Source organism: Ambystoma mexicanum, chromosome 6p (assembly GCF_040938575.1).
Source record: "Ambystoma mexicanum isolate Mex_15411 chromosome 6p, UKY_AmexF1_1, whole genome shotgun sequence".
NCBI lineage: Eukaryota > Metazoa > Chordata > Amphibia > Caudata > Ambystomatidae > Ambystoma > Ambystoma mexicanum.
Window position 1 is genome coordinate 1,128,443,527 of NC_090935.1, and position 1,153,433 is coordinate 1,129,596,959.

A 1,153,433-nucleotide genomic window follows, 5' to 3' on the forward strand; every position below is an offset into this window, starting at 1 on the left:
GAGCAAATTATTGAAAGTGTTCAACAGTTTTTGTTTACGTTCTCGGCTTATAGTGATACTCATTAAAGATATTTAGTTCCATGGCGGAGGAACATTGGGATATGTAATTTGATATCCACTTCGTACCATAGTAGAGACATAGGGCCTCATCACGAGGTTGGAGGTATCTGGGCACATATACCGCTGAGTGGTATTTGTATTAACGCTGTGAGTTGAGGAAAAAGACAATGCTCCATCACGTTGGCGGGCACGTGCACACGGACCTGGTGTTAACGCAAATAGCGTCCGGTGTTAACAGTGGCTGCGAACCCGAAAACTCAGCATACATTGCGTTACCGTTGGCATACCATGCTATTAGCGCACGCTGTGAGCGCGCGCTCGTAGCGCCGCAGGAAATGTGTCATCGCTGGAATGGGAGACAAAGCAGCGGCCATTTTGGAAATCACAATCCGCCCAAAACACAGTCCTGGAAGCCATCCACACCTGAAAACCCAGGAAAATGTCTCAGCAGCGTGTCAAGAGCAAGTCTGCCCTGGACAGGGTGTGGAAACCCAAGTTTTCCGACTCTGAACTGGCAATACTGGTGGAGGAGGTAATTTCCCACCAGCATAAGCTCTAGGGCCCACAACAAAAAAAGACAGGCTCACAGCGGCGCACCCAGATCTGAACATCCATCAGACAGAAGGTGATAGAGGTGGGCCGTGTCCCAGGGATGGAGAGGACTGCTGCAAGTGCTTCAATGACATGTGGGTCCATGTCCGGGGCCTTCTGGCCCAGCACAGGAGTGAGTCCATGGTGACTGGCGGAGGGCCACCACCACCACTGGAGCTGACACCATGGGAGGAGCAGTGCACCACCCTCCTTTACATGACTTCCATTGAGGGAGTGGGAGGAGCTGAGGCAGGCACTGGCACCCAGGAGGTTGCAGGTGAGTCAGCCCCCCCTTGCAAATAGCACTGTGACTAGTCCACTAGTCCATTCCCGATGTGAATGCCCGATATCCGGGCACTGTGAGTCGGTGCAGTGCGTGTGACGGACCACAGCCACCCACAACTGGACCCTTGTACCAGTTCACCCAAGCGATTCTAGGTATCCAGACTAGCCAGTAGTGCATCCAATGGACAAATGGAAGCACCATGGCACACACATCCATGGCATGGGCACAGCAACATCAGATGTGAGTGTGTATTACCAACAACCTCTCACTGACAGCGGCATGCCAGCAGTGCATTCACATCAGACACATGAAAATGCCATCCCAACAAGTCAGAACTGTGCCCCCCCCACCGTAGAATGCCCCAGCAATACCAACATTGTGCATACTAAACAGGTTATGCCCAAGCATGATTGATACTGTCCTCTCCCCCCTGTAAACCATGAAATGTATGAAACTAATTTTAGGTGCCCTATCCTCACACCATACCCTATGTACCCTACAGGCACGCATGCATCATCAGAGGGCAACGTGGATGACGAGGACGTAGGCCGTTCCCGGAGTCCGCCCAGACACGAAGGGCCCGGCACGATCCACCAAGGCAGAGGACACACCCCACCCCAATGCACCAGGGGCTCACCAGCTCAATGGCCCCAAGCCATCGGGGACTCACCAGCTCAATGGCCCAAGCCACCAGGGGCTCACCAGCTCAATGGCCCCAAGCCACCAGGGCCTCACCAGCTCAACGGCCCCAAGCCACCAGGGGCTCACAGGATGTAGAGGTTGCTCCCAGTGCATGCCGCCGTCCCGCACACACACCAGTGGCGGATGAGGGCACACCCTCATATGGGTCACCTGCTGACAGCCCCTCCATCCACGGCAGCCCCACCAGACAGACCACCACGACAAGCAACAACACCCCCTCTACCCCACGTAGACCTGCCAGGCAGAGCAGCCCAACACATAACATAGGCACAGCTCCGGGCAAAGCAGTCATGGCACACCTGGACGTGAATTAGGCATGCCAGATGCAGATCGAGGGCATGGCCATCCAACACAACCACCACATCAAGGCCATCAGCAGTGGAATTCAGGGGCAGCAAAGTGGTGGAGCGATTTACTGCAGCTCCTACAGGGTTTGGGCAGAGACTCTGCAAACTTTGCGAGGTGCAATCTGCGCATGCAGAACATATGCGTAAGGCCAACAACCTCCTCTGCCAGCAGCTGCAGTTGGCTGCACCGCTGCCATCAACCTCAACAACCCCCCACTGAGGGGTCCCTACAGGGTTCACCCAGGCATCGCTCCCTGCGGCATTCCCAATGGCGCTCACCTGAAGGAGGAGGTCGTGGAAAGTGACAACGTCCTTCCTAGATGGACAATGCACTGCTGGCCTGAGGGGCAGGCACATGGACCCATATGCACTGTTTTGGGGAAGGTGGAGTGTGTGCTGGGGAGTTTGAGGAGGGAGAGGGGAAGTTGTGCTGGGGAGTTCGTGGGGTAGGGGGGAATGTGTGCTGGGGAGTTGGTGAAGGGAGGGGGTTTGTTCCACACTAATTAAAGCCTGATGAAACTTGACAGAAAGCTTGGACATTCATGATTGTGTTCAAGTGCTGTTTATTTGGCAAGTGATCTTCGTGACATGTACCCATCCACCAAATCAAATGAAATTGCCAATCAACGCCTGTCTGACCAACCTTCCCTCCCTCCCCCATCCCTGTGTGCATTAGCCCTGGCAACGGGCACATGGTCATCGGCACTCCCATCCCATGCCTGTTGCACATCAGCATGAGGGGGTAGTGGCACGTGCTTACGGCAGCAGATGCTGTGCAGCTTAGCACATGTGAATACAATTTTTGCAACTTTATCAGGCACATACATCTGTGCCCCCCCGGTACAGTCTAGGCACCGGAAACATGCCTTCAACAAACCAAATGTCCTTTCCACACATATGTGGGTACGACTGTGGGCATTGTTATATGCCAGCTCTGCAGGATTTTGTAGATTCCACCCAGGGGCCATCAGCCATGTGAGCTGTGGGTATCCAGAATCACCTGCAGGGGATGAATTGTGTACATTAGGCCTAGGTTGCTTCACTGGGTGTGCAAGGGGTAACGCATCAATCCACTATGCACATCTATTTGTGCAACAGGTACATGCAATGTCTTTGGCAGATTGGTATACATCCCTCATCTTTAGGGAAATGCATTATATGACCCCTACATGCAGCCAGTGTCATTGAGTTAGGTGGTCTGTGGCCAGTTACATTTGCACGCACTTAGTGTTAATGGACTTGCAGTAGTGGATGCTGAACTATGTGTATCTATAGGTGTGGACCACTCATGCTGAACAAGTACTGTGATGTTACCACTTGTTTGATCATGGTGTTTTCATGTGCCCGAGGTGTGCTCTGCAATGTGCATCATGTCTCTTGTAGCAAACTTTCAACATCCACCACCCCCTGGATTTGATCGGCACATTGGTGCATCCTTTACTTTAGGATGAGGCTCCTGTCATGTCTGCCTGTTCACGGACAATGTCTATTTGTAACGGGTTGTGGGTGTCTCTGTGGCTGGTTTGGCGTTAGCTACATGGCACATTATTTTGATTTTTTGCATGCATGTAAATGGTCATTCAGGGGTCACTCTCTCAGGGATGTTCATGGTTGTGTATTTTCCAGATCATCTACAGTGGTTTTGTGTATGGGTTTTGCATTGATCTTACTTAGCATTCCTGTGTGGTGCCCTGGGTGAGGTTGCTCTTGGGTGTCAGGGTGAGAAGCAGCACTGCATCACAGACAAGCTGCATTGTGGTTGTTGTGTTTCCATAAGTAATGGTGAATTCACAAGTGTGTGCCCATCACCTTCTGTTGGTTCAGTTGTGGTGGCCGTGTCCAGGTGTCCTTGTGTGCCAAACATACATTGAACTGTTGCTGTGATGGTGCTGGCTGTGTCTACTGGTGACATGCAAGGATTCCTGTGGGTCTGCCTCACCCCCTACATTCTGTGTACTTTGGCATGTATTTCAGGCAGAGTTTGCACTCACCCACTATCCATGTGCGTTGGCCTCTGTGCCTCTCCATGTAGGCTGGCAGTGTGCTTTTGCGCAGCATCATGGAGTTGTGGGTGGATCCTGGGTAGCGAGCGCAGTAGTGGGTGATAGTCAGGTCTGGGCTACAGGTCATCTGCACAGTGATCAAATGGAAATGCTTCCGATTCCCGTAGGCTGCCTCATTGTCCCAGGGTGCTACCAGTGCAACATGTGTGCAGTCTAGGGCTGCAATCGCGTTCGGGACTTGGGCAATGGCATAGAACTGTGCCTTGACTTCGTTAACCTGTGCCTGGGTGGTGGGCAATGCTATGTGTTCATTCACATGGCGCAGCAGTGCATCAAGCACCTGGTCCAGCACCGCACTGAATGTGGCTGGGCCATACAATGCATCATGGCAACTGTGTGTTGGAAGCTGCCAGTTCCAAGGTATTGTAGGAATGACACAAGCTTCACGAGTGGGGGCACAGCGGTGATGATGGCACTCTGGTTAGCTATGTCACCTTGGATTGTGTCCAGCAACTGGCTGATGGTGGACCTGTCCAGCCTGTACTCAGATACCAACTGACCATCGGTCCGGGCTGAGGGTGTTGGCCTGACGTTGGGGATGGCTGGCTGCCTTGCTTGGCCTGGACTCACCCTTATTCCCCCCACTACTCCCTGTCCCCCAAGCTGGTTGTCAGGCCTCTGTAGCTCCTGGCACAGCATGTAGAGATCCCCATCAAGGCTCCCTGCTCCAAATGGCAACATGGTGTTGGGAAGGGTGTGTGGGTCATGGGTGGGTCTTTTGTAGGCCTCTTGTATGCATTGTTTCCAACTGGGACTTTATTGCTGTCTCCTCCCTGCTCCTAATTGCAGCATGTAGTTGGGAAGGGTGTGTGGGGCATGGGTTGGTCTTTTGTAGGCCTCTTGGGTGCATTGTTTAAACTACAGGCATTGTTACTCTCACAAGTGCTCCAGCATTTGGCCGGGGATATTTTCCGGCACTAGGAGCTCCAATGCTGTACTTGTGATATGTCTCTAATAGTCCGTTGGGTTGACAGCGCTATTACAGCCGGCGCTATTACAGCTGGCTGCAATAGCGCCCGACTGGAATTGCGCCAGCTGGATCGCAGTTGTGATACGGCGGAGCGGTATTGCCGGTGCTAACACCCTTACTGCCGGATTTAAGGGCCACCTCCCAACTCGTGATGAGGCCCTTAATATTAAATGGTAATACACCGGCTGTTTCTGAGTACCTGTTGAAAGCCTGCGGCAGGAACATGCCAATGGGTAACATGGATTCTCAGCGAGTATTACCAGAGCCAATTGTTCTTTAGATAAAGATTTTGATTGTCAAATGATATGTAATGAGCTTTTAATGGATACACAATGGCTGAATATTTAAGGTTTTGCTTCTTTTATTTCTACTACGCTTTTATGACAGTTTCTGCAATAAAGCAATATGGACTGACTTACTGACACAGCACGCACAGAGGTGCAGCAGCACCAACAGATCCTTCCAGAAGAAGTGTGCTCTAACAACTAGACAGCTGGAGTAGGAACAACAGGGTTTTTCAGGAGATTCTTAAATGGAAAGCGGGAATGAATAACAGAAAACTAAGATGCTGCAAAAACTGCAAAGGCCATCCCTTTTGGAAAGCAAGGACAATCTCCCTGCTGATCACGGGACTGCCCAAATGGCCTATTAATTGTTAGCAAAGGACACCCACCTTATGTCGCAGTATAATTCAGCAGACAAGCAAGAAGTGAACTAATCAAGGCAGCTGGATCAAGACAGATATTCAAAAGTGCAAAAAAGTAAACCAACTCTTAAAAGTGTGCGGGTGAAAGATGATGATCTGTTGAATTCTGATGATAACAAGAAATTCCTCAGAGACCATATTGTCACAAAGCTCAATCGCTAATGTAAAGAGGCAATAAAAACCGTAGGGGCCATCTTACAGAAACTTTGCATTGGTGCAAGTGCAATTAGCACTAGGTCAAAAATTGCCCTTGTGCAAAAATCCACTTCTTTCAGAAGAGTTTTGCACCAGGGCAAATTCACCCTAGTTCACAGACTAAGGCAAACATTGCACTGGTGACATTGAGTGCCCTAGTGGTCTCCAAGTCCAGGCCTCAGAAGCCCTGTCAATCACACCCGGCTCTCAGGAAAACCAATGACTGCCCTTTAGACTCTTTGGGGCTGATTCATGGAAGTGTTTTATAATGGCGCGAAACCATAGGAAAACGCTCCATGAATCAGGCCCTTTGGCCCTCATTCACAGAGCGTTTTCCAATATGGTTTTGTCATTATAAAAAGTTTCTGTGAATTAGGCCCTTTGTATTACAATGTCACCTGCGTCCTGATGCTCAAACCTGGACGCCCATAAATTAGAATCTTCTGTTGAGGTAATAACTGTGATGCTGGAAATGCATCGGAGGGACAGGCCCTCCTTATCCTTGTCCTTTACTGCTTTTTATTGTGAGTTCTGTCGTGTTTTCAACGCAGGAGTTCATGTGGGACTCCTGGCGGTGCAGCTCTCTCTTTTGGTTTGGTGAACAGACCCATGGGATACCCTTATGGCATTCATGGGTAGGGGTGCAACGCTGTGCCCCTAGTGTATGTTTTTGGGCACCTGTGTGTGACCCACAGAGTAGGCTACGGGCTGGTGGCAGCTATGTGATGAATTGACTGGTGCCCTGAGCGTCCTCCATTTGGGGATGCCCAGGCCCTGTCATTGGAATTGGTAGATTCCTGATGGATACAAAATGGCCCCCATGGCCTCTTGCCTTCCATCGCCTGTTACCTTGATCTTCCTGAAGTCCCGGGAAGCCCTGACTCTGTCCCTTCCCCCTGACTGGCTGTTTGGTGGAAGTTCCATATATGGTAGTGTGGGGAAGTGCCGACCAGACTGGCTGGAGCTTCTCAACGACCATATGTTGTGGGTACGCCTGTGGGTGGGACCTGGGTGAATGGAGTGTGTGACGAATACGCATTCTATATTGTGGGTGTCTAGTATCTGGTGGTTGACACAATGACTGAGATAGCCATGCCCGAAACCGGTATGAAAGCAGTGTGGAGTGTTGAATGGCTCGGTACTTGTCCCAATACACATAACTTGTTGTGAGTGTCTGGAGAGGAGTGAATGGCCTGAATGCACTATGCACCTGATTGGTTGCCTGCCTGCATGAATGCCCTTAGTAGTGATTGGATGCTTAAGTGTGACCCAGCGGAATGAATGGGAGATCAACAGTATATCTGGGGACCTCTCACTGCTAGGAATCGTGTTCAGAAGTGTTCAGAGCTGAAGTCCAAGCTACGAAGAGTAACTGGAGTGAAACTGACGCTTGACCTTGAAGCCCTGCTGGAAGAGAAGAATTGCTGTTGCTCTCCTGTGGAATTGCTGTGTCTCCAATGACTGACCCAGAGAGGACCTGGTAAGGCACCCTCTTCCCGAGCTACGAGGGGCTATCGTGCACCAGCAGATCTTTGCCAAAGCTCCCTGGTAGACAGACCTTCGACAGGCTGCCGACCGGATACAGGGACTGCTGCGGAACTCCAAGGAGAAGCGCCCGGGCTGTTGTCCGCCACCGTTGACGACCACGGTCGCCGGCTGGAGCCGCCATGCTCCCGTTTGCCTAAGAACTTTCGAATCCAAGGACGCTCTCGTCCGCATCGTCGCTGCTGTATCCCGCTGGAGAAGGCCTGACCGTTGACGCGCCGAGGTGCATCCACCGGTGGGTTTCCCGCCATCCAAAGACCACAGAGACGCCGACGACTCAATGCCCTTGCTGGGCCACAGTTCTTCAAACTCTTTGCGGTCCAGAACTATCGACACTGAGGTGCCCCGCACGCCTCTTTCTTGCAGGACGTTTACACTTCCCCATCAACGAGCACCGCTAGGAGCGACGCAGCCACTTCAACGTCGCAGCTCGACCTGTTCTCCGTCGGATGTTCGATGACCCGTGACTCCTGCTTGAAAGGGAGTACACTCAAGAAGGGCCGCCGATTCCTCGACGAGGAGCGCTACAACGCCAAGGTACTTTGGGGTTGCAGAACTATTGGAAAGTCTAGTGGGAACAATATATGGACTGGGCTTGTGATACATCTCTGCTTTACAGGTTGCCCAGGTGGGGGGATCTCCACACAGAACTGTGTTTAGTGGTACGGAGCCAGCATTCTGCCAATTGTTCAACCATCCTGCTTTCCTTCCTCTCTCTACTGCTGGTTTCCTCTTTATTGATCTGTGTGACATTATGACCGTATAGTTGATGCACTTTAATGAGATCTAATAATCGTTGTGGTACCACTTTAGAACTGTATATATTTACCATTGTTGATTTTCAGAGCACAAAGTGTGTTATCGTGATATTGTATATCACCTTTGAATATTAATTATATAAAGACTGTGTTTTAACCGATACAGTGTGCGGACATTCCTTTGTGGGTGCTTGGGGACTACACTGTACTTAAGAACCAGCCTGCATCACCTCCTGAGAAGCTAGGCCTTGATTGCTCTACCACGCACCAATAATAGAGAATCTTGGCTGGGGTCCTCTGTGCCTCTCCTCTACCATATAGAGAGAGGAAGTACAGACACCCCCCACCGGCGTCTCTACAATAACAAGCCCCAAACTAATAGAAAAGGGCCCCTTCTGTGCCGTGGTTAAATTAGGAGAGCTGTTCGATGCAAAAAGTCATGCTTTTGTCCTGATGCCTTCCCTTGGCAGCCTTTCGATTTTAAATAGAGCTGTCATTTTGCACTATTGGTGGCACAAGAAATACAAACTATTGCATTCTAAAGAAATAGACAGCTGTGACAGACTCGACATGATCAAAGCCATAATATGCAAATAAAAGTGTAAACAGAATGTCATTGTGCCGCTGACAGCTTATTTTAGGTGCCTGCCTCCTAAAGCATTTATGTACAAGCACAACTTACCTCTACAAGTGACCCCTTGTAACATTCTGCTTAGAAACCATAGACTTCGGGCACAATTACCTAGAATATTTGATCCACTTATTAGATACGAGATGCCCTCTAACCCCAAAGGAAAGTATCTCACAAACACCTTCCAAAGTCCAGCCCCATCACTAACAGTAGCAACAAGAAATCCCACAAAACAAAAATAGGACTTACACCCGCTCAGCTGTACCAGACAGTACCACCACACCTCCTATAGATAAGCCCTCACCTAACCTTAAAGAAGCACTAATAAATGCAAGATCTTTAGTCGCTCATGCCACAGAAATAGCCGAAGTCATCTTAACAGAAGACTACGACTTCTTCGCTGTCACAGAATCTTGGCTTCACGAAGCAGCAGGCCCTGCGCTAACCTAAGCCGTACTAAACGACTACACCATCCTTAGAGCTGTTCGAGGTGCAGCTCGAGGCGGTGGACTAGCTATCATTGCCAAAGCTAACCTTTGTATGAGAAAATCACCCTCGCCTAATATCAAATCATTTGAAGTTATGTCAATTAAAATGCCCACAGCCAATTCGCAAACTTTGAATATCCACCTTATATACAGACCCCCCAGCCCTATCAATACATTTATTGAAGACCTTTCCACGATTCTATCGGAAAACTTAAAGGATACATCCCAAACCTTATTGCTAGGAGACCTCAACATAGGCTTTAACGATACTAACGACGAACACGCCACTGCAGCATACAACATCCTGACAGAACTCGGTTTCACCCAGAGAGTGAACCAACCTACCCATAACAAAGGGAGAACTCTTGATTGGGTTACAGAGCACAATTGTAATGTCTCCATCACCTCCATCTCACCCCAAATCTGGAAAGACCACCACCTGATATCTTTTACACTAGTAACTAAAAGACCCACCTTACAGTCACCTTTGGCCCCTCCACACTTACTAGAAATAAGAAAAATATCACTACAGACAAACTGCTACCATGTATCTTGCCTACCCTCAACTCCCTACCCGACAACATGGATCCTAGCCTCCTAGTTGAAGAATATAACAAAGTTATGAACAGAACTCTTGATGCTATTGCCCCTCAAAAACACAGAAATAGTAAACCTAAAAGCCACTTGAACAACTGGTTTACTCCTCACTTAAAAAACTTAAGACTAGACAAAAGGAAATGCAAAACTTCCTGGAAACTTCATCCCACCAAGGAAAACAAATCAAAGCTAATCAAAATTTCATCCCAATACAAGAAAGACATCTTCTTGGCTAAACAAGAAACTTATAACAACAGAATTGCACAAGCAAATTCTAGTATGAAGGAGCCCTTCACTATTTTAAAATAACTAGACACTCTTATCATATCCCTAGACAACTGTGTCAAAGACAAAACATGGTGTGCTGATATCTAGCATGCACTAGCCAACAAAGTATCCAACCTTCAGAATAAAATATCACTAAAGAAAGCGTCACTAACTTCTTCTATACCATCTAACAAAACGGCACCGCCTAAAATCAAACATGTCACCCAATTTCACTTCTCCAAAGTCTCTATCTTAGAGGTTGAGAAAGTTATATTGGGTCTCAAACCATCCAACTGCAAGGGTGATCAATGCCCAGCTCAACTTATCAAGGATTCTGCTATGGATCTAGCACCCTTCATTACCAAGCTTATTAATGCCTCTTTTACATCTGGCACGTTACCTAGCAACCTTAAGGAATCCTGGGTATTCCCACTCCTTAAGAAGCAAACGTTAGACCCCTCTATTCCGACAAACAACAGGCCAATTACCACTGTGCCATTCCTGTTGAAAATTTTAGACAAGGTTGCATACATCCAAATCCAGAACTTCCTAGAACTTAACCAACTATTAGGCTCCTGTCAATCTGGTTTCCGATCATTACATGGCACAGAAACAGCACTCATTGATCTGCCCAAATAGACAAATTAAGAGACAATGGTAAACTTGCATTACTCCTCCTCCTTGACCTGTCGGCCGCTTTCTATTTAGTGGACCATAATGTCTTATGTAGCCACTTGGACTCAGCTGCCCATTTCTCCAGCGAGGCAATAGCGTGGATACAATCATTCCTCAGTGACCGAACCATGAGGGTTTTCTCGCCTTCTGCAGCTGCGGATCCCATCCCCATTACCTGCAGGGTGCCCCAGGGTTCTTGTGTCTCTCAAACCCTGTATAATATCTTCACCAAGCCCCTGTTTGATGATTTGGACCATCTGGGTATCACCTACACTAATTATGCAGACGATACCCAGATCCTCCTACCACTTATTGGAGACTACAGCACAGATTTAGCATTGGTGAATAGAATATACAGTATCGTTCAGGCTTGGATGGCCATGCATGGCCTCTGTTTGAATGATGACAAAACAGAACTTCTCATCCTTGGATATGCATCTCTTCTCACTAGACTTGGCACGGAATACTCATCGTTCATCATCAATGTGAATCTTATTAAGGTTGCCAAGGAAGTAAAAACTTTAGGTTTTTACTTAGATTCTACCCTAACATTCACTAAACAGATAAACACTCTAGCCTCCTATACAGCATACACATGCAAACTGATTAGAGCCGGTAAACAATTCCTTTCCTCCAACAGCTGTATGATCCTAGCCAGAGCCCTATTTATTTCCACATTAGATTATTGCAATGCCTTATACATTGGAGCCAACAAACATATTATTAATGAAATACAGATACTCCAAAACAACGCCCTTAGAGCTGCACTCAGTATTTCTAGGAAAGAACATATTTCTGAGACTAGAAGGAAGTACAAGTGGCTTTCCACACATGAGAAAATCAAACTAAAAACACCATCCATTATCCATAAATTCCTAAACATAAATAATAAATAAAGCACACGATAACTAACAGAAAGATTTTCTAGAAAATCATCTACTAGTCCCACGAGACTAGTGCATTCCAATTGCCTACAGGTGCCTTGTTTTAAACTATCCACTATTGGGGGTACCAGCTTCCCAGTCAAAGCAGCTCAACTGTGGAACTCACTACCCACAACACTCAGAATGGACCAAACCTTTACTAAATTTAGGCAAAATCTGATTTTTTGTCTCTTAGAGAATGAGGATAAATAAAATTGCAGAACCTGACCATACCTCTGAATAATTGTACATCTTGCTATATATAGACTGTCTGTATTTATTTACCATTGCTTACTGTATGTACATATATTGCATATTTGCTAGATTAGATGTTTTTTCTGATACTTTTGTAACCAATGTAACCTGTGCACCAAGTTGTATGACTTCCTAATGCCTGCGCCCTTATAACATCGGGTCTGGCGCGCTCAATAAATAAATAATAAACAAACAAACAAAACAAACAGTGTTGGCTCTTGTCTTCGACACCAGCTTTCTCTCGGCAGGTTTCTGTTGTATTGTGTGTTCTCATTCCTTCCCACAGTGCAATGTCTTCAAGCAATTGAAGTTCAGCTTGGGATTTAAAACGGACCTTTCCAGCTTTCAGTAATACAAGTTGCTTTGGCGTGTAGGATTCTCCGTCCTAATATATGGTTATTTTGGATAAGGGTCAGCTTTGGGCTCTTTCCCTTGTAGAAGCTGCATACATACATTGAGACGGTCCACTGGTGAGTCAGTTCACTCTGTGCTTTCACTAGTAACAGTTCTGGGCTGTAAGTCTATTTCCCAGCATGCTGTCTTGGGACAAATCACAATTCAAGCTGCTCTCAGGTTTACTTCTCTTTCCCATGATGCAGTGGTTGTTAGTATAGTCTGGGCTTTATGGCTTTCTACTCCAGCATACATTGGTTTAGGCTATCAACTGTTCTGGCTTTGCCCCTTCTTGGCACTCAGCGTTTTGGACAAATCACAATCCAGTCTGCTGTGGTCTTTTAGAATGCTTAATCCCTCTCACTAACGTGAGAGGGGGTTAAAATTCTATTAAAGACAGGAGGTGAGTATCATGCATATCTTCTTTACTTCTGACAACCACAGCAGCAGAGAAAAAACATTTGCAAACAAAAAAGTTTGAACCACAAAACTTAAATAAGTTTAAAGTTAGTGTATGTGGAACTCCCCAATCCAACATGGACGACAGGTCATGCCCTGTAGATGTCCAATGAGCAGTGACCCACACCCATAAAAGTCCCTTACTCAACTCCTCTTTCTGCAGCTGTCTTGCATTAGACGCCCACTGCAAAGATCTTCGGCGTGGCACAGAGAAAAGGATCCAAACGAAAAGTGAAGGAATCTCCATCTTCCCACAACATGAACTACGACGATATCCTTCTGACCACATTAATCCACCCTGGAGCTGTAAGAACAACAAACAAAAAAGGGTGGGATAATACTCGCCTCCTGTCTTTAATAGAATCTAAACCCCCTCTTACATTAGAGAGGGGGATTAATCTTTCTATGACACGACAGGAGGCTTCATATTATGCAAGTTCAAATCCCTTGCATCACATTAATCTCAACATAAACAATATTCCTGCTATTAACATATTTTGAAAGTTATCTCTAGACAAATCAGCTGCTTTTCGAAATGTTTCCCACACTACCCACAGGAAAAATGGCTTAGAAGCCATGGCACCCCAAACGGAGAAAACCAAAGGAGGATATATACCTTTCAGCCTTCCGCATAACTCCCTTAACCCATCTTGCTAAAGTGGCAGGGAACACCAGTATGGGGTTCTCTATAGGAAATCAGCAGCTGAGAGGTATTAGGAAGGAGTAAATCTCTACTTCAATTAAAAACATTCCAAACACTAAATCACACATATCTTATAATCCTCCGGAAAGGTTTGAGAAGAAAATGGAGCAATGAAACACTTAGTTCTCCTAGAATATAGAACGTGACCCCCTGAGGGGTAAACATTTGTTGCCCTCATCCAATGATCTGATATCACAACCCATCAACAGAAACAAGGCATAAACAGCATATCTAACCTGGAAAACACAGTTGTTGCAAAGACAAACCTTCCCTAGAAGGCCAGTCTCGGAACAGTTTGAAAACTATATGAACATCTCATAAAATAAAATGTTCAGCCGTAGGTGGAACCTTGATGCTAATTAAACTGAGGACCCCATGCACCAAGAAGTGCCTACCCACTAACTCACATTTAACCAAACATTCCCCGCTGAAATTACAGATCTAAACCCATTTATAGCCGTGTAAGCCTTATCGTCTCTGCAATTTCACCAGAAAACTAACCACCACCAGTAAAGGGGTATGAATGGGATGGAAGTGATGAGCCACCTGAGCTAACCCAACGGCTACATGCTGAAGAAAAAAAAAAACAGACTTGGAAGAGGCTGCCCAGAAGTCCTTGATGACACATATAGAGTCCTCATAAAGCCCCTGGAAGCCCCAGGAAGAGCTGAAAAACCTCCAAGCCATAAGGGAGAAGAGACCCAGAAGGACTGCATGTGGGGGAACTGTGTCGGGTCTGACTGAAGCCTTGGGTGGAGAGGAAAAGATGAGGAGAACCCATTGCCAATCCAGAAGGTGCTGGGAACCATACTTGGGAGGGCCAAAACAGAGGGTTACTAAAAAACCAGTGTTGGCACCTGTCGGCACACTTTGACTAGTACTCTGGCAATCATGGCAAATGGAGGAAAGCATACAAAAAAGGGGGCCCCGGGAGGGAGGAACACGATCCAACCTGGAAAAAGTTTCAGATGCTAGCACATTGAGATCCGGTCTCTACTTGTAAAACCGTGGAACCTGGCAGATGGGTCTCAAGGTAAAGATATGCACTTAATCAGACCGCAAAGAGCCAAGATCTTAGCTAACAAAGCCCTGTCCAACATCCTGACGCTCCAGTCAAGGAGGTGACTGGAGTTCCAACCCACAACAGCCATGCTAACCCCCTGATAATATTCTGTTTTCAACACAATGCCCAGATCTAGACGGAAATTCAAGGATACGCTTGTTAGGACTGCTAGGGCCTAGGACCTGGTTTCCCCCAATGATTGATCCATCCAATCACCGATACATTGTCTATCCAGAGGACGAAACAGCCAATCTCCTGAACCTTGAGAAGGCTCATGACCATAAAAGAGCCTGCCAAAAGCTCCAGACAAATAATAATTTGCAGAAGCTATTAATCGATCCACTTTCCATTATGGAAATCTGACCTATCTTGGCCCCCATCCCTCTCTGTTGGCCTTTTGACTTCAGAATGACACCCGGAGAGGGACTCAAAATTGCACTACCCTATCAGGCATCCCTGTACCTGAGCCACCAATGGAGCTCTAACCTACCCTCTGTGACTACAGCTAAAAGACAGACACCTACAAAGATGTTTTAGTCATGGGGCGTTGCAGTGCCCTGAAATGGGCCGGGAAGATAGCTTGGAAGGGGGCTGACAACACCCCACAACCTTGGCTAACTGCCTGAGGGCGACCCTCCCTTTCCTGAGGAGAAGATGGATTCCCTTCTTAACTTGGAGAGCCTGCCATCCGGAAGGAGAAACAATCAGAGCTTAAATTTATATTGAAGGCCAGAAACTCAAAATATTCCGTAAAGTACCATATGTACTTCTTGACATTAATAACAAACCCCCAATGTTTGTAGAAGGGACAGAGTTCACTCCAGATGAGTCAGAAAAATCTGGGAGCCCTGAGCTAACAGAAATACGTCATCTAAGTAATTTAATATGCGGATCCCTTTGGATCTAAGGTGATCCACTACCGGCTTCATCCCCTTGGTGAAGCACCAGGGCAGACAAAAGGACTCACGGACAGGAGGCAAAACTGCCAATTGCGAGACCCCCATAGAACTGAAGAAAAAAAGATCCTAGTGGGGAGGAAGACAGGGACCACCAGGTACATTGAGAAAACTGAGAGACTGTGAAGGACATTGGGACCACTGCCCTTTTTGAAAAAAGGAGGTCTCAGGACTCTGCATCCATTAAACCCTGTTTGACCTTGTCGAACACTGGGGAAATAAACCATAAACCCAAGGAAGTTGAACAGGGGGGAAAAGGGTCGGGGGGGGCGAAGGGGAAGACACAATTCAATTAGAAAAAATCCCTTCCCTGTCTGCAACACCCAGGGATCTGAGGACGTAACCTCCCCTTAGGCAATAATTGTGTGCAGACCGTAAAATATGTACTTGTACCCTGCATGTTGTTGCTGTTGGCCCCATGCTCTACTTGTTGAGCTATTGGAATACCTCCTCCTGGGGAGATGAGTCACCAACAAACTGCCTTGGGCCGTAGGGCCCACCTCCTTTTCTGCCATGTCTGCCAGCTTGTAATCAAGTCGCATGAGGAGGAACCTACACCCCTCATTAGAGATGGAGGTATTGGCTTTGCCGAGCAGGCACTGTTCTTTAAAACAGGCCTCACAAGACCTTTACGTCATTCGGGGTATAAGACAGGGCTTCCTCTTCTGGTAGTTCAACATTTTGGGCCAGCGGACCCTCTCGCAACTTGCACTGACAGTTTCTCCAGACCTTATGTAAATTATAGTATGGCCTGGTCTATTTCTGGAGCGAGGGCCATCTTATCTGGACCCAACAGCCAAGGGTATTCAAAACGCAATTTGCTTCTGTCCGGTTTAGGCAAGGGGTGTCTGACCCAATGATTCAAGAAGGATGATATTGCATCCGAGGGGTGTCAATCAGTGGACCTAGCGCTGGATAGATCTAGGTCAAAGAAAAGGAATCCCACTAACAGTAAGGCCCAGGTCCTTAGGGAGAGAAAAGAGAACCAGGGTCTAACTTTCTCCTGCACCTTTGGAGGTGAGCCAGAGAACTCTGAACTATCTGTAAATGAAAGAAAGTGACTGTAGAGGCAGTAGCGGGAGCTACTTCACTAATAGGCAACATACTGGGACTGTAGGGAACCCTGCCCCCAACGCTTTTGACTCTTTCCCAGAGAAGACATGAGTAGGGGAAGTGAATGGACTGAGTTGTCCTCGAACATGCCTAGTGCATTACGGGGAACTTGAACTGAAATGGAAGAAAAAACTTCCAGGGAAGGGTGAAAATCAGGGATTTAATTATGGCTAAAGCATAACTGAGGACAGTCAATAACACATTTATATATAAAAAAACGCGACCACCCCGGTGTGTGGAGCTCCCTTGGAAGGATGTACAACTGAGTTTGGCCCTGCCGATATTCAAACCTGCCTCAACAGGCTTTCCACAGATGTCAAAGCGAGTTCTCTACTCTCTGTGCTATGTAATCAGTTTCCCCTGAGCCACAGAGCACTACTAGGCAGGAAGACTGTCCTGTAGGTCTGTTAACCACTTTTTCTCCCGACATTTCCCTTTTATTAGAAGTCCTAACCTGAGTGCTAGCATTCAGAGCACATGACGGCAAACTCCAGAAAAAAATGTAAACATATATACCAAGTAGATGTATACATTTTATATGAGTAGTATATGAAATAAGTATATATATATATATATATTTATATATATATATATATACTGCTGAGCAGGCAAGGGTTAATAAAATCATAACATGGTCTCATTATTAGCCGAAACACAGACACACCGAGCAGGCGAAGTATGCAGCTGCTACCCTAGCAGTATGTGGCAGTAAGCAACATACGAGAAAGTATCTTCCACATTTTTCCTTAGGCAAGCCTGAAGCCGAGCAGGCCATTTAATACACCCACCATGGGCAGGCAGTTTCATGAGAAAATATTAGAAAATAATTAAGAAAAAAAAATGTGGAAAAATATTAAGAAACATCCCCACGTGACCAGGAAGGGGGGAGAAAAAACCCTGTGAATGCCGGGCCTGAAGCAAAAGCTTACACACGGGCCCGAGCGCGAGGAGGAATGCGGGCAAAACTTGCACAACGTGCGGGTGGGCCAAGGAAAGAGGGAGGAAACCCTTCGAGCGTTGGGCCTGAAGCAAAGCTTAAACACATGCGCGAGCAGGAAAGCGGGCAAAAATCGCTGCAAGTACAAACAATAAACACACAGCAAGGGCGGTCCCAGTAAAGAGGGAGGCCCCCACGAGCGAGCGCCGGGCCTGAAGCAAAAATTTACAAGCAGGCCCGACGCAAGCAGGAACACAGCAAAAATTGCTGTGCATATAGAAATACAAATACTAAGGGCCTCATTAGGACCCAGGCGGTAAGGGGTTTACGGCGGCGTAAACAGCGCCGACCCTTACCGCCTGATTCCGAGGTCCCTTAGCGCCATCGAGGATTTAACACCTGCTTTTAGCAGGTGTTAAAATCCATGGTGCTAAGGGACCATGTTGTTAATTACGCCACCGTAATTTACGGTGGCGTAATTAACGCCTTCCCCACTCCCATTATGCCCTATGGGGCAAAAATGGGAATGGGGAAGGGTAAATGGGTTAATGGGGACTTACCGCCCCGCCAACCTCGGAATGGGGCGGTAAGTCCGCCAACCACCATGGCGTAAACGTAGTTTACGCCATGGCGGTAAAGGTACGGCCCAGGCGGTAACTTACCGCCTGGGTCGTAATGAGGCCCTAAGAGGGGCTCGCACACGCCGAGCCTGAAGCTGATGCTTCTGACAGGCTTGCGTGCGTCAAGCCTTAAACTCAAATGAACCGCAAAATGAAGCGGCGGACATTCCACAGTTACAAACACAAAATAAACGTAATAGAAAATTCCTAGAGTGACTACTGTTGGCCTCTGGTGCAGGCCCCAAGTCAAACGCTGCACGTACACATGAATAAACAGGAGCCGGGCACAGGTCCAACCTTCCCTTTATTTCTCCAACTCCAAACTGAACCCTTTTCCCTCGCCTCGCCTCTCCCCTTCCTCCCTCCTCCCGCTCCCTCCACCCCTAGCGTGCTCTTCTTTCCTTAAAGGGCCAGCTGCTCTATTCACCCACAACATCTCCGCTGTGCTTAACAAGGAAGTCTGTGGTCTACATTTGCTTGATGATCCTCTGGGGTCTTCGCAGAGTCCTTTGAGGTATGCCTGGGGATTCCTGTGTCTCTCCGACTGTCTCGGTTGGCGGGCTCCCGGCTTATACACACTTTGGCTCTTCTGTCGATGCGTCTGGTGATTCTGAGTCCTCTAAGTACAGTTTTCTAAGGAACAACGTGTTTCGTGTTATGTCGCCAAGCTCTCCTGTGGCCGTCACCATGGGCCCCTTGATGCTGGTGATCACTCGTGGTTCTGGACTGTAGCGAGTGTCAGTTTTCTTGAGTTGTCTCTGCTGTACGAGGAGGGTCTGTCCTACTTCAAGCTGTTGTTCCTTTGCTTTCCTCTTCTTGTCGGCCCACTCTTTCGCTTGTCTTTTTTTCTCTGCGTCTCGCTCCCGTATGGCCACGTCCTGCTCCGGGGTGTAGTCATCCCATTGGGGTATGCGGGTTCGGGGTTTGTACTTCATCATAAATTCTGCTGGCGTGTGGCCCGTCGCGTCTTGCGGAGTGTTTCTATAGCTCCTGAGCATGTGATGGATCGCCTGTTGGTGTGGCGGTTGGTCTAGGAGGGCCTTTTGTCTTGTCAGTTTGATGGTGGCTATAACTCGTTACACCATCCCATTGGCTTGGGGCCATAGCAGGGTGATCTTCTGGTGGTGGAAGCCTAAGTGGTCCGCTAGTTTTTTTAATTCACACCCCCTGAAACGGGGGTCCATTGTCTGTCTTTACTGTGGCAGGTATGCCCATTCGCTGAACAGTTCGTCTATTATTGGTGCTACTTCGTAGAATGACGTTGACAGTTCTTGTTTGATGAATGGGAAGCATGAGTACTCATCAATCGCCAGGAGTAGGTGTCCTCCTTCTTCGAGGGGCCCGTAGAAGTCTATTGCAACTCTTTACCATGGTCGCTCGGGTAGTGGCGTCGATTGTATTGGGCTCGGGCTTGTTTTCTTTGCCGCTTTCTGGCAGGGCTCACAGTGGGCTAGGATATCTTCTACTATTATGTCCATGTAGGGGAAACATATGTGATTTCTTAGGATTTTCTTGGTGTTTTCAATTCCTCTGTGTCCTTCATGAGCTATGGCCACTAGTTTCCTCCAGAGGTCTTTTGGAGCTACTAGTCGGCTGCCTCTCAGAAGTATTCCTTGTTCTGTGGCCACTAGTTCTGTTTGTATTTTGGCTACGTTTGCTGGGTCTTTCTTGTCAACTTCCCTCCCTCTGGTACCTTTCCCGTGTAGATGTTTCCACTTGTTCTTGCTAGTGAGGTCCATTGCTGCCTTGATGGTGGGGTCAGCCCTGCTTCTGGCCACAAACTCCTCTGTCGAGATGGTGGGGGGCATGGCGTTGGTGGATAGATGAGCGATGTATTCCTCCGCTTCACAGATCGGTGAGTTATCAGTGTTGGCAGTAGTGACAAGTAGTTGGCAGGGTTGGCATCTGCACCCGGTTTATGTATGATGGTGTAGTCATATTCTTGGAGTCTTATGCCCCACCTCTCAATCCGGGGGGGGCATCTTCATCTTGGGGTTCCCGAACATAGATAGCAATGCTTGGTGGTCCGTGACCAATGTGAAGCCTCTGCCGATTACAAAGTGATGGAATTTTTCACAGGCCCATACTGCTGCCAGGCTCTCCCGTTCTGCCTGTGAGTAGGCTTTTTCAGTGGGGGACAGGGCCCTGCTAGCATATGCGATGACTGCATGTCGGGTGCTGTCCTCCGGGTTGGTTTGAGCTAGGATGGCACCGAGGCCCACTGGGCTAGCGTCGACGGTGATGATGGTGTCCCATCTTGGGTTAAAGTAGGCCAGTTGTCGGTGATTGGCCAGACTTTTTTTGATCTCCTGGAAGGCTGCTTGGCATTGTGCATTCCATATGAAAGCTGAGCCTTTCTTTAGTAGGGCCCTGAGGGAGTCAGTGGTGGTGGTGTAGTTTGGGAGGTATCAGGCGCAGTACCCAGCCATCTCTAGGAATGATCTCAGTTCGGCAATGTTCGTGGGGACATGGAGGTTGGTGATGGCTTTAATCTTTTCTGTGTCAGCCATAATGCCCCTTTCTGAGAAAATGTGCCCAAACAATCGCAGGCTGGTTTTATTGATGTCACACTTGGGTCCGTTGAGTGTTAGGCCAGTGTTGTGTAGGATTTTGCATATGGTGAGGAGCACCTTGTCGTGTTGTTCCTGAGATTTCCCAAATATGAGGATGAGGCGCTGTAGTTCAAGGCGTTGACTTCTGGTTATATTAGTTTCCGTATGGTCATATTAGTTTCCTTATGGTCTCTTGGAAGATCTCAGCCGCCGAGGATATTCCGAAATTGGACCGTTTATATCAGAATAACCCTCCATGGGTAACAAAAGTGGTTATTGGTCTGGAGGCCCGGGTCTATGACGAGCTGGTGGTATCCCTGGTTTTGATCCAATTTGGAAAAGTGGGTGGCCTGATTTAGTCTGACAAGCATATGCTCTATGCTCGGTCCCGGGTGCCTCTCCCTCTGTATGGCTGTGTTGGGGATGCACATATAGAGGCACAGGCGCGGTTGCCCGTTGTCTTTGGGGACGACAACGAGGGGGGATACCCAGGCTATGGGTCCGTTAACCTTATCGATGATGTTGTTTTGTAGAAGGAGTTGCAGTTCTCTGGTCACCTGGGCCTGGAGGTGAAAGCCAACTTTGCATGGATGTTGGGGGACAGGGGTGATCGTTAGGTCAATGTGTAGCTTAATGACTGAGTCCTTGAGCATTCCTACATCTTCGAATAGCTTGGGGAAGCAGGCTTTGAGGGTCGCCAGGAGGATGGGTCGATGGGTCATCGATTCTACTTCCTGCCTGTCCGGTGGGTATCCTTTTATTACCTCTGTTGGATCGTAGTCAAGGTTGATGAGTGCCAGGGCTCTGGCGTCCGGTAGCTGAGGAGGTATTGCCCAACTGACAGGCTCTGTATGACATGTATGGCCGTTGGTACCATGATACCTCTGTGGGACAGGTCGCAGAGCAACTGACCTTTGGATGTTAGTGACAGTGATACACCCCATTGAAAGATGTGCATGTGTGATTTGTGTAGGGGGTAGAGGGCTGCTATTGTGTGGTGTAGCTCTTCATTCATCACATTGACGGTGGCCCCTGTGTCAACGACGAACTGGTTCTGCGTTTCTCCCATTTGCACTGTTACTCTGGGGGCTGGCATGTTGTCCACGGATGCACTGAGGAGTCTGACATATTCTTTGTCATAGCGGTCTTGTAGGTACAGTGGGTATTCGTCCACTGCAATTAGTGTTCTTGGTGGTGAGTTATTGTAGGGGTCGTAGTTCGATGTGGTGGCAGTCACGTTCCCCTCTTGTTCGTGGGATGCCGCATGCCCTCTGGCATAGGCATTGTCGTCAGCGGCAGTTTGCTGCTTGAAGTGGTGTTGGTATTCCTATAGTTTGTGTGGCTTCCTGTCGGGTTAAATGTGGAGGCTCCCTAGTGCTCTGACTGTATTGGGCAAGGGGTGGGCACCGTCGGGCAGGTCATTCCTATTTCAAAGGGTCATCGGTCGTATGGTTCCCTCGACTGTTCTGGGTGTCGTCCAGTGTCTTGTGTTGGAGGTTTTCGAAACGATCCAGCTTCCGGGAGCTTCTCCTTGCACATGGCCTGGAAGTGGTTTTCTTGGCCGCAACGCATGCATCTTTGGCCAATTGCAGGGCATGGCCCTCTGTGGGGGTATTCAACCCGCATTGGTAGCATTGTTTGTCGCTCTGGGGCCGTTGTTGTGGGCTTCTGAAGGTTTGCCTTCCTTGAGGGCCAGGGTATCTTGGGTACGGTGTCAGGGCTGCAATTGTGTCTGTTTTTTTAGGGTTCTCGATGGCTGCGGCTTGGATGTCTACTCGTTCATATACCTTTGCCAAGTCGAGGATCTCTTGGAAGGAGAGTGGTTTCTTCAGAAGGTGCTTTCTAAATAGTGATGAAATGCATCCTTTTATTATCCGTAAGCATATCGATTCGTCATTGTTGAAATTGGCAAAGTCACATTTCAGAATTTTCCTTTGGAGGCGGATGACGAACTCGCCAATGGATTTGTGGGCTAGCTGGGTGCATTGGTTGAAGGCATAGCGCTCGTAGTCTCTGCTAGGGGTCACCACTAGTTTGCCATTGACGACGGCAAGGAGGCACTGATATGTGATTCTTTCTTGTGCTGATATTGTCCTTATTATGTTCTTTATCTCCTTTCCTGCCACGTTCATGAATATGTTGATTTTTTTATTGGGTGGGTCTTGGTTCCCTATGGCACCTACAAAGTCCTCAAATTCTTCAACCCATTCCTCCCACCTTTGTCCTTGGTCGTGGTGTGGGTTGAGGGTAAATGGGTTGGGGCATCTCATGAGACTGGCGTGAGATGTGGGACCCATGTTGGCTTTGAGTAGTGCACCTGCATCAGTGGCTGCTTGCGCCTGGTCAGTCATCGTTCCTCAATTTGCGGTTTTCTGCGGGTGTGGTGAGCATGCGCGGGCTGCCACTCTTCTCTTGTGGTGATCCTGGTCTGTTTTACTCTTGGCGTGATGATCCGTTGGTTCGGGGCGAGTGACGTATGTTTACGCTTGACCTCCACTCTGTTGGGGTTGTTGGCGGTATTCAAGGCGGGTCACGTTCTGGTGTTGCCCTTTGTTTAGTGGTGGCAGTTCTGGGCCGGCTCAGGAGTTTTTACCACATGTTCTGTGGGTACTGCTTTCAGTCGTGGGGCACTGAGGTCTAGCTGCGTGGCTTGATCGGTGATGAGGCTGTACTGCCAGTACTCTCTAATCTTTCATTTTCCTTTGTGTAATTTTCTTATTGTTTTTCTCTTGTGTAGGCACTCGCACAAGTGTTCTAGAAAGAAACGCAGGATGTTTGCAGGCGGTGTCCTTGAGTGGCATTCGTCAGCGCGCAGCAGTGAGGGAGGGCAGGGCCGCTTACCGTCACCTGTTTCTCCCCTCTAGTGGGCTGCCACGGTCTTTCCCAGCTTCTCCTTTCCTTTCCCGGCTTCTGGTCTCACATGGCGTCTCCTACTGCTCTTCCGGACTATCTGCGCTGTGGCGTAGGCTCCTCCTCTCTTCTGGGTTTCCTCGGCGGCGTTCTCCTTGTTCGCGGGCTTCCTTGTTATGACACGGCTGCCTCGCAGGGTTGGGTAGCGGGTCTCCTCTCTGTCGCGGCAGCAGGACACTCGACGTGTTCTGCTGGGTGTCTTCTACGCGATCTACTGCTGGGTTCACTGCTGCTGCGGCCCTACTCTCTGCTGCAGGGTATGAAACCCAACTCTGCTGCAGGAGGTGTAACCTGCTCCTTTTCTCCACTGCTTCTCACCTAGCCCACCCTGCAGCACGCCGTGAGTGCGGCGGCCTCGTCGAACACCAATATAATACATGCTACAATGCTCATTAACTGACTACTGGCTAACAGCAAGACACAACTGAAAGGAGTGACTTAGCTTGTGGTGTCAGCAGCAAAGAAAGAGGAGTTGAAGTTGGAGTAAGGGACTTTTATGGGGGTGGGTCACTGCTCATTGGACATATACAGGGCATGACCTGTCCTCCATGTTGGATTGGGGCGTTCCCCATACACTAACTTTAAACTTGTTTAAGTTTTGAGGATCAAACTTTTTTTGTTTGTAAAAGTGTTTACTTTGCTGCTGTGGTTGTCAGAAGTAAAGAAGATATGCATAATGGTTAATTCCCCTCTCTAACATGAGAGGGGGTTTAGATTCTATTAAAGACAGGAGGGGAGTATTATGCATTACAATCTTTACTTCTGAACCACAGAAGCAAAGAAAAAACTTTTACAAACAAAAAAATGTAAATAACAGAACTAAATAAGTTCACAGTCAATGTAAGGGCAGCTCCCCAATCCAACATGGACAACAGGTCATGCCCTGCAAGTGACCAATGGGCAGGGACCCTCCTCTATATATGTCCTTTACTTTAATCTCAACTCCTCTTTCTGCAGCTGTCTTGCACTAGACGTCCACTGCAATGATCCAACTGCGAAGCGCGGAGAAAAGGGATCCAGAAACCCTGGAGGGATCTGAAAATCTCTGCAACCAGACATTACAATGAACTCTTCTGGGTAGGATCTTTCACCCGAAAGCTGAAACAACATGAAACAGAACTGGGTGGGTGGGTGGAATAAAACAGAAAACAGAGTGGGTGGGTGGGTGGTATAATACTCGCCTCCTGTCTTTAATAGAATTTAAACCCCCTCTCACGTCAGTGAGGGGGATTAACCATTCTATGGCATGACAGGAGGCTTCATATTATGCAAGTTTAAAGCCCTTGCATCAAATTAACCCCAACATGATCAATACACTTATGACAAACTACAAATACTCTAAAGATAATTCCCTCAACAAATCAGCTGCTTGATAATTTCTTCTCTCCCCTAGAAGAACATCCTAAATACCATAGCACCTTTAACTGAAGAACCAATAATAGATGGAGGAAACCATACGCTTACCCCTTCTGGCAATAAAGAAAAGTGCCCCCCCCCCACTCCCCCAGGGAGAAAACATTAAACTTTCCATATCCAATGGCCTGATACCGGAAAAAAAAACATCTTAAGAGGAAAGAAAAAACAACATGGATAACTTGGAAAACAGTTGTAGCACAGAATCCATCATTAGAAAGACAAAAATGCACTAATAAAATACGATGTAAACGTCCCCTATAAGAAAACACCTAGCTCAGGTGGGACCACAATGCCAATGGACTTGAAGGTCCTGCGCACCAAGCACTGCCTATCCACTGTTTTCACCCTGAATGACACCAAGTCTCGTTGAGATAGTGGCAGTTAAATGCAATCATTGACATGTAATGTTACCCTTTCTAAACAAACTCCAATAGAAACTACCTATCTCTATTATAAGGGAGAAACAGAAGTGAAAAATTGAGCCACACATCTACTAACCCAGCAAATGCAAGCTGAAAGGAACCCTGACTTGTTACTGGCTGCCCTGAAGTCCTTGATGACACGGATAGAGTACTTCGAAAACCCACGGAAGCCCCAGGAATAGATGAAAAATGCTCTAATAAATAAGAGAGAAATCCCTCAAGTACCGCTCAAAAGAGAAAAAACTGTCGGGACAGAGATAGCTCACTTGTGGAGAGGGACGATACAAGTAAAATCCACCATAAATTCCTATATGGCCGGGAACCACCCCCGAGAAGGCCAACGCTAGCTTTGTCGTCTGCTTGCGCAGCTGAACTCGTAACTCTTGCTATCATGTCAAAGGAGAAAAAACACACCAAAAGGAACTGACCAATCCCAGAGGAAACAATCTGAAGGCAGTGCACTGGGGTCCACATTCTAACTGTAGAGTCGGGGAAACTAAGCATATAAGGCACAAGGGAAAAAGACCACTAAATCAGAACCCAAAAGTACAAGATCTTGGCCAAGAAAGAGCGCTGTCTATCATTATGTTGTTCCTGCTGGTATCTGACTCCAGAAATACATCCGGAGAGGGAACTGTAAAAATAGCCGTGCCGTTCCAGGCCTTATTGAGGCTGAGCCACTGAAGGAGCTCCAAGATGACCTCAGGGAAGAGAAACCTAACTGTGAAAAAGACAGAATCTCGCGAAGATGTTTGGAACAATGACACGGATGGAACTGATTATCTACCCATCCAAGCTAACTGAGGGAAACCTCCCTTTCAAGGGGGCAAGATGGATTACTTCCTTACGAAGGAGAGTCTGTCATCCGAAAGGATAAAGATGCAGAGCTTTAATCTCTTGTATTTATAACCAAAAACAACCCCATGGGGCTCATTACGACCCAGGCGGTAAGGGGTTAACGGCGCCGTAAAAGGTGGCAGCGCCATTAACCCCTTACCGCCTAATTACGAGGTCCCTTTGCGGGTCCCCACCTTAACGGCTGGTTTTACCAGCCATTAAGGAAGGAACCAGCAAAGGGACTTTCGAGGTAATTACGGTACCGCAATTTGCGGTACCGTAATTACCACCTTCCCCATTCCCATTGAGCTCTATGGGGGCAAAAATAGGAATGGGGAAGGGCCAATGGTGAATGGGGAATTACCGCCCCACCAACCTTGGAATGGGGAGGTAATTCTACCATCCACCATGGCGCAATCGGTAAAATACCGGCATCAACCATGGCGCTAATAGCGCCATGGTTAACGCCTGGGTCGTAATGACCCCTCATGATTGTAGAAGGGACACCGCTAACTGCCATAAAAGAAAAAATATTATCCGAAACTCCTTGGAACTGAGGTGAGTTATCATTAGCTTCATTAACTTGGTGAAGCACCAGGGCTGATGGTAAAGGCTAGTGCAAAAAGGAGGGACATTGTTAAGTGCGAGCCCATCAGTGGAACTGAAGAGGAAACTCCTGATGAGGAGGAAAAACAGGAACCACCTGGCAGTCATCCTTGAAGTATAACTTGATCATACAATCCGCTGGGAGAAGGTAGCCAATTAGTATAATAAACCCTCCCATTTTAGAGACGTAACAAAAAGATGTTAGAATTTGCAAGTCAATTATTGGGTAAAAGCCCTCCCCCACACCCTCATGTGGCGGGAGCACAGTTATCGCGTTCACAAGTGAGAAAACATGAAGGACGCTGGTACCACCGTCCCTTCAAAAAATGAGGGCACTGACCTCCACACTATAAAATTATGCTTGCCTTACCAAACCCCTGGAATTTGAGGTGAACGCCCCCAAGAAAAACCTGGCCAGCACATGAGACATTACAGGAGGTACTCTAGGTCTAGCAGGACCCCTGTCGGCACTACTCTCCAATGGACCCCAAAAATTGTGTTCAAGCCCCTCAAGCAGAGGAGCAATTGTGTGCACCTCTTGATGCGCCTTGTTGAGGATGGGTAGAATGCTGGGAAAAAACAGCCAAAGGAGCAGGCTCTATTCCCTTGAGGGGCAAAGATCTTAATGAAAGCAACCTTGTCTAATGACCAATTGGGATGAAGTGACATGGGAAAGGACTTACACCATTCTGTAAAAATGAAGGCGTTTAGTGATGCAGAGCAGGCAAACCTAGAGTCCAGCCCCTCAGGACTCGCACATCGACCGGCAAAGGTAGTACCAAGGTCTGGGTGACCTGACCCAACACATTCTATAACTTGCCTTGACAATTCCTCAAGGCCTTATCCACCCGCTTTATTGGGGCCTGTCCCATTTATTAGGGACCAAAAGGATACCATGAAGAGGTCGATTCCTGGAAGAGGGACACCCTTATAAAGAAAAGATGATGAATAATGTTACCCCCCTTTTTTTGTGGAGGAAAATGGGAGATGTAAGTTTATCCTGCTCCTTTTCGGAGGCAAAAAAACCACAACCACTGAGTTATCAATAGAAGAAACAGGAACTGCGGAAACATATATCAGATGCAAGAAGGGATAGACAGTGACTGCCGGTATTACTCCGAGTCGCCTTTCTGACCCCTTACCATGGGGGCTGGGGAGGCGAGTGAGGAGGAACGGACTGAGTTGTCCTGTAACATGATTGAACATGCTAATGTACCTAAAGGGAGCTTGATCTGGAAAGAAGAAAATCCTAATTGGAAAGTCTGTTTTGTATGCCCCTAAGGCTAAGACTAAGACTAGTGAGGAAAATAAGGATTGACCAAACAGTGTCCAATGAAGACTGACTGCGGTACCAATGGCTAGTATCCTAGCTCTCACTTTTATCAGAAGGAAAAAACTTTTATCATTTACACTTAATATACAACCACAAACCTAGCAGGTAAGGGTTAATGTTCCCCAACACGGCTCATATTCTCGCCGTAACAGAGGAAACATAGGAAAAAACATACTGCGCAAGTGCACATCTAAGCTGCTCACCCTAGCAGGGTGTGGCACTCAGCAGCACACAAGGTGATAAACTTGCACTATAATTCAGGCAAAGCCTGAAGTAGAGCAGGTCGTGGTATGCCTATAGCAAGACGAACCAGCTGTGCCGATAATCTTCCAGAAAAAAAAATGCCATAATGATATAAATACATTTATTATCTTCTTAAAACAAGCTTAATACCCATACGATTTGGGTTTCTAAGCGCGGGTACAGCATTTGCACCCCTGTTGTACTATGTGGTCTTGCTTCCAAGACCTAATGTTGCCCTTACAACCCCCCCCCCCCACTGTGTGCGAAACCCGAAGCAAAGCTTCTGAAAGCTTGCACCTGGGGCAGGGGTGGGCGGTACACCTGAACCATAAACACATTAATACATTGAAATAACATAAATAAATTAATATAAACTAATAATATTGAGAGGCTCCATGGATAATTCAAACTCAAGACCTTGTGATATCGGGCCCAGCTCCCTAACCACTTCCTAAAATCCATTAAAAATAAATTATATATATATATGTAAATATGCCCCCTCCCCAAAGCGCGTCACTGATAATGAGGGAAACCAAGCTAAAACAAACAAACGCGTGAGTAGCGTGCAATAAATTCACTCTGTATCCAGTACAAAATTACAGTGACGTGCTTCGGGCCTGAAGCCTAGCTTCTTAACAGGCCGCACGTGTCACTGATAATAAGGGAAACCAAGCGTAAACAAACATGTGAGCAGCATGCAAGAATTTACTTTTGTACCAATTTAAACTGCACTGATGCTCTACGGACCTGAAGCCAAGCTTTTTAACAGGTTGTGTGTGTCACTGATAAGGGAACAAAACAAAAAAGAACATGCTGGGCTGAGTGTTCTAACATGGGCCTGCTATTCGCAGTAAACAAACAAACAATACCCGCCCGCTATCGCATGAAGCGAGGGTTTCAAAGGCACGGCGCGTGCAGCGGGCATCTGAGAGGAACAGAAGCTCTGAGGCAACAGCACGGGTGCGTTTAAACAACTAAAGACTGCCTGACAAAATATATGTGTTGACAAACTGTTATTAAAAATAGTACACTTTCACACAAGAGGACGCTAGGCTAAGCGAACGTTCCACAAGAGAAAGTAACACAATGAAACAAAATAGCAAAGGCAAACAGTATGAAAGGACTAGAAGGAGTGACTTAGCTGTGGGATCAGCAACAAAGAAAGAGGAGTTGGGATTAAAGTAAAGGACCTATGTAGAGGAGGGTCCCTGCCCATTGGTCACCTGCAGGGCATGACCTGTCCTCCATGTTGGATTGGTGAGCTCCCCTTACATTGACTGTGAACTGTATTTAGTTCTGTTATTTAAACTTTTTTGTTTGTAAAAGTTTTTTTCTTTGCTGCTGTGGTTCAGAGGTAAAGATTGTAATGCATAATATGAAGCCTCCTGTAATGCCATAGAATGTGAAGCGTCCTGTTGTGTCATAAAATTCCCATTCCCAGCAAGCAGTAATTATAAGCAAATGGCAGTCCTAGACTTGAAGAGTCACATTCCCACCCAGCATGCAGTGGGTAAGACAACAACCGTTCCATTAGCTTCCAACATTCAGTATTTTGACAGTTTATTATTTCTTTCAGGGTTCTGCCCACAACTTTCTACCTTCTTTATAGTCTATATCTTTCTGGAATTTCATCATAGTCTCACGAGGCAGCTTTCCCTCTTGACCATTAGAGATCTTCTTTACAACTGGCTCATCATGCATTGTTTTTATCTTCACATCTGTGGGTGTCTCGCTCTCAGTCCCCACTGGAGCTGCACCTGTTGTTTCAGACTTCTCTTTCGACTTTGTGCTCACATTCACAGGCTTGTCCATCCAGTTTCGCGTAATGGTGGGGTTTACTCATCTTGTTCTCCCCTTGGCTTTCTCTGCCCCCATTTTTGGTGCCGATAGGTATCTCACCTTCAGCGTATTCAACTCCTGCCTGGTATGGCAGTGGACAATGTCAGCGTCCACATTACATTTTTTCACAAGTTTAGAATCAGGCCCTCAGTGTTTGACATGAATCATGCTCTCTGCCACGCCCAAAACCTTCACTTCCTGGCACTTCCTGAGCTGGCAGCTCTCAATCTAATGGTGTGTTGACGAGGAGAGGAAATTACTGACGGGCCCATTGGTCAGTACTCACCCTCGAAAACTAGTAATGCATGATAGCTGCACCATGTGAGGACAAAGTGCAGGATTCACATACTCAGGCAAGCTTCAATAATCAGGACTCAGTAAATTGGCAAAGGGAAGGCCGTTTAATGATACATACATCAGCAGATGGAAATCAGCAGCATCACCAACACCTGCCTCACCCCGACTTCCTCGAACTTTAGTCAAACAGCCTCTTTTATGGGCAAAATCCGTCATCATTGACGTCTAATTCTACAAAAAATCATCATGCACTACATTTGGTTGGGAAAGGTAACTTAAGTATAGGTGCTATATCTGTATATGGAAATAACGCAAGTGGATTGGATAATTCTTATTGGGTGGGCGTCTACGCCCTTCCCTCTACAACACACGTGATTGAAGTCACTATAAGTACGACGTCTCATTGGTTACAGTGTATATAGGACCCTAGATTACAGGGTCCCTTGTGATTGGGCAAGTTACACCCCTAAACATAAATCTCCATTTTAATTAGCAGCATGCAGAGTAGACACCCAGGTGCCTAGTGTCCCAAGATTCACCCTTCCTCCCTTCCATCAACCAGTGTTTTAGGGCTATGTGTCAATTAGTTGGCTGGGTGTGGTCTCGGATCTGTAGTCTCTTATCAGGAAAAGTTATGGCATCCTCTAGTTCTGGATGACATCAGGCGGTGGTACATCTTCGCGCCTGTCTGGTCACGTGCTGGTCCACCGTGAATCTGCTTCAGTTTCCAACCTTTTGTGCATTTAATTCTGTGTGCGCTTGGCCACCTGCATGGGCCTCTCTTATCTTAACCTTCACGGGCGGGCTGGTATTCTCTGTAGTTGGAGTCTTATGAGCTCATGCTCACCTCCCCTTCTCTGGTTGACCTCGATCTCCCCGGCATAAGCCTTTCTTTGTTAAGTTTCGATTCCGCTCCTTCTCTGGTCTTTGCTGGGTTTCTAAACTCGGCCTGTCAGGCCTTTGGCCGCCTGGGTACATTTCTGCTTTCACAAAATGGAGTCGCACATGTACATTGTGCAGTATTGAGGTAGATATATGGTTGCCGCTTGCTGCTCTACTTCTTCTACTAAGCATTGCAAGCAGTATTGATTTCTTAGCATCTTGCATTTCAAGCTTATTTACACACATTCAACAGGGCGGTTGCTTCCATCTTGTCTTATGGCACCATTCTCTTACCTTTTAACAGTGTCTCTCCCCTGCATCCTTTATCATTATCCTTGCAGTTACTAGTACTGGCATTCATACTTTCAGTAGCCAATTCTGTTTGTTCTCGGGGCTGCTCGGGCCCTTGGTTTATTTTCATTGGCCTTCCATTAAGGCTTTAGGGGTCTACTCGTGGACCGTGTGCAGGTATTCCTCATTTCGTATCAGTGGCTGGTATGGCTGTCTGATAGGGTATCGTGCTGCCCAGGGTTGTCGCGTTATGGCTGCTTCAACCGGTATTGATATCCTTACGTACAAGGGGCAGAGTCCCAGTGCGGCTCTCTGTTGGTTCATTTGCTCCTCATACGTCACGTACCCCGGCGAGTACCTTACTGGCAACTCGCAATGGGGGGAAGGGTTGCAGGTCATATCTGGGACCTCCTCTACACTCCCCCCTCTGGTCGGTTCATCAACCACTCCTACTTCCTCCTTTATATTCAGTTTCTTTGGTTCCTCAGATTCTTGCTCATCGTCTCTTGGGTTTACACAAGAAGGCGTGAAAGTATGCAATTTTGGTGTCCATATCTTTAACACCCTTTTCAAGCTTCCTGCTGTTCTCACATGCTCATCTTTGTTCCAGGTCATCAACTGGCATTGTCCATTTGGACTGCAGTAAATCCATTTGCCTTTGTACCTTCTTCGTTTCTTGGGATAAGTGAATTTAGTTCCTTCTTGTGCAAATTCACTGGCCTTCACAAAGTCCTTTATCTCCTCATCTGTCAGGTCTCTGGGCTTCCAGCCTGGCTCGACATCGACCATAATTTTCATCCCAATGGTCTTCTTTGCTGTTTTCTGGCACTGTGTGATCATTATCTTGATAACACAGACTTCTAGCAGCACCATTGCTAGCAAAGCTCCCAGAAACTTGAATATATCTGCCATCCATTGTGGGACCCATGAGAATAGGTTCCCAAACCAGCTGTCGTTGTCCACTTCATCTGTCTCATCGGTCATCGGCTTTTTAGGGTTGTTAACATGTCTATGGCCTCTGTGAGGGTTCCATTTTCTTCGTTGTGTGATGGTATAAATGTGCAACATGATTCTCCAATTTTTGCGCAAACACCTCCATCCATTGTGGTGATAATGTCAAGCACACATCTGTTCTGGAGGGTCATCAGTCTGACTGCTCTCAGTTCTTCCTTGATTGCGTTGAACCCTTTTATGGTGGTATTGATGGTCTGCAGTAACTCCCATCTCGTATCTGCAACCACTTGGTATTTGCACCAACCTGGATGTGCTGCAAAAGTATTGTTGTAAATACGGATGAAGTTAGGCTAAAGAGCATGTGTTCATAGGGAATGGCATAAAATGCGACCTCTGATTTGGCGGTGAAGTAATTCTCTCTCTTTATCCTTGACATCAGTTCCACAGACCTCCTTTTCCTCAGTTGAGCGTCTGCTTTCGGGAAACTGTCCAAATTCAGTTAATTTTTTGGGATCACTAGTGCAGGAACGTGGACGTTTACCAGTGTGCATATGCCCCCCCAGTTCCTCGGTAGTCTTATGTAGGCTTTGGATCCACATGCCCAATAGTGGTCCATCAGGACTGCGGTCCCTTGTGACATCCCTGGGGCTTCGTATATTTGCCCACAGTTTTGATTCTCCCCCATTTTCCTCGTGCCATTACTTCTAAAGCACAGTTTCGGGTTTTCCAGCGGTACTATTTGCACGTAACTGCTTTACCAATTTTGGCCAGATTGGTTTACACAGTCTTTGCGAGTTTTCTATGGCTTCTTGTCAGGCTCCAAGGACCATCCAAACTCGGCAGATTACAACTCCTTCTTCCCAACCATCGGGGGAAACAACTGATCCCCATATCTGCATTTGGCCTCAGTTCTTCCATATTTGTGCTTCTTCTGTCATTTTCCCTTGGACGTTCAGTCTTGAGTTTATTTCCCACCTTATTCCTGATCCTTTGACGTCTGGGTTCTCATATCTAATCACATGATTCTTGGTGTGTGCCCTGTTTCTTGTCTTGATGTCCTGGACATATCCGTCTTCATCAGGGTAGTCCTTTTCGTTGGCCCATATCAACGAGGCGTCTCTCCCCATGAATTGTCCTCTGGTGTTACACATTGCCACATGTGACATGCAGTGTGCTATGGGGACATCTATTTCCACAGCCACAAAGATTTTGGACTTGCCCATGCTGTATGGCAGGAGTGCACAGACGAAACATTCTCCTTCTGATTGTCTTCGTCCAACTTCCTTCATGTGCTGGTACCATATGTTGTTTCCAAGATGGGCCATGCTGTCCGAGTAATCGTTTAACTCGTTATCGGTTTCATATGGACTTCTCTTGATCCTTAGCGTTTTTCTGTGGTTGGCTATCACTATGTCTCTGAATGCGTCTGTAGTGCTCTTTCGTTCCGGCAGACTCTCGGGTGTTATCCTTGGAGGGGCAGGTTTCAGTTCCTGCCCTGAAGTAATAGGGGGAGGTTTTGCGCTTCTTTTCCTTCCCTTCTGCATTCTTTTGTAGACCTCCTTCCACCGCATGTGGTTTATCATCCTTCCAACAGGTGGCTGTGTCGTAAACTCGGTAGTCACTTCTGGCGTCGGAGCTGGCATGCTCGCTATCACAGTTGTGGTGGTTGTCTTGCTCAGCTCCTCATGTAGCTTCTTTGCTCTAAGTATGAGTGGAAATACATACTCAACTAACGCATGTGTTTTCTCAGTGAGTTCTTTCGTTGCTTCCTCTGTTCTATTGAGTGATTTTGCTATTTCACTTCGATTCGGTTTCTCACATTGCTCCCTGCTTTCTGGAGCTGCTTGTTCCACAGGTGATTTCTCTCTTTCAGTTGGTTTGGCCTGCGGTTTCGTAGCCATTGACACTTGCTCTTGTTTGTGTGCACTCACTGTATGGGTGCGTGCCATGGACAGTGCTATGTTATCATTCATTCCGTGCTGACCCTGTCTCCAGCCTTTCTTACCATTCATTACTTCAAGTGTATACATATTACTGCTAATTACATTCAACTGTAAATCGTTTGCTTTATCATCAGTTTTTCTTAGAACAGAGATGACAATATAAGGTCTGAGTGCTTTTGTGGGCCCCAGATGTTCATTACCTGGTGGATGCACAGACATTGGGACGCTTCGTGCACCAATAATAAAAAATGCAGTTCTAATAGTTAACGATAAAAATACTAGAATAATCACAATGCATATACATATGACGGCCTTGAAAGACAGCTTGTAGCATCTCCTTCCAGGGAACCGTGGGCGCCCTTCCACTGGAGGCACGACTAAGTTACTGTTTTGGGCCCTCATTTCAAATACGTCCACAGTCAATAGTTTATTTTTCTTCTTATTCTGTTTTCGTCGTTCAAAGTTCAGTAACCACTAAAGTGACAAGTGCAGTTCAATGTCCCCCCTCTTACGAGGGATGATGATGATATTCTCTGAGTATGGAGTACAGTTCCTTTGCTAGACTATGGAAAAAGGTTAGACTATCGTTTTCAACACTTCATAATTATCCTGCATTTGTATGGCCAGCGTATTCCCAGGGCACTCTTCCAACTCGCCTTGGCCCTGGGAACATACAGGACCTTGTTTGCCGTGACACCATGAAAGGAAGGATTCGCTACAAATCACGCAAAATAACATTTTGAAAAAATAAAAATAAAAATAGAAGTGAACATATGAGAAGGTAGGAAAAAATAAGAAAAAGGTTGAAAAAAGTAAACACGGCAGTGAAGTTCGTGTCTCTGTTCCTTTCACTTGGTCTTTCGAGGTCAAGTTGATGAACAGTCTCTTTTACCCCCATTTACTCCACTGCGGAACGATGATGCAAAAATAGGAAAAAAAAGAAAAATAGGAAAAGAAGTTCAAGATGTCTTTGTCCTTGTTTCCGCCCCTTCGGTCCGTTCTAAGTTGGAAGCATGAAGAACTGTGTCTTTGTTTCCTTGCTCTGTCCCCGCTGGGGGATGATGGAACGTTTTATCTTGGATCTCCCCCTTCTAAGGCTCTTCTTAGAAGTGGATGTCCATAATTGCTTCTTAGTTGTGATGCAATAGCCCTCAGGAGCCGATTCAATTGGGCATTTTTTGCTGGATCATTAAGAAAAGTGGGCACATCAATGTTGTGGGGTCTGCCCACTAGTTCTGGAAAGTTTTCAATGAGATGAAAGAAAACGCGAAATGCATACCGACTCTCTTCGGGTGTTAATGACATTTGCTCTGACTCTTTGGCTCTTAGGTCACAGGCCTTTCATGCAGTGTGATCAGTCTTTGCCTCCTCGATCTGTCCCTCGCCGAATAGTCTCATAGGAATCTCCTTAGGAATTCTTGCTGGAAGTTGGACAGATCCACTTGGAGCATAATGCCATGGAGAAGAGTCTTCATGTGTGGGAAATTGACTGGATCTCTAAGGAAGGTAGCAACATCGACATCAGCAGGCCTTCCCACCATTTCCGGATAGTCTGTGACTAGCCTGATCAGGACGTTGTGGGCTAGCTGTGTGTCTGCAGGGGACAGGGACATTTGCTTTGTTTTGCTGGGCCCCGATCACAAGTTTTTTTGTTGTCGTGAACAGGTCTTGCACTTTCCTGCTGCGTGGTCTGCTACCATATTGTTCAGTTTACTCCATATTTGATTCAGGATGTGATTATTTCAGGGATCTCTGATGAAAGTCAGGGTATCTGTGGTTCTCCCGACAAGTTCTGGGCACTCCTTAATGATTCAAAAGAATAAAATGTAGGTAACTTCGTCAATAACTGCTTGAGGCGGGAGCATTAGTCTTTTGTTCACTGTGCTCGGGCAACTCAGCGAAGACCTCTGCGATGACAGTCAGTAGTTGCCTGATTACCTTCTTATTTTCTGGATCTTGAATATATTCTGTGACACTTGTTTCTCTCCCTATGAGTGGCGGATAGGACAGTACAACTAGCTGAAAATAGGTGAGCACATCCCACTTGAGATTTCTGCTGGGGTGAACCATATGTCTGTGAACAGAGTCTTGATACTGGATGCTTCAGGATACTAGTTTTAGTTTACAAGAGTGTCCTGTTTTTACAGTTTATCAGAGTCTGAGAGTTCGTGTTCAATGCTTTGTGGCTCAACGTGATCAAGCTATCAGTGTCACTGCAGGTTCAGAGTATGCAACTTTTTCCTTTAGCCTGCGAGTTCAGCTGCACTTTGCGTTCATTTGAAGGTCTTGTACCTCATTCAGTGTCTGGAGGAGAAGTTCAGTGTACAGCCACAGTTTTCACAGCGAGTTCCTTAGTTTATGTTTTCTGCTTGTGCGTCCTTCTTCCTCGCCATAGACCTTGTCTGCACGTGTTGCAGTCCTTCCCCGTTGTCTGGGGATTTCCCGGCAGTAGATGCAGTAGGAGTGCTCTCTCCTATAAAAGGTTTTATGTCGTTCAAGAAGATCCAAGCTCTTCTGCTCACAAGCTTGACAGCGGACGGGGTGCAGTCCTCTACGATGAAGGGGCCGTTAAACCTCTGCTCATCCCATTTCTTTCTCGCAAAGTTTCTTACCAGAACTCTGTCTCCAGGGAAGACAAGAGGTGTGCCAAGGCTGAGAGCTGCGCCTGTATCAGCACTATCTGCAGTGGTTCGTGCTGTCCCCTTTCCGCTGTCACTGTAGCTGGCCTGTAATGATAGTGGCACTGGATGTGAGACAGTCCAGCTAAGCTTTCATCTCTTCTCCTAGAACCCCCCTAGTTGTCTGGGCATCATACCTAGCTCTGTCTCGGGGGGTAAGGGAAGTCCTAATCCTTCTCCAAGTAACTATTTTGTGCGGCGTGAGATGATGGTCGGAGCCTGGTTGGTTCCGAATCGCATACAATGCCAGTGGTAGGCAGTGCATCCATCCCTTTCTTATGTGAGATTCAACTTGGCTATCCTCTACTTAAGCAAGCCATTGATTAGCTCACATATCCCATTTCCCTCTGGATGATACGCTGACGAGAACTTGTGCTTTATACCAAGCAACAAGCTAATCTGTTTGAACACTGCGTTCACGAAATGAGGTCCATTGTCTGATCTCATAACCTCACACACCCCCATCTAGGGAAGACCTCCCTCACCAGGAATTTAGCAGCACAGACGTCATCGGGGTGTGTACAGGGACCTGCTTCCACCCATCTGGAGAAGGGACACATCACCACAATTAAATACCTGTACCCATTACACACCTGAATCACATCGACATAATCGATATGCAGGTGCAGGAAAGGTCCACTTGGTCTGGGGATGACTCCACTCACTACTTTTAATGTGTGCCCAGAGGTGAATTGTTGGCAGACAATGCAATTTACCATAAAGAATGCAACATGCTCTGCTAAATTCGGTGTAAACCAGTCTTCGCCAAGCGTTGCGGCAAGACTTTCTCTTGTCATGTGAATGGGGTAATGAAGCTGTTCTAACGCTACTTTTAGAAGGGCGACAGGAATTACTGGTTTACCAGTGCTGTCATGCCTCCACAATTCGTCTGAGGGGTTTAAAGAACACCCTCGACGCTTCCACAGATCTTTCTCCTCCTGAGGTGCCTCCCCCTGGGGCTCCATTAACTGAGACTGCCCCATAGCACTATAGGCTTCTGGAGTGGCTCGCGCTACCATCATACGTTCATGGGTACGTGCCAAATCCATGATTGTTTCAATTTTGATTGCCATGCTCTTGGCTTCCGTGTCCGCTTCATGATTTCCACGTGACACAAAATCTGTCCCTTTGGTATGAGCGGCGCATTTTATGAACGCTGTGCCCACTGGGAGCTGTAGTGCTTTTATCAGCCTGTCCAGCAAGGCCGCGTACTGCACTGGCGTGCCGTCTGCTCGGAGGTAGCCCCTCCTTTTCCAGCGTGCCAGTCCTGCGTGCACTGTTGACCTTACATAGCAGAGGCAGAGTCACTGTACACTGTTACTTCCTGGTCCGTGTGATTCTCAATGGCGAGTATCAATGCCACTAGTTCTGCAGCCTGTGCCGAATAGTGGGATGGTATTCGTGCACTGACAAGTACTTGGAATTCTCCATTCGCCATGTGTTTGATCACGGCCACGCCTGTATACCTTTGCCCGTCACCTTGGACAATTCTTGATGACCCGTCAATAAAGACGATCTCTCCACTTGGCAGGGCATTTTCTTTGACCCTGGGGATCTCATCATAGTATTCTTCGTAGTTCACACAGTCATGCACAGGTTCTCCCTCTGTGACTGGCTCAGCAATAAACATAGCAGGGTTCACCGTTTTGCATTGCACTATTTTGATCGATGGATTGGAGATAATCACCTCGTAGGCTGATGCTCTCTGAGAAGTCAGCGTACCCCTTGGCTTCTCTAGTATGGCGAATAATGAGTACTCAACATATAATGTCATGGAGCGCCCCATCACAATGGATGACGCCTTCTTAATGGCGAACGTGGCGGCAGCTAAATTTTGTTCATGCGCGAAGTGGCCTTTCATAACCGGGTCCAAACTTCCACTGTAATATGCTAGGGGTTTATATCTCAGTGAGGTTCGCTGCGCGAGTACTGCCGTCATAAAATCGCCATCAGTATGAGAAAACAGATAGAATTCCTCAGCATAATTATGAATCCCGAGGACTGGGGCCTTACAAATTGCCCCCTTGAGTTCTGTAAACCCTTTCTCCATTGCTTCATTCCATTCAATTTCTTCTCTCGTCGCCTGGGCCTTTTTAAGGGCCTGCAACAAGGGCTTGGTATACGAGCTGTAGTCAAAGATCCATGCTCTGACATAGTTGCACAGGCCTAGGAAACTTTGCATTTGCTTTGCTGTGCACGGTTTGGCTGTGCTCATGATAGCCTCAGCCCTTTCTGGGGTTACCTTTTTCCCCTCATGTGAGATCAGTTGCCCTATGTACAGCACCTCCTGTTGGCAGTATTGCAACTTGTCCTTGTCCACTTTGTACTCCTTCTCAGCCAATATAGTCAATAGCTGCGTCGTGTCGGCATTGCTCTTCAGTGATCATGCAGATTAGAATCTCATCTACATACTGCAAAACAACACTGTCCACTGCAATATTGCTTAGGTCCATTTGCAGGACTCTGTTGAAAATAGATGGAGACTCGTAATACCCCTGTGGCAGCCTCGTACTTTTCAGGCGCATTTGTCTGAAAGTAAATGATGTCAGGTCTTGTGAGTCGCGGTGTAATGGAATAGAGAAGAATGCATTCTTCAAATCGATCACCGTGAAGTATTTCGCTTCAGTGGGTATATTGCACAAAATTGTGGATGGATTAGGGACTAGAGGGAAGTCGGCTTCGACTATGTCGTTCAATGCTCGTAAATCCTGGATTAAACGCCAGGACCCTCCCTTAGATTTCTTGACAGGGTAAATCACTGTGTTGCATGGTGATTCTGACGTCACCAGGATGCCCTGCTCCATCATGGCACTGATTGTCTTTGCGATCCCTTAATCTGCTTCCCTGGACATGGGATACTGTCGTGCCCGTGGCATAATTGCTCCTGGTTTCAATTTAAGTTTTACTTCTCCAGCCCCCCTCAGGAGACCCACATCATAGGGCCCTGTAGTCCATACCTTGGCTGGCACTAGGGCCATATCGTCATTGAAATATTCCAGGTGTACCAGTGCTAACATCATCCTCTGCGGCACCTCCCGCTTGATCATTTTGACCCAAAATATGAGACTCACTTCCACCCGTGTCTCTTCTAGGTCAGGGTGTTCTTCGAACAGACTGTCATCGATGACGGCAGTCACTCGATACCCTTCTTCAATGGCGACAATCGCACACCAAGGTCTGCCCTCGTCATCACATCCTTCAACTAATACTACCTTTCCTCGCACCGCGGCAGATTGTATCATTAGAGGAAATACTTGTCCCTCCTCTTCATGCATGGGTATTCTTGGCCTGAATAGAAACTCATCTGGGGTTCTCATAGTTTTGTCTGCAAGGCCTGGCAGTCCCGCCATAAGCACTCGCATGCCACATGCGAACACTTCTAGTTACAGTGGTATAGCTCTCATGGCTGCACGTCCAGAATATGCTCTGATCATTTCGCATACGTTTGAATAATGCATTCCTGGAGTGGAGCATATTATGCCCTCCTCAGTGAATGAGATGGTCATATTCAACTTTGTCATCAAGTCCCGACCCATGATATTCACGGGGGACTGATGAGAATACAATAAAGGTACATTCATGTCGCATTCTCTCACTGAGACTGGGAGTGCATCAGTAAAGGGAACTCTGCTATGAGCTCCAGTAAAACTCTGTGTATCTATGGCCTCGCCGGACAAGGAGAACCTTCCTTCATGTATGCACGAGCACATTGCACCCGTGTCAACTAAAAAGAAATATTCTTTCCCCCCTATGGTGACATTTACCCTAGGCTCCCTGTTAGGGTCTGGTGTCACTGATAGGATAGAGCACATCAGAGTTCCCTGTGAGCCGTCCTATTTTATAAATAGGTTCGGTCCACTGTATACCTGTGGGTTTCCCCCACCGGAATTAGTGCCCTGATCCACTTGCGGCAGTGTCTGCTGGGGCTGTGCCTGCGGTACATTCCCCATGTTCTGTGGCTGGAACATTTGCTGTGCACCTTGCTGCAAGCCAACCGCCTGCTGCTGCACGGTATAGTTTTGTGCACTGCCCTGTTGTGGGGTAGCAGGTTGATTCACCATGCCTGTCCCCAACCCTTGGTTGATCTGCCACATGCTTTGGCTTCTGCACATGCGCGCCATGTGTCCTGTTACTCCACACAACCAACACACTGGCGGCGGTTGGACCATCTGTCCATCTAGCATAGTCGGACTGGCCATCGGTGCGTTCGGATATCGTTTTGAACATTCTGTAAACCTCCTTAGTTACCTCTAAAACCTCCCTGATTGCTCTGCCATCCTCTTCCTCCAAATCCCCTTCCTCTCGGGTAATATCCTGCGTTACCCTGATTGTTTTGTGGCGGGTGAGAGGCACGTTGTGCACTCGATTCAGCTGGACTTGTTAGCATGGCTCCCTCGAGAGCATACTTTGAGAGCTTCCTTTGCACTAGCTTCGCCTCCTCTCCCTTACGCGTTGCCTCTTTCTTCCGATTCTTTTCTTGCAACAGTCTAGAGTAATGGGCAATCATCAACTGGATTTCGTCCCACAGTTTAGCTTCTATTCCTACCAATTTTTTTAGCTGTTTTTGCACCGGTTCTGGTAACCCTTGCCACAATATATGATATAATACAGGGATAGATTTCGTGCAAGACTCATGCGTTTTGAGCACCCACGCGTCTTGAAAATGCTGGATATAAAGCAAAGGATCCTCTGACTCCTTCATTTTTCAAGTCATTATAGCTCCCATATCAGATGTGACTGGATATAGCGTACGCAGCGGTTTCCACACTGCTGCTCTGCAGTTGTTAAATGGCGCCCCGTCATGAGAGGTGTTAGTTATGGTTACCCTGAGGTATCCTGCCGTTTTCCACATGCCGTCTGCTCTTTCATGTATAGCAATTAGAAGACCCTTGATGTCACCTATGGCTAGAGTGACACCCCCCGTCATTTTCTCTAGATCATGTATCCACTTTCTGGCTCCCGAGGTCAGCATTGGAAGCTTATTTTTTAGATTCTCTCGGTCCATGTGTGGCCATGGAATATATTGCGGCCTTGCTCCCCCCTTTTCTAACAGTGGGAATTGGAATGCGCAATCCTCCTTTTCCTTTTCTATGCCTCCTCGGTCTCTTGCCTGGGCGGTATTCCCGCCTTGCCTTCTACCTGGCAATGCCCTTAGCCTATCTGTATAGGCAGGTACCGACGCCCCCCTCTGACCGTGGGGTGTCTCTTCATGTCGGCTGGACTGTCCAGCGGACTTCGGTGTTCTATCCATGGACCCGCTAGCATCTGACCATCGTATCTCTCGGTTCCCTGGGAGTCACTTTTCGCACCGCCTCCCTTCATCATACGCCACTTCCCCATCAGAGTCTGATTCCGAGTACTCCCAATTTACACAACTTCTCGCATCATTGTCATTCTGCCCAACTTCTAGTCTATCTAGGGAACGTCCCCTACTCCCACTACTTTGGGTGACATCCTCAGTGTCATATAGCTGAGTGCTCTCTAAGCACTCATCTTCCCTTCCCTCTTGGGAGATTCGTTCCAGTCCCATCTCATCGTATATTTTATCAATTGCTTCCCCGATGCCTCTGGTGTCGAAGTCATCATCAATAACTGTCCCGCTTGTACCTGGCACCGCATTGCGTGCAGGGAAGAACTCTTCTATGTCTTCCCAGTCTACAACAGGATTGGGTTTTTTCACTTCCCGTTGTAAGAATTCTAAATCTTGCGCCCTTTGCCTGCATTTACGTTCTGCTTCCTCATCCATTTCTCTTTGCTTCTTCGCTTCCTTTCTAGCCTTATCAACTTCCCTCATCCGTTCATCTCTACGTTCCTTTGTCCTTCTACTTTCCTCGTCTTCTCACTTTTTTACCTTTCTTTCGTGCACTCTCTTCTCTTCCTCTGACCTTAGCATATTCTGCCTGTACTTTTCATAGGCTGCATATTGCGTGCGACTGAGCGGTATACCTTGCTCTTCGCAATATGGTTGTTCTCGCCTCAACCTATCCTTCTTTCTTGCCCTCTTGTTTCTTATGTCCACTTCTTTTTCCCTTTCCTTTTTTTGCACCTCATCAGACCATTCACTCGGCCTTGCACCATCACTTCCTTTTCTATCTAACTTCAACAGTATCTGCCCTCCCATCCATTCGTCCTTTGTAAATGTTAACTCATCGGTTCCTTTCTGCTTCTTTCCCTCTCTCTCTTTATCGAGAGGTGCACTCGTTTGTGCCTGGTCCTTCCTTTCCTCACCTCGCCCTCTTTTCCCCATGGGACTGTGGAGGCCGAGCCAATTTCCTGTTCCTTCTCTTTCGTCTCGTTACTGCTACACGCAGGTGACTCATATGCAGGGTTGCTATAACCTGTGGCTGCCTTAAGCTCTCTTAGTGGGTAAAGACCCTCCGACTTACTTCCCTCAACAACTGGTTCCAGCGGGGCAGGTGGCGCGGTAGGCGTCTCACCCCCCTCCGTACATACATTTAATATCCAGTCTGCGGGGGGTTCTTCTTCTTTTACTTGTTCAAACATTTTCCAAAGCTTGAGAACAGCAAGGCGTTTTTCAAGCTTCTTCCCACTATATGTGGCATGTAGGAAGGTGGTCATGTGCTGTAAAACAGCCTTTGGCAATGACCCATTTTGGGGCCACAGCATAAACATTTTATTTGCGGTGCCCTTAACCCACTCCTCGCTATATTTCTTCAATTTTGTTGCGTGCTTTGGCAACTGGTTTCACAAATGTGCAAGTGGGGTAACTTTTTCCATTCTTAAATTTGTCATCAACAATGTTCATACAGTTTTTTAACTTTACACTATTATGAGCAAGCACCACATACGTGAGCTCCAATCCAATTTATTCCGCAAAATTTAATACCAACAGTTTTTCTCAAAACACATCAATTCAGTGGCGATTCCCTCTCATTTACAGAATCGCGTAAAGCAAAAATACATTGCCATCAATTAATGACACAATAATTCCACATTCAGCATACACAGGACATATAGGACAGACGCTTGACAGACTAGATGGACACCAGCTGGTCATACGTATACCTGCCTTCTAATTATTACCCCGTCATCGGATTTGAACGAACCCATTCTTACGTCTTTGAACGTAAGCGTAGCCTAATGTTCCCCCTCTGTGGGCTCTGGGTTCACGTTCCTTCTGACCACTCTTTAAAGCGCAGGAACAAGGTGAATTTTAAAGTTTTCTCTCGGGTGCCCCCATCCCCCCACCCCAGTATTCCTTACATTTTATTTCTCGGGTACCCCCCCCCCCGGTATTCCTTACAGTTTTTTTTCTCGGGTGCCCCCCCCTGGTATTCCTTACAGTTTTTTTTTCTCGGGTGCCCCCCCCGGTATTCCTTACAGTTTTTGTTCTCGGGTGCCCCCCCAGTATTTTTCCCAATTACTTCAGGTGCCCGGGTCTTTACCCTCTATATCTCTACAGTCTTTCCTACTTTTAACTGTATTAATCTTCTCCACCACCCTCCGTTACCTTTCCCCTTCTTACTCTAAGTCCTTTAAGACATTTGCCAAGGTGTTACGCTCACCTGATTCCCACGGGGGCGTCGATCTGTACTGGCCCGCTGTTGCTTCCACCAGAGTAACACGTAGAGCCGAGATGACAGACTGGACAGACCCACTTAGCTTTGTTTGTTGTGCTCGTACGAATATCTTTCTGCAATGGAGAAAGGGAATTAACCTCCCGTAATCTGAGCGTTGACCCGCCTTCCCACTCCCCTTGTCTGCCCACAGAACACTCCTGAAGTCCCCTCTTAATCTCACCTGAAGATTTGGAAAGATGAGTTCTCCATCCTGCATCGAGCGCAGGGGCGCGTAGACGACCAGTTACTGCACTGTCGTGGAGGAATTGGTGAGTTCCAGTATTGACTCTAAAGTCCAATTGTTCGTAAGAGTTCAAAAGTCTGATCTTCACTCTGCCAGATTCCTTGCAGGTTGCAGATTTAAACCACTAGAAGAGTTCCAAGTGGCAATTGGTAAGATCCTGGTAAGTCTATTGTGGTTCTCCCCTTTGGGGCCGGGGTACAGGGATGATGCAGAATTAACTGCGCTGACCCGAAATGAGGTGAGTACCCCCCTGTGGTAAATCAGGTAAGTCTTTGGGGTTAGGTTGTATTGTCCTTGTTTTCCCGTTAGGGGCCGGGGTGCGGCGGTGATGCAGAATTGACTGCGCCGACCCGAGATGAGGTGAGTACCCCCCTGTGGTAATCAGGTAAGTCTTTGGGGGTGGTTTGTATTGCCCTTGCTCACCTATTTGTTCGTGTCTCCCCCAGGTGTTGAAGAATGGCCTGGAGATGCTGGGTTCGCGATGGAGTAAAGGAATGCAGCCCCGGATGGTGAGTTCAGCGCGGCGCTGCGAGGTGCGTGGCAATGCACCTGTGAAGGCTTCTCTCTTCCAGATCGACGATGTGCTGGATCAAGGATTCAAGTAAGGTTTTTGTTCTGACCTCTTCTCCTTCTCCTTTTCTTGTTCCAGGTGTTCCAGGGCTGAAGCGGGCGTGGCTGAAGACTGGAGCTGCTGAAGACACGGTGAGCGTTACGCTGCAGCAAGCAGAATAACGCGAAGCACATGTGGCTGTCCGGGTGTGGCTTAAATAGCCTTGGAAGAAGTCCCAGGTAAGTATTCTTCCACAGCCCCACCCGAGAGGAAAGGAGTCCCTGAGGTAAAATAGTCCCTCTAAGCCTCATTTGGCTTGTGGCTTCGTGCAGCATGGTCTGCATCAGGTAGGTATGCAGCATGGTCTGCATCAGGTAAGTTTTCTGTAATGAGCCTGGCGCCCATGGTGCCAGGACTGACTTTATTCTTATGAGCCTGGCGCCACAGGCGCCAGGACTGTAGCCAAATAGCCCCTAACTGGGGTTTTTGGGCATGCTTCAAGTGGCATGATGCCTGCTTCCGGGGTTGCTGGGCCTGGTCTGGCTTTCCGGGGGCAGGCATCGTGACAGCACTCCCCCTCAAGGCCCCTCCTAAAGCTGTTCTCCCTCTCGGCCTTGGTTTGTCTGGAAATTCTTGGTGGAACCTTTTCACTAATTGAGGTGCATGCACATGGTCACTAGGCTCCCAAGATCTTTCTTGTGGACCATAACCTTTCCAATCAATGAGATAGAAGAGTTTTGATCTCACCCTTTTAGAGTCCAAGATATTCATGACTTCAAATTCGGGTTCCCCGTCTACGAGGATAGGTTCTGGTGGGGTGGTTAGCCTAGTTCCTGGTTGCACAGGCTTCAAAAGAGACACGTGAAAAACAGGATGAACACGCATATGACCAGGCAGGTCCAACTTGACGGCCACTGGGTTAATTATAGCCTTAATAGAATAAGGTCCCAAATATCTGGGGTTAAAAGTCTGTGTTCCCTTGAGTGGTAAGTACTTGGTGGCTAACCATACTTGGTCCCCTACTTGGTATTGCGGTGCTTCACTCCTGTGTTGATCAGCATCCTTCTTGTATTTATCCTTAGCCTTTTGTAAATGTGCAGTCGCCTCTTTAAAGGCTTGTGTGATAACAGCGTGGAGATGGTCCACCGCGGGCATCTCTAAATGCTGGGGAGAATCTAAGTCTGAGGTTCGAGGATGGTGACCATATATGGTAAAAAAAAGGGCTTTGTTTAGTTCCTGAGTGTACAGAATTATTGTATGCATACTCGGTGATCCAAAGAATGTCTTTCCAATCCCCCTCAGATTGATGTAGCATACAACGTAGGTATTGCTCAAGAGTCTGATTGGTTCTCTCTGTTTGACCGTCGGTCTGGGGATGGTGGCTGGTTGAAAGCCTAACATCAATTTGTGCCAGCTGGCAGCACTTCCTCCAAAAATGTGAAATAAATTGACTTCCCCGGTCCGAAATTAACACGGAAGGAAAGCCATGTAGGCAGACAACATTTTCAAGGAACTCCTTGGCCAGGATTGAAGCTGAAGGTATTCCTTTTAAAGGAATGAAATGGGCCATTTTAGAAAAAAGATCTACAATAACTAGAATGGTGTTATAACCATTGCACGGGGGTAAATCCGTGATAAAGTCTAATGACAAGGGATGCCAAGGAGTAGGTGGTATGTCTAACGGTTGTAATAATCCAGCAGGTTTTTTCTTTTCCCCTTTATTTTGAGCACAAATGCCACAAGACATGACAAACAACTTGACATCTTTTCGCCAGGTGGGCCACCAAAACTGTTTCTTGATTTTGGCTTCAGTTTTTGCAATGCCAGGATGCCCTTCAATCGAGGTGTCATGGTAATGAGAAATGACAAGTTTCTGTAGTTCCTCTAGTGGCAGAAATAGCCGGCCTTGGTAATAAGGTAGATTGTTGGTGACAGAATACTCTGGACCTTTCCTTGCCCAGCCCTGTAAGGCATCGGAATCAATGAGTTGATGGACCTTTTCTTGAATGTCCTCCAGAGAGTGTATGGATGTCAGACCAAGGATCCTCTGTTCGGGAATTATGGGTACAGGTTCTAAAGCTCTTTCTGTTTCTCCCATTCCTATTCGGGACAGGGCGTCAGCTTTTCCATTTTTACAACCTGGTCGATAGGTTATTACAAAATCAAACTCGGCGAAGAACAATGCCCAACGGAGTTGGCGTGAAGATTGGGCCTTGGCTACCTTTAGGTATTGTAAGTTGCGGTGATCAGTGATGACCGTAATGGTATGCCTGGCGTCCAGCAGATAGTGCCGCCAAGCTTTGAAGGCGGACTTGATGGCCAACAGCTCCTTGTCGGTTATAGCATAATTTAATTCGGGAGCCGAAAACTTTCTTGACCAAAACGCCACTGGGTGCAGCTGGTTCGTTTCGGGATCCTTTTGGGAGAGCACTGCTCCCATAGCTGAACTGGATACATCTGTTTCCACTATGTAGGGAAGCTCTGGGCGCGGGTGTCGTAATACAGGAGCGGACGTGAATTTCTTTTTTAAATCTTGGAAGGCGTTCTCGGCTTCTTCTTTCCATGTAAAGCGTTTATTCTTTCGCAATAGTGTTGTAATGGGATGTACAATGTGTGAGAAGATAAACCTGCGGTAGAAATTGGCAAAGCCGAGCATGCTTTGAACCCCTTTGACTGAGCTTGGCCAAGGCCAATTAAGAATTGCGTCCACCTTACGTGTATCCATCCGGATTTCTTTCGGGGTCGGAATAAATCCAAGAAACTCTACTTCCGTAGTGTGAAAGATGCACTTTTCCAGTTTAGCATATAATTTATACTGGCGTAACTTTTGTAGGACTGCTCGGACGTGCTTTACATGATCGGATTCTGATAGGGAGTATACTAAGATATCATCGATGTAAACGACTACAAAAACATCGATGAGCTCTCGGAAGACATCGTTCATGAAGAACTGGAAGGCTGCTGGTGCGTTACACAGTCCGAAAGGCATCACCTGGTACTCAAATAATCCGTACTTGGTGCGAAAAGCAGTCTTCCATTCGTCACCCTCTTTGACGCGTACCAGATCATATGCCCCCCGAAGGTCTAGTTTTGTGTATATACAAGCGTTCTTTACCTGGTCTAGTAGTTCAGGGATCAAAATAGGTATCGATTCTTGATAGTTATCTGATTCAGCCCGCGGTAGTCAATGCATGTTCTAAGGTCGCCTTCCTTTTTTGGCACGAAGAACAAAGCGGAAGATGCAGGGGACTTGGACGGGCGGATGAAGCAATTAGCAAGATACTGGTCTAGGTACTGGCGCAAGTGGAGATTTTCATGTTCCGTGAGGGCATAGATTCTGCTGCAAGGTGGTTGTGCTCCTGGTATGAGATCTATTTGACAATCATACGATCTGTGCGGTGGTAAGGTGTTTGCCTGCTCCTTTTGAAAGACATCCTGAAAGTCTTGGTATTCAGCAGGTAATTGTATGGCAGCTGGGATTATTGGGGCCAGTACTGAATTTAGAGTTCTCTTTGGGTAACAGGTTTTAGCACATTCTGGGAAGGTTAGTCTCTTCTCTCGCCAATCAATACAGGGATTGTGTTTTCCAACCAAGGGATTCCCAGTATCAGTTGAAACTGTGGAGCCTTGATTAAATCAAACACCATAACCTCTCGGTGTCCATCCTGACCCAGCAATGTCATCTCTGCAGCGGAATGAGTTACGGGCCCAGAGGCAATTTCAGTTCCATCAACAGTGGTGACGACATCGGCAGTGGTCTTTCGGGTGAGAGGTAGATTCATCCTGGAAGCCAATCCGTAGTCCAAATAGTTTCCTATGGCTCCACTAGCTACGTACGCCTTTACCGCGTGCATGCGTGATGGCTGCTCTGGATCTATAACCATGGGTATGGTGAAATGCGAGGTCAGAGTGTCCTTCTTTAAGCTCGGCAAGCTGACCTCTACGCTTGCCGGGCGTGATCGTTTCCTGAGTCAGGTTTCAAGTGGTTTTCGTCTGCTGCTCCTATAGTTTTCTTGGGTGGTTTTACAGGGCAGTTCCAAAGGAAATGACCATTAGCTCCGCAAATATAGACATATATGCTGTTGCCGTCTTCTTTCCCTTTCCTTCTGGGTTAAGGGTCCTCTAACCCCCCCGATTTGCATGGGTTCTGAGGCATCTACCCCCCTTAGAGGTTACGTAGGTTTTAACCAAGACCCTGTTTTCAAACTTGGTTCGATCAGCCTTTCTGGTTTGAAGTCTGTGATCTAACTGGACCACAAAATCTATATATTCAGCACAGTCTAGAGGCGGGTTCATGACTTGGGCTAAAACATCCTTGAGTTCTCCCCGAAGCCCTCAATGGAATAATGTAATTCGCTTGGCTTCAGGCCATTCGGGTTCCACAACTAATCTATTGAAAGTTGCAATGTAAGATAAAAGATCCTGATTACCTTGCCGTAAGGATAAAAGTTTGTTATCCAAAGCCTGTCCTTGGGAATGTCGGGTGAACAGTCTTTCCATGCTAGTTCGAAAACCTTGGAAATCTCGAAGAATCGGATCATCCTGATTTACTAGCGGAATGGACAAGTCTGCTGCACTGCCGCTGAGATATGACAGTACAAAAGCTACCTTGGCTTGATCGTTTGGGAAAGCTCCAGGTCTACATAAAAAGTGTAAGCGACATTGATTCATGAATATAGCAAACCTTTTTGGGTCTCCGGCAAAGCGTTCAGGCGGAGCCCAGGGAACGGCTCCAGGAAGGTTTATCTGCACCGGGTTACTCGGTGGCACCGGAGCTGGGCTGGCCCCGAGTCCAGGTAGAGGTGTTTGTCCAGCCTGGCTTTGTAATAGCTGTCTGGCCAAATCATCAGTTCGTTCTTTTCATACTATCAATTCCCTCCTGAGGGCATTGGTTTCCTGGCGGGCGGAATGCACTTCGGCCCTTAGTTCCCCTAATAATTGGGCCAACTGATCGGTTTCCGAGGTCTCCATGACGCCCAGGTGGGTATTTGTGGGTAGGCTTCGCGTTCTGTTACGCTCACCTGATTCCCACGGGGGCGTCGATCTGGACTGGCCCGCTGTTGCTTCCACCAGAGTAACACGTAGAGCCGAGATGACAGACTGGACAGACCAACTTAGCTTCGTTTGTTGGGCTCGTACGAATATCTTTCTGCAATGGAGAAAGGGAATTAACCTCCCGTAATCTGAGCGTTGACCCGCCTTCCCACTCCCCTTGTCTGCCCACAGAACACTCCTGAAGTCCCCTCTTAATCTCACCTGAAGATTTGGAAAGATGAGTTCTCCATCCTGCGTCGAGCGCAGGGGCGCGTAGACGACCAGTTACTGCACTGTCGTGGAGGAATTGGTGAGTTCCAGTATTGACTCTAAAGTCCAATTGTTCGTAAGAGTTCAAAAGTCTGATCTTCACTCTGCCAGATTCCTTGCAGGTTGCAGATTTAAACCACTAGAAGAGTTCCAAGTGGCAATTGGTAAGATCCTGGTAAGTCTATTGTGGTTCTCCCCTTTGGGGCCGGGGTACAGCGATGATGCAGAATTAACTGCGCCGACCCGAAATGAGGTGAGTACCCCCCGTGGTAAATCAGGTAAGTCTTTGGGGTTAGGTTGTATTGTCCTTGTTTTCCCCTTAGGGGCCGCGGTGCGGCGGAGATGCAGAATTGACTGCGCCGACCCGAGATGAGGTGAGTACCCCCCTGTGGTAATCAGGTAAGTCTTTGGGGGTGGTTTGTATTGCCCTTGCTCACCTATTTGTTCTTGTCTCCCCCAGGTGTTGAAGAATGGCCTGGAGATGCTGGGTTCGCGATGGAGTAAAGGAATGCAGCCCTGGATGGTGAGTTCAGCGCGGCGCTGCGAGGTGCGTGGCAATGCACCTGTGAAGGCTTCTCTCTTCAAGATCGACGATGTGCTGGATCAAGGATTCAGGTAAGGGTTTTGTTCTGACCTCTTCTCCTTCTCCTTTTCTTGTTCCAGGTGTTCCAGGGCTGAAGCGGGCGTGGCTGAAGACTGGAGCTGCTGAAGACACGGTGAGCGTTACGCTGCAGCAAGCAGAATAACACGAAGCACGTGTGGCTGTCCGTGTGTGGCTTAAATAGCCTTGGAAGAAGTCCCAGGTAAGTATTCTTCCACAGCCCCACCCGAGAGGAAAGGAGTCCCTGAGGTAAAATAGTCCCTCTAAGACTCATTTGGATTGTGGCTTCGTGCAGCATGGTCTGCATCAGGTAGGTATGCAGCATGGTCTGCATCAGGTAAGTTTTCTGTAATGAGCCTGGCGCCCATGGCGCCAGGACTGACTTTATTCTTATGAGCCTGGCGCCATAGGCGCCAGGACTGTAGCCAAATAGCCCCTAACTGGGGTTTTTGGGCATGCTTCAAGTGGCATGATGCCTGCTTCCGGGGTTGCTGGGCCTGGTCTGGCTTTCCGGGGCAGGCATCGTGACACAAGGTAACGAGTTTCGTTGTTTTCACTCACCGATCGCCTCTTTTCCTCTCTGGAACTTCAGGATCACCGCCCCTTCCTCTTCCTGCTTTTATGGTTTTCGTCCGATCCGCTGCCTGTGGGAATGAGAAGGGTTATGCTTGGAAAGGCGGGTTCCTTCAGACCTACTGCATATTTTTGGGAATAATTACACTATCATTGTCCATGGGGAGCTTCTCAGCCTACTCAGCCGGAATAGAGAAAGGACTCGTGATGTAACCGAAGGCCCAGAGTTACTTCGTGCCGTCGGTCTAAAGGTGTCTTATACTATATCAATCGATAATCTATAATCGATGGCCGAAACCATCCGCAAGCTACCAAGTGTTGACGAGGAGAGGAAATTACTGACGGGCTCATTGGTCAGTACTCACCCTCGAAAACTAGTAATGCCTGATAGCTGCACCATGTGAGGACAGAGTGCAGGATTCACATACTCCGGCAAGCTTCAATAATGAGGACTTAGTAAATTGGTAAAGGGAAGTCCGTTTAATGATACATACATCAGCAGATGGAAATCAGCAGCATCACAAACACCTGCCTCACCCCGACTTCCTCGAACTTTAGTCAAACAGCCTCTTTTATGGGCAAAATCCATCATCATTGACGTCTAATTCTACAAAAAATCATGATGCAATACAATTGGTTGGGAAAGGTAACTTAAGTATAGGTGCTATATCTGTATATGGAAATAACGCAAGTGGATTGGATAATTCTTATCGGGTGGGCGTCTACGCCCTTCCCTCTACAACACATGTGATTGACGTCATAAAATCAACTGCACCAGCCACGGACATAGTCATAGCAAGTTGAAACGGTATGCATGTTGTCCACAACACAATCAAAAAATCCCTTACCACTTACACATAACCCACAGCAAATAATGATGAAAACACAAGTAAGAAGGCAAGGTCCAAAAAGCAACCAGGAACAAATACATGTGAGCACTGCAGATGGATTGGCCACAACATTCCCTGACAAAAATCATGTACCCAATATACATCTACATCAAAATAGTCATATGAACTGAGAAAATAGCAAGCTCACTTCAGGAAAGATACACATCTCACCTCACATTTTTTCCCTTGCGTGTCTGCACCAGCTGTACCCAGAAATAAATCCATGATCCACTCTGAAGGTCTCCAAACCAGCTGACACTGAGGAGGAGTTGCGTGCAGGCATCCCACAGCACTGTTCCCTTTAATATTAGCAACAATCTGCCCTTGCAGAATGCCTCAGTTCTGAAAAACAACACAAGGTCGCAGCATGTAACACACCCACGCACCCAATGACACCACACCCTGTTGTTCCCCTGAATGACATGCAACAACTGCAAGCAGTGAGTTGCCAGCCTACCATAACCATGTCACACCCGCACCCATGCAGCTCGACAAGCTCACCTCAAGCCAATGCAATTTACAAAACCCCACACAGTGACACCATCACCACCCACAACATCTCCACTGTCTGCCCCCATGAGTGGCATGCTGTGAAGGACCAGGTTCCAATTAACCTTTCTCCCGGCGAGGGGTAATTTTAATACATCACATCAGGATGTAGTTAGAATGACACTGAGAAAACTCTCGTAGAGGTTGGAAACCCAGGATCCCCTTGTAAACCCTCCCAATGCCATGACTTGGCATCTCCTGATTAACGTGGCATCAGGTCAGTGTAGGAAACACTCGCAGGGGAGCCGATGATGGAATGTCCAAGACGACGGTAGGTGAAATCCCCAGCAATTGTAGTGAAGACTGGATCTGGCATAAGGCTGTTGGGTAAACAGGCAGCAGTCAAAGAGGAAAGAAGGGGGCGGAGGCTAAAGGTAGAAAAGAGACAAGCAGACAAGCAAAAGGAATGATAAACGGAGGGCAAGGATACTGGCACACAAAAGGGAGCAGGAACCAGGCAAGAGGAAGGCAAGGCAGAGCCCAGAGGGACTGGACTGAACGGGCACCAATGAGCATGGAACTGAAGGAAGCGTTGAGATGCACTGAGCAGCTGGCTACAGGTGTCAAATTAGCTGCTGGGCTACGGTGCATGGTATACATTGCATTGTATCTGGGGGTGGGACATCCTCCCTGTTGCGGTCGGACAAACATGGCAGCTCCCACATGTCCTGCCATGCTGTGCTGGGTGTGGAGTAGACTGGGGACTGCAACCCCATACAGAGCCAAAGCACCAGGAGTGGACTGCCAGCGTGGGTAGGCCCGCCATGAAAAGTAGCTATGTTCTTTGATAATTGAGCAAGCCTTACATAGAAGATGTCCAAAAGTTTTAGTTGAGAGGAAAATGTACATGACTAGAAAATTATTGTATGCTATGGTGTAAAACAGAATTCATTAACACAATTATTTTGAATAAAAACGAAAAGAATGGGTAATGAATAGACCCACTCCAAAAAGTGTCTAAAATGTCACTATTGTTGTTGTGAAGACCATTTGAAAAAAGCTGACAATAAATGCCATATACTGTTAAATGAGTAACACACAAATTGGGGTTTTGGAATCAGATTACTAGGACACATTTTGTTATATCACTCCCACGCCTTGCACCTGCTCACTGTTGATAAGTGTACTTGCAGCCTCTTCAGTTGAGGTTAGCTGCTCCCCCTCGGCTGGCCCCCCTCCAGTGGCCTGTGCAGAGGCCAGTTTGTCACTAAGCTTCTGTTTGGTCCTTCGCGTGAGATCATTTATCCGCTTCTGAACCTGTTCAGCAGTGCGCCTCTCAACACTACATGCGTTGATGAGTCCTGTGACAAGCTGCCAATGTGCCAATCGGTGTGCTGCAATATGGGTACTGCCCACAACCTGGTATATCTCATGACAGTGATCCATCACATAGTCTACGAGGATCTGAAGCACCTCATCAGTGAAGCGTTTCATCATCTGCGGCCGAACTTCCTGAGCCGTGTCTTGGGGTGGAGCTCCTTCCTGCCCTATGTAGGGTGTCCCCTCTTGGACCTATAGGCCCTAGGTGGTGCTGGTACACCTGTCTGCCATCCGACCATGTCCACATACAGGTGCCAGGTCGTGGGAGCTGAGGCACACCACGTCCTCCTTGTGCTGGGGCACATTTGTCCTCACTACCTGCCAGTCTTCTCCCTTTGCCTTTTTGAGGCCTTACCACTCAAAGTGCAGGACAAATGGATGAATGGAATGCACAGCAATATATTGTTCTGGGCAAAATGAGGAAGGCAAGAGTCTATGTGATGTACTACGTATATGCGTTGTCGAGCAAGGCTTCAATGCAACTCAAAAGCAAAAATATGCGGTACGCGATATGCAGAGACACTCCAATCAAAAATCCTGTTTGCAATATCTGGAACGATTTTAAAAATGAAACAAAAGCAGTACGCAATAAGCAGCGGCACCCCCAGAGCCAAAAATTGCATGCACGATATCCGGATAGCATCTGAAAGGAAAAAAAAGCATGCGTGATACGCAGAGACACCATGAAATAGAAATATTGCATACGCGATAAACCACAGGCCTCAAAATGGAAAGAAATACAGGGACGTATGCACAGAGGAATCCCCCAAAAAGAAAAATGCAGCACACATTATTTGAAGGAAATGGCTTGCGTATAACCCCCAAATGAATGTCTACAAAACTCTTCCATCTTTGTATCTTCTTGTGCACAACCAATGATGCGTGTTGTTCCTTGTGCTGGTAAAATAGCTCAGCGTGTTGAGCACTCGTTGCTGCAATCTGGGTGTGATCTGCCGGTCGCAGTTTCGAATCTCGGCAAGGCCAACTCAGCCTCTTATCCTTCTGAGTTTGATAAATGAGTACCAATTTCTGTTGGGTGATATTGTATGTAAATATGTGCTCTGTAAAGCGCTTTTGATTAAGGCGCTATATAAATAACAGATCATTATCATTATCATTAAATATCACTGTCATTGCTGTGTACTGTGTAAGCCGTGTCGGCCTGCTGCATGCAGCGTATAGCACATAATTTACGAGCTAAGGGCCTTTACTTTATATTTAGCTGCCTCAGATTCGAGACACGACAACACCCCTTCTCCTGTCTCGAGTGCCATTTCTGCTGCCTCCTCCTGGCCTGTACTGCCTCCCACCTTGCCATTTGCTGCTGCCTCCCGAGAGTGAGTGAGTGCCTGCTGCCCACCTGCATTGTGTTGGAGTGTCTGCTAACCCACAATTGCCTGTGCTACTGGGTCTGTCCCTGTGACCATCTCATCAGCGGTCTTGGACTCACGCCTCGCCATTACACCACCACTGCTCCACAGCCCATTTCCAGGACCCAGTCTGCCCACCCACACCTGCCTCAGGGGTTGCCATGTCTGGCACATCCTCATTACTGAGTGGCACCCCCATAGCGGCGAGGCAGAGGGCTGCCAACTTCACTGCCAATACCGATGGCATCCTGGTGGATGGGGTCCTGGAGAATTATGATGCCCTCTTCAACCCAGCAACGAAGCTGTGGAAGGAAGGATGCAAACAGATCTATGTTACCATCACAGCTGCCATCAATATGGAGGGGGTGGCAGACCGTTGCCCGAAGACGGTGCATAAGCAATGGGAGGACCTCAAGACTCGGACCCACTTCAAGGCTCTAACAGCCCTCAATTTCAGGATCACTGTGGAAGTGCACCATGTGGGCTGCTTCAAGTTTTCATCAGCTAATATGCAGGTTCTGTAGAGGTTCTACCCAGAGCTCCAACCCCAGATCTGTGAGTGGCAACGATGTCCGGATGCTGCTGGTGAGTAGCCATGTGTTACGCTCACCTGGTCTCTGCAGAGGCATTGGGGCATGGTTGCAGTCCTCCCGGGGGTGAGGTCGCTCGGGTCCGGCTTCTTCCTCTGCACTTATGTTGGGACTGGTGCTAATAGGTGATGCTGCTCGGGACTGCTCTTGTTGATTAGTTTTGGCGAGCACTCTGTCCTGCTGCTTCTGGCAGGGGCACTTGTATGATCTGGACCGAGTTCCTTCACTGGTCCCTTGCGTGTGGTAGTCCAGTCTTGCTGCGACTAAGCCACTATACTTCAGTGAAGTGTTCCTGTTTACCTTTGTCTTTCCTCGTCTGTTTTTGTTGCATTGTAAAGTTCATTGTCTTGTATTGCTGTGCGTTCCACTTTTGATGTTTGCTCTTTTGCTTTCTTCCCTTGCAGTTGATGTTGCCGGCCCGGCAGAAGCTGTGGAGCTCGAGGCGGCAGCCGGAGGGAATGAGGAACGAAGCTGCAGCGGTACAGTAGCTGGTAAGTTGTTAACTAGGGGGCGCGCAGGGTTCAAATGCAGCACGGCCCTAGGTCGGATGTTCTAACCTTGTCTTTCTTCTTCTTCACAGGGTCCGAGTTCGTGGATGCGGAGTGCGGTGCTGCAGTGTCGGGATCAAGATCACTGGATGTCAGGAGATGAGTCTTTAGATGAAGCGATGAAGCACTGGTTTCCTGGAGGCGAGTATGCAGGAGAACCCCTGGTTTCAAAGGTAAGTAAGCTGGTCTAAGAGGCGGTGAGCGTCACGTTGCACGTGAGTGCACAGTAACGCGAAGCACCGGCCTTAAGGATGGAGCAGCTTATATAGCTGAGCTTCTGAAGCCACGCCCACCAGGTTCAGCCTGCCTGCCACACCTGATGAGTCAGCACATGAAGACCAGGTCTAGGGAGCCACACCCAGTGAGTCAGCACATGAGGATGTTCTCTGGAATAAAGGCTCCTGCACTGAAATATAGGGCCTCATTACACTGTAGGCGGTGAGCCATGGCGCTATTAGCGCCATGGCTCATGCCGGCAAAATACTGGCACCGCCTTGGCGGAAAGGGGATTTACCGCCCCATTCCAAGGTTGGAGGGGCGGTAAATCTCCCTTCCGCCATTGCCCTTCCCCATTCCCATTTCTGCCCCATAGGGCTCTATGGGAATGGGGAAGGCGCTAATTACGGCACCGCAATTTTGCGGTGCCGTAATTAGCTCCGAGGTCCCTTAGCGGGTTGGATTTTAACGCCTGCAAAGAGCAGGCGCTAAATCCCCCAACCCGCAAAGGGACCTTGTAGTAAGGCGGTAGGGATTTACCGGTACTGGTATTTTACCGGTACCAGTAAATCCCTACCGCCATCCGTGCAATGAGGCCCAAAGTGTTCCTGCTCACATCTCTATATGAGCCTGGCGCCAAAGGCACCAGGACTGAGTCCAGTCAGGGCCCCTGTGTTTATGGGTCCCAAAGGGACATAAGTGAGTTAAGTGACCCATTGCCCCCATCACTCAATGGTGTGGTTTTTGTGTTCTGGGGCCTGTGGCCATGACACCATGTGATGCACTGCTCCACCATGCATGTGTGTTGTGCATGCGCATGAATTATTGCAGTTACTCCCTTCTGTATGCAGCATGTGTGTTTCAGCGATCCACAGCGGCATGCAGCCCCCAGACAATGCTCACCATGTGTGATGTCAGACATCTGATGATTGGACATGTGCTGGTATGTGCAGTGTTCATAGTTGGTGATCTGTGCCACTGGTGCACATGCAATGTCAGTTGATGGTAACACGTGCTTGGACACTAAGGATGCCAGATTACAATGTTGTGCCCATTTGAGGGGCATGCATGAAGAACTAATTATAGTGTGGTACATTTCAAAGTGTAGCCATTCGCTCTAAACATCTCGAGGTGACACTTGTGTATAGATGTCAGTGATTGTCATATTGGTTCATTGACCTTTCATGGACATGGCTGTGATCTGTCATCCCACTGCATCAGTAGTGTGAGTTGATGTGTGATCATGCCATGTGTATGTGCTTGGGGCTACTCGCTTGTACCTCTGCAATTTGTGCATGTATGTGTGGCATGCTTACAGGTCAGGCTGTCAAGGAGGCATATTGCTTCATGTAATTGTGTGGACATATGCCCAAACAGGTGTTTGCATGGCCATGCTGTACATAGTACATTCATGAGTGTCTACTGAGATCCGGTATTCAACTGGGTGTCTTGCCACCAATGTGTTCCCAGCAGTACCCCAGTACATCGGTGCTTCCATACATTCTGTGGTTGGCCAACCTACCAGTTGACTCCCTGCCCACCCCTGTGCCATGATTCTGTGGCAACGCAGCAGGTTACAGTTGAGTCATTTTGGCATTGCTATTGTGTCATGCCATGTTTCTTGCAATGTGTTTGTGGACCGCCGTCTATGTGTTGTGTTGACATGTGAATGTGTCATGACTGTGACTCACCATTGACCCTACACTTGTGTGTCAGTTTTAATGGGAATTGCATGAGTGTGTGTGTGTGTGGGTGTGTGTGGGGGGGGCTGTTGCTGGTTGACCTATGGTGACTTTATGTTACTGTAAATGTTCTGTATGCCCCACATGCTTTGACATTGTTGACTGATGTCAATTTTCTTTGTCTGCTTTCCCACAGTTGGTGCTGTTGGCGAAGAGTGCGGAAGCAGTGCTGTGGAGCTTGGAAGCAGTGCTGTGGAGCTTGGAAGCAGAGACTGGGCCTCCAGACCAAGTTAAAGACCCCAGCCACTCCCCCGTGACACCTCCTCTTTGCAGAGCGAGGTGGCTGAGGGAGCGCCTGGACCATCAGGTGTTGCTGCTGGGGGTAAGTGTCAGGAAGTGAAGCTTTCACATATGAAGCAAGATCGAACATAAAAGCCTTGTCTGTCGAGTTCATTATTAAAATCATAGCCTCTGCACAGTTAGCCACCTTATTCTTTAAAAGTGTGATCTTAACCATTTTCTTCTTGGTCCAATATTTTCTTTACACACCACCAGAACATGCAATAGATTCCCGTTCATTCCCATCCCACATAGACATTTCCTGTCAATGCATAGCCATGGGGTGCTAGAGCGCACCGTTTGAACATTTAACCTTATCATTAGGATGATTCTCCTGAACTCATGCGGATTCACCTTTGTGATAAAGTTTCAGGGTATCCTTATATTGCAGCTCACCCTATACAGTTTCATTGTCAATAGCTTTGACAGATGCCCCTGCGTATTCTCCCATTCCTCCCTCTCAGCACATTCTGCAACCAGGCTTCTCCTTTGCCCTTTGGATAAAATGTGCAAGTGATTTATGTCCACTAGTTCACTAATTTCCATTTCTCTATCACAGCAGTCCCCTCTATGAGCCATGAGAATTTACCTTTTACGGGACAGTTTACCATTTACAGAAATGCGTTATTTACGGTGGGATTAGTAGTGGTCGCCACTATGTATTTGTATAGTCAAGCTCATTTTCAAAATGTCGTGAGACAAGTAGGTCGGACCAACACTCTGATCCAACCGATGTCGACCGGTTTCAGAAGGGAAACTTATTTGCCGCTTTCTTCAGGACAATAGATTGTGCTCTATAAGGACACTCAACTTCAACATAAAAAGACAGTCATATATTTCGGCAACCTTCCAATTTCTTTGTCTGGCGTGGGCATCTTCCACATTTCTGGGACATCTCGTCAGTACATCCACTCCCTATAAGGGAAATACACAAATCAGGCACCTGGAGTGTCCATGACTACTAATCTCTATGGATAAATGCCATGAATATTTCTTACCGGATTGCGTGGCCTTTTGAACTTATCCGGTCTCTTTTTGCATGTTGGTAGGGATCTTGAATACCTATTGATTGAATGGCCAAAGGTCAGTTTCTATCTCCTTCTTGATCATTCTATTGGTCTTATTTTGATAATCTGGTTGTACAAGATATTGCCAGGACACTTACCCTACTTGCTCGGCTTCAGTTGCCTTGCTGTATGGTGAGGTTAAGTATACTTTTTAAAGTATTAGACCTTCTCCTGTGGTCACAGGACTGTTCCTGCAACAATGAGGTATTTTGAGTTGGAGTGCATTTACCAAGTAACAGAGACTGGCAGTTTATGCTTGGTGTTGCAACGTTGGATTACAGTTTTTTTGTTTTTTGTGTGCCTTCTACTCCGGAATTTCTAGAATACATGGCCATTGATTATTCGCATACTGCACACTTTTTACTATGGACTGGGACTATGCAACTGATTGATTGTTACTTGCTGCTTCTTACTGTGATTAGTTCGTTCTTGCAGCTAAGGCACACAGGATATTACCGCTGGTGTGTGCCTAACTCCTATTCCCAACTCTTTATATGGCCGCGTAAAGCATTGCGGTTCCCACATAGCCATACTATATTGTTGTTTCTTGGTAAATGCACTCCAACTCAAAATACCTCATTGTTGCAGGTACAGTCCCGTGAACACAGGAGAAGGACTGATACTTTAAAAAGTATACTTAACCTCACCATACATCAAGGCAACTGAAGCTGAGCAAGTAGGGTATGTGTCTTGGCAATATCTTGTACAACCAGATTATCACAATAAGACCAATAGAATGACCAAGAAGGAGATAGAAACTGACCTTTGGCCATTCAATCAATAGGTATTCAAGATCCCTACCAACACGCAAAAAGAGACCGGATTTATGCCTAATTTCAAAAGGCCACGCAATCCGGTAAGAAATATTCATGGCATTTATCCATAGAGAATAGTAGTCATGGACACTCCAGGTTCCTGATTTGTGTATTTTCCCTTATAGGGAGTGGATGTACTGACGAGATATTCTAGCAATGTGGAAGATGCCCACGCCAGCCAAAGAAATTGGAAGATAGCTGAAATATATGACTGTCTTTTTATGTTGAAGTTGAGTGTCCTTATAGGGCACGATCTATAGTCCTGAAGAAAGCGGCAAATTTGTTTCTCCGCTGAAACCGGTCGACATCGGTTGGATCAGGGTGTTGGTCCGACCTACTTGTCTCACAACATTTTGAAAATGAGCTTGACTATAGGACATGTTTTACAAACATAGCGGAAATAGGACCACCGAATGATGGACCGTCTATGACATTTTAGATAAGTCGCACTGAGGGACAGCAACGCTATTAAAATATGATTGTTGACTGCCAAACAGTGCACATTTTTTAGAATTAGGAAAGTAGTGAGTTAGGATAGGGCGAGCTTTCTCTACTGTCCCCTCACCTAGACAGGCGATGCACCAGCGCCCTACCAGGGACAAGCACTCTAAGGGAAAGAGAGATTCTCTTTATAGGGACTTGTAATCAATTGTAGGGACTGAAGCGATAGGTTTAAATATTTCATATTTGACATAATTGAATCTGCTCATAATGTGTTAATAAATGTGGGGGAGGAGACAGAATCAGAAAACCCTTGTGACTTTATTTGTATTGAAATGCCATGCTGGGAACCTCCAGCTCGCCACGTAGTGCGTCCCCAGGTGTTGCTGCGGAGAGCCCTGTCACTTTCCTCAGATAAACATTCTGCACCACCTACAATTTTGCCCACGTTCAGTATACCCAGAACTTGCTTCTGTATACTGTAGCCATGTTTGTTTTGAGGTTCAACACTTCTAGGCATTTGTCCAGCCTTTTCTCCGAAACAGATATTAAAACCTTTGGAGCCCCTTTAAGCTTGCTTCCATCTGCTTGGTTGCCTGATTTACATGTACAGTCCATTGGCCGTCCTTTTCAAAGGCTATCCCGCGGTATCTATATGATGGCACCTCCTCTATTCTTTCCTGATTAATACTCCACTTGCCCTGTCGTTTGCCTCTGCCAAAAGATACAATTTTTGTTTTGGACAGGTTCAGTGACAGTTTAGGATTTTTAAAGAACTGCTCTGCATACTGTAGACTCTGCTGCAGACCCTCCTCTGTGAGGTCTATCAGCGCAGTGCTGGCAGCATAGAGCAGCACACTGTAATACACTCTGTTTAGTTTCACAGGCATAACTTTAGCAGATGACTTGTGCAGATAAAAAGCAAATAGGAAAAGGGTGAATAAAAGGGGGACCAGAGGACATCCCTGTCAAAATCCCTTGTTTGTAGCAATATCCCTTGAATAATTGTTCTGTCCCACACACCGAATTGCTACTGATGTATTGCCATAAACCAGCTGTATCATCTGTAACAGGCCCCCCGGGACCCCTAATGTGGCCAATTTCTCCCAAAAGATATTTCCATCGACTACGAGGAAAGCTTTGGCCAAATCGAGGAATGGTACATATACATTTCCCCCTCTTACCCTTGTATATTTTTCTATGATAGCATAAACCACAAAGCATTGGTCCAATGCCGAATAGCCTTTCCTGATTCTCGCTTGGTTGTCTGACATTTTCCCCTGCTCTGTTGCCCACTCTAATAAGCGAGCTGCCAGGCACGCTGTAAAAATACCTGGGGATTTACAAATTTTAACGAAATGTTTATCGCCAGATTGCTAAAGAAGGGAGAATGCTTCCATTGGAATGATACAGCAAAAAAAGGCCTTTCAAGAGCTTAAAGAAAATTTCACCAGGGCACCCATCTTAAGGCTACCGGATCAGAACCGGCCTTTTAAATTGGAGACAGATGCCTCCAGCTCAGCAATAGGTGCTGTTCTGAAAACAAACATTTGAAGACGGCTATGAACATCCGATAGCCTACTTGTCCAAAACCTTATCAACCTCTGAAGTGAATTACACGGTTTTGGAGAAAGAGCTGTTGGCAATTAAAAGAGCTTGTAAGGAATTCTGACATCTGTTATTGGGATCCAAGTACCAGATCACAGTAAAAACAGACCACCACAATCTAAAGTCTTACAACAGTACGAATGTCAAGACAGCCATCAGGCCCGATGGGCTTCTTTACTTTCACACTTTGACATTTCTTTCACCTTTTTACCAGGAGTTAACAATCAGGTAGCAGATGCATTATCCAGAACAGATCAGGAAAATGGGAAAATGTGCTTCCAAGACCGACTGTTTCCCAAAGCATCTTTTGTGTTTGTAGTTACTACATTTCCACAGCGAGTTCACCAAGAGACCTGTGCTGAAAAGGATTTGGTACAAGGAGTAATGGAGAATCATGGACTGAAGGAAGATCAAGGCCTTCAGTTCCATAATCAGAAGGTATACATACCTATCACATGCTTACAAATGGATATATGTGCCATGATGCAACAACTGCGGGACATCGTGGAGTACGTGTCACAATAGACAACATTTCAAGACACTTTTGGTGGCCCACCCTTTATAAGGATGTTCAGGTTACGTTTCGGCTGGTGTTATGTGCCAACAAAACGGGACACCTCGAAGATTGCCAATGGGTCATTAGTACAGATAACCTTACCAAATCAACCATGGCAACACATTAGTACTGATTTCATCATTTACTTACCTATATCAGATAATCAAATCACTATTATGGTCACGATACACTCTCTAGCTAAATTGGCTCATTTTATAGCGTTGCCACAAGTGCCATCTGCCTTACAAATGGCCTTTCTGCAAACCATCTTCCGCATTAATGGGTTACCAGCCATGCTATTGTGTGATCGAGGGCCACATTACACTTCAGCCTTCTGGAAACAACTGTGCAAGACAATGGGTATTCAAAGAGCTCTGCCCTCAGGATATCATCCTCAGTCAAATGGATAAACCAAACAGTTAAATCAATCTTTAGAGCAGTACTTATGCTGCTTCATTTCTGCATCTCAATATAATTGGACTGAGCTACTACCTGACGCAGAATTTGTCCATAACAACTTAATGCATACAGCCATTGGCGTAAGCCATTTCTACTGTTCTTATAGTTTACATGCTTCCAGTGTTCCCATGAAGACCCCTCCCTCTTCCAAGATTCCTTTGGTTGATGAACTTATAGACAAAGTACAAGCAGGTCATACAGCAGCAATACGTGCGCTTACCGAATCTAGAGCTATCAGCAAAACAAACGCAGACAAGAGACATTTAAAGGCACCATCTTTTGTGATTGGAGATCTCGTCTGGCTTTCATCACGCTTTTTGTCAAAACATCTAGTGCCTTCAAAATTGTCTTTCTGTTTTTTTGGACCTTTTAGGGTTGCACAAAACATAGGTTCGGTGGCCTATACATTATTGCTACCTAAAACGTGGTCTAGGATCCATACTGTGTAAATGTATCGCAATTAAAGCAAAATATACTTTTTTATTTAAACGAGTCAAAGATAGCCTCCATCAGCTGATACCACTGCAGGACCGGAATACGAATTTGAGGCTATATGTGACTCCAGATATTTCAGAGGAAACTTACACTATCTACTGAACTGGATAGACTATGGTGCCTCAGACCGTATTGGGGAACCAGCTTCCATAGCCCATGCTCCAGAAATCCCACAGAACCCATCTGTGGAAACCAGGCCCTTTGCCCCCACGGGGGAGACATACTTTTAGGAAAAGAGGTAACAATTGGTCTGTCTGGCACAATTGGAGAAAGAGACATACTCGTGGTGTATACTTTCCTTCAAAATGGCACTATGTGCATCTGAGAAAGCAAGTCAGAATAAGCTTTCTAGCGTATTCCAAAATGGCGACTGGAAGAAAAGGAATTCGAACGGGACTCACCGGTGTCATTAACAACATAAAAAGCTTCCAGGAGGTAAGCTCCTTGCATCACTTCTTTTTTGCAAAGCATTGACGCTGTTTCTCTTTTCATTCTTCCGTGTCACTGCGCATTGCTCTGCCTTGTCTTTCCTTTCCTTCTTGTTACCTTTATCCTGGTTCAATTCTGTTATTTCCTACTTGCCTTGCTGCCTTCTGCTGTTGCCCCCTTCACACGGCATTTTCGAGACTCCAGAATTCTGCTTTCATTCTTTATCGCATCCTGGTTCTATATTTCCATTTCATCGCAGCTTGCCCAGCATTCTATGCTTACCTGCCTGCTGCTCATTTTAGGTTCTTTGCTGGACTGCTTCCTTTACTTTTTTAAAGACCAATAGGAGTACCACATCCAGAAATTGGATCTACACCATCATACTCCAGAGAAGGTTTTTTTCACCCCAGAGGATTTTTCCCTTGGGCTCAGCCCATTGAGCATACACGACCCTGTTTCCATCAAGGCGGGCAATGCTCATTGGGGCTTTGTCTCATTTTCTACATCACCTCAAATAATTGAGACCGAAGAACAACAGATCTTACGCCTGCTACCACAAATAGGTCTGTCCTTGCTAATTATAACAAATGGAGGTGGAGGAGAAGGCCATTGCAGGCCACCCCATGGGGTCAGATGGGGGTGTCGAGGAGGGTGTTCATGCTGCAACCCTGTACCAGGGACATGATGCTGTTCAGGCCCCCATGGAGGTTCCTGTACAAAATCCTGTCCCTGGGCTATCTGCTGTAGCAATGCCCACCTTCCGGGATGCCTCCACTCAGACCAGCATCCCCATGCCAGCCGATGTGTCTGTCCAGGATCTTGTGCTACCCTTGTTGGCTGGTCTCACAATGCCTACCACAGTCATAAATGATGAAGTACAGGCTACTCAAAGTCAGCTTGTATTTCATCACAATGAGCTGTGCCTACTGTGAGAAACCAAAGGGTGTCTCAACCGCTAATGCCTGGGGACTTGTCATCCAGGTGGCCAGGACACGGCCATCGCTTTTGGATTCAGTTCCTGGGGGTGGACCAGTGCAGGAGGATCACTTGGGTGAGGGTTTTTGGGGAGTGGGGGTGAGACAGACGGTAGCGAGACGTGGTATTCCTGCCTTTCCCGCACCTATGATCCCTCCTATTACATAGGATTCTCCGGTGTCCCAACTCACCTCACCCCCCTTTCCACACAAACACTGGGCTGAGGAAGAGGATGAATGAGAGTAATAATGCTAACTCTTGCACATTGCATTGGACATGTCCCGCTAATTGGGTCAGGCAAAGTCAGGCACTTGACTCTAAGTGCATGCATCTGATACCAATGAGCTCTCCTCACACAGATAAAAGGCAGAACATAGAGGCACACTCTGAGCAAAGTGGAACAAGAGTAAGAGCAGAACCTCTGGGGCGAAGGCGAACCTACTGGAGCAGAGCAACAGACCAAGGGACGAGAGCCACGGGTGGAGAATCCCAGGAGTTCCTTGTAGGAGGTTGTGGCCTTCAAAAGGCAGCAAAAGATGCGTGGAGAAGGCTGAATCCCAAACAAGAAGGCTGCATTGCGTTTTAAGGATGTCAGCGACCCTCCTGGTTGAAAGGCAGAGTTGGGGAGGCGAGATCAAGCCTCTGGTACTAACCTTGACTCATAAACTGAAAGACAGTAAAGACCAGAAAGAAACGCACACAGCCAGGGAGTTGGCAAGCGACGTGAGAGATCGGTGTGTGCTAAAGAAAGATTGAAGTTGCAACATAATATCGCACAATTGAAGGCTGCATGCATGTGGATGAGATGCAAAGAAAGGCAGACCTGCGAATGAACCATGAAGTAACGATAGCTCCAAGTTAGCGATACTGAGTAACGGAGTGGTCTGGCGAAAGGAAGTAGCCCACTCGAAAGTCTCTGTGAAAGGTGAAAAGTTTGCAGCGATAAAGTGGATGAACTGTAAAAGCCAGGTGATTTGAATAGACCCTGAGAAAAGGGGAGAGTAAAAAGATGAACGTTAAACTTTGGTGCATAATACAGTGAACTACCCAGACCAGGAAGCACTGGGGCCAAGAGCATGGGAATGTGAGTTGAAAGTTGTAGGTCTGTAGAAAAAAACCCACACATATTTGAACGTTTTCGACATCAGGAAACGCTCTGGGCACAACTGAGGTATAATAAGTGAGGGGAATGGAACCCCTAAAGGAAATTAATTAAGCTTGGAGAAGGTAACCCATGCAAGTGTTTTGTTTTGCTGTAAGAGGTCCGAGACTGACTGAGGTAGACCGACATGAACATTTGTGTTGAGAGATCCAAGCCTGATTGAGGGAGACCAATGTGAACTTTTGCTTGGAGAGGTCTGAGCCCGATTGAGGGAGACCGATGTGAACATTTGTTTTAAACGGTCCGAGCCTGACCAAGGGAGACCGATGTGAACCTTTGCTTTAAGAGGTCTGAGCCCGACAGAGGGGGACCAACGTGAATTTTTGGTGAACTGTGTTTTGGAAATTGTAAAGTAAGACTTTAACGTGGAAGACCAGGCGGGCCTCGATCCACGTTTTGAACTGTCTTTGCATTAAGAGCCTGAGCCAGAGTCTGTTATCTTGCCTACAAGGACTGCCTTACTCTGTGCTGTCCAACGTGGGGTGGAGAGCTGACTCAGCCACATTTATTCTTTATATATGAACACTGACTTTCCTTTGCATGCATATTCTCCTTTTCACACTTTTTGTACAAGATATAGGGCAGGCATTAGGTTTTTGTTATTATAGGCCATTTTGTTTTGACGGACTCAACTAGGTCTGTTTTATTCATTATTTGATGGTCAAGACTACTCCCATCTTTGTTATAGGGCAACGTAGGAGTTTCTCCAACCCCATTGAAACGTCAATAAAGGTTTTACAAATTGTACCTTTTGTGTCAGTCTCATACTTGTGATACTAAGCCTCCTTTACACTACTCATGGCCATGCTGGCAACAGCACTGTTCTCGGGTGGGTTCTGTGGGCTGTTCATTCTAGTGACCCCCTCCTCCACTTCATCCTCTGTGCACCAGTCATCCTCCAGGGTCCCTTCCGGGCTATATTCCAGCACGGTCCCCTGTGCACCAGCCCCACCACTGCCACCCTGTATGGTTGAGCATACATCCCGGCCCGAGATGGGAGTCCCTTCTACATCAGATGAGGTGGTCACTGTGCCTACCAAAGCACCAACACAGACACAGGCAGTGAATGGTCAGCAGGGACCTCAGGGCAGTGCAGGTGCCATACGCCCCCGATGAGTCATCAGGTCGCAGGGCGTACCTACAAACCTTGCACTCTGCATGGCAGCAGCAGATGACAACCATAAGAAGGCAGAGCGTGACAGGAGTTCCCAGGCATGTGGCACCATTGAGGCAGGATGACCAGAGGGGGGGGCCATGCAAGCTTTACCGTCCGTGTATCAGAGGTACCAGAGGCAGCTGGTGTCACAGACGCAGCATGCAAGGTAGGCAGCAGTGATGGTGGCCAGGGCTGAGGTGGTGCTGTAGCGAGCAAGGAGGAGGGCTGCCATCCTAGGGGCTACTTGCAGGTCGGAAGAGGAGGCAGAGCAGCAGATGGCAGCCATCCTGCAAGCCCTCCAGGCAACAACGGAGGCCAGTCTCAGGGAGGAGGGTATTGCTCGTGACTCTGCCCTGTTCAAGGCTTTGTCTGGGATAGGAGAGGACTAGCCTGCTGCCTGTGTAAATAGTTCTTTGGATTAGGTTTCATTTTTCACTTTTACTTTTTATTTCCCTGGACTATTTTGACATTCCTTCCGTTTTATTGTGTATATAGTTCCATTTTATTACAGGTTTTACATCAGTTCATTCCACGCTTCGTGCATTCTTTTTGTCTGTCCACAAATTTGAATTTTTAATGTCATCCCAGTGCATCTGTTTATTGTCGGTCATGTGTATTGTGGCCTCACTGTGTGTGTCATGTTGAAGCTGTGATGTTTGCTGGGGGGCAGGGGGGGGGTGCACATGTGCCAGACATGTTGGAGTGTGGCCATCAGACAGCTTGAGGGTGCACTGAATGATTTTCAGATTCCATTCCTTGTGCAGGAGCACTGCGTGTTTGGCGTTAGTGTGTTTGTGTTGTTGGAGTGAAGGCTTCACTTGTGTGTCTGATAGTGTACATACAGGTATGGTTGTGGTGATGTGTGGATGCCTTATGATGGTTTTTGTAGTCTCTCATTGGGGATGAATTGCCACCTGTTCATGTGTATTGTCACATGTTCCACATGTTTTCATTGTGTGTTGTATCTTGTGACATCTGTATTGCCCCTGCACATTTGCTCCTGGAGGTGGAGTTTATTTTGCAGTGATTTCATTTCAGCTTCCATTGTTGGTTAGATGTTCCCTTGGCACATGCTAGGGATTGTGTATGTGCCCACCCTCCATTCACTGTTGTGTGTATTTGGCATTGTGGGTGCTGCAGTGAGAAGTGGCGGCCTGGACACATCACATGTGCATTTGATTTTTGATTGCTATGTCACTCACATGTCATGGTCAGCCACATACACAAAGCAGTTACACACTAGCTGCTCGCATGTCATGCACCACCTATGCCACTGGAATGCAGATGAGTCCCATGTTTGCTGTTTCAGTGCGGCGGCACACATTTCCTGTCTCACTGAGTCATACACTCTCTGACTGGCTTCCCAACACCCATAGCAGGCCTTTCATGTTGTTGTTCGTGACAGGGACTTTGCCACCTCTACCACCCTGGCTACTTTTCCACAGGCTGAAATGCACCCAGTCATTCCTTGTGGATCTGCACAATTTATGATTCTGTGTAGTTCTGTCCTCAACAGACATCCACTTGCAGTGCTTTGAGGCCGTTGCAATGGCACATGGGCACTATGCATATGACACTTTGCCTCGCATTTCCATGTCATATGTACATTGTGGGGGCAAAGTGTAGGTGGTGCAACATTGTGCTGTCTTGTTGAGGTGCTGCAGATTTGGGTATACCAGGGAGAGACAGGAGATACTCCAGTGCTGGATTCAACAACAATTGTACCAATTGATTGTGTTGGTGGAGGATATGAGGCAGGAATACTTCATGGTGGAGGCAGACAGTTATGGTAAGTTGCAGCTCCACATTGGACTGGTAGGGTGGCAGACTGTCATGGGGTTACCTGGGGTAGTGGTGGAGGTCAGGGGTGTGTGGGTAGGGTATGTATTGTCAGGGGGCTGTCTGGGGTTGTGGCAGAGGTAAAGGGGCTGTGGTGGGGTGTGTACAGTCAGGGGGCTGACTGGCATAGCAGTGGAGGTCAGGAGGGCTGGTGGGTGGTGACAGGAAATGGGGGCTTCCTGAGGGTAGCGGCGAAGGTCAGGAGGGTGTGGGGTGAGGCGTGGACTGTGAGGGGGCTGACTGGGGTGGTGGCAGAGGTGAGGGGGGCTGGTGGGTGGTGTCAGGACTTGAGGGGGCTGGTATGACTTAGGGGTATAGGCCAGCAGTTTGGGTGCAACTGGAGTAGGGGTGGCGGTCCACAGTGTTGCCGTGGTGCAACCTTAATTTATGGGGAGAAGATGCACGCAGTTTCCCAGGGGTGCAGCCTTCACATCTGGGGGGCCGCGCACGCAGTTTCCCCAGGGGTGCAGTTGTGATTTACAGGGGATTGTGCGCAGTTTCGCTGGGGTACAGCCTTGACTTATAGGGGACTGCCCGCAGTTTCGCTGGGATGCAGCCTTGACTTATGGGGGACCCTGCACATAGTTTACCTGGAGTGCAGCCGTGACTTAGAGGGACGGTGCACAGCTTTGCTGGGGTGCTGGATGGTTGGGCAAAGGTAGACACGAAGGTAGGCGCAAAGGTTGTTCTTAGCAATGGCTTTTGTTTTCGTGGGGGCCTGTTGTGGGCGTACCAGGCACAACTTGGTTTTCTTTGTGCATCGGGTTACTTTGCGCTCTGGAATCCATGAATATGCAGAACGTGCAAAGATACTTTTGCACGCAAGTGGGCGCAGAATTGTTTTACACGCAAAGTACTTTTGCGGGGCCTTTACGCTTTTTCTATAAATCGGGCCCTTTTTATTTAAACAAATTTTTAAAAATAAATAAGGTTAGTTTACTCCATGTGGTATTTCCATTTGGTAATCTACTCGTAATGAGAGCCAATGTGAGGTTAAATTGGATAGAATCAGCTAATACGTCAGTCAGCCTGCATTGAAAGGATGTGGCAGCTCTCAGAATCAAACTGAAATTATCCATAATTGGACAGCTAGGTGATATGTTGTTGTTAAATTACAGGTTCGAGCAATGAAAAGTGACAACAAAACCCCTTTCCGCCTAATTAAGTACTGCGTTTGTTACATTCAGGGCCGGTTTGAAAATTACTTGGCTAGATTTATTTATATAATCATAATAATAAGAGTAATAATAATAATAATGTGTTCTTAGTGTCCTTCTGCTATTTCTGTTGGTCTCACTGTGCAAGCCTCTGCAAGAGACGAGGAGTTGGTAGTGGGATAGTGTGGTAGAGGCAAATAGGAAATCTGTTGCGCTGGGGGGTGCAGGTTGGAAGTAGAGTTCTTGTGTGTCAGTGTGCTTCTCTGGAATTGGCATAGTTGTTTGGGAGTGTGTTATCCCGAGGGAAGATTCCAAGGACTGAAAAGTGTGAGGAGTGTGTAGGCTAATGTGGAGGAGTGTAAAAGAGCTGACGAGAAGAAGAGCATAAGTCATGATTGTCTAACTGTGTTTGTTGGCTAGACCTGTGAGTGAGTTGTAAGGTGGTAGGGTGTGTTTTTAGAGTGTGGTTGGTTAATTGGTGTAGACATATGGGTATTGCTACCAGATATCACAGACCATCCCTGCAAAGCCAAAAATACAGATTTCTAACAGCCCCATTACCCTACTTATATATGTGGGGGGATGGGTTAAGTTAATAACAAATGCGAGAGGTATGGGGGGGACTGGAGGGGTCTCCCCTGCATATGTATGCAGAGAAATAGAGTAAAAGAAGAAAATAAATCGTCATTTTTGGCTGCACAGTAATGGATTCAATATCTTCACATAGATCCGACATATGGAGTAGGTTGATGGGAGGGGTGGATGAAGAGGAAAAGATGGGATGGTATCCGGGGTAGGATGTGCCAGCCAATGAGGCACGTAGGCGGCTTGTTGGATGTTTTTGGTGGTAATTGCTAGGATCCTTATGGGGTTCTATGTTCAGTTAGTTGGTGGGATTTAGGGAGTAATCTCAGTGGTTTCTGCATCTAGAGGAATTTGTTTGGTAGAAGGAAGATGGAACTAACTTGTCTAGTGATCAGATGATTCCTAATTTTTATCTCATGGGGGAATTAGTTGATGAGCCATGTTTTAGCTGCTTTCTGAAGGTTAGGTGGTCATCTTCTGTATGATGGTGTCTGGATATGGAATTCCAGGGATTGGATCTAGGATGGAAGAAGTAGAGCTTCCATGTAGTTCCCAGTTGAAGGTTGGCACAGTTACTAGTTTGTTGTTTATCTTAATGTTTTCAGAAGTATGTAGTGAGAGAATGTTCTCGTGGTGGATTCTGGGCCTTTTCCATAGCAGGTTTAATGAAGTATGCATAGGTTTTTGAAGTGAATCATTTTTTTATGACTGGGAGCCAATGCAGTGTGTGAAATGCTGGCTTGTCCTTATGTGTCTTTCCAGCCTAAGTAATACTCTGGCTGCCGGGTTTTGAACTCTTTGTAGTCTGTTGGGTAAATAATCTGGTAGTCCGAGGTAGAGACTGTTGACATAATCAAATTTGAACGTACCAAGGAGATGACTGCTAGGGTCCTGTGTGTGAAGGTCGGGTAGGGTGTAATGCAATGTAAGTTGCGGAGGTGGAATAAGAGGTCCCTTATGATGGCTTTGATCTGTGGTTCGAGTGTGAGGTTGCTGTCTTTTGTGACTCCTAGATTTCCTACAGTAGGTGAAAGAAGTGGTCAAGGCCCCATTGCTTCCAGCCAGAGAATCAGTGCACAATTTGATGTGTAATGCCAGTGACCATAACATCTGCTTAGGATGGGGTGAGCAACTTGTGTTGCATGGGCCCAGAGGCCTGTGGTGCAAGGGACCTCACCTGATATGGATAACCATAATTAATGCTGAAAGGACTCCCCCCCAATGTAAATCTCTACCATGCACATAAGTCCTGTTTAAAGCAAGAAACGACAAAGGCAATAGTTTTGGCTTGAGGTATTAGATAGGCGTTTGCTAGGTACTTCCATCAGATGCCCAGCTAATTACTCATGGCCACGTAGTACCATTATATCAGTTCCTAAAAATGCATACCCAATACTTACACAAAAGCCCAAACTGTTGGCTTTGCCAATGCTTGTTTTCACTCCCAATGGAAGTGGCAGAGGGAATAAGCACACCCAGGAACCAGGCGACAATGACTGATGATACCGGAGCTAGCAGACCAGCTAGAACGCCTCCCCCGCTCTCCTTCAATGACAACCCCATCCTGACTCCTGTAGCTGCATGATGCAGATAATTAAGGCAAGGCTAACGGAAAAGGAAAGGAGGACTACTAAGGTCTCCTTTTTCTCAGCCGCATTGGTATCCCCCTTTCAGTCTCCTGCACGGCACAGGAAGGAAAGCTGGGAAAGCAGAAGCCATGCTCTCAAACGCCAGAAGGTATAATCCACTTATCGGCCTCTACACGTGCGGCACGGTCATGGCTCCCGCTCCCTCCTTGCAGGTGTACTCTGTTGGATGGATTATACCAACAGCATAGCTGTGAATATCGGGCAGAGGGACTATTCCTTAACCATCTTGGCACCCAACATCTACTTCCAGGTGCCTGTTGCTTACCAAGACATCCCTCCTACCACATCCCGCATAGACATCTTAGATGAACCATTTCAAGTTTGTGTGGTTTCCTGTTATCATATGTCAGTCCTTTTGGCCTCGCGCAATCCAAAAGATAAAACGCATCATGAGAAGAAACTAGATGCAACACCAATTATAAAAACATAAATGAAACAAAATCGCATGTCAGCAAATCAGAAGAACGGAAGGAGCATGAGGTTGCGTGTGAAAGAATGCTTTGGGTGACACCTCTATTCAAAGGGCCTACATGGAGCTGTGATTCCTGGTCTAAGGAAAATGTTTTATATCCAGTCCACCTACTTCTTTACTAAAATGTCGCCCTCACAATTACGACGGCCGAAAATGCCGACTTTTATTTTTTGACCCCGCCTTACACCACGTATATATGTTGGGGGTATAGAATATAATATTAATATGTGGGGGGCCGCGGGGGTTCTCCCCCCCCGCCCCCGCCTATATATGTGGTGTGAAGGGGTTAAAAAAGAAAGTCGGCATTTTCGACCTTTGCAATAATCACATAGATCCTTTCTTTATTGCCAATCAACTAGTGCTGTTTTGCAATATTTCCTCTGCTAATAGCCCTAATGGGGTTACCCAGGTGGAGCGAGGTATCCATCTCCCCCCAGGAGATATTTGGGTGATAGCTATATTCCGCCCTCGTGATGGTGGACAGAAGGGTTATTGTGGCCATCTTTGAAGGTTCTGACACAAACTGTTTTCCTGTGCCCTGTCTAGGAGAGCTTATCTATGGATCTCACTGTATAGGATGGGCCTGGGCAGACTGACCGACGCTTAGGCCAGATGAAGCAGCCCAGAGCTGTCTGTGCAGCGCTTAGAGAGGGCAATGCCTCAACCTGAGCAGCAAGAATTTGAGAGATGTCTCAAACAAGAGCCAATGGGGTGAAAAGGGAGGGTCTTGGAAAGCCCCAAGCAGAGAGAATGGACGGGGGATAGAGATTGGACTGCCAGGGCCCACCATCAGCAGAGAGCGTCTGAGATAGCCCACACAGCGATGGTGCGGAGCGAGGTGCTGGGCGCCCCTGCATTCCTGGATATGGCTAGAAAGGCAGGGTTTGTTATTTGGTGCTTGATGATGCAAGTGAGGGCAATGACGAAGTGGGATGGGAAGAAAGGGGTTGCAGGGAATGGTAGGCACTGGAGGATGGGAAGAGCCTGAAAGAAGGGGAAATAAGGAAAGTGAAGGAGTAGCCACACAGAAAGGAGAAAAAGGAATTGGAAACTGAGGTGTGGCTATAGTGGCGGACACTTACAAATGATAAGTGTGCAATGTGGAAAAAGCGCAGGAGAGGTAGGGGCAAAGTGGGGAGCGGTAAATGCTAACAATATGATGGAGGCTGGCTTCTGATATAGCAGGAGCCTTGTGCAGACATTGAGAGGAGGGATGGCAGACAGGGCAGGGGAGAGGAGGAGCTGAACGGTGGAAAGGAAGGAGGAGCATCGGCCACTGAGTGAGGGGTGGGAGGGGTGGTTGATGCAGCATGGTAGAGAACAATGGGGCTGCGTAGGCAGGGAAGGAAAAGGGGGCAGTTGGTGAGAGAAGAACAAGTTACTCTCTTACCTGGTAACGATCTTTCGATGGGATGGTTCGACAACATATTCCATATCTATGATAGTAATCACCACAGCTGTGCTGCTTCGGAAAATCTTTCGGCGTCTGCGTCCTGCGTCGATGGTGTCGATACGCCGCCCTCGAGGACCTCCTCTAAGGGCTGACGTCACTGGATGTTATAAGTAGTACGCACGACGCCCGTAGCCTCAGTTGTAGTTTTTTCCCAGAACATGTGGCACCAGTCTTCTGCCAGTCTGACCACACAAAGCCTTGCGGAAACGTAAGCTGCAATCGCATAAGAAATTCTGTAGCGGGAAAGGCAGGGAGGGAGCGATAAGGAATACGTCGTCGGACCATCCCATCGAAAGAACATTACCAGATAAGAGAGTAACTTGTTCTTCGAGGGGATTGGGTCCTCCGACGTATTCCATATCTATGACAGACTCCCAAAGCAGTACCAATGCAAGAAGGTGGGAAAAGAATTTAGAATACAGGAATTTAGAATGCCCAATCAAATTGCAGAGCAAAGGACCGCCTTGCCAAAGGCCAGATCCTGCCCACGGAAGGAATCGAGCGAGTAGTGACGTACAAAAGTATGGACCGAAGCCCAGGTGGCTGCATCACAGATGTTACGAATAGGAACACCCCTCTGTAGGTCAGTAGAGGCAGCCATACCCCTGGTAGAATGGGCCCGTAAGCCGACTGGTGGGTCCTTACCCGCAAAGCGGTAACATTCAGAAATTGGCAGAATAATCCAGCGAGACAAAGTCTGCTTAGTCCCAGCTTGTCCCAAACGCTTTCCAGCGTAACCAATGAAGAGTTGATCATCCACTCTGACCCGGGACATGCGTGAAATATAAAAGCTTAAAGCTCTCCTAGGATCGAGCCTATGGAGCCTCTCCTCTTCCTTACCAGGATGCAGAGGAGGATAAAATGCCGGAAGAATAACCTTCTGGCCTAAATGAAATTCCGAAACCACCTTCGGAAGAAAGGAAGGACGAACTCTAAGGACAACCCTGTCCTTATGAAACACAGTGAATGGTGGTTTAACTGAAAATGCCTGTAACTCACTCACTCTGTGAGCGGAAGTAACCGCAACCAAAAACACAGTTTTAAGGTTTAACAGTCTCAAAGGACAAGAATGCAAAGGCTCAAAGGGAGCACCCATTAGAAACTTGAGAACAAGGTTCAGATCCCAACCGGCACCTGGAAAGGTGACGGAGAGAACACATTAGTGAGCCCTTTCAGAAACTGAGAAATTAAAGGGATTTTAAAATAAGAACACTCCTCAGATGAGCGCTTAAATATAGACAGCGCCGCCAGGTACCCTTTGATGGTACCCACTTGCAGGCCCCTGTGGGCCAAAGAAAGCAAAAAAGACAGAACCATAGGAATGTCATATGAAAAAGGATCCACATTCTTAACCCTGCACCAGTCGCAGAACTTTCTCCAACGGCAACGGTACAGGGACTTTGTTGCGGGTCTCCTGGCCGAAAGCAACACCTCCATCACGTCTTCAGGGAGGTCCCAATCCTTATACCTTTCAGAAACCAAGCGTGAAGGTTGAAGGATCTGACCTCTGGATGGAGAACCTGACCCCCCTCCCTTGAGAGCAGATCGTCTCGGTAGGGAAGACGACGTGGGGGGCAGATGGACAAGTCCAGAAGGTCCGGGAACCACGTACTCCGGGCACATGCTGGAGCAATGAGGATCATCCGGGAACCGAACCTCTGTAACCTCCGCAGCACTTGTGGAATAACGGGACTGGAGGAAATGCGTACAGCAGTGGGAATGACCACTCCACCACAAACACGTTTCCTAAGGCTCCTCTTGAAGGAAATTCCTGCGAGCAGAACCTTTCGCACTTCCGGTTGACACTGGAGGCGAAGAGATCCACTTGAGGGGTCCCCCAAAGGGCGAAGAACTCCTGGAGAATCTCCTGAGCCAGCTCCCACTCGTGAGAGATCGTGCTCTGCCTGCTCAGAGTGTCTGCCGTCTCGTTTTCGTCTCTGGCCAGATGAACTGCCGAGATCGAAATTTCCTGCTGGATGGCCCAGAACCAGAGCTGCATCGCCTCCCTGCACAGAGGGAGTGACCCTGCCCCCCCTGAGGTAGTGCATGGCCACTGTGTTGTCCGTCAGAATCAGGACATTCTTTCCTCGCACAGTCGGCAGAAATGCCTTCAGGGCAAGCCTGACAGCCCACAGCTCCAACAGATTGATATGGAGTCTGGACTCCGACGGAGACCAACGACCGCTGACTGTCAACTCGTTGGCATGAGCTCCCCATCCCGTGAGGGATGCGTCCGTCACGATCGTCACCTCTGGCCAGGGTAGCCAAAATGGAGCCCCCTTCATCAGATTGCCTTCGACGGCCCACCACAGAAGGTCCTGGGTGACCGAGGGCGGCACTTGAACGGGGTCCGACATCCTGCCGGAGGACTGAGACCACTGGAGCTTGAGTGCCCATTGCAAAGACCTCATCCGCAACCTGGCCTTTGACACCAGAATAATGCAGGATGCCATGAGGCCGAGCAACCTCAATAACTCGAACGCAGGGAGACTCTGGGCATGTTGGAACTTGTGCACCATCTGCTGAATGTGATGAACCCTCACCTGGGGAGGAAAACACTGCCCCAGGGACGTGTCGAGCACTACTCCGATGTACTGGAGCCTCTGAGTTGGCGTCAAGTGGGACTTCTTTAAGTTGAGGGAGTGTTACGCTCACCTGGTTCCCACAGGGGCGTCGATCTGACCCGGACAGCTGCGGTCTCCACCAACGTGATGCGTAGTGAAGAGATGACAGTCTGGACTGGCCCGCCTAATCTTGACTGCTGGACTCGTAGAAGTATTCTCCTGCAAGTGGAGAAAGGGATTTAGCTACCCGTGGACTTTAGTGATGGCCCCCCAACAGTTCTTGTTCTCCCCACTAATCACCTCCGATATCCCCTCTTGGTAACCTCACCTTATGTTTTTAAATGATGAGCTCTCCATCCTGCATGGCATGCAGGGGCGCGTAGATACCAGTCACTTCACTGGGTTGAAGGTACTGGAGGAGTTCCGGAGGAATATTGACTCCAGTGTCTATAAAGTTCAAAGAGTTCAATATGTCCGATGTTCACTCTTGTTCCATTCCCTCGTTAGGTTGCAGCTGGGTCCAAAAGAATATTGCCTGGAGGCAGCTGATGGCGTTCAGGTAAGAGTCTGTATTACCAAACACTGTCCGGTAAAAGTTGCATGAGTTTAACTTGCTGTTTTCTCTCCCTTTATAGGTGCGGCATAGGAAGATGCAGCGAATTAAAGGATAATACCTCCGGTGGTAAAGCAGGTAAGCCTATGGTGGCAAAGAGATTGTCTTTGTCGGTTTTCTCGGCTCACCTTGTTATTCCTTTAGTTTTCCCCACAGGTGCTGGGTTTTGACGAAGAAAATGATGGAGATAGCGCCGAGTCGAAAGATGCGGTGGACTGGTGAGTATAATGCGGCGCTGCTGCTGGCGAAGCGACGTGTGCTGAAATAATGTCCTTTCCAGGCTCGGAGATGTGCTGGGTCTGGAATCAGGTAAGGAATCAAATAATGTCCGTGATCGAACCTCTTCTCCATTCTTTTCCTTTTGTCTAAGAGCTCCGGATTCGAGGTGGGCGTGGCAGAAGACTGGATGCTGACTTGCAGACACGCTGCTGGATGCTGCTGGATGCAGAATAACGCAAAGCATGGGCTGCTGTTCGGGCGTGGTTTAAATAGCATGCAAAGTAGTCCCAGGTAAGAAGTTCCCCAGAACCACACCCGAGTAAAAAATAGTCCCTGTAATAAAATAGTCCCATCCAGGCCTCATGCTGGCTTGGACTCATTTGCAGCATGGTCTGCATAAGGTAAGTAAAGTCTATGAGCCTGGCACCATATGATGAGCCTGGCGCCTAAGGCGCCAGGACTGAATCCAAACAGCCCCCAGCCGGGGCTGTTGGGGTTTTAATGAGTATCTGGATGCCTGCTCCCATGGCTGATCGACTCGATCCGGATGCCCGGGGGTAGGCATCATGACAGGGAGAAGCCCAGCCTGTGGAGGGAGTGGCAGGTGACGGACAGATGATCCAGGACGGTGTGCAGTCAAAAAGTCGAAACAATAAAGTCGAATGTCAAAAATGTCGAAAAATAAATGTCGAAAAAAAAAGTCAAATGTTTTATTTTTTTATTTATATTTATTTTTTGGGTTTAGTAAGTAAAAAAAGGGGTAAAAGAAAAAAAATACAAAAAAGTGGGGCTGGGGGGAACCCCCAATTTCGAAAAAAAAGTAATAAAAAAGAAATTCTACTTTTTTGTTTTTGACATTCTTTTTTCTATATTTTGACTTTTGACATTATTGCTTTCGATTTAATGACTATAAACCATCCAGGACTTGCTCAGGAGAGCGCGCCCTGATCAACCAATCTTCCAGGTAGGGGTAGACGTGAATCCCCCTTTTCCTGAGATATGCTGCCACCACTACCATGAGCTTGGTGAAGACCCTCGGGGCACAGGTCAATCCGAATGGCAGGACCCGAAACTGAAAGTGCGAGTCGCCAACCTCGAACCTCAGGTACTTCTTGTGCTTTGGATGGATCGGCACATGAAAATAAGCGTCCTTGAGGTCGAGAGACACCAACCAGTCCTGAAGTTGAAGGGCCTGGAGGACTTAGAGAGTAACCATCTTGAACTTGTCCTTCCTGAGGAGTTTGTTAAAACCGCGCAAGTCCATGATGGGTCTCAATCCCCCCGTCTTTCTTCGAAAACAAAAAATAAGGGGAATACCATCCCTTGTTCCTCTCCGCTACAGGCACCAGTTCTATGGCGCCTTTCTCCAGCAGGGATTGAATTTCCTGCGCAAGGAGCGGATCCAGACTCTTCAAAGAGAGATTCCCTGGTGGATTGTCGTGAGGCCTCTGCCGGAAAGGAAGACAGTAGCCGTGGGCTATGATCTCCAGAACCCACACATCTGAAGTAATGGCACGCCACTCTACAAGATGCTGAGCCAGCCTTCCCCCAACCAGTGAAGTTTCTTCTTGCGCTCCCGCAAGGCTTTGGACGTAAGCAACTGGCAGTCTACACAATCATCCGTGTCATGGGCCTCCCGAGGCACCAGAGGCAGGCGTCGTGCGAGTCCGTCACCGACATCTTGGACCTGCAGTCCCCGCACTTCTTGAAGCCCGGACGCGGGGTGGAAGAAGAGGTAGACATCTTGAAGACTTAAACTTCACAAACAAACAGGTTCGAAGAACCGAATGAACAGAAACTCCAAAGAGTCGAGGCGCGCTGAGATCTCCGAAGCGAACACGTTCGCGGAAAAAACGGAACTGAGGCTACGGGCGTCGTGCGTCCTACTTATAACATCCAGTGACGTCAGCCATTGGAGGAGGTCCTTGAGGGCGGCGTATCGATGTCATCAACGCAGGACACAGACACCAAAAGATTTTCCGAAGCAGCACAGCTGTGGTGATTACTGTCATAGATATGGAATATGTCGGAGGACCTAATCCCCTAGAAAAGGGGAGCAGAAGGGTGCAGAGTGATGAGACAAGGTTGTGCAGGAAGGGAGAGCCAAGGAAATGGGCGGAGCAGGCAAATGGGCAAAGCAATGGCGAGGAGCGATCAGGAGTTCCGAGCTTGCATGTGGGAGGATGCACGTGTGTTAGGGGTTCAGGGACGTCATTTGGGGGTCGACATGGGTTGCAACTGTGACCCCTGAGGTCTCCCTTGCTTCCCCTTAAAAGAAAAATATTTTTTTAAAAAATGTTTTAATGGCCCTCTAGGTTGTGACCAGCAGCATGTGGCTTTGTTTCTGGAGTGGCTGGCTTTCTTGTTCAGGCCTCTTAAAAAAGCAGGGGTTTCCACAAGTGTAACACTTTGAACAGTTACCCTAAATAAGAAAGAATAGGAATAACTAATAGTCTTTCTGGAATTCTATTCAATAATTGCTAGACTCATTCAAGGTTTATTTTAGCACACTTCAGAGGGTGCATCACTGATTTATTCTGATTTAGTCTGTTCTTAAACACCTCAAATTCACAATGCAGACAAAACTATATGTATTTTGCTTTTCGCAAGCTGCAGTTATAGCATGTTTTTTTCTGCCCTTGTCTCTGTTACGATCATCACAAGACTTTCCATTTCGGTGTCCTCGGTCACTTTACAAAATCCTTGTGCCTAAAAGCTTGTGTACAGTGTAGAAATGTTTGACCATATCACATCCAGTGGCCCTTGATTTAATTGTGCCACAATTGATGCTTTTTTTAATGTGTCTATCTTTCCTATTTCCTTGGCAATGCTGTTCAGGATGTTTGTTTGCATGTATGAGGTAACGAGTGCCCACAGTACAGGATGCCATGTGAGTGCGCTGCTTTCCCTGCGCTACTCTAAATTCTTTAATGCACACTTGTTGAACCCTTGCAATGATATGTATTTTGCCAACCTATGAAGGCTGAAAAGTAGATCCATGCAGGCTTGACATGTAGCCAACTTTGCATCAGACCTGCAGATGAACTGGCCTACTGTTAAATCTCAGTTACCAGTTTATTGCTATCCATTACAGACTAAGTTACTTTCTAACTTTGAGAACAATCAGACATGTAATTGCTCATTTGACTATAGCCGGTAAGATAGCTATATCTGGTGAGATAGCTCAGTGGGTTGTGCGCTCACTGTGGCGGGGGGGGTAGGTGGGGGATGGTGTGTGTGTGTGTGGTCTTCAGGTTGCATGTTCAAATGCTGGCTAGTCCAACTCAGCCTTTCATCCTTCCGAGGTCTATAAGTGAGTTCCAGCACAGGTTGGGTGATATTGTATGTATATTGTTTCTATATAAAGCACTTAAGCGGAAGTGCTTTATAATAACACATCATTATCATTTGACCTTAGACGTCTACTTGCATTCACAATAATTTGGTAGTATGGAACTATACACACTGATATTAACGATACATATGGTGATTCATTCTTGTATGAAATGTATATCACAATACAGTGATATTGTAACCATATTTATCGCAGTGTACTTAGGAACATTGCTATGTGATGCCACTTCCTGTTTTGTCAAGGGGTGAAAGGTTGGGTTCCATTGCTTCCCATGATGTCACTTCATGGTGGGATCAAATGACATCACTTCCTGTGATATCATCAGAGGTCAAGGGTTGTGTGATGTCACTTCCACTACCTTTGGTATTTTGGTGAAATGACGACCCTGTCGGGGTGAGTGGAATATGGACTTCTTGTTGCAGTGGATGGCTCCTATTGTTCTGGTGCCAGTTGCACATAGAAGTGGGTTTCAGCTTCCATACCAGCCCTTACTCAGGCTTCCTACCCAGGAGGGGATGAGGACAGGTTTTAGAGGGAAACATGTAATGGTCTGCTGATCTTTCAGCAAGATGACTTGTTTTAGAGCAGCATGCAACTTTAGGCACAAGTGCAGAAGATGTGGTGCCAGTACCGAGTCATTCGGTGCTGTTCATTGGCAGACAGCGCCGTGGCTCAATTTCCTGGCGAGGGAAAGTGGGCACCAGAGGGGTGGTTGGCAAGGGCATCTATGCCAATTAAGGTGTCAGTCCCTGAGGAATGGTCGGGGCACTACACACAGCGTGGGGAGGCAGTGTTGTGACCTGACGGATTTCAAAGAGGTTTTAAGTTGGGGTACAAGGGTCCTAGTGGCAACATGGGCACTAAGGAGATGGCAGAGGTGATTACTCAGAAGTTGGAGAAGGAACTGGTGAAGGGCAGGGCAGGATAGCTAAACCCACTAGTGCACACGATTAAGTCCACATTTGCAATGTTGCCTAAGACACAGAAGGGTCCTCCGAGAATGATTTGATCCCAGAGTGGAAGTGTATGGAAGTGTTAACCGAGCAATTCCCCTGGTCAGGAAGTGCAGAAAGGGGGGATTGATGGCCAAAGGTGACACCCAGACATCCGTTTGATTGTTGGGGATACATTCCCACAGACGTTTGGCTGTTAGGGATTCCATTTCAAGGGAGCATGTTTGTGGACAAAGTGGTACACGTGGGATGACCCACAAAACTTGCCCTTTTTGAGCATTTTAGCATGTTCCTTCTAGATTCCCACAGGGTCTTGTACTGTTCGGATGACTTTCTATTCATAGTCTAATGATGTGGGGGAATGCTGTTTTTTTCGAGGTGTTTGGGCAGTTGATGGAGAGCTGGGGGTACTGGTGGTCCCAGCTAAGAGATTGAGCGCTCTTGAGTTGGTTGACAAATTGTTGGTGCTGTGTTTACGCTCCAGCTACAGACACGCGCTGCTGGAATGTGCGAGTGGCAGGGCGCATCACTGGACATGTAGGCGTGCAGTGAATGAGAAGAGAAGGGGGCACATGGTGGACTTCATAGTGTGGTTCGTGGGCAAAGGCCTGTGACTGACCTTGATTGCAGAGAGCCTCCTATCACAAGTGGTTCTGAATATCTGTGCAAAGGGGGTTCAGCAGTTTATGGTTATTGTACTTCCATAGTGCCTTAGGCCCTACAGAAAAGGGGCGCAGGCGGATGATGCAGGGTTGGGTAAGAGAGGGAGGGAGACCAGGTGGGCTGAGGCAGCTGATGACGGGGGAAGTGCTGCTTAGACTGGTGGTGGAGGTGGTGTGTTCGTCGGGGGAAAGGTCGTTATTTACAACCTGCTTTTTGTTGTGATATAGTTTTGCCGACTCCACTCTCCAGCTTGCGCACCCACACCCCCCCCTGTTAGCTCCTCACTCCTTTTTCATCTGCACCCCTCACTGTGTTCTTTCCCCTATGATTGCAAAGCGCTCCGTTGCTTCCCTAAAATTCCCATAGAAATGTGCACCCTGAGAAGGTACAGAAGTCACTTGATTAGCCATGTCCTGGTTGATTGGATAATCCTATTATTAGCATAGATGGTGCATGCATGTAATAGCATTTAGCATGTAATGGCATCATTGCCTGAAGTCTTTTATTTTGTAGCGCGTAGAAGGGTGCTTTGCAGTCCTTCAGAAAGGCCTTAAGAAGCTTCATAGTAAGCACTAGTAATGCAGAGGCATCTCTGTAAAATGAGTTATCTTTCATTCAACCATTTACATAGCTCATAGAAGATAGTTAAGTGTAAGAAGGCACTATACAGTCTGAAATACATACATATACATATATCAAGAATATAGTTATTAGTGTTTACCAAGGACTCCTATATTAAAATGGAGGATGATTATGTGCACTGCTGCCATTACAAACGCGGGCCTAGTTCAGGGCACGCAGTAGAAAGTTCCACACACAGGGAATAGCGAGTGCCCTTGGCCCAGAAACAGAGAGATGACGCCACCATCCAGACATGTGACAAGACATTTATAGAAACAGAAGAACAGAACTCATGTTTATCCATCGGCTGGTTTCGAGCCATTTGTTATTAAATCCTTGGATTTTGAAATTATGTTTAACTTTACGGACACCTTACACGCAAAGCCATTATGGATATTGTGTGGAGTTTAAGATTTTTGTTTGTTTATGAAATCCCAAAACCACTCAGAAGGTGGTGTGCAGCAGAAAGCAGTGTTAGGCAAGAATGGGGTCTTTCCATTGGCCTTGTTGATCATTACATTGAGTCTATATTCTGGAGATTCTCAAACCTTCCATAATAGGGACCCTATTGACACCTTCTTGGTTTGTTTTTAAAATTGGGTTTATAGTTTTGAGGATCTGGAACCATCACCCATAGGAGCCCAGGCTATTAAATCCTATATGTAGTCCCTGTTAACAATAGCAAGGGGCTGGCCCTGGCTGGCATGGCCTCACACAGGGCTGGTGCTGACGCTTGCCGCTGGACACAGAGATGATTGGGGTCCTGTTGAGATCCATGGGGGTCCTAATGGAATGGTTTGATTACCCTAGAATGCTTGAAGCCACATGCTTTCTTTATTTTCGGGTTCCTACATTATGAAATAGGTTGGCACTGTTTCTATCACAGTAAGAGCTTTGAATGTGGGACTTCGTTTTCCATGAACCTCTGATTTGTGATTTGTTTTAGCTTCCCTTTGCATTGTCCACAAGGCCTTCTGTGGCCTGGGACCCACATATCTCCAGCTTTCTCTTCTGAAGTATCTTCCTACTCGAGCTCTTCGCTCCTCCACCTCCCAACTCCTTGAGGGTCTCTGTTACCTCTTTTGAGGAAGATGGCATACCAAAATCTTTTGAAATGCTTTGAATTTGGTCCATGCAAGTATCCAAATGGTAAAGGCAGGTGTTTTGAAGTTAGAGGTTACAGGTTGTTATCTAAGTGTTGAATTGATTCTTGCCCGAAATGGGGGCTGGTAACATGTGAAGCCCACCAGAACTAGCAAATCTGTGAAATGTTGAAACATGAGAATGACTTGTTTTTAGTGAGAAAATACGGAGGACTGTTGATGATTTCTGATGTAAATAAAAGCTGTATTCTTTCTACACAGTGGCTGGTTAACAGTCTTCTCCTCAGGGGGCAATGCATTAGCGCAAGAGTCCCATGTTTGGTCTATCCACAGTAATACATGGCTGTCAAATGTCTGAATTCTTTTGTCCTCTCTCTGCAAGCATTAGGAAGAACCAATGAAACACGTGCTTTGGCTGTCAATCGAGTAGACTAAAGACTGTAGTACTGTTCAGTGATGCCTGCCGACTACGGGCCTGACAAACATTTTTTTTTACAGAGTAGTGTTGCCTGCTAAGTCTGTGCTCGAGCTGACAGAAGCTTATCCACAGTTCACATTTTTGTTGTTGTACACACTTGTTTATTTGGCGCAATACCATTAACAAGGAATATCATACAATACAATTCATCAATATACAATAAGAAGTATCTAAAAGACGATGAAACATGACATACACAAGGGCATTAATATAAAATACACACAATAGACTAAAAACATGAGTCTAAAGGGAATCTCTGTTTCAAATACACTTAGCTGTTGAGATGGCATCAGCCAGTACATAATCATTAAGGGATACCATGCTGAAACAACACGTTGCGCGTTCTCGCAGCCCGGGACCAAGATACATTAGTAAAACTCAATGGAAGCTGAAGCATTGATGAGGATTTACATTAAGAAACTTAAGAGCGCTTTGTGTTGTTTGGTTGACCAGGGCCACAGATGCGCCATTGTCTCAGCAGTCAAGCCTGGTGTATACATTTGGGTATCAATACATTAGCGGGTTGCCCCACACGACGGTGATAAGCCCTCCTACCAAGTGGGGATATACTCAATATTTAATCAAAAAGAAGGGACGTGAACATATTTATTTAACACAACATGTTTGCCCTCAGCAATCTGAAACCCGATCACACAGTCTATCTAACCAAATGCAAGCTGCGTCACGTAAAATAAATGTCATGTGTCCAGTATTAAAATATCATATTTAATTCATTTGCTAAACAGCACAAATATCAAAAAACATTCACTAAAAAATGCATTACATCACATACAAAATACAAAATATACAATGTTATAAAAGTGGTAATTATTCCACACATATTCAAATTATACACTCATTTAAACATTCTAAACAGTAGCTAATTCAATTGTTCTTATTTCCTACTGTGTGTAACAACTTAGCCCTGAATTAAATATGATATTTTAATACTGGACACATGACATTTATTGTACGTGACGCAGCTTGCATTTGGTTAGATAGACTGTGTGATCAGGTTTCAGATTGCTGAGGGCAAACATGTTGTGTTAAATAAATATGTTCACGTATACATTTGGGTACCATAGAAAGAACTGCCGGGTCCTGGGTCCGTCTAAGGAGGATCATTGCCTCTATGATGGTCTGGACACAATCCACCTCAAGATTGGCTTCAGGTAGAGAGATCTTAAAGCTCTCAGATTCACACAAAAAAATAGAAAATGACATATTGTTTCCTGGCTGGAGCTACATAAGGGGCAATTTGGCAAATATCCGTTACTTCTCTGCTCCATGATTTGGTGAAGGATGCCAATCTTAGCGTGCCCATCCTGAAGTCGAGGTACAGGGCATGTGCTTACAGTGGCTCAAGAAAATCAAGATACATCTCGAAACCGAGTTCTGGCTTATTCTCATGGTAACTTGGGCCTAGCTTCAAATTCTGACACCAAGCCCCCATATTTTTCCTGTTGGATAGTATTGCGGCTTTTTTAACTCTGCTTGGCAGCTCCCTTATTAATTGTCGCTGGGTGCACCCAGAGATTTTTCTCGTTCCATTCAAACGGGACTTTCCACGCATGCTTAGCCCAAGGTAAAGCTGGCCCTCCATCCAAGTTGATCAAATGCACCAAGGCATCATGATATATTTAAAGACCTGGCGTGTACCACATCCTAGCCAGTACAAGACCGGTTTTAATAAGAGTTCATCACCAATGGGGCACAGATCGACCTCCATATAGATGAGTGCATTTGGGGTCCCAGCAAGTGACATAAATATGCTCTTTGGGAATTTATTTTCCACTTTGTCTAGGCCATGGGCGTTAACGTAGACCCACATTTCTACCCCATAGGAGGCAGATGTGAACGCCTGTTTTCTGTACTGTTCCATTGTCTGGGAGATAGCGCCTCGACCGTGACGATTCACATTTTTTAGGGGGCTCCAGGGAGCAGACGTTCACATGGGGCAAAGCCCTTGCCGCCGGCAGCCCTTCAGATGCTAGATTCACCTTACCAACTGGGAAGGTGCAAGACACCTCTCCACGCTGTGGCTGGTCATTGGAGCATTCTGGGTTTCTGAGCTAGAGGAGCTGGGGACATTTTATGGAAGGATTTTAGGCTGATTGGGAGAGGGCTGAACATGTTCACCGTACCCCTCAACTCACAGGTTTTGGTGGATGTCACCTGCCATCGGTTTACCCACCTGCCAGGCTCTCACATGGCCCTACACTTCAATGGGCGCTCACCCACCAAAACTAAAATCTGGTGTTTTCACCCACTGTGGGGGCACAAAGAGCTGAGAGATATGTTTTCACCTGATAGTCCTAAGGGATGAAAGTGGAGGGGTGTATGGGTATTGATGAGAGGCCTGAGGAGGTGAGATGAGGCTCAGTGAGGGTATCTGAGCATTGGGAAAGGGTGGGAGTAAGAGTGGAGGAGCATCTTTGTAGATATGAAGGGGTGCCAAGCTTTCAGGTCTTGGCAGTGCTAGGGAAGGGATTGAAGGTGCTGTGGGATGGATGCATTATTTTCAGACTGTGGTGGCATTGGAGAGGAGAAGACTGCATGCAGGAAAAAGAGTTAATTGTAAAGTTAAAGGCATTGGCAGATGGCAGTCTGAAACATAAAAGCTACAAAAACACGTTGTGATGGGCTGGAGGGGAAGATGGAGTGGTTTCTAATGATAGGTTTTTATTTTTTTAGATGACAGATGAGCGGGGTGTTGACATCCGACACATGATTTGTGGAGATCCTTTGGTGACGTGGGTGGGACAGCAGGTGGATCAGAGCTTGTATGGGGTGCAGATGCATCTGAGCTATCAGGCGGTGGTAGTTAGATGGTTAGAGGGTTGGGGCCCTGATGTGGGACCAGCTGCTGCCAATCCTAGTGGAAATGATAGCGGGTCATAGGGAGGCAACAATAACTGTGATTCATTTCGGGGGGAGGTATGTGGTCAAGGATCTGAATGAAGTGTAAGTTAAAATGATTTAGAGAGTTATGATGGCGATGAGGAGGACTGGCCAATTAAACAGTTGTATTGGACTGTGTTGCTGCCCCCAGTGGATTTGGCATGGGACAGCAAGCCATATGGCATAGGAAGATCAAGGAGGAAGTTTGATAGGGAGATTTGGGGAGTCTGCTGGGTTTATGGGGTGGGGCTGGTGAAACATCCAGAAATTAAATATGAGGTTATCCCAGTTTGTTGGGAGGACAGGGTGCAAGTGTGTATTTCTTTGATGTGAAATTAATATTCCATTTTGGAGATGAGGCGTGGGCAGTGGGGCTTTGCAGTGAAGCTAAACAAAGAAGGAGTGGTAGGGCAGGAAGAATACCCCTGGGCAGGGCTTTTTTGAGAGCCGATTGCAAAGGATTTTTTGTAAATAGTTGCAGCTAAGCGCTTTGGGGGGGTAGGGTTTTCGCAGCGCTCTGGTTAAGACGGGATTGGTCATTTCCATTTGGATGGATGAGCTGTCTGAGTGGGACAGCGGTGAGAGGTAGAGAAGTCGTGGGGAGGGATCCGTCAGGTTATTTCTTGGAATGGCCGGTGCAAGAAAAGCGCCTGGAGGGGAGGGGTACATGCTGGGCAATGGGATGTTTCAGCAACATTGGACGTTGACTGGGGGAGGATTGCAGGAGGGAGGAAGTAGGAAAAGTTACATATGGTTTATGTTAGCATTTCTATAGATTTAGCCTGTACATCAGTTTGAGCCTGGATAGCAGTGCCGCCTTATATGCTCAGCTCTGGCACTTATTTCTTTTAGCCTCTGCACTTATTGTCTCAGTCTCACTTTAATTATGAATCGGTGATAGTGAGTGCATCCATCAAGCACAATGATGCGAGCTGCAGTGTAACCCCAAATATGTCGACACTGTGGGGAGCAGCTATGGGTGGTGGCAGCAGTGGTGGGGAACTGCCCTCCCGCAGTGTCACAGGAGTGCTAGAACATATTTGGGCCCTGACACTTATTTGTTTTACAAATTAAGCACTGCCCCTCACGTTAAAGTAACTTTTTTTAAACGTTTTTTATTTGCTTTAATTCGGTGCAAATCGTTAGCAAAAGTTATCCAAAATACAGCCATATCCAGCTTCTCAATTTGCCTTCCATAAAGACAGAAACGAAATAAGAAAGAGAGAGAGGGGGAACACGTTATTTCAAACCCATAGGACATTTTCTCTAAATTAGACTCTCATGGCTGCAGGCAGTGTAGCTCAGTGGCAACATACTTGTCTTGTAAAACAGATGACACAGAGCAACACAGCTTCAAATCCTGGGTCTGTGTTTAGAAACCTCTTTGGTACTAAGCGTGTAATAAAAAAACAATTATAATTCCTGAATGACACTGCTCCCAACACCAAAGGCACCTTTTCCCCTCTCAAAGGAAGGGCCCACCAGTCCTGAGGTGCTAACGATTTTACCTCCCTCAACAAACGCCCACAATGCCTGGTTCTCATGTTAGTCAACCCCAAGAAGGTGCTTTAAGGTTTCCACTGTGCCCTCTCCCTTCAAAATGGACATTGTTTATCTTTCTGTGCAATTACTGTTGTTCTTGAAGCAATTGATTCTTTAGTTAGTAACAAGTTTAGTCTGATCCTCCGAAATTGGTCTCTAACGTTTACTCGTGAATTTGACCAAGTAGCTGGGTATTTCGCCCAAGGCCCTGCCCTCTTGGTTCAGATGGTAAAACAGCTCACTAAGGGTAGAAATCCAGTCATGCTCCCACAACTCGATTTTCACCCTGCACGGGTTGGATTTAAAGTCCTCCTCTGTGGTTCCAAACTCCTGCAACTAAAGTAACAGTAAGTATGTTCATCCTCATCAGCCACAATGTGTATTTTCCTGTTTATCCTGCACAGGCGGCCACTTTCATATTTGCTTCCTCAAACATCTGGTGCCAGTGGCTGAAGCAAAGGCCACGGTGAAGAGTTTCCTAAGACTTCTGCCCATAGCCCCAAAGCCCATCCCCCACTTTTCTTTGTTGAGAAAAAATTCCTTTCAACATAAGGGTGCATTTCAGATCATGCTGAATAAACACCTTTCTTTCCTCCTGAATATTAACTTTCCGTAAAAAGGCTGCTGCTCAAATGTACTCATAGCAATGTCTTTTAAGGCAAAGGATTGTAATTACCTCATTCCTATTGTCCTCTCTTTGATGATATTTATGTTGTTCTGTGCTTTGCCTTTCTATTCACATGCATGAGTAGCTATTTCCAAAAACTGTTTCTCTGTGCCGGAACATGCCTTCATGACTTCTTCCTGAAATCCTATGATGTATGTATATGTATATGTTGTATGCTTGTTTATTTGCGTCCTTAAGTCTCCAGCCCAGTGGTGCGCATTATAAGTAGAAAGTAAAGTAAAGGATGTCCCTTTAAGGAATTGTAGCATCGTTTCCCAAATTGTCACCCAGACAGTGCTTACAAAGGCATCTCTGCCTTTTAGGACGTGGGCATTCTCCTCCATTCCTAGAAAAAAAACGTGCTGCTATTGCATGGAACAATTATTCTTGAGCTCCATCAATATGCTTCCTCGTTTTACTTGTGAATCCAAATAAAGCATCAGCCGCAGCTTCAGCCATCTCCATTTTCTTCAGGATATGTTTCTGCCAAGACAGTGTTTGATACCCAGCTATTCAAATGTGTTCACTTGTTCCAGGCTCATCTTCCATGTAGCATTTTTGGCGCCTTGTTTTCTTACTCTTTCAAGCACATTGAACATTCAAGCAAGATTGTTCAATGATTTATTTTGATTTTATTCTCTGAACAGCGTGTGCTCGTTTCTTCCAGGAGGTGCCGTAGAGCTGCTCCTAATGTAGCAGTGACAACTGCACTGTCGGAAGGCAGCAGTAAAAGAACAGCGATTGACAAATTTCCAGTAAATCTTCACCAATGCAAGAAGATCACAATCCCCAAAAGCAAGTATTGCACACGGGAAGGCCATTCCTTCCCTTTCCACTAAATGATGTAGAGGGCACAAGCTCGGGGACGTCTCAATTTTAGGAAGAACGTAAAAACCTATGTCTTCACTTTGTAATCTCCAACTCTGAATATCAAACTTTTATGCTCCACTAAGCGTAGTCTAGTGTCAAAAGTATGAAGCATTCTTTCAAGCATCCTGCCCTCTCCTGCTCCTACCACTTCCCTCTCCACTGATCTGCCAGGCCAGCCTCTCTGTCAGACCAGAACTAATCAAGTCCTCCTTAACGCCATCGTACACTATGCAAATGACCATTAACATCCCTTAAGAACGGTGCATGTCGACACTCTGCGCCTGGACTTTGGCCGGTGAGTGGATCATCTTGCAGCACAGGTGGTGCCTATGGACTGGAGAATTTGAAGCTCAGTCGCTGCACTGCTGGACTCCTTATAACCCTTGTGCTGCCCTGTTGCAAGTCTGCCTGGCTCCCATTGCTACTGGGACCTTTTTGTTTCATCCACAGGGTTGTGTTCTCCTTTTCATAACCATCAATGGCCTCCCTGTCTCATTTGTATTCATGGGGTCTGCCCCTAGCATCTCCTGGCCATTTCTGGTAGAAGGACATGTATGGCTTGCTTTATGAACATTTCGTTTTGGGTCATGTCAATTTTGTATATTTGCTTTGATTTCATTTTGGAAAGTTTACTGGATTATCTTTACCGTTCACCTTTATCAGATTTGTTGTTTTTCTATTTCAGCCTCCTTTCTCGACTCAGTTTGAATGTTGCCTCCTTGCCTGTCAATATGTACAATCTCATCAACTATATTAATGGTGTAAAGCGCTAAAGAAGTGCAATAAACTAGATAAAATAATTAAATTAGCTAACTCCCATAATAGGCCAGTAGCTGGCAATATGAGACTGCACTTGTCATAGGATAGCATCACCTAGATATGGGAAGATGTCTCTAGCAAATGACCTTGCATGTTGGTCTTTACCTTGCATGAGGGGGTAGAGCATATGCTTATGAGGCTGTACATTGCACCTTATGTCAGCATCTGGGATTATGTAATGGTATGGTGACTTCTGGTTTTATGAGGATATACCTGGCATAGAAAGGCAGTACATGGGCATGCAATTCATGCAAAGCATATAATAGTAGATTCTGGTCCTACAGTGGTATAGTGGGACATTTGAGGCTGTATTAGCAGTGCGAGGGGTCTTTCTCTGGGATTCTGGATGCAGCCCCAGCATGTAGCAGCTTCGCCCCTGACAGATCATGTCAACAACGAGTTAATAAATGGTTGATAACTAAAATGGCCTTTTCTCTGACTGTGGTGAATTGCCACCTGGCATGGGTGTGAAAGCCATGGCTTTTTTGATTTTAATAAATAATAAAATGATGAGGGGTAATACCACCTCTGAAAGGGAAATCTGCTGATCAGATTCCCCTTTCATAAGCTCCAGGCCAAAGGCATATTGTGTACGTGTGCCCTGCTGCAGCAGTACTCTGATTTACAGCACCTGCTCTACCAGTAGCACAGAACAGGTTGAGGTCACAAGTGCCCTATTGACAGAGGCAGTGACAGCCAAGTTTCTTCAGCGCAGGGTCTGTATTTAAGAAATGCACCCCTGTTTTTAAAACTGCATAACTCTGAGGCTCTTGTCTTGGTGGCATGGCAAAAGGTTATTATAAGCCATCCCCGAGTTAAGGTGTGGTAGCCAGCATCTCTCAGAATTATCCCAGCCACATTAAGTTGATTTCACACATGTGTCAACCCTGTGGGCCCAGTTCAGCTGTGGAAGGGCTTTGTGTATTAATTCCAGACAAGGCTCTCCCTGCCCACTGACAGGACTGTAGCCAGGTGGATTGCCTCTCTTTGTTCCTTTGTAAGGGCAGGTAACACCCTTCCCCAGGGACAGGCACTCCACAGGAAGACGGCATTGGAACAGAAATTAAAGGTCACACCCATTCAGAAAGGGCTAGGCCTCACACCAGGCTGCTGCATTTCTAAAGGCCTTGGATTCTATTGATCCAACAGAGTACTGCTGCCTTGCATTTCTCAAGTCATTGTTCGAAGCACCCGTTTCTTCAGTGATGCACCCGTAAGTCGATTGACCTGACCCTGGTGTCTTCCGAACTGTGACCTCCGAGTCTATGCACCGAATAGACTTCCCTGCGCATACTGGTACCAGCTCACCGCCGTCGAACCTCAACCGCAGCCACCTTCCATTTCACCCCGAATCAACACCAGCTTGCCTCTGAACCACCATGACTGCTGCATCTTCGAACTGAAGAGAACCAGCGACCTGAGATGCCTGGTTTGACGCTGTCGAACCACCAGGACCTTTACAAAAGCATTATTTGTTAGTATCTGCCCCACAGTCCATCCTTGGGCCCTGGAGACTAGATAGGTCATTGTAATTGCTTTTGCAACATGAAGAATATATTGTTTGATCATTGTGGTCTTTATTGCCTTTTCCCCCCTGTCCTCATTACCTAGAGTGCTGCATCTTTTCTTTCTCTGCATATTCTGTGTTCTTTCTACAGGGGTGGGTTTTTACAGTGTTTTGTAGTCCATGGTGAGTTTGATTAAAGTATATATTTTTATAGAACCTTGATAGGATATTCCTTTATTTTGGACTGCTATACTTCACTGCTTGGGTTGCTACTGAACCAAATTCACACCCCTGTGGAGAGTGTAGCCTTCCGTCGGCGCACGTTACCGCAAAAGGCATAGGAGGTATATCTCTTGACTGGGCCTGATTTACCTTTATGATTGTGTTTATTTATTGTTTTATTGTTTGCTTGTCAGGCGATTATACAATAAGAATGTACTGTTTCAAAGTGCCCGCAGGGCAGGGAGGGAGGGGGGGTGGGAAATACATTACAACACAATATTTAAGATCAGAGGGGGGAAAAGGGAGGGTGAACAAACCTACTATGCCTTCATAAAGTGCAAGTGCTGAAAGGAAGAGGGAAGAGGGGTAAGTGCTGGGGAGTCCAAGCCTGTGGATGAGCCATGGACAAAGTGCTAGAAAGTTGAGAGTTAGTTACACGGTCTGGGCCGCAGGAGGTGCAAGTGCAAGTCTATAGAGCGGGGGTGTGCAGATGCAAAGTTCTGTGGAAAGGTAGGAGCTGTGAAGAATTGGTGTGGAAGGTCAAGGCCCCAAAGGTGCATAAGGGCCAAGGACACTGATTCAGCAACTGTGGGATTAGCAGAGGAGAGAAGGAGGAAAAGAGGACAGTCTTAAGGAGCTTCTGGAATTTGAGAAGGTCCTGCTCAGGGGGCATGGCGAGAGGGAGGCTATTCCAAAGGAGGGAGCCCGCAGAGGAAAGTGAGCGACCGCCTGCCCTCTGTTTAGCAAAACACTTTACACACAAAGGGCCTCATTACAAGGTTGGCGGTAAGGCAAAAACTTGGCATTGGCAGTTGGTATCGTTTACCGCTCCGGTGTATTCTGACCCGGCAACCCGGTATTAGCGGCACCCTAAATAACGATGCCGCTAATAGCGGCATGGGCGCGTACACGCGCACCTTCGGGGAGAAAATTCCGGCATGCCGGTAATAGGGGGACATCCCAACCCACGCGGACATGCAAATACCGGCATCGCGAAGCCGGTAATCACGGGCTGCACGATGCCGGCCATACAGGCATCACGGACCACCCGCAAACAGCAATCAGGAAACAAGCCAACTGCCACAGGTGCACACAATCCCCACAGGTGGAGGCAATGGAGGCTGGGCCAGTATAAAATGAGCACACCCACACACCACACCCCTTCCAACACCAAAATGCCACTGCTAGCTGTTGCAATCATGGCGCTGGAGGACATGCCAATACTGCTACAACTACAGCAACAACACCAACCACAACAACAACTACAGCAGCAACAATAGGCAGCACAGAGGAGAGGCAGGAGGAGGAGGAGGGTGAGACAGGCCCAGCAAATACCACCAGCGCAGCCAGCAGTGCCTCATAGGCAGCCACCAATCCCTCCCACCAGACCCAGCCCATTCACCATAACCCCTGAGCAGATCCACACCCTGTACCGGTTGGACCGGGACACCATCACCACCATAGTGGACATGATACACAACGACATAGGCAGCCTCATAGAAATACGCACTGCCATCCCCCCGCTACTAAAGGTGGTGTCCGTGCTCCACTCCCTGGCCACAGGCACCTATCAACACACAGTGGGGCAGCTGCATTGCATTTCCCAACCACTTTTTTCACGCATGTTGAACCAAGTGCTGGATGCCCTCCTGAAGCACGCAAGCACCCACATATTCCTACCACGGACTGGCCAGGAGATAGCCGACACCAAAGTAGGCTTCCATGCACTGGCAGGCATGCCCAATTGTGTTGGTGCCCTGGACTGCACCCATGTTGAATTGGTAGTCCCCCATCCCATAGAGGCGGTGTACTGCAATCGCAAGCAATACCACTCCATCAATGTGCAGATGGCATGTGACTCCAGCAAGATCATCACACATTGCTGCGCCCGATATCCCGGATCAACACATGATGCCATGGTACTGCCAACTCCACCCTACCCCGTCACATGGAGCTACATGCTGGACCACGTGCCTGGCTGCTTGGTGATTTGCACAACTGGGCCATGGCAGTGTTCTGGGGTACTGATGTGTAGGGATGCATACTCCACCTGTTTGGGAAAGGGGTGGGGGGATGCATACCCCACCTGGGTGGCAATCGTCAGTGATTGGAGAATGCATGCAGAGCTAAACACTCCAGACCTGAACCTCACAAACGGAACATGACACATCACTGGCACAAATTAAACAAATAATGCATATCGATGACAACAAGTAAGAGGCACAACCAGGCCACCATGGTGATGGCAAGCAATGCATGACTGTACAGGATGGCAACTGGGCCAATGTGGCTAGTGTGACCATGCATAGAACTAACTGCTTGAATGGGAGGCTAAACGTTGTCGTACTACCACAGTACATCCGCCTCAGCATGCATGATTACACCCTGCATCATTTATTGAACGCCACCCAGACTACCACACTCATAACAGTTTAGAATGCATCTAGGTGACAATTTTGCATACGTACAGGGACATGTGCATGTCCACACCAAATTGATGCCGCCATGACTGTGCTTCCTGAAGGTGCCAGCTCAGAGTGACACACACCTATTTGTATTTGCTTGCAGGTGACGGAGGATATCCCTTGAGGCCGTGGCAACTTACCCCTGGGCGGAACCCGCAGAACAGCCATGAAGAGGAGTGCATTCGTGTGCACACCCGCACCCGTGTTGTGATAGAGCAGACCTTTGGCCTGTTGAAGGTGTGTTTCCGCTGCCTAAGCAGGTCTGGTGGGGCACGCCTATATAGGCCTGAGAAGGTGGCAAAGATCACCATGGCCTGTGTTATGCTGCACAACATGTGCGTCCGGAAAAATGTACCACTGCCACCTGACATTGACATGCATGCCCTGGGTGAGGATGATGAGGATGGAGACGGAGGTGAAGTAGCCCCCCTGCTGGTACATGATGCATGGGATGGCCATGCAGTACTCCAAGCACAGATTCACGAATACTCCTGAACCACAGGGACTATGAAAAACATGTGTCAGTCAGACACTGGGCCAATGTGGACATGCACGCAGGGAATGTTGGGAGTTGGGCACTGAACACCGTAACACATTAAATGGATGCACACGAAAATAACAATGTCCAGCCGTGGATTGTTCTTATCACAACGTGTGTATTATTTACAATAGCAAAAATGTGCCCACTCCCCCCACCCTAACCCCATCGACAAACTCCAAAACCCCCCAACCAACACCAATACCCCCAATAGACTCCACAAGATGCACCCCTTCACCCCCAACCTTGTGTCCCACTCCCATTGTCCGCCCACACTACTTCCGGGACTTCTTCCTGTCCGGAGGCGGCATTTCAGTGTGCCTTGCAATCCTATGTGTCTGGCGCACTGGGCTGGTGGGGACAGATGAAGCTGGTGTGGAGGTATTAGGTGAGTCGCTGGCAGGTTCCACACCTCCTGCAAGCCGTGGCCGCTGCATATGGAGCAGCATTGAAGTCAGCATCTGTGTCACCGCCCCCAGGCAGTCGCTCATTAGCCGAGCCGATGCATTAACAGCGGCTGGGTTGGCTGCGATGGCCGCTGTGGTCCCCGCAATTGCTGTGGCAATACCCCACCTGGTTTCCTCCCCGTCCGCTACGTACTGGCGGAGTAGGTCTAACATGGCCTCCTGTCGGGCCTCCACCTTCGACAATCGTGTCTCAAGGGTTATGGAGCGGGCTGGAGTGGTGAGTTGTGCAGTCACGTGGACGGCATTTTCGGGACTGTACTCATCAGAGGTGGGTAGGTCACAGTCACAGAGGCAGGGATCAGCTTCACTGCAGGTGGGCGACTGCAGGTGTTGGGGCGAGGGGGTGGGCACGGGGCTCGGGGTGGCCAGGTATGTCACCTCAGTGTCTCCCTCAGGCGCCACACTGGCATCAAGTTCTTCCCCAGTGGAGGCGGGTGCTTCCAGGGACTCCCCTTCGACAGGTGTGGGTGTGGCCTGCTGGGTCAGTAGTGTGTCAGGCACACTGGCAGCAGGTGTTGCTGGCTGTGTCCCAGCTCGCACAGTGGCAGTGGCAGTGGCTGTGCCTGCTTGCCTCCAGCGGAGGTGGTGGTGGTGGTGGTAGCCCTCTTCTTAGGGTGTGAGGTGGATGCCCTCGCGGTGGTCTCCTGGGTTGCTTCTTCCTCATTGGTGCCTGGGGGGTAGAAGAGATGCAGGGCATCAGTGATGGTGTGACATGGCAGAGGCATACGATGGTGCTGTTCATTATTAATTTGATCATGCATTCATGTCTTACAGGTGTGTTATGCTCACCTGGCTCCCACAGGGACGTCGATCTGAACTGGACAGCTTCGGTCTCCACCAATGTGACGCGTAGTGCCGAGATGACAGACTGGACTGGCCCACCTAGCTTCGTTTGCTTGGCCCGTAGGAGTATTCTTCTGCAAATGGAGAAAGGGAATTAACCACCCGTGGAGTTGAGTGTTAATCCCCACCCCCGCTGTTCTCCCCACTGATCACCTTTAATGTCCCCTCTTATAGTCTCACCTGATGGTTTGGAAAGAGGAGCTCTTCATCCTGCATTGAGCACAGGGACACATAGATAACCAATTGCTTCACTGGTTTGAAGGAATTGGCGAGTTCCAGAACAATATTGACTCTGAGATTTCTGGCGAGACGCCGTAAGTATATAGTTCGTAAGAGTTCAAATGTCTGACTTTCACTCTTGTCCGATTCCTTGCAGGTTGCAGCTTGACCCTAGCGAAGAGTTCCTCGTGGTGTCAAACTGGATATTAAATTATGCCTCCTAGTGTAAACGATTGTATGTATATTGGCCTACACCAAGTCGCATAAAACTGTACGCGAATAACTCTCTACGGCAATGTCTTGACCGTAGAAATTGATGTAAGTCGCCATCTTGAATCAAACCGCCATTTTAGGTTCTCTTGCTGTTTAAAAGTCACCCTGAACATCAAAATGGTGGACAATGCCATTCCGAACAGAACCTGGTCGGCATGACCTCCGTACAGCTAATGTATAACTTGCCTGCAGGCCACTTGTTAGAGTCGTGAACTGAGACCTTGTCCTTCTGTTGACCTGCATGTAAATGGATTACCTGTATCAACGGAACTGATCGATGCACATACAAATGAATAAATTAGAGTTGACCTGGCAGAGACCCTAGACCTGTTACACATTCATGGAATGGTTAACCCGTGAAGGGGTTGGACAACAGGCTGGAGAAATGTATAAAAGCCTGACTGTCCCAATGTACAGTCTCTCACTGAATACATTGAACCCCGATGAAGTTCGTTGTGTTGTACTGAGGGCCGATAGCTATCTGACCTGTCATTTGACTGTCATTTCTTGACCTTAAAATAAAGTACTTTGTATGTTCCTTTGTAACCGGTGTTTGGTGTGTTTCCTTTGGGTTCCCCGGCCTCATTTTATTTTTTCTCTTTTCACAGTTGGCGCCCGAATAGGGACCCTCAAGATTGATGCCGGAACATTGAAGGTTGATGCATACTATCGGAGCAGGATCGGACGGTGTGATACTACGGGCCCGACTGAACGAGATGCAACACCTCTACAGCGCTGCACGATCCGATCCCTGGACGATAGCCGTGCGGTCTGAGATGGCATCTTGACGAGGGTCCACTTTTGAGGCGGGCAGATTTGCCGAAATCACCAAACACAAGGTAAAATTTGTTAGGTAAGTTCTTTGATAAACGTACGGTCCTCCTTAGGTTTGGTCAGGTGAGTCGTGACCCGACTCTTAATTTAACCCTGACAATTTGAATTTGGCGCATTGTATCTGCAGACACAATTATTGACCACGTAACACCAAGTTTTTGAGAAATGCCTGGGAAATTGTCTAGCTGCTTTAGGGCTTTTTTCCGTAGCGATCGATAATCTTTGGAATTTAGCCACCCGGCACCACAGGAGGGGTCGCCGGCGTTTACTATGTATTGTAAACATGGCATTGGAAGTGTAGTATTTAATGATATTTGGCACAGACAAACCAGACATGCCTCCGAACTTCAGTGGCCAATCAATGGTAGTTTTGAGATCCCTTGTATTGAATACAATGAGAGTCGGTCTTGTTAAAGAAAAAGGCCAGACCTGCGGCATTTGATGTTCTGCAGAATTGGAAAAAAGAAGCGTTGCAGCAGCTTAAGACTAGGGAAAAACATGCGCGCCGTTTCTCACTCGGTATTCAGAAAATCTATCCTTCTGAAGACCTTCATGTTTCTGACGAGTTTCTCGACAAATTGTTAAATGAGTGAAGGCCTGGTGCCTCTGCACCACCTCCGTATGATCTTCTTCCTGTTGCTTTGCCTCTTCCTGCTGTTATTCCTGCTCTCCCTGCTCAACCTGTTGTTCCTATTATTCCGGCTGTTGTTCCTCCGCCTGCTCTACTACCTCTTCCCATTGCACCAGTAATAACACCTCCATTGAATCTGCCTGCACCTCCACTTCCGAGTGGTTCTGTACCGACTACAGTCGATCGGGGTGCGGGGTCGAAGGTTGTTACTCGTAATACTGTCCCTACAGATAAAAAGCGGGATTTGTTTGCATGGGCTAAGCATTGTATGGAGAGAGATGATCGAGCTAATGTTTTTGCCACACTGTCTAATATGGATAATTTTCCTGAAAAAAAGTTTTTATTGAAGGCTTAGGGATTCATTTGTGTGTAATGTGGGGTAAATTAAATAATGTGGATCTCCCACAACGGCTGAGGGATCTGAATATTTTAGCACTATCCAGAGATACTGTGGAGAAAGTACATGAGCATGTCGAGAGGTTGTTTGAGTAAAGGAGAGATTTGGAGAAGTTACGGAATGAGGATGATGAAGAAGAGAGTATGTGTGTACAGAAACAATTTCTTCCGTGTCGTAAATGGGCATCTGAGGAAGGACAAATTTGTACAAAAGATGCGATTAGATGGATTTTGGATTTATCGATAACTCTGGTTGAGGTATATGACACATATAGTCAATATACGCTAGAAATGCAAAGGAAGGTGATTCAGGTAATGGTAGAGTACCTGCAGGATGAATGTGTGAGGAAAAAGGTTATTTGTCCCACACAGTTACTAGGTATTTATAAGAGAGCTTTTTCACTTGACACTTCTTTGACTGCCTTAGCGCTCGGCTTAGTAAGCGTTCAGAGTTGCCTATATCTCAGTTGCCTATGAGAGAGGTGCCTCCGACATTTGTCCCAAAAGTTGAGATTGCCGCTAATGCTGCAGCAGGTATAGCTGCTGTGGACATTCCTGCACACTATGTATCACAGTTTGTTCACGTCCCATTTTTGCGACAAGAAGTGAACACTATTAGGCAATCTGTTCCCGACATTAGGAAAAATCCGTCAGGATTCTATAAAGAGATAGAGTCCGTCTTGCAGTCCTCAGTGTTCACCCTAGGCGATATTGACTTGTTATTTCCTGTACTCCTGCCCGTAGATTTGTGGAAGCAGGTTAGAACAATAGATGATGCACCTGGGTTGGGAGATACGTGGGCTAATATAACTAGGCTTGACGGGGAAAGGCCAGCTGGTGAGAGACTGCCTCAGGTGATACTCACTTTGCCTGACAGAATCATTGCAAAATTAAAAACTATAGTTCCCGAAAAAAGAATTATTTGGGACAAGCTTACGGCCTGTGTCCAAGGAAAATCTGAGGGTGCCACTGAGTTCTTTAATCGGTTTGAACAAGTATTCTCGGACTTCAGTGGACAGGATTTAGGCACAGAATCTGGGAAAAGGTTATTTGTGGACAAATTTGTGTGTGGATTGCTGCCTGACATCCAGTCACAGATTATGTCTTCCGAGAGCGCTTGGCAGGCAAATTCCCAATCAGAAGTACTGCACATGGCTCAGTACTACGAGAACCGTGTCAATAATGAAAAAGATAGAGTAGAAAAGAGAAAAGGAGACTTAAAGACTAAAGTATTGTTACAACAAATTGTTAGAGGCCCCAGAGGGGGTAGTTCGCAGATTAGAGGTCAGTATGTTCCACAAGGGAATGTGCCCTTGGGTCCTGTGAACATTAACCAGTGTGCCTATTGTTGCCAGGAGGGTCATTAGCATGCACAATGCCCTGTCCTTCGACAGAGGTTGAATAACACATTTGGGAGTATGGGTAGATGACCCAGAGGTCGCTCCGGGGTGGGGGGACCTGGTAGAGGTCAGTTTTCACAGGATCCTCAGCAACCTTTTTCACAGGACAATCAGACTTCGAGTGTGGATACTAGAAACATATTCGATCACCCTTCTGCTGCTTACCTCTCTGAGGAGCTTCCTTCTGATGATATTTTGTTTTGTTAGGATTGCCCGAAGCAAGGTTTGGAACCTACACCTATTCCCGTTAGTCAGAAAGGTCCCTACGTTGAAATGGTAGTGAGAAATAGGAAACATCAGTTCTTGATAGACACTGGAGCTCAAAAGTGCTCCATATCATTCTCGGGTTCCAAACATTCCACTGTCAGGGCAAACCAATGTATCCGTAGGGTTTTCTGGCACACCAGTCATTTGTCCAGTTTCTTCGCCGGCACCTATTTCTTTGGGTCCCTTTACGGACTATTATCCCTTTCTTTTGTCTTCGAATTGTGGAGAGAATTTGTTGGGGTTGAATCTGTTGAAGGAATTAAATGCGGTAATTTATTGTTCACCTGATGGAGTGCGTTTGATGATTTCACCACAGCAGTTTTCTGTTTCACAATTCTTGACTAGACCTTTGCCACCAGAATTTAGTAATGTCCCAGAGTGTTTGTGGGCGGCTGACGACAATGATGTCGGTGTTCTACAGATTGAGCCTGTTAGAATAGTCTTGAAACATGGTATTAAGCTGCCACGTATTCCGCAGTATAAGATCTCGGTTGAAGGTGAGCGAGCTTTGAAGAGCATTGTTTCCGATTTTGTGCATCGTGGGGTGATTGAGGAGATTACGGGAAGTTTGTGCAATAGTCCGACCCTACCCGTGTACAAAAAAGGCGATAATGCTATTCCGTTTCGTTTTATAATTGATTTGCGTGCCATCAATAGAGTTGTCGCTCCACAATTTCCAATTGTGCCTGATGTGACGACAATATTAACTATGATTCCAGCTACGGCTACTTACTTCAGTGTTGTGGACCTGAAGAATGCTTTCTTCAGTATTCCTATACACAAGGACAGTAGATATTTGTTCGCGTTCACCTTAGGGGGACGCTCGTTCACATTTACTCGTGCACCTCAAGGTTACACCGAGAGTCCTAGCATTTACAGTAGGGCCTTGAAAGAACAGCTTGATAGTCTTGAATTACCCCCTACTTGTACGCTGCTTCAGTACGTTGACGACTTGCTTTTAGCAGCAGATTCTGAGAGCTCTTGTAAAGAGGGCACGGTGGTATTGTTGCTCATCCATCTAGTTAAGCATGGTCACAAAGCTTTGCTTAAAAAGTTTCAATATTGTTGCCAGGAGGTTGCCTATTTAGGCTACCTCCTGTCAAAGGAGGGAAGAAGATTGACACCTGAAAGAATAAAACACATTTCTGGCATGTCTGTCCCAAGTACACAGAAGGAAGTCAGAGCCTTAATAGGTATGGCCTCTTACTGTAGGGTATGGATCCCGAACTTTTCACTAGTGATAAAACGGATGTTGGCTTTGACAAAGAAGGGCATTTCTTCGCCATTGCCATGGAAATCGGAACATCAACAATCATTTGAGCTTCTCAAGACTGCATTATGCTCTGCACCGGTTTTGGGTACACCAAATTATAGCAAGGCATTTGTGTTGTTTGTGCATGAATGTGATGGATGTACTTTGGCTGTATTATTGCAGAAACATGGAGGGAAGAATAGGCCGTGCGGCTACTACTCTTCCGCCCTTGATTCTGTCGCATGCGCTTTGCCAAGATGTTTGCGAGCTGTCGCTGCTGCTGCCGCGCCCTTGATCCTGTCGCATGCACTTTGCCAAGATGTTTGCGAGCTGTCGCTGCTGCTGCCGCGTCTGTAAAACAGACTGAGGGAATGGTCCTAGGCCATGATCTAACCCTAATGGTGCCTCACTCTGTAGATGTTCTATTGAACAAAACCCAAACATAACACCTCACTTCTGCACAATTGACGAGATATGAGCTAATTTTATTTGCTCCCCACATACAAATTAGGAGGTGTTGTGTTCTTAATCCGGCTGAACTCCTACCTTTCCCGCAAAATACTGTTTGCGGTGATGATGAGTCACATGACTGCCTGTATACTACTGAACAAGAAACGAAGGGCAGAATTGATCTTAAGGACACTCCTTTGGATAATGCGCAAGGGGAGCTATTTTGTGATGGCTCCTGTTTCAAACTTATGGATGGTACATCCACAGCTGCTTATGCAGTCACTACATTGAGCACGGTTGTAGAGACCAAGCGAATTACACATAACTCTGCGCAGGCCGCAGAGATTATAGCATTAACCCGAGCTTGTGAGCTTTCCGAAGGGCTAACAGTGAATATATATACTGACAGTCAGTATGCCTTTGGGGTGGCTCACAACTTTGCGAGACTTTGGTCAGAAAGAGGGTTTATAACTTCACATGGGACCAAGATTCGACATGGCCCCCTGATAGTACAATTGCTCTCGGCGCTCGCGTTCCCTAGTCAGTTAGCGATCATGAAATGCGCAGCGCATCGCAAGATCACAGACGATGTAGGAAAAGGGAATGCTTTCGCTGATCAGATAGCCAGACAAACTGCCACAGATCTTCGCACGGAAATGTATGCTCTAAGAGAAACTAGGGATGTCTATGTAATGGACGAGGATATTGGGTCTGTGCGGGATATCCAAGCTGATGCCACAATGGAAGAATCTAAGAAATGGGCTGAAGGCTTGGGGAAATTAGATGATGACGGGTGTTGGGTGGACACAGTTGAAGGCAAATGGTTACTTCCTAATGCCTACATAGTCATGATGGTTACTATGGCACACGGTCCCACACATGTGTGTGCTCAACAGATTACGAAAATGTTAGAGAAAGTCTGGGTAAATGATAAGATTTTGAAAATTGCTCAGCATTATGTTCAAAATTGCATGATTTGCCTACAGCACAATGTGGGGGTGGGGACGGTAACTCCAAGGGGTAGCTTTGTTCCTTCTGTTCCGTTTGAGGTGATACATTTTGATTTTATTGAGATGGAGCGGTGCAATAGTTTAAAATATGTCCTTGTGGTCATTTGCGCCTTCAGTAAATGGGTTGGTTGAGGCTTTCCCCGTCAAAGACGCTACGGCCATGACCACTGCAAAAAGTATGATAAAAGAGTACTTCCCGCGGTTTGGGTTGCCAAGAGTCATCTGGTCGGACAATGGTCCACATTTTGTTGCTGCTGTAATTTTACAGATATGTACGGCACTACATATTGATAAGTGATTTCATTCGGCTAGACATCCTCAAAGTGCCGGGTTGGTGGAGAGACATAACGGTATCCTAAAGAACAAACTCGCTAAGACGTGTGCTGGTACCAAGCTAAAATGGCCGGACGCCTTACCGATCGTGTTATTAGCCATGCGCACTACCCCTCAAACTAAGACTGGGTTCTCTCCATTTGAGGTGGTGATGGGGAGACCTGCCAATATTTGGGGTCTTCCGAAACCTAAAGCACTGAGAAACATTGAGAATGTATTGCTTTCAGACTACTGTAACCAGTTGACTAAAAATCTGTATTTAATTTATCATCAGGTACGATCAGCTTTACCTGTACGTTTTGAAGGCCCAGGACACAAGATTCGGCCTGGAAGCTGGGTCCTGGTGAGAGCATACGAACGGTCCTCTTGCCTCCCGCCTCGCTGGTAGGGACCATTTCAGGTTTTGTTGGTCACCCAAACGACAGTGCGGGTGGCTAGAAAGAAGAACTGGATACACGCGACGCATGTCAAGAAACTTCCTCACCCGACTCTGCACGTTACAGAAGAAACATAACCCCTCGCTAACGCTGCAATCGATGATCCTGAAGCAGCAAATAGCACTGTGAGTGAATCAGAGAATCTCTCTGAGCCCGTGGGGCTTGGGTAACCGTCCATTTTGTCTCCACACTCTTTGGAAAAGTCATTGCCGGAAACCATTGCTTCGAATTCTGCAACTTCCGTTGCCTCCGATATGTTGCTTCCCTCAGGGAGTGACGTTACCTTATTTCCGGATCAAACAGTACTGGGAACCACCAGATATAATCTTCGACAGAGAAAATAAACCTACAGCATGGTTCGACTGTGCATTCGAAAGAAGGAAAGAATGGTCAAGGGCTTGCCTTTTTGCCCAAATTTGAGAAAGGGGGTTCTGACGGCTAGGGTTGGGGAAGGACTAAGAAGCCGCGCGACCGGGTGGTCGCCAGCAACGAACACTGGGGTTTCCATCCGAAGACTGCGATGCCTGCCACCACTACTGACCGTATTGGACTTGTAAATAAGGGGGTGACCAACTTGAACAATGTGCCTGGGCCCCGAAAACGTATTGCTGTGTTTTGATGTTAATAATTGGGATTTTTATAGTACCTGCTTTAGGATTCTGGTACGTCGAGGAGATTTATCCTCTAGAACCTCTTTTGCCAACTGAAATTGCACCTACTGTTTTTACTCCTTCTGTACACCTGCATACTCTGTCACCTAGGGACTCTCAGCATAGACAGAAGTATCACAATAATATTATGATGTTAATCATGAATTCAACGCATGCCATTTTTAACAAAACCAATTGTTGGGTCTGTTCACATTTACCGCAACATGGGGATAAGGGGCTAGGTTGGTATATTCATCCCTTACCTTTCACGACTGCTTGTTATGCCTCTCTCAGAGCACTGTTCTTTGGCCGATGGAATGATAGCATCTCGGGGAACTTCGATGGAACTAATTTGAATGATTTTGAGAAACGTGTTCTGACTCCCCTGGGATGCTCGCTTTTCGCAAATAGGAGCAAACTCAACGTTGCTTCAATTAGGCCTTCTGATAGACTATCCCGTCCTTTCCAATCTTTAGTTTCCTTTAAAATGGCTCTGATAGGCAATAAGGATGCCGTGCCTCCTTCTTACTCTGTTAACCATAGCACCAATTCAGTTTCTTTCTGCATACAGAGGAATGGTACCCGGTCAATGGGAGATTTTAAAGTCTGTGCCAACGTTACAAATTTGACTGGGGAAGACAGACCTTTGTATGTGGGCGAACCTGTCTATTTCGTTTGCGGTAATTTAGCATTTCCATGGTTACCCAGGGATTGGCAGGGAACCTGTTATTTAGGGATCCTGTTACCTGGGGTATTCATAGCAAGTACTTTAGAAGTTTCGAAGGCTCGTCCACGACGGGACGAGAATGGTGATACCCCCGCACAAGTGATGGGAGATATAGCGAAATCAGTTGTGCCATTTTGGGGGCAGATAGCAAATTCTGAAGACATCAGGAGACTAGCGAGAGTACTGGAGAGAACCATCAACCGGACCACAGATATACTCTATAACATGACATTAGAGCAGAAAGCGATAAGATTAGTAGAACTCCAGAACCGGATGGCATTAGATGTCTTTCTGGCTGAACGTGGAGTATGTAAATTAGTGGGGTCCACTTGCTGGGTTTTCGTACCAGACTCCTCCCCAACCATTTTCAAAGCAATTCAGAATCTGCACGTCCTCATCTCAGAAGTGCATGTTCATGAGGGGAACTGGAATCTTAGTGCTTGGTTTTGGGATTTCTTGCCATCTTGGGGTTGGAAGGTACTTTCAGTCTTGTTGATCATTTTGGGAGTTCTGCTATTTCTTTGTTGTTGTATCCAATGTCTGCCTAGTATATGTTCGATGCTAGGGGGATGTTGTGCTCAGGCGATAGGTATGATAGGACACAAAGTATATGCCCCGGATAAAACTTCCAAAGAGTATGTGTTAAAAGAGATTTTAGTGAACGACCTGATGGCCATAGATATCTCTGACAGCGATTCAGGGTGTATGGATGATGACGTATGGAGTTACTTGCAAGGAGATCAGAAGTAGTCTTATCACTTGGCATAGGCCAAAAGGAGGGTTTGTCAAACTGGATATTAAATTATGCCTCCTAGTGAAAACGATTGTATGTATATTGGCCTACGCCAAGTCGCATAAAACTGTACGCGAATAACTCTCTACAGCAAGGTCTTGACCTTAGAAATTGATGTAAGTCGCCATCTTGAATCAAACCACCATTTTAGGTTCTCTTGCTGTTTAAAAGTCACCGTGAACATCAAAATGGTGGACGATGCCATTCCGAACAGAACCTGGTCGGCATGACCTCCGTACAGCTAACGTATAACTTGCCTGCAGGCCACTTGTTAGGGTCGTGAACTGATACCTTGTCCTTCTGTTGACCTGCATGTAAATGGATTACCTGTATCAATGGAACTGATCTATGCACATACAAATGAATAAATTAGAGTTGACCTGGCAGAGACCCTAGACCTGTTACACATTCATAGAATGGTTAACCCGTGAAGGGGTTGGACAACAGGCTCGAGAAATGTATAAAAGCCTGAATGTCCCAATGTACAGTCTCTCACTGAATACATCGAACCCGTTGAAGTTTGTTGTGTTGTACTGAGGGCTGATAGCTATCTGACCTGTCATTTGACTTTGTCATTTCTTGACCTTAAAATAAAGTACTTGTATGTTCCTTTGTAACCGGTGTTTGGTGTGTTTCCTTTGGGTTCCCCGGCCTCATATTATTTTTTCTCTTTTCACAGTGGCAACCGTTAACATTCAGTTAAGGATTTGTATTCCCCAACACAGTTCGATAAAATAATGTCAGTATGTAACCTGTTGCTTTCTCCCTTATTCAGGTGCTGAGAGAAATTATGAAGTTTCGGGGAACAATGCCACCCGGCAGTAAAATTAGGTAAGTCCATTGTGGTGAGAAGGATTCCCCTTGCTTGTCCCTTTGTTTCACCTTGCTGTCCTTTTGTTCCCCTTAGGGGCCGGGGTACGGCGAAGATGCGGTGGAGGCTGCGCCGACCCATGAAGAGGAATAGTCCCCCCCGGCGGTAAAATCAGGTAAGTCTATGGGGGGTAACTAATATTGCCTCTGTTTATTCCCTTGGCTCACCTTGCTGTTCTTGTGTTCCCCTTAGGTGCCGGAGTGCGGCGGGAACATGCAGAAGGATGCGGTGGATAGTGAAGATGCTGTGAAGGCCGGTGAGTTCAGTGCGGCACTGCAGCAGGCGAGGCGATGCGCATAAAATAACTTCTTTCTTCCAGCTCAAAGGCACGGTGGATTGGGAATTCAGGTAAGGATCAAAGGTATTGCTCTTGTTCTAACCTTTTCTCCTTCTTTCTCCCTTTTTCTAGGAGCTCCAGACTCGAAGTGGGCGTGGCAGAAGACTGGATGCAGACTTGCAGGCACGGTGAGCGTTCCGCTGCTGGATGCAGAATAACGCGAAGCGTGTGCTGCTCTTCGGGCGTGGTTTAAATAGCCTCCAAAGTAGTCCCAGGTAAGTATTCCTACCCGACCCCACCCGAGTAAAAAAATAGTCCCTAGGTAAAGTAGTCCCTTCCAAGCCTCTTTTGGCTTGGAGCTCTTGCAGCATGGTCTGCATCAGGTAGGTTTGCAGCATGGTCTGCATCAGGTAAGTTTTAATCTATGAGCCTGGCGCCTATGGCACCAGGACTGACTCTCCATATGAGCCTGGCGCCATAGACGCCAGGACTGCACCCAAATAGCCCCTAGCAGGGGTTATTAGGCTTGCTTGGAATAACTTGATGCCTGCTTCCGTGGTTGCTGGATTTGGTCCGGATCCCCGGGTGTAGGCATCATGACAGGTGTGTCACGCAGGGTATTCAGAGGGGGCATGTTCGCATTCACTGCATGGCATGTGGCATGCCGTTGATATGGGGTTTGTGTGTTGGGTTACATGGGCACGGTCCTGGTATGTTGGCCGTGTGTAGGTTTTGGGATTGGCACTCAGCATGCATTTCTGTGTGGCAGGGTTTGGGCCGCAATCTTGACTTGGATATGTTGATGTGGGTGTAGGGACATGCATTGCCTTGTCTAGTCTCACATCCACGTCACTAGTGCTAAGTCATGTTTTCCCCTACAGGGATGTGCAGGGTCACTCACCTCTGTCTGTGGATGATGCTGCACCCATCTCCATCTCTCATAATCCCTCTATTGACTCAGGATCAATAAAAGTGCTGGCAGTCTCCTCCCAGGGCATCATCTTAGCAGGTGAATGTGGACCCTGACCTGTCTCCATGGCCGCCCTCCTGTTGCTCGATAGGATGTTTCGCACCCTCAAGCGGAGGTCGTCCCACCTCTTGCGGCAGTCTCGCACGGTGCGTGGGGTGGTCCCCACGGCCGACACCTTCCGGGCAACCTCCTGCTAGATTTCCTTAATCCTCATCTGGGCTTCTCGCTTCATATCATTGCTTTTCTTTATGGCTGCATGTGCAGCCAGAGTGTCAGCAAGCATATTGATCTCAGCGTCTGGAAAACGCTTCTTCCACTGCCGGGTGGTCGTCTTCCGGGTGGTCCTGGACATCCTCAGGGTTTTCCAACACAGCACGACACGAAAAGACTGGTGGTTAGGGAGGATGGCAATGGATTGTGTTTTTAAAGATGGCCGCCGGCCCATTTCCCGTTCCTGCGCGATGACGTAATTTCTGGGTCTGGTTTTGCGAACCCGGTATTAACATGGTGGTATTACCTGGCCGGTATTTAGGGGTTGCTCTGAGGCGGTGCCGGTATCGGCGGATCCCGTGATGTCGCTATTGGGGGGTTGGAGGGCCTTTAGCGGCATGTCGGTATTACCATTACCGGCATGGGGGTTCGTGCGTGCTTGCGCACTTGTAAATGCCCGCTATTAGCGGGCTTTTACGAGCACAAACCCGCTCTTACCGGCATGCCGGTAATGAACCCGTTTTTACCGGGCTACTCGTAATGAGGCCCAAAGAGTTGGTACCAGAGGAGCGAAGTGGTCTAGAGAGAGAGAGTATTTAGTGAGGTAAAATTGAAGATAGTGTGGTCCCCAGGCCCAGACAGCCTTGTGGATGATGCAGACAGATTTGAATTTAATCCATGCAGCAACTGGGAGTCAGTGAAGACGTTTTAGTGCTGGAGAGACGTGGTCCCTGGGCTTAAGGTTTTTGCTTAAAGGCTTAAGGTGTTGGCTCTTGGTTTGTAGAAGTGCGAGTGCTGAGAGTGTGTTTTAGCCCCTACTCATCCTTATACTGCTGCAGGGCAGAAGCCAATACGTCACACTGATTTAGTAACTTTTGTTTGTTGCTCTACTTGCATGCATTGTAATGTTTGATGGGAGACACATGTCATGTCATGCCACTTCCTATGATGTCATAGAGAGATGGTTCGTAGGTCAGTCATTTGGTGCAATTTTTCTACAACATAGCAGCTGGGTGGGGGTGACATATTGGGCCTCATTACACGGTAGGCGGTAAGGGTTTGCCGGTACCGGTATTTTACCGGTACCGGTAAATCCTTACCGCCTTACTACGAGGTCCCTTTGCGGGTTGGGGAATTTAACGCCTGCTTTTTGCAGGCGTTAAAAACCAACCCGCAAAGGGACCAGTGGAGCTAATTACGGTACCGCAATTTGCGGTACCGTAATTAGCGCCTTCCCCATTCCCATAGAGCCCTATGGGGCAAAAATGGGAATGGGGAAGGGCAATGGTGGAAGGGGGAATTACCGCCCCGCCAACCTTGGAATGGGGCGGTAATTCCCCTTTCCACCAAGGCGGTGCCAGTATTTTACCGGCATGAACCATGGCGCTAATAGCGCCATGGTTCACCGCCTTCCGTGTAATGAGGCCCATTTCCTGCCAATTCTCAAATGGCAAGGCGGGATTCGCTTCTAAGCTTCAAAATTAAGTAGAACATATATTTGTTTCTCGACTGATAATTCGAAATAAAAATGTAGAACTCTATAATTAGTTCCCAGATCAGCAATACCATGTACTTGAACAAAGCTGTTACTTGGGCATGTTTTCACTAGACCAGTGTAAGGAAAGGTCGGGCGACTACAACCAGGTAATCATGCTGAGTTCGCGGGTCAGAGGTCACCATCTATCATATGATTTGCTGCTGTGTTCATTTTGCAATCACATGAGAGGAGTTTGATTTTTGTCTACAGTTCGATTAGGAGAGAGTTACCCTGACCTAAATAATGTGTCTTTGGGCACCTTGAAGATGTAATTGAAAATTGATTTTTGGAGCCCATGTAAATCACGTTCATTATTTGGTGCCCACATAAATATCGTTGAAAACTGGCGGGAAAAATACCACATAGATAATTGGATACTAGATAGCTTGCGCTTTCTGTCCTTGGAGACGCTCCCATTCCTGTCACAAGGCGACAAAAGATGAGGCTGTTTTGGTTTTATGTCTAAATCAACATCCGTTGAACATTCATATTGTTGGCTTCTCCCCTCCTGCCAGTGTTCGGAGCCCTTGCTTTCGTGTTGGCCTGTGGACTGATGTGACACTTGTGGATTGTGCCACGATCTGCCCCCTTTACGTTTCATTTAGTGGCTGCTTTTTATCTATAGCTTATTCTGCGACATTTAGATAATAAACAAATTCAATTAAATAGTTTGTGTTACCTCGTTAGATTCTTAACATGCATAATACATTATAATCACATTTTTTTTTTTTTAATTCACTTTTTTATTTAAAAGGTTACGTGTCGCTAGATTCACGCCTTATTTTTGGCTAACGATGATGCATACATAATGCAAAATAACAGCTGCGTCAAACTAGAAAAGTGGTTTTATGTCGTCATTGGAAAAGCAACCCTTTTTAAATTGGCATACCTTTGTGTCACATCGTTTTTGTAAACAGATATTTCTTTTTACGTTTTAATTCTTTTTCAAAAAAATGATTGCAGCCTGTCCGCTTTTTAGCTGTAATTCCAGTTTTAAATAGTTTGGATAAGACTTGGCAGAACTCTGTGACTCCATCCATAATGACGAGTTTGGCAGGCCATACAAGTTGGTAACGGGTCGCCGCTTGAGCCCCAGAGAAGACCACCAAACTCCTAATGATGATTATCAATACACTGACAAGAAATCTGGGGTACCAAAGGCATGAAAAAATGGCTCACCCTGAACGTTTGTCTTCACACAGAAATACAGCATATAGACACCATGAAAATGGCCATATTATACATGTAATCATCATTACTCTTGCTCCTTCCGAATCGTCAGTCTTTCCTGGTTGAAGGTGACAGATCCCTAGCATATGCTTATATTCTGAACTTTGACCCTAACCTCTTACTGGCTACTGGCACTGCAAGGACCCTTTGTACACCCAGGAACCTGCCCACAGGTTTGGAAGACATCTTCAGTACCCTGGTTGAATGTGACAGAACTTTCATTTTAAAGTAATTTTGTGCCACATCCTGCATTCCAAAGGGATCCTGCGCACCATCTTAGGACCCTGCCTCAAAAAAAATCCCTCAAGCCCTTAAACAGAGGACCCTGCCTACAAGTCTGGAAGCCATCTTGAGCACTCTGATTCACTCCCAGCGGGTTATATGAAACACTCTGCTTCCCTTGTTATTGATTCTCCCTTGGGCATGCAGTCTGTGCTTCTTTAGCTAAGGGCCAAAAGTAGTGAAGGGCTGGAAAGGTCCTTGGGCCAGAGCCACTGATGATGGTATGACTTTGCTGTGCTTGCCTGCTGCCTGACTCTTGCCTACATGTATAGGGATACGACCCAGTGACTCTCAATTTACAGCAAAGCTGCTCTTACCTCAATGAACCAAGGAACATCTCCATTGGGCATGTTAAATTTATTTTGGCTGCCTACAGTCTCATTTGGACCACCATAGAACTTACCCATCTACCCTCTCCCACTTGGGCTGCATCCTTCCTTCCCTGTCTTCACTTGCCTATTTCTTCTATCCTCCATCACGCATCCTTACTTTGCACCATTCCTCCCTGTACTTACTCTTCTCTTCCCATTAACTCATAGCCCTTCAATCACAACTCAGTCTAACCTCTACCTCACTTTCCCCTCTCGTCATCTCCCTTCTCTCCCCCTGCACCTGTACATCCAAATCCTGACACTCCTGCTCTCCCAGAATTTTCAATCTCGACTATCCCCCTCGCCTATCGCACAACACCTGCACCTCTCCCCCACCTCCTACAACTCCTACTATCTCTCGCTCTCTCTTAGAATGCACTCTTACTCTGTAATAAGTCTTCCTGTATAATAAACCGCTTAGACTCTTATCACCCTCAACCTTCATTTCTTGCTGTCACAGAAACCTGAATCTCCCCTCATGGTTCTGCTAGACTAGCGGGTCGCCACACTGACTCAGCTACATGTCCCCGCTCTCGCTGACCTGTTGGGAAGGGTGGTGGAGTGGGGTCCCTTATAGATAAGGACATCACCACTGCTCACCCCTCACCCTCGAGATTACCTCGTGCTGTTTTGAATATGCGACTATTGGACTCCGCCCTCCTACAACTCTCACACTTCAGGCTTTCTATTCACCATCTGGTCCTCTCGACTCCTTTGCTGACCTCAACCTTCTTCTTCAGTCACTTTTCACTGAAATCCCCATTGTCATGCTAGGGACTTTAACCATTTTGTAACTTTTGTTTCGCCTCCCACCTTTAAAGCCTTTGAACTTTGCAAGGCGCTCCAGGCCAGCGCTGAAAGAAATGTGCATAAATAAACATAAGTCTGAACAGAGAATTTGTCCATATTTGCCAAGTGGCCTTAGGCCAGTCCGGTCTTCCTAGCCACTAGCACATTGCATGGTGGGACTTGTAGTTTCCCATTTTCCAATGTGAATGTGGGTTTACAAGCCAGACCGGTTGTCCAAAAGGACAGGGCTGACTGAAGAATTCTCATATGGCATGGGGCCAGCTATTACCATTCCTCAGTATGGCCCAGCAGAAAAGATGGGGAGCCTGGTTTTTGGTACAGAATATGTTTGTTACAATTCATGAATACATGAGGCTGGTGGGTCATCCTGTCATGTAATCTTTACCCCTCGTCTCCCTGCCCCAGGCAGGCCTGTGGCCTTGTATGTGATCATACATCAGCAGATCTGCTTGTACAGAGCAACAGATCTGAATTTCAATGTTCTTATTTTATTTGTTTTAACATGTGCTCTGGTCAATGTGTGCCCGTTCTGTAAACGATGCAATGATTCTCGACTCAGATGAAAATGGTTTGGCAATGATCTCATATTATTGAATATGATCTCATATTGGTGTTGGAATGTGCAGAAAGGGGTTATTCATGAGCTGATGTTGGAGTTCTCAGTATCTGATCATGGAGTGCAATACATACTTATGGTGGTGGGGGGGGGAGGTTCATGGGATGACTGTTAGGAAATTATGCGCTCATTTGGGAGGAGGGAAGGACGGGCAAGAGGTGATGCTACTGAGGCCAAGTACTAGTAGTTGATGGGGTGGTATGAAAAACAAATAGCTCATTTTCATCAGGGGCGGAACGCTAATGGAAGGTCATACGCCCGATTATTCATTCATTTGTATGCCGAAGAGAAGGGGCGAAACACAACTTTCGTTTCCGCAGCCCCCTCCCTTCCTCTTTGCCATGCAAATGGCCCAGCTTTTGCCCCAACAAGCATTTTCGTGCAGGCGCAAATGCCAGAGATGCCTCCGACATTATGCACCAGCATGCCATCCATGATTGCATAGGCAGTCAGCGTTTACAATTAAACACGGTCCACCATGCGCGCCATGGAGTGTGAATGGAGGTGTTGATAAAAGGGTTACTGTGTTACACCTGCGTTTTGTGCCCTCATTCACACTCCGGGTAAATCAAAAAAATGTGCCCCATAGAGTTCACCTGTTCTACGCCACAATATCTTCTTGTGAGACAGCCAAGAGTGCATGTGAACAAGATCTGCGTTTCAAGCTCCAGCCAATGATCTCTTCTTTTAAGACAGGTAAGAGTTTATCTGGACAGGGTTGGTGTATGCAAGGTAAAGCGCCATCCTCAGGACACAAAGAGGATTTAGATGGACCCTGTATATAGTTAAACCAATATTGGAACTATGTTAGTTTTCTAAAGAAAAACCGAGACACTTTGTTGTCAAATACAAAAAAGGAAAGGAAAGGCTCGGAAATTGGCAAGGATTGGGGTTTAGAACAGACGGTTTTCATTCAATGGTGTCTGGCCTTAAAGAATCAGTATTGTATGCCTACAGTGTAAAATAGGGTTTTTAAGTACATACTCAAAAAACCTATTTCACCCAGTATTCTTTTCTAGGTTGCCCTATATACTTACATCATCAAAAAATGACCAAGGGAGACCAATGCTGCCATGAAGCACAGGTAACGTAACAGAAAGAAATTAGCACATGTTATGGGATCAGATGCCTCCTTTCCTGGGGGTGCTAGAGGCCTCCTTTGAGTGGAGGTGTCTGGCTGTACTTACCGGTCTGAAACAACATAGCACAGCCATTTAGGCAGTGTTCACGGATGGGAGACGTGGTGGGAGGTGGAAGCGATTGATTCCTCTGCGGTACCCCTAATATATTGCCTTAATATATAACGAGACCCTTGATCTTCTTGAGGCAGCCTGCCGTACACTGGCCTAGTTGTGAGCTGACTCACGCTAAGTTTAAGGTTAATGACAACCTCAATTATAATTTTCTTATTCTCGATCGACCTGCTCAACCTATACCTGATTTTGAAAATCATTTACAAACCTTACTGTCTGACTTGCTGAAACATTACTCCTGCATGCTATTGCTAAGTGACTATTTTGGGCCTAATGACCCTACTGACAAATGTGCTCTCTCTCTTCACTCCATGCTTAATGCCAATGGCTTTCTTCTAAAAACCCTTGTCACCATTCAGAGAGAGGGCAACACACTGGACTGGGTCATTACTCGGAACATGTCCATTACTAACCCTTCTACTACCCCTTGTCCTTGGTCGGATCACTTCTTTGTAGACTTTGACATCTATACTCCAACACATTGTGTTCAGCCTCGTCTTCCCAATAAAATCATAACTTTTCACAACCTTAAGAGTCATTCAAGAGGCTTCTGCCTATGAGATTCAACCTAAACTTAATCACATGAATGATTCTTCCACTGTCTCTGACCCAGCTGTTACCACTACTATTGATTTTCTCACACTCCAGTCAAATTGAAATCCGTTAAACAAAACATCAATAAAAGCACATGGCTCTCTGATAATATTATTACTATGCGCAAGGAAAAAGGGATTGCAGAGAGATGTTGGCGTAACAACCATTCCCCTGAAAATAAATCCCACTACTCGATGGCTACAGTGCGTTATATAAATGTGATTATTGAGGCTGAAAAAGCTGCCTCTGACATACGCATTAACTCTGCCAAATATGACACCAAAGAGCTCTTTTCCATCCTCAAAGAACTTGAGTGAAATATAATATCAGGATAAATACATTGTTAAGGATAATGCCTGGTGCCAGAAGATTCAAAATGCCATGATGGCCAAATTACAGACACATCTTAACATTCAAAACACTCTTTAATAATAATAAGTTAGCATTTATATAGTGCTATGAACCCTCAGATATCTAAGCGCTGCTTATTATTACCCACAGTGTGGTGCCGGGATTCGAACCTGGTTAGCAGGCTCTGCACAGATGCCAAAGCGGGCGCTCTACTCGGTGTGCTATTGAACCGGCTGAATCTTTACTGAATCTCTTCACTCGATCCTTTGCAGGTTTGACAAGGTGTTATAGCCATGTCACAGAAAACACTAGCAGAGAATTGATTAATAACTTCAAGCCCATAGCATGGAAGGGAGACATCTGACCTTCATCTATTATTAAATCCGGCATTGACTCCTTAATACCCCATTATCACCAGGATTATTAATGCCTCCTTTGATGCAGCTTCTGGCGTAACAACCATTCCCCTGAAAATAAACCAGCGTAACCAGTGATCTTAAACAGGCTTGGATTACTCCTCTTTTCAATAAAGAATCTCTTGATCCATCAATTCCTTCCAACTATAGAACCATTACCTGTGTTCCTTTTATGTTTAAGATTCTTGATAGGGTAGCATGCTTGCAGGTTCAGCATTTTCTGGAAACTCATAATATCCCGAGCACTAGGCAATACAGCTTTTGAGCATGCCATGGTACAGAAACTGCCTTGAGTGATCTTAAAGCTAACATCTCCAACATCATTGATCATGGTCACACTGCACTCCTCATGCTATTGGACTTATCGGCCGCTTTTGACCTGGTGGACCAATCCATCTTGGCCAATCGCCTCTGATGCTGTTGCTAATTTTGCATCATCTTTTTCTGTCTGGGTCAATTTGTTTTTATATAAAAGGCAAGCCAGAGTCTTTGATGATGATGCTGCTGCACTGCCTACCCTGTTTGCATGTGGCCTCCCTCAGGGCTCTTGTTTCGCCCCCACCCTTTACACCATTTATACTTAGCCTTTGTTTGACCTTCGTAACAATATGGGGTGAGGTACACAAACTATGCTGATGATGCCCAGATACTGTTACAACTTTCTGGGGTTTACAACAAACATTCTCTGGCTATTAATCAGGTCTATTCCTGCATTCAGGGTTGGATGTCTAACAACTCCTGTTCATTGCTTTTTCTTGGTATTAATCAACATATCAAGACGGTAGACGCCCACTATTGCTCTTTTTCAATCTCTGGCTGCATTATCAAAGAAGCTGACAAAGTTAAGACACTGGGATTCATCCTGGACTCTGAACTATATCCGACTCCTCAACTCATCCAGCTTATATTCTCTGGTGCATATTATGTCAGATTACTAAAACACATCAGACCTTTCCTTTCCGACACAAACTGTTGTCTCTTAGCCAGGGCCATGTTTGGTTCTAAATTGGATTATTGTAATGGCCTTTTTGTGGGTACTTCACAAGCCAACCTTCATACAATGCAAGGTGTCCAGAACAGCTCAGTACATATTATTTGTAACCTTGCTTATCTGGATTATATCACCTCTACCAGGCAGTCTTTTGTTAGGAAAGATTTCGTAATTGTAGGTAATTTTCCTTCCATGTGGCAACCCCTAAACTTTTTGCTGTTGTTTTACACCTTGATCTCGACTTTGCCAGAGAAGTGCAGCCTTCTGCCACACTCCTCTGGGCTTTCGCTCCTTTCTTACGGGGAAACTGACATGCCCTTAAGACAGTCAGTACCGGGAAACGCTGTTTTCCGTAGTTTCTTTTATCATGTTGCAGCTTTCGTGCAACATGACACAAGAGGGCACTGTAAGCTAAGTTACAGCCCTCTTGGGTCTCTAGCCTTCTACAGGCCCTAGATACTCGTTTAGGATTGTAACTGATCGGTGCAAGTGGTTCACGGACGGGAATGGTGGCAGCGATCGTTTCTTGTGTTTTGAGATCCTTTTGGCGTTCTAAGCGCGTTTCTCGCGCTTAACCCAAAATGGTGGCCTGGCTCCCAAAATGGCCAGACCACGAGGCTCCTTTGTCCAAATCGCTGACCGTCTTGCTCCCTTCACCTTCCCCAGGTCGAGCCGACCCGGGGCCTTCCTTATTTGGGCATGTACTTTCCCGCGAAACACGGATGCTTTCGCGGGCTTCTACATGTCTTGTGTGTGCCTCCAGGATGTGGGCTGGGATGTCTGGTCCCAATACACATCCTGGGTGCCAGAGAGTCTAGGGTGGTGTGAATGTCTGGGACCACCGTGGTCCGTGATTGGTCCACGAATGGTGTGAGTGTTGATGAGCGGGTCTCCCATTGGGTCCCCTCCGTTTTGGCGCGAAGGGAACCGTGGATAAGAGGGGGCTGGAAACACCACTACCAGGTCGATCTCCTGAGTTCTCACGAACAAAGGAATACAGGAGCCAAGTATCCTGCAACCAAGAGGCTGAACCGAGGAATCGCTGGTGACCCGCTGAAGGACTGCTCCTCTGCACTGCTGTCGCCTTGTGAAACCCTTTTCACCTTTGATCGAACCAGAAGGCCTGTACTGGTACTTTGACCCTTGGAATAGCGGGAACAGCTATTCTCGGCATCTTCACCATTTCCTGCTAGTAAGCCTTCGGAAGCGTCTCTGGGCCATCCAGCAGACTGACCAGCCTACACAGGAGTCTTGCTCTGTAACCGCCGCCAGGTTGTGTAGTATTTCGAGTCCTTGTCACTCTCACACGCTTCGTACACTTGGCGTTCCCAGGTCTGAAGTGAGTAGTGTACATTTGGCTCAGATACACACAGCCGCTCCGTTGCCCTGCTGTGGTAACAAACTGTGCGGGTTGCTTCGATTGGGACGTCTTTTACTCAACTCTGCTGCTGCAGACTCAACGCGACGACGAGACGCTCCCTGCTCTTCTGAACCTGCCAGCTACTGAAATTGATGCGGAGAAGCATGGGTCTGCTTGCATCGGGGACCGGTGAGTAGCATAGCTAGGAACTGGTCGCCCTCCTGCAGGAGCCCATAGCTTTTCCCCGCTGTGTTAAAACAGCACCCTTTTCCGTACTCGCGCTCTGCTTCTGCCCACAGTGGAGGCTGCGCTTGAGTCGCAGAATTTGTTGTTCTTCATTTGTGCACTAAACTGAACTGCCTGATTTCCCTCGAAGAGACTCCCCTTTTGCCCGTTGGCACCAGCGTGTGCAGGTACTTTTGAGCACAAGGCTCCACTCTTCGCAGGGCCCGGACTTCCTTTTAGTTAGGTGCCTCTGAAGGCGGACTGGGTCTAAGCATTATTTCGCACTGCCTGTTTTCCTTCCCTTTTAGGTGGACTACACATTTCGTGCATCTAACGCTTGAGACTTGTATTTGTATATATATTGTATTGGTATGGTATGTGTTGGTTTACTAGAGTTGTATTGTGATTTCTCGCTAAGGTCATTGTTTTAAAGGCCTTGGAATAAATGTGTATATATTTTTCATATAACACCTGTTTGGAGTAGTTTGTAAGTGTCCTTGCTTTGTGTGCTCATTGCGGGCTTTCAGTCACCCTCACCCCTCTTGAGACCTAGTCTTGACCGCCGCGATCGCTACCTTGATTGGTCTGGCTCGTCCAGAGGTTACCCTGTTCCAAGTAATTAGGTTGGCCTTCTGAACTTCTGCGCCACCAGGACAGAGTTCAGAAATCCGTCTTAACATCTTTACATTGGCTTCCAGTCCACACAGGAGTTAAACATATGATTATAATGTTGACACGTTAGTGCCGTCAAGGCTCTGGCCCTATCTATCTTGCCAGTCGCCTCAAATGCTTCATTCCGAGGAGATGTCTTTGTTCCAAGGACTCCTATCAGCTGGATGTCGGTCCCTTCAAGTGGTAGTGTACTGGCAATCCATGTTTTACTTTGCTGCTGCAACTCCCTGGAACAGTGTGCCCTTCTCCCTTCGTTTTTTACCTTCTACTTCATGCTTCAAAAAAGCCCTTAAGACTTATTTGTTTGCTCCTGGCTAGATTCCTCATGACCTCCTGGTCTGACTTTTATTGATGAACCTTTTGTTGTGTGAAGATTCTCCTCCTGTTCTTTTTTCCACTTCTCTTTAGCGCTCTGAGGCCTATGGGCGTGTGGTGCTTTACAAATAATAAAAAATAAACAAATACGTAACCCCTGGCTGAATCAAGACCTGAACTGCGAGGGTTACCATCTTCGGAGTAAAACACAGACACGGGACACCGTACATTATTGATGTCGTACCTAAAGAGTGCATTTGTGACCCTCTTGCTGGCAACTCCACCTTTGTCTTCATTTATATATGAAATGTGAGCAATTTGTCTTCATTTCATGGCTCAGGGCAATGGACTTGTTTTTATGGCATTGATTGTTCCTTCTGCAGCAGAGGGACTCTTGGAATCCCCTGGCCTGTGGATGGATAGAATGGTCACCTCCCAGGTGACCTACTTGGAGCTGGCCATGACAACCATTGATGAAGGCCGGTTGAAGAAAAAAGAGAAAAAAAAAAAAAAAAAGAAAATGAGAACGGTCCATCCCATTTGTGCCTGCCACCTCAGGTTGCTTCTCAGGCCTGTTTTGGTAGAAATACGGGTACAGCCTTTTAATGGGTCCAATTTCGTTTCACCCATTGGCCCTCATTACAACTCAGGCGTTAAGGGTTAACGCCACCGTTAACCCTTAACGCCTGATTCCCACCTTAATGCCTGCTTTTTGCAGGCGTTAAGTTCCATGGTGCTAAGGCACCTTGGTGCTAATTACGGCACCGTAATTTACGGTGCCGTAATTAGCGCCTTCCCCACTCCCATTATGCCCTATGGGGCAAAAATGGGAATGGGGGAAGGGAAAATGGGAAATGGGGATTTACCGCCCCACTCACCTTGTAATGGGGCGGTAAATCCGCCATCCACCATGGTGTAAACGTAGTTTACACCATGGTGGTAAAGTTGGTGCACTTAGCACCTCAGTTGTAATGAGGGCCATTGTCTTTATTATGCTCCAGATTCTTGCATCAGAGTTCTGAATCAACAAGTTTAGTGTGTATATACAATTACTTAGACCGTATGTGTTGGGTTACACTTTGACATTTCTATATAAGTTCTTTGTTCACTCCTTAGTTTTTCCTTTTCCTAACTCAATTAGTTAGTTTTCACTTCTTTATTTTGTTCTTTTCCTAACTCAAATGGTTAGTTTATTGCCCTCTATTGCCCTTGACACGCGTTTCCCCTTCTTATATTGTCAGACGGTTCATCAGGAGGGGTGCAACTTCATTTTGGTAGAACTTGTACCTGGAAAAGTATGTTTGTTGAATAATTAATTCTTACAGTAAATACTTCATATAAATGAATGATTTGTAGTTCATCTCTATTTTACTCCAGAGTTATGAGTTTTGGTAAAGATTTGTGTCAAATTTGTGTACAATGTCAAGTGAGTACCCATATGCAAACTATGGACAGTGCAGCAAGAGATGTTGTACTGAAATATTTTTTACAAATGTTGCTGTCATGTTTGTTGAATCCATTTGTTGCGACCATTACTCATTCATTTCTTTCTTCTTCCTTTTGAATTCGGTTTTTCTGTATTTTTACGCACTCTAATGTCCTTGCGGCATTTCAGGCCTGTGGTGTCAGGCCCCATGACCCTCATCACAGGCAGGAAAAGCCCAGCTGCATGGTTTCCCAGGTGCACCTCTAGCCAGACCTGGTTTTCCCATTGCATGCTGTAACTTGTAGACATATATGTGCAATGGGAAAACAAAATGACAAGTCCCAGCATGCAACTGTAAACATCTGGAGTGGGTCCAGGTGCCACACATGGAACTAAGAAACTTGGAAGTGATGGAAGTGGTTTTTGGAGGTGAAGGGGGAAAGTGAGGTTGAACCGTAGCTTCAGTTCTGTACTACTGACTGCAGAAACCTCGGGGTCGCTACAGAATTATGAGTGCACTGCTACTAGGGTGGCAAACTCGGGGGAAACATGCAGATTTTCCAAAATACCACATGCAGTTTTAAAGAAAATCTGTATGTGCATTGTTTATACTCCTAAAAGTATCCAGTGGGAACAGAGTAACTACAGTAGTGAACTATAAAACTACTGTATCTGTAATGCACAGCTGGATCAGTAATTACCCTTTCGTGCATTAATTTGGAAGCGGGGTGTGAAGGTGGGCGTGAAGGTGGGCATCTACCTTTTCACCGTATCTAGGGGTCTGGCACATTTTTTCCCTCATGTGCAGAAATGGGCGGGTGAACATTTTTTTTAATGTAGTCAGGAGGCTTTTATATTGTTTCACCTCCCCAAAAATGCTATTCTTGTTTAGGAAGTAATTGATTTTATGATTGGGAAGTATTAACAATATGCCGTATTCTCTGGAAATTAATTTTAGGGTAAAAACCTGCACTTTATAATCTGTTGAGTGGTCAAAATAGGGTGTATTTGAAATATCGCCAGTTTTCACAATCACCACCAGACTCATAATGAGGGTGCCTGTGTCCCATACAGGCAGAGCACTCACCTTTCACTCCTTATACTGTGTCCCATACAGGCAGGCTCACTCACTTTCACTCCTTATCCCCAGCGACCTTCCCTGTGTCCCATAGAGGCAGAGCCCACTCACCTTTCACTCCTTATCCCCAGCGACCTTCCCTGTGTCCCATAGAGGCAGAGCCCACTCACCTTTCACTCCTTATCCCCAGCGACCTTCCCTGTGTCCCATAGAGGCAGAGCCCACTCACCTTTCACTCCTTATCCCCAGCGACCTTCCCTGTGTCCCATAGAGGCAGAGCTCACTCACCTTTCACTCCTTATCCCCAGCGGCCTTGGGACATTTTCCAGTTTGCTGCCTTCTTTGAGAGGCTGTTTGGGTTTGTTAGAATCATCCACATGTCAATGTGCCCGACATGTAACTAAGCTTTCTCCAGCCCTACCATGCACTCCCTAGTCTCCATTATGCTGCACGGAGAGAGCTCTCGCAGCGTTCACTCATCCTCACCTCTAATTCCCCTCATTGCACAATCACACGCACTGCACTCTGGTCTGGAATTCAGTCCACAATGTGTCAGGCAATGATTCCTATGTGCTTGTCCTATATTGCATTCATTTAAGGAATACAGGGTAAAATTCTGGCGAATCCGTCGATCTATTTTCCTATTTTAAGTCAAAGATTGCTGCACCCCTAACTATTTAGGATATATTAGTTGAGCAGTTTTAAAACTTTGCAAATACTTCAGGTTAGATATTAAGCCTCATTTTTTTCAACATTCGTGTCCTGCCATTGCATTTCACAGTTCTATACCTCTCAAGTTCAAAGACTGTAGCACTAAGCCCCCCCCACCTCCAAGAAATGCCCTTAGATATTGCACAATTAGCCTCCCACACACCTGGCATTTACCTCCCACGTGAATGACTCATCCTGTACAAGCAATTCATTCAGTGATTAACATTTCAGCGTTGCTTGCTGTGGTCCCCTTGTGATGCTTTGGCTAAAACATAATTCCTTAGCAAATCCCTTCACAGGCCATTAACCATAGTCATTAAGTGTCACACTGCATAAAAAGCAAGAGCTAAGATCAATAAAATCATCCAGAAGCAATGACTACAGCGCAATGTGCTAATGGCACCAATGGGAGGGGCTTGGCGAGGCATTTTAAGCAGGTCATGTACATCTTACTTTCCTCCTAAGTTCTTCCACTTCTTTCTACTGATAGAAAATAGGCTGTTTAAATTCCCTAGGCACCAAAAAAGTTACATTTTCGTGGGTGCGGATTTAAGCCAGGAAAGACAAAGGGGGGTGGGGTAGGGGGTACAGGGGGGGGGGTGATCTCCAGGTAAATAACATTGATGGACCACTTATTGTCACACATGTAAACAATCCCATCCATTCTTTTTTTATTTATTTTGACAATGGGTGTGAATCAACACGAACACGTGTTATCACGAAGTATCGCCAACCAGGCCCCTAGCTACCTTACCAACAGGTTCTCATCCCACACGGCTACGAGACCACTCAGAAGCGCCCAATCTAACTGCCTCATCAACCCGCGCTTCAACCTCCAAAGATCAGGAGGCCGCAGCTTCCCTGTCCTGGCAGCCAAGCTGTGGAATGCCCTACCCAACCCACTCAGAGCTGAACCCTCCTTCCCAGCCTTTAAGCGCAAAGCCAAAGACTGGCTGTCCACCCACGACTCTGCATGACACTGACTATCATCTACCCATAGAAGTGTAGTCCTTCTGTATCAGATCTTCTACCTATGACCATGTAACTCTGTTCCATATCCTTCCTTGCAGATTGATGTACATCCTCTTAACATTCCCATTCTGGTTATGTACTGTCTATATCCTGTATATTAATGTAATTACCTCTGCCTGTAACTCAATGTAAATTCTCTTGCCTGTAACTTAATGTAAATACTTTTGTCTGTAACCAAGTAATGTGCCCGGTTGCCCTCGGGCCTGGTGCTCTATACAAATAAACAAAATACAAATACAAACATTTGGGATAACCAGGATATCCGCACCCATTACCAAAACATACTGCAAATATCACTTGCCATGTCCGTGCCGGGGGAGATGTACTCACATGGATCCTATGGAATCCGCCTGCTCTTTGCAGGTGCTAAAACATGCTGACTTCATTGGAATCCAAAGCAATGCTGCCTGCATTAAAATCAGGCGCAGGCAAAGTTGCTGTCAGATTTGTGAGGTGTAGTGGATGTTGGCAGCAGAATCGGTAATTATGTATGCTTTGTATGCATTGCGCCTATGCAAGGGAGAGTTTAAATTGAGCCTGAATGTCATGGACATCGAGAGCCAACGGATCGTCCGGCAAGATGTGCACACCTGGTAAAACTACATGGGCATTATATCTCTGTGCACTGGAAAATCAATGGTAGTGCCTGCGATTTGGGAATCCGTGTTTGTTGACAATGGTCTAGATTTAGTACTCTGATTTCATCACTTTCTTTTGCTGTGTATTTTTGTAGGCTTACTCACCCCTCAAGGTGGAGCAGGGCCCTACCTTTTTGAAGGGGGACAGCACAAAGAATTGTAGAAATGTTTCAAATACATTTATATACCTCACATCCCTCAAGGAAAGCAAATCTATGATGAAAATCTATTCTTGCTAGAAGGAGTAGCAAAGGTTTCTATGGGCCATGCCCAGAATTATACCACAAACCGGCTGTTTTTCAGTCATAAAGGTATGTGAATAGTATTCCTCCTTTGTCTCTATAATGGTAGCACCGGCTCAGGATGTCAGGCGGTACTCTAGTGAGTCTACAGCTGATGCCTCCAAACAATATTCTCAAGCTCAGTAAGTATCAAAATAAAAATTGCAAGAGAGGTTCTATAAAAAATATGCACGTCACTCAAAAATAGTCAAACACATTGAAAACCCAACCCTACAAGAAGGAAAATACATAGTGAAGAGTGTCTCTTTTTTCTCTCTATACATATTTTTTTGTTCACGGTTAAGTGACGTAATTGCCTTTCCTTGTCACTTATGGCGCTAGTAATGTGGGTTTTACCTCATGTATTGCCTGTCTTCTGAGCAGCTGAAGGCCTCAATCTTGCATCCCAGGGCAAAGATCTATGCTCGTCCTGCACCTCCCTTTAGCCTCCCGATCCCTCCTCCCTCCTCCCTTCATCCATGGTTGACAGTTTGAATTGACAAACTTCCATCGTACCATGTCTTTAATAACAAAAAAAACAAGCTCTTAGCGTCCTGGAAATCATGGCAGGGAGCGAACAGCTATAACCCCCTCCCCCTTGGTGGGGTGGGGTGCCAGGACCTTCATTAAGGCCTTCAGTTCTCTCAGGCCTGTAACTTGGGCCACAACCCAGGTAATGTTCCCTAGTTCAGGGTTTATGGATGGGCTCAGAGTTAAGGTGGCGTAACCTCCAACACATGCCCGATCTCAAGTTATTTTTCATTAAACCATCACCTTAACACCACTTCAATTAAAGGTTTTTCCTTGAATTTCAAGGGTTTTGTTCCATTGAACTGTTTCAACCTAACTCACGCTTAACTAAAGTTTTTTCACTGAATTTCAATGGTTCTGTTATGTTCTATCACACCACCTATAGTACTTATGTTTTTCTTTTCACATGATCACAGATGTCATTCAATATTATCAGTATGTTCCTAAATTTTGCAGCATGGGATTTTCCCCTATTATATATTCATTGCTTATGGCCACTTTGCGCTAATGATGAACCTGAATTAGAAAGCGTGCAATATTTTGTGTTTCAGCATACCTTCAAAACTGTTTTTGCGACCGATCTGTATGTTATTGCAACATTTTACAGAGACAATCTACAGCAAATTTACATGAAATAACTGCTGGAAATTTATGCAAGAACCCTTGTTGCGGAATTCTGTTCTTGAGAGAATAGTTCTCATAGAAACGCAAATTGTTTTTGTTCTTGTGAAAAGATGAAAAGGCCATAATAAAATAAAATTCTTCCCCAATCCCTGTTCCAACTTTAAGTATGCACAACTCCTTCATTTTTCTTCTCTCCCCATGCCCCTGAACAAAGTTCACCCGGTCCCTGTCTTAATATTTTTCCTTCCTTTCTTTACGTGATGTACTTCAATTCCCTAGGGAATTACCTGCAGTTATACCGCAAAGATTTTGCGAAAAGATGAAGTATTGGACTGAAAAAGTAATGCGTCCCGCAGGCTCCTTTGCTGGTGCAACCTGCTGGCAAACTTCTCACACTTGGAGTTTGTCACTGTCGCAAACAGATCTATCTGGGACCTGCCCCACTCAGCAAACAGGCAGTCCACTTGATCCTGACGAAGCTCCCACTTAGGGCAGGAGCGCAATTCCCTGGTGAGCGAGTCTGCAATGGTGTGCTTGACTCCCGCCAGGTGAAGAGGGATGAGGAACATCCCCTGTCCAACGGCCCAGCGCCACAAGTCCTGCGCCACCTTGGAGAGCACCGGGGATCGAGTGCCCCCTTGTTTCTTGATGTAAAACATGGTGGTGGTGTTGTCCGTGAAGATTCTTACCACCTTGCCTTTCAGGGACAGGAGGAACAACCTGAGGGCCCAGAACACTGCTCGAAGCTCCAGGATGTTGATATGAAGATCCTTCACCTCTGACAACCACAGACCTCTGGCGTGCTGACGTCCAGTGTGCACTCCCCATCCCTCCAGGGAGCCATCCACAGAGACCGTCTCCTGGTATGGCGGGCTCTGGAATTCTGTGCCTTGGGCGATGTTGGAGCGACTGCCCAACCATATTAACGTTCTCCGGAACTTGTTGTTGAGCGTAATCTGGTCTGTGAAGCTTCCGGACACCTGTATCCAGTGGGCGTCCAGGAATTCCTGGAGGGGCCGCATCTGCAACCTGCAGAACCCGAAGGGGTAATTACATCATGCCCAGCAACGACTTGATGGCTCGCACCGTGGCCGGCCTCATCGATGACAGCTGCTGCACCTTCCCCAGAATGGCCATCTTCTCCGAGGCAGACGTCAGGCAAGACACAGGGCCTCATTACGACCCTGGCGGAGAACCATGGTGCAATTTGCACCATGGTCCATGGCGCTAAGCTGCCAACTCCGCCATGGTGGTTGGCGGACTTACCGCCCCATGCCGACCTTGGCGGGACGGTAAGTCCCCAATCCCCATTTTACCCTTCCCCTTTCCCATTCTTGCCCCATAGGGTATAATGGGAGTGGGGAAGGCGTTAATTACGCCACCGTAAATTACGGTGGCGTAATTAACAACAAGGTCCCTTAGCGCCATGGATTTTACCGCCTGCAAAAAGCAGGCGTAAAAATCACCATGGCGCTACGGGAACTCGTAGTCAGGCGGAAAACCCTCTCCGCCAGGGTCGTAATGAGGGCCACAGTATTTAGCCTGGTGCCTAGTAACAGAGCGTTCTGCAATGGTGTCAAGCAGGACTTTGGATAGTTCACAGCGAATCCCAGGTTCGTTAGTAGCTGGACGGTCGTCTGTGTCTCCTTGGGCCAGCTCCTGCGAGTGGGCGTAAGTAAGCCAGTCGTCCAGGTATGGGTATACGTGTATGCCCTGTAGGCATAGATGGGCCAGCACTGGTGCCAGGCACTTCGTGAACACTATGGGTCAACTTCAAGCAGAAACTGGTAGTGCTGTCCCTGCAATACAAAGCATTGAAATTTACAGTGTTTCCTGTAAATGGGGAAGTGGAAGCAGGTCCAGTAACATCAAGAAGTATCCTTTTTCCATCTGGCCGAGTATGTGTTGCAACATGACCATCCTGAATTTTGGGGACTTGAGGTATTTGTTCAGACGTCGTAGGTCTAGAATGGTCCTCTAGCCCCCTGACTTCTTTCTGACCAAAAAGTATCTGGAATAGTTAGACTCTGGACCCCCGGAGTCACTGGGGAAATAGCTCTATCACCCCTTTTCACAGCATAAACCATACTTCCTCCAGGAGCTGAGGGATGTGTTGCTCCTGACGGGCCACCAGAGGGATCCGCGGACACCAGCCCTGAAACTCCAGGGTATGCCCTTAGGCAAGAGCGTCCAGCTCCCATCGTCCATGGACAAGATCTCCATGGCATGGGCCACGGCCTGGGAGGGCTGTTCTGGAGCCTCTGTGCCCTGCCCCCTTTCTTCCCACCTGAGGGCTGGAACCAGATCCTGAGATGGTTTTCCCTTTTCTGGAGGGCCAGCAGACTTAGCCAAAAGTCACTGCAGTGGATTTGCGCCTCGGTGGCAGGGATAACCTCTGCGCAGTGCGGGCTACCTTCACATGGTCAGCCCCATTAGCCGTTGTGAGGGCAGCTGCCACTTGCTCTATCGTTGACAAAGTCTTATCATGCGCGTTCTCAATGGCACTGGGCTAGTAAGATCGATTTTGTCCTCTGTTGTTCCCTTCCCATGCATCGTCGCACTCTGAAACACTTGTGTATGAGCGTGATATAAATCAAATATATCATATATCCTGTGCCAATTGGGCATTCTTAGGTAGTCTGGCCTTCTTCACCCCTGTTCGCAGCTTGTCGGGCCCCTCCCACAGTTTAGCCGGGTTGGATGATTTCCTTCTCGAGGAGGAGCTCGTTTGCCGACTGGCAATGGAGGCGGAGGGTGATGTTGATCATGCCCTGCCCACCTTGGGACCCCCTTCCACAGCGAACCCGGTGGATCCGGGCTAGCGGTTATTGGCCTTGTTTTGGGCCCCCCATGGATGAGGCACCCTGAAAGGACTTAGAAGACCGCTCCTGGGACCGGCCGGTTCTGGGTGAGGCATGACCCTGCTAGGAGCACGGGGCAGAGGCCTTGGCGTTCAGCCACGCTGCCAGTCTACTGTGCCTATCCCCTCATCGTCTTTTTGGAGAATCCGAGGTATATCTCTCACTCCACTTCCTTGCGGTCCGGATGCAGGCAGTAGAGGCATTGCAGGTGCTTGTCCTCAACAATCACATTTTGTAGCCCGCATTTGCTGCAGGGCTTGAAGCAGGATCTTCCTTCCTTCCTTCTCCTCCGTCATGGTTGGAGGGCGCAAAGTAGGCCCAGGGGCTTTCTGGAATCTGTGACGATCTTCGCCCTTCAGGGGTGCAGAATTCACCGTCAACGGATCCCTGCAGATGGAGAAGAGAGCTCACGGGCTATTTCGAAACAAAATTAGAACCCTTTTACGTCGAAAACACGAACAAACATAGAAGTAGCTTGCAGAGCAAACCAGAGGACTCCCCACACTGAAGCATGCTGTAAAAATTGGAAGAAGGCTGCGAGAGGAGGGGCTTTGAAAGAGGACTGTCATTAGATGGGGGCAGTATGACCAGAGGACAGTGATTGGTTTAAAGGAGAGATACAGTTTGTAAGTGAAAGTGAAACACTTCTTTCTTTTACTGAGGATTCCCAGCCTGACGGGGAATATTCACGAGCATGTGAATCCATGCCAGACCCCATGCTGGAGAATTTGTATTACTTCCTCATTAAACTCTGGCATTGCTGAAGGGAGCCTGTAAATCAGGACAATATTCAAGCAACAATTAGGAGAGGGAGCCATCTTGGGAAGCAGTATTTCACTATCCTGACAAGAGGCTGGGGAGGAGAATAGTCCTAAGTGGTTTCTGTAAATGAGGTCTACCACGCCTCCTGTTCCCAACTCTATTTTTACAAAGGATGGAGTACTCCGAAGGAACGGCTAGGTTGATGGCTGGGCGGCTGGCCTCCCTAATCAAAGTTTCAGTGAGACACAGCGTCAAGATATTCCTCAACAATCATGTTGTGGACGTTACTGGCATGGTTTTTCAGCGATCTTGTGTTAAGAAACACCAGTTTGTAAGTGGGACCTAACATATCCACAGGTGAAGAATTATTACCAGTCTGTGGTAATTACGCCCTCCTCTGGTTGTCTACCCGTTTGTAGCAGCCAATTTTCTGAAATCTGAAGTAGGTAGCCCTTTGGATATGCTGGAAATTTATGCAAATTAATGACTTACGGGATATGTGTAATATTGTATTTTTGTGGTTGTGTAAGTTTGGTCTTCAAACCATGTGCATAAAATAAAAAAAAAACATTTAAAAAGATCTCTGCAGAAAGTTAGGAAAGAGTTGTCACATCTTGTATGATTAGGGTCCTAAAGGCATTCCAGCTAATTTCATTCCTACATGTATGTGTGTCTGAACATATGTAAACTACTTGTTATTGTGTTCAACAAGTTGCACACACAGTTTGCCAGTGTGCTCAGATTTGAAAATTGACATTAAGTTCAAAACGCATGGGGCTGTGCCTGCAAAGTTGTTGATCTGTGCTTTGTTTTTTTAGAAACAAAATTTTCTGGGGCCTCAATACCTTCAACTCTCTCTTCCTAAATATCTTCCTTCTCGAGCTCTTCGCTCATCCGCCTCCAACTCCCTCAGGATCAGTCGCTTCTCCAAGCAACAAGCTGGTGGTAGATCTTTCTTCGGCTGGGGCCTACCTCTGGAACAGCCTCCCTGCCTCTCTGAAAATTGAGGAGAACCATCTCTGGTTCCAGAAGCACCTCAAGACCTTCCTCTTTGCTTCTGCTTTCTCTCTGCCTCTCCCCTGCTCAACTCCTGGCTGAAACTGCACTGGTCACCTGGCTACCCTCTGTTCTCGGGCCCAGGTCCCCTCCCTGCCAGTTGCACACATGCACTGCCCCCCTGTCAACCCTTGCACTCTGCGGTTGTTTCTGTATCCCTACAGCCCCCTACCAGCACTTGACACCCGATGTCTGCACTTTCCCTTGCCACCATCTGGCTGCACCTCTTATTGATTGTTCTTATTTATTTTATTTATTTACTGTTTATCCTATGTACTGCACTTCCGCTTCCTCCTCCTCCCCCTCGCACTTTTCCCCTTCCCCCCTCTCCTGAACTTGCGCAAGCTCAATGTCACTTGGCCTAGTAAGATCGTTGTCTCAGTCTTCCCTCTGTTTCCCTCCCTTGCCTCGTTGTGCCTTGAAACACTTGTGTATAGGCGCGTTATAAATGCCATATCATATCACTAAACCAACCAATAGCAAAATGTGCAGAATAAAAGCTATGAACATATTGGAAAAACAAGTGGCAATGGATAAAGGAATGGCCAATACCATTACAGTGAAACCTTTTAAGCTTCAACTAGTCCTTGACTCAGCTACGACAGAAAGACAAATAAAGGTAGTCTAATCGAAGAGGAAAACTAAGGGGGTTTAATGTGAACCACAAGTTCCCCATGTGTCCAATTAAAAACACCCAAAACACTTTGGGGGGGTGTAAACCCTGGCAGAAAGTTGTGTAGAGAGTTGCTGGATACTCTATCTAGCTCATGTAACCTTTCCAACATTTTGAGATGACCGCCCACCGAAACTAGTTACCTTAAAAATATCAGCTCTTGTTTCTCTGCCAATGGCTATGTCAACAGGATCGAATCACATCAATGAGCAGCTACTTATTTTGATAACATTAACAACAGAGCCATCAACTGCACCAAATGCATCTCCTATTGTCATGGAAACACTTGCCATACAGCAAGTTTGCACAGAATCCTGGCTGTAGGCAGAACATCTCTGCCCATAAATAGAACAAGAACACGTCTAGTACCCAAGTGAGACACCAGAAAGGTGCCCGATAGCTTTTTGAGCACAAATGTATACACACCAGCTGTTCCACCTGGAATGCTGGATCTTCACCCACCAGTGATGGCCCCTCTGGTGGTTGTGCTGACTGGGGTGCCAGAATTGTAAACAAAGCTGAAGGAAGACGGTAGTGTTAATCAATAAAGTGACAGTGGATTACAACCAGAATAGCTGGGCCTCCAATAAAACCAAAAACTATAATTATGGCAAGCCGTGTGTCTGGGTGAGTCTGACACCAAATGAGATGCAAGGGAACTGCTTTGTCACCCTATAATTCAAGTGGTTGGTTACCTAAACCCAATTTGTCCTTCCCCATGTACAATATGGATATATTATTTTCTGACTCATGGAATTTTATCCTCGCAATCTCGTAATATAAATAGCTAAAGTGTAGGTGTTCCTACTGCCCACCATCATGGCACACCATTCAGACGAATGCCATTAGTGAACCCAGTAAAGTTACAAATTGTTTTTAAGTTCTGAACATTTCATCGGACTTAGATTGCCTCAATAAAGGAGGAGAGACTGCAAAAGGACAATACAATTGATGGAATTAAGCAGTCTCATATATAAGACTGCAGTCTTGTAGGACCAGCTACACTAACCTTAGGACACTGAATGTCTCGTCCTATGGAATGAGTGTTATTAGCTGTCTGGGGAGGTTGTGCAGCTAGCCAAGCTAATCTAGAGCAAATAACTTTGGCAACACAGATCCCATGAATTCACCGTATATGGCAAACTCAAAGGTGGAGTCATTACACAGAGGTTCCAGAATTTCTGCTCAGAAGATTCCATATGGGGCAGAGATGGCAGGACTCCTGACTGGCTTTGTTAAGAAGCAGCAGCATCTATTCCAATATATTTACCAGAGCAGAGTCAATCTGCTTCAGGGATTAAAAACTGTTACTTCGCCAATTTTTCCAAATTCTTATCAGTTTTAGCTATTAGTTGGCAATGAAAATACTGCCTAAAGGCCAAAACCTGTCATAGAAAGTAAAGATAGTAGTGCGATACGAGGCGAGCCAAAACTTGTGGGTGTTGTTTGGTTACTTACCTAGACATTCACCGCCCCTCACTGTGCTAGTCCCTTTGGCCATTACGACCAACTACCTGGCCACTCCCCACTGTGAGAAACCTGAAGGTGTCTCATCCACTAGTCCCCCGGGATCTGTCATCCAGGTGGCCAGGATACGGCCATCGCTTTTGGATCAGGTTCCTGGGGGTGGACCAGTGCGGGAGGATCACCTGGGTGAGGGGTCTTGGGGAGTGGGTTAACCGGATGTTGAGATGCAGTATCCCCTTCCCTGTAACAACTTTACCCCCATCCTACCAGGTAGGATACTTAGGAACACAACTGCCCTCCCTTTCACAACACAAACATTTTCTCACAGACAGCTCGGTATGAGAGAAAACGGACTAACATCTGAGCCGTATACCGGACATGTCCCAAAACAATGGTCAGGAAAGGTCAGTCAATTATTGAACATCACGCACACCTAACTTACATTACACTTCCCCACACGGATAAAAGACAGAGCAAAAGAGCACACACTGAGCAAGGAAAAGCACACAGGGAAACTGCAGTTCAAAGATGATAGTTTAACACAAGGAGATAGATGTCAAAACAGAAGGGGATTGCGAGGAGAGAAGTGCTCTTGACCTTTTTGACAAGGAACCATTACTTTCACGAAAACTCAAGAATTGTAACGCTCACCTGATTCCCGTAGAGGCGCCGGTCTTGACTGGGCGTATACCGTATCTTCAAAGGTGATGTGTAACACACGGCTGGCTCTTTGGGCTGGACCACTGTGCACTGTATGTCTGACTCGAAGGGTAAGATGTCTGCAGATAGAAAATATGGGATTAAGGAACTGGGTTATTGAATGTCTCTCTCTTCTTCCCTTTCTCTTCTCCTGTAGAACCCCAAAGGTTAACGCTCTCACCTTAGGTAAGTGAACGCTGTGCTCTCCATCTGCCTCGGGGCAGGGTGCTGTAACCAGTTTCTTCACTGGATAAGGGGAGCAGGCCTCTTGACTTCAGAGGACTGCTGTCCATCGTTTACTGCACGAACGGTAAGTTTCGAGTAATTCTAATGTCTTTAAAGTCTTTAGTAATGATGTCTCTTGTTTTGCAGGGTTCCGGCGATGGCGGATGACGGGCTGAAGTGAGTTGAAGATGGAGCCCGTGTGATGAATAGGAGCGCCTGGAAGCACGTAAGTAAGCGCTTGTTGCCTGCTTCACGATGCGCTCTAACTGTCTTTTTATTTTGCAGGTACAAGTTCGGAGCGGCTGCAGGGTGCCGAAATACCCACTGGGTTAGATGTGGAAAGGAGTAATGGCAAGTTCCCCAATGTCTTTAAACGCACCTTGTTTTGTCTTTCAGATGCAGCGCCGAAGGCCTCCGGAGCGTGCGAAGAGTTGGTAAGCTTTTGTCTTTCAGATGCCGGAATGCAGTGTGAAGACCTCCGGAGCGCACAAAGAGTAGGTAAAGCCTTTGTCTTTCAGATGCCGGAATGCAGCGCGAGGCGTTGGTGACAGCCGATGGACCAGGTAAGTGAAGAGCTGTCACTGAAGACCGTAATGCTAACCTGTTCTTTCTTGTCTTTATAGGTGTTGCTGAAGACTGGATTCAGGATGGTAAGCCTTTTTCCTTAGGCCCAGGATCAGATGCAGAAGACACGATGAGCGTTCTGCTGCAGAGGATGCAGAATAACGCAAAGCAAGATTCATCCATCGGATGTGGTTTAAATAGCCTCCTGTAGTGCTTAGGTGTCTCCTTCCACAGCCACGCCTAGGTAAGAAAAGAGTTCCTGCTTTCCAGAAGAGTTCCAGTGTTCTGAATCTAGGGAGTGGCTCCTGCCCCACCCAACAGGAAAAGTAGTTCCAAACAGAAGAGGATCAGAGGCTCAACTGGCAGGCAAGTAAGCAGCATGGTCTGCTGCAGGTAAGTCCACCCAAGCATTATGAGCCCGGCGCTTCCAGCGCTGGGACTGGGCATATTTATGAGCCTGGTGCCACTGGCGCCAGGACTGGGTCCAAAAGGTCCCAATTGGGACTGGTTGGCACTCGGAACCTGGGTTATGGATCTGCTTCCAAGGGAGTTGGGAAAACCCTGACCTTTTGGAAGCAGAGATCATGAAAGTACCCCCCCTCAAGGCCCCTCCCAAACCGGGCTTCTCCGGGGGTTTTGGCTTGTCAGGAAATGTTCGGTGAAATCTTTTGATTAGGCGAGGAGCGTGGACATATTCAGCAGATTCCCAGGATCTCTCTTGGGGGCCGTAGCCTTTCCAGTCAATTAGGTAAAATAGTTTAGATTTGGAGATCTTGGAGTCCAGAATGCTTTTGACTTCAAACTCGAGTTCTCCATCAACTAGGATAGGTTTTGGAGATTTAGTTAGTCGGGTTTGAGGTTGCACGGGTTTTAATAGAGAGACGTGGAAGACCGGATGTATCTTCATGTGCGGGGGCAAGTCCAACTTGACCGCTACTGGGTTTACTATGGTAGTGATGGAATAGGGACCAAGGTATCTTGGGCTGAATGTGCATGGCCCTTTTAGAGGTAGATATTTGGTGGATAACCAGACTTGATCCCCTACTTGATATTGAGGGGCTTCCTTCCGATGTTGATCTGCTCCTTTCTTGTATTGTTCTTTAGCCCTTTGAAGGTGAGAAACAGCTTCCTTAAAGGCTTGGGTGATTGTAGAATGCAGGTAGTCTACTGCTGGTGTTTCAAGATCTTGGAGGGGATCCAACTCCGAGGTTCGAGGGTGACTGCCGTACAAAAGAAAAAACGGGGTTTTCCCAGTTCCCGAATGGACAGAGTTATTGTAGGCATATTCGGCTATCCAAAGGATGTCTTTCCAAGTTTTTTCAGTTTGTTGCAGCATGCAGCGTAAATACTGTTCCAGAGTTTGATTGGTCCTCTCGGTTTGTCCGTCGGTCTGAGGGTGGTGACTGGTCGATAGTCTCACATCAATTTGAGCCGACCGACAGCAACTTCGCCAAAAATGAGAAATAAATTGACTACCTCGATCCGAAATTAGAACCAAAGGAAAACCGTGCAGTCGGACGATGTTTTCGAGAAATTCTCGGGCCAGAGTTTCTGCTGTTGGCAAGCCTTTGAGCGGAATGAAATGCGCCATCTTGGAGAATAAGTCCACGATTACTAGAATCGTATTGTATCCGGAGCATGGAGGTAGATCGGTGATGAAGTCCATAGAAAGCGTATGCCAAGGGCGAGGTGGGATGTCAATAGGGCGTAAGAGGCCTGCTGGTCTTTCCTTTTGACTCTTGTTTTGGGCGCATACTCCACAGGACATTATAAAGTCTCCGATATCTTTTTTCCAAGACGGCCACCAGAAGTAGCGCTTGATCTTTTCTGAGGTCTTGGCCATACCGGGATGTCCTTCCATTAAAGAATCGTGATAACAAGAGATTACTTTTTTCTGTAAATCTGTGCTGGGTAGGTATAATCGTTCTTGGAAATACAATAAGTTGTCCTTTACTGCAAAGTCCTTTCCCTGCAGATGCCAATTCTGTATGTCTGCTGGAGTTACAAGTTGCCTGGCTTTATCCTTAACTTCCTCTATGGATTCTGTGGCGATTACACCCAGAATTCTTTGTTTGGGAATGATTGGTACAGGTTTAGGGTTGATCAAGTGTTCTTCCACTCCCATCCGAGAAAGGGCATCAGCTTTACCGTTCTTTGTACCAGGTCGATAGGTAATTATGAAGTCAAACTCGGCAAAGAATAATGTCCAACGGAGTTGTCTAGAGGATTGGGCTTTTGCGGTTTTCAAATATTGCAGGTTTCGGTGATCCGTAATCACAGTAACGGTGTGTCGGGCCCCCAGCAGATAATGCCGCCAAGCCTTTAAGGCAGACTTGATAGCCAGAAGTTCCTTGTCAGTAATCGTGTAATTGATTTCAGGAGGCAAGAATTTGCGGGACCAAAATGCCACGGGATGCAACTGATTGGTTACCGGGTCCTTTTGTGATAGAACTGCCCCCATGGCAAGGCTTGAAGCATCAGTTTCCACGATGTAGGGGAGTTCGGGACGAGGGTGTTTTAAGATTGGTGCAGAGATAAATTTAGTCTTCAAATCCTGGAAAGCTTGTTCCGCCTCGGTAGACCATTCAAAACGTTTGTTTTTCTTTAACAAGGCAGTGATGGGCTGGACTATTCGAGAGAATTCGGGGATAAACCTGCGGTAAAAGTTAGCGAAGCCTAACATGCTTTGCCCACCTTTTACGGAGGATGGTGATGGCCATTTGAGAACTGCATCAACCTTCTTTGAATCCATACGCACTCCGCCAGGTGATTATATGAATCCCAAGAATTCAACTTCAGTCACGTTGAAAACACATTTTTCCAACTTAGCGAAAAGTTTGTGTTGACGCAATCTTTCGAGGACCATTTTCACGTGTTTCCGATGTTCAGATTCCGATGAAGAATAAACGAGGATGTCGTCAATGTAAACAACAACACACACATCTATGAGCTCTCTGAGGACATCGTTCATAAAATATTGAAAGGCGGCCGGGGCATTGCAAAGTCCGAAGGGCATGACCTGATATTCAAATAGCCCATACTTGGTGCGGAAGGCCGTCTTCCATTCATCGCCCTCTTTTACTCGTACCAAGTGGTAAGCTCCTCTAAGATCCAGCTTTGTATATATGCATGCTTTTCTGACTTGGTCCAGGAGTTCAGGGATCAAAGGTAACGGATATCTATTCTTAACGGTGATCTGGTTCAGGGAGCGATAATCTATACAAGTTCTAAGGTCTCCTTCCTTTTTTGGAACGAAGAACAAAGCTGAAGAAGCAGGGGACTTGGAAGGACGAATAAACCCATTTGCCAGGTATTGATCCAGGTATTGTCGAAGGTGAAAGTTCTCAGGCTCGGTGAGGGCATACATTCTACTACAAGGAGGAGTAGATCCAGGTATCAGGTCTATCTGGCAATCATAAGACCTATGAGGAGGTAGAGAGTTAGCCTGATCCTTCCGGAAAACATCTTGGTATTCTAGGTATTCGGGAGGTAACTGGGGAGTCTCTGAAGAAATTGCTGCCAGTGCAACACCAGGTGGAGGGTGACAAGTAGACACACATTCTGGAAACTAGACCGTTCTTGCTCACCAATCGATCAGAGGATTGTGTTTCTCTAACCAAGGTATTCCTAGAATAATCTGAAACTGAGGGGCCTTGATCACATCGAACACGATCTTCTCATGGTGTCCATCTTCACTTACTAGTGTCACCTCTTGAGTGGTATGTGTTACTGGCCCGGAGGCTATCTCCGTACCATCCACCGTAGTAATGACGTCCTTTACAGCCTTGGGACAAAGAGTTAGATTCATCCTCAAAACCATTTCATGATCCACATAATTGCCGATGGCACCGCTGTCGACGTAAGCTTCAATTGCATGTAATCGATCTGGATTATCAGGGCTAATGAGGACCATAGGTATCACGAAATGCGAGGTCACGGAACTGGTTTTCACGCTCGGGAGGAGGACCTCTATTCTTGTCGGGCGAGGTCGTTTCCCTGCTCAGAGTTTGTAACTTTGGTAACTGCAGCTCCTACTGCCTTCTTGGCAGGTTTCACCGGACAGTCTCGAAGAAAGTGCCCTGAGTTTCCGCAATAGAGGCATAATTGCAACTGTTTTCTCCTTTCCCGCTCCTTTTGTGTTAGAGGACCTTTCGGACCCCCTATTTGCATGGGTTCCCCGGCGTCTACTCCTTTGGAAGGAGTTGGCGGTTTGGAAAATACTCGAGCATCAAACTTGGAACGATCGGCCTTCCTGTTCTGCAGTCTGTGATCTATTTGAACGACTAAGTCTATATAGTCCGAACAATCTTGTGGGGGATACACTACTTGGGCTAACACATCTCTGAGCTCTCCACGTAGACCTCTATAAAACAGTGTAATCCTTTTGTCCTCAGGCCATTGAGTTTCCACTATCAGTCTGTTGAAAGACGCAATATAAGCCAAAAGGTCTTGATTACCTTGTCGCAACGAAAGAAGCTCATTGTCCAAGGCCTGCCCCTGTGAATGTCTTGCGAACAGTTTTTCCATACTGAGCTGAAAAGCTTGAAAATCATGGAGGACCGGATCATTTTGATTTACTAGAGGGATCGACCAGTCTGCCGCATTGCCACTAAGGTACGAAAGCACGAAAGCTACTTTAGCTTGATCAGTTGGAAAGGCTGCTGGCCGGCATAAGAAATGCAACCGGCACTGATTGATAAATACTGCAAACCTCTTTGGGTCACCAGAAAATCGTTTGGGCGGAGCCAGAGGTACATTCCCAGGTAGGTTGATCTGCACTGGATTCATAGAGGATGTAGAAGGAAGATTTCCCCCAGATGCGGGTAACTGGGTCTGTCCGGCTTGTGACTGTAGCAATTGTCTAGCGAGATCATCTGTTCGCTCCTTGGAAATAATCAGTTCCCTTCTTAGAGCGTTCGTTTCCTGACGGGCTGCATGCACTTCTGCCCTTAGTTCCCCAAGTAACTGGGCTAGCTGGTCGGTATCCGAGGTTTCCATAGCGCCTGGACGGGAGTTTTGTGGTCGGCTTTGCGTTCTGTAACGCTCACCTGATTCCCGTAGAGGCGCCGGTCTTGACTGGGCGTATACCGTATCTTCAAAGGTGATGTGTAACACACGGCTGGCTCTTTGGGCTGGACCTCTGTGCACTGTATGTCTGACTCAAAGGGTAAGATGTCTGCAGATAGAAAATATGGGATTAAGGAACTGGGTTATTGAATGTCTCTCTTCTTCCCTTTCTCTTCTCCTGTAGAACCCCAAAGGTTAACGCTCTCACCTTAGGTAAGTGAACGCTGTGCTCTCCATCTGCCTCGGGGCAGGGTGCTGTAACCAGTTTCTTCACTGGATAAGGGGAGCAGGCCTCTTGACTTCAGAGGACTGCTGTCCGTCGTTTACTGCACGAACGGTAAGTTTCGAGTAATTCTAATGTCTTTAAAGTCTTTAGTAATGATGTCTCTTGTTTTGCAGGGTTCCGGCGATGGCGGATGACGGGCTGAAGTGAGTTGAAGATGGAGCCCGTGTGATGAATAGAAGCGCCTGGAAGCACGTAAGTAAGCGCTTGTTGCCTGCTTCACGATGCGCTCTAACTGTCTTTTTATTTTGCAGGTACAAGTTCGGAGCGGCTGCAGGGTGCCGGAATACCCACTGGGTTAGATGTGGAAAGGAGTAATGGCACGTGAGTATTAAAGTTCCCCAATGTCTTTAAACGCACCTTGTTTTGTCTTTCAGATGCGGGATGCAGCGCCGAAGGCCTCCGGAGCGTGCGAAGAGTTGGTAAGCTTTTGTCTTTCAGATGCCGGAATGCAGTGTGAAGACCTCCGGAGCGCACGAAGAGTAGGTAAGCCTTTGTCTTTCAGATGCCGGAATGCAGCGCGAGGCGTCGGTGACAGCCGATGGACCAGGTAAGTGAAGAGCTGTCACTGAAGACCGTAATGCTAACCTGTTCTTTCTTGTCTTTATAGGTGTTGCTGAAGACTGGATTCAGGATGGTAAGCCTTTTTCCTTAGGCCCAGGATCAGATGCAGAAGACACGATGAGCGTTCTGCTGCAGAGGATGCAGAATAACGCAAAGCAAGATTCATCCATCGGGTGTGGTTTAAATAGCCTCCTGTAGTGCTTAGGTGTCTCCTTCCACAGCCACGCCTAGGTAAGAAAAGAGTTCCTGCTTTCCAGAAGAGTTCCAGTGTTCTGAATCTAGGGAGTGGCTCCTGCCCCACCCAACAGGAAAAGTAGTTCCAAACAGAAGAGGATCAGAGGCTCAACTGGCAGGCAAGTAAGCAGCATGGTCTGCTGCAGGTAAGTCCACCCAAGCATTATGAGCCCGGCACTTCCAGCGCTGGGACTGGGCATATTTATGAGCCTGGTGCCACTGGCGCCAGGACTGGGTCCAAAAGGTCCCAATTGGGACTGGTTGGCACTCGGAACCTGGGTTATGGATCTGCTTCCAAGGGAGTTGGGAAAACCCTGACCTTTTGGAAGCAGAGATCATGACAAGAATAGAAAGCGCGGCCAGCTACGAGACGATGCAGACGTGAAGCTGCACCGCTCCGCGAGCCGCCACATAATCCTGAAACATCCTGCCTGATTTCGACAAGATGGAGCAAGAATAAGCAAACGTACGGAATGCGGATGATCTGTTCTATATCCTGGTGAATTTGGGGGACAAGACGCATATGTGAGGAGGAGAAACATCGACTGTGGTTTGAGGCCACGTTTTGAAATGGCTGCTGTAACCAAAATGGCCGCCGTGTATCTCCTGGGCCCAGGCCGGGCCACACAGTGAGTTGCAACCACCCCCCGCGGGGTGCGAGAGGACGGCGCTGAAACCGGTGACTCGTACCTGACTGCAATTTGATTTTCCGCCCCTCCGCACGCATTGTCAAGTGTGGGGCGGAACGTGTTGACAACCAGTGACCGCTGTCGGAGACCGCGAGCCAGCACAGCCTGCTGCGCAGACGAGGGAGACTCACCACAGCATACCGTTGGAGACGCCCCCATTAGAAGGTGAGGAGACGCGTCTTTGTTGCACTAGCGGGCAAAGAGGAAGAATCAGCAGTTGCGTCGCACCCGGTGTGCGCCGAGCCAACCAGCCCCGTAGATTGCAAACGCCCGGAGAGACCAGCGGCTCCCTACCGGACCTTGGGAGAATACAGAGCGTGCCTGTGGTGGACGCAGTGGGGAGCAGGAGAGGGGTGAGCAGTGTAACAGCTGCAGATGTCGGAGCAGACTGCGGCTCCAGCCATAACACGTACACAGCGGCACAGAGCGGACTGTGGCTCCAGCCATAACACGTTCACAGCGGCGCTCTCTGCCGGATCGTACTTCCCCCGAGCCCAGTGCAAGGCGCGTCCGTAACGCGGAGCGGTTGCCTACTAACTATATAAAATAACCGTTTCATGCACCGCTACCTTGTCAATATTGCAAGCGGCAGAGTCAGTCACTCAACCAACAAAACTGGGCAGGCGCGAGGACATACCCCAGTGCGAACATTGCCCACACCAACAGCCCGTCAATAGAAGCAAAGAGGGGAAGATGAAACTAGCATAAATCTGCCCTGGTTGGCCAGGCAAAACAACCCTGTGTTACCCCGCAAAGCGTGCTACCCTAGCCTTTGGAAACGCAAGCAGCCCCGCAGCCCACATAAATAACGTGCCTGCCCTCCACAGGGTCACAAATTGCAGTACATGGAACACAGACATCGCATGACCGCCCTGTGAAGCTGCCAGACATCACCTGAGATCATCTGTACTCTGGTGCAACTGTGCGATCGAATCAAGAGGTGAACTTGTGGCCACAACGCACCTCACTAAACTACTGCAGTGACTTCGGGACGCATCGGAGAGAATGGGGAAAGATAAAACCAAGAAACTCCCCACACAGAGCAGAATGGAGCAATATACAATCCCTCCAACACAGGTCCCCGACTCCCATCCAGTCACCCTGGAAGATGGGCAACCTGATAACGCCATCTGTCTGAGGGATGTCATGGCCGCCAATGCGGATTCCCGCACGTCAATGGAGCAGAAAATGGATGGTATAAGCCTGGATGTGTCCCTCCTCAGACATGATCTCCAAAAGCTGACGGCGCGTACCGGCGAAGCCGAACAGCACATCTCGACTACAGAAGACGAGTACGCGACATGCAACATCAGCTCAGAAGCGTCACATCGAAACTCAAACTGCTGGAAAACCGAATTGAAGATGGAGAGGGCCGCTCAAGACGCAATACCTGAGAAAGCCGATGGTGCCTGCATGGAGCTCTTCCTTGAACAATGGCTAACAGACTTATATGACCTGAGCTCCTTCTCCAAGTTTTTCTCTATAGAGCGGGCACATAGAGTACCCACAGGTAGACCGGCACCAGGGGTGCCACCACGCACAGTAATTGCGAGATTCTTAAATTACAGGGACCGAGACGCTCTACTGCAACTGGCACGGACCAAAGGCCCGATCACCTTTAACGGCTCAAAAATTGCCTTCTTTCCGGACTACACGAGAGAGGTGCAGAAAGCGAGGCAGTCTTTCCACCAACTTAAAAAGCACCTGCAAACATTGGGGGTCAAATATGGCCTACTTTTCCCGGCACAGCTTAAGATTTATTACAAAGGCACATCAGTCCACTTCAATGATGCGAAGGAAGCATGGCACTGGGCGGAACAACATATAGAGGGAGACTGGTCAAATCCCAGAGCCAGCAGGGGAAGAAACAGACCACCCCCCGGCCAACAACATGCACCCCGATTGCCCCCCGAACAAGACCTACCGGAGGACAGCGATCGATAACCCCCGACACCACTCCTGGCGACGCCTAGCATTATGCCAGTGAGTACACAATGAACTACCCTAACATAAATCACAAACCGTACCTGCTGATATGAATCGATACACTTTCCAAGTTGCGGCCGCGGGGACGACTCGCAGCCGCACGCTAGAGGGGCCCCACTCTCCCCCCCCCCAATAGACACATCAGAGAGTAGTTTTAGCGGTGCTAACCCCTGATCGTACACCGCCAGGGACTAGCACATGTACACAAATTGAGTTTACTGCATGTAAGGTGTCCAGTTGACACCTGTGGTTTTTCAGGTTCGGGCGACCGATGCTTCTAGTTGGGAGGAGTATGGGATGGGGGGGTAGCGGGTTTGTTAAGTTTAATTAAACATGGGACATGTCAGACACGAAGCACATCAGGGCCAGTCAGGACGATCATAACTCATGGGCACAAGCTCGCGAGACGCGCTGCGTCATTAGCAGCACACATCTCCACTTCTATAAGCAGACATGGCATCACACAATACCACTAACGCCCTCAGAAAACTCCGGCTCATGACGTGGAATGTCAATGGCCTCGGCAACGCAGTCAAGCGGCGCCTGGTTCGGCAATTCCTCAACAGACAGGCACCAGACATAGTGCTTCTGACTGAGACCCATCTTGCGGGCACGGAATGCACCCTGTTCAAACGCGCGAACTATAAGTTGACACTCCACTCAGGTTTTACAATGGGATCAAGGGGAGTCATGGTCCTGATACATAAAAACCTCCCTTTCCAACTTAACAGTGTCCCAGGGCACTGGTGGCAGATACGTATATGCGACGGGCACGCTATGGGACCAATCTATTGCATTGTTAGCCATCTACGCACCACCAACCCTACTAGACCCACTGCTCACAGATATTGCCCCGCTGATCACAAACGACACCTCTAACCTTATGGTACTGGGTGGAGACTTCAACGAAGTCATGAATGTAACTTTAGACCGTTCACACTTACGCAACAGGAATCCCAACGCATCTACCCGACTCGCCACATTCACCAATGCATTGGGTCTATGCGACACATGGAGAGAACTCCACCCAGACACTAAGGAATACTCTTTCCATTCAGGGGTACATGCTTCCCTATCTAGGCTGGACTATTTTTTTGTCCCGGCCTCTGACTTACACAGGGTACAAGAAATAGACCTGCTTCCTAGGGGCATATCTGACCACTCCCTGCTAGAATTGAAAATTACAACATCCACGCCGCTTCCCCCGCCGAGCTGGTGACTAAATAACTACTACTTGGGTGACCCCGAGCTAGTGGATAAACTCCAGGAGAGCACCAACTCCTACTTTGAGCTTAATACACAGTCTGCTTCAAACCCTGAGACACTGTGGGAGGCCTACAAGTCAGTGCTAAGGGGCGAGCTAATATCATGGACTGCAAAAAAAAGAAAGCATCTTAGCAAGATACTTGAAGCAGAACAGCAAGTGAAGCAGGCAGAGGAAAAGCACATAAGCGAAGACACACCGGACACAAATCGCACACTGCAATGCGAGCGAGAATCTATGAAACGGGAGACAAAGCCGGGAAGATGCTGGCATGGCTGGAAAGGAAGGAGCAGGGGCGTAGCCATGTCTGGCGGCTGGAAACAGGAGAGCAAAATACCCGCGTAACGGACCAGGACATAACAAGGCTTCGCGGAGTACTACGCTGAACTCTATAGGGAACCCAAATGGACGCCACAATCATGGAGGAAATCGTCATCCCTACCTTAAATGCGGTGCAACAGGAACTACTGGAGAGAGACATCACGGAGGACGAGATCCTAAGTGCCATATCCGGTCTCCAAACTGGTAAATCCCCAGGTCCCAATGGCTTCCCGATCGAGCTATGGCGGAAGGTGGGGACCAATGTGATCGCCCCACACCTGTTACGGATGTACCAATATGCACGTGAAAAGGGCATTCTCTCACCTGACCTGCGAGAAGCAACGATAATAGCAATACCCAAACCGGACAAACCCCCTGAAACCTGCAGTTCATACAGGCCTATTTCACTTATCAACAGTGAAACAAAGATACTGGCAAAAATACTAGCAGACCGCCTTCAACAGGTCATCCCCCTCTCTGATCCACCCGGACCAGTGTGGCTTCATGCCACAGAGATCAACACGCATGAACCTTTACAGACTATATTCAGCCCTGGAAAGAGCCGACAGCATACAAGACCCCCTAGCCTTACTAGCAATTGACTTTGAAAAGGCCTTCGACTCAGTGAGATGGGAGGCTATCTGGGACATAATGCACCGTATGGGTTTCAGCAGGAGCTTCATGAGCTGGGTACGCCTACTATACAACTGTCCAATTGCCAGAACCAGGATCAATGGATGGCAATCAGATCCCTTTGGGCTGGGGAGAGGGACGAGGCAGGGCTGCCCACTGTCAGCCATGATTTTTGCGATCGCAATCGAACCCCTGGCAATTCTCCTGAGAAACACACCAACCTGGGAAGGCTTTCGCTGGTCAGCAACCTGGGAGGACAGAGTATCGCTCTATGCTGATGACTTGCTCATCTCTCTGAAGGACCCAGCCAATTCCTGCCCCAGAGTCACGAGCATACTGGAACAATATGGGACATTCAGCGGCCTACGAGTGAACTGGGCCAAATCCATCCTATTCCCCATAGGGGGTGTACCGGCAGCTAGTCTAATGAACGGCCCCTACCAGATCGAAACTGAGCAGTTCAAATACCTTGGGATACGCACCAACTTGCAGACTATACATCGCTGAACCTTGCCCCCCTTGTAAAAAGATTTGCAGAAGATACCCGCAACTGGATCTCTTTGCCATTGACACTGTTGGGTAGAGCTGCACTATTCAAAATGATTGCCCTCCCCAAATTCTTGTACATCCTGCAAAACGCCCCTCTATACATCCCACAGCAAGAATTTTATAAGCTCGACTGCATCCTCCGAAAGCTGCTATGGGGAGGAGCACACCCGCGGATTGCTCTCTCCACTCTCCAGAGGTCCATATGGGAAGGAGGGATTGGACTGCCCAGGCTGCAATCATACTACTGAGCCAGCCAGTTGACGGTGGTCAATGACATGTTGCATGGGGATGGGACACTTCCGCACATCAAAGCAATTTACCCCCACAACACAACAGCACCATTAGAACATCTCTACGGAAGCCTGGGTCGTACACCGAAACCAGATATGGCGACGCATATTGTGAGAATATGGAAAGAGGCACACCGACACCTAGGATGGGATGGGAAACTGACACTGGCCCAACCCCTATGGAACAACTGCCATCTTCCTGAAATACAAAAGTTACCTAGATGGCCCGAATGGGTCCAACGAGGAATCACCACCATTGGGGCTGTGCTGCGGGAAGACAAACTGGTACCTTTTGAAACATTGCACGAGGAATTCTCCCACCCAGCCATAGAAAGATACCACTACACGCAACTGCAACATGCGTGGAGCACCCACCAACAGAACATAAGAGACATACCGGAAAGCTCCCCCCTTGAGCGCAATATAGTATCGGACTAGGTGGAACGGAAGGTCACCTCCACCATGTACAATGTGATTACATCCTTTGAGACACCAGAACTAACCAGCCTGAAGACCAAATGGGAACGGGACGTGGGATGGCTCCAGTCGGAGGACTGGGTGGAGGCCCTGATGTACCCGCGCAAGGTAACCATTTCTTCAAGACTGGTTCAACTGAAGATCCTGCACCGCATCTACTACCAGAGAGTGGCCCTTTTCCGATGGGGGAAGACGACAGACGCATGATGCCTACGCTGCAAGCGCGAGGAAGGCACATTCTTCCATATACTATGGGAATGCAGTAATATCCAACAACTCTGGCGGAAATGCTGTGACAAACTGTCCAGCGTTATAGGCAAGACAATAGAAAGATGCCCAAAACATCTCCTTCTGGGGATCTCCAATGAAACCGATCTGTCTCGGCATGAAAAGATACTCTGCTCCACCGCAATGGCTGTGCTCAGGCGGAACATAGCACAACTGTGGGGCGTGGAACGCACTCCGGACTATGACCAATGGGTCACGGATGTAGACATTTGCGCTGAAATTGAACATCGGGTGTATGCTGCGAGGGGCTGCTCACAAAAAGCAAACAAAATATGGAGCCGCTGGGAAGACGCCAGCTAGAAGTCGGGTGTGACACGGCAGATGCTGAGTCTGGGGAGGGCTGCATGACGCCGAATGAAGCGAGCCAGGAATGTATTGACTGTGCCACGAGTAACTCCTGTTTTGGCAAAGTCTGACGGACCATTGGACGGTAGTCCCTTATATTAAGGGTTTTTTTTCTTTTTTTCTTCTCTGTTGTTTTTAGTTCTCCATCTCCTTCTCTCTCCTTTTCCTTACCCACTCCTGAAAATGTTGATTTTACGAATGCCCCCTTGCTCCCAGCCCTGATATACAGAGAGATGAATGCACTGTTATGTTGTTTTCTTATGTTTCAAAATCAATAAAATCTTTGATAAAAAGTAAATTAAAAAAAGAATAGAAAGCGCAAGACCAGGAAAACAAGCTGAAAAATCCTGCATTGTGTGTCAGAGGTACCCAGGCCCTCCTGCGTTGATAGACAAGGTGGGGAGAATCGCCTGCTGCTGTGGTACTGTCCTTGGCTCCCATAACAAAGCAGCTTCAGTGAAATCAACAAAGCCGGTGGGTTGCAGAGACCGATACCAGACCGGTCTGTGTTGAAGCTAAGGTTGCAAGCAGCAACATTGTATGGTGAGCGCTGAAGCAAACAGTGTATGAAACGCATGTGATAACCAATGCGAGTAAAATTTAACAGTGATTGAACTTTCAAACCAAGATAGGATACCTTTGACAGAGTGGTCCGGCACCGCGTGCATGCTCATTCAAAGGCCTCTGTAAGGTATCCAACTGAGCGGTGGCAAAAGCGAAAGACTGGCAAAGGATTGTGAATCGAAGTAGTCCTGCAACGGGTCTAGCAAAATCTTGTGCACAATCGAAAGTCTTCGATGTTGATAGAGGAAAGAAAGTTGATGACGAAGTAGATAAAGTTGGTCCGAGCCCAAACGAGGGAGATTAACTGAAAGCTTTGGGTTAAAGCAAGTTTGTGTTAAAGTAAAGTAAAATTGATCTGAGCCCGGCAGAGGGAGACAGACTGAACATTGTGTTGAAACGAATCCAAGCTCGGCTGAGGGGGGGATCTGGGATAAACCGTGAATCACCCGAGAAATTGTATATACGAAAATCCTACAAGCATTGTGTTAAGGGGGATCTGAACCCGGCTGAGGGGGATTCGAGGTGAATAGTGAATCACCTGAGAAATTGAGTATGTGTGAAATCCTTAGAGGAAAGGAACTTGTTTGTCACATCAGGCCCTCTGAAAGAACAGACTTTGGGCCTCATTACGAGTTTGGCGGCAGCCATGCCCTTAATAAGGGCATGACTGCCTCCAAACTCGGGTCTGGGTTCCCTGAATGGGGGAAATACCAGGCCATTCCAACTTTGGAGGGCCTGTATTTCCTCCTTCAGGGAACCCGGACCTTCCCCATTCCCATTCGAGCCCTCATAAGGCTCAATGGGAATGGGGAGGGAGCTAATAACGGGCCCCTTGTTAGCTACGCGGGACCCGCAATGGACGTCTGGTCTGACCAGACGTCCAGAGCGGGTCCCGCGAGGGGACCTCATAATAAGGCGGAATGGGATTAACCGCGCCTGCACCATTACCGGCGCCGTTAAACCCATTCCGCCTGCCTCGTAATGAGGCCCTTTGAAAGACAAAGAGACTTGGGCACAGAAGGCACTGATGCTACTGTTTGAACTACACTCTCATGTGGAAGAAGCCAGAGACTGTGCCAAGCGCAAGTGTGCTGCCTTGTCCCGTGCTAAAAACATGGGGAAGGGAGGCCAACAGCCTGAATATCCTGACAATTTCTTGGACCCTTCTTTCTTTTACATAACATTGTTTCCCACACTTTTTGTATTTAGAGGTAAGGATTAGCAATAGGTTTATTAGTATAGGCCCTTTTATTTTGACAAGACACCACTAGGACTGTGTTATTATTTGATGGTCGAAGCTTGCTCCCATCTATACATTTAGAATTAGATAGGTGTTTTTCAAACCCTTTTTGAAGTTCAATAAACACCCTTGAACTGTGGTCACTTGTGTGTCTTACTGTTGATACCATGCCTCCCTTACACCACCCAGCACCACCCAATGAGTTAGCTCTATCAAGCAATAACATCAAACTTAATGAAGGGACTAACGCTGTTATTTCAAGGCAACCGTCTGAGTGTTAATGTTATGTTATTTTATAGGCCCCCAACAGAAGCCCCTTTCAAATGAATGGCAGGCCTTTAAACACAAACAAAAAACAGCCTGGCTTTTGCTTTTGTTTTTCAAGTAAAGTTAAAGAGCCATGTGGAAAGGGGCCTACCTGCCATTACCGATGGACAAGCAGCAGTTTAATTTACAAAATAAGGAGGAATCAATGATCCCTGTGACATGGAAAACAGGATTTTTAAACATTGAAAGCAAAAACAGCCTGCACATGTGTGTGCACATAAAACTGCCTTAAAAAGCAAAATTGGAAAATAAATATCACTGCTCACAGAAAAATGTGAGGAAAAGAAAACATGCTGTGTGGGTTGACAAAAGCAATGTATATTATGTTTCACCTACCAAACTCCAGTGACATTTGAAGAGCCACTTTGTCTTCAGGGAAAACCTGTTTCTGGCTGTAGTCAAAACTTTAGAAAGGAAATCTCCCACTTCCAGCCTGGATTTCACAACTCCCATCTAATGACCCCCGTAATAAAATGTGCTGCTGGGGGGTTTTGAAAGCCCAGTGTTCTCCAGACTTGCTGGCTCTGGAAGCAGGGACTTCAATGAAATTCACCCTTGGCTGAAGCACGACTAATATGTGAGAAAATGGGGGCACTCACTTCAAAGAACAAACTACCATCTTCAAAGAGACTCTAAAAAAAAAAAAACCCTGGTCCCAGGCTGGCCCACGGAGACAGATGACTAGGCTGGGTGAAACAGACCTCCAGTTTGCTAAACATGGAACATTCACAATTAAGTTAAAAGGACTGATAATTTGGGCTTTTTTCGCAGCAACCATACTGTGGATTGATTTTATTTTGGTACAATTGTTTATGTAATAGCCTGGCGATTGAGGATATAAAATGTATCTACCTGTGACTCTGGGAACTGTGATGGCCAGTTAGACTAGGTTTCTGGCTGATCTGAACATGTTCCAAATGTGAGAGTTGGTGAAAAGGTGGAAAATGAAATTAGGGATATGCTTAATAACATCCATCTTCATAACTGTTGTACTTTTTATGGAAATGACAGAAGTATGCCACATGGCCGTGCTACATCGTACGAATTTGGCGGTCGGCTTATCTGATTCTCCATGATTAGCTAAATCAGAAAATATTTTTAGATTGGCAGTTGCTAGTAAAATTATGAAGTTGTGATACACAACTATTTTTTGTCAAAAAAGTTGAAAGGATAACAAAGGTTGATGACAAATGGAAATAGACATATGTTGCTCCAAACCCCTAAACCATTCCTGATTTGGGGGCTAGGTTGGGAGTAGAGAGGAGTAACTGTCCAATCCTAGTGGAAGGGATTATTGCAGGGTACTTCCCAGAGATTGTATTTTGGTGCTGTCATTTCTGCTATATAAGGGGGACTGCACTAGGACAGAGAACAGACACAAACACCGGGTGAAAGAAAAAGAAGACAGGAAGGCTGCTGAAACTTGCCATCTGACAGCTGTAAGGAGACACCAGACGAGATTGCTAAGAGTGCATCTGGTTGGAGCTGTCCATTTCTAGGAAGGCCTCAAAGCTGATTGGGTCCTGTGGTGAAGAGCTGGAGGCCATCTTTGAGAGTGGAGTGACCAGACCCCTGCCCTATCTTTCCAGAGTGTCCTGAGATGCAGCTAGCTTTCCTGAAACCTTAAACAAAGGCTTGCTATATAAGTAGAACTAAGCCCTGGAAAACCAAAAGGTGGGGGATGTCTGCTTGCCCAGAATCCTTTCCCTTTATAGTGGGTGGGGGGCAAAACTGTGTAGAACCTCAGCCTATATAACCAAAAATATTAATTTAATTAATTCCCCATTTCGCAGAACACTACTGGGTGAATTTTGTTAAAATTCGAAATTAACAAATCTCACTTCCCAGTGTGCGCTGAAAACTATAGCCTATAATTTAATTGGGTAATCCTTGTTGTCCAGCTGGCCCTGACTTCTAAAAGGAAGAGGGTGTCTTTGTTCTTAAATCAGTCTAACCTTTTTATCCCGCTTCCCCAACACAGGCCTATCAGTAAGGGGGGTGGAGGGGGCGTAATTCCAAAAATCCCCAACGCATTCACATTTTTCTATCTGACTTACCAACAAAGACCAAAGCAGGGGGGAGGGGGGTGTGATAAACCAAGTGATAAATCATCCTGTGTTTATTTTAAACCAAATGTTTGGGGTGAAATTATATTATTTTGTGAAGTGAGATTTACAGAAAGTGAAGAATTGTGTCTGTTCTTTTTAACTCACTTGTGTGATTTGTTTATGCTGAGCGAAGTTGATATGCCACGCATAAAGTGAGTGATATTTTGTGCTAATTTTCTATTACTGTTAATTTAAATAAATACCAATATATTTCCCGTACAACGGCCTGGTTCTTGGCTCATTGTTCGCTCAGGGAAGAAAGACCCAAGAGGCAGGATATGTGTCTGAGATAGGGCTAAAAAAGAATCTGTTAAAGTTTGTTGAATAACCACTTGATTGGGGAGGGAAGGGACTATCGGTTTGAGAAGCCACCCTCAACACAAAGTGTGGGGCTTGTGGCCGGGATTTAGCTTCTTATTCCTGACCCATGACAAGTACATTGTGACAGTAATCATTTTGATGCAATTGCATCACGGTGGAGGGAAAGTCATCTTTGTTTTGTTAAAGTGCTGCAAGGACTTGACTCCTGAGTTCCAAAGAGGTTATAGGTAGAACATTGAATGTGAAAGAATTTATTTGAGCAAGGAAATCAAGCTGGAACAGAGTGAGTTTGCCCCTGCATAAATAAAGTTTTATTAAAGTGCAAAACTTCAATGGTGAAAATGACTACTGTACAAATTGGGGAAGCCAGGGAGCACCTACTTACTAAATTATTTCTCAAAGGAAAATGGGTTGAGGATGATGCAGGAAACTGGCAAACCAGAATTTTGTGGGAGGTTACCTCAGCAAGCAATATTTGGGTTGAAGCTGGGCTATTGCACCAAGCACGCAAGTAATTTTATATGACCGCAACTACTTGTGATGAACAAATACAAATGGCTCAGCTAACTGCTCAGTTATATTTTCCTTTGTTCTTAGTAGAAGAGCGTTGGCAGACTAGTGAGTCTAGTAGGATGAATCAGGCTGGAGACCTGTCTCAGGCCCAGGATCTTGTTCAACTACTCAAAGCGGAGTTACAAACACTGCAGCAAGAGAGTGCAGAGCGTGAAACAGTTTTTTGCACTGAAAATGCATGAGTACACTGCAAGACAAGCTAAATGACTAGGATGTACATAGTTGGACATTCCGCATTCCAATCAGAAATAAAACAATTGAAAACTGAAAATAGACTGATCAGATATATCAGCAGGTAGGTGCTCTGAAACAGAGGAAGCAGCTAATTCAGGAAAAAGACGTCTAGAATCAGGATAACAGCGTCCTATAACAGAGGATAAATCAGTTGGAAATGGAGGTAGAAAGGGGACAGTCAGGTTCTCAGGAACTGGCCAGAATTAGAGAAGAAAGGAACAAGATTTTAGAGCGAGTGAGGCAAATAGAATCTAAACTATTAAAGGTAGCAAAATGAAGGGATGAACAAGAGAAAGATTAGTCTCCTGGAGGAAAAGCTTACAAGGCTCACAGACAGAATTAATCACTTCAGCAGGAGGTGCAGCAAACAAAGGATTGGTTGGTAGCTCAGAGCAGGGTAACTGATTAATGAGGCGTAAGTGTCAGAATTGAAAAGCAAGTTTTCTGACTACCAAAAGCAAATAAATAGAGAGACACAGGGGAGCGAGCCTCACCAAGGAAATCAAAAATTATAAACTGGACCTGAGGCACCCTGACCAATCAGGGTATGGGACAAGGCCCACTGATCAAGGCGAGGCTCTCTTCCCAACAGGGGCCCCATGCCACTCATTTATATCCTCTCATGCACAACGGGTAACTGACCTCATGCATGCCACCTATCCTGAACAGGGAGACATGAGGGAGTTGGACTTACCCAGGCCTAAGTCCAACTGATCAGGAAGGCCAGTCCCTTTCTGATATTGATGAGTATTCATCTCTTCCACACAGAAGGGAAAGTGGCCGGACCAGTGTCCTGGGAAGTAAGGAATAATACGGTAAGTACTTCAGACCATGAAAGCTCTTATGAAGAGAAAGTCAGGGAGTTATATTGGCTGAAGATGCGACTACAAAGAGACCACCTTGCCCACTACGCTGGAGGAGAAAAGCCTGGCCCAAAGCCTAGCAAGGGCATTCTAAAAACCTCTGTATATTCAGGGGGAGGGGGCAATTCCCCAGAATCCCTTGCAGGAGGGATGAGGAAACTGGATTCTATCCTGGGCCTGAAAGGAACTCCAGGAGCGTGACCCTGAGAGTTCATTTTGGTCAAGGTGAGAGGAGTCCAGACCCAGTGGTTCTGGGAGATACTCAGTCTCAGAGATAGGGAGCGCCTAGAAGACAGGCAAGGGTGTTCTACTAGCAGCTCCGAGTCAGAAGGTGAATGAACACAGATGCATAGGAAGAAAAGACAGCGAAGCAGAGTAAGGGTTTTGTGAACAACCCAATAAATCAAACCAAGGCCATAAAGAGCTTCCTTACCCCATACCACAATAATGACAAGTATTCAGTATGGGAGCACCTGGAACTTTATGAGCTGATGGCATCATTCCAGATCAGGAATGATGTGAATTGTATAGCATTTGCAAATGGACGTTCTCACCAGAGTACTCCAGTTTCTTTGCAGGACCATCATAAATGATGGCCATACTGAAAAAATGTCCACCCATAGGAACAAGAGGCCCGTAAGGCTGCATATAACTTGCAGTGTGGGGAAGATCAGACACAAAGGGAGTTTGTGCAGGAGTTAAAGCAGGCATTTGCTCACACTTCCCTGCGGGTGAAAACCAAGAGTAGGACGTTCATAAGTACATATTTCCATGCTCTCCCCAAATACATGATGACTCAGTTGATGCATGACTTTCATGAGCATAGGACCCTGGATTGGGTGATTGAACAGGCCACCGGGATTTAGGAGATCCAAAAGCCTGCTTAGAGCAAAAATACTATCAAAACCCCCAATCCATCTAACACCCGTGCTGATGCAAAGGTGGCAAAGGTAAAAACTACCCCTCCATTGGATATGGAAATGGCAGGGCCTAAAAGTAACCCTCCTGCCGACAAGCAAAATGGGAAGCAGAAGGGACCCCCCAACCCGGCCCAATCGAATGGTAGTCGGGTGGGGGCCCAGAACAATGATCCCTGTGTCCCTGCCACCTACTTAATTCCTAGGTACAAGGGTACTAAACCAATCCTGGGGTATGTATACTCTTCCCCCGGTCCAAGGGGTGCGGGGGACTAATCAGGTAAGTACTGCCCCAGGAAACTTACCTCCAAACTTCCCTTGAGAGAGAAGTATTACTCCACCTCCCAATCTGAACTTTTTTCCCAGATAGCCCACAAACTAGAACTTCCAAAACAATCCTCTCTCCCCGGTTCTAGGACACTAGATCCCTGAACCCGGGAGAGGGGAGATTCAGGATGGAAAATTATGGGGGGGAATTTTCAGTACCCAAGCTACTCCGGGAGAAAGGACAGTTACTCCTTTCAGGAGCAACAGAGATATGACTCGAGACCTTCCTACCACCCAGACATGGTCTTGCAACTGGAGCGACAGGTCCAGCAACTGACCAATGATCTGGGGCACATGCTGAGGGCTCGGCCCAACTCTCAACCTAACCCTGCTTCCCAGAATTCCCCAACACCCAGGTCTGATGCCCCATGGGGGAAATGACAGAAGAAAACCTCTGACAAACTACAGGTTCCAGAGGAGGGAGCCTGGGGGAAGGGGAGATGTCAAGCCCTTGAGGAAGCTTCCTTTCTCACCCAAACAAAACCCCTAAAAACCTCACAACCTGAAAGTCTTCCACCCCCAAAATGTTAGAACCCAAAGAGCAAAGGGTAGGTAGGAGAGGCCAAAGCACCCACTTTGTGGATGAAATCCGCATTATCCCCTATGAAAGAAGAATCCCTAGAAGATTCAGGTAAGCAGACCTCTTTAAAAAAATGGGGGATCCCTCGCAAAGAAAAATGGGTCCCAAAAGACCCTGAGTGGGACAGGGAAAGTATGAAACTGACCCAGAACCTGAAACCATTCAACCCCAAACATGTGAGCCACACAGAAGTGGAACAGAGGGGGTGTCCTTTCTCCAAACATGTTCTGAGAGCTGTTGCCAGGTAACTGGGGACAGCCAAGGAGCTGGGGAAAAGGAGGATGCCTCAACTCCCATTGCCAGTTGCAACGTTTTTTTTTTTACAGATTCCCGAACTCCAACACAGAAAACTGCTCAAGATCACAGTGTCAGAGTTCAATATTAAGAAAATGACCGCCGCGTTGTCAAATAACACACTTTCTTTGGACCTTGGAGGAGAAAGAATGCTGATTTTATGCACCGGTTAAGGTGCAAGGTCAGTCTGAATTAACAGCTCTGGTGGACACTGGATCCCAAGCTACCCTCCTGTTAAAAAGGGCCTTTGAGCAACTAAACTCCGCACAGGGGGAGGACCATCAAATTCCACTCACACCACTTCCCGGACAACTCCAAAATTTAGACGGGAATGATATTTCCGTCGAAGGGAATGCAGATCTGGACGTAAAAATTGGACAGCACCGGCTGAAATATCCAGGGATCATTGTGACTCCAGAGGACACACCTTGTTTACTGGGGGACGATCTCCTGAGGAGGTTATCTCCTCTGATTTACTGTTTAAACAAGGCCCTCTGGACTCAGAGTAACTACCCCATCAAATTAAAAAATTAGTTCCAATTATGTAAGCCTGAATGGTACCGGTCACGTAATTTATCAACGTTCTGTGAATAACCACCAAGTCCCAGATATCACTGTCATCTCTCTAGGAGAACAAACTGGTGATCACCCTTTCTCCATTCTTGAAAATTAACCTTTCTCCCAGTTTTAAGTGGCAATCCACACTGGAAGGGAACACCCTCAAATTTTACACCAGTCCAAAATCAGACGAAACCTTGAGTCCCGTGAAACCAGACAAGGAAAAATCTGCTCAAAGTCTGATGGCCATTCAGAAAAAAGGGGGAGCAGTTTTTCCCCCATTCAGTTCAATGAGGGGAGGAACCAGTGCTCGTCAGAGTATGCCTGAATTATGGAAGGTGCTTCATCAGCGAACAGTTATTCCGGAAACTCCCAAAGATCAGACCATTATCACATTTAAATTGTTTGACAAATGGGAAGCAGGTCTGGAAACCCCAAATTCCAAACACCCCTGCCTAGAAGGTGCATTCTAAAGATTGCCATTGGCAACAAAAGCATAGAACATAATTGTTGGGTTGTGAGAGATGTCCCTTCTGCCTTTTATCTGGGAAGTGACATCCTCAACCGATTCACAATCAATTTGGACCTAATTAATAATAAAACTTGGTCCCGACTGGGGAGTAGCCCCATGGGCTTTGACAACATTGAAAAAGCATTCCAGTCAGCTCAATTGATACCTTACGCGGTTGAAGTTCAAGTGCGAGAGGAAGTTACCATCCCAGGACAGGTGCAACAATTTATTTTTCCCCTAAAAATTAAGCGAGGACAGATCCTCAAACATCAGGACGCATATATAAATCTAAATTCCCATCTCCAACAGGCTTATATTTAAATCCAACACCTCCAGTAGACCTAGAAGAACACCATTCGAATATTGGTGGATAACAGTGACCCTTGTAGTATCACGTTGGGTGCAGACACCTTTATTGGAATGGCGGTTGATGCCCAACATTATTCTATTGATTTAGGTAATGAAATCATGGGGCCAATCACAAATGACTGCTTCGACAGCAACGGTATTCCTCCAGAGAAGATTTTTACTAGGCATGGGGGGGATTTTCCTGGTGTACTTTTCTTGCCTCTACGGTGTGGAAGAGGTGACCTGTGACATTAGGAGGGAGGAGTTAGTGTTCAGAGTCAAGGACCACTAACTCGAATACTGTGTCCACGTCAATACCATCAAAAGAGATCTCTCCACACAACTGGAGGAGATCGCTGACATTTCCAAAGCCGAGGTCTTCCCAGGTTTCAGGCAGATGGTTGAGGAAAGAATCAATCTGGCTGATGCCTGCGAGACCGAGGAACAAAGACAAAATCTAAAACATGTCTTCCTGGAATTCCAAGATATCTTTTCAGTGGCCTCATGACTGGATGCACGTCCATTCATTCAACCACCATTCCCACGGACCCCGAGATGGCTCAAGTATTTGTGAAACAATACCGGTTATCACTCGCATCCATGGAGTCACACAGAGATTAAGAATTTAGAATCCGGTGGGATCATTCGTCCAATCTACAGTACCTTCAACAACCCGGTACTGGGGATCCTCAAACCAAATGGCCAATGGAGACTATGTGCAGACCTGAGGGAGTTGAACAAACGGATGCGCAAGTCAAAATGGCCACTTCCCTACATCGATCAGGGACTGGCCCAGATCCAAGGCTCAAAAGTGTACACCGCCATTGACCTGACCAACGGTTACTGGACAGTAACCGTGAGTATGGAAAACCAGTTCAAGCTTACCTTTACCGTCGGCGTGCAGCAGTACACGCAGACCCGAACCCCCTTTGGATACATAAACTACGGCAATGAGTACATCTTCCTACATAAGGCCATGCCCAATTTGGGCAAAAAGGAAAACCTGGACTATGTGGATGATGTTTTGATAAAGAACTGAACTGTGGAGGAACACAGCAGAAATCTGCTATGTTCTTACCCAGTTGCAGAAGGCTGGAGCAAAACTGCCTTTTGAGAAGGCACAGTAGTGTAAGACTTGAGTGAACTTCTTGGGGCTCCAGATCACACCTGAGGGTCTTAATCCCCAGGCGAAGGTGGAATCCTTATTAAAATGAAGACCCCATCACTCTGCGAGAATTAAGAAGCATTCTTGGACTTACTAATTATAGTCGAAAGTTAATTGAAGACTACGCAGAGGTCACTCGACCCTTGGTCCATACATTAAAGGCTGGCATCAAGTGGGATTGGGGTCCAGAACAATCCGAGGCAGTTAAACAACTGAAAAGAAACTTTTGCCAGGCTCCTTGTTTGGCCTAACCGATAAAGAACAAGGAGTTCTTCTTGGAGATGGTGTTCACAGATACTTGCCTAACAGCGCAATTCTACCAAAAGCATGACAAGGTCAAAAACTACATCTCCTATGCGAGCAAGACTTTGCCCTCTGTGGAGGAAAAATTCAATGACTGTGAGAAGGCACTCCTGGCAACGGTGTGGGTGGAAAGAAATGACTGCCCATTCATACAGGGGGAGCACCTCATTGTCGAGACTCCCCACCAACCCTTGAAGTATCTACAAAGTGACAGAATCCAGGCGGGGAACGTTAGTAATTCCAGAATTACTTCCTGCATCCCATCCATGCAAGGCTTTCCTGTGGAGGTCTGATCTGGCCAAAACAAGAAGAGCCCCCTAGCGCAAGGGTCGGCAGACTTGCATGATTGTGCTTAAGAAAACTGCCTCTAGGACGAAAGTCTAATGACCAACAACAACTTGGAGGCGTACTCATCTTCCCCACACAAGGTCTATGAAGACGAACTATGTCAGGGGATACCCACAGTTTGTGGATGGGTGCTCCTACCATGTTGATAGCAACGGGGAAAAGAACTGGTGGCTGGCATTGGGAATGCCTGGGTGAATGATACCCCGGAACGCTTTGCTAGTTATAAAATAGGACCTCAAAGTAGTCAGGTTGCAGAGTTGATGGATGTTTATCAAGCCATCCTCACTGCAGTGCACCACCAACTCAATGAACTGGTCATAATCACCGACTCGGATTATATGGATTATATTGTTTCCAGTCTTGGCCAGACACTTGGCAGGCGCTAGATGTCTGCGCTTTGGGGTTTAGGCCTCTTCTAGATGCTGTCTGTAAAGATGTGCTTGTAATGTGGGTTCTGTTCTGTCCTGTGAGCCCTGTTGTGATTAGAATGCAGTGGTCGCGAGACAGACAGCGACCATTGAAGAAAGATGAAAAGTTGCATTGGGCTCCGGCAGGCCTGTATAATTAAAACCTTCAAACTTACCCATCGTCTCCATCAAAGTCATTTCACTGTCCGTTTGGTTTAGCCTGAGTGATGTGCAATAGTCCAGGGTGGTGTGTTGGACGTCTGCTTACATTCACAGTAATTTGGTAAAATGGGTCTATACTCCTTGAAATGAACACTACTTATGGTGATCCATTCTTGTATGAAATGTGCCTCATTACAGTGATATCGTAACCATAGTTATGTTACTGTACTGAGGAACAATGCTATGTGATGCCACTTCCTTTTTTGACAAGGGTTGAAAGGTCGTGTGCCATCACTTCCTGTGATGCCACTTGGGGGCTAGGCCAAATGACACCACTTCCAGGGGCCAAGGGTTGTGTGACGTCAATTCTGCTATCCCTGGCATTTTACTGAAATGGCGTACCTGTGGTGCTGGAAGGGATAATATAAAAGAAATTCCCCTGCTGGACAACCCTTAAAAGCAAACTTTTGGCTCGAGTTCAGGCAAGGCTCACCCTCTTCCATTCTAGCCATATTGAGGAAGAGAGTCCAAGGGAGGGAAGGATGTTGACCCAAAGCCCTGAACCAATACCATAGTCTGTGTTCCTAGAAGCTCAGACACATGTTGTAGGGGACCAGCAGCCTTATTTTTCTAATGGCCCTAAACGAAAGACCCAAAGAACTTCCATATGACTGGGGTTAGCCAGAGTCACCAATAAAGATTTAGCTGGCATGGTGAAGAGTTGCAAGAACAGCCGGAGCCCCAAGTTAATCTGACTCCAATAAAGTCAATCTTGTAAGATTTCTCAGGTTTGGGATAGTCCAACAGGTGCAGCTTTTCATTGTTAACACCAATCTCTTCCTGTATGCACTTAACCCTGAATCACTGAGCAGCAGGTCTGCCACAAGTGCCAAATATTCCATGTGGCAAACCAAATGCGACATTTCCAGCCACATCATTTGTTCACCATTAAAATGGGCTAACCCCCTGTACGCTCCCCACCTTACCTGCAGTAAGCCAGTCTGCAGATCATGTTACAATACACCTGCCATATCATTTTGAGTGTGATCGGGCAACTGTGTACGCTTATGGATGTGCGCCTTCACAGTGCCCAAGCCAGTGCAACAAGTGAATTAATTTCCCCACACCACTTGGCTACCAGGGGACACATCGATAGTATTAAACAATGCCTGAGCATCTGCATTTTCAATATCCAACAGAACTCCCAGCAGCTCACATCCAGTGCACAAGTAAACTGGTGCATCCATAGCCACAGAGGGCCTTCAAGTGCCTACTTCCGGTGACAGCCTAGTTTGTTTGGTGCTCTTTTGGAGGGGAGGATCAGAGATGCGGCTGCAGTAAAATACAGAGGCTCTCTTGGTAGTGCCATATAAAAAAATGGACTGGGGGAAGATTACCAGAGCAAAACGGAGACAGCAATTTAACTTTGGCCAAGCCTAATGGTTAAATGTTGCTTACACAGCTCTTCAAGGTCCAGTGCCCACCCATCTAAAGACCTCATCGAATCCTTTTACAGAATATAGAATCCATCATAGCCACTACACAGACATAACTAGATATAACGGACTTTAAACACCTTAAAACGCAGTCAACATGTAAAATGTGAATTGCTTTCCTGCATGCAGGCAATATCAAATAGTGTGACCTTAACTAGGACCATCTTCTGCCTTTCATGTTAAGTCCATTCACACTCAAAACTAACTATTGTCCGGAAGATTCCTAGTTAAATAAACCCATTCACTTTTCCACAAAAAGCTCATCCGCCCATGAACTGCCGGGCTTCTTTGACATGGCACTGAGACACATGCAAGCCCCAACAAGGCAAGACTCCTGTACACTACTCCATTTATATGAAATTGCAGAACATCCAGCACACCATGAGAACACTTCGGATAAGGCAGAACAGCATGTAACAATCGGTCAATGAGGTACTCTATGTCCCGTCCCCTTGCCTCCATTTGGTTTGGTTTATTTGTATGGCGCACCCGACCCAAGGGTATCTGGGCGCCTTTACATGGCGAGTGAGTTATAGGAATACTTTCAGCTTAGTTACAGCATGTACATAGAATGGAATGATAGTAATGTACAAAAATGTAAGGTAGAAAAATGCAGTAAACATATATAAGAGGCGACAGGAGACTTCATAAGGAACTTGTGGATCGATAAGATAGAGGGAAGTCAGTTTCTAGTGTGTTCCACTGAATGCAAGACTATGGCTGGCCATCGGTGTCACTGTTGAGCCAATTTATAACATTACGTCTGAATATATAGAAGGGTTGGTCTGCTCCCATTGTGGGCAGGGCATTCCAGGCTTGGGCTGCCATGACAGGGAAGCTGGTTACCCCCTGCCTTTTTTTAGCTTGAATCTGGGTACCACAAGTTGTGCCGAGTTGAGGGTCCTGGTAGGGTAGGTCAAGGTGTGTTTGTTAATTCTCTCAGAAAGGTGAGTATGGGCTGCGTGGTTAATACATTTGTGCATTAAGGATAAGGTTTTGAGCGCGATTTTCTCTTTAGTGTGGAGCCATTTGGTCTGTCTTCTGAGATGTGAAATTTGCTCTCTTGGATATACCGAGAGCGTCTCTTAAGGCATGATTTTGTAGGGTTTGGATTTTTCTGATGAGGTATTTGTTGGCCCCTAGATGGAGAGCATCACAATAATCCAGTTTGGATAGGATAAGTGCTCTCGCTAGGGTAGTGTAACTTACTCTCAATAAACAAGTCAGTTCCCTGGCCTCCACCACAGCTTACACATGTAAGCTGATCAGAGCATGCAGACCTTTGTGGGAGGGGAGGGTAGAGTCTAAAAAGAAATCCAGGGTTTTTACCACTTTCGCCACATTGATGGAATTGCCATCTATGTTGAAGGTGGTATATTTCTAGTCAAGTTTGTTGAGGTTGGATTTTGATTCCAGTATTAGCAGCTCGGTCTTATTCAGACAGAGGCCATGTGTGGCCATCCATGCCTGAATGATGAGGTATGTTTTATTCACCAAAGCCAAATCCCGGTCATATTCGCCCGACAGGGGTATGAGGATCTGGGTGTCATCTGCATAGTTAGTGTAGGTGACACCCAGATCTAGGTCAAACAGTTTTATTTATTGGATTTATAGAGCGCACTACAGCCCACAGGCAACAAGGCGCTATGAGGGATGTAAGGAGGCTTGATTCAGGGTTACAAGAATGCAGCCCAACAGGGTATTGCTCGGTACAAGTTGTTTTGTTGCATATAAAGAGGTACATAGAGGGTTCAGAAATGCTGCCCAACAGGAATAGCTTGATACAAGTTACCTAGATGCATAAACAGAGATACATACATGTGGTAAAAGTACACTTTCAAACAAAGCTTAGTTTTGATGGCTTTCCGGAAGACTGCATGAGAGTCAATCAACCTAACCTGGGACGGGAGTGTGTTCCAAAATGTGGCGGCCATAGTTGGGAAGCTGGTACCACCCGCACGCACCCTGTGGGTTAGATGAACAGTGATTCTGTTAGAATAAGCCACTCTAGAAGGTCTAGATGCCGTGTGTCTGGCAATCCTTTGAGCTAGATAAGGATAAGCCAAGCCGTGGAGACATTTGTGCGTCAAGGCAAGGGTTTTGAAAACAATCCTTTCCTTGACGGGGAGCCAGTGTACCTGCCTTCTGACCTCAGAGATATGGTCCCTTCGCGAAATGCCAGTTGCGGCCCACAAGGCGTTGTTCTGAGCAAGTTAAATTTTGACCAGATTCTTGCAGGAGGTCCCTACAAAGAGGGCATTACAGTAGTCCAACCGTGACCCAATTATAGCCCTAGGTATGGTAAGGCAATTCTGTTGGGAGAGGAAGGTCTGGCTGCATTAAGCAGTTTGGAGTGATAAGCTGAGGAGGATGCTATAGCATTGACCCGTCTATCCATGGTCAGGTTGGGTTCAAGATACACACCCAGCGTCTTGACGTGAGACAGCGATGGGGATGTTATCAACGGTGAAGGAGCAGTACTGCTTATCCAGTTTACCCAGGGTGGACGGGGAACCAATTAGCAGAAGTTCGGTTTTCTCACTGTTGAGGCATAACTAGTTTTCTGCCATCCAGGATTGGATCGTTGAGTAAATGGAATTGAGGGTGTTCAGGTCAGATAAATAATCACCCAAGAGGGGGGTGAGCACCTGAGTGCCATCTGCATAGTTTGTGTATGAGATGCCCAGGGCATCCAAGATTTTGAAAAGAGGCTTCGTGAAGAGGTTGTAGAGTGGGAGCTATGCATGACCCCTGTGGGACCCCACATTTAATGAGACTAGGGTTAGCACATGAAGATTCAGAGAAAACCTTCATCACTCTTTTCTGTAGGAATGATGTTATCCATTCACAGGCCCTGTGGGAGAAGTTGGCTGCAGAGGAGAGATGGCAGATGATGGCAGAGGGTCTAGTGATCCACCAGATCAAAGGCAGCAGAAAGGTCTAAGGAGGAGGAGTGCAGGTTTGCCTGCGTCTGAGGTCATCCATTTGATTTTTTAGGACAAGCAGAGCCATTTCAGTGCCTTATCGTGGCCGGAACCTGCACTGCCATAGACCAAGAAGATGGCCGTCTTCACGGAATTTTTGGACTTGCAAGTAGGCTGCTTTGTCCAGGATTTTCAGCAGAAAAGGAACAGTGGTAATGGGCTTGTAGTTCCCTGGGACCGATGGGTCAAGGGAGGTTTTTCTTTTTTTAGAAGCGGTCAGACCCACGCTTCCTGGAGTCCAGTTGGGACATGGCCAGACGAAAGACGAATTAATGAAGGCAACGATGAATGGGGCAAGGGAGGAGGCAGTCTTTCATGACCTGAGCCGGGCAGGCGTCCCCTTTACAGTGAGACGGTTCAATGGATTTCAGGAAGGCAATGACTTAGAGTTCACTCATATCCTTGAATTCAAACACCAGGGATTGGCTGGGATGGGTTACTGGGGCGGTGGTATTGTGACTATTGGCCAGTAAATTGGACAGGGCCTTTTGGTGGGCTAAGATTTTGGTGTGCAAGGTTCCAGTTTGTCAAGCATGACAACTTGAGTTACCAGGAGGCAGGGGGATAGATTCTCCTTAGTGAGCATACGTGAGCTTCGAGAATGCAGCAGGGAGAGGGAAAGACTTTGGAGGCCCCTTGGAGGTAATGTCAAATTTGATGCAACAGACCAAGGAATGAGAGAATTCTGAGACCAGGAGGGAACAATTGTGATGGGCTACCCAGTAGAGCGTGCAACCTTTAATGTGGGTAGGCTTAGAGATGGCTTAAGTAAACCCTAGGGTTGCTAAGGCTTTTTGCAGGGTGGAGGCATTGGCATCATTGGGGTCATTAAGCCCTAGGTTGAGGTCACCCAAGAGCATGACTTTGGAAAATCATCTGAGGTTATCGTGGATAAGGGACTCATGGAAGTCGGTGGAGGGGCCTGGCGAGCGGTAGACAACATGGGAGGCAATAGTACAATTCGAGGAGAGCTTCAGTTTGAGTAAGAGTTAGTCAGAGTTCTGACCCAATTCCCCTTGGATCCTTATGGCGAGCGTGTCCTTGGTGATGACAGCTACTCCACCGCCCCTTTGACCTGTCCGGTCTTGCCTAAATATGGTGTAGCCACATGGGATGGAAAGGGCAGGGCCAGAGGTCTCATTTAGCCAGGTCTCGCAGAGAAAGAGTAAATCAAGATTGTCCTTGATGGTAAGGTCATGCACACCCAGGGTGTGTGCTGGTAAGGAGTAGGAGTTGACCAAAGCACATTTAAGTGAGACATCCGAGACGGGAGATGGGGTGGCAGAGAGAGGGTGCACATGGGGTCAGGACCAGTGGCCCTAGTTTGGAGGAAGGCCTGGCTGACAGCAGGAGTCGCAGCTGTATTACTGCATGACAGGAATGGTGAGTGGTCAGCAGGCATGACTACAGGGCTAGTAACATCACAAGGCAGTAGTGGTAAATAGGCTGCAGGCATAGATACAGTGCTAGTGGCATCAGAGAATGTGGCAATAGCCAACTGGCTACAGTAAACATAGTAGGCCCTTCAAACTGTAGTGATATTTTCATTGGCACACACCTAATGGCAAGATGGGCAATGGGCTGGTGCTTGAAGACCCGATTGCAAGGAACTGTTAGTCTGTGCAGGCAAAGTACGAGTCTGGGCACATGCGCCCTCATGTGGCGGCGACTCAGTGGCTTTGTGAATAGATTATATAGAGTGGGGGGAAACAGGAGCCTTGTGGAACCACAGATTATAGGGATGGGGTCGGCAGCTGCAAGAGGTGAGAAAACTCGCAGGGTCCCGTTAAGGAAGGATTTAATCCATATGATGGCACTATGTGAGAAGTGCGTTGCTGATGCCAGATGGTTACAGAGGACTTGGTGGCCCACCGGATTGAATGCGGCCAAAAGGTCAAGGAGTAATAATCGGGCTGCTTTTCCTTTGTCCTTCAGTTCGTCGATCTGTGCTTTTAAATCTATTAGCGCTGTCTCAGTACCATGTCGTGGGTCTGAAGCCCGATTGTCTGGTTCCAATTAGGTGATTGGACTCCAAATATTCCTGAATTTGTAAGTAGGCCACTTTGTTGAGGATTTTCAACAAAAAAGGCACAGTGGTAATAGGCCTGTAGTTGGTAGGGCTTGAGGGATCTAGGGTCTGTTTTTTCATCAGGGGTCAGACCCAAAATTTTTAAGTTACCAGGGTCAGTGTTAGAAATAAATGAATTGATCAGTTTAGTTATGAAGGGTGAGGGGTATCTAGCCGCGTCTTTGATGATCTGGGCCGGACAACTGTCTCCTTGGCAGTTAGATAGTTTAAGCAATAGAATAACTTTTTCAACCTCAGATTGAAACTTGAGAACATTTGAACTGGTTGGAGGGTGTATTGGTGGCTACTTTTGTAGTGCTGGGTTTGTCTATACTGGGTAGAGTGGCTTTATCAGCAATTTTGCTTTGGAGTAGTGATATTTTCTTCTGTAAGGCATTCTGTATGGTAGTGCACCAGGGTTTGTCCTTAAGGCAATCATCAGTGGGATGGGAGCTTCCAGTTCCTGGAGAATGATAAATAATTCCCTAGTGCTTGAACTGGCTTTATTAATCCTCTCATAGGACTCTTGTTTGGCGCAGATGATTTCTTGTTTGTAGTTGGATGCTAGGTTAATCAGGTTAGATTTGTTTTCGTCCGTAGGGCTGATTTCCATAGGGTCTCAAGCTTTTTTTTCTTTCCTCAAAGTTTTTAGATGGGGCGTAAACCATGAATTCAAATGGGCTTTTGGTTTACTTTTCTGTTATCTTCAACGGGGCAATAGTATCAAGAGCTTTTGTCATTGCATCATAGGCCTTTATTAAGATGTCTGGGCTGGTTGAGTTAGGCAGCGAGTCAAGGGTCTGTACAATAAGCAGAATGATCTTATCTGTGATGTTCTTTTTATTCCTAGAGGAGAGGGATAGTGCAATAGGAGTGACCCTAGGTTTAGGAGTGGTGGTTGGCATGGTAAATGAAACCAGATAATGTCTGTCCAGGTTAGAGGCAAGACCGATGCGATTACATTACATGGTATTTATATAGCACACTGTGGACCCAAAGGCATGAAGGCGCAGGCAGACAGATATGACACAAAACAGCATGGGATGATAAATAACTTACAAAGCTGGTTAGAGTGCCTGTATACCAGTTAGACCTGGCGAGAGGGAAGGTTTGCCTGCTATTGCAATACCCACTAGAGCAGAACTCCTGTGAAGATCAGTGTTTTGAGATCTTTCTTAAACATTTCCAGACACTTATGTCTGTGCATGTGATCTGGAAGTTGGTTCCACAAGCTAGGCGCTTTAAAAGCAAAGGCACCGTTCTCTGCCTGATCTAGGTTGCTCCAAAAGATTGAGATCCCAACCTTAGAAGTCCGTTATTTTCCTTATCTTTAACGTAGCATTGGATATATGAAGGCATCAACTGCATTCTACATTTAAAGGTCATTACCAGCGTCCAAAACTTAATTCTAGATTCCACAGGAAGCCAATGAAGCGATCGCCTAGCCTCGGATACATGCTCACGCCTTGTGAGCACCACTACCACTCTCACGGCCCAGTTCTGAACCACTTAGTCTATGCAAGACCCGCTTGCTGGTGCCCAGCAGAAGTCTACAACAGTAATCCACTTGGCTCCTATAATCGCTCTCGCGATGGTCTCTGCACTTTTCTGTGATATGAGTGACCGCAGGTGAGACAGTTTAACATAGTAAACTGAGAAAGACAACCAAAGTTACATGTGCCTTCATGCTAAGCGACTGATCGAGAGTAACTCCCAATATGTATGTTTTTGGGAACAGTTTATGTCGCCCTCAAGCTTGAAAGAGCAATAGGAAGGGTTTAAGGCCTTCAGAGCATAAGGGGCTACCTATGATCATTAGCTCTGTCTTGCTCCTGTTTAATGCGAGATGATTATCCAACATCCATTTTTCGATCAAGCTAAAGATCCTGTTAACTTTGATTTTATCCTGTTCATGGCAACCTGTTTGAGGCACTACACATTGGGTGTCTGCGTAATTTGAAAAGACAACCCCCTCCTGTACTAGCATAAAAAGGAAAGGTGCCATGAAGAGATTGTAAATGCATGGTGAGGTGCTTGCCCCCTGTGGGACTCCATAAAGTACTGACATTGGGTCAGCTATGTCCGAAAATACACTGCTAATTCTTTGTTCCAGGAAGGAGGAAATCCAAGAAGCTGCACAATCCGAAAAATAAGCGACTTCCTTGAGCCTTATATTCAAAATAGAAGGATCTATTAAGTCGAAGGCCGCGGATTGGTCTAATGAGATGATTAGTGAGAGCCTACAATTGTCCATCTGTGTTAACAGCCTAGACTGAAGTTCTAGAAGGGAGGTCTCAGTACCAAATAGTTTTCTGAAGCCTGATTGGTGTGAATGCAAGATGGTGGCTTGGTTCAGGTGATCTGCAATTTGTTGATATGCTACCCAATCCAGTATTTTTAAAAAGGAATGGAGTATTCGAGATCGAAAATTCAGTGTATTATCTCTTGCTAGTCAGTTTTTTTTAAACATTTTTTATAATTGGGGTAACCAGTTTGTTTCAAGACCTTTGGTACTTTCACCTCAAGAAGTGATGCTTTAAAAGTACAGACTGCTTTGACTATTGGAGAACAAGTCTTGATTATCGTTGATGAACAAGCATCCCCTCTACAATGAGATGGTTTCATCTGTTCAATAGTTTTTTTCTAACGCCAATTCACTTATTGAGTGAAAGTTAAAGATAGGGATGTTGCAGTTTTTTTTAAAGTTTGTGGGATAGACGGTAGCAAGAGATGCCGAGTTCTGCTTTTTTTCAAGCATTGTTGTTCGAATATTATGCAGTTTATTTTGGAGTCCGTCTTCAATAAGTTGACTCCACTCCTTGTCAGACTCAGCAAGCCCTAATGGAGCCAGAGTGTTTTCCTGTTCCTTTAATATTTAAATAGTTCTTTGGTGTCAGATTCAGCCTTAGTTATGCGAGTACTATGAACATTTCTTTTCGCCAACAGAATGGCATTTTTATAGACATTGACTCTTTTCTTACATATAGCCAATAACTGGTTTAATATCACGTTTCCATACAGCTTTAATGGATACAGATTTAAGTTCTCAGCTCTTCAGAGAACCAGCTCTTTATTAGTGTCATCTTTAAGTGGCCTTTGCAGTTTTATTGGGGCTAATTTGTCTGAATTACTTGTCAGATTAATTGTTAAGGCTGTGGCCATTTCTTGGACAGTTCCTTTTCTGGATAAAAATCCAATGCATCACCAATCAGTGGCTCAATATTGGCAGCTGTTATGTGCTTTAGATTACGGGACACTTCCTGGTAGATGGTTCTTTTTAGTTGGAAAAGGTAATATAATAGAAATGTTTATAAAGAAATGGTACGACTATGGTGTGATGGTGGTGATAATTATGATCAGCAACCCAGTCAAGGGTTCTCCCTTTATTGCGAGTGGTTTGGGTCACTGTTTGTGAGCCCTTGTTCTGTTAGTATATGGCCAATGCTTGGAGATGGTTAGGATCATTGAATCCTAAATTGAAATTTCCAAGGGGTAGAATTTGAGAGGTTTTGTATTCTCGAAAAGTAGGGCAGAGAGGTCATCTTCAAATAAGTCGATGGGACCTGGCAGTCTGTAAATAAGATGGATGGTAAGGGTGTCCTTGTCAGTGACCAGGAGTTTAGCACTAAGTAGTTAACTTGAGCTAGAGGTGGGGAGGGTATAATTCTCATGGCTAGGGTGGATTTAGCAATGAGAGCGATCCAACCGCCTCAGAGTTAGTTCTATCTGCTCTAATGATTTCATAGTTGTCTGGCATAGCTATAAGGAGGGAGGGGCCAGCGGCAGCATGTAGCCAAGATTCAGTTATAGCAAGGAAGTCTTAGTCCTCACCAGTGAGTAGATCTGCTATTTGTTAGGTGTGCTATTAGGGATCTAGCATCAATTAATGCGCCTTTCAAATTAGGGCGTTTAATAGTTAACTGAAGGTTTTTGAAGAAGTTTTATTGTGGGTGGTAGCTGTGAGACTAGTGGGTGACGTAGCATGGCATGATTTGGGTGAGGTGATAGGAATGGTGGATTTTTTTGTTGAGGATGGAGTCTTCATGGTGACATTGCTGTTGGTGCGGGTATGGTTGTATTGGGTGGACGCAGTAGGTATTCCGTGGAGTTTGGATAATCTGGCTCAGAGTCTAAGATTTCTGGCTGGGAGTGCACATGGAAGATTGGTTCAGGAAGTCGGGCGGTGGGTGAAGAGGATAGGATACAGGCTAGGTTTAAGGGCCATATTAGTGACGTTATCCATTTGTAAAATAGCCAACTGTGGAGTATGCAAGAGTTGGGAGGTAAGGCCAGGGCAGCTAACTATAAGTTTGGGGTGCAACTTATTAGGAGTTGCAAGAGGGGTGTGGCTATCTGTCTGAGAATCAATATACAACAAAACTATGCAGTGCATGGGCTAGTTAATTTCTGCTCGCTCCTCATTTTTGTGGGCATCACCTCCCCCTGCCCCCCAAAATTGGGACAGTACCAGAACCTTTGGCAGTGAAAAATTGAGCTTCCCCTTTAAATTTAGTCCAGTGTGGTGGCACGGGCTTAGGAACACCCCCCCCCCTCAAGATCCCACCCTCCGACACCACCTCAGTCCCTTTGTCCGGCAGCTAGGCGTGGAGACGAACTTTCTGCATGCGCCCCATTAGTTTTATTTATCAATCTTCTTCACACCGCCTTCTTAGGTGCCTGTGCGTCCTGCAAACGTGTGTTCCTGGCCTCGGACCACCATGGGCTCGGTCTTGAGTGCCTGGGGCCAGACCACCACTAGAAATCTGTGGCTTGCAGCGTGCTCGGTCACCAGGCATTGAATAAATTGCCACGTTGGAGGGAGAGCTTCCACGATTCTCCAGGTCATCTTAAAGACTATCTACAGGATCCCATGTCAAGCCAAGGCAGGCCCTTTGTTTAGTAAGGCTCCTCAGCGCAGACTCCTTCCCAGGGGTCTCCATGGGTAAGGGTACGTTGGATTCTGGTTCTGAAAGTCCTGAGGCTGCCAAGGCTACCGGCTTCCAAGCTGAGGGGCCGGGCGCCACCGGGTGGCCCACCTAGTCAGCCCCAGGGAGCAAAGAATCGTGTTCTACCTCCAAGAATCAGTCTCGAGCATGATCGAGCAAGACTACCAGCTCTGTTGTTGAGGGCGCACAGCCTGAGCCACCGAGGTCGTGAGTCAGGGCATTTTGACTACCGGCCTGCAGGCCAATGACTCCAGGCCTACCAGAGCCATCTGAGGTCAACGCCTCAGTTTCAGGTGAGGGCCAAGGCGTGGCCTCCCATGTTTGAGCCAGCACAGGGCCTTCATGCTCAGGGAGTGGCGCAAGCCTCAAAGTTGGCAGTTAAGGACATGGCAGAGCCTGCTAGACCGGGGGCCGTCTTGTATTTGGATCAGGGCTTAGCCGGTCCCTCACCCATTGAGCGGGCCATGCAAGAAGGTTCTAGTGCCCCTTCCCTCGGGAAGCAGCAGTGGTCTTCACAGGTGGTTGGTCTCCACAGGGATACATCAACCCATTGCAGCCTTACTGCTATATGCATCTGGTGCTTTGATCAGGAATGGAGACAACGCTGCTGAGGGCCGGCACTCCTCAAGATCCGGTGCTTGCGAGGATCGCTTCTGTGAGCGCTTCCTCCTCATCCATTCCCCACAGAGGACTGGGCTCCTCAAAAGTATGGTCAAGGAGCTGATCCTGCAGGGCGTGCCTCCTAGATGTTCACCTTTGTGCCCTCTGCCGGTTCGTCAGGTGCTGCCGGTGCAGTCACCAGTTCCTCCTCCAGTCCAGGCCCTACTGGTTATCCAGACACCACCTCCTGTACCACCAACGCCTCCCCCGCGGCAGCCATTGGATCATCTTTGTGTACAGATCAAGGGGGGACCCGCTGGCTCCCCTGTCCAAGAATCCAGACTACTCCATTGGGGGGGGAGGGGCCAATGACAACAAACCGTCAGCATCTGTAAAGGCCCTTCATGTCGACAGGTCACCCAGTGACCACAGGACGAAGCAGAGGCCTTTGTGCATTTTTTCCACTCCGGCTTCAGACACCAAGAAGCAGTGACATCAGTGTCTGGGAACACAGCTTGCTTGTAGGGGGCTGGCTGGCTCTTTCAGGACAGCTGTAAGCATTGTTTCAAGAGTCCTTGGATCCCTTCTATAGTCACCACAGGCTTCAGTCTTACTCTTCCTTTTACTCCAAGTCAGATCGGGTTCCCAGCCCTTTTACGGGAGACCCTTTCTCTTGTTGATGCAGGCAGTGGAACCAGTTCCTCAGACAGGGACTCCGGCTTCCACACCAGGATTTTTGTGGTACCCAAGAACCAGGGTGGCCTGAGGGTAGTCCTGGACCTGTGATTTCACAACCTGTCTTTAGCGCTCTAAAGCTTCAAGAGGATTACTCCCACGCACAGAGTATGTGCGCATGGGACGGGATGTGTTCCCTAGACCTCAAGTATGCGTACCTTCATGTCCCATTCTACCAGCCGCATTAGACATTTCTGCAGTTCACGATTAGGTTGTACCTCTTCCAGTAGAAGGTGCTGCATTACAGCAGCAATTCAGCCCGTGTGTTCAGGAAGCTGATTAATGCAGTGGCTGGTCATCTCCGTCTGGAGGGCCACCACCTATACCCTTATCTGGACTGGCTGGTCAGGGCTAGCTTGTCCAAGGCAGCAGTGTGCTTCTGCCCGATGTTCACCAGCTGTACTTTTCCCTCAACCAAAAGTGCCAGCCGTCTCCAGCATCTGGTCTTCCTTGGAGTGCACTGGGACACAGTGTTGCAGCAGGTGCTCCCCACGTCGGAGTGCATCCTTTGCCCTACTCAAGGAGAATGTGCACTTTCAGACCAACTCTACCACCTCAGCATGGTGGTTCCAGCACCTCCTGGGGCCGATGGCATCTTGCATGCTCATGGTGCAGCACGGCCACCTCAGGAACAGGCCTCCAGCTCCACCTGATGGCCGATTGGGACTAGGGGTGCCATGGTATTAGTTTTATGACGGTACGATAACCACCTTGCCAAATGACGATATATCATGGTTATCGCGGTATAGCAGGTGGAGTTAACTAATCTTAAATATTTTCTAAAAGGTCATAAATTGTGATTGATCAAACAAAACCAGGCACCCAGGGCCAGAATTGGGCTTTTCAACATACTTTCCACTGAAATGCCACCCCTTGCTTCCACCAAACACGTGTGAAGAGGGGGACCCTGCTGCGACTGGCAAAGCAAACTGAATAGCTTTTCTTAAGTGGTAATTTAGGCTTTTAGCTCCCCCACTGGCTACTGGTGAATATGAACATGTCGCCATCTTGATAACCTGCATGCCACAGATCAATGGAGGCTGATGGTAGTATACGCTTGTGCACATACACACACTTTACATTACAGCCTTTAGTTTACCTGCAGGCCAAAAGGTGTTCAGTAACCATGGACATGTTACCCTTTGGTATGGCATCAGGGAATACCCACAGAGCTGAGTGAATTTCACAGTGTGACTTATATGTAAATTCAATGATGAACCAGGGAAATCCCCCATTGTCATGTTTAGCAAACATTATCCATTATAAATATATAAACCCCAAAGCCGCCATCCCAAAGTAAACCCTTTTCCTTCTTGGCACTTTATTTATTCTTCCTATTGCTAACATATTGATTTTATGTCAGGCATGTGTGGTTTATGGAATGGCATTAAAAACTGCTCCAACTGAAACTACTTGGCAAACGGCACATCGAACAGTGCAAGACCAAGACTGCGCAGCACTTGCTTACTGCAGCCTTTTCAAATCAGATTGAAAAGCACACTTAGGGTATAAACTGCATACCGATATAAAAAATGTGACGGTTATTATTGTTCAATTAAGTGGTTCACGGTATCTTTAAGGTATACTGTTGCATCCCTAATTGGGACCAGGAGACAGGGTCTCAGACAAGATCCCACTAGCCCGGTGTAACGCTCACCTGATTCCCGTAGAGGCGCCGGTCTTGACTGGGCGTATACCGTATCTTCAAAGGTGACGTGTAACACGGCTGGCTCTTTGGGCTGGACCTCTGTGCACTGTATGTTTGACTCGAAGGGTAAGATGTCTTAGGTAAGTGAACGCCGTGCTCTCCATCTGCCTCGGGGCAGGGTGCTGTAACCAGTTTCTTCACTGGATAAGGGGAGCAGGCCTCTTGACTTCAGAGGACTGCTGTCCGTCGTTTACTGCACGAACGGTAAGTTTCGAGTAATTCTAATGTCTTTAAAGTCTTTAGTAATGATGTCTCTTGTTTTGCAGGGTTCCGGCGATGGTGGATGACGGGCTGAAGTGAGTTGAAGATGGAGCCCGTGTGATGAATAGAAGCGCCTGGAAGCACGTAAGTAAGCGCTTGTTGCCTGCTTCACGATGCGCTCTGTCTTTTTATTTTGCAGGTACAAGTTCGGAGCGGCTGCAGGGTGCCGGAATACCCACTGGGTTAGATGTGGAAAGGAGTAATGGCACGTGAGTATTAAAGTTCCCCAATGTCTTTAAACGCACCTTGTTTTGTCTTTCAGATGCGGGATGCAGCGCCGAAGGCCTCCGGAGCGTGCGAAGAGTTGGTAAGCTTTTGTCTTTCAGATGCCGGAATGCAGTGTGAAGACCTCCGGAGCGCACGAAGAGTAAGTAAGCCTTTGTCTTTCAGAATGCAGCGCGAGGCGTTGGTGACAGCCGATGGCCCTGGTAAGTGAAGAGCTGTCACTGAAGACTGTAATGCTAACCTGTTCTTTCTTGTCTTTATAGGTGTTGCTGAAGACTGGATTCAGGATGGTAAGCCTTTTTCCTTAGGCCCAGGATCAGATGCAGAAGACACAATGAGCGTTCTGCTGCAGAGGATGCAGAATAACGCAAAGCAAGATTCATCCATCGGGTGTGGTTTAAATAGCCTCCTGTAGTGCTTAGGTGTCTCCTTCCACAGCCACGCCTAGGTAAGAAAAGAGTTCCTGCTTTCCAGAAGAGTTCCAGTGTTCTGAACCTAGGGAGTGGCTCCTGCCCCACCCAACAGGAAAAGTAGTTCCAAACAGAAGAGGATCAGAGGCTCAACTGGCAGGCAAGTAAGCAGCATGGTCTGCTGCAGGTAAGTCCACCCAAGCATTATGAGCCCGGCGCTTCCAGCGCTGGGACTGGGCATATTAATGAGCCTGGTGCCACTGGCGCCAGGACTGGGTCCAAAAGGTCCCAATTGGGACTGGTTGGCACTCGGAACCTGGGTTATGAATCTGCTTCCAAGGGAGTTGGGAAAACCCTGACCTTTTGGAAGCAGAGATCATGACACCCGGCTCCTCCTGCATCTTCATTGGTGGGTGATTGACCGCAATGTGGCAGTGGGAGCCCCCTTTACTTTGCCTAAGCCAACTCTGGTGGGGACGAGGGATTACTCCTTCAGGCTGGGGCTACTGTAGGACTACTCCATTCATGGCGCATGGTCCAGGGCAGAGACCCTTCTACATATCAATCTGTTCGATCTCAGAGCAGTGGGCCTGCAGTGCAAGGCTTTTCTGCCGCTCATCATGGACACAGTGGTTCTGGTCAGGACCGACAATTCCACTACAATGTTTTACCTGAACAAGCAGGGTGGCACCCATTCTCTCCTCCTGTGCATGGAGGCAATCTGGGAATGGGCCCTTACGGAAGGGATTTGGATTTCATCGGTCCACCTCCCGGGGACAGCAATGTTGAAGCAGACCAGCTCAGCTGCTTGGGGGTCAACACCTACGACTGGTAGTTAAACTCCTTGTTGCCCCTCTTCCAGAGTTGGGGTTCCCTGATCTGGACTTCTTGGCATCTCCTCTGAATTCCAAGTGCCCCCGGCCGTCTCCGGGGGATGTGTTGCAGTTCTGCTGGCCCAGCTGCAGGTGCTATGCGTTTCCTCCTCCACCGTTGCTCCAGCTGCCCCACCACAAGATCCCTGCACCTGTGGGCTGCAGCTTCATCCTGATGTCCCCACACTGGCAGTCGAGGGCTTGGTTCTCGGATCCACTGCAGTAGTGCTCAGTGACGGTCCACCTTTCGATCCCCAGCAGGGGCTTCCTGACCCAGCAGGGTGGGGCACCCAAACTTTTTTCAACGGCCACCCCGGTGGTGAAGGGCCACCTCAAAGTATGCATGCCTCCACCGGTCTGGGTTCTTGCAGCCTTGCAGCACACGCCTTTTGAGCCAATGGCCTCGATGGACCTCAGGCTGGTGACACTAATGTGTTGCTGGTAGCACTCAGGTCAGCGAGCTGCAGGGCCAGTCATCATGCAAGCCCTTCACTACCTTTTACAGTGACAAGGTCATCTTGCACACTCATTCCAAATTCTTGCCCAAGGTGGTCACTCCATTCCATCTGAAACAGGAAGTCTACCAGTGTTCTTCCCGACCCCACAGTCGGACAACGAAAGGGCTTTGCATTCCTTAGACCTTGAGGGTCCTCAAGTTCTACACCTCGGACAATCTTTCAGGAAGTCTGAGGCATTGTTCGTCACATTTGGGGGCACATCTCCCAGCAACCAGGGTTCCAAAGCTTCTTTCACCCCAGTGGAAGGTCCAGACCATTTGAGGCATTAAACCGCCATGGGCAAACCGGTTCCCGAGGCGATTCATGCCCATGCGGTCAGAGCCAAGGCCACACCCGTTGCATTTTGGAGACATGCTTCCTGGGAGGGCAGCAGGGCAGCTACTTGGGCCACTCAGTGTCCGTTCTGTAAGCACCGTTTCTTGGATACCAGCTCCAGGTGAGAAAATTCTGAATAAACCTTTTTGCTTCATCTTAGATGCAAGGCGGGTTGTCACAGCTCCACCCTTTGGTCTTGTTCAGTGGAATCACCCACAAGGATGAAGGAAAGTGGACTGGACGTATGAGTAATTAAATTTACTCTCTGTAGTGACTAGAGTACTCGTAGTCCTTAGTCTCCTTTCCTCCATACGTCCCACCCACCTTCCCCGCTTGTATGCCCCGCTTGTATGCCAGGGGCTTAAGTATTCAGTATAGCCTGGTATTAAAGCATCTGGTGTGTTAAAAGGGAACTGAGATAAGGTGACTCTGGTGAGGCGACAGAGGGTGGGGCATTGATGGGCGTTCCCACGCCAAGGCCGCACGCTGAACTAAATTTAAAGGGGGAAGCGCAATCTTTCACTGCCAAAGGTTCTGAACCATGCCCATGTTGAGGGACGCTCACAAGGATGTTGGAAAGGGGACCAAAGACGGAGTACTCTAGTCACTAGAGCGAGTAACTTTAATGTATTAAACACCCAAGCCATCTCAAACAAAATAGCTCAACCTCCATCCTGCTTCACCATGTGTAGCCTGTGGCCCAGATACTAGGGGCTATGTGCCTGTCCCCCAAGGGAGCACCTAGAAAGAAACAGCAGGGCAATAGAAGTACTTTATTAAAGTGTATGGTTTTATTTATTTGTGTGTTCTCAATGTGTTTGGCTTTGGATGAAACCACCCAGCCCACTATGGGACTGGATGCACTGTAGAGAAAAGAATGGAAAACAAAGGAATAGAACTCCCATGCCCAAGAATGGGCTGGACAGGGGAGAAGAACCCGAGGGGATTGAAAAAAAGCGAGTTAGGAAAAAGTTAGAAAAGAACAGGAAGAAAGAAAAGAGCAGAAAAGTAGAAAGACATGCCTGGGGCTGCTGCGGTGACCAGTCCCCCAGGCATCTGGGCGCAGTGGGAATGTGTGGAACCCCCTGAAGAGTGGGCCAGGGGGGCGCTTATACCAGGGACAGCTCTGCCACCCTGGGGCTGTGGAGGTGGTCAGAGAACAGCACACCCAGAAGATTGAAAAGAACTGTGGGCGCAGCAGTGATTGTGGGTGCCCCCGCTCCAACAGGGCCACCCAGAAGAATGAAAGGCTGCAGTGATGGCAGGCAGACCACTGGTGCAGAGAGCCACCCACAAAACCAGCAGAGCGCAGGTGGCCCCATACGGTGGCCAGGGCCACTGAAGCAAGGGGCCAGGCCCCCCCAGCTAGCCCTCAGTGTGGCAGGGTTAGCACAGACGGCCCTTCAAAAACCAGTTTAGGGGGTGACTGACTGCCAAAACCCCTCCCCATTGTGACACTGTATATAGTGCTATGTATTGTGTATGTCAATGTATATATGTATTTATGTTAAAGCATTGTTAAGTGGGGTAACAATGGGTTATATAGAAAGGGACCGTTATGTACAATTTAAAGTTAGTTTGGATGGTAAATATACATATAAACATTAAAGGGGGTAGAGGGGTGGCACCCTGGCGCTTGAGTTAACTGGATAGTGTGGTTCCCTGAGGCCATCTAGCAAGATGGGACCACCCACAGAGGCCATCCTCTGGCCTCACACTCATGTGGGTGGTGCCAGAGTGCGAGTAAGGGGTACATTGCATCATACTCACCCCTAGGGTTCACGAGACCGCGCCAAGAAGAGTGTGCCGATTTAGCAGGTCCCCATTTAGTTTGTGCTCATACCAGGGGAATCCTAGGGAAGGGTATTTAAAAGTATAAGTGTATCCTAAGAGGGGTCCTTGTTGGGATCCCTGTAAAATTCACTCTGGTATCGGTCCATTAGTTATCCAAGAACGCAGTGCATAGCCCATCTTCTGTTAACAGCAATTTTATTCAGCAGTTGTAGCACCCCTCCTTACCCAGCGTGCTGGGGCATCATTCATGGGAACTGCCCCTGCTCCGGGGAAGGGAAGAGAACAACCTTGCATGGATCAGGGTTGGGAAACTGGACTACACCTTGAGTTTTAGAAAAGCAGCCCCTGCAGCAGTCGGACAAACATGAAGGCAAAATGATCTCAAACCGGATTTGCATAGATAAATGAAATGCCATTTGGCACCTAGGGACTGCAGATTGGGTACACATTCAAGCTCCCAATAGTTGCTAGCTTCGAGATGTCTCAAGTATGAAAAGTTGCCAGTGTCAAGTTCTTCCTCAGTGGGATCTGCAGGTCGTCTTAAATAGTTTGAAAATTGATCAAGACTGGTTCTTCAATTTTTTCAGCATCGGGGTGGGTGGGGCATGGGGGTGCAGGTTAGACCACATGATGCAGTCAGTTGCAGTTTTACACTATGGTCAATGACAGCTGCACAACGAAATAGTCTGCACAGCACTTTTTCCTCTGGTATGGCAAGTGGGACCAAAAGCCACGGCAATAACCTGAGCCCAAGGAATTCCCATAAAAGTGCAACAACCAAAGCTTCCTCTGGGGAATAAAAGCGCGATTTGTGGTCCATGGGTGTTGCCGTCTGCCATTTAAAGCTCCAATTAGTCTGGGATATTTGCCCAGCATATGCCGACCAAGCTGGCAACTTCCAACTCAAAACCCTCCAATTTAAGTTATCCTTCGACTAAAGGGGTTATGAGGAATTACACTTACAAACATTTGATGCAAGCATTCCTCTTCGGCTGTAGGCATCTTGACTAGGATGTTACTTTGCAAGCCACATTGAGATGCTGAAAGGGACGCAGCAGAGCAAGCAAGGATTTTGTCCCAGAGCTCTGAACCAATAACCAAGTACCAGAGTTCAGGATTCCAATAGGTTGCGGAGCAGGATTTAGTGGCAGCCCATCTTTTTGGGGCAGGACCCAAGTGATAAACCTACACCTGGCACTACCAAAATCACTCACAGTTGACAGTCATGGTGAAGTGTTTAGTACATTGGCGCTGAAAGTAGTGTTGCAAGACAGGTCAGATGTACCATTTCCTTCACTATGATAACATGAGCCACATTCATGAGAAAGGGGTAATGCCAGAGCACCGGAAGTTGGGCATCAAAGATCTTGGGAGTCCTGGCAGCTCATCTTAGGTGGGTAGAATAGACTGTCATAAGTGCAAAAACATCAGTCCACAAAGCAGATACGGTGACAGGGAGGTGTGATGAATCCAACAGTGTCATCACTGTTCCCCTGGGGCAGCTTCTTCCCGTGTCAGGGGACAGCAGCCGCTACCCGATCCGGACCCTCGGGTGGCTGTATAAGGGAGGTTCACAGGGGGAGTAATACAAAGGGAGGTCCCTTGACACTATTGAATGAGACCTCGTATTCCACTCTTCCTTGAGGATGACCTCCCATTCCTCATACCTTGATGGCATGTTCCTCCCTTCCCCCTTGAACCTACTAAAGTCACCTCCCCAAAAGATGCATGTAACACCAGTTGGCTCCTTTTTCTAATACTGAAACCACTGTCAGGAGGAGGATGAGCAGAGTAATGAGGTTCATTAAAGGCCAAGAATGCACACTGCATTCTAGTTGAGCCCCTGACTGCAGGCAGGGGATTTAAACAGATCAGCTGTGTAGGAGAGCTTGCATGGATGACTATTTGTCACTCTGTGCTTACCGAGGAACTACCAGCGAGAGGCGAGGTCCATGAAGCCAGGTGGCTCAGACGAGGAACCGGAGGAGGAAGACTGCTCAGCCCAGCAAGCTGCAGGAACAAAAGAGTGAGGAAGACTGTCTCAATATGCAGCTGTACTGGAGAGCAGCCTCCGTGTTACTGGTGCCCAGGAAGTCGCACAGCAGGCGAGCGAGACACGCAATCAGAATGGCAACTGTACGGCAGAGGCAGCGAGCCACAGAAAAGGTACCAGGACACCTGCAGGCAGTTGGAAGTTAAGCATGAGAGAAGCTGGCCCGATTGCAACAATGAGGGAAGCGGGAACACCGGGCCATGCAAACCATGGTGCTGCAAAGAAACCAAAGTAAATATAATGAAACAGAAAAGGAAGGTACCATGTCATTTAAAGAAACCAAACCGAGACAAAATAAATGCACTCTTGCAACTTTGACAAACAATGGTTCCGAAAGGAAAATAAAAGCAAATTAGCTGAATGAGATGGAATGAAAGACGCTAAAAAAAGAAACCAAACAGTGTTACAGATGGTCAAGTTTACAAGTGTGCACAGTAAGTACAGGAAGTCCTGGAAAGAGTATATCGAGCATTGCAAATTACAAGCGTTCAAGAATGAGAACAAGTGTACGAAAATGAACTGGTTTACATGCAAACAGACCCTGGCACTATAGTATAGCAGGCATTTGCAAGCAAGACGTGTTTGTGCAAAAAGCAAACCCTGCCAAGAGGACTTCCCAGGCAAGGTCAAATTAGACAGAAAGAGATAATGAGTCAGAATAAGACATCCTGGAGTAAGATGAAGCCTGGCAGGAGAGTACATCAGGCAGTACTTTGTATACTCATTCTATTGCTATAGACGAACTCAGAAATGCTATTAAGAAAACCAGGGAAAGGCATTTATCCTCTTGAGTTGAGCCATATTTATTTTGGAACTTGTGTTGGGGTTAACATTTCTTTTGACCATTTATACACTTTAAGGGCAAAGCCATTTCCCCTTGTACTGTTGATTTTAGACTGCGAGGGTCAGATAGCACTTTGGGCACAGGATGCATTGTTTTGGACATTTTGACAAGGAACTAACCAATTAGTTTTGATTTGGTAGGGAAAAATCACTTACAGCAGGGACAAAGGTTTTTTTACAACCCATAAAGTCCATAGCCAAAAACATGAATCCACTGATATTCCTTACCCTTCAGAGGGCACAGTGGCCTTCAGTGCCTGTATTCCATGGTCAATCTTGGTAGTTCATGAAAATCTTTAAGGGGCAGCGGAGACACTTCCATTTCTCAATAGTTTAGCTTAATCCAAGACCAACATGTCAGTTTAGGAGGGAACACTGATACAACTCTCCTCTCAATCTCCAATTGCTTCAGGTCACAGGGAACTGCTTTTCACAGAGGAACTCTTCTTGGAGAACATGGCCACCACCTCAGTTTACTGTATGTGAGCCACCATAGTATGGTCCAATGCAGAAAGCTGGCACAGCTCTTGGGCTGTTTGAGCATCTTTCCTTGGCATCAGATCAGAACACTTTCCCATTAAGCTGTTGAATCACCTCCCTCCATCTTCCGAGCCCTTTCCGTTGATTACCCACATCCCAGCCTGTGGTGAATAACCACTGGACAGAAAGAACCCAATCTACCTCACAGCGCCAGTCAGAAGCGCACTGATCCATTGCAGGAGACCCCAAATGTGCCACACAGCGTTCTGGCCCCATGAGCCCAGATGCAGCAAGAGGAATTACAGGGCATGAACCACCTGCCCGCCCTCCCCGCCCCAATGAGGAGCAGGGCAACAGTTTTCAACAAGAGATTGCTTCTAGCATTTTAGGTGCAATGCGGCGTGACTGGAGGAGAGGCAGAGTAGCGCACTCCCCCACTGTTAGTACACTCTTCCGTGCCATCTTGCTACCTAGATTGAACATTCAAGTCAAAAGCTAGACTGAAGATATCATGGGTATTTGCGAATTAGCCAGAACTCCTCAAATCTCATGAAACCATGACCCACTCCAAAGCTTTAATATCAATATCAGATTTTCAACTGCTGCGATTCTTTCCTATACTAGCTAGGGCAGACTCTGGCGACTAGGAATAATTTAATCTGTACACTTCAAAACTCCATCGTTCTTCTAGCAGAGACCATTTGGCTACCATTACACAGAGCATCAAGTATGAAATTAAATGAGGGTAAGCCTCTCCGAATCAGGTTCTAACAAATAGTTAAGTAAACTACCTCCCACCAATATGGAGTAAATACCAAAGCTAGTAAAACTTCACAAAAAAACAAACATTTAAGGAATTTGTGTTTTATTTTTCAGTATCAGAAATCCAACACAGCATTCACTCTGCATACCTCTTATAAAAAGGGCACGGTCAAGACATTCCAACTACATTCACACATACAAAATTACCTTTACAAATTATTTTTTGGCAATTTGACCAGAGTAACCCGTTTTCTCCTATTGCCATTGCCCCAGCAAAAAAATGGCCAAAGTCTGTACAGAATCTTATATACATACAAATTTCAAAGTGCTTAAGAATAGTGATTGCATTTTTTCAGAATATTTACAAATGTGTATACAAATATGTACAGTTAAGGGGTCACTATAGCACAAATTTCATTGCTGGAATATGGCTTTCTATGGAAAGTGCTTTTTACAGTACTTTGCATGTGGTGTTTAATACTGACAAATGTCCAAGGGTTATAGAATAAATGGTAACCACATCAAATACCGAACTGCTTTGTTAAGAAATATTTACAAGGGGTGTCGATTACAAGCATTTCAAAACAAATTAAAGTCAAAATGTGTTTCACGCATACAAAAAGGTGCTCGTCGCATTCTTCCAGGGTGGGATAATTTGTTCAGTTGTTGACCTGGTTACCATTCAGAAATATAAACTGTACAAGTGTGGTAAGCTGAAGGTGGGAGGTGAATGCCGGCAAACTGCTCACGGTAGATCATCTTCCGTGCTTACAATGGATATCTGTGGAAGGAGAAATATGGATTAAGTGCCAAACTTTTTGCTGAGCAAGCGGCCAATTAAACAACTGCTTACACTGTACAGCAAATAAACACTAAAAAGGTCTTCATGAGGCATAACAAGCGTGGGGCACAAGGGGGTGGTATTGAAGTGCACTTCAGGATTTTCATTCAAGATTAATGCAAATATTAATTTGTAGTTAAACGGCCAAAATGTAAAAAAGGTTGGATCCAAACATTTTTTTTGTTAAAACCCCCGAAAGTTACTAATCTTTCAGACCCTGAAAGATCTGGTAATACTAACATCTACAGGTTATGTATTGACTATGGGCTGCAAAAGGCAAATCTAGTGTGCTGGATGGTCCGAATGTCTTGCTTCAGTAAAGTTACAATAATGATCTATTAAGGATCTAGTCCAAAAGGTTGCAATGGGATAAAGTGCATCAAGTGCTCCAAATAAACAAGTATTTTGCTGTTTGGGATGTTCAAGTACGTTTTTCAGGGGCAAAATAGTGTATTTCCAACTGGTTGACTTTGGGTTACAAGAAAAATGTATTTGCCAAACCACCTCTGTACATAGGAATTCCTATACATACCCTTTTGACCAACTCAATTTCTCTCCACCACAAGAGAACTAGCCATGCAGTGTTTAAAAAAAAATAATCTTAGACTGAGCAACACATCTACATCTCCAAAACCATCCGACATATCCAGCCAATGCACAACCACAAAGAGCTTAAGTTTCCTCTCTGAACACAAATGTTTCTAACACCACATTTAGAAAGCTCTCATACAGGCAGAGTTTGGGGTACTAATCTGCAACAAAAAGCACAAGATTCTCGTCTTTCCCCCTTTACTCCAAAACCAAACTTTCAGATCCATCAGATGGGGAGACAATGCCAATGGAACATTAGTCGGTCTTTGCTATAGCAGATGTCCTCACTGCCCCCAAACTGAGCAGTGCCGATGGCAAAAAGGTGGGGCAGACATTGGTAACCGTTATTGTATACTTTAGTGTGTTTGGCATAGCCCCTTATCTTGAGTCCGGATTAGACCCAATTCACGGTTGTCAATTTTTCCCCAACAGTCCAATGGCAAAGTCCGTCTCCTAGTAGCCACCTTAACCCTTCTATTGCTGTATATGTACGCACACAGATTGCACAGAAAAAGCTTACACACTGATATTGCCACATTTCCCAAGGTAGTAGATTCGAGTAGGGAGCACAACCTGCAAAGGCAACTCAAAGCAAGTTTACTGGGTGACAAACATGACCTTCACTAATGGACAGTCCAGACAGTCAGTCACAAATAAAGAGATAAATTGCCTGCATCATGAAAAGGAGAACACCCATGCATGGCCTAATTTGGGCTCCCCTGAATGGACATGTACTTTCATGCATAAACCGTCACCCCCCCCCCACCCCAGAGTATCTAGACATGTTTAATGTGTTTGTGAAGGAAGATGTAAACTTAACTGAGGCTTAAATTGGGCAAAATAATATGTTCTTATATTCGTCCTCAATTTCCCAGTCAAAAACTATTCAAATCCAGCTTTATTTTGACATTTTAAGATTGCTTAGTTGGAGCGTCCACCATTTTGTTTAAGTGAATGGAAACGCTAAACCTTGATACGAGTGCACCATGCTAACCTATTACAACAAAACGGCAAATAAAAAGGTTGCATTTTCAGCGACTTCCCACAATGTAGCCGACCCAACAGCAATAGAATGTACACGGTAGCATTGCTTTTGCCACCACCGGCATCACCACCTCCATTACTAGTAGTAATAGTACTACGACATGGAGGCCTGCAGTACTACTGCTTGCAGTAATGCCAGAGACGGCAGCAGACCTAGTAACAGGGTGGGGTCATCAGAAGCATGAAGGTTTTTCTGGAACGGAAAGGAATGAACCCTACTTTTTCATCTTTGCTGCTGCAATAGATCTGCAGCGTGCACCTCTAGTTGGTCCCTTTTTTTCAGAGGTTGAAACCATTTAACAACTCTCAAGTGGTTAATAACCACTGAACAGGTTATCATGTCTGTTCTTGCGAGAGAGGGGCGCCCGCTACCTTTGTAAAACTATTTGTTAAGGAACCTGGGATTGGTAACCCTAGGTCTCCTGGGGGCAACCAGACGTGGTCTCCCTCTCACTGTGCTTAGAGAGGCATCAGCTTCACCTCACTGATGATCCCCAACAAGGGTGAAACACGTGTATGGGGTTGCTGGTGGCACTCTCGTTCAGATTGGAATTGCCATTGTATTTCGGTGCTGGACTGCCCCTGGGCAGGACAAAGACTGATATGCAAATGGATATTTCCCATCTGTGAAAGGCACAGTGAGTAAAAGCAGTGGCTGCGAACTCTCAAGTGGTTAATAACCACTGAACAGGTTATCATGTCTGTTCTTGCGAGAGAGGGGCGCCCGCTACCTTTGTAAAACATTTAACAAAAAGAGGGCAGCCTAAGTGAGGAAACTGCTTATTAGAAAGGTGAAAACGAGTGTTTTGGAAAAAGAAAAAGGACAAACACGAATGTCAAGGAACGACTCAATGGGAAGAATCGCATACCAGGCAATCACCTTCAGATCCTTCCATTAGAAGGCATAGTTTAGTGTACCCGATGGTGGATGCCAGGACAAGACACATGCCTTCAGCCTCTGCCCGCTCCCGGCACTTGCCTTGGCACCCACTGGCTTATGCCACCACAGGCCTGCACTTCTGTATTTATTGGCAGCTGACCACTCGCCAAATCACTGTGCAGCTGCTTAGACCCTAGCACTTAATCTCTGTTACACCTAGCACTTGTCCCCTACTTCCCCCATCCCTTCTCTGCACTTGCATGGTCTGCATGCTCACAAGGGCTAGTCGACCACCCCATTCTGTTATCACGCCTGGCTCAGATAGGAATATCTGGCCAGGTACTAGCCAGGTTTACCTCATTCCCGGCGGACCGTACGCAAACTCTTGCCATGACTCCTTTTCTTTCTTCCCCCTGCTACCTCACTTGTGGCGTCCCCCAGGGCTCGTCTCAGTCCGATTTTATTTAATATCTATATTTGGGCACTGGTGTGCCTCATCCGTTCCCATGGCCTCAATTGCTACTCCTATGCCGACACCCAGATTCTGATCCAGTTAGATCGGGATCACACTGAAGTGTCGTCGTGCCTTCGGAGTTGCTTGATGGCCGTTGGTGAATGGATGGACCACAATTGGCTCAAACTTAACGGGGACAAGACAGAGTTCCTGGTGGTTGGGTGTCCCCCTGACCCCTGAAGTCTGGGTCACTGCCGTTTGGCCCTCCACTCTATTCTCTCCCTTGCCCAGTTGGCAAGGTGAAAAACCTTGGGGTTATTCCTTCCGCTTCTCTATGGCGAATCAATGTTGCGGCTGTGTGTCAAGCGGGTCACTACCAACTTGAGATCTTGAAGAAAGTTCTTCCTACGATTCCTGAACCACTTCGTCCTCCGGTGGTTGCGCTGTTGGCGTTATCCCACATCGACTACTGTAACTCGTATTTGGCACAGCCGACTGGCTACATACAGTGGTTGCAACGTATACAAAACTTGGCTGCTAGGTTGGCAACGGGCACCCCATATGGAACTCGTTATCCCGGTGCTGCGCTCACTCCACTGGTTGCTGGTCAGCCAATGTATTAGATTTAAGGCTATGTGCATAGTTCACCGGGCCATCCATTGTCAAGGGGTGTAGTTCCATCAGGCCAAATTTCTCCGCCATCAGCCTGAACAGTGTATACGCTCTTCTACCGCCGATCTTGTTGTCCCGAAGTTTCGCTGTACTAGGATAGGCAGTCACGCCTTTCCATAGTTGCGGCCAACCTATGGAATGGCTTACCTCCAGCGATGAGGAAAATTTATAATCATTTGGCCTTCGGAAGAGTGCTTAAAACCACGCTCTTCTTGGCTTATTTCTGTGGCTCAATACTTGGTTGACTTTATCTCCCTCTCCAGCACCATACTACCTTCGGGTGACCGTGTGCATTAGAAGTGAATATAACCTAAGTCGGCCTCTATCTTTTATGGTTACATTTACTTTTCTTTCCCCATGTTCCCACCCTGTGGACAATTGGAACACAATTTACTTGATGTATACACACCTTACAAATGCACAATAAATCAAATAGTTTAAGGAGACTGAATATGTACATGGTCGTATATACTGTGGCGCTAGGTACAGGGTAGTAATAGAATTGCAGTATTTGTTGGGGGGCATGTGCCAGGAGGTTGGTCCAGAGGTAATGGGGATACATTCATTTCTCAAAAAGGTACTATTTGAATAGGTCACAATTTCTAGCAAATTCATCAGTTTGAAATCATTGCTGTAAACTTACTGCGGGGTATGTGTGTCCTACTGAAGCGCCATGCCGACTTAAGTCTATATTTAGGTCCTCTTCTGTGGTCTTCAAGTACACCGGATTGTCAAAGTTCATGCTTTTCATGTTTCTGCGCTTCCAATTCCTCCACACGAGGTAACCACCAGCAGCCGCCATTGCAAGTAGCACTAGAAGACATGTAGGCTGTTTTTATATAGGAAAGTGAAATCTAACCTGCAGGTATGGTTGTGCCATTACCTTTCACATTAAAGCAGATTAGTTTTAGCCTTTATATTCTTTAATCAGTAAAATAAGTGCGCTCAAATTAGAACTTCATGCTTACAATAGTTGGTGCAACAAGGCTGCCAAATTATTAGGTTTCACTTTTGTTTAGAATGATTAAATAATGCAATGATTTCCTACTCGTTCTAAATTGAAGTCATTGTTACAGCTGCAGGTATCGCCTCTTTAAGCTGAAATGCTTCACAAACATACAATCACAAATCGAGATGGCTGTGTAAAAGAATCCCAGAGGAATATAAATCATGAAATGTCAACTTCTTTTCCTAATGCACGTCCATGCAGCAGCATTACATGCGACAAGCAAACACTGCTCATTGAATCCTCTGAAATACTTACAAAGAGGGAGAATAGCCCAAGCAGCTGAAGATCCTTGCGCAGATTGATTTGCTTCAAAAACAGAGGCGTCGTGTTCTAATAAGGAAGAAACATTTTAAACGATTAGACCATACCAGTAAAAAGGGTAACAAAATACCATCTTTTCAGACACTTTGTAGAAAACTATCACTGAAACGTGATTTTGTGTTTCATTAGGTTGTATACAGATCAGGAAATGTATACGGCCAGATTATAGTGCCTTCTAGTGGGGTGATCAAGGGGGCCAGGTACCTAGAGGAAACAGAGCCCAGAGGTGCTATGGAGAGGTTCCCCAGCATATACATATCTCCTTGGGCAACAGCACACTGCAATGGATAAAAGGAGGCACTGAGGATGAGATTGGTGAAGGTCATGGAGGTGACGGAGGTAAGACCAGGTGGCGGTTGGAACAGGACAAGCAAGGGGACTGCACAGGAAGGTTTGTGGAGTCCATTTGGGCCCAAAACAGGTTGAGGACTGTGAACCAAAGGTGTTGGACCCCAAAAGCAATAAGGAACATGTCATGTGGTGGCAGATATAGGAGAATCTACTTTTATAGCAGGCAGAGAAAAAAGGAGGGTGAGGCAGCCTCCATGTACCCAATGCTCTGAAATCTTCCATGTTTCCCAGACTGAGCTGCCTTCAAGAACACTTAAAAATAAACAGCTGGAACTAAACAATGGGATGAGTGAAGTGCGCTGGAAACCTTAAAAGCCATACTTGAAGAGTGCATGAACTGGAGACTGGGAGAAAGGGGCCATCCCAATTCTCCTTTAAACCCAGGTTCTGGGGGTACCTCAGGCAACGTTTGAACCACAGTTAAACTTTGCTATCCATAACTCTACCTCTCATATTTGTGTCCAATCTTGTCAAAATCACAAAAAAATGGCTGTCAGTCTGATCCCAAACAGCCCTGTGAAACCACATTTTGAAGGCTCACAAAGTACTGCTACACTAAATATTCTGATAGTTGTATAATGGAAATAACATACCAAAATAAGGGTATCAAAATAAATAATAAAAACAGTAATAAGGGTAAAATAAGGACATCGCAAACTGTCAGAATACTTCGCCCCGCATACCAATAGATTACGAATGCCACATCTTTCACTCCATCCGACAAGAAAAAGGCGAGTCACTAGACAACTATGTAATGCAAATGCGCATCAAACAAAAATACTGCGAATTTCATCGCTACTCAAATGATGAGGCCCTAAGGTCGCAAGTAATCGCGGGCTGTCTGTCCCAATCTTTCAGAAAACAACTGCTACAAAAGCAAAGATCATTAGAAGAAATATTAGCCCTAGCCAAGATGGAAGCTGCTGTTGAATCTCAATTAGACAACCTGGGTAAAATAAACATACAACAGCCCATCACGCCCGCAGACAGTCGAGCTAGAATTGTCCACAAACCACGGCGGAGGACGGTCCGAGGGCACATGCTATAGATGTGGTTATGGATATCCGCACACAGGGACTGCCCTGCCGTGGGGCAACAATGTGCCACCTGCTGTGGCATCGACCACTTCCGGGCAGTGTGCAAAAATGCCCCCCCAGCAGTTTCCAGCAGACAAAGAACACAAGAACGCCACAGGACCGCCCGCCACAGGCCGACAAGCACTCGGACTGAGTGGGACCACAAATCCTCACAAAGAGACAAGGAGCGCCTCTGCAAGGAGGACAGGCGACCCCAAGAAGGAAGGAAACGCAGTCAGAGAAGGCGATTCGTCTGATACATAGAAATGTGCACGCCCTCAAGCAGTGAAACACTGTCCTCAGAGGACGATCAGTGAAAAAAGGGTACGTCTAGGTTCTTAACAATGCAACAGCCTCTCAGCACAGCCTGATCCTCACTACAAGTAGACGACACAAGTATAATTCCTGATTGTCACGGGCGCAACAGTGATCAGTGAACAAGCATACAACTCACTAGCTCGCCAACCGAAAATCCGCACGGCCACGGTGGACATTTACCCATATGGTGCAACCACACCTTAGCCACCTGTTGCAAAAATTCCCCTGCACATCCTAAAGACTGAGGTCAATAGCAAATGCATCATAAGCTTTAAAACAGCAGTCGACATGGGCCCGGTACACATCCTGTACCAAATAATGGCATACAAGTACTTTGCTACCCCAAAGGCGATCCATGATGCATTCCCAAAGCTGTTCAAGGGGCTGGGCAAACTGAAGAATAGGAAAGTTCACCTACACATCAACCCAGACGTGCCGCCAGTGGCACAACATTACAGGGGAATACCAGTTAACATACAGAGACAAGTGGAGGAGGAATTGGACAAATTAATGAAACTGCAAGTAATTGAGCCTGTTCAGGGACAGACGCCCTGGGTGTCACCCATTGTCCCCGTTCCAAAAAAATCCCCGGATGGATCTATACACATAGGAGTCAACATGAGGACCAACGTTGCCATTGAAAGGGAGAGACACCAGGTGCCGAGGATCACCGACATGATCCACCTCCTCCACGGAGCCAAGGTGTTCAACTAGATCTGACAAAAGGGTACCACCAGATAGAAATAAGCCCTGAATCAAGATACATCACAACCTTTGTAACACATCTGGTTTTGTTTCAATACAAGAGCCTTAGCTTTGGCATCTCATTGGCCGCTGAGATATTTCAGGAGGGGATCCACAAAGTCATCCGTCACATACCGAACTGTAAACTACTTAAACGATGTACTGGTATTCGGCAAAACTAAAGAGCACAACAGCATTGCACCATGTGCGCGCCACCATGGAAACCGCAGGCCTCATGCTTAAAGACCAATGTGAGTTCGGCAAGGGATCCCCAAGATTCTTTGGCTATATTTTCTCCGTCCAGGGCATGAGACCAGACCCAGACAGGGTGGCGGCACACAACTTGGCATTGCCCCCCACCAACACATCGGAGCTATGCTCTTTTCTAGGACTTGCGAGCTACTGCTTGAGATACCTCAAAAACTACGCAATGGTGAGCAAACTGTTACGGTTATTCACGCGCAAAGACCAACCCTTCACCTGGTCAGTGAAGTGCCAGCAGGCATTCAAATCCATCCGACATTCCATTTCAATGGCAGAACACATGGCTTACTTCGACACTCTAAGGGACACGCAGGTCATCGTAGATACAAGCCCTGTGGGGCTAGAGGCGATCCTATCCCAAAAGGACCACGAGGACCTGCAAAAACATTCATAGTGGCATACGCCAGCAGAAGCGTCATGCCCACAGAACAGGACTATTCCCAGGCTGAGAAGGAGAGCCTGGCAGTGGTGTGGGCCTGTGAATACTTTCACCTATTCTTGTACGGGAAGGAACAGTTGTCACTGACCATCAAGCACTGCTCACCATCTACGGCGATCCCAAAGCAAGAATGCCTCAGAGGATAGCAAGGTGGGGTTGAGGCTACAAGACTACAAATTCAGCATTAAACATCGCCCAGAAAAGGAAAACAATCCGGCCAATTACTTATCCCGACACCCCTCGGGCCCGGCACAGACTCAACCCTCCATAGCCGACGCATACATCAACTATGTAATTCATCACCTGCAGCCATTCCCCATAGAACAGCTGGAAGTGATAAGCAAATCCGAACAAGACCTTGCAAGCGAATCGTAAAGCACTGCATACAAACGGACAAACGAGCGCACGTGAAACAGGCAAAACACGAACCAGAGACAGTGCAAAACATATACTGGATTGACAAAGTCAGAGATGAACTTTCAATCGTGGAAGATCACATTATCCTGAAGGGCTGCAAAGTGGTAATACCCGAATCACTCCGTGAGAGGATAATACAGCTGGCACATGAAGGACATCGGAGTGGCAGCAACAAAACTACTCCCAAGACAAAGTATGGTTCCCAAAGATGGACGCCCTCGTGGAATCACTGGTAGGGGGGCTGCACAACCTGTGCACAACTTGCCCCTCCACCACACCCAAACCCATTGCAAATGTCCAAGTTGCCAAACCGGGTCTGGGACGCACTGGCAGTAGATGTGTCCGGACCTATGCGAGACAGCACATGTGTCATAGTACTAGTGGATGAACACTCACGCTTCCCGGAAGCACAGATCTTGGACAACACAGCTGCCACGTGCATCATCCCAGCCCTGGACCGTATGCTCTCTGCATATGGAGTCCCTAGAATAATAAAATCGGACAATGGCCCGCCATTCGCCAGCGCTGACTTTCAAAACTTCGCCAGGTACATGGGCTTTCATCACAGAAAGAAAACATCTAGATGGCCTCAAGCAAAAGGAACCGTAGAGAGGTTCATGGGCAATATCAAAAGAACACTGCAAATAGCCAACATAACAAACAAGCCGTTCGAACAGGCCTTATACCAATTACTACGAGAATACAGACACCCCACACAGCACTACAGGGGTTTGCCCAGCAGACCTGATGTTCCGGCGGCCCGTGAAAATGAGACCAGAGGACCCGACAACCAAGCCCCTGACACCGCTGGAGCTGCAAGCCAAAGGAAACGATCTGGAGGAGAAAGAAAATGAAGCAAACGGCAGACGGGTGCAGGAAGGCACAGGAGTCAAACGATGAACCAGGCGACCAAGTGCTGATGCGCCAGTCAACCGGCAGGAAAGATGATGCCACGTTTGCCCCGCGCTGTTGACAGTGACACGAAGAAAGGGGACCAGGGTCACCGCGGAAAGAGAAGGACGCTCCTCAGTAACCCGGAACGTCTCAATTCAAAAGAGTGCTGACCCCACTCCACGAGAGATGGGAACCAAATAAGGAAGCAATAGACCGGCACATGGTATATGAACCCTACCTAGGAGACAGCGAAGCATCTGAAGATGAAGGCCAGAGCGCCGCACGCACAAACTTGCGGGACCCTCAACCCCAGAGGCGCCTCGGCGACAGCAGAGCAGTCGCATGAAGCCGCAGGGACTCAGAAGAAATGGGTAAGAGATACGAGCGAACTGTTGAATTAAAAAGGCGGGAGATGTCAGGCCTAAGGCATTGGGCTGACACAGAGCCTACCCACACTTGAGCCTACCCACACTTATGTGGGAAGTCTGCTGTTGCGGGCTCTTCCCAAGGGAAGTGAGGGTTAGGGAGGGGCTGGCAGTTGCAGTGTTCTGTTAATAAAGTAAGACGTTACTCATCGATCCCCGTCTCCTGTGGTCCTTCAGCGTGTGCTTGGGGAGTGGGGGACCTGGAGCAGGCCCGTACTGGCTCCTTTACAGTAGCTACGCCAAAGAAGTCGGCGCATCTCAAGGAGGAGGTGGGCTCGCACTAAGCAAAGTTATTTCTAGTCCTCACCCCCACAAAAAAGAAAACACAGCTGGTAAGCTGTCAATTGTACACGATAATAAAATTACCTATAAAGACAAATTACTTTGGATTGAACAGATACTATGTATACAAAATGGTAAAGGGCCTTAGACAAACCCTACACATCTAGCGCAGTTTCCAGTATGACCACTACTTGGTAGGCCCAATACATACAGGGTAAAAGCTGGGGTGAAAAAGGAAACCCTGAGCTGAGGTAAACTAGTCCTGTTCAGCATCCAAAATGCCACACGGATAGGTCACATTTTGCTCACCTCCAATATATAGCAGCACTAAAACGTACACCAAGCTATACATATAGAAATAAGGGAGGAGGGAAGTGCCATAGTGTTTCAATACCAGACCCTTGAAAGTTTCATTGCTCGTAGAAATCAGATGCAGGATTGACTATCAGTTAAACAGTGCAACTTACATTCCTGCATTAGACTCCTGCCTGCGGAAATGTTTTAACAGTCACAATAAATCAGGGTATAGGCTAAAGTTCCAGTCTCGTAGGAAACTCCACGGTCCCAAGAGACAGGAAACGTGTCAGTGCACAGGAATCGTCCAAAGTAATTTCATAGGAGTTTGTAGAGTTGGTAAGTTTCCCTTATGAATAAACTGGACAAATCTAGTAGGCACAGCCACAATTATAGGGAAAAGTCAGGCAAGTCTGTTCTACCCTAGAGGTGCACAAACTGCAGCAACCCCACGGGCAACTATCTCGAGTTGCAGATACGAAACCCTGACGCACCAGAAAGCAAGCAAAGTACGATTTGGACAACATAAGCCTATGGCAAACTGCAGTAGAAGGGAACCTGCAAAACCAGGGGACCTCAGAGGACAAATCCTAAGAACCACCCACCTGCCCGAGACCTAGGGCCAAGTACTAACAGGCACTAGTTTGAGACTCTTGCTCAGGATTTGGCAAAACCCAGAAAATCCTTGTCTTTTGCATGTTAGCAATCCAGTTACCCCAAAGATGTGAACCCCCTCCTCCCCTCTGCCCCCAGACCAACACCCTGAAAAAAAGAAAAAAAAAATCTTTCACAGTAAGATGGCCCAAGAGCAAAAACATACTGCACCAGAAGGCATTGGAACCAGACTAAGCGTAGCCAGATGGCAAACAGCACTCAGCCTGCGGAAAACACTGCAACAGACTGTCCACACTAAAAACCCAAAGACTGCCCAAAACAAAAGCAGTGGCAGAGTAGTAGCACGGCTCCTTTCTGGAAAGTGGAGCGTTGCCATCTCAAGGCATTACTCCCAGATTACCACAGGAAGAATGCAGGAAAACTGCCCAGGAACAGTCTGAACACAGGGCACCCAGTGAACCAACACACCACCAATGGATGATTAATGACAGTCCAGGAAGTACATACAGCAGCCAAAAAGAAAAATGGAAATAAAGTACAGGACACAGCCAGTATGGCCAAACTGGGTCCTAAAAATACAGTATAACGCCACAGCAAAAATCCTCCAGCAAACTTTTAAACCTACAAAATCCCAGCAGTCATGGTCAGGGTATCTTAGAAATACCCATTCACTTACTGATGGGCTGGTCAAAGCTAATGGGAAGTTGCACAATTGAAATAAGGAGAAGCAGCATGAAGACATGATCACAGATCTAGCCAAACAGGTCCTGAAGGACAGACCATGTTTGACACCCAATGCTATTGCCCAGATCGCAAACCACATGCTTCCAGAAGGTGTAGTAGCCTTTCAAACATTCAGAGTAACAAAAGTATGCATAGGCACTTGTCTTTTTGCATATTTCATTTATTTAATTACACACCCAGACCCTGGGGTTTCATGGCATAGTTACAGACAGCTTAGACATTAATAGTCAGGTATTTACATGTGGATGAACAGTAATGCAAAGGAATTAGTGATATTTACTAACATATGATAATACAGTGAAAGCATCATTATCTACAAATTCTGGAACTGAGCAGTTTATTAAAATTGGTTGAATAACAATGTTTTAGCAATTTTCTAAAGCCATGGAAGGATTCCTCTTGATATGTTAAGAGGGAGGGAGTGTTCACACATTTAAAGACTCAGGCAGGTCTATTGTATCTGGGGCATTTTTGTTTTTTTATAATTCTATTTTAGGGTGCCCTCTTGAGGTTTGAGGGGTTCTGTTTTTTTTTTAAAACTGCTTCAAAGATGAAAAAATATGCATTCCATTTCTCCATCCACAGGTTTTAAAAATATTTATTTTGTGTTTCTGGCCGGCAAAAGATCCCTTCGAAGTTTTGCTTCTTTGGGGTTAGGCCGTTTCCTGCGTTTTTGTTTCTCAGAAGGCAGTGTTGGATAAGGCCATAGTAATTTATTCTGCTCTCCTGTATACTGTGAACCAGTCTTCCTAGTTTTCTTTAAAGGACTTAGTTCAGAGTTGAGTTGTCCTCGTGTTTTCTTCAAGAGGATCATAATCCAAACTTCCACTGAGTTTCCAAAAATTATTTACTTGTCTGGTAGGTTTGGAAAAGAAAAAAAAGCCTACAGTTTTCAGTGGTGTTACCAGAATGCAACCACTTTCATCAGGGCAAAACAGACACTCATTACATGGTGTCTTTTGCATGGTTTACTAATTGGTTTGGATTGGAACAGGAGATCCCACCTGCAGATGGTGTGGGATGAGGGGAAGGGACAAGAGACATACAGAGTTGTAAGTAATTGTCGCAAGTGTAATCTACAAATTCAGGTACACCAGGAGGACCCACTTATCAACCACTGGTCCTGGCAGGCATCACACTTGAGCCTTTGGGTGTGGCAGCAAAAAGAGTGTAGAGAAAGAGCCAAAGTATCCCCACCTCAATCTCTTGGACCATATAGCCTATCTGCTGGAAAACAGAATATGACACGTACAAAGCCATTTAAATTACAGATACCAAGGAGAATCCTGGAAGCAATGTTCCCATTGAGGCAACCATACCCTCATATGAGAGGGTATAATGGCTGTCCGAGTGACCGTCCTGAAGAAAACAGGTCAATTAAATAAACTAAGCGAAATAATGACATCATGCAAATGCAAAGCTGACAAAGAGATGCAGAGACCAGAGAATGCAGGCAATTCTATAAGGCATCAAGAAAGTATTGCGATACATGACATGTTGGGTTCAAGATGAAGAAACTTATGCTACAGAAATAATTAAGCTATCAAGTTATTTCACAGGTGTAAATATGCAAAGAAATACAAGCAGATGAAGAGATAGGAGTCAGTAAAAGATGGATGTTCCCACTACATACGATAGTGCTGAGCAAAAGAAAAAAAGGACGCTTTTTCATTTTGTCACAGTTAGAAAACAAGTGAATTACAGGCGAAACTAAAAAAGACGAGTTTGATGAGCCAAGAAGCCAAGGCCATATCAGACTGGGGTGAGCTGACATTGGATACAAATTGTGTGAAAGAACAAAGCTCCTGTTCAGAAGGCACAGACAAAAACAAGAAGAATGTTATATTAGAAAATAGCCTTTTAATACACTGAAAGCTCAAATTCGTGGTCTTCAGTCAGGTGGGGAGAAGAAGCTGACGAGCATGATGGTCACACCTATCCACGAGGGCAGAGTGCCTTCACTCCCCTGAATTCTTCAGTAGCAAGGAACATAGGAAGAGTTCAAAGCTCTAATTGACGGCAGACCAGTGAGGTGATGGATGGTCATGCTAATTGGTGGGAAGCACGGTTAAGATGAGCTCTCCAGCACCTGGACGCTCAGACTGTGTGCTGCTAACGTAGTTTGGGAATGTACGGTCAGGTTAAAAAGTAACTGTTGGCGGTGTGACTTGGAGCCATGGTGGTCAGAGCGGCTCCGAGAGCTCCCAGCTGGTGCCACGCATCCAACTGCTATGCCCCGGTGAGACTGTAGTCAGTGACCTACGGCTTGTTTGAAAGCTGAAGTTCTGGAGGGCTTTGGCCAATTTTAAGCCCCAAACAAAGTCAGGAACCAAGAGCCTGGACGAGATGCAGGGAAGGACCCAACAGCAAAATGGCTGACTCCTTAGATTCCGCGGGTGGTGTCTGCCAACCGAGCAAATCCTGGACCATGACTCCGAGGGCAACACAGAGGTACCTACAGCCTTACCCCTGGGCAGGCTCAACTCACTCCCTCAGGTCGAATCGCACACCCACACTCAGAGCGGGACCGACTGCCCACCCAAATGAAGCCACCGCAGCCCACTCACAATCTTGCGACAGCAGCAGAGTAGGAGTCTGGACCTCTGGAACCACGCACCAGGTCGGGGGAGGATCCAAACCAAAGAAAGAGCTCCGACCCCTGGCGGACTGCTGCAATCACCAACCCAAAGGGGCAGCAGCATGGGCAGCGGACCACATGGGGTCAGAAGCAACCCCCCCCACCCAAGCAACAATTGCATACCTCAGAAGCCCTGACCCCGGGAAGAATGAAGGAGTGGCCAGCAAACAGCTAACTGAGGGGAAGGGGCACAAAAGTGGACCAGCTGCATCCCCCGTGAGGAGCCCGAATGCGGTGCCTAAAACGCAGTAAGGGCAGCCAGCCAGCCGCCACTTGCACTGAGCCTCTGGCGAAAGCAAAGGTGTACTGCCGCAGCGGGGAGACCAGCCATGCACCAATAGCCAAACTAGACTGGGAACCCCCCCACCCCCCTGAACCCCACACACACGAACTGGGAAAGACAGAGTGGCCAATGGGGCAACACTCAGGCCACCCTAAACCAAGGAAAGCCCAACGAATCCCCAGCCGCACAACTGCTCGGTGGGCGATGGTCCAACACGGCCCTGAGAGTGAGTGCCTGACGGCCTCCCGCCCCAGTCTCAGAAGTACAAATACACTCGAAGCAGGCCTCCCGGGAAAGCTCTGCAGGGGCCGGCACTACGCGGCCCCCAGCAGTAAACCTGACCTGATCCCCTGCACGAGAGGCACTGACAAATGGATTGAAGCCATCCTCAAGCCCCTATTTAAGAGGCAAACCCCCCCCCCCCCGACCCCACTCGCCAGTCCTAATCCCGAGACGAGTGAGCCGACAGCCAACAAAGGGGAAGGTTCACGAAAGGGGACCACCTAACTGTCTTCCCATCAGCACCCTTGCAAAGAGCCTAGCTGCAGGGATGAAGACGCAGTCCAGGCAACTACAAACCACACATACTGGGCCTAAGCTAAAGCAGAGGCGAACGGCCGTAGGTGAGAGGCCCGTGAAGCACCCTCAGCCCATCTGAAAGGTCCCCCTAAGCGACTCAGGAGAAAAAGGCACCCGTGAGCTCTGCAGGGGCTGGCACTTTTTGCGGCCCACAGCGTTTACTTAGACCAGGGCCTGGTCTTGTGCGAGAGAGGCTGCTGCACAGCCTGAAGTCGTACTCAAACCATCCTCAAGCACACGCTACAATACGACCAGATAAGGAGCAATTGTAAAGCCTGACAGAACCCGACGGCACACTGGTAGAATGGTGGGGTGCAGTCTACAAGGGGGAACCCCAGAAGGGTGCCAAGGTAAATCACAGGGGAGCTAACCTCGCCCCTCCAAAAGGCACCCCAAGAACCTGCAGCTGCCTCCATGCACCAAAAGCACATCCAGATTAACAGCAGAAGGTAAGGCAGCACCTGCCACAACATCCAGGGGGACCCATCCACAGCTTGGACCTGCCCTCCCCCGGGAGGGACCCAGGGGAAGGTTAAGCCGAACTCCCTTCCACAATGATTGTGCAACAAGTGGCCCAATAACGCCGGGTGAGACGATCTGGATTGGCCTCAAAGGACATACCACAGCCAACCGCCCAGACACTGGCATCCTAATAAAACGAATATCTGAGCTGTCCGAGCCAAAAGCCCACCCCGAGTAATGGATTGTCAGCACCCCCAGTGGTGCATAGGTGCCCCCAAAAACCTGCCATCTCACCACAATCACTCGAAAACGCAGCAGGGGTGTCGCCCGATACCAAGAAAACAGTGGGCACCGATAGCTGAACTATACAAATAAGGGACGGGGTACTAACAGGACTGTTCCATTCCCCTGGAGTAGGGACGACCAACATAATGTCCAAGAACTTCAAGTCAGCCAAACAGACAGACATCGCAGCATTACTAACACCCATGACAGAGAAATCAAAAAGGAGGGGGGAACGCAATGAAAGCATGGCACTAGGTACCCACCCAGTATCCAGCCCCGAACAGACATCACTAACAGTTACAAAATCAGATCTACAAGAACTCTTAGCAGCCATCACCAAGGAATATCAAAAGGGGACCGAAGAGGTGAAGAGCAAGATCTCAACCCTGGGCAAGCGAGTGGTGGAGAAAATTGAATCTAGATCAGAGGAAATAGAAACCACACTATGAACGGAACTTTGAAATTGGGGAGGGGTGGACAGTCGCAGCACTAGAGGCCAGATGTGATTCACTTGACGCCAAACAGGAAGGTGCAGAAAACCGATCTAGGCACAACATCCTCTTGAGGGAAATCCCAGCATCAATCTCCAACCAGGAACTGGGGGACTATGTCAACTACCTGTTCTGCTTCATAACCCTTCCGGACGAATCCCCACTAGAACTCGACAGAGTCTACAGAAAGATCAAAACAAAGCACCTCCTCGCCGTCAGATGTACTGGCTAGAGTACATTTCTATAAAGATAAAAGAAATAATGCTGGAATCCAGGAGCACAGGCCGCACACACTTTAGAGATGCCACAATAGCCTTGTATCAAGATCTGGCAGCAATTACACTGGCAAAGAGAAAGGCTCTAAACCCAATGACTGAATGTCTCTACGAGAGAAAGATCATACTGCTGGAGCTTCCCCACGGCCCTCACCTTCACATGGTAAGGAAAACCCTGATACGTCCTCTCCCCAAGAGAAGCAGACCGTTTTATGCATCCTGAGGCAGAAGGACACTAACCAGACAAAGCAAAGCCCAATATGGAAAGAGCACAGCAGGAATCCCCGAGATCCTGGTCCCGGGTAGAGGGTGGATGCAGAGTGTGGGGGGGAGGGGGGTTAGGGCCCCCTCCAATAACAAAAAGAACTGCTAATGGACAAGCCTCCGACAAGCCGAGCCTCAAAGCTGTGCCAAGCCACCATCACCTGGGCTCACCAGGAAACGGGCACAATAAAGGTGATCCGCATAAGAAATCAATTGACGCCGTGGGACTTCCACGCAACCAAAAAAAAAATAAAAAAAAAAAAAAAAGGACTGGACTCCACAAGCCAGGACCTAAGTGGGCAGAGGGGACTGAACCCTTGCAGCAAAACACACAGCTAAAGGAACTTATGAAATGCAAATCGATGGACCTGCAAGGTTCACTGGAATAATAAGCGAGTTGGTAGCGTTGGCCCGGCCGGATGCCCTGTTGGTTGAAGGCTGGACCGGAAACCCTGTTTTTTGTTGGGGGAGGGGACTGGGACTTGGGTGGGAGACAGCACAGGGAAATGAGGCAACACCCTACAGTGGACAGGACTTGCAGGGAGATGAGCCACAACAGAAAGCAATCCTAACCTCAGGAAGCAACTCAGCTAGCGAGATGGCATTAGATGGCCCAGAAGACCAAAGGGAAACACTAATTAACTCACTATGACTACCTGGAACGTACAAGGCTTAAATGCTTCGGGGAAGAGAAAATTGGTGGAGCACAGGCTCTCCCAACTCGCAGCAGACATTGTCTGTCTACAAGAGAAACACCTCCTAGGAATGGATAAGCAGGTCACCTTTCAACGTTACCTGAAAGACTACTTTGCCTCATCAGGTCAAAAAATAAAGTGTCGCCGAACTGCTCAGCCACAACCTGCCACTAACGCAGGTCAGTCAGAAGACCCGGAGGGGAGATCTCTACTATTGAAAGGCCTCCTGGTTGAACTGCCCATTACCTTAGCAGCAATCTACTGCCCAAACTGTGCGCAAGACCACTTCCTCCACAACCTCTTAGCAGTCATCACGGCCTTCTCCAAAGGACATCTACTGGAGGTGACCAACTTAACTGCGGACCCGAATCTGGATAAAACGCTGCCCCCAACTAGGAAAGACCGTCAAAGCATTAGCCATGGCAGAATTCTTAAGGGAAACCGAGACCAGACATCTGGAGTCTATCCAACAAGGGAGCAAATGACTACACATTCTTCTTGCACGCCCATAAAGGGCACTCAAGGACTGACCCGCTACTGACATACAGTGCACTCGTCCCATGCATTGAGCATATACAAATAGGGCACAGAGCCATATGAAACCATGTCCCAGGCACCATGCACCTACGGATGCAGGGCTTGCCGGAGCCTCCGCAAAAATACTGGAAGAAGCAAGACCAGATCCTAGTGGACATAGCCATCAGCACGTAATTAGCAGAAACTCTTAAACTACTTCAAGGAGAATACAACAAATGATCTCAAAGGCGATCATCTGGGACGCAATGAAACCAGTAATCGGGTTGCGATCAACAGCAGGGCAAGGCACAGACGACAAAACAAACTGCAGCAAAATAAACTAGAGGCGAGAGTCACAGAAATGGAGAGCAGGTTCAAAAAGCACCAAACCATAACAGCAGGTCGAGAACTCAAAAAAGTGAAAGCAACATTGGAAATGAATCTAGCGGACCAATGAGCCCGAGTCTTGGCCTATACCAAGCAATGCGACTAGTTAAATAGCAATGCGGCAAACCGCCTCATGGTGCACAAACTTAAGAAACTGCACTCGCGGAACATCCTGCCTAGCAGATAGGAAAGGCAACCCACACCACACTGAGAAACATGAGCTAATGACAGATCATCAAGGAAATCATGACTGCCCTCCCAACGGTCAAGACGCAACGGCAATACCTGGCAACTGCCCAAAAAGGGCCACCACATCCCCAACCGTAATCACTGGACCGCCCAATTACAGCGGAATAAGTAGGAGACACCATTCGCCCCCTGAAAGACGACCCCAGGACCGGATCACAACCCAAGTCTACCCAAAAATATACTCACATCCTTGCGCCCCAACTAGCACCCGCCACTCCAAGCGGTCCTGTGTCCTCGTCCTCCTTGACCTCTGCTGCCTTTGACAGTCGATCATCCCATACTTCTCAACACTCTTCCTTTAGTTTCAAAGGCTCTGTTCTCAACTGCTCTCCTACCCCCTCCAACCGTTCTTTCGCTGTCTCCTGGGGTGGTCATACCTCTCCTACTCTACCCCTGGACTTGAGTGTTCCCAAAGGCTCTGTACTTGGCCCTTTCCTTTTCTCACTCTATATTTCCCTTCTTGCCCCATCATCTCTTCCTTCGGTATTTCTCACCATTTCTACGCTGATGGCACCCAGTTTTTCCTCTCCTTTCACGCCCGACATCCACCTTATTTTTCCTGTCTTACTGCTATCAAAAACTGGGAGGTCATCCACTCTCTCCCTCACAGATAAGACTGAAGTCTTCTTCCTTCCCTCCAACACGCTGCCCCCTCCTTTTATTCACTTCCCTACTAATCTCCCCATCTCTGCTCGCAATGTAGGCCTCCACCCTCTCCTTTACCCACCACATTTTACCTCCCGCACCCGTCGCCACCACCTCTTCAATGTCTGAAAAATCCATTCCTCCCTCCCCTTGAATGCCGCCAAACTCTTCATCTCTTCCCTTATCTTCTCCAGTCTTTTCTACTGCTCTACTCTCCTCTTTGGACTCCCTGCCTCTCATCTTGCCCCGCCTCAAATCCCTCTACCACTCTGCCAGCCATACTCTGCCTTCTCTTTCCTCTTCACTTATCTTGGATGGCTTCCCTTTCATTCCCAACTTAAATTTAACTTCCTGTCTCGTTTTAAATCATTTCATGATCTTGCTCCCTCCTACCTTTCGGTTTTCACTTTATATGCTCCCCTCACTCCCTCCGACCCGCCAATCCCTTCCTACTCTGTTCCTCCACCTCCTTGTGTTTCCGATCCTTTCAGCTCTTTGCCTCCCCTGCACCCCCTACACTGGAACTCTCTACCTCTATCCGTTCCAATTACTCTATCTCCTCTTTCCGCACCTCCTTGAAATCTCATCTCCCATCCTGACATCCCTCATTACTTCCCTCATCCCTCATTTGTCTTAGTTACTTACCTGTAACTGTATTTCTCCAGCATTGGTATCTTTCATAGATTCACATGCTTGAATATTCCCCGTCGTCAGACTGGGAATCCTCGGTGATAAATTAAATAATTTTTTTTTTTTTTTTAATACACTGCCACCTAGCAGTGCATGTACATAGCCATCACTTTGGTCCTTTATGGCCCCAGCCAATGAGGTGGCAGGGCTTAAGCTCCGCCCCCGGCAGCCATCTTCAGATTTTGAACCGTAGAGATTACAGTATGATGGATGCCGAGCATAGGAGCAGCCTCTCAGGGGAGGCGGGCGGGCGCATGTGAATCTATGAAAGATACCAATGCTGGAGAAATACAGTTACAGGTAAGTAACTAAGACTTCTCCAGCATTGGATCTTTCATAGATTCAGATGCTTGAATAGAATACCAAGCAGTTAAAACATGCCACCATTATAAACAGATATGCATAATTACAGAAAAACATATTTCTGATCAAACCTTTACCATGCAGCAACACCACGGTTACATACTTCGGGAAAGGTGGGAAAGGAGGCTGGTCCTACCTTATACAAAGATGGCAGAGCACTGCCTGTCCAACTGCAGTTTCTTTGTTGGCATCTTCAGTCAGGCAGTAGTGTTTCGCGAAAGTATGCAGAGTGCTCCACATGGCAGCTCTGCATATGTCTTTCAAGGCCACCCCTGCGTGAAATGCTGTTAACGCCGCCTTTCCTCTGGTGGAGTGCGCAGACGGCGGTCTAGTTAAAGGGTCGCCTTTCAACTGATGACAGTGGGTGATGCAGGACGATACCCAGCGTGCCAGGCTTTGTTTGGATATAAGTTGGCCCTTGGTACGGCCAGAGAAGGAAATGAATAGCCGGTTTGAGGAGCGGAACTCCTTGGTTCTTTACAAGTAAAACTTCAACACTCTAGAAACGTCTAGAGAGTGTAATGTCCTTTCCGCTTCCGAAGCGTGATTCTGGAAGAAGGTTGGTAAAACAATGCGCTCAGTGAATGACCTCTCCGAAAGTACCTTGGGGAGGAACTTCGGGTGAGGCCTTAAGATGACGCAGTCCTTCTGGAACAAGGTAAAAGGAGGTTCCGAAGACAAAGCTTGTAACTCACTGATCCTTCTGGCCGATGTGATGGCTACCAGGAAGGATGTCTTCCAGGACAAGAATTTCATATCGCATCTATGTATGGGCTCGAAGGGAGGTTGCATGAGGGCTGTTAAGACGGTGTTGAGGCTCCAGTCCGGAACTGGTGTAGGTGTAGGCGGATAAGTACGCATCAGTCCTTTCAGGAAGATCTTGATCGCTGGTAAGGAGAGCAAGGCTTGCGTCTCCGCGGTTACTGTGTAGGCCGCTATGGCTGACAGATGGACCTTGATAGAAGACAGTGAGAGCCCTGATTTAGCCAGGTGCAACAAGTAAGGCAGAATTTGGTCAACCGAGGCCGTGAGGGGATCGATCGCAGAGGTCTCGCACCATTTGGAAAACCTGGTCCATTTTCTGGTGTAGGTGAGTTGCGTGGACGGGGCTCTAGCGGCCCTGATGATATCCCAGCATTCTGATGGCAACTTTAGGTGCATCAGTTTACGCTGCTCAGGAACCATGCTTTGAGGGACAGGCTCCTCGGGTCGTGGTGGAGGACCTTGTGGTTCTGTTGTGTCAGTAGATGATGTGATTTGAGACGAATCGGGGTTTTGCAGGATAGATGTCTCAGCGTCGGGTACCAGACTTGCCGTGCCCAATCGGGTGCAATAAGAATCAAGGAACAATCCTGTTCTTTCACCCTGCGAAGTACCCTCGAAATGAGGGGAATGGGTGGGAAGGCGTAGAGGAGCTTCCCCGACCAATCCACTGAGAACGCGTCTCCCAGCGATTGGTGCTCGGGGTATCTTGACGCAAATCTTTTGCATTTTTTGTTGTACCTGGTGGCAAAAAGGTCGATCTGCGGATGGCCCCATAAGGCAAATATCCGTCAGGTTCCTCTGTCGTCAAACTCCCACTCGTGTGACGCTGTGTATTCTCTGCTTAATCTGTCCGCTAGGACATTGCCCACTCCTGGAAGGTGCTCTGCCCTGATCTGTATCCCGTAGTGCAAGGCCCATGCCCATAGCTGTTGGGCTTCTTGCGACAGAATCTGAGACCTTGTGCCTCCCTGCTTGTTTGTATAGTGCATGGAGGTCGTGTTGTCTGTCTGGACTGTAAGAACTTGACCAGCTATAACCGGTAGGAAGGCTTTCAGCGCCAACCTTACGGCCCTGAGCTCCAACACGTTGATGTGGAGTTGGGACTCTTGTGCCGACCAAGATCCCTTGGTTTGGAGGTCCGCAAGATGAGCGCCCCAGCCTGATAAGGAAGCGTCCGTCCGCAGCAGGAGGGTCGATGTCGGTGCTTGAAACGGCATTCCCTGTAGAAGATTCCTCGGAGCGTTCCACCATCGAAGGGCCTTGTGCAACATCGATGGAATCTGGACAATGTCTTCCCAGCATCCGAAAGCTTGTTTCCATTGGTGGTCCAGAGCTTCCTGAACCGGCCTCATGCGAAGCCTGCAGTTCGGTATGAGGAATATGCATGACATCATGCCCAATAGGGATTTGTAAGAGCGCACAGATGTTGTCTCTTTCTGTAGGAAGTTCGAAGTTTCGCTGCTATTCTCTCTGTGGATGGTCTCACTCTGGGAATGCTGGAGTCTAGCTCGGCTCCCAGGAAGAGAGCTACCTTGCTGGGGACGAGGCAGGACTTCGTCTGGTTGATGGAGAAACCTAACTCTTTTAGGAGTTGGACCGTCCTTGACACTGCCGAACGAGCCTTTGCAGCTGAACTTGCCTTTATCAGCCAATCGTCCAGGTATGGAAAAACGTCCGTTCCTGCTCTCCTGAGACTTGCCGCTACCGGTGCCAGGCATTTCGTGAAAACTCTTGGCGCCGATTTTAGGCCGAACGGAAGCACTTGAAACTGAAAGTAGAGCCCTCCCACTGTGAACCTGAGGAACTGCCTGTGTGCTGGATGGATCGGGATGTGGAAATAAGCATCCTCCAAGTCTAAAGTGGCCAAGAAGTCGTGCTCGTTTAACCAAGGTAGCACCCCTTGTAGAGCTACCATCTTGAAAGTTATGCGCTTGATGAACTTGAGAGCCCTCAGGTCCAAGATGGGCCTCCATTGACCGTTTTTCTTTCTGACCAGGAAGAATCGGGAGTAGAAACCTTTTCCCCTCTGAGAATAGGGTACTGGTTCTACTGCTGCCTTCTGGAGCAGTTTTCTCACTTCGGACATGACCTGGCTTAGCATATGTACTCCGCGGGGAATTGGAGGCAGGGAAGGAGGTTGGTCCAGAAATTCCAAGGTGTGACCCTTTCGGATCACCTGTAACACCCATTTGTCCGATGTAATTGACCGCCAGCGCTGGAAAAACTGGCTCACCCTTCCCCCCACCGGGGCGTGGCGAAGGGGGGGGATTGGTCGTCAGTTCTGCTTGCCTTGCGACTTCCCTTGGGCGGAGCCACGTCTGCCTCTATGGGCGTATCTGTTGGATGACTGATATTTATTGCCTTGGTACGTGCCGCCTTGTGCTTTCTGACCATAGGAGGAGGAACGACTGTATCCCCTGAATTTGGAAGATGAACCTCTAAAGGGACGAAAAGGCCGATGGTCCTTACTTTTGTCCTTTAAAGAACTGATGACTCTGGCTGTGTCAGCGTCTGTCTTGATTGCTTTCAAATGGTCGTCTATCTTTTTCCCCAAAGAGATCTTGACCGTCAAATGGCATGTCCAGAATCTACGCCTGAACTTCAGGTCTAAAGTTAGTAGCCTTCATCCAGGCCTGCCTTCTGAGCACTGTACCGTGCGCCATCTGCCTGAAGCCCGATTCGGCCACATCAACTGCCGCGTCGATCATGTGATCCGATGTTGCTTCACCATCCGCGATAATGGATTTTGCCTCCTCCTGGAGCTCCGGTGGTAATTGTTTCGCCAAGTTAGACATGCGGAGCCAAAGCTCGCGATCGAATCGTGCGGTCATGGCCAGTGCATTACCCGCTCTGATTGTAAGTGATGCAGAAGATGAAACTTTCCTGCCCATGGCTTCCAATTTGCGTCCGTCCTTATCCGGTGGTGCCGACAAAGGTGAGGAGGGGTTGGCGAGTTTCTTTCTGGCCGCCACTGTAATCACTGAGTCCGGTTTCGTATGACCCCTTAAACAAAGTGGTGCCGAATCCGGAGCTTTATATTTCTTTTCTGGCCTGGACACCAACGCCGGAGTCGATAAGGGCGTAGATAGGATCTTGGATCCGGAATCCCAGATGGTATCGAGGAGGGGAATTGTGGTCACTGTCCTCCTTCGTTTGTCCCTGTGCTCATAGAGCACTGATTGCCTTTCCTCCGAAGAAACCTGAATTTTAAACAGTTCTGCGGCTTTACCTATTATGGTGTGGAAAGAAACGAGATCATCCGGTGGTGAGGCCTTGCCCGGCGAGTCTCTCCTCCTGGGCTTCTCGACGACGTAGTCATCCCAATCACTGTGTGCGTCTGGCTCCTGAGTTATTTCTCCTTCTTCTGGTTCCGAAAATTCACCAAAAGGATCCTCCTGCCAGTCTGATACCGAGATGGTGGACGGTACCATGGTGGGATCTACGTCCGGAGATCGCGGTCTGTGCGATGACTGTGGTGACGGGACTCTTGTAGGTGAAGCACTGTGGGTGCTGCTCCTCGGTCTTCGAGCAGGTGATCTCATCCGTTTTTGCGGTCTACTCCTGTAAGGAGAGCAACCCGATGTGCCTGGAATCGGGGATGACTCTAGGAATGGGATTAATCGGAACTTGCTTCTCCCTTTGCCATTTGTAAAATTCTTCCACAATCCTCTGCACGGATAACATGAGCACCGGGTCATGAGGATATTCGGATTCTTCCGTGGACGGGTGCCAAGGAGGGCTGTATTGTTTCGGTAAGGGACCGATGGACTCTTCCACCACTTCTGCAGGGAATTCTTCCTGAAGAATTATATCCGGAAGTTCTGCCATGTGCCCCAAAGGTGAAAATTGCTGCACCAGAGGTTCAGTTACAGTATTCTTCTCAATGATATTGCTTGTAATGACAGGAGCTTCAAGAGTAAGAGGCAGTAATTCCTCTAACTGCCGAAATTTGCGGTGCCTCTGAAGGCGTTATGGATGGTGTTATTCTCGTCGACGACTGAGATTTTCCCGTCGACGAGGGCTTCGTTGACGAATGTGGAGTGTGCTCCGTGGACGACTGCGTCATGGATGAATGCTTCGTGGACGAGTGGTGTTTCTTGCTCGTCGACGATTGCTTCGTGGTCGACATGTCCGATGACGATGATCTAACTGTCGACGATGTCTTAAGCGTTGTCGTCGATGCTGGTTTCGTCGACGGTATGGCCGATGACGGGCCTTTACCTTTCCCTTCATTCGTGGGCGGTTTACCCGCCGACGACTGCCCCCCCCCCCGTTTTTTGCAAACTCCTCCTTACCTCTGGAGGCAGATTTTGCTGACTTTCTGGCTTGAAAGGTCAACTGGAGGCAGAAAGGGTATCAATTCCAGCTTCCTCTTTTTGGATTTGGGAGAGGAACTCCTTTCCACTGAAGAGGCCCTTCTCTTTGAAGTTTGCCTCTCAGATGGAGTGCTGGATTGGACAGGAGCTGTTCTGACAGACTCTTCGTCCGAAGATTGATCCCTGGATTCCAGGTATGAAAGGAATCTTCTATGCCTGTCATGAAGGGTCTTGGTGGAAAAAGTTTTACAAATCTCGCATTTTTTAATGTCATGTGGGTACAGACAATAAATGCAATGCTCGTGGGGTTCCTTGTAGTAAACCAATTTCTTCTTGCACCTCGTGCAGTTCCTGAACAGGGAAGGCTTCCTGACAGCCTGAGGTGCCTCCATTTCTGAAGAGAAGTTCAGTCGACGATTTTGAGAGGAAAACAAGTTTTGCCACCAAGGTTAATTGGAAAGAAAGCCCCTAGGAAGGGGAACAAGATGGAATATATTTTACAAATATATTCCACACAAAAGTAGAAAGAATTTGGAAAATCTCAGAGAGCTTGAGGATTCCCTGTGTCTGATAGACTGCGGTGAAAAATCTGAAGATGGCTGCCGGGGGCGGAGCTTAAGCCCTGCCACCTCATTGGCTGGGGCCATAAAGGACCAAAGTGAGGTGGAGGGACTACACAATGAAGTGGCTCATAGGCTATAATGGGCTATGTACATGCACTGCTAGGTGGCAGTGTATTAAAAAAAAAAAAGTTATTATTATTATTTAATTTATCACCGAGGATTCCCAGTCTGACGGGGAATATTCAAGCATGTGAATCTATGAAAGATCCAATGCTGGAGAAATTCTCTTACCTCTCCTTATCTGCTCCATTGCCTCTTAGGCTTCCTTCTCCCCCTTGAAATCGAATCCTCTTCACTCCCCGTCCTGGCTTCCCTCATTACTTCCCTCTTGCTCTTCCTCTGATCTATTTGTCTTTTGACATAGGTAAATTTCTACATACTGTGATTGTTTGTCTCAAGTTTTTGCAATTATGCTTCAATTTTTTTATATTCCAATATATTCTTGTTATAATGTAAAGCACTTTGGCATAAAGCGCTATATAAAATGTAATAAATACAAATACACCATCCCATACATGGAGTCCCTATCCTCATACTGAAGCCAGGGAAAGGCTGATCAATGCTCATCATACAGATCCATCACACTGTGAAACAACGATGCCAAGGTGTTTGTGAAAATTCTGGCGAACTGATTCGTGCAGATCCTCCCAGATATAATACACCCGGATCAAAAGGGTTTCATCCTGGGCCGCAGCACAATTATAACCACCATAAATACAATTGAGTCAGCAAACAGGATGGGGTTAGAACTAGTAGTCCTATCACACTATGCGCACAAAGCCTTCGACAGGTCTATGGATCTGGCCCAAACTTTGTAAAATTGACCCTAGCCAACTACCAACACCCCTGCACGAGACTTCTAATGAAAGGCGCAAGATCGGACAGCATCAACATAACGAGAGGCGCTAGACAATGTCCCCTATTCCCCTAATATTTGCACCCTCTATGGAGTAATTCGTCAGCAGAATCCACCACAAGACTGCAATACACAGTCTCAAAGTCAAAAGGAGAATCTTACAAAGCAGCCCCATATGCCAACAACGTACTATTACAATCACCCATACAGAAGAATCCATGAAAGCACTGTGGCAAGAATTAGAAGTATTCAGGGAGGTGTCGAGATTTAGGGTAACCTTCAAAGTCAACAGCAATGAGTATCAACGTGCCGAAAAATCTCTAGAAAGCGCTGGAAGCCGACTACCCAATCCAATGGGCAAAAGAGCATATCAGTTACCTGGGGTCCAGCTACCAAGCAAAACAAAGAATATACAAAATAAACTTCCACTGTTCAAAGAGCTGTGAAATGACTTGGAACGCTGGTAGAAGCAAGAAATATGGTTCGGAAGGATCACCCCATTGAAGATTAACCTAATCCCCAGACTTTTCTACTATTGCCTAGCCCTCCCAGTAACCATCCAGAAGGCGGCCATCCAGAAGCTGCAGGCAGGCATCCTGAAATATGTCTGGAAGGAAAGAAACCGCGAATACCGAAGCATTATTCTCAGGGCCGTGGTGGGCGGGCTAGGGGTACCGGATGTGACCAGTTACTGCCTCACGGCGCAGCTCACAGGCCTTCACATGGAAGCCAAGCACCAACCCCAATGGTTAAAGCTGGAAGAAGACTGGTGCCAGAGTTCAATAGAATCGCTCCCGCATATGAAGAGATCCAGCAACCCCCCGAACGCAGGGCCCCTACCAGCGACGAGAAACCGTGATGATCTGGAAAAGGGAAGTCCGCCAGTGGAATTGCAGGAGCACCAAAGGACTACTCACCCCCATCTGGGACAACCCACACTTCACTCCAGGCAGCACTCCTAACAGCTTTAGCAAATGGGAGGGAGGACTGAGTAACATCACAGACTTCGAGAACAGAGTCCCGCTGAACTTCAAAGCCTGTACAGCCAAATTCCAGGTCCCAGAGAGGCTCCAGTATGCAAAACCGCCCTAGAGCGAACGCTTCCAACTAATCCCCCACTACGTGGAAAAAATCCACCCTAGACACCCTACTCGACAGAACAGAATTAAGCAAAATTGGACTACATGCTGAAGTGGGAAAAGGACATAGTCAGAAGCACCGAAGCAGAGGAGTGGAGCCGCATCTGGGCCCTAGCACACAAAAGCTGTAAGTGTATAACTAATAAAGGGGCATTTAAAGTGTGCTACAGGTGGTGCCGGAGATGCTCAATAAATGTAACCCCACCATTCCCCACACTGCTGGAGAGGCTGCTCAGGCATGCTATTCCACCTATGGACATGCCCCAAAGCCGCCCAATTCTGGAAAAACGTCCTGGAACAAATCAAACTTACAGGTCTCACGATTCTCTGGGACCCAGGAATGGTCCTACTGGAAACGACAGGCAAGAGTCAATTCCCACCACATTGGGATTGCCGGGCCTGTGCTCGCATCTACTAACGGATGCAAAGATATCAATAGCAGGCCCGGCAATCCCAATGTGGTGGTCCAAGTGTTGGGCCATAGTAGCAGCGGAAAAAATTCCAGCCTTCCGATTTGGTAACAGGAACAAGTTCTACCAGACCTGGGGTTCCTTTGACTATACGCAGCAGTTCCCAGAAGGGGCAAGAAAACCCCCCTACCCTCAGATGAATGGAGAAACAAGACTAAATGAAACGACCAGAGAGTGCAAAGCATAAACAGAAGTACCTGCGCCGAAGGTGAGCTCTAAGGACATTCTAGATTCCTGGCCCAAAGCTCTCACGAACTTACGCTGTAAGCAATGCAACCAAGCACGCCAATGTGACTCATCTCCCAAACCAAGCACAACCTGAAACCTGCTGTCTCCCAGTTTGCCCCTTTGCCTCCTCCCTCCCAAGGACTATTATTGTTATCTGTCATTTACTTTCTTTTGTTACGGTTATCAAATACACTGCTCAGAGCTTAGTTATGTCTGATACCATATTGGAAGCTTGTTTCTACAAAACTAATAAAAAGAAATTGAGAAAAAAAGTAACCAATGAGAGGACCGCGTGATCAAGGGTCCTATAGTTATGTAGCCAATTAGACATTTAGTGACGTTCATAGTGACATTTTAGGGAAGGGCTTAGTTGCCCGATCTGATAAGCAAATCACTTTACTGACCAAACTAGCATGGATCGTATACCTAGATGATCCATTTAGACCCCATCACATTCATCCGTAGGTTCAGTTTTGCCACGTAGTATGATGTTGGCGATGCGCAGGTTATCAATAACGAATATGTTCTATAAAAATGTAATTTTTATGAAATGCTTCGAGACGTCAAAAGTCATTAGCGGAGACGTATGTTGATGTCCGCTGTACTCCCAGTTTTAGATAATTGATATTAAAACAGTTATCCTTTTGCCAACTACCCAAGTTGTCTCAATTGATGTTTGAATAATTTCTGTATCCCCATGTATCTCAAGGGTATTGCTATCTCACCTTAAAGGGCTGGGAGATCCAGTTCACGGGGAAGCAGAGGATAGTTAGATAATCCATTGAGATAAGTAAGCTTTTGAGGTCCTGGAAATATCACACGACCTCCGCCATTCGGCTGAAAGGACACGAGGCTGCATGTAGATAGCAGTTTTTAGAATAACGCAAAGTCTTGCAAGCCAGGTTAGACGTTTTCATGCAGAAACCCCTCCCGGCGTCTAAAGGAAGGTGGACGGAAAGGTGGAGGCCACTGAGGAGGCATGCGATCCAGAGATTTGGAAGTTGAAAGATTCGAATGGTGAGTAGAAAACTGAGCGAGGTGGCAAAAGTGAATGGGCAGTGGGTGAAGAAAGTGATAAGTGATAAAAGTGAAAACGAGTAATAGAGTTAGGTGGTGTTAGAGTAAAAATTGACTTGAGGGGGAGGCCAAGCAATTCAGGAATATCGCAAGGAGAGGCCGTGATAAAAGTACACCCAAGGGCCTGCGTTTTAAAGCACGTAACAGCATCTAAAATCCCATAGTGGATGATGTAGGAGACTGGTTCGATTAAAGACGAACATAAGGAGGGCTGTTCCAACTCTGTAGGGGTATTTTTAGGGGCAGGATTAGTCCGAGAGAAGACAAGGATGTGTGTGGCCGGCTGAGTGTGTTTGTCCATTTGCTTTATGTGATTGTATAAAAAATGATGAAATGGTAAAACAAAGTTGATGAAAAATGCAAGAGTTAAGGACTAACCGTATATTCAATGAACGTGAATTGATATTTAGCAGATCATAGTAAAAACCGAAGAAAAAAAAAAAAAAGGTTGAGCCTGCAACGATTGGTGCACGCTCATTGTTTTTATTGTATTAATATTAGCATAATTTGCAAAGATTAAACGGTGAGTATTGACGGTCAAAGAGTTACATGTCAAAATGGATGATAATATTCCGCTTATACACCTTTGCAAGCAATTGCCAAAACACGCACCCAAGCTTAGACAGTATAGTGTGGAATGGGTTAAAGGAACCACGGAAAAGATGTTCATGCCGTGGCCACAAGGGCGATCGGCATCGAAGGCAGTCCTGCAGAACAGGACATTTGCATGCTGCATATATGGGGGAAAAGTTAGACAAACTACTAGCAAGCTTCGAGCTCTGGAAAATGTACCAGGAGGAGAGAAGATCCACCTGCTGTAGATTGGATACTTAATGTATGCACAGAGGGGGGGGGGGGTGAAGAGCCTTCCACTCCAGCCGCCGCACCTGAAGCAGACGGCAATAGTAAGATGACAGGCTGTACCCACTAAGGAAGCTAAAGGCAGCAACAGGATATAGCAACCCTGCATAAGAGTCTCCTGCGCAAAGCAGGGCCGGAGAAACATACTGAGATGTAATCCAAGGACCCGAGGGACAAAGACGTGATAAGGAGAAAAGTGATCGACCAAGTACATCTAGATATAGGACGAGAAATAAAGAGATGGAAACGAGAAAAAGATCAGGCTGATGAGTTAGCGCTGATACAGAATGAATGGATGGGTGGTCAGATTTGGCTCAAACCCGATGGTAAGAGCATTGAGGACGTAAGGCAAAGGGAAGATCAGGACAAAAAGGATAAAGAGGAAAAATTGAAAGACTATGGGAAAAAAAGAAAGGACAGACAGACGGGAAGAGTTGTACCAAGAGGAGCAACTGAGAAAACAGGAAAGAGCAGAGGAGCAGAGAAAGTATGATAATAGGCAGAAGACGATCAAAGGGCAAGAAAGACTATAAAGGAAGAGAACAGAAATTAAGGGATAAAAGAATACAAAGATGCAGAGATTAAGAAATATGAAGGCCAAATGAGAGAAGGGACATGAAAAGAAACGACTGGGTAAGGGAGGAAGCAAGGAAGCGAAGAGAATTTGACAATGAAATGGAACAAAAGAAGGCAGAGAACACGCAATATTGATCGCATGGAAAAGGAAGTATGGATCCAAATCCATTAGTGGCATGGGAAGATTTAGAAGACTTTTTCCGGACACATGAGCCGATAGCAGGTCCGTCCAGAGCAAATCTGGATTAGTTGGACTCTAGAAACATTGGAACGTTGAAGTCCAAGAAAGTATTGCAGGGGAAAGGTAAAAATGATCGACTTGAGTGTGTGTAGCTGTACAATAAGGAAGGAGCCTCATGTAGTATTAAACCAAAAGGGGTCGTCTTTAGATAGACTGACTCTGAACAAAGGTAACAGAGGTCACACAAGCTGGGAACAAGAGATGTGAACCCGCTTATGAGGGAAGAAGGCAATATATTTGGGCCTGAAGGGTGTTTGTCAATGGACAAGTAAGATGGTCAGATTTAGACCTCCCCATATCTCGGGAGTCAGACTCTGACCTAAATCGACCTAAAGAGATCCCATGGTCAGAAGGGGATGGTGGGGACTCGCAACAATATGAACAGGCTAAGGTCATAGCAGGTAGAAGGCGGTGCAGAACTATTGTCCTGGCTATGGACAGGCAAACCATGGGTGACTAATGAGGGTTTGGGATTTCACAGTTTCCTTTGTTGGAGAAGGGAGGAACGAGACCACAGTATATACCTTGGCCGGCATTGGATAAAGATAATTTAAGGTGCAAACTCCCAAGTTTAACTTCTGGTGCTGGGAAGTGGATACATGAGCTAGAGAAAATGACAGGAGGAAATACATTAGCTATAGGGGACATTAAGGGTCTCCCGATTGCCATTTTTGGGGAAAGAGCTGATTAGGTCTGGTCAAGAGCAGGATATTCTAGTGTTACCATGGCTCATGGAGCACTGTGCAATAATTGCAGAGCAGCTGTTTAGAAAGCGCTTAGAGCGCTATATCCAGATACATCAGATATGGGTGCCATGATTCCTGCCCCTTATTTCCCCAGCCCTCCAAGATGTCAGGCTGGAGCCAGGCCACGATCACCTACATGGCCCTCAAGGGTCTCTCCATCCCTCCAAAGACCCACTTGGAGTCAGAGCGCTTGTGGCACCAGACTCACTCCCATAGGATAACATTGGGGATTGGACTTGTAGTGCTTTGATGGGGACAAGATGGATGCCCCCACATATTTCGGTTCCCAGAACTGCATGTGCAGTCTAGTCTTTTGGGTGTGGTTCAGCCCAGAGACACCTAGGATACCCAGAGACTATTTAAGCCACGCCCAGGCTGAGAAACATGCTTTGTGCTTTCTGCACCTGCAGCTGGACACTCACCGTGTTCGGATCGGTCTCCAGTAGGCCTGCATCTTTCTTCTGCGCTCAGCTCCTGCAAGAGCAAGAACATCGTTACGAACAGCCTTACCTTGCGGCGCTTCTGCCCATCATTCATCGCTTCTGTTCGTGGGCATCTTTGGCGGTGTCATTCCCATCCCGGCACGCCACTTCCTAAGGAAAAGGGAAAAGAACAGAAAAAAGGCATTAGTAAGCATTCAGCAACTCTTCGCTTATTTTTAAAGACTGTACGAGCTTCAAACGCTTACCTGAATCCCAGCCGCTCTGAGGGAACTCCGTCTCTGGAACTTCTCATCCATCTGCAAGAGGGAAAAGACACTCCAGGTTAGCGTGGAAACATCTAGAGGTGCCACATACCACGCTTACTCACTGCATTTCTTCTTCATAACCAGCATCCACGCTGAAAATGTCGCGGCACCTAAAAGACAGAAAAAGAACTCAGTTCAATACAAATACGAAAGGGTCGCATCACGCTCTCTCTCACCTTCAGCGCTATTCATCTCAGCAGCACTTCGCCATCCCCGGACACCGGCCATCATCTAAGAAAGGAACGAAGTTAAAGAACTGTTCAAAAGACTCATACTTACCTGTCGGACTCTTGCCAGTGAAGTAACTAGGCAGCAACGAGCCTGCATCAATCAACGCGCCCCTGCACTGAAAGCAGGATGGAGAGCACACTTTCCAAGAAAACAAGGTGAGCTGTGGATCAAAGGGAAGGGCTGGACCCCCTGGAAGGGGTTCAAGCACAGACAGTAGGGAGTTAAACTCTACCAATCCTGTGTTTCAGGTCCAGTCGAGTAGACTCCAGGGAAGGGTTTGAGGTCGTAAGAGGTCAGAACAGGCTGAGTGACGTCCCCATGGATACCAGGTGAGCATTACATGGAGCTATGACGAAAAAGATATAAGGGGATGATCCGCTTGTTAATATTCAGAATTCAAGAGCAATGGGCTTTGGAGACAGGCAAGGCTTGGGGGAAATCTATACCTGTATTCTCACATTAGGCCAAGGGCTACCAGACCCGGTACAAAAGCAGCTCAAGAAGTTAGTGGGCATGAAAGCAAAGCCATGGTCAGAGATTCAGCTGACCATCGTGCATTGCAGGCATTTGGAAGAAAATAATTGAAAGAAAGATATTAGAAAAGGCGAAGAGGCAAAGTTAGTCCAGAACATGTTTCCAAATATGCCACTGAAGGGCCAATGTTGACTAATGGAGACGGATCCGGTTCACAGCAATCAGCAAAAATGACAAGGGAATAATCAGACAGGTTGACCAAGGTAATAATGGGCTTATACCATGTGAAGGGGATGTTTGAGGAAGAGGCTTCCAGAATAAATCGGGGAAACTTCCAGAATAATCAGAGTGGGTTCCAGAACATGCAGAATGATAACCAAGGTACGCAAGGACAGATTAGGAGACCTCCTGTATGTTGGCAATTGGGAATGACAGGGCATGTTGCACGTATGTGTGGAAGTCAAGATTTGTACAGAATGATCAATTTGAGAGGGAGGGGGATGTCAAACCCACCTGCATATTTGCAGCAGAATGGAGATGGGTTTGCTCAAAGTCAGATGCAACAGGCAAGTACCAAGAGTACAGCAAGACTCAAACGCAGCAGTCGCCAATGAATCCGCCACAAGGGCAGTCGCAGCAGTCACCTTTGCAGATACAGCAAAGCACAGGACAGTTAATGACTCCTATAATAGGGGTTGTCACTGTCTAATGAGGGAATCCTTTCACAGGTACGGGAATGAGAATGTACCCGCAATAGGACATCTCACTGGGAGACGGTGTTCTATACTATCAATAACCCCAAATCCTCAAGAGGAACTGAGGATTGACGTTAATATAGGAGGGAAATCTTTTTAGTAGACACTGGTGCAATGCGCTCATTTATATGAGAGGGCAAATGATCAATGTCTGGAAATGCCATGAATACAAGGTTTCACAGGAGCTACAAGTAGAGTTCCTTTTACTGATGCACTACCAGTCTCTAGGAGAGTGTGAAATGTCAGTACTGTTATATTCAAGACGGACATCTGTCAATATATTGGGTCGAGACTTAATGACCAAGTTGAATATGACAACTTCGTTTACGGATGAAGGCATAGTGTGACACCTGGAATGTATCATTTAAATGTAAGAGTTTGTTATGGCATTTACAGGAAAGGTAGCCATATGAGGAGTGCCATTAGAACCAGAGGTTTTTCACTATGGGGTACGCATTCTATGGACATGGCTACCAGGCTTAGTGGGTAGAACTATGAGAATACCGGATGAATTTCTATTTAGACCAATGATACCTATGGAGCAAGGGCATATCTTTCCTTTAGAATTACAAGCAACCATAATGCGAGGAGATCTGGCTTTGCAAGATGGGAATGCCCAAGAAGGCAGACGATGGAGCACAGCGATTGCCATGGGAGAGAGTTATAGATTGACTGACGTCACTGAGGAGATGTTTGGACATTATTAATCTGATGTAGTGATTTCAGATGAGCATTACTTATTGGATAAGAGAAAATAAATGAGGTTACTCAAAATAATGTTAGCACTAAAACGCCCAGAGTATTATGTGGAAGACATGGCGAAGATACCAGTTTCCTTATGGACAAAGGGTCCCTATGATGTAGGCCTATTGAAGAGGGATGGTGAAGTGAAGATTAAATTGAAACCAGGAGCAATTTTACCTCGAGCACTACAGTAACCCATGTCTCGAGAGGCAGATGAAGGTATTTTTAAGACAATATCTGCCATGATGGAACAGGGTATTTTAGTGATGTCAGAATCACTGGGCAATACTGCAATTTATCTAATCAAGAAAGGGAAAGGGGGTTTGTGGCATTTAATCCAAGACAGATTAACCAGATTGTAGAGGGTGAGTTTCTTCTAGTTCATAATCCGGTGACAATTTTATGTAACATACCTGTTGAGGCATGATATTTCACCAATTGATTTGAAAAATGTGTTTCTCAATCCCATTGCACAAAGACTTGCAAGATCTGACGACATTTACGTTCAGACAAACCGCCTGAAAAGTACTCTATTACCACAGGGGTACTGCAAGTCCCCATCTATTTTCAATAGGGTCCTACAGATGGACTTAAGCAATATTCATTTATAAAGTATTGTTTCACCGTACAGGGATGGTCTGTAGCACTGGTAAACCGGTGATGCCTGTAGCCTTATTACAGGTGGCGTTGGAATAGCTACACTACCCTGCGCACGTTACTAGATACTCGCCGCAATAATAGCAGAGGATTAGTTTGTTCCAAATATAGTACAACACATTGCCTTTTATGTAGTTAGTTGTATCATATGTCAAAGGTTTACTGCTGGGCACATATTGCACACAATTAGGAGTCATTGCAAGACCCAATGGTCCCTTTCAGCATTTACACATCAACTATGTAGATATGCTGCAACTCCAATGGATTCAGATGATTCTAGTATGTCACGCCAAGGTGGCCAGTGTACCCACCAGACGCCACCTGTGCAGCAACATTATTAGTACGAGAAGTTTTTCCTAGATGGGGAATATGTGAAGTATTGAGATCAGACGATGGCCCTCATTTTGTCAATGAAGTCTTTAAACAAATAAGCTTGTTGCTTAGTATAAAGCACAAGTTTTTATCGGCATATCACCTGCAAGCAAATGGTGTCTGAGAGTCAACGGCCTGCTTAAAGAGAGAATAGCTAAATTGAAATAGACCCTGAAAAAAGGATGGTTGCATGGTCTACCACTAGCATTGTATGCGTTGAGAAATCTGCCAGGTTCAGACCTCCATCTTACCCTCACAATATCGTGACAAGGAGGCAGATGAGGACACCCCTCCCATCTCCATCTAGAAGTGATGGCCAGTCAACAGAAGAATTGTTAGAAAAGGAGCTACGCGACTACCTTGCATGTAGGATTTCAAGTATCTGTCAATTCAGCTCAAACGAAATGGGTGTAGGGCAATGCAGAACACAGGAGATACTAGAGCAACAGGAGCTGATCAATTGTGGCTTCCTAAACTGTTTCCTGGAGATGCGGTTCTAATTCGCAATTACTCGCAAGTGGCACTAACCACGTTTCAACTGTCTTTTCATTGTGGAAAATGTCACGCCGTCTGCAGTCAAAGTGCAAAGCAGATGTGCTTGGATTTTCCTCGGCGATGTAAAGATCTACACTGGAGAGCCTGCATCACCCTCGCCCCCATCCGAAGAGAGCATCGGGGAAGAACCACAGCACGTGCAGACTAGGTCTATGACAAGGAAGGACGCAGAAGCTGTTGCCGAATAAAACTTTTATTGGACTGTGGCTTATTTCGAGACTCCTTTAAGTCACTAAAAAGAGGTTAAGGAAAAATAAGTGTTCAAGCCACAGAAACTGGTTGACATTGGACTAAGGCACACTTAAGCCTTGATTGAAAAGAAGGATATGCCAAATTGAGTCTTTCAGCATCGGAAGAGGGGGGAAAAAGGGGCCCCTATTTCTGCTTTATTTAAAGTCTTTTCTAGAGGTGCCGATGGGGGTGCCTAACGACAACGCTTTCCGTATCATTCTTGCAATCTTTGTGTCCATCTTATGCGCTTACCCAGCACTGGTGGGGAGAACTACCAATGTTCACTTGTTCTTGCAAGATACAAAAAATGGCCCAATTGTGAATGTGGATCATAGCTATAATTGAGCAGATCCTTCAGCTTCCTGAGTTCAGAGTGAAGAACACAAATGCCCCGTCACCAAATAATGCTCAGACTGGCCAGCACAGCGTTTCTTTATCCGATAGAGGAATGGCCACATCTGGTTGGGAGACAAACCAACGTCCGAACATTTCTGAGAGATCCGAGAAACTATGCAGCACTCAATGAAATATTGAGAGATATCAACAAAGTGAATGGATACTCCAATAGAGCCTGAAGGATGGAGTGAAACTTCCACCAAGGAAGAAGATCAAAAAAGGTTTTCCAAGTAAGGAACTTTTGTTTCATGCTGAAAGAAAATGTTCATGTTATCCGGTCGGAGGCCAATTCGTGACATTCATTGGGATTTTGAGTACATTTTTGTATAGTCAGCCTGCTAAAGCAGATTCTGCAGATTCCAGAAAAGTGCATGATGTTGCCCCATTAAAAATACTTTTCCTTAAACGTAATATGGGCAGCATCAGTAGCAACTTCATCATGGAAGATGAAGACAAAATACTGCACTCACAAACGAACGTCTTATGTAGATATAGGTAAAATTAGAATTCCTGTGTATTCTCCTATGCAAGAAAAGAATACAGATGTGGAAATACTAGGCAGCTGAGACCATGTGATTGTCCCTACTCTAGGGATACACACAAAAGCACCCGTCCTGTGATAAATGAACCAAGGTTAGTTTATCACAAGAAGTCATACATTGAGATTTTGCAAGACATTTTTATGCCTAAAGATTATGTTGAGGATGAAATGCCTAGAACTTTCTCCTACTCAGGTAGCACATATAAAGGCACTCATTTCACTGACAAATGGTTATGATTGGTCCAGTAAGAAGAAATTATGCTGATGTACTTCATAAAGAAAGAACGAGATCCAAGAGAAACACTAGGGAGAATGATGAATGATTACCTGGACAGTACAGCACACTTGGGAACAACATTTTGGTTTCAGCATATGAAAGAAGTGGGAAGGAGAACCTCTAAGGAAGAGTGCTTTGTATGCGCACTTCCGCCTTATAGCATGGGAAAGTGTAAAATCTTCATAGCTATCGAAATGGACGTTCAGGCAGCACATTGTCTATCACACATAGCACTTTGCAGAACAAGAGGCCAGTTCATGGGTCGAGATGCCAATCTCAAATGGGCAACTGAAAAGACAGATCCAGATGAAGATGACTATGTACAAGATACAAAGACAAGAAACAGAGCTCACACCAAGAATCACATTATCAGATATGAAAAGCCTGGAGTGAAAGGAGCTGAATCAGATGGGAAGTAAACAAAAGACTAGACAGTCCAGGAAAAACGTAAGAAAACAGACACTAGAAAACCAGATGGCAGATGCAAATTTGGGGGATCAGTGTCATCACCAGATGGATGGGAAGAAGGAGTGATTATCTGCAGAGCATGGATGATATATAATCGGCCTGAATTAACTGTTAGGAAGGCCCAGGTAGGGTGCAAACCGTTGTGGCCGAAGCTTGTTAAACTACTGACCTGGGTCGAAGACCGAGGAGGAACCTTACAGATATCATCGTTGGGAAAATCGAAGTTTTGCTTCAGAAATAATAGCACAAGAAAAGTCAGAGAATGAGAACTGCAATCGGATCTGTGATGCACCAAAGATTAATCTTGGGACAGAAGTGATCATGGATCATTACTGGGCTTGTGGATCAAAAGCATATATGAGACTACCCAAAGATTGGGGAGGAATATGCACACTGGAGAATGTTCATGCTCCTGCGTTGGTGATTCCTAAAGTGACCTTAATGTTGACAATTTCCCATAAGCAGATGCTCATCTGAGGAAGAAGAGTTCTGTGGAGCGGGTTCATCGAATGAAGGGAGAGAACTGCTTTTCTGCCAAATCGATAGAAGCTTTTGACAATCTTGTATGAGCACAGACTGTTTAACTTAAATACAGACGAGGTATGGCTAATCTTCATGCCGAGGATCCAGGTTATGCACTTTATGAATGATTGTCATATTTGAGGCGATCTATCAGATGACTGTTTCGAATATGCCTTAATCTTGTGTAATGGATTAGACTGAAACAGATATGTTTCACCGCGAAAGGGCAAAGTGCCTCTGATCTATATTGGCAAATAACGGTCATAGAAGTGTTAGCGGCTGCGCTTTAGCTTCAAATGCAACATTCGAAACCGAGGGACATAAGGGATGGAGTTTCATCACAGAGATTAGGTGCACCCATGTTATGAAAAGGCGCACTTGCGCAAATATACATCATTCTGAATTCTATACAAGAAAGTTTTGAAATCGGGATGTGCGAAATTGAGCGAGCAGTTCATACCCCCCGCTCTCGTATATTAAGCTGGCATATTAATGTCAGCGCATAGTGCTTATAACGAACACATCGACTATCAAGTCATATCATGGCGGCAGGTTTATTTTTGCTGTGCATTGCGCTACTACGTGATCATGTGATACTATGCGGTCATGTAACCGGAATAGATGAGGGGAGAAGCTTCCCTGCTCTAGCAGTTTTTCCTTTTGTTTTAAAAGGTGTTTTCATGAATGTGGAATTTCATCAGCCTGAGGAAGCTTGGTATATCCAGGCGGAACGCGTGGCAATTTTCCACCCTGGTGGGCGAGTGTTTAACCTGTTTTGCCATGGGGAGGTTTTTGATTTATACCTACCTCATATTGCTAACTATCATTGTTGGTTATTTGTTTTTATGACTAATAACAAATTATTTTTGTAAGAAGGTTGTTTGGTCTTGAGTGCTGGAAATCTTTGTGGGAGCTTTTTTGTAGTGTTACAACCCTCCATATACATGTGTTTTTTTTACATATTAAGGAACCTAGCCATAGTTTCCTTTCCCAGCACCAGCTACGAGATAGGCAGAGCATATATGAGTCAGTAAAAGATGGATGTTCCCACTATGTACGATAGCAGTGCTGAGCAAAAGGAAGGCCGCTTTTTTATTTTGTCGCAGTTCGAAAACAAGTGAATTACAAGCAAAACTCAGAAAGATGAGGTTGGATGAGCCAAGAAGCCAAGGCCACATCAGACTGGGGTGAGCTGACATTGGCTACAAAGCGTGTGAAAAAACAAAAGCTCCTGTTCAGAAGGCATGGACAAACACAAGAAGACGTCAGAGGTCTATTAGAAAATAGCATTTTAATACACTCAAAGCTCAATTTCGTGGTCTTCAGTCATGTGGGAGAAGCTGGATTAGCATGATGGTCACACCTATGCACGAGGGCAGTGTGCCTTCAGTCCCCCGAATTCTTCAGTAGCAAGGAACTTTTCCAAGGACTAGTTCAAAGCTCTAATTGATGGCAGACCACTGAGGCGATGGATGGTCATGCCAATCGGTGGGATGCACCTGGCGGCTCAGCCTGCGTGCTGCCAATGTAGGTTGGGAAGGTACTGACAGGTTAAAAAGTAACCAATGATAGAGGACCACATGATCAAGAGTCCTACAGTTATGTAGCCAATTAGACATTGTATATTTAATGACGTTTGTATTTTAGGGAAGGGCCTAGTTGCCCCACCTGATAAGCAAATCACTATTTCACTGCCCAAATGAGTATGGATCGTATACCTAGATGATCCATTTAGACCCCATCACATTTACCCATAGATTTTGAAGTTTTGTCACACAGGAGGAGGTTAGTGATACGCAGGTTAATGTCATCAATGATGAATATGTACTATAAAAATGTATATTATGAAATGCTTTGAGAAGTCGAGAGTCATTATGCAGAGTGGTCTGTTGGTCCATTGTACTCCGTTTTAGATAATTGATATTAAAACAGTTATCCTTTTGCCAACTAGCTGATTTGTTTCAATTATTGATGTTTAAATAATTTCTGCATCCCCATCCAACAAGATTATTGCCATCATCTTAAAGGGCTGGGAGACCATATCAATGGCCCATGAAGAAACAGCTTAAATCATATGCATTAGTGGTGTGGCTCGGGGTAGGAGCAGTGTTGGCGGTGAGGCGGCAGGAGTACCCCGCTTGGGCAGGGCATCCCAGTGTATGGTACAGAGGCATGCTGTTGAATGCCCAAGCCATGGTTCTAGCTGTGTGGCAACAGCAGAGACCAAACTACTGGCCAATGTGAACAGTGCAGACCAGAGAAGAGCCAGCATGAGCACAGTGCAGCCTTGCATCTGATGAAGGAAATAGTGCCTGGTATGTCCAATCCATGAGCACCCGCCCTCCTATAATCTGCTACAGTACACCATCACGATCACATAGAAACTGCACCAATCTATGCTTTGCCTACACTTCATTAGGCCCACCGCAGAGCAGGAGGTTAGGCGCATGAGCACCTTACCACCAGCTGCCATGTTGATGAAGGGCATGGGGTGGGTGGCATGAACTACTCTGGAAGGCTATCTGCACCAGCAAGTACTTTAGCAATGTGAATTGAACTTTGGCTGTGATGTAATGTCACTAGGATATACACTCTTTAGAGGTGTGCAATTGCATGCGTGAGCTTCTCACCTGTGCTCCTTTATGAGCCACACTCTTGGCACATAAGCACAAGGGGTTCTGGCAGGGGGCATTGGGAAAGAAATGGTTGCATACACCATGTGCATTAATACTACTCAGATGTATTGTTTAACCATCATGTGCTTTTTGAGGAAATGTCAGGGTCAACTGCGTTCCATGTCTAAAGTGGTGTTAATGTACAGAATACCCTTGTAGCAAAATGCTAACCAGGTAGTTATGCCTCTACAATATCTCCAGAGACAAAACATTGTTAGATGGAACTGAAGTCTTGCTAGGCAGAAATGTTGGAAGTGACCCTTTGATACTGAAGATATGTTTAACTGGTTAGATGCAGGTATTTAAAAGGCTGATGAATGACTGAACTCATAGATCAGTATAGAAATATCCAATAATCAACCTTTCAATGGACCTGCTAGTTGTGGTACCAGTCAACCAACCAAGAACAAATGGCATTATGGTATAGAAGAGTCAAGGTGCAGCTGGTTGAAAATGGACGAAGGCTGAAGAATTCAACAAAGTTAAATAACCCTTCATAAAAATTCATGAGCATTAATTAGCAGTGGAGGAGGCAGAGACAGTTGCATGTTATGGAACAGTTAAAATATTCAGATGTGTATGGGGCTAGGATGTTGGAAACAAAGCTGTAAATAGATCCTAGAGGTAGCAGGGGCAGCCCTATACCAGATGACAAATTTAAGGCAAGGCATCAGATAGGCAAAATAAAGTCTGGTTATAAGCAAGAAAGCTTAATTTCCACAGAAAAATGTCTTCATCAGAAGCCTCATAGAACTCAATGAACTTAGTCACCCAAGACAGAAAATGGTCTGCAAGAGCCCAACAGGTTTTTACCAATGTATGATTGTGCAAAATCCTGGAGTGTGCATTCCAGGCAAATTGAGGGAAGGACTGTGCGCTAATCTAGCAAGCCCAAGAGGGCAGCATTCTGACCCTTTAGTTAAGATGCCACTATTATAACTGGTAAACTGTTTCTGAAACTAATAGTTCCTTTTGTGCACTTCCTTAGCACCAGTGGTGGAAAATGGAACAAGTCTTACCTGGAGCACAACAGGTTTGTGGTGCTCATGAACATCTTGTGAATGCTAATGACCTTCTGGGACAGTTTGTTGGAAAAAGTGCTGAGGCAGGCTCTGGAGGTTGGTAACCCAGCTGTACAGCCACACGCACCGGTCTGTACAAGTCACTGTAGACTACCAGAGCCCACTGGATCACCCTGGTGAAGTAGGAATCATGTGGCACAAGATTATTCTTGTGTGCACTGAAATCCAGGGTCAACATGGAAGAGGAATGCAGTAGGGTGTGTATAAATAGTTACTTACCTTAGGTTTCCCGATTTCCTTTAAGGAAAATCCCATGACTGTCAGATTCCATAAATTTACTCCATCATTGAGGAAACCCACGAGCCCAGAGACAAACCATACAGGCCAGTAGTAATTTCAGTGTCAAGATCAACTATGGGGTAGAGGATCCACAGTTCTTTTTTAAAGAGACTCAACGTTGGTGGTTCTATAATAAGGCACTAGAAAAAGTCAACTACCACCCACCTGCTTCACAATTGGCAATTGCATGCACAAAGGACAACCGAACTGTGCATAGCAGTCTAGTCCCTTAAAGAACAGCCCAGAAAGCAATTGGCAAATTTGTGGCCAAACTGCAATATGGGGTGAGGGTGCGGGGGAGAAGGGCAGCGCTATAGGTAGAGTCGGCAGGCAAGGAGGACGTATCCAGGCATCTATATTTGAGGGAGACCTATGCTGTACAAAGGTGACCATATTCTCCCATACCAAATCACATCCCCTACAGTTGTATGAGCACTTTGCATCAAATATGTCACATTGAGAATTGCACACTGCCATTAACCGTTTACCTCCAGAATTTGACCCTTCAATCCGAGCCTTCCCTCTGGTGCTGGCATCCTTTGTTTCACCATATGCTACAGTTCCTTCAACACCTTCAAGAAACATCAACATGTATTATTCATGAAGCATACAGAAATTAATGCAATCACTTGATGCAAGCATTTGGACTTTGACAAGTGGTCCTCCTACTTCTGTTCAAGTATGAAACCTGGAACATCTTTCAAAACACTGAAACGCGAACGCTCCGAGTGTAGTTTGTAATAACCTGACTGTCAAAGTCTTAAGACAATCAGACTTGCCTCACCCAACCATCAGTTACCATCCAAGGGTCCAATTGGAATGGAGCCATGACAAAGCCAAAGCAGCCTGGTTTTGCAATACATGGACAACCTCCATAAAATCACATTTATTCAAATGTGTTAAGACCCCAGAATTAACAAAAGGAGCATGCTATATTATGAACAGGACAAAGTCAACTATTGTATGCCCTATATGTTTACTTGGATCAATGAAATGCACTTTAACAGGAACATGCAGACTGACTGCTGTCTGGTGAAATGCCAGTCGTCCACTCCACACCTCCTACTCCACATTTAAAGACATGTAATAAAGTAATGGAAAAATTGAGCTGAAAACAGAAGCACTAGCCCATTTATTAGCAGTCCTCGGTTTGCTATGGCAACCTATTTGTAAACTCTGCAGCCTGCAAGAGGTTTGGTAAGGGTCCACCAAAAATGAATTGGAGAACCCCTAATATATGGCTAGCAATTACATATACCCATCACTTGCCACCCTCCCCCTTTCTACAGCACATTACGAGAATCTTGGAACTTTCTTCAAGGTGGCCACAACCCTAGCCATCCCAAAGAGAAAACTTCTGCAGACAAATAACCTAGCCAACTAAGTAAATCCATCTCACACTACAATAGTCTAGCATATTTAACTGACCATCAGAAGACGAACTACAATATTTTACCCAGGATTCCACAGGAGTCTTGAAAAACTGCACTCCACCATAGCCATACCTGCCAAGTTGCCTGGGGCCCTGCATGAGAGTTAGTCCAGTTTTTCAAAAATGCATGCTGGTATTTTTAGGCCCATTCTTATGGGCAAACAAAAAGTCCCAGCATGCAACAGGAAAAACATGTCACGCCTAACAAACTTCACAGCTATGCATTGAAAACTGCAGAGCTAATGCTCAATCGATACTCCTGTTCTAGATTTCAGCCGTTGTAGTCTCAGTCCAACCTTGGCTGCAGGACACCACCCTTGCGTAAATTGACCAAATTGCTACGCTCTCCCCAATCACCTTAAAAATTGGCACCTCTGCCACCAAACTCTCAGTAGGAGTGAAGGGTTAGAACTTAATCCACTCCTTCCACTACATAACTCTTTGGAAAGGTCTCAGTCTCATATTGTTTCAACCACCTGCTTATCAACTGGTCCATAACCCCTTCAGTATGGAACTACCCCTAGAGCTCTACTGCCACAGCCAATGGATGCTCCATTGGCAGATGCTAAAATCTTGAAACCAAATTGACCAGGCTTTCAATCCTACAGCAGCATCCGGTTCCACTGAGCCAGCCCACCATCTCCAATGCGTGCAATTGCATGGATTTTCAATTGTGACCTCAACTTTGCATTACCTACACTGTAATGAGTGGAGGGAAATAAATCTGTTCCACTTCGGCTAGAACTTCACTGCAAAACTAATTGCCAGTCATAAGTATGCTGACTACTGCTAAAGGCTTACCCTACATCAATTTAACCACGCCCCAACCCTCCAAACAAGTACCAACTTCAACTCATCACCAGAGGCAGAGATGAAGGGGATAAAAAAATCCACCCCCTCATTCTTCGCCTGCCAAGCCATTACAGAAAGGGGAAGACTATGCAGATTAGGCTTGTTCCCACCCCATAAAGGGGCAGCCCAGACCAAACTGCTTGGCCACATCCCTTCTGCACGAGAGCCCAAGAAACCAGACATGGTCGGCCTCATCTGGCATCAGTAAGGTGTAGCACGGGCCTCTATACCCATTAGAGAACTTGTGTTTCAGGGAGGCCAAAACATGTCTGCGGTTACTTGCAGTCTGGTGCAGAAGGGATGTGACCAAGCAGTTTGGGTTGGCCTGCCCTTTTGGGGTGGGACCAAGCCTGGTTTGCATACAGCCTTTTCCATTTCTAGAATGACTTGGCAGACGAAGAGCCATTCCAGTGGTTGATAAAACATCTAAAACTTCCAGCCATCACCTCCTTTGTTTTGCTGATATCACGACTGGGACGGTTATGCCCAGATATGGGTCCTATGCCTGCTGGCCCTAGGGACCAAAGCTACACCTCACTGATGACGACCAACAAGGACGAAACAGGACTGGGGGTTGCTTGTGCAGAGGGGATGTGACCAGGAGATGGACAGCAAAGAATTAATTTCACTGAAGCAAGAATAAAATCCACAAAATCACGCTTTGATATGCAGGTCTAGTAGCAGGTGCAAGCTGGAACAATATGGTTTACTACTTTTTCTACTACAGCCATTCTGAAACACTGCACATACACTCTAGCCAACAAATTTGCAATTGATTTACCTTTTGTACATCTTCCACCACCATCCTCCAGTTCAGATCCAGTTGGACAAGCACAAGTATATTTAGGTGAATCGTTATTGATCTGTGGAGCAGGTAAACACAGGTATTCACAGCCACCATTTGCCTGATCCTCTCTGCACCAATTCTTACCTAGAGAAGAACAGGAGTGTGCTCAAATTCTGCAAATCTACCAATGCATCAGTGACAAATGATTCAGGTGTAAATATTGCAAATTAAAGTTAACTCCAAGGGCATGCAAGGGTGGATTTAATATTGCCAAAGTATAGTGCAAGAAAGCAAGTACTTTACAGCAACCATTAGACGTCCCAATGGCAATATAAAATGAACCAAAGTCTTTCCTTAAAAAATAAATGTATGCTTCTTCCTTTGGCAAAACTACTTTTGAATGCCTGTCAGTTCGCAAAATTATAATTGTACTTTACATTGCTAATCAAACACAAGTTATCCAGTTACAACCTTGAAAGTTAATATTTGAACCCTAGGAAAAGAAATTCATCAAAAAGACTGATCTCAAAACCACTTGCATGTTTCTATTAAGTCACGCAACACGTGTAAGCAAGTCATGTCTGCCCCATTAAGCAAACGGTCATCAATGCTGCCATTAGTTTGGATTAGAAATCCCTTCAAGATAAGGATTAAGAGGCTGAGGAACCATGGTATATGAATTTCTGCCGTTATGAATGTCACATTGCAAACTTCAGAAATATTTTGAATGATTTACATTTATGTAGCCATCTTTTGTGATTTAGATCTTTGAGGGCACTTTGAGGAACTGAATGGTTGACTGGTAGGGGACCCCAGCCTGCATTTTAGTTTACTGGGTGCTTTATCCATAAAACAGCTAAAAGTAATCTTGGGTGGACAAGCAGACCCAGATACAGGTAGGATCCTCACCATACAAAGCAAGGGAAGGGCAACAATAGAGTACTATTGGAGTGTTCCCAGATATTTAAGGAAGACCCCTTTTAGTGGTGGTGTACGGGCACAGAGTTGAAGTGTAGGTCCCTCATGACTAAAGCAATCACATGACCAAAGCTTTGTGCATGTAACATCGTCAATGACAGTGGGCAGCATGTGGTTTGTTGCTAGATCAGCAGCAGCTGACTGCAGCCAGCCCCAAATACCTGTTGCGCACACCAGAGGACCTTGCTAAAGCTCACTTTGAAGACCACACTCCATGAAGGACTGCTCAGGTTGGCAAAGCAGGTTTCTCCTCACTTCAAGGGTGAGATCCCAGCGCTCCACCCATCTTAATATGGAATCACAGGCATGCCAAGGAGAGTACCCCATTATTCAATGCAACCTGGGGTAGAAGAACAGATTTGCCCCCGCCCCTGCTTCCTACAGAGTTAAGTGGTTATAAGTTTGATTGAAACTTACATCCGACAACCCCCATTGACTGGTCTCATTGTACCATCCGATAAACTGCAGTTTGAACTAGACTGAGGGAACCGAATGAGACCTTGGACTGGATTAGTGTCCAGTATGAATAAAATGTACAAGTGGTGTGGCAAGCAGGTAGGGGCGGCAGGTGGGTGTATCACCTCACCATATGAAACATGTGGGCTGTCAGTATTTTACTAAAAAAAACCTATTTGTAGCAACAGTCCAAACACACAAATGTCATAATTGCGATTTGCTGCTCTGAGCAGTGGCAGTGCTATGCCTGCCCATTTCTCAGCAGATCAAGAACCAGAGACTGGGCAGGCAGATCAAGAAGTGCCAGGGCGAGGTAAACTACCATTCCCCCAAACACCCTCCACCCCCTCCCCCCTTCTCATCCACGGTAGAAGGCATTTGGTGATCTGTCTTGCTGAATGCAGTCCAGTTTTATTTTAAATTATAATTTTACTTTATATGACTAATAAAGCAGATACGTGCTCCTGGCCTTTGACATCAAATTGACTTGGAGCGCTACTATCCCTGGGTGTTTGAAGCATCAGTCTGGGCTAAGCAGGCCAGATTGTAAATCTCCAGTGCTTAGACCTCCAGATTATAGAGGGCATTTTACAGCCCCTGCAAGGCTTTCTCAGTCCTTATTCCACTTGACCTTTTTAGGGTACTTGGGAGAGGACACTGTATTCAGAGGGGAAGCTATAGTCCCATAGTTCCCAATGATATTCCTGTAGACTAGTAAGTCCTGGGAAGGCTATTACTTGAGTTTGAGTAGTTGGTGTGGCCCAGTCTGGTACAGCCTGTACTTTGCTAGCCAAGGGATTAATCTCCCTTCTACCTCATTACCAAAGTCGACCACCTTACTCTGACCAACTTGGCATTTACATGCTTGGATTGTCAGATTTGTCTGTTGAAGGGACTGCAAAATGTTCCAGGTGGATATGTTCTTCCCAGGTAGGGGCCGAACACCAAAGTCATCCAAGATTGCCATGCAGTAGTTCAACATCTACCTTGCCCCTCTGGCCCACTTCATCTCCACCGGCTACCCTCATTTCCAGTGTTCTACTGATGACAGCTCTCCTTTAAGCTTCCATCCTCTCCCTCTTCTCATACGCGACTGCTATTCAGGCGTGGTGCTCTGCCAATAGTCTCCGTCTTAATGCCAGTAAGACAGATCCTTCTCATTGGGATGCCTGCTCATGCGCACCCCCCCCCCACCACCGCACTCTGGCCACCCTCCTTGGACCCCCTCACAAGGCAAAAAAACCTTGGGGTTATATTAGACTCCTCCCTCTCCCCTTCTCTGCACACAACTTTCCGTTCCACCACCTCAGAGGCATTCTCCATTTCCTCACCTTCCCCCAGAAGCTCAATGTCTCCAGTGTTCTGGTTCTCTAGGCTTATTGCCATATCATGTTCATTTAAGTATTACATCCATGTTTCACTGTAGGTCATCGGATTGGAATAATAGAGGACTCTGGACAACCAAATCAAACTCAGTCCCCGAGTCCCCCTCATGGTTGACATCTCCCAAGGTACACTACTAGGATTGAGTTGGCGATAGTATCTCTTTGTGGATAGATGGAGATTGCCCTTCAAAAATATGTCTCATTATTTGGGAAATGTAATTATGTTTGTGATATTTATCTTGTTAACAACATTTACATATGACCAGTTTGAGTTCACAAGTGACATTATGACATAAGTTTGAATATCAGTTATACCTACGATTCTGAGACTTTGTTAAACCTAATCAGGAACATGTCCTTTTATGTGATGATTCTCGTGGCATTGTAAATTGGTTCTATAGTGGAGAAATTACCTTTATTGATCATTCATTACTTGAAGACCCAAGATGCAGAGAGATTATCTCGAAACGCATTGGGTCACTTTTCTTTTGAACAGAAGGCTTTAAGAAAAACGAATTGTAAAACTTATGTCTGGTGTATGTACACAAACCAGTTCTCTTGAAATAATCATACATTACAAATTTCATACAAAAGCATCTTTAATTGTTTGACTTTCTTATAAGCTAGTGATACAGTACAGGGGACGGGAGTTCCCCAAGGTTTGGGAACTTTGTTGTACTATTGCCACAGCCTCCTCAATTTACCCCCTTCCTCCTTTTGCCCCTTCAACTAATCCAGAATAGGGCAGCAAGACTTATCCTTGGCCTCAAGGTCAGAGTCTGCATCTCGCCAGCCCTAAAATCTCTCCACTGGCTCCCAGAAATTGAAGACCCTTTGCATCATCCACAAGGCTGTCTGGGGCCTGGACCTCTACATCAATCTCTCTAAATACCTTCCTGCTAGAATTCTTCGGTCCTCTAGCTCCAATTCTCTGCCAGTCAGCCGTTACTCCAAGTCGAGTGGGAGGTATATACCATTCTGCACAGGTCCCTCCCTCTGGAGTGCCCTTCCTGCCCCTGCCCTCCCCGTCCCCTCCCCTCCCCCCAGACTTGAGCCGGATCTTCTCAAGTTCTGGAAACGTCAAGACTTTACTTTTTTATCTCTCCCCCTCTCTTGCTAGCTAATGTCGCTCTGCCGTAGTGACTGGTGTCTACCGAGACGTACAGGGGCCAGACCTCCCCTGACAGTCTCGCTCAGCACTTGCTCTTGGGCACCCTCTCCAGACCAGCCCAAATCTAGATCCACCCTGTCCATTGCACTTATCTGCTCCTCCCCCAGCACTCATGCCCCCCCCCCTTGCTCTCCCATTCCTGCACCTCTCCCAACCCTGACCCCTATTCCTCTCTCCCCTACACTTATCACATTGTCTTTGCACAATAGGATTGTTACAAGGACAATAACAGTCTTTATTGTTGCAGTCTATTGTCCCCCCACCCCCATTTGATGGTCTTGTGGCACCTAGCAACTATTTTTTATAGGCGCCATACAAAAGTCCAATAAATTAAAACAACCCATCCATAACACGACTAACCATTCGCTGAAAAGTGGCCGGTGCATGGTTTAATTCAAAGGGAAGGACCTTAAACTGGTACAAGCCTTCTTTGGCCGAGACCGAGGCTTTCTCCAGTCATATCTGCCAATAACCACATCAAGTCAAAAGTACAGAGGAGTTTTGCTGAGCCCAGCTTACTCACCAGTGCATTTGTCCATGGCAAAGGATGGGCAACAGTCTTGTAACTGAATTCAAGGCCCTATAGTCCACACAGAACCCAAGTTCTTTAGTTACTGCCTTTGACACTAACACAACCGGGCTAGCCAATGGACTTGTGGAATGTTTAATCACTCCAAGGTCAAGCATGCTTTTGACCTCTAATGCGGTTTCGCCCATTATCGGACATCCTGTAGCCCCTGCTTTTAACAGGTACATCGCCAATGTCATGTAGGCACCAAGGGGTCAAGCCTGGTGTACGGGAGAACAGAGGGGCAAACTGATTTAACAGAGCGTTGCACCACTCCTGTTGCTGCAGTGTCAGATAAGAGCTCAACTCCTATAGACCCATTTTAAGGATGTCCCCCGATAATATCTGGGAGAGGCTCACTGTACTCTTCTTGATCGGAAGCTAAGAGCAACGCAATCTCTGGTCTGGAAACATACGCCTTCAGGCGGTTGGAATGAAAGACCATAGGTGTTGCCCAAGTCTACCCAATAATTCACCACTCCAAGTTTGTCTACAACCTTGAAGGGTTCCTGTCCTTTTGTCCTGTAAGACCTATAAAGTGACCCTTCAATATACAGCAGAAATAAATACAACCCACTAAGGGGGGAAAAAAGGCCCAGCAAACCTCTTGCAAGGAGAAGGTTTAATCCCACAAAAATACAAATACATGCCAGCAAATAACTGCTGCCATGGAGCGCTCTGACAAAAACTGCATACGCAATGGATTTTAAAGATAAGCGTCACAAGTGACATACATTACAAAAGGTTAAAATTCCATGTGGCTGGTTAGTGAGACCTTATACACAGCCTGCTCCATACAGGATGCCAGGCGACTGGTTCCAGCATCTTCTGTCCATCTCTTTCCATGGGGAAGGAGGGGGGGGGGAATCTTAGTCATCGGGTACAAAAATTCTAATTGGCAATTTAGTTAATATCATAGCTGCACAGTGCACCTGGTACCAAAGACATGGTGTATACATAAGAGTTTGTGCCAACTACTCAGAACTACGTGACCCCCCACCCCATCCCTGACACTGGTGCCACCACACTTTCTCACCGCAGCCTAAATTTGTTACCTTCTCACTCGGGCACCTCGCAGCACAGAAATCACATGAACGATGGTGGGGGCAAACTGTCAGTGCTCTAATCTTTATCGATTGGCTGATTTGCAGGTTCATGCCTAGGGGTCTTGGGTTGGTCAGTGACAAATGCTTGGGGCCTTGCCTCAGGAGTCCCTCGCCACTATAAGTTAAAGATCTGGACTGACTAAGGCCTAAATCCCTCAAACCCCCTCCCCCCACCCCCCTCTTGTGGGCTAGCTCTCCAAAGATCAATTCTTAATCTCGTGGCCTTGCAGGACACATTCCTTCTGGGTTAGATGAACCAATAAGAAACAGAACTGGGTCTTCAGTGAATTAAACTTTTGCAGGGCTGCGAGCAAAGAACGCAAGCACACCCCTCTAACTCTTGGGATGGAATTAATAGTACTGGCATAGCTATGGCACTAGGCCTCAATTTCAAGATGGTGTCTAACTTCTAAAATGGAGTCTCATGCCACACGCAATATTAGTACCATGATTCACAATATTTCTACTACAATACACCCATGGGTGACCCCCTCCATTCTCATAGCTCTCTTGAACATCTCCAACAATCGCCTCATCCGAAATAGTTGATGGGCCTGCCCCCTCTCCCCCCCACATTCCCTCCTTTCGTTACTCCCTTGCAATCCTCTCAGCCTCATACCTCCATGTTCCTTTCTTAGGGACCTACACGCTACATACTTACCACAAACATTCTCCCACCTGAGTGTATTGCTCCGGGGTGCAAGTAAGATGCATACAGTCCCCATTTCCTAAGTCAACCCAGTGCTCCTTAGTTTTCAGGATTAAGTGGTGCCGTAGTAACGCTTCTGGGGGAGTCACTTTGTTGCTCTATTCTCACTGCACTGTACAGGGCATATTTGGGTCATCTGTACCTGCCTATCTTTTGTACCGCAAGGTGCACTGCCAACCCTAATTGAGACAATCATTGCACTATTAGGGATCACTTTAGCACAGCATCAAAGCCCCAACTGACAGTGCAGACAATCACCAGCACAAACACCACTAGCAATAGTATCTTCACACTGCTCCCATACACGACTGCCCATGAGAAGGCCATTGAACCAATCACTTATGAATCCCTGCTTCAGTCTGCATATGCTCTGAGGGCGTGTACAGCCTCTATTATCCACGAGACCAACTCGTGGCATTGTTTGGTGGGAGGGTGGGGGGAGGAGATACGCAAGTACAGCAGGATTCTCCCATTTCCTTTTTACAGATATCCCCTTCAATGGCCGTGAGCAGATCAAGCACATATCGGTTCAGCAATGTCATTAACCAGATTGCCCTCAGCTCAACCTTTATTGCGTCGAATCCTTCTGGATCGTTCGCCATGTCTATCAGTTGCCATCTAACTATTTGTAGCCATTTAGTGTTGGCCGATGTTTGTATCCTTTGCACTAACAGAAGTGGAAAATGTCTATTGTACAGTTTATATTGATTGGGAGAGGAAAGTGGGAGGAAAGTGATCTGCGGTGATCTCGGACTCGAGGGAGCCGAGAGCCTCTTTTCCATCACTCATTCACCAATTAGCCAGCAACAACTGAATGTTCCAGCAAGACTTTGGCACGCTCCACACTGCCCTGCAGATACAACTGATTAATTGTGGTCATGGAGTCTCACGTACCTCATAAAACCACCAAATCAGGTGACGGGGAGAAGGGCAGCATTTGCGAAGCCATCGCACCCTCATTGAACATCCTCCAGATCTACACAATCTCATGCCGAACATACCTTCTGGAGCGGACTTCACAGGTCCTCACCGAGGAGCGGTGGCGTCTCCATCCTCGATTCCTGCCTCCACTGGCAGTGACGCTGGCATGCCGGCTCCCGTGTCAGAGGAGACGCTGGAGGAGGACTCCGATTCAGCAGCTTTGGGGACCCTGTGCCTGTTCCTGCAGCTTTGCCTGGCGCCCCCCTCTGGGCCACCTGCCTGACCTGACCAGTGGGGGGGTCTTTGGGCCCAGTTGACATTGGTGGGGCTCCTCCCCTGCAGATGCCCTCACTAGTGCTGGGGTGGCGATAGAATCGCCCGCCCCCCCCAACCCCGCCGGCGATGCTGCTTTCCCCTCATTTCTGCTGCCACCTACAGTTCGTGAAAGTGAAGGTGAACCGTTGAGTTTTCCGGTTCCGTCAGCCGCGCCTTTCCAGCGCGCCTCAACTATCTCTCTCCCTGTAATGGGGGTGCCAAATATCTTCAAGGTCTCGGCAATCATCCATACTCCACCGGAACCAACACCATCTACTGCTCAGTCCGCAGATCCTCAGGACAAAAAACGGACCTCTACCGGTGGAGCAGAAGTTCAACTTCTTCCAAACACCAACTTGCTAGTTGCCAATAACTATCATACTCAGGTTGAAGGATGTGTCACCCAAGGAAAACCTGAGTCCGACCCAACTCCAGACACGGCAGCTGTCAGCAGTCTTTCGGCAAGTGTGTCTGCTAAACCATTGTAGGAACCACTGCTTCCGAGACCCCAAGGGCCGATATCCATTATCAAGACAAGGGCATCCAGACGCCTCAATACAATGGACCCCATAGTGGGATCTCAACCAACTGATGGTGGGAAAATACCCACCAAAGGACTTAGCCTGCAGAAAAGGAAAACGGGAGGCCCCAAAGCGAAACTCCTGACCCCGCTGCTGTCAAAGGCCCTGAAAATGTTTCCAAAAACAATGCAAGAGGAAATTGAACGATTCCTCTGAACTCTCAGACAGCTAAATACTTGATACCATCCAAGACCTACCATCCTCCAAAGAGCAAAGAGTCTTCGAGAATAGTTATCGCCCCACCATCTACCATCTTCCTCCTCAAATGCCCCATGCTCTAAGTTCATCGGAAGTTTGCCCTCAAACCTCAGGTCTGATTACTAAAGACCCATCCATGGAACAGCGGGCTGTGTCGAGCTCTGGCAAGCCTCTTTCTGCCTAGAGTCTCCTGGCTCTCTGGACCAACCAATCCTGGCACCATCCACACATGAATCCCCCCCCCCCCCCCGTGTACCAAGGACCCTAGTGGTCAACAACGAGAGGGGCTTTCTCCCGCATCGACCCCCCTGTTCCCTCATTAAGCCCCATACTGCAGAGGCCTCTAGATTCAACCCACCCCCTAGTAAGGGGAAAAAGCATTGCTGATGCCTGAACCACTGGCTCCTCAACAACGAGACTCCCCTCCTGACTCCCCACAGTCCTCAAGTCTGGAACCTACGTCCAAGAGAATGTCCAGGGGTGACCACTCAGAAAAGTACCTTCAGAGTTCCCTTTCTGCTCACCCCCACGCCGGCTCTTGTGGCTCTAGCCCAAAATCTTCCAGACAAGTGACCTCCATACGGCAACTCCAAGCTCCACTTCAAACAAGAAAACAGATCTTATGTCCATTATGGCAACGGTAACCGTGGTCTTAGCACCATTCCGTAAGCTCTATGAAGCTTTAAACGACTCGCTCAAAGATCAGACAACTCTCCTAGCAATGACTCATTCAAAGATGATCTACTTGGGATACATTACCGCTATGGAGTCAAGGCCAAAAGATCACCAGGCCGCCCTTGATCTCCAAATATAAAGCAGTCTCGTAATGTGCCAGCTAATCCTAGCCAGTCTTCCAAAGGCATGCAATGTAGCCCCCGTCCCCAGCGGAGAAATGGGGGCTGTGGCCTTCTTACAGCGAAGTCATCCAATATTCAGGATCAGCCCGCCATGACAATTGACCTAACCAACATACCAATTAGTACCTCACTGCCTAACGCACCTCTGGAAGGTGGAACTACCAGGCTCCAGCTCTCTAGCTTGGTGTCACCTACTGACCCTTCTGCAGGATATCCCATCTTCGAAAATTCAAAAACCAACTTGAAAAAAATAAACTCTGAACACGAGGCAAGTGGTCTTGCAACTTCCCACAAAGCTTTCGGCAGTCCCGGAAAGGTCCTTACGCGGCCAAGACCAACCAACCTCAAACCAGGATTCTACCATCATCTTACGACAAGATCCTGTAAAGCCTACTGTCTCTTCCCCCAGTACGGGCTCACCACCCCCTTCTCCTATTGCCGTAAAAGACTTCTTGCAGGACAAACATTCAATGGACTTAACCATCCACTTAGATCCTGATGGAAGTCTGCAAACAGCAACAAAGTCAGTCACGGTATCCCGGACAACAAAACCTGAGGGGCAAGAACCCAAGCAGCACGCAACACCACTTAACCCGGCAAAAAATTAAGGGTAGTTGTCAAAATCCTCAGATCTCAGGATCACAGCTCCATCCCTCATTGAGGGACTCGTTCCCACACCTCAAGAGACCTCTCTCCCCCCCCCCCCCTCTTAAGGTGGAAAGACAGATCACCTGTGAAAGATCGAAACAGAGTAAAAAAAGACAACCCTCCCGGAACCTTCGAAAGACGGGAGAACGATCTATGAACATTGCTCTACAAAAGTTCCTGGGAGCAATACCTTACACAAGGAGTCTAACCAATCTAACAACGAAACCTGAGACTCTGCTCTTCAAGCTTGAACAAACACCAGAGACTTAATAGGCGGACCATCTTACATCTGCTTTTAAAAACCAAGATGAAGACGCTGAAAACCGAGGATTTCCTTCTTATCAAACCTTACCACCGAGAAGGGTTGGCAAAAGCATACTTGCACATCAAAGCTTCTCTTTTGAATATACAGTCCGACGCCTAACGTGACCTCGAAAGACAAGGTTTCAGACTTTCTGAATTACAAACAACGAGATCCACCAAAACGACTGGTAGGGATTTTACCAGCAAGAGAGGAACATACAACCGATATGTCTCTAAGACAGAAGAACTAAAAATTCAAGCTGCGGTAGATCCCCAAGAGGGCTGTCCAGAACCACAAAAGAATCTGCGCCTTCCCACAACCAGCGACATACTCCCAAGTTTGCAGAGCTTTTCCATGGTGACAGATTACAGAAGACCATGTGCGTCTCCTTTTCTCGCAGAAATCCAGAGGAACAGGATCAAATCTCAAGACAGACCAACACGTCGGAACAGGAGCCCATATATCCGTAGATCGGTCAGGTTACCGGACCAGAAAGCTTTCGAGCCCAAGCCATCAGAAAATCACTGAGACGCAACCCCTAGGAAGGGATTATGGGCCTGGTTCTCGAAATCATTTGATCCAACGAGCAAGAGATAGCAGCCACTGCAGCTCAAACAGATAATTTCTAAAACCTCCGTCAATTTAAATGATCAACTAAAACGGTCAAGGTTAAAGTTGGGATCGTGGAATACAAGAGGGTACCAACACTTTACAAAACCTGGAGGAATGGATTTAGGCGCTTCGATATACTTTGCCTCCAAGAAACTTGGTTGAGGAGATCACACTTCTTGACGGCTTAACGATAATCTCCCGCTAGCCGAGGCCCTCTTGGTAAAGCTTCATCTGGCCTACTTCTGGCAGTTCGCAATGGTTTGGGGATAAACCTCATAGAAAACTTCTCAATCCTACAGACACCTGCCCTTTTAACTTGGGACATTTGTGACAACCTGAAACAGATGCCTCGAAAACAAAATTGGGGACAATCACCCTGTAGTGGAACCCTCAGAACAACATCTGAAGCGTTCTGTGCAATCATAGGTGAGGCGATTTATGAATTATTGGCAGAACATCTACTGTCCAATATCCTCATTTGCGGTGACCTGAACGCAACCTGCCCTAATTCTAACAGACCAATACAAAAACTACCAAGGTCTGCTTCCGACGAAAGGTTCCGAATGGCAGGTGCTCATGACTTCCAGATCTTTACATAACGCCTTGTCCATCACCCTAGCCCACCAATTAATTCCTACATGGGAAAGAGCCTCATCTTTAGCAACCTTGGATTATATTTGTGTCTCCACCACTCTGGCAAAAAGTGACTTGTTTAAAGTACTGAGGACCGATGAAAGCCATCACAACCTTGTGACCACTAGTTGGTCAACCACCTGCATCCAAAACCCTTCATGGAACGCGTCCATTGAACCAAACCAGCAGCAAACGAGACTCAAGCTAACGTCAAATATCACTGAGCTAGCGAAAAAATACTTGCAACAGAGTGAAGTCAATATTGGCGTAGGGAAGGCTCCCAAAGTAGTTTACCAACCTCTACTTTTGAAATACCGCTTGCCAATAAAACCTGGCCAAAAAAAGGCCTCCACGTGTACAGCACTGTCCTCGTTGCACACTGCCACAAACTAAGACAGCTCAAAAGACTCAAATTAAATACACCAGAAGCATGGTCCCAGTTCCAGATAGAATACAACTACAGATCATGACTCAGATCTTACAAGATCGATTTATACCAACAAGACTGAACGAATGCTGCAGATTGTGGCTCAAAAAAGGGAGTTCTGGTCGCTAATTAGGCCTTCGGGCCCCCAATCCAACTAGACTCAATTGAATCCGGTAAGCGAAGAGAAATGGGTAGATCACTTCAAGAACCTCTTTGCTCAAACTGCAGACATCCCAACATGTAACAAAGTGACCACCTCGGTTCCTTGGGTGGATACTGCAGACAACAAGGACATCCTCGGAAAAGATCAAGAAGCTCAAAGCATCCAGAGCGCCACGCCTGGATGGCCTTACCAATTTTGATTTAAAATGGTACCCGGAAGAATGTGCGCCATTGATCAGCCAAATCTTCGCACGCTGCAACAAACACAAAACCATCCCTTCATCTTGGACGGCGGCGGTTCCCATTTTTAAAAAGGGTTCAAGGGAAGATCCATCTAACTACCGCTCCAAACGGGCTTCTTGAAAAATGCCAACACATTCGCTATCATGATTCTTAACATCTTAAAAAGTAAAGTTCGAGCCGGCGCTCCTCGAATGTTTGTGGACTTAACCCAACCGTTCGACTGTGTGGATAGGAATAATCTCTAGGTGAAACTAGCAGCCTGGAATTGCCCCTCTTCTTTGAGGGGTTAAACGGGGCTGCCCTTTTGCCCCTGCACTTTTCCTCACCTTTTTGGGGACAATAAAGACTCTGCACTTAATATTCAGGCTTTTCCACCATAAATCGGCTGCTCAGAGGTACCTTACCTATTGTACGCTGACGATATGATCTTGATCGATCAAACACCAATCGGACTCCAACGAAAGCTCGACCATCTGGCATCTTACCTACCCCTTAACAACTTAGCGATCAATAAGAACAAAGCCAAAATCTTGACTATGGCAAAAGCCCCGTCGAAGAGAACAAAATCAATATGGTTCCTGGAAGGAACCAAGTTAGAGTCAGTCGACCATTTCAAATATTTGGGAGTCACCTTCAACTGCTCTAAATCCGAGGCACATATGCAGCGAGTGCTTTGGTCCAAGATCCGCAATTTCGCAGCGCAAACAAGAATGCTCGACAAAAAGTACAGAAGGTTCTCCCTGCTGCCGGCCATACAATTTTATAAAACCAAAGTCATCCCGTCAATGGTTTACAGCATGGACGCTTGTCTGGCTATGCCAGAGACGATTTGGCCAAAATTGGAGAGCTTTTTCTGGTGCTCAGTCTTGCAAATCCCCAAGTCAACATCCATAGCAGTGATTAGACGTGAACTCTGTCTTCTTTCCCTACTGGCCGCGATCAACAGGCGAATCCAACTATTCAGAAAATCCCTGCTTCCGGACAGTCCGAGTATTTACGTTCTGATCAAAGAGGAAGCCGCCAAAGGGACTTGTGCTCAACTATCTGCCTGGTGTGAAAGGAATATAGCCCTCCTAAATGCAATTGCCTGTACAGAAGAGGTCCTGACGGTCAATCCGCTGAGGATAAAACCAAGATGGAAGATCTAGATTGATTCAGACCTTGGATCAGGTATCCTCCAACAGACTTTTGATCCATCTTCCTCCAATAGTTTGAAAAAGAAAAGAGGTAGTGATATACATAAAAAAAGTTTCCCAATAAAATCTTGAGGAACATTTCTCAGAGCACGATTCAATCTCCTACCCACTGGGGAAATTTTGAAAATCAGATCCCAATTTGCATGCAGACTGTCAGGAAATCGACCAGCCATCTAATGATGAAATGCTCCGCAACACAATCTTCTACGGACATCTCTCACCATTGTCTCAGGACAGCGACTTCTGTGACGAAGATCTTTGGTGGACTAGTCTTTTCTGGTGACAATACCAAATGGACCATTACAGCTGCTAAAATTTTAAAACTGCCATTGGACAAAATCGCTAATCTTTAAAGAAAACTAGTCAGACTTCTTTTCTTTTCCTGGTTGCCAGAGACTTTGACAGTCTTCAAATGTATGTTTGACACACGGATTGGCTCAAACAGTAAAGTTTTTATCTCATCCTTGTAAAAGCTTCATTTGGCTACAAACCAGTCAAAAAAATAAAATTGGGTATTTCTTGAAGCATGGAGTACAATTGGCCTAAAACTTTACTCCTTCCAACTGCATGTATGGTCTAAGTAAGCACTGCGATTCCGGCACTGCTGGAACACTGTTCATCTGGGTCCATCAACATAAGGTGTATGCTGTGCACTTGGAACATGCTTCGCAAAGTACATAGTGCTAGACGTACAAGACCTTGAGCATCCATGAGCGAACCTCTTGCGGTTTTAATTCCTTGGGGGCTCCCGACGTGTGTGTGTGTGGTGTTAAGGAGCCAATATAACTCCTCCCATTTAACTTCTGCGTCTCCGCCAAGCTCATGCCCACGTACCAAGAGTTACTCATCTCTGGGTGGTGATGGTCCTCCATGTCAAAACCTAATCCTCTGAATTAAATCATACTTTTTAATCTTGACTGGTTCAAAAACATTTTAATATGCTTGCATATGGCATATAGCTTTGCATTTGGTAATATATTTACACTTTGTGTTATCACATTCCCCATTTATTGCAGTATTTGGGTCAATTCCCAGTATTGTGTTATTGTCCCCATTCCTTATATGTACATCCAGCCATGGTATACCTCCCGATATCCCTGCCTTTTTTGTTTCAACCATATAAAGTTGCACACTAAATCTACTCCTAAACCAAACTAAATATTTTCAATGTGAAATGCATCACATATATGCAGAGAAACAGTATTATCAGGCGTCTTCTTAGCTTCCTGTCATACATTAGTATTAGCACATAGATAAGCAATTGTAATTTCATTAGCTATAAAAAGCGAAAAATTGCCTGAAACAGTAGAAACACACTAGTGCATAGTGTAAAAATGAAAATCAATACTGCATTCAGTCAAAATAAATAGACAGTTTGTGAAACTATGTAGTTATATACATCCAGTGAATTACTTTGCAAATGTATGCACACTATTAGGCACTACACATGTACTACTGTCATGTTAGTTAAGGGTGGTGCGGCATTCAGAGCCTTTTGGACAAAAGGTGCACCCCAATATCGCAAATCCCAGACCTTCGCCGCAAACAGTGACATACACAACGGTAAAAGGGCCATAGTAGCTTGTTTCACTCCACCAGTGGACGAAGATCCTAATTAACACATTATCACAACTTCAACGGTCTGTGGGTGATGTCGCTGAAGCAGGTGCAACACAGATAGGTGTGGGGCCATCTGTTGAGAACTAAATTTGATTGATCTAGTCAAAATAAATAACACTTAATATCCTCACCTAGAACAAACGCTGCTCTGTGAGCATCAGAGGTCTTCCTTACAGGAGATCGAGGCGTATGCATTCACCGGCCTGTTACCACCTCATGCAGCGATAAGTGATCCTTACAGGGCTGCACGTGCAAACTGAAGAGCAAGGGGAAGACCGTTGACCCAGTTTCTCTTAAGGGTAGCACATAACTTGGATAATTTAGTAGTTGGCCTGCGGGTGGGGTGTAAATTGTGCACATCCGATGCTTGATGCCCAATAACGCGGTTGCTTCTTCAAAGAGTTCATTAAATGAATTGGTGGCATTGTCGGACCACAAACACATCGCAAACAACCCAATGAGAAAATGCCTCTAAGAATTTGGCAGCACATTTAGCATCTGGAATGTGCACAAGGCCCTGCCTCAACCCACCGAGAGAAAGGACACGACAATCATACCTACACCCATAGCACCGCTCTCCCCCATCAGCGTAATCTATATCGAGCTCCCATAATGGCCCAGTAGTGCAATACTACACCTGTATCGTAGGGTGTGACCAGTACTGTAGGTCTGGCATGTGAATACAAAAAGATCCACGACAGCTTCCAGCTTCACACGTACTAGATGTGTATAGTTGCAAGTATCGCCCAAACTATGTCATTGAATATATTGACAAAGCAGTAAAGATTCACATTTTAATCAGTGTATACAAAACGTAAATATTAAAAAACAAATCGCAAAAAAACATCGTACAGTAGACCATAAGGCTAGCACAAATCAACCATAATTAGGGTGGGCAGTCATAATTTCGAAAAAAAATGTCGAAAAAAAATGTCGAAAAAAAATGTCGACTTTCGTTTTTTTTAAATTATATATTTATTTTAGGGGTTCGGGAGTTAAAGGGAAAAATTAAAAAAAAAATTTAAAAAAGGGGGTTGGGGAACCCCCCCATTTCGAAAAAAATGCATTGAAAAAAGTCGACTTTTTTTCCCCCCGAAATTTTGACTTTCGACATTTTTGTTGTCGAAATTATCACTATGAACCCCTAATTAGGCCAAAACCGTCTCCCGGTCACAGAATAACCGTGAGGTTAGTAGGGACATGAGGCAAACATTTCAATCAATTCATACCTCCTCATGTTATATGGTCATCCTCGACTACGCCTGGCATGTGATGCAATGCATCACCATTTTGATAAGCACTTCCTGCAGATTCGGGACAATACGTCCTTTTGTACATCTGCAACAATGTTTTGACAAATGAGACTGATGCAACTGGTCGAAGGCGACCAGCAACAATGTGTGGCATGACCACTTCACCTGCACTTCCTTGTCGCCATAATAAATCTGGGGGATTGTGTAAACCTGCTTTTCTGCCACAACTCCTGTGGGGCACGGCCTTGCAACAATTATGCCATCAGAAGTGAAGTGTATGGTGCTGGCAACACTTCTCGTCCCTGTGCCATCACTGGATACTCGGATTTGTTAGGCACTGGGCGATAAGCGGCCTGCTGGCAGCTGCATCCATGGCGGCATTGTAGAATGAAACTTAGTTTGCATCATTTGTATGGGCGGTGCATTTAACCACTGTCATGGAGGGATGGGAAAGTGCTTCAATAAGTTTATCTAGCAATGCTGCATGTTGGATTGGGGACCCGTCAGCTCTCCTAAACCATCTCCTTTTCCACCTCGTAAGCCCAGAAAAGCACCTTCATTGTTATGCAGGCCAAATCTGAATGCATTGTCACCTGGTACCACTGGGAGGCTAGAAGTGCTTCAATAAGCACTGGGCTTTGCTGCCAGGGCTGAATAATGCTTGGGCAGCCTTTTTTGTACCAGTGCTTTGTATTCACCATCCACTAAGTGGACAACTGCCACTCCTGTATGCCTCAGCCTGTCCCCTGGTCAATGGTCACTGAACAGTCAAAGTATTTCTCCCCCACCCCCTTCAAGCAGGCTCTTGCTTTTGGTATGTCGCCCTCCCCCTGAACTGTTAGTCATGTCCAACGCCATCTTCCTTGGTACAAAGTTCTGTCAGGAAAGTGGCAGGGTTTACTGTATTGCACCATACAATGTGGTTGCTTGGGCTGGATAAAATAACCTATGCAGATGTATGTTGTGTGTAGCATGCAAACTATCTAAATCCAATTTAAACACATTACGACACCCCATGGAGATTGTGGAGCCTGTATCTATTGCGAACGCAAGCCCTTGCTCCAAGGGAACTGTCCCGGCATTAGTCTAGCACTCCACTGTAATAGGCCAATGGCTTGTGGCCCATGGTGCTCTTTTGAGTACGTCCATCATCTGACTATCAGAATGGGATAACAAATAAAACTCGTGTAGTCAGGGGTTGCCAACAGAGGGTGGTGGAAATAACCTACTTTGCTAAAGAGCATGAGCATGTCCTCAGTCCATGTTACCTTATTGTCAGTCTTCGGTGCTTCTTTAAGGCCTTGCAACATGCGCCTAATGTATGCAGCATAATCTAGGATCCATGCACTGCAGTAATTACACAGCCCAAGGAACTTCTGCATTTCTTCAAAAGGTTTGGGCTGGAGAAGCATTGCACACTGATGCAGCATATTCTGGCGTTTTCTTTCCATGGACTGCTGTATTGGCCCAAGTAAAGAACCTCCTGTAAGGTTGTACTGTAACTTAGCCGTACCCCACTTTGTACCATTTATGTTCAAACAGCTGTAAGAGCAGGACAGAGTCCCTTCAGCACTCTTCTTTATCACTGCATACTAACAAGTCGTCCACATATTGAATGTTAGTGCTGGGTACCTGTAGGTTTCCCAAATTTGCATGTAGTATCCCATTAAAGATAATAGGGGATTCACAATACCACTGTGGTAATCTTGTGTTCTTGTACCACTCACCCACCACTCCACCCATGCGTACACAGTGCACTATTGAGACTGGCTGTAGGTGTATGGACAAGGACATACTTTAGGTCTACGTCAGTGAAAGGAGTTCCGTGTTTTGGAATACTGCACAGAATGGTCGCAGAGTTAGGAAGATCTTGTATTCTCCAACTTCACTCATTTGCAGGTATATAGCAGTGTCGCATGGAGGGCACAATCTTAGGAGTGTGGAAATTGTGCAGAATCTTCGACTTCCGAGTGCAGAAATGGTCTTATCCCCTTCTGCTTCTTTGGACAGGATAAATCCACCTTGTTTCAGTGTGATTCAAACGAGTTCCACTCCCAGTAAAAACCTACATTGTGGGCACCGGTTGTCCATTACCTCATGAACCTGCACTAGGTAATTTTCAGTGAGTGAAAGGAGGCGCTTTTACAAGGACCATCACAGGACATTGTACCCTACAGTATTACACCCTTATCTCAGTGTATGCAAATAGCCAACACCATTGCTCCATCATCAACCCTGTCCTCAAACAATTCTGCATCTGTTCCTTCTCTCACTGTATTGTTGGCTCAATGCACATTACAGTGTGCCAATCACACAAGTCTGAATCAGTAGCAATTACCACAATACTCTTCTCCAACATCACCAATCCTTCCAAATCCAGTGAAATGACTGCCCCATGCCACAACAGGTCTATAGATAAAATCAGATAGTTTCCGCCATCACTTTCCCCAACTTGTGGCACTGCATTAAGCAAGACTAATCCCATACACACAATCAGGGTCAACAGGAATGCCGCAACCCCACCACATCTCCTCCTATGGCATTTATCATAACTCAGTGCACATTACTGGGGTAGCATATACTATTCCTCGATCTGTAAAGGAGATAGTCATTGAGTTTGCTCAAGGTGTCACACCCCAACCAATTTACTGGGGAGGTTTCCAAACATAAATGGGCATGGACCACTTTGCCTCCTATTTTGATGGGTACTTGCATGAAAGGAACAGTTGTCACCCACCCAGGCGTGTCGAGCGTGACCCAGAGAAGCCTTGCGTGTCGAGCGTTAACCTGATAACGGCATGTTTCCTTCACCAATGCATGATTTAGAGGCACTCATGAAGATGGCTTATGTCCTATCTCGGCGCGCACCAAGGGTTACTTGTCCGGGTGGGTAGTTCTGGACAGGACTGGTCACGCAAGAGCTTTCTGCAGAGTGTCTTAATCAGGATGTGTGTTTGTACCTGGAATGTGAAAGAGTTCCCTCCCATGACACTTGCTTTTCGGTATTGCGTCACTATCCGATTAGTAACAGCATTGCTACCGGGCATTTTGGCACCATATCTTTGGCCTGGCGGCACAGGTTGTGGAGATGCCGGGTGGGCAGCTGTCCCTGTGGGCACTGTGAGGGAAACTAGATGCTTGGTGTCTCATGGTATTGATGTGGGCATCAGGGTACTGGGAAGTGTTGCTGCTGGGACCACGGGAGTGTAGGACTTGTATCCCACCCCCATCTTGCTCCTGCACTCCCTCACAAAATGACAAATTTTCCTGTGCCCAACACTGAACTGGTCCTGCTCCCCTTCTGTCCCATTCCTTGGAATCCAGCTCTGACCCCACTGCCTCTTTAAACCCTCCTCTTCCTGGCTGCTGATACCCTCGGTACCACTGAGGGTACCGAGACGCACCATTCCATTGCCCTCCACCTGGCCAGAGCACAGCTATTCTTGGGTCTGCTTGTGCCACTCCCTGTTCTGCCGAGTCAGTTTGTGTCACTGCACAACTGCCCCTTCAACTGCTATTTTGCTAACTTCTGTGCTAGTTTCACTTCATCCACCTGCAACCTATGTGCCATTTCCCTTTTTGATCTGCTTACAATTATGTATAGTCTGTACTAGCGGTACCACCTAGCATTGCCCAGGTCGGCAAGCTTACATGCATGTGGGGGTCTGTTATAGCCTTGTGTATGTGTGTCAACTTCAGATTATTGGGAGGAGAAAAAAAAAGCCCACAGTGGCCTATATTGATAGCACAGGGCCGGACCAGGCTCCACCCCTGTGCAGGGTGAATGGGTAGGGTTGGTCAAACTTCACTATCACCAGTACACCCCAGACTGGTATGCTGACCTGGTGTCCCAACTTCAGATTTGTGGAAGTCAGAAAATCAGCAATCTCCCGAAATCCCCTATACGGATAGCAGAGGGCCAGACCCTGCCCTGTGCAGGACAAATGGGTTGCGTTGGTCAGATTATTTCGGCCCACCCTTCCGCCTCTATAACCATCATCTTATCGAGAGCTTTCTGTACTTCCTTGGGCAACCCGTTTAACAAAGCAAAAAAGCAGAACTGAATGGTTTTACTGTTCCCCTGTCCCCGCCCTCCACATCCTGTATTCACAATATAGAGGGGGTATTCATCCCCCACATTGTAAACTGCATTATGGGCTGCAAATCTGGTGCATCTGGCTATACCCACTGAAGTGGAGCCCATAGCTGCGCTCAGCTGTCATTAAAATGTGCCCCATCATGAACATCTCTTTACTCCTGGGTATCCAGCCTTAACCCAAACATCCCCTACCTGATCCCCACAATTCATAAAAGCAAACATGTCTCACTGCGAAAGATACCAGCAGTTTATTTTTCAAAAGCATATCCATTTCCCATGCCGCACAGCGGCAGGAGCACTTTGATCAGGTGTTTTGTCCATCCGAGCACAAGGTATACACTGTGCCTTCCTGGGGCCTCTGTGCAATAATGGCAACTGTGCCCACTGATAGAGAGGCGAGAGTGCACAGCTTCTTTAATTGGTCTTTTTCATTTTAATCTGATAATTCTTAATCCTATGGATTATATATTTATTAGTGGGGTGCAGCCCACTGTTTTGTGCCACCCTGTAGGGCACAGAAAATGAACATGGAGAGAAAAGACCTAGGCATGTATGCCTTCGGTGTGGGCCGCACACCCCAGTTTCCCACTTGGGATTTAGTCAGTTTCTCTGTTTGCAATAAACTAAAAGACACACTTTGATGATTTGTCAAAATAAATTATATTCTTGATTTAATTTTCCAAATTAGAGCTTTTTGAAAATTATTTTGTACTTCATTGGTTTAAACTCCACCAATGAAGTTATTGCTAAAGAAGGAGGCAAAATGTGAAACCTGTATGGCTAATGCATTTCGGAGTTTTCCTTCTTCAGAGCCAGGGTATTACTGTGTTGCACACATTGTAATTATTGCAATATCAACATTCAATAGAACATGCCACATCAGGTTAGAGTTCGACAGTACACCGTACGTCAAGAGAACACAAATTATGCCAAATCAAACAGGGCGCCCACAAGGACAAACAGATATTTAACAAAAATGTGAGAACAGAGAAAAGAAAAAGATTCCATCATTACATGTGTTCCTGGCATAGCAAAGTATACCCATACTTTACTTAAAATGATAACGGTTATACCTTATAGGCCATGACATTTTACTTTGATTAATCGCATAATTACTTAAATAGATTCTAATTTACGTAATCACATATGTGCTTCAATGAATACCTGCATGGCACCATCACATTCAGTTGAGTGCAGTATAACCTTATTTTCATGCGCAATGTCACCCGTGTTGTGCCAAAAATACTTCTTCGACATTAAATGCATTCAAAAGTCTTTTACCTATGCTTAAAGTGATGTGCTTTTTGTCACTAACCTGATTGCCAAGTTTCGAAATGCACGCGGTCTGTGTGCGTGTTATCTTCAAGAGAACGCTGCCTAGCATGAAGAGAGCAATTCTATTAGCTCCTGCTCTTGTTAATCTTACAAATTCACTTAAAATATCTTGTGATCTTGGATCGCGTATGCCTGTTCAATCTATACGGCTTACCTGGAGTGCAGCTTCAGCGTCCTGCTGTGTCGACTGCGAATGGCGTGTGCTGCTCGCGGATCGTATGGTTGTCATTAGCAACGTGAAATAAACAATATGACTGCACGTACACTTACGTGTCAGCCATGTTGGTTGGGGCAATAGGTCTTCATTGTAAATACGCGTAGGTATTCCTTGTGTTACATTAGAGCCGCGAGCTATAATTTAATGTAATAAGTTGACGTGTCTGTAGTATTCGAATTCTACAAATGTGAGTAAAGAATAATGTCATGTAATGTGGCTTTAGGTTACATGTATTGCCATTAGGCTTGCACACTGTCAAAAGACAGGTTATAGATATGTAATGGCTAGCTAATGCTTGAGGCTGTAAAGTAACAAATATGAGTATTGTGCTAGAGGTACATGTGTCACGTCTGTGTTCTTGATGAAATCATGAAATAATAAAGATATATCTTAATATGCTATCAATAAGACATGTATGTAGTCAAAAAAAAAGGGAATGGAAAGGGTAACTCATATTCCTCAACGTCCTTTACAGTCTTCTCCAGACTGAGATATTGGAGTCTAAAACAACCCCTTTGTTAAACATGGTAAACCTGCTAATCGTATATTTGTGACATGATGAACGTATAACATTGCAACCTTATTGTATTTCACATGATTAGGTAAGCATGCATTGTTACATTATTACAGAAAGCAATATTTTAAGTGAATTAGTAAGTGAATTAGTAAGATTAACAAGAGCAGGAGCTAATAGAATTGCTCTCTTCATGCTAGGCAGTGTTCTCTTGAAGATAACACGCACACAGACCGCAAGCATTTCGAAACTTGGCAATCAGGTTAGTGACAAAAAGCACATCACTTTAAGCATAGGTAAACGACGAATGCATTTAATGTTGTGAAGAATTATTTTTGCCACAAGACGGGTGACATTGCGCATGAAAATGAGGTTATACTGCACTCAACTGAATGTGATGGTGCCATGCAGGTATTCATTGAAGCACATGCAATTACGTAAATTAGAATCTAAGTAATTATGCGATTAATCAAAGTAGAATATCATGGCCTCTAAGGTATAACCGTTATCATTTTAAGTAAAGTACGGGTATACTTTGCTATGCCAGGAACACATGTAATGAAGGAATCTTTCTTTTCTCTTTGTTCTCGCATTTTTGTTAAATATCTGTTCGCCCTTGTGGGCGCCCTGTTTGATTTGGCATAATTTGTGTTCTCTTGACGTACGGTGCACTGTCGAACTCTAACCTGATAATGTGTCGTGTTCTATTGAATGTTGATATTGCAATAATTACAATGTGTGCAACACAGTAATACTCTGGCTCTGAAGAAGGAAAACTATGAAATGCATTAGCCATACGGGTTTCACATTTTACCTCATTCTTTAGCACTAACTTCATTGGTGGCGTTTAAACCAATGAAGTACAAAATTTTCAAAAAGCTCTAATTTGGAAAATTAAATCAAGAATATAATTCTTTTTTGACAAATCATCAAAGTGTCTTTTAGTTTATTACAGAAAGAAACTGACTAAATCCCAATTGGGAAACTGGGGTGTGCAGCCCACACCGAAGGCATACATGCCTAACTGTGTGCACACTCCCCTTCTTGAGGTCACTTTTTTTGCCACGGTTGCTCACCCAAATCTGTAACTGAGGACCCCACAAGCCCTCTACCCTTGGGGCTAATTACCAGCATCGCTTCATCCTCCAATTCTTCCACCGGGCCCCACTCTTCATCCCAACTCCCCATTTGTATCTCGTCCAATCTCACTTTCCCAGTCTACACTTCCCGCCCCTCATTCATCACTTCTCAATGAACATCCTTTATCGCAGTGCTTTCAAATCTAAACAAAATGTCTCCTGCCCTCCATTCGTCTACTTGACACCCTAATTTGCTCCCTCCCGAAGTGCACTCATCCGCACCTTTAATAATGCCTCTTCTCCTTCTGTGGATTCCTATCCGCCTCTCACCCAACATTTGTTGGTACACTAGTGTTCGATATGGGGGTGGTGCTGTGGCCGACGGTGGCACATATGTGGATTGGTATATCCAGTGGTCGGGAAGGGTTGGATAGCACCCTACTTGAGCCAGACGAAACTTTCCACAGATCCTGGTGCCACAATTTACTTTGTCCTCCAAGGCTTCAACCATTTTCCATAGTTCTAAAATTGTTCCTCCTTTCATGATCTTTTTATTTAGTGGCCAAAAATGTGTACATTGGTTTCCAGTATCCTTATATTCTTTGTACCTTGCTCTGGCCATGGGCAAAAACATCCCATTGGGTCTATGCCATCCATTGCTTTGATATTTCTCAATGTTATCCTTCTACAACAGCAATGCACTACACATAGTCTAAAGGTGCAACTACCCCCACCATTGTTGATTCTTTGTACAAAAATGTCCACCTCCCACTGTACAATTAAAGTTAAAAACACTAAAAACAAACTAAAATAACCACTACACCTTTTTCCCCCCACCCAGAATATATTCTGCATAGGAATGCAAGCCCTCCAATTATACAGAGCCTCTACTTCTGTCTTTTTCAAAATATGGCACAATCTTCTTCCCTAACTCGGAAAGGACCCTACTTCATTTCTCTTCATATACTTGTACAAATACAAATGTACATATACAAATGTACATATAACAGTCATGCTGTCTTTACACTACTCCACTCAGTCGCACACCATTCACTCATCCCCTCTTCAACACAAACCCACACCTCCCTCTGCCCAAATTCGCCCAATCGCCCAACTTCCTCCAAGCATCCTCCCCTGTTGTCACCTGCAAGATGTGTACTTCCATCTGTGTGTCTGCCCAAGGTCCTCCATCACAGGGTCTCATTAACAGCCTGCACCATCCTAGGAGCTGTGCCCCGATACAAAGCAGACAATTCTGTCAAATACGGCTCCTGTACACCAAGGGTTGTGTGTTTGAGACTGATCGCTGCAGGTGGGCATGGCCCCTCCAAATGTGCCGCCAGGAATCTTCAGTCTATGCAGAAAATCTGGGATCACGTCAGGGTCAATTTGTAGAGGAACCATTCAACGCACACACCACAACAAAAAAAATGCAACCCACTAGGGAAAAAGGCGCAGCCCACCTCTTGCACGGAGAACAAGGTTTGATCTCACAAAAATACAGATACATGCCAGCAAAGAACTCAGAGCTCTGTGGCAGCAACTGGGTACTTCAGACCAGAGAGTCGCTGAGGCAGCCGTGGCTCTAGTGGAGTGTGCTCTCTGCACCGTTTGAAACAGCATATTTGCCTTCGAGTGGCAGGATTGTAGATTAAACCCATCTTGAAATGCCCTGTTTTGATATGTGTTGGATGGACCAAAGGTGACTAACAGCTGCTTGGTGGATCTGAAAGATTGTGCGATCAAACTAACATTTCAATGCCATTTTGACGTCCAGTGAGCGGGGCTTTCTCCGCTGACGTGGCATTTTGAAAGAATGTGGCCAGAGATATGGTTGCATTTTTATGAAACTCTGAAGGTACTTTAGGGATGAAAAGAGGATTAGTGGAAAGGACCACCTGGTCTTTCATGAACCGTAGATACGGACGTCTACAACCAAAGCTTGCGGACAAAGGTAACTAAAAAGGCACCTTCTGCGTGAGCAATTTGATGCTTGTTGTTGACAGTTTCGAATGGAGGCTTCATAAACCCTGCCAAGACCAGGTTCAGGCTCCATACAGGTGGAATCCTTTTCTTTGGCGGAAAGGAACAAACAAAAAAAAACCTTTTAAGAAGCGCTTGATTAGCCTGTCACTGTAGAGAGGGGAAGATCTTTTCTGTGCAAATCTAGAGATTGCCGATAAGTGCACTTTGATAGAAGAGATTGCAAGACCTTCTGTAGCGAACTTTAGCAGATAAAGTATTTGATGAGATGTCATAGCTAGAGGTTGCATGTTAGGCTGTTGTGCACACCATGCACAGAATCTCTTCCATTTTCGGCTATAGGAACTGTTGGTAGAAGGAGCACTAGCTGCTGCTAGAATGCGGCGACAGTCTTGAGGGCATATTTAAATGATCAGGAGCCATGCTGTTAATTTGAGAGCCTGGATCATGCGGAATAAACCTCCCGTTCAGGGGTAGAATATTGGCATGATATCCCATTATCATCCAGATAAATTCTGGTAGTAAGGGTTACAGGCCTACTCACAGTGGCATCAGGTAATAGAATTGCAGCAAAAATGTTGCTGGTAAAAAAAATAAAAAGCGGTATAAATGCTGTGGTTTGACCCGTTAAAGGTGTACCCCATTATACATTTAAGGAGAATGGGGATGTCCCTCGCTCCTCTTAAATGGTATAATGGGTCCAGGGGTTGTGGGGGTGTCCACTGCATCCTTTACATGATTGTGGCGGCAAACCCATGGCATTTTTGCTGCAATATTTTGTATACACTGCTATTTTTGCTCCGATTTTAAGACATGGAACCCTCACAGTTTGGTAATCCACACATTTTGGATTAACTCTGCTTGCTTTCCTTCAGTAATTATTGCCTTGTTATTTATACATCGGAATTGGAAGAATGGGAGGCAGTTATACAAAACAAATGAGTTGCTGCAGGTAAACATTGGGAATAATCCTGAAACTACCTTGCATGTAATCTTAGTTTACAGACCACCAGTTGCTATGCAAGATTGTGTAAATCAACAAAGCAACATTTTATTACCAATTCTAAAAACAAATACCAAGGTTGTGTTATTAGGCAATGTCACTCTATGGTTGGGGTGTAAAGAGGACCTGGTAGCAAAATCCGACACATCCCTGAACAACCTTGGGTTCATTCAATTGGTGAAGGTGCCAACCCATATCAAGGGTAACACACTGGACTGGGTGGCTACACACAAGATTAACACTAATTACGTGATTGTAAAGGCGTGTCCCTGGTCGGATCAATCCTTTGTTCAATTAAATATAATAATTGATCGGAAGATAAGGTTAAGGAAACCAAACAAAAAGAATCATGGTTACCTTAAGAAAACTTTCTCCAGTATAGATCTAGAGTTGGCTCTCAACTGACAGTACGAGACTGGTTAAGGCAGATGATATTTTCAAAGCCACAGTAAAACATACTCTTGCACCACTTAAATCAAGTGGTCTACGCAAGAGTTAGAAATGTTAAACAAATAAAACACTTATACTGGCAATCCTCCAAAGATGGGAATGATTGAGGCATATACATTGGTCTCCAAAGAATTTAAACAAGCGGTGATTAAGGCCAAAACAATCCTGTTCGACACCAGAATACAGGAGGCTCAGTCCGAATAAAAATAACTATTCAAAGTCTTAATTAGAGGATACCCCCCCATCCCAGCAAATAAGGACCCAATTATGAATGCAGCATGGTGTCTTTCAATTCAAGCAGCCATGCTGGGGAAGCTGGACATGATTAAGCAGAATATAATGGACAAGAAAACATTACGGTCGTCTATGTTGCATAGTTCTGGCCATAAGTGCCTAGATGCCCAGTTTCATTTTCAGCCATTAACAGTAGCTGAGCTGTCAGATATTCTGGACAACCTTAAACCAACAACCTGTAACTGTGACACTTGTCCTAGTATTATTAAATCTTGTTCATCTAGGCTGATCGATATTTTAGTGAAATTGATGCATTTTTGATCTTTTGTGGAAAGCCATGTTCCAGAGGAAATGAATAGTGCATGGATTTCCCACTTACAAAAAAAAATAATTTAAAAAATAAAAGCTAAAGGCATTTGCCCTTTGGAGCCATCTTACTACAGGCCTATTTCTTATACCATGTTTATATTTAACATTTTGGATCATGTAGCTCATAGCTAGATTTTTTAGAACCTCTTGATAATTTTAACATCTTAAATAAAAGGCAGTTTTGGTTTGGGCATGGTAGTGAAATGGCCCCGCTAGACGAGAATGACCTTCAGTAGCATAGGTAAAGCCGATTTACATACTATGGATGGATTTATACACTGCTTTCCACTACTTATTGCCAGGTTGAAATAAGTTGTTGCTTTTTCAGGTAAGGTAGCAGAGTGGATCCATTCTTTCCTTAGTAATAGAATGTGCAGGGTATGCAGCGCTACACCAGTATTGTTGCCATTTGGAGTGCACCAAGGAGCTTGCTTGTTGCCGTCTTTAAATATTTACAGTCCTTTTTAATTTGCTGGAGGAGAAAGGCATTGGCTTTACAAACTATGCAGATGACACCCAGTGTGCGATTCGGTTATCTGGTTCATACGAGGATGATGCCAAAAAGGTCAATCAGGTTTATGAAGTTATTCAGGAATGGATGGTTGAGAATGGCCTTGCACAGATTACAGAAAAACAAATTGATGGTTGTAGGTACGCCTAATAAAATCACAAAACTAGGAGTAGATTACAAGATTAATTGTTGCTGGGTGTGGGATCGAAACCAAAAAACGTGAAAACCTTGGCAGGTTCATTGGGATCAATATAGGACCATGAGTGCCCAAGTGAATAGCATTGTTTCTGCTTCAGCATATTATGTAAACTATTAAGTCTTAGAAATGTTGGTGCGTATTTGTCTATGGGCCTCATTACGAGTTTCGAGGTAGCCATGTCAAAACCGATATAATAGTTTCTTCCTCATTGTATATGTTGGCCTATGCCCAGTCCCTTTGCGAGGAAATCTGCATCGCAAGGTCGAGACCTTAAGTTAATCAAGCCTCCATTTTAGGTTAAAGCCGCCATTTTGGCTTGTCGTGCAAAGTCACCCTGTGGCCTAAAATGGCCGACCTGTGTTCTCTTGTTCTTATTTTAACCTCTTCAACCTCTGTAGGCGAGTTAATGTCCAACCTGCCTGCAGGCTACATGGTAGGGTCATGTAGCCCTTGTCCTTTGTTGACCTAGGGATCAGGGGATTATTCGAATCGGCGATGTTAACCTACAAGTACGATAATGCTATTTAAACATCATATGCGAAACATCTGTTTGACCTGCATTGAAGTAAATGTGTAAAGAGTGTAAAGTCAAATCCAGAGAATAGTAGTACTTGTTAGTAAATGTATTAAGTAAACCACATGCACGAGATATGTAAATTAGGAATGAACCTGGCGCGAACCCTAGCCCAGTACATGATTAACTCGTAAGAGGCTGGACATCGTTCCAAAGAAACTGTATAAATATGCTGATGTTCAGTTGCAATAAAGATTCTGGGAATCTTTACAATCCTGTGTTGGTGTACTTCTCTTTGCATGGTGTAAAAGCCTTAATATTGTATTTTCTGATTCCACAGATGGCACCCGAATAGGGTCCCTCACGATGGCCTTAGTCTCGTTGAAGGTTGGCTAAGCTATCAGACCGGGATCGGACCGTGTCGACAAAAAGGCCCCTCTGGATGAGAAGCGAATTCCTCAACAGAATAGCACGATCCGATCCCTGAAAGGTGAGCTTTAGCCCGAGACGTCGTCTTGAAGAGGGTCCATATATCGAGGTGGGTAAACTTTGCTGAAATCACCAGGCACGTGGGTCCTTAGATTGTCCTTAGTAACCCGATCGGGCCTCCCAGTCCTTTGGTCAGGTGAATAATTTAACCCTGACAATTTGAATTTGGCGCATTGAACTCGTGAGCACAATTATTTGACCAGGTAACACCAGAATTCTGATATGCCTGGGAAATTGTCTGCCTGCTTCAGGGCATTATTCGGCAGCGACAGACAATCTTTGGAAGTTAGCCATCCCGCACCACAGGAGGGGTCGTCAGCATGTACTATGTACTGTAAGAAAGGCTTGGGTAGTATGGTCTGTCTGTGCCAAATATCATTAAATGCTAGACATAACTCTAATCTTCGGTGGCCAACCAATGGTAGCTTTGAAATCCCTTAAATAGAATATTTAGAGTCTGTATTGGTAAAGAAAAAGGCTAGACCTGCAGCATTTGACGCACTGCACAGTTGGAAAACAGAAGCTTTGCAGCAACAAAAGAGTAGAGAAACATATGCGTCGACATATGACGAATGCCGAAAAGGCACTGTTATATGATCAAAATAAAAAATTGGAATCAGTTAGGAACACGCACAGCACGTTTCAATTAAGCATTCAGAAAATGTATCCTTCGAAAGATTTTCATACGTCCGATGAATTGATTAACAAACTTTTGCATGAACGAAGGCCCGATGCCTCTGCGCCACCCCCTTACGTCCCTCCTCCTGGTGCTTTGCCTCTTCCTATAGTCCCCCAGTCCTTCCTATTGTTCTTCCTGTTCCTCCAGCCGTCGCTCCTTTGCCTCCACTTATTGATATTCAGAATGTGCCTACTCTCCCTCTTCCAAGTGATTCCTCATCGCTTGTAGTAGACCAGGGAACGGGATCAAGAGTTGTGACTCGTAATACTGTGTCCCCAGATAAAAAGAATGAATTAATTGCTTGGGCTAATTATTGTATAAGAAGGGTGAACAAGCTGACTTTCCACTCAAATGTTTTTATTGAAGGGTTAGGAATTCATTTGAGCATAATGTGGAATAGATTAAAACGATGTAGATCTCCCACAAGGGTTACGGGATTTGAATACCTTAGCGTTGTCTAGGGATACTGCAGAGAAAGTATATGAGCATGTCAAGAGGATTTGTGTATAGGAAGGAGTTGGAAGAGTTACAGAATGAAGAAACTAATGGTGATAGTTTAGGAACTATATTTTTACAGAAACGGTTTTCTCCTCGCTGTGAATAGGTGAGGAAGTGCGAATTTGTACAAAGGATGTGATAAGGGATTTCGGCTATGTCAATAACTCCAGACAAAGTATGACACGTATAGTCCATATCCGTTAGAAATGCAAAAGAAAGTGATACAGGTTATGGTAGAATACCTGCAGGATGGGTGTGTAAAAAGAAAGATTTGTTGTCCCGCAGAATTATTGGGCGTTTATAAGAGCCTTTTCAATTGATACTTCAACTGCCTTAGCGCTTGATTTGGCTCTGTTGCTTAGTAAGCGTTCGGAGCTACCTACTTCTCAGTTGCCTACGAGGGTTTGTTCACATCCCGTTCGACACAGGAAGTGAACACCATAAAGCAATCTATTCTTGATAGAAGAAAGAATCCGACGGGGTTCCATAAAGAAATAGAGTCGCTTACAATCATCGGTATTCACCTTAAGTGATATTGATTTATTATTTCTCGTACTCCTGCCAGTTGATTTGTGGAAACAGATTAGGACTATAGGTGATGTACCTGGGTTAGGAGATACATGGGATAATATGATTAGGCTCGACAGAGAAAGACCAGCTGGCAAGAGTCCGCCTCAAGTGATGTTAACTTTGCCTGATAGGATTATTGTAAAATTAAAAACTATAGTTCCTGAAAAAAAATCATTTGGGACAAGCATGCGGCCTGTGTCCAAGGAAAGTCTGAAGGTGCTACAGAGTTCAATCGGTTCAAACAGGTTTTTTCAGATTTCAGTGGACAAGACTTAGGCACAGAGTCAGGGAAAAGGCCGTTTGTCGATATATTTGTACGTGGATTGCTGCCTGACATCCAGTTACAGATTATGTCCCCCGAAAGCGCTTGGCAGGCAAAGTCTCAATCAGAAGTACTGCACATGGCTCAGTACTATGAAAATCATGTGAATAATGAAAAGGAAAAACTTGAGAAAAGAAAGGGTGACCTGAAAACAAAAGTACTATTACAACAGATCGTTAGAAGCCCTAGAGGGGATAATACGCAATTTAGAGGTCAATACGTTCCACAGGGAAGTACGCCCCTGGCACCGGTAACCATTAACCAGTGTGCCTATTGTCGACAGGAAGGTCACTGGCGTGCACAATGTCCGACCTTGCAGAAAAGGTAATTTGGGAACAGGGGTAGACGATCCAGAGGTCGCCCAGGTGTAGGGGGCCCTGGTAGAGGTCAGTTCATGCCAGAATCACAGCAACCTTTATCGCAGGATAAACAAGTATCAAGTGTGGATAATAAAAACATTTGATCATTCTTCTGCCACGTACCTCTCTGAAGAACTTCCCTTTGATGACATTCTGTTTCGTTAGGATTGCCCGAAGCAGGATTTGGAACCAAAGCCTATTCCCATTCATCAGAAAGGTCCCTACGTTGAGATGGCGGCGGGAAATAGGAAGCATCCATTTTTAGTAGATACAGGAGCACAACAAAGTGTTCCATTGACCATTCACGGGTTCCAAACATTCCCATGTCAGGGCAATCCGTTTCCGTAGGGTTTTCAGGCACACCTGTAGTTTGTCCAGTGTCTTTGCCGGTACCGATAACAGTGGGTCCCTTCACGGAGCAGTGTCCATTTCTACTTACTACAAACTGTGGGGAGAATTTTCTGGGGTTAAATTTGTTGAAGGAATTGAATGCAGTAATACATCGCTCCTCGGACGGAGTTCTGTAAACAATTTCACCTCAGCAATCACTCGCCTCTCAGTTCTTGACTCGACCTGTAACGCCAGAATTCCGTAACATTCCGGAATGCTTATGGGCAATTGATAATGTGGGCATTCTTCAAATTGAACTTGTTAAAATTATTCTGAAACATGGAGTAAAACTGCCTCGCATTACACAATATAAGACCTCAGTTGAAGGCGAACAGGCTTTGAAATGTATAGTTTCCGATTTTGTACATCGTGGAGTAATTGAGGAAATTACAGGTAGTTTGTGTAACAGCCCGATTTTGCCAGTATACAAAAAAGGTGATAATGCGATTCCTTTTCGGTTTATAGTTGATTTGCGTGCTATTAACAAAATTGTGGCTCCTCAATTTCCCATTGTACCTGATGTAACAACGATACTATGATTCTGGCTTCTGCCACTCACTTTAGCATTGTTGACCTCAAAAATGCGTTTTTCAGTATTCCTATACACAAGGATAGTAGGTATTTGTTCGTGTTTACCCTAGGTGGACGCTCGTTCACATTCACTCATGCACCACAAGGGTACACTGAGAGTCCAAGTATTTATAGTAGAGCATTGAAAGAGCAACTCTATACTCTTGAGTTGCCTACTACTTGCACGTTACCACAGTATGTAGATGATCATCTCTTGGCTGCTGATTCTGAGAGTGCCTGTAAAGAAGGCACCATGTTGTTGCTTTGTCATCTAGCAAAACATGGCCATAAAGCTTCACTCAAAAAATTCCAATATTGTTGTCAGGAGGTCGCCTATTTAGGCTATCTCCTGTCAAAGGAGGGAAGAAGGTTGACACCTGAACGAATAAAAACTATTTCTGGCATGTCTATCCCAAATACGCAGAAAGAAGTTAGAGCCTCGATAGGCATGGCTTCTTACTGTAGATTGTGGATCCCTAACTTTTCGTTTACAATTAAACCAATGCTGGCTTTGACAAAGAAGGGCATCTCTTTGGTGTTCCAAAGTCCATGGCAATGGCAGACAGCATTTGATTTACTCAAAACCGCGCTGTGTTCGGCGCTGGTTTTAGGAACGCAAATTATGAAAAGGCCTTTGTGTTGTATGTGCATGAACGTGATGGATGTGCTTTGGCTGTGTTCACGCAGGCACATGGAGGGAAGAATAGGCCGCTATTTCTCATCCACCCTTGATCCTGTTGCATGCGCTTTGCTGAGATGTTTGAGAGCTGTCGCTGCTGCGTCTGTAAAACAGAGCGAGGGAATGGTCATGTGTTAACCCTAATGGTACCTTACTCTGTAGATGTTCTATTAAATAGAACTCAAACGCAACACCTTACTTCCGCACGATTGACAAGATAATTGATCTGGTTTTCTCCCCACATTCAAATTCAGAGGTGTTGTGTATTAAATCCGGCTGAACTTTTACCTGTCCCGCAAGATACTGTTGATGGTGACGAAACGCCACACGATTGCCTTTACACTACAGAACAAGAGACTAAAGGTAGAATCGATTTGAAAGATACGCCTTTGAATAGCCCACAAGGAGAGCTATTTTGTGCTGGGTCCCGTTTCAAACTTCTGAATGGTACATCCACGGCTGCTTATGCCGTCACTACCTTAAGCACGATTGTGGAAAACAAAAAAATTATGCATAATTCCACACAGGCCGCAGAAATTATAGCATTAACTTGAGCCTGTGAACTTTCTGAAGGGCTTACAATAAATATATATACCGACAGTCAGAATGCCTTTGGGGTAGTTCACAACTTCGGTAGACTCTGGAAAGAACGAGGTTTGACCTTACATGGCACAAAAATACAGCACGGCACTTTAATAGTGCGATTACTTTCAGCGCTCGCACTCCCTGTTCAGTTAGCTATTTTAAAATGTACAGCACATCAGAAGGTTACAGATATAGGAAAAGGGAATGCTTTCGCTGATCAGATAGCTAAACTAACTGCCACTGATTTTAGTTCAGAAATGTATGCCGTAAGGGAAACTGTAAATGTTTGCACTTTTGTGGAAAGTATTTATTCTGTAAAAGACATTCAAGCAGATGCTACTGTAGAGGAGAAGAAATGGGTCGAGGGTGCAGGGAGATTGGATCGTGATAGGTGTTGGGTGGACAATGTTGAAGGAAAATGGTTACTCCCTGACGCCTATATTACAATGATGGTCATTATGGCTCATGGTCCGACCCATGTCTGTGCGCGCAAATTGACTAAAATGTTACACAGTGCATGGGCCAATGATAAAATCTTCAAAATTGCAGAGCGCTTTGTCCAAGGGTGCATGGTCTGCTTGCAGCACAATGTAGGAAAAGGTATCTCGACTCCTAGAGGAAGTTTCGCTCCACCTTCTGTTCCGTTTGAGGTCATCCACTTTGATTTTATTGAGATGAAACGTTGCAACAATCAACTACGTGTTGGTTGTCATTTGTGCATTTAGCAAGTGGGTTGAGGCCTTCCCTGTTAGAGATGCAACGGCCATAACCACGGCAAAGACTGTTGAAAGTTCTTTACTAGGTTCGGGCTGCCGAGAGTCATCTGGTTGGATAATGGGCCACACTTTATCGCTGCTGTAATCCTACAAATATGTGAAGGATTACAGATTGATAAACGGTTCCATTCGGCCAGACATGCCCAAAGTGCCGGATTAGTGGAAAGGCATAACGGCATTATAAAGAACAAGCTCGCTAAGTCGTGGCTGGCACCAAGTTAAAATGGCCAGACGCCTTACCGATCGTGTTGCTGTCGATGAGAAGCACCCCTCAAACTAGGACTGGTCTCTCTCCCTTCGAGGTGATGGGAGGCCTGCAACTATTTGGGGTATGCCAAAGAGTCACTCATTGCGGGATGTAGAGAATGTGCTTCTTTCAGATTACTGTAACCAGTTGACTAAAAAATCTATTTTCAATTTATCACCTGGTGCGAGAGGCATTACCTGTACGGTACGAGGGTCCTGGTCACAGTCTAGGACCGGGGGACTGGATCCTCACGAAAGTTTTCGAAAGGTCGTCTTGCCTTGCACCTCGGTGGAGGGATCCCATCAGGTCCTGCTAGTCACCCAGACTGCGGTGTGGGTAGCAGGGCGGAAGAACTGGATACACGCAACGCACACCAAACGGATTCCGCAGCCCGTGCCAGACGATACAGAAGACACAGAATCCCTTTCCAATGCTATAACCAACATGCCCGAAACAGCAACAACCAACAAGAGAGTATCGGAGACCGTTTCAGAATTCGAAGGCGAGAAAAAATGGCCATCTTGTCTCCGCACTCTCCAACAGTGGTACTTCCGGATCATCCATTTTCTGATCCCATTTCCGTTCACTCGCCACCTCCAGTGGGAAGTGACGACATCTTGCTTTCTGATCCTTCAGCACTGGAAATTGTGAAATATAATGTACGTCCTAGAAAATAGACGTACCCCATGGTTTTTCTGTGCGATTGAAGAAATCATTTGAGAGCTTGCCTTTTGGCCCGACTATACGAAAGGATTCTGTTGGCTAAGGGTTGTGGGAAAGACTTTAAGACGCGCGAATGGAGTCGCCAGCAAATGAACAATTGGTGTTTTTTCGATTGAAGACTACGATGCCTGCACCCGCTACCGCTCGTACTGAACGTTTAGATAAATGTGACTAGCAGAGACAATGAGCAAGTGTGTAAGGGGACCCCAAAAACGTGTTGTTGCCTTTTTGTAATAACTGGGTTTTTAGTAACTACTGGTTTTGGGTTCTGGTATTTGGAGGAAGCATATCCGCTAGAGGACTTTTTACCTGTTGATATGTATGTTATACCCACTCCTTCCGTGCAATTGCATACCTTGTCGCCTAGAGATTCTTCGCATAGATGGAACGATCAGAATAATACTCTTGTTAATAATGAATGCCACTCATGCAATTTTTTAATAGGACCAACTGCTGGATCTGCTCGCATTTACCGAAACATGGGGATAAGGGGCTAGGTTGGTACATTCATCCTTTACCTTTGACAACTGCTTGTTATGCTTCTCTTAGAGCACTATTCTTTGGCCGTTGGAATGACAGCATCTCCGGGAACTTTGATGGTACAAATTTGAATAGTTTTGAAAAACGTTTTTTGATGCTCTCTTTTTGCAAATAGGTGTAAGCCAAATGTTGCTTCCGTTAAGCCCTCTGATAGATTGTCTCGTCCTTTTTAGTCTTTGATCTCTTTCAAAATGGCTCCTAGAGGCAATAAGGATGCCATGCCTCCATCTTATTCTGTTAACCATAGCCCCGATTCAGTTTCTTTCTGCATACAGAGGAACGGAACACGGTCAATGGGTGATTTTAGAAGTTGCACCAACGTTCCAAATTTGACTAGTGAGAACAGACCTCTGTATGTAGGTGAACCTGTCTATTTCGTTTGCGGTAATGTGGCATTTCCAAGGTTGCCCAGGGATTGGCAAGGAACTTGTTATTTAGGGATTCTATTACCTGAGGTATTTATTGCCAGTACTGCAGAAATTTCGAAGACTCGTCCACAACGAGATGTGAAGGGGGATACTCCAGTGCAAACTCTAGGAGACATAATGAAATCCTTTGTGCCATTTTTTGGGCAAATTATGAATTCAGAAGATATCAGGGGACTAGTGAGAGTACTGGAGAGAACCATCAACCGGACCACTGACATACTCTAGAATATGGCGTTAGAACAGAAAGCAATAAGATTCGTAGCTCTTCAGAACCGGATGGCATTAGATGTCATTCTGGCTGAGCGTGGAGGAGTATGTAAGTTAGTGCGGTCTGCTTGCTGTGTTTATGTACCAAACTCCTCTCCAACGAGCTTTAGGGCGATCCAAAATCTACATGTTCTTAGTTCGGAAGGGCATGCTCCTGAGGGAAACTGGGAACTTAGTGCATGGTTTTGGGATCTCCTACGGTCGTGGGGATGGAAGCTGCTTTCGGCCTTGCTGATTTTAGGTAGTTTACTGTTCCTTTGTTGTATACAGTGTCTTCCTGATATGTTCGTATTGGGGGGGGGGGGGGATGTTGTGCGCAAGCAACCAATGTATTGGGGCATAAAATATACACCCCAGATAAGGTTTCCAAGGAGTACGTGACGAAAGAAACTAGTGTCTGACCTAATGGCAATAGATATGTCTGATAATGATTCGGGGTGTATAGACGTTGAAATGTGGAGTTAGTCGTAAAGTGATTGGAAGTAGTTTAGCGCTTGGCATAGGCCAAAAGGAGGGTTTGTCAAAACTGATATAATATTGTTTCATCCTCATTTTATATGTTGGCCTATGCCCAGTCGCTTTGCGAGGAAATCCGCATAGCAAGGTCATGACCTTACGTTAATCAAGCCTCCATTTTAGGTTAAAGCCGCCATTTTGGCTTGTCATGCAAAGTCACCCCGTGGCCTAAAATGGCCAACCTGTGTTCTCTTGTTCTTACTTTAACCTCTTCAACCTCTGTAGGCGAGTTAATGTCCAACCTGCCTGCAGGCTACATGTTAGGGTCATGTAGACCTTGTCCTTTGTTGACCTAGGATCAGGGGATTATTCGAATCGGCGATGTTAACCTACAAGTATACAAGAACGATAATGCTATTTAAACATATGCGAAACATCCGTTTGACCTGCATTGAAGTAAATGTGTAAAGTCAAATCCAGTCCCGGTCCCCTAAATGGGGATTTACTGGGTCATTCGACCTTGGAGGACCCAGTAACTCCGCATTCAAAAAGCCACTCCCCAGTTCCATTCGAGCCCCCATAGGGCTCAATGGGAATGGGGATGGAGCTAATAACAGGCCCGTTATTAGCTCATTGGTCCCCTTGCGGGACCCGCAAAGGACGTCTGGTCTGACCAGACGTTCTGTGCGGGTCCCGCAAGGGGACCTCATAATAAGGCGGAATGGGTTTACCAGCACCATTACCGGTAAAACCATTCCACCAACCTTTTACTGAGGCCCTATGTCTATGTGCTTGTAACGCGCCGTAAGTCCGCAGGCATCAGGACGCTGAGAAACCAGTGATGCAAAATTCACAGATAGGAAAACTTTTCCATATTCAGTGCCCTAGCAGGGTCCTGTTGAATAACTTGATTCTTTGAGGAATTATTGGAAAAGGAAAGTTTTCAGTGTGTTACTGAAACTAAGATAGTTTCCATCTTGTCACAGGGCGGCAGGTAGCTTATTCCAATAATTTGCGGCCTTGACCGGGAAAGATTTACCTTGTCGAATGCCAACTTGATGGGTATACTCAAGAGACCTGCATCTGCTGATCTTAAGCATCTCTGGGGCACATACAGTGTGGCTGGTGCGGATGGCCTCCCATCATTAGACCTCAAGTGTCCCAAGAACAACGTTCCTTGAGTTGTAATGTTGTTCTACTGTTCATATAGCTGATAAATTTCTGCTACTGCTCCCTCCAATAGCTACGGTTGGCAAAAATGGAGTAAACCCACTTACCTCCGACTCCCCTTTCACCTCCTTGCATAGACTGAAGCAGACTGCCTGCCCGTGCGCGCCGGGTTTCAAGGGAAATGGAGTCCAGAAACTACAATCCAGCTGGGGAATTGTAGTTTCACTGCCCTGGATGCGTCGAAAGGAAAGTTTCTCCGATTCAACTGGCGTCGTTTGCTGCAGATTTACTTCCCAATGCCGACGCTTGGCTTCACAGGTAATTAACACAGAAGTGTCACAGTATTTCCCAGTTTGTCACAACAATGTTAATATAACAATAAAAATAACCAAGTAGTTAAAAATACCTCTAGATTTAAAAATGGGTGCCAAGTATCAAGATCAAGCCAAGGAGCTAAAACAGACTACTGTAGAATAGATGTGCCCACTTGATTCATACCAGTTGAATTTAGTTTATTTTTTTTTAAAAAAACGTATTCATTGGCAGGAGGTTAAGACAAGAACAGTACAGTGGAAACATAACGTGCAAAGGCATTACAACAAATCCATTACAGACCACGCCTGGTAGGGGGCGAATAGCGAACCTAGACAGGTGAGGGAGACATTTACTTAGGAAGAGATGGTGGGGGGGGTGGAACTCCATTCTACCTCATCTGTTCGAGTAAGTGCAGAATTCTGCCCACATGTTCCTGGGGCGCGAGGATGATGGCAGGGTAGCAATATAGCCCTCCTCACACCTCTGTACCCAGGTAAGTGCTTTCAACCACATTTGTGAGGTAGGAGGATGGCGACGCTTTCAGCACTGCAGTATACATCTTTTAGCTACAATAGTACTTCTTCAGAAATTGACATTTTTTGTTCACTCTCCCGCGCCCAGATTACAAACAGGCCAATGGGTCCGGGTCTACTGGGGCCCCAATTATTTCAGACAGTGCATTCGTCACCTCCACCCAAAACACCTTAATCGCAGCACAAGACCAGAACATGTGCAGATCTGCCTCCTCTGATCTATATTTCGGGCATGTGTGATGCAGGGTGCGAGTGAATTTCGCCACTCTATATGGCGTGTAATAGAGTCCGTTTAGGAGTTTATATTGTATGCAACGGAATCTGGTGTTGAGGGACACCTTGCGCGTATGTGCGCACATCCTACTCCATAGCTCCTCATTTCTGTTTCTAGTTCCCTAGCCCATGCTTCCCGTGGGTTGAGGGATGTGTCTGCCCCTTTCGCCAGCTGCATTTTGTATAAGGATATTATTCTACCCCTGCTGCCTGCAGAATTTGCAATATATTGAATTTCAGGCGAGTCTGGGGGTTCGTCTGGGTACGAATGCCACAGTGCCCGTACCGCTGCCTTAAGCCTGTAATATTGTAGTATCTCTAGCGCGGAGTTCGAGTGGTCAGGCCGCCAATTTTGAGGAGAGATAAATGTGCCCTCCGGGAATAGGTCAATTAGAGCCCGATACCCCAGAGCTTCCCAGTGCCGCAACAGTTGATCGTGTTTTTGGGGGGGGGGGACTGGGAAACCACTTGTAATATGGGCAGTGCAGAATGTTGTTCCATGCCTTGATCGTGCTGGCCACTGGCTCTGCAGGGGCGTCTGTTCGATAAGTATGATACAGTAATGTCATGATGTTGGTTACCCCCCCCCCCGCTGCGCGTTTCTCTAATTATACATGCGGGGCCGGGTTCGAATGTTCGTACCAGTGGGAGGCATGCTGAGCTTGCGCAGCGTTCCAGTACAATAGGAGGTCCGGGGCCACGAAACACCCTTTTTCATAGGGCAGGGTCATCTGTTGACACTTCTTGCAGACCGCCCCAGAGTGCCTAAGGAATTGGCCACACCCTGAGTGGAGCCGCCTGAATAATTGCTTCCCAGGCCAAACAGGTACGTTCACAAAGACGTATAGGAGCTTGGGGACCAGCACCATTTTTATTAAGGAGAGCCTACCCGCAAGAGATAATGGGAGAGTACGCCATTTATGCATGTTAGATTCCATAAATTGTGCCCCCAATTCATAGTTGTCTGCCAGTAAGGAAGCCCTGGACAGTGACACCTGCATCCCCGAGGTACCTTATGCCACCCGGGGGACCAACGTAGGGGGTACTCGCATGTCGGCTGACAAGTAGTGAGGGAAAATTTCTGATTTAGAATAGTTGATGGAGAAACCGGAGTATGTGCCAATTTTAGTTATATCACGGATAATAGGGTCTAGAAATGTAGAGGGGTTTCTGACGTACAAAAGCATGTCATCTGCGTATAGTGAAATAATTTCAAGTGCATCCTGTAACCGAATACCGTGAGTGTCGTTGCCTTATATGATCCACCATAGGTTCAATGGCAAGCGCAAAAAGGATAGGTGAGAATGGGCATCCCTGACGGGTACCCCTATGTAGCGCGAACGGAGAGGAGGGAATCAAGTTGAGCAACACCCTAGCCAAAGGTCCCGTGTATAATAGTTTTATATAGGAAATCACATTTGGTCCCACTCCCATTTTCCCCAGTACCGCCCACAAGTACTGCCAAGATACCATAGCAAATGCTTTTTGGGCATCCAGAGTCACTGCCAGCGTGTCTGTGCTCGGGTCTATCCTGGACAGCACATTAGATAATCTATGCATATTCAGAGCCGTTGATTGCCCGGGGACGAATCCGCTCTGATCAGCATGGACCATATGGGGCATAAATGGGAGAAACCTGTTGGCGATTACCTTGGCGAAAATGTTCGTGTACGGTGATAAGTGACAGGGGCCTGTAGGACCTGCATTCGTCCGGGGGTTTCCCTGGTTTGGGGAGAACCATTATGACTGCCTCCCTCAAGGAGGGGTGGGGAGAGTGCAGGTGGAGAGACTGTCCACACCCCGTGCAGTACAGGTGCTAATATCGCGACGTGTTCTTGGTAGAACTCTTATGTGAGCCCATCGGGGCCCAGAGCTTTGTTTTTAGGGAGGTCGGAAAGGACTTGAACTATCTCGTCCAAGGTGAATGGGGCTTCAAGGCAATCCCTGGTGTTGGGGAGATAAGGGTCATAGGAATATTCTCCAGCAAGTCATCCAGGTCTTGGGCAGTGTGTTCGGGCTGGGGACCATACAGCGCGGCGTTGAAACTTGTGAATGTGTCAAGAATGGCCTGATCTTCCCAATGTCTTACACCCCGTTCATCGATTATGCTGTCAATTCTGGTCCTGCCTCCCTCTATCCGCACCAACCTGGCCAGGGTTCTGCCCAGCCTGTCGCCTTCTCCATATCTACGGGCCGCTATAGGACGAGCAAGATATCGCACCACGTTCAGAGCGAGCGACTCAGTGTTCAAGTTCTGTTCTGATCTTAGCTAGGACCGCGAGTGGAGACTTATTCCTGTTCTAGGGTTTTAAGGGTGGTTTGAGACATTTAGGGCCTGTCTTTTGGCCCCTGGACCCCTACTTCCCTGGAGATACACATGCCCCTGATATATACTTTAAACGCCTCCCATCAAACCCCTTCAGGTGTATCAGCCATGCTGTTAGTGTCAGAAAATGCATTGATATCAGCCAGGATCTCAGCCTTGAAGACTATGTCAGACAGGGCTTCCGCCTTGAAGCGCCGGGGGGGGGGGGGGGGGGGGTTGGGTCGACAGTGTGCTACCCAGTCGGATCTGCAGCAGTACTGGGGAGTGATCAGAGCGTGCGTGGAAGGATCTTGACTATCGAGAATCTGTATGCCTCTGTGCGTACGCCGTGATCTTGTGAAGTTAGTCAGCCCCCGTATGTTCCATGTCATTATTTTAATCGACATGTAGTACCTTATGGAACATCCCTGGAGTAGAGACCGTCTCCCATTGCCCAAATATGCACTGAAGCGGCGTCAGAGTGCCCATCTGTAAAGCCGGTGACAACCAGCCTGCCATTTGCGTATAACAACCCACAACTCCCCCCCCCACACACTCACCGCAAAGCAGAACCTAGCAGTGTAAAGGTACCCTCCCCGAAAACCCCCAGCTGCTTGCCAACCCCAACCTGGCAACACCCGAGATACAGCCCAACAGAGGCTCAAACACAAACACCTCGCCAGGGGGCCATTGCAGTCACAACGGGGGCTGCCGCTGCCATCTGGCCCACATATATGAATGCAGTATACAAATGATACCTCATTAGATGTGTGGATCGGCTGAGAACATTGGAACAGATGTATCCTTACTTTGTAACCTGAGTAGCAAAATCATGACTTGAACTACCTTAGCTGAAAAACAATAGTGACACTCATTCTGCGTAGTAAGGGCCCAGTGCATGGTGTTATAGCCAAGTGATCTCAGGTTACTTCCCCTTAGAGGAGTTGCGTGCTTACTACAATGACTGGGCAAAACTAGGCCTCTGTGGGTCCACAAGGGGAAGGTCTGAGCTCAAAGGGAAGGTCAAAGAGAAACCACCATGACTTCTGGGCTCTCTCTGGGAGCACCAGAGATCTGAGATCAGTCATCCATTCGCTCCTCCGGGGGAGCTGCCAGAGGTATCTGTGCTTCAATGAGTTTGTTGCGATAAGTGAATTTCAGGCGAGCAGGATATAGCATCGCATACTCAATATTCCGCCCTCAACATTTTCTTCACCCCACCAAATTGTCTCCTCTCAGCCTGAACGCCCACCGAGAAATCCGGGAATATCCTGATCTGAGAATCTAGTCTCAATTCTCCCTTCTCCCTGGCCAACAGAAAATATGGTCTGTCTTTGTAGCTTAGTAGTTTTGAATTATTGGCCTAGGAAAGTCTCCCGGTTTGGGCCGAGGCGCCAGGGAGCGGTGTGCCCTTTCCACTGTAAAGAAAGGGGAGAACTCTGGGTTCCCAAGGAGGTCTTGGAGTTGTCCCTTGAGCGCAGATTCGGGTACCCCAATTATACAAAGTTTCTTCGGGACATTGATTTGAGGTCATCGCACTTAGTTTTGACCTGCTTCATGTCACAGACAAGATCCGCAACTGTGCTTTGTAGTGCATGTACGTGGTCCTCATTAGTGCCTATTCTTTGCTCTGCCTCGGTAATCCTGGTCCCATGCTGGTCGATTTTGGCCTTTAGCGAGGCAACATTTGCGTTGATGTCGTCCACCTTTGTGAAATACAGCGAAGTTCTTGGCCATAGATTCCATCATCGCGGATAGGTCTGAGTGTAGAGGGGGGTGTGGGGGGCAGGTCCTCATCTCCCTCTTGTGCTTCCGTGGAGGATGCCCGATCCGCTCTGGGCACCATCTTGGTGAACTTGTCCATGGTGCCTATTTTACCGCTACCTCCACCCTTGCCAGTCATCTCAGCCGTAACAGATAGTGCCTGTTCGGTTAAGGTCAATAGTGGCCCCAAGATGTCCCCAGAAAAGAGGGTGGTCGCAGTATGTCAAAAGGGCCGAAGGCGGTAGTTTGTAGCAAGGCAGCGAGAGAGAGTCCGTCGCAGCCCGGGGGAACAGAGGGGAAACCAGACAAGAGGGGCCGACAACAGAGTATGAAGAGGGTTGCCTTGGATGTTGTCCGGGTACACAGGGCTGTGAGCCGTTGGCGAGATGGGCGGGTTCTTCACAAGCCAGGGAAATGCCACCACATGTCGCTAAGAACCTTGTTGGGCAGGGGGCTCAGCTTCCAGTTAATCCTTGCAGGAGTAGCGATGGCGCCGTATCTAGGCTTCAGCTCAAGATCCTGCGGAGCCTCATGCATGACATCTGCCCGTACCCCTGCCGCCCCAAGGGGCTACGGGACCCCCCCGTTCCATGGTAGGTGCACTGTGGGAAGTGAGCTGGGAGGGGTCTGGGTAAGTCCACCCAGAAGCTCTGTGCCTAGAGTGGATACAGATGGGCAAGCGCAGGCCTGAGGGGTCTGGAGGAGAGATTAGCAGTCGGTATGGAGCACCCACCTCACGATATCCTGAGCAGCCGGATCAGTGTGCCGCAGCGATAATTTCTTCCCCAGAGGGCCACACCACGCTCCTGGACCAGCGCTGCAATGGGGATAAGGCGGTATGTAGACTGCACTGCGCTCAGTGGTTTAGTGTCAGATGTGTCCACAGGGCAGCACAAGCAGGCCCCCGATGGGGGCCTGCAAGGTCGCTGCTGCCAATGGGGCGATGACAGCAGCCGCCCACACGCCGGATTCGTAGGCTCTGCTCAGGCAGCCTCCTCTCCGCAAGCCGGGATGTCCGCAGCTGTGTGTAGGTGCAGGGGGGCTCCGGGCCAGCAGCCGAACGGCTGTCACCTGCCACCATCCCTCAGGAAAACAATGTCTGGAGCCACGCCGCATCCCGGGGGACAGCGCAGAGTAGTGCAGGCGGCCCCCGCTCCCCAGTGCAGGGGGCCGCGGTCAAGCAATGACGCGGCTGGGCTCCAGCCTGGCCCGCCGGAGCATCAATCAGATGGTCCCTGCGTGTTCAAGACAGTCACTAGCCCAGCCAGCCAGGTCCAGGGCCCGTCGCAGGCGAGCAGCGCCGGCTTCCGAGCCCCCCACCTCAGGGTGTCTGCAGCGGATCGGGAAGACCTCTCTGGGAATGGAGTAGCATTGGGGGGCCGCAGGTGGCGCCCCAAGATCAGGCCGAGGGGCTCCCTGGGAGCCGGGTGCCACGGGGGACTGTGGGGGGCCGCACTCCAGGTCCGCAAGGAGACCGTACCGTGCCACAGTTCTCGGGCGTTCGTTGTTCCAGACAACGAATTGTTCCCAAATTTCGGCCACTTGCGTCGGGGGATGCAGGAGGTGGGAACGTAGCAGTTTCTTCCGACCAAAGCACGGATTGACGCCGGTATCCAACGGATTCAAGTGGGCCAGGACGGAGCTCACCAGCTAGGCAGCCATTTTCCTCGGCTGCTAAACAGCGCCCCCAAATTTAGTTTATTTTTCTAACTGTATTTCTTTACCTAACAATTTGTATGTTTTCCCCATCAGCTCCAGACAATTTTCTGTTTTGAATATTCGTCATTTCTTTGAAATATAATTTTGTGATGCAATGTTTCCCTTTTGATTTCAAACCATTGGAATAATAAAACAGTTTTGAAGATCCGTTTTCCTTGTTGCATTCGCACCAATAATTGCATGCTATACTACTACATTATGACAGGTATCATACCTCTATGAAACTACGTAATTCATTCACTGCACCAACCAGTCCAGTAAATGCTGGTTGTCCATGTTAATTTTTTCAACTCAATTTACACGGGAACACCCCTCTGTTTACCTCCTAATTCTTCTACTCCACTTAGTTCCCGGGGTATATGGAGTTCCTCTGTTAATAGTTGGAATTAGCAAGGCATACTCTGCCAGACGTCAAGTCGTGAAGAATAGTGTGGTCTGGGCTATAGCTGGCCTTGGACGACAAGATGTAACGCTCACCTGATTCCCGCAGAGGCGCCGGTCTTGACTGGGTGAATACCGTATCTTCAAAAGTGATGTGTAACACACGGTTGGCTCTTTGGGCTGGACCTCTGTGCACTGTATGTCTGACTCGAAGAGTAAGATGTCTGCAGATAGAAAATATGGGATTAATGAACTGGGGTTATTGGGTGCCTCTTCTTCCCTTTCTCTTCTCCTGTAGAACCCCAAAGGTTAACGCTCTCACCTTAGGTAAGTGAACGCCGAGCTCTCCATCTGCCTCGGGGCAGGGTGCCGTAACCAGTTTCTTCACTGGATAAAGGTGCAGGCCTCTTGACCTCAGAGGACTGCTGTCTGTCGTTTACTGCACGAACGGTAAGTTCTGGGTACTTCAAATGTCTTTAAGTCTTTTGTAATGATATCTCTTGTTTTGCAGGGTTCCGGCGATGGCGGATGGCGGGCTGAAGAGAGTTGAGGATCGAACCCGCGTGAGGAATAGAAGCGCCTGGAAGCACGTAAGTAAGCGCTTGTTGCCTGCTTCACGATGCGCACTAACTGTCCCTTTATCTTGCAGGTACAAGTTCGGAGCTGCTGAAGGGTGCTGGAATACCCACTGGATTCGGCGTGGGAAGGAGTAATGGCACGTGAGTAATAAAGTTGCCCAATGTCTTTAAACGCACCTTCTTTTGTCTTTCAGATGCCGGAATGCAGCGCGAGGCGTTGGTGACAGCCGATGAACCAGGTAAGAGATACGCTGTCACTGAAGACCGTAGTGCTAACCTGTTCTTTCTTGTCTTTATAGGTGTTGCTGAAGACTGGATTCCAGGATGGTAAGCCTTTTTTCCCTTAGGCCCAGGATCAGATGCAGAAGACACGATGAGCGCTCTGCTGCAGAGGATGCAGAATAACGCAAAGCAAGATTCATCCATCGGGTGTGGTTTAAATAGCCTCCTGTAGTGCTTAGATGTCTCCTTCCACAGCCTCGCCTAGGTAAGAAAAGAGTTCCTGCTTTCCAGAAGAGTTCCAGTGTTCTGAACCTAGGGAGTGGCTCCTGCCCCACCCAACAGGAAAAGTAGTCCCAAACAGAAGAGGATCAGGGGCTCAACTGGCAGGTAAGTAAGCAGCATGGTCTGCTGCAGGTAAGTCCACCCAAGCATTATGAGCCCGGCGCTTCCAGCGCTGGGACTGGGCATATTTATGAGCCTGGTGCCAGGACAGGGTCCAAAAGGTCCCAATTGGGACAGGCTGGCATTCGGAACCTGGGTTATGGGTCTGCTTCCAAGGGAGTTGGGTAAGTCCTGACCTTTTGGAACCAGAGATCATGACACAAGATGTCACTAAGGCAAGACAGGACTTACACTGGCTTCAGATTGAGGCCAGGATTGATTTTTCGCTTGTTAGTTATTACGCACAAATGTCGTATTGGTGCGAGTCCAGGCTTCTTAAGTCATCAAGAATAAATAAAACTCCAGGACTCATGGGTCCAATAATACTAACGAGTTAGAGGAGCCCAGATATTCTCACAGCTTAGCAAGAGTGCCTTGTTTGCTGTTACTCCTAAAGCCTGGAACTCCATGCCTCCAGATCAGAGCAAGTGCTCCATAGAATCATTCAAGAAAAAGTGAAGACTGATGTGAAGAGAAGGCTTTAGTTGAAAAATTGGTTCTGGTCAGCCGATTGTATTGCTGCTACTAGTTATTTATGTGGTTTGTCAGGTGCCCATAAGCCTCCAGGTCAATCAGTGTGCGGTGGAAAATAAATTAAATACCCTGTTAAAGGACTCCCAAAAAGGTAAGAGTGGACACCCTTGACACTTCTGCATGCACTCAGACTCTGGAGCGACTTCTTGGTTTAAGGTCAACACCTTTTCACCCCACAGTACCTTCGGTGTGAATAAAGGTTTGTGGCTGGATTCTCCTCTGACACCAGCGAAGGACTGTGTCCGGATTCCTTGGTCTAGTGATTAAAGGCAGGACAATAATCGGGATCTCTCAGCAGCAGTCTCTAGGGAGGACCTCTGCACAGACTTCCTCTGCTTCTCATGGTTTTGGTGACTTTTCTGCAGCACCAATAAAGGACCTGATTTGCCCAATCACTCTGATGCCTGGAGTCTTGCACTCTGGTGAGGGGACTTGGACGAGTCAAATTGTGTCTCTGGCGGTGACATGGAGCTCAGCAAAGACTCGGACGATTTCGGCGTTGGCAAGACAATGCGCTACAAATGGGTCGGAGGTCTCCTAGTATTCATGGTCTACAGCTCTGGAAAATCGCAGCACCTCGGGAGATGGCTCAGATTGTAGTTCGTCTCAGGACTGGTTGGTCACACCAGTCAAAGGGAAGAAGTCTTCTTCGGAGTTATTCCTGTTGCATAGAAATCTGGGTCAGGACAGCAGTGGTTGCTTCAAAGTGTTGCTAAGTGTCAGTTACTTCACCAGTGCTTGACTTTTGCCATACACCTAAGGAATCTCACCTTTTTCCAGTTTCACCACACTCATCTGCAATCTCAGCAGTTTACAGAAAGGGGTGGGCGGCTGTCCAATCAGGACAGCCAGATCCCCAGTGGGCGCTCAAAGAGAATGAAAATCACCTCCACCACTTCCTGCCTGAAGACACTGGAGCCTAGGCAGGGACACCCAAGGGTTCCCACAAAAGGAACCAACAGACCTCCCCTTCCCAGAATGTTAGAAGGGCTAACATAGGACAACCACGCAAAAAATGAAAGGAGCCACCATGTTGGGACACAGGTGACCCTATTGTGCACAACCAGGACTGTAAATTCAGTCTGAGGTAGAAGAAATTGCACAATAGTTGGTAGAATATATCCACTGCCACCAACCATTACTAGAGGGCTGTCCATGCGACTAAAAAGTCACAAGAGGAGCAGAGAGAAGGGGGATACTAAGTATCCCCCTTGGCACTCCACACGAGTTGGTGTGGGCCAATCTCATAATATGTTTTAGGAGGGATACAAAGTATCCCCGTCATTAAGAACTGTAGTTACTAGAGGATAACGAAACTTAAAGGAGAACCGAAAGGGTTCCCAGCAACACTGCCCATACGGAGCAGTGTCGCTGTGCAGATGCCTTAAGCGATAGCGGAATGTAGACTCCATAGTAAAGGTAATACACCGATCAGAGTTCCAAAAGTCACAGCAAATTAAAGAGTGGAAAAAGACCCCTCATTCAGAATGTAAGGAAAAATGTACAGAAGCCCAGCAAAATGTGCTGGGGTCTCACTAAGAGGGGATGAAACACAGATCCATTTCCTTAATAGCACCATAATTGATTCACATACAATACTATTTCTACTAAAGGTGAATGTGTAGGTTTTAAAAGGATTTGTGTAACAAGTACCTGGCCTTTTTTTAATGTCTAGTGTGTAAACTAAGCTTCAATAACTAATTTCATTTTTATATACATGTGGTGTACCTGGAATCTTTGTACCCCTAGACCACTCACCCTTCCGGATACAAAGCCTTGACTGCTCTACCACCTCACCTAGATTGAGTTTTGGCCAACCTGGCAGTGCAATAGGCTGGCTTCCCAAAATCCTTCAGTAGATTTTGGAAATCCATAACTTATCCACTCAAACTGTTTTAGATACACCAGGTATGAAAAATAGGAAGAAAGATTAAGGTCACATTACTTCTAAACTGGTTCAGTTTTCATTTTAAGCCATTGCAGTGAGCATGAACAGTCAGGCAGTGACGTTTCCCTTCGGTTACTATCAATTCAGTAAATTGCTACTTTGGCAGAGAATCTATAGACTAAGCCTGCCATCAACTCTTGTAAATCCCTCTCAGAAGCAGAAAAGGGGTCTGCATCTCACAAATTAAACTGGCTTAAATCCAGTCAGGCTCACAGGCAAGTGCATATGAGCTCTACACGCATCCGCTTTCAGTGAATGAGAAAGGGCAATGGGATACGCAAGTACTTGTGTAAATCTAGGGGACCAATACCTTTAACTTGTGGTGTTTGTGAACTATCTGTGCATATTTAGCCACGTATAAAAAACAAAAGTAGGATTTCATTCCCATCTCTGAACCCATGTCAGATTGGTTTCATAACCAGTCTAAATTTAATGGGTCCTCTAGCACACAATCACTGCAACATACCAAGAAGAGCACCAGAGAAAGGACTCGTGTGAAAAACAAGCCTCCCCTCCCTTTGAAGGAAGTTTGTGTACACAGTAAGAATTCACTAAAACTACTTTGCTAGTCACCATGCAAGAAAGTAATGACTTTTTCACATCACAAGGGACTCGGCAGGGGAGAGCCATTTAAAGTTCAGTGTGAAAATGTTGATACGGGAAGGACCAGAAGCGGCAGAGTTTACACTGGCTTAGGCCGCATGAGCTCCTAGGCAGGCTGTTGCCGTATTAGTGAAAACTAAGACATTTGCTCTGTGTTCTATGCATCAAAATTTACTGGCAAAATCAAAAGAAATAAACCCCAAATAAATTGAATTGGGCTGATAAAATGATAGTTTATTTCAAAACAATTCGATGCTGTACCCTGGTCTTCAGAATGGGGGCAAGGCTACTACATTCTATCTGGAATGGATGGAAGGAATGTAGGCAGGACACCAATGCCAACGTGCTGCAACTTTACACAAACGCCTAAACTTCATTCACAACTTGTGTAAAATACGAAGTTGCCATTTAGTGTAGCTTCAATGAGAATGTAGAACACTGGGGGAATCCATACAGAAGATGGAAAGAACCCCATTTAAGCAACACGAGTTTGGGAAACATATCTCACTAGAACCAATTGCATTTGAAAAATGTGCAAATAAAATTGCTATGGTCATGTGCACACCATTGATACATATGTAATATTCTGGAGATAAAACAAAAAATTATTAGGAAAGACTGAGCAATGAGCTGTGATCAAGCATGTTAAACCCTGTAGTTAATATGGTGCAAGTGGTTTCCTTGTGCAGGGAGGGTGCTTCAGGGTAGTGAATAGACCACCACATGGCTGGTACCAGAAAAGGTCCTACTGAATATTGTGCCCCGTCAGTGCAATTTCACCCTGTTCAGCATAGTTTAAAAGTAATTTTCAGCCGAGTAAATAAAAAACATGCATCACAGTTCCATTTACACCCAGGCCCAGATAATGCTTCCAATGCAGGACAGGCATCTGTGGCTTGCTACTTTTCGCCTCTTGAGGGATTCATTCAGTACTACTTTTACAAAAGGTAAGTCCTAGCAAACCTAAGGAAATTTATATCCTGGTGAGTGGGCAACAGCATTTTCTGTATGAGGTTTAAAGTAGGATGTAGGAACATCAAAAGTCAAATGAAGTATAGAAACCCTCTGGGACTACAGACATATCCGAATGATACTAAAAGTGAAGGCTTCCTCTAATATTACTTCTCCCATCCCCAACACCACATGCAAATTGTAGTTTATTTCCAAGTTGTAGATTGAAAGTTGTTCATTTGAATGCATTAAAAACTAACCACTGTGGGAAAGGTCAGTCACCACAGCCAACAAAAATATAGTATGGGTAACTGGCAATAAGATACTGTTAGTTCAAGAGACTAAACTTCATTTTGCCAGTTTAACCTACAATATCGGCCTCAACACATGAAACAAACTATTAAACTATTTTTGGACTTTGATTCAGGGGGACATCCCAATCCACTAGCAGACCAGCAACTGTGCTGGCTCCTGAGCTGAAATTATGATAGTGCTTCCTGATAAATGTGCTATGGTGATGTGAAAACTGAACTTGACCACCAACACCCTGACGTTACATCTTACGTCTGGGAGGGAGTCGGGGATTTAAAGGGTGGGATACCTAGGATGGGTATGGCCCACAGAAACAAGTTGGCTTCGCATGGACAACTGGTCTCTGCTGATCACGATTCCTTCCAAAATCACCTTCGATATTCCATTTAACTTCAAGAGGCAGACCTTCCCACCAGGCAACTATTTTTAGAAAATGGTCCATACCAAAGGATTTGCAAGATTAAATATTCCATTTTGGATACACTGATAACAGGAATATTTTACTCCAAAACTAATCCCAACATGGTAAATACAATGCAGTGGACCTCCTGGCTACAGGAATGGGTTATTAGAAGGGAAACATGAAAATTAAACCAAGCTGGTTATGGGAGATCCAGGTGGAGGAAAACCAGACTGCAACCTCACTCCACTGGAGTGAGCAGAGGTCTCAAGGCGGCCTGTCTAATGTGGGGTATATGTCCCAGGATTAGTACATCTTCACCATCTAGTTACTCTCGGCAGATATTACTGAAAGGTTTTCCACTTGAAAAAAGCACTGCTGAGGTGAAGGACCAGTGTAATTGCAGTACTAATATTGGCACCACATGCACAACTAAGTTGTGGAAGGTCAACTTGCTGCCCTTTGGTCAAAGCCCAAACGCCCATTGTGTCATGCGTTTGAAAAGCAATCTCTTGACCCTATGAGGTGAAAGCATTGATCAGTGATTTCACAACGATTTCAGGAACTGGAAAATAAAGGAGTCTGTGTCAACTACTCAGTAGATCAAGAGTACAGACAGGCCAGGCAATATCCCAATGGAAATGCATGGGTTATTTTGGACAGGGTGGCTAGACCAGAAGGCAGAGAAACTACATGATAATGTGCTGTTCTCACTCCAGTGCCGAACATGTGTGCCACAGGTATCATTGGGGGGAAAATGGACTTCATATATGCACCCTCAAGGGAAAACAGGCCTTGTGTACCTCTAGCAAGGCAAGAACGAGTAATTTCCGCTAATCGGCGACAGCCTAGGCGACCATCCATCAGTCACAAAAGACACTAAAGCAGCTGCTAGAGATTGTCAGATAATGCACACTTTGAAGTTGCATGTTGTATCCAGGCCAAAATGGTTATGGAAAAACATGTGGCCAACGGCCATGCCAGACATGGAGAAGCCAGCATTAGTTAAACCGAGTTTTGCTTGGTGTAGGCATGGTATAGGAATTTTACAGGCACTACCATAATGGTACTACCAGCACACAAGATGGCAACAGCATGTTTTAATGCCTATATACAAGGCAAACATTACCAAGAACCATTACCCCCACGCAGCCCCAACACATTTGCTTCTAATCACTAAAATTCTAGCTCTAGCTAAAATATCTGGGAAGCACATTGGGCTTTGGAGAGCAGGGTTATATCTACTTGTTAATGAGACCTGTCAAGCCAATATGTTATTTTCTGGACTATTGGGTCCACCACTACTAAGCAATCTACCACTTTACATTTCTAATTGGAAAGTTGATGATTGGGGTGCACATTCAGGCCTGTCACCAAACATTTTGCCATATGGCAGAACTAGTTGTGTATTATTGCTTTGGGATGCGTGCAGGTTGGTGGTTTTAGAGGAACTAGTACCAACGATCAACACACGCATCCCAAAGTAGTCAACAGCTGTGCATACCCCTTTTCACGTCTGTAGACCGTATGGTACCTTTGAGGGACACTAAATCTTACTCATGTACAAGACTGTCAGAAAGGAAGCTAGCCTAAAATCCTGTTGATCAGCCAAGTGTTAGAGGGTTTAGGCAAAACACTTATGCTACACCAGCATTATTTCATGCAGGAAGGAAAGACCACCTTGGGCTATCTGCATTTCTACCAGGAAAAGCATTAAGCAAATAGTTGCATAGCTTTGTGATTTCTACAGGTACTAACAAAACTCAGATTACTGGGATGAATGCAAAGGACGCAGCATTTGCTCGGAATGTGAAAATACAGTTTTAAAAGGGAAAAACATAAGGATTAGAATGCAGGCATGCCCACATTGCAATGCTCCTTTTTTGCATGTTGAAGTATGCTCACACCAACTGAAACAAATGCAGAGCAGGATAGTGAGGCATACAAGGTAAAAAGTTGATACTTTGACAAAATATGATTCGATCGTTTATGTTGAACGATGGTAGTGACCCTTGAATGCTTATAAAGGCAAAGACCACCAGTGATGATGTAGCATTTTTGGTCTTGATCTTGGACGCCCACATCAGGGAATTTGAATGCATTGGGACAACCATTTGTATGTTTATAAATGCTTTCATAGTCCACTTTGTTGCATATGCATTTTTTTAGCTGTAGATAACTTCACTAATGAATGAACCAAACTTTGTAAACCGATGCCAACTTTGCATTTTGTGATTCACAGGGTGGCTTTCACAATTTCTTTTGCCATCTTTAGTAAAATGATGCATCAATATTAGTCCTATGGATATAAGCATCCGCACTCTAGATCTATTGGTTAGTGCATGGATATTTCCAATGATTTTATTTGGACATTGTACCTTCTTGGGAACTAAAAAATGCAAAAGCAGCCTTTCAAGACCAACAAATAAAGAGAGCCCAGGAAAAACGAACAGTTCTGCAGCATGCATACACCACAACCAAATGGAACACAGAAGGCCCAAATAAGGGGAGGTTATCATGGCGTGTCAGAATCAGGCATTCAGGTCATAAACCAACACACTAAGTGCATGATGAAATATGAGACCTCAGTACACAGATTGTGCCATGAGTAATGTGCCTAAGGAAGAAAAAAAGACTAGCAAGTCTATGGAAGCAAGAGTTGACGACAATGTGGTTTAAGCCTGTACCTGGTCAGGTGGTTCAAACACCAATACACACTTGCAGACTGTTGTGGAAGCCAGACAGTGCAACATTTGATTAGGTCTTGTGATTGAGTAAATAACTCTTGAAGGGGGATGCTACTGAGCCTTTAAAACATTCAGTATTTTAAGATCTGTAACGCTACAGTAAATTAGAGCATTGCATTTGTTAAGAGTGCTTTCTTTAACAATCCAGGGTATGACTATACAAAAAACAAAAAGGGAAGTTCCAACATGTTGCACGAGTATCAAATGACTGTGGCGAGTTCTGCGGTAAAAGATTATACATTTTTACAACTTTAGTCACGCTAAATTAGACAGGAACGTGTAGGTAATCACCAAATGCAAAGATGGACATTGGGGCAAGGCATCCCACGCTCCATAATGGGTCAACTAAAAAAAAAAAAGATACACTTGCAGAGGACAAAGTGAATGAAAAATGTTTTTTGTAAATATTCCAGAGCTGAAAGTAAAGGGGGCTGTGGAAGCCAAATCATTGTGGGTCCCTGACATTGCAAGCCAAATGGCTCTGGAACAGATCACTCTGGAGTATTTGAGAAACAATGCCCCAACTCAACCAAGGCAAAAGAACTGAACTTGAAAGGTTTATGTTATTTTCCTTTTTTGATTAGCATCTGTTCCCACTTTCTTGGTAAAATTTGAAAGAATTTGTACCCACTAAATGTACATTAGCCGAAATAGGAATAAATGCTGGTTTTGAAGTGCATAACATAGCCAGAGTTGGGATTTTAGCCCACTCCTAGAACTCAGACTTCAGAGACTTGCATGGTCCATTACATTTTTAATTCCAAATTTCAGGTCTAGTACAGCAGTCTTCGATGTGTGTAGCCGTTATCACAAGTATATCCTACCTTGTTACTACAGTTATTGCCCCGAAGGCATGTACAGAGGACAAGTTACTTTTGAAAGACTTACATAGAATCTCTTAAAACGTGTCAAATTGGAGTTACCTGAAGGCTGGGTAAGTTCATGGTATACAATAATGTCCTGAGCATCGTTTAGGTTGTTAGCTAGAGTTGCTAATTCTAAGCCAGAAAATTTATTGGCACCATAGATTGCTTCATTTTCACCATCAATCCAGTAGACACGATCCTGAAAAGGATAAGACTGCGTTAAACGCTTATACACCAAGAAATGCCAATTGATCATTGCTACGTGTATTGCAACTTGCAAAGGCGTATATTTTATACTCGACTATTCAGGTCTTCACCAATTTAACATTACAGTGTACACTTCATTATATAGTGCATTCATGCAGTCACCAACCCACGTGGCAGAGGACACCCGATTTGAGGCAGGGAAAACACTCCTCTCAAAGGCGGCTTTAGAAATTCTAACAACTGCTGAACCAATTAACTGGGCACCATTAAAAAGTAGTCTGATATCTTTGCGCTCACATTAAACACATTTACAGTAAGTAATAAAAAGGGAAATATTCCATACTTGCCATTTAAACAGCTTTGTAACCTGTGCTCAGATGGTAAACTTTATGCCCAGCTACAGCCTTAAACACTGTTCCTGGGAGTAATACCTTGATTACAGCACTACCAAGTAGTGGCGTTTGCTTCAGATTAGGAAAAAAGTATTAAGTGGACATTCATAGTTATATACAATCAAAAACTGCTCCCAGATGCTAAAGAACATTTTATTTGAACACTGCACAAAAATGGGTGCCCTAGTCCAGCGTTGCAGTTCATTGAGGAATCTCAGGTCAGCAACAATCGGGCATATTTTGACTGCCAAACTAGAGAAAATGTGCAGTGGGATAGGATAATTGCCCATCTGTGTGTAAAGATGTGGAACATGCTTTAGCAAATAAGACCAGAAATTCTTTCACCACTAAGTGCAAGACCTTACTTTTTAAGGAAAGTCTGCAACCACGGGACCTGAAGGCTTTACACCCCAGTGGAGGTGTAATATCCCAGAATTGCAAGAGGTTCTTTTGGTTCAGAGCCTCCAACTCCAAAATAAGTCTGGTATTTTGGCTGCTGGTGGACTGGTTCTGTTGCTCTGGACCCATCTTAGCCATCACTAGGCAGGGGAAGGTCTTGGCTGGGCACATTACCATCAATTATATTCTGATAGAAGCAACGCCCAATTACAACCAAAGAGGTGGTTATGTAAATACATCTAACGATCTGTTACAAATAAATTGAAGAAAACTGGAACATACCTAAACAAATCAACACTATTGATTAGTGAGCCAAGATCGAATGATTAAACTGAACATATCACTTAATCTAATTCTGCCCCAGAGACCAAGGTATATAAAGTAGCTTTTATTGTGGCCAAAACTTAATGTAGCAAGGAATTGACTACATTTACAGAATCAACAATCATGAAGCAGGCAGAATGTGTTTAATGCCATATTTTACAGAACACAAGAAAACACAATTGTCCCACTGGCAATAGTTTAAATTATTTTAGGACTATTATTTATGTATCTGCCGAGTGAGTGGTGGTTTGTTAGTCTTTTCCAATCTTTAAATATTTTTAACTGGATTGTTCCATTGTCTGAGATGTTCTATTAGGTATCCACAGTTGTTTAATATCACACTTTGATGGTTGTATGGTTTCTTCATTATGGATTGTATTTCTATGTGTCAAATTGTATTAACTGGCTAATTTGTAAAACTTAAGTTGCATTGTATTATTGATCATAGTGTTGTGGGATTTTATTTAGTCTCCAAAAACAAAAGTGCACTGCAATCTCAGTTCACACCTATGTGTAAGGTCTCTTGATTCACACTGCCAAGCTGGAAGAAGGTAAGCCAGAGGATACCAAATTATTTAACCCACATTTCTTCTGAGGCAGAGGAGGTGGTGGTTTGGAGAGAGATGCCTAGAGCACCAACCTCCACTCAGCAAGCTTCAGAATAACTAAACTGCAGAAAAGGTAAACTAGTCTCAGTGGATCAGAACATTACTTCACCTTTCTGCGAGACTGAAGGCCAGGACTGGCTGCAATATAGGAAACTACTAGTAACTGCAGGGTACCTCAAACATGTTTTAAGCTAGTCCTTGCAAGCCCAAAATCTCACAAACCTTTCATGTAGTAAAATTAGAAAAACCTTTAAAAAAAATCAAAATTCAAAATGTTGCTCTGTAAGAAGCAAAATGTTCTTGGAAAACTGTCCATAGGTAAGCTGTGTTGGTTGCTCTGTGGGTTAATGCACTCACTGCAGGTATCTGCATTTGCCCTACTGTTTCAAGGTTTGAATCCCCAAAACTAACCCTCATGCTTCAGAGGTCAAACTAGTATAGACTTGGGTAATATCAGTGGTCAACAGCACCAGGATCCCCTCAGATGAATATGCGCTCTGAACGGTTATACAAAAAGGGGACCAGAACTACCAATGGGTGGTGCCATGCCAGCACACAGGCTTGCTTTGCATGAAACATTCTCTTTTCTAGGTAGCAATGATGGGGATATCACAGGAGTGTGGACAGTATGAATGAGGATAGGGCAATCACATGGGTGTTAGAAATCAGGGAAAATACTGACCAAGTCAGTAGCACCATAACTGCTGTACTCTCATCCAGTTCAACACCATGAGCAAGATTACAAAGCATAGTGTAAATACATTGGTTTAGGCTAGGCCTCAAGTGAACTGGTTTATGCAATAAGTTCAGCCACGCAGGCTCTTGCTCCGAAGAGCGGTCCATTGCCATTCCGATGACCAACAAAACCTGCACACCAGACAGTCATAACTACTAAAGAGCTGCACATGCACTAAGGAATTAAGATTGTGACTCATTGCTGACAATGCACCATGCCTTTTGAACAAAGTGTGATTTGAAGCTTGAAACTAGTGTTCATGATTGTATCAGTAGGCATGGATGGCAGGAAGGGGCAAGCAGACTTCTTTGCAACATCTTCAGACTAATTGCTTTTATAGGTAATCATACGTTTATACCAAGAACTACTCATCTTGCAGAACAGTTTCAAGGTAGCAACATTTTAATGCAAGAAGTTGGCCCAAAAGCAATTCAATATGTTTGGCATACCAACAGATCTTAGTTAAATGTAGTCTTTGGTCGAGAGGAGGAATTTCCTGAACATAGATAGCCTTTCCACAGGAAACAGGAAAAGTGGTAGTACTGCCATGTACCAAAGGATTGCTCAGAACACGGTCTTGGAAAGGAGACTAAACTGAGCACCATGGGTCCGCCACCCAGTCCCGTTCCCATGCTTTGAGGCTCCAGTCACGCATGGATGAAATAACCAATTTAATGTGTTTACTGACCTGCATCCTAGGATCACCACGGGCCCTCCAGAACAGTAGTTTACTGTGCATCTTTCATGGGAAGAACTTACTTGGTAGTTTATGCAGAGAATTATCAAACTATATTCATTTAATTGGCTTACTATCCATTCCAGCTTTGGCACAGGGTGACCCCTTGAATGGTTTTACAATGGCCTTTGATGAATTTGAGGCCAGGTTAGGACATAACCATGCCCCTAGAGTGGTCTTGTATGCCATTCAAGATGGACTCCTGCAATAAGGAAGACTGCTAAGGATTCTGTGAAAAATTCTTCTATGGACCATGCTCTTGTGTACTGCACACAAGGAGCTCCGTTCTAGGACATGAAGGCAGCCTACAACTATATTACAGGGCCCAGTCTAAGGGAACATAAATATCCTTTACATAAACAGCCAACACCAATGTGGGAAAACACCGGGATGTACCAACATTGAAGGGTCAATCACTAGAGAATTGCAGCAGGTGCAAAAAGATTTGCGCAAAGTGAGATTGCACCTTAATCTAAGCAAGCACATAGAATGGGAAGGGGTGATGGCTATGCAAGACATACAGGAAAAATGAAATGCACTTCACAAAAGTCTACTACTGCAACCCACCCGGAACCATCTGCTTTTTTCCATCAAGGAACTTTGCTTTCTTGGGAAAGTTCCTGGATCAAATGTCCAGCATAATTACGTCTGGGCCAATCTCCTAGCACCATTTCAATTCGACCTCTGAAGCATAGGGAGCAGTGGCAGCTGGTGAATTCTAATTGGAGGTCTGCAAACATTTTCCACAAAAGAGTGACCAAGTGTAGTGAGGAAGCCCCAAATCACTAATGGGCTATTGGTGGACGGATGCAGTAGGGCTAGACCTTTGATGCCTGGCCAGCCTCCATGAAAGTGCATGAACTAAATGGCATCCAAAGGGCACAGTGCACAAACGGACCAAATATTGGTGCAGGACATTACCCTGTCCAGCAACATTATCTACAGGCCTACCTGCTACGACAGCACCCCTCACTGATCGAGGTCTTAAATGTACATCAACTAGCATGAAAAAAGTGTGCCAGAGCCTTCCACCAATTGTGCCACCATGGAGAATGCCACCCACATAGGTTTGGCATAGAGTAAACCAAGCTCAATGCTGGGGAACCTGCTTGGTGGTATTCCTGGCTCGGGATCAACCATGGGGGTGTTAGCTGACATTTCATTGGCTAATCACACAGGGTAGAGAACATCTCGGTCTAAGACAATTTGTCAACTGCTGACTGGCAGTTACTTGGGTTGGCCCGTTTAGACCCCATCCCGTGTCCTTTTGGGGAACCCCAGTGATTGATGCCACATTTAACCTCCAAATTTAGATACTTGGGTATCTGGCCGCTGCTTCAGTACAAGGGCTCCCCATTGTACTTGCAGGTATAAACCAGTGATGATCGAGAAATGATTGCGTCACAAGACCCAAGCTAATACTAGGTTTGCTTTAACATTCTGATCCTAAAGTGTCCGTCTTTACGATGCATCAGTTCCTAGAGTGCCTTACTTGGATTTTGCTAGTAGCACCAAATCTTTGGGTTTCATTGTGTCCTATTTTGTCACATTAATGCACTGGGGAAGGCTTCCAATATTCACATAGTCTTTCAAATCTAACAACCTCTTTCCCACCCCTCCTTCCATTTTTTAGTTCAGGCTTCCATCACACTAGGAAGTATGTTAGTTTTGTTGCCAGACCATTTCCCTTCCTGACAAGGAGCATGATCAGCAGCAGTGGTGCAGCTGACTGCACCACAATACAGGAACAGAACGCTGGAGTAATTTACAACACTCATAACAAAAGACCCCAGAATGCAGTAAATGAGGCAGCATTTCAGATGACCACTCAGCCTTTTGAAGCAGCAGAACCATGCAAAATGCAGGAGTTTAGTATATACTAATAAGTGATGAAATGCCATGGTGGTCACACCAATTAAAGAAGGCATCCATGCGATTAACTTTACTTCGCAAGCATGGATCAGATTTAGTTTATTTGGGTATATTTTACGGATTATGTAGGCTTCAAATTGATGCATTACTAGACCAAATTGCTTTATATGGGGGAACGGCCAATTAGAAATAGTCTTTGGTAATTCACTTCAAAACAAAATTGTGCATGTATCAATTAAATTATGAAAGGTGTGTAGACTTCCATTAACAGGATTTGTAACATTTGTGATGAGAGTGAAGAAGCCAACATTGCAAAAAACAGCATTGTCACTCTAAAACATACTGAAACGCACATACAGCAATGATCGGAAAGAGCCAAAGGTGTACAACCAGGATGGAGATCTACATTACAGTGGATATCATTTCTGAAAAGCGCTCGTCCCATCCAATTCCTTTACATCTCTGCCACCAACTGGCCATGTGACTGGTGACTGAGCCAAGTATTCAAAGAGGTGGAGCTAAACAGAACCTGAAGTACCTTATCTTAAAGAAGTCTAGTAACCAGTCCAGACATTGTCCATTTTGGGAACCAATCTTGTATCCAAGCTTCTACCATTAAGAATGTGCTATTCTCCGCAAAAAGCGTCCATTAGGAAAAAATAAAAATAGACAGTCTTCTCATTCCATGTGTGTTATCCAAATAGGGAAATCCATTATTCATTGCATTATACTAGGTCCTAGAGTATGAAGTAACAGGAAATTGTACTAAAACTTGCAAGGGACATAATGAGCTCATCCAGACAATCTTTGAAAATACAAAGCTGAAAATAATCTGAAGAAAAGAGAACCGGGACAGCCGACCCAGCCCTTAAAGATGAGGTAGCAATACTTTGAGATGAATGGGGATGCAGAAGTTACTCAAACATCAATAATCAAAACGACTCGGGAAGTTGGCAAAAAGTTAACTTTTAGTATCAATTATCTAAAAACGGATTACAACGACATAAATGGCCATCTCATAGCTTTCTCAATTTTCTTCAGAAAAAACATTTCTAGTAAAAACTTGTTATTGATGACGTTAACCTAAGCACTTACGAACGTCATCCTATGTGGCAAATTACAAAAACCTGTGGCAAATGTAATTGGCTTAAAGGGAACCTCTAGGAATACATTCCATACTAGTCTAAGAAAGTCCTTATCAGGTGGGGCAACTAAGCCCTCCCCTCAAACAGGTCACTATGAACGTCACTAAATACACATCTTATTGGTTACACAAACTATAGGGCTCTTAATCATGCGCCACCCTACAATTGGTTGGCACTCTTGGATCCATCTGTACTTTTCCACCCACATTGGCAGCATGCAGGCTGGACTTCCAGGTGCTGGTAATAACGATAGCTTCCCACCAATTAGCATATCCATCTTCACCTCAGTGGTCTGCACATCAATTAGGGCTTTGAACCTGGCCTTGGAAGTGCTCCTTGCCCGGGAGAATACAGGGGAGCAGAGGCACGCTCTGCCTCTGCGTAGGTGTGGTTCGTCATGTTTGTCCAGTTCCATTCATGTGTCTGAAGACCACAAATTTGAGCTAGTGCATTTAAAATACAATTTTTGTAATAGATCCATGCCTTCTTAACAGGAGTTTCGTTATTTCACACGATAACTAATGTCTGCTCATCCCAGTCTGGTAGGACCTTGGCTTCTTGGGGCTCATCCAGCCTCGCCTTTGAGATTCACTTCTGCAATTTCATTGTTTTTCAACTATAACACTGGAAAAAGGCCTTCCTTCTTTGGTCCAGCTCTGCTATAACACGTCGTGGAAACATCCAGTCTTTACTTCATTCCTACATATGCATATGTTGGCGCATGCCGCAATCTATTCACTACATAGCTAGCCTCACAAATACTTTGTCTGCTTGCGTTTCTTTGCATCTGTACACGTGCAAAATTACTATATCTTCATTGTTTCTGTAGCATACATTTCCTCATCTCGAGCCCGAGATGTCACTTATCTTGCATTCTGTCTTGATGCCATAGACTATATTCACTTTGTCTCTGCATCTCTTCCATGTACATCAATCTGGCTTTGACGCCACCAATCTGCTCTTTCATTCACTGGTCCGGCTTCTTCTGGGATTTTATTCAAATGGTCATCATACTGTCATATGCAGGTATGGCTTTATCAATGGGAATCTTGCCTCCAGGATTCTTATTGGTATTTTCATTGGTGCTGCACGTGTCTCACACTGGTTCACAACATAAAGGCAATATGGGCGAGATGGTTGAGGTGGGGGTACTTGGCTCCTTCTCTACAAAAGAATCACATTTTTAGTTATGACATGCAGGCTTTGTGCAAATGAACAGCCTCAGTCAACTTATGAACCGAGTACATCTGGTTTCAGCACAAGTCCTTGGTATGATATTTATGAACACATTGAATGTTTTGCAGGTTTAAAGAAGGACCGAAATTACATAAGTGGCACAACGTGCCTGCACTTTGTGACTTTCTACAGCTTTTGCTTCAAGCAACCAACATTCCATCTTAATTTGTAAGGCATTCACATCCTGCTCTTACATGAACTGTAGCTTGCCTTCAATCCCATGAGCTGCAAACCAGCAAGGAATTTTGGAATCGGTCTCAATTTGGTGAAGTTTTGAAAACCAAACAGAAAAAGCATTGTGACAAACATTGGTTATTCCACAAGTTGTACTGGAAACAACAAGTATTAGCTCTGATCCAGAAAGATCAAAGTTTCTAGGCGTTAGGTGGACAAATGAAATGTTAATCGCTTCTCGGACAGTCAAAGCTGCCAAGCAAAACTGTTCTTTCAAAGCAAATTCTGCTATTTGTAAATATACATTTGATGGAAACCAGCTGAGGACAGTTTTAATTCCCCACACCCAAAATTACCTCATCTAGGCTCAAAGGTTCTGCCTGTGCTCAGACCGAAAACTCACTGCAAAGAGATTGGTGCACAAGGATCAGCAAATGACACCTCCGGTGTTGTGATTTGCAGGAGGTGCACAATGGAACTGATGAGCAAGGTATATCGTATAAGAAGTTCTGGCGATACCCGAGTCTTTGTACTGTGGACATTAGCAGCAGGTTTTTCATCAGTTCTCACCAACTTGCTAGCTCCAGATTGGAGCAGAGTAAAAAAGCTTTTGAAGATCATGCAGCCAACATTTTAGCATAATTGCCTCTTCACTCAATTATAATAATTTGTTTTTATACATCGCTTTAATCTAAAGCGCTTTACATAGAACATATTTACATATATTGCCCACTCAAAATTGCTACTCCTTTATTAACCTTGGAAGGATGAAGGGCCAAGTTGGCCTTGCAGGGATTTGAACCTGTGACCTGCAGATCAAACACAAATCACAGCAACAAGCGTTTAACCCGCTGAGTCTCTTTATAAGTGGAGAGCAGACAGGTTTTTAGTTGCCTTCATGTAAAGAGATTATGAAACCCAGGCTTATTCCAGTTGCAGGGACGTCAAACTAGGTTTCAGAACTTGCACCTCAAGAAATCCTAGTACCCTAAAATCAGAAAGAATATATGAAGCTAACCAGTAGCTTTTCCCAGAAAGATTGCAGAGAGGCCGAGAGCTCAGGGAGTTCCTTTCAAGTACCAATCTGGCCTGGTATCCCTTCTGATGCTTCTTGAAGGTCTTGTGCTGGCAATCCCTACTTTGAGGATCTTGAGGTATGGCAACCAGACCGCCGCTGGAGCTAGATGCCGGAGCAAGTATTTAGGCCGTTTCATTGCTTCAACACGTACTGGTGGTCTGGGAATTATTCCACAGCATGTGACCATTGGGGCAGTTTAGGCTGTCAATTACCACTAACACTACACATGTATCTGAACATCTAGAAATGAGTAAAAAAAAATGGCATCTACTCCTGAAAGGCAAACAGTTTACAGGAGTGTATCCATGCGACATCGCAACAGTGTGCAGATAGCAAAAAGTTGAAACCTCCTACCCATTCTTATCAAGAAATTATGGGTTTGAGGTGAGATCTTGAACAATCCAGTTAGATTTTAAAAACATTTACTCATTACTTAACCATGTACATGAAGGACTCGGCAGGGTTTCAAACAAGTCCCTCACTTGAATATGCAGCTCCCCAATCATTTCCAGACGGCAAATCAGTGTGCATGGTTCATATGTCTACAATGATGGTCAAGAAAGCAGTTCCATTGTTGCAGGGAAAAATAACTATCTTAAGCAGAGAAGCTTCCGTCATAGGCACTAGAGTATGCATTGCTTGAGCGTTCTTGCCAGGAGTGCAAGCGTGTGGACTATTCTCTCCATCACTTATCTAGGCTCTTCCCCAGCAGTTTTGCCATCTGTATGCATGCCTTGCCATTAAATGGCATATATTGCCAGTAGAGCTTGCACATGTCCAAATGTGGTCCAGGCTCCATGATCTACAGAGTAACAAAACCACTGGTCACATTCATTAGACAATATAGCCCATGATGGAGGGATCCCTTAAGCACAAGTCATGTCTTCGAACTGAGAGCCATCATTTGATTATTACCAGAACTTGCCTACTTAGGCTTCCTAATTGTGACAGGCTGTCTGAAAATAGGTAAAATGTGAAAAACATGCAAGAATGAAAGACAATCCCCAAAAATGCTAGGTAAAATTTCATCACCATGTGCTTACAAAGAAAAATCATGCCCCACCCACACTTTTTTAAAGAGCTAGTCCTTGGCAGGAATGCTCATGTTAATGTAGACTGTCTTTTTTTAATATAATGGTTTTGTAGCTGCTTTGCAATTGAAGCTTAATGGTAAATTAAAGTGGTCTTTTCACAATTGTGAAAATTGTTGATGGGTGCCAGAGTTAAGGAAAATTAAGATTAGTCTGAGAAAGTTATGCACAGCATTGCAGTGGGTTTGCTGTACAGGGTTAGGTTTATGAAACTAATAATGAAACTGGTTAAGCCAGATCTTGCAGTTCTCCCATGTAGACTTCAGAATTTTAAGACACCCTGGACAAATGTTTCTATATGAATCTGAAATGCGTGCACTAAGGGGAACACAGTCTCCTATGCCTGATAGTTTCTACCTGGAGTCGCATAATAGGCCAGTCATGTTCTGTACAGATGTACCAGAAGTGATCGAATGGAAGTGTTAATGTTTATAGATGTAGTGACTACCTTGCAGACCCAAGTATGAAGCGTTGTCAAATCCTGCAGGCAGATGTCAAATTACTAGGCTACTGGAAGGATGTGCTGCTTTGAAACTAAAAATGGCAAGGCTAATCTACAATGAAAAGCAAAACTCAAAAAAGTCTATTCAAGAACCTACTCCGAGTTTAAATATCAAGACTAAATCGGATTTGCTTTTCTCTACGATTACATATTTTCTGCTCTCCAAATCATAGTCCTTGAATCCATGCAATGAACCATCTGGAGGCTGCAGTACTACTGTTCTGTACCAGACAATTTTAGTTACTTGCTCTGGTTGTCTGTGCACAGGACAAAAGCTTGGTTAACACCCACGTCCCAAGTTATTCTTCAGTCTGTAGGTTCTGTTCCACGTTCAAAGAATCTCGGTAATGTGACAAGATGTTGAGCTGGCCTATCAGCTGAAAGGCTGTCTTTGGTCATGGACTCAATCGCATTTGCCCAATCAGTTCAACTAGACTGCAGTCTAAACTAGTGAGACTTGCAATTTACATCAGCAGACCATGCTTCTCAATGATTTGTATAAAGAGACTAGCCCACTGTCGGCTTGAAGTATTTTTGGTGGTGTCAGAAGATTCAAATTATGTAAAGAAACGCCAATCTGCTTCCTCCTGGGAATTTATCTGAGTGACTTCTACATTAATTCACTCAGAAATTTCAAATGCTTTTTTTAGTAGGCTACATTAGGATTGAGAATGTTGCAGAGCTGTTCTTATAGCCTGAGTAATTTAAGGAACCATAGTATTTTCCTTGAAAGGAAAGAGCTGTATTTGAAACCATGGATCGAATGACAATTAAAGAACAAACTCATTTACAACAGAATGTTACTAGAGACCAGCTTATTTTGTTACTGCCTCTGTTAGTGTGAGTATTAATATTCTAATCTGTAACAAGATGATTTACCATCTTTACACCATTTAAGTGTGTGCTTGTTGTAGGACTTGCCAGTTTGATTAGTGCTCCTTGGTCCAGCAATTATTTACCACCACTTTAATGTGCGGGATAGCCTGTACTTGAATGGGACACTGAATGTCCACATAGTACCAGTGGATTTCTACAAATTACTCGGTGTCATGATCTGCATGGTTTAATAGTTTAAACCGCTCACAGAACATGCAAAGGATAAGCATTTGTATTCAAATTACTCAAAACTGAAAAATTAACATCTCCCCTAGCTATGACTAAAAGTGAGCCTGTAACTGCCACGAGACAATCCTGTTTTATGCAGCATCTGGGCCAAAATCGTGCCTTAATTTCTTCTGGCAGACGTTCCCACCCCACACTGCCACCCATTTCTTCAAATATCGCAATGTCTGAAACACTGAAAAAGCACTTCAAATCCAAATCACTGGTTTCCTTTGTGGCATTTAGCTGTGGGTCCAGAGCAGTTCCATTTGCAGTTTGTAGAGCTGAGGTCTTTTCCATCTCCCTTTCAGACAGGACAGTTTTCCCATGGATGCCAAGTCCTGGTGTTTTGCCTGCAATTGAGAAACAAGTAATCTCTGCCCACTTTGCCTCCAAGCTGTGGGCCATCTAGCATGGGCAATGTCAACAACCTCCGCCTCCACCCCATTTCAACCAGTTCTATCCCTAGAACTGGTGGTTTTCTATAGATCACAGTCCCCATATTACTGTATTTGGGTAGTCCTGGATCCGGACACTCCTGGATTCTGCAGACGTTTACCCCCTTGTCACCAGTGTCTTGATTGCCCATGCTAGTATGGGATAACTGCAACCAGCTAAGGCCATAACCACATTGCTGCAGTTGAGCCTTGCACGTTGGCAAGTGCTATGGAGTGCCTAATCACTCTTGTATAGACAACTGTATACCAAGAAACATCCGGCGGTGTTCGATTGGTGAAATACATGCAATGTCATGATCAAGACTTGCAATCAAGGCATCTGTTGTAGTGGGACTTGAGGAAGCTACCTCAAGTGGAGTACCACTTAGTATTTACTCCTGTTGTCCATTTACCCAGCAGAGCTTTGAGGATACTGAAGACCCCCCCCCTCCCCCTCTTACTTGGCAAGGACGTACTTGTGCAGAAAGCCATCTCCATAGCATGTGCTATGTGTTTTCTTAACCAGTCAGTGATTTACCAAAGGGATCATTTTTGACAATTATGCGATGAAGTCTACCTGGGTGTTCTAATGGCAACCCTTCTAATGTTAGTCGAAGTGTGTCAGCATGTATGAGATTGCAGTCTGCAGTCATGATTACTGGTAGCTTCTCGCAGAGTATCCAGCAGTGCTTTTGAAGCCTGTGGCAGCTCCTCCTCTTGGGACATTTTCAGAGGAAGCATACGTGAAGCAGCTGCGAAGGGGGTCGGAAAGTGTGAGATTGCAGTCCGCTCTACAAGGCAAATTGGCAGCAGTGTTTTATGAGCCATAAGTGTCATTAACGACTCAAATTAATGCCTACTGACAATTTGTATTAACATTAATAGCTAATGTCCCGATCCTGAATACCGAATTTCAGGTCTCTCGTTCTCAGATTCCTGAATTGTTGCGTCCATCCCCACTCAAGGATGAAATCCAGATTTCAAATGCGTTTTATTTGTCCCTGTGGCAGAGACTGCAGGCAGTGGCATTTGATCTGCAAAGAGAAACATTTGCAGGAGTTTCCTCGGGAAAACACCCTTGACATTTTAATTACTCAGGCCAGGGCTTGAGCAGTCAGTCTAACGTGTCGGGCATGTGTGGCAGCTGATCTCAGTTCATCAAAAATCCGAATTCACAGGTCGACGTTGATCAGAGCCGTTCAAAGGAAGAACTGCTTGTGGCAACATGGAGATCAACCTTGGGTGATGGGCAGCAAACAAGGAGGCTCATGGACATGAAACGCAGTCAGAAGCTCTTTAAATGCGAGTACCACAGAATACTGCTAAAGGGGCGCCGGCAATGACCCTGTGTCTACGGGAGAGACCTAAACAGGCTAATGTACCGACATCTGGCCCCACACCCACTAGCGTGTTAAGATTAAACTTTCAAAATCAGTGGATTGAGTACCAGGTTTTGAGAGTCTGCTCGGCCTATTAACACTGAATGAGCTGGTCTACACTTCCAGAGGGACGTTCCTTTCAATAGCAACATGGGTTCGCCAGACTGATTGTTAATGATCCATGGTTTGATTGAGTGTGCAGACTGATAATTTAAGCAAAGAAAAATGAAACCTCCTTTAATCACGTTGTTAATCATGTTGCCAATGAATTATCGGAGTGTAACAGGGTTACGGGCCCCTTGAATCGTAGAGATTCATCTATGAGGGGGGCTAATGGCCCAGTTCTCCAGGAGGTGGTGGTGGTCAAATCTGCCCAGATTGACCAATCAGCTGGTATTGGGTATTGTCTCCCTCCCTTCTCCGCAGGTTTAACTACTAGTTTCATCCAACAGCCTTGTGATGGTTCTTTTGCAGGATCGCCCACAGAGCACACAAATCTAATTGATAATTAAATACCAGAGCCTAGAGGATCACAGATAAATTCCCTCACTGGGCCTATTCCATTTCCACTTAATGAGTCAGAATTCATCCCCAGATTAAGAGAAGATGAAAGAATTTTCTTCACACACCCCACAGTTTCCGCACTTGTTGTACATAACCCTGTATGACAATATTTGGACAGAATTTAAAGCACACTCTTGATGCTTGCAGACATTAATGTGAAGGTTGAAGACCTGGGAGTTCAGGTTGCAGGGATAATGCGGCCAGTGATGAATTGGGCAGCCAGTAATAAGAGGCAGCATGGATCTAGTATTGATGTAACGGATCAAGGGATAATTTGGAGTGTGGAAATTATAAAGGAGCCTACTATTTTTCAAAAGGAACCAGGTCACTACTTGCTGAAACTTGCCCAGATCCCAAAGGATAAAAAAAAATTAACCAGATTGATTTTGAAGAGTATGAAAAAGACGGACTATACCAGGTGAGCTCCTATGTAAGGCTGGAAAGGAGTCGAGGAGACGAAACCCATTAAAAACCAGTCTTATAACAATACAAATGTTACAGAAAAAAAACAGAACATGTCAGCTAGAGCTTGCATGCATAATCTTTAAATTTTTGAATTCATGGGACGGAGGAAAATGTGGGTTCCACCCTAGACTTGGATGCAATTCAAGAGGTTGATGTAGGAAACTCCCAATCTGCCGGTACTCAGTGCCATAGTGGATTAAACTTGAGGGAGGTTGAACAGATGTCAGAAATGGTTGAACCATCTGCCAGTTGAGGGATAGGAGGGTTACCTCCCAGATTAAGCAGTGGACATTGGAATACAAACTGAAATTTGCTTGGGTGAGTTCAGCCCCAGATCGCACATGGTACACAGGGGCCAATATGGGGCTTCCATTACCTCAAAGGATACTCTGGAGAAGCTCCCGGCCTCTCCAAGGGCTTCTCTTGCTAAAAAGTTCCCATGTACAAAGTGAGGACCTAGTTACGCAGTTAGATTTAGGAACTGTTATAAGTTCCGGGTCAACTAGCAATGCAGGCGCCTCGGAGTAATGCTTTTGGAGGGTCGGGAGGAAATGCAGTAATGATCCAAAGATATTGGTGTCCTCCAGGGAAGGATTGGAAAGTCGATAAATGGTACATCAAGTGGTGAGAATTTCATTAATTCCCTGCAGGCCAGTGACAGAATCCCATGAAGGAGGTGCCAAACCAGACACCAGGCTGCTCATCTTGGAATAGAGCCACAAAGGTTTTGGGGTCTAGAAAGATCAAGAGCTCATGTTTTCCCAATTAGGTGGTGGCGTGCGTGGCATTGTATAGACAACGATGCTTCCCACAATTGGCGGTGGGGTAGAAAGTTTACTTCAAAAAGGTTCCATGTTCCAAAGTCCATTAATGGGTCAGTAGGCCAAGGTGCTCCCCCTTTGAATAAGCCTAAAACTGCTGTGTGGACCGTAGAAAAAGGGGAGGCTCAATTGAGTCGTGTCATTGAAGTGGTGGCTGCAAGGATCAAGTTCAAGACCCTTTGCATTGTCCACAAGGCTTTCTGGAGCTAGGGCCTGCACTACACCTACTGCTCTTACAAAATACCTTCCCTCAAGCCCTTTGCTCAGCTACCTCCAACTCTTAAGGGTTAGACGCTTCTACAGGCAGAGTGGAGGGGTGGGGTAGATCTCCCTCTGCAGGTGCGCCCCTCCGGAATGGCCTCCCTGCCCCTCGAATTTGAGCCGTACCACCTGAAGTTCCCAGAAGCAGCTCAAAAGGTTCCTCTTCTCCGCTTTCTCTCCCTCCGCTCCTGACCTACCCATCTGAGGGTAGACCAGCAACCAGTCGGTACAGCAGAGTCCCTCTGGGTACCAGGCTTTCTTGATCAGTCACCCTTGCACTGCCTCCGGGCCTAAAACACACTTCAGGGCTGTAACTAAAACCTACAGTCCCTTGTTCACCTTCCACTACCCACAGCTGCACTGCCCTGGCTGCACTTGTCTTCCCTCACCCTTCCCTCTTGCACTTCTCCCCTTCCACTCCCTATCCCCTTGCACTTATCGTTCTTGCACAATCTGAATGACATGGCTTGGTACGATAGTTTGACTTGTTCTCCCCTCTGTCTTCCCTCCAAGGTCTTGTTGCACCTACAAACACTTGTGTAAAGGCACGTTATAAATGACTGATCATATCAACTAACACTCAGGGCCATATTAAATCTGGCCCTTGTAGTATTCCAAGGAACAGATTTGTGGGGTCTTTATAGACACTCAGAAGGGTGCCCTCCATCGAACTGAGGGGGTCCTGAAAAGTATGTTACTGCAAGGGGGGGGGGGTTGTACTCTGGTTAAGGAGCCTTTGGGGAGAATTCACAAATCTGCTTGAAACAAGGCAATGTGTTGACAATTATCTCTGAGATACCCTCACTAAGCGGTCTTAGAGTTCTTGAACTGCGGTGGTAGACGGTTGTAATTTACATTTTGGCTCAAGGATAGTCCTTGATCTAGTGTGGTTTGAAAGAGACACTAAACTCTTGGGTTTGATAGTGATTTTTGAAGAGAGCCAATCTGTGGAAGTGGGGGTGCAGTGATTTTAGAATTACACTGGATGCTCATGGTAGACAGAGGTTTGCCAATTACTTGAATTGAAAACCTGATCGGGCCAGTCACTTCTGCTCTGTGGGGAAAGCAAGTTGCATAACAAAGGCGTGGTTCATATTGTAGCGCGAGGTTGAAGGGGAAAAAAATTCTTATTGACGAGGATGGCGATCGTTTCATACAGGCGGATTGTATTATGCTACAGCAGACTTGGCTAATAAATGCCCCTACCCTTGATGGTTCTGAGGTTTTCTTTCAAGCTGCCAAGCAGCCAAGTCAGCGTAGGCGCCATTCAGGTGGTCTGATCACTGCAGTAAGATCCTTAATGGGCCCAATTGTGGTAGACCAGTTAACTCTGCCCTTTGGTGCCATAGCAGTGGCACTGTAATGAAGCATCATATTGTCACCTATTGATCAATGTTGATTGGCACCCATGGGTGGCCATTTTGGAGGAGTTCTTGACCCCAATTTCTGAGTGCATCCAAAAGTGGCAAGTGGGTGGTATATAGGGAAATGTATAGGCTGGAGATTTGAACGCAAATTGCCAATCGGTTGGAAGTAATCAGGAACCGTGGGACTTTGTAGTGGAAGCAAAACATCTTGATGTTAGGAGGAAGTGGAATTTTATGCTGGGCACATTGGGTCTCACCATCTTAAATGATACCTTGGCAGGTGACGTGGCAACTGCTACTTGGCATAGTGGGAAGACAAGTCTTCCCTCTTAATACAGACTGAGTTGTTGGGAAATGTACTAACTTTCAAATTAAGATCAGAGTGATCATAGTATTACTAGTGGAGTTTAAGGTCAAAAAAGGCATTAGTACAATTGGGGCCTGCGGATTTGACCACAAATGTAAGGGGGACTAGATTAGGGTCCAAAGAATACTCAGGGTTTAAACCAATATCTGAAACCCTGTTGAACCATACAGATTGGACTTGGAAATAGTTGTGTACACAGGAATTTGATGGGTCACTGAACAAGTTCCAACATGAAGTGGTCCGGAAAAGAGCAAGTCACTCTAGGAAATATACTTCTGCTGTCAAGCATGTATTTGACGAGGAATTGGCAGGGAGGAAATCTCAGGTGAGAAGGGACCTACGTATGGTTAGGGAATGGACATGGGCTTGGGGACCCAGCTGCCCAAAAATAAATAAACTTCTAAAAACTGTAAAAGCTGTAGGGCAATTCTGTGGCAGATGACACTGAAGCCATGTTGGTGCTGGGCTCACACCAAAATCAAATAAATGCAGTTTGGGAACCACAGTGGGTGACTTTTTTGGCAACCTGTATGTAATAGTGATGTAATAGTGATGAGATGGATGTGAACAGAGGGTTGGGAGAAGGAGAGGCCAAATGACAATCGGATCCTCCTGATTGAATTGGTCTCCATTATGTCTTTAAGTCCTGTAGTAATTCCAGACACTAGGGTCCTAATGGTCTGACTAACAGCACTTTTAAGGCCGACCCCTGTACTTGGGCTAAGATTTTGCCTACAAGATTTGTGGGTATAGTCAGTACCGGTGAGTTTCCCTCATTGGTACTGGCTGCAAAAATATCTATATACAAGTGCGGCGGCCCGTGAAATTACAAATTACAGACCATTCTTTGATTGACGCAGATTGTAAGTTATTTTCGTCTGTCGTGCTTTCCATCTAAATCAATGGGTTGAGACAGGTTGTCCAAGTTCCAAACCGGCTTTAGAAAAGGTAACTCAGGTGCATCTATTGCACAAACAAGCATGGGGGGAAAAGCTAGGCAACTATAGATCTCGCCAATGCTTTCGACAGGGTGGACCGAAGGAGGCTGTGGGCAAAACTACACGAGTGGGTCTTCCGGGGGGCTCTTGAAAATACTGATGGGCTTAAATACCAAGTCTGCCATTAAAGTCAACTAAAAAAAAAGAGGGCAAGCTCTAGCATAGAATACAAGCACAAAATGGCTTTTGGCAGGGATGTGTGCTGGCCCCTTGCCTTTTTAACCTTAAAATAGTGGACATCAGGGATCACTTAGACAGGTTAGCCTTTGTACCACCAAAAATACGGGCAGCGAAAGTCCCTTGGTTATAATATGCAGACTTCCTCCTCCTATTTTATGTCACAAAAAATTGCCTCCAAAGGCTCACGAATGGATTTGGGGAATTCATGGACCTGAACAGGTTGAATATCAACCTCTCAAAGGCATACATTTTGCAGTTCACAAGAAAGGCAAAATAAATTGGTATGGACTTTGGGAGACAGACTGCTGTACAGATTATATAATTTACTTGAGTTTCCATTTAAATATCCAGCCCTCACGTGGGAGTGACTGAAGTCGACCGCTATTGCACTGTCCATCCAACTTGTGATACTGGATGGCAGGTTTGGTTGATTCCTAGAAAACCAGCGAGTCTGTTTTACGAGGGTAAGATCATTCCTAGATTGGTGTATAGTTCAGGTCTAAATGAGGATTAAAAGGTAGCCTCAAGACTACAGAGCCTATGGTGCGTAGGTGCGGTTGGAAAGTACCCAATGTGATACCAATGGCAGCTATCTACTACAAGTTGGGCTTAATCTCACTCAAAGCCCATGTACATTGTAAAAAATTCTCTGTTCAGTCAACTAATAAATCCAATTGAATATTCACTGTCTGATGTTAAAGGGCCACATTTGTTTTTTTTAAAAAATGTTATTGATTATTATAACCAAACCCAATTTACAGTGCAAACAGTACAATTACACATTGTTTCATTCAAGTCCACTGTTTCTCCCATTCCCACCCCCCTCCAAGCCTACTCCCCCCCTCGTTTCCTGTTGCCACTTCCTGCAATAGGGATTCTTCCCAGCGGTACCTGTTGAATCCCGATCGCTTGACTCCGCATGTGTAGGCCCAAATAGTTCAGCTATTAATTGCCTCCAACCTAGTAAGGTTCCAGCCTCTTCCTCCCCCCACCACTGCACGCTTCCTGCCACACGGTGGTTTCTGCCTCGGCCCCTTTTTGTAGATCTTTCTACCATATTTCCATTCTTGGTCTATAACATGCTTTCCACCCCATAGCAATTCTTCTCTTCGCTATTACATACGCCAGGTCTTTCAGTTTACTCACATGCTTGCGATTACGTGGTCTAGGAAACGCTCCCATCAGGCAAGCCCATGCTGTTTCCGCCTCTATTTTGATCCCGTTTCCTTCCATTTTATGAGCTATTTCTCCCCAAAAACTCTCCATTATTGAACAGGATCAGAACATGTGCACCATTCCCGCATTTTCTTCATTACATTTGGGGCACGATTGTCCTGCATTTTTGAATTTGGCTATCCTCTGGGGTGTCATATATGCCCTGTGAGTTACATATAATTGTATCTGCTGCAATCTGGCGTTTGACACTTGATATCTTTGGGCCCGCTCCGATATCCCCGTCACTCATCAGGGCGCCCACTTCCTGTTCCCAGTCCAATCTGACTTGCACCACTTCCTTCCCCACTTTGGTCATTTGTATTTATTGTATTTAGATTTATATAGCGCTTTAAGCCAAAGCGCTTTACATGAGGAACAAGAAATACATAACTTTGAATCAAACCAGAAAACAGTACAGGGAACAATTTACATTATTGTTGAGGTTAAGTGCATATGGGGGGACTAAGAGGAGGGTTAGAAGGTGAAGGAGGAGGATTCAATGGAGAAGGAGGAAGCAGAGAGCTATGGGGTGAATGGAAGAGGTAGGATTTTAGAGGTGCAAAATGAGGGGTAGGTGGTAGTAGAGCGGATTGGGAGGGGGGGAGGCGGTTTCAATGGTAAGGAGCAAGCAGTTGAAGGAGTGGAGGCGGGAAGGGGCACAGGGTGGAGGAGGGAGGAGGGGGAGAAAGAAGGAAGAGATCTGCAGAACGGAGAGAGCAAGGAGGGGTGTAGAAAGTGAGGAGGGAGAAAAGGTAGGCAGGGGCAAGACAATAGAGGGCTTTGAAGACAAGACAGAGGAAGTTGAATTTTAGCTGGGAGTGAAAAGGGAGCCATCCTAGTGAGTTGAGGGAAGAGGAGATAAGAGTCGTGAGGTGAGAGAAGGCAGAGGGAGCGGATAGCGGAGTATTAGATGGATTTGAGGGGCAAGAGGTGGGAGGAGAGTCCAAAGAAGAGTGGAGTAGAAGAGTATGGAGATTAGGAGTTTAGTAGCATGGAAGGTTATGAGAGGACGAATTATACGGATATTGTAGAGGTGGAAGCGGCAAGATCTGGCAGTGAGAGATGTGGTGAGAAAGAGGTGGGGGTCGATGTGGAGACCAAGGTTGCGGGCATGAGGGGAGAAGGAGTTGGGGGGAGGGGGGAATGAGGGGAGGAGGAGAGGGGGGAGGAATAGTACTGGCAGGGAAGAAGAGGAGCTCATTTTTTTCAGAGTTGAGAGAAAGGAAGTGAGAGGACATCCAGGAGTTAATGGCGGAGAGACAAGAAGAGAGCTTAAGGTGGATGTCAGGTGTGAAGGAGGAGAAGGAAAGAAGAGCTGGGTGTCATCAGCATAGAAATACTGAGATACACCAAGGGAGGATATAATGGGGCAAGGAAGGAGGTATAGAGAAGAGAAAGGGGCCAAGGACAGAACCTTGGGGGACACCGTGGTTGAGAGGAAAGACATGTGAGGAATGGCCACCCCAGGAGACTGAAAATTTGCGATGAGAGATAGGAAGAGAACCAGTCGAGGATGGAGTCTGAGGCCAAATGATGAGTTGAGGAGAAGAGGGTGGTCAACAGTATCGAAGGCAGCTGAGAGATCAAGTAGGGTAAGAATAGAAGAGGGCTTAGAGTAGTGAGCAGCTAGAGAGTTGAGAATGTAGGTGAGAGCAGTTTCAGTGAAGAGGGTGGAATCCAGATTGGGTGAAGGGGGGTGGGTGGAGATGAAGGTAGAGTCGAGAATAGACAATACGTTCTAGAAGTTGAGAGGAAGGGAAGAAGGGAGATAGGGCGGTAATTGGATGCAAGATGGGGGTTAGAGGTTTTGAGAATTGGGATGATGGTAGCATGCTTGAAAGGAGAGGGGAAGGTGGATGTAGAGAGACAGGTGGTTAAGAAGCAGGTGAGAAGGTATTAAGAGGGTAGGTTTTAGGGATAAGGGAGGTAGGAATGGGGTCTGCAGAAGAAGCAGTTGGATGAGTTTTGGAAAGTACGAGGGTGACTTGAGTGATAGGGGTGAATGAGGACATGGAGAAGGGAGGGGGAGGAGGGAGGTTGGAGGGGGAGAATAGGAAGGGGAAGAGAATATATTGTCGGAGGTTGAGGACTTTGCCTCTGACCTTGCCTCCTTTTCCAGCAGAGAGGAGTGGCAATGGAATGATCAGGGGTGGGAGGAGAAAGGAGTCGGGATAAGGTTTGAAAGATGCGACGTGGATGGGAGGCCTGAGTGAAGGTGGTCGGAGTACGCTTAGAGTTGAGACAGGAGTCAGAGGGAGTGATAGTCGAAGTATGCAGATTTGTTGGAGGGGGTGGGGTGTTTGAGCCAGGAACTTTCAAAGCGCCCAAGGAGGAGGAAAGATGCGGAGAAAGCCAAGGTTAAGCAGTACGGTGGGAAGGGTGAAACGAGTAGAGGGTAAAGATGATCTAGAGGTGAGGGAGGAGGTTAGGGTGGAGGACGTTTCAGTGGCTGAAAGAGGAGAAGTGTGAGGGGGAAGGAAGAGCAGGAAGTAAGGAAGAAAAGGATTGAAGTTACGTAGGTCACAGTGGAAGAAGCGGGGCAGGGGGACGGGGTGAGGGAGGAGAGTAAGGAGTGGTCAGAGAGGTAGTTAGGTAGAGAGGAGATGGGAGAGGCAGAGAAAGAAGAGGTAAAGATTAGGTCAATGGCAGAGCCATATTGGTGAATAGGAGGGGAAGGGAGAGGGGACAGGATGTAGGAATCAAGGATTGAGAGGAGGGGGAGTTAGTGGAAAAATTGAGATTGAAGTCACCAAGTACGATTAGAGGGGAGGGGCTGGGGGAGAAGAGGCTGAGAAGATGGTCGATGTCTTCATAGAATGAGCCAGGAGGGCGGTATATGATAAGGAAAGATATAGCGCGGGGGGGGGGGAATTAAAGATTCTACACATGTATTCGAAGGAAGGGAGAGTGGGAAGAGAAGGGGGAGAGGAGGTAAAGTAAGGACGGAAGAGAAGGCTTAGGCTGTCTCCACAACCAGAGGGTCGAGGGACGTGCTCGAAAGAGGATGAAGAGGCGAGTGATGCAGGAACAGGTGTTATGAGGTGGGATCCATGTTTCAGTGACAGAGAAATTGGAGGTTGAGACGCAAGAATAGGTCAAGAACAGCAGTAGTTTTATTGCAGATCGAGCGGGTATTCCAGAGGGCAACTTCAAAGGTGTTGGGGGTATGGGAGATTAGTGGGTAGATAATGTTGCGGTGCCTGAGTGAGTGGTTAGGGGGTGGGATGGAATGGTTTGGGGAGGGGAGAGTGAAAGGGGAAATGGCCATGGTGATGAGGTAGAGAACCTTGAGGGGGGGAGAGGGGAAGAGGAAGGGGTGGGACAGAAAGGAGTCGCCGCGCATAACAAGGAGCAATAATTAAAGCAGAGGTCAGGTGAAGGACTGGAGAACCAGAGTAAAGGCTGGTAATAGGTGGGGAGGGTTGTAGGGTAAAGTGTAGTCCAGGATGCTCAGGAGAGTAAGAGGATTAAGGGGCCGATGCCTAAAGCTGGGGAGGACGCTGTCGGGTGGGTGGAGTAACGAGGCAGCGGTGGGGAAGGTTGAGATGGTTGAGGCACGGGTTGCAGCACAGTGGTTGTGGAGGAGATGGCTGATGAAGCGAGCCAAGGAGCAGCAGGGCTGCAATGGCTGTAGGGGTGATGGAGCAGTAGAGGCTGCCGTGGCTGTGATGGCAGTCAGATGTGGCAGATGCAGCAATCAAGGAAGCAGAGGAGGCTTAAGTGGTAAGGGAAGAGGTGCATCCGGGGGTCTCCAGGAGCTGTGGTGGGAAGTTGTTGAATAAAGCAGCAGAGGACGGAGACGGTAGACAGATGTGGAAGGTGCCGTTGATGGAGTAGTCTATTAGGCGTCCTCTATCATCATCTCATAATCTTGATGTTTCATGTCCCCCCCCCCTCTGCTATATCATATCGTGTCTATGGTGGCGACCGGTTCATCCGCTAGCACTACTTCAGACCAGGTCTCTAATACGCTGCACTATCCCATGATATGCGATATACTGCCCCGCATGTAACCCTGTTTCGTCCACCAGTCCCTCAAAATCCCATATGTTCCCCTCCTGCCACCCATCACCGATTGTTATCCCCACTGGACCCAGTGTTTCCTAATCGTTAGCCTCAATTACTTTTCTTTCCCTGTCAAAGCAACCAATGGTACCTGCGGGGAGCACAGGGATGGATTTTCCATTAGCTGACAGGCTCTCTTCCATATCTCCCACCCGAGCGTCATCCTCGGACATCCTTCCATCTCCAACTTAGGCAACCATATCACCTCTTTTAAGAAGAATGGGGCGCAGTCCGGTCGGAACAGCCTTGATTCCAAGGTCGGCTCATCAAAGCCATTTAGCTACATATTGTAGTTGACTTGCTATATAATAAATTTCGTAATTTGGTAGTTTAATGCTCCCTTTCTCATATGAATTCTGTAGCTTCCATAAGGCCACTCAGTTCCTTGTCCAGTGCCAGAGGAATTCTCTACATATGCTGTCTAACCTGGTAAAGAATCGTCTAGGTATCAAGTACGGGATATTCGCAAAGCAGTGCAGCAGTCTCGGCAATACCACCATTTTAAGCATTGCCCCCCCACCACATCATTGCCAAGGGGAGCTTCGCCAAGAACTTTATACTTCTCTCCATTTTCTTAACAGCTTCCTCCATGTTAAGTTTATGTTCCGCTTCTACCGTACGATATACATCTACCCCAAGATATCAAACCGTATTAACCTCCCATGGTATCTGCAGGGTTGGCAGCTGCTCCAACGGGATCCCTTTATACCTGCCCAGTGGAAATATACATGACTTTCTGGGGTTCACAGCTATGCCTGAAAGCTTTGCGAATCGCTCCATCACTTCCAATATGTACTGGAGGTTCTCTTCCGAATAGCGCAAGTACAACAGCATGTCATCAGCGTACAAGGAGATTAAATGCGGTTCCCCTTCTACGGTGATGCCCATTACGTCATACTGTTGCCTCAGGTGTATTGCCAGGGGCTCCAGGGCCAGAATATACAGCATGGGGGGCCATGGGCATCCCTGCGCATTACCTCTTCCGAGTTGCTATCTCGGATATGATCGCTCCCGTTTTAACCCTGGCTAGCAGTGCGCTATATAGTAACTTACCCCACTTGAGGTATCCCGGTCCTATGCCATACTTGGCCAGGGCCGCAATTAGCCAAGGCCATCTAACCAAGTCGAAAGCCTTTATTGCATCTCGCGATACTATCGCCATCTCGCCCGCGTCTCCGTTTGCATGTTCAATGACTCAGTGAAGTCACCTGAGGTTATTGGATAGGTTCCTGTTGGGGACATAGCCTGTCTGATCGGGGTGTATTAATTTATGGATGACCCTCATTCTGTTTGCCAAAACCGCCGTTAATATCTTACTGTCTTGGTTCAACATGGACAGGGGCCTGTAAGAGCCACGGCCAGGTTTAGGTTTGGGCAGTGGTATAATAATTGCCTCCCGTAGGGACTGATAGGTTTCCCCATTTCATATGCCTCTCATCTCTAAGAGCGGTGGGAGTACCTCATTTTTATACGTTTTATAGAATTTGCTTGGAAGTCCATCAGTCCCCGGGGTCTTACTCGTGGGCAGCTGCCTCACTACCTCCAATTCCTCTAGGGTAATCGGTGCGTCCAACTCTGCTCTTTCTTCTGCACTAATCTGAGGTAGTCCAATATCTTCTAGCGTTTCTCCTATGTCTTCGTTGTCGCTTCCTCCCTCGTCTCCATACAGGAGCCGGTAATAGTCTGCAAATTCCTGATTAACTCCCTCGAGTGTCTACTATACTTCCATCTTCCTTCGATATTGTTCCAATTGTGGGTCTAGGAGTCTCGGTTTTATATAGCCATGCCAGAACTCTCCCTGGCTTATCCCCACCTGCATGCTGTCTATATACTTTTTATAGTTGAGGTTGCAAAACCTTTCCCAGTATCCCGCACATCTGTTGCAGCTCAATTACTGCTTCATTATCCACCTTAGTATTACCTCCCCTTTTCAGCGCTATTTCTAGCTCCATTTCCGCTTTTTGCAGTTCAGCTAAGATCCCACCTGTAATCCTTTGGATTTAGCTATGACTATCCCACTCACCACCAACTTAAAAGCTTCGCAAAGCATGCCCGCTGTCTTTACGCTACCAGTGTTGATCTCAAAATAACTCAATTTCCTCTCTCATGCCCTCTAAATACATTGTCTTTCAAGGTCTGTGCTCGTAGGCGCCATGTCGGTATCTTTGCTGTCGGGGGCCGGGAGTGCCCCCATACCAGCATCAGCAGTGAGTGGTCGGAGAGGACCCTTGCCTTATACTCTACCTGCTGCATTTCTGTCATTAGTGCATGTGTAACAAACACATAGTCCAATCTAGTATGTAGGTTCTGTGGGGCTGCATAGTGCGAATAATGTCTATCCTGCGGGTGCTGTGCCCTCCATGCGTCCTCTAACCCTAGATCCGATAGCAGTGACTGCAATGTCCTCGCAGCTAGCGTGGATCTATCTATTTTGCGTCCGATCTATCTTAGTTCGGGTTTAATACACAATTAAAGTCTCCTCCCCAGATCACCGCCCCCCCGAGGCTCCCGCTAAGTTTGCCATATAGGGTTCTGAAGTATGCAGCAGTGTCCTGATTAGGGGCGTATGTGTTTACAATACATATCGGTTCTCCACCAGCCGCCTCATTACAACCATCCTCCCATCTGGCTCCACTTTAGATCGAAATAGCCGACACGGGACATGCGGTGCCACCCAAATAATTACACCCCTGGAATAAGCAGAGTATGCTGCTCCTACTACAGTCCCCCTCTTCCTAATCACTTCAAGCTTTTCTTGCGTTAAGTGAGTCTCCTGCATCAAGGCTGTCAATTTTCTGCCTGCACAGATACATCATAACCTTATTTCTTTTTAAATTGCTATTGAGCCCTCTAACGTTCCAAGTAACTATTTTAAGGTCTCCCATGGCATATTGAGTCCCGCTCCTCCCCCCACCAGTGCAATCCCTCCAGAGCTTGTTTTTTTCTGGGGTGTAAGCTTGCACCCCAACTGTTTCTCAACACGCCCCCCCCTTCCCAACTCCCCCCAACTTCAAACCCCTCAACATCCCCAACTCCAGCCACCCCCTCCCCCAACCTCCACTGCAATCCCCCCAACCACCCTCCCCAACTGTTGCCCAGCTCCATCCCTGGATCTCAGGCACCCCCGCATCTAGCCCTTTTCCGGCAATTGCCTTACTTGCTGCCCAGCAGGGAGATGTCACCCTAGTGGAGGTCCTACTGTTCTAATTCACGGGGATAGGGTGTCTGGTCAAAAAAAGGGAGTAACGGGACAATCTAAGCCAGCCTGGCGCTACTCATTGCATTACACATACTATATTCCAGTCCGACATGTTTAAGTGTCTCACGTTAACAGTTCCTCCTTATGTGCCCCCCTTTTATCTTGCATGGCTGCTTATTCACTTATATTATTAGCACCCTTTATGACTACATTGCATTGCGCACTGCCATTTCCCTTGAGGCTAGAGATATTAGTGCAACGTGGATTCACTTATCCTGTCCATCTCGCTCTGGCCCTTTTTCCTCGTCCGGGCAGCCGTGGATATTTCAGCCAATTCGTCGCCTTCTCGGGATCCTCGGAAAAAAGTGCCTTGCCCTTATGTAAGATCTTTAGCTTCGCAGGATATAACAGCATATATTTAAATCCCGCCACCTCAGCCGCCGTTTCACCGCAACATAACTGAAGCGCTGTCCCTGCACCGCCATGGTGTAGTCCGGGTACACAGACAGTTGCCGTTGCTCTGGTTATAGTTACTCCTTTTCGGAAAAATTGCAGAATCTTTTCCCCATCTCTGTAGTTCAAGATCTTGGCTATGAGTGCCTTGGGGGGGGGGGGGGGGGGGGCGGTTGCGGTCTTCGCGCGTTCTACCACAAACCCTTGGGAGAGCGTGCCGCTCCAATTACTTGGATCAGCATGTTCGACGAAAGCCGTGGGATCTGTTCCTTCTGGCAGTCCCACCACGCGGATGTTATTGCGTCTCACACGCCCTTCTGCCTCTACCGCTCAGTCCCACAAGTTGTGTAATTGTTGTTTCAGTATGTGGACCTCCTCTGCATTGGTAGTGCTAGCTTCTGTGTTATTCTTTATCGAGCTCTCAAGGGTGCTTGTGCGCTCCGACATCTTGTCTCAAGAGGTTTAGGTCCACACCCAGTGCGATCTTAAATTCCAGCGTCGCCTTGAGGTCCGCTTTCGAGGTGGTCCACGAGGCTTTCATTTCAGTGATGGCCTGCAGGATCCGCTGATCCTCCCGTGGCGGGGGCGACACGTCCTGCGGGTCAGTTTTCCCTTGTGCTGCAGCAGCCGGGGATTGTGTCGATTGTGAAAACATCCATAGTCTGTTGCTTGACCTTTCCGCCCTTTTGCGCCATGTTCTCTGCTGTCTGCGTTTCGGCTTCTCCTGAATGCGCTGCTGTTCCCCAATGCTGGCTGCTCCGTGCGGTGTACCGCAATGCTCCGCAGGCGTGTTGCTCAAGTAGTTTCAAGGTGGGGCAGTTCGCAGTTTCCTCGCACTTGCCCAGGGCTACTTGCTTGTGCCCTCACTTTCTCTTCCCTCTTCGCTGTGGTGTTTTCTCCTTTGTTGGGTTTCTTTGGGGACCCCCAGCGCTGTCCCTCTGTTCTCTACTTTGTTACTGTGTACGGTGGTGGGGGGGCTCTGCTATGACTTCTGGTGTTGTGGTTCTGCCCTTAGTCAGGCTTCCTGCTGATGTAGGCTGGGGCTGCAGGCTTGGCCCCTATGGTGCTGTCCTGGGCCTCTGAGGGAGGGGCCATTCTCTGTCGACTTCTCTGGTGCCCGGAGCCCCTGATAATGTACTGTCTCTATGCCGACCCCCAGGCCCTAGTACTGTCTGCCAGCTTGGAGTACTGCCAGGCAATGCTCATTCCAGGCCCTGTGTAATTGTTTGTCCCGAGGCACTCCCCACGTATGCTTCGTTTCAGGCTGTGCTGGGGGGGGGGGTCACCTCAGGCTGCAAGCTTTATTGCTGCATTGCATTTTCTATCAATGTCACAGCGGCTGACCGGGCCCCACATGTTTCTCCCAGTGTGTAGCCGGGCCATCGCGCTCCTCTGCGGCCCCTCGTTGCCACTCACCTCCGCCCTCTGTTCAGTTAGGAGCCTCACATGCTACAAATGTATCAGCGATGTGTCACCGCCCGAGGCTCCGGGGCCACGGCTACTCTCTGAACTCTGCGTGCTTCTGATATTGTGCAGCTGGGCTGGCACGCTCTTCTGCAGGCCCCCGCTCCTTCAGCATGGCTCACCACAACCCCCTTCGTTCCATGGGGAGCCTTATTCCCGGGTTCATCACAAATGTATCAGCATACAAATTATCACCGCCCACGGCTCCGGAGGTCTGTTAGAAAGCGCTTGAACTCCCAATGTCTGTCTCCACACTGCCAGCGCTGTTCAGCACCCCGGCACAGCCCTTTGTTCTCGATCACCGGGCGTCCGCCATCTTGCCATGGACTGTCCGAAGTCTCGCACTGGCTTTCATTCCTCCATATCTTCTGAGTTAGCCCGACATTTTGCACAGCAGGAGCAGCAATGCAAGCCCCATATATTCAGACATTTGTAAATCTCTTCTTTTATGCTTTCCTATTCAGTTGGCATGCGCTTCAGGATCAGATCCGGATGTACAGGAGCTCACGAGAAGAGCAGCCCTACTCCATGGCTGCCAAGCCACGCCCCTCTAGGGCCACATTTGTTAATGAACATTTCCTTGGATGATAAATGATGTCAGAGTCTTGTTTGCTAAAGATTGCGATAAGATTTGAGGGACCTTGCCCTGAATAGGGAAATACTTGTACAAAACCCTGACAAAGTTGTAAAAAGCACCGTTTGATCAAGATTGCTGAGAAACTATAGAGCGATTCCATGAATATCCTGCACTGAAATATAAGACAAGAGGCTCAATTTCACAGTCTATTTCAATTCCCCAACTAATATCCGTTACCTGCTTTTCAAGTTCATATGGACTCTCGGCATTGAAGGAAGTTAAGGCGAGGTCTAATACAAGTAAATGACTGTAGGTTCTGTGCGACTCTAGAAAAGTTGAAGTATGTAGACCTACCTTATCAAAGAGTGGTTTTCAGAGCGGACACTATATGGGGACGTTTTGTAGTTCTTTTGGTAGGTTCCCAGTAGATTTTGTATGGCAATAATATATTTGTGTCAATACTAAAGATGGTCTGGAAATTGCATCTTTTCAGAAATGTATATTTAGTGAAGTCAGTTTGTAGAGTAATGATCATGTGCGGGTGGCTATAGTGCGTTTATACATCCTAATGTTTCAGGAAAATCAAATTTAGCTCATGAGGCATTCTTATTTCTTTTTAAACATGTATTTTAGATCTTTTATGATTTACTAATAAACTGTTTTCCTTTTTTGTATGAGAATAAGGTTTGAATAGAGTAAAACAAAATCTTAAATGGTCTGAGGGTCACACCACTATCTGACATGGACCTATACGTTCTGCAAGTATAACTCCGCATAAAGATAATACTTTGTTCCACCTTCAAAGGAGTACAAATCTGCCTCTTACTCTAGCAGGTTTACGTAAGACGTGGTTCCCCAGGCAGGCCTTGCTGTGCCAAAGAAAAATGTCTTAACCATGCCCAACATCTATGCCCCAATGGTGTCGATTTATCTTAAGATAAATCCCAGAGCCTAACCTACACCCAGAGGCACTTGCAATGCATCCTTTAGGATTGTCGTGGGTTTTACAGATGAGAAAACCAAACCTGGTGCATGGATTCAGCACGTTAGAGGTTTGCACTTTATGGCAAGAGCAACACTGAGCTCCCGACAAAAAATCCATCCTTAATTATAAAAAACTCCTCACAGAAGCAAAGGCCACACATTACAATGCAAGAATAGTGAATGCTCAATCTAATACAGGGGAGCTTTTTAAAATCTTAGCAGAATTCCAAAGTCAGCCCCCAATCACTCAACATTATCAAGGACAATAAATGGTGTCAGAGTATTCATGAAGCTTTTTCACTCAAGATTGACTCTCACAAGGAAAAAATGAAAAAAGCCCTAGGCAATGTAACATTCACGCAAAACATTACTGACACCACCTCGCCCAGCAACTCTGAAAACGATATTCCTAAATTCTCCTTTAAACACTATACTGAAGATTAAGTATTTAAAATCATAAAAGACCTCAAAGACACGTCCTGTCTTGCGGATGACTGTCCCACAAGCACTCTTAAAGAGTCTCTAGAAACTCTGGTTCCATGGATCACTAAACTGGTTAATCTCTTTTGATGAGGGTCTGGTGCCGGAACTGAAAGTCGGCATGGATCACACCCTTGTTGAAAAAGGAGAACCTCGATCCAGCGAATAACGACAATTACAGGCCTATTACCAACGTGCCTTATGTTCTTAAAATAATCGATAAATTGGCCTACTTACAGCTACAGGCCCATGTCAAAAAATATAATATCCTGGGCACCCGTCAGTCGGGCTATAGGGCACGTCACGGGACTGAGACAGCTATGCTAGATCTCAAATCTACCTTAGCTAGCATAGCTGATAATAATCAAGCTGCCCTGCTCATGTTACTTGACCTCTCCGCAGCCTTTGACCTAGTTGATCACAGCTTACTGGTGTCAAGGCTCGGAGAGGTCACCAAGTGCTCCGCAAATGCATCCAAATGGATTGCCTCCTTTCTGGGTCCCAGAATGCTGAGAGTTCGCGTGGGCGATAGCCAATCTGCTCCAATTTCTCAGACATGCAGAGTTCCGCAGGGCTCCTGTCTTTCGCCCTTGCTCTTCAATCTTTATATTCGTCCCCTTCTTGACCTCTTAAACTAGGCGTACAATATACGAACTACGCCGATGCCACTCAGGTGGTTATACAGCTGAGTGGCTTATATAGCAGCGATTCTGCAACCATCAACAAAATATATAAAGCTATACAAGATTGGATGGCCTGCAACTCTTGCCCTTAATGATAAAAAAACTGAAATCTCATCGTGGCATCTAAAAACATTAGGGCGAAACTAGATCCCGACTATGCTAGCTTCCATATTGCTGACAACACCATTCTCGTCCAGAAGAAGGTCAAGACTTTGGGAGTTGTTCTCGACGAAGATCTGTCGATGAAATTTCACGTTTCCAGCATTAAATCAAGCTGTGGTCTCATAAATAAGAGAATAGGGTACATTCGCCCATTCATATCACAAGAGAACTGTGCTCTTCTTTCCACCGCACTAATTAATTCTAGACTGGATTACTGTAACAGCCTCCTTGCGGGCACCACAGCTCTCAATATCCAATCATTACAAGTGGGTCAGAACAATGCTGTGCGCAATATTTTCATTCAGTCCCGTCGCACACACATTTCCAATTTCAGGAAAAAACTTCATTGGCTCCCTGTCAAACATCGAATAACCCATAAGATATTAACCACAACCCATAAATGCCTTAGTCTCAGCAGTCCCACCTACCTGTCAGACCGCATAAGCATTAAGCCAAACGTCAGGAACCTTCGGTCATCCGTGGCTATTATTCTCAAACAGCCAAAAACCAGGACAGCTAAATTTGGAGGTACTACTCTTGGCGCACAGGGACCCCTACTATGGAATAAACTTCCAGCCCAGATGCGGCAGATACAGAACTACACCGTATTCAAACGCGCCGTAAAAACACATTTTCAACATGGAATAATTTCTTTGACTTATCTCCTTCTCTGCTCTATACTGATCATTCTATATGTTTGTCTGCCCTGTTAAGTTTCTATGTGCGCCCTGAGGCCTACGGGCATGTTGGCGCGTTACAAGAATTAAAATAAATAAATGGTTGAGTGCGATTTGCTCATCCGGATGCTTTTAAAAGATCTTGGAATTCAACAAAGCCACAAATATTTATGATTAATGCAAAGCCTTAACTAATCAACTCAATATTTCAGGTGTCCTCAGAAGACCAAAGCATGGCCTTTAGATGTACACAATGGGCTTAAATGCAGAATATTTTGCATGTTAAAAGGCAAAGCCGCAAATTACATTTCCCATATTCACCCTTTGATTTAGTGGATGCCATGTTGCAAAACGGCCCACACTGGCAAAACAGGGTAGGCCACAATGTTTGCAAACACCAAAGTTAAATGCGCTTTATATTAGTTTAACCATTCACACACTGTTCTTTTAAGAACAGTGGCATCTTTTCTGTAGATTACTCCAGGGGCAGGAGGCACTAAATACGGAACATATTTAAATGTGCATCAGAAGACTCCAAAAAAACAACTATTAGCATCAACCAACTTCTGCTTAAACATGAGAATGGAAAGCACACTGAACCCCAGGCTGTAATAAGTACAAGAACAGTTTGGTCGTAGGTTTAAATTGCTTACTTCCTAGTAAAAAAGATCCTGAACTGGGTGGTTAGTCCTGAATGAGAACAAATATCCCTTAAAACTATATTTCAGAAATGTTCAATGTCAAAACAATTCTTCTATAGTAAGCAGACAAATAACTGTCGGTCTGCCTGCCAAATCATAGCAGCACTAACGTTTCAGGACCATGGATGGCATTGCACTCAGATTGTCCATCTACAGGATAAGCGGAAGGTGGTAAAAACCAGCAGGGCCATCTGCACAGTGAGAAAGCTGAATGTGTATAACCCACTAGTCCCAAAGATCTGTCGGCCAGGACAGCCATTGCTATAGGATCAAGTTCCTGGGGGTGGACCAGCGGGGGAGGATCACCTGTGCAAGGGGTCTTCGGGGAGAGGAAGTGGGACACTGAGGGCTGAGATGCAGTATCCCCTTCCCTGCAACCCCTTTCCCCCCATCCTACAATGTAGGAAATCTAGAAGTTTTATCCCCCCACTTTTCCCTCAGGAACACTTTTACAATGTAACACGGACTAACACCAGAGCAGGCGCCAAGTACCCCCACCTCAACCATCTCGCCCACAGCACCTGTATGCTGGATGCCACAGTGCGAGACACATGCAGTACCAGTGAGGATACAGATACCTAGGAGAATCTGGGAGGCAAGCTTCCCATTGAGGAAAACATACTTGCATACAAGAGTCATCTGAATGAAATCCCGGAAGAAACCGGACGGTCGGATGACGAAGAATGGTGACGTCACCACCGTCAGTAAAATTGACCTATAGAGAAGAGGTGCAGGGACGAGAGAACGCAGACAATTCTCTAAGACTTTAAGTATTAAGATACACGACATCTTGGGATCAAGATGAAGACACTTATGCGACAGAAGTAATGAGGATATCATGCTACTTTACATGTGTACACATGCAAAGAAATGCAAGCAGACAAAGTATTCTTAAAGGCTAGCTTTATAGTGAATAGATTGCGGCATGCAACATATACATATATTGGAGTCAGTAAAGGATGATGTTCCCACTACGTACAAATAGCAGAGCTGAGCAAAAGCAGGAAGGCTGCTTTTTTCCATTTTCCAAGTGAAGCAGTTAGAAAACAAGAGAATTACAGGCGAAACTTAGAAAGGCGAGATTGGATTAGCCAAGGCCATACCAGACTTGGGTGAGCCGACATTGGATACAAATCGTGTGAAAGAACGAAGCTCCTGTTCAGAAGGTGTGGACAAAAACAAGAAGACTTCAGATCTATTAAATAGTATTTTAATAGACTGAAAGCTCAATTTCGTGGTCGTAGGAGGACGTTAGTGAACGTAACCCATGATTTACTATAAGAATGTAATTTCTTATGAAATGCTTTGAGCAGTCTCGAGAGAGATCATGATGAGGGATGTCTGCTGATGTCCGTTGTACTCCCCGTTTTAGATAATTGAAATTAAAAAAAAAAAACAGTATCTTTTGCCAACTACCCGAGTTGTTTCTATTTTTGATGTCGAGTAAACTCTACATTCATCGTCCATCTCTAAATTATTGCCAACCCCTCTTAAGGGGCTGAAAGAACCCCCAGTTCAACACGGGTCAAGCAGAGTCTAGCAATAACCATGCTGATGGCCCTTCACCTTCCCCACAGGGCTAAAAGGCACACTTTGAGCAAGGGCGAACGCACAAGGAGACAGCCATTCAATCCAGCAGTTCAAACTGAAAAGAAAGGCGGCGAGACAGGGCATTGCCCTTTTCAACTATGCAAAACCTCTGAAAGGGAAAGCATAAGACTGGGAGTTACAGCTGGCGTGTGGAGCAGCAGATTTAACAGTACATGGGGGCCTCCCACATTGACAACACAGGCGGAGCGGTAAGCTGGCTACTGTGGTACTATCCTGGACTGTAGAGATCAGAGAAACCAATGGGTTCAGCACAGCCAGTGAGTCGAAGGAGACCAATAGCAAATTGAACTGCGTTAAGCACAAGGCTCCAAGTAGCAACATTTTTCAACGCCAGGAATTCGCAAGACAAACAACTTGTGTGTGATGAACTTTAAAGAAAGCTCTGTTAAAGTCCAGGTGATGAGGGGTCTGGCGCCATGTGGGTGCTCATTCGAAAGGCTCTGACTGGGACCAGTTTTGAAACTACAAGAACCGGAAGGACCTAGGCAAGTGTGGAACGAATCAGTGGTTCTACAGGGGTTATGTCAAATCCCCTTGTACAATTGAAAGTCTGACCCGTTGAAAGTAAAGCTAGGGCAAGGGAACCTTTTTTCCAATAAGGTAGTGAACTCTGGAATGTGGCAAGTGTGAACCCACAGAAGGATGCTGAAAGAAAGCTAGAAGGAACACCTCACTGATGAATGAGCAATGCATGAACTGTGTTATAAATACACACATTGTGTTAAAGAAAGGCCATAGTGAACCAGATGAGGGAGGCCCAAACAGAGAAGGATCTGAGCCCGATAGGAGATCCTGGGGGTGAAGAGCAATTGCCCAAAGTGCAAGATCACAGAGAAGTTTGTAAAACATCACAGGCCTTCTAAGGAAAGACTTTTGCAAGGAGAGCTTGCCTCTGAAGGTTTGTGATATTGTTGAACTGGACTGTGAACCTTGTGCAGACGAAGCCAAGGATTGTGCTGTGCTTGAGAGTTCTGCCTTGTCCTGTGCTTCAAACATGGGGAAGGGAAACCCAGCCATACCATACCATACCATCATTTTGTGAACTTTCTTTTCTGGTGAACATTATCGCACACTTTGTAATTTAGTTGTACGAATTGACAATCGTTTTATTTGACAAGACACCACTAGACCTGCCTTCATATGTGATGGTTGTATCTTAGATTTAGATTAGGTGTTTCTCACCCATTATAAAGTTCAATAAACACACTTGAATTATGATCACTTGTGCATCATTACTGCTGCCACCATGAGTTCCTTAAAACTGCTACAGCCACCAAAAGTGGCACCAACATGGAAGGAACACCAAACTGTTGCAAACCGAATGTGGCCCCTGCTCATCCAAAGGAATTAATTTCCCAGTCGAATTTGTCAAGATTAGTATCCAAATTAATCATGTTGTTGGGAAATTATTTCATATTGCAGAAGAGTGCAACTTGCCCCTGCTGCATTTTCATGGCAAGACTCATCCATAACCTGTAATGTCTGGTCGATTTGCAAATCATGTATGCTCAGTCATGGTCCCTAAATTTGGGGGTTTAAGTTTGCAGACTATACTAGAGGCAATTTCACACAACCCAGGAGAGACCAGGTGTGTGGGTGTTCGGGGGCAGAGAAAGGGGGTGAATGCAAATGCAGCACATCAAGGTTTGGCACAGCTCAGGCAAAGAACACTTGGTGAAAATGATTATAGGCACCTGACAATTGAGATACAGTGGTAACCTTTGGGAAGCCTGAAACTGACCAAAATGAAGACCCCAAACATGTAAAAAAAAGGCACATGCTTAGTATATTAAAGGGTGAGATACCCAATATTATCTCTGAAGTGGGATATAGATAACCAGCGGTAATCACAGCAACAATGTGGCACTCCCAACAATCATGGCCACTACGTGGGCAATGTGTCCTGCTCTCCATGATTGAAAAGCAGAGAAATTCCGTCAGATTCACTAGCCGCTGATCTCACAAATTGCAGTAAAGTCATTTATGCATTGCACTTCCCAGGTGTGTTGATGTGGACTCATGACTCTGCAGATCAGTGGCAAATTATGGATCCATGCAGGTATATCCAGAACTAGTGAGACAGTTTAAAATGCAACATCTCAAATGAATTAAAATGGGTGGTTGATCAAGGGCATCAAGAAGATTAACGTGGAGACCAGCTGAAGAAATATATATTGTTGCTTTGCACTTTCCGAAGGCTTGAAAAAGTTGGACCTACAATGTATTGCAAACTAATGTATCGTGAACTAGGATTGTGGACTAGGATTGCACTAGATAGGGAACACTTGTACAATAACCTGCTAGGTTGCATGCACAATTTATATTACAGGTGAATTTGTATGGCTATTTGTTGCAATATGGATCAAGATTCACCCATTACAATTGCCGGAAAGATCACCAGTAAAGAGGACTGTGCTACATCTCCTAAGACCATTGGTATATGCAACATGACGTACTCTGGGTCGGTTTGAATCACCATGCCCTCTTCGTCACATATTTGATCATGTACAGCATGATGCAGGCCTCATGTAAGGGCAGGATGGTAATGGGTAAACTGTACATTCTTCCACAGCTGCTGTGCCATGTATACTAGTTGTGAATCATTAGGGATTCAGCTTCGTGGACTGATTGGCCATCAAGAGTTCATTAAACTGGTGAACAAATAGTCTTTCCATGTCTTTCAGATCCATTATGAAATTACAAGTTGCAAACCCTGACATTGGAGATTGAATAGACTGAATGCACAGATAGATGGGTGGAAATTCATGCTCAAGGTAATGATTTGGTACTGCCGATTTCTGCAATAGGATATTTGGAATTGGATTTAATAGGGTTTGCCTTACTGCGATTGTTACAGAACTAGGACTGGATGGTTACAAGAAATTATAGCTTTGTGTGCAGGACAAAAGATATAAACCAAGGATACTTGTGGTCATACTAGAAATAAACTTTGTAAGAGATAGAAGGGTTAACAGGTTGCACATCAATTAAGATCTGTGATCATGAGCTACCTCCAAACCAATGATGGTAATCTGTAGTTGGTAAAGTTGGTGCAGATGTGACTGGGGTATAAAGGGGAGACTAGGATTCAAATACTGGTAAATAAATCAAAAACAAGGTTGATGTTTGCAGGTATTCAAACATGCCTGGTTAAAAACCTTCACCTCTTAAAACAAGGTTTGTACTAGTGATGAAATGTCAGTCTGTTCACACCCCAATTACAATTTATATCCAGTGAAATACAAGTACAGTTTAGGGGAATAAAAATGTGGTCTGAATATCCCAGGGTCACTGGAAATCTCCAGCACTTTGCACCTGCCTCATTGGGGTGAGCTCTCCAATAAACTGTTGGCTAGAGCTTTACTTTGGACATCATGGGACTTCATGTCCCCAATGTGTTCGGATTTATGGGTGAACCCCCTCAAATAAGGCTTGTATGGATTGGATCTGATCGTGTGGAGCCAGAGTGGCAAAACGCAAGCCCTTCCTTTGCGACACCAGGGGGCACTCTAGCCTAGACCCATGACTCCAGTCATTGCTGCATTCTCTTAAGGTCAGATACACCCTGTCCCTTTGGATTGGCGTTAGAGTTGTCACCATGCATCCCAAACCAATCCGGGAGACTTGTGGTGGCATGATGGGCTTGGATTGTAGTTGCAGACCATACATTTGCCTAGCCAGTAAAGCCAGTCCCGAGGAGCAACTCCCCGGCCACCAGATAGGGGGGCTTGAGGAAGTAGTGTACATTAAATATTAAACTAATTCCAGAAGAACCATATTGGTGTCATCACAAAAGTAAAGCATGTGGTACACAAAATACTACACAGAGCAGATCAACTTGAAAACTGGCAAGATGGTGCATTTTAAAAATAACCAAATCATAATGGAAAATGGGACCTGAAACCCATATGCATGAAGGAATACTTTCTGGACTGTCAAATGAAATGTTGCTGCACTGTAGTTGATCCTACTGCGATAATGCTTCAAACTCAAGACTGTACATGGAACAGGAGAGCAGGTACAAAATCTGCTATAATGGGTCAAAGATGGTATATGAAAGCAAGAATAAGGAGACCAAAGAAGGTCTGCAAAATAAAGTTCCTCACAGTAGTAACTGAAGCACTCCCTTGTCCATAGTCTCCTTTCCTCCATACTGTATGGGTGTCCCAGTACCATTTTGTCATGCAAAAATGCAATTTCCCCTTTAAATTTGGACCGCGATTAAGCACAGGTGTCATGCCCACAGCACCATGCCCCACCTACCAGCACCTCACTGCCGACCCTTTTGTAGCATCGGACCAGGAACAAACTAGTCTGCTAGATCTTTTAATTAAGGGGCGGATGATTGGTGGTCGTATGGAGGAAAGGAGACTAGGTGTACTTCAATCACTACTGTGAGTAACATTACTCAGATGACCCGTCCCCCTTCTATACTGCTATGGGAAATTCCAACACCATTTATCAGGGAGGAGGGCCAAATATTATAAACTATTGAACAGGTTTTTTTACTACTCCCTACCCTAATGCCACATCTGACCTTGCTAGTGTCTATGAAGTAATGTTTATAGAACTGGAAACACTGGCTTTGCAAAATGTTGCTCTGGCGGCGACGCCTTATAATCCCAGGAGTAAAAAGTCGGCAGTCTATTACTGATAGAATGCCATGTCTATGAGATCATGTAGGAAAAAAACACGGATGTCCCAGGTCACTATCCAGACGGTAGTAAAGCCTAACAGTCACCATAAACCGTGTAAAGCAAAAGATTCCAGGACTCAGCACCATCAAATATATGTTTGTTTAATTGTGTTGTATTGTCACATTCAAAAATGAAAAAAAGCCCATAAACGATAACATGTTTCCACTATGCTAAGCCTTTCAAATCTGGGCTAAATTACATCAAAATAAATTTACAAGGCGGCGTGAAATCAGCATAATTGCAATGGTGAAATTACAAAAATTGTTGCGACACTGACATTACTACATCATGCCACAATACAGATTAACAACTCAAAATATTAATAAGACAGAAAAATAAGGGTTGGTTGAAGGGAGGATACAAGGGTAAAGAGAGACATATCAAAAATGTACATTTTTGCAAAAATCAACCAACAAAATGAAACGAATCGAGAGACAACACAAAGGAGAAAAAAACAGAAAATTTAGTGATTACTGAAGTTAATGGTAATTAAGCCAATAAAGATGAATGGTCAACATATTATCTAAATATGTATGCTGTATTCATGCTTACCCGTAGTAGTAAGACTACTGTCACTGTAGTAGTAACAGGATCTAACCCTGGTACTACTACAGTGACAATAGTCTTTTGGATTGGTCTACTATTGACGGTAAGCATGAATATGGCATACACATTTAGATATGTTGACCATTCATCTTTATTGGCTTAATTACCATTAACTTCAGTAATCACTAAATTTTCTGGTTTTCTCTCCTTTGTGGTCTCTCGATTTGTTTCATTTTGTTGGTTGATTTTTGCAACAATGTACATTTTTGATATGTCTCTATACCCTTGAATCCTCCCTTCAACCAACCCTTGTTTTTCTGTCTTTTTATCAATATTTTGATTTGATAATCTGTATTGTGGCATGATGTAATAATGTCCGTGTCCCAACAATTTTTGTAATTTCACCATTGCAATTATGCTGATGTCACGCCTTCTTGTAAATTTATTTTGATGTAATGTTTATAGAAGGCTGAAGGTGATGCCAATGTGGCAGTGAAGTCCACACATCACTTGTCTCTGGAAAACCATGGCCTAAACCATTCGTCTCTTTACCTTGTAATTTGTAAGATTCTGAAATAGCCGCTACCATCCATCTGGATATGGAAGCTTTGATGTGTCCCTCGAGAGGAACCTCCACCAAAAAAAAAAAAAATTAAAAAAAAAACGCAAGGCTTCCGATTTTCTGAAGTGTTTGGTCCTGTCCAGGTAAAATGTTCTCAGAATCACTTTGTCCTTTTGGAGCACTGTTCTGTGCTCCTTCACAGCCAATGCCTGAATTACACCAACTCTGCAAGAAGACTTCAACTATCAAGTTCGTAGTTTTCTACATCAACTTGTTTAATGTCAGTGGATGCCATTAGCGCAAAAGGTTTATATGCCAGTGCCAAAAGAATTATATCAGAGTCCCACACTGGAGGACGAGCGATGATCCACACGTCCTTGGAAATGTCTCTTGATCACTGGGTTCGCGGATAAGTTTGCCCCAGTTTCTATATGCACTAACAGCAGCTAAATAGGTTTGACATGTATCCACGTGTACTCCTGACTGGGCAAAATGTGTTGAAATACAATACTTCGTCCAGAGAACTCTGCAATGGGTTGACATGGTCCTTCGCCCTGAAGCAGAACCTAGACCATTTACTTCTATACTGGGACCGGACCTCGTTTGCTTCTTTGAGCTTTTTGAATTCTCTCAATTCGGCTGCGAAAGTCCTAAGTGTCCCAGTGTTCACTCTTCAGGAACCAGGCCCCAACCGCAAACTTGTCCAGTCTGGGTTAATAACTGCTCCTCCGTCGAGTGAATGGGTGAATTTGCTTTGTCTACAACTGAATGGGATTGAGCCAGATGTAGGAGATCAGAGTACAATACTCTGGTGGACCATTTTGAGGCTATTGATATTGTGCAGTTCAACAAACCCTCGCGCTTGCGATTGACACTAAGGGGGTTGGAAGGAAATGAACACCAAAGCCTGTCCCAAAGAATCTGTAAACTATCCCCCAGCATCTCTTGCTGTGACCTGTCCAGAGGGATATAGACAACATTTGGCGCTCTCCTTTGTTGCAAAAAGGTACGCATTTGGATGTCCAAGAACTGAACACCGTGCTCAGAGCTATCTGGTTCAGTTCACATCCATATGAGGTGGATCCCCGACTGCTGAGCCAGTCCGCTTTCGTGTGCTCTTTCCCTAGGAACTGCTTTTCGATGAATTCTGACTTAGGCCAATACCATGTCTCTATTACTAATCTGCACAAAGCTGGAGACCTTGTTCCCACTGAAATGTACTAGGAGGACAGTCTTTATGAGAAGCTGGAACGATTCCAGCACTAGCAAGTAGCTCCAGATAGTTTGTGGAAATACAGAAATCCTTTTCCGATTGACTTTCCCCATGAATGGTGAGCTTGCCCAAGGTGGCACCCCAACATTTTGTGGAAGAATCTGTAGTATTCATCACTACATGGGGCTCAGTGAAAAGAAGCCCCTCATCACATGGTCTTGTGGAAAGAATCCATATGGTCTTATTGCTTCCCCATTTCTGGATCTCAAGAACCCGATAAGTACATCTTGATTACTGTGGAGTCTAGCCAGCGATACTGTTTGGATGCAAGAAGCCCGAGTACTTGCTGCTACCACCACGCTGACGTAATCTCACAAGATAAGTGTTTGACCACAGACAAATCACCCTGAATCTCTTGGGTAGGGAATATTTTCTCCAATAATGTTTCTGGGGATAAGGCAGGACACAGCAAGTTCAGTGACAGTACAAACTCTGACTTGAGGTGGATTGAGAAACCCAGATCGAAGAGCATTTGTATTAACCTGTGACAGGAGACCATCGTATTCTCTGGCGAACTGGCTCGACTTAGCCAGTATAAGTAGATATATGTGGTGTCCCTCCATTCTGAGAACTGCAGCAATGGCATTCAATACTTTTGTGATAACATGTGGAGCAGACTTCAGGCCAAATAGAAGCACTTCACTAAAGCAGAGCAATTGCCTTTGTGGTTGCCAAATGCAGACATGCAGGAAGGCGTCCTTCAGGTCTAGGGAGCACATCCACTGTACCCTGCAGAGAGGCCATGCCATGTGTTCTTGCACCACGATCTTGACCTTTTCTAAAAAAAGGTTCGGTATGAGAGCCAGAACTACTCACATGACTGCCTTGTTCTTTGTGAAGCACAAAGATCTGGATTATAAGCCTAGACTAGAGTCCACTTGCGGGACATTCCACTGCCTTATCTTGAGCCAGATTTATTATCTGAGGAGTGCTAGCAAACCCATTTGTAGACAGGGAGTTGAAAGCCTGTGAAAGTTACCAAAATGAGCCACAGGTCCTGAAAGGCGACATGTTGGGCTGCAGTTTCCTGCCAGACATACTTGGCCAAGGGTCAGGCTGCCTGGCCTCCTATTCCTGAAATACTCTAGTCAATGATTGTGCTCTTAGATCAGATCTGGGTTGCCCACTTGAAAACTGCTTTGGAAGATGTTTAGTCACAATCACCAGGGAGTGAGCTGTCTGAGGCTGGTCTGTTAATTCCAGGTCTGTAGTGGAATGAAAATGGTCTCCCACCCTCAAAAGGAAGGTCCAATATTTCTAAGTACATTTAGGGGTGTCCATTCATGCTGAGCACCTCATCTGTGCCAACATGCATAGCCCTGCTGGCTGTATCAAAGAGATATCGAAGCCTCCAGCATGTCTTGGGCAATTACTTTGGCTTCTGGTAAGCCCGATTTAAAGCCACTGGGTGTACAATGGGAAGACCAGGTAGACAATCCCTGAACTCTCCATAGCTTGCTAGACGCAGCCAGTAATGAGTCGGCATTTGATTCAGGTGAAAGCTCGCATTTAGGTACTTTTTTGCCAAAAGGATTCCAGAAGTTTGTCCTCTGGATAAACAGGAAGATTAAGATGCTGACAAAGCCATCCCTGCAGAGAGCTTTGAACATAAGTAGGTGGCAGCTACCACTGATTAAAGCAGAACAATTCACCCTCCAGTTGCCTGAACATGGCATCAAGGCATTTGTCGACAGGGAGGCTTAAGTCACCTTTTTAGCAATCACCAACACATCCTTCTGCAACCAAATGCAGAGTGGTTAGCCTTTCTTAAATATAGAACCTGAAAACACTGATTCTGGCTGTTCCTGGTGGTATTTGCAGGAATTCAGCCAGCCCTTCCATGCACTCATGAAATACCTTTGCAAAATCTTCCATAGAGTGGTGGGTGAGCATGAGAAGTCTTTCCCTCATGGGTATCTGACCACAAAGCTACTTTCTGTAGAGTGTGGCCAAGTGGCTGGTGGAGTCTGCATCAAACTAGGAGCTGCATGCATTGGTGGAACCTTCACCTCTGGAGAAAATTGAGGCATCGGCTCTATAAACTGCCTCTGGGAGACCTCACGGTTTGTGGGCTACATTGACTCACTGAACAGATTTTCGCCAAAACCAAGCTGCATTTGCGCAGAAACAGCAAAATTGTTGCGCTGACTCCGGTGAGCACCATGGCCTTAAAACTGCGTTTTGCAGCAACCAAAAGAAGGCTGCACAGTCTTGCCAAGCAGACATTGGACAGGATGGAACAAGGGGACACACTGAGGGAGCGTGCCAGTGTGCTCTGACATATACAAATGGAATAAAGTGAAAAAGCAGCGTTGCCTTGCTGCAAGCCCAAAATACCCATTAAAAAGGAAACTTTCGCCTTTAAAAATAATGCTGCTGACGGTATTTCCATCTTCCTTAAACCACTGATAAATAAAGGCCTTGCCATGCCCGGTGCATCTCATTGTGCTTCAGCAAAATCAGGCATGATTTCTGAATGACAGGCCCCGTCAAACCAACTGAGAAAACAAGGAACTCCATGCCCCCCCCCCCCCGACCCCTGCACGGGAAAACACGTTAATTTCATCACAAAGTATCAAAGCTCAGTAGTTCAAAGAAACGCTAGCTTCTGAGCCATGTCAATTTCAAGGCATCTCTGCTTCAAACAAAACTCCTACTTACAAGGACATAACTATAGCTGCAAGACAGTGTGGGAATCTGATGGAGATGCAAAACTGAATTTAAAAAGAAATGCCAGATTTTCACCACACATGTAAAATGGGCTTTGCAAACTCGAGAAAAAAGGCCAGTTTTAAAAAGTAAACTGTTGAATGAAAGCCTGCCATTATCTAGCAATGTGAAGGGGTTTGTTGCTGGGAAAAATACACGTGTTATTTTATTCAACTGGCTGGTTTAATTCAGGACCAAATATAAGTAAAACTGTTATCCTATATTGGCTGGATGTTGCAAGTTCCAAAAGAAAAATAGGTTTCTGCTTAGGTGGGAGGCTACCAACAGGAGGGCCCCTCTCAGTAGATACTAACACCCAAGTGATAATTATTAGGTTGGACAGAATCTAGTTTAGGCTGAACCCGACAATGAAATTTCCAGGACAAGGAAGTGTGAAGTGGGGAAGGGGCAATAAACCTTCAATCCAGATGGGAAACCCCCACCTTGCTCTGGAAGAAATGTCAGTTGATGGCAGCTGAAGAAAGGAAAGAATATTTATGAATAACAATGTAAAGACATCTCTGCACCAAGACTTTGTAAAAATGTAAACATTTTGCAGTTTAAAAGTGATTTCATGGGCTTTCATTTAAGACCTGGTAGAATTCACTGACCCCTTTGGAATAGAAATGGCAAAGAATCAGGGATTACAAGGAAAGTATCCATGATGCCAATGCAAATTTGTATACTTGTATCCCTGATAATCCACACATGTGTATAAAGTCATTGATTTTTAGGCTGAATCATTCAAACTCAAAATTACCAAAGTGTATTAGAAGGGTGAAACAACGTCTCATGGATTACAGAGTTGGGGTGCTATGCTCTACATAAAATATGTAACCTCTGTATAATTTACTAAGAGATTTCCACTGTATAAATGTACCGTTTGTGGCAAAATCAGATTTTGGCTAAAATAACTGGGAAGCTTCTGAACATTGTAAACTCCCATCATAAATCTGCCCTCCTGCTTTGAGACCCCAGCCAGTTGAGAGCGAGCCAGAGACTAGCACCCCTGACCAATCCTGTGGGTTAGAGGTGTGCGTAGCCAAGCCTGCCCAGCCATATACTTTGATGTCACTATGCATTATAAATAAGAGTCCCCGACAAGGCTGATTTTCCTGCACCGGCGTTCCTGTTCCATTCATCCTGCTGAGTCCAGATTCCAACTACAAGGACAAAGCATTGCTGACCCTACTCCAGTGCCCCCTGCAAAACCCAAGCATTGCTGATCCTATTCCCAGCAAGGCCATTGATCCAGAATCAACCCACTAATCTCCCATAAAAAGGGGAAAGCTGTGGTATTCTTCTGGGAAGCATCCTGAACCTGGCTTGCTGGCCACTAACTGCATCCAGAGGTACCTGTGCCATCCAGTGACCAGAATTAACATCCGGTGACCAGTCTCTGCCCAGCTGTCTTTTGCCCAGCTGTCCTTTGCCAGGCGCATTGCCGTGTAGTGACCAGAACCATTGATGGTCCAAAATCCCAACCTAAAAGTGGATCCCTGCCCTCATAGAAATCCATAGTTTATCTTTTCTTGCATTTGTCCTTGTCCCACTCTAAGCCATCCTATCCTTATCCTGTTAACTTGTCAAAACTTCCTGTTAACTTGTCAAAACTGTCAGAAGCTAAGAGTTAGCGCCACTTTTCATTTCGGTCTTGCATAGATCATAAGTCATTAGCGATTGTGTATAATACAATTAATTTTCCCTAAAAAAAAGGGGTACACTCTGCGTGAAGGGTTACAACTGCAGCGTAACTTATGTTCACGGGTGGCGTTCCTCTTCTCTTAGCCATTAAATCTAATTTAAGTAAAATTTGCCTCACTTTTAAAACAGATTTTTTCACTGCTATATTTTCCTAAAAACAAAACACCACTACCTTCCAAATCTCTCTCAATTCACCAGCTACCCCCATTCTTTCACTTCTGTAATATCCCTGCAATGCACCTCTGTCCCTCAGACTAAAAACCACATCACGATTTGCAATATTTCACTCGTTTTTTTTAAAGAAACAGTTCGGGTGAATTTACACAGAAATTGAAAGGAAATCCAACTTTTACACGTGTCATTTTGCTGCAATCCCTTTGAAACTTTCCACTCAGTTTTCCATTGTATGTTCTTGGTAATCCATTGCTGGTGATTTTTAGTGAATTATATTTACCTTAGAGTTTTAACCTCACATTTGTCCATTTCCGAGTGTCATTTCATAACATTGCAAGGGGTTTAAAATCAGTTTTCCACTCTATTTGGCGAGGGAAGGTTGGCTTTTGATTCCGTTTTCTGCCTCTTATTCCTGATAACCTGCTGTGTCCTTCGATCCATTCCGAATTGATTTGTGGGTTCAGGGAACATTGCAGGGGGAAATCCCAACTTGGGTGCTCTTTTTCCTAAATCAAAAAGTGCTCCTATTCCCTGGCGTTTGCCTTTGTTCCACTAGAATGTTAAACCAAGTGCATAGTTTACATCCTCATTGTAATTATCACCCCATTGGTGATTGCAGCCCCACATTAAAAATTGTATGATTTCTTTTGAATTTTAAATTGCCTTTTACCAACCAGCCTGGTTCATGGTCCATTGTGACCCGGGCTATATGAAAAGTGGGTGCGATACGAGTGGTGTACCATCTGAAATTGAATCTGCATAAAGGAGAAAAGCATTTCAGTTGTGGGCTATATACTAGGCTGAGACCAAGGTGTGTGTTGCTTGATGAAATCCGTAACAGAGTGAACAACCAGAGGTAGGCCAACCCCAATTAAATTTAAAAAAGCCAGCCATTTGCTGGGATCTCATAAAAGTCTTAAAATCATGCTGCCTATGATGTGCATCATCCATAGACATACATCCAGGGGGTGTCTACTTGTTTGGCTGCCGTATCTGGGCAAGATCTAACCGAGATAACCTGAGGCTGCTTGCTTGGTGCCGAGACCAGAACTATAGGCTGTTGGTGCCCTCAGGAATTACAGGAGTCACCTCTGGCATGAGCCTGGTTTGAGCTTTAAAGCCCTTCAGACTGGTGTCGGTAGAACCCCCCCTTTGGCCCCACGGCACCCGGCAGTCTCAGATTTCTTGGTTCATGCACCGGTCGCTCTGGGAGCCTCAGGCCGAATGATACTAAATCGAGGACCCCTCAATGCAGAATTCACCGATGAGTCTTCCCGCTGAGGTGTAGAGAAAATGTCACTTAAATGTTTGACTTCCGTCGAGTGAAGGCCTCAAGTGCTCTGGCAGGGACCGCGAGATCTCCTCCCTCCACCTTGAGACGGTCGACCATGCTTAAGCGACCTCAGGGTAAGTGGCACACGCCACGCAACAATCCCACCAGTGATCAGCCTCCAGACAGAGCGAATGGGGCTGGGGGGAGGAGGTGGTAAAGCCAGAAAGAATCTCTTGCAGGTTGCTCACAAAATACTTGCTCAGAGCAGACACCAAGGAGCAAGGCACTTGAAGAGTAAAAAAACAGGGGGGAGGGGGGTGGGAACACTCCAATCCTTTGAAGGCACATGCATACTGGTGGTCTTCCATGCAAGTGCTTCTGTACACTGAAACCCGAGACAGGTGCATTCTGGCATACTACAAATGCTAGCCGTCACTAAATATTTCCACTGGCCTGCAAGACAATCAATTTAGGAGTTTGAGACCCTTATTGTAAACATACAAACATCTGCATTATTGTTGCTTAAGGGCAAGCAACGCTGACACTGCTAGTATATAGATACATTAATCATGAACACAAATCTGGTTAATTATGCTTTTTTATACTTGGTCCTCTTTTCTGACCTCTAGTCCAAGGCACGACATCAGGATATGGACCACCCATTTTACAGCCCCCCCCCCCCACATTTTACAGAAAGCAGCAGGGTGGTACGTTTGCACTTGAGCAAAATGTTCAACTTTAAGTCCAACACAGTTGCAATAATACCAACTGGGGCATTTAGAACAGTTAAAAAAATGGTATTACTGTAACAGGATTACAGCTAGAGATCTGAAGGTGAACTATGAGTGGACTGGTTCAGGGAACAAATACAGAAACCTACCTCAAAAATGGTTAAAGCCAGTGGATGAGCAAGGAACTCCAAGGATTTTAGCACTATTCTGCGATCCTGTCCATTGAAGTCAACACTCGACAGCATGTGTAGTTTGGAATCCAACCAGTAGAGACGATTCTTTACAAGGTCTAGATAGAAAGACAATTTTCCAGTCATCTGTGATAGTGATTAATAAAAAACATGTTAACAAGCTGCAGACAAAGTAAAGCCCTCCCACCTCAGTCAAAATAACATGTTTATTGTATAATGCTTACTGCAAAACGTAGTTAAGTCTTGCAGGATGAAACAGTGGCTCCTCCAGGGTATCTTCGAACAGAAGGCAAGTCTCTCGCTTCTGGAAGGTTATTATAGAGGCATGGAACATGCCATGAGCAGTCCCCCTCGGGTCTTGAAAGCCCTTTTCAGGATTAACAGGCAATTGGCTTGTGCTATGCATTGGTCTCTGCAGAGCTGGTATAGTTTGATATTTATGGTGAAGCCCTTGTCAGGGATTTGTATACAAACATATTCGAGATCAGTCTCTACCAGAAGACCATTTATGCTTTTGAATTGGCGGATGGCATTTCTTTAAGCAAAAGATTAGCCCAGTGTGCTTTCTGGACTAATGTAACCTTTGGATTTGAAGTGCGAGGCAAACCTTTCATGAGATAAAAGGTTTGATTTCATACGTATCATTTAAAAGTAATACCAGTGGTGGAGGACTACCTTTTCTTACCCACTGAGCAGATGTATATGAAGGGGGGGTGCATGGTCCGATTGCATCTTAAAGCAGCATGTTCAGCGTCCCTCTTGGGACACGAATGGACTGGTTGGGCACATTGGGTACCTGGTGTTTTACCCTAGCACCTTTGACCCCCACTAGCTCTTGCTAGTCAAACCAGCTTCTGTGCTGTCTTTTTTCACGACAGGCTGCATCAATGGGTTGTCAAAAATATCCGAGGCGTTTTACTAAAATGGTGGGAATGTGTGTCATACTTTACACATTGGGCCCATTTGTTCCCAAAATGCCCTTTACAAACCTTGCTACCCCATGCCCACCATCCTATTTACTTCTTGATTTGAACACTGTTGCGGCTCAGAATTTAGGCCCAGTTCATACATTGCTTGAACAGGTCTGGAAGGGTTGGGGAGCCTAACATCTGCATTTTTCACTATAGAAAAAATGTTCAAGCCTATGTCTAAGGGGAAGCAAACATTTACAGCTACCCCAGTGAATAAGTGAGGTGATTGGGAGATTGCGCTCGCTACCCAACTAGTAGTCCAAAGCAGCCATTAGGAAACAGTTAATTTGTTCTGCTAAAGCTCCCCCAATTCAGGACAATAAACCGAGTCCATTATATAAATATGAAAACCAACTAGCTAGAAGTAGGCAAAGTCTCATAAGATATACCCTACGGATAAAACAAGCAAAATTAAAGCTCTGAATGAACCCAAGTATACTGTGCCCAACTTCGACTTTTAGTGCTGCTCAACACCAGCAACATCCCGGTTAACAAACCGTAAGACCTACTAGCACTCCATCCCTGCATGAAGCAAGCGCTGCTCCAATGGGAGGCTCAGCTTAACTACCAACTAGTCCTGCCCCAGAGGCTGCCCTGTAGAAACTAGACATTATGCAAGGAATGGCATGCTGCCAGAACAAGATGAAAACGGCAAGACTACTGAAGACCTGCCAACAAGCCCCTCATTAACAGTATAAGAGGGGGCTCAGAGCAGCCGATTCTAAGGAGCAGTTTGGTAAACTTACTACTTCAGTCGCACCAAGGAGTCTCATTGGAGACAGTACACAAAGCTATGGAAAGGGGCAACTAGAAATAAAGCTTGCCATGACCTCCAAATGGAAAAGACGGATTGGTGAAGTAAAACAAAAACAAATCCACCACTTTCAACACTGGGACAAGAAATGAAAAACCTGCATTGACCAAGATTAGTCTTTACACATTTTTAAGACTAGTTTGAACTAGGACTAAGATGAATAATTTGATGTTCGGGTAGTTCTTAAAATGGTGGCCCTTACAAAGAAAAACCTTCCCGGAGCCTTGATTTTGGTCCAACACTCACCCCATTTATATCACTGCTGCAATTGCCTGCAGCTGGCATTCAAACTGTTGCAGGATTGTTGTGATCTCCAACTTTAAACCCCAGCTCTTGGCTGGTTTCTGCCCTGAATTAGGAACAGTGTCTTTGGTCAACAGGGATATTTCACGTAGCCACAGACTGGTGCAATGATGGGTCTAATCTGGCTTGATTTTTGCTGCTTTTCATACAGGCAACTAGCATCTCATGCTCCTAGGCTAATTTAGTGACTGAGGCAGCACTGCCGGTTTGCTCCTGGCAAATTGCTATCCCATCTCTTCCTCCAGCAGTCTACATGCTTGCTTACAAGACTCCTTGAATGTGTAGTTCAGCTCCTTGATTCAAGGTTTGTATGTACTGAAATTGCACTGATCCCCAATTACTTGGTGCCACAGCCTCATCACCATGACCAAGTCAGTTGTCATCTCCTTGATGGCCACTAGCTCCCAGAGGGTCAGCTCCTACAGAACATGTAGTCTTCAGGGGGCATTCTGATGCATGCAACTCACTTCTGGCGTCTTTAAAATTGGACAACCAAAGCCCCAAACAAACACTCCAATTAATGTCATTTAACTTACATGGGGGCCAGTTGGCGAATACAGGTTAATTTCAAAGCAAAAGAAAATCATAATTACCCAGTGCAATTCCATTAGGCCACTGGATATCTGTGGTTACCAACATTTGGCGGTTGATCCCATTCATCCCAGCTTTTTCGATCCGGGCAGGTTCACCCCAGTCAGACCAATAAATGAATCTATGGAAAAATATGTATTGTACTAAGCATATGCAGAGTTAAAGGTACAACAGAGCACCCAACAGTCTCCATTCTCCCCATAGACCGATGGCCCAAATGGTCCAAGAAAATGAGGATGCACAAACTGACACTTAAGTAATCACCCCAAAGCAATGCACCTCCATCTCCCTAGTAGCGTTTGACACTGGCTTGAAAGGAGTGTCAAAAAGACCATTGCAAAAGTGAGATCTGTGGCATTTCTACAACATAAATGGGGTAATTAGCTCCTGGGACTCCCTGGACTATTAGCCTAAATACCATGCGCTGGAAAAAGTAGGCTAAGCATTGCTCCAGACCTGGGCCCCAAGAGTTATCTGGCTTCAGCAACAAGTAGGTTTCCAATTAGAAATGCGGCTGAAACAAATCTATGAAATGTAACATTCGATTAACGGCATTACATGTCCCTGCTTACTATCAAAAGGCGTTGCAATTGGATACGCATTATTTTTCTGAAAGGTTTCAACGGTCCTGAAAGTAATTATGGATTGCACCTTTACAACCTGGATACATTTTACATTACTGTTCTTTACAATCCCATTTGTATTACTTAAACGGATCCCAGGCAAATCTGTTCCTAAAAATAATGTGTAGTGTAATTTTATAAAATTGCATTCCATCACAATGACCAATTTTTACACAAAAAAATTAAGTTTATGAAAAATAAACTAGGATGAAACGCTCATGAGTGTGACGTAGGCTGTACACAGTAGGGAACACATGCAGAGTTCCAGGGTAGAAAGGAAACCGTTATACGCGAAAGGGAAGATTGTGAAAAAGTGGTTCTGTGCACCCCTGCTCATAAAATACAGACCAAAGCAGGGGACGCATGTAGGCAATGTGCCAACTATTAAGGAGCATGAGCAGAGTGAGTCTGGGTGGAGGGGGGTGAGGGGTGGATGGCAAATGCCCAGTGGATGGTCAAGGGAGTAGCAGGGGGTGCAGATTTTCAAAGTGGGGTGCAAGCAGGCCAGGGCCAGCAAGCTAGGAAAGGAGACAGTTTTAAACCAAGGTGCACAATCAAGGAACAATGTTGACAAATCAGTGTTCCAAAGATTAGATATGACTAATGACAAACCATAAAATATCCACTGGTTTATGTACTCCTCCCCTGAACCCTACAAATACTACAGGCTACATAAATTCTGTATCTGTAAGCTTGCAATGTGCTCGGCTGCCAGGTCCATGGTTTATCAAATTAACAAACAAAATCTAAATATCCATCTTGAAACTGAATCCCCGCCCAAGACATTTGTTCTGGGACCATGAGAACCACTACTCATGACTAACTTTACGACCCACTGCTTCCTGAGAACAAAAGACTTGGATAACCATCTTGCGGCCAAAGAAATCATAAGTCCTGTAATAACCCACCTCCATCACAAACTGTTGCTAAAGCCACTTCATCACCTCCACACCTTCTCCAAAACTCCAGAAGCATGAATTAAAGCTCCTGGTAACAAACCACTCTCACCTTGCTGCCTTCATGGCAATTTTATGCATGCCACAAGCATATTGTCAGAATCAGTGATTTAGTTTTGCAAAACACTACAAAGCAACCCCTTTACACCAAATGACAAAAATACAAAGGCTTGCACTGCTTCAGTGATGAAAGCAACCTAGACTGCAATGGGCAGGTCAGAGCAGAGCAAGCACACCTTACTACATGGTAGCACCAGGAATCTGGTTGCATCGACGGGATTTGCTGCCTCTCTCATGCCCTCTCCACCACAATAGACAATTCAGTCTGATGGTCACAGCCAGGTGGACTGATTTCCATTGAAATTCTTTATTGCTACACCACTCCTGTTACAATCACATTTGTTGCGCAACTGTCTGCCAACCTCCGCAAGGATATCTAGTGACCTGTTGAGACCTAAAAACTTATACAGCCCCTCACACTGACCTACTCAGTGGCTCCTCACATTCACCTTTTCACAGACTCCCTTTTGGCAGGTGGCACCCCCAGATTTCATGCCTGGGATTTGCAGCAGGTGCCCAACACTATGCTGGCCTCCACATACCAAGATCTTCCCGGAACATCTGTAGGCCACTGCACAGCTTACTTCCACAGTACCAGAAACAACGGGACAATACGCATTTTCTCCTTTCATAGATCAGCATTCCATTATCCATATAACCCCTACAATCATTACCTCTGCCACAATTCTATTGCATCTTCCCAATGTGTTAGTTCTGTGCGTTTCAATGCTACTCCTGCTCCTCTCCTATTTTGCCCAGTTTTCCTTCCTCCACAGAGTGCAGTACGGTTAACCTGAGTAGAGGCACCATGCCATTCTAATAGGCACCAGCAACAAACTACAGCGTTACTAGAACAGCATAAAAGCTTTATAACCGTGTAACTGGAGAGCTTTATTACACATTCTCCCAACTTCACAAAACCACATGTGTTGGGCAGGCAAGGCATGCTTGTAAACATAGCAATCATTGCGAGACACTGGCAGTTTTGGACGCTTGAAGTCCGTGTTTTCATCCCCTGCGCATTTGAGCGAGATCCACATTTCTTTCAATCCAAACTAATATTTAGGAGAATGGCTTTTAAACGTATACCATACAATGACCAAAATAAAAAACATTCGATACACTTCTATATAGTGCACAATTTAAATGGTCCAGGTTTGATCACAGGTGCTGCTCTGTAAGGGCACCTCATTGCGTTGCCCTTTTGATGGCTTCAGTGGCTGAGCGGGACAGTCTGCGTGGATTACACCAATCGCTGCAGAGGATGCATTAATCCACCCAGCCAGTTTACAGAAGGCTGTGCAAACCTACTCAAATAATCTTTAGTTCCAATCCGATGACGCCCCCCACCCAATCAAAAAGCTTTAGATGACACTAGAGATAATCGAATAAGTTTAATAAAGGTGCACGATTAGGAACCTAGCGCTTAACACGAGGGCCACTTTTGAGCGGATACTGCCAAGTTACAACTGCAGCTTCTATGGCAGCTCGCTGCACCCGGGACTCCATGGTCCCGAGAGCTCAGGCACAGAAGGACATCACTGGTTACCATCATGTTCATGCAGGGGCAGAGAAGTCAAGTTGTGAAGTAGTCCTCTGCCATGGTACCAACATCTGATAGAAATCAGAACGAACTGTGCACACTGAAAAGATCAGGAACTACGGCCATTGGTTGGGGGAGCGGTCGGTGGCATTCAACTGATTGCGACAAGCATGCAACTTTCCAGTTTACCCAGTGTTTTGCTTCCAGGTCACTTTCACATTATGGGTTATAGGTATGCCTTGGACATGCTGAATACACCATTACGCCACAAATGCACAATGTAGTTTATGCACTTGGCACACCCATTTCATTGTGGAACATAACACAACTAGTCAATACAACAGGCAAGCAGACATTGCAGAAAGATTACATTAACATTTGCGATGTAATAAAATCACACTGCTTTCGTTATCCGATGGGTACGTGTCATCCATGCGGCGAGAAAGCACCATCTTTCAATGCATCGCTGGCTTTCTCTCAAGTCACCATTTCACAAGCACACTATTCCCAGCAAGTAAACTGGTTTTCATACATACAAAAATGCCTGCACTTCAAGTCTTCTGGACCCACAGCGAGGTCACAGCCTCAACATACACTTGCTGTTGATTATAGCTGTGAGCCCAGATGGATGTGTTGCAGACTAAACCTAGAGGAAGACATGACAAGTCTGCAATTGCAGTTTGGCAAATGAAACTCAGCAATGCAACTCCATGAAACAAATCGACAAGCCAACTGCTCTGCAAATATTGTTCCTATTGAATCATGCTCCATCCAGATCCGCTGGCCCAGAATGCGTTCTGCACAACACGGCAGTAGGAGCTATGCAATTAATAGATGTGTTTGTAGTTTGAACGTACATGGATTTTCACATGCATTTCAGTCGAATTGCTTTACCCATGTCACACTCAGTTTGGTAAGGAATATTCCAACACAAACTTTAACTCATCCTAAATTTGGTTATTTGGGCCAGGATATCACCTTCCCTACAGCAAGAGCAAACATTAGCGATTACAAAAATAAAAATTAGATTTACCCAGAAAGGGGATCCACAGCAATTGAGGTAGGCTCTTTCAAGTCGGAGTTAACCAAGACTTTTGTTCTGGATCCATTAAAATTTGATACAGATATGGTCTTTAGCCCAACATCAGTCCAATAGATGTTCTTATAAATCCAGTCTACCGCAATTGATGCAGGACTGTGCAAATTGTTAATGATTTTAACATGGCTGCCGACCTTGTCACGGGAATCCACAGATGCCCTGAAAGGGGAAAAAAAATGTTAATCGGTTTGCTTCAAGTGCACAGTGTTAAATAGTATGGCCCTTTTGGGTTTGGGTCAAGAATTCGGAATTCACATGAAAATGATTAGCTAAATATCACAAAATGAATTACTTTGACCACTGTCAGTCTAATATACCCAAGCGCCCTGTCACGGGGTAAAAGGACTGGTAATTCTGTCACCACTGCACCCCCTTTCATTAAGCACCCTTTCCAGGCTTCAGGATACCAGATGACCCCTCACTGATGGTCCATGGAGGGGGCCGTCCTTATACACTCCCACATGCCCACAAACTAATGTCTTAATGTCCTGTTTCTTGCCACCTCAAAGTAAAGCACAAGTAGATTTGAGAATAGTAGCCGACTGGCAAATTCCATTATGTACAAAGTTCATTACTAACCTCCCAGACACAGTCTAGCACACCTCACTGGTCTGGGGAGGGGAGGGGGGAAGGTATACACGTACTTGCAAAACAGAAGTACACAGAAAAATAACATGGGTCCACCATAATACAAACTTAAGGTCTATATAGTGGATTTCTATAACGCTTACTTACACAAAGCACAAGGTATCATCCAATCGGCTGCCATGTAGTTAACTTCATAGGTAATCTTGGAAATTAATCTGACTGTAAAAACCATTCATTTAGCCACAAATTGGCCTTCACTGAAATTATGCAGGATACCAGTGAGCACCACCATACAACCGCTGCTGTCCAGTTTAGCATGGACAAGATCAGATTGACGCCAGGCTGCTCGTACACCCGAGCATTATTAAATTTCTGCCCCAACATTAGATCACTTAATCTATCCGTGCTCAATCAGGAAGGGCATAAACTGATGTTCAAGTTACAACACATGGTGCAAAGGGCCGCCTTAGCTATTGCAGTCCCTAAAATGAACCTTAGCCCATACCATGTGCTGCTGAGTCTCCAGCTAGATGGACCAAATCAAAGCTTTTCAAACTAAGGCACAAGGCAAGATAACCCTACCCACATCCAACGTCTACTCGCAGCTGATCCCAGCACCAGTTGCTCCTGCCATTTCTCACAGTAAAGCCCACAACAGCAGGGTACTCGAAAACTGATCTCCATCCTCAAACCGGGGTGTGGATTTTTTTTAAAAACACTAGTGACAAAATTTGACAATTGTTTGTACATTTTTAAGTCGACTTTATCATGTGCATAAAATGTATTAAAATGGCAGACATGCCGTTTTCATAACGTAATTATACTGGACAGATAGACATTTGAAATTAATGCAACATAGCATAGTTATCTGCATCTAAAACATGATGATAGTTTTTATATAGCGCCTATACAGAATGTGTTTCAAAGCGCTTCAAGGCAAGGGAGGGAGGGAACAAGGGAAAATACAACCACATTCTTACAGGCCATGAACAGTAAGGATGTAAAATTAACTATTGTACTCGGCCTGACAACATTTCAGATAGTGCAAGAGCTAAGACATAGATGAGGGAGGAGGGGAAGAGTGGGAAGGAAATGGAAACAGACAGGCGACTACCGTACTAGGCCTGACGACATTTCTGGTAGAGCCGGAGAAAAACAAAAAGGTGAGGGAGAGGGGTGCAGAAAGGGAGGGAAGGACCAAAACAAGCGACTACCATACTAGGCCTGACGACATTTCAGATAGTGCTGGAGGGTTGGTGGGGAGGAAAAAACCAGTAATGGGAGGGTGGAGGAAACAGACGAGGTTGCTATCATATTAGGTCCAGGGACAATTCTGATAGAGTAAGTGCATAGAAGAAAGTAAGGGGAGGAAATAGGAAAAGGGAGAAGGGAAAGGAGGAGAGAAAATAGTGTAAGCAGTCAAAAGAGTGGAGAAGCAAGAATGGAGAGTGAATACAATTGCAGAAGTCAGTAGTAACACAATGTTGCAAGCCAGGATAAAAGAGGAAGATGAGAACAGCATGATTCAGGGCCACCATGAGTACAAGATGCAAAGGAAGTCCAGCAAAAGAGTTGAGAAAGAGTGACGCACTGAATGAAGTTCATAAAAGTCAAATCCATCATTGGCCGCAAGACAGTGATGGTGAAGGAAGGCACCAGGTGGGCGTGGCTTGCTAAGTGGTGAAAAAGAGCGGCAAGCAGGAAGGTAACAGGTGGGCGGGGCTTGCCAAGTGGTGAAAAAGAGTGGGAAGCAGGAAGGTAACAGGTGGGCGGGGCTTAGGCCAGGTGACCTAGATCCACTTCCACCTGCTCCCCATCTGCAAAGGAAAAGAAGCTGGAGGGCTCCTTAAGTAGGGAAACAGAGCGGCAAGCAGGAAGGCACCAGGTGGGCGTGGCTTGCTAAGTGGTGAAAAAGAGCAGCAAGCAGGAAGGCACCAGGTGGGCGGGGCTTGCTAAGTGGTGAAAAAGAGTGGGAAGCAGAAAGGCACGAGGTGGGCGGGGCTTGCTAAGTGGTGAAAAAGCAGCAAGCAGGAAGGCACCAGGTGGGCGGGGCTTGCTAAGTGGTGAAAAAGAGCGGCAGGCAGGAAGACACCAGGTGGGCGGGGCTTGCTAAGTGGTGAAAAAGAGCGGCAGGCAGGAAGACACCAGGTGGGCAGGGCTTAGGCCAGGTGACCCAGATCCACTTGCACCTGCTCCATCGGCAAAGGAAAAGAAGCTGGAGGGCTCCTTAAGTAGGGAAAAAGAGCAGCAAGCAGGAAGGCACCAGGTGGGCGGGGCTTGCTAAGTTGTGAAAAAGAGCATGTGTTTATCTAGGTCAAAACATGGTTCAATGGCATTCCAATACTCAAATTTTAGGTTGAGAATCTTTTGCACGACGGGGTCCAATTAGTAGGTGTCCCCCTCCTGCCCCCCTCTGTCATCCCTCCACAATGGGTCCTCCTGGATCAGGTAATCGAGGTAAATGCCTTTATTCCAGTGTAACGTAGTTCCTTAGTATAAACCTTGTAGCCTTCAAGTAGAACACAGGAACCAACAATGTGAGATGCAACCACTGCATCCAGCACCCCAGCCACCTACCTTCCAGCTGCCACTTTATGTAAAACTCTAGGTACCAACATTGCAAGCATCACCTCCATGCACCATACATTCTGACAGGATACCAACTGCCAATGGACAGCACATCACTAAACCTGAGCTTACAAAATGCAGTCTCCAGAAAACCATTCATGGCCATTAAATGAGAACCAGGAGCCCTAAAAACAAACTCCTCCAATATCCAGCGACGTGCTCCAACTTCTACACAAATAATGTGCAGTCCACAACTAATTCCCCTAACATTTTCCTGGTCTCCCCAAACACTAGCTACTCCTCCTGAACAGCAAGTTTCTTTCATTCCTGGATAAATTCTAACAACTGGGGGTCAAACTCCCTTAGGACCCCCAAATATGCTCCACTGTCAAGCTGGAAGGCATGATGCCCAACCGGCGTCAATCCCCCGCTTGTACCCTCCAGCAGCATGCATTCCCTTGGCTTGAAAACTCCCTTTACTGCCACCTTGGCCTCACCTGTCCACACCGCACGTTTCTTGTGGGGATGATCTCTAGAAGCACCGACCATCTCTGCAGACCAATCATTCAACTCCATCCCGATTGGCAGCACCACAACCCGGTGACAGTAAATCCAGGTGCGTGAATGTACACTGCTCCCTCCATCGCGCCTCTTACCGCAAAGGGACACTTGCTCCCCTACATGGCCATGGCCCAGGACTGTTGCATTGGGCAGCGCACACAACAGCTGAAGACACCATGGTAACAAGAATGCCTGCATGAACGTGTTTAGTGCACAAAATCAGAAAACGCGGTTGCACCTCGCAGTTGAAAGGAATCTCTGGATAGGCACTGAGCTCCCATGAAGCACTGGTGGTCCTCACTCGTCCTCCGTTGCCCCCAGGCACTTGTACATACCAGCACTGCCTCTGCCAGGCTCCATGCAGACAACTGCTGCAAAGGCCTTGTATGATGGTGCCGATGGGCAACTTGTCATCCCTCCTCTTCCTGCCCGTTAGGAAAGATTTCATTTGTGTAATTTTCCCTCCATTTATGGACCCCCAAACCTTTTGCTTGGCTATCCTACCCTAAACTTTTACCAGTGGAGTACTCTTCTGGGCTTTTGCTCATTTGTATGGGGAAACCGATATCCCTCAGATTGTCAGTACTGGGAAACTTTACCTTAGATTTTGACTATTTTGCCATTTCTTGGTAATTTTTTTAACAGTGCACAATGAATCTTCTAGTACCGTGCTCTGGGGTCCTTTTGGCCCTAGACACCCTTGAAGGTTTGGTTCAAGACTGGCCAGGTTCGAAAATGGCAGAGCCACAGTCTTTCATGGGATTCTGCCCGTCGCGTGTGTACACAGGAAGCAGGTTGGGACCGTCTGGTCCCAATCCACACGGTTGGTGCCAGGAGGTCTGGCATGTCTGAATGACAGACCGTGAACCGTGATTGGTCCACGACTTCAATGCCTGCATGAGAACAGACCCTTGATTGGAAGTCCTCAATGTTGGCACAAAGCTAATCTTGGATAAGAGAAGGAGCTGTGCATCAATTCCTGGTTGATCACCAGAGTTCTCACCGAACTACAGAAGGAGCCAAGACTCCTGCATGAAGAAACAGAATTGTGATACCACGGGAGATGCTTTGGAAGGTTTTGGCACCCTTCAGCCTCTGTTGTCCCATCGGACCCCTGCATTCTTTGATCAAGAAAGCCTGCCAAGGTGCTTTGCCTCCTTTGGAGTAGTGGGAACTACTCTCTGCGCCCCCTGATTCCCCACCAAACTAGCCTATTTGGAAGTGTGCCTGGGCCTTCCAGTGAACTGCCCAGTTCTACCTCAAGCTATCGCTGACTTGGGACATTGCTAGCTTGTGGTCCCATCCATTCTCCTGCCAAATTTCACAGGCCTAGCTGCCAAATTAGGAGAATGCGCAACACTGCTAACATCTGCGATTCCTGTGTCACTACCTGTTGGTAACAGTCGCTATAGGTCCACTGCTGTTCTTCTCTCCTGTGCTCTGAAGTCTGCTGCACTGGAACTTTCTTCAAACCTCCTTTGGAAGCGGAGAAAAGGGAACTGTCCCATCATGGACGATTGTCTCCCCAGGAGCTGCTAAGAACCAGAGCGGGACTCCAATTTACTAGCGACCTCAACTAAACTGTCAAAGTGTGGTCTGGACTGTGCGGAGGGTCGGTGAGTAGTTGCATCACTTACCTGTGGTCCCCGGGCACAACCAATCATTTTTACTCATGAGTATCCCTTGAAGGTATTCGATCTCAGCTGGGTTTGACTGCGCTCCATAGCTATTCTCACCGACTTGCTACAGCCCTCCCAAGAAGAAGCACTTTTTGTGCTGCTTGCACAATCATGCATTTTATGCACAACTGTACTTATGAGCACAATGCTCCTCTCTTCAAGTAGTTCCCTAACTTTGAGTCCAGCCCGAAGAATTGCTCAATGCTCTTAATGCAACTCTTTACAGGTTGTGGCTGTGTTTTACTACTGTGTCACATTAGTAAACGCAACGTATAAGTGATCTAGTATAAGGATTTTGTGTGATACGGTTTGATATAGCAAAAGTGTACTTGTGTATTTATAGATATTTTTCATATACACTTGTCTAAGAGTAATTTGTGGTTTGCTCCTGTTTGTGCTCATTGTGGGCTTCCGATCACACACCCCTCCTGAGACTTAGTCTTGACCACATGCCAAGCTACATAGATTGGTCTGGCTTGTCTAGAAGGTTCCTCTGTTTTACTAAACAGAGCGTGGCCTCCTAATCCTCTGCCCACCAGGTCAGAGTTTAGAAATCCATCTTAAACTGCAACATTAGGCTCCCTTGCGCCACACCATGTAGCTGTCGCCGCCCGGCCTGCAAGCTCACCGACTGTCCTGCTTGGACACCCCTGCAAGCGCTCATGGCCTGGTCCTGCCCAGTACCTTGCCTCCCTCTGCTGGCACCTCTTCAGTATGGATCGGACTCCTTGTTCCTCCCCCTACTTCAGCCAGCTTACACCCCCAGCACCAACCACAGTCACCCGGGAGTTGCTTGTTGAGATCATTCCTGCTGGCTGGGTGCAGATGGATGAACCTTTGGGGGCGGGGACCAGTGACTGTGCAAGCTGCTCCCGTCACAGCTTCCAGTACCCCTCTCCCCCCCGCTCACCCCAACCACATTGCAGAAGACCAGCTAGCCCGCCAAAATGTTGTAGGGCCCTTCCCTACTGCAAGTATGACACCTGGACCAGGAGATTGAGGCCAGTGTCTTTATTCCAGTGTGATATAGTTCCTCAGGAACCATCAAGGAGAGAAACCACTGGCAGCCAACGGCCCAACCAGCTACCTCCCAACTGCCACTCTATGGAACACTCACGCAGGCTCACACACCAACATTCCTAGCATGAATCATCTCAATGCACTGGACAGGCAGAATAGAAAATTGATGCTTCGCTAATTTCCAGGATTATGTCTACTAGCCTTTCTAGCTTAAAATCTTGCTGTCTGGATGAGGCCTAAAGGCCTCTGGGACTAACCTTTTCCCTGGGTATCCCAGATGACAATGTCTTGAGCCTCAGAAACCCTTGTCCATTCTCATGGTCTCGGCTTCCTTTCCCTCATTTTACTGCTCTGCTCCCTTTCATGTTCCACATTCACCCCTCCTTTGGGCCTTGGGGGTCCGTCTAATGCCATACCCAAGACGGACTAGTGAAAGCATTGCTGTTCCCCCACCCAGGTATGAAACCCCAACCACTGGGGTGCCCACACACTTGGCCACCACTGCTTCTCACCACACATTTCTCCAGTTTCAATAGACATTCAGCGATACAATTGTCCTTAAAAAAATTGACTATTCCGACAAGTCTTCCAACACAGTTCCTCTGCCACATGATCCATGTCTAGATTATAAATAAAAACAGGGCACATTGTTTTAATGCCAAGATGACAACATGACATGCATAATAAACTTACAAGCAAGGCTGAAAAGTATCTGGAGCAGTGGAAGGTGTAGGCAGCAGGGGCCCCTGTGCCCAACAGGCATGCACATTCAGCTGGAACGACAGAGGCTAATGTAAGGCAGACCGCATTAGAACATAGGGCACTGCCAGTGAATGGCAACTAGACCCCACCCCTCCAACATCAGGGAGCCCCTCACTAGTTAAGACTAGACTGAGCAAAGGAAACTGCTTAGACATATAGGTGGTAGAAGCCTTATCACCACGTATGTATTTCACAGAAATCCAAGCACACGGTAGTGGATACGGACAATTCAAATTAAGGATAAGTGGTCAGTGTTCTTGATAGAAATAAGCATCTGTATCATGGCAGTTAAGCTCATAGCACTGGTAGCAGTGGTTTCTTTGAAAGGTGAACACATGGAGGCACTGCAATTAATACCAATCTGGTGGGTTTTGCAGAGCGATCCCATCATCCCAAGGCATCATTGAGCTGTAGGAAACGTTTGAACTAAAACTAAAATGCTCCGACTAGATTAGCCCTTTAATAGATTTGAAGAGTCGGGTCTTCAGTTCCCTAAAACCATAATGCAAGAACAGATCATGGTGAAGGCACCCTTCGGGTGACATGTGCATCGTGTGATCCAAAGCAATTTCAGCAAGAGCTGGTTGCACCCTCAAATGTCTGAACTGTCACTGAAGCTGCAATTTTAAGTGGCTTCATGCATTGCCAAAGTAGCAGCCCCATGCAAAGGCAGCACAAGGCAGCACAAGGCAGCGAGGAAAGAATGGCAGCTGGGCCTGGGCCCAGCCATTAGCCTTGGAATAGGGATCCATGAATTTGAAGTACACCAGTGATGTTCAGTGTAAATGATATTTTACTAGTAGAATAAAAAGTCAGAATAACCTCAACACCAGGTCTATGTCTTTGAATGGCAAGATGTCCTCGTCCTGGAGATGGGTTGAGGGAGGATATAAAGGTAAACATGGGTCTTTAATCATTTAGACCATGCCTTCAAGCCTGAAGATAAAGAGATAGTTCAGAGGTTGTTGGCAAGCAGAAAGTGGTTTCTTGACGCTCCACTCAAGCCCACATACAGAAGACTGGGCAGAGGTCAATCATATCAAGCAGCTAGCATAGTTGGCTCCTAGAAGGTTATCTGCATGCCTTTTTCTTCCTGAGGTTAAAATAAACTTTCTCTGCAACCACACAAACTACAGGACTTCTGAGCATGGCTCCCATTTATCCTAGTATAAACCCATCTAAAGAGCTTTACTCTTGCTCCATTTAACAATGCTACCTGCAGCCCGGTTCTGTGAGCTTTATGCCAGTATTCTCCCCGTGCTGAACTAAACCCATTCACGGATGTTCTTAGCTGCTCTCACCACCCACCCGCCCCTCAACCTGTCTAGAACCTCCCACTGCCCTAGTGCTAGCACCCTCCCTGTCACTCATTGTACACCCTTTTAAATTGATACTTCTGTAGCCTGGCCTTACTACTCTGGAATGCACACCACAATAAAAAAAAATTGCAATTTATTTTTCAAATTAGCCCTTCATTTAATACCTTGAAGGAGCATCTTACCTCCACCTCTATAAACCACTCTCCCACCACTGCACTCCCATCTACCTATAAAAATACAACCCCCTTGTTTGTAGTTCATGCTTGGGTAACACCCTCACCGCCCACTGCTATTCGTACAACTGCGCTCTTCACTCTCCAGTGTGCTTAAGTATTCCTGGTCAAAATACCATGTCCTCAAGTACAAAATAAATCTCATGACTCGAGCCAAGACTGCGATCATGGAACCATTGAAGCAATCAATGTAATTCCAACTTAATTATCCGAACTGTTTCTTTCAGCCAATGGTCCCCCTAAAACCTGTTTGGCTTTATTTCCAACATATGCAAAATACACACGTTAAAGTGGTTGAGTTAGCACTTTGACGTACCATAGCAAATGCACCTACTCAACTCAAAAAAAAAAAAAAAAAAAAAAAAAAAAAAAAAAATAGTTGCAGGAACATTACATGGAAATTAATTATACACCATTACTTGATATTTTCCTATCAAATAAAATGTATCCAAAGTGGTATATAGACAGTACAAGACTTACCTGAAAATTGCTTTTTGACTTACATCAGCCCAGAAAATATTCTGACCAGCTATGTCTGCATCCAAAGCTACAGTGTTTCTCAGCTGCTCTACAAGTTGTATGTATTCCTTTCTTTCCAGGCCAATCTTCCTAATGTCTCGCCGATTTGTAAAAATTAAACATGGTTCCGTTCCTATAAAAGGAATTTACAATTACCAAAAAGATGAATGTCAAAGTGGTGACCAAAGATTGGCTTGAACAAAGTAACATTTAAAAATAAGTATACCCCAATATCCCAACACGAGATTCAACTACAAAGTAAACTAGTCAATACTATCCTGTGTTCACACTTCCTGGGGAAAGTTCACAATAAACAGATTATAGCCATAATCTATAGTATACAAGCTAAGGTGAACTGGCATGGCCGTTGGTCTGGTAAACTGTGGAGACCAGCACTTTGCATCTTTGGGTGGGGGCAGGGGACGTTCCGTGCATGCTCAGGCCACTCCGGCATTTAAAATGTTATTCTAATTGAAGTTGCTGGTAGTAAAATCAGTCTGCCTACTACCAAATTTGTGGTAACTAAGTTGAACTTTCTAGTGAGTCATTGGTCCCTTCTGGTGGTAAGGCTTCTCAGTATCTGAATTCAAAGCATACTTATGGGATTTGGTAAATATCTCACCATTACAACTCAAACCAGAACACAATTTTCCACATAATTAACCAAATCCGTATAGTCTTAAGATCTAAAATAACAGTTACCATAGCGACTACCTTACTCCTAGACTATAGTCCCCTTTCCTCTATTCGCCCGCCATCGTCCCCTCTAAAAAGTATCCTCCATCATGGCTTAAATGGTCTCAGACCTGGTGACAGAAAAAAACTGAAGGGCGATGCAGAGCTCAGAAGGGTGGTATTACGGCCATGTGCGGTGGTCCGTGAAAAAATAAAAATGACAAACCTTTAATGCTTTTTTACAAAAGTGCTCCGTCCCGACAATGTTCCACAAGTATGGAGGAAGGGGCCTATGGACTAGGAGCAAGGTAGTCACTATGGTGAGTAACTTATTTTAGATCAAGAGACTATATGGATTTGGTTAATTATATGTGGATAATTGTATTCTGTTTTGCATAATTAACCAAATCTGTATAGTCACCATAGCGACCATCTTACTCCTAGTCCTCTTTCCTTCATACTTGTGGGACATTCCGTCATGACCATAGCACTTCTGTAAAAAAAAAGCATACAAAATGTGTGTCATTTTATTTTTATGCAGACCACTGCACATGGACGTAACCTCACCCTCAGCTCTGCCCCATGCATTGCCCTTCAGTCCTTTTCTAGCACCAGGTCTGAGACCATTTTAGCAATAGAGTATACTTTTTAGAGGGGACGGCGGCGGGCGTACGGAGGAAAGGGCATATGGACAAGGTAGCCACTATGGTGACTGTTATACTCCTATGTCCCGCCCCCTTTCCTCCATACGTGTGGGAGATTCCCAAGCACACACCACAGGTAGTACACAGGTGGATGGAAACAAACCCTTTACTGGAATACGTTCTTAACAGCAAGGCCAAATTGGGCATCAGCCCTGGAGGACAGGTCTAAACAGTAATGCTTCCAAAAAGCGGATGGGCAAGCCCACGTAGCCGCCTTGGCGATGGACTACCAAGGGACATACTTTTGGAAGGCAACAGCAGACGCTTTGCCACGTACAAGATGAGCATGAATGCCTTTCAGACGTTGAAGGCCTTGAATGCTTTAGGCTTCTGAAATGCATGAGGCAATCCATCGGGAGATAGTTGCTTTGGAAACCAGTTTCCCTTTCAGGTCTCCGAATGTGACAGTTGAGGAGCTTCTGAGTTCACTCGTTCTGTCGACTGACAACTTCAGGGCTCGCCTTATGTCAAGTTGTGTAAAACTCTCTGCATTTGATGCCTGGTTAGGAAAAAAGACAGGTAAGGAGATAGATTGGTTCAAATGAAAATTCGGTAACCACCTTAGGCAGGAAGGGAGGATGAGTATGAAGCACAACCTTATCCTTGTGGAACGTGAGGAACGAATGTTCCACGGAAAGAGCTTGGAGCTCACTTACTCACCTCACTGATGTTACTGCGATCCAAAAGGCAACATTCCAAGAAAGGTATTTAAGATCGGTAGTGGCCATGGGTTCAAATGGCTTATGGCATAATGCAGTGAGGACCACATTCAAATCCCATTTGGGATGAGGGGTGCGCACCGGCGGGAAGATGAAGACCTACAAAATGTCTTTTAATGACTGGATTAGTCAATGAAAAGGAACAGCTGTCTGTGCACATGTAGGCTGCAATAGCATAAGTTGTGCATGACAGAACATGAATGCCAGAAGCTGCCAGATGACAAAAGAGAACAGTGTCGACCAAAGCATGCCTGGGTTCGAGCTGTTTAGCGAAACACCAATGGCAAAACAGCCATTTGCTCCTGTACTGAGCCCTCGGGGAAGGCTTCCTGGCTGCTTGGATAATGTGCATATTGTCTTTGGACAGATTGAACTGTGCTAAAGATCTGAACTTGGGCACCAGGCCGCCAAGCTGAACGATTGTGGGGAGGGGTGCCACACCAGATTCCTCTGGTGAAGGTTGGGAATCTGTTTGCGAGAAGTACCGACAGATGCTATAGTTCCGAAAACCAGAACCTGGCTGGCCACCTGGGCGCCAGGATATGATATGATAGGGTATTTATAATGCGCTTAATACCCAAAGGTTTCTAAGCACGGACCCGGGATCAAACGTGTTGCTTCGCGTCGTCTTGTTTCCATGGTGAGTACGCTGCCGCTGAGCTATCCTCTCAGGACAATGAACAGGGGTGTGCAGTTCGATGTACTCCTGAGCTTGCAGAGCGACTGGTGAATCTGAGGCAGAAGAAAAGCATAATCTCTCATGGCCCACAGAATCTCGAGAGCGTCCCCCAGGGAGTATGCTCAGAGCCCAACCCGACACAAAGGAGGTAGTTTGTTTGAAGACGTTGCAAAGGGGTCCACCTCTGGGGTGCCCCATTGATGGAAAATGAGGACTTCGCTGTTCATTTCCCACTCGTAACTGTCAACTGGCGACTGAGTAAATCTGCGGACACTTTGATGTGACCCGGGATGTGCACCACCTGGAGCCAAATATTGTGCTGGATGACCCAGTCCCAAATCTGCAGTCAGATCCACAAGGCGACGAGACTTGGTGCCACCCTGCTTGTTGATGTAAAACATTGCAACAAAATTGTCAGTGTGAATACGGACTACACCGACTGATAGTCGGTTGAAAAGCCTTGAGCGCCAAGAACACATCCAGGAGATCCAGGTAATTGATATGGAACTGCCTTTGAGGCATCCACAAATCAACACCTCGAGGTGATGTAACATTGCTCCCCACCCAAGAAGGGAGGGGACTAGTGACTTGTTGGCAGGGCTCCTGGAAGGAGGTTCCCGTCGGCAGAAGACCACCATTGTAGATCCACAGTCATGTAGGATGGAACTGGAATCATCTTGGAATCCGGTTCCGAAGCCTGGGACCAGCAGCTCTGAAGAGCTAGCTTAGTGTGCCTCATCTTCAGGCATGCAAGAGGTAGAGCCAATACACAAGCCATGAGGCCCAGAAGTCTCTGGAACAAGCAAGCAGTCATGTGAGAAGCCTGGAGGAAGATTTGGCACATGGTCTACAGGTCTGCAATCCTGTCCATCGTTAGGAACACTCGGTACTGACAGTATCCCAACGGAAACCCAGCAAGATCAGGTCGCAAGCCCATCATGGATTATTTCTGCCAGCTGACAGACAGCCCAAGATGGAACAGGAGCTGAAGGAGTGATTGTCGTAGCAGTCTGTGGGCAAGGAGTGCGCAGGAGGAAATTGCCCAAGTATGGATATACATGAACCCCTTGCAGTTTGAGAAATGCTGCGATAACAGACATCTTCGTAAAGACATGCAGTGCTGAGCCGAGACCAAAAAGGGAGTACTCAAAACTGGAAGTGTTCTGCTCTCACAGAGAACTGCAGATATTTACGATGCGGGCTCCAAATAAGAATGTGCATGTATGCATCCTGAATATCTACCAAGCTGAGCCAATCGCCTTCCGAAGAGAGGACTTTATTTGGAAGGGCGTCATCTTGAATTTCTCTTGGGGAGGGTGGGGGGGGAGAGATGGATTGAACTGGGAAAGATCGAAGATAGTACGCAGGCCAGACTGGTTGGGTTTGGGCACTAGACAGGAGTAGTAGTTCTCCCCTTGCTCCCGAGGGGGAACAGGCTCCATCTCCGAGGACTAGGAGTTTCTGTACGTCAGCTCTGTGGGAGGGCGATCTGGTCTGCTGGAAGGGAGGGTTGAAGAGTGGGGTAGGGGACAGCAGAAACCCACCCGAGCAATAGACAAAACCAATCAGTCTTCAGTGATGGTCTGCCACTCCTCTAGATGAGACGAAATTTCTCACCAATTATTTGAATGATTTGTCAGCAGGGAGCCTACCTGTCCCTGGAGGGTAGGCTGATGGGCGAGAGAAAAACCGACCACCTTACCGTTGTTGCTTACAAAGTGGCCCAGGAACCAGAGCTTCAGATCAGCGCACATGGCAATCTTGAAACCCCCTCTACTCAGAGGACTGAGTTTGGACTGTGACCTGTGTCTATAAGGGGCCTCGCCAGGACCGATAGAGACTTGGTGGTTTGCGTACTCGCCTTAGTGAGTTCCTCATATGTGGAGGAATGGAACAACTCATCAAAAGGAAGGTCCAGCACTTGGTCCTGCACCTTTGAGAAGTTTGTTGCGTGGAACCATGCCTGGCGGGAGATGTCAACCCCAACCATAAGGCCTTGAGCAGTAGTATCTACGTGGTGTGCCGCAGCCTCCAGTAGATCCTGTGTCAACACTCTGGCGTCCGACGAACAGGCTTTGCAATAATCTGAGGGGGGGCGGAACCAGGGAGCGAGGCAGCATGGCCAGAGCATGGCAATCAACTGAAGGGCGGAGCAGGTTTGTGTAATTCACATGGCATGGAATAAACTGCTCAGCCCCAAAAGGAATGCCCCAAGCACTAGCTGTAGTGAATGTTGGTGTAAGAGTAAGTCAAAATGGCCACCGTTGAGGTTGAGCTGCCATTTTGTCGATACCTGAGGTGAACTGAGACACAGGAGAAAGTGAGGCAACGGTCTCCTCAGGGGAGTCGGGGGTCTTATGTAGCCTTGAAACAAGGACCGTTGGCTGAGCTGGTACTGGCAGATCTAGGGTGTTTACTGGACACCTTAGGGACTGCCCCGGAATAAGCCTCCAGTGGAGGAACCTCAGCAGAGCTGCTACTCTAAGGCCTGTAGTGCATGACTACCTTCTCCAGCTCTCTCTCCCCCCCCCTCCCCCCCCCCCCCCCAACGACAGAACCGGTACCACCATAACCGAGCATGGGAAGGTTGAGGAATGTACCTCAGGCATGACTCGAGGAACCCTCAATCCTGCCAGTACTGGATTTAGCCCCAAGAATGGGACCCTTGGGATGTAACCTGACATTAAGCTCCCTCAAGAGGTGCCTCGAGTTGCAATTCAGTGTGGAAAGCTCCAGAAATGAGACCTCAGGGTGAACCCCAGTATCCAGAGCTACAGAAGAACTGGGTTGAACTTTAGTCCCCAACCGGGGAACCTCAGAAGAATGTCTGGTTTTGGTAGGCCCACTATGGGGACCCACAGAGAAAGCTACAGTGCGTCTATTAGGCCCCTTGTGGGATACCTCAGGGATGCCCCCAGTAGAAGAGCTACCTGAGCCCCTCAGTCCTGGAAGACCAGGGGAAGGAGTCCCCTGTCTGGGGTTCCCTAAAAAGTTAAGAACTTACCAGGCGTTTTTTTCCCCCGTCGATGAAGAGCTGCAAATGTGGGAGTAACGCGTTGAAACACCTCCCACCTAAAACGACAGCGAGGAAGTCGCAATAAAAATACGAGTCCCAACGATGTCCCGGGCCTAGATACTCCAGGCAAAGAGTGGGGATTTGCCCTTGCGAAACAGCTGTTTGCAGGAACAGGACACAAGGACTAGATGACTGGAACCGGAGCAGGCAGGACAAAGGGAATTAAAGAAAACAATTACTGATGAGTTTGTCCAGCCCCAACCACACTGAGAAAAGGAATTAAGGGTGCAGTTACGGCCACGCGCAGTGGGTGTGTTTTTTTTTTTAAAAGTGCTCCGATCCCGTCCCAAAGGACGGAATGTCCCACAAGTATGGAGGAAATGGGATATAGGAGTGGGAGATGATTTTTCTAAACATACTGGAAACTGGCAGTGCTGTGGCCCGGGGGGAAATCAGATTAATTTCATTGTAGGATTTTTAAGCAATTGGGAGACTAAATCATTTGTTAACATGATATACAAGATCAGATTTGTGATTTAGAAAATTTGCACGAGACCAAGCAATTATCAGTTTTTGGTCTGTGCATGCATAGCCACCAAATTTAATTATAGCCCCTTTAATTTCTGGGAAAATACTTAAAAATGTAGCAAAAAGACTGTTGGAGTGTTAAGATTTAATCAATGCAATACATTAATGAAATCTACTTTAAAAAATTAAGTGAAAGGTCCTACTGTTTAAACATTCTAAATAAGCAAATCCAAGATTGCAGTGAAGTAAATACCTTCTCAAAATATAAAAGAATTTGACCCCAAGGTCATGTTAGAAAAATGCAAAGTGTATACCTTTAGGGATAGTAATCGGCACATTTGGTAATCATATCCCCCACTGCAATCTTAGAACATAGCCCAATAGACAACTGCGCAAGGCAAGCTAACACATGCAAGTTGAGCACAAGGTCTGCAAACTGAGCAAAAAAAAAACAAAAAAAAGAACCCAATGGTTAAGGGAATGCGTGGACTGCGAAGAAGAAATCACAAACCCAAAAAAAAAAAGACTACACATCTGATAGTACTAGAAAAACAGAGGGTCCTAGAAGAACATGGGGAGTCTGAACCCCAAAGAGTAAAAGCCCGAGTGCCAAGCAAAAGTAGTACAGACTCCATGGTTCCAAAGGAGAGTACCTGCAGCAGGTGGCAATGTTATTTTTGGCTGGGAAAGCTCAGTAGTGAAGGACCGTGTGGCCAGACTAGGAAAACTAATAGTTTTAGAAGGTGGAGAAAATACAAGGGCACAGAACCCAGGTGTCTGGGTTGCTCCCTGGATAGGCAATGGAAGCCACACCCTCCATCATAGCTTCAAAAGAGCAAAGCAGAGACCTTAGATAATGCCCAGGGACCCCATAGATGCAGGAGACAAATGGGCAATGCAGCAGAGCCAGATAATGGGTGTGGGGGTAATTGCAGATTAGCACAGGATAAGTCCCATCTGCAATCAGGATGGCACCAGGGCCCTGGTGGCACAGGATCAATGGCAGCAGAAGCAGGTATCTGGGCAGATGCAATGCAACACCATTTGGGAAAGTAAGTCCAGGTCATCAGAGTTGCACGTAAAACCCAGAGGAACAGGTCCAGAGGGATGGAATAGAAGGAATGTTCCACAGGGTTCTGTCTGTTTCGTCAGTGCACTGGAGTTGCCATTGCAGATCTTTCGCAATCATGCAAGTCCTACCTTGTGTTGCTGAATGAATTCCCAGCAGCTGACTAGCTTGGTCAGCCACTAGCCCAAAAATGGGGGTAAGGTCAGATGCCAACTGATGACCACTAAACCATGTTTTTGACAGCCAATCCATGCTAGTCGCCACAAACTGGGAATGTGGCTTCCAAGAGAACCCCAGACATCACACACGCAAGTTACTCACTCAAGCTTCAGATAACTGGAACGATGAGCCTACATGGTAGTTACCATTCACCACCCCCACTCACTGAAGAGCAATAGAAGCCTGTTTAATGGATTGCAAATGAGCGGGATGCTCCATTTAAGCTTATTCCGCAGGAGGGGGAACGGGGGTTAGACTGACATTCACATCTTGTAGCTTACATTTTAGATTCACGGCAACCAAATGTTTGGTTTCTTGTCCAGGCAGACTAGCCCACACTTCAGCCATAAAGGACTGGAGGACCATAAACCTTCGAGATCTACAGAGCTATCTGGATGGAAACTCAATGCGGGGGGGGGGGGGAATTGGCAGAGAAAAGGTTGCAAGCTTGAAGATTCCGATATAGGTAAAACCATTTCCTGAGGTTTTGATTACCAGCTTTTCCCAGAGTGAAGATCTAGTTATCTCCATTTCTGTGCCAGGTGTAAAATTAACCTTGGAAACCCAAAGCGTTGGTTAGGTAAAGTGCACTACACTACAGCCTTGTGGATCAAAAAACAGACAATTGTTCTAATCTAAAACATTTGAACCTGCACATCTCAGTCCTAGATATTCATTGCACTGTGCCCAGTAAAACTGCAGAGTGCTCAGCACCAATTCCCGATTGCTATGAAAGCACGTAGACACTAAACATCGATCAATCATCCAAGATCTGCTGTCAAAATAAAAAACGTTTACTTTGCAAAGTTTTACAATTACGTAAATTGTGTGCAATATCCGCTGGTAATCTACTTTGAGGATTTCCTAGTGCCAGTCCCAGGATTCAGAAGATCGTATATGGACCTTTTCTAGCCAAAAATGACTTGTTCAGCACACTATGCTCTAGTGTCTTACATGGAGCACATTCGGCACATTGTAGTGCAAGTCAAAGGATTATGAAAAATGTGCTAGTCACTCTCCTGCACTGAACCAATCAGAATCATGAACTAGAAAACGTTAGAATAGTGGGCAACGGTCAATCTTACGCAAGGTTTGTGAACTTCTAACATCCAAGCAGAAGCACCTGCACGAAAGTAGAACAGGACTCATGTTGCTGCTGCTCACAGTTCCAGCTGAGAAGTTCCCTAAATTGCTGCCGTTGCAGGCTTTACTTTGCTTGTCCTTTGAGGTTCAGAAAGGATTATGAAAGTCCAGCAGGAAACCGATGGTAACTTTTTAAAGCATTTTAATACAAGCTTAGAACCATTCTTCAGAATCATTCAACCATGTAAGCATATGTGAGGGAAACTTCAGAAATGTGTTCCCAAAAAGGATTTCTGAAGAGTATTAAAGTTAAAATGAGCTTCTTTCAGTAGCCCATCACATTGTGTTTAAGATTGCCTTACACGGTTTGAATGTTCAGTTTGCTTTTAAAAAAGTAGTGCCAAGCATTGAAGGAGGTATGCTACAAAATGCGGCTGGTACCCAAACACCTCAATCACCAAATTTAATATTGCAGAGCCAATGGAATTTGAAGTTTTATATTGATACAATACGATTGGGGCTTCACATGCATCATAACGGCAAAAGGGGTGTTTGGAGTCTCAATCTAGTGGCAGATGCCACACAACAGACCACTGTGGTGCAACAAGGGAAGTGGTCATCTAAAGCACCCTTTTGTCAACGTCTGACTTCCTGAGCGAGGCTCTGTAAAAAGGGAGGTCATGAAGCACTTTGTGTTGAAATAGCAAGGAGTCATGTTGGTCAGTCCGGGTTTGAAAGCATCCATTACTTGTGTGCAAATTCTGTGTTAACGTGGGTAAACTTGCCTCGGGTTATCCAGAAGACAGTACCAGATTGGTGGACATAGTGGGTTGTGATCAAGTCGACAGGGAGAGGGCAGACACTATTAGTGGAATAGTAGGGTTAGCAAGTTGCTTTCTGGGCATCTTGGTTTGCTTCCATACAGAGATATTTGGGAAGGGAATTCCAATTCTCACTCTTGCAGTCCAGGAGTAGAGCAGAGCTACTCGATCCAAGTCGTGGTGGGTGTGGTGTTGAAACATCCTTGGGAAAACAAGCCGGTCCCAAATGGCGACGGCAATGTATAGGGCTTTGAATTGCATTTTTCAGACAGGGAGCCAATGCAGCAGCCAAAGTGCAGGGGTAACTTGTTGGAACCATTTCACCTTAAGGAGTACTCGTGTTTTGCAACCTTTCCATGAGGTAATCTGGAAGATAAAGGCTGTTTGCATAGGCCAGACTACATAGGTCAACTGAAAAAGGCAGCCACAGTCCTGTAGGTAAACGAAAGGTATGGTAGAATGAGCTGTAACATCCAAAGTTTTTACAAGCAGCCAAAAATCTGTTCTAGTGCAAGGCCGCAAGCCACTATACTGAGGTTTATGGATTAGGGTGCTAGACATGAGCCTAACTCCATGGGCCAGGGGACCGAGTATGCCTGATTGGGGGGGATGGAGGGGGATAACACTGAAAAGTGAACTTGGTTTTAGAAGTGTTGGACTTTGGTTTTCCGTATACCCGAGACCATCTTTTGGGACTGCCACAGTAGCTAGAAGTTTGCTAGTGATCAGCTAATTTGGGCGTTAGTCTGCATAGTAATAACAGGTGAGCACAGAGCAGCAGATTAGTTCTAGTAGCAGAATCATGTAGATTAAGACAAAGTGTGCCAAGCCTTGAGGGGGTACACGATCCAATCTGGGAGGAAAAGATCTTTATGAATTAATGGTAGTTTTGATTCTGTTGGGGGAGATTATCCAGTGTAAGATAAATCGTTTAGAATTCACCTGTACACAAGTGTTTCTAGGTGCGACAAGGGAAGACAGGGAGGACAAAACAGCGATCTTACTAGGCCGTGTGTCATTCGGATTGTGTAAGTGTGATGCGCAAAGGTACAAGGGGAGGGAAGGTAGGAGGGGGTGGGAGGGTGCAATCATGGCAGCAATGCACCGAGTAAGTGGAGTCAGGGCAGCGTGGCTCTGGGTAAGTTCAAGGAGGCACGGGACTGCAGGGTTCTAGATACAGCTCCAAAGTGCATGGTAGGCCAGGAGGCAGTGAAGGCGCTACTGTCAAAGGGGAGCCTGGTACCAGTGAGACGGAGGCTAGCCAGGCAACCAGTCTGGTAAGCACACAGATTGGTCAGCAGGGGAGAGAAGAAGCGCAAAGGAAGGTTTTGAGTGGCTTCCAGAAATTCAGGTGTTCGGCTCAGGTTTGAGAGGGGCAGGGAGACCATACCAGAGGTAAGAACCTGCAGAGGAGATATATTTACCCCCAATCTGCCTGGAGAAGCATTCAACCCTCAGAGTTGGATGTCGCTGAGCAAAGGGCTCGAGAATTAAGGTATTTAGGAAGAGCGTTTGATGTAGTGCAGGTCCCGGCCCAAGAAAGCCTTGTGGATGATGCAGAGGGTCTTGAACTTGATCCTTGCAGCCAGTGGAGAGATTTCAGGGCTGGAGGGATACGCAGCCAGAATGAGGGAAAAGCGGTAGCAGGGGTCCCAATGAGAAGGATCTCAGTCTTACTGGCATTAAGGCAGAGATCGTTGGAGGCGCACCACTCCTGAATCACAGACAGTCAGGAATGAGCAGGAGGAGGCTGAGGGTAGCATGAAGGAGAACCAAGCCATGCACATCACACAAAGTTAAAGGTAGAGAGAAGATGGGCCAAAGGGGCCAAGTACACATTGAGCCATGGTGAGAGGTTAGAGCCCTGGGGAACACCACATGTGGAGAGGTGGTGGTGAAAGGACCCAAGTTGCACCAGGGATGGTTGGTCCAAAGGGAAGGCGGCCAACCAAGCCAGTGGAGGATCCATGATACCCAGATTATCAAGGAGACGATTGAGCAGGTTGGCATGATGGACCGTGTTTAAAAGCAGAGGAAAGATCAATGAGGACAGAAGGAAGGCTAGACTCTAGATTAGTGAGCAGATCTCACATGTGTTCAGGAGAGCAGTTTGTGCCTCTGGCTGCTCTGAAGCCAGACTGATGGTCATGAGACAACCAGATTCAGTGCAGAGAGTAAGCTGGGAGATGGCCAGCTTTTCCAGGAGTTTGCCCAGGAAAGGAGTGATCAAGATCGGGCGGTAGTTTGCCAGAATGAAAGGATCAGCAGATGGATTTTTCATGGTGGGGTGCACAAGGGAGTGCTTAAGGGCAGAGGGGACGTTCCAGTGGCAAAAGAGTGATTGCAGAAATCGGCCAAGGCTTGAGTGAGATGGTCAATGTGGTCCTCGATGAGCACCTGCTGGAATGATTTTCATAGACTAGAAAGCTTGTCAGGAGTGGTTGGAGAGAGGTGGCCAGACGGGGGCCAAGAGAGGAAGAGGAGAGGGATGTCCCGAGTTTCAGTGGTGAAGTGAGAAGCCAAAGCTGTACAGAGTGCCTAGGAGGGAACAGGAGAGGTGGAGACTGCAGAATTGGCCATCTACGTGCAGATTTTAAAGAGTTTGGCCATGCTGTTAGAGGACGCAGAGATGCAGGCTTGATGTGGGCTCTCTTCTTGGTCAGGACAGCGTCTGTATTGCCTTTGGAGCAGGCAGCAGGCCAATTTGTCAGAGGATGCTTCTGATGCCCTCCACTTCCTTTCAGCCACCCTGCACTTGGGTTTCAGGGTGACGAGATCAGTCATAGTTGGAGATAGAAAGATAGGATAGGTTATTTATAACGTGCTTAATACGCAGAGGTTTGCATGCGCGGACCCGGGGATCGAACATGTGGTGCGCCGTGTCTTGCTTACAAGGCTAGCACGTTGCACGTGAGCCATCCTCCCGAGATGTAGGTTAGAGGGCTGCATCAGGGTGTGAGTCAGCTGCAGGAGTAGGGGGGGCAGAGAAAGTAGCGGCAAAGGCCTCCACTGACACATGCTTCTTGAGCAGATTAATCGAGAAAGTAGGTGGTAGTGCTGGGGTTGGCTTTCCCTGGGAGACAGCTTCAGGTGAGAGGAGAGCAGTAAGTGGTCGGTCCAAGAGGAGTGGTCAGGAGGGGGTGGGGGAATTGTGTCTGAGGAGCTGAGAACATCAAGGGTTGCCCGGCAGAGTGGCGGACAAAAGGGTACAATTGAAAGAGTGACAGATTGTGGAAGATACAAGGTGGGATTAGAAGCATCCAGAATGATGTTGAAGGCTGAGAAGTAGAGGTACAGGCAAGGAGGGAAGAAGAGATGTCAGCCCACTGAGAGGAAGAGGGCGACCTGGCCAGGCAGCCTGTAGATTGAGACCACAGTCCGAGAGGCCAAGAGAGCTAGAGAACCTGCAGACCAGGCATAAGGCAGAGTAGGCCTGCGTAGAAAAGAATCGGAAAGATCAGAGCTACTCCACTTCTGGGACTGCTGCTTCGGATAAGATCTTGTAGCCATTAGAGAGGAGTGTCAAAACCTGTGACAGAGCTGGCCGTGAATCATGTCTGAGACACCAAGGACGTCCAGGTTCTTCAAGGAGATGGCAGATGTCAGAGGAGTGTTTGACAGAGCGAGAGTTGAGTAGCAACATGGAGCAGGCTGCCACATTTGAAAGACTTCTGTGGAATGGTACAAGCTTGGGCTATGCCCTGCAGAGGTGGTAGAAGGGCCAGAGAGTGGGCAGTGGAGGTAGAACAAGATGGCAAAGTGGGCAGCGAGGATGAGGGTGCCAGAGGTGGCGGCTGAGGAGGAGCTGGTAGTAGCTGCAGCAGAAGGATGTTAAGATGCACGAGCCTCATCAAAAAGGAGATTAGGCTGAGGGCCCTGGACCAAGATGGTGCCATTCAGATGGACATTAATGATGGTCTTGGAGTAGTGGAAGAGGCCAAGAGGACCTCCCACTGCGTGCCACCATTAATGGGAAAGTAGGAGAGAACAGACTATGAGGGGTTCATAGGTCTTGAGAAGGCACATCATTATGTTGGTAGGCCTGTCTGGAGGAAGTACAGCTGTAGTTTTACGCAATATGGAAGCCTGGGTTGAGCCAAAATGTCCTTGAACTTTCCCAATTTAGCTAGAGTTATAGGAGATAGAGTAGCAGTTAGATAAGCTAAGGGAGACAAAGCACCATAGAGGGTTAGAGGATGAAGCAAAATAGTATGCAGGAGGAGCAGACGTGAGGGGGTCACAGTAGGGAACAGAAGGGGCAGACTGGTACACTCAGTACAAAGGGTACCCCCAGAGGGGTGGGGTCCTAGAGAGTGGGAGCACCTAAAGGACACAATAGCAGTAACCAGTTAGGTGGGGGGACCTAGAGTGGGAGAGCACCCAAAGGGCCCAGTTCATAGTACCATAGTAACTGCAAATGAGGAGACCTAGAGAAAAACAAACACAAAGTACAGCCAACCACTGAGGGGAGAGACTGGGATTGCACGGGGACAGAGTACGTTATGTTATATGGTTAGGTGGAAGTACCTGCAAAGGCTGGGAAGTTTAGTAGAGCGAAGTAGTGGCTGCTCCGCCTCTCCACACCTTTCCAACGCAGATGGTCGACGGCTGTGACATACGATCGCACTCTGCGTCAGTACCTCTTCGCTGCCAAACATCTGCGTTCCACAACACTGTGGCCTTGTCCTGCAAGGGCTTTGCTACAGAGGGTCTGATCCTTGGTTCTTAAGGTTTGGATGGATGGACTTCGGTGCAACACAAGGTATCGACAGGTAGCATCTCCTGCTAGTAGCCTTGATTGCAAGGGGTCTCATTCTTCAGTAGTTTTTGACTAATGGTGTCAAAAGCTGCAGAGGTCTCCAGAAGGACAGGGGCATTCCATAAACATTCGTTAGCATGCCCCTGGAGGCAAGCATCATTTCTGTGGACCTCATGGGTCGGGTCTGAAGCCCTGCTTGCTCATGAAGCAGGTCATTAGATTAGGTTAAGTCTTGATGCTAAGCATATATGAATGGTATTTTCTCAAAGGCGTGTCTGCGAAATGGTGTTAGTTTTCAAAGCACCGACCCAAACAACCCTGCAGAGTGTCCTGATGTAGGCGGATGTTGAATACACATGGTATTAAAGTGGAGGAATGAGACATTTAGGTGTCAATTCTAGATCAACATTTAAAAAGGTTTGGGAGGTTGGGAGGTCTGGGGGGCTGCAAGGGTCAGGAGTGAGGTGGTCCTGCATGGAAAAAGGACAGAAGGTTCCTTTATGGATGTTTGTTCAAGGGGCGAGGTCCTTTGCTCCTCATATCTTGGATGATAATCTTTAATGAAGTGCATTTTGATTGGCTAGGATAAGTGCAGGCTTCAGAATTTTTAATTATTTAATCCTCTTGAAAATGTGCTTTTTGCTGGTGTGAGCAGAGTCAAGATAAATGCACCATTCACTTTATTCAGCCATGTAGATTCATAGCTGTTTGTGGTAGTGAATTTGTCAGCTTGTTGATTAGGTTTCCTCCAGAATGCAGCCAATTTGCCATTATGGCCAAATTATGCAAAATTGCCAACATTCCTCATGTTGTGACCATTTGAGTTCCATTTTGCAGAATAATTCAGAGTTCTTAAAGATTTGAGTTATCTAAAGAAGTTTATCGAGTTATAAATACTGTGTAGTTCTCATCCAGTGTGTTTCTTAGCCTGTGTGGTGGCTGGTAGTTTAAGCCAGTATAACCAAGGTATTTTTGAATTTTTCTTCTGGTTCTAGACCCTGTACTGGGTCTAGAGAATGCAGTGCAGGAGTCGAAATTAATATTGGAGACCCAGGAGCTGCTTTTAGCTCCTTCATAACCAACCGGCACCAGGAGCTGCTACTAGTAGGGAATGAGAAGCTGGTACATAGCCTTCCATAAACCCAACTTTAAGGTGGAAACCTAATTTTCTCTATTATTCAGGACCCCTTATGCTTTAAATGTTAGATGCATCCTGATGTTTTATAGGTTTACCCAAATGCATAGAGGTAAACTCCTAGTGGTATTTGGCATTACTTGTCCTGGGGAGGACAAAGTAGATTCTGGTAGCCGTTGGTGGCAAGCGAACCAGGCTCTTCTAGGCTACAAGGAGGAGCTAAATGGCTCCGAGCTCCCCTCAATTCTGATGCATGCGGCAGAGCTGTACAAATTGTGAAGGGATGTATAAATAGCATCCCAAGGAGCATGGGGAAGGTTTTCCATGCAGAAAACGTGGCCAGCTATGTGGGTAGCACCCTTCAACAGTTGAGGAATTTTGTAAAGTGGCTGAAGCCATCTCAAGCCTTGGGTCGCAGAGTTTTATTAGAAACTGAAGCAATAAACTCCTGGAGAACTGCGCCTATTTTAACAATTTTTTATTTTGCATTGCACACTTTGCCCTTTCCCTTAACTGCTCATGTTCTTGCGCATCGGGATTAGAACCATGAAAGATGAACAAACCTGGAATGATGTGAATGGAGTATTACTTAAGTAAAATGCCCAATTTTCAAAAGGCACATTGCCGAAACATGTTAAGGGCAAAGTGTGAAATGCAAAATAAAAACTTGTTAAAACAAATAGGCGCAGTTCTCCAGGAGTTGATTACTTAAGTCCATTTAGTTGGGCGGCGTTTGCCTTTACGCCGCAACCACCCTGTGGAGGCGCGACACATCCATAACAAGATTACACTAAAGGCAATTAACCCCCGAGTGTGGAAAACCTAGCAATTTAAAATAAGGTGTCGCCGAACAGACCAGCTCCAACTTGGAGCCACCTAGCCACACAATATTAGAAACCGACAGGCTACATATAAGTTGTCGGCTATCTACAAATTGGCTGTGGGAGGGTGGCCTGCAGATTTGGAGGACCCCTAAGGTGAGATTCACACAATGTGGGACGTTGACAGGATGTGGAGACCGACATTCAGTGGACTAATGGGATGCCTCTACCTCATTGCTACAACTTCCACATTGAGTAACGCTTTTGTAGATTACTGGTGATTAGTCAGACAAGTGTTCAACAGGCGATCAATTTGGTCCACTGATAGGACGCCCATTGATGCTGCATGGATTAGACAGACCACTCGTGCCAGCCATATTGATATGGGCAGCATTAGGCGCATTGATGTTCAATCAATGCGCCTTGGTAGTGACAAGGGCCTTCAGTCAAAAAGGCGGCCTACAATTTTTCTGGGGTTAGTCCCAAACCCACAGTTCATGGTCTTGAGAGGGCAGTGTGGGGGGGAAGGGGTTGCCAATCGAGGTTTAGTACTTTGTAGATTGGCATGTGGGGCAACAGTTTGGCCCCAAGGGGTATTAAGTTAAGACCTAGCTACTTCGTTGAGTGGAGTTTCTGGCTGGTGTGGTTTAGTGTACCATGTCTGATGCTAGAGATAGGGTTAGTGCTTTGGTTAAGAGAAAGGTTATCGGCGAGCATACTGCAAAAACTAGGCCATTGAAATAGATTAAGCTGGTGTCGCCTGCCATTGGACGAGATTCTTTAGGTTCAGTGTGCAGCCTAGTGAGTGATTCAAATGCTTGACAGTGGCTAGCATAAGAAGTCATAATTGCTTGGTTATTCAATTAGTGGCACATTGTAACCTTGCTATTCTATCAGTTGTAGAGAATTTGGTCAGATAATTCAGTGGCGGTAGGTGGAGTCAAGTGGATTGAACGGGGATGGAGTGGTTGAAATGGCTATGCTGTGGAGCCCACTGCAGAGGGAAAGCCATTTCTATCCGAGCACGTAACTAAAATGGCAGAGGCCAAAGAGTCAGTTCCTATCACTGTGCAATTGAAGTAACTTTTCCATGCGCAAACGATTTAAATGCAATGGTAACCTTTTCTTTAAACAGCAGGAAACAAATCGGACGCAAAGGAGTTAGTTTCCATCAGTGCCCTTGAGGTTATGCAAGATCAAGAGGCAGATACAGTTTCGTTAACAGCTGGTGGTAGATACAAGGGAGTCCAAAACTCAATTGCGTGGTAATAGAAACTGATCTGGATCAAAAGGAGGCCTAGCACTGGGTAAAGGGAAGCTGTGAGAAAAGTAGGCATCACAAATAACCAATGCAATGAATATTTCTATCCCAGTGCAGTTGATGCAACTTCTAAGGGGAGGTCGACAGGGGAGCACAATTAGACAGGATTCCTTTCATCTGCCACCACTGGGTAAATTACAGTTATGCGCTGGACTCAGCAGGTATGAAGTGACGGACACAAGGATTTTTTTATATAACAGTAACAGGAGCAGAGGCAACAGTTTTTATCACAGCAATTCATGTACCTATGCTATTGGCTCAAAAAAGAACCAAGCCGTTGGTAAAACAGGTAGCACAAGCAATAGATGCAACAAATAACACGGCCTGTTGCTGCACACTTGATGCGTCTGTGCCAAGTGTTCAGCATGCAACTCAATTTGTAGTTGCAGCGAAAGGGTCAGTCCAATTGCTGTAGCTTTGCAATGGACCCAAGCGGTTGCTCAAAAGATGGGTATAGATAAGCTATGCTTTCAGCAGACGGCACAGGTAGAATCAGTGAATATCAAGTTGCATCTCTGTGCGATGGATGCAACTATGCTGTGGGGTCATCAGGAAGTACTTGGTGCAAACGAGTTAATCACAAGGTGATGTGGCTATGCTATGGATCCACAATGCAGCAGAGAACTAGGTGCAGCTGGGCTATGTGCTTGCAGGTAGCCCAACAGATGAAATAGGTAATTTCCATCACTGGTAAGCATGGGGTATGAGGAGTCAGTATCAGAGCAATTGATGTAGGTATGCTATGGACTCAGGCAGTGTAGAACTAGATGTAGCTATGTTATGGGTTTAGCAGACGATACAAATGGGCTGATGCCATCAGTTACTGGAAAGCTGTTTACGTGCTATTGATGGGAATATGCTAGAGACTCAAAAGCTGCTCAGAAATGGGTGTAACCAACTTCTAGTTCAGCAGGTAGCCCAAGAATGTGCAAAACCATTCTCACAGTGTAGGAGAAGTAGGTATGCTATAGGTTCAGCAGCCAGACACTTGCAATGGGAAAGTTTCCATTGAGTGCAATTGATGCGTTTTTATGGTGAACTACAGATAGCACGATATTAAAAACAGTCCCTCCTACGTTAAAACTTATCATTCTACTGGACGATAGGTGTCTAAGGGCTGGCATAACTGGGCAAGGCTGCTCAGGGATTTTGAGCTTAGAGAGGGGATTGCAAACCGCTCAATCAATGTTCAGGGGAATACCAGGGAGAGGCAGGACCAGGAGAGTTGGGGAGAAAAAGATGCCCAAAAAATAACAATATAAGACCAAACCAAGAGGTCAGGCATTACTACTCACCAGGGCAGCACCCAGGCAACAAGTCGGATGTAGGTGACGACCACACAAACTAGTGGTCCGGAAGAGATCTTCCACTCGGTAGTCGGGCACAGGTCACCCACCACAGAATAGAGCCCAATGGTTAGACCTCAAATGCCATTGGAGCTCGTAGGGGCAGTGGCCATGGTGCACGGAAAGGGAAGCCTGGAATGCAGACTTTAAAAGTGGTTAAAATCTCCCTTCCAAGCTGGTTTATTGTTCCCAGCTCCCTAGCTTAAGGTGCAGCATAGATTGCAAGTTACTAATGTGGCTGGAGTTGGGATTCAGCCGTCTACAAAGGAAAAAAAATATACTTGAATGTCCATTTCTCTTTGCTACATGTTGATGTAAAGTATGCTGGTTGGCCAACTCCTTGGGGCCCATAACCGACGGTTAACCAAACCAGAGGAAAGCAGGAGCTGTTGGAGCCTGAAATCCTGTTGTACACAGCCTTTGTACATGGAGTCGAACAAGCAAACAGCTGTTGGCATATATTTCATACCACCCCACACAAACTGGCAGTGGGGAAGTGCGCCCTTATAGTACTCAGTTTAGAAAAATAGTTTTACGGATTGAATGAAACAGGTAATTTATACAAGGACTATGGGCTCCTACGAAGCCTGTGTTTAAAGAGCAGTGAGGCATTCGTAACCATCTTCATGCGTCAACGTCCTTCATAAAGATGCAGCACCTAGACACGCCAAGCCATGCGAATTGGGACCACAAACCATGTACTCAACAGCTCAAGTGATGTACAGTTTCTATTGATGAGAAAGCTGGATCAAGATCAGCCCGAGTAGGGTTGTGAGATCAGTCAAGTCACATGGCCATTGAGCCCTTCCTGCATATGTAATCTTAAGACTAAACCCTTTCTGCTCTTCTGAGCCAACACTGTATAATTATTGGAATTTACCTTTATAGACTGGACCAGATGTGAAACAAAAGCTACAGTTGGGTGGCATAGATCACCCCTTACCATGGCAAACGCTTGCTGTGTTAGTCTACCAGATTGCAATGCAGCTTGCGACATAAGGTGGTACTTGTAAAGTCATGCAAGTTTAACAAACATCAGTGACTAGCGGACACCAACTCCACACTGGCACCAAAACCCAATTTTGTGCCACAAGAAATTAACCAAGCTCCCATCCACTTTAATACATCCATTAACTACACACCAACCAACAAGCCTGTTGTGAATAGATACCTGTCGTGGCAAGGTAAAAGGCAGTCCTGCTCTGGATAAGTTGTAGAGGGCGGAGAGTAGAGGCAGGTAGATTTAGAAAGAGGCTGTTACAATAGTCCAACCTAGAGGGAACCAGAGCTTGTGAGACAGTGAGCTTCTGAGGGAAGGAGAGGAAAAGCAGAGTAGAGTACCTCTGAGGTTGTGCAGTAGGAAGTTTGACTTTAGAGCCCTCAGACGTGCCGAGAAGGAAAGTGTTGAGTCAGATGACTGAGGTTCATCCTCGCAGGCAGGGGTAGGAGGAGGGCCAAGGGAGCGGGCCAGAGAGTGAGGGGGAAAAGGATGGAGATGTGTGCTGATGAGGATCGCCGTCTTGCTGGCATTCAGACAAAGATCACTGGCGGCACACCAATCTTGAATGGCAGTTAGGCACTCAGATGAGGTGGCCGAGGGCAGCAGGGCCGGAAAATGAGTGGAGTGCACATCTGTCATGACATGGAGCCCTGACCTATGTATTCAAATGCCTTGCAAATAGATTGCATTTGTGCAGTCTTTGGGAAATTGGTACCCGTGCCAATAGCTTCTTTGGTATCTATTCTCAGTTTCGCTTCATAGAATGTGGTCATCTTCCAGCATTTTGAGGTCCTTCCCCCACACTGCTACTTGCATAGACACGCAGTGTCCTGTACCAGTCTGCTGCAATTCATCAGGTTCCTGGAGAAGTCAAACCTTCCTACCAAGGAAGGTGCAGTTGACTGGTGGGATTGGCTCTGCCGCTTGTTTGCCATGCTTGTTCTCTTAAGCCCTTGTACATTTGCCTTATTGGCAATCTGTTTTCGATGTTCAAAACAGTAGTGACCCTCCCAAAACGCATACCAATAGTTTGATTCCACAATTTAGGTACTAGTTTTGTTTTTGACTTCAATGTCGACCTACTTGTTTCACCCATTTGTCGTCCATCAAGGGATACATCAATGACTGTAGATCAGTTCAAAGGAGGAGAGGTGGGGGGGTCGTTTCCTCCAGTGTCATATGAAGGTGGATGGATCAAGAATCCCCATCTTTGCTCATGCAACTCAGTATCCACCTATCCGAGTTACCACATCATCAAATGTGGCTTTAAACCATCACGGTTTAAAGATGCAATTTCTGTACTACACTTTCTGCTAGCCTCATCTGGGAGGCGTTTATTCACAATATCAGGCGATAGTAGATTTCCAAGTTCCCAGTTATTGGCAATGTCAATGCTGTAGGCTACCCAAGGGGGCATGGTCTGAAATGGCATTTTGCTGTCAGGGTGGGGATTAAGGGGTAGGATTGTGCGACTTTCCTTGCTGCTGGATTGGTTCCATCTGGTGCAGGATTCCGTTTGCAAGGTTTGGGCTGAGGGCAGGCTCATCCCCCCCCCCCCAGACCTTGCTATTACTGCAGCACGCATTGGCCCCACTCACGTGTGCCCTGGTGCTGTGTTTGAAGGTTAAAGGTTCCCAACAGATCAGTCCAAGTTGAATATTCAAGCGGCCCTTTTAAATGGAGGCATTATATGTACCCTGAACCAAAGACGGAAATCAAGTTGCCCAATTGAAATTGAGACGGATAATCTGAAACTCAACCTCATTTTAGATCACATCCACAAATCCCTAAAATGTGGCAGAGTACTAATTCTGCAATCGTCATAATGTAAGAATTATGTTAGTCTGCCCACCATTAATTTTGTACGCTTTTGTTTTAGTAAAAGCCATGCGTTCATAATTTCACTTCCCGATCCTGAATTTTACAAGACCGGTAGTCTCAACTGAAATCGACGTCTACCACGTGTACAGGCACTCCATCACCGGTTGTATAAGGAACACTACACCGATTAGCCAACACGACTGTCATAGGTATTATCAATCTCTTCAGAACACATGTTCAGGAACGTTGCCTTCTTAAAGCAGAAACTTCAACACTGCGTTTCTAGGAGCCCGAGTGGTAAATCTTTAGCTGGCATCACCAATGCTAAAAGTAGAGGCATGCTGGATCTGAAGCAATAAAGTTCAAGTGAGCTACATGAATTGAAGTGTCCGGACCATTTCTTCGGCAGAGCTTCACGCACTTTCACATGGAGGGCTTACATTTTCAGCTGGGATCACCTCTGGACCCTCCAGGTTTTCTTACCTTAATCCCACCAAGTGCTCATCTGCTCATCCCCTTTTAGGGAAACCAGTTCTTGGTAGGCAGTGCTCCGAGTGCTGTTAGTCTTCCTTTCTTCCTATAGCTTTGTGGTTTCAGAAAAAAATCGGCTTTCAAGCATCCAGGGCAAAAGCAGCCCAAAGCTTTTGCTTGCGTGTTAAGAGTCTTTGGAATATTTCGCTTGCAAAGGTGTCAAGTTAAGCACTTCAATAACTAGAAACTGAAAAGGGGCTAGAGAGCCTGGCGAGTATCATCCATTAATTCAGATTCTCAAAAATAATTACAGTACTTTTCATAGGCTCATATTGGCAAACATTTGATTCCATTTCCATATATTTCCACACAGGCCAGTGGAGTTTTACATCTTCCAAGTTCGCCTACCTTGGGTCATTTCAGTGACCAACAATTTGTGGTCGAAGCAGGGATGAGAAGTCGAAGACTTTGTGGGCAGCCCAGCACAGTCTTTTTGTTTACTCAATTCAATGTAAAGAAATAATGTTATCCAACCACTAGATGGAGCTAGCTACAATATTATAATCAAAAACAGATTTAGGCTGCAACATTTCAAGAGGGAGCCACAATAAGACAATGTTCATGAATGTAATGCCACAATTCAAAAAGTTATGGCAAGATACAAAGTTACGTTAATTTGTATTTATTTATAACGCGCTTAATACCAGCGAGTGGTTTCTAAGTGCGGGCTCGGGATTCGAACCTGTTGCGCTGCATTGTCTTACAGACGAGACACACCTGCTGCCCCGAGCAATTCTTCCTCCCCTCTTTCACTCGTACCATCAAAACACTCAATGAATATTTCCCATGAAACCTTGGGGAGTGGGTAGCTCTGGCTTCTATCAGCCAGAAGCCATACCACGGTCATCCTTGCACTTCTAAGTTTCTCTGCTGCTAATAAGTACTCGCTATGGGAGCTCTTTGTGCAAGTTATCCCTACTGGAGCCGCACTGTGCGATTATATTTATTCATTCGGGAACTGTACAGCATATTAATAGGTGGATCTCTGTGGCACCACGTAGAGTTATGCCCATATCACAGGTGATAGGCATACCTCGTCTACATGGTGCCAGAGATCGACCTATTAATATGCTGTACAAAGTTCCCGATTTTGTCGGTGGTATTGCACGCGTTTTGTACCTATGTATAGATGCTTCATAAGCACAGGAAGCCCTCTACGTTAACAGTGTGTTGGGAGTGGCACTGCAAGGCTACTGGAGTCAGTTTGTGAGCTCATGGTGGTGCTTAAATGCTGATCGAAGTCTCTGAATACTGGGTGGAGGAGGATCCCTTGGGGAATGGGGCAAGCACTCCCAAGTGTGATATTGGAAGCACGTGGTGGTTCTCAGCCTTTCCCCGCAGAGGGTGAATGAAGGCAAGATCAGGCCAAGCCACATGTGACTTGAACACCACAGTTCCTCAGAATAAACCACTTTTTGCTAGAAGTGGCATAGTACGAGCATCCGATATCCACATCCTCGCCTTGTGCCAAAAATGCATAGTTTTCCCTGAAGTTTCACTAAGAAAAAAAGTTCTATTCAAGGCATGAAGGATCAGATTGAAAAGACCATCTGGGCAGATGCAAGCCATAAAAGCTGTGGCTCCACCACCGACTGCTGTCTCAATGCCAAGTGTGACAAAGGACATGGGGGTCCATTGGTGTTTGCTGAGCTAGTAGTTTGCCCCGGCCAACGGCTGCCATAATTTATCAAAGCGTGAATCTCAGGACAGATTTGACAGGTGTAATATGGGGGCCAATTGAATCCCATCTGCCTGAAGGTGGATGGGACCAAGGTGTGGCGGGGGGGGGGGGGGAGGCTTGGTGTCTCCATTGGCGACACTCGCTAAGGTGAACTAGTTTATGGGCACTTCTACCTTTGAAAAGGCAGCAGCTTTGAAAGCCAATCTTTTCACACATGGCAGGAACCAGCCGATTTGAGGGCAGGATAGAAAGTCACCAAGGGGTCCAAGCACTAGCCCCCCCCCCCACTCCTCCAACCCCAAAATTGGGACAATCTGCAGCAAGATTTTTAAACCAGGGGCTGCACAGGGAATGTGCAGACTGAAGAATCCTGCATGCCACTGCAGCATGTGAAAGTGGAGTTAGTTGCCATTCTAGGCAAAGTCGAGTTTTCCAGGGAGAAGGAATGTGCAGTTAGGAAGGTGGAAGGCAAGGAAAATGTCGGAAAGCTTCAGTTCATCCTAGGTGTGGGCGAACAATCTGGGCACAAGGGAGGACAATACCAGTTCCGGGTTACCTTTCAAGAGTTCAATGGGTTACAGAGAATATGCCCACAGACATGTTACAAATAGACAGTCTCCACCTATTTGAAGGATGCATACATGCCAATATAGAACTACCTTCTCAATCGAGGTTTTGCAATTTCGATAGTGATGTCAAGCATGGGAATGCAAGTCTTCTGTTCTGCCTTATCCTGTTTCACCAAGCAGCCAGTCTCAGACGAAAGGTCATGAGTAGACTTGCATCCAGACATTGCCTCCAGTTAATGATGCTGCAAGGTTTGGGCTTTGATTAACATGCAGAAGGATGAGGGTAGAGGAGCCCCCCCCACACCCTCCTACCTTGCAGTTGGCCAAGAACATGTTACAAGTCCTTAACGAGACTGAAGACAGATGGGCATCAGTCTTTGCATCTCCTATAGAAGTGATCTTTCCAGGCCTTTACATTAAAGGAGCGCTTAAATGCATGTCGATATGACACCTTTGTAAAGAGCGGAACCGTTGCAATTGTGGCTGGGCCACAATGACACGCAAACTAAGATACGCTAAACGTCAGCAGGTTAGGTTGCTCAGTGTGGGGACATCTCTACTGGAATCAAACGGTCCCCAAAGAAGCAAGCGCTGGATTCGAAATGCTGGGGCTGCTACCATATTTGCCAGCACACAGGTGGAAGGTTGCTGCTGCCGATGGTGTCTAGTCAAATGGTCGACACAATTTGGTCACTTTTTTTTAGTTATATTTGTTTAGGTTTTCGTTTAGGGAAAAAAGGGGTTTTTAGCCAAAAAAAAAAAGGGGGTTGGGACCCCCAAAAAAAAAACAAATGTGAAAAAACAAAAAACTACATTTCGACCATTTGACCTGTTGACCTTTTGGTGTCGAACATTTGTCCTGTCGACCATTTAAATTCGACCAGTTGACCTACAACCGCTGCCACCAACGGACAGAATTCACAGATAGCATCTCAGATTCCTATGCTGCAGGACTCAGAAACCACACTAGGATTTATAGCCATATGGCTACACGGGCCAGGCTGGAGCGTCAAGGTGTCGGTAGCTAAAGTAGATTGAACCATTCTTTGAGGCAAGTCGGGCTTGAGAATATGGCTGCGCTAGCTCAGTGGGTGATTGCACACCGACCGGATGCCATGACAGGGTACAAGTAGGCAACCATTTACTTGTTTTGCCTTTTGAAGAACATGCTTTTTCTGAGCACCCACAGCCAACCCTACTCCGTTTTGACGGATGACCAGGACTTGCTAGGACGTCTGTGAGTAGCATTCAGGGCTTAGTATTAAGGGATGACACCAATTGTATACAATCGTCCGTATACCAGGAGGCACAATTTCACCTGGAGATTAGCACTTCTTGGAGGGGCAGACTACTATGCAGTAATTTTATCCGATTTTTCTAGTTTGTGGTAATGTCAGAAAGAAGAAACCACTGCAGCAGTTCCAACTGCTCAGTCTTATGAATGCAAACCCTCTACTCCCCTATGCCCCCCGTGCCATTAGGCCTCAGGTCCTATGGCTGCCAAAATCTTTCAGTATAAGGGAGACCTGACAAGATCAAAATTTGTGATTTGGCAGAGGGGTCGGTTTGTGAGGCTTTTGCAGGATTGTTAGGCAGAAACCTGTGCAGTTCCCTTAGGGACCACTGCAAAATTGTAAGACTACAGGTGTTAGCAGTAAATCCAATTGGTAGCCGTCTGTACCACCCAGATTTACCTGGTAGCTGTGGCTGAGCAGTCAGACTTCTCTCAAGAAGTTAGGTAGCATATATAGAGTATACACAATAGGGCTAAAAAATACAGTAGCACAAGCAAACACTGACCAGAGCTTTGGTATAAAAGTATATAATTATTTAAAAACACACTTGTAAAAATACACTGGCACTATGTCAAGCAAGTTCAAACGGTCACTAGAAATATATACACCTCCCTAATTATTTGACAAGTCTAGGTTAGTACACCACTTATTTAGCAAAACAGAGGCGAGCGAGCCACCATAGATGGCATTATTTTAAAAGGGAGAGAAAAGGCAGAAATCGGAAAAACACACAATACCAACACTTTTAAAGAACCACAGGAAGTCAAGAAAGGCAGGGTCTACTGTACAGCAAAAAGTTCATAGGCCAGGCCCACTCTTGGAGAGCAAGGCGGAATATGCCCAAGATCACACAGTGGAAATGCACTAAAAGTCTTTGCAGAAAAGTCAAGAGGTTGGATCAAGTTAGAAAGGTAATGTTAACCGGTCCGAGGTCACCCCAGGATAGAGAGTCAAGGATTTACGGGACACCTTGGACGTCTGTTGCAAGGGAGACCAGGCAGGACAGTACCTGAAACGGTGAGAAAGCTCCAGCGGGGGCAGTTGTTGCTGGCAGCGGGTGCAAGTCTGTGCTTCGTCCAGGGGAAGAGAAGATCTCAATGTGGAGGAAAGCAGGAGGTCGTTGCACTGCCAGGGAAGAAACCAGCCCCGGAGTTTCCCGGTTAAAAAGGTACTACTCTTATTTGTGGTAGTGGTGAAGCGTGGCTATCCGGCCGCTAGGGTGATTGGCACAGGCGATTCGACCACGAGGCGATCCAGGAAGGCGAAAAAGGCAAACTGGTTGGTCCCACCAGCTCAAAGGGAAGAAGGCTCTCCTGGAAGAAGATCACCTCTGTCGTCGGTGAAAGTGGCGAGTTTCGTACAGCAGGGCTCCACCGGTGGTGTCGTCGTAGATGGCTCAGCTTCTCCCCTCTTCAGATTCTTTTAGGTCATGTGGCGACTTCTCAAGTTCCAGTCCCCAAAGCCCTGCTTTTATGCAGCAGAACCCCCATTCACCAGCCTAGCTGTGAAACATGCTAAGTGGTGAGCCGGGCGGCTCACCACTGGGCCAATCACAAGAGTGCGACTTGAGTTGCCAAGGCAACTCAGTCGAGGGTGCCCATTTCCCCCCTCGCACACATCCTGTAGACCCAGATAGTGGCACCACTTGGAGGCTTCTGTGCAGAAGCCTGCCAAAAGTGGAACAAAGGGCTTGGGTTGGAGTTACAGAGGCGAACACAAACGCCATTTTAAAACCGAGTCCTAAGACCCAACCGGGGAATAAATATTAAATAATGCGGCGGTATCTTTAACATTGCACCAAAAAAAGTGGTGCGTTTAAAATTAATGGGAAAATCCCATAGGACATATTTTGCGTGGTAACCACTGCCACCAGCCAGAAACTCAAGGGGAGCAGGGGGGACTGGACAGTGCCCCCTTGAAAAACAGACCCAGGGGCAATCGAATTACTCCTACCAGTCCACAACATGGTTTGTACTGGTTCTGTTCACAATTTAAGACTAGTAAAGTCAATGGTGACTCTACATGCCCTGGGAGAGAGTAGTCAGTCGCAGGGTATGGAGTCTATGTTTGGGGGTCACTATGACACCCCTGTGTTACTGCACTGAGGATGCTGTGTAACTCACCAAAAACACATCGAGCCCTATGGAGTAAAAGACCCCATAGCCCATAAAACACATTACAAAGTCAAAGGACATTCTCAAATCATGCCTAAGAGTGGGAGAAAGTATCACTCTTAGCAGGAGAAAAAGTTAAACCCCAAAAATCCAGCAAAGCTGCTGGGGGACTCACTAGGTTTGGGAAATTAGCCTTTACAGAGAATTCTCCCTAACAAGGATGAGTTAATCTTTCAATAAGAAAGCCTGCCTCCATGCCTTTATATAGAAAGTAGATTCCCGAGTCTAGGTAGAAGACATTGTATTGACATGGATCGGGCATACTCAACTGCCAAACCAACAGTTTGGCTAACGGGCAAAGGACCTGCTAAATGTAGCATTTTCAAGGAAAGGTTTTCAGAAGGAAGTTCAATTAATCTGAATTATTAGATGAGCAACTGGTTTCATCATTGGACTGTTCAATTTTAGAATTCGCAATGTGATGTCATGGGGGGGAAGCATAGTTCTTGCCTCCATGTGGAACAGACCTACAACGGTTTGGGGACACAGCAGCACTGAGAAAGCCAGCACGACCATCCACATCTGGCGAACAGGACTCAATCTAGTAAGGCTTTGCCCATTGAAGTCAATTTCTTGCATTAAACAATGCAATGTGGCGACTCCCATCTCTTTCCAGATTTGTGAAAAGTGAAATTTCATAGTAAAAGTAGGTACTTGTATGCACTCATCTTCCTGCAATAGGGCCTCATTTTGATCAGTACTCAGATCAGAGCCTGCGCCCTGCCTGGATGGTAAACACGTAATGTTTTCTTGCCATTGATTTAGAAAGTTGCTAAAATGGCTATGACTTCACAATTAGCTGGATAATTTTCGTCATCATAATCATTAATCTTAGAAGGTACTGACCCCCCCCGAACCCCCATTGTATTTTTACTCAACACGATTTGACCAACTGAGCAAACAAGGATACATTTTCAAAAACTACCATAAGTAATGGAGTCTTATTATGACTGCAAATAGGTTTTTTCCTTTATGTTCAAGCTATCCATTTTTGTCTACCACTAAATTATGGGAGAAAAATGGTGGCATGGTTTACTGTAAAGGTCCAAGTCTCGCTGGGGGATGAACCATCAAAGAGCAGCATTTGTACTTCCAAACACTTGTAAAATGTGTCAATTACTAAGCTAAACTTATAAGCATATTGTGAAATTATAGACTAATATCGCAAACCTATGCAATATACACAGATCTGGAAATCTGGCAGATTTATTGGAGGGATAGTCTTGTAAACATTGGAATGGGTGAGAAGTCTAGTCAGTTAGGTGAAGGCCGGTTGTCACAGGGAAGCCATGAGATGAATAGTAATTAAAGGAGCAGGGCGATTCAAGGAAGGTAGAGGGACAACAGCCAATTTCAGTACCTTTGACCAACAAAAAAAAATAAAAAAAACAAGTTCCTTCAACTTTAAAAAACAAAAAACATGTGCTTTTACCTACTGCCTTGCACACCCCTGTGGCAAGATCCATCTGATATCCCCGGCTGCATTCACACTTGTAGCCACCTTTCAAGTTAACACAAATTTGACTGCAGATCCCAGGATTGTGACATTCGTCGATATCTAGGAGATAAGGCAGAAACATCAGTTGGACTATAAAACGGCTACAATCTAGAAATAAAATACTCAAACAATTGCCAAACATACCATCTGTGCACAAATGAAATTATTTTGTAAAACTATTCGGAGTTTCATTACAACCAGGCAAGATTGGTTCAAGAACACGCAACTGATTAAAACCACTTGTCAAAAGATAAGTTTTGACAAGCAGTAGGCAGCGGTGCCTTCCCCGATGCAGCTGCCAGAGTATACTTGCCTCCACAGGTTTTTCTGTCAAGTAGCTCAAATCCAGCAGGGCATTCGCATTCATAGCCTACAATCAGGTCCCGGCAGATGTGAGAACAGCCACCATTGTTTACCACACATTCATTTAGACCTAGAAAAATCGATACAAGTTAGACAGGCTTCCAATACAGAAAATGTAAACAGCAGTGTAGCACACATTTGCACTGAGGTGGGGTAGTTTGCAACAGTTCAGAGTGCCAGACACTAAACTGGTCACTACTGCATGCAGTCATTCTACTAAATCATAATTCAGGGCATGCAGATCTATAGACTATGGGTGTCGCATTGAACAAAGTAACCCCTGCTTGCATTGGAGTCCCCGGCCTGTTTTGAACTGGTCCCTTTAATCCACTGCGGGTCATTAGGACCGTGTCACAGCTCGCCAAATGATGCAAGCCCTGCAGCACAAACCTGGGGCTGAACCCACTTTCCGGGTGTTCATCCTATACTGCAAGTCAGTCACCCGTGATCGACCTTAACACAGAGGAATGCAATCTTCCATGAAGTAAAACACCGATTTTGACATAGCTTTGTGAGACAAGTTTTAGAAGAATCTTTAACCTGACAATTTAGAATCACTGCAAGTGCATGGAGGGTCTGTTCATTATGTAAAATGTGTTGCCTTGCAGCCTACTCAATATGCAATATAGGCAACTGCACCCTTCACTGACCACAAAGATTTCCCAGAACTTCAAGATATAGCCTTGAGTGAAGCACAAAGGATCTCTACTACACTAGGTTTATTTCTACAAGCTTCACCGAATTTTGTTCAATACAAAGCATTGGAAAGGTTAGCTGTTCGTGGTTGTGAACATTGAGATGAATATAAATATTTGAAAGTAGATTTAAAAGTGAGCCTTCACACGCTGTTAAAATACTGGCAGGCAAAAAGGCACGGTTTCCCCGTAGCAATGTATATTTATCCAGGTTTACATTTTACTTAGCAGGCATTAATCTATGGTGGCTTGATCATGGGATGCTCTTAACAGGAGCACCAAAACGAGGCAATGGAGTCCATTCTGAAATACAGTATCAAGCTTTGGCCCCTATAGTTACTTCACATTTCTACCTTAAGTGCGATTTCAAAAACACTATGGGTGTCCAAAAGAGGCAAATGGCCATTCTTGACAAGCGTGAAATGGTCTACGAGCAGGTGTCTGCCCTTGGAACGCCAGACATTTTGGACTACATCTCCCATTAGAACTAGTAAACAGTCAATGGTGCGGTATCAGGAGTCGTAATGTTGCAGAGCCCTGGTCTGCGGAGTGGACGAGGAGTCTGCTGAGAGGTGGATAGTACATTCGATCTAATCAATCCAGCGTTGCATTCTCGGTTCCCTGTAGTATATAGTTTAAACCCACCAACCCACCATGTGTGCAGTGCTCCCACTTTATGGAGAAAAGAAATGGATCATGTGCAATTACAAGTTAAAATGTATTTGAATAACGTCAGTACAAGAAGTCTCTAAAGACAATTGAGAATGCACTTGTGGCAGAGATCCGTGTTCATACACCCAATTCCGGCAGCCCTTCACCTTGGCGACTGAAACGGAGCGTGTGCAGGGATGTCATTTGGGGGTCGCCAGAGGTCGCAACTGCAACCTCCGAGGTCTCCCTTGCGACATCTAAAAAAAACCAAAAAAAAAAAAAAAAAAAAAATGTAATGCAAGCTCCTGGGCTGCGGCTCTTTACTTCTGGGGTGGCTGGCTTTCTTGTTCAGGCCCCTTAAAAAAAAAAGAAAAATAAGAACAGGAGTGCCCAAGTCTAACACTTTCAGCACTGACCCTAAATAAGAGAATAGGAATACCAAATGTGTCTTTCTGGAATTCTAAACAATTGCTAGTGTTAGATGCGTGTTTCCCGGAGGCCCAGCACGAGGGGCTGGCTCCGGTCCAGGAGGCCGCGTGGCCTTGAGCGCGGCATAGGCAGTAGCGTTAACAAGAACACACACGCTGGTTTGACTTCGCCCGGAACTGCCTCCCACTCCAGGGGGCGGGGCTTTTATTAAGCTGCCCTACGTCACCGCGCTGCGGGACGTAGGGCGGATATAACATTCCTCCTTTATTTCAAAATAACCTAACAAAACAATCATAAACAACATGCTCAACTATAAACTCCTGCCACTGCTGTTGGCTTAGCATACATAGTCATTCAGCCTCGCAGGCGGTCTCGTGGTCTTTCTCAGACTGTACCGCTTCGCTTGGGGGCTGTCCCCGCTCGGTTCGTAAGTCTGCTCACCTTCGCTGCATGTGTCCTCACTGCTGGGCAGTCTCGGTGATTGCCAGCTGCGGTCCCCTGCAGATTGCTCCTCGGGGTCTTGCGCCGGCACGTCGCTGCTTTGTTGCTCGTTGTCGTGAGGCCCCTCGCAATCCGTCCAGAGGTGCTGGGGCACGAGCTTGAACCAGGAGGCGTTCCTTGTTACTTCCCGACCTCCCCGTGTGACAGTTATCATGGTCCCACGCCGGTTGCTGACAGTCCATGGCAGTTCCTCATACCTGGTGTCTAACTTGGATTTCGCAACATGATGACTTGGTCGCCCACTCTGTGGTTTGAGGGCCTTGCTCTTCTCTTGGCGCTCATGTGAGCATTGGCACGTGTTCTCCTCGTTTCCACGCGTGCATGGTCAACGTCGTCAGGGGTCCTGCTGGGATGATGGGGAATCGACGAGTTGATGATAGTTCCGAACTTAAGGTCAGCAGTTGGTATGCCCGTGGTGCTGTGGGGGGTGACCGATAGTTCCTTAGGAACCGGAATAGGTCGATCCTCCACGGGCTGGCGTTTGCCTTTGATACTCGGGAGTACCTTGTTGATGGTCCTCATGAATCGCTCGACGTCCCCATTAGCTTGTGGCCACCTTGGCATGATATGAGGTATTTAATGCCCCGTTCCTGTAGGTATGACCTGAATTCCTCCCCTGTGAAGGGGGGCCATTGTCACTCTTAATGGTCGTGGGCAGACCATGGGTGGCAAACATCTTTTCTATCACCGGGATGACCACTTCCGCGGCGGTGGACTCCAGTATCTCGACCTCTGGATAGCGTGAGTGATCGATTGCCACCAGTAGGTGTAGACCCTCTCTGATTTTGCAAAAGTCAATGCTGATCGCTTCCCATCGTGCCCGGCCACGCTCGGCCGAAAGGATCGGTTCTGGGTCTGGTGGCCCGCTCGTTATTTGGCAGGGTAGACATGTGTTCACTAGGTCCTCGACACGATAGTCGATGTGAGGGAACCATACCCTGTGTCTGACCCGTGCCTTTGTTCTTGCAAGCCCTTGGTGTCCTTCATGCGCTAGGGCAACTATCCTGTCTTGCAGCCTTGGGGGTATGATGATGCGGTCACCCCTTAGCAGGAGCCCTCCCTCAGTGATTGAGAGGTCTTGTCGAACCGTGAACATGCCTGCTAGGAACTCCTTGGCCCCCTCGGTTCTGTTGCGTGTGTGCGACATGAAGTCTTTCCAGTTGCCTGACATGGCATCTTTTACCAGATCGCAACAGGGGTCATTCTGGGTTTCTGTTGCAATGTCCTCGATGTTTATCGCTTTGGGCCTCATGGTGTGGACCACTTGACAAATGTGCTCCTCCGTTTCTTCGGCGACTAGCACTTCCTGCTGGGTGGCTGGTCGTGGGTGTCTCGACAGGAAGTCCGCGGGGTTGCCGCTGCCCGGTTGGTAGACAAGTTCGAAATCATATTGCTGGAGGTGTAGGAGCCACTTGGTGATTCTGGCTGGTGGGTGTGCCGATGACCCAATGAAGACGTGAACTTGCGCCCATATAGGTACATGTGGAAGTGTCGACACCCCCATAGAACGGCGATTGCCTCCTTTTCTATATGGGAGTACCTTTGTTCCGTTGCTGTGAGTGCCCTGGATGCATATGCAATCGACCTTTTTGTGCCCTCTTTCGTGACCTGCATCAGGATTGCTCCAAGCCCGACTGGGCTGGCATCCACAAATAGTTCTTTCGGGAGGTCCGTGTCATAGTAGGCCATCTTGGTATCAGTTGACAGGGAGTCTTTTATGCTCTCAAATGCTTCCTGGCATTCGGGCCCCCAGTCCCACTTGGTGCTGGCCTTTGTTAGCTCCCGCAGCGGTTCGGATAGGGTTGCTAAGTTCCGAATGAATCTGCCACAGTAGGTGGCCATTCCCAGGAAACTGCGCACCTCGGTGGGAGTCGTGGGGGGGCTGGCAGCTTGTATGTCCGCCACTTTCTGGGGATCAGGTGATATGCCGGTGCGGTCGAACCTGTATCCAAAAAAGGTTATTTCTGGTTTTAGGAATTCGCACTTCTCTCGATGAATTGTGAGTCCGGCGCTTTCCAGCCTGCCTAGTAGTGTCTTGAGTCTCAGGATGTGTTCCTTGGTGTCCGGTGCGTGTATTAGGATGTCATCGCTCAATACCCCTGGTATGCCTCTGATGACCTCCTGGATGGTCTGTTGAAAAACCTCCGCGGCCGATGATATGCCGAAACTCAGGCGCTTGTACCTCCTCAGACCTAGGTGGGTTGAGAACGTGGTGATATAGCGCGACTCTGTGGAGCTTCAGCTGGTGGTACCCCGCCTTTAGGTCCACCTTCGAGAACACACGATCCAGTGAGGTCAGTGATGATTTCATCAATTGTAGGCGTTGTGTCGCTCTCTTTTTATGGCTGCATTGGGCAGGCGCATGTCAATGCAGATCCGAACTTTTCCGGGCTGTTTGGGCTTTCGGGTGACCACCATCGGGGAAACCCACGGTGTCGGTCCCGTGACTTCAATAATACCAGCGGCTTCGCGTGACCTTAACTCCTTCTCGACTTGTTCCCTCATGTGGAACAGTGTCCTTCGGTGTCTTACCGCGTGTGGTTGCACTGATTGATCAATATGTAGTTTGATGGTCTTTCCTTTGAGACAGCCTATCCCCCTCTGTAGCTTGGGGTGTTGCCTGAGGAAGTTCTCGACCTCGGACGTGTCGTCAATGTGGCATATGAATTTGACCACGCCCAGGTCTTCAGCCGCATCTCCGCTCAGCAGGCTTTCAATTCCCGCCTTGACAACATAGATCTTCGACCACAACTTCTGTTCGCCATGCTCAAGAGTGGTGCGGAACCTCCCGATGACTGGTAGAGGTTTCCGACTGCCGTAGGCGAACAGCCGAGTGCCTGTGGATTTTAGCTCGGGTAGTGGTGCGAGGGTTTGGAAAACGGTGGTTGGCATGACGTTTAACGAGGCTCCCGTGTCAATGGTCATCTGTATGTCCTGGCCTTGTATGTTGACCATGCATTTTCGTCGCCTGGCGGTTCTTTTCGACGGTGCTGGCCCTTGGTTTAGTGTCGATACTAAGTACACCTTTCGGCCCTTTCCTTCGTTCTCCGTGCCTGCTGTTTGTCGTAGGGCTGAGAGGTCATCTCCTTCCTCTTCCGTCGAGGAGTTGACTACCGCTACCCTCCTCGCGCTGGCTTGTTTCTTTTTTTCCGATGACCCTTTTTCCTGGGATCCTTGTGGAGGCTGTAGTGGCGTGTTCACTGATCTGCACACTTTCGCGTAATGATCCTTCCTGCCACATGCTCCGCACGTGGTGCCTTGCGCCGGGCAGTTTCGCCTTCCGTGCCTTTGACCACCACACCATCCACATTCGGTTGGTCCTGGTGCTCGAGGCTGCCACCTGTTCTGGGTGTAACCGCTGCCACTTTCGCTTCTCGTTGATTGTCCGAGATTTGAGCAACCATCGCTGTGGAAACTGACGGCTGGAGTTTTTGTAGGGTCACTTCCATGTTGGCGGCCCTGGAGTGGGCAAGCTCCCTCTGTCGACCCAGTTCCAGGATGCGTTGTAAAGGAATGCCCTTTTCACTGAGCACGAGACGCCTCAGCTTCTCCGAGTGAATTCCATTTATGATTTGCCTCCTAATCTCCCTTTCAGTGTTCGTAAACTCACACGACATGGCCAGCTTCCTCAGCCTCGTGTGGTAGGCGTCGAGAGTCATCGGTGGCCTGGATGGTCGTGCAAAAGATAAGTTTTAGTCTGGATTTAGTTGCGGGAGAAAATGTGCTGTTAGAGCGTCCTTCGCACTCCGGTATGCGTCTTGGCCGTCATCCACATCCAGGGAGTTGAAGATGCACAGCACCTCGTCGCCCACACTGAGTAGATGAGCTTTCATTTTTCTGGATGACGTGACGTCCTTACATTCCATGGCCATCTCAAACTTCTGTAGCCATAGCTGCCATCTGGGCCCACTGGACGACGGGTCTGTGAATGGGTCGAATGGTTGGATCAACGTCGACGAACTCCCCTGCGTGCGAGGCGGTGGTGACGCCATAGACAGGTTTGCCGCCATCCTGGACGGTGTGGAGGGTCCAGGGGTAGATGACCCAGTCGCCATGGTGTTGCGTGCGCTTGGTCAACGATTCTCTGCCCTCTGGGTTCGTGCGCGCCCTGTGGTGAGGCAGTGTCCTACCGGCACTTGTACTCCGATGGATTGGCGCTTCGTGGCCTGTGTGCCATGCAGGAGACGTTGTGCAGGTGATGACTGGGATGACACGAGAAGAGGAAAAAAAAAAAAAATTTCACCCCCTGAGGATGAGATGTGGGAGGGGAATTTTTTTTTTTGGGGGTGGGGGGTCACGTGATCGTGGGGGCCCCCACCGGGTGTCCAAAAATTTACACGGAGCGTCCGTGTGGCCTCCGCGTGCGAAATCGTGGAGCGCGTGGATGCTCGCTCACTTCCTCGTCGCCATTGTTAGATGCGTGTTTCCCGGAGGCCCAGCACGAGGTGCTGGCTCCGGTCCATGAGGCCGCGTGGCCTTGAGCGCGGCATAGGCAGGAGCGTTAACAAGAACACACACGCTGGTTTGACTTCGCCCGGAACTGCCTCCCACTCCAGGGGGCGGGGCTTTTATTAAGCTGCCCTACGTCACCGCGCTGCGGGACGTAGGGCGGATAGAACAGCTAGACTCATTAAATGTTTAATTCAGGCACACTTCAGGGGGGTGAGTCACTGATTTAGTCTGTTCTTAAACGCCTCACTCAGCCTTTCATCCTTCTGAGGTCGATAAATGAGTACCAACACAGGTTGGGTGATATTGCGGGTATATTTTATCTATATAAAGCGCTTAAGCGTAAGTGCTATATAATAACACATCATTTGGTCATGGACGTCTGCTTGCATACACAGTAATTTGGAAATATGGGCCTATACACACTGATCTTAATGATACATATGGCGATCCATTCTTGTATGAAATGTACATCACAGTGATATCGTAACTATATTTTTCGTAGTGTACAATGCTATATGATGCTACTACCTGTTTTGTCAACGGGTGAAATGTCGTGTTCCCTCACTACCCGCGATATCACTTTGGGGCCGAGTCAAATGACATCACTTCCGGTGAGGTCATAGGGAGGTCAAGGGTCGTGTGATGTCACATCCGCTACCCCTGGCATTTTGGTGAAATGATGTCCCCGAGCGTGTGCCTACACAACCCACACGCAAGTTCTACAAAAACATTGCATCAGCACGGTACTGTGTAAAGCTCGTTTTCCAAACATTTAACTAAGCACTCATCCCCAATTAAAAAAACAACGTGGAGAGAGAATATGTATCAACATTTGAGACTGAGGGGGGCCAGTTTGGAGGTTCATATACCAGTTTTGCCACTGGAGGATGCAGAGAGCCTAGAGACTGAGTTTAAGTGAATAGTTGTGGCCTCGCATGCTTGTGGCATGGTTTATTTGGCCCGTTGCCTGCAATTTCTAGTCAAGTACGTCATTTGAGTGGAAGGCGTCCTCACAGCAGGTTCCTGCCCCAAAATCACGGGACTCTGGCAAGTTTATTTCCAGGCTATGAAAAAACAGTTTGCTTATTTGTACAATTTCTTTCGTGCATCATGAATAATCTGCAAGTGTGGGTGTTTTTAAACCTTCAATGCTCAAGTGAAACCCAGGTGAGTATTTGGGGACAATCAATATGCTGTTACTTTTATACTTCCCTTGGTGGAGAAAATTAAGCGAACGATTCTCCTTTTCCATAAATAACGTGATTAAAGTGTCATACGATTCCTGCACTTTCCCAGTCAGACCCGCAAAACTTTTGTTCATGGAAATGAATTGTACCTTGCTGTACTGGACAACCAGGTGGTCAAGTGCATAAATCGCATCATGGCTCAAATCCCAGCTTCACTCAATTAAATATGATCCTGGGCAATTTGTGTAAACTGATCAAAAACCAGCATAAACATGTAAAAACTGTCGGCTCCCCCTCAAACCCGTCGTGAATGCTCTTCAAAAAGGTCACACTGGCTCTAGTCTTGCTAGATACACAATAGTGTTCACACCACGAAGTCACGGTAACTCCACTTGCAAAGCATTGACCTTCAAGGTCAGCCTAGGTTTGTCTATGCAAACTTTTAGGGTACGCTTCCAATCTGGACCAGTGGGTGAAGTAGTGAAGCTACGCTCCCCGATGGGCTGCCCCCGCTACCCACAAACCCCATGGCCACATCCTCACCCAGGTGTAATACAAACTTCATTCATTCCCGTGTCCTGCCTTTCCTCCATTCCACCCCCATACGAACGTCAAAGAAACAGCTATAAAAAAAATGAAACGACCCCCATTACCTGACTCATTCTCCCCCAGAGCATGCAGCGTCACGCACCCACCCCCTTCTCATCACTGAGCATTGGCAACTCTTAAAATGCATGCTAAATATCAAAACCACCCCGCCCACCTACCAATTCACTGCACGTACAGTTGTGCCTGCAGCATCAAGTCACTAAAATACAAAAGATACATTCTTACTGCGGGAGCTTGGGAACTAAGCTGTGTCCCAAACAGGCCACTGAAAAAAATAGCAGCAATCTAGCACTTCAATGCTAGCTCACTGCACTGATGTGGGGTTAGAGCCGATCCAGCAGGTCTCAGGTTCAAATCACCAGTAGGGGTGAAAGCACAAAACACGCCAGTGCAGGGAACTGCAAATTTCTTCCTACACTTCTTTTAAAATCAAAAACTATTCCAGAATGGTTGTTTTTAAAATTAAAAAAATAGGAACAGTGAAACTTAATAAAATATCACTGTTGTCTTTCAACCTCTGGTCTGTATCCAATGTCTATAGTGCGGGTACCTTCCTTTTTTGTTTGCAATCTACCTCCTGTATCCATGCTTGAGCACCTCTGCTGTGAGGCTCATCAGCCTAATGTCTCAATACTGGAGGTATGTGCTGCTTTTTCATACAGCCAATGATTGTGTACTGCCTCCGTCCTGAAACTTCAAATCCTCACGCTTGCTAATGTTAGTGCCCCTTAACTGCCAATGTTGCCCTTGACATACCACTTATTTTGAATCCACCAATGTGGGAGTAGCCAGGCGCGTGTCCATGCCGATTGTTATAGAATTCTCAAAATTGGCTAATTCCTCTCTACCAAAGAGACCTCCAGCTCTTTTGCTGAACTTTGGGACTCTGAACATTTTTAATCTGTTGTCTTTTTTGTGGTTATGGAGTTTTAGACAACTCCATAGGCATCATCTTTTTTTATTTGTCACAAAGCACCCTCACTGCAGTGACACAGGGAAGCTTTCTAGGCTGTCCAAGGTTTAAATACCTTCTCTGGTATAAACTACTGTTTCCCAGAGAATGTAAGGTTACATTGACTTTACTGGTCTTTTTAAATTCCTAGACCCAGCACACACCATCTTCCTATAGAGTGCTGGAGGGGTTACCTAGTACCCTGTGCCTAGAAACTCATGTATTAGTCAAATGCTACCCTTTCCTATCAAAATGGCTGGTGGCAGTGGTTTTACAACGTACTTCCATGATTTTTCCCGACCGTGAACACCAGTAGCTTAAAAAAAACAATAGCAGGAGCCAAGTTTTTCAAGATGGTGCCTTAACCAGGTCCCAGTCCTTTTTTCGCCATTTCATTTTGGAAAGGTCCTTCTAGAGTTTGTCTCTGCACGCCAAAACATGTTTGGTCCCTTTGTTCGTACACCTTTGTCAGGCTTCAGGACTGAAGACCGCCTCTGGCGCCAGAGTGTCTGGGATTGGGAGGAAGTGAGGGAGGTGCCCGAAATTCCGTGCTTCGTCTCGTAGGAGACCCAAATGCACTGTGGTGTGATTGGCTGGCCGACTGTCCGGCAAGGACAGCTACCCTGCAGGGTGATTAACAGCTAGGCTGGAATGAAAGGGAGAAGACTGTTTAAAAGGCGAGACTCTTGGACTGGAAAGCAGAGTCAACCACTGGAAAGAACCAAAGACTAGCTGGAGGAGGACAGCTGCTGCAACTCCTGGACCGCTGGTTTGCCCGGTGAAGCCCTGCTGCAGGTCCGGATAGCCAAGTTTATCTCGACAGAGAAGCCCCTTCAAGGAAGACTTCTTCCTTTGAGTTGGTGGGACCAATCAACTCATAAGCCAACTGGATACCATTCTCGGAGATGGTTAGAATTAACCAGCTGTAAGGACACCAGCTTGTGTGCTTGACTACAGCTACTCAAAGCAAAGATCTTCCATTTTGCCAGCTTGTTTGACCAGTTCCCGTGCAGGAGCCCCGACATCCTCCCTCTTGTCCCCACGACTGAGGCCAAGTAATAGCGAGATCTTCAGGGACCAACGTCTTCAACTGCATCTTTTCTTCATTTTAAGATACTGTGCCAACCAGATTGGGCAAACTTGCCTCTTGCGGTAAAGTTTGCGAAACGTTCCCAACTTGCAGGCCTAATCAGCTTGTGACCCAAAATATGATTCTTTTTTCGTACAAACTACTTCTGATAACTTTGGCAAAGACTTTACTGTTTACTATAACAACTGCTCTTTCCTATTCAAGACACTAGCCCATTGACTTTGGCCTAGGCCTATTGAACTGAAACTATTTGTACTGCCTAAGAAAGTATTTGTGGTCCATTTTATTAACTTGTGCCTTTTTATTCCCATTTAAAGTAACTGAAATGCCATTTTGCTTCCATTTCAGGGGAGCCTAATTTACTCAGAAACGTATTCGTTTCGTATTGAAGTGCATTTGTGTATGATATTAAGTTGCCTCCTTGTGAAAGTTTTCTAAATGACTAATACATTAAGCATTTTACCAGGAAACCCTGAGTGTAAGTGTCTAACTTGAACCACTGTGATTGTAAGACCTCCAACATCCTTTTACTGCTCACATTCCCTCTTGAGACAAGCCTGGCTGCTCAGCTCGCTACCAAAAACTGTAGTACAGACTTATACCAAAGGTTAGTTTTGCTCACAGCTGTAGTCTTAATTGGATGTGGCGTGGTGATCCCAGAGGGTACTGCATGCAACACTGATTGATTGCTGCCAGAGCAGCAGATTCTAGATCCCTTAATATATTTGCTTCCAGGGGTGATGTGCGTGCCCACAGCCCCAAAATCCAACATGGCACTGCAAAAGCCATTGTATTGTACCATCTGTGCCAATGATGCAAACTGGTTCTCTAGGTATTGACTACATTTCCAGTCAGCCTTAGCCAGCAGAGTCAGTTAAGAGCCTTCAGCCAAAAACATCTGGGGACGCACAAGTGGCAGACATCTGATTAAGCATAAGTAAAGTACACGCACATTCCTTGATTTGACAATGAGTCTAATTTTAGACCTTTCTTTGCACATCTGTGGAAGGGACCATCTATCTGATCATTGATAAAAATTCATAATGGTTTCATCATAAGCAACAATGCATGCGTTGCAGCTTCATGCATCTGCTCTGTCATTAACAGTCTAATAACTTACCACATTCTCGCTCCGGTTCATCACTCCAGTCTCTGCAGTCCTGTTGCTTGTTGCAAACTTTGCTCATTTCGATGCACTCCCCAGTTCGACACTTGAATTTACCAGGCCCAGAGCACTGATTGACTGGAATACAAAAGTTTTTTCTTTAAGATAAACAAGCTCACCACCCATACAAGGAAGCAAATTAAGGCCAAAAACCCAACCATTTTCTTACCCACCATTTTTACAGTTCATTTCATCGGTGCCATCAAGACAATCTCTTACACCATTACACTGCCGGCTGCCATGGACACAGTTCCCATCGTGGCATTTGAATTGGTCTGGCCGACAGGTACGAGGCGCTGAAACAATCAATTTGAAATTATGAAACCTGGTCCTTCCTGGAATCCAAGAAATGACAATACATATAGAATGGGCCAGCCCCCCCCCCCTCCCATTGCCGTCTGAAACCCTGCATTAGTATTGGAGCTAAAATGCTATACAAAGATGGCAACACCAGCACATTAGATTTAAGAAACAAAAGGATCATGTGGGTTAAAAGAATCTAACAAAGCCAACACTTTGGTTTGTTGGAGCCTATGATCAGCATGGACTCAGGATCATGGCACCTCAGAGTGCCTCTCGCTCAGATTTGATTGCATGAAGAGAAACGCACCATGTCGAGATGTTATTCCAGCGATTGAGGAAATGCATCCAAATAGGAACTTAAAGTAGTGAGGTACAGTGGCATTTTAGGAGCGTAGAACAGGTAGCAGCTTGGAGATCCAGCTAGCCTAGTGTGGCGCCTGGTCATTCACCTTGCAGCCTATCCAGTAGAGTAGCAATGTCAGTTTCAGGTGCCATGAACGAAGGCTATTCAATTGACATTCCTAGGCTATTGAGCAGGGACCTGGTAGAGCAAACGAAGCATGAATGACTCAGCCTAGCGTTTAAAAGAAAGCTGGGTAGGTGCGTATAAACCAGGTAAAAGGCGAGGCAACTGCTCATCAGTAGCTTTAGTTGGAGGCCTATGATTTCAATTCAAGCACTCCATTTTAAGATCGGGGAAGGAGCACTTCAGATAAGTGGCGAGGTTAGGAGTCAATGACTTAATGCATTAGGCTAGAGCACGGCCACTTCAAATATAAGGCAACATGTGGGCATCAAGAAGCAAACAAGTGAAAGCAAAGGAAGCAAACCCACTTCAATCGAGAGATGGGCATTCAATACAGGCAGACCACTTAAGCAGCAAGCAGGAGCGCTGCATCCCAAGAACCTGTCTGCTGGGAATGTGGAAAGGAAAAGCGTTTCATGGTTCTGCCAATTCAAGAGCATAGACAGTCTGGTGGGTCACGGGAAAGGCAAGCAAACACTGCAGCAATGTTACATCAAGCGGTTTGCCGAAGACTCCCTCCAGGTGAAAAAACCTGGGGCGAGCGATTCAGATGCAGGAGGAAACACTGGTTTACCAAAGTGTGTGAAGGGGTGGAGATGAGAGGAGGAGCTGTGCAGAAGGCAACAGCAGGGAGTGGCTGCTAACAGTAATATTCATGCTAGGCGCATAGATCATTCTAAATATTCGTCACATATACGCCTGCAAGACCCAGAACCATCATAAATCATTCTTGCACAAACAATTAGCATTAACGACTGAACACTTTCCTTGTAATACATGGAACAAATATGTAGATTTAACTGTCCAATATTTGACATTCTAAACATCCTCTCCCAGCAGAAACGTGTTCTTTATAAAGAATGAACGGTGATCAGGACCAAGAATGGCTTGGAAAGGGTGCTTTAATTGCAAAAAAGCAGTGCGAGAGCGAGCTGTTGCAGGTAAAAATCGAGTGTCATTGATTCCTCAATAGGCTCCCACCACAAGACGATTACTACAAATGCCCGACAATGACCAGCGTGCATGGACGGCATAGTTCACTGCAAGTTTGAAATCCAGTGAACACAGATCTACAATGGAGCAGTAGTGTAGGCCAATAATAAAGGATTAAGTATAGGGGCTGGTACCAGACCTCCATGCCAACAGCTAACATGTAAAACTGCCATCTATATTTATAGGTCGCTTAAAGTGTACTCCACATTTCATTTCAATAAATTTTACTTCCCAACACTGAGCCAACTCGCATGGCAAAGTGGCTCTTGAAACTATGAATGCCTCCTTTGATATGCATGTTTCCTTTGGGCCCATAACTGAAAAAAACACCCATACTCCAGTACCGTTTTCCCTGCATTTTGCCCATTCCGTGGGACGAAAAGTAGGTCATCAAGTCGGTCGTCCTGAGAATAGCGCAATTTAGGTTCCTTTATGTAAACTGGCAATTACGTTTTATTTGTTTGCCTTTTAACCATATCAATCCTTTTAAAAAAATCAGAATGGTAAGCAAGAAGGTTTTGTAAATTTGAGGTGTGCATCAATGCCCAGCGGTTTGAGCCTGGGGCATGGCTTTCTTCAGCACACTCCACGCACAGCTTTCAAACCTTTGCCTGCGAAGAGTCAATCTGTCTACAGTGGCCACTGCAGACAAGCATCAGGCACAGGGATCCTACCGGCTAAGCCGTCCAATTTGGGCGAGATTCTGTCCAATGGTTTCGAGTTACTCCAGCAAACTTTACCTAAATGAAATCTAATTTTCAGACAGCCCCAAAGACTGCCACTCTGGACAAAACTGCAACTGCCCACTTATTGTTGGAAGAGTAGATCTTTCTGAAAAATGACATGCAATTCTATCCAGGGGAGAATTAGGGGCACAGTGGATCACTCCTTCCTCAACTCACATGACAGTCTACAATTACATTTAAATTATGTTAAACATCTATTGTGGAATGCGTCCTGCAATTCCTTATGTGGAGAGCCAATGGAAATCATCGACACCTCCTTTTCCTATGGTTCAAAGCCATTTGGTTTGTACCTGGACCTTCCCAGGAACAGAGCTCCCAAAGGTTTAGTACAAAGGGATTATTATTTCACCCCTTCAGGCAATGGCCTTGCCCCCTCCATATCAGGATATTAAATGGGATCCTTTATTCCCATTATTAAGACTTGCAGAACAAGCATAACGCAAAATGCTTTCACCAAGACTCAATGTAGCTCTACTTCTCCAAATAAGAATTTATGTATTTGTCAGACTGTTAAAATAAAAATGGATGGATTTTCACGAAGCAAAGTCCAGTTGACAGCTTCTTGCACACGTCTATTGCAACTTCTACAGATGTTGGTTAGAGAAAAACACTGGAAGCGTCACTAGAAAAAAGTGATGCTGTAGATTCCATGATTCACAATCAGGCTTCCCACATGAAGAACACGTCACCATTTCCATTTCTGATGGTCAATATGCCAAATCCAGTTGCATAATCCAAGTACAGAAGGGGAAGTGGACCATTCATTCCACTTCTACTCATAACAATTGTTGCATTGGTTCACCATTCCCTTTCCTTGAACAGATTTCAAATTCAGATCATATAGACTGGATTGTGAAGTGTCTCCTGATCCACCTTACAATTAAAGCAAGCTCTCCTTCCTAGTTCAGACCACTGCATACAATCCAGCTTTTCAGAAAGAATTTGCAGATTTAATTGCTCAGACGGTTAAATCATTCATAGGGAAGAACACCTGATTAAATAAACAGAAGCAGCACCCAGAAGTGTGAGCTACTTAATTGCCTACTTCAATCTCATACAAATGGTGGTAAAATCCTTCCATGCTGCAGGCTGGGCCCTTAATGCCATTTTGTGTGAAGGCCCATCAATTCACACTACCGGCCAGCCACCCCCCCCCCCCCCCCATGTTCAGGTACTATGGGACAATCTACTGATCCTTTTACTATCACTACACCACTGCATAAGCTTACACAAAGGCAATCACCATAACGAGATGGTGAGAAAGACTGAGGAACACAATACTACTGAAAGGAATTGAAACCAACCCCTGTCCCTCCAGTTACAAGTCCAAAGTCTGTACCTGTGACTTCCCAAGATTGGGCACCAATATATGGGGGCAGATACACCCTTGCTTTAACTCCCTTTCTTGGAATCCTAACCATGTTCCTACATAGAGCTCACAAGATCCAATAGGCTTGAAGGAATGCTCTAGTCCACAAACTGTCAAAACCAATTAAATAACTCCTATGGATAATGAGATTGTATTGAAGTATAAACTGAAGTTAAGCACTTGAGCCAGCATATAGTAGACTGGTTAAAACCAACGTACACAGAAGTATTTGAAGAGGGAGCAGTCACCTGAGTTTAGTGACTAGTTAGACAAGTACACGTGACTAAAAAAGTAATCAAATGGAACAAAGGCAACAGTTTATTTATGGGGAATAGGATGCAGAAAGTGAGGGTTGGAAAGGGAAGACTTGGAATTACAGAGTATGCTACATTGGGCATATTTGCCAATTTTAGAGCAAGATAGGCACGCATGCTACTTCCCTAGAACCAAGTTTGCACTTTTGGCCTTGAATGTAACTGATCTCCAAGATTAAGTCAAATATTTTAATACAAATCTGCCAAAGCACAAATGTGTAGTATCAGGATTAGGCCCTAATCACCAGCTGCACAACTAATCTGTTAATGCAAAGTGGCAGACTTGCCCTGTGTGGCAGCCCACATGCCATTATTTCTACTGACCTATCACTTCACATAACCATAGCAATAATAGCATGCCCAGCAGAAACTGGGGAATATTTTCTGGTCTGCCTGAATCTATTTGCCACTTTGATAAGTGGAACCCTCGGGTCTTGTTCCCATAGGGAGTATTCCAAAAACACAAACTAAGCGAAAGCCCACTGCACAAGAATGTGAACATCCACAATAACCAGTCAGCCATCTAATTTCTTGGAATGGTCTAGAAATAGGCAATTTCCTCAAGTTTTTAAAAGAAACTTCCAGGCCTGGGCGGAGCATGGAAACTACAATCCAAGTCGGTGGGCATGCTTTGCGGACCAGATGAGCCATCAGGTCTCCCTTGTTGCTAGAACGTAACAACCATCCCACCCTGCCTCTTCCAAGACCCCCCCCCCCAGACCCTGGCATGTATAGAAGGGTGAAGGGCATACAGGCTAAATAAGGGAGCCCATTATTTTGGGTCTGTCAAAGACCCAGATAAAGGAGTGTTCTAATGTGACATTAACAAATATCTGGAATTGCAAGAATGCCCCCGCCCCTTGAAGGAGAGTTTATGTTTGTCAAATCACTTGAAGGCTGCTCTGTCGGCCAAACGCCTATTCTACTAGGGGACATTAACATGAAGGCTTGCCCAAAAACAATGTAGTGCATCCCCAGTTGGCCATACAAATCCCTGACATGTGGGATCAGCTCTGAAGCAGACATGTACTTTCCCTCTAGTGTAAAAGATGGCAATAGGGGACAAATGTCTTGCCCCCCCCCCCCCCCTTAATGAACGGGGACACCCCATTCACACAGATCAAGGCCTTTGGAAAAGCATTTATGAGTTGGCCCATTGTATACAATGTATAAAATGTAATAAACAACCCATAAGAAATGCAACATTACAGGTGATATTTTCACACAGATGTTGGGTCGGATTGTATAGAATGATTGACTTGCGTTATATTTACAAGTATTAATGGTATTGTAACTGATGGTTCTGTATGGATCTTTTAGCGATTTGCTCCTGAAGAATGGGAACATATCCACCAAAACGCTTTGAGCAACGTTGGGCCTCTGAATTATTACGGAATAAATTCATCTTGAATATTTCATCATAATCATTTCAAATTTGCTATGAGGGATTAGTACACAAAACAATGAGTTGATTTTCAGAATATAGGTGCGCAGGGGACGGGAGTGTCTGTAGATTGGACACTTTCTTTCCTCTCTGCCAGAACATAGAATGCAGAATTACACTGGTGGGTGCAGAATGGGAAAACGGACAACTCTTTACAAGACACAAATGGAGCATAAACTGCTGGCTGCAATCTGCACTCCAGCCCCCTTCCCAGACAAGGTCAGCTGCTTTCAATGGCACTGCTAGGATGCCCTCCGCTGCTTGCGGAGGCCATGCTTCAGGCAAATGACTGTCCTGGAGAAGATACAGTAGACCGTTTTTGGCCTGTCTTGACAGTTCAAGTAATTGGATTCCAGTACTGTCCTGCCCGTAAAACCACCCAAGAGGCACAAAACAAGGCTGATCATCTCAAGCTGACACCAGAAGGACACCATAAGGTTTCCAACCATCTACTTCCAATTGACATCAGAATAACAGGATAGGAAGGTTCAACAAATGAAGACCCAGAATATGGTACACAATTCCGCCATGCATCAATTCAGGAAATACAAGATTTGGAAGCAGACCACTTTCATGGTTGCCAAAGCCATAACATTCCTTTGTATAAGCTTTTAACACGGATCCATGCACTTTAGTGCAATTCCTTCTGTTGTGGTGGAGCCTCATCTCGCTGACATTAGAGAATGGTCCCCAATCCACCCGAAATGAGAAAAATCTTCCTCACTGATTCAGCAATGTGACACTCCTACATAAATGCAAATATATTCTCCATCTCTGGTGCATCTCTGGTGCATGCGTAGATGACCTGTTTAAACCATTGTGGCCCAGCCACAGCTCTACATTCAAACTTTCTGTAATGGAAGATTCCATGCTGTGTTCACCCAGTAACCCTGTATCCCCTACAGAATTGAGAACCAGGCTCCAGGAATTTGCACAAAATGCTTGGTTTGCTACTTCAATGTTTAAGACGTTTGTTAGGTTAGATTTTATTTGTAGAGCGCACGGTTGTCAATGAAGGCATCATGGTGCTGTCTAAAGTAAGTGCCACTAAGCAAGTTTTTAATGACTGGCAAAATTGAACGCTCTCTTCAATAGCTCAATTGTTTAGGGATGCAATTCCAGAGATGAGCAACGGCCACTGAGAAGGAGCAGCCGCCAATACAAGAACCTAAAGCGAGGTAAAGAAATCAAGCAAGCCTCGGCCGAGCGTATGGGCAGCGCTAGGACATACAAGCAAAATTCAGCCTGTAGATCTTCTGCACCACACAGAAAGCTCGATGAACCAAATAGAGCCACTTATTTTAGCCACGGGAAGCCAGTGGAGAGCACCGGAGAGATGAGCACCTTGCAACTTGCCATCACTTCAGGAAGTAGGCAGCCTGGGCCAATAAGGCGCTTCAATGGTCGATGGTTGATGAAAAGCACAGGAGAAAAAAAAGGGGGGTAAGATTAAGCTGAAAGTATCTGACAAATAGGTCAGCTGATCAAGCATATTTTTAATCCCAGATCCTTCACTGATTAGACAGGGGGTTGCAAATTGTGTCACATGATTTCCTTTGAACCAAAATTGGGCCCATCCAGTGACTCAAACATAGCTTTTTAGAACATGATCCAATCCAGGTAGGATACACCAGCGTACCAAGCTCAACTACCAGACGAGAATCCTTAACATCTCTCCAATGACAGACAGCACATGCATGTTGAAAATTCAGGTTTGACAGAGGGTTTAAGAGTTTATCCCCATTCGTCTACTTGGAGTAAGGGAAATTACATTTAACTGGGAGCCTACCTGCAAGGCGCGTTTTATTACACACTAAATCTGGCAGACATCCTGATTGGGAAGCTAAGCAGGATTGCTTCAGGAGTGCAGAAGCAGTGCAACAGCACCAAGCATACAACCTATGCTTTTGTCAGTCAAAGTATTTTAATGCAATAAGGGACCACCTTACGCCAAACCCCTCATGCTTCGAATTCTCACCACTTATCCGACAGACAGGCAGCTACTGTTCCAGGCACCCAGAATAAGTGTGATAGAACATGCACCAGAAGCACAACAGAACCCTGCTTCCACCCCAGGAAATACCGGAAGGAAAGTCTGGTGTCCAGTTCAGATACATCCTACACCTGGTCAAGAGCAATAGCACATTCAGACTGATAGTCCTGCAATGGGGATGCAATTCCATGGACAGAAAAGGGGTGCACATCTACCATTGCAATACGCCACACATCTGGTTTTACATTCAATTAGGTTTAACATGCTAAGGAGAGACTTTGTGGCATTTTCCATGTGGGCACCTTAAGTTGCACATGGACAAATGTTTTGCCATGAGATGCATTCCTCTGGAAAGAAGCATGGGACAGGGAGGGTTTGTACAATCCCATACACCAGGGCTAAGCAACATTTTGTGCACAATTAGCAAAATGTGTACATCAAATGAAATGGTGAGCAACATCCATTCTTCAGAGCATATTTGTGCTCTATTGGCACAGAAAAATATTTCAAATTAGAAATGTAATAAACTTTAAGACTGCTAATAGAACACTTTAAAGTGCAGTACAACAGCTATCTAGGCCACGTGCAATTCTAAAGTAAATTTGCAAGTCATTTAACTTCTTTTGACATGGTTTACAGAAACTTAAGGAAATTGAGTGGTCAGTAGGACATTCATACAGATCGGACGAGTCAAGTTTTCAAATATATAGGACTGAACAAATTACCAGGGGCTTCAGGATCATGCAAAATATTTAAGAAATGTAGTGCAAATATTTGGACAGTAAAATTGGTCACAAATGGAACATTGATTTTTAGGTTTACTTTGGGATTCTGCTCAGGGATTTTATGGGATCTTTATTGGCAACTGGTGCATTCCTAAGCATACAAGATCAGTAATACTGTTCAGTTATAGATTACTGTATTGTGGGGGTTTATTTTAGTCAAGTATATTATGACATTTTGCATTTCTGATTGAACAGTAATATCCATTCACTGGAGTAATTTTTTTGTTTTTTAATGGCATGGGGTAGGCACCTACAGCCAGGGGGGCTAGTTGGTTATGTGTAAACTTCACAGGGAGCATTGTAAATAACTACCAATAATTACAATATACTCTTAAAACCTAATAGTCCAGAGGCCACAAAGGAAAGTGGCAGTTTTTTTTGTTGGTGGAGACGATCTGGGACAGAGCTATTGGCAAATGGCATTCCCTAGTTCAGCAGTTCTGGGTTATAGAAAGGGATGCCCCATGCTTCAATGTGGAATAGAAAATGGAGTCACGATTTAAGAAGTGATGTGCATATGGCTGGCCAGATCTATAGTTTCAAAAGGGCATGTAAAACTGCCAAGACCCCGCCACAGAAAGAGAAATGTGATCTTTTTCAAATAATTGTTTAATGCAATTATCAGGACAGGCTCTGCCACCTCCTTCAACAAGTAGTTCATAACAACCAGTGCACATGATTATAGGCCAATGTCCTTCCAACAGGAATTTCCAAATGTTTGTTGCTCAGACTGGAGGAGTGGGCTCAAGTAACAATTGCCCTCATGTTTGCCTGTATCCTGGCTTTAACAGCCAGGATACCAGCACACAATTACTGCACTGATTCCAGTGGAATGTCCACTATATTCAGAGTGCCGGTAACAGTGGTAACTCCATGTGGGGTGATTTTCCAGTAATACCAGTGTTTTTGCTGGTAAGGTGCCATAATGACCAGCTTTTAGCTGGAGGTAATTCATGGCACACCACCGGCAAACTTGCACTTTGCTGGTGTAGAAACGTAATGGTATATGTAATACCAGCACATTGTCTCTGCTCAGGCAAAGTTGTAATTCGGCCAAATATCTTGAAGCCATCCCAAGCAGATGCTTAGTGGAGTGGACCACTGCATCACTCTGAACCATCATGGGAGATTTGTGGCTTCTCAGATTTCAAGAAACCATTTGATTGATAGAAACATCTTATGGCATAATTTGCATTTTATTGGGTTCCAAATTGTTTATTAAATCTTATCCGAAGGTGATACCCAGACATCTCAGCGTCTGATAAACAAGATGGGGGAATTCTACATAGTTTGCAGTCACAAATACAGGTAAAAGCAGGGACGTCAGTTGGCCCCTATGTACTGCTTTCAGACGTCTACACTAGACCTTCTCTTACGAAACTTAAACACCCTCTCTGGAGAAGGCTTCTTTATGCCAATGACACTATAGACTTCATGTCAGCAGGTCTCCAACAGGGCCTGCTATACAACAAGTACTATTGTGTGAGCTATAGTTTGAACTATGGTTTTTAAAAAAATTATATTTGGGAAGAGTCTGAAACCTTGTAGCTGGATTAAGTGAATGTAGAAATGAGGAGTTAGTGTCAAATGTATTTGCGCCTACTCTTCTCAAAGAGCGGTGCTTGGGTCAATCATTTAGAAGACAGATGAAAGAGTATCATTAAGGTTCTACAGGCTTTTAAAAAGTTTAAGCCTGGGGCAGATTGGACAAGTGCTGAGAGGTAAATAAGGCAAAGGTATGTTCCATGATAGTTTATGGCAGTGAAATCTGGGGTGGTTTGAACTGTCCTGGAGGGGGCTGCAAGATCAATTCCGGGGTCAAATCGCAGGTCAGCCTCCCGGTTAACCTGGAAGCACCATTCAAGGAGAGTGGAGTTTGAAGGTGTTGGCCTAAAATATGTAACATTTTTTAAAATCACATCTGAGCTTTTCTGCAAATCAAAGTGAAACTCAACATAAGTGTGATTGCTGCCTCCCCTGGTAAAGAAAATTTCTTGTGGTATGGGGGCTTGTAAGGCACTGTCAATTTGGACAGGGGGTGGGATATAACTGAATTTGGCACACTAAAATCAACTCAAAATAGCTCTTACAACAAGAGTTTCTCCAATGGGGAGAGGTAGATGTCTAAATTATACATAGGCTGCCATCTTTAGCTTTTTATACAGACTTATGTACACAAGACGGCAAGGAGAAAACTACAAAATAATGCAGGAGGCTGATGCCAATTGTACATTCAAATGTACCCACCACTCAAATTAAGGTGTGTGTATAAAGAAGCACCAAGTGTGCCTGCAGAACGGGAGTCAACGAAGATTTGGTTCAATTTCTGTTAATTTGTCATCGATTGGCAGAAACATGGACATGCATGGCAGTCATGTTTGATATAATTGTAACTATTAGGTTTTAAAGCTTGTTTGAATAGGTTAGATGCTTTTTCATGTTGGGCTTGCATCCATCCCCATTTTATAAAAATTCATATAGCAACATTTAACAAAAACTGTTCCAACAATGGAGAAATGCGAGATATACTGGTTATTACATGGTAGGATTTATAGATTTTTGGCATTTATTGCAGCGCACAAAACTCTGGTATCTAGGCACTAGTTGCATTGGGGAGAAAAGAGGGGGAATGCCTCAGGAGTAGCGAGATTTAGAAGGTGGTGTGTTTGTTGATGACTTCACTTGGGCTTTAGAGGTTACCACCTAAGATTTCCTTTGGCATGTAATGGAAAATAGTGCATTTTAAAGCATGAAGGGCTGTTATATTGGTGAAAAGTGATGGATACAAAATATTTTTCTAAAGGATTTGGGGCCTCTTGGGATTTTACACAACATCGTAGCACACATTTGGAAAAAAACTGAGCATATGACGGCCACTTCATAGAGGGGTGTGGTGCCGTTAACTAGGTATTGGAATAAAATGTGTTAATTTAAACTTAGTAACAGTCACTAATTGGATTTTAATATATGACAAACTAATTATGATCAATGTGGCAGGCATTTGCTATTTCTGCCCATTAGCCATGTGCCAGATGGACCGAGTATTAAACAATGAAAATGTTTCCATTAGCACACCAATATAGGTTACACTAAAATCAATATTTCAGATAAATCTAGTGCATGCTGGCAAAGGCAAACCTCACGTATACAAAAAAACAGTGCATTTAACTTTAAGAAAAGTTAAGTATGCATGGCATACAAAGCAACACAATAGGACCATTTTCCAGGACATGAACACAGGAACAAGATTCAATTAATGTACTCCTTAATACATTTGTCAGCGGGGCAAAGTGTCTGAGGAGTACAGGGTTTTTAACTATGACACGTTATAAGGACATTTACTGAAAAATAAATGGGGCAACAAACTCCAATCATCCATCCACAAAAATAGGCCAACCTGAACCACAGGAGGCTCATTTACCAACATTCTCGTCCTGGACATACTGCTACTTCGGTCTCATCCCTCCTGCACCTTGGAGGTCTCCACACCTTGGCCCAGAGAAACTGACGAGCTACAATTTAGGGTAACAGGACCAACATGTTGCTCCCGAACACGTGGGGGGGCGGGGAGGGGGATAATTATTGCCTTACACTCGCAAGCAGGTTCAGAACAAACATTGCATTCTTTGAACTATTGTCAAGTTTGTAAACCTGTGTAAACAGGTCGTCCAGTGAAATCTTTCTATAGCTCATGAAACAAAGCAAAATCCAGGTGACACATTTGAAAAATTCAGCCAGTTCTTACCTTATCAAGTGTACTGTACTTTTACCTTATGTACGGTCAAGGAGTATACCCCTATTGTCACCGAGCACAAACAAGCGCTGTGAGTTTTTAATTAACTGGACAGGGGATAAAGCTTGTATTGAAGTTTAAATGATGCAAAGCTCACTTTTCCTGGCTCTAGTACAGAATATTCACATTCAAGTCAGCAACAGTAACCTTCATGCAACAACAAAGCATTAAAGCAGATTGCATCAGCATCACAAGATTTTGACAATGCCGGGGGCTGTCCATTTCCTAATTGAAGCATTTGCCTTTCAGACTAATTACATCTTGGCATCAGTGACTGCCGTCCCTGCCCGCGCTTTTACTAGTGGTATGCAAGCCTCGACGTATAGATGGTTTCTACTTGTGTTACTTTGCTTGCAATTATCTTGTGCCATGCCAAACACTAAATCATTCCAAAATTATGACCCAGGGCTGTAATGCGGCATGGATTCATAGAGTTCCCATGGCTATTGCAATTTAAATTTTGCGTGGAATATGAAGGAGATTTTTTTTACTCACAAGAGCTGTGCTCAAGGGAGTCAACGGCAAAATACATAGGTCACAGGGTGATTCAATTGGACAACGCCACACCTTCAGAAGCTGACGAACAGACGCTTGAGCATACAAAGTGCGTTTTCATGCATCTTGCAAATTAATCTATACTGAAGACCAGCCTGCAATACTACGAAACCCAACCATAACTCAGCGCTGTGCTGGAGCAGAGCGCAGGAGCCACAGAAGCAATTGAAGTTGACCTATCAATGTCGACCAGCAAGGCATCTGAATCATGTGACAAAACGGGTGAGTATTCCTACTCTACAAGGTATGTGTCCGAAAAACTACTGTTTCCTGGCTGAGGGCACTGTTGTCAGACTTCACATGGCTCACGGTGGAGGCCATTTCATTAAGGTTAAGGAGAAGCCTGTTGTCAGTAACTCTACATAGGTCCAGAATTCTAGTGTTTGCAACTCCAATGTACTCGAAACAAAGTTTTAGGTGTGCCATGAAAGCAAACAGAATTGGAGCCTAAACTGAAAAGATCCCGTTACAAAGCAATCAATGTGCTCGGAGCATGCTGAAAAAATATCATGTAGCACAGAAGCCAAAGTGTAAGTACCAGACTCGCACATTGAATTACCTCACGCTGCAAATCAGTTTCAGGGTACACATACTAGTGTACTTGCAGGTACACTAGTATGACAAAAACTAACCTGCACATTTGAAACGGTTGGAAGATGAAAAGCAGTAAGGCATATTTAGAGACACTTGCATGCATTACTAAATGAGTTTCTAGTCACTATGCGCATTATGCAATGCATAAGATTTCTTTATGCATCCATTAGATTATAATAGAATACCTGGTTTTGAATTGACGAAGCCTGCATCTTACATGTGAAATGTTGCGCCAATCAATGACAATGTGGTTTCTACACTTGAACCAAGGGCTTTAAGTGGGGTACAAAATTGAGGGGGGCCTCATTTGGGGGCGTGGATTGCATGATGGGGCGTGGCCTGAAAAGTACAAACCATAGTAAGGTATCGAAACAAATCTATAAATGAAAACAAGCATTTATACATGTGTATGTGTACCTTACTATGGTTTGTGTCCTTTGCAAGCCATCTTTTATAAATATAGAAATGTTGCATATTTCTATATTTATAAAAGATGGCTTGCACAGTACACAAACCATAGTAAGGCACACATACACATGTATAAATGCTTGTTTTCATTTATAGATTTGTTTCGATACCTTACTATGGTTTGTGCACTTCAACCTCTTTAAACAGAAATGTGACATATTGAGGTTTATACAAGATGGCTTGAAAAGTACACAATTTCACTATGGCCAAAGGTGTCATTGTTCGTTGGCAAACCTTTTTAAAAGATGGCTTGAATTGTGTACTTTTCAAAAGCAATCTTTTATAAACTTCGAAATAGGTCACCCAGTCCCCAGGTTCCCCGAGGGTTAAAGGCGCCTCGCTGACCAGGGGGTGTGGGGGGGAATTTCAAAAGTGCCAGCTTGACTGACTTCATGGCGGGCGCATCTCCTGTTGCAGCTGGGCCAGGACAATGTGTCCCGCCTTGATGTGGTGGGACCAGGGGGCCCCGGATCAGCCCCACTTTTTGGAGACTGTGGCCCAGCCGGTCCACTTCAAGCACTGCTTGAATCTCGTTTTGCTAGACATTCTATGGCCTACACTAGATTGCGGGGAGGAGATCCTTATCTGCCACCTGTATGCATGCACATTTTAGACTTATGAATACCTACCTTCAAATATGTTGGTTACAAGCTTACATTAAATTTTTCATTAGGTATGTTTGCAAAGGACACCTGGCAGCCCAACACATGGTAATCTGGAACAGACCGACTGGACAAATTGGTAGTCCATTTTGTCAACAAGGTGGCAGTTTCACACAGCTGCATTGGGCAATACAGCAGAACCGCTCGCCCTCAAGTGTACTGGGTAGGTGGCATCCTGCTCGGAGCTCGACTTTGTGCACATAATGTACCAGATAAGGCTGAGTGCCTTGGCAAAATAATGCAAAAATGACATTTTTCAATGTTTGTCTAGAGTCGATATGTAAAATGAAAAACATTAACATGCGAAAACTGCATTTTGAAAATTCAAATAAACGATTTGCACATCCCCGGAGCACATAGGCAAGAGGCAGAATGACAACGGCATGAGGGGTAGGCTTGCGAGAAAAGCAGAAAGCGTTTTTTTCAGCCGTCTAGACCAAGGTGTGTTTTCATTAATTGTGCATTCAGTGAAAACGAGACGGCTTTCACATTGGGTCTGAATTATTCAGCAATTACTTATTTCTCATGGCACGAGCAATCAAATTACGTTACTAAAAAGCTTAATTTAAAAACTAAATCCACGAGTTAGGAAACCCCCAATATATTTTTATTTCCAGAAAACTCATAGCAAGTCTCCATGAATGCCCAGAAAATGGTAAGCATGCCTGAAACAAAAAATTGCATTCCGTTTTTTCACCCTGGGCACTGATTTAGGCCCCGCAACCCCCACATCTGTCTTTAGTAGCCATTTACATGGAGAAGATGAGGGGGCTCTAAACGAAATGGGTAACCCCATCATGTAAAACTACCTGTGCATCAATATCCAGTATTGCCAGGGGACCAAGCGAGTGATTTATTGTAGTACATCTAGGCAGAGAAACTTGGTGGAAAAACGGATCTATTGTGTATTCCCAAATATACCATGCACCTTTACTTGTTCATGCAATATTTCAGAAAATGGATTGCAAAGTACCCCATTGCCAATAGTGTCAAGTGTGTAGTGTTTGAGGATCACATTTGGACAACTACCAGTGCTCCAGTTATGTTTTGGAGATGAAGCCAGCCTACAAAATGTACAATTTCGTAAAGTAAATACTCCTTAACATTGGGAGCAAATTTCAGCCAAAACCAATTGTGAAGTTTCAACCGAATGATAGTACTGGCTCCAGAATATAAACCAATACAACTGGACAGGATTGTGTTGACAGGGGATGCTCAATGTTGGTAATCCGTTGAACACAGCCTGCATGCAGCAAGAGCAGCAATCACACAGCCTGCATGCAGCAGGAGCCTCACACACAGCCTGCATGCAGCAGGAGCCACGCGCAAGAGCAGCAATCATACTGACTCCAGTACAAAGCAGATTTTCTGCTCAGCTTTGCAATTCAAGAAACACCTACTGTTGATCTTATATGGTGAGCACATTCCAACCTTTCCATTAGTAAAAGGCGGAGTGCTCATTTTAGTGGAAAACAGAACTTCTCTAGAAATAAACTAGTTACAATGAACACAGGTAGTTGATAATTCTAAGATCTAGGATCAAAGTTGAATTGGTAAGATTTTGGTAGATAATGTAAGGCCTTGGTAAAAACACCAAGCAAGGCTCAAGTCGAGGGTACACGCGGATGGACTCCCACCCCCCTCCCCACACCCCAGGCAAAATGAGAAACATTGAAGGTCCTCTTTAAATTTATGAATTAAAGCCGACCTCAGGGATCGAGCCACAGTCAGGTTTGCAGGCTGGACACTTCACCACTGCACTATAGAACTTGATGAAACTACTAAAGGTGAAATGTCCCATTTAGGTACTGCAGTTTAAAATATGCACACCTTTTAACGTTTTCAGAAACACTATTAGAAGAAAATACTCGTGTGCCGATTTTGTGAAAGGCAAATGCCATTCGTCCTTGTGTAATTTGGGTGGTTATGCAAAGCCAATTTAATGAGACGCGCCTATTTCACCTTGAAATGCTAATTTCTGATGACATCCCTTTGTGATGGTTGAGTCCCCCACTTTACTTTCTAGGACTTCACCCCTGCATCAGGGTGAAACACATTCCTTCCATTTTAGGCATGGTTCATCTGCACAACAACCCACAAGTATAAATACATTGTATGCAACTAACGTATAGCTGGCAACTCGTGAACAAATGTTTAATCATGCCTTTGGCCATTGGATGCAAAAGTGTCACTTGTGTCATGCACCACAAACCAAAAAGAATCCAAAAAGGAGGCCAATTCCCACCAGTGCATCTTGCGCAGTTATTCCCAGCTTTCAACATCATTTGACACTTACTGGGTGCAGTTTTGGGACCAGTTTAGGCAAATCTGGAGTGCAGGCACTTTGAAGACCTAACAAGTAGTTGAAACAGACTGGAAACAACTATTTGACAGTTGTAGCACGGGGTCAATGTGGCATCACCACTGCTAGCTTCTTGATAATCTGACAAGCTCTACCATTTAATTTGTTCATAGTTTAGTTGTCCCATCTAAACTTTGACAATCTCTGCTCACCAGACAAGTTGCATACAGTTAGTAAAGTATGCAGCTATAATCCTGCTGTACCATGTGTTCAGTCTGTCTGCCAATTGAGCCAAGAATAAAACGTTTGGGACATTAGAGGATGGGGAGGCAGGCTAATGGCATGCAGATTTCCCAGGCTTAAATGCAGGTTGGGGGGGAATCGATGGGGTAGAGCGATAAGAATTCCACAGGTACTTCTGAAACAAATGAAATATTTTTTTTTAAAAAAAATAAATCGCACCATCACCCTGCCGCAAACGTATTGGGCCTTGATCAAAGTGACACTATGAGGGGGAAGAAATTGTATTAGGTGCTATAATAGCCCCATTTCAAATGTTAGTCTACTGCTGCTCATACTCTGTTGCAAGCCCAGAACAATTGCACAAAATAGTATTAAAAAGGGAGTGTTTGTGGTACACAGCTTATCTAGCGAAGGAGAAATCATAGTAAGCAGACATTTGAGAACTAGTAGATCACATCTTAACATTAGGAAATTGATGCCAAAACATGACATTCCAAGTAGCAGAGTGACTAATAACTAGGAACCCAAATATAAATGTTGGTTAGATTCCTATGTTTTGACTTCAAAGCAATTGAGTGCTTATTGGCAAAAGTTCAAATTGAAATATCAAAAGGTTCCATGTAAAGACAGTGCTGTGGTGAGGGTCCGCGTTTCAAGACAACATTAAGTGCATCTGTCAGATAAGGCAAAAGCTAAGGCCCCACTGAAGGCATCGACAAATGCTCAAATACCATAGCAATTGCAATGAAATTGCAAACAGTGTACAATAAAACTGCATGCAACTATCCTGAGCTGGCATTACAAGTCCAATTTGTGGCAATTGTTACCAATTTAAATGGTAGGAAACTGACTGAAAAATGGGTGGGCCTCCAACTAGTAGCAGATTGCTGCCCATTTCATGTGGCTTGCCGATGATTTCAATAACCAATGCATATTTATCTATGCAGATAACTCCTTTTCTTCCTGCACGTCTTCTCTTCATGATTTATTTTTTAATTTGTAGAGCACACTACAGTCCACGGGCATCAAGGCACTATAAGGACACTTAGGCTTGATTCAGGGTTAGACGGATGCTGCCCACCATTCATACTTGGTACAGCAGGTTATGTTACATACTCAACTGGAACATTACCTAGTACAATAGGTGAAAGTTACAAGGAAGCAGACAGTTGCAACAGGCACGAGGTGAGGCGCAGTCAAACAGGGCCTAGTCTTGATGGCCTTCTGGAAAGCCGAACGAGATTCGATCATCCTGGGCTGGGAGGGTGTTCCAAAAGGTTGCAGCCATTGTAGGGAAGCTAGAGCCACCTGCATGCACTCTGTGTGAGGGAGTAACAGTGATACGATTGGAATAGGCCAATCTAGAGGGTCTAGCCATCGTGCGTTTGGTGATCCTTTGTGATGGGTACGGGGGGCCAGGCCGTGGAGACATTTATGTGTTAAGGCAAGTGTTTTGAATATAATCCTTTCCTTTTTTTAAAGTTCATTAAATTTTACAATGAAACAATAAAACCAAACAAACAGTGCATGTTCCAACAGTTTCATTACACTTATCAATTCCTAACCACTACCCCCTCTACCCCACCCCCCCTTGTGAGTCTATTGCATTGAACCTTCAGTTTGCACACCCTGTGGTTCGGTCTCCTCCACAGGCTCAGTCGGGTCATCTAATGACCCAAACAGTCCGGCTATCAGTGATTTCCAGACCATCAGGGACTCCTTCTCTCCTCCCCGCCCCCCCCACCCGTTGCTACATGCTTCTTGCCATGCCATGGTTTCGGCTACTGCCCATTTTTGCAAATCTTTCCACCACACTTCTATCCTCGGCACATGACTTCCATCCCATGGCAATCCTTTTTGCAAGCATATAAACCAGGTCCCTTAGTTTGCTTACATGCCTGAGTTTGTGGTCTGGGGGACCACCCCCAGCAGACAGGCCCACTCCGTATCCACTGTTATCTTGACCCCTCTTCCTTCCAGTTTCTCTTTTACTCCCCTCCAGAACGTCTATGATCGGGCATGACCAAAACATATGCACCATGCCCGTGTTCTCTTCCGTCACACTTGGGGCATGCTTGCCGACCTGCATTCTCGAACCTCGATATCCTCCAGGGCGTCATAAGCCCTGTGTGTTATGTACAGCTGTATCCGTTTCAGCCTCGCGTTTCTAGACACCTTCTTATGATACCTTTGCACCCGTTCCCACATCCCATCTCCCATTGGGCCCCAACCTCCGTTTCCCAGTCCATTCTCAGCTGCGTGACCTCCTTCCCCACTTTAGACAACATCTCATACAGCTTGGAAATCTCATGACCCCCCTCAGCTATATCATATATCACGTCTATGGTAGCGTCCAATTCTTCCTCCAGCACAGTTTCGGGCCATGTTCTCTTAATCCTCTGTACCATTCTGTGATACGTAATGTACTGGCCTTTGTGCAACCCAGCTTCTTCCCGCAGCCCCTCAAAAGTGACACAAGAGCCCCCCTGCCAAATATCCCCCCATCGTTGCCACCCCAGCCGGCTCCCAGTGGGTCCGGAGTATCAGTCGCAGCTGAGCGTCTGCCCCTTTCAATACAACCAATGGCATCTGCGGTGATCATGGGGATTGGTTTCCTCCCCCATTATTTGGCATGCCCTGCGCCTCGCCTTCCACCCTAGTAGCATCATTTTAAGGTGCCCCACCATTTCCGCCCTGGGTGCTCACATAACTTTTCAAATAAAAAGGTGCACAATCACGCCCAAACAGCCTAAGTTCAGAGGTCTTGTCATCAGATAGCCATTTGGCAACATACTGCAACTGGCTTGCCACATAGTACGCCTCGTAGTTGGGTAGCTTTATTCCCCTTTGTCATGGAAGTTCTGAAGCTTCCATAACGCCACTCTGTTTCGCGTGCCATGCCACAAAAAGTCCCTACACATGGTATTCAGTTTGGTAAAGAACCCTTTAGGAATCAGGTACGGTATATTCCCGAAGTAATGCAGGAGCCTCGGCAGGACCACCATCTTTAGCATCGATCCCCGCCCCATCATCGCCAAAGGCAGCTTTGCCCAAAACCACATGCATTTCTCAATTTTTTGAATTGCCACCTCTGTATTACACCTATGCTCCTCCCCATGGTGTGATATATCTATCCCAAGGTACCGAAAAGTACTAACCACCCACGGTACCTGTAAAAACCAGTAACTTCTCCGCTGGAACCCCTATATACCTCCCCCGCCCCCACAACGGGAACAGGCTAGACTTCTGGGGGGTTCACCGCTATGCCTGATAGCACAGCGAATCTCCCAAGCACTTCCAAAATGTACTGGAGGTTCTCCTCTGGAAACCGCACATACAACATGTCGTATGCATATAGGGAGATCAAATGCCGCTCCCTGTTCACCTCGATGCCTATGGTGTCATATTGTTGCCTCAGATAGATCGCGAGAGGCTCCAGGGCCAGTATGTAGAGCATAGGAGACCACAGGCATCCTTGTCTAGTACCCCTAAACTGCCACCTCTGATATCACAGATCATGTCTTTACTCTGGCCAGCGGTTCACTATACAAACCCTTCGCCCACCTTACATAGCCAGGCCCTAACCCATAGTGTTTCAGGGCCGCCAGCAACCAAGGCCACTTGACGGAGTCAAAGGCCTTGATCGCATCCAAGGACACGATTGCCATTTCCTCCTCACTTCCACTGCCAAACTCAATGATCCCCTGGAGTCGCCTATGATTATTGGTGATGTTTCTATGGGGGACATAGCCCGTTTGATCCGGATGTATTAGCTTACCAATGACCCTTTTCAGTCTATTCACCAAGACTGCAGTTAATATCTTGCTGTCTTGGTTTAGCATTGACACAGGTCTGAAGGCACCACAGCTATGCCCAGGTTTATTTGGTTTAGGGAGAGGTACTAGGACAGCCTCTCTGACTCCGGTAAGCGGCCCGTCTCCAACGCCTCGTTTATCATTTCTAGCAGCAGGGAGGGGGAGGACCTCTTCTATATATACATTGTAAATTTCGCTTGAGAGCCAATCTGTCCCCGGGGTCTTACTAGTAGGCAACTGTCTCACCACCTCCCCAGTTCTTCCAGGGTAATCGGGGAGTCCAGTTACTCTTTCTTCCTCGCTTATCTAGGACAGCCCCATATCAAGCGTTTTTTCTATCATTACATGGCTACTTTCCCCATCTTCACCGTATAACACTATTATAATCCACAAACGCTTGATTAACTCCCTCCTGGGTGTCCTCTATGCTACCATCTTCCCTCTCTATAGTTCTAATTGCGGCTCTGGGGGTCTCGCTCTTATATAACCACGCCAAATTTCTCCCCGGTTCATCACCTCCGGCATGCGGTCTCTATGTACCTTTTATAATTAAGGTTACACAACCTCCCAGTAATCCGCACATTTTTGCTGCAGCTTAAGTATCAAATCTAGTTTCTCCGCTGTATCGTCACCGGCTTTTAAGGCCTCTTCCAATTTTGCTTCCGTCTCCCTCCGTTCAGCGGAAACCCCACCCTGTAGGCCCTTGGATTTCACCATGGCCGCCCCCCTCATGACAACTTTAAAGGCCTCCCATAGTGTCCCCGCCGAGTCCACACTCCCAGTGTTGGTTTCAAAATAGTTTACCATCTCCTCCCGCAAATCCTCTCTAAAGGGGTCTCTTAACGCCTCCGCTCGTAGGCGCCATGTCAGGATCCTCACCCTCGGGGGGCAGTATTGCCACCCAAGAATCAGGGGCGAGTGGTCCGAGAGGACCCTGGCCCTGTACTCTGTGTGCAATCTCCGCTATCATTTCAGGTGATGCGAAGACAGTCCAGCCATGTTGATAACTGCTGTGGGGCAGAATAATGCGAATATTGCCTTTCCCCAGGGTGCCACACTCTCCATGCATCTTCCAACCCAAGGTCATCAAGCAGTGTCTGTAGCGCCCTGGCTGCAGGGGCCGGTTTATCCAATTTGCCATCCGATCTATCCACCCTCGGGTTCAATACGCAGTTGAAGTCCCCTCCCCAGATCACCGTGCTTCCCACACACACGCTCAGGTTCGCACTCAGTGTCCTAATGTACGCCGCCGTGTTCTGGTTCGAGGCGTACGTGTTAACACTTATCTCCCTGTTCTCCATCAATCCCCTCAGCATAACAATCCTCCCGTCCGTCTCAGCCACCACTTGCAACCGCTGAAACGGGACATGTGGCACCACCCTTATAAGTACTCTTGCGTAGGCCGAGTACGAAGAGCCCACCAACACCCCCTACCACTTTCCCGCAATCTTGTCCATCCTCACGTGTAAGGTGGTTTTCTTGCAGCAATGCAATATCTATTTTCTGCCTGTGCAGATACAGCATAACCTTGTTCCTTGTTAAGTAGCTATTAAGCCCCCACACATTCCATGTGAGTATTTTAAGGTTCCCCCATGGCCTGGTATCCCATTCCCTCCCCCCCAGGTGCAGTGTAACTGAGTTCCATTCCAATCTATATAGGCTTGCATCCCCTTCTAAAACCCCTTTAACCAAAAACACCAAACTTCCCACTCCCTCCCCCCCGCCTCCGATCCCTTCCCCAACACTCTCCCCCCTACACACACACACCCCCCATCCCAACTGTTGCCCAGCTCCATCCCTGGATCTCAGGCTCCCCCGCATCTAGCTCTTTCTGGCTTTCGCCTGTACTCGAAGCTCCGCAAGGTGAGGCCGCCCTAGTGGCCAACCTACTACAAATACAACTCGGGGGGGGGGGGGGGGGGGGGGGGGGGTTAGTGTGCTTCCGCCCTGCCGCTCCAATAGCACATCGAAGAACTACACATTGCTATACAGTTTAAATATATGTAACCGCCACTATATTCCAGTCCATCAAGTCTCACAATCAGCAATATGTTATCAAATATCAGCCTCCTACAGCCAGGCCCATCGTTCTCAGCCTTCGCCTAGGCACCCTTGGGATGTTTGCTCGCCACCATAGCAGTATGCGTACCATATCTGGGTCACTTTTCACATCCATTTTGTGTCTCTTCCGTGTCTTGATCCGGGCAGCCCTGCAGATCCAACCATGTTGTTGCTTCTTCCGGAGTGTCAAAAAAAATGCATTTTGCTCTTATGCACGACCTTCAATTTCGCAGGGTACAGCAGCATATATTTTATCCCAGCCGCCCGCAGCCTCCGTTTGATAGTTACATAGCTGTACCGCTGCCTTTGGACCAGCATGGTGTAATCCGGGTATGCTGTGATAGTGCTCTAGGCCCTCTCGATTGTTCCGCCTTTCCGAAAATACTCCAGTATTTTTTTTCGCAGTCTTTGTAGTTCAGTATTTTGGCAATTATCGCTCGTGGAGGGGCCCCTGGTTTCGGCTTCCGCATGAGGGCTCTATGTGCGCACTCCACCACAAATCCCTGCAAGAGTGTACCGTCCGATTCCTTGTAGGAGTAAGTTCTAAATGTAATCGGTCGGGTCCTGGCCCTCACCTTCCAACAAACCCACAACGCGAATATTGTTTCTCCTCGCTCTCCCTTCTGCTCGAGACTCCAAGTTGGCCACCTGTTGCTCAAGGACATGGATCTCCTTTGTATTGTTGGTGCTGGTGTCCGTGTTAGATTTCACCGCGCCCTCCAGGCTGCTTGTGCGTTCCGCCAGTCCCTTGACATCTTGTCTCAGCAGGGAGACTTCGATGCCCACTGCTTCAATTTTAGCCTCCAGGGAAGTGCGTAGGCCCAACATCGCAAACCACCCCCTCCCCCCCCCCCCCCCATCTCCCCCACCCCCCAAGATTCCTTCAGCTCCGTAATGGCTTCTAAAATCTGATTATCAGCCGTTGTGGCGCCCTCAACCTGTGCCATCGGGCCTTTGGTTGCGATGGCCGCAGGAGACTGTTGTGTTTTCGCAAAAATATTCATTGTGGGTTCTTATTCTTACCCATGGCCCCTCGCACCGCCTTTTTCCGGCTTTCGTTGGGTCTCCCTATTAAGATTCAGCGACAGAGTGTCTCCCCAACCGTAATTTTTGCTCTTTACCGACTGTCCGGGTGGTCTCCATGCAGTCGCAACCTCCACCTCCTCTCACCGCTACTAGTTCAATGCTGAGCGAGCGCTTTGTGCTGGTCGTGGTGCGGCCTGCCTTTTCAAACCTCTGCTGCCCTGGGGCCCCTACCGTCCGGGCCAGCCCCCGAGCCTTCACGACCCAAGGCCCACAGCCCCCAGGGGTTTTGTTCAGTCTTCACCTCACCATTGTCGTTCTTCCCCCCGTGGCCGCCGCCTCTATTCGTCCTCTTCGGGTACCCTAGTTTAGTTTGTTGTCGGCCATCTTGTGTGACAATGCACCGAACAGCTGCCGACGTTCGTCAAGCAATTCCTCCAGACTCCCGCTTACGATTCTCGCGATCTTTATACAATGAGCAAAGCATACATTCCCATGCGTGTGTGATCAATTCTGGAACCAATGGCGCACTTTCAAAGGCAGTTTTTACGGATCTCCTGTCGGACCCTCCGGAGCTACACGGGAAGCACGTCCTACTCCATGGCTGCCCAAGTCACACCCCCCATACAATCCTTTCCTTGACTGGAAGCCAGGTCACCTGCCTCCTGATCCCGGAAATCAGATCTCTTCATGAGATGCCTGTTGCGGCCCTGAAGGGATTTTTCTGGGCTAATTGAAGTTTAGCCAGATTCCTATGGGAGGTCCCAACAAAGAGCATTGCAATAGTTCAGCCTTGAGCCAATGATGGCCCTGGCAATGGTGATCCAGTTCTGTTGGGAGAGGAAGGGTCTGGCTGCGTTAAGCAGTTTTGAGTGATATGCTGCAGAGGACGCGATAGCACAACCTGTCTGTCCACGATAGTCTTGCTTCCTGTCTCTCAGCCATCAAAATTTGGATGCATGATAATTTTGCCTTGAGCACATCCGAAACTGTAGTTTTCTACCAATTCCATTTCGCAACCACCCCCTATCTCAAACTGTCCCACCCTCTCTTCCCATTTCTAGCTCCACTTGTAATATTGGTTTGCACCTGGACACCAATTCTTTATTTCCATCATATCATGCTCCTGTCATCCCCTTCATTTGTAAAGTTTGTTCTCGCGTTTAATGCTACTAAATTTTCTTTCATGCTTATTTGATTGCTCTACTCTTTGGTCTCCCCATCTCTCATCTGGCTCCTTGGTTATACCTACTTTCTCTTCATGACTATTTTTCATCACCATCCTCTGATTTTATCTTTTCATTCACACCATACAATCTATGGTCGTGCCTTCACATCTTTCAACTTTTTTACATTCCTCGTGTTTTACATTCGACTCCATTCGTCCCATCAGTTCCTTAGCCCCTGTGCTGTCATGATTTCGATCTTTCGTCACTTGCTCCGCTTCATTGGAACACTTCCCCTTTCTCTTGGCTCCATTATTTCATATTCTTCATTTCAAATTTCTGAAAAAACCTTCAGTCTTAAGAACATTTTCCATAGTTTGTGATTTTACATTGATTGTAAAATAAGAGAATGTTTGTTCAGCGCCTTGGTGTAAAGCGCTCCATAAATGACTGCACTTCATTGCATCCCACCTCCTCAAGGCTCCCAAAAATTCTGCTTTAAGATCATGCCATTTCAAATCAGAATTGCATGAAGATCTTTGGGTTGGGTAGCATGAATCAGGGGAGCCTTTCAGCCAAGTCAGAGGACAGCATTGCAGATTAACATTCAGTGAAGGCGATGGGATGCGGTGACAGAGGTATCAAGGGCCAAAATAAGACATTGAACTGCGCTAGTGAGGCTGCTCAACTGCACCAGTGTAAAATAAGGTAGGAGAAAGGGCAGAAATGATTACCAGTTAATCGTGTAAATAAAAACATTGTGCTTCACCTATCCTAAGATAAAAAGGTACAAACAAACCTCAATAGAATGTGCAGATCAGGCCTTTTACACTTCAGTCTTGTGACTAGAACACTTCATTTTTCCATGTGCATTATTTATGCAGGATAAACTTGGCAGCACCACCATACATCATTGAGTGCACCATTGGGAGCCAACTGGGATGACTGTTTTGCTCTTTGATTGGCAATTGTATCTGTAGAAGTGTTAATGAAGTGGTCTACTTAAGTCAGTTGGAGGATGGATGATAGATCCTTGGGGGTGAATTAGTTTCACATTCAACTGCTCTGAAATTGTGTTACAAAATGCTTGAACACTATTCACCAACACGGTTTGCTGAACTTTTGAGACCATTAGAATTGGTATGCTTATTGATTCAGACTGGACAGCAATAGCAGGTGTGCTTGTTCAGCAATTGGCTTTAGTGGCCATATAGACAGTCTATGAGCCTCCAAGTGAGCAATCGTGTTCGACAATTGTTATTCAGAAAGGCTTCGGATCTTAAATATGCAGATGTGTTTTGTATGGCCGAAAAAGAGCTGTGATGTGAAAAGGCAGTCCATTGTGTATAGTAGCAGAGAGGCAAGTAATGGCAGATGGAATGGTTTGGAATTCAAAACACCACCCCCTCTGGCATGCTGCCAACTGTTGGGATGGTACCAGCATCTCAGTGCTCCTGCAATCACAACCACGTGTTGTCAATTTCAGCAGCACCCAAAGGCAATGACCAAGAACTCTGTAGGTGTGCTGAACACTGGCAAAAAGCACAAGGTTGAAGCAAACTGGCTCAATCGTGCACCATTGTCTCCCATGTCTGAACACCGTCACAAACCTAATGTCTTTCAAAAGGCTCCAGCCTCAAATCTTCCAAGTAGCTTGCAACCAGCTAGTCATATCAGATAAGCCTTACATGGACTGCCAGGGCCATAGCCCTACAGGCCCATCAGGATCATAAGAGGGCTGATAAACTAGCTGCAAATATTGTTTAAGCTGCTGTTTCCCAAGTTGGTGGCAAGCTCAGTAGGTTACTGTATTCAGCAGCCATGAGTTTAATGCAAATAGATTTGCAGTGGAGCATATTTGACTTCTTTACATTTAATAGGACGGCTAGATGTACAATGCTTCAGAACATCTCACCAGGGCTGTAAGTAAATCTGTATGGCAGCCATTGCAGCACCTGCGGAGCTGAAATCGAATTCCCAGCCTTCATACTAAAGGTAGGTCTGCACAATATGGGGTGGGAGGGGTAGGGAGTTCACTCAGGAATTTATTGGCCCAAGGGATTGGTCATGTATTTTTTCCAATTCATCTTGCCTTTGTTTTTCCTCACATTCACAAATGCGAAACGGGTCAAACCGCCATCTTGTGCTAATCTTATCGTGGAGCCATCGCCCCAAGTTAAAGTGCTCTCATGGAAGTAAATCAGATCAACGGCCCCTCAAGCAGCCTAGATGCTTACGCATCTTGTCACAACAGTGCGCAGAGGACGTTCGAATGAGACATGCAATCCATTGACTTGTCTCCAAGAAAATGTCAAGACGGCCATACAAGTATCAACAAACCTTTTCTGATCAGGCAATGGAGTTTTTGCTGCCTTGGTTTCAGTCCATTTCATTCTGTGGCTCCGGGACTTTTTGCTCTGTTCAGTCATCTACCAAGTATGACATACTCTAAACAGTTAATTCACTTCAAGTGCTTTATATTAAAAAAAGGCATTATATAATGTAGAAGGGAGTAGTTTCTTACCTGTAACTCCATTTCTCCAGCGTTGGTATCTTTCATGGATTCACATGCTGTGAATATTCCTAGTCAGGCTGGAGAAATGTCTTTACCAAACCATATACTATTTCATATTTGCATAACTTTTCACATGTGCAAATATGAAATTTCAAAGTTCGTTCCCAATCATTTCGTCTTTGCACTGTGGGTTTTGTGATTGTATTTTAAACTAAAAGTTCATTTTATACTGATGCCAACCATTCAGCCCTACCTATATGAGCCGGAAGAGGAAATGCATGAGAAAGAAGCTGAAGAGATGGTGACTCTAGTCTAGGTTTGACATCAGGATCCTGATCCTACTTGCACAGCCGAACTTTCCCACTTGGTGTACCTGCCTGTGATGCAAACTTTGAGAACTGCTGTTGGAGAAAAAACTGGCTGTTTGGCCTACATAGCCAAAGAGCGAGCCTCACTATATTTCATGCAGCTGCATGACTTCCGGGCAGACTGCCTTACAAGATTAATCTTGAGAATGATGGTCCAGCTTCAAGCAACAGTTAGCTTTTGAACTGTAGCCGTTTGTTCTACTAAAGATTCACTCACAATAACAAATCTTATATTTGAAAAAAATATATAATTTTACCTAAAGCCAAACTATTATATGTTCTATTTGAAACGAAATCTCATGACTTTAAAGCTAAGAAATTCCCCATGTTCCGATCTTTTGTTTGAAAAGGCACACACACCACCCTTACTCGAAAATAATTGTACTGTCAGTACTTTACTCGAGGTACTTTTTGAAAAGCAAGCAATTCCTTGTACTTTAGATGGGCCAAACAAGATAGATGCAGAAATAGTTTTGTTGAATGAGTGCAATAATTTCATTTGTTACGTAGATTGTACAGGCTTGTGGCCCAGCAAGCATTTAGATTGTGGATCAGGGAATACTGGGATTCCTCCTTCAATGACCATAACCACCTATGTGGTTAAAGACAATTGTGAAGAGTTCCCGTTCCCTAGCGATTCTTTACAATACCTGAACCACAGCAGTATATTTTGTAATTTGCCTTCAGGTACTCCATTATATTTATCAATAAAGAAATCTTTCAATAAAAGTTAGTGATAACAGTCATGGTAAAGAAAATCAATGACAATCATTTCTAAGTCACCAACGTGTCCACCATTAAAACATGTATGCTATATCAAGATGAAGATTACTGTTGCGGCTATCAATGTTCAAATTTCATTCTAACCATCATAATTTAACCCCGATCAAAGCACACATTTATTCAAAGCCTTTAAAGGTTTTCAATGTTAGAGACAGCAGGTTGAACACACTAAGTGAATGTACAACCCAACGTGTTCTAGCGTGTCCACCTAGGGCCTGTCTTTTCCATACTCCAGTTACAAGTCCACTTCCCTGCATTGAAAATATCCGTCTCCTTTGACTAGGTGCCAGGCCTATTGCACTCACTTAATCCACAGTCACCCGTCTCCTGTTGTCAATGCCACTTCTCACCAGTGTCCATGCGCTCCCAAGGGGGCTGGGTGAAGGTATGGGGTGTCCAATAGCATGAACTACTCAAAGGGGGTCTTTCCTTGAAGACCACTCACCACAGGGGCACCCCAGACCTGGGCTCTTGAACTCAATATAGCATGCGCATAGTTTGTAGGTGCCTGCATTTTTTAACCGCCATCAATCTTTAAACCTACTGAAATATGGCTATGTAACAATAGTAGATCATCCCACTAAAAAAGAAAAACTACATTTATGGGCAGTCTTTTCGCGTGACGAATTCAGACACCCACTTCATAAACTGTTATAAAACTTCTTCAAACTTTGCAAGAAAACATCTGGTCTGCTACGGACCTAATTGCTTGTTCTTGTTGCACAGTCACCTAATCAACTACAACTAAACAGTTTTTTCACAGTGTCCTCATGTACAGCTTGGTACTTTTATAGTGCTTTCTACTCAATTGCCATCCAATTTTCATGTTCATGTATCTCAATTAATTCATTACCAACCTTTCCAAGTAGTATGATCTTACACAAGTTATTTTGAAAATGTAATGTTAGTCATTGCCTTTCCTTTCAGCAGCTCAAAGGATGATCAAAGCATTTTTGTGCGACAGACGAATAGACTTAAAGTACTTTGCCTGGCTAGTCACACTAGGTTAGAGGTCCGTTACTGAACTGTACAGCACTTGCAAGCCTTGGCTTGATTTAATTAAACATGGTCAGATCATACAATGCCTTCATGTATCTTTTGGGGTGCCCAAATATCAGCCTTGTCAGAACTCCAGGGACAGTAGATTTCCCCAGAGGATCTGTCGTTGGTAAGAACCAGTTATTTGCAGTATCCGAGAATGTCTTGGAGGACGTGAGGACAATCTATTCTGTGCCTGCAGCATGTATTTCTCTGAAGAGATGGACGAAGCTTCAAATTGCACTAAGTGTTGGCCCAGATTCCTTTGCAAATTACCTCAATGCTGTTCCAACTGTATTTCAGCACACACAGAGTAGTGAATGTATATGCATCTATTGACATTTATAAATTAAACGTTCAACATCAGCAACTATTCGGATTCAAGCTCACTTCCCCTTCAACTAATTTTTTTCTATTCTACATTTATATGTGACTATATTCTAGAAGTAAAAGGACTAGTTCAACTATTGCCAATTGTACGGGTTTATATTTGATAAGTTTGCATCTATTCACATTTAGTTTGATTAACTTCTGTTCCTACACGCCAAATGTAAAAATATGAAAATTACCTACATGGTGATTCAGGTTCTCAGTCTAGGCTCTGCCTCCTTCACAACTAGTTGGGAACGCCTGCATTTGCAGGCACGCCAGAAAAGCTGGCTGCAAAAGATGCCATCACTTTAAGAACTTTGAAGGGTTGCGGCCTATGTCATGCGTGCGTCCCTCCGTGCAGGGGGACCACACCTTACCCCTACGTCACCAACATTCCACACCCAGTTTGTGGTGCTGCTGACGGCGGGAGACTTTAAGTATATGCTTACTGTAGGGGATGGCTGGGTGGGTGTTGTGAATGGAGAGCCTGGTCTAAGAACCTGAACCACCATGAAGGGAATTTCTCATTTCTTTTTCCTCCTTACTCTCCCTCCTTAACAGGTTGGCACCAGACTAAAAAGCCTTGGATTAAGGGTGGAGATGATAGCATATATACGGAATTCAGGCAAATAAGTTGGAGCACCGCTTGGCTGAATTTAGCATAATTTCTAGATGTATCCATAGTGCTTTCAAAAGGCAAGCGTGGTAGCCCAGGTAGCAGCTTTACAAATGGGAACATGCCTGGTAAAGGCTACAGAGGCTGCCTTGTCTCTATTAGAAGGAGCTGAAGGCACTGCAGAATTGCAAGCCCTTTCATGTCGCAAGCGGAGATACAGGAGACAACCCATCTAGCGATGGCAGCTTTAGCTGCCTTATTGTCAGGAGAAGGACCACAGTAAATAACGAAGGATGGCCTGCTTTTCTAAACAGTTTGGTAGTTTCTAGATAACCTTTTAAGGTTCCAACATCTAGGGTATGTAGTGTTTTAGACTGCATGCGTCTGCAGCAGAAGAAAACCAGGAAGACATTCCCTGATTTAAACAAGTCGGAAAACACCGTAGGTAGTAAGGAGAGGACCGTACAGAGGACAACTTTGTCCTTATGGAACACTATATATGGTTCCTTTGAGAGAGCCTGGAGCTCTCAAATCCTTCTAGCCAAGTAATGGCTACTAAGAATGCTGTTTTTCAAGTTATAAATTCTAATTCACATAAGCCATATGCTCAAAAGCTATTTGCATTAGGACTGATAAGACCATGTTGAGATCCCACTGAGATTGGGGTGTAAGCATAAAAGACCCCTCAAAGTGCCTTTTAATGGCTTTGTTGTAAAGATAAAGACTTTGTGTTCTCTATTCAGGTAAGCACCAATAGCCGATTAGTGTTTGCACGCGTCTACTTTGACATGAGTGGAAACTAGACAAGACATGAAGGACATAATTTTGTCAATAGAGGCCTTTAGAGGGTTCAGGTCTTGGTCCAAGGCCCAGTGGTAGAAATGTAACCATTTGCAACACTATTGTTTTAGTAGAAGCCTTTCTAGAAGCCGACATGGTTGTTTCGCTCCGACATGTTTAAAGGCTAGTTCTTCAGGAACCAAGACTTCAAGTTGAGCAGTTGAGGGGACCTGGCCTTTGTCGAGTCAAAAGATAGATGATTGAAGATCTCATAGTTCAGTCCCAGCTAATGCCAGAAGGTCTGGAGACAAGATCTGGCAAGGCCAGAACAGGGCTTTAAGAATCATTGTGACATTTTGAATTCAAGTAATATTTTTGGTTTTATGGGAGAGGTGGTAACGCATGAAGTGTTCGGTTCAACCAATCAATGTAGAGCATCTCCCAGGGATTGAAGGCCTTGACCTTCCCTTGATGCAAACTGACAGTTGTGCTGGTTGGCAAAAAGTCTGATGATGCCCCCACTTGTGACATGTTTGCTACTGATTGTTTCAGCTCCCACTCGTGGGGAGCACAGTAACCTGCTTAGTTTGCTGCTAGGACGTCCTTTCCCTCCAGATGAGAGGCCAACAAGAAAAAGGGCCCAATATCAAATATTCTCTGCTAGGAGACACAGGGGAAGGGAACGAGAAGCCCCCCCCCCCATTTGTTGATCTAAAACATTGCCCTTTAGAATTCACCACCTTCCTTGAAGTGAGGGAAGAAATTATTTCATAGCGAAAAATATGGTTGTTCTTCTAGGACATTTCTTGTCTTTTTCCTGAGAGGACCAAAGACCGTGAGCGGTTAGACTTAAACAATGGGCTCCCCAACCGTACTCTGAAGAGTCTAATGAGCATTTGGTGAGGATGAGGTTGAAAAGGGGAACCGGTTAACAGGTTCTCACAAGTTCCCAGTAGAGAGTCCTGAACTTATTCTGGACTTTTCATTTCCTGGGATTCCAGAAGCTGGTGCCAGTTGCGAGCAAGATGCCACTGGACCTCTCTCATAGCGAGCCTTAAAGGGAACTAGGTTTATGCAAGAGCCTTTGAAACTACCAAGCTGTCAGTGTGTGGTTAATGAACTTTGTATGATAGCTTCCACCCTTTCCAGGGGTGGAAAGACTCCGAGTAGAGTAGTATCTATAGCTGCTCCTAGGAATTGGATCCTTTTCAAGAGAGATTGAGCCGGGATTTTATCACATTTATGGCGCACCCAGGTTGAAAACATTGGCATTTTAATTGCATCTTCTGAAGTAATTCCTATGGAGACAGCCTTGAGAAGCCAGTCTAGGTACAAGTTATAGATGGACTGTCCTTATCTGAAGGTAGGCCGTCACTGACCACAACCTTTGCGAAAATCCTGGGAGCAGAATTTAGCCTCAAGGGAAGACATGTGAACTGGAAAGGAGACCTTCCCATTGTGAATCTCAGGAACTGATGGTGATGTTTGTAGATGGGGATGTGAAAATAAGCATCCTGTAGCTCTACAGAAGCCATCCAATCGTATGGATGAAGAGAAGCCAGAATCTGAGGAATGGTCATTATGTGGAAGGTTTTGCTAGAAATTGGTGGAGGTCTGAAAGGTCCAGAATTGGAGGGATCCTGGCTGATTTCTTTGGGATCAGGAAGTAACGAGAATTACATGTGTGACCTACTTCCTCTTGAGGAACCAGCTCTATTGCTCCTAAGAAAAAGGAGTTATTGGATCTCTTCCAGGGGCTCTGGGGATGATTTTTGAAGGGAAGTTGGAAAGCCTTCCTGCCCCTGGGCATGTATGCTATCAAGGAGCAGAAGGTATGTACATGCCTGGAAGGAAGTCAAATAGAATTCTGCAAAATTTGAAGGGAAGGCCCTTATTTGGATGTATATCTTCTCTTTTTAGGAGAGTAGTAAGACTTAGCAGACGTGGCAGAACCACCATTTCCTGAGGACGAGGTTTAAGGGATTTAAAATGGTGATATGGCTGTTTCAATGAAATTGAGCGAAGGGTTTTAGCTGCCATGACACTGGCCTTACATTTCTGCAGTACCTCACTGTTCGAACAGTGTTTTGCCATCAAAGGGAAGGTCAAGCCCTTCCCCTGGTAAAGGAAAGAGGCTGACAGATATGCATGCAGACTGAACTAGTAATTGCTATTGCATCAGTGAGATCTTCAACCACTTTAAGTTGGATAGCAGCTTCTCCATCCTCCGAAATCCAGAAGGAAAATTTGTCTGCGGCCTCCTGAGGGAGCCTGTCCGCAAAGCATTCAAGATTCTCCCTAATTATATTAAATCCTGCCAAAACTGTAGCAGTGTTAACCTGCCTAAGTTGTAAGGTAGAATTGGTATAAGTCTTTTTACTTTGAGTCTCCCATGCTTTTGCGTTGTCTAGAACTGGAGATGAAGGGCTTTTACCCTTTGTGCCAAGGGCAGTTGAGACCATTGCAGATTGCCCACGAGTATGAAAGGTTCATCCTTGGGCACCTTGCATTGGTCGTCTACAGCCTTGGAGATTTGGATCGGAATGAAGTTTTCCCAATGAGCTAGAGTTTTTTCTAGAACAGGCAATTCCATGGGAAGTGGCACGTTTGACTGCTGAGATGGCAGTTCCCCAAAACACTAGCCATGTCAAACTTATCCTTGGGGAGAATTTTAGGTGCCTGCATGGCTTTAGTCTGGATGTCATGAAACACCTTCGATGGTGGAATGGTGTGATTCTCTGAATCAGAGTCCTTGGACATTTGGTTTCTTGGAGGAGCAAGGTCCTGGTTGTCCACTGGTACCGTGATTGACTCAGGAATAGGATTGATGGGTACCGATTCCGGAGGTAAACTAGGTGACATTGTCCTTGATGCACTGAGCCAGAACTTCTAGGAAGGGCTCAGAAAGCATGGTTTCCAGCACAGTGATGAAGTCATTTGCCATTTGGGAAGGGCTAGGTTGAGGGTCTTTGAAGAGTCAGCCCAGTTAGGCAGTTTGGCTAAGATTTTATATGTTCATAATGACAGATCTAGGCACCTGGATATTGGTTAAAACCAGCTATGGTACAGGGTGTGCTGCTACCTGGGTAGGTTGAACAAAGTTGTCCTCAGACTGAGAAAATTGTGGTAAAATGTGAGGTCACCGAGCACACACAGGGGTGCTGAATATTTGTACTGGTGGACCGTAAGCATTTTATGAAGCATCAGAGTCTGAAATTAGAATTATCCTTCCAACTCTCCGGTACCAAGCCAGAGACGGAAGCCATGGGAGATTTAAATTTGTGCTTTTTTGGAGAATTTGGTACTAGACTAGATCTCAAATAAGCGTGCTTATGCCTCGTGAGAGGACTCATGTATTTTCTTCGGTACCAAGGAGCTCAACTGCGGTAGTAGAGGGTAAAACCTTTTTCGATACTGAAGAACCAGAAGTTTCACATGCAGAAGACTTGGCTTTATCCGGTACAGGGAAAATGGACTATCCTGACTAAACCACAGACACATGGGCCTCTTTGCATGTACCGTTGGCTGGCTTACCGAGGCAATAGAGGGTTTTCCCGGTACTGATGTTCTTTTGTCTGGAGTAAAAAACTCTTCGGATACTGGGTGGGTCTTCTGAGACCATTTCCCACCTGGCGGTACTAACATTCACACCGGGAGCTACTAGTGCTTTCCCACCCAGAGGTACTTTCAGGTGAATAGGCTGTGAAAGAATAAACTGTCCTGCGAAGACTGCGAAGGAGGCAGTCTTCCCCTGGGTACTGACTGGTGCCGAAACTAGTACCTCACCTGAAGGCACAGTCCCCCTCCACCCCCTCAGACAGATGTCATCCTCCCTCCTGTTCCGAACAAAGTCTTTGGTCATCTTCAGTACTGGTCCCAGTTGTGACAGAGAGAAGACTAGTCTGCAGAGACCTCCAGGGAATCCCACAGCAAAAGACAAGTACTCAATGGGTGATGTAAGCCCAAACAGCGGACACATGAATGAGGGTATTGGCTGCCAAAACAAGCTTCCAGCAACTGATTCACTGCTTGAATCCGGCATGCGTAGAGGGAGGCACAACCAATTGAAAAAAATAAACATGAAGAACCAATCACAAAAAAGCAAAAAAAAAGCAAAAAGAAACGCTCCAAAAAATCACAGCACATCAAAAAATTCCGACCCGCCAGTAGGTGGAAAACTTGGTTTGGAACGTTTTAACAGAGTGAGCCCGGTGCATGGAAGGATGCATGTTTGACATAGGCGCCACCCCTTCAAAGTTCTTAAAGTGACAGCCATCTTCTGCAGTCAGCTTTTCGGGCCCAGCTGCAGGCGTCACAACCAGTTGGGAAAGAGGACAAAAGAAAAATATACACAGAGATGCAGTTACTCCAGCAACATACTCTATTCCGAGTGGCAGATGAGCTATGAAACATGTTAATTTATTGAATGATATTTGTGAATAATTGTTTCCAAGTAATCACAAATTATAATTCAAGTTCAAAAATTCTGAGTGCATCAATCTTGTTGCGTCATTCACTTTCCTACATGCAGCATTGACAGTTCAGAATGCATGGAATCTTATATTCTCTAAAAAGGTGTATCTAATGTACTGTTGCTGTACATCCAAAGTGCAATAAATAAAACTCATACAGCATTCTTTTACTGTCAATTATTCTATAGGTTTGTAGGATAACTGTATAATGCTAACTGATACCAGTTTCCTTTATCAGTGAAATTCAACAGGTACATTTCAGAATCAATTAAATGTGTTAAACTTTCCTTTTAAGGTTTGTAAAAGTTGCTTCAAGTGATTTATTGCTTGCATAATATGTATAAAATATGGTGGTAAGTCAATCACGGGGGTGTGTATGAAAACAATCTTTGTGATAAGTTACTGTAAATCGTCCAACTAGTATCAACTTTTATTGAAGGTATTCTATACAAGAAGTTTACTATTAAGTGGTTGAGGACGTGTACCACATGTATACAAATACTGCTAGTGATAATTTTTCAATCAATTCTACCTAGAATGTAACGGAAGTCTTCATACTGAGATAATGTATTTGTGTATATATGTTTCTTGTAAATGGAGTATTAGTAGTTTGCAAACGTTTGTGAATGCTCTGTTAAAATTGGATAATCAGTAACTGATCGACTTCAAGGCACTCTGAAAACAGGGGTAAATACCATCCAGGCTTTGTTTTTGTTTTTTTAAAGATAGTTCAGATTGGTACAAGTAGGAAATTAATATGGTAATTGACAACCATGCATTTTATTTTATGCATTAGAGGCGTAGAAGAGCAGGACAACTCGGACCACACCACTAACAAATGTTTCTTGCCAAACCAATGTCAATTGGGAGCAACTGTTTCAGGTAGAGAATGCTTGTCCGAAGGTGTAGTTGGGATGCCAATGTCCAGTGGGCAAGATTGGAACTGAAGATCACCAGTCAACCATGGAAATTGATTGTTACATCACACAACATCCACAAGTAGTGACAAACAGAAAATGCTTAGTCATTACTTGCAGATCTGCCCACAATCCACGCCCTTGAAACTATTTTAGAGATATTTCCCCCAGTTTACCCAATACATACATCAGATTGAAATCACTGAAACACCTTCTGAATTGATTGATGCCTATGTTCATGACTGACTTCTAGTCTTTCTATGGAGAATCGCAAACCACTGTACTGCCGGAAGATGGCCATTAAGGGATCCACAGTACCTTTTCAGCTGCCTGCTACAGATTATACAAATTATTAAATAAGACTAGGATATGTAGAATGATTTGTGGGGAGCCATTTGTGAACTGTACCAGAGTAGTTTGGCACCAACCTGAAGAGAGAGGGTAGCTGCATCGACAAACCAGCATTTGTGGTCCGTGCAACCCATTCTTGGAAAAGTGCCTGCCGGAAACGTGAACGAGTGTGCACAAGGACCTTTGAGTGAGGAGCATGAACGTAAGAAAAAGTTGTTGGTGCAGGGCTCCCCGCCACAGAAAGCCCTTGAAAAGATGGTGCAACAAAACGCTTACCAGAGATATGAAGGGCCCGATAGAATTTGGCCACACTGGTTGAGGTTTTCCATATGTGCCTAAAAGGATGCATTTTGGCATAGAAGGTATGCAGCCAGAACAAGGCTGGCTGTACTTTACACAATGAGAACATTGGTAGGGGACTAGCTAAAACTGCAGGCACTTTTGCTATGTTAGGTTACACCATGGTGTTTATAATAAGAAAAAAACAATGGATGGATGAGCAAATATTACAGCAGATCGAATTTGACATCAACTGTGCGGGCCATGCAAACAGACTGGCACTGGAAAGTTTCCAGGGGCAGTCTATGCCAGAGAACATTACTAATGTGGTTCGTCCTCCAAAACATGAACTTGTTTAACAGTGGACTTCAAGATTCAAATGAAGAGTGGTCAAATGTCATCCAAAGCACGTTTCAATCATTTATTTTAGGATTTCAAAATGTAGTGAAAAATTGCAAAAATTAATTTTTTGTTCACAAAAATGATTGTATTCAATATTACTGAATGTGTAAGATTCTCATTCATTTGACTCAATAGTATTAATACATAACAGCAAATTTTATGTATGAAATTTAGCAAAATTTTAAAGTATTGATTATTAATATTCTACAGACACATGCAGGGATTGAAATTAGGACTTCATAACGAGATGCCGTATACCCAGGAGCTAGTACATTACGCAAATCTAGCTTCCACACAAGATGCAGAGACCTAATTTTGTCCATTATTTATGACCCCCCTTATGCAATGTCGTACAGATGGGTTTGAATGTCGATTTATAGATTGTCCCAAATGCACAGTTAAATTCACATAGGTTTTTAAGATGACCTGCGGATCCAAAAATAAATCCTGGTAGATGTGGGTCAAGCTACCAGGATATTCTAGCCTCCCCCCCACCCCCATCAAGAGCTGAATAGATCCCAGCTCCTCCATTTCGAACCCTGAATATAGTTAGGTCATTTGTCTATTGTAATTGTCCATCCTAAATGGTTGAAAATGAGAAAAGCCAAACACATCCAAAATTGAATCAATGTCAGACAGGTGACAATTACTTTTTGGGGGGAATTTCTAAATACAGGTTAAAAGATGAGATTAATTTACCTAAATATATAATCAATATTTAAATGTTATACCACATACCCAGGGGAGAACTAAGAATGGTTTTAAATGGGGGCTATTACAATAGTGTTGAAGATGGATATTCTGCAGTGAAATGAGGCTGAAAAATCATACATCTTTAAGTTCCATAACTATACTGAATAGGATACCATATGCCATGATCAGATTAGGACACATTTTGCAGACAGGACATGGACTGACGGGAAAAGAATTCGTTGAGTGGTTGGTAGTAATTGTGCATCATGGTCCAGCCTTGCACAATGCACAGCAAAGAGGCAGAATATATGTTGCTTTTATCATGCAACAAAAGGAAGTTCATTGTAAAGTATGATGCAGATTACATCTGTTGCATTGCGGCACTGAAGTGGTAAAGTGTTCCACAAATCTTCACTAAATATATGGTTAAAAAATGTTTGTGATTTCAATCCATACAGTCAACATACATTCATACCAAAGGCCAGATGCATGGTCTTTTCCTATATCAACTTATAGGTGCATCCCTCGATCCATCTACATTTATTGTTCTGCATGTATGCATCATTATATATGCCTCCAGCAATTGGACTGTATACATCGATCTCAAAATACCCATCTGCAGCTTTATCTATGTGTAAAATAATCCGTTTATCTGAATGCATGTGTCTGGTGATCTATATTTCTCCAACTCTGTAGTTCAATGGACCATTCTCCAACTTAAAGTAGCCCATACCCGCTGTCTATGTCAGTCTTTCATGTAGATCGGTAACATTGTTTTTATCAACTATATATACTGTATTGCATCCTCTAATATGCTATTGGTGTGGCCAAGAGGTGCATTTAATTGACAGCCTTCTGAAGATCATAGTCATGGGAGACTTGACCAGTGATTTGTAAAACAAGATTACGTTTTTATCCAGCACAGAAGGTGGGTAAAGAGTGGCTAGGTAGCTAGCAGCACCAGTAATCAGCTGAGGGACTAGACCAAGAACCAGAGAACAAACACCCAAGCTCACATACAGCCTCCCCAACACAGCACAAGTCCTATACCTTGCACCCTTCAAACCCATCACCAAGACTGAAACTCACACGGGACCCTGCTACCTGCGTCCCAACTGCCAGAGCACAAACAGTACCAGGAACGGTTAGGTGCCTAGGTCTAATTCCGGCTGTCTCCATAGAGATGATGCAAGTGCAGAATCCCATGTAAACCTCTGCCAACTGTATGCCTCTAGTGTTACTAATCTGGTAAGGGCTACCCAACTCGCTAGACACTGCCCTCCTGTCCACCCAGTACAGCTGTACCCACCCTGTACTCCCACCCCCTGCTGTAAATCAATTGTTATCTCTGTAAAGCACTCGGTTTTGGATCTTTATTGTATACCACTAAAGCAGAGAGTTTATTCTCGAAGCTAGGTCTGTGCTCAAGAAACACCATAATAAGGTAAGAATCCAGTGTTACAAGACTGGGGGGGCATGGAATGAAGAAAGTCATGCTACTTTTCCCACCAAATGCACCTTCGACAACTAATGATCACACCCTCATTCTTGTACCCCATATAGTGACTTCACTTGGTACCTATTCCCAGAAATTTTCGGACCGGGGTGGGACATGCAGCAGTGCACTCATGCTCTGGCCCTTATTGGACCTGCAGTGCTGTTGATGTTCTGAACAAATAGTGTTGCTGCTGTGCCACCCATTGTGCATGTCGGGTGCACAGAAGGAGCATTTGGCCACACTGCTGTCCGTGTCCTGCTTCAGGCCGCCGTTTGACAGCCAGGCTGAGCAGCAACACATGGTAACACTGCTGTCCCAGACATGCTGCCCAAAAGAGAAGCCATCAGGACACTGCAGAAAGTGCTGAACTGGCAGCCACACACTGCATTCCAGCTAAGCAATGCATACCATGCTTGCTTTAAAACCAAGCATGCTACATGCCACCCACCTAGCCTGACCAGAACCTTCAGGGCATAAAGTACAGCACCAATCCTATGATTGCCTCCCTTCTGGGCATCTATGGCAAACCTAGACATGCATGCCCAGAAAGAAAATCATGCCAGAGTAAGCAAGCAGCGTTTGAATAGTAAAAATGTTTATTTTCACTACACACCTTCCAATTGAAACTGGAAAATAATGTCAATTTTTGTGTCATTTGTTTCCGTAAAACAAAATCGGGGTTATCCACGAATCCCTAGGACTAACAATTTCAAGGACCCAATGTGCGAGTACCCACAATGAAATAAGATGAAGAAACAGAACGTACAAAAGTTAAATTTATATTAATTACAGCTGGTGAGCGAGAAGCTGCTTCAACTTTATATTGCTAGAATGGAAAATCAGCAACTAATGTAAGGAAACTTTAACATACTTATAAAATTGAATGCTCGATTAATGATGTGCTGCATTGATATTCAAGTTGATGAAGACTGGACATCATAAAGGTACATTTTACCAAAAATGTAATTTAATGAACATTTAAACATGTTGATTTTGTTGTCCAATGTATTTTTCTAATTCAATATATATTTGCCTTCCCAAATGTACATAAGACAATGTGATGTGTGTGTACCATACTCGCTAGTGGAACTGTAATATCCATGAGTCACCAGTTGGCCCATTTGCACTGCCATCAACCATAGCAACATGCCAGCCTTTACGGTATGGCAACGTGCGGATGGAAAGTGTTGCATTTCCATTGAAAGAGGCCTTTGTTCCAATAAACGGAACGCCATAAGAAAATGGAACACAATTGCATTATATTTCAACACACTGAAATCAATTCTAATTGGATTAATCGGAAATATTTGAAGGAATGGGACAATCGACAAACATTGGAACTAGGTTTTCTTGCAATCATATTTGCAAAAGTTTGAAGATTCCTGATGTAATCTATTCTTAACTTTAATATAAAAACATAACTACTTTGTAAATAACCGACTAGTATTTTAAGTGTACGTTTTCTTTGTGAAAAAGCATGTTCTGTGGGTTGAGCTTCCTGGATTTGCATTCGGTTACTTGATGACACAGGTTATGACAGGATATGTTTGGCTACACTGTCCAACCATCTAAGAGGTGGAGCATATTGGTTTGACATGCTGCTGTGAACGAGGAGCAGGTGATCAGATTTACTGTCATGAGGGCACTTTAACTTAGAGCAAAGAATCGTACAAGATGGCTGTTTGACACGTGAAATTTGCATGTGGAAATGAGAACACCAAGGTAAACTGCATTGGCAACATGTTTTGGATAAATGCCCAAACACATGCCCGCTGCATTGGGCCAATCAAATTCCAGAGAACTTGCCTTTCAAAGGTTTTTCCAGCAGAAAATGTGTATAAGGAATAGAATGCATTTTCAAATTCGTAAATATTCTTGGTAAAAGCCAAGTAATGAAAGAGCAATTCCAGACTTAAAACAAAGCAAGAAAGGGGAAAGGCCAAACAATGTAATCTAGGTGCCAAGAGTGAAAGAGCAAGAACAGAAACACAAAAAGGCTGCAGGAAGCAGATGATGCAAGAAAGGAAACCGGTAAACCGGAGCGCAACACAAAAACCAGCAATAATAAGTGGTAATGATCGGGGCATAATGGCAGCAAACCGAGGCCAGACATGGTAATCAGCAGGTGGGAGACGGAAAAGCAAGGCAGGAGAAAGTATGCCAGTAATAAGACTGTTGGATCTTCAACAGGTGAAAGACAAAATTAGAAGGGAGTGCACAAGAGTAATGACATGCGGAAGGAGGGATTAACACGGACAGAAGAGTGCCCGAAACAGAGGAGACCGAGAGAAAAAGTATGCCGCAAGAGCAACAGACTGTAAAAACTGGCATTGCAACATTTATGAGAGGCAGAGTGAGAGTGACAGTAGCAACAGAGCACATGCAAATACATTAGGCAGGTAAAAGGTAGAGGCAGGTGGCAACAGGAGCAAGGAGCAAGGCAGAGTAGTGATACTGGTAGAAAAGGACTCTAGCCATGTATCTATTAGTTCCTGTGTCCACGGGTCATGGATATGCAGCTGGCTATCACACCTACAAGTTGTGTGGGGGGACAGTTTGCCGCAAATAATATCTTAATCCTGCCTCCCACACTGCTCCCACCTCTGCCCAATGCCGCTCCCCAACCTACATGTTAAGCCCACTCTATTCTCCATTTTGCTGCCTCAGCCCCCTTACGTTTTATGTGTGGGTCTCTACTCTGCATGAGTTGTTGATCAGTTGGCAAGTTCAACCTTGTTATGGTTGTCTACCACTCCAGCATGGAGACCACATAATTATAAGCACTTCCTCCAACAAGCAGGTCTGGTCCAGCAAAAGACCTGGTACTCATTTTGCCACACAGAAGTCCATCTACACTGCTAGTGTTACACGGCATGCCAATGCTGGCTGTTAAAGGGTACGAATACTGCTGGCAACTACAAGGAGACACGCCTGCACGCCCCTCTGGCAATCATGAGGTTCTTTGCAGCGAGTCAGACCCTTAGCCCAACAAATTTGACCCAGCTATGGCCAAGCTCATGAAGAATACAATGCCCTTTTCAGTGTTCCCAGGTTCTGCTTGAATGTGGGTGAGCAGACATATTGGGACATAGCATAGGACATGAAAATGCCAGTCACTGGTGCCACTACCAAGTGATGAGTGCCACCAGGGGTAAAGTTGAGAATCTGAGACCATCTCCAAATCTTAAAAGTTTCTTCCTGCATATAGCCAGGAGGGTACTTTTGCTTAATTATTCTTCATGGAGGCTCTGAACTACAAGAGACTGGTTATCACACAAAAACCGAAAACTTCACTCGGTACCTTCTCCCGGAAAACCCATAAAACAAACTTATGCAGAACAATCAGTTAAGCACAGAGCTTTCGAAGGTCTGTAGGCAGCGTGTGGTTATAGGGAACAGTAAGGCAAGCTACCAGCATCCCAATGGTACTGCAGATGCAGCACCTCAGTCCAGTAAGGATGGAGGACCCCACCTCTGCAACCTGCAGCTCGCTAGATGTTTGGAACAAGCCTCCCATGAGTGCTCATCATAGACTGCTGGGATTTGTAGCCCACAACATCCGGAGAGGTAAAATGTGCAGACCCCTGAATATGGAGCCAAGCCCTATTGGAGTAAATAGAGGCCAAGACAGTGCTTTGGAGAAGAAATGTAGACCAGGATCCTGGAGAAAGACTAGCAATAGATTCAGGTTAGGAACCAAGTGATGGTGACCCAGGCAAATGAAGCCCAAGAGTCTCAGGAGCACATGCAAGATCTGGTGTCAAGATTAGGTTTGTCACACGGCCTAGAGAGGCAGTGGCGATGATTGGGCAAAGAAAACTTAAGAGGGTCAGAGCAGAGGATTAGCAGCAAGGAAGCCTAATGACCCTTTAATTTGGATCACATTGCAGATTATGGCTTCAGTGAAAGTTGTTGTAACTGTTCTTAAGGAATGTAAGATGATCAGGATTCAGTGCATGAGAGGCGGATCTGGAGTCAGCGTAACCAACGATCTGCTACGTCGTTACCAGAGTCCCTTCCTGCAACTACTTCAGCACCCATTGCCCAACGAATAACCAATACTTAGCCATAATAAAGTATGTGAAGGGAGCAGTCGGTCCAGTTGTACAGATGCAAAGGCCCAAGATCAGCTCATTAACCAACACCAGCACAGCTTTTAAAGATTTGGCAGCAATCAGGGAGCTAAACTCCACTACACGTGGATGTGGATTTTTGCCCGAGAAGTGACAAACGACATTTAATTCATACAAAGATTACTGTATGCAAAGAGTGCATGCAGGCAGAGAGGGCAAAAAATACATTTGCAGGTTCTAGCACTGAGAAAAAGTCACCTTTGAGAGAATGGGGTACTGCGGAAGCACCCTTGCCAATTAGCTGTAGCCATAGGCTACGGTTGGGTAGCCCACAAGCGCCCCAGCAATACATTAGGCAATTACAAAAAAAACTTCAGAGGGCAACTTAAATCGCCCTTTTCCCTAAAAAGGCATCACATGCACCAGAGTAGAGGTAAATGTAATAAATGCAGCTTTAGGATAACTTAAAACAAAAAGGTAATGTAAACTGTTCTAGGCAACTCGACAGGAGCTCAAGTAATTAAAGTATCACTAGTAATGCCAGTTAATCCTACGATTTCGCTGAAATTGGAAGGGTCCAAAGACACTGCTTGATCATGTACAAGCGCAAAATAATGTATGATCCACAGCTCGGAAGGGAGGTCAAAAGGCCATGTAGCCCACTTAATCATGAACAAAGCCTGCCAAATCACCAGGAGGCAGGGTGTGCATAGAAGAGTGGCTCGATATACATAAGCCACATCTTTCCCATAGCGCTCCCAGTTCCCACCCCTACTAGGATGAAGCTAAAGCAATAGTGCGTACACAACTGTTATGAGGCAAACAATGCCCTAGGTAAGTTTGACCTGGAGTATCACTCAATATTTTTTTAATGGAATAAAATGATTGAGAGCAAAAAACTAAAATGTTTCACTGATGTTCTTGTATTAAATATCTCTGCACCTAGTTAATACAGTTTTACCTTCAGATCAAGTAGTAATTCCTTCTTGTGGCTCTACGTGCACCAATGGTGCAAACCTACAGAGCTCTGGGGGAAGCAAAGGGAGGATCCGGTGGGCATTTTCTAGTATTTCTACTTTGTGGGGGGTATGTGCCCTTTTTCAGGGTGTAAAAGTGGTTGACGCACCCCAGAGCAGGAGCCATTCCTCAGAGTCAATTTAGAAACATGAGACTAGGAAAAACACTAGCCCAACATGATCAGGCCAAGAAGGTGAACCTTCCATTTGTGGCAGCAAGATCTATATTGATAGTGGAGCAATAATCTTAAATGCTCAGTTTTAAAAGCTATGCATCATTGTTTGAGATCCTTTGGTAACAGGAGTCTCAATGACCAGCTGCACTGGCTGAGATGTAAAGGTTATGAGAGTTGGCAGAAGTTTGCAATTTGAGGTGAACTCACACAGGAAGGAAGGAAAAGATACTTGCCGACTTAAGTTAATCGTTTATCATTTCCAACAGATAGGTTTCCTTTCACCAACTGGAATGTCCTGAAGCAGAGGGGTTAGTTGCATACCAAGTGTTCAGTGGTGTTCACTAAAGCCAGTATAAATTGCTGGCTGATTGCCTCACTGGCGACTTGCTTTGTTGGCTATTAGAGTAACACGTTAGGGTGCCCAAGTTCAGAGCAGTTTAGAAAGGCCCTAAACGAGTTCCCCCACCTCACCATTCCGATGTAACCCCGTTCGATGTGACAAAAGAACTACTGCTCTGCAGGAGTACGAGTGTGGTCCGCTTCCTCAGGACCACACCATCAAACAAGCAGTGATTTCAAACAAAGGTTAAACTTCACTTTGAGGTAGTGCAGGCAAACTGTTACAGGGGCTGGGGGCGATGTGATCTGAAAACCGTAGCAACCCAAAATACTTCAGTACAATGCTTCAAAATAAAAGGTAGTCTACTTAGTCAAACAAAAATGCAAACTAGTTCGAAACTAGGAAAATCCACCCCTGTGCAGACTAGTGAACAAGCACTCCGAGATAAGCAGGGAACTTTATTGCCAACAAGCTCACTTCAAGGAGCTTGAAAGAATAAGGCGTGAGAGTACCCTTCAGTCACTATGGTCCCAGAAATGGACCAGGGAGACACGGCATCTTCACAGTACTATTTGTTTTGGGGGATACTCCACATTGAGCCAGGCTTCTAGGAGCTTCCGGAAGCAGTGATTTGGCACTGGGTTGTTGAGTTGGTTGGCTTGGTCCAACCAGCAGGTGGTATTAGGAAACTGAGGCCAGGGCAGGTGACTTCCAAATCTGCAAACCATAAGTGATCAGGGGCCAGAGCTGTTTAACTGCTGGTAGACCAAATCCAGGGGTTCCAGGACAAGGGGAGTCCTGTTCTTAGGTTGGCTGGCACCTACAAGTGGTCCTTCACCTCCAGTGAACAAGGTGCTGGTTCCAGTGCAGCCAGCAGTGGCAACTTGGTCCAACAGCAGTCACCGCCCCACTGTTCTTGGGGATGGATCAGACCGTGCCCTCTGCCTTGTGTCGCTTCTTTTCACCTGGGAGGACTTGCAGCCAGTACAAAGACCCTGTTAATCCTTGCAAGAGTTAACAGATTAATCAAAGAATGACAGGTCGCCCTACTCCTTTTAAAAGGAGAAAGGACACAGGTGATTAGTCAAAAACATGCTTGCAACAATTGGCCCAAGCCAGTTAAACAGTGCCCTTTATAACAGTACCTGCTCTGCAGGAAATGGAGGGACCAGGAACAGCGCGGTCTGAGAGAAATTAAGTGTCTCAGTTCGTGTGATGCATATCATTCAATGTTTTGAGCAACTATTTCTACTGTAATGAGGTGACTTGAACAATCGGTCTGATCAATTTTTCAGATGTGCAAGTGGATGCTTTCAGTAGCTAGTCTATGGCCAGGGTGGTGAGAACAAGATACAGCCAGCCACAAAAACAATTGTGCCCAACTGCTTTGTAGTTTGGAAAGCCATGATAATGTTGGGATGAAGTTATGGGAATGGTGTGACCAGTACATTAACATCTGTTGTCATGGAGAAAACACCAGTGGCCCTCCCTGCACCCTGGTGTGCTTTATAGATTGTGAAAAGGTTAGTGCATGTTACGGTGCAAGTCTTGTTTGCCCCCCGCATTGTCGCCCCAAGATGGCCATGCATCTGTGATCAGTTGCAGACCAATGTGGCACAATGTTGCAATGGAGATTAAGGTCAGAACAGGAGTGGGGCTTGAAATGTGTGTTGGGAGAACAAGCAACGCACTGGTTGGCTGGTTAGGATATTGTGGATACACAGTCGGATCATGTGCAGGTGGCAATGGCATGTAGATGAATGAGCGAATCTAAGGAGTGGCTAGCATTAAACGCATGAGGTTAGCATTCACACGACAGGGCACTAGATGCGTTACCATACTTCCATGACTGGGAAACATGCTTTGGCAGAGTGGATGGGAGTGCTCAGATAGGTTGTATAGGGAATGATGTGGGAGTCTCTGGTTGTGGTATTGTTTGGTCTTGAAAGTGGGCTGCTCTTGCACCTACCAGGTAGGAACTAAAAGCTGGCCCTAGGATACCCTCGACTTGAACATACTGGATTTGCCCCTGGTTCTGAACTAGCACTGCGTGGAAACTATGCAAGCATCCCACACGTCCAAACTTAATTATCACCGAAACTAGAGTTTGCAGCAACATAGTTATCAATATAACAATGGGTCACCCTTATTATTGGCAGAAGGGGGCTACTACAAAACAGGGGGAAAAGATAAGGTCTCCTTGCCCGTTCTCATCAATATGCATCAGATCCCTCAGGTCATAAGACATAGCTCACCCTGAAATCCATTTCACAAACATAATTGAAAAACTATTTTATTCTCTCAATTCCCCTAACACCATTTAATACAAATTTTAGAAAAACGTCAACAAAAAAGTGAATTAAGTGCAGTGTTAGTAGCTAGGAAAGTGTTGAAGTAACATGTGGGATCTGATGCTCATTACACACAGAACACGGTTGAGACAAGGCCCAGAATAAGAAGTACTTTCATTGAAGGCAGAAGTTGGCAGCATGGGCTAGTGAAGCTGGAAAGTGTTGATCAAAGAAAAAACACAAACAAGCTTGCAGTTCACATGGATCAAGAAAAGGAGCCTGCCAGTACAAGGAAAGCGATTAGCACACAAGCATGCAGCAACTTGGTCAGGTGGTGCAGCTCGATTAAAGTGAGATGTTCATGCTGCTAGGCCTCAGGCTGAAAAGTAAAGCCACAAAATAGTAAGCCCATTCCTGGCATCCGATACGCACATCTTTTTAATTTCATAACTTAAGCAGTTTCGTTAAGTGGCCATGTCATTGGTTGCACTATGGCGTGTGGGATACTGGACGCCAGAACATGTAATGTTTTAGAAACACATTCTTGACTAAGCTACACTTAACCAAACCACTTCCTCATTAGGCTTCCTGGTTGGTTTAATCTGATAAACCCTGGAAAGCGCCACTAGGAGAAAGTGCCTCCTTGGGTAAAACTAAAAACACCGATTAGCAACCTGCCGCCTTAGTGTGAGCAAGGATGGGAGGAAGTTTGAGTGTGGGTGAAGATGTGGCTGCAGGGGGGGGCTTGGCATCCAATGGTAGAAGGGCCCCAGCACCCCAGTATACCTTAATGCTTTCTCCCATTGCTTACTCTTTCTGAAAGAACTTCGAGATCCAATGGAACCATTTTTGTGGCTGCCGAATTGCAGAACATAAATCCTTGACCACTGAAATACTTCTATTTACAAAAATATAAACTGAATTTCAGTGTCTGTGCCCCAGGTGCTCTCCCCCCCCTTACTCTAATGTGGGGTTTGAATAAGATGCAGGCACCAAGAAAATATTGCATTGATTTTTTTTTTAATTTGTCAGTGGCCAGGTGTTTCTTTGAGCAAATGTAGCCACTTTTGGGCATTTAAAAGCATCAACGGACACCAAAAAGATCTTAGAATTTACTACAATCTCAGAAAATCCCAACTTGCAAAATACTGCTCAACTAAACAAGTATGTAACCGATTTTGCAGCAACTTTATTTTTGTCCCCAGGCAGTGTCTGTGGCTATTCCCCTATATGTAGGGTTACAATAAGCACAGGCACTGCTAAATATGGTCCATCCTCATTTGTAAAGAAATACAATATTTGTTAGTCGAGAGAAGCAAGAAATTTGAGCCAACCTTTAGCCATTTGTGACCACACATTCACTTGGCCTCAATTGTCTGAAAAAATAAAAAAAGGCTGCAATATTTGCTAACAGCCCCATACCAATGTCATACTCTTTGACCAAAAAAACATACAATATTGCTTTCATGCTTGCTCTTTGCTTCTGTTCCTGCAAACTTGTTGAGGCAAGCAACAGCTGCAAAAGGGTGTCTAAGGAGTCGGCAACAAGTATTTTTACAATGTCAAGACACTACTACAGCACATGGAGGACCTCCCAACCCTCCCTAGTATCCACTTCAATGCACGTGTAAAACTAGGACTAAAGGTGACCTTATCAACTTATGTTGCACCTAGGTCTTTAATTAGTCTCGTGCTGCTTTGCATGCTGATATAATTCAGGCTTCTGGTTCAAGATCGGACAAACAAAGCTACAATTCTCCATTTGAATGACATTTCTACATGGACGCTTATGGTCGGAGATTATGATGGGTATAGAGCATTCTTGAAAGATAAAGCATCCTACCAGCTAGAGCCTGGTTGACACATGTGGTCAAAATTCTACGTTTCAGACAGGGCGCAAATCCCTGCGTCAAACCTTAACTGAAGTGTTCAATCTTAAGGATTTGATCTCAGAGACTTCTCTGTCCACCTTGAACTCTAGAAACAAAAAAGTACCCCACTGATTCTACTGCTCCATAAACAACCATTCATAGAGCGCCTGAACATACAAATGCAACTGTGTGGTATAAGTCAACATAACCTATTGCACATCAAAAATGGGTTGATCATGACAATTTCTTATAATGTTGCTTTCCGTGATGCCATCAGGTTTCAAAGCCTCATGTCACTTCCGGTAACACTATTGAGATTTCAGATGGAATACATATGCAAATTGAGGACCACTGCACATCCTGTGTCGCACAGGCCCTCACACATACCTGCCCTGTATGTTGATAAAAGGCAGCATTTTGTACACAATATTTCTCACATCCTTTGCAAGGGCGCAGTCTCACTGAAGGCGGTTGCTGGCTCTCAGCAGAAGCGGGTTGGCTACCCCTTTTGAGATGCTGTTCCCTCAAATGTTAGGCATGTTTTTCACATAAACTGGAAAAACACTTGCGTCATTATTTCCACTAAAACGTATGAACACTGATCGATTTTTTAATTTTGTGAAGACACTGGAAAGACCAGTGAAATTTTCCAAAACACTAAAAACCTAGTCATGATTTAAGGAGCCTCTGCCAAGACATTTCCTCCTCCCACCCCATAAAATGCAGTTCGATTCCGGTTAGCGTAGACCTGTGGAAGTAGCAGACTGAGGAACTGCATTACAGCCATCACTTCTGCAATAACCTTATTCTACCCCCTCCATTCACCAGATCTCTCCTGCAACCTTTCCACAACCCCATTGTAGCAAATATAAAATACGGATTCCTACAGTAAGGTAAGTGGGCTAGGCTTTCCCCCCACAATATTTTAAAAAAACAAACAGTCAAGCTATGCTTGGTGATCTGGAAGGGCCATGAACACATTGAGAGGCCATCTTCCGCCAGCCACAGGTTTGAGGGAGCCATAAAGTTGAGATGACCTTTACATGCAGTCAGTACTGCCTGTAGAGAGCCAGACTCCTGTTGGTCAAACACAGCAATTACTGCTTACATCGTTCCAAGGCTGTTTATGAGAGTGATCTGGGCAGAGGAAAGGCCAACCCTTTTAAGGATTTGAATTTTTACGGTTTGTATTTTTACAGCTGGTTTTCAACTAGAGGGACACTGTTGAAGTAAAGATATTCTGGCTACTGTGATGTCTAGGTAGGATAAGTGATGCAGTGGTTTGAAATCGAGAGCTTGACAATGCAGTACTCAAGTGAGCAAACTAGTTGGTAAAGTAATATTAATTGGCTGATCCAGGGAGAAGGTTAATGTAATACGGGGTTGAATAGATTGTTCTGATGTAGCAAGTGATGTCATTGAGCAGAAAATGCTTCAGGGTTCTTGCATAGTGGAGTAGTCTTGCAAAGATCAGCGGGCACGCCAAGAAGCATGCTTTCAGTGTTCAACTTTAACACACAGGGTAGTAATCTGGCATTATGTAGATTTTGGGCCAGGGGAAATGTTATGGTTATAGCACACAGCACTAAGTCTATGACCAGGAGAGTTGCATGTAGGTGTTAAATGCCAATGTTGAGAGCTACTTTTCAAACCAGATGTCAGGCGGGATGGGCGCAATACTGCTGCCAAGGAAATCGTCAGAATTGAACATTGATATGACACCCAGTTCATGGTTACTGGGTAACTTCGATTAGGGTGCTCAGTAATGGGAAAGAAGAACATGGGAGTATAAAGAAAACCCAAAGGTTCAAGAAGCAGTAAAACCTACAGCTGTTTCGGTCTTTGTATTCCTGTAGCTTCCTACTGTTATTTGCCTGACCGTGTTATGGTGCAAAGGTTGGCTTCTGTGCCTAAAGAAAACCAGTTGTAGGTTACAGAGGAGATTGGGGATGTGTTGCATGCAATGTGGCACACAGTAAGTGAGGATTCATAATTATCCATATAGGACGAACAAGGTTCGTGTGTAAAACTAAACAAGATTTTATGGAAAAAGTGGCAGCAGCTTATCTTTAAGGTTGTCATCCATACAGTCAATAAGCTGCAAAGGCAAATTAGTCTAAGAACTAGACCGTTCTAGGAGGCATGCAGAGACCTGCACATATCTAGTGATCCAAGCAAAAGGTTTCAATTTTCCAATCAGCATGAAAGGTTGGCATGAGCAGATCTCAACATACTTACGGCAATTGATCTCATCACTCTTGTCTTTGCAATCTGCATCACCATCACAGCGCCACTTCTTGTGAATGCATTCTCCAGAGCCACACTGTATATTGTTCTCTGGGCATCTTTGAGGGGAGGTCGGTTGTCGCCCACACTGCTCCAGTGATTCATCAGAATGGTCCGAGCAGTCTGCATCGTCATCACAAACCCAGGTAATGGGGATACAGGAAGAGTTTTTGCATTGAAATTCATGAGCACCGCAGGTTGCAGGGGTGCAATCACGTTCATCACTTACATCGCCACAGTCATCATGGCCGTTGCAGTAAAAGTTCTTGGAAATGCATCGCCCATTGCCGCATGTATACTCATCTGGACTGCAAGTTATATTACCTTTAAAAATATAACAGGTATATAGGTAAACTTGTGTTCGCAAACTGCGCATATCCAATCATCGCTCTAGTTCCCATCATCAACTCTTGCCCCTTGAAGTAGTTGGATCTGAGGTTATTTTATTATACAGTAAAAAAATCTAGCTCAAGGGCTGCTCATTAAGCTTTCTGGTCAACAAGTCTATTTTCACGCCACTTTTGAAAAGGACCCTATTGAGCATCACCATTAAGAAAAGGTGTGCCAGGTGAACCGCCCAAGTCTTTATAAGACCGCATTTAAAATCTTGCTGGCGTGACATAATTACAGTAACACGGCTAGAACGTGATTTATCAAAACTCCAGACACCAGAATGAGAGATTTCACAACACCCACAATCTCATTAAGCTACTCGAACAACCTATAAAACTAGCCTGCATTTCCAGATGTGTACACCAACGTACACCCAGTGCCCAACTGAATCTAGAAAGCACAAGGTGATATTTCGGGCCGTCATGATGTTGGCAATTGAACCACTTATGGCTCAACTCCCCACAGCCCCCGCCGCCGACCCCTCCCAATTCACCAGTGCCTCTTACTTGCTACTGGCTCGGACCAATAGGATTTTCCCATCCTAGCTCAGCAATTGCAGGCAGAGTAATGCATGGCATATCAACATTGATTTCAGTACCCCAAGGCGGATCAAGAGGGTGTGTACTGGCACTATATAAAATACATTTGGAGCATAAACCTTTTAGGCTTAAATAAACGAGACTAGGACTCTCGATTAACAAGCTCGAGAGGGCATCAAGAACTTGTTAAGTGGTATACAAGATTTGGGCCAGCAGATAAAGGTAATATCAATGATTGCTAACAAGCATATTAGTAATGTTTTGGGAATTAACTAGAAGTCCACAACGTTCTCATTAAGGAAAGCAGTCAAGCTCGAATTAGTATCGAGCGTTTTGGAAGACACCTAGGGAAATGGCTCAAGATTCATGGAGTCAAACAATTAAACATGGTGTTGTGAATTTTATTAAGTGGAAAGGAGGATTCAAATCTACCTAAAGAGTAGAACTAAACCAAATCCTCCCAGTTATCCCATCATGCAACAAAGAAATGAAAAATAAAAAGACCTAAGCAAATGATAAGCAACATGATGCACCTACAGTGCATTTACCGACACCCAGCGCCCTAAACCCAGTGTGGCCAATTTCAACGGAAACATGGTAGACCAAAAAGGCCAATGCAAGCAGACCTGAATGAGCACATGGAGAAAATGTACCATTAGTTTGAACACTGCGTGTCTCCTCTTAGAAATTGAATGAGAGAACAAAAGAACACTACTTCTAGCAAGGAGCCTTTCAAGGATTTTTTGTTCTCAAATGGTGGACCAAAAGAAAACTTGAAGGATGGAGGAAGGGGTCATTTGTAAAATGCTTCAAAATACTTATTCTTTCCACACAGTAATTTAGGTCAACCTAGGAACAAGGGTTTCGTGGCCACATTGTTGGGAGCAGTGCCAATTAAGGGAAGCTCTGTAGCTTTACATTTTAGCAGCACAGACTGAGCTCGTCAATGACAACAGACCTGTGGGTTTAGTGAAAATCAAGATTAAACTGAGCAGTGTCAATTGGCAGGCATAAGGACTTTGCTGAAACAAGTCTGCACGAATTCCAGTACTCAGCGCTACAGAGAAGGGGTTTAACAAACTAACATGCACACAGCCAAAAAAATAAAGCTAAGAATAAAAAGGCTACAAACAATAGAAATAGGATCTTGTGCCCCCGGTGTGTCCACACAGCTCAATGGACATGTTTGGACCAGTAGTACACATCGTGGCACAGGAAGAAAATTACATTTTTACTGCTTGTTCAGAAAAAGGTAAACTTCTGAAAATGCATGAATAAATTGGTGCAAAGAAATAGTCAAACATTTCAGTTTTACACTACAAAATAATTGTACACCCTACTTTAAAAATGTCGTACAATCCTCCCACTTCACAATCTTATGTGAAGCAGTGCCAGTACTTGCGTCTTTACGAACGAGTTTTAACTGATTCTGAACTTAACCACTGGTATGGAGGTAACCGGTCAGAATCATTAGGAAATTAAAATGCGCACCATCTTGTGATGCTACAGTGTCTCATTTTAAGTGGAACAGTCATGTGTAAGGTTATATAATCCTAAACACCTTTAAAAGGGGTATGCAGTGAATAAAAAAACCAATTGCTAACAAAACTCAAAGCCATGTATGGTTTGAAACTGAAATGAGCTGAACCCCAAATAGCTATCTGACAAGAGGAAAAGCTCTAGTTTCAACAGAACCGAGAGCAATCACCCAAGTCTACAACATTTAGTGCAAACCCTACAGAAGAGCAAGGGAATTATTTTACTTGTTCCAGAATTACCAGGTTACTCACCGTAGTGACCACCTTACTCCCAGTCCATAGTCCCCTTTCCTCCATACTTGTGGGACATCTCTCCGTCCTGTGGGACGGGACCGGAACACTTTGTAAAAAGCATCCACATTTTTCCAAAAATGTGTCCTTCCGCTCTTTCCTGCGCAGGGCCCGGCATGCGGCCATAACCCCGCCAACCTTGGCTCCGCCTCACGCATCGCCCCTCAGTCCTTTTCTTTGCCAGGTCAGAGACCCATTACCAATACAGAGGAACCTTATTAGAGGGGATGGCGGGCGGGCGTATGGAGGAAAGGGGACTAGGAGTAAGGTGGTCACTACGGTGAGTAACCTGGTAATACTCCTACGTCCCGTCCACTTTCCTCCATACTTGTGGGAGATTACCAAGCACTCCTTACAGGAACTACGTGTGATGGAAATACCCCTTACTGAAAAAGGTTCTTCAGCACAGCCTGACCAAACTGAGCTTCAGCTCTAGAACTCATATCGAGGCAGTAATGCTTACAGAAAGCAGATGGAGGCCCAAGTAGCTGCCCTAGCGATGGACTCCCAGGGAACATACTTCTGAAGAGCAACCGCAGCTGTCTTGCCCCGCACCAGGTGTGCATGAATACCTTTAGGAGGTTTCAGCTTTTGGACAGTGAAAGACTCCATGATGCAGGCGGCAATCCACCTAGAAATAGTTGCCTTAGACGCCCGCTTGCCTTGAGGGTTGCCGAAAGTCACAAAAAGTTAAGAAATTCTAAGCTCGGAAGTCCTATCCAGGTAGAACTTAAGGGCTCTTCGGACATCAAGACAGTGTAGAACCCTCTCCGCCTCAGAGGCGGGGTTCGGAAAAAAGACCGGTAGGGCGATCAATTGATTCAAATGGAATTCGGTCACTATCTTCGTCAGAAAAGCCGGATTAGTTCGAAGGACTACCTTGTCCTTGTGAAAGACCAAGAAAGGATGCTCCACCGACAATGCCTGGAGCTCACTCACTCTCCTTGCCGATGTGACGGCGACTAAAAAGGACACTTTCCAAGACAAGTACTTGAGGTCCACAGTAGCCATTGGCCCAAAGGGTTTATGGCACAGCGCCGTCAGGACAACATTCAGGTCCCATGGCGGGTGCGGATTACGAACTGGAGGGTAAAGGCGTGTTAAACCAGTGAAATGCCTCTTTACCACTGGGTTAGTCAGAGAATACAAACACTGATCCGTAGAAAGATAAGCGGAGACCGCTGAAAGGTAAGTCCTGCATGACAGAACATTAACCCCTGACTCTGCTAGGGAGGACACGAAGGACACCGTGTCAACCGTGCCCCCCCCCCCCGGATCCAATTTCTTCTCTAGACACCAATGACAGAACCTGGGCCATTTACTCTTGTACTGAGATCTGGTCGAGGGTTTTTTGGCTGCCTGGATAATACGCATGTTATCCGCAGACAAATTCAGACGCTCTAAAGACCTGAACTCTGGCACCATGCCGCCAAGCTGAGCGATTGTGGGGAGGGGGGCCACAGCTGCAGCTCCCCCTGGTGGAGAAGATCGGGAGTTACCGGTAACCTGATCGGCGGATAAGCCGACAGGTGTGGAGTTCTGAGAATCAAAACCTGGCCGGCCACCACAGGGCTATCAGAAGAGAAAAGTTCACCGAGTTCAACTTCCAAATTGCCCGGTGAACTAGAGGCAGAGGCGGGAAGGCGTAAGCTCTCATGTTGTGCCATGGAATCTCTAGGGCATTCCCGAGAGAGGAGGCTCCCAGCCCCCCTCTGGAGGCATACAGAGGAAGCTTCTTGTTCACCGCCATTGCGAAGAGGTCCACCTGCGGTGTGCCCCAGCACGAGAAAATCCCTGAGGACCTCCGCCTTCAACTCCCACTCGTAGCTGACCACTGTCCGCCGGCTTTGGGCATCTGCTGTGACATTCAGCTGGCCCGGAATGTGCACTGCAAGCAGCCAGACACCATGAAGCACGGGCCACTCCCAAATCTGGATGGACAGGTTCACGAGGAGGGGCGGGGGGACTTAGTTCCCCCCTGCTCGTTGATGTAATACATTGACACCACATTGTCCTTTCTTATGCAGACCACTTTGTTGACAATGACCGGTCTGACCGCCCGAGCGCCAAGAAAATCGCCAGAAGCTCCAAATGATTTATGCGCAGGAGCTTGTCCTGAGGCGACCAGAGGTCTGAGACCTGAAGGAGATCTAACGTCGCACCCCACCCGAGGAGGGAGGAGTCAATCGTGATCACCATAGGGACCGGGTCCTGAAACCCCAGACAGATTGCTGAGAGATGACCACCAGTCCAGGTCCACTCATGGAATCCGGAATCATTATCCGCATAGAGTCTGGGTCCACTGCCTTACGCCATGAATTCTGAAGGGCCATCTGGGTCCGTTTCATTTTGAGACGAGCAAGAGGAAGAGCCAGCACACACGAGGCCATGAGGCCCAGAAGCCTCTGGAACCACCAGGCCGACATACTCTCCGGCTGCGCAAACATCTGACACGTGGCCAACAGATCTGCCATTCTGTCCCCAGTCAGGTATACTCTGCAGTCGATCGTGTTCCAACGAAAACCCAGAAAAAAATCAGGTCCTGAGAGACCGTCGGAGGATTTCCGCCAGTTCACCGACAGCCCAAGATGGAACAGGAGCTGAAGGAGAGACTGGAGGTTGCCCGCTGCCGCCAGCAGACAGGGGCTGCGTAAAAGCCAATCGTCCAAATAAGGATACACATGGACACCCTGAAGACGAAGATAGGCCGCAATCACTGACATCTTCGTGAAGACATGCGGCGCCGAGCTGAGGCCAAAAGGAAGCACCCGAAACTGGAAGTGCTCCTCTCCCAAAGAGAAACCGAGGTACCTCCTGTGTGGAGCCCAATTCAGGATATGCATGTACGCATCCCGAAGGTCCACCACGCTGAGCCACTCGCCCGCCTCCAACGAGGAGCAAATCTGGCCGGGCGTGATAATCTTGAATTTCTCTTGGGGTAAGGAAAGATTGAACTGGGAAAGGTCTAGGATGGTGCACAGGCCAGCCTGGTTGGGATTGGGCACCGTAAACAGCCGGGAGTAGGAGCCCTACCCTTGCTCCTCAAGGGGAACGGGTTCCACAGCTCTGAGGAGCAGAAGTTTCTGAACCTCGGCCTTGAGGGAGGGTGAGCCCGACAGCTGAAAAGGAGGGTGGAGGGGTAGGGGGTAAAGGTAAGCGGAAGCCCGCCCGAGCAACTGATAAGACCCATCTGTCTTCTGTGATGTCTGCCACGCCTCCCAAAAAGACAATGTGTCCTCCCAACGGGGTTTCGTGCGAGCACGGAAAAACGTCATTTGGCAGGTTTATCGTGGCGGTGCCACCTGAACCTGAAGAGGCCGAGGAGCGGGAGAAATACCACGTACGCTGTTGTCTACGGCGGTTATTCCCTGCAGGAGTATCCACTCTGCGCGATTTGCGGTCGAGGAAGCCCCTGAAACCAGAAGGTCGACTCTGCGATAACGGTCTGAGGTTTGAAAGGAGCTTTAACCAGAACAGACAATGATTTAGCCGTCTGAGTGCTATCCTTGGTTTTGGTGAGCTCTACATCAGTAGAAAAATGAAAAAGCTCCTTACCATCGAATGGAAGGAGCAATACTTTGTCTTGTACTTCCTTCGAAAACTTAGTGGCATGCAACCACGCTTGCCTCGAGGCATCAACCCTGAGCATCATGCCCCGAGCCGAGGTGTCTACGTGATGAGCCGCAGCCTCCAGGAGATCCTGGGCCAAGACCCTGGCATCGGAAAGGCCACCTCTGAAATCTTCCAACTTCTCGACCGGAATGTGCTCCTCAAACTCAGACAGACCTTTCCACATCCGCATGTTAGCTCCCGCCAAAATCAATTCGGCATTGGCCTGCCTGAGCTGCAAGGCCGAATTGGCAAAGATTCTCCTCCCTAGGGAATCCAGGAGCTTGTCCTCCTTTCCCAAGACCCGAGTAGCCATCGCGGAAGAGGATGCTGCAGGTCTGGACTGCAACGTGGCCGCAGCCACCACTGTGGAGGAGGGAGGCGGACAAGACAAGGCCACTTCCTCCGAAGAGTGCAGCCTGTACCTTGCGTCAATCTTTTTATTGACAAAACGTCCTGAGTGTGGCTTCTCCCAGACTCTTCGGACCTCGGCCAAAACATCCTTCTGCAGGAAAAGGCTGGTATGCTCCAAAGGAGACAGGGTGAACGCCCCAGAAAGCACACCCTCCTGTGGCGAAGGTGCCTCGGGAACCGGGACATCTAAGAAATTCATCACGTCCAGTACACGGTCATGAAAAGTTCTAACAGAGCGGGGAAGGTCCTCGTTGTCCTGCTCGCCTTAAAGGTCATCTGACAGGTCAGGATCCTGCTGAACCGTGTCAGGCACTGCCTTGTCCACTGGGGACAACCGTGGCAAAGGCGGAAGAGCAGGGGCAGGCACCACGGGCAAAGGAGGCGCCGGCGGAACCACCAGAGGAACGGGTTGAGCCGGGTGCGCTGGTGGACAAATTTCCTTACAAAGCCCTTTGAAATACTCCCTCATGGGGTCGGTGCGCATAAGTGCTTGAAATTTACTGAAAAAAACGTCCTCAGGAGATTGCTTCGGAACCTAAGGCCTCTCATGAGGTGGACAAATCCAGGGACGTAACGGAGAAGGGTGCCACGCCGGGCCCTCCGGCGACGTATCCACATAAATCAAAGGGGCCGCCCCTGCAGGCAACGAAACATTGTGCGGAAGAGGCATCTGGGCGTTCCAATCATAAACGGGCCGGTAAGGATACGCACAAGTGACCTTCGGTTCACCCAAAGGACCGAACCCTACACCAGAGGCCGATGGCGTAGTTGTAGGGGGTAGTACCTAAAATGGCCGCCGTGGTCGTGGCGGGAACAGCCGCCATTTTGTCTTCATCTGAGGGGAACTGCGGCAAGTGAGGAGGTGAGGCAGGAGTCCCCGTCGATGGATCAGGGGTCTTAATTTTAGCCTTAACATAAGGAACCTCGGCAGAGCCGGTACTATGAGGCCTGGAATGTTTCTGCGACATACCAACCACCAACTGAGCCTTCGAAGGAAGGACCTCGGCACCGCTGGTAAAAGAAAAACCTTGCTTCTTTACTCCCTCAACAGATCTGGTATCACCGCTGGAACGGTGAGAAACCGCTTTCCCCGACGGGGCCCTGCCCGGCCCCTCAGAACTGTTGGTAGCCTTAGCCTCTCTGTACGAGGGACCTCGGGCCTAGGCCCGGTAATATCCTTATCAGCACGGGCCTCGGACATCCGTTCGGTAAACACAAGCCCAGCCAAGGCCTCGGGGCGCACCCCGGTCTTGTTTGGGGGAAGCCGAAAGAGGCCTCAGAGCAAGCTCCGGTACCCTGTGACTCAGCAGAACTGGGTCACACACAGCCCCCACAGGAGGGGCCTCGGAAGTTACTACGGTGTACGGAGACCCTCAGAGAAAACTCTGGTAGAATTATTAGGCCCGACAGGCACCTCAGGGCGAACCCCGGTGAGAGCGATCAACGCCCCTCCCGGCTCGAGAAGAACCCGGGAAGGTATCCCCGGCCGGGGTGCTCTGAAAATTAAAGAGCTTACCGGGCGTTTCTTCTTCTCGTCGATGAACGCCTGAAAATGAGATGGTGCGTCGGAACACCTCCCACCATTCCAACCGACGTTGAAGAGCCCGGACCGAAAGGGACTCACAGTAAAAACAGGAGTCCAACGGTGTTCCGGACCAAACACTCTAAACAAAGAGGATGGGGATCCGCCCTCGCGAAGCGACGATGACACGAACAGTCTGGAAAGTCCAATTTAAAAGACAGACAGACTAACGCTAGCGAGAGACAGAGGAAAACAGGGAAGAAAATCTTTGAGGATGCAAGTGCGTCCGGCCCGATCGAGCAGAGAAAAGGACGATGCGTGGGGCAGAGCCAAGGTGGGTGGGGTTACGGCCGCGTGCCGGGCCCCGCGCAGGAAAGATAGGAAGGCCAAATTTTTGGAAAAATTTGGATGCTTTATAAAGTGCTCCGGTCCCGTCCCACAGGACGGAGAGATGTCCCACAAGTATGGAGGAAAGGGGACGGGACGTAGGAGTAAACCTCTTGCTCAATGGCCATTGAAACAAATCTGAAAAGGTCCAGGATGCCAAACTTACCACAATTAACTTCATCCTCGCCACCGTCACAATCTGTTTCACCATCACAGCTCCAAGAAATTGGAATGCACTGCGTGGAGCGTGGACCACAACTGATTTCAGTCGCTCTGCAGGTTCTCAAATCTGGGGAGGGGAGGAAAAAAAATAAGTGTTTTTAGAATGGCCCACCAAGAACTGCATTCCAGTGTAGCATGTTACATATTACAAGCCAGGTTATTAATCTAGAAGGCAGTAGGTCATCTTGTGGCTACAGCAAAGTTCCGCCAGACATCTTTTGGCATTCCATTACCCCACCCCTACGGATTATGCAAGTTAGCCAATACCACTCATTTGGCCACCAGGACCTGGTGTCAGCAGAAATACCCGACCAAGAAAAAGGTTCCCTTCTTACCGACATGCTGAACAGTACAATCCCATAGTCCTGTGGCTGGTTAATAATTTCTACTGTACAGCACGTTTTAAGCTTGCTAAGAGTAGGCTCACAGGATTGTTAAAATGGTGTCACCCCTTTATTAAGGGGTCTATGGTTGGTTGATGCATACGGGCATGCCAATATCCTCATAACTCACTGGTTAGAGGCCTAAAATAATAAGTAAGCGCAAACTCCCGTTAAGGAGAGGCAATTCATCTTTGCTTAAACTTTCACTGGTAAGACATTGTTTTGAGATGGTTCCAGGCAAGTCAAATTCACCAGGGATGAATCTCCCTCCCACCTTCTTCCCCCCGTCGACCGCCACTGGAGCCTTCTGCCGCCATAAGCATCTAGCGGTGGGCATCTCCGCAATTCGAAAGGTGCCAACACTGCAAGCGTCATGCAGACTGGACAGTCCTGCTGCCTGGCATTACAGCCCAGGGAGGGTGCAGAGTAAGGGACTGCAGCACTTAGCACCCCAGGACCAATTCTATTAGAATATAGCAACATTCCCAAAAGAAGTTTACAAATATTTTGATTAGGAGCTTGGCGGCAGCATTTATGGGCCAACGGCGCCTCAGAACCAACGAGCACTCATGCAAAGGAGAAAGGCTTTGTAAGCAAGCAACGAAAAGGTATTCAATGCAATTGCTCCAAGCAAAAAAAGGGGGCTTAAGTCGTCCAAGGATGCCCGACACCCCACACCCCTCCCGCCGCCAACCTCCCAACCCCACCAGCACCCCATGAGGGTGGCATGCTTTCCGCACCAGGCGCAGATCTAAACCACTGCATGAAAGCTAATTAGTAACGTGTCCCACACTGCCATGGAGATCGCATGAGGCCCAGCATGTCGCACAGAAAAAAGGTAAGGGCAGCGACAGGCTGGGGGCTGGAAGAGAGGCAGCAGGGAACTGCCAGAGAAAAACAGGTTGAGCCGAGGAGGCAAGTCATGGGGCAGGTGAGCAATTGGTGCAGCTGACATTCTAGGCACTACAGATTAGGAATTGCAACTCTGCCTGTCAACGTGGAATTCCAAAGTGTAAATAGTATTTACGGTAATCCGCCGACCCACCGTTTGCAATAGCTTGGCAACTTTTTTACAAGCCATTAATGGCTGGCTCACCTGGCTGGTACGTGCCCACTGGCCCAAGACCTGTCATTTGAGGGCTGCTACTCGCCAGGTCAGCTCACCGAGATAAGCCCTGCTTAATACCAGTGGTGCTAAGGGATACTTTTGGTGCAAAGAGTTTGCACAGGCTGCAGGGTTTTCACAACGAAAAACTACCTTAAAATATAATCTAGCATTACCATATTGCACATCACCAGCAGCCAGCTGATGAATCCTGGTGAGTGCAGGTGGTGGAGTGCGGGAGATGGCAGAGCAGAGTGAAATATGCAATTAAACTGACTGGGAGGAAGTGTGGCGACAGCTGCGGTCCACACCTCAATATCTGGTTTCATAGACTGCCTGTCGTCTCTATGAGAAGCACCTAGACTGGTCAGCAATAATTCATATTAACTACATTTCTTCATCCGGTATTGTTAAATGGTAAAGTTTACATATAAATTATATGCAAAGTGTACAGGAACAGCTTATATAAATGTTGAATACCGAAAAACCCTTCATGGTTACAGATCTGGTGTTAGCAATGGAAATATGGCGAGTTACCTGCTGCAGACTTACTTCAAATCCCTTGGGCTGGAATGCCGTAAAAATATGGCAAAATCACAAGTGAAGTTTGTAAACATTACTTGGACAAACTCGGTAGAGTAAGTTGAAAGTTCTTTGACTGTGCATTCTCATGGTGGAGTAATGGAAACGGGCAACCCGGACCATTCGTGTGTGGGAAGCAACAGCATTCATTGTAGCTGCACAACACAGGCACCTTTCATGATGTGGAGTATTTTTATGCACAACACTGCACCCCTATGCAAATGGGGAAAGGACATTGGCAAGAATGGAGGCAATAACCCCTGTGCGCACTAAGTTTGCAGAATTGAGCAGAGTTCAAAACCCATTAATGAGGCAGCACGCCCTGCCAAATTCACCGGCAAAGTGGTGTAAAAGCAGGCAGCACTGCTGTCATCCGTCACTGGAAACAAGCCCGCAGAATGGCTAAAATCCGAAAATGCCCCTAAATACAGTTTCCTAATCAAGGGCAACCTTCAAAGTGCTGTTTTGACGCCAAATTCAGTTATTTTCCCCAATGAATTATTGAAGGGAGAGGGTGCTGGCATAATGGATCCTCAAGACAGTCAGAGGGATCCAGGCATCACAGCCCGACAGCTGCCAAAAGAAACTGGCTGTAAACCTAGCTTAAATGTATTGCTTTGTCCTGAAAAGTTGCAATCTACTATTTAAAGTATGTTGCTGAAGGGCTAATTCTTTTAAAATGGTTAAATTCTTAATACTCTGTACTTCTATTTTATATATAAACTGAAAAGATTAATGACAGAGCCCAGTCTGAAGCCAATCCACATGTGAATCTGACCCGGCAGGGTCTGCCCTGGGAAAAATGACATCTGTTGACACTTCCTTGAGAACAGGAAGAATGGCTGTTAATGGGTCACGCATAATCCTAGCAAGCCACTCAAAGGACATGCTAAGAATTGGCCTCTGCCAGGAGGAGCAGGAGGTGAGGGAGTTTCTCAGTGAACTTCAAAGGACCGGCCATCTGCTCACTTTGGCAAGCAAGAGAAAAAAAACCTGGACTGGGTTTTGAATGGAAATGATTTGTTTTTGCCCAAGAACTTTATGACATTTAGCATGGCAGCCAAAATATGTAGACAAGTGAAAAGTGCAAACTTATAAGTCTGAACTCATGCTAGACAAGTGAAGAGGTGGTAGGAGTTTTTACTACATCAGGAACCAAAGACACTAAAACACTGATTGTGGCAAAAATGTTAATGTTGCAAGCGTAAAATTGTATGTACACAATCCACTGATCAGCACCTAGAGGTGTATCGAATTAGAAATAATGAATCCAAAGTGTTCTGGGTAAAATTGATGAAAATCCAGATGGAAATTTGATGTAAATGTAGACAAATGTGAAAAGTGTCTAATTTTGTGAGGGTACATAATGGAACAAATGTACATTTGTGCAAAAGTATTTTGCGAGTAAAAATTCAGGTGGGAGTTCCCAAATCCGGTCATAAGATGACAGCTCTGTTTAAGCCGCCAACCAAAATGAAGCAAATGCCTGTAGCCACACAGATGGGGAGGGGTGTTCTGAAGGTCTGCCCATGCCATAAAATTTATAATGAGCAAATATAGGAAGGCAACTCAACTCACTACTTCCGGAACACTGCTTCCAGAACCCATCCAGATGTCCACGCAGCACCTTATTCCAGAACTAGCAGACTCCAGAATTTTGACCCAGATTTCATTGCAAAATTATTGCTAGACTGACCCAATTGCAGAAATCCCGAACCTGAAGGGATTTAATTTTAATTCAGCTTGGCTGGCTACCACTAGGCGTGCCCACTGAAAACTTGTATCCGGCTATCCACCGGTCCAGTCACCAGAAGGGGCTTTCCAAATCCAGTCTGAGGTGCAGTCCCAACTTCACCAGCGCCGCTGACCCAAATCCCTCCAGAGGTGCCCGTTTGCCGGTGGACCTGCCCAATCCATGACCAGAACTGCCGGCCCAATTTAATAAATTCTGCGAGTATTAATAGGTTTGAAATAGGGATCATACAATGCAAATATAGTATGGGCCACTGTTCTTCCTATCCCATTCCTAATTCAGAACCATTGTGTTGCTAGAACTATCTTTGTGCTGTCTCTTTTCTCATCTGTGTTCCTAAGCCCTAACTTTTTGATTAAGAAAAGTAATTGCCAAACCAACTGAAACTAGAGCATCACACGATCTGTTGTGATCGGCCGCGAGTGACCTTCCTGTGTGGCATTCTATTTGTAGTCTTTAATAAAGCATAAGAAAACATCTCGTTTCTAAACCCGATCCATTCTCGCACCTATTTTACAAAAATAGCATTTACTAAAACCTCTATAACCAAGTTTTTATGACAAACGAAATTTCAACTCCTACTTGTACCCAACATCCATAGAACCCAAAACAGCATTGCAAACCAGTGCAATTCTCCCGTTACAGCCAATATCGTGCAAGGAAAATTTAGCCACGCTTTTACATGCAGAGATTTTACACTTGTGAAATGGCTTTAAATTGTCTCTTACTTGGACTTTGATTTCAAATGCTTTATTTGGACTAAATTGTTTGTGACTGTGTGCAACTGTTCAAAGCAGCTCCCATAGGAATTTATAGTATTTTCGGTTGCATTTGGTGTTTCTGCCCAGCCAATTCCTAAGACAATTTAAAAGCCATCTGACAGCTGAAAAGTCAATTCCGTTTTTCTCTTGTGTTTGAAGGGGGAAGGTGGGACAGATATTCTGTCTGATTTATGCTATTCCTGAATACCTGCTCTTTCCTCACATCTATTTCATTGCCTATTTGGGGGGGGGGGTTGAGGGGTGTTGCAGGGGGAACCTCTAACCATAGTGCCATCTGTCCAAACCAACACAAAAGTATTCTTTTCTGTGCTGCATTTGTTTTTGTGCCCATTCCTTGATTCATAGTGTATTAAAGATATTATTCTGTGTACTGTCACCCCATTGGTGATTACCTATTAAAAACATACTGTGATTACATTTTAATACATAAATATTTACCTTAGCAAACTAGCAGATTCCTGGTTCAGTGTGACCGGGCGGGGGGTTCTCAGGAGAAGGGTGTGATGAGTGGTAGATCGTTCAGAATATTGAACTTATAGATAAAAGTCAATAAGGATTTCAGTTGCGCACTACATGCTGGGCAAGACTTGGGTGTGTGCCACATTGAAATCACTTACAATAACAAATGAAGTGGTAGATCCTGTCGACATTGCTTTGTCAAGGGTCGAAATTAGGATTGGTTAACCAAGAGCAAAACACAGCTCCTGGGTATCTGGCATCACCCTTTAGGCAGGAGCTATGTCTGGGGAACCAGGAGCTAGTACATAGTGCAAAAATACGCAAACTAACTTTGTCCATTATATACTATCCAATATGCTTTAAATGTCTCAGGTGTTCCTTTTATTCTATACACATTCCCAAAACTACAGTTAATACCATAGCTAGGTTTGTATGGCACCGCAAGTAGCTCCTGGTTTCATGCTAGCCAGGCTTATCTTGGCTATTGCAAGGAGATGGGAGCTATTGAACTCCTGGTAATTCCAAACCCTGTCTTTGTGCAATTGTTCAAAATACCCAATGCTCCAAGAGCAAAATTGAGCAATGGATTGGGAGTTCCAACACAATATTAACTTTGTAAGTGTGGTTTAGGCTACAAGTCTTTCCAGCTTGCGTTTAAGGAGACGTAAAAGGTTTAACTGCTTCGAATTGGTTGGACTGTACAGTACATAGGAGCATTGAGATTTGTGGGTATAGATATAGATGTCCTGCTGTCGTTTGAAGTCCTACCTTGTATTTAAATTATAATAATGTAAAGATCAAACATCAGTTATGCAAAATGCGACATACTTTGCAGTTGGTTCTCCTAATACTAAGCGTGCAACAGAATGTTAAAGACATGGTAAACCAAGCAGGGATGCCATTTACCTGCTTAGCACTGAGCAGCTTCTGTAAAGATGGCTGAATGGATCACATAGCACGGTCAGGCAAATAACAGTAGAAAGCTACAAGAATACAAACACCTAAACAGTTGTGTTTTACTGCTTCTTGATCCTTTGGGTTTTCTTTATACTCCATGTTCTTCTTTCCCATTACTGAGCACCCTAATCGAAGTTACCCAGTAACCATGCACTGGGTGTCATAGCAATGTTCAATTCTGACGATTTCAATGGCAGCAGTATTGCTCCCATCCCGCCCGACATCTGCTTTGAAAAGTAGCTCTCACCATTGGCATTCAACACCTACATGCAACTTGCCTTGGTCATAGCCTTAGTGCTGTGTGCTATGACCATGACAAAACATTGTGTACCTTTGTCACACAGTTATTGTTCTCACCCTTCTATGGCTTTGGGTATTGTTTCAAAGGGTTCTTGAAGCACATGTAAAATTCAGATATACTCTTTGCCATTGTAATTGCTCCATGGGCGACCAGACATCTGAAATGTGGGGCGGGGAGGGAAATTAGTGGATGCTTCTCATTTTAGTGCCGCCTCTGGGAACTGTGCGCTTCAGCATAGGCATGCATTTAAAATTTGTAAAAAGATGCATCATTTTAACTTTGACTTTTCTGAAAGGAAAATCATTTTTGCAATGGTTAAAAAGGATGCATTTCATGTATTAGACTATGAAAGCGATTGCTCAACAGTGTATGTATTGATTAGAAAGAATTGCAAAGATGGTGAAGTGACACCAATGAGGGTTTGGCTGTTTTTCATATTAAAGAACATTTTGGGAAGATACTAACGACCAAAGAGCTTTATATCGTCATATAGGTCTGAGTTGTATGACTGAATCACTACATACCAACAGCATACTGCATTGGGTATGAGATTAAGTCACCCTAACAAAGATTCTGTATATATCAAGTATATATACACAAGTTTGTCCATCAAGTACTTGTCAGAGTGGAATGACTGCTAAAAGCTCAAAATTATGCAGTGTTGTGGATCAGCCAGACCTGAGAAACAAAATTGGCTTTATATTGCAAAGAAAGTGACAAACTGTACATTGAAAATAGAAATGCTGCTCCTCTGGCAATCTGCCACCCTAGGCCTGGGCCTAGTCAACTTTCAAGTCTATGCTTGTAGGACAGGGAGCAGTGGCCCACAGGTAGGTTGCAAATGTTTGAGCATTTGTATCACCAGCTTTTCTGATGCAGCCGATGTGGGCTGAGACATTTAGTGATAGAATCAATGGCGATCAATCCTGCGCCGTAATGCATTACTAAATGTAATTCTAGAAATAGGATATCAAACTCATTTCTCACACCACCCCTCCAATTCTAGTGGATGCTCTTAAATCACTTCCATCTCAGTCAGTTTATAATCAGTGGTGCCTACAATTGGTCAAATTGCTATGACGCTACATGGCACTCCCGTTTCAGTCTGCTCTATTGGTTTAGAAATAGATTTCCAACCTTGACTGCCCTAGGTCAATGCACCATAACTCAGGGCAGAGTCACATTTTTGGATAGGGATGTTTGTTTCTGCCTCATGCAAGACTGCATTTTTGTTCTTTCAGGTGGTGGTGCCATGCTGACCTGCAACCCAGTAATGTGAGGTCAGCTGTATATTGCTATTTGTGGGTTTTTTGAACAAATTCATCTGCAAAATTGGTATGTGTGCTCCCCTTCATTGCCTCAAAACACTAGGCCTTGCCATCTGAAATGCCAGGATATGGAAGGGTTCAACCTCTTGAAATCCAAAGCTGTTAGTCATGTAGGGGTTCATAGTGATAATTTCGAAAACAAGTTTCGAAAAACAAAAGCTGCGACAGCCTATTTAATATGCAAAGTGTTTTTCTTTCTAAACCAATCCATCGACAATAGTCATGGACTGGTTTCAATTGAAATGCACTTTTACATGTTAAAAGTAGCATTTCAATGGTTTTTTTTGTAACTTTGCAGCGTTAGGTGCAGCTGTCCAATGCTGTAATTTCAGGTCTGGACAGCTCCATGTAAAGTCAAAGTTTGTGTATATTGGGTGTTCCCACCCAGTCCGCCCACGCCACCTACCCTAACCCATGTCGATGGCACTTCAATTTTTCTTCAAAGAAAGTGTCATTCGAAAGAATGCCATTGCCAAAAAAATGCAAAAGTTTGCCATTCAAAACTTACGTTTGGAAAAATGACAGGACACCTCATGTAGGTACCAATCTATAGTGCCTACATCAGCCAATGGTGCAGGTACAATTGGTCTGTGCAGTCGTTTTTGGGTGATTAATTGCAATGGTCCCATTTTATTTGGGGGCCCTTAAGCATCAGTCCATAAACACGCATTGTGCCCGCTTATATGGTGTGACCTGTTGCTGCTTTCCTCAATCTCTTACTATTATCTGCTATGGGTTGGGGAGAGTTTACAAACTGCTTTGAGGGAGATAGCTATTCAGCACCAGGCATGTCAAGGTGCCAAGTACATGGCTAAGCTTGTGCTGTTTTTGGGGGAAATCAATGATTGCAAGATCACCTTCTGGATGCAACGTAAATCTCACTGCATCAGGCAACTGTAGGTGGCAATGTTGCCAAGATGCCAATGTTATGCTGTATATCAGACAGCATACATTCGTTTTCAAATTTTGATTAGCAAAGTATTAAAGTGTTCTTTAGCAGACAAACCCATTTGATTAGCAATGTTAATATTTAGTGTCACCAAGACATAAAATAAGAAATACAGCTCGTGTGTACCGCTGAAATTAGTGAGAGGGGTCGGGCCCTTGCAAATTCTTTAATTCAAATAGACTTGCAGATAGAGTAAATTAGTTGACCTATTCGACCTAAGATATGCACTCAACCCGTGGCAATTGATGACAAGTTTAAATGCACTTTCTGTAAAATGGAGCACATTACCACAAACCCGCTATGTTTGGCACACTGCTGCCACCCTGAGGCCAGCCATAAACAGTGAAAATTTGAAATTTACTGCAAAGTAGATGTTGAAAGGTTTCACCTGCAAATGGTACTTACCCATCATAAAATCGACTACTAGTCGAGTGGGTAAAAAGACTTTGCGAGCACTGGAGTCTAAATTTTTAGCTGTATAAATGGGCAAATAAAAGGGCTCTGAAAACAATGGCCAGCTATCTCCTGAAGGCGCTAGTATACAATGTAACCTAAGAGCAAAGAGCTTGGGAGGCCAACTACGGTGTAGATATGTCGATGTACAGACTGGATGAAACTATTGATCACTACTGCATAAACCTCTAATTTGCTTTCTGTATTAAGGAGGAAAGTAAGACACTAAGCAGAGTGGGTGGTGTAGCAGGCAGTTAACTGGGCAAACTAGAGGGAATATTGTAGTTTGCAGCCATCTCTCATTCAAGGTTGCATGACTTCAAAATAACGAACATACTAGTCTTTGGCGGACAGAATAGTTAGCTTAAAGCATCATCTCAATTAATTCTGGTTTCATTTATTATTGCCTAGCACTACCACACAGGCCTATGGATGAGGGGATTACTACTGCTCTGCCTATTAGCCCCTTTATAATTGCAGTGAACAGACAAAAGAGCATGAAGAGAGCCCCGGGGGCAAGAGGATTGCAGGGAGTGCTGGGCCTTCATTGCACAGGGTAACTTGTGTAGCAAAGTTAGCTTTACAAGTAAATTCGATTAGCAAACCTACAGAATTGCATAGCAAATTTCTATGCCACACTGCTTATTTTGCGCATGTAAGATCAGCATTAGTTCTATCGAAATTAGAGGGGTCATGTTACCCACCTTGCAGCCCCTCCAGTTGCTAGAATGAGTGATGCAGGAACTCTAGGGGCAGCTGCAGTGAACGTCTAAAGCAGTATTTGAGGTGCTGGAGCAACATCTCACTTATTTCATTGCCCATTTATAACTCAATTAATACCAGCAGGTGTTTCAAAGTGCGGGACCAGGATTCAAACTTGTGTTGCGCCACATTGTCTTGCTTACAAGATAAACACGCTGCCACCGAGCGATCTTTCCTCCCCAATCTATAAAAGGAACCTACAAAATGTAAAGTATTTTGCTAAAAAGGCCTTTGAACTGGTAGAAACAGTTTAAACATTGTACAAAACATGTGACCGGTCATTTCATTTAACTCTTAAAAATGAAGCGCTTTAACCTACAACTAGAATAGTTTTATTGGACCCCGCCGGTTCCACAGTGCCTCCAGGCCTCTGCACTCGAAAGTTTGTTCCATGTGAGGCACCCTCTTCTGCACTTAACCCAGGCCCTGATGGACTGGGCGCACTCGTTCCCCTTCCACCCCCTTACTGCACTTCCTGTCTGCACTTGGCCTAGCAAGTTTGTTTTGTCCGGTTCTCCCTTGGTCTTCCCTCCTCAACTTGGTCACGCCTGAAACACTTGTGCATAGGTGCGCGATTGTGTGCTCTCCCCTTCTCTCCCTTCCCTCCGGGCATTCATACTAGTAGAAATGCCTCTGGCCTAGTATGCTAATTAATTTTCTTTGTTGGAGCATTTGGAAACGTCAAGGACCAAGAAGGACTATCGTTTTCCCTTGTACCCTTCCCGCCTTACGCTTTGAAGCACTTCACTTGTGTATATAAGTGCTCTACAAACAATTACAACTTGCACTGGAATAAAGAAGCTTACGAACCAATGTCTGCAAACAAAGCAAAGAAATTATTCAAAGTGATGGCTGGAAGGTTTAGAATTAATATTAAACCTCTGGTGAAGCCACCAGGCAATTTTTTCAGCCTGCCAAGCCATCAAAGAAAGGGAACACATTGCAAATCAAGCCTAATACCACACCAAAAGGGGTAGTCTGGCCCAAACTGCTTGGTCACCTCTTCTACAGGAAACCTTAAAGAACCTCAGACATGTTTTGGCATCAAAAGGGGCATCTTGGGTCTCTAGGCCCAGCACGCAAAGGACCCACATCAGACATCAGTCCCACCAAAGGTAGCTGTCCGATGTAAAATCGGAGACGAGCTGGACGCAGTTCCGCGCTTTACCAAAAATAAAATGTGGGAATCTCATGCTTCGCCAACCACAGAGCAAAGCGGAAAAGCTTAAATGACATTCAACAAAATGCATGCTCTTGCTGCGCCAACTTGTGTTGCCACCGTGGCAAACAAAGGATACATTCAGACCACTAGCACCATAAAATTCCTTGCAGGTATATTTGACCGACTAGCAGCACAACAGAAGCAGCAAGCCCTCAAGTTTAGCTCAGGGAAAATCCGAGGAAGTTCGATGGACCGTGTGTCCACTCCATTACAAAATTATCCGTTTTGCAGCAGAGAAAGTACAACACCCTTTACACGTTCTGTAGGAGTGAGACAGCTAGACATTTCGACTCTGGAAACTAATGCTCCCAGATGAAGCCTCATAAAGCACTGTGGCAGCCTAACCAACAGGTTAGGCTGCCACAGTGATAGGTCAAATGTAGCTTTATTTCCTAGCATTCAAATGTCTTATGTGTAGCTCTGTTTCCCAACTTGTCTGGGTGGGGAGGACTTGTGAATGTACACACTTATCCAAAGGATGAACTGCACTGAATTGCTCCCACCCTGGATCTGGCAAAGAACACAACCTATAAAGTAGTCTTCACAAGTGGGCAGATCTTCCGGCACCTTAGGGGCACCTTAGGCGCACCCCCCATTCTTCGCATGAAGTTCACTCATGCATATAATGGGCTCCCACGCAATTTGAATATTGTGTGTAGGGAGCATATAAGAGTCCTTGGGTGTTTTGGGATATCATTCATTTTTGAAAACCGCATTGGTGCTAGCAGATTCATGTAAAAATTTCTATGCGAATTGGCTTTCCCCTTATGTGCTTCCCATCCCAGAAACGGCCGCGGGAACACGTTTCGTTTCCTGATCCAAAATGGCCGACGGGACATGTGACCCGGTCGCGGTCTTCCATTGGCTGCTAGCAAGACCATCCTTTGTCGGCGCTGACAAAAGACGCGGATTAGCTTACTAGCGTTCACCGCGAGGAACGCCATTCGCGTCCACCGCGAAGTAACGAGACAGAAGAAAGCGTGCTGGGGGAATAAGAACCCAACAAGTAAGAACTCGTGGGACATGCTACTCAGATTACGTGCATGCTCCCATTTCTGATGAAATTGTTTTGGGCTTTTGGTGCCACTTTGAAAATATGATTGCACTATTGGGTTCGATACGAGCATTTAGGCTCAACAAATACACATGATGGGGCTATATGGGGGCTCGATCACTAGGAGCTGTAAACAAGTGGGCCACTTTTGGCACTAATCACCGGGTCTCCCCCACTTAACAGATAATCAAACCAAAAAAGATCCACTGTGATTAATGTTCTGCAATCCCCCTTTTTTTGCAGGACCCCTTCGAAAGCATAATGAATAAAGTTGCGAGACTAAGAAGCTCACCTCATTGAAGGGACGTCTTTGAGTGGAAAGGTAAACAATAGTGGGACAATATATTTGAGGATAAGGTGATGTAACATTATGGGAGCATAGACACAGCCAATGCAACATGAGTGTTCTTTTGTGCAGATCAAGTACCATCTCAGGCTTTCCAATTCTATCTGAAAGTGGCAACACTACAGAAATCGAATGTGCCTTCCCTTTGCACATACAAATAGCTGGACAGGTACGAGTTTGTCAGGTTAGACATAACGACATGCACTCAATGGTGATGGGGTAGGGTGAAGATAGCCTCTTTTAATGTCACAAATTGACGTGTTCAGTACTTTCGAAAGCAAAATTACTTCATTCCATCAATAAGAGCCATTAAGAAATGCCGTATCCTTTTTCCCACGAGAGAAGTCATTTTGACGCTCTCCCATTTTTTCCACAGGATATGTCGCAATCCCGCTCCTATGGGGCTGGTTTATTGGGTCAAAAGAAGCAATAATGGGTCCTGAAGAATATGATAGACGCAAGACATCATTGAAACCGGTCGACCAGAGATATAGATGTCACCTTACTTAGAGTGACACAAGTGGACTTAGCACTTTTAGACAAAAATCGTTTGAATCAGTTTCAGCGAACTCAAGTTTTCCTTTATAAAGTTGTCATGTATCCCCGCACAAGAGAATGGTTCATGCACCTGTAGAAAAACGAGTTGAATACAAAGTGCATTTTGTGCTGAGAATCTGTGCGACATACTTTTATAAAATGTTTTAGCAAATTACTCCTGGATCAACCAGACACCTCACGGAGGGCAATTAAATTGTCAGTGTGTGACGCTGAGTCCCACGTGACCCGTCTGTTTCATCCAAGGGTGCAGCCGGGAAATGGTTTTTCCCGTAACTGTCTTGGTTTTAATAGTTTTGGCTAATGAAATTTGTATGTATTAAATGTACTGTGGTAGTTCATTGTGAATGTTTCTCCATTATTGTGACATAGGGCACAAATAGTCCCCATGCAATTCTCGCTGGCGCATTAGTGTTTTTTGAGGGTTAGAAACATCATGCAGGGTTAGCATTGTGTACTCCCTGTAGGGAAACAGTTAGGGTTGCATTAATTGCACAACATAATAAACAGCCCTGGTGAAGCTTTTTTGTTCCTTACTCTGTTTTGTGTGTTACAGTATCTCCCTGGTAACAGAAAGGACACATACCCGCTTTTGAGGTAATGTGTATTTGAGGAAAATCCCTGTCTGTTAGTAGCCCTGTTGTAGAACATCACAGCAGAGGGGCTGAAGACAAAGCGCAATGCAACTGCCAATTTTGGGTTGAAACCCGAAATCGATGGGGTCAGTCTGAAAAACCCAGTCTAGACAGGAAACTTTGAAAAGCTACAAAGAAAAAAAAGTGGGCTATTGAAAATGGTTTGTTGGATGCCTCTTTCTACCAGCTAAATCACGAATGACTGACATGCTTTGAACAAGTATAGTTTGATACCCCAAACACTCATACCGTTGCAACTTGATGGGTCAATGCAGGGTTGACTGGATTCCTGAGCGATCACATTGGTGTAGGTGCCGGAAGATCTGCCCACTTGTGAAGACTACTTTATAGGTTGTGTTCTTTGCCAGATCCAGGGTGGGAGCAATTCAGTGCAGTTCCTCCTTTGGATAAGTGTGTACATTCACAAGTCCTCCCCACCCAGACAAGTTAGGAAACAGAGCTACACAAGACATTTGAATGCTAGGAAATAAAACTACATTTGACCTATCATTCTAGAATGAATGAAATTGGTGAGCCACTAAACCGTGTAACTTAATAAATGAGTATCAAGGCTAAAACTTTAGTTCGGTCAGGACAATTAGACTAGCTCTCCAAACTAGACAGCACTAACCCATCAGCAACCAAATGTAAAATGCTCCCCCACAACAGTTCGTCACATGGGGCACCTCAACATTCCAATAGGAGGTTTCTCAGTTAAAATTATTCCAGAGTCAGACGTTTATGTTCTACCTCCATCAGATTCTCAACTGATGCAGACTAGGAACATATTATTTAGATAAAATGTATTGTACTTTGACTTTAAATAAAAACCTTCCACAACTAAAGCGTTCTTTTCGTAAAATGCCTATTGCATACATTCTTAGTGAGCTAGACAACACGCTTTTCCTCATTAGACTATAGTTCTAGTCATTTAAAACCAGTCATACTAGAGTATATGGCCACCCTTTACATCCTGCGTAGGGCAAGCGCATAAGGAAATACCTTGGCTGAAGTATGACAAAGCATAATTGGTACCTCTGAACTTGGTCCTAGGAGGACTGTGCTTTTGAAAAGGGACATCCAGTCCAGAGCCCAGGAATGTCTGGCCCGGCCTAATTCAAGAGGGAGAGGCGCATGCACCTAAGCACTGAGAGTGCCACAGCAGTGCTTCAAGGGGGCTTCGGGCCCTAGCCCCCTCCCCCCACACAATGTTCAACATCCCTATAAGCAAGCCACACATGGGGAGAGCTCAGAGCAGAAACGGTGCCCCAGCATTATGCTAGCTTACGTGCTGCAGAAGGCATAGTCAGCGCTCGAGATAAAATGCATACATACTCATTTTGTTATCAGTTTAATATGCTCAACAAAAAAAATGGGTGCGACGCCAGTCCGACCCTTTATGCTACCTGCACTGCTCCAGTGAGTAGTTCAGATTAGTGGCATGAGCAGCAAATTTCACAAAGAGGACATCGTAAGTGAAGACTTTCAGGGTAATATTAATGCATGGTTTCCACACTAGTTAAGCAGGGTCACCAAAAGTATCATGGGAGTGTCACCTGCACTACTGCCTTAGTTTTCACAATCCTCCCCACTTCTCCAAAAGGAGATATTCTCAGCATCCTTTCGTAGATGTGCAGACACCTTGTGACAACAGCAGGTTTATGAAGGTTGCCAACAGGTTTCATGATTTGAGCAAGGAAAAATCTTTTTGCTGCAGTCGCATTTCAGAGCTCACCACTGCACCTGGGAAACATGCTCATCCCAGCTCCTGAAGACCTCCAGAGAAGTACACACCGGCTTTCAACATGACCTGCTCCTCTGAAGACCACCTGCGTCATGAAAATGCTTATACATGCCTAAAATTTGCCAATTTTGCAATTAGCATTCTTTGTGATTCAGTCAACTGTTTTAACACTCAAATACTTTTACCTTTAAAATAAAAAAAACGAACAAGTTACTCTTAACTGGTAACGTTCTTTCGATGGGATGGTCCGATGACATATTCCATATCCATGACAGTAATCACCACAGCTGTGCTGCTTCGGAAAATCTTCGGCGTCTACGTCCTGCATCGATGACGTCGATACGCCGCCCTCGAGGAACTCCTACGGCACTGGATGTTACAAGTAGGATGCACAACGCCCGTGGCCTCAGTTGTAGTTTTTTCCCCAGAATGTGTGCCACCAGTCTTCTGCCAGTCTGACACACAAAGCCTTGCGGAAATGTAAGCTGCAATCGCATAAGAAATTCTGTAGCGGGGAAGGGAGGGAGCGATATGGAATACGTCAGACCATCCCATCGAAAGAACATTACCAGCTAAGAGAGTAACTTGTTCTTCGAAGGGATTGGGTCCTCCGACGTATTCCATATCTATGACAGACTCCCAAAGCAGTACCAAATCAAGGAGGTGGGAAAGTTATTTAGAAAACAGAAATTTAGCATGCCCAATCAAATTGCGCAGTGAAGGACCGCCTTGCCAAAGGCCAGATCCTGCCCCCAGATGGAATCGAGGGAATAGTGACGTACAAAAGTATGTACCGAAGCACAGGTGGCTGTATCACAGATGTTTCGAATAGGAACACCCCTCTGCAGGGCAGTAGAGGCAGCCATACCCCTGGTAGAATGGGCCTGTAAGCCGACCGGTGGGTCTTTACCTGCCAAGCAGCAACACTCAGGAGCCAAAATAATCCAGCGAGACAGTTGTTTCGTCACAGCCTGTCCCAAACGCTTTCCAGCGTAACCAAAGAGCCGATCGTCCACTCTGACCCGGACATGCGTGAAATATAAAAGCTTAACGCTCTCCTAGGATCAAGCCTATGGAACCTCTCCTTACCAGGATGTGGAGGAGGATAAAACGCCGGAAGAACCACCTTCTGGCCCAAATGAAATTCCGACACCACCTTCGGAAAAAAAAGGACGAACTCTAAGGACAACCCTGACCTTATGAAACACCGTGAAGGGTGGCTTAACTGAAAGTGCCTGTAACTCACTTTGCGACGAGCGGAAGTGACCGCAACCAAAAATACAGTTTTAAGAGTACAGTCTCAAAGGGCATGAATGCAAAGGCTCAAACAGAGAACCCATCAGAAACTTGAGAACAAGGTTCAAATCCCAACTGGGCACCTGGGAATGTGACGGAGGGAACACATTAGTGAGCACTTTCAGAAACTGAGAAATTAAGGAATTTTAAAATAGGAACATTCTTCAGACGAGCGCTTAAATATGGACAGCGCCGCCAGGTAACCTTTAATGGTACCCACTTGAAGGCCCCTGTGGGCCAAAGAAAGCAAAAAAAGACAGGGGAATTTCACATGCAAAATGATCCACATTCTTAACCCTGCACCAGTCCAACGGCAAAGGTACAGGGACTTTGTTGCGGGCCTTCTGGCCGAAAGCAACACCTCCATCACATCTTCAGGGAGGTCCCAATCCTTCTACCTCAACCTTTCAGAAACCAAGCGTGAAGGTTGAGGGACCTGACCTCTGGATGGAGAGCCTGACCCCCCCCCCCCTCCCTTGAGAGCAGATCGTCTCGATAGGGAAGACGTGGAGTGCAGATGGACAAGTTGAGAAGGTCCGGGTACCATGTCCTCCGGGCCCACGCCGGAGCAATGAGGATCATCCGGGAACCGAACCACCGCAGTACTTGCGGGATGACGGGGACTGGAGGAAACTCATACAGCAGTGGGAATGACCACCACAAACGCGTCTCCCAAGGCTCTGTTTGGAGGAAATTCCCGCGAGCAGAACTACTTGCACTTCCGGTTGACACTGGAGGCAAAAGAGATCCACTTGAGGGGTCCCCAAAGGGCGACGAGGATCTCCAGGAGAATCTCCTGAGCCAACTCCCACTCGTGAGAGATCGCGCTCTGCCTGCTCAGAGCGTCCGTATCGTTTTCATCTCTGGCCAGATGAACTGCCGAGATCGAAACTTCCTGCTGGATTGCCCAGAACCAGCGCTGCAACGCCTCCCTGCACAGAGGAATTGACTCTGCCCCCCCCCCTTTTTGTTGAGGTAGTGCATGGCCACCGTGTTGTCCGTCAGGATCAGGACATTCTTTCCTCGCACAGTCGGCAGAAAAGCCTTCAGGGCTAGCCTGACAGCCCTCAGCTCCAACAGATTGATATGGAGTTTGGACTCCGGAGACCAATGACCGCTGACCTAATTCGTTGGCATGAGCTCCCCATCCCGTGAGGGATGCATCCGTCACCTCCGGCCAGGGCAGCCAAAATGGAGCCCCCCCACCCCCTCAGATTGCCTTCGTCGGACCACCACAGAAGGTCCTGGGCGACCGAAGACGGCACCTGAACAGGGTCCGACATCCGGCCGGTGGACTGAGACCACTGGAGCTTGAGTGCCCATTGCAAAAATCACACTCAACCTGGCCTCTGGCACCAGAAGAATGCAGGATGCCATGAGGCCGAGCGGTCTCAAGAACTCTAACGCTGGGAGAGTCTGGGCAAGTCGAAACTTGTGCACCATCTCCTGAATGTGATGAGCCCTCACCTGGGGAGGGCAACACTGCCCCAAGGACGTGTCGAGCACTGCTCCGATGTACTGGAGCCTCAGAGTTGGTGTCAAATAGGACTTCTTTAAATTGAGGGAGAAGCCCAGCTTATGGAGGGAGTGGCAGGTGACGGACAGATGATCCAGGACTTGCTCGGGAGAGCACGCCCAGATCAACCAATCGTCCAGGTAGGGGGTAGACGTGAATCCCCTTTCCTGAGGGGTGCTGCCACCACTACCATGAGCTTGGTGAAGACCCTCAGGGCGGAGGTCAATCCGAACGGCAGGACCCAAAACTGAAAGTGCGAGTCGCCAACCGCGAACCTCAGGTGGTACTTGTGCTTTGGATGGATTGGTACATGAAAATAAGCATCCTTGAGGTCGAGACACCAACCAGTCCTGAAGTTGAAGGGCCTGGAGGACTTGAGAGTAACCATCTTGAACTTGTCCTTCCCGAGGAGTGTGATCAAAACGCACAAGTCCATGATGGGCCTCAATCCCCAGTCTTTCTTGGAAATCAAAAACTAAGGGGAATACCATCCCTTGTTCCTCTCCGCTACAGGCACCAGTTCTATGGCGCCTTTCTCCAGCAGGGATTGAATTTCCTGCGCAAGGAGTGGATCCGGACTCTTCAAAGAGATTCCCCGGTGGATTGTCTTGAGGCCTCTGCCGGAAAGGAAGACAGTAGCCGTGGGTTATGATCTCCAGAACCCGCACATCTGAAGTAATGGCACGCCACTCTGCAAGATGCTGCGCCAGCCTCCCCCCCCCCCCCAACCGGCAAACCATGGGACATGGCCTCATGACTGAGCTGAAGCGGCTGCCGCATTGCCTGAGGGCAAAGAGGCAACAGCCCGAGCAACCTTGGCACCTCGAGTACCTTGTTTTCCACCTCCAGCACTCAGACGGTGGCCCCTTTGACTGGCAGCTCCTCTCGCTTTACCAAAGGATGAGTAATAACGAAAGGAACCTCCCCTCCATTGCTGTCCCCTAGGACGAAAAGGCAGAGATTGTCAAACTGCAGTGCCCAAGGACTTCGCTGCAGCTTTTGAGGTCTGCAACCTCTCAAGGCTCGTCAGCCTTGCTGCCAAAAAGATGTTCCCCCGTCAAAGGACATGCTGAGGAGCCGGGCCTGCACATCAGGAGCAAAACCCGACTTCCGCAACCACGCAAACCTGCGTATCACGGTGCTCGCCACCAAGGATCAGCTGACACAATCTGCCATGTCCAAACCAAACTGAACAGTCTCACATGGCATCCTTGCCATCCTGAACCATGGCAAGGAAACCATCACATTCGTCCCCTTAAGGAATATGTTCAGCCGCCAAGGAAACAGTTCCAGAGTGTGCATGAAACGTGACAAGGCACATTTGGAGTTGGCCGCCTGAAGCGCCATACCCCATGCAGAAAACACTTCTTCGCCCAGCCGTCAAAACGCTTGTTGTCCCCATCAGGAGGGATGGTAGGGTACGACGCCTGCTTTGCCGGGGCCGTAGCCGCCTGCACCACCAAAATCTCTGGAGTAGGGTGCTTGGACAAGTAGCAGGGGTCACTACTGGCTGGGTGGTATTTTCGCGGCAAAGGCTAGCCCACTGCTGGGGGACTCTCCGGAACAGTCCAAGTCGCTGCCACCCTCCTCTGTAGAGCCATATGAAACAGCAGTACCAGGTCAGTTGGTGGACCAATGTCGAGAATATCCGTAAGGTTATCCCGAACAAACTCCCCCGGGCGAGCAGTACTCTGTGACCCTTGACATAAGGCACCGGTACAAAGAATCGGCATGAGTGCCAGGCTTAGGCCTACAAAACTCCACCTCTGGGGAGGTGTCCAGCCCACTAGCATCATGCAGGGACTGCCTCAGGTCCTCAAACTGGCTATGCCCCGAAAGAATCGTGTCAGGCACCATGCCATCATCAGAGCCCTCATCCACCTATGAAATAAACTCCAGATGGCGGTAAGATGGAACAGAACTGGAACCAAAGCCATGCTTGACCTTGGGCAGAGCCTTTCTAGGGGGTTCCACTGAGCCACGGGGTACCCCCGTTGACACAGCCTCGAAAGTGTAGAGTGAATCGGCGTCAACGCTGAGCGTGGCGTCGCCGAAGTCCTCGAGGCCCCGAGCGTGTCGCTCGACGGCCAGAACGCTGATGGCGTCGACGACTTCTTCGAAGGCAAGCCCTCGAAAGATTTGGTCGACGAACTCGGCTGTGACGTCTTCCGTGAAGACACCACAGGTTCACACGGTCTTGAACACGACGAGGACCTGGACCGGGCATGCCGAGAACGATTCCCCTCGTCTGAGCGGGACCTTTCCCGCGAATCGTGATGACCACCCGAGCCCGAAGGCGTGTGAGCGGTGTCTCTCGGCTGATCACGACCGACCTCACTCGGAGGCGCGGACAGACCAGTGCCCTGCGATTCAAGAATCGCCAACATTTTCTTCCCGAAGGAAGCCCATTCCTACGGTGTCACATGCTTGGTGGGGTAAGCGACCGCCGACGGGCAGAGTCCTCGGATGAGGGCGGGGAAGGCGACCGATGACGGCGCTTCCAGGAGTGCCTCAAAAAGGCAGAGGAGTGGCGAGACTGACTCCGGGACCGAGGCCCAGACCCACTGGACCACCAAACAGGTTCGAAGAACCGAGAAACAAACTCCAAAGAGTCGAGGCGCGCCGAGATTCCTGAAGTGAACACGTTTGTGGAAAAAACGGAATTGAGGCTACGGGTGTCGTGCGTCCTACTTATAACATCCAGTGACGTGGGCCGAGGTCCTCGAGGGCGGTGTATCGGCGTCAGACGCAAGACGCCAAAGATTTTCCAAAGCAGCACAGCTGTGGTGATTACCGTCAGATATGGAATACGTCGGAAGACTAAATCCCCTCGAAATGGTCTTTTATAGGGAGCTCGAGCATGGTGCATCTGGAGCTCAAGACGCAGAATCCCCTAGATTAGCCCGCGGAATGTAACAGGGAACCCCAAACTCCGGTGAGATGGGAGTGACAAAAAGGCAACAGATCCATGCAAAGTTTTGATTTCATTTATTTAATACACTTATAATGCGCAAGAACAGTGTTCAAGCGAACTAGCAGCCAGACAGTGCGGCAGGCAGGACAATGTGTCAGGTGTGGGGGGCTGCGGCATAGATTTAGGGACTAACAGAAAATCTATGGCCCACACCCAAGGTGTGGGTTTAACAATTGAACACTGTCCAGAAAAAATTTCAATAGCACCTCTTCAAGAAAAGGTCACTCAAAATTCTTACTTGGACCCTTTACCAGGTGATGCCTTTTAGATATGGCGTTACTTCTGAAGTGGACTATATGAAGAAAGCTCCCACCGGAAGACTAGTGCATTGTGGCAAGCGTCAAGAAAATCGGATATGTGGGCACCACGAAAGTATCTAAACTATTCAAAAGATTTTAGTACATTCACAGGAGCAGAGTATATTAAGCACAAGCTAACCTTTCCAAACTGGAAAGACTAAAACACCATGGTTCCCAGTGGAATGAATGACTATTGCAACCATCAACGTTTCCTTTGAATATTAAGAACGAATTTGATCAACTTTAGGCATCAGTGGACTTTTTGGTATAGTGACTTAGTGAAATATAGGCTGCAGTATTACTTTCGTTCGAGCTTGTATTGTTTATTGCCCATCTAGTTTTAATCAATAAACTCGGGTTACCCCAATACGATTAGCAGGAGGTTCGTGCAATGCAAACCAGATTTGATCAATTTTTTTTCAAACATATCGAATCAATTATTGGGCACTACGATACCAGAAATATACTTGGTTTGTGAACGGTTTGATGCAAGGTAAATGTTATGTTCTCCATACAATTACTAGCAATCTGTTTGAATGTTAATATGATATGACGCAAGGGCACTACTCGGCACAGGAAACGCGGATGTTTACCACAGTGTCACACAGACTTTGCTCTATCATTTTTGTTCACACTGTATCCTGCCATGGTCTACTATGTTGCACAAAGTATGTTGTATGTCCCAAAAGTGCTGGCTTGGCACAGACAGTGTGCCATCATTACACGGATACTACTGAATGAACGCATACAGCACTAACTGCCTAGATTGCTTGGCAGATCCATAAAGTCTTATGGATTCTAGGCTCGTTTTTTCACATTCATCACGAAAAATCTATACACATGTATAGCTGGAACGTGTTTGAAAAATAATTCCGTCACTGTGTTAGGGTAATAGTTGCATGTTAATGTGTTTTATTGCTTTGTTTTACATAAAGTTTAGCGGTTTTAATGAGAAAGGAAGTGGGACAAAGACCCCTGTGCCTAGCACAAGAAAAGCACGGAGCCTTAATTTCTTAAATCTGTTAATGAATGGTAAACTTTAAGCAATATTATTCAAGCCATCCAATGGTGCAACACAAACCAGAAAGGCTGCAGGGTGGCCCAACACAACCAAGAAAAGGCACCATTAGTAGAAGTCCGGACATCATCCCAGACATACAGAAAATCAGATTCTGTTCGATGTGGGTGAAATACGGATGTTTTGTGAATCTAGTAGCGTGGAAGATTACACAATCATTCCATTAGGTAGAAAACACCTTGGACAACGAGGTCCATGGAAGTCCTGCAATAAGCTGAGAGTTGGCCATAATAGCAGGATATAAAGCAGTTTTTTTAAAAAAGGTGACCAACGATGATTGCTTAAATTAAGGTACTATACCTTGATGCAGCAATAATAATCAGTGGAGACCGGCATAGCAAGGGCATCTGCAGGTTATGTACTAAATGCAGGTAAGGAGTTTAACGTACAAGTGGGTTTCAATGTGAAAAGTGTTCAGATACCTCCACGATAGGTTGAACATGAAATGACAGCAGGAAGGGTTGTAGGTAAATATATATGGGGGTATTTTAGCTGCCATATTCTCCCAAAGAATGAGATGTGAATCACAAATGTTAGAAACTACATGATTAAGGCACAATTGGTATGCAGCAATGATTTAAGTAGAGTATTCATAGCACAAAATCTTTCCAGAAACATGGCAATTGATCCACGGGAGGATATCTGGTCCGGCTCAAAAACGATGGTCCCATGTTGCCTGCCACAGCAGGTCACATTCCAAAACATGTCTGTACAATCGTTCAGTGCGGTGGTTGCACTTCAATGATCGTGCTTCCCTGGATTCAGACACCACTCTAGTTTAAAAAAATGTGAGAACAATGCTCCAAGCTGTCGGTTCTTGAGAAATTGTATGATGGGTTGAAGCCTGGATCACACCCACCAATTGGATGTTATTTGGGCCCACTGGCAGACATGCTTGGATGATTTCCTTTTGGATTGGACCGATCAGTGGTGTTGGTAGCTCAATAAATTAGGGTTCTCTAGGCAAAGGTGGCCCAGCTCCTAAAACCTCAAATCAAATAGGAGGCGGTCAGGTTTCAACTGATGGAGCATGATCAAGGCGTGAATACTGTTTTCAGCATTCAGCATTCATTTTTCTAGGGTGTAGCTCAACCCTAGAGTTCCATATCCGACATTCACCTGCATCTCCAGTCAGTAAAAGATGCATTTTAGCCATCCTAGCTATTGAGTATCCACCAGTCACATGGCATAGAACTAGCTTACTTAAGTGCTGTCAAAAGCTTCTTAGCTGGTTCTCAAGCAAAGGTTTGAGACTGGGACCACACAATCTCTCAATAGGAACTGGAAAGTATTAGCAGGCCTCTCACTGGCCACTGCAGAGGTAAGGGCAGTGTCGAAAGCAACCCTTCTACCCTCCTGTTCTGGCAACATTAGGTGCTGTAGAAAACACTGTTCAGCAAATAAAACGGCACGGTTGTGCTGCTTACCAAGGGATCTGGTTCTTTAAAGGCTCTCCACCTGGCTCTCCTGGGGTAGCCCTGCTGTGCTCTGCAGGGATTACAGAACAAATCCCACACCCGCCCAACTCATCCCCCAAATATGGCATACAATGGTAACATGAGACATCAAGTAAAAAAAGGGGGCGGGGGGAGTCTAGTGTGGAGACCATAACAACTAGGTGTAAAGCCTGGTTCATCATGGCAAGAGCAGCAATTGGTCAGCGGGAGCTGATGGGTCTCTGGTTACTCAGAACAAATGATATTTGCTTAACCGGTGCTGGGCTACCACTAGTGCTTTCAGTAGAGATGTCACCAGAGGTAAGTGCAGTTGGCCATGGTGGCAACATCTGACCCAGAGCCCTTTAAAAGGCTATGCAGATTTAGAATTTTGGCAAATGTGGTTAGATAGCTGGGACTGAATATGGTTGTCGATATGGCTGGATGAGATGGAAACAGCTGGTGAACAGCACCTGCTGGTAATCAAAGGAAGAATAGCCCAGACACGTGATTTGAATGGAACTGGCTTCGTTCATTACCAATCACTTGTGCAGTGACCCACAGCAAAGTGGTCATTGGGCCTTTAGTCGGTTTCTGGTCAATATCTGCTGGTAACATTTCACACTCCTTGGTGAAAATGTGGCTACCAGAAGCTCAAGTTTAACTTCCATGGCGATTTGTCTGGCTCATCAATTCTAGTCCAGTGTAAAAATGACCTTGTGCGCATGCCCATCAGTTGATGGGCTTGCAGTAGATGCCTACAAAGTGGTTTCAGTCCTAGACTCTTACATAAAGTGTCAGCAATGGTTTATGCCATCTGCATGGACACTTAGATTTAATTGTGGTTCCTGGTGAACCGACCCATCATGTTGGCTGCAATTTGGCACAGGCCCCGATTGTTGACTGGTGATCAGAGTTCAAAGAGGAGAGTGGTATTTGAGGCCAGTACTTTTGATGCTACATGCATTTGGAAGCAGCAGTGGTTGATTCAAGCTTGATCTTTGCTAGCAGACGGTAGGTGTATCTCCTGGACGAGCACCACCACTGGGTTGGGCTGATCAGAAACTTAGGTCAGGCTTTTAGCGTTCATCCCAGAAACACCTGTGAGTTGCCCCTCTGCTTAGACCTTTCACAATCCACACGAGAATGAGTTTCAGTGTACAAATCTGCACTATTAGGAGCAGAGACATGCGACGACCAAGTCCCCCACAGAGGCTAGAACCAGGAGAAAAAAACCGAATGGGTTGAACACTCACCTCCTAAATTAGCTGCAGGCAGCAATTACTTCAACTCCGCCACCCCACAAAGTCATTTTAAAATCCCAATATTGACCTAACCTATGGTGTAGTCGCAACAGCAACATTGAATGAAGTTAGAAGTAAATAGACGAACTGCAAATTGTGCAGTAGTCAAACTAAACAAATTCCTCTGCTCCACCCACCTAAGGTGAGGGACCGAAAAAGATGGGCAGGATACTTACTGGCATGTTAAATTGTGTTGAACCGGTGATGACGATTACCAGTCTTACAGAAGGGAATATCTAAAGCATCTGAATCTAAGAATGAAGGAAGTCTAGCCAAAATCAGTAATTCAACTAATTGCACATCCAGGGAGAGTATGGTGCAGGGTGGTGTGGTCCCATCCACCCAGAGCTGCTATACCATGGGGATGCTGTAAGAGCCAAACAAAGCACTTATGGCTTCAAGAGGCAACCGTGGGATGACAGTCTGCCTGCCCACTCCCTCCCGCGCAAGATCACTTCCAGAATCAAAGTAGCTGCACTCCTGCTCACCAGCAACTCTAGAAGGGGCTGACAGTAGGAAGCAAGAATAGCTTCTTGGATAAGGCTTGCAGCAAAGAGGCACAAGTGAGCAATTCATGAACATTTCCCCAATATTGGAAAGACTGCAACAATCATTTTGACGCTGCAACCATATTGATCCCGATCGTCACTTCAACTATCAAGCTTAACAAAATAGCTTTCCCCATCAACGCAACAGGTAGTCAACAAAAGTGACCTCCAATCACAGCCCTCCTCCCACTAATAACCTGCATCAGATGTCTCATTCTCTGCGATTTGCATAAAAAACCTCCAAACGCAAAACTCCAGTTAAGCCAGCAAAACTGATCCACCATTACAATATCCACACTGCTGCTTTTTAAGCAGATTATCCGACACAAAATAAGTTTGGCAGAAATACTGGAGGGTTTTAAACAATGACAGTACATCCAAGCATGACTAGGACACTTGGTGTTTGCTGAACATGTTCACGTGCACTACACTAGCTCAACACCTGACAGACAAGCGTGAAGGACAGTATCCGATACACGTACCCCACCCACTAAAAGCATAGCATCATAAGTCTGTGCATAGCTAATCCTATGCCCCAAGCATCGTTTGTGCAACAAGGGTGGGGTAACGCTCTCCTGCTCATCTTTAATTGAGACTGAACTCATTACGTCAAGACTAGGAGGCAAGGATTATGCTCGGTTAAAGGTCACCAACACTGCTGACACAAGCTTGAGCTCCTGATCAAGTCACTTGAGCAACCTGATGGGTCTCGTTATGTCCTTCAGGCAACCTCATGTCAAATACCAATGAAGTCATAGCACCTCTGGCTGAATGAGCCGCAGAACTTCCCATATGCCCAGCATGCCACGGACAGGGATGTCAATTGTGGGTTGTCAGGGGTGACACCTGCAAACCTCCCCCCCTACCTCCCCCGAGGTATCCCTTGCTAACCTTAAAAAAATAAAGTTTACACAAATTGAAGTTTCTGGGCTGTGGCCAGTGCCATGTGGCTCTTGGTTTCTAGAGCGGCTGGCTTTCGAGTTCAGGCTTCTTAAAAAAAACGGGGGTTCCACAAGTGGAACACTCAGCAGTGACCTTAAATAAGAATAGGGATAACAAATGTGTCTTTCTGGATATCTATACAATTGCTAGACTTAAGGTTTATTTCAGGCACACTTCAGTGGGCGAGTCACTGATCTAGTCTGTTGCTAAACATCTCAAAATGACAACGCAAACAAAAACCTCCAAGTAGAATACTCAACCATGTTGGACTATGGGCCTGATTCACAAAGTGTTTCCTATGGGATTATGCCATAACAAAACGCTTCTGTTGAATCAGGTCCTATGCATTTGGCTTTTCACAAGTTGGTTATATTTTTTCTGCCGTGGTGTTACGATCACCACAAGAAATTCCATCTCTGTACTCAATCACTTGACAACATCCTTGCCATGTAGAAATGTTTGACCATAACACATAGTGGACTTTGCAACAAAGCATTAAATGGGGCACGAAGTAATCAATGTGTCCATCTTTTCTATCACCATGGCATGCTGTTTAGGATGTTTGTGGGAGGTAACGAGTACAGGATGCCATGTGAGTGATGCTTTCCCTGAGTTACTCAATTCTTTAATACACAGTTACCCCCCCTCCCCTCCCAATGGTATATATTTTGACAACTTGAAAAGTAGATCCACGCAGGCTTGACCTGTAGCCAACTTTGCACCAGACCTGCAGATGTACTGGCCTGGTGTTAATGGTATCCACCGAGTGCAATTTGCTTTCTGCCTTTGAGAACATTGAGATGCAAGGGAATAGTTTACCTGTAACTCAATTTCTCCAGCATTGGTTTCTTTCATGGATTCACATGCTTAGAATATTGCGTCGTCAGGCTTGGAATCCTCGGTAAATTATATAGACCTTTTCCATAGGAAAAATTTCGACACTTGTGTCCCATCTATGTTTTGGGCGGAGTACGCCTGCGCCACTAGGACGTAGAGGTATAAGTAGCCCCGCCCCCGCGGCTCCCTCATATTGACCCCCAAAGTAGTATGGGGACATCTGGTTTGCATGCCAGGGGAGGCCAGCGGGCACATGTGAATCCATGAAAGATACCAATGCTGGAGAAATGGAGTTACAGGTAAGAAACTATTCCCTTCTCCAGCATTGGATCTTTCATGGATTCACATGCTTAGAATAGATTGTACAGCAGTATCCCCCATAGATGGAGGGGTGTATGCAAACCAATAACATAACCATGAATGCATATTCGTCTTGGCTAGACTTCAAATCCTACTACATGAACAGCTAAAAAAAACACTTTACTGGGGCCTACCTTATTGAAACAGGTGCCATAGGACTGCACGTCCCATCTGTGTATCCTCAGCATGTTTGAGGCAATAATGCCGGGTAAACATATGTGGTACCGACCAGGAAGCCGCCTGACATATCTCCCAGCGGAATCCTGGACCACAATGCCACCGACGACAAACCAGATCTCGTCGAATGGGCTCGTGGATGTCGTGGCAAAAAGAAATGGTAGATGACACCCAGCGGGACAGTCCTTGTTTTGAGATTGCTTTACTTTTAGCCGAAGGGCCATAGGCCACAAATAGCTGTCTTGTGTCCGAGATTTTGAGTGCGATGGAGGTAAAATTTCAGAGCCCTTCTCACGTCCAACGTATGGAGAGACCTCTCCGCAGCATACGAAGGTTTTGGAAAAAACGTGCTTATGGAACATGGAACATGGTAGGGACTTTAGGAATGAAATGATTAGTAGCCAACACAAAACTTTTTTCTTGAAAAGCCTCAAATATGGTGGATCGATCACCAACGCTTGTATTTCTGACAGACGTCTAGCCGAAGTAATAGCCACCAGAAAGGCCAGTTCCCTTTACAAGAATTTCAATGACATCGGCTCAAAAGGAGCCGATGTAGTGCTGCTAGAACCAGGTTAAGACTCCAGATCGGAGGAAACTTCTTAGGAGGAAAAGTTCGGAACAATCCTTCCATAAAATGTTTAATCAACCGGTCACTAAATAATGGAGTTGAAGGTCTCTTCCGAGTAAATCTCGAAATGGCCGCCAGATGCACTTATTGATGAAAGACAAACCTTTTTGAGCCAGAAGTAGCAAGTATGGTAGAAGCTGCTCCCATGTGAAGTGGACGTAAACCTTGCTGATCCCCGCACCAAATACAGAATCTCTTCCATTTATACGTATACGAAGTGTTCGTTGACAGTGCCCTTGCAGCTTGCAAAATGCGACGACAGTCCAGTGGAATTGCTAATGTACCAAACTCTGAGAAATCAGGAGCCAGGCTGTCAGACTGAGGCTGTCCGTGTCGTGGTGCCAAACCGCCCCTTTGTCCTGAGACAGAAGGTTCGGGATCCTCTGGAACCTCATGGGCTCCGCTGCTGAAAGATGGAGTAGATCGGAGAACCACACTTGTCTCACCCAGTACGGGGCCACCAGGATCACCCGACATGGATATCTGAATCCATTGCAGCATCCGGCGTATGAGGGGAAACCGGGGGAATACATACAAAAACTTGTCCGTCCACGGGAAGGAGAACGCTTCCCCCCCAGTGAGTCTTGTTGTGGTCACCTGCTCGCGTATTGTGAGCACTTCCTGTTCTCTCTCGTCGCGAAGAGATCTAGAGCCGGACAACCCCACTTTCCGAAGACACTGTAGTTGGTCGTTCAATTCCCATTCGTGTAGTCGATTCATCTCTGCTGAGAGAGTGTGCTTGCACGTTTTTGACTCCTGGTAAGTGGAACGCCAATAGATATATCCTGTGGTGGAGGGCCCAATGCCAGATCTCCTGGGCTTCGGTCGACAGAGACCTGGAGCGAGTACCCCCCTGCTTTCTCAGGTAAAACATCATTGTGTTGTCTGTCATTACCCGTACAACGTATCCTTTTATGCGCGGCAGAAAAGACTTCAGGGCGCAACGCACTGCCCTTAACTCCAGCACGTTTATGTGAAGGCTGACTCCTCCGACGACCGACCTTGAACCTGAAGGGAATCCAGATGAGCTCCCCATCCAGTCAGAGAAGCATCTGTCAACACTCATCTGTAACCCAGGTTCCAGTAAGGGCACCCCTCTTGTTAGATTTTTGGAGATTCTCCACCGAAGTGCCTGCACAAGCCTGCTGTTGATGGTCAATTTGTCAGACCAACAACCTTGACTGTGCCCATCAATCCATCAAGAATTCCTGAATGGGTCTCATTAAGCGACGACAATTGTTGATCAAGGGTATACAGGACGCCATGGTCCCCAGCAGGGACATGTACCTTCTTACTGACTCTGGTGTTGACTTTCCATTCCGATGCCTTGTGTCGTAGTTTCAGAACTCTTTCGACGGATGGTTTTACCAATCCTGACTGCGTCTGGAACTCTGCCCCCAGAAAGACCAAGGTCCTTGATGGCGATAAGGAGGGCTTTCGAAGTTTATTGCGAAGCCCAAGCGCTGGAGGAGGGACATGGTGGCATTCAGACTTTCCCCTTCCATAACCAGGCTGCCACTGGTGCCAAACATTTCGTGAACGTCCTGGGAGACGATTTTAGTCCGAATGGGAGGACCTTGAACTGATAGTGGGTTCGCCCGACGACGAACCGCAGAAATCTTGTGTCGACGCATCGGGATGTGAAAGTACGCGTCTTGAAGGTCTAGCGACGACAACAAATCTCCCGGTTGTATCGATCAGACAACCTCTTGCAGAGTTAGCATTTTGAATTTTAGATTCTTTAGCAGTTTGTTGTGAGCCCGTAGATCTAGAATGGGACGCCATTTTCCGTTGGGTTTCTTGACCACAAAGTAACGGGAGTACACTCCCTTTCCTCTTTCGGCCACCGGGACCAGTTCTATAGCCCCTTTCTGTAGCATAAGCGTCACTTCCTGCACCAATACCTGAAGATGGGATTGCGGCAAGAACACTGGCGGAATGTGTGGTGGCTTGTCCTTGAACTGTAGGGCGTGACCCAGACGTATCATGTCCAAAACCCATTGGTCTGTTATGCGTTCCCACTCGTCGACGCAACGAGACACTCTGCCCCCCAGGACATCTCGAAACATGTCATTGCTGGGTTTTTGCCGGTCGATCCTTCGCCGACGATGAGTAGGAGCCTCTCCTTGAGGACTGGTAATCTGCCTCTACGAGTAGCTTGGGCTGCTCGTCTGTAGCCTTGGGAAGAGTAGGAGGGTCGATTGAAGCCTCTGTCTCTAGGTGATCCAAACCAGGAGTTTCCGGAAGCACCTCTGAAAGGACAAAAGGAACAAAAATTTCTGCCACTTGGAGGGCTCCGAGTGACCGAGCAGTGTCAGTCTTCTTTCATGCCCTTCAAGGCTTCAACTTTCTCACCAAACAGTTGTTCCCCTTCGCAGGGCATGTCCAGCACCTTGTATTGCACCTCTGGTCTAAAAGTCGTGCACTTAAGCCAGGCTTGCCTCCTTAACACTACGCCGTTATTAATTTGTTTAAACCCGGCCTCCGCCAGGTCGACAGCGATATTTATGGAGTGATTGGAGGCCTCTTCCCCTTCACGTACTAGTAGCATAGAGGACTTCCTGTGTTCCTCTGGCAGATGGTCTAAGATAAGAGCCAAACAATGCCACATCTCTCCATCATACCGTGCCATAATGGCCAGGGAGTTGGCCGCTTTCACTGTAATCACACCAACTGACAATACCTTTCCAAACGCATCTTGTCTCCTGGCGTCGTTGTCTGGCGGTGGTCGTGCATTTGTGTTGCGACCTCGCTTTTCTGGCCGCAGCAGCGGACGCCACCGAATCTGGCGAAGGTTGAGATGTCAAGCATTTGGGGGTTGACTCCGGGGCCTTGAATTTCTTTTCTAACCTTCCTTTTATTGCCTGTTCTGAGAAAGGATGACGCATTGTCCTCAACCCCTCTTGCCAGACATGGTCCAAAATTGGGATAGCAAACATCGATTTTCTTCTCTTGCCCATATGATCGAAGAGAAAGCAATCTTTCTTCACTTCTTCCGGCGCCAGGCCAAATTCCGCACACGCATTTCCCCATCATTGCATGGAAGGCCCCGATGTCATCCGGCGGAGATGGTTGCGCCGGGCTCTTTGGAGGTTCCATCTCTGCAACAGACTCCCATGTGGGGTCCCTGCAGGGGGATAATGAGACGTCTGAAAGGGACCCTTCACGCTCAGACTCGACTGTTCTCCCTCCTCCGAGTGTGGGCAAGAACAATCCTCCACCGGGCAAGTCGTAGGTATTCTGGTCGTCGAGCGCGGAGCTAGGCCTGGTTCGGCAACGACCGGCGTAGCCTGCGGTACCGCCGGGACACCAGTGTGAGGCAACTGCGTGTCCAGACGCTGTAACAGCTTCTGCAACGTGTTCAACACCTCCAGGGACAAGAGAGACTGGGGATTCAGCAAGGAAGAGGCGGTTGGGATGGCACTCCCACTCGGGAGTTCCCCCGAACTGATTACACAACCCCAGATCAGTCGGCTGTACGATCGGACCACGGTCATCCTCCGCCGACGAGATGGAAAGGTCCGCTTCTGGTTGCAACAAGGACTCAGGCAAGATGAGGTCGAAAACTTCCGGCAGCCAACCCACCAAAAGTGCCACCGTCGACATCTTCTCCATAACCGCTGTTTGACCCGCCAAAGTGATCGCGGGAAGAGCAGGCCCAGATGGCAAAGACAACATTGACGATCTGACCGTCGACGATGTTTTAGGCGCAGAGCCTTGTGGCGCACTCGCCGGTTTAGAACTCTGCTTGTGGGTCGACGACACTCGACGTACAGCCATGGCGGGCTCCAGAGGAGGATTTCAATTTATTCTTTTTTGGAGGAGGAAAAAGGATGTTTTCTTAGACGAAGAGTCCCTCGCAGGATGTTTATCAGAGGGGTGTTTTTCCGATGAACGTGGTTTCTTTGCCGGGGGCTCTGCCGACGCAGAGCGACAAGGGGGTACCAGAGATTTAGATCTCGAGGCTGTAGAGCCTACCTCCGATGCAGGGTACGCACCCACCCCGTCATTGAGCCAAGTCACCAGGCGTCTGTTTCGGTCCTTCAGGGAGAAGCCTTGATAGATCTCACGTGTCGGCTGGATGAGGGTGAAGACAATAAATACAGTCCATATGCCCATCACCTTCATACACTTTAAGACCGCAGGTAGCACACGGACGAAACAACGCCTTTCCAGACATTCTCGAAAGTCGAAGAAAAAAGAACGCACAACCTAGCAAAAATAGCAGATACTCGAGGTAATCCCACTACTTGGAAGACGGTTGAAATCGCGGGGGCGGGGGTACTTATACCTCTACGTCCTAGTGGCGCAGGTGTACGCGGCCCAAAACTACGTAGCTAGGACACAAAAGTGCCGAAATTTTTCCTATGGAAAAGGTCTATATAATTTACCGCGGATTCCCAGCCTGACAGGGAATATTCTAAGCATGTGAATCCATGAAAGATCCAATGCTGGAGAATTGCTCATTTTACTATAGCTGGTAAGATAGCTACAGTTGGTAAGGTAGCTCAGGCGTTCAAGAGCTTGCTGCTGCGAGGTGTGTGATCTGCAGGTTCAAATCCCGGCAAGGCCAACTCAGCCTTTCATCTTTCTGAGGTGGATAAACTAGTACCAACACAGGTGCACTTAACAGCAAGTGCTATATAACATCATTTGGCCTTGGACATCTGCTTGCATTCATAGTAATTTATGAAGAGCCTATACACACTGATATTAACGATACATATGGTGATCCATTCTTGTATGAACGGTATATCACATTAGTGATATTGTAACTATATTTTTCATAGTGTACTTCGTGACAATGCTGTGTGATGCCACTTCCTGTTTTGGCAAGGGGTGAAAGGTAGCGTTCAATCACTTCCGTGAGGTCATTTCAGGGTGGGGTCAAATGACCACTTTGGGAGGTCAGGTCAAGGGTTGTGTGATGTCACTTCCACTACCGCTGAAATGATGTCCCTGCATCTTAAACCATTTCCTTGCTGAAATGAAGAGCTACCTCTGCAACACGACAAGCTTCAGTGCTTAAGCTGTACAAGCTTTGAGGCACCACAATGAGATTTAAAGTGGACATGACACTGGAAACACCACCTCATAATGCCAATCTCGTGAAAATGCCCATATGGATAACATGTTTCGGCACCCTGTGCCTTTCTCGAATCTGGGCAATTCCTTCCTAAGATCACATCAGTGTACATTTTAGGTCATGATAGATGTAGGGAGGGGTAAACAGGAGGATATTAGAAGGGACAAAAACAAAAAAGAAACCACCATGTTAGTTTGTAGCATTCATATCCGAATACATCAGTGACATTCAACCTTAAACCATAAAGTAAAAAATCCCATATGAATATATACTACGACTACATTATTCCACTTTAACAATTTGGATTGCTCCCAAATTATTTTGAACCCCAGGTCCTGACAATTTTAATGTTGTCTGCACCTGTAATAGTGTTTCTTTCTCCCGACAGGCACATCTAAGTCTTATTCCGACTCCTGAGGTGTGTCACCACTGGCTTCATTATCTTGGTGAAAAACCATGGTGCGGATGCCTGGCTGACCAGTATTGTGAAGAGGGAACACATAGGCTATCCCTGGAGCCTATAGCTGAAGGAATGCAGTAGTTGGGTCCTGCCTCGGCTGAATACGTAGCTGCAATGTTTTTCAGCTGTAGAGGCCAACAGATCCATCAGAAATGTGCTCAGAGCAATAGAATGGAGGACTTGGTCCAGCTTTCAGTCTCTGGAATCTTTGATACCTTGCATACCAATCCACCTCCATTTTGGACACCATTATGACAACCACTGTCATAGACCGAACCAAAATTCTCATGCTTAAGTTTAAAAAATGTTTTATTGGTTAAAAAGTCAAACATGTATAAGATCATTAACTTAAACACCTTTAACATTCTGTTCCCCAGAGAAAGAGGCCATCCATAGCTTGCAACAGCCATTCCACTAGGAATAAAACCTTTTCCCTGAACAGCTCAATTCTAAATACCATCCATAGATATTACAACATCCCCTCCACCAACTCATGAGATACTATGTCAGATTGACATTGAGACAATAGGGATGTGCATCAACACGAAAAATCTTAATCCCCCTCCCTGTTTCCCCCTAGTTGGTTAACACAGCCTCCAACATTTTCATCACAGCTATAACCATCCTAAACTGGTCACCAATTAGCATCCATTTCCACCATTTCCCTTTCTAGTGTTTCCATCACTGAGGATCTATCAAAATCTCATGCTGAATGCCAATTAGCACTTTGGATTTCAGATTTTTCATGCAGCACAGAGTGGTTGTCCATCATCAGCTAAATATACTATGTCTTTAAGTAGGCTGTTGCTCCGAGTGGTGGCCAAAGCTCTCAAATTAAAAACCCAATCCCCGTCATGTCCATTTCCCACCTGTGGAACATTACTTGCAACTTGGCCTCCATCCAGGCCTGCTGGAGTCAGACCATCATGAAGTATGGCGCAGAGCAGCATGTCCTACCCATTCCAATCCCCATATGTTGGGGGGGGGGCTCCACTCTGGCTTCTGCCAATGGAGTCTCTGCGGGGCCAGGTACTTATGCATCCCAGGATCTCTCACCACAGGTCTGCTGACAAATCACCATTGCCAAATCTGAGAAAAACAGCTTGCCAGAAGGCAGTGGATATTTGCATGTCCGTGAAAGCTTGCATCTATGTAAAACCCTAGAAACTCATATCGCGTGCCAGCATCCTCCAAATAACGGCAATTTTAGCAAAACATGTGTTGCTGTCAATACAGTTTAACCAATGTGAACTGATACCTTTCAATGAGCCAACTGAATTTATGTGGCGATGGAAGAGCAAAAGCTTTCGAAGTCAGAACTTCCAGACAGAGGCAAACGTGAGCTCTGGGGGGAGGGGGGCGGGTGGAAGAGTCACTTACCCCTCGTACACCCCCTCCCACACACCTCCAAGCCTGGCAGAGTAATGCAGTGGTGTGATCTGATCTAACAGTTCTACAACAGATCCATTAGCGTGCAGAGAAAGCAGTTAGAATAGTACACTTTTTAAAGCGTTGCGTACATTTACATAATGCATGCCAGCCTTGTGCATCGCCCTCCTCACATGGAAAGGGCTCGCTTTGTTCCTGAAAAAATTTGAGTGCTGGCTTTAAAAAGGCAAAGGATGCATGCGTCGGTGTTGTAATTTTACAGGTACAACTGTATCAATGAAAACTTCTGCAGCAAAAAAAAAGTTTCACATCATGGCTGCTTCTTCAGAGGGCCCAACGCAGACCGACCTGCTGCGGTTTTAACGATTACTACTTACAAATACAACCACCACTAGACGGTTTGGCTAGTCATTTTAGATGAAAGTACACAGCGTTTTACCATGAAAAAAAAGGGTTAAATAATTTTAATGGGGTAGGCTTCAAAGACCACCCAATCCAGACAAAATCCAGGTCCAATTAATCTTCTGAGAAGCATCTTTAGAGTTCCCATGCTCTTCTGGGTCTTGCATTTAGGATATCTCCCTTCAGTAGCCAAACCAGGTCCTTCAGGGTGTGCCCATCTCGCCTGCTGTGTTTGCTTCATGGTTCGAGAATGCAAGTCTAGTCTATGTACTTTCCTTGCGGGAATTTAGGTCTGACATTTGCTGTTTGACTCTTTGGTTCTGTGGGGTCGTTATAGCAGATTCTCTGTAGAGGTTTCGGCAGGTTTTGCATGTTGGAAGTCTTGTTTTTGCTCCATTAACAAGATGAACTGAAAATAAGCAACCAGAAATATTGAGCAATAACCAAAAGGCACTCATTGAACAGGACCTTTAGGTCTTTGCTCAATAATGGGTGTACTTCCTACATTCTGTTAGGTTAAGGCTGGGTGTCAGGTGACCACAAGGGGTACCAATTATGTAGTACCTCTTTCATAGCCGTTTGTGTAATTTTAAATGCATGCTACAACTAATCTGTTTGAGTTTCCCTTTTTCAGAAAGGAAGAGAGTGTTGAGCATATGCATTTACCACAAACATCACACTGTGGCCCATTGGCCCCTAGAGGGCCTCATGCACCCCAAAGGCAAACATTCCTCCACCCAGTCATAACAGTGAACACAGTAGTTTGGAAGCCATTCCTCCAGTTCACCGGATAGTTTTGATGCTTCCTCCTCTGGATCACCAATTTGAGCTGCTCTTATGACCATAGTTTAATCCCCTGAGGGAGGGAGGATGAATTGGGGGAAGGCTGAACACTAATCGCCGCCGAGCCCTGGAACTGTGGATGTAGAGCCTGGCTCAGAGGGGTGGACCGTTTCATTCCCTCACACCCTACATGTTTGGCACATTTGTACACTTCATTCCCCTCTGAACTCATCTGTGAGTCGATTCTGGTCTTTCAATTGCAATCGTGCTTCGTGTGAAGGCCGCCGCCATCAAGTGAGGCAATTCAACTCCTGGCCCAGCACTAACACAGCACCACACTCTGGACTAAGCAGATCTCAATATGTTGCTTTTCAAACAAAACAAAAAAAAGGTGTATAACAAGTTTTATGACGTGAGGCCCACCAGGGTGAAGTATGCTGGCAGGCACTCCAGAGCAGACCAAGCAGAGCATGGCCACCTTCCACCTGTGTCATGCGCGTGGCTCTAAGGTTTAGGACCCGGTGTGCTCCAGCTCAAACAGTGAGGGGAGCTCAGCAGAATTCTGGCGTTTCATGCCACTTCACCTTCGCAGGCTGGTGTAGTGCACCTGGTGACGGTGATGTGCTGGACAACAAAACTGCTGCAGTTGCCAAAAAACGGCAGCCAAACTGCTACTGGAGCACAATAATTCGATCGATTGCATTGGAGGAAAATATGAAACCCTACCGACAAACGTTCGTTTTAAATCACTCTGGCAACAAACGTTCCAAATCACTCCCACAACTAGAAATAAATGCATCTCAGCTGCAGAGCAGCAAAATAAAGAGGCAGAGTTGATGTAGAACATACTAACATGATAGCTGTGATTGGTGGGCGATTATCACATGATGGCTTTGACCAGGTCTTCCTCGGTTTGAAGGGAAAGTTAGCTTGGTCATATTTGAGATTCATTGAAGTGGCCGTTTGAGTGGCACGCAATTTGCCTCTTGGACATAAAATTGAGTTCAGAGTCATGTTTAAAGGAGTGTAAGAATCAGAAATGCTGTCCGAAGGGTAGTAAATCAGGAGCAGACTGCATGTGGCTAGCAGTTGGCATTTTATTTCTCCATCATGGAGCTCCACACATGTCTCATTGCTTTTCCATCAAACGGTTGGTCGTGATATTCACCACCAAGCCTGGAACTTGCAGATCTACATATGTAGACCTGACATGCAGGCTCGCACATTAGTAGGATTCTTACTAGACAGTGAAAGGGGGAACTGACATCCGCATGGCTTACGCCTATACGTAGGACAGAAGAATGTAAAGTCAAGAAACCAGGTCTCACTTAAAAACCACTCATTAACTATTCTCAAGTTCACAAGAAGGCCAAGTTGCACCAGTGCCTCATCTGGATGACGTAACAATCCTGACCAAGATCTATGTACGAGTTTGGCATTGCACAACTAAATTCCATGAGACTCTGCGCCAAGTTGCAACTTGACAGGACACCAATTTTGCATATCTATTGCCAGGCAGAATTCCAATTTTACCTCCACCTAGCATTGCCAAACTATTAAAAGCTCAGAGCAATATCCCATTTATGTTCCATGGAGGGGATGGGGTAACTGTTTCCTTGGTAACAGGTTTGCCACAACAATCTATAGGATTGGATGGAGATAACCGGTTGTGGTGGATGTTGGCATGTTCCAACTCCAGGTACCCACCCAGACCCTTCCTAGATCACATTTTGCCATTTTCCAATATCCATTGCTCTAGCCAATCTGTTTAGCCCACACCCTTCATTCCTTCGGGCAGACATTTTCCTCCACATTTTTGTGCAACCCTCTTCACATTTTTGTACTATACACCCTATGGCTTTTAGGACTAAGCCAAAGTGCACCTTGCCACTGCTCAATGTTCAACCTTTTCGCCTCAGTCTTAAGTGAGTCCCCATTTTAACATGTGGCCTAGCATGTTCGCTTTCTCGTTGTGGACTTCACACAGTCTGCATTTTGCTCACCAGGTTTCATGATGGCTGCATTCCAGGGCTTCAGTGCTCACCCAAGCAACAGCGATGAGGCCCCATGCTTTTATCTGAGCTTCATGCCAACACTCCTGGCCAGACACATCTGTACCATGCCACATGCCATTTAGATTTTGCCCTCATTTCCCTGTAGCCCCACACAGAAATAAGATGTTTTGCGCACACAGTCCTCCATAATCAGTTTCTTTAGAACGGGTGCAAGTATTGCATGAACATCTACAAATGGCTAGACTGTGGAAACTGTTGGTCCATAAATTCCGTTCTAGATTCCATGTATATAGTTAACAAAGTAGTGAAAAAACTAGTGAAAAAACGTTAACAGAATTTGGTTATGGCACAAAAGTAAGCTGCATGTTCAGATGGCTTCTTCATCCTTCACTTATCCCTCAATCGTGACCCTGGCCTGAAAGGAAGTTGGGAAAGCTCATGCTAGACGACAAAACTAAAGTAGACTGCCTCAAATAATCACAGTAAATAGTTGAACCCAGCTCCATCAGAACAATGGAGTAGGGAGAGAGTCTGGGTTAAATTCAAAAGCCCAATCTAGAAACAAAAATGATTGCCATGCGGAATATAGGAATGGTATGTTGCAGTTTAGCACATGGTGCACATCAGATGAGCCGCTTCAAGCCCACCAGAACTAGAGCATGTGAAGTATAGGTGCTAGTGACCAGGAGGCTTCCAGCCCTTTACAATGAGTAGCAATACCCTGGAGATGGATGGGGATGCAGATTTTAATCAAACATCAATAATTCAGACGACACAAATAGCTGGGCAAGTTTGTTTGAATGCAATTAAAACAGGGAGTACAACAAACATCAGCAATCGCTCAATACTCACTCAAATCATTTCCTTAAAAAAGCTAGGTTCTTAAACCCAAAATTGGTCAGCTGACGTGCTGACCTGCCTCATTACCAACGTCAACCTATGTGGAAAACTTAAAACCCATCAGGAAGCGGGAATCGTTCCACGTGAATAACTAAGCATAGGTGTTATATCAGAGAAAGTATTGGATATTTAACTTCAGGTGAGGCAATTAAGCCCTCCTTCAAAATGGCCACTATGAACCTCACTAAATGTACAACGTCCCATTGGCTACACAAACTATAGGACGCACTCCAACTACGTGGTCCCCTACAATTGGTTGGCTTCAAACCCCCATCACTAACTTTCCACCGACGTGAGCAGCATGCAGACCGAACTAGGTGCAGGTGAGCTTGTCTCAATACCCGCTTCCCACCAGTTAAAAATACACTCCATCACCTCAATGGCTCAGTGTCAATTAGCGTTTGAAGTTCGCCTCAAGTCTGTACTGTTCTGTGGGACTATTTAAGGAGTATGGGTACTGTCTGGCTTCCATGCGTAGGTGGGATCTTTTCATGCGTCCAACTTTCTTCCATCATGTGACTGGACACCACGATTTGAGCCTTTGTGTATTTGATTTTATTCTCCAATATTCCCGACATCTTGTTTTCACTTGACCTTCCTGAACAGGAGCTTCTGTTTTTTCATGTTAATTGTATCCAATGTCAGCCAATTCTAGTTCTAAGACCTTTCTTGGCTCAGCCAACTCCTTAGCTGCACTATAATCCGTTTAATTCAACTGCTTTTATAACTAACACTGAATTGAGGCCTTCCCCATTGCTCTAGACTGCTTTATATGTAGTGGAACATTCATTCTTTATTCAATCATATGTATCTATGAGGTATATATGTATATTTTGGCGCTTGCCGCAATCTATTCACTATAAGCATGTGGCTAGCTTCACGATTGCTTTGCTGCTTGTGTTTCATTGCATCTGTATACGTTTAAACTAAGTATCTTTATCATGTTTATGGCATAAATCTCTTCATCTTGATCTCAAGACGTCACTTATCCTTGGTAATTCTTTGTTCTTAATAAATCGTCTGCTTCTCTGGTCTACTTATCTTCTGTACAGAGTGGATTCAGTTTCATATGACGTCACCATTCATCCTGGTAATTCAGTTTCTTGGTTTCATCAGGAATCGCGTTCAAATGCCCATCATATTGTCTTGACTGTAGGTATGGTTTCCTCAATGGGTAGTTCACTTCCCATATTCTCTTAGGTATAGGTAGTCTTATGGGTACTGCACAGAGTTGTTGCTCTTCTTGCTTTTTTATTGGTGCAGTATATGTCACATACTTTTCAGGTAATGTAGGTCGGGTGGATTGGGGTCTTTGGCTCCTCTTACACTAGAACACCCCCCCTGTTAAGGCTTTGACAATCTCTCCCAAATGGTGATGCAGCACATTTAATTTCCACGTACATAAAGTTTAATTTACTGTTCGTTGCAAGATCAGCCGAATAGTTTCTCTCCCAAAAGCAAATACTCCCAGGAAACTAAGAAACCTGCTCCATCTGCTTTCACGCGCAGCTCCATGGACCGAGATCGACGGTGCCAGCAGTCCTGTGCCACAGGGAGTATTACTGTTGTGCATACACAAATGCAAGAGTCGCACTGCGATGAAAGGTGGCTAATTGAGTGATTATTGTATTCACCTAAAAAGGAATACAAGATATTGGGAATTAATGTTCTCCCTACTAGGATTAATAGTGAGGTTCTACCTGGACCCAGTATCTAGCTCAAATCTTTTCTATAGCAAGGAGCTTTAGCAATTTTTTGGGGCCAGAGCTTCAGCAACAAGCTTCTGGGCCCAGTTCCCTTGGCCACACCTGTGCACACAGGAAAATGCAAAAATGTTCCGGGCGCAATTGCAGAAGTGTTTATGGGGCCAAAAGGGGCATTTGCAACCCAGGCACCTATATGGCTGCTTGATGCTAAGCAATAGGCCCCTTTTTCACACAACATGAAGTGTCATTCATAATGCACAATAACCAAGGTTGAAATGCACATTGAATTGGAGGTATGAGCATCACCACTCGTTAACCACCAATTGTAGCAATTCCTGCAATGGGGCATATGAACACGAATCTCTGCAGTCACTGTCCTCTCGGATAAGCTTAAAATGAAGCACCATTTTTATGGCGCAGGTATACAGCTGGGTTCAAATGAGGCCTGTAAAACTAACAAATGAAAGAACAAGTTACTCTTACCTGATAACGTTCTTTCGATGGGATGGTCCGACGACGTATTCCATATCTATGACATTAATCACCACAGCTGTGCGGATTAATATCAGATATGGAATACGTCGGAGGACCCCAATTCCCTCTAAAGGGGTCTTCTAGCACCCACCAGCCACTTTGTGGCCCCTACCTGCAGTGTGGTGCTGTCCAGAAATACCTTGTTCCTGTGTGTCATCTGCTTTTTATGGGTTTGACCAACAAGACTACGAACGTTATCCATAAGCAAGCGTCCCCAAGATCTGCACTTTGGGCAAAGTTTCCCGCTGATGTGGGAGGAGCTGGTTCGATTAGTGATGTGCCAATAGCAGCAGTCTGGAGATTGGTGTCTGGAAGGTGGTAGGCAATCTTTGAGGCGAGTGAGTTATTCCAGGCTAGTGGGTCCTCCAGGCAGCACAGCCCCTGCACTACCACCACTGCCCCCTTAGGACGGTCCAGATTCCCTAGCATACATTGCTACAAACAATACCCACTCTTGATTAGTTTGCTAAAATGTTCATGTGCAACAAAAGCATCCAAAGAGTAAGCAGATTAAAGCGCCAAGTCTGGAAACTTCACTCATTCCCTAATCCATGGGGAGGCAAGAAATATTGTTTCAGAAAAGGGTTGCTTGAAGTTACAAGTGCCCCCCCATTTCACCTTACTTAACATGCGCAGCAGTTTGAGAAAGGCCTCAAACCTCACCAACAAGCTCTGTTGATGTGCCAAGTGGCCTGCTGGGTCTTGTCGCCAGTCTGGACAAGCCCCATCAGGGGCAGTGCAAGGCATTTGAGACATCAGTCAGGAACCAAATGCCTACCCTGCGGTCTCCAAGCCCTAAACGCCTCACGCAGGACAGAGCCACAAGAAACCTCAGACGTCACTAGACCTTTATACTACACCAGAATTTGAGTGGTGCTGCAAACGTGCTGGGTTTCCTTGTGAAGAAACTGAGAAAACCACACTCCACCCGTCTTTCCGCTTAAAGTACACCACCTTTGCCTACTGGGGGTGAAGCTTCTTTGTGAAGCGGCATGCTGGCAGGGGAAAAAAGAATAGCGGGAATAAGATTGCTGAGTTTGCAGGCCTTTACATAGGTAAAGAAAGTTACCCACAAAAGATAGCGTAACAGCGAAATGCATTAAGCAGAGCAAAAACCAGCAGGCTTTAGCCATCCAGATTTAAAGGGCTGCCCTTCCATGGGCAGGCTGGTTTCACCATGCACAAGGGGGGCCCCGGGGGGAACGCGAAGCGTTTCCCCCGGGGAGTTTTTTGGCGATGCACATGGCCAGCGAGTGGCCGTGGGGCAGAGCGCCTCCTGGGGGGTATTTAAGGGCTCGGGGAAGGTTCGGGAGGCAGGCGACGGTTAGGACTTGATGATTGTCCTGTCGCCTGCTCCCGAGCCTTCCCTGATTGGGGCCTAACGAGGTGTGTGAGGTAGGGGATGGGGCCAGGATAAGGGCCGAGGGAGAGTGTCGTCGGCGGCACAAAAAAAAACAAAAAAAAAAATATATATAATTAGGGCGGGGGTCGCGGGCCCCGAATAGTTGGGGTACCGTACATAAGGTACCCCCGCCCCCTCCTTACCGAAGCCGCCGCCCGCGGGTTGGCTTTCGGCAGGGCGGGTGGTTCGGGCCGTTTGAGCCAGCAGTTGGGTTATAGTGAGGGAGCTGGGCGGGCATTCTCTCGACGGCCGCAGTGTGGGCCCGCAGGGCTCAGCATTGATGTTGCCGGCCCCCGCGGCTCTTTAGTGTGGGACGCAGTGCGTCGGGTGAGGGGAGCCGTGGGTTAGTTGAGCCCGCGTGTGCTGGGCTTCTTTTCCTCGCGTGCGGTGCTGGCGTGCAGCAGGGAGGGGGCAGAGCGGCCCTCTTAAAGGGACCGCTCCCCCCGTTACGATCCCATTGAGGATAAGAAGGTACTGCGGTGCGGCGTTGGGGCCACTAGGGGGGGGGGGGGCAGTAAAAAAAATAAAAAAAAAAAGAAATTTAATAAAAAGAAAGGGAAAGTAGGAATAGGGGGTTTTAAGGAAAGGAAGGGGTTTTTGAGCAGGGGGTGGAGGGGCCCTGTGGGGAGGGTTTGCGAGCAAAGCAGCTCGTAAGGGAGTGGGAAAAAGGGGGGCTATCCGGGTGCAGGGGGTGGTTGGAAGTGGGGGGTTTATTAAAAAAAAAAAGCTAGTTTCAAAGCTAGCATTTTTTCAGTTTGGGGATAGGTCCACGGGTAGTTTTGGCTCGGGGGCTTAGGTTTGTTAGGTTCATTTTCAGGTGGCATATATATTGTCGTGCACAATCAGATTAGTAGTGCACGATGGTGGGCCAGAGAGCCGGCAAAAAGGGCCGGGTTGATGCTGAGGCTCTGAGGGAGGCTTGGGAAATAATTAGTGGGGCATCTGGGGCCCAGTGGGAGAGGGAAGTGGGGGGAGGTCACAGGCGGAGAGGTCATGGGGGAGGGGGAGATAAGTGGTGGTAGGCCGCAGCGTAGAGCAGCGGCAGATGGGGCTCTCGCGGCAATGGTGGCCTGCACCCCCATCGGTGGGGAGAGGGGAGGTTTGGGAAACTAGGGGCGGAAAGTGAGAAAGGGGATAGACAGGAGGGCGGCAGGGGGAGAAATGATTTCGGGTCATGAGGTGGCTTAGAGGAATAAGAAGGGGGGCTAGTGAAGGGGGCAGAGGGGGGTGACAGGGCAAAGTGGAAGAGGGGGTAAATACCTGCAGAAGAGTGCAGGTGGAGAAAGGAGGGAGAGGTCCCCTTCAAGTGAGGAGGTTAGAGTGGGGCGCGGAACGGCCCCCCCCGGGTAGGAGGAGTGAGGGCGGAGGGCGCTGCGCAGCCCCTGCTGGTCAGGTGGAGGTTGAGGGTTTCAGTACGGCCCCGCCTCAGTCAATGCAAGGAGAGTCTAGAGGGCGCAGCACAGCCCCTAGCAATGAGGATTCCAGGGTGGAGGTCGGAACGCCTCGCCCGAGAGAAGAGGACCAGGCAGGGGTTCCCACAACCCCGCTGAGAAGACATCAAAGGAGTGGCGGGGCGGACGCCCTGGGCTCACAAGATGATCATCAAATCATCCCGGGCATGAGCTCGCATCCACAATGTAGGAGCCCTCTAAGAATGGAGAGGAGGAGCACCGGTGTGGACGCCCGGCCGCAGGTGGCAGGTGTGGAAAGAGGTGAGCGGGAAAAGGAATGGTCATCTGCATGGCAGAGAGGGGTAAAAAATAGGTGGACAGGGGAGGAACGGGCTGGTTTTCAATGTGTAAGGAAGGAAGTTGGTGTGCAGGCCATTGGAGCCGAGGGGGTTGAAAAGAGCATTTGCTCAGTGGAGGTCCAAACGGACAAGGTGGGGGAGCCATTGGTGCTCGAAGTGCAAGCTGGAAAGGATAAGGAGTGTGAAGTGAAAAGAAAGGAGAAAAAAATGGCCATACATGGGGATAACAAAACCATTGGGGGCGCACTTGAGGGCAGCGACCAGGGAGAAGATTGAGGCAGGGGAATTTGTGGATGTCTTTAAATTGCTCCATAGGGAAGTGAGAGCAAAGGAGGGGTCTAAGGAGGAAGAGAGGGAACTGGCTTCACGCCCAAGGGTCCCGGTGACCATTGAGAATTGGACATCGGCGTTTATTATTTATGCCAGTGTGTGCTGTAAAAAATTTACGGAGCGGTGCGTCCCTGCTTACATATATGGACGTACTTGGGAAGGTTTTTCACGAGTTGGGAGTTTTGTTTGGGTACGCTATGATGAGGAATTCAGAGCGAGAAGGGCGGAGGATAGTTCGGCGGTCTGGGGGTGAGATAGACATGGATCTTTGGCTGCAATGGATGGCTCCAACGGGGCCTGCCCCGACATTACACACAGCAAGTGTGCTGCCTGTGCCTTACCGGCCCCTTTCTTGGTCGCCCCGCCCATGAGGGGGCAGGGGGAGGAGGCGGAGGACAGCCCTCAACAGCATGTTGGGAGTTCAATAAAGAAAGCTGCATGAGGTGGAGGTGCAAATTTAAACACGAGTGCAGCAGGTGTGCGGGTTGGCATCCGGTTACAGATTGTTTTCAGGCAGGGGACAGTGGGTCAGGGCGAGGAGCGGGGTAAGGAAGTGGGGGGAAGGACCGCATGCCAGGTAAATTGGGGTGTGCTGGTAGGTCGGGCTCAGTTTATCGTAAAGGAGGTGGGGGCACAAGGTTTGATGAAAGGTTTGTTGGGAGCAAATTGAAGGGGACAGGAGAAAGGTGAGGAGGAAGATGCGTAGGGAGGGGAGGGCCCAGGGGGGAGGTATCGGTGGGAATTTGTTAAGGGAGAGGTAGCTGTCGTTGGGAGGGCAGGGACGACGGTGGTGAAGCCCTCACGCTTGCCGCACGACAAGGTGAGTAGGCTTCAGGCTGCATGGACGGAGGTGCGGGAGCGCCTCTGGTGCAGCAGGGGTAAGTGGGGAGATGGGTCTGCATGGACGGGGGTGCACTAAGGCCCCTGGTGCAGTTAAATTAAAAAAAAAAAAAAAAAAAAAAAAATGAAACAGAGAAGCGAGGTGCCGGAAGAAGAATTTATGTGTAATGGTCTGCATGGACGGGGGCGCAGGTTTGGCCCCTGGTGCAACGGTGGAGAGGAGTAAAGGGAAAAAAGGGGGCCTGCATGGACGGGGGTGCACTAGGCCCCCTGGTGCAGGTGGGAAACAGGTGGTAATGGACGCAAGTAGCTTGAAGATGGTGATATGGAAGGAACTGCATGGACGGGGCGCAGGTTTGGCCCCTGGTGCAGTGGTGGAGAGGGGTAAAGCAAAGAAGGGGCCTGCATGGACGGGGTGCATTAGGGCCCCTGGTGCAGGCGGGAAAAAGGTGGTAAGGGATGCGAGGAGCTTAAAGAGTTAGATGGAAGGGACTGCATGGACAGGGGTGCAGGTTTGGCCCCTGGTGCAATGGCGAGAGGAGTAATAATCTAAAGGGCCTGCAGGGACGGGGGGGTTCATGGGGGCCCCCGGTGCAGGGAGGACAATGCAGGAATGTAAGGGAATAGAACTGGACACAACAAGTGGAACAAATGGTTTATTGCTTGTAGGGGAGCTGTTTGCGACCTGTTTTACGTGGTTATTGTTTGGGGGCTTTCAGGGCTTCTGAGTTGGTCGGGGGAAAAGGGGGGGGGTGACTGCAATGGGAAGATGTTCAAATTACAGAAGAAGGTTAGACATCAAGATTAAAAGGTCTAAGACGGTTATGAAGGGAAGGGGCTCTTGGGTTCGGCTGGGTCGTGGGAGCAAGGTCTTATGCCCAGTTGCAGGTGCTAGGGGTATTGCGGAAGGAGTTGGTGGCAGTGGGAGAAAAGGAAGAGGAGTTTGGGACTCATTACTTTAGGAGGGGCGCAGCATCTGAGGGTACCGGGCTGGGTTTTAAGGTGAGAAGAGTGGGACGTTGAAGGTCTGGGAAATACAAGGGGTACGGCAGGGAGTTTGATAATGGGGTGTTGAAAAGGTGGTTAGGACTTTGTGGGCCAACTGTTGTTGAAATAATTTTGACTTGTCAGTGATTTTGTATTTTCTTTTTCAGATGCTGCGCGAAAGGAAGGGGAGTTGGCGCATGTTTTGATTTGTTGGCCATTCAATTGTTAAGTGGACTGGGAAGGAAGTGGAGAAAGGGGTTTGGAAGGTAACAGGGGTGCAGTTTCAAGGAAGTGGTGGTGAGACGGCACGGGTTGGGGGGCCTGCGGTGGGATCAGCTGCTTCCTATATTGGCAGGGACGAGGGAACGCTTGGGGTTCCAGAGGTGGTGATTATGCATGCAGGGGAGAATGACCTGGTGAGAGATTCGGGGTTGGCTCTGCTAAGGAAAATGAAGAGGGACGTAGGGGGGGTGTGGGAAATGTGGCCTCAAGCAGTGGTGGTATGGACTAAGTTGTTGCCGCAATGAGTGTGGAGGGGAATGAGAAGGGGGGAGCAATGGAACGGGCCAGGAAGGGGATAATCAGGGAAAGGGTACAATGTTGTGCCTCGGTGGCAGTGCAGGTCATGGACCATAAAGAAATAACATTTGAGGGTCTCCTTATCTTTAGAGAGGTTGGGGTACACTTGTCAGTGTATGGGAATAATCACTACCTGGCGGAATTTGGTGCTTGGCTGGGAGAATGGGTAAAAAGTTTGAGGTAGAAAAGTGGGGGGTGGGGGGTTGGGGCAGAAAGAACTCCTCGGGGGAGGGTTTTTCTGGTGCCGGGGGAATGGCCCCTTTTGATGTGGGGGGAGGGAAGCACAATGGGGGAATGACACAGAAAAGGATGGGGTGGCGCTGTTTGCACAAGCAGGTCACCCCGGGGGAACAGGTATTGAGCCTGGAGGGGCATGGCCCCTGGGAGAAAGCGGGACGCCTGGAAAAGGGGCAAGGAGACGGTAGGATCCAAGGGATCATTAGGGAGGAATTGGGTTATTTAATTATTTAATTGTTGGGGGGAAAATGAAAATGTTTAATTTATTTAAGTGGTGGTTAAAATATTACTTTAGTTTGTTAGGCCATGGAGCCAGTTAAGCGTTTGATTGTAAGCTTTGGCCTGTCACATTAAAGCGACCTTTTCCACTTTTAAACGAGTCTGGGTTTTTGTGCATTAAGCCAAAAGGAGAGTTGCCCCACTGAGGTCTCATGAAACTAGGACGTTACCAAGTGCTATTTACACTACAAGAGAGGGAGATCAGCTGTCTTTATGGCGTAAAGAGCAGTGCCGATTAGTGCTCTCATTTACAAATGGGTACGATTTCTGGAACAGTGTCAGAATTACGTTTGCAGCTTTTGGCACCAGTTCAAAACCACGTTTTGTCCGTGGACTCTTAGAGCCACCACCCTACATTAAAATCCCCATGCCATATTATACTAGAGTCTGTATGGTGCTTTATATCAAAATTAGGGGATCATTCCGGCCATGCGTTTTATGTGCAACTTAAAGCGCTAGCTCTGCGGGTCAATGTACAGTGCAGTGTGTGCCATTATTGGCGTTAGTTCTGGGGTCTATAGCCAGACAAAATCTGGTGCAGGACATGCAATTTGGGGGAATAGGTCTGCAGTCTAAAACAAGACTATAAACTGCAATAAGTGTATGAAATCTAGCTTTAAGCATCTGAACTAAACGGCGGGTTATGCATTTTTGGGTACATTCCTGATAACTAAAGCATTTCCAAGTATGGTGCAGCATACGAGTCAAGTCATTACAAGTATTATTGCATCCTTCCCTTCTGCTACTTTTGGTTCTTACGGCATGTGGCTAAGAAAAAAAATAAATAAAAAAGGTAATTAGTGGGAGAGGCAGATTTAAAACCCACCCCAAAGTGTTGTACATAGGAACTGGGTACTTGGTCCAGCACCAATCTGATTTTTATGGGTTTAAAAGAGAAGCTTGATTGAAATGTTTTATTTATAATGCCCAGAGGTTTCCAAGCGCAGACTCGGGGATCGAACCTGTATTGCTCCGCATTGTCTTGCTTCCAAGACAAGCGTGTTGCAACAAGTTATCCTCCCAAGCCTGATAAGTTAGCTATAGGAAAAGGCCAAAGACTGTACTACAGAACTTGGTGTCTGGTTAATGCTGGTGTGGCAGAAAGGGATGGGCTAAATGAGACCGCCGTCATGGTTCAATTAGTGCAGACAACAGCTAGGACCATAGCAGCAGTCTGTATGGCGGTATAATCGAAGGTGGTAGGTGATAGGGTAGGGTGTTCGTGTATGCCATTTCTGGGCCTTACAACTAAAAACTGTCGTCCTGTCCTCCTGCCCATCATGCCAAATGCGTACCACTGGCCTCATACAGACTGGTCCCATTTCACACAGCTACATTGACAGTCAATCCCACAGAACCTCAAATACATAGTACTGAATGTGCAACAAAACCGCATCTGAAGGTCTGTATGGGGGCGGTAGTGGCCGTTTTGTGGAGGGGTCTTGAAAAATCAGATTATGGTAATGAGCGTCAAGCAGCAAGAACCTTTGGTTCAGGAAAAGTGCGGCTTGAAACCAGAGGCTGCAGTCACCCATTCCACTTTCCTTCGTATGCTGGCTGTCAGCAACAGCACTAACATGTTCAGCTTAAGTGCTGAATGACCTACTGGGAGATGCCAGTCAGAAGCACATTAGACGAGAGGTTATTAGGTAGCCAAATTCTAGAGCAAGTGTGTTCATCTCCGGTTTGCCACTGGATGATGGATTCTGCAGTCCAAGATTTAACTTTTTTTTTAAACTAATTTATTAGGGTGATCTGCACACTATACACAATTAAAAATGACCACATTCAATGAAGAATGTAATGCACTGGGAAAATACACCAAAAAGCCGTCAGTCTGGGGATTATCAATGTCCTCTCAAAAATATCGCCATACTTTTTTGTGGTGACTTTATTACATGGAACATGCGGAGGGACACTCCCCGCAGCCCCTATTGAGGAGCAGGGGACACCCCCGCTGTGTGAAATATATAATACTCATTTATTATTTCCCAATACACTCAAAGGACTATTAATACATTAAACACCAAAAATAAACACTTCAGTTAACAATCCAAAAGATTTATACAGGCAAGAATGCATACATTCCGTATAAGGATACATTCCAGTCAAAGGTTAAGAGGTGAAGCTGGGATTGGAAACCAAAGTGTGCTCATGGGGAACTCCTGGACTCAAATTTGCCAGTCCCTCGATATTTCTATTTGTTCGTTCACAAGAGTGATTTTGTTCTCATGGTATGCTCCTCAATGAAGGCCTCACTCATTCTTATTAGGACAGACCATGGATGTATTGCATACCACAAAGCAATTTAATGGCACCACCACTTGGAAAACATGGCCCTCTAATATCACTCCTATGTGATAATTCTTAGTAACTTCTAATCCTTATCTACCACCTATGATATTTGTAACTTTCATTGCTTCCAATCGTCCCCTGTACCAATGCTTGAGCACTAGTTTAGTTACTTATCAATCCTTCAGATACACTACAGCTGGTATACATTACATCTCCTATGCTAGAGCTCACACGTCGCGGACTTCCCTGTTGCACTAGCGGACATTGATTCCAGGGAGGAGGCGTGATAAAGGAGTAACCTTGATACTTTAATCACAGTGAAGGCAGCAGATCGAGCTCTGGGTGGATAGGAGAGGTGCGACCATATATTTTGGATGCCCTCATTTTGTGGCTTCATGGGGTCTCAAGTATGCATGCATGGGCCCCGAAATTCTTAAGAAAACAGGTGGTCTCTTCCCGTGACTAGCCTAGGACTTCTGCAGGGCATAGAGTTTGGGTTAAAAAAAATATATAGTTTGCATCCAAAAGATATAAACCCCTTCCACCTCAACCCCCCCCCCCCCCCAATACCTGTGCAAAATATTTTTGCTTTGCTTTTGAAAAGAGGCCCAAATTCCTCCCCCTTTAAAATCCACGTGTGAAACAGGTTTTGCTCATTAATTTATGGGGAACCAGATCAACAAGGGATAGATCAACACGGGCTGTGCCTCCCATAAGGTGGCAGCTATCGAGCTGGCTATTAAAGGGAGACCTCAACAAAAGTAAGAACATTGTACAAGAGTGCAAAACAAACAATGGCCGTCATACTGAAGTATCACAATACAGTAAGTATTCTAGTAGTCATAAAACGCATTTTCCCCATTTGTATGGCCTCAATGAACTTTGTGGTAGGAACACCCTCAGGACCGAAGTCAATGTATGGGAAGGTTCCAAGAGGAGGCTTAGGATGTGTGCATGTGGCCAAGATTATGCCTTTGGTTGCTTACTGGAGCCTAGCCGCCCTCTTAAGCGGTCAGGCAAGTGAGAAGGAGCCAAGTGAGGTCACAACAGCACAAGTGCAGGAAACTCAGAGTACCCAGCTAGACCGACATTTGTAGTAGGTGCCACTGTACTCTATAGCAGGTATGTTGAGGCAAGTGGTGTTCAGTGCGAAACTCATCTGCCCAGCTAGACCGAATTTGATGTAGTTCCTTTCTACAGTGCGTGAATGGATGGCCGTGCCTGTGGCAGATGTCCACCAAAGTGGTGTTTTTAAACAAACCTTAAGCTCAGATGGAGCTCATCTTTGGTGTTGCTGTGTCCTCTTGTGGTCTGGGGAAAGGACAAGCCAGCTCCCTTCGTAGACCTTTCTAGGCACCATGGACATTGCTACCCTCAAGTCAAGTAGAATCGACTGGCTACCCTAGAACCGCTAGGCGGGACAGACAAGCTGCCCTAGAAGTTCGGATCAAAGGAATTCAAGCTCAATAGGCAGGTTACCGTTATATTCTTACTACATGGCTTACAAGTTCCATAAATGCTATCCAAAGGAGTCAAATTGTGATAAGATACTTGCATATAACCACTCTGCTTTACAACGCAATCTGAATGACACCTGGCCTAGTAGGATCGTTGTCCGTCTTCCCCTCTGTCCCCCCCCCCCCAGCCTCGTCGCGCCTTGAAACACTTGTGTATAGGCGCGTTACAAATGCCATATATAACGGCTATCCCAACCAGATCGAAGTGCAATGAGGCTTAACATATCTTCCAGCATCATGGGTGGGCTAAACATTAAAATGCGTAAATGATCTAAATAATGCCTTGTTAACTGTCTTGTGCTTTCTTATAGTTGGAATGCTTGTGAACTTACGGCACAACTCCGGATGCTCATCAGATCCATCTTCACAGTCTTGATCGCCGTCACACTGCCACCGCTGAGGGACACACTGACCACTGTTACATACAAAGTCAGACTCTGAACAAGTCTTTTTTACTAGAAGAAAAAAGACAAAGTGAATACATTCATTGCATTTTCATTAAATTTAATAGCCATACCCTCAGCCTAATTAGGTAGACACTGTTAAGAAACACAATTGTCCCACATTAATTGCATCTAAAGAGACTAGTTTAAAAACCGTGAAATGTCTAAACCCCCAGTAGAAGCATGCTGCAGTAATAACAAACCTCAAAAGAACCCCCACATTTGAAACCCAAACCTGCCATTATTGGAATTCAAGTCCAACTCTAAAGATTCCCAATTCCATCTAGATAATTTATAAGCAGAGTGAGCACACAGCATAAACTTGCACAAGTCGGGGCAGCCCAAGGACCTTTACTACCAGGATAGAGTAATGCATGGTATGGCACCCAAGGGTTAGCCTATTTGCATATCCACAACCTTTGCAAAATGACGTTTTCATGCCAATATAAATACATTCCTACAATAGTTCAGGATACGAGTGATCATTTCCAAATAAACCCATGGATTTAAGGCGTGGATCTGTACCAAGCAGCTACTTTTTTCAGAGGAAAACAAGATTGGTTATAAAAAAAAAAGATCAGTTTCCAATGTTGTGTGATGCGCTTTCCCAGTGGTACTTTGAATAGATTACTCCGGTATTGCAGATAGGGACCTATTTTAGTGGGGAACTAGCAGTTTCTACTACTCTGTTCGTCATTGCGTTCCGACATGATTACCAACTACTGGCATCCACAGCGGTCAAAAATCAGTGCGTTAAAGTGAAAATCTGAAATGAAAGGGATAAACATCCTAGATCTAAATGTTGTCATAGTAACCACAGCCTGGTTCAATTATGGGACCATATGGTTTGGACACTAACGTAATAGGGGAGGCACGTTTCTGTACAGTTGGTTATTTAGATGGAAACACCACTATCCTGTACTGAATGAAAACGTTTGTGATCCAATCAGAGTTGGTCATAGGTAGTAACCTGCCGTTAGCAATAGAACCAGACATGAGACATCGTGCACAAGTACATGGAGGGGGGGAAATTGGTAGGAACCAGTGTGGAGGGAGTATAATTTCTCCAGTGTTGGCATCTTTCATGGATTCACATTCTGTGAGAATATTTCCCGTCAGGCTGGGAAACCTAGGTCCTACGGAAAACGATGACACCGAGTGTCCCATTGACGTCCTTTTTGGTTGCTTTAGGCTGCACCAATAAGACGTCTAGTATAAATGCCCCACCAATGCAGCTTCCCTTCAGATTTTAACCTCCCAAAGAGCAAACCCAAACCAAGGTTTGCCTGCAAAGGCGGCCGGTGGACGCATGTGAATCCATGAAAGATAACACTGGAGAAATTGAGTTGCAGGTAAGAAACTACTCCCTTCTCCGGCATTGGATCTTTCATGGATTCACATACTGTGACTAGATTACATAGCAGTATGACAACTTGGCGGTGCATGACAGGCAAACCAAAATCCCAGGCCACAGTAACCAACATAATGAAACAAATAAGCAAGAGAAACACTATTAGAACAAACCGAACCCTGGACGCTGCAGTTTTACCTTATTGGAACAGGCGTTTGGTGGACCACATGTACCACCTGCACATCCTCCACATGTTTCACCAAACAGTGTCCGGTGAAGGTATGCAGCACCGCCCAAGATGCTGCTTGGCAAATGTCACCTTCCCACAGCAATGCTGTGGATCTTGTAGAATGGCCTTAGGACTGGCCCGCAAAGGCTTGCCAGCCTCCCTGTGGCAGAAGGAAATCAGAGGAAACCAGACGGGAAAGTTCTGACTTAGATGGACTGCCCCCTCACCCCCCCGTTGGAGGGACCAAAAGCCACAAACCGCTGCCTGGAGGTCAGTCGTCATAAAACTTCAACGCCCTCTTAACGTCCAAGGAATGCAGCGCTTTCTCCACAGGAGTGGTAGCCTTAGCGAAGAAAATAGGCAAAGGGATAAAGTGCAGATTAGTAGTAGGCAGGAGCACCTTGTCCCTCATGAACTGAAGATACAGTGGGTCGATGACCAGAGCCTGAAGTTTAGAGACCCTCGAGGCCGATGGCCACGAGAAAAGAGACTTTCCACGTGAGGAGCTTAATCGCCGGACATAGGTTCAAACGGTGGCTTCACGCGAGCACCACATTGAGACAACCTTTGTTCAGTGGTTGGTCAAACATTTCTGCAGAGGTGTGCTGTCTCGTGGAGATGGCTGCCAGATGGACCTTGATCCTAATGGCTGCAAGTCGGGTTGGTATGTGCACTAGGCACAAAACCTGGTCCACTTCCCACTGTACAATGTTACATTGTGCCCTTGCCGCGGCCAAGATCCGGTGGGATTTCTAGATGGCCAAATTCAGAGTGGTCAGGAGCCACATTGCAAGAGAGACCCTGCATCGTGATGCCACACCTTTGTCGTCCTGTGATAGCATATCCAGCTCCGACCCCAGAAGTGGGTCGTCCACCGCAAGATGAAGTAGATCCGAGAAGCAAGTTTGCCGGGGCCAGAATGGGACAACCATAATCACCCTGCACTGGACCTTACGGACCATCTAGATAGTTCTCCGGATCAGAGGAAACGGAGGAAACTCGTATGCAAACAGGCCTGTCCACGGGAATGAGAACGCGTCCCCCAGAGTACAGATGAGTCGCCCAGCTGGCAAAAAACAGGCAGTTTGTTTTCCGGGCTGGTGAACGAGTCCAGAGTGGGGGTAGAGGGCGGGGGGGACCCCCATTTCTTGAAAATTCTTCCCACTTGGGCATCCTTCAGTTTCCATTCGTGCAGCTGACCCGTGTCCCTGCTGAGAGCATCCGCCTGAACTTTCTGCACTCCGAGAAAATGGCAAGCTGTGATATGAATCCTGTGAAACTATGGCCCAATGCCAGACCGCCTGAGCACCCCCGGGACAGGAGCTGTGCGTGCCGCCCTGATTGCGCAAGTGAAACATTGTGGTGAAGTTGTCTGTCAGAATGCGGACCACTGAACCCTGAATGAGAGGCAGAAATGACTTCAGAGCCCAGTACACTGCCTTCAATTCCAGAACATTTTTTATTTCTTTATTTTAATTTTTGTAACGCGCCAACATGCCTGTGGGCCTCAAACAACAAGAACAAGACAGACAAGCAAGCATAAGAGGATGAAGAAGCAAGTCAGGAGATTATTCCAGGTTAAATAAGAGAGTCTTTATGGCATGTTTGAACGCTGTATAGCTCTGGATCTGCCGTATACCAGATGGAAATGTGTTCCATAAAAGGGGACCCTGAGCATCCAATGTAGTACCTCCAAATTTGGCTGTCCTAAATTTAGGATAATTGAGAGTGACCGCAGAAGAGCGAAGGTTCCTCACGTTCGGTTTGATGCCTATACGGGATGACAGATAAGTTGGACCGCTGAGACCGAGGCATTTATGGGTTGTAGTAAGCATCTTATTCATTATGCGGTGTTTGACGGGTAGCCAGTGGAGTTTTTTCCTAAAAGTAGGTGTGTACGACGCGACTTGATATGCAAGGACGCCGCCTAGAGTACACATGCCCTGAAACTGGTAGAGGTGCGCATCCCAACCCATTTGGGATGCTCCGGTCACGATAGTGTATCAAAGGACCGACTCCACCAGGGGCATGCCCCTCACAATGTTGTCGGAACGAGTCCACCACTGGAGGGCCTCTGCCAAAGTCCGAGACAACCACCTTGTCGGACCAGGAGCAGAGGCTGTGCGACCACCTGGAGGCGAGAAACTCCTGCACTGGCCTCAAACTGACAATTCGGGATGAGGGATGCAGGACGCAATGGAACCTAGAAGAGACATGTACACTTAGACTGACTGACATTCCTGACCCCCACGAGGCAGCCCTGGAGAGGAGCTTCAGTATTCTGTCGACAGACTGCTTCACCAAATTGAGCAGTGTGAGAAACTGGGCCCCCTAGGAAAACCACGTCCCTGGATGGCGTCAGACAAGATTTTGCAAAGTTGACTGCAAAGCCCAGCCGCTGTAACTGGGGCATTGCTGCCTGGAGAGACGATGCCCTTTGAGGAGACACCCCTAACCAACCAATCGTCCAGGTATAGGTAAACAGGGTGCCCTTCGTTGCGGAGGAAGGCCGGAGGCACTTGAAGGTCCTGGGAGTCGACTTGAGGCCACGTGGGAGAACTGGTAATGATAGTCGCCGACCACGAACCGTAGGAACTTCCATGCTTTCCAAACATTGCGATGTGGAAGTAGGAGTCTTCGAGGTCCAATGACGTCAAGAATTCTCCTGGCTGGACCGAGCATACGACATCCTGTAAATTCAATATCTTTAACTTCAGGCGCTGCAGATTTTTGTTCAACGGCCTAAGGTCCAGAATAGGGCGTCACTTTCCATTTGGTTTTAAGATTACAAAATACCGGGAGTCCACCCCCTGTCCTTGTTCTGACAAAGAGACCGGTTCGATAACCCCTTTTTCCAACATCAGATGCACCTCTTGCCGCAAGATCAATAGATGCAGCTGCAACGCGTTCACTGGTGGAATCAGGAGTTGCGGCCATAACGTACTGCTTCCAGCACCCATCTGTCCGTTGTAATAGACTGCCACTCCTTGACATGTTGCGCCACCCTACCCCGTTAGACCGCCTATTTGGCAGTCATTGCTGAGGCTTGGACTGCTGGCCTTTACTAGCCGAGGCCGTCAGACCCCTCTGCAAAGTACTTGGCACCATTGTGTGGACTGAAAATGTCAGACCCCTTGGGAGGTATAACTGGGGAGCCTGTAGCCCCTGGCGCGGGAACCTGCAAATCTGGCATTCCCTGAGGCTCCTGGAAATTCACGAAAAGGGCAACAAAAAAAAAAAGCGCATCCAATCTACAACGTGCCCAGTTACCTTGCAGTATCAGAGTCTTCCTTCAACTCCTTGTCAATTTTAGCACCAATCAACTGCTCCCATTCACATGACATATCTACCACTTTGTGTTGCACCTCAGGCCTGATGTCAGCGCAGCCAGGCCTGCAGACGGAGAACCACACCATTGTTGATCTGCTTGAACCCTGACTGCCAGGTCCACCGCAATGTTAATGCTGTGGTTGGAGGCGTCCTCCCCTCGAACCAGCAGCATTGCCTCCTTCCTTTGTTGCTCAGGCAGATCCAAGAGTGGAGCCAGCCGTTGCCACATCTCACCGTCATAGCAAGCCATAATGGCCAAAAAGTTAGCTGCCTTGACTGTCGTAGCCCCCAACGTATGCACCTTCTTGCCAAACACCACCTGCCTCCGGGCCTCATCGTCTGGGGCATTGCACACTTGTGCTGACTATGCACCTTACGGCCAGCCGCCGCCATGACTCTGGTGTGGGTTGTGATATGAGACAGTTTGGTAAAGACTCTGCCGCTTTAAACTTCTCAAAGCAGCTCTTGACCGCAGGCTCCAAAAATGGATGGAACATTGTGCGCAGCCCCCCCCCCCTTGCCACACGCGGTCTAAAATGGGAACAGAGAAGACTACCTTCTGCCTCTTCCCCATGTGGTAGAACAAACAGTCTTTTCACTCCTCTTCTGGGGTAAGGGCTGAGCCGGGCTACTTGGGGGATACACCTCCGGATCGGCATCCCAGGTCTCCGCCTGCCTGGGCAACAATGTCGACAGTGTCACTTGGAACACTATCAGGATCCGAATCCACCAGCTCCCCTTCCTCTGCATGTGTCTGGGGAGGGGGCGAAACCAACCGGAGACTGCAATGGCGGACGTGACCAGCCCCTCGGTGACTGAACCAAGTCCACCACCGGCCTGGCCTTCTCCGGCCAAGTGAACCGCTTGGACATGGAGCTGGATCGATGTTGGAAGACTCACAGCCTGAAGAGGACTGGTGCCTGTCCTTAAATGACGAGTGCTTAGTCAACGAGGAGGGCGTGCAAGACTGCCTTCTCCATCAGCCACCAAGGACTTGTGCTACAGCGCCACTTCTCTGGAACGCAGACTTTAACTTTTCAACCCTGGGAGCCTTGTCCAGAGAGGGACCCGACCCTCTTCTGATGCAGACTTTGTGCCAGACAACTCCCCGCTGTGCCCCATATCCAACATAGGCCCTACTGTGCGCTGCTTCGAACAAGGTGGGGGTTTCTTCCAACTGCACCCTCGGGAGTGATGCCACCTTCTCCGCCATAGTAGAGTACCTGCCCCCGCAGGCCAAACCAACCTCCGAACCCCGGTAACTCCAGCAAATCAACCACCGATTGCGGTCCTTCAGAGTCTTCTGTGAGAAGCCTGGACAAACCTCAGTTGTCACGGAATGATTGGGATAGGCAATAAAGGCAGTCCGTATGCCCAACGTAGATGTTTTTTAGGCGGCACATTGCCTAAACAGATTTCTTCAGCCCCATAGATGACATTGTGCCTGCAAAGAAATAACCAGTGAAAGAATGTATAGAAAACGAAGAGTGATTCAAGAGAAAACACGAGGTGATCTCAACAGTTTGGCGACTGTTGAAATCTGAAGGGAAGCCGCGGGCAGGGTTATTTATACTAGACGTCCGATTGGTGCAGCCTAAAGCAACCAAAAAGGATGTCGATAGGACACTCGGTGTCCATGTTTTCCGTAAGACGCTGCTATGTTAAAGTTACCGAAGTTTCCCAGCCTGACAGCAAATCTCACAGCATGTGAATCCATGAAAGATCCAATGCTGGCCAAGTGCGTTTCTTTACAAGTAGCATTGCTGTATAAATAACCAAGGACTTCATAGAGAACTTGTGCCACACAACCGCTGCCCATTTCATGGAACATTCATAGGGCCAGTGAAGCACATAAGAAGTGTGAAGCCAAGAGACTGACACTGCTAACCTACAGCTAAAACCATTGAACACTTTACCTTAAGTTTGGTGCTGCAAATAACACATTGGGGGTCATTCCGAGGTTGGAGGTAATGGAAAGACAATGCCGGTAAAGGATTACCGGCATTGCATACGGCTTTAGGCTATTCCGACCCAAGACCACGCTATTAGAGGCATCGTTAAACGGTGCCTCTAAAAGCAGTATGGGCGCGCGGTCCATCATACTGGCAATACCGGCATGTCGCTAATGGGAGGAAATCACAAGTCAGGCGGACAAGCAAATACTGGCATCATGAAGGTGCTAATAGGGGATACTGGCATGCCGGTAATACCGTGAACCAACCATAAAATGCTATGCGCAGTGTTCCCAATGCCACAGGTGCACACAATCAGCACAGGTGGAGGTAATTGAGTCTGGGCCAGTACAAAAGGAGCACACCCACACACCACATCCCTTCCCACACCAAGATGATTCCAATAGTAGTAGCAATACTGGAGCTGGAGGACATGCTTGCATTGCTACACCAGCAACAGCAGCAGGCACCACAGAGGAGACGCAGGAGGAGGGCGAGACAGGCCCAGCATGCCCCACCAGTGCAGCCAGCAGTACCATGCAGGCAGCCCCCAATCCCTTGCATCAGAGCCAGTCCTTTCAACCTAACCCCTGAGCAGATCCACACCCTGTACTGTCTGTTCCCAATATCCATCATCCAGGGTCACTAGGAGTAACATTTACCAGGTTACTCAGCGTAGTGACCACCTTACTCCTAGTCCATAGTCCCCTTTCCTCCATACTTCTGGGACATCTCTCCATCCTGTGGGACGGGACCGGAGCACTTTGTAAAAAGCATCTACATTTTTCTCAAAAATGTGTCCCTCTTTCCGGCACACGGCCATAACGCCGCCCACCTTGGCTCCGCCCCGCGCATCGCCCATCAGTCCTTTTCTATCGCAGGCTCAAGACCCATTAGCAAAAACAGAGGAACCTTATTAGAGGGGATGGCGGCCGGGCATATGGCGGAAAGGGGACTATGGACTAGGAGTAAGGTAGTCACTACGGGGAGTAACCTGGTAATACTCCTAAGTCCCGTCCCCTTTCCTCCATACTTAAGGGAGATTCCCAAGCACTCCTTACAGGAACTATGGGTAGATGGAAATACACCTTACTGAAACAGGTTCTTGAGCACAGCCTGGCCGAACTGAGCGTCAGCTCTAGAGCTCATATCGAGGCAGTAATGCTTACAGAAAGCAGATGAGGAGGCCCAAGTAGCCGCTTTAGCGATGGACTCCCCAGGGAACATACTTCTGAGAAACGACCGCGGCTGCCTTGCCTCGCACCTGGTGTGCATGGATACCTTTAGGTGGTGTCAGCTTTTGGACGGTGAAAGATTCCATGATACAGGCGGCAATCCATCTGGAAATGGATGCCTTAGACGTCGGCCTGCCCTGAGGTCTACTGAAGGTCACAAACAGTTGGGAAGAGCTCCGAAGCTCGGAAGTCCTGTCCAGGTAGAACTTAAGAGATCTTCGGACATCCAGGCAGTGTAGAACCCTTTCCGCCTCCGAGGCAGGGCTCGGAAAAAAGACGAAGGGAAATCGACTGATTCAGATGGAATTCGGTCACTACCTTTGGTAGGAAAGCTTGGTTCGTCCGAAGGACTACCTTGTCCTTGTGAAAGACCATGACAGGACGCTCCACCAACAATGCCTGGAGCTCACTCGCTCTCCTCGCTGACGTAACGCCTACCAGAAAGGACACTTACCAGGACATGTAGTTGAGGTCAACCGTAGCCATTGGCTCAAAGGGTTTATGGCAAAGCGCCGTCAGGACTACATTTAGGTCCCAAGGCGGGTGCAGACTACAAACCGGAGGGTAGATGTGTGTCAAGCCAGCCAAATGTCTTCCCCACCGGGTAAGACAAAGAATAACATCGGTCTGTAAAGAAGTAAGCGGAAATCGCTGAGAGAGGAGTCCTGCAAGACAGACCATGAACCCCTGACACTGCTAGGGAGGATACGAAGGACAGCACCATGTCAATCGTCGCCACCCTCGGGTCCAATTCTTTCTCCAAACACCAATGACAGAACCTGAGCCATTTACTCTTGTATTGGGATCTGGTAGAGTGTTTCCTGGCTGCCTGGATAATGCGCATGTTATCCGCAGACAAACCCAAATGCTCTAGAGACGTGAACTCAGGCACCATGCTGCCAAGATGAGCGATTGTGGGGAGGGGGGCCACATCTGCTGTTCCCCTTGGTGAAGAAGATCGGGAGTTACTGGTAACCTGATCGGCGGGCACACCGACAGGTGTTGAAGTTCTGAGAACCAAAACCTGGCTGGCCACCATGGAGCTATCAGAAGAGAACAGTTGCCAGAGCTCTTCAACTTCCAAATTGCTCGATGAACTAGGGGAAGACGTAAGCTCTCATGTTGTGCCATGTAATCTAGAGTGCCTCCCCCAGAGAGTAGGCTCCCAGCCCCCCTCTGGAGGCATACTGAGGAAGCTTCTCATTTACCGCCGTGGCGAAGAGGTCCACCTCCGGTGTGCCCCAACGCGAGAAAATCCATGAGAGGATCTCTGCCATCAACTCCCACTCGTAGCTGAACACTGTCCGCCGGCTGAGGGCATCCGCGGTGACATTCAGCCAGCCCGGGATGTGCACTGCAAGCAGCCAGACCCCATGAAGCACGGCCCACTCCCAAATCTTGGACAGGTCCACGAGAGGGGGAGACTTCGTTCCCCCTTGCTTGTTTATGTAATACATTGACACTGCATTGTCCGTTCTTATGCGGACCACCTTGTTGGCAATGAGAGGTCTGAACGCCTTGAGCGCCAGAAAAATTCGCCAGAAGCTCCAAATGATTTATGTGCAGGAGCTTGTCCTGAGGTGACCAGAGGTCAGAGACCTGAAGATCTAACGTCGCACCCCACCCCAAAAGGGAGGAGTCTGTCGTGATCGTCACTATGGGAGCTGGGTCCTGGAACCCCGCGCCCACTGGCAGGTTGCTGAGAGATGACCACCAGTCCAGGTCCACTCATGGAATACGGAATCATCCGCTTGGAATCCTGGTCCACAGCCTGACGCCAGGAACTCCTAAGAGCCACCTGGGTCCGTCTCATTTTGAGACGAGCAAGAGGAAGAGCCAGTACACACGAGGCCATGAGGTCCAGAAGCCTCTGGAACCACCAGGCCGACATGCTCTCCGACTGCGCAAACATCTGACACGTGGCCAACAAATCCACCATTCTGTCCCCGGTCAGATACACTCGGCAGTCTATCGTGTTCCAACGAAAACCGAGGAAAGTCAGGTCCTGTGAGACAGTCGGAGGATTTCCGCCAGTTCACCGACAGCCCAAGATGGAACAGGAGCTGAAGGAGAGACTGGAGATTGCCCGCTGCTGCCAACGGACAAGGGCTTCGTAGGAGCCAGTCGTCCAAATAGGGATACACATGGATACCCTGGAGACGAAGATAGGCCGCAATCACTGACATCTTCGTGAAGACACGCAGCGCCGATTTGAGGCCAAAAGGAAGCACCCGAAACTGGAAGTGCTCCTCTCCCAAAGAGAAATGGAGGTATCAGGATATGCATGTACGCATGTACGCATCCTGAAGATCCACCATGCTGAGCCAATCGCTCATCTGCAAAGAGGAGCGAATCTTGCTGGGCGTGATCATCTTGAATTTCTCTTGGGGTAGGAAAAGATTGAACTGGGAAAGGTCTAGGATGGTGCGCAGGCCAGCCTGGTTGGGTTTGGGCACTGTAAACAGCCGGGTGTAGAAGCCCTCCCCTCGCTCCCCAAGGGGAACGGGTTCCACAGCTGAGGTGCAGAAGTTTCTGAACCTCGGCCTTGAGGGAGGGTGAGCCCGACAGCTGAAAAGGAAGGTTGAGGGGTGGGGTGGGGTAGGGGGTAAAGTTAAGTGGAAGCCCGCTCGAGCGACTGACAAGACCCATCTGTCTTCTGTGATGGCCTGCCACGCCTCCCAATGAAACGCAATGCGTCCTCCCACCGGGGTCTCGTGCGAGTGCGGAAAACCCTCATTTGGCAGGTTTATTGGTGGCGGTGCCACCTGAACCTGATGAGGAGGCTGAGGAGCGGGAGAAATACTGCGTACGCTGTTGTCTACGGCGGTTATTCCCCGCAGGAGTACCACTGTGCAATATTTGCGGTCGAGGAAGCCCCTAAAACCAGAGGAAGGTCGACCTTGCGACAACGGCATTTGAGACTTGAAGGGAGCTTTTACCAGAACAGACAATGATTTAGCCGTCTGAGTGCTCTTTGGTTTTGGTGAGCTCTACATCAGTAGAAGAGTGAAAAAGCTTCTTACCATCAAATGGAAGGTCGAGAACCTTGTCTTGCACCTCCTTCGAGAACTTCGTGGCATGCAGCCACATTTCCGCAAGGTATCAACCCCAAGCATATCCCGAGGTGTCTACGTGATGAGCCGCAGCCTCCAGGAGATCCTGGAGGAAGACCCTGGCATCGGAAAGGCCTCCTCTGAAATCTTCCAACTTCTCGACCGGAATGTGCTCCTCAAACTCCGACAGACCTCTCCACATCTGCAGGTTAGCTCCCGCCAAAATCAATTCTGCATTGGCCTGCCTGAGCTGTAAGGTCGAATTGGCAAAGATTTTCCTCCCTAGGGAGTCCAGGAGCTTGTCCTCCTTTCCCAAGACCCGAGTAGCCGTCGCGGAGGAGGATGCTGCAGGCCTGGATTGCAACGTAGCCGCAGCCACCACTGTTGAAGAGGGAGGCGGACAAGACAAGGTCACTTCTTCCGAAGAATGCAGCCTGTACCTCGCATCAATCTTTTTATTGATGAAAGTCCCGAGTGTGGCTTTTCCCCCCCCCCAAACTCTAAAGACCTCGGCCAGAACGTTCTTCTGCAAGAACAGGCCAGTACACTCTAAAGGAGACAAGGTGAACGTCCCAGAAAGCACGCCCTCCTGCGGAGCAGGTGCCTTGGGTACCGGAACATCTAAGAAACTCATGTCCAGCATCCGGTCATGGAAAGCCGATAGAGCGGGGAAGGTCCTCGTTGTCCTGATCGCCTTGAGGGTCATCTGACAGGTCAGGATCCTGCTGAGCCGTGTCAGGCACTACCTTGTCCACTGGGGACCATGGTGGCACAGCCAGAAGCGCAGGGGGAGGCACCATGGGCAAGGGAGGCACCGGCGGAACCACTGGCGGAATGGGTGGAGCCGGAGGCACGGATGGACACATCTCCTTGAAAAGCCCTTTGAAATATTCCCTCATGGGGTTGGTGTGCATAAGCGCTTGAAATTTACCGAAAAGCGTCCTCAGGAGATTGTTTCGGAACCTGAGGAGGCCTCTAATGAGGTGGACAAATCCAGGGACTTAACGGAGAAGGGTGCCACACCGGCCCCTCCGACGAATCCACATAAATCAAGGGAGCCGCCACTGCGGGCAACGAAACATTGGAACGCCTGGATGCCTCTTCCGCACAATCATAAACCTGCCGGTAATGATGCGCACAAGGGACCTTAGGTTCACCCGAAGGACCGAACCCTACACCAGGGGCCGATGGCGTAGTTATAGGGGGGTAGTACCTAAAATGGCCGCCGTGGTCGTGGCGTGAACAGCCGCCATTTTGTCCTCATCTGAGGGGAACTGGGGCACGTGAGAAGTGAGGCAGGGGTCCCCGTCAATGGATCAGGGGGTCTTAATTTTAGCCTTAACGTAAGGAACCTCGGCAGAGCCGGTACTAAGAGGCCTGGAATGTTTCTGCAACATACCAACCACCAACTGAGCCTTCGAAGGAAGGGCCTTGGCACTGCTGGTAAAAGAAGAAACTTTCTTCTTTGCCCCCTCAACAGATCTGGTGTCACCACAAGAACGGTGCGCTGTCACCGACAGGGCCTTGCCCGGCCCCTCAGAACTGTTGGTATCCTTAGCCTCTGTACGAGGGACCTCGGAACTAGGCCCTGTAGAAGCCTTATCGGCACGGGCCTCGAACATCCGTTCGGTAACCTCAAGCCCAGCCAAGACCTCGGGGCGCACCCTGGTTTTGTTTTTGAGGGAAGCCGAAAGAGCGGCCTCAGAGCAAGCTCCGGTACCCCACGACTCAGTAGAACTGGGTCTACAAGACAGACAGCTCCCCACAGGAGGGGCCAAGACAGACAGCCCCCACAGGAGGGGCCAAGACAGACAGCCCCCACAGGAGGGGCCAAGACAGACAGCCCCCACAGGAGGGGCCAAGACAGACAGCCCCCACAGGAGGGGCCAAGACAGACAGCCCCCACAGGAGGGGCCAAGACAGACAGCCCCCACAGGAGGGGCCAAGACAGACAGCCCCCACAGGAGGGGCCAAGACAGACAGCCCCCACAGGAGGGGCCTCGCAGCGTACTCCGGTGGACACAGGCCCCTTACGGAGACCCTCAGAGAAAACTATAGTCAAATTATTAGGCCCGACGGGCACCTCAGTGCGAACCACGGTAACGGAGCGATCAACACCCCTCCCGGCTCGAGAGGAACCCGGAAAGGTATCTCCCGGCCGGGGTGCTCTGAAAAGTAAAGAACTTACCAGGTGTTTTTTCTTCTCGTCGATGAACACCTGAAAATGCGAAGGAGGAGTCTGTCCGAACACCTCCCACCGGTGTTCCGGACCCAAACACTCTAAACAAAGGATAGGGAATCCACCCTCGCGAAGCGGCGGTGACACGATGAACAGTCTGGAAAATCTAGTTTAAAAGACAGACTAGTAAATGAACACTAGCGGGAGCTAGAGACGGAAAAAAGGGAAGAAAATCTTCGAGGATGCAAGTGCGTCCGGCCCCGATCGTGCGGAGAAAAGGACTGGTGGGTGATGCGTGGGGCGGAGCCAAGGTGGGTGGGGTTACAGCCACGTGCCAGCCCCGTGCTGGAAAGAGGGACACATTTTTGAAAAAAAATGTGTATGCTTTTTACAAAGTGCTCCAGTCCCGTCCCACAGGAAGGAGAGATAAGTATGGAGGTAAGGGGACGGGAGAGTATTGCCATTGTGGCTACCAACATGCCAGTAGGTCTAAGGCGGAGTGTTTGTCTTTTAAGTCATGTGCTCAGGGATCAATATATTCTTATAGGGGCAGTGATCAAAGTGAGCGGGAACAGTCAGGAGCGGTGTTCCACTACTTTTATTTTTTCTGTTTACCATTCCTTTACTTTTTATTACCATATTCACCATTTCTATATAGAGGATGTGTCCATTCATGTTCCTATGCAAGTGTAAAGTTGTAATGGGAGCCTTAGTTACTAGTCAGTTGACTATTGCAATGTGCAACACTGGTCACATGTTGCACTATGCTTCTGCCTACCCTCTCCCCTGCCGAGAGCACAGTTCTACTATTTTCGACACACTCCTACCACTGTATAGGAGGGCTGGAGGAGTTAGAGATCAGATGGTAGTAAGTAGAAGGGTAATGACCAGTTGCATGCACATTTGCAGTGAATATTCCCCGTTGAGGGCGCCCATGGAGCACAAAATAAAAGGTTCAAAGTATACTTGAAAATCTAATTAGCAAAGCAAACAGAATATTGTGCTGTCCATGGGACGAGGACACTGCAGCCACAGTTAAGGAAAGTAGAGCATGCTGAACGATCCAGATTAACTGAGCAACCCACCGGTAGCCTAAATAATTCCTGCCCATTAAACCACAACCTTTCAATGAAACTCGTTGAAGGTCTCAAGCACTCGGGGAAATAATCTCTTCACTAAAACCTTCTAGATGCCAAGGAGACCCCTGCCCTGCTCCTATTAATCTAGCACCTTTCATTACCATGTTCATTAATGCTTCATTCAAATTATGCACTGTCCCTTCTAACAAAAGATGCCTGGGTCCTCCCGCTCCTAAAAAACTCAGACCCAAACATACCCACCAATTACAGGCCTATAACTATCGTCCCGTTCCTTCTTAATCTTAAATCGAGACGCTCATCTCCAGATTCATTCCTACCTGGAAACCAACAATCTCTTAAATCTGCGTCAATCTGGCTTTAGATTGAGACACGGAACTGCATTAGCCCCATTAGACCTGAAGAATCAAATGAACATCTAAAGGACAATGGGAAATTGCTCTACTCCTGTTAGACCCCTCTTGACTGCTTTCAATTTAGTTAACCACAAGGTCCTTTGCAACCATCTTACCTCAGCAGCACACTTCTCCCAGGAAGCCACAGCCTTGATCCAATCATTCCTGGATAATCGCACTACAAGTCTTTTTACCCAACAATGCAGCTGAAACTATACCCATCACATGGAGTCCCACAAGGTTCAGGTGTGGCACCAACATTGTACAATATATTCACCATTATTTGATCTAGTCTGGTCGTCATCTACACTAACTATGCAGATGACTCAGATTCACGAAAATCGATTCCACCCTACTAAATGAAATTTACTTGACGATTCAGGCATGGATGGCTGCCCATAGCTTACTTGTACTGGTCTGGTCAACAGTAAGACTAAATACTCTAAGCCAGCAATTCAAATCCTTCAACATCAACGGTAAACACAAGTCTCCAAGGAAGTGAAAATCTTAGGCTTTGACCTAGTCAGATCTAAATCTAAAGGAACAGATTAATGCCACTGCATCCTCCACTGCTTACACCTGTAAACTAATGAATGCTTGTAAACCTATCATTTCTAAAGACAGTTGCAACATACTGGCCAGAGCATTAATTTGATAAATAGTCAAAAAATGACAATACGCCCTACTAGATATGGACACTTACATTGCCTGAATGTGCCGACATTTAAATTACAAAGAGCAGGCGGAAGTAGCTTTCCAGTTATGGCCTCTAACTTTCAAACACATTTCTCTCACGCCCCCCCCCATAAATACCTGTATGAAAAAGTTGTATCTTTGCAATCCATCGCACCCACGTCTTACTGTCTTCATCCTGTAACCTTTGCATTCTATTGCAATTGTGTTCTTGCATGAAGCACTACTCTTGTAACCTGCAACTATGTAACCATGTAACAATGCGCCTAGATACCCCCGGGATCGGTGTGCTCCATAAATAAACACAAGTAGTGGCGCAACACCGAGCTGACACAGCTTCAGCACTCTTCTCCGCCCCCACCCACTTACATTCTGGATTATGTTGATTCAACCTGGCTGACTACAGAGCAGTTGGCGGACAAAAACAGGACACTGATGTTAAACAGCACCTGGGTTTCGCTGTCAGGGGCCCAGCTAACGTAAAGCATTTCAATGTTAGTACCTGCATTCAAAAGCTGAATTGTTCAGGCAATTGAAATCGGGCTGTGGGTTTAGTACTTGCATGTCAGGGGAGTGATTGGAAGGGTAGAGGGAACAGGAGGTGGCAGTCTCACAGTAGTCCATAGGTGGGTGTTTTCAGACTTCAAGGAGATAGTGTTACTGCTTGTAACTTTGAAGCTGCACTAGTATAGTCTCATTAAAATGTGTAACGTTGGAGACCGCTAGAGGGGGTTTGGGGATGCGGGAATATGGCTGCACAAGTGCGCAGCTCCCGCTTCCTCCGGCTATAAAGCGATGGGATTGTGCTTTCCCCAGACAGAAAACATGAATATTGGGGTTGTTTCAGTTAGCGATGGTGCGCAGAAAGGACGAAGCAGGAGTGAAAGCGAGTCGAGAGAAATGAAGAGTGGCGAGAGGCAAAGGCAAGACCCTACTTGGCCCGCCTCCCTGAGTGAGGAGTGCGGTGCACTGAAGTAGCACGTTGTCCTGGGTGCCTAACAGGAAAAGGGGTGGCGAGGAAAACCACAGAGCACCCCAGCTGAGAAAAGGAGGGAGCTCAAGAGCGGGCTCTGGGTGCCTGACCGCAGGAAGAGTGAGTGCCGGAGGTGTGTCCATGACGATCACGCTACTGTAGGTGGCACCAAGTGGGAGGGGGGGGGAGCCGAGCCATGGAGGCTGGGAAATGAGGACTGGAGCAGAGACAGCGCGACAGGCGGGAAGGTGGTCAAGCAGCAGAGGCAAGGGCAGCCCTAGTCCTGGAGAGGAGAAGAAGAGTGCGGCCCAGGAGTGGGAAAAGTCGGTCTGGGGAAGAATCAGGTGATGCCTGCGGGATGCCCAGCTCCTGTGCCATTGAGCCACCCCACCCCCAGCCAGGAGCGGAGGAGATGGCGGGGGAGCAGATGTGCCCTGGACCCAAGCATTGCCATATATAGCAATAAGGACACCCCCTGGGCCATGCAGGCGTCAGAGGTAGGAGTAGCACCCCTGGGGGCATCCAAGTGCGCCAACAGAAGCAGGGTGCACATCCCTCATGACATTGACCCAGCTATGGACAGAGGAGGAAAAACAAGGATACGAAGGAGTTTAACAGAGTGAAGGGACAAACATTGGCGTGGGCAGGCAGGAAGGGAATATAGAGGGCAGAACAGGCCGCACATTGCAGGACCTAGGAAGGAGAGAAGAAATAAGGAGAGCTAGAGGAAGGAAGTGTGGCGAGGAGACCCCCCCACCTGTGCCTCCTGGCCCCAAGGTGTGCAAGTACCCACATTACAAGCAGCAGAAGGCCGGAGAGGGAGAGCGCTGTGTGGAGCGAAGCAAGGTGACCCAGCCAGAAAGAGGGCCCACACCTGAGCCTGAGGACTGGGAGTTGAAGTTCAGAACACTGGGGTGTTTAGTATGGGGGATCCAGGCAACCCTGGAGGAGCCAGTGCCCACAGACTGAACGAGCTACTAGCCCCATGGGAAGGAGCAGAAGGAAGCCCAATACCAAGAGCTACCCAACCATGCAAGAGGGAAAGAGACCCACCTTAGGTGGGCACAAGTGGATAATAGGCGACCATACGTGGCTGCCAGGCAATCAAACCAGAGCACGATGTACCGCCAGAAGGAGAGCATATCACTGGGACAGTGAAGGATGGTAAACCACCGGGCGGAGGCAGGAATGAGGGTTACACAGTGAAAAACACAGGGAATGGGCCCAGGGGAGAGAACAGGAGCACGAACCCACGGTGGAAGGAGGGCAAAAGGAACAGAGAAGACCCAGCTAAGACGGGGGGAAAGCAGAAAGCCCAGGAGAGTGAGAAGGTCCCCTGGAACAATGACGAGGATGAGGGCACAATGCTGATGATCGTGCTCATCGGCGCATAGCTGAACGCAGCAGTCTTAGCAGCAACGAGAGCAAGGGAAGGTGGTGTTCGTGCTCGTCAGCGCACAGCTCAACGCGGGTAAGCGAGTGCTAGGCTCGTTTGGAGTTGTGTAGACATGGTGATTTTGTTAACATATAACCATGTGGATACCAGGCTACACTAGTGATTTATAATCTTGTTTTCCATTTGTTTAGACATGGGACTCAGTAATTGAGGATTGATAGCCAGGCGCATAAAGATTTTTCAACTGAAGCGCGGCCAGAATAGCATTGGGGCAGTTCATTTTACCACAGAGGTTCCTGCTCCCAGAGGGTAGGTGGCCTCGAGTTTGCCATCTACTTGTTCTTTTGTTGTTATATTTTCACAAAGGAGAAGCGGCTGGTTACCGTAATCATTACACTATACTATGGTGTTTTAAATATGGTGACACGATCGCAGGTGTCTGGTCTATGGTCAATGGTTGTTCCATGGGAAGGAGCAGAAGGAAGCAGTGCATGTGGAACTGCACAAGTCTCCACACAGTTTAGATTAAGTTGTCAACAATGGCATGATGTTAATTGAATAGGCATCGGTTTGGTTTTAGTCACCAGGAGTGGCGGTTCACATATGGATGCAACAAGTACTTTGGTGAAGCACCCCCGGGTTGTGCCAGTTAAATAGTGAATGGTTGTGTTGTGCTTACATCAGTCCTTGAGGTTTTCTTCTTTTTGATCCACAGAATGTTTATACGTCTAAAACATAGATGTTCCCCTTCTCATCGCAATTGAACTATTTGTGTTGGCAAAACTGATATTGGCGAGTTTCACATTGGTTAATTACAGCATTGTGAATAAATTTGAGGTATATCATTAACCTTGACCTTTTCTTCTCTCCTTTTTTCGTTTCTCTGGTTCTTTTCCTTCTTCCCCTCCCCTGATTTAGGGGGTTGCATATACTGAAAGTGTTGATCTCTGAAGCAACCCGGATTTTGTGACACTTCAACTTTTGTGAAAGTTGTTTTCAACGTGTCTATGATGTTGTACTATTGTGTATAGTGGGAGTAGTTTTGGATCCCCTGAAGAAGTTCTTATAATTGGTCATATGTTTGACCGAAACATGTTGGGCATTTAAGCACCCGAAAGTATAAGGGTGAGGGGTACATTTGTCAATCCAGTTGCTACCGTCACCCTAGTAGCAGGTTTTAAACACAGGCTAGACAATAGGTATGTGATTCATTACACATCACCAGGAAACAGATTAGTAGTTAGGAGTAGCTACTTACCAAAACGTTAGTATACACTAGTGTTATATTTTGTTGTGTTTTTCTCTGTTTAGATTTGTATAGGCAGGAGTTTGAGTGTATAAGTGACACTTAGGCAGGTTGTTGTCGATTTTTATCAGTTTATTATTTTAAACTGGTTTGAGTATGTTTCAGTATGTATCATGTTTTTGTACATGATGTTTTAGTAAAAGTGCACTATGTTTTACACTTTTTTTGATTCCATTTAATTGCATTTTGTATTTGAATAAAATAGTATTTTTACTTTAATTCTTCAAAAAAGCCTCAGACTCGGTCCTTATTTGGTCCATGGACCGGTAGTGGGAGGATAGGTTGAGTAGTATAAGGAGAGAGGACGTCTGGTTCCTTCTTGTCCACAAGGCTTCCATAGGAGTGCGGAACAGACGTCTTTAAATCACTCCATGAGTCTCTTGTTATTGTTGTTAGGGGCACAATGCTGCAATCAGGGAAACCGGGGACAGCAACAATGAGGGCACCTGAAATGAAGACGTTGACCGAGATGGACATGTACCTATTTGACGAAAGAGTATTCGGGACACATGGGGGAAATAAAGGCACTCAGGGGAAATATACAAGCCTTGCTTACTGATCTAACTGGCAGGATGACAACAGTGGAGAGAAAAGTGGAGGGCCTAAAGCACAACCAACTGAATGCAGACCTGCAGACTGACAGAGCTTGAACTCTAAGAGGAAGGAATGTTGAAGATGGCTGACACACCGAGAAAGATGAAACAAGCATACTAGGCCAGAAACAGCGAGAGAAACCCCTGAGGCAAGTGGAGCAGAAAGTACAGGCTCTAGTACACCCCCTATTTGAGGCAGAAGGGGGGGCAACTTAAAAGGGTGCGCAGAGAAGGCAAACCATATGGGAGTGGTCCCTGCGCCATAGTAGCAAAGTTCTTGAACTATAAGGACAGAAGAGGTCCTGAATAGAGTGAAGCAATGGAGGGAACTGGATTTTCGAAGGCTCCAAGGCGACAATTTACCAGGATTGGTCCACCCTCACTGAAGGCACCTCACAAAGTGGCTTCAAGAGAAGGGCATTAGGTACAGGTGGGGATACCTGTTCTCGCTGCAATAAGAGGTAGAAGCAGTGGACTATCGGATAAGAAGCCCCAAGTTACCTCACAGCAGACACCAAGATGGAACTAAGGGTCCCGGAAGGACTGAGTGCAAGCAGAGAAAACAAGTTTAGCAGCTGGTCCATAACAGAAAAGAGGCCAAACAGGCAGGAAATGCATGCGGCTAAGCAGACCATTGCCACACAAGACACCTGAAATGCCCAAACAGCCGCAAGAGAATAATTCTAGAGAAGACTGACGTCATTAATGCCGAACCGAGTGTAAAGTACAGGTGTGGACCTGGATTGCTGGAGGGAGGTCAAAATCTCAGCTCCAAGGTGGCCCTCTGTGGGAGAGAGGGGGGGGGGGGGTCTCTATGACTCTTGAACTTATGTTAGTCATGCAGTTACTAGGGGGGTGGTTTGTTATTGGTTTGGCCCAGGGGAAGAGGACATTGGCCATGAAGAATGTGGCCACCATGGCAAAGAGGGGAAAGGGGTAGATCCACAAGTTACGCAGATGAGAAACAGGTGGGCGAGGTGGTGCATTTGCAATGGGGAAAGCCAACAGTGGTCTGGTGGTGGGGAAGCTAAATGTAAAGGGTCTAAACCCCAATGAAGAGGTCTGGTCATGAGAGAATTTGCAAATCCTCCCCGGAAATGCTTTTCATGCAGGAAACCTACTTCACGTAAGTTTAGATGCAGAAAAAGTCTACAGTCGAATGGGGGTTCTTATTTGCTGTGCTACGTTAGACCGGGGTGGGGATAGACGGTGTAGAGCTATCAGGGCAATATACTCTGGGCCCACGGTGCAGGTGGTGAACGAGACGAAGTTTAGACAATTTTGCCTCGGTCGGTGCACTAGGCAGGGTTGTCCCCAGTCACCCCCCTCCTTTTTGCCCCAACGATGGAACCGCTGGGAGAGAAGATACGTAGGGACTATCAGGTATGTGGTGTTAGGGTGGGGATATCATAGGTTATTTATAACGCGCTTAATACCCAGCGGTTTCTAAGCGCTGACCTGGGGATCGAACCTGTGTTGTCTTGCTTCCAAGGCGAGCATGTTTCCGCTGAGCTTTCCTCCCGAGACGAAGGCATTCATATCATGGATATTAATGGATGATAGCCATAAACTAAGCATGTACACAGACAACATTACTATATCTTTCAGAGATAAGGGGGACAGTCCCGAGGGTGCTACGGATATTTTAAGAGTATGGAAGTGTATCAGGTTTTAAGGTAAATGTGAATAAGTCAGTGCTCCTCACCCTGAGAGGAGCTACTGAGAAGCGAAGCATAGAATGGGGAGAGATGGGGATACCAGTGGAGGGGGACAGTATAAAGTATCTAGGGGTGAGAATACCCAGGGACCTAGACAACTTACAATAATGGAGGGGGTTTCTCTTATATCAGCTTTTTTGATGAGCTGGACGCTTGGTTGAAACTCACCATTTCTTAGCTAGGACGCCGAACGCGTTAAAGATGGTACTTCTCCCAAAGGCGTTATATTTATACTAGGCATTGCCAATAGAGTTGCCAGACCTGCATTTTGTGGAATTAAAAAGGATAGTGCAGTTTGTGGCAAGGTAAGAAACAGCCTACAGAGTATTAGTGCAGCCTAAAGTAAAGGGAGGAGTGGGCCTGCCAGATATGTGCACTTTCTATACAGCAGCTCAATTCAGAGGCCTGGTCCCTCACTTGCAGGTGTTGGGGTGGGGGGGGGGGAAGAGGGGGAACAGGCAGAAGCAATGGGTGGGCACTGAGAATTACCCATTTAGGCCGGTAATGCCGGGGAGGGGCCATCGGCGCTACAGGAAGCAGCTCTGAGAAGGTTAAAGACACAAGATTCTGGTCCCGCTGGAGGATCAAAAGGGAAATGGCGGGGCTCACAACGCAGCCTTCATCTCCGAGTCACATGAGCCCCACCGATAAGAGGCCATAACCCAGGGCATGAAGGGGTTCCAAGATTGGTTTGAGGCAGGGCTAGAGAGCGAGTGGGGCAGGTCCTGAAAAAGGATGGGTTCACAGATTTGAAAGATCTGGAAGAGATTTGGGGTGGAGGCACAGCCTCCTTTTAAATACCTGCAGCTGAAAGGGGTGTTGATGTCAGAAGGTTCGGAAGAGTTGCAAAGAGTTGACAGGTACAGCAAGGATACTGAGAATGGGATGAGAGGGCTAATAACTGTACCAAGCTCAACTAGAGGCGCAGGAAGGGGAGATTGAAGTATTTAAGAAGAGATGGCAAAGGAACATGGGACGGGAGATAGGGATAGACCACTGTTGAATGCTATCCATGAATGCACACCGCACCTCAGTGACCTGTCAGTACAAACTGCACAGGCTCAAACTTTTTAGGTGGCAATGGGACCAAGTAAACTTGCCAAAGATATACCCGGGAGCTGACCCACATTGCCGGAGGTGGTGTGGGCAAATGGCAGACTACTGGCACATGTAGTGGGGCGAGAAGGTGCAAAAATACTGGAAGGAGATACTGGCCTGGATAAGGAGCCTAGACGGGATAGACCGGCATATGGACCCCCCTTCTCATATTGTTTGGGGTGAGTATAGTGGAGGGGGACTATGTCATACTCCCACATATGCCACACTACTTGCTGTTAGCAGCCAGGGCCTGCCTGGCAGGGGGCTGGAAGAAAGGAACTTGGAAGAATGGAACTTCCAAGTGTAAGACAATGGGCCTCAAATGCTCAGGGCATTTATAGAAGGGGAACGGCTGACTAAACTGCATGACCTGACCCAGTCAAGGGAAAAGGAGTGGGCAGCCTTCCTAGAGAAGTAATACCCCAAGAAATCAAACTTCAGGTCCAGAGAACCAGAATCCGAGGAGGGTGGGGGGGTTGTGAACTAGCACAGGGGGCAAGAACAGGAAGTAAACAAAGGGGAGAGGTGACTAGAAGCGGAAATAGGGGAGGGGGAAAAAGATGGTCCTCAACTCAGACCACAGATGTTGTAGAAACCACCAGTGATTGTGGAAAGGCTTGAACCTACAGATGGGGCAAATGACGGAAGGGGCCAGGCAAAAGCATGCTCTATTGAAACAGCTGCTGTTATCACCCTAGGGCCAAGTAAGAAGGGGTGCGGGGGGTTGGGGTAGTAGTTAATAAAGTGGTTATTGGAGAGAGGGAAAATCAAAACTTTTGTATGGCGAATTTTGGAGGTGTAGAAGAATGTGTACTGTTTTGGTTCTATTTATGCAAAATCACTAATTTTTTTAAATGCGTAATGTTAGATGACCCAACACAAATCAGTTTGCCCCTGCCCCACCGCCCATGGCGTTTGTTCCTCTCTCAACATCTGAATGGTTAGCCCTACCAAAATTTCACCCCTGAACACAAACACCATATATGCACACGCAGCCATCCAAACATTTAAGTGTGCACCCTTCAACCATACAGGAACACACCCAGGGAGCCACCCACAAATTTAGGTGTGCACCCTTTCACCATACACACAAAAGCACGTCATGGCGTGGAGGGGAGCTCCATTACTTTAAAAAAATGTTGATTCTTTTTGAAGTCACTGACTTCATAGAGAAATTATTTCTGTTAAGGACCTAACCAGAACAGAAATAATTTCTTCTGTAAGGCAGAGTGATTTCAAAAAGAAATTATTAAGTCATAGGGCTCCCCACCCCATGACATGAGGCCTCCAGCCTACTGTCTTCCATGTCATGGGATGGGAGTCACTCTGCCTTCATAAAGACATTTAATGCAGAGTGAATTTAAAAAAAAACTTTAATGTTTTTGCTTTTTTTACTCCAAGTGGGCCCCCCCCAGGACATGTGGTGATGCAGCCCCCCCCCACACTGTGGGGGCTGCAGGCCCCAGTTACACCAGTGAACCTAGTACCCGGCACACAACAAATGCACTCTAGTATTACTCAATGTACTAGAATCTGCAGATAGAAAATGCTCCTTTTCATAGGTTGTGTTGCCCCTTACAAACTGGCACTCATTCTGATCAAAAACTCCCCCACAATCATATTCACCATACAACTACCCCAATGTCCTTTCCCTTTTGTTGGTCCACTGGTATTCCCCCAATCCCACCTCCTTTCTTCCAGACCGTAACTGTTCACCTCAGTCAGGTACACAATGGGCCTTTTCACAGAAGCGGTGCCACCACAAGATGTCCGATTGCGACAGTGCAATATAAGTACTTAAGAAAATAGAGAGGACTTTGGGCCTTTAGGGCATGCAGCCAGGTATGGTTCTGCAATGGAAATGTAAACTTTGAGATTACCACTGCTTCCATGGCCATTAAAAGTAACGGATACATGAAGCTTAGCATCAGGGTGGAGGCTAAAGCTAGGGCAATGTATTATTCAGTCCTTGAAGACATTTAATACTCTAAAGTAGGGGTGCACAACTGATTTTGACAGAGGGCCGAAAGTACCTTACATGATGGCTATAGTGGGCTGAAAAGTAAATATGGCGGGGTGTGGCAGGAGGCTTTTCCAACCCCCAATTTGTATTAAACACATGGAAAAAGAATGTTTGAGGATTAACAATTTTTATTTGTATTTCAAACTTACATTTTGTACTACACTTTTTCATTGTTATTAAACAGACTATATACACAATAACTAAATAGAAATAAATTATATTTTATTGACCCTTGGACATTCCGTTATCTTGGACTGCTATTGTTTGCCGTTTGGGTTGCCCAAGAGGAGTATGGCCTTCGTTGAGCCAGGTTTCCTCAAAAAGCAAAGGATGTACATCTAACTGTTCCCGTTTTTTATTATTGGGTTCACTCTTGGAGTGCAACACTATGCCCCATGGCCCCCTCGCCCCCAACCAAACACTATGCCCCATGGCCCCCTCACCCCCAACCAAACACTATGCCCCATGGCTCCCACCCCAACCAAACACTATGCCCCCAAACACCCCCCCCCCCAACTCAGCATACAAACTCTCAAACATGCACCCATGCAGACCCTGCATCTCAGCATACACCGCACTAACACTCCAAAACAAACATTCATGAACACCCAACATCCCCCCCACCCTCGCATCTCAAACAGCACAAACATACAGCAGAACAGACCCGACACACAAACAGACCACTTACCGGATGTGCTGGAAGGCAGGCTAGCTGGAACGCTGGTGAGGTCTCTAGGACTACGGCTGGCGTGGGCGTGGCAAGGCTGAAATGCCTTCCGGCATCAAGCCTTACTGGCCACACCAGCCATAGTGCTGGCCCTCCATTGGTGCAGCGCACATGCACTACGTGACTCGTAGGAGCCCCATGGTGCGTGTGCCCTGAGCCAATGAGGGCCAGTGTTTTGTCCGGCCCGGAAGAGAGACTTTCCTAATGGAGGGCGGCCGATGCTGCACTCCATTAGGAAAGTCTGTGCCTCGCGGGCCGGACAAAAAGGCATGCTGGGCCGCAACTGGCCCGCGGGCCGTTTGTTGTGCACCCATGCTCCAAAGCCACCAGATCAGCACAAGGTTATTGGGCGTATTTTTAGGATTTGTTCATTCCTGAAGACCACGGTTTTTACTTGCTATTGGTATAGTCTGAGAAACTTGCCCTCTTGATGGTTCCATAACGTGTTTTTGCAGAGGGCATGCACCATTCCCTCTTCAATCTACATAAACGGCAACAAGTCCTTCATTCTTTGAAGGGTGCCATCAAATCAGTCTGGGGAAAAACTTAGTGAGGCATATAGCAAGCCATTAGTGCCGGTGGCAGTTGCATCCACCATAACCAATATTGTAATCCAGACTTTTGCTCAGATTCTTACAACTGCTTTGCATGACTGGGGCCACGACTGAGCAATGCTCTTTGGTGTTGAAGGAGCAGTCTAAAAGTAGGATGTTAAAGACTAAATCTAGCACATGTCTGGCAGCAACTATGGACAGTCGGCAGTTCATTGGGCCGCAGGCTCGAACACTGAAGCCTGTGCCCAATTCCATCTTTTCCCAGATTAATATCCCTCCCAAAATAAGTGCCATTGGAAAATGAATCCCACAAGGAATAAGTCATCCGATAGAGGGGCAGGTTCAGGTGTGGCCAGTGCAAGGTCAAAGTACGGGAGGAACTAAAATAGAGCAGAAAAATCAATAGGCAAGGATATTGTGGTTGGGGGGGTTTAGCTAGGCAGTATTTGGTGCCAAAGTTTTAATGCCATAACATCTCAGTTGCTCAGTAGGGGGAGGTGCTTCCAGGCTTGCTAAATGGCTAACACGATGTACCTTTGACAGGGCCAACTAAAGTCATAGCAACAAGTAGATCAGTTGCATACATAAAATGAACCTTAAAGCAGGGTTCATAGCTACATGTGGAAAAATCCTGCTCAAAGATTAAAGCAGATTAAAGTATTTTAGTCCAGTAAAACAAAGGTTTTGTACCAGTTCAGGAGAGATTTGAGACCAACCATAAAATACATAAAGGACGATGGTTGAAGCAAAAGACGAACTTTGTCCAAGGATATGATCTGCAGCTATGCCAGAGTTTAGCCTGAAGATTCTATGTCAAGACGGGAGGCGAGCATTAGCATGGACTGTAATTAGCATTGCTTTCTTTTAATTAAGATTAAACGTAGGTCAGCAGCAGGATTTAGCAAAGCAACAGTTCTCAGAAAACGCTTAGTTGCTGGAATCCTCAAAGGAAAAAAGTTCCAATTTAACAAAAAGATACAATTTGGAGTTTTCCCAAACTCCCATTTCCCAGAAGTCCTTGTCTAACTGAACCATGTCCACTAAACAGGTGACCTAAACCAGCCCACCCAGTATACACATGGTCCCTCAAATATCAGCAACTCTACCTGCACTTCCTCTTTGACACTCACAGCAATAGACGGTAAGTGCACTTACATTGTATGAATTACATTTTTCTCTTCATAATCCAATATGGACTATAGCGCACAGTGCATGTTCGAAATGGACCTGAATCCTTATTGGTAAATTATACTTTGCTCTGTTGATTGCATCATATTTTTTATTTAGCACATATTACAGGTAGCGCATCGCTCCTCTTCCTAGTCCGCTCTCCCTGCCTCACGAAATTCCCACCTCCAGGCAGGTTCAGGCAAGGCGCCCGTTACTTTCTGATATTAGCAGGAGCGCATTGCTCCTCCATTGTAGTCTGCTCTCTGGAGGTCCACCTCCAGACGGGCTCGAGTGAGGTCCCTTTTCCTGCACAGGGGTGAAGGGCTGGCGCAACCTGCTGCTACCTTCAGGGCTGGCTGTGTTCCCACTCACAGCAGGCGGAGCTCCAACCCTCCAGTGCCCAGTGACGCATTTCCTCTGAGAGCAGGTCTGCGTTCACCAAGCATTGGAGGTGTACTGCCTTACTGTTTCTTCTCCAGCATTTCTTTGAATCAAAAAAATATATAACACATTGAGGAGAAAGAATTCGCTGTACAAGACTCTGGGGCCACAAAAAACAAAGAAATGTACCTATACAATGGAGCCTCAGAGGGCAATGGCTTAAAAAAATAAAATGGGGGCAAATAAATAAACCCATTATAAGCCCCACTTGACACCATAGCGAAATATGACCCATATCCCAACCAGAATGGTCTGAGGAAGTAGAGGCCACTACGGAGCACGACCCGGCCTGCTTCAAAGGAGTCCGAGGTCTATGCCGAGACCAGAATCAAGGCGGTAGCGCACATGCTGGTGTCCATACAGCTGAACCTAGATGACATGGTGATGCACCTCAGGAGTGCCCCAGCACTTCCAAAGGAAGCACCCAAAAGAGCAAGCACATTTCCAGGGGGTGAGGGACGAGGTACACTGGCTTGTAAAGGAAAGATGCCTCTCAGACCAACCCAGTTCCCCCTTCGGCCCCTAGACTCCAGCCCATTGGAGGATAACCAGTGTGATGGACCCTCTAGCGATCAGTCGCTTCAACTTAGAGGAAGAAGAAAACCTTGATGTACAGTCCAGCAGGGCTGGACATTAGGTGGCCCTGGTAGGCAACCCCTCAATGAGCATGTCGGCTCAGAGCAGACTTTTGTCCCAGAGGTCTTGATCCACCCCAGATCCTCAGTCTCCACAAGCAGCCAACTATATTAAGAGCAGGCTCCATCAGCCTCTAGACAAAGGCCTGAGCGAAACAGGACGGAATGCCCCCGGGCAGACAGAAGGGAAAGTGGTGCTCACCGCGGAGCTGGATGCCAAGAGGATCAACTTTCTCTGTAAGAACTGCAAAGAACCTACGAAAGGGATAGATTGAGCCTGGAATTTCTGCACGGACAAGGTTCTGGACATTACTGGACCCATCACCAAAATACTACAATTGTCAGAGGAAGCCATGGAGATATGGAAACCAATAGATCTGCTCACCCTGTGTGAATGGGCCCAGAGGGCTCTTTGCCTCCTAGGCAAAGCAAATTGCACTCAGCGGAAAGGAGGAATGGCATCCTCCTGAAAATAGACCCCAAAATTGAGGGAGCTGCACACTTCTGAAACCGGATCAGCTGCACAGAGCCTGCCATTTGGCAACCCTTTTGTAAAAGAAATAGCCAAGTTTGTTGGCACCCTGTTCAATCAAAGGTTGCTAAGTTTTCTCAGGGGCCATTCCTCCAGCCGGTATACATTTGACAGGTCCCATTAAGCAGAGGAAGAGCCAGAGGTCGCAACCAGGGAAGAGTCTGCTAGGCAAACCAGGTGGGTCTAAGCTGTATAGCACCGGCTCTGCAAGTGCCAACTGGGGGGGGCACGACAGCATGATTCGTGCAAGCGCGGGCCGCTATATCAGGAGATACTTGGGTCAGGGACACTGAGGGGCTTCACAGACTTCTTTACAGCACCCACTTAGTCACATAGTCGTCGCCCCATAGTGATGGGGACAGAGCGCATCGCTAGATGCAGAAGTGCACAGCTAGGGTGCAATCCACCAGTGCATAGTAACAAGCGGATTTTCCAGCCCCATCTTGCTAGTGGTAAGGCGGTATGAATCTCAAAACCCCCGAATGCTTTGTTCTCTACCATCCCTTCAAGATGGCGCGAATTACATGCCCTGGGGCATCCACTGGCCCGGAGACTGCTTGGTGCGTCTCAACCTCAAAGATGCTCATCTAGCAGTGCCAATTGCTCCACAACACATGTGAGTTTCACCTGGAAGGGCCTCGACTGGGAGTGCACAAGCCTGTCCTCCGGGCTCCTGTCAGCATCCTGGGCTTTCACAAGCTCAGGAGTCCGGCAGTCGCTTCACTCCGGGAAAAGGCACACGGTTCATCCTTTAGACTGTCATATTGCAGAGAGGTCCAAATCAGATGCAGGCCTCGCTGTAGAACCTCCACAGCCTGGAATTTTCATCCATTGGGAGAAGTCCGCCTTGATTCCCTTCGACATCTGGCCTTTTGTTATCACAAGACGGCAGTTCGGGCTTGCATCCTGCAAGGTGCTCGGCAGCCAGCAGGATATATGTAAGCTATTATGGAAGGACAGTCTGCCCAAGGGAGTTTGCAAGAGTGATTGGGCACAAACTGCAGAAAATAAAAAAGGAAAGCACCTGTGTCATAGTCTCACCTACTCTCAGCAGCTACCCTGTCGACAGAAGCACGGAACTACACCGGTGGCCAACATATGAAGGCTTGGAACGGCAGGGCGATCTTCGGATCAGCACTCAACCTTGTGATACAGTCCGATGCAAGCCGCACAGTATGGGGTGCAAGGTGCAGTCTGGTTGCCACAAGGGGCAGGGGAGCCAGTGATCCTCCGGGAACTAGAGATGCATATTAACTGCCTACATCTCCTTGGAGGTTCCTTTGCAGTTTGTTCTTTTGCAAGAGGCAAAGTCAACTGCTGAATGCTACTCAAGGTGGCCAATGTATCAGCAGTGAGATAATCGATCATCTGGGTGGTACCAGGTCCAGGCCTCTGGCAGAATTAGCCAATGATTTTTGGCACTTCTGTCTGCAACATCAGATCCGACAGAGGAATACCTCCCGGGCTGAGGAACAAATAGTCGGATTGGCACCCCGTCACCCATCAATTACAGCAATTGGAACCTGCAGAGAGGTCTTCCTTTGCAACGCAGATGGGGCCCTCTAACAAAGGACCTCTTTGCCTCCCAGCTCAATGCTGAGCTCCCTGTATTCAGCTGGAGGCCGGACCCAGTGGAGACTGCAGTGAATGTGCTCCTTATGCTTTTCTCCCCCATTCTCAATAGCAAGAACTGTGGCGAAGGATCAGAAACCGGTAGAATTAGTCCTTGTATCCCCAGTCTGGACCTCAGACCTGGTATCCAGTCCTTTCCAATCCTACTACCCCAGACTCACGATCTTCAGTCTGGTCCAAGCAGGGAGTACCATCACCTCCATTGCAGGTGTCCAACCCAGGCAAAATGGAGGATTTCAGGGCAACATTGTGCCTCAGGGATGTCATGCAAGGCACAGCCAAATCGAGGAGAGCTGGGCTCAAGCAACGTCCAAGAGATAAGCAAACTCTTGGGGTGCATGGGCGTTTGGAACAGGGTCTCCCTCCAGTTTGTCCCTGTAAGAAAAGGTTTTGAACTTCTATGCCAGACTGGTGGAGCAGGGTTTGGGCCACAGGACAGTGAATGCCTACCGCCCAGCAATCTTAGCCAGTCACACCCTGGTGGAGGGGTCTCCGGTCAGGGAGCACCAGCTTGTGCGCAGGATCCTCAAAAGGTGTCGGGTTGGCAACACCACACCCTGCTCGCTACAACAGAGGGACGTGAACATCATATTCAATCCATTTCTCTTCTGGCCACCCAATGTGGAATTATCACATATGGCCCTCTCCAGCAAGCTCACTACCCTGCTGTGCTTAGTGTCATGCAAGTGTGTGACGTCAGGCCCTAGACTTAAAGGCTGGGTATACTCTCCAGAGTGTTTTTCATATCTCAAGGAGAACCAAATGTCATTTGAGTGCTCACCCGGCATTCAGTGAACAACCTAAACTGTGTGGTCAAGTGCCAAAGCATACGAGGAGATTATCTCGCCATTATGGGCTGACCCTACGGGGTCAATTCCTTATTACGCTCAAACCATGTTGCCCCTCAACCCCCCCATGCTAGCTCACCGAGTACGATGGACAGGCTGCATAGATCCAGCTCAGGGCTCACTGTCAGGGGGTACACGGCCTCCAAATGCTTTCAAGTGGGGGGTCAGGCTAGATGACATAAGAATGGCTGAATTGTACTTTAAACAGCAACCATCAACGTTGGTGGTAAGCCTTAAACAAGCATAATGCGTGCCTCCGGTATTGCCATGTCATGTAACAATTAGTCACACATCGAGACTACACAAGACTTCTTGGTATTCGGTAACCTGAATGTTATAGGTCTGTACCACACAATCTGGTTGTTTGAGCAGCCAGGCTCATCGAAAGAGGGATACATGCGAGCTGTATAAATAAAATCAGCCAATCTAAGTAACACTTCTACTCAAGGTTTCAGTTATCCGTTTTTAACTAAGCATTCTTCAAAAAGCAATTGATCGTAACAATGACTAAACTTTGCAATTGCTTTTCAGAATTATTATATGTAGTGGATAATCTTTGGATATGTTCATGCACGTCTGCACCCTGAGGGGACTTCTTCACAAGGATAGTTAAATGCAAATACTTTCACACCGATATTTGAGTTAGTAAGAAAGGAAGGGTTAAGGTAAGTAAAAAGGTTAGAACCAGTTCTCAGACAAGGACAACTGAATCCTCCAAGTCTAGATAAGCCTTTCCCAATAATAGTATACACCAAGCTACAACTTATGAAGGACAAGCAATATCAAAGTCAATGGATTTAGAAGCGTGCCTTTAGGGAGCCAGGACAGCCAAAGTCTTTTGGAGAAAGTCTATAGTTCTGATGCACTTCTTGGATAAATGTCTAGCACAAAATTAAGAGTGTTCAGAAAACTCACTTGTAGTAACACAAGCTGTTAAGCCTGTGCACAAGGGAGTTTAAAATCAACTCAAATAGTGAGCAGGTGTAAATCTCAAGGGAGACAACACGACAGAAGGTAAGTGCCCCCAAACCTGAATGAGTACCTTTGGTTAGAAGAAAGGTGTCCAGCTGGATTCAGTCTGGTGACAACCAAGCAGACCCTAGTCTGAGCCTCTGACGTGGGGACAAGAGGGAAGACATCTGGAGAGGGTCCTACGGCGGTATTCTGGATGGTAGTCAGTAGCTACAGGTTTAGTTTGTGGCCCTTTGCGGTTTCAGCACTTAAGAACAATGGACACTGGTTGGACTTTACTTGCTCCCTCGGTCCTGCATTCTGGTGAGGACTCTGGGTTGGGATTCCCTGCTTCTGAAGGTCCTCAACGGTTCCTAGAGCTTTTGGCCAGATTGGTTCTGTGGCAGACGCTGCACTCTATGGACACTCAAACTCTGGCATTGGGCTTCTGCAACAGAGAGGCACACCAAGTCTGGGATTGCGCCAAAGGAGTTAGTCTTGGTTAGTTGGTCCCACTAAGCCAAAGGGAGAAGTCGTTCAGAGCTGCTCGGTCACAGTAAAGGCAGGCACAGCAGCAGGGCTTCACCAGGCAAAAGGTCCAGGAGGTTGCAGCAGGCTTCTCTTCACGATTTCTTTTTCCAGATTTTTCTTCCTGTAGTCCCAAGAATCACCTTTTAAGCAAATTCCCATTCATGGCCAGGCTGTCAAACACAGCAGGGTGAAAAGCTGGAAGATTGTTTCAGCGCATGGAGTGCTATGTTCCCATATTTCACAGCGTTGAAAGAGGAAGTGCTAGAAGAGTTGCCGGCATTTGAGGAACCATGTATCTACATGATTGGCTGGTTTAGGTCACATGTTTAGTGGCCATAGTTCAGTCGGACAAAGACTTTTGGGAAATTGAGTTTTGGAAAGGTCCAAGTGGCAGCTTTTGGTTAAATTGCAACTTTTTTCCTTCGAGGATTTCAGCAACTAAGCAAGTTTATTTTCTGGGAAATGTAAAATCTTGCTCTGAGCTTCTAAGTTTAATGTTATTTAAAGGAAAAGTCATTTACCAGTGGTGGTATCTCAGATTCACAGGCTGTGAATATTCCCAGTCAGGCTGGGAATCCCCAGTTAATTTGACTTAGTAATTTTCCTATGGAAAAACTTCACCTCGTGTCCCATCAACATTGTAGGTGCTTCTGGTACCCACCAATGGGACGTCAAGTGTATTGCACCGCCCCAGCAGCTTCCCTCAGATTTGAGGGACTCCAGCTGGAGGATATCCCCAGAAGCGGATGTTTGCTCGTAGAGAGTAGGCTGAAGGTCGCATGTGAATCCCTGAAAGATACCAAGGCTGGAGAAATAGAGTTGCATGGAAGAAACTACTCCCTTCACGAGCATTGGATATTTCATGGATTCACATGCTGTGAATAGATGTTGCAGTATAGTGGTAAATGAGGCAAACACAGATGATACTGTAAAAATGTTTGCGTTAATGCAAGAAGAATACATACGCAAGTAGAGAAAGGAACAACCCCTGACCCTGCAGGGGTTACCTTACTGGAACAGCCTTTGAAGGACTGCTTGTCCCATCAGCAAGTCCTCAGCATGTTGCCGATGTAAGCAGTAGTGCCTGGTAAATGTGTGGAGCACTGCCCATGTTGCCAAACGTCTGATGGCTACTTCAGACCAAAGACCTGCCAAGGCAGCTGTGGCTCTTGACTATGGCCTGCAAGTATAGGAGCGCCCAGGAAAACCAAATTCCGAGAGAACTGCAGGATTTTGTATAATTTACTGTAAAGCCCAATTGTTGGAGCAGAGTTTGTTTGGTTGCAAGAAGATGGGGCTTGTTGCAACATTTAACCCCGAACCAGCCAATAGTCCAGACGTGGTAGCCCTGTTATCAGAGTAAGGCTACCGGTGCCAGGCACTTCATGAATGTTCTGGGTGCCGATTTCAGGCTGAAAGGCAGTACCCGAAACTGATAATGGCTTTCACAGACTACAAATCAGTTACTTTCGGTGGCTTGGATGTACTGGCATGTGGAAGTATGCAGACATCTAAGGCTGTAAGGCATTTGGGGCTGACCGGCCTTTGACCACCTGGAGCATTACCATTTTGAATGTTTGATCTTGTTAAGTCTTCATAGATCCAGAATAGGGCGCCACTGCCAGTCTTTGACAATGAAGTACCTGGAGTAAACTCCCTTTCCTCTTGCTGGGGCACTCTCAATGGCTGATTTTCCTAGCATTTGCACATCGTGTTGTAAAACCTGATGGTGCGGGTGAGAACTTCATGGGAGGCATCAGGATTTATGCACGCTTCAACTAATACAAGTGGCTGTACTGGATTGCATCTAGCACCCACCGGTTGTCGTTATGGTTTGCCACTCAAGGAAGAACGCCAAATTTCCCCCCACCTGTCTGCACCCGTGGCAGTCATTTGTGTGCCTACCTCTCTGGTGGTATTCTGTTGCGCTGGGAGGATTGGTCATTCTGCTTGTAGCCCCGAGAATATCTGGGTGTAGCATAGCTCTGGTTGTCTCTAGAGGCTGAGAATCTTGCATTATCGGACGCTACTCGAAAGGAACAAAAGGGCCGCCTGCCCTGAAGGGCTGTAAAGACCTAACCGCGTCGAGTCAGCCTTCATGGATTTAAGGGTCTCATCAGTTGTCCACAAACAGATTGTCCACAAACAGATTTTCCCCTTCCCATGGCATAGCAATGACCTTGTGTTTTACTTTAACATAATAAATTGGTGCAACATAGCCATGCCTGGCGTCTAAGGACTACTCCTTTGTCAATTTGCTTAAATGCTGTTCAGGAAGGTCTACAGCGATATTTATGCTGCGATTCGAGGCTTCCTCCCCTGCGCACACTAGCATCATGGCCCCTTTTCTCTGCTGTTACAGCAAGTGTTCCAATAAGGAGCCAGGCGATGGCACGTCTCGATCATAAGTAATTGGGGATTCCAGCCATGGGAATATTCCCAGCATGTGAATCCATGAAAGATCCAATGCTGGAGAAGCATAATGCTTGCCTCCAAATCTTTAATAGAACAAGTTATTCTGGAAAACCCTTATTGTACAGCACACCACATACGTGTACAAGCAACATGTAGCATACTTGCAGCCCAAGTCCAGATGGACACCAAGGCAGTGCATACAAAGCCTGTGAATACCAAAAAGGTGGAGTGGCCATTACCCCAGGCATTAGAGAATGGCGTGCAACCTGTTCTACAGGCATAACTTGAAGCCACTCTGTAGGGCAGTACAATCTTCAGGACAGGCAGAAATCCATGTCTTCTGCCGTCTCGGACATTCCATTAAAAGTCTCTTGCATGGCTTCAGTCGCTTTCTGAAACCGGAATAACAGCTGCTGCAAAATCCAGTGAAGTCCCTTCTTGGCCTGTGGCTGTGTGGGTTGTAGGTCCGTTTGAGGCACAGGCTGTTCTATGGAACAAACCAATTTTTGCATTTCATGTCAAAGCGTTAGCAAAGCACACAGACCTGCAAACCAGAGTCATTTTTAGTTTAAAATCCAAATATTGCAGTCACTACATAAGATACCAGATGCTGGTAGACGGGGCTGGCGCAAGGCATGTTCAGCATGTGGGGCTGCACTTGGTCCTGCGCTTGCTAGGGCCCCTGCAGCGTGGGCTCGTGCTCAAGAGTCGATGAATGGGAAGCTTGCCGAGAAATTTTTCAAAAAGCGGCTCTCGCTCCAGGTTTCTTTCGTTTCTTCTGGAGAGGCAACTTGTCACCTGTCAAACTCCTGCAGCGACTCTGGGGAGACAAACGCTACCCCACCCCCCAGCGCCCAATAGGTGTTGGGGCCTCATAAGCACTGATCACCTTAAAGCAGCGCGTGGTTGCAATTTACCATTGAGGGCCCATTTAAGAGACCATTGTGTGGGGCATTTTTATTTTGAAAGCACATGAAAAGCAGCAGTTGGCTGCCTACAATCTGTGCCTACCTCCAGCACAATTAAACATATTGCACAAAACAGTTTAGTTATTTGCCTCATTTCCACGTTTATATTTACCAAGCCAAAAAGCGTTAAGTAGAATCTAACATTTTCCTCACATTATACATGAAGCATGCAAGTGAGCCATGAATATACCCCCCGCCCCCCCACACACCCCAAGGATGTGACTAGAGCGGTTTTCATCCTGGAGGTGATATTTGCTCTCGTCAATACATGTGGGGGACAGCGTCCGCCCACTTTTTGCAGCAGGTACATGGATGCATGTCGGGTGTTTGAGGCCAGCATTAAAAAAAGTTTGCTTCTCAAGTGTTCAGCTACTAAGATTCCACACCAAGTTGTCATGTTTCCAATGCAGCTGCTTACCCACAAGAACACAAAAATGTCATGAAAGCTCACGTCTCAGGTTTGGCTTTTGTTTTCTTTGGAATATTGCATTATAAATTGTTGGGCTTAGGGTCACCTTTTATACTTTGCTAGTGTAGTCATTGGAAATTTGGATTGCCAGGTTTTCGCTGCTGCCTACATGCGTAGTGGTTATCTTGTGATGCCACTTCCTGTGATATCAAATGCAAATTAATGGGCCCTGCACTTATGACACTTGGCCCTGGACATTTTAAGGGCGGCCCTGCTGGTAGAAACTCGGCAGATCTCGCTTCACAGCTCACACGCAGCAGTTACGGGTTACTTTAAAATTCGAACCTACAATGCCTTCAGAGTCCGACTTCGGTCACTACACAAAAGTCAGCTTTTACCGTTTTGAGAGAGTGCATGCATTGCATAAGTACTTTTAGAAGTGACCACACGGTGCAGACTCAGTCAATGGTGCAATAGGGAGGCTCCAGAAAAAGATTCAAGGTGCAGTATTTCACTCATTTCTGAAGACAGTTGGGAAATTACAGCACAAACAAGTAAACCCACAATTGCAATGGCGACTGTTTCATTGAACCCGCGTTTACTCCATATTGCACCAACTAATGAAGGTGCCATATTCTTTACATGTTATTGAACCAGTGGTCGAAATGGGAGGAAGCTATTGGGAGCGGTGCTTTCATTCGGGAACTTTCAGCTATTCACCTAGTGATTTTATAATTGGAAGAAGAAAGCCACGCTGTACATTTTCAGAGCGCCGAAATTACGTTAAACTGCGTTTCAGCAGCACCGGCATAGAAACAACCTTGCCGCATAATGGTCTTTAGCAGAACCGCACCAAGATGACGAACGGCACAAAAGGCCAAAGTGTAAAACGTGTGCAGTTACAGCATGGATTCTCTCCGCAGACCGCACCAAGATGACGAACGGCACAAAAGGCCAAAGTGTAAAACGTGTGCAGTTACAGCATGGATTCTCTCCGCAGAGCATTTTCAATCAAGCCTTTAATTAATGCGTGCGCTGATCGTTTTCACTTGTAAATGGGTTGGGCTCAGATTTGAAGAGCATTAACGTTTTAGTTTGCTTCCAACCAAATGGAGAGATTTATTCGAAAACGGAAGGAAAGGTGCCCTTTTTGTGCAATCGGTACGTGTGGCGTGAGCACGTTAAAGTTTGCAAGGGTGCAACCAGACGGATCGTTTTCACCATTAGGACAGACGGGGGATGATGCATGGCGCTCCTGTGTCCAGCAGGGGGCACCAAGCTCCACAGCATTCGGCGGGGGGGGGGGGGGGGGGGGGGGGGGAGTATGAAGGGTGAGCAGTTGAGGTACACTGGCATAGAGTGGCACAGCTAAAGCCTTCCAGGTCCACACGAGGGGCTATCCTGAAAAAACATCCAAGTACTGCCTCCAACGGACTCCCAAAATATTCAGCTACCACAATGATACCCACACAAGTTGAAACAGTTAATAAAAACATCGGGAGAGCCAAAGCTTGCAGGCCCTCCTATGCCCCCCGACAGGTTACAGAAATACCCCATCAGAAACCCATTTAACAGAAATGCCAGACAACCCAAATGATTCCAACACTCGATTAAGACTGCTGCTTCAATGTTCCTGCTTTGATAAAATCAAGAATGCAACAATTAAATAACTTCCGCAAATAAACCTACTTCGGTCAACATGGGAGGTAAAGCTGGATGCCTCAAGCGCAGGGAAATGAGCAAAAGGGGCATGGTTGGCCAGGGATGCGAGGGGTCACTGGTGAAACACCTGAGGAACCACTGATGGGCAGACACTTGCCGACACTGCCTTAATTTCTGTCAATCCTCCTAGGGTATCCTCGTTCCCACAAGGGTTAATGACCCTGTAACGAGGCAACAGCAAATAAGACCAAAACAAAAACTATCCCACTTCCAAAACAGTTAGGCAAGGGCCTTACAAGGCTAGTTTACTCAATTATCCAAACGGGATGGCCACCTCGGAAAAGGGCATCTCATCCAACATGCCATTAGTGGGAGAGTTTGACAATTAGCAACACAAGGTTACAATATATTAATGCACAGCCACAGATGCAGGCGTGCCTCAATGATTTATTTTTTATTTTTGGGGCCATGTCTATGGCTGATGTACCCTGGTTAAACTGGTGCCCAGTACTCTTCTCTGGTGGTTTATAGTTAGCCACCACAAGTCAAATAAAACGTTAAGCGAAAATTGCACGTGTCAAGAGTTGGCACATGCTTGGATTTGTTCAAAGCAATCATTTTTAAAATCTGTTCTCTTGTTTCAGACACAGAAATCAGAACTGGAGCCAATAAACATTGGTTCTTGTAAAGCTTGAATCTGTTAATAAGCGTAGGCAAATTAATGGAATGTGTGTTTGCCATCATGTCCAAGGACCAACCGGCTCCACCATCTTGGTTTGGGCCAGAAGACTAATTAAGCCATGCTTTCTAGAGTTTCAGACCTACCCCAAAGGGCATTAAAGAATCTATTTACTATGGAGGGAAGTAAGTACTGCCAAGATAAAATAATATTAAGGTAAGTGATTTTGAGAGTCTCGTGACAGATTATTGGTTTGAATGTCATCATTCTTGGTTATATAGCGCTTTTACCTAGAACATACAATAATCACTGAAGAATGAAAGGCAGAGTTGAACTTGCTGGGATTCAAACCTGCCCATCAGTGCAGTGAGTGCTAACCCACCACATGCTTTTATCAGCTAAATCACAGCTATTATGGTATTGATGCAATATATTGGAAAATTGTAAATGATAGTTGGCTGGGGAAGACAGTTACGTACAGTGGTGGGAATCCATTAACTAAGGCCTATGAAAAGTTTGCCATTGAAAACGAAAATTAGTCTCTCCATGCCTGCATGTAAATTCAACTGAAAAGCAATGAGACACAGGCAAAACAATGTCCAGTTGTTAGAAATCCAATATGCATTTTAGCCCTAAACCAATCCCTTTTTCGCGAGCAAAATTTCAGTGATATTCAAAATAGTCACATTTGTCAGTCAAATAAATAGAAATGTGCTCATGGCTTCCTCAGTGATTCATTAGAAAATAAAGGCTGGGTCAGCGGAGAGGGCATGTATTAGTCACCTGATTAAAAACAAGTGGCATGCGGGAACAAAACCCACAAATGATCCCTCTACCAGGTTAATTAATCTTTACTTGCAAACAAAACGCTTGTGGGCGAGGAACCAGTTTGAGAGGGAGATTAGTCTTGCAAAACTGGCCAAGTAGATGAATCGGTCTCATCACCGTAACTTCAAAAATGACATCTTCATTACATTAAAACATTTTGTACAATTCAGTTTAAATTTGACAGTGCAAAAACAGTCTGTTAATGGAAAAAGTGCAAATCTTGATCAATAAAATGCCAAGTACTGTGTAGAACTCAAACACCATTCGCTCAGGTCTTTCCAAGCATACCAATTCATAAAACATTACAAATCCAAAAATGATTTCCCCCCCCATTTCCACTAATACCAGGAAATACATCAGGGGCTACCTGTCTGAACAAGATGCTCTGTTCAAATTGTAAACCAAATATGAATTTACAGTTGGTTTTTATACTGGAGCAAATTCTATTGGTTTCTTGAATACTAATCCAATATTATCTCTTGACCAGAATGACGACCTTACCCCTACAGAGTAAACATTGGTATAACATTACCATACACAGAGTTTGAACCTCATTAAAATCAACCAACTCAATGGCAGCCAACTGTATACAAGTTGCACCATTTAGATACAACACATGATTCTGAACTAAATATGGTCACCAGCGCCTGACACGCTCTGACTGTTGCTCATTGCAACACATTTTAAAACATAAGCCTGCAGTTTAAAGAAACCCACTGACAGGACTACGTCCACTTAACTAATATTATTAACTACGATATTATCAAAGATGCAGGCTTACTATTCTAGGCAAGTTGGTCTCCAGCATTAGGTACAGCGCACGTCTGAATCGTTATTGTTGATGGGAAAGCTCACGCCCTAATCGGCATCGCCAAGTCTTCTGGCAGCCTTTGAACAAGTGCTAGGTGGATCAAAACATGATCTCTCTCAATCACCCCTCTTCCGCCTCCTGCGTTAGGTTTGGATAGTGGTCACGAAGATGCTTACAGGGACACATGAATTTGTGCCCTGTTGCAAGTCTGTGTGGTTAAAGCGATAGTGCAAAATACAAAAGTTGCATTGGGACCTTTAACTTCATATTGTCATGACGGTCTTGTCTTTTTCGTGAACCTGTACACTGCACAAACAGGTGATCCATCAGGGTAGAATTCCTATTTTATCATGTTTAACTGTGGCTGACAACACCCGTCTCGAAATGCTCTCAACATTGAGCATCAATTTTTACATTTAAACTGCAGCAGATTACCTGTGTTTGAGAACGCAGCGTTTTTCAACACCTAAGACCGGAGGAAACCAGCCGCTCGGGCAGACTCAAAGCCCAGCACACCAGGGTGTCGGCAGGAGATCAGCTGTAACTGCATAACTGAGTTGCTGGGTTGCATTACCCCCACAGGGCTTTCACTTCATCTATATTGCGAAAAAGTAGACCCATAAGACAATCATCTGCGGGAGGCAAAAAGTACCTCAGTAGTCAATTAGACTGTCGATTTGCTGCCTGGTCGGGCGCTTCCTACTGCCTGCCGTGTCAGCAATCATCTCAGCTGTAGACATGATCGTCTTGCGTTTGCTCGTTTTAAAACAATCGCGGGAATACAGATCTTTCCCGATTGGGTGTGTAAGGACACCTCTTAATTTGCTTGCTCCAACTCCAGTCCCGTTTCGTTTCCTCCAAGTTTTACCATGTGTTCTGACCCATACTAGAACTCGTAATCCATCTTGTACGTGCGTTATTCTATGGCATGCCCCCGTCACTTAGAAGGCAAGGTAGGTACCACCTCTAGGTTACTGTACAAATCTTCCCCGTAATCAGAAAACAAGAGTTCTGTACTGTGCATGTTTTTCATACCCTGTAGGGGCACCACACTATTGGTGCAAGGATTGGCCCAGCTCCTACCATCCAATCGATTTTATCGTCGAGACCTTTCTGCACACTAAAAACATTAAATGCCGCTCTTTTCAGGAGCACATTTTTATCAGTTACTGTGCATACTTAATTTGTAAAATATGGACCATCTCAGTTTGAGGTTTGTGTACTCTTTCAATCCAATGGTCCACCATTGGTGCGTTTGGTATCTTTTTAGGCAACTTCTATATTCACCTATCCTCAATTTGATTTTCCTTTCCATTTTTGCCAATGTAGATTTTGCTACAAGGACACCAAATGATGTATTCTACCATGGACGAATTACAATTGGTGTGCAGAGTTTGTTTCCATAGAGATTTCAATCCAATGTCAATCTCTGCTCTTGGTGGCTTAGCGGCAGCAAGTAGTGTCCACAGGGGTGGTGGCCAATAATCTCTGGCAAACCCCATTGTTGAGGCAGCGTACCTAGTTTTGTGGTTCTCAAGCTTAGGTCATTTTGTGCAACGTGATGCATTTCTGCTCCTCTTGAAAGCCATTATTGGTGTAGGAATGGGCTGTGAGCTCTTCTCCAAAATATTCAATTTTTTTGAAATTATCTTTTTGATTGCGCTCAAGGTGTGACAGTGTTCACAAAGACTAGTTTGTTTTTATCAGTCGGCCGGTCCTTGTATTCCAATAAGGAGTCTGTGGATGTTACTGACTCTTTTTCAGCGCTTTCTGTAATCTCGTCTGGATAATCACGTTGTTCCTAGCGTTCCTTCATCTTGTTGGCCTCTTGAAAATCAACTTTATTCGTGCTGCTCCTTTTGAGACAGAAATGTTCCTAGGGGAAGATTGTCCCTCACGTGTCGTGGATGGAAGCTGGTATAATGTAGAACTGAATTTCTGATGGTTTGTTAAATGGTTTCACAAATAAGTGTTTTCTTAATAGGAAAAACTGATTGTGATGTCCAAAAAACTCAGCTCATCTGTACTGTAGTTAGGTGAATTTCAAAAATCTGTCCGCATTTATCCAAATCCAAACATTCGGTAGCTCCTTAGTAGTTCGATTCCAGATGACAAATCAATATAGCACCTCCATGCTCATTTCTGGCATATGGCGCAAGAATACACATGACTGTAAAGAGTTCAAAAGCCTCTATATAGTGGTTGACAATGCTTGGTGCCCTGAATTGGTTTGAAAAATTCCCCATTGAAGTGGAAGAATCTTTCCGTCAGGGTCATTTCTGCACACCAGAGTATGAAGGAAACTGGTGTGTTCTTGAGCTTCTCTTCAAGCATCTCGATGGATGCCCTCTGTGGAATGCCGGTATAAAGAGCAAACACGTCAAGCCTGAGTAATATAGCCACAGCAGGGTCAAAACCTATCTCCCTCAATCTTTGATAATGTCTGGTGTCTTGTATATACAAGGCCATTTTGCGTATCATTGGTTGCAGAAAGGAGTCTGCGAAACTGGACAGCTTTAACCAGAGACAATGGCCTCCCGGGCGGATCTTGCATCGACTTATGGATCTTTGGAAGTGTGTGGAACGAGGTTGGTCATCGGTTAGGAAATCTGCCTCCTTCCAACGAGATCTAGCCCGTTTGCTTAGCTTTGGCAACCTTAAACAAGATTTCTCTTGAAGTCTTTGGGTAGGGTCTTCTGTAAGGGGATCATAGAAGTTTCGACCTAAGACAACTGTTACACGCTTATGTATCCCTCTGTCTTGTAGTACAATTGTTTCTCCCTTAGCTTTTCGAATGTCAATTTTTCTATTGGCTAGTAAACCCCTCATTGCTGCATTTTCCCTTACTGATGGAGAGTTCTCCCCTTTGATTTTCTCTCAAGGAGATCCAGGTCATGCCAGACCCTACTTTGGAAGGCTTGTGCCGGTATGCAAAAAATTGCTTGATGAGGCCTGTATCTGAACCTTCCGGTTCGAGTGCTTTATCCTGAAATACTGATGTAGATCTAAAATGTGAAGAACTCCTGATGAAAAGCAAAGGGATCATGCGAGTTAGTTGGTACAAATCCCATCCCTCTCATCTTTAGTTGGGCAATATGTGGACAAGTCTACAATACTCGCATGCTGCGTGTTTTTTCATGGTTCCAGGTCCCATGCTTCCGAGCCCCTCTAAAAAAAGGTTGATCACGGCCTCTTCTGCCTTCATTCCCACGGTTTGCATTACTTCTACCGCTAAAATGATAAGTCTTCCATGTTGGCGATGATTGCATCTGCCACGATTGGACGCTATGTCCCAGTTATTGCTTCCATCACTGAAAGGTGGTTCTAAATCTAACTTATTCTGTGTACCCCACGTTAATGGACACATCTTGTTCATTTAGATGGTAATTATCCTGTGTGTACCAAAAAGCCTTTGTGGGTGGAACTCGTGCGGTCCTTGTTCATGCATCAGACTTGGTTCCAGAGTATCCTCTTTATGAACTTCATTCTACAATGGAGTTGTTTGACTAACAAGAGTCTCGGTTTGTTACACACCGAGTCCATGTGGAAGTGTACCTTTATGTAAATATTCCAGCATGATGGAGCCATGTAGTCCACTTTCAGTTGAGTTAATTCATCCCAGTTAGTTACATTCATAGTCGCTTCCGACGACCCTCACTAAAATGGAAGCTTTTTCCAGTAACTCAGTAATTTAGTTATCATAGCTTTTACATCTCTCCAGAGCCATCATCAATGGCTGAAACAACCCCGTCTCTCAAGGAATATCAAATGTCTGACAATCTACCACACACCGCCTGTGTCAAGAGGACCCCACCTGGTCCTTATAACTGCAGTGAAACAACTGTCGCGTACCACAGGTACCCAAATCCTATGCGATGCAAACCGAAACCCCAGCACAACCTCACGGTCTAGTGACCATGCCAGAAACAAACTAGAGGCGTGAGGTGAACAGGACCCACAAGCGATACCTCTAGCAGGTTACTGAACCTTTACTTGCAAACAAAACGCTTGTGTGTGAGGAACCTGTGAGGGGGATTAGTCTTGCAAAACTGGCCAAGTAGATGAATCAGTCTCATCAACATAACAAAATTACATCTTTTATTAACACATTGCATTAAAATTGTTTTTGCACTGTCAAATTTCAACTGAATTCTACAAAACAGTTTGTGAATGGAAGAGTACAAATCCTGATCTTCCACTAATCAAATGTCTAGTGCTGTTGTATAAAACACAAACACCATTCATGCTCATGTCCTTCCAATCATACCAATACATAAAACATTACAAAACCCCAACAGGTTTCTTTTCTATTTCCATTTTTCTAATTAATACCAGGAAATTCACAGTGTCTACCTGTCCAACAAAATAGGCTGTTAAAATTGTATATAACCAAAAATGAATTTACAGTTTTTATACTGGAGCAAATTCTATTGGGTTCTTGAATACTAATCCAATACTATCTTCTCTTGACCAGAATGACAAACATTCCCCTATAACAGAGTAAACATTGGGAGAGTGACAACTACCAACACAAGGTTACAATATAATATCGCACAGCCACAGGAGTGCCCCAATGATCTTTGGGGCCATCTATCCTGGTTAAACCTGTGCCTACACCCTTTACAGAGACGATCGCCCTCTCTGGTGGCTCTTCACACAGTTGGCCACCAGAAGTCGCAAATAAAACGTTACGCCATTTCCATAATGGCAGCTTAAGTGAAAATTGCACGTGTCAAGTGTTGGCACATGCTTGGATTTGTTCAGATTTAAAAATAGTTGCTCCGTTCACTGGTTTGAGGCACAGAAACCAGAACTGGAGCTAGGCGTAAGCAAATTAATGGACTGTTTGCCATCATGTCCAAGGATGGACTGTTTGCCATCATGTCCAAAGACCAACCGGCACCGCCATCTTGGCTTGGGCCAGAAGACCAATTAAGCCGTGCTTTCTAGAGTTTCAGACCTACCCCAAAGGGCATTAAATAAACTGTTCAACTTGAGGAAAATAAGTACTGCAGAGAAAAAGATTAAGGTAAGGGATTTAAGAGGCGTGACAGATTCTTTTGGCTTTAACATAATCATTCTTGATTATATAGCGTCTGATTGTATAGCACTATTACCTAGAACATACAATAATCACTGAACGACGTCGGAAGAATGAAAGGCTGAGTTGAACTTGCTGGGATTCAAACCTGCAGATCACAGCAGTGAGTGCTCACCCACCATATGCTTTTATCATATGCTTTTATCAGCTAAATCACAGCTTTATTCTGTTTGATACAATATTTTTATCTGAACATTTTAAATGAGATGGTTGGCTGGGAAAGTCAGTTACGTACAGTTTCAGGAATCCATTACCTCTGGCCTATGAAAGGTTTGCCATTGAAAACAAAAATTAGTCAGCTGGGTTCTCCATGCCTGCATGTATAGTCGCCTAAAGATCAATGAAGAAATGTCAAGTTGTTAGAATTCTAATATGCATCCTAGCCCAAAGCCAATCCTTTTTGCGATAAAAATCCTGTTCCTTCAGTAATACTCAAAATGGTGTCACATTTGTCAGTCACTGACTAGAAACTAAATAGAAATGTGTTCATGGCTTCCTCAGTCAGTCATTACAAAAAACGCTGGGCCCGTGGAGAGGGCATGTATTAGTCACCTGATAAACATAGGTTAAATTAACTCCCATTCTGTGAATTAGGTTAGGCTGATCCAATATAGCCCCATTCTCTTCTCTAAACCCCGACTGCACCAAGCAGAGGTTACACATTAACCAAGTGGAAGGGCTGAACACGGATTCAAACAGAAGAAAGCCATGTTTAAGGTTGTGCAACTAGGGTGACCATTGTTGGAACGGTGGGCAAGTGGATAGAAACCCAAGTCACCGTCCGTGAACATAAAGAGTTTGCCATTGAAGCCATAAGTAAAGTGGAAACTCACAATATAACATGTTGAATATGTAATTTGTTCTGCCTTCTGGGATTAAGCATTATTATGCATGTAGTGTGAACATATTTGTGTTATCCCTTGCAAATGAATAACAAGTGACCGTTTTCAATGTGAAATACATCCAGCAGTGGAAGTGGGCTGGAACCAAAGAATCTACACACACGCTGCTGTTGCTTCTGTGCTCGGAGCTGCATTTGGATTCAGCAACTACAACAACCAGAAGGCACTGCTTTTCTTACTTTGGTGGGCGGACCTATATAACGAGAATCGCGCGCGCGCACCGGCGAAGTCCCGGTCTAAGTCCCGCTTTGCCGCTGGTGGATGCTGCTACTGCTGCAATCGCTGCTGTTGCTTCTGTGCTCGGAGCTACATTTGGATTCAGCAACTACAACAACCAGAAGGTGACCATAAACAGTAGTAGACTCATTGCTGGACCCATTGCTGGAGTTTGCTGGACTATTATTTAATACGCCTTTTTCTTGTAGGCACTGCTTTTCTTACTTTGGTGGGCGGACCTATATAACGAGAATCGCGCACGCGCACCGGCGAAGTCCCGTCTAAGTCCCGCTTTGCCGCGTTCACCGCAGAATATCGTTTTTAATTACTCCAAATTCTTAATTTTTCAAACCATGAAACGAAACTTAAACTCCTTAAAGACTGGTATGCCAATGGTAACTGCACTCCATAGTACTAATGGCCCCAGTTGTTCCAAATCTCCTTCTCTTTCCTACACAAAAAGGCCTCGTCTCAGCTCCACTCCGCGGACAAGTGCCAGAGGCGCGATACAGAGTGGTGCTGAGCTTCTTCTTGGAATGGACATTCGCCCTTTTTGCAAGGACACAAGTCGTATTGGACATACAATACGACCATTGGGAAAGCCTGTAGAATTTCTTTTGCAACAGCCTGTTATAGAGCATATGGACTCAAAAATCTTATCGCACGGCTCCCCTGTGAGTACCAACACTTGTGGAAAAAAACTGACAAAGAAATGTCTGTGAATCATGTGGGGGAAGGTCGAACTGACGAGACATGCAAATCAATGGCATTGTCTGGTCCATCTGTTACTTTTGCCAAAGAAAATGTTTCGCTTACTGATAGTGTTATACTTACAAATGTATTAACGGGTGTTGTGGCGCCCTCGCTCGAGGCTTGTAATGCGTCTGGTATAGCTATAAGGGATACATCAATTTCCATTTCTTCTCTGAATTCTGTTTCTCAGGATATTCCTGTTATTGACTTAGTAACTAACTCCTGTTTTATCCCCTCACACAAATTCAAAAAATCTGTCCAAGTCGCCTGCACTTTTTACAAACGTGAGTGCAGCTGACTCAGTTGCAAATCCCTCTTTTACTATTCCCACTCCTAGAAAGGTAGTTGGAAAAGCCCCTCCTGACAGGGGTGACAATGACTCTCGAACTGTAAACACAAGCATTGCATTGACATCTATGAACAATGCTATTTTAGCCCTGGCCAAACTGTTCGAAGTCCTGGTTTTAAAGGCGGAGGCTCATTCGAATCAGTTTGACCAATTATTTGCGAACCAACACGTAATTTCCAATAGGCTGGAAAACTTGACTAAGCTAAATGCACCATCAATTGTTAAACACTCTGTGTGTACACAAACCTCTTTACTATTTGAACCGACTGCTCAGGAGTTTCAACCCATACCTTTTATACTTGAGCCTATAGTGGACACCGTGGAAATTGAACATGAGCCTAAAATTGATCCTCAGAAGACTCCCACGTATGCTCTATTTGGGAGGAAGCCCATCCCTAAAAATCCATCTTTGCAAAACCAGCCAAAGAAAACGAAAAATATCAAAGCGGGCCCTCGCCATTCCTCGCAAGTCAAAGCCTTCATTAGCAAGATGTCAGTTCCAGCCACTCCCACAATATCGGCATCTAAAGCTATTGTAAGAAAATATGCTGCACAAAATCAGATGAAAAAAGTAAAAACACAGCCGGCTTCTTCTGACTGAGCCCTGGCATATAGTCCCCTAAATGAACTGATTATTGCGGTAGATCAGCTCTCGCAAAATACACCTAACAATCCAAGTATGAGTACGTTGATCAGTGATATTAGCAGGCCTACCCCAATAGCAACTGGCTCTACCTCTAAACTCCCCTTGACTCAGAACTTAGGGATTGACGAACAGCGTCGTAAAGAAATACGTAGGGCCGTTGACGAATATTTGGCTTCGAAATCTGTCACGAAAAATCTAATGTTTCCACAGGCTGCACCTGCAGTCGAACAGGTAACTGCGCCAGCAGTAGTTTCGATATTAAAAAAAACAAGTTTGCCTACAGTGTCAGAGGCTATCGCCACTAATTCTCTGCAAACCTCAGGGAAGGCGAATCCCGCAAATGCTGCCAGCACAGAGCTGTCTGGCTCTAATCCAGCTCTTTCTGGCGATATGGAACGCCTTTTACAGGCAATCTTCACTAAGTTCTTGGAGGCCTCCATTACCCCCCAAATGGCTTCTAGTTCAAACACAGACAATGGAGCGTGCAAAAGGTCTAATCAAATTCCACCATCAGCCAAACAAAAACCATCTGCTGCCCGTTTTAAACGGCCGGCGATCCATGCCTTGACTCTTAGCTGTCAGCCGCTACCTGCCAAACAGTATAACTTAAATCGGGCGTCTGTACTCTCGATCTTTCGTGAAATCCCAGACCTTGATGACATAGGAACCATAGATATCGAACTTGTTGAATTCACAGACCCCTCTAATCAATCTACGGTAATTCTGTGGATCAACTCAAGGGTGGTGGTCAATGCCATTTGGGCTGCGAAATCCCAAATTAATGATCTTGGTTTCAATCTGTTTCCAACCCCAGACGGACCTCATAGTTCTACTATGCGGGTTGAGCCACTTCTAAGCCACCAAAGAAGTAGACCACAGGATCGATCAGTACAATCTTGTAGCTGTCAATGCCAGAACAATCAAAGTTAGCATTCAACTCTTGCGCCATCTATTCTCTCTTTTATCAGTTGGAACTCGAGAGGGAATCGACATCTAATCAATAATCATACGCATCATGTGCTGAATTACGATGTGATTCTGCTTCAAGAATCTTGGCTGACTAGCGTCCCGTCCTGGAACAACTATGACGTCTGTTTAGCGCCTGCAGTAAAACATCGTGTAGGGCGCCCAACTTCTGGTTTACTAACCGCTGTCAAACAATCCTCTGGTCTGAAAATAACCCCGTGGTTTTGTCCGAATGAGTATATACAAATGTCCAGAATGAAGGGAGAGGGCTTTGCATACGCCGTTATTAACATATTGGAATCCTGCGGGTATTTCTGATAGTTTCATTGAGTCACTGACACATGCTTTTGATCTAATCATGTTGGATGGGCTTGTTGACATGATCTATTTAGCAGGGGATTTAAATCTACATTGTCTGGGGCCTTCCTCCAAATCTGAACAAAAACGCCTTGACATGTGGTTAATGTTTATTAAATCACATAATCTATACATGCTAAACGGGGCCTTTTCTCAAGATATCCCTCCAAAACCTACATGGCATCGGGCATGTAGTTCCGGGATTATTGATTTTACCTATGTCAATGCGCAAATGTTAAATACGGTCCTAGATTTTCGTGTAATTGAATCAAACTCAAGTGATCACAATATTCTGCACACAACTTGTTGCACTAATAAAACAGTCACCAAGTCACAATCGATCTATCTCAAAGGGACTTATGATGTGAATCCAGCAAGAAATCGTCTAGTGTGGACGGAACACTCCTTAAAAGCTTTCAGATCGTGTTATCAAGCCCAACTGAATTTTAGCGCTTTTATAGCGCTTAGATATCTCAAAATGGCACCCAATGTGGAGGACCCACTTAGGAGAATGGCACTGTGACAAGACTAGAGGAATGTGCCAAATGGACCGCTTGGTTTTGGAGATTCCCGTCATTTACTTGCAGCTGACACTAGCCTCCATCAGCAACTTCTCTCCATAGAAACCCTCTCGGCTGGGGCCTCTAAATTGCACATAATATTTCAACCAGAGCAAGAGAGACAGAACTTTGTTAGTAATTATAGCTGTTTGGCATGTAAAACTTTGGTGTTAAACCGATTTTCGAATACCTTCTTTTGCCAGAAAAAAAATAGAAAGTTGATGTCTGGTCCCAGTAAACTTTGTAAATGTTGGTCCAGACTTCGTTTCATTCGCTCTGCGAATCACTTAGAATTTGGTCAGCCTGCACCCCCAGAAGGTACCCTGGCATGTCAAATACAGGTCGAGGGTGTTCGTATTTAACAGTCCCTGGCACAAACAGACTAAAGATACACCTAGCTTACAATGGCCAGAAAATTTCTCCCATAATTCAGCATTTAGAATCTGAATTAAAAAATAAGGCTAGAGCCTCTGCTTTTGAGGTTATCCATGATTGGCGCACAGAAGCCATGCGGAAGATCAAATGCGAACAGCCATTTGCTCAAAGACATGTCACAGGCTGATAAAGCTTTGGTTCATGATCAACAAAAATATCAGCAAAATAGACAACCTTACAAAGACAGATTTTACCCTGTTATACCTAGTATCCAAAATCCCATAATAGAACAGATTAATAACCCTTGCCAACATCTCCATCCCTGCGCACCTCTTCTGTATAGTCAACCACAGAGCCCATTAGTAGTGGGGCTCCCAGACCCTAAACTTCCTCCCACTTCCCCCCAGCCCCGTGATATGCAAAATGTCCCCCCCCCCCCAAATAGAAGCTGATGTATCAGATGCCAGCCTAGATCCTCCCAGGATATACATACACACATGGCCCGTTGACTAAAGAAAAGGCACAGAAATTAGAACCTTTCATTAAGAATACACGTCCCTCTTTAAATGCCTACCCAACACAGGACATTATGGGAACTGGCTGTTCGGTTAGTGCGGAGTCAGACAGAATGTGGTAGAGTACGTTTTTCAGACCCCAAGGTCCTGAGCGACTTATTTTGTTAGAATGTCTGGGCGATGAGATTCGAATTCAGTGGGAACAAAGATTACCTTTGGCAGTTCCTAGGGAGTTGCAAGGTTTTCATTTAGCAGCCTTCTCTTGACCTACAGAGAAGGATGCCTTTTCACATGTGTGTCAAAGGCCTTTGGGAGATATTGGCTGAAATGAAAGGACTAGAGAAAGCTTGATTGGGTTTAGAGACTTAAATGAACACTACCGAATAGGTCCAACAGCCTGCAATTATCACAGCAGGTAAAGAATCTTGAGTGCCAGATTAATTACGTGTACCACTCTTAAATGGGCTACCACTTTGACCCATCTTTGTTATTTGCAGTACATTTTGTCAGTATGCTCCCCAGATGTAGGCTATGAATGTAATGTTCAATGCAATTATACAACAGAATGAGGAAGGAGAGTTAGAGAAACCTGCTGAGTTGCAACACTTGAAACTTGTAACAGATAATGCATCCATAATAAGTATCCCAGAACTCATTCACTTAACAGCACTTTTAAAATTACGAAAGCTACCTAGTTGCCAGGTCCCTATGCAAGAGGTGCTGCCTGTATATGCCACAGCAGGCTACGCTTGATGCTCAAGGAAGTCCTGTCCTTGATAAGGCAAGCCAATTATGCAACGCGCTAAATAGGATACCCAATTTCTTCATGTACCCTTTTCTAGGAAAGATTTAAATTCATTGAAACAGAGCATCCCTGATATTAGGGCAAATCCTACGTTTTTCTAAACTAAATGCTGTTTTAAATACTGTTCACTAGTAGGGATTTGGAAACAGTTCTCTAATTTTGCCATCAGATATTTGGACACCAATTAGAAATGTCACTTACCCTGAAACTTTGGGGAAGACATGGGATGCACTTTCAACTCTGACAGGACAGGTGACGAGTCACCTTCCCACTAAGATAGTTGCACAACTTAAAAGGGTGGTACCCAAGAAAGTTTGGGATAAGCTGGCGCATGTGTCCAGAATAGAACTGAGGTGGTAAGTATTTTTTCAGGACAAGAAATTACGCCAGCAGGGAAACAATTATTTGTAGATAAATTCAGACTATTGTTGCCCGAAATTAGCATTCTATTAATGCACTGAGTGTGCTTGACAAATTAAGACCCTGTCAGACATTTTGCATATGGCTCAATATTAGGAGAAGAGTAGATGTGGAGAAGGCAGAAAAGAGTGAATCTCAAGACTAGAGTATTAATACAGCAATTAAAACCAGGAACTAGGAGAGGGCCATTTATTGGCTCAAGAGGGAGAGGTTTTGGTCGATTTGTACAATTTACCGGTAGGTCCTAATCAGTTTCCATATTGAGGACAGGAGGGCCACTGGAAGGCACAGTGTCCAGCCTTGTAAGCGGAAAATATCAAGGGGAAGCACGTCTGGGAGGACAGGTATGAAGTAGAGGTGGCTGGGTACCACCAGGGCAAGCGATTGGCCCTGCGCGAACTACTATGGTCCCTATTAAATCCAATGTTGATAATCCAAGCAAGTCTTTTGTCACTAATCAATACACATTGAGGATTTCTCAGAATAGAACAGCCCTCAAATGAAAATGTAACCATTCCCCATCCCTGTCGATCAGTCAGCACCCTACATGCACGAGAGTTGGGAGCATCAACTTTTAGTAGACAGGAGCGGAAAAGCGCTCCATAGATCATGCTAAGGTTCCAGATATTCCTTTGAGTGGGCATACTAATATTTCAGGAGTTTACTGGAGCACCTATAGTTAGTAAAGTATCGGCCGCACTGCCTGTCCTTTTAGTACCAGCAGCTAATGATACTGTAACTGCACATGGTGGAGAGAATTTGTTGGGGTTAAATTTGTTGAAAAGCGTGTGCTCCTATTTATTGTACACCAGACAGGGTACACATGACTTTAGCAAAACCTTTACTTTATGGCAGTATTGGATAATTTTGTTCTTATGGATATTTCCCAGTAAAAATTAAACAGTGAGCAATTTATCTGCTTACTCCTTAGTACAAGGTATCCTCTGAAGGTTAGTCTGCCCTTGAAACAATGGTCACAGACATAGTAAGAAAAGGGATCGTAGAAGAAATAATGGAGTCTGTTTTTGTCCCATTTTGCCCGTTTTAAAAAAAGTGAACACAGGTCCACCATATTTTGCAATTTATGAGCGATAAGATTGTAGTACCTCAGTTGCCAATAGTTCCAGACATTACCACCATTCCTATAACGCCATTTGCAGAATATTTCAATAATGGAGTTAAAAAAAAAATATACCATTACATCCAGAAAGCAGATTTTTATTTGCCTTCTCCCTTGGTGGGAGTGTATACTTCACTAGAATACCACAAGGTTATACAGAAAGCCCAAGCATACACAGTAGGGCATTTATGGAACAGCTGGATTCCAATAAATTGCCTGCATCTGTTACATTGGTTGAATATAATGATAATTTGCTTATAGCAGCTCCCATGGAGGAACTCCAAGCATGCTCCTATATTGTTAGTCAAATATAGCCTGCCATGGTCAAAGCTTCTTTGAACAAATTTCAATATTGTAAACAGGAGGTAGCTTATCTTGGGTACCTCCTGTCTAAGGAGGTTACAAAACTAGCACCTGATAGAATACAAGCGATTTCTAAAATGCCACAGACAAAGCAAAAACAAGTTGGAGTGCTTATAGGCACTGCCTCCTATTTTATACTATGGATACCAATTTCCTGCTTATTGTCAAATCTTTGATAAAACTGCACAGGATCCAGTTCCATTGACCGTTGATTATCAAGAGGCATTTGTTTTTTGTGCAGTGCTTTGTTCTGCTTCCGATTTAGGGACTGGATTATAACAAAGAATTTGTTTTGTGCATGAAATTGTTGAATGTGGTTTGTTTGGCCACAGGAACACGGAAGGAACAGGCCATGCGGCTATTTCTCCTCCACATTAGACCCTGTTGCATGTGCTTTGTTAAGGTATGGTTTTTGGTACCTCAATGGGTCGATGTCCCCGATTTACCAGATATGAATTGATAGTTTTCCCCACATCAAAATTAAGCACTGCAACACACTCAACCCCACTGAACTATTACCCATATCAAACCAGGTATCGGGATATTGAGGCAGCTGACCAAAATTGTGCCTTCTCAACTGAGAAAGACACCAAGGTCCGAATTATTTTGAGAGATACCCCCTTCTGCAGGCAGAAAGATAATTATTTTGTAACAGATCATGTTTTAAATTGCCTGATCCAACTACAACCGCAGGCTATGCAGTTACTAAACTAGAAACTAAAATACCCTTTAATTCAGCACAAGCAGCAGAAATCATAGCTCTTGTCAAATTATCGGAAAATCTTTCTGCAAATTAGTCAGTACGCTAGTATCAATTTCAGAAAACTATGCAATGAAAGTGGATTTTTTTGACCTCACATGGAACTAAGCTACAGCATGGTTCCTTAATACTGTGACTTGTCATCCCTAACGCTACCAAAGAAACTAGCAATGATTAAATATGCTGCCCATCAGAAGATCGTGACAAATTAAAAAAGAAAATGATTTTGCCGACTCCATAGTGAAGGAAACCGTGCTATATTGTACCTTGGGATGTATAACGCTGAGAATATTAGAAGGGCTTAGGACTTGGGATGTATGGAGGAAACCTCGGTCAGCATTAAAAAGCTACAAGCAATGCCACTGAAGAGGAAATCAGGGGGTGGGAAGACAGCTCTGCTGGATGAAGGTGTTGTGTCATGGGGTCTAAAAAAAGTGGATGCCATCTAATGCTTATGTACGCCCCCGTATCACCCACAAACATGCTAAAGTCATTTGTAAACATTAGGAAATTGTATGAGTCATCGATTACTGCTACAGCCGAGAATGTGGTTAGGAACGGAATATGCCTAAGCCATAATGTAGCTCGAAGGCCTAAGGTCTCTGATGGAAATTTTGACCCTCCTACCTTTCCATTTGAAGTATTGACTTTGTTGAATTAGACAGATGTAATAATTTGAAATATGTGCTAGTAGTAATCTGTGCCTTTAGCAAATGGGTAGAGGATTTTCCTTTGAAAGATACAGCCATCTCCACTACGAAAGTTATGCTGAAAGTATTTAAGGTTTGGATTGCCCAGGGTAATTTGGTCTGATAATGGCCCCACTTTATTGCAGAAGTTATACGAAGTGTGTAATGGATTGCAGATCAAAAAGAAATTTCACAAAGCTAACCAAAGTGCAGGGTTAATCGAGCGCCACAATGGAATTGTACAGAGCTAAAAACTGCATACAAGACTTAAATGGTCAGCTGCTTTACCTTTAGCATTACTCGAGAACTACTGTGGCATCCAAATCCTGGCTATCCCTGATATGGTTATGGGCAGACCAGCTAATGTTTGAGGTGCTCCAAGACCACGATCATTGAAACACATTGTTTACAAGCAGTGGGTGCTCAATCAACTGAACAATTGGTTCTATCCACCATCAGGTGAAGAATAGCTTACTGGACAGAAACGCTCAAGAAGGACATCTGGTGAAGTCTGGAAACCTGGTGGTCAAAACCTTTCAGCAAAGCACTGCACCAGAACCATGTTGGTTAGGACCATAGCAGATGTTACTGGCCACCCAAAACTACTGTTAGAGTACTGTGGAAATTGCGTTGGATCCATGCTGCTTGCATCAAATTGGTTCCTTTGCCCTCACCTTCTGATGAACATCCTCTCATCTGAAATAAAGGATTCTTGCACCCCTGCTGAGATAAAGTCTTCAATACAGACACCCATCTTGTTAAAGGATCATAATTCTGGGAGAAAATCGGATACAATGTAAGACCCAGTAAGGAACAGTAGTGCCCAAGTGCAGATCTGGAACTGAGGTCAGACTGCCCACTGGAAACCTACAAGTGCGGGTTTGCCATCAGGGTCAGTCTTGCACCTACGTGAAATCAGCGTGTCCTGATCCCTGTGCACACCAGGCGGTAAGCGGTTATCTAAGGACTGAAGAAACCTGCATTATGGCATTGCATCCACTTGATGCTCAAATTCGAATTTTAACTTCTCGCTCACAAAAACTATAGACAAATTAAGATCTACTAGTAATATTGACATGTCGTACGATTTTATAAGACTGCCTTTTTCTGGTTCCTTAAACATGATTCTGTGAATCTTTTAAAAGACTTGTTCCCAATTATGCAAGCTACTACCGATTTCCCTTTTACCTCTCATGCCTTAACCCATACTCATCACCCCTTGGATGAATTTCAGAAATATGGTGACCGTAAAAATTCATATGTACAGTTTTGGATAACATTCAAAAAGCTAATAGAACGAATTGTTGGCTTTGCTCACAGGTTCCGCAGAGTGGAGCTGGCGTAGGGATACCCTATTATGCAGTCCAAGTTAACAGATCAATAGTGTGCTGTACCTTCTTTATCTCATAGTAGGTTGATATACAATAGAACACGAGCTCCTCCTGAAGGGTCATGCTTAACACTACTATTAAACACTGAAATGTAATCACACCCTTAATAGCAACCGTTCAAGTCTTACTATGTGTCATAAATGTTACATTCCAGGTAACACATAGGAGACACTGTTTGCTATAGGTAGGGATAAATATATTATGCAATCCTTTGCTACTATTGTTGATTATACCAATATACTAATTCCATGCTTCCTTATGGGAATTGGCATTACATTTGCGAGGACGGGAAAGTATATAAATAGTTGAATGGTTGGACAGGCACATGTTTGCTTGCTAATATATTTCCTGGAGTATGTGGCCTCCACAGATTATATACCAGTGTGTAAAATTGCAGAGAGGGAAAAGTGAACCAGACTGATACACAGGTAGCAGCAGATTTTGGGCAAGGAATAGCAGCATTGTTAGGGGGTTGCTCTAAGCTCTAAAAGCATTGATAGACTCAGAGGTAGAAAGTATGTTGAACAAGACTGCCAATATATTTGTGAATTTAACAAATAATCAGAACTCTATTAGAAGGTGGCACTTCAAAATAGGATGGTGGACATTCTCACAGCTGTGAAAGGAGGAGTTTGTAAATTAGTGGGCTGCTCTTGCTGTACATACATGATCGCGCAAGGGGTATCTTTGATGCTATTGATAGATTACATGTGTTGGGAGAAGCAGTGTATGAGAACCGCTGGTCCCAATGGTTTTGGAGTCTGCTAAAGGATTGGGATGGAAATTACTGTCTATATTAGTGGTCATTGGGTTAATGTTAGGTTGGCTTCAGTGAAGTTTATCTCAGTTGTGCAGTAGTATAAAGAATGCAGCCCCTCCCCAAAACTAGCTATAGAATTAATACTATGATGGAAGCCCTGCAAATATATAATTTAATGTTACAGATGTTAAAAGTCTAACCGAGTCAGGCAAAAAAGGCTTGGTTTAAGCTAAAAGTAGGGGTTATAATATGCAACTTTCTAGCCCTAAGCTAATCCTTTTTCGCGATCAAAATCCTGTTCTTTCAGTAATTTAAAATGGAGTCGCATTTTGAACTGGAAACAAAATAGAAATGTGTTAATGGCTTCCTCGGTCAGTCATTACAATAAAAGCTGGGTCTGTGGAGAGGGCATGTATTGTCACCTGGCCTTCACCGATAAACCTAGGTTAACATTTAAGGAGAGGTCCTCCTATTCAGCGAAGTAGGTTGGGCTGTTCCAATATGGCCCTACTCTCTAAATGCTATGTAAATGCTGAATACACCAAGCAGAGTTTAGTTACACACTGCATCATAGCTTTCGTGCAATATCTTTAAGGTTGTGAAAACGGGGTGACCATTGTTGGAACGAAGGGCAAGTGAATTCTGTATTTCAGGTCACAAACGTCACTGTCCGTGAACTGGCAGAAAGTCATTAAAGCCATATGTAAAGTGGAAACTCGCAATATAACATCAATTAAAATGCAAGGTGTTCTGCATTCTGGGGATTGGGACATCATGTATGTAGTCTGAACATATTTGTTTTGTTCTCTTGCAAATGAATAACAAATGACCTATGCGGAGACAGGCTTCATTTGTTGTATAAAAGCAGCTGTGTACTAATCAGGCACTTCACAACTCTCCACGAAATGCTGGTTGTGCATGAACCTGAAGGCCAGCGCAAAATAAATCTTACCTTGTCATTTTGAAACGGTCTGATATTTTGAATTATAGTGCTTAGAAGTTCAAAGTTGTGGCAATAAAATTATAGGATCACCTCAAAATATCACATCTGAGCCAATAGCTCACATCCCACCCTCAAAAAACAAAAGTTAACAAGCCATATTGGTTGGAGCTTAAAAACTAGGATGCTAGTTGTGACATTTGCGAGATACTAGTTTGCCCCTTTAAAAACAGATACATCTAGTGCCGTTATACCAACAAGAAAGTCAGGTCATCCTTGAAAGTCAGCGCTGAAGGGTTGCCGATTGTACAATTTACATTTTGTTAGACATGTGGTCTGTTAAAACTCCAGGTTCCACAGCTGGTTTCCTAATCCTGCAAGAAATGTGCCCTTGGCTAACCAATTTGGTCCCACTTCTGTCTCACATTGAGAGAGGGGGCAAGGGGTGATGCTACTGGGTGGTGCTCAAGGCAGTTGTTGCTGGCCAAAGATGGCAACCTTGCATATCCAACAGTTGTAAGAACCATTGAAGAGAGCCTACTTAACCCATAGGTTACAGCCCCCTGTACATTTGTGAAAGGACATGTTTAGGTGTTCATCCCAGCCAATCTCTCAAGCCTGACAGCACATTAACGGATTCTGAGCCTTAAAGGGGGTACCCCTTATTATTCCTGAAAGTACCATCTGTCAAGTCATGCAACTAATCAGATGGGGCCTAGTGCCTGTGTAAAGATAAAGTTACCGTAATGACTATAGTATTTAGTCTCCTTTGCTCCATCCTTGTGGGGCATTACCCAAACATGGGGACGGTACCAAAACCTTTGGCAGTGAAAAATTGAGCTTCCCTTTAAAATTAGTATAGCACAGGGATGCGACATTGGGCATGCAAACACCCTGCTGAGGGTCCCACCCTCCAGCACCTCACCTCAGTCCCCTTTGTACACAGATGTTTAGAAACCTGGCTACGCTCATTAGCCATTGGCATACTAGTGGGTGGGATGTATGGAGGCAAGGGGACAAGACGCCTAGTCACTACAGTGACTAACTATTAGTTATGTACCATCCCCATCCCTCCATCCTGGTGAGTGATTCCACCGAACAAGACCGTAGAGTAGAGCTTTTGACAACCTGCCTCTTATCTAAGACCAAGCAACCGCTTGACCAAACTCTGCATCACGCATGGAGCCGGTGTCCAGCAAGTAGTGCATACAGAAGACAGACCGAGCGGTCCAAGGAAGCCGCCTTGCTGATGACATCCCAAGGTTCTCTGAAACATGACTGCCTTGGCTCTGACCGCATGGGCATGAATTCCCTCAGGAACATGTCTGCCCATAGCCTCTGAAATGGCCTGAACCAACCAGCAATTGACACCTTGGAAGCCTGGTGGCGAGCTGCCAAAGGTCACAAACAATGCCTTAGACATCAAGGATTTCGTCTGAGCTAACTGGAGTCCTTAGGTCCAAGGAATGCAGGGACCCCCTCAGTCTCCAACTGCAGGTTCTGGAAGTGCACTGGCGGCAGATCTCTAGATTCAGATGAAAAGGAGACCACCTTGGATAAGAAGTTCGGCTGAGTGTGCAAGATGCCGTTGTTGTGAAACATGAAGGGCTCGCACAACGACAATGCCTGCAGCTCACCAACCCCCATGTGCAGGGGTGAACCACCAGTAAAACTGGTCACCAAGCAGATGTCCATAGAGACCATCGGTTTGAAAGGCTTGCCCTGCAAAGCTGCAAGAACCACATTAAGGTCCCAGACCGGGTGCAGCCGAACAACCCCTTAAGGTGGGCCTTAACCACCAGGTTGGCCGCAGAAAGCCATGCTCTGGGGAATTCTTGTAAGCCCCAATGGCTAGTGCAGCAAGTATTCACCTGAACTGCAGAACGACCCAGGGGGGCTGAAAAAGCCAGTAGGTCATCCAGAGGACAGGTGACCGGATCCAGATCACAAGCCCAATGGCAGAACCTAGTCCATTTACTCTACTGGGGGTAGATTCTAGGGCCCCCTGGCCTGCTGAGTGATGTCCCAGTGGTCATCCAGAAATTGACCATGTTGAAGCCTCGACTGGTAAGGAACCAGGTTGCCTGCGCCAGCTTGGTCATGTCCAGATGTTCCACAGCCCCCTGCCCTGCTGGATCAGGAATCCCCTGCTGGATATCGGAAGGTGGAGGGAACCCTGGGAGTACAACTGCAGCAGATTCAAAAACTAGGGTCTCAAAGTCCAGGAGAAGGGGGAGCAATAATATGATGTGTATAGCTATGTTATGAATGACATAAGTGCTTCAATCAGGATGAGGCTGCAACCCACTGAAGACTGAAATGCAGAGAGGCGGGAACGCATAACACCTGTGGCTGTGCCAACAGTTCTGGAAGGCATCTCCGAGACTGCAGACCCCTGTCCTGCCATGAAGCAAACTGTGGACACTTGTAATTCAGAGGGGATGCCAACAAATCCAGGTCCATGAACTGCCAACATTGGAACAGGGGCAACAAGGAGTCTATGTGCAACTCCCACTCATAGGTGTTGAAACCCCCCCCCCTCCCCCAAGTGGCTCAGTTGGTCTACTTCTGCATTACTGTCCCCCCAGGAGGTGGCCTGCTGAAATCCAAACTTCCTACATAAGGGCCCATTTCCAGATCGATACAACCTCCATCCAGAAGGGAGGGTGGAGAGGGTGCCAAACCTGCATGTGCAAGTGTAACACTAGAATTTTCTTTCCCGACAACAGACCGGTCCCTGATCGGGGCAAGCCCCACTGTCCCATGCTCAAGCAGAATCGATACACAGGGGGGGGGGGGGGGGCTTCCATTCTGAACCATGGGCCATGAATAGCGTAGCCACCCAGCCCAAAAGAGCAATCGGTCGTCACCATCAAGGTAGGCTCCGGTTCAGTGAAGGAGGCTTCCACTGAAGCATTGCCACCCACCCACCAGCGAAGATTGGGCAGGTGGAGCAGTGGCATTGGAACCATGTCTGAGACCCATCTCCTGATCCAAATTGGCAGCCAGGTGGAGCTGTAGGCACCTCATCTGAGACGAGCATGCTGTAAAGTGATCACGCAGGAGGTCATCCGGTCCAGAATGTGCTGAACCACCATGCTGAGTCAGCCAGAAAGTGCCCCACCACCTTGTGGAGTGACAGAAGCCTAGGTGTAGCGAACAGCAGCTGAAATGGTAGTAGTCCAACGCCCCAAGACCAGTTCCTGAGATGGGCACAACTGACTTCCTCTGGTTGAGGGAGATTCCCAGCTAACGATATCCACCAGTCTAAGAGTGCAACACCTCCCAACATACTGCCCTCACCAGTCAGTCTTCCAAGGTTACAGATGGCCCACCAACACGTTCATCAACTTCATGAAGACGAGAGGCAGAGTACAGGCCAAAAGGCAGCACTTTGTACTGAAAAAAATCACAAACTGCAGAAACTTCTAATGCAGCTGGTAGATGGGTACATGTAGGTATGCATCCTTGAGGTCCAGGGGAAACATCCTGTACCGTGCACACAGACTCGGCTATGTGCATAGTTGCAGCAGTAAAGACATTTAGAAATTGACCGGTGCAGGACAACTTAAAGCCAGCCTGATTGTTCTTGAGTAGCCAAACTCCTGGAATAATACCTAGAGCCCCATCTAAAAAGAACTGTTTTGATCACCTGCATCTCCAAGAGCGAAAGGACCTCCTGTAAAAGAGCCGGGTACCCAATCTGATAAAGAAAAGGGGTGGATGGCAAAGGAAGAGGAAGACTGAAGCCTGTGTAGACTATGGATAGGATCCACTGGTTGCTGAAAAGTCACTTCCAGGTGTCCTGGAAAAAAGCCAAATGGACACCCAAAGTGGAGCTTTGTTCCAGGCCTGACCACCACTGCTTCTTGGTGTCAGAGGGGGAGCAGACATTTGTGCAAAGTCCTCTGCTGCTTCCTCCCTTTGTCACTGGGCAACCTGTCAGGCCTGTGTACCAGGATCCCGGAACCCCTTGAATTTGGAAAGCGCAGGATTTGAACACTGTTCTACCGTGCGACAGAGTCAAGGATTTCAGTCCAGGTTGTGTCATGATAGCAAAGGACTTAGCAGTTTCAGTGGAGTTTCATCATCGATTGACAAATGGAAATGGTCCACACCCGTTAAGGGCAGCTCCAGGATCCACTCCTGCAGGTCAGATGAAAAAACCTTAGTGACGTGCATCCAACACGACACCAAGGCACAGCCCTCTGCTGGCTGTGTCAATGTGGGAGACCGAAGACTCCATGAGGTCCTGCGCAACGTCTGGTAGAAATTTCCAGAGCTCCAGTCACAGCTTCTGGTTAGCCACAGCCAAGAGTGCATCTGCGTTGGCTTGCCGCAAATTGTACTGGGGTAATTACTTTACCAAAGACTCTTTTCGTCCCTGGAAATTTGGAGGTGGCTCCCATGGAAGACAAAGGTCTAGAATAAGTATGCAGCCACCACTGAAGAATGCGGCTGTAGGTGGGAGGCCAGGAGGATAGACTCACCATTTCGTCAGCCTGAACCTGCTGTCCAACTTGTTACCTTTTGAAAACCTGCAAGACATCCCTTCTGGAGAGGGATGGCAGCCTGTATTGTGGTGTGCTTACTCAAAACACTAGCACTCCAGGCTCCGGGGGGGCTTCCTCAGGCAGAGGATGCCAAAGGTTCATCGACCTGTGAGTCATCATTTTACCCACCCCCTTTTTCACAGACCAAGGGGCATCAGGACTTGGGACACTGGGCAGAACTGGGCACATGCAGGAGGACTATCCAAAATATCCTTCAGGAGCCCCAGCATCTGAGGTGGAACGGAAGAGGAAGTGCTCGCAGTTTGAGTAAGCGGTCCTTGCAAGCTGCCAGGTCCCTAGGCGCCCACCCCTCCAAAGCACTGGGCCTCCCCTCCTGATCAAAGCGCTGAGCTGTGTAGCCATATGGCTAGATGTATCCCCGAGTAGACTAGATGCCTGTACTTTACAAACCACTGCTGCTTCCAGAGGGCAGGGTACTGGCATCATCTAGCAAAGCCCATTCGATGAGCAAAAGCAGGCCCAGAGTTTTTCAAGCCTTATGCCATGGGTGGGAGGGGGCAAATGGCCCAGAGCCACGAGAGGCCTAAGACACGGAAGGTTACAACTACGGTCTTGCTCCCGAAGCAGAAGAGTAAACCTCAGATCACTAGTAGGTGCTGTGCCCTCAGACAACCTGCTGGCAGTCGCAATGCCCCGACTCACTACCTCAGAGTGAGCTCTGGTAGGCTGGAAGCCCTCAGCAACTGTGCAGATAGTCGTACTAGATTGCATAGAGGATAGACTCTTGGGAGGTAGCACTCAGCGATCCCTTAACCCCTGGGGATGGACTATTGGTCCTGATCACCGCTGGGATGCATGTTCAGAGTACATGCAAGTCCAATGGCAGGCACGAGCGGTCGCATGAGGCACAGCTCGTGAATCCTCCTGCGGAGGACATGCACCAATAAGATTGAACAATCAAACTTGGAGCGAGCGGAAAGTTAAAGTCTCTGCAGTGGCTTGCACGTCGGACACCATGGGAAAAAATGGATGAGGCGAGGCGCCAGAGGGCGCGTGCTATACTAAATATAAGTGGGGGATCTCAATTTTTCCCTGCAAAAGGTTTTGGTACCGTCCCTTAGTTGGGGACACCCCCACAAGGCTAGAGGAAAGGGGACAGGATGTACGAGTATATTAGTTTGTGGGATCCATATGCCTGGCTGGGCCCTCCCTCCCCACCAATTTATCAAAATTGATGTAGGTTGTCTTTTTGACTGTGCAGGGCCACAAGACCTTTTGGGCAAGAAGTGGCCATTTTTTGGTCGCCGTGTGCGGCTTGTATTGCTGTCCAGGACTGCAGCCTGTAACTAGCCTCAAGCCGGTTGATACTGCCAGCTACACATTTGCCATTAGGTGGTGCAAAACTAAATTGGAGTACAGGTAGAGAGCAATGGCATATGAAGGGGGACCCAGCTTGTAGGCATTTGGTTTTTTGCCACCCATTGACTGCCAAAGGCCATGCCAATTCCGACCCAGTTCTTGCCCCATGCGAAAGTGTCACAGCAATTTTTCGCTGCTGCTATTTTTACTGTGGTGTTTTCACCCCAGTTTTGGGCATTCGTTTTTAATCCTCACCACCTCACCCACAAAAACTTTACACTTTTTTTAAAATCAAAACCTGCTGCAAAATTTGCAACAAAAACCGCCCAAAACATCTACTCATGGGACCTCATAGCCTACTTTAATCAAGCCTCAAACTTTGCACTCGAAGGGCCTGCCAGCAGTCTTCTAAAGTAATGGTGTAGTAAAAAGGTCTTAGCTGTCTTGTCAGCCACAACTATGCAGTGTCCTTCACTGAAGTACAGTTAAAATAAGCATTGGCAAAGCCAACAGTTGGCTTGTGTAATGCATTAGGCATTCACCGCCATTATACACGTAAATACTCACCATTTTGCACCTCCTGCCATCAATATACACCAACTCTGAAGCAGTGTCTGGCAAGTTCCTTTCCCATGCCTGGCCCGCGTGCTATCTTTTTTGCATGGATCCTTCCCTTCCTCTTCCCCTCCCTCCGCCCGTCAACCAACCAACCCACCCTCCCTCCCTCCCTCCCTCCGTGATTGGCTGTGTGCCTCAAGAGTTCCTCGTTAAGCAGCTTCACTGTGGGTGAACATCACTTCCATCCGGCGTCCCCCGGTGAGCAGAGTCCTTGACCCCTGCAGGCCTTGGCCACATTCATGTTTGCCCCCGGCCCAGTTTCCCATCTTGCTTCCACGGCTCCTTCCCCTTCAGTTCTCCCCTCCCCCAAATCATGATTGGCTGTTTGCCTCCGGAGTGCTTCTACACACGTGGTTGGAGCTCTGGCTGATGGACCCTCTCAGGGCAGCCCTCTTCCTTGGGCCCTTAGCCGCAGAGGCTGCCGGGCAAAGGGCCACTCCAGAAAGTGTCTGCAGATGTCAGAAGGGGAAGCCATTGAAGCTAACCAACAGCGCAAACAAGTATGTGTGGCATGGGTGGGGAGAAAAGCAATCACTCTACTCCAAAAACCCCTGCCACTCTCCTTTACCTTACCAAACAATCCGCCAGGCAAACATCCCTTACAACACTTAGAATTGTCACCTTTAGCCCAAGTCTATCCAAGACAGGATTGTAATGTCACCTTGCATCTCATCTAGACACATTTGTGCATGCTAGCAATTTCCAAACTTGCATAAAATGTTGAGGGTTATTAAGCACCACATTAGACACAAGTGTGAATATTAGCCTACGTCGCATGTAGATAGAAATCTAAATGTCAGTTTGCGCTACACTTAAATGAAATTGTGAAGGTCAGCATGTGCCACACCTAAAGGGAATGGCGAATGATAGCATATGACATATGAAATCGTGAACTTTAGCCTATGTCTCATCTAGACAGGACTTAAAGTGCCACACTAGATGGAAACATGAAGATTAGCCTGATTCACTTCTAGATAAAAATATGAAGGTTAGCAATGCCACACTTGGATCCAATTTCTGAAAGACAGCATGTGCCACACTCCGATGGAATCGTAAACAGCCTGCAAAGAATCTAGATAGAAACGTGTAGGTTAGCATGCCCCGATGTGTAGGTTAGCATGCCCCGCACTTAAATGGAATTGTGCATGATAACATTTGCCACACTCCGATGGAATCGTAAACATTAGCCTGCATCGCATCTAGATAGTAATGTCTAATGTAAAGGTCAGCATGCGCTACACTTAGATGAAATTGTGAATGAAAGCAGTTGCCGCACTTCTGCATCGTAGCATATGCCGCACTGAGATGGAATTTTGAATCTATATGCTGCACTTAGAATTTGGGAATGATAGCATGTGCCACACTTAGATTGAATAGTGAACTTTATCCTGAGTCACATCTAGATAGAATGTACAGGTCAGCATGTGCTACACTTGGATGAAATTCTGAATGATAGGATGCATCACACTTGGATGGAATCATGAACATTATATCTAGACAGGATCATGAAGGTTAGCAAGTGCCAAACCGAGGTGGAATTGTAAATATCAGCATATGCTGCACTGCACTTAGATAGAACTGGGAATGTTAACATGTCCCGCAACGTGGAAATCTAGCACATCACTTCCAAGCACCCATGCCAATAACCAACCCACTAACAATTTCAGCCCTCTGCCTACACCTCTCAAACAACCACAACCCTATAACAAACCACACAAACTTCACTACACCACCCACAACAAAACAAACCACACAGACTTGCACAACACCACACGAAGGCTACCAAATGAAAAGCATCCCAAGCCCAGCGATCGTGTTAACCGTGTTGAGGCTGCCAACAGCACATCACTGCTCTCTTGCACTTTTCCCGCTCATTCCCACTAACTTGCCTCCCTGTTCCCTTTTCAGATCCGGCAGGGCACCACTCAGTGGTGATAGGGCACGGTACAAATATCCTTTAATATTACTACACAAAAGCCCAAACTGTTGGCATTGCCAATGCTGGTGTGTAGACCATGCAGGTCGTCTGTTAAGCCGGCGGGGAAATCACTAGTAATACCAGATGCCAGACCCCACAGCCTTAAGGTCTTGTATGGTCCCAAGCACATGGGAATGCTCTGAAAGAGGGCGTGTGTAAAATGTACACAGTTTTTACAGATGGCATTTCCAATGACAGCGGGCCGGTGGTTGCAGGACAATAGTTCAGCAAGGAAAACTTCATCTTCAAGATAAAACAAAGAGGTCCGTAAACCAGACAGATACGAGATTTATATAGAAGTTCAGCAACTTAAATGGATTATCCTGTGCTGTATAAACATTACTATTCGTCATCATTACACACATGATGCATCAGAAAAGGTCAAACTGCATGTTCCATTTTGGGAAATTACCATGGAAACATAAGTTTAATGAGTTACAAGCCGTTCGCGTAATTCACCAGTTGTGCAAATAAAGTCCATTGCGGAGGAGCAGGGTAAAGGTTTGAAAGTGTACATCATTTTAACAAAACAAAGTAGGATCATTTGGGCATTTCCTTTCAGCAGTCACAGACTAAACCTTTGGCACACACCTCACGCCCATCATTTAATTTGAAGTACTACAATGTAAGCCGTTTCTGAACTATTAAATCAGATGTTGGAAGAACCATTCAAAAGCAATGTAGCAATATATTTCTAGTTTGAAGGACACTGGCTCCGTTTAAAGTGGCTGCCATCACTTCGGATAATAGAGCATTGATGCAATGTAGAATATAAATAGGCACGAAGCAATCGGATTGCAAGTCAGGAAAAGTAATTAAACTGTCAAACCTCGCCCAGGCAATGTACGGCCAGAATAGCACGAGCTTCGTACATTTATATAAAAAAGGGGGGGATAGGATTGCGCTCAACACTATTACAATTTGACAACCAGAAATCAAAATACAGTATTTTAATAAAGTTGATTGAGTAATAAAGTTGATTGAAAGATAGCCGACACGTGTTTCGACACTCGGGTCGTTTTCAAGGCCTTCAAAATAGTAAATAACAGCTGTTATAGCAATATCCCCATCAGTCCGGGTGGGTTATGTACGGGTAAAAAAATATCAGAAGCCACAAATGTCCGGCGTGAAAGTAAACTCGGCTAATCGAGAAAGAATCCTAATATATCTGGACAATTGGATTGGAATTGTCCAGATAGATTAGGATTCTTTCTCGATTAGCCGAGTTTACTTTCACGCCGGACATTTGTGGCTTCTGATATTTTTTTACCCATACATAACCCACCCGGACTGATGGGGATATTGCTATAACAGCTGTTATTTACTATTTTGAAGGCCTTGAAAACGACCCGAGTGTCGAAACACGTGTCGGCTATCTTTCAATCAACTTTATTACTCAATCAACTTTATTAAAATACTGTATTTTGATTTCTGGTTGTCAAATTGTAATAGTGTTGAGCGCAATCCTATCCCCCCCCCTTTTTTATATAACTGTTACTTTATTACCGGCCTGTGTGGATTGGCCGGTGGGAACTGGATTGCTGCTAACACTTCTTCCTTCCTATATATATTTTTGCGATGATATATCATATTGGTGATAACTAGCGCACAGGTACTCCAATTGTGACTCCACACTCTTCGAGCTTCGTACATGCCTGGGTTTGCTTGTGCAGATCACTCACATACATGTACATAACCTGCAGCTGGACCGACAGTAGTCCGAATCATTAGACAGGGACGACTAAAACTGTCAATGCAATGATGGGCAAACACCGTACCAACTGAAACTTAAAGATGGGAATACAATGCTTCTGCCAAGGCCGAAATGGCACGAACGTACAGCCGGACTGCAAAAAGTTTTTCGATTTTACAACAAGCAAAGATGCCCAAAGCCCCACAAGGTCAGAACTGCTGCAGGCCTTCAAGTAAAACACTGCGTTGGTAATCTCCAACACAGCAAAAGCACTTTAAGATGGAGATCTTTAAAACCAAAGCAGTAACTTAACTGTATGTACAGCTCAAGACAAACTACTGCTTTCCATCAAAAAGATTCACTATTTGGATAGCAAAGGAGGTTGCATTAATAGTCACGAAGATTCAATCGCTGTTGGGTGGCTTGAAGCTCCACTGAACTCGCCCTTGCATGCAAACATTGGCAAATGCCGCCTTTTCTATAGGCAAAAAAGGTTTTTCGATAACTTCAAATCCCACCTTTGACAATCAATTTTACACAATTCAAATATGGACATGTTGCAACAGTCCACAAGTTTTATACATTAGAACTATTAAAGTTAATCACTTTAACTCACAGCTGAATGCTGTATTGCTACGAACTCAGATGGAAAAGAACACTGTTTTAATACATCAAAATCTGGCCTATAACTGCAGTTAAAAAGTTTACTTTCAGGGTTCACGCTTGTGCCCAAACAGAAGGGAGGGCCTGATGACCAAGTAAACAGTTTGCAATGACAGTCAAATGTAACAAAAATGAGGGGCAAATGCACGTCAGTGCTACGCAACAGGTTACACTCATCCAGTGGTAGTGGAGGAAGAGGACTTGAGTGTACACTAAAAGACGAGGATATGATGGTTTTCTAACTAATGCTGCCTGTTGTGCCAATTCTAGATTTCGCTGGTGTGCCGCCAGTGCTCCAGGTAAGATTGAGGTGGGAGTATTTTACGCATGCTTTTTCAAATTGGAGTGTAAATGCAATATCAAGAGTAAAAATGTGATTTCTCCTCTGCAAGAGTAAAACGTATCCAACACATACTATCGCATAGTCTATTTTAAAGCACAATATGCAGATAGGTGATGAAGTCTTTCTTGAAAGCAACAGCTTTAAAGTTTTACTGCATTTGTTCCAAGTACATTTTTCTGAACAAATACAGTAAAACTTTAACTCTGCCAATTTCGTGGAAAGGCTTCCCTCGCCTCTCTGCCTAAAAAATGCAAGTGTGAACATCCAGGGGTGCACCTAGGCTAAAATTTAGGCAGGGGCTAACCCTTCAAATGTTGGGAGGGGTACCAACTTCAGAGACAGTTGGAAGAGTGGCAAACCCACTTGTGTAGTGGCATTTAACTACATTATTGTAATGAGACTATTCCAGTGCAGCTTCAATTTTACAATCAGTTAAGTCTGAAACGCCTACTTCTTGCAGATCCTGAAGGTCCTAGAAAGTATGAAAATGGCAGATTGAGTGCAATGAAAGATTCAATATCATAGCACAACAGGACATTGCAGATTGTGGGGCAGTTCTCTGGACAAGCCAAGCAACTTTAGGGGCTGGGAGCAACAGGGGAGAAAATGTAATGTTGGTTCTACCACAGTCCGCTATACTAGAATCTCTGGTGCACTAACTGGCGAGACTGTCTGCCTGTCAAATCCAGTGTTATGAGACTGGGGAGGGACAGTGCAGCAATAATGCAATTCAATACGCCCCATATAGAATTGCATTATTGCTGCACTGTGATGTGCCTGTGTGTAACAGTTAACTGCTCACACACGCTTACTGGAAGATTGGCTCTTCCCATAGGAAGGAGGGGCTCAGGGAGAAACTGTCACAGAGTGCCCCGCGCAAGAAAGAGGAAAGACATTTTTGGAAAAATTTGGATGCTTTTTACAAAGTGCTCCAGTGCTGCCCCAAAGTATGGAGGAAAGGGGACGGGACGTAGGAGTACGAGTTATTTTTGTGGAACCAGGAGGGGTCTTCAGGATGGTCATCTCAGACATAAAACCATTTGCATTTCTCCCATTTGAGAATGCTGGGGAAGGTACCAACTAAGCAAAGGACTTAAAACCTCTGAAAAAGCAAGAGCAAGCCGTAAAGCAAAACGAACGGCTACAAGCGTGCTGCATCCTGTGTCTCAGGTGGTGTCGCCCGAGGACCCTGCTGCGAGGCCCACAAAATGTCCAGCAAGGATCACCTGCGGCCATGGCCACGACCAGCATGGGTCACAAATTATTTCAAAACAAGCCCATAAATGTGGGTCAGGAAGCTCTTGCAGGCCCCTCTTTGGAGATATACAAGAATCTTGTGGGAGAGTCCATGCCTCCAGCTGACCTAAATGGGTTCGTGATTGACAATTCACTGTTGCAGTTACTCTGCAACAGTGCTCGCGGGCCAGAACCACCAGCTTCCATTCAATCTGAGATTGTGACACCAAGAGGGTCTGAACCAGTTGCATCAAATTCTGCCACTATCAATCTACCTTTCTTAGGTGCGCCCCCCCTCCCACCAACCAAGGCCATCAGCAAGTCCAAACCTCTTTTTCCCCAGAAACAGATATGAAAGTTATGCCGGTGCAGGAGGGGCGGGGGAAGGGGGTGATTGGGAAAGGCAGGACACAGACAGGAAGCATGGTTTATTTGGAAACAGAATTGCTGAATATCCGGCTGCGACAGCAAATTCAGATGGGGATCCTCATGAAATGTTTTACATTTTGCTGTAAAAATACTACAAATATGTGGGCAGATACATGAGGAAGTACTGAAGCAGAAAGGCCAGATCTTACAGTAGTTCTGATCTCTATGGGTTGCGTAAAGCCTGTCTCAAAGAGGGTCATCTGTTGGTGGGCCCCGACAACCCACTGTGGGATATTTTTACCCATGCCGATTTGCCCCACTGCACCCCTTTGCCAATGGGGAAAGAAACCACCAAAAAGGGATGCGCTAACACCTGTGCGTGCAAAAAATCTCTAAAAGTTTGCATGTTCATAAATCACAAGGCTGCACACCCGCCACACCAGAACTCACTGCAGAAGAATGTCAGTGGGTGCTGCAAGGCCACAGAAGTAGGTTAAAAACCGAAAATGCCCTTTAAAATGCAGCTCCCGGAAGGCCACCAAGGGGCGCACAGGTAATGGCTGCCTGATCGCTGGGTTCCCGCCAAGGCTGGGCCTTTTCAGGGGAGCGAGCCCCACCCGACACCCAAGGCAGATTCACTCGATGCGTCTGCGCCAGTGACCCCCCCCCCCCGTGATGCACCTGCATGAAAGAGCGAAGCTCCAGGACCCCGGAAACTGGTTTATGGGCGGTGATGGAGGAATGGCAGAGCACGCTTCGGCCCCGGCGCTGATAAGGGAGGAGCGGCCTGCCGTGGTGAGGAAGTCCAGGCGAAGAGCCCAGTCTCCCCCCCCCCCATATCCACCTGCCGACGGGAACCGGGTGGCTGAGGCATCGGGGCCTGAAGCCTTCCAGAGGCGGTATGAGAAGACAAGCAACTTCGGGAACGAGGGCCCCCCACAAAACACCACGCGGAAGTCCTCCCTCCGGTGCAGGGCCGCCATCGACCGCATCGCCCTGCAGAAAGCCCCCACAACACCAACAGACCACGGCGACCTGGCAGTTGGAGGGGAGGCGTGCCCCCCCCCCACTCCCAAGAGGGCTCCAGAGGCCGCTACCGTCCCGAAGACCAGGGGACAGCGCATACCTGCATCCAGCCTCAGCAGGTGGAGGCCCCTGGGCTCAGCCCCAGGACGTGAGCCTGCCTGGCGACGAAAGGCTTCGGCCAGAGGTAGCGGAACAGCAACAGCGACTCCGCTAACACCGGAGAAACATCACCAGCGCTGAGGCGAGACCTAGGTGAGAGGCCTCCATCCAGAGTTGGTGGGGCGAGTGCCCACCTGAAGACTGCCCCCCCCGCCCGCAGAGGAGCGCATTCTATCCATAAGCTCCGAGACGCTCCATCCAGGTTCCTACAGGGCCAGGTGGTACCCCGAGGTGGGTGTACAGCACGACTATATGAACTCGCAAGATACTCTGAAGGCTTTCCGCTACAGGGAGACGGAGAGCAACTCCAGCGGCCATACTCGCACCAGGGACATGGCTCATCCAGAGACCGACAGTCCACAATGACGATGGAGAGGGGCTTCGCCTCCATTCTCCAGGAGATCAGGGAAATGCAATCTGACATTGCCCAGAAGTTCGAAATGGACCAAAGGGTGGACAAGGTCGAGGAAAGACTCCTACAAGTGGAAACCAACCAATCTTCCTCGGCTTCCCAGGAGGTTCAATTCGATATTCGGCTAGCAGCTTTGGAGAAGAGAGACGAGGAAAGAGCCAGGCAGATGGAAGACTATGAAAATAGGGAAAGGAGGATCAACCTCAGATTTTTTGGGGTCCCGGAATCGGAGGGCGAGACGGAGAGAGAGATTTGACCCGAGTCATGAAGGACATCATTACTGTTTGCAGAGGAAATGACAATTGAACCCACGTTCGACCGGGTGCACAGAGCAGGGGGGGAAGGGCAGGGAGCCCCAGATCGGTACTGGTTCAGTTCCACTACTATACCAAAAAAACTAAAGTCCTGGAAGAAGCGAGGAAGGCGGGGGTGATTACCTACAATCACGCCCAGATCTCCATTTTTCAGGACCTCTCCGCCTACACCTTAGCCAAACGGAGAATGTGCCGCCCCCTTACACACCTACTGGAGAAGGGAATACGCTACAGATGGGGATATCCCTTCTCCCTGGTCTTCGAATACCTGGGCCAACGACCATTGCTGGTTACAGAGGACGACATAAAAGGAGCCATCCAAGACTATGTGGTGGAGCCTGCCCCCTGGAGGGGCCCAGTAGGCCCAGAAGCACTCAGTAGGGGCACACCCTGCCAGTCGGGTGCCAGGAGGAAAACCAGTTCGAGGAAATTCAGAAAATTGAACACCCCACCATCCGCAATGGAGGAGCATATCGACTCGGAGGGCTGATGACCAGGGCTCCCGGATCTGCAGTGGAGCGGAAAGGGAAGACGTGAAGGACGCGCCAAGGACAGTTTCTCCATGAGCAGCAAGTACAATGGGGTAATTGAAGGAACACTGCCACGGGGAAGAGGGGTAATGATATACCGAGGTCCTAGTAGGGGAAGTAAGGCTGGAATCCCGGCCCCGTGGAGTGGATGACCACAAAGGCACGGGGGGGGGAAGTTTGACCATTCATGGATTGGGACCCGTAGAATCCAGGGCTAGGTCAAACTTAGAGTCCCTCTGAAAAGCGATCAATGCAGGGTGGACCGAGGGTACGAAGCTGGAGGGAGGCTCAGGAATCAAGCTTGGCAAACAACACCTGGCCGAAGGGGACAGGCTGGTGGTCCAGCCACAATGCCAGAAATGGCGGAACTAACTGGCTGGACGCCGGGGTGGGGGTCACAAATTAGTTGGGGTTTGTTTGGGAGGGAGTTGGGGGGGCAGTTGGGGAAACGTGTCCAAACGAGGAAACAGGAGGCAGGGAGAGTAACGATGCGACGTTGCTGGCCACCAAAAAGGCTGAGGACTGACCGGCCCTGGGAGTGGGTACCCTGAATGTACGGGGTTTGAACACTCCTACGAAAAGGTCCCTGATTTGTAGGGAATTTAGGAGGGCGAAACTAGATTTGCTCTTCGTGCAAGAAACACTGGGCGCGGGGGAAGAGCCCAAAATGCGAAGGGGAGGAATCGAGGAGGTATTTCACGCATCCCACAGGGTGAAGAAAATAGGGGTGGCCATCCTGAAAGCCAGGGGCGTGGGTTTCGAGAAAGTCAGTCCTGAAAGACCCCGAGGGCTGTTACCTGATGGTGCGTGGTTACTTACAGGGCTCCCCCCTAACCTTGGCTGTAGTGTATGGCCTGAACCAAGGGCAAGCCCTATTCTGGGAAGGAGTAAGGGACAGGCTTAGACTGTTCGTGCAGGGGGGCCTTGGTGGTGGGAGGAGATTTTAATATGGTCCTGGACCCATCCAGGGACAAAGCGGTAAGGCCCCCTAAACCCTAGACTGGCAGACGAAGCCATGGCTCGAAGCTTTCAGAGGGCGAATGAGGGCTTGGCGGACACGATCCCGGCCTCCCGAACATGTGTCCCCTCCTTTTCCTATTACTCCACCATCCACAACGCGTTCTCTAGGATAGATTATATTCTGGTGGATGAGATCCTTCGCCCATATGTCACAGGCTATAGGATAGACCCGGTCCCTTGGTCAGACAATGACTTGGTCCGAGTCGCCCTAGCGGTGGGCTGGTGTAGGGAACGCAAGGGTCGATGGAAATGTAATAACACCCTATTGAGAGATGAGGTCCACGCCGAAGCTGTCTTGGACGCTCTAGCGGAATTCTTAGACCTCAATGATAACGGGGAGGTGGGCATGCACACTCTGGGACGCCTTTAAGGCAACCCTAAGAGGAGTACTTATAAAAATGGGAGCCCAGAAGAACAGGGAGAGGGAGGCCCAGGAGAAAACCCTGCAGGAGAAAATATCCGTCTACAACCGGGGGCTCCCCGGAACGGGCTTTGGGGAGCGACCTGGTGGCTGCACTGGAGGACTACAGGCTCCAGCTAAAAGACCTACTCCTACACAAAACGGAGAGGAGCCTCCAAATGGTAAAACAAAAATACTACGACAAGGGGGACAAGGCGGATAGTATCTTGGCCTGGAAGTTGAGCGGTACAGAGAAGCAGAAGGGTGAAGGAGGTAAGATACAGTCAGGGGGCCTGGGCTGCGACACCCCCCACATAGGAGAGGCCTTTCGCCAATACTATGAGTCATTATACTCTATCTGGGAATCGCCCCCGTTATATTCAGATAGAGGACTTCCTGAATTCCATACAAATCCTGTCCCTGTCGAGAGAGATGTCAGAGGGGTTGGAGGTGGATAAAGTGATCAGTGGAACAAAATTGGGAACCTCCCCTGGGGAAGACGGCTTTTCGGTCTATTCTATAAGATTTCGATCCTCCTTGATCCCTTACCTAGTGAGAGTTTAACATCGTGCTGAAGGGGGCTCCCTCCCCGACTCCATGATGGGGGCCATAATAGCTGTTTTACCCAAGGAAGGAAAGGACCCAGCAGAGTGCCTCCTATCGGCCCATTTCGTTAAGATTGATGTCAAGATCTTGGCCAAGGTAGTGGGGAGGCAGATGGAGGGTGATCATGGCGAAGCTAGTCCACGGGGATCAGGTGGGCTTCATCAGGGACAGACAAGGCTCGGATAACATCCGTAAAACATTAGACCTGTTCCACTTTGCCCAAACAGAGCTTAACGCGTGTGTCCTCTTGCTGGACTCGGAGAAAGACAGGGTCGAGTGGAGATACATGGAACTCCTCCTCCAGAGAATGGGCTTCGGGACACGAGTTGGGTGGCCGCCCTCTACAGAGCCCCAACGGCAAGGGTTCAGGTGAATGGGTCGCTGTCCGAATCATTTCCCCTCTCATGGGGGACAAGAGGGTTGTCCCCACTCCCCCCAATCTATGCCCTTACGATGGAGGCACTAGCCATAGCTATTAGATCCCACCCAGACATCAAGGGAATCAGAAGGGGAGGTGGAATTTAAGCTTTTCCTGTTTGCAGATGACATCTTGGTAGACCCGGGCCCCTCGATTTCCCCCCCCCCTCCTCCTCCTCCTCCTCCTCCTCCTCCTCCCTCCTCCTGGCCCTGATGGACACTTTCGGGCGCTTTTCGTGGCTGAAAATGAACATGGCTAAATCTGTCCTGCTCCCAATGAGACCAGTGGACCCGGTGTTAGACCCCCTGAGCAGGTTTCACTGGATTGTGGTGGAGACAGACACCATAAGATATCTGGGCATCCTCCTAACAAGGGATTTATCGAACCTAGGACCCACCAACTATGACCCCCATAATGGCAGGGATCACATCGGACCTGAGGAGGGGGGCAAGATGATTCTCTTGTGGTACGGCCGGACGACAGCAGTAAAGATGAACATATTGCCACGGCTTCTGTACCTCTTCAAAGTGCTACCAACCAGGGTCCCCGCTCAGACTTTCAGGGACCTTCAAAAGGGGGGTCTGGGACTTCGTGTGGCAGGGGAAGACCCCGAGAACTGGGAGGACCACCCTGACTCTACCGAGGGAGGAGGGGGGGATTTGGGCTGCCTGACTTTCATTTATATTTCCATGCCGCCCAATTGCGCGTTCTCCTAGAAAATATGAATGAGGGCCTGGGAACGTACTGGATATACTTAGAGGATATGGATGTCCACCCTTTAAAGTTTTGTGACCTCCTGTGGGCCCCGCGCAAGACAATTCCGAAACATGTGAGGTCCCACCCGACTCTGGGGCATCTGGAAGGAGGGCTCCTGGACAGCACACCTAACCTCTTGGCCGTCTCCGATGTCCTCCATATGGGGCCACCCCCTCAACCTGGTTGGCAGGGGGTTCTGGCATTACCAGCAGTGGTCAGACATGGGTCTGGAATGGGCAGGATGTTCAGGGAGGGCGAATTCCTATCCTATGAAGACCTGAGGGAAGCTCTGGGGGGGTGGAGCGCTTTCCATCTTTGAATACCTCCGCCTTAAGGGCATCCTCTGCGAGCAGTCATGGGGACCCAATCTGAGGAGACCACTGACCCTTTGAGAAGCTCCTTGACTCGGCAACCTCCAGAAAGGGTGCAGTGTCCAGTATGTATAAAATCCTAAACACTTACGACCTTCAGAGTAGGAGGAGCTTCCGCACGTTCTGGAACGACCTGGCAGGCGAAGAGATCTTATAGGACGCCTGGGCCAGAATTTTCAAAATAGCGTTCCATGGGAACCTATTCACATCGGATATGGAACACAACTTTAAAATCCTGCAGGGGTGGCACAGAGACCCAGCAAAACTGTCGAAGATGTTCCCAGGGGTGTCTCCAAGGTGCCCCAGGGGATGCGGCCAGACAGGCACCAGAAGCCACATGTGGTGGCATTGTCCGAAGGTCCAGACCTATTGGGGGTCAGTGAGGCGCTGGATAGCAGAAGTAACGGAGGAACTCCTGCCACAATCCCCTGACCATGTTACTGGGACTCCCCCCGGAGGAAGCAGAACTATACCGTTACCCAAGGATGTGGGAAACCATGCTGAGGGCAGGCAGGGTGGCCCTCGCTCAGAAATGGAAGAGCCTGGAAACCCCCTCCAAGGAAGAGTGGATGAAAAAAGTGAAAAGCATGTTCTTGGACAAACTGACGGCCATGGTAAATAAAGACACAAGCTCATTCCTCACAAACTGGTATAGGGTTCAACAAACTTGCGGTTGGGATGTGCATTGACCTCAAGGGTAGGTTCCCGAAATGAGAATAGGGCCTATGGCCCCGAAAGGAACAATGCGCCGGGGGTCCCACGGCCCGGGGTAAGTCGGGGCCAAGACAGCCGGCGAATTGGTCACCCGTCACATCGCCTCCGAGGCACAGGGAACGGAACAAACATTACGAGTCTCCTTTGTCTATCACTTTGAACTGGACACGGGGAGGGGGGGGGGAGGGTCAGTGTTGGGGAGGGTTTTTTTTTTCTAATGTTCTGTTCTATTACAAAATGCTAATAAAAACTAAAGTTTAAAAAAATAATAAAATGCAGCTCCCAATTACAACCTTCAAAGTACTGTTTTGGTGCTAAATTCAGTAATTTTCCAAGTGAACCATTGAAATTTAAAGTGTTCTGCAATCACAGAACGGTCAGGTGGGTCAGAAGTAACGGGCCTCACTGACAGCAGCTAATGTATTTTATGAAACACCAGTCCAGCAACAGTTTGTTTGCAGTTACACTGGAAAAATGTGGAGGAAAAATGTGGATAAAAGTTCTCTGCAGACCTGAAATTGTTGTATGCTGCCAAACTCCGAGCATAGTCTGAATACTTTTTTCCAGGCTGCAAACAAATTCCAACACTCAAGGACAGAAATGGTGAATAGATGTGTATGCTGCAAAGGAAACTGATGTTAAAGATAGTTTAAAAGTGCTTCTTCCATGAAGAAATTGCAACATTCGCCTATTTAAAATCATGTTTGTGAAGGGCTTAATGAAGGGCTTAATTCTTTTAATTGTCAAAATCTCCTGTAAACTATTTTTATATAAATCATCATAAAGTCAAAAACCCAGTTTGCAGTTCACCATTTAATTCTGACTTGGCGATGCCCAGCCTGAGAAAGAGGACACTTCAGGTTGACCCTCCCTGCTAAAGGAAGGCTTAATTGGTGCTGGAGGCTCTCGCATATTGACAATGAGCTCAGACGTAATCTCTGGCACAGCCAAGGACAATGACAAGCTGCCTTCTGATCCCTACAGGGGAGTTTCCCTCAAGCAAGAGGACACGCCTCCCTGATCAAAGGAATGTGACAGCTGTTGCCTGTTGAAAGGAAAGTTCCCAAGAAAAAAACCTGCCCAGAACTGTGTTTGAATGCCTATTTGTGATTAAGTTTTGAAACTACCAATTTTTAGTTGTCCTTCATGTTGCAAAGTTAATCTAATTGTAGGCCCTTGCTTTGAAGATGTCAATGAACCCTGTACTACATAAGGCACCTAAGTTACAGGAAAACTCTAATTGTAGCAAAACTATTAATGCTGCAAGTCTAATATTGTATACTCCTGCTCTAGTGATAATCTCCCAAACTTATGATTAAAATTGATAAAATTCCACAGAATGACAAAGACAGCTCACAGAGATGGTAATTGAATGTAAAAATAGCCCATCAAATATGTAATGTATGTGTCCAATTTTATCAGGGGACATAATTTTAGAAATGTACCTTTGTGCAAAAGTTAAATTGTGGTACAAATCAATGTGGGAGTACCCAAATCACGTCAAAGTTGACAGCTCTTTTCTGACTTCCAGCCAGAACAAGGCAAGTGCCTTTGACCACTCACAGCCGTGGGGGTGTGGTTTGAAAGTCTGCCCCTACCATAAACTTTGTGATGTCACTTAGGATGTGGTGAGGAAGCAGTGAGCCTTGTGTGGTGAAGTTCCCGATTGCCACGCAGCGCTTTGTTCCAGAACTCATCTTGCACCGATTCCAGACTTTGGATTTGGGCCTAGCTGAAAAGCGTTAGGCCTGAGTTTTGCACAATCATCCCAAACTTCAGGGAAATTAATTCTGATCCAGTCTGGCTTGCTACCATTCATGCTGGCCTACTGAACTCACCACCCTGCTAATCTACTGTGTCCAGTGACCAGAAGGGCCAGGGCAAATCCAGTCTGAGGTGCAGTCCAAATTGACCAGAACCGCATAGCCGAATATCCTGCCAGAGGTGCCCTGCTGCCGGTAGACCTGATCCGATGACCAGAACCCTGACGGTCCAATCTTAATTACAGTGGACTAAGTATCAACAGGAATAATAGTAACCCATAGCATATTGCCTTGTCCAGTCTCAACCCATCCGCTCTTCAATTTAAGAACTTGTAGTAGTACCAGTCTGAAACTTTGATTTCTTGTAATAGTAATAATTTCTTGAAAATCCTTTTGTCTGTTGAACATCCAAACCCTTCCGACCGAGTCCTCCAAGGCGACAGGTGCTGGCATTGGTTTCCGCGGACCACTCTGGGGCTTACTAGGTTTCAAACTGGTAACCAGCCTGAATACCCTAGTTTAGAGCATAATTGTAAGAACGGATTTGTTTTCATTTTCGTGCCTATTTTTCTATAACTTCAATTTTATAGCTAGAGATCTAACTCTGTTAAACCCAAGACCCTTAGCTACATCCTCAATTAGAAACCGCATCACAGAACAGTGTATTTGACCAGTTTCTATTAAAAAAAAAAAAAAAAATGCATTGTGAAATTTTGCAGAAAATTCGCATTTTGCAAAAGTTTCCCCACATGTCTTTTTCCCCATTCAAAGTGTTTAACTTCCATTCTGATCTAAAGTGTGTACTGTTTAGCCTCTAGCTCATGTTTGTTAGGACCCGTTTAGTATTGATCTCATGAGAATTTCTATCAATTTAAAAATGTTTGCATACTTTCCATGGTTCAAAATGCAATTTCCAACTGTCAGTTTTTAAAAACAAGCTCCAAAAAACACTTGTTTGGGGAGGGAAGATCTTATTCTAACACTATTCTGTTCATGCCTGAATACCTGTTGCTTACTTACATCCGTGTAGAATTGGTCATTTGTGAATTGAGAACTTTGCAGGGGGAAATCTTAACCTAAGCGCCATCTGTTCACAAACCAAAACTGTCTTTTCCCTGGGCTTTATCTTCTGTGCTACTATAAGTGAATTCAATTACTTTACTTATTTTCTGAATTGTATTGTCACCACTTGGTGATTGATAGTATCCATCTCTTCAGTGAAAAAACTGTTGAAAAGGGACGTTATGGTTCCAAGCAAAACCGAAAACCCCCCATAACTCACGCCACCGCCGTGCACTGTTAAGACTAACACCCAGAACATCACTGAAGACATCGCATGTCTGCTCACTCTTTCCTTTACTGACATATCCAGGCCACATGGTTTTCTTCATTAACATACAGGAACTAAAAATTACTATATTTGTAGACTTATACTTCAAATATGTTCTTAAAGTAATTCACTTAGGCTCCACTCACATCATGTGAAACATATAGGGGAAAACACAGACTAATGCTTGTGTGTATGAAGATCAGTAAGGTTGTGTTTTATTATTGCTCTACTTCACTGGACATGCTCATTTGTATTTGTGGTCTGTGTTGTGTACAATAATGTACTAAATGGGTTTTATTGCGTACTATTAAATATTTACAGTATGCAAAACTCTAATAAGTATTCATAATGTTAGTATTTAACATGGCAAGATTATTAATATTGAATCTCCATGTTTGCTGCACACTATGCCTATGTTAGTACAAGTATATGTATACCTTAGTATATTGGAAAAAACTTAAGGCAATGCCATTTGGATTAATGCATTGCTTAATGCACTACGTATCTCAATATTTATTCCAATGATCCTTGACACCAACATTACAATAAGAATACCTTGTACAGAGTTCATGACAAGTAAATGCACATGTGATTGCATCAGCGATGTCAATGACATGTGTGATGTCATCTTTGATGTCTTCAGTGTTATTCTTAACAGTGCACGACAGCGCAAGTTATGGTTGCTTAGCATATCATAACTTGTGAATTTCAGAGGTTTTCTGGTTTTACTTGGACCATAACTTTCCTAAGTTTTTTTTTACTTAACATAGATATACATAGTGTGAATTTGATGGTGTTTACTAGGATTCCCTTACTTTATACACATAACATAGAACATACTTAACCCCCAGCTAGTGATTTTGATGTCCGCGGACTGTGTGCTTGTCCACGGAGGGATGCGGTCAACATCAACACTAGCCAAAAACTCAGAGGGTATCTTACATTGTTGCATCATGCAATAGAAACACTGAACAAGTTAAAAAAAGGAACACATGTAATAATAATAATTAAGTGGAAACTATATGTAAGACATCGACTGTCCATTTAAGCAGCATATGCACCAGAATGTGCATTTATTATGTACGCAGACAGCCGTGAATACCGTGGACATGGCAAACACATCAAGGGCACCTGCCACCTAAAGAAACAGTATTGACCCATCTTACTCCCCCAGCCTCCAAGCACTCTTGCACACCAACACACTACCCTAAATTGTACGTTTTCCCCGTTCAATGCCGCACTGTCCGCAGATCCAAGATGGCAGATGAATCAAAACAATGACGCACCTCACGCTTCACCCCTACCAATCAATGAGTGAAAAGGTCACATGTCCGCAGCCATGATGCAAGCCGATTAGCCAATAAGTGTCCTGTCTGCAGAGCCAACAGGGAATTGTGTCATTGGAGCGGACATAGATACTCATTTTGAGACCCACTTTTTGGTAGTTTAAAAAATACTGGACAGATTTCCATCAAATTTACAAAAGCACACTTTTGGTACCAAGCCACTGCTCCTGCTGCAAGTCCATCCAGCAGTTTGAGCAGAATGCGTGAGCAAAGTTCACCCCCCCCCCCATTCACTATGGGGAAAAAGTAGTTTTTGGACCCCTCTATAACTTTGCTCCCCCCAGACCAAACCTCACTAACCTTTGCAAAAAATGTTTGTGACTATCCTCTCGAATGCTTCAATTTCGCATGGAATCGAGTTAGGTGGTGGGTAGAAAGTAGATTTTTGTTTGAGACCAGTGATTGTCTGATCTAGATTTGTAGTGCTGATCTTGTTGCTCCACCTCTCTAGGTAGACTTCAAAAAAATGTTTGAGACATATGTCCTATAGAACCTCCGAAGTTCCAGCTAGATTTCGAAAGGTTGAGCTTTCTGGGCTGGGACAAAAGAGCCCCTTTCCTAAAAGCCTTAATTCAGCAGGAGTCAACATAAGTCAAACATTTTTTTTGTAGTCTACCTACCGGCAACGAGAGAGGTGGAGCAACAAGATCAACATTACAAATCTAGATCAGACAATATCACTGGTCTCAAACAAAAATCTACTTTCTACCCACCACCTAACTCGATTCCATGCGAAATTGAAGCATTCGAGAGGATAGTCACCAAAACCATGATGGCCAGCTTCTCTAAACAAAACTACTACAGAGATAACCTGGATCGGGAAGAACTAGCAGCCATGAGAATACTCAAGACAGATCTATCTATCACGCTCAAGCCGGCAGACAAAGGCGGCGGCATAGTTGTATGGGACACCACCAAATACAACACCGAATGCCTACGTCGCCTCAGTGATAAGTCATACAGACCACTTAAGTTTGATCCTACCAAGACTTTACAAGCCGAGATCAAGAGCCTCACCCAACATGCTCTTGAAGGATGGATCTGTGAGGATGAGCAATCCTTCCTAAATCAAGCAAAGCCAAGAACTCCAGCTTTTTACATCCTGCCGAAAGTGCACAGGAACACAGACACCGCCAGGGAGACCGATAGTATCCGCGTGTGAGTCATTGCTAGAACCCTTGTCTCTTTACACCGATTTTTTCTAAAACCATTTGTTGCCAGGATGCCCTCATACCTCAAGGACTCCACCAGCAATTTGCTCAATGGCATCTCCCTTACTAACGACAGCCTTTTTGCCACAATGGATGTCGAGGCACTATATACATCCATCCTCCAGGACGACGGCCTGCAGGCGTTACGTGACCTCCTTGACACCCGAGAAGATGTAGACACTACGCCCACTGCATTCATCTTGTAATGCATCAGACTGGCCATGTCTGAGAACTTCTTACTCTTTCAGGACCAAATTTATAAACAAACCAAGGGAGTGAGCATGGGGGCAACTTTTGCCCCGGACATCGCCAACCTTTTCATGGCTGAATACGAGAAGAAGAATGTGGCAACGGAAGTAAACCCCTTCCATGGGCACATTGCCCTTTGGAAACGCTACATCGACGACATCCTGATCATCTGGGATGGTACTCCCAACGAACTCCAGGCATTCCACCTTTGGCTTAATGCACGTAGCCCACACATAAAGTTCACCATCCACTGGGACCATCACCAGATCGATTTTCTGGACCTACACATATACAGAACGGGGAACCAAGTCAAAACAGAACTCTTCCGAAAACCGACAGATCGTAACACCCTACTCCACTACAGCAGTTACCACCCCATGGGGTTAAAGTATAACCTACCGTATGGACAGTTCCTACCTATCCGTAGAAACTGCACAGATGTCGAAAGATACAGGGAACATGCAGAAGACCTACAAGGATGTCTGAAAGTGGATACCCACGGAAATCCATAAAGCAAGCTAATAAGAGAGCAAGGAACACACCCAGGGAGATCAGTCTTGAAAATAAGCCCAAAAAGGAACTAGTAAGACTAGTATGTGTGACCACTTTTGGACCATTGAGCCATTTGATACAGAAAACCGTGAAGAAAAATTGGCACTTGGTCAAACCACCAGGTACTTTGAGTAAAACACCATGTTTCGCCTTTAAGAAAAACAAAAACCTGAGGGATTCCTAGCCCAAACATTCATTGGCACACCAGAAAGAAGCGAAAACACTCTGGGATTTACCACCCACCAAGGGACATTTCAAATGTGGGAACTGTGTAGCATGCCCACTCACCCTGCAGAAGAAACCGTTTGAACATAAGACAATCAAATGGACGATGAGAGAACACACAAATTGCAACACCAAAGGTGTGGTATACATCACACAGTGCCCCTGTGGATTACTCTATGTAGGCAAGACCATTCGCCCAATAAAGATGGACATTTGAGCACCGATCATGCATAAGGAACATGATAGCAGACAAACCCCTGGTGGAACACTTCAAGAAAGCGAAACAAAGATAGACCTTAGATGGTTTATACTGCAGAAGGTGACCGCAGCCAAACGGGGAGGGGACTTAAACAAGACCCTGACCCAACTTGAGCAAAGATGGGTCCATAAACTAGACAGCGCAAGCAGGACTAATATTTCACTTGAGTGGAGGTCTTTCTTATAAACACAAACACGTTGCTTAGCCCAGGTGGTAGTCTGTTCTTCCGTCACATGTCTGCCCCCGTCCAGATTATATGCAGAAGGCCCTGGGACACAGACTATACTAGACTAAGACACCACCATACAGTGATTTGTTAATACTCCAGGGAGCGCCAGCTTTTGCGTCACCAACATGTTAGGCTGCATTCTAGCAATGGAGAACACACGCAGGATTCTACCTATAGGCACTGCGGTCAGGAATTTAATACTATGTGTTTCCATGTATTCAAGCTATGCCTAGCCATATACGTCTAGTTAATTATGCTCGCTTTTCTATAAAGATTTTTGCTGCTACAGCACGTCTGACTTGTTACCATAACAGTTAACATTCACCTTTGGTCCCACCATAATCCCGTAAGAGTACCTCACATTCACCAGTTTTGTTGCCCATACAGTATGGACCCCCTTTTCCACACCTTTTAGATTATTGGGTTACCCCCGGGTTAAACGTGGTATCCCGGGCGCCATTAAACCATTCCAACATGGCCGCCGGTATATAATGATCGGCTGCCTAGCGACGGCCTCCATTACGCCGCGTCTTTCGCTTTCCTTCTGTCTTGGAGTGACTCAGCAGTCCTTGCAGACCCCTGCAGCACACAGCCTGCACGGAGCATCGCTCGCGCTTTGCCGCCAGGTACACTCGAGGCCGCGACTTTGTTCTCCCTGATAATGGTGCTTGTATTTATAACATGGTACTGACTCAGTGACCTCTTGCAGGACTGTGCATCACACGAAATCCTCGCGGATCCCAGTCCTGCACGTGAGGTAAGATTTTATTTCACTAATGCAACACAACCACTCATTGCTGCACATGTTGACTTTTCACGCATGATCATGTTTGAGGAGACTAATACCTCAGTTTTCTTGCTCTAAGAACCCCGACTGGCTTTTTCCAGCGACGGCCCCACACACGAATACCGGGTGGAATTTCTTCCACTCAGGTAAGCGGTCTTCCCTCCATGATTAGATACATGGTACAGCTAACCATTAAGTTGACTTTTAAATTATTTCACTGGAAGTGTCCCCTAAACAATATTCCCTTTCCCCGTCTAAAGCACCCCCACACAGACCACATCCTGTTGAATGCCGTAGTAGACACGAGGCCCATCTAGCCCCCTTAGACGGCAGAAACACCTCGGTGTAGACGCACCTTTTACCTACAGTGTAACAGCACTGTTTGCATCAAGAACACTTTGTTTTGTACTGGTTAATATGCTGTTCACTATGTTGTGACGATTATTGAATTGTCCTCGCTTGTTACACAAGCATTCACCGGCATCACTGGTGTCTGCTTCTATGGTCTATGTGTTACAAAAAGCAATGTGGTGAAAAGAAATGTTGACGCATCAATCCCATTCACGATGTTTGATACAATACAGTCCAAACAATATTTTGATTAAGATACCATTACTTGAGTGTCTGTGTTTATTTATTTTAGACCACAGGATAGTGTGAAGGTGTTCCTTCTTTTGACCTGTTTAATTGTATTTGTGTTTAGAAGTAGCCTCCCTGGGCAGAATAGGTCCCCCTACAGGAGCCCGAATTCAGAAATTTACAGAAATAAGCTGCCATATGTATTGGGCACACTGCACATGCTCAGGCAGTATCAATCATGCTTTGTAGAGGACAATGCTGGCCTAAATTGGGAACAGCCAGCATAGACATGTTGCTACAGAGGCATATTTTGGGCACAACCAGCATGCCAATGTGTTACATCAGTGAGTGCTGTTTTCCACATTGGACACATTGATCATTAAAATGTGTTGTGTTCTACAATGTTCTTGTCTGCTGTTGGTGACATGGAAAGTACATGTTCCCCTTTGGAACCGATTGTAAACTTATGTCTTTTTGGTCACTTTTCCTGCTGTAAAATGCACAACTTCAGCCCCATATTTGGAAAAGAAATCTTGGGGGACCCCCCCCCAAACCCTCCGTAGATCGTTATAGCTCCCTCCCTACGCTCGATCGCCCCCACTATTTCAGAGAAATAACACACACACACTGGAAGAAATCACAAGAAACTAACCTTTGATCACTGCCCCTGACAACAAAAGCCATCTTTGGGAATGCATGGCTATGCCTGTGATGCTATTGTGTCCACACACCATCGCTTTTGAATATACTGCTTTGGGTGAGGGTGTTAACTTTTGGCTCGCTGGCTCACGGGGCACAAAAAGTTAATGCTTCGGCCCCACATTCAAAAAGGTTGGACAAGCCTGTATTAGACCTTGCAGACATCCAAGGAATAAGCTAAAGATGCACACACAACGAATAATACAAGTAAGTATTCATGCTAAGCTATCTAATTTTTGGCATTGAATACAATGGGGAAATATTAAGGCAACTTCTCCTGTTCCCCTTCTCCTCAGCTTTTCTGCACAATTGGCAAAAAAAAAAAAGCAACTGTGTATATATAAACAAATCCCTCCTGAAAAACCATGCCAAACTCGGTATGGGGAAACACGTGTAGAGGGTGCTAGCTCATACAACTAGCAACAGAAGTGAATAGACACAAAGGTTATCCTTTTCTAATCTGAGAGCAAAGAAATGTGAAAGAAAATGAATGTTTAATTTTCTAACATTGAAAAAAGTAGAAAAAAGAATGAATTCTGAAAATTCTTTATAAAACAATCTTATTTGAAATACAACTTTCATTTGGAGTGCAAAAGTGCAGTCTGTTTCTTTTTCTACAAGCTCAAAACTAGTTGGGTCTCATTAAAAGAAACATGTTGAGAACAAAGGAATCTAATATGCGTTTACCATGATGGGTTTTGTTGAAAAATTGGCCTCATTCATTATGCATCAATACATAGGCTTTGAGACGTCCGTTAACTTTATAACAACTGGCCAGAGACTGCAGGGGACGGGAGTTCCCACATCTTTGGAAATTTCTTGCGTTTCTTCCACCTGAAGCCAGATGGTATGCTATCACTACCAAAGATTTGGCCCCATACAATATGCTCCAAAACTGGTCTGTAGTGAGGCAAATAAACTTATGGTATCCCTTCGTAGAGGTTGTGCGAATAAATGACTAGAGGATTTGATGAGTTTGGTCTTGAAAGGGGTGATTGTTGCCTATGTAACAATCAAAGTCCCCATATTTTCATATGCCGGAATAGTTTCCAAACAGGGGTAGAATAAAGTGTACCAATTGGAGAATATGAATTGCATGAAGTTTTTATTCAATCCGTGAGTATAAAGCATTTATTTTTTGACGTGCAAGTCTACAGACCATGACCAATCCTAGTCTCTAGATTTCCTTTCAAAATCCAGCCCATATGCTACCTCCAATGACTGGCAGTCCGTTCATGACAATGTTCAGGCAGAATTATTTAACCAGGTCTTGCATGTCTAAATCAAACCCTACGCGAGCAGCATTGCCCATGACAGTTGGGCTAAGAAGTCGTCCTTTTGCTGGATCACTCACTAATATTGGCCTAGAATGTACACACTGCTGTCATCCATAGTATTCATAAGGACGGAAGTCCAAGTTTAATTGCTACTACTGGGACGGCAGCCAGTAGGCCCAATAGAAATCATGAGTATACCCTCAATTTTCTTGAGCCAACCTACCAAGCCCACTGGTAGCATCTCCAATACATACAAAATCCCCAGAATAACCAACCTTCTGTATGCATCAAGTTTAGCCTCAATGATCTGCCTCCTTGTGCAATTACATTTTGTCTAGGCCATAGAGCCGGGTGTGGACAATTTAGGCGAGACAAACCATGCATGCCCAAATATTTATAACTTAGAACTTGTTTCAGGCTGGATCCACCCAGGTGCCAAGTAAACAGTTTCCCCCGCTCTCCCAATAAGCCACTTACCCATGTTTACACGAAGACCATTTAAATCATCATTCTTTTAAGGCATCAAGTGAACATTGGAGACCAGGGCTCCAGATAAGGCGAGTACCAGGCCTGTTTATGCATGAAAATCTTGTAAATACGCCAGCTTTAATATTTTCCTGGGTACATTTACACACCGGTTTAGAGTAGAGGGCAGTGCAAAGGTCAGGTTACTTGACAGAAACCAGAAGGCCTCTTGTGATTTTGATCTACATGGATGTAATTGCAAGCCACCTCTGAAACAATACATTTCTCTGAAGCCTTTCCAACAAAAAAAAAAACTGCACACTGATAAAAAAGTAATGGTTTTTCCATTCAGCTTCAGAAGCACTGTGCATGTTTTCCTAGAATTTTCGGATTGTATAATTAATAAGATGGAAAATTAAGTTGCAATTGAGAATTATTCTTTTAAGTTATGCTTTTTCCAGTGAAAGCAAACCAGTATTGCACAATTGTATTTTTCAGAGTTCCGGTGCTGTGTGCATAATCATGCAGAGGCAGATCATTTTTACACTTCGTTTAATTTACAGTCCAATTATAAAAACAGTGTAAAATTAGTACTATGCACAGTCTAGTTTACATCGATTCAACCTTGCAGTCAATGGGGTACATTACTGTAAATGGTCAGTGGCAGCAGCGTCTTTGCTCAAGTGTGAGTAATTGTCATTACACTGATCACAGGTGTTCCAGCCTCTCAAATCTTCAAGATTACAAATAAAACATCAAAAACCTGACTCAAGAAAGTGCAAGCGCTGTTCAAAAACAAAGTTAAATTGGTAATAGAAACTCAGCAAAATCTGTCCCTGTGATAATGCAGATAGGTATTTAACTATAGCGCTTCATAAATGGTTCATCATACATCTAGGTATTGTGATCAGTATACCTCTGTCGATACTCAGTTAAGCAACCTCTGAAGGAGGTTAGCCAATAAGATAGCTCAGCTGGTTGAGCACTCCTAATCTGTGTGATCTGTGGGTCGCGGGTTCGAATCCCGGCAAGTCCAACTCAGTCCTTCACCCTTGCAAGGTCAATAAATGAATACTGACTAGGTGGTTAATTTTCTATGTAAAGCGCTTTGCCAAAAGAACTATATAAATAACCATTTGACCACTAGATTAGATGTAGAATTTAGCATCAAGTCCCTGCCTCTCTGCACTGTTTCATAACATTGGCATACCATTAGGTAGTAATAGCTCCAGGAAATTAGAGCTTTCATTAATCAAAAGACAATTCTGCTATCAAATCTCAAAATACACAATACAACTTCATGTATGCTTTACTATATAATTGGCTAGGCATTTGTGATTTCAACATTTAAATATATACAGGAGAGATCAAATGACCCGAAATAATGAAAGGTGTATTGTCACAATGTAGAAAGCTGCCACATAGTAAATATTTCCATAGTTTCACACGTCTGCTTAATGTTGCATACATTTTACTCTTGCGAAGGAGGAAGTCATTTTTGGTCTTAAAATCACATTTACTCTCAAAGTTTAAAAATAGAGAGTAAAATACTCCCACCTCGAAATGTATCGAAGCACTGAGTGATACAGTGCATCTTCCTCACACCAAAACTGGAGGGATAGTCATCTACCACCTTCAAAGCTGCCACAAAGTCTGCTACGTATACATTATACGTAGCAGAGCAAGAACACAGCCCTGATGGAGGACAACATTTGTGCAAGTACACATTCCTGGGACAACCGCACACTTACCACTGTATTGCTATGCAACAGCTTTATAAAATACAAAATGGAGAATCCAAGCCCTAGGCATATAACTTGTTTCACAATCTTCCTGTCAAAAGCAGAGGTATAAAACAAACCCGATAATAGTTTGATCCAGGTGTACAAAGTGTCACAAATGAGTGCAAGGAGCACTCACATTGAATGGCGTGTGCCACAGCCTTCCTAAAACCCACCTGGCTAGTATTTAGGATGGAATTTACAGACCAGAATAGAAGCAGTCCCTGCAGTAGACAAAAATAAGTCTGCACTGCTGTCCAGCATGGCCAATAATCTGTCGTTTGGATATAAACATGATCCTTTTTTGTAGGTTGGAATAAAAATGGCCCGAGGACAGCAGCCAATCTCATATGTGCAAGAACAAGGTCCAACAGTTCAGCCCAGTATGGAGGATCATTTTTCAATACTGCATTGCAGCGGCAATCAGGCCCCGGATTTAGACTTTACTATTTTTTTTTAAAGCAATGTTGGCATCCTGTACCTGATGCCAAACTAGGGAACCAGTCTTTGTAACACCCATTTGAGAACCAGCTTGTACCAAATAGGATTTAGTGATATGAGAAGCCCAAATCAATGCCACAAATTGCCAGGTCAGAATTGAGATGTAAAAGTACAACAAAATAAAACCTTGGTGCCGCTTGTCCTAAGCATATCTATCCAGTTGCACAAGTTACTGAATATGTATTTGCACAGCCAGTTTTTGTAACTAGATCTGGGTAATCTTTTGAGCTCCATTTTCTGCATCGAGATAGTACAAAGATCTGTTTAGCCGTTTACTCTTTGCAATAGTGCAGAGTTCTGGCAATTAGCTGCTCAAGGGTTAATGCTCTCGGTTCGGCTAAATGCCATTTGTTCAGCTAGGATTTGCTGCTAGGACACCAAATCTTTAAGCGAGACCTAGTCACAAGCTAAACCCAACTGTCACACAAAGGAATGCATGCACAGAATGGACAACCAAGTTAAATGAAGGTGGTGGAATTGCTCCCATTACTTGAATAGTGCATAAACATGAGCAAGTATTCTGCATACCATTACATTCCTGCTAGCAACATGGGGTTTGGGGAGGGTAGTTTTACACTGAGGGATCATAAATTGGATCTAGTCAAACGTTAAGTGGAAATTTGCTAAGCATTAAGTCTGCAGGTGGGGGTTGAAGAAAATGTAAAGTAAAGGTGTGAAGAGTTCCATAAAAGCAGTAAAAAGGACCGGAACAATGGGCACCAACACAAGGTAAAGCTGAACAAGCTATAAAGCTGTGAACATTCTAGGAGAATGTTCAGAGAAGAGGAACAGAACATGAAAATGGGAGCCGACCCTCCATGCAGATAAAGTAACTCAAGTGCAGGACAGAGGTGGGTCACAGATTTAGCATACAAAACATGTGGAAGACTGGACAGGGAGTAGCAAAGATCATGATAGGAAAAATGTTGAAGTATATGGTTAACGGAGGTTAACCATGTAGGAAGTCACAAGCCATTTAAAAATAAAAGGCATGGGCAGAGCACAACTCTGTGGCCCACACCAAGACTGAGCATTTTACAGAAATTGTTACTGCAAGTAGCCAGTGCTTTCGAGATCCACATTATAAAACATACCCAAACAAAAAAAAAAAAACTTGCTCTGGCTCCAGGCAGAGGGCAGTTTGCTACTTACCACAGGCGTTCTCATCACTACCATCAGAGCAGTCATCGTCCCCATCACATTTCCATATAGAGGTTATACAACGTCCATTGGAGCACTGAAATTGGTTCTCTTCACATTTTGTTCTGGAGCCTGGATGAAGAAAAGCAACAATGTTTGTACTTGGGCTGACTCAAAGTTGGCGACAAGCCAGCCAAAAAACATGTTTCACCAAAATCAAGACATTCCCAAACAGCCTTACCCAAACAACCCAATTCTAGTAGTTACTGAACTGTGGTCCTAAAGAAACATGCTCATTAAAGAAGACGCCGAGTTTCTTGCTATGCACCAAGTGAAACGCAGCTCTCACCCCTGAAGATCAAACAAAATATTCACTTATTTAGACTCTAGTGCATAAACTGCAACCATCTACAGACTTCTGTACCAGATTACTCTGGTTCACACTGTATACTCTGTCACTGCAACAACGTGGGCAAGTATGCCACCCCTTGCAAACCAGGCCATTCAATCCACAAGTATTAACGTTACCATGCACCTGGTACCATTTATAGTTCGCTTGCCAAACGGGCAATGCTGTATTCATTGCCATTGTAACAAGAGTAAAGATTGGTCTTCAGCTCTGGTACTCTGGGGTGCACCAGGAGAACAAAAAAAATATCTAGTGGTGGAGAAGATAATGGGTTACACGAATATCCATTAGGTTCACACTGGAAAAGCAGATCATACGGCGTTCTGGTACCCTGTGCTTGCTTTAGGCAGACATAAATACTCGTGCCAGACAGTTTCTAGTATGCAAGCAGCCAGGGATGGCCTTTGCGGCAGCAGTGAAACAAAAATGTTGTCTCCTCCCCAAGTCAATGCCAACGAAGACAGCCCCACTCCTGTGCTGGAAAGCCCAGCGCCAGCATAACAGCGGTGTGAGTTTAATTTCAATAAGGTACCTGCTGCGCCTTCTCCCCCTGTGCCAATTGGAGAGCCCTTTAAAGACTCACCTGAGCAGGTGGGTGGGTTAATGGTCACCTGGGCGGCCCCAAGGCCAGCACAACTAATTGATTAAGGGCAGCGCAGGAAGTGGGCTGAAAAAGGGCAGTGCTCGGGCAAGATTGGTCTTGCCCACAACATCCTCTGATCTGCTCTGAAGCTGCATTTGCACAGACGTGCACCACACGCTTGAACGAGCAGACCGCTTTCAGAAGACTCTGCAGCGTCTTCTGAAAGCGGTCTGCTCGTTGAAGCGTGTGGTGCGCGTGCATGCGAGAACCACTTTAGAACAGGTTACTACTATACGTCCTGAAGCAGAGCGAAATGCACGAGCAACCCACGTTGATTTCAGTAGACTGGGAAACTGAATACAGAACCAGGCAAAGCCTCATAATTGCTGCAGCTGTCCAAACTGGTATGCATGCCCTGAAATGTACAGGCTTTTCTTGGGGGTGAGTAATATGACCAATCAAGAATGCAGAGCCCAACTCCCCATAGCCCTGCACCTCCAAGAACGAGTGTTTCCCAGTACATTCTTTTGCATTTCCAGCACTGAATAAGGGATGAAATGGTAAGTTACATTAATGTTATGGCAGGGTTCACGAGTTCCCTTAGCAAAACTGGAATGTGTGGTGGCAGGATTAAGCCAGAAGGTGCAATGCCTGGACTTCCTCCAGATGACTGGGGACCTCTAGCACATGTGTGGCAGATTCCAAAATATCCGATATGGCAGGTTCTAGTTCAATAACTAGAAAGATGAAACGTTGAGTGAGCTGTAATAATGGTATTTGAAGATAAGTAAATAATCTGATGCTTTGCCCAGACAAACCTGAAAGTTCTAAAACCCTTCTTGGATTTTACTGTGCTTGGCACTACAGGTAGGAGCACAGAACGGTTCTGCTGGTCTCTCCAATGCCGGTCTTTACTGTTGCAATGGTTTTGGCGATAATGCCACCAAACAGCAAAGGTAGTCTTTGTGGTTAGCACGACTACTGGAAATGCTTTGCCATACAATTCCCAATGCACCAAATGTTCATTTGTGTTGCATTATGCAATTTAATCATAGTGGCTTAACGTCTTTTCTCCCAATCAGGAGTGCTATCACAAGTCATGTGACGCAGGCCTCCCTTATTGAGACTGGGCGATGGCAGCCATCTTGGTCTATGTAGGCGGGTGAACAGAGGGCCAGGGTAAAATAGAACATCCATGAAAGCCTGTCTCTTACATATTTTAATTGCATCTGCACGGCTCTGGCATTTGTGCATCCTCTTGCTGCTGAATATATGTGTACAGTGACTGTATGAAGCATTGCGGCTCCAGCTTGCACACATGCCTGAAGGTGCTGCGGGTAGCAGCTGTGAGGCCGCAGATTGAACCTCGGTGCTGTTGCTTCCAAGTGCCTCCATTTTGAATGAGATTTAATAATCATGTGCAAAAAACAAACACTGATAATGTTAGAGGCAACCCCCATGCACCCCCAGTTTAATGATAGTTTAATTTGCCCATGCTGTGATAAAGTGTGTGAATGCGCAAAATAGTTTTTAAATTAGTCATGTAGTAGTCAGGAGAAAGTGCACTGAATCACATGCCTGGTATCTATCAGGCAGGCCAAAAAAATAAAAAAAATAAGAAAGGACCCGTTGTAGAGGTAGTCAGGAAGTGTCCCCCCCCCCCCCCCCATCAATATGAAGGGTTCATATTGAGCACTCCAGATTGATGACTGGGTGCAGCAAACGGAGCGCGATGTTGCAATTTTACATGTATCAAGTGTACGCAATTGTTACTTTTAGTGTTACCTTTTGTTCAGAACTGCTCAAACTAGCTTGCAGGTGCACAGAAAGAAAAGTACTAAATCCAACAAATGTACAAACATACATATCAATATATGGCCTTTTCACAATCACTCAGAACACTAGGTTTAGAGCTTTGTTGCAAAATGCAACGACTTCTAAACCTCCTCCGGGTGCGGGCAGAGGTCCTCTGGAAAATGCTTAGTCCTCCGAATGGGTGGAAGGTTGAACCCCAGGAGTAGGGGTTAATGCCCTGGGAGGCATTACATGTGTGTGGCCTGCAGCTGATGAGCCCTGATGTGCTTCTACCAATTGTGGCAACTCCCTGGCCATGCTGGAACCTCTTGGGAGGTGGCTAACCGAGGCGCACCTGGAGAAGTTTGTGACAGCGAGGCAGACCCAGATTGGGCTACAGAGGCCTTGGAGGCAATGCTACTCAGAAGCAGCTGTCACTGTAGAAACAGCAACTGTAGTCAGCGTCGGCGGGACAAAAACAGCACCGCCTGGCTGACTAGGATCGACTGAGTTTCCATCTACAAGGTTGTCTTGGACGATTGTAGTCTTGGGGTCATCTACAATCTTGATGAGTGCCCACTCAGACCCCATATACGAAGCAAAGGGGTGGACCATGTCCGGCCCTCCAAAGACCAGGTCCCTTTCAGGTTAGTAATCAATCCACCAGAGACCTCACAGTGCTAGTCGATGAGGAAACCATCTTCGTAGGCACCTTCAAAAGACCTCAACCTAGTCACAGGGAGCCCTGTTTGGGCCGGTTAGCCCTGGACAAGGCATGACTGCGTACAGATGGAGTCAGAGTTCTTCAAGCCATGCCACAAACCCGATGGCAATACTTCTTGGTCTCTGAGAAGGACTGGCAGATGGGACATCCTCCTATAGTGTGGTTCGGGTGCAACTAAGATGCACTTCTTGAGCAAGCCTTGAAGAGGCACTTCACAGCCTCCGACAGGACACGTGCAGTAGGCCCAAAACATTACCTGGAAATCCAACGGAAAGCGGGATCTCTACTGGCAACCAGTCCCTGCTGCCAACAGGTCACTATTGTGACAGATGAAAAAAAAACAAAAAAAAAAAAATCAAGCAACAAAAAAAGGAGGGAAACTTGGACTCCCAACACAAAAACACGTGGCCAAAATCTGAAGATGGTCACCCGGGGTGGAGGACCAATGTCATTGGCTTGGGTAGGACGACCCAGAGGGACAGCACTAGGCTATGCAAGCAACAAGCAATTTCTAACGTAAAGCTATACTGCTTTATATTCGAGGATTCCCAGCGTGAGGGGGGAAAATTCACAGCATGTGAATCCATGCAAGACCCCAGTCTGGCAAACACCATAACACATTGGCAATTGGTTACCCCCTTAGAGCTAGAAAAGTAGAACAGGTTGTTTAATCAGATTATAGGAAGTCTCAATCAAGCAGGCTACCCTCCTAGCCCAAATTGACGTTTAGAGATTGTAGGAACCAGTCTATGCCAGGGAGGTTCTTTTTAATGGTTAACATGATTAGTTATGGTAGAGGTAAGATTGAGGCGATTTGGTGTAGTTTCTAAGGAGCCAATTTAAGAGATTACTTGGCAGTAATATCAGTTAATAAAATTCCACAGGTTTTCTAATTAGTTTCACTTATTAAATGCCCACCTACCCCTTCCAAATATCAGTGCAGCCTAGACACAGCGTCCTTCATTCAGGCATCACTCGGTGAGTACAAAGGGGGGAATGGCGAATAACACCTCTAAATATACCGTCAACATTTGTTGTGAGAGTTGCACAATTCCATTCCTGAAAATGTGTAGTTAACATGTAGAACGACTACACCCAAGGTGCAAAACGTGCACTTACTACTAGCCATTGGGCTAGTGATCTTGGAAAGGAAGAAATGCTGTGCATAGAATTAAGGAGGGGGAAGGACTTTTATGGCTGGCTAATAACTTGTCTGCCTCCTGCTATACCACGCTTTTTCGTGTAAAATTGCTGTTAATCTTCCCCAATTGCCATAGGCTGGGCCATTTGAGAAAAGTAGGCAAGCAATGGGGAACATCTGAATGAACAAGGTATTTCACAGCCCATTTCTGTGGTATCCAACCCCACTCAGTCATAGCAGCTGGTTTACTAGGAAGGAGAAAACGAACCCTGCAGATTACATCATCTGTGCTGCCTAACCTCATCGGACCCAATTGCCCTGGGTGCTTTAAACCATCCGACCAGCAATCTACTAAAAATGAATGCATGCAGAAAGTCAATCACTGGTTAGTCTCCTGCCCAGTCTTTTTTACATAACCGTTTATTCATAATGTGCTACATTTGTATTTTTAGACAAGGATTAGTGCTCCCATTAGTTAGCGCGTTCTGACCTACATCCTGAAAATCTTAACCCATACATCCTTTCAGATTAGGATTACAAGGACAATGCAGCTCTCCACCTGTCCTTTATTGCAAGTACCAATGCAGTCCTGGTATCATTAGTCCTCTCAGTATTAAAAACAAACCTACCAGTCCCAGAAAACCAAAGCTGCCACGAAAGTTACTGATGGTGTAGTAGTCATTTATATAGCTCCTTTTCCCCATTTGCATGGCCCCAAAGCGCTTTGATGTAGGAACGCCCTCGGGGACTGAAATACAGTTATTGGAAAGTTACAAAAGGAGGTTTAAGAAGAAGTTACAGCTCTCCTGCCCCCATTTTTTAAGCCTCAACTTAAGACAAAGCACTACTGTGTGTGGGCATTTGGCCAAGATGAGGGCTGGCTAGTATCCAGTAAGCAACCCAGGACAGGCACATGGGTGGGTGCAGGGTGAGGTCACGACGGAGCACTAATACATGAAACGCTGCAGTCAGCTGGAACAAATCAGTCATAGGTCGCTGTATTCGAATGGCAACGGCGTTGAAGCAAGTGGTGTTAAATGCGAAATGGTTATGTGGGCAGCTAGACAGAATTCGTCAGACCTAGGTGCAGTCTAGAGTGCATGGATGGATCACCATGACTGCAGCAGATGCCCACTGAAGTGGTGCGCTTAGACATACCTTATGGCTCAGATGGAGCATCTTTGATGTTGCTGCGTCAACCCATCTGCAGTTAGAGCAAGCCAGCTACATGCTAGGCAATAGGGACAGGCTACCAAGAGCAAGCAGACTGGTGGTCCTAGAACATCTAAGTGGGGAAGATGGGCCAACATAGAAACTAGGTTAATAGGATTCCCTTAACGCAATAGTACATGCGCAGAGATACTACACATCTTCCAGGTCTACAAATACAGTCTAATCACCGCAATATCAAGGATACCTGCATGCAAACACTGTGCAATTACAATGCCTAAACTTGAGCAGATCGGTTACTAGCACATCTTCGAGCGTCATGGGTGGGCTAAACATAGGCTTACAAGCTCCAAGTACACCAAATGTGTAAACAGGCATGAACTTGCTTCTAGTTGAAGCGCCAGGCTACCCACTTATCTAGTTACAAATCCATGGCGGTCCTTACCAGTATTCTAAACAGGCTAGTCGGTCCAGTACTAAGGTCCCAGAGCAGAAGAAAGCCATCTCAATGGATTGACGCACAGAAGGGGCATCCTAATACATCTTGGTGCAATTAGCAGTCTGTCGTTAAAGGGCTTAAGGCACATTCCGCCGGTTATGAATGACACTTTCCCCACCCCAAGCATCCTGTGTTCTACATTTCATACACAAATTCGTGCGTCTCCATTCTTACCCCGCAAAATTCTTACCCCGCAAAATCCAAAGTACATTACATTTCCTACCCCCAAAATACAACTCTGCATACCCCTTTTCACCCACCCAGTAATCCACTTAATCGTGCATTCTGAGCGATTTGGCAACCCCTTTTGATAGGACATGGACTACCAGTACGAGTCCTCTAGGTGTTCGCCTGTGGCAAGTGTTACCACGTGACCCAGTGCATAATACATGAGCTCCCCTCTGCCCACCATATTAAAATTGCCATGCAAAGTCAGGCCAATCATCGTTCTATGGACTCAAAATTCCCCAATCACCCGAATTCTATGGTCCAAACTGCTCACTGAATTACTTTGGTCTTCAGGCTTAAGTGGACGTGTGTGACAGCGTGCATTGTGTTGGAACTGCCAGTAAACGATTTAGCCTGAAAGCACAGTTCATCCCTGGTGAACCAATACGATGGCCAGCATGGTTTGCACCGAAAGTTAAATTACCATTTACATAAAATAAAAATCCCCAGTCATTGTAGTTTCTGCTAAACAGCACAGCATTCACTACGTGCTGATCCCGGTTGGGCAAGAGCCAAGGAAACACAGTGAAGTGGCAATCCTGCAAGAAAAGATTTTGGCTCATAGGAGCAAGAACATTGCTCATACAAGGTGATCAATAACCCCCCCCCCGAACCTCCACCATGAAGATATGCTATATCCTGCAACACGCAGCCTACATGTTCCTCATAACAAGCTTCACAAATCACTGACATATGGCTCACTCAAAGTTTCTCCAGCAAGGTTTAACCCAGAAGGCAGGAGCAATACATGTTACTTAGTTGAATTCATGTGGTTTCCACATTTTAACCGAGCATAAATACAAAACCTCATTTACTTTTATTGGAGGGCTTGAAAGAGTGGAGGACAATATTAGCAGCCTGCGTAGAAGAGTTGTTTTGCTAATGCCCTCTTCAAGCATAGTCGAAAGTGAAGCATGCCAGTCATCTTCCAAAAACCACCTGTGCCTGCTCCATCATGGTGTACATTAGCAGAGATTAAAAACTGGAATTAAACCCACATCTCAACGGAAGATACTTACATTTCACAAACAATTGTCGATTGAAAGGACTGCCAAAGTTGCACTAGAACTTGAATGAAATGTGCAAAGGGAGGGAAATACAAGTAACAGGATTTAAAGTCCCTTTCTAGTCAGCGCTGCAGTTAGGAAAGGAAGTCTGTCCCAGTCTAAAATGCGGTAGTAAACCAGATGCATGAAAAATAAAAAAATAAACCATAGTGGGGTAAAAGTTACAGCTCTCCTGCCCCCATTTTTCAAGCCTGAACTTAAGACAAAGCACTAGTTGCATTTGTAAAAATTCCAATCTGGCCAGCGGGAAATGAAACAAAGGAGTCCATAAAACTAGCATGTGAAGTGTACATACATCTGCAGGGTTAGACATGCAGAGGCTCCACGACTAATTCGTTAGTAAGTACTGTGCGATCCATCTTCATGGCCCCGTTTTAGGCAGGTTGTGGCTTTTTCCTAGAGTTAAAACCAAACACGGCTGAGGCAGTGGACTGCCATTCTCGAGAATGGCATCTTTCGTGAAAAATAGAAGTTTAATTATTCCGCAGAAAATCGCTCCTCTGTTGGGATCTGGAGGAGGTTGCCCTCCATTAAGGTATGAATGTTTGTAATGAGTGACTGTAGGAAAGGAGTTTGGCAAACGGCGTTCGTTAACTGGGAGAGCGAAAAAAAAGAACAAAAATTGTACTGGAAATGATCTGGCTTTAATTCAAATCCCAAGGTTAATTACACATTAATAGGTCATCCTTACATTATGCAAATCTGGTAAGATTTAAAAACCACTTTACAGGGCTATTAAGGCTGCTTACTTCTGAAACTATGCAGTGGCATATGGTGCATTATACAACACGCCACTAAAATGGTCAAAATCTTACCTTTGAAAGGGGAGGGTTGAATCCGACAAACATGGTATTTATCGGCAGATTGTGCTTTAAGCACCCGTTACTAATAACACTGGTTAAAAGGCAGTATTGGCCCCCACACCCCCCCCAAAACAAAAAAACGGGGCATCTGTAGTAACAAATGGTGGAGCACAATCAATGTAGGTGTTCGTCAGGGGTGGGCAGTTTCTAGCAGTGTGCGGCAAGCTTCGGTTTGGAGAGCCAAGGTCCTGGGGGTTGGCTTCTATCCAGGTTAGATTGTTTTGTGGGGGAAAGTTGGAGGCGATGCTGAGGGTGGGCATTATTTCAGATGCCCAATATTGTAGCTTTCACTTGTGGCTGGGATGGGCTGCATGCATAAGTGAGGGGCAGGAGTGATGGGAGACTGTTACAGGTGGAGAGGGGGTGGCAGTGCAGCTACAAAGGAGTTTATGCTGGCACATGACCGCAAGAGCGTGTGGGGCTGGTGGGGGCTCTAGCTAGAGGTGAAATTGGCTATGGTAGCTAGAGGTGAAATTGGCTATGGTATCTACCCCAGGAGTGACCCTTTTCTTGCTTGGGCATTGTTGGAGGGGCAGCAGGCCATGGCTGTATGAGGCACTGCCCAAGGTCATCTTTGCAAGTCCCAGGCTTGGCAGAGGTGGACACCCAGCGCGTCATATAGATAGCACATGCTTAGGCTGCCGAAGGCCAAACTTATTCATCTGGAGCACACTGCCCATCCACAATATACCAAGAACAGCCCTAGCCCCTCACTTCACGTAAAACTATTGCTCACTCGGCTGTTCATCTTATATCCCCATTTACTGGTCAATGCACGAGTATGGCCCTGATGGGGCAGCGGAAGAAACCAGGCAGCTTTCTCAAGTGCATTAGCCAGGAAGGCCCCACACTATTCCCCTCTTCTAGACCGTGTAAAACCGGATTAAGAATGACCGTCCCAATATATTTGAGAGCATAAATTGCACGTTGACTAGCAGGCAAGGGTTTAGCAATACAGACCTGCATAATTTGTTAGCAATAGTTACCAAGACAGTTTTAGCACAAGTGATGGCATCTAGGGCAGGGTTAATCATTATGTGGCCTACGGATGTTTTGTACAACTCGCATGATCCGTCACCACCTTACTGCTAGCCAGGGAAAATTGAATTTGAACATCCAACGTGCCATGTAACCATAACATAGGGAGTATGCTACAATTAATTGTGTTTACCAAAGATAACCAGGGATTACCAATGCGATGCTGACCGACTGTAGTAATAAAGACTGGTAATCCTCCACACGATTATGGCTAATCTATGTGTATCACCTCATCGCAGGATGAGATTGGGATCTGCTTCAGCTGAGAAGGGAATAGTTTACCTGTAACTCCATTTCTCCAGCATTGGTATCTTTCATGGATTCACATGCTTAGAATATTCCGTCGTCCGGCTGGGAATCCCCGGTACATTATATAGACCCTTTCCCGTAGGAAAACTTGACGCTTATGCGTCCTATCCACCTCATTTTGTATCATGCGTGCCCGCACCGTCAGGACGTCATGATATAAATACAGGACCCGCCCCCGCGCTCCCTCAGATTTCGGCCCCCAAAGTAGTGGGGGAACCGGTTTGCATGTTCAGGGGAGGCAGGTGGGCGCATGTGAATCCATGAAAGATACCAATGCTGGAGAAATGGAGTTACAGGTAAGAAACTATTCCCTTCTCCAGCATTGGATCTTTCATGGATTCACATGCTTAGAATAGATTACATAGCAGTACACCCCCAAGAGAGGAGGCGTGCATGCAAACCCATATACTTTCTTCGTAAAGACCGTTCCCTATGATCATGTATACATTAGTAATCGTTAACATAGGAAAACGAACCACATAGTCATAAATTCCACAGGATGCAACCCCTCAGTAGGGGCTTACCTTATTGGAATAGGTGTCGGAGTACCGCCTGTCCCATCCGGGTATCTTCGGCATGTTGCTGCGACAGGCAGTAATGGCGGGTAAAGGTGTGTGTGTAGCCGCCATGCAGATGTCCCCCCACAGGGACTCCGGCCCACAGTGCCGTCGACGATGCCGCTGCTCTAGTTGAATGAGCTCTTGGCCGTCGTAGAAGAGGCTTCCCTGCCCTGGAATGGCAGTACGAAATGGTAGATGACACCCATCTTGACAGTCCTTGCTTTGAAATGGCTTTTCCTTTAGCACCCAAACCATAGGCCACGAACAGTTGTCTCGTTTCTCTGAATGGTTGTGTACGATGAAGATAAAATTTGAGAGCCCTTTTTACATCCAATGTGTGTAACGTGCGCTCCGCTTCCGAGCATGGCTCCGGAAAAAACGTAGGCAACACAATAGAGGAGTGTTTATGGAACACCGACGGAGCTTTCGGTATGAACTGTGGGTTAGTGGCAAGGGCTACCTTGTTCTTGAAAAATCGTAAGTATGGTGGGTCTACCATTAGAGCCTGAACTTCTGAAATACGTCGGGCTGAAGTGATGGCCACCAGGAAGGCCAATTCCCACGACAAAAACTTTAGAGACGATGATGACATCGGCTCAAAAGGAGGCTTCATAAGAGACGTTAAGACCAGATTGAGGCTCCACTCCGGCGGAAATTTCTTCTCTGGAGGAAAACTCCGAAAGAGGCCTTTAAGGAAGTGCTTAATCAGGCGGTCGCTGAACAATGGTGCCGAATGCCGTCGACGAGTAAACCTGGAAATGGCGGCCAGTTGTACTTTTATTGACGATACCGATAGGCCCTTTTGAGCTAAGAACAGCAAGTATGGAAGGAGCTGTTCCGGCTGCGGGGCCAAACCTGGTTGATCCTCACACCACTGACAGAAACTTCTCCATTTGTACGTGTATGAGGCGTTTGTGGAAGGCGCTCTTGCCGCTTGCAGGATACGCCGGCAGTCCTCCGGAATCGTTAGCCGACCGAATTCGGCGAAGTCAGGAGCCAGGCCGTCAACTTGAGGCTGTCCGGGTCGTGATGCCAAACGACACCCTCCTGTTGAGACAGAAGGTCGGGGGTCTTCTGGAATCTTATCGGTTCCGCCACCGCTAAGTGTAGAAGGTCTGAAAACCACACCTGTCTGGCCCAGTACGGGGCCACCAGAATTACCCGACATGGGTACCTGAGGATCCATTGCAACGTCCTCCGGACAAGGGGAAATGGAGGGAATGCGTACAGGAATTTGTTCGACCATGGGAAGGAGAACGCATCCCCCAGTGAGCCCTGCTGAGGCCATCTGCTTGCGTACTGATGGCATTTACTGTTCTTCATCGCGAACAGATCTATGGAAGGATGACCCCATTTCTTGAATACTTGCTGTAGTTGGTCGTTCAGCACCCATTCGTGAACTTCGTTCATTTCTCTGCTGAGGGCATCGGCTTCCCCATTTCTCACGCCTGGCAGGTGGAATGCCAAGATTTGCATGTTGTGTTGTAGGGCCCAATGCCAGATTTTCTGTGCCTCCGTCGATAGGGACCTGGAACGTGTCCCTCCTTGTTTCCTCAAGTAGAACATCGTAGTGGTGTTGTCCGTCATGACACGTACCACCGAGTCCCTCAGTTGAGGAAGAAAAGATTTCAGAGCCCATCGCACTGCTCTCAGTTCTAGCAGGTTGATATGCAGGGATGACTCCTGCAACGACCACTGGCCTTGTACCTGTAACGTATCCCGATGAGCTACCCATCCGCTCAGCGATGCATCCGTCACCACCGTCTTTTGGAACTCCGGTTCCAGTAGAGGCATTCCTTTCGTTAGATGAGTAGACACGCTCCACCAGCAGAGTGCTTGTACTAGTTGTTCGTCGACGACCAGTCTGTCAGACCAGCGACCTCGGCTCTGCGCCCAACGGTCCGCTAGAAATTCCTGGCAAGGCCTCATAAACAGACAGTTGCTCATCAACGGAATGCAGGACGACATGGTCCCTAGCAGGGACATGTATGTGCGCACCGACACCTTGGTACCGCATCTCCATTCCGACGCCTTGCTTTTCAGTTTCTGAATTCTTTCGCTGGATGGTCTCACCAGGCTTGTGTGTATGAAACTCCGCTCCTAGAAAGACCAAGGTCCTCAAAGGCTCTACGGAGGACTTGTTGAAGTTTATTGCGAAGCCCAGTTCCTGTAAGAGGGACATTGTGGCCCTTAGACTGTTTCGAGTTTGTTCCCTGGACGAACCTCTGACCAGCCAGTCGTCCAGATATGGATAGACATGGTGACCATCCTTCCTTAAATGGGCCGCTATAGGGGCCAAGCACTTGGTGAACGTCCTGGGGGAGGACTTGAGCCCGAACGGGAGGACCTTGAACTGAAAATGCTTTCTCCCGACGACGAACCTTAAATATCTCCTGTGTCGTGGGCGTATTGGGATGTGAAAATAGGCGTCCTGAAGGTCTAGTGACGACAGATAATCCATGGGTTGCACCGACCTGATAACCTCCTGGAGCTTTAGCATTTTGAATTTTAGGCTCTTTAGCCATTTGTTGAGTACCCTCAGGTCGAGAATGGGCCTCCATTTTCCATTTGGCTTCTTGACAACAAAGAACCGGGAATAAACTCCGTGTCCTTCCTGTGCCACAGGAACTCTTTCTACCGCCCCTTTTCGCAACATAAGCGCCGCCTCTTGTCGTAGGATTCGGATGTGGGGCTGGGTCGAAAATACAGGCGGGAGACGTGGAGGCTGGTCTTTGAATTGTAGCGCATGACCCATGCGAATCGTGTCTAGAACCCAACGATCTGTGGTGATGCATTTCCATTGGTCGAAGTGATGACTCGTCCCCCCAGGACGTTCCGAAGGCCGTCATTGGTTGCTGGTTTGCTTGTTCTTCGTCGAGGGACCCGAGCCTCGCCGCCTGGAAGCTTGATAGTCTCTGCTTCTAACGTGCCGACTGGGACGCTAGTCTGAACCCTTGTGAAGAGTACGAGGGCCTGTTAAATCCACGGTCCCTCGAGGCTCCAAAGCGGGAGTTTCCAGAAGCACCCCTAAAGGGGCGAAAAGAGCGAAAGTTTCTACCCGTTTGGAGGGCGCCGAGGGACCTAGCAGTATCCGTGTCTTCTTTCATCCCCTTCAACGCTTCATCAACCTTTTCGCCAAACAGGTGTTCCCCTTCACATGGCATGTCAAGGACTTTGTACTGGACTTCAGGACGGAAAGTCGTACATTTGAGCCACGCTTGTCGACGAAGTACTACGCCATGGTTGATTTGTTTGAAGCCAGACTCTGCTAGGTCAACTGCAATATTAATTGCGTGGTTCGAGGCCTCTTCGCCATCCCGCACCAGTAACATGGCTGCTTTCCGGTGTTCGTCTGGCAGGTGCTCTAGGATAGGGGCTAGTTTGTGCCACATTTCTCTATCGTATCGTGACACGATCGCTAAGGAATTGGCTGCTCTTACCGTCGTCGCACCGACCGAGAGCACCTTTTTTCCAAAGGCGTCTTGCCTCCTAGCCTCGCTTTCTGGTGGAGTTGAACATTTTTGCTGTACCCTGGCCTTCCTAGCCGCTGCCGCCGACACCACCGAGTCAGGCAGAGGTTGTGATGTTAGACATTTTGGAGTGGACTCCGGAGCTTTAAACTTTTTCTCAATCCTTCCCTTTATAGCTGGCTCCGAGAACGGATGGCGCATCGTCTTGAGACCTTCTTGCCACACGTGGTCCAGTATTGGGATGGCAAATACCGATTTCCTCCTTTGACCCATATGGTCAAAAAGGAAACAGTCTTTCTTCTGCTCCTCAGGAATCAAGCCGAACTCTGAACAAGCTTTTCCCATCATTGCATGGAAGGCTCCCACATCATCCGGAGGAGATGGCTGTGTCTGGCTCCTCGTAGACTCTACCTCTACATCCGAATTCCATGTTGGGTCCCTCGACGGTGACAGGGAGATGTCTGACCCTGAGTCACCCAGTATAGAATTGGACTCCGACAACTCACCCTCCTCCTGCGCGCGAGGACGATCTTTTACCGCCTGGGGAGCCGATGGGTTTTTAGTCGAGCGAGCCGCACAAATTTGCTCGTCGACGGAAGGTACAGAAAAAAGTGACGATGAAGTCCCAGGTTGAGGGATCTGCGTATCCAGCCGCTGCAGGAGCTTCTGAAGAGTATTAAGCACATCCAGAGACAGAACTGTCTGGGGGGTTAGTAACGTTGATGATATAGGTACCATACCCCCACTCGCACTCGCCGACGTGGAAGGCCGTAAGCCTAAATCCGATGGCTGCAGCACCGTGCCACCTTCTCCTTCCGCCGAGCAGGCCGTTTCTGGCTGCAGTAAGACTTCAGGGGGGGGGGAGATCGGGTCATAGACCTCTGGCAGCCAAGCCATAGACTGAGTCTCCGTCGACCAAGGAATCCCAACCGCTGCTGCCTGAACAGTAATAGGCATCGTCAATGACACCGAGGTCGACGAGCAAGTAGTCGTCGTCGAGCCCTTAGACTTTGTTGCCGATTTCGATGCAGACTTCCCGGCTGAAGCGTCCCGACTCATGGAAGACCTGGGACGGTCCCCTGAGGAGGATTTTGACAGCGCTTGCCTCTCCGTCTTAGATGAGGAGGAGGAGGAGGGCTTTTTATGTGATGAGGAAGACCCAGCATGCTTCCCCTTATGCTTGTCCTCAGCGCGGTTTTCTGCTGGCCGTACTTTTTTCGATGGAGGTTCCGACTTGCTCCTGGAGGCCGTGGAGCCAGCTTCCGAAGCCGGGTAGGCACCCGCTCAGTCATTAAGCCAGTCGACCAGCCTTCTTTTACGGTCCTTAAGAGTTTTTTGGGAGAAACCCTGGCATATCTCACATGTATCTGCCGTGTGGTGCGGGTGGAGACAGTAGATACAATCCATGTGGGCATCTCCTTCATAAACTTTTTTGAGGCCACATGTCGCACAAGGGCGAAATAACGCTTTACCAGACATAATTCTCCAGAATTTGAACGTCGCCGAAGCGAAACAGAAAAAACAACCTAGTTTCCACTAGCAGTAATCACGAGGATCCCACTACTTTGAAAGACGGTTGAAATCTGAGGGAGCGCGGGGGCGGGTCCTGTATTTATATCATGACGTCCTGACGGTGCGGGCACGCATGATACAAAACGAGGTGGATAAGACGCATAAGCGTCGAAAAAGTTTTCCTACGGGAAAGGGTCTATATAATATACCCGGGATTCCCAGCCTGACGACGGGGAATATTCTAAGCATGTGAATCCATGAAAGATCCAATGCTGGAGAAATGTGACCTGCTCAATCTATTCATACAGCCACAGGAAGAGTAACTCAAGCCACAACCCCCCCCCCCCCACATGCAATTATTTAGTTCCCCATCCAGGCACAAGCACAGGTGGTGTGGAGGTGATGTCAGGACATGAAAAGGTAGACGTAAAGGCAGCATAGTCACTGACACTTTTGGAATTGAAATGCAAATCCTAGGTAGATTCCTTTACTCCATGAGTCTAGCGGCAGACAGTCTGCAACAACGCTGCCTGCAATGTGGGCCCTTTAGTAAACACAAGAAATGCCCAAGGCCTCATCTTGTTGCTTTTCATACCACCGTTAAGCAAACAACTAAACGAGGACAACTCGTAGAATGAAAACCTCAAAGAAGAATGAATATAAACCACGGAGATCAGCAGCCTTGGCCCACAACCAGGCATGCCAACTCCAGCCTCATGAAGGTTATGCAGAGCCATGCCCACTGTCTTTAGTATAGGTCACTTCGTGCCCTCCCTTACTGCAGGCTCTCATCTACATTATATCTAACCCTTGCCAACGACATCTGAGCTGGTTAAGCATAACCAGCACTCCCCGGGCGTGGCGTTTAAACTATTCTGGATAAGGCCTCCACACTACAAGGGCATGCTTGAGTGAGCACCTCAAATGCATCATGCAAACACCCCAAATACAGTGTAACATGCATCATCTGGTCTAGATTTTGTTACAGGGTGTGCTCTTTTATTTGTATCGCGCTCGTACGTGTTGCAGAGCTTTTCAGAGGATGGCTTTTTAAACCCTTTAAAATTCGAAAAGTTCCCCTCATGCTTCCCAGTCAAAACCACAAGCCTATTTCCTCAACCCGAGTTGAGGAAGGCCAAGGCCTCATTCCAAATCTTCAAGGCCCCAAGAATGACAACTGTATTCCTTCTTCCCTTCCTGCTTTGAAGCATTTCACTTGTGTATAATCTTTACACATTTACAATTACCTTTGCCCTCAACATTCCATACCACCCAAACAATCCTCTTTACTAAAGCCAGACGCGTCACAGTATATTTCTAGGACATGGATCAGGCACTTCAACAAGACCATTACAGGAGCACGGTCACAGTAGAAGTATTTAACTTTACTGAGTCCCCAAAATGGGTTGTGGGGCAAGGGGCGTGGGGAATCTGGCAAGAAACATGGGCACAATCAGAGCAATTGGTGTGATGCTTTAGACATCAGAACCCAATTGTAAGGAAGCAGTCTGTAGCACCATTTCCTCTGACCAGTGGCCAGGGCCATCCATTAGCTTGACAGTCAGAAACCCCATGGCTCCTGCAAGGCATTTCTAGTCATCCCCATAGTTGCCATTGGATACTTCAATGTTTAATTCATCTGCACCTTGTTTAACCACCTTCTGCAGTGCTAACCGTGGCTATGCAACTGCTTTTAGACTTTCAGTTGACACTTGTGAAGCGTTGCCACTAGGGACATACATATGCTAAGGCAGCAAACAAGTTCACTGCTTTACAGTTTGAGGGACATCTGCTCAGTTTTGCCTTGGAGCTTGGGTGCCCTTGCATTTGAAAGTCAGGTGCACACGCAGCTAAGAGGAGAAAAAGACAGCAAACCAACCCACCATCACCAGATTGTAGCAGAAATTGGAAAATTCCTGAAATCAACAAATATGTATTTATAGGACATTTGTGTGGCGCCTATACAGAAGTGTTTCCAGGTGCCACAAGACAAAATGGGGGTGACAAGGGAAAACAGCAGCAACAGTCGTACTAGGCCTTCTGACATTCTTACTGTGTAAGTGCAAACCAAGGAGTGCAGGGAAGGGTGAACTAGGGGGAAAAGGACTTTGAGGGAGGGGAGGGGGGGGGGGGGTGAACCACCATTTGCTTGTAATGGCAACAAGTAATAACAGCCCTAAATAAAATGTCAGCTCTTGGAAAAATGAATCCGCTTCTTGCTGAAATTCTGAAAGTAGCTATTCATCAAGCTTGCTATAATACACAGGTCCAACGGCACAAAATACACCAAACCAGCACAAGGACTCATGATTGCTGCATAAATGTGGCCAAGTCACGACCTCTATGGGAAATTGTTTTGCATCTTGGTGAATCATTGAAGCAATCACAAGAATGCTTTGAGAAAAAAAAAAGGAGCATAAAGGCCTAAAAATGTGCAAACTAAGTGCCTGGACTGTAACTTTACTAAGTATGGCCGCAGGGCTATGAAATCCTGCTTTTCCAAAGCGCACGCTAAAAAAAAAAAAAAAAAAAAAAAAAAAAAAAAAAACTTTAATAATGGTTGTGTGCCTTGAAAAAGGCACAACATTGTGGGAAGATTGTGTAAATACAAATATTCACCATAAATGTGTGGAATTGGATGCTTTACAAACCCAGTAGTTCAGTATAGGGTCACTTTAATCAGGCCCTAGGTGGATGGCCTGAACAGGGCAACTCCAAGAAGCGCAATTACGGTGCTCATCTCCAATACACGTGTATCTAGTCAACTAGCACCCAGTATTACAATCCAACAAATGCACACGTTCTTGGCAATCGTCTGAATTACAGGGTGAAGCCCTGGCCAGAGCATCAGTGAATACAACACATTTTACTTACTACGTGAAATGGGCAGGTTACAGATTGCCAAATTTACAAGAGCATGTGAATGCAATGGACCAGAACAGAGCATGGGCAAAGAAACGTTTTGGCTTGTTTTGTTCATGCTTGGGAAAGATAGGAGTCGCACTTCAGACCACAAGATAAAAGCTGCAAAAGAGCACTTGTACTTTGGCGTTTTCCAGGCACGAACATTGCATCGGTTTGTACAGGTGTTGGGGGAATGCTAAGACACTGCACCAGAAGAATTACAGATGAGATTTAGTCCTCAGAAGTCTGAATAACACTGGCAGGCCCCATACAGCAAAGGTGAAGGCACTGGATGATGGATCTAGCATAGACTTCAACACACTCCCCTGGGGGTGGGAGGGTTTAAGGGGCTGGAAACTGGCATAAGGATCATCATGGTCAACGGGCAAGTAAATACCAAACACTGGCATCCTTTGTTCATTACATCTTTCTGTACTTCGGTTGTGCTATGAAACTGCTGATAAACCAATAGCCAAACAAAAAGGATTAAGTGTCCCTGATGGATTTCTCCCAGGCATCGAACACAGCGAATCATGGGCGACTGGCCATATCGAAGACTGGGTATTCCTATCCTTTACTGGATATTGTCCATCTACATAAGACCCCAGTTCAAATCAGGATGGTCAGGGCTCTTTCAAAGCCAATTCATACATATCTAGAATTGCAGCAGGGTTGCCTTCTGGCACCCTGCCTTTACATATATTCGACTCCTTGGTGAGGGCTTCTTTCATGAGCCCTAAAAATCGTCCCAGTACCATGGATGGCCTACGAGGATGACAGTCCAATTTGACCACGCTCCGTTGAGGCAACAGCACCTGCGGGATACAGTTGGATATGCAAAAACAAATTATTTTATTTTTAATAAAAGAAAAATCAAACTTCAGTCTACAAAAATGCTTCAATAAGCCATATGGTTTCTTGGAATTTTGTGGAATTCAGATTTCTGCCATACTTTGGCATCTTAATGGGGCAAATGAGTAAAATCTGCTTTTGCAGACAAGCCTTTAGTTTAGTTGTACAAAAAGTTTGTCCCGTGGCTCTTTATGGCCTGGCGATTAAACCACAGGCATACAATCAATTAGAATTGTAAAACCTGCTTCAAAATACAGCCTTCATCTCCCCCAGAGCCTTCAAATGTCAACTGCGAGTTAAGACCTTGGATTAGTTACCCCTTCATGGCTGGCTGCACTGGAAATTTCCAATTCTGTATAGTAAGCTTGTTGCCCCTCCGGCTAATTCTAGGTTTGCAGATCCCCAATGTAGCAGTGACTGAAAGCAGTAATGCCACTCTTGGCACTAGGAAAATTGCCCTATTCAATTTGAGATATATTGATCAATTGCTAACCCATGCTTTGCCAAAAAGCTTCTATTGGATGATCACAAACAAAATAAAGTATTTCTAAAATAAATTAAGTAGTTCTAAAATGAATTTGCTCATCGCTACTTGATAAGCCATTGGGTACAATTCTTCAAAGTTAAGGAAATTTCCAAATGCATATTGGCATGGGCAAATTAAGGTTCAGGTTAAACTCTTAGCCAACAACTCATTGCTTTCGGTCAGTCAAAATGTGGGGCTCACGGCGCATTTGGATGTGTGCAGCTGGGGCAACTATACCAACACATTATGATCAAATGTTCCTCATTTCAAGACCAGGAAACCTTGGCTTGTGAATCATAATGAATTGCTGAATAGAGGAATTTTGGGCTAGATTGAGCTCTGGTATTAAAACTGCTTTATCGATCAAGGTTCTTGCGTTTTTAAACAAATTCTTAAAATGAGATGTGTATTGATGCAATAACAGTTTATGATCTGTGCATTTTGAGGAATTTTAAGAGATACGCATCTATATGATTTGGATTTTGTTAATTATGTATCACGACTTGAGAAAGGTTTATTATGTTAACTGAAACAATACACGATAAAAAGGATATTGCGATGCTCCCAACTCCTGTGCAAGTGGACAGGACCTTGAAAGAAGATGGTGAAAGGGAAGGTATGTTACAAAGGCGATGGCCTTAGCAGTTTCCTCTTTCCCGAGTAAGGTTTCGGGATTTTACCTGAAATTTTTTTGAAAGCGCAAATAATTCATCAAAATAACCTAAACATTTCAGAAAGAAAGGGCGCAAACAACTGATTACCATACAAAATTGCTGAATGTATCTGTAAAATGGACAAAGAAGCAGTGACCCCAGGCATGCATATATCTAGGTTTGTGGGTTGTTTCATACCAGGTGAGTTCAACAATTGTTTATAGGGGATATGACCCTCACCGTCCTCCCATTGGTTTTGCATCTGCTGTTATGGCAGTGCCCCCATCTGTATGTAGGAATATGGGTCAAAAAGCACTGTCCAAGCACAGTGCTCTGGGAATCGCCACCAAATGGCCTAGACGGTGAAGCATTTCTGATGGCACAATTCCAGCCTAAATCGCAAACTGTTCCAGATTAAGGTTGTTCTGGAATAACAACAAGAGTCTGAAATGCTTGCTTCACTTGTGTTCAAGTGCTTAATAAAGAAATTACCTGCCATTTATTTGCCACATTACTCATAAACTAAACATCTCAAGGCAATGCTTGGTTATCCAGCATATGTTATCTGGCAGCACGGATTACCCAGGATGTTCGCTATGTAAGCTTGTTACATACAGCAAGTATTTACAGAAGCCAAAAAGGACGCAGGTAGTGCTTAATTTGTGGTAGTGTTTGGTGGTGCTCAGACATGTAACATTTTAGGCGGGGACGAGCACTGGCACTTCATAGTGTTTACATACCTGAAATGTACACAACTGGTCCATTTAAATCTTTGATTTATTGTGCACTACATGAACGTGATCGATTAAAACTATAGATTGCACTGATTTTCCTTCAATTACAAAAATTCTTGTAAACCGGCAAAGAAATGGCTCAGGACTAGATCAGACTCTGCCCTTATTGAGTCAGTGTTTGCATTGAAACGCTACAAGGACAATATTGTACTGACAAATCTGTCTTCAAAGACAAATTAAGCTGGCAAATCAACCAAAAGCCTAGTTTACAGGCGTAAATCATAAAGTAAGCCAACTTTCATTAATGCTAGCATGCCTAGATCGCAAAATATGGTAAATGATTTTCAACTATTCTTAGATGTGATGAGACCCATTTTATTTAATAGCTGCCCAAGCGCCAAATACTCCCTCTGAAGGTTCCTCTGAGGTTACGACCGGCCTGATGGCTGACCAAATACCATACCAGTCAGTTTGAACACCAGTTACTGAGGAAAGTAGCGAGAAACTGATTGCAAATCTGAAACTCACCAATCATAGCTATGAGCCTATTCCGGCGTACCTGGCTGAACTTGCAGCTGCCCTTAGTACATCCAGCCAGACCATGGTGAATTTGTCACTTATCCAAGGTAGTGTACCTGATCAATAAAAGAAAAATAGCTTCCACCAAGCTGGACTGATGTCAAAGCGAGCGCTCTACTTGCTGTGCTATCTGTGCAGAGCCTGCTGATGCAGGTTCGAATCCTAGCAGGGCCAAACTCAGCCTTTCATCCTTCCGAGGTCGATAAATGAGCACCACACACTGGGTAATAAGCAGCGCTCAGATGCCCGAGGGTTCGTAGTGCTATATAAATGCTTTATAGTCCAAGGTAGGTTTCTTAATAATGTAGCATAGTCCAATTACCCTCCAATCTCAGGCCCCTTATGGCCAGCTAACATTATGGAAAAAGTGATGACCATACAACTGCAGGAATTTTTGTAAAAAGGTTCTTTATCCTTCTCAGTCAGGATTCAGGTCATGGCACGAGACAGCCCTTGTGGCTGTCTAGGAGGCTGATCAGGGAGACATTATGCTTGACCCGTCAGCAGCCTTCAACACAGTAGATGGCTCATGTATCTGAAGCCATTCAATGGTTCTCTGTCGGACCATACTCGACAGGTTAAGGCCGGCCCCCCATTTCTGAGGCTCTACCATTGACAAGTGGAGTACCACAGGGCTCCTCTGTGCCTCTACCCTTTTCATGTGTATACATCTTTGCTCAATTCAATCTGTAATATCACTCATGCGGATGACATGCAAATTTAGGTTAAGTTGAAACAACCACGGGCACGTAGTGTGCTGAAAATATCAAGTCTGGAAAATAAACTCCAGCTGAATCCGTCCAAAACAGAAACCTGCGATCCTTAATCCTTGTCCAAGTTTATTTGGAACGGCAACTAAATATAGCCAATAAGTGAAAAATCTGGCAGTCCATCTGCAACTTGCAAGGTAAACAATAAGTCATGACATAGAAACTCCTTAAACCACTAAGCGCTTATTGCCGAGAATGGCAGACAAATGAAGGTGTGAGCCCTTACAAATAGCAAACTTGATTACTGTAACGCCCTGCTATCTGGCACAACAAAATAACTTTGGCGCCTTCAGGTGGCCCAAAGTCTGGCAGTGCGCATGATATTTTTCCTTGCTGCGAAAGACATCTTCGACTTCTGTAGAAGTCTTCAGTGGTTGCTGGTGAAGCAACATAGTTTAAAATACTGTACCCACGGCTATGGCATCCAAGATTGTGCCCCACCTGCAGACTGATCTTTGGGACAAGGTTTATTGGTGAATCCCCTCACATGAACGCTTTTCCTCTGCAGGGCCCTGAGCTTGGAACTCTTTTGTACAACAGATTTAGCCATCTTCAGGAAAAGAAAATTGAACATACTGGTTTAGATACATTTTGGGCTCTAGAAGCAAGCCAATTAGGACCATCTATTCCATCTGCGCCTAGATGGAATTTTTCTGCTAGGTTCGTCTCTGGATTTGCACAATATAAATAAAAAACAAATTAAAAAAGTCAATATAAAAAACCAGAGGACATGCACATTGGAGCAGAGTCTATGGTTTGTGCAAGACCTGTTGGGAACACCAATGTTTATTCCATGTCCCCTATAAAGTAGTAGACCAAGTGCCCCATTCACAGCCCCTGCAAAGCCAGCACAGCAAACGCTCCACCAGCCTCCCTAGCCTGTAAGAAGGAATGCACAGTCCCCATATGTCGCTGGGTCTAGAACCCGCCGGCTGAATACTGCAGCACTCCTGCTCAGTGTCACCACGCCAGGCCAGGCCAGGCCTCAGCCACTTCACTGTGCCACAGGGCTGGACAAAAGAATCAACATGCAGCGCTTTGCTAATATGTAAATACATAATGTTCTCCTTGCCTTGGATACCATGGGTAACCATCTGAACAGACCACAAAAATCAAGGGACCTCTTGACAAATCATATACCCTGCTGCCAGAAGATCAGAGCGGGCATCTTCACTTGACATGAAAAAACTTGTGCCCATCACAAGAGCAATCACATTTCTGCTGGACCACTGGCGCCAAATAGGCTCTATATGAAGCATTTTACTGAATTAGTCTCAGCTGGGAGTTAATCATCACCTTCTTGGAGTATACGCTCATGCATTGCCACCTCTTATCCCGCATTTCCACACCTATATCTGCCGCCCATTGAGATCTGCATACTTCAGCCACTTTGGAGGCCAATCCTGAGCCAGCCGATAAATTGTTGAGACCATCATGGGGCATTCGATGAATTAACTAAAAACTTCAAGAGAAATACCAGAGGCTCGGAGGGGAATGACAGACCATGCCTGGAACGCCGATCACATCATCCTTGGAAGCACCCTCCAATTGAAGAACTAGGCGTGGCCCAACCACCGAAGCCCAAACATCATGCACTGAAGAATAAAAGGAATAATCACTCATCTGGTACAAGGTCCCCCATAGATCCAATAATCCAAGGTCAACCAGTCCACCCAGTATCGCTCTAGCTGCTAAAGACAATGACCTTGTGCCCACTGTGGACCTGTCCCGATATGTTGTAAATCCCCAGCTCATATTAACTGGGTATGTTAATATGCAAGACACTACGCCCATACACATTGACCAGAGTAATCAGACTGAGCTAGCATTCCCGACACATCTCATAGTTCTATTTTGTGCTGCAATGGACTGAATCCGAGTGACTTCTAATAGAGACACCACGCGATTAGGTAGAGTAGGAGGTATAAAACCTTTGCAGTCCTCTGCACCAGCCGCCCCCAATAGTTACCCAGCCCCCTCATTCAGTTTACCAGACAGATGAGTTTCCCCGTAAAATAAAATGGGATATTTGACCCATGTCTCCCGCCATATGCCACAATTCGCATGGTTGAGTCCACTCACATTCCAACTCCGGAAGGTACAATTCCCCCACTGCCTTCTAGCCAACTCTAACTGCCCCAGGAACTACATAAGTATGCCACGCCAAAGGACATCAGCAATGGTATTGTGTACTCCATTCAGCTCTGAAGAAATGGGAACCAGTTTTAGTACCCACATAACACCACCTTACCACCCCATTACTCCCTCCTCCCCCACTGCTGAATAACCAACCAGCAGTGACCCCCCCCGCACTGTGCAAATATTCCCCCCCCCCATCCCTTCCCCCACCCATCTACAGCTCACCAGCCTAGTCCACCTACCCAGGAGCACCGGACTCTGCAACTCCATTGGACCACCCACGAATGCCCAATCACAAAAGGATTTCTAGCAACCGACCCATTATAACAAAAAGACAAACCGGAGACTCGTCCCATCCTTACTTCTCAATCACTCCAATGCAGCCTCCTCTTAGTCAAGCCGCCCCCCCCCCTCACACACACACACACACACACACACACACACACACACACACCGCTGCCATGTAGGGACTCCACAAAAGATCACATCAGCAGCGTCAGTGAAGAAATGGGATTTATTCCATTGAAAAACAGTTGAGGGGTACAACATTGCATATTGTATCCCTCTCAGCATTCATTTGGCAGCCTGCAACGAGAGACAGGTCCATTGCACTGATGGGGTCAAGTCCTGTTTGAACAGCACTCTGGCTTCCTTGTACTGCAAGTCTCCAAGCTCCCTCGCCTTACCCAGAATTGTGTCCAGATACCAATAATGATCACCAGGCGGGGGGGTTCTGTCCCCAGCCTGGGTTTCTGCACAGAGACATGATGTGCCTGCTCCACCGAAGAATTGAGGTAAAGCAGGGGTTCTCCCAGGACTTCCTTGATATCTCCATGTTCTGCGTGGGCACAGACTCAGGATCCCAACTACGCTTATATTATTGCACGAGGACCTTGCCTCAAAATATTCACTCGTATCCCGTAAGTCCTTCACCTCGCATTGCAGTCATCGAAAGAACTGGTCACAGCTCGTATCCTCCATGATCACCCCGCCCCCTGCTCGGCCTCCCGGAGCCAATGCTTTCCTTTGCAGTTTTCCTGCATACGATCCAGCTTGTACTCCATGCCGTTTAATTTGGTTTTCACTGACAAAACCACTTTTCATCTCCGCCAGTATTATGCCCAAGTCCGAAGACAAGCTCACGGTTCCCTCTGGTATCTATGTGCTGGTGCTACCTCCACCCTGAGGCGATCCCAATAAGGTGAGCGCACCTCACCCCCCCCCCCCCCCCTTCAGCATGAACTGATATTCCCCTTGGTCATCCAGAATACAGAAAAAGGAGCTCCTTCACACCAAATCCCATACGTGCCTTGTGGTCTGTCCAAACCGGGTTGTATCCTGGGGGATTTTGCATGCCAGTGCCACAAGCCTCCACTGCTCCCAACTTCCTGCCTGCGACCTGTAGAACTGCGCCTCCCCTACTGGGGATTCAAATGGAACAGTGAGGGCATTCACCCAGACACCCCCTCTTCGAGCCCCTGTAGAACTCTTTCACCTCCTCCAGCAATGGGTCCTGCAGAGACTGCAAGGGGTCCTGCAGAGATTATGCAGAGTTCCTTAGCTGTACATCAGATCTGTGACTCACTGACACAAATGAGGCTGCAAAAGGCTCCCCCCCCCCACCACTTCCCAAAATTGCATGCGAAACCAAGCAGGCCACAATCTCCCGTCTTGAAACTGGACCAATTATCGCTTCCTTCAGTTAACCCAACATTGTTAGCCAGCGGGTTCGGTTGCCGCACCACTCCTTGCAGTCCTGGCCCCAGCCCTTGGGGCCAAGTAGTCAGGCCAACCGTTGCAACTGTGGGCCTTCTTCCGCAAGCCCAATGATGCAGGCTGCCCCTACACTGCTAATCAGGTAGGCCAGGCCTCTGTGGCAAACAGCAATCCAATTGTAGGTGGGTCACTCAGCAGCCCTTAGGCTTGGGCCCCCTACCACCTCCGAAGCAGTGCCATTGTCAGCAGAGGCCACCACAAGCAACCCTTGTCCGAGCCACCAAGTGTTGAATTTCCACAATGTCATCCATAGGGACTAAATCAGACCCAGTTCAAACCCAAGCCCACTTCTATTGCATGGGAGCTCAGGGAGACGTGGCCAAGCACCCCCAACCTATCTGCATAGCACATCACAGGACGATGCCTGCTGTGCGCTTGAGGTAGCCAGGTATGCAGGGCAGAGCCTCCATAAGTTCTTGACATGGCGGGTGGGACCGATTTAAAATTTATTTTTAAAGCATGGGTCAATACAAGGCGTGCCAAAAGAAAAGCAGGCATCCACTGTAGCATCTGTGCCTGGTGCCAGACATCCCATGCTGTCCCTTGTGCAACAAAACACGCTCCAAACAGCTTTTACATGCTGCGATGTAAAGTAAGTGCCTCGTAACAGACTGTGTAATATGGATTTCATCATGCAGGTAAGCGATGCATTTTATTTCGAGGGGTGGGGGAAGTAGAACTGATGAAGGGGAAGGAGTAGCACTGAAGGACCTGCAGCTAAACCATGGCATGAATAGGGAAATGGGAAGAGATGCCTAAAGCCGGAGAGTGCTTGGATGGATGGGATCTGTATACAGATGACTTGTGCTGCAGCTGTATATAAGATGGTTTAACAGGCCTTGCACATTTCCTGTGAAAGGAAACCTGCTCTAGGAACCTAAAGCTTTGTGCACACATTTTCCATTAAACAGGATGGTTCTTGTGGCAATCATACAACCCATCTCCACATAATGTCTTACTCTGGATGTCAGTCCACATTCCAAATATTGCCCCCGAGTGGTTAGGATGCCTACCACAACAGACTTGAATTTTGCCCCAGAACTCTTAATGGAGGCCATTCCCAGAACATATGCAAGTGACCTGCTGACATGACATCTGGGCAGCACTGCTCCATAGGTGGAGACATCTTGGACTGTCGAATGTAGTTTAGCCTACGTAGAATTTTAAATTCACATGAACCTAAAATTAAGGGACACCCTCCTAGTATGGATGCACGTGTTTTACCAGGTTACTCACCGTAGTGACCTAGTACATAGTCGCCTTTCCTCCATACTTATGGGACATCTCTCCGTCCTGTGGGATGGGACCGGAGCACTTTGTAAAAAGAAGCCACATTTTTTTCAAAAATGTGTCCCTCTTTCCTGCGTGGGGCCCGGCACCCGGCCGTAACCCCGCCCACCTTGGCTCCGCTCCGCCCATCAGTCCTTTTCTATCGCAGGGTCAAGACCCATTAACAATAACAGAGGAACTTTATTAGAGGGGACAGCGGGCGGGCGTATGGAGGAAAGGGGACTAGGAGTAAGGTGGTCACTACAGCGAGTAACCTGGTAATGCTCCTACGTCCCCCTTCCTCCATACTTATGGGAGATTCCCAAAGCACTCCTTACAGGAAATATGGGTGGATGGAAATACCCCTTACTGAAACAGGTTCTTCATCACAGCCTGGCCGAACTGAGCGTCAGCTCTAGAGCGCATATCGAGGCAGTTATGCTTACAGAAAGCATATGGCGAGGCCTAAGTAGCCGCTTTAGCGATGACTCCCAGGGAACATACTTCTGAAAAGCAACCGCGGCTGCCTTGCCTCGCACCTGGTGTGCATGGATACCTTTAGGAGGTTTCAGCTTTTGGATGGTGAAAGATTCCGTGATGCAGGCGGTAATCCATCTGGAAATGGATGGCTTAGACGCCGGCCTGCCCTGAGGTTTACCGAAGGTCACAAACAGTCGAGAAGAGCTCCGAAGCTCGGAGGTCCTGTCCAGGTACAAATTAAGAGCTCGGACATCCAGGCAGTGTAGAACCCTTTCCGCCTCCGAGGCAGGGTTCGGAAAAAAGACCGGAAGGGAAAATCGACTGATTCAGATGGAATTCGGTCACTACCTTTGGTAGGAAAGCTGGGTTCGTCCGAAGGACTACCTTGTCCTTGTGAAAGACCAAGAAAGATTCTCCAGCGACAATGCCTGGAGCTCACTCACTCTCCTCACTGATGTAACGGCTACCAGAAAGGACACTTTCCAGGACACGTACTTGAGGTCAACCGTAGCCATTGGCTCAAATGGTTTATGGCACAGCGCCGTCAGGACTACATTTAGATCCCCAAGGGAGGTGTGGGGGGTTTGGGGGGGGGGTGCAGACTACGAACCGGAGGGTAGATGCTTGTCAAGCCAGCAAATTGTCTCTTCACCACCGGGTTAGTTAAAGAATAAGAACACTGGTCTGTAGAGAGGTAAGCGGAAATCGCCGAGAGATAAGTCCTGCAAGACAGAACATGAAGCCCTGACTCTGCTAGGGAGGATATGAAGGACAGCACCGTGTCAATCGTTGCCACCCTCGGGTCCAATTCTTTCTCCAAACACCAATGACAGAACCTGAGCCATTTACTCTTGTATTGGGATCTGGTCGAGGGTTTACTGGCTGCCTGGATAATGCGCATGTTATCCGCAGACAAACCCAAATGCTAGAGACGCGAACTCAGGCACCATGCCGCCAAGTTGAGCGACTGTGGGGAGGGGTGCCACTGCTGTTCCCCTTGGTGAAGAAGATCGGGAGTTACTGGTAACCTGATCGGAGGACACACCGACAGGTGTTGAAGTTCTGAGAACCAAAACCTGGCCTGCCACCACGGAGCTATCAGTAGAAGAGAACAGTTGACAGAGCTCTTCAACTTCCAAATTGCTCGAACTAGGGGAAGAGGCGGGAAAGCGTAAGCTCTCATGTTGTGCATGGGATCTCGAGTGCGTCACCCAGAGAGGAGGCTCCCAGCCCCCCTCTGGAGGCGTACTGAGGAAGCGTCTTGTTTACCGCCGTGGCAAAGAGGTCCACCTCGGGTGTGCCCCAACGCAAGAAAATCCGAGAGGATCTCCGCCTTCAACTCCCACTCGTAGCTGACCACTGTCCGCCGGCTGAGGGCATCCGCAGTGACATTCAGCTGGCCCGGGATGTGCACTGCAAGCAGCCAGACCCCATGAAGCATGGCCCACTCCCAAATCTGGATGGACAGGTCCACGAGAGGGGGAGACTTCGTTCCCCCTTGCTTGTTTATGTAATACATTGATACCACATTGTCAACAAGGTGGTCCGCATAAGAACGGACAATGAGAGGTCTGAACGCCTTGAGCGCCAGAAAAATTGGCAGAAGCTCCAAAGGATTTATGTGCAGGAGCTTGTCCTGAGGTGACCAGAGGTCCGAGACCTGCAGAAGATCCAACGTCGCACCCCACCCCAAAAAGGGAGGAGTCTGTTGTGATCGTTACCATGAGGGCTGGGTCCTGGAACCCCGCACCCACTGACAGGTTGCTGAGAGACAACCACCAGTCCAGGTCCACTCATGGAATCCGGAATCATTATCCGCTTGGAATCCGGGTCCACAGCCTGATGCCAGGAACTCCGAAGAGCCATCTGGGTCCGTCTCATTTTGAGACGAGGAAGAGAGAGTACACACGAGGCCATGAGGCCCAGAAGCCTCTGGAACCACCAGGCCGACATGCTCTCCGACTGAGAAAACATCTGACACGTGGCCAACAGATCCTCCATTCTGTCCCCGGTCAGATACACGCAGTCTATCGTGTTCCATCGAAAACCCAGGAACGTCAGGTCGCAGTCTACGGCACCCCCCAGCATTTTCCCGCTTTCCTGCAGTCTGTTTACAGTTGCTGTGCTGTGTGGAGGAGTAACAGCCTACATAAACTCATTTCTACCACGGAGCGGCCGCGGAGCTGCTCGCAGTCTACGGCAGTCCACGGAGTGGCCACGGTCTACCCGACACCAAGATGCTAACTGACGAAACAAGCAGTGAGGGGCACTGGCTCCGAAGCCAGAGGACGAGAAGCGAAGATAGTGGCTTGGAGAGGCGGAGTCCCCTGAAGCGGGCGAGCCGTTCCAGAAAACCGCCCTCCTTGAAGGAGACCACAGCCTTCAAAAAAACTCAAATCATCCGAAGCACTGGTGCCATCGGCCCCAAACAAATACAAAGAAGCCCTGGCAAAAAACTCAGCCTAAAAGACCCCGCAGCATCATCGTCTGCAAACCCGCCTACCCGGGGGGGCTTGAGTAACCAGCTGGACACGAAAAACCTGACGGAGCCTACTTCCGAACAGACCCCGTTGGAGGATAACATGTCAACATCCCCCCCACCCCGCTCTGCAGAAAATAAGCCATCGAGACCAACCAGCCCTCAAGCTCTTGAAGATCTGGCTGCTCGAACTGCAACCGGCGCCATTGCTGAAAACATAGCTTCCGTACCTGTGGACGGGGCACACTGCTTCGTTTCTTAAGATCCGCACCTGACTGTTGTCCGCCTCCTCTCACGCTAGGTGCCGCCGCCGGCCGGGAACCCGTCGCGGAGGCGGCGAGCCCTGCTGCCGACGAGCCGCGTCCTGAGCAGAGTGTGCTGGAAAACACGGAACGGATTAGCGCCGCGGAAGGGGCAACCCGTCAGAACTCACAGCCCTCGCAGGAACAGGCCAGTAAAGACTCTACCAGCCTCCACGCAAGGATGGGAGGGCCCTCAGAGCCCGACTCCAACAAGGAGCTTGGAATCGGGCTCCCTCCCTGCGGAGTAGAAGGAAATCCCGAAAATAAAGGAGACTTTGGAATTGGGGTGAATAATCCAACCACCACCCCCCTGAAAGCACCAAGCTTACGAAACCTCTGGTTATAACCATCCCATCAGCGAAAACGGCCGATTCTCAGAACAAGGAAGTAACCAAAGTACAAATCCACTGCCCACTCAAATACGAGGACTCTTAGTCCTGCAAAATACAGAGTGGTGGACAAAAGTACTGAAGACTGCTCGTACTCCACTATTGAGTATTATGGAGACGAGCTGGATGAGGTAACCAAATCCTCATCAATCCCTTTAAGACGCTCTCCGATACACACCCAACGCCGACTGAAGCAGCACTCGCAAGACGCCTTAACCCTACGAGTGCAAGCCTCACCAAACACCAGTCACAACCACGTATAACGACTCCTAAGGCTATCACGCAGCTGTCTTGTAAAAACCACTGACGAAAGAAAAAAATACCACCACGGTTCTGTAAGAAAAAAAAAATCCATATCCAACTTCTTTGCGACCAAAAGCAAATCCCTGCCAGAAGACAAAGCCGAGATATCAGCTGCTAAACTACTGGGAGGAATGCACCAAGACCAGAACCAAGAAAACGATAAGGATTCCCTACGCAAACTTGCTTTCTTGAAAAGATGGCACCTAAAAGTGGAAAGATCCAGTCCTGAAGCCTTTTCCAATGTTACAGACCCCAATCGGACACAAAAGATCGGCGCAACTCTCACTGACCAAGTTCAGTGTTCACACGATCCGGCCATCAGTAAGTCAGCAGAGGACCTGGCGCCCCCGAGACCGGGCAAAACACACGAACAACATGCATCAGAATGAACTTCCGTGCAAAGCACTCAAAAACCACACCATCCAAGATGTAAGGGAGGAGACCCTACCCTCTGACAGGAGCCCCCAAGAGAAGCCCGCAAGCGACAGCCTCACCAGCAACTTACGGCAACTTTCGCCGAAAAGCAGAGACTTAAATCAAACTCTGATCTCCAAAGCCACACCTGGCCTTCCATCTTCATCTCCAAAAAGGAAAACCGACCTCTTGGCCTTCATGTCATTCCCAACTATAGCCCTTGCGCCCTTTACTAAGCTTTATGAAGCGCTTAATGATACTGCAAAAGACCAAGTAACCCTGCTGGCTCACGTACAGACGCGACTCTTTCATTGAAGGTTACATTACAGCAAAGGACCGCAACAAAACACCATCAGGCTCAGCTCCATTGCAGCCAGGTTACTGCGGCCTGTTTGAAGTGCTCGAGGTCCACCCAAACTGACGTGCCAGTTTATAAAACCTTTAACTTCACAGGGGACTCGGCCGTAGAAGCCGTGACAGCCCCCCACCAACCAAGGGAACAAGGCGCCACTTGACTTGCAAGCAGGGCCAACACCGGAAGTTATTCCAGCGAAGCCGCCTGCAACAAAACCAAAAGGAAAAAAAAAATAAGAGTTTCAAGCACTAAACCTGAACAAAACTACCCAGAAAACTGGGAGCAGACCCCAAACGAAAAATGGATGTGAAGCCTGGTCAGTTGACCAATCCATCCAAAAAGACGATCTTACATTGAGAGGTCCCGCAAAGACGAAGACGAGTAAACCCTCAGACTCAAAATCAACGAAGACAGCCAGGCTTCCTCTTTTAAGCAATCTTGCTTAACTTTCGAGCCCAAATCCAGTGACCTTACTCTCCCTCTTCGACCGAAGCCTCCATCCACAACTACTAAAGAAAAGAGGGACATGGACGATACCATTTGGTCAATTACGGAAAGCGAGCTGATGGATGCAGCTCTAAATGAAACAGAAACTAGGGAGGACCGGGATGAGGACGACCGGAACCCAGCTCAAGAAAGTGAGAGAAACGCAAACAGTAAATCCCCTGTGCCATCTGTCGAAATCCCTGATCACAAAAAAAAAAAAAAAAAGCCTACCCCGGAGCCAACAAGCCCAATCTTCCTGAAGAAATTAAACCTCTTGGCAAAAAACAAACAGAACATTGTCTCAGTACCCACCAGCCAAGAAAACGTAAAAGTCCCCAGAGTGGGACAAGCCTAGGTCATACCCTTCCAAGGGGACTCAACCATTGAGACGAGACTCTCAAAAAGCAACACAGGAACGACCAACCGAAACTGCAACCCATTGGCGTTCCAGAGTCCACAAAAGCTCCCACAGGGTGGAGCGTGCATCTTCCAGAAGTCGAAGTTCAAAAAGGCCTTACAAACCAGATCACGCAGCCAGACCCTCTTCTACATCAAACTACCAACGGACGTCAAAATCCAGAGGGTCTCGTAACCCGAAGCACTCCCACACCTGGTGGCAAAAGTAAAGGCCGTCAAGCAAAAAGACACCATAAGACGTTTGGCCAGGTCTACCAAGACTCGCTCGTTCACCTTGAAAAGCATCTGGAAAGAAGGCTCCTTTCATTCTCAATAGGAAAACCATCTTAAAAATAGGTCATCTGGTCCCAGCACTGAAAACCTGGAATTCCGGGACAAAAAGCGAGTCGACAGTGTTTACTTACACATCCAGTCTGAAACCATGAAATCTGCCTCAACCAAAGAAAAAAAAAACTGAGCCCTAGGATACAACCTCACAGGCTACATAAGCACCGAAGGACACAACACCCACAAAGAAGAACCATCTAACTGCTCGGAGAGACGCTCTTGAGAAAGAAAGACGAAGGCCCACAGCACTAGTGAGCCCACACACCGGAACGATTGGGCGTCGCCAGCACCTAACAGACGCCCTCCAAGAACGAGGACCATCGCCAAAGCTCTCTAGAACTGGAAAGAGTGCCGCCGGGCCCACAAAAAAACTGGACCACCACCATTGAACAAGATCTCAGTAAAAGGAAAGGAGAAGCTAAATCTAGATAAGAAGCAACAAAATTCAAAGGAAGAGGTCAACCGCTGGGATTGGTTGCCCAAAGCCTCAACAACAGATTTTAGCAACTAAACAAAAGCCAGATAAACAAGGAGCACTCTGGCCAGTCATCGACTACGGAACCGACCACCAACTTAACTCTGGGTTCTTGGAACACCCGCGGTTTCTCCCACCTGATGAACTCCTCGGATGTCAACTTGGGATCTTCTGATATCTGGTGCTTCCAAGAAACTTGGATACAAAATAAACCATCAATAGAGGGCTATGCAACCACCTTCTCATCAGCCTTGAGAGGAGCATTTGGTAGACCAAGAGCGGGACTACCGACAGCGTTGAGAATTGGATCCGACCTGCACTTCCTCAAAGTTATAAAGGCGGAGCCACACATACTGGCAACCCTGATCCAACGAGGTAACAACCAACAAGGTGTAAACAAAAGAAAACCTACTTGCTGGTAAATCTGTATTGGAACCCGATAGAATGTGCAACATCGAAAACATCCTGAAGGATGCCCTATCAAACGAACTAGTGGACAGCATAGTCATTTGTGGTGACTTAACGGACAAGAAAACTGCCAAACAAAACCAAACGCGCTACAACTCCCAGAAAACTCTAGAAAGAGGAAAGAAATGGGCTAACCTCATGGATAATTACGACCTACATAATGCCCACTTCTTGGGCAAAGCTTCTCAGCCGGTTCTCCCGACTTGGGAACTAGCAGGAAGGTGTGCTACCTTAGATCACGTCTACCTGTCTAGAAACCTCCTGCCGTTGGTCACAGGCTTCAACATGATCAGAACACATAACTGCGACCACAATCTTCTGAAAATGACATGGTCAACCCCATGCCTCAAAGCCCACGAAAGTGCAAGAGCTCTGAGAACGACCAACATGGAGACCGACGCAAACGCCACCCGCCTAAGGTTGAAAACCTCAGCTGTTACGACACTAAATTACTGTCAAGCAAAATCATTGGACAACAAAAGAGGCCGGGCCACCTCACGGATTATTGCCCACTACTCCAACCATACCAGATTGGAAAAACTGGCAACGGAAAAAAAAGTAAAGACACCACCACAACGCAATCCTCAGGAAAAAAGGCTGGTGATGAGACGAGCGTCAAGAAAGGCCAGAAGATTCCCCACACCCACCAACATTGAAACAGCCGGGAAAGTTACCAAGGCCTATAACAACTGGCTAAAAGGCTTCAAACTCCAGTTATATCAAGATGATTCCGAACAAATGCTGCGAGTGCTGGCCGGCAAGCAAACAAAGCCATTCTGGTCACTTGTCAATTCTAAAAGCTCATCAAGTGGGGACGCTTTAACATCCAGTGTCCCAGAAGAAGCCTGGATTACGCACTTTTCCGCCCTCTTTGGTCCATTTGGCAATGAGTCGAAACTTAACATCGAAGTACCCGGTGGGCCATAGAGACTGACCCAATCGGCATCGAAGCCAAAATTAAGAACCACGAGCACCCGACCCTGATGGCCTGTCAAACATGGACTTAGAATTGACCAGCTTTTTTAATTAGATTTTGATAGCTGAAATCTTCGAATCATGTACGACAACCAGATCCGTCCCAAAGTCTTGGAAAACAGCAAACGTTGTGCTTATTTGCAAGTCAGGACACAGAAGCGATCTGGACAACTATCGCCCGATAAGATTTCGGATCCTTCCTACTGGACAACTTTAAAACCTGGGTGGCCTCTTCAAAAAGGGTGGGACAACTTTCAAACAGGTTTCCAAAAAAACCTGAACACCATGGCAAACATATTCACCATCAACATCTTGAAGGCCAGAGTCCAGGAAGGGGCGCCTCCCCTATGCATGGCCTTCATTGATTTATCCAAAGCATTCAACAAAGTAAAGAGAGAAACTTTGGACAAAACTTGCAAACTGGAACTGTCCCCAGTCTCTGCTGGATCCAATACAAGAACTTTACTCCAAAACATCGATGAGTGAGACTTAACAGCACAGGGTTACTTTCCTCTGCAATTGGAACATCTAGCGGAGTAAAGCAGGGATGCCCTCTGGCACCGGCACTTTACAACGCCTACACCGGCGATTACCAACAGGCCGAAAGGAACGTAAAAGCCTTCCCGCCCTCCTTAGGATCTGAAAAAGTCAGTAGATTGCTCTATGCTGACGATATCATCCTAATCGACCAAACAAAGATAGGGCTACAGCGAAAACTAGACAACCTGACCGAATATCTCCATACCAACGATCTGGAAAGCAATGCAATGAAAACCAAAGTGATGCGACTGACAAAATCAGAGGCTTGGTTTTTCAACATCACCCGCCTCGAAGAGGTGGATGCCTTTAAATACCTGGGCACCACGTTCAGTAACCAATGGAACGAGCAATCCATGCTAGATCTCCTGACCAACAAAAACAAAACCCTGTCAAACCAATTGATCATCATGGACAAAAAATGTGGCCGCTTTTCAGTAAAAGCGGCGACAAACTTCTACAGGATGAACGTAGTCCCAGCGCTCACTTATGGCATAGCGGCCATGTTCGGCATCCCAGACTCAACTTGGCCTAAATTGGAGGGCTCACTCTGGAAAAAAGTGCTTCGACTGCCCACTTCGACCCCAATAGCCTTGATAAAAAGAGAACTCGGTCTCACCTCTCTCCAAGGAACAGTATCCATCAACAGTTTGATGTTCTACAGAGAAGTTAAATCATCCGGGGAGAAAATTTATACATTGATTAAGGGATCAAACAAAAACGCTCAAAATCTGGTTAGAAAAAAATCAAACTCTCCTGAAATCAATTGGTAGCACAGAGGAGGAGCTCTTGACTAACCCGAAAAGAACAGCAAAAAAACTGAAAGATTCAGATTGGTGTGAGACTCCTAGCAGCAAACTACAAATCTGTGGCCCACCTCCCGGCATTCGCCCAAAACCTAAATGAGCCCATCAGCTACCTACTGCAATTTCCGAACAAGACACTGCTCGACCTGAGAGCAAGATTGAACATTTTAAAGACCAATGAGGTCCTGAAAATCTGTGGAAAATCTGCATCGGACGCCTGTCGATTCTGTCTAAACCCAGACAGAAAGGAAAGCCTGAAACACTTGATTATTCATTGCCCACCAACCACTGGCAGAAAAACCCACTTGGGCCACCTTTATTCAAACTTTTCAAGAATGGACGAGGACTACTGGTTGTCAGACCTAATGAACTGGCTAAGTTGAAGACCGGTAATCGCAGTGGTAAACTTTCTACATAGTTTGAAGCTGGATGCCATCTGCGAGTGATCAGAAAGCCCATAAAAGGACTTCGCCCCTTTGACAAGCACCTGGGAAAAATGCATTCGGAAAAGGATCTCTTTTCTACTTTTGTAGAAACTGTAGAAAAAAAAAGTCAGGTCCTGCGAGACCGTCAAGGAGGATTTCCGCCAGTTCACCGACAGCCCAAGATGGAACAGGAGCTGAAGGAGAGACTGGAGGTTGTCCGCTGCTGCCAACGGACAAGGGCTGCGTAGGAGCCAGTCTAAATAGGGATACACATGGATACCCTGGAGACGAAGATAGGCCGACAGCTTCGTGAAGACATGCGGCGCCGAACTGAGGCCAAAAGGAAGCACCCGAAACTGGAAGTGCTCCTCTCCCAAAGAGAAGCAGAGGTATCTCCTGTGTGGATTCCAAATCAGGATATGCATGTACGCATCCTGAAGATCCACCACGCTGAGCCAATCGCCCATCTGTAAATAGGAGCGAATCTGGCCGGGCGTCATCTTGAATTTCTCTTGGGGTAGGAAAAGATTGAACTGGGAAAGGTCTAGGATGGTGCGCAGGCCAGCCAGGTTGGGCACCGTAAACAGCCGGGAGTAGAAGCCCTCCCCTCACTCCCCAAGGGGAACGGGTTCCACAGCTCTGAGGTGCAGAAGTTTCTGAACCTCAGACTTGAGGGAGGGTGAGCCCGAAAGCTGAAAAGGAGGGTTGAGGGGTGAGGTAGGGGGTAAAGGTAAGCAGAAGCCCGCTCGAGCAACTGACAAGATCCATCTGTCTTCTGTGATGGCCTGCCATGCCTCCCAATGAGACGCAATGCGTCCTCCCACCGGGGTCTCGTGCGAGCGCAGAAAAACCTAATTTGGCAGGCTTATCGGTGGCAGTGCCACCTGAACCTCTTGAGGAGGCCAAGGAGCGGGAGAAATACTGCGTACGCTGTTGTCTACGGCGGTTATTCCCCACCGGAGTATCCACTCTGCGAGATTTGCAGTCGAGGATGCCCCTAAAACCAGAGGAAGGTCGACCTGGCGACAACGGCCTTTGAAGGGAGCTTTAACCAGAACAAACAATGATTTAGCCGTCCGAGTGCTATCTTTGGTTAGCTCTACATCAGAAGAGTGAAAAAGCTTCTCAAATGGAAGGTCCAGAACCTTGTCTTGCACCTCCTTCGAAAATGTAGTGGCATGCAGCCACGCTTGCCGCAAGATATCAATCCCAAGCATCATACCCCGAGCCGAGGCGTCTACGTGATGAGCCGCAGCCTCCAGGAGATCCTGGGCCAAGACCCTGGCATCGGAAAGGCCTCCTCTGAAATCCTCCAACTTCAACCGGAATGTGCTCCTCAAACTCCAACAGCCTTCTCCGCATCTGCAGGTTAGCTCCCGCCAAAAAAGCAATTCTGCATTGGCCTGCCTGAGCTGTAAGGCCAAATTGGCAAAGATTTTCCGCTCTATGGAGTCCAGGAGCTTGTCCTTTCCCAAGACCAGAGTAGCCGTCGCGGAGGAGGATGCTGCAGGCCTGGATTGCAACGTAGCCGCAGCCACCACTGTGGAGGAGAGGCAGACAAGACAAGGCCACTTCTTCCGAAGAATGCAGCCTGTACCTCGCATCAATCTTTTTATTGACAAAAAGTCCCAAGTGTGGCTTTTCCCCCAAACTCTTCAGACCTCGGCCAGAACGTCCTTCTGCAAGAACAGGCCTGTACGCTCCAAAGGAGAAAAGGTGAACGCCCCAGAAAGCACACCCTCCGGCGGAGCAGGTGCCTCGGGCACCGGAACATTTAAGAAACTCATGTCCAGCACACGGTCATGGAAAGCTCTGATACAGCGGGGGAGGTCCTCGTTGTCCTGATCACCTTGAGGGTCATCCGACAGGTCAGGATCCTGCTGAGCCGTGTCAGGCACTGCCTTGTCCACTGGGGACAATGGTGGCACAGGCAGAAGCGCAGGGGGAGGCACCACGGGCAAGGGAGGCACCGGCGGGACCACCGTCCGAACAGGTGGAGCCGGAGGCGCGGGTGGACATCTCCTTGAAAAGCCCTTTAAATTTACCGAAAAAAAAGCCTCCCCAGGAGATTGTTTCGGAACCTGAGGAAACCTCATGAGGTGGACAAATCCAGGGACATAACGGAGAAGGGTGCCACACCAGCCCCTCCACCGATGAATCCACATAAATCAAGGGAGCTGCCCCCGCGGGCAACGAAACATTGTGCAGAAGAGGCATCCAGGCGTTCCAATCAAACCGGCAAGGATGCGCACAAGGGACCTTCGGTTCACCTAAAGGACCGAACCCTACACCAGGGGCCGATGGCGTAGTTGTAGGGGGGGGGGGGGGGGGAAATCCTAAAATGGCCGCCGTGGTCATGGCGGTAATGGCCGCCATTTTGGAACTGCGGCACGGGTCCCCGTCGATGGGTCAGGGGTCTTAATTTTAGCCTTAACGTAAGGACCCTCGGCACTGCCGGTACTATGAGGCCTGGAATGTTTCTGCGACATACCAACCACCAACTGAGCCTTTGAAAGAAGGGCCTCGGCACTGCCGGTAAAAGAAGAAACTTCTTTGCCCCCTCAACAGATCTGTGTCACCACAAGAGCGGGAACGGTGCGCTTTCACCGACAGGGCCTTGCCCAGCCCCTCAGAACTGTTGGTATCCTAAGCCGCTGTACGAGGGACCTCAGACCGGTAGAAGCCTTATCAGCACGGGCCTCGAACATGCATTCGGTAACCTCAAGCCCAGCCAAGACCTCGGGGCGCACCCCGGTTTTGTTTGAGGGAAGCTGAAAGAGCGGCCTCAGAACAAGCTCCGGTACCCCACGACTCAGTAGAACTGGGTCTACAAACAGCCCCCACAGGAAGGGCCTCGGAGCGTACTCCGGTGGACATAGGCCCCTTACGGAGACCCTTGGAGAAGACTCTGGTAGAATTATTAGGCCCGTCAGGCACCTCAGGGCAAACCCCAGTAACAGAGCTATCAACGCCCCTCCCGGCTCGAGAGGAACCCGGAAAGGTATCCCCCGGCCGGGGTGCTCTGAAAAGTAAAGAACTTACCGGGCGTTTTTTCTTCTCGTCGATGAACGGCTGAAAATGTGAAGGAGGAGTCCGTCCGAACACCTCCTCCCACCGCTCCAACCGACGTTGAAGTGCCCGGACCGAAAGGGAGTCACAGTAAAAACAGGAGTCCCAACGGTGTTCCGGACCCAAACGCTAAACAAAGAGGATGGGGATCCGCCCTCGTGAAGCGACGGTGACACAATGAATAGTCTGGAAAATCTAGTTTAAAAGACAGACTAGTAAACGAAAGCTAGCGAGAGCCAGACAGGGGAAAAAAGGGAAGAAAGTCTGAGGATGCAAGTGTGTTCAGCCCCGATCGTGCGGAGAAAAGGACTGATGGGCGATGCAGAGCTAATGTGGGTGGGGTTACGGCCGCATGCCAGGCCCCACGCAGGAAAGAGGGACACATTTTTGAAAACAAATTTGGATGCTTTTTACAAAGTGCTCCGGTCCCGTCCCACAGGACGGAGAGATGTCCCATAAGTATGGATGAAAGGGGACAGGACCTAGGAGTACACCCATTGGGTGTCTGAGGTCTATACCCATTTCTTTGGACTAGCGATCACAGGCCCACATGCGCCGGGGGGGGGTCTTTTGTAGTTGTACCCCGAGTTGGCAATGTACGCTAGTATAGGGGTCCCAGCAAGGGATACTCTGGCCATCTACCCGACACTGCCACGCAGATCCTATAGTATCAGAATCGCTCCCCTCCAGATGCACTGTGTCTGGGCCTCCAGGTCTCTGGTGTGATGAATTGCCCAACGGAAACACGTCCACTAGTGCGCTATAGCCCACTCCCCCTCACCTGGCTTGGATCGCTCTATCCCGCAATGGTTTTAGCCCCAGGAAATTCCACAGTGGAAGTCACTGGTAATATGGTTGGTCGCACCCCCCCCCCCCCATGTCGAATATTGACCGCCATGCTCTCAATGTGGAGAAGACTGGTTCACATGGAGTCTTTATGTTGATCAACCAGTAGTGTCGCGATGTCTGTGCCACCTACTGCTAGGGTTTCCAACTTGACATTGGGAGGAGCTGCACCATGACGTACCAACATGAGGTGAATTGTGCTTGAGAAGCCATTCAGTATAGTTCCTGGTGAGGTGCAGAGAACCCTCCTTTCTCATATGGGAAAGTCAGCTCCACCCATTTTTTTTAACGGACTGCCCTCAGAGTGCCACAAGAACTGTGCGAGGAGTGCATGCAGTTTGACTAAGTAGCATTTCCTGTGACATTAATAAGTGTGTAAGAGCTTAGGCAATAATATTTTAATCAGGGAGAGCTTGGCAACTGTAGAGCGTGGAAGAGATTTCCACAGGAGTCTGTTCTCCACATCAGACCTGACTGCTTCGTAATTGTCATGTAATAGTGTGGTACTTGTTCTAGATATCACCCCCAGATACTGGATGTGTTCAGGGGACCACCTCAAGAGGAACATGCCCAGATACTCCTGGGTGCCATCAGTGTGGAAATATTTTGGAAAAATTGTGAAGCCATTAAATGTACTAAGCCGTTTGATGTCTAACAGAATGAGATGGAGATTGATGTGTGGGTCTCACATCGTCCACATCTAGGGATATCTCCAGAGGGCCAGCCAAAGGGACGCCCCGTCTGAGGCGCTCTAAGTCTGCCATGGACTTGATGGCCAGGGCGAACAAGAAGGGAGAGGGGCATCCCTGTCGGGTGCCCATCTCAGACTCAAACTGCTTGGATATGCAAGAGTTCAATAGCACTCTGGCCAATGGTTGTGTATACAATAATTTGATCTGTCTTTTTCAGTGCCACGCACAAGAAATCCCATGACACCAGGTAGAATGCCTTTTGAGCGTCGATAGTTGTGTATTTGCAAAAGCACCCGAGCATCAGGGGGAACGGACGTATTCTGTTACGAGACGGTTTTCAGATTTCTCTAGGTCCCTTTGTACGCTTCCAAGAACCCCTGCCTCCCTGGATATCGCCATCACCCTAATGAAGCCCTTAAATGCCTGCCATCTGATGCCCTGGGAGGTGGAGTCAGCCGCATTGCAGGAAAAAAATAAAAGTAGATCAGCCTTAATCTCGGCACGGAGCACTCTTCCAAGGCTGCTGATTTAATCCTTGAGGTACAGCCGGTCCGCCTGCCACCAATCTTCAGCATCAATGACAGGGGAAATGGTTTGATAAGTGTACAAGGTCCAATATCTGCGTCGATAACCCGCTCCATCATCGAGCCAGAAACCAGCTATCTATGCAAGATGACATATGTACCAAAGAGTAAAGATGTATTCCTAGTCTGGATGCGATATATTACATGCATCATGTAGGTCTAGTGTCTGGATAAGGGAATGCAGTCCGCGGGTGGCTCTGGGTTGGGGTCTAGGTGCTGCGGTTATATCATCACTCCCCACCCCCAAGGGCATTCCGCAGTACACCATAAGCCCTCCAAAAAGGTCAAAATACTCTGGAGTCAATGTTAGGGCAGTATGCTTTGCTAGCATCAGTTCATTACCTTCTAATATTCAATGCATCACAAAATACCATGTGCACTTTTTTCTGCAAATTTGAAGTTTGTGTACAAGTATCATTTCCCCCCCCCCTCTGGATTGTGAGGAGTAGGTGGTGAACATCCTTCTCTTTCCCCACGCAGGGGCAATGTTGCAGCATGTACCTTCCCTTGCATGGGTTTCTTGAAGCAGCACATTTGCATTATGTCAGTGTACGTAGGACATCATCTTACTAGTTTTAGTGAAGTTGCCAAGTCCGGAGATATTCCAGCTTAATATTTTCAGCTGTTGTGCCATACCCAGTGTGTTATCTATGCTGTGCCAAATGTGCCATCCTAGACCAATAGGTTATGTAGTGGTGTGGCTGACCCCTCCATGTACTACATTGACAATCTTAATGCTGTTCACACCAATTCCCCAAGAGTGCACAACACGCCCAAACACTTAATGGGCCACATCTTAGCAGCCATACCCTGACCCTCACCACCCCCACTGCCTCCCTCAACCATGCATTGCATCTTTTCCCCCTCTGCGCCACCATACCTAGTGTTCCACACTGGAATGGGGCGTGTTTAACCCTCAAGTCACACAAAGCAAATACAGTGGGGTACACTTGCCACTCAACACTAAACTTTGTACTTCAGATATATCATCCAACATATATAGTGTAAAGGCAGCCAATGCTCAATATGCACTAGTATCAGCTCATGCGGAGACAGGGATCCACCTTCAAGAAATTAAGCTGTACAAACTAATTATTCAGGCAGGTTCTCTTCAGCAGGATTATTCAGCGCGATCTGTGCTGCGATACACTGTCTCCCAAGATTTAACAGTGGGATAGAACTGCGGTCTAGTGTAAAGCAAATACGAGTACTCCACAAGGAGTTAAGCAATGGTAGGCCGTATCAAGAGCCCCAACGCCTCTACTGGAACAGTCTTGTGAAGGTTTATTATAGAGCAAAATATTTTGGCCTTGAGTTTACTTAACCAACACTTGTTTCGCAAAGAACTTCAATTGCATACAATAGAAGAATGCTAATATTGTAAATGTTGATGAACCCCTCAATGTGGTTGCCCCCATGATGCTCTATATAATGTATTTTAGGACAAGCTATTTTTTTCCGTTACGATGGTCTCGTGATAAAAGGCAGAGGTACAAGTTATTGGGAAATCTAGAACTTTTTTTTCCAAAATGGTCCCGTCAACACTCCATTTAAAGCCTTTATTGGGCTGTGGGGTACTACCAAAGCATAGTCGGTTTTTAGTTTGTTAATCATACATTGCAGTCCAATTGATGTTTGGTCGAAGAGTACTATATAGTCTGCATACGACAAGCCAACTATTTGTGCCATTGATATTAGGTGGAGAATGACAAACTTTTTGCAGTGTAATTATTATACAATATAGGACCCCAACACATCCCTGCTTCAGAGTGGTAGCCTTCGGTACTAATCCGTATGCAAATGGAGGTATTTGAATAAAGCAATTGGCTACAATGTAGGATTACTCCCCATTGCTTCAGTTTTATCCAAAGTTTAAGTCTAGAGACCAAATTGAAGGCCTTTGTGAAATCTCAAAAAAGCAGAAAAGATTAAAATACTTCCGAGTGGCGGATTTTGCTATGAGAAATTGCAGTGTGGTAATATTTTTGTACTAACATTTTTCTGAAACCAGTTTGAAAAACACTAAGTAGTTTAGTACTTAGAAACAGATAGTTCATCATAGTCAGTAGGCAGTAATTTGATGGCTCAAGCCCATTACCATTTTTTATTATTGGTACCAAAACACATTTTCTCCAGCTTACCAGAATACTACCAGTCTGCTCGATGTGTGTAAATAAAACTCAGTATGTGCGCCCAAAGGTCTGGCTGTGCTTTAAAGACTATGTTGGGCACACTGTTGATAGCGTATTAGTCCAAGGAGGGTTTCCTCAAAAAGTCAAAAATAGAAGGGGCATTGTATCACACCTGCTGTTGTCAATATTTCATCATAGTCAAAATGTGGGGCAACAGGTTGACATGGACAGAGTGTTTCAGCCAATTTCTATATTTTGTAATCAATTAAAGATTCTGTTTTGCCTAGGCATTCAAACCAGGGTTGGTTCGAATAGCTGCTCTGTCTATTCGAAGTGCGATCTTTCCATTTATAAAATGGAGTCAAACAATAAAAAGGTATGGGGTGACCAGGTTGTGTGGGTGACGTGTCTAAAGTTATGCCTATAAAACGTTATTGTACTAGGCAGGGGTAACCTAGGTATTCACCAACTGCAGCAGACACTAAAATAGAAATCAGAAAACCAAATATGCACTGACAAATTGAAAGAAACGTCCAAAATTGGAAAGCTGGTTTAAGGATATCAATAAATTTAACAGTGGTGCCAGACAGAACCGCAACACATCGACCAAATGGGTCCTCAAGGCACAAAAAAAAAACACAAATACTTACAGTTCAGTGAAATCAAGGGCAGTTCCGCATCAAAGGAAACATTGGATTGCATTAGGGCGACTGATCCGGTTCTTTATTGGCAAAAACTGTTTTATGGGAAACCATTTTAACCAAATCTCAATCTGCAGAACTCAAGGCTTCTACCAGGCTAGTCTACAAAATAAAAATCTGTTTTGTAATTTGATTGTTCTTAGCAGTCCAAAGTAAATGATTGGACGTTAGATGAAATTTCCAGTTTTCTAAAAATTTGCTTAGACTTGTTAGTAGCATCCATAGACCAACCGAGGACTGCATGGTCACTCAATGATCGATTATTAAGTCTAAAAGTTGCCTATTAATTCATATCACAGCTTGAGGCAGACGCTTCCACGAAGGTGGCTAAGTGCAAATCTTTGTTAAGTCCCCTGCGATCACTACTTGACCAGCAGGAGACATTTCAAACCATTTACATAAAGAGCTTTCCTAGTTAATAATTTTCAGCGATCGGCCACTAGGGGGAAATCGTAAAGACTAATGATTACGATTCGATCAGATTCAATGGAAGGAGTGTAAAACACCAATCAACACAAATTAGGGGGTTTAAAAATATGGAAAAGGGATACATTTTAGTCTTGATTTAGCCCCAATTGCCAATCCACCACTGGCCCTGCCTTCCTTTGAGGGTAAAATTGCTGCTTGGGAAAGAATGAAAGCCATCAATGAAAATAGCTTTGGTGCACCAGGTTTCTTGTAAAGCGAAGTCGCCTGTTAGCTCTAAAATGGCATTGCCCTATGGGTGCACCAAAAAGGAGCGAGAGCCTCAAGCATTCCATGAAATCCAATGACGTTGATTTGTAGTTGGAATTGGTCAATTTGCCCAGTTTAATGGACGTTACGGCATCAAGTAGTCCAAGTCAGAAAATTAACACTTGGTCATCTATTGACGCTTAAGTACCCCTTGCGCATACATTCTTGATCAGCCTAGGTCGGTCTAATTCAAGTTTGGTTTTAATTCATCATGGCCTTTCCTGTTTTTGCTTTCACTGGCTGGTGGTGCTTGGGGCATGTAGGTGTGCTGGTGGCAGTGTGGTCCCATAGGTGATGGGGTACCCCACGCCCCTTTGTGAATTCCCACACTTGGTCTAGCTAGTATAGTATTTTATCTACAGGGTCCACAATTGTGGGTACTGATCAAGGCGGCCATACCTCATCTACACCGCTGAACCAACCCTTTGATTTTGTTACATTGGCATGGACAATCAACACAATTCTTTTGTTGTATATACTAGGTCATTGCTGTCTTCTGCTTAAATCTATTTGAAGTGTTTAAACAAAACACAAGTACTTGTTGGGCATAAATGCCCTTTCTTGGAAGCCAACTAAATGTTCAAAGTCGAATTTAGGCATGGTTTCTTCTGCTGCCTCCCCTTCCCTAACCCTCTCCCACCCCTTTGGTTTGTGTCTGTGGCACTTATTTGCTTTGTTAGTCTTTACCCCATTCCACCCTCTCATGTTTAGCTCTTAACAACCAACTACCATCAGGCAAGTGCAATATTTGTCATATGTTGTTAGTTGTATTTCTCTTGTCCTATGTTGTACCAAACGCATCGCACTTTCCAATTCTGAATATACCAATGCCATTATGAATGTTAATCTTTGCGCTCACCCTCCCTGCGTTGGAGTGCTTTGAAATCCTTAGCACTAATCAATACATGTTCTTGTGTACACGCCAGAGTTGCATAAGAACAAATGCCCCTGGTAATGCTTATACATTTGATTTATGTCCCTCCCACGTATTAGTCATTCGATATCTCCTAGCATCCGCTTTGGAATTTCCTCAGTAGACTATAAACCCACCCCACCCCCCCGATGGCCTCCGTCCTCTCAAACAGGATGTCACCGACAGTATATAGTATGCACTGCGCCTTACTTTCCCGCCCACTTCGAAAACAGACATTTGGGAGGATAAAATGGAGACGGTAAGAGGCAAATGCAACTTAAATTCTTCTGTGGTGTAGGTGGTGAGGGGCGATAGTGAATACATGGGAGGAAAACCAATCGAAGACCATTACCACAGGTAAGTAGTTTGTTCTTAGAATGGATTGTGTCCTCCCACATAATCCTCATCTTTGATGCACTCCCAAATCAGTATGATGTGGGCGGTGGGAACAATAATTTATTAACACATTACCCAAATTGGTCCTCCAGTCCCAACAGAGTCTAGGTAGTATTTTGTAAATGTATGCATAGAGGACCAAGTGGCAGCAGCTCAGATGTCCTGTAAAGGTACACCCCTCCTGCGTCCCCACCTCTGTAAGGCCAGTGAAGTGGGCACACCACTAGAGTGCACCCATAAGCAAACAGGAACGTCTTTACCCGCTAAACTGTGGCACGCCGATATGCATGCAGCGGGACATGGTTTGCTTGGTCACAGCCTGTCCTAGCTTAGGACTTCCTTAGCACAAAAAGTTGGTGGTCTTGCCTAGGCTATGGCCCTTGTTAGGATGAAGACTACGCCGTCTCAGCCTCCCTGTGGTGGCAGGTAAAGGGTAAAAGCAGTTCTAGAATTTGGACTGACTCAAATAACCTTTTCCTTGTGAAAGGTGGTAAAAGAGGCTTACACAAAAAAACCTGCAATTGGCCAACTACACGCCAATGGTTGTGAGGTCAACATCCTTAGAGGACAGGAATGAAAAGCTCAAAAGGAGCATCCATGAGGAATCTCAGTATACATTCAAGTCCCAAATGGGTATAATGAAAGGTACTGGTGGGAACACATTAGTAAGCCCCTTTAAACATTGAATTACAATAGGGATCATAAAAGGAGATCCCAACGACGAGCGCTTAAAAAATAGCTATTCCACGTTCTTAGCTCTGCACCATCTGCAAACCCTATTCCAACAGCAGCGGTACAGTGTGTTGCTGGACTTCAGATCCTATATTATCTCAACAAACCTCTCAGAAACCATGCGTGAAGGTAGAGTCGTGATATCTTGGTGAAGAAAACAAGCAGGTCCTCTTTTGGGGGTGCGGGGGGGGGGGGTGAAGACAACTTAGACAAGGCTAGAACGTCATAGTACCACGTCCTCCTGGCCCAATCCAGAGCAACCAGAATCATGGATTTCCCAAACTTCCACAACCTCCTGATGCAAGGAACGAGGGGACTGGAGGACATGCGTATAGGATTTCCAGTCCACTACAAGTCTCCCAGAACTCGAGGAAATTCCCTGGCACAGAGCAAGTCACACTTTGGCACTGGACGCAAACAGATCCACTTGAGGAGCTCCCAAAGGCAGACGATATCTTGAAGGACTTCCTGAGATAGCTCTCACTAGCGAGAGACTGCTCTGTCTGCCCAGAGCATCCACTGCCAGGTTCTCTCCAACCAGTCCCCAAACCAGAGCTGCATTGCCTCTTTGCACAGAGGTAGTGACCCTACACCTTGTCGAGGTATCAGGCAGTGGTCGAAGTGAGCGGGAGCGGTGCTCCTCTACTTTTATAGTAAAAAGAAACCGTTCCGGAACGGTTTTAAAATAAAAGTGTAGGAAGATGTTGCAGCTTGCACTTTCAGTGCACTGCACTGAACGTTCCCTTAAATAGCAGGTGCAAGTCTTTGGGGGTTTGTATTGTGTGTCGGAGGGGGCGTGGTGATGGGTTTGTGGGGAGTGGGTGCAGGCCAGCAGGGAACATAGTTCCACCACTTTTTTGTACACTTCGACCACGGTATCAGGACATGCTTTACCTGTACAGAAGGCAGAAAGGCAAACAACCCTAGTTTGATTTCCCTCAGCTCTAAAGGTTGATGTGTAGTTTGGACTTGGCTGGAGATCAACAACCACAGATTGACAGGTCATTGGCATGGGCTCCCCAACCTGTGAGGAAAGCGCCCATAACGACCGCTCCGGCTAAGGTTGCCAAAATGGTTCCCCTTCGGTACAGTCTCCTCGCAGGCCCACCACATCCTGCCAGATAAATGAAGCCCTTGGGACCCAAGACCTCATTCACAATGGGCATCTAAAAAAAAGATGCAAGATGCCCAACAGTAACAGGTAAGGGAAGGCAAGTAGATGTTTGGCATTCTGCTCCAATGAATCATGTGGGACTTCGGGAAGCGATGCAGCCATTTTCCAGTACCTGTTCAAGAGAATGGGACCTGATCAGCCATCATCCAGGTAGGGAAAGATGTAAATCCACTCCTTAGACTTGCCGCCACTACCCCATTATCTTGGTGAAAACCAGTCAGGCGTAGGCGTTACGCTCACCTGGTATCCACAGGGCGCCACACGATACTGGATGGAGGTCCAAGCGCCATCCCGGCCCCCTCTCTGCTAAGTGCCAGACGTTGGGTAGCACCTATAACAGGAGAATGGAGGGTTAAGATACTGGTTCTGTGATGGGTGGACTCCCACCTCCCTCTGGTCCGAATCTCCCCCCCCCCCATCCCTTGAGGTTATTGCTCACCTTAGGTTTTTGTGCATTGGTGGCTATTGCAGGAGTTTTGTGGAACTAGTTGCTTCACTGGTCCGTGTGCCCTATGTCGGGTCCAGACCGGCTGTGACTCAACTTTGCTTGCTGTCTTCCAGGTGAGTTATGTCTTCTGTCTTTATTCTGCCTCTTTCTTTCCTTCCGTTTTCTGTCTCATCGGCGTCTTGCTCCACTAGACTGTTCCCTAATGAGGTCTTTGTTTTCACAGAGATGGTTGCGATCTCAGAGTTGCTGCGCTGATGGCGAAGACAACAGTGAGTCAGATGCGGAGCGCTGCGCTGTTTATTGGTGTTAGTTGCTAATCTGTGTTCTCTTTGTACAGGTTGCGGTGATGTTCCAGAGTGATGAGATTGAACCACTGCTTGCCCAGGTAAGTGCTTTGTTAATGCTGATCTTGTTCCTTCTCCCTTGCAGGTTGCGGTGAAACCCAGAGTAGGGCGAGGTAAGAGAAGCACAGGGTGCTGCCAGGACTCAATGCTTGCCCAGGTGAGGATTGTTATTAATGCTGTCCTTGTTTCTTTACATTTGCGGCGAACTCCGGAGAGGGGCGAGGTAAACGAAGCGCAGGAAGGATTCAAGACCGGTTACTTCACAGGTAAGTGTTCTTGCTCGCTAATGCTGTTCTTGTTCTTCCAGGTTATTGATGGAATATGGATCTAGGGTTTCAGGATCGGGCCGCCGAGAAGCAGATGAGCAGGAGCTGGACAAGCCGAGTATTATGCTGCAGGAGTGCAGAATAAAGCATGTTCTACTGTTTGGGTGTGGTTTAGATAGCCCAGGCCAAGTAGTTCCAGGCCCAGCTGTCAAACTGGATATTAAATTGTGCCTCCTATTGTAAGTATATTGGCCTACGCCAAGTCGCTTAAAACTGTATGCAAGTAACTACGGCAAGGTCTTGACCTCAGAATTGATGTAAGCCGCCATCTTGAATCAAACAGCCATTTTAGGTTCTCTTGCTGTGTAAAAGTCACCTTGTACATCAAAATGGTGGACGATGCCATTCCGAACAGAATCTGGTCGATGACCTCCGTACAGCTAATGTATAACTTGCCTGCAGCCACTTGTTAGGGTCGTGAACTGAGACCTTGTCCTTCTGTAGACCTGCATGTAAATAGATTACCTGTATCAACGGAACTGATCTATGCACATACTAATGAATAAATTAGAATTGACCTGGCAGAGACCCTAGACCAGTAATACATTCATGGAATGGTTAATCCGCGAAGGGGTTGGACAACAGGCTGGAGAAATGTATAAAAGCCTGAATGTCCCAATGTACAGTCCCTCACTGAATACATCGAACCCCGTTGAAGTTCGTTGTGTTGCACTGAGGGCCGATGGCTATCTGACCTGTCATTGCTTGACTTTAAAATAAAGTACTTTGTAACCGATGTTCGGTGGGTTTCCTGGCCTCATTATTTCCCTCTATTCACAGTTGGTGCCCGAATAGGGACCCTCAAGATTGATGCCGGATCACTGAAGGTTGATGCATGCTATCGGACCTGGATCAGACGGTGTGATACTACGGGCCCGACTGAACGGGACGCGACACCTCTACAGCGCTGCACGATCCGATCCTTGGACGAGAGCTGTGCGGTCTGAGACAGCATCTTGATGAGGGTCCACTTTTGAGGCGGGCAGATTTGCCGAAAATCACCAAACACAAGGTAAAATTCATTAGGCAAGTTTGATAAACCGTACGGTCCTCCTTAGGTTTGGTCAGGTGAGTCGTGACCAGACTTAACCCTGACAATTTGAATTTGGCGCATTGTATCTGCAGACACAAATTGACCAGGTAACACCAAGTTTTTGAGAAATGCCTGGGAAATTGTCTAGCTGCTTTAGGGCATTATTCCGCAGCGATCGACAAGCTTTGGAATTTAAACGCCTGGCACCACAGGAGGGGTCGCCGGCATTTACTATGTATTGTAAACATGGCATTGGAAGTCTAGTATTTAATGATATTTGGCACAGACAAACTAGACATGGTAGTTTTGAGATCCCTCGTATTACTTAGAGTCGGTCTTGTTAAAGAAAAAGGCCAGACCCGCAGCATTTGATGTTCTGCAGAATTGGAAAAAAGAAGCGTTGCAGCAGCTTAAGAGTAGGGAAAAATACGCGCACCGTCATAAAACGAATGTTGAAAAGGCGTTGTTATATGATCAGGACAAACAGTCTGAGTCAGTTAAGAATATGGATAGGGCTTTCTCACTCGGTATTCAGAAAATCTATCCTTCTAAAGACCTTCATGTTTGACGAGTTTCTCGACAAATTGTTAAACGAGCGAAGGCCTGGTGCCTCTGCACCACCTCCGTATGATACTCTTGCTGTTGCTTTGCTTCTTCCTGCTCAATCTGTTGCTCCTATTCTTGCGGCTGTTCCTCCGCCTGCTCTACTACCTCTTCCCATTGCACCAGTAACAACACCTCCATTGAATCTGCCTGCACCTCTACTCCCGAGTGGTTCTGTACCGACTATAGTTGATCGGGGTGCGGGGGTCGAAGTTGTTACTCGTAATACTGTCCCTACAGATAAAAAGCAGGAATCGTTTGCATGGGCTAAGCATTGTATGGAGAGAGATGATTGAGCTAATGTTTTTGCCGCACTGTCTAATATGGATAATTTTCCTGAGAAAAATGTTTATTGAAGGTTTAGGGATTCATTTATGTGTAATGTGGGGTAAATTAAATAATGTGGATCTCCCACAGGGGCTGAGGGATCTGAATACTTTAGCACTATCAAGAGATACTGTGGAGAAAGTACATGAGCATGTCGAGAGGTTGTTTGAGTATAGGAGAGATTTGTAGAAGTTACGGAATGAGGATGACGAAGAGGAGAGTATGTACAGAAACAATTTCTTCCGTGTCGTAATCTGAAGAAGCACACATTTGTACAAAAGATGCAATTAGATGGATTTCGGATTTATCGATAACTCCAGTTGAGGTATATGACAGTCAATAAACGCTAGAAATGCAGAGGAATGTGATTCAGGTAATGGTAGAGTACCTGCAGGATGAATGTGTGAGGAAGGTTAGTTGTCCCACAGAGTTACTGTGCATTTATAAGAGCTTTTCCACTTGACACTTCGTCTGCTTTAGCGTTCGACTTAGCTCTGTTGCTTAGTAAGCGTTCGGCGTTGCCTAAATCTCAGCTGCCTATGAGAGAGGTACCTCCGACATTTGTCCCAAAAGTTGAGATTGCCGCCAATGCTGCAGCAGGTATAGCTGCTGTGGACATTCCTGCACATTATGTATCAGTTTGTTCACATCCCGTTTTCACGACAGGAAGTAAACACTATTAGGCAATCTATTCCCGACATTAGGAAAAATCCAACAGGAATCTATAAAGAGAGTCCGTCTTGCAGTCCTCAGTGTTCACCCTAGGAGATATTTACTTGTTATTCCCTGTACTCCTGCCCGTAGATATGTGGAAGCAGGTTAGAATAGACGATGCACCTGGGTTGGGAGATACGTGGGCTAATATAACTAGGCTTGACGGGGAAAGGCCAGCTGGTGAGAGACCGCCGCAGGTGATACTCACTTTGCCTGACAGAATCATTGCGAAATTAAAAACTATAATTCCCGAAAAAAGTATTTGGGACAAGCTTACGGCCTGTGTCCAAGGAAAATCTGAGGGTGCCACCGAGTTCTTTAATCGGTTCCAACAAGTATTCTCGGAATTCAGTGGACAGGATTTAGGCACAGAATCTGGGAAAAGGTTATTTGTGGACAAATGTGCGTGGACTGCTGCGTGAGATCCAGTCACAGATCATGTGCACATGGGTCAGTACTACGAGAACCGTGTCAATAATGAAAGATGGAGACTAAAGTATTGTTACAACAAATTGTTAGAGGCCCCAGAGGGGGTAGTTCGCAGATTAGAGGTCAGTATGTTCCACAAGGGAATGTGCCCTTGGGTCCTGTGAACATTAACCAGTGTGCCTATTGTCGCCAGGAGGGTCGTTGGCGTGGACAATGCCCCGTCCTTCGACAGAGGTCGAAGGACACATTTGGGAGTATGGGTAGACGACCCAGAGGTTCACAGGATCCTCAGCAACCTTTTTCACAGGACAATCAGACTTAGAGTGTGGATACTAGAAACATTCGATCACCCTTCTGCTGCTTACCTCGGAGGAGCTTCCTTCTGATATTCTGTTTCGTTAGGATTGCCCGAAACAGGGTTTGGAACCTACACCGATTCCCGTTAGTCAGAAAGGTCCCTATGTTGAAATGGTAGTGGGAAATGGGAAACATCAGTTCTTGATAGACACTGGAGCACAGAAGTGCTCCATTGATCATTCTCGGGTTCAAAACATTCCACTGTCAGGGCAAACCAATGTCTCGTAGGGTTTTCTGGCACACCAGTCATTTGTCCGGTTTCTTCGCCGGTACCCATTTTTTTGGGTCCCTTTACAGACCATTGTCCATTTCTTTTGACTTCGAATTGTGGAGAGAATTTGTTGGAGGAATTAAATGCAGTAATTCATTGTTCATCTGATGGAGTGCATTGACGATTTCACCACAGCAGTTCTGTTTCAGTTTTTGACTAGACCTTTGCCACCAGAATTCAATAATGTCGGAGTGTTTGTGGGCAGCTGACGACAATGATGTCGGTGTTCTACAGATTGAGCCTGTTAGAATAGTCTTGAAACATGGTATTAAGCTGCCACGTATTCCGCAGTATAAGATCTCGGTTGAAGGTGAGCGAGCTTTGAAGAGCATTGTTTCCAATTTTGATCATCATGTGGTGATTGAGGAGATTACAGGAAGTTTGTGCAATAGTCCGATCCTACCCGTGTACAAAAAAGGCGATAATGCTATTCAGTTTCATTTTATAATTGATTTGCGAGCCATTAATAGAGTTGTCGCTCCACAATTTCCAATTGTGCCTGATTTGACGACATTAACTACGATCTCCAGCTACGGCTACTTACTTTAGTGTTGTGGACCTGAAGAATGCTTTCTTCAGTATTCCTATACTGAAGGACAGTAGATATTTGTTCGCGTTCACCTTAGGGGGACGCTCGTTCACATTTACTCGTGCACCTCAAAGTTACACCGAGAATCCTAGCATTTACAGTAGGGCCTTGAAAGAACAGCTTGATACTCTTGAATTACCCCCTACTTGTATGCTGCTTCAGTACGTTGACTGCTTTTAGCAGCAGATTCTAAGAGCTCTTGTAAAGAGGGCACTGTATTGTTGCTCATCCATCTAGCTAAGCATGGTCACAAAGCTTCGCTTAAAAAGTTTCAATATTGTTGCCAGGAGGTCGCCTATTTAGGCTACCTCCGGTCAAAGGAGGGAAGATTGACGCCTGAAAGAATAACACATTTCTGGCAGGTCTGTCCCAAGTACACAGAAGGAAGTCAGAGCCTTAATAGGTATGGCTTCTTACTGTAGGTTATGGATCCCAAACTTTTCACTAGTGATAAAACAGATGTTGGCTTTGACAAAGAAGGGCATTTCTTCGCCATTGCCATGGAAATCGGAACAATCATTTGAGCTTCTCAAGACTGCATTATGCTCTGCACCGGTTTTGGGTACAGCAAATTACAACAAGGCCTTTGTGGTGTTTGTGCATGAATGTGATGGATGTGCTTTGGCTGTATTAACACTTAGGGAATAATAGGCCGCGCGGTTACTACTCTTCCGCCCTTGATCCTGTCGCATGCGCTTTGCCAAGATGTTTGCGAGCTGTCGCTGCTGCTGCCGCGTCAGTGAGGGAATGGTCCTAGGCCATGATCTAACCCTGATGGTGCCTCACTCTGTAGATGTTCTATTGAGGAAAACTCAAACGCAACACCTCACTTCCGCACGATTGACGAGATATGAATTTATTTTGTTTGCTCCCCATATACAAATTAGGTGGTGTTGGGTTCTTAATCCGGCTGAACTCCTACCTTTCCCGCAAAATACTGTTTGCGGTGATGAGTCACATGACTGCCTGTATACTACTCAAGAAACGAAGGGCAGAATTGATCTTAAGGACACTCCTTTGGATAATGCGCAAGGGGAGCTATTTTGTGATGACTCCTGTTTCAAACTTCCGTATGGTACATCCACAGCTGTTTATGCAGTCACTACATTGAGCACGGTTGTAGAGACAAAGCGAATTACACATAACTCTGCGCAGGCCGCAGAGATACCATTAACCCGAGCTTGTGAGCTTTCCGAAGGGCTAATAGTGAATATATATATACTGACAGTCAGTATGCTTTTGGGGTGGCTCACAACTTTGGGAGACTTTGGTCAGAGAGAGTTTCTAACTTCACATGGGACCAAGATTCAGCATGGCCCCCTGATAGTACAATTGCCCTCAGCGCTCGCGCTTCCTAGTCCGTTAGCGATCATGAAATGCACATCGCAAGATCACAGACGATGTAGGAAAAGGGAATGCTTTCGCTGATCAGATAGCCAGACAAACTGCCACCGATCTTCGCACAGAAATGTATGCTCCAAGAGAAACTAGGGATGTCTTATGTAGTGGACGAGGATATTGGGTCTGTGCGGGATATCCAAGATGATACCACAATGGAAGAATCTAAGAAATGGGCTGAAGGCTTGTGGAAATTAGATGACGTGTGTTGGGTGGACATAGTTGAAGGGAAATGGTTACTTCCTAATGCCTACATAGTCATGATGGTCACTATGGCACACGGTCCCACATGTGTGCCCAGCAGATTATGAAAATGTTAGAGAAAGTCTGGGTTAATAAGATTTCGAAAATTGCTCAGCATTATGTCCAAAATTGCATGATTTGCCTACAGCACAATGTGGGGAAAGGGACGGTAACTCCAAGGGGTAGCTTTGGGCCTCCCGTTTCCGTTTGAGGTGATACATTTTGATTGTATTGAGTTGGCGCGGTGCAATAGTTTAAAATATGTCCTTGTGGTCATTTGCACCTTCAGTAAATGGGTTGAGGCTTTCCCTGTCAAAGATGCTATAGCCATGACCACTGCAAAAATTATGATAAAGGAGTACTCCCCGCGGTTTGGGTTGCCAAGAGTCATCTGGTCGGACAATGGTCCACATTTTGTTGCTGCTGTAATTTTACATATATGTACGGCACTACATATTGATAAGCGATTTCATTCAGCTAGACATTCTCAAAGTGCCGGGTTGGTAGAGAGACATAACGGTATCCTAAAGAACTCGCTAAGACGTGTGCCGGTACCAAACTAAAAATTGCCGGACGCCTTACCGATCATGTTATTAGCCATGCGCACTACCCCTCAAACTAAGACTGGGCTCTCCATTTGAGGTGGTGATGGGGAGGCCTGCCAATATTTGGGGTCTTCCGAAACCTAAAGCACTGAGAAATGTTGAGAATGTATTGCTTTCAGACTACTGTAATCAGTTGACTAAAAATCTGTATTTCATTTATCATCAGGTACGATCAGCTTTACCTGTATGTTATGAGGGCCCAGGACACAACATCCGGCCTGAAAGCTGGGTCCTGGTGAGAGCATACGAGCGGTTTTCTTGCCTCGCGCCTCGCTGGCGGGGTCCATTCCAGGTCTGGTTGGTCACCCAAATGGCAGTGCGGGTAGCTGGAAAGAACTGGATACATGCGACGCATGTCAAGAAACTTCCTCACCCGACGCTGCACGTTACAGAAGAAACAGAACCCCACGCTAACGCTGCAATCGATGATCCTGAAGCAGCAAATAGCACTGTAAGTGAGTCGGAGAATCTGAGCCCGTGGGACTTGGGGAACCGTCCATTTTGTCTCCACAAGTCATTTCTGGAAACCATTGCTTCGAATTCTGCAACTTCTGTTGCATCTGATACGTTGCTTCCCTCAGGGAGTGACGTTACCTTATTTCCGGATCAAACAGTACCGGGAACCACCAGATATAATCTTCGATGGAGAAAATCGACCTACAGCACGGTTCGACTGTGCATTCAAAAAAAGTAAAGTATCAAGGGCTTGCTTTTGCCCAAATTTGAGAAGGGGGGGGTTCTGACGGCTAGGGTTGGGGAAGGACTAAGAAGCCCCATGACCGGGGGAGGAGGGGGTCGCCAGCAACGAACATTGGGGTTTCCATCTGAAGACTACGATGCCTGCCACCGCTACTGCCCGTATTGAACTTGTAAATAAGGGGGTGACCAACTTGGGTAATGAACAATGTGCCTGGGCCCCGAAAATGTATTGCTGTTTTTTGATAATAATTGGGTTTTTATAGTAACTGCTTTAGGATTCTGGTACATTGAGATTTATCCTCTAGAGCCTCTTTTGCCAACTGAAATTGCACCTACTGTTTTTACTCCTTTTGTACACCTGCATACTCTGTCACCTAGGGACTCTCAGCATAGACAGAAGTATCACAATAATACTATGATGCCGATTATGAATTCGACATGCCATTTTTAACAAAACAAATTGTTGGGTCTGTTCACATTTACCGCAACACGGGGATAAGGGGCTAGGTTGGTATATTCATCCTTTACCGTTGACAACTGCTTGCTATGCTTCTCTTAGAGCACTGTTCTTTGGCCGATGGAATGAAAGCATCTCCGGGAACTTTGATGGAACGAATTTGAATAATTTTGAGAAACGTGTTCCGACTCCCGTGGGATGCTCACTTTTCACAAATAGGAGCAAACCCAACGTTGCTTCAATTAGGCCTTCTGATATTTTCCTTTAAAATGGCTCCGATAGGCAATAAGGATGCCGTGCCTCCTTCTTACTCTGTTAACCATAGCCCCGAATCAGTTTCTTTCTGCATACAGAGGAATGGTACCCGGTCAATGGGAGATTTTAAGGGCTGTGCCAACGTTGCAAATTTGACTGGGGAAAACAGACCTTTGTTTGTGGCCGAACCTGTCTATTTCGTTTGCGGTAATGTAGCATTTCCATGGTTGCCCAGGGATTGGCAGGGAACCTGTTATTTAGGGATCCTGTTACCTGGGGTATTCATAGCAAGCACTACCCCCGCACAAGTGATGGGAGATATAGTGAAATCAGTTGTGCCAATCAGTTGTGCCATTTTGGGGCAGATAGCAAATTCCGAAGACATCAGGAGACTAGCGAGAGTACTGGAGAGAACCATCAACCGGACCACAGATACTCCATTAGAGCAGAAAGCGATAAGATTAGTAGCACTCCAGAACCGGATGGCATTAGATGTCATTGTGGCTGAACGTGGTGGAGTATGTAAATTAGTGGGCTCCACTTGCTGTGTTTTTGTACCAGACTCCTCCCCAACCATTTTCAAAGCAATTCAGAATCTGCACGTCTTTATCTCAGAAGTGCATGTTCCCGAGGGGAACTGGTATCTTAGTGCTTGGTTTTGGGATTTCTTGCGATCTTGGGGTTGGAAGGTACTTTGTTTTGTTGATCATTTTGGGAGTTCTGCTATTCCTTTGTTGTTGTATCCAATGTCTGCCTAGTAGATGTTGGATGCTAGGGGGATGTTGTGCTCAGGCGATAGGACACAAAGTATATGCCCCGGATAAAACTTCCAAGGAGTAGGTGTTAAGAGATCTTAGTGAACGACCTGATGGCCATAGATATCTGACGGCGATTCAGGGTGTATGGACAATGACGTATGGTGTTACTTGCAAGGAGATCAGAAGTAGTCTTAGCACTTGGCATAGGCCAAAAGGAGGGTTTGTCAACCTGGATATTAAATTGTGCCTACTTTTGTAACGATTTTATGTATATTGGACTACGCCAAGTTGCTTAAAACTGTATGCGAGTAACTCTACGGCAAGGTCTTGACCTTAGAAATTGATGTAAGCCGCCATCTTGAATCAAACCGCCATTTTAGGTTCTCTTGCTGTGTAAAAGTCACCCTGTACATCAAAATGGTGGACGATGCCATTCCGAACAGAATCTGGTCGACATGACCTCCGTACAGCTAATGTATAACTTGCCTGCAAGCCACTTGTTAGGGTCATGAACTGAGACCTTGTCCTTCTGTTGACCTGCATGTAAATAGATTACCTGCATCAACGGAACTGATCTATGCACATACTAATGAATAAATTAGAATTGACCTGGCAGAGACCCTAGACCAGTAATACATTCATGGAATGGTTAACCCGCAAAGGGGTTGGACAACGGGCTGGAGAAATAAATAAAAGCCTGAATGTCCCAATGTACAGTCTCTCACTGAATACATCGAACCCCGTTGAAGTTAGTTGTGTTGCACTGAGGGCCGATAGCCATCTGACCTGTCATTGACTTTGTCATTGCTTGACCTTAAAATAAAGTAGTTTGTATATTGCTTTGTCAGTGTTTGGCGAGTTTCCTTTGGGTTTCCCGGCCTTTTTCCTCTTTTCACACAGCCACACCCAAAACACTAGACCGCATGGCTTATTTCTAAAGAACTGAGCTGTATAATAGGCCTCCATGTTGGATTAAGGTCTAAAACTGGTATTGCTTTGTTCCCAATAATGACCTGGCGCCAGGACTGACTCCATGTATGTTTAAGGCCCTTGGGGCCAGTGTGAAGTGCTTTAGCCACACTGCTGCCAGGGGGCCGTTATACCTGAGGGGGGGGGGGGGGGTCAGGGGCATGGATCGTGACAGGAGGTGAGCCTGAAAGGCAGAACCTAAAACTGAATATGGAGAAAATATTGAGGCTCAGGTACTTCTGTGCTTCATATGGATAGACACATGAAAGCAAGCATCCTCAAGATCCAAAGATAACAATTCAATCCTTGGAGAAAGGGACATCTTGAACGTGTTGTTCCAGAGGAACTTGTTAAAGCATCTCGAGTCCAAGATGGTCTCAATCCACTGTCCTTCATGGCAATCAAAAATTAGGGACGACCACCCCAGTTCATCTCTGCCACAAGAAATGGCACTATGACACCTTTCCCCCCAGCAGGAGGAAAACCTCCTGCAGAAGCAACAGATCTGGAACCTTGAGGGAGTGGCTTATCTGGAGGCCTCCAGAAAGGGGAGTAACCCTGGGTTAGAGTTTGAAAAGCCCAAGCATTGAAGTAATTACCCGCCATTCTTCCAAATGCTGAGTGAGCCTGCCCTCCACAACAGTCCTGTGGACCAAGGTTTTGGTCCAGTTGTGGCAGTAATGGATGGCAAGGAGGATGCATTTCCACAAAGACCACCTCAAACAATAACATCTTCTATGGCCCCTTTAGTTGGCATGGGCCCTTGTCTGTCCAAAAGATACTATCTAAAGGACTGACTTCCAACCTTGAGAAACCGGATGGGCCTGCTGTGTCCAATTGCCACAACAAGAGACTTTGCTGCCGCTTTGGATGAGGAGTTTCCAAATGTATGCATTTTGGATGGGAACCATCGAAAGGCATGTTGAATAATCTTGATTAAACATCTTGCGCAAAGCCCGACTTACACAGCCATGCAAACATGCTCAAAAAATTACTGGCTGCTATAGCCCTGCTGACAGTCAGCACTTGCACATGGCCTCCTTTCCATCAATGATATTTAAGAAACCATCCTTTCATTCCCTTGGTAGATATGTTCCTCAGCCATACCTATGACATGCCACAGCCGGACGGTAAACTTGGCCAGGGGTCAAGTAGGATTAATGGATTTTAGTGCCAAGCTACTTGCTGAGAAAACTTAACCAATGTATCAAATGTGTTGTCATCCAGTCAGGTGGTAGGGGCAGCCCTAGATGAGGTAGCAGCCTGCACCACCAAGCCTCCAGGAGTTGGATGTTTGGACAGTCTGGATCCATGCTTGACGGTTTGTATTTTCAGAGGTTTTTACTCACTGCAGTGTTGGCATCTAGAACTTCACAATTACTCTTTAGAGCAGTAGGACAGGGCAGACCATAGCAGTACCTTCATCTAAAATATCGTACGGTCAGGATGCTGGTAATTGTAGCAGACCTTACAATCCCAGAAAATCTGCAAAGGGTGACCTCTTACAGGTCATTTATGACTAGTTGCAAATTCCACTTCAGGAGAGGCATCAAGGCTGCTTGCATCTCACCTATCAAGTGTACCATCCTAGACTTCTGAAATCTGAGCCTTAGGAACATTTGGGGTCCCAAATAAAAGCCCAAAATGAGGGTTGTATTGGTCAGAAGGCTCATCCTCCGGTTCGGAAGAGGTTTAAAAAACCTTCAGTGGCTGTCAAATGCTTTGATGCTGAAGGCTTTGACAGTGAAGGACCCCCCACCCATGACTCAATGGAGTAACAGGATTGTGGCCTAAACCTTTAGTCAAGGTTTCATCTACTCGAGGGGGTAGAAGGCTTTGAGCCCAGGCTCGAGGACATGGACATCTACTCAGCCTTATGAGGCACAATGGGGTCCTGGTTCTTAGGCTCTTTGGAAGGGGTGGGAGAAGCGACCATCTTGAATAATTGTAACATCTAGGAGGTGAAAATCCTTGCACTCTATGTTCGAGGAAGTCCTACCTGGGCAAGTGACAGCGTTGGAGGAGCCAGAAGACAAAGCTGAACCTCCGCTGCCTTTTCTTGGCCTTTCAAGAAGCAGAGGGTGTGAACCACTTCTAGACTGAGCGCTTCTAGTAGTGCTCCAGTGGCAATGAACCACTCAATCCCCTTTCATTTAAAGAGATCATTTGAAGGAGTAGTCTGGGAATTTGTATAAGTGTCTACCCGTAGTGAGTTTACCCTTCCTCTCAGCACCTTCCCAGTCATGGAAGGACAGGAACGCCAGTCTTTCATCTCATGTTTGATTCCCAGACACCAGAGGCAAATGTGGTGTGGGTCTGGTCCGTAAAGCCAGTTTTAAGAGCCCTAACAGTCAATATAACAATGTGCAGCAAGATATCACTAGAGGGATACAGTTAGTCATGCTCGAGCGCAACTCCCATTTACAATCTGGACCCACAAGTTAACAGTGAATGAGTGGACAGTGTGAAGGAATTAAAACCCATCTTTGAGATTTAAAGCCTCAAACTACTCCACAAGCAAAACCTAAGCCATGATGCATTTAAAAGCCAACCAAAACTCTCAAACTCCAAAAGCAAGTAGGCTGCAATACACCCAAACTCCAATGCCTCAATTAGATAGTGACTTGCCTTTCAAGACAGGGAAGATACAAGTTTGACAGGTAAAGCACCTGCAAGACATGCTCCATTCCACCAATCTGGATAGAACAGAACCAAAAGAAAGCTAGAAATTGTCATCACGTGTGTACAGGACAATTTTAAGCATTAACAAAATGGGTTGGAAAGCGTTCGCTAGTGACTGACATTTTTGCCATCTAGTTAAACCAGAAAAGGTGTTCGGACAATAGCAAGTACTTCTTAGTCACCTCAGGGATCAGTATATAGATCAGAATCGAAAAAGCAGCTATTGGGCACACCATTTCTGTGTGACTGGCTGGCCTGGAGCTGCAGGTAGCTTCAAGCTAACCAGGCGATTCTGCAGGTACATTGAGCAAAAATTACAGCAAATAAAAAAGTAGCATTTAAGGTTAAATGGAAGTATGAGGGCTCAGAGGAAGGCTTGCTATTCAGAAGCAGAAGGGCCTTTGGAGTGATACGAAATTCACTTTCTATTATCCAAGCAAGGCTTGAAAGTACTGACTTTATATGAATGCAGTCGGGGCGCACAAGTGGCAAGTGAGATCACACAGTTCTGGCAAAAGATGGACTACGTGCAGTGGTCCTCCAAATGATCCGATTTGCACATCTGTTCTGTGGCAACAGGTCTGCACAAAGGGTAAGGCTCCATGCAGACTCCCACAATGCAGTGAAGCAGAGATTGAAAAGGGAGGGTTCCCCACTATGTAGCCAATGAGGTGAGAGACTAGCAAGGGTGTGGGAAGGGGTCATCTGGGATGGCCAATGGAGGGAGCGGGAAACCATATCCATCCTAAGGGAGGAAATAATTCCTTGTAAAGCCAACTTTGGCACTTTTTACAAGTGTGGTTGGGAGTAAGAAAATGCAGTTGTGGTCAACCTCTATGAATACTTCTACTGTAAACCCAAGAAGCAGGGCCTATAAGGCACCCTGGCCTGCATCAGTGTGCACACGGCGGATACTACATGCTTGAAAAGGACCAAGTGGATGAAGTTCTCAGGAGGGGGTAATGTGACCATGATGCCCGAGTAGAGCTGCCTTGATAGAAAGGCACGGGTAGACGCGTGTAGTAATCCAGCCTCAAGAATGCCAGACCTTTAGATTCATTTGCATAGTTAAACGTGCAGTTGAAAGCAACATCTAAGGGCATTCATCTCTGCAGATACATCAACTGATTTATTTGCTACTAAGTCAATCCACCTGTGCAGTAATGCCTTTTGCTGGACAGAGGCCAAATAGCCTTTCAAGTAACAGATCATTCCCCTGGTTTTTCCTGCACTCAGTGAAGTTCAAGTATTGTTACTTTGTCAGGTTAGTTATTGCGCGTCAACCCTAACATTTAACCGGGTTATAGTTGAGGCTATTGAGAAATAAGGGGGAATGGGGAAAGTGGGACCACCGTCATAAACCTGAGGTAAAGGTATTCCACCCGAGTTGGCGCACGTAGGATGCCGATTTCAAGTTTCATAATGTGTGCCTTTACTTTAGAGCAAATCAATAGTACAAGTTAAGCTAGTGGAGCAGGGGTTTGAGTGTGAAGAACAGATTACACAAATCAAGAAGAATATTAGCCATGACGTCAGACCATTCCTTAAAGTGCTTCACCCGAGACCTGTAGATTGTCACAATGAGTTAAGGGTTGACCACTGAACTTTGAGAACCCCCACATCAATTCAATTAGGTCATTCAAAGGAATGCTGAAACCATCTGTGGCAGGTTGTGGAATGTTGTTCCTGTAAGGCAAAGGGAACCAAAGTCATGCTCAAAGCAATCATTTGGCATACATATCATTACAGTTAATGACCACAATGTGGCTGTGGACTACAAGTCTTGACTGCAGGACGGCAGTTAAGCAGTGACACGGAACGAGGCAGATTAATGGACAGTGGTCAAGAGGTGAGGAAGATGAGCAGAAAAGGGTATGGCAATGACATAAAACCAGTAGTGAGACACCCCCAGCAAGGGCACATAAACAGAGGAGCTCTCAACAGCAGGCACATGCCAGGTGAAAGTAACATGCTCAGGATATTAAAGCAAGTAGGATGCCATCATGGTCCCATTCATGAAGGCCTCAGCACAATCAGATATCCCATCTACGCTCTGCCATTTATTACAGAAAAGACACTGGCCAAGAGTTGAGATTACTCCATGCGCATGGGCAGTAGCAGGGAACCAGGATGTATGCAAGTAGTTCCAAAAGGGAACAAGAGTCTGACCCAGCCCTAATCAATAATCAAAACTGATTCAGGAAGTTGGCAAAGTGCAACTGTTTTAATATCAATTATCTAAAATGGGGAGTTACAACGATCAACGCATTCGCTTGATCTTCACACTCAATGCAACAGGTTCTATACTAAAAACTCATCATTGAAGTACATCTAAGTTGCAAACTACAAAGACCTACTTGGGATGGTGATAGGCTTACAGGGAACACATCTAGGTATATGTGCCATACTTGTCAAGGAAGGTAATTGGGCGCCTAACATTAGGTGGGGCACCAAAGCCCTCCTCTAGTACAGGTTTCTTCAAACGTCAAATACACAACATCCCACTAGGCTCTATTACATGTGGTTGGCACCCTTGTACCACTACAATTTTCCACCTATGCAAACAGCACGCAGGCTGGTGGGCTGGTCATAACCATAGCTTCCCACCAACTTAGCCCTGGCATCCATCACTCTTGCAGTCTACTAGTCAATTAAGGCTTTGCACTCTGCCTTGGAAAGGTTCTCTGTGCTTGAGACTACGAGGGAGTGTAGCATACTGTCTTCTTGGTTTCGATACAGCTCATCATAGTTTATTTTCATCGGACCACGTGACTATAGACCATGTTGGAGTCTTACTGCATTTAAAATACTATTTGATGAAGCTCTGTCTTCAATGTTCTCGCCTCTCACTTAAGACAGAAAGTTTATTCTTTTCACACGTTCTGTAATTGTTTGTACGCACATCCAGGCCCACGGTGGCCTTGACTTTGATGTCGACCAAACAAAGCCCCTTTACCTCCATGATTAAGTTTTCCCATTTCTAACCAATACTGACAAAGTCTTTATGCTCATGGGATCCAGCTCTGCTAAAGTGTGTTGTGTAATCATCCATAGTCATTTCCCATGCATATACGTTGGTGCATCTATTCACTACATAGCTATGCTTTACGAATACTTTATAAATGTACAGATGCAGTAACGCAAGCAGACAATGACGATAGTCATTTCTGTAGCATGAGCATCTTCATCTCCAGCTCCAGCTCAAAATGTTGCTCATCTTTTAACACCTCTGTAGAGCTTAATCTTTATGTTCGCTCATCTCTGCATCCCTTCTGGGTGCATCAGCTCTACTTTTCATGATGTCACCAGTCTTCCATTTTGCTCAGTTTTCACACTTCCTCTGGTATTTCATTCAAATGGCCATCATATTACATACTAGTGCTAAAGTATAGAACAGAGCAAATTCAGTAAACCTTGTGCCAAAAAGAGAAACGTTTACTGTAACTGAGCAGTTTGTGAATTTTTATGGCCCTTGAGGGAGGGGATGTAGACAGTGCGAGTGCTTGCAGAGAAGGAGCCAAGTGAGACTTAGTGGGTGTGGTAGATCCTAAGCCAATACTCAGATGCACTAAGTGAGGACCCTTGCAAATGGCTACAATGATTCTAGTGCTGCAACTTGAAGGTTGGCAAGTGCCCACTACCGTAGCATACATTTGGGGGAGATATTTTGAAAAGATGGAATACAGGAGTGTCACGCTGCAAGTAATAAATATGCAACTGGGGATAGGGATGCCAGCATTAGCCCCATTCCCGTTACACCACGTGTCAGGTTCTGGCAGGTTTTTCTTTGCTAGGGTTCTGCTTTAAGTGGCAACTATGAATAACCAGCAACCATATAATAAAGAAGGCCAATCTTCAAGCAAACCAACCTCCACAAATGTGTCTTTTAGGAGCTGAAGCAGTGGAAAGACTTTCTTCCCAGGAAAAGGCAGATCCAACATTGAAAGGGACCCTATGCATCGGGCAGTTCTGGCTGGGAACCAAATCCAGTCTACCAACCACGTGGTGGCCAACATGCAACAGAAGATGGTATGGCTCATCCAATTGATGCAATAAGACGGATTTTTAGCATGCCATATGCTAGGCATAGTTTCCCAGAAGGCCAATCCTTGCAGTTTAGACTGGCAGAATATTTGAGCCTGTGTGCCAGTCCTCTGCAAGGTTTAGAGCGATGACAATGGCAAGGGCATAAGGTGCAGCAAGAATCGTTAGGGGTTTGAGGATTCAAAAACAAGCCTATGGATCAAACAACCCAATGATACTGTGCACCAAAATTAGTACAAGCAACTCCCGTAACCACCCCCCCCCCGCCCCCCCCCCAAGGGAGCACCAACTCCAGCCACCATGAGCTGCAACTGCTAGTATAACCAAGCAATATTGTACTTCTCTCAGTTTCTCAACAACATGGTCGATACAAGAGTCAGGAACATGTTGAAGCCAATTTCTAGCAAGGTACCAGGTCAAGGAAGCCTTCTGAATCTACTACAGCAACACAGTTTCCACTGCAAATCCTTGTTTGCAGGCTATTGAGTGGGATAGAGGACTAGCATAGGCACTACCTCCTATCCAAGCTTTTGATGCAAGACGCCGACTGCCAACCTTTGTGAATAATTTACTTGAAACCAAAAATCGAGTGACTGTACAGCATTATCTAAATGCATCCATCAGCACACATCACTAGTTCCTTGGGGCAAATCTACAATAGTATTTTTACACGTCACAAGTAAAAAAAAATAACTGAACCAAAGATATTCAAATCACAGAAAGCAACCATTTAAAAGTACATGTTTAATTGTATTAATATTTTGTAGAACATGTATCCATTATTACATTTTGCACACACCTTTGACATAAGTGATAATTATGCTTGCAGTCAAAACACAGCTGCCAAGTTACGATGCAATTATTTGTATCTTGAAAATAACGGGACTAGCCAGCAAATTATTTTTCCCATAGGTTCAGCAACGCCCATCTCTTTAACAAGCAATTTTGGATTTCGATTACACTAAGATTGTGACAAGCCCCCGCCCGCCCCCCCCCCCCCGCCCCCAACTCCCTTTTTCCTGGGGGCAAGCCCTGTATGATGGCCACGTTTGACTCAACTCCTGTGCGTGGTCAGTTTGTCCCTTTGACATCATGATTACTTTTAATATCCCTTTATGTCACTTGTATTACCTTCCAGCATGGTTGGTGCGTCATACAGTGCAACATACATTATCTTGCTCTATTTAAGATACGCTTTTTACTTTAGACTCCACCATGCAATTTTGTTTAGTGTTACTTTTGTTCTCCATCTATTCTGGTTTAGTCACTTCCAATCCTTAAGCAGGAGTATACCATGCAGTGTAGGTCTGTTTTTTTAAGCAGCAAGGTAAAAACGAAGCAAACTATTCATTGCAAACTATGCCTGCCGCACTGGAATAACATGCACAGCAATATTACCCCGAAGTCTTGTTGAGATACAAAGCAGCATTACATGTCAGATACTGCCCAATTCAAGATTGCCCTATGAAATGTGTGGGGTGTAGGCCCCAAATTGAAGGTCCATGTGAAAAAGGCCTACCAGTCAACGGAAAAGCAGCATTTTAATTCACAAAGTGAAGGTCCCTTTTACATGAAAAAACGAAATCCTGACACAAACGGCTTTGCTTTGTGTTTGCAAGTTAAAGCAAAAATGTGAAAAATGTACCCCTAATAACTCCAGGGGAAAAGACAAGGCGCATGACAAAGTAATGTATATCATGTTTTGCATGCAAAATACCTGCAGACATTTGAAAAGAAAAGCCCACTTACTTTCCATGAATGTTTCTGTAGGCCAGAGGCAAACAGTTTGCTGTGGGACAACTGTTACAAAGGACGCCCCTCCCACCCCAAACCCGCCCCCCCAGAAAGGCCTGGTGGTTTCCCCCACCGCCATTTACAACAATAAACAGGTGGCATGCCTGAAAGGTATGGAAACAAAGTGGTTTTCCCTTGGCTGAAGCATGACCAGAATGTAAGCAGGGTGTGTGAAAACAGGGGTTACAATTAAGGGAGGCGGAAACTCCAAAGACTAACAACTCTGGTCACAAGATTGCCCAGAGTGGCAGATGGCTTGGAGGGAGGGAAGCTCATATTTGCACATATGAAGATTCCATTTGTTTATAAAGGACTACAATCATGCAGACTCTGCAGCCACGAGTTATATCGATTATATGCATGTATCATTCAGGTAATTTCCAGTCGATTTTGGTAATATTTCCTCCACCTTAGACTCAGGGAACTGTAATGGTCAATTGTTTTCTGGTCAATATGAAAATTGGCAACATTTGGGAGTTGGAGGGTGAAATTAAGAATATGGGGAATAAAATGTAAGTTCATAACACCACCAAATTGTCACACATGGTAGGGACCTGGCTGTCAACTTATAATTACCCATGACTAGCTGAATGAGAAAATATAAACATTTTATGGCAGTTAGTAAAGTGAGGTTTAGCCACATAAATAGTTTACCAAAAATTAGAACACATGGCGATTACAAATGGGACCTGCCATAGGTCTGCTCCAGACTTGGAAACCAATCCATAGAACTGGGCTGGAGTAGGTAGGGGAGAGAAAGGCAACTGTCCAATCCTAGTTGTGAGATCTTCTAGGGTACTCCCCTCTGCCAGACCCCCCGCCTCACCCCAGCCAAATTGGTAAAAAAAAAAAATTGATGCATCATCGCTGCTATAAGGGGGAATGCACTAGGAGGAAGAATTTACCATCAGACAGACCTGCTGAAATTTACCATCAGAAAGCTGCAAGTAGACACCAGAGGAGATTGCAGAGTGCATTCGGGTGGAGCAGTATATTTCTAGGAAAGCCTTAAAGCTGACTGGGTCCCATGGTGGAGAGCAGGAGGCCATCCGAGAGGGGATTAACCAGGCGCCTTCCCCATTTTTCTAGAGGGTTCCGACATGCAGCCGGCTGTCCTGAAACAGAGGTTTTCAATGTAACTAGACATGACCTCTTTGTAACCAAACATTGGAGAAAATAAACCAAAAAAAACCTTAAAATCATTTTTAAAGTAGAGCAGTGGAAGGGGCAAAACTGTAGATATGCCCATTTTACTAAAATTACTTACCTTTGGCAGAACACTAAGGGGCGACTTGTTAACATTCTAAATTAGCAAAGCTCACTTCCCAGTTTGTGCTGAACTATATACTAATTTAATTGGGTAATCCTTTAGGTCTTGTTGACCCCAACTTCAGGAAGCAGTGCGTCTGTTCTTACATCAGTCCAGTCTTTGTCCAAATGTCCCCAACACAAGCCTTTCATTGGGAGATTTGGTGGGGGAGGGGAAGGGGGCAAAGGCGGGGTGGTCCGAAATCCAAAATTCTTCTATTAGCCTTATTTTTTCTGTTGACTTCCTCCAACCTAGACCTAGAGGGAGGGTACAAAAACACTGCTAAATCACTTTGCGTTTATTGTAAACCAAAAGTGTGGGTGAAATGATTGCCATATGCATTTGTCCAAATCTGAAAAAACCAAACTGCGAGCCTTAGTGTGCAGGAAAATCGAAATTGCACAGCACTACATAAGTGTTCACTGACCAGTGCCAATCTCTTGAAGGAAAATGTGTAGTAAGTAAATTGTGATGTGTGCTTTTCAACTCACTTGAGAGAAGTTAGGGTTTGACATTTCCATGCCAGTTTAAAAATCTATTATCGCAATACCCCTGCCTGGTTCCTGGCTTAGTGTGGCACAGGGGGGCGAAAGCCTTGGTGATTTTGTTCAGACAGGGCTAAGCATTACAGAAATAACATTGGGTGGCACTTGACTGGGGGTGGTCCTTCCAGTGTTATTGGTCCTCAATATACGGTTACAAAGGTACATCCAAAGACAAGGCACAAGTGTGAAAAAGATATAATTCTACCCTAATGCAGAAATCCACAAACGTATAAAAAGTATTATTCTGTGATTATAGGATATTGCCATAACCTACTGTGCTACAAATGCAGATTATGAACTTTATCCTAGGGGATAATTGCTACTAGATGTACTCTGTTGCAAATACTAAGCACATGGCATTATGCCGTTTGGATTGCTCATGCGGCAAAAATGTTAGCTAATTAAGCCATAAAAAGTCATGCCAATCACCAAGTGACTAGCTAGTGGGGAGCTCACATTTTGACCCTGGGGCTTTAAAACAGGTTTTTGGCTGCCTAAAAAGCATACATTTGCTGGGGTCGGGCCATTCGTTAGTGTTCCAGTGAAATCGCTGATTAACTGACGGCTTCACTTCAGCCTTGCATCTGGGTTCCTTTTGTAGGGGAGGGTTAAGACGCCCATGTGAGTCATCTAGGCCTTTCGGTGCCAAAAGTTACGTTTCATCATGAAGCACCCATTACAATTCCTAGGAAAAAGGCCTTGTAAACAGGTCTATGAGGAACAAGCAGGCCTTCCGAGAAATATTTGGAATATGGTCAGATAATTTGTTGATTTCATGCGGAAGGATGTTATTTTAGTGGGTGTTGGTTTGTAGGGTAGTCTTAGCCTTGTGTATGGGCTAGCACGTGTCTAGAGTGTGAGTCTACAGTCTGTTCGTGGCAGGGACAGACAGAAGGTGATTTGTGTCATTGAGGGTGACCTGGATGTGTAGGTGAAGTTTGGAATTGCATAGCTGAGAGTGTACCTGTGAAGTTTGTATGGTAGATGGTTGTGTGACTTGTTTGTATGTGAAGTGCTGGCTTGTGCAGGTGTTTCGGTAAGGAGGGCGATGTGTTATGATGTGCTTGTCTGAGTCTGCTGTAGCTGGTCATGTGCTTAGTGATGTCATGCAAGTGCCAAGTGTAATGTTGATGCATCAGTGTGAGAATGCTGTGTTGAGTGTTCTGTAGGAGTTCAGTTGGTCCCTCCCTCCCTGGGTGATGGGTGCCGGCGATCTGTCTTATACTTGATGTCTTAGTCCTGTAACTTGTAACTTAAGAACTGGAAGTAAACAAAGATGTCCTCGCTTGTTTTATATAGCTTCTTAATATTACACATCTGTTTTTTTGATCAACAATGTTTTTATGAAGTGTCCAAATAAAGCATCCAATTTGTCTGTTAAAATGTATCCTGTTAAATTTTCTTCTTCAAAAGTGCAGTTTTTACAATTGCCTTACAATGCAACGCTGTGCTTTCACAGTTCAGTTTCGTCGAGCTACTGTGGGACCTTCACTGATCGTGGGAGGGCCAGATGGATAATGGCGTGAAAGAAACTTTGCGGTTCGGAAGTTGCATTACCATACAGTTGCCCAAATAGCTGAATAACTGCTCATCCCACAAAAGGGATGAGACCTAGGCTACATAAGGGAAGGAGGCCGTGACATAAGCAGAGGTGGGGCTATTGCTAGAGACACCGACTCCTTTTTGTGTACCCTCGACTCCAATGTTGGAGTAGGGCGCATTCCGTCATTGCCAAGTTTCCCCTACCCATCAGCAGCGCCACAACATTTTTCCTCCTGTGCCCGTGCATCACAATTCCATTTCTCATGGATGCGGTGAGCCAAGATGTTGCAAACTAAGAATGTATCTTCATTCTGAGTGAAGGTCACCAGCTTTGAATTTTTGCTTGCGAGCCGAGGAAGCCCACGCATCGCACACAGTATAAGGTTCAATTGTTTTGACCTTGAGAGAAAGACCATTCCGAAAGGAATTGAAGCAAAGGAGGGGTGTAATGTAACATATGATAAAGTTCTATTCCAAAACTGGACTAAGGAACATGCAAGTTCAGTTTATGAAAAATCATTGATGCGAACGGAGTCTGCGTTACGTTCTGAGTTATGACAAGAGAATGGAAATGCCGAATATAATGTAAGTTTATACCCGAACGGCATCAAATCATTAGCTGACCGTTATTGCTGGGTTGCATAGTACTTGTTTGTTCTGTGTGGCATATTGCCATGAAACACAAGCACAACCTTTGTGTGTACTGGTCTTCTACTGGGCACATGGGCAGTCCAGCATCGAAATGCATGTAGACCACCACTCGGTTCCCCCAGGTTCAATGCTAATATTTCATTAAAATGCCATCTAAGTGCGCCTCTAACTGTAGCGTCGGCTTCCCCATCTCATTTAGAGCTGAACATACTTCATAGCACGATCCTCTGAAGCAAATTGTGTAGTACTTTCCACGCGGTTTTCTTACTGTTCACATCGTTTGTGCTAATCGTTAGTTTTAACTATGCCGAATTAATAAGTAAAATGATAAATTGTAATAAAGATTAGCTACTGAGACACATTTCTATTATGTTTTCCAAACAGGTACATCCTGCCATTCAATGACCGTCATTGATTCCACATGCCAACTGATCTTCAACCAGCAGCTGCAGATACAAGTCAATAACTTGATATTTGACTCTTTATTGGGACGATCGCCAAGGGCCGATATGCCCTTATGCGGTGCCAGCCATTAGGAGCAACATAACATCCTTTACGGTGGTCTAACCCCAAATTGATGCACAAGACCTGCAATTCACCGTGCAACCAAAGCGCTTCCTTTACCCAAAACTAACACCTTGTGTAACCAAAAGGAATGCCGCATGACTCAAAAAACATTTTCGGATAGAGAGCAAAAAAGAAATTCCAATTTGATTGAATATGGCAATAGCCGATGTTCTGAGCATTTTTTGTGAAATAAAATTACTTTACAAATTGTACAGTCTTGCGGTTTCCTTTTAAAGTACAGCTTTATATTCCGAATTGTGACACGATATGTTGATTTCCGGGTTCTGCGTCACGTAGGTGATGACTGGGCGCGTTTGGCTATGCTGCCCAGTAACGTCGCAGAGAATATCACTAGGTTTGGCGATGTCATGCTCAGGGGTGGGGGATAGGATTTAGTGCCACAAGGGCAGTCCTGCTTGGGCGATGCAGCAACAGATAAGATTGTCACAAGATGGCCACACCCTGCTGCCTGATTTTGCACGTGTACAAAAGGAAAACTACAGTAAGGTGCATTGGAAAGGTTTGTGCGATCGATCAACGTATGCTTGAACACATGCCCTAACCCTCGGGACAATACTATTTGAGCGCACTATTCCTTTAAGTTTCAATAGGGCAATCAATATCCTGTGACTGAGGGGCAAAGGCCAGGGCTCAAGGTATTTCCTATTGTAGAGCATATCCCTATCAGTATAGAATTTGGCGTATGTGTGCGACCCATTTGTCACCCAATATGGGGGTTCAAAATTCTAGTGTTTGCCCCTGACTTTCGCTAATAGGGTCCATATTTTCCAGCCATCTAATCGCTACTAGAACAAAATTCTGCCAAGCAGTCCTTTGCTCAGCTAGGTGATTGTTTCAGCCAGGAGCGATATTTTCCCTTTATTGCCTCGATGGCTCTACAGGCCTGGGAGACACCATGTTTTCTACATGACCATCAGTCTGGCTTCAGAGCTGCCAGAAGCCTAGAAACTGCTCTTCTGAAAATCTGTGAAAACCTGCTTTCCAACATTGACTCCAACACCCTGTGTCCTCATCTTACTTGTTCTCTCTTCTGCCTTTGACACAGTCAACCATGCCATCCCGCTCAACCGTCTGTGATAACCTGGGTATCACTGATCAGACCCTGGCTTGGCTGACCTCCCTCTCCGATCGCCCCTCAGTTCCAACTTGGATCTCTCTCCTCCACCTGTGGTGTTCCTCAGTGGTCTAGCCTTTCTCCCTGGCTGTTCAATACCCGGCACTTCTTTCCCACCGCATTGCTGCTCTCTGCCCAAACTTTGTGTTATGAAGATGACACCCAACTCATTTTCAGGCTCCCTTCCGCCACTTCTCCCATCCAGGAGTGGCGCGCCACCAATGATTCCTGCCTTAATGCCAGGAAGACTAAGATTCTCATCGGCACACCGGCTCCCTCCTTTCTGGTCACTCTGGCCAGCCTCCCTTGGCCCTCTTCCCGCTGCCACCCATGAAGCTTAAAACCTCAGGGTCCTCTTCGACGCCACACTTTTCTTCTCTCCTCATATCTGAGATCTCGAAGAAGTCACACTACCAGCTGCACCCATTCTTCCTTTCCTCACCTTGCCCCAGAAAATCACTGTCTCCAGAGCCCTGGTTCACTCTAGGCTTGACTACTGCAACAACCTTTCTCAATCTGCCCGCCTCTACTCTGCCCTCTGCAACTCATCCAAAACAGGACTGCAAGACTGGTCCTTGGCCACAAGCCCAGGGATCGTAACTTGCCAGGACTGAAATCTCTGCACTGGCTCCCAGTGGCAGTGAGAATCAAGTTCAAAACCTCCTGCATTGTCCACAAGGCCTTTTGGGGCCCTCGGACCTCAATACCTTCAACTTGTTCTTGCCAATATCTTCCCTCTTGAGCTCTTCGCTCATCCACCTCCAACTCCCTCAGGGAGTGTCGCTTCTCCCAAGTAGCGAGTTGGCAGTAGATCTCCCAGAGGGAGGCCCCAAACAAAGGACAGCCTCCTGGCCCCCCTGAAACTTAACCTTTGCTTCTTTCTCTCACCTGCTGATCTCCCGACTGAATCCGAAACTGCACTGATTACCTGGCTACCCTATGATCTTGGGCCCAGGTCCCCTCCCTGCCAGTTGCACACCTGATCTGGCCTCCTGGCGAATTCATGCACTCAGGGACTGTTCTATAGCCCAACAGCCCAGGCTAGCACTGATAGCTGCACTTACCCTTGCCACCTGCACTTTTATTTATTGCATTTATCTTACTGTTATCCTATGTACTGCACTATCCCCTCTTCCCTTGCACAATCTCAATGTCACTTGGCCTAGTAGGATTGTCGTCTTGGTCTTCCCTCAGTTTCCCCTCCCAGGCCCTGTCGTGCCTTGAAACACTTTGTATAGGCGGGTTATAAATGCCATATATTGCGGCCTAGAAGCTCATTGCATGTTGCGTTTGATTGTGAATGTTAGTGTAGCTTCCCCTGGTCTTCCACATTATGCCAAATTTGTTAGTAAAGAGTGGGTTAGCAGCTGGATCCATGCTGCGATAGCCTTGGGGTCTTTGCCCCGAAGGCTGTTACCGACCACAAGTCTTACAGGAAAGGCAATAGTGCACATCTCAATGCTTTTTTTTGAGTCCATCGAATTCTGTTTCCGGCATGGTAAATAACATTTAATAAGGGGACTGGACATGTAGAGATGTGAACACCAGAGCCAATGTAAGAATAGCATGGTCACTATAGTCTAAGTGAGACCTTAAGGGAAGCCACATACTCCAGTAAACAATTGTTAACAGCCATATAGTCTAATGTCGCTTCTTTTGAGCCAACCAAGTCACTAGGCCAGGTTGGTTCCCAGTAGTACAGCCATTCAGTATAGACTCCATTCTTTCAAAAAGAAAAGCCATAGTCTTCCTTCGTCATTGGATTTACACATTGCCATATGCCCCACACCCATCATTATCCATGCATTCCAGTAACCACAGAGCATCATTGTTACCATTAGCTTTTCTGTACCATGTTGATTGAATAATGCCAAGTTCATCAAATCAGGACTACAATGTGTACCAAGTGGGTCAGAGATGTAGACTACCAATAGATTCCTGCTTAGCCCCCTTTCCTCCAATAGAGCTATTTCAACTGCCAATATGTTAACTCCTGGTTGTCCCTGGTGGAAAATTCCTGGGTTGAGGCAGTGTAACTCCCATCAATAGGCCGCCTGCAGGACGACCACATTTTCCCCTCGATAGCCTGTTTCATAAATTACATACCCATCAAACTCCACGAAGATTAAGATTTCACAGGACGTAAGCAGATCAAGACACCATGGCCAAACCAATGGTTAAACCCCAACCCCCTGGTATTCCAACTTACGCTATTTCACTCTGTTCTCTTTTGTGGGATCATTCTCAGCCATTCGCACCCTCGATAGTAATTGAGCTTCGCAATTACTCTGAGCAACCCAGAGGCTTCACTTCCACGGGAAGCAAGACATCCAGTAAATAGCCCAGGTGAACCAGGGAAGACTGATGTTGGCGTATGAGTGCCACAGTCTTGCGGAGGTAGCAGTGAACATGCATCATTTCCTGCCATTGGTTTCACAGTGGTTCAATGAAAAAAAATAAAAAAATTCGCCTGAGTTCAGGATCCTTAGAGAAGGTATTTTGTTGAACAAAGCCATACTTTGAGCCGTTTCATTGGCACCAGGATTTGGAACAGTCTAAGTTCTCATCCAAGATAATGGGGGGGGACTTTCCCAGGACTTCTCGGCCACAAACTAAGGGGCCTGGCAGTGCAATCGTGCCCATATTTGGAGGGAGGTCCAATATTCCATTTAATTGGGGAGGCTCGCTCTTCTTGTAGGAGAGGTTCTTTTTCTGGTGCATTTACTAGCCAACTTGTTAAAGTTCCAACTGAGCAGACCAACTCTTTGGCTGCTCTTTCATTGCTTCGAGACAATATGGTTGCCAGGGCACAGGGTTGAAAACGGTTGGGCATCTGACAAGGCATTCTGGGCACAGGGAGCAAGTCTACACTTTGACTGTTTAATCGCCTGTGCTTGCAATATTTTACAAGTCGCAGTGGTTTCCTAGAGGGGTAGGTCAGAGAAGTCACCTCTGCAACAGGGATGTTTAATGGTTCACTGGCTGGGGCCACACCAGGATAGCAGTCGGATTCTGCAGTTGAGATTGTGGGTTATTGCATCATGAAGACTTTCAGCGGGATTATAATTAGTTAACAGCCTATGCAGTGCAGCCATGGGGACTCCCTGTGCTTTGAGAACTTTGCATAGTACCACAGAGTTTCATTAGAAGCTTCATGGCGAAGTGGAGTACTCCTTTGTTCTGCAGAGTTCCAGTGGTCGCTATAGTCGTGCGCTGAACTGGAGAATGCTAATGCAACAAGTTAGGACTTGTAGATAGATATCCACTACAGGCAACCAAAGACTAGAGGGGCTGATGGATGGAAAGCAGATAGAGGAGCCAAAGCTGCAGGACGTCCAGGCACTATGTGCCCCAGCACTCCAGATCGATTAGCAGGAACTTTGGCGAATCCAAGACCTTAATCAGGTGCCAGACAGAAGCAGATCCACCATTGGAACAGGACACCCAGAATCACTGGTGTCCTGGGCAGCAGAGGCCTTTCCCTGGAGTGCATAGCAAAGTTGTAATAATCAATCATTGTCCAGATCAAGGGGGTGCAGGTCATGGTTAGCCTCCAAGGAATGGTGAGGAGCTTCTGTAGTTGCCAAAGCTGCCACCGGGGCAGGCGATTTAGGAAATTAGGCATCCAAGGGGCCTTTTTGGGCGGGCTGCACCCCCTCAGCAATCCCATCCCCAGTAGTCTCCCCTCGTTCAGAGGACTCCAGTGTGGCTGTACATACTCCAGTGTGGCTGTACATGCTCCAACGTGCTTACCTGAGCAAAGCCCATAAGGTTTCTTGGTACGACAAGCTGCAGCCTTGGTGTGGTGCTGGACTTTGCTATGCATGGCATCTCCCTCCAAAGAGCTGTAGAAGTAACAGTGTATTCATAGGATGAAATCATGTCACCGCACTCACACAATGGAATGGTGTAGAGGGAACAGTCAAGCTATCACTAGCAAGTTTGCAATGGGGTGTGGGGTGGGGCGGGGAGCAGCAGAGATGGAAACTGTTCAAAGTAATAAATCCCAGTCGTATCTCCAACCAGGGTAGACTAAGCCCCCACATCGGTTGCTGCTGCCTTGATAAAAGGAGGGCGGGTCCACCGATAGCAGTTCCCGTCGCCGTTGCTATCAGATATCAGAATGCATCAATACAAGCAACTTATACAATGCAGCATGTGCAAACAAACGTCTGAAGCTCAGTGGGACATGGCCCGAAGTGCAGTTTAGCCGGTGCGCCTTTAAACAGTTCATAATAATTTTGTAATATGGGAAGACCCAGCATGTAACGGTTAGGTGTCAGATTACCGTTTAAGGAGGGGACCAGCCTTGAATATGGGCAAGCTTGCGGGTGCATACACAGTCACAGGAGTCACCGGGAGCCACAGGAACACTCGGCAATGACACTCTGCAATGGAGCCAGTTTATGACGCAGCACGTCTTCTGCTCTTAGTGCTATAGAGATAGACAAACGCTGCCAAAGCACAATGGCAACAGAGTAACACAGGAACACTGCAATGAAGAATGATTTACCCAAAAAGATCTGAATGATCCATGTCCAAGTTAGAACTGGCAGAAGTTAACCAAGTAAGTGCTTCACATTTAGTAGAAGCCAGAAGCCAGAAGCTGCTGCTAGCCCGACAAAAAATTAGACTCCCGTTAGTGAGCCCCCATCGGATGTGTGATTAATAAGGCAAAGCAGTCCTGAATGTAAACATACATTAAGCACTCGTTGGCCGGTAAACAGCATGATATCACTGCAGAACAGCACAAAGCCCATGAGCGAAAAGTTGGACAATTAGGCAGGAAAAGACAGCCAGAATGGCATACCAATAATGGACATCGAAGAGTGGGATTTTTGACAGCTCCTAAAATTACAAAATAGTCAAAATTCTTGTATCGCAGCCCCATGCATACTTACCAGGATGTCTGGCTATGGACTGTGGCTTCTGTTCCTCTCAGCTAGTGTGACCCGCAGTCGCCCGCTTCCCCAAAGCTACAAGCACACGCAAGATTCCCACCTCAACGGCCAACCACCCAAAATAGTTACTTGCTAGGAAACATTTGATCAGTCCAAGTGAGTAAGCACATTTGGGAAGGCCGGTCATCCTGCAGACAGCGCCCAGCAGCCTTTGAAACCCGCAGCACTGCAGAGGCAGCACTCCAGTAGGAAGCTCCATGAAAGACCAGATGGCAGCAGTTCCATGACTGAAGGGAAGCGCGAAGCCCGAGAACACCCAACTCTTCTTGGTTGCATACTGGTCTCTAGCATTTCAGATGAGCGGCAAAGCTTTAAGGGCAGGTGAAGAAGTCCGCACATGCAGAGCGGCACGTACAGGGTGCTCCCTGGGCAAAACTGCAACAAACTTGACACTTGGACGCAAACATGATCGCCACCATTACTAAATCAGTTTTGGCACAAATGTATCCAGCACAGGCCTGCTGCAGCCCAAAAGCTAAATGGAAATGTATTTCAGGAGGGCAGAGTGCAACGAGAAAACGAGTGTCTACCCAGGGGTGGAGCCAGCCTTGACATTTTGTAGGTCTGGATGTCAGTTATGAACCGTTAGTGAGGCGGGACATTAAATCTATTGTGCTACCAATTTACCCACCCTCCTACAACACCAAATGCACAGGAGTGCGAGAGGACGGAGGGAGGGCGAACCAATCAAAGAGGGGGTTCCCATGAGAATGGTTTTTAAATAATGTGTTAAAATAGTGCATTTTTCAGTACACTTTGTAAACTGGCTTTTTACCCAATTGGTTTTTCCGGGTAAGGAAAAGCCCATTAGATGCCAAGCCACCAACAATGCACAGGAGCATTTGCAAACACATTTTCATAATGCCTTTGTCCACTATATGCCAATACGCTGCAAGTGTAAAATGCACCTATAGAAAAATATTTGACTTTGTCCATAATGCCAGTAAGGATATAACAAAGCAGGTTTATGGTGGTTCTGCCAATGCATGCCAGTATCCCCATGTAAGAACATACTCCCGTTGGCTTTGCCTTAATGCCAGTGAAAAAAGCCATGCCACAGTAAGAAGCCATTGTGGCTGGCTACACAAGTGCCCACTCCCCATATAAGAACTCATGTTCCATTTTCTCCCCAACAGCAGTAAAAATGGCATTGCCTTACAGGTGGCACGAATGTCCCCCACCCCAATGTAAGAAGACTTATGTTGCCTTTGACCTTACCAGTAATAAACTGCAATGCCACAGTAAGAAAACATGCTCTTGCTGCCTAGCCAGTAAGATAGCTCAGCGGGTTGAGCGCATGCTGTTGTAATCCGTTTGTGATTTGCTAGTTCAAACCCTGGCAAAGCCAACTCAGCATTTCATACTAAAGTGACCTCCTTGCTCTCCACGTACCTTGTACATGTTGCTTTTGCACCAGTTACCTCTTACTCTGTACTGTGTTTTCACCTCACCAAGTTGTGCCAGTGCTGTGATACAGGTTTGGGCGCTGTTAACGGATTGCACAGCACACCAGAGACGGATGCTGACGGTGGCACATAAAAGATGCCTTTTAAGTGGCACCCACCCGTCTCACACCCAAATGGATCACGGACGGCATTTCTTTTATTCAAATAAAATCACAGCAAAACAAATTTTAGGGCAGCAATCACCAGTGTGGTGACAATATAATGCAACACGTTATAATACAATTAATTCAACCTTCTGACCTCATCTACATAAACCTGAACTAGAAATGGAAATAAAATCACTTTTCCTCACACTCCGATGGCACCTAGCTTATGCACTCCAAACACCTGACTAAATTCTGTGTGGACAGTGGAAAGGAGTCAGAAAAAATCTTAAATTCGACCAACCACCCCAGAATGGGAGGCCAAAACAAAAAAAAATGAAAACCCTCAAAATGAACGAAATGGCATAACCAGATTTCACTGGTTACTTATGGATCAGTCACACTTGAGGGAGGATAGCTTGGACAGAAATTAGTGCGGCTGCACTAAAGAGACAAGGAAGCTGACAGGCTACTAAGCAGGGCACCAAGAAGACGTGAGAAAATTGATTTTGGGGAGAAAAACAATGCAAAAAAAAACCACGTGGCAGAATTGCAATTTATTTCACACAGGCTTAAACTGGCAAACAGCTAAGTAAATGGGCTTAGCAAGGTTACATTTGTACCGCGCACCATCACCACCGTAGTGGTCCCTTGGCGCTCTGGCGGCTCTGAAAGAGGGGAGGTGGAGTTAGTGGGAGGAAGCAGAAAAGTGCAAGAGAGCAGTGATGTGAAGTTGGCGGCCCCAGCCCAGTGGGTCCGTTGGCTGAGCCTGGGGTGTTTGCGGCCGGTAGTCGTGTACTGTTGAGCAAGGCTATGTGTGTTTGATTTGTTGTTGCAATGTAGTGAAGTTTGTGCGGTTTGTTGTGCTGTAGGTTTTGGTTTGGAATTTGAGGTGTATGCAGAAAGGGAAATTGTTAGTAGTGTTGGTTAGTTTGCGTCTCTATCCTGAAATGAAGCGCTCGGCTTGCGTATTCTCCCCTGTTGCGGCTCTGTCCCGATCTGGGTCTGACTAGCATACTGTTCTACTCCTCTAGTCCCCGCGTTTAACATGCTCCCTCATGGCTCCCCTTATCCTCCATTTAGACTCTAGTGGCCAGTGCATCTGCTAATGACAACCTCTCTGGTAGTGGGTAGATTGCCAATGTCTCGATAATTCCACACCAACGTGGTATCTGGCGGTAGTTAAGTTACGGGGCGGGCGAGTGTGTTGGTGGGATTGTCTGGGTTAGTTGTCTCAGTCTCCATGCGTGCCGCCTGTGTTCCGGTCTATCCGATGTCACCCGTCCAGCTGCCGTGGGCTTTACTCTACCCGGTCAGGGATGTCCGTGTCTTTCTGGTTTAGTTATCCTTTTTACCAGTTTCCTTTTTCCGGTTTAGTCTGCAGTGTTGTAGAGCCAGGTATTTAGTGATTTCCTGAATTTGAGGTGATCTTCAGTGTTTATTTCCTGGTTAAAGACAGAACAGATAGGATACCGAGGGGAAGGCATGAATCATGGGATGTGGGTTTTATTATGGGAAATGCAAATAGTATTTTTAAACGAAAGCAAAACACATGGGTAAAAAAAAAATAAGTCTGGTTAGCACAATTAGTTCTACCGAGACTATATTAATAAGTGCAACAATAATGAATGGGTATTTTCAATGGGAAATTTAACCCAAATTATAGTAGGGATTTACAGGTAGCTGAAGGAAACCGAAAATAAATATGCTAACAGATCAAGACTAAACATTCTAGGGCAAGGACGAACAGGATACTGGTAATTTGGAAAATGACTAGTGTGAAAAGGAAGCAAGGTAAAATAGTGGGATATGCAGTTTGCGTACTGGGTGATGGGATACTTACAAGGCAAGTTTGGGTTTGGTAATTTGGACAGCCAGCAGGGTCTCTGGACAGTGGGGCCAAGAATCTGGTTACTGGGTCAGCTGGGCTCTCCATGTGGGGGAACAGCTGGGCCAAGTCTGGTCAATGACAGCGGGATGGTCAGCTGGGCAAAAGGTCTGGTCACTGGATTCTCCTAAGGGGGCGGAGGGGAAATCAGTTGCTCTTCTTTCTACCTGGATTATTGGGAATGTCTCGGTCTGGATATGTGGTTCTGCCTGGATCTATAGTCTTGGGATCTTCAAGGGTGAATTTTGAATGTTGAATGTGTGTCTCCCAGTCTACCCCTTTATAGCCAGAATGACAACATTTTACAATATGGGCGAAGTATCCTAGACTGATAGATCAGGCTGTTGGGGTTGCCTCCTCACTCTGGGATGATTGGTTCAAGGGAACAATGTTGCTGTTTTCAGGAGCAACATTATCTAAAATTCAGTAAATGGCAACACATGTGCGTAAGAGTTCACAATTACTTCCTTTCCTGCGATTATCCCCCTCACCAGCAGGGCTCTCCCCTCAGAGTCTTTCTGCGAGTCAATTACACTAAAGTTCATTCTCCTATCTATTAAGATTGCGACTCCCCTGGCATAGGAAGAGTACAATGAGACATACCTGTGACAGCCCCAGTGCAGTTCCGACTTGGAGATGTGTTTCCTGCAGTATGGCAATGTTGAATTTACGTCTGCGGAGGTACTGGAAGATTCTCCTCGCTTTCGCTGGCTGGTCACCCCCACGAATGTTCCAGGTGGCGATTTTAAGTGTTGGCACTGCCATCAGAGAGATCTGGTGAGTTCATGTTCGACAGGTCCGGAAGTTGCGACTGATGACTTGATCCATGTGAGTGACTGGAGGACTTTGCTTCTGATCGGACAGCTTCGTGCTGCGCGATTGTTGTGGAATGGGAGTGCGGGGTGTAAGGCGGCCGTGCTGTACTCGTATCCCTCCCTTGAGTGGGCAACCCCCAACTGGCCCACGACAAACAGTCCCTAATAACATTGCTGTGCAAGGGGCGCTGGTAGCCCTCCAAGAGGAGGTTTGCTCCCTCCCACTCTTGCGCTTTTATTTTGTGATGATTGTATTGCGTCGAGTGAGAATGGATGCATTTGATTTGTATTTGCTCCTGGAGATGGCGTAATGGCGGGTCTCTTCTCGGTCGGGTTTCCCCTTTGTGGGAGACATTTTGGGCCAGTCTGCAGCCAGCACGATCCAGATAGTTTTTCAGCACACCTGAAGAAACAAGGGACTGAGTTTTTCCTTCGAATTGGATGCAAAGCTCGCTGGGAATAATAGCATCGAATATTGAATTTGGTTTTCTTGCAGCCTGCGGTTCACAGCTGTGAACGACCGTCTTGTGTCTGGACTGCTTGAGAAAAGTCTGGGAAGAACCCTCATCTCCCTCGTATAGTAGATCCCCTTTGTCCCTTGCGGCCCTGAGGATTGCATCTCAATCCTTATCGTTTAGCAGTTTAGCTATGATGGGACATGGGTTCATTCCCGGGATGGGTCTTGAGTTAGAAATTCTGTGGGCTCTTTCGACTACGAAAAGCTTGGACAGGATCCCAGGGCCAAACAAGTCAGTGCAGATCTCCACGTGGTCCTCCATCTTGGAAGTCAGTTGGTGCTCTGACTCGACGATCCTTTGTTATTGCGCCGGGAGCGACCTTCCAAGTCCTCATTTTCGGCCATTACTACTTTCATTTGCACCTCGAGTGAGGCCACGTGGTAGTTAGGGCTGACGCCCCATCGTCAAGTTCGGAGACCTCTGCTCGACTGCATCCAGCCAGTCTGCGTGCTTGTCCAGCCAGTGTTGGAGCTGGTCAACTTTGGAGGAAAGTGTATCCAATACCCAGGCCACCTATGCCGGCTTTAAGATCAAGTAGTATTTCCCTGATGTCGAAGTCCTGCATCGCTTCGTCATGCAGTGGGTCCTGGATTGGGGATTGTGATCTATTGTTGGGGGGCCAGTTTTGGTAGATGAGCAGCTTTCAAAGGTCATCTTTCTCTGCAACCTATCGGTTTTCCCCCCATTCTCGTTGTGGATAGGGCCGGCCGTGTCCCCGGAAGCGGTGTGGCAGTGATTTCGGTGCTCAAGTCCGCGTATGGAGTGCCTCAGCTGGATATTCGGAGCCTCAGGGGCACCAGGGCACCCCGCTACATTTCATTGCTTGAGCCTGGGGGTACCGCTCACTGCAGAGTATTCCTCCCTGGCCCTTCCAACATGTGCATCAGTGTCGTGCCTCGAGTCCCTCTCCGCAGCTCTTGTTCTCAGGACAACAGGCCAACGTAGCCTCGAGAATTGTGCCACTTGCTTGCCTCATGGGGGAGATTGGGGTTTTCAGCCTGCCCGGCGCGTGTGCAGCTTAGGGGGTGCGCAGGGCGCTCGTACCTGGGGTCATGCAGGTCGCGGCCGGTTGCCTCTACGTTCTTCCTGGCGCAGTGTTGGCCCGCTCGCTCTTCTCAGGTCGCACCCAGATGCAGCGGTCACGGGTCCGCAGGGCCCATCCAGCGGTCTTGGAGCTTATCCTGAAGTGGGCGCAGACCGGATGCTGTAGACAGGAGGCAGGCTCCTCTCAGCTGACTTTCTTCCCGCGCCCCCGGCATTCCACGCAGAGGCCACGTCTCCAGGCCTGCAAGAGGGGGTGGGTGTCCTTTCCGCCGGGTGTTCAGAGGCGAAGCATCAGGTAACAAGCAGATTAGTCGCAAACTTTGGTTCGCAAACGCTTCGACTGAATATTGCTGGCGTCAGAGCTTAGTATCACAATAGCTGATTTATCAGGATCTCGTGGGAGCTTCACGGAGCTCACAGGGAGGCTGCCATCTTGGACAGCTCCCTAGCGCCCTCTGTAAGAATATTTGTTGTGTTTTACAACATCAGTAAAATAAAAAGCTGAGTCAAAATAAGGAAACATGTCCTCCCCACGTAAAACTCATGTTGGCTTCGCCCTGAAGGAGACCACAACATTCCATGCCACAGTAAGACCCGGCCAGTCCATTGTATTTCTCCCCCAATCCCTGCATCACCACAAAAACTCAGGTTGCTTTCCTTTACCCAAAACCTGGCAGTAAAACATGGCATGCTCTTGTCAAAAAAGGTTCATGCTCCAATGCCCCTCCCCACGTCCCAGCATGCATAGACAGATACACATGATCATGAGTTGGGTGGTAGCCCTTAAATGCAGTGGCAACAGTGTTACTGCCGCAGTCTTGAGTTTTTACCTCCAGCTGGGGTAAACCTGTTGGAAAAAACACCAATTTTTTAGTACATTACTGCCAGCGTTATTACCATGCTGTAATTGCGCCAAAAAACCCGGGCTGGGCGTAACAGCAGAGTGATACTTGCTCAGTCAAAGTGGGGGTGGGGGAACTTTAGCCTCCCAAGCCAATGCCTGGCACTGCCTCTACATCTAAAACAAAAGCTAGAGAGAGTAGAAATACCAGGTCACAGCCACTCTCAATGGGGCCCAGAGAATTACAAGGGCACCACCTTTATCAGCAGGTCGAATTGTTATTTTCGTGTCACTATACAGGTCTTTACTAAACCTCATTTCATGCGGTTTAATGAGGCGGAGTTCTGTAACTGATCCGTTCAAGATCGCGGGTGACCAATCTCAAAGATGTGGATAGAGGGTACAAATCCGCTCTTGGCCCGGAATTCCTGGAAATCAGACATTTGAGTTGGTTTATCAAAGGTTTCTAGTTCCTCAAAAAACACTTTCAATTTCAACTTCCTTACAAACCTGTATAGTTCAATCTTGCTGTTGATTAGTGTGGTACCATAAGTCAGAACAAAACTTAATCCTTTTTGCAATGTGTCTTCTTCAAGCTTGTTGAGGATTCCGTCTGAAACGTTAATGACTAGATTTTCCTTAGTTGTAGACGTGTCTGTGGTTTGGGTCTTAGATTTCCTCCTCCCCCTGTGGGTTCTTTTGGGCGGGTGCCTAAAAAAGCCGAAGTGGAGGGTGCTTGTGCTAAAGGACTAGCTGTTCGTTCTGAATTATTGGTTGGTTGCTTGTTCCATAGGTGTCTCTGAATCCCTCTGTGCTTCAGAATCTGAGCTGGAGGTGTTTTCAGATGGATGTTTATGGAACTTTTTTGGTGCCATCGGGCCATAGCTCTCCATCCATGTATATACTTCGTCATTGATGTAATCGTATGTGTCATGCTTAAATGCCTTGACTTTTTGTTCCAGTTTTGTACTCTTCAAGTTTAGTATTTATATCGGAGAGAATCCGTCGCATTCTTCTTTTCCCAATGATTCCACAAGTTCCTTTTCAATCTCCTGGATTTCTGTACTGAGAGTGACTAAATTTTTAGCAAGTTCTTGAATGGTGAGTAAGATCAAGTCAAGGGAGCATTCCCTACCATTTGCAAACAAATTCTTTGCTCCCTTTGCAGAGGGTGGGACGCAGTTGTATTCGAAGTCCCCTTGGAATGCCTTGGTTAAAGTAACGGCCCAGGGTGATTGCGTGGAGTTTCCTGTTGATCTCCTTCCGTACCAAGTATTCTAGTTGTTTAATGCATTTTGCTGGATCCTTGGTGTGGTTCCATGTGTACCTATTGATGTTTCGCTGGTGAGTCCAAGGATTGTGGTTGCTTCCTCCATAGAAAACCCTAAGGTTTCAGTGCACTTCCACGAAAGACCTATGTCTTCAAACATATTAATGTAATAAATTCTTGAAATGAACACAAATTGTGTGCCTCCACTGTATTGTGTCTCGCAATGGGAGGAAAAAGAGCAAACAGGGAAGAGAGTGGGCCCCACTGATTAGAAGTCTTTTCAAATCTTCAAGTCAATGTGGAAGTAGAAGTATGCAAATTGTAGTTCAGAAGGAGCTGGCTGTGACAAGTCTGGAGACACCCTGACTTCAAAAATACAACAAACGCTAGAGACAGAGTAGAAATACCAGGTCACACAGCCGCTCTCAATGGGGCCCAGACAAGGGATAATCTTTCAAAGTTCGAAAATGTAGTTTTTTTCCCCCAGGTATCAAAAGTACAAAGTAAAAAATAAAAAAGCAGTCTGTTGATTTTTAAATAGCAATTTATCCGAAGAAAAACAAAGCTGTCACCAATTTCTTAGTGAGGGAGCAGTTGCCACAACTCATATGTAATACAGACTAAAGCCAATGCATTTCGGAAATAATTCCTTCTTCAGGGCAAGTCTAGTCAATTGCATGTTAACATAATGCACCAATGTCAGCATAACAATTGCATATAATAATGTAAACATACCAGTCAGTAGAGTTTCCAAAGGATTTTACGAAAAATAAATAGAAAGAAATAATGAGTTGATTGTATTGTGGATAACAAAAACAAAGATATGCGAGAGATTGCCGTTACCTTGGTGTTGCAGACGAGAACGTTTGTTGTCAATGCCCACAGCAGCATGGGTCACAACGATGAGCCGTGAATACAGCGGCTATATTGTTAACACAATCGTGTTTGTGAATGGAATCTAATGAAGGGAAAGGACCAGTGTGAGTGAGACAGCGTAACAGGGATTTCCAAAATGGTAGTTCGCAAATATTGCAATTGCGTCTTGTACCTCTGAGCACACAGAGCGTGTGAGAGCTCCTGAGTGCAGTAGCCGTGCTGTATCTCGGACTGCCATGTTAGGCGGTTGCCACAACAGCTCATTTATATTGCACGTGACCGTCTCGCGCCATTAAGTGGCCGGTGGTCACGCAAGGGAGTGTATAGCAGGTGCAAGCCTGCATGGTTAAGAGAAATGTATAATTTACGGGCATACCTGCATGATGTTCTGTATGAAAAATTTAGCCCAAACTAAAGAAAATCACAAAAGATAATACATAGAAATGGAATAAATACATAGAAATTGAAAAAATACGAGTGTTCTAGGGACCACAATGGGGTCTGTTGTAAACAAAGAAAACTGGACATTGAGTTACATAAAAAGCAACAATTAATGAAGCAAAAAACCATGTAAACTAACCTGGAACTCGTTTGTGGCACTTCTATTTAGGGATAATTTAACTCTAGCTAGTGCATTAATTTGCATTTGAAAAGATAATGCATGGAATCACATAAAATTAGCAATGGTTGAAAGTACGACAACCTCGTCGCGGGTGGTGTTGCCCATTACAGGCAGCACCTTGGGTCCCAGACCAGGGTGCAGGACTTGCAGTGAGGTTGTTGAGGTAACGCAGGATCCAAGATGGTACAGGATATGGAAAACATGCAAGTCAATTGCAATGGAAGCAGAACAGTAACAAACTTCATGCTTGAAGTGCATTTACAGGATATTGGATTTCAAATCAGATTCAAATGTAACAGTGGTAATTAATTTCTTCATTCAAACCATTAGGGACCAGACTACAGAGTTGATCGATCCAAAAAGTTTCCCCATTCGGTTTAGGCGCAAGCCTAAATCTTCGTGAGGGTTATTTCTGGTCAAGACCTCCAACACCAGAAACATCTGCCCCTACGTCTACCACATCCCATCAGGGCAGTATGGAGGAGCGCACAGAGTAATAAGTACGCACAGAGTAATAAGTACGCACATGATAGGATATGTCATTTATAATGTGCATGTACACAAGTGTTTCTAAATGTGAGAAGCCAGAAGGAGGACAATACGAAAGATCTCACTAGGCCCTGTGTTATTCTGATGGTGCAAGTGCGAGAATGAGAAGGGCGGGACTGCAAGCGAGGAGGTAACAGGGCAGCATTGCTCCAAGTAAGTGCAGCCAAGGTAGTGCAAGGAGACAAAGGGACTGTAGGGTTACAGTTCCAGCCCGTGGTTATCCGAGGCAGTGCTAGGGTGACTCCAGTGAGACTGAGGGCAGCCAAACAACCAGTCGGTACAGCAGACTGGTAGTTCAGCAGGGGAGAAAAAGGCAAGTTTTTAGCTACTTCTGGAACTTCAGGGAGGAAGAGACCTGCTTAAGTAGTCAAAAGCAATTAAAAACCCCAAACAGCCTTAACTCTCCCTTGGAATCGCCAAACCAGGGCCGGTTTTTGCATAAGGCTGTGTAGGTGGCTGCCAAGCGGCATCACTGCATCATGATACAGTCTCAGGTTCCTAGTCATTGCATCGAATTCCTACCATCGACATACCATTCCATCAAATGCAGAGAAAAAAAGGCATCTAATGCATTATTCGTTTTTTTTAGGGGTCTCCCTTCCCCTTTTTTAAACCTTTAAAACCCATTATAATTTAACCCTTTACCTTTAAAAATGCATTCAATGCTTTTTTGCGATGCAATTTTGCGATGGTAAGGCATTCAATTGTATTGCATCATTGTAAAAGTTACTGGAATTTGAAATCAGACTCAGTATGGGAGCAAGAGCACCATCGTACTCGCTGCATGATGCCCGAGCCCCACCTGCTTATATAAATTAGTTCCTTCATGTATATCACCCTTTACAAACTCCTACAGATCTTGGCTGGGTATTGCAGACCTATACTCCAGTTTAGTTGGACAGTGAGACATATACAAGGGAAAATGAAGCCTTTGTGGCAATAGGGCAGTTTGCACAAGGGAAACAAAAACCAAGCAAAGAGCAAGTTTTCCAGTTGCATGCATGAGAATGCCATCCAGTGATTTCCAGTCCAATGTTTTTATTGAATTCTGGGACGTGTAGTTTTGTCTTTGCCATTTGATCTCAAAGCCCAGGAAAATCATTGCTTCCTCACGCAAACTAGTAAACCTGAGAGCACTGCGCGAGTTGGTAGACCGGTTTTATTCAAGCATTGAAAGATTGTGGTGTCGGCTACCAAGGTGGGCTCAAGGGCCCGTTATTCCCCGGACTCACAGTGGAAAACAGTTGAAAGATGGCTTGAAAGCCAGGCACAAAAGCAGGCCTTGGCGCCAACACCCTCACTGCCCTCGTAGGAACAGAGGCCGCTGGCCAGTGCGGCCGCCAGCACCGACTCCAAGGAGGGCTGTAGATGGGGACAGCAAATACAGAGCCACAAATGAGGCAACCGCAGAGGAGATCCATGGCTTGCTAAGGGCAGCGCTTTATGCCCTGCAACAAAGCAGCATGCAATAAAATTACATCCTTGCTTTAAAAAAAATAATTAAAATGGATTCACTAATCGGAATCATTTTTTCTGGACACCACCAGTTCACATCTGCAGCCATGATGACAACCTAGAAGTGGCACTTCTCAGAGCGAAGTCTCTCTGGCAAGAGTCAGTACACTGCACCACTAGAGCAAAATCACACTGAAGCAAGACAGCAGCTGAAGACCTACAGGAGGAGATCACGTTGGAGTGAAATAGAATTGGTCAACTTAGACTACGGGGCTTGCCTGGGGCATGAGCCTTGACTGTAGGGTGTCTGCCAGCATACTGCTCTTATCCTAGGTGGTTACTGCACGAGGCGATCCCGAATGCTGCCAGGCACATGTGTGGGTGACTGGTGAACGCTTAGTGTTCCTTGCTGAGGAAGGAATATATTCTGAGGAAGGATTATATTCTGATGTAGCAGAAGTGGCGAGTCAGTACATGAAACCAAACCTCGGACACTGCATGCTCTGCATGCCTGGGGCGATGACCAGCCATCTTAAAGGAGAGGCGTCATTGAACCTCCCCGGAGAGTGGAAAACTGGCACTGCTTAGTGCCCTCCATGGAGCACCTGCCACAATGGTGCAATGGGAAGGCACTACACATCTTACATTGTTACATCACTAGCTCATACCAGGAAACACGTGGATGTCAACATTGCAGTCCAGACACCACTCAAACCCCACTTTCAGGGATGTGGTTCAGTGGGGAGGCCCCCTGTTGGATCTAAGCAATCTGTTCAGCTCAGGGTGCTACTGTCTGCAACTTTACAATGCTGTTGATTTCACAACATGTGGTGGTGGGAAATCCATTTTAATCTGCTGGTGACATTGCTGCATTATCTCCGACATCTTTTATATTCAGTTGACCCAAAATTAATAAAAAATGAAAGTGTAGATTCGGGAAAAGTTATTTATGTAAAGATGGGCTTGGTACTTGAAATCAGTGTACATTGTGTGTGCACTAGGAGAAGACCCAGTATCTTTGTGATACATTTTACAGGGTCAGCATCAGGGCTTTTCAAATAAAAGCCTCAAGGAGCGCACAGGTTTCGAGTCAGTGTTTTAATACATTTCTCAATTTTCGTTCTGGGGCTTAAAAAAGGTGCGCTTTGAGCGCTTGCATTACAAGCTTGTTTTCTCTTCACAGGATATACAGAGGCCTCTTCGCCTTCCAACGTTGGTTCCTCCACATCAGCCATTTGCTGACAAATAAAGGTTTATAGCTCTTCAGTGGGTATTGTGTTTAAGCTCCAAGGCAGCAAAGGGCAAAGTTTAGTTTTGAACACCTAATACATGCAACATTCTAAGACTCACCTAGCATGAAAACATGCATCATCTATCGCATTTGTATTTCCATCTAGTTCATTATTGGAGTTGTCCATTTAAAATTGTCTGGCCAGTAGGGGTGCCAATGATGCTTACTGCCTGGGGTGCTATCTGGTGCAAGACAGACCCTGCTCCAAACGGCTACCTTGTGAAACACGAACTCAAGAGCTAATGAAGTCAGCCAATCAAATACAGCTTACATTACAAAACACCACCAACACCCAAGCACATGGACATTTTCGAAGCATACATATATCACTGCTTTTCAAGCACTCATTTTTTCGCAAGCACTATTTTGCAAGCAGAAAAAAGCAAAAACGATGTATGGACATCAATAACAGCCACCATTTTGAAAGCAAAAATGGCAGCCATATTAAACAATACAAACGCAAGCAATGTGCAAAATGGGTGCAGAAACACATTATGGGCGTCAAATGGGTGGATGCAGCCAAACCCCATATACATCCTCATTTGCATTAGAAAGCATTACAGACACTCATTCTTAGCTATAGCCACAATAGAAATTCATAATGAACTCCTGGCTAGAATTAATCCAAATTGCCAACGCTTCTTAATACAGGCTTCAGAGTAGACACTTAGTGCCGACAGTGCTGCCCTACAGCTAGCCATCTTAATTGGGGACTACAGTTGCAAACAAACCCTGCTGGGAATTTCCATCTCAAGAACTCACTCGAGTGGTACCCAGAGAAACCAGGAGACATACAAATGGCCAGATTTGGGGAATTAACACCATTTAATGCTCGGTACCATGTCAAATACTTTTTGTAGTGGCCTTTAGTCGCACCTTAATGGTCGATTCTAGGACCTTTGGAGGTTAACCTCTAGTCCTAAAAGAGGATACAAGGCCTGGCTGTTTTCTAAAATCCTTGATGAATTTAAACCCAATCTCAGAAGGGTCTAAATTGGTACCATTTGTTTTTATTGCAGGGCCCGGCTTCCTCAGTCAACTCCAGGGAGTCACCAAGTTCTATGCTTCATGTACAGCCTTAATTTCCTCATCGAAAGACATGCCCATTTCCTGTGTGTTACGGATGGAAGGCCATCTAGCACTTGCAAGCCTAGTTTCATTTGCAATAGCATCCAGTCCCTTGTGCAATGGTCACCTTGAAATTAAACATTGCCAAGAAAGTAATCAAAATAAAGACAGCAAGCATTTCGTTTAAAATGTTTTAATCCTCTAAAGGAACAGGCCAGATAGTGTTATTTTATATGCTTTGCTTTTCATCTCAGCTGGGACTACTTTAATAAAAGATTTGCTGGATTCTTCGTTGTGACTGAGTATTTTTTGTGCATATATTCTTACTATAGATGGGATGCAACCATTGCACATTTCCACGTGTGTTTCTTAGGATGCTGTGTGCAGGCTACAGCTCGGTTTTTAAATTGCACTTTTCGTTTGCATAGTTTTCCCTACAGACTATACAGAGTGATCAAGTTCTAAATGCACCACAACAAGCAGAAACTACTTTGTATGGGCCAGCCAATATTTTAAAATTAGATTCAAAACTAGCTTAGATATAGGTAATAGAAATGAAATCAGGAAACACTAGTCACTCAAAGTAGTGCATTCACTGGATTACCTCCAGGCTAAACAAATAAAGCCAAGCACATTCCTTCAGAGTTCAAACCCTCTGACAACAAAAAACAATTTTCTTAAGTACTCCACAGGAGAACTGGATACATGAACCCTCGAAAGGTTGTGTACTTTTTGACTGCAACATTGAACTTGAAGTGACTTTTTTGGTCTGTACACAGGGAGAAGTCTTACACCTGCAGTCAGCCGTCGGCTAAATTACAGAAGAACCCATGTATCAAACTGACAACGGTCAAACTACTTTATGCATCATGTCGGGCAACAAACTGAACAATGCCACACAGCTCTTTAATGCCAGTGGCCCCTTACATTATGGAGAACATACAAAGACTTGAAGCTGCATAATGCCAAGGGAAGCATCCACGTACACAGCATGCAACTTAGTAAATGCATAACCAATTCCCCTACAGTTCATACATTCAATAAATAGGGGTTCACATCTGAAGAGTCATCAGCAGTAAAGTGATGAAGCAAGCAACGTTTATGGCAATATATTTTGGTGGAGGACACTACCCACTCTGGCATAGGCAAGCCAACTAGGCGGATACTGTGGGCAGAGAGTGAACACGGGGCTCATTACCACTAGGAGCAGATTTGAAGTAATGTCTTGACTTGGTCTTGATCATGTAAGCTGAAACTGTTGCATGTACAGGGACCTAGTGTAAAGGGAGGGGCAGGCATCTGCACTGGTCCCCCTCCCCTATATGGTAGGGTAAAGGCACAGAACACCAGCAAGGCTCTCAATTGGCGAGCAGCCAGGCTTAAGGTTTCAGGAGGTGATGCAGGCAGAAGTACAGCGTTAAAGTCCCCAAAGCCCCCAACAAAAGGAATGTCCACACATTATGTTCGTGAAATCATGGCCTCTATATAAAAAAAGGTTGCCATTTCTACCAACAGTATACACATAACTAACACTTTGTACATGGAACGACTTTTTCAGAGAACGGGAAATATCCACAAACACCATTTAAATTCAGTAAGCACTCCAACAACTAGAGCCAGTTTTAGATGGCAGGTGAATATAACCAGCATTGAATAGGAAAGGAAGGCAGGTTTGTTATCAACAGTGGCAGAATGTTATCTGCATACTAGACAAGGACCCCTTTTCCCCCACCTAGGGGGCCTGTAATCGAAAAGTTAGGTAATAACTTGCTGCCTTTACAGCCCAGAATTACGCTTGTGCTTGCTTTTAAAAAGGTTCTACCACCCCCAAACTACCCAGAGGCCACAGGAGAGCAGGATCCAAGACAAATCAGACGCCAGGAGGACTCCCGAGGCTAGAAGATGCTCTTCCTTGTCACAGTAACTTTGGTGCCCTGGAAGGTGAAGTGCTGGAGTTACTTGGCTTTAGATTCCCTCAGGGCATGAAACCCCTTTGGAAGGAGTCGTCACTGGGATGTTGAGCTTGAGAATAAAAAGGAACCAGGTCTTTCAGAATGGCAGCAGTAGGCTCTTCGCAGAGCTCTCCTTTGAGCGACGATTTCTCTGACTGAAGTCCAGTGAAGGAACTTGCTGTGGTCTCTTTAAAGGCTTGGTGGATGAAGATAAGACCCCTGGGACCCTTAAATGACTGGCAGCGACAGGTACATAGTCACTTTAGGTGTCGGATTTCAGAATATCACAGTTCAACTTTCGGTTCAGTGCTGCAGCCACAACATCTCTTGGCTTCAGGTGACCTGGACCACCACTGGAGTTGACATCGGACCCTCACCAAGTCTGCACCCTCAGGATGACCGGTAGCTTCTGGTGGCGGGAAATCCACTGGCAGACCTTCCACGACTCCTTTCAAGTGTTTTGGCAATTTGGAACTTCACAGCTCCATGTGTCCCGCCGCACTATGCCAGAGTACCCCCCTACTCCCAAGCCCCTTCTGAGCGGTAGACCGCAACGGCTTCCAGCAGTCACGAAACGCACCCCTGGGCTACAACTCTGGGTCGAGATGTCCGGCACTCCTCTTCCGCACTTCGAAGACCCCCCCCCCTTCTCTGGACAGCAGGCAGACAGGACTGGCTTCCACGATACTTCGATGTAGCAGTTTTGCACAATGATCCCTCTAGCGCAGGGAGGGGGGGGGTCTTCGTTGCAGTCACAGCTTTTGCATTGGTGAAGAAATGCAGCAGACTGTTTCCAGCTGGGTTCAATGAGCAGCTTCTTGCCAAGCTTCGACCTCAGCTACTCAAATAAGTGAGAGGTCCCCAGATATACATCAATCCCTCATTAACTCTGGCTGAGCCAGCCTCAGTGAATCACATAGGGTATTCAAGCAGGCAGCAAATCATGCTCACAGGCATTAGGCAATTCACTCCACCCAGATACCCATAACAAAAGATGTGGATTGGGGCAAGTACCCAGCCTTTCAGCACACCGCATTCATGTCAGATTCAGGCAGGGCCATCTCATTCCTTCCGACACATACAGAACCAGACACCCATAACAGAATGAGTTTGCTTCAGATTCATTGACACGGTGTACCCACAACACTGACGGGAGGCAGTCCCAGAGCCATATATGGCATTTCCACCCAAAATCCAGAAACAAGTTAAAAAGGCAATAGAAACCAAGAGGCCACAGGGACCATCTGGTCAGGAAACCACCGATTCCAATGGCTGGGTTTAGGTATCCCATAATGGAGGATACTCAGACCCACTGTCATGTCAGTGTGTAGCTACCACAAGCCCATACCCTTCTGTGGACACCACACACCCCCAGGTCCCCACAAACATTAGGGGTACAAACCCATAGGTGCTAAAGGGTATCAAGGTTGATCACCAAAAGATAATAATGAAGAGCTGCACTACCAGAGGTACAGTCAGGATCTCAGTGGCAGACCAGAAAACAGTGGTAGGATAAGACACTTCCAGCATCATACCTAGTAATTCACGGATGCTTCAGCTCAAGCTACATCGACTAAGGTTTGAAAAACGTACACTACCAACAATGCACAACCCCAACACTCCATGCCATGAGCTGCCACAGAAATGTGTAGTTGAACACATATTGGAGAGCCATTCGAGAAAGAAGAAATTGCAGTGACATGGTTTTGCATTCCTCATATTATATAATTACTAGAGGAAACAAAAAAAACAGGTTGTGAAAGCACAGCAACTAGAGGGAAACCACCAGCTCCTTGTGCCCAAAGAAAGCAAACTACAAAACTACTACACAAACAGACACGATTCACAAGTGCTGACCCAGATTGGACACTCTTCACGTTAGACTTGCAGAGTCTTAACTCCATTCCACATAGTGAGGGACACAAGGCACTAGAATGGAGAACTGCTTTGAATCAGACAAGATCTTCACACTACAATTAGCTCAATTGATCTTGTATAATATCAATAGGTTCAAACTACCACATATTTATGTTCACTTTTGAAAAAGTAGCTTTGGGCCAATAATCTTGCAACCTGGAACTTTGGGAACTGAAAGGGTCCCAAGAATGAACTCTACTCCTTCAAATATCTGTCACCCTAGGATTACATGCTCTTGAATTGAGCATCCCGAGTGTACACTTCAATGTTAAAGTTACTCAGACAGGCCACACACTGAGCACCTCCATACTCCATTACACCAGCTACCAGCGTCTGCATCTTCAAAATAATCTCCCCTTGAACCAAATTTTTAAGACTGAAGATTCATCTTGGATATGTAATCTAGACCCTATACTGACAGAAGCAGTGCATCACACCAGGAAGATCCTGCTGCAAACAATTGTGATCCACCACTTGCACATTTAACGTACATTTCAAAAACAAAGAAAAATTGGACGATTACGACTATTTACAACTGTGGTCATGGGCACAGTTTTGTAATGTGCACGGGCACCTGTGGAATGTTGATGCGGGTTTAGCAGTCAACATTCCACAGCGGCAGTTGAGAGGGAGGCTGAGGAAGAAGGCTGCGCTGTGGGGTTCAGACAATAAAGATATATATTTATACGCCTTACCTGTGTCCGGTGAGACTTGACATTGGCGACGAGGATTTGTCTGAACCCCGGTCCCACGTGTGCGCTGGCCTGGTTTCCCTGTGCCGTGGCGGTACGCGGACAGACCACCTGCGGGCCCTGTGGGGTGTTGGAAGTGCGGCGCCGCCTGCTGTGGCCTGGTGCCCCGCTCACTTTCGAGGGGCTGTGGCGGTTGGAGCGGCGGCAGGCTCCGCGGGTGCTGAAACAGCGGCTGAGGTGGTTGGAACAGTTGCGAGTCGGGGGTGCAGGCGGGCCCCGCCTTTGTTTTCAGAGAGCAGTGGTGGGTGCAGGCGGGCTCTGCCGGCGGGTCAGCAGTTCTTTGGCGGTTGGCTGCCCAGGGTCCTGTCGGCATTGGGGGAGGAGGAGCGGCCGCTATGCTGCAAGGAGGTGCCAAACTCGCCAGCCCCGTCTGTCTCGCCCGCACGGCAGCGTAAGCACATCCAGCGATCTTCTCCTGAGGGGGAGGAGGGGCTGTAGCGGCGCTGCGTAACGCAGCTGACAGCGGCGCTCGGGTCAGCTGATCGCTGTCCGTCCCGCCGGGCGGAAGCAGCTGAGGAGAAGCGGAGGATTGGAGTGGTAATATCCTGAGCGGCGGCGCTGCGCAACTGACAGCGGCGCTCGGGTCAGCTGATCGCTGCCCGCCTCGCCGAGCGGAAGCTGCAGGGAAGAAGCGAAGGTTTGGGGTTGCACTGCCCTGAGCTCCACTGGCAAGTGGATCGAGTGCAACAAACCTCTCGGGCTGTGCCACCTGACTGACAGGGAGGCTGGGGCACACGGCCGTGGAAGAAGCCCGTTAGGTGGAGATCAGTACATTCGGGCTGGGCTGTGACTGGTGGAGGGTTTACTGTGGATCAGCTGGGATCATTTATATGAGGAGTGCGTTTTCCAGCCGGTTTTGACTCACCCAGTGCCAGTGACTGCTGGTTGTACTGTGTACTGCGTACTGCAATTATGTGTGGGTGCACGTGCACAAGGTGACTGAGTGGGGACAGCTAATCATCAGAAAATCCCAGAGGCTTGCTTGGTGTTAGCCAAGTTCTTGTTGGGGGCCAATTCCAGGGTATCCACTTTAGACATGTTGCATACGGCTGCCAGGCCTCGCCTGCTTTTCTCCCAAACCCTGGGGAGCCTGCTGTTCCTTGGGAGCAGTGGGTGGATGCCTTCAAGGTATACCTCAGGGCTGCTGGTGGCGCAAAGTTAAACAATGATGAAAAAGGCTGCATTGCTCAATTGTATTGGTACTGAGGGGTTGAGGGTTTTTCGCCACCTGCCTGGAGAGAATGTAATGGTTCAAGGGGGAGGTGAGGGAGAATGGTTATAAGTACTTATGAGACTGCTTTAAGGAAACTGCAAATGCGTTTTGGTAAGAGAGTTAATGTGGTTTTAGAGCGGTATAAGTTTTTCTCTAGGGCGCAAGTTTCCACTTAAAGCATAGATACCCATGTTACGGCATTACGTGCACTCATGGCTACATGTGGGTTTCCAGGTAATGGGGATGAAAATATAAGAGATCAAATTATGATGAAGACATCTAATCAGAAAATCAGAGAAAGGTTGTGGATTGAGAGTGATCCATCATTAGAAAAGGTCTTGGAGATCGCCAGGGCAATTCAGGCTTCTAAGGCGAGCGTACAAATAGTTACTGAGAGGGATGTCTAAGGAGGTGGTGCATGTGGTAGTGTCAAGGAACAAGAAAGGTGTGGATCAAGCTGTTGGGCAAGGGCGTAAGGGATCTAAGAGCAAAGATGTGTGCAAAAACTGTGGATGGTCCAGTCATACTGCTGATTCTAAGTCTTGTCCTGCTTGCAATGTGGAATGCAGGAAATGTAAGCGTTTGGGCCATTTTGCACGCAGGTCTAAGGTGCAGATGGTGGCTAGTGTAGTTCCAGAGGATTCCACCGTGGTGCTAGAGGGTGCATCGGGAGGTGGATCTTGTCAAGGTGTTATACTGCATGTGGAGGGTGGCGGGCAGAAGGGTCCATGGGTGTCGGTATTGGTGGATCAGCACCCTGTGGCTATGCTGGTGGATTTGGGGTCACCCTATACACTGGTGTCTCCGGAAGTCTATCAGGAAGTTTTGGGTAAAAAGGTTTCAACTTTGTTGGCTTCGGACATCGCACCATGTGCATACGGGCAAAGTCCCATTGAGGTACTAGGGTACAATTGGTCCAATTTTTCTTTCAAGGGGAGGCAAACCTTGGGTAAACTGTATGTGGCCTCAAAGGGCACGAGTGTGGTGTGTTGGGATGAGCAAGCTGCGCTAAAAATACAGATTCATCCTGGTGAGAAGGTGCCGGTTCTCAGTGTCGAGGAGGGGGCGTGTGTCACGCTCACCTGATTCCCACGGAGGCGCAGGTCTGGCTTCGAGTGCTGATGCTTCTTCAATAGTGAAGCGCAGGACTCTGAAGATGGACAGGAAGGGCCCCTCTACTCTGGCTTTCCTGGCTCGCAGGAATATTCCCCTGTGCGTGAAAAGGGAGTATTACCTACTGACGGAATAATGCTCAAGCCTCCCACTCCCTTCCAACCCTCCACAATACACTTCCACGATTCCCCGTGAAGTCTCACCTTAGGGTCTGGAAGGACGAGCTCTCCATCCTGCTTCTGATGCAGGGGTGCGTTGAAACCCAGTTACTTCACTGGATTGAGGTTTGATGGGAGTTCAAAATAAGCTTGACTATTCAGGTGAGGCGTTGTAAGAGTTCTGTTGCAAGTTCAAAAGTTCAAGCTTAATAATAATGTTCATTGTCTTTTTGCAGCAAGCGCTAATGCTTATGTCTTTTTCCCCCTTAGGGGCCGGGGTTCGGAATGCTGGAGATATGGCGCCGACCCGAAGTGAAACGTGCAGTTCCAGTAAATGACAGGTAAGTTCCGGATGAGCGTTCAGGTAATGTCTTTGCATTCGCTCATTCAATGTCTTTGTCTTTTTTCCCCCATAGAGGCCGGGGTCCGGAATGCCAGGAAGCGGCAGGACCCGAAATGAAATGGGAATGACCCAACAAGTAAGTCTTAGAAGGAAACTGAGCCTTTCCTATTCCCTTCCTTCTCTCACCTTGTTTTCTTGTCTTTTTCTCTCTAGGCTCAGGGAAGTGGGTGCGGATCCGGATGATCGCTGCTGAAGATGGAGGCGCCCAGGAAAGGTGAGTGAAATGCAGCGCTGCAGCGATCGAAGCAAAATGCTTTTAAAAGGAGGTCTTCCCTTTCAGGATCGTCGGTGTGATATCTCCGTGATACAGCTTTAGCAGGTAAGGTCTTCTTTCTCTCCAATTCTCTTATCTCCCCTTGCAGGCGACCCAGGATGCTGACAGGCGTGGCTGAAGTCCAGATGCAGGAGCTGACACGGTGAGCGTCCAGTTGCGAGGAGCAGAACAACGCGAAGCGTGAGTTGCTGATCGGGCGTGGTTTAAATAGCTTTGGAAGAAGTTCCAGATATGTATCCTTCCACCGATCAGGTATGTATCCTTCCCTGACCACACCCAGGTGGAAAGTAGTCCCACAGGTAAAGTAGTTCCATTCAGGCCTCAAGAGGGCCTGGATGTAGCAGCCTGGTCTGCATCAGGTAAGTGCACATTAAAACACTTGAACACATGTCTAGCTTTATGAGCCTGGCGCCTAAGGCGCCAGGACTGTGTCCAAAGGGCCCCAGCTTGGGCCCGCTGGCACTTCCCTGGGGGGAATGATGCCTGCCTCTGGGGTTGCTGGGTCGGACCTGGCTCCTTGGAGGTAAGCATCATGACAGCGTGGCAAAATGACATGAGGGTTAACCCCACAGTACTTATGAGGGAGTTTCCTGAGGGATTTTCAGACACCCTGGGTAAGCTCAGAGGTTTTACCCATCGTATTGTTTTGAAGGGAGCAGTTCCCAAAGTGCATAAGGTCAGAGGGGTGCCAGTAACGGCAAGGGAGGCATTGAAAGCGGAATTGACTAAGTTGCAAGCTGCGGGGATAATTGAGCCTATCGAGTCCTCAGAGTGGTTGTTTCCTGTGGATTTGGTTAAGAAGGCAGACGGGAGCATCAGGATGTGTGTAGATCTCCGGGAGCTGAACTCTAGCATATGGGTGGATCGGCATCTTGCCGAATATCAATGAGTTGTTGTTGACTTTAGGAGATGCCAGGTATTCTTCCATCTTTGATCTGTCAACGGCGTATCAAATTGAACTGCACATTGAATCCAGACCCCCGACTTCATTTGTGACTCCTTTTGGGGCATACAGATTCTGTCGCATGCCATTTGGCCTTGCTTCGGCTTCTGCTGTATTCCAGCGGTTGATGCAGCAGATGTTTGGAGGGGTGCTAGGCGTCAGTTATTTTCAAGATGATATCTTGGTTTGGGGCAGTAGCAGAGAGGAGCATGATGTCAGGGTTAGGAGCGTCATGCAGATTCTTAAAGAGAGGTCTACGGTCAAGTTAACCAAGTGCCAGGTGGGTGTGGAGGCAGTTATTTAGGACATACACTGAGTTTGCAAGATGTGAAGCCTAAAGGGGAATTGGTAAAGGTGGAGAGACACACCAGCTCCGGTCAATAAAGAACAGCTCAGGGCTTTTCTGGGCCTTGCAGAGTACTATGTTAAATTTGTGTCCAATTATGCTGAAAAAACGGTGGCCATGAGGGCCCTCATGAGGAAGTCGGCTAGGTTTGTGTGGTCTGAGGAGTGTGGGGCGGAGTTTGAATTAATCAAGAAGGATGTGGAGAATGCCCCTTGTTTGAAATCATTTGACCCGAAAAACAAAACTGTTCTGACGGTGGATGCGAGTGAGGTGGGTCTGGGTGCAGTGCTGGAACAATGGATGAATGGTGAATGGATGCCGGTGGCTTTTACTTCGAGAACATTGACAGATGTAGAAACCAGATCCTCGGTAATTGAGAGGGAGACCTTGGCCGTGTTATGGGCTTCAAAACATTTTAGGACATTTCTGTGGGGCATACTGTATATTGTCAGAACAGACCATAAACCGTTGGTGCAAGTGTTTGCTACCAAAGGGGTCATGGCAGTTTCCCCGAGGATTGCAAAGTGGTCAGTGCAGCTACAGGATTACAATTTTTCTTTGCAATATTTTCCCGGGAAGTTGAATGTTGTGGCGGACTGCTGGTCCCGTTTGCCTATTATGGAGGCGGACAGTCAGATGGGATTGGTGAAAGAGGAGGATTTGCAGGGGTGTCAGGTTGCTTGTGACACTTCGGCCGTGGAGAAGTCGTTGTGGGATGTGGAGTCTGAGACGGATCTTGAGTTGAGATGGATTAGGGAAGGTTTAGTTAGAGGTTGGCACACTCAAGGATAGGCCTGAAGGGAAAGGTTACGCTCAAGTTCTGCATGAGTTAGCGGAGGGTCCCTGGGGTGTGTCTAGGGGCAGTAGGTGGATTTCCCCCGGTAAGTTTAAGAAGAATGGTGGAATTGGCGCATGTTGGTCATTTGGGTCGATCTTTGACCAAGAGGAGACTGAGGGAGGAGTATTGGTGGCCGTTAATGGACAAGGATGTTGAACAGGTGGTGAAAGATTGTCAGGCTTGTGCCGTCAGTGATAAAAGCAAAATACTGCACCCACAACCCGTACATCCCGTGGAGGTTCCTGAACAAGTATGGACCAAATTGGCTTTGGACATCATGGGTCCTTTTGAATGTTTACAGCCCGAGTCTAGATATTTGTTGGTGTACTATACGTCCAGGTGGATTGAAGTGGCGGCTTGTTCTAGCGTCACTACTGATTCTATTGCCTTCTTGAGGAAGGTATTTGATCGCAAGGGATTACCTGCCAGTCTAGTTACTGACAATGGTGTGCAGTTTACATCCAGGGCTATGGGAGAATTTTTGGAGAAGCATGCTATTTCGCATTATCAGACGGCTTTGTATAATCCATCTGCTAATGGATTGGTTGAAAGGGCCAATGGTACGATTAAGTCGTCTATACAATTGGCTTTAGCCAACGGTTTGGATTGGCAGGAAGTTGTGTCACAATACTTGGCTGCATATAGGAGAACTCCTGCCTTGGTTACGGGGAGATCTCCAGACAAGCTCATGAGGGGCAGGAAGGCAGGTACAATGTTGAGAACTTGGCCATGGGTGGTGGTGGCCCATGTGATCTGGATCTGCAGGCTATACATCGCAGTATTGTGCTGCGTCAGGAGGCTGCTGTGTCATCACAAAAGTTAAGGAAGGAATGGAGCGTTAAGCCGGGGGATTATGTGCATATAAAAATCCCAGGATGGTTCACAAAGGCTACAGCAAGTTCCTGCCTTCGAGGAGAGTGGTTAAGGTTGGGAAGGGCCATGTACATTTGGAGGGAGGTTCAGTCTGGAGTGAGACGGGTGGTGACAGATGGCTGCAAGGGTGATGATGTGTCAAATGCTGAGTCTGATCTGGAGTCTGAGGAAAGTGGCTTGGACTATGATCCTGTGGGGTCACCTGTGGTCAGGTTTGAACGGGAAAAGGTTGTTCCAGCTCCAGGTCCTTCGGGCTCAGATGCGAGTGTGGAAGGTCCGAATGTTTCCAATCAACAACCCAAAGTGGGACAAGAAGGGGGCCGCCTTGCCAGGCGGTGTGGGCCCCCCCCATAAGGTAATGTGTCATGTTGTGGTGAGGTTTATATCATTCTGCATTTTAAACTAATTTTTGTATGTAAGAAGTTACATGTCTAAGCGTAAAGTTACGTCCATTTTTCATTTCTTGTTCTGCTTCGAATTTTGTTACAGGTTGTTAATTTTTCATGTAAGGGAAGGGGATATGTTGTAATGTGCACGGGCACCTGTGGAATGTTGATGTGGGTTTAGCAGTCAACATTCCACAGCGGCAGTTGAGAGGGAGGCTGAGGAAGAAGGCTGCGCTGTGGGGTTCAGACAATAAAGATATATATTTATATGCCTTACCTGCGTCCGGTGAGACTTTGACAACCACCCATGGTAACGTACAGAAGAGAACGAAACCTATGTGACAACCTAGTGATACCAGAGAGCAGGCAACCCTTGTCCCCCAAATATCTCAGTTCACCCAAGTATGGCACCTTCCCCGGTCTACATTGCAGCAATGTAGAGAAGTGAGAACGTGCGACACCACCTATAACAAAACCACCTTGAATTATTACGCTATTGTGATTTGAAACATGTTATCTAAAGCCTAATCTACCCGTGCAGCCAGTTTTATGTAGAACAAACTAAAGGACAGTTTAACTATCAGCACCAGAAGTCGCTGGTAGCAAGACATGTCAATGAAAACAAACATTGCCCAACTTAAATATGTAATCTTAGAAGTAGTCAAAATACCACCAAGAGACAGGAACATTGACCTACCCATGCAAAGAAATGTTGGACAATTAAGTTGGACTAGAGCCAACAGGAATGAACAAAGAAATGTCTTGGGGTTTCTATAATTCACTATTCCTTCCACATGTGAATTTCATGTAGGTCTATTGGAAGTAGTGATACAGGTACCCAATAAGCAGCAAGGTTATGAAAGATCAGATAGAAACCCATTCTGCCGTTTACTGATCTACAAGTGACTACTGAACCCATGTTCTAGGCTGAATGTACAATAAACTTTGAACATATTTGATCTCCACAAAGATAACATGCCCAAGTGAGTATAGAAACTGAGTATTGTTTCATAAGTTAAAGATATTTACAGGTGTTAACATTAAGGAGTGACGGTGCATCAGCTAAGAGACTCAAGATATTATTGAATAGGAACTCATTTGACCATAACCACATTGATATGTTGTACTTTCCCATATTTACCCATTTACACTAAACATTATTGGAAATTACCACACCTAACCCATGCTTTAATTGCACCACATACTTTGCATTGGTTCCCAAAACCAAGAGATGTGACATAATGGCTATATCACTCCAAGTAGAGTGCATCATGTAAAAATAATTCGAGACCAAGAGAGGATATAATCAGTGACTTGCATTTAAACAAGTATGTCGAGTACATATTGCAACAGTCGCCAAGTACACTAGTTGGTGAATGCTGTGCCATAAGTCAATACATTGTCCTCAACCATGCGCTTTCACATTTACCTATGCAGAAGCTGTACACCTCAGTAGATTGTGTATTAGCGCTAGCTTCCTATGCCTATTCGGCAATTTACTCAAATTCCTAGACATCCTTGACAACTGTAGTCCTTTGAACCACTTATCTGTGTATAAGATGGTGAGGTGTAGTATTAAAAAATCCTGTCTGAATATGTATAAACATTCTGCCCATAATGTGGCAGCCACCAGCTGCATGGTTAACGGGGTTCTGATAATTTATACTTTCCTAAATATCTATAAGACCCGACACATAGCTGCACACTGACGTTTCAACTCCACTAGATTTAGTTGTCAGATGACACAGATTAGTGACATACTGAAGACTTGATAAAACGTTATGCTTTATATTACATTGAGAGAGGCATGTTCTGTTTTGCTGTGACACCTGGAGGCATTTTTAGCAGGCAGAGTTCAAAACTAGGGCATTTCTCCTAGAATGATTATTGCTGTAACCCCATATGCAGCCAATCTCAAACATTACTCATACCATGTTTGCAGAATTGGTCTACTGCTGACCAGGACAAGCGATGCATCCTTAGATGCAATGATATACTATCCATAATATCATCAAGAGGGGGTCCCTGGAATGGCCCTTGTGTCCCCAATGCAAATGTCAGCCGAAAAAGGGTAACAAAAGATGCCAATCGCCAGGCACGCCAGTGTATCCCACCTCTGCAAGAGAATTAGACAACCCTTTAAACCTTATCCAGTTTTGGTCCATTTGACCTCACCACATTCGATTGAATTTATGGAAATTTTAGGTACAAAATTCTGCGGGGAGATCCCCTGCTACCCTCCCGCCCCCAAACCTATACCCTTACCAAAAGTTAAAAAATGCGATCAAATGTTTAGGTAAAGTAACCTAATACCATCCAGTTGACGGTTTCGAAGAGACTGTCGCCTAGTTAGGTCATGAAGCAAATTTGCATTCCTGCACGAAGATGTGCAGACAAAAAAAAAAAACTTACACCTTCTATAGAGGACAGATACAGGTCCATACTGTCAAGAGCTTTTTCCATTAGGCAGATCCAGAAATGCAAGCCTACTTAGACAGAGCTAGCAACTGCTTTTACTACAACCAACCGTATGGAGCTACGAGAAGGACTCTAGCACGACTAACCTGAGAAGATATTAGAACATGTAGCGAAACCATATAGTGAAAAACATGCCTCAAAATACATTGAGGGAACATGCACGAAGAATGGAGACTGCTGCAGCCACAGTGGGTGGAAAATACCCGATTACCGAGGCGGTGAGCCACCAGCAATATACAGAAATAAGGCTGTTTTATGGTCCCACACGTGACAGCAGAGCTGAGCTACTCATGGTGAGAAGGAGCTGTTCCCAAAAGCAGACATGATACATGTGTTGCCCACCAAAAACTGCAACCTACAGGCACTCTCAAGGTGATCAGACCAGTGGTAATGGGGACAGTCATTTCCTTAAAAAGGTACAGCAAGCGCTGAGAACAGGGTCCCAAGCATGGGGGAACCAGCTACAGCCAATCCAGATGCTTGGATCTTGGGGTGGTGTTGAATGTGGCACAGGGTAATGGTATAAGTAAGATAGTTGTGTGGGAAGTCTCAGTCAGAAGGTGCACACCGTGAAGAGGTCCTCGGGTACCGCCGTGGAGAAATTCCTGCCTGTCTGTGGGATGCCCAGGAGACCAGAAGGGCTGAGTGGCAGGTTAAGGAAGAACCTGTGACAGGCGACATCAGCCGATCAGGGAGTGCAAGTATAAACTCAGCCATACAATAAATGGGGCAAAGGGGTTACCAAATGCTAGGTGGTGAGACGGGGTAGATTTAATTGTTTATGGCGAAGGACCATTGATCTTGGGGTGACCAGTTGCCCTAGACGATTGGCTCAAGTAAATATTGAATTTTCTGTGGGTTGGGCGTTGTAGCTAGGGTCATTGATGGTATCCCGGTGTATGGGGCTTAGCAGGTGAAGTTGGCTTGAGACACGCAAGGTGTTTTTCTGGTTAAGTCCTGCAGAGGCATTTTATGTATGAGATGCTATAGATACAGATGAAACACATGAAATATTGGTATTCATGGTTAGGAATCAGGAAGGCATGTTTGACCTTGTTGGGGAGCTGGTGCAGTTGGGAAATGTGATGAATTCAGTGAAGGGGCGGGTGTCTGAGATTCTTCTCTTCGCTGTATGGTAGAGAGGACGACCAATCAGGTTTGCGTATAGGACTCATGATGCACGAGGCGTGCAGATTTACTAAATGGTAAATGGTCATGTTCATTTATATAGCGCCTATACACAAGCAAGTTTTTCAAAGTGCTGAAGAAGGGAAGGAACACGGGGAGGGGGGAAAACAGTTGCTCAGGGCCCTTCAAATTCTGAGACGATAAACGATCTGCACAGGCAGATAAGTGAATACGATACATTTAACAGTTTAGATAAAGAAAATAAGCCCGACAGCGATTCTGTAGTTTTTCAAGTGCACATTAAGGGGTGAAGACAAAGGAGAACCGACAGAACGATCTTCAGGGAGGGCTGTTTACAGATTGTGCAAAAAGTGGATCAAGTGCACCCAGTCAGTAGATACTGGAAGTGCAGAGAGAGAAGCTCTACAAGGTTTTTATTACAAGTGCAGTAGGGTGTAGGCATGGGTGCCTGGGACCTGTGAGACTGAGGTACCCCAGGCAGCCAGTCAAACTGTGCGGAAGGAGGGAGAGGGGAAGAGGTTAGCAGGGTAGGGTTGCGAGAAGGAAGAGGCGAAGGACGGCCGAGGAGTTTCCGAACTAAGCATTTCAGGCTCAAGACAGAGGGTGGCAGGGAGGTTGTTCCAGAGGGAGACACCTGCTGAGGAAAGGGCATTTTATGTACGAGCAAATCTCTGCTTGGAGAATCAGCTCACACGCAGAAGGTTGGAGGCAGATGAGTGGAGGGCTCTAGAGGGACAGCATTTAGGAAGGCATCATTGAAGGCAAGTAGGTCCCAGGCCCCAGAAAGCCGTGGACAAGGCAGAGGGTCTTGAATTTGATCCTTGGAGCCATTGAAGGGATTTCAGCGGCATAGAGATGCCGTCCCTCTGCTTGAAACCAGGGATAAGTCTTGTGGTTCTGTTCTGGAGGAGTTGCAGAGGGTGTAAGCAGGGAGGTTGAGGAAGAGGCTGTTGCAGTAGTCTAGTCGAGAGAACCAGGGCTCTGGAGACTGAGCCGCTGAGGGAAAATGAGAAAAGGTAAAGTACCTCTAAGGAGGAGTCGTTGATAGAAATGTCAATGAGAGAGGAGTCAAAGATGACCAAGGTTTTAGGCCCCACAGGTGGGGGGTAGGCGCAGGGTGAAGGTAAACCAGCCAGAGTGAGGGGGGGGGGGGGGGAGCAGGAGCCGGTGTCCCAATGCAGACAATCTGTTTTACTGGCATTGAGACAAAGGTCGTTTAATGGTCAACAGCAACTGAGGATTGAAAGAGTTGTGGTGTTGGGCGGAGGTTGCATGCACAGTAGTGGTGGGTGTGCCTTTGAGACAGAATTGCAGAATGGCAGTGTGCGGAGCACTCCCAGGGCAGTGGCATGACGCTGGTCATGCTGTTGATTGATGTGGCTGATGTGGCAGATTTTCAAAGAACAATTTGAACTTCTGGTGTTAAGGTGAAGAAACATAAAAAAGCTTGCCTGGTAACAGCAGAAGTGAAGTAACATGTATTCCGGTAAAAACATGGGGGGAATAAGCCCCTACAGCACATGTGTAAATTCCTTCCATGCTATAAGGACAGGATTTATAAATATAGCACAGAATGGACACGAGGCACAATAAACTGCCTAAGCCATGGCCAAAAGGGAGCTTCTCATGTGTGCAGTAACCATTACACGCATACACACAAGGGTTACAAGGGGAAGAAGCTGAGCAAGCGAAGGGCTATATTTGAACTGTGGAAGATGTTTCATTAAGGTGGGGGGGATAAGGGGTTTACACTGCATCACTGGATGCTGAACCAACAGGACAGTGGCGAAAAACACTTGCCCCAAATCATCCTCCTGAATGCGAAAGCGAAGACGCAACAGCAGGGGCCCAGGGATTATATCCAGCGGGGGCATTAAGAGCAGCAGGATATGAATTCCACATTTGCACCTTCAGCATATAGTAAGAGGGAGTAGCAAGGGGAGCTCGAGAAGAGGGCAAGAAGCGTGAGATTCTGGCAAGCATTGAAAAAAGCGACAGGTTGCAAGGATGTAGATGAAACAAGAGGATGGGCAGTAGTAAGGGAAGTGGAGAGATGATAAAAAGAAGGAAGAAAGACAGGGCTCAAAAAGGCAGCAGACATGCGGGAAGAACGGAGAGCGCTTGAGGACATGGCAAGGAGGGCAGAAATACAGGGAAAGGCAAGTTCAAATGACGCAAGACAAGCAGAAGTTGAGGGCGACGGCACAGGGAAGATAAGTGCGCTGCGAGGAAGTGCAAGTGAAGGGATTAGCACGTTTTAGCGATGACAAAGAGGGAGTGGCAAGATCGAGACTGGAGATGTAGAAGGACAGCACCGCAGATAGACATTGTTTCCTCTGTGAGGGGTGGAAGTATGGTGAGGGGCAGCTGGAAGGCAGTGTTGAGGAAACTTCGCTTCCAAGAGAAATTTGCTAGTGCTGATGGGGATACAGGGTTGGATGACTGTGGGGGAGTGAGGGCAAGGTGGTAGGGCGGTCCTTCCATCGTTCAAGTGAAGATCACAGGGCAAGGGTGTGCAGAGACGAGAAGGGCATAGACTGAATAATGGAGAAGACTGCAGCATTAAGGATATCGCGCAGCATTACCACATATATGCAAAGGCTTAAAGACCTCCCAGCACGAATGAGGGCAGAATTGGAGAGCATGTTCACCTCCACTAAAGACATGGGGAGACAGGGTGGAAACACAGGACCAAGGCAATGCCTACTACTGGAGAAGGGAGGTGGGGCGACCTCAATACCTTTGTTAATCTCTTGCCATGTTAACGAGTTACCTTTGTTGACCGAGGGATGTGGGAAATGGATATGAGAGATTGACAGCAGGGACGACCTTCGCGGTGGTTGACATGAAAGCCTACCTTCGGCCATTCTTGGGAGGTTGTGGACAATGTATGGAAAAGGGCAGGCTACCTAGCAGTAACCACACAGAATACACTGCACAATGGCACACAGTTAACTGCAAAGCATCCATGTGGCTAGCACCAAGGGTGCAGTACCCAGACACTTGGACATCAGCGTGATTAGGTTATGCAAAGTGGGGGGTTCGGGGGGGGAGAAAAAGACCCTACTGTATATTCAGGCTGTTCGAGAAATGGAGACTTGAGACAAGTGAACTGTGGGATAAAACAGTGGGGTTATTCTGTAGTCTTACCTAAGCAGGTACAAAAACAAAGGGAGGCTAAACCGTGGTATGGAATTCAACTCACTATAGTACATTATGGTACACTGCAACAAAACGCAGGAAAGAAGCACTAGGAAAGGAAGCAGCAAAGTTGGTCCAGAAGTGCAAAAGCATATATTTGGAAGACATCCAAGATAGAGACACTCCATCCAGACTAATTATGCACGAACTATGGTACAATGCATTTGCAGTGACAAATAATGTAACAGCAAGGGAATGCGCCAAAAGAGGAAAGGAGTTATGGGTGAAAAAAGGGGGTGTTCCATATCCCCCCCCCTTCAGACACCCTTATGGCAAAAAGGAAAAACTGGTAAGCTAGTGATACCATTATTATTGTTACACAGCACTGACAACTAAACCATCCTACTCATATGGGGAAGAACGCACTTGCTTCTCACATGCGAGAAGATTGGTTTTGTCCCAACCAACCTGGCGGAACATGCGGCACAGTTTATGACCTATTACATGGTCTGCAGTAGCTTCACAGCAGGTCATACATTAAGGGTAGTGAGAGAGGCTGTACCTCGCCCACTAGGTCCTTTACAACCCCTTCATGTGGACATGCTCAGAGTATGCCAGGGCTATATGATAGTGGTTGTATGCCCATGTTCCCAATGGACTGAAGCTGGGTTTCGGTGGTAATGGACCTGGGAAAGGTTCATAGCAAAGCTCTTCCATGCATTAGTAGTTAACATGAAGGTCTACTTTGAGCTGTAGCTATATTTTCCAGCCAGGCCTCAATTCTAGTCTCCCTATAGTCTATAAGGCAATCTTATATCAGGCATATTAATAGCGGTCCTATTTTTAAAGTGATACATGTCCCTCCCACGCCCTTACAAGTGGCAAGCCATGCCTTGTTACATGGGGTTCCCCATATTCTTCAATGCTCAAAGATTTACCTTCAACCGCCAAATCAGGGCATTTAAGGTCACCAATTAAAATCTCACATTCCCTTTCAGAGTTGGGGAGCTGTTGAGACCATTGAAGGTCGACTGTAATCCGAATGAGCAGTACACCTCTGGCTTCAAGAAGCAGCTGGGTCGAAAATAGTAATCCATGCAGGTTACTGCAATAGTTACCTGTAAAAAGGATACAATGTGCATATGCACAGAGCAACTGCCACAAGCTCTGATCCTACTGCAACATAAAACTCTGGTACCTCGTCCAAACTCCAAAATAAAGCACTACAATGCTCTGACCACATCTGCCACCAGACACCATTCCCACTGGCTCCCCATCAAAGCCAGAGTGGAATTCAAAAACCTGTTCATCCCCCACCACCTACAATGAGACACCCTTGTACCTCTTGCATCACCCAAATTGCCCATGTGTGGACTCTCTAGCACAAGCATCCTGCGATACAAGAGCAAAGGCGCAGGTGGAGCCAGCTTCTGCGTCACAGCACCCACACTGGAAGTAATTGCCAACCCTATCAAATGAACAGTCATTCCATACCTTCAAATAAAAAAAAAAAAGGAAACTTAACACCTGGTTGTTTGATAAATCTAAGTAATCGATTTCATCGGTCTCCTACCTAGGCGACTACCATATCTTTTGTTATTCAAGCTGTCGAATTGTTCCAATGCTGCGATAACCTTTAGTCTGGCATTTTAAAAATGTAAATGTTACATGCGATTACTCACATTACTATAACTCAGGCTCTGCGATTATCGGGTTAGGGAACAGTTATCCCAGCTGCGCTGACCATCTCAAAGGGCTTGCACACTTGGCTCTCCAGATGCTTGGACTAAAAGCCCTTCCATTACAACTAGCACAGTTAAGGCGAGGGTAGCCGAATAGCGTCTTCCAGCTCTCCAACTAATCCATTAAAAGCCACGCCATTGGGCCCAGTTTGTATCAAAGGAACAATCACCATCAATGGGGCCTACATCAGTTCCTAGTAAGAGCAGCCACCAGGCATCAGCATGTCCTCTCATACAAGCCCATAGCAGTCACCACTCCCTTGCTAAAAGATCAGTCCCACACGTCTCCCCTTCAATGGTCTGGTCTGATGTACTGCAACAAGATCACTGAACATCTCCAGTCATGCAATGTTGAGATCTTCGGACATCTGACCAAAATTACTCATCGATACTGCCCACCAACATTAGTCTATAACCTGCCGATTTCTTTATGGAGTGATGTGGTGTAAGTAATGCACTACTTGGTTTGTTTCAATTAGACAGATTTGATGTGAGGAGCATTTGCAATTACTAGCACAAAGTGACTAGCCTGCAGTGGAAGAGTGCCCCCAGGCATCCAATTGCTTTGGAGCATGGCCTTTAGAAAATGCAAATTGTGCTTGTTACAACATCTTGATCACTGGCCTACATATTTAGCAGACTTGAAACCGAACATAACGGCTTTAACAATGTTCCATATAATGCAAGTTGGGAGAAGCAGGTTGATAAATTCCTTTACTTAATTTGTTTAAAGCAAGAGGATAGATCTGTATAACATTTTATAGCTAATTTGAGGCCTAAAATAAAATTAAAGGGCCTTCTAGGCAACAGGAATTACATACACTTGGCGTTTGTTAGGAATTTGTCACAAGTTTGCGCAACTGCTCATTATCAGGTTCAAAGAATGTAATTACATATTTTCTTTCAGTCGTGGGAATTCCTGAGCACAAAATGTCAAGCACTGAAACAGACATTTCGAATGCAGTCTTAAGCAGAAGGGAAAAAAATGTGTTTTAAGCGACTGGCTTTCTCTAGAATGTCAGTCGAATTTATGAAATTCGAAGCCATATTGTAGCCTAAAGGAAACAGCTTTAAGTGAGGTAGGACACAATAGAGTCCACCTGCACATCAATTTGTAATTTCACAAGAAATCGAACAGTGAGTGACCTACAAAGTAGCGTGGTCGAAGGAGGCACCATCATACCAAACAAGGCAGGGGCCAACTTGCACTGGTTGCAAAGCTATGAGTTAAACGTGTTCAGCCGATACTGAATAGGTATTTATTCAGTGTGTCCAACCCTCACTCAGTCTTTATGAAGGCAAGGTATAAGGATATCCAAGTGGAGGGATAAGGTGTCTGGATACCAGTGCATGAAACTAAGGTGGTCTGGGGGTACCAGCGATTAAAGTAATTGGAATCAGTCTGGCCCAGTGATCAAAATAGAGTGGCACACCTTGCAGAAACCGATTGAGGGCCTCAGTAGGCTAATGAGCACCTGGTGCTGTTGTGGCACATCTCAGCAATTTGGAGGAATCCCCTGCCTGTTGGACAGGGCAATAATTGTCGTGTGCAGTGAGAAGAGGGGGCTAAATGTGTCTACCACTGGCCACGGATGTTGGTATGCACCAGACCACTGCAGTCTCATGCATTCATGCACAGAAATCCAAGCACCATCACTCCACTTGGATATCCTTACATTAATAAAGACACAAAGAATACCTAGTCAGTATCGGCTGAACACCTCATTTCATTGTATAGCTTTGCTACCAGAGCAAGTTAGCCTCGACATTCTTTGTTCTCTGGGAAAAAGTACACAAGGGCTCAAAATTAAAGAGTGAGCAACTAGAAGCAGCTTCCAGCATTAACCAGAAGCTAATACATAGTGTTCTGCAAATCCAACTCCCACCCAAGATACAAGCAACATTTTGTCCTTTAGGATCCCTTGAAGAACTCCCTTTAATATAACACAAATTAAGAGACATTACAAAACTTTAAAAAAATTAAAAATCGGCATAAGTGCAAATTACCAAATAATCATAAGATCAAAACAAATTCAGTTTCCAAGATGTAGAACTCACCATTATATTAAAATTCATCTAATGCAAAGCCTTTATAAAAGAGGTTATTCCAATTACAACCGACAGTTCTGCTGGCCAAACATTGGTTCCAAAATCCATTCGATCAGTCTCACAAAAAGCCCATTTACCCAGAAGTTTACGTAAAATATTATGCTTCAAGCATTGAGCATTTTGGACATCTCCACGATGTCTATAGTCTTAAAGAAGCTGAAAATATAGCAGGATCTCTGCAGATTTAAATATGACTTTAGAATTAGGAAGGTTCCTTTGAAAACGAATGAAGATCCAGTGGGTCATTTGGTGTGGGTAGATGTTCATAAACATATCTTTGGCGCTCAAGTGAGTTAAAGGAGTATGAATGCAATTTTTCAATTGTCGAAATGCAATCATTTTCAAAGAGTAATAACTTCGGGTATTCAACCAAATCCTGTGTTGAGCAGCAGAGGAACAGATTGACTCGGCACATTCAGTGCCTCCATTCTTGGACGAGCAACGAGAGATCTACATATAGGCTGCCCTCAACCGGAATTAAGATTTCTCATTAATGACAGAATTTAACAATGGGCGTGTGCTGTAAGTAACACTAAGCGAGGGCCATAGCGAATATTGGCTACAGGGAGGGTCATTGGTAGATTTAAAACGAGTTTCCAGATCTTACCCTCCAATACAGGTAGGTGTTCAAAGAAGGCATATGGATGCATATCAATTCTATAGGAGTTTATGAATTCTTTAATTCATAATATCCGATTACAGGTTGAAGGGAAAGCACAACTTTGTATCAATCCTTTAATTTGATTAGTCAATTTCCCAGCAATCACATTTAAGCAAGAAATGCTGTTCTGCATTGAAGATCTACTATAAACTGGAAAGCCCAAGTAGATCAGTGAATACATGCAATAGCAGAATTCCCCAGGTCACATTTTTTCATATTAGAAAATCTGATTTGACAGGGTAAACTTGAGTATTTAACCATATGATCAAAAAGGCATCAATCATTGCAGCCCCACTTTGCATCAAATAATTGGAAGTGTAACAATTTCGGGGTAATCAATGAGGCTTCCATTAGGCAATCTATTTGGTCGGTTAGAAGGGGCAACACATCCTTGTCCTGCGCCCCCCCACCCACAGACTTCTCTAAATAGGTCACCATTGTTTTTCAAGCGGACACAACAGTATTGGTATGAAGACGAATAAGTACGTTCAGGAGGCACTTCAAGATCAATAGAAGCTCCGTAGACAGCCTCATTTACTGCTTACCAGCTGCTGAATTACCAACCCATATGGATTAGTCCTCATTTGCCTTCTAAAACCCACCTGCCACTTACAAATTCGCCCAATCTCAGAAGCCCAGGTTTCTAAATGTTTTAGTAGATTAGAGACAACGATTTAGCCATCTGCGTCCAAATGCACAATTGGTCGTTAGCAGAGGGCATCACATCCATCACCTGTTAAATATTGGGATTATGTGAGCAGTGGACCATGACGGGGAAGCTCCAGAGGCTAGTAAACAATGAGAGGGTAGTAGCCCACGTCTCCCTATCAGACATCAAGACCTAGTTAGTCAAACCATTAGGGCCCTAGAAGTGCCAATAGTGCCCAATATCCTACAGATTCCATCTTCACCAAAATCCATCTGCGAAAATTATTATCCATTCATAAGTTATCACCACACTGCTCAGCCCTGAATGATTTGAAAATACTCAAAGTGCAAAACCCATTACGATTCAGATACTCCCATTAACTTGGAGTAGTGATTGCGGAGCCTCACTGATTAACTATTTGCCAAAAGGCAGTGGAATTCTTATTCCAGGCTTAAGAGCATGGCTTCTCTGTCCCTCTAATCCATTTGACTTAGAGTAAGCAAGTTCTGATGCGCCTGCTGGGATTTTCTAATCAATTCATGTCACTCAAATTGCCCAGACCTTTTTTGTGGAGGGCTATCCTGTGTCGCAGTTCTTTTTTTTCTTAGTACCACCTCTATTATAGGCGTGTTTAAGGTTGCCTTTAGCAGCAGAGCTCCCGCCCCGAGACAACCCCACTTGCTTTTAGGAGTTGGCCTAAGAAATTGACAACCTCATTGTGGGTGAGGGTTTTCTACCTCCAGGACTGGTCCGCTGAGCGCAGATGGGTAGCAAGTGTGAAGTTCACCCTGTTCACGCGTTCCAGTAAACTTGGGAATCTGAACCCCTTACTAATAGGTCAGGGGCACCTGTTCTAGGAGCACTCACACTAGGCCACTTCCGTTTGCCACATATATAGCAACTGGAGTAGGCCCACCTCCTTTCGTAGCTTGGGCTTGTGGGCGGCGACACCAAACCCCAGGATACTTATGCCATCACCTTCTACTATTGCTCTTACTGTGTGACCATGTACCACAAAGCAACCCTTTTTGTATCCGCCGAAGAGATACCACTCAAGTAGAGCATTCAGCAAATTGCAAAATCGTGGTATGCCTCAATAGGATTTCCTTATTCTCGGGAAACATACATTCCAATAGGATACTCCTAGGGGGTATCTGTTCTCTTGATGGTCCTCCAGCGATCTACATCACCACCACCACCACCACCCCCCTCTATAGTATGGACCCTTCAGGAACGGTCCCTTTCCTCTGTAACCAGTGCCTCCATGTTAGTTGGGAATCCAAAAAGGTGGGCTGTGTTCTGGCTTTCCAATATGCCAGGACCATTCATTCCCCTGGTCATATGCCCCACTGAGGGGGGGGGGGGGGGGGGGGGGGTCTGTATCCCGGGTTTCATGTACACTGGGATTTACATGTAGACCTGGCCAGTCGCCTTCATCCTGAAGTGTATTCAATGGCAAAGGATCAAAAGAAGCAGTAGTTGACTTCAGGCCCAACAAAGGGAATTCAACCCATTTACCTGGGTCAAAACACAGAGCAACTATCCACCGGATTAAAAGAGCCCCTTGATTTAATCTCAGATAATTGATTCTAGTCCCCCCCCCCGCCCAATTGATCTGATCGTGAGCAGATTTCTGACAAGTGGCTGTTTAAAACTAGATAGAACTGTTCTGATTGCTTTGTATGATTCTTCTTAAGGGATCCCTTCCTTTGTTATTCCTACCGGTTTTCTTTGTGGTCAACTACCGCTTCTTGTTTTTCTCGTTTTGTTGCAATAGAGGTAACTATAGTGGAACACCTCTACTTATTGAAAGGATTTATTTTGGTTCAAGTAAGCTGCAGAGACATGGGAGGAAACTAATTCACCTACAAAGATGACATTGCGCTCACCTGCAGGGGAACACCATCCTCACAATCCCTCACTGCCAACCACTTAGCTGCACACATCTTGGTCACCTCAGGAATTATGCCCAAGGTAATGGATTCAACCCCCGATTTCATTATATTCTTAGGGCAAAGGCAAGATCAAGGCCCTAATGATCTTTTTGTTCCGAGTAGGTGGCAGAGCCAGGGGGCCAACACTAGTTACCCAGATGACATTACTACATTCACTTTCTAGAGGAACACCATCCTCACTGCCGCCCCCTCAGCTACACACTTTGCCTCAAGCTCAAAGTTTGAGCGTGTACCACAGAAGAACGAAGATGCACCACACAATTTTCCTTGTGTGCCATTATGCATAACTTAAATTATACATTTTTCCCCAGTAAAAAACAGTCAAACTAACATCCGTTTTCAGGCCTTCTCACCATGATACAAAGACTTCAGTGTCTCGTCAGAAGGGACCATCCACAAAAGGTTGGTCCCAGGCATAGAGGGTATGAAAAGGAGGGGGGGGGGAAATGTGCAACAAAAAAAAAAATTAAAAACCTCTGCACAATTGAGTCATTGTAGTAGGGGGGAGAACATTGCAGGTCATAAAATCGAAGAGATTATAAGATTCACCCAAGGATATTTCAGCGTCTCAATCACGAGCAGCAAATTTTCATCTGCATCTCCTCAAATGAGCCCAACACACATTGTTCTGTTGATTAAGTCTTTAGTAAAAAAAAAAAAAAGTTATTACTTAACCAGTGTATTTTAGGTTGTGATGTGATCAGCGACTTGCTACATTTTACACCGATTCAGTAACCCCTTAGGCGAGGGGGATAGGTAGGACTGCTTTCAAACATGTGCGGTTAGGTAAGGGGGATACATTGAGCGGTCAAGTTCATAGAGCAGGTGAAGAGAACTGAAAACAAAAAAATGAATGCTAAAAGATGAAAAAATGAAGTTAAAAACTGAAATATGGCATGGCACACGTACGTACACATCTCAGTTTGTTGTACAGCTTGTCTGCTCCAAGCGGAGCTTAGGTTAAGATGATCCAACGGCTCAAAGGCACCAGGCCAGCAGTCGCCGTTCAGGAGAACCCACCTAGAATTATAGGTGCTGTTAACGAAGATACAGACCGTGTTGATGGGGAGACTGCACTCAACAAAAAAAAAAGCTACTTTTCGCACAGTCTCCCAAGCACATAAAACAATATCAGAAGGCAACAGAAGAGGCCACTGAAGCCAAACCCAGATGTAATCAGAAGACAGTGGTTTGTATTTGTGAGTAATACAAGTGTTCCTGGATCAAAAGGGCGAGCCCCCAGTCTCCAGGCAACTGGATTGTACCATCAATTAAAGGATAAAAAAAGGCAGCGATTCCGTGTGAATATGTTTTGAAGATGAGAATGGAAAAGGGCCAAGTGTTTAACCGGTAACCACTCGACTGCGGACTGCACTCCACACTTTGCAGGGCTAATGATTTCATCCAGGCAGGAAGAGCTTCAGGCTGCTACAGCATCCATTGAAAAAAGACCAAAGTGAAACTCCCAAGTAACGCTCTGCAAACACTGCAGACTGTACACTAGGTCCACACTCCCCCTCCCCCCTTTCAGATTAAAGAAAAGGTTGGATTCAGCAGCAGAATAACTCGTGGCAAAAAGGCAAGTAAACTTCTTTCCATTAGGATCACTTATGCTTTACATTTTCTATATGCCCTATGTTTTTATAGAGCATCAAAACCAATTCATGTAACTGTGCTACTCTGCATCAGTTGGCCTGGGATGACAAAAGTAGCTCCTCGTAGCTGTTGTGTCAACATTACCTGGCTCTTTGGTACAAGCAGGAGATAAATAAACCCACCCACCCCCCCCCCCCCAACCTCCAGCTCCCCTCCATTTCAAATCCTGGTATAAAATAAGTGCCCAGGGTTAACTTAACCACATCTGGAGTACAAACACTACATCTCCTGGTCCGATCGCACACAATGGATTCACTCAATCCAGTCTGGCTCTCTGAGATTGTATTAGCACACCCTATTCCAGATTCCATATCATGGTCCAAAGCATACCTTCAAAGATCAACCAGACACCTGCCTTGGATAAGTCCAGGGGCGAGAACATGAACATGCACTTCGTGTCAACATGGAAACGCAGAATATTAAAAAGGCACTATATAATGTCTGCCCTCTAGAGAACAGCTGCAAATGCACAAAGCAATCAATGCATTTACTAAAATATATGCAAAACAAAATGAAGTGGTGCATCATAACACAATCTTACATAAGCTTTGATGCTGTAGATCTAATGTCGTATAAAAAAGGGGAGGGCCGGGTTTCAAATTGCCTGAAAATGTTTGAACAGACATCATACAACATCTGAAGATAGTCTCAAATTGCAGAATCAGAAAAAAATAAGTTACCAAAGTAGCACTAAGGAGTCCGAACTAGAGGATAAAAATGAAATTTGTTAATTCAGAAAGTACAGCATAAACCAGGTCCCGCGCATAAAGACTGGTCTCAGTTTTAAGTGCGTTATAAAAGACTAATACAGATTTGGGAGATTAAGACCAAGGAGGGGAGTAAGCGGAGAACAAAAAGGACCGATTTACCTAGAGAGAAGACTGTACATTCACCCAAATAGAACAGCGCATCGAAGTAGGACCAGTCTACGCAAAGGAACATACTCCCAAATAAAGGTAGTGCTGATGGAACGGCTGCCTGGCCATGTCCCTTGTTATCCCAAATTCAGAAGCATTTTTTTTTTAAAACTACCAATTCCCTAAATTGTCCAACTTGATTAGGTAATGCATGGGAAGGCAACAAGACTGGGACTGCAAATATATATATATTAGTGAGATACAGAGGTGTTGGTAGCTCTGGAAAAGGCCCTGGGCTACACCAATGCCAGAACTGTCATGACTGGGGGCTAGCTAACCTTTTGGTTGTAGCCCCATATAGAATCTCAGGCGCTACAACCAAAAGACCAGGGGCTATAGCCCCCTTAGCGCGCCCCCCCCTAGCAACGCCTCTGGTGAGATATGGTTTCTTTAAGGCAGAGTCCACTTTTCAGTGAGAACAAAATCCAAATTGAAAGCTTTTCAGCTGCCACTAAAGTGGAATTGCCTCTGCGAGTATAGTTAGTGGTTTGTACCGGGGAGTTTGTCCCACGAGATCATTGCAAGTACCATCGCCAAGAGATCATGCAGCTGGGGAAGAGCTATAGAAAACTTGATGTTGCGCTAGGATAAGCAAGCAGAACGAACATTAATGCAGAACTGAATTGCAATTCTCTGCATTCCTCAGGCAGTCCGGTGTAATGTAGGAGGAAGTGTGTTTCCAACTAAATAGATCCGCTTCTGCAGAAAAACACATCTCCAGCCCAGAATGTGCAGGCCCCTTCAAAACTGCATACATAGGGACTGAAAGAAACATTCATATTTAAGGAATGGCACCCACACAGACCTAGCAACACCCCTGGAATTCAGAGACATGAGTCCACCAGTCACTTTCCTCAAAATGTGTTCGTTGAATTCAAAATGACCCGTGTAAGGCTAGATGCAATATAGTGGTACAAAACATTTTTTTTGAAGTGTCCAGTCAACAACCTCCCACTGCGCATTGTACCAAATTGTTCAGACATATCAATCCCAGACTAGTCGCAATATAGGAGGGGATGATTCAAAGCCGCAAGGTACCACTATACAAATTCTTTTAAAAACCATTGTCAGCATGTCCAAAATACTTCTAAACTGGCTGTAACGTTGCAGAGAGGGAATCCAGGCTGTGAACCAATCAAGCAACTGTAGCTCAGTGCAATAAACACTGTAGGTACGAAAAAGCAAGTGCCATGTAGCCTGGTTAGAAATCCTTCTGGTAAAAAAATTTAAATTGGCGGTACAGTAAGCTCGACAAAGTAGCAACTGGGGGTTGCACTCTTAGTTTCAACTATCCCTCTCCTCCCCTTTTTCAGAGCCGCCAGAGCTCCAGGGGACCACTTCAGTGGTGATAATGTTAAAGGACATTTGTACCGCGCACCAACATCCCTCCCAGTTATATTGACATTCAGCACTGAATTTGAATACAGTTGGAAAATGGCAGAACAAGACACCAAACTGCGGGGTGCAATTAAAAGCCCGAATCAAAGTCCTTTTCACATGAATGGCAGGCATTGTAACAAACAAAAACGGCCTGGCCTTTGCTTTTCCAAGTAAAGTAAGAGCCATGTGGAAAAGGGCCTACCCGTCACTACCGATGGATAAGCAGCAGTTTAATTTACAAAATTAGGAGGAATCAAAGATCCCTGTGACATGGAAAACAGGATTTCAACATTAAAAGCAAAAACAGTCTGCACACGTGTGTGCAAATAAAAACAGCTTTAAAAAAACAAAGTGGAATAAATATCACTGCTATCAGAAAAAGGTCAGGAAAACATATGTGGGTTGACAAAGTAATGTATATATTATTTTTCGCCTAGCAAACTCAGTGACATTTGAAGAGCCAGTTTGTCTTCATGGAAAACATGTTTCTGGCTGTGGTCAAACACATCAGAAAGGAAAACTAGTTCCAGCCTGGATGTCACATCTCCCATTTAATGAGCCCCCGCCTCCCAAATGTCCTCCACACATGCTGGATCTGAAAGCAGGGACTTGAAATGAAATCCAAAATTACTCAAAGCATCTACATTTCTCTATCCGACTTCCCCAACATAGACCAAAGTAAGACGGTTAGGGGGCTGAAAAGTGATCACCCCATGTTTTGGGGTGAAATTATATTATTGATGTGTAATTATTTTGTGAAGTGAGATTTACAGAAGGGGAAAATTGTGTCTTTTACTGACTCCGATGTATTTATGCCGAGTGAAGTTGATTGTGTTGTGCCATGGATGAGTTTGATATTTGTGCTAATTTCGATTGCTGTTAATTTAAATAACTACCAATATATTTCCATACACTGGCCTGGTTCTTGACTCATTTCAGGGGAGAGGGATAAAAAAAAACATGTTTTAAAATAAAAAAAGAATGTCAGTTCGTCGAATAACCACTTGAGTGGTGAGGGAAGGACTCCAGAAGGTGGCTTCTCAATAAAACTTTACAAAACACCACAAAAGAGGACAACATGTGAAAAAAAGATACACTGCAGAATTCATTTGAGCCCCACAAGGGGAGCATGTGCTTAAATGCATTGTGCCCCCTTCTGCTTCTGTTGTGACAACTAGCCTTAGTACCTTGCAGACTACCTTGACTTTAGGCCAACGCTGACGACTTTGCTCTGCAGTTTTGCACCTTTGATCACGGCAAAGCAGAATGGAACAGTAAAGTGAGAAATCTCGGCCACAACTCGAGCAATCCCCAGATCAGGCGCTTGCTATGCAAGAGCACAATCCTTTAGGGTGACAGGCCAGTTGGTACAGCATTTCAAGGAGAGATCGAAAAGGACAGTTGCAGTGTCACACGGACTCAAGCCCTCCTTAAACTGGCCTCACAATAAACTTTCAACCCCGGACGTTACAATGTTTTCTCCATTCGTTACATCAGTGCCTCCTCATATGGAGTCTGGAGTTCATTGCCCCAACAGACCCATCCGTAAGGGACAATGAGCCACCAATAGTTTCTGCCACTACTGCACCGCCCTCTTCTTCCCATTAACCCTGCGGTCTGAAGCAGTCGAGTCAACATAAGCTATACAAACAAGGAAACACCTCCAAAACACTGAAATCATTGATAACCAGTCCAAATTATAAACATTGCACAAGGCCGTCTGGGGTAAAGGCCAATGCCGCTTACTGAAATTGGCTGCGCATGACGATTCATTAAGAAACCTTGTCCAGCCTATGCAGGGAGGAATACCTTTTTGGCACAGTGCTCTGGAATTAATTTTATAGAGCACTCAGATTAAGATTGTAGGAATTTGCAAACACATAAGATCTCTACTACCTACAATGCCGCAAAAGACGGAAAGACCACCATCCCATGTGCTATGCCCCACTACCACTCAAATCAAAGACCTCACCAGACCAATTTCTTCAAACTCCTTTGCAAAGTTAGTGCAATTCAAGTAGCTGGATAAACCCACACCAACATGGGGTTTACCTTGAAAAGCATTCCGCCCTCAAGTGTGCATGAAACCGCTATAACTGACAGGGGACAACACTAATACACAACAAGTACTACAGTATGCACGTGCCAATGAACAAGGAACAATACTAACACTTGAAAATGGTAGTGCCATCGATCTAAAACGTGATCTAGACAAGGTATTTCCTACTAGCTGGATATCTGTGGGCCTATAAATAGCAAAGCATCTTGTGAAAAGGTGCAGAAATAGCAATTTGCTTGGAAAAGCACAAATACTTGCATCACTCCTACTCTGAAAAGCACTTCTGGATCTGCATGGGTGTCATTTTGCCTGCCGCACTCATTTGGACGTCATGACTCTTCCAACATTTTCTGCAAAGTTACTCAGAACCGGCAACAAGGCCAGCATTTTCGGCATGCCACATGCATACCCTCTGTACAGGGGCTGCTCATCCTTTACGGGACCTTCTTAAAGCACAAAAAGGACTGGCAAAGCCAATAGCTGCCATTGCATGCATGCACAGTTAACGTGCATTATGAGCCAGTACAATTCTGCAACAATGTACCAAAGCAATTATGTTAATTACTAGTTCAGCAAAACAAATGTATTATATGAGTAACTAGGGGGTAGGATGGTCAGCAGACGGTCGCATAGTTCTGCAGCAAGCACAAGAATGAAAAAAGACGCATGTGCTTGAATACAAATTTGCCACAGCTTGCTGTAACCAACATCAAGGGAAAAAATCATGTATTTGTTTGTGTAGTTAAGAGCCATTATTTCAATGTAAACATTCTAGGATTCCACATCACACTACAAACACATGCAAGCATGGCTAGAAGACTGATACACATTACCCCAACTTTAATGCACTAAAGTCTTGAAATGCATAGATTAGTTCAAACTCAAGTTTACCTTTTTCAGACAAGGCAATGACAAACGCACTTCAGTTTAATTGCCTGTGGTAACTGCTGGGTGTTGCGCTCCTACACTGCTGCGAGACAGGTGGTGACAGATCATGCTCCTTATAGGAACTCAGTGCGGAGCCACAGAAGCAGCCACTGGAAAGTGGTGCAATGAAGGCAGTAGGATGGGCCCAAGCAGATACTCTGAGCAATGCCAGACCCTGTTCCTCCCCTAATCAGTGAATTAAGGGGGATTATTCTGGTAACAGCAAAGGCTGGAGAGTCCCTTAGGTATCATGCTCCAGATAAGATTGTGAAGGAGTCAGTATTTTACACGCAATTCTTTAAGAAGTGAAAAAGGGAAGTCCCATTCCCAATTGGAGTCTTTAATATGTTAGCACAAATAAGATATTTTGCACAAAGTTACTTTTTACCTCTGTGGCACTCCTGGGCCAAACTTATTGGAGCTCTGAATGAAAGCAGGGTGACGGGCTCCTGTGTGTCCATTTCCCATTCTGTTGGGAATATTTTTACTACGTTGTCATTTTTTGAAGTACTGGCTTTTTGGGGGGGGGGGGGGGGGGGAGTAAATGTGGCCAATACTCCCCCTTACCTTTGGGTCCAGTACAATGGATTAATCTGCACCACACTATTGCACCACTTTGAGACGAACAACCATCTCCAGCATTTGCAAGGAGGTGCTAGGTGGCATAAACTACATAAAAACAAACGCAATACAGAGTCCGGGAGGAAGAGGTAAATTTACAGCCATCTGTTCTGAACGTGTTTTGCAATCCCAAACTGCCAGCTCTGAGGCCATCTGGGGGGGTCCTGCAGTGTAGATGGGGATACCCTTTTAAACACATGCAATGCCTTCAAGCCATGCATTTGTGACCACCTCAGGCAAGAGGGGACTACTGTGTCCATGCCTTCATAGTCAACAGGGTGTGCTTCCCTTGCGTGCACCCACACAGGTTTTTTTTTAATTTTTTTAAGTATTAACATTTCTCGCACTAGCTGTCAAGGTGCCACCATGATTTGAGCACTACTTCCATCACGTAACGTTCTGGGGTACAATACACTTCTCCCCCGCTGGAGGAAGAGTGACCAGAATGTGGAGCAAAAGAAATTATGCTCAACACAAGTGTTGCTGCTTAGCTGACAGTGCTTTGACAAAGAGCTATAACTGCTGGACCCATATGCAGGCAACCTTACATAGACACGCCCCTCAGTCAACATAAATTATTGCACAACATTTGTGCGAGTGTTGGCAATAAAAAGGCCGTAGGTTTTTATTGTTACAGATATGGTTATGGAAACAAATATTTGCACATCAGTAATCATTACTTTTGGGCACCGGGTCCTGAGGTTACCCGCTCAGACACGTGCTGCCTTCTTTGTCCCACGACTTGTTGTGGTCACGGTGTCCTGGTTGTCCTTCCGTTCTCCCTTTTTCTAGGGTGGGAGGGTTTGCGGAAAAGAAAAAGACACCGAGTACACCGCAAACTCTAGCTGCTTGGGTCCCCGGGCAGGGTCCGCAAACAAGTTTGTATTTTTCTGAGCTGAAGCAGCTCCTTATATAGGACCCAGGGCTGCCCCTGGGTCTTTGTAGTGTATTTGGGGGGGCTTTGAAACCAGCCCCCAGGCCGGCTTGCTGCCGTCTGAGCCCCTGGGAGGGGATCCCCTTTGTTCCGCTGCCGGGCTGACCTTGCTTCCCCAAGGAGCTTAGCACCCATTTGTTATTGTGGAAGAGTGAGGTGTACGTTCACACCTCACTGCCTGCACTTAGCAGGGTGGAGACTGCGTGTCTCCTTGCTGGTGGATGGGAGTGGGGAGCTGTGCCCCTGGGGGATGGCGCTACCCCTCTGGGGCCTGCTGCCATGGGGCAGCAGTTACCCGGCCTCGCTTGGGGCTGCCCGACAGCATTGCCCATAACTAGGATGCGAACAAACCAGTAAGGGAGAAGACATAAGTGACCTCTGTAGCAGAGACTCGACGCTGAGGCAGTTCAGCTGGTTACAAGCAAATTGCTGTGTACAGTTTTTCTCTGTCATGTAATAAAGACAGAGCGGACTGCACTGCTGCTCTTGCAATGCTTGTAGCATGTGGACTGCTTGCTTTCCCCGATCTGCTACCCTCCAGGTTTACAGTTCTTGCTACTCGAGGTTGTTTTAAGGAACATGTTGCTTTCGGGATGCAGCTGCTCCACAGTCTCACATCATGCTCAACTGGGCACCATGGCGGTTTACCATAGTGCTGCCCAGCGTTGATGGAGTCCATTGGTTGGTACACTGAACTACCGATTGACGCATGAGATGTCACAAGAGTCATGACTAGATCCCACATGGATCATGTCATTTAGTGCCCCCAATAGGATATGGTATTCCACCAACAAGAGGGTGCTATCAGGGCAGTCACTTCAGAATGTTATGGATTTTTGGTTGGTTTCGTTTGATTTATTCACAGTTCTTACTCCACCAAAGAGACGTTTTAGTTGGTAGCTGCAGGCATCTAACAGCCCTTTGGCGAGAAAACAAAAAAAAGATGTTTGGTTCCAAACCAGTCGCTGGTTGCTTCCTAGAATAGGGTCTGCCCAATAGTTGTGGTACTTAAGTGGAGAACTCTGTGCGCCAGCTTGTATACAAACCCACAGACGTGCGAGGTGGGTGAGTGAAAGGGTGGACAATAATCATTCAGACAGTAGTAGTCAGGTTTTCAATGGATTTCTTTAAGTTCCTATATTCGTCTTGATGTACTCACGCATTGATTGATATGCGGCTTTGATCCACAAACATTCAAACACGTGTTGCTCATCAGGGGGACATAAGTACTACTCCAATATTGGCAGATTCTGTAGATCCGTGGTGGTCTTTGGGTTGAGTGTGTTCCTAGTTCTAAGAACATGCACAACTAGAAGTGAAGTTTATACTTGTATACATCCAAGCAATTCAGCTCCATTAATTACTAGTTCAGATAGTTTGTTCTTTTGCATGAACTATAAGTGTGTTGCTGCACTCATGGACAGGATACAAACCTCAGAAAGACTAGACTGAAGGATATTTGTTAGATATCAAAGTTTACAACCCACCTAATTTCCAGGGTGAGGAATCTGATGTTTATCCCCTACAGGCTCAGGTTTAAGATAGACTACCCAACTACTTAAGAACAACCACCTGTTCCTGGGCGATGAAGAGCACACATTATTGAAGTCTTATTTTCAATAGTTGAACTTGTATTCTTGGGATTTGCGATGGCCTGATTGAGACTACTCCCTTGTAGTTTTGTCCTACAAGCTACCTACCACCTGGCTTTCCACCATTAGCCTAAGGGGCTTAGCTGAGCTGCTGGCACCATGTGTAAGCATGCTAAGCCTCAGGACAGCCTGTCATTTACAGATTAGCCACTTTCTATCTAGTCAAGGTCACACGTTATGTGGCCAATGCTATACAAAAGCCAGGACCTGGCCAGATTAGAGCTTCAAAACTAAAATTAAGCAGGAAACTTGCATATACTCTATTCTCCGTAAAAGGGCATTACCCAAAAGCTGAAAAAAGGGGCATGGAAACACCTAAATGAATGCAGATGGGACCCAAGTCCTGTGATGAAGCAGCTAGCTTATTAAAAGTTGCAGCTGTAAGCTAATAAACACCCATAAAGTCACGCCATCTCAATTCCGCACATCATTAAATCGTGGTGAATAAGCGATCACTAGCCAGCGATGAGGGAACATTTTGAGACCATGGATACTAGTCACAGAAGGCAATGCTTTTTTAGGGATTCAGGTTACACAAACAAGCTGCCAAATGTGAAGCGGCCAACACTTCAAGGACAGCCAGCGCCATAACGAGATACGTTCTGAGCATAAACAAAGGGAGGATAGCTCGGAGGTAACGCTCTCCTTGGAAGCAAGATGACATGGAGCAACAAGGTTCGAGCCCCAGGTTCGCGCTTAGAAAGTCTGGGCATTAAGCACATTGTAAATAATCATCATAAAACAAAACTGTGCGTGCAGCAAGTAAGTAACCTGGACTACAGCTGCAGACCAGGTACCTAGCAAAGCATGCCTCTTTATCTTGTCTTAAAGAAAGCTCTTATATAGAGGAGTGGTAAACGCTTCCTTCTGGTTCCCGTCTCCCTCCAATAGTGTCCCAACAGTACTCATCACACAAACATTCCACATGCTTGGCAGGATAGCTCAGGGGCAACGTGTTCGCCTTGGAAGCAAGACGACACGGAACACCGGTTCGATCCCCGGGTCCGCGCTTAGAAACCTCTGGGTATTAAACGCGTTATAAACACCCAATCATATCAAAAATCATACCATTACATGGAGCCTCTCAGCTGACATAACGCAAGAAAAACACATGTACTTGTCATGCACCCGCCTAGGAGAATGCACGGAGGAGCCATTTCTCAGCCAATGGGGCCAAGTAGAATCATTTGGTAATCGGTACATAGAAAAGTGGCTAACCAGACAACCGAGGGTGACTAGGTGGTTGGGCACTTCAGTGTTTACTCCCATCACTGAAGCGTTAGCCTTTTGCAAGTATTTATGCAGCACTCGCACAGATCGTGCGCAGACGAGGATGGGACACGAGGAGGGGTGGGTGATATGCCACCCGGATAATCTATATGCTACAATGCAGCAGTGACGGGCACGCAAGCTTACAAGTGGCGTGAGGCGGCCAATTGTTATTTTTCCACAGGCGAATGTTAAGCGACAGGTTGGGAGCAAAGTTTGAAAGGCATCCCTCAACCAACTTATGCATGCCCGCCAGCCCATACCACGGAGTGCAAAAGGTTGCAATTTTGAGACAAGGTAGTTATTTGGGTGCGTGCAGGCAACAGAACGATCCCAAACCAGCCAGCACTGAGGGTCATGTGTTACGCGCAAAGACCCAAGAGCAGTAAACAGAGGGAGCGCGGCGCCGGGCTGGCAGAGAGTGGGCAGCACCTGAATAGAGGACAAATTGCCCCTTGGCAAGTCAAGAAGGCCGCCTGCGACAAAGACGACGCGGTTTTGCAGTGGGACCGCGGCACTGGCTAAATATACCCAAGCACAAGGTCACGGCGGCCGCCAGGACTGTGCTCGCGCTCACCAATTGTATCAGAGCAGCGCTCTAATTTTATCCGTGCAGTCTGCAGCTGGCCCTATGGAAGAAACCCAGTCAGGCAGCCGGCGGCACGCACGCCAGACGCAGCAGCCCGCTCAATGTCAACCCCTGGCGTGTGCGCGGGGGCTGCGGGCGACGCTCCGGGGTCAACGGCGCCTCAGACCTCACACACCCAGTACACGTTCAAAGACTGTAGTACCCCCAGATAATTTGCACTAGAGGCGGCCTCATGCACCCCTGCGCGCGGGAATACGGTGCCATTGCTAGTTTAGCACGTATTATAAAGAACGTTAACGGGCAAACACCCACCAGGTACCGCTGCAGGCCCGGCGGGGCTGCTGCGCCAGCATTACTCTGGATCCGCAAATGTGTTAAACCTACCACAGCCCTGGTCTTCAGCTCCGCGCGGGCTACAGCCGTTCCTCCACAAAGAGGACAAAAACAGAGCGGCATCATCCCGGCCAGGAGCAGCAACAGCGTCGCCCCAAATTAAAACCACCAGCAACACCCACACCACATGGGCAGAGGGTATACCTTCGCCTGTGGTTCTATGTGCAGCGCTGAAATCCCCGCCTTCCACAGCAACACGGGGTTTAGGCAACTGAATGAAGGGAAAAAAAATGCACACCCCTCCAGCTGTCACAACACGACCAGGAGAGGCATGGCATCCCGCACGTACCAGTCACCGCCCCCCCCCCTTTCAACAAAAAAAAAAATAACTATCCATGCAGGTTATTGGGAGGCTGCAATAATGGCCCAAGCCCCCCGCGCAGCGCCCCCACTACTCACCGTACGCCGACCAGCCGGCAGCCAGCACCAACAGTAGAGCAGCGTCTAGACCCCCGCGCTGAAGCAGCATCTTGGAAAAAAGAAAAACGCCCCTCTTCCCGGGGCTTGGCCAAACCGATCCACGGGCAAACAAATTCAATCACAGATCCCAAGATGATGAGGCAGCAGCCGTCCGGCTTGGCCCCGCGCGCCCCGGCTCTGCTTGCTCTCCACGGGGCTGACTGTGCCGGCCGCCGCCTGTCTCCAAGTCTAGGAAGGCGCAGGAGGAAGCAAGCGAGGAGGCGCGCGCCCTCCTTATAGTACTGTCGGCGCGCGCCCCTGCTCTTCCGAGGCACGCGCCCTGATCAGCAGGGCCCAGCGCTCTCTCTGTGCAATCAGGGGGGCACGCGCTGCACGTGCGTCCCAGTGTCTGCGGCTGACCGGCGTCAGGTGAGCGCCGCCCGCGCCCTGATGCAAGACCCGGCCGGGGACCGCGGGAGGGGGGTGCTGGAGGGGTGTGTTGCTCACCTGCTCCGCCTCCCTGCCAATCGCCTCACTAACGGCGCAGGTGAGCCCAGCCCCACAATGACGCCACTTGACACCTCAACCCTGCCCTTCTAAGCCGAGGACAGTTTTTTTTACACAATCTATCCCTTTACCCTAATCGACCAGTATTTTCTTTCTGCCTCTTGCTTTTGTTTTGGGACATTCGCCGAATTGCCGCATATCTCATACCACGAACCGCAGGAGGACTGTAGTAGACCTGCTGCCGCTAGGCCAATTACATCTCAAGGCAAACACACCAAACCTCCCCGCTGATGAGATGCCAAAGTATTGAGGGTGCAGAAAAGAGGGAGAAAATACGGAGTATGCGGGGAAGGGGTGCTTGTAGAGCCATGTACCGTAACTATAGAGATGTTTCCTTTTATTTGTCTCTTCTCTCACTAAAATAATGAACAGAGTTCTCGAAGGGTTTATAAGCAATAAAACATATTGGCCTTTAGAAAAACAAGGTTTGTGCTATCGGGTTCCATCGTGCAGAGTGACATTTCATGCTGCGCTGTCACTCTTGCAAAAATAGCTTTGCAATTATCCCCATGTTTCCCCACTCTCACCAGCACCGGACCAGTCGCTGCCCAATGTCCAGTACCTGAGATAACAGGGAGCCCAAGGGCATCTTCTCACAAATACTTTACCAGTACGGCCTCAGTACCCAGACATTGCCCAAGAGACAACATTACCGGGTGATGGCTGTGGTCTCACCAGAAGGATGCTCAAGTTGCCCTGCACTAACATTCTCACCCTCTGCACTATACGTATACCAAACAAGAATCTCCTACACAGTTCAAATCGCTACAAGTCTACAAAGGTCAAACCCCCCCCCCCTCTAGCGTGAGGGGAGTTTAAATTCTATTAAGAGACACAGAGGCCAGTATTATGCATCAGACTTCTTTACTAAACAACCAGCAGCAAATATTAAACATGTTTCATCAATACTTATGAAAACATTTTAAAAATGAAAAACTTTTTTGCATACATATGCCGGGACACTCAACCCAAGATGGAAGACCTGGGAACTTCAAATAGCCAATTAGGCTCATTGTTCTTGTAGAGAAGGAGCCAAGTACCTCCCCTCAATCGACCCGCTCCGTTTGCCTGTATGCTGGAAACCAAAGTATGAGACTTATACTGAACAGCTGAATCGACAAAGAGCAGAATATGGACCCAGTCTGGAACCAGTGAAAGGGTCAGTACCTAAGAGAATCTGGGAGCCAAGGTACCCATTGAGGAAACGATTTCTACATACAAAGAAATATGATGTTCATCTGAACGAGACCCCGAAGAAGCAGAACCAATAAGCGCCAAGGGTGAATGGTAGTGTTACTAGCCATTGCCAAATATATGTTATATGGAGCTGAAGAGGAAATAACAAGATGCAGTGACCAGAGAATGCAGATATTCTATAAGGCATCAAGAAAGTAATAAGGCTAAGTGACATCTTGGGCTCAAGGTGTAGAAACGTATGCCACAGAAACAGATGAAGGTATTAAATAATTTTACACGTATACAGATGCAGAAGAAACGCAAGCAGCCAAGTAATTGTGAAGCTAGCTCTAAGCTTAAAGTAAAATAGATTGTGGCAAGCGTAAACGTATACATACATAGGAATGAGAGATTATGGATGTTTCCACTAAACGTATTAAAGCAGGCTGGACATTAGCAGTTTAAAAAGCATACATTGAATTACAGAAGCGAAGCTCAGAAAGGCAAGGTTGGACGAGCCCCAGGAAGCCAAGGTCTTATCAAACTGGAGTAAACTGACTTTGGATACAAAACGTGTGAAAGAACAGACCTCCTGTCCAGAAGGTGTGAACATAACAAAGAAGACATCAGACGTCTATTGGAATAAAATATTAAATACATTAAAAGGCTTAATTTTATGGTCTCTAGTCACATGGAAGCATGAAGTTGGACGAACAAGATGGTCGCACCTAAGCACGGAGGCAGACTGGGCTGCTGACTCCCTAATTTTCTCAGAGGTAAGAACACTCTCAAAGACGAAGTTCAAAGGCCTAATTGACAGTAGACCACTGAGGTGATGATGGATTGATATGCTAATTGGTGGGAAGCTAAAGTTAAGGCAACCTTAGAAGCATCTGGACGGCCATGCTGCAGACTGCTAACGTAGGTAGAAAAAATACTGAAGATACACAGAGTGCCAACCAATTCTAGAGGACCTGCGTATTCAGGGGTCCTATAGCATGTAAAACAATTGGACGTTGTGTATTTAGTGACGTTGATAGTGGTCAATTAAAGTGGAGGCCTTAGTTACCCCACCTAATGTTAAGTAACCAATGACATGGTTACACTTTATTTGACTAGTATGGATCATATACTTAGATATTCACTTAGAAGCAATCACTCCCTCCATTAGGTTTTTGGAGTTTGCCACATAGGATGACGTTGCTAACACGTAGGTTAGACATCAGTGATGACACATTTTGCTTATAAAAATAAATACATTTCTTAAATGCTTTGAGAGTTGAAGATTGAGCATTTGTGTTGGTGTTCGTTATGCTCCCTGTTTTAGATAATTGATATTACAACAGTCTTACTTTTGTCAACTTCCTGAGTCGGCTCTATTATTTGGTGTATGAGTAAGATCTGCATCCCCATCCATCTCAAATGAAATTGCTGCCCATCAAAGGGGCTGGGAATATCCAGATCACTTGGTAGCAGAAAGAGGATGGTTTAAGATCCATCGATCTGAGTAAACTTTAGAGTTTCGGTAATATCAAACAACCTTTGCCATTCAGTGAAAGAACGTGAAGCTCCCCGTAGATAGTGGCTAGTGTAAAACCAATCAAGTGTCTTGCAAGACTAGGTGTGATGGGTCGCCTAACTTCAGATAGAATTCCCTCCCACGTCTACACGAAGCGGATCGATCGGAAGGTTGAAGAGGCAGTAAAAAAGGCGGACGATCTCGAGAGTCAGAAGAGGAAAAGAGAATATCGGTGAGTAAAAAACTGAGCAAGCTGTCAAAAGCATGGGGGATGAGTGAAGAAAAAAGAGAGTAACGGAGGGAGGTGGGATAAAATATAACGTGAGAGTAAGTGTATAATATATGTGGGGAATGAGATATTGACTTGAGTGTGGCCAAGCAATGATATAAATTGTGAGAGTGGCCACGGTGAGAGAATACGCCCTGGCATGCATTTTTATGATGTAACAGAAGAAGTTTGACCCCAAAGTTCCATAGCGGAATCCTAGGATACATTCCCGGTTTAATACGGGACCAAAGGGGTAACTTAAACTCCAGTCGGAGTATTTGCATAGGGTTAATAAGTGTTAAGTAGAGAATTATAAGAAATCTATGTAATCGGTTGAATCTGTCTGTTTGTTTTATGTGGTTTTATGAACAATGATGTCATAAGCGGAAAAAATGATTTGTTTTTACTAGAATTGAACCTGATGGTTATTTTTAGTAAGATTAAAGTAAAAAATTGTGAGTAGTGGGATTGGAGCTTGTGACGATTGGTGCTCGCTAATATTATGATATTTTTCTGAAACGTGTTTTAAAATCTGTGATTGGAAAGTAAAACAAATTGCCACACAAAAGCTAAGGGTAAAGGAGTCACGGATGGAGTATATTACTCTACTTGTGCATCTCTGTAAACAATTACCGAAACATGCACCGAAGCTTAAACAGATGCGGAATGGGTTCAAGGAACCGCAGATAAAATGTTTATGCCGTGGACACCGGGAGGCTCGCTATCGAAGGCAGTCTTGCAGCATATGATGACATATCTGCATGCAGCATACACAGGAAAGAAGCTAGAAAAGCGATTAGCTAGTCTAGAACTTTGGAAGATGTACCAAGAAGAGAAGGAGGACGAGCCTCCTATAGATTGGATACTTAATATATGCAAAGAGGGGGTGAGGAGCCTTCTGCTCCTCCTGCCCCAGCTGAAACAGGAGACAGAAGTAAGAAAGACAATGGGTTGTATCCATTGAGGGAGCTTAAAGCAGCAACAGGATATAGTAACCCGGCATATGAGTCACCTGTGCAAAGTAGTGATGAAGGCGAGGTGAAAATACTAAGAAAGATGTAATCTCTGAAGTCCCAAGGGACGAAGAGAGACACAACAAGGAAGGGAGTGATCGAGCAAGTACATCTCTAGATATAGGAAGAGAGATAAAACGATGGAAAGGAGAAAGAGACAAGGCTGATGAGGTAGCGCTTTTACAGAATGAATGGATGAGTGGTCAGATTTTATTAAAATTCGATGGTAAGAGCATTGAGGATGTAAGACAACGGGAATACCAAGACAAATAAGAGAAGGAAAGAGAGGAACAATTGAAAGATGAAGGATAGGCAGAGACGAGAGCAGCTGTACCAAGAAGAACAAATGAGAAAACAAGAGAGAGCAGAAGAACAAAGAAAACGTGATAATAGACAGAGAGCGATCGATGAGCAGGAAGCAATAGAACAAAAAAGGATAGAAGCAGAGGAACAGAAAATAAGGGATAAAAGAATACAAAGGCGAAAAGATGAGGAGATACACAGGGCAAATGAGAGAAGGGATGTGAAGAAAAAAGAGGAAGACAGCGTAAGAGAGGAAGCACAAAAACTAAGAGAATTTGATGATGATTTTGAACAAAAAAGAAGGCACAGGGCACGCGATCTCGAGCGCCTGGAAAAGGAGATAAGAGATCCTGAGCCAGAAGTAGCATGGGATGATATAGAGAAATGTTTTCCAGAGTACGAGTCATTACCAGGCCTGTCTAGAGTAAATCTAGAAGACGAGTTTGACTCAAGGAGCATTGGGGAAGCAATCGATAAAGTATATAATGAAATGAATACCCAGAAAGAGTTAAAGGGGAAGGGGAAAAATGATCGACTTAAAAGTACTCAGTTGTATGACATAGAAGGAGCATGATGTAGTACGGAGTCAAAGGAGCTGTCTTTAGATAGACTGACTCTGAGCAGAGATGACGGTGAGAGAAGTTGTACAAGTTGGGCACAGGAAATGTCAGACAAAGACAAAGACACCTTCCAGGGGGAAGGGATGTGTGTGGCCCTGAGGGATGTTTTTCAATGGAAAAAGAAGTCAGATGGTCAGATTTAAACGCACCTGTAACCAGGGAATCAGAACCACTGACACAGATCAACCCAAGGGGCAATTCCACAGTGAAAGGGGAGAATCTCTGCCTTATGTGAGCAGATTAAGATTGCTACCTGGTAGAAGGCGATGTGGTAATATCGTTCCTGCCTTGGACAGAAAAATGATGAGAGATGAGAATGAGTTTGGGGCGTCGCAGTTTCACTTATTGGAAAAATGAGGGGCCCGACCACAATATATAGCATGATCCCAGATGGACAAAGATAACTTAAGATGTAAACTCCCCATGTGAACTTCGGCCACTGGGAAATGGATACATGAGTTAGCGAAAATGACGGGAGGAAACACGTTAGCCATAGGGGATATTAAAGGTCTCCTTATCGCCATACTTGGTGAGAGAGCTGATGACGTATGGATGAGGGCAGGGTACCCTGATGTGACTATAGTTAACACCGCTCATGATGGATCACCATTCAATAACTTTAGGGCAGCAGTTTGGAAAGCACTATGAGTACTATATTCGGACGTGTCTGATATGGGAGCTATGATAACGAAAAAGATGAAGGACGGTTTTGATCCGTTGTTTTACATTCCAAATTTTCAGGAATCTTGGGCTTTGGAAACGCGCAAATCTTGGGTAAAATCTATACCAGTATTTTATCATACATTATGCCAAGGGCTACAGAACCTGTGCAGAAACAGCTCAGGAAATTAGTGGGTACTGAAGCCAAACCATGGACCGAGATTCAGCTGACTATTGCAACCTATTGTAGGCTCTTTCAGGAGAAGAATTGCAAGAAAGATGATTCCCGGAAAGGCGAAGAGGCAAAATAAGTGCAGAAAAAACAGTCTAAATATGCCATTGAAGGGACAATGTTAACAAGAGTAGATGGACCAACTCCACAGCAGAATGCAAGTACGCCACAAGTGAATAACCAGAGGCAGTTCGATCAAAGTAATAATGGGTTTACACCGCGGGGAAGGGGTGGATTTCGAGGAAGAGGTTTTCAGAATAATCAAGGAAATTGGCAGAATAATCGGGGAGGTTTTCAGGAACAATAAAGGTGGGTTTCAATACATGCAGAATGACGGTCAGAATACACAGGATGGGCAGGTTAGGATGCCACCCCTATGCTGGACATGCGGGATGACAGGGCATTTTGCTTGCATGTGTATAAGTCAAGGGTGTGTGCAAAACGACCAATTTTCGAGAGGGGAGATTTTAAACCCGCCTGCAAATTCGCAGCAGTATAATGATGGGTTTACTCAGAATCAAACGATGCAACAGCAGCAAGCGCGAGAGTGCAGCAAGGTTTGCAGATGCAGCAGGTAGCAGGGGCTCAACCACAAGGGCAGTCACAGCATGCGCCCATGCAGATTCAACAGAGTACAAGTACAGGGCAGCTAACGACACCTAGAATAGGGAGTGTCACAGTTAGTGGAGGGAATCCGTTTTCAGGTAACAGAATGAGTCTGTGCCCGCAATAGGACAGCTCACTGGGGGACTTGATGTGTTTAGTCTTATCCGTGACGCCGAAACCTCATGAGGAACCAAGGGTTGACGCCACAATAAGGGGCAAACATTTTTCATTTCTAGTAGACACGGGTGCAACACGCTCATGTATATGTGAGGGAAAGTTTTTAATGTTTGGCACCGCCATGAATACTCAAGGCTTTTCAGGAGCTACAAGTCGAGCTCCTTTCACTGAAGAGTTACCAGTCTCTATAGGAGAATGCAATATGAATGTGCCTCTGCTATATTCTAGGCAGACACATGCCAATATATTCGGTCGAGATTTGATGACAAAGCTCAATATGACAATCTCATTTACCGATGAAGACATAGGGCCTCATTACGACCCTGGCGCTGACGGAATGAAGAGGGCCGGTACGGGACCAGCACCTTCATTCTGTCAGGGCTGCTGATGAGGTTCCCTTTGCGGGACCCAGATCAGACGTCTGGTAAAACCAGACATCTTTTCCGGGTCCCGCGAGGGGAAGAGGGAGGTAACAACGGGATACTTGTAATTTGCCAGTTGTTACCTCCCTCCCCATTCCCATTGAGCCCTATGGGGGCTCAAATGGGAATGGGGAATGGTTCCTGCAAGGAGGACTTACCGGGTCCTCCTATGTCAGAATGACCCGGTAAGTCCCCATTGCAGGTACCCGGTAATGGAACCCGGTTTGGAGGCAGCCATGGTGCTAATAGCACCATGGCTACGTCCAGATTGATAATGATGCCCATACTGTGCTCAACTCCAGGGATGCATTATTTAAATGTGTGTGAGATTATTAGAGCATTTGCAGGACAGGTAGCCATGAGAGCAATACCGTTAGAGCCAGAAGTTTTTCATAATGGAGTAAAGCAATGAGAATACCTGATGAATTTCTGTTTAGACCAAAAATACCTATGCGTGAAGAAGAAGGGCAAGTATTTCCCTTGGAATTTCAAGCATCCATAGTGCGAGGTGAAATGGCTTTGCTTGATGGGAACGAGGCCAAAGGCAGACAATAGTGTACAGTGATTGCCATCGAAGAAGGATACAGATTATCTGACATCACCGATGAGGACATGTTTGGCGATCACCTATCTGATGACGAAGTAGTATTTGAGATGAGTATTACTTATTGGGTGAGAGCAATCAAACGAGAGGTACCTCACAAAATGATGGTAGCACAGCAACGTCCTGAGTATTTTGAGGAAGATATGGCAAAAGTGCAAGCTTCATTATGGGCTACATGCCCCTATGATGTAGGCCTATTGAAGGGGGTTGGAGAAGTGAAGATTAAACTGAAACCAGGAGCAATTTTACCTCGAGCACAACAATATCCCATGTCTCGAGAGGCAGATGAAGGTATTTTCAAAACAATTTCCACCATGATGGAGCGGGGCATCTTAGTGACGTCAGAGTCACCATGTAATACTGCTTTGTATCCTATCAACAAATCTAAGAGGAGGTCTTGGAGACTAATACAAGCTTAGAGGCCAATAAATCAAATTGTAGAGGCCGAGTTCCCTCTAGTCCCAAACCCGTTCACAATTCTATGTAATATACCTGTTGGAGCACAATATTTCACTGTGATTGATTTGAAAAATGCATTTTTCTCAATCACATTGCACAAAGACTCACAGGATCTGACGTCATTTACGTTCAGACAAATGAGATTGAAAAGCACTTGGCTGACCCAGGGGTACTGTGAGTCTCCATGGATTTTCAATAGAGTCCTGCAGATGGACTTGAACAATATTGATTTTGAAAGTGTTGTTCTGCAATACGTAGAGGACATATTAGTTTGCAGTACTACAGAGGAAGAGTGCAGATGCGATTCTGTCCAGCAGATGATAATACTTGCAGACAAAGGATATAAGGTTGACAAAGAAAAGTTAGAGTATTGTCAACAAGAAGTGTTGTACATTGGCCAATTGATTTCACATGAGGGAAAAAAAGTTACTCCAGAAAGGGCTGAGGCTATTTTGAAAACTGCAAAACCACATACGATAAAACACATGCAGAGATTTTTGGGATTATGCAATTATGTCAGAGCATCTGTCTTTGATAGCAGTTCATATATAAGGCCTTTACTACATGGGGAGTTTCAGACATTGGTAAGTGTACGACTCCCGTCTCATTATTAAGCACAAGCTGACGAATTGATGGTGCTGATTGTCATGCTCGAGAATCATGCAGACCAGGAAGTAACAGTGTACAGTGACTCCGCCTATGTGATGTCAATAGTGCACGCAGGATTAGCACATTGGAAAAGGAGGGGCTACCTCTGAGCGGATGGCATGCCAATGCAGCATGCAGCCTTATTGGGCAGGCTTATCAAGGCACTACAACTCCCAGTGGCCAGTGCAGTCATTAAATGCGCAGCTCACACTAAAAAGACAGACTTTATTTCACTCAAAAACCAGACAGCAGACGATGAAGCGTAAATCGCTGCATGCTCAGAGAATATAATGTCTTTTGAAGCACCTGATGTAAAAGAAAAACTGGTTGTGTTGATGAATGTGGTTGAAAAATATGGCGATTTGTCAAAAACGCAGCTTATGGAGGTTCAGGGAGAAGCACCCCAAAGATGAGAAGGATTTGTGGAAACGAAGAGGGTGTTCTTTAAACCCCTCTGAAGCATTGTGGCGACAGGGTAGCACTGGTAAACCGGTGATGCCTGTAGCCTTATTGAGGGTGGCGCTGGAACAGCTACAATACCCTGCGCACACAACTAGGGAGAACCTTGCGGCAACGATTGCTGAAGATTGGTTTGTACCAAATCTGCTAGAGAATGTTGCCTTCTTTATGACAAACTGTATAATTTGTCAAAAATTCACAGCTGGGCATACACTGCGCACAGTTAGGGGGGTTATTCCGAGACCCCTTGGCCCCTTTCAGCATTTGCATATCGACCAGGTCTATATGATTCAAGTATGTAATGGATAAAGTTACATGATTCTTGTGGTGTGTCCCTGTTTAAGGTGGATTGAGGCAGGTCCCTGTACGCATCCAGACTCCACCTGTGCAGCTACATTTTTGGTGCAGGAAGTGTTTCCTAGATAGGGAGTATGTGAGGTAATACGGTCTGACAATGGTCTACATTTTGTGAACCAAATATTTGAGCAGATCAGCTTGTTGCTTGGTATAAAGCACAAGTTTTCCTCGGCTTATCATCCGCAAGGAAATGGAATATGTGAGAGACTCAACGGCTTGCTTAAGGAAAGGATAGCCAAGTTGAAGCTTACTCTGAAGAAAGGGTGGTTGCATTGCCTACCACTGGCATTATATGGTTTGAGGAACCAACAAGGTTCTGACCACCATCTCTCGCCTCACGAAATTGGGACTAGAAGGTGGATGAGAACACCCCTAGTGCCTCCATCCTGAGTCAACTGCAGATGCGTTTGGTAATAAATGCATGATTATTTGAACTGTATAACTTCCAGTATTTCTGTCATTTCAGGACAGCTGAAGCGACAAGGGTGCAGGGCAGTACAGAACACAGAGGGAGATGCTTCAACAAATCAATTTAAAGAACTTCGTCCTCCCCAATTATTCGCTGGAGATGAGGTCCTAATTCAGAACCACACAAGAAAAAGGTGGGACGAACCTCGGTTCAACGGACCATTTATCATAGAAGACGCCACGCCGCCTGCTGTCAAAATGCAGGCCCGGCGTGCTTGGATTTTTATTGGTGACGTCAAGATATTTGCTGGAAAAACCTCTCTGCCCTCCGCACCCCACCGAGAAGCAAGTACAAGCATCAGGGAAGAACCACAGCACGTGCAAATGAGATCTATGATGAGGAAGAAGGACGCAGAAGCTTAAAAATAGAAAAACAAAGGCTTTGTTGGACTGTGGCTTAGTTCAGACACTCTTTCAAGCCATCCTTGAAAGGGGCAAAGGAAGCTGATGCAAACACTCTGTGCTGATATATCAGAGTGAAAGAAAAATATTTGTTTTTGAGCCACAGAGGAGCTTATTGACTTTGGACTGAGGCATGTTTAAGCCTTGATAAGAAGAGAGATGCCAGACTCTGATCGTGGCTTTGATAAATGAAAGAGAGTGCAGTATCCTGATTCATTCCATACTGAGTTCTTGTTTGGATTTGGCCATGGTGTTATCCAATGACAACGTTTCAAGGATCATATTTGAAGTTTTTCTCTATGTGCTGCGCTCATATCCAGCGATTGTGGGGAGAACTTCTAATATACGTACATTTTTGCAGGATCCTAAAAATGGTCCAATTGTAAGGAGGCTACTTACAGCAATTATTGAGCAAGTGTTGCAGTTACATGAGTATAGTGGGGATAGCACAAATGCCCCTGTCACCCGAGGCTGCACACAGACTTGTCAACGTGGTTTTTTTTCGTCTGATTGAATAATATCCACATCTTGTTGGCAAGGACACAGACATACTCACGTTCCTAAGGGACCCCAGAAATACTGAAACTTTGACTGTGATCTTGGAGGGAATAATTATCCAAGTAAGCCTATATTCTGAGAGAACCCACAGGACGTTAGTGTGAAACTTTCCTTCGAGGGACAGATCGAGAAGGTTGCTGACAAAGACAGACATTTTGTTTCATGCTGAAATAGGTTCATCATGTCGTCTGGCTTGAAGCAAATTCGAGGAGTGGACTGGGAGCTGATATATGTTGTGGAACTGATCTAGACATATTGAGAGCAGCGTTCTTCTTGCTGGAGACATTTCTATTTCGCATGATTAAGGACTGGTTCCAGGAATATAAAGATTGAGAGTTCATTTTGTTATTCAGCAAGCAGATCAGTGGATCAAGTACGAAGGTGCCAAGGCAGGACAGCAACTTCCAGGAGGAGTGTGTAATGTATGAAAGAATTACTTTTTCCTTCCTTACCCAATAAAAAATGGGTAGTACTAGTAGTAACTTTGTGATCCCAGATGCAGAAAGACATTCACGTTGTCCACAGAATAGGTGTTGTACATCAATGTACCTTTGCCGTATTTATGGATGTGTTCTGTGTATAATCATACTACTCTCACTCACATTCCGCACATCCTACTACCTTGATATACATGGGGCTAAGATTCCAGTGGATCTTCCTGAGGAAAAGGAAGTAGCAATTGTGGCAACTACGAAACACCCAAGGCCCTATGTAGTTATTCCTGTTCCAAATGAAAATGATCCACTATTTGAATCTGAGATAAGCACCTTTAGCAATCATTTGCACGCAAGAAAGGTTGTAGAAATTCGGTTTGGACACAAGATGCAGGTCTTGTAAAATGGGCAAGATTAGAGGTTGCCAGACAAAGTACACATGCAAATAATAAATACAAATACACCTGATCCTGTGGTGAAGAACCCAAAGATAACTCCTAGAAGACAGACATATATGGAGTTTATGCAAGACTTTTTCAGGCCTGAATGGGCAGCTGAGCAAAGGAAACTTTCCAGATTTTCTCCCACCAAGGGAATATTAATAAGTGTACCTCATCCACTGACAGATGTGCCTATGATTTATCCAGAAAGAAGGAGTTATGCTGACACACTTTATGACATGATTCGGGAAGGTCACATGAGGAGAAAGAGAACTAAAAGAAATACTCACGAAGATGATTTTGAGATAAATGATTATCTGGGCAGTACAGCACACTTGGGAAATAACGGTTGGTACAAGCACATGAAAGATGTAGGAAGAAGGACTTTGAATGATGAATGCTTTGTGTGTGCACTCATGCCATACAGTGCGGGGGAAGTCTAAAATCTTCATAGCTATCGAAATAGTTGTCTAGACAGCTCATTGTTTTTCACACATAGCACTTTGCAAAACCAGAGGCCAGTTTATGGGTCGAGATGCCTACCTCAAATGGGCAACTGAATGGACAGATCCAGATGAAGATGACTATGTGCAAGATACCAAGACAAGAAACAGTGCCCACACCAAGAATCATGTGATCAGATATGAGAAGCCTGGAGTAAAAGTAGCTGGAACCATATGGGAAGTGAATAAGAAATTGGAGGTTGCAGGAAAATCTGCAGAGGATGCTCGAAGATGGAAGAATAGAGGTGAAATGCAGATCTGGGGATCTCTGTTATCACCCGATGGATGGGAAGAAGGAGTGGTCGTCTGCAGAACCTGGGTGATCATTGGATGCTATAAACCAGTCATCGACATTGGGTCAGAATGGAGGCTAAGGCTTGCTAAATTACTGCCTTAGCTTGAAGACAGAGGAGGACCTCTGCAGATTGTACCCTTGGAAAGTTCAAAGCTGTGCTTCAGAAATAATGGCACAAGAACAGTTGGAGAAAATAAGAACTGTGGTCAGATCTTTAATGTTCCAGGAATGGTACACGGTACACCAGTGATCATGGATCATTATTGGGCTCGTGCAGCCAGAGCCTTTATCAGATTGCCTACAGACTGGGGAGGAATATGCACCCTGGTGAATGTCCATGTTGCAGCTTTAGCGATTCCAAAAGGTGATTTACATATTGACAGTTTCCCAAAAGCAGATGCTCATCTGAGGAAGAAGAGGTCTGTGGAGCTGATCAAGAGGATGAAGAGAGAGAACTATTTCTCAGCTAAATCAACAGAAGCCTTTGATGCCGTACCATATGATCACAGACTGTTTAGCCGGACCTCATCCATGTTCACGTTGATCTTCATCCCGGCTGTTCAGGTTGGAGCAAACACCAAGTGGTTACAAATCACCAGATGGGAATTGCTGCAGACAATTTACACTACAATAAAAGGATTCAATGCAATCAGAGAAGAAATGAGAGCCATAAGATTGATGACTCTTCAGAACAGATATGTCCTGGACATGATCACAGCGATGGATGGAGCTATTTGTGAAAAATTGGAGAATCATGTTGCACATATAAACCTTCTCATGATGACGAGAATGGAACATTGACAGATGCCATAGACATGCTGACAAAACTCCATGGCCAAATGATAGAGGAAGTAGAAGGCATTGCTGATTACAGCTGGTTTGGATCACTCTTCTCTTGGGTCCCACAATGGATGGCAGTCATTTTCAAGTTCCTTGGAGCCCTGATAGTGATGATATTGATTGGAGTTTGTGTAATCAAGATAGTAATCTCAATATGCAAGAAGTCAGCAAAGAAGGCCATAGGGGTGAAGATCATGGTCGATGTCGAATCAGGATGGAAGCCTAAAGACCTGACAGATGAAGAGATCAGAGACTTTGTGAAGGCCAGTATCCATGCACCTGATGGGACAACGTTCCTGTATCCGAAGAATCATAAGAAATACGTAGGAAGATGGACCTACTGCAGTCCAACTGGACAGTGCCAGTTTATGACATGGAATAAGGATGAACATGTGAAAACAGCAGGATGCATGAAGGGACCTATCAAGATATGGGTCCCAAAAAAGTTATTTTTCAAGCCAAATTGCCTGGATGTGAAGGATGATGTGGGAGTGGTTAATGAATCACCCAGAAGGGGGAGTGTAGAGAGGGAGCCAAGTACCCCCACCTCAATCGACCCACCCCTTTTGCCTGCATGCTGGAAACCAGAGTATGAGACGTATACTGAACAGCTGAATCGACAAAGAGCAGAATATGCACTCAGTCCAGTACCAGTGAAAGGGCCAGTACCTAAGAGAATCTGGGAGCCAAGGTACCCATTGAGGAAATCATATCTACATACAAAGAAATATGATGGTCATCTGAACGAGATCCCTGAAGAAGCAGAACCAATAAGCGGCAAGGGTGAATGGTAGTGTTACTAGCCATTACCAAATATATGTTATATGGAGCTGAAGAGGAAATAACAAGATGCACTGACCAGAGAATGCAGATATTCTTTAAGGCATCAAGAAAGTTACAAGGATAAGTGACATCTTGGGCTCAAGGTGTAGAAACATATGCCACAGAAACAGATGACGATATTAAATCATTTTACACATGTACAGATGCAGAAGAAACGCAAGCAGCAAAGTAATTGTGAAGCTAGCTCTAAGCTTATAGTAAAATAGATTGCAGCAAGCGCCAACATATACATATATAGGAATGAGAGATTTATGGAGGTTTCCACTAAATGTATTAAAGCAGGTTGGACATTAGCAAAAAGGCCTCAGTTCAGTATCTCGCAGTTTAAAAAGCAGACATTAAATTACAGAAAAAGTTCAGAAAGGCAAGGTTGGGCAAGCACCAGGAAGCCAAGGTTTTATCAAGCTGGAGTAAACTGACTTTGGAAACAAAACATGTGAAAGAACAAACCTCCTGTCCAGAAGGAGTGAACATAACAATGAAGATGTCAGAGGTCTATTGGAATAAAATATTAAATACACGAAAAGGCTTAATTTTATGGTATCTAGTCACATGGAAGCATGAAGTTGGATGAAAAAGATGGTCGGACCTACGCATGGAGGCAGACTGTGCTGCTCACTCCCTGATTTTCTCAGAGCTAAAAAAACTCTGAAGGACGAAGTTCAAAGGCCTAATTGACAATAGACCACTGAGGTGATGGTGGATTGATATGCTAATTGGTGGGAAGCTAAAGTTAAGGCAACCTCACCAGGATCTGGACGGCCAGCCTGCAGGCTGCTAACGTAGGTGGAAAAAATACTGAAGATGGACAGAGTGCCAACCAATTGTAGAGGACCTGCGTATTCAGAGGTCCTATAGTGTGTAAAGCAATGGGACGCTGTGTATTTTGTGACGTTCATATTGGTTATTTTAAGAGGAGAGCTTAGTTGCCCCACCTGATGTCAAGTAACCAATCACATAGTTACACTTTTTTAGACTAGTATGGATCATATACTTAGATATTCATTTCGAACCAATCACTCCCTCCATTAGGTTTTTGTAGTTTGCCACATAGGATGACGTTGGTAACACGTAGGTTAGACGTCAGTGATGACACATTTTGCTTATAAAAATGCAGTTTTTTCTTAAATGCTGTGAGAGTTGAAGATCAAGCGTCTGCGTTGATGTTCGTTATGCTCCCTGTTTTAGATAATTGATATGAAAGCAGTCTTACTTTTGTCAACTTCCTGAGTCGGCTCTATTATTTGGTGTATGAGTAAGATCTGCATCCTCATCCATCTCAAAGGTAATGCTGCTCATCAAATGGGCTGGGAATATCCAGTTCATTCTTCTATGAAGTCTTCCTCAATTAGTCCCTTATGCTCTTCTGAAGCTGCGAGAAAAACTCTGAACTTGAAAACACAGCCCAGACTAGAAACACCATCCACCCTGAAAAGGAACTCCATGAGAAAACTGGAACATCCTCTTCCTCTCCGTACGTATCCACCAGATATTCTCATCAAACGAAGACTGCAAGGAAGGGAGAACAATGAGAGATGGCAGGAGGGAGATTACTGCTGTGACTCTTAATAGAATTTAAACCCCCACTCACGCTAGTAAGGGGGTTGGCCATTTTATGTTGAGACCGGAGGCTTCCTATTATGCAAGTTTAAAGCTCTTGCAAAACAACATTTGCCACATGCGGAATCTTTTTGTGATACAAAGTTTTAAAGGTAGATTCCTTAGACCAATCAGCTGCACAGAGAATTTCTTCCAATCTGCCCCTGTGCAAAAAACTGATTTAGAAGCCGTAGCACCTCTAGCAGAATGGACCCTAAAGATGGCTTTAAAAGGCTTTTTGTAGGAGACTTGCAGCTGAGAGGTGGACAGAGATTGTAACCCACCAGTCACAGGCACATAACACTGTAAACACTGAACCACACATAGCTTATAATCCTTCAGAAACAAGGGATAAGAAACCAAGGTAGTCATACACTTAGTTCTGTGGGCGATAAAAAGGTCACTACCTAGGGGGAGTAAACTTTGTTATCTAAATCCAATGCTTGAACATCAGATGCCCTTTTAATAGAAATATTCACTTAGCGGACAACTGTTGAGTTAATGAATTCTCAGTAGATGGCCACGACTTAAATAAACTGAAAACCATGTTAGCATCCCAGAAAATCGAATACTTAGCCTTAGGAGAAATCTTAATCTGCATAGACTGAAACGCTTTTTTGAATAAAAAATGCCTACCCAGGGGTTCACCCTTAACTAAAATATGCGCTGCCGAAATGGCCGAATAAATATTATTAAATGTTCTATATATTTTGATATGCCTTTCCCTCTTTGAACAAAGTAACCAAAAAGTTAACCACTTCTAGCAGAAATCTTCTTTGCCATGAAAGGTATTTGATAGTGCAATATTAGCTTGTGGCAAACCGCCCCCCCCCCCCCCGGATCTGTGAAGAGAAGAGGAAAAGACAGCAGAAGCCTGAGAACATCTATTTACAGTTCTTGAAGAGTTGGAATTTTGGAAACCACACTTGAGATGGCCAAAAAGGAGTCAGGAGGACTAGCAAAATCCTTTGTCTGCGCACTTGGAGCAGAGCCCTCACAATGAAGAACGGGCGAAATGCATAACCCTGGTGATGAGTCCAGGCTTGGAGAAACGTATCCACAGCCAAAGCCGCCAGATCCGGACAGCAACTGAAAAACCGAGGCACTTGGAAATTGAGGTGGAGGCAAAGAGATCTGTACGAAAAGGACCCCATAGGTTGGAAAGAAGCTGGAACACCTCAGTGTTCAGCTTCCAATTCTTCCCGTTGCACAGGTATCTGGAGTTCCAATTCACTACCATGTTGACCAAACCTGGGAGGTACTCTTCTTGTAACATTATCCCGCGACTGAGGCAAAAGTGCCAAAAATCCCTTGCCAAGTCTTCTAGGCCCTTGGACCACATTCCTCCCATTCGGTTGATGCATCAAACTGCAGAGACATTGTCAAGTTTTAAGAAAATGCAACAATTGATTTAGTTTTTTGCAAAGCTCTTCACCATGAAGGAACCTGCAAGGTGTTCCAGAAAGTTGATATGAAGAGACTGCTCTTTAACAGACCACTTCCCTTCAGTTGAAACATCCTGTTTTCTTGCCCCCACCAACCTATTAATCTGGCATCCGACTCTAATACCATTTAAGGAGTGAATCTGAAGATAGCTTCCTGTTCCAGGCTTCCATGTGTTGAAGCCACCATTGTAACTCCACGGCTGCATCTGGGGACAACTTCACTATTTGAGAATATGATATGATATGATTGTTTATTTATATAGCGCCTATACACAATGGCCCTCATTACAACACCGGCGCTAAACCATGGCACTATTAGCACCTTGGTTGGTGCCGGTGTTGTAACGGGTCTGCCATGGTTCAATGGGGAATTACCACCCCATTCCAAGGTTGGCGGGGCAGTAATTCCCCATTGAACCATGGCCCTTCCCCATTCCCATTTTCGCCCCATAGGGCTCTATTGGAATGGGGAAGGCGCTAAGTACGGTACTGCAAATTGCGGTACCGTACTTAGCACCAAGGTCCCTTTGCGGGTCCCTACTTTAATGGCTGGTCTAGACCAGCCGTTCAGGTCGGGTCCCGCAAAGGGACCTCGTAGTAAGGCGCTAAGTGTTTAACGGCGCCGCAGCCTTTTACAGCGCCGTTAAACACTTAGCACCAGGGTCCTAATGAGGCCCAATGTGTTTCAAAGCGCTTCAAGGCAAGGGAGGGAACAGGCCCCGCCAACCTTGGAATGGGGTGGTAATTCCCCATTGAACCATGGCGGACCCGTTACAACACCGGCACCAACCATGGTGCTAATAGCGCCGTGGTTTAGCGCCGGTGTTGTAATGAGGGCCAATGACTTTCTTACATCCTATGAACTGTAAGGATGTGAAATTAACTATCGTACTCGGCCTGACGACATTTCAGATAGTGCAAGACCTAAGACATAGATGAGGAAGGGAGGGGGAGCATGGGAAGGAAATGGAAACAGACAGGCGACTACCATACTAGGCCTGATGACATTTCTGGGAGAGCCGGAGAAAAATAAAAGGTGAGGGAGAGGAGTGCAGAAAGGGAGGGGAGGAACAAAACAAGCGACTATCATATTAGGCCTGACAACATTTCAGATAGTCCTGGAGGGTGGGTGGGGAGGAAAAAACAGTAATTGGAGGGTGGAGGAAACAGACGAGGTTGCTATCATATTAGGTCCAGGGACAATTCTGATAGAGTAAGTGCATAGAAGAAAGTAAGGGGAGGAGATAGGAAAAGGGAGAAGGGAAAGGAGGAGAGAACAGAGAGTAAGCAGTCAAAAAGAGTGGAGAAGCAAGAGTGGAGAGCGAATACAATTGCAGAAGTTAGTAGTAACACATAGGGCCCCATTACACGGATGGGGGAGAACCATGGCGCTAATAGCGCCATGGTTCATGCCGGTAAAATACTGGCACCGCCTTGGCGGAAAGGGGAATTACCGCCCCATTCCAAGATTGGCGGGGCGGTAATTCCCCCTTCCACCATTGCCCTTCTCCATTCCCATTTTTGCCCCATAGGGCTCAATGGGAATGGGGAAGGCGCTAATTATGGTACCGCAAATTGCGGTACCATAATTAGCTCCCCGGGTCCCTTTGCGGGTTGGTTTTTAACGCCTGCAAAAAGCAGGCGTTAAATCCCCCAACCCGCAAAGGGACCTCGTAGTAAGGCGGTAAGGATTTACCAGTACCGTTATTTTACTGGTACCGGTAAATCCTTACCGCCATCCGTGTAATGAGGCCCATAATGTTGCAAGTCAGGATACAAGATGAAGATGGGAACAGCATGATTCAGGGCCACCATGATTACAAGATGCAAAGGAAGTCCAGCATGAGAGTTGAGAAAGGGTGACGCACCGTGAATGAATGAAGTTCATAAAAGTCAAATCCAGCATTCGCCACAAGACAGTGATGGTGAAACCAGAATGTATCAGGACAGACTCCTGCAGAAGGATTCCCATATATAGAGTCCCAGATATGGAGCCCCATTCCGGAGCTGACAGGTCTTTAACCTCTGAAGGGCTCTCTAATGCAATTGGGCAGGGAAAACTGCTTGGATCAAGGCTAACAACGGCCAGGCTCCTGAGCAAGGGAAACCCTTTCTTTAGACTTTATTTGCAGCCGAATTCACTTCACTAGCTTCTGAGGCAGAAACAGCTGAGAATATATAACAAAGCCCACAAATTGGATATATCGTGTAGGTACGAGAATAGACTTCTAGAGGTTGACAACAAACCCCAGATTATGAAGGAGGGAAATCGTCATCCTGAGATGAGATAACAGTAACCCCTTTTGTTGAGCTAAAATAAGAATATCGTTCAAGTACACTCTTATCTGCACCCCTCGCGCTGTTCTGTGAAACATCATGGGGCTGAGTACAGGCTGAATGGAAGAGAGGCAAATTGCCAGCAGCAACCTTAACAATGAAACTGAAGATATTCTTGATGAGGCAGGTGAACGGGAATTACTAAGTTTGTGCATTTTGGGTCTATTTTGCACATCCAATCCCCCTGAAGAAGTGAGTCTCTTAAGAAATGAATATCCTCCATCTTGAAATGGTGATAGACCACAATGCTTTTGAGAGCCTTCAGATTGATAACCAGAGTAAACCTCAGTCTGGTTTTGGCACCAGAAAAATAGAACTGAGAAAGGGATAGGCCTTGTGAGAAGCTGGGCCATTACCCCCTTCCGAATGAGGTCATGCACTTCTTGGTTCATGAGAGGCTGCTTGTCGTGACTTTATAACTAACGGAGAAGGTAGAATCACATGACAAAGGGGACAATAAAACTCAATGTGATATGCCATTACTGTTTAAAGGGCCCAGAGATCTCAGGTCAGGAGAGAACGGTTGTGAACAAAACAAGATAACCTTCAACCCAGCTCTGCCCAGGAAGAATCACTTAAATGTAAAATGATCACCTGGTGCGGAACGAGAAGATCCTGGAAGAGTCCAGAGCGCCCTCTCCACTGAGTCCCCTGTTGAAGGAAGAAGGATTCTTGGACTCCTCTGGTAGCAAAATACTCTGCACGCAACCCTCTGGCTGTGAACTGCGCTGGACGGGAGAATCCCTAACATGGACGGCCAGAGGAGCAGGCTCTACCTCTTCCAGCCCTGCTAAAAACACATAAATCAAGGCTTTCCGGATGTTTGTTTGGGCCTTATCTAAAGTTGTGAAGATATGAACAAAGGTAGCCAACTCCTTAACAAACCTGTCTCCAAACAACCAACCCTGGGCTCTAGGCCCTGCCTCTGACGGAGCCATATCCGGAAGCTTTGGGTCTAGACGTATTAAAAAGGCCATCCTCCTTTCTGTGCACAAGGTAGTATTGGCATTGCAGACAGGCAAACAGCCCTTATGATCCATCCACACAGGATAGCGACATCCAGAGGAGTGTCATAGACAACACTTTCCTTCAAAATCTCAAACATCTGTGTGAGTATTCCTAAGACATCTAACAGCTTATCCTTACATGTCCGTTAAGCTTTATCAATCCCCTTCATGGGATCCGTCCCTTTCTTAGTGAGAAACACTACCATGGAGTGGTCAATGTTGGGAGTCTTGGCCGCCTTGTCTGGAAGGCTAGGACGAGGACACTCAACCTGCAGTTTATTAGGATCATCGCTATCCAGAGGCTTCCTAACCAAATACTTCATGAAGGAACCCATAGTGCCAAACGGGACCCATTCAGCTGAGCGCCGATGCTGAATATTTCTAAGCACCTTCTGTATACCAAATGGCTCCTCTCTCTTCACCCTTTTACTCGTCGACGGGGAACCTGAGTCATCTGATGAGGGTGAAGAGGACCCTGAGGAAGTATCTCTACACCTACGACGCCTCTTATTGGAGTGGGGACCATGGGCCTTGTCAGGAGAAACCCCATCATCTTTAACAACTTCAAGATGTTTGGCTATGACTATACACTTGTCCTCTTTGGCTCCCTGTGTAATAGGCACTGACTCCAGCAACGTAGAGCCTCCGTGCCTGAAAATCAGAGATACCAGTTATAAAGAGGTCAAACGCTGAGGCTAAGGTATTATTCAAGTCCCACATGGCATTATCCATTGACTCTTGCAATACTCTGTGTATTGCTGTAGGACTAGCCACAGCATGGCTAGTGGAAGGCTGTTGATTAAGGGGGATACGCTCTTCCTCAGGGTAACTAGCATGGAGAACCCCCATCCTTGCTAACCTTTTGCACGGATACTCACCTCCCCTAGCGGCTGACATGACTGTTTTATTGAAAGCACACAAAACCCCCCACAAGGAAGAGAGGTCAGGGAAAAAATAAAGGAAAGGATATTGTCTCAAGCAGAGGCCTTCCCACAGCCACAGCAAGCCACTGCAATGTAACACTGGTGAGGGGAAACATGCCAAGCAGGCTTTGATTGGGAGGAGGACTTACCCCAGACTAGCCGAACCACACATGGTCTGTGGGCACAGTTATCAAGCAGGTGACAAGGAAACAAAAGCTGTGTTCCACACATGACTTTCAGTGGCAGCAGGAATGCGAAAAATAATGGCGCCACAGTGTGCCACTGCGTGCATGTTGGCGGGAGCATCCAGGACTTTGGTTCTCACGCCGCACTGCACTTCTCACACCTCTGTGGTGGCTGGTGAGCGTGGCTGCATGCTAACGGTGAGAATACACGCTGGAAAGAAACCGTGGAATGAAAGGAGCGAAAATGCTTACATAGTAGCAACAAAACAAATAAAAAACGAAACAGATGATCAGGTACTGTACAATAAAGTACGCTAACAAAATCTTATATAGCACAAGAAACGGACGTAATACAGCTCGAACAGTAGAAAGTATTTATCTGCTGGTCGGGCAGCAAAGAAGAAGATGAGGGACTTACTGACTAAGGAAACTGAGCCTGATTGTCTATTGGAAGTTCCCAGGACTTCCATCTTGGGTTGGGTGTCTTGCAAGAAAGGTTTTTTGTTTTAAAAATGTTTTCCTAAGTATTGATGAAACAGGTTTAATCTTTGCTGCTGGTTGTTTAGTAAGTACGTTTGATGCACAATAATAGGAAGCCTCTGGTCTCGACATAGAATAAAATACCCTATAACAGTCTCAGCCAGTGCATCCTAGCACCACAGGCATGCCAGGCTACCCCCTCCTGGACACAAATGTCACTATGCTCTCAACACAAAACACCTAGAAAAATAACTCCATGAAGAGCTCAGGGTGCTCACAACAGCAAAGCTATCCTACATTTCCCATCTCTTTCAGATCTACCAGAGCAAGTGGCAGCGGTGCACCGTATAAATCCCAGTAACATAACATAGCGTAACATCCGCAGCAATAATATTTTCATTGCGCAGGCAGTTTTCAAAATCTGGGATACAAATTCCAGGTGCCATCCTAAGGTATGGTGTATTTACTAACATAATTAGAACTGCATCGTACCCTGACACTGTTTTCCCAGACTACACTTGCAGCATTACTGCTCTATGATATTTTTCTACCCATCAGTAATGCCTGTGAGTTTAATGAAAGAAAACGTAATGCACCTTAATCTTGGTTGCAATGGGGTGCAGTCTCACACTTGACTTGATAAGTTATCTGAGGGTATGCACTGCCATAACGCATATTATATTCACTCTCAGTGAAAGCTACACATGCATGTCATTTCTGTAACTTAAAATTCCAAAACGGGGTAGTTTAGGGCCAATGAGGCAGAGATATAGGATAGTATCTGTAAAATATTGGGTTGTATCAAGTTATCAAGGAATTCTGTGACAGCAGAGGATGAGGCTGCTGGCAATATTTTGTATGAAGCCATGCAACTCCCAAAGCAATATGTTACTCTTGCAGGTAACTATCTAGTGTAATACCACACACATATTCAACAAAATGATGTTATGACAAATAGGGGTGTGCCGAATAGCATGTATGTTATATTTATAGAATTTTAGCTGGAAGTCAGGTTTCTTTGAAAATTGCTGGCACTAGATTTATTATTCGAATTTTAACTTTTGAATACATGTCTTGTATATTTATTTAGATGTTTGACATTGTGTTATGCTGTTATTTGTTGTGTCTTGGAATTATTGCATCTGTTTTGTTTGTTTGAGAAGTTTCTTTGTAAACTAAATCGAATAATAAATAAAAAAGCAATTTAAAAATAATGATTTGTCTGAATACTGAATAGCTTGTCTAGTATTCGCCCAAACCTGACTATGAAGCTGAATATTTGTTTTATTTAACAAATCATGTTCTAAACTTGAAAGATACACTTGAAAAAATGAACGCCCTATTGTAAATATATGTTCCTATGTTCAATCTTATAAAAGCCAGAAAATAATATATTAACAAAAAATCAAGATCCATATGGAAGGATGTTGCACATGCAAAACCAGTCCTACTCAAAGTGTCAGGTTTCACAAATGCAAAGTGCTAGTTTGTAATGAACAAAATGGATGCTGAAATTGCAAATCATACACATTGCAATTTCTTATGGCTCCAAGGCAGCTTTGGTGGACAGTGAATTTCACACCTTCGTTGCAGCTCATGAAGAAATGCATAAATGGCGTCTTCTGCTCCTGCAGGACATAAGTCAAGGGTACATGCGAGGAGAGAGTACTTCCTTTCCATACTATTTTTAAAGAGGGTCTCCCTCCCTCCATATGCCATGCTCAAGGAACTCTGTGCTACACGCTGATGACTGATCACTACTTCCAATGTCCACTATTACCTAAAAAAAACAACAACAATGAAAGCAGGGCACTCTTCTAAGCCATCAAGCACTGCACCAACCTTCTGCCCGACCTTACCCGTACAGCACTGCAACAAAAAGTCCACCACCATCAACTCTTTTCTCATTAAGAAGATCATCATGATCTGCCAACACATAGACATCAACACCTGTCATGATCTGAGGTCCACGTGGATTAGAATACCTCCGTCCCCAAGCACCAGTCAGAGAGGAGCAAATAGACTCACTGACCGATTATTGGGGCCACAGGTGGGAGAAACAGGAAACACCGGGTCCCGAATGGCTGCAAAGAAAACACCAGGTTAGCTTAAAGGCTACAAGGTATCCACAACAAGCATCAACAGACAGACAGTGAAAGCACCTACCCTTGGGATGACCGATGAATGCTTTGCACCTAACTGTTTCCCCCTGAAAGTCTGGTGGGCTGGTTCAGAGGTAAGGAAGGGAACCTCAAAGTAGATGGGTCCAAGGGGTCTGGATGTAATACACTGAAGAAAGGCTTGAGTCCAGATACTTGATTCAAAGGGATAAGAAGAAACAATCCTTGAGAGTAGTTCCAAAGGTCTGAGAAGTTCAGATAGGAAGATCACAATAATCCAAGTCCAAGGGGCAATTCCAATAGCAATCCAAGAAGCAGTCCAAAAAATCCAGGCAGTCCTAAATTTATCGAAACACCAAAACCTAGAAAATCCAAAAGAGTAACGAGGTCCAAAATCCGAAAAGGTCAAAAACAGCAAAGCACAGAGCACAGGAATAGCTACACGCCGTATACACAGCTGAGAAGCAATGAATGAAGGGCTATCCCCTTCTTATTGTGTTCTTCCGGGTCCAGTGACCTATTTCAGGTGACTTCCTGGTCACGTGACCGCTCCTTTCTGGTCACGTGACCGCTCCGGGTGACCTATTGCCCGCGACTTCCTGGTCACGTGACCATTCCTTTTTGGTCATGTGACTGCTCCCGGTGACCTATTGCCTGCAACTTCCTTGTCACGTGACCACTTACGGGTCACGTGACCTTCCTCCGTGGGATGCAGCGGCCGGCAGAGGACTACAACGCGGAACGGAACCCCCACCGCACCTGCAAGCGCCAGGGCAAGCCCCAACACGAGGGCGGGAACCTGCGCCAGGGAAGCCCTGGAGTGCGGCGTCCTTCGTGAGGCCGAGCAAACACGGCAGCGGTAGGAACCCGCAACCTGCTCCGCCTCCTGCACGCCGTCGAGCCAGGTAAGTGTGGAGAGGGCGTGACAACACCACAACTGACAAAACAGTACACATTCCATCTCGTACAACCACAAGTACCTGGTCGACTTTCAAGACACTCAATATGGAAAACCTCACTGCCACCCTACCATACCTTAAAGGAGAAGCTCTCTCAGGAATGTTATTGTCCCAATGGATAGGTCATTTTTTTTAGCATAAATTGATAAGTCACATTTTATTCCCAATACATCTCGATATTCTGACATTTAGACACCCGAAAAGCACGGGTTGGAAACTGCCATCTTGTGATAATCTTATCCCTTGATCAATCGCAATAAGTTTAGTGTCCTGGCAGCAGTAAATCACAACATATGTCCCTCAAGCTAACATTGCCATATCAAACCGGTATGCTACACCCTTTGTCATGACCTTGGTGCACAGCATAGCCAAACGCCAGCTGTCAGCAACTACGCCATCACGTTACCTAATGCAAAACATGGAAGATACACATGCACACTGTGAGAAATCTGAGGGCGCCCTCACTTCTTTCCACTATATATCCTCCCCCTAGGTGGCCAGGGAAAGGCTGTGGCTTTCAGATCCTGACCCTGGGGGTGGAAATGCGAGAGAGGATCACCTGGGTGGAGGAGACTTGGGGAGTGAGGATTAGGCACCCTTGGGTGAGACACAGTATCCCCCATTTCCCTTTTATAAGGAGTCAACGGTCACCCAGGCCTTTATAGGATATTACCAATTCCTTCACTATTTTTCCTGAAGACCATCTCCCAATACACACCAATATGGTACTGAGACGAGGAAGAGACACCATAGAAACATACATCCTTCCTTTATTGACTTAGACATACACAAACATCACTCTGGTACTGGGACGAGGAAGAGGGATGCAGAGTACCAAGACCGTTATGCAATTGAAGAATCTTGCCTGCAACGGAGGCCTTAGGGGTGTTATAAATGGCCCGCTCCGGTGAGGCTAATGAGATTGCCTGTGCAACGTTTGCAGAAGGAGAAGCCGGAGGTGAAGGCAGGGAGACCCGTGTCTGAAGCGCCAAGGAGCTGCACAGTTGCTGCAGCGGAGGTGGATTGTGCCTGGCATCTTCTGAAGGTCTCCAGTGGCAGGGTTGGTCTGCCGACCTCCTGGAGTCAGGAGGGCACTTTCTCCGGCAACCCGATTTGGCAGAGACCCTGGAAGAGAGGTGTGCCGAGTCAGGAGCATCGATATCCACAGAGAGCCTGTCAAAGCGGAGGACAGCACACAAAGACAACATACCCGGAGAGGCAAAGCAGGCTGAATGACTCGGGGAGGCTGTGGTACGAATAGCATGGTGTATGCATGTTGGATCGCTCGCGTATGAGCGAAGGACAGTGGAAGCAATCAGAATGCTGGTCCAACTGAAAGCACAGATGATTGATAAATACGATAACTTGAAGGCTGAAAGAAATGAATGTAACGATTTGTGAATACTGAGTTGTAATTAAACTGACAAGGCCAAAGAAGGGCCAGAAAAGCAGTGAACTTTGAAAGAGTGAATAAGCCTGTCTATAGGGTGCACATTTCCAGCAGGAGAGTAAACTGGGAATTTGAGGTTTCTTTATATAATGTGACTAATTTAAAGTTTTGAATACTAAATCAAAAGAAAGTAACAAGGAGTCAATGGGGGTCATTATGAGGCAGGTGGTAAGGGATACCAGGCACCGTTAAGGAGACCAGTGCCGGTAATCCCTTACAATCCTATTCTGAGGTCCCTTAGCGGGTCCCACCTGGAACGGCTGGTCTGACCAGCCGTTCTTTACGGGACCCGTGAAGCGACCAGGGCGCTAATAACGGGCTTGCAAGTCGCAAGCCTGTTATTAGCACCCTCCCCATTCCCCTTGAGCCCTATAGGGGGAATGGTTTGTGTAATGGGGACTTACCGGTCCCGCCAGGGTCGGACTAGACCGGTAAATCCCCATTGAACAACACCCGTGCCGGACCCGTTATTGGTGGCAGTCATGGCACAAATAGCGCCATGACTACCACCAATCTCGGAATGAGGCCCGATGTCTCTTGGATTGAAAGCAGTGGATGGCGTTCCCTGATACAAAGGAACAGTGAATTGTGTAAACTAAAGAAAAATGAGCATTGGCAAGCCCCATCAAGAATATAAGGACCTGTGAATTGTAGAATCTGAGGAAATCAAGCAGTGGAAAGAGCCATATGGAAAAGAGGAACTGTGTAAGTTTAAAGCTGAAGCAGTGGCAAAGCTGTGAGAAGATTTGATAATCTAATAAGTGAATGGTGGCAAAAACAAGTATTGAAAAAGCTGCAAGAGTTTAAGTCAAATGCCACTGTTAAGCTGAAGCAGCTGCAGTGTAACTGTGGAAGAGAAGCAAATAAGGTGTTTTGGTTGCATTACCTGTAATGGGTGGACCTTGTGGTTTGACAACTGCGCATAGACTTAAAGGAAAGCCACTTAACTCATCTATACGTTTGTGTTCGAATGTCAAGGAAAGCTTGTGTAATTTGAACTTTAAAGAATTGAATGTTGTGATATTGGTGAAAGATACAGAAGCCTGAAAATCCGGGAAGTATCTGAAAGGAATAGTGTTGTTTTGAAAGCTTGGGGAAGGGAATCCCCTTTTTGTTTGAAAGTGAACTGTCTTGAATCCTGGGGAGGGAGAATCCCTTTTCTGACCAAGAGCTGGACGAAACTCTGAACTTTTGTTTGAACACTTTTCAATTGAAGCTGACATCCCTACTCGTTTTGAACAAGTAGATGTGAGGGCAAGTAAAGGTTTTGCACACAGACAGACATTTACTTTGGACTTCCTGACACAGATTACCATTAGATTCAGTTAGGTAGGGAATCCCAACTTAGCATAGGGCAATTTAGGTCTATTGGCAAGTTTGGCCTTTTCCCAACCTTATGAGTTTATAAAAGTTTGTAGCCCAAACTTTCCTCAGGTGTCTGCGTCTACGTTCTGATGCCTTCACAACACACACACAGTTAATGTTTGTTTTCTTTACACAAAAAGAAAATGACAACTTACACTTTTCAAACATTACTCATAGTCGGGAATTGAATACGTCGTTATGTTCTGGCTGTCCCTACTGCCACCAACAAGTAAGAACCTTCCCTCTTTACTAGCCAAAGTAACCCCACTACACTGCCGTCTGTCCGGGCTATTACATCCTGAGTATCCGACCTCTAGAGAAACATATCACATGGTGACATACTTTGCCTAGTCGCGTAGGAACCCTCCCGCCACCACGAGGGCATCTGGAACTGGCTGTCCCGCAGCCTTGACTTTGGAAACTTGCGTGCATCCTCACAATTTATCGTGCAAACGAGGCACGAACTACCCATTACCTGTTGCTCCCGAATGCCCATCCAGCCTAACTCCCCTCCCCGGGTGATGGACTAATCCCATGTGACGGCCTTCGAGTAACTTGTAACTTTGAATGGCGGCATTAATCACTGCTTAAATGCATGGCCTATGCTACACATGCCCATACAGAGCTAGCCCATTCACTTGTATCTGCTCTTCCCTATGTTACACTAGACTAACTGCTCTGCTTTTGCACTACCTGCATTGACTACACTGAACTAGTCCTACTGATGTGCACCTACCAGCCTGTACTGAAATAATATACTCTCACTACCTCTGTCCCGCCTATGTTGGACTAGCCTACTGTGATTTATATATGCCCTGCATATGTCGGACTAGCCTACCTTGACCTGCATATACCCTGCCTATGTCGGACTAGCCTATTGTGATTTATATATGGCCTGCCTATGTCGGCCTAGCCTACCTTGACCTGCATATACCCTGCATATGTCGGACTAGCCTATTGTGATTTATATATGCCCTGCCTATGTCGGACTAGCCTACCTTGACCTGCATATACCCTGCCTATATCGGACTAGCCCATTGTGATTTATATATTCCCTGCCTATGTCGGACTAGCCTATTTTGATTTATATATGCCCTACCTATGTCGGACTAGCCTACCTTGACCTGCATATACCCTGCCTATGTCGGACTAGCCTATTGTGATTTATATATGCCCTGCCTATGTCAGACTAGCCTATTGTGATTTATATATGCCCTGCGTATGTCGGACTAGCCTATTCTGATTTATATATGCCTTGCCTATGTCGGAATAGCCTATTTTGATTTATATATGCCCTGCCTACGTCAGACTAGCTGATTGTGATTTATATATGCCTTGCCTATGCCGGACTAGCCTATGTACCTACATATAACTATGTTCCTCATAAAGACCAGGGTGACCTTTCTACTGTGCCTTACCCTACCAATAATCTATTCAACCATGTCCCAAACTAAGCATGCACCATGTCCCACATTGGACAGAAATATCAGACTTCGAGCTAGATTACCGTGCCTCTATGAGCCCAGAACTAACAGTAACAAGGACCTTAACTCCTGTTCCAGCTATAAAATAACTACCTCACGCCCTGAGCAAGCCTCCAAAACAACAATACCCTGCGATAAAACTAACCAACCCAAACGAACTCCAATAGAACCCCAGAAACTATCTAACTGAACCACGGTATCTGGAGCCCTGATCAATGCCAGATCTACAGCGGCTCATGCCACTGAAATAGCCGACATCCTATCCTCCGATGACTTTGACTTCCTAGCCATCACGGAAACCTGGCTGCACGAAGCAGCGGGCCCAGCGCTCACCCTACTTATAACAGACAACTACCAACTAATCAAAATGGACCGACCCAATGCCAGAGGAGGCAGCTTAGCCATTATAGCGAAAGCTACCCTTGCTTTAAGACTTCTAACTCTACCTCCTCTAAAAATCATGTGAATTACTCACCGCCAAATTGCCCATTTCCAACTGCCGTACCTATCATTCTACATAATATACAGGCCACCAGGCCCCATCAGTACCTTTGAGGAGGACCTATCCAGTCTCCCAGCTAACAACACTAAAGACTCTTCGCAATTAATAATATTGTGCGACTTCAACCCAGGATTTAACGACCCAGAGGACAAACAAGCCGCCCAAACTATAGCGACCATGCTTGCTGAACATGGCCTAATCCAAAAAGTCCTCACTTCAATGCATGACAAAGGAAGGACCCTTGATTGGATTGCCACTTTGAATTGCAATACTACTATCACTAATACTACCCCTTAACTGTGGACTCACCACGACTTCTCCATAACTATAGATAAACAGATAACCAAAGATAAAGTTATGGAACCTCCCCTCCCTACTATATCTAAAAAGAAAAAAAAATATCACACCTGAAAACCTCCTGCCACTCCTCCTTCCCACCATCAACGCTCTCCCAAGTAACTCGGATCCCGACCTCCTTGTGGAGCTCTACAATAATACCATGACCAAGGCCCTTGACACCATTGCGCCCCTCAAGCTACGTAAGAGTAAATAGCAGGCACATCTCAAAGCCTGGTTTACCCCTCACCTTAATGCACTAAGACTGCAAAAAAGAAATTTAGAATCCCAGTGGCGACACTCCCCTGCTGACGAAAACAAATTGCTATTAAATCACTTTGCAAACAACTACAAAAAAGAAATTATCCGCACAAAAAAAGATATCTTCAACGAAAGAATTTCCAATGCCAGTTCCAATACTAAGGAATTGTTTGTGATCCTTCGGGAACTAGAATCCATGATACACCCCCTGACAATGTACCCAAAGACAAACAATGGTGCACCAGCATTCAGAATGCCCTAGCCAATTAAATAACAACACTTCAAATCGATATTGGCAGGAAATAAGCTTCCTTGCCCCCCACTGGGACACTACCCACCAGCCCTACCAAAGACACGCCCGGTCCAGCTCTGTTCAATTTTACCAAAGTATCCATCCAGGAAACGGAAAAAATTATCGCATCTCTGAAGCCCTCTAACTGCAAGGGTGACAATTGCCCAGCCCAACTAATTAAAGATGCTCCAAGAGACCTAGCCCCTTTCATTGCTAAACTAATCAATGGCTCCTTCTCTACCAACACCGCCCCAAGCAATTTAAAAGAGTCATGGGTTTTACCTCTCCTCAAGAAACAAACTCTAGACCCGTCCATCCCAACCAACTATAGCAGTGGCGGCTGGTGACTTTGAAAGATGGTCGGGCGTAAATTTCTCTGGGCAAATTTGGGAGCGAGCGAGCGCAGCAAGCGAGCCCAACCCACAGCAAGGAGGGTGTGAGGGGTTCTCCCCCCAGGAACGTTTTGAAAAATGGCTTCCAAAATGTACAATTTACTGTCCAAACCCATAGAAATATTACTAAGGTGGTATTTTAGGCATTATCTGAAAGGGGAGAAACTAAGCTAAAATATTACTTGTTTACCACTTAATTAATGCACCATTTGTCCTACTTTTACTGGTGTTGTAAAAATGTCTTAACCAGGTCTGCCTTCAGCCACTCTATTTCGAAGCACTATTGTCATTCACTGAACTCCTGTTAAAAACAAGGGCAAAGCCAGTAGTTTTGGCTTGTGCAAGTATTGGGCATTTGCCTGGCACTAAGGAGACATGCTTCAGTTATACATTGCTGGAATATAATGGTGTGTTGCATTTAATAATAATACAATGTGTGAAACATCACAGAGCAAAATTGTCGAAGAAACATTGGATGTAAGGTAACCCACCACCTTTCCTTTTGGCCAGGGATGGGCCAGTGCCTTTCAACCTTTCAGTTAAAATGAGCATCTAGCAGCTGCCCCCATGCTGGAATTCTTATCAAAAGGCAAAAATATTTGTTAATCCAATACATTGTGTGTGCTTTGCAGCGCACATGCTACAAGATGCCTTTACTGGTGCCCTCAGGCTATCACCTCTTCCAGGCCTCCTGCAGTATCCAGCTGCGTTCATATCACCTCTTTGCATTTTCACTCTGGTTTCTACTACATTAGCATCTTGATGACAAAGAGCTGGCTGGCCTTTCAGTGGACATTTAGTGTTTCAGCAACTAGCTGGCTGCGAGTCCCGTGATATTGTGCAATCATTAACGCCCTTCCCTTTCCATGTCTTCATCTCTATAATATATGCACTGCATGGGTGCCTCAGGCTGGATTTCAAAGCTGTAGGCAAGGGGGGCCCCAAACATTTTAAAATGGGCGCCCATGAGCCAGTCACATCTGCAGCCAAGCCTGCTTTTGGCGCGAGTGGTGATTTACTACAACAGTGAAAGCGTTTTCGCCAGTTCTGCCTTCTGGTTGGTGTCTTTGTTGGATTGTACTTTGACTGGTGACTCTCTGGTCTAAGAACACACTATAGGGTATTGAAAACACACACAGATCTCAGCAAGATCTCAGCAGCTACCAGCCAAATATCAGCTCTTGATAGAAGGGGTGATGTGTTGATTTCCCAATAGTTGAAGACTTTTGTTTAAATTGGCAAATTAAACAAACATACTGAAGGAAAGTTTGATATACAACCATATTTGAATAGGGTAATGCTACTACCAGCGTGCACCGTTCAAAATCACGTCCCCCTGCTCAGTCGGAGAAGACACGGCCTTCAACTTGAAAAGATTAATGGAAGGGCCAGGCCTGTGAACTCGCCTTAGTTACGGCCCCAGCATGGACACTCAGCCCGCAGCCGGCAGTGCAGCCCCATCGGTGGGCCAGGATCACACGACTCGAGCAACACACGGCATGAACAGATCTGGAGCCTAGGGCTGAGGTGCATGCAGAGCATCTAGTTGGTATTCTGGGATTGGTGCCATGGAGGGCTATGCTGACTCCCCCACATGCACAACGCACATTTGAACCCTACATGGGTAAGATCGAGCACAATGCAAATGTAAGAATCACAGCAGGTGTCATAGCTGGAGTACTCCCAGCATAGTCCGAGTCCTACTACATTGCCTACACTGGGGAAAGAGCCAAAACAGCAGCTGAGCAAAGCATTATAGGACCGCTGACTGTCCCTAGGGCCTAGGACCCAGGGGCAAAGCTCACATATAATGCAGAAGTAAAAATAACTGACAGCAGGCAGGCGCAAAGACATCAAATCCGCGTTTAAGGGAGTCCCTGCTTTGGTCCAAACTAGCAGGTGCAGTGGATTGTCTGTGCCCTATAAAATAATAGGGCAAACTCGGACACACAACATCAAAACACACAACGTTAAAAACATGTCTTCCACACACTGCAATACAACCACTCCCGAATGATCAGTTTTCCCATGCGTCCCTAAATTTGATTCTGGTGAAAAAGGGTAATGGGCCTAATTTACAAGAGCGTTTTACAATGGTGCACTCCCATTGAAAAACACTTTGTAAACTTGGCCCACTTTATCTTACTAGCACGGGATGAGAAGAACTCTGAAGAAAATAGGGCAGCGCAGCACATCACTATCTATGCGATTTCTCTAGTCAGCCTTAAAAGCCCATCTCTTCAAAGGAGTTTACATTGAGCACAAGTCCCATTATGTGGGCTTTTCCCCCAAAAGCGCGGCACAACAGGCAGCAATTAACACAACAATGCGGGGGCTTCTGTCTGTGCTGTGCTGGCAAGGCCTCCTAAGGGCCGCCTATGGCTGCTTAAAGTATCTGTGATATTCATTATGCTTTACAAGTCGTAAAGCTGAAAGAATATCAGCTACTTTAAGCAGCTGTTGATCATCACCGACACCGTTATGGGAGACCAGACTAACTCGATTAGGCCAAGTCACTTTGCCTATAATTCCCTTGATCTGAAAATAATCGCGTTTCGGAGTTAGTCTGTGTTGTGTGTGAGAGGCCACCCAGCACCAGCAGAGCATCAAGTCCCAGCCGCCTGGCCCTAAAACTGGGCCCTGCATTACCCACGGCAAGGCTCCATGACAGTCCTGGAGCATTGTCCTGGGAAATGAAGGCCAGGCAGGCTGCAGATAAGTCTGTAAATTAAGTTTGAGGAGGTAATCTTTACTTAACATTACCGCCACGGAAGGTCCAACTCCGGTCCGGTGCACGTGGGTCTGGCCTAGGCTCTGCAGTTCAGAGTCAGTCCACTCAGTCAGCAAACAGCACGATTGAAGTGTGACAGAGTTTGCATGCACTGTGCGCCCATCACCCCACCCATACTCAAATGTCATTGGCTGGCAAACAGCCAATGACATTTAGAATAATTCTGTTGCTATGCTTAAGCAACAGAAATGATCGAAGTAGACCCACTAGTGCGCTGTTTGCACACAGATTAAAACTGGCGGGGCCACCCCTCTAGCGCCCCGCCAGCCTCCTAGGTTTGATTGCTACTACGTAGAATGCGTGGAGCTAAGAGCTCCATGCATTTTACTGAGAAAAAGATGCGTATAATGGGACGCGCCCCTGTGGCAGGCCCAGAGTGAAGAAGACACAATGTGAGAGACGGCAGACCTGGCAGATAATTATTTATGTATGTATTTATATTGCTGCCATCACGCCACGCTGCTGAATGCAGAAGAGAACTTCTGAATCTTCTGCACATACACACTGTTCTCTCGCACACTTGGGGGCCCTGGGTGGGGGGGCGGCGCCCCCCCGCCCTATGAAAGCGGCCGCCACTGAACTATAGGCCCATTACCACGGTACCCTTCCTACCCAAGATAACAGAGTAGCCTACTTACAAATCCAGAATTATCTTGAAACTAACCATCTCCTAGGTTCCCGTCAATCCAGATAGCATGGCACAACATGGCACGGAGACGGCCTTAATCGATCTTAATACACAAATTGACGAGCTCATGACAAAGGAAACACTGCCATGTTGCTCCTCATTGACTTGTCAGCAGCCTTTGACCTGGTGGATCATGCAGTTTTGTGCAAACACCTAGCATCGGCTGCCCACTTCTCAGGCGAAGTTACAGCCTGGGTCCAGTTATTTCTAGACAATAGAACAATTAGAGTTTTGGGTATCGGCGGACCCAATCCAAACAACATGCGATGTTCCCCAAAGCTCCTGCGTCTCACCAACTATGTATAACATATTTACCAAGCCCCTATTGAAAAAATTGGACAGACTGGGTGTCACCTACACGAATTATGCAGACGACACCCAGATCCTCATCCCCCTTTCGGGCAACCTACGGCCTCTGCCTGTATGACAACAAAACAGAGATCTTTATCCTTGGCTCTGTTGCTAACCTAAATAAATGTAACCCCAATTACTCTGCTTTCAACATTGATGGTAACATAATCACAATAGCCAAAGAAGTGAAAACGTTAGGCTTCTACCTTGATTCCACTCTAACACTGAGGAAACAGGTAAACTCTCTAGCATCACCCACTGCCTACACCTACAAACTTATTAGGGCATGCAGAACCTTCCTAACACAAGCGAGTTGCATTATCCTCGCCAATGCCCTAATACTCTCTAAACTAAACTATTGCAATGCCCTATACTCAGGAGCAAACAAAAACATCACCAACAAAATTCAGATATCGCAAAACAATGCCCTTAGAACGGCCCTGAACTTACCCACTATAGAACATGTATCTAATATGAGAAGAGAACACCACTTGCTAAAAATTAGCGATAGGATCTCACTGAGAATAGCCTTGCTTACATTCAAGTCTTAATAACGCTCTCCCCCTTACCTTCCGGAGAGAATATTCAAAAGAAAATCAACTCGCCCCACAAGAGCTGCCAACTCCCACTGCCTACAGCTACCCAGATTTAGGCTAAAGAAAAACAGGTGGAAGCAGCTTCCCAGTTAAAGCTGCCCAGTACTGGAATGCACTCCCACTTGCCTTCAGATTTGACCAGTTTTACTACAGCTTTAGACACAAAATCCTCAAATGGCTACGATCCAATGACATGTATGACTAACCTACATGTACCATGCACTAGCTAGCCTCTGAACCCCTTCTGGCACTTGCCTACTATTCTGTATCCATCCTTATGTATTCATTTATGTGTGATACCTACTAGGTCTGTCGAATGTGTAATGTATGCATGTATTTCACCTATCCTCCCTACTGTGTAACCAAGCTTTAAGTTACTTCTGTATTCTGTTGCGCCCAGTTAACGAAGGGTTTGGTGTGCCCTACAAATGAATAAACAAACAAACAAACAAACATCCAATGGAGCCTTTACAACTTTTGTCGCACAAAAGCAATGGAAGAACAGATTGTTTACTCCAAGCCATAGTAATCATGTTTAGGTCACCGGTCACATTCCATGCAATCTTTTAGATTTCATTCTTCAATGTTTTAATCCAAGTACTTGAAGCTCGAATTGGGCAAGTGAAAGTTCTGTGAAGTAAAATATATTTCTATTTAGTTCCATCATCCATTTTCTCTTGAAGCACATGGCGTTCTGTTCGGGAGAAAAAATTATTTGTTACATATCCGTAATAAAACGTTGCTCTCCGCATGTGTTCATTGCTGAAATATGGCCATATTGGTCCTGACTATGGGCACTGAAAATGGGCTAACAGGAGCTGCACGATCGTCCCAGACAATAGAGATAACATTTCCGTTTGTGATGGTGATGCTCCAGTTTTGGCTGAAGAGCCCATCCATGGGCAAATGGTGACCATGATATGCACACATTTATAGGATGTAATTGTTTAGATGTAATAAACAAAAAATATATTTGAGTACCCATTGTAAAAAGAAGTAACGATATTAACTAGATTTAAATAAAACATAACATTTTATGTATGTTATATTATAATAAAAAATGTGCTGTCTTTGTGTCAGGTTGACGATAAATGTACATCGCTTCATGTCAAGCACACAGTTACATAAATATAACATTATGAAAAAAAAACTATATGAATTGTTGGCGTTCCAGTCTTGCAGTTCATTCTCTTTCGAGAGCTTTTCAGAATAGAAACGTGTATTTTGTTTAATGTGTTGCTTTCAAATTCATTTTACCTATATTTTTCTGCTTGGTTACTAAATGTTATCTTTGGAATGTTTACTCTGTCCATTTCAGGGGCAACTTACAATGAGCCTCTACTATCAGTGTTCAAAATTCCAAGGTCACCTTGGCTTTCAGTTCGCCTTTACTGCAGAAAAGAAAAATATTATGTTACTATTTCTATTTGTACCTCGAGATAAAAAATATGACTATGGGTCTCATCACGATTTGGGAAGTTGCCCTTAAATGCTGTGGTAATGCTATTACTGCTGCATTTAAGGGTCCACTCAAACATGAGTCTGGCAGCATTTCCCCCTAGCTCCAAACTGGGGTTAAATACGCCAGAAAAATGCCAATTTCCGGGCGCAATTAGCGCAGCGCTATTAGCGCACGCTAATTGCGCCGAAAATACCCCATTGTGGCCAATGGACCCAATGGAGAATGGGGAATAGCCATAACCGCCCAACACTTCATCCGGTGCTAATACACTGGACCGGGTGGCAGTAATGCTATTAGCATAGGCGGTATCCCTGCGGTAATACCGCCAGGATACTGCCCAACTCGTGATGAGGCCCTATATATTTTCCCCCTCTCCATAATATAATATTTAGTTCAAACGTTACTATTAATATGCATATTTTGGAGACGCAATAAGATGCGAGCTGAGCCTCGAGTCTTTAGAATGCACTGTAAATTGCAAAACAATAATGTTGTACAGGAAATGTAGAATGTCCCAAAGCAATGAAATCATCAAGATGATCAAACGGGAAATGGATGTAGGCAAATCTGACATGCTAACAAACTGGCAAAGAGACAACAAAGCATTACTCCACATGATCGCATCAGATGAAGAACTAATACACAATCCGGTAAAGTTTTGCACAAATTGAAGGATGCAGACTGGGCAAAGACCACAGACACAGCGGCAAAACTACATCTGACCTCACATCTTCCATCCAACATGAGAAAATGGAATGAACTGCAACATCTAATAAATAAATTCCCGAACAGACAGGCTCGTAACTTAATACCGCGAGCTCGCCTTAATTTACTCAAAACGAACAAAATCCTACACATTAGAGGGATTGCGCAAACCGATAGATGTCGATTTTGCCACGACACAGCGCCGCCTGCGCAAGAAACCATATTGATGGTGTGTCCCGCAACTCGCGCAATAAGACATTGATATCTTGACGACTTCGCTGGAACAGACATCTTACAAGAGGAAGAAACTTGGTGGTGCAGGCTTATCGGAGATGACAGAACAAGCTGGCAAATCACCACGGCAAAATTCCTGGAGTACATCGCTGACAATCTGCTTGATGTGTAGCCGTGTCGAGGAACTCAAGACGATTAATCATTACGTGAACAGACAACAATATTGTAAAAATCTCTTTTTTGATTAAACAATAATAAAATATAAAAAAATTAAAAAATATGCATATTTTTAATCAAGCCATGTTAATTTATTATTAAATAAATATACAAGACTAGGTGCACACACAGGAGAGTCTTCTTGTGTTATTTCTCAACTGCCACTTTTGCATAGCAAAGAGATTAGTACTGGGTTTTCCAGTCAAATTAATAATGAGTAACTTGTTTTTAACTCAAGGAAAACAAGTATCCTTTACTAACAACGATAATTGAATACAATTTGTGCTGGTCTTTGAATAAAATAGTAATGTTTCACAAAATAGAATTAATTCACAAAGTGGCTTTTCCTTAGGTAGGTATATTCGGCCTAGGTGCAGTTGTTGGACCACATGGTGCACCCATTACAGGTCACGCAACCGACACACCTTACTTGCCTCTGCTTCATAGTATTTTGCCAAAATTCTAGCTTCACCATAAGGCTTGACTTATTTCTTTCAGTTGTCCTTAAAGCTTTATTGTTTCTTCTTTTCTCACCATTCACTGGATTAGTAGCCTTCACTTGCAATGACTGACATAAGCTTGCCAGTACACTCTCCTGCTAGGAATCTCAGTTTATAGTCCTTTCTGCTCAAGCCATCATAAGCTTCCCAGTGCATTCTCCTGCTAGGTCTTCTGATTACAAGCTCTGACGCCCTTTGGCCAGGTTTCTCTTGCATACAGGTTTACTTTTCTCAATCATTCATTTCTTTAGGTAATCTGCAATAATATCTGCTCAACTCTTGGCAATGCCTAATTGACTCTTGGCTTTGTTCATCACAATCATTCACTTATGCTTGCTTACTTGGCCTTGCGTATCAGCATTGCTTTTCATGTTACTTTATAGCCATTTCACATTCACTGGTATCAGTACTTTCTCTGGTTTTATCACACTTCATTACTTCATTGTTGTTATGATTCTGTAGTTTCCCCCATATTAAATTAAATGAGGGTTTTCACATAATCACAGTCTCTTTCCTTTATCCGTTTGTCATATATAATAAGTATCCCTGTGACAACCGTGTCAGTACGCCCCTAGGCATACTCACCGGTGTTACTTCGCATGTCCGATGTGTGGTGTGGGGCTGCAGCACTTCTCATGTCTCTAGGAAGTTTTCTTTGTCCTACTGGTCCTCCTGCGGCTTCGTGGACAGCTTCTCTCTCGCCTGCCAGTCTAGCCGATGCACCTCAATGCCTGCGTGACACTGCCAGCTCCTTCTCTGCTGCGGTTCATTCAGTGGCGCTCCTTCAGATTTCTCCCATCTTCTCCAGATGCTTCACCACTTCAGAGGGAAGTCTGAAGAACTCATGGTGGCAACAGTAAAGACAGACACAAGTGATCATAATTCAAGGGTACTTATTGAACTATTGATGCAGGGTGGAAAAACACCTAAGCTAAATCTAAATCTAAGATGGGAGCAAGCGTCGACCATCAAATAAAAACAAGGCAGTCCTATAGGCGTTGTGTCAAAATTAAAGAGCCTGTATCTATTGCCAATCCTTAAGCTAAATACAAACGAAGTGTGGGATAGGATTTCAAAAAGAGAAAGACATCTTCTCAAATAATAAGTCACAATGTAATTGCCAGGGGTCTTACTTCCCCATGTTTTTAACACGGGACAAGGTGTGTCTCCTGAGCACAGCACACACTCAAACTTTCCCCAGCAGGAGCCGACAGTTCCGCTCCAGCTATCAGGTTCTCTGATGTCTTAAAGTATTTTTCCAATAAAAAGTCTCTTGCCCTGGAGGGCTATATAGGTTCAACAAACAAACACACAGTTGTGTTCTACAAATGCTTTTGGTGATGGCTTCAGAATCTAGCCACGCGGGTGGCAACTGGCACGCTCTTTGGCGCACACATCTCTCCGGTGCTTAGGACTCTCCACTGGCTTCCTGTGGCCCAGCAGCACTATGTATAGTGCACCGCACCCTTCACTATCAGGGCACTGAATATCTTCAAGCCAAGTTTTCCCGATACTACTCTATGCGTAGTCCTTGCTCTGCCACAGCCGAGCAACTTCTTGTGCCAAGATTCAAACGGTCTCGGGTTGGTGGGCGGGCCTTTTCTATTGCTGCAGCAACTCTATGGAATGATCTTCCGCTCTTCATAAAGAAAACTTCAAACTATCTAGCCTTCAGAAGGCTCGTTAAAACTCACCTATTCTAGGCTGTTGATTGTGACCTTCTTCTCCTCTCCCAAAGTGCCATAATACTTTCGGGTGACCGTGCGCTCTAGAAGTGATCATAACATAACATAACATAACTCTCGCCAACTTCACAATTTATTTCCATGTTTTCAGATTTCACTTCCTTTACTTTCTCTTGATGCAGGATTCACTTCCCCTGCTTTCTCACAATACGGGATTCACTTCCCTTATTTTCTCTACAGTTCATAGGTCAATGAATTTCGACTGTAAAGAGCTTTTGCTGGACCTCCTCTATGACCACTTAAACCTATCTTGGCGGCTCTGCTACGGCCTTCTGATATCTGTAGTTTTATCAATAGAGTAATCACGAGCATGCACCAACGTGGTGCCTTACTTTGCTCTGCTGGCTTTCCCCCACAGTTCATATAACACAGTTCTTTGTTTGTTTAAAGTTCAATTATACACTTGTTACTTTCGTTCAACACAGTTTGGTTTCTTTATCGGCTCTTCCTTCAACTCACCGATTGCGATGAACAGCTTTGCTTTCTTGTCTGTAGAGTCAAGGCCAGTACCATGGGTCCATGCGTCTCTCCCCGGCTTGACTGTCAGTGTAGGAGGCACCCGGGTACCATAGACATCTGGTTCACATCTGGTTCTACACACGCATGCTGTTGTTCCTGGCCTTATGTTTCCTTTTGAGGCTTCACGGGTTTCTGTCGATAAGGGCAAGGTAATTTCTCCCAGTGGTCGCCTCTCGACTCTTGCTGTCTTTCACCTCCTCTTGAACTGCCGGTCGGAGTTAGATCTCATGCTGTGTGGTCTGCCATGCTCGTCGTGTGCTCTCTGGCTCCACCTTTTACCCCTGTGGGGAAAGGAAAGGGCCTTGAGGTGCGTGTGATTCTGGTTAATTGCCTGACTCTGCCTGACCCTTGGATTGGGACATGTCAGGTAAGCAGTTTTAACATTAGTCTCTTCTTTAACATCGTGTAAGAAAGTGTTTGTGTCAAAAAGAAAGGGGTTGTCTTGAGAAATTATATTCTTCATCCTAGGGGTGTTGGTGAATTCAGAAAGGTGAGATTGGTGGGGTTTGTTAAGCAAACAGGAATGACGGGGATTAATATCATAAAATAAACAGGGGGGATTGTGGGAATGGTAGTGTTTCCTCTGAGTAGACTGGGTGTTCAGGAAAGAATAACCAGAGGGATGTGGAAAGGAATGATCAGGAGTGTTCGGGTCAGAAGCAGGAAGATAGTGATTCTGGGATACTCTTTGGGTGCAACCGGGTTTGAGATTTTAGAGGATTGGTCCTGTACGGAGGGGTTGTGGGATCTGTGTAGAAGAGATTTAATGGGAGGAAGTGAGGCAGATGTATTATAGCATATAAAGTCCTCAGGGATATCGTCCACCTCTTCCTCTACCTCGGTATAGTACTGCGTTTCACCTGGACTTTTTTTCCCAAGCCCAACCCCGGGTTTCCCCTACCAGGTGATCCCCTCTATCTCTCACTATCCTAGAATTGGCATCGGTCCTCTCCAGGCCACCTTAATAAGGGAGTCTCGAGGCTGGCCTGGGAGAATACCTGTTTCTAATTCCGATAGTGTGGGATTTGGATCTTCAGGGGAGAGGAAGGGATGATCTATCAGAGACTTATCAAATCCACCTGTTTTTTGAGTGCTCCTTTCAGAGGGAGAGTTCAATAGGTGGTCAGATATAATGGTCTTCAGGATTTCACCTCGATGAATTTCTTTGGCAGTTGGAGAGATATTAAGGAGAGCAAGTTTTAACTCATGTCCACAAGATCAAAGGGGACACATTTCTACACCCCTCTTCTTATCGGTAATCACGTAGATGGCTTAGGTGGTAGGACAATCCAATTGTAAGCCTAGAGAGAGCACAAGCTTATCTTTCCCCGGTATCCGATAGTTTGAGGGACATCGGAGGTGATGACTATTTCCCTCTATTGTTGTCTGCTCAGGGGAAATTGCCTGGGGCGTTAAAGGGAGAAAGGGTACCCCCATTATAAAGGTGGAGTTTCTGGGAGGTAAATCCATTTTCTCAGTGCCCGATTTCTTATAACTTGAGTCTCCATTGTAGTAGGGTCCCCAATTTGTTTCAATTGAGCCATATCCAACTCCTTTGTGAAGAACTCATGGTGGCAACAGTAAAGACAGACACAAGTGATCACAGATCAAAGGTGTTTATTGAACTATTAATGCAGGGTGGAAAAATGCCTAAGCTAAACCTAAATCTAAGGTGGGAGCAAGCGTCGACCATCAAATAAAAACAAGGCAGTCCTATTGGCATTGTGTAAAAATTAAAGAGCCTGTACTAAGAAAAATCTATTGCCAATCCTTACGCTAAATGCAAAAGAAGTGTGGGATAGGATTTCAAAAAAAGAAAGACGTGTTCTCAAATAATAAGTCACAATGTAATTGCCAGGGGTCTCCCTTCCCCATGTTTTCAGCACGGGACAGGGTGGATCTTCTGAGCACAGCACACATTTGAGCTTTCTCCGGCACAAGCCGACAGTTCCGTTCCAGCTATCAGGTTCTCTGATGGCTTACAGTCTTTTTCCAATGAAATGTCTCTTGCTCCCGAGAGCTGGATAGTTTCAACAAACAAACACAGTTCTGTTCTACTAATGCTTTGGGTGATGGCTTCACCCATGGGTCCCACTTATCGGGGCGCAGACCTCTCAGACAATTTGGGTTATGGCTTCACCCTTGTGTCCCCCTCATCCGGGCACAGACCTCTCAGACACTTTGGGTGATGGCTTCACCATTGGGCCCCCTTTCCAGGTGCAGACCTCACAGTTTTACTCGACTATTCAAACAGTTCCTTTTCCAGTGAACTTTGGGTCATAACTTTTCACCCCTGGATCTCCCTCGGCCGGGCTCGGACCCCAAATGACAAGCGGGAAAGTGTACTTTGTCTTGCTTTACAATGTCTTTTTAACACAGTTTACTTGCGGACATCCCTTGTGCGGGTTCACTCTTGTCAACACACTGTATTTCGGGACTTCAGACTTTGCCCCTTCTTTATCGGCATCCCTCGGTCAGGTTCACTCTCGCCAATTTCACATTGAATTTGTTTTCCAAGTTTGCAGATTTCACTTCCCTTATTTTCTCTTGATACAGGATTCACTTCCCTTGCTTTCTCACGATATGGGATTCACTTCCCTTACTTTCTCTACAGTTCATAGGTCGAAGACTTCCGACGATAGAGAGCTTTTGCCATACCTCCTGTATGACCACTTTAACCTATCTAGGCGGCTCTCCTACGGCCTTCTGGTATCTGTAGTTTCATCAATAGAGTAATCACTCCAAGCATTCACCCACGTGGTGCCTGACTCTGCTGGTTTCCCCCCCACAGTTCATATAACACAGTTCTTTGTTTGTTCAAAGTTTAATGATCCACTTGCTACTTTTGTTCAACACAGTTCGTTTTTTTTATCGGCTCTTCCTTCGACTCACCGATTGGGATGAACAGCTTTACTTTCTTGTCTGTAGAGTCAAGGCCGGTATCATTGGACCATGCGTCTCTCCCTGGCTTGACTGTCTGCAGAGGAGGCACCTATGGACATCTAGCTCTACACACGCAGGCTGTTGTTCCTGGCCTTATGTTTCCTTTTGAGGCTTCACAGGTTTCTGTCGACAAGGGCAAGGTCACTTCTCCCCCTGGTTTCCTCTCGTCTTTCGCCTCCTCTTGACCTTCCGGGCAGAGTTAGCTCTCACGTTGTGTGGTCTGCCATGCTCGTAGTGTGCTCTCTGGCTCTACCTTTCATCCCTCTGGGGAAAGGTAAGGGCCTTCAGGTGTGTGAGTTTCGGGGTAATTGCCTGACTGTGCCTGACCCTTGGGTTGGGATATGTCAGGTAAACAGTTTTAACATTAGTCTGCTCTTTAAAATCATGTAAGAAAGTGTTTGTGTCAAAAGGAAAGGGTTTGTCTTGAGAAATTATATTCTTCGTCCTAGGGGTGTTGGTGAATTCAGAAAGGTGAGATTGGTGGGGTTTGTAAAGCAAAGGGGAACGACCGGGATTAATAACATAAACTAAACAGGGGGAATTGTGGGAACTGTAGTGTTTCCTCTAAGTATACTGGGTGTTCGGGAAAGAATAACCAGAGGAATGTGCAAAAGAATTATCGGGAGTGTTTGGGTAGGAAGCAGGAAGATAGTGATTCTTGGATAGATACTCTTTGGGTGCAACCGGGGTTGAGATTTTAGAGGATTGGTTCTGTATGGAGGGGTTGTGGAATCTGGGTAGGAGAGATTTAATGGGAGGAAGCGAAATATATGTATTATAGCCTATAAAGGCCTCAGGGATATTGTCTGCCTCTTCCTCTACCTCGGTATAATACTATGTTTCACCTGGACTATTTTTCCAAGCCCAACCCTGGGTTTCCGCTTCCAGGTGATCCCCTCTCTCTCTCACTATCCTAGAATTGGCGGTAGCGAGCTCCAGTCCCCTCCAGGCACCTGAATTAGGGAGTCTCGAGGCTGGCCTGGGAGAATACCTTCAGGCTTCTCACAGAAGCTCCAGCATTCCTCTGCAGAGCTTTCTCACGCCACCCTGCTTTCCAACTTGCTTCCACCTAGCTTCCCACTGCGCTTATTCTGCATCCCTCTCCGGCTTCTCTGGACTTCTCAGGGTTTCGCTTCCACGCGACTGCTCTCTTCTTCACGTCCCTTACCTGCTTCCAGCACTGGCCTTTAATTATCCCGCCAGCTGAATTAAGCACTCGACAACTAGACTGTGCAGAGTTGGTTCGGTATTCCGTTGTCAGTCTTTGTTGCATCTTCCTCGTCCTAGAACAAAAGTAGTGTTTGTGTGTGTGTGATATATGGCTCTCATCTGTCTCTTCCTTGTCCCAGTACCAGAGTGATGTTGATAGAGATATAAGTCATGCAAAAGATAGGGAAGGGACTGGTAATAACCTACAAAAGCCTGGGACACATTCAATTCATTAGAAAAGGGAAATGGGGGATACTGTGTCTCACCCAAGGGTGCCTCATCCGCACTCCCCACGTTTCCTCCACCGAGGAGATTCTCCCTCACATAACCACATCGCAGGGTCAAGATCCGATAGCAACAGCCTTTCCCTGGCCACCTTGGAGGAGGATATGTTGGGGAAAGAAGTGAGGATGGCCTCAGATTCCTCACATAAGGTTAAGTGATAGACTCATGTTAATTTCACCAATTTCAGCAATGTCGCCGGTGTACCTGGTCGGCCCCTACACATGGGTATACAGATTGAATGATTAGGATGGAGAAGAGCCTATGCCCCAGACACATGTTATTGCACCCAGTATCAACCCTTGTTGATATTATGGGCACCACTGTGTCCCATATATTATTGATCTCTTTCACTCCTCATCCTCTTACAACGACTCTGACTTGCCAATTAAGCCACATTCTATACATCATTTAGTTTGTTCTCTGTTCCATCCTTTACGATAGCTTCATCCATGCTTTTTGTTTTGAAAGGTCTTGTCTACTATAACCTTCAATATGGCCCATCATGTTACTTTATTGCGCCTGTAGAAAACAGTTTTTTAATATATTGATTTTAAGTTCCAGCAAAACAAATTCCTGGCGATTTCTATTCCACCTATTCTTAGATGTAGTGAGAAATAAGCAGATTACACGCAGAAGGTCAGCCTATAATACAACTCCAGATATTTCCATGTAATACTATCAGTTGTATCTGATCGAACCTAGAATTTTTCTGATGGAAAAAACTCAAATAATGTCAGCATTATGTGAGGAATCTGAGGACGCCCTCACTTCTTTTCCCCCAGTATCCTCTTCTCAGGTGGCCAGGGAAAGGCCATCACTTTTGGATCCGACCCTGGGGGGTGGATATGCAAGGGAGGATCATATGGGTGGAGGAGACTTGGAGAGTGGGCGGAAGACGTCTTAGGTGAGACATGGTATCCCCCATTTCCCTTTCACTATTAACCCTCCATGCCTCCAGTCTTCATAGGCTTTTGACTGCTCTTTCCCTGTGATTCCCCTAAAGCCTTCCCCAAAGCGCAGCCATACGTTACTGGGACGAAGAAGAGGGGACTTAGAACAACACGTCCTCATTTTGTGAAAGCAAACACTTATCAACCCCAGCCCCGAGTAGGAGGACAACAAGAGCAAAGCGGGACTACCGCTTTGCTGGTGAGCAGTCTAGTCCTTTTTGTAATGAGAATGAAAGCCGGAGCTTTAAAAGCTGGGAGCCCAAAATAAATTGAGTCAGCTGTGGGAGAACACCCACAAACTGCTGGGTCCAGGCGGATCTCTCTGCTGTGCCGATGTGGCAGGATAAGCGCTTGAGACCCATGGAAAATTGCAGAGCATATGCAGCGGGAAGCAAAGGTACAGGATGCTGGAGGCCGGTGGCAAGCCATAAGAAGGAGGCTGGCAAGGCTGAAGGAAACGGTCATGTGAGTCCTGCATCTAGGAAGCACTGCTCGGTGTGCGCAAGCCACAGAAGACCGCTGGGAGAAGATGCGAGGGACCACACAGAGAGGAGCCACAAGACTGACCGGTGACTGCAACCTTAAAGGTAACACTGGATTGGCAGGCAGTCATAGAAATAAAGCTATCAACATTAATATAAATAGAAACCACACATTGTTATGCAAGTTAAAGGAAAAACAAGGCAATATGGAGTGAAATAAAAGCAAGTTAAAGTAGATTTAAAGGCATTTTGAATACCGAATGAAATGAAAGTAAGTTGGAAATATTTGCACATCTTGAAAGGAGTGAAAGTACGATTGTGAATCTTACTGAGAGGAAGTTTTTGAACTGCATTGAAATTATGAACTTCTTTATCTGCAAGAAGTGCTAGCAAAGCCAAGAGAGCACAAAGAGTTGTATGCATGATATGAAAAATTCAGCATGTGCCAAAGCCAAGAAAGTGCAAAGAACTGTATATTATAAGGAAACAAGCTCTGGTTGCGTGATCTGTAATGGGTGGGCCATGTGGTCCGACAACTGCGCCTAGACTGTGTGCCCCTGAAAGGAAAAAACACTGAAAACACCTATAAAGAAGCTTGTGTTGTGCAAAGATCTTCTGGTGACTTTGAAGTCAAGTGCTGTTTGAAAGCTGGAAGATCTAAACTCCTGGGGAAGGAAACCCCTGTGTTGTTGTGTTTGAAAGCTGGAAGATCTGAACTCTAGGGGAAGGGAACGCCAGTGCTTGATTAACTACTTTGAACTTGGGGAAGGGGAGCTGGTAACAAACCAAAGAGCTAGAAGAAGCTCTGAACTTTATATAGAACACTATTTTTGATACTGACATCTCTACACATTGTATTCAGTTAGTTCTGAGGGTAAGCATAGGGTTTGGACACAGACAGATGTTTTACTTTGGACTTCCTGACATAGACTATCCTTAGTTTTTCTTTAGGTAGGGAAGTCCCACCGTAGCATAGGGCAAGTAAGGCATTACTCCACCCTGCCTTTTTGAGTTAATAACACTTTGTTGAAAGAACGTGAACCTGTTGTCTGTGTCTGACTCAGGTTGCCTTCACAATGACCACTAAACTCTAACTAACTACCCAAGCATTACATGTAATGTCTTGTCCAGAACAGTCTTATATGACCAAGAAAAGATGCATATTGAAATCATCATCATATTCAAATATACAAATACATAATCACATGAATAAACATTGCTTTGCCCCTTTACAAATACTCTCAAATACAACACCACAGTTAGACAAAAATAAAATATGCATATACATGCACACACACACACACGCAAACATACTCTCCACCTTCCTTCAAAACAAAAATAAATATGATTGGTCGCTCTTAATCCCTCTCCATTAAACTGGTCCTTTACTCCCACTCACAGTTAGCTTTGCTTCCATGAGCTGCAATCTGCAATATACCTTCCAATCAAGTGCATCTTTGTTGCATGATAAAAGCCAAGTACCCTCTACGTCTTGGGCCTGCACTGTCCGAGCGCAGACCCAGACCCACAATAACTAGGAACACCACAACTAATGTGTATTGCCCTGCCTCGCTGAGGCTCAATATCAAATGAAGTTGGTCTACCTTTTGCATTCGAGCCAGGTCAATGTGTTTATAATTTATAGTGTAAATAGCCAAATAAATATTACACATATGTAATATAGTAATGCGTGCTAGCGGGGAGGCAAGATGACCGCTGAGTTTCTTAAATTATGGGTGGTTTTCATTGACAGGATGCCAGGTATGGTTTTTGTGTTGTGGTGTATGGAGGCAGGAAGGAATAGAATTTGTTTTTGATGTTCCTGCACATGTTTGACTCTATGAGTGAAGCCAGACCCCCTGATTAGTCTCTATCAATCAATTCTCGACTTTCTCCAGCTCTTTCCATTGGTCTATAAGCAAAGATGTAATGATATGTAGTTAGTTGGGAGGGCATTCAGCCTGCTGTAAAATAGTGGAATGGGGCATGAGGACATGTGATGTAATAGTTGTCAAATTTTTAACTAATCTCCAGGTGAAATATTTGTATTACTTTTGCTATATGGGTGAGGTTCCCTGTGGCTCTGGTCCCTAAAAAACAACAATAATTACTGAAATATATGTTGTTTAAAATGAAAGTAATGTCAATGATATTGACTATATACACTTTGTAATTTGAGCATGGTGTACAGTTTGTTATTGAGTTTAGTTGTTGTGGAGGTTGGGGAGGCTGCATTGGCCATCTTGTGCTACTGCACAATCTTTCAGAGTATTATACTAGCCCCCAGGCCAAAGATTTCTGGTTCTCTCTTATGTACATGGTTTAAGATTTACATATTTATGTATATGTATTGCCAGGTGGGAAACACATCTTTTGGCATTCTTTGTACATATGTTATGAAAAAAAAGAAAATGTAAAGTCACTTTTGTTGCCTGTGTGAGTCTAATGCTTGCTGTCCTTGACACCTATGTGCCTTTTCTCATTTTTACTATTGAAATGCAACAATTCAAACTCAAAAATGAAATAACACACACATGTATGTTTCATTTGAACACTCAATATACTCAATAATGATTGTGACCAGAAGTACTGAAACCACATTTTTGTCTTCCCATTTAGTTTTTTAATTAAAAAGTATTTTTGAGAAAAAATATGTACACATTCATAAAAATAAAAAAATAAAAATTGACTAAGAAATGTAGACTCACATTATATAATTACAAAAATATATATAAGATATGTTTTTATATAAATATAAATATTAGAAATGAAAAATATAAACACCTATTTTTTAAAAAAATGATTTAAACCCTGAATAGGAAGACATTTTATAGACCACACCACTGCATTTGAATCTTGATGTCACATTTTCTAGAATTTCACCTTTTGGAGGACAAACCACATTAGCAATGTGCATAAACGTAATCTGTTGTAAGTAAAGTCAGATTTTCCCCAAAGTCAAATTGCATCTGCTCTAATAGTGGCTTAGCCATCAATAGTTTTTTTTTTTCTTTTGGTAAACGCCAGGGTGCAACAAAGCATACTAAAAGCACCTGCTATCCTCGCTTGTTCCCTACCAACATTCTCATTGTGTAGCAAGAACAGCCAGCCTGGTTTTGGGCTCCTTAGAGGCTATGCGGAATTGCAACTTTTTAGGCCTGTTCTTCAGGCACATATTATGGAAAACCTCCAAATCACCAGTACAGCAAAATTCAGAGAGGCCCTTCAAATCTTTGGTAAGCAATTTGCAGTACCCAATCTTTTTGAAGGACTATGTGAGGAGGGGAGCTGATCACCACCCACATTTTCTTATGATCGTGCTCTTCATTCAAAGGTCCATGTACACACTTGTGAAAATGCTTGGTATCCACCCTGAGTGCGTGTTTGAACTATGTCTGTGACAGACCATTGAATGCCACTATGAACCAAAATCTGGACTGAACCATAGATGGTTGCTGATAAACTGTGACCATTTTAACATTTCTTCAGACCCCTTTTGTTATACCAGCAGCAGGGCCTATTTTGGCAATTGATTTGGTGACGTGCCATACATAAAATTGTTGCTGCATGTTTGGGAACTGTTCTTGCATGATCTCTGCTATTCCCACATGCCTTTCTGTGGCTATCAATTCAGTTTAGAAACACAGGGTCAATTTAAAGTTTCCCACCTGGTTGTAGCCTCTGAAGTGCAACCTCTTGTTAGATCAGACGGGTGCAACGTGTGGCATAGGCCCGTAGAACAGCACCTAGTCCTGCGATTAAACCTTGCCCAGCACTAAGCTGACTCCATCCGGATTTTGTAATATGCGGTAACAACATTATGCCCACTCGCTAATATGGAATATAGTGTATCTATTTTTGTGTATCCTTAATGTGATTTGTATTGATTGTAAGGTGTCAGGACAACACTAGCCTGCCAGCTAAAGATGAAATGCATTTTACCTGCTTACCTGTATCCTTAATGAATAGCTGTTGTGGTAACTCCTGCTTCTGTTCCATCTGCAACCACGGATTGTACAATGTTAGTCTGACCCTGTGAACAACAACGTGTAGTGTACCCATCATCCAGGTGATTCCATTGGGCTAAGAGCATTAGCAGCAATTACGTCCAACTCTAGCTAGCATATAACCATGCTAGGTCTTTTATTCGCCACCATGTACCATTTTTGTATTGTCATGGACTCTCTACCCTGCACAGGAAGCTCCTTCATCACCCAGGGAAATGGCCTTTCAAGGTTAGGCTGCCGGCGGCATCATCCCATCCCTTGCCCGACCCCTTTCCTCCACACCTCCCTTCCGACTCCTTCAGGATTACAAAATTACTCAAAGCTACCTCTAATCCTGAGATTACAACCACCACCCTAAGGATGACACATGAACACCCTCCTATTAGCATGGATGCCCCTGTTACCACCCCATTCAGGGAATTACTAGACTAAGGAGATTAAGAACACGTACCGAATATCTCCACTTAAGCTCCAACCCACCTCCGACCACACAAAAGCTTCACAAACCTAACCCGCCCCTAGATCTCCAACAACCTAAGACACCCACCAAATGCACAGCTAAACAACCCCCCAACACCAAAGAATCTCAGGTACTTACCAAATCCCCTCCACCCCTGGCTGACCACCCCATCAATTTGAAAGGTGCACTCATCAATACCCGCTCTCTAGGAGCCCATGCCATCGAGATCCATGATCGCATCATCGACCAACAATTGGACCTATTAATTGTCACAGAAATCTGGCTGCACCAGGCATCTGGCCCCCTACTAGCTCTTGCCATCCCACCAGAATACAAAATCCTTAGGTCAGACAGAAAAAATGCACCCGGCCCTTCCGCCACAGCCATTGTGGCAGACGCAGCACCAGCCCCCTCGCTCCCGGATGATGGTAATTCCTGGCAGGGTGGCTGGGCTTTGCGTCGCTGCCCAGCGGAGGCATCCCCGCCGCTTGGCTCCACAGCGCCGTCTCCGCCCTCTTCTTCACTTGACGCTGCGTAGAGGGAGACATAGAACACAAGCATCAGGGTACAGTACAAAATACCCCAGACAGGAAGCAATAACACATGAGTGGCACAGTCAAATGTCACTTCCATCCTGTCATTCCATAACACATGGGTGAATGCACACAACACACATGCAGAAACAGTCTTGGCGCCTGCAATCAACATCAACATCCATGTAGAAGGGCCCCTGTAAACCAAGATGTTGCCTTCAAAGTCACATGCATCCATGGCGTTTCAAAGTCACACACACACTTCTCAGGCACACACACACATGTGCACCATATATGTACATGACATCAGCACCCATTCCTCACTCCCCCTCCATGTCCAGGAACAGAGACAGCCATGCTTTCATGTGTGCATTCCACATAGAGCTCCCCATGTTGCATTAAAACTCATGCACCAACCATGTGGTTCACACATAACTGGTCTCACATGCATGACCATGATGTCCCTGCACACACACATCCATACATGGCCTATGTCACACATACAGGCAAGCATCAGACTACCAGCACACTGCAACATGACCTGTCTCACACAGCAATGCTTGGCCACTTACAGCTCAACTCCAGACGGGTCTGCCTCCGAAGGATCTGGGCGTGGAGCGCTGGGCCTACGCGTTCCAGGACCCTCATCTGGATGGTACTCATGCGTGCCCGGCCCCCCTCCGCGAGGCGCCGGGCCTTGTGGAGGGTCCTGGACCTGAAGTCCTCCCAGCACTTCTTGACGTGCTTGATGTCGCGGGTTGCCAACCCCTCCGCGTTGATGGTAACCACTACGTCGTCCCAGATCCTCTCCCGTCCTTCCTTGTTGGCGCGTGATGTTCCGAAGAGGGCATCATAATGCCCCAGGACATGCTCCACCAGGACACCAACTTCGGTGGCAGTGAAGCTGGTGGCCCTCTGCCTCTCTGGCTGGGGGTTGCCAGTGGTGCCAGATGGAGATGTGCCCGACATGGCAACCCCAGAGGCAGGAGTGGGTTGGCAACTGAGTCCTGGGACTGGGATGTGGAGCGATGGAATCCCAGTCGGGAGTCTTCTGTTCCAGCAGGGGTGGACACAGCAACTGGACCCCTGCAGATGGCTGACGTGCAGGCACCAAATAGCAGGGCACGTGGGCAGCAGGCAGACAGGCAGCAGCAGATGGCAGGTGGGAGCGTGCTCGGGGCTCTGGGGGGCAGTAATTCGGCCTTCTGGGCAGGAGCGTGGTCTTCCGTGTGCGAACGCGTGGCCACCTTGATACTGAGTGATTTGGCACGTGAAAATCTAGCATGTCAGCGTGTAATTTGAGGAATGGCCCTTAGCGCGGAAGCGCGTCTGTGAAGTGCACGCGCGGGCGTTTCCCTGAACCCCGGTGCATGTTAAACGTCCAAGAACTGCACGTCCGAGTGTCAGCTCGTGTAATTGGAGGATAGGGTCTTAGCGCGTATACGCGGAAGTGACGTAGGACTTGTGGGCCGGTTCAAAAGGTACGTGTAGGACCTCATTTCCTTGTATGTGCTTTTCGTGGAGAGCGAGTGGGTGAATTCTGTACTTCTTGTCGGTTCACACGTGATTTACTTCACAGCGTTTCTAGTTCGTACTCCCTGTTACCTCTGACAGCTTTTTTCTGATTTTCTGTTAGGCCTGTTTCCTCCAACAGTGTTCACTTCTTCTTTTGTCCTGTCTCCTCAGACAGCGTACAATTCTTCTTTTGGCAGGGATGTTGCCAACGCGCACACGTGCATATTTTTCACGCTCATGTTCCAGGCAGACGGTGAGTAGTGCATGTATTTACCAACTGTGCTTGCCCCGTGTGTCGCGTACCCCTTCAGAGGTCATTGTAGGCTGCGTGTAACACGCGTACGTTCATTTTTGTGTTTCTGGGTGCCACAGCGTAGTGCGGGTTCATTTTTCCACGCACGTGGTCTACGAGGGGTTGCGTGCACGTTATTTTCTGTTTTTGGGGTGCCTGTGCGTTGCGTGACCCGTCATCTTTCCCCAGGGGTCACATACAGCCTTGCTAGAGCACTAGGGTACGAATTCCATCTAGTACCCTACCCCTTTGACCCCCAATTGCCCAGGACAATAGTTTACTGCAACTCCCATACGCACGACAACATTAGTGCCATGGTTGGGAGGCGACCAAGCAGTAAGGGTGGCAAAGGTGGCCGAGCCTCAAGAGGTGGGCGTGGTGGGCGCGGTAGGGGACGTGGCCGGGATTTGCAGTGTACCCCTAGACCCTCATGTGTGGAGGACCAGTCAGGGACACCCATGCCCCCCCCCAATAGTTGAGGGAAACGTGGCTGACACCATCTCTGCTCAGCCCTTGTTGGACCGGCCCATTGTGGCACCTGACCTGGCACAGGGTGACTCCCAGGCTGACTTCCAGGTCGCCAAGTCTAGGCCACGTGTGGCGGTGCAAGTTGGTGTCACCAGGCCACGTGGATCAGGGGCAGCTATGTCATCTGCTGCCCCGAGTAGGCAGGGTGGGGAGGCTGCAGGGGCAGCTGCAGCTCCATCCACCCCAGCTCTGACTCTCCCAGCCAGGCAGTGTTGGTCCCAGTCCATCTTGCTAACGTTCCCCCTGACTACGTCACATGTCAGCCAATGCCTGCACCAAGTCCCATGCTCAGTGTGCATTCCCACACTCCAACTACCCAGTCCACCGGTGCTCCTGCCCCTAGTGGCCAGAGCGGCGTAGGCCACTCAGGATCCCCACCACCTTCCAAAAGAAAGAGGAATAGTGCTCTTCCACTACAGGCTGATACCCCAGACACGGCTACGCAGTCCGGCACGCCAAGGAAGCCTAGCTTCAATGATGCCGAACGTGATGCACTTGTGCAGTATGTGTCCGCACATGACAGCGAAATGTTGATCACTTCAGGGTGCAAGACCACACCTGCTCGACATCAGGCACACTGGCAGACCGTCGTGGACATCATAAGTGCCCTTGGATTTGTTAGGGGCACAGCTGGTGAGTGCTACAAGCGCTGGAATGACCTTAAGCGCAGGGCAAAGAAAAAGCTGGCCTCAAGTCATGCCGCTACTCTGGTGACTGGAGGTGGGTCTCCACAAGAGGACATTGAACTCACTGTACATGAGTCTGTTGCTGGGACCTACGTCACAGAGGAACAGATCCAAGGTGTGGGAGAACTGCCAGATTACAAGGCATTGTCCAGTGAGTGCACATGCATGTGTGTGTGATCCATGTGTATGTTGTGTGTGAGGGGTTCTGATTGAGTGCCAGTTGAGGGTGTGTGTGCCTGAGTGGTTTGGGTCACCCATGTGCTTCATCCAAAACATTCTGCACCACTGGATTCTGGTATTACAGTATCCCTTCTGCCCACAGTAGACATTTTGTGCAACATCACGCCAGTTGCCCTTGAAGTGGCATCTTGCAACAACATTGTTCCGTATTTCTCAGTGTTCATTCAGGCTGATTGTTTCAATTCCCCCACTTTCACTACGCATTTCTCAGCCCTATTGTCAAACAATATGTGACATGCCTATGGTACATGCCATCTGTGTGATGGCATGTGTCATGTATGTGGATTGGACATGCCACTCACAGGCCAATGTGTGATGGCACTGCTAGCCAGCATGCAGCTAATGTGTTGCTCTTCCATCTTGGTGTCATCAGTGTCTGACATTTTCCTCCCCTTCAAACTCAGTGGCAGTGCATGCATGGGAGGGTTATAGTCATGTGGGACATGTGTCAATCAAGTACTGGTTCTGTAGCTTGTCAGGCCTAATTGTGTGCCATGGTGCTAATGCCTGTTTCCATTTTTTGTCTTTCATGTTTTTGCTTGGGATGACGCACTTGATGCTGTTGAGGGTGAGGAGATGGTTCAGACCCAGGAGGGATCTCAGGCACGACCGGGCACCAGTGGGGGACATGGTGTGGTGGTGGGTGAGAACCCACTCTTGCTGCAGACCGTTCTCTCCAGGGGTGTCTCTGGGTGCACCTCCCCAGACCTCTATTCAGGTGTTGATTCGGATGATAAGACCTATGTGGCTTCGCAGTAGGTGTTTCTGGAAGGGATTCTGTTCTGTCCGACCCACCTGCACCAGGGGTACAGCCCACTATGGGGATGTCAGTGTTGGTAGGTCCGCCTTTGGTGGTTACGGATGCAGGGCCACACTCTGCAACATCTGATCCTGTTCCTGGGCCAGCAGATCAGAGGGGGGAATGCAGTCCTGCAGCCTCAGGCAGTGCCGACACAGCAAGGCAAAGTTCGCCTTGCCCCAGACAGGTGTGGTGCCTGCCAACGCGGTGGCCGTACGCCACCAGGCAATACCGCATGGGAGCAATCCATATACGGTATGGCAAACCAACAGGCAGCATCATCTGAGATGATGGCTCAAGCAATGGAGAGGGTGGCCACTTCCATTGTCCCCCCAGAAAGGCAGATGGAGCAACTACAGCAGGCAACAGACTCCATTTGCCAATCACTCAGGGAGTTGGCGTCCAACAGGGACAGACGGGCGGCCCTGGACACTCTGCGGGAAGCCATTTCTTTAGAGTCCCAGGGCCAGAGGGAAGCCCTGAGGGTAGAAGTCCATCACCTCAGGCAGACTCTTGTGGACCTGGAGGCTTCCACTGTCACGAGGACAGAACAGCTGCTGGAGCGGGTCACACGTACGCTCTCAGCAGAGATGCAGGCACTCAGGAGGAGGTCCGGGCATCACGTCAGGTGGTGCATGGGGATCTCCGCACAATATTCGTCCAGAACGAGACCTTCCACACCCGCATGCTTGCTGCCATGGAGGACCAGACTAGGGCTTTGCATGGGCTGCCTCCCATAGCACCACCACCTCCTGTGGCGGCAGCAGCACAGAGTGATGAGAGCGACCACAGCGATTCTGATTCTCTCACAATAGCATAGCCGTACAGGCCATGAGTCCATGGAGGTGTTTTTTTTCTGCAACATCCACACAGGTGACTGTTGGTGTGCACCCTGTCCTCGGACCTCCTGGGTGGCCTCCACCACCTCCCCTGATCCCCACATGGCCATTTTTGATTTTTGATTTTTTGTTACAGTGTATTGCCTTGTGTGGCTCCCGTGGGCATCCACTGTATTCCGGCTGGGCACATGCAGGCTTGTCGTGAGTTTGGGTTAGATGCTTGGGTTCGTGAGACACACACCCCTCCTGCTTCCCATTTCCATGGGCTTGCAAAGGGTGTGCCCACGTGACAGTGACTTACACAGTGATGTTGGACTCCAATGACATGTGTGGGCAGTCTGTAGTCAATACTGTGTATACATTCCTAGTGCATATTGTAGTAGTATTGTACACTGCATGGTGTATTGATGTGTGCTTGTGCATCCATGTCTCCCTCCTAATTTGCAGGCTCATTCCTCATGTCTTCACAAGACCGTTTACTTTGGAGGTGGAGTTCATGTTGTAAGCAATGCACTTCCAGATTTGCGTGGCACCAACACTGTACAGTTGGAAGTGGTCGATGTGCTAGCATCACCAGGTTGTAAGAATACGTATCCTTTAACTTAGTATTGTCATGTGAATGCTATGTTTGCGGTTGGGTAGCTGCATTGTATTGTGGTAAGTATTTGGTCATGTGTGTTGTCAGTTCTACATTAATGGGAGCATATTGTGTGTGGCCATTTTCCATTCGGGACACTGTACTTTGTGACACTTGTGTCATGTTTTGGGGATTCCTTTGTTTGCTCTCACATAGAATGACATGCAATGGTGTGTTGGATGGCGGTGCTGGGGAGGGGTTGGTTGACATGGCACTGTTGTCATGTTGTATCTTGCAAGGGGGTAATGATTTTAGCAGCATAGAAATGTGTCTTTTGGTAGGTAGGGATGCACACAATGGAACACTTCCAGGTGAACAATCTCAGGCTGGTATGGTTATGACAGTTGACTCATCATCAGTGATAGTCAGCTGGTATGTGCCAGGGCTGTATGCATTCCACAGGGGTGTGATTTTAGGTGAAGTAATAAGTTGCGTACGGCTGCCTCACCCCGTGCCCTTTCCCCTCCCATGCGCAGCGGGCGTGCATGTGGTTGGGGATGTGGGGGCACCACCATGTCCACGGCCAGGCCCCGGCGTGTTGCAACGTTGTGCAGGACACATGCTGCCACTATGATCCTGCACACTACTGGGGGAGCGTATAACAGCTGCCCGCCAGAACGGTCAAGGGAGCGAAAGCGTGACTTGAGCACTCCGAATGTGCGCTCCACTATTACCCGGGTTGCAATGTGGGCTGTGTTGTATCTTACCTGGGGTGGCGTGGTGGGGTTCCGAATTGGCGTCATCATGTGGGTGCTCAGAGGGTAGGCACTGTCCCCTGGGGAGGTGGTGATGGGTATCATTAGTGGGGTTGTGACATTACTCAGTATCTGACATGCATGCATGTGCAGTGGCATTTATACTCACCAAGCAGCCATGCATCGCCATGCCGCCCAGCTTCTAGGTCTCGGTTTAGGGTTGACATTCTGTAAATGAAACTGTCGTGGGTGGACCCTGGATAGTTGGCATATACTGAGGTGATGATTCCCTTGGCATCACATACTACTTGGATGTTGATGGAATGCCAGTGCTTGCGGTTTCTATAGATGTGCTCAGATGCCCTGGGGGGACGTAGAGCCACATGGGTGCAATCAATGGCACCTAGCACTTTGGGGAATTGTGCCACCCCGTAGAAATCCTGGGCGGCAGCCTGACTTTCTGCAGGTGTTCTGGGCAGGTATATGTGCCTGCGGACTGATGGGCATGTAGTGATGATGGCCAAGACCTGATGTAGGCAGCGTGACTGCGTGTCCTGTGACACCCCCCCCACTATGGCACTTGTCCGCTGAAATGATCCAGTGGCCAAGAAGTGCAGTACATTAAGGACCTTCTCCAGGGGGCTGAGTGCTTGGGAGCACAGGGTGGGTGATATGAGGTCATCCTCCCACTCACTGACCAGGTCGAGTATTATGTGAGGTGGAAACCTGTACCTCCCATACATGTGGTCATCAGGCATCCCAAAAAGGCTGGTTCTGGGTGTAAAAATTCAGGCCCTGACTATCCTCCTCCTCCTCCTGCGGTATCCCACGGCCACTGCTGCTAGGAACGGTATATTCATCCTGGCGTCTGAGCTTTGTTTGTTGTTTGCGTGCACTTTTATGCTGTGCGGGTCGACGTACGCCTGCTTCCTGCTGGCGTACGTGTTTCCGGATTGGCCCGTCTTTTTGGGCGCATGCCTTAGCCACGTTCGATTCTATGAATACGTGTTGTAGGCGAGCGTGTGAAACTTCCCGCGCACCCCAGTAATACACGTACCCCGCTCGGCCAGGCCCATTCGCGTGTGAAACTTCGCACTCACCCCTGGAATACACGTACCCTGCTCCCCCAGGCCCGATCGCGTGTAGAACTTCACGCGCACCCCTGAAATACACATACTCCGCTTCCCCAGGCCCGATCGCATGTAAAACTTCCGCGCACACCCGAAATACACGCACACGCTATTTTTCACACAGCGGGTGTCGCTGTTTGTCACGTACCCCTTTGCACGTCATTTGTCCTAGGGGGCCACAGTATGGGACATTCATCAGAGCTGTATATTCGTGCTTTTTGTTAGCGCACATTTTGGCACACATTTTTTACCAGCGCAGGGACGCTACCGCCTGCCTTCGTGTGGCGGACGGGTTTGGGTCTGTGCACGTCTTTGCCCGTGCGCTGGTTTGCCGTTTTCGATTCCATGAATACGTATTGTAGGCGAGTGTGTGGGCGTTCCGCGCACTTGCCTCCTGTACTTCCCCCGTTATGCCCACATTTTCACGAGTTGTTCCCCATTCCGAGTGTTACGCCCCGTGTTACGCCTACTTTTGTTATGTACGCCACGCTATGTGCGCTTTCGCGGTGGCCTTAGCGCACGCCGTTAGATGACCTGTGCGCCGGCGTACGCCGCGCATTTTTTCAGCGCACATCCCTGATTTTACTCGCATGAATAGATGTGCGCTGGTTTCCCTGCGATATTCGCACTTGCACTGCTATTTTCGCTCTTTCACTGCGAATCGCACGTTTTCACACGCTTGCGCCGAAATTTTCAGCGCACATTAAATCCATGAATTGGTCTGTATGTCTTTCTTAGACAGAAATAATTTTGAAGGCATAGATTGGGTCAGAGGCAACCAATGAAGATGTATATTCTGTGTCTTCTTTCAGTTCTAGTGGATGTTGTGTGCTGTAACAATTATCCATCGTTACTTTCCATGGTTTGCTGGTGATATTCAGCAAAAATTCTGCCCACTGCACATTGGCATCCCGATTCTGAACCTTCGGGCGAGCATTCGTAACCTCAAACAATAGCCGCCGCCGCAATTGGCAGATTCTTCCGCGTTACAGGTGGCGGCACAGGGGCGGTGTGTCTTAGTCCTCTTTCTATGGTCATGATTCTCGACCAGTCCTGGGGAGGTGCCTGCCGGGAGTTTTAAAACTTCCTTTCCCCTGGCAGACTCCGCATTGCAACCCGTATCAGAAGTCTCCCTTCCGGGTTTATCGCTCCTTAGGCTGGGTGCCCCTTGTTTCTGTGGCGGCGTTACCTCGCTTCCCTGTCCTCCGCTTCGCTGCTCTTGCAAAGTCTTTTTCTCTTTCCCATGCTTTTGTCAGGTTCGGCTCTTTTTTCTCCGGACCTGCCTTTCTTCTTCTTACCCGTGTCTGGCTTCCCTTTCTCCCGCCTTCCCTGCTGGGCTTCCCGGATCCCTAGATCTGCCTTCCCTTACCTTTACCTACCGGTTCCGGGTCTCCCTCGGAGTTACTGGGCGGACTCACCCTCCGCCGGTTTACCTTCCGGAAATCTCCTCAGCCAGCGTCATTCTCCACAGCACTTCTCTCCAAGGCTTTGCTCGATCTGCACGACATCCTGTAACTTCGTCTCCTGCACCGTATCCTCCGACACCTACGGAAAAGAAAGAGAAGAAAGTCCAGGTGTTCCAAAGGGTTTTTTATTCCCGACTGGGTGTTTCCCTTCCTCCGGCTTGATTCTGGAAAGGGGGCCACGGACCTGCTGTTTTCTAGTGGTACTGTGGCTTGCTTCCGTGTCAAGCATACTCAACCAAAAAGGGAGAAGGATTATCTGACCAGGCGAAATCTATAGTCTACGGACAACGATTCCAGCAGTTCAGGTGAGGAGAGTGCAAGGGGAGGGATAGAAAAGGGAACCAAACAATCACAGATTGCAACGCCAAAGAGTCAAAAGATGTCAGCGGAAGACAGGTCCAGGAACTATGGAAACCTTTCAAGCTGTGTCCTAAGAATTGCAGGGGCTGAAGACAGAGAACGCGCTCCTCAAACAATGGTTACCGCGAGAGAACCCCCCCTCCGGAACTGCCACCCATGGCACTTTCCTCAGGCAAATTCGATGGCTCCCCAAAGAAGGTTAAAGAATTTTTGGAAGCGTGCACGGTATACTTCACTTTCAGGCCCCGTACTTTCATGACGGACCAGGCCAAGGTTGGATTTCTAATTTCCAACATGACTGGAAATGCACTAACTTGGGCTACTCCGTTGGTGACAAGCAGCAATGCCATTCTTCAGGACTATGCAGGGTTTCAGAACCTGCTCAAACAGACGTTTGAACACCCTGAACTGTTTTTCACGGCCTGTGAAGACTTGCTGGATGTTAGACAGGGCAATATGGACGTCCTGTCCTATATCTCCTCGTTCAAGACCCGGAGCAGGATGGCCTGAGACAGCACAGTATGCCATTTTCTGGAGGGGTTTGAAGGAAGAGATCAAGGATGAACTTGCCAGATCTCCTCGCTCACCCACTTTTTCTGACTTATTAGCTGCCGCCCTTCACATAGAATATCGGCTCCAAGAAAGAAAAGCAGAGCGTTGCAAGCAAAGAAGTTCTGGTTCCTCCGCAGACTCCTTTTTGCACTCTCTCCCTGGTCATTTCTCAGCGACAACCTCAGATGAGCCAATGCAGATTGGTGCCACCAGAGCCCCTCTATCCGCGGCAGAGAGAAGGCGCAGAAGAGAGAAGGGTCTGTGTACATACTGTGGGTCCGATCAACACCTTCTCAAGGATTGCACTGAACTACCAACTAGTAGGTTGGGAAATGAACTCCCTCGGCACAAATAGGGTCTAGTGTTCGAGGGTTAACAAGCTCTTTCCAATGTCCCTATGTTTCCCTGTCCATCACCTCCCCCGACTTCCGAGAAGACTCCAGACTTATGGCACTTCCAGTGATCCTAAATTTGAAGGGTGAACAATTTGAAACCTTAGCCCTGCTGGATTGTGGCGCCGTGGGAAACTTTATCGACACTTTGTGGGCTGATAAGGAAGGATTACGCCGGATCGCCCGCAAGGAGGGACAGAAGGTTGAAGGAGTAGACGGTTCCCCCTTGTCTTCTGGCCCTTTGACGCATACCACAGAAGATCTTTCCATGAGAATCTACCATCACTCTGAAATCTTGCGTTTTGACATCATCTGGGCGGCACACTTCCCTATCATCCTGGGCATCACGTGGCTTCACAAACACAATCCCTGGGTTAACTGGACCGAAAACCAGTTAAACTTTAGTTCCTCGTTCTGTGCCACGAACTGTCTTCCATTGGAAAGCCGGGAAGATCTCCAACCGGTGAAGATTTTTACCAATCACCACATAGGTGTCCACGCTTTTCCAAGTTATTGCTCCACCTTTTCAGAAGTGTTCCAGGAATGTCTGCATGCCAAGCTGCCACCTCACCGGCCTGAGGACTGTATTATCGATCTGGAACCCAATGTCTTGGTTCCGTTTGGAAGAATGTTTACCCTCACGCAGACAGAGAAACAGGTGCTGCATAGATATTTGGACACCAATATGAAGAATGGGCTCATCCAGCCCTCGAAGTCCCCGGCAGGAGCCCCCTTATTGTTCATTAAAAAGAGAGACTCTAGTGAACTTAGGCCCTGTATTGACTATCGGGGTCTAAACAAAGTCACCATATAGGACCGGCACCCGATGCACCTCATCACCGACATTATAGAGACAGTCCAGGGGGGCGAAGATATTCACCAAGCTCGATCTCAGAAATGCCTACCATTTGCTCAGAATAGCCGAAGGAGACGAGTGGAAAACAGCCTTCCGCACCTCATTCGACTTATACGAGTATAGAGTGATGCCTTTCAGGCTAGTGAACGCACCGGCTGCATTTCAAAGATTCATGGACAGAATGTTTTCGGACCTGTTGTCAATCTCTGTCATCATCTACGTGGATGATATATTGATTTTCTCTTCGAACATGAAAGACCATGTTCTGCATGTTATGCAAGTTTTGAAGCGTCTTCAGGAGAATAAACTATTGGTCAAAGCTGAAAAGTGCAGTTTGCAGTTCCATCTGTGCAATACCTCGGATATGTGCTATCTGTAGATGGGATGAGTATGGACCAGGACAAGGTAAAGGCCATTCTTGATTGGCCGGCTCCCACTACCGTCAGAGAGGTACAAAGATTCCTTGGGCTTTCTAACTATTACAGAGATTCATTCCCAATTTCTCAGAAGTGGTCTATCCCATTACCAGACTGTTGAAGAAGGACGCTTCCCCCATTTCAATGGTCAACCATAGCAGAGAAGAGTTTCCTTCATCTGAAAAGTCTCTTCTGTTCTGCACCGATATTGCAACATCCGGATCAGACACAACCTTTCATATTGGAAACCGACGCATCTGCTATTGCAATTGGGGCAGTGTTACTTCAGGCCGTCAATGGAGTGGAACATCCTGTCACGTATTGATCCAAGGAACTGCTGGCTATGAAACTCGCCTGTGAGGAATGGCGCCACTTACTCATGGGGGCTCGACACTGGTTTCTGATCCGAACTGATCATAAGAACCTAAGAGTTCTACAGGAGATGGAGTGTGCTAATTCCAGGCAGGCAAGATGTGCATACCTCTTCTCGCAATACGATTTTCAGATCACCTACATCCCTGGAACATCAAATAGGTTGGCGGATGCATTGTCCCGCAAGGACTCAAGCAAGGAAAGAGCTTTAACCAGCACCGAACCTATGTTTCACAAGGATCGGATTCTAACCCTGGCCGGTTCTTTCCTCCAAGAAGTTCAGACAGCAGTGATGCAAGAACTACTACGATTATCTCTACTTCCTAACTCTCCCTATAAAGAGAAGGATGGCTAGGTCTTTTATAAGAAAGGCTTGTATGTTCCAGAGGGTCCTTGGCGCAAAAAGATCTTAGGCTGGTGTCATGACTCACGCACAGCGGGACATAGAGGATGGAATAGCACCTTGGAACTCATCTCGAGAGTTTTTTACTGGCCCTCTTTGAAAGAAGAGACTCGGAAGTAAGTCAAGTCGTGTCCGATCTGTGCCAGGGCTAAATACCAGTCGGGCAAGCCTTTGGGCTTATTGACGCAGACGGATGTACCTACCCGCCAATGGGGACTCATTTCTACTGATTTCATTGTGGATCTCCCCCCATCTGATTCCTGTACGTGCATCAAGGTTACTGTGGACTCTTTTTCCAAACTGGCACACTTCTCCCCTCTTCCAAGTCTCCCAACTGCATTGAAAATGGCAGAGGTTTTTGAGCGGGATATCTTTCGTCTGGACGGCCTGCCAGATAAGATCATTTCCAATCGCGGAAGTCAGTATGTCTCTAAGTTTTGGTCAGCGCTATGCCAGCGATTGGGTATCGAAGGAGCTGTTTCCTCTGGTTACCATCCACAAACTAACGTAAAGACTGAGAGGCTGAATGCCACACTGGAACTATACTTGAGGTGTTATGTCACATCTCATCAGGAGAATTGGGTCTCTCTGCTCCCTACAGCAGAGTTTTCATATAACAACGCCAAACATTCTGCTACTGGTTACTCACCTTTCTTTTGCACGTATGGAGTTCATCCTAGACCCATCCTGCCTTTACTGCCCAGTTTGACCAACTCCCCAGCTGTAGAAGAAGTGTTGCGGAATATCACAGAGGCTCATTCCAACACCGTACGCAGCCTGGAAGCTAGCAGGAGACGAACAAAGAAGGAAGCTGACAAGCATCGCAGGGATTGTCCGGCTTGGGGGGCGGGCGACAAGGTGTGGTTGTCCACAAAGTTCTTGCCCAAGTGGATCCATCCTTCCAAACTGTCTCTTCGTTTTCTGGGACCTTTTCCCATTCTATCTAAGGTCAATCCCGTGGTTTATCGTCTGCGACTTCCCCCCACTCTCAGTCGCATTCACCCTGTCTTCCGTTCCTCTTTTCTCAAACCATTCTTCCCGGATCCACACCAAAGGTCTGTCCCCCGTCTTCCATCCTTCCCTAAACAGAATATGAGAGAATATGAGGTCTCTACCATTCGGGATTCCAGGTTTTATCGGGGTCGTTTGGAATACTTCATTTCGTGGAAGGGCTACCCTGAGTCGGAAGACTCGTGGGAACCAGCTTCTCAGGCGCACGCCCGCGGTTGCTTGCCAGATTCCACCGCTTGCACCCAGGGAAGGGGGGGCATACTGTCATCCGCCGCGATTGGCGGATTCTTCCGCGTTACAGGTGGCGGCACAGGGAGGGTGTGTCTTAGTTCTCTTTCTATGGTCATGATTCTCGACCAGTCCTGGGGCGGTGCCTGCCGGGAGTTTTAAAACTTCCTTTCCCCCGGCAGACTCCGAGTTGCAACCCGTATCTGAAGTCTCCCTTACGGGTTTATCGCTCCTTAGGCTGGGTGCCCCTTGTTTCTATGGCGCCGTTACCTCGCTTCCCTGTCCTCCGCTTCGCTGTTCTCGCAAAGTCTTTTTCTCTCTCCCATGCTTTTGTCAGGTTTGGCTCTTTTTTCTCCGGACCTGCCTCTCTCCTTCTTACCTGTGTCTGGCTTCCCTTTCTCCCGCCTTCCCTGCTGGGCTTCACGGATCCCTAGATCTGCCTTCCCTTCCCTTTACCTACCGGTTCTGGGTCTCCCTCTGAGCTACTGGGTGGACTCACCCTTCGCCGGCTTATCTTCTGGAAATCTCCTCAGCTAGCATCATTCTCCGCAGCACTTCTCTCCAAGGCTTTGCTCAATCTGCACGACATCCTGCACCTTCGTCTCCTGCACCGTATCCTCCGACACCTACGGAAAAGAAAGAGAAAAAGGTCCAGGTGTTCCAAAGGGTTTTTTCTTCCCGACTGGGTTTTTCCCTTCCTCCGGCTTGATTCCGGAAAGGGGGCCACGGAACTGCTGTTTTCAAGCGGTACTGTGCCTTCCTTCCGTGGCAAGCACAATCAACCAAAAGGGAGAAGGATTATCTGACCAGGCGAAATCTACAGTCTACGGACAACGATTCCAGCAGTTCAGGTGAGGAGAGTGCAAGGGGAGGGATAGAAAAGGGAACCAAACAATCACAGCTCCCACATGACATTGGCTTGGCAAGTGACATCTGTGGTTAGTGTTGTGCTCTGAGTCTTCCTGTTCTTCTTCTTCCTATGCCTGTAATGGATTTAAAAAATAAGCATTACTTCTTTCACACTTACAAAACATATGAATATCAACCATACAATTTAACAACGATTAACACATTTCAAAATAACCACTCTGATCACATTTTTAAAGCCTGAATCATATTTATCCTGGTTTTCCTAGTGAGCTTTGATGCAGTCAAGCTTGATGTGCAGAGTTCATCTCCCGTCTGTAACAGAACATTCACAATACATTGTAAATTACAGTGAATTGAATTTTCGGTACCTTTACTCCTTCTGTTTTTGACAGTCAACTACAAGAGGGTTTTCTTCCAAGTACATTACAGTGCATACAAAAAATTGAATGGCTAACTATTTGTGATCTCATTACAAATTCTCAAATTTAAGTTTAACATACTACTAGTTATCATTTGTTAATATTATGATGAACATAGGGAATATTGTTGATGTATATATCATAGCTACATATACCTGCATAATTCAGTGTTTATCCTTTTAATCAAGTGCATTATGAGTCAATCCATAAAATGCAAGTAACTTTTTAAATCATTTTCAAGAAAGTATAATGTATTAGAAAATAGATTTACTATAAAACTATTATATTACAAATACTTACTCTAAGTAACGGTCAGACACAAGTTTCCGTAAAAACTTTCCATACTTTTACCTTTGGTGATAAAATGTACCACAACACATTTATATACCTATTGACCATCAGTAGTGTCATGGGTAATTAATTTTGGCACAGATTCTACTAATTTATCCTTCTGAGAATGATAAAGGAAATTAGATGAATTGAAGACAACTGAGAAATGAAAACATATTGTGCCTCATTACGAGTCTGGCGGTAACCGAGGCGGTAAAACCGCCTGGTTACCGCCGGACTCGTATTACCATTCCGCCTCCGTGACTCCCGGAAATACCAGAGTATTACGACCCTGGTGTCCCGGGAATTCCAGAGGCGGAATTCGGTAAATCCCCATTCCCATTGTGTCCTTTACGACTCAATGGGAATGGGGAAGTGGAAACACAGGCACCATCTTGTGATGGAGCCGGTGTTTCCACGTCCGCCTGCAGGCGGGCGGTGTTAAACCCGCCAGGTCACACCTGGCGGGAACATCACCTCCCGCCTGCAGGAATCGGGATCGGCCGGTCCGGAATTAACAGTGGTGGCGGGTTTACTGCCATTGTTATTTCCGGACCGCCCGACCTGTAATGAGGCCCATTATTTTTTAATCAAGCTTAGTTACCCAATACTTTAAAAGTAATATCTTCAATGCCAAGAAACAAAAAGTACAATTACAAGTACACTATTTCACTTTGATGAATATTTTACACATTGAAATTAATATTAAATTCCAATGGATGATAAATGATGACTGTCAATATTATTTTCATACCTATGGTCCTTGTATCTCTTTCATCTTGACCGCTTCAGTAATAGACTCCTTGTTCATCAAAACACAAGCAATAAATAAACATTGGATAATATATAGTTATGCAAATGTTAACTTGTTTGACAACAAAAAAGACATCTTGATAAGTGGCCTTTTATGCACGGCGAATTTCAACAAGTGATGCAAAGACCAAAGACAAGGTAATGATATTGAAAACGAAGCACATTTTTATAATTTGTAAAACATTTCATTTTCATAATTAGAAAGTGAACCATTATAATTATCTAAAATGTTTAACATTAATTGATTATTAAATAGTCCTGTTGAACTTCACTCGTGTCCCAGGGAATTGGCATTAGAGTTAGCACAATACTGTCCTCCTTTAAATAAAATGAGAATTAATTATTTGCACCAAAACATGTAGTACTATACATTTTGTTTTTATGTCTCACTGTTTGGTTCTACAGTATATAGAAACATACATAGATCATTTAGAGAAAAACACAATCCATGCAATTGATATTCAACCATTACTTGGCACCTCTGGCCCACCTTCTGTTCTAACTTTCAGTGTTTCAGGCTCCCCTCAGCCTCCTCTGCTCTCTCACTCATGCCTGACTATCTGCGATTCAGGAATGGTGTACCTCTAGCGATCTCTGCCTTAATGCCAGTAAAACTGAGATCCTTCCCATTGGGACCCCTGCTCCCCTTTCCCTCTTTCCCTCTGGCCGCCGACCCTGAGCCCTCTACCCTCACCTTCCTGTGAGGCGAAGAACCTTGGGGTCATTTCGACTCCTCCCTCTCCTCTCCTCACATGTCTGACATCTCTAAGAAGTCACACTACCAGCTGTACCCCCTCAGAGGTATTCTTCCTTTTCTCACTTCCCCCAGAAGCTCACTGTCTCCAGAGCCCTGGTTCCCTCTAGGCTGGACTACTGCAACAGCCTCTTTCTAAATCTGCCTGTCTCTACTCCTTGCCCTTTGCAACTAATCCAGAACAGGACTGCGAGACGTGTCCTTGACTTCAAGCCCAGGGATCGTATCTCTCCAGCCCTGAAATCTCTCCACTGGCTCCCGGTGGCTGCAGGGATCAAGTTCAAGACCGTCTGCATCGTCCACAAGGCTTTCTGGGGCCGGCAACCACACTACATCCAACTCTCTCTTCCTAAGTATTATCCTTCTGAAGCCCTCTGCTCATCCACCTCCAACTCTTCATAAATAGCATTTGGTTAGTGAATATTTCAATAATACATCAACAATAGTGCGATGTTCCAAGTGCTTTTATTTTATTTATAAGAAATTGTAAGCTCTGTGAAACAAACGGTTTCTTAATTTTGCGGGTAACTTGGAGCTGAGAATGTTTTTTGTCCCTTTGTGTCCTTGTTTTGCCGTATAGCAAATTAGCAAAACAATTCAATGATAGTCCTTGGTGGTTTGTGTGGGAGAACACAAGTGTTTTTTGCATTTGGAAAGGCAAAAGTTGTTGTTTCTATGGCTTCTTACATCATGAATAATGAGATGTTGCTTCTTATTGCCGGTGAGCGAAAAAATACTGCTTATGGTAATGGTGGCATGTTGGTTCCAGAATCCGTCTTTTGGTACTTGGAAGCTATGACATGGGCAGTAAGGTAGAAAATATCTGCGAAGGAAGAAGAATAAGAATAAATTGAAGTAGCTGTTCTTTATTTTAATATAATAAGTTAGGGTATAAATATAAGGAGGGGGGAAGCCCAAATGTCACTACTCTCAAGGGTAGTAAGATCTCTACCTCTTATTTTTTGGGGGATTAAGAGAGAAAGTATATAGAGCAACGAGGTAGAAATATACACAACATCACTTCCAGAAATCAGTTAGTATTTCAAAAACATATTCATTTTTATTAATAATCCATAAAATACAATTGAACATGATAAAAGTAAACATTATAAAAATAAAGTACTTGTGACACCAAAAAAGAAGGCTACTGATCTAGTAGCAGTCATTCAGTACTAATCTATTGATGACATCAGTTTCCTTCAGACTAAAGGTTTACTTAACATTTAGAAAATGAAGTATGATCAGTAACGAATATTTCATTAATACATCAACAATAAAATACTAACTGATTTCTGGAAGTGCTGTTGTGTATAATTCTACCTCGTTGCTCTATATACTTTCTATAAATTAGGGTATAACTCATAAATGTTCGAAGCCTAGTTATAAGCATAACACAGCAAATCTTTAACACACCAATGAAAACAAGGTGTACTGTTTGAGAGCACGAGTTGCGTACAATTTCAGCGCTGTGAATTAGGTATAGCTCCGACTGAGATGGAGAACGATATGAAGAAAACAAACAACAATCATAGCAATTATTGAGCTTGAACTCCGGAGAGATGTCGTTGTAACGAAGTGTGCAAGATTACTGTTAGAAAATTGAGCACAGTGCACATGGAGAACGTTTACGCCACCGTCCATTAATAATTATGCATACAGCACTCTATCCTATTCATTTTTAATCCCAATAAAAATGGTATGTAAACTTCAATTTACATAATTTCTGCAAATTCCATGGTTAGATTGTTTGCACGAGAAATTGCTCTGTACGTCGTATTACATGGCTACGCTGGCCATACACGTAATCAAAATAGCTATAGCAAATCGTTGGGACAACTAATGTCAGTTTCGGGGGGGGCGGGTGTTTTGATTTATTGCCACGCCCTCACTTAAACTTAGGGCGATTGACCCACACATAAGATCAGCACAAGATAGCCATGTCCAACACGTTCTTTTCGCATCTATAAAAGTGAGTGAAACGAAGGTAAGATTAGGATGGCCAACCATCCCATATTTTGCGGGTCTTACCCGCATTGATAGGTTTTGTCCCTGCAATTTACAGGCACCCTCTGCGTGATGCCAAAAGTTCCGACTTTGCCTTGACCCCATGCCTGATTAAAGCCTTTACTGCCCTGAGCTTACACTTGTGTGCAATAGTTGAAGTGCAGGGCAGACGTGCAGCTCTCCCAGGGTGTGCAACATTTTAACATGCTGATCTGTGTCGCAGAGCATGACAATGGCAGCAATTAGACATCAATAGGGGCCAGGGATGGATATTAGCAAGGATTTTAGTCCCTTAAGAAATGTGAATTCGGGGTGATTAGAAGTGGCAGTGCAGCTTTCTGTGTTTGAAATAAGACTCTGATTTTGGAAGTCAAGTGAGAATATTTTGTCTCACACTAGTGTGCCTGGTGCTGCTGTGACCTTTCATGCAGGATGGGGAAAATAAAGCTAAAGTCATACTCATTTTGCTGAACATATTTCTATGACAAGTTTTATAGTGTAAGGTTAGTTTATTGTGACAAAAATTATTAGATTGTTGTAAGACTGTCACTGCGCTTGAAACTAGTATTCATCAACCATAAAGCTATATTATGGAACAAGTCATCGAATTAATCCATTCAAAACAATAAAGTCCACACATTGAAATCAATATGATGTTTTTTCTTTTCTTTATATAGTTGTCCGGTACTGCAACAATAGTATAGCCGACACGTGTTTCGACCAATACGGTTGTCCTCAAGACCTTATCCTTTATTTAAACTTGACAATCTCATGTTCTGCTTTATATTCCAATCCTGAAAAAACGTTGCTTCTAATGCAGTCACAAGTATATTTTGGGTTCTATCGCAGTGCCCTGTTTATATGAGGGTCAATCCCTAGACCGGCATCCTAGCCCCATCAGTCGGAAAGCTTTGGGGCTAGGATGGCCCTCATATAAACAGGGCACTGGGATACTACACCAATTTGCGGTTACCTCAACAGGCAACAATCTTGTGTGGTTATTGCAGGCATCCTTTGTTATGGCATGTCTTTCTGTGATGAGTGGTGACAGGCACATTTGCAGAAGGGGAGTGCATTGCACAAGACATGCACATTTACAGATAGGGTATACTATGGTGTGCTGTGTGTGGTAAGTATGTAGCCCCTTTAATGCATGGCTGCAGCTCTTGCACAGAAAGTTATGTCCACTGGTTGAAAAGGTATGTCCACTGGTTGAAATTCGGTGCCACATTGTCGCTTTGTGTGTATGTATTTTGGCTGCATTGCACACATTCTTGGTTGCATGGGTGTGGTGATTGGTAGAACATCGTACAGTTGTGGGTGTATGGGTGGAGATGCTGCAGTGACCAGTCGTGTATTGTGATCATTGGGTGCACTAATGGAATAGTGTAAATATGGAAGAGGTTACGGTGCAAATGGTTCTTACATGTGCTTGCATAGTGTGCATTGGGCGGATTAGTAAGTGTTGCAGTGCACTATGCAGTACTGCTTGTATGCACGTAGTACACTGTGGAGAGCAGGACCAATGTTGTGACAATTGTGTTGTTTGGTTGGAATTATTACAATGGTTTCTGAATGGAAGTGGGTAGTGGTATCAAACCCTGTGGTATGTTTGTGCATTATGGTAAGAGGAACATGTGTGCTTGCATTCCTGCTTTAGGGTGCGGAGGTTGGGTAGAAGTGATGGTGCCTATGTTGCCTTTCTGAATTGTGCCACATGCCTAAATGTTTTGCCTGCATGACTTTGTTATGTTGTGGCGGGTGTGGGCAAGGCCTAGACTGTTGGGTGCATGGCCGAAGGCCATTGGCCAAAGGCCATGCACCCAACAGTCTAGGCCTTCATCACAGCAACCACAATGTAATGCAGTCATGCACATGTCAGTCTGCATGCGTGTCAGGTTGGTGACTTGTACGCAATGGTTGTGGAAGACATTGTAGACTTGGTAGAGCAGCAGAAGTGAGCTGCTATGCATACATTAGCATAAGGTGCACATCATTGCCCCTGTTGCACAATAGGGAGCCACATGCCACCATTTGCTTTTGCTATGGTTAGGCTCTTAGAAGACCCTTGCTTTTGGAAGTGTGAGATATGGCAGCATGAAAAGACGTGCTCAGCAGCACACATGTAAAACATCGTGTCATGACCACTGTGAGGGGGCACAAGGTGCGCCACAAGCAGGCTCCCACCAGATCCCTGAGGGCCTTACAACCACTGCAAAAGGGCTCCTGGAGCCATTCCTGGTGTCTTTGGCACCAGGCTCATATGTAGGAAGGAAGGGCTGTTCAAACTAGGTCCCATTTATGTACATGGGCCTTTACATCCAACATGGAAGCACCCACACAGCCCAGTTCTAAGAACCAAGCTATGCGGTATAGTGTTTTGGGTGTGGCAGGCCTGGAACTACTTTCCCTGGTACTACTTTAACTGGGCTATATAAACCACACCCTGACTGCAGAACACCCAGCAGCGTGACGCTCACCTTGTCCAACTCCTGGTTTTCAGCATCTTCCTGTAGTCCTGCAAGAACAAGAACACGATTATTCTGTTTTACCTGAGAAAACACCATTCAGCACTCAGCATCTCAACCGGGCTGCAATCTGTGGAAACCGAGAGAAGAAGAAACATCACTCACCTGTGAGTACTATCTTAAGGACTTCCGGCGAACCGCTACCACTGCTGTTGCTCGAACATCGCGACCTGCAATAACGAGAAAAGGAAAAACAATATTAGAACGCGCATGCTTCCAAAACATTGAATCCCATCAGTTTTACCTGAATTCCATTGCGCTACGCTGCGCTTCCAGCCGGAGCACCACAGCAAAATCTGCAAAGGAAAAAGAGACATATTCAGGTTCGCTTTCAATATTAAACAACCGCAAAGCACTGTACTTACCTTAACAAATTCCCACCATAAACAGAACAAAGACTTACAATTAACAAACCTACCTGCCTACCAGCAGATTCGGGGGCACAGCAGGCCTGGGCCCAAGGAAGGCGTACTGCACCAGTGAAGCAACTCGCCAACAAACGTCAAGCGCCCCTGCACAAGAAACGCAGGACGGATAGCTCACCCAACAAATAACTAAGGTGAGAAAAGAACCCAGTGGGAAGGGAATTGGTCAGAGGGAGGTAGGAGATTCCCCCATTAGAGACAGTTATCACAAATCCTCTGTTCTGTAATTGCAGATTCATTATTCAGCACTGGGCAACTACGCATCCAGGGTTCCAGATCGCAGAGCCTTCCAGACACCCCCGGGGACATCAGGTGAGTGTAACACATGGCCAATGCACACAGCCTCCTACATACTGTTCACTACACATGCACCCAACAGCCTAGACCTTCATCACAGCCACCACAACATAATGAAGCCATGCAATTGTCACTTTGCATGCATTTGAAGTTGGTGACTTTTAAACAATGGTTTGGGAGGACATTGTACACTTGGTAGACCAGCGGAAGAGAGCCGCTATTTGCAAATTAGTATATGGTGTACATCATGGCCCCTATTGCACAATAGGGCGCCACATGCCACCATGTGCATTTCATATGGTTTGCCCCTTATAAGTCCCTTGCTTTACGGAGTGCTTTAAGATATTGCAGCATGAAAGGACGTGCTCAGCAGCACACATGTAAACTAAGGCTAATATACACAGCCTCCTACATACCGTTCAGCACACCCAATGGACCATTATGCAGCCACGCATGCAAATATGTGCTCAGGGTGAAAGCTGGCAGGCGCATTTGAAGATGGGGAGTGCAGTGCACATGGCATGAGGTTGGTAGAGCAGCAGAAGTGAGCTGCTATGCGTACATTAGCATACGGTGCACATCATTGCCCCTGTTGCACAATAGGGAGCCACATGTCACCATTTGCATTTGCTATGGTTATGCCCTTAGAAGACCCTTGCTTTAAGAAGTGCTGTAAGATATAGCAGCATGAAAGGACATGCTCAGCAGCAGACATGTAAAACATAGCCAATGCACACAGCTCCGTACATACTGTTCACCACACCTGCACCCAACAACCGAGGCCTTCATTACAGCCACCACAACATAATGCAGCCATGCAGTTGTCACTCTGTATGCATTTGAAGTTGGTGACTTTTACACAATGGTTGGGGAGGACACTGTACACATGGTAGACCAGCGGAAGAGAGCTGCTATATGTAAATTAGCATATGTTGTACATCATTGCACCTGTTGCACAATAGTGCGCCACATGCCACCATGTGCATTTCATATGGTTTGGCCCTTTTAAGCCCCTTGCTTTACGGAGTGCTTTAAGATATTGCAGCAGGAAACGACGTGCTCAGCAGCACACATGTAAACTATGGCTAATATACACGGCCTCCTACATAACGTTCAGCACACCCAACAGACCGTTATGCAGCCATGCATGCAAATATGTGCCATGGATGAAAGCTGGCAGGCTCAGTTGAAGATGAGTGCAGTGCACAGGGCATGAGCATATAAACATAGCGTTTAGTTATAGTTATAGTTTTCCCCAGCAATAACGTTGATCTTACAATGCCTCCCATTCTGATTTCTGCACACCCCATCCAAATTGCCTCGGTGCCCTTCTTGAAAGTAGTTGAAGATTTTTTGTAGTAAGTGTTGCATACTGAAACTCTTCAAAATGCTTTGCAACACGAAAAGAAACCTCTTTCTGCAGTGAACCCCTTTCCAACTGATTCAACTACAGTGTTTTGCACAGTGCCACGCCTCCCGCCCTGCATCCGTTCATTGGCAATTCCATTGTTCATCTCTGAAAGGTGCTTTCTTTATTTCCCTTTTTCCTTTCCCAGTTCATGTCCATTTATTTTGGGCTTCTAACACACTCCACAGAAGGAATGGCAGGAAAGGCCTGGTACGGAAGGGGCAGCATCTGTATGGATACCATAGGGGACGTGCACAGAGACGGAATTATTGGGTGACCTTCACCTACACAGGCAGCAGTCATTGTCATGCTCCCGGACGGACCCTTCCCACGCTCTTATACATACCTTCCTCTGTAGAATAGCGTGTTGCAGTACATGCACAATACAATGCTGTTTGCCGGGTAAGAGTGTGTAGCACGGCATATGGTCTGCAAGGATGTTTTAGAGCTCCGCTGACCTACAGGAGTGCCCCTGTTGTTGGCCGCAGCAGATGTGGAAAATGCTGTGAATGAAATTACCCTACTTCATTGTTGGAAGGGCGGTAGACTGCCCACTCGTCCCTTGTGCTTCCATTTCAGTTGTCGTCACATGCAGTACAAACACTTCATGCTACACCATTAGCCTTAGGAGTAGCATTCACTGAGATGCTACATTCTGGAATAAAAGAATGTTTACAACAACGCGAAACACAGCTTCATTACGTGGAGCAGGAAGACCTTTATTCAGTGCAACCCATGCAGCTACAGTACTTTTCTAACCACCACTGACATTGTTTGTGCTCTGAACATTCTGCTGTTTGCTTCCTTGCCTTTACATGCACTTGTATGTGCCTGACCAAGCCGCACCAGCTTTGCCATTTTGCAGACTCACTACAAACTGTCTCACCCGCAGTTACATGTTTTCTTCAACTGTACGACCCTCAGATGACCTCTTGACACTTTCCGTCACAGCGCTCAGTGCAGAGACGGTGTGTCTGTTTCACGGGTCATGGAAAGGCAAGCAGCGCATCAATCAAGTTAATGCGACATTTAACACGTCCACGTTACACTGCAGGTTGCTGTTGCTTGTTTACCAGTGCGCCATATACAGCCAGGCGTGCTGCAGCCATACATTAGTAGGTTTTCAGAGCCACCCACGTAGTCGGCAGGAGTACTTGAAATGCAGTAGCGTACCATATGAATCCGTAGGGCTGGCGACAGGGGCGGTGTTACCAGCACACAAAGGATGGCCTATGCATGGGTATAGCTGTGCAACGGATACACTTGCGCTCTCACAACTATTTAAAAGTGCACTAGAAGATGTGGACATGCGCCCACTAATGAAGTCCTACGGATACTTGCAGTGTGATCGCACATACGCCAGCCAGGTGCAGTCTACCTAGGAAACGTCCATATTGCTTACCTGCAGTCATCTCGGTCAGTACGGTGCAGCACAGTCTCACCATGCAATGTTAGCACAACAAGAGAAAGCACTCTAACACTCACCAACACCTACCATGTACATCTGTAATTTCTAAGATACACCAACACTATTAGGAAAAGGAAGGGGTAGCGCAAACGATACATACACCAGAGATTTTGCCTTTTCCACACGTTCATCATGAGGGCAGCCGAGGAAACAGTGACAAACCGTTATAAATGGGACGTTATCATTCTGTAGCAGTACCAAACAGCTATCATCTTTACAGAAAACACTATGCTACAGCAACTTTCCGGTTACAGTGAAATTCACTAACAAAAACATTGTTAAAGGGATGTTATGGTTAAGTTGCTCTAGTAAAAACCTATGCAATTCAATGGAGAAATGTTGTTACAGGGAAGTTATGGTTACAGGTAAAACCGAAAACCACCAGAAATTCGCTAGCTATGGTAAGCTAAGCAACCATAACTCGCACTACCACTGTGCACTGCAAGGACTAACACCCATGACACCAAAGATGATATCACAAATATAATTGATGACACCACTGATGACATCACGTGTGCAGTTATTTTTCATGAAAAGTCTCTACAAGAGGTTGTGAGGATCATGTTGGCAAAAAAGTGTGATTGCGAGACATATTCACTAACAAAAACAGTGTTAAAGGGATGTTATGGTTAAGTTGTGCTACTAAAAACCTATCACCTTTACTGATAAAACTATGCTAAAGGAACATTCTGGTTACAGTGCCCTACTAAAAACATATGCAATTCACTGACAAAAAACATTGTTAAAGGGATGTTATGGTTAAGTTGCTCTAGTAAAAACCTATGCAATTCAATGGAGAAATGTTGTTACAGGGAAGTTATGGTTACAGGTAAAACCGAAAAATTTGCTAGCTATGGTAAGCTAAGCAACCATAACTCGCACTACCACTGTGCACTGCAAGGACTAACACCCATGACACCAAAGATGACATCACAAATATAATTGATGACACCACTGATGACATCACGTGTGCAGTTATTTTTCATGAAAAGTCTCTACAAGAGGTTGTGAGGATCATGTTGGCAAAAAAGTGTGATTGCGAGACATATTATAAACTGGGTACTTCACTAAAGAATGTACTCATATAAACAATTTTCCATTTCAGTGTTCTTTCTAGTACAGCAACCTACTCATACAGAAACACAGGCATTGCCTGCAGCATGCACCATAGAGGTACAATATTTATAATGTTGCCGTGTTGCATAGTAAAATGGTGAATGCTTCTGTATACAGACTTTTGCATACTGTGCAAAATGTAATAACTAGCTAATAATGGATCACTTACTACACACTTGTACTGCTACAAACAAAACATAAAGAGACCATGATGCATACAAATCTGTGGCATACAGAGGGAATATAAAGTACCCCAAAGAGAAGCAGTATCATCAGAAACTGTTCATAACCTAAATGGTTATCCTGATGTACAGAAATTATAGCTGTGTTTTAGGCCTGCTTCTTCCCCTATGTATATGCATCACAAGATGCAACTGAACCCTAAAGAAAGTACTGTAAGAACATATAAGAAGGGAACGTCTGCAAATACAGAACCTATTGAATTTTCTGTTTCTGTCAGTGAAGAAAACCACCCGGCCTAGATATGTGCAGTATTGTGCAGCTTCCTTCTCTGTCTACACGAGACCCCACCACGAGATCCCGCTTGTGAATACATCAGCTCCTGGAATCTTTATATGCATTCACAATGCAACAGAGAACACTAACGGGTTTCAAAGGACAACTGATGCGTTGGAGCTCTCTGTTGGTGGGGCCCTATATGCTGCCTAACTTCTCATAACCATAAATGTACATCAGGGACATCATTTCACCAAAATGGCAGGGTTCGCGGAAGTGATGTCATTTGACCCCGCCCCCGAGTTAAATCACAGGAAGTGATGTCATTTGAACATGCCCACTTCTGACATCACAGGAAGTGGCATAAAGCATTATCCCCAATGCAGGGAATAGGAAAGAGCAAAGAACAAGGAAGTTGGATAAAGTTATCTTTATAGTAACTGTCACCTCTAAATCATGGCTTTTCGCAGTTTGCAACACCTTCCCTCAACCAAAAGTAAATAATTCTAAACTCTTTCTCAATGAGGAGGGTCCTCCCCATGTATAGGAATGTGGATTTGGTCACACATGCATTCATGTGATGGTGGCTGATTCCAACTTTTGCCTAAACTGTTATGAGAAGTAGATTCTGCTTACAAACCATGAAGCCACGGGTTTGAATGGGAAAGAGCCAGGGACTTCGGAGTAGTTGGCCTGCTTTAGAATGGATATGTGGTAAGCCGATTATTTTCACAGCACTTGAAAACCGAACGTGTTTTCAAGAATGATGAGACACGTGCACAGTGCATTCTGCTCAAAGCCAAATGAACGGCTGAACTCCAAAGCGAACACTCCATCGCAAAGCACTATGATTCGTGTACTGAGGACCCTCAGGTGTAATAGCATATTTAACTCTAGAAATGGGTTTTACATCGGCCAACGCAGGTACAGCATGCTTTCAACAAGCAGAGCAACCGGGACCAAGACTGCCTAAGAAGAGTTGCATATTGAAATACAGTGAATGTTTCAACTGGGGAGACATTGAAGACCAAACTCCTCAAGCACTATGTACCAAACGTACAAGAAAGATTAAAGCAAAAGTCGGATACTACCAGAATATCTAAGGAATGTACCGAAATATTGGAATTATTATTTTTCTTACACAACCTAAAACTGTAAGCATTTTGGGGTCTTCATGTTCTTATTTATTTAAAAGCTTTACGCTGCTGTTTACATTCTTTCTAAATGCTCCCTTCGAAGCCTTCTCAGAAAATCCCCGCAGCAAAGCACTTTGCATCCACATCTTCAAAGCCATGAATAGTCCTGGCCGTGAGGGAGGAGGAGGAAGCAAATAATGTTCAGCTTTTTACACATTTCAAATTAGTGGGGCAGATCGAAGTCAAGGGCATTGTGCACAATGAGCAATCTAAATTTAGCCGTGCGGCCGCTTTCACAAACCTCGTTTCACCATTAATGGTTGCATCAGTTCACATTTTGATTTAATACTAGTTTTAAAAGATAAAACATCTAGTGTACTCACCAGAGCACTGCAAGTTAACGATGCCTGCTGCAGCATATGTCCTCGCTCTGCCTGGACGTTCACGCACAGACCAGAATTCACATCTCCCCTCTCAGGACTCTTAATTGTTGAATGATGACGTTCAGGGCCGGAATGTTTACTTATTCAGTGGCGCCAGGCAGACAGTGACCACGTTTTGCAAAGCTATCTTGCCAGCAGCCTCTGGGCAGCGGGAGCAGAATGCTGGCCGAGATTACAGCTGCAAAAACGCACACATTGTAGCCGGCAGCGGAAGCAGCCTATTATTGCCTGCACCCTGCTAATGACATTTGCCAGCAGGGGTCTGGGTCTGCCGGCGCCACAGTAGTGGCAGTGAAGCTCCCAAAGGAGTTGACGTTTCTGTTAAAAAAAAGAAAAATACGTTATTAAAAAAAAAAAACATTGGTCGCAAGATGACCACAGAGGTCGCGGCCATGGACCCAGAGGTCGCAGTTGCGACCTGTGGCGACCCTCAAATGACATCCCTGATGTACATGCAAAGCATAATTAATAAAGGCATGTGCAGATTAAATATCCCTTCTGTCTTCCTTTCCTCACCCACTACAAGTGGCGATGAGGATTAATCTTGGGCCCCACCGCCTCCTCATATTCAGCTCACTTCGGAGCATTGCAGCGGCCCCTGCAGCAATGCGAAATCCTCTGCTGCCGCTCCGCTCATTGCCGATTTCCAGCCCCTCATTTAAGGAAACACGATTTTGGCTTGCCCGTGCCGCTCCGTTCACGCGAATGTTGCAGCAGCCATCATTACAAGTAAGTGCCTGTGAAATCTGCCGTGACTGACCTGCGCGCCCTGCACCCTTCGCCTGATTGTATTTCTTCGTACTGCACTCGACCATCTCTCTTACGTTGTGCTCACGCTAAATTTCCATATGTATTACCGTGATACACGGTATGTGAGCTCCACCCTACCTACAGCCAATGTGTAGGAGGGAAAGGTAAAATGAACTGGACACTAGCCGGCAAAAGAAGGGTGAAGAATAAGGGAAACAGATAAAAGCTCTGGAGAAATTTAAGCAAAATCATTATATAAAAAGAGAGCTGCAAACCCAGAGAGGGCCAGGGTGAGAAAAAAGAATATTGGATACACGCAAACAATACTGCACTGCTACTTTGTGTTTTCAGTCAGAATAATCGCATATGCACACATGCTCACTATAATAGTGAGAAGATTTAAAGAGACACACACAGGGCCTCATCACGAGTTGGGCGGTAACGCCGGCGGTATTACCGCCGGCGGTATTAGCCCTACCACCAAACCCCCCGGCGCTATTAGCGCCGGATCACGGGTTTGGCGGTAATGGAATTCCCCATTCCCCACTGAGCCCATTCAGGAATGCCCCATTTCCCATTGGGCCCAATGGGGAATTTTCGCGCTCTTACCGCTGGCGGATTTCCCGCCGGCGGTAATAGTGCAAATTTTCGGCGGATTTCCCCCCAGTTCAGAGCTGGGGAGAAATCCGCTGAAGCCCTGAATTGGCAGACCCTTAAATCCGGCGGTAGTAGCGCGACTGCCAGATTTAAGGGTTACCGCCAAACTCGTGATGAGGCCCACAGTCTTTTTCACTGCAATTTAAAGGGACAACACAGTAGTCTAAACACTATGCTTGTCCATGCAACAGTAACATTTATAATCTACAATGAGTACATTTTGAAAATGAAAGAATAACATAATTTGCTGCAAGTCAATATAGAGCAATATTTCTTTTACTCACGGCACATATAGTGTTTCCACAATCTCCAATCTTCAATTTTCAGTGTTTCAGTCACCAAATAGGAATCTACATAGTACTAAGAATGTCTTTCAATAGTGTGCCTCCACCCATGTTTGTCCTGTCAGAAGTTGGGGAGCCAGCAACACCCTGGAAGAGATGGATCAAGTCTTTTGAACATTATGCAGGTGTTGTATGTGGTCAAAATTGTAGCGTGGAGAAAAGAAAGTCATTATTACTGCACTGTCTTGGCCCGGCTGGGCAGGAAAAGTTTGAAGATTTACCTGAATTACCTCTAGCTGAGGATGTCGACCTAAATGAATATGAACGCTCTGTAAAGAAAATGAGCAAACACTATGAGAAAAAGATAAATACAATACTGGAACGTTACAAATTTGAGAAGAGAGTGCAAGAGGAGGGGGAAAGTGTTGAACAATACATAACTGGATTGAGGAAATTAGCTAAAACATGTAATTTTAATGCACAGTTGGACGAAAGACTCAGGGATCAGTTCATGTTGGAGTGCAGAAGTAGTAAAGTGAGAGAAAGATTGTGGGCTGAAGATGATCCACCTTTGGACACCATCTTACGTGTGGCCAAGGAAGTTGAGCACACTGAAAGATGTGCTAAAGAATTGGAAAGAAAAGTACAAACAGAAAGGACTTGCAGACCACCATGGAATGAAGACAGGAGAAACAGAATGTCTTCCAGAGTACAAAATGTAAATGTGAGAAGAAAAGGTCCACTCAAACAAAGAAACAGTCCAAGGAGGGGGAACACTGGCAGGTGTTTCAGAGGTGATAGCACAGATCATTGGGCGGATAACCCGGAATGTCCTGCTCTCAGAATTATTTGTGGCAAAGACAAAGGGCATTATGCCAGGTGTTGTAGAGTTCAAAATGTTTCGACGAATTGGATAGGTGATGATAACTATAGTGATGAAGATGGAGAGGAATGTGTATTTGTCATAACGGATGAGGAGAACGAGAAAGAAATGGAAAGTCCCAAGGCCACAGTCTGTGTCGATGGGATTGACATGCACATGATGATTGATTCTAGCGCCAAATATACTCTTGTACCACAGAACCTATGGAACAGAAATAAACATGAATACTTACATGAGCCACACATAAAGCCCAGAGCCTACGGAGGAGTTAAAATAGATATCATCGGGTGGTTCTGGGGCACACTAAAATTCAAGGACAGAAAAGCGAATGGAAAAATATATAACACAAAAGCAGGAAGAACACCTTTGTTGAGCTGGACCCATCAAAGCAAACTCAAAGTAAAATTAGATGCCGGTGCCAGTGAATCAGTACTATCTATTGAAAATGATGCAATGAGAGACAAGGAATTCAAGAATACCAAAGAAATTGATGAAGTAATGAAAGGTGTCTTCAGAAATGAAAATGGGTGTCTTTGCGGATTTGCACATGAAATCAAGATGAAACTGGGATATACCCCGTAGCGCAAAAAATTATGCAACATTCCTTTATCCATGAGGGAAGAAGTAAAGAAAGAAATCAAAATTCTGGAACACCTGGGTATCATAGAAAGTATAGATGCAAGTGAGTGGGTTTCACCGTTGGACGTCCTCAAGAAGAAATCTGGAAAGCTAAGAATATGTGTGGACATGAGTGAACTCAATAAGTGCGTGGTTCTTGACAGGCACCCACTTCGTAATATCCAAGAAATTGTGTCCACAATAGGTCCATCAACATATTTTTCCACTCTTGATCTAACTTCAGCATACCACCAGGTGAAATTACACAAAGATTCCAGAAAAATGACAGCGTTTATCACGCCAGACGGATTGTACCAATATAAAAGACTACCTTTTGGGTTAATATCCGCTGCCTCGGTTTTTCAAAAGATTATGCACAAACTTTTTGAAGGGGATCAAGGCATTATTTGTTTTCAGGATGACATTTTAGTACATGCCATTGATTAGAAATTACACGATGAAACACTACCATATGTCTGCAAGAAGTTGTATGAGGCGGGTATGACTCTGAGTAGAGATAAATGCAACATTAACCGTTGTGAGATTGAATATCTTGGTCATACAATTTCAGCTGAAGGCATACGACTGAAAAGGCAGTTAGCTGATGCTATAAAGAACATGCCAAGACCCAGATCTAAGGAAGAAGTACGTACCTTCATTGGGATGGCAGAATATTATTTGAAATTCATACAGGATTTTGCCCTCCACACTATTCCACTTCGTGAACTTTTAAAAAGGAAAACGTTCAAATGGAATATTGAGTGCGAAGAAGAATTAGAATTGATCAAATTAGAATTGAGCAGAGCACCGTCATTGAAGAACTTCAGAAGTGGCAAGAAAACTATAATTACTACGGATGCCAGTAACTTAGGTCTTGGAGCAGTTGTCACTCAGGAGGTTGACGGAAAGGAAGTTTTGATTGCTTTTGCATCTAGACTATTAAAGGGTGCAGAGAAATCATATGCTGCCATAGAAAAAGGGATATTGGCCATCAAATGGGCATCAGAACAGTTCAGAAACTTCATTTGGGGTGTAGAAGTGGAATTCCGCACTGATCACAAACCGCTAATTCATGTCATCATGAACAAAGGGTTGGATAATATGTCCAATCGTATAAGAAGATGGGTGATACTCTTGCAGGAGTATAACTGCACGGTACGATATGTACCAGGCGTAAGAAATTGTGCTGCTGATTGTTTATCACGTCTTACCAACATTTCTGAAATGGATGATGGAAATGAAACAAATTCAGAGGTTGTCTTAAATATAGAGACTTTATCTATATCCAAGAAGGAATGGGAAGAAGCAGAGAAACAAGACGTTTTGATGATGCGGTTGAAGCAAACAATTCAAAGTAGAGACTCAGAGAAGAAAGCAAAATTCGAAGAACTTAGTCTTGTGGATTATTGGAGAGTTGCAAATGAACTCAATGTAGATAATGACAGATTCATGAGAGGTGACATAATCATTCCACCTGCAAGTTTACGCCAAAGAATTATCGAATTGGATCACAAGGGTCATCAAGGAATAGTGAAGACGAAACAGAGGATACGTGATGACTTTTGGTGGCCAGGGTGTGACCTTCAAATTGAGAGAGTCATCCGAGACAGTATTCTTTGCAATGAAAGTGATAGAGCATGTATGAGTGTGAAATATCCTATGGTGGTGACGAATATTCCAGGGAAAGTCTGGGATGATCTGGGCATAGACATATTAGGCCCAATTTATAGTGATGGCAAACAACAATATTGTCTTGCAGTCATTGATCTTTTGACCAGGTGGGTGGAGGTTTTGATTAAGCCGTGTATGACTGCAAAAATAGTTATGGAATTCTTGTCTGAAATTTGTGCAACAGAAGGCTTTCCAAAAAGTATCATGACAGATAATGGCGTTCAATTCCGTTCAAGGGAAATGCAAAACTTCTGTGCAGAGAAATTGATTGTGCACAAAAGAAGTGCCATATATCACCCACAGACAAATGGAGTAGTTGAGTGCTTCAACAAAATACTCAAAGACGCCATTCGGTAGGCTTGGGCAAATGGACTGAAATGGGAGGAAGCGGTTAGGAAAAAAATCATTGCTCACCGTTTCACCTCATATTGTATTACGGGGCTGTCTCCATTTGAATTAAGTAGGGGTCGCAAAGCAAACACTAAATTAGCCCCATCTTGGATGGAGAGAGTGACCGTTGTAAGGAAGGATTTTGGGGAGGTATGTGAGAATATTAGGAGCACACAGTTAAAAAAACAAGCAAGCTCATGATAGTTCTCTATATGGTATAAAAGAGAGAGCAGCTCCAACAGTGGGAGGGTTAGTACGGATTAAACTTCCCCCAGTTCTGAGAGATGGACTATGCAAGTGGTCAAAACCAGTGAGCGTAGTTGAAGTTTTTAGACATGCAGTGAAAGTCCAGGATGGAAGGGTCTGGAACATGGAGAGGGTGTGTGTGATAAAACCACATAGAGTGAGTACACCAAATGATCATGTGTATATAGATGAAAAAATGGCGGTTGGTTGTGAGAACACAGAGGAGAATGGAAGGTCTGTCAAAGAAATGACAAATGGAAAAGGATCATTCGTAGACCTGACCATATGAAAGAGTTTGTGTGGGAGCACAAAGTGTGTGGAGGAATCACAGTTTAAACCTTTGCTGGTCAGAGGGAGGCTTGGGAAGGGAGATGTGCAGTATTGTGCAGCTTCCTCCTCTGTCAACACGAGACCCCACCACGAGATTCAGCTCGTGAATACATCAGCTCCTGGAATCGTCATACGCATTCACAACACAACAGAGAGCACTAACGGGTTTCAAAGGACAACTGATGCGTTGGAGCTGTCCGTCGGTGGGGCCCTATATGCTGCCTATCGTCTAACAAAAACCTATGAAATTCAATGGAAAAACGTTGTTAGAGGGACGTTATGGTTACAGGTAAAACCGAACCCCCCCCCTGAGAATTCGCCAGTTATGGTAAGCTAAGCAACCATAACTGGCGCCACCAGTGCGCACTGCAAGGACTAATGCCCATGACATCAAAGATGCCATCACAAATCTCATTGATGACATCACTGATGACATCACATGTGTGGCTCACTCTTCTTTGTTCAATGGGTGCTTTTCTTCACTAACAGTCAGGAACTAACAATTCAAACGTTCTATCTTTGTGTACGGAACCCTTCTCATATGTTCTTGCACGACTTTCCTTAGGGTTCACTCTCATCATATGATACATATACATATAGGGGAAGAAGAAAGCGTAAAACACAGCAATCATTTCTGTGCATGAAGATAACCAGTTATGTTATTATGAACAGTTTCTGGTAATGCTGTTCCCTTTTTGCTAACTGTAATTTCCCTGTATATGCCCATGTTTGAAGGTATTGTGGTACCTTTATGTTTTCTGTGCTGTAGTGCAATTATGTAGTTATTAAGGCAATGATAGCTACTTCTTACATGTTTCACAGTACCTGAAACTCTAAATCAAAAGCATTCATGATTTCACTATGTAACATGGGAAGATTTTCAAGATTACACTTCTATGGGGCATGGTGCAGACAATGGCTACGTGTCTACATGAGTTGGTTCATGTACTGCAACAAAGTCTGCAATACAATGGTGTGTGTATAGCAATGCATTGCACAGTGTACTACTTATCTCATGATAGTTCTTCCAATCATCGTTGATAGTTTTCTGCCACCATTACAATAACAATCCCTTGTGGAGGCTTTCCATGAAAACTAAATGCACATGTGATGTCATCAGTGATGTCATCAATGAGATTTGTGATGGCATCTTTGATGTCGTGGGTGTTAGTCCTTGCAGTGCACACTGGTGGCGAGAGTTATGGTTGCTTAGCTTACCATAACTGGCGAATTTCGGGGGGGTTTCGGTTTTACCTGTAACCATAACGTCCCTGTAACAACGTTTTCCATTGAATTTCCTAGGTTTTTGTAGTTCAACTTAACCATAACGTCCTCTTAACAACGTTGTTTGTTAGTGAATTTCATAGGTTTTTAATAGGGCACTGTAACCAGAACGTTGCTTTAGCATAGTGTTTTCAGTAAAGGCAATAGTTTTTTAGTAATGTAACTTAACCATAACGTCCCTTTAACAACGTGTTTTCAGAGAGTACGGAGTGGAAAGTACCAAGACCAGAACATCACTGCAATGTACTAAGCACACTGAAGTTTGTCTACTAACTGCATAGGTGCTGCAGTAAACAATAGTAGAGAAGCATAATGTCGCATTTATTACGGAGCAATGGCAAGCACCTTAGAGTGGCTGGAAGAAAATTCCCCTTAAGACGCAATGACTTACACTACTAACCCCATTGGTATGCACAGTACTGTGAAGCGTACATTATGTAATGTATATTGCTATATGTACAGCAAATACGTGTTCTTTTCTGTGAGAGAACATATTGGAAAGGAAAGCAAGGCAGCACAAGCGGAAACCCTCCCACAACAGCATACGGCCATAGCAAAGGAAATAAACTCTGTGCATAGCAAAAAGGGCAGGCTGGGAGCCAAAGTGGAAAAATTGGTGAACAATTGTGCCGGCTGAAAGGTTGCGTACAAGGATGTATTATTGACAAAATGAAACAGCTCTAGCAGACCTGCACGTGTACCCCTTCCCCATGTTAAAGGGCGCCATCCCCTCAAAATCTGTGTGATGGGAGACGTTACGGTGATACCTCAATGTCTTCCTCCCCTCACAACCAACTTGAGGAAATCTCCAATTCCCCACAATATGCATCCACTTATGCTACCCCTTCCCTTTCCTAATGGTGTGTATGAATGTGTACAAGCAAACGTTAATAAGTGAAAGGTTGTTGCGTTTATATGGAATATGTTTTTTTGTTGAAATGCCTGGCCTATCCACAATGACAATGGAGGCATCCGTACGACGCCAGCACGCTCCGCATGTCCGCATGTTGTCCTCCACCTACGATAACGTGTGGGAGGGGACATCTGGTCGGTGTGCAAGTACACGCATGTGTATCTGTTCCTCTGTGTCCTGGTAACACTGCCACTGTGCAGCATATGCAAACAAACGTTAATTAGGTTGCAGCACCCACCCACGGCTTACAGGTTCCTATACAGATAAATATCCCACCTGCTATACCCTATAAACAGCTAGCGTCTCCCAAAATGCTTGCCACAGGTATGGCACCCTATTATTCAGTATAGAAGTGGCAATGGTATGCACATGCGCACAACGTATTCTGCCCAAAACGCTTCTTGCGGACAGCAGTTCGAAAGGAGAGCAGTGGCGACATCAAAATACGACCTCACCCCTTATTTCGGTGACACGATCCGGACCCATGGACAGTGGCAAAGTACAGTGTTGAGGAATGTAGGGAGTGTCTTTCGGAAAGTACACGATAACAAACACACCACAATGGGCCGATCTACATGTATGTAGGTTTTTGAACAATGTAGGCCTGTTTTCCGGGTGCAAGTTCTCCACAGCAGCCCTACAAAAGGCCACACCCCAGAGCTGCTCCGCAATCTTTTTGCAGCTTTTCAGAACATAGTAGCAGGCCACATAGGTTTGGCGTGTAAGTGATGTTGGACCAAATGGGCTATGCTACTTTGCGTTTGCAAGTAATTGCAACCATGTCAGTCCGGCTCAGTGTGCACAGTAATGTAGAAAATTAAGAACGGCCCTTCCTGTGACCCACAGCAGCAGGTGTGCTAGTCCCCACTGTCCCAATGTCATGGGTAGTAAGTGGAAACCTGGAGTATGTGCACATGCTTTTCCCCAAGGATGGCGAGGGCCATGCCCCACTAAAGCAGAAACAGTCCTTCTTCCCTCTCTACTTTCTTCTTTCCAGCACGCCGTCATTGCGTACTGTTAAAAAGTTCCACACGCATCCAGCATTAATGTTGAAGTGCTCCCCATATGACAGTATCAGTTCTGTACAACAGTCCTCTGCGTACACACCACACACAGAAACGTTATTGCACAATCTCTCTGCCTCCACAGTCCCATTTCCATTACCGCCATCCTGAAAATCCCTGTATGTGCCTTTCGTGCTGCGTGCGGGCGTGGGGGAATAAATTGCAACCAGGGTAGAGAGAGTTTGTGCTAAGAGGCGGCTCTTAAACGAGTTTGCTTATGTGCTTCTAGAAAAACACCTTTTTTCATTTTTTATTTGCTTTTGTGTTTTCTTGTGCTCACATTATTACAGTAAACTCTTCACCGCATCCTGTAGACGGGCAAACACAACTGCATTGCCAAAGGGTGACAACAAAATGGCATTCCACGAGCGGACACAAAAGTGTACATACTTCCGTTGATGAGACACCGTCCTGCGTCTGGCTCGGAACAACATCCATGAGCAGTGGCCCCTACTCTTTGTGGCATTATGGATGAGAAAAGCACCTTGGCAGTTGGAAAAAGCGTCTTCGCCAAATATAGCAATCTCCTCAGTCGACGGAACAAATCGAAGCAAACCACGTAACCCATATGCATGCCGCCATAGTGGATGACGATAACGTCGGCTCTAGAAAAAGTGGCCAGGTCTTCACAAAGTGCATGCATATCGGCGAAATTGCACTCATACACAGAGTTCCACAATATGTCCACTCCTTCCAAACCAAAATTGCTGCCAAACTGTCTTTCCAGGGCATAGTTGTGCAGATCTATGACAAAGGGATCACCTACAGTCAACACAATACGTTTCGCCATGTCAGCCACCCTCAGTACGCAGAGTATAATGCACAACAGTTTCACCGCTCCTTCCTGTGAGCCACACCCACAGTAACTGATTGGATAATCCTCACAGTGCCATGTCAATTGGGCAACATAGTGCGAAGGGCAAATTGTGGCACGTGCGCTTCCCAAAGTACTGCGAGGGCTGCACCCCTGTAAAGCTGGAGCAGTCCTTCCTCCCTTTGCACTATCTTCTCTGCAGCACTACCTCATTGAGTTACGTGTAAATAGGTGCACACGTATCCACCAATCACATCGAAGCTGTCTTCATCCAACACTGTCACTCCTGTACAACACTTCAAATGTACTGTTACACATATACAGTACAAGTGTTGTGCCATTCCAAAACACATCCACTACAAAGTTCAGTAAAAGTATGCACGATTTCTCCATCCACATGGCCACCCAGGATGTGGCACGTGTAATCCTGAAAGTACTGCGGAATCCGCTACCTTTTCGTGATAATGAGGGGGACGAGGGTGGTGGGGGAAGCAATATCAATCTGGGTAGTGGATTGGGTCTTCCATCGTAGATGTATAAAGGATTTTTGTTTACGTGCGTGCAAGCAACTTTTTTTGTTTTTTCTCATTATATGCATTTCTGTTTGCCTCTCCTCACATTTGTATCACATTCTTGTCAATGCTTCTTGCACAGTGTAAAAGAAAACAGCATTGCCAATGGCGCTCAAATAAATGACATTTCTATGGAACCACTGCATATTTTGCGACCTCATGATCTCATAGTGGGTGGAGAACATGCCAGCAGTCTGCATAAATTCACACATGCTTCTGTTTAGAACACACCTTTCGACCTCTGGCTGGGGACAAATTACACCGGCATGGGCCCATACTCCTCTTGGTGTTATGCATGAGATAACGACCCTGACAGTAGGAAAAATGTGCATAACTGCGTTCAGCAACCTCTTCAGGTGACGGATTAAACGTCCACATGACATGTAACCCAAATGTAGACTTCCATAGTGCACCACGACAAAGTCTACGTTTGTGACGGAGGCCACATATCTGCAAAGGCGAACCATCATGCCGAAACGGCAGTCACCCTGACAGCACCAGAAAGCGTCCACTCCTTCCAAACCGAAATTACCAGCAACGCCTCTTTGCAAACAAAACCTGTGCAGATGGCGCACAAAAGTACCACTGACGATAAGCACTGTGCGTCTCTCCATCTCGAACAACCTCACGTCACAGTATTGGGAACAAATGGTACCGCCCCTTCCGGTCAACAACACCCTAAAGACCTAATTGCCTATTTCCCACAATTCCATTTCCATGGCCACCATGCTCATAATGGCAGGATGTGGCATGTGCGCTTTCCCATCTACAGTGAGGGCCACAGGCCAATAAAGCAGACACAATACTTCTTCCCTCTGCACTGGCATTTTTGCAGCACTCCCTCATTGGGTCTGGTAAAAATTTCAGACAGGCATGCAGCAATCACATACAAAACATCTGCATTGCACACTACTATATCTGTACACCACTCCATATTTACTGTTACACACACTTAGTGCACGTTCCATTTGATTCCAAAGCCCCTCCACCAGAAACTTCTGCTAAAGAATGCACGATTGCAGCATCCACAAACATCCTGATGTGCACCCAGCACACCTTTGGCAATGCACACAACAGTGCAGCCCTTGCCCACACCCACCACAACACTATGGATCCATGCATGCGACCATGTGGGCAGCTAACATTATGCACAAACGTAACATACATAGTGGCACTTCTACCCGACTCCCCCACACCATAAAACACCCATTCATGAAAACGTGTCACAATTAGCAGAATCCACAAACATACCACAGCCTGCACCACCCCTACACACTGCCATTCACAAAGTATTGTGTCACTGGCAACCTAAGCACAACATCTTCACAACATTGGGCATACGTCAATAAATCTGCACACAGCAGGGTAACCAAGCACATATAAGCTGCACTTCAACCATACTCTCTTCCATACTCACATTATATAAACACTGCACCCTGTGGCCACACTGCAGAACTTCTCACTGCACCATCTCCTGCTGTATACCAAATACTGTAGCATGTTGCAACTATCACCACAACCATGCAACGCACAATACACGCTTTCCAACTCACTTGTGCTATTGTAGCACATCTACTATGTGCTCCACCCCCATTCTCCAAAGATCGACACCCTGTGCCTATAAGCTGCACTTCAACCATACCCTCTTCCATACTCACATTATATAAACACTGCATCCTGTGGCCACACTGCACAACTTCTCACTGCACCAACTCCTGCCGTCCACCAAATACTGTAGCATGTTGCAACTATCACCATAACCATGGAACGCACAAGACACGCATTTCAACTCACTTGTGCTCCTGTAGCACGTCTACAATGTGCTCCACACCCATTCTCCAAAGATCACCACCGTGTGCCTGATGCACTGTCAAACTTGCATTCTACAGTGGGTGTGCTCCTTGCACATATTCCCCGCACCGTAATGCAACCATGCATGTCAGCATGTCACCAGCTACCACTATGCACATACGCACCACTGGCACCAGCACTCCTACCCAACCTCTGCACCGCAAAGGAGCTCTACAACGTAAAATGCAACAGTTACCATAATCTACAAACATTACACTGTCTTCTGGCACCCCTATGCCCTTTCATTCACATACTATCGTCTTACCCACTTCCACTCAGAAAGTATTCTGTCACTGCCAACCTAACCACAAAATGTTCACAACATTGCCCCTATACCAAGCAATCTGCACACAGCACACTATCCAAGCACTTATAAGCTGCACTTCAACCATACCCTCTTTCACACTGACAGTACGCACACACGTCACCCTGTGCCCAAACTGTGTTATTTTTCACTGCACCATCTCCAACCACACATGAAAAACTTTACCATTTACCTCACCTGCGAAACCAAACATACACGCATGGCAGCTCACTTCTGCTTCTCTATAGGGTCTAAAATGTGCTCCACGACCATTCTGTACAAGTCGCCACCCTCTAACTGATGCAGAGTCAAAAATGCATTACTGCCGTGGGTGTGCTCAAGCCCTAGGCTCTTTAGTGCATGGCCTACAGCCATGCACCCAATAGTCTAGGCATTGAACACACCCACCGCAACGTAATGCCACCATGCATGTCACCATGTCACCAACTACGACAATCCACATACACACCACTGCCACCAGCACTCCTACCCAACCAGCACACCACATGGAGCTATGCAGCAACACATTGCAATGGTTACCATAATGTAGAAAGAATACACTGTCTCCTGCACCCCTGTGCACTTTCATTCACATACTATGGCTGTACCCACTTCCATTCACAAAGTGCTGTGTCACTGCCAACATACACACATACTGTTCGCAACATTGGCCCTGTAACGCTTACCTGGACTCCTCGTGAGCGTAATGCCTTCTCAGCCTGTGGATCTGGTGCTTGATACTTTTTGGATTCTCTTTCTGTTTAAACAACAATAACAATAATTGAACACTATAATTCTTAAATTACAGAGACTGCGACGCCCTGCTGCAACATGCGCGCGCCAAAGGAGCGGTCACTTTCAATGGCTCCAAAATCGCCTTTTTTCCGGACTACACGAGGGAAGTGCAGAGGGCAAGGCAATCCTTTGACTCCCTGAAACGACAGCTACATACGATGGGCGTGAAATACGGCCTGCTCTTCCCTGCACAACTTAAGATTTACCATAAAGGCACAAAAATCCATTTTAGTGACCCTAAGGAGGCTTGGCGTTGGGCCGAGCAAAACATAGAAGCAGACTGGTCCGCCCCCCGCGAAAATAGGGGGAGAAACCGTAGACCTCTGCCAGACCAGCGGCGAGAACCCCGCCAACCACCACTGCTGGACCCACCGGAAGACCTAGGGGGGTGATAACCCCCTCAACAATCCCGTGTCCATAAGGAAATACGCAAGTCAGACCATAGATCTTCTCGTAATACATGCACACACACAATGATAAGCGGCACACATCCACCTGTAGCGGCCGCGGTACGCCCTAGGCACTACGATAGGAAAAGAGCCCCCCCCTGAGAGCGCAATAAATCCCAGGTGTAGTTTACGCAGGGATTGCCCTTGGGGATTCCCCCCCCCCTTTTTAGAGGAGTACTACCTCCCCCCCGGGCTCTCCCTAGACCTAGAGGGAGACCACTTTTGTTTGATATTAAGTTTGGTGCATGTTAGGTGTCCAGTTGACACCATAAAGTTTTTGTTTGGGCGACCGATGCTTCTAGTTGGGAGGAGTATGGGGTGGGGGGTTTCGGGTTTGTTAAGCACAGCTATATCAAGGTCCTATCAAGCTAATGGAGGAACATGGCCAGGAAGGTCTCCAGCACACCATTGGCATGTCTCCAACAGGCGCATAACGCTGCCGGTGACAAGCAGGGCGGCCACCGACACACACTCACATGGCAGAATATCGTAATAGGGTCGACACTCTCAGAACACTGAGGCTCATGTCGTGGAACATGAATGGCCTAGGCAATGCAATTAAGCGCCGCTTGGTGCGTCAATTTTTGAACAGACGGGGGGCTGATATAGTGTTCCTGTCCGAGACACATCTTGCAGGCACAGAATGCACCCTATTTAAGTGTACAAATTATAAGCTGACATTTCACTCAGGCTTTACGATGGGCTCAAGAGGCGTTATGATCTTGATACACAAAAACCTGCCCCTCCTCCTCCACACAGTGACCCATGATACAGGAGGCAGATACATATATGTGACGGGCGATATATGGGGGCAGTCCATTGCACTGATAGCCATCTATGCACCACCGACCCTTCTGGAATCACTGCTCACTGACATTACCCCGCTAATTGCTAATGACACCTCGAACTGCCTGATACTTGGCGGTGACTTCAACGAAGTCATGAATATCACCCTGGATAGATCCCATATACGTAATAGGAACACCAAAGTCCCCACTAGGCTTGCTATGTTCGCCAACGCACTCGGCCTGTGCGATGTGTGGAGGGTACTGCACCCAGATGCTAACGTGTTTTCTTTCCACTCAGGGGCCCATGCCTCGCTCTCTAGACTGGACTATTTCTTCATTCCCGCAACTGATCTACACAGGGCACAGGAAATAAACATACTACCTAGAGGCATCTCTGATCACTCTCCGCTAGAAATGCTACTTATAACGTCCCGGAGGGTCCCACCGCCATGTTGGCGCCTGAACAGTTACTATCTGGGGGACCCAGAGATGATAGATAAACTGGAGCGGGAGATCACGGAGGATGAGATCCTAGCCGCCATTTCTGGACTCCAGACCGGTAAGACTCCTGGTCCAAACGGCTTCCCGGTAGAGCTATGGCGAAGGGTGGGCACTAACGTGATAGCCCCCCAGCTCCTGCAAATGTACCTCCATGCTCGTGAGAAGGGCATTCACCCCCCAGATCTCCAAGAAGCAACAATCGTAGTGATCCCTAAGCCGGACAAGCCCCCAGACAGATGTAGCTCGAACAGGCCCATCTCACTCATCAACTCTGAAACTAAAATACTGGCGAAGCTTCTAGCGGACCGTTTACAAGAGGCAATTCCCTCCCTGATCCACCCGGACCAGTGCGGTTTCATGCCACAGAGATCAACTCGCATGAACCTCCGCAGACTATTCGTGGCTTTGGAAAGAGCCGGAACCATACAGGGACCACTGGCCCTGTTGGCAATTGGACCATCATGCGCCGCATGGGCTTTGGCGAGAACTTCATGACTTGGGTGAAGCTACTATACGAATCCCCGGTTTCCAGGGCCAGGGTCAACAGTTGGCGATCAGAACTCTTTGGTCTGAGAAGGGGTACAAGGCAGGGCTGCCCACTATCCGCCATGATCTTTGCAATTGCGATCAAACCCCTGGCGATCCTGTTATGAAACGACCCAACATGGGAGGGTTTCCGATGGTCCGAGACCTGGGAAGACAGAATATCCCTCTACGCAGACGACCTACTCATCTACCTGAAGGACCCAAGTACCTCCTGCCCCAGAGTCGTGCAGCTGCTGGGCCAATATGAGGCATTCTGTGGACTACGCGTGAACTGGTCCAAGTCCATCCTTTTTCCTATAGGGAACACTCCATCGTCGTCCGGCCCCTACCAAATTGAGAAGGAACGATTCAAATACCTGGGGATACACATTACAATGCACCTTACTGAATATACTACCCTGAACCTGTCCCCCTTGATGGCAAAATTTGCAGACGACACTCACCACTGGATCTCCTTGGCACTGACACTGATGGGTAGGGCAGCATTGTTTAAAATGATCGCCCTCTCGAAATTTCTATACGTCCTGCAAAATGCGCCATTACATATCGAACACCGGGAATTCCACAAAATCGAATGCACCCTGCGAAAGCTGCTCTGGAAAGGTGGCCACCCGAGAATTGCCCTTGCGACCCTTCAGAGGTCTGTTTGGGAGGGGGGATCGGGCTGCCCAGGATGCAATCATACTACTGGGCCAGTCAGATGGATGTAATAAACCACATGCTTCACAGTGACAGGAGTCTCCCACATATCAGGGGCTTCCATTACAACACTACAATCAAACCAATAGAGCACCTCTACAGAGACTTAGACCACCCTCCGAAATCTGACATGGCATCCCACATAAAGAGAATTTGGAAGGAAGCGCTTCGATTCTTGGGCTGGGGTGGGAAAACAACACTGGCCCAGCCATTGTGGAACAATTGCAACCTCCCCGAAGTACGGAAACTGCCGAAATGGCCGAATGGACCCAGCGTGGAATCTCCACTGTTGGAGATGTGGTACAGGAAGAGAACCTGGCAACATTTGAAATGATGCAAGAAAGGTTCTCCCTGCCGGACACGGAAAGGTTCCACCACATGCAGCTAAATCATGCCTGGACAGACCAACGACGGACCATACAAGATCTGCCCGAAAGCTCCCCGCTTGAACGAAACATAGTTCTGGATCGGGTGGAGCGGAAGGTCACCTCCACCATGTACACTGTAATAACCTCCTTCGCAACTTCAGAGCTATCCGACCTGAAAACAAAATGGGAACGAGATGTAGGTCCCCCTCCTTCCGGAAGACTGGATGGAGGCCCTGATGTACCCGCGTGAAACCACCATCTCTTCGAGACTCCGACTCGTCCAGCTGAAGATCCTGCACCGCACCTACTACCCGAGAGTAGCACTCTTCTGATGAGGCAGGGCCGTGGACACAAAGTGCCTACGCTGCAAGCGAGAGGAAGGTACCTTTTTTTCATATTCTGTGGGAGTGTAGCAGTATTCAGTTGCTCTGGCAGAAATGCTGCGATAAACTGTCTAACGTCCTGGGAAAGACGATACAGAGGTGCCCGAAACAATTGCTTCTGGGGGTCTCCGGGGAAACTGACTTATCTCGATATGAGAAACTGCTGTGGTCAACCGCACTCGCAGTCCTTAGGCGGAACATTGCACAACTGTGGGGATCGGAGCGCACACCCGGCTATGACCAGTGGGTCACGGACGTGGACATATGTCCGGTAATGGAGCACCGGGTGTACAAAGTAAGAGGGTGCCCCCATAAAGCAGAAAAAATATGGAGAAGATGGGAGGAGGATAGCTGATGGCCGAGGCCGACCCTGCATCCACTGCGACTGTGTGAGACCCATTGAAAGGGAAGTACTAACTCTGCTAAGACCGCCCTTTGCCATGGAATCATCCTATGAAAAAACCGATGGTCTGTCGGACCAAGGTCCCTGAAGCTGAGTTTGTAACGGTTAATGCTGTTTTCTTTTGATTACATTGCTCTCTCCCCCCCACACCCCTGCCTTGACATTTCCCCCCTTCTCTCCCCTTCTCCCTCCCTTCCTTCCTTCCCCCTTCCGCCCTCCCTCACCCACTATGCCCCCTCCCTGAAATGTTGAGAGATGTTTGTTATGATGTTTAACTTTGAAAATCAATAAAATCTTTGATAAAAAAAAAATAATTGAACACTATAACATCTACTAAGATACTACTGCATGAGATGTGTACTCTTTTAATCCCTCCCTTTTCACCTGTGTTTATTTTTGTGGAGCTCTCCATCCTGCTTTTCTACAGGGGCGCGTTGAGATGAAGAAACAATGGTAACTGGGGTAGCTGAAGTATTCTATAGTCTCTTGTCACAAAATGTCCTAACTTCTTTAAGAATGAGACTTGGGGTAAGTAACTGGGCTTGGATTAATTCCTACGTTGGAGAGATTTCTCTTTCTAATAATTTGCTCTTTTTTCTTTCTTTTGCAGGTTCTCTGAATTGAGGAAAAGGAATTATGGCTACGCAGGGCTGCAGAGTCACTCAGGATGGGAAAACGTTTTAAAACGTAAGTTTGCTTATACGGAGCAACTGTAGCCTTCAGGGAAGCGCGTGGAAACAACTGTGAGGTGAAAACTTGAAGAACTTTCAGGTACATAAAATGCTTATTAAACGTCTTCTTTCTTTAACTATTCGATTCATTTATTGCTGTTTTTAAATACCTCTTGTCTTGTCTGCAGGTTTTCGGAAAGCTAAGGAAAAATACCTGCGGAAGAAACTTCTGACTGAAATTGCTGCGACTGCAAACGAAAACTGTTTACTGAAGATGCTGCGACTACGAGCGAAGACTGCTGACTGAAGGTGCTGCGGCTGTGAGTGAAACTTCTGACAAAAGCTAGTTGCTTTGGAGATAACCTTAGACAGGTAAGTCTTTTCTATGAACTTATTGAACTCTGTAGTTTTGCTGTAAAAATAATGTCTCTATTGTCTCCTTTTACAGGTTCTGTATGGAGAAACGCTGGCAGCATTACCCGCTGTCAGCAGAGCAGATGGGAAGCGCGCGTTCCAGCGGAGGCGGGGCTTAAATAGCTCCTTCTGCAATATGAATAGAACATACTGCAATTTATAAAAGGACCTTGCGGCAGCCATGTTAAGTGCATGGAATTACTGTAAAACATCTGAAAAGTCTATGGAAGTGTATGCTGAGAATGATATAAATGCCATGTGTGCCAGGCTAACACCCACCTTTGACCTTCTGTTGTATCTAATGTTCTCTGCCTAACCTGAAAGCCTGAATCAGGGCTATGCCCACTGAATGGGATCATGACAGGCCCTACTCCAACCAATCTGCACACACCACTCTGTACAAGCACCACCCTTCACTGGATGCAGAGTCAGACATGCATTGCTGCAGTGGGTGTGCCGAAACCCTAGGCTCGTGAGGGCATGCCCTACGGCCTATGGCCTTCGGCCATGCACCCAATAGTCTAATACTTCAACAGACCCACCGCTACTTCATGCACCCATGCATGCCACCATGTGCCGAACTACCGCAATCCATCCACAGAGCACAGCCACCTACGCTCTCACCCAACCTTTGTCATGTGCAATTCACCCCCCTTCTGAAATTCACCTGCCATCACTCACCGCGGAAAGAGGTCGCTGCAAACAGGTTGCGGCACAAGCTATCGGGCCGTTACAACAGCTGCCTCCAATCATCACACAAAGTAGTCACCTGTCTAGGTACCCGCAAAGTGGCGCAAAACGCACGAATACTGCAGGCACTCCTCCGTCTTCTTCCACCTATTTACATATGTTACATGAACCAATTCTCACTCCCCTACCCTATCCCTCCCTTCTTGCCGCCAACACATGGGATACAGTATATTTTGCAGCCCCTTCCGCCGGCGCACTGTCCTCCGATACACAATGGCAGCATTTGCCAAAAAATGTTGACGCACAGCACGCTTCCCTCCAGCCAACCACCGCCGCGTCCAAAGTTCTCTGACAGCACGCTGTTCCACAAGCCAATGACACTTCTGTCCACGGAGCGAACAGGGAAATGAGTCAGCGGGGTGGACCCAGATTTCACAAATTTTTAGAGACGTACATTTCAGTTGTTTGCAACAAAAGTACTGATCGGATTCCCGCCAAACACACAAAAGCATGCTTTCTGACCCAAGCCCCCGCTCCTACTGCAAATTTGGTGCAAATCCGTCCAGCCGTTTTTTGCCCATTCAGTCTATGGAAAAGAAAATGGGACCCTCACTATAACTTTGACCACCCCCTGCACGAAACCTGGCCGAACTTGGTGAAAAATTTCAGACCCGGCCATATACTTTTTTTTGCAAAGTTTGGTGACGATTCCTCCACTGGGAGCGAAGTTATAAGCTGCTGAAAAAGTGGTCTTCCTATGAGTTTAGAAACTTAACCGTAACTACAGGGCCGCTACCGCGGGCCGTGTGACATGTATATATTGTTCATCTAGTTTGATCTGGTGGTATCTTTTGTTCAGATCGAGTTTCGATAATACCATGGCTCCATTCAGCAAGGTGATCATGTCATCCAGGTGCATTACTGAGTGTCTCTCTTGCCCAATGGCCTTTTTTGCTTTCTGCATGTCTACACATATGCGTGTTTTGTCCGGTGTGCCTTTTTTGGGACTCCTACTATGTGAGATATACATGGTGTTGGGTCACTGGCTGGTTCGATTATGTCCTCCTCAATCAAACATTGTAAATCTTTGTCTACGTGAGGTTGGAGATAAATGGGTATTCTCCTCAGTTAAACTGGATCTCCCTTCAGGCATCTGAGACCCTTAAATAGGGCTGGCAAAGACTGCACGATTGATGTGGTGAGCTGCATCATGTAAGCCACTGCCACAATCTTTGTCTTGAGGGGCGCGGGATGGCCCAGCAAATTGTTTCCTTTGTACCTGAGTTTTGTGGAGAACTTTCCATGATTGCCTACCCGGTCTTTCGCGGCCCACTGAAAAACCTTTAGATCAGACGACTTTAACTGGAGAGGATGCAGACAGTCGCCAGGTGGTCCTCGCTCCTGCAATTGGTGCTTATTTGTACAAATGCACGGCATCAAGAGCCTTCTTCATGAGGAAACGGCAGGCTGCAGCAGTAACATCTTCCTGATGATGCGCATTTCCTTGTTAAGTTACTGGTGATCTACTTGTTCTTCGCTCCTTGCGTGATCTGATATATTTGTTCTTTCTTTCCCAGATCCTTTAGTAATTTCAATTTGGGAGGCTTGTACGTCTACTCTCGCTTCGGTTCTGGCCATCTGTAATATAGTGGTTCCCGGAGCAGCTTCTTTCAAAATGATGACGACAGGCAACCACCAATGATTCGCAGTCTAATTGCCTCGTCATTCATGAATTTATGAAATTTGCAGTACGCCACTAGTTTGCGAAGGCAGGTTGCGAAGGTGTCCATGGACTCACCGGATACCTGGCACGTGATGTTGAAAGTGTGTCGTCGTAATCGATGTTCCGCTGGGGGTCAAAATAAGTGGTGCTTCTTTGAGACCTACGTATGTTTGACCTCATCTGGCGGGAAAGTGGGAATTAGGTCGTCCACTTCATCTCCTACTAAGTTTACCAGTAGTCTCCTGGTGAATTTCTGAGGTGTGTTCTCGTCATGGGCCATGAGGTAATTCTCAAATCTTCTGAGTCATCGCTCCCATCGGGGGCCTAGCGCCTGCTGGCTACTCATGTCAAAGGGCATGGGTCGGTGGAAAGCAGCTGCACTTGTCATGTCCACCTTCTGACCAGCTGTTTTTTGCCCATTCAGTCTATGGAAAAAAAACATTTTGGGACCCCCACTATAACTTTGCCCCCCATGCACGAAACCTTCCCCAACTTCAGACCCGGCCATATACTTTTTTTGCAAAGTTTGGTGACGATTCCTCCAGGGGGAGCGAAGTTATGAGCCGCCAAAAAAGTGGTCTTCTTATGGGTTTAGCAACTTAACCATAACTACATAGCCGCTGACGTGGGCCATGTTACATATATATATTGTTCATCTAGTTAGATCTGGTGGCATCTCTTGTTCAGATCGAGTTTCGATAAAACCATGGCCCCAGAGCTGCCTTGGGAACCTATGCACGTTGAACAAAAATTGATTATTCTTTGTCCCTACAATGTGTTCCCTTTCAGTGACTCTCCTTCATGTGCTGGAAGTTTTTAGAGAAAAATCCCACCTTCGTCGCCATTTTCTTGTTCCTCTGTGAATGGGGACTCAGGAAAACTGCAGGGAAAGTATGCTGTCTGCATATGGCACATTAAGCACTTTTCATGGGATCAAGAAAGAAAAACACAGAGACGTGGTCATTGGTGTGACTTCCTTTTCTATTTCGCTTTGGCGAACTGCAGAGTGCGGGACAAAACATTGGCTACCGGCTCTATTGACGACAGGATCGCTCTGCTCTGGTAACCATGTCCTCGCCAGGACATCACGGTACAGTTGGTGGAGGAAGGGGTCTGCAGAAGGAAGGATTTTAGGCAAGACTCTGGGTTGACTGAAGTGAACATGTCACAGGGGAAGAAAGGAATAAGAGGCTTGTAGGTTAAATAGCGCAACAGAGATGAATGAGAGGATGACAGCAGTGCAGAGAGGTACTTGCATTATGGGTGCAATAGCAAATTACAGTGAGCAGGTGATAGGGCACGCTCAGCCTTTAACAAGGTATGCGCAACCTGCGTCCAAGTGGGACAGGCTTGCCACATCAGATGCACAAAACAGGTTTCTGAGGTGAGCAATGGTGATAGTACTGATGACAACAGTGAGGTGTCACATATGGTCATCCTTACAATGTCCTGCCAAAAGGAAGTAGCCCTATTGCATTGTGGACATTGAAGCTAACCCTAAAGACCTCCTTGCTGTATTAGGGTCTGAAATCACCATAATCCGAGTTGAAAAGTACAAATCATTTGTGAAAAAGGGCAACGTGGACATTAAAAAAAGAAACATAGATCTAGATAGTTATGGAGGTGCCTAAATGGCTCTTCTGGGATACAATTAATGCAAAATAGACTTCAAACAAATACATATTTAATAAGGCCTGCACTCCCTGTATTTAACTAATTCCAATTTGTTTCTATTGTTTTTAAATTGTATTGTTGTCAATGCAGGAGAACCTGCATAGTAGAATGATAAAAGGAAACTCTACTGGATAACCATGACACTATTCAATGAATTATCTGATTAGCTGGTAAAACAGCTCAGTGGGTTGAGCGCTCGCTGCTGCGTTCTGCAGGTTTGAATCCCAGCAATGCCAACTCAGCCTATTATCCGTCCGAGGTCAATAAATGAGTACTGGCTTTGGTTGGGTGATATTGAATGTAAATATTTTCTATGTAAAGCATTTTCTATTCATTATTTTTATGTTTGAACTTTCCTCAATGACAAACTATTATATCCAATTATTCAACATTAATGATTAAATTAATTGCAACTTAAGAAATCAATTACTGAACAAACAATAATGCTGTACAGTCTTATATGTTATATATATATTGTTTCAAAAACAATAATTTAACAATCATGCATATTCTCCAACAGTTTACTCAAAAAGAAAAAATCGGATATGTTTTGCTTATCTAGTCCTTTGTTCTTTTTTTGTTGATATTATGAAATAGATCAATTGCTCTACGTGTTTCGGAAACTTTTTCTTCTTCAGGAGCTGACATCCATCAACTTCAATTATGTATTATACCAAAAGTCTATTGTTCTTTATGATCATGTGATTTGTCTTCAAATGCCAATATTAACTTTTATTGCCACTAATTGAATTGGGCTTGCAAATCATATTTTATTTAAGTCTTCAACAGTAAACGGATGCGGGGTAGCAAACGATTTTAAATCACATCGAGAGAAAAGAATAAGGAGCGATTACAACATCCACCAAAATATTATTTACAAGCCCAATTCATTTAGCAGCAATAAAAGTGGCAATAAATCTTAGTATTGACATTTGAAGACAAATCACATGAAGGTTTTTTGGGAGACGGTTTTTAGCGGATTTGTTAAATTTAAATTAATGTAAACATTTATGTTGAAAAATTAGATTTAGTAATTTGTGATTGAGGGAAGTTCAAACATTAAAATAATACCTAGTAAGGACTGATTTGAGCCATTGAAGATTATAATGCTTATTCTGTAGACTTTCCTTGGGTGAAAGACTTTTACAATAGACTTCAAAGACGTGTCTGCAATCAGAAGGCTATATGTTTTGAGGAAAACATTACCAATGATTAGGTGGCCTGTACAAAGAAAACTATGAATAAAACTAGAACCATCAAAAATAAAAAAGGAAGTTATGGTGCCAATCATATTGTGCATGGACATCATCAAGAACCAGCCATTAGTATTTTGGAATTATACTGGGTGCATTAAGGGATTTGAATATTGAATTAGACTTATGCAGGGACTCCCCCTATCCACCCCACATAAGTACTATGAGTGCCTGCTTCAACTCACCAAATGCTGAGAGACCTTTTAGGAGAATTGTGAAGGAATGGCAGGATTGAGCTGGCAAAAGCAACAGGATGACTAAGCGCTGTAGAGCTGACTGAGAAACAAAAAACATTTAAATTGCAATTGTACATATATCTTTGAAGCTTAAACAGAGCGATTGTCACAGCAACCAACCCTGGCGGATACCATAGGAGACCCTCTCAAAGAGATTCAGCTTTAGGTTTCAGACCCAGAAGCCACAATAAGAAGAGAGAGCAGTAGGATTCTGTGTCCAGTGATAATGTCACAAGTAAACACACTTTCACCAGATATTCTAGTGCTGGAGTTTAGAATAGTAAATAACACCAGTCCAAGAGTATGTTGGGAAGGCTTTTTAGGAGTCAGGGTAAAAACATCTCTGCACTGGAAACAGTTTTGCATAAAACCTAGGATTTGAGCTAATGTAAATTCATGGCAAATAGCAGTCGAAGTGGACCTAAAGAAACGTAAAGAAACCCATGACCATGGACCAAGGCGACCCGTATGTTTGAAGAATAATCCACTTGCGCAGTGCCAAATGAAAAGTACTCACAGTGCCAGTTTCGGCGAACACTCTTCAAGAACGGCAATACAACCTGGTGAATAGAAACCTTCTGTTTGAGAATGAGTTCCTGGAACTGGTCACCCAGGGTCTTGAACCTTGGTCCAGTGATGGCCCAGGTGACCCAAAATAACAACAATCAGTTTTATCAACGAGCCAACTGGTAGGATTAAAAACAACTGTGAGGAAGACATAGGAACCTGACCAAGCAGATCTGGATGGCTCAATGGGCAAAACGGAGCAGTCTTCCAGCAGAAAAGTGGCCCACAAAGAAAACTATAGTAGTGGCGACCTAGGACAGAGCAGGAGAACCATGGAGGTGGAGTAGTGGTGTCCCACCACCCTTCTTGATGAGGGCAGCTTCCTACCTCGAGACATACAACTAGGGGGATATTTTAGGAAGACAGTAGGAAAACAGCCCAGAAATGTTCTCAGTATAGATCAAGAAGTATATAAAGGGTGCCTGGCAGAGTCCTGATATACCCAGGAGGGTACTTGTATACAAAATGCTAGAAATCAGGGTGCGAGATCCGTGGACAGCTGTCTGGTTTGGATGCTTTTTTATTTTGCCTCCAAAACGGTTTTGCACAGATACTAAAATTAGATATTTACATGACTTTCGATAAGCACGAAAGTGTACGGACAGACGTTATTTGACACAGGAAATACAGGTGAGTATCGACCTCTCTCTTGTCGAGGTACAATTTCCAAAGTGATGCACAAGTATACAATACAGGTAAGTGAGAACATAGGATTTTAACAAGACTCTAGTAGGTCCGGGGATTTAAACAAGACAGTGTACACAACACTTTATATAAACACATTAACCCAGGGGTTGTGTAACAAAACATCGACACTGGAGTGTTTCAGCCATGCAGGGCTGGGTAAGAACCCGAGGTAGTGGTGGCCTTCATCAGGATGATCGCTGATCGTAGTGCTGTTCGTGTGGGTAATCTGTGGGGAAGGGATAGCTGTGAGGATCTCAGGGGGTCATTATAAATTCAAGTATTAGTAAATAATGGCTGATTGGTGCCTAAATACACTGGTAGTGTATTAAAAAGAACAGCTTACCGTCTGCTACAGTTGCAGCGGTGGCGCTGTGCTTGAACGTCCTGACAAGAGTACCGGACTATGAACACCCATGTCACAAGGTTGCATGGGATGACTCGGAAAAATCAGGTCATGGAGGCCAGAGAATTGGGCCTGGAGCGTCTAGGAGCTGTGAAAAAAGAAGGTTGACAAACCAACATTTTTCACCCTAGAATTAGACCGTGTAGATGGTGCAAGGTCCAAGGCACATCCTTCGTGGGATTGTGCGAGTGTGGTACGAAAGTGACCCAGGATAAAAACACCAGTGGTGAGGGTGTCAACAAGGTATGGTAAAATGGTAATTAGCAAAAGTTAAAGAACGCCCCTGTTAGTCAAATGCAGGGAATAGTGCTGAGACGTATGGGCAGTGTGCAGTATAGGAGGGTAGCGTGCAGCTAGCTAAATTGCTGGAGGAAGTCCATGTTTAAAGCTTCCTTAGTGTTATAAAAGCTTAGCGGGGAACAAGGCTAAGGCTCGCCCCTGAATGGTGACATAAATGCTGTCCTACAGTGCCCATATATTGTGTGCTGGTGACAAGCAGGGTACTATCCAATGCTGCCGTAGTGGTGGATCAAGAGGGCGCCAGTATAAATAAAGGTAGTGCACCTAAAACGTGTATGGGAGCTAAGCATGGTTTTAAACAGTGCGGCCAAAAACGAAGTTTCCGAAAAATGGAGACCAGTTAAGCCCAGGTGGTGTGTTTGCAAAAAATGGCAGTGACAGGCATGTCTAATGCCTGCGAGTAATGTGAGGCTGCTGCTAGCGAGGTAAGGAGCCTCAGAGATTTGGGAATTGCACCTGTACGGTCAGTTGGGAGTGCAGGACGTGCCCTGACCTAGCCTCAAAGTCCAAGACTTGGTGAAAAAGAAAGTGAAACTTACCGGTGCGTAATGATTGCGACTGCACTCCTCGAGGCAATGGTTGCTGTGGAGGGTGTGACAGTGCAATTATTAAAAGCACGCCCATGGTAATGGTTCCAGTTCCAGCCAATGGGGTGCCGGATATGTGCTTGAGTGAGCGCATAGCTCAGGGGTAAGAGACTGCTCATTCAATAGGTTGAAAACCAACCAATGGCATTACAGCACATCGTACGTGAAAAAAAGGGTAAAAACGTACGTGTGATGCTCATGGGTGTGTGAGAAGCCAAGTCCTGCAAGAGGGCCTGGGTCACAAAGGTGTGCATGTGGGTCCGTGGGAAACTAACCAAAGGATAGGTGCTTGGCAAAGTGTCGACCTATCAAGCCCATGGTGACATGACTGAAGGTAAGACAATAATGTGCATATGATGAAGTGTTTCCAAAATAAACAACTGCAATGAAACAAGACCAATGACTAGGTGGCCGCTTGTCACGATATCACAAAGATGATGCAATTAGTGTTACTTGGTGCACGGAGACAGATGACAGAGCAAAGCCAGTAATGCAATGGGTGACTAGTTTATAATACATCCTGTCTCTCAAAAAAAGTAGTACATTTAGGTGACTGGTTTATAATGCATCCTGTGTTTTGAAACAAGTAGTACATTTAGGTGACTGGTTTGGCGTTCGTTGCATCCTGACTAAACATGGTGGTTCAGCTAGTGGAGAAGGATGCAAAGTTAAAGAACAAGCACCTATGATTGAGACGTAGGAAGGCGAAGGCCAAGTGACTAGGGCCTGCTAATGTAGGTGAATGGAGTCATCACAATGTCCACAGTGTGGGCAGAGTCCACCTGTCAGGACCCTGGCTAAGGGGTCATCAATCCCAGAAATGTTTCCACTCAACTGTGATATTTAGGCCAGTTCTAACTGTATCCAGTCTATGGACCCATATTTGTTCCAGCTTAGTGAGGGCTAAATTGATGTCTCCTCCTCTTTTCTGTTGTTGAAGTTGCTGCAGGACAGTCCACGTGAGTTGCTCGTGGGTATGGCCTTTTTTGCTGAAATGTTCGACAAGGGGTTTATCTGGTATGGAGTTTCTGATACACGATCGGTGTTCGCTTATCCTCTGCTTGATGGGTCTGATGGTCTTCCCTATGTCTATGAGGTTGCATGGACATTTTATCACATAGATGACGTTTTTGCTCTCACAGTTGGTGTGATTTTTCATTGTCCAGATAAAGTTTTTTGTGCGTGAAAGTCTTGCTGGTCTCCGTATAGCGACATGCAACGCATTTGCCACAGCTGTAGTGGCCTACTACCGGCGGACGTTTCCATAAGGTTGGCTGTGGTTTCTCTGGTTCTAGAAATGTGTGTACCAGGGTGTCACTGAGGTACCTGTTCTTCCTGAATGCAAATAAAGTTTTTTTGTATAAGGGCCCTTTATTTTTTATGAGGTGCCAATGTTTGTTGATTGTTGTTTTTATGAGGTTGCTGACGGGGTTGAAGGTGGTGACACAGACGGTCCGGTCTATGGGGTCCTTGGTTCTTTTGGTCAGGCAAATCATGCGATCCATGTGGGCTGCCCTTTTCCTAGCCATCCTGATGGATTTCTTTGGGTACCCCCTTTCTGCCAAACGTGCCTGGAGTTGTTTGGCGTGATGTTCAAACTTTTCCTTTTCCGTACAGTTCCTGCATATGCGTAGAAATTGTCCGTATGGTAGGTTGTATTTTAATCCTTGGGGGTGGAAACTTGAGAAATGAAGAAGGCTGTTTCTATCTGTAGGTTTCCTAAAAAGTTCTATTTTCAGTGAGTTCCCGGAGCGGTATATGTGAAGGTCCAGGAAGTTCACGGCTTGGCAGTCCCATTCAATGGTGAATTTAATGTGGGAGTTTCTTCGGTTTAGCCATCCGTGAAAATCAAAAAGAAGGTCTTGGCTGCCTTCCCAAACTAAGAGGACATCATTGATGTACCGTCGCCATAGTAACATATGGTCTTTGTAGGGGTTCTCCTCGGTGTATACATGGTCATCCTCATATTGAGCCATGTATAAGTTTGCTACGTCTGGTGCAAACGTAGCACCCATGCTGACGCCTCTGATCTGCTGATAGATCTGATGTTCAAAAAGAAAGACAGTTTCAGTCATGGCTAGGCTAATACACTCCAGAATTAAATTGGTGGGAGTCAAGGTGGTGTCGGTTCTTCTGTTGAGACAAATGGCCAACGCTTCTAGTCCTTCCTGTTGGGGGATTGAGGTATAGAGTGCCTCTACGTCCATCGTGACCAGGATCGAGTTAGAAATGAGGTCTAAGTTCTGCAGGACTTTGATGGTGTCCGTGATGTCTTTTTTAAGTATGATTTGATCTTTCCAATAAATGGTTTCATGAAATGGTCTGTGTAGAGTGACAAGGGTTCCAAAAGTGAGTCACAGGCCGAGACAATTGGTCGTCCGGGTGGTTGTGTGGCGTGTTTATGGATTTTCGGGAGGATGTAAAAAGATGGTATCCCCCGGTGGGTTTTGTTGAGGAAATGGCGTTCATCCTCGCATATCCAACTCTGGTCTTCTACATGTTTGGTAAGGCTGAGGATCTCTTCTTGTAGTCTCGTGGTAGGATCCCTGTTCAATTTCTTATATGAGGTAGTATCTGCCAAGAGTTATAGGCATTCCTTGTTGTAGTCCGTGGTATTCATACAGACGATGCCACCGCCTTTGTCTGCTGGTTTGATTGTTATTGATCGGTCGAGGTCGCCAAGGGATTTTCTTTCTTCTTTGCTGAGGTTTTCCTGATAAAAGTTCTTTTTTGCAAGGCCAATATAGATCATCCAGCCCATCCACTTAGGAGGAAAAAGGGGAGGACGAGGACAGCCCAGCAAGGACATCCAGCAGCCAAAACAGATAACCAGAGCTTAAGGAACAGGACACATGACCCAGGTAGCATGGCCAAAAGAGCTCCTAGCTTTCTTTTAAAAGATGAGCAAAGACATTGAAGAAGGTTCCAATTGTGCCACAATGCTATTTGACATGCACAAAAGGTCGAATTACTGGCTGATTTTTCATTTCATGGGATCATGGAAACAGCAGTGGCTATCAGTACTACCGTTTCGATAAGACACCTTACAAAACTGATGGATTGGTGCATGGGAGGATCACAGAAGGCTATTTCTCTCAATTTGAAATTGCCCTTTAAAGGAAGAATTCTATTTGGGCACACAGTTGAAAATAAGGTCCACAGGTTTTCAAGGCCTATAAACATTAAACATGCTGACAAACTGAGAAAAAACAGAAGCACTACCTATAAACCGATGACATCAGTGCCAAATCAAGGGTAACTTCCTAGGAAAATTCAAAATGTGGTATAAAAGGAGAGAAAGATTCCAGCACAACCAGGCCAAGGTAATGTTCCTGTACAGGGCACAGCTGGCTGGTTGGTTGTAGGTTCAGGCACTTGTTCAGAACTTGTGAGGAGTGTACTTCCAATGCCTGAGCCAACAGAACGGAAAGCTGGAGATACCAGATCGAATTCAAGACACTCCTGGCCATTTCAGGAACAATCCTGACAGCATGCCCAATGAACAATGTTAAGGAAATTTCCATGAGGAAATGAATATCGGAATCGATCCAGAAGAAGACAATTTCAAGAGTTCCCCATTTAGAAAAGGGGGACAGGATTGTATTATATAATCTTCTTGGTGCTCAAACCATCCAGCAAGTTCATATTGCGAGTGGTTTTTAAGACTTTGAATCGGTTTGTGAAGTAGACCTCATCCAAAATGGAAATGCTACAGAGGATCCTGCCATTGGTAGCGAAAGGGGACTGGCTGGCGTCAATAGATTTGCAGGATGCTTATTACCATATAACAATAAAACAGATTTACTGGGAGTTCTTCAGATTTGCGGGGGTGTGAGGGCATTATGAGTTCAGGGCTTGGTTCTTCGGTCTGAGGACAGTTCACAGGGTATTTACGAAGCTATTCGCTCCCCTGATATCCTTTCTCCTCATAGAGGGGATAAAAATATTCCCATATCCTAGATATCTGGTGGTTAATCAAGCCAGCTCTCGAAGAGACAATGACAACCCAGCTACAGTGAACCTGTCAGTGCCTGCAGGAGCAATCATTCTTCCTAAATCGGGAAAAGTGCCACTTATTTTCATCACAAGAATTGCCCTTCATCTAGAGACAGCTTTGTACTTGGGAGGAAAGGGTGTTCCTTCCGTTTGACAGAACCATGCGGCTGCAGTTCCAAATTACCAAACCTCTGGGGCAAATGACAGCATCAGCCAGGGAGTTGTTGGGGATACAGGGGCACATGGCGGCCTGTGTGTGGGTGTTGCCATGGGTCAGGCTTCACTTGCAGCCTCTGGTAGCACATATTCCTGATTAGTGGTTCCCAGAATCACACAATTTCTAGCAACTGATTCCCATAATTTAGGAGATGAAAGTAGATATGCAATGCAGGAGCAGTTTGTCCAACGTTAGGGAAGGTGTGTGGTTTGATCAGCTGACTATGGCAACACTTAACAAAGACAGAAAAAAGGTTTTTTGAGATGTGACTCTAAGGTCAGATCACTGCAGGAGAGATGGGCTCCAAGCAAAGCGAGTTAATCTTCCAGTTGCTGGGAGTTGGCTGTGATGTGCAAAGTCCAGCATTCTCTTGGGAGTGAGAGAATCAGGTAGTGTTGGTATAAACAGACAACTATTTTTTTTATTTTTTATTTGTATTAGTTCCATACAAACCTTTTAACAAAGAAAAAGACCAAGACAGTCTTTCAGCTTATCACCAAGAGGACACAATGGGAAAAACATTGGGCCTCATTAGGAGTCCGGTGGTAACCGTGCCTGAAATTCCGGCAGGTTACCGCCGGACTCATATTACCATTCCGCCTCCGTGATTCCCGGAATTACCGTGGCATTACGACCCCGGTGACCCGGGAATTCCGGAGGCGGAATTCGGTAAATCCCCATTCCCATTGTGTCCCATAGGACGCAATGGGAATGGGGAAGTGGAAACACCGGCACCATCTGATGATGGTGCCGGTGTTTCCACGTCTGCCTGCAGGCGGGTGGTGTTAAACCCGCCAGGTCAGACTTGGCGGGAATGACATCTCTAAACAAGGAGTGTACCCTTACTTGTTCTGTTTAAACCACAGAAATTTAAGGTGGACAGGTATGTTCGTCGCTAAAGCTGTCCACTACTGTATTTGTAAAGAAAATAGGTTTCTTGAGTATAGAAATCCTGACACCTCTGCCTGCAGGACTCGAGATCACCCGATATGGAAAGAACGGTGGCGGCAGGTTTTACCGCCACCGTTATTTCCATATAGGATGACTCGTAATGAGGCCCATTTTCTTTTTAAGGAGTTTTTTTTGTTGTTTTAATTAACACTCATCATCCAACGTCAACTAGGGCTGGAAACGAGGGAAGACAAATTCAAGACGATGTATCTTGACAAGTCCATTAGTATCGACTTTGTGGAGCCCAGAAAGTCACAGAGTAAATAAACCGAAATCAGACTTCAATGAGCCATGTAAGTTAATTAGGCGATCAGTGAGTTATCAGTAATTTGTCAAGATAAGTGACAGTTGCACAAATTAGCATGTAATTGTGCCCAGATGTTAAGTTGTTCCACCAATCGTTCATGTTTCCATTACTAGGAGCACATTTTCCTAAGGCCACTGTCCGTTCAGCACTGATTCAATGTTGTTCTCACAGAAGCGACATAAGTTGTTAAGAGTGTTTTTATCTTGTTTTAGGAAGAGCAGCTCTTTAGTTGGTAGTAAATTTAATCGTAGCCGTATAAACTGATCTCGATGGTATCGTGAAGGGAATTGGCGCAAATATCTTGGAACATGATTTACTGGGCGGACATCACCAGGTGTTGGTAAACAAGATTTTAAATTTGATCGATATTCCTGGCGATACAGCCACACTGGTTTACCTTTTTTTTAACTGCGCCTGGATTGTTATGGAGCAGATCAACAGATGCTCCCACGTAGATCAGATTTTCCAGGATTTCTGTCTCCCAGACTTTTACTAATCAGGTATACAGGCTTTCTGGACTTTCTTTCAAAATTGCATATTGGATGACATTATCAGATATCGATATTTTATGATAAAGGACTAAGGACTTCCATAGCACTGTGGCCAGGAGTGATTGCAGCCATAGTTCGTATCTAATCCCTGCTATTGCAACGTTAAACGGGAGACATAGGACTTTTTGCCAAAATTTACCTTCTAGCCGATTCCATAAATTGGGGTCGATATTCAGGCCAGATTCACTGCTAAGTGTTATAGCTGGAACCACTTTTTGACAGTAAAACTGTATCGCCGGCAAGAGTGTAAATCTGCCGTATTCGCGGTGTAGCTTTGCACCTTAGAGGGAAAGGTTTGTCATGTTTGCTTGCAAGTCTTTAATCCATTCCCACTCTCGTATCGATTTGTTAAAATTTATCCCAAGATATCGAATGGTTTCTGTTTCAAGTTTTTCTCCTGAAGCAGACCAAGTACATTTTTTTCCTCAGTTCCCCAACCGGGTCCCGAAGGCAATGATCTTTGATTTCTTGTTGTTGATCTCCATACCATTCATTTTGAGGTAAATGTCCAACTTTGTTATAAGTCGCTGGGGACCAATTTGGGTGACATCCATTAATACCACGTTGTCGGCATATGTTGCCCAGCTCAGATGGTAATCATTAATTTTCGGTGAAAATGTGTTACAGTCTAACAGGGCTTCAGGCATGTCGGTGATGTAGAGCTTAAACAATAAAGCTGCCAGTGGGCACCCCTGCTTTACACCTTGTTCGGTCTTGATTTCTTGTGATAGATCACCATTAGCACCCAGACAGACTTTCACTGAGGTGGTCGAATGGAGTTGCACTATCATCTGCAACAAATCAGCAGGGCAATTACATTTTTCCAATATGATCCACAGTAGCGCTCGATTTACTCAATCAAAGGCCTGGCGTAGGTCTACAAATGCCAGGAATAAAGGTTTGTTATGTTTCGTGGCTTCTAATTTTAAGAAATTTAGTAAAGTGAGATTCAGTTCAACTCCAGCACCATAAGTGAATCCCGTGAATGTTTGTCGATAATCCCCGTATCACTGGCCCATTCGGATAAACGTTTCTGTAGCAGGCCAGCAAAGATCTTCCCAATTATGTCCAGCAAGGCAATCAGATGGTAGTTGGCTGGGTCTGATGGATCACCCTTTTTGAAAATCGGCACAACTACCACCAATTGCCATGAGAAAGGGATTCTCCTTGCTTCAGCTATCTTCTGAAACTGGCTTTCAATGACGGATGCCCACTGGGCTTTATTCTTCTTAAGTGTCAGGTTTGTCAACCCATTGGGTCCCGGTGCACCAGAGTTTCTATGCTTGGCAAGCACATCCTCTATCTCTGTTTTGCTATATCTGAAATTCCAGGGCACAGAGTGATCAATATATTGTGCCAAGTTGTAGGTAACAGTAGATTTGAAGACTTCTGAGAAATGCTGTATCCAGACATTCTTACTTACACCGACAGTCATGCTAGCAGTCTGGTGACTGGGACCAGAGTTAATGATGACCTAAGTTTCGTGACTTTTACGGGAGCAAATCAGTTTTAGCATGGTTTCACTTGCTCCTAATCGTGAAAGCTCTTAAATGCCAGCATCCCGTTACAGTAGCAATATCGCAATTTGTTTTTTTTCCTCAAGAATATAGCTGGTGGACAAGATCGCGTGAGTGACTTAAGATCTTTGTGTAGTTGTACCTTCATGCTGGCTACTTTCTTGCTAAAAGGATGTTTGTAAACATGATTTGCCATTCTGCTTCGAGTTCTGGTAGAAGCGAACTGAGCTAGTAATGGAGCATATTCAACTGAGTTTTTCGCAGTTTGAGAGATTGCAGCCCAATTTTGTGGTTATATTGACGATGGCTGCAGGTATAAAACGCATGCGATTGACTCCTTGATTTATCTCCAGTGGCACACCATACCGCACTGGGTTCTCTGTGTTATTGTAGAAGACCAACGTAGATTTACACTGTTGCGATCACTGTGTCAAAAGGTTACGATTTTCAAACTCTTTGTCATTTCGACTAGATCACGAGAGGCCCATATCTAGTCAAGTGTCTTGGCAGAGTTGAGTCTTTGCCAGGTTGTCTGAGCAGGTATGTCGCCATGTGATTGACCATTCATCATCGCACAGTTCTGACTTGCTAATTCTTCGACCCATCTCTTTGCTCGACCAATTTTCAATTAATGGTTTGGATCTAGTATCTTACCGTTAAGGTCGACAAATTAATGATTAAGGTCGCCGCATATAATGATTGAAGTTTTCCAAAAAATTTGGATAAAATCATCAATTATGTTGGTAACTGATGTAATAAAACTGTCTGTCGAAATTTTGGCCGGGCTGCAATAAACGTTCACTACAAGTAGAAACTCTTTAAGACTTGTTGACACACGAGAGATTTCGATGATGGTACCTTGTACAAATGGGTTACTTTGTATGGTATTTTGGATGGTCCAGCTCGATACCTCTTTGATTAAAGTAGCTAACCCAGAGAACAGACGACCAGAAACGTTTTCCAATGCCGGAGTAATATTCATTGAAAAACCTTCACACACTGGCACGGTTCTCATCCAGAGGTCTTGCAAACAGATTATGGTGTAGTCGTCCTTATTCAACTCATTATCTTGAAATAGGTGCAGGAAACTTCTTGTGTTCCACGATATTAGGGAACACTCGTCAATTTAGCTTTTGGATAGGGCCTATCGGCGGTTGATGAGTGATTTTTTGTTGGTGTCTGATTTTAACTGTGGGTTATTGCCATGCGAGGTTTTCTTTGAGTCAGGGTCCACTCTTCCATTCTCAAAATACTTCTGCAGGGATTGTCTGTGAATTTCACTTGTCATAGGTGAAATCTGTCTTTGCTGTTTTTCCGTAAAAAAAGGTCTCTTATGGTTTTTATGCGTCTGATTGTTGTAATCTGTCAGTTCAAATCCAAAAATTAGCATCTCATTTTCATCATTTTTAAGGGAGTTTATGACCAGCTGAGAGTGAACATGTAAGACGACCCAGTCTGAACTCTGATTGGACATGTATTCGACGATCTTGATGTCATCTCATTCGATTGTTCTATGAGATGGCACATAACTTAGCAACTTCATGATGTTTCTTCGGTTGAGGTTTACGCCATCCTTGTCTTGCAGTATATATTCCACTGGAGTTTTTTTGTATTTCTTGTGCTACCGGCCATAATATTATCAGTAGGTCTGTTTGTACTCCAATCACTTTTCTCCACCTGTGCGGTGGTATATTTTGGATTTAGTTTCATACCAGATGGGGGATACCATTTTCGTACCCGATCTTTGGCTTTTTCATTGTTTGGCATCTGGGGTATGTTTTTCAAAGGACTCTTCATCTTCAATGAGCTATTTGTCGCTTTGGGCATTCGAGGGGCGAACCCAGCTTTGTCAGAAACTGACGGTGTGTCGACAGCTGACTCAAAGTCCAAACTAGAGTCAGCTCTGCCATTAAGACTGGGGACCACACAACTTGACTCTTCTTCGTCCTCAATAGGATATGTGGATAGGTTTGCCAGATCTTCTGAATTAAATGATTTGAAACCGTCTCTGTCTTCGTCCTCGATTCTCGGACGTTTCATGGTGGCAGCTTGTTCGACTCTTAATGGCATTTCAAGTGAACGTTTTTATTTGTTCTCGTTTTGCGTACATTTGAAGATTGCAATCGGTGGAGAGGTTGTTAGGTTTCTGATGACATTTTTTGCTGTGTTGGACTTGGACTTGCAGGCACTCTGTACTTTCAAGTCAATAGTTTTAGAAGCAATTGTAGGTTTTGTTTTCTTATTTCTGACATGCAGAATAGCATCAGACATTCCGTTTTTTTGACTTTTTGTAGGGTTGTTGACAAGGGGCCTGAAAGATTTTGGGCACCAGACTGGTAAATATAAAACTATATGGAATAGTTTTGACTTGCTTACTGGGGGCTGCTGCATTGATGTGTTCTTTGGCAGATTTCGTAGCCCCTACAAATAACACATCTTCGCTCACAACGATGGATGGAATTGCCTTTTCTGCGACCTCCGAGGGGTCAGTAAGAGCTGCTATGGATCGTTCGTTGTTGTTTAGCCGCCCTTGAGTTGGATTGCGAACCTCATTAGCTCGAGCTGATACCCCGTTCGGTTGCGAGTTACAAGTTGGAGCTCTGGTTATATTATGAGCCGTGCAGCACGTGCATTTCTCGCTGAAATCAGATGGTAAAGGTTTATGGACATGGTGGCGCATCCATTTGGTGCCTTCAAGAACAGCTTCCATTAGCTCGTTGTTTTGCAGCAGTTTGTTTCTGGTGATGTCGCTCAGCGGATGTTGCCATTCGGCTGAGGTTTCGGCTTCATGATCTAATCGATTTTGCAGATGAGTTGACAGTGTTTTGAGCTCACTGATTTTGGTGTTTACAGCCGCCAAAAGGACATTTGGATCCTTTATTGAATTGTGCAAAGATTCATATAGCTTCGTGAAGGGAATAAGTGCAGTCGAGGACACAGCTAGCATGTTATTATAAATTTGGATGCCAGCTGCTACTGACAAATGCTGTTTGTTGGCTTGCTCTTTTCCAATCTCAGATGGAAGGATTCTGTTAGGAACACTTGTTATATTGCAAAGGTTGTCGTCTATCTCTTCGGTCAAGGAAGTAGTTCCATGCAAGACATCTTTGAGGTGTGGGGGACTTTGTTGCCTTGACATTTCTAGTGTGAGTGGATTGCAAGTCCTAAGTGTGCTGGTTTGATCTACTGATTTATTTGGTAATGACTTGTTAAACGCCTGTTCCACATTCACTCGTGAGGATAAAGATGGAGTCAAGGAAGTATGCTGATTGACGTGCGTGGCATCAGTAACTTCTGAACGGTAAGTGAAAGGGTTGGTACTACTTGATAATGTCGATTTGATGTTTAGAAAATCAGCTTTTAGCCGAGCCGCAAGTCTGGCCTCTCTTGCGGCTGCATCAGTGGAATCTAAGCGATCCCACACCAGTTCCTTTAGCGCCGCTAGAAGCTTTTGACGCGCAGGAATTACAGAGATCACTGAAACTGTTTTTAAATGTTTGAGAGCGTAAGTCTGGGTCGTCAGAGAACTAATTCATCAGCTGCACTTCATATCCGTTTCCGTTCATAGCACTTGTGGCACTCTTATTTGTTTTTTGCTTTGCAGTGATCTCATCTGAGGCATATGCAGCTGCTTGTTCACCTCTGGGTCTTGCGACGCCGGTTTCTTTACAGAAGACATTGGACGTCTTGGATGGCTCAACAGTACCGGTGGCGAAAAAGGGACCTCCTCTCTGTCGGTCTCGTAAGTGCCATCGGTTGATTTGTCCTGTTTGTGTGGCGAAACAGGCATCACTTGGCATGATTTTTGTTTATGCACTTTCTCGAGACACTTGCTTAAGCATTCAGCAGATTATTCCTGGTCATCATGGGTAGTATAAGGACACTGCGACGAGGTGGCGCATTTGCTGGATTCCAGTAGTTCGGCATCAGTGAGCTCCACCGGCATATTTCCATTTTTGCCGGGAGAGACAATTGCGTTTGTAGGCACTGGATAAGGATCGAGGGGGATTGTCTTGTGTTCAAATCTAATAATAGCAATATCAGCTGATACAACACTCTCACCGGTGTTAGCAGCCGTGTCAACCGGGCTCGGTGAGTGAATACCCTCGAGGTTCATTGCCATTGTCAGTGCTTTTACAGAAGCACATTTCTGCTGATTCATGGAAGGTGTGCACTGAAAAACAAGGATTTGTGCGCCATTCTGCCCGCAAATCCCTGTTTAATAAATGGGGATTTGCGGGCAGAATGGCGCACAAATCCCTGTTTTTCGGCACACAAATTCCATGAATCAGCCACATTCTGTCTCAGACAGATTAAGCGTTGGCGATGCGTTTTGGCGCAGGCTTAAAGAGAGAGGCACATCGATGTTAATGATACTTTCGTGGCTCCAATAATCTCACCTTCACAGCCAGCTCTACTGCAGACATCTTTCCTTGTTGTAGCAGCAACCTTTGGCGAGTTAGGGGTCAGCCTCTGGTGGCTCAGCCCTCTTCTGAAGGTGACCATCTTGCGAGGAAATGGAAGGAGTCTGCATGTCTCGGTCGATGGTCAATTGTCCGTGAGGAAAGAGGGGGGCACTTGCTCCTTGCTCCCCTGCGACCCCAAGACCTAAGACTGTGCTTCAGACTCTTCATCCACTCCGCGGACTCCCGGAGCTTTTATGCAGGCAATAGAGTTTGTTGGACAGATTTTCTCGACACGCAGCACGCCACAGGAGACCTAAGACTCTGCCAACTGACAACTATACAGCCTTGGCCTACATCAACCGATTGTAGGGGACATGGTCCAGGCACCTGAATAGCTTGGTACAGGTTATCTGGGAGTTGTAAGGACTTCACTTATGGTCCCAGAAGGTATTCCACATCCAGGGATGAGAAAATGTAGCAGCAGATCACTTGAGGCAGGAATTTCCGTGTTCCCAGGAAATGTTACTCAATCCAATCACATTCCATTTGGTATCTGACAGGTTTGGGACTCCATTGATAAGATATATTTGCATCCCCAGAGACAGCACAACCAGCCAATTTCTGTTCAAGAGTCCAGCTACCAGGAGCGTGGGGAGTGGATGCGCTGTTGCTGGAATGGCTCCTGCAACTAACACAACTCGCAATCGGAAAAGCATGATGCATTAGACCAACCAGAGTGAAAGGTTATATGCAGTGGACAAATCTGAAGCTCTTAACACTTCGCAGCGAAACTGATTGGCAGCTGAGTCCATGTAAAAATCTGTATATAACCGCACATGCCGATATAATTCAGTCCTGGTTTAACTTTGCATTCTGGGACGTGGGCCTATAATAGGGAAATCCAGGACAGCAAGCCCGAGAACGCAAAGTTAAAAACAGGATAGGACAAACGTCACCAAAACGGAATGGATAATGTTGTCATAGATGTATAATTTGTAATGTCTAATAAAAAGGCAACTTCACTTTCCACATACTTCAGATGTGCAGGTTTAAAACTATTTTTGTACGCGGTTGCGAAAAGTCCCGGTCAAGTGTGGCTGAAATCAGCGTCTGGAATTGTCACGCGTGCGCTCGCCATCCCATACAGCACGAGTTGTTGGTTTTTTGTGTGCATTGCTCACCGTAGGTTCGCTGGTATTCCGCGCGCAGTACTTACTGCTCTCTCCGAGGCAAACGATTAAAAGCGAGACAATTACAGTTCTGGGATGAGGAGAAATTACCGGCTCTTAACATTACAGGCTAGACTCAATTACTCATTATGCAAAATGATATGGGGCGGCGCTACACATAGGAGCTTTCCCTCTTCTCTTGCAAAGGGAGGTTATGGAACTGGCCGTTCTATTTTTGGTCGTTGGAACACTCAATTACAGGGTTTTCTGAAACCAACTGACCTCGGAGGAAAAGCCGCTGTAAGTGTACATAAAGTAGGCGTATCAAAGCCAGCAGCTGCCACGCGCCCCAGACGTAGGGCGAGTGCTTTATTTTTTTTCGTCTCCCACGTCACATGCATTTTAGCGGCATTAATCCTACTTTTATTAGGGCAGCAGGCAAACCTCAGTGATTAAGCCCCCTTCTCTGAATCACGTGTTGGTGTTTAAATACGTGTGCACAATGGGGGGTGCTAAACTAGGAACAGAGGCAGAGCGGCTGACAACGCCCCCCTTATTCTCTAGTTTAATGTTGATAAAATGTTCCCAGGAGTATTATTGTGCGAAGGTCACGGCATTTCTGGAAAAATACCCTTCCCGTTTCCGAAATTCTGAATTCTGGCATGTCTGATCTAGATGAATTCAAAATGTGTTTGCCGATTTAAGTGTTTGCTGATGTGTGCGTCTGTGAATTGTGACGAAAATGTAAAGTCACTGAATGTTATGAATTGGCCTACAGCTTAACAAGAGACGTTCTTGCCAACCTGAAGCTTTTTCCTCTCCCTTTGTGCCACCATGTATTTATTTATTATAATTTCTGTTCAGTGCTGTCCATACCCAGAAGGTCTTGAGCAATTTACATGGTTCCAAAGTTGAAAAGGTGGCAGGCAAAAAACACAAAGTTACAGAATGTTTTCAGGGTAGGATAGGAAGAGTAGGCTAGACAAGTGGTATCAGGCGAGGTGGTGGGGCAGGATTTTGTGGGGAAACAAGTATGCATATGCTCTTTTGGAAAATGGGGATGAAGAGCAGAGGGGTTGCTAAGGAGGGCCTGGGGGATATAGCCCCGGGTCTTCTGGATAGAAGTTCAGGGGCTACATCCAAAAGGCTCGCTAGCCCCGAGTCCCGACAGGCCCCAAAATTAGCGTTGCCACAGATCTTTTACAAACCTTGCAACACCCCTGATGAAGAGTGCAGGCCATAACTGCTGAACCCATATGCATGCATTAGTAATGGCCGAACCCCAAACCCTCACCCATAATGATAGGCTCACAACTTGTATCAAGTGTTGGCAATAAAAGGCCGTAGGATTTTATTGTACAGATATGGGTTATGGCAATAACAATATCACATATCATGATGGTATCATACTTTTGGGCACCGGGTCCTGAGGTTACCCCCTCGGACCCGTGCCGCCTTCTTGTGTCCCACGACTTGTTGTGGGCACTGTACAGTGCCTTGTACTTCTTTTTGTTCTTCTCCCCTTTTTGTAGGGTGGGCGGGTTCTGTGGTAAAGAAGCAAGAAGATTTGGAAGACACTGAGTAAACAGTGAACCTCCTGTTTGCTTGGGACCCCGTTCAGGGTCCACAAACAGATTGTTTTTACTCTGAGCATGTTGCTCATTTATAGGACCCAGGGAGGTCCTGGGTCTTTGTTGTGTATGGGGTGGGGGCTGCTGTTGTCGCAGCCCCCCCGGCCGGATAGCTGACTGTCTGACCTCCTGGTGGGGGCAGATCTTTTGAACCTGGGCCCTGCCTAACGGTTGTTTTCCTTATGGCGCTTAGCACCTTGCTGTTTGGAGGAAGGGTGCGATGACTGTTCGCACCTTACCCTTCCATGGCTTTTGTGCTGCCGAGACTGCATGTCTCCGTAGCTGGAGGGAGGAGAGGAGCAGGCGCGGGAGGTTGGGGCTGCCCCTCTCCCAGCTGCCGATGGTAACAGCAGTTACCCTGCCTCGCTTGTGGGATGCCCATGCAGCATTGCCCAGATGTGAAGTGCTAGGATGATCCATGCTCTGCATAAATGCCTGTTGTTATGTGCATGTTAGATTGCCAAGAGGTTGTAATGAGGGCAAGATGTTTTTAGGTGGATGGCATTGCATACAGTGCAGAGTCCCTTTAAGGCAATTTTCTGTGCTACGGGGAGCCACTGGAGCAGGGCTACAGCTGGGGGATGTGTGAATGTTTTGTGTAGGTGGAGGATGTATATGGCTGCTGGGTTTGGTATGGCTTGAAGGGGGCAAGTGCGCTTTTGTTTTCGGAGTACAGTCAAGAGAACGTTAGCGTACTCCAGAAAGGACAGACCAGTGCTTGGACTGCATTGCGGAAGTCTTCAGGGGCAAGGATGTATCTGATATTACGTAGGAGGTGTAGTTGTAGATTGCATGTTTTGGTGACAGTAGCTATGTGCAGCGTGAAGGAAAGGTGGAGGTCAATGGTGAAGCCAAAGGATTTAACATGTGTGGAGAGGGATATGTGTGGGTTGTCCGTGGTGAGTTCTTTGATCCAGGTGGTGAGGTCATGTTCACGTTGGGTTGAGAGGGGGAGGTATTCTGTTTTGGAAGGATTGGCTTGAGGAAATGGGTGGACATCCAGGTGTTGAATGTGGAGAGACAGCTTTTGCAGAAGTAGAGTTGTGAAGGGGCTGAAATTTGCATGTCATCTGCATACTCGTGGAAATGGATGTTGTGTTTGCTAAATGTCTGTTCAAGGGATTATACATGCTGGTTAAAAAGGAATAGAAACAGGGAGGAGCATTTTGGACCCCATACTTGACCGGGTTGGGATCTGATCCTTAAGTGACAATGAGACAAAGTTTGCTCTGTCAATGAGGAAGGAGGCGAACCAGTCGGGGATGGTGCCTGAGAGTTTCATCCTGTGAGATAGAATGGTGAGTAGAACATTTTGGTCAGTGGTGTTGAAGGCTTTAGAGAGGTCGAGGAGTATGAGTATGTCTGTGTGTCCTTTGTCTGCAATGTTGTGGAGGTCACCAAGAATGTGAAGTGTAGCAGCCGCTGTACTATGTCCAGGTCTAACGCCAGACTGGCAGGTGTTGAGAAGGGTGTCTGTGGTGATATGTTGTTGCTGACCAATAGTGAGGATGTGTTCCATGATCTCAGCGAGGTATGACAAGATAATAATGGGGTGGTAGCATTCGGTGAGTATGGGGTTAAGAACAGTTTTTCTAGGAGGGACGATATTTGTTTAGTTGTGAATGCAAAGGGGATAGTGCCATGTGAGAGACAGGAGTTGATGATGTTGAGCCAGTGCAGAGTTAGGGTGGGTGAGCAATTGGATGCATTGCTATCAGCATTGCATGGTTGGGCTCAGTGCCCCTTGGCCAATTGTGGTGCTGGTTTGGTGTCTGTGGCCTTTTGTGAGGTTTGGACCTGGTAGGTGCTTTGTGCATTATTGTAGTAATCGACAATGTGTGGTGAATCCATGTTTGTTTTGTTTGTTTGTTTATTTGTTTATAAAGCGCTGAAAGCCCGCGGGCATCAGAGCGCTAATAAAGAGACAGGACAACAAGTAGTGAGAACAGGACACAAGTGAATTGACCGATTTCCTCAGGAGAGACTAACCTGTTTCGCGAATTTAGTTGAAAAGAAATGTTTTCAATCTTTTTCGGAAGGAAATGTAGTTGGACTCGAGCTTCAGTGTGATGGGTAGTTTGTTCCATTTTTTTATACTTAGAGTCGGAAAGGCTTTTCCAAGTCCGTGCTGTTTTTTAGTTGTGGAGGTTTGTAGTTGTCCTGTATTAGAGGATCTAATGAGTCGCCTAGTAGGGGTATACCAATTGAAATGTTTTTTGAGGTAAGCTGGTGCATTGCCGTATAAGCAGCGGTGAACAATAGTAAGAGATTTAAACATGATTCTTTCTTTCATGGCCAACCAATGGAGGGCCTTGCTTTCGCCAGTGATGTGTTCCCTGATGGCGTTATTTTGAATCACCTGACATTTCTTCACGCAGTTGCTATTTGCTCCTAATAGTAGGGCATTACCATAATCCAATCTGGATAGTATTGTAGCCCTAGCGATAGTCGTGCTATTCTTTTGGTCTAACAAAGGTCTAATTTTTCTTAGTAGTATCTGGTGGTATTGACAGTTTTTCTTTAAGTAAGCTGTGTGTGCTTCAGCACCTAATAAGGCTTGAAGATATACTCCTAAGGTCTTCACTTTTTCTGAGATTGGTATTTGGGTGTTTTTAATGAAGAATGAGGAGTAGAGTGGGCTCAGTTTTCTTCTGGCCTGTGTGGAACCGAATATCATGAGCTCGATTTTAGAGCCGTTTAAGCACATCCAATTTGCTTTCATCCAGCATTCTATGATGTTGTATAATGATGAGAGCATGTCACTATCCTTGTCGTAGTCCCCACTAAGTTCTAAGACCAGCTGGGTGTCATCAGCAAAGTTCGTGAAAAATATGCCCATTTGGGAGAGCATGGTGCAAAGGCAGTGCATGTAGAGATTGAAAAGGAGTGGGGAGAAACTGGCTCCTTGTGGGACGCCACAGTCCACCGGTTTGGTTTTGGATGTTTTATTTCCCCAGACAATCCTCGATTGCCTATTTTGAAGAAAGGAAGCTATCCATTCAATAGCCCCTGAAGAGCAGTTTCCTGATTTTTTCAGGGCTTCTCAGAGTTTTGTGTGGTCCAGCAAATCAAATGCTGCCGAGAGGTCCAACAATATCAGTAGGCCTGATTTGCCTTTATCTAATATAGATTTGTAAGTGTTTGTCATGTGATCATTGTGATCCTAGTTCCCCATCTGTCCTTCCACTGCCACAAAGCCGAGTAGGATCAACCACAGGTGCACATGTAAAGTTATTGTTATAGTCGGATTCGTTAGAGAAATGGTCCAAAGGAACAATGATAACCAACTTAAAATTATATCAATTGACTACAACAGGGTGGCCTTTCCTAGAGTTCCAAAGTTCCTAGTTCATCAAACTGTATCCTAGCCCCTCTCCCAGAGATGGTAATGTGTTCACAGTCACACAAAGTCCTGCGTTTTTTGATTGCACCAAACACTTCTTTCTTATTTCCTAGATCATTCCATTCCTGGTCATAAGCTCTCATTGTTGATGTCAAAGAAGACCTGTCACAGCGACTACCAGGTCCATGTGCACCTGCACGCTAAGCTTTTGAAGGGATGGACAATGAGGCTTTAAATGTACTGGCAAAATCAAGGCTTCCGCCATGGGATGGATAATATGACAACCTTTACAGTTTCTTTCTCTTTTCTCCCTGTACCAGAGGGCAATCTCTCTCCCTGAAACCCCAGCCCCATCTTCCTCCTCAATGATACGGAGTGGTTTTGCTCATAAGGCTTCCAGTTCATCTGTTCCTCTTTCCTTCTCCTCACTCTCCATTCCCACCTCATATAACTCCTTGTTTTTGTCTTCAACTTCTCTTTTGTTTTCTCCTGTTTGCCTACTACATCCTCTAGTGTATGCTCCCTTCCCCAGTTTCCCCCTAAGTTTCTACCCTTTCTCCACCATAGTAATCTCTCCTCCTAGCTTCTCAGATCTCTCCCCTCACCGCTCCTGCCAATGTCTTCTCCATTGCTCTTACCACCGCCATCCTTTATAGCTCTGTCTAACCTCTGCATCAAAGCGTCTTCTGACCTAATTCTCACAGCTTCTGACAATCTGCTTCTCTTCACTTTGAACAAACTCATTCTCAACCCTTCTACCCAACTCCTTTTCACAACTTCTGTCCACCTCCTTGATGTTCCCTTCAACCTTTCTCCTGGTACTCTTTCCTCCCTTAAGCCCCACTTCCAGCCAGACCTCACCGACCAGTCTGTGCTTCTCTCCCAAGCACTCACACCCCGAGTAAGTAGATCAGACCTTTAATGGAGCCTTTGCTAATCTCCCTGTGCCACACTACATCTGAGTGTGAGCACTTACAAGCAGTACTATGTGTGGGATTGGTTTACAAATGGGGCTTGCTTGTGTACAGATGTGAAAGCCATGTGCCCGTGAGCCACTCTATAACATGTGCCAAGACTTCAAAATATTCATCTGTAATTTTGGATCGACATGCAAAGTATGCACACTGATGGGATGATAATCCCTGCAGAGCACCCCACAACCAGACTTTTGCATGCCACATGCTTCTCTGCAGACTCCTGAACTTGAGTTAATCTAGTGCACAGTCACAGTGAATCTTGCACTGTTCTTCTTTCCACCTGGATGTTCAGAATACATGGTAGTAACATAACAGGCATCAGAACATTGCTGCACTCTTCCATGTCTTTCCCGGTTCTATGTGGTTTTAACAAATGCAAAAATAAAGAATGTATTTTTACCGAATCAAAAGCAATAAAAAAAAAGATTGATTTTGGGGGCAGGGAGCTGTCTCTCCAATCCCTCGTTTCCCCATGTTTACACCTCACCCCAACCCCCTCCCCAACAGATTTAATCTCTTAACCCTCCCCCACATATATTTGAAAAAAACAAAACGGTATTTGTTAGATGTTTTTGTTTCATTTAAAATTAATTCTTTATTTTGGATTCGTTAAAATCTCTGGATACTGTCTTTCCCATGCTGCTGTTTGGGTCTCTTCAGCGCCTTTCCTTCATCACTGGCTTTTACTTCATTGGAGCTCTTGGCCTGCCCCATTCCCATACTTTGTGCCTGGATTTGAAGCAGGTTCCTCCCTTCAAACCTGTCTCCTACTCCCCTATTCCCTTGATGGGGGGGGGGGGTCCCCTTTAAACTCCCTGTTCCCTGCTCCATTACACTTCTTCCCTGCTCTGCACACAACCTCTATGTTATACCCCTTTCTTGTTCCTCACATCCCCTCTCCTGCCCCACTCCTCGATGTACAGTTTATTCCCGCAGAGCAAATGCAGTGCAGTAAAGACATGAGCTACAATTTCTTCATGGGAGAAACATAAAACAGTGCTGCACAAATCGCTGCACAAATCAACCTGAAGCATCCCTTAAAGGTATCGCCTCAGCATAGGCTAGCATCATGTGGCCGTCCTCTATCACAGTGCTGCGGCATGGAGGTTTGGTCCAGTGGATCCCCCATATTCTGCTTCCAGTCAAACATCATGCCGTGGGTAGTGGCACTCAGCCCGTGTGACAATCCCATCTGGCACCCTCACAGACAGGCAGGAGAATTTGTTACACCACCTACTGAGCCCCACCCATCAAACAGAGTCTGCCAATGCACCCAGTTACTACACAGCCTGTAAAGATGTACATCCTCTGGTGTCTTTGGATTGTCACCCTCCATCACTATGTTTACCTGTCAATAACAACTTGTAACAAAATTCAATCATTATCTACCTTCTGAATCTTTATTGTGTAATCACTAAATTAGTAATTTGATGCGGCACTTGATTCTCACAGACAAGAAGAATAATGTGGTATCTTGGATGCACTGATGTCAGGCTCCAAGCTACATAGCTTGGAACCTGAAAGCCTGGGATGATTCCAGTGGAGGACAATTTGAAGGAGGGAAGGAGCATAGCAAACAGGCTGTGGGTTCTCTTACTCTCAATAAAGTCTTACCTTGTTCCAAGTGCTGCAGCGTCTATCCTTCCACATTTTGGCGATGAGTGATACAAGAATCGACTGCGTGAGAAGGAGTCAAGGATCAGGAGCAGATGGAGCATGCCTGGAGAGGAGATATAAGAGACACACCGCGGCATCGTGTATACTCGGCCGGCAGAGAATTTGCTAAATTGAGAGAATTAGTGAGACCATTGGTAGGCAAGGTGAGGGCGCAGGCACTGAATGAAGTGTGGACGGTTGCCTTAAGAAGTGCGAGCAGGCATTGGAGGATGCGTGAGGAGCATGAGTCAGACATTGGTAGAGGCGCGAGCAAACGCACCAAAGGGCATGCACATAGAGTAAAGGACGTCTCTATGTGTAGTGAATGCAGTGGCCATTTTCTATGTGTATACTGCACAGGGGTTAGAGGTAAGAACCTCTCTAAATGTAGACAACATGGTGGCCATTTTGTTTTCACTCAAACACCCAGAAAGACAGTGGAATCAAGAAGGAAAATAGGCGGCCATTTATAAAGGGAATATCTTTAAAGGGACATTGACATTTAAAAGGAGAATAATCTTTGTAAAGGGAGCAAGAACCTTTATAAAAGGAGCAAGAAGGAGTATTCTTAGCGATCAGAATGCCACTTGCAGTACATCCACCGGACGCATTCCGATCCAATCCAGGAGTGCCAGCAATTCCATGGAACGATTGGAAACAATATTGGTACAATCATTTAAGTGCAGTTGAGCATGAAGGCATTAGTGCAGAGAAGAAGAAATCCTTGCTGTTGCATGCATTGGACCCAGAGGGGCAAAAGAACTATAGTGAGATTCGCCCGATTGCAGACAATCAAGGTGGAGGGAACATGAGTGCATATGCGAAGGCACTTATACAGTTGGATAATTATTACACCCCAAAAACAAATATAGCAATCAACAGATTTAACTTTTGTATCCAAAAACAAGAATTGAATGAAACAGTTGAAGAACATGTAACTATGTTACAGAATCTTGCTGTTTCGTGTGACTTTACTGCTAGGATGGGGACCAATGAGCTCACTAAGGACCACATAACCATCCATATCAACAACCCAGTCACGCAGGAGAGGTTGTGGATGTGTGGAAATCCTATGCTACAAGATGCAATAGGTATTGCAAAGAAAGGGGAACACACCTATTTGTGTTCAAAGACCATTAAGGAAAGGTAAAAGGCAGATAGGGCCGAGGCAGGAAATTAAACAGGTCAAGTGAATATGGTGGTCAAGAAGAATAAGAATGGGATAATTGAAAGGACAAATCAGAAGGAAAACAAAAGCATAGGAGAAAAAAAGGACAATGACAATGGTGGAGTATGAGAAGAGCAAGTGTTATCGTTGTGGGACGCTGGGATGTTTTGCAAGCTGGAAATTGTGTCCTGCCATTAATCAGAAGTGTTCAAATTGTGGAATGAGGAGTTATTTCACAGCTACATGTCAGAGGAAGAAGACTATGCCATGTATGCAGAGGAAGAACGTAGTTCTGATGACGAGACGGTTGTCACTGTGATGAAGGACACAAAGGATTTTTGAAAGATGAAATGTCCTAGTTGTTGTATACTTATTAATGGACTTCCGGTCAAAGGGATGGTGGATCGCTTTTAACCATATTCAATATTGACAGATAGTTAATGGAAGAAACTGAAAGGGGAAAGATTGAAGGAAACTCTATTGGAATCAAATAGTAAAGACCCTGGAGGGTTTGAAGGATCAAAGATCAACGTGATAGGAATGTTCCAGTCATTAGTGGATTACAAAGGCAGGATGGCTGTAGTAAGCATGCATTTGGCAGAGAAAGGAGTAGAGATTTTGAGTTGATGTGATCAAGTCTGCCCTAGGGATTCGTCTAGCTGATAGAGAAGCAGACCAGTCGGGCTTATAAAGGGGAACAGCACAGAAGAGAAACGGTTTCCAGATGTGTTTACAAAAGGATTGGATGCTTGAGGGGTTATGCCCAGGGAGCAGCGCCTAAAAGTCACAGACTACAATAGATTCCCATTTCTATCAAGGAAAATGTGGAGAAGGAATTGGGAAGGTTAGAGAAGGAGAAAGTGATAGACTGTATTGCATCGGCAGAACAGATTAGCCCAATTCTTATACTGAGGAAGAAGAATGGTAAGGTCAGGGTGTGTGTGGATCTGAGGTATTTGAACAAAAAATCAAAGTGAAAAAGTACACGATGCCCATAATTACGGAAAGGTTGAACTGTGTTGATGATGCTAAGTTGTTTACATCATTATACCTTTCAGCCACGTATCACCGGATACCATTAATGGAGGATAGACGAGTACTAAGATTGTTTATAACACCGTTTGGACTTTCCGCTACCACATAGTGAGTGCCATTTGGATTAACGCCAGTGGCAGCAGTCTTTCAGAGGGTGATAAGCCTTATGCTTAAACAAGTTCTGGGCACATTAGTATATCAAGATGACATTTTAGTATATGGAAATGACATGGTGGAACATGATAAACGACTTCATACAGTGTTGAGTAGGTTGAGAGATAAAGGTTTGACTATAGGAATGAGCAAATGTAAGTTTTGGGGCGAAAGAGGATGAATATCTTGGGCATGTGATTAGTGGTGAGATATATAGGCCTAGAGAAGACACAATGAAGGCCATCAAGGAAACTCCTATTCCGAAGAATAACGAGGAAGTACAGGCATTCTTAGGGATGGTGGAGTTTACAATAAGTTCATAAAAACCATTGTAGAGATAAGCCAATTAGGGAGTTGATTAAAAAGGGAATGGAGTTTGGTTGGAATATGGAGTGCCAGAAAGCAATGGAAGAAATAAAAGAGGGAATTTGTAGGGCAAACAATTTAACAGTAAAAGGAATGATGAGACAGACTCCCAAAATTGCTAGATTTTGCATGCGGGTGAAGGAATATGATTTCACAGTGGAGTATGTACATGGGGTGCAAAAAAAAGAATTGTGGATTATTTGTCAAGATCAGAATTGGAAACAGTTAGTAATGAGAAGGATGGGAAGGGACAAAAAGAGAGGGAGGAAGACATGGCTGCATGTTTGGATGAGGCATTTGTTGATCAACACAGAGCTGTAATGAAAGGGGAATGGGAAGAAGGTTTAGTTTCAGAATGTGTTGATGGAGGTTATTAAAGGAGGGTTGGCCATAAAAAAACATAAGGGAAGAACACAGGGCTTTCTGGGAGGTTAAGTAGCAATTTTCTGTGGAAGAAGGATTGCTTGTTAGAGGACAAGGATTAGCAGCTCTGGAATGCGTTAGGGAGAGGTTGGTTGATAGAGCCCATGAGGGGCATCCTGGAATAACTGGCACAAAACAGAAAGTAAGAGAGAGGCATTGGTGGCCTGGAATGGACTTGATGGTAAAGAGGAAGGTGAGGGAATGTTGGCAGTGTCAGAACTCAGATAAAAGTATGAAGTTACTCAAACTACAACTGTTACCTATTTTGCCTCCAGAAAGTGCATGAATGCACATTGGGATCGACATACTGGCACCATATCCTCTTCTTGGTAGTGAAATTAAGTTTCTGGTAGTGATGATGGATTATTTTACCAAATGGCCAGAGATTAAGTTGGTGAAGCAGGCATCCAGTAATGAAATTATGAGTTTCATCGAACAGGTGAACGTTACTTATTGGAAATTGCAAGTGGCAATGGTCCTCAGTTTAGAAGTATGGGATGGCTGAGTATGCTAAGAATGTGGGAAGCAAGTGGACATTTAGGTTGTTATATTACCCAGAATCTAATGGATTAGTGGAACGATTCAACAGGGTGATGGTTGGTGCTGGGGAGCAAGCGGTTAGGAATGGCATAAATGGAATAGAAACATTGAGGAAGTCGTTGTGGAGTACCAGGTTGGCTCATCTTGGTGTTACAGGATTTTCGCCTTTTCAATTGATGCGAGGAAGAGAAGCCAATACACGGCTCAACCCCAGGTGGGTGAATAAAATGCTTAGAAAAAAAGAATGCAGAGGCATACAGGATTAGGATGTGAAAGAGAAAGCTAGAGAAAGATGGTGTCAAGCAAATGAGAAAAATAAAATGGATTATGACAAGAGGTTAGGGTAGTTGAAGTTATTCCCAGGATTGTGGGTAATTGTCAAAAGGAGCATGCATGTTATGAAAGGGGAAGTCAAAATATTCGGATCCTAAAGTGATGGAAATTCTATCTAATCCTGTGAGATTATAAACTGGGTCCACATGCAATATGGACAAAGAAGTGGTGGTGTAAGTGCATAAGGAAGGGAGGGGTTTGTAGGAAGAGAGGAAACAAACACTTATTGATGCATTTGGCGGGTAGGAAGATGTGATTGTGATGAGTAGTAGAGAGAGTGTGGAGGTTCGTGAACAGGAGAATTGGCAAGAGATGGGGGAGAGTGAAGAAGTCCGAAATGATGAAATGGGTATGATAAGACCTGGATGGACAAGAAGAAATACTGCTTGGTTTAACGATTGTGTTAAAACATAAAATAAGGAAAGGGAGGTGGGTGCATTGTTTTGACATCTTCATGTAATGTATGCACAATGCATATTTAAGTTCACATTCTGTAAGTTGCTATTGCTACACTGAGTTTTGTTATAGTTTTGAGTTATGCTGGTTGTTATGTTCTGTTGTTGGATTATGTTTAGTTGTGCTCCTCGTTTAATATGTTGTTTTATAAAGGGGAGATGTGTGTGGTATCTTGGATGCACTGATGCCAGGTTCCAAGACCTAGACCTTGGAAACTGGAATCCTGGGAGAGTTTGTGTGAAGGACGGTTGGAAAGAGGGAAGAAGCACAGCACCCAGGCTGCGGGGTCTCTTATTTTCAATAAAGTCTTACCTTGTTCCAAGAGTTGCAGTGTCCATCCTTTCGCAAATAGCAAGGCACTTCGGGTGCTGGTATCTGTTTGGTACTTAGAAGTTAGAAATGGACTGGTGCTTGAACCGCTGGATCAGCGTGTGACTCATGGGCTTTGGGATCAGTATGCTGATTACGCTGTTTGTTGGTTTTGTGGATTTATGTGAGGTTTGGGTCCGGAACATGGTACATGAATTCATAGAGAACATGTGGTTTATCCATTCCAAGATCTCTGTTAATGTCAGTATTTTTAAATCATATTTTTATGGCCAACACAGTGGTGTTTCGTGAGATTTTCTCCTTTCCATATGGCCAATGAAACACAAGTGGCTCTTGACAAGATGGAGGTACAACACAACTATTTTGCATTCAGCAGTTAGTTCCTGATTCACTGGTCACTTAGGGGCCGATTCATGGAACAAACGTGCGCCGAAAATCTTCGCGCAAGCAGGCGCAAGCGGAAAAAAACAGGCGCACGCGCACGCGTGCGATTCATGGAAGTCCCTGCGCGTGTTCACCTCAGGATGTGCGCCAAACCCGTGCATGGCACACAAGTCACTGGAACATCCCGAAAGGCGTGCGCGACGCGCACAGTGAAAGCGCACAACCTCGGCGCATACACCAGAAAGTGGGCGGGACACGGGGCGTAACTCGCGGAATGGGGAACAACGTGCGAAAATAAGGGCGTAACTGGGTATGTACTGCAGGGAAGCAGACGGAACGCCCACACGCACTCGAACCACACGTATTCATGGAATCGAATAGGGCAAAGCCACGCACAGCCAAAGACACGCACAAGCTGAAACACGTCCGCCACACGAAGGCAGGCGGTAGAGTCCCAGCGCATCACAAAAGTGGCAACATATAGCAATTGGGCCTGTGCGAGCGGGGCACGTGTATTGTGGGGGTGTGCGGGAAGCAACACACGCGATCGAGCGGGTTACGTGTATTTCGGGGGCGCGCGGGAAGTGACACACGCGATTGAGCGGGGTACGTGTATTTCAGGGGTGCGCGGGTAGTTACACACGTGATTGAGCGGGGTACGTGTATTTCGGGGGTGCGCGGGAAGTTACACACGCGATTGAGCGGGGTACGTGTATATCGGGGGTGCGCGGGTAGGTACACACGCGATTGAGCGGTGTACGTGTATTTCGGGGGTGCGCGGGAAGTTACACACGCGATTGAGCGGGGTACGTGTATTTCGGGGGTGCGCGGGAAGTTACACACGCGATTGAGCGGGGTACGTGCATATCGGGGGTGCGCGGGTAGTTACACACGCGATTGAGCGGGGTACGTGTATTTCGGGGGTGCGCGGGAAGTTACACACGCGATTGAGCGGGGTACGTGTATATCGGGGGTGCGCGGGTAGGTACACACGCGATTGAGCGGGGTACGTGTATTTCGGGGGTGCGCGGGAAGTTACACACGCGATTGAGCGGGGTACGTGTATTTCTGGGGTGCGCGGGAAGTCACACACGCGATCTCATCAGGGTACGTGTATTTCAGGGTGTGGGGGAAGTATCCCACGCAACATCAGCAGGGTACGTGTATTCCAGGGGTGCGCGGGAAGTTCCACACGCAATTCCATCAGGGTACGTGTATTACAGGGGTGCGCGGGAAGTTCCACACGCGATATCATCAGGGTACATGTATTACAGGGGTGCGCGGGGAGCAGCACACGTGAATTGCACGTGTGGGTCCTCCCAGGTGTTCTCTCTACACCCTCCACGGCCCCTGCAGGTGGCTCACACCACAGGGGCCTACCCAGCACATGTCATGCAGGCACCCCATCCACCATGGCCATGCCCACCAGCCAACCCACATGTCAACTTGCACTACTGCCCACCAACGCATGTCCCCCTGTACCCCCAGCCACCAGGGGCACCCTCCACCAGGCCCCCACCCATGTCTCCCACCACCCCCACCCCCCAGCCACCAGGGGCATCCTCCACCAGGCCCCCACTCATTTCCCCTATCACCCCCAGCCACCAGGGGCAGCCTCCACCAGGTCCCCACTCATGTCTCCCTGCACCCCCACCCCCCAGCAGTGCAGGGGCAGCCTCCACCAGGCCCCCACTCATGTCTCCCTGCACCCCCACCCCCCAGCCACCAGGGGCAGCCTCCACCAGGTCCCCACTCATGTCTCCCATCACCCCCACCCCCCAGCAGTGCAGGGGCAGCCTCCACCAGGCCCCCACCCATGTCTACCACCACCCCCACACCCCAGCAGTGCAGGGGCAGCCTTCACCAGGCCCCCACTCATGTCTCCCATCACCCCCACCCCCCAGCCACCAGGGGCAGCCTCCACCAGGCCCCCACTCATGTCTCCCTGCACCCCCACCCCCCAGCCACCAGGGCCAGCCTCTACCAGGTCCCCACTCATGTCTCCCTGCACCCCCACCCCCCAGCAGTGCAGGGGCAGCCTCCACCAGGCCCCCACTCATGTCTCCCTGCACCCCCACCCCCCAGCCACCAGGGGCAGCCTCCACCAGGCCCCCACTCATGTCTCCCTGCACCCCTACCCCCCAGCCACCAGTGGCAGCCTCCACCAGGCCCCCACTCATGTCTCCCTCACCCCCACCCCCCAGCCACCAGGGGCAGCCTCCACCAGGTCCCCACTCATGTCTCCCATCACCCCCACCCCCCAGCAGTGCAGGGGCAGCCTCCACCAGGCCCCCACCCATGTCTACCACCACCCCCACACCCCAGCAGTGCAGGGGCAGCCTCCACCAGGTCCCCACCCATGTCTCCCACCACCTCCACCCCCCAGCCACCAGGGGCAGCCTCCACCAGGCCCCCACTCATGTCTCCCTGCACCCCCACTCCTCAGCAGTGCAGGGGCAGCCTCCACCAGGCCCCCACTCATGCCTCCCTGCACCCCCACCCCCCAGCAGTGCAGGGGCAGCCTTCACCAGGCCCCCACCCATGTCTCCCACCACCCCCACCCCCCAGCACTGTGGGGCACCTGCCAGCAGGCCCCCACCCATGTCCAACTCATGTCTCCCATCACCCCCACCCCCAGCAGTGCAGGGGCAGCCTCCACCAGGCCCCCACCCATGTCTCCCACCACCCCCACCCCCAGCAGTGCAGGGGCAGCCTCCACCAGGCCCCCACCCATGTGCAACTCATGTTCCCCAGCCAACATGTCATCACAATCTAGATCCCTGATCCCTATGGTCAGCCTCCAAATGCAAAACACCCACCCGAGTATTGCATCCACCCACTCATAATTTGCAATTACATCACAGAACACCAATTGCAAGTTCCGAAACAAACACATTTCCCTCACATACACCCAATGGGTGTCAGTGAATCTCAAAACACATATCATGAAATGCATGAAACCAATGAGATACCACACATTGAAGTTCACCAAAAATAATATGTATTAAAGGAAACATCAATAGAATAAAAAATGAAGAAACAGAAACGTGAATGTACAAAAATGAAAAGAAGCATGTCCGTCAAAAAAAGCAAAACCAAAAATAAAAATCCAAAGTAATGTCCAAAGTCAATGTCCACAAAACAAAATCCAACGGGAAATAAAAAAGAAAGCCATTGCTCCATGGTCAAAAATAGAAGAAAAAAATACAATCCAACTGTCAACTATGTACATGGGAACAATCCAGGGTCCATTATCCCAACAAAATAAAGGAAACCTATCTAACTACACTAACTAATAAAATAAACTATATACAAAAATGTGGCCAATGTCCGAAAGGTCCAAATAAAATAAAAACAAAAATGAAACCTAACACTACCTAGAAACTATGTACAAGGGCAGCGGGCTAGTTTCACGGCTCACTTGTGGATGTTCCGGGCCAGGGCATCATCGAACTCCTCCTCAATGTCCCGGAGGCGGTCCTCCTCCATGGCCCGAGGGTCCGCAGGGCCGCCGACGTCTCCACCTCCAAACCCTGCGGATTGCCTCGAGGCACTCGGCCCGCCTCAGGGCCCTCCACATGGAGTTCTCCGCCCTGACCATTGTGAGCCGTGCCTCTTCCGCCCGCTGCCGCTCCGCATCTATGGCGTGGCCCAACCGCTGCCACACGGAAGACACTCTCTGTCCTGGGTCCTCCTGCCCTCCGGCCGATGCCTGCCCCTCCGATGTCGAAGGCCCCGAGCCTTCATGGCACCCACCACGTTGCTGCTGCTGCTGTGCCTCTGCCCGTGCACTGCCTCCTGCTGCCTGCACATCCTCCGCCGGCTGGGGTGCAGTTGTTGATGTGGCCACCCCTGCTGGACGTCTGACTCCCGACTGTGGCAGGGATGCCTCCTCCACCAGCCTGGCCGCACCGTCAGAGGCAGCTCCACAGGGCACCCAGGTAACTGATGGGTGGGAAGATGGCACAGAGGACGACTGGCGCGTAGGGGGTCCAGTTGAGGAGGGGGTCAGAGCAAGCCCCATCAGACGGAGGAATCCGGCCTGGGTGACCTGTCCCAGCAGGCTGACGTGGTCAACGAGCCATTCGAGATGACTCGCAGTCTCTTCATGAAAAGACTGCAGGTCACCTCGCATGGCCCGTTGACGCAACGCCACACCAGCCAGGACGGCTCAACCCGGACCTGGATAGCCACGTCCGCAGGCAGAGGAAGGCCAGTTGACGTGAGCTCATCCCCTGCCTGAAAACGGGTCTGGACGTAGGCATCCCTGCTGGTGCAAGATGATGCAGGGACAGGATCGGGGACAGGATTGCACACAGGCACCTCCGCGGCGGCCTGTGCTGCCTCCTGTCCCTGGTCCTGCACTGCACCACTAGCACCAGTGGGATCCCCACCTCCAGACCCCGTCTCTGGTGCTTGCACGGCCTCCTCCTCCACCAAACCCCCCACCAACCTGGATGACTCCGTGCCATCTTCCCCTGTTGGGCCCTGTGGGGTCCCAGCTGCCCCTTCTGCTGCCGAGGAGTCCAACTCCAACCTCCGCCTCTTGGACCTCCCCCCGGCAGCTGCGGCCTGGGACGCGGCACCGGACTCCTCACTCCCCGACGAGATGACAACCTGGGAGGGGAGCCGGGCCTTGCGTCTCCGGCTGGCAGTCGGATCCCCGCCGCTGTGCTCCACAGCACCTTCTCCGCCCTCTTCATCAGTTGACGCTGCAGACAGGGAGAAACAAAACACAGGCATCAGGGCACTGTACAATGGACACATACACACATGACAGTTGTACATGAGTGGCATTGGCAAACCTCAGACATGTCATCACAATCCCCAACACACATGTCATTACAACTCGCACACATGAGACATAACACAGCCATATCGCAACTGCCACCACCATCCATACACATACAACAGCATGAGCAGCCAAAGGTGAGCCAGACATCACATGCAACACAGGAAGTGCACCACACATGTACACACACCACCACACTTGCATGCATGTGTACACCTCTGCCAAGTGTCGCACTGTTCAGACGGGCATCCATGTCACATCTGCCAATCAGGCTTCCACATACCGCTGTCACATGCATCCATGTTGCATCACTGTTGCACCCTTGTCAAATACACACACATGCACATGTACACAGTGCTGATACATGCAGCCGAAAACAACATACATGCGTGACATCACGGACACGTCTACTTACATACACATTCATCCAAACATGTGTGCCCACACAACTGCATTTGGCATGCAAGCCTACACACACAAGCACCATCCATGTCTCACACATTACAGCCCTCGCATGTGTCAGCCCCACGGCCCTGTACACCCCCACCCATACTCGACCCCATACAAACAGATGTGCAACCTGCACACTACTGAATAATCACCACACGCACTGCTCACAATCAGGATGCATGTACACTCACCGCTCGACTCCAGACGGGTCTGCTTCTCAAGGACCTGGACGTGGAGCGCTGGGAATATGCGTTCCAGGACCCTCATCTGTTCTTCCGACAAGTGGCCCCGGCGCCCCTTGGCATCCGCTGCCTTCAAGAGGCGCCGTGCCTTGTTCAGGGTCCTGGACCTGAAGTCCTCCCAGCGCTTCTTGACATGTTGTAAGTCGCGGACTGCCACCCCCTCCGCGTTGATGGCAGTCACGATGTCAGTCCAGATCCGAGTCCGTCCTTCCTTGTCGGCGCGGGAACTTCCGAAGAGGGCATCATACTGCCCCAGGACTTGCTCCACCAGGACACCAACTTTGGTGGCACTGAAGCTGGTGCCCCTCTGCCTCTCTGGCCGGGGGTTGTCAGTGGTCACAGATGGTGTTTGCCCCGACATGACAACCCCAGAGGCAGGAGTGGGTGGGCAACTGGGTCCTGGGGCTGGGCTGTGGAGCGATGGAATCCCAGTCGGGAGTCTTCGGTTCCAGCAGGGGTGGTCACAACAACAGCACCCCTGGCTGATGCGCAGGCAGCAAATGGCAGGGCACGTGGGCAGCAGGCAGTCAGGCAGCAGCAGATGGCAGGTGGGAGCGTGCTCGGGGCTCTGGGGGGCAGTAGTTCGGCCTTCTGGGCAGGAGTGTGGTCTTCCGTGTGCTTACGCGTGGCCAGCTTGATACGGAGTGATTTGGCACGTGAAAAATCTGCACGTCAGCGTGTAATTCGAGGAAAGGCCCTTAGCGCGTAAGCGCGTATGCACGCATACGCATTTTCATTGGACAGAAGGCCCCTCAAGCGCAAGCGCCCCTGTGACGTGACGCGTACAGACGTGCATGCGCATTTCAGCGCGCGTGAAAAACTGCACGTCCGCGTGTAATACGAGGAAAGGGCCCATGCGCGTATGCACGGCAGCACGCATATGCGATTTCATTTGACCAAAGGCCCTTAGCGCGTGAGCGCGTCTGTGACGTGACGCGCGCAGGTGTTTCCCTCATTGCACGTGATGACAGAACACACGTGGATTTCCACCAATCGCGTATGAAAGTTCCCGGCACCCCGGAACACACGTACCCAGGCTAATCGCGTGAGGAACTTCCCGCGCACCCCGAAACACACGTACCCAGGCCAGTTGCGTGTACGCTCACTCCCCTCCGATCACACGCGATGACACTCGGACCGTATCCGAATACGGGAAACCCGCGCACGGCAAAAGACGTGCACAGGCGTCAACGCGTCTGCCACACGAAGGCAGGCGGAAGCGTCCCCGCGCACAGCATAAAAGTGCGCGCAAACAACAAACGCGTATATACAGCTACGATGAATGCCCCATTTGTCGCTGCACTGATCGTGGGACACCGCAGGAGGAGGAGAATAGCCAGGGCACGCATTTTCGCACCACGGACAAGCCTTTTTGGGATGCCTGACGACCAGGTCTATGGCAGGTATAGGTTTCCACCCCATATCATCCTAGACCTGGTCAGGGAGTGGGAAGATGACCTCACATCCCCCACCCTTTGCTCCCAAGCATTGAGCCCCTTGGAGAAGCTGCTCAATGTCCAGCATTTTTTGGCCACTGGGTCATTTCAGCGGACTACTGCCATAGTGGGGGGGTCTCACAGGCCACGCAGTCACGCTGCCTACACCGGGTACTGGCAATCATGACAGCGCGCCCCTCAGTCCGCAGGCACATATACATGTCCAGAACACCCGCAGAAAGGCAGGCCGTTGTCTTGGATCTTTTCAGGGTGGCACACTTCCCCAAAGTGCTCGGTGCCATAGATTGCACCCATGTGGCCCTACGTCCACCTAGGGCCATTGAGCACATCTACCGAAACCGCAAGCACTGGCATTCCATCAATGTACAGGTGGTATGTGATGCAAAGGGAATCATCACCTCTGTCTATGCAAACTACCCTGGCTCCACCCATGACAGTTTCATATACAGAATGTCCGCCCTGAGCCGGGCCCTGGAAGCTGGGCAGCATGGCGACACATGGCTCCTAGGTCAGTACAAATGCCCTTGCACATGCATGCAAGTCACACACAGACAAATATCCAAACCCTAATAATCTCAACTATTATCACCTCCCCAGGGGACAGTGCCTACCCTCTGAGCAACCACATGATGACGCCAATCCGGAACCCCACCACACCACCCCAGGTAAGATACAACACCGCCCATATTGCAACCAGGGGCATAGTGGAGCGCACATTCGGAGTGCTCAAGTCACGTTTCCGCTCCCTTGACTGCTCTGGTGGCCAACTACTCTATGCACCACCAGTAGTGTGCAGGATCATTGTGGCAGCATGTGTCCTGCACAATGTTGCAACACGGCAGGGCGTCCCGGTGGACATGGTGGTGCCCCCACATCCCCAACCACAGGCACAGGCGCTGCCCATGGGAGGGGACAGGGCACGTGGCGAGGAAGCCCGGACCCAGCTTGTGGCCACATTTTTCACCTAAACTCCCACCCCTGCGGAGTGCACACAGGCCTGGCACATACCAGGTGACAATCGATGATGACAAAGAGACAGTTAACTGTCACAACCCAACCACCCTGAGAAAGTTGCCATGGAAGTGCCACATTGTCTGCATCCCTAGCTACTTAAACACAAGCTATCCTGTGTGACCAAAAGGCACACATATGACATATGACATGATATGGGCCATACACAAGTATTCCAAGGCGCAATGAGGCAGGGAGGGGGGAACAAGGGAACACAGGGAACGGTACTACTAGGCCAGGTGTCATTGGGATCGTGCAAGTGCAGGGGTAGGGAGAATGGGAAAAGTGCAAGGGGAAGGGTGGGGGGGAGTCCAGTACAGGGGAAGTAGCCCAAAAAAATAATACATAGGTCGCCTGGTGGCAACTACAAAGGTAAGTGCAGACAAGTGCTGGGAAGGGAGGGCTGTAGGGATAGAGAGACAGTACTGCAGTGCAGTGGTTGCCAGGGAGGCAGTGCAAGTGGAGAGTGGCTGGGCCAGGGACCGAGGTCGGTGAGAGTGGGCCAGTTGCAGCTCCTGTGCAGTTCCAGTGGAGAATTCTGCAAGGGAGAGGCAGACAGTAAGCAGAAGCAAAGAGGAAGGTCTTGAGGTGCTTCCAGAACTGGAGATGATTCCCCTCAAGTTCAAGTCAGGCCGGAAGTCTGTTCCAGGGGGAGGGCCCTGCTGTGGAGAGAAATCTACCCCCAGCTAGTTGCTCTGAGAAGTGGATGACACGGACATGCAAGGTGTGCATCACACACACCTGCAAAACAGGCCATGGCCATCACTGTCATGTCACTCAAACCCTCCCAAACATCAACATGACATGGCACGCAAAACCCATACACCAATGCAGTAACGATAAGGTACACATTGCCATGTCCTAAATGCACAGTGGCATTGGACACTGCTGCCTGACCCGGAATCAGATGAAATGACAGACCAACAACCTCCCACCCAAAATAAGTCATTTCCAAATGCATTACAACAGTCGTAGACGTAACATCACAATGAATGCCTGTCTACATGCACATTATGCATTGCAAAATCAACACTGCAGCTCATGTGTGCAGTGTCCTACTCCTGCATCACACTGCTCAGCGCACAGCACAGTGAACAGCCATTGTGTGTGATGCACACCCTGAGCATCACATCTAAGTGACAGACCACGTCAAACAGCAAATTAGGCATGTACTGGATCCATGATCGGTCACAGAACATGTGCTGCCGGGACACAGTGGGCACCAGAAGGCAAACAGTGTACACGTGGATATGCAAGGGTGGGAGTACATGTAGTGCATCAGAGTGCAAGTGTGTGGTTCTGCAAGGACATGCACTCCACATATGCATGTGCACTCAAGTGACCATCAGTGTTCCCTACACATCACATGTGAACATCCACCATGTGTACACCCCAGCATGTCAAACCACAACTATCCCCTCGCACCTGAAAGGAAAACACAACACATGAACAGGCATTGATCAGCAGAACACAACATGTACATAGGATACCACCATTACTATGTCAGAGTTCCCATCACACTGCATTGCAAGGCAACTATCAACAACAACCCCCCCCCTCACAAATGACCATGACCCACTGAACAACTGCACCTGGGTCATGGAGCCTCCAAACCTCAATTCCACCTGGCCACAGGATCACCTTTACCCTTCGTCACCATCTCCCACCTTGTGTGTAAAAAGATGCCTGAACCCTCAGAATCCACACTCATTTCCAAAATCACAAAATCCAAGGCATAAAAACGAACCCGAACACCCTCCAGTAGATGACTTGACGTAGCAGTACCTCACAAAGGCCAAGTACTACCACAATGATGCAACAACCAAGGTAGCACAGCAAAACAATGTCACGACAGGATGTGAGACATGTGTGGTACATGACATAGGACGATGCACCATGAATGGATGTCTACTGTCACAGGTCCCCTGTACAGGCGCGGGAGTGTCACGAAACAACCACCCCCACCATGTCCCGGGTGCCTGCAAGGTCAGACTCACACAGGCCCCTGAGACCCTGGTGGGGAAGGAGGTTCAGGGATATGCAGTCGGGACAGGTGTTGACACACTGGATGACTGGAATGAGCGGCAGGAGAGGGGAGGAGGAATGACACATGAAACTAGGGAATGCACAAAAATGTACAACCTGCATGAACACATACACAATCCAAACAGACTTGGACATCATTGTCATGGCCTTCTGTAGTCCAGGCTCAGGAGTGGTACGAACCAACCACCCCCTCTAGGGGTGGGAACGTTGCTTGGATAGGCACGGGAAGCAGGAACACCGGGTAGAGGGTACAGGTTTCAAAATTGCATAGGATCACGGGTGATTAGGGAGAAAAAAACATACCAAATTGAACCACACATACATCCATGCATCAGTACACTCCCCAGCAAGCCTATGCAGAGCAGTTCGTAAGAAAAACAACAAGACGCTTAGCTCTGGTTTTGAGTGCTGGCCTCCTGCCTGCGCACTCTCAGGTCCGGTTACAGGAGCACTGCAATGCTGCAAAGAGAGACACAGTCAACAACCTGTACGTGCCAATTGCACAAAAACACAACACCAAACATGCCCCATAGCAACAGACTACTCTACAAACAGACAATCTGTGGTTGATGCTTCGTACCCATATATAACATCACCCCTGTGACGGGTCATACACAGTCAATGCAGTAAGGCAGCCGCTGCTGGGTGCATGGCAAATGGAACACCAATGTGTCACAATTCACACAACATGCAATGTTCCCTGGGTAAGCAGACAGACCCATATAGCAAGCCATGACTACAGAGCAAGTTGCGTACCACCATGACCGAAACAAAGTTGGCAGTGCATTTATCATGAAGTACGTGGAAAAGACATGCACTGCACCCGAGTATGTCCCTTGCTGTATGTCCCTGTGAGCTGCCCCTTTCCATGTCTCGGAAGGCTACATGGTTGATACAAGTGCCTCAATGGACCTTGGTGTACCGGAGGGTATGTGCCACTGCCCCTGCATGTGTCGCAGACAACCCTACTATCAGCAGCCATCAGTCCACAAACACATCTGAGCTGCATTGTGTGCTTCAACACCAATATTCGTCTAAGCTCACCCTCAGTGCTGTGACTAAGCCTGCATGTGCAACTCGCCTGGTGCAAGCTTTGCTGTGTCGTGGCCCCCCTGTGATGCTCACCTTGCCTGGAGTTCCTTGGAACATGTCAGCAGTTCTAGGATGTGGGTCTGCAATCACTGTGCCTCTGCTTCTGCACACATGTGCATGTGGGCACCAACAAACGGCTCCAGAATTCCGTCGTCCAATGGGCCATGTCTGCTGGCAAAGGTGCTCTGGAGGCTCATCCCCCTGCAGAAAGGGCATGAAACACATGATTAATGCTTCAAAGTCATCTGTGTGTGTCTCATCAGGCATCTCATTACTTGACCATGTCAGAGAGTCACATCACAAACCACACCATCAGTCCGTCTTTCACCTCCAAAGTGTGGAACACTATCTACAGCATGAATTGCAACAGGCACATGTACAGGAAAGATATGAAACATACTACACAATGCATAGCAATCAATGTCCACATTAATCATGACACACCCCATCTAGCAAAAGCTGAACAGTGGACAATGACACCTAAATCATCCCCACTAGGGGTGTCAACACAAGTCACACAGCACCAGACATGCCACAGATATGACAGTCCAAGGCCCTTGTGTAAAATGCTGTAACACCGAACCATCCTTGCGAGCCCATGGATAAGGGAGGCAGGAGTGGCATATGTGAGTCAAGGAACCCAAGCAGCAAACACATACACAAGACAACCATGAAGGGCCCAGCTGGAACAGACAGTGGATGCCTTCAAAAGCCACAAAGCACCGCACCGTCACATGAAAGCACAATAGACTAGCAATTTTAAACTAAATCAACTATTAACTAATTACACTAACTATGGAAAACCTACATTACCTATTTAAACTAACTATCAAACAGAAACTTAACTAACTAAACTAAAAGAAAAATCAAAAATGGCCACATACGACCCGGGGGGAGGGGAGGCACCCAGGAGGGGGGAGGTACAGGGTGCTGCTCAACATCCACATGCGATGATGCTGAGCCAAAACAAAATCCTCCATGGGCTCAACGCCTGCACAGCACGACCTATGTGGGAGATAGATGGTCGTCCGAGTCTGGCTCATCCTGGAAAGGAGGACGTGGCACAATAGCCTGGCCACGCCTAGCCGCAGCTTGCCCCTCGTCGGCAGCAAGTCTGCCGGACGGGTGAGCCTGGTTCTGTGTGGCGATGTGACGTAGGTCTGCATGCAGAACCTCCTGTGATACACGTGCTTCCTCTTGCAAGGTAGCACGTGTAACACGGAGTTCCTCCTGCAAGGCCTGGCTGGACAACCGCTGCACCTCCCGGCAAGCCTGTAGCTCAGCCGAGATGGTACGCTCAAGCTGTGCAAACCTCTCCTCTGCCTGCTGCCTCTGGGACATCATAAGGACACCCAGAGTGGATCTGAGGAAAGCATACTCCTCCCTCAGGGCATCCATGTGCGCCTCTGCGTGAGCAGCAATTGCTTGACGCAGAGACGACATTTCAGCCTGGCGTGCCCTGTCTGAGGCCGCCATGCCCAACCTGAGCGAGCGGGCCTTGGACCGTGCCGCCTGCTGCTGGAGAAGCACCTGCCTAGCAGGGGGGAGCACAGATCGGGCCACACGCTCCATGCTCTCAGCGATGTTCTCCATTGCTGCCCCCTGCCATTCGGAATTGGCAGTCATGTCTTGCTCCCACTCAGTATACAGCGGTTGCGCGCGGCGACCGCGTTGCCGGGCTTGACCCCTGCGGGACCCAAGGACCAGGGGTCCTCGCTGTGTTGGCACCGCCTGCGGCTGCACGACTACATGCCCCCGTCGACGTGATGTCCCAGGCACATCAGTGACTGGTGTGGAGGGTGACCCTGCGTCCCGATCCACCACGGGCGGAGGAACCAAGACTGTCTGATCCCTCAGTGCAGGTGTCGCAGACAGAGGAGTGTCCACATCAGAATCACTCACCCCTGACACATGGACTTGATGCTCATCCAACTCAACATGGACGTTAGAGTCGTCATCAAGGCTGGACTCATAGGCAGCCAGAGACAAGATGGACTGCAGCACTTGGGGGTTTTCGTGGCCTACCACCCCACGACCCCCACTAGTGCCGGGTTGATGTGGCGTTACCAACCCTGTGTCTGGCATGACAACACCATCCTCTGCCTCCATTGCGTCATCACCTGAAAAATAGAGAGAAAAAGGTCAATACACATGTCAGAAGCACACGACACACACACACACCGACAGCAAAGGCATCCGGCAGACATGTGACACACAACATATGACCTGGCATGCATGCTGGGTCTACTTTGAATAGCTTCTGTGATCAGACCTGTTGAAAGGTGGCAGTTTCCATGGAAGTGGGTCTATGCAGTGCAGAAAATGTGTACGCCACTCACTACCTACATGTACAAGCACTACATGGTGTGTGCCAGGAAATGTGAAGGCAGTGCAATGTCAAATTCAGACATCACGTGCATTGTGCATTCAATGTGTACCATGTCTAGAAGCCAAGCACCCCTCCACCCCAGTACCAAAGCAGGGATGCCTAGCATGGAATCAAAAGGCTGACCATACACCTGTGTATTGACAGGCAGTGTTGACTGGCATCAACAGCTTGATGTGATTCAAGTTACAACACTGCAAATGATGCTGGGACAGTGGGCAGGACACATGATGGAAACTCCGGAGGCCGCCCACGTGTGAAGAAAACACAACAAGAGTTGGACAGAGTCATTGACCATTGAACAGGCTGAGGCCTGTGAGCCACACAGATTGTCAGAGCCTAAACATGTGTGCAACGCAGGACTGAGCCACAGTTGACATGGGAAGGCTGATGAGATGGCAGGCAATGTATGTAACCAAGGACTTATATTACAGTGATCATCCAGTGAAGGCCACATAGGGGCATGCGTGCAATGCACATGGAGCATGAATGGGCACTCATGTCCGTGCGGGACATCTGACCCATGCACAGTACAAGTGAGATACCCTGCATCGAATACTAAGGCTGTACCACACGGCATATGTCTGGCAGATTCTACGCTGGAAGTTTGCATCTACACAGGACACATGAACAAGAAAGTACACATTGGCAAGATTGAAGCAGACCAGTGCAACGGTGGAACTGGGGTGCAGAGTGGCAGAGGAGGGGCAAGGGAGCATGCCTACATGGAGTCCCGCATGCAGGCAGAGGAGACATGCATGACGGTAGCATTGCATTACTTACACATCAGAGCCATGTACACGTCACATGTAGCAGCAATCATGCACAACACATCCCACAAGTGAAACACACACGTCCTCAACAAACACGCATCAACACTCACTGGACTGGGCATCAAAGTCCAGCTTCTCTCCCACTCCTTCGACCAATTCTGGTGGTATGAACTCCGCAACGAGAGCCTCATGCGGAGTGAGTTCTTCCTCCTCTGGTGCAGGCCCACCGCCAGTCACCAGAGTCAAGTTGTAATTTGAGGCATGCTTGGCCTTAGTGCTGCGCTTGATGTCATTCCAACGCTTTTTGCACTCCTGCGCCGTGCGCACCTCATGGCCGAATGAACTGACATGTTCCGCAACATGCTTCCAGTGGGTGTCACGTTGGGCAGCCGTGGTCTGACTATTGGCACCCACTAGCATGTCACGGCTGTGGCCCCGCACGTAGTCCACGAGGAAGTCCAGTTCCTCCTTACAGAAAGGCTTCTTCCTCAACGTGCAGGAGGTCGTGGCTGTGTGTGGGGTCCCAGCCTGTGCTGCAGGTGCAACCTTCCTCCTCTTGGACTGTGGCGCAGACCCTGGCTGGCTAATGCCGCCCTGACCAGTATGGCCAGTGGGTTTGGTGGATTGAGCCAAGGGAGTGGCAGGTGGAGGGATGACCAAAGGCCTGACTTGTGTCAGTGGCAGCTGGGTGCCCACTAATGGACCCTGCGCAGCAACATCAGCTGTGGCAGGGTCGTTGACCGCAACGGTCCTGGTTGGCAGACTCACAACCGGGGTGCTGTTGGGTGCATCTGCCCCTGCACTTGCCAACACCCGGCTGTTCGGGGCAGCAGATGACATGACTGCCCCAGGGACACGTGTCTTGGTCTGAGCAGCCCGGCCTGCCCCTATGGTTTCCCCCCTGGCTTGTTGGAGATCTACCAAGGGCTCTTCAAGTGCCAACGCAGCCTGCGCTGGCAGACCCTGAGCCTGGGTGGCGGTGTCCACAGCTGCACCTGCAGCTACCACTACCCTTGGGCCCGTGGCAGTCGATGGAACGGACTGCCGGGTCATATGGGTACCAGTGCCAGATGCAGGAGCTGCATCCCCCGGAACCACAGGGGGTGGTGGCATGGCTGCACCGACACATGGCACAACATTGTGCTCAAGTGGCGCACCCCTGCCTCTTCCCCCTCTGTGGCTGCCCTGGACACCCTGGAGTCCCCCTACTCCCTGGTCACCACAGCCACGTCCCCGACCACACCCGCCACGAGGAGTACGCCCAGCTGAGGCGCCCCTCACCTTTGGTGGCCTCCCAAGCATGGCACAGATGTAGTAGTGCTGGCACAGATAGAGTGGTGCCAATGGGAGGTGTACACCACAATTGACCTGGGCAATTGGGCTGAAGGGGGTGGGAAACAAGATGTTAACAGCCCCCCTGCACCTGCAAGGCTGTATGTGACCCCGGTGATGTGGTGACGGGTCACGCAACGCTCAGGCACCCCAAAACTGCAGTAAAACCGTGCACGCAACCCTGCAGCCTATGTGCGTGGATTCAACCTCCCGCAGTACGCGGTGGCACCTAGTAACACGAATAACGCGTACGCGTGGGACACGCAGGCTACTATGACATCAAAAATGGGTGCGATACACAGGGGCACCCGGAGTGGGAAAAAGAGCGTGTGCAACTCACCGTCTGACTAGCGCGATGCAGAAAAACACGCGTAGCCAATACCCCCGCCAAAAGAAGAGATACGTCCTTGATAGCTGTGAAGTTGTGATGGCGCGCGAAACAACAGGAAGCAGCAACACACGTCGGTCTCCACGAAAGGCACGTACAGCGAACTGCTGGGCCCGCTCACCTTTAACCCGTGCTGAGGGAAACGCACGCGCGCGTCACGTCACTTACGCGCATGGGCCCTTTCCTCGTATTACACGCGGACGTGCAGTTTCCACGCGCGCTTACGCGCATGGCCCTTTCCTCATATTACACGCGGACGTGCAGTTTCCACGCGCGCTTACGCGCATGGGCCCTTTCCTCGTATTACACGCGGACGTGCAGTTTTTCACGCGTGCTGAAATGCGCATGCACGTCTGTACGCGTCACGTCACAGGGGCGCTTGCGCTTGAGGGGCCTTCTGTCCAATGAAAATGCGTATGCGTGCAGACGCGCTTACGCGCTAAGGGCCTTTCCTTGAATTACACGCTGACGTGCAGATTTTTCACGTGCCAAATCACTCCGTATCAAGCTGGCCACGCGTAAGCACACGGAAGACCACGCTCCTGCCCAGAAGGCCGAACTACTGCCCCCCAGAGCCCCGAGCACGCTCCCACCTGCCATCTGCTGCTGCCTGACTGCCTGCTGCCCACGTGCCCTGCCATTTGCTGCCTGCACATCAGCCAGGGGTGCTGTTGCTGTGACCACCCCTGCTGGAACCGAAGACTCCCGACTGGGATTCCATCGCTCCACAGCCCAGCCCCAGGACCCAGCTGCCCACCCACTCCTGCCTCTGGGGTTGTCATGTCGGGGCAAACACCATCTGTGACCACTGACAACCCCCGGCCAGAGAGGCAGAGGGGCACCAGCTTCAGTGCCACCGAAGTTGCTGTCCTGGTGGAGCAAGTCCTGGGGCAGTATGATGCCCTCTTCGGAAGTTACCGTGCCGACAAGGAAGGACGGACTCGGATCTGGACTGACATCGTGACTGCCATCAACGCGGAGGGGGTGGCAGTCCGCGACTTACAACAAGTCAAGAAGCGCTGGGAGGACTTCAGGTCCAGGACCCTGAACAAGGCCCGGTGCCTCTTGAAGGCAGCTGATGCCAAGGGGCGCCGGGGCCACTTGTCGGAAGAACAGATGAGGGTCCTGGAACGCATATCCCCAGTGCTCCACGTCCAGGTCCTTGAGAAGCAGACCCGTCTGGAGTCGAGCGGTGAGTGTACATGCATCCTGATTGTGAGCAGTGCGTGTGGTGATTATTCAGTAGTGTGCAGGTTGCACATCTGTTTGTATGGGGTCGAGTATGGGTGGGGGTGTACAGGGCCGTGGGGCTGACACATGCAAGGGCTGTAATGTGTGAGACATGGATGGTGCTTGTGTGTGTAGGCTTGCATGCCAAATGCAGTTGTGTGGGCACACATGTTTGGATGAATGTGTATGTAAGTAGACATGTCCGTGATGTCACGCATGTATGTTGTTTTCGGCTGCATGTATCAGCACTGTGTACATGTGCATGTGTGTGTATCTGACAAGGGTGCAACAGTGATGCAACATGGATGCATGTGACAGCGGTAAGTGGAAGCCTGATTGGCAGATGTGACATGGATGTCCGTCTGAACAGTGCGACACTTGGCAGAGGTGTACACATGCATGCAAGTGTGGTGGTGTGTGTACATGTGTGGTGCACTTCCTGTGTTGCATGTGATGTCTGGCTCACCTTTGGCTGCTCATGCTGTTGTATGTGTATGGATGGTGGTGGCAGTTGCGATATGGCTGTGGTATGTCTCATGTGTGCGAGTTGTAATGACATGTGTGTTGGGTATTGTGATGACATGTCTGAGGTTTGCCAATGCCACTCATGTACAACTGTCATGTGTGTATGTGTCCATTGTACAGTGCCCTGATGCCTGTGTTTTGTTTCTCCCTGTCTGCAGCGTCAACTGATGAAGAGGGCGGAGAAGGTGCTGTGGAGCACAGCGGCGGGGATCCGACCGCCAGCCGGAGACACAAGGCCCGGCTCCCCTCCCAGGTTGTCATCTCGTCGGGGAGTGAAGAGTCCGGTGCTGCGTCCCAGGCCGCAGCTGCCGGGGGGAGGTCCAAGAGGCGGAGGTTGGAGTTGGGCTCCTCGGCAGCAGAAGGGGCAGCTGGGACCCCACAGGGCCCAACAGGGGAAGATGGCACAGAGTCATCCAGGTTGGTGGGGGGTTTGGTGGAGGAGGAGGCCGTGCAAGCACCAGAGATGGGGTCTGGAGGTGGGGATCCCACTGGTGCTAGTGCTGCAGTGCAGGACCAGGGACAGGAGGCAGCACAGGTCGCCGCGGAGGTGCCTGTGTGCAATCCTGTCCCCGATCCTGTCCCTGCATCATCTTGCAACAGCCGGGATGCCTACGTCCAGACCCGTTTTCAGGCAGGGGATGAGCTCACGTCAACAGGCCTTCCTCTGCCTGCGGACGTGGCTATCCAGGTCTGGGTTGAGCCTGTCCTGGCTGGTGTGGCGTTGCGTCAACGGGCCATGCGAGGTGACCTGCAGTCTTTTCATGAAGAGACTGCGAGTCATCTCGAATGGCTCGTTGACCACGTCAGCCTGCTGGGACTGGTCACCCAGGCCGGATTCCTCCGTCTGATGGGGCTTGCTCCGACCCCCTCCTCAACTGGACCCCCTACGCGCCAGTCGTCCTCTGTGCCATCTTCCCACCCATCAGTCACCTGGGTGCCCTGTGGAGCTGTCTCTGACGGTGCGGCCAGGCTGGTGGAGGAGGCATCCCTGCCACAGTCGGGAGTCGGACGTCCAGCAGGGGTGGCCACATCAACAACTGCACCCCAGCCGGCGGAGGATGTGCAGGCAGCAGGGGGCAGTGCACGGGCAGAGGCACAGCAGCAGCAGCAACGTGGTGGGAGCCATGAAGGCTCGGGGCCTTCGACATCGGAGGGGCAGGCATCGGCCGGAGGGCAGGAGGACCCAGGACAGAGAGTGTCTTCCGTGTGGCAGCGGTTGGGCCACGCCATAGATGCGGAGCGGCAGCGGGCGGAAGAGGCACGGCTCACAATGGTCAGGACGGAGAACTCCATGCGGAGGGCCCTGAGGCGGGCCGAGTGCCTCGAGGCAATCCGCAGGGGTTTGGAGGTGGAGACGTCGGCGGCCCTGCGGACCCTCGGGGCCATGGAGGAGGACCGCCTCTGGGACATTGAGGAGGAGTTCGATGATGCCCTGGCCCGGAACATCCACAAGTGAGCCGTGAAACTAGCCCGCTGCCCTTGTACATAGTTTCTAGGTAGTGTTAGGTTTCATTTTTGTTTTTATTTTATTTGGACCTTTCGGACATTGGCCACATTTTTGTATATAGTTTATTTTATTAGTTAGTGTAGTTAGATAGGTTTCCTTTATTTTGTTGGGATAATGGACCCTGGATTGTTCCCATGTACATAGTTGACAGTTGGATTGTATTTTTTTTTCTATTTTTGACCATGGAGCAATGGCTTTCTTTTTTATTTCCCATTGGATTTTGTTTTGTGGACATTGACTTTGGACATTACTTTGGATTTTATTTTTGGTTTTGCTTTTTTTGACGGACATGCTTCTTTTCATTTTTGTACATTCACGTTTCTGTTTCTTCATTTTTTATTCTATTGATGTTTCCTTTAATACATATTATTTTTGGTGAACTTCAATGTGTGGTATCTCATTGGTTTCATGCATTTCATGATATGTGTTTTGAGATTCACTGACACCCATTGGGTGTATGTGAGGGAAATGTGTTTGTTTCGGAACTTGCAATTGGTGTACTGTGATGTAATTGCAAATTATGAGTGGGTGGATGCAATACTCGGGTGGGTGTTTTGCATTTGGAGGCTGACCATAGGGACCAGGGATCTAGATTGTGATGACATGTTGGCTGGGGAACATGAGTTGCACATGGGTGGGGGCCTGGTGGAGGCTGCCCCTGCACTGCTGGGGGGTGGGGGTGCAGGGAGACATGAGTGGGGGCCTGGTGGAGGCTGCCCCTGCACTGCTGGGGGGTGGGGGTGCTGGGAGACATGGATGGGGGCCTGGTGGAGGCTGCCCCTGGTGGCTGGGGGGTGGGGGTGCTGGGAGACATGGGTGGGGGCCTGGTGGAGGATGCCCCCTGGTGGCTGGGGGGTGGGGATGATGGGAGACATGAGTGGGGGCCTGGTGGAGGCTGCCCCTGCACTGCTGGGGGGTGGGGGTGCAGGGAGACATGAGTGGGGGCCTGGTGGAGGCTGCCCCTGCACTGCTGGGGGGTGGGGGTGCAGGGAGACATGAGTGGGGGCCTGGTGGAGGCTGCCCCTGGTGGCTGGGGGGTGGGGGTGGTGGGAGACATGGGTGGGGACCTGGTGGAGGCTGCCCCTGCACTGCTGGGGGGTGGGGGTGGTGGGAGACATGGGTGGGGGCCTGGTGTTGGCTGCCCATGCACTCCTCGGGGGTGGGGGTGGTGGTAGACATGGGTGGGGGCCTGGTGGAGGTTGCCCCTGCACTGCTGGGGGGTGGGGGTGGTGGGAGACATGGGTGGGGGCCTGGTGGATGCTGCCCCTGGTGGCTGGGGGTTGGTGGTGGTGGGAGACATGGGTGGGGGCCTGGTGGAGGGTGCCCCTGCACTGCTGGGGGTGGGGGTGGTGGGAGACATGGGTGGGGGCCTGGTGGAGGCTGCCCCTGGTGGCTGGGGGTGGTGGGAGACATGGGTGGGGGCCTGGTGGAGGCTGCCCCTGGTCTCTGGGGGGTGGGGGTGCTGGGAGACATGGGTGGGGGCCTGGTGGAGGCTGCCCCTGGTGGCTGGGGGGTGGGGGTGGTGGGAGACATGGGTGGGGGCATGGTGGAGGCTGCCCCTGGTGGCTGGGGGGTGGGGGTGGTGGTAGACATGGGTGGGGGCCTGGTGCAGGCTGCCCCTGCACTGCTGGGGGGTGGAGGTGGTGGGAGACATGGGTGGGGGCCTGGTGGAGGCTGCCCCTGGTGGCTGGGGGGTGGGGGTGGTGGGAGACATGGGTGGGGGCCTGGTGGAGGTTGCCCCTGCACTGCTGGGGGGTGGTGGGAGACATGGGTGGGGGCCTGTGGAGGGTGCCCCTGGTGGCTGGGGGATGGGGGTGGTGGGGAACATGAGTTGGACATGGGTGGGGGCCTGCTGGCAGGTGCCCCACAGTGCTGGGGGGTGGGGGTGGTGGGGAACATGAGTTGGACATGGTTGGGGGCCTACTGGCAGGTGCCCCACAGTGCTGGGGGGTGGGGGTGGTGGGGAACATGAGTTGGACATGGGTGGGGGCCTGCTGGCAGGTGCCCCACAGTGCTGGGGGGTGGGGGTTGTGGGAGACATGGGTGGGGGCCTGGTGGTGGGTGCCCCTGCACTGCTGGGGGGTGGGGGTGCAGGGAGACATGGGTGGGGGCCTGGTGGAGGCTGCCCCTGCACTGCTGGGGGGTGGGGGTGCTGGGAGACATGGGTGGGGGCCTGGTGGAGGCTGCCCCTGGTGGCTGGGGGGTGGGGGTGCTGGGAGACATGGGTGGGGCCTGGTGGAGGATGCCCCTGGTGGCTGGGGGGTGGGGGCGATGGGAGACATGAGTGGGGGCCTGGTGGAGGCTGCCCCTGCACTGCTGGGGGGTGGGGGTGCAGGGAGACATGTGTGGGGGCCTGGTGGAGGCTGCCCCTGCACTGCTGGGGGGTGGGGGTGCTGGGAGACATGGGTGGGGGCCTGGTGGAGGCTGCCCCTGGTGGCTGGGGGGTGGGGGTGGTGGGAGACATGGGTGGGGGCCTGGTGGAGGATGCCCCTGGTGGCTGGGGGGTGGGGGTGATGGGAGACATGAGTGGGGGCCTGGTGGAGGCTGCCCCTGCACTGCTGGGGCGTGGGGGTGCAGGGAGACATGAGTGGGGGCCTGGTGGAGGCTGCCCCTGCACTGCTGGGGGGTGGGGGTGCAGGGAGACATGAGTGGGGGCCTGGTGGAGGCTGCCCCTGGTGGCTGGGGGGTGGGGGTGGTGGGAGACATGGGTGGGGACCTGGTGGAGGCTGCCCCTGCACTGCTGGGGGGTGGGGGTGGTGGGAGACATGGGTGGGGGCCTGGTGGAGGCTGCCCATGCACTCCTCGGGGGTGGGGGTGCAGGGAGACATGGGTGGGGGCCTGGTGGAGGTTGCCCCTGCACTGCTCTGGGGTGGTGGGAGACATGGGTGGGGGCCTGTGGAGGGTGCCCCTGGTGGCTGGGGGATGGGGGTGGTGGGGAACATGAGTTGGACATGGGTGGGGGCCTGCTGGCAGGTGCCTCACAGTGCTGGGGGGTGGGGGTAGTGGGGAACATGAGTTGGACATGGGTGGGGGCCTGCTGGCAGGTGCCCCACAGTGCTGGGGGGTGGGGGTGGTGGGGAACATGAGTTGGACATGGGTGGGGGCCTGCTGGCAGGTGCCCCACAGTGCTGGGGGGTGGGGGTGCAGGGGTACATGAGTTGCACATTGGTGGGGGCCTGCTGGCAGGTGCCCCACAGTGCTGGGGGGTGGGGGTGGTGGGGAACATGAGTTGGACATGGGTGGGGGCCTGCTGGCAGGTGCCCCACAGTGCTGGGGGGTGGGGGTGCAGGGGTACATGAGTTGCACATGGGTGGGGGCCTGCTGGCAGGTGCCCCACAGTGCTGGGGGGTGGGGGTGGTGGGAGACATGGGTGGGGGCCTGGTGGAGGATGCCCCTGGTGGCTGGGGGGTGGGGGTGATGGGAGACATGGGTGGGGGCCTGGTGGAGGATGCCCCTGGTGGCTGGGGGGTGGGGGTGATGGGAGACATGAGTGGGGGCCTGGTGGAGGCTGCCCCTGCACTGCTGGGGGGTGGGGTGCAGGGAGACATGAGTGGGGGCCTGGTGGAGGCTGCCCCTGCACTGCTGGGGGGTGGGGATGCTGGGAGACATGGGTGGGGGCCTGGTGGAGGCTGCCCCTGGTGGCTGGGGGGTGGGGGTGCTGGGAGACATGGGTGGGGGCCTGGTGGAGGATGCCCCTGGTGGCTGGGGGGTGGGGGTGATGGGAGACATGAGTGGGGGCCTGGTGGAGGCTGCCCCTGCACTGCTGGGGGGTGGGGGTGCAGGGAGACATGAGTGGGGGCCTGGTGGAGGCTGACCCTGCACTGCTGAGGGGTGGGGGTGCAGGGAGACATGAGTGGGGGCCTGGTGGAGGCTGCCCCTGGTGGCTGGGGAGTGGGGGTGGTGGGAGACATGGGTGGGGACCTGGTGGAGGCTGCCCCTGCACTGCTGGGGGGTGGGGGTGGTGGGAGACATGAGTGGGGGCCTGGTGGAGGCTGCCCATGCACTCCTCGGGGATGGGGGTGGTGGTAGACATGGGTGGGGGCCTGGTGGAGGCTGCCCCTGCACTGCTGGGGGGTGGGGGTGGTGGGAGACATGGGTGGGGGCCTGGTGGAGGCTGCCCCTGGTGGCTGGGGGTGGGGTGGTGGGAGACATGGGTGGGGGCCTGGTGGTGGGTGCCCCTGCACTGCTGGGGGTGGGCGTGGTGGGAGACATGGGTGGGGGCCTGGTGGAGGCTGCCCCTGGTGGCTGGGGGGTGGGGGTGGTGGGAGGCATGGGTGGGTGCCTGGTGGAGGGTGCCCCTGCACTGCTGGGGGGTGATGGGAGACATGGGTGGGGGCCTGTGGAGGGTGCCCCTGGTGGCTGGGGGTGCAGGGGGACATGCGTTGGTGGGCAGTAGTGCAAGTTGACATGTGGGTTGGCTGGGGGGCATGGCCATGATGGATGGGGTGCCTGCAGGATATGTGCAGGGTAGGCCCCTGTGGTGTGAGCCACCTGCAGGGGCCGTGGAGGGTGTAGAGGGAACACCTGGGAGGGCCCACACGTGCAATTCACGTGTGGTGCTCCCCGCGCACCGCTGAAATACACGTACCCTGCTGGAATCGCGTGTGTAACTTCCCCTGCACCCTGAAATACACGTACCCTGCTGATATCGCGTGTGGAAATTCACGTGCACCCCTGAAATACACGTACCCTGCAGAAATCGCGTGTGTAACTTCCCCTGCACCCTGAAATACACGTACCCTGCTGATATCGCGTGTGGAACTTCACGCGCACCCCGAAATACATGTACCCTGATGGAATCGCGTGTGGAACTTCCCGCGCACCCCTGAGATACGCGTACCCTGCTCGCACAGGCCCAATCACGTGTGGAAATTCCCGCGCACCCCTGAAATACACGTACCCTGCTGGAATCGCGTGTGTAACTTCCCCTGCACCCTGAAATACACGTACCCTGCTGATATCGCGTGTGGAACTTCATGTGCACCCCTGAAATACACGTACCCTGCGGAAATCGCGTGTGTAACTTCCGCTGCACCCTGAAATACACGTACCCTGCTGATATCGCGTGTGGAACTTCACGCGCACCCCGAAATACACGTACCCTGATGAAATCGCGTGTGGAACTTCCCGCGCACCCCTGAAATACGCGTAGCCTGCTCGCACGGGGCCAATCGCGTGAGGTACTTCCCGCGCACCCCAGTGATACACGTAGCCCGCTTGCTGTGCTGGTACAGGGTTAGCGCAGCCCTTTGCGCTGGATTGGGTATGTTGATGGCTTTTCCCTGCGCGAAAGGCGTTCTTGGGGGCGTAACTGGCGCTGCTGCAGGGTCGCTGTGCCACTGTGCGCCACGGCTGGTTTTGGTGGCTGGAATCCATGAATACGCTGTGCGCGGAAATGGATTTTGGCGCACGCGGCTGGCGCAGGGATTCGCACGCGCACACTGTGCGCCAGCCGCGTGCGCCACTTGTGCGCTGAATTCTATGAATTACCCCCTTAATCACCTGTTGGAGTCCATCAATTATTGTTTTTTTTATTTAGCCTCTGGGTTTTCAGACCCCAGTGGTGACCAATTTCTGTTGACAGCCTTTTTCTCTCTGTTGAGCTATTAGAGACAACAAGGTGGTTATTCCTTTCTTTGGACAAAAAGGGAGAAGGTAACACCAGATCATATGACACTCCTGCTAGAGACTGCGCTATGGTTTCTGGGGCTTTCTGAAATGTTTTCAAAGTTTCTACAACACACACAAGTGCCCCCCTCCTCACCATCAACAAACACATGCCTGAGTGGAATACCACCAAATCACTGTAATGAAATAGCCAAGAGAGGGTATTACTTTATTATTATAAATAGATTTTATAATACTTTTATTGTTAATATGCTTATAGAAAACAATTGAATTTTAACTAATTAAGACAACCAGACTTCTGTTCAAATTTCTTTTTTGATTTGAATATTAATGGAACAAAGATATCAAACATAATAATATCAAGGAATTTGTAACATAAACAGACATGGATAGGAAAGGGGGGTTACACAATATTCCAATCAGATAAATCCTACTTGATATGGGAACGAGATTCATTCATGTATATAATGTCAAAAGAATGCTAACCACAAATGACTGTGCCACACTTAAATTTGTCAACACAAAAACTGGTTCCGTTTAATTAAGAAAAAAAGCCCATACAGATGACACATGTTTCGGCACTCAGGTGCCTTTCTCAAATCAGGGCATTTGTTTTACTCCAACTTATATAGTTACCTTTGTTAATACACCATCACTGTGCATTATATCCATGACAGCGATTATAGGATGGGTGTAGGGGAGGATTTGTAGGAGTTAGAAAAATAAAACAAATAGAAATAAATAAATGAAAAAAATAAAAAGAAAAGAACATTGTGAGTTATACAGAATTCAAATTGCAAAAAGTTGTCACCAGCAGTACCAGCCCTTAATATCCTCTATTGCTTCAAAATATTCCCATAACACCATTAATACCATTATCTTAGCATTTGACCAACCATATGCCATGCCTCCTTTTACAAAAACAGTATAAAATTCAAGTTGAATATCCTATAACCATCTTGGTACATCATCCATGCTCCCAGAGCAATCCCATACTCATCGGTAAACACAAACTAGTCTCTACAATCATGCGCTGTATACTTGTGTGTTAAAAGATACCAGCCTGTAATGCGCGTTGCTATAGAATGAAAACTCTTAACACATGCGTATTCTGCGCTGTTTGGTTCTTAAAGTGTCTGTCCATGGGTTTAATCCCACCTGTAAAATAATATGCTTCCTATTAAAACATGTATCTTTTGATTGTGCTATGGCACTACTAAACCGTTCTCTACCATAAGGTCAAGCTCCCTAGTCATCCCAAGTCCCGTATCATTTACAGTTTCATGGCTATATTGTTATTAGTATTGAAAAAATTGTTCATAGCACACGTTCAACCATGAATCGTAACCTGTCAATATTTGCTTTTACCCATCCAATTGTCTACCACATCTGAAAGTTAGGCTCCAACTTGTCTCGTAGATAAGGTTTGTAACAATTATAACCACCCTAATTTGCTTATCCCGCGTTAATGGTTTTGATCTCAGTTAAAATATACAGTCTATGAAATTCTGTGACCCGTACTGGTAGAAATCAATATTATTGTCTGCTACAGCACTTTTCACTGCATTAATGGCATGAATACGTTTACAGATCCAAGTGTATAATCAAGGACTTGGTTCAGACCGTTTAATGATCTTCCGATCTTATTAATCTAACTTTTCTTAACATATAAATTCCCCTTCGCTCTGGCGTATGGTTGCCTTACCTTGCGGGTTCTATTTTACACGATCTAGTCTCTGCACGTCGGCTTCTTAAGTAAACGTGAGAAACCGACTCTCCACAGTAATGTGTTCTTGGTCGCCTAGGTTACCAGACGCGACCGTCTTTGCTTTCCATCACTGGCGTGCGTACGCCATATTTTGGGTTAACTCACGTTTTATTCTTGAGGAAATCAATGCAATTGTTCCCAACCTACCATTTACCACGGTATAAGGGCTTTGGTCATGCCACTGACCATACCTGATTTCTTTTAAAAAATAATAATCAACCGTTCTATTAATATGTTGGGATTCCATGCACTGTTACGAAGGTTCGTCTTAAATAAATGTATTATTCGTTTGTATATATATATATATATATTATTTCATTCCTCTACTGTTTTTGGTTTGTAATTGTTGAATTATGATTCTCCAATGCATTTTATCAAATGCTCACCTTATGTAAACTTTGCCATTCGAATGTATATTAACACGTTCCTCTATTATTTTTCGGTTAGGATCAAAAGTCTATAAGTTTAGAAAAAGCATGCTTACACAAGCACTTTAGAAAAGATTACTTACATATGATTAGTAGAGATAGAAAATTATTAAATTATTATTAGGTTTCAATAAGGAGACCTCCAATATTTTAAAATTCCTGTTTTTTGTTCTGTATCCCTTGGATCGCCATATCTAAACAACAGTTAATATATACAATGTCTGGTGTAGACTATCCATTACCTGGACTGAGTTCAATTTCACATTTAGTAATTCCAACATATGTTTAAAATAGACCTGCATCTATTATTGATTGAAAAGTGATCAGTACATTTAAAGTAATTCACACAAAGTCACCTCTATGGGTGATAAATACCCATTTACAAAAAGGACGCCATTTCGTTCTCCTTGTTGAGACCCCATTCAAGTGTCCTAAATTTACAGATTAGCTTTGTTTCACCTTGTATGAATGACAATTCACGATTCCCACCTTTTTTTTTTTTTTACCAAGAATCACTCTTTGTAAGCCAATAAACCTGATGTCTTGGTTATTATCCGTCTGGTGCATCTTCTGCCAATGTTGTGCAAGTGGAAAAAGTGGGTCTTGGCTTCCATTTGTGGATAAATGCTCCCTTATCTGTGTCCTCAGCTCTCTTAAAGTGCTCCCTATATATATAGATTTGCACACACAAATTATGCTGTATACTGCATACTTTGTTCTACAATTGATGTCCTCTCTGATTTTGATTCTGTTACCATTTTTATCCATGAATGTATTTGTGCTTGCATGCGCATATCTACAAATGGTACAGGACCCACATTTCCTGAAACCTATATTGTCTGTTTTCAGCCACGTTCTAACTGGTATACTTTGTTCTTCTGGTAGTAGCGAGGGACTCAGGGTGTTTTTCAAAGTCTTAGCCCTTCTGCAAACAATACTTTGGTTTTCGTTGACATATTTAGATACATGGGGCTCGAGTTTTAGAAGATGCCAGTTGTCTTTCAAGATTTTTTGGATTTCATAGTGATTGAAACAAAATGTGGTTCTGAAGCTCACTTTTTCAGGGTATTTGGATTCTGTTTTGTCTTTCTGTCTTAGCGTTTGCTCTCTTGAAAGATGTTCAGCCTTTTCTCTAGTCAACTTGATGCTCTTCAACAGGTACCCCCTTTGATGAAATCTTGAAACCAACAGATCACACTATGCATCAAAACCTCTAGGATTCTGACAGTTTCTCCGAGCTCTAATAAACTCTCCTGTGGGTGTATTCCTTTTTATTGGCTCGTGGTGGCAGCTGGTAGCGTAAAAGGTTAGAATTGACCTCAGTTTCCTTGCGATACGCTTGAGTTTGAAGATGGCCTCCAACTGTACGTATTTTCAGATCAAGAAAGTGAATGCTTATTTTGTTACTCATCCCTGTGAAGTGGATTCCAACATTATTTAGATTGAGTCTTTCAATAAGCTTGCTCAGATCTTCCGCTGTTCCGTTCCAAATCAGCAACACGTCGTCGAAATATCGCCGACCATAACACCACCTTCTCAGAAAACACCTCATCTATATACACATTTGAATCTTCAAACATCCCCATAAATAGGTTTGCTAATGCTGGCGCATACCTGGTACCCATAGCCACTCCCTTTTTTGTCTTTAAAAATCATTATTGAATAGAAAAATACTATTATCCATGGTTGCCTTAAGCATTTCCTTCAACATTGTCACCTGATGATAGTGTGAGGCAGATTCTCCTTTGAACTCATATTCTATGGTTTTAATTGCCAAGTCATTGGCATATACAAAACTTGTATATCAAGGGTTGCCAAAACATAGGTGGGTTGCCACTTAATGTCCTGTAGAATTTTAACTGCATGTGTTTTATCTGTCAAGTAAGCTTTCAATTTAGAAACTCTTGGTCATCATACGTTGTCCAAATACTTGGAGATGTTTTCAGCGGCCCAGCCAATACCACTCAATATGGGCCTCCCTTCTGGAATACGATCAAAGACCTTATGTACTTTTGCGAGGAAGTAAACCAAAATAACAGGATATTTGATCAACAAAAAAGTTTTTTCCTCGTCATTAATGAGACCTTTCCTGTGCCATCCAGTGATAAATTCCTCAAGTTGTAGTATTATTACATTAATTGGATTGCCTTTCAATATTTCATAGCAATGTGGGGTATCGAGGTGATTTCCTAGCCATTGTAATATAATCCATACTACTCACTATCACGATGCTGCCTCTTTTCTCAGCCTCTTTCATCACAATTGTCTTGTCTTCCATAAGGTCTTTGAATGCTTTAATTTCACCCTCTGTCAGGTTCCCCCTTGCTCTTATACTCTTGTCTTTTTTATGTTTGTCATTCGCCTTGTTAATATCTCTAGTTACAGCTTTTGAGAATGCATCAATCATATTTTCAGGCGGTAGCTGAGGTATACATTTCGACTTACTTTGATTTTAGTTCCTCCTCAGTTAGGCTTACTGGCGCCACTTGTAATTTATGTAAGGTGTTTCTCATCTCAAATGTCGCCGGCTCCTCAAATGTTCTCAAAATGTTCTCAAAAGATGAATATTTTCAATATCATGTATAGTTAGAGAGCTCCTCTCTTTTGCACAAATTTAAAAAGGTCTATTTGAATTTCAGTCATATTCTTATAATAGTGTTTTTGAAAATGTTAAAAGGTGTGCATATTTTAAACTCCAAGATCCAATACAAATGTTTTCCCTAGAACTTGCAGTACCGAAATGGGACATTTCACCTTTAGGTGTTTGTTATTTTTCATCAAGTTATATAGTACAGTGGTGAAGTGTCCGGCCTGTAAACCTGATGACTGCGATTCGATCCCTGAGGTCGGCTTTAATTCATAAATTCAAAGAGGACATTCAATGTTTCTCATTTTACCTGGGGGGGACTGAGGCCACCCTCTGAAAAAAGTGAACCCTCGACTCGAGGCCTGGTATTATTATTGTATTGTGCCTTTGTCTCTAAACAGCAGACTATTGAAACCCTTAACTTGAGGTCAGGTAAAGGCACCAAAATGTATCAGGGCAAATGTGGGGGGATACACCCCTTCAGCATCTGTGTAAGACACTTCCACCCTATAGAGAAAACATCTGTAAATCCAGCATGGAATGGTCCAAGGGTACAGAGGGCAAATTGACTAAACCATGGCCACCCTGCAGATGTTTCTCCAAAGACGTGCAGCAATCGCTATTGACACACATACAGGGTACCTACAAGGGGAAGTAACTGACCAATCGAATGGCTATATTTGAATTATGACACATGTGTCAGAAGGGAAGGGGGACGTCGCAAGGCATCAGTGGATTCTGATGATACAGACGATGAACAGGGAATGTACCCAATGAGGGAACTCAGGGTAGCAGAGGGGTATTCAAATCCAACATATAAGCCCCCACCATAAACAAAGGAGGAGAAACCAAAAGGCGCAGGGCAGCCAGCTACTGATATAGAGGCGAGCATTGAGGTGCAGTAGGGCGCGAATGAGGGGCTCGGGGGCATAATCACAAACGAATGGATAGCAGCATAGGTACTATTAAAACTTCAAGGGAAGACAAATGAAGAGTCAGAAAGTGTGACAGAGGTGATTGAAGTCCTGAAGAGGAGCAGCGACACAGCCGATTGGGCAGAGATAATGGATGAGGAATGCAGGAGGGACAAGGAGAGGAAAGTGAGGTTAGAGCATGAGGACAGAGAGAGTAGGAGAGAGGAGAAACTGAAAAGGGAAGATGGGGAGCAGAGGAGGGAGGAAGAGAAGGAACACCTGGAAAGGGAACGGGAAGAAAGGATCGAGAGAGATCTGAAGGAGCAGAAAAGGGTGGAAAGAGAGACGAGAGAGAACAGGGAAAGGGAGCTGGAGAAGGCAGAAAGACGGAGAGAGATTGCAGAGCAAGAAAAACACAAGTTATCTGAGAGGGAACAGAGGAAGTTACAGTTGGATAGACTGGCAAGGGAACAAGCGCGCAGTGAGGAGGACAAGCGAGCAATGAGGGCGGTGAAGACACAATTAGCACTGGATAGGGGAAAGAACAGATTTGAGGAGACTGGTGTACAGAGCCAGATAGCACAAACTCTCGGGGCATGAGCACAACAGAAGAAGGAGAAGCAGGCCTAGGGTCCTAGGCAGGAGGTAGCAAGTATGATTTAAGAGACATTGATCTCAGTATGAAACCCAACATAGACTTGAGATCGAGGAGACTGAGTTTTGCCGATGACTTCTGTAGCAACGTGGACACAGGATCCGACAATGAGGACAAGTACAGTGGGAACGAGAGGGGAGAGCAGTATCAATCCCAGTCAGCAGGGACGGGGACAGACAAGCGGTTGTCATGGGAGTTTAGGACGCATACACAGGTAGAGGGAGAAGGCCGCTCGGAGGAGCAGGTACAGCATGCGTGTGACTTTTGCGCCTTACACAGCACCTATATCAATAGACTAAGGGATCTTCCAGAACGAAGAAGAGGGGAGACAGCCATAGCTTGTTCAAGGGGACGATTGACTAGACCATATGACGGCAACTGGCGAGTGCCTATGTTGGAGCCAGTAGATGGATGCACAGGCATTGAGAGCGAGAGGGAGGATCGACAAGTTAGACTGACTAGGAGGACGCATGAGGAGGAGACAACATACACACAGATGCCCTTACTAGAGAGAGGAGGTGTGCAACCTCAGTATGTGCCCTGGAAGCACACATACAAGGAGAATCTGAAGTGTAGGTTACCATCACTGAGTGCAGGAGCGGTAAAGTGGATTATGAGATGGAGAAAATGACAGCTGGCCATAGGTTAGCAGTGGGTGACATAAAGGGATTGCAAGTATCGATATTAGGAGACAAAGCCGATGATGGATGGAAGAGGGTGGGATTCGCAGGGGTGATCACACAGAACACGGCACTCAAAGGGTCACCATTTGCAAACTGCAGGGCAGCAGTATGGCAAGCATTAAGGACACAATACCCAGACAAGTCAGACATTGGGGTCATTATGTCACGCAAAATGAGGGAAGATGAGGATCATGTGCAGTACAATCAGGAGATTCAAGAGCTTTGGCTCCTCGAAAATCGAGAGACTGGGGATAAAACATTAGAAATATTCTACCACATATTAGTGCAGGGACTACCAGAGTAAATTCAGAAGAGTTTTAGGAAATTAGTAGGGATGGAAGCAAAAGGATGGCAAGAGATACAGCTCACGATAGTGCATCATTGTAGACGGAGAAGGTTAAACAAAAAGCAGAAGACAGGAAGGCAGATGAAGCAATACTAGTGCAGAGAAAGCTATCGAAGTATGCTATGGAAGGGGCGGTTATAACATGCCCCACCCCACAGGCACAGCAGCAGTTGCAGCATCATCAGCCACAACAGTTCACACCGCCCATGGGGTACGGGTTATGGGGTGGGGTGGGCCACAGCAGGGGTTGCGAGGAAGGGGGGCCTATAGAGGCAATGTGGCTTTGCACCACAAATGTATCACAATCGAGTGGGGTTTCCAGGAGGGTTTCGGGGATTTGGGAAACGGGTACAGCAGAACCCATGGGATTTTTCGGGGGGTTTCCAAGGACAAGGGAGGGAGCTACCACAGTGTTAGACCTGTGTGGCAGATAGGGCAAATCTCAAGGGTATGTCGGTTCAGAGGGACACAACAGAATTGGGGAGGGCAGGGGCAACAGCCATATCAAGTGGATCAGGATGTCTATTATGCATAAAACCAGCCACCACAAGGGCAGATGCAGGATATATATCAACAAATGGCACAAGCACAACCACAAGCACCACCAGCACAGATGCAGGTACCACAGATGTCAGTACCACAGTATCTACAAGCACCACAGATTCGAGGGAGCACACACCAACTAGCACAGATACAGAATAATGATGCAACAGCACACGTGGGTACAGTAGTGACAGTAACTGTCCGACGACTGGGGGAGTTACCATGGTAATGAACAACCCCTTTACAGGAAATGGGTTGTCCCTGTACCCTCAATAGGACAGTCCACAGACAAACTTGATGTGCCGATCACATCCCTGCAGAGGAACCTCGCATAGGGGTGGTGATAGGTGGCAAAACCTTTTCCTTTCTTGTCGACACAGGGGCGACTGGGTCATGCATTAGGGAAGGAACAATTGCATTGTCAGGCAATGCCATGAACACTCAATGATTCTCTGGGGCCCAGGAAGTGGTTCCTTTTACAGATACTATTTTACTATCTAGGAGATCACAATCTATCACTGCATTTACTTTACTCTCGGCAGACAACTGTAAACATACTGGGACGAGACATCATGAGCAAACTAAACATGACCATCAAACACTTGTGTATAGGCGTGTTACAAATGCCATATAATATCATATATCATTCACAGACAAGGGCATAGTGGGCTCAACACCAGGCATACCATGCTAAATGTAAGGCAGATTGTCCAAGCATATTTTGGATGCACGGTACAGGGGGGGTTCCAGTGGAGTCAGAGATGTTCCAGTATGGGACTGACATTTCCATTGCATGGCTTCCAGGCATTGCGAGGAAAGTGTGGCGAGTTCCAAACAAATACCTGTTCGGGCCAGAAACACCATTGGACGAGCCAGAAGGAACAATGGTGCCCATAGAAATAGAGGCAGTGGTGGCAAGAGAGGACTGGATTGCTGTGCACTGGATGGATGACACAGGGTGGGAATGGAGAGCAATAATTGCAGTTGCAAAGGGGTGCAGGTTACAGTGAGAGGTGACAAACTATTCAAGGAAGTGAAACAAGAACTGGAAATGGTGTTTGAAATGAGTGTAAACTACTGGTTACAGATACACTACAGAGGTGCCACAGAGAATGGCGATGGCGCTGGAGGCACCACCCTCATTCCGGGAGGAGGACAAGGCCAAGGTACCCAGCAGTTTATGGACCACAAGTCCTTATGACGTGGGGTGCATAAAGAACATAGGGGGAGTGAAGATTAAGCTGAAGCCAGGAGCGATTCTGCCAAGAGTGAAACAGTACCCACTAACAAGGGAAGCATATGAAGGCATTTAGGAGACAATCACAGCACTAATTGAGAGAGGCATTCTGGTGCCATCAGAATCTCCATCTAACACAGAAGTGTACTCTGTGCGCAAGGCAAAGGGAGGGTCATGGCATTTCATACAGGATTTAAGACCTCTTAACCATATTGTAGAAGCAGAGTATCCTCTAGTTGCAAACCCTGTGAGAATTTTGTGCAGCATTACGGCGGAAGCTGCCTGTTTCACGGTTATTGACTTGAAGAATGCGTTCTTCTCAGTACCACTCCACCCAGACTCACAAGACTTGACCGGCTCCATGTACAGAAACAAGAAGTAGAAACATACTCGGCTCCCACAGTGGTACTACAAGTCACCATCTATCTTTATCAGACTAATACAGATGGACCTGAGCAGCATACAGAGGGAAAGCACCATTTTACAGTATGTAGAAAACATTTTGATTTGCAATGAGACAGAAGACAAGTGCAGGAGGGACTCAGTTCACATGCTGATGATGTTAGCTGACAAAGGGTACAAGGTGGACAAGGCCATGTTACAGTGCCGTCAGAAGGAGGTTCTATACATTGGACAGAGGATTTCCCTGAATGGCTGACAGATCACCCCGCAGAAAGCAGAGACAATACTCAAAACACCTCGGCCCACAACAGTGAAGGAAATGCAACAGTTCTTGCGGTTATGTAACTACTGCAGAGCATGGGTCTTCAACTACAGCACATACACAAGGCCATTATTGTGCGCCCTGAAAAAGGCACAGAAGGGGACACACACATTGACATGGACCAAAGAGATGACTGCAGCCTTTGAGGAATTGAAGGAGCAATAAGCACTACCCCAGTATTAGGGATCCCAGACTACAAAAATGAATTTTTCCTATTCTCACACACTGACGGTACTGTGATGAAGAAAGTACTGACACAAAAGACAAGCACAGGCCATAAGCCAATAGCTTACTACAGTAGGCAACTTGACCCGTTGATGAGAGGACATTATCCATGCAAACAAGCTTTGGCAGCTGCAGCCTTTGCAGTGGAAAAGTCAGCAGCAGCAACAATGGGGTGCACCACCACTCTTTAGATGGAGCATACCCTCTTTGCGATACTGCAGAAGCCAAAGAGCACACTGACCACACAGAGAGCATCAGGGTATGAGGTAATACTATTGATTGTAGGCTTGAAGATAGTAATATGCAAGACTGTAAACCCAGTTACTTTTTGGCAGATGTCCTGCAGGCAGGAGACTAGGCACACAACTGCACAACAACATAGAAATCTTCAGTGGGGCACGCAGGGTAGAGGACGACACACTTGAGGGGGGAGACATGCTCTACATTGACGGTTCTTCAACAATTGATCAAACTGATGGGGTCAGACATACTGGGACTGTAGTGGTAAGACTGAAGGAGGATGGGACAAGTCAGGTGGTTGCAAGTGCGTGACTACCATCCCATTATTCAGCACAAGCAGCAGAACTAGTGGCCCTCATACTGGCACTGGAAAACAGCGCAGAGAAGGAGCTGACCATTTATTCTGACTCCGCCTACGTGATGTCAACAGTACACTCGGGACTGGCACGATGGCTCAGGAGAGGGTTCAGGAGAGCAGATGGGACCCCAGTGCAGCATGCGCTATTATTGGACATATTGATCGAGGTGATTGCTTATCCAACATAGATAGCTATAGTGAAGTGCCAAGGACACACAAATGGGGAAGACCCTATAACAAGAGAAAATGAAGCAGCAGATTTTGAGGCAAAATGCGCAGTGTATTTTGGGGAATTGTGGGAACTGATAGAGAGACAGAAGGCAGAGGGAGGGGTGAGAACTATGGTACTGAAGGAGGGCTACAATGTATTACCAGAGACACAGATTATGGCGCTGCAGGGAGCTGCGCCTAAGGAGGAGAAGGAGCTATGGGTGAAGAGCGGGTGCTCAATGTCTCCAACTGATTCCTTATGGTGACAGAACAACACAGAAAAAGTGGTCATGCCACTAGCATTATTGAAGACAGCATAAGCACAATTGCACTATCTAACACACACAGGGAAGGAGGTCATTGCTACACGCATTGGAGACATGTGGTTCTGCCTCAATTTAAATGAACATGTGGCCGAATTTGTGAGTAATTGCTTGACCTGTCAGCAGTTTACAGCAAGTCATACCTTGAGAGTTGTGAGAGGAGCCATACCAAAACCAATAGGCACATTTCTGCATTTACACATAGATTATGTGGACATGATCCAAGTCTGCCAAGGATACAGCTACATGATAGTGGTTTTCTGCCCATTCTCAAGGTGGATTGAGGCAGGTCCCAGTTCACATGCTGGCACCCTTAGAGTGGCCAAGTTCTTGGTCAGGGAGGTTTTTCCAAGATGGGGTGTGTGTGAGTTCCTGCAGTCTGACAACAACCCTCACTTTGCCAACAAAATGTTTCAGCACACCAGAACCCTTCTAGGCATCCTGCATAAGTTCGCCTGTGCGTACCACCCACAAGCAAATGGAATGCGTGAATTCCTGAATGGATTTCTAAAGGAGTACATAGCCAATACACAGCAAAGCACCAAGACAAATTGGTTGCACTGTTTGCCCCTTGCCTTGTTTGCATCGTGCAATAAGCCAAGGTCCCACCACCTTTTAACGGCCCATGAGGTGGTAACAGGATGACACATGCATCTTCCCCTGGGTCCTCCCACAAAGGCACTGAAAGACTGTGAGAATAGTGCAAATGTGTTAGGACAGGAAATGTATGAGTACATCACTTCTCTGGTGGCTAGTGCTTCTTTTATCTCTCGCCAGATGCAGCGAATCCAGGGGGGCCCAGAATACAGCGAAGAGGTCAACTGCAACAACGCACCACAACACTGTAAACTAAGGCACCCTGTTAATGTGGGTGATATCGTGCTCTTAAGAAATTTTATACGGTGCAGGAATGCGCCCAGATTTACCGGACCTCATGTGGTTGAGCAGGTGGCCGATGGTGTTGTTAAGTTAGTCAGTAAATCGGTCTGGAACCACCTTGCGGACATCAAGCCCTACAAAGCAGGGGCCTCACCTGGCAAAAAACTCTCCATGACCGACAGGGCCAACGTCCAGCACCTAGATGAGCTACAAGTACTCTCTGAACTTACACGACTAGGGAGACACGGACACCCCAGGGTCACACGATCTCAAGCAGCAGAGCAGTGACTGAAACACTTGTAGAATTTGACTAGAAATACACTGTCTGTTATTTTCCTTTTCCGTATACACAGAGCTTAACTGAATGCTGTGGGGATTGTGCTGCTTATCTCCACCCATGTTACCTTCCACCCAGACAAGTTCTCTAACCAGTTTGTCAACACTGTAAGGAGACCCAACCAATTCAGAGCACGACCCCCTAGAGTACTTCTTAGAGTACTTGGCCCAAACCTACCACAACTTGAGCAGGGTGAACTCCCAGTGCTAGCCACATTAAGAGACCCATCAGTAAGAAAGTTCTGGGAGGAGATGTTTGACTCTGCAATTAGTGATTATCTGCTCCACGGGGCTTAAGGGCACTTATAATACTAACAGAATAATGCACTTCTTTGTGCATTTCAGGCAGGTAACTGTATCACCGAGCTGCAAGGATCAAGCAGCGTAAGTGGAAATGAAGGGAACAATAAAGAACATTATTGTTATGTCATGTCTATTAATTCCCAGTGGATTGATGGGATTCTTATTCAGGCAATTATATTTTGTTCTTACTGGTAACGCTGTGCCCTCTACTAACATTCCCCTGATCCAAGCAAGTGGAAGGACCATGTCAGGTGGACGAATAAACACTGCTGATAAGGTAAGGACAGGTAAGCGCAGTGTTGACACATACATGAAGGGAGTAGACATGTATCTCGCTGACACTGTTTGAGTGTCTAACAACATGTGGTACAAACACATGACAAAGTAGGTAAAGAAACCACCAGGGACAGCTGTTATGTCTGCTCTTTAATCCCCTATGGAATGAGTGCCTCTTGAACATTCATAGCAACTGAAATACCAGCAACAAGAGCCTATTGCCTGATATATCTCGCAATGGTGCAAACGCGAGGAAGATTTCAAGGGAAGTCAGCAACTTTGAGATGGATGTCCAATGGAACATTCACATACGAAGATAACTACATAAAGACATTAGACATGATGAACAACTACTGGCAGCCAGACAAAGCTATACAGTACATAACTGATGGACCAGAGAAGGGAGAAACAAAGACTATCACATTGAAGAAACTGCCATGTGCCTGGACAAGAGTGAAGGAGATAGGAGGAGAGTCTGGCTGCTGGGAAAGGCCACAGATACTAGTGTATGAACAAGTGCACACTAACCATGGATGGCAGGATGGAGTGGTGGGAAGCAAAGCACTGACACTAGCTCAGTTATCAGTGAACACGGTGTGGGAGAAAATGACAAGTGTCTGAAGGAAAGGGATGTGAGTGCAAAGTTACTGACATGGGTGAAAAATGAAGCAGGCCCATTGCCGATAATCCCTCTGAAGACACCAGCTCTGTGCTATCAGAACAATGGCAAGGTTGAAGTTGGTGAGAACCTTGGGTGCAAAAATCAATAAAATAACTTGCAGCTTTGAGGGCGGGAACAGCAGTACTGATGGATCACTACTGGGCTTGCAGATCGGAAACATATGAGAAGCTCCCACCTGAGTAGGGAAGAGTTTGCTTGTTGGTACACATCAACATGCCCTCGTTGGTAGTACCTAGGAAGGATGTAAAGCTTGATGAATTCTGAAAAATGAACAACAATAAAAGAAGTTAGAGGTCGGTTGAGGTGGCACCAACAGCCAAGGCCGAGAAGATGGAGAAACGGGAAGGGTTGTGCAGAGTGAACAGAGGAGGTAATTACATCTCAGAAGCATCATAAATGGCACTAGATGAGATCCCAGCAGAGCATAGGCTGTTCAGCAGGACACAAATGTTTTTTGCATCAATAATACCTTTCTGTGCAGACATACACGAATGCCAAGTGGTTACAGATCACTCGCTGGGAGCTGATGGTAGCGATTAACTCTACGGTGAATGGGTTCAATGCCATTAAGGAAGAGCTCAGAGTCATAAGGTTGGTGGTGCTCCAGAATAGATATGTTCTGGATCTCCTCACAGCTACGGAAGGAAGAGTTTGTGCAAAGATAGGGAGTTCCTGTTGCACAATCACACCTGACAATGACAAAGATAACGGAACTCTATTGGATGCAGTGGCACAACTGGCCCAGATGCATGCCAAAATGGAAGATGAGTCACGAGGAACCGGAAAGGGCAAGAGCTGGCTAGCGTACATATGGTCATGGATGCCATCCTGGCTGTCGGACATACTCAAGGTGATAGCGGGAGCTCTCGTGTTGGCAGCAACATCATTGTGTGGGACAAGATCTGCATGGCCAGGTGCAAGAAAACAGCAGAATGCAGATCCTGTTGGATGTAAACATATGGGGAACAAAAGACGAGATTGTTGCAGAACGGAACACGCTCAGAGAGAAAATTGCACAGTGTCAACTAGTCCAACTGACTCCATGAAGCTGGCCAATCCACATGATCCAAAGTACTATGAAGGGAAGTGGGTTTGGTGCAGCCCAAAGGAGTGTGTTGTTACATGCACTGTTTGACGACCACACAAATTACTACAGACTCCTCAGAGGAATAACAAAGATATGGCAGCTCAGAGCCAAAGAACTGTCATGTAAGGATGTGTCAACAGGTCGACCAGAGTGGGGACTGAAGAGGGATGGGGAATGCTACACCCCCTCCTCCTCCCACAAAATTCATGACACGGAAGAAGGCCAGGAAACACCACAATCACCCATTCTATCACGGACCAATTCCCAGTGGTCCAATTGTTGACAAGTATGTTGAGAGATACCTCCTCAGCCAGCTATAAGCCCTTAACCAGCCCTACAGACCAGGTGCAGTACAAATTTACCCCAGCGTGAATGAGGAGCCTCAGGTCGTAAGCAAAGACACCTCAATTGACAGTCTCGATTGAAGCACCAAGAAGCCATGTTGCTGACGTCGATAGAGACACCATGACATGGCAGCGTTAGACATGAAGCACACATGCCATCCGCACTCCAGGACACAAACACGTACTTGAATACATGAAGAACACGGGCATACATTTCTATAGTTAGAGGACAGACACATAAACATACTGTCATTACTTTTATTATTTTTGCAATTAGCCAAATGCAGCAACACAGAAACTGCAAGAAAGCAAGGGATCCTGACCAACGCTTGCAGGTGCTGACATGTGAATACCCCTATGGAACTGCAGGAGCACCTATGGGATCTGACAGAACCAAGTGTGACTAACCCATGGAGAATGTAGTATAGCACAAACACTGTAGAAACCACATCACAGTGGGCTAGGAAAATTACAGCAGGCCACAGGCCTCTCAGCAAGAGCCAAGCTGAGCTGAATTCAGGCTGGACAAGAGCAAGACGTGTGAGATAGGACCCGCTGCCAAGGCCACAAGATATGGATGACATTCCCTTCCCTAGACGACAAAGGCACCAGCTGCAGTAAATACAAATAATTCCTCATAATTCAGAGCTGCACAGCTCAAAATCATGGTCTCTGAACACATGACCCGGCCGACGCAGACAATGGACAGCGAGCAGCGCTGGGAAAGGGAACCAATCTCAGGCTACCAGACAGAGGTCTGCAACTAATATGTTACAATGTGGGACAAGTGTTGCAATGAGCAAAGGAGCACTCTCATAGGCTAAGGTGGTACACACAAGTTACAATGCAGACACATAGGGCCTCATTACATGTTGTGCGGTAAAATCCGCAAATTACCGGCATGGCGCCCTTAACGTGTCCGCCCTCGTAGGAGGGCGCTAATAGCGTACCATTACGAGTACGCGGACACGAGCTTTGCGCCATGCCGGTAATGCCCCTCCAGCCTTGCCGCTAATCTCCCCCAAAAGTCACGTACTACCTTCCACGACAGTGCAGATAGCAACTCCGCCTTGACGCTGTGATGCTGGAAATGCATCAGAGGGACAGGGCCTCTGAATCCTTGTCCTTTACTGCTTTTTATCGTGTGTTCTGTCATGTTTTCTGCCCAGGAGTCCATGTGGGACTCCTGGCAGTGCAGCTCTCTCTTTTGGTTTGGTGAACAGACCCATGGGATACCCTTATGGCACCCATGGGTAGGGGTAAAACCCTGTGCCCCTAGTGTATGTTTTTGGGCACCTGTGGGTGGCCCACAGAGCAGGGTATGGGCTGGTGGCAGCTCCATGCTGAATTTGACAGGTGCTCTGGTTGTCCTCCATTTTGGGATACCCAGGCCCTGCCATTGGGATCAGTTGATTCCTGATAGGAAACAAGATGGCCCCTGTGGCCTCTTGCTTTCTATTGCCTGTTACCTTGTTTCCCAAAGTCCTGGGAAGCCCTGACTCTGTCCCTTCCCCCTGACTGGCTGTTGGGTGGAAGTTCCATATATGGTGTTGTTGTGAAGGCCCAGCTAGACTGACTGGAGCCTTCCCAGTGACTGTATGTTGTGGGTACCTCCTGTGGGTGGGACCTGGGTGAATGGAGTGTGTGACCAATATACACTCCTTGTTGTGGTTGTCTGGTTTCTGGCATGAGAGACAAAGACTGTGACAGCCCTGCCCGAAACTGGCCTGAATGCAGTGTGTAGTGTTGAATGGCTGGGTACTTGTCCCAATCCACATTCCTTGTTGTGAGTGTCTGAAAGGGAGGAGTGTGGCCTGAATGCACTGTGTGCCTGATTGGCTGACTGACTGCATGAATGCCCTTCTGTATGATTGGCTGCTGAGTGTGTGCCAGCAGTGTGGATGAGAGACAGAATAGTATATCTGGGGACCTCTCACCACTGTTCAGAAGGTTCAGGGAATGTTCAGAAGCGTTCAGAAGCGTTCTGGAGCTGAGTCTCCACTCTAAGAGTAACTGGAACTGCTGATCCTCGACGTCCAGCTGGAAGAAGAAGACTTGCTGTTGCATTTGCTTCGACCGATCCGAAGGCTGCCGAAACCGTCGAAGACTGACCCGAGAGAGGACCTGGTAAGGCGCCCTCTTCCCGTGCTCCGAGGGACCATCGAGCACCGCTCCATCTTCGCCGAAGCACCCTGGAAGACAGACCCTCGAAAGGCTGCCGACCCGAGACGGGACCGCCGAGGAGATCGAAGTGAAGCACCCGGACATCGACGCCGTCGAAGTCCATTGCCGTCGACCAGGGTTCGCAGGTTTGTGTAACCGCTGGAGGCCCGTCGAAGTTGTGTTGCCCAGCCGTGGGAACCACTTGACGCCGTGCCGCCGACGACCGGAGCCGTCCGCTCCTTTGCCTAAGAACATTCGAATCGAAGGATTACCTCGTCCGCACCGTCGACCGCTTTATCCTGCCGGAGAAAGTCGAGGACGACCAACGCGCAGAGGAGAAACCTGCCGGTGGGTTTCCCGCCACCCGAAGACCACAAAGACTCGAACGACTCGACGCCCTTGCTGGGCCTCCGTCTCCACAATCTTTGCGGTCCAGAACTATTGTCACCGAGGCGCCCCGCACGCCTCTGCCTTGCAGGACGCCGACGCTCCGACGCCAACGAGCACCGCTCGGACGAAGCTGCCGCCTCATCGACGCCGTTCTACCTTGTTTGTCGACGGACGTTCGACGCCCCGTGCCTCCCGCTTGAAAGGGAAGGCATTCAAGAAGGGCCGTCGATTCCCCGTCGTCGAACACCGAGTTCCTCGACGCTTCTCGACGCCTCTCGACGATCCGTGACTCCCGCTTGAAAGGGGGTCGCTCAAGAAGGATCTGTCGACACCTCTTCGAAGAACTCGACTCCACCAGGTACATTGGGGGGGTAAAAACATTATAGGAGGGAATAAGACTTACAGAACAATATATGGACTGGGCTTGTGCTATATCTTTGTTTTACAGGTTGCCCAGGTGGGGGGATCTCTACACAGAACTGTGCCTAGTGGTAGGGGCCAGTATTCTGCCTATTGCTCAACCATCTTATTTTCTCTCCTCTCTCTATTGCTGGTTTCACTCTATTGACCTGTGTGACATTGTTACAGTATTGTTGATGCACTTTAATAAGATCTAGTACAAAGGGTGGTACCACTTTAGAATTGTATATATTTGCCATTGTTGATTTTCCGGAGTACAAAGTGAGTTATTGTGATAAGTGTACATAACCTTGACTATTGATTATATAAAGACTGTGTTCTAACCAATACAGTGTGTGGACATTCCTTTGTGGGGGCTTGGGGTACACTGTACTTAAGAACCAGCCTGCATCACCTCCTGAGAAGCTAGGCCTTGATTGCTCGTCCATTGCTACCGTATTAGAGAATCTTGGCTGGGGTCCTCTGTGCCTCTCCTCTACCGTATAGGGAGCAGAAGTACAGACACCCCCCACCGGTCGTTCTTTACAGCTGGTGGCAGCGGTGGGATGCTTATGGTTATAAGAATCAGTGTATAACCGTGCTACTTACAAAGGATATCTGCACTTTATTAAATTAAGGTTTAGTTGTGTACAAGATAACTGCATTACAAACAATGGAGTCTATTGCAAATGGCAAATTGACTCGGATGAGCTTGGAGGCTCTCCAGAGTGCTTGTGAAGCCAGGGAGTTAGACTTTGTGGATAAGTCTAGGGCTGAGCTGATAGCTGCCCTGGTGGACTACCAGACTGATGGTGAAACCCTTGATGAGGGGGGGAATGCAACCAATGAGGACTCTGCCCCTGGGGTTTCTGCTGAATCTGTTTCTGGGAATGCCGCCATTCCTGCTGCCTCTGTTCCAAACCCCAGCAATTCCTTGGAGCTTGAGTTATTAAGGATGAAATTGGCCTTTGAATACCGCAAGTTGGAAATAGATGCTGAACTTAAGAAAGAGGAGTTGGCTCAACAAGTGGAGCTCAGAAATAAGGACCTTGAACTCAAGAGCCAGGACACTGAATGTCAGAGAATCCAGCTAGAGAAAGCTAGAGTGGAGACTTCAGTTAAAACCAGTGAGAGTGTCAGGTCCCCAGCCACCAAGTTTATGAAAGATTTGGTTGGTGTATTTGTGGAGGGTTCAGATATCCTCCAATGGATTGAAGCATTTGAAATGGCCTGTGCGATTCATGATGTTGATAAAAGAGATTGGGCTAAGTGTTTGTTAAGCAGAGTGCCTCAAACTGGATATGACTGTATTCTGAAGCTGAGTGTGGAAGAAAGGGGTCAGTATGAGTGTATGAAGTCTGCTTTGATTGCCAAGTTTGGCAAGACACCTACCCAATACCCTAGAAGGTTCAGGGATTTTAAGAAAAGAGAGAATGTGTCTTGGGTTGACTGGGTGAGTGCTGCGCACATGAACATGATGGGGTGGATTGATGGATACAAGGTTAAGACTTTTGTTGAATTGTCCCACCTCTTGTTTTTTGAGCATTTTTCTGAAGCCTGTTCACCAGAGCTGCGTCAGTATGTGGCTGACCAGAACATTTTGGACCCCTTTAAGCTGGCTAGGTTGGCTGACAAGTGGGTCTCCCACTGGGTGTCCCCTAAGGACTCCAGTGGTAAGGACAAGGACAAAGAAAAGGGGGCCTCTCAGAAAGCTGAGGAGTCCCACAAGCAGCCACAGTCGGGTAAACCTAAACCTTCCTCTCCCAAGACCCAAAAATCTAGTGGGGATAAGTCATCTGTGGGTGGGAATAAGAGTAGTGGTCCACCTGCTGCAAAGCAGGCTCCCCGTAGTTCCAGTACCGTACCCCGCACTCCTGGCGCTTGTTGGGACTGTGGGGCTCTGGATCACAAAAGGGGTGACGCCAAGTGTAAAGGTAAGGCACTTGGAGTACAGGCTGTCAGCTTGACCTACCCTTACCCCGTGTCTGAGGTGGAGGCCACTGTCCTCCCCTCCTCTACCGGGATCACATTTGGTGCTCCGGTAGAGATTTCCTTAGTGTCCCTTGGGGCCTGGGACCAGTATGCAGAAGTACTGGCGACTATCCCACAGAACACTCGTAGGTTTTTGAGAAGTGTCCTCTTGAATGGCCAGCCTTCTACTGGTTTGAGAGACACTGGGGCAAGCATGACAGTGGTGGACAGGACCCTGCTCAAGCCAGAGGACTATGTAGGTGCTCCTCTGCAAACCACCAGGTTAGCTGGTGGGCCTCCCAAATTATCACCTGTAGCCTTAGTCACACTCATGATTGGAGACAAGACAGCAAAGCTTCCTGTCCTGGTTCAGGACAATGTCCCTGCCAACATTCTGTTAGGAAATGATCTAGTAGAGTTGGGGTTGATCTCGGATGGTCTTCCCATGACTGCTGCTGCAGTCACTAGGTTACAGGTGACACCGGGTCTGGCTGTGAGTCAGGTACCCGAGCCAAAAGCGAGGCCCAAGGCAAGAAGAAGGAAGACCAAGAAGGCCACCTCTGTGGAGGGACCACCTTCTCTTCCTGCTGTTCCGACAGCACCCATTCGGATCCATGCTCCGGACGGGCTGGGTCCAGTGGAATACCCAAACTCAACTCCTGTGGGAGAAGAGACAGAAGACTCTCCTGTGGGAGAGGTTCTCAACCCGGAGGATCATCCCGACCTTCAATGCTTGTTAGCTGAAGGGGGACCCTCCCGGGCAGGCTTCTGTAAGGGACAGAGAGAGTGCCACTCTCTCGAGGGACTGAGGAAACAGGCCCTGTCCCAGGCACAAGGAGAAGTGCCTAGGACGTTCCGGATTTATTGGGAGGGTGAGCTCCTTGTTAGTGAGCCCACTAAGCCTGAACCTGGTGCCCTCAAGAGGTTAGTGGTACCCCAGGTTTACAGGCCCTTCCTACTGCAGTTGGCGCATGAGGTGCCCTTGGCTGGTCATCTTGGGACCAAGAAGACTAAGCAGAGTCTCTCTGCCTATATCTACTGGCCACGTATGGGAGTAGAGGTGGAGTCCCACTGCAGGACCTGCCCAACTTGTCAGTTGTCTGGCAAGACTGGAGGCAGGGTCATTGCCCCACTGCAGCCATTGCCAGTGGTTGGCACACCATTTGAGAGGGTGGGCATCGACATCGTCGGTCCCCTTGACCCTCCCACTTCAGGTGGACATCGGTTCATCCTGGTCTTGGTAGATCATGCCACCAGGTTCTCTGAGGCAATACCCCTTCAGACTGTTACTGCCAAGGTGGTTGCCAGGGCTCTCCTGGGCATTTTCACCCGTGTTGGATTCCCCAAGGAGGTTGTCTCTGACCGAGGATCCAACTTCATGTCCAGTTACATGAAAACCATGTGGAAAGAGTGCGGGGTAACCTACAAGTTCTCCACCTCTTACCACCCCCAGACCAATGGTCTGGTTGAGAGATTTAATAAAACTCTCAAGGGCATGCTAGGGGCTTTGGAAGAACCCCTAAGGAGGAAATGGGATCTCCTCCTGCCATGCCTGCTGTTTGCTTACAGAGAGGTACCTCAAGAGGGTGTTGGTTTCAGCCCCTTTGAGTTAATCTTTGGACATCCCTTGAGGGGGCCCCTCGCCTTGATCAGAGAAGGCTTGGAGGCCACCCCTCCAGGTCCCGCCAAGCAAGTGGGGGACTATGTGTTAGGCCTCAGACGGAGGATGACACAGATGATGGGTCAGGCAACAGCAAATCTCAAGGCCAGCCAGGAATTGAATAAGTACTGGCATGACCTTAAAGCCTCGCAAGTGGATTGGACTCCGGGACAGGACATCCTTGTGATGGAGCCTACCAAGCCTAGAGCTTTGGCAGACAAGTGGACTGGACCCTTCAGGATTATCTCCAAGATGGGCGAAGTCAATTATCTGGGTGACATGGGAGCCTCTGGGGTAGCCCCTCAGATATTCCATGTCAACAGGCTCAAGCCTTTCCACCGGCGAGCAGAAGTCTCATGTCTCTTGCTAGCTTCAGGGCAAGAAGAGGATGAGAGTGAGCCCCTTCCTGATTTGCTGCATAGCAACCCTCAGGATGGCTCAGTGGAGGGAGTACATCTCTCTCCGGATTTGACAACAGAGCAACAGAGGGCCTGCAGGGCTTTACTCCAACAGTATGCCTCTCTGTTTTCACTGACGCCAGGCCTTACACCGTGGTGTAGGCATGAAATTGACACTGGTGACAGTGTGCCTGTCAAAAGCAGGTGCTACCGTATGTCAGATACCGTCAAGAACCACATCCAGGCTGAGGTCGCCAAGATGTTGGATCTGGGTGTTATTGAACCTTCAACCAGTCCCTGGTCCAGTCCAGTGGTCCTTGTCCCCAAGGCAAGTTCCCAGGCGGGTACCAAGGATTGGAGGTTCTGTGTGGACTACCGAGGAGTCAATGCCGTCACCAAAACTGACGCGCACCCATTGCCCAGGGCTGATGAGCTCGTGGACACCATAGGTGCTGCCAAATTTGTGAGCACCTTTGACCTTACCTCAGGCTATTGGCAAATAGCTCTGACGGACCATGCCAAGGAAAAGACGGCCTTCTCAACACCTGAGGGACTCTACCAGTTTAGGGTCATGCCTTTTGGGTTGAAGAATGCCCCTGCCACCTTCCAGAGATTGGTCAACCATGCGCTCAGTGGGCTGGAAGCCTTTTGTGTGGTTTACTTAGACGACATTGCCGTCTACAGTTCCACCTGGGAAGAGCATTTGACACATCTGGATAAGGTGTTGCAGGCCTTGAAAAGGGCTAACCTCACTATCAAGGCCACCAAGTGCCAGATAGCTCAGGGGAAAGTTACCTATCTTGGTCATGAGGTAGGAGGGGGTCAAATCCAACCTCTCTCCAGTAAAGTACAGGATGTACAGAACTGGGAGACTCCCACTACTCAAACCCAGGTGAGAGCCTTTTTGGGTCTCACTGGGTACTATCGCAATTTCATGGCAGACTATGGAACCATAGCTGCCCCCCTGACAGCGCTAACTTCACCCAAACAGCTTAGGAAGGTTAATTGGACCGAAGACTGTCAGAGGGCCTTTGATGGCTTGAAAGAAAGTCTGTGTAGGGCACCTGTGTTGTGCGCGCCTGACTACAGCCGACCCTTTATCGTCCAGACGGATGCCTGCGACACCGGAATTGGAGCTGTCTTGTCCCAGTTAGATGACAAAGGGAGAGAACATCCTATCATATTCATCAGTAGACAACTCAAGGGTAGAGAGCTTAGGTGGGCTACTGTTGAAAAGGAGTGTTTTAGCATAGTTTGGAGCCTTAGGCGTTTTAGGCCCTACCTTACGGGGTCTACCTTCAAGGTCCAAACAGATCATAAGCCCCTGAAGTGGCTTATGCAAATGAAGGGTGAGAATCCGAAATTGCTCAGGTGGTCCATTAGCCTGCAAGGGCTAGACTTCACCATAGAGCACAGACCAGGGAAGAGTCACGATAATGCAGATGGCCTTTCCAGAAGGTATGTTGACCGTCTGGATGAGGGTGTCTATCCCGTGGGAGATTAGACACCCTCCAGCTCAGTCTGGGGGGGGCGACTGTGATGCTGGAAATGCATCAGAGGGACAGGGCCTCTGAATCCTTGTCCTTTACTGCTTTTTATCGTGTGTTCTGTCATGTTTTCTGCCCAGGAGTCCATGTGGGACTCCTGGCAGTGCAGCTCTCTCTTTTGGTTTGGTGAACAGACCCAATGGGATACCCTTATGGCACCCTTGGGTAGGGGTACAACCCTGTACCCCTAGTGTATGTTTTTGGGCACCTGTGGGTGGCCCACAGAGCAGGGTATGGGCTGGTGGCAGCTCCATGCTGAATTTGACAGGTGCTCTGGGTGTCCTCCATTTTGGGATACCCAGGCCCTGCCATTGGGATCAGTTGATTCCTGATAGGAAACAAGATGGCCCCTGTGGCCTCTTGCTTTCTATTGCCTGTTACCTTGTTTCCCAAAGTCCTGGGAAGCCCTGACTCTGTCCCTTCCCCCTGACTGGCTGTTGGGTGTAAGTTCCATATATGGTGTTGTTGTGAAGGCCCAGCTAGACTGACTGGAGCCTTCCCAGTGACTGTATGTTGTGGGTACCTCCTGTAGGTGGGACCTGGGTGAATGGAGTGTGTGACCAATATACACTCCATGTTGTGGTTGTCTGGTTTCTGGCATGAGAGACAAAGACTGAGACAGCCCTGCCCGAAACTGGCCTGAATGCAGTGTGTAGTGTTGAATGGCTGGGTACTTGTCCCAATCCACATTCCTTGTTGTGAGTGTCTGAAAGGGAGGAGTGTGGCCTGAATGCACTGTGTGCCTGATTGGCTGACTGACTGCATGAATGCCCTTCTGTATGATTGGCTGCTGAGTGTGTGCCAGCAGTGTGGATGAGAGACAGAATAGTATATCTGGGGACCTCTCACCATTGTTCAGAAGGTTCAGGGAACGTTCAGAAGCGTTCAGAAGCGTTCTGGAGCTGAGTCTCCACTCTAAGAGTAACTGGAACTGCTGATCCTCGACGTCCAGCTGGAAGAAGAAGACTTGCTGTTGCATTTGCTTCGACCGATCCGAAGGCTGCCGAAACCGTCGAAGACTGACCCGAGAGAGGACCTGGTAAGGCGCCCTCTTCCCGTGCTCCGAGGGACCATCGAGCACCGCTCCATCTTCGCTGAAGCACCCTGGAAGACAGACCCTCGAAAGGCTGCCGACCTGAGACGGGACCGCCGAGGAGATCGAAGTGAAGCACCCGGACATCGACGCCGTCGAAGTCTATTGCCGTCGACCAGGGTTCGCAGGTTTGTGTAACCGCTGGAGGCCCTTCGAAGTTGTGTTGCCCAGCCGTGGGAACCACTTGACGCCGTGCCGCCGAGGACCGGAGCCGTCCGCTCCTTTGCCTAAGAACATTCGAATCGAAGGATTACCTCGTCTGCACCGTCGACCGCTTTATCCTGCCGGAGAAAGTCGAGGACGACCAACGCGCCGAGGAGAAACCTGCCGGTGGGTTTCCTGCCACCCGAAGACCACAAAGACTCGAACGACTCGACGCCCTTGCTGGGCCTCCGTCTCCACAATCTTTGCGGTCCAGAACTATTGTCACCGAGGCGCCCCGCACGCCCCTGCCTTGCAGGACGCCGACGCTCCGACGCCGACGAGCACCGCTCGGACGAAGCTGCCGCCTCATCGACGCCGTTCTACCTTGTTTGTCGACGGACGTTCGACGCCCCGTGCCTCCCGCTTGAAAGGGAAGGCATTCAAGAAGGGCCGTCGATTCCCCGTCGCCGAACACCGAGTTCCTCGACGCTTCTCGACGCCTCTCGACGATCCGTGACTCCCGCTTGAAAGGGGGTTGCTCAAGAAGGATCTGTCGACGCCTCTTCGAAGAACTCGACTCTACCAGGTACATTGGGGGGGTAAAAACATTATAGGAGGGAATAAGACTTACAGAACAATATATGGACTGGGCTTGTGCTATATCTTTGTTTTACAGGTTGCCCAGGTGGGGGGATCTCTACACAGAACTGTGCCTAGTGGTAGGGGCCAGTATTCTGCCTATTGCTCAACCATCTTATTTTCTCTCCTCTCTCTATTGCTGGTTTCACTTTATTGACCTGTGTGACATTGTTACAGTATTGTTGATGCACTTTAATAAGATCTAGTACAAAGGGTGGTACCACTTTATAATTGTATATATTTGCCATTGTTGATTTTCCGGAGTACAAAGTGAGTTATTGTGATAAGTGTACATAACCTTGACTATTGATTATATAAAGACTGTGTTCTAACCAATACAGTGTGTGGACATTCCTTTGTGGGGGCTTGGGGTACACTGTACTTAAGAACCAGCCTGCATCACCTCCTGAGAAGCTAGGCCTTGATTGCTCGTCCATTGCTACCGTATTAGAGAATCTTGGCTGGGGTCCTCTGTGCCTCTCCTCTACCATATAGGGAGCAGAAGTACAGACACCCCCCACCGGTCGTTCTTTACAGACGCATCATGTAAATAGCAGCCACCGCTAATAGCGGTGACCGTTAAATACCGGAACCGGAAATAGCATCATCGCACAGGAACGGGCAGCCATCTTCAAAAACACAATCCATTGCCATCCTCTGCCCCTGGACCTGTTTGTGTTACCTTGCTGCCTGAGATCCATTGCTACACTGTTACCATGCCCAAGGCACTGAAAAAAACCACAGACCGCCAGCGAAAGGAGAAGTTCTCCACTGAGGAGTTGGTGATGCTGACTCAGACCTTAGCGGACAATGCAGAAGTGGTCTTCGCAAATGACATGCAGAGGGAGATCCTCCTAAAGAAGAAAGCAATCTGGGCCGAAGTGGCAACAAAAGTGAGTGCTGTAGGCACCAGCACGCGCACTGTACGCGAGTGCAGAATACGATGGGACGACCTGAGACTCCGGGTCAGAATGATCCTGGCCGAGAACCACAAGACTGCCACCGCTGGAGGATCAGGGTCACCGATCAAGTTGAAGGAGTGGGAGGAGACATGCGCAAACCTCATCGGGGTAGAATGTATTGAGAGCGTCGGGAGGATGGAGCACGGCGTGCCAGACACTTCTGATGGAGGTAAGTGCACTGATGCAAGCATGCAATGTGAATGTACAGGTCCCCACAAATGGCAGCCCTGGATCACTGCATGAATGGCCCAGCATCCACACATGCATCCCACCCTGCGCATGTCAGCGCCAGATCCCAACACACACACATGCATACATCAACAGAGCCAAGGGCCACACACAACACTGCATGGATGAGGCACTGAAATGACACCTCACCTGCTTCCTCCACAATGAAGTTCAAACAGCCCCAAATGAATTCATGATGTAGCCTGCATTGAGTACATGCGACCATAACCAATGACATCCCCCTTCTTGTCCCCGACAGGGTCACATACAGACAGCGATGGAGCATCCCAGGCACCCCCTGTGCAAATGAAGAAAAGGCCACCGCCCAGCAAGGACGCACCAACAACAAGGGGAAAAAGGCCAAGGCCCCTATTGCAGCGTCCAAAACAACTCCTGCGCACCACTGCCAGTGCCACGCAAAACCATACTGCCCCGCCTCTGGAGGTCCACTCCCCCCCCAAATCACTGCCACTGAGGGTCCACCCTCAGCTGCTGCCAGTTCGGCAGGGGAGGTGGCAGCCATTGCTCCATTGTCCGACGTGGATGAGCCCACAGATCTCTATCTGCCTATGCACACCCCAAGCCCTGCTGTAACCCCCGAGCAATCACCCCTACACACACCTGGCTCGCACGTCACTGTTCACAAGTCCATGGAGGCCTTCAGTAGCCCCCCAGAGGCGGCATCTGCACACCAGCCAGCATCAGGATGCGCAGCAGACACACCACCACAGGCCGCCACAGGCCTTGACCTGGCCAGCGTCATCCAGCGCCAGCAGGCTCTCACAGACCTTGTAGGTCAACATGTGGAGGAGGTTGACCGTCTCAGGGCTGACCTCGGGGACACATCCAGGCACTCCAGGGAGGGAATGGAGTCGTGCACAGACAGGCTGTGTGGGGAGCTGATACGCGTCCAGGAGGTGCTAACACGCATCGCAGATGCAATGGAGCGCCAATTTCCACCAGGACAGTCTGCCACCTCTTCAACCACCAGTTCGCGGCAGACAAGCCCACTCAGGCGCTCTTCACGCATCACCAGGCTCACCTCCAGCCAGCCCCCAAATGCTGGCCCTGGCAATGAACAATAGGGCGTGAATGTCCATTGACCTCTGTGCATGCCTGGACACATACATTGTTTGAGACTCATGAGGGACAGTTGTGGGGGGTGGGAGGAAGGGTGTGATGGGACAGTTGTGGGGGGTGGGGAGAAGGGTGTGATGGGACAGTTGTGGGGGGTGGGGGGAAGGGTGTGATGGGACAGTTGTGGGGGGTGGGGGGAAGGGTGTGATGGGACAGTTGTGTGGGGTGGGAGGAACGGTGGCGGGATGGTTGGGGACTTGCACATTTTTCTGTTTCTGTTCATTAATACACTGTTGTTTGAGCAAAACACAGGCCTTGACTCCTTCATTGTGTATGATCAATTTATTGACGCCAAGGTCCATTGTGAGCTAACAAACAGACACCAGTGCATCACCAGCCATATACAGGTGACAGTATGACTACATGTTACTCAGAACATTTGGTTGATCAAATGCTGTCTCACAGCACGACCCTCCTGCCCATCCCCTCTTGCATGACCTGCATCCCCTTCACCTCCATCCTCATCCCCGTCATCATCCTCATCAGGTGCCTCCATTTCAACGTCAGGGGGCAGTGGCACATTCCGTCTCATACACATATTGTGCAGCATGACACATGCTGTGGTGATCTTTGCCACCTTCTCATGGCCATAAAGGAGGGCGCCACCAGACCTGCTAATGCACTTAAACCGTGACTTCAGAAGTCCAAAAGTCTGCTCGATGACGAGGCGGGTAGGGGTATGTGCATGATTGTATTCTTCTTCGTGCCTGTTCTGTGGGTTCCGTACAGGTGTGAGGAGCCACCTCTTCAGGGGATAGCCGGCATCACCTACATGGGGGGAGGAATGGGTTCCTGTTACTTTTTGACACATGTGTGGCCTGTTCATGTCACATACTTTGGCCTATCATTGTGATTCATGTACACATTCAACTGCATCAATGAATATGGTCTGTGTGACTGCTTTGTGCAAAGGTGAGCGCAAGCATGCAAGTAGACATGCCCCATTGATGCCTCCAACAGTGACTGCCATGTCCTGGGTGAGGCCAGGTCATTGGTGACCCTGTGGGCAGGCACATTTGGTACCACACTGGTGGTGTACTGTCCTTCCAACATTGCTGTTGCCATGCTGAGAGGCAACACTTCAGTGGTGCCATGGGTTTGTGGTGCATTGCCATAGCTAGGGGGTATCCCTTTGCATGCATCCAAGGGCACAATGCATTGTTGATGTTGTGCTGTAGGAATGCTGCATGACTATGTTGACCGCATGGATGACATTTGTGTATTTCGTGGCGTGGAGTGTCGTGCAATGTGGATGAGAATTGATGTTTGATGTCACTAGATTTGGATTGTCAGCTGTGTCGTGTGGCATATACTTGCATGTCTGTTCATCCCAAGTACGTTGCTGCCCTCACAGATGCCCATTAGCGTACATCTGTATGTGCATTTGGGCGTCGGACTACAGGCTACACCCAGTTGGAGTATCTATCTACCCCCCCCAATGCACACCCAGTTGGAGTATCTATCTACCCCCCCGCAAAGCACACCCAGTTGGAGTATCTATCTACCCCCCAATGCACACCCAGTTGGAGTATCTATCTACCCCCAATGCACACCCAGTTGGAGTATCTATCTATCCCCCCCAATCACACTGCCATGTGCTTGGCCTGGAACTCACCAAGTAGCCACGAAGGTTGTCCCATTTGTCTCTCCATGTAGCGGGGGATAGTTGAGTTCCGCAGGACCATGGAATCATGGGTAGATCCTGGAAATCGCGCACAGCAATGTGTGATTATCTTGTTTGCGTCACATACCATTTGGACATTGATGGAGTGGAATTGCTTCCTGTTTCGGTAGACTACTTCATTGTGATGTGGGACGACCAATTCCACATGTGTACAGTCGATGGCCCCAATGCAACTTGGGATGCCTGCCAGTGAATAGAAGCCAACTTTGGTATTTGCAATCTCCTGGGCAGTCCGTGGCATGGATATGTGTTCGGGTGCATGCTTCCGGAGGGCATCGAGTACCTGGTTCAGTATGCGTGAGAATACTGGTTGGGAGATGCCATGCATCTGCCCCACTGTATGCTGGTAGGTTCCTGTGGCCAGGAAGTGGAGCACTGTCACCACCTTGAGTAGAGGGGGGATGGCAGTTCGGATATCTATGAGGCTCACAATGTCGTTGTGTATCATGTCCACGATGCTGGTGATGGTGTCCCGGTCCAGACGGTACAGGGTGTGTATCTGCTCAGGTGTTAGGTTAAATGGACTGGCTCTGATCCGGGGAATTGGTGGGTGCCTCTGTGGTATGATTAGGTGGCGTGGTGGTGATTGCTGTGCCTGTCTGGCCCTCCTCCTCCTCCTGCCTCTCCTCTGTGCAGCCTGTTGTTGTAGCAGCATCGCTGCAATCAGGTCCTCCAGGCCATGTAATGCCGCCAGTATTGGAACCATCTTGGTGTGGGAAGGGGTGTGGGAAGGGGTGTGGTGTGCTTCTTTTGAGCAGCCACAGTCTCCATTGCCTCCACCTGTGGTGATTTTGGTCACCTGTGGCAGGTGTTGACACTGCTTAGTTCTTTTAACGGGTGGTTCGCGATGGCGGTATTGCCGCCATGCCGGTAAGGGGTTTTGGGGTATTTACCATGGCGCTATTGCTGTGTGCACTAGCCTTGTGATGCTGTGCTTTTAGCGGAATGTCGTTATTTATGGGTTGGGGGGTTGCGCGCACGCGGACTGACCGCTATTAGTGGCACCATAATTAGCGGTGCCGCTAATGGCGGTGAGCCGGGTCGCAATCCGCATGGGCATTTAACGTTACCGGTATTCCATTACCGGTAACGTTAAATACCTACCGCCATCCGTGTAATGAGGTCATTCTTATTACCTTGAAGACGTACACCATGAGCTGAGAATCTTTGCAGATCACCAGCCTGGGGACGTCAGCTCTAGCCAACCACAGTTCAGTATCCTCGGAGTGGGTAGCAATGGACAAGAACCAATGGTAAGACCTCAACACTGCAACATTGTTATAGATAGTGGGCCTCATTACACGGATGGCGGTAGGTATTTAACGTTACCGGTAATGGAATACCAGTAAAGTTAAATGCCCATGCGGATTACGACCCGGCTCACCGCCATTAGCGGCACTGCTAATTACGGTGCCACTAATAGCGGTCAGTCCGCGTGCGCGCGACCCGCCAACCCGTAAATAACGACATGCCGCTAATAGCACACCATCACAAGGCTAGTGCACACGGCAATAGCGCCATGGTAAATACCCCAAAACCCCTTACCGGCATGGTGGCAATACCGCCATCGCGAACCACCCGTTAAAAGAACTAAGCAATGTCAACACCTGCCACAGGTGGCCAAAATCAGCACAGGTGGAGGCAATGGAGACTGTGGCTGCTCAAAAGAAGCACACCACACCCCTTCCCACACCCCTTCCCACACCAAGATGGTTCCAATACTGGCAGCATTACATGGCCTGGAGGACCTGATTGCAGCACTGCTGCTACAACAATAAGCTGCATAGAGGAGAGGCAGGAGGAGGGCCAGACAGGCACAGCAAGCACCACCACGCCACCTAATCATACCACAGAGGCACCCACCAATTCCCCGGATCAGAGCCAGTCCATTTAACCTAACACCTGAGCAGATACACACCCTGTACCGTCTGGACCGGGACACCATTACCAGCATCGTGGACATGATGCACAACGACATTGTGAGCCTCATAGATATCCGAACTGCCATCCCCCCTCTACTCAAGGTGGTGACAGTGCTCCACTTCCTGGCCACAGGAACCTACCAGCATACAGTGGGGCAGATGCATGGCATCTCCCAACCAGTATTCTCACGCATACTGAACCAGGTACTCGATGCCCTCCTGAAGCATGCACCCGAACACATATCCATGCCACGGACTGCCCAGGAGATTGCAAACACCAAAGTTGGCTTCTATTCACTGGCAGGCATCCCAAGTTGCATTGGGGCCAATCGACTGTACACATGTGGAATTGGTCATCCCACATCACAATGAAGTAGTCTACCGAAACAGGAAGCAATTCCACTCCATCAATGTCCAAATGGTATGTGACGCAAACAAGATAATCACACATTGCTGTGCCCGATTTCCAGGATCTACCCATGATTCCATGGTCCTGCGGAACTCAACTATCCCCCGCTACATGGAGCGACAAATGGGACAACGTTCGTGGCTACTTGGTGAGTTCCAGGCCAAGCACATGGCAGTGTGATTGGGGGGGATAGATAGATACTCCAACTGGGTGTGCATTGGGGGGGGGGTAGATAGATACTCCAACTGGGTGTAGCCTGTAGTCCGTCGCCCAAATGCACATACAGATGTACGCTAATGGGCATCTGTGAGGGCAGCAACGTACTTGGGATGAACAGACATGCAAGTATATACCACACGACACAGCTGACAATCCAAATCTAGTGACATCAAACATCAATCCTCATCCACATTGCACAACACTCCACGCCACGAAATACACAAATGTCATCCATGCCGTCAACATAGTCATGCAGCATTCCTACAGCACAACATCAACAATGCATTGTGCCCTTGGATGCATGTAAAGGGATACCCCCTAGCTATGGCAATGCACCACAAACCCATGGCACCACTGAAGTGTTGCCTCTCAGCATGGCAACAGCAATGTCGGAAGGACAGTACACCACACCACCAGTGTGGTACCAAATGTGCCTGCCCACAGGGACACCAATGACCTGGCCTCACCCAGGACATGGCAGTCACTGTTGGAGGCATCAATGGGGCATGTCTACTTGTATGCTTGCGCTCACCTTTGCACAAAGCAGTCACACAGACCATATTCATTGATGCAGTTGAATGTGTACATGAATCACAATGATAGGCCAAAGTATGTGACATGAACAGGCCACACATGTGTCAAAAAGAAAGAGGAACCCATTCCTCCCCCATGTAGGTGATGCCGGCTATCCCCTGAAGAGGTGGCTCCTCACACCTGTACGGAACCCACAGAACAGGCACGAAGAAGAATACAATCGTGCACATACCCGTACCCGCCTCGTCATCGATTAGACTTTTGGACTTCTGAAGTCACGGTTTAGGTGCATTAGCAGGTCTGGAGGCGCCCTTCTGTATGGCCATGAGAAGGTGGCAAAGATCACCACGGCATGTGTCATGCTGCACAATATGTGTATGAGACGGAATGTGCCACTGCCCCCTGACGTTGAAATGTAGGCACCTGATGAGGATGATGACGGGGATGAGGATGGAGGTGAAGCGGATGCAGGTCATGCAAGAGGGGATGGGCAGGAGGGACGTGTTGTGAGACAGCATTTGATCAACCAAATATTCTGAGTAACATGTAGTCATACTGTCACCTGTATATGGCTGGTGATGCATTGGTGTCTGTTTGTTAGCTCACAATGGACCTTGGCGTCAATAAATTGATCATACACAATGAAGGAGTCAAGGCCTGTGTTTTGCTCAAACAACAGTGTATTAATGAACAGAAACAGAAAAATGTGCAAGTCCCCAACGATCCCGCCACCCTTCCCCCCACCTCCCACAACTGTCCCATCACACCCTTCCCCCCACCCCCCACAACTGTCCCATCACACCCTTCCCCCCACCCCCTACAATGGTCCCATCACACCCTTCCCCCCACCCCCCACAATTGTCCCATCACACCCTTCGCCCTCTGGAGTGCCTGGATGTGTCCCCGAGGTCAGCCCTGAGACGGGCTACCTCCTCCACATGTTGACCTACAAGGTCTGTGAGAGCCTGCTGGCGCTGGATGACGCTGGCCAGGTCAAGGGCAGTGGCGGCCTGTGGTGGTGTGTCTGCTGCGCATCCTGATGCTGGCTGGTATGCAGATGCCGCCTCTGGGGGGCTACTGAAGGCCTCCATGGACTTGTGAACAGTGACGTGCGAGCCAGGTGTGTGTAGGGGTGATTGCTCGGGGGTTACAGCAGGGCTTGGGGTGTGCATAGGAAGATAGAGATCTGTGGGCTCATCCACGTCAGACAATGGGGCAATGGCTGCCGCCTCCCCTGCCGAACTGGCAGCAGCTGAGGGTGGACCCTCGGTGGCAGTGATTTGGGGGGGGGGAGTGGACCTCCAGAGGCGGGGCAGTAGGGTTTTGCGTGGCACTGGCAGTGGCGCGCAGGAGTTGTTTTGGACGCTGCAATAGGGGCCTTGGCCTTTTTCCCCTTGATGTTGTTGGTGCGTACTCGCTGGGATGTGGCCTTTTCTTCATTTGCACAGGGGGTGCCTGGGATGCTCCATCGCTGTCTGTATGCGACCCTGTCGGGGACAAGAAAGGGAATGTCATTGGTTATGGTCGCATGTACTCAATGCAGACTACATCATGAATTCATTTGGGGCCGTTTGAACTTCATTGTAGAGGAAGCAGGTGAGGTGTCATTTCAGTGCCTCATCCATGCAGTGTTGTGTGTGGCACTTGGCTCTGTTGATGTATGCATGTGTGTGTGTTGGGGTCTGGCGCTGACATGCGCAGGGTGGGATGCATGTGTGGATGCCGGGCCATCCATGCAGTGATCCAGGGCTGCCATTTGTGGGGACCTGTACATTCACATTGCATGCTTGCATCAGTGCACTTACCTCCATCAGAAGTGTCTGGCACGCCGTGCTCCATCCTCCCGACTCCCTCAATACATTCTACCCCGATGAGGTTTGCGCATGTCTCCTCCCACTCCTTCAACTTGATCGGTGACCCTGATCCTCCAGCGGTGGCAGTCTTGTGGTTCTCGGCCAGGATCATTCTGACCCGGAGTCTCAGGTCGTCCCATCGTATTCTGCACTCGCGTACAGTGCGCGTGCTGGTGCCTACAGCACTCACTTTTGTTGCCACTTCGGCCCAGATTGCTTTCTTCTTCAGGAGGGTCTCCCGCCGCATGTCATTTGCGAAGACCACTTCTGCATTGTCTGCTAAGGTCTGAGTCAGCATCACCAACTCCTCAGTGGAGAACTTCTCCTTTCGCTGGCGGTCTGTGGTGTTTTTCAGTGCCTTGGGCATGGTAACATTGTAGCAATAGATCTCAGGCAGCAAGGTAACACAAACAGGTCCAGGGGGCCGAGGATGGCAATGGATTGTGTTTTTGAAGATGGCCGCCGTGCTCTTTCCCGTTCCTGTGCGATGATGCTATTTCCGGTTCCGGTATTTAACTGTCACCGCTATTAGCGGTGGCCGCTATTTACACGATGCGTCAAGGCGGAGTTGCTATCTGCACTGTCGTGGAAGGCGGTAAGTGACTTTTGGGGGAGATTAGCGGCAAGGCTGGAGGGGCATTACCGGCATGGCGCAAAACTCGTGTCCGCGTACTAGTAATGGTACGCTATTAGTGCCCTCCTACGAGGGCGGACACGTTAAGGGCGCCATGCCGGTAATTTGCGGATTTTACCGCACAACGTGTAATGAGGCCCACTGGGGGTAGACCAGGCCAGCCACCTGACATGCAAAGGCCAGTACAATAACATGGATAGTGTCAACTATAGGCGGTAAGAGGCTCAGTATCCAATTAAGAGAGCCGATAGGTTTCCTGAAGAAGGGCCTAGGTTGTGACGTTATTCTGACACAATTGTAGTGTAAAACCGGCCTGCGATCTGGGGACGAACGAGATGTGCAGGGATTTCTCCTGTTCCTGTGCTGATCCCTGTTGGTTTTGTTTGTAATAAACCGCAATTTGAACTTGTAGTTGACTGAGTCCTCCGTTTATCCTGAGGAAGGTGTTGGGCCTTCCAAGAGTCTGCAAACTTCTTGTGGCCCTCTGGCATACCTGCGAGTTTGTCCCAATAGGTTGCGGAAAAAAACAGATGAGCTGATTTCCATGTCTATAGAGCAATGTATCCTCTAATTGTTTTTTGTCTCAATGCAGAAAATTGTTGGCTTTCACGAACATATTATTTTCCATGTAAGCAAGTAACAAATTAGATCTGAACTCGGGAAAAACTAAATGGTGTAATTCGACAAAAAACATTCCAATCGTATGTGGTTCCTGGATAACAGAATATATTTTTACTTGGCTAAGAAGTACTCCCGTTTGCAATGATAATTGAGTTTGTATTCCCTGAATAATCATGTGACTCCAAACTTCCATATATCCAGAGAAAAAACATATTGCAGCTCTGCTTCCAACCATGTCATAGGAAGCAACATGACTAGGCACAGAATCTATCCTGTAGTTGTTTTGACCAACCTTCCTCACCCCAACCTGAACAAAATGTAACAGGAGCCTCACCAAGGTTCCATAGGGGGCCTTTTACAAAATCACATAGGTATGCCTTATAGGTTAATAGCTGTATTGCTCAGAGGTATAACAGATGGAGCACTTTCCCATGTAACTAGGAGCCACTCTTGTGCAAATTACTGTTAAAGATAAGATATGTTAAAAAGACAGTAGCAACTGAACACAGGAAAGATACATGAAGTGCATTTTCCTAGACTGTTACAAGAGGTTAGTGCCCTTCAATGAAAATGTCCTTCACTGTACTGCACTGTACTGCTGATTTTAAATGTGACTCATTTGTCTTTTTACCCAAGGATTCTGCTCCTGTTTCCCCCTACCCCACAGATTCCTGTACTGGTCTCCAATACTAGCTAAAGGGGACCAGTAAAAAGTTAAAAAGTGAGGTAGCGGCCTCTGCAGATTGTAGTAGTAAAGCACTCACTGGGATATTTGCATGCACACAATACTTTGCATGCAAAAAATATAAAGCTTCACCATGCTATTATGGGCAATTAAGGAAAATCATGAATCTGCATACACTATATTTAGCAGGGCAAACAAGTTTCTTTGCAACACCCCTCCCCATAATATTATTGGGAAGGATTATACAAGTACCCAGTGAAGCCATTAATTCATAGGAGAGATCTGAGTTGGCAGTGAATTCATTAACATCTATGCCCTATTAAGTCTAAAAACTTGGAAAGTATGTGGATTGCCAGGAAAAACTTTGTAGATTTTTCAATATCTTTTGCTACAATGCTATAAATGAGAAGTGTCATGAATATTTCCATACCCATAATCTTTTGCATGGTTTATAGTGAATATGTCGAATGCAAAAATGTCAAATAAAATGTCGAAAAAAAGAATTCAAATGTGTTTTCTTTATGGGGGGGTTCTCCTCCCAACCCCCCCTTTTTTTCTTTTATTTACAATTTATTTCTACTAGCTAAACCCCCATAAAACATACAAATAAAAAAAAACACATTTGACATTTTTTTTCGTCATTCTTTTCCGACATTTTTGCATTCAACCAAATGTTTTTGACTTTTTAACTGGATACCCTTTTGCATGGCATTGCAAATGATATTGCAATGTTTCTCTCCCGTTCAACGATAATGTTAGTACTGCTCATTGATTGGAGCAAAGGAATTGCTAAATTCCAATCCCCCTAACTTGCAAATATTTACCACCTAGAATACATGATCCCTCCAGCAGACCTTGAAAAACAGGAAACCATGCAAGAACTAAGACCGCACATGGTTGCACTAGTGGTAAATAGTCCATCTGAATTTCAAGAGTACCACAATGCTTTTGATCCAAAAGAGGCTGTGAAATGGCCCTCACATAGAGGGTATGGCTGCAAAATAGAACTCGTTTGTGAAGTTATCATTCCTTATGGGAGGACTTATGTTTTAACCCCCAAAGAAAACAAGGTCCTACAGATATACGTCAAGGAAAACGTAATGAAAGGATTCATAACAGACACTTCCCTGCCCATAGGTGCTCCAATCTTCTTTATACCAAAAATAAAGTGCATAAAATTGAGACGATACATAGACTATAGGGAAATTGAAGACATCACAGTGAGAGAGGCACTCCTTACCCACGGGAGGAGCCAGCCTCAGAAATGTGATGAGTTGGATGGCAGTATTGAAAGCTGGTAGTGATTGGGGCCATTAAACATATTTCACTGTTGCAAGCTCCCTCTTAAAAGTGTTCAGGGACCAGGGAGAGAAGGGGGCCAATGTCTGCCCAATCAAAACATCCTGACTTAACACACAATCCGATGCCTGGCGTCTGTACCCAAGATGGCACTTACAAGGACGGAACATGGCTCAGAGATGCTTAGTTTATGAACGAAAGCAACAACACCTCACTTTTGGAAAGCAAGCACAAGGCCAATGGGCAAAAGCTGGAGCAATGTTTGATCAACAGATGTGCTCTGTGTTAATTTGAGAAGTTCTGAATTGCACGTCACATACCCTAGTTCCCCAACAACAGTCCATACATGTGTAAAAACGTATTGATGGTTGGGAGAGCAGGAGATATCCCATACAGAAGGCACCCTCCACACTAGTACCAGTACCAAGGAATGTTTGGAGATAAATGAATCTCATCTTTCTTACAAAACTAAACTCTCATTCCCCAGTATTCAAGTGGTTACCTTTTTCAGTACAGTACATTCAGAACCCAGTATGTTCCACAACTTCATACAAGTAGGTAACCTTTGACTTGAGTATATTCTAAGAGAGAAGCTGTTGGGCCAGGCTTCTGCACAACACAGGGTATTAACTCTCCCTCCAAGATGTCTTGGAACTGCCTCTTTTCAGCTGTGGACAAGAGAGGTGGGTGGAACATATACAAATAACCTCACCTTGTTTTGCTCAGGAATATAAAGTGTGCATTACGAAGTAACAACCAGGTATTGACAACTTAGCTGCTATTAAGCACATTTCGATAAATCACATATAATGTGAGTTAAACCTGGTCTCCCCTGGGTTACTGACAGGCCTGGCCCCAATAAACTACAACCCTGCTCCTTTAAATAGCTGAGTATATATACGTCCTAAATGTTTATCAGAATCTCTATACTCTTAATTAGCCACCAGAACTGACCAAAATCAGGAAGGACCTGAAAACATGGAATGTGCTCCCCCTGCCCCTAAGGGGAATTATTAATGCAATAAAGATGTCCCCTATATGGCACAGATGCTTTCAGTTCAGTTCAGCTTGAGGTGCAGAGCACTACATTTGTGTGGTGCCAAAAGATGACAAGACTAAATTCAATGGCTTAAGGTAACAAGACTTGTTAGTGGCCTAGCATGCCTGAACTGTACTTCAAACTCTCTTGCTGCCTAACTATGCTATGCCCGTAGGATGATTACTGGCTGATGATGCTTGTAGAAGGAAAACTGCTAAATGTAATGTTTTGCATTCATTCCTGCCAAATGAGATACTGGTTTTACCTCCTGACATGATTTCCATGAGGTAACTCATCACCAGAAACAGGATTCTGTTATCCAGGAGTGGGTGTGGATTGACCATTTTGCCAAGGTTTATGACTCTGAGGTTCCAGTGTGCATGGTTGTGGGTATAGTGTCCAACTGGTCTCTTGAATTTAATGTCTTGGACCTTGAATTGTTAATTAAGAAATCCTCAGCTTTAAGAACGTCTGGTCTGAATGGTTTGAGCAATTCGATTCCGAAATTGGACCCATTTACCCGGGCGAAGGTTTTAAAGTCACTTTTGATAACATCATTATCCAGAAGAGAATTCCAGACTCTTGGAAACAATCCATAATTATACCTATCTATAAGAAGGGCGATAGGTCACTGGCTTCTAATTATCGACCTATTTCCCTGCTAGATGCCGATAGTAAAATCTTTTCGGGCATCGTTTTAGGGGAATTAGAAGCCTGGGCAAAAACAAAGGGAATTATCCCAAAGCAGCAATCAGGCTTTAGAAAGGGCCTATCTACTTCATTGAATGGGCTTGTCTTGAACTGCCTTGCTGCAAAGTCATTTACCAAGGGAGGCCCTGTCCTTTTTGGAGCCTGGATTGACCTATCCCAGGCGTTTGATACGGTTGATAGGAACTTACTGTGGGAAAAACTCGATGCTTGGGGAATCCCCCCTGGTCTACTCTCCATTCTGAGAGAACTGCACTCCAATAATTACATGCGGCTCAGACTTGCTAGATCGGGCTTGCTCTCTAACCCAATCAGGATAGCTAGAGGGGTCCGACAAGGTTGTTTATTAGCCCCTCTGCTTTTCATCCTTTTTATGGCAGATCTAGCTAACTGGTTGAAGGATATTGGTTTAACATCTCCTTCTATTGGCAATGCAAAAATAAACTGGTTAGCCTATGCGGATGATGTAGTAGTCCTGGACTATTCGCAAGTGGGGCTGCAACGTCTGTTGTCCACTTTAGAATCTTATGCCAGGAGCAATAAGTTAAACATTAACCCCTTAAAATCCAAGATTCTACTATTCAAAAGACCAAATAAATAGTGAAGAATTTTGCTTGGAACTTGGATCAGTCTCCGGTAGAGGTTGTCTCAGAATTAACTTATCTGGGAGCCACATTAAGATCTTTTCCAACAAAGAATAGCTTGCTGTTATCTATTGACCTAAAACTAGTGAAATTAGGTGCACAGATGAAAAAAATCAATTCTAAGTTTGGCAAATTTTCTATCTTTCCCCTCCTAAGATTCTACATAGGGAAGGTAGTTCCCATAATTTTATATGGTTTGGACTACAACTCTGTAGCTATGGAGATAGATTGGGACGTAATAGAAGCTAGGTTATGGAAACGTACTTTGGGTCTGCCAGACTGTGCTCCTATTGTTTGCTTGCGATATGAACTTGGTCTTTCATCACTTAGATCATGGTTGGAATGGAAGTGGTTGGCTCTTTACAGATTAATCCTAGATCCTCCAAAGAATTCCCTCTTTGAGGAAACAGCTATAGAGCTGCAACTGAGGAATAATAGTTTTCTGTATAGATTTGGGCAAAAGTGTTTGGAAATATTGTCTGGTTGTGACGGTGATTTTGAATTCCTTCTTCAGAACCCACTAAAAGTGAAAGAAAAACTGAAATTGGGTGATTGGATAGGCACAATTGATAATATTTCGAAAAGCCAAAAGATCAGCCTCTTTGACAGTGCTGGATAAACGATTATCATTTGTGCCGGCCTATTTAAAGAAGTCCCCTAACCCCTGGTTTCGATCTTCTTTGCTGAGATTTCGCTTAAACCTACTCCCTACTCTAGAAATACTAGCTGCTAGAGATAAGGAAGGGGGGACTTTACCAATCTGCAACATGTGCCTTAGCAGCGAAGTCCAGACTATTAAGCATCTATTATCTAATTGTCTTGGGACCTGGAGTATCAGGGCCAGACACTTTAGTAGATTTGTTCATGATGAGTCTCATCTTAATACCGATGATTTTTGAGCAAGATTATCTTCTGGTAATGAGATGGCTCTTTCGATTGAGGTGGGAAGATGTCTAAAGGAATTAGAGTTTATAACAGACTGAATTGTTAGGGCTGATTGGAATTTCTTTTTCTCCCTTTTTATTTTTCTCGCTTATTTTTCTCGCTTTTTTCCCCTTCTCGATTTCTAATGATGTATGTTTTGTTTTCATATTCAAAGTATGTATAGTGATGGATGAATTTTATCTGTTTTATCTTTGTGTACTGTTTGTTGAAATGTGCTAAAAGTCAAATTTTGGCTATCACACAATAAATAAATAAAAAAAAATAAAAAAAAAAGATTTCCATGATTAGCTATTTCTTATAGTGCATATGTTCTAAACTAATGCACATAGGCAGAAAGCTAATACATGTATGATTTCCAGTGCCTTGATGCCTTTGGGATTTAGGCACTTAACAAATGTAAAAATAAATAAGTAAATGTGTGCTAAGTACCTCTAATTACCCTGTTGGCCTATGTAGTTTATACAATAACAAAGCACACATTACAAATAACTGAAAGGAGACCTTGTATGTTTACAAAGGGGCGTATTTCAATGATAGGCAAAAGAGTGCAAAATTGTATATTTTTAAACATAAATGTACACATGTACAACCCTCCATATTTACAGAGTATAAATAAAAAAATCTGATCATGTTTACAAATAAATACAACTGTATTTTCAAAAAAGAAATAAACCTATAAAGTCTACAATAACTTTTGTTTTATATACAAACACATGTCCATGTATTTTGGTTATAGTTCTATTTTTTCCTTTTTATAGAGAACAAAACAAATTTCTTGGAATGAAGGAACATACAACTGCAAAGTAAAAATCATATTTTTTATGATAACTTCTATTAAAAATAAACATTAAAAACAATACATAAGCACCCTTGTCTTTTGTTATTTAATTTCTGGTGGAAAACATAAGCATCATAGCAAATCTAAAAAGAAACATAATGCACACAGAATAGCAATATTTAATAAAAAAAATGAGAAAAAAAGAAAAAACAGAAAAGAAACCATAAAGACATTTTTTCAGTTTAAATACCAGAAAAAAAGGCAAATTGCTAAGAATTTGGCATGAGAAAATAACACAGTGCAAAATTACTATAGGTATTGTAAAGCCTTAGCATACCAATGAAAAGAATGGAGTCAGACAAGAAGAAAGTGACCTATTACTTGCTATATCAAGCACAGTATTTTTGTGGCCAACATCTATCGTGCACAACTTTACAAAGCCATTTGGAATCTAAGGAGAGTTAAAAGAACGACGACTCAACACCTTCTTCACTTGCTACATAAGCCTGACCACAATCTCAAGCAGTAGTTCATGGTAAAATAAATACGAAAGTATGTAAAATACTGCATTTCTTGTTTTGGGGTAACATAATAAATATCCGTTAGTACTTAACAATTAGAACTTGACCTTTAAGCCTATATTTGAACAGTGCAACAAATTAGTAAACTACACACACTTTTACACCCTGTAAGTAATTAAACAATGCAACTTAATCGTAAGTTGTTAGTACCGTTAAATAGGAACCTGATACTTTATCTTCGTACAGCAACCATTTATCCCAGTTAGTATATGTAAATACAACAGTACTGTACCTGTACTCACCAATCGATATTATGTGTATATACAACATGGCTTTATATATCCACATAAACTATACGCACTTAAAATGAATTTGTATATTTATTAATTTAAGGTAATCCTGGTAAATTTTTATTAAAAAAGTAATTTTAAAATGTGTATACATTCACTTTTACAAATACATACACAGTCCACTAACAATTTATAGTGTGTATTGTATTTGTACCGTGCATTAGTGTGACTTTATGTCCATATGTAAAATATGCACAACAATATTGCATTGTATGTAGTGGTGTATTTTTATGCAGCAGCATACATTTTATAATTACACAGGGGCAATTGGCAAACGAAGCAGACATTGTTAAAAATGCATACTCATAATTTAGCCTTAAATGTATTAAACAAGTGTATGTTATGCAAGTGTTCCCTACATTAACACACACATTTTAAGAAATTACTTTAATTTATATTTATAATTTATTTTAAAATATATTTACCAAGCATAATGTTTTGTTTATATGGGTTCTTTTGTTTGTTGATTTATGTCCAGACAGAAGTGTCTTTGTGAGAATGTGTAAAAAAGCAAATCTACAGCAAATCCATGGCACAAATACCACATATTTCAAAACAATCTTTGTGCATAACGTGTAGCATCCAAGGCATAACACTGAAAATGTTGAACCCACACGTAAACATGTTTCAGATACAACAGGTAAAATTAAACATATATCAACCTTATTTTAAAAAAGCACACACGTATATGTCAAATGTCAAAAGAAAATAGTCCATATGAATGGAAATCTAAATCCAAAACCAAATGAAAAAAATATACTTAGCTTTTCAAAAACATCAACTGTACAGTACACACATTTTTATTTTAACAAAGAACACCAATTATCTCAAGATTAATTAAACAAGTGAATATTGCAAAGGAACATGCAGATAGATGGCCACAAAAAATTAATTCAAAATGTTGTAGAAAAAGAATTTGTAATTCAAAAGAAGATATTTAAACACACTGTAAATGTTCCAAAGGAGTTAACAAATGTGTACATATGTATTAAAGGGCCCTTAAACAAAATGTTTACCTTTACACTCTTAAGAAATGTAAAGTCAATATGTTAGGAAAATGGATGCATACCAACGCTTCTGAGTCTTACTTTGCAGAAGAAACCTACTCAGTTAACAATAATATACTTGAAAGTGAATGCCTTTGAATGTATAAACATGACAATCCATGATTTAATTCATATTGAAAATACTGCAAAAAACACTGACCAAAATAAAACTTGTGAAACAATGGATATGTACAGAACTATGTGCATAACAAGAAGTAAACTTTAATTCCGTTAAAATGTTTTTGGTTAAATATTTCAAAAGGAATAACAAAGGCAAAATACACATTTTGCAACAAATTGCCCCCTGTTACATGAGACAACACACATGATTACGAGGACATCACATTTCCTGTTTTTCTGGAAATCATTGCAATAGTACATTTCACCCCAGTTGCATGCTTGCTGCACCTATTATTGCCTTTAGACATTAAGGGCCTGATTCACATAAGCGTTCTGTAATGGCAGAATCCCATAGAAAATCGTTCTTTGAATCAGGACCTTAGTTTGGAAAATGTACATTGCTAAACAACCAGCAGAATAATTTTTACATTTAAAAGAAACTATGCAAGCACCAGCTTTACAAAAGATTGTAAACCTTTGTGACAACATACAAGACGAATACTTTGGAGTACAACTTTCTGTATAGACAAATGAAAATAACACTTTAGAAATTGACCTCCAATCACCTTGCAATATTCAAGTTCTGTTATAAAATATTAAATATAAGGAAAAACATATACATTTATGATTAAACAAGTGAGAGGAAATACTGACTTCACAGGCTGCGCTCTAACATCCTACTGTCTTTATGCATTTTAGTCATTCAATTGGTCCATAATATGTAATCAACTCAATAGAATAATGGAAAGACTGCTTGACTCAATGTAAGTATTTATATTTCTGTATTATTGTTCATACAGATTGACATTAGAAACTTGCTGTATTATCCATCATACAGGTTGACATTGTGTATTCCAGATGAGTTTTAAATAAAGTTCAACATACAAGTTAGTAGATGTAAATAACACAAACGTCACGCCGCCAACATGTGTTTCAACCCAACAAAAGGTCGTCCTCAGGGTGTATTCATGCAAGTTCTGTCACAGTCATTAATCAATAACTTGGTTTAGGAACATTTTGAAAGTTCGTTTTCCTAAAATGGAGGGTGGGGAGACAAAAAAGAGAGGGGGGAGGGGAGCCCAAGAGGGGAGAGGGGAAAACATACACAGAGACAGAAAAAGAAAAGACATTGGCCCTCATTACGACCCTGGCGGAAATCGAAAAACAATGGCGGAAATGCAATACCGCCATCGAATAGCGCTCGGTGCGATTATAACCCGTCACCGTAAAGTACGATGCCATTAGCGACACCGTAGTGAACGCCAACGCTAACTGCACCAAGTACGCGCACGCGCGCCATGCAAAACCGTAATTACCACCATGGCGCAACGGTACGCGAATTCTGACCCTAGCGGACATTTACCTAACGCCATCAAGCATGGCGGAAAGTACCATTCCGCCATGGTGAGAAGTACGGCAACGCGAACCAACCGTAAATGGCCCTACTGAGTGCCTGTACACCACTCCCTGGCCACATTGCACAACTCCTCGTAGGTGCAATGAAGTCACACAATGCAACCAGTGAAATGTACAAGTCACCCATGCATGCCAACGAACAAATGAATGTAGGGGCTCCAAGTGCCTTGTGAGTGGCCATCCATATTTGCCATGTCACCATTGCCGTACTGATGCAGCACAGGCATGTGAAGGTTCAAGTACAGCAATATGAACTGAAATATGAGACAAAACAACAACAGGCCCCCATCGCTTGACACCAGTGTAAGGCAACATTCAAAGCAGTATCCTGAGGGAGACTGCACCAGCCCTGTACTCTTGCCAGTAAACAAACCAACCATCAGCATAAGCATGTACCACACAAGTTGGCAGAGTGACTGAGCAGCCAGGCCCATCTCAAGAGGGGCCAATGGGAGCTGCGGGGCACAGATGGCACGAATACAGAAGCTATTCCAATGGACATGACCTCAGTCTCCCTCCAAGAAACGCACGCAAACACAGGCACCTGTGACCAGCCATATTCTGATAATCACATCATTCCACCAATCCACCTGGCTGACCGGCATCTGTTACACAAAAGCTAATCCCCCGCCCCTGAGCATGACATCATTAAAACAGTCATAATGGCAGCCCCTATCCCTGACCTCACTGGCCTTCGTAGGCAAACACGCCCAGTACAGTACCACGCAACTATACTCAGAAGCCGGAACCCAATGCAGATCTTCTCACAATACATCGCTCCACAAATAGGAATATGCTACATTACTTGCAAAGAATAACGCTACACGGTTAATATCAGAATAGAAATTTAATGCACAACAAAATCACCAAGCCCATACAGCTATTAGGTCATGAACTCCAAAATATATTTCATTATTGTGGTCTGCATCCGCAATAAATGACCAGCTTCTTCTTGTGTGACGCCCTGTTCCTTCATGGTACACAGGGGCTACATTCACGTTCAAAAAGGCAACATGGAAGCGCCTAGAACCGCAGGGCCGTCCCATTAGGTAGGCACTAGTCCAGCTGAAAGGTCGATATGTTGCTCCTAGCCACTAGTACTGCGTAAGGGCATGTGGCCCATTGGCGATCGTCCCATAAGATCGTAATGGTGCTCCACTGATTAACACGAAGCAGCAGGTGTCGGGAGTAAAAGCCATCTGCAGGAGTGGCATACAGATGGCAGCGGCAAAAGGGGAGGAGATACCTGTCACCCAAATGAAATGAAAAAGAATAGTATGGGCATCAGAACTTCATTTGAATTACTCACTTCAATGATCACACTAAATCTACAGCCATATGCATGCTAGCCCACTCAAAAGGATTATTCCTACCCAAAAATCACTTGCGAATCATAACTATATAAATCGAGGTGAAAACACTATTACAAACGAGTCTTTGTGTGCATGCGTCTGTTAAAACAGAATCCATTAGATGGGATTAGTAACGTGCATAGACACAAGTGTTTGAAGGCGCGTCGAGACAGGGAGGGTTCAACAAGGGCAGATAGACGATGGTCCCACTATGGCAGCTCTGCATCACATAGCGCAGGGGAAGTGGATAGATTCCAAAAAGCCATGTACATGGCAAACTCTCAATTAAATCATCTGTCCATGCATCCATACATCATTCCCTCATCCCGGTATGAAAACGCCTGATTATTTACTCACATAACATGTGAAATTTCCATTGAGTCTGTGCGTAATGCAGTCTGCAAAATCCACTGTGCTCCAGCCTGGAATTCCAGTGTTGTGAAGTAACATGTATTTGGGAACGTCCTGCCTTATCGTCCACTACGCTATTGCGCATCCCATACTATTCATATCAATCATTGCATTCTCGCCATGGCCCCTGTCCGAAGGACATTAAACAATAGTACTTAATATCTGCAGTCAGACCTGTGGGCGTCTCCTCGCCGCTAGCTGAAAACCGAAAGCGCTGTCCTTCGAATTCCTCATTTGCAACATCACGTCGAAAAGGCATCTGTGACCGCTTGAAATCACAAATTCATCCATGTAGTGCGGCAGTGTGTGCAAATGGCAACTGGCTTCACTCACAAATGGGACGCCCCGCCCGTCGGTGAACCTCGGTACAGTGCTGCATGAGGGTCCACCGTCAATCGAGTACTACATTCCACTGACCCTTCACAAGTTTGTTCGCGACTGTAAAGATAGTATGTGAAACAATGGGACCATAGCAGAATGAACATATGAACCAATATTTCACTGCCATCGGGATTAAATACATGATTGTAATAGCAAGATGCCATGCGTCGAATTGCAGCGTTGTGTGCGGGACGTGCTCGCCCAAAGGGGATTGCAGCTTGCACAGGTGGAATGAATCACCACAGGTGGAGGCTATACTGCCTGAAAACACATAAATTGCACACCCAACCCCCTCCCACAACCACACCCACTCCAAAATGCTACCGGCAGGACTAGCGATGTTGGCCCTGGGGGACCTGATAGCACTGCAAGTACTCCAACTTCAAGAAGAAGACGAACACCAACTACTACAACAACCGGCCGCACAGAGGAGACGCAGGAGGAGGAGGAGGGCAAGGCAGAGCCAGCAAGGCCCACCAGCACAGCCACTACCACCACGCAGGCAGCCCGCAATCCCACGCCTCCGAGCTCATCCGTTCAACCTCACTGATGAGCAGATCCACACCCTCTACCGTTTGGACCGGGACACCATAACCGCCATTGTGGACATGACACACGCTGACCTTGTCAGCATGATAGATAGCCCAACCGCCATCCCACCCCTACTGAAGGTGGTGTCTGTACTACACTTCCTGGCCACAGGCACCTACCAGCACACAGTCGGACAGTTGCATGGCATTTCACAGCCACTGTTGTCACGGACACTATTGCAAGTGCTCGATGCCCTCCTGAAGCACGCAGACGACTACATCTCTCTACCACGCTCGGAGCAGGAAATTACGAACACAAAAGTGGGATTCCATGCACTTGCCGGCATACCGGGTTGCATTGGTGCCATCGACTGCACCCATGTGGAATTGGTTGTCCCACATGCCATGGAGGTCCAGTACCGCAACCGAAAACAATATCATTCTCTTAATGTACAAATGGTGTGTGACTCCAACAGGATCATTACACATTGTTGTGCCCGATTTCCTGGATCAACCCATGATTATATGGTCTTGAGGAACTCTACAATACCACGCTACATGGAGCGTCACGCAGGGAACAGATCCTGGCTACTCGGTGAGTCTCATTTCATGCATGATAATGTGGGGTATGTGATGCGCCAATGACCTGGCAGGAAGGGGGGGGATGCGTACGTAGCAATGTCATTCCACAAACATCCTTTATTGTCCACATACAGGTGATGCCAGGTATCCACTGAAGAGATGGCTCCTTACACCACTCCGGAACCCACAGAACCAGCATGAGGAGGACTACAACCATGCCCACTCACGTACCCGTGTAGTCATAGAACAGGCATTCGGCCTACTGAAGGCTCGTTTCCGCTGCCTCAGCAGGTCTGGCGGGGCACTCCTGTACCGCCATGAGAAGGATGCAAAGATGGTCATGGCATGTGTCATGCTACACAACATGTGCGTACGTAGAAATGTGCCCATGCCCCCTGACGCAGAACTGCAAGCACCTGAAGATGGTCATGATGAGGGTAGGGATGTGGCAGCACCTCAAGGAGTCCGCGAGGCACAGGAGGGCCGTGAAATTCGTCAGATTATCATAGATTCATGCTTCTAGCACTCACGCCTGGTGGCTGATACATGGACATGGGACTTGTGGCACTGTGTGTGTCTGGAACATGCACAATATGGACTGTACGCCTATAAAGGCCTCGTACACAAAGATCAATGTCCACACATCTCATTGGATGATTGTGAAATGTTTATAGCATATGTGAAATTATGTTACACACCCCATCGACCCGCCACCCAAGAAAGCCCAACACACCCTCTCCACCCTCCTACCTCCCCCCCGAACACCAGTGTCCAAAGATGCTCATTGTCAGTGGGCAGACGCTATTGCAAGCCCCCTCTCTGGGTATCAGGGGCACCCCTGCCTGTGGAGCGCAGGTTCCTCCCAGATCTACGTTGGGGGCTGCCCTGGACGGAACTTGCAACGGATGATGTCTCTGCCTGCTCACGTCCATGCATGTCCCTAAGGGTTTGTGAGAGCTCAGTGAGCACACGGCGCACAGCGGCAAGTTCAGCACATACGTCTTTGGACGTCGCATGCAGTTCCCCCCTCAGGCTCTCGGTGCTTCTCTCCATTTGTACCCTCAGGCTCTCGGTGCTTCTCTCCATTTGTGCCCTTAGTGTCTCTGTACTTCTCTCCATTTCTGCCCTAAGTGTCTCAGTAGATGTTTCTATGGCTGCCTTAGTACCCCCACATTCATCAGCATGCTCCTTGAGGAGCGTGGCCAGTTGCTGCTGTTGCACGATCACCTGGTCGAGGGACTGTTGCCTCTGCTGGGCCATGCCCATTTGCGGTGGTGTCACAGAGGGGCTGATCACCTCATGTTGCCTTGCCACAGGGCTTGTGGGGGATGCCCAGTCGTCGTCTTGTGGGTGCCCCTGCGTGGTATCCTCATGGTGTACGGGATGAAACAAACAGGGGGATTGAGACAGGTCATGGATGGATCCTACATCGAAAGCACCGTTTTCTGTGTCGGAGCATGCTGCCATTAATGCAGTGTCACCTATGGTGCTGCTGCCACCAGAAGCAGTGCCTTCTGTGGCATCCATTGGGGGGACCTGTGGTGCTGCTGTTGTGGGCATGCTGGCTGCTGGGGTGCCTGTTGAAGTCCCCTCCTGTGTGCTGCCACTTGATTTGTGCTGCTGCCGTGTCTTGATCTGTGCAGCTGAGGTGGAGGGTCTTTGGCCGTTGATCTTGGCCCTTTTTGCAGGTGTGCTGGTAGGGGTGTCCTGAAGCTCGTCGTTTGAATCGGACCCTGTGTTGGAGTAAAGGAGGGCGAGCGTTATTTATGGGTCTGTGGAAATTGGAATGGCAATGTATCACATGCATTGGGGTGGTACCTGAGGGTGATTTGGGTCAGGGCCTTGGAGGTGGTTTCATTTTTGTGTGGATTGAGGATGCAGTTGTTTTGCAGCCTGCAGTCAGGGTGTGCATGCTGCACGTGTAGAGGGTGTTTTTAGGATTTTTAATTATTTATGTATTTAATGTGACTTTTAAAGTGCGCTATCAGGCCAATGTATGTGGACGTTCTCCTGGACATGTGTTTCTGTTGCACTATGTGGACACATGGTACTTCACATGATTGGACATTGTGGATTTAGCATTGTTTTATTTGGCCCACCTACCTGATTCTTCGGATGTCTGCACTCCTTTCTCCATCCCTCCGACTCCCTCTATACTCTCCATTCCAATGGTGGAGGCACAGATTTCTTCCCAGGGGGTCAACTTGATGGGTGATTCCGATCCTCCCCCGGTAGCTGTGGCAATGTTACGGTTGGCTGATAGTATGCTCCGTACGCGTATCCGCAAGTCGTCCCATCGCTTTCTGCATTGCTGTGGGTTGCGGGGTGCGGTCCCCACCGCACTTACCCGCTGTGCCACCAGGGCCCATATGGCCTTCTTGTTCGCAAGTGCCGTCCTGGTCATTTGCGTCGAGAAGACGACGGCAGCATTCTCCTGGAGGGTCTCTGTGAGCACGGTGAGTTCCTCATGGGAGAAGTGGACCTGCCGCTTGCGGTCGCACGCTTTTTTCGCAACTTTTCCCATTTTTATTGTTTTCACTAGGGTGGCTAACGGGTTGGTATGTGTCTCAGGGTAGGATTTTTAATGGTTGTGTTGGGATTCTGATTTTATAGGTGTACGGCGTGCTGTTTCCCGTTCCGGGCCCATGTTTTTACTTCCGTTTCCGTATATTTACGGTCACCGTATTTTGCGATTACCGCTCATTACGGTGACCGCTATGATGGGTGGCGGAATTGCACCTAGGGCGCCGTACGACGGCGGTGAGGGGCGTTTTGGGGACATTTCCGCCATCGCGGACTTTGCACTTCCGCCATGGCGTATTGCTCGTGCCCGATGGGTCAGAATTAGCCGCACTTTACTCCGTCGTGCAATGGCGGAAACGCTATTTACGCTATGGCGGTCAGGTCAGTTACTTTCCGCCAGGGTCGTAATGAGGGCCATTGTTAGATGAATATCATTTTTATCCCGGGGGGTACTCAAAATTATGAATTTACAACATAGATTGTACAGGTTGGCACTATTGTTTACACAAAACATGATAGATAACTTATTTCGTAATAGTCGTAATCACACAAATTCTATTAAAAAATGTCAGTTTGTCACTAGGAGTTCAACAGGTTACTGTTTACGTAGATGGATACATAGAAGTATAATTACCTATGAGTGGGATTGGTTTTGCAAAATATATGGTGGTTCTTCAATTATTCATGTTAAGGGTATCTGTTGGTTTAGCAACAAAAACGAAAAAAATCACATACGAAATAACCATTTCGCACATCTATTACAAAATGTTTGCATCAGTGAAATACTATTTTGTAATTAAAAAGTGGTATGGATATTGGTTTTTACCTGAAAGGTATTTTGGGCGTACAATAAATAACGACCGCTTTACATGTTCAATGGTTTTAGGCAGGTTTTACTCTAAGGATTTAATGGCCGTGATCTAGAGATGTTAAAAAACAAAACAGGAAAGAGTCTGATCATTCCCCATTCACAAAGTATCAGAATTCAGTCCTACCAGGCATATTTAAATGCCTTGGCATCGTTCGATCCACATAAACTATTTTGCTGTGTACTCACCGGCAGCTTTCTCAAAATCACGTGCACAGTGGCGAATGCCGTCGGGCAATGGAGCTGTATCGGCAGCAAACACGGTAACTAGGCAACATGAACAAGGACCCGTTCAGGTGAATTGTCACGTGATCCCCGTTGCTGGGTAACCCCGGTGTTGTCCGGAAGAGCTGTGCTCCACAAAGAAAAAGGATGTGTTGCATTTCGTATCAATGTAATTCTGGGATATTAGAGATGTCATTATCCAAAGGCAAATTAGTTGTGTGCACATTGGTACAGTGGCACATTTATGAAAAAAAGGGGAGGTTATTCCTTAGTGAAAAACTACGTGCACGCATAGTGATGTAACCGGCTCTGTTTACAGAGGAAGTTACGTGGGTGGCTAGTTGCAATCCCTGCAGCGAGGAACGTGAACTTGCACATCATAACGAGTATGTGCAGATTATCTCATAGAGGTTATTCAAGCACTGCTTCTGGTATAAATGTAATCCAAAAAATACATAAGGTTAACAGTACCGTTCCTACTGTAAACACTAAAACTGCTGACTCCGTGTAACATACATGTTGCTCCTAAATATAGCATATGATCACGCTGTTCTGCGTGCTATTATTCTCCACATTATGATATAGATACCAGGAAGGTATATATATCATGTTAGCTACTCTAGATTGGATGTATAGCATGAAGCACTCAATACACACTCCTAATTTAGCAAAATCTCATACATTAGGTAGCTGCCTTATATGTTCCAACATTCCGAAAATCGTACTTGTAGCATTATAAAAAAAACATTGAGCTCATGCTCCTGATTTAGACCAAGTGAGAGACAACGTAATTTGCATATAAGTCTGGTTTCTTGTTGTCGTAGCATTAACTCTCTGTCACCACCTCTTGGATGAGATTTAATCTGTTGAAGTCCAATGAATTTGATGTCTTTAGCGTTATCCAGCTGATGAGATTTTTGCCAATGAACGGCTAGCGGAAGTCTGATGTATTGGCTGCTAAGATTGCTCAAATGTTCACGAATCCGGAACCGTACTTCCCGGATTGTACTACCAATGTAAATTTTCTTACACACACACTGAATGCCGTAAATGACAAATTTGGAGCGACAGTTAATGAAATCTCGAAGGGACTGACAAGGGCAGTCAGCAGTACCAGCACGCTGTGCTGGTGTTCGAGTTCGAGTATCTTTTTCAGTTTCATCGTTGGAGGCGTGTGCTCAGAGGCGTGTCCCGAGCCCTCCTTTCTACTTACCCTCAGACTTCCGCGAAGCGGACCGCGAAGGGACTGACAAGGGCAGTCAGCAGTACCAGCACGCTGTGCTGGTGTTCGAGTTCGAGTATCTTTTTCAGTTTCATCGTTGGAGGCGTGTGCTCAGAGGCGTGTCCCGAGCCCTCCTTTCTACTTACCCTCAGTCTTCCGCGAAGCGGACCGCGAAGGGACTGACAAGGGCAGTCAGCAGTACCAGCACGCTGTGCTGGTGTTCGAGTTCGAGTATCTTTTTCAGTTTCATCGTTGGAGGCGTGTGCTCAGAGGCGTGTCCCGAGCCCTCCTTTCTACTTACCCTCAGTCTTCCGCGAAGCGGACCGCGAAGGGACTGACAAGGGCAGTCAGCAGTACCAGCACGCTGTGCTGGTGTTCGAGTTCGAGTATCTTTTTCAGTTTCATCGTTGGAGGCGTGTGCTCAGAGGCGTGTCCCGAGCCCTCCTTTCTACTTACCCTCAGTCTTCCGCGAAGCGGACCGCGAAGGGACTGACAAGGGCAGTCAGCAGTCCGTGGGCCGGCGCGCCTGCGTGCGGACTCTACGCTGAGTCGCTCTTCTACAAAATTTTCACGGCTCTTCAGGCTCGGCGGATGGCAGCCCTGGACGAACCTGGAAAGCTGAAACCTGGACTGGAAGAAAAGCGCCTGCTGAGAAACGGCAAACCTCGCCAGCCGCCGACTCATAGCAAGGACCATGTAACCTCGCCTGAGAGCGTGGAGCAGTTGGCTACTCAGAGGCTACAACGGATTTCCCGCATTAAACACGCGGGCAAAGGGATACAGGTAAACACAACTCGCCCAGCCGAGCTGAACGAAGTAAGTGACTTTATGTTCCCCCCGATCGAATCCTTGGGCCTAGATAGTACACCGTCCTTGACGGTGCCAATTGCTGAACTTGATCAATCGATCCCTCAAGAGGCCATTTTAACAATGACATGCCCCACGTCTACCCACACATCCCCCCCACCGTTACCCAATATGGAGGTCAAAAGCCCAGAAGTGGGGTGGGGAAGCCAGAGAAACCTGGAGCTGACCCCTCTGTATGATAAGGGTGCGCAAGCGACCCCGCCCGAGCAGCCCATGACCCCTATACGGGCCTCGGAGGGGGGGGAAAGCTTAACACCGTCCCGTATTCTGGACCCCCCGATGGAGCAAGTGACGCGTACGGGCAATAGTAAAATGCCCCGGGCAGACCCAATCCCGTTTTCGCTCCCAGGGGAGTCAGTAGTAATCATGATTCATAATATAGAGGGAGCGGCGGCAGCGGAGGATTTACGAACACCTCCGGGACTAGATGCCCTACTTTCATCCCCCCAACTGCAGTTCGAACTTGCTGGTGAGGAGGGAAGAAACGAACCCATGGGATTGGAGATCGTAGGGTCTGCTCTGGAAGAGGGGGATGGTCAAGTTACCACTCCCCTTTCTCGGTTGGAAACTCCAAAGCCCAGCTCCAGCTCTGCGAAAGCACCTTCTTTTTTTTCTAATATCCCCCCCCAGCCCCTACCAGAGGCGGTTGTTGCAACTGCTAATACTAACGAGAATCTGAACAATTTGCCGAAACTTTCGGGCGGCTCCCATAAGATGTCCTCTCGTAGGACGGTGAGGGCCAAACCCCCATATAAAAGAGGTCAGGTGGGGGGCAAAAAACATCCTATCCCTCACTGCATGGCAACCCTGAAAGAGTTTTTTGGGAAAAAAACACGAATGGAGGGTGAAGGATACCAAGACGTATCAGATGCAGAGCTTCTGGCCATAGTTGAAGAAAGAGCCTTGCTCCCTACAACCTCGAATTTTCCCGTTAAGACGCCTGCTCTGCTGGAGAAAGCGGCGAATACTGTTCCACACTTAACCGCCCAAGGGAGTGGGAGCCGCAACTTAATATATACGGGATCAAAAGTTATAACAGGGTGGGACTCACTACAACCGGTAATTGGTGCTGGAACTTACAAGCAAATAGAGGGAAGGGGGTTAGCAGAATCCCTAGCGGGGGAGATACATTTGCCCCAGGCTCTGGCCAATGGCCTCCCCGCGCCTCCCAAAGTGACCACCCCCCTTAACCCTCGATTTCAGGAGCCCAGTTTGGATCCACACATCAGCGGAGAGGGCCCCCCGCACGAGAAAAGTTCAATCCTCACTAAAGATCGGGGCCCATTGATGCCTCACAGACACCAAGGCGAACCCCCCTCTAACCAAGCGACCGAAACTCCCTCGCAAAAAGAGGATTTCACAACCATCCTAGCTACAGTAACCATCGCGTTGGCTCCATTCGGAAAACTATATGAAGCCATTAGCGACACCTTAAAAGATCAAACTACCCTGATCGCTCACATGCACACCAAACTGAATTTCCTAGAGGGGTTCATTACCGCTTCTCAACAGCTCAAAGGCCAAGATGTGGAAGGTACGAGTGCGGGGAGCAAACCCTTGTCAACGGTCCAGTCAACCCCCGACCAACCGAGTCCTGAAAACAGGCTAAGAAATGCTCGGGGGTCACAACCGACCGAACAATCTAGCTTGAGAAAACCCCATGAGACGACTCAAGGACTCGGGGTGGGTCGGGAGATAGAGGCGGGCAGTAGGGCCTCTGATGGACCCCCATCTTTGACGACTGGAGCAACATCGACGGAACTCCGCACAAAGGGGGGTCAGTCTTCGAATGAATCAACAGACAGGCCAGGAAGGAAAAATGGATCAGTGGCTCTCACCATCCCTGAAAGTGCAGCTATTCAACCAGTTGTAAAACCAATAGATTTCTCCAAAATGAAAATTCCATCTACCTTCGAAATATTTCAACACAAAGGCCAAAGTGAACTGGTTAGTAAGGGCAAAAAGGCCTTAAAACATAAGCACCCTCAACAGCCCGCACAAAAAGATAAAACAGAAAGTAGAGGCCAAGGTAACCTAGAAAAACCGACCCCACCTACACAACATCGCCAAGTTTTCAAATTAAAACCCGCGGACAAGACACGGCAGGACCCACGGAGCCCAGAGAGGTCGCGAGAGGATTCTTGGAACTCATTAGACCTAATGAATATGAGTACATACACGATCGAGGACTCAGAAGCAGAAATTCTGCAAGCGCTGAACCAAAAAAGAAAAAAACCTGAAAGTCGCAATAACAGAGAAGCAGATGAACCGAAATCAAAGGCCCTGCTCCTTGATTCTCCTTCGACCTCGCCGCATGCGGCGGAAAAAACTTCTTTGTCACAAAAAAGAGAAAGTAGGAAACTGGGACAACTGCGAGTTAAGGGACATCAGGGAAGAAATCCAGGTGAAGCACACCCCCGAGACCCTCAGCAAAGATCGCGTACTCCAGGGGAGATAAACCCTTGGACACAAAACGACAGAAAAAAGGACCGGAATACAGCAATGGACAAACCGAAAGGCCATTATAGATCCAGGGTTCATGCTCTGTCGAGATCAACAGGTCGGCAGGCCGGTGGAGCCATCCGTGCTAACCGCTCGCCTTCGCCTAGACAAAGGAAAACGACAACAAGAACTTTTATTCTGCAAAGAACACATGCTAGACGGGACAGGTGGACACTGAACCGCAAAGCTCTACTCAAATTGTTCCAGGAGAGCCGGCTGCCTCATATCGACGTCACAAAAGACATAAAAATCTTGGAACCGAACCCTAACGGAAGAACAGACAGCTCGTTCCTACACATTGGATCGAATTATATTCAAGATCAAATTTGGAAAGCAAGAGACAATTTGCACAATCTTGGCTTCGATTTGGCACACGCGGGGGAGGGTAATACATCGTCTGTGCCCCCGCAGGAGCGGTCTCACTATCGATCAAGTCAGCAGGAACCCGATCGAGGCACTCTGCCGCACAAGTTCCCTATCGGGGAACAAGCTCTCGGTAAATATGTTGAAAGCCGGTCTCGGCGTGAATCCAACGCTCAGAACACGCAGCGGGACGTGAATAGGAGAGTGAGTTCGGAAAGGGAGCTCTTACCGGGATCGCACTCGACACGCAACGCAACTCACAGAATATTCCAACGCATTGAACAAACAGATGCGACATTGAAGCACGGGAGAAACCTATCTGGAAAAATCGACCCTGTTGTGGAGGGAACAAGATACAGTAGGTACTCCCCGAAACTCCAAGTCAGAAGGAAATAGCCACCAGAGGGTCCCTCTAGTGGCCCCCTCGGGAAAGCAGTGGCGCCCAAGGAACCCCTGGAAGTATCGTTGAAACTGGGATCGTGGAACACCAGAGGATTTGCCCATCTAACTGTCACATCAGACGTCAACTTTGGGAGTTTCGACGCCCTATGTCTGCAGGAAACATGGCTAATCGAGCCTCCCACGCTGGATGGTTTCCAACTGGCACATTCACCGGCTCAAAGAAGCGAGAGGGGCAGACCGAGATCAGGCCTTATCACCGCCATAAGAGTGGGCTCCGGCCTATCTCTGTCAAAGACACTTTTGGCTTCGGAATTCATTCTGGCGACGCTCTTGGAGTGGGAAAGGACGGAAGGTTCCCTAGAGTCTAATCACAGCACAGAGATCCTCTTGATCAATGCTTACTGGAACCCAAAGCGAGTGACCAACGACTATTTCCTCACTCAAATCGAGATGTTAATAGATGACTTTCTGATAACATCTACCTCAAGCGATGTGATTATTGCTGGAGATCTGAATACTGATCTAACCCTTCACTCCAAAGTGATCCATAGTAGAAACAACATGTGGCACAACCTTCTAAACGCAAGAGAGATGCACATCCTCAAGCCAAAAGACGTGAAAAATCTCAAAGCCATTCCAACTTGGGAGAGAGAGAATCAAGAGGCAATAATAGATTACATCCAGATTTCGAGGAGCCTACTACCACGTTTCTCATCTTTTACAATCATCAGGACGCAGCATAGCGACCATAACTTGCTTACCTTCTCGTGGCTATCTTGGAGAAGAGAGGCGGTTTACGACGCTCAGAACCTGGTAGTAAATCAGAGCGGGACAAGGCTGAGACTGTCAGAAATAACTATTGCCAAAATAACCTCCCAATACAAGGCACGGATGCTGGTTGGCCATCTGCGCCCAGAAGGTCGGATCGAATACCTGCCCCTTCTGACAGTGTACCACCGGAAAAAAGGAGAGTTGAAGCACGAAACTAAAGCCCCGCTCCACACCTACAATGAACAGCTAGTCGTCCGAAGAAAGGTGGTCAGAAAATTGCAACGGGAGGCTGCAAAAACAACGTCCCCAAGTAAGAAGGCTGAAGCGGTTAAGGCAGCAAAAACCTACAAAGCCTGGGTGAAGTCAACAAAAGCAACCAGGTCCCAGGCTGACGCGGAAAACATGCTGCGTGCCATTTGTGGCCATAAAGCACGCGATTTCTGGTCACTGATCAAGGGAAACTCCAAATTAGTGAACCAGGCACTGCAAAATTCAATTGGCAAAAACACATGGCTATCCCACTTTGAAAAACTTTACGGAGTCCTAGACAAGGAAAAAGAGAGCAAGGTTCCTTGTTCTGGGGACCGGTGGGAAATTCCCCTGGACCTGAATACAATCAAAGGAAAAATAACACAGCTTAATGGGTCCAGGGCGGCAGGCCCCGACGGAATAACCAACTTCGATATAAAAAACAAAATGGAATTCTGGGCACTTTTCATCAAGGAGATTTTCTCAAACTGTGTCAGCCTCTCGACCATCCCATCATCATGGAGACAAGCGATTCTGGTCCCCATCTTTAAAAAGGGAGCAAAAGACAATCCTTCACACTACCGCCCTATCGCTTTATTGGACTCGATAGGAAAGCTCTTTGGTGCCCTAATCCTGGATAATTTCAACAACTGGATTTCCGCGACTGGCCTGTCGGACCCATTCCAGGCGGGTTTCGTGAAAAACGTCGGAACTGCGGTAAACATCTTGGCGGTAAGCACACTCAAAGCTAAAGTCTTCGAGGGCAGCCCGAAGATTTATATGGCTTTCATCGACCTGGTGCAGGCTTTTGATCGGGTAGACAGGCAACGTCTTTGGGCAAAATTACAACTTCACGCCTGTCCCCCAAGGATACTGGAGCCCATAAAGGCCTTATACACGGACACCACAATATGTGTTCGACTGAACAACCAAGGCCTTTTATCCTCTTGGATGAGTACGGAAAGAGGAGTAAAGCAGGGTTGCCCCTTAGCCCCTGCTCTGTATAACGCATACACGGCCGATTTCAAAGAGTATGAACCTAGAGTCCGGATGTTCCCCCCAACATTGGGATCCAGCAAAATCTCACGCCTACTATACGCGGACGACATAATACTCTTTGATGTAACCCCGATCGGCCTTCAGAGGCAGATAAATAACCTCGACTCCTATTTAAAAGAAAACAACCTCTTGATGAACCTGGAAAAGACAAAGATCATGATCTTAAGCGGAAACGAAAGGAAGCTGGAGAAATTTATATGGGCGGTAAACAACACCAAAATTGAATTGGTGGACAGCTTCAAATATCTGGGCGTTACCATCAACAAGAACAGTAATGAAACAGTGATGCAGGAGACCATCATGTCCAAAGCGAGACCGCTCATCTCACAATCTCGGGCAGTTCTGAAAAAATATGGAAAATTCACTATGGCGCCAGTGGTGACTTTTTACAAGTCTAAAGTGATTCCAACTCTTACCTACGGAGCAGAAGCTCTACCAAATCTTCCAACATCCTTTTGGTCAAAACTGGAAGGATTTTATTGGAGAAAGGTTCTCAACCTTCCTGACTCACTACCAATGGTATTAATAAGAAGGGAACTCTCTCTACAATCGCTGGTCTCCATAGTAGCCCGCAACGAAGCCATGCTATTTCGAAAGTCTTTACTTCCAAGATCCCCTCTGATCATGCAAGAAATTCAACATGAAATTCAGTCGGGCTCATGCAAAATGCTAACAAAATGGGCGGCAAAGATCGACTCAATGCTAGAGGGCGCTGGAAGTTCTAAAAACGAACTAATTTATAATCCTTCTAAGTTTAAACTGCGTCTATTACATCAAGACTGGATCGATACATTGGAAAAAGCAGCCGCATCGAAGCTGTTTACAGATCTGCCTCCACAGCTGACAAAAGTGAACGAACTCAAGTCCTACTTGTTAAAAGGGCCGGACTCAAACCTCAGGGTGAACTTCTTAAGAATCCGCCTGAACATTCTCCACACAAGGGAAGTCCTATCCCGAAGAAAATTGGTTTCGGACGACGCCTGCAGATTCTGTAGAAAGTCAGCAATGCCAGAAACCATAAGACACCTCCTGTTAAACTGCCTAGGAGTCACGGGCCCCCGCATGAGACACGTGGGACATTTGTTTAAAAACCTACACATCTATGATGAAGAGGAATGGTGGTGTCGGCTATTAAGTGGGGAGAAGACCACTTGGGTGATCGCGGTGGTGGGCTTCTTCCGAGAAATTGAACTACTTCGCTGACGGGGAAGGTATGAGTGGGCAGGTCTACTAGTTGGGCGTCCTTACCTCGATTTCTCCTGGGGGGTAGCTGAACCTCACTCTGATTCGGAATCTGAATTCAAACCGAAAAAGATCGATCTGATGGAGCCCCTCAGGGAATCACGAGATGTTGGGGCTCAGGACAAAGAACGATCGTGGGAATTCTGGAATAGTTAATGTGGAGATTTTGTCTCTTTTCTACTTTGTAAAAATTGTTTCATACAATTAAATCAAATAAAAAAAAAAAAAAAAAGAAATCTCGAATTGTGACTTTAAGTCCTCCATGACAGATAAACTCCTTAGTTGGTGACAAGCATACTGGCAGAAGTTACATGATCCACATTTGTGAAAACCTGAAGGTTTGGCACTATCAGTGAGCCAATTATCCTGTCTAATTTGCTCAGGTTTCAGAAAGGAGGGACTCAAGAGATTCTTCAAGGTCGTAGCTTTTGTGAATATAATATTTTGTCATTCCGCAAGATAGGTAGTCAGGTCCGGATCTAAAAGTAGTATGTGCCAGTGTTTCTGTAATATGTGGTACAGAAATTTACTGTTTTGAGAATATTTAGTAATAAAACTAATGTTCGTAGGATAAGTAGTTTGGTCCAATTTAGCCCTATCTTCCAATAGTTTGGTTCTATCTACTGTTTTCAGAGTTTCAGTGGTTTGTCTAATATGTTTTTTTGGTTACCCTCTTTCCTGAAATCTGTTGCCAATTGACTTACATTCTGTGTTGTATGTATCTTCTTGACTACAATTTCTTTTTGATCTGACGAATTCACCTCTTGGTATATTTCATATGACACTTTGTCTATGGCTACTGGTAGCATGACGAATAGAATTGACTGCAGTTGCCTTTCTATGTGTGCAGGTCTGGATAGTGTTCAACACAATATTTATTTGTAAATCCTGGAACACAATTTCATCTGCATTCATGTGTGCTGTGAAGTGAATGCCAAAGGTATTATCATTAAGATAGAGAATTAATTTCTCGAAATCTTCCCTACTTCCTTCCCAGATTGCTAGAACATCATCAATATACCTTTTCCAGATAATAATGTGATGTTTGAAAGGGTTATTGGTAAAGATATATTTGTCTTCAAAGTACTCCATAAAAAGGTTTGCCAAAGAAGGGGCATATTTCACCCCCATGGCTATACCCTTAATCTGGGAATAGTAATCACCGTTGAAAATGAACTGATTATGCGTCAGAGTAAAGTCTAGGACATTTTTGAGCAATTGCACATGTGTATAGTGAGAAGCTGAAAAGGTTCTAAAACTAAAATCCAATGTTTCCAAAGCTAGATTGTGAGGGATAGATGTATGCAGGGCTGTAACATCAAGGGTGACCAGATGATATGTTGGTTTCCAAGTCACATTTGATAGGATCTGTAGTGTATGAGTAGTGTCTTTTAGGTACGCAGGAATAATGGGTACCAGGTTTTTTATACTGCTGTCAATATAATCAGCTAGTGCTTCTGTGGCCCCTCCTTGTCCACTCATTATAGGTCTTACAGCTGGTAGGTCAAGAAGCGGTTTATGCACTTTCGGCAGAAAGTAAATTGTTGGCATTAGTGGTTTAGATACCATTAGAAAAGCTTTTTCATCATCGGATAATAGTGCCTGATTATACCAATATTGCAACATTGACTGGAGATCGTGCACTGTTTAAACTGTCAGATTGCTTGCCAGTTTCCTGTAACAGCCGGGGGTTGATAAGTGTTCCATAGCCATTTTAATATAATCAGTTTTGTTTAGGATGACAATATTACCCCCTTTGTCTGCTTCTTTGATTATAATAGTGCTGTCTTTGCATATTTCTTGTAGTGCACATCGTTCCATTTTGGTGAGGTTGTTGTTTTTACTGCTGTAGCTGAATTTGGAACCATCAATATGCTTATGAATTTCCTTAGTAGATAGTTCTGTAGAACGTCTCAATTACATTGTCTCCACTGATATGAGGCATACATTTAGACTTGTTGCTATGTTCTTTTATGTCCAAGTTGCGTTGGTGGATTCCAAGTTCCTTTTGTATATCACTTAAAGTTTTGGATTCTTCTCCCGATAGACTTGAAAGTAAATGTATATTTTCTATTTCTTGTATGCTTTTTGAGCTGATCAATGGTAGATTTTCTAATGGTCTGAAAGTGATAGGCTTATTATTATTTCACTGATGCAAATGTTTTGGGATAGATGTGCGAAATGGTTATTTCGTATGTGTTTTTTTTCATTTTTGTTGCTAAACCAACAGATAACCTTAACATGAATAATTGAAGAACCACCATATATTTTGCAAAACCAATCGCACTCATAGGTAATTATACTTCTATTTATCCATCTACGTAAACAGTAACCTGCTGAACTCCTAGTGACAAACTGACATTTTTTAATAGAATTTGTGTGATTACGACTATTACGAAATAAGTTATCTATCATGTTTTGTTCAAACAATAGTGCCAACCTGTACAATCTATGTTGTACATTCATAATTTAGAGTATCCCCCAGGATAAAAATGAGATTCATCTAACAATGTCTTTTCTTTTTCTGTCTCTGTATATGTTTTCTCCTCTTCCCTCTTGGGCTCCCCTCCCACCTTTCTTTTTTGTCTCCCAACCGTCCATTTTAGGAAAAATAACTTTCACAATGTTCCTAAACCAAGTTATTGACTAATGACTGTGACAGAACTTGCATGAATATAATTTAGTTGTACGCCCTGAGGACGACCTTTTGTTGGTTTGAAACGTGTGTTGGCGGCGTGACGTTTGTGTTATTTACATCTACTAACTTGTATGTTAAACTTTATTTAAAACTCATCTGGAATACACAATGTCAACCTGTATGATTGATAATACAGCAAGTATCTAATGTCAATCTGTATGAACAATAATACAGAAATATAAATACTTACCTTGAGTCAAGCAGTCTTTCCATTATTCTATTGAGTTGATTACATATTATGTACCAATTGAATAGCTAAAATGCATAAAAACAATAGGATGTTAGAGCGCAGCCTGTGAGGTCAGTATTTCCTCTCACTTGTTTAATGTATAGGCGGTAGCGGAAGATCGCCTAACTCACCACACGGCTGCAGCCAGTCCTCCATTTAAGTGTATACTAAACTCCACTTTCCTTTTGACGTGCGCATACCCACCTAGGGGACCTTTTTGCTTCCACAAATCATAATATACATTTAAGATTAATCAACATCTACATGTAGACCCACATACCTAAAAAGTCTGTAAAATGTTTACATGTAGATGAAAAAACTAGTTAAAGGAATAATAAAATGTGGCTTAGCCTTAAAAAATGTGTTTGCATTATTGTACATTTTTAGACAACAATGAATTGCTTATGTGTTTAATTGTAAATAATAGTCAACCACAACCTATTCCCAAAATATTACAACATTTCAACTTATATGAAAATATAATTACACAATACATCCTTTTAAAATAATTGTATACTTGCAAAGTCCAGAAAAAGACTAGCAAATGAACTAACTACAGCATTAAAATGCAAAGTAGTACATTTACCCTCAACTGTACATGATAATCTAGAAGCTTTATGCATATTTTGTGCTATTTAAAAGAAACAGTTGGTTTTAATTGATGGTGTACCAAGAAAAAGTAAAAGAATATGGCAAGAACTTGCTGAGTTGCATAAAGTGCACCAATGTTTAACACGGATAAAATCTTACAAACATTATGAACATTTAAATATTGAAGAACATATGTATTCAAACCTTGAAGATTTACATGAAGAAGATGCACAATTTGAAAAGTTGAGCTACAACATATAGAAAACATGTATGAAGAATATTCAATCCACCTTATATATTTGAAAGAGGTTCTAGGTGATTCCATAGAATGATTTTAAATGAGCAAGCAAAAAGCACATTAGTAAGTATATGGGATACACACTTAGACGAAAGATGCTATGTTCAATTGCTTCCAATTGGAGAGAGGAGAAGATTAAATGATAGACAAGTACAAATTCCAGCCTCTGGGCATAATACAAGTCACATGTATTCAACAGATCCTAGATGTAGACGTAATCATTAATATAGGTTTCACTTACTGAAAGTGAATTGGTTACACTCTGTTACAGAGATGCGCATATCCTTAATACAGGAAAATGTTATTGTAATATGACAGCATCAACGCTAGTTAAAAAGGTTAAAGCTTAAGATAAAGTATTATACAGTAGCCTTACAAGCCTTTTAGCGAATATGCAAGGAACAAGAGATTATCTAAATAAAATTGTATCTTGTGCAACCATAGCCCACAAGCCTGGTTTGTAACTTTAAGTTGCACACAATATGAATGGGAGGAAACATTATACTTTTTAAAAGAAGCAAATCCATGCCGTGTGTATCAAATTGTCACCTCTCCCCGAGTGGGAGTCACCCCCTTTGGGACTAGAGAGGTGAGCGAGCTATGCATAACAACCCATAGGGGTCAGGGTAAGCAGGGTCCTTATAAAGGTGACTCCCCCTGAAGGGTCAGTGACCATGATAGGGGTATTAGTCTTTATTCCTTCCTGCCTCTTACCAACACCTATGTAGGGGCTAGGTTTTGTAATAACCGTCTATAACCTTTTATCACGGCTGACTTGGCTTCTGACCCTAGATATGTCAGATATCCCACAAAGAATGAGGACAGGCGTGTGAACCAGCCCCATGGAGGAGTTTCCGTGAGACAACCAACTATGGAGGCACCTCAGCAGGCCCTGAAGGAAGAGAGAAGCCCAAGGACAGCAGCGCAGAACCCAGTGGAAAGAGTTAAATAAGTCGCCTCAGGACAGCAGAGGAGCAAGAGGAGCTTGACGTCCCTCCTGAGGAGCACCACCACTGGAAACCAGGTACAGGGTTGCTCAACAATAGAGGAGAGGGGCGGTCGAGTTGGAAAGCATGTGACACCCCAGAGGGAGAGAGAGAGAAAGCTTCAAACCCCAGAGTGGGAGTGAGAAGACACCAAACCCCAGAGCAGGGAGAGAGAAATCTTGAAACTCCAAGGTAGGGAGGGAGAAGAAACCGAACCCCAGAGGGGGAGCGAGAAAGAAAGACTGAAATCCCAGCATGGAGAGTAAGAGGAAGCCAAACCCCAAACAGGGAAAGAGGAAACCTGAAACCACAGAGTGGGGACTAAGAAGAAATAGAATTCCAGAGTGGGGAGTGAGAGGAAATAGAACCCCAGAGTGGGGAGCCTGGAGAAACATAACCCCAGAGTGGGGTGTGGGAGTGCCTCATAGTGGAGATTGAACAATCCCCAGAGTGGAGAGAGCCTGGGAACCCCAAAGAGGGGAGGGAGACAGAAGGAATCCCAGAGTGGGAAAAAACAGAGAGAGGCCTGATGTGGAACCACCGGACAACCTTCCAGCACACTGACAACTGCCATTTGAAACTACGGGCAAGGGCCTGTACTAAAAGGGACAGGGCAGGGTCAGAAGTCAGCAGCCATCCCTGACAAAATCTGCCTTTCTTGTTTTTGTTGTTTGGATTATTTCTCTTGAAGACAGGGAAAGTGAACAAGTTAGGATAAGATTCTTGACAGGGGACTTAGTACTATGTTTCAAATGTCCTGACAAGCACCCTTAAGACTTTCTTTTATAGAATAGGGATTGAGCCTGTAGAGTCAGGGAAGATTGTGTTGTCCAAGTCCCAATTCTGGCCTGCTATATTTGATAGGATTAACCTTTTAATTCCAAATATACTTTGTTCTCTTTATACAGTAAATGTGTCAAGACGTTTTCAAAATTGATTCCTTGCCATGTTAAAAAAGATGTTAAACTCTCATTGTCCACCATTAGGCAAAGTTACACATTCATTCTGGAGAAACAAATACCAAGCATGAGGAGCATCTCATATACATATGTTTTTATGCTCCATGATTCATAGAAGATATTTTAATAACAGTAAGCAAATCTATTGAAAAGTATGTTATGTGCACAATTCCAAACCCCTAAGAAAAACCCAGATTTACATTATGAAGTAATTCAGTTTCAAACTCACAAATGAACGTCCTTTTGCAAAAGAACATACAAAACAAATGAATGCTTTCACCAAAGATGTCGATTTGGCTTCGCTCAAAAGCAATTAGAAGAAACAATAATTAATGACCATCTTTCAGCCTGTAGACAGAATGTTCAATGAAACACAACCAAAAGATCTTATGAATTAAAACAAGATTCTAAAAGCACAGGCATTAATGACTACTGTTATATAATTTTCGGTATGCGGAATGCAAACATTGATAGTCAGATTGTAGCAGACAATTTAAAGGCAGTAAACCGATACTTAACTGCATATATAGCAAAATCTGATAAATGTCAATTACATGATCTTTGGGAAGAAATTACAAGTGAAAAGTCACTATCGGCATGTTTAATTAGCTTAGCAGTTAAAAATCTTTCTCATAGTGAATGTGGAACTTATGTAGCAACTGATAGATTAACTGGAGCACACATTTATGGGAAGGAGTTAGACACACTCCGGACATACTGTCTTTATTTTAATGAAATTATAAAGAAAAGGCCTATCTCGCCTTACTGCTAGAGGGGTTTCCCAGCCTTACTAAAGTAACTAAAGCTGCGTGTCTGTCGTCAGGAAGTCCAAAGTAAATGTCCTCAGTCCTAAACCTAACTTTTCTTGACACTGCCACTAGTACAAACAACTAAAATTGGCCAAAGAATGTCTCTCATCTCCTGGTTGTTTCCCTTTGTGCCTGCTTGGCTGCAGCTTTCTCTCAGGATTTTTATCTTGTCTCTGTTTTACAAAGATGTTGCTTATGCTGATCTTCTCTGACAATCTCTTCGCTTTTCCTTCATATGTTTGTGTAGCTCCCTCCAAATGTTCATTGGTCTTGTACTCTTTTTAGTGTTATGCTTATAACGATTCTCCTCAGCTCCTGTTGTTTTTCCCCTATTACCACGGTATTCATTTCCACCTTTCCTCTGTTTCCCACTCAGCCTTGTTTGTCAAGTGCTCTACCTGTTTCTCACATATTGACTTATTTGGGTTTACTGTTCGAATGTCACCCTCAGACTTTTCACATACTCCTCTCCTTACATTTATTCCCCCGGCAGCCTCTCCTGTTCACCCCTGTACCTTTGTTTGTCCAGGGTGATGTTGCGCAGCTCGGCACTTGCTTAGGTTGCCTGATTCAATTTCTTGCTTCCGGTTCTTGCTTCTCTGTCTCTGATTTCTCCAATGTTACGTTCCTCGTGTCACTTTTGGCTTCTGTGGTCGAGGGATGCTGGAAGGTGGGAGCTGTCAGAGCTCCCTGCTGCAGTGGTCTCAATGATGTTAAACAGGTGCCTGTCCCTCCATGGGTCATCGTCCCATGGTCATGGTTGGACATGTTTTTTCGCCCCATCCTTACAACGGCTTCCACGTTATCTGCTTCACCAGGCCTCTGGCATCATGAGCTGGTTCCGCGGCTTCCTTCTGGTCCACCTCTCCAAGGCGTGATTACATAAGGGGCTTCCCATGCACAACGTACTATCTCTCCTCTTGTGATACACTTGTCCTAGTTATATACAGATCTCTTCTTAAGGAGATATTCTTTATTGAAGGCAGTCCCATACATGCAGATATGCTGGGTGGTCTAGAAAGTTCTTTGTGGGAATAAGAGTCCTTGTCCTCTAAGGGCGAGTCACAGCCAGTGTGCTCCCACTTGCCCAGACCCCTAGGGAATTTCTTGCAGAGTGGGCTCACCTCCCTAGCCTCAGAGCAGGTGGCTCCTCCCTGGGGACAAGGGACAAATACCTTTGATTCTTCACAGTGAGGACATAGTTAAAACATGTTTGAAAAACACTATCCAGGAGCATCTGACCATTTGGAAAGAAATATTTCTATGACATTTTGCAATATTACAATTCTCATGAAGGTATAGGCAGGGTATTATAACAGTAAACATTATGATGGCTGTTTAGTTAATCATCGAAAACGAACAAGTGCTTCATTAGAAAAAAAGAACTGTATTACTATTGCTTACTTCAGCTGTTTTTACCCTGCCGTAATGATTCTGAGTTACAAGAGAATTGGAATAGTTTCGAAGCTGCATTTACACATGATAAAGACCACACTGAATGCCCTGTTTTTTAAAAATGACATTAAAATGCTTGATGAAGAAATAGAGAAAACAAAAATGCTTGAAACTGAATTAGCGAAAGCTAGCCAACAGCTAACACCAAATACAAATTCAATTGAAATGTACCATATTGGCCGACAGCAACAAAGAAATGAAGCACAATTAGCAATGCAAGATGTACATTCTGCAAAGCAACTAGATAATAAACAGACATATGCCTGAGAAGAACTAATTCCAAAATTAAGTTCCCAACAAACACATCACTTTGTATGTAAACTTTAAACCTACACTTCTGTATGATAGTGGAGAAGCAAGTACAGAAAAACATATTTTAATTAGTTATTTAAATTTGTGTGAGATATATTTAATAATCCTTTAGCGTGTGTTGTGACAGCTCCTATTGGTATTGCTGCCCATAACATTGGTGGTACAACACTTCCTAAACTATTTACACTACCAGTAGAAGATGATAGAAACATAATCGGAATCTGCTTATTAAGGTGCTCAAAGTTTTAAAAAAAAACATGAAACTATTTATAATTCATAAAGTCAGCATAGTTTCCAACATTATTCTTGTATTTATATTCATGTGAATGAAATAGATGGAATACATTTCAAAATTTGAGGATGATAACCCTTCTGCTGGGAAACACATTAATTTATTTGGCGATATGTTACAGATAACACCAAATAAGAGAGAAACTTTTTTTAAACAACTAAAACAGTTGCAAGCATAGGTAATGTAAATGTATGGACTATTGCTTGTACTTTAAATTAAATGAATATATGAGAGAAAGTGAAGAGGTTGAATACAGCAAAATACTTAAAAAAATACAAAAATACAAATTGTAAAAGTAACAAAAACGCTGTTACAACATTACAAAAAAGTCTGATTTCATTTTTGTATGGTAATTAAGGAATTGCACAAGAACAATATAGTGTATTAGTAAATTAGTGAATGACATGTATGTCTTATGTCCATTGTAGCGTACTGTGACAAATTGAATTTTAACATATTCAAGAAAAGTACAAAATAGTTTCCCTACAAGCAGTAGGCAAAGTAGAACAGTATGCATTAAGTAAAATGATGCAAGAAAATACCACAAAGTTTACAAGAGTTAAACAATTGTGTTTCCAGAACTGCTCGTAGTTGTTTAAATGTTTGTGTAAGTACACAACTTATTTTAAAACGAAATGTCAATGTAGAAGAAGGCTTAGTTAATGGGGCTATTGGCAACATACTAGGTTTATAAAACCATTCCAGCAATCTATTCATTGAATATCTTGTAATAACATTTGATAACATAAACCAAGTTCAAGAAATGAAACGTTCCAGTCCATTTTCAACTGTTAAAAGACAGTTATGTTATACATAAGCAATTTCCAATATCCCCTGCATATGCAGTGACAATGCATACATCGCAAGGGCTAGGTTTAGACACAGCATTAATAGATATAAGCTCAAAGGTTTTCACAGACAGAAAGAGCTCTGTAGCGTGGAAATGAAAAGCAAGGTCACAAACTTCCAATACAAGTACTTTAAATAATACAAACCCTTATACATATTCTCCTCCAGGTTTCATTAAGAATACTGGAATACATTGTTATGCAAATGTAACTTTACATTTGCTGTTAAAGACAGTATATTTAGTACAGGAAATTACAAATATAAGCCAAGATGTTTTTATTTTATCAGCATGATCAATTATTAAATATATTCATGATAACTCTGCAAAAGCACAACATTTTACTTCAATACTTACAAAAATAGTCAAAATATTAATTGAAATGCAATTTCACTAACAATCAGCAACAGGATCCTTATGAATTATTGTCAATATTTCAAATATGAATTGCACCGGGAATACATGATTATAAAACAATTGGTATGAATTATATATACAAATGAGTGCGTGTCTTGTAAATGTTGCCAACTCCAAAATATTAATAATGAAAAGGTTTGAATGTTACATATTCCAAATGTTACAGAGATCCCATTTAAAGATTTGTTTTGAAACAGTCCTATAGAAGACACACGTACACAATGTGACCAACCAATTAAACAAAGTATTCAAGCTAACATCATTCAAGCCAAAAAGTATCATTTATCAATGTGGAAAAACTACACACAATGGCCACTATGTAACATATATAAGGCAAACTACTTTATGTTTGGGATGCAATGTTTTACAGATAACTGTAAAATAAAGCTTGCCATGACATTTAAGAGATGTATACATTATTTTATTTAAAAGAGTAACAGAAAGCTAAATGCAGTATAGTTACGTAATAACATAAAGAGAATGTCCCAAATTAAATTACAGATGACGTATAAGTGTGGCTGTCAAGTGTGCTACAGTCAGCAGTGACCAGGAGTTTTTTCGTTCTGCGCCTGTCTTCACTGGTTTTTCATTGAGGAGTTCTGCCTTTCTACAAGACCATCAGCATACTGGGAAGCAGGCCGCAAAGTGTGGCTGACAAGTGTGCTACAGTCAGCAGTCTGTGGTCCATGGGCAGTGGGGAGCACATACACAGGAGGGATTATCCAGCGGTTCCCTCTACGAACAGCTTGCACTTAAAATTAGCTTGTTGCGGCACACAATGTTTTATCCAATATAAGAACTCCCTGTTTAGTTTGCGTCCCTTTTGGTTATGTTTGTACAGCGGACGGTATAACGCTAAATGGCTGAAGGTTCTGGTGAGGAAATACTGATTTACCTGTTGATTTACCCTTTGTTTCTTTTGCAGCACCGGTTCTGTGCACATGCTTACTCTTTATCTCCCTGGCTACTTTTTAACTGTTGTATCTCTAAGAGGCTCTGATCCTACGAGGATCAGCTCATTTGCTCCAGATACAAGCCAGCGTTAAAAAACTCTGCATGGCCTATATCATCTGGCATCCATACTACAGAGACTGTGGGCTATTACTCTTTGATCTGTAGGTAATCAACTGTCACCATCCCATTTAGATCAGCCCTCTATCCCATTCAGTGATTTGGTATTGTTGCTGTTGCTATACTTAGTGCTACTTTCACAGAGACTATGGGGTATGAACCCTTTGATCTGTAGGTTGCCGTAAGAAGTTGTGGGTTAATTTAGAGAACAGTAATAAGCTTTTCTCATTAAGGAAACCTGAATTAAATATCTTCGGGTTATTAAATGCAAACACACGCTTAAGACTTTTAAGTTGGGATGGTACTCCAAATGATTTTGAATCCTTAGCAATCCTTTGGATGCTTCATTGCATCTCTCCTTTTATGAACAGAGCGTGAACTGGTAAAAGAGGATAAAGGGGCATCTGTGTATATGTTTTTATTTGTTAACATTGTTGGACCGTCTTTTAGCATCTACCTTATGAGATGTACTTCCATATTCTTGATTGGTTAGCATGGATTTTTCTAATTTGTGTGTGGGTTCTGGAGGATTGGGATCTCACTATAGTCTACTGAGGATTTAATAACAAATTGGTAATGTTCATGTTCTTCATTTTGTAATTAAGAAATAAGGAGATAGATCTTACGCTTGGTGTGCAAGATCATTGAGTGCCTTCATCTTCTCTTTTCAGGGAGAGCACAACTGTTGCTTTAATGAAAATGATGTGTATAGATAAACATCTTTCAAGTAAATCTTAAATTGGGGCATAGGGGCATGCGTTGATAATTTTTAAATTGAGTCCTAATATTAAAAAGTCGATTATTTTTCCTTTTTCTTTAGCCTTTGATGCTTCTGAAGATGGTCTCAGGACCGAAATGCATTAAGCAATTCTTCATGGGGCTTTGTTAAATTTTGAACACTACAGATTGATAAATTAATGTATACACATGATACACGTCAAAAATGTTGTTCAAATTACAGTGATTAACATGCTACTTACTTGTTTTTACAATGGACTGTTCTTATAATGATTAAACATTACCAGCACAGTCAATAATTGTGTGGAGTTGAGCATGGGTGGTCCCTCCTAAAGATAGGAGAGCTTTGATTGTTACACACAATGCCAGGGTGTTTTCACCTTTAGCTTCTCGCTACTCAATGCTAACCTTCTTTCAATGTGTACATTTTTTTTAATTATTGTGTTTTGAGTTCAGTGTGTAATCCACCCAGTATTAGGTCTGCAAGTATTTTATGTGTGTATGCCATTTTATTCTCGGAGTTTGTGGCAACTATAGATATTAATGTGTCGTGGGTGTGTTTTCGAGACTGTCCTTTCCCAAGTGAACTTTAGTGTACAGGTATATCTGGAAGAAACAAGTTGGAGTTGTGTATTTTATTTTGTGTTCCTATGTTTTGTATGGGTGTTTACATGAACAAAATCAATGGCACTTACCAAAGTCATCATCTTCCTTAATTTTAGCAAGCAAGCATGCAGGAACCTCCTCCTCATTCATTTACTTTCCTATAGGCACTCTGGGGTGCATATGAAGTTGGACTAGAAAGATATATTTGCATGTTAGTACGTTTTATTCAGTTTTTTTGATTTACTGCTCATTTGTTTTCAGATGACACAGTGGTAATATGGGTTTCATCAAAGAGAGAGAGAGAGAGAGAGAGAGAGGGAGAGAGAGAGATGCAGAGAAACACTGTGTTTGTGTGATAGTACGGTATATGTTTTGATATGTGCTTAGTTATCAGTTGTGTTGTGTTTAACAATGCACAGGTTTGGTAATGCGTACAACATATCAGTGTCTTTTTGAGTACTTTGTAACACTGTGATGTGTGTGTGTAAATTATGCATTAATTATTGTGCATAGAGTGTTTAGATGTGTGGAGTGATGTGTTGTGCAATAACGAGGGTTGCCTTTTTTTTAAATTCAACTTCATTGAGATTTTACTAAACATCACAAACATCACGAAAACAGTGCTACACAGCCACTGTACAAAGCTCACGAATAAGATGGTAAATCTCAAAATTAACACTTTGGCAATCCAACTAAGTGCCCTGTACCTACAAAGCCCCCTCCGAGTTGGGTGACCAGATTTCCAAAACGAAAAACCGGGACGACCAACAACATAAAAGAGGGACTACCCCATTGCAGCCCACCAATTACCGCCCCTGCCCCAACACGCCCCCACAACCACCACCCAATCATATTTCCAGAACTTCTCCTTTTTCTTAGCATGTTAATTCAAAACAAGCGTTTGCTCTAATTGATATTACATGGCTTTCCAAGCCAGTCTATGTAGCACAGTCAGTAAGTGTTGTGACTTGTACCTGAAAGGTTGGGGGCTCGAGTCAATCCTCCATCTCCAACATTCTGAACGTAGTGTGAAAAATAATTACAATTTTAATTATCATAGCCGCCCAACCATGCAAACCCCGGATGGGGTTTCTAAAATGAAAAAACTCCCGGGACCCCGGGACGAAGGGTGATTTCCCCGGACTGTCCTGGGAAAACCGGGACGTCTGGTCACCCTACCTCCGATCTACCCCTCACCCCAGCCACTCTCCTCCCTGGTTCCTTTTCCTGTTCCGACCAAATCTCCACTTTTTAGTCACATATCTTACCTATTTCAATTTTCCTTTTGCAGATAATCACATTGCAGTTCCAGTTCGAGTATAGTTTCTCCCATTTTCATTGCTCGGGTGTCCGGGGTATCATCCTCCCCCACCAAGCCCCATTGCCCATCTATGTTTTTTCAACCCTGCTGAATGTATTCCAAACAGATTCTACACGTAGATCGAGTGAAAAGAGCTTGTGGCAATGGCCGTGCCTTTCATGTACAGGCCGCACAGGCCTGGAATGCCCTTCCGGTGTCTCTGCGTAATACAAACAATCTTATGATGTTTCGGAAACAGTTAAAGACTTTCCTCTTCTCATAATATTCTGATCCAGCTACCTATGTGTATTAGATAGGGCCTACTTTCTTTTCTTCCGGCGCCTGGATGCCTTCGGGCTTTGGCACCTTACAAATGAAATAACATAACATAACAGAAGTCTGACCAATCTGTTTCAATCGATTCAGGGACCCCATGAAGTGCCGCTTTTATGTGTTCCATCACAAATATATTTCAGGCTATGTTAATCCACTCCCTCTTCCCTGGCAGCTGAACTCCCTTCCATTGTGTAGCGAGGCACGCTCTTCCCGCCAGGAGAAGGCTGTGAACCATTCTCTGGAGCCTAATGTATTCTCTCTCATGCTCCACCAACCCGAACAGGACCAACATAGGGGCTTTCACTGTAGTAATCCCATCCAGGACCCTGATCCAACTCAAGACTTCGTCCCCAAAGGACCAGACCTCCGAGCATCCCCACCACATATGCCAACAATCGGCCCTTAACCCGCATTCATGCCAACACAACAGGCTCACATTCGGATACATTCTTGAGAGTATAACCGGGTCATATTGCCATCTGTGGAATAGTTTGACGGCGTACAGTTTATATCGACAGGAAACTGAGGTCTTGAAGGTCCCACGACACATCCTCAATCAAGTTTGCTTATCCAAATCCAACCCCCTGTCCCTTTCCCATTTCATCCTCAGCCTCTCCATGGTCCCCCTAATTGTGTTCACCAAGGCCCTGTACAGCGCCCCATTCACTCCCGTAGACTCTGTTAATGTATCCAAGAGTTTCTCGAAGAGCGCGAGATCCCTCTGTGTCCTACTCTGCCATACTTCTCTGGTCCTTCAACTGTAAGTATGAGAAGGCGGAGAGTGTACCAATCTCAAGGGCCTCTTCCAGTTCCAATATCGTGACAAATCTCCCACCTTTCCACATTTGTCCGATCCTTTCCAGGCCTACCTTATACCATGCCTGGAGCCTAGCAGGATCCGGGATTGCATCCCAAACTCCTGGTACCCAGAGATGCCCCAAGGGGGAAGGCCAAGATGTTACCCTGCACATCCCCTTCCCCTGTCACCAGATACTCCAAGTAGTGCCCAGGATTGGGTGCTCACATATCCTACATAGTAACTTTGCCCTGGGCACCCAGAGACACTCTCCCACTGTAGCAGGTCGTAGGTAATGATTGTCCAGTCCCACCCATTGCGGGTCCCCTTGCCCTCTAAGGTGTGGAATCATGACCCTTAGCTGAGTGGCTTTGTAGTACAGGTGTATATCTGGGAGCCCAACACCCCACTCTCCTTAGGAAGGCTCAGGACGTCACTTGAAACTCTGTGTTTTTTGCTCTGTCACAGGAACCTTAAAAGGGTTCCCTTGGTCCCCTTGAAATAGAGGTCAGGAATCTGAATTGGTAGCACCTGGAACAGATACAAGATCTTGGGGAGAACCACCATTTTAAGTGCATTCAGCTGCCCCATACAGGATATGCTCAACTCCTTCCATTTTCTCAAGTCTTTCTCCAGGGCAGTCATCAGGGAAGGAAAGTTAGCATCATAGAGACCCTCAAGACCTCTTGTGACAAGATACCTCAAAGATCCCACATTCATCTCCATACCCAGTGGGGAAAAGTGCCCCAAATCATTGTCCTTACGTGTATCTAGGGGAAACAGTACCAACTTGCCTTTATTAATTTTAAAGCCTGCCATGCACCCACATTCCTCCATTCGCCCCACAGCTGCAGGCACCAATGTCAATGGGTTCACCAGGTGGAGGAGCATAACATCTGCATACAACCCTACTTTATATAACTGCTCACCAACCCCAATCCCTTCAATTCTACGGTCCTCTTTCAACCTATGGGCCAACGGTTCCAATGAGATTACAAAAAGAGTCAGGGAGAGTGGGCACCCCTGTCTTGTCTCTCTATCCAGGTTAAACCAATGTGAGTATCCCCCGTTCACACCCACACATGCCCTCGGGGAAGAGTAGAGTGCCATAATACCCTGTATCAGTCCCTTACTTAGTACTGCCTCTAAAAAGTCCCACTCCACTCTGTCAAAGGCCTTTTCAGCATCCACGGAGAGAAGACTGGGGTCGCCCTCCTGGCCCTGTGCCTCATTAATCAGATTTAGCGTCTTCTGCATGGTATCAGTCCCTTGTCATCCCCTAACAAACCCCACCTGGTCCGAATGGACGAGCCTCAGCAAGTGTCCTTCCAGCCTTGAAGCTATTACCCTGGAATACATTTTTGCGTCTATGTAGAGAAATCTGACGGTAAGAGCCACACACCCAGGTGTCCTTGCCCTCCATCAGTATCACCATGATAACAGCCTGTTTGAAAGAGTCCGGTGCTTCCCTGTGGTCCGGATGTCATTAAACAATGTTGTTAGGAAGTGGAGCAGAGCCGGGAGGAAGGACTTATTGTGGGATATATTGTCAACAGCATTTCCCCACATCACCAAGCTGCATTTGCACAAGAAACAGCAAATGGCTGTGCTGGCTCCTGTGTGCACCAGGACCTCAAAACTGCATTTGTGCAGCAACAAAAAGATGGCTGCACCGTCCTGCCAATCACACTTCAGGCAGGACGGAACAAGGGGACACACTGAAGGAGCGTGCCTGTGTGTTCTGAAACATATAAAAGGAATAAAGTTAAAAAAAATGGAACTCTCAGTAGATACTAACACCTAAATGATAATTACTAGGTTGGAAAGAATCTAGGCTAGGCTAACCCACTGACAATGGAACTCCCAGGGCAAGGAAATTTGAAGTGTGAAGGGACAATAAAACCTTCAATCAAGCTGAGAAACCCTACCTTGCTTTGAAGGAAAAGACAGTTGGTAGCAGTTGAAGGAAAGAAAAAAAATTATCCAGTGATAACTGCCATTTGTTTCCAAATATTATTTCATAAAGAAACTTTAAAGTTTTTATATCTCTGCAGCAAGACTTTGTAAAAATGTAGAATTTTAGCAGTGTAAAAGTGAATTTTTGGGCTTTCTAGAAATAACTGACACCTTGGGGACAGAGATGACAAAGTATTGCGGATTCCCCGAAAAGTATACATGTTGCAAATGTGAATTTTTGTACATACGTCCCTTATGATAATCCACACCCATGTGTAAAGTTATAGAATATTGAGTAATATACATCCCACTGAAAAGCACGAAAAACTGGTCGAAGGACGAAACAAGGTCGCACGGACTGGAGGATTGGACTGCAATGTGCTGCATAAAATGTGTAACCTGTGCATATGATTTGCTAAGAGATTGCAAGTGTATAAATGTATGTTTGTGGCAAAATCGGATTTTTGTTAAAGTAACTGTGGGAGGTTTTTGGACATTGTAAAACTCACATCATAAATCTGACATCATTTTCCTGAAATCCAACCAACTGAGAACGAGGCGAAGACTATCACCCTTGTCCAATCCCGTTGTTAGAGGTGTGTTTAGTTAAGCCTGCCCCAGTCATATACTTTGATGTCACTATGTATTATAAATAAGAGTCCCTGACAAGACTCGAGTCAGACACTCTTCCTGACGTTCCTGTGCTGCGTTCCTGTTTCATCCATCCAGAATCCAGATCCCAACTTGTGAGTCTAGAAATTACCCACCCATAGTATAGGGTTGGCATGTTCAGCATTATTAGTACAGACTCATGAGCATAACCAGGGAGCGTCCATTTTGTAGGAATAGAATTTGCCATTTTGACAAATTTTCGCTTTTTGCTTTCTCTTCAAACTGCTTTGCTGTAAGTGAATTCTATTTCGTTATTGCTCATGCATAGAGCAAGGCCACAAGTTGCATGTTGAAACGCAGCCCAGACAACCCAGACAGCAATGCCCCGGTCTCCTCCCTCACAAGTAAGCAACAAGGCATTTAATCACTACGCAGGCGCCAGCTAGTCTTGCTGGGGCGGCAGAAACGGGAGAAATGAACAATTAATGGCTTGAATTATGCTCTGTTTTGCGGCCCCCCTTCACTGAGGCCCTGTAGATCGAGCTGACCTCTAGCACACGAACAGAAACTAGAAGATAGTGAGGCCTGGAATGTGTCTCTCCCCTGCACGCAGCTTGCTTGAAAGAACAAGAGCATTATGTTCCCTAAAACAAAGAATGGTGTCTGCACCTTCGCAAATTGCAAACTGTTGCTGAATAGATATCTGAAGGGTGTCATATTCGTCATAATTGTTGTCAATCATCGAAACCATTGCAAAGAAAGATACATTATGGGCGGTTTTGAATGTGTCACTACTGATTATAAGAGGATCCTTTTGTGTATATGTAACTGATGTAGAATGCTCGCTCTCTTGCATCCCACGAGGTCTGGGTGACACACGTTGCGGGAGGTGAGACCCAGTCGGCCGACTGAGACTATTTGCTTTGCAATAAACCCTATATTTTGGGAATTGAACCTTGTGTCTCACGTATCAATTCATGTGTGGTGATTGTGCCTTGATTCCATACGTGAGGGTCCCCTAGGGGCCCCATCAAAATGGTGCCCGAATAGGGACCCTCCCCCACTTTCTCCATCGTATACGCTGTAATTTAAGGAAGACGAGAGAGAAAAAAAAATGGAAGCGAGGACGAGACGGTCGAGCCAGGATCGAGAGGTGTTCAGGGTGTCCCTGTGAAAGTGATGAGAGACTCCTTTGCAGATCTGTACACAACTGATCCCTGATTGATGCGTCCGGCCAGAGAAGAGAGCAAGGAGGCGAGGGTCCCTAAACGAGACAGAGTGAGCCAAGATACGCAGACACAATGATTCTTGGTTGCATCAGTATACGGACGAATGCATCTTGAAAGACGACTTGGTTGATCAGGTAAGTCGTGCCCCAATTCTAAATAACCCTGATATTGGTTGAGTGTTGCTCTTGCAAGATCAAACACCCAGGGTAAGTTTAAAACATGCCTGGGATATTGTCTTCCTGTTTAGTGGGTTTTTTCCACTGCGGTAGACAATCTTTGGAAACTGGCCAGCTTGCGCCACCCATAGGGTCGCCGGCATATGAGAGGTATGTGAAGTATGGTGTAGGGGCAATAATGTTTTGTGAACTTTGGCATAGGCAAACCAGACACGAAGACGATTTACAATGGCCAAAACATGGGAGTTATGAGATGGCGAGGATAGATTATTTGGAATCAATCCTGTTGAAAAAGAAAGCGCGCCCTGTGACGTTGGACGTCATTAGAGACTGGAGGAAGGAAGTGAAGAGAAAAATGTGCGCAGGCACAAGTCAAGAATAGAGAGAGTGAAAGAACAGGACGAAAAGGAGTGGGAGGAGAATATAAGAAAGACAGATAGATGTGTCCAGATGGGGGTAGACAAAATATACCCTCAACAAGAATTGCAGTCATCAGATGAACTAATCAATAAGATATTAACCGAGACGAGACAAGAGTGCCCTAAAAGTAGGGTTGATAAAATTACATTAACGCCCATTGCCCAACCTATCCCTGTTGCCCAGTCATCATTACAGTTGCAGACCGTACAGCCGCAGCAACCACTCCCCCTTCCAGTTGTCCCATCTGCACCAGCCCGTCCCCTCCAAGACACCTCCATTCCCCCTCCGCCTATTGAACTTGAATTCACCGTAACAAGAGATGGATTTGATGTATGATTTCAGGAAGACTAGTGAAAAGCAGGTATTGTTGGAATGCATGGGAGAATATTTAATGGAGAGATGGAACCAGTTGATTGGTATGGTACCGCCGCAGAAGTTGTGGGATTTGAATGCTTTTGCAGAGAAGGGAGAAAGAGATGTAGAAATAAAGGAACATGTGGACAGGCCTTTTGAGTTTAAAAATGAACTTGATGAAGCATATGCTGAAATGTTTTCTATGTTTTCTATGCCAGGGTACAGGAATAAAGACATAAGAAGGGAAAGGCAAGAGGCGATACCATATGTGCAGCAGCGATTTCTTCTGCCGTAAAGACAGGCTAGTGAGAAAATGAAAATATGTACACGAGAGGCGCTTAAATGGATTACAGATGCTAGTATTCACACGATGGAAGTGCACAAAATATTTGATCAATATACATTACCTATGAAGAGAAAAGCACTGCAGGTGATGGTTGAATATTTGCAGGATAGAGATATAGAAAATAAGCAACTTAGCCCCCCCACCCAAATTAATGGTGGTGCATAAGAGAGCTATTGTACGCGATACAGGAGAAACAGCCTTATCCCTTGATTTAGCAATAGTGTTGCATATGAGGGGGGGAGGAAAAGCGAGTGCGATATTTCCCATGGGGGAAGTTCCACCTACTTTTGTGGCGAAAGTAGAAATTCCTGGTGTTAATGGATGCGCAGCGCAGGTAACGGAAGCACATTATACAGCACAGTACGTACATGTTCCTTTCTCCAGACAAGAGGTGAATAACATAAAACAGACGATCCCTGATTTGAGAAAAAATCAGGCGGGATTCTATAAAGAAATAGAGTCCTATTTGAGAGAGTCCATTTTTACTATGAACGATATTGACCTAATCTTCCCAGGAATTTTACCAGCAGACATATGGAAGCAAATAAGAAAAGTAGATGATCAGGATAGTTCCGGTGACACATGGGAGCATCTAGCAACAGAAGATGCGGACAGGAAAGCAGGCGAGAAACCATTGCCAAATATGGCAGCATTACCAGCACGCATAATACAAAAGTTGAAGGAGATAGTTCCAGAAAAAATAATTGTATGGGACAACTTAACTGCATGTGTTCAAGGCAAAGATGAGTTACCAACAGACTATTTCATTATATTTGATGAAGTGTTTACAGATTTCAGTGGGCAGGATGTAAGCACTGAGGCAGGGAGAAGACTATGGGCCTCATTACACATTATGCGGTAAAATCCGGCCATTACCGGCATGGCGCTATTAACGTGTCCGGCTTGGCATGATGCCGCTAATAGCGTGGCATTACAAGTACGCGGACATGAGCACAGTGCCATGCCGGTAATGACCCTACCGCCATGCCGCAAAAGACCCCAAAAAGTCCCTTACCGGCATCGATGAAAGCGCTGATAGCACTTCTGAACTCCCGCTTCATGCAAATAGCGGTCACCGCTATTAGCGGTGAACGTAAAATTGCGGAACCGGAAATAGCGTCATCGCACAGGAACGGGAAAGAGCACGCCGGCCATCTTTAAAAACACAACCCATTGCCATCCTCATCACCCAGGACCTGTTTCCACACGACTCCAACACCAAATCATCCCGGATACCCTGACGATGCCAAAGGCCATCAAGAAAGGCACGGATCGGCAGCGCAAAGAAAAATTCACCAGCAAGGAGCTGATCATGTTAACCGAGACCCTGGCCGCAAATGCCAATGTTGTATTCGCCAATGACGTGCGGCGTGAGACCCTCGTGAAGAAAAAGGCCATCTGGGCAGAGGTGGCCCACAAAGTCAGTGCGGTGGGCACCACCACCCGCACTGTCAAGGACTGCAGAAAGCGGTGGGCCGATCTACGGCTCCGGGTCTGCAGCATACTGCCTGCAAATCGCAACCTGGCTATGGCCACAGGAGGTGGTGCTGATTCACCAATCAAACTCCGGCAGTGGGAGGAGACCTGCACCAGCACAATTGGCGTGGAATCCATCGAGGAGTCGGAGACATGGAGCGTGGTGCGCCCACTTCATCAGATGGAGGTGAGTGTACACATTAAACAATGCACTGTGAAGGGTGAGGGGCCCCCCAAGTCCAGAATCAGCCCATGGATCCAGCCACAAACATACATGCACACAACCCTGCCAATGTGAGTGTCACACCCCAACACACACATGCACGCATCACCACATACACGTGCAACACAGACCCATTCATGCATGACCCACCCGACATCCCCATTACCGGATTCCCAACTAAAGAGGTCCCAATGCATAGAGCGGCATGACATAATCATTCTGCATAAGGCACGTAGAGCCATCACCGATGATATTCCCTATTTTTGTCACCCACACGATCACAAACAGACAGTGATGAACAGGGCACTGTGACACATGCTCCCCCAGCCAAGAAAAAGGCCAGGACACAGGAGACAGGGGATACCGCCACCACCTCAAGGGGCACAGGGAGGAGTGAGCACCAGCAGAGGGGTAAAAGCAGCAAGAGCGCCAGTTCAACACGGCCTGAAGCCACGGCTGCTACAATTGCTGCACCCACTGCAGTGTTTCCCCCGTCATTGGAAGCAAGCACGGAGGGCCCGCTTTCTGCTGCCACCAGTTCCACTGGTGAGGCAGCAGCCACCGCGCCACTGTCGGACGTAGAGGAGACCATTGACCTTGAAACGGAAAGGCAGACCCCCAGCTACCCGCAATCCATTGAGCCAAGCCCACGGCCACCATCGCAATCAAGTAGCCATGGACAATCTGGCAACGACACCGTGGAAGGGCGCTGGAGCCCTCAGGTGACCTCACCTGATGGCCGAGGCATGGACCAGGGCGCAGCAGCCACCCCAAGAGCTGGATGCATTCGCCATGACCTGTCAACCATCAGCCAGAGGCAGGTGGAAATTACAGCGCTGGTTGGCCAGCATGTGGAAGAGGCAGCCCGTCTGAGGGAGGAGGTTAGGTCGAATGCAAGCCAGACAAGAGAGGGCATGGAGGCCTGCACAAACAGGCTGTGCGAGGAGATGGCCCAACTGAGGCAGGTCCTCACACGCATAGCGGATGCTATGGAGCGACAATATCCCCCCACCACAGGATCAACCGGGCACTTCCTCCTCTGCGAGTTCACGTCAGACAAGCCCCCTCCGCTACTCCTTGCACACCATGAGGCGCACGCCATCCCAACCTCCCAATAGCGGTGGAGGCCATGAGAAGTAGGGCCAGCAAGAACTAGCTGGCACATGTGCAGCAGGACACCTACGCACTACAAGCCACACATGGGGGTGTTGTGGGGGGAGGGGGGAAAGGGTGTTTTTGGGAGTGTTGTGGGGGGAGGAGGGAAAGGGTGTTTTTGGGAGTGTTGTGGGGGGATGGCGGAAAGGGTGTTTTTGGGAGTGTTGTGGGGGCAGGGGGGAAAGGGTGTTTTTGGGAGTGTTGTGGGGGGAGGGGGGAAAGGGTGTTTGCACAGTTGGGGCCATGCACTTTTTGTTCACAAATTAATCATAATACACTGTTGACAAGTTGAAACACAGGCTTAGTCTTCATCATTGTGTATGTGTACTTTATTGGGGACAGGGCCCATTGTGCGCCTCACCACATACAGCAGGGCAACAATACCCATCTCCATCCAAAAGGGTTGACCCTTGTCTCTCAGAATATTTGATATATCAGATGCTGGCGCACATCGTGTACCTCCTGGCCATCGCCTCTTGCATGTCCTGCCGGCCCATTTCCCCCATCCTCATCCCCATCAACATCATCTTCATCAGGTGGATGCATGTCAATGTCAGGGGGCATAGGCACATTCCGTCTGATACACATATTGTGCTATTTGTCATGGCCGTACAGGAGAGCCACACCCGGCCAGCTTAGGCACCAGAGCTGTGTCTTCAGAAGGCCAAATGCCTGCTCAATCATGTCGCGGGTACGGTTAGGTGCAAGGTTCTATTCCTCTCCGTGCCTGTTCTGTGAGTTCCGTATAGGGGTAAGGAGCCAACTCTTCAGGGGATAGCCAGCATCACCTGCATGGCTGGAACAATGGGGCCTTGTTACTGGTCATCTCAATTGCAACCTGGACATTTCACACTAATTCTGTTAGCATTCTGATTGGCATCCACGAATCCCAGCATGCATGGGGACAATCAGTGTAACTGCAATGTGAGAAGGTAAGCTAGTCCCTGCAAGTGGACGTGCACCATGCAGGCAGTATTTCCCATGTCCTGGGTGTGGATAGGTCCTAGGTGTTCCTGGGCCCAGACAACCTTTGTACGACACTGCTAGTGTACTGCCATTATGATTCCAATGTCCCCATGCTGTGAAGCGGCACATCAGTAGTGGTGTACGGGTGTGGTTCTGTACAATGGCTACAGGTGATCCATTTGCATGCACTCAAGGGCGCATATCTGTTGTGATGTTGTTCAACGCACATTTACATTATGCATATTGGCTGCATGTAGCAGCTTTGTGTCATGTAGGGTATGGTATGATGTGCAATCTGCATGTGGATAGATGTGTCATGTATTGCGTTATGGATTGATGTCTTTGTTGTGCAGTTTACTAGTTGCATGTGGTTTCGTGTCCTCTCCATTGTGGGCTGCGTTGGTGGACATTGGCGTACATCTGTATGTCCCTTTATTGTACGGACGACAGTCCACAACCAGTTGGAGTATGTATCTCTCCCCCCCAAACACACCCCACATCACACTGCCATGTGCCTGCCCTGCTACTCACCAAGTAGCCACAAACTTTGTCCAGCATGGTGCTCCATGTTGCGTGGTATCATTGAGTTCCGCAGGGCCATTGATTCATGGGTTGATCAGGGGTATCGGTCATGACAATGTGTTATTCTCTTTTTTGAGTCACATACCATTTGGACATTGATGAAGTGGTAATGCTTTCTGTTTCGGTAGACAGCCTCATTGTGATGTGGGGGCACCATTTTCACATGGGTACAGTTGATTGCCCCAATGCTAATTGGGATGCATGCCAGTGAATAGATGACAACTTTGTCATCCAGATCTCCTGGGCTGTCCGTGGCAGGGATATGTGTTCACTTGTGTGCTTCAGGGGGGCATCGAGCACCTGGGTCATCGTGTGTGTGAATACTGGTTGTGAAATGCCATGCATCTGCCCTACCGTATGCTGGTAGGTGCCTGTGGCCAGGTAGTGGAGCACAGTTACCACCTTCAGTAGAGGGGGGATGGCAGTACGGATGTCTATGTGGCTCACTATGTCGTTGTGATTCATGTCCACCATGGTGGCGATGGTATCCCGGTCCAGGCGGCACAGGGTGTGTATCTGCTCAGGGGTTAGGTTGAATGGAATGGCTAATATCCTGGGGATTGCTGGCTGCCTCTGTGGTATGACTGGGTGCACTGGTGTGGCTTGCTGGGCCAGTATCGCCATGCTCCTCTCCCTGTGTCTCCTCTGTGCTGCCTGTTGTTGTTGGTGCTGCAATGCAATCATGTCCTCCAGCCCATGTAATGCTGCAAGTATTGGAACCATCATGGTGTGGGAAGGAGTGTGGGAAGGGGTGTGGTGTGCTCCTTTTGTGCTGCCTCAGTCTCCATTTCCTCCACCTGTGCTGTTGTTGCCACCTGTGGCAGGTGGGGACACTACTCAGCTCTCTTAACGTGTGGTTCGCGATGCCGGTATTTCCTCCATGCCGGTATGGGCTTCTTCGGCCAATACCATGCTGCTATTTGCATGTCCGCATGCCTTGTAATGGCATGTTATTAGCGCCATGCCGCTATTTCCGACCTGAGGGGTCGCGCACACACGGACTGGCCACTATTAGTGGCACCGTTCTTAGCGGTGCCGCTAATAGCGGCCAGTCCGGGGCGTGATTAGCTAGGGAATTTATCGATACCGGTAACCCCTTACCGGTACCGTTATTCCCTTACCGCCTAACGTGTAATGAGGCCCTATATGTTGATAAATATGTGAGGGGATTAATACCTCCAATTCAAAACCTGATAATGACATTTGAAAGTGCATGGCAAGCAAAAACATTGAGTGAGGTATTACATATGGCTCAGTACTAGGAGAATAGAGTGAATACAGAGAAAGAGAAAGAGGTGAAAGATAGGATACATTTGAAAACAAGGGTGTTATTCCAGCAGGTAACGGTTCACAATAGAGGAAGAGGAAATTTACAAGGGAGAGGAAGTAATTCCAACATGCATGGATGTCCTTTGGGATTAAATCAATGTGCATATTGTAAGGAAGAGGGTCACTGGCGAGCACAATGTCCACACTTACAAAATAGAAATGGGTATGGTCAGAGAAGACAGCACAGAGGTCACCCGGGAACAAATGGACAGAATAGGAATAATAATATGCAGCAAAACCAGAATAATCAAGGAAATGGTAATCAGAATCAGAACCAAGATCAGAGTCAGACTCCTTATTTCCAAAATCAAAGTGAGCGCAATAGAGGCAGGGGTGGAAATATTTTTGATACACAGCCAAATACATACTATTCTGGTGACTACACATCAGATGATCTATTGTTTCCCCAATAGGACAGCCCAAGACAGGCATCTGTCTATTCCCGTAAATCAAAAAGGACCCTACGTAGAAATGAAAGTGGGGAATAGAGAGCACAGCTTTCTCGTAGACACAGGTACACAAAAGTGCTTAATAGACCACCACTTGGTTCCGGAAATACCACTGTCAGGGCAGAAGAATATTTCAGTAGGGTTTGCAGGTACACCCGCAATTAATCCCGTGTCCCAATCAGTACCAGAAACACTAGGGCCATTTACCGAATATTGTCCATTTATATTGACACAGAATTGTGGTGAGAATCTGTTAGGTTTAAATTTGTTGAAAAATTAAGTGTGATTATCCATTGCACTCCTGATGGAGTGTTTCTAATAATATCACCGCAGAATATACCAGTGTCTGAGTTCTTGTCCAAACCTCTGCCAGGAGAGTTAAGTGAAGTACCGACTTGTATATGGGCAATGAATGACAACGATGTGGGATGCTTGAAAATAGAACCAGTGAAAATTGTTTTGAAAGAAGAAGTAACATTGCCACGTATTCCTCAGTATAAGATTTCGATGGAGGGCAAGAAAGCATTGAAAAGTATTGTCTCAGATTTGGTAAAAATAAATGTAATTGAAGAGATTACAGGTAGCACTTGTAACAGCCCCATTCTCCCGGTGTATAAGAAAGGAGGTAATGAGATACCATATCATATTGTTTCATAATTGATTTACGCGCATTGAACTAAGTGGTTGATGCTCAGTTCCCATTGGTCCCAGACGTCACCACAATTCTGACAATGATACCTGCATCGGCAGCATATTTTAGCGTGATTGACCTTAAGAATGCATTTTTTAGCATTCCAGTACACCAGGATAGCAGATATTTGTTTGCTTTCACGTTAGTGGGACGGTTATTTACGTTCACACGAATTCCACAAGGCTATACAGAGAGTCCAAGTATTTACAGCAGAGCATTGAAAGAACAGTTACATATGCTAGAATTTCCGGCGGGTCGTGTATTATTGCAGTATAAAGATGATTTGTTAATTGCTGCTGATACAGAGGAGATTTGTAAAAAGAGTACTGTTTTGTTATTGTCACACTTAGCAGCACATGGCCATAAAGCTAGTTTGAAAAAATTCCAATATTGTCGAAAGGAGGTGGCTTATTTGGGCTACCTACTTTCAAAAGAGGGGAGAAGACTGCACCAGAAAGGATAGAAAGTATCTCTGGTATGCCTATTCCAAAAACGCAGAAAGGAGTCAGAGCCATCATAGGCATGGCTTCCTATTGCCGTCAATGGATAGCGAACTTCGCGATGATTGTAAAACCGATGGTGGCATTGACGAAGAAGGATGTTGTGATGCCTTTGCAATGAAATGAAGAATGCCAGAGAGCATTTGATCTGCTCAAAACTGCATTGTGCTCTGCCCCAGTTTTGGGCACACCAAACTATGAAAACATTTTCAGATTATTTGTGCATGAGAATGAAGGCTGCGCATTGGCTGTTTTAACGCAGGAACAAGGTGGAAGAAATAGACCATGAGGTTATTTTTCTTCCACGCTGGACCCTGTAGCATGCATGTTACCACATTATTTGCGAGCTGTTGCAGCGGCTGCTGCGTCAGTGAAACAAACTGAAGGAATGGTGTTGGGGCACACCTTAATTTGAATGGTGCCACATGCCATAGACGTTCTATTAAATAGAACGTAGACGCAACACCTCACGTCCGCAAGATTGACTAGATATGAAATTGACCTATTTGCACCACACATTCAAATTATGAGGTGTAGCGCTTTCAATGCTGCAGAATTAATGCCACTGCCCAGTGGAGAAATAAGGGAGAATGAATCACCTCCCCATGATTGTTTAATGGTTACTGAAGAAGAAACGAAAGGAAGGAGGATTAATTGTAGAAGATATAGCAAAATCATTTACACCATTTTGGGGTCATGCAATAAACTCCTACAATATAAGACAACTGTCCAGAATATTAGAAAAAACGATAAACGGGACAATGTATATATTATACAACATGACTTTGGAGGAAAAAGGGATTAGATTGATGACACTTCAAAATAGGATGGCTCTTGACATAGTTTTGGCTGATCGTGGGGGAGTTTGCAAAATCGTGGGATCATCGTGTTGCGTATTTGTAAGTGACTCCTCCCCTACGATTTATTTTTGAAGCGATAAAAAAGTTGCACATTCTGAGCTCCGACCTCCATCCCCCAGAAGGTAGTTGGGAATTAAACATAAGCTCCTGGTTTTGGGAGGTATTACGCTCATGGGGATGGAAATTGGTTGCAATTCTAGTAGCAGTGCTCGGAATATTCATGACATGCTGTTGTTGCATACAATGTTTACCAATAATTTGCACACATGGTAACGCAGAAAAGAACACCCAGATTGGATACAAAGATGAATCATGAAATGAAGACAGTGAAAGAATGTATGTCAATCAATATCGATGACAATAATGACGATTATAGTAGTATGCAAAGCTCGGAATCAGATACATGGTCAGAGGAAGATGCGATGTTCGGATGATGCTTACAGCCAAGAGGAGGGTTTGTGAGTCTAGAAATTACCCACCCATAGTATAAGCGATATATTTTGTTGGCCGAAAACCAACCGCATCATATGTTCAGCATTATTAGTACAGACTCATGAGTATAACCAGGGAGCGTCCATTTTGTAGGAATAGAATTAGCCATTTTGACTAATTTTCGCTTTTTGCTTTCTGTTCAAACTGCTTTGCTGTAAGTGAATTCTATTTCGTTATTGCTCATGCATAGGGCAAGGCCACAAGTTACATGTTGAAACGCAGCCCAGACAACCCAGACAGCAATGCCCCGATCTCCTCCCTCACAAGTCCTTGGAAGTAAGCAACAAGGCATTTAATCACTATGCAGGTGCCAGCTAGTCTTGCTGGTGCGGCAGAAACGAGAGAAATGAACAATTAATGGCTTGAATTATGCTCTCTTTTGCGGCCACCCTTCACTGAGCCCCTGTAGATCGAGCTGACCTCTAGCACACGAATATAAACTAGAGGATAGTGAGGCCTGGAATGTGTCCCTCCCCTGCACGCAGCTTGCTTGAAAGAACAAGAGCATTATGTTCCCTAAAACAAAGAATGGTGTCTGCACCTTCGCAAATTGCAAACTGTTGCCGAATAGATGTCTGAAGGGTGTCATATTCGTCATAATTGTTAATCATCGTAACCATTGCAAAGAAAGATACATTATGGGCGGTTTTGAATGTGTCACTACTGATTATAAGAGGATCCTTTTGTATATATGTAACTGATGTGGAATGCTCGCTCTCTTGTGTACCACGAGGTCTGGGTGACACACGTTGCGGAAGGTGAGACCCAGTCGGCCGTCTGAGACTATTTGCTTTGCAGTAAACCCTAGATTTTGGGAATTGAACCTCGTGTCTGGCGTATCAATTTGTGTGTGGTGATTGTGCCTTGTTTCCATACCCGAGGGTCCCCTAGGGGCCCCATCAAACTACAAGGTCAAAGCATTGCTAACTCTACTCCAGGGCCCACTGCAAAACCCAACCTGTGCTGATCCTATTCCCAGCAAGGCCTCACGTCTGAAATCCTACTAAAATTCCCCAAAAAACCAAAGGGGAAAGCTGTGGTGTTTTTGGGAAACATCCTGATACCACCAACTGCATGCATCCTGCCATCCAGCTGATCTTTAGTATCCAGTGACCGGAATTGCCCTTCCAGTCCAGTTCCATCCGGTGACCTGAACTGCCCAGATGTTTGCCAGGTGCCCTGACGTGTAGTGACCCGAACTGTTGACTGTCCAAAATCCAAAAACTAAAAAGTGGACTGTGAGTATCAATTGCCACCCCATCTAAACCTATAGCCTATCTTGTCTTTGTCCTTATACCTCTCTCTAAGGCACCCTGTCATTATCCTTATACCTTGTTCAAACTGTCACAATCATTCTTGCAGCCCTGCCCTTGATTTCTAGTGCTAGCGCCATCTCTTTAGTAATTTTGCTTTGTGTAAATCCTGAGCCATTAATCCTATTTCGAGTGATCAGACTGGTTCCACCAGGGTTGGGCGCTGGGGCGAGAGGGTTGAACTCGCGAATCAACCCTGGAGCTTACTTTGTCCCTCCTTGGTGCCCTAACCTGAATACTCTAGTGTAAAGTAAAACTGTTCTTGTCACAACTGATTTTCTTTCCTTTTTCATCGCTCCATTTTACTCAAAGCGCACCTTTCTAAATCTTGCATAAGTCATCCAATTTACCAGCTAGAGACTTATTTTCACTGCTATATTGAACCTGTGATCTATAGCTACACCCCACCGCACTCCAAATCAATGTATTTCACCCATTTCTATTAAAAACCGTTTGGGTAATTTCAGGCAGGAATTGAAAATTTGCAAAGTTTCCAACGTGTCATTTTGCTGCAATCTGTTTTAAACTTTCCACACATTTTCGACTGTATGCTTTTGGTAATCCATTCTTTGTGACTATTAGCGTCTTTGCATTGTTGCTTTGTTGCTTTAGTGAGGAATTATATTTGCTTCAAGGTTTTTAAAACACATTTATTATTTATTTGTCCATTTCCGAGTGTCATTTAATAACACTGCAAGGGGTTTAAAATCCATTTTCCTCTCCTATTTGGGGAGGGACGGTCAGATTTGGATTCTATTTCTGGTTTCTTATTCCTGATCACCTGCTGCTTCTATTTATCCACTCAGAATTGATTATTGGTGGGTTGAGGGAATATTGCAGGTGGAAATTCTAATTTGGGCGCTATCTGTATCAAATCAAAAAGTGCTCCTATTCTGCTGTGCTCTCTATCTGTTTCACTAGAAGGTTAAACCCAGTGCATTGCTCATATTCTCATTGTAATTATCACCCCATTGGAGATTGCTGCCCCATATTAAAAAGTGTATGATTTCATTTGAATTTTCAAATCAATAAATAAATATTGTATTTTACCAAGCAGCCTGGTTCATGGTCCATTGTGACACGGGGTATTTGAAAAGGGGGTGTGATATGAGTGGTGTACCATCTCAATATTTAATCAATATAAAAAGATAAACATTTCAGTTGTGCGCTGCATACTATGCCGAGACCAAAGTCTGTGTCGCCTGATTGAAATCCTTAACATTATAAAATCCTGATGTGAACACGTCATCTCCCGGAACCTTACCAAACTTCAACCGTCCAATGGCCACCCTAATTTCCTTCCCTGTGGTTGAAGCTTCTAGGGTTTCTGACTATGATTTCATGAGCAGGGGGAGTCGGAAGTCTGCCAGATATTTCCCGATCTCCTCATTGCCGGCCGTCCCTTCACTCCTATACAGACCTTCATAGAATGTTGCAAATGCCTCCTGGATCCTCTCAGCTGAATCCTCCAAGACCCTCCCCCCTCCTTCCACCACTGAAATCCACCTTTCTGCCCGCTGTCCCCGTAACCTGGCTGCCAGGAGGGCGTCTGCCTGGTCCCCTTTCTCATAGAACTTCTGTTTCAAAAATTGTATCTTTCCTTCTTCAAGGAGTATCAATTCCCTCCTCACACCTTTCGCCTCCTGAATGAGGTCCCCCTACTGTCAATGGTTGAGTGTGCCCGCCTCTCTAGTGACCTTATTTCTTCCATCAATCCCCTTTCAATGAGGGTGCGTTCCCTCTTCTTGCGAGCCCCTTCTCAGATCAATATCCCTCTCCACGTAGCCTTTGCCGCATCCCAGAGGATGTCCTTTCAGACCTCCCCAGTGGTCATTAATCTCAAAAAAATCTCATACTCATTGCACCCCCCACTTTGAGCCCCTAGGACACAGGCCACTCCTTCCAATATCAACTGACACCATGTCATGGTCTGACCAACTAACAGGTTGGATTGCCGACCCCACTGCCAAGTCCCACAGATCCCGAGAGATGTATGGGTAGTCTATTCTTGTTAGGGTCCCATGTGGGGCAGAATAGAAGGTGAACCACCTGTCACGTGGATGTGGGTGCCACCGTATATCCTGCATCCCGTAGAGCTCCATTGTCATTCCCAACTCCCTTTCAACCGTATTCTGGGGCTCATGGTCACTAGGGTGCCCAGACTGTCTGTCCATGGTGATGTTGCTCCAGACATTAAAGTCTCCTCCCAATATAATGTGTCCTCCAGCCTCGTTCATTATTTTTTCCAGGGTTCTCTGCAGGAACATCAGTTGACCCTGATTAGGGGCATTTATAGTGGCAAATGTGAACGTGATTTTTTTAATCAGACTAGAGATCAAAACCGCCCTTCCCTCCACATCAGACCACACCTTAGTAACCTCTATATGAAGCCCCCTGCGGACCAGGATCCTAACCCCAGCTTTTCTTGTTATCCCTGGTCCCCAGTATACGCCCACCACCAAACCACAGGGGATACTACGTTCTTCGCTGCTTAGATATTTCTCCTGGAGAAATGGGACGTAAATTCCAGATCTTATAAATTCCCACGCAAGCAGGGACCGCTTGGCAGAAGAGTTGAGCCCTTTCACATTCAGCATACACACCCTCAAGCTGTCCTCCCATTCCCCCATTGAATCAGCCATACACGAATCTTGTTTCCCAGCACGTTGTCCCCCAAGGAGTAGACCCTCCCCGTTGCAACATGTCAGAATGTAAGTATGTGTATATCATTGTTGGACCAAGAAGATCCAAAACCCTCATGCCCCTTTGATGACCCTTCCTCCTCCCCCCACCTCCCATCCCCTCAGGCGCCCGGCCCCTCCAAGTTACTTTCACTAGAAGGGTGCCAAACCACCAAACAGGCCCGCAACCCAGGACAGTGCTGTAACGCTTAGCCAGGTAAGCATTACAGCACTGTCGGACTCCTGGGTCCAGACTCCTCGAGAGAGTAATATCCCTTCAACCAGTAGACCTGTTATCTTGAAGCCTTTAGGATTCTTTTTCTGTTAAGACAGACAGATAACAACAATGGAGATGCTATAAATACTGTAAATGGGGGGGGTAACTGCTAGATGAAATGTGAATCAATACCTATAATTTTACTCCCCTCTAACTCTAATGCTAAACACCCTTCTCACCTTTGTTTTGTAATTGTGGAGCTCTCCATCCTGCTTTCAACAGGGGAGCGTTGAGATGGTGACTGGCCAAAACCTGGTCTGCTCAAGAACTCGGTCATTCTTTGAGGGATAAAGTCTTTTTAAAAGAATGAGTCTTTAGGTAGGTAAACAAATGAAGATACAGTAGTCCTTCAGAGTTTTAGATGATTCCTACGTTGGAGAGATCTCTCGTACTAATTACTTTTTCCCCTTTTGCAGGTTCTAGGGAGTCGGAACGCTGACTATGAATGATGCACACTTTTAAGGATAAGTGTTCTTCATGACGAAAGGAACCATGGATTCGGAATGGTTGCAGGGATACTCAGGATGAGAAAACGTAAAAATATAAGTTTGTCTATTCTGAGTAATTGCAACCTTCAAAAGCAAAGCGCAGTAAAAACTGTGAGGTGATAACTTGATGAAACTTCAGGTATGTAAGTGCATCAAAAAAGTCTTCTCTTTTGACTCTGTAAAGTTTGTTTTTTAATAATTAAATACCTTTTGTGTTTTATGCAGGTTTCGGAGTGCTGAGGGAAAACCTTTGGAAGATGCTGAGGCTGCGAATGAAAACTTCTGACTGAAGAGGTGCTGCGAACGAACAATTATTCTTCTACGAAAAATGACAGCGTCGAAGGAAAACTTCTGTCAGGTAAGTCTTATCTGGGGTCTGTAGTAAAGTTCAGTAATCTATCGCAAGACTAATATTTCTCTTTTCTTTAGTTTCTTTAGATTATGTGAGGGGAAACGCCGGTAGCGTTAAACCGCTGTCAGCGGAGCAGACGCAAAGCGCGCATTCCAGCTGAGATGGGGCTAAGTAGCTCCCTATGACAAATGATTAGTACCATGCTGCTGCTTGTAAATGGACTCTCTAGGCGGCCATTTTATGAGTATGGAAATTACTATTGTAACCCATGGAAGTCTATGGAATTGGATGCTGTGAATTGTGTAAATGCCATATGTGCCAGGCTAACACCCACCTTTGACCTGCTGATTTATGTAATGTGTTCATCCTAGCCTGAATGTCTGAGTCAAGACTATGTTTTCTGACTGGGATCATGACACCTGCTCATGACACCTCGATCCCCAGTGCCCCACCCATGCTCCCTACTTCAGCCAATGTTCAAAACTTACAACTGCTTACAGACCACACAGTCCCTTCTATCCCAACTGTAGTAGTAGAATGCAAAAATCTGGTCCCCCGCAATGTCAGCTACTGCCCCCATTTTACGACATGTCAACAGACCCGGTAGTCAACGACTGCCAATATTCGGTCACAGCCAGCAATGTGTTCAGGGCGTGCCAGCTGGGAGGGTGTTCAGCTTCTGAAACTTCCTCGATCCAGCAACCCGCTTCCTTCTGAGGCCCTTAATACACCATTGTATGTCCGCTACACCTTCAACTTGGAGCCATAGGCCCCATCCTCTCCCCCAAGCAGCTCCCCTATTGCTCTGTTTATTTCTTCTTCCATGGCAAGTCTAAACTTCAGGCCCTCCAACTCAATGGAGATAGAGAACGGAAATCCCCATCGATGTCGAACCCCTTTTTCATTTTGCCATTTCGTATGGGGAAGGCACATTTTTCTCTTTGTGAGGTCTTGAAAAATAGTAATCTTCGCTGCACCCAACATTACGGGACCTTTGGCCCTGGCCCTTTCTAGAATGTTAAGTTTGTCTGGGTAATTGTGAAAGCAGGCCAGGACTGACCTCGGGCCCCTCCCCGAACCCCTGGCTCTATTGATGCTCTTGATTTCTGTATCATCAATGGAGTCATCGTCAAAGGGGCGCTTAGTAATGTCATGTATGTTCCTCCTAAGGGACCTTTCTGATTCACCTTCTGTCTCTGGTATCCCAACAAATCAAAGATTATTCCTCCATTCACAATTCTTGAAGTCATCCATCTTCAATACCATCTCTGCCTCTATCCTCTCGAGTTCTCCCATCCTTACGTCCATTTGGGTTTCCAGAGTCTCCAGGGAGGATTGGTTATGTTCAACCACCTGTAGTCTCTCCTCCATCTTGTTGATTCTCATGTTAATCTTGTCAACCTTGCCCCCGATGTCCGCTTTCATTCTCCTAATCTCGAGAAGGGAGGCAACATCTCTCTTAGTCGCTGCAGAGTCCTCCCCCTCGGTCTCCATCTTCCGTGATTCATAGCTATCTTTAGGATCTGTTCTGCCAGGGTACACAAATTTGGCCAGCTTCGGTCTAATCTCCATGTAACATTAGGCCAGGATGGGGCACTCTGGCAGGGTCATTTACCCCCTGCGTCCTTTTCATCCCGAGAGGACAATTTGTATGAACCCCCGTCCGTCGACAGGATCCCCCTTAAAGGGAGACCATCAGGCTATATATCATCCAGGAAAGGTGTCTCTCTCTGCCACCTGGTGGGGGCTCTGCCACCTGGTGGGGGTGGGCGGGGCTTAAGGATCACCATCCTGTGAGTCAGAAGGTCACACGCCCCGTTCTCGGGGGCCCACACCGTTCCCACATACCTCTAGTTACAGGTCCAAAGTTCGGGCCACTCACATGACCCTCTGGTTCTGTGCCATAACACAGTTTCAGAGATCAGTCCCAAAGCCACTCATGTGCCACTCATGTGCCCATGGGGGGCTCAGCTCACCGACTCCACCAGTCGACCACACTGTTCTTCCACAGCGGTGAGACCCTGTCGGGTGCCAACCTCAGGAAGGCAGCAGGAAGGCAGCACACGCCCCAGGAGTGGGGGCCCACACCGCCCATAGTATTCCTCCAATTATAAAGGCCCAGTTTGGGTTCACCTGCAGGGCCCAGGGTTCTATGTAAAGTCTGATCCCAATCTCAGCCTGCTAGCCGGGGCCTTCTGCAGCACTAGGAGGACTGCCCACTGGCCGCAACAGGTGCTCAACTCACCTCCCTCAACCTTCGAGCTCTGGCCCTTCAAGCCGCAGCACAACCTCTTGACTTCACGCTCAGGGAGGCAAGCGCACACCCCTGTATTGGGGATCACACCTCCTGGGTGTTGCCTTGTAAGGCTGGAGCACTGTCTTGTTTCCCGGGCCGTGGTGGTTATCCAAATGAGAGCACTCTCAGAGCACGTCTGCTCCCTCCTCACCCCTGCACGGCTACACCTATAATGAGGTACCTGTGGCATATTTCTTTGGTTCGGCACTCCGTCCAGATAGAGCAGCTCGTCAGCAGGTCGTTATGCAACTCACAGTGCCAAATCACTATGCCGACAATCACGCCGGACGAGGGTACCGATATCCGCCCTGGTGTCCTGGGTCGCGGTTAGGTGCCCAAGTGTCCTCTCCACCTTACTGTTCTCCCTCGCACCAGATCACACCACTCGTAGTCACGCAGGGCGAGGGTGCTGGCATCAGCCCCGGCATCCCAGATTGCAGTGAAGCTCCGAAGCCTCTCTATCCTCGCTCACGCCAGGTCAGATCACTGGCAGTTATGCAGGGCAAGGGTGCCAGCATCCAATACAGTATCCCGGATCTCAACGTGTCTCCAAAATCTCCTCTCCACCGCTCTATCTTCTCTCTGGGGCGGCGGGGAGAAGATCCACTGCACAGCAGCCTTCCACAACTCAAACAAACGTCCACGGGCGGGCTTGGAAAACAGACAGTACTTTCATTTTCACGCACAATAGTCAGCACGATGGTGCTCGGCTCCTATGTGGCCAATCTTCACCATTTTTGGGCCAGATGCGCCCCAGAGGTTCCTCTAACTTCCTCTGCCAACGTGTTCACACATGGGGGGGAGCGTAAGTGGGGACATACTTTTCTGGGGCCCGGACGACGGAGGAACAAGCTCAGGCGACCATCATACGTGCCCCCTGCTGGCCAGTCATCAATGGTCGCCTTTTAATGTTGTCCATCACTCAGTCTACTATACTTATGAGATGATGTGGAAAAGTGGGGTCTGATTGACTGTTGAGAGGGCTGAGTTTAAGGATTCACTGGTATCGGTTATATGTGTTTTTCAATTCCATAATGGAAAAGCATTGAGTCAGGTGTGAAGGAGGGCTGGATGATGGCTATGAGGATCCACTGTCATTGGATACACACTGTTGGAATAGAGCTGATAAAAAAATAGCATATGGTTTTAAAAATGATAGAGTTGCAAATTCTATTTGATTATTCCATTTGATTTCAATATTTGTCTTTTAAACTTGCACACTAGTTAAAGTGTATTTTATTTGTCATTTATATAGCGCCCTTTCCCCATTTGTATGGCCTAAATGCACTTTAAGGTTGGAACACCCTCAGTAACCGCAGTCCATGTGTAGGAGGTTCCAAGAGTTTGAATTAAAGATGATTGTGTGCATTTTTGCTGGGTTAGGAAGTATGTGGGCTAGCTAGGCTCCAGTTACCGGCCCGGAGGTCAGCCACATGGGTGGCGCTGTTGGTGGTTTAGGATAGAGTTCTAGTACTGGCGATTCAATGTGTGCCCAACTAAACTGAATTTGTTTTCGTTGGTCGTCGATGTATACTAGTGGCAGCGGTGTTGAGGTACATCAGGGGTTTCAATGTGGACGGCTATGTGTGCTGCCAGACCGGAATAGCATAGCCATAGCTGTATCCTGTGGTGCATGGATGGGTGGACGTTTCTGTGACCTGTGTTCACAGATGTGGTGTAAGTTATATGTACCATAGGCTTGGCTGGGGTTCGACTGCAGTGTTCCTTTTCTTGGTCCAGTGTTATTGGCTGCTCTCGCTTTTTGTGGTCTCCCTGGAATGAAAGTCTGAGCAGAGGGAGAGGGACTAGAAACATGAGGGGCAGGTGGGTTGGGGGGGTTTACCTGGGCTCGGCCGACTGCTCAGGGTATTAGGAGCAGGTTTTGGGGCACCTGGATACAGTGGGAGGAAGGGGTGCATCTAAAAGGGGGTACCAAATTACACAGTCAAGTACAGTAGCACCTGGATTTGGGCCACCTGGATAGAGGGATTGAGGCCTAAATGGGCATACAGCAGTGGACTGTAAATGCAGCAGCACCTAGATCTGGGTCACTTAGAGGGACACATAGGTTTGGGACACCTGGATAAAGGGAGAGAGGCATGATTGGCATAGAACAGTAGACAGTAAAATACAGTAGCACTTAGATTTGGGACACCTGGATAGTGGGAGAAACGCCTAAATGGGCATACAACAGTAGACAGTAAAAATAAAGTAGCGCCTAGTTTTGGTACACCTGGAGCAACACCGCTGCACCCATAACACATACCCTGATGTAGTAAAAATGAGAAAAAGTGAAACTGGTCGTTACATTCACCTCATATTCTGCCACTCATATGGAAAACAATCGTCATGATATTTCATAACATAAAATTCATCAGATGTTTTAAAAGAGAACACCACTTGTCACTTTCCAAAATGTAAAGAGCATTTCTTTTTTAAGTAATACTGTTTTGCTGCCCAGCTCTTGGCCATGACAGCTCCACTGCACGTTGGTGCAGCGAGTCAAGTCCCAATTGAACTTGTGGCGTGCAGGAAATATTTCCTATACAGTACCTTGATGTCCCAATCCTTATTGGGACTTAACGTCCTTTAAGCACCATCCGGCTAGCAATGGGAGGCTTGCTGCGGCCTTCCCACCTCTCAGCAGGGAAACTTGTAGGTCCTCCGACAAATGAGCACAGAAATGGACAACACGATCACTGCGTAGAATTAAAGTTCCTGATGAGAACATGATGCACCGCAGGCCAACATGCTCAGCCATTGGTTATTGTTATGCCAACGTCATCAGTATCTCCCGGCAGTGATGAAGTGCAGAGCTCACAATCTCAATTATAACTTTACATGGCACCGCTGCTCACCCTGTTGCAGTTGCGGCCTGGCTGCAGCACTTCCCGCAATGATAGGAGTGGAACCAGAGCATTCTGTCGCGGTTCTGAGCCCTGTTCACGCTGTGCAGGCACGCAGAAGGCAGTCCTCGCCAGAACATCAAAATACAAAAGTGTGTCTCCACAGGAATGACGTTCAAGGTGTACTAGTCCAACCAATCAACTGTAACCTGTCTCTCTATGAGGGTAAAACCCTCCGATCACCTACCTTGGAGAGGTATGTGATACCAGTTCTAAACTTGATTGCCTAGAACATCAATCTTTGTTGGTCACTTGTACCGACAAATCAAAAATGCTGTATAAAGTCACATATAAATAAAACACATACAATTTAATATTATAAACTAAATCTGTATCACAATTTATAAAACAACTTGTTCAAAAAGATACAAAAAAATAATTTGAGTGAAGAAACAATCTTCCCAAGCTCATAATTCAGCCTAGACTCAACATATTGAAAATATGATAAACAACACCAACAAAAAACATTTGAAGATAATTTGAAATATTCACATAAAGTATTTTGACATGCATCAATCTTCTTGATTCAAGTACCCTGCTATTGACTTATTCATAACAGGTCTACGTCTGCATGTCCAAACAATCTAACCCAATGGTTACATATGTTAACAGATATTGTGAATAAATTCAAACACAAAAAGAAGAAGAAAAACTTTTAAAATGAAACTTGATAAACCATAAGTCTACTCGGGGTCTACGTATAGTGGCTGCATAGATTTAAACACAGCCAACGTGCACCCACTAGGAGCGATGCTTCTCAAGAAGGTGTATTCTATGTTTTGGCGTTGGTTGGTATATATAACGCCTTCCTCAGGACCAGCGTTAGATGAAAAAATGATGGTGACCCCTAAGGAAACACAAAATTAAAAATACACTGTCTGTGTATATTGCAAAAAAATTGAAAAATTAAAAATATGGGCAACTGACTATTATAAGTCAGCTCTCATACATTGCACCTATTTCATTCAGATACGTGCCACCCTTGTTGTAGTGCTGGTGAACCATCTACACCACCTCAATATAGAATGAGGCTATACAGTGCAAATTTAAGTAGTGAGTGCACAGAGACCAAAGGCCACACACCATAGGACCAGAGCAGTTCAGAACTAATGGGTGTAAAGAATACATAGAACTCAATAGGGTCCTGTGGCGTGCGTTGGGCGTCAGGAGCAGCCACTCGACAAACATTGAAGGCAGCAGTCACAATTCCTTGCGGGCCCCAGTCAGGGGTGCTGGGTGGCACTGACTCTGTCCCAGCGCCTCTGGCAGCACTAGCCATACAAACGCTGGGCACCTGAAAACAGCTGTTGCTCTGCCTTGCGCTGGTTTCTCGCTGCAGGGCAGTGATTGCAGACTGGTGCCCTCTCCAACTGTCAGCTGGAAACATGGCACGGACAACTAAAGAGCCCTGTGTGGTGATCTTCGGTGGGTGGGCGGTTACCAGCCTTTGCTCCCCATTGCAGCAGGAGCAACCTCTTCAAGTCCTCATTGCCAGTGTTGCAGTGAATGAACGGTCAAGAAATGCCAATGCTGTTCAGGTAAGTCCGCTTTATTCGATAGGTTACATTCAAGTAGGCAGATGTTACATATGGTAACCGGCACCACCACTCAGGCTATGTTCACTCTCATTTTCCTCTTACAACTGACAGCCTGGAATGTAGATACTCAAGCAGGCTATCACATTCCAACCTAGAGCCTTGTGTCATCACCACTCTGCCATCACCACACAGCCAAGTAGTGACCTCTAGATACTCCTCTTGACTACTAGGGGCCATCTCGTCCCAGTATACTATACATGAGTTTTCTGCATGATTCCATGAATGTTCTTCTTCTTCTCAGTACCTTCATAATACAAATCATATTTACTGAAGGTTCATATTGATGGTATCTAATCGTACAAGAACAAAAGAAGGAGTTTCACAATAGCACACAGTAGTACTGTCAGCCTGAATCTTGGGTTCAGACCCAGATGCAGCACGAAGACAGCAACCATGCAGGTGGTCGACGACATCCTCAACATCCTTGATGATGGCCACCTCTGCCTCCTGGTTCTACTTGACCTCTCGGCCACTTTCGACACAGTAGACCACCAGGCGGTTACGGACACCCTACATCAGTGCTTGGGGATCAGCATCATTGGCCTAAGCATGTTCAAGTCCTACCTTGCCAACCGCCAACAGTTTGTTCAGATGGACTCCTCCAGATTGCCAATGCTACCCATCACCTGTGGAGTCCTGCAGGGTTCCATCCTCTCCGCAGTGATCTTCATGCTATACATGGAGCCGCTGGAAGCCCTCCTAGCCTCACACAAAATCCACATTCACCAATACGTCGCCAACACACAGCTATAACTCAAGATCGACTCCATCAACAACAACCATAGGCTCACAACCTGCCTCTTGCTGATCCAGTCTTGGATGTCCATTGCATACTTGAAGCTCAACCCCTCCAAGACCAAATTCCTACTCCTCACCAACAACACCGAACACCCAGACATACAGATCTGGCTATCAACCATTAACTCTGAGGTCACCTCCTGCGCCAAGTCCCTCTGGTTTCACATTGACAAACACCTCTCCTTCAAGACACACATAGCTAAGAAAACTCAGACAGCTTGGTATCAGCTCTGCCTCCTGTGAAAAGTCAAGCCCATCCTCCTTCTGGACAGCTTTAGATCCACCGTTCAAGCACTGGTCCTATGACTCCTATCCCACCTGGATGGGTGCAATGCACGACCCGAAGGCCTCCCGTCGTCCTCTCTTTTGCCCCTGTCCTACATGCGGCTGCACGCTTCTTCAAGGGTTTACGCAGATACAACCACATCACCCCTGCCCTCATAGACCTTCACTGGCTCCCACTACACGCACAAACCACCAAGTCTTGCTGCATCATCTATAAGGCAGTTGCCCTCAAGTCACCCAGCTACCTTGTGGAGAGACTCAGCAACTCCGGCAGACAGCACACCACCAGAAGACAGGAGAAATGCAGACTTGAAATCTGCCGCTGCAAAAAGGAAAGGCCCAGAAAACAAGCTTTCTCTGCCTACGCCCAAAGGCTATGGAACCTCCTCCCCATCAGGATCAGACTCGCCCCCACACTCCTACAATTCAGAAAATAACTCAAGACCCACCTCTTCAAGGAATCACTTCACCTCAATACCAAGGCCATCACATCTCCCCTCGCACCACCTGACTTGCTAGATGCAGCCTGCCCCTCTCTTCCACACCACACGGTAAAGCTGTACCCCTCCTCTGTGACCCTCTGTATCCCACCCCTGCTCTATATCTGTTCTGTTGTTACCTCAGAAAAGCATTCCGTTATGCATCTGTATTGTTATATATATCTGTAAAACGCTCTGTTACTTCTCGAAGCTAGGTCCGCGCTAAATAAATACCATAATAATAATAATAATAATAATAATAATAAAATCTCAACAGATCTTAAGAGCTTCATAGTTTTTATGGAACAAGGGTTAGGGAGTTGCATCATGGAATGAGAGTCCTTGTCTCCATAGGGGAGTCTCTCCCTGTGAGGTGCTCCTGCCTTTTATCACCACTAGGGGAATTATTGGGTAGTGGCCTCACTTCCCTAACCTCAAAGGGAAGGACTCCCCCTTGGGGAGAAGTTATGTGATCCCACGAATCGCCACAGTAGTCAAGTTCTGTCCAGTGTGTGTGTGTGTACACAAACTGCACATCATTTTTTAATTTGCAAGTATAGTGTTTGTAATATATTACTTTCTGTTAAAGAGACTTTGAATGTCCTGGCAGCATGTCTGCCTCTGAGTGACTGTGTATAGTGTGTAGTTACTTCCGTTTTGTAGTTTTGGTGGTACGGTGTCATTGTAAAAGGAGTATACACATAATATATAGTGTTTTTTTTATGTATTTAGGTTGCTGACATCTCTCAAAACGTGTGGATTGTTTGGGACTCTTGAATCTACTGACTCCAGTGCTTGTTCCTAAATATAGCAGTCGGATTGCGTGAAAAGGACAACATCCACTTGGATGGGCAGTGACACAATGGCCTATTTGAGATCCTGTATCCCCAATAGAGATGGTGTTCTTAATGTGCCCATTCTCCTTCAGTTCAAATGACTTTGTTTATACCAAGGGCACTGACCCTTTTCGGTAAATGAGTTCTGACCTGGAGTGTTTATTTTATCAGTTTCCATTAAGTCTTCTTTTTCTTTTGTGTATTGCAGGAAGCAAATGGTGGATTAGAAGCACAGTCATCCATCACACTATTGAAAAAGCACATCTGGAGCAAGATTACAGAAACTTTGCACCAGTGCAAGTGCAAGATTGCACAGTATTAGCACTAAGGCAACATTTGCCCTATTTTTAAAATCACTGTGACACATTAGAAAACCTTTTCACAGTGACAAATGCATTTTAGCATATTATAAACACCAGGGCAAAAATTGCCCTGGTGCAAAAAAGATCAATTTTGAACACATTTGTGCACCAGAGCAAAGTTTGCCCTAGTGCTAATATGGATTGGTATTGAAAACTTTTGCACCGTGGCACATGCATTTGGACATTTTATAAGCACCAGGGCGAAATGTGCTGTAGTGCAAACATGTGTGCTCAAGGGCGAATTTATGGATTGAAATGCATGTTTTTTGCACTAGGGCAATTTTTGCTCTGGTGCTTATAAGACGTCCATCTGCACGTGCCACGGTCAAATATGTCCCATAATTATTGTAAATAGGGCAAACTTTGTCCTAGTGCTAATACCGTGCAAATTTGCACTTGCACCGGTGCAACGTTTCTGTAATCTGGCCACTGAATGGCAAAAGCTTCAAGGTGTGCCGTCATACTTGACTTTGAAATGTTGCACATCTGCCACTTCTGCAGCACTGACCCTTGTGCATTCCATGGAGACAGCGGACATTTTTTACCTCATGTGACAGGGGGGGTCATTCCGAGATTGGAGGTAGCCATGGCGCTATTAGCGCCATGGTTGCCTCCAATACCCGTAATGACTCCGACGTGGTTCAATGGTGACTTACCGGTGTAGTCCGACCTTAGTGGGACCGGTAAGTCCCCATTGAAAAATCCATTCCCCATTCCCATTTGAGCCCCCATAGGGCTCAATGGGAATGGGGAAGGCGTTAATAATGGTACCGTAAATTATGGTACCGTTATTAGCTCTGAAGTCCCTTTGCGGGTCTCGTCCTTAACGCCTGGTCAGACCAGGCGTTAAGGACGGGACCCGCAAAGGGACCTTGGAATAGGGCGCAAAGCGTCCACTCCACAGCACCCAGCCCAGGAGCAGGAGCTCCGCCGGCCCGGAATCGCCTCTGCAGGAGCAGAAGGCGACCCCATGAAGGCCAGCTGATCTCCGAGCGAAATAAGGACCAGTGCGGTAAGCATTGCGCTTGTCCCTTGACCGCCGACTTGAAGCCCACGCAGCATCCGTTTTGTAAACCCTGATGCATTTGGATAATAAGTTCCTCTGATGGGCAAAACAACTTAAATGTTGTTCATCACCACCATATCTGCCATTAAGGTACACGAGGTACCTATCCATTTCAAGATGGCCGCCCGCCCCACCTGGGTGCCTCCAGAACCTAACCAGGCCCCCAACAGCATCCGCCCTCGCCTGATTGGCGTAGCCGGCCCACAACGACGAAGGCCCACGAGAATAAGGCTGTCGCCTGTTCTGTGCCTGTTCTTGCCGATCAGCCGTCTGCCAGACCCCCTGGCCCTTCCTACACGATCGTCCCAAAGGTAACTCACCTGCAACCTACAAGCGCAGCTCGCCTCTGTGCCCCACAGTCACCACTGACGCTTCTTTAAACTCACTGATCACTCTGAACATACCGACTGCACTGAGTCCTGCATTCACTCTAATAATTAACCTGTACCTTGCAACCTATGCCTACACTCTGCACAAACTCGTAACCTGCATGCGCCCAACGGCAATCCTGCTTAAATGTGCATCTAACTGCTACGCCAGACGTTGCCTCGTAGCCTGAGGCACCATTCTACAAGCTCTTGCCTTGAAAGTTGCATTTAACTTGCCCTTGCAAGCTGTATTTTAAATCTCTATTTAGCCGCCTTGAAAGTTGCATTTAACTTGCCCATGCAAGCTGTATTTTAAAAGCTATATTTAGCCTGCCTTGAAAGTTGCATTTAGCCTGCCCCTGCAAGCTGTATTTTATAAGCTATACTCAGCCTGCCTTGAAAGTTGCATTTAGCCTGCCCCTGCAAGCTGTATTTTTAAGCTGTATTTAGCCTGCCTTTGAAAGTTGCATTTAACTTGCCCCTGCAAGCTGTATTTTAAAAGCTATATTTAGCCTGCCTTTGAAAGTTGAATTTAGCCTGCCCCTGCAAGCTGTATTTTAAAAGCTATACTTAGCCTGCCTTTGAAAGTTGCATTTAACTTGCCCCTGCAAGCTGTATTTAAAGCGTTATTCAGCCTGCCCTTGAAAACTGTATTTTGCCTGCCACTATAATGTATCTTGATAGTAGCATCTAGCCTGCCCCTGATAGCTGCATTGCAATCCTGGCTGTATTCGACTCTCTAATCCAGACGTACCTACAGACTTAGCTTCCATGTCCTGCTACTTCACCTGCCCACCTAGAAAATTAGACTAATTAGCCCCTCACTTAGATACAGAGTACCCCACACGCCCCTTAGTCAATGCATTTCATTGTGTTTTAGTTGTCTACGTGACTCTTGAATCTAGGTGAATCCTTGCCCCCTTTGGTCTATGCACTCCATGGTGTCTTAGCTGTCCACTTGACTTTGAATCTAGGTGTATCCCTGGCCCATTCAGTCACTGCAACCTAACGTGCCTTAGCTGCCTACCTGATTCTGATCCTAGGTAAGGCTAACCTTAACAACTCAGGAACCAGCTGATATCAAACACATGCCCACTGCTCGCACCTCCTCCCACTAACATGTACCTACCAGGTATATACTCAGCACTGCTGAGAGTCATCATCCACCTTATCCACGCAACTAGTCTCCTCAGCCCCCCCTTAACAGGCCTGACCAGCATGGTTACCACTCCGCCACTCACCATGCACCTCTCTACACCGTGCAACATCTCTGCTAGAAACTCCAAACTACGCGCCAGGCTCGCCAAAATATACGAGCCCAGAGCTAGGGATTCCACCCATACCAAACCACCGACTTGGCCCCAGCCTTACATCCTGACCATCCCGTCCAACAAAAGTACAAATTTACCTAAGCCTACCCAAACTAATACTACTACCAAACACAAGTCTCGACCATCAACCTCTACACCTACCACAAGTAAACATACCAATACTCCCATAAGAGGGGCTTTAATCAACGCAAGATCTATAGTAGCCCACGCGACAGACATAGCAGACCTCATCCCAATGGAAGAACTAGACTTCTTAGCCATCTCAGAGACCTGGCTTCATGCAGCAGCTGGCCCATCCCTTGCGCTAGCCATCCCTGAGAATTTCTCCATCCTCCGAACAGACAGAATTGATTCTAGAGGCGGCGGCCTCGCTATAATCGCCAAAACCCACCTCAACCTTAAATCTGACAATACTGATCACTACTCATCCTGTGAATTGCTCACAGCCAAACTCCCCACCACCAACTCCCAAACCATCACCATCCACCTACTATACAGACCCCCAGGACCTCTAGGCTCCTTTGAGGAAGACCTTAACTCCATCCTCTCTAACAACCTAAAAAATACCTCTCAATGCCTCCTCTTAGGAGACGTTAACCTTGGCTACAATGACCCTAAAGACACCCAAGCGTCAGCCATTAATTACTCACTATCAGAACTAGGCTTCACCCAAAGAGTGTCCACCCCCACTCATAACAAAGGGAGAACGCTTGACTGGATAGCAGACCACAACTGCGCGATCTCCATCACTGCCATCACCCTGCAATCTTGGTCTGACCACCACCTCCTCTCCTTTACACTCAAAGCGGCCAGCCCTATCGCCAACATCTCCCTAGCCTCAGCCATCCCAACTAGAAGCAAGAAAAACATAACTGCGGAAAAACTCATCCCTCTCATTCTACCTACACTGAACCACTCCCGGCTAACTCCAACCCCCACCATCTGGTTGAAAGGTACAACAAAAGCATGCGCCTAGCCCTAGACGCCATCGCACCACTAAAGCTGAGAAAACCCAAGCCAATAAAACACCTGAATACTTGGTTCACGGCCCACCTAAAAGCCCTCAGACTAGAGAAACGAAAAAAGGAACAAATTTGGAGACAAAATCCCACTGACAGCAACAAGCTGATCCTCAACAAAATAGTCTCTACCTACAAAAAAGAAATCCTCCTCGCCAAACAAGAATCCTACAATCTGAGAATACTGCATGCCAAATCCAGCACTAAAGAATTGTTCACCATCCTTAAAGAGCTGGAGACTCCCATCCCGGTCCCAGACTCCTGCAAGAAAGACAAACAATGGTGCACCAGCATCCAAAATGCCCTTTCCAATAAGGTTGCAGGCCTCCAAATCAAAATTAACAACAAGAAAGAGACCCTATCCAAGGCCAAACCTAACAACACCCCCACTCACACCATCCCCCAACACCCTCCGCCCAACCCCCCCACTCGCTTCAGCTTCTCCAAAGTCGCCACGCTAGAAGTGGAAAAAATCATACTCGGCCTCAAGCCTTCTAACTGCCAAGACGACCTATGCCCACCTCAAATCATCAAAGACGCGGCCAGAGACCTATCTCCATTTATCACCAAACTCATCAACGCCTCCTTCTCTTCTGGCACCATCCCCAACAACCTCAAAGAATCCTGGGTCCTCCCCCTACTAAAAAAACCCACACTCGACCCAGCCGTACTCACTAACTACAGACCCATCACCACCGTCCCTTTCCTACTAAAAATCCTCGACAAGACAGCCTACCTTCAAATTCAAAAATTCCTTGAACAAAACCACATCCTAGGAGTCCGGCAATCAGGTTTTAGACCCCAACACGGCATAGAAACCGCACTCATCGACCTCAAGGCCCAAATTGACACTCTGAGAGATAATGGGAAAACTGCCTTATTGCTCCTCTTAGACCTCTCGGCAGCCTTTGATCTTGTTGATCATAAAATCCTATGTAGCCACTTAGACTCGGCGGCCCACTTTTCCCAAGAAGCTATAAGCTGGATCACATCATTCCTAAGCAACAGATCCATGCGCGTCTTCTCCACCACGGCCTCCGCTGACCCCATTCCCATCACATGCGGGGTCCCACAGGGGTCATGTGTTTCCCCCACACTGTACAACGTGTTCACTAAGCCCCTGTTTGATGATCTCGACGGTTTGGGTATCACCTACTCTAACTATGCTGATGATACCCAAATCCTCATCCCGTTGACGGGAGACTACAACACGGATTTGGCCCTGGTGAACAAGGTGTACCTCATCATCCAGGCATGGATGGCCTCCCATAGTCTATGCCTGAATGATGACAAGACTGAACTCATCATCCTGGGATCAGCCACAAACCTAAACAAACTGGACCTCAACTACTCCAGCTTCACCATTGACGGCAACCCTATAAAGGTAGCTAAGGAAGTGAAAACCCTTGGCATCTATCTCGATTCCACCCTCCCCTTCCATATACAGGTCAGCTCCATGGCATCCACTACAGCCTACACATGCAAGCATATACGCTCTGCCAAACCCTTCCTCTCCACCCAAAGTTGCATTACTCTAGCCAGAGCTCTCATACTATCTAAACTGGACTATTGTAACTCCCTCTAGGTAGGCGCCAACAAACAGATTACCAATAAAATCCAGATCCTACAGAACAATGCCCTCAGAGCAGTGCTTAACTTCCCTAAAAGAGAACACATCTCGAATACTAGGAGAACCCACAACTGGCTCACTACCTCGGACAAAATTCTGCTCAAAGTAGCCTCCCTCACCCACAAATGCCTTAACAACGCAGCTCCCCGTTATCTCTCAGACAGAATAACCAGATACATGCCCAACAGACTCACCAGAAATAGCAATGCTAACCTGCTAGCTGTTCTCAGATTCAAGCGCATGAAAATGGGCGGCAACAGCTTCCAGTTAAAAGCAGCCCAACATTGGAACTCACTACCACCCTCCGTCAGAGCACCTCAAACCTACCACCAATTAAGGCGTAACTACCTCCAGTGGCTTAAGAACAAAGACCAATATTGACAGCCAATAATGACACCCTGCAACCACTACACATTTGTTCAACTTGTAACTATGTCGCAATGTTACTCTGTATCCTTGTAACTGTTTCTACTCACTGTAACTGCATCTACCCACTATGTATAATAATGTAAATAATGTACAGTATTGTAACTAAGTTGAGAATATTCTTGTAATGCTTGCGCCCTCATACCTTCTGGTCCGGTGCACCATATAAATAAATAAACAAACAAACAAACAAACAAACAAACAAGCAAAGGGATTACCGGCACCGGTCTCCTTACAGGTGCCGGTAATCCCTTTGCGCACACCTCGGAATGAGGCCCAGGGTCATGAATGTGATCCTTTCAAGAGATTTGGGGAGGGGAATTTGAGAAGGACCCTATTGCCTTGTTCCCCCAGTTAGCATAAATATATACAGGGCTATTGGTACCACTGTCTGTGTCTCAACACCTATTATTCCCTGTCCTGGCCTGGTCTCTTTTCTTCTATTTCAGAACATTCCAATGAGCTATCAGGATCATAAAAGCTTGAGAAACCTGTACTAGAACCAGGAATTACAGCGGCCAGCAGCCCTTGCACTCTCCAGGAGAAAGAGAGAAAGAAAAGCAAACTAAAGGATATCTATATCTCCCAGAATGCACTTGGACCACCCTGGACCCGTGAACAACTTTAGGTAAAATATAGATCTGAGATTTGCGAAGAGCATCTCTGTTGCTCAACATTTTCTGAGACTAATCTCAGCAAAACCCACTGAATGAGTTTCTGTGCCTTGCATAATTGTTGAAATGGATCTGTGGGATTAAACAGTGATGTAAGGAAAGGAATTTCCGCCCATGGTTTCCTTCATTCAAAGCCAATACTAGCAGCCACAACATTATAGAAATAACGTAGGTCTCCCCTCCCTGCCATATCTCAAACACCTTGCACAATTTCAGGAAATACAGTGAGCCAGCCCTATTTGAGTTAACCATACATAGCAAATGTCTCTTTACACCTAGGAAAGTGGGTTGAGTGGGAGACACAAGATATAGGTTAAAACATGATCACACAAAGTAAGGTAAACAGTTTCAGTTTCAGTGTGTGTAGGGGTAAAGACAATTGGCTTCATTTTCTTGCATAAACACGTTTGTTATTGTTTTATGCTTCAGATACCACTCATGGGCATTTTCATGCTTTTTGCTGGCTAAACTGGGGCACTGAACCAAACAAGCGTTTTCACTTGCCCCCTACCCTCAGCTGGAAAATAAAACAAATGCATTTGCACCAGCATGATATTTTAATGCTGGCTCAAATGCGTTGGATTCTTGTGGAAGCCGCCTGCTATTTACACCGGTTAAAAGCAGATTGGTTCCAATGGAATCTATGTTAAATGCCATCTGCCATGTGTAATTGGTGTGTCCTTTAGAGAAAAGGACCTTGCAGAGCAGCACAGACCTGGCAAGCGCCTTTAGAGAAAAGGACCTTGCAGAGCAGCACAGACCTGGCAAGCAGCTCGGGACAGCAGAAAGAAGCTCAATTTTTCCTGTTGTGACGCAGCATTCTACTCCAAACAGATCAGTGCCAGAGCCTCACAGGAGAAAAACACTGGCCCCAAAGAACCAAATAGGTACGCGGCTGTTTTTTTTGCTAGCACTACTGCTCAATTACTCTTAATTCTTAAATATATGCATTACCTGACCAAAGCCATGATGCTGTTATAACCCAAAGTGCATTTACATCGCTTGGAGGGGAGTCGGATGCAACAATAAAAGATTACTTTTGGTGGCTATCTTCGGAAGATATGACCCTATTGAAACACTATTGGTGGACAGTGGGCATAGGGAGGAGTAAAGGTAAGGATTATGGAAGCAGTAGTTTCTCTTTCACAAATATTTTTCTTGCTGCTTTGAAAAATTAAATGAAGAGAGAAATGCAGAATAGGAGCCTCAGTGTCATGCGATAGAATCCCAGACCCTGAAGACATACAGGAGGCACCACCAGGCAAAATTAAGGCACTCTGCAAAGTACATAAACAAGGAAAATAAATAAGTAGTATATTTTTTATGATGTACAAAAATAAGGACGTATGGCTTGCAAGCAGCGAATCCTGAAACCAGTGGCTGATTTAATACAATGGGTTCTGTTGGCAAGCATGACAAAACTGATTCTAGATATGCATGGTATGGAAGTGGGGCAAGACTTGGGCTGAGCAGAGATTGGGGTGGTGTTTAGGCATATTACGAAGAACCATTTCAATGTGTTTCAGTCTCACATGCAAGCCAGAGTGCTGTGGCCAAAACAAAGATTTTGGTTGCGTTTCTTAGCTTATGACTTATGAAGTGAAAAACAGGATATAGGTCATGAAGGCATTCAAAAAGTTAATTAGTAGTAGTATTGAGTGTTTAGGCTTAACTGTTTATCTTTAAACCACTTTGAGTCCTCCCCACGTCCTGGAGAACAGAGAATAGTGTGTGGTTGCCACCATCTGCCCGTAAAACTTGCTGGTGTGGCTTACATAAGACACACCGCAAGGTGTTGATTGAGGGGTTTAATAAAACATTACATCAAGTGGGAACATGGCAATAACAGGTGTCACTTAGGTCTCTAGTGTCAGGCACAGCAGTTACTTGACTGCTGTGACCTGTGCTGCCTGGGTATGGAACTGTCTCTAGTCCTGCATAATGTCTTCACAGGTGCAGGCCTGTGCTCACGTGGAGTGCTGGGGAGCGTCCACTTTGTCCTCTGGTCACTCTCTTTCCCTGCGCTTCTCGCGGACCTGCGCGCATTCGCATTGCAGTCTGGTGAGATCACAGCGGATGCCGCGATCTTGCAAGGCTGCATCCCCATACCTGCTTATAATGATAGCAAGATCTATTTTATGGTTCATACGTTAAGCACTGACAAAAATAAAATGATCAGCTAACTGGTGATAAGTAAAAGAGAAAATAATGTAGCCAATTTACTTTAACTGGCATAGGTTGGTGATTAAAATGTGTCTGAGTTAGTGGTGTAAATGAATTTGTATAATTTCGTTGTCCCTTTTAATATCAATAGAATTTGGGCAGGGAATTAAACATGTACCTTCCTTTGCAGAACTGACATTTCTGTTTCAGCCCCAAAATTCCCAGGTTCACTTTTTCTGATTAGGAGGGATAGAGAGGAGCATGTTTATTTTGATTATTCCATGTTTTTAGGTTTATTTCGATATACAATTCTGTGGCAATACTACTATACATTATTTGTTGGAAAGAAGTAATCGCTATCTGGGTAATTTTATAAATAATCTCCATGCAGGAGACTGTCAACATTAGCACGTATGTACTGCGGGTCCCCTGCATCCTTATTCTAGGTCCACAATGCGGATTGATTAAAGGCATGGTCTAGTAAAAATTTTTATTGTCCCTACGGGTCGGCCATGTTTTTTTAAGCCTAAGTGGCTCGATTTTAGAAAACTTTCCTATGGACCTTACCCGAGTTTTCGTCCATTAAACGCACGCGAAAACAAGCACCAGGGAGCCGCCATTTTCTGATAATCCTATCATTTCCCCCATCGCCCCGGCTGACCTGCTTTTGCGGCACTAAATCAAATCCCCCGCCCCTGAGCCTGTCATCAGCAGACTCGTACCGCCCATTTCCCAACGCCAAAGCACGTCTTGTGTCAACATTCGCTGCGCTTCAGCTAATGACGTGTCGCCATGGAAATGGCAGGACGCCTCTTTCCTCAATAAGTTTAAACAGACCGTTTCACAACACACAGCAGCAGATTTTCGATTCCATTCCTCTCTCTGTGTTACTTTGAGTATTCTGTGACTCGTTTCAGTGCTCTGGCCAGCTACCTTTGCCGCTTGTAGCCCGTGTGAACAGATACCAGTACCACCGCTATAAATTATTTTAGTTTGTTTAACACACAATGGCTACAATAATGCCCTACATGTACGAGCCCGAGTATACCGAGGAGGAACTACTGGAAAGGGAAGCACGCGAAAACGATGGGGATTCGGACAGCAGTTGGCAGGACGAATCAACAGATGAAGAGCCTGGGCCTAGTCGAATGGAAGGCGTCTTCACCTGGTGCACATGCAATCGGTGCAAGCTAATGCCAACTGAGGACGAGAACTGCTGCTGCTGAGAAAACTCGGGATGCCTGACCTACGTTTCGGAAGGCGAGCCACGACCGCAATGCATCACCGAGCTGCCAGACTTCAGGGCAGCCTGCCTCACACGGGCCGTGTTGAGAATAATGATGGTGTTTATGCACGAACTTCGCGCAACTGTTCGTCCTCGTAATCTGAGTAACGAGTAAGTATACTCTGCTTGTCATGCCACTCCTATTTCATGTTCTTCTACTATATCCAAAATTACATCTAAATATCATTGTAACGCATGTGAGTCGTTCAATAGTGTGCATTGTCTAGATAGCATTTGTCCGTGCAGAATGCCATTAGTTACAAGAATTGTCATTGACAACAAACGTTTATTAAACTTATCTTGGTCATTTAAAAACAGTTTGTTTCATTCCTTTTCACAGGTGGTACAGGCTGGTGGCCTATCGTTCCTTTACATGGTGGCTCCACGGGAGGCTTGGACACCGCGTTCGAAGATGATACCCGCCTGTGCCGTTCGTGCCATTAGAGAAACGTTCCCGAGTGACAGCGGTCAGTACAGGGGATTTTCTCTCGCTGTGCTGCAACCTGACCTGTATAATCTTTAAAGTCTTGTATTTTTGTGTCATGAAAATAAGATACAAAATAAAACACCACATATATTTTAACAACGGTTGTTTCAATTTTTTAAATGAATCAAGTGTGTCTCCATTCAAGGATGGACGTCAGACATCAGTGCTCCGAATGGGTGAAGGTCTGGTCGCTGTGAAGCAGGGTGGTCACTATCTATCTAAGCTAACATAACATATTCTCGATAATGCATGCACTAAATAACGCTTGTTCAAAGTCTTTCAGTGGGTTATGTCTCTATAAAAGTCACACATATATCTATACCAACAATTACCATTGGATTATACAGGCCTTAGGGTCTTGACCACTATAATACACCAGTTGAAGTGTGGGTCTGTGCTCACAAGAATCTCCGGTATGTGGCATTTGTTATTGATAAGCAATAATATACTATCATTGATATAAAGACGATATACTATATATTGATATAAAGGCGGTTCGCGCCAGTGGATGAGCGCTGGCATGGGGGGCTGTCAGGGGCGCGAAAGGCCAAGGTGCCAAACTACATGTACACTTCAAAAGGTATCCCACGCCAAGGGGCCATCGGTCACATGGCCTCCTCAGACCCTGTGTCTCCAGCCAGGCCTCCCCTTGAAGCAGGCCGCCCTCCTGCAATCCACATAAGTGTGTCTCCATTCAGCAGTCTTCCTGTGCCTTATCTGCACGCCCCAGGCCCATCCATCCCACCCCCCTCTATCAAAGGCGGTTCGCGCCAGTGGATGAGCGCTGGCATGGGGGGCTGTCAGGGGCACGAAAGGCCAAGGTGCCAAAGTACATGTACACTTCAAAAGGTATCCCACGCCAAGGGGCCATTGGTCACATGGCCTCCTCAGACCCCGTGTCTCCAGCCAGGCCTCCCCTTGAAGCAGGCCGCCCCCCTAAGACCACGACATACATACGTCATTCATTCACAAACACACCCCTGTTTCTAATACTTTATGAACCACTTGATATGTCTCATGAGAACATCTTTGTGCTTTGCAAGTCAACTCCTGAACGTGTTACCTGGCAACCACTGAGATCTACGCTAATCTGCTCGTCGTTGTGCTATCCGTGAACTTCTGTGACTGCTTAGAGCAAACCCATCAGTGTGCTACCTGTGGCCACCCACCTATTCTCCTGCAACATACTGCTCTGCTTGCTGAATCCAAGTGTTTGTTGGTCAAGGTAAGGCCATGTATCCTAGTCATATTTCGCAGATTTTTAAATTTCTATCTATTTGCGAGTTGAGTACACAATAGTGCTAGGTTCATTGGTCTTATTGCTATTGACTTGAGTTTCCATTGCTATGCTATCAATAGATCTATTTATTTTCATCTGTGTCTATTGTCATCGAATTGCATCATTCGGGGGTCCAGTCTATAATGTAAGCATGTTTCCTTCTCGTGCAATACAGAACATCCAAGGGATGAGTCACATGTTCAGTTTTTAGTCACATCATTTATACATTTCTGCAACTTATGCAAATACTAAGCCGCACATAATGAACTGGTATAGTTCCTGCGACCAAAACAAACCTTGCATTGATCATTGTATGATTCATTTACTTTTGTATCAAATCTTTATTCTTGAAGATTGTATAATAATGTCGATATTTACTTTTCAGATTTATCAACAATGCCTGCCTGTTCGATTAGCGGTTGCCCTTCGAAGACCCATGCGAAATCTGAACGCACTAAAATGCATGTATTCCTGAAAACTGTTGATCGAATAGGAGAATGGGTCAGACATTACGGATATCCACTGGATGAGCTGGAAAGTAGAGTCCAACAAGTCTTACAGGGCAAGAGGGGTGATCGATACCACATCTGCAGCCGGCACTTTTCCTTGGACATGTACACAACATCTTGGGTAACAAAGAAGAATAAACGGCGAACGACAAGGAAATTGCTCGAAAACACTATTCCCAATCTATTCGTCCACATTCCGCCACCGGTGAGTCAAGTGTCCGGATTTAGCTTTAGGCCTTGCGGTAGTGTGTAGGTATCCGAACGGATTAATTGATATTGTAGGTGTTCTATCCCTTGTAATAATTTCGATATTGATATGAGTGTATCGTTTTTTGAATAATGACATTTATCAATATATTCTTTTTCGATTTCATAACCCACAAACGCAATGTATATATATGGGAACAGGGAACTGTGCTGTATTGAGAATTTTTCAAGTATTCTGTCGCCTTACATGGCTATTTTTAATATTGGCATTTCATTATCAATCATTAATTTACCTTTACAACTTCTTGACTATCCCTTGAATCTGAAGCAAGAACATTCTACATCCTTGACGTGGTCGCAGTTATCAACCACTTCTAGCGAGTATCAGGTAATCTTACTAGGCTAATCCGCTACAGACTTGTTTTATGCATGTCAAGTAATAGTTTTATTTTATCGTGTAATTATTTTACCGAATGTTTGGTTAGTGCTTTCCAATTGATATACACCTTAGTTATCGTCCACTGGTGTTTGTTTTCAGTTATAATTAGTGTTATCCATACTAATGCAAGTACTGTCTTTCAGGGAGATGCTGAAGCGTCCGCCACATCTACAACATTTCTAGATGTTCTTCACCAGCAGGAGGTATGGACACTGACAGCTCCATCGAGCGTCATCATCAGAGCTGGAATTCTTGTCGTTTGATTGTTCTACACAATGTTTCATTCGTGGTTAGCCGTTGATATGTACCTGTGCTGTCGACCCCAAGTGTGTGTTATGTTTTCACTATTGTAATCATCACTAATGCAAGTACTATGTTTCAGGCAGTTGATGGAGCGTCAACCCCTGCACTTGATGCAGAGCCTGACATTCAAGTAATTCCAGGGGAAGTGGAAGCGGGACCATGCGTATACGAATCGGCGCAATAGCTTTCGGAAGTGCGCACTACATTTGCAACATCCATAGATATTCTTCAGCAGCACGAGGTATGGATAATGACAGCTCCATAATGCGTGATCATATAACGTGATTCCATTTGCTATACTTTCTTCCCTATTAACGCAAGTGCTGTGTTTCAGGGAGACGATGAAGCTTCCACTACAATCACAACATCCGATTTAGATAATGCAGATGTAAATAAATCAGAGAAATAAGTCGATGAAATGTGATCATATTTAGATTTTCCTTGATTCTTTTGGACAATGCATCATTTGCGGTTATCTCTTTATATGTACCTGTGCGTTCGACCCCAAGTGTGTGTTATGTTTCCAATATTGAAAACCATACTTATCCAATTACTGTGTTTCAGGGAGACGACGGAGCTTCCACCACAATCACAACATCTCATTTAGATGATGCAGATGTAAAGGAATCGGAGAAATAAGTCGATGAAATGTGATTATATTTAGATTTTCCTTGATTCTTTTGGACAATGCATCATTTGTGGTTATCTCTTTATATGTACCTGTGCCGTCGACCCCAAGTGTGTGTTGTGTTTCCAATATTGAAAAGCATACTAATGCAAGTACTGTGTTTCAGGGAGATGCGGATGCCTCCTCTCCAATACAACCATTCATGGCAGTCCATGCAGAGCCAGAGGTATGGATACTGACAGTTCCATCGAAATAGATCATCACTGGTCGAATACTTGTCGTTTGATTGTTGCACACAATGTTTAAATCGTGTTTGGCTATTGAGATGTACCTGTGTGTTCGTCCTCACGTGTGTTTTATGCTAACAATATTTTGATACATAGTAATGAAAGTACTATGTTTCAGGGAGACGATGGAGCCTCATTCCGTGCTGTCTATGCGGATACAGAAAATATAGTCGTTGCAGCGCAAGAGGAAGGGAGGACATGCGGAAACGAATCGGAGCTACAGCGTGCAGATGTTGAAGGTCGAGTCAAAAAAGTTGCAAAGAAAAAAAAACAAAAAAAGGTTAGTTACAAACAGTTCATAACTTTAAAAAAATGTTTGTGCTGGGGACTATTTTATGTTTTTTTCCAGTCAATTGGACTACACTTTATCTTGTGTTTAAACTGAACATCCCTTTTCCAATCTCTCCTCCAGTTACCCGTAGGTGTCAGAACTATACATACACAAACAGTGAAGCGAATGAGAGATGTGGCTTGCCAGACCGTGTACACTATGGAGGAACTATTAATTGAGGCGAGGCGTGTTCAGGCTCGAGATGCTCATGTCCAATGGCCAGAACATGAATTAACTGTGTTTGGAGACTACAGCAAAGTTACATTGGACCATAGCTACAATGCGACCGCACCACCACAAGAAGATGTTATTGAATGTATTGATGATAGCTCTGAAGTAGTTGCAGATCAATTCACACAATCTACACCCGCCAAAAATTTGCCACCAAAAAACATGTCGACATTGTTGTGTTCTCCCATCAATGTTGAAGTAATAGATGTCGAAATGACAGAGAATGAACCAGCCGCAGCATCCATAGACGCATCAGAACTTGATATCAGCGATATTACTTTCCAATGTGTTGAAATCTCCACAACGTCACAGGCCGAAACAACGTTGGCGCAGGATGACAGTCTAATGAAAGAGAGCGAATACATTGTATTCGACAGTTGTTTGATGGAAATTATAAGTATGCTGAAATGTGTGCATTCGACTAGAAGGAAAGTATGTGGGAAGCCATTGATTAATGTGACTCGTCAAATAAAAGGCAGTAACGTCAAAATAAATGCCGCCTGTAGATTAAATCATAGGTTCTCATGGTCTGCACAACCGATGCTGGGGAAACTGCCAGCAGGCAATCTACTGTGTGCAGCTGCATCACTTTTTAGTGGCTCCAGTTTTAGAAAGTTAGAGGCTTTCTTTCAGTTTGTGGGACTCCGTTTAATTTCTAAAGCGCTGTACTACATATACCAACGTGATTATCTGTTTCCGGCCATTAGTGATGCTTGGAAAATTGAACAATTTTCTCTAGCAAGTACATTCGAAGGCAAACGATTCAGGCTAGCCGGCGATGGACAGTGCGACAGCCCTGGATTTTCTGCCAAGTACTGCACCTACCACTTTCAGGACATGGATAGTAAGAACATTGTGAGTTCGGTGGTCGTGCAGGTAACACAATGTACATCGTCAGTGGCCATGGAGAAACTAGGATTTATAAAATCAGTGGAATATATACAATCAAGGGGAATGCACATGGACCTCATAGCCACGGATAGACACGTTTCAATTGCCAAGACAATGAGAGAGCAGTTCCCACATATTAAACATCAATTTGACGTATGGCATCTTGCTAAATCAATCAATAAGAAAATCTCGGCTGCAGGGAAACAAAAAGGTTTTGAAAGTATTTTGCAGTGGTCACATTCTATCACCAACCATCTTTGGTGGAGCTCAAAAACTTGTGAAGGGTCAGTGGAAATACTACTTGAAAAATGGCGGTCACTGATGCACCACTGTACCAACGTTCACCGCTGGACAGCAAATCAACATTTCCACCAATGTGAACATGGCCCTTTGTCCCCAGAGGAGGCACGGAAGAAGAAGTGGTTGATTCCATCTTCACCGACACACAAAGCCATTGAGAAGATTGTTTTCGACAAAACTCTATCAAGAGATTTGAGAGGACTGACAGAATTCTGTCACACAGGAGATTTGGAGGTGTTCCACAATATGTGCCTAAAGTACAGGCCAAAGCGCTTGCATTTTAGCTTTCGGGGCATGAAACATCACACTCTACTAGCGGTCTTGGCCCATAACAGCAATGTCGGACGTGAACAATCTAGGACTAGGGGTAAAGTAAGGATGCCTCGCTACACTAAGGTGTTTTCAAAACGAAGTAAGCAATGGGTGATCAAACCAGTCTATGATGAAATGCAGTTCGACTTTGTGAAAGGCCTTATTGTTGCTGTGTTAGAGAAGCACAGATATGGAATTTTGGACGTTTCTGTGCAGAGCAGTGATCCATTGCCACCGAACATTGTGACTGTGCCATGCCCACCCGAAGCACAGCTGATTGTGAAGTACAAATCCCGGTTTAAATAATTGCAATACGGTTGTCTTTTTGTAAATAAATGTTATTGTACAGTGTACCTGTAAACCTAACCCCTACCTTCACCATCATGGGTGGCGAACAAGCTGGGTGTCATCTTTGAATCCTCTCTATTCACCTCTATTCACCTCATATATGTGTATGTATATATTTTTCTCATGTCTCATCTCATGTAAATGTAAATGCTGCGCACTGTTAACGGAGGGGAGGCTTGCGTATTGCAAATAATAAACCAACAAACAATAAATCTCACTTTTAACTCAACTCCTGTGGTACTTTATACTTTCCCTGACCTTCCGCCAAAAATTAAATGTCTCAATTTGGGCTGCAAAGCTCGCAGACAACGGGGACAAAATTGGGGCACTTAGAACGCGCCAGCAAAGCGGGCCGTGGCATTTGGGAGAGAAGCCAGTTCGCATTTCACATTGAGGCGCACTACATACACGGATTCTAAACTTCAAGTTCTCACAGATGCCTAGATGACTACGTGATGTTGCAAATAAAGAATGCGAAGGACAGCGGCTTTGATTTTCAGCTCGTGCCCAGATGAGGCCCACAAGTCGCACTGGAAGTATAAGGGTCTATTGTTTTTTGACCTTGAGACAGGGACCATGCCGAAAGAACTACATTTGAAGGGGGTGCGCAATAACGTAAGAGACGATAAGGCAGAAAATTCAGAAACTAGACCGAGTTTCATTTTAGTTCAGTATACGAAAAATCGTTGTCAAGAGCACGGTCCGTTTTACAGACTGCATTACGAAGAGACACAATGGAAATTTCAAATATAATGTAAGTAAATCTTTACACGCTTTTATACCGGAATGAACATTTAATGAATGGATGCATGAATAAATGAATGAATGAAGAGCTAGGAAAAGCAAGGAAAACGTGTTCGTAGTGGGCACATGGGCATGCAGGTCCACTGGTCTCACCGATGTGGGTCCTTGGCCCAGCCACTTTTCCCTGCACTGCCTACCTGCACTACGGGACTGTCTCTGTATCCTTCAGCCCCTTCTCCCGGCATTTACCTTGCACTTGCCACCAGCTGGCCCTATTATTTAATTTGTATTCAACTAACCATGTACAGCACTTTTCCCCCCTGCTGCCCCCTTCCCCATGCGCGATCAGAAAGACACCTGGCCTAGTAGGATCGTTGTCTGTCTGCCCTTGTTCCCCACCTGCCTCGTCGCGCCTAGAAACACTTGAGTATAGGCGCGTTACAAATGCCATGTCATATATCATATCATTCCTCACGCATGTAGACTGTCGTTTATCATTGTGTGTTGGCCTCGATTTATTTTGTTACTTTTCGCATTGATTTTAGAGCCGAACATACTCCATTGAACTATCCTTGCAAGCAAATAGTTTCTGATCGGCTGTAATAAATAAAATAAGTAATATTAATGAAGATCGGCTGGCGAGACTAATTATAATTTTTTTGTTTTCATAACAGGTATTTGCTCCCCTTCTGCTACTGCCATCGGTTTGAGACACCAGCAGATGGCTTTTACAGTAGACACCTGCAGCTTTGTGTGAACAACTGGAGCACACTGACAATTTTATGGGACGATCGCCAAGGGCCCACATTCCCTTACGCTGTACTAGTGGCTAGAAGCAACATATCAACCTTTACGATGGACTAGTGCCTAGTTGATGGAACAGCCTTGCGGTTCACCGTGCTTCCAAAGTGCTTCTTTCAACGAAAAGCAACACCCTGTGTACCATGGCGGATACAGATAAAAGAAAATAAATGGCTTTCGGAGTTCATATGGCAATTGCTGAATATTCTCTAAACATTTAATGTAAAATAAATGTACTTTACCAAATGTACCGTGTTGCTTTTTGATTTTAAAGTACAGTTTCATATTCCGAATTGTGGCGCGCTGTGTTGTGAGATGGTCTGTGTTGGTTTCCGGGTTCTGTGTGGAGTCGCGTAGAAGACGACTGGGCGCGTTTGCCTACGCAGCACAGTAACGTCGCGGAGAGAGGCGGGGAATATGAATGTTTTGATAATGTCAGGCTCAGGGGCGGGGGAATTGATTTAGTGCAGCAAAAGCAGGTCAGCCAGGGTGATGGGGGAAATGATAGGATTATCAGAAAATGGCGGCGCCCTGGTGCTTGTTTTCGCGTGCGTTTAATGGACGAAAACTCGGGTAAGGTCCATAGGAAAGTTTTCTAAAATCGAGCCACTTAGGCTTAAAAAAACATGGCCGACCCATAGGGACAATAACATTTTTTACTAGACCATGCCTTTAAGGAAGGAGTAAAAACGTGTGACAAAGTAAAGGCTGCCTGCAAATACGCTTTGCAGGCATCGTTTTCTAATGGATTCCACAGGTATCCACCTGGTTTTAACCAGATGCAAAAGCAGGGCAGATTACATAGGAATCCATTCATTTTATGACTGCATGAAAATGTTATGCAGGCGTAAAACTAAATGGTAACACAATGGAAGAGATGAGCACAGTAGAGATACTATATCTGCTCCATGCCCCTCCCCCTCCTTGTGTCATTATGAAGATGGGCAGGGCGGGAAATAGAGGTGTAAATGCATTATGCCTTGTATTTGTATTTATGTCTCCATTTCCCACTGTGCCGCATTTAAAATAAGGCCCTATAAAACGCACGTACCTTTCTAAAACGATACAATAACCAGAACAATACCCACTGGCTACAGTGGATGTCTCAATGGGACCCTTAGCGCACTTAGGTGTGCAGTCATAATGTCGAAAAAATAATGTTGAATTACAAAAATGTCTAAAACATAATGTCAAAAAAAAAATGCTGAATTTATTATTTTTTATTTATGGTTTTTTTGGGTACCAGGGTAAAAAAAAAGAGGTAAAACAAAAAAAAATTACAAAAAAGGGGGGCTGAGGGGGAACCCCCCATTTCGAACAAAAAGCAACTAAAAAAAGACATTTGACTTTTTTTTTTTCGACTTTCTTTTTTAGACATTTTGACTTTCAACATTATTACATTCGACTTTATGACTATAAACCGCGCACTTACACAGGTACAACACATGACATAGACCTGAGGTCTGCAACCTTTGACTCTCAAGATGTTTTGGAAAACTCCCACAAACCCTAGCCGGCATACTCACTAGTGAGGGATCATGGGAGTTGTAGCCCCAAGCATCTGCGGAGGCAAAGGTTGCATACCTCGAATAGACTGAAATGAAAGTGGGGGGGCTACTTAGATAAGAGAATTGTGATATCCCTTATAGAAAACGTAATTCTTCAGAAAGCTTCAGAAAGCTCTCCCAGGTTTCTCCATATCTGTCCAAATGGTCCTCTCTCAAAATAATCCGCTATTAAAAGTATATTTAATGCCATTGAATGAATCCGGCTCAGAGTTAATGGTGACTTTCTACATCAACCATTTACAACCAAGCAAGCGGTTGCTGGAGTTCCTTAACCATGCAGTCAATCTTTCAGTTGGCATACCAAAAGAAGGGGATTGAGCCACACATCCTGAAATTGGTGAGGATACATGTCCTATGGGCAGCGAGATCTATGCCACTTATGCTCATAAAACCAGGCCTTTGAAAAGGGACTCTGGTTCCATGTATTTACAGGAGCACACAATTGGAGGTGTGCAACTTGGAGGGACAGATGGTGGGCAGATGGAGATTATCCAAGTATACTGGGGGCCCAATCTACACTCACAGTGTCTGCCCTGTGGCAACAAACCGAGGTGCTATGACAAATCATCCACACCATGCAGTTCCAGAAGACTACATCTGCCGTGTCTATTAACAAGAGCCTATACCTTCAATGGGCCCATTGTGATCCTATCTACAGAAACGATGTGTCAGATGTATTTGGCACTAATCCTGCAGAACTGGCACTTCTCCAGGCTCATCTTCATGCATTGGTCTTTGAGGTGGTCGTAATGGTACACAGGTACACCTGGGAGATTCATATAATCTACCATCTTCTCCATAAATCACTGGAATGTTGCGGCAGCACCAGAGATTCCTTGGGGAATTCTGGTGAAATCATAAAATGCCAGGGGAGAGTTAAAATAGTCTTCTCCTTGTCATCCAAGTTAATATCTTTCATTATTCATGCTGCAGTGGCGATTTTGCCTGAACACAGGGAGTTGTAAACTTGCAGTTTCAAAATGAAGTAAACATTTAGAAAAGGTGTAAAAAAAAAGATGTGTACATTTGCTGACAAGAACCATCCTAAACTTTGATGGCAGGGTTACAGGATGCAAAACTTTGACAATTCCTTAGACTTTATCCATTGCCAGGGAGAAACGCTTTCCAACCATAACTCTTTCAATGTCTTCATTTGCCCATCCATGCCCCTTCTATGTAGCATACCCATAACCACCTTGTACTTTTTTATAATTTTCTTTTTCTTTCATATGAAACCAACATATCACTTATTCCACATTCTTCTCAACTTTTTTCAAAGCATCCATCTTCTGGACTGCTCACCAAACGTACATCCTGAAAAGACCCACCATACTCTTCATGTGGCACCACCTGTCATCATCTACTTCCATGCCTGAACTCTGTATCTTCCTAAATCTGGTTGGTTCAAAATACTTGTACACACCATGTCTCTCCATACATACATGTTATACATCCCCACTGTCCAACAACAACATTGTTTACACCAGGTTCATGCATCTTGCTTAATAGATCTTGCTCTTGCTATGTTTCACATGAAGTCTCTCCAATTTTTAAAGCATCCACAGACATTCTAATTACCTATATTGACTCATATGGTTAACCACTAATGTGCCAATGAGTAAAGGCTCTTTTTTTATTGCAGTTATTCAAAAGGTGTTATCCAGTGGTAGAATATATATATATATATATTGTATATCGAAAAAACAAAGAGGAGAAGGGGAACCGCCAAATAGAGAACCAATGTAGATAAAAATAGCGCAGCTCACAGCAAAGGAGTGGTCATAAATTTCATGATAAATACAAAAAAGATACAGATAAAAAACACGACCGGAAAGGCCGCAGCAACAACAGAGGCAGGACGCCCGTAAGCACGACCCGCACACAACGCATTTCACGCTCAACTGAGCGCTTGGTATATATATATATATATATATAAAATATGAGCTATCTGATTAAATGCAATGCTTTCTATTAAATGATACAAAAGCAGAGTTATATCTTGCCTTGAACAAGCAAGTAATTAATGATGAATAAAACAACGTAAACTCAAAATTCACCAGTCATTTTCACACAAAAAATACTATGAGGGTAATTCATGGAATTAATGTGCGCCGAAAATGGGGGCGCATGCGTGAAAATAGGAGCACGCGCGTGCGAAACCCGTGCAAGTGCCCGTTTCCCGATTCATGGAAGACGCTGCATGTGGCTTACCTGGGACCTGCGCCGAATCCGCGTGTGGCGCACACGTCATTGCAACATCCTGAAGGCTGTGCGCAAGACGCCCAGTGAAGGCGCACACCGCTCAGCGCACACACCTAAAAAGGGGGCGGATCATGTGGAATGGGCAACAACACGCGAAAATGTGGGCGTTACGGGGAAGTACTGCTATGAAATCCTCGCAACATCCCCACGCGTGCTACAACGTATTCATGGAATCGAACAGGGCAAACCCACGTGCCCCAAAAGACGCGCTAAGCCGGAAACACGTACACCAGGCTAAAGCTGGCGTAAGCGCCCCCGCTCCGCATAAATGTGAACACAAACAACAAACAAGCTCATACAGCTACGATGAATGTATCGTTCCTCGCAGCAGTGGTCGTGGGACACCGCAGGAGGAGGATAGCCATGCCCCGCATTTTTTTTACCCAGGACCAGCCTTTTTGGGATGCCTGATGACCAGGTCTATGGCAGGTACAGGTTTCCACCCCATATCATCCTAGACCTGGTCGCTGAGTGGGAGGATGACCTCACATCATCCCACCCTGTGCTCCCAAGCACTGAGCCCGTTGGAAAAGGTGCTCAATATACTGCATTTTATGGCCACTGTGTTATTTCAGCGGACAACTGCCATAGTTGGGGGCGTCTCACAGCCCACGCAGTCATGCTGCCTACACCAGGTGTTGGCAATCATGACTGCAGGCACATATACATGCCCAGAACACCCGCAGAAAGGCAGGCTGTGGTCCAGGACTTTTACGGGGTGGCACACTTCTCCAAAGTGCTTGGTGCCATTGATTGCACCCATGTGGCTCTATGTCCACCTAGGGCCACTGAGCACATCTATCGCAACCGCAGACACTGGCATTCCTTCAACGTGCAGGTGGTATGCGATGCCAAGGGAATAATCACCTCTGTCTACGCAAACTATCCAGGGTCCACCCATGATAGTTACATATTCAGAATGCCACCCCTAAACCGGGTCCTGGCAGCTGGGAGGCATGGCGACACATGGCTCATTGGTGAGTACAAATTCCTGTGCACATGCATGCATGTCACACACAGAGAAATGGAGAAACCCAACTAATCACAACCATGATCACCTCCCCAGGGAACAGTGCCTACCCTCTGAGCACCTACATGATGACACCAATATGGAACCCCACCACACCACCCCAGGTAAGCTACAACGCAGCCCATATTGCAACCCGGGCCATAGTGCAGCGCACATTCGGAGTGCTCAAGTCACGTTTCCGCTACCTTGACCGCTCTGGTGGCCAGCTACTATATGCACCTCCAGTAGTGTGCAGGATCATTGTGGCAGCATGTGTCCTGCACAAAGTTGTAACCCGGCGGGGCGTACCGGTGGACATGGTGGTGCCCCTACATCCCCAACCACACGCACAGCCACTGTGCATGGGAGAGGAAAGGGCACGTGGCGAGGCAGCCCGTACCCATCCTGTGAGAAAGAGACAGTCAACTGTCACAACCTTACCACCCTGAGAATGTGTCACTGGAAGTGCTACATTGTGTGCATCCCTAGCTACTTAAACAAATCCAATGCCATGTGACCAAAAGGCACACATTCATGCTGCATAACCCACTACCCCCTTGCAAAACAGCACATCCAAAAACGGGTATGTCACCTAAACCCTCCCAAACCCCATGTCACCCACCCGACACACCATGCCATGGTATGCAATGTGAAAGAAACCAAATAAATTCACAACACATGAAACAACTGTCACAAAGTGCACCGTCACAAATGGAAACACGCCACAGACAATTCCCTCTCACACATCAAAATGAAACTGTGCACATGAACATATATTTACCAGCATACCAAATCATGACTACAGGACCCAACAGTGCCAACGTCAGACAGTGACCAATCACAATAGCCCAAGTGTCACAATCTGACAAAGCCACCACATGGACCCCTCTCATCTTCAGTGTGTTGTTGGTAGCTAAATGTGGCAGGGTACTGCATACAGCATGAAGTGCATCTACAATGGAGACAGGCAAGGTAATACATGAAGAAGCATCATGTAAATATGCACAGTGAGCAATATTAAAACCAATATACATGTCAACCATGCAGTGGAGAAACCATCATGAATCCTCAATATGGGTGTATACACAGTTTGGACTTCAGACTGGCCACACAACTGATGGAAGCCCAATGCCTCTGTGTAAGTTACTGTCACACGGTGCCCTCCTTGCAAGCCCACGGAAAGGGGACGCAGGAGTGGCATATGTGTCTGGACTCTCAAAAACAAGCCTCAAAAACAAACACAAAACGAGCCGGAATGGGCCCAGCTGGAACACACAAAGCAACACAATGTTACATGAATGCACAATAGACAATAAATGGGAAAAATAAAAAATAAAAATAAAAAATAAAAAATGACCATGGTTGACCAGGGGCGGTAGGGGGATCTACCCAGGAGGGATTAGGTGCAGGGTGCACCTCAACACCGAAATGCGTGGATGTTGAAAAATAAAACGCTCCATGGGCTCATGGCCTGCATGGCTAGCCGATAATGGGAAAACTGCCGTCGCTGTCGTCACCCTCTGGTGCAATATGAGAAGGTGTGCATGGTACGGGAGGCTGACCACGCATATCCCTGGCATGCTCCTCCATGGCAGCAAGCATGCAGGTCTGAAAGGTTTGGTTCTGCAAGATGATGGTCCGGAGGTCCCCATGCAGCACCTCACATGTAGCACGGAGTTCCGCCTTCAAAGGCCTCACGTGTTGCACAGACTTCTGCCTGCAAGCCCTCACATGATGCACAGATCTCCTCATGGGTTGCCTGGAGCTCAGCCGAGATGTTGTGTGTTAGCTGCTCCATCTACTGTTCTGCCCATCTAATCTAGGCCATCTCAAGTGCACCCTCAGGGCTCAGAAGTGAGGGACATTGCTGCCCCAAATCCATGTGGCCTGGTGACAGTAAATTTCACCGCCACATGTGGCTTGGACTTCGTGTCACGGAAGTCTGCCTGTGAGTCATCCCGTGCCGGATCCATGACCAATCCGGGCCGGGCTAGCAGGGCCTGAGCTGGGGTGGTGTCAGCTGCATCTCCCTGACCCACTGGGGGAGGCATAGCTGTCCCTGAATGGTCCTGGCCACACTGCTCTCATGGGCAACCCTGCCCACGTCGTCCACTACTGCCACCTTGGCCACCCTGGTCATCCTGGCCACGTCCCCTAACGTGGACGCCTCTGAGAGGTCGCCCAGCTTTGCCTCTGTTACCACTTGGTGGCCTCGCAACCATGGCACTGATGTACTTGTGCGAATGGGAGGTGCAGAAAACAATTGTCCTGGGCAATTCGGGTGAAGGGGTCAGGGTACTAGATGGAATAGGTACCCCTGTGCTCCTGCAAGGCTGTCTGTGACCCCTGGGTAAAATGACAGGTCACGCAACGCTCAGACACTCCAAAGAAAAATGTGCACGCGACCCCTCAGTAGCCCACTTGCGTGGAATTAACATCCCGCAGTACGCTGTGGCACCCAGAAACACAAAAACTGCATACGCGTGGAACACGCAGGCTACTATGACCATGTGAATGTTGTACATGACACACGGGGGCAACCACAGTGGGAATAATACGTGCGCTACTCACCATCTGCCTGGAAAAATTAAGAAAAAAACACGCACCCTGCCAAAACAAGAAGTAAGCACTAGCGCAGTAAACAAGTAGTACGTACTGCAACCGTTGTGAAGTAATCGCATGTGAACCCACAAGAAGAAGAGTAATCACACGCTCGCTCTCCACAAAAAGCACATACAGCAAAATGGCATCCTATGCTGACCTTTAACCCATGCCAAAAGCAATGCCTACGCGTGTCACGTCACTTACGAGTTTGTGCGCTAAGGGCCTTTCCTCGAATTCCACACTAACATGCTGTTTTTTCACGTGTGGAGTCACTCTGCATCAAGCTGGCCATGCGAAAACAGACGGAAGACCACACTCCTGCCCAGAATGCCATTTACCTGCTCCCCAGATCCCCGAGCAGCCTCCTACAAGCTATCTGCTGCTGCCAGCCTGCCTGCTGCCAATGTGCCCTGCTATTTGGAGCCTGCACAGAAGCCATTGCCTGGGATTCTGTTCCTGAGACCACCTCCACTCACCCAGAAGACTCTTGACAGGTGTATCATCGCTCCACAGCCCAGCCCCAGGACCCAGTTGCCCACCCACACCTGCCTCGGGGGTTGCCATGTCGGACCAAACACCATCCAGGGCCAATGGCAACCCCCTTGCAGAGAGGCAGAGGGCTGTCAGCTTCACTGCAAAAGAAGTTGGCATCCTGGTGGAGCAAGTCCTGGGGCATTATGATGCCCTCTTCTCGACATCGCGCCTCGACAAGGAAGAAGGGAGGAGGATCTGGTCGGAAATCGTGGATGCCATCAACATGGAGGGGGTGGCATTCCGCGACTACAAGCATGTCCTGAAGCGCTGGGAGAACTTCAGGTCCCTGACCCATAACAAGGCCCAGTGCCTCGTTGCAGCTTGTGGCGAAGTGGGGGGCCGGGACTAGTTGACCAACATCCAGATGCGGGTCCTGGAGTGCACACACCCAGCGCTTCACCACCAGGTCCTCGAGTTGCCGACCCGTCTGGAGTCGAGTGTCCATGTGTTCTTGCCCAGCGTACTGCATGTTGAGGTGTGTGTTATGCTCACCTGGTATCCACAGGGACGCCACCCAGCCGGGTTACTCGCTGGTTTGCTTCTCAGCTTTGCCCAGATGTGGTCTGCGGGGAAGGTTCTGGCTGAAAATACAGGAGGACTATGTTCAAGGCTGACCACCCCGTATGATTTCAGCCCCTCTGGGACCCTCTCCTCACCTTGTGGTAGAGTTAGGCATGCTCTCCGTCCTGCCTTCTTTGCAGGGGCGCGTTGTCTTTCATGGGCATGTGTGGTCCAGTTACTTCACTGACGCCGGCCCGTTTGATATTGTTCAGGTAGGTCTTATTGCTGTTCTTTAGTTTTGTTGCTATCCTGCATGCCTTTCTTTGTTTAAAAATGTCGCTTTTTTCTCCCTTAGGTATGCAGAGCTTCAGCGCGGTGAACTGGCTTGGTTGAGCCCCGCTGGTAAATGATGGCATATTAAGAGCACTATGATGCGGTAAGTAAGCGCTATGTGCAGCGCTGTGAAATCTTGCCTTTGCTAACCTGTGTTTTCCTTCCTTGTAGGTCACGGTGTTCTTCAGCGCGAGTGGAATGTCTGGAGTAGTGCCAGCCGAGAGGCGACCAGCCAGGTAAGCCTTTTGAGCAGTTCGTAACTTGCAAATGTCTCTACTGCTTTCTTTAATATTGCCTCTATCTTCCTCTTTCAGGTCGTTCTGTCCGGGAGGCGTGCAGATTCGAGGAAGCTGTTCTCAGTAGCTGCGAGTGGCTAAAGATGAAGACTGCAGGTAAGATGCTGCTGCTAATGTTGTTCCTTTTGTCTCCATGCAGGTTCTGCTTCTCCGAGGTTCGAGGGAATAGCTGGACACAGTGAGCATCACGTTGCAAGCTGCAAAGTACCGCAAAGCGTGTTGTCTTGCTCGGGTGTGGTTTAAATAGCCCCATCAAAATATTCCAGGTAGGAAAGTAGTTCCTAGGCTGCCACACCCAAAACACTAGACCACATAGCTTGGTTCTTTGGAACCAAGCTATGTGGAAGCCTCCATATTGGCTGATAACACATTAAGTATTTCCCAAGCACATGTTTTTCATGGTGTATGAGCCTGGCGCCATAGGCGCCAGGAGTGGCCCCAAGAGGGTTTTGGAAAAGGATGCCAGGTTCTAGAGGTCTGAGTCCTGACTCCACCTGGCCAATGGGTTTGCCAGAGGGGGTTTTGGGCGAGGGTCGTGACAGCGTGGCAGGAGTGTGCACCTTGGTCTCATGTGTAGCATGCCCCATGTATGTATGTCTGTGTGCAGGGCCATGACAGTGCTGCATGTGAGTCCACGCAAGCCTGTTCCATGTCAATGGGGACTGTGTTGCAATGCATGATGTGCACCAGCATGTGACGATGCACACATCACATGCCTGTGTCTGGACTTGGGCCATGTTTGGGTTGTTTGGGGTGTGAGACATGGATGCTGATGTCACCGTCATGGTCATGCATGGTGTACATGTGTGTGTGTCTGAGTAGTGTGTGTGTGACTGGGAAACAGCATGGATGCATGACACATGACCATCAGTATGCGTGAATTGACTGACGTGGTCTAGTTGTCCATGAATCCACTGTGACAGGAGGTAGACATGGCCAGATGCATGACTGTGCAGTGGTGTGTGTGCATGTGATCAGCATGTCCCATGATGCATGTGATGTTCAGCCCCCCATCGGATGTTCCAACAGTGCCTTGGACATGGATGCAAATGTCTGTTGCCCGTGCCATGCTTGTTTGTGCATGTGTGTTGCTTGCACTGACCCATGTGTTGTGGAGGGTGATGATGGAAGTGACGTTTGACAGTGCCACTCATGTGCAATTGCTTTGTGTCTAGCAGAATATTGTTCAGTACCCTGATGCTTGTGTTCAATCTCTCCCTATCTACAGCGGTGACTGAGGAAGAGGGCGGAGACGGCGCTGTGGAGCAGAGTGGCAGGGATGCCTCCACCAGGTGGAGACGCATGGCCCAGTCACCCTCCCAGGACATGTCATCTTCCGGGAGCGAGGGGACTGGTGCCGCGTCCATGGCTGGTGCTGCCGAGGGGATGGCCAAAAGACAGAGGTTGGAAGTGGCCTCCTCTGCAGTGGTAGGGGCAGGTGAGCCCCCACAGGGGCTGTCCAGAGCGGAAGACGGTGCAGAGGCATCCAGGTCGGTGGTGGGTGAGGAGGAGGAGGAGGCCGCATTAGAACCACACATGGGGCCTGGTGGGGGTGATTCCACTGGTGCAAGTGGTGCAGTCCAGAGGTAGGGGCAGGAGGCAGCACAGGTCGTCACGGAGGGGCCTGTGCCTAATCCCATCACCATGCACCGGCAGGGATACCCCATCCCAGGCCTGTCCACAGGTAGGGGGGAGTTCCACATCAACTGAGTCATGAAGAATAGCTTACCAACTTGTGCTTTTGGTAAATTTAATAACACATTCAGACATATGGTTTCTCATGATAAAGATGCAAACCACACATATGAAATTCAGCAAAATTGTATGGTACAATTGAATTTGAAAAGGTGCAGGCCAAAGAGGCAATAAGAAATATGTTACTAGTTATAGTTTCCTAACCATGTGTCCCACTGTAAAACCAGATATAGAACTGGAATTAGCAGAAACATGATTCATATGCATAAAAATGACATATTTTATAAATTACATTTATACAAGGTCTGATTTATACATTATTCACATATTGTAATACCTCCATCATGCATTTAGTGGCAGAAACATTAAAGAATTGTCCAGATTCAGAATATTCATTCAAAACTGAATATGCTATTTTTGCCAACATCACATTTCCATGTCAACAATTATTGAAAACCAAATGTTCTAGTTCAATATTGATTTTACTCTAAGGGAATGCGCTAGTTTGCAGCTGATACAACCACTCATGGCACATCAACATTCAATGGGCCAAATGAATCGAGGAGGAGGTCCCTGTAGTGTGTGAGAAAGTGGACAGAACCTATCACAGGCTCTGTGTAATCAAAAATGCCCTGTCAAATGCTGCATGGGTAGAGTTTGCTGGGTATTAAGCTCAAACACACAGGAAGAAGGCAGATGTTTCTGAAAACTGAGAACCAAAACGACCCGGCCGACAGGAAAGAAACTAATTGGATAGCAACTGGATATAACAGATTAGGACATCAACTTAAAACCCACATTGCACTGAATGCAGAGGCTCTTCTCAAAGCAGAGCAGATTACCCAAGAGGGATTTTGGGAGCTTGTGCACAGATTGAAAGGAAGAGTTTTTGTGGCAGAGATAGAGGTGTGAGGCCCGTCAGTGTCACTACTTGTACTGGAATTTTGAAATACAAACAAAAAGTAAATATTAAGTATTGTATAAAAGTCTTTTGGGAGCCATGCTTAAAAGATATTTTACTGAACTGGGGAATAAAGGGCAAGGTGTATGTGATTTTTTTTATTCTATAATTAAAATGGAGAATTTATGTAGCATCACCACTTAGGACTTTTCTCCTGCAAATTAGTTAGACATCTCAGATTAAAATGTGGAATGGCAAGTCATTTTATTGGTGTGTGCTATTGTCAATAAAATTATTGAAATCTACTCCTTAATAAGCACATGCAAATGGGGTGCTGTCATGATGAACCTGATACCTGGAAAACAGGGAGTGGGTTACAACCCCCATTTGAAAAGAAACAGAAATGCAGAAAATCTCATGCTTTTACAACTATTTTCAACCAATCGAACTGCACAACAGATATCAAATAATATTTATGCCCAATCTAGAAACCGATGGTTTGTCACAGATAGTTTGCAACATTCTAGATTTACACCAGTGCAATAGTTGGTGAATTATATTAGATCAACATATTACTTTGATGCCAATATGTGTTCATTGTTTCAGAGATAACAAAGGAACAAAAGTTGTTTGAAACTAAATTCTGACCTTTGATTTTAGGGAGAGAGTGGGGTTAGCACACATCACATCATTATATAATGTAAATTGATCATTTCATTAATGCTAAATCAAACAATGGCAGATTTTGTGTCCACATCATGAAGTATTTGAATCTGTTGTCTGGTAAGGTCATTCATATGTGTTTTCTATGTATAGATGTTTGTATGAATTTGAATGAAACCATTTGTTTTCAGTAGGTTCTGTTTTCCTTTCCATAGATATGCTGCCTGTATTCATTTGTAGTATCCTGGGTGACTTTATCTGCATTGTAATTTAGAGGACCACTTTTGATTTGTTAATTTAAAATTATTCAAATTACCACACAACCTGTCTCTTATCCCACATTAGGCAGTGGGATTGCTGAAGTGGGGGTACTAGATTGGGGATATGGTTCTGTAATAAGGAACCACCTAACAGTAATTATACATACCATAAATACATTTCATTGCAAATACATGGTGATATGATGTGATTATAGTATAATCTAAAATACTTCCTGCATAGCCATACACTATTTTGCAAGACTATGGGCCTCATTACACGGTAGGCGGTAAGATACCGCCCTTAACGGCATGGCGCTATTAACGTGTCCGCCTAGACAAGAGGCCGCTAATTGCGTGCCATTACGAGTACCCGGACACGAGCATAGCGCCATGCCGGTAATGACCCTACCGCCATGCCGCTAAAGACCCCGTTAAGACCGTTAGCGGCACCGATGAAAGCGATGATAGCACTTTCGACCTCCTGCAACATGGAATTAGCGGTGACCGCTATTAGTGGCATAGCTCTCAACTCACCCGCTTTTGGCGGGTGTCACCCGCCAAAGCATCTACACACCCGCCCACCCGCCAGCTCATCTGTTTCACCCACCTTGGCAAAGGTGGGAGCTACGATTCATATTTTTGCCGGGACCCGATTTCGAGATCCCGAAATCGGGTCCCGGCGCGACTCTTCCTGCGCAAATGGAGGCGTGAAAAGCAAGTGTCATGCTTTTCACGCCCCCATTTCCTCCCCCTTCCCCTCCCTGGCGCTCTCCTCCAATGAGAGGATTGTGCCTGGGAGCATTCCTCCCCACCCCCCTCCCGTAAAAGGTCAGCGACATAGAAGTAGGACTGCCGTTTCATGTTTTTACGGCAGTCCTACTTTTATGTTTATGGCCTTTCTGGGTTTTCACCCGCATTGGTATCAAAAAAGGTTGAGAGGTATGTTAGTGGTTCTCCGTAAAATTGTGGAACTGGAAATGGCGTCATCACACAGGAACGGGAAAGAGCACGTCGGCCATCTTTAAAAACACAATCCATTGCCATCCTTTGCCCCCAGGACCTGCATCCACACCAGTGCCATACAAAACCATCCAAGATCCCCTGACAATGCCCAAGGCAATTAAAAAAGGAGCGGATCGGCAGCGGAAGGAGAAATTTACCAATGAGGAGCTCATCATGCTCACGGACACGCATGCCGCCAACGCGGATGTGGTCTTCGCGAATGACATGCGGCGTGAGACCCTAAACAAAAAAAAGGCCATCTGGGCAGAGGTGGCCCAGAAAGTCAGTGCGGTGGGCACCACCACCGGCACTGTGAAACATTGCAGGAAGCGGTGGGACGATCTCCGCCTCCGTGTCTGCAGCATACTGGCTGCCAATCGGAAGCTGGCCATGGCCACACGAGGTGGTGGAGATTCACCTATCAAACTGAGGGAGTGGGAGGAGACCTGCGCGAGCACCATAGGTGTTGAATCCCTAGAGGGAGTCGGCGACATGGAGCATGGTGCGCCCACAACATCAGATAGAGGTGAGTGTCCACATAAAACAATGCACTGTGAAAGGTGAGGTACCCCCCAAATGTGATCCCTAAATCAGCTCATGGATGCGGCCACAAACAGACATGCACACAACCCTGCCCATGTGAGTGTTTCACCCCAACACACACGCACGCATCACCACAGACACGTGCCACCCAGACCCATGCATGAATGACCCACCCGACAGTCCCATGACCTGAATGCCCACTAATGAAGTCCCAATGCATAGAACAGCATGATGAACAACATTTGCATGAAGCACGTTGACCCATCACCAATGCCATCCCCCTCTTTGTCCCCCACAGGCTCACAGACTGACAGCGATGAGCAGGACACTGCGACACAGGCTCCCCCTGCCAAGAAACAGGAGCCAGGGAACACCGCCTGCACATCAAGGGGCACAGGGAGGAGTGTGCTCCTGCAGAGGGGCAAACACAGCAAGCCACCCATGTCACCAAGACGTGAAGCTCCGGCTGAAACAATTGCTGCACCCACTCCAGTGATCCCCCCAACGCAGGAACCACCCACGGAGGGGCCACTGTCTGCTGCCAACAGTTCAATTGGTGAGGCAGCAGCCACCGCACCGCTGTCCGATGTGGAGGACACCTGTGACTTGGCCATGCAAGAGCACACCCCCAGCCCCCACCAATCCAAAGAAGCAAGCCCACAGCCAACATCACAATCCAGCAGCCATGCCCAGTCTGGCGATGAAATCGTGGCAGGGTGTTGGAGCCCACCGGTGTCCTCACCTGATGCCCTACCCATAGATCAAGGTGCGGCACCCACCCCACGAGCAGGACACAGTGGCCATGACATGGCCACCATCAGACAGCAGCAGGAGGAGATAACAGCGCTGGTTGGCCAGCATGTTGATGAGGCAGCCCGTCTGAGGGAGGAGGTCAGGGAGAATGCAAGGGAGATGAGACAGGGCATGGAAGCCTGCACCAACAGGCTCTGTGAGGAGATGGCACTACTGAGGCAGGTCCTCACCCGCATAGCGGACGCTATGGACAGACAGTACCCCCCACCGCCACAAGAACAACCATGCACCTCCTCCTCTGTCAGCTCAAGTCAGACGAGCCCCGGCGCCGCTCCTTGCGATCCATGCGGCGCACACCCTCCCAACCCCCTAATGGTGGTGGTGGGGATGGGAAGTAGTGCCAGCCCGATGTAGCTGGCACATGTACAGCAAGACAGCAACGTTGTACCAGCCATACATGGGGTTGTCGTGGGGGGAGGGGGGATAGGATGTTTTGGGAGAGTTGTGGGGGGGATAGGGTGTTTTGGGAGTGTTGTGGGGGGAGGGGGGACAGGGTGTTTTGGGAGTTTTGTGGGGGGAGGGGGATAGGGTGTTTTGGGAGTGTTGTGGGGGAGGGAGATAGGGTGTTTTGGGAGTGTCGTGGGGCAGGGGGATAGGGTGTTTTGGGAGTGTCGTGGGGGGGAAGGGGTGTTTGCGTTGTTGGGTCCATGCACTTCTTTATTTCTTAATGTATTAAACACACTGGTGACAAGTTAAAACACAGGCTTGGACCTTATCATTCAGTATGTGAGCTTTATTGGGGGACAGGGCCCAGTGCGCTTCACCACAGAACCCAGTGGACAAATACCCACATCCATTCAATAGAGTAGGACCATGTGATTCAGAATATTTGGTTGATCAGATGCTGACGCACATCCCGACCCTCCTGGGCATCGTCTCCTGCATGACCTGCAGCCCATCTCCTCCCTCCTCATCCCTTTCATCATCCTCATCAGGTGGTTGCATATCAATGTCATGGGGCATTGGCACATTCCGTCTGATACACATATTGTGCAGCATGACACATGCCATGGTGATCTTGGCCACCTTCTCATGGCCGTACAGGAGTGCCCCACCTGACCTGCTGAGGCACCGGAAACGTGTCTTCAAAAGGCCAAATGTCTGCTCAATTACCACGTGGGTATGGGTATGTGCACGATTGTATTCCTCTTTGTGCCTGTTCTGTGGGTTCAGTACAGGGTTAAGGAGCCACCTCTCCAGGGGATAGCCAGCATCACCTGCATGGGTGCAACAATGGGGACGTGTTACTGTTCACATCAAATGCAACCTGTACACATCACACGAATCAACTTTGCATTGTGATTGGCATCCACGAATCCCAGCATGCATGGAGACGATCTGTGTAACTGCAATGTGAGAAGGTGAGCTAGTCCTTGCAAGTGGACATGTACCATGCATGCCTCCGGCAGTTATTGCCATGTCCTGGGTGAGGACAGGTCTTAGGTGTTCCTGGGCCCAGGCAACGTTTGTACCACATTGCTAGTGTACTGCCATTCTGAAATCGATGTCGCCATGCTGTGAAGCGGCACTTCAGTAGTGGTGTACGGGTGTGGTTCAGTACAATGGCGATAGGTGATCCCTTTGCATGCACTCAAGGGCGCATAGCTGTAGTGATGTTGTTCAGCGCACATTTTGATTTGGCATATCGGCGCCATGTTGCTGATTTGTGTCATATTGGGTATGGTATGATGTGCAATGTGCATGTGGATAGATGTGTCATGTTTGGCATATTGGTTTGATTTCAATGTTGTGCTGCTTTGAAATTGCATGTGGTTTTGTTTCCGGTCCATTGTGGCCTGCCTTGGTGGACATTGGTGTACATCTGTATGTCCATTTGTTCTACGGACGACAGTCCACACCCAGTTGGAGTATGCATCTCTTCCCCCCCAATCACACCCAGTTGGAGTATGCATCTCTTCCCCCCCAATCACACCCAGTTGGAGTATGCATCTCTCCCCCCCCCAATCACACCCAGTTGGAGTATGCATCTCTCCGCCCCCCAATCACACCCCACATCAGACTGCCATGTGCTTGCCCTGCTACTCACCAAGTAGCCACGAACGTTGTCCGGCATGTCGCTCCATGTAGCGTGGTATCGTTGAGTTCCGCAGGACCATTGAATCATGGGTTGATCCGGGATATCGGGCACAAGAATGTGTGATTATCTTGTTTGAGTCACATACCATTTGGACATTGATGGAGTGGAATTGCTTTCTGTTTCAGTAGACTGCTTCATTGTGATGTGGGACCACCAATTCCACATGGGTACAGTTGATGGCCCCGATGCAACTTGGGATGCCTGCCAGTGAATAGAAGCCAACTTTGGTGTTGGAGATCTCCTGGGCAGTCCGTGGCAGAGATATGTGTTCACTTGTGTGCTTCAGGAGGGCATCGAGCACCTGGTTCAGCGTGCGTGAGAATACTGATTGTGATATTCCATGCATCTGCCCTCCTGTATGCTGGTAGGTGCCTGTGGCCAGGAAGTGGAGCACAGTTACCACCTTCAGTAGAGGGGGGATGGCAGTACGGATGTCTATGAGGCTCACAATGTCGTTGTGTATCATGTCCACGATGCTGGTGATGGTATCCCGGTCCAGACAGTACAGCGTGTGTATCTGCTCAGAGGTTAGGTTGAATGGACTAGCTCGAATCCTGGGGATTGGTGGATGCCTCTGTGGTATCACTAGGTGCACTGGTGGGGCTTGCTAGGCCTGTCTCGCCCTCCTCCTCCTCCTGCGTCTCCTCTGTGCTGCCTGTTGTTGTTGGTGCTGCAATGCAATCATGTCCTCCAGCCCATTTAATGCTGCTAGTATTGGAACCATCTCGGTGTGGGAAGGGATGTGGAAAGGGGTGTGGTGTGCTCCTTTTGTGCTGCCCCAGTCTCCATTGCCTCCACCTGTGCTGATTGTGGCCACCTGTGGCAGGTGGGAACATTGCTCATGTCTCTTAACGGTTGGTTCGCGATGCCGGTATTTCCGTCATGCCTGTATGGGCTTTTTGGGGCAATTCCATGCCGCTATTAGCATGTCTGCATGGCTTGTGATTTTGTGCTATTAGCGACATGCTGCTATTTCCGACATGAGGGGTTGCGCGCCTGCGGACTAGCCGCTATTAGCGGCACCATTCTTAGCGGTACCGCTAATAGCGGTTATCCAGGTCATAATTGGCAAGGGTATTTAGCGATACCGGTAATCCCTTACCGGTATCGTTAATCCCTTACCGCCATCCGTGTGATGAGGCCCTATTAATCCATTCAAAATTACAATTTTCCTGGAGATGCTATAATAAGGTAATATGATGGTGCTACCTTGACTGACTCAAACACCTTGCAAACTGTTCACCCTCTTCTGCCATGGAGTACAAAGGAAATCCACCACTAACAAACATATGTCTTAGAAATCTAATTACACTTTTGGTGGTAGGCCAGCCTACACACTCCAGTTCCATCCTGTAGAGATTTTAATTGCAATAGTGTTCTATTCACTAGGCCGGTACCCCAATCTAATACCCCCTGGTATATAGTCCAACCCCGTCATTCTGGTAACAGACAACAGGCTATGTCACAAATTAAAATAGTGTTTGCAATCTACTAATCACCTGTCTCATTCCCAGTATCTCATTATCTATTTTTTTAACTTTTGAATGAGATAATGGAAAGTGTTAATACTGATGGCAGGTTGTATATCATACTAGCCAGAGATCTAAATTCAATATGTCCAAATTGTACGGGTGAGCAAGCAGTAAATGTGGGAACAAATAAAAACCAAAGATTTATTACCAGAGATATATCGGGGAAAAAAATGTACTTGACAGGGTTCTGCAAATGCTAGATGGCAATATCCAGGGTGACATCCATAGGAAAGATACCTGGAAAAACAACATATCCTCCTAATGTTTAGACTATATATTTGTTACAAATAGAATTTTCTTAACTTGCATGGAACTTACTATCCAACAGTCGGATCTCAGTGATCATAATATGTTAGTCGTTAAAACTAAACACTCAAAATTGACAAGTAGCACAGAAGCTAACACACTTAGAACTAAATGACAAGAGAAATACGATTGCATGGAGAGAACGCATTGTCGAAGATTTTAATAAGAATATTTTGAGCTTTTACTATACAACAAATTATGAGTTTACAATTCAAACCTTTGGACGTTTTCCCATCTTTCCAATATAAATTAATAGAGACATTTCAACACATAGAGCATAATGGAAGACATAAGTTTGATAATGAAATACATCAATGGAAAAAGAAGCTTAGGAAAAGCATTAGACTAATTAATAGGGAAAATTGGGACCAAAATACTAGATAAGAAAAGGTATGGCAGCTAAAGCAAACACATAGGAATTGGCAGAAACAGCATAAACATAATCTGTTGCCGAAAGACAGAGAATGCATACTTGGTATGATTTTAAAGAAACAAGCATCTAACTTTTGGTTACTGATGAGATCTATGGAGGCAGGACAAGAACAAATCCAGTCAAATCCCATACTCGCAAACATTTGGGAAAAACATCATCCTTGATTATATGAGTTACCTGCCACACACATTGAAACCGTTGAGAGAACTGCAAGCTAGGAAATACAATTTGAGATAGAACACATCTATACAGTCAACAAAAAAACAAACTCTCATCAGCTAAGGCTCCTGCACCAAATGGCCTCAGTAATATTGTCTTTAAATGGGCATCAGAAGTATGGTGGGCCATTCTATACATTAATTTTACAAATGTTTTGGAAAAGAAATACATTCCTGAAACTTGGAAATTAACAAACATCATACCTATTTATATAAAGGGAGGTAAAGAATGCCCAATTAATTACAGGCACATTGCAAGGTTGGATGCAGACAGCAACATTTTCGATACACTTATCCTGAGAAACTTGGAAGATTGGGTCTGTAATAATAACAGGTTATCCAATTGTCAGACTGGGTTCAGAAAAAGAGTAGGGAGCACTCTGGACTTGCAATGGATACCTTTATTCAAACAGTTTGGGGCAAAACGCTATACCATTATGCATAGCAAGTGTAGACATGTCAATGGCATTCAACACTGTTAATCTGATGAGATTTTGGCATAAACTGCACAAATGGCAAATAGCTGATGGATTGCTAGCAGTACTGGGAGCAATCTATGGAGATTCCAAAATATGTGCAAGATTGGCTACACTGGGTGCCATCACTAGTGACATCCCAACCTTTAAGGGCTTGAGACAGGGATGCGTGCTGGCACCCGACCTAACTTATATCTGTCAGATATGGATGACTCCCTGTAAAGGGTCCCATTATTTTCCCCAGAACTTGGGGTCACAAAAATATGTTGTTTAATTTATGCCAATGAGGTTATCCTTTGGGATCACACGCAAGTAGGCCTACAAAGGCTAATTAAGGCCTTCAAACGTTTGACCGTTGAAAACGATCTGTACAAAAACTCCCAAAAAACCAAGGTCATGAGATTTACCCTTTCAAAGTCCCAACGTTTAGGATATACAGAGAAAATAGGTGAATTTCGCCTCACCATGGTGGAAGAACACACATACTATTTATTTATTTATTTTAGCATTTATATAGCACACTAGGCCCGGGCGCATCTAGGCGCATTTATACAAATAATAAGTCAGTTTCACATGTAAAATCAATCATTGACAATCTTGAGTGATATAAAATACATGTTTCAGGAGACTGGTCAGAGCTGCATGAGGAGGGATGTCACTATGTATCTTGGGAGAAAAGCATAGCTTGGAGCTGCTTGCAGAATGACCAGTAGGAGTGTTCAAGTCTCAACAATGGTGGGAGATCATTCTACCTCTTGGCTGCGATGACCGGAAAGCTTACTCTTCCAGCTCTTTGGAGGTACAATCTGGGGGTGCGCAGTTGATTCGTGTAGGTTGAGCGAGTAAGTCTGGAGTTTGAGGCTTTGGAGAATTTGGAAGTGAGGTATCTTGGAGCAGAGTTTGACATACATTTGTGGGTTATAGCAAGAGTTTTGAATCAGATGCACTCTTTGATGGGAAGCCAATGAGCATTTCTTCTAGCAGGCGAAATGTTCTCTTTTTTTGCAATGTTCAAGGCAGCTCGTAAGACACATTTTGTATGACTTGTAAACTTGTTTATGTTCCCAGATTAGGTGCCTGCAAAGAGGGCATTGCAGTAATCCAACCTAGACCCTATCAGAGCCCTTGCAATGGTGGGGAAACTTTCTGAAGAGAGGAACGGATGACAAGCGCAGATAAGTTTAGTGATGTAAGCTGCTGACGAGGCGATGGCGTTGACTTGCCTGGATAGTGATAGGGTAGAGTCTAGGTAAACTCTGAGGGTTTTGACACTGCTGGCTACTTGGATGGTGATGCCGTCAATATCAAAGGATTAGTAAGATGGGTCAAGTCTATTTAGTATAGTTGGTGAACTGACTATGAGCAGCTCCGTTTTGTCATCATTGAGGAACAGCCTGTGTGATGCCATCCAAGCTTGGATGGTTTGGTACACTTGTTTCAATGAGACAGAGTCAGTGGCGTAGTCGCAGGTCATGGGTAGGAGTAGCAGCGTGTCATCAGTGTAGTTGGTATATGAGATTCCCTGGGTGGTGAGTAGGTCGAAAAGTGGCTTTGTGAAGATATTGTACAGTGTCTGTGACACGTAGGAGCCTTGTGGGATGCCACATGTGACGGGAGTCAGGGGGGCTGAGGCAGTGGCAGAGGAAACTCTCATTGTTCTGTGTGATAAAAAGGAGGCGATCCAAGAGGTGGCTTTGGTATAGAATTGGTCAGAAGTGAGAAGGTGCTGGCAAAGTATTTTATGATCCAGTAACTCAAAGGCAGCTGGGAGATCAAGCAATAGGAGGAGGCCAAGTTTGCCCCTGTCTTTAGATTCATCCAGCTGATTTTTTAGGTCCAGTAGGGCTGTTTCCATCCTGTGGTGTGGTCTGAAGCCAGATTGTCACAGGCCTAAAAGGTTGTTGGATTCTAGGTGTTGTTGGATCTGCAGATATGCTGCTCTGTCCAATATTTTCAGAAGGAATGGTACCGTGGTATTGGGCAGTAGTTTGTATGTATGTCGTGGTCTGAAGTGAGTTTTTTCAAGAGCCGTAGCACCCTGGCATCTTAAGTTAGCTGGAACAATGCCTGTGGAGAAGGAGACATTGATGAGGGAGGAAATTAATGGCGCTAGAGACATTGATGAGGGAGGAAATTAATGGCGCTAGAGCTTATACGCAGTCTTTAATGACTGGGGCAGGACAGATGTCTCTGTGACATCTGGATGGCTTGAGTCCCTTTATTATTGTTCTGACATCACTTTCTGATACAGGTTTGAACTGAAATAGAGGGATGTTGGATTTGGTGACTTTGGATTCCTGGTCAGGGGGGGTTTTGGGAGCAGACAATGTATTTTTCTTTTGCTGGATTTTTTCCTTGAAGCCTGAAAATCTTACCCAATAAGGCAAGTGGGATGGCTGTGCCCCAGGCTGTGTCTTTGGTGCAGTTGGTCTTAGGTGGGGCTGGAGATTCAAGTTCATGGAGTATGCTGAAGAGATTTCTCATGCTCGAGTTAGCTTTTGCAATTCTGGCGCTGTATGTGGAACTTTTTGCTTTGAAGGCTGCTGATCTTGTAAGCTTTGGTTGTGGATATGAATTGGGTTTTGTTTGGTTGACTAGGGTTGTTTCTCCATGATGTTTCAGCTTTGCATTTCGCAGTACATAGAGTTTTCAGGTCTGGCATGAATCATGTGTTGACATTGTCACAGGGATAAGGGCAATGACCCGCAAAGCGCGCTTCTCCTGATTTATGATATGAAATAGTAATGTTCCATTCAACAATTATATATGAGAGTCAAAAGTCCATGTGTTAGTGTGATTTATTCACACACTATTTCAGCCCAGCCGACAAGTGTTTCGATGAAAGCGTCGTTCTCAAGGCTATCATCCGCTAATTGTTGTAGATAGAAGAGATGTGACCTAGCAGTTCGGGCTGGACTTCCCCTTTTGGGGTGGGGCCAAGCCTGATTTGCATATGGTCTTTCCCCTTCTATAATGGCTTGGCAGGCGAAGAACGATGGTCTGGAGGGTTGCCCCGAGCAATGCCAGTGGCTAAGATTCAGTCTAAACCTTCCAGCCATCACCTCTTTGTTTTTGCCTTGTCACCCCGGGTGGGACGCGTATGCCCAGACGTGGGTCCCGTGCCTGCTGGGCATGGAGAGCCAAGCTACACCTCACTGATGAGCCCCAACAAGGGTGAAACATGTGTGGGGATTGGGGATGCTTGTGGTCTCGTGCAGAAGCGATGTGACCTAGAAGTTCGGGCTGGACTTCCCCTTTTGGGGTGGGGCCAAGCCTGATTTACATATGGTCTTTCCCCTTCTGTAATGGCTTGGCAGGCGAAGGACGATGGTCTTGAGGGTTGCCCCGAGCAATGCCAGTGGTTAAGATTCAGTCTAAACCTTCCAGCCATCACCTCTTTGTTTTTGCTTTGTCACCCCGAGTGGGACGGGTATGCTCAGACGTGGGTCCCGTGCCTGCTGGGCCTAGAGACCCAAGATACTCCTCACTGATGAGCCCCAACAAGGGTGAAACATGGTTGGGATGCTTGTGGTCTTGTGCAGAAGGGATGTGACCTAGCAGTTCGGGCTGGACTTCCCCTTTTGGGGTGGGGCCAAGCCTGATTTGCATGTGGTCTTTCCCCTTCTGTAATGGCTTGGCAGGCGAAGAACGATGGTCTGGAGGGTTGCCCCGAGCAATGCCATTGGTTAAGATTCAGTCTAAACCTTCCAGCCATCACCTCTTTGTTTTTGTAGATAGAATTAAAACATAAACATCATTCCAAAGATTTTCAGAAGATGTTTATGTTTTGATTCTATCTACAACAATTAGCGGATGATAGCCTTGAGAACCGATGCTTTCTTCGAAACACGTGTCGGCTGGTCTGAAATAGTGTGTGAATAAATCACACTAACACATGTACTTTTGACTCTCTCTTATATAGAATTGTTGAATGGAACATTACTATTTCATATCATAAATCAGGAGAAGTGCGCTTTGCGGGTCATTGCCTTTATCCTTGTTTCTACATTACTGTGCAGGAGTAGGCATGCGCAGTACTGACCACAGCAGCACAGCTCAACTCCACAATCTCTAAATCTAATACGTGTAGAGCGCAAACATCGGGCCTTTTGCCTACTCACACTTTTTTAGACATTGTCACAGGGTTTGGCTTTCCGAGTGATCAGTGGGGCGACTGTGTTGATGGCAGTGGTCAAGGTTTTATTGTATCGATCAAACAAGTTGGTAGGGTCACTAAAGTGTGTGACTTGCTCTAGAAAAGGTTTTAGGAAGGGTAGAATGCTTGCATGGGTAATGGTCCTGGAGTTTCTGGTTTGTATGGCAGGCAGTGGGAGAGGTTGGTATGCTGTGCCTGCACGAGTATTTGAAAGGTGATGATGTTGTGATCAGACCAGGGGCAAGATACATTAGAGAGGATTGTGATGCTGCAGTTTAGGTTAGCAAGCCAGTCTAGGATTCGGCCTTTATTGTGTGTAGTATGTGTGATACCCTGTATGAATCCAGAGGCGTCCAGGGTGTTAGCCAGGGAGAGGGCATTAGAGTCGGTTGTGTCGTAGAGACCTAGGTTTAGGTCTCAGAGGATAATACTTTTAGAGTTGGGTTTGGAGTTTGCAGAGAGGATAAAGGATATGTCATCTTCAAATGAAAGTAGGGGCCCAAGGGTTCAGTAGATCAAGTGAATGGTTGCTGTGGCTGCATGCAAGAGGGTACATTTGACTGATAATAAATATCCAGATTATAAATTGTGGGTATTGGTGTCTCTGATGGTTAGGAAGTCCTTGGCTATAATAGCTACCACACCCCTCTTTCATCTGATCTATTTTTGCGGAAGATGGCGTACTTTCGGGAAAGAGCAAGGGGGAGGGCTGGGCCTGAGGCTGCGTGGAACCACGTTTCCGAAATGGCTAACAATTCGAAGTTGTTGGCAGTAATTAGGTCGGCAATGTCCAGTGCATGTGCAGTCACAGATCTAGCATTAGTTAGTGCTCCCTTAATGAAGTCTGGCTCCGATTTAGGGTACAGTAGGGGGAGCAGTACTGATGTGCTTGGCATGAACTAGTGAGAGATTGGTTTTGTGATGTGAGTCGGGTGGGGCAGTCAGTGCTGGAGGGCGTTGGTGAAGTTCGAATTGCTTGCGAGGAGGGCAGGTGGGTCACTTTCCTTTGGTATGCAATGGTGCGCATTAGTGTGACATGGATGTGGGATTGAGGAAACGCAGGGCCGGAGGTCAGAGAGGCAGGCCTAGTGGTAGGCTTGGTAGAGTCATGTTCAGTTGTGAGGGCCGGCTTCAGTGTAGAAGGGCTGTGGGAATCCAGTGGGGTGGTCGTGAGTGAGTGTTATGGTGGGTTGTACGTTTCTGAGAGTGCCATGGGACAGGTTAAGAGTGCAATGGGCATGGTGTCATGTGGTTATGGTTACAGGACGTAGTTTGAGTGTGTTTTGCAGCAGTTCTGCAGACATTTGAGTTTTGAGGTTGTTGCTATGGTTGGTCTGGGAGTATGCAGAGGTTTGTGCCATCAGACGAGAACGCCTGGTGTTGCCGGTGCATGGGGCAGACACCATATGGGGGACATGTTCGGCATGTTGGTAGCTGGTGACTTCAGCAAGGGTTTAGCTGGGGCTCTGCTTGGGGGAGCAGCAGGGTTAAATGAGCAAGGAGGCAGAAATGTTGTTGGGGGTATGGTGAGTGGGTAAGGCAGTACCATTGACATGGAGAGAGTGCATTTGGGATTCAGGAAACTGGCTGGGCTATGCATAGCTTGAAGGTGGTGCCTGAGTAGGGGCTCTTTCATGGCTGGATGAGGCCAGGCGGGGGAGGTTATCATAGGCCGTAGTGGTAGGCATTTGTGGTGGGTCGGTATATCCTGCAGGTTACCCGACACAAACTCTGTTATTGGTGAGTTATGCAGCAATGTTGGGGCAGCCATTTTTGAGTGGCTGATTGGCGGAAACCTGATAGTGGGTGTTGGGGGTGTGATTCAGGCATGTGCCGTGTACATGGTGAATGTTTTCTACCATGGACGCAGGATGAGGCAAACATTGATAGGCTAGGCTTAATGATGGGGTAACTTTATGTAGTGGAGTACTTGCGGCCTAATATATGTTGATCTGGCATTTTTGTTGCAATGTCGTGTGGATGATCTCGTTAGTGGAGGTTGGTAGAGCTGGCAGGGCAAGGCTATGCGAGCACGTTGGAGATGAACCGAGATGTCAGTTAGGAATGATCGACAGCATATGCGAGGTCTGCTGTTTGTCAGGTTGGTGCGCGATTGCAGGGATCAAAGGGAGACATTTCAGAGCGTGTGGTGGTCGGTGGTCATGAGGGGGAACCATAGAGGACGAGTCAAGTGTAATGATATTTACTTCAGGCTTATCTTTGGTGCATGGGTCTGCCCGCAAGTTGCTGTCTTGTTGCTTGGCATCGTGCAGCGGGAAGCAGCGGAGAGCTGCAGAGAGCTGAAGCGGCCTTAGATCACGGCCTTTGAATGCAGCCGGCGTCGCCTCCTGCCTCAGGTGTGTTCTGGGCATTTCGGCAAGTGAGGACCTATCATCTGGATGGTAAAGGCTCTGGGCAGGCAAATGGAGGTTGCGGTTTTCCCTGGTGCCCATCTTGATGGGTGCAAGGTGCTCAGATTCATTGTTGCTGTCCCCATTCTTGGTGGACAAAGGGGGTCCCGTAGTGGATATTGTCAGCAACGGAGCAGCAGAGAGCTGAAGCGGCCTTAGATCAGGGCCTTTGAATGTGGCTGGCGTCACCTCCCGGCACCGGTGTGTTCTGGGCATTTCGGCAAATGAGGGCCAATCATCAGGCAGGGAAAGGCTCTCGGCAGGCAAATGGAGGTTGGGGGTTTTCTATGGCAGCCATCTTCATGGGTGCAAGGTACACATTGTTGCTGTCCCCATTTTTGGTGGACAAAGGAGGTCCTGTAGTGGATGTTGAGCTGCAGAGAGCTAGAGCGGCCTTAGAACACAGCCTTTGAACACGGCCATATGGCTGACATTGTGGCAAAAGGAAACCCCTATGTCATTCAGTTTAAGATTATTAATTCCAAGTACGGTAGATTTTCCTTATTACTGATGAGACATTTTTATAAAAGTTAAGTTGTACCAGCACTTTTATATGGTCTTGATATTTATCATCAAACAAAAACAATTGATGTAAGTAAAATCGAAAGCTTAATTTGCAGAGGTGCCCTATTACTTCCAAATTGTGTGTCAGCAGCAGTGATTAGACATGAATGAGGACTGATCTCGTTAGAAGGCTGGTATCACTGGACGAAAATACAATTAACAGGCACATTTTATTGCCTAACAAAGACTTGTTATATTCACATCAGAAGTTGGAAATGTTAAAAAATAGACGTGGCCCTCTCCAAATCCTGCTAAAAGATTGTGAAACCATCCTGAATAACATATATTCGAGTACTGATACACTTGCCTTAAATCCAACTGAGGTAAAGAAAAAAATGTTCAAGCAAATTAGTGTGAAACACGACAATCGGTCCTAAAATACAAGTTGTATACCAATTGTTCTGTGGATATTAGAGCCTTTGATGCTATCCCAAAATACTTAGCCACCCAATTCATATTGGGGCTCACAGTGTATGCATTTTAGATTTACTTTACTGCCAACAGGTGAAAAACGTACTCTAAGAGGTCTTCAACGCAATGAAAGTGGAAATTGCCAACATTGCAAAGTAAGAAATGAAAAAGAAAGTTTACATCATGTGTTCACTGGGTGCTCGGGCCTAAATATATTAAGATATAATATTTTTCAGATGTTTTTTCATTCACCTGATTGCTTAACCGCAGACCATTTTTGGTATCGAGTTTTAACAGGAAACGAAACTTCATTAACTATTCCATTGATCACATTTTTAAATGTTGTTAATCTATTTAAATAATAGTTTTGTCATGCATTTTGTGGACTGTGAAAGATTTAGACATTAGTTTATTAAATTCAAACAAGTGAACCCTATATAAATTCTGTAAATAGTAACTGCTATCATCGCCTAACATTATGTTTTGTGAAGATATTGTGTAATTTTTAAAACAAATGTTTTTGTGTTGTATGTTTTTGTACTTTGATATGTATGAAAAGTTTCATAATAAACTATGACACAATAATACAAACATATATTTATATCTTATTAACATATCTATGGCTTGCACAGGCCAAATTTCTTTGTCAGGGTACATAGCTTCCGGATTGGTTCATACTATAGGTTGACAACGAGGCTCATAAAAACACATTGGGTACAATTTTAATAGGACTTAATTACAAAAACTGCACTTTATCTGCACAGTAATGCGGTCAGTGTTACACTGAGCACAACACAGAAATGAAATCGGTTTTCTTGGAGTAAAATCTCACCTTAATATAGGTACACTTAAATATAGGTAAATTAAAAGCACTTTTGAAATTCGCAATACAATGCTCCTGCTTTATAGTGGAAACCAGTACCCCTTAGAGGTGCCGTTAAGCCACCCATTCCTGGAGTTTAGGATAGAATAGCTAACAGGAAAATCTAGTTCTTTTAGGGGGATTATTACACTCACTTTCTAATCATTCTTTTAACTCATAGAACCAGCTCCAGTTAGTGTTCTAGTCCTCTGGTCCCTCTTGGCGCGGTTGAAATCTGCTACTATCTGTTTCACTCCCCATCATGGACAAGGCTCCTCTTTCCCAGATATTCCCAACTCAGCACCACTCTAGTTGAAGAAACACCTTTTGGAAGGAAGACAATGCAGTGCAAAACAGGTTTGAAAACCGATTCCATGCTTAGAAATCACTCTCTTGTATTAAGCGCGTTATAAAAGAACAATTATAATATTACATAAAATAACAATTATTGACATGAATCTATAGCATATTTATTCATAAAGTTTTAGGGGGTAATTCGTGGAATAAATGTGCGCCGAAATTTGTGGCGCAAGCTGGCGCAAGCATGAAAAAGCTAGCGCACGCGTGCGATTCATGGAAGGCCCTGTGCGTGTTCTTCCCGGGATGTGCGCCAAATCCGCGCTTACCTTACACGTCACTGCGACTTTCCAAATGCATGCACGACAGGAATGGGGAAAGCGCACAACTTCTCGCGCACACACCAAAAAAGGGGGCGGAACACGGGGAATGGGGAACAACGCGTGAAAATGTAGGCGTAACGTGGGAAGTACCGCTGGGAAACACATGCAGCGCCCACATGCTAGTGAACAACACGTATTCATGGAATCGAATAGGGAAAACCTGCGCATATCAGAACACACGCACACGCACAAATACGTTCGCCACATGAAAGCAGGCAGAAGCGCCCCCGCGCAGCATAAAAGTGCACGCAAACAACAAACAAGCATATACAGCTACAATGAATATCCCATTCCTCGCAGCAGTGATCGCGGGACACCGCAGGAGGAGGAGAATAGCCAGGCCCCGCATTTTTTTGCCCAGGACCAGCCTTTTTAGGATTTGCCTGATAACCAGGGGCCTCATTACAACCCTGGCGTAGGACCATGGTGCTATTAGCACCATGGTCCATGCCGGATTCCGCCATGGTGGATGGCGGATTTACCGCCCCATTCCAAGGTTGGCGGGGCGGTAAATCCCCATTCACCATTGCCCATTCCCCATTCACATTTTTGCCCCATAGGGCTCAAGGGGGATGGGGAAGGCGCTAATTACGGCACCGTAAATTACGGTGCCGTAGTTAGCACCAAGGTTGCTTAGCGCCTTGGACTTTAACGCCTGCAAAAAGCAGGCGTTAAAGTGGGAATCTGGCGTTAAGGGTTTAACGGCGCCACAGCCTTTTACGGCGCCGTTAACCCCTTAACGCCAGGGTTGTAATGAGGCCCCAGGTCTATGGCAGGTATAGGTTTCCACCTCATATCATACTAGAGTTGGTCACTGATTGGGAGGATGAACTCACATCACCCATCCTGTGCTCCCAAGCATTGAGCCCCTTGGAGAAGGTGCTCAATGTACTGCATTTTTTGGCCACTGGGTCATTTCAGCGGACAACTGCCATAGTGGGGGGCGTCTCACAGCCCACACAGTCACGCTGCCTACACCTGGTGTTGGCAATCATCACTGCGCATCCCTCAGTCCGCAGACACATATACATGCCCAGGACACCCGCAGAAAGGCAGGCCGTGGCCCTGGACTTCTACAGGGTGGCACACTTCCCCAAAGTGCTCGGTGCCATAGATTGCACCCATGTGGCGCTACGTCCACCTAGGGCCACTGAAAACATCTACCGCAACCGCAAGCACTGGAATTCCATCAACGTGCAGGTTGTATGCAATGCCAAGGGAATCATCACCTCTGTCTATGCAAACTATCCAGGGTCCACCCATGACAGTTTCATATACAGAATGTCGGCCATGAGACGGGCCCTGGAAGCTGGGAAGCATGGCGACACATGGCTCATAGGTGAGTACAAATGCCTGTGCACATGCATGCATGTCACACACAGACAAATACACAAGCCCAACTAATGACAACCATTATCACCTTACCAGGGGACAGTGCCTACACTCTGAGCACCTACATGATGACGCCAATACGGAACACCACTACACCACCCCAGGTAAGATACAACGCAGCCCATATTGCAACCAGGGCCATAGTAGAGCACACATTCGGGGTGCTCAAGTCACGCTTTCGCTCCCTTGACCGCTCTGGCGGACAGCTATTATATGCACCCCCAGTAGTGTGCAGGATCATTGTGGCAGCATGTGTCCTGCACAATGTTGCAACACGGTGGGGCATACTGGTGGTCGTGGTGGTGCCCCCACATCCACAACCACACGCACGGCTGCTGCACATGGGAGGGGAAAGGGCATGTTGCGAGGCAGCCAGTACCCAGCTTGTGGCCACATTTTTCCCCTAAACTCCAACCCCTGCGGAGTGCACACAGGCCTGGCACATACCAGGTGAAAATCAATGATGAGAAAGGGAAAGTTAACTGTCACAACCTTAGCACCCTGAGAATGTGTCCACTGAAGTGCCACATTGTGTGCATCCCTAGCTACTTAAACACAACCAATCCCATGTGAACAAAAGGAACAAATGCAAGGTGCATATCCCCTCCTCCCCCTGCAAAACAGGGCATGAAAGTACTGGTATGCCACCCAAACCCTCCCAACCCCCATGACCCCCGTCTGCCACACCATACCATGGTATGCAACGGCAAAACATCAAACTATATGCACAACACATGACACAATAGTCATGAAGTGCCACATGAGAAATGTAAATAGGCACCAGACAATTACACCTGACATGGAATATGAAGAAATGACTGACCAAAACCTCACACCCTGAAAATGGTGGCACAAATGCATGCCATAAGTGGTGCAAGCAACGAAAGTCAGAATACCTGTTGCCATGCACATTGGACAATAGCAAATTGGCATTACAAACACTGTGTGCTGCGTTAGTGTCCCCTGCAACACACCGCTCACCGAACAGCACAGTGAGTGTGAATTGCGTTGGGGAAACCCCTTGAGCATCATGAAAAATAAGTACAATCAACCAAATAGTACCCTGTCATGCATGTACACGATCAATGAATCGGAAGTGAACATGGATTGTAGGGACACAGCATGCCTGCGAAGGCAATCTGGGTCCATGTGTGTGCATGGTGTCACCATAGTTCATGTGGGGGGTGTTGCCTAAGTGTTTGTGTCAGTAGGGACATGCATCGAATACATGCATGTGAAATGAAGTGAGCCTCAGTGTCCTGTACACAGCACATGTGAACATTGCACTCAAGGACCCGGCTGTGTGTTAAACCAGACCAATCACCTGACACCTCAAAATAAAACCCAACATAGGGTCAGCCATTGACCAGCAGAACATATCATGTACAGAGTACCCCACATCGACAATGGCAGACAGTGAGCAATCACTGATTCATTGAAATTTCTTATAGGGCCTACACACAAAGTGCATCAAAGCACCTCAAGGAGGGAGGGAACAAGGGAGAATACCGGTACATTCCTACACGTCCTTCAAACAGTCCAGAATGTGAAAATTAACTATGAAATCAAAGTACATAGTATAAGTGCTTGGAACAATAAGGGAGAGTCTAGGGAGGGAATGTGGGAAAACAAAACTAGCATCATCATTGCTATGCCTGACGGCAATAGTTGCAGTGCAGGAGTCACATAAGGAGGGGGGTGAGGGAAGAGTAGGGAAGAGGTGAGGAGAGTAACAAAACAAGTGACAAACTATGGAAGGTCGATGAAGAATCAAGATAGTGCTGGGGAGGGGAAGAGGAAACACAGAAGGTAAAGGGGGAACAGACGACCTGTAATCAGTGGTGGAGGGACTGATGATAAAAGTAAGTGCCAAAATAAAACTCAAAAAGGTGAAGGTGGGGGGTGGATGGACGGAGGCAGAAGGGGAAGTGTCTGCAAAGAACAAGCGGCTACGTATTACCATGCCTGATGGCAATTGGGGTAGTGCCGGATAAAGACAGACGGAGGACGAGGAGGGGAAATGGTGGTGGAGAGTTAGAGGGAGGAGAGAAGGGAGGAGGGGGCCAAGGTGTAAAGGCAGGAAGGGAGACAGGGGGAAAGAAAGCACACACAGGGGGCATAGGGAATGAAGACGGTGCAGAAGGGCAGGGGGTGTGATGGTGAAGGGGGAGACAGAGGGTGACTGGCAGGGGGGCAGGTGGAGACTGGCTGGGGCAAGGGAGACAGGGAGACTGGCAGGGGGCAGGTGGAGACAGGCAGGGGAGACAGGGGGACAATCAAGGGACCCAGAAGGGTGGTGGACAGGGGTAGACGGGCCTCCATCGTGGGCCTTTGGTAGTGGTGGCAGGCTCCAGCCTCCTGGTTGGCCGGATTGTCACAAGGGCCAAGTGCAACCAATGGGAGGGAGGAGCAGATCCAGGCCACAAACATGACAGTCAAGTCAAAAGCAATGCGGCCATATTTCCAATGGCACAACAAAACACCAGGCAGGGCTGCAAGATGCCCAAAGGAGGGGAAGCAAGGAAATGGGGGTAGTTGAAACGCGTGGTGACAAGGATAACTCAGCGTACAGCGTTCATGTGGCATATCAAAATCACTGTAGGCCAAGTTTCCCAATGCAACATTGTCAGCACACGGACCCCTCCCACCATCAGTGTGTGTTACACAGCCAAAGGGTGTATGGTACCACCTACAGCAGGAAGTGCATGAACATAGACAGTCAATTCATAAAAAAATCATAAGCAACATGATGAAATGCACAGTGAACAGAAGACTCACCAAAATGAAGTGCAGACATGCATTGGAGAAGCCATCCAGAATACCCACTAGGGGTGTACACATAACTAGGACTGCAGGCTGGCCACAGATATGACGGAAGCCCAATGCACCTGTGTGAGATGCTGTCACACCGAGCCATCCTTGCGAGCCCATGGAAAGGGGAAGCAGGAGTAGCATGTGTGTCAGGACCCCAAGCAAAACACATACACAAAACAAACCTGAATGAGCCCTGCTGGAACAGACAGTGGATTCATTCAAATGCCACAAAGCACCACACTGTCACATGAATGCACAATAGGCAAAAAAAGAATGACTGCAGGAAAGAAAAATCAAAATAAAAATCAGAAAAGTCCACATACGACCCGGGGGGTGGGAGGGCACCCAGGAGGGGGAGGTACAGGGTGCACCTCAACACCCACATGTGTACATGTTGAGATATTTTTTTAAAACTCACTGGGCTCAGCGCCTGCACAGCCCGACCTATGTGGGAGATAGGTTGTCGTTTTCACCCTCTGGATGGAATTCAGAAGGTGGACGCAGCACAGTTGTCTCACCACGTCTATCCGCATGCTTGCCCCTCAGCAGCAGCAAGCATGCGGTTCTGGTAAGCCAGGTCCTGCATGGCAATGACACCTAGGTCTGCATGCATTACCTCACATGTCACACATGCTTCCTCCTGCAAGGACTCACGTGTAAGACGGAGTTCAGCCTGCATGGCCTCACATGACATACGGAGTACCTTTCAGGGGGGAGGATGGAACGGGCCACACTTTCCATACCTTGAGCCATCATCTCAACTGCTTCCCCCTGTTGCTGTGCTATGGCAATAATGGCATGCTCCCACTCAGTTAACCTCAGTAGTGCACGGCCAACGCATTGCCGGACACGACACCTGCTGGGCCCAAGGAGCCGTGGTCCTTGCTGGGTTGGGGCCTCCTGTGGCTGCAGGACTGCATCCCTCCGTCGACCTGATGCCCCAGGAACATGGCCAACTGGTGTTGAGTGTGACCGTGCACCCGTAACCACCACAAGCGGACATTCCAACCCGCCTGGCCCCCTACTGCAGGTGGCATGGACAGAAGATCATCCAAAACAGGATCACTTACCGGTGACGACACGTCATGATGCAGATCCGGCTCAACATAGTGGTCAGAGTATCCTCCTAGGGGCATACATGGAATGCACATGGAACATGAATGTGCACACATGTGCACAGGGAGCTACTGCCATCACCACAGTCAGAGTGAGACACACTGCACCAAGGACAACGGATGTATATGACATGATATGACATCTCATCAAGATTGCCCTCGTACACAAGTGGCTCAGAGTGCAAACAAGCAAAGGGAGGGGAACAAGGGAGAAAAGGAAATGAAAACAACAATCATACTGGGCACGGTGACATTGAGAACACGCAAGTGCAGGGAGAAGGGATAAAGGGTTGAAGACCCTGGAAGGAGGAGAAGTGGAATGTGCCAAACAGAGGAGACCAAAGAATGAAAATGAAGTCCAATGATAGAATAGGCATTCAAAGGGTGGTAGTGCAGCCAGCAAGTGGCAAGTGCAAGATCATTTGGATAGGTCAAATCTGATGAGTGCAGAAGAAGAGTGGGGGACTGTATGGGTACACGTACAGGACCCATTGCAATGGGAGGCCTGGAGGCAGTGCAGCAGGGAGGCATGGTGAGCAGGTACCTGGGCCCGAAGGACAGAGGGTGTCCTGGTGCACAGTGTCAAGAGAGGAAACTGTTCAGCTAGGGAGAAGAGGGGCAAATATAGGAAGGTCTTGAGGTGCTTCCGGAAGCAGAGATGTTTCTCCTGAAGTTTCAACATGGCAGGTAGGCTGTTCGAAAGGGAGGTCCAAGTTGTAGACACAGATCTGCCCCCAGCTTGTTTCTTTGATAAACAACTGACCCGGAGGGAGTGTGAGGTAGAGGAGCAAAGGACTTGAGAGAGGAGATATTGGCAGAGGGACAGTTGAAGGTATTTTGGACCCAGGCCCCAGAAGAACAAGTTACTTCTTAACTGGTAACGTTCTTTCGGTGGGATGTTCCTCCGACGTATTCCTTATCTTGATAGATCATCTGCAGCTTGCTGGCCTCAGAAATTCTTTTTCAGTAGAGGGCGCTGCGCGTCGATGTCCCTCGAGCCGATGTCCCTCGACAGCCTCTGTATCGGCGCCGACGTCATCATGTGTATAAATAGACTCGCGCAGCGTCCGTTGCTCAGTTCCGTTTTGACTTTAACAGTTGTTTTACATGAATTGGTTAGTGACCCAGAAGGAGCGTAAGCTGTAACCACAAGGGAAGTTTTACTGAGGGGATGGATGGGAGGGGCAATAAGGAATACGTCGCAGGAACATCCCATCGAAAGAACATTACCAGGTAAGAAGTAACTTGTTCTTCGAAGGGATTGTGTCCTCCGACGTATTCCTTATCTTGATAGACTCCCATAGCAGTGGTGTGTAACTGGAGGTGGGAGTAAAATTGCCATGTTTCCCTTCAAGAGTGAACAGAGTGCAACACAGCTTTGCCAAATCTAGTCTCTTGGCTAGAGGAGGAATCCTGGTTGTAAAATCTTGTGAAGGTATGTGCAGACGACCATGTGGTAGCCACACATATGTCTCGAATCGGTACCCCTCTTTGGAGGGCCGAATAGGCTGCGATACCCCTGGTTGAATGAGCCCTAAGATTTTGAGGAGGCTCTTTCCCTGGCAGTTTGTAACATTCCAGAATGGCTAAAATAATCCATCTGGAAATGGTCTGTTTTGTTATCGGTAATCCCAATTTGTGCCCTGAGAAACCTACGAACAGTTGGTCTGCTTGCCTAATCTTAGCAAGTCTGCTGATGTAAAAGCTCAAAGCCTGCCTTGGGTCCAGCCTATGCAGCCTTTCTTCCTCTTTCCCCGGATGGGGAGGGGGATAAAATGAAGGCAAGGTAATCTTCTGAGTGATTTGGAATTCATAAACCACCTTTGGGAGAAAATTAGGCTTCACTTGTAGGACAACTTTGTCTTTATGAAAAATTGTATGAGGGGGTTTACAAGATAGAGCCTGTAATTCGCTCACCCTCCTAGCAGATGTCAATGCCACTAATAAGACAATTTTAAGGGTGAGAAACCTTAGTAAACAAGAGTGGAGTGGTTCAAAAGGAGTACCCATCAGGAAATTTAAGACTATATTTAAGTCCCATAAGGGAACTTGGAATGGTCTTGGAGGATAGACATTGGTTAATCCCTTAAGAAATTGTATTACTAAGGGTAACTTGAAATACGATGGTTCCTCTGCAGCGCGCTTGAAGATCGATAGCGCTGCGAGATAGCCCTTGATAGTGCCAACCTGAAGGCCCGAATTTGCCAAATAGAGTAGAAAAGGTAACACCGTTGGTGTACCGCATGAAAAGGGGTCAATATTCTTTTCTCTACACCAGCTGCAAAATGTGTTCCAACGGCAGCGGTATAAAGTCTTTGTTGCTGGCCTTCTTGCCGAAAGCAACACCTCCATGACGTCATCTGGGAGGTCCCAATCCTTGTATCTCAACCTTTCAGATGTCAAGTGTGAAGGTTGAGGGTTCTGATGTCTGGATGGAGAACCTGACCTCCCTTCTGCGAGAGAAGATTCTCCTTGAGTGGAAGACGAATTGGAGGGCAGATGGACATGTCCAGAATGTCCGAGTACCACGTTATCCTGGCCCAGTCCGGGGCTATTAGGATCATGGCTTTCCAGAACCTTCTCAACTTCCTGATCATTTGAGGAATGACAGGGACTGGAGGAAACGCGTACAGAAGTGGAAACTCCCAGTCCACTACGAACGCGTCCCCTAGAGCTCCTCTTGGGGGAAATTCCCTTGAACAAAACTGATCGCACTTCCTGTTGATGCTGGTGCCGAACAGATCCACTTGAGGGGTTCCCCAAAGGGTGAAGATCTGTTGAAGGACTTCCTGAGCCAGTTCCCACTCATGGGAGACTGTACTCTGCCTGCTCAGAGCGTCCGCTGTCAAGTTTTTCTCTCCGGCTAAGTGAACTGCCGATAGAGAGATTCCTTCTTGGATTGCCCAAACCCAGAGCTGCATCGCCTCTCTGCACAGAGGCAGTGATCCTACGCCTCCTCTTTTGTTGAGGTAATGCATGGCCACTGTGTTGTCCGTCATTATCAGGACATTTTTCCCCTGTACAGATGGCAGAAAAGCCTTCAGCGCTAGTCTGATTGCTCTCAGCTCTAACAGGTTGATATGTAGTCTGGACCCCGATGGAGACCAACGACCGCTGATGGTCAAGTTGTTGGTATGGGCTCCCCACCCCATGAGTGAGGCATCTGTGACTACTGTTATCTCCGGCCATGGTTGCCAAAACAGTTCTCCTTTCAAGATGTTCTCATGGCAGGCCCACCACTGAAGGTCTCGAGCCACCTTGTTCGGAACCTGAAGGAGGTCTGTCAATCTCCCTGAGAATTGCGACCACTGAGTTCTTAGTGCCCACTGAAGAGATCTCATTCTCAGGCGAGCCTCTGGCACTAGGAAGATGCAGGATGCCATGAGGCCTAGCAACCTCAAAAAGTCGAAGGCTGGGAGACGTTGGGCATTTTGAAACTTGGTGACCATCTGCAGAATATCTTGAGCTCTCACCTCTGGTGGCGAGGCTTTTCCCAGGGAAGTGTCCAGGACCACTCCAATGAACTGGAATCTCTGTGATGGTATCATATGTGACTTCTTTAAATTGAGGGAGAAGCCCAGTTTGTGAAGGAAGTGGCAGACATAATCTAGCTAGATCTGAGCTTGTTCCGGAGATACAGCTCTGATCAGCCAATCGTCCAGGTATGGGTAGATGAGAATCCCTTTCCTCCGTAAACTTGCAGCCACTACCGACATTAGCTTGGTGAAGACCCTCGGGCGGAGGTCAGCCAAAATGGCAGAACTCGAAATTGATAATGAGAGCCGCCAATTGCGAACCTCAGGTATTTCCTGTGTTTGAGATGGATTGGCACATGGAAATAAGCATCTTGAAGGTCCAGAGATACCAGTCAGTCCTGGAGCTGGAGGGCCTGAAGGATCTGAGAAAGTTACCATCTTGAACTTGTCCTTCCTGAGGAACTTGTTCAATTCTCGTAAATCCAAGATAGGTCTCAGTCCTCCGTCCTTCTTCGGTATTAGGAAGTAGGGGGAGTACCAGCCCTTGTTCCTCTCCGCCACAGGTACCGGTTCTATGGCACCTTTCTCCAGCAGGTCTACAATTTCCTGCAAGAGGAGCGGATCTGGAACTTTCCGAGAGCTGTTCCCCGGTGCATGACTCTGAGGAATGCGTAGAAAAGGCAGGCAGTAACCTTGGGTAACTGTCTCCAATGCCCAAGCATCTGACGTAATAGCCTGCCATTCCGTCAGATATTGAGTTAGCCTGCCCCCTACTGGTGTCTTGTGAGGAGAGTGCTCAGAGTGATTTAGAGGCGGCTGATGCAGGTGCCGAGGGTAAAGAGGTACCTGCTGCTGCTGCTGCAGCTTTTGTATTTTTACCCTGTCCACCTCGGGTGAATCTTTTTTGACCTCTTTGAACCGACTGTCCTCTGCCTTTTCCGAATGCGGAATAAAAGCGAAAGGACTTACCTCTCCAAGAGGTTCCTGAGGGGCGATATGGCATTTGATGGATTGCAGCACCCACGGATTTTACTGCTGCTTTGGATGTCTGTAACTTTTCTAGGCTGTCATCCGCCTTCTTACCAAACAAAGAAGAGCCGTCAAAGGGCATATTTAAAAGTCTGGTTTGTACATCTGGAGAAAACCCAGACTTTCGCAACCACGCAAATCTGCGGGTTGTAGTACTTGCCGCAATGGCCCTACTGATGCAGTCAGCAGAATCAATGCCATTTTGAAGGGATTTGCACATTGCTTCTTTACCATCCTTAATGATGTTTAGAAACGCTTCCCTTTCTTCTCCCTCTGGGAGGCAGTCAGCCGCTGATGAAGCACACTCCCAAAGTGTGTGGCTGAACCTTGCGAGCGTACAAGTAGCGTTAATAGATTTCAACGCCATGCTACATGCAGAAAAGACTTTCTTAGCCATGGAGTCGTATCTTTTGTCATCCCTGTCCTGTGGAACAGTAGAGTATGCCGATCTACTGCCTGATGTAGTTGCTGCTTGAACAACCAGACTCTCTGCAGTTGGATGTTTAGACAAAAATTCAGTCAGTAGTAGATACCCTATATTTGGCTGATAACTTTTTGTTAACCGCCGGGATAACCTCAGGAGTTTCCCAGTTAGCCAATATTTTTCTTTGTAATGCAGCGTGTAATGGAACCACAGGATCCTCCTGTGGGCCTTTAACTAAAATGTCTGTAAGGTCATCCTGTTGGAATGCAGGTGAAGATGTAGACCAACCCATGAATTCTATAATTCTTGCCATTAAAATTCTGTAAGGGGTCTCAGCATGTTCGCCTGGGTCTGGTTTGCAAATTCTATTTCTGGGGAAGTATCTAACCCACTTGCCTCATGTAAGGATTCTCGAAGGTCCTTCAACCTATTTTCCTCAGAGGTAAATTCCTCTGGTTCTGGTCTTTCTTGTCCGAATCCTCCACTTCCTCATAAATTGAAGACAAAGGTCTGAAATGATCAGACCTTGGAAATGGCTTAAAACCCATTTCCAGAGCAGAAGGGGCTAAATTTGTCATAATTGATTGGGAAAACGTCGACGTCATCGACGCGGACGTTAAAGGCTTTGAAAACACCGAAAAAGGCGTCGAGAAGATTGGAAGTGGCCTCGAAGAACTCGAGAGGATCGGGATCCTACTCGAGATTGTCGATGACCTCGAAGTCATGTTAGAGGCTCTGGGTATGACCACTAGCTGTGAGGTAGTGACGGCCGTGGGTTTGCTCTTTTTCGGCGTCGACATCAGCGTCAAAGATGGCGTCAATTCGATCGACCTATGTCTCGATGAGCCCTTCGATAATGGCGTCGATGACGCAGATTTATGCGTCAAAGGGACCTTCGACGATGGCGTCGATGGCACAGTGCCTTTGCTCGAGGGTTCGTGACGCTCTCGAGTAGTTTCTTTTGCCGGGTGCAACGACTTGCAGCGTTTAGATTTTTCGGGTCTTTCACCCAGGGTATCACCCTCAGCTGTCTTCGAGGGGGTCGAGGCCGCTTTCTTGAAGACGCTAAGCATCCTTTTATGGAATTCCTCCCACTCAGCCTGAGAGCTATGTTTTGTGGGGCAGGTGACTCTTTCTGGAGAAACAGAAGAAGAAGACGAGGAAGGGGAGCTTTGACATCTCTTCCTTGAATGCTTGGATCTCGAAGAGTGGTGGGAACTGCTTCGAGACCTAGACCGAGAATGTTTCCTGTGTCGGCGAGGAGACAAATGTCTCGACTCTGCCGAGGAAACTTTCGAAGGAGTTTTAACTGTCTTACCTCTCTCAAGCTTCCCCTTACGCTCTTTCAAGGCTTTCGCCGTCATGGACATGCAGTTCTCGCACTCCGAACATTGGTGCTCCGATCCCAGGCACCACAAACAGATCCTGTGAGGATCGGTCAACGACATTTCCTTTCCACAGTCTCGACATTTTTTGAAGCCGGACCGTGGAGTCGTCGGTTCGGATGAGGAAGCCATTGAGTAAGAGTTGGTATTTTCGAGGAATAATGAAGAATATATTCTCTGGCCCTCATTACGACCCTGGCGGAAATCGAAAAACGATGGCGGAAATGCAATACCGCCATCGAATAGCTCTCGGTGCGATTATGACCCGTCACCGTAAAGTACGATGCCATTAGCGACACCGTAGTGAACGCCAACGCTAACTGCACCAAGTACGCGCACGCGCGCCATGCCAAACCGTAATTACCACCATGGCGCAACGGTACGCGAATTCTGACCCTAGCGGACATGTACCTAACGCCATCAAGCATGGCGGAAAGTACCATTCCGCCATGGTGAGAAGTACGGCATCGCGAATCAACCGTAAACGGCCCTACTGAGTGCCTGTACACCACTCCCTGGCCACATTGCACAACTCCTCGTAGGTGCAATGAAGTCACACAATGCAACCAGTGAAATGTACAAGTCACCCATGCATGCCAACGAACAAATGAATCTAGGGGCTCCAAGTGCCTTGTGAGTGGCCATCCATATTTGCCATGGCACCATTGCCGCACTGATGCAGCACAGGCATGTGAAGGTTCAAGTCCAGCAACATGAACTGAAATATGAGACAAACAAAAACAGGCCCCCCCCATCGACTGACACCAGTGTAAGGCAACATTCAAAGCAGTATCCTGAGGGAGACTGCACCAGCCCTGTACTCCTGCCAGTAAACAAACCAACCATCAGCATAAGCATGTACCACACAAGTTGGCAGAGTGACTGAGCAGCCAGGCTCATCTCAAGAGGGGCCAATGGGAGCTGCAGGGCACAGATGGCACGAATACAGAAGCTATTCCAATGGACATGACCTCAGTCTCCCTCCAAGAAACGCACGCAAACACAGGCACCTGTGACCAGCCATATTCTGATAATCACATCATTCCACCAATCCACCTGGCTGACCGGCATCTGTTACACAAAAGCTAATCCCCCGCCCCTGAGCATGACATCATTAAAACAGTCATAATGGTAGCCCCTATCCCTGACCACACTGGGCTTCGTAGGCAAACGCGCCCAGTACAGTACCACGCAACTATACTCAGAAGCCGGAACCCAATGCAGATCTTCTCACAATACATCGCTCCACAAATAGGGATATGCTACATTACTTGCAAAGAAGAACGCTACACGGTTAATATCAGAATAGAAATTTAATGCACCACAAAATCACCAAGCCCATACAGCCATTAGGTCATGAACTCCAAAATATATTTCATTATTGTGGGCTGCATCCGCAATAAATGACCAGCTTCTTCTTGTGTGACGCCCTGTTCCTTCATGGTACACAGGGGCTACATTCACGTTCAAAAAGCCAACATGGAAGCGCCTAGAACCGCAGGGCCGTCCCATTAGGTAGGCACTAGTCCAGCTGAAAGGTCGAAATGTTGCTCCTAGCCACTAGTACTGCGTAAAGGCATGTGGCCCATTGGCGATCGTCCCATAAGATCGTAATGGTGCTCCACTGATTAACTCGAAGCAGCAGGTGTCGGGAGTAAAAGCCATCTGCAGGAGTGGCATACAGATGGCAGCGGCAAAAGGGGAGGAGATACCTGTCACCCAAATGAAATGAAAAAGAATAGTATGGCCATCAGAACTTGATTTGTATTACTCACTTCAATGATCACACTAAATCTACAGCCATATGCATGCTAGCCCACTCCAAAGGATTATTCCCACCCAAAAATCACTTGCGAATCATAACTATAAAAATCGAGGTGAAAACACTATTACAAACGAGTGTTTGTGTGCATGCGTCTGTCAAAACAGAATCCATTCGATGGGATTAGTAACGTGCATAGACACAAGTGTTTGAAGGCGCGTCGAGACAGGGAGGGTTCAACAAGGGCAGATAGACGATGGTCCCACTATGGCAGCTCTGCATCACATAGCGCAGGGGAGGTGGATAGATCCCAAAAAGCCCTGTACATGGCAAACTCTCTATTAAATCATCTGTCCATGCATCCATACATCATTCCCTCATCCCGGTATGAAAACGCCTGATTATTCACTCACATAACATGTGAAATTTCCATTGAGTCTGTGCGTAATGCAGTCTGCAGAATCCACTGTGCTCCAGCCCGGAATTCCAGTGTTGTGAAGTAACATGTATTTGGGAACGTCCTGCCTTATCGTCCACTACGCTATTGCGCATCCCATACTTTTCATATCAATCATTGCATTCTCGCCATGGCCCCTGTCCCAAGGACATAAAACAATAGAACGTTATATTTGCAGTCAGACCTGTGGGCGTCTCCTCGCCGCTAGCTGAAGACCGAAAGCGCCGTCCTTCGAATTCCTCATTTGCAACATCACGTTGAAAAGGCATCTGTGACCGCTTGAAATCACAAATTCATCCATGTAGTGCGGCAATGTGTGAAAATGCAAACTGGCTTCACTCACAAATGGGACGCCCCGCCCGTCGGTGAACCGAGGTACAGTGCTGCATGAGGGTCCACCGTTAATCGAGTACTACATTCCACTGACCCTTCACAAGTTTGTTCGCGACTGCAAAGATAGTATGTGAAACAATGGGACCATAGCAGAATGAACATATGAACCAATATTTCACTGCCATCGGGATCAAACACATGATTGTAATAGCAAGATGGCATGCGTCAAATTGCAGCGTTGTGAGCGGGACGTGCTCGCCCAAAGGGGATTGCAGCTTGCACAGGTGGAATGAATCACCACAGGTGGAGGCTATACAGCCTGAAAACACATAAATTGCACACCCAACCCCCTCCCACAACCACACCCACTCCAAAATGCTACCGGCAGGACTAGCGATGTTGGCCCTGGGGGACCTGATAGCACTGCAAGTACTCCAACTTCAAGAAGAAGACGAACACCAACTACTACAACAACCGGCCGCACAGAGGAGACGCAGGAGGAGGAGGAGGGCAAGGCAGGGCCAGCAAGGCCCGCCAGCACAGCCACTACCACCACGCAGGCAGCCCGCAATCCCACGCCTCCGAGCTCATCCGTTCACCCTCACTGATGAGCAGATCCACACCCTCTACCGTTTGGACCGGGACACCATAACCGCCATTGTGGACATGACACAGGCTGACCTTGTCAGCATGATAGATAGCCCAACCGCCATCCCACCCCTACTGAAGGTGGTGTCTGTACTCCACTTCCTGGCCACAGGCACCTACCAGCACACAGTGGGACAGTTGCATGGCATTTCACAGCCAGTGTTGTCACGGACACTATTGCAAGTGCTTGATGCCCTCCTGAAGCACGCAGACGACTACATCTCTCTACCACGCTCAGAGCAGGAAATTACGAACACAAAAGTGGGATTCCATGCACTTGGCGGCATACCGGGTTGCATTGGTGCCATCGACTGCACCCATGTGGAATTGGTCGTCCCACATGCCATGGAGGCCCAGTACCGCAACCGAAAACAATTTCATTCCCTCAATGTACAAATGGTGTGTGACTCCAACAGGATCATTACACATTGTTGTGCCCGATTTCCTGGATCAACCCATGATTCTATGGTCTTGAGGAACTCTACAATACCACGCTACATGGAGCGACATGCAGGGAACAGATCCTGGCTACTCGGTGAGTCTCATTTCATGCATGATAATGTGGGGTATGTGATGCGGCAATGACCTGGCAGGAAGGGGGGGGGATGCGTACGTAGCAATGTCATTCCACAAACATCCTTTATTGTCCACATACAGGTGATGCCGGGTATCCACTGAAGAGATGGCTCCTTACACCACTCCGGAACCCACAGAACCAGCATGAGGAGGACTACAACCATGCCCACTCACGTACCCGTGTAGTCATAGAACAGGCATTCGGCCTACTGAAGACTCATTTCCGCTGCCTCAGCAGGTCTGGCGGGGCACTCCTGTACCACCATGAGAAGGTTGCAAAGATGGTCATGGCATGTGTCATGCTACACAACATGTGCGTACGTAGAAATGTGCCCATGCCCCCTGACGCAGAACTGCTAGCACCTGAAGATGGTCATGATGAGGGTGGGGATGTGGCAGCACCTCAAGGAGTCTGCGAGGCACAGGAGGGCCGTGAAATTCGGCAGATTCTCTTAGATTCATGCTTCTAGCACTCACGCCTGGTGGCTGATACATGGACACGGGACTTGTGGCACTGTGTGTGTCTGGAACATGCACAATATGGACTGTACGCCTATAAAGGCCTCGTACACAAAGATCAATGTCCACACATCTCATTGGATGATTGTGCAATGTTTATAGCATATGTGAAATTATGTTACACACCCCATCGACCCGCCACCCAAGTGAGCCCAACACACCCCCTCCACCCTCCTACCTCCCCCCCGAACACCAGTGTCCAAAGATGCTCATTGTCAGTGGGCAGACGCTATTGCAAGCCCCCTCTCCGGGTATCAGGGGCACCCCTGCCTGTGGAGCGCAGGTTCCTCCCAGATCTACGTTGGGGGCTGCCCTGGACGGAACTTGCAACGGATGATGTCTCTGCCTGCTCACGTCCATGCATGTCCCTAAGGGTTTGTGAGAGCTCAGTGAGCACACGGCGCACAGCGGCAAGTTCAGCACATACGTCTTTGGACGTCGCATGCAGTTCCCCCCTCAGGCTCTCGGTGCTTCTCTCCATTTGTACTCTCAGGCTCTCGGTGCTTCTCTCCATTTGTACTCTCAGGCTCTCGGTGCTTCTCTCCATTTCTGCCCTAAGTGTCTCAGTTGATGTTTCTATGGCTGCCTTAGTACCCCCACATTCATCAGCATGGTCCTTGAGGAGCGTGGCCAGTTGCTGCTGTTGCACGATCACCTGGTCGAGGGACTGTTGCCTCTGCTGTGCCATGGCCATTTGCGGTGGTGTCACAGAGGGGCTGGTCACCTCATGTTGCCTTGCCACAGGGCTTGTGGGGGATGGCCAGTCGTCGTCTTGTGGGTGCCCCTGCGTGGTATCCTCATGGTGTATGGGATGAAACAAACAGGGGGATTGAGACAAATCATGGATGGAACTTACTTCAACATCCCCGTTTTCTGTGTCGGAGCATGCTGCCATTAATGCAGTGTCACCTATGGTGCTGCTGTCACCAGAAGCAGTGCCTTCTGTGGCATCCATTGGGGGGACCTGTGGTGGTGCTGTTGTGGGCATGCTGGCAGCTGGGGTGCCTGTTGAAGTTCCCTCCTGTGTGCTGCCACTTGATTTGTGCAGCTGCCGTGTCTTGATGCGTGCAGCTGAGGTGGAGGGTCTTTGGCCGTTGGTCTTGGCCCTCTTTGCAGGTGTGCTGGTAGGGGTGTCCTGGAGCTCGTCGTTTGAATCGGACCCTGTGGTGGAGTAAAGGAGGGCGAGCGTTATTAATGGGTCTGTGGAAATTGGAATGGCAATGTATCACATGCATTGGGGGGGTACCTGAGGGTGATTTGGGTCGGGGCCTGGAGGTGGTTTCATTTTTGTGTGGATTGAGGATGCAGTTGTTTTGCAGCCTGCAGTTAGGGTGTGCCTGCTGCACGTGTAGAGGGTTTTTTTAGGATTTTTAATTATTTATGTATTTAATGTGAGTTTTAAAGTGCGCTATCAGGCCAATGTATGTGGACGTTCTCCTGGACATGTGTTACTGTTGCACTATGTGGACACATGGTTCTTCACATGATTGGACATTGTGGATTTAGCATTGTTTTATTTGGGCCACCTACCTGATTCTTCGGATGTCTGCACTCCTTTCTCCATCCCTCCGACTCCCTCTATACTCTCCATTCCAATGGTGGAGGCACAGATTTCTTCCCAGGGGGTCAACTTGATGGGTGATTCCGATCCTCCCCCGGTAGCTGTGGCAATGTTACGGTTGGCGGATAGTATGCTCCGTACGCGTATCCGCAGGTCGTCCCATCGCTTTCTGCATTGCTGTGGGTTGCGGGGTGCGGTCCCCACCACACTTACCCGCTGTGCCACCAGGGCCCATATGGCCTTCTTGTTCGCAAGTGCCGTCCTGGTCATTTGCGTCGAGAAGACGACGGCAGCATTCTCCTGGAGGGTCTCTGTGAGCACGGTGAGTTCCTCACGGGAGAAGTGGACCTGCCGCTTGCGGTCGCATGCTTTTTTCGCTACTTTTCCCATTTTTATTGCTTTCACTAGGGTGGATGACGGGTTGGGATGTGTCTCAGGGTAGTATTTTTTATGGTTGTGTGGGAATTCTGATTTTATAGGTGTACGGTGTGCTGTTTCCCGTTCCGGGCCCATGTTTTTACTTCCGTTTCCGTATATTTACGGTCACCGTACTTTCCGATTGCCGCTCATTACGGTGACCGCTAAGATGGGTGGCGGAATTGCACCTAGGGCGCCGTACGACGGCGGTGAGGGGCGTTTTGGGGTCATTTCCGCCATCGCGGACTTTGCACTTCCGCCATGGCGTAGTGCTCGTGCCCGATGGGTCGGAATTAGCCGCACTTTGCTCCGTCGTGCAATGGCGGAAACGCTATTTACGCTATGGCGGTCAGGTCAGTCACTTTCCGCCAGGGTCGTAATGAGGGCCTCTGACTAATGTTACTGAGCAAGGCGATTCCGAGGCCCACGAAGCGCGGAAAAATGGAACTGAGCAACGGATGCTGCGTGAGTCTATTTATATGCATGATGACGTCGGCGCCGATACGGGGCTGTCGAGGGACATCGGCTCGAGGGACATCGACACGCAGCGCCCTCTACTGAAGGCCAGCAAGCCGCAGATGATCTATCAAGATAAGGAATAAGCCGGAGGACACAATCCCTTCGAAATCCTTGTGCACAATGCAGAGGGTCTGAAGTTTTATCCTTGCATCCACTGGTAGCCAATGAAGGGATTTCAGAGCTGGAAAGATAGGATCCCAGGGCTTGAGGCCAAGGACAAGTCTCGCAGTCCTGTACTGGATTAGTGGATTAGTGGTAGAGGGCGGAGTGTGGAGGCATGTAGAATTTTGAAAGAGCCTGTCACAGTAGTCCAACCTTGAGACAACCAGAGCTTGAGAGACTGTGAGCTTGTAGGTGAACGAGAGGAAAGGCACAGTACACCTGAGGAGGTTAAGCAAGAAGTTAATATATCTCAAGAAACGTCAGAAATGTGTGCGGAAAAGGAATGTGTGGAGTCAAAGGTGACCCCGAGGTTGTTGGCCTTGCAGGTGGGGGTAGGAGGGCCAAGGGGGCCCGGCCAGAGAGTGAGGGGAAAGGATGGTGAAGGTGTACCAGGGAGGAGGATGTCAGTCTTGCAGGCATTTAGACAGAGATTGTTGGCAGTACACCAATTTCAAATGTCAATGATGCAATCAGAAATAAGGGAGGGAGAAGGGGTGGCCAAGGGCAGCCTGGAAATGAGTTGAGTGTCATCAGCATAGCACTGGAAGTTGTAGCAGAAAATGAAAATGCAGTAGGCGAGAGCTGCCGGGTGCAGTTTGGAAAGCCAGGCCGAGAGGTCAGACCCCTGGTGAACACCACAGGTAGAGAGGGAGATTGATGAAAGGAAGGATCCAAGTTGTAGCTGGGAGGGTCACACACGCCAAACAAACATGTCATTGAGTAACACGCATCAATAATCACCGGATGATGCATCATAATCCATCCTCTTTCCCTCTCCACGGATTTGTTCTTCCGGGATGAACTCTGCAGCAATCTCCTCATGCTGAGTGAGTTCATCCTCCTCTGGTGGTGGCCCACCACCAGTCACCAGAGACATAGAATAATTGGAGGCACGCTTTTGTTTTGCACTGCTTCGGAGGTCATTCCAACGCTTGTAGCAGTCCTGAGCTGTATGCACCTGGAATCCCATGGATGTCACACCATCCGCAACATGCTGGCAGTGGACCCAATGCTGAAGATGCGTTGTATGGCACTGTGGGCCCACAAGCATATCGCGTTGGTGTGCCGACATGTAGTCCACAAGGAAGTACAGTTCCTGCTTGCCAAAAGGCTTCTTCCTCGACGTGCCGGAGGCCGGAGCCGTATCTGGAGTCTCAGCCTCTTGTGCAGGAGCATGCTTCTTCCTTTTGGGCGGTGGTACTGACCCTGAGTGGCCAATGTGGCCCTGATCAGTGGGGGCAGTGGCGCTGGTGGACTGGACCAAGTTGACTGGACCAAGGCAGTGGGTGTTGGAATGGGGTCAGCAGATGTCATAACTGCCCCAGATATGTGTGCCCCAGTCACAGCTACACTGGACACATGTGACCCACACCTCCGGACAAGATGAAATCGCCCTGGGAGTCCTCGTTACGCAACGCAACATGCGCTGCCCGACCCAGAGCCCGAGTGGTGGTCCCCACAGCTGCACCTGCAGCTACCACCACCGGTTGGCCCGCGACAGCAGATGTAAGTTGCTGTTGGGTCATATGGGCACCAGGTTGTGATGCAACAGCTGCATCTCCAGGAGCCACAGGGGGTGGTGGCATGTCTGCCCGAGCATGTGGCTGGGCATCCTGCCCCAGTGGGGCACCGCTGCCTCTTCCCCCTCTGTAGCCGCCCTGGACTCCCTGTCCCCCCTGGTCTCTGCGCCCATGTGCCAGACCACGCCCAGCCCTGGGAGGACACCCAACTTTGCCACCCTTAACCTTTGGTGGCCTCCAAACCATGGCACTGATGGTAAATAGCCGATGGGAGGAGCACTCAACAATTGTCCTGGGCAATTGGGTTGAAGGGGGCAGGGTACTGGATGGAATAGGTACCCCTGTGCTCCTGCAAGGCTGTCTGTGACCCCTGTGGAAAAATGTAGGGTCACGCAACGCTCAGGCCCCCACAAAAAAAAAAGAAAATTAAATTAAACATTTTTTTAAAAAAATAATGGAACACGCGGCTAATATGACCTTGAAAATGGTACACAATGCACAGGAGGAACCACAGTGGGAAAATTAGCAGGCGACACTCACCGCCTGCCTTGCGTGGAAAAGAAAAAGAAGAATACACGCGCTTGTGCGCGTAGGATACACCCCGCCAAAAGAAGTGGTACGAACTTCATACGCTGTGAAGTATTTGCATGTGAATCCAGAAAAGTAAACACACGTGTTGGTCTCGACGAACAGCACATACAGTGGACTGCTGGCCCGCGCTCACCTTTAACCTGTGCTGAAAGCAACACCCGTGCGCGTAACATCACTGGCGCGCTTACGCACTAAGGCCCTTTCCTCGAATTACATGCATTCACACGCCGACTTGCTGTTTTTGCACGTGCAGATTCACTATGCACCGGTATGAGGGAAACGCGCTAAGGCCCTTTCCTCGAATTACACAGTGACGTGCTATTTTTTGACATGGAAATTTACTCTGCATCCCACTTTCCACTTGGGGGCCTTTTTGCTCCAGCACAGTTACCCAGGTCCTCATAGGTGGTTTCTGGCAGAGATGAATGTGGGACAAATAACAGAAATCTGTTGCTCTCTGTACGCAACATCTGGCTGGGTTGATTGCCATGCAAAGTTCAAAAGGAACATTTCTAATGCACAAATCTGCTTTGAAGCTCCCCACAATTCTGCTTCAATTCTTTAAAAGTTCAGATTATTTTTCTCACATTCTCCCCTCGGAAGAGTTTGGTTGGGGCCACCCTGGGGCGAAACTCCAATCTGTTTAAGGTGAAAATAATGTAGGACTGAAATAAAGATACAGCTTTTTTTAAACCACACAAAACGTGGCTGGCTTTTCAATTGTGTGCATATGTAATGTGTCACTTTGAATCAGTTCAATGTGTAATTATGGCTTTGTTCAATAGTCTAACAGTAGTTAAATAAATACACAGTTTACATAGAAAAGTTCCTAAAAGAGAAAAGCCCTTGACACATCACGCAATATTTAAAAACTGTGTCCTTTTCAAAAACACGTGGTTCTTTTCTTCTCACAGAATATCTTGATCATTCATTAGCATATTATATGATATTATTATTTCTGCAACCCTTGCCATTATTGTCCTTGTTTAGCCAAGTTGTGAAGTTGGGCTCTGGTGCTTTTGGATTGAAGGGGCTTTCTTAATCTTCTGTTGTTGCAAATAAAGTTACCAGGAAGGATATCTCAGGGGCAACACGTTTGTCTTGGAAGCAAGAAAATGCAGCACAACACAGGTTTGAATCCTTATCCCGTGCTTAGAAACCACTCATTGGTATTAAGCGCAGTATAAAAGAACAATTGTAATACTAATAATTCCTTTTGGGTTTTCTTAAATAAGTGTTTCTATTAAGTGTATAAAAACCTCAAACAATGTGTTGGCTACTTACACGTCTCTCGTTAATTTCTGTCGTAATATTGCTTTCATACCACTGAATCATATTAATAACCACATTAAAAAGAACAGTGCAGCTTGTCTGCGACACTCACTTACATTTTAGTCAGTCTTCCTTTTCCTTTCATTTTCCCTACATCCCACTTTGAGTGAAAATCCACTCAAACAACTTTATGTTAGAACATTGTCGCATGTCCAATATTGGGTCAATGACATAAAACAGTTTAATGTATTCTTTGCCCGATTAAGCTATTTAAATATGATAAAATATGTTCCTGTTAATGTATCTTTACAATTGTGGTTTTGCTTGTAGACAGCTAGATGTGAATTTGCAATTTGAAACAACACAGTTTCTGTGACTAAAGACATGTGGCTGTAGAAGTTCCATGGGTGTGTGATAGCTAAATGGCAATTTAGCTTGACGCGTTTACTAAATAAATTGGCAAAATATTATAACGGCTAGTAGGAATCACTTATAGAGCACAAAACATGCCACACGTGTATGCCTCGTGCAACATATGTAGCATGAGTATAGTTATTTAAACATTTATTGGTGAGACTTTTTCTAGCACACAGACTGAACTGAATCACTGCTCGGAGATCCCAATTTTGACAGTAAAAGAAAGTAAGGCACGGTGAGGTAACAGTATTTGTCAAGGGTCCAATAAGTAAGTGGCCAAGTGGGAAGCTGGCATTTAGGCTGTAGACTACAGAATAGTCTGCCCCATTTTTGGTTTTTAAACCAATATTAAATGCTTTCCCCATCGTTTTCTTTCAAGTGCTGAACTCGTTTTCTGTGTTCAATTAATTTGATGTCCAAACCCCCCCCCGCCCCCCCAAAACCCAATACAGAAACCTAACAATACATAAGGCAATATAAGGGAACTCTTGGTTGAAACACGTTGGACAAAACAAGTATGATTCCCTCTCAGTGCGAACACGGGTCTATGCAGATCTGCAACATGGTTGGAGGGCATTGGGCGGAGGAAACATGCATGTATGCAGTTGTCCAAAATACAACGTGCAATGCAGAAAAAAGAAAATGACATGTTTATGTTCAAATCAGGGACAATAATTATCGTTTTAATTAGCCAACAATTATACCTCTGTTGCCCAGAGTCGCTCTCGAGATGCTGTTCCCATTGGTGTTATAATTAGTGAGTGCAGTGATCTCGCAGCTTCCTTTATTTAATTGTCAGGCCTGGGAGTCTAAAGACAGAGGAGAAAGTGGTCAGATGGACCCAACAGTAAGGCCTAGCACATTGCCCCACTCTTAAAGTCCCCTAGTGCCCGAAGCAACCACACACTTTGACCTTTTTCTTACTCCCTCTCCTGCAGTAATCAACAACCCCCACCCCCTTAAACCTGCCCAACAGCACAGCACTTTGGCTTGAAATTTCCACGTGCAATTTTAAAATACTACCACAATATAATTTAGCCTAAGATTGTCCAGATATAACTATGCTATTACTTTTATCTTTGCTATTGACAGCTTTTTGCAGCACTTATTTTTCTGGCTCAGTTTCTGTTATACCGCGCCTGTACATAGTGCACATCTAGTGCAGGAATGTTGTAGAGATACCCGGAGCGTAGCACGCCAGTTCGCATTTGATTTGATGTCTCGGGGGCCCCCTGTGAGGCACCTGTTATCAGAATGTGACGGGCTTGTCACAAGAGTCATTCGAGAACCGCTTTCATTGATACTCGTTGCTATTTCATTGCTCGCTTTTCTGAGAGCCCTTCAGCAGCTCCTCCAAGTACAACAGTGTTTTGTCTGTCTGTTCAAACGTCCCCCAGGCATCTCCGGCGGAAACAGAGCCATGCTGCTCTGCTCGCGCGGAAACAATATCCGTGTCCTATAAACGCGCGCGCGCGCGCGCGCGCGCGTACACACACCGCGTGTGTTAACAAAGTGCCTGTTAAAAAGAAATCATATCAAACGAGTGTTTGGCTGGTATACACCAGAACACATTTCACCTACTGGCCAGTTGTTCTAACACTACAAATTGGAATTTTAAGAAAACGTCGCTGGCAAGCCAGACTCATTGAATTGCTTCCGCGTATGATCACACGAGGTGTGGACTTTGACGTGTCCCCAGTTCATGCACAGCACATCTTTTACATCTGCAAAATAAAACATGGCACGTAAAATACTTTTCGGTTCCTGTATGTGACGTCCCCATAATATCAGTCTTTCATGGCACAGCCACAATACACCGTCTTGAGGGAGGAATCGGTCAAGCAATTGTACCAGTCAAAGGAATAGGGGGAAACCGGTGAAGTTGTGACGGGTATGAAATCCAGGGTTTTGAAGACGTGGTGATAGGCGGCCAATGCTGATGGCAGAGGATGACTGCTAGCCCGTTACCATGGCTGCCGCAGCAAAGTCGACTCTAAATAGTGTTCGTCTCTGTGTTTCCTCTTACGCTATAATTACTCCATGTTGTTTTGTACTCTCTTTCCGCCACTTCTTAAAGAAGGTAATTCTATGCTTTGCCACCCACTCTGTGAACATGTATTTAGGTTAATTCCTCGATTACTAACGGGCAACCTTCATAACACTGCTCCGCTTATGTGATAAGCACCGTGACGAAGAATGGGGACATAGTGCTAATGCTAAGCCCAAAAATTGCAGTTTTGGCAAACATGACAAAACACGTCCTCTCATGGTGGCTGCTGTTCGTGGGAGATGCGTTGACTCAACTTTTGGAAAGGTAATATCATTGGCAAAGTGAGATCCGGGATATGCTAAATAACAAGAGATGACGAGAAACATATACGCGTGTGTGTGTGCGCGTGCGTGCGTGTGAATGAAATTAAGCGTCACATGGGGAATTTGAATAGCGAAAAAGAAATGAAAGAGTACGTAGAAATTATATTTTTTTAAATTTATTTTTTTACCTCTTTTTATTATTTAGAATACAACATACAACATAAAACTTCAACAACCCACCTTGCCCAAACCTACCCCCCCATCCCACCCCCACACTCACATAGGTACCGAGAACAAACAAAAACAGTTTCACATATCATTAAAAAGTGCAGGGTCAGAGAGCAGATCTTAACCATCAGTGGTTTCTCCCAGCCCTGCATCCACAGCCGCCCCTTTGATCCGCAGATAATGAAAGTTCAACTCGAAACGATGATGTTTTTTAAGCGAAAAAAAAAGAAATACGTATAAACCACGTTACATTAAATTTTTAAAAAATAGTTATATTATTGTATGAGCACCTGGAGTCCAACTCTGCAACATTGAACGTCAGGTGGATGGAACATCCAGTGCACGGCTCGGGGGAAATGGAGAGCATTAGTTTGGGAGGCACTGCTGGAATATCTTGATATTGAATTGAATCTGTGTCATTGAGCACTTCCGGGCTTAGACCAAATCCATCGCTCCTCCTTTTTCTATTTTCATATCAGGACGGGTTTCCGTTTTACAGGTGTGTAGTCTGGAAGTGAAGTGTGGGGGTGGCGATGTGATGGGGGCACTGGAATGCCATAGCAATGTACCACAGGGCCGTGGAGAAACAGTGTCAGAGGTTCAGGATTACCACTTTGTCGCTCTTCCTCGTCACAGTCCGATTTCTAGTACAGGGACTGCAGTGAAGCAGGCCTGAAGGGTGTCTTAAGTGGAGCATTGTCTTCTAGTACTTGTAGTTACTGCAAGTAATGTTCCAGACAGTACCCCAGTCCTGCAAGACCGGCCTCCTCCATCTTTTCCTTGAATGTCTCCGCTGGCTGTGGGGTTACATCCAGTGGACTGATTTAAACCTACCCTACGTTTTTAACCTTACCCTGGTTCTATTTCCCTGCTTCACACAATGTTTGTTGGTCCTGTCTCTCGAAAGAATGCCGATTCCCAAAAAAGGTAATGATAGAAAAATACATGGCAAAGGGTGTAGAGGAGAAAGATGTTTTTTTTTTTTGGGTTACCTTTTCCCCTCTGGAAAGTTGTTCACTTACAACATGAAAGCTTGTCCATTTGTAAAAGTGCCATTCACTCAAATCTTGTAACAGCCCCTCTGGCACGTAGCCACAACTATTCCTCGCCGGCCTGACCCCTTTCAAGATTATGCAATAGAAGATTCTGTACACAGCATCTCTCTGTTCATGTCATCTTGGCTGCTCAGGCCACGTGCAATGCCTGAACTAAAGGCTGATTGTGTGTAGCTCAGTCCCGAGTGCGTCGATGACAAAGGCACAGTTCTTGTGTAGTGCTCTCCGCACCAGGGAGGCGGTCCGAGTTAAGCAAACAGGTGCCACCTTTTATCATTCAGTAGCTTGCGCAGGTGCGCAGTCAACCACTTCATGACTACGTTGCCAGAGAGCATGGAGCGGGCAGGGTGTCATCTGAATGAATCCACCATGTTCGTGCAGATTAACTAGGCTCTTGTCTTAGCCAATGGCAAGTCCTAGCGTCCGATTCTGAGCTCATGATAAAAAAAGTGTGGAAATACGACACCCTCCTCCCCCCAGTTTCTTGCACCACCATTCTGAAGTGGCTGTAAGTATTGGAGGGGAGATGTCGTGCTTCCCAACAGCAGAAGCTGCTCAAATCACTTGTTGTGGGGGAGCCATGTGCTCTAGTGGCATTGCCAGCATTTCTTAAAAGACGGACACTTTTCTAATTTAAGAACATTTTCTTAAATGATCATTATACTATAAAAGTGGTGCTGCAGTCTAAGAAATGCTATATTTGTAAAGGGGACAAAAGTGTCTAGTGGAGTTACCGATACCTCAAAGGTTCTGTATTTTAACTCCTTTATTGTCGGGCTAAACCAGTGCTGCTGGGGGGAGAATCCCCTCCATGTGGCTGCCCTGCATTCCTTATGGTTGCTAGGGCTGTTGTCAAGTCATAAATCAGGCACATGTCCCTGCACCACTTTCTTTCTTTATCATAGTATGGTGTTTGTAAGGAAAGTGTTCCTCCTTCATTGAAGAACACTTTCTTAAGTTTGCACGCACCTCGGAATCGCTCCCCCTAGTGTTTCAAATGAAGATACAAGAAGTGCAGGTGCTGTGTCACACTGGCAGATTCCTTCTAAGAAGTGAAAGTAATGGCACTAGTGTTTTAATAGAAGGGCCACACCCAGGTAATCGCTTGAAAACGTGTCTTGAGATGGGTTTGTTTATGAAGACATAAGTTTATTATTTAAGAATTAGTTGAAACTCCACATAGTCTAGGTAAATTACACTAATTCTTTTTATTGAAGCAAACTACCAGAAGTGGACATTGTTCTTTTAATTTGTATTTTATTGGTGATTTGAACAGTGCCAAAACCTATGAACCTACTCACTTCAGGGCACACAGGACGATAGAAAGGGACTGAGGGGAGTGCCGGATAAAGGCAGGGACCAGAGAAGGGCGATAGGGTAAACAATGTTCAGGGCAAAGGCAGGAGAGAAAGATAGGGCCAGGTAAGAGGGTGGGACAGACAAGGTAAAGATGTTCGACAGGATACAGCGTTCACCGATAGAAGGGACTCTAAACATTAATGTTGTCCTTTACCCAAAATAATGTAATTGTAGTGCTATTCGTGTCTTGAATTTTATTGGGGTGGCCGTCATAATCTCGATAGAGGTTTCTCAGAATTAGGTATTGTGGTGTGGTGCTTGGTTGTGTCGATCACAGTTTGTGACTGGACATTTAGGTCAACATTGAGGTCAACCCGCTGTGGGTGTGTACAGTAGTGACCCCAGCCGGCCCATAGGACTGGGGGTTTCCCAAACAGCACTTAAGATGAGTAGCAGCACCCTTGAGATGGATGGGATGCAGATTAATACTCTTGCATCAAATCAATAATGACAACTCGATAGTTTGGCAAAGGGAGTCCGTTTAATGAAAAGTACAAAAAACGGGGTGTTTATGAATATAAGTAATCGCTCGTACTTCCTTCTCGCTTCAACTCCACTTAATTTCAGAAAAAACCACATCATTTATACCAAAAACTCGTCATCACTGACGTGTAATATCTGGAAACTTAGCATGTAACTTGATTGGTTCTAGGAAGGTAACTTTAATATAGGTACTACATCTGTATATGGTAACAAAGTGCGGGGATTGGATAAACAATGTCAGGTGGGGCATCTAAGCACTTCCTTCAAAATGGCTACTGTAGACGTCACTAAAAGTACGACGCCCCATTGGTTCTACTAACTATAGGACCCTAGATTACTTGGTCCACTATGATTGGATTGGCATCAACCTCACTCATACTTGCTTAGCAGCGTGCAGAATGGCCGGCCTGGTGCACGGAGTTCGTCCGCACCCCCAGCCTCGCTCCAATTATTGTAACAATCAATCCTCACTTCAGTGGTCAAGTGTCAAATATTTCTTTGTATTTTGGCCCCAGGTCTGCTTCTTGGTCTGGGAAAGTTAAGGCATCTGGGCATTGCATGAGTCCATGCTTGGTGTGAAAGTTTCATCCCTTCTGCTTGCTTGGTCACGTGATTTCAACACCGTGAAATCGTCTTATTCTTCATTCAATTTCATACATTTGATTTAATTCTATCAGCCATCTGCCCTCTATGGCTTATCTTTACCTTTTAGAATAGGATACTCTGTTCTCCTCCTCAATAATTGTATCCACTGTGGGTCTATTTCAGTCAATACGACCTTGGCTTCTTGTTATGATTTGCCTTCCTCTGAGATTCTTTCTGTCTTTAATTCTTGATTTGCTTGCTACGAAGCTCTTCTCTTGAGACCTTTAATAACCTTTGGTTGATTCTGCTCTTGTGCATAATGGAAGTATACTTGTATAAAGTGCTCCTTTTGAGGTAGATATGTATAGGTGGCGCTTGCCGCAATCTATCTTACTACTAAGCATAAGCAAGCCTCACGATTTTCTGAGCTTCTTGCGGTTACTGTGCACATGTACACGTTTAACCTGTCTGAATATCTTTATCACGCTCATGGTATAAGTTTCTGACATTTGACATCAATTATTTCACTTTAAACTCAGGGTGTCACTTATCCATGGTGTTTCGTCTCTTTTCATCATTCACAGGTCGTCATATCTTCTATATGTGAGTCAGTCTGGGTTCTTGTGACATCACCATTCGTCTTCTTTTAGCATCTTCTTGGCTTCTTCCGGTATTGCATTTTGACAATCATCATTCTGTCTCATTTGTTGATATTGTTTTCTCAATGGGTACCTCATTGTCCAGGTTTTCTTAGGTGTCGGTACTTCAATATGTGCTGTCAATCTGATAAGTACTGGGCAGAGCACGACTGCGGTTCTCTGCTGGTTTATTTGCTCATCATACGTCACATATTTCGGCGTGAACGTCCTGCTACTTCAAAATGGCCAGTTGGAGTGAAAATCATGCTTCGTACCTCCTCTACACTCCCCCCTCTGGGTGATTCATTGACCACTTTCACTTCTCCCTTTTTAACCACCTTTTCTGCATCCTCTGGATCCACTTTTACTTTGTTCTCTATATCCACGCATAGAGGTTTGAAGAAATATTTGATTGGGGTCCATATCTATATGACTCCCTTCAAGCTTCCTGCTGTTCTTACATGCTCATCCTTGTTCCATGTCATAAGTTGACATTGTCTACTGTGGGATGTATTGACCCACTCCTCTATCTTATGCGGCATCACTCTGATAGTTATGGTGCAAGGAACATCAACAATGGTGGGAAAACTCTTGTATGTGCCAGAAAAACCTCCAAAACCGCGTGTTTAAACACACAAAGCTGATAGCGCAACCAGCCACCCATGGTGCATATGTGGTGGGATAAAGCACACACTGCAGAAAATGTGCCAGTGGGCTCCATGACCAGCAAACAGAGTGCAGAGAGAGAAGCAGCCCTTTGCAAATTAAACTCCAAAATGTGCCTATAAATGATACGTGTTTTGTTGCTAAAAACTCCAAAATGCCTATACGCAACACTTCTTAACATTCAAAATCTTGCTTGGCGCTAAAATTCATGTAATGTAATGAAGCATGGAGAATATACAAAGTTTTAAAGTGTGAAGAGCAGAACATTTCCTCAGACAAACTGGATTGTCTGTAAACTGACAGCTCCTGTCAAAATCTGTGTGCCGTACACTGGGCTACCTGTGAATGACAGCTGTCTGATGAGCTCCTGGTGAAACTTCAAAGTAACTAAACTAAAAGTCTGCTCGATTAGCAAACAGAAAAGGATTGTTGCAAAAAAGAATATAGATCTCAGTTGTTTTTGATCCTACAGGTTTAAAGCTACGAAAGTAATGTATGTATGTTATTTGATGCAACAAGTTTGGTCTTTGCTGGATTTTAAGAAATGAAGAATAAATTAGTCTGGCTGAGCTGCAAGAAGTGGAAAAACAGGTTTCTCCCAAGGGGAGGGAAATCCTCTCAGCAGAAACTCACTGGTAGATGATAATTGTGGGTTAGGCCAGATTTTTGTCTACAAAAAGAGAATGAACAATGGCAGATCTTCCAGCCCAGGAAACAGATGTGTGAAAGGGTCGTAAACTGCTCCTGGAAGGAATTCCCCAAAGGAGGGGGCTACTCCTGGACTCCAGGTAGAGACAAAGAGGCGGACCATTTGCTGTTAAGAAGAAACAATGAACCATTTTTAGAGACTCATAACTTGTTATTCAATGTGGTGAAAAATATAAAAAGGTCAGAGTTGTTAGTCTAATTTTTGGCTGCACGTTTCAAGAGGCGGTAGAACTGTGTGACATATTCTGGACAGGAATGGCAATATATGTGGTTTTATGTGAACTGTCTTAATGCTAGAATTGTGAAAATGTATACACACATCCCTATGTTAAACGCACACATTTGTGGAAATTTGCAGGCAATTTGGAAAATGTGTTCATGGCGAAAGGGACAGCATTCTGTAGAAAGGTGAAACAAGATCCCACAGCTGCAGGATTTTGATGAACAGATGCTACATAAAATATGGTATCTTTGTGTGTGATTTGTGTAGAGGTGACCAATGTAGAAATATGTACTCAGGATAAAATCCGATTTTGACACTAGTGGCAGAGGGGAGGTTTCTAAGGACTGTTAAGCTAAACCATAAATGTGACATCATCCGGCCTTGATCCAATCACTCAGATGCAAGGCGGAGATGAGGTCCTGATTCAATCCCAGATCACAGGGGCAAGCTTAGTTAAGCCGGCCCATGCACCCATTTTGTGATGTCATTTAAAAGGATAAATAGAGACAGCTGACAACACATAGGGACTCACTGATTCACTAATTTTCCTGATTCCGGCGAAGCATTATGTTCCAGCATTCTACATCCAGCTTTAACATCCTTCCAGATGCAGATGTCCAGAACCTTGCCAAGCAGTAGAGAACCGCTGATTTTCAGCAAGGCCTAAGTCCTCAAACTTATTTTCACCACCCAGTGGAGCACTGTGGTGTGGGAGGGCCTTCTGAACCAGTATCCTGAAACTACCTGGCTTGCTACCGCAAGGCTTTCCTGGTGAACTCGCTATCCAGCTGATTTGAACTACCCAGAAACAAGGAGAAAATATCATGTGCAAATCCGGTGACCGGCCTAGCTGATCCAGTCCTGCGCCTGATGTGCTGTCCTTTCCTTGATAGACCCGATCCAATGACCAGAACTGACAGTCCAATTTAATTACAAAGGACTGTAAGTATTAGTAGGCAGATCACTGACCCATAATGTATCTGCATTGCATGATCTCAATCTCAAACCCATCCCCTCTTTAACTTAGAACCATGGTATTGCTAGAACTATCCTTGCACTGACCTTTCTCTCATCTGTGTTACTAAACCCTAACTTCTTATTGATTGATTAAGAAAAGTAATTCCCAAACCAAATGGAAACTAGAGTATCACGCATGAATGGTTATGAGCGGGCGTGAATAACTGATTCCTGTGTGGCATTCTCCTTTTTGTAGTCCTTAACATAGTATAAGAAAACCTATCTGTCATTTTTAACCCGAATTTCTGTTTTCCATTCTCGCGCTTATTTTGCAAAAATGACTCTTACTAAAATCTCTACAACTCCCTCAGTTTTTATGATAGAAGCAAATTTCAACTCCTACTTGTACCTGACATCCTTAGCTAAACCAGTGCGAAACAGTGGAATTGGCTCATTATAGCAAAAATCGCACAAGGAAAAGTTTGGCACGATTTGACATTCTGAAAGATTTTACACGTGTGAATTAGCTTTAAATTATTTCCTACTTTGACTTTGAGATTCCAAATGTTTTCGTTTGACTAAATCATTGCTTGTGATTGTATGCATTTGTTCAAAGTGGTTCCCATAGAAATTTATCATAATTTAAGTATTTTTGACCACATTTGGTGTTTTTGCTCAGACAATTTCAAAGCCAATGCTGATAGTTGAAAAGTCAACTCCGTTCTTCTCTTGTGTTTAAAAGGGGGAAGGTGGGAGTGATATTCTGTTTGATTTGTATTATTCCTGAATACCTGCTCTATCCTCACATCTATTTAAATTGCCTCTTGGTGGGTTGAGGGGTGTTGCAGGTGGAACCTCTAACCATAGTGCTATTTGTTCCAAACCAACACAACAGTATTCTTTTCTGTGCTACATTTGTTTTTGTGTTCATTATTTGACGCCTAGTGCATTAAAGACATTATTTAGTGTTCTGTCACCCCATTGGTGATTGTTGTTACCTATTAAAATATATTGTGATTTAAATTCTAAATACATAAATAAATATTTACCTTTGCAAACTAGCCTGATTCCTGGTTCATTGTGACCGGGAAGGGGGTGGGGTTCTTAGGAGAAGGGTGTGATATAAGTGGTATATCGTTCAGAATATTGAATTTATAGATAAAATAAGTAAGGGTTTCATTTGTGCACTACATGATGGGCGTGACTTGGGTGTGTGCCAGATTGAAATCAAGGCATAAAATAAGCAGTTTTGCATCGCTATTTACGATACAATACCAATGAGTTGCGTTTCATTTAATTAATGATGTCGCACTAAGTGTGACATGATTTCTAGAGTGGTGGCAGTCTGTTTGTGAGACCCAGTGCGGTGCTGCAGTCCCATTGTCAGCCGAGTGTGCAGGAGATGCAGACCTTCACGGGCTGGTCTGACATAGATCCGGGTGCATTGTATCAATTCAGGTGCACGCAAGGGCTGCCTCCAGTAGAGCTCATGTACAGAGCTCGGGGAGCTGCAGAAGTCAGTGCACCTGCTGCTAACATCGTGGCACTGGTAAAATGGGGCAAAGTCACTGGGCACATTTAATTTGGGGGATCACCACTGCTGATGTTTGAATGCTTGGCGAGGGGGCAGCAGTGCTGTCTCTCATTTTATTACTGGGGAGGGGACGGTGGCTTGGAAGCCTGACTTCTTCAGACCACCTGAAATTCATCTATGCCTTCAACACACAGTTTTGGGTTTGTGGGCAGATTGTCTGCTAACTCCTTCCCGAGGCTGAGTTTTATTGCACAAACGTTTTAAAACACTGCAGTCCAGTTTAGGGTTCAGGAGCTGTCCATCGCCATTTACAGTTTCATCCTGACAGCCAGGAGGGGAATTAGCACGCACTTCAGGAAGAGAGTTTCCGGAGGCAAAAAAGATCAGCCCCCTTGTTTTGCACAGTTTACCACGCGTCTGATCTGTTTATATGCTGACTCCCCATTATCCCCGTTTGCACTTGTCAAAATGCTCTAAAGTTCCTGCTATTTCACCCTCTCAAGTTCCTCATTTTTATTGATACATGAGTTACTTGCTTCCCTTCGCTCCCACTTCAATAGTGCCAGATTATGTCACTCACTATCACCCTTCCCTTTACCGCCATCCTGCCTAAACAATCTCTCCCTGCACCCCTCTCTTCGACACACTCTTTTTTTGTTTACCGTGTCCCCTTTTATCTCCATCGCAATCCCCTCTTCATTATTTTTTCGGAACACTTTCTACCCCTCCCCTGAGCAGCTCCACCGTTTTTGCCCCTTTTTACCCCCTCTCCATTGCAATGCTACCTTTTTTAGACCCTCGGCAGCAAAGATGTGTGGGAGTGCCAATTTGCATATTGACATCCCGGGATTGTCATACACCGTGCAAGATGACCATACCAAAATGTCTTGCACGCCGAATTAAAACAAAAAATGATCTTTAACGGCAGAAGGAAACCATGCATGCACCAAATTCTACCTTGACTATCAAATGTGGATTCCACAGATGGCAACACCAAATTCAACATCAGAAGACCATAGAGAAATCAGTCGGTGTGGAAGGGGAGGGTGGTTATCACTAGGATGTTAAACAAGGGATTTACTTTTACTCTCAGAGCTCTGTGGTAAGTATATTTGCTTACTGAGCTATCACCCGTGCAATAACAGGAAAACACTTATTTGTATATATTATAATTAACTAAAAACATTCAAGGGCTTTAACAGGATTCTGCACCTGTAAACAAAATAGGCTGTCTTTCGTTGCTCTATTCTGGGCTAGGGAGTGTGGGTGGGGGTCACTCTCCACTTCCCTTCTCCTAGTATTTTGCAGAGTCATGGAGAGAGGCCTGAGGCCCCTAACTTCCCCAGTCATAAATCTAAAGCCTGTGCAACTGACAGTGCAGCAGCACCCTCACATCAAAAGAACATTCATGAGAGGAGTAAAAACGGACAAAACGCACTCTGTAGGTATAGCTTGTTAAGTAAATTAGTTGATGTGCTTCACTAACGCTGCCACACATTGTTACACAAGACCTTGGGAATGGAACAAGGAATGGCCACTTCAGCATAAAGAAAGCAATGCTAAACTATTGCGGCTTTTCGGAAAAGGGTACACTGCATTGCATGATTTGCCCAAGGTCAGACACTTTACTTGGTGGTGAAGCTGTGATTTTAGCCCAATCTACAATTCGACCACTGACTGAATGCATATGTTCTCACCTCCAGATGGTAAAATATACCACCTGACAAATATAGAAATAATGATGGCTTACTTCCCACTCTGAATGGACACAATAGTAGTGGAATGCAAGTGTTGCATGATTGGACTGCTCACAAAAATGGGGGCAAGGGTTTATTGCACCGATTTCGGTAACCGAATTCTCAGATGCAAAAAAACATCAGTTCTCATCACCCAAACATTAATGTTAAATCAGGGAGACGTCCCATTCCTCCCTGACAAGGCTCTTTCCTTTCAAATATGCAGAGACCTGTGTATACGAGAGCCTGCTAGGTTTCTTAGGGTGGCACATACTAATCAGAGATAAGTGGGGAGTGGTGGAGTATGGCCAAAAAGTGAGGTCTGAGTGCAGGGCCTGGCACCGCACAAGTGGGCCATATGCCTTGCACTGGCCATGCATTGCATGGAGAGCCCAATTTATGCTGCTTTGGTGCACCTGGAGTGTCTGTCTCACTCGTCATGGTAACAGCTTTGGCAGTCTGGTAATTTGCTGGCACAGGAGCAGGAAAACTGACTTAGGGTTGACTGTATCCATGATGCCATCTTTGGCATGTGATCCTTCCAGTTGTGTACGGTCATGGCCTTAGCTGAGTCAATAAACTATATACAGGGTATCACAGGAGGATTCCAAATGTGTTACAGAGCCGACCCCACAATCATTTTGCTGCTGTCTGAAGGTGGGAAATCTGTGTTCAGCATGTGCCATTTCCTATTCTTCATTGACGAGTACTTAGGCTGTGTGCTAGTACCTTGTAGCTGCAGGGAATCTCCGGTGACCCAGGTGCTGGCTCGGTTTACAGTTAAATGTGATTTTACTGAATTAAAAATAACAAACAACATTTTTATATGAACATTTTTACTGAAAAAAAGATTACATTTTTTATTTGGGGGGTTCGGAACCGGTAAAATCACTGCATACATCTGTTTACATGTACTTACCGCCACCTGACTCCCGAGCCTCTTCATCCCAGTAAGGCACACGCTACACCAACAGCCATGCAATTTTTGTAATGAGATGGCTGTTGAATGAACCTTTCCTGAGCCCCAGAATCTGCAGCTTCATTTGTGAAAACAGAACACTGTGATTTTGTATTTCTCACATTTTTATTTGTTGGAGATATTTTATTGGGAGGATTGAATGGAAACTGGGAATCTAACTCCCTGGGAGCTCTTTATCTCACATTTCTAGGATGGGAAAGCCTTGTTAGACTAGCATCAACAGCTAACAGGGATCACTTTACTCTTTCAGGCCGACTGATGCTTTTGAAATGCACACACACACTCAAACAGATGTCATATCTTTATTGATGACTTTCAGCAATTAAGTTATTTACCATTGAAAATAATCATCTAAAAGATGCTAATCATTTAAGTTGAATTGCTAATCAAAATTGGGTTATTTAGCAATTTCGACTAATCAATTTTGCAAAACAAATTTATGCCTTGGAAATCAGTTACAGCTTGGGGACTCGGGTCTGGGATCCTGAATTTGACATACCACTCGTGACAGTCTAACACAGCGTGCTAGCTGGCAGGGTACATACACCTTGTTTGGTTACCATACTGCACTGCACTGTACAAGCACCCCTCAAAAGAAATACGCAAAGAAATTGGGCCTGTTTGCAAAAGTAAAGTAACCCTGAGATAAGTCAGAAGGAAATTAATATTTCCGGAATGGCGACCCCAGTGGAAATTAATATTGCTGGGGAACACTTCCTGCACAAATTGTTTGTCAGGGGTGAATGGCCAGAACAGGACGAACAGGTATGGCTGCAGGGAATAAAATAACAAATCGCTGAAATCAACCTTGATACAAGGTAGGACAAGGGTCCATTACATCAAGCACTTAGCGAGCTGTACATGGCCCCGAAAATAAAAGAGGAGCAGTGTAAAATTACCAAAATAGCGGCCTATGTGCACCTCCATATAGGAGTCATACAGGAAAAGCACACAGACTATATAGATTTAACAAAGAGGCAAGGGGAAGCACTGTAGAAAATCCAGAACAATCTGGACTCTGCAGAGCAAAGTCTCCGGGATAGCAAAGAATCTGAAACAGAGGCTAGGCAGTATACCACCAAACTCCAAGAAGATCTGGCTCTCTTACTGCAAAAGAATGCAGAGCAAGATGCCCAGATACAGACACTGCAAAAAGAGTGTCAGGAAAGGTTGGACTCTCTACAACAGAGTCAACAAAAGCTGGAGCAGCAATTAACTTTTAACAGAGTCTCTGCAGAACAGGTAGTTATCCTACAAGACCACATAGACAAATTAAAGGAGGAAAATAATAAATTAATTATTAAAGACCTAGAATCCCAAGCAGAGTTTGATGAGGAGTGCCAGAAAGCTGGTGCATTTAAAAAATAGAGGAACGACCTGGCTGAGCAGACGGGCACTCTAAGTCAGGAGAGGGTAGCCTTAGGCCAGGAAGTCAGCCATTTAAAAACTAAGTTGGAGGAAAGAAATCTGGCCCTTCAGGAGTTTGGTGAGATCAAAACGGATTATGAAAAGCTGTTACAACACACCAGGCGCGTGGAGGATGCTTTGGCATAGAACAATCAGACCAATAAGGACCAAACTCAGGAGGTGAGTCTCCTGCAGCAAAAACTGGCCCAATATTCCCAACTCAGGCAGGAAGCACAGAGAGACAACGAGGCTCTCTGTGAAAAGAATGAGAGTCTCCACAAACAGATAGCCATGCAAGAACAAATCATAGAGGCCATTAAGGCCTTAATAGAGGAGCAAAAGGGTCAGAGTTTGGCATGTCATCAGGGGATAGGGGCTGAAAGAGATGAGGTAAAATGGGAAAGTGAAACTCCTGAGCATAACCTCAGGACGCCTGGCATCAGGGACTTTAATCCCTTCAGTTCCATGGACTCTGCCACCCTCATGTCCACTGTCGAATTGTATGAGCAAATGATGGATACTTTCCACCTGAAGGACAGCCAAAGCTGCATTTAGTATGTCAAGTGGACATTTTCCCCTGAATACTCCAGCTTCTTTGCGGGGCTGGAGGATCAGAACCACTCAAGATGGTCCACCTATAGGGCGGCCATCTTAAAGCATTTCTCAATACACAGAAACCCTCAAGAGGCCCACAAGGTGGCCTACAATCTGCAATGTGGGGAAGACCAAGCCCCGCAAGAATTTGTCCAAGAGCTGAAACGTGCCTTTGCGCAGACCACCAGGAGGGTGCGCACAGACAGTAGGGAATTCATCAATACCTTCTTTCATGCACTCCCTAAATGCATTATGACCAAGCTGGTGAGGGACTTTCATGAGAAAAAGATCTCTAGACTGGGTCATTGAACAAGCAACTCACATTTACGAAGTGCAGATACCAGTAGAAAATAAAAGTGCCAATAAAAGCCCAAAACCAACCAACACCGCTGCTGCTGCTAAGGTGGCAGAGGTGAAGGTTGCCCCCATTTTAGATCTGGAGATGGTGGGGCCTAAAAACAGTCCTGCGGAAATCCTACTAACCAAAGACCCAGAAGGCCCTCGGGCCAATCCCAAACAGGGAGTCAGGGAGGTAACCCCACAAATGGGACCCCTAACTCCCCTGACTACATCAGCCCCCGTTACAAGGGCAGCAGACCCATCCTGGGCTATGTGTGGACTCCCCCAGCCCAAGGGGGGGGGAATGCAACCAGGCAGCTGCCAACCCAGGAAACTTCCCTCCTAACTTTCCCCAGGAGGGCAGTAATCCCCCAAATATCGGGTTGAGTTTCTTTCCCCGGTACCCGCCAAACAACAACCCCCAAAACAGCCTTTCTTTCTTTCACCACTTTCCTGGCCCAGACAGCCCAATCCGGGAGAAGGAAGGACAAGGGTGGAGGGGTACTCTAACTATCCCAACCAAGGGTATTATGGGAGAAGGAATAGTTACCCTTCCCGTGATCAACCTAGGGCAGACCAGAGGACCCCGTAGCAGCCAGAGTAGGTGTCCCAACTGGAGCGCCAGGTCCAGAACTTGGCACAGGATCTGGGTCGCATGTTGAGGGCTCAGCAGAACCCTCAGATGAACATGGCGACTCAGAACCCCTCAAATCAAGGGCCTGGTACTCCAGAGAAATGACGGGGAGAGAACCCCGACAACCCACCGGTTCTCAGGGAGGAGGCACAGGCTGAAGGGGGGGTGTAAAGCCTTCGAGGAAGCTTCCTTCCCCAATTGTGAAAAGCCCCTGGAAACCCAGGAACCTGTATGAGAAGCTTCTGCCCCTGAAAGTCTGCAACCTAAGGAACGGAGGACGGGTAGGAGAAATAAAGGACCTAAAAAGACCCATTTTGTGGAGGAAGTTCGACTCTTCCAATTTGAAGGAGAGGGGTCCTCAGAGGATTCTGGGGAAAGTATCTTCTCCTTCAGGGTTATGGGAACAAAAATGTGTCCCAAGAGATCCTGGTCAAGACTCGGTAGATGTGGGGACCGAGTTAAAACCGCTCATCATTGAGCCCTACAATGACCAGCTGAAAAATCACCTTGTTCAAACCAATTCTGATGACTGCCTCCAAAAAGGGGGGGCAGCCCAGAATCCGAACCAGGGGAGCCCAAAACTCCCCCCCCATATCCAACTGTCACCTTTTTCTTACAGTTTCCCAAGATCCGAAACAAAATCCTGCCGAAATCACCCCCCTGTCAGAATCCAGGCCAAAGAAATTAACCCACCAATTGGCCAAAAATGTGCATTATCTTTGCCCCTTGAGGAAAAGGAGGGAAGATTTTATGCCCCGGTCCAAATACACGGGGAATGTACATTTTTGGCACTGGTGGACACTGGATCCCAAGCCACCATTCTGTCAAAAAGGGCCTTTGATCAGCTGAATTCGGGAAGGGGGGATAAATACCAAATCCCTCTCACCCCTCTTCCTGGACAAATTCAGAACTTAGATGGGAAGGAAATTCCTGTCGAGGGGACTGCGGATTTAGACCTTAAAATTGGGCGACACAAGGTGAAGCACCCGGTCATAGTTGTGACTCCAGAGGGCACACCATGTTTACTAGGGAATGACATCCTGCCTAGATTGTTTCCCCTCATAGATTGGGTAAACAAGGTCCTCTGCACCCATACTAACCGACCAATACAATTAAAACATAGTGTCAACAATGTTAGTTTAAATGGCATGTGCCACATGATTGAACAAAAACCTGACCAGGTTGAATTCCATTTCCAAAACAACCAAATCCCTGACGTGACCGTAATTGCAGTAGGACAACAAACTGGTGATGGGAAGTCTGCTCTATTTCTGAAAATCAACCTTCCTTCCAGTCTAAAGTGGCATTCCACACTGGAAGGGACTACTCTGAAATTCTATACAAATTCACAATCAGAAAATCCCACTTCTATAGTCCAAAATGATGAGAAACCAGCTCAAAGCTTGGCTTACATTCAGAAAATTGGAGAACAGTTGTTCACCCCTATTCAGTTAAATGAGGGGAAGGACTCTGTTCTCCTCCGTGTGTGTGTGAACAACAGTAAGAGATTCATCAGCGAATCCATGTTCCGAAAACTCCCAAAAGATCCATCCATTCCCACATTTAAATTGATAGACAAATGGGAGATGGACCTGGAAACACTCAATTCCATACATCTCCTGCCTAGCAGGTGCATGCTAAAAATGTCCATAGGCAACAAGAGCCTAGTCCATAATTGCTGGGTCGTGCGAGATGTCCCTTCTGCATTTTATTTAGGCAGTGACATTCTCAATTGCTTTGCCATTAGTTTGATCCTAATAAACTTCAAAACCTGGTCCCGATTAGCGGGTAATCCTATGGACTTTGATGACCCAGAGAAAGCATTTCGGTCAGCTCAACTGCTGCCATATGCAGTTGAAATTCAGATTGGAGAGGAAGTCACCATCCCAGAACGGACCCGACAATTCTCACTTGAAGTAAAAATTAAAAGAGGACAGAAAGGGAAAAATCCTGACGCCTATTTCCCCTCAATGCCCATTTCCAACAGCAAGGGTTGGGGTTAAATGCAACACCACTAGTAAACACACAACACAACACCATTCCAGTCGAGGTGGATAACAGCAACCTAATGAGTATCTCTCTGGGCGCAGGCACCATTATTGGAATGGCGGTTGATGACTGACATTTTTCCATAGATTTAGGTAACAAACTGGTAGGACCAATCCCCAATGACTGTTTTGACAGTGACAGCGGCAATGACACAACACCAGACAGGATCTTCACCCGGCATGGGGGGAATTCCCTGCTGTACTCTTCCTGCCCTTATGGTAAGGAAGATGTGACCTGTGACTTCAGGAGGGATGAGGTGTTCTTCCAAGTCCACCAGGACTGCCTTCCCCACCTGAAGCCATCAGTCCAAGTCAGTACCTTGACCAGGGACTTCTCCACCCAGCTGGAGGAGGCTGCTGAGATAGTCAAACCAGAAGTCTTTCTGTGTTTCAGGAAGATGGTTGAAGAGAGAGTCAAGCTAGCCTAGCTGATGCCTGTGAGAGTCTGGAGCAAAAGCAAAAATTGAAACAAGTCTTCTTAGATTTTCAAGATCTCTTTGCAGTGGACTCATATGACTGAAAACTGGAAATGACCTGTCTTATCAGCTGGCCAAAACCGGAGCCATCCAAGGGGATCTACTTGAGATCCCGTCTATGTTGGGGGAAATCCAGGTCACTGCTATCACTAGGTCCCAGACAAATGCTCACAATGAACTCTCAACTGCCCAATGGAGTAAGGAGACCACAGATGCTGATTTGATTATGGCTCAAAAGGGGGATCCAATAATTGGTAAGTTTTATCAACACATTGAGGACCCTGAGAACTTTCCCCTGATGGATACCGATTGCATTGGGAAAGAGGACCTCAGAGTGTTGATGAAATGGCCAAAAATGTTCCGAATCAAAGATGGTTTATTGGTGAGCAGATCCATATCTGGCCATTACCAGTGGGTGGGCCCCACCTCATTCCGAAGCCTGATGCTAACTCACGTCCATGATGTGGCCACAGCCGGTCCTCAGGGGTTTCATACGACATTAGAAATCTTGCGAGAGGTTGCATACTGGCCACACATGGGGCAGGACCTCGACCAATACTTGAAGGGGTGTCTTGTGTGTGCCCAATTTCAGCCAACATCACTCACACACCGTGCTCTCCTCCAAAAGAGGGGGATGACACTGCCTTGGTCAGATTTGCAAGTCAATTTTATCAGGCCCGTGATTCGCTCCTCTAAGGGGAACAAGTACATGTTGACCATAACATGCTTGTTTACTAAATGGGTGGAATGTCTCCCGGCCCCAAATTGCAAGGCAGAAACAGCAGCTACCCTGATGATCAATCACATCATCTTACGTTTTGGACTAGCCCAAAGGATTGAGTCAGACCGAGGTAGCCACTTGGTTCTGTAGTTATTGACACTAGACATGGTGTATGTGCACTCATCGTTTGCGTGTATGTGTTTTTCATTAACCTTTTCTCATGTTTGCTCTGCCGACCCTGTCTCTGGCTTTTCAATTTGTTTGTTACCACAAGTAAATGTGTGTCATTGCTCATCACATCCATTTCAAGTTCACTCATTCTGCTATCAAACCTTCTAGGGACTGGAATGACTATGTAAGGTCTGGGTGCCTTTGTGGGTTTCATGCTTGCATCATTAGGTGGATGCACTGGAATCGGAATGGTTTTTGCACCATTAAAAAATGTAGTTCGATTTGTCAGTGACAGTAAAACAACAATGAATATAATGCATAGGTACATAATTCCTCTATAAATCAGTCTGCAGCACTTAGTTCTGGAACAGTACGAGCGCCTCTCCTCCAGATGGATGATGACATTACTACTTTTGTTGCCCATCTCCATCATTTAAGGAAAGAAAACTAACAGTTTAATACACTCTAGATAATATCGTTATCTCTGGGTTCTGCTGTTTCTACTCATAGGTTGCAGATACTGGAACGATTGTCCTTCTTTGCCTGACAAATAGATTGTCTCTCCTGTCTGGGAACAGTTCTCTTTTCTGTATATGAAAATGTCAACATAAGGTAATAAATTCAGCAAGTCTCTTACCATGCATGTTCAAAATAAACAAGCTCCCAGTCAATGCTTCTTATCTGTTTCACTCCAGACGACATGCTGCTTCTCTGCCAGCATAAGTGTATTCTCTGTCAACACTGCCTCAATCTGTCCCTCTGTGGAAAGTTTACAATCTTCTCCGGAAAGTCTGATGATGATTAGAAAGTTCAACCTGCATCACAATACCATGCAGGAGTATGCTCATCTGTGTCGAGTTTGCTGGGTCTCTGATGAAAGTGAGGACGTCAACACTGGCAGGCCTCCCCACAAGTTCTGGAAAGTCCTCAATTAGGCGAAAGAAGACGTTGCTTGCCAGTCTGCTATCTTCTGGTGACAGGGACATTTGTCTTGTCCTTGCTGAGTTCTGGAACTGCTCAGCACTTACTGTGAGCATCTTCTGTGATTTCGATGAGCCTGAAGAGCAGCCTGAATTATGATTCCGTTCAGGATTATACGCAAACGTTCTGTGTTCGCTGGATCTCGAAGAAATGTCAAGACATCAGTGTGTCTCCCAACAAGATCTGGACAGTCTTCAATTAAGCAAAAGAATAGCACAATGACAAGCCTATTCTCTGCTTCTTCTGCTTGGGACATTTGTCTTGTCCTCCCTGTATTCCGGAAGCAGGAGGAACTGCTTGGCAATCACAATGAGCAGCCTCCTTATTGTCTTTTCGTTTTCAGGGTCTTGAAGAAATTCAGTGATTTTAGGGAGTCTTTCCTCTAACGACGGGTATGATCTCAGTACTAACTCGAAATATGTTAAAACGTCCTTAGTGACGTCACTACTGTGTGACACCATAAGTGAGTCCAAATAAGGTTCTTGTGTGAAAAGAGTCTGGATACTGTATTTGCTTCCAATGGGCGTGTCCTCGATCAAAATTTGGCATATCCTTTTCTTATCAAGGCTTATAGTATGCCTCAGTCCAAAGTTCAAAGTCAACAGACTATGTTGTGGCTTATACGTACAATTTTCGTCTTCACCCTGCAACTAGGATACACAGATGGTCTGTGTTTTATGTCGCTATCTCCTTTTTTGCTCAGAGGAAATGTCCAAATTTAAGCCACAACTTGCAAAAAAGTTCTTTGTGTTTGTTTTGCTGGTCATGCATCCTTCTTCCTCGTCATGGATATCGTCTGCACGTGCTGTGGTTCTTCCCCATTGTCTGTAGTCTCTACACATTGGGGTGCAGGCAGGGGGCCTTCTCTAATGTATGGCTTGATGTCACCCAGAAATATCCAAGCTCTTCTTCCTTGTAGCTTGACTGCAGAGAGAGTAACGTTCTCCACTCTGAATGGACCGTTGAACCTTGGCCCGTCCCACTTCTTTCTCGTGTGGTTTCTCACCAGGACTGTATCCCCAGGAAACAGTGGTAGAATATGTAAACCCTGAACCTGGTCTGTTGTAGTATCTTCTTCTGTGTTCTGTGCTGCCCTGCACCCTTTTGTCATCCCTGCAGCTATCCTGAAATTACAGTAAGACAGGATGTCATGCAATTCAAGGAAATTTGCATTTCAGATCCTAAAACTTCTCCTGTTGGCTGAGCATCACATCTAGCTCTATCTGAGGGTGTCAGTGGCATGTGCATCCTTCTGCCTGTTATGATTTCATGTGGTGTACGGTGATGGTCAGAACCAAGCTGTTTTCTGAGCGCATACAGTGCCAATGGAAGGCAGTGTAGCCATCCCTTCTTTAGAGTAAGCTTCAACTTGGCTATCCTTTCCTATAACAAACCGTTGAGATTCTCACATATCCCATTATCTTGAGGATGATACACCGAAGAGAACTTGGGCTTTATACCAAGCAGCAAGCTAATCTGTTCAAAGACTGTATTAACAAAGTGAGGCCCATTGTCTGATCTCATGACCTCACACACTCCCCATCTGGGAAATGCCTCCCTTACCAGAAATTTGGCCACACAGGTAGAGTCTGGGTGTGTACATAGACCTGCTTCTATCCATCTGGAGAATGGACATACCACAACAATTAGATACCTGCACCCGTTATATACCTAAATCATGTAGACATAATCGACATGCAAGTGCTGAAAAGGTCCATTAGGCCTTGGGATGACTCCTCTAATTACTCGTAGTGTGTGCCCAGCCGTGAACTGTTGGTAGATTATACAGTTCACCATAAAAATACAACATGCTCTGCTAAGTTCGGTATAAATCAGTCTTCAACAAGCATCGCTGCTAGATTTTCTTTAGTCATGTGTGCTGGATAATGCAACTGTTCCAGTGGTATCTTCAATAGGGCTTTAGGCATCACCGGTTTACCAGTGCTATCTTGTTGCCACAAGCTCTCGGAGGGGTTTCAAGAACACCCTCGCTGCTTCCAAAGATTTTTCTCCTCCTGTGGTGCCTCCCCTTGGAGTTCCATTAATTGGGTTTTCTCCATGTTGCTATAACTGTCAGGTTCACTTCGTGCAACAATCATTCTCTCATGCACATCAGTTATTTCCACATTCATTATAACTTCCTCTTTGGTCGACACATGCTTGGCTTCTGTGTCTGCTGCTTGATTCCATCGCAAGATAAAATCGACCCTTTCGTGTGGGCGGCGCATTTCACGACCGCTATGTCCACTGGGAGCTGTAGTCCCTTAATCAGTCTGTCCAATAGGGCTGCGTGCTGCACTGGGGTGCCATCCACTCGGAGGTAGCCCCTCCTTTTCCCGCACGCTAAGCCTGCGTGCGCTGTTGATGTCACATAGGCGGAGTCACTGAACACCGTCACTTCCTGGTCTGTGTGATTCTCGAGTGCGAGTATCAATGCCAATAGTTCTGCAGCCCATGCTGAGTAATGAGATGGTAATCGTGCACCAATAAGTACTCGAAACTTTCCATCTGCCGTGTGCTTCATCACAGCGCTGCCTGTATATCTTTGCCCATCATTTTGATTGATTCTCGAAGAACCGGCAACAAAGACAATTTCCCCTACTGCCAATGCATTTTCTTTCAATTTGGGAATCTCATCATAGAATTCTTCATAATTTGCGCAGTCATGGATCGGCTCTCCTTCAGTGACTGGTTCTGCTATAAACATAGCTGGGTTTACTATTTTACATCAAATTATCTTAATCGATGGATTCTATATGATCACTTCATATGCAGAAGCTCTCTGAGATGTCAATGTGGCGAGTGAATGGACTTCCTCCATCACCAGTGTTGTTTCTCATTCCAGAATTCAATGCCTGCCCTGCACTTGTTGTCTGTGACAGTTGCATGTGGAAAATGTATCAAGTTCTGAGGTTGCAAGCTTTGCTGTGCTCCTGGCACTTGCTGTTGCACCGTTTGATTTTGTGCAACTCCATTTCCACCCTGCTGTAAAAACACAAGTGGATTCACCATTCCTATTCTTGTTCCTTGATCGTTTTGCAACATGCCTTGACTTCTGCTTGTGCGTGCTAGATTCCCTGTCATCCCACATGTCCGACATATTGGCAGTGGTCTGATTATTTGCCCATTTGACACATCCTGATTGTCATTTTGCATGTTTGAAAACCTCCCTGATTACTTTGGAAACCTCCCTGATTGCTCTGCCATCCTCTTCCTCGAAAGCCGCTCCCTCTGGGGTAAAACCCATTACTGCCCTGATTAACCTGCTGTTGATTATTGACCTGCTGTATGTTTGATCGGTCTGTGCTAGTTATCATTACCGCTTCAATGGCATATTTAGACAATCTTTTCTGCACTAATTTTGGCTCTTCAGCTTTTCATGCAGCCTCTTTTTTGCGATTCTTCTCTTGCAGTAGCCTGCAATAGTGAGCTATGGTCAACTGTATTTCAGACCATGGTTTGGCCTCGATTCCTACCAATTTCTTGAGCTGCTTCTGTACCTGATCTGGCAGCCCTGGGCATAATATATGATAAAGCATGTGTATAGATTCCCCCAAGATTCCCGCGTTTCCAACATCCAGCGTCTTGGAAATTCTGAAAGTAAAGCAAAGGATCTTCTGATTCTCCAGCATGGGGTCTGGCATGGATTCACATGCTCATGAATATTCCCCGTCGTCAGGCCGGGAATCCTCGGTATAGAAAAAAAATCAGTATCAGTTTTGTTTCTGATCTGTCTTTCTCAGTAGTAACCAATCACTGGTCTCTGGGTCATACTGCCCCCAGCCAAAGACTGCCCTCTCCCTAAGCCCGACCCCTGGCAGCCATCCTCAGATTTTTACCGCACGTTCAAGTGTTGGGAGTCCTCGTGCTTAGCTCTCGAGCTTTTGCTGCGTTTTCGCGCTTTTTTCAGGAGATTTTCTAATTTTTTCGGTTAAAAGAGCCTCAAGCTCCACCGTTGCTACTTCCGATCAACGGGGATCCGTTTCAGAGTTTTCTACGCACCTCAAGGGTGAAGATTTCATCGAGTTACGCTTTTGGAGGATTCCAGAAGTTCTGAGGCCTACCCTGGAAATGGCCCAGGAGAAAGGGAGCTCGACGCCCGGGAAGCTATTCAGGACCAGCCCTGGATGCCAGCTTCAGAACGTTTTCAAGGAGGACGAGCATTCGTTATGCCTCTACTGTCTCCATGAGGACAAGACGCACAAGGAAAAGGACTGCGCGTTTTGTGGAAACATGTCGGAGCGGACCATGAAGGATCACCACCTCCGTCTCGCCAACTGTCTGGAAGGTAAGAGCCCGCCAGGCGAGAAGAAGAAGAAGAAGTCCGAGCGGTCTTCTAAGTCCTGTGAGGGTGCTCCGGCAGCGGGGGCCCAACAAAAGGCTAAGCACCGCAAACCTGCGGGCACCGGGAGCGCCGAACGGTCGGGCTCCTTGGCTGCCAGGCAGGGTGCACCCTCCCCGGCACCATCGACCACGAGCCAACGCTCTGGCTCGGGTAAGAGGAAGTCCGAGAACCCGGAGAAGCTTCGGGAGAGGCCCCGGTCGATCTTGAAGACTCCGGCAGAAGGGGAGCGAGGCTCAGACCCTCCCCCAAAGGTGAAGGCCCCAGGCATACAGAAGGTGACGTTGGCCGTGATTCACCCTGCTAGGACCTCGATTGAGGATGTCGCCGCGGCCCTGGCTCAGCCTGTGGAGGCTACACCAGTGGAGGCGCCCTCAGATACCAGAGTCTCCCTGCCACCGCGGAGGGAGTCGTCTTTCAGGCCCATCGCGAAGACCCCCACGAAGTCCTCGTTGGAAAGGGGGGTGGAGGGGTGGTGGCCGTCGTGGATACGGACACGACCTCTGAAGAGGAGCTCATCCAAGTCGTGGAGGAGACCCAGCCCATCGGGAGGGATCCCGACGAGGGCGACGACGAGGGCGACGGTGATGCAGACGAGGCTCCTCAAGAGCCCTCGCTCCCGTCATTTCCGGCGCCGCAGGACAGCTCGGCGGCCATTTTGTCAGCCATCCAGTCCTTATGCTCGGAGATAAGGACTAGGTTGCCCCTTCGCCAGACCCGATGGAAGATCCGGAGCCAGGACCTTCGGAGAGCCCACCACTTAAGAGGAGGAGCATCCTAGGCCTCCTCTCCCGCCTCTGTGGCCTTCTCTGCCTTCCCCCCGGTCCACTACCCACGGGGATTATACAGGCATGGACACGACTACGACGGGTACGGATGATGACGGAGGCGACGACGGGACGTGTCCCCCGTCGCCCCCTGCCCGGGCATCCCCGCCCGACGAGATTGGATCCTTCCATGCAATGATCTCCAGGGCATCCGAGCTCTTCCAGCTCTGCCCCGAGGAAAAGAAGAAGGAGGGGTTCCTTTACCAGCGGCGCAAGGCTAAAAGGAAGACGGTCCTCACCGTACCGCTTCTTGATGACATCTGGGATGAGAGGCTCGCCCTCCTCAAGAACCCTGCCACGGCTCCTGGGAAGAGGGACCGGTACGAGAAGAAGTACCAGGTCCCCGATGCTGCCCCCTTGTGCCTTAGGGCGCAACCTACCCCGGACTCGGTCGTTTCGGCGGCGGCCAAGAAGAAAGCGGGGGGGCATCGGCCTCGACTTCAACCTCCCCTCCGGACGGCGAGGGTAGGAAACTGGATGTGATGGGACGACGGGTCATCTCATCTGGAGCGACGACCATCAAGGCAGCCAACGCCCTGGCCATCGTAGCCCGCTACGACAGGGAGTTGTGGTTCAAGATCGCCCCTCTGTTGGACTTCCTTCCGGATGCCAAGAGGGCTGAGGCCCTGGAAATCTTGCAGGAAGGTGAGATTGCCTCAGACCATGCCATTACGGTGGCTACGGACAACGCTGACACCGGTTTCCATCAGTTGGGCAACGGCGTTTGCCTGAGACGACGAGGATGGCTCAGGGCGACGGATTTCCGCCAGGACGTTCAGACCAAGGTTTTGGACATGCCCTTTGATGGGAACAACCTTTTTGGCAAGGCGGTTGATGAATCCCTTCAGGCGATCAAGACAGACACGGAGACGGCCCGTGCACTGGGTGTGCTCCAACAGCGACGGCCGTCCTTTCGGAGCTCCGGAGGCAGACAGGGTGCCTCCAAGGGAGCCGGCAGCAGCTCCTCTACTTACCGTCAAGCGGCAAGGTCTTCGTCGCAGGAGGCCTACAGGGGACGCGGCAAGTCAGGTGGATCCCGCCGTCGTCGCCAAGGTGGTCAAGGAGGCAAAGCGGCCTCCAAGCAAGATTGAACCATCCGTCGGGTAGGGCCCCCACCGAAGCACCCCGGTGGGAGGCCGGCTGACGAAGTCCATCTCCACCGACCGTTGGGTGCTGGATGCCCTGGCCCTGTGGCACGCCCTTGAGTTCTAGAAGAGGTGCCCCCACATTCCTCCCGTGGCCAGGAAGGAAAATCACATCCCTCAACTGCTGTTGGAAGTACGGGCAATGCTCAGGAAAGGTGCCATCGAGCTCGTCCCGAAGAGGCTTCGGGGCTCCGGAGTTTACTCAAGATACTTCCTCGTGAGGAAGAAGACAGGAGGATGGCGCCCCATCCTGGACCTGCGACGACTAAACAAATACATCAAGGCACAGAAGTTCCGGATGGTCACCCTCCAGCACGTGCTGGGACAGCTGGAGGAGGGCGATTTCCTATCGTCGTTGGACTTGGAGGATGCTTACTTCCACATCCCTATTCTAAAGAGGCACCGAAAGTTCCTCAGGTTTGTGGTCAAAGGGCGGCACTTCCAGTTCAAGGCCCTCCTGTTCGGATTAATATCGGCGCCCAGGGTGTTCACCAAGTGCCTAGAACCGGTGGCGGCGCGGCTGCGCCTGCAGGGGATCCACGTCTACCCCTACCTGGACGACTGGCTCATACGGGCAAGAACATGGGAGCTCGCCGTGGAACACACTGCGAAGTCCGTCCAGCTGCTCACAGACCTGACGTTCTCCATCAACTTTCCAAAATCCCACCTGGTCCCGTCGCAAGTCGCCCTGTTTCTGGGAACACAGCTCGACACAGTGGCGCGGCGGGCCTCACCGTTGGAGGAAAGGATAAGGACCATCCTAGGAAAGGTGCAACGTCTACTGGCCACGGACGTAAGAACGTAAGTCCCTCCTCGGAATGATGTCCTCCGGCATTTATCTGGTGCCCCATTGCAGACTTCACATGCGGCCCTTGCAAGAATTCCTCGACGCCCACTGGATCCAGACGACGGGCAGCTTCGAGGACAGGATCTCGCTCGACGAAACGGTCCATCAGGCGATACGATGGTGGGGTGTGACGACGGATGTCTCCCTGGAAGGTTGGGGAGCGCACATCGGGGGTCTCCACGTGAGAGGCCTTTGGTGCTCGGAGGAGAAGACTCTCCACATCAACATCTTGGAGCTCCGCGCAGTGTTCTGGGCCCTCAGGTCCTTCCTTCCGTCCCTCAAGGGCAAGGTGGTGAGGATCTTCACCGACAAAACCACCATGATGTTTTACATTCGGAAGCAGGGCAGAACCAGATCCCCTGTCCTGTCCAAGAAAGCCCAGGATCTGTGGCATTGGGCCATCGCCCAAGGGATGTTTCTGGTACCCTTTCATCTGGCAGGGATAAAAAACACCATTGCCGATTCACTCAGCAGGGAGCTGCGCTCGTGCCACGAGTGGGAACTGCGCCAGGATCAAGTGGACCGACTCTTCCGACGATGGGGCGAACCCCAGATCGATCTCTTCGCGACGGCGGCGAACTCCAAGTGCCGGAGGTTCGCCAGCAGGTTTCCCCAACCGAGGAGCATGGGCGATGCTTACTCCTTCCCCTGGGACGGCCTGTTCCTTTATGCATTCACGCCGTTGCCGTTGCTACTCCGGCTCGTCAACCAGCTCAAGAGGTCCCGGTGCAGGATGATCCTCGTTGCACTGGCGTGGCCGAGGCAGATCTGGTTCCCGGACCTTCTGGACTTGTCAGCGTCCACACCAGTCAAGCTGCCGACGGACGCGGATCTTCTCTCCAGAGAAGGAGGCACTATTCTTCATCACGAACCAGAGTTGCTGAACTTGCAGGCCTGGCTCCTGCAGCACTAGAGTTTGGAGGATACGACATCCCGGCCGACTGCAGAGAGATTCTTGCAAAGGCCAGGGCATCCTCAACTCTCAAGTGCTACGGACACAAATGGAAGAGGTTCTTTGTCTGGTGCCGGGCACAGAAGATTAACCCTCTGCGGATTACGGCCCCTCAAGTATTGCCGTACCTACTGTCTTTGGCCAAGGCTGGCCTATCTCACGCTTCCATCAAGGTACATCTGGCTGCCGTCTCGCGTTACACCAGATCTACAGGAAGGGCGTCCTTGTGGTCTCATCGTCTGGTGAAGGAATTTATGAAAGGACTGTTCCGATCATTCCTGCCGGTGAAGGCCCCTGCCCCGGCGTGGGAGCTCAATGTGGTACTAACTAGGCTCATGGGGGCTCCATTCGAGCCTATGCATTCAGTGCCGTTGAAGTTTCTGTCGTGGAAGACAGCATTCCTCGTGGCCATCACCTCTGCACGACGAGTGGGAGAGATCCAGGCCCTGTTTTGCAAGCCTCCATACTTGACTTTTCACGACACGAGGTGCCGTCGGACTTCCACCTCAACGAGCCCTTGGTGTTGCCAGTTTTCTTCCCGTCGCCTTCGTCGCCGGCTGAGAGGACTCTGCACTCGCTAGATGTAGCTAGAGCGCTGAAGTTCTATGTGGACCGCACGAAGAGTTTCCGGAAGACATCACAGCTGTTTGTGAACTTTGGACCTGTGAATCAAGGGAAGGCTCCCTCAAAGACTTCCATTTCCAGATGGCTCTCTGGCTGCATCATGCACTGTCACCGGTTGGCAAACCGACCGCTGCCCGGCCGTCCGAGAGCCCATTCGACCAGAGCGATCGCTGCTACTACGGCGTTCCTGTCTGGTGTGCCCCTGCTCGACATCTGCAGGGCTGCTACGTGGAGGTCGATGCACACCTTCACGAGATTCTACTGCGTCGACTGGGATTCCAGGGAGGAGTCCAGAGCCGGCCAGGCAGTGCTGCGCAACCTGTTCGCCTAAGGTGAGCCTGGTGAGGAGGTAAGAGTTGCTTAATGTTCAGTTGTTGTATTGCTTGATATTGAGCCTTTTGCCACCTCCCGGGGTTGTGCATGTGTATACTGCTATGTATTCTTATATTCATGAGCATGTGAATCCATGCCAGACCCCATGCTGGAGAAGGAACAAGTTACTTACCTGTAACTGTTGTTCTCCAGCATGGGTCTGGCATGGATTCACATGCGAACCCTCCCGCCTACCCCTCTGCGGCTCTTCACTTGGTCATACTGCCACTTCACATGCTACCAAATCTGAGGATGGCTGCCAGGGGTGGGGCTTAGGGAGAGGGCAGACATTGGCTGGGGGCAGTATGACCCAGAGACCAGTGATTGGTTACTACTGAGAAAGACAGATCAGAAACGAAACTGATACTGATTTTTTTTCTATACCGAGGATTCCCGGCCTGACGACAGGGAATATTCATGAGCATGTGAATCCATGCCAGACTCCTTTCTTCATTTTGCGTGTCATTATAGCTCCCATGTCAGAAGTATCCGTGTATAGCAATTGTAATGCTTTCCATACCGCGGCTCTGCAATTGTTAAATGGGGCTCCATCATGCGCGGTATAAACTGTAGTCACACCAGGATAACCTGCTTGTGTCCACACATCGTCAGCTCTATCACCAAGTATGGGGATTAAAAGACCCTTGACATCCCCTATAGCTAACGTGTTCCCTCTCGTCATTTTTTCTAGCTAATGTATCCATTTTCCAGCTCCCGATGTTAACATTGGAAGCTTATGTTTCACCTTGTCTCGATCGATGTGTGGCCAGGCTATATACTGTGGCCTCGTGCCTCCTTTCTCTAGCAACGGGAATTGTAATACATGGCACTCCTTTTCCTCCCTCATCATTTTTCTATCCACTGCAGGGGTAATAGTCCTGCAGCGCCGTCTACCTGGCAATGTCCTTAGTCTGCTTACATAGGGCGGTGGAGACACCCCCTCTGACCATAAGATACTCCTTCGTGTCGGTCATATTGTGTGGCTGACTCTGATGCCTTAGGTGCAGACTCGCTAGAATCTGACCATCTTATTCCTTTTCCTCCAGAGAAGCGTTTTTCGCATTTTTCGCGTCTTCTCTCATCTTACTTTTCTTCATTTTCCTCTCTTTCTGCATCTGATATTGTCTGTGCCCAACTCGTGTAACTCCTCTCATCTTCGTCATTCCTATTTAGTGTCAACCTCTCTAGGGACAGCTCTCTAATTCTGCTACTTCTGGAGGCGTCCTCAGTGTAATACAACTGAGTGCTCTCAAGACGCTCGTCCACTGCTCTCTCTTGGGGTATCTGTTCTATCCCCATTTCATCATATGTTCTATTGATTGTTTCTCCGCTGCTTCTGGTGTCGAAGTCATCTTCAATATTTACCCTAGACGTGCCTAGTACTGAATCGTACTCAGGAAATATTTCTTCTATGTCCTCCCAGTCTACTACTGGATCAGGTTTTTCAACCTCCCTTTCCAGATATTCAAGATCATGTGCTCTCTGTCTTTGCTTGCGTTCTATGTTGTCATTGAACTATCTGCGCTTCCTCGCTTCCTCTCTGACCCTATCTTCTTCCTGTTTCTTCACATCTCTAGGTTCATTTGCCCTTCGTATTTCCTCATCCCTTCGTCTTTTTATTCTCTTCTCCCTTATCTTTTGTTCTTCTTCCTCTATTCTTCGTTGTTCTTGCCTGTCCTGATCATTAGGTGCTCTTGGCTTATGATCGTGTTTCCTTTCTTGCTCTTCGCAATACAAGTGCTCTCGTCTCTGTCTATCTTTTTTCCTAATTCTTTCGTCTCTCAATCCTTTTTCTTTTTCCTTCTCTTTCCGTTTAGAATCGTCTGACTCTCCCTTTTGTCTCACGTCCTCAATGCCTTTACAATAGAGTTTCAATAGGATCTGAACACCCATCCATTCGTTCTGTTTGAATGCCATCTCATCAGTTCTATCCTTATCTCCTTTCCATCTCTTTCCCTCTCTACTTGTATCTAGAGATGTACTTGCTTGTGCTTGATCTCCTTTTTCTTTCTCGCGCCTCTCCTTGTCCCTCAGGACTTTGGAGGTGATATCTCTATCTCTATCTTTGTCTGGGTTTTTGACACTACTTTGGGTAGGTGACTCATATGCCGGGTTGCTATATCCTGTGGCTGCTTTAAATTCCCTCAACGGATATAATCCTTCATCTTTACTGGCTTTGCTTTTTGTTTCAGACGGGGCGGGTGGCGCAGAAGGCGTTTCACCCCCATCTGTGCATATGTTAAGTATCCAATCTAACGGCGGCTCCTCCTCCTTATCCTCTCGGTACATTTTCCAAAGCACTAAACTACCTAGGCATTTATCTAACTTGTTCCCAGTGTATGTCGCGTACAAATATGTTGTCATGTGTTGCAGGACTGCTTTGGATAGCGATCCACCCTGGGGCCATGACATTAACATTTTGTGGGCGGTTCCTTTAACCCATTCTGCACTGTATTTATTCAGCTTAGGTGCATGTTTTGGCAACTGTTTGCACAAGTGTACTAACGGTGTAATGTCCATGCTTAAATGTATTTATCTTCTCCTCATACAACACTCTGTTATGTTTTACATTTCTTAAACAAAATCAACAATATGAGCGAGCACCAATCGCTGCAAGCTCCAATCTCGTTTTTTCACAAAAAATGTATTCTTACTTTTTCAAACAACAACCATAAATTCATGTCATACAACATCCTAGCTATACAATCGCACAATTTTCATGCTATTTCCCCCCAAAAATGTCTTACCTCGTGACATCAGAGAAAATAAAAACACAAGACAGACGTAACAGACTAGACAGACTCCGGCCGGCTACACACATCTCATGCCCCTACCATTATTCTGGAATTTAAGCCCATCTCTTTCAGATCGCCTCTTTCATCGATTCTGGTCTCCTACGTCGTCCTATTCATTCAGGACTTTAAATGCAGGCTTCTTCTAGCGCTATATTAAAGCCTAGGTATTTGGGCATATCCTCTATTCTCGACTATCCTCCCGGTAGCCTCTCTCTGCTCAGGTAACCTCCCAGTATCCTCTATGCTTGGGTATCCTCCCGGTACCTCTATGTACTGCTCGGTCACCCTTGAGTCAATATTTCTTTCCCCTTATATATATACATTATGCTCTTACTCTGATGTTATTTTTGACCCACCTCCCTTTGTTACCTTCCTGTTTGCCAAAATATTTAGTCTTTTTCACTCACCGTTTGCATTTTTTTCCTCTCTGGATGCTTGGGATCACCGCCTTCGTTACCGCCTCTCCTTGCTGTTCGTCCGGTGAGCTGCTCGTAGAAGTGGGAAGGAGTTCGTGGGAGAAAGCACAGGTTCCTTCAGACCTCAACCTGCATGTTTTACACTTTAGACTATCCACTATCTAAGGGGAGCCTTTCCGTCTACTTAGCTGGATAGCAAAGGACTCGTGATATTGCCGAGGACCTACAGTTACTTATGCCGACGGTCAATGGGTGTCTTATTTAATTGATTCTAATCGAACCATCTTCTGCTACCAAATGTGCATTAGGAACCGCAGCTGGACCATAGGACTGGGGGTTTCCCAAAACAGCCCTTTAAGATGAGTAGCAGCACCCTCGAGATGGATGGGGATGCAGATTAATACTCTTGCATCAAATCAATTATGACAACTCGATAGTTTGGCAAAGGGAGTCCGTTTAATGACAAAAACGGGGAGTTTATGAATATCAGCAATCGCTCGATCTTCTTTCTCGCTTCAACTCCACTTAATTTCAGAAAAAACACATCATTTATACCAAAAACTCGTCATCACTGACGTGTAATATCTCAAAACTTAGCATGCAACTTGATTGGTTCTAGGAAGGTAACTTTAATATAGGTACATCATCTGTATATGGTAACAACGTGAGGGGATTGGATAAACAATGTCAGGGTGGGCATCTAAGCCCTTCCTTCAAAATGGCTACTGTAGACATCACTAAAAGTACAACATCCCATTGGTTCTACTAACTATAGCACCCTACATTACTAGGTCCACTATGATTGTGTTGGGATCAACCCCACTCATACTTTTCCACTTGCTTAGCAGCGTGCAGAATGGCCGGCCAGGTGCAGGGAGTTCATCTGCACCCCCAGCCTCCCTCCAATTATTGCAACAATCAATCCTCACTTCAGTGGTCATGTGTCAATTATTTCTTTGTTATTTGGCCTCGAGTCTACTTCTTGGTGTGGGAAAGTTAAGGCGTATGGGCATGGCATGAGTCCATGCGTAGGTGTGAAAGTTTCATCCCTTCTGCACGCTTTGTCACATGATTTCGACACTTTGAAATCGTCTTTTTCTCCATGCAATTTCATACATTTGATTTAATTCTAACAGCCATCTGCCATCTGTGGCGTATCTTGACCTTTCAGAATAGGATACTCTGTTCTTCTCCTCATTAATTGTATCCACTGTGGGTCTATTTCAGCCGATACGACCATGGCTTCTTGGCATGATTTGCCTTCGTCTGAGTTTCTCTCTGTCTTCTTGATTTGCTTGCTCCAAATCTCTTCTCTTGAGACCTTTAACAACCTTTGGTTGAATCTGCTCTTGTGCATAGTGGAAGTATACTTGTATAAAGTGCTCCTTTTGAGGTACATATGTATAGGTGGCGCTTGCCGCAATCTATTTTACTGCTAAGCATAAGCAAGCCTCACCATTTTCTGAGCTTCTTGCGGTTACTGTGCATATGTACATGTTTAAACTGGCTGAATATATAATAATAATATCTTCATCACGCTCATGGCATACATTTCTGACATTTGACATCAATTATTTCACTTTAGACTCAGGATGTCACTTATCCATGGTGTTTTGTCTCTTTTCATCATTCACAGCTCATCATATCTCCTATATGTGAGTTAGTCTGGGTTCTTGTGACGTCACTATTCGTCTTCTTTTAGTATCTTCTTGGCTTCTGAAGGTATTGCATTTTGACAATCATCATTCTGTCTCATTTGTCGATATGGTTTCCTCAATGGGTAACTCACTGTCCAGGTTTTCTTAGGTGTCGGTACTTCAATAGGTGCTGTCAGTCTGATATGCACTGCGGCTCTCTGCTGGTTTATTTGCTCATCATACTTCCCATATTTCGACGCAAACGTTCCTGGTACTTCAGAATGGGCAGTTGGAGTGTGAATCATCCTTGGTACCTCCTCTACAGGTGTTTGACTCTTTTTTCTTTTTTTAATTGAGGGCCCAAGTTTCAAGCCACTCAGGGGCATTTGTTTTGACAAAATGTTTTCACTTGTGCTAGTTCTCCTGGCTCACTTTAGTGTCAATTGCATAGGTGGCATGTATCTGGGTGCACTGGTAGGCATGTAGTGTAGTGCTCGTAATTAATTATCTCTGAGTTATTTGGGGCCCATTTTACAGTAGGTAATCCGTGTAAGGAAGATCGTTTTCAGATTGATTAGTTGCTTCATGAGGAGCCATTTCAAGGCCACTACGGCGAGGGAGAAACTATCATTACATGCCTTTAACAGGACCAATATACATTTATCGATTAAAAACAAGAATAAAACACTTGCTCATTAAGTGACATATTCGCTGCTGAGTAATTTTGTGTAATGTCTGGCAGAGATGGTACTCAGAACTCCCTTAGTGACAAGTCAGATGCCATTCATTTGTGGTGTCATGAAATGCTTGTAGGGCAAGTGATTATCCCAACTCTACATGCATTTCATGTCACCACAAATGAATGGCATATGTTGTCTGTCTTGCAGGAAAGTATTAAGCCACTCAGAAAAGAGTGTTGGTTGCCATTTGATTCATGGTTTTGGGTGCTGCATGCTCATTTGGAGCAGATAAAAATGTGGATACCACCGCCCTGTCTCTGTTGGATATGCGCACAGCAACATTTCATGGAATGGCTCACACTACACTGGAAAGGTTTTAGCTCTCGCTACACATCAATCCGATTGCTAATAATCGTATCTCTTCTAACCATGATTATGTAATTTAGTAGTGTGAAGAGACAAAACACCTGCCTAGGTCTGTTAGTGTTGTTTGTGCATCCTGCAGATCTGCTCTGCTTTACTCAGATTTGTCAATTGTATACATTACTTTTTATCCTATTAATTGGTTCCACAATACGGTTTGTCCGACGGTGGTCTGATACCGGGATATCAGGTGCCACTGAGCACCATAGGGCCATATAAAGTGGCGTCTCAGGGTTTTACAGTGTGCAGAAGGGAGATTGGTGTCATGTGTATTTATTTATTTTTATACAGGGAGTAACAATGCTCTTTTGATCACAAAAGAACGTACAATAGATACAATGTCAAATTTGATGGCAAGCATGTGGCTTCTTACAAAGGGGAGAGTTGTGGAGGGGAGTAAATGGAACAGTCACAGGGACAATACATGGGTGGACTCAAATAGATTAAGGACAATCAGCATTAGGCATTTTTAAGTGCAGATAGGAGGTACGGCCAGCTGTGTTAAGGATGTGGCCTTGATGGTTGAAGTGCTATATTGAGGCAGAGAAGATGAGGGTCAGAGGCAGGTTAGAGGTGAGGGAAAAATGTTAGCTAGAAGGCAAATGAGAGGTAGGTAAAGAGCATAACTCGGAGGCGAGAAGGTAGGCTTTTAGTTTGGTTTTGAACAAAATCAGTGTGCACTGATTCTTGGATCACTGGATATCCGGGGGATGTAAATTCCTTGCAAGTGGAACAAGAAGAGAGAAAGAGAAAAAGCGAGAGGGAGCACAGAGAGGTGGAGGTGCCACAAGGGTAGTTGAGGAGGCAGAGCATAGAGTACAGGAAAGCTTGTGAGTTGGATAGAGAAGGCTAGATATGGTGGCACCTTACAGTGGATAGATTTGTGAACCAGGAGAAGACATTTAAATCTGGCCCTGTTTTGCATCATCAGCATCCATCCTGGTGACGGTTCGAGGAAGTAGGTGTGAAGTGAGGGAGTTCAAAGAGAGTCCTGATAGCAAAGTTAATGATCTTGTCGAGAGGACAGAAAACATAGTTGGGGAGACCAAAGAGCATGCTGGCACAGTATTCCATTTTAGAGAAGACAAGAGTTAAGAGATGCTTGGCGGTGTTGAAAGGAAGGAGGTGCCTGATTTTCCTAATATTGAGGATGTTGAGGCAAAAGCAGAGACGGTGTGAGAAGGTCATAGATGACTCTGGGGTTTCTAACTGAAGAAGAGTTGAGGAGAGTGTCAGGTGGAAACTGGATATTCAGGGTAAGAGATAAGAGAGAGGAGAATTTGGCAGGGAAGAAGCGCACCTCTGTTTTGGTAGAGTTTTACATCAGAGAGTGCTAAGCCATCCAATATTTAATGGCAGATAGACACACATTTCGACAGAGTGATCAGAAGAGAGTTCAGGTTAAAGAGAAGAAGATTTGGGTGTCGCCCACAAAGACTTGGTACGAGAACCCAAAGATTAGTGCCCCAAGAGCAGACATGTAGGTGTAAAGAGGAGAGGATCCAAGAGAGAGCCTTGTGGATGATCACCAGATAGAGGAGTTTAGAGGTGTTGTTGTTCCAGGAGACAGAGAACTGGCGAGGTGACAGGTAGGATTCAATCCAAGTAAGGGCTTGACCGCGAATCATATGAAAAGAGAGAGAATTAAGCAGGTCAGAGTGATCAACAGTGTCAAAGGCAGCGGAAAGGTCAAGGAGAATTAATTAGGATAGAGGAGAGGTTGGAGTGCTTAGAAGAGTCATGGCATTGGAGACATTCATGAGAACAGTGTCCGTGGAGTGACAGGCCTGGAAACCTTCTTGTAGGGGATCTTAAAGGTTGTGGATGTCTAAGAAATACGCAAGATGATTGAACAAAACCCTTTCGAGTCCTTTAAAATTCTGCGGAAGGGGAGACACTGAGTGAAAGTTAGCCAGGAAGTTCGGGTCAGTCCATTGCTTTTTTAGGAGCGGGATGACCGTGGCCATTTTAAAAGTAGAGGGAATGCAAGCGGAGTCGAACGACAGGTTGTAGAGTTCAGCGAGGTGCGAGGCTACTAAAGGATCATTTGGCTTGACTAGATAAGGAGCAACACGATCTGATGGTGCACAAGAGGAGTTAGCCTTCATCAGTAGAGACAGGACTTATTCAGTATTAGTGAGACTAAAGTGGGAGATAGAGGCAGAGCATGATGGTAGAGTAGGTGGAATGTAGAATGTAGGAGGAGGGAGTGTGAGGAAGTTTAGGAGAGGGTTTCTAATTTTGGAATTGTTTGCAGTAAAGTATTCAGCAAGGTTATTAGCTGCAAGAGTGGAGTTGTTATTCATAGGTTTAGGAGGAATGAGTTTAGGTGTCCTGTAGCTGGCGAGGATGGTTGGAGTCAATGAGGGTGAGATCGAATTCTGTTTTCACTTTATCAAGAGAGGACTTGATAGAGTTCAGGGCAGAGAGATAGAGTTGAAGGTCTTCATGCTAATGGGTATGCCTCAATTTGAGCAGCAGCTGATGCATGTCTGTGAGGAGACAGCGTATGAATGGGGTGACCCATGGCCGAGGATGCTCAGACTGGGTGAAAGTTAGCAGTGGGAAGTGAGAGGAAAATGAATCATATAGTGGGGATTGGAAGCTGGAGAAAGCAGTGCTATTGAAAAATCCGAGTGATTTGCCCGCGGCTGAAATTACCACGGGCAAATCGTTCACATGAGAAAGGTGCAAACTACCAAATGTTTGCACCTTTCTCATGCGAACACACATACAAACTCACACCCACACACACACAACACACCCATTACACTCCCCCACCCACACCCTCAGCACACCCCCACCCACGCCCCCAACATAAACAAACCCCACTTACCTTCATCTTCACGCTGTGTTCCTCCAGCGCCAGTTCCCTTTCACTTCCGTGATCGGGAACCGGCGCTGCAGGGTCCTTTTCTTCTCTTTTGTTTTTAAACGGAAGGATGCGGGGATGGCCCCCGCAGCCCCCGCTCACTATACCATGAAGTATAGTGAGCGGGGTGATGCGGGGGACACCCCCGCTCCCCCCATTTTATTTTATAACGCTACCACCAAAGGTTCAAACATTTGGTGTTCGAACCTATGGTGGTAGCATTTTTAGAACAAAAGGTTCATGCAAACCTTTTGATGCAGGAAACTCGTCCTAAACCCTAGTGAAGAGGCATCAGGTATGAAGGAGGAGAGTGTGAACTGTAGGTCAGAGAGAAAAGGCGGAATGGCAGAAAGTTTGAAATTCCTTTTAGTACTAGCTGAGACAAGTGGTGAGGAGAGGTAACACGGTGGAAAGGAGATGGTGGTGGAAACAATGGCATGATCAGATAGGGATGGTTTGACAGTATTATTAGTGTCCAAGAGAGAGGTGGAGATTGAAAAGATATCCAAAGAGTTACCCTCGGTGTGGGTAGGTAGGTTCTGAATAGAGTTGAGAGCGTGGTCACTAAGAAAATACTGAAGTTCAGATTTCTGAGAAGTGGTTGGACAGGGAAGGTTAAAGTCACCAAAGTGAATGAGGTGATGCTTAGTGGAAAGAGATTCAGGGGTGTTGTCCAAGTTCATCAAAAAATGCTACAGTGGGACCAAGAGGGCGATAGATGGAGATTATGTCAACCGAATGAGGCACAGAAATAGAAGATATGATGAATTCTAAAGCGGTAGAAGAAGATGTGGCATTGAAGATTTGTGAGGAGCTGAGGCGGGAAGCAAGTAGGTGCCTGATACCTCCACCTCTGCCAGTCATACGAGGAGAGAGAACAAAGGATAGTTTGGAGTCATGTAGGGCCGCCAGAGTGGCAGTGCAGATGGAGAAATCCAGGTGTTATTGATAGCCAGGAGGTCGAGGGGATGAGCTGGCGTGAAAGTAGTCAGTGATAAAAATAAGTTTTGTGCAGACAGAGTGAGCATTCCAGAGAGCACTGTCCAGTTGATGCGGTAAGTAAGAGTAGAGAAGTTGAGTCTCAGAGGAAGAGAGGCAAGGTGGACAGGTGTTAGGGTAGGTATGGTTGGCTCCTCGGCTTTGTTTGTTAGAAGTAGGAGGGGCATGAGATATGGAGTACTGGGAGTTTTGAGATGTGAGTTTTATGATAGGGATAGGAAAGGAGGAAGAAGTAGCGTGATTGGAGAAAGCATAGGGAGAGGTGAGTAGGAAGAGCAGCAGGAGTGAATGCATAATAGGTGAGTACCGCTTAGAGGAGAGACAGCACAGTAACTAGCAGACCAGTGGTTCTCACAGGTGCATCAGGGAAGAAGGCAAAGGCTCATAGGCAAAGAGGCTGGTCAATTTTTGGTCTTAACCCTCTACTGCTCCACCCTTCACTGGGACACCCCTGGCTGGACGACCGATACGAGTACCTCTGCCTGTGCTATAAGTATGCATTATCCATGGAACTTAAATTAAAGTTGTTTGCAGTGATGTAGCACCATAATATTTGCTGTGTTTTGGGTGGAATGTCAGCTATACCATGTTGATTAGTTGCAAAATGTATCATGTCCACTTTAAGAGACTTGGGGTTCATTGTAAATAAAATGATAATTGAATGTAGGGGATCATCACCATTAGCACATTTGCACTGCCTGATCACCTACATGCAATTTTAAACATTTACAAAGCGTACTGAAAAACCGAAGAGTAAAACCATGCAAACTCACCTTTACTCCAGTTTTACTCTCTGCTTTGTAAAAAGGATGACTGAAAATTACGATTAGCAAGCCCCATTTACTAATGGATTCGGATGAAATCGGTCTGCTAATTAGCAGGTGCTAATCTGAGGCGGATTCCATAGCACTCTATTCGTTTTAGACATGCATGAAAATCTCATGCAGGCATAAAAGCCTCCGATCTTCCAAGAGGAGGGGAGCAATGGGCAGCTGTGATGCAAACCCTGCTCTGTGTCCCTCCTATGCCTTGGAAGGGCATAGAAATGAGTTGGAGCGCATAATAAAAGTGTAAACGCAGTACACCTTGCTTTGACACTTTAATTTTGCACTCTGTGCATTGTAAAATGACCCCCATTGAGAGGCTGATCTACACAGGAATAATGTGTACTAATGCAGAAATGTATTGCGGAATATGGGGTACACAAACATGCACACAGGAATACCAGTTTTTGATCACTCTCTCTCACAGTTGCTGCACCACAAGACACCTCAATCGTCAACCCACACAAAGGCATGCCACCTATTCAGAGGGACGAGGATGATGCCCATGTTGGGTGCAATATCCTGCACAGCTGGCGATGGAAAATACCAATGAGATATAAACATCAGGGCCATGACAACTGAGGCTATGGACACCCAAAGAGCCATAGGAGCTGAGTTGGCCGAAACCCTTATGGTAGTCATGGCTGAACTGTCTGTGTTACACAGCCCCCTACCAGCCTACTGCATAGATGCACGTATGGCTGATGATGTGGAAGCATGAACCGAAAACAGATGGACCACATAGATTTCAGCCACATCACTACCCCTGGAGGGATGGCAGAGGATGCAGGTGGACAGTTACAGCATGCACGACATCAGACTCCAGCAGTGGCCCGTAAGGCAGTTGTCCACTCTTCTAGAATAAGAAGCATGTATTTCCGGCACTGGTAATGTGCTATTGGGTACATGATTTTGATTTCACAATGCAATGGCATTACAGTTGGGGTTGGGGTTACATTTATATCTCTGAATATAGTGCTCTTCCGATCTTAAGGCAACATGTTACATTTTCAATACTACCATTGTGCTATTTTTCTACTTCCACTGATGAAAGATCCAGCAAGGGAACAGGACTGTTGTTCGGTTATGTCCCAAGGAACGGATAGCATGGAAGCAACAGTGTTGTTTGCAACAAGGTGATTCATTGAAATTATTTCATAATGTGTTCTCAAATGAGTAGATAGACATTTAAGGGTAAACCTGCGTGCCACTGTGCAGTGGTGAACTTCCTGGGCTGATTTAGGTGTGGTACAGTTGCGTGGATAAATATGTTTACAGTACGGGTATGTTATGATTTTGATTATGCCCTTCTTACCAGAGCTTAACGTCTACCCCAAAGGTAGTCAGATTTCCAACCCGGGGCTGTGGCCAGTTTTGCTGCAGTGAATAGTGCTGTACATGATACAAAGCACTGGAGGGAGTTGGATCTATGTGTTGTGAGGTACCTGCGATCATCCTCACCTTTTTTTCCCCGTGGATGGTATCCCCCTTTCTCTTCTCAAAAGGAACCCTACCTTCCACCTGCCTTCGAAGGCTATTATCAGTCTTTGCCTCTTTCTTACACACAAAATGATGCACCAAAGCCATTTCACATTAAGACTGGACCTAGGAGGAGGCAACTGAGAGTTATGCACACTTCCATTCATTCATACCACTTTGGTACTGAGACAAGGACGAGAGCTGTGTAAGAGTACCATTGAAATGGCCAGGAATGTCCAGCTAATAGGCTTCCCTATGGTCAGGCAACTGAAGTAAAGGACTTGCAACTGCAACCATTTAACAAGCCACAGGTGTATACAATGAGAGACCACCCAGCAGAAAGGAGAAACCGTCCTGAAGAGAAGGATGCGGCTTGAAGAAGTGGAGAGGGCTAGAGAGGAACTGGCTAGAAGGATGCCGTGCTGAGCAGGAGGGTGAAAGAGATGCTGCGGCCAGAGCGGGCCGTGAGAGGCTCAAGAAGACTGCAGTTCTATGTACTTTGGGTCCACAGCAGCAGTTGTGGAACACTGAAATATCCCGATCGCTGCAGGCCAATGGTAGCATCCGCTAAGGAAGAGCGGAGCTATGTGTAGTGAGATTCGAGAACAGGGAGTGCTGCTCGCTGGAGCTTCTGTGAGGCAGAAGTGGAGCAAAAGTTAACTGGAGAAGAGGAACAAGATGCCCAGAGGAGCCGCAGCATACTGGTGAGTGTAAGGAAGTGAACACTCATACCGGGGGGCTCCCAGGGATGGAAGCAGGCATATTTATATGCCGAACGAACTGGAAACTGTTACAGTGACTTAGGAAGAATGCCAAACAAGCTGCACAGTGTAATAAGTATTTTGGAAAGTACAACAAGCAATTTTGAACACCGAACTAAAGGAAAGATATGATAAACATTTTGAATACAGCACAAGACAAAAACAAGTAATGGACACTTATGAATAAAGTGGAAAGCAATTGGTGAGCACTTATGAATAATGTAACAGCAAGGTGGTGGAAAAGGGAGAACACCCCAGAGTGAGTTGTGTGAGATACACCTTGTGGCAAAGCCAAGAAACTGCAAAGGAGAATCAGAAATTAATGTTGACCAATGACACAGGTTCAGAGAGAGAAAACCTGTGTTGGTGAAAATCCTGAAGAAATACAGAAGCATATCAAAGTGCCAAGGATTATCGGTTGCATGACCTATAATGGGTGGCCCGTGTGGTCCGACAACTGCGCCTAGGCTGAGTGACCCCTGCTTGAAAAAGCCAAGGAAAGCAAACATAAAGAAGCTGTACTTTACAACCGTTGTTGAAGTGAATGAGAAAGAGAGCAATCTGTGTGAACTATTGAAAAACCTGGATAATTAAGACATTTTACCAGAAATGTTTTGAAAGCCCAGAGATTTGAACTGATTGCAGTTTTGACGCTGGAAGAGTTGAAGTCTTGGGGAAGGGAGCCCCAAGGCCTCTTTGTGAACTGTGTTGAACTCTCGAGGAAGGGAACTCAGAGGCCTTGTTGGAACTGTTTTGAACTTGGGGAAGGGGAAGATGAAAATAAGCCAGGAGTTGGAAGAAGCTCAGAATTGTATTTGGAAAACTGTTTCTTTTGGTTGCTGACATCCCTACAAATAGTATGTATTTAGTTTTGAGGGCAAGTATAGGTTTTGGACACAGACAGACTTTTGAGTTGAACTTACTCACACAGACTATCCTTAGTTTCCTTTAGGTGGTGAAATCCTACCTTAGCGTAGGGCAAGTTAGACCTTACTCCATTCTGACATTTAAGAAAAATAAACCATTTGTTTAGAAAATTGAATCTGTTGTCTGTGTCTTATTTCATGATGTCTTCACAAATGGTTCCAGGAGTGGGATGCGGCTCAACCTATACAAGTTGGGGAACCCAAAAATGTGAAATGTTAAGTCCATTAGCATCAGAATCCTCAGTAGCCACCAAGGGCTCTATTGGGTTTGATATTTGTAGCAGTAGGAACAAGACCATTCCCCCAGGCGAAAGAAGACTGATACCCACTTACTTAATTCTGATTCCACCCCCTGATACTTACATTAGATTGGCTCCTAAATCAGGACTAGCGTGACGTTCAGACTTGAGGTGCTAGCTGGGGTTATAGATCCAGACTTTAGAGGTGATATCAGAGTGTTATTACAGAATCATGGAAAGGATCCCTTTCAAATCCAACAAGGGGATGCAATCTTCCAAGGGGCGCTTGAGGTGGCAGTGTTTCCTAGGGTTAAGGAAAAGGCCAGCAAGGAGAAGACAGATCAAGGCACTCAGGGCTTTGGGGAGGTGGATGATACACCTAACGCCCTATAAGAACCTGAGCCCTGAAGGGTTAGAGAAGAACAGGTTGAATCACTTCCCGACCTAGCCTTTGCCCAAAGGAATGGCCCATTGTTGGCTGATGCCTTTTTACAAGTCGTATCTGAACACGAGGCTGTGAGAAAGGATGACCTTTTTTGTTTTTGAGACAAGGGCTTATGTACCAGGGAGACACGGCTTCAGAAGGCTTAGTGAGAACCCAATTGGTTCTCCCTAAGAGTCATAAGCAAGTGGTTTTACAGATAGTTCATTCACACCTGACAGGAGGCCATTTAGGACTGATAAAGATGCAGGCCCAAATCACTAATAAGTTCTACTGGCCAGGAATACATGATTACATTAAAACCTTTGCCAAGGCCTGTGAAATTTGCCAAACGACTAGTACTCATATGCCACCAGCAGTTCTTTAAAATCCATTAGAAATCATTGAAATTCCATTCTCAAGAATTGTTATGGATGTTGGCGGCCCCTAGAAACATTCCAATTAGGGAACAAGTACATTTTGCTAATTGTGTATTATGCTACATGATACCTAGAAGCCTTTCCCCTGAGAGCAAATAGCACCCAGCAAATATTGAAACACCTACTCCCTTTCTTTTCATGAGTAGGGGTTCCAATCGAAATACTGACAGATCAAGGATCTACATTTATGAGCAAACTCATGGGGGAAGTAAAACAACCATTGCATATTATCACTTTAAGGACCTCAGTATATCACCCACAGACAGATGGCCTTGTAGAAAGATTTAATAAGACATTGAAGACCATATTGCGGAAGCTAGTGGAACAGAATGGCACAAACTGGGATCACATGATTCCATGGGCTTTATTTGCAGTTAGGAAGACCCCTCAGGCTTCTACAGGATACGCCCAATTCAAATTAATCTATAGACGGGAACCCCTGGAGGTCCTAGATATGTCAAGAGAAACCTGGGAAGAAAGGGAAGAAGACCCAGAACCACTCTCCCAAACTGCAAACCGGCTTAAAGGACACATGACGATAGTTAGATCTTTGGTACAAACCCATATGGCTAGGGTACAAGAACAACAGAAAGCCTCCTATGACAAAAATGTTTATTTTAGATCTTTTCAATAGGCCAAAAGGTATTAGTATTATTCAATCAATTCAATATGTTTATTCGGAAACAAATTATCCATACACAACAATTGCAAAGTATAACACATACAACAATACAAATTTCAATTCAATAATTAAAAAGACAATGGTTCAGACATAAAATCATTTCATATATGTAGGAGATAAAAAGTGCAAGTGTGCAGTGTGATTCCGATACAAATAGTGTCCCCCAGTCTAAAATGATCACAGGGTTTTCAATGTTTGCTCAGATTTTGAGAAATAATTTTAGTTCTCTGAAACCAGGCCTTTCTCAAGTAGTCCAACGAGCCCCAAGCCACAAGCAACGTAGCAGCTGAGAGCAGATAATATAAGGAAGGCCTTGCCTGGGTTATGCCTGTAGGCCTAAGTAATGGCAATAGTGTTTTCCTTCTCAGGTCCATATAGGTTGGGCGACCAAAACAAAATGTAAAAGGTCGTCCAGAGGCCACTGACAGCATGGACAAGCTGTAGGCTGTACATTGTTAGACCAACTTTTAGTTCGAGCACCAAGCCAGAGAGAGTCCAAACGGGCTTGTGTCAAAGCCCGTCAGAGGGTTTACCACTGTGGAGCAGATATGGCTGGGTGGCATCAGCACTTGTTAGAACAATGTGTCTTCTGTTTGCAAATATACCCATAGCCGAAGACTCCCTGTTCGACTGTTCGACACAAGAATGGCATTGAACAATTGCTTGTACTGCCTTATAGCACATGGAGTCAAAAAAGTTAGTAGACATACAAGACTTGGACAGTTCAACTGGCCAATGCATTTCTGGATATAGGAGAGCCACAGGATTTTCTTTACAGCTGGGTTGCTCACCAGAGCTCTTACTATCTTATGTGAGAGAATAGCCTTCGGGTTAGACCATAAAGCCAGCCAATGTGAGATGGGAGCCAATAGCCACTCATCAGCAATATGCGGGCACCCCAGTTCCAAATGGGCACCATAATTAGGTGAAGACTGCGGTAGCCCAAGTAGTTTTTTGAAAAAAGCATTCTCAACATTTTCAATGTTTGTGACTTTTCCATGCCCCACAGTGCAGACCCATAATTAGTAGCTGTTTTGGTTTGAGCTCTGTATACTTCAAGAATCAATATAATAGGGTGCCCTACACAATTATTTTGAAAACGGTGGAGGCCCCCAAGAGCCTGTTGCATCCTCAAGCATTATTTGTCGACATGGCCAAACCCCAGCCTATTCTCAGTAAAGCAGATTCCCAAGTATTCAAATCTAGTGAGCCTAGGTATAGGATTTCCACCACTGCAGATCGTACACATCTGAAGGTGTCTTCCACCCATACTCCTGCAACCCATGACAGCTGATTTTATGGAATTCACTGTCAGCTTGCTAGAGGTCATAAATTGAGTGTAGACATCCACCAGGCATTGTAATGCTTTAGGGGTATGAGCAATTATGACCATGTCGTCAGCATAGTCTAGTACTGGGAGTGGAACTCCTCCTACCCTAATATAATCAGCATTGGATCTGACTAATGCCTGATAAATGCCATTTATGTACAGGGCAAATAATACCGGTGCCATAACACAACACTGCCGGACGCCCAAAAAGGTGTCAAAAAAGACTGTGCACTGTCCATGGTCTCCAAACCTGACACAGGCCGATGTATTTTTTGTGTATCACCTGGAGAACTTTGACCAGGCCCTCTGGGAAACTCATGGACCTGAGCACAGCCCTGTCCACTTTATCAAATGCAGTGCTCAGGTCCATGAATGCTAAGTACAGTGGTTCACCCGTCACATATATGGATGTTGCCCCCACCAAATACAAATTCAAGGCCTGGTCCCTGGTCCCCAAACCAGGTCAAAAACCATATTGTGTCTCTGTTAATACCCCCGATTCAGAGATCCGCTCTTCAAGCCGTGCTAAAACCGCCCGGCCGAAGATTTTAAATGAGGTGTCCAGCAGGGAGATTGGTCTATAGAAAGGGGACTACCAGGATCACCCTTCTTAAAAATTGAGAAGATTATTGCCTGTCTCCATGTTGCCGGATAGGTGTCCAGTTCCAAAAATGCATTTAAACACTTGTTCAAAATTGGAGCCCACACATCCACCTCATTGCAAAAAATATCAGCAGGGACAGCATCCGGGCCAGGGGCTCGATTAAGAAGTTGCTTATTAATGGCCACCTCTGCCTCTTTTATAGTTAAACACATAGGCCCTCATTAGGACCCTGGCGGTAAGGGGTTTGCGCCAGCGTTAGCTGCGCCGACCCCTTACCGCCAACTACGAGTTCCCATAGCGCCATGGTCATTTTTCCGCCCGCTTTTTGCGGGCGTAAAAATCCATGGCGCTATGGGACCTTGGTGTTAATTACGCCACCGTAATTTACGGTGGCGTAATTAACTCCTTCCCCACTCCCATTGAGCCCTATGGGGCCGAAATGGGAATGGGGAAGGGTAAATGGGTCAATGGGGACTTACCGCCCCGCCGACCTCGGAATGGGGCGGTAAGTCCGCCATCCGCCATGGCGTAAAGGGACTTTGCGCCATGGCGGAAAAGTCCGCCGACGGCGGAAGAAATCCGCCAGGGTCCTAATGAGGGCCATAGATGAGCCAGTGGGCCCTGTATATCTAATCGGGGAAACTGCTTTATATAAGGAGCTAAAATGGTCAGACCATGCCTTAGCACTTACATTATTCTCTTTATGAGACCTTTTTCTTTTGTGGGGGGGCCCATTGGTCACAAATTCCCAATTTTTTTTTGAATCTCTTAGTTTTACGGCCTGAGTAAGTTCCACCCATGCCTGTTCTTCTAAATGGTTCTTCCTTTTAGCTAGAGCACCTTTATAGTGTGCCCGCGCACTGATTATTGCCCACTTCGGTGAACAAACTAATATCCAAGTGGCATGGACCATTTGAGGTGTTAGAAAAAATGGGACCTAGCAACTATATAACCTTTCCCAACCTTATTGGTGCCTAGAAATACAAGTTTACTGCATTAACCTTTTTAGAAAGTGAAGAGAAAATCCTTCATAGTCTAATGCCACCATTTTGTTCAGTTTGTTACCAGAGGATTCAGATAGTACAGCCCTAGATCCCCCTGAACTTAATAACAATCAAAAGCAAGATCTGTATGATCTCATACAGCAATTTACTGATGTATTTAGAGAGGAGCCAGAAGAGTGAAGGGTATTTATCATCACATCTATACTCCAGAAGGCAAAGTGGTACATTTAAATCCTTACCGATTAGCTGAGTCCCAAAAACAAACCATCATCCAGGAAGTCAAGCAGATGCTTGAGGCTAATATTATTGAACTATCTACTAGCCCCTTGTCCTCCCCCATCGTCTTGGTGGCAAAACCTGATGGGAGTTGGAGATTTTGTATTGACTTTAGAAAGCTAAATGCAATATCTGCCTCCAAAGTTTACCCAATGCCACGTATTGACGATTTTATTGATTAGCTGGGTAATCCTGTCTATCTCTCTACTAGAGACCTCACGAAAGGCTATTGGCAGGTTCCGTTATACAGACCAGACAAAGAGAAAACTGCCCTTGCTTCCCCTAATGGTCTGTTTAAATTTAAAGTATTACCATTCGGTCTACATGGGGCTCCTGCAGCATTTCAGAGGTTAATGGATAAGATTCTACATCCCTACTCTGACTTTTGTGGAGCATATATAGACAATATTGTGATACACCGTAAAACTTGGCAAGATCATCTGTAGCACCTTTATATAGTCATGCGAGCACTGAGAAACACAGGTTTAACGGCTAACCCCAGAAAGTGTAATTTGGATCATTCCGCGGTGAAGTGCCTGGGATTCTTTGTGGGTAACAGTATAGTTAAACCTCAGCAGGACAAAGTTACAGCTGTTCTTGATACTCCACATAAAAAACAAAAAAAGATATTAGAGACTTTTTGGGGTTGATTGACTACTACTGCCGATTTAGTCCAAAATGTTCATGTAAAACCGCACGACCCACAGACAAACTGAAAAATGCTGAACCCCAAAAGATCAGGTGGGATGAAAAGGATGAGATTTGTTACACCACACTAAAACAGAGCATGTACCAGAGCCCCATTTTAAAAGTAGCTGATTTTTCCAAGGAGTTTATTTTACAGGCAGATGCTTCTTTAATGAACTGGGTGCCGTTCGCTCTCAAAATCATGATGGCCTAGAACACAGAGAACAACAGTGTTGAATGCTGTTTCCCAGGGAGAAGAACTACTCAGTTATCGAGCTTGAGGCACTGGCATTAAGTGGGCTGTACTCCATATCAAATACTATCTACTTTGTCGCAAATTTAGACTAATCACTGACAACTCCCCTTTAGTGTAGATTAGTCACAGAAAGGAATCCAATCCCAGAGTTATGCAGTGGTTCTTGGACCTTCAGCCATATTGTTTCACTGTGGAACACCGAAAGGGTCGAGATCAGGGCAATGTTAACTTTCTATCCCGGTTTCCATGTAAAACATCTAGGTCCATCCTGCATAGGAGAAGGGTATGCGAGGGGCCTGAGTGCAACCTCACCTCTTCTTCCCCATGGTCCTTCTCTCAGGTGGCCGGGGAATGGCCATCAAACTTGGATCCTGACCCTGGCGGTAGATATGCAAGGGAGGATCACCTGGGTGGAGGGAACCCGGGGAGTGGAGAGAGGATGTCTTTGGGTGAGACATGGTACCCCCCATTCCCTTGTCAAAAGGAGCCCTACCTTCCCCCTGGCTTCATAGGCTATTATCAGTCTTTGCCTCTTTCTTACACACAAAATGCCCCACAGCCATTTCATGTTAAGACTGGGACGAGGAGGAGGCAACTGGGAGTTATGCACACTTCCATTCATTCACACCACTTTGGTACTGAGACAAGGAAGAGGACAGTTGAGGAGTACCATTGAAATGGCCAGGCATGTCCAGTTAATAGGCTTAACTATGGCCAGGCAACTGAAGTAAAGGACATGCACCTGAAACCATTTAACAAGCCAGATGTGTATAAAATGACAGACCGCCCAGCAAAAAGGAGAAACTGGCCTGGAGAGAAGGACGCTGCTTGCAGAAGTGGAGCGTGCTGGAGAGGAACGGGCTGGAAGGACGCTGTGCTGAGCAGGAGGGTGAAAGAGATGCCGGGGACAGAGCGGGACATGAGAGGGTCGAGAAGCCTGCCGTTCTCCTTGCCCTGTGTCCACAGAAGGAGCTGTGGGGCACTGAAGTCTCACGAGCGCCGCAGGCTGCTGGTAGCATCCACAAAGGAAGAGCAGGAGCTATGTGCAGCGAGATTTGAGGAAACCAGAGAAGAGGAACAAGATGACTGGAGGAGCTGCAGCATACCAGTGAGTGTAAGGAAGGGGAAACTCATACCGGGGCATTCATGGGGCTGGAAGCGAGCATACTTAAATGCCAGCCAAACTGAAAACTATTACAGTGACTTTGGAAAACCCAATTAAGGATTTTTGAATGCTGAACAAGCTGCAAAGTGTAATACCTATTTTTGAAAGTACAACAAGCAATTTTGAATGCCGAACTAAAGGAAAGATATACCAGTTGTTGAAGTGAATGAGAAAGAGAGCAATCTGTGTGGACTATTGAAAGCCTGGATGATTAAGTTTTGAAAGCCAAGAGATTTGAACTGATTGTAGTTATGATGCTGGAAGAGTTGACGTCTTGGGGAGGGGATCCACAAAGCCTTTTTGGAACTGTGTTGAAGTCTTGGGGACGGGAGCCCTGAGGCCTCTTCGTGAACTGTGTTGAACTCTTGGGGAAGAGAACCCCGAGGTCTTGTTGGAACTGTTTTGAACTTAGGGAAGGGGAAGCAGAAAATAAGAAAAGAGCTAGAAGAAGCTCAGAAGCTTATTTGGAACACTGTTTCTTTTGGTTTCTGACATCCCTACACATTGTATGTATTTAGTTGTGAGGGCAAGAATAGGTTTTGAACACAGACTTTTGAGTTGGACTTACTGGCACACACTATCCTTAGCTTCCTTTAGTTAGGGAAATCTCACGTTATCAGAGGCGAAGTAAGGCCTTACTCCATCCTGACATTTAAGAAATATAAACCATTTATTTAGAAAATTGAATCTGTTGTCTGTGGTTTACGTCATGATGCCTTCACAGTGTTTACTTCAAGGTAAACTACTACTGTGTGAGCACCTGGCAGGTTTAATTTAGGACTACACCTAGATTGTCTAGGAACCAATTCCTATTACCTTTGAGTGAATGATTTGAAGATGTTTTAAATAGCTTCCCTACACAGTTGTATCACTAAAACAACAAATATTTACACTTGCAATGCAGTGCATTTCATATTCATGAAATAGAAATACTTTAAGAAGACTCACTCTTTTTGTTTACCATTCATGTATATTTTGTAAAAAGAAAATGTATTGTGCATTTAGTTTAGTTACAAAACTTCAACTCTCAGTAGCAAGAAGAGCTATAACAAATCCTCGAAATCCCCCCTCTTCACCTTCACTAGACCTGTCGGAGGAATCTGACAAAGAGTAAGAAGAAGAAACATCTGGAGATCGGGAGGACCTATCAGCCTCAGACAACTTCCTAAGTCCAATAGGAAAGAAAGAAGGGAAAAGAAATGTTAGCCCCATAAGAAAGAGACCAACAGATTTTTCCACTCAGTTTCCCAATCGGCCCGTGATGAATCCCCTTGAGGCATTATTGGACCGCATCGTCAGTCCCCAAATCCAGGCTGATATAAAGTTCCAGGAGGGCTTGGACAAAATAGCATCTAGCCAGCAAAGACCTGTTTTACCACATGGGATTCTTAAACCTCATCACGACGGGGAAGATTTAGGAAATGTTTTCTAAATTTTGAGAGACTCGCACAAGAGTTTCACTGGAGTGAGGCGATAAAGATTTGTTATCTTGCTCGCCTATTAAGTTGTGAACTCCAGGCATCCTATCAGACCCTTAATCCCCTGGGAACGACATCCTCTGATGATGTAAAACAAGGCCCACTACACAGAGTAGGACAAACTGAAAGTTTCTACCAGCATATGTTCACTATGGATGTGATGGTGTCCCTGTCTAGCCGATTCCGGGTGTGGATCTGTGTTTGGCTCAGGTTGAAGGGTGTGGCCCTCATGCGTGGTATGGGTGGCTCGCTGCGGGTTGCAACTTGCTGTCCATTGTTGTTTTGCATGCCCATGATGGCTGTCCTTCTCCTCCTGTGCCTCCGCCGGCTCCTCTGCCTCTCTGCCTATTAAAGTTGTATCCCTGCATGCAGGGCCTCCAGCTCCATTACTGCTAATGCTGCTGCAAGCATGGTAGTGTTGGAAGTGGCATGAGGTGTGGGAGTGGTCCTTTTGTGCTTTTGCAGTGCTCATGGTGGCCACATGGGCTGATATGGGCCACCTGTGGCCTGTTTCTGCACACCTGACTCTGTTTAAAGCCTAGTCCGCGATGCCGGTGTTTCCAGCGCAGACATCACAGTGCTACAGGCACTTTCATGCCGGTGTTTCTGTGTACGTGGTACTCTGAATGTGCACATACTACCGCCATGTCGGTGTCTCAGACATGGCTGACAGGTTTTGGCAAAGATTCCGTTCACGGTGTTGCCGGATACGGAGGTCACTTGCGATGACAGTGATAGCGCCATTGTGACTCAGAGTATGGCGGTCCAAAAAAAGGTGCCGGTATGGAGCGACCGGCACCACTATTTCCGGACCGGCATACTTGAATTGAGGCCCAATGTCCTAAAACCAAAAGGAAGAACCTATGGAAATAGATTGGATGGCTGGAGAACAGTGGGAAGAACTACGGCTAGAAGAAGATTTAGAGATTGAGACTTTGAGTAACTGTCTCTGTGTCTTACACCCGTTTAAAACATGCACATTTGTCTTAGTCAACGAAATACCAGCCTCAGTTGACTCTGGGAGTAAACAAACAGCAGTGAAGGCCGAGCTTATATACCCTGACCAAATTTTGTGAGGAAAGCCTGTATGGATCACATGTGTCCATGGAGACCAGAAAATCTACCCTCAACCCCCAATTACTATTAATATCCCAGTAACCCAGCCTGTGGGGAGAAGCAAGCCAGCGCCTGGCCCGGGAAACCAGCTGAGGGATAGAACCAATGGGGAGGGAAGGGGGAGGATAAAAAGAGGCACAGGAAACAGGATGATGTGGGTTGTTTGGGTGAGTTCAAGGGGAGAGAAGGAGGACCAAAAATTCAAGTGGAGGAAGGACAGTGCAGAGGAGAGTGGAGAAGGGTTGCTTGCGGAGTGTGCAATGTGAGATACTGGTTGCTAGGAGGAAGTGATGCTTGGATGTGAGTGTGCATGTAAGGCGAGTGAGTAAGACTAAAGGATAGTGTAGGGAAGTGAGGCATAGAGATTGGGCTAGATGACTGGGAGAGTGAAATAAGGGTGACTGTGGGAGAAGGGGACAGTGCAGTGGAGTATAGGAGAGTGTTTGGGAGAGTAGTGTAGAGAGGGGTGGGGAGTGGTGCAGGGAGGGGAGAGTAGTAGCCTGAAGAGCAGAGGGTAGTAGCCTGAAGAGCAGAGAGTAGTAGTGTGGAAAGGGAGAATAGTAATGGGGGCAGGGGCGTATACAGTGATATGGTCGCCGTGAAAAATCCTGCAGCAAAAAAGACTGATTTTATTTTAAATTTCTTGTTTCACGCATTTATATGTGGGGGTGGGTTAGGGTAATTATTTATTGTATGGAGATTATGCGGGGATCTCCCCCGGGTATAACATGCAAAACAAATGTAAAATAATTTGCTTTTTTGTCTCAGGATTTTTGTGGCGGCCATATCACATAGAACCGACAGGGGAGAGTAGTGGTATAAGGGGTAGGAGAAAGAGAACATCAGAGTGACAGAAGGAAAAACGAGGGAAAAACGGAGAGTGGGCCAAGAAAGAGAGGAGAATAGAAGGAAGGGAAAGGAAAGACAGAACATCAGGTCTAGGAGCACAAGTGCATAGAAGAAAAGACCCAAGTGCAGCCTGAGTGTCAGGAAAGCACCTCTTCTTGTACTCATTGCACTGTAGGACCTACGCTAAGATGTCACCTCGATTATTTCCAGAAGGAGAGAGAGAAATGGTGTTTGCACTAAAGCCATCTTGACCAGCCAGCGGATTAGACACTCTGGGCTATGGAGGGAACTGCCTGGGGTAGACAAGAGATAGAGAGAGGGTTGGCCCTTAGTGATAAATGTAATAAAAACATGCACTGTCTCCGAGGGTTGGTGTATTCCTGAGGCCATCTGTGGCAGCACCCAGACGATTTGTTGATGTGGAGTGCCAATTAACAAATTAGTTTCAGGCGAGCATACCCGATATCAATCTATTAAAAGGGATTGGGCTGCTCAGCATTTGCTCTGCTGATAGGTCCAGCCTTAAATGTGCAGTTCACCTTTGGGAATTGAATGACTTGCGCATTTCTCAGAAATGGGCATCTTGGAATAGCGCCAATGATGCTCCTTTCTGAGATACCCAATTCTTTGTGAAATGGGCTCTTTATGTGTCAGATTCAAAGGAAAAACTCAGAGAAGAGCGCAATCTAAAAGCAAATGAGTGCCTATTTAATGTGACTGTGAAAAGACCAAGGTGGAACTTACTGTTTAGGTAGGGTGACACAACAGCCCATCACATCTAACAATCAATATGGAACAAAGAGAGAAGTACAAGGGAACACCAGGAACAGACACCAAGAGAAAGTCAAAGACAGGAGCTCGGTAAACCAAATTACAAGCCCAACCCCCAAACCTCCATCCACAAACAGGGAAGGAAAGGAAAATGTTTTAAAAAATAGAAACTCTTTCAAAGAGGGGGGTCCAAAAGAGCAAGGTTGTTACTGCAGAACAGGGCAAGGTCAAAGAATGATGAAACACAGATAAACTAGGTTGCACATGAAAAGGAAAGCACTGTAAAATGCTGTCTGCTAAACAGAAAAATAGAAAGGGGCTGCAGGGAGTAGAAAATACTAAATGTAGGGATACAGCAACAAGGAACAATAAATAAGGAATAATACATAAGGAACTAGAAACTAAGCATAAGAGCAAGGGTCGAGTCACAAACAGGAACACTGCAACAATGGCCAGTGCTGGGCTGAAGCAAACAGAGGCTTGTACATCTGGCTACCAAACACAGCCCTCAGGTGTCCACCTGATCTTGTCCTTAAAGGGAGGAGATGAAGCAGTGGACAAGGAATACTGGGAAGCGTAGTCTTTTGCATTGAATAAAAAATCATATTGGCTGCCAAAAAAATTAAATGTATCTGGAAAGGAGGTGATATAGAAAATAGGGGGCTGGCGCTCCCAAATCAATACAGTACTGAGCTGTAGGGTGCAGAAGGTAAGTCGAATAGGAAACAGTTCCCAAATCATGCCCCCCAAGTGGCAAGAACAAGTTTGAAGGGAGCGAACCGTGACACAGGGAGGCATTGGTTGATGGGAGAAAGATCATTTGTGTTTTAGAGGAGTTGAGTGTCATGCAATGTTATTCCTTTTAGTGACGTGAGGCAGAGAAGCATTTACTTATGCGAGAGCAGAGCTTGAGACCAAAGCCGAAGATTGGAGTATCATTGGGAAATCGATGATATAAGAATCCAAAGTTGGAGAGCAGTTTGCTGAGAGAGGAGTTGTAGAGTGGGACCGAGGAGAGAACCTTGCAGGACCCTTACCAGGTGGGTGGGGTACAAAGTTAAGCACATGCACATTTGTGCTGAAAGAGGAACACATCTGTCTGGCGTAAGCACACAGTACTCTGTGTGCTTCCTTCAGTGCCAGCCGCGTCCACTGTAGTAAAAGACTCACCTTGCAACTCACGCTGCATGGAATACATTTGATTTCCCAGTCCCTGGCTTTGTGTTGGAATTTTCGGTAAAGACAATGATTCACTCTTAGACACTTTCGTAACACTTCCCGCTCTATTTCCTCCGAATGAGTGGTGGCGCTGAAGCTAGCTTCATTCGCACCTGCAGTTCAGCTTTCAAATCCCACGTCCCGTGGGTTATGTACTGTACGGCATGGCCACTGATGTCTTGTGAATTGCTCGCTGCTTCATTACGATAATAGCAAGAGAAGGAAACCTATGCAGTATTTGCAGGGCAGTCATGGGTCTTGGCACTGACTCTCTTTCATGTTCTTCTTGATCTACAGATTTCTGGCCTTCCTCTTTGGGCCCCCTTCTGCCCCTAGTTAGCATTGCACAGAATTTGGGTATTCAAATTGCCTCTTCTCTTTCAGTTGAGCCTCCGAGCAATGCTAGGTGCAGTGCTGCCCATTTCTAGCTTACAGTTCTCAGGAGGATCCTGCCTTTCATCCCGGGTCACTTACGGTGATTGATAGTTTTCACCTCAGTTATGGGGGCTTTGGATCACTGTGACGCCACTTTGTTTGCACAGTCAAAAACCTTTATTCAGCACTTGCAGGGTCCAGAACTCTGCAGCCCGTTTGGCAATGGGGCAGTCTAAATGTTACCAGACCTCTGCAGCGCTTAGGGAGCTCCACTGGCTCCCCGTTGAGGGACAAATTAAACTTCAAGTTTTGTGTATGGTCCACCGGCCCTTTCATGAAGGTGGGGCGTTGTTACTTTTCAGGAGATATTATCCCCCTCGCACTCCCCGCGATGGCAATCCATATCTGCTTCAGGTTCCCGTTTCTGTCAATCTAATTTTGAGGGCACAGCTTTTTCAGCTGCCGCCCCTGCTCTGTGGAACTCTTTATCCATGCCTGTATGGGCTGTTACGGACCACCTGTCCTATCAGAAAGCACTGAAGACTTTTCTTTTTAATTATTGACCCTCTGCTGCTGATTCCTTTGCTTCTTTTTTCTGTTTGTTTTTTTCCGGTTGCGTGACCTTTCGTCGGAAAGGCCTGACTCAGCGCTGGGATACCTTCCGGTTTTAGATGCGTATTACAAGCTTCATTAACATAACATAACAGTCCACCAGAGAGCTATAAGTTAGAGGCAAAGCCGAATTGCTGTGCGCAGATAAAATGGCATATGTTTGGAAACTGTAAGTACATATTGTTCTAAACACAGTACATGCCATGTTCTCAGGAGCTGCCAGCGAAATTAGAACATGCTGTTTTTTCATCACCCAAAATGCTCTGCCCGCCGAGCACTCTTTTGCCGATAAGGGGGAAGCTGAAAATGCCTCCAAACCCTCGAGTGGGTGGCACGCAGGTCAGGCGCAGACAAAGATTGCTTTTCCACTTACAAAAGTGTCAGCAAGAACAAATGGCATGCACAGACTGAGCGCTAAAAAGCGAGATACACACATTGCTCTTCAATAAATGGCGCTGCTGTTAGGAACAGAGCTTAAATATAGTAGGATATTATTGCAATTGGTATATAAGAGTGGGTGGTAGGGGGGATAACTTGCCAAGCACAGGTAGCTTCACGAGTAAAGCTGTTGGTATATGATATAAGGAAAGCCTACACTTGGCAAGTTCGAATCATGTGGTTAAAAGCTGCTGCGTCTGACATCAGGCACTAAGAAGACAATGGGCCTCATTACGAGTCCGGCGTTAACCGAGGCGGTAAAACCGCCTGGTTAACGCCGGACTCGTATTACCATTCCGCCTCCGTGATTCCCGGAATTACCGGGGCATCACAACCCCGGTTTACCGGGAATCACGGAGGCGGAATGGTGTAAATCCCCATTCCCATTGAGTCCTATGGGACTCAATGGGAATCGGGATCATGGAAACACCGGCAGCATCTTGTAATGCTGCCGGTGTTTCCTCGTCCGCCTGCAGGCGGGCAGTGTTAAACCCGCCAGGTCAGACCTGGCGGGAACATCACCTCCCGCCTGCAGGGGGCGGGTTTACCGCCACCGTTATTTCCGGACCGCCACGGTCGTAATGAGGCCCAATATTTTTGTTATTCGATTATTGACAATAGAGGACAAATCCAAAAGAAGTCATGTTGATCCCATTCATTCAACAGAGATATTATTGGGTTAACATTACCAAGACGTATAGGTTTAGGCACAAGGTTCATCGCCATTGTTTCCTTGTTGGAGCAAGGGTTGTCGAACATTAGGCCTCAAGAGCCGGAAACATGTTGGATTTTCAGGATGCCCCTCATTAATATTCATGAGATTATTTAGCATACAATGATTCTAAATGTATGCACATTTTTTCTCATGAATAGTAACGAGGTATATCATTAAAACCCGTTACCATTCTGGCCCTCGAGGCCTGGAGTTGGACGACCCTGGAGACATTGCGCACCTGTTCCTGAAGTATTCGGCCTACACATGGCTGCTGGTTGAGACTAAGGTGAATATCTTTGAGTTTCCTTCTCAAGTGTTTCTCGGAAGCCTTCTTTCTCCTCTAAAATGTCTCTTCCATCTTCATTTTGGAGCAAAGATTATACCTCCTGTCATTGCAGAAGCAATGTTAGTTATAATGGCGTGACCAGTGCTGGCATTGGGACGGATCTTCCGGGATCTGGGATCCGGCAAAAAATGATGCACCAGGTCTGACACCCCAATGCAGAGAAATCCATATGCACTCTACATTTATTTTAGGATGTTGGGGCAAATTAGGTTCAAACTATGCCGCAAAGCCATGATCTGAACTGTGGTCCGGATTTGAACTGTGGGGTGCTCACTTCAGAAGCAAGACACTTCCCCACAAGACCACTTGAGGGTCTGTGAAATGCCTTGTTAATATTGCACCGGATATATTGATGCACAGATTTTTAGGTTTAGAAGATGTGCACATTGTATACTTTGCTGACAACATTATAAAAAACTGGGCTATTGTGCAGGTGCTCATGATTAATCTTCTTAAGGTTTTGAGAGGCAAATGTTTATGAAGGTGACTTAGATGCTTGCCCTCGCCCCTCCGCTCCAACCCTTTGCCGCCCCCCACGTTGGGTCGGATTCACCTAGTAAACAAAGTACATTTCCCCACTGGGCGAGACTATATGGTTGTCAAAGTTTGTGCATTCAAAGACAAGTTCAGTAGTTTAGGAAAATTTGAGGAAATTGTGCAGGTTCCAGAGAACGTCGAGTGCAGCCTGTCAGCTAGTCATTCTCTTGCCCAGGTGTTTGCTTTAACCCGAGTCTTTCATCAGGGCATGAATGTGAATTATTTCTGCATTCACCCTCTCAACTGATTCGGTTTGGTAAAACTAAGTTATCTATTCATCCTATTGTTCTATATATATATATATATACATATATATATATATATGTATATATTTTTTTAACCTTTATTTAAAACTTAGGCAGACATGTTACATTGCGCCGTAAACAAGCACTTTTATAATCACAAATAATCACAACAGTCAGTAGTAGCTGTCCATCCTCAGGGACGTAGCTCCATAAACATTGAGCATAAACATATACAGAGGCGTTGCTGGGGGGAGCTAAGGGGGCTATAGCCCCAGGTCTTTTGGTTGTAGCCCCGGATAGAATCTCAGGAGCTACAGCCAAAAGGCTAGCTAGCCCCCAATCCCAACAGTTCCAACATCAGAGTAGCCCCAGGTCTTTTCCAGACCTAGCAACACCCCTGAACATATATACACCAAACCGCTCACCACCTGTGATATCTTATCTCCTCAACCCGCCATGGTTCCTGAGAGGTAGTCCCGAAATGGCACCCAAATGTCCTTTGGTCTAGATTTAGGCACAACCACTGCAATATATCCCTCCTCCCTCTCATTAGCATATGCCATTCTGTACATGTGGCTGCTCCTTTGGATTTCCAGTATTTCAATATGAATTTTTTGGAAAGCCACAGCTCACATTAAACAATCTATGAACAAGCACGGAGACCTTACCTATACCACCCAGGGCTATTTGCACCATATCGTGCAGGACATTCGCCACCTCCCGCCAAATACTTGCTATCAGCGGGCAGTCCCAAAACATGTGAAAGGTGCCTGCTACAGCGCTCCCACACTTCGGGCATGCATCACTGACATTCAGTGTAAATCTAGAAATGCGCTCTGGTGTGTAATGTAACTGGTTCAATATTTCACATTGTATCAGTCTAAACCTGACATTGAGTGAGATGTCCCGCGTCAGTAGATACCATCTACTCCATTGGTCATCCCGTATGTTAGTGACCAAATCCGCTCCCATTTCTTCCATGCCTTGTTCACTGATGGCTGTTTAGTCTGACTCAGTCTATATATCCTTGAGACTAGCCCCCTGTCATCCCCACTCGACACCACAGTCTCAATACACTCACAAGTGTCCGGCTCCTGTGGAAACAATGTCCATCTACGGCAGAATGCAGCCCGCATCTGAAGTATTGTAATGTCTTAATGGGGTTGTTCCCCAACTTTGCCACAAACTCCATGAACGTCACAAACCTCCTTTCTGGAAATAAATCTCATAAAACCATCTGTCGCTCAGCATCCCAGGACCTCTGAATGTCTGAGACATACGCGGGGGGAGCACGAGGCAATTCCAGAGGGGCACCGCTCCACTAAACAGAACAACTATGATCAAGCTCTTAAATAACTGAGACCACGCATTTAACGTCATGGGGACAGACCGGGTCATATGTACAAGAATCTGCATCACTAAAGATTATTGATCTCAAATCCGCTGGCGACACACTGTAGCACTCAAGTGCACGGTGTACCAGCCCTGGAGCTGGTGAGTATCAGTGACTCGCGTATTGTGCTTGCGCTACAATATAATACAATTCAAAGTCGAGTGCCATGAGACCCCCCTGCATATAGGGTTCCGCCAAGCTCTCCCAACTCATTCGGGCTACCCTCATCCCCCCAAACGAATTTGATAGCCAAGGACCAAAGCTTAGTAAAAAATAATCGCCCAGGCCAGATCGGGACAGTACTAAAATAATACAATAAATTTGGGACCATCTTCAGTAAAGACAATCTCCCATATTGAGATATAGGTAATCTGGCCCACAGCTGCAATTTAACAACCAGGGAATTTAAATACTCCTTGTGATTGTCTACGTATAAGAATGGCATGAACAGGACACAAAGATGCCAGTATATTTAAACCCAGTTGGGACCCACCTAAACCCCAGCAAGTCTCCTGGCTGCAGTGTATTATACGTGAGTGGAAATAACTCCGATTTTTCTGCACTGATTTTATAACCAGAGTATTGCATGAATATATGGACCTGCGGCATCACAGGGCCCAGATTCTGCTGCGGGTGCATCATCAGCATATAATGAAATGACTTGAGGCAGACCCGCTATCCGGATTCCTCTATGTCCATGCCTGTCCCTTATCAGCCGCGCAAAGGGATCTATCGTTTGGGCAAACAGCAAGGGAGACAAGGGGCACCTCTTCCGTGTCCTGCTTCCCAGCCGAAACTCCTGTGACAGCGTACCATTAGTGAGAACCCAAGCGACTGAATTGGCATACAATAGCAGCACACAACTGGTAAAATAACCCCCGAACCGCAAATGCTGCAATGCTCCCAACAAGAATTTCCAAGACACAGAGTCAAAGGCTTTTTCAGCATCAAGGAAGCCGTGACTGACCTGGCCTTCAGATTCATCTGCAATATACCACAGAAAAGTCACTGTAAATTGGAAGCACTAGTGCGCTCAAAATTTTTATTGTGCCCATCGTTCGGGCAAGTCGTTATAAGCATACAGTGATCAATCGTAAAAAAAATTCCGATGCATTTTACCTTAGTTTTCCTCACTTTTACACATACGAAAACACCATGTTGTGCGTGGCCATCTTGTGCTAATCTGATCCGTGGATCGATCACCGTAAATTCAAGTGCACTTGCAGCGATAAATCAAAACACCCGCCCCAGAAGTTGACATCACTTGTCCCAACGATGTGCTCCACCTATTTTCATTACGTTTGTGGCCAGCATAGCCCAACGTGCCACGTCATCACCCACGCCTGCAGAAACAGGAAGATAAACACAAGATAATCACAGACATCCACATACAGAGCATTCCTTCTCTGTCTTGCTCTAAATAGTATTTCTGTGTAGAATATTTCAATGATAAATCAACAATAGTCTGCAATGTTAAAAGTGCTCTTATTTTTCAAAGAATGTTCACACAAAATTATAAACTCCAGGAAACTAGCGTTTTTTGAAAATTTTGCAGGTAAGTTAGAGCTGGCGATGATTGCATGGCTATCGAGCTACACAGATTACAATGAACGCTCTATGTTCTTTGTCCTTTTGTGTCCTGGTCTTGCCATATGGCACAACAGCAAAACAATTCAATGACGCCCCTTGGTGCTTCGTGTGGGAGAAGACATGTATTTTTTGCACTTTCAAAGTGCAACGCTCTCGCTTCTCCACTTTCTTACATCATGAATGCTGACATGTTGCTCCTTTTTACCGGAAACGCAAATGGACATATAGGGCCATATCGATTGTTCCACATAGCGCTGATCGAAAAAACACTGCTTATGGTAATCCTCCAGTGTTAATTCCAGAAGCCATCTGCTGGCACCTGGAAGCTATGGCAGGGGCAGAACGGTACAAAGAATCTGTGAACAAAGCGCAATAAAAATACATTTCGGTAGCCGTTATTTATTTTAATTTAACAAGTTACTGTATAACTCATTGTTTGAAACATAATCATAAGCACAACACAACCAATATTTAACACACAAATGAAAACAAGGTGTACTACTTGAGACCACGAGCTGAGTACAATTGGAGCGCTATGAAGTAGGTATGATAGGTTATGATAGGTTATTTATAATGTGCTTAATACCCAGAGGTTTCTAAGCACGGACCCGGGGATCGAACCTGTGTTGCTCTGTGTCATCATTCTTCCAAGACGAGCACGTTGCTCCCGAGCTATTCTATAGCTCCCAATGGGGTGGAGAACCTCATGGAGAAAACGAAGAACAAATATAGCAACCATTCAGCTTGAACCCCGGAGCGATGTCATTGTAACTAAGCTTGCAAGATTACAAAGCGGTTACAGTGCACACGCACAATGTTTACCCCACCATCAATTAATGATTATGCATACAGCACCGCACCCTACTCGTTTTTAATCCCAATAAAAATGTTATGTAAACTTGAATTTACATAATTTCTGGAAATTCCATGGTTAGTCTACAAGCAACTGCTCTGTACGATGTATCACACACTTTCACACTAACTTGACGGTACATTTCTGCTCTCAATAAAGTTGAAGTTATCTTTTCATTTTGTATTCCCCACAACATATGTCCTTGGAGCAATTGCTGCCTAGCGTTCAAGGCTAAATTACAATAAGGCACTTGTCCTATTCTGTAACGCTCACCTGGCTCCCACGGAGGCGCTGGTCTGGTCTGGGTTGTTGTGGCCTCTTCAAGCGTGATGCGCAGAATTCGGACCACCGATTGAACAGGACCCCCAAATCTTGCTTGTCTGGCCCGTAGGAATATCCTTCTGCAGATGAGAAAGGGGATTAACTGTCTGCTGAATAGTGTGCTTGCTCCCCCTTTCCCCCTTCGTTCTTCTCCGACTTCCTCCAAAACCCCCGGTTTAAGCTCACCTTATGGTTTGGAAGGATGAACTCTCCATCCTGTTTCTGGTGCAGGGGCGCGCGTTCGTCCAGTTACTTCACTGGTTTTGAGAATGGCGCTGGCAGTTCCACTTGACTTTTCTGAGCGATACGCTGTATGAAGATGCAAAAGTTCAAGTGTGAGCCTCCTTTTATGTTGTTTTTTCTGTCCTTTATTTCAGGTGCAGAACAAAGGCGATACGTTGAGGGGTTAAATTGCCGGTGATAAAATCAGGTGAGTTAGTGATGAGGGCGACCCCTCTAAATGTCTTTATAATTCCCCAGTAATGTCGTTTGTCCTTTCTCCATAGGGGCCGGGGTGCGGTGCCTGCCAAAGATGCGGTGCCGACCCGAGATGTGGAATGGTTCACCAAGAAAAGCCGGTAAGTAATATGGCTGAAAATTCGGCTTTCCTCTTGTGTTCCCTTGCTCACCTTTTGTCTCTTCTTCTCTCCCCTAGGTGCAGAGATGTGGCGACTGGTGCTGAGAGCCGCGATGGAGCCGGGCGGCGTCTCGGGAACTGGTGAGTGAAGCGTGGCGCTGCAGCGAGCAACGCGGTGCTTTTCAATGGAAGTCTTCCTTCAGGAATGCTGGCGTGACGATTCCGGATGCAGGTAAGAAGGTTGAATACGTTCTTGGTTTTCACCTTTCTCTTCTCTTATTCCCTTACAGGTGTTCCAGGTTCGAGGCGGGCGTGGCTGGAGTCCAGGTGCAGGAGCAGACACGGTGAGCGTTCAGCTGCTGGGATGAAGAACAACGCGAAGCACGTGTGGCTGTCCGGGCGTGGCTTAAATAGCTTTGGAAGAAGCTCCAGGTGAGTATTCTTCCACAGCCCCACCCAAGTAACAAAATAGTTCCTTCAGAAAAATAGTCCCTCCTAAGCCTCATTTGGCTTGGTTCTTCATGCAGCATGGTCTGCATCAGGTGAGTGTGCAGCATGGTCTGCTTCAGGTAAGTGCACCAAACACTTCCCCTTATGAGCCTGGCGCCTATGGCGCCAGGACTGATGTCCAACATGAGCCGGGCGCCAACGGCGCCAGGACAGAGTCCAAAGAGCCCCTATAAAGGGACGCTGGGCTTTTACCCGGGGGCATGATGTCTGCTCCCGGGGGTGCTGGGCCTGGCCTGGTGCTCCGGGGGTAGGCATCATGACAGCACTCCCCCCCAAGGCCCCTCCCAAGGTCGTTTCCCCAGGAGGTTTCGGTTTGTTCGGGAAATTCCGATGGAACCTTTTTACTAGCCGAGGTGCATGTACGTGGTCGCTGGGTTCCCAAGATCTTTCCTGAGGCCCGTACCCCTTCCAATCAATTAGATAGAAAAGTTTTGATTTTGAGATCTTCGAGTCCAAAATGTTCTTCACCTCGAATTCAGGCTCCCCATCTATCTGGATTGGTTCTGGTGGCTTTATTAATCTGGTTCCTGGTTGCACTGGTTTCAAAAGCGACACATGAAAAACGGGGTGAATCCGCATGTTAGCTGGTAGATCTAGCTTGACTGCCACTGGGTTAATTATAGCTTTGATCGAGTAAGGGCCTAAATACCTTGGATTAAAAGTCCGAGGTCCCTTGAGCGATAAGTGTTTGGTAGCCAACCATACTTGATCCCCTATTTGGTATGGAGGCGCCTCCTTTAGATGCAGATCCGCATTCTTTTTGTATTTCCCTTTCGCATGTTGTAAGTGTGCAGTAGCATCCTTGAAGGCTTGAGTAATCGTAGAATGCAAATGGTCCACTGCGGGCATTTCGAGGCTCAAAGGTGAGTCCAAGTCTGAAGTACGAGGGTGATGTCCATATAGGGTATAAAAGGGGCTCTGACCAGTTCCAGAGTGTATCGAGTTATTGTATGCATATTCAGCCACCCATAAAATATCCTTCCAATTACCCTCCGATTGGTGCAACATACATCGTAGATATTGTTCAAGGGTCTGGTTCGTTCTCTCCGTCTGACCATCGGTCTGTGGGTGGTGGCTGGTTGAGAGTCTTACGTCGATTTGTGCCAGTTGACAACACTTTTTCCAAAAATGAGAAATAAACTGGCTTCCCCGATCGGAGATTAGTATGGACAGAATCCTTGCAGACGGATGATATTTTCGAGGAATTCCTTGGCAAGAACAAAAGCTGAAGGTAATCCTTTCAACGGAATAAAATGGGCCATCTTGGAAAATAAATCCACCACAACCAGAATAGTATTGTATCCATTACAAGAGGGCAGGTCCGTGATAAAATCTAGTGACAAGGTGTGCCAAGGTGCTGGTGGAATGTCTAAGGGTTGAAGAAGACCGGCGGGTTTTGTTTTTTTACCTTTGTTTTGGGCGCAAACTCCACAGGACATCACGAACGATTTAATATCCTTTCGCCAGGACGGCCACCAGAATTGTCGTTGAATTTTTTACTCTGTTTTGGCAATGTCAGGATGTCCTTCCATCAGAGTATCGTGATGACGGGAAATAACCAGTTCTTGCAATTCCTTTCCTGGCAAAAATAAACGTCCTTGGAAGTAAGGTAAGCCATCGTTGATTGAAAAGGCAGACCCCCTTTTGATCCAGTCCTGCAAGGCTGAAGAGTCCAGGAATAGTTTTACCCGTGCTTGAATGTCTTCAAGGGTTTGTAAAGTGGTTATCCCCAAGATCCTTTGTTCGGGAATTATCGGCACAGGTTCTGAGTTTGTGTCCATTTCTCCCATTCCAATTCGAGATAGCGCGTCCGCTTTGCCATTCTTACAGCCGGGACGGTAGGTGATTACAAAATCGAACTCAGCAAAGAATAAAGAGCATCGGAGCTGTCGTGAAGACTGAGCCTTGGCAGTTTTTAAATATTGTAAATTTCGGTGATCAGTGATCACGGTGATGGTATGCCTGGCGCCAAGAAGATAATGCCGCCAAGCCTTAAAGGCGGACTTAATGGCTAATAATTCCTTATCGGTGATTGCATAATTTATCTCTGGCGGCGAGAACTTTCTGGCCCAAAATGCTACGGGGTGCAGTTGGTTGGTTTCGGGGTCTCTCTGAGACAGGACAGCTCCCATGGCTAAGCTGGATGCGTTGGTTTCGACTATATATGGGAGATCAGGACGCGGGTGTTTCAAAATAGGTGCAGACGTAAATTTAGCTTTTAATTCCTGAAAGGCCTGTTCAGCTTCCGTGGTCCATTCAAAACGTTTATTCTTCCGCAAGAGTGCAGTGATGGGTTACACCACCCGTGAAAATTCCGGGATAAACCTGCGATAAAAATTGGCAAAACCAAGCATGCTTTGGACACCTTTCACCAAACTAGGTGATGGCCATTTGAGGTTGGCATCCACTTTCCGTGAGTCCATTCGGACCCCTTTACGTGTCAGGATGAATCCAAGAAACTCAACCTCGGTGGTATGGAAAACGCATTTTTCCAGCTTTGCAAACAGTTTGTGCTGGCGCAATTTCTCAAGGACGGCCCTGACATGTTTTCTGTGATCAGATTCCGAAGAGGAGTACACCAGAATGTCATCGATATGCACGACAACACAGACATCGATGAGTTCCCGAAGGACATCGTTCATGAAGAATTGGAAGGCAGCAGGCGCGTTGCACAAGCCAAAAGGCATCACCTGGTAATCGAATAGTCCATATTTTGTACGGAAGGCCGTTTTCCATTCGTCGCCTTCTTTTACTCGTACCAGATGATAAGCCCCCCGGAGATCTAACTTGGTGTATATGCAAGCGTCCTTCACATGGTCAAGGAGTTCAGGGATCAAAGGCAGAGGGTAACGATTTTTAACAGTTATCTGGTTCAATGCGCGGTAATCGATACAAGTTCTAAGGTCGCCTTCTTTTTTTGGCACGAAGAACAAAGCCGAGGATGCCGGAGACTTTGAAGGGCGAATGAACCCATTGGCTAGGTATTGATCTAAATATTGTCTCAAATGCAGATTCTCCGGCTCAGTAAGGGCATAAATCCTGCTACAAGGGGGTTGTGCACCAGATCGATTTGGCAATCGTACGATCTGTGAGGAGGTAACGTGTTGGCCTGTTCCTTTTGGAAGACGTCCTGAAAGTCTTGGTATTCCGGAGGTAGTTGCATGGAGACAGAGGTTACTGATGCTAGACTGATCTTCAGATTTTCTGGTTGCATGGAGACAGAGGTTACTGATGCTAGACTGATCTTCAGATTTTCTGGGAAAGGTTATTCTCTTCGCTCGCCAATCAATTCGAGGATTATGTGTCTCTAACCAAGGGATTCCGAGAATAACCTGAAACTGTGGAGCCTTAATTACATCAAACACAACTGCCTCCCGATGGCCGTCCGGACCTACAAGTGTCACCTCAGCTGTGGAATGTGTTACCGGTCCCGAGGCAATTTCGGTTCCATCAACTGTGGTGATGACATCTTTGCTGGTTTTAGGACGCAGGGGAAGGTTAATCCTGGAGACCAAAGTAAAGGTACCGAGAAATTGGTCCCTATATGGGTAGTTGCGCACACACTACTGTTATTTCAATAACTGAGCTATTATAATGTAAGGGGGTTTGCAGCAGTAGCAGAGCGTAGAAGGGTAAGTTCTCGGCACCCCTTCTATACAAACAGAGTGGGTAAGGTGACAGAGGCCTGCCAGTCTGCGCTCCCCAAACAGAAAGATAGTCTAAGGTTTGCCTTGTACAAGAAGTTAGTCCAAAGCCACTTTCACGTGGGTTATATGGTGAGTATTTTATTCACAAAAAGAAGAAACACTACACGCCAACACGTGTTTCGGCCCTCTCTGGGCCGTCCTCAGGACGTATGCACATTGAAATTATGTGTAACGCTGGTAACAGTCCTGGAAAGCGTTAACCCGAAAATAGTGTTAAGCTGCAAGTCTAATATCCGTGAAGTACGAGCGTCATCATGACACGCTCGTACTTAACGCTGGTTTTAACCAGCCGCACCTTCATTTCGCCCAGAGGATCGCTGCCTGCAGGCAGAAATCACCGTGCAGGAACGCATTCAGGCGTGTCATGATGACGCTCGTACTTCACGGATATTAGACTTGCAGCTTAACACTATTGTCGGGTTAACGCTTTCCAGGACTGTTACCAGCGTTACACATAATTTCAATGTGCATACGCCCTCAGGACGGCCCAGAGAGGGCCGAAACACGTGTTGGCGTGTAGTGTTTCTTCTTTTTGTGAATAAAATACTCACCATATAACCCACGTGAAAGTGGCTTTGGACTAACTTCTTGTACAAGGCAAACCTTAGACTATCTTTCTGTTTGGGGAGCGCAGACTGGCAGGCCTCTGTCACCTTACCTTAATCCTGGAGACCAATTCACGATCCATGTAGTTTCCTATAGCCCCACTATCGATGTATGCCTTTATTGCACGCAACCGCTTAGGCAGTTCCGGGTCTACGAGGACCATTGGCACAGTGAAATGCGAGGTCTGAGAGTTTGTTTTCAAGCTCGGCAAGCGGACCCCTACGCTTGTCGGGCGGGGTCGTTTCCCGGTACAGAGGTTTCATGGATTTTATCAGCGGCTCCTACCACCTTCCTGGGCGGCCTTGCCGGGCAATCTCGTAGAAAGTGTCCAGAGGATCCACAATAAAGACATGAGTGCATCTGCCGTCTTCTTTCACGTTCCTTTTGCGTTAAAGGTCCTTTAACTCCTCTGATTTGCACTGGCTCAGAGGCTTCAGCCCCCTTGAGGTTAGTGTGGGTCTTGACTAACACCCGGGTCTCAAACTTGGACCGATCTGCTTTTCTGTTTTGCAGTCTGTGATCCAATTGGACCACTAAGTCTATATATTCAGAGCATTCTTGGGGCGGATTTACAACTTGGACCAGGACATCTTTAAATTCTCCGCGTAGACCTCGATAAAATAACATGATTCTTTTATCCTCTGGCCACCCAGTTTCCACAATTAGTCTATTAAAGGTTGCAATGTAGGAAAGGAGGTCTTGATTGCCCTGTCGCAGAGATAGAAGTTCGTCATCTAGAGCCTGCCCCTAGGAGTGACGAGCAAATAACCTTTCCATGCTTGCTTGAAATCCTTGAAAATCACGAAGAATCGGGTCATCTTGAGTTACCAGTGGAACTGACCAATCGGCAGCACTGCCGCTGAGATATGACAATACAAAGGCTACCTTGGTCTGGTCATTAGGGAAGGCCCCAGGTCTGCACAGGAAATGCAAACGACACTGATTCATGAATACGGCGAATCGTTTGGGGTCCCCAGCAAAGCGTTCGGGTGGGGTCAGCGGCATGTTTCCAGGTAGATTAATCTGCACCGGGTTACTGTAAAGCACAGGAGCGGGGTTCCCTCCGGAACCGGGTAAAGGAGTTTGTCCAGCTTGACCTTGCAAAAGCTGTCTAGCCAGGTCATCAGCTCTTTCCTTTGTTACAATCACTTCCCTCCTGAGAGCATTAGTCTCTTGACGAGCGGCGTGTACTTCGGCCCGTAATTCCCCCAGTAGTTGGGCCAACTGGTCAGTCTCGGAAGTTTCCATAGCGCCTGGGTGGGAATTTGTAGGAAGGCTTCGCGTTCTGTAACGCTCACCTGGCTCCCACGGAGGCGCTGGTCTGGTCTGGGTTGCTGTGGCCTCTTCAAGCGTGATGCGCAGAATTCGGACCACCTATTGAACAGGACCCCCAAATCTTGCTTGTCTGGCCCGTAGGAATATCCTTCTGCAGATGAGAAAGGGGATTAACTGTCTGCTGAATAGTGTGCTTGCTCCCCCCTTTCCTCCTTCGTTCTTCTCTGACTTCCTCCAAAACCCCCAGTTTAAGCTCACCTTATGGTTTGGAAGGATGAACTCTCCATCCTGCTTCTGGTGCAGGGGCGCGCGTTCGTCCAGTTACTTCACTGGTTTTCAGAATGGCGCTGGCACATCCACTTGACTTTTCTGAGCGATACGCCGTAAGTATGAAGATGCAAAAGTTCAAGTGTGAGCCTCCTTTTATGTTGTTTTTTCTGTCCTTTATTTCAGGTGCAGAACAAAGGCGATGCGTTGAGGGGTTAAATTGCCGGTGATAAAATCAGGTGAGTTAGTGATGAGGGCGACCCCTCTAAATGTTTTTATAATTCCCCAGTAATGTCGTTTGTCCTTTCCCCATAGGGGCCGGGGTGCGGTGCCTGCCAAAGATGCGGTGCCGACCCGAGATGTGGAATGGTTCACCAAGAAAAGCCGGTAAGTAATATGGCTGAAAATTCGGCTTTCCTCTTGTGTTCCCTTGCTCACCTTTTGTCTCTTCTTCTCTCCCCTAGGTGCAGAGATGTGGCGACTGGTGCTGAGAGCCGCGATGGAGCCGGGCTGCGTCTCGGGAACAGGTGAGTGAAGCGCGGCGCTGCAGCGAGCAACGCAGTGCTTTTCAATGGAAGTCTTCCTTCAGGAATGCTGGCGTGACGATTCCGGATGCAGGTAAGAAGGTTGAATAAGTTCTTGGTTTTCACCTTTCTCTTCTCTTATTCCCTTACAGGTGTTCCAGGTTCGAGGCGGGCGTGGCTGGAGTCCAGGTGCAGGAGCAGACACGGTGAGCGTTCAGCTGCTGGGATGCAGAACAACGCGAAGCACGTGTGGCTGTCCGAGCGTGGCTTAAATAGCTTTGGAAGAAGTTCCAGGTGAGTATTCTTCCACAGCCCCACCCAAGTAACAAAATAGTTCCTTCAGAAAAATAGTCCCTCCTAAGCCTCATTTGGCTTGGTTCTTCATGCAGCATGGTCTGCATCAGGTGAGTGTGCAGCATGGTCTGCTTCAGGTAAGTGCACCAAACACTTCCCCTTATGAGCCTGGCGCCTATGGCGCCAGGACTGATGTCCAACATGAGCCTGGCGCCAACGGCGCCAGGACAGAGTCCAAAGAGCCCCTATAAAGGGCCGCTGGGCTTTTACCCGGGGGCGTGATGCCTGCTCCCGGGGGTGCTGGGCCTGGCCTGGTGCTCCGGGGGTAGGCATCATGACATATTCAAAGGCAGAGATGTTTAGCTTTCGATTTTCGGCAAAGAATGTGGGGAAAAAAATGCATTGAGGCAGTACAGTGTTTCAGAACAGGAAGCACAGCTTGAAACATAAATGTAAAGATATGTTACGCCACTTTAACGTGTCCACATTCACGCATTGTGTGTGTTGATGCAATGCACCAGTGTCTATCAGCCCTCAAAGGAAATTCCAAATAAAGCTAACCTCACCCTCCTCCAGAACTGTTCCATTCAATCAAGTGGATTACCTGTTGATGGAGTAGCTGGCTCTAGCAGATTATCGTGTCTTTTGCAATGTAACTTGTGAGAGTTAGATAGACCTTAGCATTAGCTACATGGAGGGATTATCCTAGCTTACACACGCTGCAATCAATAGGCGGATGAGCAAAAAAACAATTGTAGCCTTCTGTCCCCTATGTAATACTGTTATGTACACTGTTTTACCAAGGACCGGTGCATGTTCAGACACTGTGTGATCTCATTACTGGCGCTGTGGCTTTCCAAAAGGCACCTGGGTCAGCCCTCTCTGTGCCATAATGCAACACAGGTGACATAGCACATCCCTGAGCAGTGTGTCAACATGTTTTTAAAATGGCAGTAGCTGGGGAAAGTGCATAATCGTACCATTGAATGAAAAAACAGTTCTTGGGATGTCTCTGTCAAGTCAGGAAGGGTCATGAGGCGTTGAATAATTGGTTCCCACTATTTGAGTAGGGTGTGCCCTTGGCATCAAAGCAGTTTTCAGAAGTCTGAGCATACCTTGGTGGCACAGGCTAACAAAGCCAACATCGAATGTCTGTGACTGTCTGCTATCCCGGAGCCTTGTGCCTCCATTGATCTCACCTTCATCCGGATGCTCACTGTGTCTAGAGCACTGGTTGTGTCTAGGCCTTTCCAAAGGCACCAACATTCACTGTGTACTGGAGAACTTTCGTGACTTGTTTTTTTTTTCCTGTAAGAAAAAACATACTAGAATGAACTGGACAATATATTTGTATGATATAGTGAAACTCATATACTAGGCACAGTATAAACCAATAACTCTGATGCGGGATATGACATTTAATATAGGGGAGTTTGACCAAGGGGTGTAATATTCAATTACAGTTTTTTTTAATTCAAATTTTATTTTTTGGCATTTATGATTTGGCATTGATAACACCTCCAGATGTGAATGTGAATGCATTTTACAGAGAGCTACAAATCATTTGAATCTAGAACTACGCATTATGACAAGTTCGGATTTTGGAGGACAAGGCTTGTGGCATTGTATGGGTCCTGGGAACAAAATCTGCTTCCATTTATGAGTATGCATGGCCAGCACAGTCAATGTCAGATCTTTGACAAATTCAAAATCCATTTCCTCGTATATTAGCTTGCCCACCCATTGTTTACTTTGTTCTGTAAAGGTCCTGTAGTAACGTGGCACCCCCAATTTTCCTGAAGCTCTCGCTTGATCCCTACCTATGCTATTGTTATGGGCAAGTACAGCTAATCTCGTTCTCGCCTCCATACCGCCTATGCCGAAGTGTAACCTTTTGGGTCTGCACTTTAGGCACATATTATGGAACACCTCTAAATCTCCAGTGTGACAGATATCGGTGAGTCCCTTCAGGTCTCTCGAAAGCATTTTATCGTACACAATCTTTTCAAGTGCTTTGTGTGGAGGTGAACATGGCACCAACCACTTCTTCTTCCGTTCCTCCTCCCTCGACAACGGTACATGTCCACATTCGTGGAAACGTTGGTTTTCTGTCCATGCGTGTACATTGGTACAATGGTGCATCAATGAATGCCATTTCTCAAGTAGAATTTCCACAGATCCATCACAAGTTTTGGAGCTCCACCAAAGATGGTTGCTGATGGACTGACACCATTTTTTTTTAAATCTGTTTATTTTAACCAAGGCAGGAAAGCAATACAGTTATACATTAATTCGGCATTTCAGTCAAAGTCTTCCCTCCACCTCTCCCCCACTGTGAGTGCCGGCCCGGCTGAGAGTCCCAGAAGTTGGGATTTTCCCACCTCCTTTATCCTTCCTCCCCTCCATCCAGTGTATCCCCTCTGTATTGAATCCTCCTGGCCTGTTGGGGTTTGTATGTGAGGGCCGGAAATCTTAGGTCATAGTCAAGAAATGGGCCCCAAATGTTCTGGAAGAGGTGTAGAAGGCCTGCCTTAGCCGCTATTACCTTCTCCGTGATAAGAATATCCCATAATTTGACCCTCCGTAGGGTAGGAGTGGGACTTCCTTAGTTTTCCAGGAACAGGCAAACGTTATTCTTCCCGCTAGGAGGAATTGGGATATCAGCTTGATTTTGGCTCCCGACCGTGATTAGATTCCAGGGATCAGGACACTTAGCAGGATAGGTTCAGGCTCTAGTGAGAGTACCATTTGAGTGATTCCTTCAATTATATCTAAACATTGCATCCAAAATCGTTGGGCTTTTGGGCATGTCCACCACATGTGTAAGAAGGACCCCGGGTGTCCGCATTGTCTCCGGCATGCTGCGTCAAGAGTTTGGTTCATGTGGTGGAGCCTCAGGGGGGGTACTACCAGCGCAGCAATATTTTGTAGGCGCATTCTCTGTTAGTGACGCAGGTTGATGATGAGTGGGCCTGAGTTCTTATGTCCACCCAGGTCTGATCCTCTATGGGGTGGCCTAAATCTGCCTCCCATTGTGCCATGCAGCAAGTTTTGGAGGCAAGGAAGTCTCCCTGAAAATGTTTGTATAACAAACGTTTGTCTTACATCGGGCCGGGAGATCCATCACAGTTAGCCCCAACGCCGTGGGGGGGACGAGTTGCAGCGTGACGAGTTTGTGGATGGGAGCATCAATGGCGGGGCTGGATGTAGGAGAACCTGTCTTTCTCTTGAAGCGGAAGGGTTCCTTGCATTGGATGAAGGTGCGAGGTTCCCTCCCGACAAAGCGTTGTCCCACAGACTCCAGGCTCCCTGAGATCCCGTTCTTAAAGTTCTGGGGGTTTAATCTAGGCGAGAAGGTTGGTTGACGAAGGGCTCAGACCTCTGGGAATTCCCTTTCTTTTTAAGGCTCTGTCCCAAGTGTTTATGTTGTGCCTGGTAGCTAGCAGTAATCTTTCTGTCTGCCGCGTTGGGGGTGGAATGTGTGGAAGAAAGCATAGGGGGAGGGATAGGTGAGATTGTTCAAGCTCCACCCATTTCGGGCAACCCGAGGCCACCTGCCACGCTTGAGTGTTTGCTAATTGTGCTGCCATCTGGTATCCCTGTAAGTCAGGTACCCCAAGTCCACCTAGTCTAGCATTGCCTAGCATTGTTCTTTGGGGGATCATGGGTTTTTACCCTTCCAGATAAATCGTAACATGTTCTTCTGGAGGTCTTGGGGGGGCGGCTGTGGAATAAGCACTGGGAGTGATCAGCAGGCATACAGAAACCCAGGGAGAAGATTCATTTTGCAGGCGGTAATGCGGCCCATTAGTGAGATTTCATGGGATTTCCAACGCTTCAGGTCATCTTCCAGATCCTTAAAGAGAGGGGGAAAGTTTACACAATAAATGTCTTTTGGGTTCGCCGGGATTTGGACCCCCAGGTAGGGGATTGCCTTAGCCTTCCACTGAATGGGACATAGCGGGATCAGGGCTTCTTTCTCGGATGGGGTCAGGCCTATTCCAAGGGCCATGGACTTATTAAAATTGATGGAGAAGCCAGTGACTCTTCCGTAGTTATCTATCTCAGTGAGGGCATGTTTCAGTGAGGGGCAGGGCTCTGAGATGGTAAGAAAGACATTGTCTGCGTATAGGGCAACTTTGAGTTGAGAGGGCCCAACCTGGAGTCCCTTGATGAGCTAGTTTAGTCTGATTCTTTGGGCGAAGGGTTCCATGATCAGGGCAAACAGGAGTGGTGATAGTGGACATCCCTGCCTGGTACCACTGGTTAAAGGGATTGGAGCAGAGAGAGTGCCATTGATCCTCAGGAGGGTTTTTGGTGATTTATAGTTTTCTAGGACCCTGGTTCGGAACTCTGGCCCGAACCCAAAGGCTTCTAGGGTGAGGTTCATGAAGGTCCAGTCCACCTTATCAAAAGTTTTGGTGCCGTCAAGCGCCAGGAGTGCTAGGCATTGTGAGTCCCGGGTAGCCAGGTCGACCAGGTCCAGTGTTCTGCAGATGTTGTCGCTTGTAGCTCTATTTCTGATGAATCCGGTCTGGTCTGGGTGGATTATGCCAGGCAAGATGTGGGAAAGGAGTGTTGTCAGGACCTTAGAGTAGACATTGGCATCAATGTTCAGCAAGGCAATTGTTCGGAAAGAGGCTGGGTTCATTGGGTCCCTCCCAGGTTTGGGTAGGAGCATGGTAATGAATTCTTGCATGGAGGGCTTTATTGTGCAATTTCCCGGAAGGAATTAAAAACATTTACCAATGGTGTCAGTAGCTGATGCCTGAACATTTTGTAGAATTTGGTGGTATATCCGTCGGGTCCGAGGGCTCGGGTTTTGAGAGCTTTTATGGCCTCCTCTACCTCTTCACTTGAGATCGGTGCGTCTAGGATATCTCGGGCTGAGTCCATCAGCTGGGGGAGGGCGGCTCTCTGCAGGTATTCTGTCTGTTTCTTCAAATTTTGCTGCGGTGCGGACATTACTTGTGTGAGGTGATTCATTACTAGCTGTAGTTTCTCCAGTTCCGAATATAATATTTTGCCCTGCGAGTCGCGTAATCCAATAATAATATTTTGGCAAGTTTGGCCAATAGTAGCTTGTTCGCTTTATTGTTCCTCACATAATAAAATTGTTTGGCTTTTGCCAATAATTGTGCCGTATGTTCAGCGTAGTGCGTCTCGATTTTTTTCCGTGCAGTCCGGATGGCTCGTTGTGTTTTGGGGGACCATCCCTTTTTCTTATGAGTGTCTTCTGCTATCCAGAGTTCTTCTTCGAGGGAAAGTCCAGTTTTCCTTCTGTTCCTATGGTATGCCACTCCTTGAGCTATTAATTCTCCCCGGATGACTGCCTTCATAGCGTCCCAGGTGTTAGCCAGGGAGGTATCCTCGTTAGGGTTCTCTTGGAAGAAGTTTTTAATTGATGTTGCTATGTCGTCTCTTATGGGCATCTTGTTGAGTATCGGGTCGTACAGTGACCATCTGCGTTGGGTTGTGGGAGTCATGAATGCGGATTTCCAGGGTTACCGGGGCATGATCGGATAGAATCCTTGATCCAATGGTAAAGGCAAGTACCTGCAGAGATATGAAGAGGAGGTCAATCCTTGAGAATGTTCTGTGGACATAGGAGTAGAAGGAGAAGTCCGTCTCTGAGGGGTGTAGCACCGGTCACGAGTCTACCACCTCTAGGGTCCTGAATAGACGTAGAAATCAGAGGGCCAAAGTAATGTCTCCAGGAGAGGCCGGGTATGATTTGTCCCTTATGGGGTCTGCCACTCCATTAAAGTCGCCCCCATCACAATTTGGCCCTCTGCGAAGGGAACCAGCGTGGCGCTCAAAGCTTCATAGAATGCGACTTGTCCCGTATTTGGGGCGTACGCTGAAATAAAGGTGTATAGCTGGCCCAACAGAAGGCATTTCTTCTCGCCCCTCTGAGCAGAGTTTTGTTTCCAAGATGTGGGGGTTCAACCCTTTCCTGAAGAGAACAGCCGTACCCCCTTTCTTATTGCTGCTTGAAGCAATGAGTTGCTTCAGAAATAGTTGTGAACGCAGGCGCCCGAAGTCCACTGGCAGCTGGTGCGTTTCCTGGAGCAGGGCCACCGCTGCATCTTCATCTTGGAGCTTTTGTAAAATTGATTTACGTTTGGGGGGGAGTTTAACCCCCTGACATTAAGGGAGACGAATTTCAAGGTGCAGTGTTCCTGGGCGGAGGGCGAGGTAGCTGTTGGGTTCAAGTAGGAGGAGTGGGTTGGGTATGAGTCAGCCATGGCTTGAGAGAGGTTGAGGCTGTTTTTTATCCTGCTCTTGGCGTTTTCGCCCATGCCTCCAACAGGGAGGCCGGGTATGAACTAACGGGAGGGCCAGGTTTGTAGGTCTGGCACCACTCCAGGCCAACTGGGCCAAGTAACCGTGGTAAGCCAACATGGCTGAAACTGGGAACTGTGTCTGGTATTCCAAGGACTTGTGTTTGGATTGTTCCTCGGAAGTGGGCAGGAGCCGTGGGGGGGGGGTGCTGCTGTAAGCATAGTAACTGTTCTTTTTAGCTTCTTTGTAGGTGGCGTTCTATCGGAGCAAAGGAGGTCCAGGTCTAGAGGAGGAATAGAGCCACGCCAGATAACATTATAGCCAAGCAGGCGTTACAGTGTCCCTTTATTGAGAGTGTCAGCTTCCTATCTTCTGGCCTGTGTACCCTCCTTTAGCGTTTAGTTATCTCTTCCTCCTATTTCTTGGGACACTTGTCCATAGGGTCTGCTTCTCTTTTGGAGGGGGCTTAGGGTCTTTGCCTGCACTGGTCTCAGTGGATGCGTGATTTGTTCGCGTCCTCAAGGTGGCTGATTCTCCTTAAAGTGCCCTTGTTGGTGAATTGTAGCGCTGTTGGGAAGACCCATCTATAACAGACCTGTTGGCTCTGAAGGAAGAGGGACAGGTGCCGGAGGGACCTTCTTTTTTGCAGCATGAGAAGGGAGAAGACCTGGTAGATTTGGAGGGGGAGCCCTGGAAGGTCAGCTTGTCCCGGGTGCGACAAATTGATGAAAAAGTGTACCCTGGTGATAAGATCGGGGGGGGATACGATTCTACTCCCCGGCGTGGACGCAACCTGTGCGTGCGATCTAATAGGAGTTGAGACTTGATCAGGTGTGGAAGCAAGGACTGAAAGAGGCCCTGAACATATTCCGTTAGGTTTTGATCAGGGATCGAGGCAGGGATGCCCCGAAGTCGTAGGTTATTGCGTCGGGCTCGATTTTCAAAGTCCTCTTGTTTGAATTCCAAAATTTCGCATCTATCTTGTAAGGCTCTAATGGAGTGTTGGATTTTGTCTAGGGCTGTAGTATGGTCTTGGGTTTGATCTTCGACTTCCCCCAATCCTTGCTCTGCTTCCGTCACCCTCTGGTTAGTGTGCTCTAGTTCTGTAGAAAGTTCAGTCATACAGGACCTGAATTCAGATTTAATATCGGCCATGAAGGCCAGTAGGTTGCTTCTGGTTGCAAGGGTCCCTTTGTCATCCATGCCGATCTGTGGTGCGGAGTTGGGGGGGTCCCGTTTCTTCCCTTTGTCTGCCGATAGCAGCATTGTGGCTATGTCTGTGTTCTTAGTGGATTTAGGTTGCTTGGCCGTGGCGTCTCCACTCATAAAGTGGGAGGTGAGCCTCCTTAAGCGGGTAAGGTAAATAGGTGGGAGTTTGTGAGGCTTGAGTACAGTGCTGTGGTCCGAGGGGGTGGTGGGACTGTCAGTGAGGGGGAAGGGTCCCACACCCTCGAGTCATTGGTAAGACTGAGTCACCTGCCCAGACCGGCTGGGAGGAAAGGGAAATTGAAGAGTGGGCCGGGGCGCCACAGGAGCTGCGACTGACACCATTTTATAAGGTTTTCCAAACCCTTCTTTTTCCCAGCAGCTGTAATTATTTTATTGATTGATTTTGCAACGAGCCATACATCAAATTGATGCTGACTATTTGGAAACTGCTCTCTCATGGCCTTTGCTATTGAAACATGCCTTTCGGTGGGCATCACGTCTATTTCCATTCCCCTGGATTGCAGAAGTTGAATGTATTTGATGAAACCACATTTATCCATGGCGGCTACAGACGATGAGCATTCAGACACCTGCACCACCACAGAACTCACCATTTTTTTACTTTCCATGTCTTGAAAGTGGTAAGTGCAGTACATTGCAGAAAATCCCGGACTCTCACAATGTCCGTCGCCAGCTAGCCAGAAATGTTTGCCAGAGAATGTACTGTCCATTGACCTCTTTTCAACATTCCAAGCATGACTAATAGCAGGGAATAAGAATTCCCTTTGGTATTTGTAGTATTGAGTTTTAGCAAGGAACTCAAGACCCTCAAACTGACAAAAACTGGAAATATTGCTGAAAGTCGATCCGCTGAAGAGTAAAGCTGCTGAACAAAGTAGATTCCCAGCTGGCACTTTGCCGAGCATCGGTTGAGCAGACAATGTAAATGTATTATGGAGGTGGACATATGTTGCTTGGATTTTCAGGTTGGTGCCTTGTAATACGCGAGACACATTCAACAATGGCTCCCTGCATATCTTGGCCCTGATTGTATGTTCACATTTGAGCATGTGTACAATCTCTATCTGGCAGCTATCGAACACATAGTACTTTTTCTCCTTTAGTAGCTAATCGTACTGCAGTACCGATTTTTGTGAGTCGACGGTGGTGGACAAATCCTCAAGACTTTGCAAACTGAAGTCGAGATCTTGTGCAAGATCATCGGTCAATTTCGTTGAAGCTTCAACCTCTGTCAGTTCATTATGTGATAATTCAACATGAATTGGAGAACAGTTAACTTTGAATGTTTTTTTGGTAGAACATTTTTAGCGGGTGTAGATTGTGTGAAAGGGTCGGCAAGCAGTTGCAATGCATCATCACTTTCTTCATTTTCATGTGTTCGATCTGGCACAAAGTAGCAAGAGCCCAGGCTGACTTTGTAAGGGTCGCATGTGACATTCCATTCATTTTCCAGCTACTGGACAAATGCATCACTAGTCTGCTTGTTGACTGTGCCACGCTGCGCCTGAGATATTAGTTGCCCCAATCAGTTTGGCCAGCAACATATTTGGTTCCAAGCGATGTCTTTATACTCCTCTTACTTCTTGGCTTCTAAAAGAATAAATGGAAGAAGATGCTGAATGTATTGCACACATACAGATTATACGCTATTGCAACTAAAACCCTAGAAAGACTAAAATATCTGATGAAAAGCTTGTGCAAAACAAACTGGTACATTCTTTACCTTGGTTTCTTAATTTGCTTCAAAACAGCGGCCTTCTCTTTGCAGACGGCGACATGAAGCTGTAAAAAAACATTTTTATATTGTTTTAATACAGCAAATTTAATTTCAAAGCAAACAAACATAAGTACATATCTACAAATCAAAAACAGCTAGACGGACTGGAAAAGATACCGATATAATGAAAATGTATTCAGAATGCAATATGATGCCCAATTTCACTTCATGAATGTATGCCTCAGTTCCATGTGCCTCTTCTAAGTCCCCATCTGGAGTACATTCTTTGAATAGAATAATATACAAAAAAAGACAATGTCAGCGATAGTGCACAATAAAAGTTTGCATTCGACAGAGCACCTCCAAGCTAAGTATTTTACATAGACTTTGAACCATATACCATTAGGGCTGCTGTCGCAATACAAATAGAACAAACTTTAGTATGGATAAAACATTGAATCGAGTGTATGTGACTTGATCATAACATTCAGTTCATATTTCACCTGATATCCATCCAAGTTCAAACATGGACTTGATTTGAGATCACGCTGTAAAACATAGTGATTAAAATGTTTCCTGCAAAGTATTTTGCTCTGCAATGTGTCCTTGGTAACTGTTCCGCATTAGGGGGGAAGTGCAACATTACTACCAAAATCAGAAAAGTTTTAAACAGTGCACAGTCACATACATTTATGTCTCAAAGTATATCTAATTTTGGCTGCACTGTGATTCTTGAAAGTGAAACGTGAATAGAAATACCTCAAGCTTTGTACTTGTTCCAAAGGGGGACGAGATAGTTGTCGAAGTTCCACCAGCCATCTATAATAAAGAACTTGTTTTAATACGGATTAAAAAGCTAAATGAGATAGAATAAATGCAATGTAGAAGGTACATACTGAACTGAAATGCATACAATGCTACACACATACACAAACCCATACCTGCCTCTTTGTACAAATAGCCAGTTCTGCACATAATACATTTTGATATGTTTACACATGCAAGTAGTTCAATCGTATCGTATACAAAAAGTAGTGTAATATAATGATTTGGTATGTATATGAGGTTGATGTTGACCCCGGAAATGAAATTGATGCAGAATCTTCATTTTCAGCCTAATGTACAAAAATAGTACAATGAAAAAGGAAAATTAGTTCTAGAAAACTGTACTTATGCGACGCTATAACATTTCACTTTGTGCGAGTCGGTAGGGCTCACCATTGGGATAGAAGGTGTCTACATCCCTTGCGAGCGTCTCTTCTTCCATCAATGTGCTCTAAGTGAAGAGGGATATGTCAACCAACACATTTCCCAAACATAACTTCCAAGGGGCACTGTGGAAGTTTTCATGAAGTATCACATTTACTGGTCAGAGGCACCAGAAAGCGGGGAAAGATGAGGTGTACTGAGATGAAATATTTGATACTTGTGTTGAATCCAGTGACTATGGAAAATGGAGTAATAGGACAGTGATGTGGATAAACAGATGGAAGATAATACTTATTAATGCAGACCATTGTCCTACATACCAACAAACATAACAAACTCTACGTTCACTACTCACCTCACCAACTGCATGTGGAAATTGAGTTGGGGTGGCATTTGGAAGCAATTTAGGAAGAACTTGCGGGCAATGTTTTTTTGTGTAGCTTGATTGGTAGTACATCTCTTGGGTGAAGGGCAGGCTGCAGATGCAGAATCGATTGGCCCTCACGTCGGCCTTGATTTCGTGGGCCCTAATTTCAATCTCGTCATCTTCACAACCGCAATTCCTAAGCCATGTTCTTAGTAAATTAATATCCTTTGGGAATACATGCAGTATAGTGCCCTGAACTTTGGAGTGGCTTGCAGAGGTGCAACTGACAAGCACACATGATGGCATTCTTGAAAAGTGCATGAGATCTGTATAAAGAAATGTGAACTATTAGCACAAATAATGCAGGATGAATGTGTATAAAGCAATTTGCACCAGATATTTGTCTTTAAAGTTTAATTAGAATATAGACAGAAAAGCGGTGTGACCTATCCCAGTGAACTCTTCAACAACTTTATTATACAATTGTTATACTGCAAATTCTACTACAACGCACAGTGATGAATTGTGGTAGTTATCGAGAAGAAGAAAATACTTGAACTAATCGCTAATGCATAAGTCTTAGAGAAACATGAACATTAAAATCCTGGGTACATTTGGTTGTAATCGACATAAATATTCTTAGTAATGGTGGATGAACGTAGGGAAGTAATTAGTTGACTTAGTCTTACTTTGGCGAACAGATGAGCAGATTCATCAAGCAGAGGAACAAGTATCCGGTGAACAGGTAGCTCGATGACGATATACCTAGCAGATCTCCCAGATGTTCTCAAGGTAAATCTCAAGGTGTTTATAAAGGCTTACACAAGTGGGTGTGTATGTGAATGGATGAAGTTTTCATAGACACCCACTCTGCCTCCATGCCAATGGTTCCCATCTGCCATATGAACCCACCTTGCCGCCTTTCCAGCGCACAGGCATAGACCTACTCGTACAGCATATAGGGCAATAGGGCCAGGCTTGTAACACAAATGCAAACCTGGTTGTCATCAATGTTTGACAACTTGAGCGGTTACATCCACCCTGCCCCCTTGGGAGCGCACAGTCATAGGTGCGAAATGCCATTGATATTGGAAGGTTGGGTGGATGGGCGTTAGGCAAGTGCAAACAGGCCAGAACAATGCTGAAGGAACACACATGTTTGTAAATTGCAGGGGTTGGGCTTTGAAGAGGGGAGTCTGGAGACACAGGGTCTGGGGAGGCCATGTGGACAATGTGAACGTGCGGAAGATGCCTTTGAAGTGTACATGGTGTTTGACAACTCAAGCGGTCACATCCACCCCATCCCCTTGGGAGCGCACGGTCATGGGATGTGAAATGCCATTGATACTGGAAGGTGGTATGGATGGGGATAAGGTGAACGCAAAAGTGCACCAACCAGGGCTGGACTGGGCTACTGGGTACTGTGGAGATTTCCCTGTGTGCCTCTGCACTCTGTGCCTATATTGTATTTTATTTTCACATTATAACATATGAAAAGGGTGGAGCTAGATCAAAATTTGTAATATGTGACCACTTTGCCAATTATTTCCATTGCCTCCATTCGTTCACAGTCCATCCGGGCAACAACCATTCTAGCATGACACTCATAGACGATTGCGCCTGTTCTTGACTCAAAAAACATCCTTATTTACTCAGATGTATTTTATTTAATTGGGTGATGTTGATGGCACCAACAAACTATAAATTGTATACTTGAGGTTGAAATACAGTATGAGAAAATCCCCTGTACTGTCCGCTGTCACTGGGGAATTTGTTGCGAATGGCTCGAACAACACAAGCGGGTATTACTAGTCGATTGCCGTATCCAAGCATCCCATAAAGCCACTATGTATACGAATGATAGGAGGGGCGTGGCTAGGAAGCCATGTGAAAGGACGTGTCTGTACAGGGGCTCCCGAAGATCCGTACATTATCCGACTGAAAACCGTGCAAGGACCGATGTAATTTGGCTGAGACTGATATGACTGCGTACATGAATCTCAGGTGAACGTGTGGACACATTTCGATACGGGCCTGCACCGTGAGAGCGCAACAAGAAGCTAAAAGAAGACCTGGAGGCGAGAGTGCGATGAACGAGAAAATGGCCGCCGCCGCTTAACGAAGGAACAAAGGGGTGATTGATCTGGGCGCCTGACGGTCGCACTGGAGCGTGGTGGTGGTGAAGGTGCATGACTCGGGTGCATCGTGGTCATTAAAGACACCCAGTCCTGCGAGGCCGACGGCGCGGACCTGGGAAGGGAGCAGGGCCTGGCCGAAGATACTTTGTAACCGGAGCGTGCGGTGTGACCTGGAACTGTGCCCCGGGCCCTTCATGGCCTAAAGTGCGCCTCAAAGGGTGAGACGCGACCTGGCTTAGCTAGGTAGTAGACAAGATGGCCGGGGGAGCCGGAGGACAAAGGAACTTTGTGTCAGAGATGTGGCGATAACGATGGGGCACCCAAAGAGCGCACTGTGACACCCTGCCCTAGATCCGAGCGGGGATAGAAGGACGGGAGACATGTCTAACAAGCCCCTGAGAGCGAAGACCAAACAGCCCACGCTCGACGAATACGCTAAGACGCCTCCCGGCCCAGACGGAGCCAAAAGCAAAGATAAAACGCAAGCCAAGGAAATGGCCGCCGGGGGTGCGAACCAGGAGGTCCTCGCTGCGATCACAGACCTGAAAGCGACCTGGGAGACCAAGCTCCAGCTCGTTGTGGCTGAACTGAAGACCGCAATGGAACTCCAGGTTGGGGCAGTGCAGGAGGACGTGAACCTCCTAAGGCAGGACGTGCGTACTCTGGCAGAGCGCACGGAGACTTTGGAGAAAGAAATGGGCCCTACCGCGGCGGACTGCGCTGTGCATAAGCGTGAACTCCATGCCCTGGTGCAACGCGTGGGCAATTTGGAGAGTAGGGCGGAGGAGGCAGAAGGACGCGCCCGGAGGAACAACATCCGTATCGTGGGCCTGCCGGAGGGAACTGAGGGCCATAATCCAACTGAATTTATCGAAAACATGCTACTGCAGGAGATCACGGGAGGCACCCTGTCGCAGGGTTTTGCGGTTGAGAGAGCGCACAGGGCCTTTACTAGGAAGCCGCCGCCGGGAAACCCGCCCAGGCCAGTGATAGCCAAGATCCTTAATTACCGGGACCGAGAAAGGATCCTTGAACACTTCCGCAAGGGAGGCACAATACAACGAGGAGCGGCGAACATAACTGCCTATCCCGATTACACCCTGCAGGTACAGCGCAGTCCTATGAACTTTGGATCGGTGAAGAGGAGATTGCGGGAAGCGGGGCTTAAATACATGTTGCTCTATCCGGCCAAACTGAAGGTTTTCTTTCAGAGCAAGCTGCTGTTCTTTGTCACCCCGGAGGATGCTATGGAGTGGTTGGATGCACAAAACTGCCCTCAGGAGACAGATGTTCAGACGGCCGGTGGAAAATAAAAGACGAGATAAGTAACGCTGTAGGCCTCGGGTCACGAACATTGGGACTTGAATATAGTCATTGAACTCGCTGGAGAACATGCGTGCGTCAGTGGTTATGAAACGTGGTCCGTGAGCACGGACATGGTTGCGAAGTAGAGGAGCCTCCAGAAGCCGCTCTTTACACCCCTTTTTTGTGTTTAGTTTAGTCACTGTTAGTGGGGTGACACCCTGTCGGGTTCTCTATTTGGGTTTTCCAAGGAGGACCGAACACAGGGATGCCTGAGATCCAGGGATGGAGCTGGGCAGTTGTTTGGGGTAGGGGTTGGGGGGGTGTTTTAGTTTTTGTATGAGCCTGGGGGTGAAACCGGGATTGGGTGTTCGCAAAGTGGGGAGGGATTGCCTCGGATGGGGGGAGGAAACTACTGATAGGCCATGGGAGACCTCAGGATATTAACGTGGAACGTTAGAGGGCTTAACAGTTATCTTAAGCGAAATAAAGTCATGTTGTATCTTAAGAGGCAGAATATAGACGTAGCCCTGCTACAGGAGACACATCTAAAGCGAGAGAAACTGGAGCTGGTAGGGAGGAAGTGGAAGGGAACAGTGGTAGGATCAACGTACTCCGCCTATGCCAGAGGAGTGCTGGTGTGGGTGGCGCCACACGTCCCATTTAAGCTAATTGAGGAGGTTGTGGAGGAGGATGGGAGGTTGGTTATGGAGAGGGGGCTGGTAGAGAACAAAGTAGTGTGCATTGTAAACACATACGCGCCTAACCAGGAAACGGCGACATATTTTAGGACACTGTGCACCAAGCTCAGTGTCGGGATGGGGGGAACGGTGATATGGGGTGGTGACTTTAATTGCGTGTTGAATCCCAGGGAGGATAGGTCGGATGACAAGATGGCTAAGCCCAGTCCGGCGGCTAAGGTATTGCAGACGCTGCTGGCGGATTTTGGCCTGGTAGATGTGTGGAGAACGAAACACCCGGGCGTGAGGCAATACTCGCACTATTCGGCTCCGCATCTACTGCACACGAGGCTTGATTACTTTTTCGCTACGCCAGACATAGTCGCGGAGTGCGACCATATAGACTACAGGGCGAGAGTCCTCTCTGACCACTCGCCCCTGGTCATGCAATGGCAGCTGTATTCCCCACGAGCGCGTATACCAACATGGCGCCTCAGGGCGGAGGCGCTCAAGGACCCTGCCTTCAGAGAGGATATGAGGGAAGAGATAACTGCTTATTTTGAGGTGAATAGAGGGAGCGTTAAGTCGGCTGGCACCTTATGGGAGGCCTTTAAGGTCGTAATGCGGGGGATCGCCATTGCGAAGTCTAAGGGATTGATGGGGGGAGTCCTGGCGGATCTGCATAGAGCTGAGACTGAGCTGGAGGAGGAGTTGAAAGGTGGTGGGACAGATGCGGAGGCGGTCTCCAAATTGCAACAGAAGTGTGCGGAACATTGGGATAGGCTCTGTAATTTGAACTATAGAAAGTATATTGAGAGACTGCATGCGGGGGGAGATAAAACGGGCCGACTCTTAGCTTGGCTGTACAAGAGCGAGACCCCACGATCCCCGATCAGATTGGTAACCAATGAAAAGGGGGAGGAGGTAGACACCCAAGAAGGCGTGAACAGGGCATTCGTGGAATACTATAAGGTCTTATACGAAGATTGCGAGGGGGGCAGCCAGGAGGAGATAGACGAAGTGCTGGAAGATGTAGGCTTGCCTAAGGTCAGCGATGAGGAGCGAGAGGAGCTGGATGCTCCGATCACCCTGGAAGAGCTGAAGGAGATTGTGAGACAGTTGCCCACTAGCAAGGCCCCAGGGGCAGATGGGTTCCCCAGTGAATTTTATAAAGTGTATGCGGAGGAAGTGCTCCCGCCCATGCTGGAAATGCTCAACGAAGCGTACGAGATGGGACGGCTGCCGGAGTCACTTAGGGAGGCGATTATAATACCGCTCCCCAAGCCAAATAAACCGGGACATGATTGTGGCTCCTACAGGCCCCTGTCGATGCTGAACCAAGATAGCAAGATCCTGACAGCTGTCCTGGCTACTAGAATGCGTAGAGTGATCAGCAAGTTGATCCACCCTGACCAGACGGGCTATGTCCCTAATAGGAACATTACTCACAACCACAGACGCCTCCACAGGGTGGTCGAATGGGGTTGTAGTGATGACGGCGAAATGGCGATAGTGGCATTGGACGCGGTTAAAGCGTTCGACTCTGTTCGGTGGCCTTGGCTGCTGGCGGCTCTGAGATGGTACGGGATGGGACCAGGTTACGTTAGGTGGGCCGAGATGCTATACAGTGCACCACTAGCCAGGGTCCGCACGGGTGCAGTGGTGTCAGAGAGATGGCAGTTGGGCAGAGGCACTAGGCAGGGGTGCCCCTGGTCCCCAATGTTGTACATCCTGGCCCTAGAACCCTTAGCGATTTACCTCCGGCAGCAATATGACCCGGTCGGCATCGATGTAAGAGGAGAGTGTCACCTTATATCCCTGTATGCAGATGATATGCTGCTATACCTAAGATACCCAGAAGAAAATTTGCAGTATGTCTTAGAGGTGATGGGGAGGTATGCCTGGTTGTCCGGTATAGCGGTAAACCCCCAGAAATCCACTCTATTTCTGCTAGGAGGCTATGTGGGGACTCCGGTAGAGAGGTTGCCAGTGTTGCAGATCCCGTGGGCGACGAGATCCTTTAGATACTTGGGAATTGACGTGTATCACACGACTGTGGAAGAGCACAAGCATAACACTGAACTTGCTGTGGGGAAGATCGAGAAATGCATGAGGTTCTGGGAAAGATTGCCACTAGCGATGATGGGCCGGGGAGCTATGCTTAAAATGGTGGTATTGCCCAGGCTTCTGCATTATTTTAACAACATCCCTTACATGATTCCTAAGAAGTTTTTTGTGAGGCTACATAGTGTTTGCAGAGAATTCCTGTGGCACGGCACGCGCAACAGAGTCGCACTGTGGAAGCTGCAGAACTTCTACGAGAAGGGCGGAGTCAAACTGCCGAACCTTGAGGCATATTATGTGGCAGCGCAGCTACAATATGTGTCCAGGTGGCTCTCTGACGACGAGACCCCTGAACACAGGCTGTTTGGGAGGGATTGCTCCCCTTTTTATCTGCGAGAGGTGATCTGGGTGACTAATGCATGCATGAGGGAGCGGCCTAGAATGCTAGCTTTGGGACGGAACATGTGGAAATGTGCCTGCCGGATGATGGGTAACCCTTTGCCGTGTGTGTCGCAGTTCCCATTGGTCGCACTGGCGAAGGGAGACGGGCAGCTCAGAGTAATCATCCGGATATACTGGGAGTCAGTGGGGTTGGTCACCATGGGAGATATTTGGCAGGATGGGACCATCTTGGAGTTCGAAGAATTAGAGGCAGGGTCGGGATTGCACAGGGGTCAATATATGACATATCACAGGATAGTGCAGGAGATCCGGAATAGGTGGCCCGAAACTACCCTGGCCGATGAACCGGACGCCACGGTGGAGATACTACATGACACATCGGAGGGCGGGCATGAGGTCTCTAGGTTGTATGAGATGTTGATGACGAAGGTTGGGAGCGATTTAGTGCACTTGAGACTGGAATGGGAAACGGAGATGGGGGCCCCGATGGCAGATGGGTTGTGGGAGCGAGCCTTGGGGTATCATAAAAAAAGTATCGAGAAATGCCAGGTTTAAGCAAATACAGCTTTATATAACGCACAGGGCATAGATGACCCCCTTGAGAATATCCAAATTTCGGGATGTTGGACGCCAGGCGTGCCCCAAGTGTGACGAGGAGAATGCAGACATGATACACATGTTCTGGGCGTGCCCAGTAATTGCAGGCTACTGGGGTGAAGTGGCGCAGAAGCTGGCAGGAAAGGGTGTCACGCTCAAAGTGGATTCAGCCTGGGCCTGCTTACCGGGGGTTATCCCAGAGCACGTAAACTTAGACATGTCGAGAAATTGAAAGATTTGGCTTATGTGCTTGCTAAACGTAGGATTGCCATGGGATGGAAGGAGTGTCATAAGCCACGAATGGAGGTCTGGTGGAGGGATCTCCAAAAATGGGCGGAGGCCGAGACGGCTGTGTGGCGGGATACCAGTATTG

The 1,153,433-nt window shown here is 46.4% G+C and overlaps 1 protein-coding gene across 2 annotated transcripts; it reads right to left on the minus strand.

The window, feature by feature from the left end:
- Positions 1–185,537: 185,537 nt before the first annotated feature.
- On the minus strand, positions 185,538–732,097 carry VLDLR (very low density lipoprotein receptor). 2 transcript variants are annotated; one of them, XM_069625743.1, is made up of 19 exons: positions 731,826–732,097; positions 600,968–601,087; positions 508,551–508,673; positions 455,904–456,026; positions 446,997–447,368; positions 394,926–395,048; positions 394,708–394,830; positions 382,972–383,091; positions 382,593–382,718; positions 353,156–353,327; positions 343,880–344,104; positions 339,667–339,785; positions 336,944–337,083; positions 288,472–288,613; positions 232,919–233,068; positions 230,342–230,425; positions 191,198–191,272; positions 190,577–190,746; positions 185,538–186,232 (listed from the first exon to the last, which is right to left on the minus strand). In XM_069625743.1, exons 1-19 carry the CDS (start codon positions 731,893–731,895, stop codon positions 186,197–186,199), a joined length of 2,613 nt encoding a protein of 870 aa, XP_069481844.1. In that variant the 5' UTR covers positions 731,896–732,097; the 3' UTR covers positions 185,538–186,196. The 2 variants fall into 2 exon arrangements, with proteins under 2 accessions (XP_069481844.1, XP_069481845.1); XM_069625744.1 differs by lacking the exon at positions 446,997–447,368 and having other exon boundaries at positions 186,064–186,232; positions 731,826–732,035.
- Positions 732,098–1,153,433: the final 421,336 nt, after the last annotated feature.

Coding starts and splice junctions, on each gene's coding strand:
- VLDLR (XM_069625743.1), bottom strand. CDS start 731,895: ATGCTGCTTCAGCGCGGGGGTCTAGACGCTGCTCTACTGTTGGTGCTG. Junction 601,088..731,825: donor TGCCGGCTGGTCGGCGTACG/GTGAGTAGTGGG, acceptor TTCTTCATCCAG/GCTCCAGAACAAAATGTGAA. Junction 186,233..190,576: donor TAGGACACACATACCCCGCA/GTAAGTTTACAG, acceptor CTCCTTCCACAG/ATATCCATTGTAAGCACGGA.